This window comes from Anabrus simplex, chromosome 8, assembly GCF_040414725.1.
Source record: "Anabrus simplex isolate iqAnaSimp1 chromosome 8, ASM4041472v1, whole genome shotgun sequence".
NCBI classification, from domain to species: domain Eukaryota; kingdom Metazoa; phylum Arthropoda; class Insecta; order Orthoptera; family Tettigoniidae; genus Anabrus; species Anabrus simplex.
Genome location: NC_090272.1, coordinates 121929629 through 123083061, shown reverse-complemented (window position 1 = coordinate 123083061; position 1153433 = coordinate 121929629). Strand labels below are relative to the sequence as shown.

Sequence of the window (1153433 nt, the reverse complement as noted above, 5' to 3'; positions counted from 1 at the left end):
CTGTAGTCCCAAAGCCCAGACAACACTGGACTCGTGCACCGAATCCCGCAGTGCCAAGAAGGCTGATACCCCATAACTAGAGACGGGTATTTGCCTATTTTATTCCTGTGTTCAGAAACGTAGGCTTTTGAGATATAAATCCGTTTTAAGGTCTTTTTTTAGCTAGATTTCGTTGGTTTTATTGTGCCTATAAATGCCTATTTCAGGTGTTTGTGCCTATTGTAACGGACTCTTCACTTCACCGGCAACTACTGTTATCAACCTCGCCACGCACATAACCTTTTTCTACAATTAATATGGACTTACCTTCATCTGGATACACACCGCATTTTCTCTTCAACTGGAACTTGCATACTTAGGTGGATTTGCACACATCATACCTTGCATGAACTTTGCTCTATCCACCTTTACGACCGACGATAAACTAACCTCCTTTTCGCTGTCTGACGTCATGTGACATCGCCCGCTTTGTCACGCATGCTCCACTAACTTCTGGAATATTCCAGACATATCTCTCATTATTCCACACTATAAATTCCCGGCCTTCCTCTGAATGTGTTGAGATGGACTTTGGCCTGTGTGGAGGGAAGAACCTTTAACGTCATCTCCGTCTTTAGCGACATGTGCCCTGGACTCTCCATTTTTTGGGCAGAACTACTTGGTTCAAGATGAGGTATGACAAACTAAAAATGTCCTTATTGTAAATAATGCTGTGTTGCATTTGGAGCTATTTTCTTTGCAAATTCTAACTGGGAGCAGTGCATTTCCAGGCCGAGATTTTGCTTGGATTTTCAATTTCTATGCCTCTATTGACTATCTAGTGACTATTTGCTTTCCAAATGTGCGTGTGGTATATCCGCAACTCTGCGACTCCTATACACACTTGTGGTTAATTAGTGCTTCTCCATTTATGTTTTGGTATACTTTGAGACTGTTTCATTATAGTATACAGTGACTTACGCCAGTATGACAACGTTTGTTTGTGTCTATTCTGGTGATAATTGAAGAGGTGGCAACTTTCATATGACATTAGACTTTGCTTAGTGACTTCATGTTGGTATACTTCAATCTGGTAACTGCGAACATTCTTTTCTTATTCTCGTTGTTCAATATTTTTCTTTAAACTGTATTCATCCCTTTCTTGTCCATCCCTTTCCTCTCCTGGCCCATTCTCTTATTTGCTTTCATTTTCTTCGATATTTTACTCTTGATGTAACAATTTGTATTACTTGTGGTTGGGAAAATTCCGTATTTGTACAGACTTCTATTCTTCTAATATTGTAAGACCTTGATTAATTCTTCTAATATATGTATATTTCCAAATTTTATCTTGGTTTCTCATCTATTTTCACCCGTCATGTCCCTTATTTCTCCTGCCATTTTCTTTTAGTTTTTTTTGAATATTATCTAGCATAGTTTCCACTGCGCTATCTGTGTTTATTCTGCAATGTTTATTTGGAGAACCCTGTTTACCACGGCCTCAACTTGGCATTTTTCTCATTGCGTAACTTTATTCCCTACCGTTTGAAAGCACTCGGTGTCATCGATACTTTGGATTTCCCTTGGCTGGATTTATGAATAAACATATATATATATGCATATACCCCCATAAAGGGGTTACACATGGTAGCAGAGTACAAAGTCGCAGTTTACTACTACTCTAAATCTTCACCCTGTTACGGCCTTAGTTCTTTTGTTTCTTTCTTCTGAGGTTTAGTGTTTTTCCTCGTTAGACTCTGCTTTTCTTTTTGTCATCTCTTTCAACATGGCTTATTTTTCTGATAATTTTTCTCCTTATACTTCAGACACTTCGGACATTTCGTTTGATCCCCATTTCAATTTTTCTGATCCAAATCCTTTTACTAATATGTCTTACAATCCTTTTCTCCCTTGTAATTCTGATCTTACTTCCACGTCTAGTACTCTTACTACTACTGTTTCTTCTAGTTCATCCTCTGAACCTTTACCAACCCTGCCTCAACCTAACACTCCTCTCTATCCTGATCTTTCTCTTTTTACTGCTGAATCCAAACTTCCACTTAATCAAGCACCTCCGCCTTCTCCCAATAAAACTCAATCAGCACAGCATTACTCTTCCGATTTGCGCACTCCACCACTATCCCCTTCTCAGCAATATTTTTACGAATCTCCATATCATCACACCCCTTCTTCACATCAACCACTTAATTTCCATATTTTGACTAAATGTCTTGATCAGGTACCCCTCATTCAGTCTACTGATCCTGATACTTTGACACAGTGGCTTTTTTAATTCGCAAATTTCTACAGACAGACTTGGCTCCGTTTTCCCAATTGCTTTCGTTGCTTTATCCAAAAACCTCTGGTCATCTTAGTAATTTTTGGCTCCAGTATATGAAGTCTTCTCATGATTGGGCTCATTTTCGCTCGGTTTTACATACTTATTTTCTGCCTTATGAAATTAGACAACAGCTGAGTAACAAATATATCAGACGTCATCAACGTCCAGAGGAATCAGCTTACGATTATCTTGACTCCATTATCGGCTATTCTGATGTGTTAGCTATTGCTCAACATCCCCAGGAAATTATTTCTCTTATTCGATTTTATGCCTCTCCAGCTTTCCGCCAAATCATCAATCCCTTTACGCCACCCACTACTATTCCTCAGCTTTACCACATTGCTCAACTAGATATTCTAAATACCCGTAGTAATTTTTCCTATTATTCGTCTACCCCACCTCCCCAGTTTAACACATCAACACCTCGCATGCCCTCTACCACCCGTCCACCTTCTCAGAGTGATATTTCTCGCCTTCGCTGTTATCGGTGTCAGGCTATGGGGCACCTCGCACGAAATTGTACCAATTCTACCTTGGGAAACTTCAATTCCCGTCGTCAGTAGGCAGCTCACGACCTCTTGGGCAAAATCTGCCTTATGTTTCCTCAACTTTCTCGCCTGCTACTAAATCACAGTCGTATACTCTTGTACAGTTACATAACATTCCCTCCTTAGCCTTCTTAGACTCAGGTTCTGCAATTTCCCTCATCAGTTTCTCCTTTTTTCAGCAACTTTTACAAACGCATCCGCATCTTCAATTGCGCCCTTCTACCCTCAGATGTCTTTCCATATCTCAGCACACTCTTGAAATCATGGGTTACCTAAAACTTAATGTTAAAATTTCCCAATTTTCTTGGCCGTTTGAATTTCAAGTGATTAATAATTGTTCACTCCCTGTTATTCTGGGATATGATTTTTTTGCTCATACTGGCCTTATTTATAATACTGCTATGGCCTCTATCTCTTTCTTTTTCAATCCGCACGTTCAAATTCCTTTGGTAGACCCCCTCGATTTCCCTATGAACCATGTATTCAGTCATCAGCATATTTATGCCACTGCTCCCCAACTAGATGCAATTGAGGCCTTGAAATCTGAATTTGCCGATGTTATTACAGATACTTTAGGCTCCGTTGTTAATTATCAGGCTCACATTGATTTACTTGATGAAACACCTGTTCGTTCGTCTCCTTACCATCTTAGCCCTCCTCGGATGGCCAAAATGGATGACATTATTGACAAAATGCTTCTGGATGGTACCATTGTCCCATCTTCTTCCAATTATGCCTCTCCGGCCTTTCTTGTCGACAAGCCTGATGGTTCTTCGCGCCTGGTAGTTGATTACCGTAAATTAAACTCCAAAATCCTCTATGACTCCTATCCTATTCCTAAAATGCAAAACGCTTTCCACTTTTTTTTCTAAAGCTAATTATTTTTCTCTTTTAGATCTCAATTCTGATTACTACCAAATCCCCTTGGACTCTCGGAGCAGTCGGCTTACCGCTTTCATCACCCCAAATGGCCTTTTTCAGTTCACAAAAGTTCCTTTTGGATTGAACTTGGGGTCACAACTCATGCAGAGATTAGTGGATTCCTTATTTTCTGACTGCAAGTACAAATTTCTCTATTTTTATATTGATGACCTTTTAATTTTTAGCCCTGATTTTGAGTCCCACATGTCGCATTTACACCATGTTCTTTCTAGATTACGTTCTATTGGTCTGACAGTTAACCCTTCTAAAATTTCTCTAGCTCAAACTTCTATAAAATTCTTAGGTCATATTGTGTCATCTCAGGGAGTAGCTGTCGATCCCGAACGTACTTCGGCTATCTCTAATATTCCACCTCCCAAAAATCTCAAACAAACACGCACCTTTTTAGGCATGGTTTCTTTCTACCACCGGTTCATTCCTAACTTTTCTCACATTGCTGAGCCTCTCAATTATTTGAAACGTAAAAACGTCCCTTTCATTTGGACTCAATCTCAACAGGACGCCTTTCTTCAGCTTAAGTCTCTTTTGATGCATGCTCCCATTCTTCAATTTCCTGATTTCTCCCTACCTTTTCAAATACATACTGATGCTTCCAATCTTGCTGTTGCTGGTGTTCTAACTCAGGTTGTTAATGATGTTCCTCTACCTATCGCCTATTTCAGTCGACTTCTTTCTCCTACTGAGAGAAAATATTCTATCTTCGAGCGTGAAGCCTTGGCTTTATTAAATTCCATTGAACACTTTGCGGAGTATTTGGAACATAAAGAATTCCTTGTCAAGACTGATAATCAGGCTCTCTCATGGTTGTTACATAACGCACCTAAGATTGGTAGAACTGGCCGCTGGCTCATGCGATTGTCCAGATTCAAGTTTTCCCTTAAATTTATTTCTAGCACTGAGAATTCTGTAGCTGACGCTCTTAGTCGCTTATTTGACACTTCCACTCCCCAGTTAAGTACTACTGACGATTTACCCCCGAATCTCTCTATGATGCCTTCATCTTCCTCCATTCATGCGGTTCTTTCGTTAACAGACTTTCCTCTTTCATTTCAATCCTGTCAGTCGCATCAGCTCACCGATCAGTTCTGCATCCAACTCAAACAATCCATCTCTGATCCCTCTTATCAGGGTCCCTTTACTATTTTTAAAGATCTCTTGGTTTACAAACCCACTAAGAAAGCTTCTCCTAAAGTGGTGCTTCCACAGGCTCTTCAACCCATGATTTTACAATATTATCATTCCTCCCCTGTGGGCGGGCATCTAGGCATCACTAAAACGTACAACCGTATAGTCTCTCTTTTCTTTTGGCCTCAAATGCGCAAATCTATTCGCAATTTTGTTCAAACTTGTGAATTGTGTCAAACATCTAAACCTTTAAACATAAAGTCTGCTGGTCTTCATTCTGCCCTTCCACCCACTCATCCTGCCCAAACCTTTTTCATTGATCTAGTTGGACCCATAGTTCGTTCTTCTCGTGGCAACTTGTACATTTTTACCTTGTTGGATGCCTTCTCAAAATTTCTAGTCCTTCGACCCTTACGGAAATTTTCTACTAAGATCATCATTAATTTACTCACTGAACAAATCTTTCCTATTACCGGTTTGCCTGCTAATATCGTTTCTGATAATGCTTCTATTTTTACTTCAAGTGTTTTTTTAATATGTGCTTTCAACTGGGTATCAAACGTATCTTGACTTCTCCCTACCACCCTCAGTCCAACACCGTGGAAAGGTATCACCGTAATCTCAAAGTTGCTTTATCTATATTTCATCGTTCTTTCCAGAAAGACTGGGATTCTCATCTTTCTTCTTTGGCGTTAGCCTTTAATTCTAGTATCAATAGTTCTACTGCTCAAACTCCGGCTAAGCTCTTTCTTGGTCGTGATCTCCAAACTCCTCTTTCCCTAACCTGGGATCTGCACAACCTCCTTGAATCTTCTGATCAGCCATCCTCTTCATCACTCTGGAAAGACGCCTTTGATCAATTGTTAAAAGCTCAACAGGTCCACAAAAAAGCTTATAATGCTCGTCATAAGCCATTCACTTTTAAAATTGGTGATTTAGTCCTCGTTGCTAATCATCCACACAGCTCGCCAATTAATGCCACTTCTGCCAAACTTGCTCCTCGATGGCTTGGACCATACCGTATTTTGTCTTTCCCTACTCCTGTCACTGTATATTTGCAATCCACTACCGATTTGTTTGATACTAAAAAACTTCATCTAAATCAGCTCAAGCGCTTTCATTCTTAAAAACTTTCATATCTTGATCTTCTTTTCTTTTGCCCTGTGTTTTCCTTTTCTTGTTATTACCTCCTCTTCTTACTGATTTTTTTTCTCTCTCTTTTCTCCATCTGGTCTGGAAATGTCTATTGCTCCCAGTGTTATTTATTATTATTTTTTGGTTCCTTTCTTTTCTTTGTTTGTCTGCCTCATCCCTCCATTCTTTTTTTCCCTTTATGGAATTTCCTTTTTTTTTCTCCCTCCACACAGGTTTCTCCAGTCTCCCTCCCAGCCAATTGGCACAGGTTGTAATGGGAGTGTACATACAACTTCCCAACCATTTTATTTTTCTCTTTTGTAATTGTTCTTAAATTTTTTAAATCTTCTTGTCATTTGTGATATTTATATTTATATTTCTATGTTAATTTATCACTACCCTTTTCTCCTTACCCTTTGCTAACGCGTTAGCCCTTTTCTTGTTTCCTTTCCTCCTCTACCTTTTTGTATTTTCTATTCTCTATTTAGGCATGTTTATTGTGTTTGGACATTTTTCTGCCGCCTCTTGTTTTGTTTTGCAGTATTTTCTCTCTTTGATATACCGTGGCGGCTGCTATCGACCCCCGCTCCTGCTCATGGAAGGGCCCTCCATTGCTGTTCCTGGGGCCGCCTCGCCGTCGCCATTCAACTGTATCTTCCGCTTCTCGTCTTCCACCAGCCGTCTTCATTTAACTCCAGCTGCTTCAACAACTACAAAAAAAAAAATCCTTTTGGATTTTTTTTCTGGTGCCCGGCGGATGATGTAACGGACTCTTCACTTCACCGGCAACTACTGTTATCAACCTCGCCACGCACATAACCTTTTTCTACAATTAATATGGACTTACCTTCATCTGGATACACACCGCATTTTCTCTTCAACTGGAACTTGCATACTTAGGTGGATTTGCACACATCATACCTTGCATGAACTTTGCTCTATCCACCTTTACGACCGACGATAAACTAACCTCCTTTTCGCTGTCTGACGTCATGTGACATCGCCCGCTTTGTCACGCATGCTCCACTAACTTCTGGAATATTCCAGACATATCTCTCATTATTCCACACTATAAATTCCCGGCCTTCCTCTGAATGTGTTGAGATGGACTTTGGCCTGTGTGGAGGGAAGAACCTTTAACGTCATCTCCGTCTTTAGCGACATGTGCCCTGGACTCTCCATTTTTTGGGCAGAACTACTTGGTTCAAGATGAGGTATGACAAACTAAAAATGTCCTTATTGTAAATAATGCTGTGTTGCATTTGGAGCTATTTTCTTTGCAAATTCTAACTGGGAGCAGTGCATTTCCAGGCCGAGATTTTGCTTGGATTTTCAATTTCTATGCCTCTATTGACTATCTAGTGACTATTTGCTTTCCAAATGTGCGTGTGGTATATCCGCAACTCTGCGACTCCTATACACACTTGTGGTTAATTAGTGCTTCTCCATTTATGTTTTGGTATACTTTGAGACTGTTTCATTATAGTATACAGTGACTTACGCCAGTATGACAACGTTTGTTTGTGTCTATTCTGGTGATAATTGAAGAGGTGGCAACTTTCATATGACATTAGACTTTGCTTAGTGACTTCATGTTGGTATACTTCAATCTGGTAACTGCGAACATTCTTTTCTTATTCTCGTTGTTCAATATTTTTCTTTAAACTGTATTCATCCCTTTCTTGTCCATCCCTTTCCTCTCCTGGCCCATTCTCTTATTTGCTTTCATTTTCTTCGATATTTTACTCTTGATGTAACAATTTGTATTACTTGTGGTTGGGAAAATTCCGTATTTGTACAGACTTCTATTCTTCTAATATTGTAAGACCTTGATTAATTCTTCTAATATATGTATATTTCCAAATTTTATCTTGGTTTCTCATCTATTTTCACCCGTCATGTCCCTTATTTCTCCTGCCATTTTCTTTTAGTTTTTTTTGAATATTATCTAGCATAGTTTCCACTGCGCTATCTGTGTTTATTCTGCAATGTTTATTTGGAGAACCCTGTTTACCACGGCCTCAACTTGGCATTTTTCTCATTGCGTAACTTTATTCCCTACCGTTTGAAAGCACTCGGTGTCATCGATACTTTGGATTTCCCTTGGCTGGATTTATGAATAAACATATATATATATATATATATATATGCATATACCCCCATAAAGGGGTTACACTATTTGGAGTATAATTGCCTATTTGGTGCCTTTTGACTGTATTTTAAAGAAGCCGATTTTCTTCCAGTGCATTATATTGTAGCTGGTGTGCTCGACAGAATTATTTTCTCATTTCTCAATATCTGTTTACCCCACGAACAAAAATGGGAATTCTTGGAAGTCACCAGAAATAGTTCTTGGGAAATTTCTAACAGGAGAAACGAGGAACAATTTGACCTCGAAGCCTTCAACCCCTTCAACCTCCTAAGACATATGCGAGAAGCAATCAACGTCAAACTATGTTGTACAATCCATATTCCACATACCGGTACCTCCCTCGCGATGCGAACTGTTGTACGCGTACGCTTTATCTTCAACACGTGTTGTGATTTGTTGTGGAGAAGAAGAAAAATAAACGTGTCTCCGGCAATGCCCAAAGAAAAATCGTCGAAGGCCTACTGGCTGAAGCAGTGGATCACAGGGGATCCCAATTTCACTACGGATGGAAGTGAACTTCTTTAAGGTGGTAAGTTCGTTTGTTCCTTTTATCTTTTTGTGATTGAGAACTACGATCGCATTTCATTGTAGCATTTATAGGCCTATTAATTTATGTATTGTGGCAAGTTGTTTTGTTGCAATGCTGTATTAGTTGTGAATTGTCAATCATTTAAATTGCTAAAATATAAACAAACATTTAATTACTGAACGAGCAGTTAGAAAGCCGGTGGTCTCTATTAGCAGAGTGGATGGAAATTAAAAGTTGGTATTTTGAACTGTGACTCATTTCCTGTGAAATACAATTTTTTTAAACCGTAACTTTCACAGCGCTATGTGTAGGCTCTAGTGAACTCTATTACGCTTCCGCTAAGCCTTCGCGAAACATCGGTTGCAGATCCTATGTGGCGTGCCTAGGACGACGTCACAGAGGCTAGATATACAACATGGCACGGCTAGGACGATATCGCAGAGTGTTTTACAAGGCTGCCAAGACTGTCTTTACAAGACCAGGCCAGTGAAAAGACCGTTGGTCTGGATTGGCGAGGTCTGGTTAGTAACCGTTGTGCTGGATGCACGCAAAGAGTGTTTGGGGGCCTAAGTTCCCAGGTTAGGGCCGCGAAGCGGCCAACAAGCCTCTAGCATCCCCTCTAGAGTCTAGCTAAATTGTGACAAAAAGTAAGGTTATGGGCGCCTGCCACGACAATTTCAAATTATGCGGTTTTCTAATTTTTAACGAGGGTGGCAGCTTTGTGGGCACACATAATGCAGGATCTATTGCAAGCAATGGAAAATAGTCTTTATGAAAGCTAACCTGGCTGACCAAAGCCGATGAATAGCAACAAAATGTTCACAAATCTGAGATTTATAGTGCCTCCATTTTAATTCCTCTATATAAATAAGAATACTGCTAGGGGCAGCTTGGTGGGTCCCTGGCAAGTATAAAGGAAGAATACGGTATCTCCTCTACGCTACTCAGCTATCGTTTCAAGTCATTTTTATTATTTTTTCACCGGGTGAACTGGACACGATACTGCCAAATTATGACTGAAAAATCTTTGGGGACATTTCCATGTAAATTACGAATTCCCTTGTTCCTACTTTAAAGTTTTATATTTCTGGAAACATAATCTCTAATAGTATTTTCTTACCGGGCGAGTTGGCCGTGCGGTTGAGGGCGCACAGCTGTGAGCTTGCGTCCGGGAGATAGTGAGTTCGAACCCCACTGTCGGCAGCCCTGAAGAAGGTTTTCTGTGGTTTCCCATTTTCACACGAGGCAAATGCTGGGACTGTACCTTAATTAAGGCTACGGCCGCTTCCTTCCCATTCCTAGGCCTTTCTATCCCATCGTCGCCATAAGACCTATCTGTGTCGGTGCGACGTAGCAATTAGCAAAGAAAAGGGTCTTTTTTATGAAACAAATGCATGATATATACTCAGCATGATTGCCAATTAGCCGAACCGTAGAAATATAAGATATAGGAATATCGTAATTTAAGTACGGTAACTTTTTTTTTAGATTAAATGCGAAAATACCCATATAGATCAGCATAGAAATATTGCAATGCATCTGACGCAAGTACAGAAAGCAGCCTTTCTACCAATCCACGATGAACAGCGACCAACAACAATTTTCTTCAGACCTATGCACTGCAATGGTGGGAGCTAATATAACCCTCCATAAACTGGAGCATCTTCAAACTTCAGCAGTGGTGGTGGTGGTGGTGGTGATTATTGTTTTAAGAGGAAGTACAACTAAGCAAACATCCTCTATATAATACTACTCAGGGAGAGAAAATGGAAGGGGTCCGACACTTCCAAAAATGAAGGTATCGGCCAAAGGAAGACAAGGGCCTCGAGTGCTCTAATACCGTCCGGGTTGGAAAAGAACAAAAGTTGACCAAGGAAGGTCGGATAGGATAGATGAAAGTGAGTAGGAGACTGGCACAAGTGGAAGCAATGACAGGACTCAGTTAAGAGCCCCGTTGTCGCCAACCGACGCTCCCAAGTTGAAAGCCCCTGGGGTCCCTTTTAGTCGCCTCTTACGACAGGCAGGGGATACCGTGGGTGTTATTCTACGCCCCCTCCCCAACCCACAGGGGGAACAAACTTCAAGCTGCCGGCAGCAATCACCGAGTTGGCGAAGAGTGGCATGTCATTTAGGATTGTGGAAGAAGTCAGGGGAAGTTTAGACCGAACCTCTGGGAAGGTAGCCGCTGTCAGCAAGAAGTTCGATAGGGTCCTGCAGCGGAATCCAGGATGGAAAGTTATGGTTAAAGTAGCCAGTGTGCTATGGAGTGAGGTAGATGAAACAACTGAACTAAAACGATGAAGTGACTTCACTGAAGTTTTGTCCAATCCCTTCATGTGATGTTGAGAGATCTTTCCCTCAGTACAAAATAATTCTGCATGACAAAAGAACACGATTTTTACCGGAAAACATTGAAAAGTTGCTTGATGTAAATTCCTTTTATAGTAGTTGAGTGTGTTATTAAAGTAATTTTTCATGCCTATTTTACACGTAAGTTCCTACTTACATGCCTATTTTGGCTAATTTAAGAGCCTATATGCCTGCCTATTTCAAATGTTTTTAGTACCTATAATTCTCGTCTCTACCCATAACAAACGAACATTGCAGGAAAATGTGCATGAAACATACTCCTCTCTAATATAACCTGGAAAATTTCTGCCCACATGCTAGCATGTGCTATATACAACATGTCAGGTTTTATGTGTAGGGACCTTTCTACTTCCGCCTATGTGGTTTTGTTCTGGCCCTTATTACTTGATTACACCGCTATTGATACCCATCACCACATCCGGCCTGGTAACATGCTGAGCATGGGGACAGGCAGATACTGGGATACTCCCGCAGTATCGCACTCCCAATCCTCTCTCTCTGCTATATTTGTATTCTTAGAACTAATAGCATGCCGGAGGCGATGTAGATTAGAGTCGATCGCCACGTGGAGGGAGCGCGATTCGGAGGCCCCCGAAAAAAAACCATTTCAGGTCAGTGGATGTAGAGTGAGTTTCGACCCACAAGTCGTGGGTCCAACAGCTCTGCACTCCAACCGGCCAACCGAGCAGAGGAGGAGTGGCCACGGCTCTACGCCTCTGCATTCGGGAGACGGGACAGGGTTGGACTCACAGCTGGCCCCAAACATCGGCTGTCCTCAGAATGGCTTTCCGTGGTTTTTCGTTCTCCTGCGCTAAGACGAATGCCGGGACAGTTCCTAATACAGGCCATGCCCGCCAATACCCTCACATTCTCCGAGCATCTCCTTCACCGTAACAAATCTCTCGGCCTGAGAGGGCGGCACCGTCTACGAGGCCCGCCTCCCCCTTCATGGGACGAATGAAAATATTTTAGTAGTAGTAGCAACACCACTTCATTCTACTAAGAGCTTCGCTGCTATCGAAGAAAGTCGGAACCATTGACAATGTCGAACGCAGTTTTCGGTGAAATGTCGGGACCATCTCATGCTCTTGGACCACGGCCTACAAGCACGGAAGACGTTGATATGATTTGTAACTTCACTGTTATGGTAAACACGTGTCAGATACATTATCTTTTTTTTCTTTGCTTGTGGTTTAACGTTGTATTAACGCATTCCTCTCCATTCGGGAGACGGAGAGGGGCTGGTTTCCACCGTCGGCTGTCCTGAGAATGGTTTTCCGTGGCTTTCCATGCTCTTCCACAAAGGCGAAAAGTTCATAATATAGCCCACGGCCGCAAACACTCTCACCTTCTCCGCACATCCCCTTCACCGTAAGAAATCTCCTGGTCTGAGAGACGGCGTCACCGTCTTAGAGGCCCACCTCTCCCTTCAGGAGAAGAATGATAACATTGAGTAGTAATAGCCCAAGGTTTTCGGTGACGAAAGGATGGGAAAGAGAGCGACCGTGGCTTTTAATTAAGGAATAGGCTCTTGTGAAAATGGGAAACCATCTTCAGGGCCGCCGACGGTGGGACTCGAAGCCACCATCTCCAGAATGCAAGCTCGCAGCTACGCGACGCTACCCGCGCAGCCAACTCTCTCGCTAACAATAAAATTGCAGTTGAAACTAAAATCTATCATGTCAAGAACGATTCAGACAGAGAAAACTACGTGTATCTGCCAGTCAAGAAGCCCACCGATGAGAAATGCTGATTACGCAGAGCTCATAAGGTACCGGTACGTAAGTTAGTTCCTTATCTGTAGGACATAAATACCACTGCTGTCAGATACGGGAGAAGCTTAACAGATAGCATACAGTAATATAAGCAGCTGTTGCATTAAACATGATCAATTATGGTTGTGCTGTAGTCCAGATGGATTAGAATCTTGTTCAAATGACCATTATCTCTTATAAATTAAATGCCCTTTTTCATGTAGGGACAAGCCCATTTTTCTTGATAGTAATAATTACATATTAGATAAATGAAATATTGAATTAAGGAGAAGTCACTCGTAGGCCTATTAAACACAGGTACAAGTATCTCTCTGTGTTAAGTCGCTCAGTCTGTGATTTATTTGTTTGTTTATTATCTAAATGGAAGTGTACAATACGGGTACACAGAAGTGAAGAATTCTTGTCAGATGTCGTTCCGAAGTTAGAACAAATGTATTTCGAACATTATCTCCCATTGCTCTATGAACCGTATGCATAAGTGTCATTATCACATTTGAAAATAAGAATTTGCTTTACGTCGCACCAACACAGATAAGTCTTATGGTGAAGATGGGATATGAAAGGGCTAGGAGTGGGAAGGAAACGGTCGTGGCCTTTATTAAGGTACAGCCCCAGCGTTTGCCTGGTGTCAAAATTGGAAACCACGGAAAACTATGTTCAGGGCTGCCGACAGTGGGGTTCGAACCCACTTTCTCCCGGATGCAAGCTCAAGAACAAACAAGTTAAATGTCTAATTAAATATATAAAACAGGTACAATTTACAGGTATGTACTGAGGGCAATAATGACAACAAGATATTAAATACTTTAAGTTTTATTTACTTTTCCTTTACGTCGCACCGACACAGACACAGAAATGTCTTATGGCGGCGATGGGATAGGAAAGGGCTAGGAGCGGGAAGGAAGCGGCCGTGGCCGTAATTAAAGTACAGCCCCAACATTTGCCTGATGTGAAAATGGGAAACCACGGAAAAACATCTTCAGAACTGCCGACAGTGGGGTTCGAACCCACTATCTCCCGAATGCAAGCTCACAGCTTCGCGACTCTAACCGCACGGCCAATTCACTCGGTTCTAGTTTTATGCCACAAGTTTCAACATATGCTGCTCATTTTGTTCGACAGATTTGTAACCAAAGAACGCATGCTTTGCTTCCTTTCAGTCTCCCTGAACAGAAAAGTTCTTCTTGAGACACGTGTCTGGCATTGTCTGCTTACTAACTTACAGAGGAAAATAACGCAGTTTATATTTTGTTTATTGAGCACTTCACCGTCTGTCTGGGTACTTACATTAAAAGAAAAGCAAGAATTAGGCTAGAACGTTGATTGTTGGACTCTTCTGTTTCTAGGTTAGTTTGCGTCGACTTTACTTTTTTATACTTCGCCGAAATTGTCTCCGCTGCGACTTGTTTTATGTTACTAGTTTTGAGCATCATGTATAGAGTTGGTTTATATCCAGACTTGACATTGACAAAATATTTGCTGCGAACACAAGAACAGGGAGTAGGAGTCCATTGTTTCCCATCATCTACATTTCCTTCTTAAAGTGTCTTTGCTTTTAATTTGGAAACCTAACATCCTGGTTCCAACTGAACTGTCCTGGTACCATACGTATTATTGTACCCGACTTCAAGCACAATCGCTTCGACTCTTTGAAGGATTCTTAAGATTTGTCATACTCCAATAGAAACACTTCAGAACATCAAACTTTATCGCAGGTTATATTGTCACACCAACTGTGCTAGCGAGAACACGTACGTACTTCTCGCTCCGCTGTTCCTCTCCTCGCCAGGCGATCTGTATTAGTACTTTCGCAGTACTAGTCAGACAGCTGTACTTGTTAGTACATCTCCGAAAGAACATTGTCTACTGTGTACTTTTAAGTACGTAGTACGAGATTGTCAGGAAGCACTTCTTAGTGCTATTTCTCTTTCATGTTTTTATTTCAGAAAGCAACAGGGATGATGGAACTGCGAAACAACCTACCAGAGAACTTCAAGGAAGCAGTGGCGGACATTATTCACTGGAGCGATCACAGGACCGTCCCATTGAACATGGCCCTCCCTGCACTACTGGTGCAGTACCGACAGGGAAGCGACCCCTACAGGGACGCATACCTCATCATCGACCTCCTCACCAGGCTGAAGGGGGCTGCAGGGAAGGACCTCTCTACTAACGACATCATGAACATCCTGAACTGGGCGGTAATCATTCGCCCCATGGACCCAGGCCAGATCAGCCGCTACGAGAGGAGCTTTTCTGTTTACTTTCAGGTCACCCGATTACCAGGATTGAGAAGCAGCCCTACCGGCATCGGCAGCCAGGAGACAGCCACCCAGACGTCACATGGGACGTCTACAGCCGGGACGCAGACAGCCAGGAGGCAGAGGCACAAGGCAGGTGGGAACGGACCCACGCTTCTTGGCTCCTCTGGAGCCGAGGACCGAGGACGACGGCGGCGCTCCCGAGCGCTGCGACGGTGCGACCCAGGTTGATTTGCTGTACTTCACGAAGTACACGCAGACCACCAAGGCCGCTAACCACGAACGTCCACCATCTGCCCGGGCCACGCAGGGAAGGCCCACCACCCGGGCGCAGACCAAGGTCCCACACCGTTGGCTGCGCAGAAGCGTGTCCTGGGGAAGACATGTCCATGCGCGTACCGCCATGTTGCGGGCGCTCCTCAGTTGACGCGGAGATCGTATGGAATTCATGCTTTAACTTACATTTCGCACACATGAAAACATTCGCCTTATAAAATTAATGAAAGCCTACACCGACTGCCGTGTACACACACAATAAATATACATAATATTAAGACTGTGGAAATATTAAAATATACTTGTGTATAAAACTGAACAATCTACACAAATCCTTTGGATAGCTTATAGGTGGCGCACCTAAAAAGAGAAACCTTTATCGGACTGAATAAGAAGACTGAAAAATACACCACTACAAAAATACACTAGCGGTACCTTGAAAATGATCATGTCGCTCACTTTAATATAAGGGTCATGTTTGTAACTGATGTGTTTGAACAGTGTACGTATGGCAAAAAGGCCAGACTCAAAGGACGAGAATAACGTGGTAATCTGTCTCTTGAGAAACCTAGGATCAACAACTATTTAGCTTTATTGAAAATATGAAGAGATGTTCAAAAAGCGGTCTACAACTTAAGTATGATTACGTATCGTGAAAAAATTACCTGTCTCTCAGCTGACTGGAAAACACATAAATTAAATATTTACAAACTCCTGGACCGGTAACAATAATCTTCAATATCAACAAAAAAGGAAACCTGTGAAATAAAATTACTCTATGAAAGGTACATATGATTCTTCTCAGATAAGTCATTACAGCAAATTTTACTCAATTATCTGAACAGATTGTTTAAAAAGTACCTGACTGCAGAAATCTTTCTAAAACAATCAGATACATGTTTTATCATTTTCTGAATATGAAATGCCGGCTCTGCGGTTTAGGGGTAGCGTGTCTACTTCTTACCCGGAGGCTCCGGGTCCAATCCCTGGCCAGGTCAGAGATTTGTACCTGGATCTGAGTGCTGGTTCGAGGTCCACTCAGCATACGTGATTACAGTTGCGGAGCTATCTGACGGTGACAACGGCCGAGAGGATTCGCCGTGCTGACCACATGACACCTCGTAATCTGCAGGCATTCAAGCTGAGCAGAGGTGGCTTGGTATGCCATGATCTTTCTGGCCTGTTGTGCTATGGGGTTTGGTTTGGTTTGGATATGATATAACGTAATTGGATGAGTAGAAGTTAAATTATCATATTTGTGTGATTTGGATTTAGGTAAGTTAAATGCTGCCTGACATTCGTTACACTGGTGCTAGTCTTCTATTGTGTATTTCTTAAAATGAAATTAATATCTAGGGTTAGTTTGAGTTTCTCTGCGTGGTTTAGGCTCAAGTTTTATTTTTTAGAATTTGCTTTACGTCGCACCGGCACAGATAGGTCTTATGGCGACGATGGGATAGGAAAGGCCTAGGAATGGAAAGGAAGAGCCCGTGGCCTTAATTAAAAGTACAGCCCCAGCATTTGGCTGGTGTGAACATGGGAAACCACGGAAAACCATCTTCAGTGCTGCCGACAGTGGGGTTCGAACCCACTATATCCCGGATGCAAGCTCACAGCTGCGCGATACTAACCGCACGGACAACTCGCCCGGTTAGGCTTAAGTAAGAATGTTATCATTTAAGACGTAAACCCCTCCTCATAATACTATCTTCTTAAATATTACTCCTTTTAAAAACTAATTCTGAATTAACATTATCTGAGCACATAAAAACTGAAAGTGCGTTCTAATTCTTCTCTAATATGAGCACCATGATTTACACCAGAAAGAAAATAAAATGAAATTGAAATTAAAGCACTTGCAAACAATAAAGATTAATATCATAGTGAAAAGTTAAGTTGATTAGCGTTTTCTAATGCATACTAGGATTGACAAGATTGTAATGAGCTTTGTTTAGACTTTATATTGTCAGATTTGTCTGGAATAGCGTATTAACAAGTGTATTTTGTTATTATAAAGCAAGTGGGAAAAATACGATACTAATAAATCATTTTTCAGATAATTGATAATTTGAAGCAATACCTTGCCGTAATATTAGAAGGTTTTATCAAGTTGTATCAATCATATCTTACGGATTCTTGGCCCAGGTTTCTCAAATTTGTAATACCGCTACACAGTTTGTATGAAAAATATGTAGTCTTTTTCAGAACAGCTTTTTAGTTCTAAACAATTATCCCCCAAGAATTGGAAAAAGCCAAACAAGAAAAATAAGCCTAAATATTCTAACTTTCATGTCCATACGTTCTCTGAATCAACCACCCTATAACCTGTTTAGTTCTCGATTATGGTAAATGAAAGTTATTTTTAACAGTTCAATTTCTACTCACATGTGAAAAGAAATACCAGATACCATCTGAAAGCAATCTGTACAAATGAAGACTGCACACGAATTCACCCTCGTGAATATCTTTCTATTTACAGGTAAGGCCTAATATTGCCGTTCAATTTAACTAACGTAATGTTTCAGCTCCCACATTCCTTGAACATACTTGACAATATATTAACACTCCGTCACATACAATACCAAACCAGATCCACTAACAGGCATGATTCAGATCGAAAATATGCAAGGGTCTGTAAGCATTACCACCTGCTAGCCATGCATTCGAAGCTGAAGCGCCCGCAACATGGCGATGCGTGAAAGTGTTGAATATTCCGCTTAGCATCAGCGCGCTCTGTGAGTCTAGATAAGTAATATTAAAGTCTTTGGCGCAGACCAGGAAGGCGACCCGGGCGGCGGAATGTGGCACGGACGCGGACGCCCTCGGGCGTTCAGAGGCTGCTACCCAGGCCCGGCCTACTAGCACCTCGCTCACGATGCAGACATCCATATGCGCCCTACAGTACAGGGATGGCACAGAGATGCCAGCAACGAGCGACGCCGCCGCCAGCCAGGAGGAGGAAGAAAACGGCGACGCAGTGGGGCCACCCGCTACCCCGAGGTCACTGGGCCGGGAGGAAGGCCACCAGAAAGAGGCCTCTTCCCCTGCCGAGAAGAGACCCCCCGGGAAGGAGACGCCGCCCCAGGACCAGGAGGAAGAAGAAGAAGACGACGGTCCACCAGGAGAGGGCTCCCCAGCCGCAACCCAGGACTGCTCCCAGGGCAGCAGTCGACCGAGGAGCCAATCAGGAGAGGACCTCAGCGGGTAGCGGCAATCAGTTGAGATTGAAACGTCCCCCTCAACAGATCTTGCAATGTTTCTGCTGTCTGAGGTGAGGCCATCGGCAGGTCAGCTGTGGGCTCCAAGTGAGGTGCAACCGCTGTGGTGGTGACCATCATTACACGGCCTGCGCTACACTTATGGAGGTGCCGGTGTGCGCCATCTGTGCGGGGGGCCACCCGGCTTCCCATCGCAGTTGCCCTGTATACCGGGCCATGGCGCGGGCAGAGAGAAAGGAGGCCCGACGCCATGTTTCGCATCCATCCATCAGGTCTCCGCCTCGGCGGGCTTGGCCTCATTCTCCGGGATCGGAGACTGGGTACGAGGGAACCCAAGGATGTCGGGCGGTGCGACAGGCCCTAGTGGCTATCGCCGCATTGCTCGGTAGCCGGCAAGGCCCGCGCTAGTCACAGCAGTGCCCAGAAGGACTGATCCTCTGAATAACTGGACTGGCGTGGAATAGGCTTATGACTTGTGCATGATACCTATTCCCAACTAACGCAATTACCTGGACCTCCCCAGAACCACATCCTTGCATGTGCTATCTACAAAATATCAGGTTTTACATGTAGGCATCTTTTTATTTCTGCCTCTTTGGTTTTGTCCTGATCCTTATAACCCGATTACACCACTACTGATACCCACCACCATATCTGGCCTGGTAGCATGCTAAGCATGGGGACAGGCAGATACTCCTGTAGTATCACACTTCCACTCCTCCCTGCTATCTTTCTCTTCTTCGGACTAATAGCATGTCGGAGGCCATGTAGATTGAGTTGATGGTCACGCAGGGGGAGCGGGCTTCTCCCCCTTCCCAAAAAAATTTGTTCGTTGCCACGCTCTCTATAACCGCATCAGCGCAGCTCAACCCATCCCGCAGCAGACCTGAAAGAACCAGACTTGGGAGTTTCTTTTGAAAGCTTGTTACTCTATAATTCTCGACTCGGAGTTTCGAAGACTACCGAACTTCACGTTTTAAGGGAGCTTAAAATCCAGTAGGAGAATTTTAGGAGGGGTAAAATGGCACTCCTGTCCCCTAAGATTCTTTTTGGGGCGAGGTGTTTTCTGTCCCCTTCCCCCACAAGTCGGCGCCACTGATATCAGGTGGGTTTTAGATGAGATAGCAATAATTGCGATTCCACTGGACGACGAGGAAGAAGAAACAAGAATACATGTAAAAGAAAATTTAAGTGGACGGCGTGTTGGATACATCCGAGCTTAAGTGATACAAACTGTGAAAGGGAATTTTGTACCTTATTTCCTCATTTGATGGACGATGGCAGATTTTTTTACAATCTTTTTTGAATGGACATTGGTACCTTTGAAAATATACTGTCAAAAATGCTCCCGAACTTCAGAAAGGAAACTGAACATTTAGAGAATCCATAACTTCAAGGCAGAAACTGGCTGTGTTTGATAATATTTCACACTTCCATTAAATGAGTTATTATTTTATTTATATTGTCTATATTTAACTTTTATCTCAAACAAACTCAAAATTGCAAATCAACTGTACAGCTGTTTAATAGTGGAAAATCCTCCTGTGGGTGGGGGAGGTAGAATAACACCCATGATAGCCCCTGCCCGTCGTCAGAGGCGACTAAAAGGGCCCAGGTGCTCTGAACTTGGGAGCGTGGGTTGGAGACCAGGGTGCCCTCAGCTGAGTCGTGACATTTCTTCCACTTAGTTGTGCCAGGCTTCTCACTTTCATCTATCCTATCCGACCTCCCTTGGTCAACACTTTTTCTTTTTCATACCAACGATATTAGGTGTCGAAACCTAGGGAGTCTTTCATTTTCACGCCATTCGTTGCCCTTGTCTTCCTTTGGCTGATACCTACCCTCATTTTCGAAGTGTCGGGTCCCTTCCACTTTTTCCTCTAATTAGGTAGTGTTAATAGAGGATAGTTGCCCAGTTGGACTTCATCTCAGTAGCGGCGATTGGGAATTAGAAGTGCGGGAGGGAAAAAAAAATACAGACGACAAACAGTGCCGGGTTTGCGGGATATAGCGGACGGGGTGGTGGTTATATAATGTACATTAAAAAAACAGCTAAAAATGCTAAGTTTTTTATGCTTTCTGAGCGAATTTTGACAGAGGGGTAAAGGGTGATAGTTTACCAACTTGAGTGCTCTGTATATATATATATATATATATATATATATTGTTTTGAGATTTTGATTCAATATTACACAATACAAGTTTCATCAAAGAAACAATATTACACATTTATTACAATTAAAAAGAAGTGTGACGTGATTATACAATTAAAAACATTGAGCATTCACTACACGCTAAGAAACTAACAGACACTAAAATGAAATGTCGTATGGCTTTTAGTGCCGGGATATCCCAGGTCGGGTTCGGCTCGCCAGGTGCAGGTCTTTCTATCGTGATGAGGATGAAATGATGATGAAGACAACACATACACCCAGGCCCCGTGCCATTGGAATTAACCAATTAAGGTTAAAATCCCCGACCCGGCCGGTAATCGAACCCGGGACCCTCTGAACCGAAGGCCAGTATGCTGACCGTTCAGCCAACGAGTCGGACACACACTAAAGAGAAGTGCTAGACTGACGAATGCGCACGGCAAGCGGGTGAACCCTACCTCAGAGTCCCTGACCTTGGCAAAAAAATATATATATATATACCCCTGCTACCCTTCCTCACAGTACATGCACAGTCATTACTTGCCGTGGCGCTATACCAATCTGTTAGCCGGGACGAACGATATTTTGTGTGTAGGTATTTCCGCTAATAATGTTGTTAATGTTTGTTTGTCCAGCCCTTGTCCCGTTTCCCTACGGGGTCGGGTATGAGGTGAGATGAATTTGTCGTGGCGGTTTTTTATGACCGGATGCCCTTCCTGACGTCAACCTCATCAGAGGAGTTAATGAGAGATGAAATGAATGACGTGATATATGATAGTAGGGAGAGGGTGAAACCCGGTGCCGGCACATAGCCTACTCCTGTCGAATAGCACCAAGGGGTCTGCTCAAGGCTTAACGTCCCCATCCGACGGACGAATCACCATCAACAGCGTCATATGCCCTCACTCCATATGAGCACTGCGGAGAGGTTTGGAATTTAATCCAGGCTTTTGGCACGCAATCTAGTGATTAGAAATTGTATACCACCACCTCCCCTACCCTGCCGGCCAACATTCTGATGGTGAAAATTTTTTCGATCAACGGGACTCGAACCGGCTAACCTCGGTGTTAGACCGTTTTAGACTTCAGCGCCTTAACGATCATGGCCACCAGGCGGGCTATTTCCGCTAATAATGTTGTTAATAATTAAAGAAAATTAGGCCTAAGGAAATAATTAGCTGATAAGACAACAGGGCTTGTACAAATTTTTAAATAATTCCTTTAATTCCTACTTTCAACCGGCTAAAATGGAATAAAATGTAATATTTTCTCCACAATGTGGGGGGGGGGGGCGAATGCCCCCCTCACCACCCTAATCGCCGCTACTGCTTCATCTTAAAACAGTAATCACCATCACTACCATTGGAAAAAAGTGTCATGTTTTCACCCACAATACAAAACGAATTCAACTCTGCCAAGCGTTCTTTAAAAATCTAGAAAAGTTCTGAACTTCAAGATGATACCTCAAAGTCCACCTGTGGGTGGGGGCGGTAGAATAACACCCACGATATCCCCTCCCTGTCGTAAGAGGCGACTAAAAGGGACCCCTGGGGCTCTGAACTTTGGAGCGTGGGTTGGCGGCCACGGGGCCCTTAGGTGAGTCCTGGCATTGCTTCCACTTACTTGTGCCAGGCTCCTCACTTTCTTCTATCCTATCCGACCTCCCTTTGTCAACTCTTTTGTTTTGTTTTTTCCGACCCCGACGCTATTAGGTTTCCGAGGTCTAGGGAGTCTTTCATTTTTACGCCCTTCGTGGCCCTTGGCTTTCCTTGGCCGATACCTTCATTTTTCGAAGTGTCGGATCCCTTCCAGTTTTTCGCTCTGATTAGTGTTACATAGAGGATGGATGCCTAGTTGTACTTCCTCTTAAAACAATAATCATCACCACCAACGATACCTCACAGTCGACTGGAAGCGCGGGCACTACGCGTGCTATGATCGATGCTTGCACTCATTTACCTATTCATCAATAAGAACACTTCTGGAACATATTGTACACACAGATAAATCACTGTTCAGGCCTCGGCTAACATATAGTTGGGGCGTTGCCTACGAGATACATACCTTCATCTGCGGCATATTTCTTACCCTTTCATACATGCTGAATATTTAATCAACTATGTTGGATTAATGCAATTCAATAAACCTTGACCCGTTCCTAAGCTCGTGCTAATAATTCTGGCGTTTAAGGCAGAAAACGTAATTGCCGATAAATATGAAATTTCATATTCACTACACTGACAATAACCTCGACAAATGCACATGTCAAATAGAGAGTAGAACTGTACAACTAGCCACTGACTAACTTACAAAAAATAAACTAAAAACGAAAATAATATTCAGGAAACAAACATTTGAACTATTACATAAACCAGCAACAACTAACACAGCTAACGCAGTACTACTCCGAATAATATCACAAAAGCGACTGAGAGAAAGCCAACGTACGTGGCAATAGCTTTCTTAAATATGGCATCTCTGTTATCGTTGCCATAGCAACAGACCGTTTTCGAGCCGCCTTAGCCAACTTTTTCTCGCCTGTGGCGCTAAACGTCAGACTTCAACTCTCGTGGACCCCAAGAATACATCATGTACTGTCGTACCTGGCATACGGGGCGAGTTCAGATTAGATGATTTTAAAGCAGTCTTTCAATATGTCAATATTGTGTGAGCTGAGAAGTGGATTAAGCTTTCAAGCATCCCAAACGTCAGCGAGGAACTGCAATAATTAGTACAGCTGATGCTCTTCTCGCACCATTGTCCGTGTTTCAGAACCATGAAATGTAATCATACAGTACTATAACCAAAAACTTCATGGTATCTGCCATTTAAAAAAAAAAAGCATGCTGGATAGGATACAAATACTGTATATGATATCAAATGAATGGACAGATTTGTTGCGCATGAGGTAAGAACCGCTTTAAATAGCAAGGGAATTTTAAGGGCATTATACATGGATAGGTATGGTGAATCTGCTTCCGTTTATTCTTCATGCGGAACAACTTTCAGTGTCGGGACCGGTAGAAAAACCACTGTTGTAGAACACGCGGGAAGAGAAAAAGCACGAAAGTAGGCCTACTTTGAGTCGTGAACGTCATAATATGAAGTACCGCTATATAACACTCCCTTCTTTCTTAATCCGTTTACCCTCCAGGGTTGGTTTATCCCTCGGGCTCAGCGAGGGACCTCGCCGCTACCGTCTCAAGGGCAGTGTCCTGAATTGTGAGACTTTAGTTTGGGCATACAACTGGGAAGGACGAACAGTACCTGGCCCAGGCGGCCTCACCTGCTATGCTGAACAGGGGCCTTGTGGGTGAGGGGGGAGAAGATTGGAAGGGATAGACAAGGAAGACGGAAGGAAGCAACTGTAGCCTTAAGTTAAGTATCATCCCGGTATTTGCCTGGAGGAGAAGTGGGAAACCACGGAAAACCACTTCGAGGATGGCTGAGGAGGGAGTCGAACTCCCCTCTACTCAGTGACCTTCCGAGGCTGAGTGGACCCCGTTCCAGCCCTCGACCACCTTTCACATTTTATTGCAGAGCCGGGAATCAAACCCGGGCCGCCGGGTTTGGCAGCTAACCACACATCATTACACCACAGTGGCGGACAATAATAATTTCGTATGGCTATTTATAGCCGGGTGCAGCCTCTTGTAAGGCAGACCCTCCGGCGAGGGTGGGCGGCATCTGCCTGTATAGTAAACTGCGTGTTGTTGTAGTGCAAGGTAGTGCTGTGTGTGTGTTGCAGGGATTTTGGGGACAGCATAAACACCCAGTCCCCGAGCCAAGGGAAAGCCATTTAAAGATAACATGTCCGACCCGGCCGGGAGTCGAACCCCTCTGAACCGAAAAACACTGCACTGAGCATTCAGCCATGCAGCCGGACAGTATGTAAATAAGTACACCGAGCGGCACAAAAAAGGAAACACCCAGTAAATGACGTGTAATGATTGTGTAATTATATATTTAATCAAAGTGAAGCGCTTCAACCAATTTTTTAAGATGGGTTATATTATTCGCGTTGCCTTGCGAGCAAACAATGAGGTGTTGATTGTTATTGCACTAGCCTCAATTGTTTTTTTCCTGCACAACTTGGAAAACACAGCTAGATGCGAGCCAATAATGTTTCCCGCTTTTGTAGCGCTTATTGTTGTACCTTTAATTGTTCCCCGTTCAATCACACGTGTTTGTAGGATCTTTCTGTAACTGTGGTTGTCTTAATCAGCTTTCTGGAGTAAACACGCCGTTAAGCCCTGAACAAGCTGCGAAAGCTGTTTCTTTGGTAGAAGATGTTCGCAGCACGCATGTACGTTGCAGAAGCGTTGAGTACTACACCTTCCACGATTTCCAGAGCCGTACGAAGATACAGGAAAACTGGAGGCTTTGCAAGGAGACCAGGATCAGGCCCGAGAAGAGCAACGTGGTAGAGAGATAACCGCTTCTTACAACTTCAAGTTCTCCGCAATCGTCACACCACCACCGTTGAAGCACGGAATCGACTCCACCAAGTTCGAGGGGTCATTGTTAGTTCGAAGAAGACTGGAAGAAGCCAATCTTAAGTCCCAAAGACCTGCTACAGGTCCGGAACTCACCAGAGAGCATCTCACAGCTCGACTACGTTTCGCAAGGGAATATCTTGACTGGACAGTACAACAATGGGATCAAGTGTTGCTCACCGATGAGCCACGATTTGGCATCCCGATTACCTGACGGGTGAGATAAAGTCTGGAAAAGGCCAGGGGAAAGGTATTCCCCTTGCACATTCTCACTCAGGGCGGTTCTGTGATGGTGTGAGCAAGAATCAATACAGCTGCAAGGACGGATTTGGTCTTCGTGGAGAATGGGAGCCTTACCGCACATCGGTATGTGGAAGTAGATCCTTCTGGAGCATGTTGTGCCTTAAGCTTCTTTTATTGGTGATGACTTTACACTAATCAGTCTAGCTCGAGCAGTCGAGGAGAGAGGTTGCGTAGCGAAGTGCGTGCTGTAATCATGGTTGGCATTGAACAGTACCGGGCCGCTATTGGGAAATGGCAGGCAAGGCAGAAGAAGGAGGTCAGGAATGGATTGGTGACGGACGGATTGAAAATGAGTGAAGCGGTGCTGGTGGTGACAGTGATAGCAGTGTTACTGGTTATTGGGGGGGTGGAAGTGAACCCAGGCCCAAATACCAGTGGAAAATTTAGCGCAGAGGATTTGGCCGCACTCAGGGGGGTTGTAAGTGAAGTGATGCAGGAAAAGTGTCAATGGGATAAGGTGCAGGAAATAAAGGACATGATGGAGGAGCAGAGAAGGGAGATAGGGAACATGAAGAAATGGCTTGAAACGAAGACAGAGGAATCGAGCAGGAGAGTGGTCAATAACGAGAAAGAAATCGAGTTATTGAGAGGGGAAGTGAAGCATCTGAAAGACGAGGTGATGAAGATGAAGAAAGAAGCGGAGGGGTACAGGCAGGAGAGATTGAAAAAAGCCATATTTTTATATGGAATTGAGGAAGGGGCGAGAGAGAGCAAGATTGAGCTGATATTTAAGGTGGTGGAAGCTATACGTGATGTTATGAAGGTAAACTTTAGTGAGGTAGACATTGATGATGTAGAGAGAGTTGGTAGAATCAAAGGTCGGAGGCCAATTAGGGTTACATTGTTCTCAACCCTAATGGCAGATTCTGTGTTAAGAAACAGCAAGAATTTACAAGGGCGGAAAATAGGGGTGAAAGGAGACATGGGAAGAGAAGGAAGTGAAAACGCGAAGATCTTGAATAGGCACCTTTGGAGAGCGAGGAACCAGGGGCTAAAGGCCCGAATAAGAGGTCTGAGGTTGGAGGTGACGAACGGGCGATGGGTCAGAGTTCATTCAGTTTCTAAGCTAAAGGAAATGGACGAAAACGAGAGGGTTGAGAGTGGTGAGAGGTCAAGGCAAGATGGGAAGAAGAAAGAAGAAAAGAAGAGGAGGAGGGACGTGGCAGGAGAGCAGGGCATCTCGGAAGAGAATGGGCAGTGCAGCCGGGAGACAGAAGACCAAGATAGTGAAATGGACGGTGAGAGTGGACCGCAAGGAACTGGGAGAGGAGAGTGTAGTGGTGCAGTGAGTAAGAAAGGACAAAGGGAGATGGATTCAGAAGTCCAAAATAGTGAGGGGGAGAGTGGGGGTGAGCAGCAAGAAGAGGTGAGTGCAGGGTGCAGTGGTGTAGCGAAAAAGAAAGGTCAAGAGGAGACAGATCGACAAGAAGGTAAAAAACTTATGAGTAAAGTCAGGAGTAAGAGCTTAAAAGACATATGGGGAAAAGTACGTAAAGGGATGGAGGATACAGAGGGAGAGAGGTCGATAAATACTAGAAGTAAGAATAGAGTGGGAGACCTAGAAGGGAGGGAGGGAAAGTTATAACAATTTTGGAAGATAGGATGTGTGAATATTGAAGGAGTAAGGAGCAAATTAGGAAACAAGAAAGTTAGGGAAGTAATTGAAAGTTTCGATGTTGTGGCACTCTTAGAGACGTGGTTGGAAACAGGGAGGGAGATTACATGGAAGGGGTTTGAGATAAAATATAAATATAGAAGAAAAGAGAGGAATAAGGGACGAGCACCAGGAGGGATGATAGTTCTAATTAGGGAAGAAATTAGTGAAAGAGTAGAGGATATAGAGACCGATATGATGGAAACCATATGGCTGAGATTGAATTTGGGAGAGAGAGAGGGACGGAGGAAGAAAATAAATCTAGCTTTTGTTTACTGTCATCCTAGTAATTCAGAATATGCAAATAAATATTTTTTTGAAGAGTTATTGGTGGATATTGGTAGGATAAGGGGAATGTATCCAGGGGAGGAGGATATGTTGTTATTTGGGGATTGGAACGCGAGAATAGGAGAACAGAGCCCAATTTATAGTAGGGAGGATGGAATGTGTTTGTTAGAAAGCAGAAGGAGTGAGGACAAAATTACAAATAGTTATGGAGAGAAGCTCCTAGAGATGTGTGCTGTGGGAAACTTGTATATTCTGAATGGGTGGATAGAGGGTGACAGGACGGGGAAATTGACATATGTTACGGAGAAAGGGGGTAGTGTGATAGATATGGTTCTGAGCTCGGAAGGGATGATTGAGGAAGTTGTAAGTATGGAAATAGGAGATTGGATTGAGTCACACCATTTCCCGGTGAGGGTTATGCTGAAAAGAGAGGTAGAGAAGCGTACAATGAAGGTAAATGAGACAAAGGATAAACGAGGGAGGGGTTATAATAAGTACAAATGGACAGAGAAGGTAGGCCGGGATTGGAATAGGGTAGTAAAGGAGGAGTTACATCTTCTGAAATATGGGTGGGAAGGGGCGTTAGAAGAGAATGATACTGATAAAGCCTTGGAATTGTTGCTACATCCAATAAAGATGATAGCGCAGAAGGTGAAAGCTAGAAAAGGAAATAAGAAAGAGGGAGAAGAATGGTTTAATAGGGAGTGTGAAGGATTGCGGAGGAGGGTGATGGACGCTTTAGGAGAATATAGAAGGAAAGGTGGAAGCCAAGAAAGGGAGTTTTTCTGTAGATTGAGGAAAGAGTATAAAAAGAAAATTTCTGAGACAAAAAAGACGTGGTTAGAGGAACAAATGGAAGCCATAAATAATGACTGCAAGACTAACAATTTTGAGAGAGTCTGGGATAAGATTAATAGAATTATTAAGGGTGGAAGGAATATGGAGAGAACGAGTATTGAGGAAGTGCAATGGGTCAGGCACTTCGAGGAATTACTAGGAAAAAAGGGGGGTGATAGATGGAGAGGTTCGGGAGAAGAAGTAATTTGGAGTAATAGGGGAGTGGCAATTTATGACTTGGATAAAGAAATCACAAGAGAGGAAATCCGGGGAGTGATAAGTAGAGCCAGAGCGAAGTCGGCCGGGGGGTGTAATGGTATAAATAATAAGTTTTGGAAGGAAATTAGTAAAAATGAGATAATGATAGAGGGCATGGTGAAACTATTCAATAGGATATTCGAGGGAGGAAATTACCCTAGGGAATGGGAAACAGGAATTATATGCCCTATATACAAGGGAAAGGGTAGTAGGAACGATGTGAACAGTTATAGGGGTATATCTCTGTTGGATTCTCTGAGTAAAATATATACGGGGGTGCTAGCGAACAGAATAAGTGGGTGGGCGGAAGAAAATGGAATTTTGACAGATTACCAAGGGGGATTTAGGAAAAAGAAAAGAACAGTGGATAATATAATGATAGTAAAGACTATTTTAGAAAAGTATAAGAATATGAATAGAAGTACGGTTTATGTAGCAGCAATAGATTTTGAGAAAGCTTTTGATAAGGTAAATAGAGAGGCCCTACGAGAGAAATTAGGTAGGCTAGGGATTTCGGAGAAGATGTTGAGGGCAGTGGAAGGAATATACAGGGACGTCAGGTTTTGTGTTAAATTGGGAGAAGAGAGAATGAGTGGACCATTGGAGTCCAAGGTGGGTTTAAAACAAGGTTGCAAGTTATCGCCCATACTGTTTATTTTATTTATAAACGATATTTTAGAGGGGTTTGGGGCAGGAAATTGGGCTGTACCGGTAATTAATGGTTTGGAAGTGCCAGGACTGATATTTGCGGATGATGTGTTATTGATGACGTTAACTTCAGGGGCGATGAATAGGGCCTTAGAGTCAGTGATGCTATTTGCGAGGAAATGGGGATTGAAAATTAATGGAAATAAGTCTAAAATATTGATAGTACAGGTGAACAAAAGAAGAAAGATGGAAGGGAATTGGGTAATACAGGGAGAAAGATTGGAACAGGTAAGGAAGCTGGAATATCTAGGAGTTATTTTTAATGATAAAGGAACTTGGAGTGACCAGATCAAAAGAATGAAATATAGAGGCTTGGCAGCCTTAGCCTCAGTCAGAAATTTGCTACTCAAGTTCCCGGGGATCAGTTATAAAACACTGAGACTCGTGTTCAGGTCGGTAATAGTGGGGAGGGTATTATACGGAGCAGAAGTTTGGGGGCTGGATGAAAAAAGAGAGGAACTAAGAAAGATTGTTAGTAGTTTTGCTAAGTTAGTGATGGGCTTACCGAGGTGTACAGCAAACGTAGGGGCGGAATTAATGTGTGGGGAGGATTTGGAATCAGAGGGTGTGAAAAGAATAGTTAGATATTGGATGAATTTAAAAAGACAGGAAGGTGGGAGAGTTTTACAGGCTGCATATGTACAGCAATTTAAGAGCATGTATAAGGGTGGATGGTTAGAAGTAATAAAAGGATATTTAGAGAGGATAGGATTAGGGCACCTGTGGGGGGAGGTTTGGTCAAAGACAGAAGTGAGAGGGATGAAAATACTAGAAAGGAGAATTAGGGATATCCATAGGCAGAAATTATTGGGGGAAAGCAGACTAAGAAATTCGCTGATTGTTTTGACGAAAATAGAGGAGATAGCAGGGTTGAATATTAGATACGTTGATAGGTCAAATCGATATGGGATGATGTGGTGGCTTTTAGGTCTGCCAAGGAATAAGGGCTGGTTACAGGGCAGGGATAAGACAAGGTGTGTACTTTGTGGAGATGTGAATGATGAGTTTCACTTGCTAAGAGACTGTGAGGGAACGAGGGGGTTAAGACACAGATTATTGAGTGCCGAGAATCGGGAAGTACTGGGGAGAGGGGATGAGAACGCAATACTGAGATGGATTCTTAAACAATGGGAAAAAGGGGGTGAATTGAACAGGTATTTTTGTGCGACAAAAAAGGCCTGCGAGAGTAAAATGAAGGAGAGTGAGTTAGAGGGTGGGCAGGGGAATAGGGGGGTAGAATAGTTATCTGTATAAGGGAAGGAGATAGTAGGTTAAAATTTTAATGGTTTAGTGTATATAGGGACTGAGTATTTAGTTAGGGGAGTTGGGTAAGAGGACAGGATGGCATGGTCTGTTTGTTTTATGATATGTCAGTAATTGTTATGCATTGTAATTTTATTAGGCTAGGATGGTAACTATTTGTGAAGACTGAAATATGGTAAATAATTTGTGAAGGCTGAGACGTCGTAAGGGTGAAGTGATATATTTATTGTGATATTTGGAGTTGACGCTGATTGGTAAGTCTTACGATATGTCAGTAATTGTTATTCACTGTAAATTTATTAGGTTATGATGGTAATTATTTGTGAAGGCCGAAATGTGGCAATGGTGAAGTGGTATATTTATTGTTGATGTATATAAGAGAGAGGATAGCATGATAGTGTGGTATGAGATTGAGAGGTGGTATATGAAGCGATGTGTTGGTATTGAAGGGTAGCTGTATTAGCTTTTGGTTGGGTAGGAGGTTTATTTAATGCTAACTAAGTGAGTGTTAAGAGGGACAAGAGTTTTGGATGGTAGAGATTGGAATGTGGTGTTGGTGAAGAGATGGTATATGAGTGTTTGGTATTTTAAGGTGAAGATGGCCTGGTATCTAGATACGATTAAGGTAAGATGTGTCATATTGCTGAAATGAGGTGTTGGAGAAGTGGTGGTATAAAATGGTCGCAGTTATTGAGGGCTATGGTTGAAATATGGTGAGAAGCGGTGTTAAGCGGTGTTATTTTGTAAATATGAGATGTTGTAAATTTAGATTTAGTGGTGTATTGTGGAAGGTATATGAGGTGGATCTGGAATGGAAACTGTGGATAAGAGGTGGTATCTGAATCCGGGAGTTGGTATGTAGATGGTTTATTTATTGCGGAATTAGTTTAGATTTATCGAAAAAAAAAAAAAAATGTGGTGTGGGAGAAGTGTTGGTATAGGCGAAGATGGTTTGGTAATGAGATGGTTTAATTTATTGCTGAAACTTTTGGAGTTGGAGAGATGATTGTATTAAGTGCGGGTTGGTAAATGTAGTGTATGATGGATTGAAGGGCAATTGCGGAATGTTGGTTGTTATGGTTTGGACAGAGAGTAAGTTAGAGGACAATGAAGATGACGTATGTGCTGAATCCACAAGGACACGGAATGAGTGGTGGTTGCGATAGCAAATGTAATGCTGAGCATGGCTTGGGTTTTAAAATGAGATCAAGCATGGCTAAATAATGGTCAAGTTGCAACATGAGAGGTAGTAATGCATTGAAATAAAAGTGGTATTTAAGGTAAGTGTGGAGGGAGACCAGTGTTGAAATTTGATTGTAAGTTATTATGATTTTCTGCTGGGTTAGGATTGTGTTATTTATTGTTGTGAACGTGGAGGACTTTTGTTTGTGTTATGGCTGGTTAGAATGTAAGTGCTGACTGTCGATGTTTTGGTATTGACCGGGAGTAGGTCAGGGAAAAGGAATGTGACGAAAGTTGCTGTAGGCATAAGGACAAGTGATGAGTTTGCTGGATCCTCGAGCCGAGGACTGCTACAGAATTGTTATCATTTTTGTTATTATTTATTCCTATTATCTCTATTATCATTATTTTATTTTTATGTATTATATTATTATTATCATTATTTTATCATTATTTTTATTATTATTTTTTTTTTATTATAATTATTAATATTGTGTCTTATTGCTTTGTGAACATGTAATGGGGCGGAAAGCCTGTTTGTTCATAAATAAATACTACTACTACTACTTTACACTAATGAACGACGATGCACGCCCACATGTTGCGAGAATTGTGCAAGAGTTCATGAATTAACCAGGGATCCGTGCTATGGCTTGGCCTGCTCGAAGCCCTGATTTGAATCATATTGAGCACATTTTGGACCAGCTGGGGAAAAGAGTCCGTTAGCACTATCCAGAGATCCTACGGAACCTACGGAACGCCCTCCTGGAAGAATGGGAGATGATTCCTCAATAGGACATTATCGCATTAATCAGGAGCATGCCTGAACTAGGTCAGTCTAGAAAGGTCTGGACACGCTACCACAATCCTTTGTGGTGCCGGCCATATTGAGTTTTAAGCATCGTTATGATGAGGACGAGCCCGATGTGGTAATATGAAATATATTTGCATTTGTAAGGAAAATGGGATGCTGCGCTAGACCAAACTGTCAGAGTAAGTCAATTGTGGGATTAGAGTGTTTCGCTTTCCAGTGATAAGCAATGGTGATCTCAGTGGGTACATTACAAAAGTACAGGCGAGATAAATGGCAACCCACAAATAATTCCGTCTTTTTCGAGGTCAGTAACTCATTGCAATTATTCCTGAGGAATCATATGTTTATATTAACGATGTTTGTACTTATCGGTTCCATTATGTATTTTCTGATATCATTTTCATGAATCGCAGTTTGAACAGAAGAGGATATATGGGCAGAACCACTCGAGTGGAATTCCATCCCAAAAAATGTTCCTAATCCAAGCAAGTTTTTCGAGTGTTCTAGGAAAGCTTCTAAACAAACATTCTTTTTACAAGTTGCTCTACGTTACTCCGACACATACAGGTCTTATTGCGATGGGATAGGGAAGGGCTAGGAGTGGGTACGAATTAACCTTAACCTATTTAGGAACAGCCCTAGCATTTGCCTGCTAAAAATGGGGAAACCATGGAAAACCATCTTCTGGGCTGCCGACAGTGGGGTTCTAATTGTAATAACGCCCTAGTAATTTTAGTGTATAATGCATATATTGTTGTATATTTCAATGTGTTGCCATACGCTAAATAAATAAACAAATAAATAAATAAGACACCGTAGGTACGTAAACCAAACTGCACAGCCGCTCGTTCGGTCTTTTGCTTCTGCTGCTGCTGCCGATGATGATGATTCTGATGATGAATATTAGCTTGAATATTTTCTTGCCAAAAGCCTACTGAAGACTGTAGCCCTGCCAATAATGATCACCAATTTTCAAATGATGTTGACATAAACATAATAAAGATTTCGGTTCTGTACCATTATATGTGGGGAGCAGAATACATCCACGATATCCTCTGGCTGTCGTAAGAGGGCGACTAAAAGGGGCCCAGGGACCCTTAACTTGGAAGCGTGGGTTGGCGACCACGGGGCCCTTAGCTGGGTCCTGGCATTGCTCCCACTTACATGTGCCAGACTCCTCACATTTTCCTATCACATTCGACATCCCTTGATCAACTCTTATTATTTTCCGACCCCGACGGTATTAGAGCATTCGAAGCCTAGGGAAGGGAGTCTTCCATTTTCATTAATTTCATGGCCTTTGTCTTTATTTGGCCGATACCTTCATTTTTCGAAGGGTCCAATCCCTTCAATTTTTCCCTCTGATTAGTGTTAATAGCGGATATTTGCACTGTTTTACTTCCTCTTAAAACAATAACCACCGCCACTTTGTACTATTTAGCTCATGGATTATCCATAAATTAGTTAAGAGTAGCTAAGAACATTACTCTTGTTGTATATGTGAATATTTTTGCGTCAGGCCCCAAGGAATTTACCACATGAATGGATAACAACAGTTAGCAAACATAATTTAATGCACTCATCTGAAGAAACATTCCATGTTTGTCAACATGCTGAAGTAACCTTTTAGAAACGCAGTATCGATAACTACTTTCTTAATAAAGGAAATAATGAAGGTACCGTAATTTACTATAACTGTCTTTAGGTACTTTAAGTTTCATATTTCATGTACAGGTATTCATAATATAACAGAGGTACCGTACAGATTTCTATGTTCTTGTCAGTGAGATTACGTATTCTGACACATGATATTAATAAGAAACACAGTAAGACCAAGTTGTATAGAAATAAAAGAGTATACGTGAGCACTTCTGCTGATTCTTGTTTCTCAAAAAATGAAGTTTAGGTTCTGTTCATTACCTTCTTATTCAAATAGCTGTGAATGTATTCATGTCATTTACGAGTTATACAGTTATATATACATGAACAATAGAGGTCCAATTAGATCCTACCTGAAAAATAGTTACCGTATATGTTTGTTTTTATTTCAATGTTTGATACCTAAATCCTCTAAACTCGAATACACTTGCCTTTTGTTACGCTCACTTAAGTCTCCGAGGTCTGTGAAATGTATGACATCAAGACAGAAGTGCATTACTTGTATGAGCTTCCTCAATATTTCCTTGAAATATGCATCTCTGGCTTAATTTGTTCAATTTGTTTATAATCGTCTTTTCTGTTCATTGTTAGACACTTAGATGGGACCGTGCCGCAAAATTCTATCATAAGATAGTGGATTAGTGTCATAAGAAATTGAAGTGTTGCGTTTTTCGTGCCGCTCAGTGTAGTATGTAGGTATGTGAAATGAATCATTTTCATCTTTTCAAAAGTACATTCGAATGGCAACATAACACAGGCCTGCAGCACAGTACAGTCATTTGTATTGGTTTTTATTTACTTTGTCTGTCACCAGAAATTGTGAAATATCTGGTAACTTTATCATTTGGTATTTACACATGGCAAGGAATGACTCGAGCGAGTTGGCCGTGCGGTTAGGGGCGCGCAGCTGTAAGCATGCATTCGAGAAATAGTGGGTTCGAATTCCACCGTCGGCAACCCTAAAGATAGTTTTCGGTGGTTTCCCGCTTTCACACGAGGCAAAGGCTGCGGCTGTACCTTAATTAAAGCCATGACCGCCACCTTCCTATTCCTAGTCCTTTCCCATTCTCCTGTCATTGAAACTTTCGATGAGTTTAGTGTGACATTAAACAAGTAAAAAAAATAGTTGAAAGGAATAAATCGGCTTTTATTAGTCAGGTTTTGGGGGCGCATACACTTAAAGTGCTGGCTATTATCGTCACGTGGGCACTTTACTGCGGAAACTGTAAATCATTGACAGCAGCCGTGACCTTGCAATGACTGCTGAGCTTAATATTCCCCCACATACGTACAATAGCTACTTTTTTACAGTCCCTGATGAAACAAGTAAATTTACTTCATACTACCACCCACGTGTTGATATCACTTAGTTCGGAGGACTGCTAGCATTTTATTACGCTGTCCATCATTGGGTGGCAGGAGGGAGGGTAGAAAGCATCCTCGGCTTCTCTGCCTGTCGTAAGAGTTGAACAAAAGGGGACCTAGACTCCCTCACCTTGTGAGCATGGATTGGAGACCATGGGGCCCTAGCTTCCACTTACTAATGTCAGGCTCCTTACTTCCTTCTTTCTTATCTGACCTCTCTTGGTCAGCTCGTATTCTTTTCTTACCCCGACTGTATTAGGTTTGCGGGGCCTCGCGATAGCTGCTCCATTCGCTGACTCTACGACGGTTCTCAGTCTGACACACACACACACACACACACACACACGCACGCACACACAGAGTACTCTAAGGCAGTACGCAGTCTTCCGTTCCGTACGATAGTCTGACTGGTGGGACAATGGTGGATCAACGTGTGTTGGATCCGTCCTCATCCAACTACTCACTCGACACTCCGACGCAGGAACGTAACCAACGGGCCCGCCATTCTGCAGTGCAGTATATCTGATTACGTAATTTCGTGTGTTTGAAATGTAACCAGAGAAAATTTTCTGTGCCAAATTAAATTATGCAATGTAAAATAATTTTCTTGTGTTTTGTACTGATGTGACATCTGAACATCGCCTACTTACAGGTGTTTGGCATCTCCGCTAAACCATAAAAGTAGTTAGAGGTGGCGTAAAGCAAATATTATTATTATTATTATTATTATTATTATTATTATTATTATTATTATTATTATTATTATTATTATTATTATTATTATTATTATTAATTGAAGTTGGAATCACAAACAAAAATATCCTAAAACAGACTGAAACCACTAAAGGAAGAAAGTACGAGGTGCTAGCCAACGAACTCTCACTTATGTACAATGGGGCCAAGGTGACGATGGTCCCTGTGGTAATAACGTGGGACGGGCTAGTTACCAACTTGTTCAAGAAGCACATGGACAAATTGGAAGTGAGCAAACAGCTACAGGCCTACCTACAGACCATTGTACTAAAAAGAACATGTGAGAGTGTGCTAATCAACTTCAGACGAGGCAATTTGGATAACGAGTTGTGGACGGAGGACTTGCAAACAATGATGGACCAGATGGAGGCGGTCCTGGTACCGTAAATGGTGTGCAAGAAGTGTGTAGGCTATATAAATACGTAGAATCATTGGATGTAACATGGACTTAAAAACTAATTGAATAAATTTATTATTATTATTATTATTATTATTATTATTATTATTATTATTATTATTATTATTATTATTATTATTATTATCATCACTTGCAGACAGTGGCACCTGGTGGTGTGTGAAGTTGGGTGTTGCACCAAAGTTTTCAATGTCAAATTTTTATACGACAAGCTTACAGAAATAACAAGAAATGATACTATCATTAAGTAATTAACAACATTCCTATTAAAACTGGAAAATATCCGGCAATGAAATCACAGGAAATAAGAGGGTAATTATACAGCATAACTACAGTTATTGAAAATTTGCCCTGATTTCCATTGATGCAAAATGTTGGTAATATTGTGGGTGGACCTGTATGACGTACCCTAGTAGCGTGGAAAAGACATTACCGTTGTGAGAGGAGAGAAAGCAGGCATGAAGTTATCGCCGCAGTGGTGCAATCTAATCACGGGACCATTTGAAGCTGTTACTCGATCAGGCGTTTCCTGGTCCTGTGCAACACCCTAGGACCGATACTGGCGAGCGTGATACCTGATGCTGCGTACAGGGTTAGGCTTATCGCTTTGGAGTTGCCGTAGGAAAGCAAACCTCCTGAGATTGATTCGAAGCCGGCAGCGTCTATTGGTCCATTACGAAGCATTAATACGTCGAACAACCAAATATGGTTGATTTAAACATAGTTAGGAATATATGTTAGGTTTATTAAACTAAAAAAATAGAAGAAAGACGACGAATGAAGTGTAAAATTATTAAGAGTTGTTCAACTTTGCAACAATACCATGCACCGCCCCTGCTTACAGATGGAATTCACGTTGCACATGATATTGCAACTTTCTCTTCGAATGTTGAGCACCGTATACTGATGCGGCACAGGGTCGATGCAATTTGTTGAATCCCCGAGCTGTGTATTAAATGGCAGCTGGTCTGGGCTGGGATGGGTTATGCACGCACATGCACAAAAATATCAACACAGTGAATCTGATTGTCAGTTAGTGTTCCCAGGTCTCTCGAGGTACCCACTTTTCTGCTATCAGTGTAGATTGTAGGCTCGGATTAGGTCATCTCCCCACCTCCTGTTGAACTCGAAACTTACAATCGATCGCATTGCATCATTCAGAGAGAAATCCCCGACCCGCAATTAATCAGATCAGGATGGTAATAAAGTGTCGGTTGTGGTCAGTTCAGTTTATGACTTGGTGACGTGTGCACATGTTTATAAGTTCGTACCGGTTCATCTAAATATTTACGTAGTTTCCAAAACCGTAAGAGAGAACGTGAAACGGAAGAATCTGTTAGACGTTGTGAAAGAATGGATTGCTTCTTTAAATGGGCAGGTGGAGATTCTATGACATGTTCCAGAACCAATAGTGTTCGTGTTGTGATAAAGCCGAATCCGGCGTGTCAGTTGAAAATGTAAGTGAGAATGCACCACAAAAGTCAGAGGAAAGCAATGTTTGCGTTAGCGTCATTTCAGCACAGAAAGATTCTAAAATGTATTTTATTGACATTTCGACACAAGAGAGTGATTTTGGAACTGATAGTGTGAAAAATATAACTGAAACATCGTGTCCCGTACAGTGGTGTGTTAGATACGGTAGTTGGAAATAAAAGTTTGTGATCTGTGAACAGTAATAGTACTAGCCGAACTTCTGATGATAGAAAACTCCTAATTTCTGTACAGTGCTGCAACTTTATCTCACTTTACCGGGCATAACAGCATCCGCGGTACAACGAAGCTTTGAAAAATTGTAATGATACCAGTTCTGATAAGTTTCAGTTAAATATAAGTCTAGTATGTTTGATAAATGTAGGAAACATCATTCTGGCACTGTGTCTGTTTGATAAATGTCTAGTCATTCTGGCACTGTGTCAGAAGTTGAGGGGGGCGGAGGCGAAATAGTACTTTGCAAGGAGGGGGCACGTCCTTTCTTGTACTAAGGCCCACGAGAGTTGGAGTCTGACGTTTAGTGCCACCGGCGAGAAAAATTTGACTACCGCTGCTCGAAAATGGTCTGTTGCTATGGCACTGATAACAGTGATGCCACCCAAGGAAGCTATCACCACGTGAGTCACTGGGAGTGGTACTGTCTGTGTTAGTTGTTGCTGCTTTGTGTATTTAAGTGTTTGATTTCGTTGTTAGTTTCTTTTCCTTGTAAGTTAATCAATGGCTAGTTGTATAGTTCTATTCTGTATTTAACATGTGTATTTGTAGAGGTTATTGTCAGTTTAGTGATTATGAAAGCTCACATTTATCGGCAATGACGTGTTCTGTCTTATATGCTGAAATTTTCAAAATTTTTATGAATTGCATAAGGCCTACATGTTTTATTGAACACTGAGCCTTTTTAGAAGGGTGATATGCCGCAGATGGTGGTAACTGTGACAATGCAGCGTACTTCGTAATTATTGCTTTCGCCGCTTAAATGTCAGACTCTCGTGAGCACAGCTATAGTTACGCCACTACTCCGACGCAACAACAGCTCCTCGTTCAGACTTCGGTGGGACACTAGCGGCAGCCAGCACCGCTATCGTCCTCAGCCCAGCCACTGAATCTCCAACTCTGAGTCCAACACTGACTGTTCACGGCTAACCTCCTTTTTATAGCTCGGGTGATGTGTACCGGAATATTGAGATATGGCTAGAGACGGAACATTCTCATTGCACCTCCAGGCCGGCTGGTAGCTTCCCGGTTTTCTGACTCACTACACTAGACCTTTTCAGGAAGTACCGAAAGGGACTACCACAGGGCTGGCACGCAACAGGATTTTTTTTTTTTTTTTTTGCTATTTGCTTTACGTCGCACCGACACAGATAGGTCTTATGGCGACGATGGGACAGGAAAGGCCTAGGAATGGGAAGGAAGCGGCCGTGGCCTTAATTAAGGTACAGCCCCAGCATTTGCCTGGCGTGAAAATGGGAAACCACGGAAAACCATCTTCAGGGCTGCCGACAGTGGGGTTCGAACCCACTATCTCCCGAATACTGGATACTGGCCGCACTTAAGCGACTGCAGCTATCGAGCTCGGTACAACAGTTCGATAAACTTCCAACTTCTTTGAAATCATTTGAGAAAAGTCTAGGTAAGCAATGCAGGTCGATGATGATTTATTTATGTTTTATTTATTTATTTATTTATTTATTTATTTATTTATTTATTTATTTATTTATTTATTTATTTATTTATTTATGGAGTGTCGGCAGGATCGAGCACTCCTTTGCCAAATTCATTGCTGTTGGACATACAATACATAACAATTGTTATGAATTTTCAACTAGGCAAGATACCGGTTGGCAACTCAAAGTGAGAGTGCTGCACATGCTTCTGTTTTCGGCAGGGTTACTGGTGGTCAACTGAGCGGAATCTCCGTTCCCATACCTACCCAACGTGGTGGTGGTGGTGGTGGTGATTATTGTTTTAAGAGGAAGTACAACTAGGCAACCATCCTCTATATAACACTGATCAGAGAGAAAAATGAAAGGGATCCGACACTTCGAAAAATGAAGATATCGGCCAAAGAAAGACAAGGGCCACGAAGGGCGTGAAAATGAAAGACTCCCTAGCCCTCGCAAACCTAATAGCGTCGGGGTCGGAAAAGAACAAGAGTTGACCAAGGGAGGTCGGATAGGATAGAAGAAAGTGAGGACCCTGGCACAAGTAAGTGGAAACAATGTCAGGACTCAGCTAACAGCCCCGTGGTCGCCAACCCACGCTCCAAAGTTCAGAGCCCTTGGGGCCCCTTTTAGTCGCCTCTTACGACAGGCAGGAGAGACCGTGGGTGTTATTCTACCGCCCCCACCCACAGGGGGATACCCAACGTACCCAGCCCCCTAATTTTTTTTTTATAATCCCTTACAAGTGCTTTTAACAACTTCCCAAATTCCTTACAGGTAGTACATGCTAACGTTCAAAGTCTAATTCGTCGCAACCACGAAATCCGTAACATAATTGCTAATGTCAACCCTCACATCGTGATGAACGGAGAAACCTGGATGAAACCTTGCTTGTCAGAATCCCTCGTCCACCTCGAAAATTATACTTTGATCCGAAATGATCGCCAGATAAAGCCGGCGGCGGAGTAGCTATGTATATTAGGAACGATCTAAAATATAAAATAATCTACAAAACAATTAGTGAATACTGCGCAAGGCCAGAGTTTGTGTTCATAGAAATTGAGGCTCTAGATGAAAAGTGCTTACTGAGCGTACTGTATCGCCGACCAAAGATTGGATACATCACCGACCTTGAAGACATCATACTAGACTTGTTACCCAGGTACGAGCATGTTTTATTACTAGGTGACCTCAATACTGACATTCTTAAGGACAAAATGACTGAGTCTACGCAACTAATATATATACAGTGACTCGCATTATTTGGACAGACATGATTTATTACATTTTCCTTTGTATTAGTCATTTCAGTAATAATAAAGCACTGATATAAATTACGTACAAGTTTCTGTAAGGAATATAGAAACTAAATGTCCATCATTCTTCTAATGAGCACTTTCAATGAAAATATAATAATTAAAAAACAAAATCAAAACCAAAACAAATATTGCACACAATTATTCGGACACTTTCCTTTTCACTTATGATCCTAATGGTTCAGGGTCTGGTGGTCTTTCCTTTCATTTTAATTACTTCCCTGAGTCGGCAGGCTCTCCACTAATTTGCAGGTGTAATCGGGAGATATCTTCTGCCACTCTTCATGAAGTCGGTTCTTCGACTGTTCTCTAGATGTGATTGTTGTTTTTCTTATTTCTTTATCAAGTTTGTCCCGAAGATTCTCAATCACATTCAAGTCTGGTGATTAAGGGGGAGGATGAAGCACCTTTGGGCAGTTAAACAGTAACCACATTTACATTCCAGGCCATATGCTTTGGGTCGTTATCTTGATAAAACTAAAAATGTTTACCAACCCCCACATTTTCGGCACTCTTTTTCATATTGTCCCTCAGTATTATAAGGTATTGAAAGTAGTCCAATTTAACCCCAATAAAAACCAATTCACCAACTCCATTCGTCGACATCCACCCCCACACTATTACATGTCCACCGCCATCCTTCACAGTTGCTTTCAGATTTTTCTCTTGAAGCTCAGTATTAGGACGCCGCCATCCTGTTATCCTATCATCAGACTGAAATATGTTAAATTTACTCTCATCAGCAAATAGACCTTCATTCCACCACTCATTGTCTTCTCTAACATGCTCTTTGGCAAACAGCATTCTCTTTCTTCGATTTATATGATTTATAAAGGGCTTCCTTTTTGCAATACGGTCGTGAAGGTTACCTCTTCTGAGCACTCTCCGCATTGTTTACGGATGCACTTTCTTTTTGGTGTCTGCGGCAATATCCGTAACGAGTTTTGGAGCACTAAACTTGGGTTCCTTTTTTTTTTTTTGTTTTTCTGTTGATTTAACACTCTTCTCTCACAGAAAAAGTTCTTGGACGTCCCGTATGCGGTAGATGGTCAATCCTGTCTTCCTCCCGGAATCTTGTGAGAGTATCAGAGACTGTACTTTTCTTCATTTGTAACATTTCAGCAATTTGACGACAAGTTTTACCTTTAGCATGGTGAAAAATTACTAGCTGCCGCTGTTCGATTGTGCTCTCTCTCCTCTGCGGCTCATTTTCTCTTAAGTTGTACACAGTACTCTAACTCATTGAATGTTTACGTTCATACTATTAACGGCTCTTCTACACACGACCTCTGCATGGCAACTGACTTGTGTCCGAATAATTTTGTTGAAGCATGTTAACTGAGTTCTGAGGTTCCAGGGTCACTGGTTCTCTCCTGTTTGCTAAAAGTACACAATTCGACGCCCTGTTGAATCTGTCATACTGGGTTCTGTCAGGAACCACTTTGCGTGTGCAATATTTTCTCTGAAACACAGGGCCAGTGTGTAGCAAAGGCTATAATATTAACGTGTCCGAATTATTATGTGAGTCACTGTGTGTATATATATATATAAATCTTGTAACATGACGATTTTGCCACTTAACGCAACACTTAATTGTGTCGAATAACCCTGACAGGGTATTGACCCACGGGCAAATGTCTGCTTGCGGACTATCCAATCAGGAATTAAGCTTATTCACTTAAATGCCCAAGTACAAACCTAAATTAATTACATTCCGTGACCTAAAAAATATAAAATGACGAAGCCCTATTAGAAGGCGCTGCAAGCATACCTTGGCATAATGTCCATATTTTAGTAATATAGTTGATAAAAGTGGAGTTCTTAAACAAACGACTGCTAGCTCTTCTCAATAAACACGCGCCAAAACGCACTGTTCGCGTAACACCTCCTGCGGCTCCATGGATGGCTCAGGAAATACGAGACTTAATGACAGAGAAAGAAAGCTTTCAGAAAATCTAAAACTAGCCAAGTACCAAACGATTTTGACCTGTACGAGACCCTTCGTAACAGGACCACACGGGCCGTAAGGAATGCTAAAATAAGATATAGAACATTTTACTAACACGGAACACGACAACAATCTGGAAAACCGTTAAAAATGGGCACAGGTGGAAATAAAATGCATACTGCTGACATTAAACTACCGTACCACTGGATGGTTTAAACCATTACTTTACTACAAGACCCATTAACATTGACGAGACAACAAAAGAACAGACGATTAATTAACTAAATTCTACACAATGACGATACTAAGAATGGAGGAGACCAGTTGCATGTGTATTTTTCACTTGTAACTCCCTCGGAGGTGAGAGAAATTGCACAATCAATAAAGACAACTGCGACAGGATGTGACGAGATTGTTCCACAGTTACTGTTAAAAACTCTAGACGTAATCCTACCAACTCTAACCCACATCATTAATACCTCACTGATAACCGGCATATTCCCTTCCCTTTGGAATTCAAATGTGAAATTGTTCGCCCACTCCCAAAGACCAACAGTCCCATGGGACCCAAGACTTTCGATCCATTTGCATTTTACCATTTCTGCCCAAAATTTTGGAGAAAATAGTTCACAGACAAATAACTGCATATTTAAATAACAATATACTTCTTAACAAACACCAGTCTGGTTTTAGAAGCAAACCAGAAGCACAAGTACTGCACTACTTAAAGTTACAAACGAACGACGTAGGAGTAGCTATGGATAAGGTAAAAGTTACTGTTCTAACCTTCTAGACCTTAGTAAGACCTTCGACTGCGTTGACACGGACATACTGATGGCAAAATTACGTGCTCTTAACTTCTCACAAAGCACAATATCCTGGATGTATTCGTATCTCTCTGATCGCCCGCCGGTGAAAATTTCTCTTCATGGCGATCTATAGAGAGTGAAATACAACAGTTCTAGCGACACTCCTATTTTCGATCTTCATTTCAGGACTAACACAAGTAATTAAACATTGTCAATATCATGTGCACGCAGACGACTAATAAATTTATTATACACATGCACATCCTCGTGACATACCGACTGCAGTAAATAATATAAATGACGACCTAGAAAAAAATATGTAAGTGGACCGATGACCATGTACTAAAAATCAATGCCCAAAAATTGCAGTGTATCTTTTAGCTACCCCCCCCCCCCAAAAAAAAAACTCACGCACGCCTCACAGACGTTCATACTCACTCAGTAACATTAAGAGGCACTCAGTTACAATTCAAAGACACAGTTAAAAACTTATGGATGATAATGGAAAAAAACCCCTTAGTTGGAACGATCATCTAACAGGTATATGTCAGCGAGTGTTTTATTCCTTACATTCCCTTAAAAAACTCAGAGATTTACTCCCCCAAAATGTAAGAAAACTGCTTATCCAAAGTATGGTAATGCCAATATTCGACTACTGTGATGTAGTATACAGTAACCTGAACGCCTCAGTTTCCATCAAGCTCCAAAAGGCACATAGCGCATGTGTTCGATTTATTTCAGATATACCAAGGTTTAACCATATTTCTCCCGCATTTGATAGTCTTTCATGGCTCCGCTTACGAGAGCGACAACATTTACACACTGCTTCTCTGTTACATAGTATACTGAACTTTAACACTCGTGAATACCTTGCCACATAATTCCAGTACCTAGCATCACCTTCTAGTATTCCTACCAGATCATCATCCACCTCAGTACTAATCATTCCCATTCACCGCTCAACTGGCTACAGTAGATCATTTGTAGTCACCATCAGTCGAATTTGGAATTCCCTACCTGCTGAAATTAGGAGCGTGTCAAACCACCTCCGCTTTAAGAAACTCTGACAAACCTGGTTAATAAATAATTTTTATTCATAACATACGTAGGATTGGATCATAGCAAAGTTATTAGGTTAATTAAAATATTTAATACCGAGCTCGATAGCTGCAGTCGCTTAAGTGCGGCCAGTATCCAGTATTCGGGAGACAGTAGGTTCGAATCCCACTGTCGGCAGCCCTAAAAATGGTTTTCCGTGGTTTCCCATTTTCACACCAGGCAAATGCTGGGGCTGTACCTTAATTAAGGCCACGGCCGCTTCCTTCCCACTCCTAGCCCTTTCCTGTCCCATCGTCGCCATAAGACCTATCTGTGTTGGTGCGACGTAAAGCAACTAGCAAAAAAAAATATTTAATTGATACCTAAAGATATTAAATAGTCTGCCTCTGTGGTGTAGTGGTTAGTGTGATTAGCTGCCACCCCCGGAGGCCCGGGTTCGATTCCTGGCTCTGCCACGAAATTTGAAAAGTGGTACGAGGGCTGGAACGGGGTCCACTCAGCCCCTGGAGGTCAACTGAGTAGAGGTCGATTCGATTCCCACCTCAGCCATCCTGGAAGTGGTTATCCGTGGTTTCCCACTTCTCCTCCAGGCAAATGCCGGGATGGTACCTAACTTAATGCCACGGCCGCTTCCTTCCCTCTTCCTTGTCTATCCCTTCCAATCTTCCCACCCCCCACCAAGGCCCCTGTTCAGCATAGCAGGTGAGGCCGCCTGGGCGAGGTACTGGGTCTCCTTCCCAGTTGTATACCCGATCCAATGTCTTACGCTTTAGGACACTGCCCTTGAGGTGGTAGAGGTGGGAACCCTCGCTGAGTCCGAGGGAAAAATCAACCCTGGAGGGTAAGCCGATTAAGAAAGAAAGAAAGAAAGAAAGAAAGAAAGAAAGAAAGAAAGAAAGAATATATTAAATTGTAAATAATTTATTGAGTGTATATTTAACTCTTCATGTACGAGTATGTATGGTCGGACAGAATAGCAGGCTTCATAGCCTGAGTCCCGCCATATAAAACAAGACAGTTTTCTTGAAATTGTTTTCACCAATTGCTTTTTCTCATGTCTTAGCTCCATACCGTCACCACCGTTCGAGCTGCTTAAAGCACTGTCGTATGTTAAACCCTAAGAGTGTCACCATATACTGTATATTGTCCCCTTCAAACTTGGCCTACAATGAACATTTTACACACAATAAAATAAGAGGCTATTATTTTATTATCACGGGTGATATATTTCAAGTTCTGGCTTACGAAGATGTGTTCGCATGCACGGAACCGGTTTTTACCAGCCGGGAGCGAAGTACTGATTTTTCAATCGACCAGTCAGTTGTATCATGTGACCTAGTGGGAACTTCCAAGACCACGGCAAGGTGTATAACGCGTGTGGAATAATCTGGTAAATGTAATTTCGAGAAGTGTAGTAACCTATCAGGGGTGAGAACGACGTCCAATTACGAGACGATATTGAGACACACCCACCTGATGAGTGCTTATATACTCGTGTTTTACGAAGAAACGCTCTCTTATACTATTGAATTCTTACCCTTACGTTCTGATATTTGAGACGCAGGCACTACGTCATTCTTACTTCTACACTTGGATATTTGGACTTTGTAATACGCCGATAATTCAATTCTACAACGTTATAATTCTGATACCTTCCAACAGTATAATATTCAACGAGTCAAGCAGATTTTTGAGGGCTAAGTTATGTACTGTTCTATAAAATTCGACGTGGTTGTGTGGGGAACACATACTAAAATTTTGTGTCAGTTTCAGCCTTCACCTCACTAAAAAAGAAGAGGACCGCAACGTGTTCGCCACGATGTTTCAACTACCTGAAGAGGAAACCTACAATATTTATGGTCTGGACTTGGCTGTTATTATGGTGAACTAAGATGTAGGCATCATCTAACATGGGGAGATAACGACGGAAGCAGATGACCAGCAACATGTGATCGAGATATTCCAGAACTTCGACGGAGATCCACTTTCATCAGACATTTAAGTACAGATTTATAATACTTTTCCTGTTCATCTTTGTAGAAATAATGCTTACTTATTCATTAGTGGTAGTATTTATATTATATTTGCATAATTAGATGATATTTCCATTCTTCTTTCACATGGGTAATGGTAGACTTGTTACGTTGTGAGTGAGCGAGTTATTGGATTCTATTAGCGTAGTTAGACTGTGTGTGTCTTATATTATTAATCTAAATGTCCCAACCAATAGTTCGGTGTTATTTAAAGATCATTGTCCTCACCGATAAATGATAATTATTTTCTTGAAAGAATTTTCAAATGTGGAAGCCGTGTGGGACAGATTTACGGCAAATTTATTACGTTGGATTTCAATGTAAATTTCATCTCATTTATTTCGTTGGATTTCACGCGTGTTAGTATCATCTGGACTATTGTCGAACTCAGATTTATGTGGAGATAATATCCAGCACGACTACTACTACTACTCCTAATAATAATAATAATAATAATAATAATAATAATAATAATAGTAATAATAATAATAATAATAATAATAATAATAATAATAAAATCTAGCTCGGGTTAAACTGAAGATTAAGGTCGTGAGTTTAAATGTTACTTATCTTATTGTAAAATGTTGATATGTGCTCAATTAAATGGAACATGAGCCTGAAATACGGCGGAATCCTGATGGATCATTTACTGCATTTATTGAATTTATTGAATTCATTGAATTTATTTGGAGAGTATGTGTTGGTGAACCACAACTTCTTCAAATGTTGAAGCACATGTTAATTGATGTGTGTAGATTTAAAGTAATAATAATTTTCGTGACTCATGCACCATGAATTCGAGGTGTTAGCGTTTGACCTGTATTACGTGCGTGTTTGTAGTCGACAATTCTTCCAAATATTAAACCGCTGATATTATTCTGGCCAACGTTGTGAGAACTCCATTATTTCTGACTAAGTGATTACTCATATTTTTATCACATTTCCGTGAGGGTCGTAACTTGGTTTTTGACCGATACCGTCATCTTAATATTCCATGTGCAGATGGTAATAATCAAAATCTAATATTCAAAATCTAGAATTCCTTTGTAAATAATGTAAATAATATTCGTGTGTCTTTGTATGAATGTTGAGTGAGTGCTGTAGTGATTTTCATTGATTTGTGATATTTTTGAAATGTAGTTTTGACCTGGCCAAGTGTTCATCATGTTGTGGACCCAGGTTATCGTCATCGTTGTTTAAGATGATTTAATTTATTGAAAGTTAAACCTTTAGTGAATTTTATTTTAAATTTAAGTTGAGGCAAGATTACGGTACCCGACACCAATGAATAAGTGTGTATTGTTTCAATCGTGCAGGCACAATTTCCCGTAGTTGTAAAGTTTATAAATGTTAATTTTTAAGGCGCCAGATGCTAAGAGTTAATTTCATGTGTTTTTCAGTAAAATATTGAAGGAGTTTCATGGAAATAATTATTATGAGAGTATAATTTAATAATAATAAGTCTGAAAGAGACATGTTTAAGTAATATTTTATTACAAATAATTTTGAAGTACAGTTCAATGGACCTTAAGTTTGATAGAGGAAATAATGTGATTAAAGCTTATCAACGAGTAGGACGACTTGATTAAATATTTCTGACAAGATTTTGTAAGTTAATGACGCCGTAATTATTTAATTTACTTGGAGAATGTAAAGTTTTCTTTTGAAAGTGTAGGCGATATCACGAAAGCACATGATAATCTAGGATAGCCTAGGATGGCTTAAGATCATTTGCGAGCCATGCAGCTCAGTGACATTTAATTTTCTAGCATCCTGTAAATAATTACACCATTATTAAGAGGAGGTTCTGCCGACATAAAATTTATTTTATTTCTTCAAACCAGAAGTAGGCTAATGTCAATCTATTATATTTTCAGTTAAATTCAGCTTCGAAAGGGTTGGAGAACGATGGTGTTTTATCTCAGAAAACAGGCAGAGAAGAGTTTTGATTTAAATTTCCATCAAGATTTGATTATTATATTTTGTTAAATTTGTTATCCAGTGCTAGTTTATAAATAAATGCCAAAACCTATTGTTTTAAATGTATTTTATAATTGCCGTCAGTCCTTGTATCTTTCCTGCCTTTAAAAAGCAAGCGAAGCGAGACAGCGCACGGTCTACGCTTGGGACTCTCGCTCTCCAGCTGAGCATACCGGGAATAATGGGGGCTATATACCAGGTGGCTCACGGACGCCGTACTTTCTACTTATAAATGTCCCGCATGCACAAGTGATGTGTCTACCAACTGATTTTAACAGGGGAACTACTGCCAGCGGGCAGGTTACGTCAGATTATGAAGAGATAAGAAACAGAGTCACACTCGCAGCATGTTACTCAGCGCTGCCGGTCGAATGCACCCCTTGCATTAGTAAACATCGTTTTCGACCGCATAGTTCTAGGCTGATGTATGCTACAGCCGCACTATATTTGCTGTCTGCATATCGGCAGTAGCTAGTGTGATCAGCAGCGGTGAATACACAGACATTATTTGAATCTGGACAATCTGGTCGGAATGCAACAGAAGCTCCAAACAGACGTATGCCTTCTACATATGTACTTCACCGAACAGTATTAGTTTTTGCTTCATACATGCAACTCTTCCATCGAGTGGAATGTCTACACTTATATAAATAAATAAGTTATTAGATTTCATTTTCTACACATTTGGCGTATCTACAAACAGTAGCGGCGATTAGGGGGTGCGGCGAGGACGGACATTCGCTCCCCCCCCCCTCCACTTAGTGGAGTACACATTACATTTTCATTCCACTTTAGCCAGCTGGAACTAGGAATTATTTTAAAAAGCTGTTTGTATATACCTTGGTATCTTATCTGCAAATTTCTTCGTTTATTTTCTTTAATTATTAACATAATTATTGACGGAAATACGCACAAAATGCTGTCCGTCGCCGCTAACCAATTTGTATAGCACCACGGCAAGTAATGGAGACTTTGCCTGTGCTGTGAGGAAGGGTAGTAGGGGTATATATTGTTTGCCGAGGTCGTGACCACTGTCACCCACTTGTCGCGCGCATTCATCAGTCTGGCAGTCTCTTCAGTGTCTGTTAGTTTCTTAGCAAGTATTCAAATACTAATTTTTTTTAACTGCATAATCATGCCGTACTTCTATGTAATTATACCGGGCGAGGTGGCGGTGGGGTTACGGGCGTGCAGCTCTGAGTTTGCACTCGGGAGATAGTAGTTTCGAATCCCACTGTCAGTAGCCCTGAAGATGGTTGTCCGTGGTTTCCCATTTTCACACCAGGCAAGTGCTGGGGATGTACCTTATTTAAGGCACGGTCGCTTCCTTTCCACGCGTAGCCCTTTTCTGTCTCATCGTCGCCATAAATCCTATCTATGTCGGTGCGACGTAAAGCCAATTGTAAAAAAAAAAAAAAATATTAAGTTGTAATCGTAATTCAGCAGGAGCTAATACCAACGTTCCTAAGTTATTTATTTGTGTTATGTTATTTATGAAGTAAATGCCCCGTAGTATGTTTGTGAGACCTGGTGAAAATTTTATTATACAGCATTGAATCAAAATCTCAAACAAAAAAAAATTATTACGAATAGGCCTAATCCACGGGGCTGATTAATTACATTTACTTATAAAAAGCATAATATAAACAAAATAATTTAGTCTGGTGAATGTAAAGTTGGTATTCTCTCGCGTTAAAATTACAATTAAATATATCTGTTTTTACAATTGACTTTATGTCGCACCGACACAGATAGAACATATGGGAAGGTAGCAACCGTGGCCTTAATTAAGGTGCAGCCTCAGCGTTTGCCTGGTATGAAAATGGGATACCACGGAAAACCATCTTCAGTGGTGTCGACAATGGGATTTGAAACCACTATCTCCCGAGTGCAAGCTCACAGCTGCCCGCCCGTAACCCCACGGCCAGATCGCCCTGTACAATTACATACAGTAGATGTACGGCATGATTATGCAATTAATAATCATTTAGTATTTGAATACACACTAAGAAACTAACAGACAATAAAGAGACTGCCAGACTGACGAATGCGCGCGGCAAGCGGGTGAATTATAACTCCGTGGCCACGACCTCAGCAAAAATTTGTACCCCTGCTACCCTTCCTCACAGCACATGCAACGTCTCCACTACTTGCCGTAGCGCTATACAATTAAGGAAAGATTTAGCATATAAGACAACAAGGCTTGTACAAATACCTTTTTAAAAAATAATTCCTAGTTCCAGCTGGCTAAAATGGAATAAATGTCATATTTACTCTACAAAGTGCGGGCGGGAGCGACTGTCCCTCCTCACCCCACCCCCTAACCGCCGTTACTGTTTGTAGACACGCCAAAGATGCAGCAAATGAAATCTAATAACTTATTAATTTAGAGACGTGTAGACATTCAACTCGATAAAAGAGATGATTGCATGGAACAAAAACGAATACTGTTCGGCGAAATATGTGTGTAGAAGGCGTACGTCTGTTTGGAGCTTCTGTTGCATTCCGACCAGGTTGTCCAGATTAAAATAATGTCTATGTATTCACCGCTGCTGATCACACTAGCCATTGCAGATATGCAGACAGCAAATATAGTGCAGCTGTACCATACACCAGCCTAGAACTATGCGGTCGAAAACCATGTTTACGAATGCAAGGGATGCATTCAACCGGCAGCGCTGAGTAACATGCTGCGAGTGTGACTCTGTTTTTTATCTCTTCATATTCTGACGTAACCTGCCCGCTGGCAGTAGTTCCCCTGTTAAAATAAGTTGGTAGATACCCCACACATCACTTGTGCATGCGGGACATTTATAAGTAGAAAGTACGGCGTCCGTGAGCCACCTGGTATATATATTTACATCAATACATAATACGAAATGGAGTTCCGAATGAAATTTACCCTCCCTCTAAACATCTGACAACCTGTCGGATTTCAACCCACGATATTTTAATCAGAGGGAAAAAATGGTCTGACATTTCGGAAAATTAAGGTATTGACCAAAGAAAGACAAGGGCAGAAAGGGCGTGGAAATGAAAGACTCCCTAAGCCTTGAATGCTCTAATACCGTCGCGGTCGGAAAAGAACAAGAGTTGACAAGGGAGGTCGGATAGGATAAATGAAAGTGAGGGGTCTGGCACAAGTCAGTGGGAGCAATGCTAGGATTCAGCTAGAGCCCCATGGTCTCCAATATACGGTCCCAAAGTGAAAGAGTCGGTGAACATGGCTACCAATACGCAGAATACCTCTGCAGAAAAAATAATCGATTTCCATAAAATCGTAACCTCCAAGAATAAATCTGGGCTGAAGCAACTGACTGAAAGTTACATCATTTTGATCCTGGAAAACAAATTTAAACTTAAGTTTTCTGTGGTCTCCCATTTTCACACACGGCCACAGAGGCAGTAGTGGTGTAAATAGAGTGGACAATCAGGTAATGTGCCCTGGGCGAAACTGAAGGGGATGGGATTTGCCATTTAGCTGGCTCAAATAAATAAATAAATAAATAAATAAATAAATAAATAAATAAATAAATAAATAAATAAATAAATAGATAAATAAATAAATAAATAAATAAATAAATAAATACAAGTTGTATAGAATTTAGTTTCATTTCGTTAGTATGTATTATGTTCATGTGTACATGCAAGCACATAAATGGTGTCCCGACGTAAACAATCAACACTGCCCCACTCCAGTACTGAAAAGAAGGGGAGAGAGTGAAGGGGTAGTGTTGAAGGCCAACCCAGTACAAAACAAGGGGGAAGGGAGTGAAGCGGTAGTGTCGAAGGCACAATGACTCACCTTCTCGCTTAACGCATTGCTGCATGGACTGCATGTAGACAGCCCGCTACAAGACATCGTTGTGATCGAAATGGGCACAGTGGCGGATGTATTGAAGTACAGCATTAGGTTACCTACTCGTCCGGCCCCGCGGTGTAGGGGACAACGCGTCAGGCCGCCCCGGGTTCGATTCCCGGCTGGGTCAGGGGGTTTTAATTGTAAATGATTAATATCCCCGGCCTGGGGACTGCGTACTTGTATCGTCCTTAACGTCCCTCACATTCAACACTCAACACTTCCGCAATTCCAATTACATGCAGGTTCTTATATTGTGCAAGGAGGGGCAAAAGAACTGTATATGTCGACGCCCCGAACAAATAGCATTTTAACATACAAAATTAAAAAAGTAACCTACTCTGATAATTACAGTATTAAGAAGTAAAGGAGGTTTTTAACCGAAAAGTATTTTATACTAGTTAGGAAGATTTTGTAGCTGCGTTATATCGGGTAGTAATTTGAAAATATCTTTTATTGGTTCGTAACTTTGTTCTGGACTTTACTGAAGTTATATCATCATAATTTACCACATCGGATATAGAATTACGATAAATTCTATAAACAGAAAATTAATATGCTAAAATAAGGTATTGGTGTATAACTGTGTAAGCATTTCTTTATAAAAATAACTGAAGATACATTTTACTTCTTGAGCAATAAGAAAATACATCTGAACGGCACCCTCTAAAATGGCCACATATTCACAAGCAGTCATATGTGGAGTGATCTCTATCAACTCTCCTGGACCAGCACCCAATACGCCACATGTGATGCGACCCGACTGATTAGTTACCTGGACAAAGGGCTCTTCATAACGCTTTCCAACTGGACGCCAGCACTTCAGCTGTTTACCTTTTCATCCAACCAAATTGTAATTTCCCATTCCTGTCGTGGAGTAACACTTTCTTGTAGTGCAAAGCCTACGCGAAGTTCTCTGTGGATAGGAAGAAGTCGCTCCTTTTTCGCAGCTCGGCGATTGTAAATACCTGCCGCGTGGAGTCAGCGACTCACGGTAGTCCGGCTTACTGGCAATTCCAATGCGGCAATCGCATTATCGATAGTTGCAAACGGAGAATTGTCCATAGTTTGAATGATTCCAGCATCCTGTTCCGGAGTAGTTCTTCTAGGAGCCTTGTTATGTGTCCTATGATCTACCAATCCTTCTTCACCTCGTTCTTGCTATATTTCTATCCATCTCCAAACTGTCTTAAGACTGCATGGTATTGCTTGTGCTATTGCTTGGGGGACCATGTGAGCCTCCCACATGCCAATAATACGGCCTCGATTCACCTGTGATAGGATAGGAGACATCGTATTACAATGTTACAGTATAACGCCGGAATACACACACTGTGTATTCAGCACTACCAGTTCACTCCCTTCCCCTCCTTTTCAGTACTGGAGAGTGGCCTTCAACACTATCCCCTTACTCTCTCCCTCTTTTTCAGTACTGGAGTGGGGCAGTGTTGATTGTTTACGTCGGGACACCATTAATGTGCGTGCATGTACCTGGCGGAGTGGCTGCGGGTGTTAACGCGCTATGGCTCTGCATTCAGGAGACGCCTGGGTCTGAACCCCACCGTCGGCCCTCCTGTGAATGGCTTGACATTCTCTGGAAATTTAGGTGTTGGTAGTACGGTATTTAAGACTATTAAAACACATGACGTGCTGCATCCCGAAAAATTGAAATTCTGCTCTAAAATAAATACTATTGTATACTTTTGTTAGTATTCTTCATTGCATTCGTATTCTCAGTGTAATAAAATAGTTACATTATTATTATTATTATTATTATTATTATTATTATTATTATTATTATTATTATTATTATTATTATTATTATTATTATTATTATTATTATTATTGCATGCGGATTTTTTTTATTGAAACTAGAAATTTGTTCTGAACTTCGCGATGCAGGGTGACGACAACACGTATCTAACTGCGTCGGTATAACATGTGTTCAAAATGTGCACCTTCACGTCTCCCATATTGTTCATAACGGTCTTGTAGATTGACTATAACTTCTCTCCAAGGACGCTAGCGTTTACACTACGGAGGTTGATTCTTGAACGGTACGAAGTACATGGAATCCTCCTTCTTGCTAGCCGTTTTACCTCTCACGAACACACGAAGGTTTAGGCGTAGCTGGTTAAGGAAGGGCTAGAACCACGGAAAATCATCTCCAGGTTTGGAGGGGGTGGGTCGAACCTTACCCCTATAAAATTTTTTGGGTACATGTTTCTTGACAAATATGTCGTGTAATAGCAGCATTTCATAAAATTCAGAAACGTATAACAAGCTTAATAATGGAAACCTATAGGCCTATTGTCGATTTTTCAACCTACTTGCATTTCGATCATATTATTTTCAACATCTCGGGAAAAATGGAATGGCGTATGGCTTTTAGTGCCGGGAGTGTCCGAGGACACGCTCGAAGGTAATCAATATTAAAAACTGTAGGGATAATAGTTAAACTATAAGAATTCCATTATTCTACTGTAGTGTTTGTATTTCCTGAGTTGAGTGTACCTTTATGTGAATATATATTGCTTTAAGATAACTGCTGTTTAATTATAATGAGGTATTTTACTGACTAGTAAAACATTATTACCCAAGGAACAATTAAGGAAGAGAACGATAACAAATATACAGCCAAACAAAGAATATATGACGCACATAGAATATTAAGAATACTATCGAAATACGCAGCGGGATTGCCAGCAGATGAGTAAAGAATTTTCGACATTAACTTACAATATACTGCAATTCACAAGGAACGGGAACAACGCAGGGGATAATAATTGAAGACATTGGTTCCTGAATGCAGTGTTCGATCATTGATAACTAGGCCTACTGGTACTTTATAGAGCCAGTCATTTTAGAAAATCCTCTTACCGGAACACAGAAATCTAGAGTTCCAGAGAACTTACAAGAATATGCTCCGTTGTTTCACAAATAATAATAATAATAATAATAATAATAATAATAATAATAATAATAATAATAATAATAATAATAATAATAATAATAATAATAATAATAATAAGCATCATCATCATCATCATCATCATCATTTGGAGGATGGTCTTCCTGTTAACTATCGACATTCTGTTACGCTTGACAATGCAGTATCATGAACAGCTTCTTACAACCACTCAATACTCAAATATTTATCTCTTCTCTAAGAAAAAATGCCGCTGTGGATCTCAAAGACTTTCTTCAGGAATTTATACTGTCTTTCTCAGCAAACTATAACATTTCAAATGTACAATATATGTACTATAAAATAACATCTCTGCACAAAAATGCACTAGTGTCCAAAAGTTAAGCATAAGTTACAAGTAAGCAGGGCAACAGGAAACAGACCGCAAATCGCACGACATATGCACCTACCAACCTTACGTGTTCGCTCCGTGTAGGTAAGGAGTGTTCCCTGCTTTGACTAGCGGCGTAACCGCAAGGTAAACACAGCCAGTGCCTGCGCCCCATATTCCCTCATTCGTGTTTGCCCTGTTATAGTGTGCGGAGTCTAGCCTTCGTGGTGAACGTGACAACATAATGGCATAACGACGCCATTTGGACCCCGTTTTGCAGGGTAGAATACTCGGCCGGCCAGACCCAGACCAAAACGCCGTATCCTTGTATGTACCACAAAGTGTAATTTCCAGGCGTTGGAGACGATTTCGAGACACAGATGTTAGTCGTAGGCCAGTACCAGGTCGACCACGGGTAACCATCCCACAACAGGACCGATATCTGGTCTTAACCGCCCGACGAAGTCGGAGTGCACCTGCAAGACAATTGTCGGCGAAGCTTGCAGCCGTCTCAGGGGTTGCCGTTTCCCAGCAAACTATGTACCGGAGGCTCAGAACAGCAGGGCTGTTTGCTCGACGTCCAGCGGTGTGCGTCCCGCTTACTCCAGCACAGAGACGGGCCCGTTTACTGTGGAGCCGTCAACATCGAAACTGGATCATGAATGAATCCCGCTTCCGTTTGCAGAACGATTCCCGTCGCAAATTAATATAGAGAAAAACGGGTAGCCAATACAACCACAGGAACATCGTGGAACGGGACCAGTATGGTGGTGGTGGCGTCATGTTGTGGGGCGGTACCATGTTGAATGGCTGTACGGACCTGCACATCTTCATTGATGGTCCGAGGAACACTTTTAACACTCAGAGATACAGGGATGAAGTGCTGAGACCACATGTTCGACTCTTCAGAGGTGCGGTTGGTCCAGACTTCCTCTTAATGGACGATAATGCCCGACCGCACCGCGCTGCTCTGGTGGATGAATTTCTGACTGGAGAAGACATTCATCTCATGGACTGGCCAGCGAGGTCTGTGGATCTGAATCCTATAGAACATGCCTAGGATGCATTGGAGAGGCGAACTGCATCCCCTCAGCCTCCACCAAGGATCCTCCTTCGCATTGCTCTTTCGGAGGAATGGGATCGACTGCCACAAGAGCTCTTGGACCATCTGATAGAGAGCATGCCACGTCGCTGCGAAGCATGTGTGGCCGTTAGGGGTAACCATACACCCTATTAAAAGCATACTTTGTCGTGGAAGACATTGCCAAGTTTTGTTAGTTGTTGTCAAAGGCGTACCTTGGCTATCAGAACCTTTCTGACACTGTTTTTTGGACAAGTTGTGTCATATGGTGTGTGAGACAGCTGTAATTTGTTCAGCAATCCGTCTGACATTCCTATCAGGCGGTATGGCCTCGTTTAGTGATTATGCTTAACTATTGGACACTAGTGTAATTAAATACGAGGGCTGTAAATAAAGAAGTGGAAACGTAATCCAGACACTCGCAGGAGCTCGGGCATGCGCAAATAGGACATGGGAGCGATCGGATGGCGCTGTTGTCGATGTGCAGTGTGCATTTGACGGCCATCTATGGTTGGGCCCACGAGAGTTGAAGTCTGACGTTCAGCGCCACTGGCGAGAAAAGGTTGACTAACGCTACTCGAAAATGGTCTGTTGCTATGGCAACGATAACAGAGATGCCACATTTAAGGATGTCATCGGCAAGTGGGTTGGCTTGCTCTCAGTCGCTTTTGTGATGTCCAAGAGCCCATAAATTTCCAGAGGAAGAATAAGAAGCTTTTGCGATATTATTCGGAGTAATAGTGTATTAGCTGTGTTAGTTGTTGCTGGTGTATGTGATAATTTAAGCGTTTTTTCCTGAATATTATTTTAGCTGTTAGTTTATTTTTTGTAAGTTAATCGGTGGCAAGTTAACTCTACTCATTTTCTTGTTGCACTTACCTTAACAGGAGTCTCAACATTGGGATTTAGCTCTGTCGTCTACACTATGTTTTAAGGGTCGGAATCCATGGCTAAATGGTTAGCGTGCTGGCCTTTGGTCACAGGGGTCCTGGGTTCGATTCTCGGCAGGGTCGGGAATTTTAACTATCATTGGTTAATTTCGCTGGCACGGGGGCTGGGTGTATGTGTCGTCTTCATCATCATTTCATCCTCATCACGACGCGCAGGTTGCCTACGGGAGTCAAATCAAAAGACCTGCACCTGGTGAGCCGAACATGTCCTCGGACACTCCCGGCACTAAAAGCCATACGCCATTTCCTTTTTATGCTTTAAGGCTTTAAGTTAACTGAACTAATATCCTTTAAAGCCATACATAAGGACAGAAATTTTTAAGCCTTAGTAGTTAATATCTACTCCTTTTGAATTGCAGTCTAAGGAGGACTTTCCTATTTACGGGGTATGAACCCATTAGCTTATATTTAGCTTACCTTTTTCTGTTAAGTTATTAATATCTAGGTGTATGAAGCACGAAAGTTTAGGATACTTTAGGGAGTAGTTTAGGTCTATTAGATATAATGAAGGTAAATAATTACATGATTTACTCTATCACAGTAATCCTTTCAAACCAGGCACTTCATTACTACAAACTTTAAAGTACAAGTGATAACAGACGGTGCAGAGCAATTATCTATCTAATATGTGCATTTGTTGAGGTTATTGTCAGTTTAGTGAATATGAAATCTCATATCAGCAATGACGTATTCTGTCTCAAATGCCGGAATTATTAGTACGAGCTGAGGAACTGGTCAAAGTTTATTGAATTACATTAATCCAACATAGTTGATTAAATATTCAGCCTATATGAAAGGGTGATATGCCGCAGTTGAAAGTAACTATGACAACGCAGCGTACTTCGTAGTTACTGCTTTCGCCGCTCAAATTTCAGACTTCAACTCTCGTGGGCCCAACTATAGTTGCGAGTCTTGTTTCTGTGTGGCGTTGAAATGAAGAGTGTCGATTTCTCTGCTCTAAAGCATGCTTCCAAAAGGCGATCAGCGTTCGTGGATTAAAATCGAGGTTGCCCGTGGCAAAAAAAAAAAAAAAAAAAAAAAAAAAGCATCAGAATATTATTGAGGATTGCGTGAAGCCTGTGGCGATAATGTATTACCGTATAGGACGGTTGCACTATAGGTCAAGGCGTTTCGTGCGGGTCGGAATGAGACTGCGTATTTGCCCCACACCGCAAAGGTCGAATCCGTGATCCTCAAGAGAACACCACCACAGATCTACCGAGGAAGGTAATAAACCAGTGAACAATGCGTACGATCGCTGGTAATGCTGTAAAATTCAAAATTTTAATTTAATAATAATAATAATAATAATAATAATAATAATAATAATAATAATAATAATAATTTGTATAGCATCTGTATAGGCTTGGTGGTGACCTAATGATGATGAAATGAATAGCGAAGACGTCATAAATACCCAGTCCCCAAGCTAGGGGAATTGAGAGTATAAGAGGGTTGATTCTGAGAACTGAACCGGGGACATCAGACCAAAGGCAAGCATTCTATCCATTTAGCCACGAAGCCCGACTTGAATTTGCTCAGGACTTCTATCTCCACTGATCAGATGTTGAGTATTGGCAGTAGCAGTGGCCAGGATAGTAGCTTGTGAAATATCCGTGACAACACAGCAGGCTACTCCGTTGGCTACATTTTTTTTTTTTTTTTTGCTAGTTGTTTTACATCGCACCGACACAGATAGGTCTTATGGCGACGGTGGGACAGGGAGGGGCTAGGAGTGGGAAGGAAGCGGCCGTGGCCTTAATTAAGGTACAGCCCCAGCATTTGCCTGGTGTGAGAATGGGAAACCACGGAAAACCATTTTCGGGCTGCCGACAGTGGGGTTCGAACCTACTATCTCCCGAATACTGCATACTGGCCGCACTTAAGCGACTGCAGCTATCGAGCTCGGTAAGTCTAATTGTAGCCCACGTCTTGATCCCAGCATACGCCTCTGGTTGAGAAGATCCGTTGTGCTGCTACTCACCTCGTAATATGGAGACATTCTCTCTGAGCAGGGGTTGTTTGGATGGCCACGATTCGTCACGGCCGTAGCCCCGTGTGGCTTTTCCCTGCTTGCTTTTTGTCTTATAATATTATTTGTATTAACTTTCTGTTTCATGACACGAATAGTTTTCATTGTGCTTATACAGTATATGTACTAACAAGCAATGAGCAAAGATATTGAACAACATCACTATATACAGTAATAATGATAACAGGCAATGAGTTAAACAGAGTAATAATAATGTTATTTGCTTTACGTCCCACCAACTACTTTTACGGTTTTCGTAGACGCCGAGGTGCCGGAATTTGGTCCCGCAGGAGTTCCTTTACGTGCCAGTAAATCTACCGACACGAGGCTGACGTATTTGAACACCTTCAAATACCACCGGACTGAGCCAGGATCGAACCTGCCAAGTTGGGGTCAGAAGGCCAACGCCTCAACCGTCTGAGGCACTCAGCCCGGCTAAACAGAATAAAACGTTCAGGTTAACAAATTAACTGTCTACATAGTAAATCAAAATCGTGAGTTAAAACGTATTCGCTCTGCTATTATTGTATCAGTTGTAGAATGTTTTCAGAAATGATATAATCCTGCAGTCCGGAATGGTGCCGAAGGTCTAGAAATAAGACAATCTGTTGCACACGCCATGTTGAACTTTCCGTGTATGTAGTTCTACACTTTTATACCAGGAAAATGCCGGTACTGTTTATCATTTTTAAAAGCGCAATGCTAGCACCACATGCATATGCCTAGGTCATTAAAAGACTCTCTAAAAGTATCTTCTCAGTACAGGATACAAACGTATTTAGTTTCTCACCCAGGTAAATATATTTCGTAGTCTGTGCCAATTTTCTTATTACGGTACTGTCCTAGTGTTAATATAACAGTCTATGCAATGAATTTATCGTAACGTGACATAGTTTTGTTTTTGCCTTGGAGTGAAGAAGTATTGATCCAGAGAAACTTCTCAGCAAATCAATGGAGAATATGAAAACAGGAATATATTGCTACGAAAATAATAAAACAATGTTTGATAAGACTATTTTCCAAATTTACTCGGAGAATAGTTCAATATGACTCAATTTTGCATGAAGGCATGATTATTTAAACACTTAATGAAGAACGTTTGTTTTTTAAAACCCACAGGGGTCAAATGAGCTGTCTTCTACGTCAATTCTAAACAATAAGTGCAGAATTTGGTTCTAAATGACTGAGTTAAATATAGTTTCCCCGAGGCGTCCAAAGTACAGACATGAAATAATGCTACAAAATTATGAAAGTCATAGCGGAATATAGGATCACTTGCAGCTTCACATTTCACCAAATAGGCTACGGTTGTATTACGGTTGGCAACTGCAACCTCCCAGTTGTACAATTACCCAACCAAGGATAGGCTTGATCAACTTATTTCCTTTAATTCCAGGTGGAACATAGGGCCTCGACGAAATTTCTCCGGCTTGTTCTATCTGCCGCCAATGCTTTCACCTCACTCCATGTCTTGTTAACTCCAGCAATCTCTCTGTCTATAGTTCTCTTCCAGATAATCCTCGGTATGCCTTACCTGCGACTACCTTTTGGATTCCAGCTCAATGCCTGCCTTGTGATACTTTCTTGTGGTCTTCTCAGGGTGTGCCCAATTCATCTCCATTTTCTTCTCATTATCTGTTTCTGTATGGGACTTTGACTTGTGCCCTCCCAAAGGTTTTTGTTTGAGATGGTCTTCAACCACCATATTCTCATAATGTACCTCAAACACCGATTTATAAAAGTTTGTAAACTTGTGGTAATGTCTTTGGTCACTTTCCAGGTCTCACTTCCATACAGTAACACAGATTTAACATTCGAGTTGAAAATCCTTAGCTTCGTTTTTATACGAATGCGAGAGAAGCTCCATATTGGTCTTAACTGTGCAAAAGCTCATTTGGCTTTATATATACGAGTCACTCCACCTCTAAAATCACCTCCATCCTGGCTGCTTCCTAAGTACCAAAATTCCTCTACCCTTTCTATATCCATCCCATCTAGTCAAGCTAGAACTGTTACGATAGTTTATGCGCATTTCCTTAGTCTTTTTGTTATTAATCTTTAAACCTACTTCTTTAGCTTCTATTTTTAAGACATTCAGTTTGATTTCCATGTCCCAGAAGCATTCTGCAAGAAGACAGATCATCCACATAATCCAGTTCTTCCAATCGGTTATTTAATCCCCCACTGAATGCCACGCTTTCTATTCGTTGCCTCTCTCAGCATACAATCCATTCTCATGACAAACAAGATTGGCGACGGTAGACATCCTTGGCTTACTCCAGATTTTATAGCAGACGTTTCAGACAGCTTCTCTTTATGTTCTACTTGACAACTATATCCATTATACATTGCCTGTGTAAGACGGACTATCTTTTGTGGAATTCCGAACTTTTCCATAGCCTTCCACATTTTCCTCCGGTTGACAGAATCAAAGGCCTTTTCAAAATCAATGAAAAGTATATACAGCGATGTCTGATACTCATCAAATTGTTCAATGATTAGCCTTAGTGCGTTAATCTGATCCACAGTATACCGACCTTCTCTGAAACCTGTCTGATCTTGACATAGTCTCCTGTCAACTGCTATCCTTATTCTGTTCAGTATGACTCTGGACCTAACTTTTCCCCCGTATGAGAGCAAAGTTATTCCCTTCCAGTTATTGCAATCTGAGAGGTCACCCTTCTTTGGTATCTTTATGAGGACACCATTCTTCCATCCGCAGGAAGATTTCTTCGTTCCATATTAGTGTTAAACGTGGCTCCATGATTTTCGCTGTTAAATATGGATCTACCTTTAGGGCTTCTGGGATAATGTTATCTACATCTGGTGTTTTTCCACTCTTCATTTTTTGTTTTACTGCTTGTGCAATCTTTTGTCGTGTTGGTAGTTCTACCGAGATGTCTGGATCCTCCTAAATGGTTTCAGCTTCTTCAGTTCTTGATTCCTAAATAAGATTATTGAGTATTTCCACGAAGTGATGTCTCCATCTTTCCAATGGTTGTGTCTCAGATGTCAAGATTACTCCGTTTGCATCTCTAACTGGTTTCTCTCCTAACAAGTTCCTCCTAGAATGATTTATCGTAATGGCATATACTTCTTTGCTGTTGCCGACTCTTGCTGCTTCTTCTGCTTGTGTTGCCAGTTGGTCTGTAAACACTTGTTTATCTTTCCTCACTTTCTTCTTAACCTCCTTCTTGGCCTCCTTGTATTTTTCCATTGCCACTGTTTTCTGGTTTCTTGTTCTGCTGGAGTTGACGAGTGCCTTAAATTCTCTTCGCTTTTGGATTGATTCCCAAGTGTCATCCGATATCCATTCTTTCCTCCCTGGTTCTCTGTAGCCCACTATATCTTCATAGATGTCACGAAAGAGTTCCTTGACTGTGTTCCATTTAGTATTTATCTCTTCATCTGGTTGTTCAGCGAGGGCTTCAAACCTGTTCTTCAACTGTACCTTAAATTAATTTTTCACATCAAGTTTCCCGAATTCTCCGGAGTTGAAACGTTTAATTCGTACTGGTGCCTGTTTTACTGGTGCTGCCACCTTCAATCTAATATCAGCAATCATAAGGTGATGGTCGCTCCCCACATCTGCTCCACGTTTATTCCTCAAATCCAGAAGTGAATATCTGCATCTTTTACTTATTGTCAAGTGATCAATTTGGTTTTCTGTCCGGAGATCAGGTGACATCCACGAGGTCTTTTGGCAGTTCTTATGTGGAAAAATTGATCCACCTATAACCAATCTAAAATTACTGCATAGGTCTATGAATCTCTGGCCATTATTATTTTCAACTCCTATTCCGTGTCTACCCATGATGATCTCTCTTCCTTCATTTTCACTGCTGATTTTTGTATTTAGATCTCCCATCCATACCACAGTGTCCTTCTTCTTCATCCCTGCCAGTGTTGATGTCAGCCTGTCATGAAACTCCTCCTTCTCTTCCTCTTCTGCCACCTCTGTTGGCGTGTAGCAGTGTACTATGGTCACAGGTCTACCTTTGGTTCTTATTCGTACAGTAATTATGCTGTGTGATACAGGGGTCCATTCCATTATGATATTTTTTGCTTTCTTTGTAAGACACCCACTCCACTTGAATGCTGATCATTTTCTTCTCTTCCAGAGTAAATGAAGGCACCACTCTTCTGTCCTCACCTCTCCGTAGCCTGTCCATCTTGTTTCACTCAATCCAAGTATCCCTAGTTTAAATATTTTTCATTTCTGCCATTGCATCTCTCAGTCTCCCAGTTTCATACATAGTTTTCACATTCCAGAATCCGATTCGTGTCCTATATTTCATTACAAAAGTCGTCTCCATAAAATCCGGCCGGCATAAATGTCGCCTGGTTCGTGTAATGTGTTTAATTCAGGTGTGCGAGTTATTAGCCCACAGCACACTAAGTCCAGTGGAGGGGCTGCCTCCTGTCTGCGTTACACCGCAGGATTTTTATGTAGGGGTTAACTCCCTTAGCCTTTAAAGATCCCTCTTTACCACAAGGAAGTGTTTTTTCTTTGTTTATCCCCACGAAGAAGAGCTGCTTCTCCCGCCATCTTCACCGTACCAAAAGACTCCTCCGCCATTACTGTCGTAGAGGTTTTCACCAGAGCCCCGTTAGCCGTCAGTTTTCAGGGTTCCTGTACGTCCTTCACAGCTACCGTAGCGGTCATGGGGCACATACAGTCCCCACTGTACATCACCCCCTTCGGGAAATCCCCTACTTCATGCCGTTGCCCACCTCTCATGACGTGGACGAGGGGTTGGCCTTGTGGGAGGCATAGGCTTGATGCATATCAATATTGTAAGAATTCGGATAAGAAGCGTTGACATTTCCTTTTAACTTTCTGTTAAACTATGCTTGTAACATTGTAGAATTATTTCTGTGCCCATATAAGCATACAAAATGTTATTAGCGGAATATCATCACTACAAGGGAAACTGGAAACCTATTGTTATTTATAATAACTTTGCTACAATACTTTAGTATATTTGGTAGGTTGAGATGCTGAGCACTGTTTTATCAGAAAATACAACGCCTCAAAGTGCCGAGCCGTTGGCGATTATCCCTTTCAGTCACCTCTTACGGCAGGCAAGGGATACCGTCCGTAGCGGTCATGGGGCACATACAGTCCCCACTGTACATCACTCCCTTCAGGAAATCCCCTACTTCATGCCGTTGCCCACCTCTCATGACGTGGAGGAGGGGTTGGCCTTGTAAGAGGCATAGGCTTGATGCATGTCAATATTGTATTGTGCCATATCATATATGCCCCAAATATTAATTATATAATATGGTGTAATATTGTGCATCTAATACAAGCAGGAGTCATGATGCAACCTAGAAGTTGCGTAATGCAGTATTCCGTTATCGCGTGACATCAGTAATAACTTCTTATCTTTCATAGCAACAGCGAATATCTCGGGTACTCCGTATGATTCAATCGGGGATTTACGAGAGTATGTGAGAGCGGCCGATTATAAAAAGGACCAATCACAGCCCTGGAAGTGATATTCCGGAGTGAAGGGATCTACAGAAAAAAGGAAGTCAGTCTTACCAACTTCTAAATTTACAGTGCGGCACTATTCTAAATCTATTAGGCAATTTGTTATAAAGCCATAGTCCACGTTTTTAATATGAAATAGAAGCCAGTCAAACATTAAAAGAACTACCTGTAGACAGTTGCAATACTTAATTTGAATTAATAAAGTAATTAACATATTTCTATTGAATGAGCGCTTTTGCAGAGTAGTGGGTGAGCAATAGCGTCATCGTACCAGTGGAATCCCCTAAGATATGACTAATACCCGAGGTTTGGTGTATATAGCAGCCTCTGGAGATGGAAAGTCACTCTCTGCTTTGAAGTGTCAACGGTGCGGGTCGGCGTTTTTGATATTAAGCCAGTGGTATAGGAAAGTAACCTTTTTTAGTGACCAGTTTTGAACATATAAGTAGTCAATTTGTGAAGATGAATATTTCATTTCCGTAACCAGCGTGGTTGAAGATCCAGAACTTTCTGTCCAATTAACAAAGGCAAGGCAAGAGGTGTTCAACATTTATCCCGGAGTATTCGACGATAAACCAGGTGAAATGAAGGGATTCGAATACCACCTGAAGGTAACAGATCATTCCCCTTATAAGAAGAAACCGTGTCCTAAACCCGATAAATTTAGAGACGAGGCTAGTGTCCTTATACACCAAATGAAGGAAGATGGCATTATTTCACCTTGCGTCCCTACTTATATCAATCCATTGGCAATTGTTCGTAAACATGATAGTAACATTAGGATGTGTCTAGACGCGCGTGCACTCAATGAGAGCTTGATCCTGGAGTATGAACGTCTTCCTCTGTTGAAATATATTATCAAGTGATTTCATGGCAAAATTTTTATAGTTGTCTTGACGGTACTTCGCCATACTATCACATTCACTTTGATTCGGAAAGCAGGTTGTTTACTGGTTTTATGTTCGAAAAGGTAACGTATGTTTTTATTCGGCTCCCATTCTGAATTAAGAACTCGGGAGCTGTGTCGATCTGATACTTGGAAAAACAACTTCCGAAAGAGGTCAAAGCTATTACAACTATTTATGTCGACGACACATTGATAGCTTCTAACACTTTGGACCAACATATTAAAGACGTACACTTGGTATTACGAGAGCTTGAGGATACGAAATTAAAAATAAACGCCAAGAAGAGTCAATTGTTGCGAACTACCGTTTCATTTTTGGTTCTTGTCATTAATGGCGAAGGGGTCCAACCTAATCCTGCCAAGATAAAATCCATCGTAAATTTTCCTAGAGGATTAAACATGTGAGGCAATTCTTGGGCCTATGCCAATTCTTTTCACAACATTGTCCCAAGTAGATTGAAACAGTAGCTCCCCTTCAACAATTATTAATGAAGAATAATCGATGGAAATGGAGAGAGGAATGTGAAAGGGCGTTCACCAATACCAAGGACATGCTTAATAACTATGTTAAATTAGCATATCCTACATTTTCTGGCCATTATTTATAGAGTGTGATGCTAGTACCATTAGAATAGGTGGGGTGTTATACCAAATCAATCCTGAGGTTCCCGATAACAGATATTTATTTATGAGTGGGAAGCTACGTCGGCATGAAAGGTCTTATATCATCACAGAACTGGAAGCAATAGCCATAGTTTACTCTTTACAATATTGGAAAAAATATTTATGGCTATCCTATCACGATTTTCACAGACCATAAGGCCTTAATTTTCATTTTGTCATCTGACATGACAAATGAAAGAGTGACCAGATGGGCTCTTTTCATCCAGCAATTTGATTTAAAGGTTATACATAAATCAGGTCGTAAGAAGATACTGGCTGACGCATTTAGCCGTAATCCAATCTAACGCAGTATTAGCTCACCAAATAGAAATCATCAATGATGCTGATGAAGCATTTTTACGTATATTGCGTTGCCTACCTAAGATGAAACGTAGAAATGGAAAGAACAGGGAGCTAATCAGGTTTTTGAAGGATCAATTCCCATTAATGATGATGATTACCCACGGATTCATCACACGTCTCAAACCTATTGCTACAGGAACGGATTGCTCCTGATACATAGATATGGCTAATACCATGTGCCGCATTTATGCGACACCACAAATCAGAAACGTTATTGTTTGGCATTCTCATTCTATTTCGGGGCATGCCGATACTGATAACGTTGTTAATGCGATTAAAGAGAAATTCACTTGGGAATATTTAAGAAAAAATTTACGCCGAAGCTTACGATCGATTTATGCCAGCGCATCAAACCAAACAATTATCTGTTAAGGGAATTTCCGAGATCTCTAATTCCGAAGAAGCCCGGAGAAATAATGCCTTTAGATCTATATGGTCTTCTTCACAAGGCGACCAGGGAGCACAGGCATATTTTTGTAGTCGTTGACGTCTTCTCAAAATATACCATGTTGTTGCCTATACAGAAAGCCAACGCCGGAAACATACTAAGGAGACTGGAGAAGAATATCTTTCCTGTGATGGGGAAACCTGAGTATTTGTTGACAGACCATGGAATACAGTTCACGTCAGTAGAATTTCAACAACTCTGGATGATATGGGGATCCGCTATATCCTTAATTCAATTCGGCAACCCGAAGCTAACCCTGCTGAGCGCATAATGAGAGAACTGGCCAAGTTTTGTATAATCTACTGCAGTGACAGACATTGGTGGTGGATAGAAGTCCTTCCCGTCATGCAGCAGATTGTAAATTATACAACTCACGAATCGATAAGCGATATTCCCTTAATTTTGCATCGTGGGATTACGCCGGATAGACCATGGAACAGGGTACTCCAGATACCACCTGATATCGTCAGCCCTCAGGAAACTGAGATCACCAACGCATTGACAAGACTAAGATATGCCGCGATAATTAGAGAGCGAAGACAACATAACAGAAAATTTCGTTAAACCTTTAACTAGGGAGATTTAGTGTTGATCCGTAAACCAGTTATCTCTAACCCAGAACAACGGATATATGCTAAATTTTGTCCTTTGTTTATCGGTCCATATCGCACAGCATCAGTTCTTAGAAACGAGACATACCAAGAAGCAAAACTTGACGGTACTTTAGAAGCCGCCAACCTGAAAAATGTATCGAAAGGAAAGCATAGGATAGAAAATCCTTTAAATTTTCTTTGTTCACTAAGCGAAGACCATGTACCAGGAACCATGTATGGGCGGAACATAATTTTATTTAATGGAAGTCAGCGCAACGGGACGTCCCTAGCATGCGAAGTAGCGATACGGGACGGCTCGTGCATGCAAAACCTAAGCAAGCTAAGTCACTCAATAGGGTGATGCAACTATCACGCGAACACCACCCGATATGGTCGAACTTACTAGAAGACATTTTACTAACATTGGAATCCAATGAGATATCAATTAATGAGATACGCCATCGTATAGCCCATTATTTAAAGGCAAACATACTGCGATTTCATTAATATCGGCCTATGGACTTAAGAGTAATTTAGGTGTAAAGAAACTTGATTTTTCCATGAGGGGAGGAAGATGACCTCCACAGATTGGTAAAAGAACGGGGTTCTGCTAGGTCATGTCAGTTCAATTCTCAACTCACTGCCGGCGTGTAGTCATGCTGTCTAACGTGAACGGGTCCGCGAGGCTCGAACTCAAGACAACACATCGTACGAAAACTACGGTAAAGTTTTCGACAAGATTTATAAAACAATAACTCGTGTTGGAACTTTCTGAAATTTTCTGAAATGATGCCCAACAGGATCACGTGAAGGAATACCTGTATTTAATTTATCGTTGGTATAAGAATATCTTTGCAAGTAGGCCTACTACAAAGGTAAGAATGTGTCTCATCATTTATTTTTCCTAATTTCTGCTTCGCGGCAATGTACAGTGTATATCTTTTACTAGAATGTAACGAGTACAATTTTTTTTTCAAAAAGGAAATTACAAGTAAAAGTTACATTTTGTAAAAAATAATGATTACAATAAAAATACTAATAATGTAATCGTTACAAGTAATTCGATTACTTTTACTCAATTACTTCCCAACTCTGCTATTTAGCCCACCTGCGACTTATAAATGAAATCAAAATTCAGATAATTTAGAGTTCAGGTATGACGAGTTCGGAGTTGTTGGTCAAATAGCTCCGGTAATACCGACAACGTAGCAAGTCTGCTGGCCACGAGAAGTTGTAAGCGTCGCACGAACCAGACATGAGAGAATAAAAATATATAAATGTGAATCAATGGTCAGTATAAGGAGGAATGCAGAATCCCGCGTCTCACACTAACGCTGACAATCTAACGACCGAAGTTACACGAATCTTTTTTTAACAATCTGCTTTACGTCGCACCGACGCATATAGGCCTTATAGCGACGATGCGATAGGAAATGGCTAGGAGCGGGATGGAAGCGCCCGTGGCCTGGTGAGAAAATGGGAGACCACAGAAAATCATCCTTACGGCTGCCGGCATTGGGATTCGAACTCAGTCCCCAGAATACAAACTCACAGATACGCACTCCTAAGCGCACGGCCAACTCACTCGGTAATTGGATATGTATTACAGTAATTATACTACCGGTGGAGAATTCGTATAATAGTAAAATCTGCGTATGATGTTCCAGACCATTAAAGAATGTATTGAATCCTACCATGAAGTCAACTACATGGAATAGGAGGTAGGTTTCACGGGAGAGATGCGCAATAGCAAAGTGAAGCTGTAATCACGCGGGACCCACACGCTGAAGCAGGTAGACGTAGTTCGAATAAGAATTCCTGGGCACGCACAAGATAGGAGCTAATAATACACAATAGTCACATACCTGCGATGTAAAAGAAATCTCGTGTTTTTTTATTTTTCTATGATGCAACGTGAAAAACATCAATCGTGTACAGTTTAGTAAGCTATTGTAGACTGTACAGAGGAAAAAAACAACATATATGGTAGTTTCAAGCACTCCTTAAAGATACCGACGTAAATAAACAGTGAGTCCATGCTCGTAAAAGACGTGATTTGTTTTCAACATACAAGGTGACAAAAGTCACTGGACAGTGATTTAAACAAAACATTGAATTTATGTTTCATTACAAATACAACATGAGGATCAGCCGATTGTAGGATAGTTCGAAAACGATGTAGGGAGAATCGGCATACAGTGACATACGAACAGGCCACGAAATCGAAACATGAGCGTTTCCCTGCTTGGCTGTTGTATTTAAGCATAACTTACAAAGAAAAACTTGGACATAAATTAGTATTTATGACGGATATGCTTAAAATGAAAGGGACCTACGACAGGTTACAACATCATTCTGATCATATTTTTGAACGTATTGTATCCCCATGAGTACCAGTGTATGCCCAACCATTGCCCTGTTGCTGTACGGGGTGGGGGATGAAGTGAGATGAATCTTCGTAGCGAGTTTTACGACTGGATGCCCTTCCTGACGTCAGTCTCATCAAAGGAGATGATGAAATGAAGTGAATGACGTGATATATAGCCTATAGTAAGAGAAAGGGAGGGGTGACACCTAGTGCCTGCACATAGCCTACTTCTGTAGAATAACATCAAGGGGTTTGCTCAAGGCTTTACGTCCCCATCCGACGGACGAATTACCATCAACAACGCCATATGCCCTTACTCCATATGAGCACTGTGGAGAGGTTTAGAATTTAATTCAGGCTTTTGGCACACAATTTTGTGCTTAGAAACTGGACATCACCACCTCTACTTACCCTGCTGGCAATCATTCTGATGGTGAAAATCTTTTCGACCAAGGAGACTCGAACCGGCTAACCATAGTGTCAGACCGTATAGACTACACGCTTTAACGATCATGGCCAGTAGGTGGGCTATCCCCATGAGTACCACTGTACTCTTTTAATGTAATTGTTTATTATTATCTAGGGGACATAATTTTTTTCCCATTACTGTATCATATTGGGATTGCTAGCTGAAAGGTAACCATAAATTGCCCATTTTGAAATGTAGCCTAATTTTAAATATTAATCCGACTGACATCTCCAGTAAACTCTCTTCATACATTTCACAAACACCAGTCAACTACGGTACTGTATTTACGATGCTTGGTGTACGCTTGTTTGAAATAGACCTACATCAAACCAATTCCCAAGCACAAGACGCAGAGAGTGACATATAGTCTTTGTGATGATATAACTTCTATGGAAGTTAGTTATACGTAATGTATCTAATGAGAACTCTTTGGATGTTTAATGCTCTTTGACTTATTGTTAACCTCGTTCACGTATTACATAACATAGTCTCATACCTATATGCTGAGATTTGTTTAATAAAACCTACGCAAAGGTGAACAGTCATTCCTAATTCATTTCTTTTAACAATTTATTAAACATATCTAATGCAACACCACCTGAAACCAACTATACTCGACTTGGATCCAGATTCGTCAACAGCCACAACTCGCTGGAATCATTGGTCCCAAACATTTCAAAACTTCCTAAGAGAATTTCCGGATGCTACAGAAGAGCAAAAGCTCCGTCTGCTAATAAACTATATATCTCCTGCAGTCTACGAACACGTAAGTCGTTGTCGTTCTTATAATGATGCAATATCTATTCTTAAGAACTTATATGTCAAGCCGGTAAACGAAATATTCGCTAGACATCAACTATTTACTCGGCGGCAACAACCTAATGAATCAATCGACCGCTATCTAGAATCGCTAAGAATTCTCAGCAGAGATTGCCAGTTTAAAGCTGTGACTGCTGAAACTAATTGTGACGACTGCATACGAGATGCGTTTATCAGAGGATTAGTCAGTCCTGTTATTCGCCAACGCTTATTAGAGAACACGACTCTTACCCTTTCGGATGCTTACACTCAGGCACGGTCTTTAGAACAGGCCCAATTGCATTCTCACTTATACGACAATGCTTCACCCGCAATTAACAGTATTGGAAATACAGATGACATGTGTCGAAAGGTAAATAATCACTCTCCAGTTGAGGAAAATGACATTACTCCTGATTCCACAGCGGCAACATCGCTCCCTAAATGCAACTTTTGTGGTTTACATAGGCATCACAGGAGCAAATGCCCTGCCAAAGATTCCGTTTGCAATTCCTGTGGAAAACGTGGACACTGGGCTGCAGTTTGCAGGTCTACCTCGGTTAAAACTAGCAAATTAAAACAATCTGCCCCATTGTCAGTCATCACTTCGTGCTCCATATCTTCTCAAATATCTAAGGTTAAGACAGGCGTGATAATTAACGGACATTCTATTTCGGGCATGCTCGACTCTGGTAGCGATCTGAGCTTTATAGACAATCGCATTGCTCGAGAACTGAATTTAAAAATTCATCCTACCTCTGTAGAAGTGGGTCTTGCTTCTACCACACATAAAGCTAAAATCATTGGTCAATGTACTGTAGATATAAAAATGTGTGGACATCATTATTCAAAAATAGTATTGTCAGTCCTGCCTAACCTCTGTTGTGATCTGATAATTGGTCGTGACTTAATGAAGATGCACTCCTCTGTCCAGTTCGATTTCGGAGGTTCTAAAGCCCCTCTCCATATTTGTGGACTAGCGGCAGCCAAAGTTAAGCCTGCTGTACTATTTTCTAACTTATCGCCTGATTGTAAACCTATAGTTGTTAAATCTCGTCGCTATTCTGATAGTGATTCGCAGTTCATTGCTGCTGAAATTGAAAAACTACTGAAGGAAGGTGTAATTGAGAGTAGTATTTCTCCTTGGAGAGCTCAGGTTCATGTCGTATCGACATCTAATCACAAACGTCGCATGGTAGTCGATTATTCTCGGACTATTAATAAGTTCACCCTTTTGGATGCATACCCCCTGCCACAAATCAACGATATAATTACACAGGTGGCAAGATATGAAGTTTTCAGTACCGTTGATTTACGCAGTGCTTACCATCAGGTACCCATCCCTGAGCACGATCGCCCCTTTACCGCTTTCGAGGCTTGTGGAAAATTGTTCCAGTTTACCAGAATACCATTCGGTGTGACAAACGGAGTATCAGCATTCCAGAGAGTAATTGATGAGATCATTCAAGCTGAAGGTCTTACAGATACCTACGCTTACCTAGATGATGTCACAATATGTGGAGCAAACCAAGATGAACACGATGTGAACCTCGATAAATTCCTTAAAGCGGCCTTAAAGTATAATCTAACAATCAACTCTGAGAAAAGCTACTTCTCACAAAAATGCATCAGACTCTTGGGATATACAATCAGTAACAAGACTATTAGGCCTGATCCTGATCGATTGAAGCCGCTCAGAGATTATCCAATTCCATGTGACCACCAGTCTCTTAGGAGAGCGCTTGGCATGTTCTCACATTATTCGCCCTTCGTGTCTAATTTTTCAGCAAAAATTCAACCTCTGTGTCAAGCCTCACTACCTCTATCTGCCACTGCTGTTAAAGCTTTTGAAGATATCAAGTCTGCTATAGAAAATGCCGCTCTTGGTAGCATAGACAACAATGCCCCGTTCACAGTCGAGACTGATGCATCAGATTCTACTATTGCTGCTACCCTCTCCCAAAATAAACGCCCTGTTGCATTTTTCTCTCGAACGCTCTCAAGTTCTGAGCGCCACCATTCAGCAATCGAAAAGGAAGCCTATGCTATTGTGGAAGCCATTCGTAAATGGAGACACTTCCTCATGGGCCGTCATTTCCACCTTATCACTGACCAGCGCTCTGTAACTTTCATGTTTGATTCAAAACATCCCGGGAAAATAAAGAATGAGAAGATAATGCGCTGGCGTTTGGAACTATCCCCTTATTCGTATGACATTGTATATCGACCAGGAAACCATAACCAAGCTGCTGATGCACTCTCGAGAGTCGGTTCCATCAATCATAATACAGATTATGAAAAACTACTGTCTCTTCATCAATCTCTTTGTCACCCAGGCATCACAAGAATGGGTCATTGGATACGAATTAAAAATCTTCCCTTCTCAATAGAAGATATCCGGCGTGTCACATCTGCATGCAGGACGTGCGCGGAAGTAAAACCTCAGTTTTTCAGACATCAAGGCTCTCTTATCAAGGCTACAGCCCCTTTTGAACGTTTAAATCTGGACTTCAAAGGACCGTTGCCTACTAAGACTCGAAATCGCTACATTCTCACCGTAATTGACGAATTTTCTCGTTTCCCCTTTGCTTTCGCTTGTCGTGACACGAGTTCCTCGACAGTCATCTCCTGCCTAACTCAACTTTTCAGCATATTTGGAGCCCCATCCTACATACATACGGATCGAGGCTCATCATTTATGTCTCAGGATCTGAAGAACTTTCTCGCTTCGTTTGGAGTGGCCACCAGCCGCACTACACCCTATAATCCACAGGGTAACGGCCAGGTCGAACGATTTAATGGGACAATCTGGAGAACAATTCAACTTGCCCTTAAAGATAAAAGTTTGTCAATCACCGAGTGGGAATCCGTACTTCAAGAAGCGCTTCACGCCATTCGGTCTCTACTCTGCACAGCCACAAATGCTACTCCTCACGAGCGCATGTTTGGCCACCCACGACGCAGTAGCAATGGCTACTCCACTCCTACATGGCTACTGAAACCTGGAACTGTGCTACTCCGTCGCTTCAATCGCCAATCTAAATTTGAACCACTGGTTGAAGAAGTTACCCTCCTAAATGGTAATCATGATTATGCCCTAATCCGGTATCCTGACGGCCGAGAGTCTACAGTATCTACTAGGCACCTGGCACCGAGAGGAGAAGACACTCCCACAGCGAATGATGGACCAGCGCCACTCCCTAGTGAATCCACCGCGGGTCATGAGATTTCCAATGAAGGGAGCCCTGCAACTCAGGTCAATATCCCTGTAACTCCTGATAGTCCACTTCGAACCCCGATTCGTACTCAAGACGAAACGCCACTACGTCGCAGCAGTCGCATCCCGCATCCTCCAGCTTATCTGAAGGACTTTGTTCAATTCTGAGGAGGGGGTGAATGTGATGATATAACTTCTATGGAAGTTAGTTATACGTAATGTATCTAATGAGAACTCTTTGGATGTTTAATGCTCTTTGACTTATTGTTAACCTCGTTCACGTATTACATAACATAGTCTCATACCTATATGCTGAGATTTGTTTAATAAAACCTACGCAAAGGTGAACAGTCATTCCTAATTCATTTCTTTTAACAGTCTTCAGGATTATTATCGAGGAAAAAAAGAAAGAACCTGAATATCAGTCTTCAAACGATGCTTGGTGTACGTTTATTTGAAGTAGGCCTACATCAAACCAATGCCCAAGCACAAGACGCAGAGAGTGACACAGTCTTCAGGATCATTACCGAGGGTAAAAAGAAAGAACCTGAATATCAGACTTCAAACGATGCTTGGTGTACGTTTGTTTGAAATAGGCCTACATCAAACCAATGATTAAAACATATCACTTTGTTCCAAATAATGAGCAGTTAGTCTAGGATCCAGTGCCGTCCTTAACCTGTTTCTTTCTGTGCTACTGGTGGACCAGAATGTGAAAGCTCCATGCGAAAAGAAAGGAAGCGAACTTGCTTATATTATAAATATTATCTAGGGAAGACAAAATACATCCCATTCTGAAAATTTTCCTCAAGCTTATCTACTAGAGATTTCACTTTGTACAGTCTTCGCCATTTCTTTCTCTGTGGTATTAATCCATTTGAATAACCCACCATTTTTTGTGGACACTTTGCTAACTTTTGTGCAGCAAGTCTGTTTTGGTTGCCGTAGTCTGCATAATTTGCTGTGTTACAAACGTTATGTCAGAAGGGCTATCAAAATGTTCATCTGTAAGTCATAACAAAAATGGGTATGCAGAAGTCATGCCCGCCTACTGGACCCCACCTTGGCACATCGTCATCGACAACAATCTGACTTGGAGAGATATCACTTGGAGTTTCGTCCCTGTAAATAGCTGACCCTGTCGCTGTCTGTGTCAGGAGACGAGTCACCATCTTGGAGGCTGTACGTAGGGTCATCATCAGATATTGGAGAGAAATCACCATCGCCGTCATCACTTTGTTCCAATTAATGAACAGTTAGTCTAGGAAACAGTGCCGTCCTAAACCTGTTTCTTTCTGTGCTACTGGTGGACCAGAATGTGAAAGCTCCATGCGAAAAGAAAGGAAGCGAACTTGCTTATATTATAAATATTATCTAGGAAAGACAAAAACATAAGTACTCCAATAAATGAACAGTTATATTTGCTTACCTTAGAGAAATGTAAAATGGAATGGGTTACATAAGATATCAAAAGGGTGGCACTCTTAATGTTAAACAACAATCTGCCATCTGAAGGCAGAAACATTGTAGGCTTCATTTGCCGTACCATGCTAAGCGCGTCCCGCAAAAAAGATAGGTTGGAAAATAATCTGAACACCGGTGACCCGAAGTGATATGAATGAAAAAAAAAAAAAAAAAATCAATCCTTCGAGTCACCGGTGGAAGGATTGAAAATAGCAGCATGCCTTAATCCTTTACTTCAATATGAACACGATGTTGCCATTAATTATCAGAAATGTGTAACTAGGACGTAGTTATTTACTCAGCAATTTTGGCAAGTTCGACCAATGGATAAGAGTAATATGCTTCTGGACACATGGTGACCGCAAGAAATATGTTAACCACTTAATGGTCATTGATTTCTGGTCTATCTAGACTTGTATTCAAGACGTGTGTTTTACCTCATTATAATTTATTATAATACATATATAATGGTTGGCAGGTTTCTGATTTTTTTTAAACCCCCTTATGAAAGACGTGGCTAGTTATTTAAAAATATGTTTCATTTTCATATTTTGGCAAATTTTCCGTGTTGCAGTCTTCCCTCTCCCAGTCTGTTTCATTCACTCTGACTGCTCATTAGACTAGCCATCTATGATGCTGAACAACTCAAACAGTAAAGCAGTCACAATATTCTTGGGAGGGCAAGAAGCTAAGTCCGTTCATGGAATCTGTTAAGTATCGTCACGCAGACATCACTCCGGAGAGAGCAAAGCCTAACAGTGCACGGTCCCATTGTGCTCCCTTTACTTCCTCCCAGCTAGTGTTAGTAGTTACAATTTGCTTTACGTCGCTCTAGAACAGATGGGTCTTATGGCGACGATAGCATACGAAAGGGCTAAAGGCCGGTCTCCACTGATTAACATTTAACAACAACATGTTAAATGCTGTCCGCCTCTGTGGTGTAGTGGTTAGCGTGATTAGCTGCCACCCCCGGAGGCCCGGGTTCGATTCCCGGCTCTGCCACGAAATTTGAAAAGTGGTATGAGGGCTGGAACGGGGTCCACTCAGCCTCGGGAGGTCAACTGAGTAGAGGTGGGGTTCGATTCCCACCTCAGCCATCCTGGAAGTGGTTTTCCGTGGTTTCCCACTTCTCCTCCAGGCGAATGCCGGGATGGTACCTACCATAAGGCCACGGCCGCTTCCTTCCCTCTTCCTTGCCTATCCCTTCCCATCCCTCCACAAGGCCCCTGTTCAGCATAGCAGGTGAGGCCGCCTGGGCGAGGTACTGGTCATTCTCCCCAGTTGTATCCCTGACCAAGAGTCTGAAGCTCCAGGACACTGCCCTTGAGGCGGTAGAGGTGGGATCCCTCGCTGTGTCCGAGGGAAAAGCCGACCCTGGAGGGTAAACAGATGATGATGATGATGATGATGTTAAATGTTAAAAGTGTTAAACGTTAACTGGTAACACCATCAACATGTTAAACGTTAAATGTTGAATACGGTTTAATTTAACATTGTGTCCACACTTAATAAACATGTTAAACTTGACTTCGTTTTTCTCTTTTTTCTTTGCGTTTAGGCCATCTGTGGACCACGGTGCTTGTGTTCTAGCTGTGTTTTTGTCGTCGTCTGCCCCTTTTAGCGTACTGGATTGTGTTCTTAGTGGCCTCTTGAGCCTTCCTGTTGGCCCAGTATTCCTTCATTTTCTCGCTGAATTCTTTCCTGCGCTCCTCTGACCAATTCCCGGCTCCTTTGGGGCTAGCTGATGTAAGGGATTATATCAATTTATGGTAATACTTTTTGGTGGTGTCTAGTATTTTCAAACAAGGACAATGGACTCAGATGAAGAGGATTACCGGGCGAGTTGGCCGTGTGGTTAGGGAAGCGCGGCTGTGAGCTTGCATCTGGGAGACAGTGCGTTCGAATCCCACTGTCGGCAGCCCTGAAGAAGGTTTTCCATGGTTTCCCATTTTCACACCAGGCAAATGCTGGGGCTGTACCTTAATTAAGGCCACGGTCGCTTCCTTCCAAATCCTAGGCCTTTCCTATTCCAATCGTCGCTTAAGACCTATCTTTGTCGGTGCGACGTAAAGCCACTAGCAAAATGAAAAAAAGGTGAAGAGTATTTGGCCTTTGTTATTACCACTGTTGTTTCTTGTTATGATTTAGAAATGCAATTTTATTAGGCACATTTCCTCCCCTCATCCTGCTCATTGCTTCAAAAGCAAACCACTTTGAAGTATAAACTTCGTCCGCTGCCGCCCCCGATTTTTCTGAACTTTTTACAATTCTCGACTGTACCGTACTGGGAGCGGAGGGACGCTAGTTTTTTTTTTTTTCGATGAACTCGCGGGAACAATTTTAGATAATTTCGATTTCCTGGAAACTGTCGGCTTTCTTCGCTTTATCTCTGTATTCCTTTGATGAGACATTCCACAAATAAGGCCTTTCTATTATATCATTAATTAAGTCGAGAGTAATCTCCTTGCTCCACTCCATTTCTGACTATAAAGTTTAGTACCGGTATAGTGCGGAGAGAATGACATACTGTACGTGTGCGTACTGTATTTGTAGCTTATAACAAAGAGAATGAGTATTGCGGAGTGTTGTAACTATAATCCTACTTCACGAGAAGTACGTCGTTTGTGTCGTTTAGGCTATCTGTTGGAATGGAAGCAGCACGGAAGTTGCCAAAGCTGTGCCGACATCTCACGAACAACGAATTGACTTGACATGTTTTCCACTTGGAGCGGAAAACACGTCAACATGTTAAGTGTTAACCTCAACATTCTGAGATAACATGCAAAGTCAATTGGAAGACACAATCGCAATATACATGTCAATTGTAACATGTTAAATTTAACATGTTGGTGTAAAATGTTAATCAGTGGAGACCGGCCTCAAGAGAATGGAAAGGAAGCGGTCGTGGTCTTAATTAAGGTACAGTCCCAACATTTGCCTGGTATGAAAATGGAAAACCATCTTCAGGGTTGCCGATAGTGGGGTTCGAACCCACTATCTCCTGAATGCAAGCTTACAGCAGCGCGACCCTAACCACACGGCCAACTCAAATCGCTCGTTCTCCCAGCTAGAAGGAAGCAGTCAAATTAATATGGCTCCGAGAGCGTCTCATACTATTACATGCATAACGCAGATCTATCAAAACACTGGTGTGATGCACCTGACTTCTCCTAGCCTACCGTTATTTGAAAATGTTAGAAAGGTATATTTTCGGTATGAAACATGTTTCATTTTTACATTTTGGCAAATTGTCTGTGTTACAGTCTTTCCTCTTCCAGTCTATTCCTTTCGCTCTGACTACTCATTGGACTAGTCATCTATGATGCTGTCTGCGGAGAAGGCTTGTTTTCTCACTCCCAATTCACAGATTCCTTGATTCTTTCATTTCAGTCTGATGTACTGTTCTTTCAGTGGGACATTACTTAAAATTGAACTTAAAAAAGAGGTTGGAATCAAATGGTAAACACTTCGGTAGTTTATCTCTGTCAACCCTTCTCCTACTTCTTCTCCTACCTCCTAAGTACTTTCCAAATAAGCATGCAAGCCAGGTGCCATGAAAATGAAATGAGATGGCCTATGGCTTTCAGTGCCGGGATTGTCCGAGGACAAGTTCGGCTCACCAAATGCAGGCCTTTTGATTTGACACCCCTAGGCGACCTGCGCGTCGTGATGAGGATGGAATGATGATGAAGACGTCACATACACCCAGCCCCCGTGCCAACGAAATTGAACCAATGATGGTTAAAATTACCGACCCTGCCGGGAATCGAGCCTGGTACCCCTGCCCAAAGGCCAGCACGCTAACCATTTAGCCATGGAGCCGGACGAGGAGCACTACTATTGTAAAGCGTACGTCCCGTGATAAAAGTATGGTGCCTGTTGTTAATTGTGGTTTTTTGTTTTCTTTGCACTACTTTGTAATGTTTCGAATATACCAATGATTGTTTTCGTTTACTATCAGTTATTGACGGGGAGTTTGTCCGATGTAATGTATACGGAGTCATTTATTGTGTTGCCTTGTAATTATTTGTTGTTGTACCAGTTCATACAATAGCCATTTAAAATTTTGCGTATGTAACTGCCATTGTACCCAGAAGACTAGTGTGATACTTTTTTTTTTTTTTGCTTTATGTCGCTCCGACACAGATAGGTCTTATGGCAACGATGGGAGAGGGAAGGGCTAGGAGTGGGAAGGAAGCGGCCGTGGCCTTAATTAAGGTACAGCCCCAGCATTTGCCTGGTGTGAAAATGGGAAACCACGGAAAACCATTTTCAGGGCTGCCGACAGTGGGGTTCGAACCTACTATCTCCCGAATACCGGATACTGGCTGGTGTGATACTTTAATATCGGTACTTGTTGAATTCATATACCTTCGGCAGCTATAACGCAAAAGTACCGGTAAAGTAAGACTACAAGTCTGCCTGTGATTATTGTATATCTACTGCATATATAAATGCACATCTTTTTTATTCAAGGCTTTTCTTATTACGTCAATCCATGTCATACTCATATCAAAGTTGTCTATGCATTAAATTGATTTATATTCGACAACCATTGCTGCAATTGAAATGTGTTGTGTCTGTCACTGCAAAACATAAGTAAATCGTTCAGTACAAGCATAAATAAAAACATTCTACCTATATTCCTTATACCTGAGTACGCAATACGGAAAATACCAGTAGTTTCAAACTCAGAGTTTATAATTGTTGTTGTCGTCGTCCGCGATTTCGTTTCGTTATGACACAACTGATAGCGTACACAAAATGAGGGTGGGGGGCGGGAGGGACATAAAAAAGAAGATCTGGACCTGTATCCAGGTTTTGATGTCCGTAGTTACTGAATCACATTACATTCATTGAGATCCTCTACCCGCCTCTGTGGTGTAGTGGTTAGTGTGATTAGCTGCCACCCCCGGAGTCCCGGGTTCGATTAAAGGCTAAGCCACGAGATTTGAAAAGTGGTACGAGGACTGGAACGGGGGTCTACTCAGCCTCGGGAGGTCAACTGAGTAGAGGTGGGTTCGATTCCCACCTCAGTCATCCTGGAAGTGGTTTTCTGTGGTTTCCCACTTCTCCTCCAGGCAAATGCCGGGATGGTACCTAACTCAAGGCCACGGCCGTTTCCTTCCCTCTTCCTTGTCTATCCCTTCCAATCATCCCATCCCCCCACCAAGACCCCTGTTCAGCATAGCAGGTGAGGCCGCCTGAGCGAGGTACTTGTCATCCTCCCCAGTTGTATCCACCGACCCAGAGTCTGAAGTTCCAGGACACTGCCCTTGAGGCGGTAGAGGTGGGATCCCTCGCTCAGTCCGAGGGAAAAGCCAACCCTGGAGGGTAAGCAGATAAAGAAAGAAAGAAAGAAAGAAAGAAAGAAAGAAAGAAAGAAAGAAAGAAAAAAAGAAAGAAAGAAAGAAAAAAAGAGATCCTCTACCCGGGCACGTCATTTCTTTAAATAAAAAGATATTTAACGTTGTTTAAAGGTGGGCGATTTTAATTAATTTCATATGCATGCCCACTCTAAAGGACACCACCGACAGCTTTAAGGCGTTTTAGAAGTAAATCAAAATTTAAGTGTAGGTCGGACGCGGAATCCCATCTCACGTTTGACCACGCCCGATGGTGCTTAACTCGGGGTTGTACCCACGTATGTGACAACTCACCAGAACCAGCAGGAATGAAAATATAACATTTGAATAAAATATGGGCATATTAATTTAAGTTATTTATTATCAGTATGTGTGAAATGTAACGTTATTTAAAGGATTTCAATAATTATAGTACGAAAAGAATCAAGGTATAGCGCCGGTTCCGTTCAACAGCTAAGCAGCCGGCTAGCGCGGGGAGAAGGGAAACATGCGGCGGCGAACCAGTTGGAGGGGTGAGGGGACGAGGTGCAGAGGTGTGTCTCCAGGCAGGCAGTGTGCCGGGTTAGTATTGGCCAGCAGGTATTCCTCGCTGATCGCGCGAAACTTGAAATGTTGCAACTGTTTCTTTTTTCTAGAGGCTTTACGTCGCACCGACACAGATAGGTCTTATGGCGACGAATTGCAACTTTTAGGCCCCTTAGTTAACGCCCTAATGAATGTCGGCACCCAAAATTGATGCTGACATATTTTTTATGTGTACCTCAATGTGTTTTCCAAGTTCATCGCGATCGGCGACTTAAACAATTGCCGATGTTCCCTTGTCAGAGCAAGTAAACACACTGAACTTCAGAGTAGGCGTACTGACTACCGGTATCTGCTTATTCACAAAACCACACGAAATGAAGAAAACAGAACAACAATAACGAAAGAAAAGAAATGAACAGAACAACAACGAAGGATAAGTAAAAGGAACGATCAAAACGAAATAAAACCACCGAATAACGATAGTCACCTTACAATAATATCACTTGTTAACTCCAACAGTTACATTAGAGCGGTCTCGTTCAGCTAGTGGTAGAGCATGGAAGCGCACATGCGCGTTTCGTGTTTGGTTCATAGTACGATTCTGTCACAAGGTACAAGGTTGCACTTGATAGTTGTAAGTCATGTTGGCACCACTACAAAAATGAAATGAAGAATGCCACCCGTCAATCAGAATCACCAATCTACTACATCTTATGCCAGATAGTTTTACGCATTTTATTCATGTTAATTCGTATTTAATTCCGTATAGTGCTTATAATACTTTATTTGCTTACACAAATATGAGCATTTTAAAAATATTATAATGTTTAAGCGAGCCACAAAATAAATACGAACTATTTTCAGTTGATTGTTGTTGGCATTATGGGTAGTAAAGTGGTGTCATCTATAAGCAGCTTGACTACCGCATTGTAGTGTTGCCGTTTTGTCTGTCGCCGTTAGCACGTGGTCAGATGTAGTTCGCGCGTTTATGGAAGTTTTGTTTTGATTGTGAGATAATTGTTAAATTTTATTTTAACGAATGCAGTGCGATGTCTCAGAAATGACAACATAGTCATGAAGCGCGATCAGCGAGGAATACCTGCTGGCCAATGCTAACCCGGCACACTGCCTGCCTGGAGACACACCTCTGCACCTCCTTTGAGCCGTGGAGTGTCTCTTAAATAGTCAGGCGTTAGAATTAGTGCGGAGAACTCGTGAGTTTTACGAGAGGGAGAAGAAATTCGTACGCTTGTATAGCCGTCTCTCTGTTCGTGCAGATCATGTTGTGGAACGCATATGTCAAACATTAGGGCTTTCAAAGCGTACTGCTATTCAGACAGGTGTTCGCCTCCAATAACAGAAGGAAAAAGGGACTGGGGAACATAGCCGTAGCGGAAACGGGGCTGATAGTAGGGATTTGTTACACAGCACTCCGGGAAAGAAACGAATTAAGCTATCTCCTGTAACAAGAATTAATTCTTTCCAGGCCGATGCAGTACGAAGACACGAGTACGATTATTACAGCTCAAAGTCCCTACATTCATTGTTATGGACAATGCACCTTACCACTCCGTAATAATGGACAAGACCCCTACTTCAAGCGCCCGTAAAGAACTGTTAGTGGAATGGCTTCAGTAAAGAATCCCAGCGCATATGTGTATGACTAAATTAGTCGACAACGGGAGAGTTGGCCGTGCGCTTAGGGGCGCGCAGCTGTGAGCTCGCATCCGGGAGACAGTGGGTTCATATGCCACTGTCGGCAGTTCTGAAGATGGTTTTCCGTGGTTTCCCATTTTTACACCAGGCAAATGCGGGGGCTGTACCATAATTAAAGCCACGGCCGCTTCCTTTCCATTCCTAGGCCTTTCCTGTCCCATCGTCGCCATAAAACCAATCTGTGTCGGTGCGACGTAAAGCAAATAGCAAAAAAAAAAAAAAAAAAAAAAAAACCCAATAAAATAAAAAAAATGACGAGGTAGTGAAGGAACAAGGCTATTAAGTTGCCGCCGTACCACTGTCAGTTCAGCCTTATTTAGTTGGTAACGGTACGGTATGGGGTGAAGTAAAACATTACGTACGCACTAATAACAAGTCCTTCACAATTACTGAAGTGGAAGGACAGTTCCGGGAGAATATTGATCGAAAGATGCGGCTTTGTGGAGGAAGAGTGACTGAATGGGTTGCTGTATTTCTAGAAAATAGATCTCAGAGAATTAGAGTAGGTGAAGCTCTATCTGACCCTGTAATAATTAAGAGGGGAATTCCTCAAGGCAGTATTATCGGACCTTTATGTTTTCTTATATATATAAATGATATGAGTAAAGGAGTGGAATCGGAGGTAAGGCTTTTTGCGGATGATGTTATTCTCTATAGAGTGATAAATAAGTTACAAGATTGTGAGCAACTGCAACGTGACCTCGAAAATGTTGTGAGATGGACAGCAGGCAATGGTATGTTGATAAACGGGGTTAAAAGTCAGGTTGTGAGTTTCACAAATAGGAAAAGTCCTCTCAGTTTTAATTACTGCGTTGATGGGGTGAAAGTTCCTTTTGGGGATCATTGTAAGTATCTACGTGTTAATAAAAGGAAAGATCTTCATTGGGGTAATCACATAAATGGGATTGTAAATAAAGGGTACAGACCTCTGCACATGGTTATGAGGGTTTTTAGGGGTTGTAGTAAGGATGTTTTTTTTTTTTTTTTTTTTTTTGCTAGGGGCTTTACGTCGCACCGACACAGATAGGTCTTATGGCGACGATGGGATAGGAAAGGCCTAGGAGTTGGAAGGAAGCGGCCGTGGCCTTAATTAAGGTACAGCCCCAGCATTTGCCTGGTGTGAAGATGGGAAACCACGGAAAACCATCTTCAGGGCTGCCGATAGTGGGATTCGAACCTACTAGCTCCCGGATGCAAGCTCACAGCCGCGCGCCTCTACGCGCACGGCCAACTCGCCCGGTAGTAAGGATGTAAAGGAGAGGCCATATATAAGTCTCTGGTAAGACATCAACTAGAGTATGGTTCCAGTGTATGGGACCCTCACAGTAGTATAATTGGATGGTTCTGCGGCCTCCTCCTCCTCCGGCTCTCGGGAGAGGCCTCCTCCAGCGGGAAATTTTAATTTTGGCAGGAGATTTGAATTTTGGCGAGAGATTTGAATTTGTAAATAAAGCCACGTGCTTTTTGACAGCTGTCACCGACAACAACGCATCGCTAACCTCACTGCTGCCATCTTGACGGGCCTAAACCTCAGTGCTGCCAACTTAACCTCACTAGCGCGAGATTTGAATTGGTAAACAAAGCCACGTACTTCTTGACAGCCACGTGCTTTTTGACAGACAACAGCGCATCGCTAACCTCAGTACTGCCATCTTGACGGGCATAAACCTTAGTGGTACCAAATTAACCTAACTAGCGCGAGATTTGAATTGGTAAACAAAGCCACGTGCTTTTTGACAGACAACAACGTATCGCAAACCTCAGTGCTGCCATCTTGACGGGCCTAAAGCTAGTGCTACCAACTTAACCTTACTAGCGCGTGATTTGAATCGGTAAACAAAGCCACGTGCTTTTTTGACAGCTGCAAGTTCCGTTAGCTGTCATCAACCATCTTTAATCAAGAGAGCGCAGTGCTGAACTCTTCAGCTACTTACCTTTGAAATGTGGTGGTGGCAAATTCCACGTGCTCTTGTTTGGAAACAAACCCAAATGCTTTTTTTGACAGCTGCCATCCGCCATCTTTAATCAAGAGAGCACCGTGCTGCACTCTTCAGCTACTTACCTTTGAAATGTGGTGGCGGCAAATTCCACGTACTCTTGTTTGAAAACAAATCCACATGCTTTTTTGACAGCTGTCATCCGCCATCTTTAATCAACAGAGCACCGTACTGCCCTCTTGCGGGTAATTTCGTCAGCTGTTATCCGCCATATTTAATCAAGAGAGCACCGTGCCGCACTCTTTAGTTGAAATGTGGTGGCGGCAAATTCCACATCCGCCATCTTTAATCGAGAGAGCACCGTGCCGCACTCTTTAGTTGAAATGTGGTGGCGGCAAATTCCACATCCCCCATCTTTAATCAAGAGAGCACCGTGCCGCGCTCCTTGTGGTGACAGACAATTTAAAAGAACATTTCAAGGAATACCTTTGTTCTAACAGAAAAATAATAAGACTACAGTTCTGAACAGCTTGCGTAAGATAGCGATTGATATAACCTCCTTTTTTCCCTGCTTTGTCAAGGCATAGCTTTATCGGATAGTTGAAGATTATATTATAAAAGAAGTGATTAAGAATATAATCGAGCACTGTACTCGATACAACATATGATCAGAACATTGATTGATGTGTTTGGGGTACACCTTCGTTCTAAGAGAAAAAATAATAAGACTACAGTTCTGAACAGCTTGCGTTTGTTTTCTTAGCATAACTTGCACCTAACATGCTTTTGTAAATTAGCGAAAAAAATAAGTTGTAGTCTTGTTACATCAGAAGGGTAACTGGCTAAATCCTGGTCTTTCAGCGTCAGGAAGGGCATCTAGACGTAAGACAATAGTTCATGATGTGAAACACCAGATACTGTGATATAAAATCCTAAAAGGGTATCCGGCTGTAAAAACAGATTCTTGCGTTAGGAAGGGGGCATCCGGCTGTGAAACAGGTTCTTACAACTTAAAATCTCGTGTCAGGAAGGGCATCCGGCTGTAAAACAGGACTAGGAGTAGGAGAGCAGCAGCTAGCTGCTTCCTAGTGTTGTTCAAGCGTTATACCTTGCGAGTAGGTGTGTACTAGCGCACCGGGTTTCGAATAAGCAGCACCGGGTTTCGAATAAGCAGACTCTAGAGTACCTGAACAAGAAAAAATATCTGGGATGCGTGTTTTTAGATGAAGTTTGAAGCAAGCCTACGCACACACACACACACACGCACGCACGCACAAGCTACATCCGGCTGGCGAGCTGCCGTTGGGATGTGATACATCAGCAGAGTACGTAGTTCACCGCACACGTCTGCAAGTCCTATATCCGCTAGTAACAAGCTGCATATTTACTCGGTGCAGCCTGTGTCAAGCGCTCACAGTTATCTGTGTGCGTTTATTGTGTGCACATCCTCTACGTTCTTACTTACCGTCTAATTACTGCCTGCTGTGAATATTATTCTTCAGTTTTCAGCCTTCAACTTAAGGTAAGCCTAAACTGTTGGTTAGTGTTTGCAAAGCAACTTCTACGCTAGGTAATAAACATCTGACTTACCCCTTTCATATCCCTACACTACATTCATATATTTTGTTCTTTTTAGGTACAACAAGAATATTATAGTTCGAGTTACAGGCTTGAACGTGCACATTTTATTCATCCGAGTAACAGTTTGCAGTCTGCAGCGTGTACATTTTAAGGTATGTTTCGAATTTTTTTTATCAATCTTATATATTTACATTGTTTTAGCATTTTAGGATAGGAGAATTAGAAGGTATAGACATAGAAGAGGTTAATCATCTAATTTCTAACTCATGACAATGTCTGACCTCTTTAGGTTGAAACTTGGTTTCTTCCGAACATCACAACTCTAGGCTAGCTGACTTACCCTTTGATATCCTATCATCACAAGTGATTAAAGAAGGCTAGGCGAGCTGACTTACCCTTTTATATCTAATTATTACAAGTGCTTCTGCACTACTTTCATATATTTTTGTTCTTTTTACGTACAACAAGAATATTATCATTCGAGTTACAAGCTTGAACGTGCACATTTTATTCATCTGAGTAACAGTTTGCAGCGTGTACATCTTAAGGTATGTTTCGAACTTTGAGTTGTATGTTTGTTAAGATACCTAGGCTAGCAGACTTACCCTTTCATATCCCTACACTACATTAATATATTTTTGTTCTTTTTAGGTACAACAAGAATATTATCATTGGAGTTACAAGCTTGAACGTGCACATTTTATTCATCTGAGTAACAGTTTGCAGCGTGTACATTTTAAGGTATGTTTCGAACTTGGAGTTGTATGTTTATAAAGATAGCTAGACTAGCAGACTTACCCTTTCATATCCCTACACTACATTCATATATTTTTGTTCTTTTTAGGTACAACAAGAATATTATCGTTCGAGTTACAGGCGTGAACGTGCACATTTTATACATCTGAGTAAGAGTTTGCAGCGCTAACATTTTAAGGTATGTTTCGAAATTTTTCTATCGACCTTATATGTTTACATTGTTTTTAGCATTATAAGATAGGAGAATTAGAAAGCATAGACATAGAAGAGGTTAATCTTGTAATTCTAAACTCACAACAATGTCCGACCTCTATGGGTTAAAACTTGGTTTCTTCCGAACATTTTTAACAACAAGAGTGCTTCTACTTTGTTAGGTATAGAACATTCATCTCTCTCTGTCTGCTTTTCAAAACTCACGACAATGTCTGACCTCTATAGGTTGAACTTGGTTTCTTCCGAACATTGCAACTTTAGGCTAATCTCTATTGATAAATAGTTGTACTCTTCAATCTATCATGCTGGTTGATCGTTATTAATTGAATTTTCGTTTTTTCTTTGCGACTTGAGGGAAGGACATTGAGTTACTATAGTTTAAACAACAAGAGTGCTTCTACTTTGTTAGGTATAGAACATTCAACTCTCTCTGTCTGCTTTTCAAAACCCACGACAATGTCTGACATCAATAGGTTGAAACTTGGTCACTTCCGAACATTTCTAACAACAAGAGTGCTTCTACTTTGTTAGGTTTAGAACATTCATCTCTCTCTGTCTGCTTTTCAAAACTCACGACAATATCTGAGCTCTATAGGTTGAAACTTGGTTTCTTCCGAACAGTGCAACTTTAGGCTAATCTCCATTGATAAATAGTTGTTCTCTTCAATCCTTCATGCTGGTTGATCGTTATTAATTGAATTTTAGTTTTTTCATTGCAACTCGAGGGAAGGACATTAAGTTACTATAGTTTTAACAACAAGAGTGCTTCTACTTTGTTAGGTATAGAACATTCATCTCTCTCTGTCTGCTTTTCAAAACTCACGACAATGTCTGACCTCTATAGGTTGAAACTTGGTTTCTTCCGAACATTGCAACTTTAGGCTAATCTCTATAGATAAATAGTTGTTCTCTTCAATCCTTCATGCTAGTTGATCGTTATTCATTGAATTTCAGTTTTTCATTGGAACTCGGGAGAAGGACATTGAGTTACTATAGTTTTAACAACAACAGTGCTTCTACTTTGTTAGGTATAGAACATTCATCTCTCTCTGTCTGCTTTTCAAAACTCACGACAATGTCTGACCTCTATAGGTTGAAACTTGGTTTCTTCCGAACATTCTTAACAACAAGAGTGCTTCTACTTTGTTAGATATAGAACATTCATCTCTCTCTGTCTGCTTTTCAAAACTCTCGACAATGTCTGACCTCTATAGATTGAAACTTGGTTTCTTCCGAACATTGCAACTTTAGGCTAATCTCTATTGATAAATAGTTGTTCTCTTCAATCCATCATGCTGGTTGATGTTAATAATTGAATTTTCGTTTTTTCTTTGCGACTCGACGGAAGGATATTGAGTTACTATAATTTTAACAACAAGAGTGATTGTACTTTGTTCGGTATTGAACCCTTGAACTTACCATTCCATCGTTGGTCAGCCACGGCTGCTACAGTAGAACAATTTAGAACTCTTGAATCCTGGGTCGTTGCGGGAATAAATTCGGTCACGATCTTAACCAAACGATGGGGTTCAGAAGAGAGCCTAACTACTTGAAATGAGGAGCAAAAATGTGCTTACTAACTTTTATTAAATTGAAAGAGCACGATAACATCATTAATTTAATATGCATTCTTGCAAAATAAAAAAATATAAATTATTGATTTTTGAATGTTCCAAACACAGTCACATTACATAACGTCAATTTGTTTCTTACAATGTCGAAGAGTTGCTTCGGAGAAGCTAATATGTTAGTGGACAGCGAAACGGAAAAACTGACAAAGGGAAGACCTGAAAACCGGGCACCTATTATTCCAAACGAGAACTGAGAGTTAATCCACACGATCCGTGGACAATCTGACTTTCAACAAGTAGAACGCCTGATTTTCTCTCAATTAAGGTTATCCACCAGTCGAATACCCTTCACGGATACGGAACACCCGCCGAATGGACCCTTAATCGAACCAAACTGACTATCAGTTCCTTTGGATAGGTTGCGAAATATTATGGGAAAGCATGGTGTTCACTACAAGTTAACAACATCATTCACAATTGAAATAAAATCCCACCATGTATTTGTCATTCATGACACCCGTAAGTGATAAGGTAATCCCGATGCTAAATGTGCATCACCCCAAACAGCTGTCCGGAAGGAACCAACAACAACAGGATCCGAGAGGATCTTACGTTATGTCGTTCTAAAGGAACAAAACTGCGAAATGCAGGAAACAATTACTAATCATGCATTTAGAAGAAATGCCAAACACTGAAGATAATTAAAAAGTGGAAAGTCACTTGAAAAATATTATTATCGAACCGATTTTCAGGTTAGAAATGGGTTTGTTATGCTTAATAAAATTACCAGTCTACGCTAAAATTTACTACAACTTTAAGGAATTCTTCCCTTGAAAAACAATGCTACCAGTACAGATCTCTCTATTTACTGTCTGTCCCAACACACTACTTGTAAAGTGATTACTTACTTACTTTAACTATAAATAAGATGAAAGTACGACAAGATTGAAAATAAAATAAAATACTGGCTGACGAATCGAAACCGCATTCGCAACTCAAGTCTCACACTAATACACTGAGTGTCAATATGCACACTATCAAACGAGAACGGACGTCAAAACGAGAAAACAATAAAGTCCGTAAGAATAAATTAACATCTCGAAGTCATTAAAGCTTAACACGCACGAAGAATCACAGTAAAAATATTAAATCTCCATCAGGCCGATACCCAACACTTGGACAACCCTCACTCGTCAACAGCTGTCCCGTTATCTCAATGGAGAGCTACGCATTGACCCTCTTCATAAAATCATATCGTACTGTAGACGCTACCTTCATTCAGGCCGCTTCAACAACAACAAAAAGAACGAAACATCTAAACTGAGACTTGAGTGTGTACAGCTACCATCCCAGACCTATCGTCGGGCTCACTTGAAATCTGTACACCCTAACACTAATCATTATGTACATGATGCCTTCCAAATTCTATCGTCGGGCGTGACCTAGGACGTCTCATCATCAGTGACTCCAAGAATAACATGTGACGTCCTAAATCTATCGTCGGGCATCAAAGTGGGTCGTACTACGCCTCCCTTAACATATCAGGCGAACAGCAATTTCAAACACCTCCGACATTTAACACTAAATCTGGTCAGACAAAATACGCACGACGGAACCACGTCTCTTACTATCAAATGAATGCAAGTCGAAAAACACAGTAAGTCTCTACCATTACAATACGTGAACTCAAAAATAAATATACGTGACGAACGATTCTCCACCTCGAACACAATCTCAGCCTGTGCACTGAAGTGTTAGGGAAGCAAATGAAAATTCCCTACACACATTTACCATTTAGTAGATGCCTTCAAAATAATAATCATCACTACCACATCCGAAATTCTCAAATCGCCTATCATAAATTCCAACTATTTTATCAATGACCTCTCCCGTGAACAAATTCAATACAACACCAACCGTGTGTCCAAAGTGCTCTTTGATCCTTGAGGTCGCTCATTATCTTATTATCCATACGGGCTTTACGTAACAAAATCACTGGACGTTCACTACCAAGACTTTAACATTTTACTAGAGTCGTTTTCACTTGGGATCTTTCTATAAATTTACGATGCTTCACACCATAGTCGTCTCAAATTCGGATTGATTGCGGAAAACAATACAGCCTGCCTCAACACAGCCTGTTTCCTAAATACTTCCTCTTCAAAAATATAGCTTGTCTCAAACTCCTTCTCCTCGCTTTATTCCAGCGGTATCACTTCTCTCTCATCTCCACATACATATAAATTCGTCGCTCTCAATCCTCTTTCCTTCAAGACCCTTTTTCATACTTCGATCCCCTGGTGAAAACGACAACCATTATTAAACACATCTCTTACTTTACTATTATTACGACTTTCGAACCTCGAGAGTACAAGAGCACCCAGCGACTTTTCGTATCATTGATATACACGATGTCTCAAAATTTCCTTCCCATTAATGACTGTGACTCTAACAAATTTCACCGAAATCATCTAAATATGCCTGCGATCCTTGTAAAAATATACTGGTTAAATGCACTTTAACATAGAAAATTTTCCTTATCCCGCGGTAGACATTATTATTATTATTATTATTATTATTATTATTATTATTATTATTATTATTATTATTATTATTATTATTATTATTATTATTATTATTATTATTATTATCGACAAACATTTCTGAATTCAACTGACATCTGAGATTAAGATATTCGCCACGACTAATTTACACTTATAACGTTCGAAAAATCCACGCTTTGGATGATATCTCATCGAACATTCAACACAAAATTTTAAGCGTCGCATTTTACCGTTCTTGACATAAAAGTTACACACTGAAATTTTCACACGCTGACCAAAAATTACAACACCTTTCGCCTGATAATTACGAATCATCTTGAAAAATTTGTTGGGACAGAACAATAACTAACTAACTACAACATAATATAAAATAGACAGACCTGCACAATGGTGACATTCCCAGCATTCTGGTTACATCATCACCAGCTGACCTCGGGCTTAGCCGCTCATTTTCACAGATAACATTTTCATTTCCAAAATCTCACTCATACAAACACTACCCTTCACACACACGATATTAACATCACCACAAAAATCAGGCACTTTCTCTGTAACTTGCACCACGAACTTCCCTCGTTCTGCAGTCGACTACAACTGTCTGATGCGTTCCCAGAGTGGTTTCTCTCCGTTACTTCAATAAAAACAGGTGTTCAGCAGATAAAGGGAGCAGAACTACTCTGAATAGCTTCCCCCAAGACTCTGCTTCACTTTCAAGCGTACATGAGATGATATAAATAAAACCTGCTGTGTATATTTCAACCAGCCTACACTTTTCTAGTTCGTCGGCAAACGTTCAGAACTTTTCCAATCACTTTCTCTTCTTAACCAAGTATATGGACCTTAGCCACGGACATGTATTTAATTATTTGTCGGTCAATTGGAATAATTTCCAAAGACGACGGGCACAAGCTCCCGCGGCTTCAAGTTCCAGATCGACACTCAAAAATCTACGGTGGGGGGTTTCTTTTATAATCTCAGGAGGGACGCTATCCCCTCTATGAGGCTTGATTGTGAAATCTGCCAATTTTGCGTCTAATAGACCGATTTTGATGAGGCTTGTCCCAGAACTCCGGACAGACTTGCATTTATGTTAGATGTTAATTTTATAATTTTTCTACACTCACAACAGGGGAAATAAATTATTTCTGCTCGTGCGTTTTGCGCGTCTTCTTCCTCCCCTGACCTTGGCATGTGTAGCTGGTTCGCTGATCTCACGCTAACATGTACTTAGGCTTAACTGCATTTTAGTTTTTCCCTGGTGTCACTATCTTCACGTAGGGTGTACGAATAATTTTGCTTATTTATTTCTTTATTTACTGTATGGTCAAAATCCCTCGTTGTGCAGAATTCCATGAATTTAAAGAATTGTCGGGCACTCGAGTCCCACCGAGGTGTCCCGGCAATTCACGAGCTTGCCGTGAGTGAGAACCTTCCCACGCGACATCGGGGCTCTTAGGAGTGCAACATGGCTGCCTTCAAACATAAAAGTACTTTCTTAATACCAAATAAATATTGGAGAAAAAAATATTTTCCTCACCGTAGAATTATGGGTTCAGTATAGAACATTATCCTGTCTCTCTGTCTGCTTTTTAATACTCACGACAATGTCTGACCTGTATAGGTTGAAACTTGGTTTCATCCGAACATTTTTAACAACAAGAGTGCTTCTACATTCTTAGATATAGAACATTCATCTCTCTCTGTCTGCTTTTCAAAACTCACGACAGTGTCTGACCTCTATAGGTTGAAACTTGGTTTCTTCCGAACATTCTTAACAACAAGAGTGCTTCTACTTTGTTAGGTATAGAACATTCAACTCTCTCTGTCTGCTTTTCAAAACTCACGACAATGTCTAACCTCTATAGGTTGAAACTTGGTTTCTTCCGAACATTGCAACTTTAGGCTAATCTCTATTGATAAATAGTTGTTCTCTTCAATCCATCATGCTGGTTGATGTTAATAATTGAATTTTCGTTTTTTTCTTTGCGACTCGACGGAAGGATATTGAGTTACTATAGTTTTAACAACAAGAGTGATTGTACTTTGTTCGGTATAGAACATTATCCTCTCTCTGTGTCTGCTTTTCAATACTCACGACAATGTCTGACCTCTATAGGTTGAAACTTGGTTTCATCCGAACATTTTTAACAACAAGAGTGCTTCTACTTTGTTAGATATAGAACATTCATCTCTCTCTGTCTGCTTTTCAAAACTCACGACAATGTCTGACCTCTATAGGTTGAAACTTGGTTTCTTCCGAACATTGCAACTTTAGGCTAATCTCCATTGATAAATAGTTGTTCTCTTCAATCCTTCATGCTGGTTGATCATTATTAATTGAATTTTAGTTTTCATTGCAACTCGAGAGAAGGACATTGAGTTACTATAGTTTTAACAACAAGAGTGCTTCTACTTTGTTAGGTATAGAACATTCATCTCTCTCTCTGTCTGCTTTTCAAAACTCACGACAATGTCTGTCCTCTATAGGTTGAAACTTGGTTTCTTCCGAACATTGCAACTTTAGGCTAATCTCTATTGATAAATAGTTGTTCTCTTCAATCCTTCATGCTAGTTGATCATTATTCATTGAATTTTAGTTTTTCATTGGAACTCGGGAGAAGGACATTGAGTTACTATAGTTTTAACAACAAGAGTGCTTCTACTTTGTTAGATATAGAACATTCATCTCTCTCTGTCTGCTTTTCAAAACTCACGACAATGTCTGACCTCTATAGGTTGAAACTTGGTTTCTTCCGAACATCGCAACTTTAGGCTAATCTCTATTGATAAATGGTTGTTCTCTTTTCAGAACTTGAAGATACGATGTTTCCCTGCTCTCAGTGTGACATAACATTCGGAAGACGGGATAACCTTTTACGTCATATCAAATCTAATCATCAAAAGGTATCCGAAACGTTACACTGCGAGCAGTGTAAGGCGACGTTCAGTCGACAAGATAACCTCAAACGACATTTAAAAACAAAACACCAAAGCATAACATCTGCTTTATGTGAAGTTTGTGGGGTGTATTTCGTAATGCGGAGCAATACCAGGCTCACCAGGTACATCAGGTATCTACTTACAACTATAACCCTCAGGTAGTAGGAAAAAGCGTGTAAATACGGATGTAGCTGTAGAAAGTAGTAGTAGTAAAAAACCAAGGAAAAATCAAGAACTTCAAACTATTCACTGCGAGTACTGTAACACTGATGTACCATCTTCACATTTTCAGGGACACTTACGGAGTAATGCGCATAAAAATAATGGCTGTAGAAGTGGTAGTAATACAAACATCGAGGAAATTAATACTGCATTTAAAAGTAGGATTTCTAGTTGTAGAATTGGTGCTAGTCAGAAGTTTCAAAGTACTGAAAACTTTTAAATTGTGTTCAACCGGATGTAGAACAGCTTCTTGTTACAAATGTGACCAATCATAATTTATTTAAAGTTAATTTCGAATTTTTTGCGTTGTATATTAAGAGCACAGATGAATCCGAAATAACTGACATTAAATCATTTAATACGGAGAATTTTGTAGTAAGTGAGTCGACTAATTTTGGTGATGTACTTAGGGGTGTCTCGAACATTATTTCAACTAAGAGCGAGGAATTTCAGAAAAAGGAATGAGGGTGGGCTTTAGTTGAAATTTTGTATCTAGAAGTTAACATCAATAAGTACAATCCCATGCGAGGATCTTCGCACATCGAGCTGCCGACAAGGATTCAGCTAAGAAAAGCTGTTGTAAACATCCAAAACGATGACGAGGCATGTTTTGCATGGGCCGTGATATCGGCTTTAAATCCTGCAAAATCAGACGTAGCTAAAAGAACATCATCGTATCCACACTATTCAACGCAACTAAATTTAGATAGTATAGAATTTCCTATGCAGTTAAAGGACATTAAGCGCTTTGAAGAACTAAATAATATTAGCATTAATGTGTATGGTGTAGACAAAAAGTCTGTAGTAGGTCCTCTGTATTATACATGTCATAAGAAGAGTACTCATGTTAACTTACTCTATATCGAAAACAGTGGGTATAGCCACTTTTGTTGGATAAAAAAATTGAGTACACTTGTTGGTAGTCAGTTGTCAAACAGGTGTAACAAAAAGTGGCTATGTGATGGATGTTTGCAGTATTTTAGAACTGAAGATCAGTTAACGAAAATTCCAAGAATGACTGCAATCATGTACGTACAGAGATACCTACTACAGGCAATAATGTTTTAAAATTTACAAATTATAACAAGCAGATGTGGGTACCTTTCGTGATTTACGCAGACTTTGAAGCCATCCTCAAGCCATGCAGCACATGCTCGCCTAATCCTGGCAACTCTTTCACTAATACTACACATATGCACGTCCCCTATAGCTTCGCGTATTACATAAAGTGTAGTTATGATAGTACGCTTAACAAGTTAGAGCTGTATCGAGGGCCTGATGCTGCTAAAGTATTTTTAGAAAGACTTGAAAGTGATGCAGTACGTCTTGGTAGTATTCTAAATAGTAATGCTCCTATGAAACCGCTCACCGAAATTCAGTTGCATGAACATGAACGTGCTACAAAATGTAGTATTTGTGATGGGGGATTTTCCGAAAATGACCCTAAAGTTTTCGATCATGATCATTTAACTGACTTGTACAGATGTCCCGCTCATAATAGCTGTAATCTTAAGTACAGAGTTCCAAAATTTATCCCTGTAATTTTTCATAACTTATCTGGTTACGACTCACATTTCATCATTTCACAATTTGGAGCTTCAGATGAAAAAGTAGATATAATCCCTCAGAACAAAGAGCGGTACATTGCATTTACAAAGTGTGTAAAAGTAGATGAAGAGCATTCTATAAAACTGAGATTCCTTGACTCTTTTCGCTTTATGGCGAGTAGCCTCGATAAACGTTCTATTAATTTGCAGCCAGAACAATTTACGGAAATTCGACGTGTTTTTTCCTGAAGAAGCGCAGTTTAATTTACTTCGGCGTAAGGGTGTCTTTTGTTATGAATATCTTGACTGCTTAGAACGCCTCGAAGAACGTGATTTACCATCAAAACAATCATTTTACAGCTCGCTAAATTCAGCGGATATTAGTGATGATGACTATTTACATGCGCAACATATCTGGGAGCAGTTTCACATTCAAACGCTAGGTGAATACTCTGACTTATATTTAAAGACGGATGTACTTTTGTTAGCTGACGTTTTCGAAAATTTTCGCTGTGTTTGCAAGAAAACCTATAGCCTTGATCCATGTCAGTATTTTACAGCACCTGGGTTAAGTTGGATGCCATGTTAAAATACACGCAGGTGTATTTGGAACTGCTAACCGATATTGACATGGTGCACTTTATAAAATCGTCTATTCGAGGCGGACTAAGTGTAGTGGGCGGTATTCTAAGGCAAATAATAAGTACATGCCGAGTTTCGATTCTAGTCAGGAATCTCAGTATATTGTTTATCTCGATGCTAATAATCAGTATGGGTGGGCGATGAGTCAGCATCTACCGGTGAGTGGTTTCCGCTGGCTAACGCAGTGTGAAATTGATGATTTACTGCTGCACGCCCTAGACGATGAAGCGAATAAAGGCTATTTCCTCGAAATTGACTTACAGTATCCTAAAGAGTTACACACTTCTCATAATGGCTTACCGTTCTGCCCTGAAAATATGAAGTCCCCGTACATCACATCAACGACAAAAATGCTAATTGCTAATTTGTGTGATAAATCTAAGTATGTCATTCATTACCGAAATTTAAAACAGTGTTTGCAGCATGGTTTGAAGTTATCCAAAATTCATCGCGTACTAAAATTTAATCAGTCACCATGGCTAAAGCCATATATCGATCTCAATAATAATTTAAGAAAAAATTCAGTTAACGAGTTTGAGAAATATTTCTACAAGCTCATGAATAACAATGTGTTTGGTAAGACTATGGAAAATGTTGACAAACGCGTTGATGTAAAATTGATTACAAACTGGGAGAATATTAAGAAAAGGTATGGTGCTAACTATTTAATAAGTAAACCAAATTTCTACAGCTGTACTATCATACAGATGAATCGCGTTAAGGTTAAGTATGACAAACCTACCTACGTCGGCTTTGCAGTACTTGAATTGGCTAAAACACTCATGTATGAATTCCATTACGATTATATGATGAAGAAGTACATTCATAATGCGCAATTGCTCTGCACAGATACCGATTCGTTTATTTATCAAATCAAAACTGATGACTATTACAATGATATAAAGCCAGACTTGGGTAGGTTTGATACAAGTAACTATCCTGCAAATAATCAATATCATCTACCGCTAGTGAACAAAAAGCTTCTAGGTAAAATGAAAGATGAATATGCTGGATATGTTATCGATTCATTTGTAGGTACTAAATCCAAGTCATATTGCATAAAACTCTTAAAAGAACTACACATAAAGAGATTGAAGGGGATTAAAAAGAATGTAGTTAAGAATCAGCTAAGTTTTGAAAACTATAACAATTGTATTAAAAGTAATCCACCCATTTTACATAAGCAAATGTCTGTCATTAGAAGCAAGAAGCACCAGTTGTACACTCATTTAATTAGTAAGGTAGCCCTTAATAATGATGATTGCAAACGGTTTGTCATTCCAAATTCTACCAACACTCTAGCCTGGGGGCATAGTAGTATTGATAGGTACTACTTTACATAAGGCAGATGCATGTGTGTGTGTGTGTGTGTGTGTGTGTGTGAAGAACATTATCCTAGAGGTGTGTACTTTGTAATATATACGTTAAGCTGTCTTACATCACAAGTCACTGTACATATTGTATAAACATAGGGAGAGGTACGCTGAGAGCGAAGTACAGCAAATTATTCAAGTTTAAACTTGTACATACAAGAATTGCGTCGAGAATAGGAGAAGTATGTAAACATCACTACGGTAAAATGATTCGAGATAAAACTTGTACATACAAGATGTAAATAAATAATGTAGAATTGGCATATTCTTTTATTTTAGATTAGGTATTACCTTCCTCCCGCTCCTTATTTGCAAGATAGAGTTTTGTTCAATACTATATCACTCAAGGAAGAAGAGTAAGTATGTCAAGAAAGAAGGTGTTGAGCAGATTCGTAAGTATGTTATCGTCTAGCTCGGTAAGTATGTTGAAAAGAGAATTTTACTTTTTCTGAACAGCGTTTGATTCTAGTCTTGCAATGCAGTGTTCAACAACATCGAACTCTAGTATGTATATATGTTTTGAACGGTAGTATGTGTTCAAGGCACTGGCGGCGCGTGGATGAAACATCTGGGGGTTCACTGCTGTGGAAAATAACATGTTCAGATTTATTGTTACTTGATAGTTACGCAGATGTAAAATTGCTTGATTGGCAACGCGACTTTCCTTTGAAGGCACACGGCTTCAGCTCGAAGAAGTTATCAAACAATCAAGAATGAAAGACAGAGAATATGAGGTGCAATTACTTTAAGCTGATCCAAATTCCTCTGATTTTGAAGAATTTCTTGCGTAGGAATAACTGCTTCAAGAGTGTGTTAGGCAGACTACTGTTATTTATGTGTTGACGTACTTTGCTGTTTACCTTTCAAAAAATGCGTATTACTAATAAAAAGTTTAATGAATTATACAAACTTGGGCTACCTACGCACGCCTGTTGATGCTCTGCAAACCGTGATTACCAAAATATTCTAGCTTATTGCGGTTAATTGCCTCAGAATCGTAAAATTATTGAATTAAAATCCATTCAAAACCTACCACTTGCTGCTGCGAATTTTACTCGCGCGCTGTGACAGTGCTTCGGCTAATTTCGGAGCTGCTCGTGTTTATCGCTGGTCCACTCGCCAGCGATTCCTGGGCTATGTTTTCCTCGCTCCTCACAGCCCCTCGCCATGCGTACCCTCCTTACGTCCCACAGCCCCGCGCCGGCAGTCCTGAAATTGAACCTCTTCGCTGGTTCCGGAGAGCGACCAGTGTTGGTGTCAAAATTAGCGCTACGTGCGCGAATATAATGAGCTAATTAAAGGAATAGGCTCTTGATTAACTATTTTTCTAAAAGTTATCCACCGTATTTCTAGGCGGTTCACTGAACCACTGAACATATAGAACGCGCCGCCACTGGTTCAAGGCTAAACTTGTACACTCTTGCTTTTGCAATGCATGTTCGATAGAGATGTGCCTTGACAGAGGAAGAAGAGCAGCTTAGTAAGTATGTTGAGAAGAGAATTTTTTCTTTCTAAACAGTGCTTGATTCTAGTCATGCAATGCAGTGTTCAACAACATCGAACTATAGGTTTTGAACAGCTGTATGTGTTCAAGTCTAAACATACATCACTGCAGGTACGCGATATGTGTGCTGTCTTATGCATAAGATCGCGTTGTATGTTCGATAAAGCTATGCCTTGACAGAGCAGGGGAAAAAGGAGGTTATATCAATCGCTATCTTACGCAAGCTGTTCTGAACTGTAGTCTTATTATTATTTTCTCTTAGAACAAAGGTATTCCTTGACATGTTCCTTTAAATTGTCTGCCACCACAAAGAGTGCGGCACGGTGCTCTCTCGATTAAAGATGGCGGATGTGGAATTTGCCGCCACCACATTTCAAAGGTAAGTAGCTGAAGAGTGTAGCACGGTGCTCTCTTGATTAAAGATGGCGGATGACAGCTGTCGAAAAAAGCATGTGGGTTTGTTTCCAAACAAGAGCACGTGGAATTTGCCACCACCACATTTCAAAGGTAAGTAGCTGAAGAGTGCAGCACTGTGCTCTCTTGATTAAAGATGGTTGATGACAGCTAACGGAACTTGCAGCTGTCAAAAAAGCACGTGGCTTTGTTTACCGATTCAAATCACGCGCTAGTAAGGTTAAGTTGGCAGCACTAAGGTTTAGGCCCGTCAAGATGGCAGCACTGAGGTTTGCGATACGTTGTTATCTGTCAAAAAGCACGTGGCTTTGTTTACCAATTCAAATCTCGCGCTAGTGAGGTTAAGTTGGCAGCACTGAGGTTTAGGCCCGACAAGATGGCAGCAGTGAGGTCAGCGATGCGTTGTTGTCAATGACAGCTGTCAAAAAGCACGTGGCTTTGTTTACAAATTCAAGTCTCGCGTCAAAATTCAAATTTCCCGCAGGAGGAGGAGGCCTCTCCCGAGTGCCGGAGGAGGAGGAGGCCGCAGAACCATCCAATTATACTACTCCTCGCCAGGATTACCTGATTCAAGAACTGGAAAAAAATCCAAAGAAAAGCAGCTCGATTTGTTCTGGGTGATTTCCGACAAAAGAGTAGCGTTACAAAAATGTTGCAAAGTTTGGGTTGGGAGGAATTGAGAGAAAGAAGGACAGCTGCTCGACTAAGTGGTATGTTCCGAGGTGTTAGCGGAGAGATGGCGTGGAATGACATTAGTAGACGAATAAGTTTGAGTGGCGTTTATAAATGTAGGAATGGTCACAATATGAAGATAAAGTTGGAATTCAAGAGGACAAACTGGGGCAAATATTCATTTATAGGAAGGGGAGTTAGGGATTGAAATAACTTACCAAGGGAGACGTGCAATAAATTTCCTATTTCTTTGAAATCATTTAGGAAAAGGCTAGGAAACAACAGATAGGGAATCTGCCACCTGGGCGACTGCCCTAAATGCAGATGCGTATTGATTGATTGATTGATTGATTGATTGGAAGAAAATTTGCCATGACTCAGCAGTCACTCATCAGTGACTCTCAGGAGTTGATGATCTGCCTAAACGACGAAGACAATGACAACGAAGGCGACGATAGTGATGCCAGTGATCTGGAGGGTATCGGGCCTCTACCTTTGTGAATCAGGTATGAAAATAAGGTTTCTGAATTTTCGTAAATTTTACAGATTTTACTTGAAACCCTTTGTGTTAGCACCGGTGTATATTATTCTAACATTTATTGGTGTATTCGAAGTGAAATCCTTGTCGACCGATTTCTTCCGTATTTTCTAACATTGCGATAACAAGAACTTCGTAATATATTTATCTCGTATCATTTTGTGTGATGAATAATCGGTGAGTTGAAAGTTCGATTTTTGTCGGCCTATTCCATTTATATTGTGTATCATCGCGATGACATTAAAAACATTTCTCCCGTGTTTCTAAAAACTCGCGTGTCGTGCAATCAGCTGTTGCTACGGCGGCAAAATCGCTTCGTGCGCCATTGCAGTGTGACCAAAATTGTGCGCAGCTGTCATGTGCAACCCTACGCCGGCCCACCTTATAGGCGGCTAATCTTCCCTTCCACCGGGGATGTAGCAGTCTGATTAGTGCTGACCTCTGACGGACAAACATACACATGGCATTCAACACTTATTTTGCATTCACTGGAGAAAGACAAGACCATACATCAGGAGATTAGCAGCAAAATACAGGAAGGTTCCACATTCTATCACGCTGTATGTTAAATACTTTGGGATTAAACATTTCCGTTAGTTTTCAAGATTAGCTTGTCCAAATATATAAGTTTATATGGTACCTATATTGATATATGTTCTGGAAACATCAGCACTTACTGGATCAACAAAGAGCGATCTTCAGGCAACAGAAATGAAGTGCCTCCGTTCGTATCTACAAAACACAAAAATGGATAATATATAAGGAATGTGGATATCCAACAGCAGTTTGGATTGGAAGTGAAAAGACTGCAATGGTATGGTAACATAAAGAAGATGGATCCCCACAGGACTCCTCGAGCACACTTTGACTGCAGTGTTCCTGGGAAGTGACCAAGAGGAAGACCTCGTGATGTTTAGGAGAAGCAGATTTTCAAGGACCTTGAAATTAGAAATATAAACTACCGTCGCATATATGAAAGCATATGTGGATGGACGAGACAAATTGGAGGCTTGTACACAATGCACCCGGCTTGCTGGAGCGAAGAAGTGACAATGGAAAAAGGCTCTATTGTCGTGACGGATAATGCAAGTTATCATTCTATCCAAGCTGAGAAGCCACTGCATTCAAAATGGTGTGAAGCAGATACAGGGAGTATATTTTAATAACACATGTTATTTGCTTACGTCCCACTAAGTACTTTTACGGTTTTCGCAGACGCTGAGATGCCGGAATTTTGTCCCACAGTTCTTTTACATGCCAGTAAATCTACATTCTGACGTAATTGAACATCTTCAAATACCACCGGTCTGAGCCAGGATCGAATCTGCCAAGTTGGGGTCAGAAGGCCAGCGCCTCAACCGTCTGAACCACTCAGCCCGGCGGGAGCATATTTTAAGACTTCATCACGTAAGGCCCCATCCACAATGCAAACGTAACCGTAAACTTAATGACGTAACGTAACCGTAAAATTAACGTAAAATTTGTGGTATTCACAATGGAGGAACGTAACATTAACGTAAAGAGTACACAGCAGCCAATCAAAACACTGCAATGTTATTTAGCACGGATGTCGGGTTTTGGACTATCTCGCAGTTTTATATTTCAATACCTCGATGGAATCAAACAACATGGTAGCGGAATTCATATTACTTCAAACATCTATTGCTTTGCTCCTGGGAAAAGGCGATCTAAACAACGGTGCAGAAAATGGGTTCATCCCTTGAATCAAAGAAGGTTACCTCAGTGCGATTTCGGTAATCTAATGTAAGAAATGACCCTCATCAGTTCATTTTGGACATGTGGATGAAACTTGAACTGTTTGCCTTTCTTAGGATTTACTTTCTCTTTTCTCATAAAAAAAGAAATGTAAGGTCTCCTTTTTTTCTGCTAGTTGTTTTACGTCGCACGGACACAGATAGGTCTTACGGCGACGATGGGACAGGAAAGGGCTAGGAGTGGGAAGGAAGCGGCCGTGGCCTTAATTAAGGTACAGCCCCAGCATTTGCCTGGTGTGAAAATGGGAAAGCACGGAAAACCATTTTTAGGGCTGCCGACAGTGGGGTTCGAACCTACTATCTCCCGAATACTGGCCGCACTTAAGCGACTGCAGCTATCGAGCTCGGTAAGGTCTCCTTTACCGACATCTGTGCCCCTATCTATCACACCCCGATGAGAGGTTTGGATCTATTTGTATGGATGGTATCGTTTTCGTAAACTAGTAGTCCGTATAATGTTAAGAAATATACAGGGACACAGTTTTATTTATGACAGGGATTGTCTCTCGTCGGTTCGCCAGCGCTGTGAGCTTGTCTCCCGCCATTTACCGTCAGATTTCATTGCTACAGGATATTTATTTCCATCTATAATTTTTCGGTACAGCGTCTTTGTAATTCTTTCTCCAAAGATTGTTTTGAAAGAGAATTACAAGTGTTTCGTCGAAAGAAGTCATTATATCGTGCACAAAATACAATGTTTACCTCTGCTCTGATTGGCTGGTTTTTAAAGTTAAGGTAAAATTAACTGCAAGAGCTTGGAGTTCACAATTCCTTAATTTTACGGACTCGCAGTTAAGTTTACGTTGGCGCATTGTGAATGGTTCCATTAGATAAGATGGCCGCTTACTTCTGAGTTAACGTTAATTTTAAGTTTAAGTTACGTTTGCATTGTGAATGAGGCTTTAAGACATAGGAGCGCAAAGAAGTGGTGACAGCAGAGACAATACGCGACACTTCCGGATTTAGCCTTGTTAAAATGGAAGACAATTCGTAAGTGGCGCTCCTAGTGGCGTGACCTAAAAAATTCGCGCTAAATTCAAATATCAATAGAAATGTACATACGGAAATGGATAAATAAATTACGTCTAGAAAGAGTTGCTAAAATATTAACTTCAAAGTTGCTAAAGCAATTCTGGATACTTGAATGAAGAATTATTTAACAGGTTATTATTTAAAAACTGAAATTGGACATTTAATCAAGATGTGAAATGGACTGCTGTGAAAGGGCTTGATCTTTCATTTATGCATTACTTTTTTAGCTTTAGCATACCTGCTTGAACTTTCACGGCTAGATTTCTCTCTTTTTTTTTTCCTCATTTAAAAGCATTGTATATCACATTAAGACACTTGTCAATAAAAATATCGGCACATTCCTTACACACGATTCAATGAATTGGATCTGTACAATTTTCCTTTTAACTTGAAGCCTACTAACAGAAAGAAAATCTATAAATTTAGCCACAAAAACATTCAAAATTTCCCTATAAGCAATACTTGCCATTAGATTAGTGCAAAGCAAATTTGCATCATATTTCTTAAATCATCCATATTTTCTTCAGTGCTTGACAACACATTACGGCATTCCAAATAGGGTAACTTGGAACACAACCAGCCACACACATATGCATTTTCCTGAATGAAATCAAAACCCACAGATAAAACCTACAACAACACATCAGTATTGAAGATTAACTGCTACACGAATACAATAAAATCATCATAATTTCTTTGCTCCAGCAAGCCGGGTGCGGTTGTGTACAAGCCTCCTCCAGTTTGTTCTATCCACCCACAGATGTTGCTCATATGTGCGACACCAGTTCACATGTCTTATTTTCCCAAACATCATAAGGTCTTCCTCTTGGTCTCTTCCCAGGAACATTGTGGTCAAAGTATGTTCGATGAGTCCTGTGAGGGTTCATTATTTTCATGTGACCATACCATTGCAATCTCTTCACTTCTAGAGTCTCCAGCAAGCTTCTTTCCAATCCAAGCTGTTGTTGGGTATCCACATTCCTTATTTTATCCAATTTTGTTTTTTGTAGGCAAGAACGGAGAAACTTCCATTTCTGTTGCCTGAAGACGATTCTTTGTTGGTCCAGTAGGTGTTGCTGCTTGCAGACCATACATCAGTATAGGTACTAGATATATTTTGTACAAGCTGATCTTGGAAACTAACGGAAATGTTTCATCCCAAAGTATTTGACGTACAGCGTGATAGAATTTGGAAGCTTTCTGTATTGTTAATAATCTCTTGATGTATGGTATTGTTTGATGACAGAACACTACCTAAATACTGGAAGTTGTCTACAATAGCCATTTCCTCATCTCCAATTCTTAGATGAACAGTTGGAGAGTTTCTACTGATCACCAAGCCAACTGTCTCCGAAAGCATCATGCCAGAGATCTAGTCTAGTTTGTACTTCCGCTTCTGTCTCACCCCATACCATTACATCATCAGCAAAAACCATGGCATTAGTTGTTGGATCCTTTCTCTTAACCGCTTTTAAAACTTCATCCATGATTATGAAGAGAAGTGGTGAAAGACAACTTCTTTGCTGGAGTCCACTCTTCGTTTCAAACCAACCCGACCTTCCATCCTGGACCTGGACACAACACTTGGTTTCATCATATAATCGTTGTACTTGTGCTATGATGTCATCGAGCACTTTCTTATGTCTCAAAACATTCCCACATATGCCTGCATGGTACATGGTCATATGCTTTCTCGATGTCCAGTGTTTTATCCTTCTCCCAGTACTTCTCATAGAGCATTCTGGTGGCAAAAATGAGGTCTATAGTTGATCTATGAGGTCTAAATCCATGTTGTTCCTCCTCAAGTGTAGGTTCAACATATTTTCTAATCCTGCTCTCAAGGATGGATTAATAGATTTTGAGGCCATGTGACAGCAGAGTTATACCTCTGTAGTTGGTACATTTCTTTCTATCACCTTTTTTCAACAATGGGATGATGATTCCTTGCTTCCAGTCATTGGGTATTACATTCTCTTTCCAGATTCTATTTAGTACCCTATACAACCACTGTTGTCCTACCTTTCCTAGTGCTTTGATCATCTCAACACTTGATTCATCCGATTCAGTTGATGTGTTGTTTTTCAGCTTAGATATTGCTGTCTCTACTTTCAACCATGTCAGATTAGTGGTATTTGTGCTGCCAAAATCATAAGGTTAGTTGACTAATGGGGTGACATTTGGTGCCTTTGGAACTCCTGTAATATTTTGGTCTTATCCCTCGTCACCTCCCCGTTAGGAAGTTCTACAGACTGGATAGATTCACTCAGAGTTCTTCTATTCTTGACAATACTGTATAACAGTTTTTTTTATTTCCATCCTGCGTTATTTTGGTAGGGTTGAGCAGCGGTCACTTGGTAGGCCAAGGCCCTTCAAGGGCTGTAGTGCCATGGGGTTTGGTTTGGTTAGGTTATTTTGGTAGCCAGATCTTCCTTACATTTCTGCTTTTCAGCTACAACCAACTGTCTGACCTGTAATTTTTTCTTTCTGTAAAGTGACAGCTTCTCCTCTATTTCATGTTGATCTCCCCGCGTTCTTGCTTGATATAAGGATCTTCTTGCACAGTTTCTCTCATTGATAGCCTTTTTAATATCATCATTCCACCAGGCAGTTTCTTTAGGTTTTCTTATTTGACTCTGTCGTCCACATACTTTTTCAGCTGTACCAACCACAACCTTCTTTAGAGTATCCCATTCTTCACCTACCAATTTCAATTCTTCTCTTGACAACAACCTGTGGATAACTTCCCTGAATTCTTCCTTTACACTTGGCTCGGTTAGTCTCCAAGTTTTTATTTTTGGGACTATTTTGTTACAGACTTTGGGAGGTCTTTTCTCTGCAATAACTGTAATCAACAGTCTATGGTCTCCACTTGGAATGACCTTAACATCATTGACATTTTTCCATACATTTTGATCTATCAGAATATAATCTATTACTGTACCTATTTTATCATCCTAGCTATATCTTGTGATTTGATGGGAGTACCTTTTCTTGAACCAAGTGTTACTCACTATCAGGTTGTTTCTCATGCATAGATCTAGCATATATTCTCCCTCTTCATTTCTGTTTCCCATTCCATGAGGGCCCAGTATGGATTCATATCCTGTTCGTTGTGAGCCAACTTGTGAATTAAAATCGCCCATTACAATTAGATTGTCAGTGTGTTCTCCCAAGTTATTACGGAAGTTGGCCTTTTCCTCTTTTGAGCATCCTACCTGTGGAGCATAGACTTGGATCACATTGTACTTTTTCCCTCCTAAGTTCACAGATAACTTAATTATCCTTTCACTCACAAACTCAACTTCACTACAAGCATCAATGTCTTTATGTATTAAAAATCCTACTCCATTCTTAGACTCTACTTCATTTCCAGACCAATAGAGACTATAGTCCAATCTGATATTCATTTTCCCAGTTTTCTTCCACTTTGTTTCACTCAGGCCCATGATCAGAAGTTTCCTCCTTTCCATGAGGTCAACCAGCTCTTCAGTTTTGTTTGTCAATGTCAGGATATTTAATGTTCCCACTCTGATGCTTTGTCTTTGTTCGGTTTGGGTAGCTGGTTTATCGGGCTGTAAACCGTCATTCACACCAAACTAATGTCGTCGTCGTGAATTTCTACATCCGAGGCTTGTATTATTCTTGAAAGCAACTTCTTCAGTAATCCCTCTGTTGACCTGCTGAGCCTAACACAGACGGAGATTTTCTTTCAGGGTTTTCTCCCTTAGCCTTTGGTGTCCAGTCACCTCAACCTACAAGGCAGCAGGTTGTATTCATATTAATCCCTGAATACAGGGCTGACTCTTCTGCCATCTCCACAGTACCAAAGTCCACCTTCTCCGCTGTAAAAGTCGTTGAGGTCTTCACTCATAACCCTGAGCTGGGACCCTTACCAGATGTTACACACCAGGTCAGTGTGCTATGGGACTCACACAGGCAGGGGCGCCACTCCCTGGGTAGGACTGCCTCCGAAAAGGGTCCCTACCCGCTACCTGCCCACTCATATTGACAGGAGATATAAAGGAACGACACGCTATGTCAACTTAATGCAAACGCATAAATAACCCCAAAAACTTCACAAATACATGTGCTCTTATGACAGAATCTGTAACTCCGCTAGATAGAGCTCTAATCGCTGTCCCTCGATATCTCGCAGTGTCTCGTATTATCTCTATGGTATTTAGTGACAGCGAATGCGGTGTCCACAATGGTGAGTGGATGTAGTCGTCTCAAAGAAGCGGTATGATTACGCCTACAGAAACTAAACGGAACTGAATTCACTACTTATATATACGCTCAGAATAAATAAATAAATCAACTACAAAATGAAATTAAACTTACCAGTATTTACACAAGATGTTGAAAGTGATCTCTCTGAACTGCGATGCAAGCTTCATATCCCGTAATGAGATTTCAAAACATACTTTGCAGTTCATGGACACTGATAGAACGCAGTGTGTTCCTAATTTCGATTTTTAATTCTTCTGTAGTTCGAGGATTATTCCTATAATCTTTTTCTTTGAGATTTCCCCACTGACAAAAGTAGCAGATGCTTACATCAGGCGAACGAGGGAACTATAAGCCTTTACTGACGACATCATCATCGGAAGATTTCTGCGACCATCACACCATCCTGCTGGAAATAGTCATACCTTCTTCTTCTTCGGTTAGTTCAGCAAAAAAATGATTTGAGAATGTTGGGAATATAACGGTCGGAAGTAATTTTGTCTGTAAACATAACAGATCGATAATTCGTTGGGCACTAAAAGCGCACCACACACCCACTTTCACGTCGTGCAGACGTCTCGGCTATAAAATGTGTGTTCTTTGTATCCCTGATCCTATTATTCTATGAATTGACATATCCACTCAAATGAAACCATGCTGTCACACATAAAAAGAAAGTTTGGATCCATGATACCCTCGTGGACTATTCACTAGACAACTGCAAAATCTTACTCTTGCAATGAAATCTCTAGGCTGTATATTATGGACTGAGCGAGTTCGATAAGATCGTAAATGTAATAATTTTTTAAATATTACATGCTGATGAATGTGAAATACCTGTTTCCTGAGCTACTCTCCGAAGCAATTTCTGTCGACTGTCTTGCAGTCTTGTCTCTCTTCTAACAACTCTTGTGTGAGAGCTGTTCTCCTTGGTTGCTTTTTCTTATTAGTTGCAGAACCAACACTATGCCACTCGTGAAGGAGTTGATACATGTGAGTTTTTGGTACTGTAAAACCAGGAAACTGTTTATGAAATTTTCAAAGGCACCTTATAGCAGATTTCTTCTTCCTGTGTAAACAACACTCGATCAAAAATATTCTCAGAGTTACAGTGTACTTTACCATTGCAATAATAATCTTTCAATACATCATTAAAAGTCCAATTGTTACTAACGAACTGAGTGACAGTGCTAAACATCCTGTTGCCTCAGTTGTCTCAACACTTCTTATCACACCAGGCTTGACACAAGCCATATGGCACCCACTTGGGGATTCCTAAGGCCTGTAAACAGAAGTGGGACGTTGTAGACTATACTCCTGTACTATGGTGTATCTGCGTAAGAAAGGCATTCTATTTTCTCCAGTTGAAACTAGAGACGAGCTTCTATGTAAAGAAGAGACCTGAAGCATCTAAAACAGGCATGAATTGGATAGACTTGCAAATTAAATTGGGCATCCAATAGTGTGTCCGCCACTGTACCACTGCCAGTATGATCAGATAGAGATGATATGGGCCCCAGTTAAAAAGGAAGTTGCAAACAAGAACACCACTTTCTGTCTTGCCCATGTCAAGCAGCTTACATATGGAACTTTAGACAGGATTTCTCAGGAAGACTGGGTAAAATGTGTAAGACATCCCAAAACATTGGAAGAAAGTGATTCCGCCAAGCAGCGCAGGAGGGAGAAGACAATGGAGCCTATCGTCTTAAACTTAGGTGAGAGCAGCGACAATAAGTTTGAGTACAACAAATCTGGGGATGAATAAGGACACACACAGTGAACAAATGTAGTAGGTCCCATTTTGGTATTTTATCTCTCTGTAACAGTTGTAGTTCACGACTGCTTTATGGAATTCAGTACTTTATGGAACCTGCAGTGTATCTTATCTTTTTTGTTCTGTGTATGTTGTTCTTAAAATTTACTGTGAATTTTGTCACATTTATTTAACTGTATAGAGTAATAAAGGAAATATTCAGTGTAATGTGCTGCAAGTAGGATATTTTATGGAGTTAGAGAAAATATTTTCTCCATCAGCTGACCTGCAATGAGCGCGTGAATCATGCAGGAGAAGACTTCTGCAGTTATAACTTAAAACAAATTTGACAGGTTGCATTAATGATGCTGTTTGTGATAAAATTAATTTAATATTTTTCTCATTACATTTCTTGCTGGAAGTTTTTATGTGATCAAACAGAACGTAAGTTGCCAGCAAGGACAGTTTTCATTACATATTTGGAAAAACTGAGCATTTCTTTCAATATTTAAAAAATCTCAAATGCTTTCCTATTTTGTGGATAAAATGTCTTCTACAGGTATCTGCTAACTTTCACAAAGTTTCGAATAAGTTTCAGTTAATTTTTATCATTGCTTCCAACATTTTCTATTGGTCGAGTAACATAAAAATTCAATTTGTGAATCGCACACAGTTAAAAAAAATTATTTTTCATGGTAGCCACATGCATGTTTCAGTTTAAAGACACTTCTTCATATCTACAAGTTAGTATTTTCTAGCATATATTGCGGACTTAACATCAAACTGCGTAAGAAAGGCATTCCATTTTCTCCAGCAATGCTTTGGAGTTAGTTTGATTGGTCTAATTTAATGGTGGCTGCATTCATCCACGTAATTTCCAGCAAGATTCTGTTCCATTCATTCGAAAAACAGTTGCCTTAGTGAGAAGTCAGGAACAATGCAATCCGCATTAATACACGTAATTTCCATCAACATTCTGTTACATCCATTACAATTTCTCAGGTTGGCAAAGCAAGCAAGCATGTAGTTTCACGCAGATTAAGATCACAGTCACGGCACCTCCATTTTTACACGGAATCTGAATCTCAGGGACATGACATTTCTTTGGCTAGGATTTGAAAAATAGCTACCTTAGTGAGGAGTCAGGAACAATGATGTCTGATATGTGTTGTAAGAAAGCTGTCTTGAACAGTGAAAATGAAGAGGTTTCATAGTTGGAAAGAAGCAGATTCTGAAGGTATCAAATACATATGTAAAGGTAGTAATTTCTCAGTGAGAAATTATTTTTTTCATGCTGTCCTTATTATGATCTGTGTGTTAATATTACAGGAAGGTTCATCCCTTCGACAGCTGGGAATAATTTTTAATCTTCTTTTCATATCTTAAACAGGTCAAGAAATTATAACTCTTAAAATTATATGCTTCTTTCTATCCAAGAATGGAAATTGGTCACATTTATTCTATTTCTGTATGCAATAGATAGTATGCAACTTTGCATTTGATAGTTTCTCAGCATTTCTACAGGTTTCCATACATGTTACTACACAAGATGACAGATCGGTTGGTAATCAGATAGTATGGAAATAAGATGAGAGATTAGTATTCAGAACTGCACACATGTAACTGCAACCAACTTCACAGAATGAGGTGACACAGTTAATAATAATCTAATACACAACAGATGTTATTTATGTACTATCGGGCCATGAGACATAAGCATATCGCACATACCATTACATGGCATAATTCATCTTTACTTGGACAACTTTGGGGCAAAATCACGGAATGATCATTTAATGCTCCTTTCAGACGGTCAATATTAGAAGATAATACTTGTAAATTGGCAATTCTTGAGAATCTGATCTGATCGGAGTGATCATTTAATGCTCCTTTCAGATGGTCAGTATTAGAAGATAATACTTGTAAATTGGCAATTCTTGAGAATCTGATCTGATCGGAGTGATCATTTAATGCTCCTTTCAGATGGTCAGTATTAGAAGATAATACTTGTAAATTGGCAATTCTTGAGAATCTGATCTGATGCTCAGTGATGATCAACATTCAAGTTTAAAAATGCCAGGTTAAAAAAAAATCAAGTTCACTGTGTGCATATTTTTGTGTGTAAACGTTACAAGGTGATTCACAAGAAATTACTAAGATTATAGAGTTATTTCTGAAGATATTTTGAGGAAAAAACCCTGGTCTATTCTCAATACTTTATTAAGCTAAAAAACATCAATTTTACTGAAAAAAAAAAGTATTTAGTTTGAGGAGTAAAAGAAAAGTACAAATAAGGAATGAACATTTCAGAAATATTTTCTTTTGTCTATTATCTGAAGCAGCAGGATTGTACATTCTTCAACTGCTTTGTACAAACACTTATTTTACTCAATCTTTTATTACAAAATTACAACAATCTAAAAAACTTTACAATAATTATTACAAATTACACCAATTCTAACGACAGTAGACTTTACAGTTGAACATTGTACTGAAATGTATAGCCTTACAAGAATACAAAACCTAAAAACTATTGCCTATTTTTATATAATTTGCTCCATTTTTATGAACTGAGTGTTTGTATAAAGGGGATTTGAAATACATTTTGAGGTTTCAGAGTATTAAGTAAATGTAAATAAATAACGAAATATTAAATCTTTATTTCTTTTACACCTAAAACTGAGGTCGACTGATTATTTTTTTGTGGATATTTTTACCAAAATGTCTTCAGAAACAAGCTTAGAAACAACTTCTCATAAATAACCTTATAAGATTTAAGTTTTAAAAAGCAAGATAAAATATACCTGGCATTTTAACTGAATTAGTCAAAAAATATTTTCCTCTCTTTACGCCCAACTTGACAACATAAATGAGACTAGAGAGGGAAAGTAATGAAATCCTTTGTGTTGAAGTGAACAAGTCAGTACAGAATCTTTGAAGATATTCATGCAAACTGGACGGAAATGTGCAGCAGAACAATGGGCTCGAATGGCAAACGCAACATACACACAGAAGCCAAACAAATTTTCATTCAGGATCCTGGAAGTTGTAGACTCACTCAGAAGTGAAATTATGATCACAAACTGATGGAATAAATGGCTCCCAGCTATGGATAGATACCAGTACTGAATATTTACAAGAAACATTTAATTTTTCCTTTGTAATCTGAATATTTGTCAAGATCTACTGAATTAATGTCAGCTACTGAACATAAAAGTAAAAATGAGCTCTTCAAAAATGCAGTGACTGGACTTAAGAGGTAAAGTAAGTAACCTATCTTTGATAATATGGAATAAAAAGTAGTTTGAAGTTAGAGCAGGTTTTCTTACTCTCTAACATTTAAATTAAAGTATTTAGTATAAATTCTTTAATAAGATAAGGTATCTTTTTAACTATTTGATTCTATTTTATCTGTCATTAATACAGCACTGATAGCTTACTGTATTTTCTGTTAAATGGTCAATTTTTGTCAATGTTTATGGGTAAAAAGACTGTTAAAGAATTCAAATCAGAAATAACAGTTGTAGTGATGTCAAAGCAGCTTGCACAGCTTTCAACAGTACTATTTGAGGGCCTTGAAATAAGTACTGAAATACAAAATGTTTGTTGATTTCTACATGGAAGATCGATTGCAATAACAAATCATAAGTAATCAATATTTCTCCATATTTCTCCATTCTAAAAACACAGGGAAAAGTATGGATACTGTAGGATGAAACAGGAAACAGTGAGAATGATAGGAAATTTATCAAACCAGGAATAGTACTTTTCATTATACCATTATTTGAAACTAAAATTTTCAATACACGTCACAATAAACATACAACTAATGGATTGTTTAGATCTTGGATCTTTTGCGAGCTATAGCATCTTCTACAGCTTTCAGTTGTTTCAGTAATTCTTCCCTTCGAGAAGTGGCTGCCTTTTTAGGTGCTGGTTTGGACAATGCTGCAACCTGCAAGAAGAAGAAGAAATAAAAAATAACACTCTGACATGTACTTAGGTTACTATTATCACAGCAGATTTTAACTAGTAATACTCTTTAAACCAGGGTGCACGAATATGGTTCTGACAGCAATGTTTAAACATGCAAGGAAATCTCTACAAGTCTTTCGCATTACATCCTTAAATCCTATGTAACTGCACCAGATTTTATACCTGCAATCTTACCGAGACCCTAACTAGCTGTTCATATATAAATATATCATTTAAGACGTCAATGACTTCTCAAATTCATTCAAATGATGTTACTATAACAAACCTGAATTTGAAACATATACCATACATAAGTGAATAATTCCCAAACCCTAATTTTTTTCTTTTTTAATAATGTAAAGCTTTGTTTAACATTTGTAATTACAACTGTAAATACTGCACTACAATAAATTATAGAATTATGAAGCAATTACATGTCAAAACCTTCATTAGAAGGTTTATAATAGTTAGGGGCCTTATTTTTTGGTGAAATAAAAATCTATTTCAGTGTTAAAATTGACACTATTTCCGTGGGTATTTCATGAAATGAACTGTCATACTGATCTAATGTTTCTTGTGCATTCTTTCCAACAGTATGAGACAGACCTACCTAAAGTCATGATAAAGGGTTTTGAAGAGATTTCTCATAATGTAGCCTAGTTATTAAATCTTAGATCACCAAAAATACACAATGTTATAAAAACAACAGCTAATTAAAAAAAGATATAAATCGATTCCTCAAAATGAAGTTAGGCAACTCTGCCCTGTAATAATGAATTCATATATACTTCTTTATGATTCCAATTACTGTTGAATGTCATGAAATTTTGCACAAACATTCTCAAGACTGGTATGTCACACACCGGAGAGGCAGTCTCCTGCAAAATTGCAACAATTCGTTTGAAATGCATGGGGAGGTACAGTTTAACACGTTGAGTGCCACACCAAAATTCATGGGATTGCAGTCTGGTGCCGAGGGCTAATAACATCTAGTTACTCCATGGTGCCAAAATGTTCACAGGCTTAAGCCCTTAACAGGGTTTGACACCATTATGCGTTCTTGTATTTCTAAATGTATTCTTACGTAGGGTTAGCTGCCTATAAGCGCCTGGCTATTCTTAATCACTTCTGACATCTACTATCATAATTTAAAAAAAAATTCCATTCGTATCAGATGTGATTATTGCTGTCCTATTAATTTTTATCCAGTCTCAAGTCAGTTGGATAGTTCGCGCCAAGCGGCAGTCCGACAGCTGTCTCGTGTTGCCTCGTACGGTCCACGCCAAATTCTTAGTAAAGAATTTATGTATACGTACATTGAAATTACTAAATTTGCGAGTTGTTGTTACGATACAGTTGTTCTGCAATCTCCATTGTCCATGTTCTGATAACTTTTTGTAAATTGGTCTATATATGGTGGTAAACTGTTCCATGTGACGTGAACATGGCTTGGTTAGGAAAGACGTTGAATTATCTGAGAACCCGCCGACCGGAAGTAGGAATCGCTCAAGAAGATGTTGTGTTGTGTGCCTGTCAAACCAGAGGCGACGGTAAACTGTCTACTGCTGTAAGGAATGTGACGTGGCACTTTGTCCTTGCCCGTGCTTCCATATTCACCACACTGTGCGCAATTTCTGAATGACCTATGAACCATAAAGTATGTAGAACCTACTGATGCATATCTGAAAACTTGAAAAATATCATAATAATGAAAGGAACACTTCTTATATTCACTTTTTTTTTTTTTGCCATTTGCTTTGCGTTGCACCGACACAGATATGTCTTACGGCGACGATGGGATAGGAAAGGCCTAGGAATCGGAAGGAACCGGCCGTGGCCTTAATGAAGGTACAGCCCAGGCATTTGCCTGGTTTGAAAATGGGAAATCACGGCCATTCACTTTTGTATGAACACACTGTATATATATTTACGGGTTTACAAGAAAAGCAGTAAAAACATACTGCTATTGAATTTCTACTATATCACTAATAATTTAAATAAATCAAGTAAAATACATTTTTTTGGGTTGAGTATTTACATCTGCCGCACACTACTGTACCCATTCCTAAAGTGCACATCGCGCTGAATAATTACCTACTGGCTGGTTGACATTATGAAACTATTCCCTAGTTAAGGGGTTAACCAAGCAAGTGATCGCTGAAATGAGGATATATTTATGATATATTAAGTTAACCTACTATGTATATTAGGTCAAATATTGCGACCCCATATGGCGTCGTACTGGTCATTACGAATTGTCTACATACAGCGGCTCCATATGGAGTAGCACTTATACAGTAGTTCATGTCCCAACACTCGGCAACGGGCCATTTATATTAGTATTAATGATCATGGCCACCAGGCGGGCATAACATTTTTTTGTTATATAAAGTAGTGAAAAATCATGTGAATTTGGTAAATTAGGATGTAAGAGCATAATATTCTAAGAATAATTTGTATTTAATTATATTTGTATAACTTTTAATTTGGGTAAGAGAACCTAGCAGTGATGATTGAGCAACATGGAAAACCAGTGACTATATCGCTGAAGACGGTGGACAAGTCTGTAAAAAGTGTTGCAACAGCTGCCATGGAAACCCGGAGTACAGTGGGGAAGTGTATGCTGAAGATTGCAATTCATCAATGTGGATAGACGTGCGAGATTGCTATTTGCTCTTTACTGGGTTCAAGATCACTGTAACTATACACTTTGTTTACATCATCGTTGGATCAATGACCTTCGATGTTAGGCCCCTTTAAACAACAAGCAACAAGCGGGTACATCATCATTGTCCAACTTGTCCAATATATCGTCCAGACTATCTGCACTAAGTCTTCTACTGTTTGATTTACTCATAGTGACTTAAAGAAAAGGGAAACTCACAGCACTGCACACTTACATGAACAATCCGTGCGCGAGATAGAAAATGACATTTTCACCCTACAAAGCACTCGATGTACCCATATGAGGTCGCCCCAAAACAGGAATTGACAAATGAAAGGTGGACTATGCACGTACATAAACAGACAGCCAACAGATGGCAGGAAGATACTTTATACAGCTTCAAAACACACACTTACTGCGCACCTAAATGGGTTAGCATAGTTCTCGATTTCGAAAGAACGTACGACCCCATATGGGGACGTAAAGTTTAAAACTTGACTAGTCCCACGTACCCAAATGGGGTCCCTTGGCACTCAATATGTTAAAATGCGATTTTGCTTTTCAAGAGATAGCCTAATATAAGGGACTTGTTGCTTGAGCATGGCATTAAGTCCCAGTCCAATACCTGACTATGATTCTTGGCAACCAATCCATTTAATTTTCTTGGGATAAATATCCTGAACGAATAACTCGTTTGAATTGTCAGGTATGTCAAACAGAAGGGATTCCATTACTGTATATTCTATTTACTGCAAATTAAGTACACATAATGACACTATGAAGTAGGTTGTGTGTATGTATGTTCTTTTTGGCAGATTATCGATCGTCGCGCTAACTCAGAGAAGGGTTAGGACTGGGAAAGAAGCAGCTGTGGCGTTAATCGCAGCTTCAGTATTTGCCTTGTGTGAAAATAGGGTAACAATGGATAACCGTCTTCAGGGCTGCCGATGGAGGAGTTCAAATCCATTATCTCCATGATGCAAGCTTATGCTTTGCTTATGTTACAACAGCCAACTTGCTCAGTTACAGAATATTTTAGTTCCTTTTTTCCTTTGCTGCTGTTATTTAGACTACACTCACTGTAAGAACAGCACTGAGATTGAAGCTATACGGTACTTCCTTCTACGGTGGCGTGCCGCTTAACTCTTGATAACATTATGAGACTTCACGTTCACAGAAAGCGATGTCATCTGTGGACAAGTCATGCTCATGAATAGCTATATTGTGTAATATATAAGATAGATGACAACTGACTAACATTTGGTGATATTCACTGGTTGCAAAAGCCAAAGAGTAGCATGAAACATACATCTATTTCAGTTGTAATCATGGAAGCGAAAAGGAAGGTTGTTCAGTGAGTGAGTATTGACATGGGGGTTTCAACTGAACAGTATGGTGGTGCTGTTGGTCGTTGGAGGGGTGGAGATGAACCATGGACTTGATCCTGCTGGTACAGTTGAATGGGAAGAGATGGAGAAGATAATGGAAATTGTCAAGGGCCAAGCAGAACAAACAAGAGAGCTCCTACGAGAACAAGCCAGTGAACTGAGAGAAATAAAGGACTGTCTGAAAGAGGAGCTGATAAAGGTAACAGAACTGGTGGTCCACAGCAATAAGGAAATATCAAGCTTGAGGGATAAGGTGAAGAGAATGGAAGAAGAGGTAATTGAGGTGGCAAGAGAAAAAGTTCCAGCAGGAAACTCGTAAGAAAAATATTTCTATATACGGATTACCTGAGGACGCTAAAGAAGATCTAGTACTAAGATCTAGTGCTAGAGCTAATAAATGAGACGTTGAGATCAACTGCAGGGAAGCCGACATTGACGAGATTCAGCGAACAGGGAAAACAATAGGCAAGAGACCAGTGAAAGTGAGGTTCGTTTCAATGACTGCTGAAGAAGATTTTGGACAATACATGCCAATTGAAAGGTGAAAAGTTATGGATCAAGGAGAAGCTCGAGAAAGAAGCCTTTAGGAACCAGAAAACTCTTCAGTTCCATCTGGGAAAGGCTAGGTGTTCAGGACTAATTGCCTACATAAGGGGTAACAAATTAGTGGTGGGTGACAGGAAGTGGACTAGAGCAAGGTCGGTGGAGCATTTAAAGAGTATGTACAACACAGGGAGTACGATGGCTGACGAGAAATGTGAACGCACAAGGAAGCGTCTATGTACATCGTTACAAAACTATCCGTGTCCCTCCCTAATACTTTACTCATAGCCCTAATTTATTATTTAATTATGATTATTATAATTATGTGTTAGTGTAGTGTATGCTCCTCTTTGCAAAATGGGATGAACGCGTAGTGTGCCTGGATGTACAACCAATTACCATTCAAATAAGGAGGTGGCTGTCTCAACATTTGCATTTCCTAGCGATAAGGATAAGCGAGTTAAATGGATTCAAGCTATATACCACGCTAATTCTGAACCCAGTAAATATGCCTGTGTCTGTATTAAACATTTTTCCGAAAATCACATAATTCGAGTTGACACTGCGAAAAGACCAGATGGTTCCGTTTTAACTGTGCCTAGGGTAAAGCCAAAATTAACTACCGATGCTGTGCCAACTATACCGGGTGATCCACCAGCCCCTTGCGATCCAGTTTTATGCATCCCTTCAGATTTACTACAAATCCGAAAGACATCGGTCCCTCACCCAAAACCGAGGTAATATAACGAGATGTGTGCTTACCGGCTAGAAGACAGCAAGAATTATGAGCACCACTATTAATTAATTATGGGTACCTCGAATGAACCCGTAAAACGAATACAGATACACAGAACACGTACTTTAAAACAGGAGGGGGACGCACAGACCGGGAGCACGGTACTGTATAGGCTGGGAGGTGGGCGCTTTAGATCAAGTGTCGCAGTAGCTCACATGGCAAGCGGGCGGGCAGATATATGATAGTGGACATTGCTCGAGGTGATGAATATTTTAACAGCCAGTTGCCTGGGATGTGGTAAGGTTGAATACTTGATAGCTTCAAAGGACTGATTTGTTTATTTGACCCTGTAAAAGACTGTATGTATCGCTGCATTGGGTATGGTGCTGGATTGGATGAGGATATGGAGATGATGGTCTGTGGCCAGTATAGGCTGGGAAGTGGGTGCCATAGGTCAATTGCCGTAGTCGCTCACATGGCTAGTACCCAGTAGGATGTGTAATAGTTGAGAGTGCTAAAGGGTTAGAGGGTTGAATTCCCATGCAAGCATTTTTTTAAAAGCCAGTTACCTGGGGTGTGGCAAGGTTGTATACTTAATACCCGTATTTTCCACAGACTAATTTGTTTATATGGCCCTGAAAAGGGCCGCTGGTATGGAGCTGGGTTGATAGAGGCTAGGAAACACGTGACAGGATTCCAGTTATCCACATTGTCTAACGCAGCACCTGCTTGAACTTACGAACTCCGGGGTCGATATAGAGATGCACGTGATGTTGTAAGAACCGTCTGGCCTGTTGCATCATCTCTGGTGAAACGGATCGGCATGCCATGGTGATGAGCTGTTTAAGGTGACAAGGACTGGCCGGCTCCTGAGCGTACACCAGTTGTTTTACATGGCCCCGCAGGAAAAAATCTGGCCGGGGGGGGGGGGGGGGGGGGGGCATACGATTGGGCGGGCCAGGTCCTCAACTTCCTAGCCATTTATCAGGAAACGTTGCATGGAGATGGTTGCAGATGAGCACTGCCACATGCGGTGGATCTCCGTCATGTTGAAACCACATCCTGCAGCAGTCAAGGAGTAGCACACATTCCAAAAACGGTGGTAGTTCATCTTGGAGAAACCACAGATAGCTTTGACTGGTCAGATGACCCTCAAAGAAATGGGGACCAATGAAGTGATCACTCATGATTCCACACCATACACTGACGCCCCACTGTACTGGAAAAGCTGTCTATCGCACCCAATGGGGATTATCCAACACTCCAGTAATGCATATTATGGCGATTAACGGTTCCATTGTTGTGGAATCATGGTTCGTCTGTAAATAAGGGAGTCGCTAGAAAAGCAGGATCAGTGTCCACATGCTATAGGATCCTTTGACAGAACGCCACCGAACATCGAAATCATGACCACGGAGCTCCTGGTGTAAGTGCAGATGGTACAGGTGAAACTGGTGGGTATGCAATATCCCCACAGCTGAAGCTCGGCTGATGTTCATCTCCTATGCAATGGCCCGTGTACTACAATAAGGGTTACGCCGGATAGCGTCAAACATGACCTCTTCATTGTCAGCAGACATCATGGGATGATCTCGAATAGGCCGCCTCCTTCCCAGGGATGCAGTATCCGGCAGCCTCCTTTCCACACTCCGAAATGTTATGCCCGTCGGTTGTCGTCTATCCGGATAGCCTTCTTGGCACAGGCGTTGTGCCTGGTAAGTATTCTGTCTAGCTTCTACATATATAAGTAACATATCCACATACTCGTCGCTGGAATACATCTCGAGGCAGTGAATAAACTTTGTGTTGTGAACTGCTTCAAAGGAGGGGAGTTCGCGAAGCTACATACCTGCCATCGAATGATGTTATCGTTCCAGTGGGGCATACTCAGCCCTACCTGTGGTCTACGAAGCTTGGAACATGTACAACGTAGCTAACTGGCCACAGACTATCACCTCCTAATCCTCGTCCAACCCAGCACCATACCCAATGCAACGATACATACAGTCTTTTACAGGGTCACATAAACAAATCAGCCCTTGGAAGCTGTCAAGTATGCAATCTTCCCACATCCCAGACAACTAGCTGTTAAAAAAATTCTTACGCGGGATCTGAACCTCCTACCTCGAGCACTGTTCACTATCAATATTTCCCTGTCTGCTTGCCATAGGAGCTAATGCGACATGACCTATGGCGCCCACTTCCCAGCGTATACAATAGTGTGCTCCCGGTGTGTGCATGCACCTCCTGTTTCAAAGTACATGTTCTGTGTATCAGTACTTGTTTTACGGGTTCATTCGAGGCTCCCATAATGAATTAATAGTTGCGCTCGCGATTTCTCCTGTCTTCTAGCCCGTAAACACACATCCCGTTATATTACCCCAGTTTAGAGAGAGGGACTGATGTCATTTAGAACTGCAGTAAATGTGAAGGGATGCATAAAACTGGATCACAAGTGACAGGTGGACCACCTGGTATTTCCTGGATAGCCGTCATATATATCTCTCAACCAACACCTGCCAAACGAAAATCGCCAGAAGAAAGGAGAGAGGATATTTTGCAGAATGACTAACTAACCTTCAAGAGATGGTGTGAAGGAGACAAGATATCAAGTTATGAGGACTTGCTGGGTAAGTTAACAACAATAACTGTACTTAAATTTTCTGCCAAAATTGACGTCGACAATCTTTTGTTTTACAAGCTTCACACCATAGACATTCCGACTGTCGAGATATCTTTTACAATTTTCAAAGACTTAAGAGTGCAAGTATGCTTAAATGGTTGCAAGATACCTGCTAAAAATATAGCTGGATTTTAGGAGATGTTCATCACTTAAGTGTTTATTGAGTCATTTGACTGCTTTTAGTAACTCGTCTACATCAGTGGATACAGTTAACAAGTTAAATAATGTGTGCTTAACTCTAGAGGACTGTATTAATGAGTTATTGAATTTAGACAGTGATGACACATTGCCACTTGCTAAAAAAATCCAGTTTTTACGAGAACAAGAGCTAAAGAAAGACTTTAGAAGTGAAACCTCGCCAGTGCGTTCCTCATCAACAGGTTTTCCCGCTTAGAATGTCGTAAATTCGAATTCCTGATTCTCACCGTATTAAATCTATATAAATATCCCTCACTTATCACATCACAAATTTTCTCTATTACCGCTTAATATTACATGTTATAAACCTCATTATTGGTCCATATTGAAAATTTACAGTTCAAAAATAATAAAGGTGTTCATTAATCCACCTACACAATACTTCATTTCCACTTATAGTTGTTACATAAACACAATAATACTTATTTGGGACAGGTTTTGCCCTTAATTTAGGGCATCTTCAACCTAAAATAATTTTCAAAAGTACATATAATATTACTAATAGAAGCTAAAAGATTAGCTAGTTACTAAAATTTGGTACATATAATGTGAATATTGATACATTAATAAAAACATGTTAATGGAACACTGTCAATGATCATACTAAAACAATCTTGTCAGAGACTAAAACTTCCTCCATTAAAAATACGTAGTTCTAATTAAAATAGTTCAAATAAAACTGTTTGTGGATTCACCAATGTGATAATGCGTATATTGCCAACAAAATGAGGGCTTAAACATAAGCACAAAAACGTATGTCATGTACACAATATGTTCAAAGCCGCTGTTGAAGTCGTAAGGTATTAAAACTGAAACATCAGTTGAATTATCGTAGAAGAAGTGGCCGTTTGTATAGGTAAGAAATCTTGTCAGAGACCTTTGTCGAGAAATGCCGGTAGATTCTGGAATAATGTTCACTGTAAGAGAAGGAAAGGAAGTCTTAAAAAGGTGAACACAAGGAGAGAACTCTTTTTACGTTGCTTAGAATAGAAGGGGACTTACGTGTTTGTTATAAGTTGTTACTTGTTATCTACCGTTGTGTTAGCAACCGCCCTTCTGTTGGATCTGAGTCTCGCATTGTCACGTGATATGGTAGCCTATGTCTGGATTAGGAACATAATTGCATGAAATTGACTAACATGGTGCATATTTGCTGCAGAGGCGGTAGTGAACTCGGAGGGGAAGGAATGGGGGAGTGTGGAAGGGAGGAGAGGATAGGTGGAGTTAACTGTGACGAGGCTGACGAAGGGACGGAGTTATCAAATTTGCCGGAAGTAGGCCTATTATCCGTAGGTATGGGTGGAGTATTAAGAGTATGAAGAATTATATATATTAGGTATCCTAACTTTATTTGAACTAACCATCTTTAATAATTTAGGCGTTAATTCATGTAACATGCTTTTACTGTCCGTGATGTCATTAAGATTCTGATCTTTATTATACGTCTGGTCTAAATAGATATATAAACTTTCTAGTTCGTTCAACATTCTTTCTTTTTCTATATTTCTATATTACCGCTTAATACGATCACATTATTCCTAGCCCTGAAATGTTATTTGTCATTCCTTGTGAAAGAAACATGATTTACAACTACGGTAAGAGCCATCACCACATTTGCGTGATTGCAGAAAAAGTGAGCCTATTTGTGCTTGTATTTCACACTCCATTCAGAAGTTAGAAATGTATTTTGTGTCGAGTGGTACAGTGAAGTTTTGTCACGTGATATGGTAGCCTATATCTGAATTAGGAACATAATCACATGAAATTGACTACCATGGTGCATATTTGTCTTGAGATAGCGATTATTCCTTTTTTCTAATCATCAGGGACCTCCTTTTTATCCCAGACAATCCTGAGAACTTGATATGTCCACTGCCTTTTTATCTCCACTGAAATTTCATCTATTTCAGCAGTTTTTCCATTCTTCATCTTTCTTATTGCCATTTCAATTTCATTCATTGTCATTTCTTTATCCATTTCTTCATCAACTAATTGCCTTTCCTGGTGGTCCATTGAATGACTGTCATGATTGTCATTTCTCATGTTCAGTAAGTTCTGAAAATACTCTCTCCAACTATTTCTTATTTCTTCTGGCTTTGTTAATATTATGCCATCTTAATCCTTCACAAATATGGTGTTTACTTGATCTCTCTTTTTGTTTCTTAAGATATCATACAATAATTTCTTGCTGCCCTGCATATCATCTCTCAATTTCTGTGTGAATAAGGCCCAGCTTTTCCTCTTTCCTTCCTCCACTACTTTCTTGGCCAAATTATTTGCCTTCACATATTTTCTTCTACTTTCTTCGGTCTTAGATGTTTTCCATGTTATTTTCTTTTCCTTCACTTTACCCTTTACCATATCATTCCACCAGTGTTGTCTCTTTGTCTTTCACATTTCCTGATGTTCTACCACATACCTTTTCAGCACATCCAACCAGTGCTTTCTTAAATCTTTTCCATTCATCTTCAACATTCTCCATCCCTGTCCTGGGTACCAAGGGTATTATTTCCCTTCAAAATTCTTCTTGAATGCTTTTCTCCTTTAACTTCCATACTTTAATTCTTTTGTCTCTTCTTAATGGAGGTTTTTCAATCTTTCCCACTTTCAGTTTTAAAATTACAACTCTATGATCTCCAACAAAGTCTTCTTCAGGCATGGGGCTGTAACATCTAAATGGTTCTTCATGTGTTCTTTCTCGATGATTACATAATGAATCATGGCCTTTGTTTGTTTGTCTCCCCAACCATACCTTGTAATCTTCTGACTGTTCTTCTTCCTAAACCAGGTGCTTCCAACAATCATTTGGTTCCTGATGCAAAAATCCACCAACAACTCATTTTCTGGATTTACATTTCCATATCTAAAGGGCCCTACAACATCTTCCTTTCCCTGTCTTTCCATTCCAACTTGTGCATTTAGATCTTGCATCAATAGCACTTTCTTATCTTCTATCTGTCTCTCCATTTCCTCTAAAACATCCTCTAGATGTTCATCGATGCAACCCGTTCATGGGACATACAACTGGAATAGATCTTCCATGCCATTTCAAAATGGAGTCTCATCACCATCACCATATCGCTGGCGCATTCTGTACACTCCACATATTCTTCGATTTCTTTTCTAAGTATGATGGCCACTCTCCAAGGACATTCCAGGAATCATTAATGAACAAGGGGAGTGTGTATGTGAGGATATTCAAAAGGCAGAAGTATTTAGTCAGCAGTATGTAAAGGATAATGTCCAGATAGAGGAGGTGACTAATGCTAAGAAAGTATTAAAATTTACCTATGATAACAATGACATTTACAATACGATACAAAAGTTGAAAACTTGAAAAGCGGCTGGAATTGATAAGATTTCTGCGGATATGCTAAAAACAATGCGTTTTGTCGTTGTTCTGCAACTGCCAGATAAATGCAACTAGACCTTAGGAGGGTCACTGGAGTCACAGTGTCTAACCAGACAGTAAGGAACAAGAGAAGTGTCCTTACGACCCAGACGTCCTGTTCGAGTGCCCTGTTTAACGCAGCAACATCGCGCAGCTCGCCTTCTATTTGCCCGTACCCACGTCAGCTGGCAACTTCACCAATGGAGACCTGTGTTGTTCACAGAGGAGTCCAGATTTCCCGGCACAGCATGATGTCAATGTGTATGGAGACACCGTGGTGAGCAGTACGTGCCAAATGTTGTCCAGGAAGGTGACCGATTCGAACAAGGTTCTGTGATGTTGTGGGGTCGCATCGGTATTGATGGCCGTACGGATCTTCTCGTCGTCCGTGGTAATCTTACCACTGCGGCGTACATCGAGCAAATACTGCTACAGCATGTGTTGGCCCTGAATTCGTAATCATGCACGACAATGCCAGGGCTGTCTTGCGAGAACTGGACATTCAAGAGATGGAATGGCCAGCATTGAGTCCCAACCTTAACCCCATTGAGCATGTGTGGAATAGGCTTGACAGAAGTGTTTGTGGGCGTCCTGTTCCACCACAGACTCTTCAAGCCTCGAACAGGCTCTTATTGAAGAATGGGACCTGATACCGCAACGTGACCTCCATTGACTTATACGGAGCATACCACGTAGGTGCCAAGCTGCGATAAATGCTCGTGGAGGACATACATCATATTGAAGCTCTCCAACTGTGATAAAAGTCCACCCTGGAGGACTGTTATCACTTTGTTTTCACCCCTATTTGGACATTTCCATTTGTGTTCTGAAAATGAATGCAAATCTATCAATGTTCTTCTAGTATACTTAAACAATAAAGAATAAATGTTTAGTTGGTAATATACCTGGGTGTGAAGTATTGTTTTGTGGAACATGGCATACGTTCCCATAATTTTTTTGAACTGTGTATAAGGAAAGATCTTCATTGGGGTAATCACATAAATGGGATTGCAAATAAAGGGTACAGATCTCTGCACATGGTTATGAGGGTGTTTAGGGGTTGTAGTAAGGATATAAAGGACAGGGCATGCAAGTCTCTGGTAAGATAGCAAACAGAGTATGGTTCCAGTGTCTGGGACCCTCACCAGGATTACTTGATTCAAGAACTGGAAAAAAATCCAAAGAAAAACAGCTCAATTTGTTCTAAGTGATTTCAGACAAAAGAGTAGCATTACAAAAATGAAGTTTGGGCTGGGAAGACTTGGGAGAAAGAAGACTAACTGCTCGACTAAGTGGTACGTTACAATTTACAAACTTCATCATATAGATCCATATTGATACAATTTGAATTAAGAACTAGTGTTAGGTTTAGTGGTCTACCCAATCAATCCACTTCTCTTTACAAGTGAAAAAAATTAATATTAAAATATATTAAACGTACTTTGGAACATGTTTCGTCTTATTTTAAGACTTCTTCAGCCAAAACGTCTCGTAACAGATTACGATACTCATTGTTGCTGTCTAATAATTTTAAAAATGGAAGAACCCATGTCCTTTAAGAACTGTTTGAGAATACACTAAAGACAATAAAAAATATTTGCATAAAATTGTCCATCACTTCTTGTAAAAAATTTTCTTTATGTTAAAATTTTGAATGACATTTCTTGAAACTATGACATGAAGTGTTAGTAGCTAGTAGCTTCAGTGTACTGACTGAGGGAGATTTGAATTCTGGTCTCAGAATAGGGAAATGGGACCACATCCACATCAGAATACTTAAAAGCTTTAATTCTTATGAAAATTACTTTCAAAAAATAAGCTAATCCTGGTAGAAGGAATCTAGTGCTTCTGAGATAGCCTGTAGTATGGCAAAGATCTGTGCTGCATGACCACCATATTGATAGCTTAATTCTTATGAATATTCCTTTCAAAAAGCAAGGTCATCAATGTTGGTGAAACTCCCTCTGTCTCTGCTCATCCTAGATGAAGAAAGTAGTTGAAAAGAAAACTAGTCAATGTAGCAGGTACTCCTTGGACCTGCTTCAGACCAATGCCATTCTGTGTTCAAACATTAACTGTTTATGCGGTAGGAAAGGGAGTTGAAATTACATACAGCGTAATTATATAGAAGTGACTCATAATATAAATCGTAGTTATATCTCTGCATTTATTTTTATAATCAGCAATAATAATGGTTGAAAGAGGATGCACTGCTACAAATTCGTCCCATAGGAGTTCTTTCATGTGTCATTAAACGTACAGACATAAGGCTGACACATCTACAGTCAGAAGATAAAATTAAGATTTTCAAAGAAAGTTTTTTTTCAGCAGACCCCCAATTCCTTTATCCAGACAGTGTTTTCTTTCTACCTTTCTTGTGTCACATTATAAATTGAAATACCTTAGCAGCCAATGCTGACTCATCAACGGCAGATATCTCAGCAGGTCTCTTCTTGCCAGCCATCATAGGTACAGGTGCTCTCTCTGCAGGAAGAAAAGAAGAAAATAAACAGAGTAAAGGATATCTGACAAAGAATCTACCATAACAGAAACATAAATAAGTAACAAATGATCTGGTACAAAACTTTCACAAACATCTCGCACACTAACAAGTAAATTATTTAGAGAAGAAACAACTTCTATGATTATTACTAATGCTGTTTACAGGTAAAAATCACATCTCATGTAACTTCCTGATGACATCAACTCACACGGCTGGCTTGTATAAGAGACATGAAGATTTCTTGTTCGTATTGCTAGTTACCTTGAATGACTGCATAGCTTGAGCTCATTCTGCCAGGTACATCATGGTCTTATATAAGGTTTTCCTCCCTAGGTGAATTTTTATATGTTTGTAGAACCATTAATATTTAGAAATTTCATGATCCGTATTGAAGTGGGATTACAATATTTAAAAATTAAGAAGGTTCCTCCTATTCAAAACAAAGATATTTATTAATGTGAAAGAATCACATATCGTTCAAATGAGGTACTAGTTTCGGCACCAGATATGTGCCATCATCAGCCACAAAGTCAAATCGGGCAAACACAGTAAAACCCTAAAACAACTTTACACACACTATAACATCTGCATGGATGAATATGAAATATGACTTTAAAACAACTTTAAAAACACACTATAACATTTGCACAGATGCATATAAAATAAAATATGGTAGATGATGTTGCATTCCATTTTAAAATCCGTTAAAATGATGATTCCGTTGTTGTATACCCATGGCGGTTTGTCCAGCTTATATATAACTTTAGTTTTCTAAAACTGTTAAATTATGCTGTGAGGTTTATTGTCATATGAAGCTGACACTATGTGTGTTCTGTAGTTGGTTCCGGAAAATAAACGTAAACATGAACTTGGTAAGATCCAAAGAATTAATTCCCACTTCAATATGGGTTGAGGAACCTGGGGAAGAAATTAGAAGTCAAATTAGGCAAAAGATCGGAAGGAAAGATCAAAAAGAAAAGTCTGGAAAAACCTAGAGAATACTAGAAACGAACTCACCTTGAGCAGCCTGAGTGATCGGCGGACAGAGCTGGACTGATGGATGCAATTATAAGGTTAAGGGGCGAGGCGTAAGGGAGGAGAGGATAATTTTTAAATATTGTAGAACCATCCCGTTATCTTGTTTTCTTCACTCCTCAACTGCCAATGTTAATTATATGAATGTTTGGAAATGTGAGATGGGCTTCATTTAACTTCACGTAGTTCTTTCTGTAATTGCTAGATGGTACAAATGGTAGAATTTTTCAATAGTAGGAATCTTGAGCTTCCTAATTTTGGGCCACTTAGAAGTGTGTACAGGAAGCTCGCTTTAAAAAATAATATATATCTTTTTGGTGGGAGAAACAGCTAACATGTAGCATGACATCATCTAGCTTTACTGTTGTCTCGAAGAACAACAAATAAGTACAGTTTATGCATGGAAGGAAAATAAAGTGGCAATGTTTCTGATGCAATAAATACAACTTTCATTGTCATTTGGTGTCATAAATCTCCCAAGATAGTTAGAACCCTGCACGGATGTGAATATCTGCGAAGTTAGTGCCTTGGCGGATACAAACTGTATGCCAGTGCAGATAATTTTGCTGATAATTTCAAAGTAATGATGTTTATTGATTTTCACTCAGGTATACTCTTGCTTGTAGTTAGGCGACCCTTGATGTTGGTATGTGAGAATGGTGATATATAGAGCCCTGAGAAAATAAAGCCATAAATCTGACATAAGCCTAACTGTTTCTGCCGCATTTATTGGAAGGAAGGAACAAAGGTCAATACGTAGGTAGTTGTGGCAAGAGAAAATCCCTCATACACTTCTGACTGCAGGAGTTGTAGGGCCAGATGTCAGGCCTTGTATTAATGTTAACAGATCTACCCGTTTCAATATCTTTGGTGTAATACACTGTAGGTAAATATTTATAATATCCACAGATAATCATTTGCGGATGTGGATGAACGAAGTGCGGATGCGGATATCATTTTGTATATCCATGCAGGGCTCTAAAGATAGTGGTGATTTTTGTTTTAAGAAGAAGTACAATTAGGTAACCATCTTCTATGAACAAATTAAATGAAAACAAAAATGAAAATAAAATTCATTTATTTATTTATTTATTTATGTATTTATTCATTCTACATGGAAATTTGAAAATGAATTAAAAATAAAACAAAAATAAAGACACACTGGAGGGGGAATGGGGGTGTACTTCCCTCTTCACGTGGTAGGAGTGCGTAGATCTTCCATGACCTACCCTCAGCCTACACAAAACTATGGCCTCTCACCGTGAAGGCCAGAAAGAGGTTGCTTGTTGTTTAAAGCGGCCTAACATTGAGGTCATCGGCCCCTAATGGTACAAAATTAAATAACAAAAAATGAAAATTCGTCCACTGACTAAAATAAAATAAAAAATGTCATGAAGAATGAATGGATGGACATGAACCCTACAAAAAAACCCAAAACAAACAAACAAACAAACAAACAAAAACAGTGGATCAGACTCAAAAAGAAGGTAGTTAATTAGAGTATTACTGACCAAGGGACCATTTATAAAGCACAATGAGGCTTGAGGTCTGAAGGGGTGCTAAATTCACATCTAAGGCCCCACAGAATGGTACATGTCGTGAGTAAAGTAGAACCATGATATTTGTCATTTTGGGGTACGGATCAAAAGTAGCGAAGACTCACGGTGGTCCACACAAGATGGTACTACTCACAAGTATTGCAATTCGTACACGGAACGCAGACCTATGGTGTTTCTCACACAATGGCGCCACTCATAGCCAACGCAAACCGGTCAAGTTCCTCACCTAGGTGTACTAGTCACAGGCGCCAGTATTCCCGTGGTGTCCCTCACCTAGTGGGTACCAATCACAGGCAATGCTGACCTGCGGTGCCGCTCATAGAATATAGCGGTACAACTCACAGGCTACGCCCAGACCCGCAGTGTTGCTCACATGGGTACAACGCACAGGTACTGGAATCCACCAGGTTAGGCTTTCTACTGCAACTAATCACAAACTTATTTCGTACCAATTTAGTGATACTACTCGCAAGTAACCCATGGTGTTCCCCAAATTATGGTACGAATCAAGAGTAGTTTCATGGTTCCAATTCAATCATCCCTTGGTCGCCCCTTGTAGTCACCTCTTACGACAGGCAGGGGATACCGCGGGTGTATTCTACATGTGCGTCCCCCACCCGCAGGGGGTAGTGTGTTTGGTCCGCGAGAGGTATTTTATTTCCCCAAGTCCGCCGGCAAGCCGGTAAGGACCCCCCTATCCGCCACCTGGGACGCGCCACGTGGGAGTATCAGGCGTAGCAGGTTCGTGGCCAGAAAGAGGACCGCCACATGGCAGTTGTCTCCTTAATTGCTCTCAGCTTGTTGGGAGTTTGGATAGCAAGCCACTCTGATTCCCAGGACGACCAAATGCTTCGACGTAGCTGAGAACAACTATCCCTAGCAGGTACATCACAGATCTAGGAGGTAAGAGTACCACTTCTTTTCCAGCTTTATCAGCAAGTTCATTTCGTGCGATCCCAACATGGCTTGGGAGCCTTGTGAAAGTGATCCTGGTGCCAGCATCACATAACCTAGCTGTAAGGTCATCAATCTACTGTACCAGTGGATCTCTTTTGTCTTCCACTATAAATTGCAGAGCTTCTAAGATAGCAAAAAGCTCCTAAGTACACACACTACAGACACTAAGAAGCAAGATCTTCATGCTAACATTATCGGAGACGAAAGAGCAACCCAAGTTTTCTTTGATTTTAAAACCATCCATGAAGACATGTTGTGCAACTGGATACTGGTGAGTGAAGTCCTGGAAATACCTCTGATAGAGCGAAGTCCTGGAAATACCTCTGATAAACATCAATAAAAATAAATGATAACAATCTAGTTTAGCTTGTACTTCTGCTTCTGTCTCACTCCATAGCATAATATCATGAAAAGAAGAAGAATAGTAGTAGTAGAAGAAGAAGAAGAAGAAGAAGACTATATTCATAACTTCATATACTTAGGCAGTATTCTCTCTTCCACGATACCATAAACAACAAAACAGGCATCAAAATTCTATCATTCCATTTGTCAACTATTTTGGGATGATACATTTCACCAAGCCTCCAAGATCACACTGAACAAACAATATCTTGTAACAATTCTAACTTACAGACTGGAAGCAGCAACTATGACTGAACTTCCAAAAAATCGCTCACAGGACAATGAAATGAAGTTCCTCTACTTTCGCCTCCAAAATATGGATAAAAAAATAAGGAATAAGAATGGATAGGAGTTTGTTGGAAACCTGAGAACGAAGCAAATTATGATGTTATGGACATAAGGATGGTACCGAATAGGACCCTGAGAACATACTATGAAAGGATTGTTGATGGTAAAGAGGCTCAGAGAGAAGAGATGGTTGGGAAAAACAAATGTTCCAAATCATCATCATCATCATCATCATCATCATCATCATCATCAATGTCCCACTCCAGTTGCTCGGGTGTGGTTAACAAGCCTCCTCCACTCCCTCCTGTCCTTCCACTTTTCCCGCTCCATTTTCCAAACACCTTAAAAAAATGTGATGTAAAATGGCAGCAAAAAGAACATAAGCTGTGGATGGACAGGGCAAACTGGAGGAAGCTCGTAAACACCCACACCCATCTTGCTGAAGCAATGATGATGATGAATTAAAGGATAGTTCTTAAACACTCTACTGAACGCCATTTCTGGATTACAAAACAGAAAGCAGGTTTCAGAAGAAAAAGTTTCCTTCTTATGTCGACAACAGTGACGGAGATCCTCTGCCAGGTTGTGGATCACTGACCTCCATTTTGACCTCTCCTTGTCCTGATGCTTCATATAGGCTATTATTATGGTGGGCTCACCAAACCAAAGAGCATTTTATACTATTTTCCTTTTTTACTTACTTGACTCTTAATCATTATATTTAGATTTTTGTAATACTAAAACAGAGAATAGAATGTTTTCCAGTTTTGAGATAAAGTGTTTATGAGAATGCCAAACAATTTTCCTGTAAACTCTATTTCTAAAAAATTATAATTTAAGTTGTTCTTATTCTGGTCACACTCCATGATAGGCACCATAATTTGAACTGCCTAAAGACAGTGTTGCACATCCTTAATTTCATGACTGAAAGGAATTTAAAACCCAATAAAGCCTGTTCAGAGTAAAACGTCTTCCTAGCACCCTGGACGAAGTTAATTTCCACACTTTTTCTGATATTCATCACAGACATGAAAGAAAGTATTAGTCCAACTCGCTGGCTGTATGGTTCGCATTGAGGCCTTCGGTTCAGAGGGTCCCGGGTTCGATTCCAAGCCGTGTTGGGGATTAATTCTTCTGGCTCAAATCACCAACCCAATCAAGAAACCAGACATCAATACTGCATCCCGAACCCGAAATACAAACAGAAATATATTCTTTAACTCCCATACAGTAAATTCAATATACGACCGATACTCTAATACAGGTATTTATAGACTCAAATGCACTCAATGTGAATTTTCTTATGTTAGGCAAACTGGATGCAGCTTTCATACAAGATATTTAGAGCATTACAGTGCATCTTAGCACAACAAACACTCCGCTATGAGCATTCATATGAAAGAAACGGGGCATAACTCCACCACCATAGACCAGGACCTTCAAATCTTAAAAGATTATTAATAAAGCCAGTCTAATGACTGAATTTGAAAATACCTACATCTTTTTAGACCAGCACTTCAATAAAAATCAGAAACTAAATGACATCGTAGAAACAAAGAGCCCGGCCACGGAACAAATTCCTAACTTATTGTCATCTCGTAACATAACCAGTAATAATTTTTTAAAAATCTTCAACTATAAATCCAGCATTAATACCCATATATCACCAGCAACCATTGCCCCCTCGCCCAGTCACACCCCTTCCCCCACTCGTACCAGTAGCGATCTTAACGCCCCGCCCACCCCATTCCATCCAAAACACTCCCGGCCAACAATGACACACCCCTACAATTCGAGAAGCAGAGATAAAACGACTGTCAGACCACCTACACAAGCAACACAACTGGACTTCCTTCTTATGTCTAAAGGGTGTCAAGAATATTAAATTCATTAATAAACCACATATCATGAGGATGCAGAATTCGAGACTTCTGAAACAACTAGTACAACACAATCTCGTCTCAAAAAATACCACAACAGGATGTAAATGGATCAGAGAAGTAAGAGAGGATCTGAAGGAAATAGACCTTACAACAGAAGACACCACAAATAAGATAAAATTCAATACAAAACTCAAGAATACAAACCTCCGCTTTACCTTTACACAAAACAAACCAACAACACGCACATTTTCAACTGAGGAAAGGGCACGAAGATCGGAGCGTCTGAAGAAGTACTGGGAGGACCGCAAAGCCCGAACAATCCCTTCAAAGAGACCTGAACGACGGACTGACTAAAGTGATCCTATGTGGTCATAAAAGAAGAAGAAACCACCCTAATATACCACTCACACCCTTTTTCGTTTTATTCCACAGATTTCAACACACTCACTAGCCGCACACTTATATCCAGAATGCAGTTGAACTCCTCTTCAGGCTTATACGGAATAACTTCAAAAAGCTTCAGAACATAAACAACATACAGCATGTTTATAACGAGATGAAATAATCCGTTATTTAGTGAAACTCGATCAACTTCTCTTCCAGCATTCTTGCCATCCAACCGGCAATCCTCTTAATTTTTTTTGTTTTTTTTTTGTTTGTAAGTTGCTTTACGTTGCACCGACACAGACAGGTCTTATGGCGACGATGGGACAGGAAGCAGCTAGGAGTGGGAAGGAAGCGGCCGTGGCCTTAATTAGGTAGCCCCACCATTTGCCTGGTGTGAAAATGGGAAACCACGGAAAACCATCTTCAGGGCTGCCGACAGTGGGGTTCGAACCCGCTATCTCCCGAATACTGGATACTGGGTGCAATTAAGCGACTGCAGCTATCGAGCTTGGTCACTTTAATGGCGATTCTCATTCTTGGGCCATCCAAAAAAAAAACACCCATATAAGCTGAACGTGTTTGATCTCCTACAAACGCAAAAAGAAATGTTTAAATGTTATGATTCCAATAGACTACAATTGCTATCCCAGTATCGGCAATATGAGTGTTGATATTTTCTATTATCTCCATTCGATGTGGACATGAGTAAGACGTCCCATTATGTGAAGAATATTACAAGAATATTTAATTCAATACGTACCAAGAATCTTATGGTTATACTTTTTACATAATATTATTAGAGTCTTATTATGTACATGTTTCACACTCTTTTAGGGGCATCATCAGCCTTAACTCAATCTTCAAGTCATTGGTCTTGGACCTTAACAATCCTTGTAAGATATAAAATTTACCATATAATAACCTTTTTAACATTGTGACATCTTAAAATTAACACACGAGGAAAAAAAACTCTAAAGTATATATACAGAAGAAATGATTGTTAATGGATGAAACTAGTGATAAAATACACTTTATTATTAAAATTTAGAACATTATCAGTCCTTACTTATGTGGAGAGTAGAATGTCTGAAACCAAAATGGACAATTTACGCTATCATTGTAACATTAAAAGACGTGAGTCCAATGACGCCTTCTTCTAGGGAAACTTTTGTAGTTTTAAGCCCGAGTATAACATTAACTCATGCGTGATGTGACCTATGCAACATCAACTTTAAGACAAGAGGCATAAGCTAGACTGTGCCGTGCAATTGGATAAAAAGTATTCATTGTAACGTGGGAATAATTAACGTTGTGACAATTGTTATAGGAAAATCTTGCCTCCTGTCATGTGTGTTGACACTGAACGGTCTTTTAAGGATAATCGGCCCAGTTGTTGTGCGTATGTTCTTAGCCTTAGATGTGACAGAAAAATTATCTGTAACAAGAGGAAGTTATTGACGAATTAACTTGTGTTATAAAAAGATCCCCTTATACATGAACGCCAAGTGCATGTTACTTACTCGTTCATATCGTGCTGGACACGTCTAACTGTTCTGGTTTTGTCTGCTTGACTGACACTTCTTTATACTACTAGTGTTGTACCGGTGCGGAAGTGGCGGTGAGGAACGTGGAGGGGAAGAGAGTAGGTGGAGCTTTGATCGCAGGTGCTGTTGTCTGAGGGGAGTTACTAGGAGTGGCATGAAAGGGCCTAGTGTTTAGTGTGACGGAGGGAGCTTTTACGTATGAAGATTAAAAAAAAAAAAAAACCAGATATTAATCTGTTCCATACATCATCATCATCAATGTCAATGTCCCACTCATCATCATCATCATCATCATCATCATCATCATCATCATCAATGTCGCCTGGGTGTGGTTAACAAGCCTCCTCCACTCCTTTCCGTCCTTCCACATTTCCTGCTCCATTATTTCCGCCACATCCAATCCAGATCCATCCACCTTCTTCTCAGTCTTCCAACGGGTCTCTTTCCCTTAACTTCTCTTTCCAATTCCCTTCTTGCTACTCGTTCCTTCCCCCATTCATTTTACATGTCCGAACCATCTCAGTCTAGCTTTCTGTATGTTCTGCACTAATGGTTTTATATTTAGCTATTCCCTGATTTCAATATTTTGAATTCTATCTCTTCTTGTCTTTTTAATTGATGTTATTAAAAATTTCATTTCTACTGCTTGGAACTTACTATCTTGACTCTTATTAGTTACCAGCGTTTCTAGTCCGTATCATTCTCTTGGGTACTTTGTCATCCCATAAAAGCTCTCTGACTTGATGATAAAATGCTGTACCTTTACTTAGTCTGTTATTATTCGCACTCACAATGCGTAATAATTTAGGTGTTAATTCATATAAAGGATTTTTAACTTCAGTAATATCATTAAGATTTTGGTTTTTATTATAGGCCTGGTCTAATAAGATGTATACATTTTCTAGTTCATAAGTTTTCCTTTACCTATATCTCTAATAATAGTAAGGTCTTTCTCTATGGATGTGAAATGATGTCCTACTTTCTTCACGTGCGAGCTCACCGCTGAGTATTTATTATGCTTGTTGGCATTGTAATGTTCCATATATATCGTATAGAAGCTCTGAACTCTTTGTCCAATGTAAGAATATCCACACGGTGTACACGTTAATCTGTAAATGCCAGACCTTGAATAACGGCTGCTATTATGATGAACCTTATTATGATTAAAAAATATGCTTTGATTAGTGATCGCTGTCCTGAATGCTACATTAATGTTGTGTTTCTTTAAGGTATTTGCAATCTCATGAATAGCTGGATTATTATATGTAAATGTGGCAAACTTAGTTTTTTTAAGATTATTTGAAATGAGATTAGCGGACAATTTAAGTTTAACTTCGTTGATTAAATGACTGACCATATCAATTTTAAACCCATTAAGTTTAGCCAGATTCCTTATATATCTGAGTTCAGATTTCAGATTGCTAGCAGAAAGAGGAATTTTTAATGGTAATAGGAGAATGGGTAGGTTTTCTGCAAATTCAAAATTTGAAAGTATTATTAAGGTGTGTAACCGTTATGTCAAGAAAAACTCAAGGATTTCATGATCTCATCCTCCTTAGTGAACTTTACATTGGGATCAATTTTGTTTAAAAAATCCAGGATCTCATTACTATTAGTGACGTTTTTGTTGATAACTACAAAAGTATCGTCCACGAACCATAGCCATAAGCATATACCTTTTATTTGTGTTATAATTTTCGTTCATGTTTGTGGGTTACTGTAGTCACGTCCTAGTTCGTGAACCATGGGCAACGGCTGAGTGGCCTAGTAAGTGGTCCTGAAAGTCGGGATACCAGTTGCTATGGAATGGGAGTGGGCATCTCGGACATATTCTGAGTCATGGCCCTCTTTGTGCTCAGGCGGCTAGGACTATACAATTCACCGGTGGTCCATAACCCGTTAGAGGAGAGATCCTCACATGGACTATGTGCAAGTAGGGTAACATCCTGCTTCATGAATTTACCGAGCTCAGAACATTTTAAGCAAGCCTCGGACCTATGGGAGTAATGGAGTCCCACTCCCATTTGACAGGCGAGGGACTCCTTGGAAACAACTTGGCGAACAAAATGGAATTTGATGGGGAGCTATCAATATAAATGGGGCTTATGGAAGAAAGAAGGTAGAACTGGCTGAGTCAGCAAAGAGGATGCATCTGGATGTGCTAGGAGTAAGTGATATTCGGGTACAGGGAGATAGCGAGGAAGAGAAAGGAGATTATAAAGTGTACTTGACAGGTGTTAGAAAGGGAAGGGGTCTGGGGTAGGGCTCTTTATCAGGAATACCACTGCACGCAACATAGTTTCTGTTAGGCACGTAAATGAGCGAATGATGTGGGTAGATTTGTCAGTTGGAGGAATTAGGACAAGAATTGTGTCCGTGTATTTACCATGTGAGAGTGCAGATGAGGATGAAGTTGACAAGTTTTATGAAGCATTGAGTGACATCGTGGTCAGGGTCAACAGCAAGGATAGAATACTGCTAATGGGTGATTTCAATGCGAGAGTTGGAAATAGAACTGAAGGATACGAAAGGGTGATTGGTAAATGTGGGGAAGATACGGAAGTTAATGGGAATGGGAAGCGTTTGCTGGACTTCTGTGCTAGTATGGGTTTAGCTGTTACGAATACATTCTTCAAGCATAAGGCTATTCCCCACTACACATGGGAGGCTAGGGGTACCAGATCCATAATAGACTATATCTTAACAGACTTTGAATTCAGGAAATCTGTTAGGAATGTAAGAGTTTTTTGCAGATTTTTCGATGATACAGACAACTATCTGATCTGTAGTGAACTAAGTACCTCTAAGCCTAGGGTAGAGAAAGTGAAATCTGCCTGCAAACGAATAGGGGTAGAAAATCTCCAGGACGAGGAAATTAGACAGAAGTACATGGATATGATTAGTGAGAAGTTTCGAACAGTAGACAGTAAGCAGGTTCAGGATATAGAAAGTGAATGGGTGGCATACAGGGATGCTGTAGTAGAAACAGCAAGGGAATGCCTAGGAACAACTGTGTGTAAAGATGGGAAAAGGCGAACATCTTGGTGGAATGATGAAGTGAGAGCAGCCTGTAAACGTAAAAAGAAGGCTTATCAGAAATGGCTCCAAACAAGGGTCGAGGCAGACAGGGATTTGTACGTAGATGAAAGAAACAGAGCGAAACAAATAGTTGTTGAATCCAAAAAGAAGTCATGGGAAGATTTTTGTAATAACCTGGAAAGGCTAGGTCAAGACGCAGGGAAACCTTTCTGGACAGTAATAAAGAATCTTAGGAAGGGAGGGAAAAAGGAAATGAACAGTGTTTTGAGTAATTCAGGTGAACTCATAATACATCCCAGGGAATCACTGGAGAGGTGGAGGGAATATTTTGAACATGTTCTCAATGTAAAAGGAAATCATCATGGTGGTGTTTCAAACAGCCAAGCTCATGGGGAGGAGGAAAATGATGTGGTGAAATTATGCTTGAGGAAGTGGAAAGAATGGTAAATAAACTTCATTGTCATAAGGCAGCAGGAATAGACGAAATTAAACCTGAAATGGTGAAGTATAGTGGGGAGGCAGGGACGAAATGGCTTCATAGAGTAGTAAAATTAGCGTGGAGTGTTGGTAAGGTACCTTCAGATTGGACAAAAGCAGTAACTGCACCTATCTATAAGCAAGGGAACAGGAAGGATTGCAACAACTATCGAGGTATCTCATTGATTAGTATACCAGGCAAAGTATTCACTGGCATCTTGGAAGGGAGGGTGCGATCAGTCGTTGAGAGGAAGTTGGATGAAAACCAGTGTGGTTTCAGACCACAGAGAGGCTGTCAGGATCAGATTTTCAGTATGCGCCAGGTAATTGAAAAATGCTACGAGAGGAATAGGCAGTTGTGTTTATGTTTCGTAGATCTGGAGAAAGCATATGATAGGGTACCGAGGGAAAAGATGTTCACCATACTGGGGGACTATGGAATTAAAGGTAGATTATTAAAATCAATCAAAGGCATTTATGTTGACAATTGGGCTTCACTGAGAATTGATGGTAGAATGAGTTCTTGGTTCAGGGTACTTACAGGGGTTAGACAAGGCTGCAATCTTTCACCTTTGCTGTTTGTAGTTTACATGGATCACCTCCTGAAAGGTATAAAATGGCAGGGAGGGATTCAGTTAGGTGGAAATGTAGTAAGCAGTTTGGCCTATGCTGACGACTTGGTCTTAATGGCAGACTGTGCCGAAAGCCTACAGTCTAATATCTTGGAACTTGAAAATAGGTGCAATGAGTATGGTACGAAAATTAGCCTCTCGAAGACTAAATTGATGTCAGTAGGTAAGAAATTCAACAGAACTGAATGTCAGATTGGTGATACAAAGCTAGAACAGGTCGATAATTTCAAGTATTTAGGTTGTGTGTTCTCCCAGGATGGTAATATAGTAAGTGAGATCGAATCAAGGTGTAGTAAAGCTAATGCAGTGAGCTCGCAGTTGCGATCAGCAGTATTCTGTAAGAAGAAAGTCAGCTCCCAGACGAAACTGACCAACTTTGCTTTACGGGAGCGAAAGCTGGGTGGACTCAGGATATCTTATTCATAAGTTAGAAGTAACAGACATGAAAGTAGCAAGAATGATTGCTGGTACAAACAGGTGGGAACAATGGCAGGAGGGTACTCGGAATGAGGAGATAAAGGCTAATTTAGGGATGAACTCGATGGATGAAGCTGTACGCATAAACCGGCTTCGGTGGTAGGGTCATGTGAGGCTTATGGAGGAGGATAGCTTACCTAGGAGAATAATGGACTCTGCTATGGAGGGTAAGAGAAGTAAAGGGAGACCAAGACGACAATGGTTAGACTCGGTTTCTAACGATTTAAAGATAAGAGATATAGAACTAAATGAGGCCACAACACTAGTTGTAAATCGAGGATTGTGGTGACGTTTAGTAAATTCACAAAGGCTTCCAGACTGAAGCTGAAAGGCATAACAGTCTATAATGATAATGTATGTATGTATGTATGTATGTATGTATGTATGTATGTATGTATGTATGTATGATTTTCGTGTACTCCATTGAATCCATATAAATGTCGGCTTGGATTCCGGATAATGGATCACCCATAGTTAAGGCTATTTGCTCGTAAAACTTTCCATAAAGTGAAATAGTTGTTATTTAATACAAAATTCGGAATCTTCATAAACTCTTTAATTTCCAGCCTACTAAGGCCATTATGTTTTATGAGATTATCATAGATGATTTTGACAGTTTCTTTGGTTGGTATATTTGGATCCACGTTTACGATATCGTAGAGCACATTATATGGTTGGGTTGTAAATTAAATTTGTTTAACCTTTTCACTGCCGAGATTTGATGACCAGCCGAGCCCTGTGGGCCAGGTTATTTTTAAAGGAAGAATCACTTTGACAGATACATATTTACTGATACTATTAATGGTATGCATGTCGTCCCATTAGCCCTGCAGCCCAATACGATATCGGGGATGAAGTGAGATTATATATTTTACACCATATTTTTACGACGGTTAGTGATAGTCTTCGTTTGAATGATAATGACAACGATTCAAGACTTGATGCCCTTCCCGACGCAAACCTCAGTTGAGAATATAATGAAATGAATGATGGTGAATGACACTGGGTACAGAAAAGGAAGGAATCGACTGTGGCTTATGAATAGGAACTGTCCCATCATTTGCTTGGGAGTAGGAAAGGGAAACCACAAACAAAAGGAAATAAATTCTCAGGACAGCTGACGGTGAGATTCGAACCCACTCACATGCCAAGTAAATAGCTTGAATTAGCACCCAAGTTACATTTGATATAAATTTTCAACAAGTTACAAATTTATGTAACAAAGATGAGAGCAGTGAGTGGTTACTTTTTTCACTAGTTGTTTAACCCAATGAGCAGTACTGCCATCTATTTATGGCAGTGTTGCGCATGGCCCACGGGAGTACTGCCGTCTATTTACGTTCTCGACGTTTGCGCCTGAACAGTACTGCCGGCTATTCAAGTTTCATGTTGAATGTTTGAAATTATTTCCTGACATCGTACTGGCGGCTTTTTAGAACAAAGCTGGGGGATATTTGGCACGTTCAGAGAACTTTATTCAGTGTTTTATCACATCTCGTATGTTCTGTGATGAAGTTCTGTTGCAGCATCCGTAGTTACATAACCTGACTTCTTACACGATTGTCCTACAAATTCCAACACCAGGAACTGTTTTCTATTGTTTGTGCCTGTGAGCGCATTGCATGACTATTCCTTGACAATACACATTATTTTTCTTTTCTCTCATCTGTGGATTCTGTAGAAACAAACGCTCTCTGACAGTAAACAAGTACACGTGGTAACGGTGGGATCGAATCGAGGATGCTTGTTCCAGAAGATATAAGTAATATTTTGACTAACAAGGAGTCTGACGATGAAATTGATATTTATGATAGTAATGGTTTTGTGTCCGATGAGAGTGAAATTGGTTATTCCTCAAAAGACGACAACACGGAAATTGAGGACGAAGTGCAGTGTTCCGCTGTTGCAAAGAAGGCTAAGCTGTCAGCTGTTCAAACCGAAGGAAGAAAGAAAGTGGAGTTTTGTACGCAGGTTTCTTCCTACGCTTCCTGCTCATTTTAATCCATCAAGTTCAAGGGTTAGTGACAGTCTTCGTTTGAATGATAATGACAACGATTCTATAACCGCTACTACAGTGGTTACACAAAGCAAAGCACTAAACACAATAAGGGGGGGGGGGGGGGGGAGAGAGAGGTAAGAGCAACTACACAAAATCAGAAACCACTACACACTCAACGAAACATCAGCTGGACTACGGGGCTCTCTGCCAACAACAACATAATACGTAAATATCGGTAGGGCCAACTAGTGGACAATAAACCAGGAAGGTGGAAGGAACTACGACCTACCGAGGGCATGGACATGGCTTAGGTTGCGGTTTCCGAAAAAATTTGCCACGATTCTTAAATTTGAAAAATATTATTTACAAGTGAAATTTTACAAATACATTCTGAACAAAATCCACCAACTTGCAACTTACAAACTATATTCTCTGTGATACCATAACTTAGAGGATCTTTGATAATACCTTGGTACAAGTTCAAGATTTCAAACCAACTATACATCTAGTTACAAATCCAGTTGTACAATGCAATTTACAGTGAAGTAAACGTACTCTCCAAAACTCTAGCGTGCATCAAGAGACACTGAACTACCAGAGGCAAACTGCAAGGTAAATATATTAAACTACAATCTACATTTTTAGTGAAACAAGAAATGGGAATGCCTCGAAAACCAACAGGCAAGCCCAGCTGAAAAGCTAAGGTGTCATAAATAATTAATTTGGCGAATCTAGGTTAGGCTAGGGCAGACTCCTATACGAAATAACAACCGAACATTACGGAAATTTTAGCCGGAACGGGATTCAAGAGTGCTTACCCGAAGGTGGCCCATCCCGTTAGCGAGGCGTCGCACACGGCGTAAAACTTCAGACCAAGGCAGACTAAGGCAGACCAGGCCAAGACAAGACAAGACAGACCGAATTCTCATGAACGCTGCCTCACTCTCTATATATAGGTAAACCCTGGCCTTGGAGTATCCAATCAGAATGCATGAGTCCGCCTATCCCCACCTAGGTTCACCAATCACAATTCCTACTACAGTCACGAATTTTAACTAACAACCTCGAATACTCACGCTCGCGAACCTTCCATTTCCAGAATAGTCAGAAAATATATTCTAGAAGACATAACCAACAAAATACAACACACCCTGCTCAAAAATTCATGTAACATTTCTGGATACTTCCAGTAAGTACAGAACTGAAATCTACTATTTACACATACCATATGTTACAAATATTACACAGTACAGGTTAGGTCATTACAAATAAAACATACTACCACACTTTACAAATAAAGTCTTCAATAAACATTTTCCAACTTCCACTACATTGTTCACCTGTGACAGATTCAAGACCTGAAGTGTCGATTTTCAAAGAAGTTTTTGATCATAATATTACGAACTTGACAGTGTCAGAAATGAACAAGTACAACTTACTTGTTATAGAAAATAAAGACATAAAGGAAAAATCGAAGTTGCAAGGCATAACAGTAGAGACTCTTATCTTTTTCTGGCAACTGTTTTGTTGATGGACCATGTGAAGAAAAAAAAAAAAGAAAAACTGTTGGTCAACAAATAAGGGCCTGTATTACGACTGTCAGGTAAACAGCCAGATACGCAGGCTGCAGTTTTGCAAACTAGAAGTTAAATATTTTCTTACGTACTACCAACGAATTTTAACGACGGTATTGTAATGCGGAAGATGTAGTAACATTTTTATTGGGTTGGTAATAAGGTTACTGAAAATATAGTGAGATTTAGCAGGGTGGTATAAGTGTTCCCTGGTGTTTTTGTTTGTTTAGCTCTATTCCTTTTGAAATTGTATTACTAGAATCCAATTTCAGACTCTTATTACACTATAATGTGGAAGTTCAGGTCAAAAACAGAATTAGGACTGAAATATACACATACAAAGAAATGTTAAAATTAATTAACTGTATAACGAAACTGAAACTGTTATATATTTAAAAAAAAAACACTGAAAATGTAACCTGGACGCAAAAGTTAAGATCTTTTTGTCCAGTACTATTTACGAGGATGCGCGTTATGGCGAAAGTAAAGTTTATATTTGTGATTAATGCCACTAATTCAGCGTAGGATAATTAATTTTATTATTAATTCAATTTATTGTTTGCTCATTGATAGGTAGTTAGGTTCTTTCTTTTCAATACAATGTGAGAATAGTAACTGGCAAGCATTTATCTCACTTTAGCGTAAATACTTTGGTAGCAAGTTGTTATGAAGTAAAAGAAATATAACCTCCTTAACATCCCCATCGCCATGAACAATGTCGTATACCTTTATTCCATATGTGCGTCGCGGATAGATTTGGAATAGAACCCACGCTTTTGACATGCATTTTAATGATTAGGGAATGTGTACTATCACCTCTAGTACCCTACCGACTATCATTTAGAAGGTAAAAAAATGGTAGACTATTGGGACTCGAACCCACGAAAAACTGTATGGCAGCATGCGATACCCTAACGACCATGGCTACCCGTGAAGCTTCTTGTTGACTGCTTGTGCGCTACCCATATAGTGAGTAGCAACAACTTGCTAGCTTGGGAAATCTTTACAAATTCTGTGATAGCTGGACAGGAAGCATGACATATTTTATAAATATATGCATACATTACATTGTAACAACTTCATTTTGCACAGCATCATGCAGATGTAGATTCATCTTGATGTGTAGCCATCTTGATTCTTTACAGTAGCGTCCCTGATAGGAGCGAAGTCCCAGATAAGAGCGTTAACAGCCTCTCCAACTTCGGCATAGCTATACTCGAGAATATTTTCCCAGATTGCACATAAATGAAAGTCGTAGTACGCGTTTTCAACCAAACTTCCAGATAAATGTCCAAACTGCCAAATAAATTTATACCGCATTTTTATCTGGCTGTCGTAGTACAGGCCCTAAATCATTCAAAACTCTGATGTTCGGTAAAGTGATCTCTCTTGACAATTTCTCCCTCTTTGTAAGGTTGCTTCACTTTTCTGCCAACAATCTACAACCCCCAGATGACAGACTTCACAAAATTAGGCCTATACTAAACTATTTCAGAGAGAAATTTCAATCTGTATTCTATCCCTTCCAAAACATCTGTATTGATGAGACCCTAGTTGCTTGGAAAGGTGGCCTAAAATAGAAACAGTACATTCCATCAAAGCAACACAGGTTTGATATAAAGATGTTTATACTTTCGACTGTGAAACTGGGTTTATCCTTGATTTTATTGTTTACACTGGAAAGGCTACGGACGTTGTACACGATGAAAAACTCGAGTGTCTCGGTCAGTAACATACCCTAAAGACGTTTTGATAGGTGACACTGTTGTAAAATCAAGTCAGTGTGTTGTAAAGGTTACGAACTTGATCACATATAGACAGTAGGCCTAATCATAATTTTGTCAATTTTAGTATTCCTTTCATTATTTTGAGAAAAATATTGTCTACGCCATGGATTTCAATTAAATTGAAGGTACCCAAGTGTAAATTATGTAAATTTATTAATAGAGAAAAGTTAGAATCAAAAACCTTAAAATTAAGAATTCAAAATTTTCAAGAAAAATCTCACTCCTGTCACCAAAACTCACTGATCAAAAGGTTAATGTTTCACAAAAATTGGTGGGATTTTAGCCACACATAGATAAGACAGACATAGGCCTGGGAATCTATCGTGACCTCTCAATTTCTTGCCGGAACAGTGAGTGAGCATATCCTAGCAACGAAGAGGGCAGGGAAATGGGGTGATGGTATGCATGTGAGATGGTCTGTTTGTCATCCATTAACTAGCTTTGGCCTTGCTACAGCAGCTCTGTTAAACTGTTCTTCATTGTTCTCTATTGGGTTTATTGTGTCCTAGAGTAGAGCATACTGTGAGTTTATTGTGTCATGTGTACCATTCTAGAGTAGAGCGCATGGTTTAAACGTGGAAGGTAGAAAACATTTCATGTAAAAAAAAAAAAAAAAAGAAAAAAGAAAAAAAAACATACCATGTGAAGAAGTGAGTACGTTGCTGTTCTTCTGAGGAATCTTTTATTGTGTTATATCTAAAATAAGAGTTTTGTCTGTGCATTGCTCAGAATTTAAAAAGAATGATATTTATCGGTCATGTACACAGTAACACGGAACTGCACTCTTTACTTTTCCGTAATTTATGTCTGTCTGTATGTATGTGCGCGCATCATGAGAAAACGGCTGAAGAGAATTTAATGAAAATCTGTATGTACAGTCAGGGAATGCACCACTACAATCTAGGCTATAAATAATTTTGTTCACACTGAGTGAAATGGTAGCGTAGGTGAAGGCCAAAAATTTCATTCTCAAATATTTACATACCTGCCAACGATACAAAAGCAAAAATCAGGAGATAAAATTATTCTACATGTCTTGTGCAATATAGTACTAAGATATATTTATAACACTTGGTGTCTCAAAGCCCGACTGTTGCTATACGAGGCTACAAGGTTAAAAATTACACATCTCCATTCCCTCACAGGAAGTATGCAAATGAGATGATCGGTCTCTGATAAGCCTAATACCAATATAGTTGGTCCGTTATTGGACATTATAAATTTTCCAGCTAAGTCATTCAGTTGGTAAAAGGCACACCCACAAAGACGCATGGTTAGTGCATACCGTGGAGGCCACTGCATAGGCTATTTGGAGCCAACAGCAGTGCCAATGCACTATGAGAGACTGTCTCATTTTCAAAAATTGATGCCTGCCTGGCCATCAGGGGCCTATTCCACAAAAGTATGGTCTTGTACATTACAAGTTACTAGTGAGGGTTCTTGTAATGTATGGAGTTGTACATTTCTGTTCCACAAAAGATTGATAGTCTCTTGTATATTACCAGTGAATTGTTACAAGTTTTACAAGTGACGACATATCAATAAACATACTACGTCATAGCATGAATCAGCTGTTTATCTTCGTATTCCATTCGTTGAATTAGGTTATGCTTGCCTCATTTATCGTAATATCATATTTTACTGTAACTTTTGCAGCAAAGATTGAAGTAACTAATATTCCTGTGAATTTTTTAATGCTACGATGTTATTTTTCAGTTTATTTCTTTGATGATAGGAAATTACTCCGTTATTATCACCCATTCTGTTCTTCCGCGATCCTCGCGTATGTTCTACTAGAGTCTAACATACCTACCTTGGTCTGTCATTAGGAATCAGATGCCGCTAATAACGATATTCGGCCGCCAAACTTAATTGTTACGAAATTGCAAACTCTGCATGAATTGTTAAAATGATGTCAAGAAAAACAAAGTTATTCATTTTGAAGGAAATAGAAGGTAGGAAAGATATTCGTTTCGGTGGATTCAGCGAGAGTCTGAAAAAACAAGACAAAATAAATGGTTGGATGGAAATATTTGACTTGGGAAAAGCTCATGAAGCTTTTGAGGGGAAAAGTTGGACGTATGTAAGAGATATTCTGCTCATTAATGATTCCAGGAATGTCCTTCTTGGAATATGTTTTTTTTTCAGTATTTTCAGGCCAACAAACAATTTGAGGAAATTTTATATCATTTATTGCAGCTACCACAGACCGAAGATTTTGCCATTCCAAGCATATCTGCAGTACCATGGTACTGACCACCATTTCCTAGCCAATGTAAATAATGTTGTTAGTAAATGTTGTTTAGCAGAGAGAGATTTATTTCTGTTCGTAGGATATTTTAAGCTATGGCCAATATCTATCAAAAGTTCTTCCACTTGTATTGTGCTTAACCTAAAACGTTCATTGTATTCAAATACAGTGTTAAACTGGAAGTTTATTCTTTCCCTGTACAGACGATAGTTTTTCATTTTCATCACCATTACTATCACTACTGCTAGACCACATATTTATCAAAATGTATCCAAAATAAGCGTATTTAAATAGCACTAGTACATTTATATATTATTGTCCTTTCACTGGTAGAGAATTCTTCTCAATTCGCTAGTAAGTTACAAGTACTAGTACTTTTGTGGAACACACCTATAAAAATTCACTAGTAATTTGTAAGTATGGAGTAGTAAAGTACAACTGTAGAAAATTCTTTTGTGGAACAGAAACTCTGGTATTTGTACAAGTTACTAGAGAATTTACTTGTAATGTACAAGACCATACTTTTGTGGAACAGGCCCCAGATGATAAAGATGCTGATTCCCATTTACCAACTGATGAGCCCAACTTGGCACTCTAGGGCGAAACTCTGGCAACCAGGAATGAGTTAGCTGGAAAATTTATAAAATTTATGTCCAATAACAGACCAACTATACTGGTATTATAAGTTTACTCATTCGGAACAAATATTTCAGGTTCGTGGTGGTGGTGGTGGTGATTATGTTGTAAGAGGAAGTACAACTAGGCAACCATCCTCTATATAACACTAATCAGAGGGAAAAATGGAAGGGGTCCGACACTTCGAAAAATGAAGATATCGGCCAAAGGAAGGCAAGGGCCATGAAGGGCGTGAAAATGAAAGACTCCCTAGCCCTCGCAAACCTAATAGCGTCGGGGTCGGAAAAGAACAAGAGTTGACCAAGAGAGGTCGGATAGGATAGATGAAAGTGAGGAGCCTGACACAAGTAAGTGGAAGCAATGCCAGGACTCAGCTAAGGGCCCCGTGGTCGCCAACCCACGCTCCAAAGTTCAGAGCCCCTGGGGCCTCTTTTAGTCGCCTCTTACGACAGGCAGAGGATACCGTGGGTGTTATTCTACCGCCCCCACCCACAGGGGGATATTTCAGGTTCCCTATGGGAATCAAAATCTTTATCACCTGATGGCCGTAACAACTTACGGAGCAGAAACATGGACAATGACAAAGAAGGATGAGAGTCGAATACAGGCAGCCAAAATGAACTTCTACGAGTATGATACAGAAGAGTATAAGAGACAAAATAAGGAATGAGAAAATCCGGGAAGAAATTGGAGTGGAAAAAATGAATGATATAATAGAGAGCAGCCGTCTAAGATGGTTTGGGCACATAAAGCGAATGTGTGACGAAAGAATGCCAAAAAAAAAGGTGATGGCAATGCAAATGCAAGGAAGGAGAGGCCGTAGATGACCATGAATGAGATGGAAGGACACAATCCAACGCAGTATTATAGGAAGTAACCTGGACTGGGACACAGTGTTGGAGGAGGAGTGGTGGAAAGACCGAAGAAAGTGGAGAGGAACGATATTTGCCCTTACCTGGCTACAGCTGGATAAAGGGAAATGATGATGATGACTGTAGTTACTTATTCCCCGACTTTACATTCCGATTTTCATTAAATTCTGTTCACCCATTTTCTTGTACCTCAGCGCTGATGTCAGGACCTCGCGGTCCGATGCACGGTGAGAAGCTGTGACTGTGTCACTTCCCACATAATGCGAATCACTTTCGGTGAAAGAAGGTCATTATTATTGCCTAAATCATCTGAAAATTCAAAGATATCGGCCTCATTCTGCCTTGAATATGGCCTAGCCATTACGATAAAAAGATGACGCAAACACGTGCAACAACGGAGTTATGAAAAGGAGTAAAATTATAGTTTGCGAAGTACAGCGAACACACGATATACCAAAGAAACGAAATATACTCTAAACTAAACTCATATCAAGATCAAATTATTGTATTCATAAGCCAACCAAAACAGATCCACGTAATAACTACTTCAAATAACCACAACATAAACAATCACGGTCAACAGATTTCATTTGTCGAAAATAAAAATATTCTGTAGGGCTGGAGGTTAGATCTGTAGAGTAAAACGCAAATTCAACGCTTTAAGGTACCATCACGATCAACTGTTACGATTTAACAGCCACGCAAATGACCAAAATCCCTAAATAGGACAGAGCCGATGTATCGGCGCCGTGAGCGTTCTCGCCATAACCTCTCATCGGCGCGCTGAGTGCGAAAGGGTTAAGGCTGCCTATTACTAATTATACTACTTATGCTATTTCCTAATTAAGCTTAAGTTACACACCCATACAATATGCAGCTTATTAGCTAATAAGTTTGTTAATTCAGTCCTCTTTTCTCTCTCACATAGACACTTGCACACACACTTACAATATACACACTTATCAACTACCCTTACGTTTATATTATTTAAAATTAACAGAACCATTTTTAATTTTACAATTACCAATCACATGCACACAATAGACACTTCAATTGGTAAATCTCAACAGGAAGTCTCGGCAAGATATTTTAAATTTGGGGATAGAGTCAATGCTCCTGACACTTACTGGCAGGGAATTCCAAAGCCTGGAACTGGTTACATTAAAAGAATTATTATACACAGAAGAATGGTGAAGAGGAATAGCTAGAGTGGAGCCTGAGCGAGTGTTACGGTTGTGGAAGGAAGAGAGGAAGTGAAGTTCAGATGAAATATACTGGGGGGAGTTACTATGCAGAAGTTTGTGTATTAAGATAAGTATGGAACGAATCAACCTCTACTGTTCAAAAACAGGAAGATAAGTTTTATTTCAAGCTCTCACACAAAATTATGACTATGTATTACTCACCTCTTCGAACAAGGTTCAGTTCTGGCAATTCTGGAAGTCCAGAAACTGTTCTCTTGTTTACAGGTGGTGTAGTACCAGGAGCTTTCAAAGTAAGTTTTATTTGTTGTTTCTGGCCAGAAAGCTGCAGATATACAGTGACTATTAGTAGTATATCAATATTATGACATTAATTCAAAGATAGAGTAACTGTATTGAGAGAAGTTACAAAAATAAATAACTGTGTGTACCTGTTTCAAACATACAGATCAACAAGGAAAGATGGGTTATAATATGCTCATGAGCAACTGAATTAAGGATAGCTGCTGTAGTGGGGAAATGGCACTGTGCCCAGCCTAACGAATGTAATAGGAGGGCGTGGCATGTAATAGCATGGACATCAGACCTTGAATGGGCCATACGAGTAGCAGCTGACTACAGGGTGGGTAAGATACGAGACTGCAGCACATTTGATCGCAGCCAGATTGTCAGCTCCAGATGTTTGGGCTACTACATCTCTGAAGTTTTGCAAGCACTAGGCTTTCCAAAGGCCACTGTATCAAGAGTATATTGTGCGTACATGGATTCGGGCAAAAACTATCGCCAGGATCAAATGTACAATGCCAATATAAATGGTCCATTATTAGACACTATAAATTTTCCAGCTAACTCATTCCGGGTTACTAGCGTTTTGCCCCAGTGTGCTAAGTTGGGCTCATCAATTGGTAAATAACACACCCACCAAGGCGCATCACTAGTGCATACCGTGGAGGCCACTGTGTAGGCTAATTGAAGCAACCGGCAGTGCCAATACACTATGAGAGACTGTCTCATTACCAAAAATTGATGCCTGCCTGGCCATCAGATGATATAGATGTTAATTCCCAAATGGAACCTGAAATATTTGTCCTGAATGAATAAATTTATAATCATCATCATCATCATCATCATCATCATCATCATCATCATTTCCCTTTATCCAGCTGTAGCCGGGTAGGGGCAAATATGGTTCCTCTCCACTTTCTTCGGTCTTTCCACCACTCCTCCTCCAACACTGTGTCCCAGTCCAGGTTTCTTTCTACAATGCTGCTGCGTTGGATGGTATCCTTCCATCTCAATCGTGGTCGTCCACGGCCTCTCCTTCCTTGGATTTGCATTTCCATCACCTTTTTTGGCATTCTTTCGTCACACATTCGCTTTATGGGCCCAAACCATCTTAGTCGGCTCTTCTCTATTCTATCATTCATTTTTTCCACTCCAATTTCTTCCCGGATTTTCTCATTCCTTATTTTGTCTCTTCTACTCTTCTGTATCATACTCCTCAAGAATTTCATTTCGGCTGCCTGTATTCGACTCTCATCCTTCTTTGTCATTGTCCAAGTTTCTGCTCCGTAAGTTGTTATGGGTACGTAATACATCTTGTACATAGTATCCTTTGCTTCCATTGGCACATCTTTGTCCCATAACATATTTCTTACACTATGATAGAAACAACTTCCAGCTTGAATACTTTTACTAATCTCAGCATCCAGTCGAGCATTCTCCATTAATTCACTCCCCAGGTATTTAAACGTTTCCACTACTTCCAGGGGCTTGTCTGCAAGTCTAATCTGACCTTTCCCTTCTTTCTCCCCTCTAGTCATAACAAGAGTTTTACTCTTTTCTACACTTATTTTCAATCCACATTCTTCAATCTTCCCATTCACCACAATCAACTGTTCTTGACCCTTCCTGTCGTCTTCTCCCCAAATCACAATATCATCTGCAAATAACATCATGTTCATTTCTCTTCCTCCATATGCTGCTTTTGCCATTCTCATGATGTCATCCATTACTATTGTAAACAGGATTGGTGATAGAACACTTCCCTGTCTCAGCCCGCTAGTGATTTTGAACCAACTTGTCCTGCCAACTTGTGTTTGCACGCAACTACTACATTCCTTATACAATGCCATGATCATTTTTATTAATCCCTGTCCAATTCCTTTTTGCACCAGACTGTCCCAAACTTTCGTCCTAGGGACACTGTCATATGCCTTTTCAATATCAATGAATGTCATCACCATATCATTCCCGTACTCCCAATGCTTTTTCATTAGTTGTCTCATAATGCAAAAGGGCTGTATTGTTGACCTTCCACTTCTGAAACCAAACTGATTTTCCTGTATCTGCTTCTCAACCCTCAACCTTATTCTACTTTCCAGTATCCTTTCCATTATCTTAGCAACATGGGATATTAGAGTAATTCCCCTGTAGTTCTTCAAAACTTTCTTATCACCTTTCTTGAAAATTGGGATGATTATTCCTTTTTGCCAATCCTCAGGGACCTCCTTATTCTCCCAGACATTCCTGAGAACCCGATATGTCCACTGCAGGCCTACAGCTCCAGCTGCCTTTATCATCTCCACTGAAATTTCATCTATTCCAGCAGTTTTTCCATTCTTCATCTTTCTTACTGCCATTTCAATTTCATTCATTGTAATTTCTTTATCCATTTCTTCGTCAACTAATTGCCTTTCCTGGTCATCCATTGAATGACTGTCATCTGTTCTTATGTTCAGCAGCTTCTGAAAATATTCTCTCCATCTATTTCTTATTTCTTCTGGCTTTGTTAAAATTATGCCACCTTCATCCTTCACAAATCTGGTGTTTACTTGATCTCTCTTTTTGTTTCTTAAGATACCATACAGTAATTTCTTGCTGCCCTGCGTATCATCTCTCAATGTCTGTGTGAATAAGGCCCAGCTTTTCCTCTTTTCTTCCTCCACTACTTTCTTGGCCAAATTCTTTGCCTCCACATATTTTCTTCTACTTGCTTCAGTCTTAGATGTTTTCCATGCTTTCCATGCCATTTTCTTTTCCTTCACTTTAATCTTTACCCTATCATCCCACCAGTGTGTTTCTTTGTCTTTCACATTTCCTGATGTTCTACCACACACCTTTTCTGTACATCCAACCAGTGCTTCCTTAAATCTTTTCCATTCCTCTTCAACATTCCCCACCTCTGTCCTGGGTACCAAGGGTATTATTTCCCTTTGAAATTCTTCTTGTATGCTTTTCTCCTTCAACTTCCATACTTTAATTCTTTTCTCTCTTCTTAATTGGGGTTTTTCAATCTTTCCAACTTTCAATTTTCCTATCACAACTCTATGATCTCTACCAAAGGCTTCTTCAGGCATGGCTGTTACATCTACAAGGTTCTTCCGGTGTTCTTTCTCTATGATTATATAATCAATCATGGTCTTTGTCCGTCTGTCTCCCCAGCCATACCTTGTAATCTTCTGACTGTTCTTCTTCCTAAACCAGGTGTTTCCAACAATCATTTGATTCCTCATGCAAAAATCCACCAACAACTCGCCTTCTGGATTTACATTTCCATATCCAAAGGGCCCTACAATATCTTCCTTTCCTTGTCTTTCCATTCCAACCTGTGCATTTAGATCTCCCATCAATAGTACTTCCTTATCTTCTATCACGAAGTCAACCAGTTCTTCTGTCTTTCCCGTCAGTGTCAGTACATTAATTGTTGCAATTTTGATGTAGTTTGGTGCTGGTTGCCCATTTTTCACAGTTCCCCCAGCACCTGAAGAGCTGCGCGTCGCTTTTAGCAGGGGACGCCCTAACCTTTTCCGAGGCACCATATCTGCTTTGTCCATATAGGCTATTGTTACGATGGGCTCGCCACACCCAAAGGCATTTTATACCTACTGCCAGGTTCAAAATTAGGCCGCCCCTAACATGGAGACAGACGCCTTTCGTAGCCGCTCCTCTGGAGTACAGACGCTACGGGTTTGCCCCTTTCGCCATCTCCGCCGTACCGAAGTCCACCTTCTCCACCGTAGATGCCGTTGAGGTCTTCACTCGTAACCCTGAGCTGGGACCCATACCAGATGTTACACACCGGGTCAGTGTGCTCTGGGACTCACATAGGCAGGGGCGCCACTCCCTGGGTAGGGCTGCCTCCGAAGAGGGTCCCTACCTGCTACCAAATTTATAATATATAATTTAAATTTAAAATGATAATATAATTTACTCATTTGGGATAAATATTTCAGGTTCCCTATGGGAATCAACATCTACAGAATCAAATGTCGTGGTGAACAATGCGTAGATTACAGGAGTCGCCCACAACTAGCTCGGATAGTAAGAGCAGATGGGCAGCAGATCACTTGTCAATACACGGCTGGATGACGACGTGTGAGCAGCCATACCATCCAGAACCATCTCCTTGCCATGGGGTACAGAAGCAAGCATTCCATGATGGTACCTGTGCTCAACAGCTGTCACAAGGCACAACTAATGACACGAGTAAAATAAAACTGCCACTGAATGCTTAAAAAAAAAAAAAGTTGCCTGTACAGCTGAGTCGAGGTAACAGTTCATATACACTGATGGCTAGGTACATGTGCGTCATTAACCACATGAGGCAATGGATCCCTCTTGCCAGCAGGGTACAGTTCAGGTCGGTGGTGATGGTACTGTTATATGGGGCTGTTCAAATGGTATGAAATGGGAAGGTTTACAATGTCCCTCACTGGCTTCTGAATTGCCAGAGGAATCAGCATGTCCTGGGCCCTGCTCTGACCAACCTTGATGGTTATAGGAGGGTGTGCAGCGATCATGGATCATTACGGCTCCCGAACATTTCTGAGGTAAAGGCAAATGGGTGTGCTACATGCTATTAGCCAGCAATCCCTAATTCAATTGCCCATGAGTGTTAAGTATTTCTCCCTGGATCAAGGTTTACATCAAAACTGTTGTAAAATCGGAGGTAATGTTATATTGATGTTATTGTTTTAGATCAAATGTGAAAAAATAAATAAAATAAAATAAAAAAATTAAAAAAACTGAAAAGGACAGAATGATTGAACTCTTACCTTCAATGCATCCATAGCTTTCACCTTTAATGACTGTGCCAAAGCAAGCCTTTCTCGTTCATCTATTACAATTCGTTTTGCAGGACGAACAGCTAGAAGAAGATATATTTTTTAACCTTTTGATAAATGTTAAAATTACACACTCATCTTGAATCATATTACGATTTAAACTAAGTATTACCTAATTTTCATGTTTTGTTTGAAATAGAAATAGCAATACAGCAATTGAGGCTTTGACAGCTGGTACTGTAACCATATTTTTTGGGCTTGTAGGATGTGGTCCAGGAGCATTTTAAGGTCCCGATATCTCAATTACAACTGTGCTCGGAATTTTCAAGGTTCCGCTGCCTTTCACTGCAACAAAGCTCTAAGTGGAATAGAGTGGTGTTGGTCATTGTGGCCGTGGCAGGTCAGAAAAAGCAACTGGTGATCTGTAGCCTGCCTCGGCCAAGGCAAGTCGACTAACTTTGGGCTCCACATTGCTTCTATCATTGACCAAAGAACAGCCAATCAACGACCGCATCTCTGCCACAGCGGGCCAATAGGAGAGCAGTGCACTGAAGCCTGCACTATCATTGGCCAAGGAAGGGCCAATCAGTGACTGTCCCCTACCCCCTCACATACACAAAATGGTGGACCAATGGTGAACGGTGCACCACAGCCTGCATTATATTTCGCATGGCCAAAGAGAGTTTCGTAGAAGAACCCCTGAGAATGCCGAATGCAGTTTCTGGTGAAATATCGAGAATATCAAATGCTCCAGGAACACGGCCTACAAACCAGAAAAGAAAAATACAGACACTGGTTATAAATAATAATGTATTTAGACATAAAATTCTTCAAAAGATAATTTACCTTTGGGAGAGGGCTCTCTACTACTAGAGGATGAAGAAAAGCTTGATTCCGATGATTCACTACTTGATGCACTCGATTCAGAACCTGAGGACGATCTCGAAGATTTTGACCTAAATCAGATAATTAAAGCAACATCAAGGAATGATATTTTTACCTCAAAACATAAAGAATAAGACTTTGTTGATTAAAATTTCACTGTTGTGTTTGCATTGTGTGCTCATGTTTATAGCCTATGGACAAATTATCAGGCAAATATTATGGCCTCTCATTCTTGCTACCCGTGTGTAGGAGGTAATTTTTTTTTTTTTTCCATTTACTGTACATACTCTCTGCATGCTCCACTACATGAGTAGTACTACATGCACTTACAATACATTTCCTTACAAATGCACAAACATAAATTACATTTGAATAATTCAATTTCTAGATGACTGTTAATCTTACCAATATCAATCAATATCAGTCTTCCTTTTTCCTGAGAGCTTGAAAGTCCAGAGCATTAACAAATTTGGAAAATTCCTTGAAATACTTTTTTAATAGCACAGATTTCTGCATTGGCCAATTATCACCTCTATTAACACTATTTATCAAGAATTGCCTAATATTTTTCACTTCACTGCACTCGAAAATTATATGATCTATTGTCCGAGGGCTGCTGTTACAGGAACACTCGGAGTTACGTATAATTTTAAGTCTGCATAAGTACGAAGCAATATTTCCATGTCCAGTCAGTATTGTAGTCATATTTGGTGTTAAGTTGATTTTGGATTTTAATCTGCCTGCAACTGTTGGAAAGAATTCCTTTGTAAGTGTGCCTTTTGAAGTTTGTTCCCATTTTTGATGCCATTCATGAATTGATTCTTCTCTGAGATTTTTCTTTAATGTAGAGATGGGTATTCTATCAAAACAGATTTCACTTAATTTTGCAGCCTCCTTTGCAATTTTATCAGCCAGTTCATTGCCTTCAACTCCTATATATGCCTTAACCCATTCAAATTTTATTCTCCAATTATTTCTTTTTAGAATAGCTGTAGTCTTTCTTATATTCTCAATCAGTTGGTTATGATTTCTGAAGTCCGCAATGGAGTCAATTGCTATCTTACTATCTGTGTAAATAACTGCTTTCTTATCTTCATCATCCTCTGTCCTAGTAGTTACTAAGAATTCCAGAGATTTTAATATGGCTAATTGCTCCGCCTGATTATTCGAACAGTTGTCTTGCAATTTAAATTTCAATTGATCTATTAATTCATGAGATCTGTATATAGCTATGCCAGCTCCCACTCCTTCACTTTTGTTTCCATCTGTGTAAATTTTCCATGGGATATATTCATTTAATGCTATTCTTGGATCTTCGGTACCAGGAAACTTAGCTGGGTGGAGCCATCTCATAGGTTTTTCTGGGTGATCAATGACATAATTCATAGTTGTTTTGCCTGATTTGATATTGTATAGAGTAACAATCTCTCTAGCCTTGATATTTGAGTAATTCCTGTGATGATGCACAGTGCCTCACGAGATACAGTACGGTACGATCTTGCTATTCTCGATAGAATAAGTCTTTGCACTCTCACGTATTTAATCAGATTGCATTTCTTTTCCAGCGATTCTATCCAGATCGGTGCAGCATATATCAGCATTGGTAATATTGCTCCTTTATATATTATTTCCAAAGCCTGATGTTTTAGACCCCATCTTATTCTTGCCGATTTTGATAATGCGTTTATTAATTTAATACATTTTTCACTGACTTTATTGATATGGTCATTGAAATTGAAGCGAGAGTCTATAGTTATTCCTAGATATTCCATCTTGTCTACTTGTTCAAGACGTTTCCAATTCATAAAGATGTCAACTGTCTTCTTTGCTTTTCTTCTTCTTCTTCTTCTTGAAATTAACATAACTTTAGACTTACTTTCATTGAAACGGGTTTTGTTGTCTGCTGACCACTTAGTAACTTTCCGTAATTCCATATTCACAATATTTTCTGCTTCAATTTTAGTTTCAGCCCTGACTGCAATTATAAGGTCATCAGCAAATGCTATAGCTCTGCTGTTTTTCCCATATTCCAAACTAAGCAGTGCATTATACTGTACATTCCAGTACCCCGGTCCACAGCATGAACCTTGAGGACATCCTTTATTAACTACTGTTTTGACTTGGATATTACTGGAATTCATGAATGCTGTTCTATCCTTAAAGTAGCTCTTAGTAAGGTAGTACAAATTTCTCGGGCATTTAAAATGTTTTAGGGCCTTTAGGCCACCACGCAGAGTCAAAAGCTCCTTTTACATCAAGACTAACAATGATGGTTATTTGACCATTTTTGAACGCTTCAGTTATAAATTCCTTAAGTGCCATAGCTGCATCGGTAGTACACTTTTGAGCTGTGAAGCCATATTGATTTTCGTTCAGTAGTTTACTGGTATGAAGGTAGTGATTAATTCTATTTATTAGAAGTTTCTCTAGTACTTTTCCTGCCACATTTAGCAGGCGTATTGGTTGGAATTTGGATGTATCCTGAAGCTTCTCTTTCCATGGTTTTGTGATTGGTATGATTCTCGCATTTTTCCATCGCTTCGGGAAACAAGCATTCTTCAAGCAACCATTATATAAAGATGTCATAGTTTTAGGGATAGTTTCATACGTCCACCATAATATTTTGCTCGTGATTCCATCTTCATCGGGTGTCTTTTTAAGACCTATATCTTTGATTGCAGATTTTATTTCTTCTTCTGTAAATTCCCAGTCGTCCGGAGTGTATTGGTTTCTCTACTTCCTTCCTTATTTGCTTTTGCTGAACAGTATCTTCCATTTCGTCATCTTTCTGAATAAGATGGTTTAATATGCACTGCATCGTTTCCTTTAAATCTCTTGTGTAGCGACCTTCATTGTTCATAAGTGTCGATACAATCCGAGTGTTCTTAGTTTTACCTGACGCTGATTTATAGACTATGTTCCAGGGATTTGAAGATATATTACTACAGTATTCTTTCCCAGAGAGTATCTTTGTATTTCTGATTTTTGCTTGGTATTTAGCTTTTTCAGCAAAGTATTCAGTTTTGCGCTGATCTCGGAGGACATTGTTATTTAACGATCTCTGGAATTTTCTTCTAAATGCATTTACTTTCTTCCGCATTATCGTAAGTTCTTCATTCCACCAAGGCACTGTTCTGTGTTTTGGGCTAATAGTTTTTTCAGATGGTCTACTAACTTTGAAAGCCTGCATACAAGCTTTTATTTGGGCAGTGGTAAATTTATTTACTATGTCCTCCATATCTTCAGAATTATTTATGTGCACTGATAGTCCATTGTCAAGATCATCAGTAAGTTCTTCGTGTCTTGTTCCCCAGAACTGTCGTACTATTTCTTTCTTTAATATTTCTTGATATAATTCTCGATCCTCTTCTCTTGTTATATATTTTATACCAGTGAATGTGGTTTCTGTTGAATCATAATAGAAGTTTTGTGCTACAGAGAAATGTAAGATTCTGTGATCTGAACAGCTCTCTTCTTCGCTTATTCTCCAGTTATATATTTCCTTAAGAAGTTTATTGTCGGTGATGGTCAAGTCCACGTTACTTTTCCCCCTACTACTTTGGAAAGTGGTTAAATTACTGCTTTCGTTATGTACAAACAGCTGATTTATTTATTATTCTTCCCCCTTTCATTGGTGAGTATATCGTGCCATGTTGTAGATCTGGAATTACTGTCCATTGCAATGAGTAACCCTTGTCCACATGTATACCTCAAGATGATGTTGATTTTGTTAAGGTCCCTTTCTATTGTTACTTGACTATCAAAATACATGTTAACAGAATAAAATTTAAAACCCCTGTATGTTAATTCTACAACTACTGTGTCTTTGTCAGTCAATTCATTTATAAGTAGAGCATCTATTTGTGGGTTTGTCACTAACGTTACTGTTCGACACCGACCTTCACTTGCCGCAAACTTCCTGTATCTATTTGTGATACCAATAGGCCTATTGTTGATAATTCGTGGCTCTTGAATAAATACCAGTCTATTCCTTCATGTACTATCAGATTCATCAAGTTATCAGTTGCTGCTATCGAGTGTTGTAAATTTATCTGTAGGCAGTTGATATTATCATAATTATTTGAGTTTTTAAGACCTGTTAATTTCTTGGTGTTGGTTGCTGTATCCATATCAGTAGCTCTGTATTCCGAATTTGCTTCATAATTGCAGCTTGCAAGCTTGGGCAATTCTTGTCAAGGAACGTGTGATTTATGCACGTTGTGTGATTAGGGTTATATTTATTATAGGTTAAGCAATTGATGCATTTGTATTCTTCTTCTGAAACGTTGCATTCCTTTAAACTATGAGGGCCTGTACATATGGGGCAAGTTACTTCTCCTTTACAATCTGTATGTCTATGATTGTATTTACTACACTTAAAGCAACGATTAACTCGAAAATAATCTTCAACATTGCAAATCAACCATCCTATTTTCATCTTTATTGTCTGGATCAACCTTCAGGTTTGGGAGTTAACTTCAATCACCAGATTCCTGTTATTTTGCTTAGTGTTAAATATGAATTTTGGCGTGATCTTAACCTCTTCCGATTGTAATTCAGGGTTTTGATTTATTATTACATTATATGCGTTTTCCATTGTAATTTCTTCAGGAATATTATATATAACTAGTCGTGGCTGACGTAATTCCTGTACCTTAGCTTCCAGTTCTCTCCCACATTTTTCTTCTACAGATTTACTTATTTTCTCTATCTCTTCCTTACTACATGTTTCTATTAATATTCTTCCGTCTTTAAGAGTCTTGAATGCGCTGATGCCGACTTTCATCTCAACTGGATTAAGGTTAGTTTTCAGAATAGTCTTAATTGTTTCCGGAGAATGATTTCCTTTAGTCTTTACTGTAAGTTTAAACTTACTCTCTTTCCATTTATTGGCAACAACGTCTGCGAATGATTTCTTGTTTATGTCACCAGATGGACTCTTACTCTCCCTGCTTGCATCTGCTGTGCTGTTAAAATCCTGTTTACGACCGTGGCCTGTAGACTGCGCCACTTGTCCCGCCATGCATGTGTCTAGTCTGTCGATCTTCTCTTTGACATTAATAACCTCTTTATGCAGTTCACTATTTTCACGTGTCAAATCATCTACTCTCTTATTTAAATCAAAAAAGAGTTTTCTGATAGTTCTTACTGATTCTAATATTGACGTCTTTGACTGCTTCTTTAAATTTATATTTTCATCCATGACAACGAGGAAACTTTCGAGAGCACTATGAACATCACGACTATCCTCTTCCGCGATCTTGTTTAATTATTATAAGAGTAAAACAACCAAATTAGCTATGTCCAGAGGTGTATGGCAGTTTATTGCAATCTAGTCTACCATCTAGTCTCTGGGAAGGGAGAGATTTCCACACAATTCAGACTAAACAAATTTCAATTTTGAGCATCCCATGTAGATGTTGTAGAGGGGGCTCATTGAGCCTCCTGATAAAAAACATTTTGTGTTCTGTTTTCTGGCATTCAGTTAAACAGGGAGTTGCTGCTGCTGACTCCAGAACATGCAATGTATGAGAAGCAGCTTGATCAGAGATCAAGTCCTGTAACACCCAACATCTGCGCGGCTGGGATTAATGGTATCCTTGGGATAAGTACCGACAGTCCATTGCTACAGCCATTCAACATGTTTGTGGAGACTGCACACGAATATAATTGGTGTGCTGAAGATAATTTTGTGCATCGGAAGCCCAGGTGCTGTTAATGAGTCCAAGAATTCAGGGGAACTGTGAAGTCCGTTGTCACTGTTGATCACCTGATTCGCCACATTTTTTAATGACATAAAGACAGCCTTTTTTCTTTCCTGCTGGGCCCGCAGCATAGGTGCCCTGGGTTCAATTCCCGGCCACTTCAGGGATTTTTACCTGGATTTGAGGGCTGGTTCGAAGTCCACTCAGCCTACGTGATAACAATTGAGGAGCTATTGACGGGGGGTAGTGGCCCCGGTCTAGAAAGCCAAAAATAACGGCCGTGGGGATTCGTCGTGCTGAACATATGACACCTTGTAATCTGCAGGCTTTCGTGCTGAGCAGCGGCAGGTTGATAGGCCATGACTCTTTGGGGCTGTTGCGCTATGGTGTTGGGTTTGGTTTTGTTCCTTTCCAGCACTTATATTGACCCACTGGGTTCCTTTTCTCCTTTTGTGTCTGTCCTGTGTTCATGGTCTTTTACCACCTGTATTCATCTTTCTCTCTTCTCTTTTCCTGTATTTAGATGTCTTTCTTGTCTTGCACTTCCCACATCAACTGAAGATCTCTAAGATGAACCCTCAATGAGTGGGATACAGAAATGAGCTCATCAGTGGATAGTAAAAATGGATGTAGAAGAACAGGGATTGAGGAAGAAGAAAGCCATTGTCCTTTTGTATTTCTTTCTATTTCTCCCTCTTCCCACACTAACCTGCTGCTGTGTTAATTATATTATGTATTCCTGTTGATGTTCTTATAATTTTATGTATGACTTGATTCACTGATGTATGATGCATGAATTTATGCTTTTGTTGCCTCACAGGAGTATCCTTATAATCTGTGTATGAGAGAGAGTGATGGGAGAAAGTAGTGATATCAATGGAATGAGCTGAAAATACCCCCAGTGGCTGGATTTTCTCTCAAAAATAGCCACAGAAAAGAAGATATCAACATGTTGGAAAATTTGGATGCTAATTCTAGATGATTATCTACAGCTAGGGACCTGAAAAAATTCCATTTGTGATAAATACGAATTTTTGAATCTTGTACTGAATCCAAACCTACAGTAATTTTAATGTGGAATAAAATAATTTTTATGCATAAACAGAAGTGCGACAAAATGTGAATTGTGACCCAAAATGCGAAATTAGTATGAATATGCAATTTCGGTGTGAATTCTATGAAAATGTGCTATTTTACTGGCGAAAACAACATATTTCGGCAAAATCATCAGAAATACTCAAAATATGATGCATAAATCTTTCAACCATTCCAATCGATGAAGAAAAGTAGCCAATCAATTGTTGCTTGCTGACTTTAATCGACATTTACACTGGGAATAGCAAGGGGAATAAGATCTGTATTGATTATTATCGAAATGTAAATTGAGTGTCACGGAAATAACGAGACAGACGCAGTGTTGTTTTCCTGTTGTTTCAAAATTGAAATTGGTGAAGAGTAGAAAGTCAAGCGATCATTTAGGTTATGGGGCGTACGGCAAAAACTGTGCATGAAAGGGCTCAGCAATATGCAAAGGATGGTTTATATGCCACAGATTCAGCGACAGTGTTTTGCAACTACAGTAGAACCCTGCTTAACCGAAATGCTCTGGCAAAATTGTATTTTAATATTTTGTTTTTATTCTCTCATTCTTAGCTGTCGATATTAGTAATTGTCTTGCTATATGTGCTGAGAGCTACTAGGCGAACCCTATTTTTATATTATGACTTACACTAGAATGCGCGTGTAGCATAAAACAAAACAGTTTCTTACCCTCTAGTTCGTTCCATGATACATTTTTTCTTGAACAAGCAGCAATTATTATCATTATTATTATTATTCGTCATGAAGATTATGCAGATGACTCCGACCTTGACAATAGCAGTTTTGAGAATAGAGTTATATTAGATGATTGATTAAATTCATTGGAGGCAAGATTGATTTAGAATTTTTATTAAAGTACAGTACCGCACTCTTTAATTACAGTAGTAACAAATTACTGTATACAGTATTCAGTTCAGTAGTAACAAAAACAAAAAGTTTAATTATTTCGGATAGCTTTGCGCTTTGTTGAACAAAGTGATGAATCTACACCAGCTGATGTACTGTTGAGTAAATGGTGGCGTGCCATAGTTGCACGACAGCGCTGCACCAAGAAAATTCAGAAGAAAATCACTGATTGTATACAATGAGTAAAATTATGTAAACATGCATTTTTATTTCGACATTTAACTTCCGAAAATATTTACCATGTGTCATCCGAAAACACGCGTCAACAGAAGTGGCTCTGCCCCCTTTATTTCAGATAAACGGGGTTCTACTGTATTGTAATTGCTGAGTTGGGTGGGAAAAAAAAAAAAGAAAGATGTTAAATCTGAAAAAACACGTGGGTAAGCGACGTGATAATGAAAGTTCAACCACTGCTGCTAGTACATCTCAAAGAAAGCAATCTTCTGTGCTTACACAGTTAAGATAGTTGTAAACGACAAAAAATTTCCAGAGATAACTTCTCAAAACGCACAGCTGAAGTATTTGCCAAAGCAACGATACTTCTGGAAAAGCTGGAAAGCAAAGAACTAAGAGCCTGGATTACGGAGTTTTCAAATGAAGAGCTGCCTTGTGTGAGAACTCTACGTGAAGTATATTTACCGGGTAAGATTTGATTTCATTGATTGGGTACGGTTTAGGTATTACGACATTGAAACCACACGCAAAACTGATAGGTATTACGACATTGAAACCACACGCAAAACTGAAGGATACCAAATTTGAGTATGATTTCCTTATCGAACTATCTTACCTGTAAATAACTGATCCAGTAATTTCAAATTGTTTTGTTATAATTTGAGGTCTTTCTTCCTTTCTAGAAGTTGCATCTGACCACCAGAAAAGAACAGCAGAGGTTCTGGTGGGGAAGAACATCAACATACTCTGTGATGGAAGTACAGATAGAATGGGCTGTTGTGTTTTTATCATAATATTCCTAGTTCCAGCCGGATCGAAAAGAGAGCTGCACGTTGTTTTTGTGAACTATCTTGATGCAGGAAATGCTACAAACTGCTCTTGTGCTGTTTAGAAGCTCTACGCAGTTATAGTGTACCATATAATGCAGTTAAAGTGTTTGTTAGTGACAGTGCCCCCGTACATGACCCGGTGTTATGAAACATTAAGTGTGGTCCCAGGGGATCATTTAATGCATGTAAAATGCACATAAGATCAGCTTGGTTGGCAATAGTTGGGTCGCAGTGATGATAGATTTAAATCATGTGGTTGTGATGGTAAAGTCTGCATTTTTTAACCCACGAAAGCAAAAATATAATTATTTAAAATTCTTAACATCAAAGTTTTTTCCTGCACTTGTCATAACCCGATGAAATAGCTGGTTTCAGGCTGTCTTCTATTTGAGTGTTTACTGATGATGTTACATTTTTCAAGATGTCTGACATGAAAGACATCAACAACTGTGGTATTAAGTACCTGACTGATCTGAGTGACCGAGAAGTGAATATACTTCACTCCCACATGGTTTTTGTCACAGATCATGCAGCTGGATTGGTTGACCTCCTTACTGAACTTGAAAGGTCTCTGTATCCTACCTCTCATCTCGTTTACCCCAAACTGCATACATAACCTTGATGCTAGTTTTACCTTAATTTGTAAAGGGAATATTTCTGTGGCAACTAATGCTGTTTTGATTAAGCTTACTCTTCTACAGCAGGCTGCATGTAGAGAGACATTTGTCAAAGCTGCTCATTCTTCACAGTCAAGCTATCCACTTTGAAACTAAAGACCCCAACCATAAGTATTTTGTGTCAATTTCTCAAGCTTTGTATTAAAAAAAAAAAAAAAAAAAAAGAACAACACTCATAAATTAGGAGAAATTGTTTGGAGTAACAGATCTCTGACGAAACGATATCTGGTCTGGTTACTGTTCTCTGAAACATGCAATTCAAACTCAGATGAAAGAAAGTGAAAAAGGTGATGTCATGCTTACATTAACTACAGTTCAGAGTTCAGTATATCTGCTAAATACTATCTTGAGTTGTTGTGGACCCCAACGAACAATGTAGATATCGAGCGTGTGTTGTCCCATTACAATGCAGTGGTTACAAACAGACGGTGCAATTTGGAAAAAAGCAATGCCGAAGTACTGACAGTGCTTTCGTTTGAACAATGAATTTGTACTGTGTGTGAACCAAGGACAATAACTGCACTTCATAACCTTGGAATCGTTAAAATTAATAATACCATGCAATTATTTTAACTTTGTAAATAGATGCTAATTTTAGGAAAATCGATGCTAATTTTGGAAAGAATAGATGCTAATTTTGAAACAAACAGATGCCAATTTTTCAGGTCCCTATCTATAGCTATACAGTAGAACCTCGATAATTCGAAATCGGTTAATTCAAAATCCCACGTAATTCAAAGAAGCTCTCGTTCCCGGAAACATGAGATACAGTTTTGCATGTTATTTAAATTGTTTAATTCGAAAGACGGATAATTCGTAATTCGAAGTACATTGTCGGCCCCATTACCGAGATTCAGACTTTTAATTCGAAACTGCCTTTACATTTTAAAACAATAGTATGCTACAGATTAATTTCAACTCGAAATGTATCCGCGTCATAATAGAACGCGTGTTCCGGAACGTAGAGGGGTAGCTTTCCGCACTTACACTCACTTCGGTGGGTCTACAGTGCGCTTCATGATTGCCAAGTTGAATGAAATCGGAATTCTTTCGTATTCAACCTTTTAAGGAACGCCGTAATATCACACAACAGGCAGTGTGCGGGAAAACAGAATGCGCGAACACTGGCAATGCCGATAGTTGACGAAAAAGCGTGGCTCATATAATAAATTCGTAGGCACCGAACAATACTGTCATTGCCGATGAAACTGCATTGCTTTACTTTAATGCGAGCCCAAACGGTCTTATGGTTTTAAAGGAGAAAGTGCCAGCCGGGGAAATTGTACAAGGGTCGGGGATGGGGGGGTCACTGTAGTGCGTTGCAATTGCAATGCACATGGAAGCGAGAAACTTTATCCCTTCGTCATAGAAATGTTCGATAAGCTACAATGTTTTAAGGGCGTCGGGCACTTTCCATCCCAGTACCAAGCATCTAAAAATGCAAACAGTACAGATATCCAAAAAATAATGCATTTGCACAGGGGAACCAGCATAATTTATCCTCGTCTTTGAATTGTGCGATTGTTTTTCTTTCGTTGCGTGAGGTTATGTTCGTCAGTGATTTATCCAAGTGCATTAATTGAACATTGTAAATGCACCTTGTTGGATACATTTCGGAAATAGTTTTTCCATGGCATTGGAAAGGTTTAAACTGTGAATCGAGGTGATTGCATGTATTAATGGGTCTTAGAATACTTTGTGACGCAGCAAGTGTTTACATTTCTGAAGTATGAGAGAAGTGCCATGGCGGGAAATCGTACAAGGATAGAGTCATAGGAAAGTTTGATTTTAAGGGCATCGGGTAATTTCTGTGTAAATACAAGGCATCTAAAATGCATACAGTATAGTACTCCAATGAGTAAAGCACTTGCACATGGGAGCCAGCATAGATTTCTCCTCATCTTTGTATCGTGCTTTTTTTTCTTTCTTTCTTTCTTTCATTGCGTGAGGTTATATTTGCTAGTGAGATACGCAAGTGCATTATTTGAATACTGTAAATGCACATTTTTGGATAAATTTTGGAAATATTTCGTTTTTCATGGCATTTGAAAGGTATAAACTGTGAATCAAGGTTAACTGCATGCAGTAACGGGCCTTAGAATATTTCTTAATGCGGCAAGGGTTGGTACTTCTGAATTGCGAATTGGCGGTTAATTCGAAATCACGTAATTCGAAGTCCGATTTTTGAGTCCCAACGACTTTGAATTAACGAGGTTTTACTGTAGTCAGATATTTACACAGACTTATTACTGCCTTTTCGCCACGCCATGCCATTGTTGAGCATGGTCCAAAACGCTTCAAAATACAATCTGCTTAATATAATTACATGTTACATGAAGTATATCTGTAGTCCTCAGAAACAGAATTATTCGGATTGCTCAAAGATTTTAAGATAAAGTAGGAATTCAATAGCACAAATTGGGGCAAATAATTACGCATTAGAATAATTTACCCCGCTCCACAGCTAAAGGGTTAGCATGGTGGCCTCTGGTCCAAGGGGTCCCGGGTTCGATTCCTGATCGTTTCAGGAATTGTAACCTTAATTGATTAATTTCAATGGCTCGGGGTGTGGGTGTGTGAGACGTCTTCATAATTAGAATCCTCACAGGTCGCCCCATCCTCATAGACGTGCAAAAGATACCTACACTGCGTCAACTCTAGACCGGCACCAGGCCTCTTATTATTATCATCATCATTATAATTACTATTGTTACCACAGAAGGTCTTCGATAAATTTCCAACTTCCCTGAAATCATTTAACATATTGGAAACGCTGCCCATAGAAACTATGGGTGTGTCATTTCATTGCTGCTGACAGAGCTCGTAGAATCTGTGGGCGTATGTTTACACTGTAGCTAAAAATAGTAGCTGCCATTTCAGCGAACCGTGACTTTACCAGAATACAGCTAGATGTAGATGTGTGTATAAGCATAAAATGTATTAGTTAGGAGCATAAGTTGAGAGCTCTTGTTTCAAAGCATTGATAACACAGGCACATTTCTACATAACCTGAGACTGCATAATCGTTCACTCTCAGCTGTGAAATGAACGGGAAGTACGTGTGTGCGAACAGAAGTGTGTGTTGGAGAGGCAGTCTTGTTTGTGTCGTTCTTGTGAGTATTTAGCATGTCTAATTCAAGTGTACAAAATTTGGACAATGAATCCAGGTTCAGAAACTGAGGATGGGGATAACAAACCAAGTGAACATGAGGATTCTGACACTTCAGGAAAATAAACTTAGATAATGAGCTAATTTTGAATCACTGTGAAGACGGTTCTGTAATATAGTTGCATCAGATTTTTTTGTTCGTTTGTAGAATTTATCTTCATGAATTTAAATTTGAAATTTTTGTGTAGAGGAAAGTGTGATCTTTCTAAATATTCCAAAAGTCATTACAATCATTGCTTTAATTAGCATTGAAAAAAATGTCAAAAAGCATTAAAAGTCTTGCAATTTATGAAGGGTAACACAATCAAATATGGCCGTCTCTAATATGTTAAGAGCCAAATATTGGGAATCTGACATCTGGGCAACTACCCTAAGTGCAGATCAGTCATGAATGATGACAATGATGAAAGCAAACTGTCCAATTACTGGTAACTATATTGTAAAAGGCCATGAAGACAACAAGGAATATTAATTTTGGCACATGCTTTTGTTTACAACCAAAGTGAAAATAAGCCAAGGAGACTGTAACTGCATGACACTTGTGTCCATGTTCAGAAATGCAAAATGAGAACTAGAATGTTTGGAAATTAGAAAAGGTTCATGTGAATAATCTAAAATACTACCCTAGACTTAACTTTTCAATATTAGAGCAAACTATTTTACAGACTAGGTTATATTTATCATTTCAACTCTTGCATTAGTGGACTACATATTTGACATTAGATTACAAATTCTTAACAAGTTGACTGCCACTGGTTGAGAGGAAAACAGACACCAAGTGCCACCACATTATTTTGAGTTTTTGGACATTTTATACTGTACTTAGCCCATTTAAAAAAGCCCTCTGCACTCTTCTTGCCTCCAATTTCACCCGATGTTTACCCAACAAAATTAAAAGATTAACTAAATCTCAGCCATAATGATGATGATAATATTAGTAATTTATAAAAGTACTGCAAACTGAATTTTAATTTTAAGGATCTCATCTACAACTTACCTTGCTCTAGAAGTAGGTGGAACAGGGGCTGGTGGATTCTGGGCAGATTTTCTCATCATTCCAGGCGATGGTGGTCTCACCAGCTCTTTTTGTTTACGTGGGCTTGGTGCAGGAGGATTCATGAGTAAAGCACGCTCACTTGCAGCTTTCTTTTCAGACTGAATTAATGTCGCTGTGAGAGGCTTATCTGTGCACACAATATTTTCAGGATATTAAATCGCTAATGTAATGCAGGGCACAAGCAATAATTATACTTCAAATAGTCATTATGTTATGACATGAGATATACTAAATCCATATGAAGCATTATGCCAAAAATGAGGATTGCACCACGTGCGGATACTAATTGATTCAGGTGAGATAAATGATGGAAACTCTATAAACAAAAAAAAAGAGAGTGGGAAGGGGGGGGGGGGGTGAGGGGAAGGACACAGACCACAAAGAATCCTTTGGTAGTTAAAAGTCTGAACATGTACTGAAGTAAATGACTAGGGAATCTGAAAATACTGAGTAACAGGAACAAAAATGATTTCTAAGCAGCTATAATTTCGAGTTAACTTGGACTTCGCAGTGAATAAACAAATGATTAAGTTCCAAATTAATTTGTGCGGATGATCAAATTAAAGAATAATTCAAATATTCTGCAAGGTAGATATTTAAAAAAAATTAATTAAAACAACTGCTTAAATATTTACCCCTTCCTCTCTCACATTATTCATTTTCTTTCTATCAATGACATATCCGTAAGTAACCAGTGATCTTACTGTTGTTTAATTCAATCATTCACCTGAATTAATTAGGGACTTTTGTTATATGTTGACCGACTGAAAACAATGTGGACTAAAACACTATTAACCAAATAATGCATTCATGTCACCATGTTCGACTTTCATTGCAGAATAATCTAACAAAAAATTTTACTAGATTCCTTTCACCAGTCATCTGAAACAATAGGCTACTCATGGGAGACTATGCACTACACTCTGTCCTGAAAATATTGTTCTCCTTCAAGTTCTAAATGGAATCTATGATATGAATAGGTAAATTTAATTCGCAAGAAGTATTATGATCTGAACATTATAACTTCTAAATTCATAATTTGAAAATAGTTGTTATGGGTGGAAGGAATTCATGATGATGATGGCAGTGCTATCTTGAAACTGTTTGCAAACTCAGTTTACATTCACCATGTGGTTAAGCTCTCTTCCTGAGCATGTATGGCTTGATGAAATGTGGCTCAATACAAACTATACCCTGGGAAAACTGTTCTTTGGCAGTGCTCATTAAAAGAAGAGCCCAGAATTCTTGTGTTACAAGTTGGTACAACAAATGGATTCATACCACACTGTCTGGTGTTTAAAGGACATGAGATGAATAGAAAAACGACGGAGTTGAGAACACCATAGAAAATTTAGTCACCTCTTTAGGTGCAGATGTCAGTGAAAGGACTCGCGTAAGTTAAATATTAGCAGTCATAATGTTCTTCATAAATCAGTTACGAGTAAGGCCCGTATTTTTATATAATATCAAAGTGCGAAATATGTACATAAATATATAGCAAATATCAGAGAAATATGTAACTTAATATTAATACAATATGTAGTAGTATTAATGCATTATATTTACAAAAAATGTTTGTATAATTTTTCAGGTTTTCTAATCAGAGTTAACTTGGACTTTGCAGTGAATAAACAAATGATTAAGTTCCAAATTAATTTGTGTGGATGATCAAATTAAAGAATAATTCAAATATTCTGTAAGGTATATATATATATATATATATATATAAAAATTAAAACAATTGCTTAAATATTTACTCCTTTCTCTCTCACATTATTCATTTTCTTTCTATCAATGACTTATATCCGTAAGTAACCAGTGATCTTACTGTTGTTTAATTCAATCATTCACCTGAATTAATTAGGGACTTTTGTTATATGTTATATGTTTATCATGACTTACACTTATATGAGACAATAAAATTGTTTTAAATAACTTCATATTTTAGGATAAAGTTATCATTGTTGCTTTAGATAATTTACATAGTCTACTGTTTTCTAATTCTGACAGTAAGTATACTGTAGTTATTAATTAAATAAAAAACTTAAGGGCATAATAAAAAGAATGTTTTGCACTGTAAATTGTGGAGCGTATGTCCAACTCTTGTCCTGTTTCTCCACGAGGTCGTGTATGAAGCGAGATGAAACTTCGCAACGAAGTTTTACAATTGGATGCCCTTCCTAACTTCAACCAGTTAACGAGATGAAACGAATGGCGTGGTATCTGATATAAAAATCGGATGGGGAAAAAACCTGGTGTTGCCACATAGCCTAGTCCTTATTACATGTGATAAAATTCATTTTTGGGTCCGTATTGAAAATATTTGTATTAAATAACATTTGTATGTTTTATTATTCATCCACCTATTCAATACAATACAATTTTAAAAATTAGGACATTGTCCTTATCAAAACTGTTAACATGAAATTAATATATTAGATGGTACATGTTTTGCCTATCAATAGTAGGCATCATCAGCCATAATTTTCACCTTAGGATAGATCAGGTACCCGATTGGAAATAGTTTTTAACAGCATTCATAAATTATTACAATATAAAATTTAGTATGCTGTTACTTGACAATATTTGTGATAATATTGGAGTCTAAAAACATGATAATTATTTGAGGATTATGCCATATTATAAGATATTACAATAAAGATAAAAATCAGAGAACACTTTCCATTGAATTACAAACTCTTACCACATCAAAGAAGATGGTCTAATGACGCCTACAAAGACTTCAATATAGCCTACGGCACCAACATTTCCAACTACTATTATCACAAAAGGAACCAGGCCATAGGAAAATCCTTCAAAATTTATAAGCAAATAAATGAAAATCAATATTTATTAACTTCAAGAACCAACAATCATTACCATTGCTCAACTTTCCATAAGTTTTTAACAATACGCCATCTGACAATTAAATGGAAAGCGTTCTCTGATTTTTATCTTTATTGTAATATCTTATAATATGACATAATCCTCAAATAATTATCATGTTTTTAGACTCCAATATTATCACAAATATTGTCAAGTAACAGCATACTACATTTTATATTGTAATAGTTTTTTAACAATCTCCAATACATTTTAAACGAAATAGTTTTTAACAGCATTCATAAATTATTTCCAATCGGGTACCTGATCTATCCTAAGGTGAAAAATATGGCTGATGATGCCTACTATTGATAGGCGAAACATGTACCATCTAATATATTAATTTCATATTAACAATTTTGATAAGGAAAATGTCCTAATTTTAAAAATTGTATTTTATTACATAGGTGGATGAATAATAAAACATACAAGTGTTATTTAATAGCCTAGTCCTGACGAATAATTCCAAGGCGTCTCCTCAAGGAAGTCCCCAGCCGACGGACGAATCACTATCAACAGCGTCATATGTCCCCACTCTATATTAACACTGCAGAGAGATTTGGAATTGAATCTGGGCTTTTGGCACGCAGTCTAGCGATTAGAAATTGTATACGACCACCTCTCCTGCTGGTCATTTGGCACTTGAACTGGCTAAACACGGTGTCAGACAATACAGACTTGGTGCCGTAACGATCATGGCCACCAGGCTTGCTGCGCTGTAAATCGTGGAATATTTTACACAATTCATTGTTGTAGCTAATTTTCTGTTGTCCTTATGCCCTTAAAATGAAAGAAATAAACGTTATTAAATAATGTTAATACTGCTTATATGTATAAAAATGTTGCATTCTTCGCATATGTAAAAAATGTACTAGTTAATTTGAAGTCGTTGGGACGCAAAATTAGGATTTTGAATTACGTGATTTCGAATTAACCGCCAACACGAAATACGGAAATGCCAACACTTGCGGTGTCACAATATATTCTAAGACCCGTTACTGCGTGCGATTAACCTTGATTCACAGTTTAAACCTTTCAAAAAAAAAAAAAAAATCCAAAATGTGTGCAACAAGGTGCATTTACATTATTCAAATAATGCACTTAAATAAAACAATGGAAAACAATGCGACGAAAGGAAAAAAAACACAATTCAAAGATGAGAACAAATTAGGCGGCTCCCCTGTGCAAATGTTTTATCCCTTAAAACATCATGGCTTTTCGAAATTCCCTATGATGGGGGAAGGAAGTCTCTCGGTTCCGTGTGCACTGCATAGCAACACAGTACATTTCCCGGCTGGCAATTCTCTCCTTTAAAACCATAAGTCCGTTTGGCCTCAGCATTTTAAAAAATAAACCAAACAATGGAGTTTCATCGGCATTGACAATACTGTTTGGTAGGTACGAATTGATTATATAAGCCACACTCTTTCGCCAACTGCAGAGATGCCAATTTTCAAGAAAGGCAATTCGTAATGCAGCCGTTAGGGCGCGGAGGGGGGGGGGGGGAGGGGGCGGCACGGCGGCCGTAGAATTCCCCCCCCCCCCCAGATCTTACTAACTTACATATCCTTGTAAAATCAATGAACAACACATAATTCAACCAGATCGCATATAAAGAGTGTATGATTCTTACATGAGAAAGTAACAGGTGATCTGCAGTACATATCTGAGTGGAGGTTGAAGGATTATTTCTTTTGTTGAGTACTGTAGTTGCTCCCTTAGCAGCTTGTAATTCCTGTTTGCTAAACGTACACTAGTGACATGCTTTTTCTTTTGATATCGTGTGCGTCCTGTGCACTAATAGAGCACTTAACAGTTCTGTGTTCATATTAGCACGGAATTCAGTCTTGTCCTTCCTCATGTGCACCTGAAAAATCGCGGCTACACTCACTACAAAACACGTGTGAATGAGATTTTGAGGAACGCAGTAAACAGGGCCATTATTTCAAATATTCCTCCGTAAATTTTTGAACCATTTTTGGTTTATTACTAGCGTCACTAGTCACAGTAACATCATCACACGTATTTTCCTGCACAGGAAATCGCTTCATTATTTCAAACCTTTCTCATTTCGTAACACACGATTAGCATACATCCTAGAAGAGCAATATATGTAAATTTGGCAACCAAAATCGGAATAAATAATTCTTCAACAGTCACGCACAAAGTATTCACTATGAAACAGAGTTTGTCACCACTTCGCCGCCAAAACAAAGGCAAAAGAACTCGCATACTTACATGGAAGTCTGTTAATGTGACGAACAAAGACAACAACTGCGCAAGATATACCACTTCACAGGTGCCTATTTTACCGGTACTGGAAGCACACACTACGTTCGGCGCATGAAAACTCAAAATATTCTTACACGAGGAACAGGAAAGGGGTATAAATGATTACTGAGAAATCCGAAAATAATATTCTGAGAACACTTCATACACTTAGATTTAAAAATCAACAAAAAATCATAATTTGTGGTGTGTGATTCGTAAAGGCGTAATTATGATGCGTAATTCGTAATTATGACTGAATCGTAGTAGTTGGCATCTCTGCAACTGTCGGCATCGACAGTGTTCGCGGATTCTACCTCTCCGGACACTGCCTGCTACGCGATATTGTGGCGTTCCTTAAAATGCCAAATACAAATAAATTACAATTCCACTCGAACTTTACAGATATGAAGCACACTGTCGACACGCCGAAGTGGGTGAAAGTGTGGAAAGTTACCCCTGCACATTCCAGAAGGCGCGTTCTTTTATGACACGAAGAAATTTTGAATTTAAGTTACTCAGCTGCTTCGAATTAGGTGAGATTTTGAATTAACCAAGTTTGAATTATTGAGGTTCTACTTTAATATTAAATAAAACAAACGTTACTAAATAATGTTAATATCGCTTATATGTACAAAAATGTTGCATTCTTCGCATAATATGTAAAGTATGTAATAATACTAAGAATATGTACAAATGTGTAAAATGAAATTCAAGTATAACCATATCAGAACCACATTTTGTCGACATTTTTCACTTTCAGTTTACAAGTAAAGAAATGGAACATGTAATTACTTAAGAATCCGGGCCCTAGTTATGAGCAGCAAGTAATTAATTTCATTATTCTCTTTTATTCTCACTGCATTTGTTTACAACCATTATTTGTATTTGTATGCTTTATGGGGTATTACATTTTTATTCATTTCTATGGCATTGATGTATACCGTATTTATGCGAATAATCCCCACACCCTAACTTTAGCAAGGCTGATTTTGAAAAAAATGCCAACATTGACTCAAATAAAACCTGCACCCCAATTTCGTGCCTCAGTATTTTTTAAAAAATATGCGCGTATTATTCGCGTAAATACAGCGTATTCTCATAGTGGTAGAGAGCTGGCAGCACAAAGTTTCATGGTTTGGAAAGTGTCAATTTAGAAGCTAAGCTGTTCAGAACATAGACTTGCATACAATTACAGAACAAGCTTACAATATATAAAACAGCATAAAATACGTGAAATGAAATATTTGGTACAATATCCAGAAAGAATAATAATATTAAAAGATGCTTGCTATGAAAACTATTCAAATTATGTAATGAAGAACAATAGGTAGGTTATAGTGAAGGTGGAAAGAAAAGCAACTGCAACACTACAGTCCCATTTAGCTATTAAGCTTGTTTGATGTAAATGATCCTTTACAAGGCTGGGTCCAAACCCTGGTAGCACAGCCAAGAAATGAAACAAGAGTCACAACTAGAGAAGTCAGATGATATAATCTCTCAACTATAGAGATAAAGTCTTAAGACTACGCAACTGTAATGAAGAATTAAGTGTGAAATATAATATCTTAAGCTAAATGAAAGTTTTGATGTGGAGGATATTTGCATACAAGAGCCAAAACTTTTACCAGCACTAGTTCAAATTGAACCATAAGTTGCTACTTACTTTTTCCGAAGACTCGGGGTTCTCCAAGCTGCCTGTTGACCTTGCGTGGTGAAGCCGAGATAGGAAGGGGAGAGGAGTCAACTGCTCTTGCAGTCGGGACGAGGGGTCTGTTGGATTTCCTACGAGCACGGGAGAGGGGAGTGCGAGAGCTAGAGCGAGAACGCGAACGGGAGAGGGAGCGGGACTTTGAACGAGATCTAGAGCGGGAATCACGGCTGTAAGAACTGTAGCTTGACTGGCTCGAGCTTCGGCTGGAGCTGAAAGTGAAGTATAAAGCCAGCTGTTTGGGTATAATTCTGTTTCCCTCTCTGTCCAATTCAGTCTCGCACCCTTTGGCTCAATATAGTTTTACTTACATTGTTTATGCTCCTTCAAATTTATATTAATCAAGAAAAGCTATCAAAAGCAAAACAGAACACAGATTACTAATATTAAATGTTAAGTTAAACAGATGAATTAAAAACAAATTTAAAAAAATAAAAAATTCATTCATGAAATGTTAATGTAAACGTTCAACTTCAATTTACAATTTGGGTCTAATGAAGTGAAACAATGCGGAGCTTAAATCATGCAAGTATGAATCACAAAAGGCACAAATTTAAGGCCACAGCCACGATTAATAACATCAATACAAATATAATATCTTTAGAAATGCAAACTATGAACCTTCAGAAGCAAGTCAAGTACAAATTCTATGGATATAAAATGGACTGCTTTAATTATAAATAATCTTCCCTGGATAACTTATGGCAATTTATAAAAATAGTGACATTAACCAGCACAGTAGGAAGAAAGGAGATAAAGGATATCTGTATGAAAAGGACAGGCTATGAACTACAGTACATACTTCAATATTTTTTGGGCTTAACAATGAAATATTTACATGTGGTCAATGTACCATTGCTAGTAGTTTTCCAGGGTACTAATATGGGCGTACTTTTGTGTCTAATACATCAATTAACATGAGACCAGCTTTCAAACACCCATAAACTACCACTGAACTGATTGCAGGAGAGGAATGTCATCTTGAGGATGCCAAGTTTTTTCATTCATTCTCACAACATGCAAGAAGAGCTGAAAATTACTGTAATGCCTCAACTAGTCTGAAATGTCATTTGAAGTTAAGTCATCTGACAAATTATATGCCATTTTAAACATTTACATACACTGCAGCTAGCATCAAAACGAGAACTCTAGACTACAGTAAATCGTCTATCTAATGATCAGCACAAGCCACCATGATACTTTAACATTTTGACATATATGACATAGGAAATAGTGAATACAGTATTATCTTTCTTCAGAAATTTAAAAATTACATACATAGCAAAACCTACCACGTTAGGATTATGAAGCTGACTGGTCTACCACTGAAAATGTCATTGAAAATGTATGGTGTCTGAGGTTGCTTTTAATAACGTTGTTTTGCATCCCAAGGTTTCTGAAGACACAAAGGAGCCGGATATTTTGTGCTGCAAGAGTTCATTTATGTACATGTAAATCTATAGACATGAGCTTTGCAGATTTCGAGCTTCCCACGAGCAACACCTTTTCACGTACCATCGAAATGAAGCTGGATCAAACCCATTACTCGTTTTGAAACTTCGGGCTTGGCACAAGAACGCAAGTGTAAGCATTTCTTTCACCTTGTGGGGGTATATTTTACCAAAGCGATGACCTAGTTTTTATGGGCTTTACATTTTCTCGGAAGTCCTCTTTTTTAGCGCCCCCCACCCAAATCAAAATGGTGGACACTATGCAACAAATTTTAGTCACAAAAACTTTTTTCGAAAATGTAGGCGTTCTTAATGTATTTTGACCTCCTGAATTCGAAAATGATACTGAAAACATTGTATCACCCACAGTTTTTGCACAAAATGCATAAATGTTTAATTAATGGGAATACAATTTAATGGTATTATAATAACATTCTGATTGATATTCTGAGCTTCATACGGGGTTTTAGTGTTTATTATAATAGACATGAAAACACCATATGAAGCTCAGAAGCAGTACATCGCTTTCAACTGTTCAACACTTGCGCTCCTAGTGGTACGTAGCGAACTGTCACGTTGCTAATGACACCGTCTTTCCGGCACTCTGTTGTGTTTGTGGAAGGAAGTACGTGTTAGTCTTAGTGCAGAATGTCTACCCGAGGTTGTAATATATGTGGTGAACTTGTGGTGAAAAAGGACCGAAGAAACATTATTACTTTCGTGAAAAAAGGTCTACCATGCCTATTTCAGAGTGAAACTCGGCGACATCGATAAACCATGGTTCCACAGGTTGTGTGCATTGTATGTGTAGAAGATTTACGACGGTGGGTGGCAGGAAAGAAGAAGTCATTACGATTTAGCATCCCTAGGGTCTGGCGAGAGCAACAGGATCATACCGACGACTGTTACTGCTGCTCTAGTAAGGTAACTGGTTTCAACAAGAAAAACAAGAAGACTATTGAGTATCCGAACAACATTCGCTCAGCTATTTGTCCTATTCCACATGGCCCAGATTTACCTATACCACAGCCTCCGCAGACATCAGATACGGATGACAGTGATGACATGGGTGCCGTGCAGGAGACGGATGATACCGACTTTGAAGTAGACACAGATGAGGCCCCTCTTCTGTTCACTCAGCCACATCTAAGCTTCTTTCAGATGAATCAATGAACAGTCTCCAGTCACCGGGTGCGTACGGAATGTTGAACTGACCCATCAAACCTTCTAGATCACTGCAGTACACTAACACGTCATTTTGAGAAAAATATTGCGTGAATATCAAGTCCCTTTTTCTATAAAATGTAACGGACGTACGGGTGCTAAGAAATGTCTTGACCCTAGGAGCTCTGCTTTATCCTTTGACAGTCCGAGATCACGGACTAAATCATTTAGATCTGACATTTTTTTGTTAAATAATTCAAGAGAGTTGATGCGAGCATGACTCGAACTTGAAACCTTCATAACTGAAGCAAAGAATCTTAAACACTCAACCACTGCACCACAACCTCTCGCTTGATGGTACCTGGCATGCTAAACCCTGTGTAACTTTTTAGACATTTTCAAAATCGCTTTCTTCGAATTTTTCTTTGAGTGCACGCTACTACTTTGTCAGTGTGCTTTTGCGATGTAGTACTACCATCCTACAAAGTTTGAACAAAATCGGTGATGTGGACATCGTGACTTCCTCTTGTAAGCACAGTTGTTTATATTCCCCATTTGAGAAGTGCAGACATTCTTATAGAATTAAAATATGTATGATAATCCTGGATCACTGAAAGTGACACCAAAGAACCTGTTTTGTGAAGTGACTGATATTAAAGAATAACGCTGAAGACGAGCCCATCATGTTTGGAAAAATGAAGATTACATCCATAGCGACTATAACTCTAACGCTATTCACATTCTAAGTTGTTGTTAATCATAATAATCGTATGGCCTTGCTACTGGGTGCAGACAATTAGATATGATGCCATTTAGGCAGCCTGAGAGTCAATGTTGACATTCATTCTTTACTAGATGAAAAAAAAAAAAACGTTGATGTATGGCCGAGTTTGTAAACGTGTCACCAGAAAGCTTTAGCATGCTGATATCGTATGCCATGGAGTGACTAATGGACTTCTCTTTACTCTTCAAAAATCCAATCAAATCTGCTGGGTTCTGGAGGCCGGCACTACCATTGATCCACAGTAAGGTATAATGTCAAATTAACAAGGGAATTTATGAAGAACTGCTTCCTCTGTGAAAATTTAACAATAATGGTACTGGCTTTACGCCCCATTAACTACTATTGGGGTTTTCGGAGACGCCGAGGTGCCGGAATTTAGTCCTGCAGGAGTTCTTTTACGTGCCAGTAAATCTACAGACATGAGGCTGATGTATCTGAGCACCTTTAAATACCACCAGACTGAGCCAGGATCGAACCTGCCAAGTTGGGGTCAGAAGGCCAGAGCCACTCAGCCCAGCCCTGTGAATATTAGAAGAAAAGGCAAATCAGTTATCTGAATTATTTGTGCAAAATCTGGTCTGTGTAGAATGCACCAGAAAAATGTCTCTCAACTGCAATGAAGAAACATAAGGTGAAAGAATGTGTTGTATGATTTATTTTGTACGAATTTCAAGACATTTTAAATTATATTTCCTTAAGTCAACATGTTTATTATGCAGTTAAGTGTGTTACAGACTGAGAAAACCATGCAACTTTTGTTTTGTACCACAAAAATGGCAACCTAACAAATTATATGGTTTTTAAGGATTAATTTTTTTGCTCTGTGTGTCAGTGTCCTCTACTACATGCACTAGCCATGCATCTTTCTTTAAAAAATTCAAACATGGCTAAGTGAAAATTGTTAATGGGTGGAAACACAGTAAGTTAAAATCTTTATTGGGCTTGCAACTTATTATCCTTGTAAATGTGTATAACTTCAACATCAAATTGTACTTTACTGAATTCACATAGAGATTGATGAAAAATTAATCAAAAGGGAGAGAATGATAAAACAATGAGATTACCAGCCCGAAATAAGAGAGCCCATGTACAATGAACCACAGGACCCATGAGAAGTATATTATTTAATCTGCTCGAAATTACAGGTGACCGCAATGATCCAGAATATTATAGCAAGTGTATAAATTAATAACCTATATCTATTATGAAAGAAGGTGAAATATAAATATTGGAGAGAGATTTCCAATTTGTAGCACTAGAGTGCAACCAAAGAATGCTATTTGGAAAATTGTGTTCTGCCCCACTGTGTATTACAAACCATTCAGAAAACTGAACTCTCCTGTGGTGAAAGTCTTCTATCCATCCTTGATGCAGTTGTAGCGATAAAATTTCATTTTGAATGATTTCAAAACACAATAGGCCTATTGACCCCTTCAAATTTGGCCTACAATGAACATTATATTGTGTAGGGAAATAACAGGCTATCATTCCTTTATTATAGGTGATATATTTCAAGTTCAGTTTAACACAGTCGTGTTCGCGTGCATGGAAATGGTTTTTACCAGCCGGGGGAGAAGTATTGATTTTTCAATCGACCAGTCAGCTGTATCATGTGTCCTACTTGGAAACATTCACGGCCAAGCTATGTGCAGCGCGTGTGGATTATTCTGGAGAATGTAATTTTTAGAATTGAGGACCGTTTTTTCAAAACTTGCTCATTGCAAAAATGGGGTGAATTGAGTTATATACGGGACGTGAATGTTAGGTCACTTGGCTTTCATGTCCTTAGACTGGTTTTAGCAAAAGTTGTTTATTGTCATCACAGCAAGCCGCTAAATATGGGTCATTTTCCCAAAAGTCGCTCATTACTACGATAGGCGGTATAGCAAAACTCGCTCATTACAGCAAACGTTGCTAGACTGCTGGATATTTTGCTGACATGTAAGGACACTACGGACGCAGTTATCACATATTGAAATATAAGTGTAGGCAAAGCCACTATAGTCACAATAAGTGAACACGAGCATATTTGCCACCGGACCTTAATATCAATAAAATGTACATTCAGTTCTGCAAAGAAAGAGATTTAGAAGGGAAATCAAAATGTTCAATCTCAAAGTACAAGCAAATTTTCTATCGGAAATTCAATTTAGGTTTTGGGAATCCACACTCAGATACATGTTCGACGTGTAAAGAACTTTTATTGATAATTAAAGATACGAAAAATGACGTTGTAAGGAACAAGGCTTGAATTTATTATAAATTACACAAAGCACGAGCTAATAATTTTTTTGCCATACTTAAAGAAAAGGATGATAGTCATGTTGATATTATATTTGACATGCAACAAAATCAACCCATTCCTAAAGTATCTATAGAGGAAGCATTTTACTGAGACAAGCATGGTTATATAATCTTTGTGTCATGACAAATGGAAAACGACTGGAGAAAAGTAAAGATTTCTTTTATACGTGGTTGGAGACAAAAGGGGGTCGTGGAGCGAATGAAATAGCTTCGGGTGTAAAAGACTATCTTGAGCACTTAGAAAATAATCTTCGCAAGGAAGGGGCTAGATATAAAAAACTCAGGCTATTTTCAGACTTTTGTGTATCCCAAAATAAGAATAGTATTTTGTTAGCATCTATGGCACGTTTCCTCGAAAATTCCAAAGTTTTCAAATCAGTTGAAGATTATTTTCCCATTTGAGGTCATAGCTTTTTGCCGCCAGATCGAGTGTTCGGGAACGTAGAGAAAAAATACAGAGAGAACGAAGAGATTGTATCGCCTATGAAGTATCATAACTTACTCAGTGATCACGGACAAGTGAGAATACTGCAAAAAGATTGGAACATCTATGATCTGAAGGCAAAATCAAGAAAGATTTTCAAAGGGAAACTACCTTTCAACATCACGAAAACCCGCATCATTCAATACAGGAAACGTGACAACTTCAAGGTACAAGTCGCTGTTCGATACACATACAGTGGTGGATCAACCATTGTAGAAATACTCAATAAAGGAAAGATTTCCTTCAAAGAAATGTACTTGGCTCAAAAAATGGAAATAGTAAGTCATGTTAGTAAGGAAAAGAGCCAAGATATGGCAAAATTAATGAAATTCATACAAATACCTGGGGAAGCTAAGGAGTTCTATGAAGTGGTTCCTAAGGGAAAACATACCAAGAACAAGCTGAATGTTAGCGATATGATGGAGGATACAGAAGTTGGGGAAACTGATAGAGAAATAAAGAGGTCTAGTCTATAAAGACAGAGATTCATTAATACCCTGTTAAATTTTGAAACACTGGTACCGTATATACTATTACCACTACCATTCTTCATTTATAGTATTGTGGTAATGTCTGTGTGTAAATTCTGACATTTTATGTTTTTAAATTTGTTTTATATATGCTGTGGAGGAAATTTTTACTCAATAGGATTATGCAATGAGCGAGTTTTGAAAAAAACGAACATTTCCCCTACCTTTTTTTGTAAAAACTATTCAAATTTGTGCTTTTGGCTATACTTATATCAGATTGTAACTAACAAATAAACTGTTTAAGATCTACTTTGTCAAATTATCCTTTTTACTCTATTGTCTAACCAGTTTTTTGTCTCTCCTGAAAAATTATGATTTTGCAAGGAGCGAGTTTTGAAAAAAACAGTCCTCAATTGCAGTAAACTATCAGGTATAAGAAAGACATCCAATTACGAGACAATGTTGTGACACACCCACCTGGTGGAAGGATTAAATACTCGTGTTTTACGAACAACGCTCTCTTACACTCTAATATTTGGACACTTTGAGACGCTGATACTACGATATTCTATTTATGATACTCTCCGACATTATAGTATTTGATGAGAAAAGCAGATTTTCGAAGGCTAAGTTACGTACTGTTCTTCAATAAATTCAACGTGGTTGTGTGTGGAACACAGACTAAAATTTTGTGTTAGTTTTAGCTTTCACCTTACCAAGAGTGAACAGGACCGCAACGTGTTCGTGAACTTCGCCAGAATGTTTCAACTATCATCAGAAGGAAAAACCTACAATTCTACTGATCTAGACTTGGTTGTCATCATGATGAATTAAAATGCAGGCAACATCTAACATGGGGAGATAACGACTGGAGCAGATGACCAGTAACATGTGAACGAGCAATTCCAGAACACTGACGGAGATCCACTTCCATCAGTCATTTGAGTACCAATTTATAATGTTTTTCCTGTTCATCTTTGTAGAAATAATACTTATTCATTAGTGGTAGTATTTCTATTAGATTTGTAAATTTTGATGATATTTCCATTCTTCTTTCATATGGGTAATGGTAATGTTGTTACGTTGAGAGTTAATGAGTTATTGGATTCTATTAGAGCAGTTAGACTGTGTGTGTTTTCTAACATGACTCTAAGGCCCGGTTTCACAGTTTGAGTTTAAGCTGAAGCTTTAGTAAGCCACGCACACCGCTTAAGCAAGGCTTACTCTTTGGCTTAAACACTACGAGTTTCACAGTAGGGGGACCATGTGCAGCTTTACTAAGCTGAACATCTCCGAAGTTGGTAATGCTTGCGCATGCGCAATGATTCAATTCTCATCTTTGTTTACATCCGTAGCCTATGATTGATTGACTTGTAGGTTATACATCGTTTATCAGCCAAGATAATTTCGAAAAATGAACGGAAAATGTGATTCCAATAATAGTATCAAAAATTAAGTTTAAAAAAGGTCACTCGCCCGTCCTGCTGACACGTATTACCACTACAGTCTAAAATGGCCATAACTTCTGAACCATTCATGCAAATAATGTCCTGACAAGGTTATTGTAATCCTTATAAAATACTGGAGGAAGTCAAACAATTTATTTCGATGAGGAATTCGAGGATAATATCGAAATGGTTATTTAATGTTAAGGAGTTATATTTTTACTGCTGAGTATAGCATAAACCCGCTTCTAGAGGGCAAACGGTTGGAAACAGGTATATACCATCGCGGACTTTTTTGTAGAGGTTTCTATGCTCTGCAATTCGTACACTTACACTTGGGGTCTATCGTTAATGGTTCACGCAGCGTAAGCCAAGAAAGCAAGTGACCGACCGACATTTTTGTTTCTTTTACTGTATATCGGAACACGGAAACTGTATTATTTCACGAGCCTCGAAATATAAGTTATTTAATGTTAATGTTATTGGTTTTACGTCCCACTAACTATGAATTTGAGCACCTTCACCACAAGACTGAGACAGGATCGAACCTGCCAAGTTGGGCTATAAGAAGGCCAGCGCTCTACCATCTGAACTGAATCCTTAGCTTAAACCTCAGTTTCATACAGCTTAAGCCAGTCACAGATAAGCTCGGCTTACCACTTGCACTTCCCACTGTGAAACTCGTCCAGAGTTTAAGCTCCCGCTTAAGCCCGATCCAAGGCTTAAGCGTATACTGTGAAACCGGGCCTAAATGTCCCAACCAACAGCTTAGTGTACTATTTAAAAATCATTGTCCTCACCGATAAATGATAATTATTTTTGAGACGATTTTCAAATGTTGAACTTGTGTGGGAGAGATTTACGGCTTATTTAATATGTTGAATTTCAGTGTGAAATTCCGTCTCACCTATTTCGTTGAATGTCATGCGAGTTAGTATCATCTGATCTATTGTCGAACTCAGATTTACGTGGAAATAATATCCAGCACTACTACTCTGATAATAATAATAATAATAATAATAATAATAATAATAATAATAATAATAATAATAATAATAATAATAATAATAATAATAATAAAATTTACAGCTCAGGTTAAATTAAAGATTAAGGGTCATGAGTTTAAATATTACTTGTTCTTATTGTGAAATGTTGATATGTGCTCAATTAAGTGGAATATGAGTCTGGAATACGACAGAATCCTGAGGGATCAATTATTGAATTTATTTGGGAAGTATATGTTTGATGAACCATGACTTCTGCAAATGTTAGAGCACGTGTTAAATGATGTGTGTAAGATTTAAAGTAATAATAATTTTAATCGAGACTCATGAACCATGGATTCGAGGTGTAAATGTTTGACCTGTATTATGTGAGTGTTTGTAGTCGACAATTCTTCTCAACATTAAACCGCTGATTTTTTTGTGACCAATGTTGTGAGAGCTTTATTATCTCTGAATAAGTGATTGCCTATATTTTATCACATTTCCGTAAGGGTCGTGAGCCGATATTTGACCAATACTGTCATCTTAAGATTCCATGAGCAGATGATATAATCAAAATTTAATATTCAAATTCTAGAATCTGCTTGTAATATATGTAAATAATATTCGTGTGTCATTTGTGTGAATGTAGAGTGAGTGTTGTAGTGATTTACATTGTTCTGTGATTTATTGAAATGTGGTTCTGACCTGGCCAACGTGTTCACCATGTTAGGCCCAGGTTATTGTCAACGTTGTTTAGGATGATTTAATTTATGTGGATCTAAACCTTTAGTGAATTTTATTTTAAATTTACGTTGAGGCAACACTGAATACATCTATATATATAAAAGAGTTTTGTCTGTACATTGCTCAGAATTTGAAAAGAATGGTATTTCTGTATCGGTCATGTCCACAGTAACAAGAAAATGCATTTTTTACTTTTCCGTAATTTCTGTCTGTCTGTATGTATGTACACGCATCACGAGAAAACGGCTGAAGAGAATTTAATGAAAATCGGAATGTAAAGTCGGGTGATGAACCGCTACAATCTAGGCTATAAATTATTTTAATCATGCTGAGTGAAATGGTAGTTTAGGGGAAGGCCTGAAATTTAATTCTCAAATATTTATGTTATTAGTGGTCGTGTCTTAATAAAAATCGCTAGACAAAGATGGGAAATAATTCGCTACAATATAGGCTATCCACGCTGAGAAAAATGGTAGTTTAGGGGAAGGCCTAAAATTTAATTGTCAAATATTTATTTTATTAGTGGTCGTATCTTCACGACAATTGGTATGCAAAGTCGGGGAATAGGTCGCTATAATCTAGGCTATCAATAATGTTATTCGCACTGAGTGAAATGGTAGTTTAGGGGAAGGCCTGAAATGTAATCTATATATAAAATAAGTGTTTTGCCTGTGCATTGCTCAGAATTTGAAATGAATGATATTTCTGTATCTGTCATGTCCACAGTAACACGGAAATGTATTTGTTACTTTTCTGTAATTTCTGTCTGTCTGTCTGTCTGTCTGTCTGTCTCTCTCTCTCTCTGTCTGTCTGTATGTATGTACACGCATCAATAAAAAACGGCTGAAGAGAATTTAATGAAAATCGGTATGTAATGTCGGGTGATGAACCACTGCAATCTAGGCTACAAATTATTTTATTCACTTTGAGTGAAATGGTAGTTTAGGGGATGACCTGAAATGTAATTCTCAACTAAGTTACTTATGTTATTAGTGGTCGTATCGATAAATACTACATAACTAACATAACTTTAGTTATGTCGTAAGTTAGTAGTTGTTATGTAAGAAGTTTTTAAATTTCCAATCACTTATGTCTTATAAATTGTTACCGTATCGCATATAATCAGAGATATTCATGAATTTGGATTTTTGTTACCAAGTCCATATTAGCGCCAAGTCACGAGAAAATGGGTAAACAGAATTTACTGAAAATAGGTATGTAAAGTCTGAGAATAAGGAACTACAGTCTACGATATAAATAATTTTGTAAGACACCCTAATATCACAGAGTCGAAAGAAAACTAATGTGAAGGCCTACAATATAAAAAGCTCATAAACTTTAACAACAATAACATTACATTCTCCATTGTTTGTTGTGATGTGCTTTCTGTCTTCTGTTTACTCTCATCCCTGATAGATAGGATTACTGCAGCGTACTGAGGTTTATTTTAATTGCTTGACGTCGCACCGACACAGGTAGGTTTTAAAGCGATGATGGGATAGGAAATGAATAGTGGTGTGAAGGAAGCGGCCTTGGCTTTAAGATACAGCCTGGTGTGACTGGTGTGAAAATGGGAAACCACGGAATACCACCTTCAGGGTTGCCGGCAGTGGGGTTCGAATCCACTATCTCCCGGATGCAAGCTCACAGCTGCGCTCCCCTAACCACACGGTGAACAATCCTGGTCGTACCGACTGTAACAGCCTGCCTGTATATTGGCGGGAAGTAGCTGGGGAGTAAGATAACTTTCTTCTTTAGCATGCCATTCCTCTGGTTCATACATTTTCTGATATATCTGGTACGTAACACACTGGTTCATCATAGCATTCGAGCTATTCAATCCCTACTCTGAGGCACTGACTGGAATGAGTAGTGTACATATTTAAGAGAATAATGACGGAGGAGTGTTCACGGCAGTCTGCGACCTGGTTATTCCAGCTCTAGAACTTTGGACTCTTAGATCAGCACAGTAGTACTGTTCGTTGAAAGTGTGCGGTTTTTCATTTGATCGAGTATTTTATATGATAACATTGCTTTCAATTGCTACATTTCTACTGACGTTTTTGTAATGACCTATGTTGAATTCAGTTAGGAAAACCACCAAGTCAGTCTTTCTGATAATCCCGTGGCGAAGCACGGGTACATCAGCTAGTCTGTACTATTTTCCAAGTGAGGGCAAAGATTCCCATATTTGTAGAGATTGTAAATTTCATTTTTTTAAGGCGTCAAATGATAAGAATTAAGTAGCGTCACGTGTTATTCAGTGAATAATAATAGAGTTTGTGGAAATAATAATTGTGAGAATGTAATTTAATACTGATAAATCTGGAATAGACATGCTTTAATTAAAATTTCTATGATAAAAATGTTCGAAGCATGGTTCATTGGAACTCACCATTGATAGCGATAATAATGTAAATGAGACTTATCCATGAGGACGACGACTTTGTTATACATTTTCTGATAGATTTTGGGAAATCAATGACGCCATAATTAATTTCTTGAGAGAAAGTGAAGTTTTCTTCATGTGAGTGTAGATGTTATCACGAAATATAGGATAGCCTAGGATGGCATAGGACCATTTACGAGCCATGATAGCTCATTAATATTTAATTTTCTTATAACTTGTAAATAATTTCGCCATTAAGAGGAGATTCTCCCAATATAAATTTAATTTCTTTATTCAAGCCAGATGTAGGCTAATAACAATTTGTTATACTTTTCAGTTAAAATTCAGCTTTGAAAGGGTTGGAGAACGATGGTGTTATGTCTCAGGCAACTTGCAGAGAAGAGTTTTGAGTTAAAAATCCATCAAGATTTGATTATTAAATTTTGTTAAAAATTGTGTTTTCAGTGTTAGTGTTTAAATCAATGTCAAACCTGTTGTTTTATATGTCTTTTTGTGATTGTCGCTAGTCCTTGTATCTTTCCTGCCTTTTAAAAGCAAGCAAAGCCAGACCGTGAACCGTCCACGCCTGGGACTTTCACACTCCAGCTGAGCATACTGGGAATAAAGGGGGCAATATAAAGAGCTGAGTGGAATACCAAACTCAACAGATCTCCTATGAACAGATTTCTTGGGACTCTGAACAACCGATTCAGTAGTAGCTACAGTACAATGTTTTTATCATTTGTAGCAGTTCTGGGTCTTCCAATCCTTAACAAATAATCATACCTGCCAACTTTACAAAACCAAAAATCAGGAGATTTTGATATGAAAATCAGGAGAAATCAGGAACACAATTGGTCAAAACTGCTTATTCTACATGTCTTGCGCAATACAGTACTATGACATATTTATAACACATTGTCTCAAAGTCTGACTGCTGCTATACGAGGCTACAAGACTAAAAATGACACATCTCTATTACCTCACAGAAAGTATGTGAGTGAGATGATTGGTCTCTGATAAGCCTTCCGAAAATAGTATGAACTCTTGTTCCACACGTGTGAATCGGTCATGCACTTAGATGCCATTACTTAGCAGATGCATAGATTTTGCATCAAGTGCCTGCGTGATTTTGTGAAGCTCAATGCTATTTGTATCAAATAACTAGCTGTTGTAGACGTGCTTCGCTACAGAATTCTCAGAAAGACTGTCCTTGTAGTTTTCCCAACTAAAGTCAACATAGGTCATTACAATGACGTCAGTACGAATGTCACAATTAAAAGTAATGCTGTCATATGAAATATTCGATAAAATGGAAAACAGCACATATTTTCTCACTTTAACGAAAAGAACGACGGTGTTGATCTAACAGTTGAAGTTCCAGAGCTAGAACGATCAGGCTGCAGCCAGCCGCAAGCACTTCTGTGTCATTATTCCGTTTAAGTGTGCACACCGCTCATTCCAATCACTGCCTCAGAGAAGGGATCAAAAACCTGGAATACTATGACGACCCAGTGTGTTACGTACCAGCAGTATCAGAAAATTTATGAACCAGAGGAATAGCATGCTAAAGAAGAGAGAAATCTAACTCCCCAGCTACTTCCTGCCAATATTCAGGCAGGCTGTTTTACTAGGTACACAGAAGTATCCCATCTATCAAAGATAAGTGGAAGCAGAATACACAAAGCACATCACAACAATGGTCAATGTAATGTTATTGTTGATCAATTTTATGAGCTTTCTATATTGCAGGCCTTCACATTTAGTTTTCTTCCAACTGTGATATTAGAACATCTAATGCGAGTCCTTCTTTCTTTCATGACTCCCTCTTATTATTTAAGCGATCTTTCCTCCATGACTTTTTCCTCATTCTTAAAATCATCTTCACAATATAATCACCATCACCATCAATATTATTATAGTCGGTACGGTAAAATGGAATAAGACATAAATAACCAGACATTGTACACTCTATAACGTTTGTTATGTAGTACTTTGCGATATGGCCAATAAGATAGGTAATTAAAATTAGATTTTTGGCACCTTCCCCTAAACTACCATTTTGAACAGGGTGAACAACATGATTTATAGCGTAGACTGTAGTTCCTTACTTCCCAACTTCACATACCGATTTTCATTAAATTCTGTTCACACATTTTCTCGTACTTCGGCGCTGATATGGACTTGGCAACAAAAATCCAAATTCATGAATATGTCTCTTATCATAGCTGGTACGGTAAAAATGTATAAGACATAAATGATAGGAATTTTAATAACTTTAATTATGTTGTATTTATCGATAGGGCCAATAATAAATATTTGAGAATTAAAATTAAGGCCTTCCCCTAAACTACCATTTCACTCGGCGTGAATAAAATTATTTATGGCCTAGATTGTAGCGACTTATTCCCAGACTTTTTCTCTTTAGCCGCTTTCTCGTGATGGACGTACATACATACATTACGGAAAATTAAAACGTGCATTTCTCCTTGTTACTGTGGTCATGACCAGTGCAGAAATATTCTTTTAAAATTCTAAGCAATGTACAGACACTCTTATTTTATTTATATTGAGATAAATTAAAATTAGTCAGAAATTTCTCCAAATGGCTCCTAAAATCTCTAGAAAAGTAACTAGTCATTATCATTGAAATTTTGTAACTAAAAAGAAAAAAAATCCATATCTAGCGGTCTGGCTCCATGCCTAAATGATTAGCGCGCTGGCTTTTGGCCACAGGGGTCCGGGTTCGATTCCTGGCAGGGTTGGGAATTTTAACCATCATTGGTTAATTTCTCCGGCAAGGGGGCTGGATGTATGTGTTGTCTTCGTCATAATTTCATCCTCATCACGATGCACAGGTCGCCTACGGGAGTCAAATCGAAAGATCTGCACCTGGCGAGCCGAACATGTCTTTGGACACTCCCGGCGTTAAAAGCCATATGCCATGATTTTTCATATCCAGCGACTAGAATCTGAATCTGTAGAATCTCTAGAATCAACTAGACTGTTGTGAACGAACACGAACCTAGCTCGCGAGAACGAGAGATTGAGAATCGATATACGCGTCGCGATATACAGGTTTCAATAGTCATCACACATTCGCGCACATTTCTCGCATTAATAAATGTCGATATTTCGTTTGAGAGCGGCCAATGAGTGAAGGACTTCTAGCCACTGGCGTAAAAAAAGCTGAAATGGCGGGATTTGAAAACAAATATTTGAAGTTCACCGAAAAATAAGCTAAAATCGGGAGAAATTATAGAATAATCGGTAGGCGGGAAAAACTGTTGAAAATCGGGAGTCTCCCGCCTAAATCGGGAAACTTGGTAGGTATGCGTATGATATAAGAAGCCTGAATGGTGTTGGAGTTCGAGGAAATCTGTCAACAAACAACTGAACAACTTCATCACCATGACATGTCTTTTAACTAGTGCGTGATATACATTGCTAACTTGTATATATATATATAAATTCTAATCATGGCCCCCTGATTACAGATATGCATATTTATAAAAACATTATTTGTATTTTTCCCAAATTCGGTTTACATTTAAGTTTTTCCCTATCAATTATGCCTCATTATTTTATCATTTACAACAATTCCTTAGATTAATTTCTTATTTTTGAATTTATTTCACTTTGTTCTGCATTATAATATTATCATTTTATGCATTTATGTCAGGTAATCAATATATCTGAATACTGCTGGAGCTTTTAAGAAATGCAAACATTGAACAGTTCAGTACTCAGTTTGAAAACTGTGAAATAAAATTAATCTTCCCCAACCCTTATTCGTACTTTTAAAATCCATATCCCTACAAAGCAGCAAGATATTTATTTTGGGCCGATGACCTTCGATGTTAGGCCCCTTTAAAAACAAGCAGCATCAACATCATAATATTGATTTTAATCCGGATGGGCTTGCGATAAGAGGGAGAGGTATTATCACTGGAGTAGATACAAAATTTATATTTCACACTGTTGAAGTACTCTGGTACTCAGGTACTAACATAGCATATACGTGCTTGTGATTCAGTGATACATACATCTAAAGCTGTCCATGGAAGGAAAATAGTTTCACAATTTGGCAACAATATTTTTCCTAAAGAAAGATGGATAACCTACTGAGAAATTTGCAAAGTGAAAGGGGCAGTAAAAAAAAAAACAAAAAAAAAAAAAAAAAAACCATTCAGCAATATGTGCATCACGACAAACACCTGGTAACCAGAATATCAATGAATTGTAGGGTTGCATAATATCCTAATAATGACGACGTATAGTGCTCAGTAGGCTTACTAATTGCATTTTAATACCTGCTAATGCTACAAAACAAAAAATCAAGAGATTCTGATATGAAAATCAGGAGATACAATTGGTCAAAACTGCTTATTCTACATGTCTTGTGCAATACGGGAGTACTATGGTACATATTATCTCAAAACCTGACTGTTGCTATACGAGGCACAAGGCTAAAAATTACACATCTCTATTCCCTCACAGGAAGTATGTGAGCGAGATGATCGGTATCTGACAAGCCTTCTGAAAACGGTATGAACTTGTGCTCCATACATGTGAATCAGTCATGCACTTTGATTCCATTACTTAGCAAATGCATAGATTAATATGTTGCACCATGCAATTATGCAAAGCACAATGCCTTCTTGTTATCAAGTAATAAATTACAATTTGCCAGAATTGTCTCCAAATGGCTCCTAAAATCTTTACAAAAGTCACTAACCACAATTTTTGAAATTCTGTCATTAAATTACTAAAAAACCTCAAAATCTACTGTCTAGTCTCTAGAACTGACTAGACTGACGTGAATGAACATGAACATACCACGCAAGAATGAGAGATTGACAACCGATACACGCGTCGCAATATAAAGGTTTCAATAAACACCGCACATTTGTACGCATTTCTTGTATTAATAAATGTAAATATTTCATTTGAAAGCGGCCAAAGAGAGAAAGACTTACGGCCACTGTCGTACAAAGCTGAATTGGCGGGATTTAAAAACAAAACTTTGAAGTTAAAAAAAAAAAAAGGGAGAAATAATAGAATAATTGGGAGGCAGGAAAGCTGGCGTGCATGTATTTTAAAAACCAACTGAAACATTCTTTCGCGAGTTTTTATATTTATTTTTGCTGATGACACCACTTGGGGAGAAACTGAAATGGAAGTTCGGAGGAGTCTGGATTATTGGAATACAAAATTTAAAGAATTCAAGTTGACCGTGAGTAAGAACAAGTCAGTGGCAATATGCCTTGTACCATCATACTGGAGGAAGAGAAGGTTGAAAGTGTGGAAAGTTTCAATTATCTGGGTAGTGTCCTATCAGGTTCGTTCCAACACGAGTCCCTGACCGTTTGATGCATGGGCAGTTGAGAGAAAGCGTTCCAACACACAACAAACCAAACCCGGACTGATGCATGTACTCAAATGCAGCGTTCCAACATACAGCAGAAGTCTGATAGCCCGGCACGTTTGGGATCGGCCCGGTGCCGGATTACCGAAAATGCCGGACTATCGGGCGGTACCTCTTACTACGATATAGGTTAAGGCGTACAGCAAAAACAGCTGTAACACAGCGTTTTGCAGTAAAATGTTGATCAGCAGAATCATTATTTTAATAACACACTCCGCTTTTCAAACGTGTTGTTCCTTATTGCCATTCCATAATAATGCCGGAGTTCATCGATGTTTTTATGTGTAAGTCTTCCTTTAACATTTAGAGTCTTTCCATCTACAACATCTCGTTTCCTTCTGTCCGCTTCAATTTTTGAAGACATGTTCCCATCCGTTTTTGAACGTGGCCCATACATTCAATTTTTGATTTTTTTAAAATCATATGGTTGGCTTTCCAGTACTCAGTATAGCACACAGCCTTCTAGGCTGAATATTTCCAGAGATACTGTAGATATATTTAAGTAAGTCAATGCATAACAAATGGATTGTATCAGATACATTTGCACTATTAACTTTGAAATAATAAAAAATACACTTTGATTGGTTTCGACAAATAATCCATCAAATTGTTCACGAGAGATCATTATTAAGAGATAATAACATTTAAAAAATCCTGTAATGGTGCCGGACCATCGGGCGTTCCAGACTGTTGGATGCCGGACTAATGGAATTCTACTGTACCTCAAACTGCAGTTACTGACCGCCAGAACTCGTCCGAGGTCTGTGGCATGAACCGGTAGTACGGACATGCGCAATGGAATACATGCGCAAGAGAGGAAGCTCAATGGACAGACCACGTGCGTTTCCACTCCTGTTCTGTTCCTTGTTCTTCTCCCATGTGGTTTGTTAACATTGCCATAACCTCTACAAGAGCGGTAATAATTATTTCTAAGCCTGTTAATGAATTCTGTTAAGGTACTTGTGAATTGAAGAGTAAGAAATAATAAATTAGTAATAATTAGTAAATAACGAATTAATAAATACGCAATAAAAATGGAAAGGTATGGGGATTTCGTTGAATCTTCATCCAGTGGAGATGAGTTGGATATGCAGTTATCCGCGCCAAGGAAGCGAGAAAATTATCTGCGTAAGTTTTATTGTTGCTAGTGGAAATCTCGAGGTTTTTTCTAATCGTGTCATTCTGATTTCACTGTCCAAACTCAGTAGCGATTATTATAGTAGTTGTTTTTTCTAATGGTAGAAAATGTCAGGGTCACGGCCACATAAAAGTTCATTAGTTATTTAAAACTTGTAGGTAATCCTGGTACATCAAAATGGAAACCTGCTTATCACATGTTCCACTGCTTTCCTCTCACCCTAGTGGGGCCTGGGAGCGAACTGTGTTGTACATGTTGTGGAGGGATGTATTTGCTATTACGTGTTTCTCCATTGGTTGGTTGGTTGGTTGGTTGGCAGTAAGTTGTGTGTCTATGAAGAGCATGTATTGAGACGAACACGAACACCCAGTTACCGCATTCGTGGAATTAACTGGACCTGGCCAGGAATTGAACACGCAACTCTATGAACTGAAGGTTGTGACAATGACCTTTGAAAATAGTGAATTATGATGATAAATAATAAAGAACATGCAAGTGTATTTATTTTATACCGAGCGAGTTGGGCACGCAGCTGTGAGCTTGCATTCAGGAGATAGTGGATTCGAACCCCACTGTCGACAGCCATGAAGATGGTTTTTTGTGGTTTCCTAATTTTTACAGCAAGCAAATGCTGGGGCTGTACCTTAATTAAGGCAACGGTCACTTCCTTCCCACTCCTAGCCCTTTCCTATCCCATCGTCGCCATGACCTATCTGCATCGGTGTGATGTAAAGCAGCTTGTAAATGTATATTTACGTTTGCATTTTGAGATTTACGATGTCTAACAAAAATGTGACAATATCAGCAGTTCCCTTCCACAACATTTTCTGCCGAGTATTGGGAGCTGAAAATGTTTTTCTTCCTTACACCCTAAACCATAATCTCCTTTAATATCATTCAGTATCTTGCTATATTTCCTTAATCGCAAATATTTAGATATGTATAAACATTTATGTTTCATCCAAGTTCTTTTATCAAAGACTAACATTTCTTTGATCCAATTTAATTAAATCATAGTTCCTTAACAGTGAAATACAGGCCTAAGGCTTCGAGGCAGATATCCCTCCCTAACCAATTAAAACGAATATAAACCATGTGTGTGTATTTCATTCTTTATTAATTTTTAAAATACTTGTTGTACCGTGTTCTATACGTATACTGAATTTTATCAGTATTTCAGTAATTTACTCTTTCCTTTTTCTCACGAATCTACAAACAACTAAACGGGGCAAGGTAATACGCGCCAAACTCTTTGTTTACACGTCAGATTGCTGTCCAGGAAGTGTTCCATAATGGTATTTGCTTTACGTCCCACTAACTACTTTTTAAAGTCTTCGGAGACGCCGAGGTGCCAGAATTTAGTCTTGCAGGAGTTCTTTTACATGCCAGTAAATCTACCGACATGGGGCTGTCGTATTTGAGCACCTTCAAATACCACCGGACTGAGCCAGGATCGAACCTGCCAAGTTGGGGTTAGAAGGCCAGCACTTTAACCGTCTGAGCCACTCAGCCCGGCAGGAAGTGTTCCAACACGATCAAATTCGGGACCAGCCGCTGACCAAACCGAAACCGGCACATGCGCACAGGGCGATGCATGAACCCGCCGGTGACCATAAGAAACTCGTGTGTTGGAACGAACCTATCATGTGATGGTAGTGTCCTATCATGTGATGGAAGTGCCAAACTAGAAGTATTAAACGGAGTAGCAAAAGGATCCAGATTTTTCCACCAAGTATGAAGCCTAATTTGGGGCAAAGGAGACCCTCTAAGAGCTAAACAGACTATATCTAAAACCTATCTCCTGCCAATCATGACGTACAGTCTGGAGACCTGTCATAAATAAGAGAGAAGCGAGTCAAATGTAAGTGTGTGAAATGAAATTTTCTTACGTCAGCTCTACAAAAAACCAGGAGAGACGGGGTCAAGAATGGGTATGTAAGGTGAGACCTGCAGGTGAACTTGACCATGGAGGGAAGGATATGTGCTGCGAGACTGAAGTGGTTAGGTCATGTGAAGCAAATGCACCCAAGTCGAACTCCACGCCAGTATCTGGAGATGGAGGTGCCCAGAAGAAGACCTATTGGACAGTCTAGAAAGAGGTGGACAGACCAGGTTAATGAAGATCTCAAGAAGGGAGGAGTAACATTGGATGTAGTGGAGAGGGAAAGACTATACCAGGACAGAATTCAGTGGATGCATATCGTTCAGAAAGTCCCTAACTGCTTGCTGGAAGGAAATCCTGATGATGATGATTACTATTATTACACCAGAGGTGCCACCTTTGAAGTGGATTATAAGTAATCGCCTTCTGCCCCCGAGAAAAATTTCGAGTCAAATCTAAAGCATGCTCCTTCCTTCTCGATAATGACACCCCTTTTGCCCTTCCCTCGAACAATCTATCTGAAAGTATATCACATTACACAATAACATCTGCACGCAAAATGTTACTTCTATGATAAAATATTCCTTGTAGCTTGTTTCTCATGCAGCAGCTGCTTTTCAGTGTAGTTTTTCTTGAAGAATCCTTCCCACTGTGATGACATTTTAGTCTTCTGAACCATAAGGGATTCCAGTGCAGATGTGCTTAATATAGGCCTCACTTCTTTCTCAAACTTTGTCAACTGTCAGGTACACTTAACACAGCAAATACAACATTTCTGAAGGATTTATAGTGGAGAAGAGCAGCACCTGATCTCCTTCATTAACAATGAATTTTACAACGCTTATGGGTAGCAAAAGGAAACCACGATCGAATAAGTATCGTTGCCAACTCACAAGCAATGAAACGGGGATGATTTAGGAGAAAGGCTCGAAAGGATTGAACATTTTTCCTTTTCTTTTCTTTCATAGAAAATTATTTTTTCGTGATAATGGCAGCCTTTCCGAAATAATTTTCCGTTTTACCGTAATTCCGTAATCGTGAGGAGAAATCCGTAATAATTATGGACAATCCGTAATAGTTGGCACCTCTGTTGTGAGTAAAAAGTAACGCAGACAATAACTTACCGATAGATATCTTTTTGAGTGAATGTATATTTAAAAAAATATTTTTTGAGACCATTTCTCACTTTTTAAAGTAATTTTTTGATGATTTATAGGTGATACTACTACTAAATCATTTTCATTTCTCCCTTGATGGGGGAAGTGGGGCCTCTTAGATGGTTATGCCATTCCTCTGGCCAGGAGTTTTGTGGTGGTGATGGAAATGTGCGGAGAAGGTGAGGAGGTTGGCAGCCATGGTCTATACAAGGAACTGTCCCAGCATTCGCTACAGCATAGGAGAATGGAAAACCATGGAAAACTATTCTCACGACAGCCGGCAGTTATTTTATTTATTTATTTATTTAGCGTATGATGCTAGAGTTGACAATCGACTACGTACAAGTTCAACTAAGGTTAAGTTATAAGGAGATTCCCACCTTCCATACTTGTTAATTTCTTATAATAGTTTTATTGTTTACATGACATAATCCAGCTTAATCTCCAGGTGCATACTAAATAGGACATGTTTTGTTCCAATTATGGAACATCTTCAGCTAAAAGATTTGACAAAATGGCAAGACAATTAAAACACATGTAATGATTATAGCGATAAAATAAAATGTTCATTCATGTTGGGTTAAAATTTCCAACAAGTCAATGTACAAGTGAAGAAGTAAAATTGGCATAAGGGGTCTTCTTTATGATGAAGACGTGTATGCTTGTTGATCTTGAAGATAAAATTAGTGATAAAGAAGATTTTCTTAAAATATAGTTGTCGGGGGAACACTTGACAAATAACCGTAGTTGAAGTTAGACTGTTAAAATGAGTCTGAAACAAGAAGAAATTAAGTAAAGAGGGAGATATTTTAAAGGAGAAAACCTTGTGAGAATGTACATTAGTGAGGATAAAAGGATAATGGAATTGTTTACCTCATAGTCGATCGTGCTGTATTTAGCGTCCTCCCTTAGCCGTGTTGTCAACTGACTGAGTTCTGTGCGTATGTGTGAGGCGCTTGCGGTGGGTGAGGAGAAGCAGAAGGAGAGGTAGGGAAAGTGGGGGAAGCAGGGGAAACGGAAGGAGAAGTAGGGGGAATGTGGTGTGGGGTGGAGAGCTAATTGAGAGGAGGTGTGTTGGATGTTTTTCCGGATCCTTTTTGATGGCTTTTCTAGACGAGTCTAATTTGGTAGCCTCTTCTAACAATATATTGATATTCTCCGTTATTTCGTTAATATTCTGGCTGGGGTTTTGTTTCTGATCAATCTCAATATAGACCTTTTCAAAAATACTCATTAATTTACCTTGGTTTAACGTTTGCAGTATGGTCAAGTCCCTTTCTATTGTCGTAAAATTGTGTTTATATTCAGTCATATGAAGACTCATGGCCGAGTATTTCCTATGTTTTTCAGCATTAATATGTTCTTGGTATCTTACTAAGAAATTACGTCCTGTTTGCCCAATGTATGAATTGGCACAATTTGAACATTTAATCCTATATATCCCTGAATTTAAATATTTATTATTACTTGCAATGCTTTGGTGATTGAAAATTAAACGTTAATTATTATTATTGGTGCAAAAAGCAATTTTAAAATTAAGTTTCTTAAAAATATTAGTAATCTGGTAAATATTCCCATTATTATAAGTAAAAGTGGCAGAGTTTTTCTTTTAATGTTCTTTTATCAGCTGCATTTGAGGTTTATTCTTCATGTTATTTATTAATCTATCTATGTAGTGTTTTGTGAATCCGTCGCTTATCGCTATTTTGTAAACAAGATTAATTCCTTTTTGGAGATTGTTTTTGGACCAGGGAATGTTAAAGGCTCTATTTAACATGCTTAAAAAGGAACTCCTTTTATATGACTCAGGATGGTACGAATCTTTTCGTATGGTATTTATAGTTTGAGTCAGTTTTCTAAAGATTAAAAAGGATAAATTTTCTTCTTTTCTTTCGACTGTTAAATGAAGGAAATTTAGTTTTTTATTGTTCTCCATTTCTAATGTAAATTTTATGAAAGGGTCTAAACTGTTAATTTGGTCTATTAAATTAGCACCACTATTGATTTGTTTAACTATATTTGCAAAAATGTCATCAACGAACCTTAGCCAGATAATACCTTTTATGTCATTTAAAATTTTATGTTTTTCTAAATGATCCATGTATATTTCAGCAAGGATACCTGACGCTGGGTATCCCATTGGGAGACCACTGTTGATATACTGTGTTATTGAAGGAAAAGTAATTATTGTTAAGGGTAAATTCTAAGAGTAGCTTCAATTCTTCTATTTCATGGTTACTAAGTTTCTTATGTGCCCTTAAGCTGTTCTTAATTATATCTAGAGTTTCTTTTGTGGGGATGGTAGAATACATATTAGTAATGTTGAATGAGTTCAAGGTGAAAGATGGTTTTAATTTAGTGTTCTTAATAATTTTACAAAATTCTATTGAATTACTGATTGTGGTTCCACTTTGGAACTTTAAGCATGTTAAATCCTTTAACATTCCCTTGTCCAAAAACAATCTCCAAAAAGAAATTAATCTCATTTACAAAATAGCGATAAGCAACGGATACACAAAACACTACATTGATAGATTAATGAATAAACCGCAAATGCAGCTGATAAAAGAACATAAAAAGAAAAACTTTGCCACTTTTACTTATAATAATGGGAACATTTACCAGATTACTAATATTTTTAAGAAACTTAATTTTAAAATTGCTCTTCGCACCAATAATAATAAACGTATAATTTTCAATCACCAAAGCATTGCAAGTAATAATAAATATTTAAATTCGGGGATATATAGCCCTAAATGTCAAATTGTGCCAATTCATACATTGGGCAAACAGGACGTAATTTCTTAGTAAGATACCAAGAACATATTAATGCTGAAAAACATAGGAAGTACTCGGCCATGAGTCTTCATATGACTGAATATAAACAGAATTTTACGACAATAGAAAGGGACTTGACCATTCTGCGAACGTTACATAAAAGTAAATTAATTAATATTTTTGAAAATATCTATATTGAGATTGATCAGAAACAAAACCCCAGCCAGAATATTAACGAAATAACGGAGAATATCAATATTTTGTTAGAAGAGGCTACCAAATTAGACTCGTCTAGAGAACCCATCAAAAAGGATCTGGAAAAACATCCAACGCACCTCCTCTCAATTAGCTCTCCGCCCCACACAACGTTCCCCCTACTTCTCCTTCCGTTTCCCCTCGCTTATCACAATACCACTTCAGTTAGCTCCACCCTACGCAACATTTCCCCTTCTTCCCCCACTTCCCCTACCTCTCCTTCTGCTTCTCCTCGCCCACCGCAAGTGCCTCACACATATACACAGAACTCAGTCAGTTGACAACACGGCGTAAGGGAGGACGCTAAATACGACACGATCGACTATAAGGTAAACAATTACATTATCCTTTTATCCTCACTAACGTACATTCTCACAAGGTTTTCTCCTTTAAAATATCTCTCTCTTTAATTAATTTCTTCTTGTTTCAGACTCATTTTAACAGTCTAATTTCAACTCAACTTCAGCTACGGTTATTTCTCAAGAGTTCCCCAGACAACTATATTTTAAGAAAATCTTTTATATCACTAATTTTATCTTCAAGATCAACAAGCATACACGTCTCCAGCATAAAGAAGACCCCTTATGCCGATTTTACTTCGTCCTTGTACAATGACTTGTTGGAAATGTTAACCCATCATGAATGAACATTTTATCACCATAATCATTACATGTGTGTTAACTGTCTTGGCATTTTATCAAATAATTTAGCTGAAGATGTTCCATGATCGGAACGAAACATGTCCTATTTAGTATACACCTAGAGATTAAGCTGGATTATGTCATGTAAACAATAAAACTATTATAAGAAATCGACAAGTATTGGAAGGTGGGAATCTCCTTATAACTTAACCTTAGTTGTGTTGAGCCAATACGGGACAAAATATGAGATTTATAAGCTGTATCTACAAGTTCTTAACAGGCACAAAAAGAAGTATGTACTTTATATACATACAATATATATATGCATACACAAACTCCACATTCAAAAAGGTTAATGTGGGGGTCTTTCAGTCTCTTAGAGACAAATGTCCAGCTCTTCTAGCCAAGAGAGTGCCTCAGGGGTCACTCTGTGAATGTCCTCGACGGAACCAGCAAAAGCTCGCAGAGGGCAATCCTTCAGAATGTGCAGGATGGTTTGCACTTCAGCATCACAGTCTCATGCTGGAGAGTCTTTCCGCCCCAATGACGCAGAGCAGAAGCACTTCTTCCTACTCCGCAGCGTATCCTGTTGAGTCTGGTCCAGGTGGAGCGAGGAAGGTTGAACCCAGGCAACTTTGTAGTTGGATTCCTGATGTTGACAATGCCATGAGGGTGTGATTGAGACCATTCCCGTTTCCATATTTCATCAGGCTTGAAATGTGAATTAACTAATTTCTTTGCCATCTTCCAGGCAGGTTTCCGTGACTTGAGTCTCATTACGGCATTTTCATCTGTATCCTGATGTATTGCGAGGTAACTATTCTTCGCTATCCTGGTCCACAGTCTAACAAGGGTGCTTTGCCGTCTGATGTGAGGAGGCTGAATGTTGCTCAGTAATGGTAACCGTTGAATAGGAGTAGAGCGCAATGTACCAGATATAATTCTCATTGTGTGGTGCAGTTAGACATCAACCAGACTAATGTGGGAGCTATTGAGCCATACAGAGGAGCAATATTCAGACGGTGAACACACTATAGCTAGAGCAGTTGTTCGTAATGTGCATGCATCTGCGCCCCATGAAGTACCAGCTAGTCTACCCAGCAAATTGTTACGGCTTTTAAGCTTAGCAGCCAGTTTCTCAAGATGGCGTTGATAGGTTAAGGACCTGTCTAAAGTTACACCAAGGTATTTTGGGTTAGTATTACACTGCAGTGTGTGGTTTCTGAACCTGATCGTAGGTTGATAGTTTACCAGCTTATTATTTAGGTGGAACGCAGCTACCTGTCTTTAGTGGACTAGGTTTCAGGTGCCATTTTTTGAAATAATCACCCATCTTGTCAAGGTCTTGGGATAGAATGTGGTTTCTGGGAGATCATGGATGTATAAGTGAAGAGAATGGGAGACAAGACTGATCCCCATGGCAAGACAGATAGATTTTTCATTTTCCTCTCGAATCCTGCTTCAAGGAAGGAAGTCAAGGCGAGAACCTTATCACCGCAGTCTCGATCATGCCGGAAACCAGCTTGCTCAAGAGGAATAAGGTGTTCACTTGCAGGAGATGTTCTATTGAGGATCAGTCTTTTTAGATGCTTGTATGTAACACTTAGTAGAGATATGGGTCTATAGCTTTGAGGTGATTTGGGATCCTTGCCTGGTTTCAAGACAGCAATAATTTTAGCTGTTTTGAATAGAGCAGGCAGCCTGGATGTTTGGTAGCCGGACCACAGTTCTCTTTATAAGTTCAGGGTATATGCCATCAAGTCCTGCAGCTTTACCATTTCTGAGTGTGTCCAAACCTTTTTGCACCTGTTCTGGAGAAAATGGACTTGTATACCGGTCATTTCGCTGGGTGTCTTGTTTTCTCTGCCTTAGTTCCGATTTAACCTGCATGGTGAATTTCTTATCCCCTGAAATACGTGATGTTGAGACGAGGTGATTAGCTATGGTTTCCACATTAATTGAGGAGTGATTTCTTGATGGTGTGGAAGTTGGATAGAGCTTGCAGATGAGACCATGATTTTCTGCTGGAATGTGTGAAGAGGCTGAATGTTGCTCAGTAATGGTAACCGTTGAATAGGAGTAGAGCGCAATGTACCAGATATAATTCTCATTGTGTGGTGCAATCCTTCCGATAGCCTTGCGACAGATTTTATTAGTCCAACAAACCTACCGTAATTACCTGAAGTTGGAGCTATCCATCTAATATAAGCATGTGTGTGCAATGCATAAGCATTTCAATCAACTTTTGGGAAGTTCCAGCGAAGGTTTACGTATAGACCTAATGACAGGTATTTGCAGCCCAATTTTGTAAATTATGGGTCTATGTTGACTTAGAGGGAAATTTTTCAGTACTTGCCTGTGTACTGCGGATGTTGTCATGAGATTGGAAGAAACGGAACAGAGATCGGCTGAATAGTCTTTATTCCAACGGCCAGAGTGGAACATACCTATGTCCCTAGCATCGTAGACTAGCTTAAGGTCTCTTGTCCATCCATTCACGCAGTCTGTTACCATTCTCATCACACTCATCATATCCCCATAAACTGTGGTGACTGTTGAAGTCTCCAATGATATGTTATTTTCTGTAGGTACCAGCATGATGGGATCTGGCCAATTGACTGTAGGTGGTTTATATACATTAGTTATCACAACATTCTGCACTTGTATAGATGAGGAGAAGAAAGTTTGATTCACAGCATTTTCAAGTACATCATAGTTTACTATATCTTTCCTGACCAAAGTGGCAATGCCATATTAAGGATGATTTGCTGGTATTGGCACTGTGTGATTTACTGGTGTTGCTAATTGGTCTGGAATTTTACCCCTACAGTTCAGTTGAAGTTCATCCTCTGTATGAGTTTCCTGAAGCACAACTACATCCATGGAGTGATCCAGAAGGATTTTGGATAAGTATTAACTTTTTGCATTACTGATTTCTTCGATGTTAAGCTGACGATGGGGACCAGTCCCTCTTCGTCTCCCAAATCCAGAAGTGTAGAGCCATGGTCCAGCTGTGGCCATCTGCCCTCTGCTCGGTTGGTTGATTGGAGTGCAGAGCTGTTGGACCATGGACAAGCCATGGCCATTTATAGGCCGAAGCCTACTCTGCAACTGCCGACTTATTTTATACGTCTTTTCCGGCATTTAATAGGTCACCAAAATCTGGGCCCCGTTTGTCACTATTCTTGTTAATCATCAATCAACATTGTAAGGCAAAAGCGCATTGTTCCCTAGTAAGTTTACGATTCATGGTTATGTTCAACACAAATCAATCAACAGTGCAGGTAACAATTGTTACCAATGTATTACAATAATCAACATTACATTACACACATATATATGATATTTTATTCATTCAAGAGACTTTTACGACAATTAATACAAACTACTAGTAAGAAACATTTCTTACCTGGATGAGGTATACGATGACCCTGATGAATAAGACTGGCGGCGAGATGATCGATTCACTCCAACTTTCCGTCCTGTGGGTGATTTGGATCGCATCCATGGGTCTGCCCATTCATCACCACGACCTCTATGACTAGGCATAGATACTTCTGCATACCTATTTATACAGAGAGTGCTTTTTATGGTCTGCATGCTATAAAAGATTTATTCAAGTAGAGATGAAGACATGGATAAATTTACTAATGTCAGAAGAATTTTTATAAGCATTCAGAGCTTTGATACTGCCACATAACAGAAACAAAACCTCAAATAGTGTACAAAAACTGTATGATTATAACACTAACTGGGAGAAGAGAGTGAACTATTTTGAATAGCTGGGTGTGGGAATAATAACATGGTATCAGGGTGAGTGGGATGGCACTTTCAAAAGTAAAAAATAAGGATTTTTTTTTTTCCCGGACATATTGTGAGGTACTTTAATGCACCACTGATGATGTAACTTGTATCATTCAAGAAAACCGAACACATTATTCTACCCTATCACAAAAAAGTTTTTCCTTACTTATTAACAATACCCAAATACTGTAAATATTGAACCTTTAGAACACATGACACCTCATTGTTAAATTTGCTGAACACTATGATGGTGATCCTTGTTCAAAACCACAGCCTACTTAGCCCCCTACAAATTCGGACCTAAATTTTTGCTCAAAGCACTTGCTTTGCTGAACAAATTTTAAGGCTTAAAGATTTTCCAAAATTTTTTCTTAAAGCAATAATATGAATTGTGTTTCTTGTCTTTGTAAAGATGATAAAAATTATGTAACAATCTGCATTCCAAGATGGAATTGATAAAATAGCAAGCATTTACTTGGAGTATACATCATTAAGAACTCCATCAGCTGATTTCATCTGTCGTACCAATGTCCACATAAGATAGAGTGAATATGCCAGGAGCTTTGGCCCGACCTGGCCTATGATAAGACAGTAAAAGTTGAACAACCTTACTCTCGAAGAGAATATGATAAGGAAGGTCCTAGACTGTTAATAGGCTGTGAAGTGTTCAACAGCTGTGGAAAGTAAGTGGAATGGCGATGAGTCAAGCACGGGAGGAAATTCATGATAAAACATCAGGGAATATTCTCCGGACATCAGGTGGTGGAAAATGAGAGTGGAAAAACCAATCAAGGTGGAAAAGGGCAACGAATGCATAGGAAAAATTTTATGAGTAAGAAAGAACAAAAGGAGACACATTGCATAAGCTAGGTAAGGCATATCATAAAACATCAAAGGATTCAAGATATACAGCCAAACTTTGATATCTCGTACCTCCAATACTAAAATTTTCAGTATCTTGAAGCAACTTAAATGTCCCGGCCTTTGTCCTATTCTTAACGTGTATTTATTTCTCTACTAGCTCACGTACCTCTGCTTCGCTGCGGAATTCTACATTACATACAGAATTCTAGGTTAGGTAGTGTACACATTGTGAGTAAGATTGTATTAAATTGCATAGCTCTTAACGTTACAGGATGAAATGTCAGGTTATAAGTTTCACCAAGGGAAAAGTTTGCCGTGGCCTTAATTAAGATGTGAAAAGGGGAAACCACGGATAACCATCTTCAGGGCTGCCGATAGTGGGGTTCAAACCCACGATCTCCTGAATGTAATCTCACAGTTACGTGACCCTTACCGCACGGCCAACTCGTTCGGTAAGAGTTTTAATTAGTGTGTCAATAGGGGTGGAAGTACTCCATGGGGATCTTACTTCGAAAAAGTGTAAGTAAGATCTGCCAACAAATAACACTGAAGAGCAGTTCGGTTTTATGTCTGATAAGATAACATACATCAGCTTTGTTCTCCAGAAAATTGTGGAAAAGTAGCAGCATAAAAATATGGAACTACACTACACTTCATGGTTGTGCAATGTTAGTTTTGCTTCTCAGTAATTTACACTGTCCTAGATGTCTAAATACATGAATCATCATTGATCTGCATTTAGGACTGCTGCTTCCCCCTCCCCCCAAGGTGACAGTATTACTGTCTGTTGTTCACCTGGTCTTTTCTTAAATGAAATTTATCAAACTGCTATTTATTAATATAGAAAAGGCATACGAGAGGGTGCCCTGGCAATTAGCCTAAAGGTGTACAAGTGATAAAGCACAGAAAAAAGTCTGGTGCGCAATATATCGAATATATACAAATAAGTACAATTTACGAACTTCATTGTGTAGATCCATATTGAAACAGTTAAAAATAAGAAACTTTACAAGTGAACTATTTAATTAATTATAAACAAATTAAAAATGTAGGGACGTTTATCTCTGTTTGATACTTCATCAGCCATAATATCACATGGTGGATAACAAAACTCAAATCAGAAACTGGACAAAAAGTAAAAAAAAAATGGAACAACCCAATGTCTTTTTAAGGACTATTTGAGAAATGCAAAAGATATATACTCCACATGTCTCTCCTTCTAAATTGACGTTTTAGCAGATTTTGGCTCTGTCTGGTGGTTATGCACTGAAGCATACACATCCAACAGCTGCTATTCATATCGATTTATATCGGCAGAGCACCATCTCGAAACCTAGTTGCCAATTCTAATATTTACATTCACCACATGGTTAACCCATCTCCCTCAGCGTGTATGGTATTTGGTACGGTTTGCAATCTTTTGCATTTTCCTTCAGTAATTTGAGTGTTTTTCATATTGTTGGGGGTTCTAGTGACTCTGAGATCAGTGGAGTGTTCCCTTTGTAAGCCATAACCTCCTTCCTGTGCCAGCCATTAGTGGAGAGTGATGTGTTATTTCCTCATTCTCTTTTATTCTCAATAATATATTTTCTTATTAGTGTCAGATTTTGTTGGTAAGTGTAGTTTTTGTAAATGTTTTCAATCCATATTCATTAGTTTCTCTGAGTACAGTATTACATTTTACAACGGCTGTTTACCGCAGTCGTACTGCGTCAGCTGTTCTTGCGGGCGCAGTGCGCTGGCAATAGGGGAAAGGCAATGCTCATTTGTTTTGCAAAACTTAAATTTAGAAGTAAGGCCTGCAGAGTATAAATATATATACATCATTAACACAAATTGACCTCACTTCTTGCAAAAACCTGTCTTCAATGTTAAAAAATGAAATTAACTTGAAATTGACAAGCCTGCCATAACGTCTCGTACGGAACCAATGTCCGTTATTGTTGTTCGTTTTTGAAACGGAAGTTCCTTTTGAACTATCAAAAAAACATAGAACAAATATGCATATATTAAAAAGGTAGCTTAGCACTTCTTGCAAACAATGTTTCAGCAAAGTTAAATATGAATGACCTTACTTGAAAAACGTTGCAAGCATTGTTGGAATCTGCAAGTTTCAGTGTGTCTACTGGGGAGATCGAAATTCTGGCCTCGGAAACAGAATGGCACTAAATCCATATCAGAACAAATAAAAAGCATTAACTTGTAGAACATTCTTTCAAATTTAGCTAACTTGGTAGAAGAAATCTGAAGCCTTATGAGACCACCTGTCATATGACAAAGACCAGCGCTGCATGACCACCATATTTGTGGCTTAAATCCTAAGAATAATACTTTTTGAAAAAGGTAAGGTCTGGAAAGAAAGAGATATAAAAATTAATGGGTTAAAAACCCTCAGAAAACTAAGAAAAGAGAATCCATCACAAATGTATGACATAAAAGCTTACCGTAAATTAGACTTCCTACAGCTGGTTTAGAACGAGCCTCACTCTGACTTGCTTCTCGCCACGCTACTGTGTGTGTTGTAGTTGTGTTTTCTTTCGCCCGGCGGAACATGGCTAGTGGCGGTGGGGGAGGGGAAATAGCTCGGCCTGTAGTAGGAGCTGGGGGGCGGGAAGTTTGAATTAGAGGAAGTGACTTCCAATTATTAATTTTTCGTGAGGACAGAAGCAAATTTTTGTTCTCTCGTATGCCATTTAAATTTTTGTGTTAATACTCCGGTCCAAACTTATGTACCGTATAATTTGTAATTTTGTGAATATATTGTAGTATTGAAAAGGTGGAAACGTTTACGTTATTATTATTATTATTACTTATATATTATGTAAATATTTTCGTAATTGCTCATCAGGTTCCCTTTGCTTACTTTTTTTAAAATGGCCAATCTTTATTTACGTCAGTATATTGGTGACCAGTATCCCCCATATGAACACTCATTGCAGAATACTTCTTGTGTCTGTTAGCATTGACATGTTCGAAATATCTGGTTTGAAAACTCCTACCTTTTTGAAAAATATAAGGTCTGGAAAGAAAGAGATATTGGAGCTGTTGGTGTGGTGTCGGAGAGACCAGTGTGTGCGTGGAATCGAGACGATGGAACGGAAGACTGTACTGTGTGTTCGTGTATTTCTGCGGACTGAGGCAGAGCGAGAGAAGCCGCTATCGCGTGAGTGAAGGTAAATGGACCTGTGTTAATGTTCGCTGTTGCGAGTATCCTCCCACTGTTGAATACTAGTGAGCTGTTTAGTTGTTCACTGCACGTGACTGTGTGAATTACTGGACTGTCTGTGGAATCGAACAAATGGTCATTGTGTGTCGTGTAGCCAGTGGCACTGTGTTCAAATCCAGCAGTCTGCACACAACAGCTGTAGGAGGTGACTGGACTTGGGGAAAGTGAAAGTAGAATTATAGCCATCCCCAGGTATATAATTCCAACCGGCCAGGACTCCCTGGTGTGTGTACAGAAGAGAGATTTGTAAATAGACAGTAATTAGTGAGTGGGGCCATTCACAGCTGGTTAGAATTGTATGTGTTTATATATGTGTGTGCACATTTATTAGGTCACACTGAAATAAATTAGGGTAATGAAACAAATGGAATTTTTTTTTTTTGCTAACAATATGATTGTGTTCTTGGGACATGAACAGATGTTGCACCTTACATAACTAGTCTTGTTATAAGTACTGTTACAAAATTTTGAGCTGTTCTCTACAACCAGTTTTTATTGAGATTGTTTCCTTTCCCCACCATGAGTCACCCTTGGCATTGAGAGTCCAGACTTAGAAGTGAGAGGTTATTTTTCTGAAATGTATATGATGGAGTGGGGGGAATATGGGAACCGTGTAATTGTAATACCACTTCACAAGGTAAGGAAATCTACATCTGATGTTTTTCAAGTAATTAAAAACATTGAAAATTAGTAGAATGTTCATGTACCACACTATCAAGTGATTCCTCAAGACCAGGACTCCTGACGACCAGGCTAGACAGGAAGCACTTAAGAAAACAGCAGCGACTCATGTTCGCAGAAATGCAGTTTCGGAGACAATCAATTGTGGCTTGTGAGCTATATGTCTCAGAGCAAAAACATAAAAAAGAACACGTCCAGTGTGTTACGTAGTGAACTTGGACAGGCTCGTGAGCTAAATGTCTCTGAGCAAAAACATAAAAAAGAACACGTTCTGTGTGTTACATAGTGACCTTGGACTGAAAGCTTACTGATGAAGCACACAACACTTTATCACAGCCCAAATGAAGATGCAGAAGAAGCTAAAATCAAAATGCCTCCTACAGAAGTATGCTTGAGACGGGCAAAGGGTGATTCTTTTTACAGATGAAAAGATTTTCACTGACAAAGAATCTTTTAATGTCCAAAATGACAAGGTGTATGCCTCATGATCTCGTGAAGCCTGTGCAAGAGCTCAGAGGATCCAGTGAAGTCATCCTGCTTCAGTAATGGTTTGGTGGAGTGAGAGCCACGCTGGCACCAGTGAGCTCTATTTCTGTGAGCAAAGGGTAAAGACATCAGCGAAGATCTACTAAAAGACAAGTGTTAGAGACAGTAGTAAAGTCCTTAACACATTGTTGTCCGGGCGCGCACTACTCCATTCTTTCCTGTGGACCGGCAACAGAAGTACACCCAGCTTGAGAAGTAGGATGAAATATAAATACATGTAACTTTTAAATGACATGGAATAAATTATTGAAACCTGGTGAGAGCACTTACCAGTGATTCTAGTACTTGATTTTAATGTGGTACTGCCTGAAGCAGCTGCCCTTGTGTCCTTGCGTTTCTTGTGTGCAGCGCATACTCTGCAGGGCTTCTGAAGGTACTTTTTCCTTCCATCACATTTATATTTTTTCCACTTCTGGGATTTTGGGAAGGTTTTATACCTCCAGGAATTTTGTTCATAATAGAGATTTGATTGTTCTACAAGAAGCTGAAGCAAGTCATGGCCTAGGGAACAATCAATCTACTACCTCCGGGATACTCGCGGAATTACTGGCCGTATAAGTGAGGCCTGTAAAAAATATAAATCGTTCTAGGACTCTGTTTTCATCCTTATTTGTCCATCCATCAACCTTACTGTCACTACTATCACTGGTATCTTCACTCATATTATTGTCGCCGGTAACAGACTCGTCTGAACTGAATGTCGCACTTTCACTTCCGCGCGTATATTTTGATGTTGACGGACACACATCTTCAAAATCACTAATACTTTCACAATCACTGGGGACATCAGATAAACTATCAGCATGCAATTCTAGAAAAACACTGCCAGAACTTCCCCGACTAAGCAATGACCTCTGCTGTGGTAAGGTATGTCATCGTACACTGCATCCAGATCGTTCAAGAACCTTTGAATTGGCAATTACTGACACTATGGCAGTGGACGAAATTTATGCATGCAACCACAACTTTCATTACGTGGCTAAGGTCCATTGTTTCAGCTCAAGAGTGCCTCTTGCTGAATGAAAGAGTAAAGCTCACACTTGTTTATTTCTCACATGCGAAACGAAGACACCATACCTTTTGCAGTGCACACAGTCTGTGGCGAGAGAATGGAATTTCTCCAAAGCAAAATCAAGTTGTCTACTGACTTATAAACCGCCTCAAACATGTCCATTCCCACTGTAGTGTAATCCAGTGGTACGACATCTAGGAGCTCCTCTGCAACCTTCAATTTCAAGCTAACACTACGCACAAATATAACCAACTAATGAGTCTGGACTTTCAAGTGTAAGTGAAAATGCTACAAAACTCTGATCTTTATTTTTGAGTTGTAGTTCCAAGACACTGTCTGGAGAAAGAAACTTCTTCCAATTTTGTCAGTTCCCCTAGATAAAATATTCCACAACCACGAGCATACATGATTTTTCTAGAGGTCCTGGTGAGAATGGTTTGTCACCCATCGCAATGATCTGAACAACTTTGTAGTTTGCTTGAAGTGCAGCCTTGCTTGCATTTCCTACGACACCATTAATTTGGAACAAATATGCATACAGTTTTGCTGATGATGTGATTTATGTTTGGCAAATCTAAAATGAACTCTCTCTCAAAACAGACATCTTGCTCTACGTGTATGTCGCCCTTGAGCCTGGTAATGAGTAGTTTTTGTGCTTTGCCTTCTACAGGGTCAATACCTCGTTCAGCGGAGGCATTTATAATGATGCTGTTATAAATTCCTAGTCTAATTAAGTACCTTCTGGCATACCAGACACTAAGGCAGGTAATCTCTCTCAGTAAATAAAAACTGTACCTCCCATGTACGAGGCAGTGGGGTCACTCTACCAGTTATACTAATCGCTGTTACTTGGAAGGACACAAACCAAGGAAGGCACAAGTCATGTCTTTCAGATACCAATATAGTTGGTCCGTTAATGGACATTATAAATTTTCTGGCTAACTCATTCCTGGTTGCCAGCGTTTCACCCGTGTGCACTAAGTTTGGCTCATCAGCTGGTAAACAGCACACCTACCAATAACGGACCAACTACCGTATTTTATCGCATAAGCTCCCGCCTTGAGTATTTCTCTCCCCTAAGATTTTTCATCATTAAAAATGATTTTCTTAATATCGCGCATAATTCCCTCTCCTCGTTTGTTCTTACTGGAGTGGCCTTCAAAGGACTTGATAATGGATAACAATGAACACAGCAGTACTTGACATAAAAATGTTCCCATTGTCACAAAATACCGTAAATTTGAACAGCGAAGTTGCAGACGTGTTTCTAGGTCAGTTTGTTACAAGTCGATAATGTCTAAATATTCAAACTACCTGGCAAAATTTAAATTAAACGTGTTACCTTTCGCCAATACAAACGGAGCGAAAGCTGCAGGAAGACATTTCTCCGTTGGTGGAGACAAAAAGATAAATTCATGACTGCAAAGGCAAACTCCAAATCATTCCGTGGGCCTAAACCAGGGAAATATTCCGAAATTGATAATGGTGTAATTGCTTACGTCAATGAACTTCGGAATGATGGTTGTGCTGTCTCTTACGAAATGATTCAGAACAAAGCTTGCAAGATAGCTGCCACGCTCAACATTAACAGAAAGAATTTTAAAGCAAGCATAGGTTGGGCGATTTGTTTTATGAGACACCATAATCTCAGTTTAAGGCGGAGAACATCGTTGTGCAAGCGTTTACCTTGAGACCACACAGATAATGTAATCAAGTTCCATCGTTACCTAAGTGCGAGAGCAATATGACTATTTACTCTCTCAGATTGGTAACGCTGAGCAGACGCCATGATTTTTTATATGCTGCATAACACCACCGTTGCTCCAACTGGCTCAAAAAGTGTCCTTGTGAAGACTGGAGCGTCAAAAAACCTTTCAAAGAACATCTTTGACACCTGTATTCAGAATGGATGGCGGCGGGATCTCATCAGCTGACCCCAGGAGACAAGATAAGGAAGCCATCAATACTGACGATGTGCGAGTGGATAATCCAGGCGTGGGAGAAAATTAGTGTCGATATTGTTAAGAAGAGTTTTAAAAACTGGAACTTCTTGTGCCATTGACGGTTCCGAGGACGACATGTTGTGGAATAGTGAAAATGAAGAAGATGTGTTATCTGAGCCTGAAAATAGTGATGACAGTGACGAAAGTGAGGCGGCAGAATAGTGAGAGAAAAGAAACAATGCACTGCTGCTCTTCATTGTAGCCTAATGAAACTGTGGTATTCTTTTGTGTCAATCGAAAATAAATACCAGTAGGTACCACTTTTTTCACTTCCTGGTATTACCGTAAATATAACTTTTACCCAATACATCGTTTCCCTTCCTTTCTGAATGCCTAGAAGCACCACTCGCATAATTCCCTCCCTAGTGCTTTTAAGAAAATTTTTTGAGAAAAGAAAGGGGGAATTACACGATAAAATACGGTACATTGGTATTATAAATTTACTCCTTCAGAACAAATATTTCAGATTCCCTATGGGAATCAACATCTATCATATGTCTTTCAGAGATCGGAGATAAGGAAAACCTACCACGCGTTCCGCACTGTGCCGGTGTGTACTTGTGAGCGTACAGCTCTCTCAAGCAGCCTTGGCACAGCCTGCTCTAGGACACCTATCCCTTTAAGATTTGCCTTTTACCCTAATTTACGATTCCCTTTTTCAAAATATTACCTCCGATACCATATATATAGCTAGTCATTTCAATATAAAAGAATAAGTATTTAGTTTATAAATCACACAATTTTCTTCAAATTAATTATTCAGTAATAATTTAACAGTAAAACCTCATTCAGAATTTCCAGCAGGGAACAATGAACGTGAACCTGCTTAATAGCGATTGTACACAAAACATTACTAAAAACTAATTAAACAAGAATGCCTTATTCTAATATAATACTAATGTTAAGATATATACATATGGTACTTGTCGGAGTCCATTCAAATATCTATACTATTGCCAACATTACGTCAAACAATATACATATGGTACAATGAAGGGCTTTGGCATGCTGGAGTCCCATGAATACCACATATTCCAAAAATTGTATAGCTGAAGTTAAAAATATATGGTACAGTTCTTATAGAAGTAAGGGGTCACTGAGGTTTTGGTGTCAATTTCAAATATCTATGCAGTATGCCAGCATTATGTCCAACTGTTATATAGATACAATCAAGGTGCATTGTTGGGCCGCAATTTTGCGGGGAACGTTGCGTTCAGTAGATTGAGGTTCTGTATCTTGTTTAACAAGTACTATGTTCATTCCTAGTCTATGTTGTTGATGATACATGCTAGTTTTCAAGATCCTTGTTGAGGCATATCTTGCTCTGTATGACATATTGAAATTAAAGAAAGTAAGTTGATAGAGCTCCCCTCTTCATACTTGTATATATGCTCAGGTAAATTCAAAATGAAAAAGGAAGTAGGAATTAAAAGTGTCTCTTTTGGGTTGTGTGTGGGTTTGTGTCTGTTGATTCCTTTTAAATATGTGTCTTAGAATGGGAATGGCTCTGTTGAAAAGAATGTTTTATCTGTGATTTCATTTAAGTTGAGGTTGGGATTAGCGTATTGGTCCTAATTGATATAAAAATCTTTCATTATATTAAGCAATGGGCCTGTGGGGTTCATATTTAAAATTTCCATGTCAATCTGGATATTAGTGAACTTATGCTTGTGTTCCTCGACATGTTGCCCTATGGCTGAAAAGCTATTATATTTAGTGGTATTGATCTGTTCGCTGTAGCGAATAGAAAAACATCTGCCGGTGCACCTGATGTAGCTTGCTTCACAATCGTTGCATTTTACGCGGTATACTCCTGAGTGGCAGTATTTGTTGTTTTCATTGACTGATTTAGTGTTATGTGAAATGGAAGCATTATTAAGTGTGGTTCTGTAGTTATTCTTGATTGCGTCTTTTGAAAATATTAGTTATGAGGTAGGTGTGGGTGTTGTTAAAGGTAAAAAGTGCGTAGTCTTTCTTAGGTTTGTTGTTTCTACTTAATTTGGATTTTGATTGATGTTTTATTTTGTGAATGATATTTATCATGTGTCTATTGTATCTGTTATGCTCTGCTATTTCATGAATTAGGTTTAGTTCCTTATTTAATTCTTCCTGGGACAGGGGTACGTTGAAAGCTCTGTATATCATACTGTAGTATGCCGCCTTTTTTGTGTGCATTTAGGGTGAGTGGAATCGACTTTTATAGTATTGGAGGTTTTCTATAGATTTTGTATGTCAGGTGGTCTTCAGTTTTGGTGATGGATAAATCAAGATAATTCAGAGTGTGATCTTTCTCAGTTTCCATCATAAATTTTATATGTGAATCTATTTTGTTCAGCTGTTGAAGTATGTTTTCCGTTTGTAAACCTGCAGTCTATAACAATGAAGATATCATCTACAAATCTGCACCAGAATGATATATTGTTAATTTTGCTAATTTCTGAGTGTTCCAAGTGGTCTATGTAGATCTCGGCTAGTATTCCTGAAGCTGGTTAACCCATGGGAAGGCCTTGTCGTTTGTAGATACTGTCGTGGAATCTAAAGTCATTATTGTTGAGGGCAAATTCAAGTAAATTAATGAATTCATCCACTTCAAGGACACTTAGATTACTGTGACTTCTTCAAGTTGATTCTATTAGTCTTATTGTTTTCTGTGTGGGTATGTTAAGGCTTGGTTTCTCAGGACTGATGCATGCGAGGTGCGAGGCCGATGTTGCATTCTTTCATTATTTTTTATAAGTTTCATTTTCCGTATTGATTGGATTCAATGTATAGACAAGAAATGTGTTCCACCGATCAATACTTATTTATTGTAAATGGATTTACATTAGTACTGGTTTCAGCCTTCAATGGCCATCATCAGCTAGTACATAATTATATTACAGCCATTAGACAAAATCATAAAGATGATATGTTAGATCATCCGGATGTCTAATGGGGATGGAAATAAAATATATTGCAGTAGTGCGAGGTTAAAATATCTATGTTCAAAGGTGGTGGTGAAGGTTACAATAAACTAAAACCTATTGAGTGTACATTAGACAAGAGTACATTGAACATATTAAAATACATAGGCCACAGTACAAAACACTTCAAAAGTTGCTTGATGATGATACTTGTTTAAAGGGGCCTAACATCGAAGGTCATCGGCCCTAACTTAAAATGTTAAACACACTAAAATATAGTATATATTTATGTTAAAACGGTTATTAAAATATGAGTACGTGTTGCGTGGATTTCATTCTTCAATCTTCTTTGTGGTTCTTGTGCTTCTGTATCATGTTGATTTAGTTGTATGAGGTGATCTTCGAGATTGTTCTATGGGTGATATGTGTCATATTTGTTCCATTGCTGATATATGTCATATTGACATAAAATTCCTATATCGCAAGAAACAACACCTCAATAATGAACTTTATTCAACACATCTCAAAGCATCCCATGAACTCCCACATAGCTGTTGGAATTACTTTCAACAAATTTCTAAAGATAAAATAGAAGATTTAGCCATAAAGAAAACACACTAAACAAAAAACTAGAAACACTGAAACAACAAAGCAAACCAAAACCACTAACCATAATCCAAAACAAAGATCCTTCTCATCCTAACAAGGATTCCCAACATCAATTCCACCCACCCATAAAAAAATCTCACACTAACCGCATTTGACGATGTAGAGACAGCTATGTTGAGCAAGGGACCCAAACACAACTGGGGTAACGCATCATCCTATCAGAATATTATAACTACCATTACCGAAACAGAACTCGCTTTACAGAAAATCCCATAAGATCAGTAGAAAGATCCCGCAATACATCAATAACATTCACAATAATTACTTAAACATGAAAACCACCAATAAATCGAACCTAAACAAACTCAAAAACAAAATAAAACAGAAAAATCTACTAATAACAAAAGACGACAAAGGCAACACTACAGTCATTATGGATAAGAATGAATACATAACAGAGACTAGAGAATGTTTCCAAGACAACACTTTTTCAATTAAACGCAGAGATCCAACCAATAACATACAGAGGAATTTAAAAAATCTACTCAAGAACACACACTTTCTTTTCACCGAAACAGAATCTGCTAAACTTATAACAATGAACCCCCAATTATGATATGCAAAAGCCTACCCTATAATACACAAAGATAATGTACCTATGAGACCGATTATAAACTATAGAGCCAGTCCAACCTATAAACTACCGCAATTCATTCAAAAATTTTTGAAAAAGCATTACAGTAGAAGTCCATTATAGCGAGAATTCATAACAGCGAAAAAATCACTCGTTATAACGGATTGTCATTATATCCGATTTTTGTATAAAAGTCGGAAAACCCTTCATGCACATTAAAATCAGTATGAAACGGCAATCAGTTTGTTCAAAACTTGTGTTTCCGCAGATGATATCCACACTACGGCTTACGTGTTTGTTATTTCTCGTAATCCGATACTAGGTGAAAGTGTATGTTTAATTTATTTCTGGAAAAAAAAAAAAAAAAAAAAACCACCAACCCGTATTTCTCCGAATCCAAGATGAACCCCACTTTTCCCTTCAATAAATTTAAATCAGGCTCAAAAAGAAGTGTGTAAAACCATATGAATGCCTTGTTGTACAGTAGGCCTACGCATTTTTAGACTATTTTTAAATGTCGAACATTAACTTTCGTCACGCCGCATTTTTTTTTTTTTGCGGCTGCACAATTATTCTTTATTTCCATGGGTTTAACGACCATTAACTTAACATTGGCATCATAATACCGAAGAGAACTCGTTGAAAATTTTCCGGCAATACCTATTCCATGCGTCTCTACAATACAACGATCCATAAGGAAATTATTCTTGCTGTCTATAAAACTGTTACTTTTACGCAGCGTCAGATATGACCGGCTACCGCTACACGCATGTCTTGCTTGTCGGGTTCGGCCAAATTCAGCGGCTAGCGATGTACAGGCCTAATCGCGAACGTTTAAAGTCAACGAACGAGTTTATTGCGCCATGGTATGGCCATTCCGCCCTTGCGTTTTTCGTGCACATACCTCACAATTTCACCTTCAACTTCTTTAAGGCGTCCTTGTTGCGGACCACTGAATGCATTTTTTGTGCAGTACGCATTTTCTTTTAAGCTCTTTGTCTTCACGCTAACACCAAATATTAGCTTTAGTTAGGCCTATGCCGTATTTTCCTGCGGCTGTACAATTATTCTACATTTCCAAGTGTTTAATAAACATTAACTTAAAATTGGCACCATAATATCGACTAGAACCCGTTGAAAATTTGCCGGCAGTACCTTTTCCACGTATCTTTACAATACGACTATCCATCACGAAAATATTCCTGCTCTCTATAAACCTTCATTTTACTAAGCGTCAAGTACAATAGACGCGTTATGACTCTGCCACTGAGTAGCCATGGCTTTTCTAAGAATTCGAAGGGTCGCATGTTTTGATGCCATTCTGCAGATTTGAGAAACACACAGGCACTGCACAACTAGCGATGTGTAGTAAACAGGTGGTCGTTTATTGTCAACGCGTTCTGTGAGCGTGTGAAACGAAGCAGCGTTGTTACCACGGTAGTTGCTAGTGGTATCCAATTAACTTACTGTTAGGCCGCGAATGCAACAACCCTTGAGTTTTCGCATGAGATCCCGAGAAAAAAGTATTGGATTCGGAAAAATACGGTATCGCTCCAGAGATTTATGTGGCAAACACCTCAGCTTTCTTCTTCAAACAGCGTCACTTAACATAACCGTATACGTAGCCTATCATAAAAACATATTTGAAATGCAGGTAGAGAAATAACCTACTCGCAAAAAATTTGCATGTAAACAGCTGTAACTAGACGCGAGAAGATATGAAATATCCTCTGAAATCACTGATGTACTCTGCCATATCTTGAGGTGTATCACATTCTTACTTAATTTCCGTATATAACATTAAAATTAAGATATCGTTTATTTCAGTCTTTATTTTTAACGAGTTAATAACTGCTATCGGCCACGTTATTTACGCATTTATTACGAAAACATGTTATACTCTTTCATTTCGAGTTTTCTTTAGAGAACAGCAGTCTATGGGTATTACTAATCAACTCCAACATTGCCTTTGAATGTCAACGAGAGAGCTCACAAATACACAAAGTGAAAAAACTATACTGTACCGAAGATGATCGATCGCATTTTGTTGCAAACGTTTCAGTTTTCTTATTCAAACAGCGTCACGTATCCTAACTTAACCGTACTATACGTATGATGAAAACACACTTCAAGCGTTTCCGTAATTTAACCTTTGAAATCAATTAAGCACTCTGCCATATCGAGGTGTATCCCATTCTTACTTAATTGGAGTATTTAGCCTCAAAATTAAACGGTCGTTTAGTCAGCCTTAATTTTTAACGAGTTAACAACCGTTATCAGACATGTTATTTACGCATTTATTACAAAAATATGTTCTCTTTCATTTCAAATTTTCTTTACGGAACAGCTGTCAGCGGGTATTACTAATCGACTCCGACATCGCCTTCGAATGTCGACGAGAGAAATCGCTAGTGCTCATAGCGAGGAAACGATGCCGAACATAATCGATCGCATGCAATATCATCGCTGGAGTGCATAAATATCGGTAACGGAAAACGTGCACGCTTAATCGCTCGTAATAATGGAAGCGCCAGTGATCGGGTTCTCGCTGTAACCGAAGGACGATACACAGTTTAATATAGCAATTTTGAAGGGACAGAAAAAGTTGTCGCTATAACGGAGTTCTCGTTATATGCCGTACTCGTTATAGCGGACTTCTACTGTATTCATTTTTAGCAAACAAAACAATACGAAACTCAATAGATTTTTGCAACAGAACCAAAGAACTAAAGATCGAACAACACCATACCCTTGCTTTATTTGACATAATAAACATATACCCTAACATTCCTATTAAACAATCAAAATAATAGAATCTAATTTAAAAAACCACAGCAACTTGAGCACTTTAGAAATAGATGAATTCATGAATCTACTTGAATTTGTCATGAACAATAACTACTTCAGATTTCATGATACCATATATCAGCAACAAGGCCTACCTATGGGATCTCCTGCCTCTGGAATATTAGCAGAAATATATATAGACTACCTAGAACACACGTCAATCACTAAAATAGATGATATATATTTTTGGTGCAGATTTGTTGACAACATCTTCGTAATTATAGATAATAGATCCACTGACACAGATACTATACTAGAAAAACTTAACACTTTAGACCCACAAATTAAGTTCACTAAAGAAACCGAAAATAACTGTACCTTAAATTACTTAGACTTGACAATAACCAGACACGACAACCACTTATCTAACAAGATCTACAGGAAACCCACCCACACCTTAAATACCATAAAATATAACTCCATTCATCCTAACACACACATAAGAGCAGCCTATTATAGCATGATATATAGAGCTTTTAATATCCCCATGACAACAGATCAAAATAATGAATTAAAATTAATCCACGACATAGCCAAACGTAACTGTTATAGCAAAGAAAGGGTCAATAAAATAATTCACAAAATAAAATCCCAACCTAAAACCAAATTAACTAAAACAGTCAAACCCAAAAAAGATTTTGCCCTATTCACCTTCAACAACACCCATATATATACTATAACTAATATTTTCAAGAAGCACAACCTGAAAATAGCATTCAAAACCACACACAACAGCACCAACACTATACACAACACCAAAACAATCAACAATAACAATAAATATAACCAATCAGGTGTCTACCGTACCAAATGTAACAACTGTGACACAAGTTAAATTGGACGTACAGGCAGAAACCTCACCATCTGCTACAATGAACATATAAATGCAGTAAAACACAACCATTTCTCATCAATAGGCCAATATATAGAAGAATCTAAGCATAGTTCCACAGACATCAATAACGATTTGACGATATTAAACAAACTCTAAGGGCCCCCTGCTCAACATAACCGAAGATTTCTATATTTCTCTGGACCAATTCGCTAATCCCAATCTCAACATTAACCACATTACAGAGAAAACCAGCATCATCTTTGATAAAGCCATTCCTGCATTAAAAAATGACTATCTCAAAATAGTAAACACACGCCCTAATAAATCGACGAATCACAAGCCTAACCCCACCCCTACCTACCAAATAGCCACTCCTCCTACCCCTCCACCTACATCCCTCTCCACAGCTAACATAAGCCCCAGACGCACTAGTAGTAGAACCCAGCAAGTCTCCAAACATATCGGTACACGACCTCGACAACAACAATAGTAAGTACTCTTTTCATTTCCATACATAGACTGGGCATTCCGTCATATGCACACTAATATTAGCTTATCTTTACAGATAACAACCACAACACGAACACAGACGAGAGAGGTGTTGCCACCAACAGCTCCTAATCAAAATTTAAACTCAAGTCTTGCAGTTTATCATAAAAAAACTTACTGAAGTACATCAACAGTTTGATTACACAGTACCCAAATTTTTTTTTTTTCATGACAAGGGTTCTTACCACATATGAATATGACATATCAGCCATAGAACAATCTCGAAGATCACCTTATACAACTAAATCAACATGATACAGAAGCACAAGAACCACAAAGAAGATTGAAGAATGAAATCCACGCAACACAAACTCAAATTTTAATAAGCGTTTTAACATAAATATATATCATATTTTAGTGTGTTTAACTTTTTAAGTGTTTTATACTGTGGCCTTTGTATTTTAATATGTTTAATATACTCATGTCTAATGCACACTCAATAGGTTTTAGTTTATTGTAACCTTCACCACCACCTTTGATCATAGATATTTTAACCTCACGCTACTGCAATATATTTTATTTCCATCCCCATTAGACATCTGGATGATCTAACATATCATCTTTGTGATTGTGTCTAATGGCTGTAATATAATTATGTACTAGCTGATGATGGTCATGAAGGCCGAAACCGGTACTAATGTAAATCCATTTATAATAAATAAGTATTGATCGGAGGAACACATTTCTTGTCTATACGTTGCGTACTTTCGTTGCAATGACGCTGCGAGGCTCGTGGTTTCCCACGCTGAGAAGCAGACCAGTTGCCGAGCACACGTCTTGTTCAATGGATCTTGCAGCCTGTGCGCTACTGTTGGAAGAGGAAGCGGATAATGAGGAGGAAATTATCCTGCGTTTTTTTGGCGGAGAAGGCAGCGATGTATTTACAAATAGGAAAACCGAGGGGGCCTACAATATTCTTGTAAAACGCCATTTGATTGACAGTGAAAGTTAATTCAGAAGTTATTTTCGGGTCACAAGCGACCATTTTCAATAGATTTTAAATGTTATCAAAGAAGATATTACGAAGACACTGAGTAACAACAGGTATCAAAAGACCATCTCACCGGAAGAGAAACTGTCACACACTAATGTGGGTGTAATCATTTAGCAAATCTTAATGTAACTATTCCTAAACTAAAATTAATTTGTGGTGCTCAAAAGTACGAGCATATTTTAATAACCACGGATTTTTGATTCCAAGTATTTGTATGAACATGTTTATACAACAGCGTACAAGATTATTTCCGGAAAATGAACAATTACAGATTAATATAATTAGGGAATTTACCTTAAATTATCACAAAGCTCTTAAAGAAAGACTGATTTAGCTATTGTTTATAATATGGATTGCAGTCAGGGTAAAGTGATGTACTGGGACAGTTCAGTCAATACAATCTTGAACCGACAATTCGGTGATAACCGAGTTAGTATCCTCGAAACTATTCGGTGTTGAAAACGTTGTTGATGAAGTGGTTCGTTGCTAGTACAGGTGCCGCATCTCCATTTCTGTTACAATTTGGCAAACTTTAAACCGCGTTTTGGCTATGAGTTCTGGAGAAAAATCCATCACCGTCTTTGCCATACTTTTCAAAAAGTCTACTACAGGATGATCTTCTTTGTGTCCTTCTGATTTAATAGCTAATATTTGCTTCATAATAGCCATCCTACTTTCACGACCCTTTTTTATCTCATCAAGTGCTCGATCCTTTAAAAAGATGGCCTTTTTTTTTTTTTTTTTTTTGAGATGGATTTCCATGGCTGTCCGCTTTCCCACTACGAGTTCTTTCCTCACGAAAATTTAATTCTTCATTCCCTTCTTTATTGTCCTCAGTACCTAGTTCTTCCTTCCGCTTTTCACATTCAGCGTCGCTATTGTGGCTCTCATGCTCATTCGCAGTCTTCTTTGATAATGACGATATAGTTCTGCAACAAGAGAAGAAAATTTTACTAAATACTTGAACTGAAGAATTTCCTTTTTGAGACTGCGAAGGTTTATCCATTGAGATTTGGAGAAAATATAAGACGACGAATATACATTTAAATTATCAACATATTGTAGCATAACAGTAGATACCTACGGCATTCCCCTCCTGTTAAAATAACCACCACCACCACCACCACCACAAGACACCTACTTTCTTTCCTGAAGAACAACATTGAGGAAAGCAAATTTGACTTTGATTTCGATAGTGCTGCAGAACCAGTTTTGTATTTCCCCTTTATCTTGATTTTTCTGTAGGTATTTCGGATCGATCGCCACCTCATTTTGCACTCATTTTCTGGGGAGGAAACAAACATCAATTTAACTAAGCAACTACTACAAACAACTTTTAAGATTTACATTTGAAATATGCTGTTTTTATCTAATACTTTTGTGGGCTAAACTACTTCTACCACCAACATTCACTACCACTAAATAAACAGCTGATAGCTCTTCCTTTTTCACAGGTACCCGTCCACGGGAGAATCGTTCAGATCACTAGCCTTCCAGTTCAGAATCACACAAAGCTGGATAAGTTGCATTGTTAGGAAGACACTGAGAGCAATTTACTGCAGGCTGGAGTGAGGCCATACCTGTGCTCACTGAGGAGGTATTGAAAGTAGTTTCAAACGGGTTTTATAACAAGTGGATTTACCCAAACTGCTGTGGTGCGATCAACGGCAAACACATACGAGAAAAATGTCCCAACAAGACTGGGTCACTGTGTTCCAACTATAAAGGATACTTTTCTTAAGTCCTGCTCGCGCTGGTAGACCACAACTACAAATACTTGTTTGTTATGTTGGTTCATACGGAACAGAACGCGATGCTGGAATACTTAAAAAATCTCAGCTGTACAGAATGATAACCGAAGGAACATTGCCTTTTCCTCGACCCAGTGCATTACCTGGAACTGAGGAAAGTCTCCAACATTCCAACGTTTTGCCACATGTCATTGTTGGTGATGAGGCATTCAGTTTGACTACTAAAATGAGACCTTATCCACAAAAGCAATCGCGGCATGATGAGGAAAAGCATATATTCAACTTCAGGCACAGCCAGGCTAGGAGAACAACTGAAAACACCTTTGGGATTATATGTCAGTACTGGAGGGTTTTCTTCACCCCTATAGCTGTATCAATGGAAACTGTTGATGATCTTATGATGTCAGCCTGTATCCTTCACAACCTTCTCCAGAATGAGCAAATTCCTTGCCCAAATGAACACTTTATTGGCAATTTAGAATTACCAGAAGACAACATGATTCCTCTGGCAGCTGACAACGGAGGAAATTCTACACATGATGCTTTCATGATAAGAGACAGCTTCAAGCAATACTTTAACGGACAAACATGTGTTTGTTTACCTATAGTTTACTTTTTCTGTGACCCAAATCACATAATAATGGAATGAACATCGTTATTAAAATAAAACACCTGATTTTATGAAATGAATACTGAACTCAAATTTTGTAAAATGAAATATATTGACATATTTGATATTAAAGGAATGGATTCATTGGTTGCTATATCATTTCTAAATCTGTTAATTATTTAATCCTTTGGAACTTATGGTAATTCATTATATTTGTTATAAGTAATATCAATAATAATAATAATAATAATAATAATAATAATAATAATAATAATAATAATAATAATAATAATAATAATAGACACTCTACCACTGATCCACAGAGGCAGCTACCCCATCAATGAAAATCAAAGGATCCCAAGAACGGAGGTTCCAAATGAAAATAAATTAACATTAATCGTTTGGTACCTCCGTTTCTGGAGTTTCTTTTTTTTTTTTAATGAACTCTTTCCTTCTCACACATAATAATACATAAAACTAACAACATTTCTTACCTGTTCTATCCAACTTCAGTGATATGATTTTCCATAAGTTGTCTTTCACAACATTGTTTTTGTAGCTCTTGTGTTGTAAGTTATACAACACTGGATGCCTTCGAACTTCTTCAATCAGTTCCTCGTCCATTTTGGCCGTAAAGCTCATCGTGTTGCTTAAAACAGTGAAAATAATAACAGAAACAATATCGCCTCGCACAAATCTGGCCGAACGGATCAGGGCGTGGTGACGCTGCGAGGTCTCACTGCGAAATTCCGCAGAATGCGCACCGCGCACCTTGAGGAACCACTTGCATAAGCTCATGTAGTCTGGATTTGTGCGAGGCGGGCCTTGCATGCATCGGTTCTGAGAAACCAAGCCTTTAGGGTAAATGTCAACGATATCATATGATGTTAGTGTGTGGTGTGGCTCGATTTTCAGCTCTTTCGCGATGTTGCAGAATTCTATTGAGTTTCGTACTGATTTCTTAGCTAAGAATGTAGTGTTTTTTTGAGAAATGTTTGCATGAAGCATGATAACAGGGAACATGCATAATTTTCAAAAATACTTTTTTTGAAAAGTACACCAATGAAATAGTACGTAAACTTATTACAATGCGGTAAGTTGCCTTGTTTTCTACCATTAAAAAAATGTTCAAAAGTGCCTTTCTGCAAGGCGAGTGAAACGGCCTCTGATGTAAGCGGCACGCTGTGACGTCACGATCCAGTACCGCATGCAGTTCTACCAGCCATTGTGCATCAGCCGTTACTAAAAACCGATTGTTTATTATTCGTGATCGCGAATAACTTCAAAATGACAGCAGAAAGGTTCAAAACAGCACAGTCAGACAATCTACCATGTGTAGATGTCATCATTCTTGAAAAATAGTGACTTTTGTGGCCGCAGAAATTCGCGGATAAAAAACAAGTTTCTAAGTGGCATCTTTCATATACGTGCAATGTACTGTAACTCATAGTATTAGGATAACAACGAACCTGGATATAAATCACATCACTTTCAAGATTTCCTTCTAGACTGATTCCCATATTAAAGAATAACATTACATTTTCGGGCTTTCAGCATTAGAAAAGTAAAAAATCGGATTTCAGCACTAACATAAACACATAGGTAGCATTATAGTACTAGTCCGCCTCTGTGGTGTAGTGGTTAATGTGATTAGCTGCCACCCCCGGAGGCCCGGTTTCGATTCCCGGCTCTGCCATGAAAGTTGAAAACAAATAGCACGAGGGCCGGAACGGGGTCTACTCAGCTTCGGCATCCTCGAAGTGGTTTATCGTATTTTCCCACTTCTCCTCCAGGCAGCTAAGGCCACGGCCGTTTCCTTCCCTCTTCCCTGTCTATCCCTTCTGATTTTCCCATCCTCCAACAAAGCCCCTTTTGAGCATAGCAGGTGAGGCCGCCTGGGCGAGGTAATGGCCCTCCTCACCAGTTGTATCATCATACCCAAAGTCTGACGCTCCAGGACGCTGCCCTTAAAGCGGTAGAGGTGAAATCCCTCGCTGAGTCCGAGGGAAAAACCAACCCTGAAGAATAAACCGATTAAGAAAGAAAGAAAGAAAGAAAGAAAGAAAGAAAGAGACCATAGTACTATAGGTCTATAATCTATCATTCCCGAAAACATATATATTTATGGTGGGGGCAACTGGCCTACCCACTTCCGGGGCCCATGAAAGAGAAACATTAAATATCTTGGTGGAGGGAAAAAGTTAAACATGATAAAGATAAAGATGACTTCATCTAGTTTTCACAAGTCGGGCTGAGTGGTTCAGACGGTTGAGGTGCTGGCCTTCTGACCCCAACTTGGCAGGTTTGATCCTGGTTCAGTCCGGTGGTAGTTGAAGGTGCTCAAATACGTCAGCCTCGTGTTGGTAGATTTACTGGCACGTAAAAGAACTTCTGCAGGACTAAATTCCTGCACATCGGCGTCTCCGAAAACTGTAGAAGTAGTTAGTGGGCGTAAAGCCAATAACATTAATTACATTTGGCTTTTAACAAGCTGAGTATATCACACAAGAAAAGTGTCTTTGTGACCTTTAAATCGCTTAATACAGGAATGCCTTTGGGTACTGTGACTTTTCCTTTTTTGCTACTTGCTTTACATCACACCGCCACAGATAGGTCTTACGGCGACGATGGGACAGGAAAGGCCTAGGAATGGGAAGGAAGAGGCCGTGGCCCTAATTAAGGTACAGCCCCAGCATTTGTCTGGTGTGAAAATGGGAAACCACTGAAAACTATCTTCAGGGCTGCCGACAGTGGGGTTCGAACCCACTATCTCCCGGATGCGAGCTCACAGTTGCGTGCTCCTAACCGCACGGCCAACTCGCCCGGTATTTTTACATTTCGGTTTATTGACTTGGCTTATATAACCTAAAACTTGGGCTACGTTAGATAATATTTTAAACACCAATATCACTATTTTCACCTGTGTGCAATTATGTTATTTATTTCACTAATATTATGATAATTATTATAATTGAGCATTGTTAACTTATAAGACCCCAACAGGCAAGCATTGGTTTTGTGTAGAGATATACATTTGTTAAATTCACGTTGTTTTCTTTCGTGATGTACACGCTTATTTTTTGTTATATTATATAGAGTATTTAGCTGTAGCCTAAATTTCTTTACAAATGTAAGCTCTTCAATATAGACATAAATAACTGTTGCATGCCAGGATAAATTGGTATAATTAGAGCTGTCAATGTGGTTCATAACCCCTTCGATTTATTACCTTGACATGGGTCACCCAAAACATAGGTTAGGTTTGGAGAATACTTTAATAATCAGCATTAATTAATGCACTGTTTATTACTTTCATATTCCAATATGTAAATGAAGCATTTAATTAAAGCATCATACATTAAAATTCAAAGTGTTACCACTAGAACAGCTGACATGGAAAAGTGATTGCAAATTCAAACAAATTCAACTTACGTTAAAATGATCTTTACAAAAATAAACTGTAGACTATTCCGATATATCATCAGCATTTCTCCGGCTCGCCAAAATACATTTCTCCCTAGTTTTAACGTCTTTGGAACATTTACAAACAATTTGTTTGGGATGGTATGCGATGTGCTATTGCACATCAGAACTATACACCATTTATAAGTTTTCTGCCTCACTGTCTGCGCAGGATTCATTTTAAGTCTAAAATATACCACTCAGATTATTATCCAATGTAAAGACTTCGAATTTAACTATACCAGACACTAGCATAAAGTAGAAATACGCAAAGTGTATTCTGCTTCTCACAGCACACTGTGTGTTATTTCGTCTGCTAATTCAGTCAACCTGTACAATGACATCAGACCAATGAGATCGCGTACTTGCGTGACGTGACATTTTCGTACTTTAATTTAGATTTTTATCATGTTTGGAGTTATTATTTGTACATTCTGATCACATTTTTGAATTCTGCAAGAAATTTTGAATCAGATTAGCATATTTTTAATTAAAATCCCAGATCATGCATGTTCCCTATTTTGTACGTCGGGCTTGATCTATAATTTATGACCGGTCTCACGGGTACTTCGAACGCAACGCAACAAAAGGAAACAAACACACCTTCCACCCACCCATAAGGAATTTAACAGAGACAAACTTCGATGAAACAGAGACCAATATATTGAGCAAAGGACCTAAACACAATTGGGAAAACACATCCACCTTTCATAACCTCACAACCATCATTGCTGAAACCGAAAATGTTCTAAATAAAGTTCCCCATGATTTTCATGACGAGATCAGAATTGAGAGTAAGAAAAAATAACCGCAATACATTAACAAGATTAACAATAACAAGAACTATAGAAGCAAAACTGATAATATCCAACTCAGGAAACTCAGACAAAATAAAGCATAACAATCTATTAATAACAAAAGCAGACAAAGGTAATACCACAGTCATCATCGACAGAAACAAATACATCAATAAAACTAAACTGTGTTTCTCGGACGACATCTTTCAAATTAAACGCAAAGATCCATCTCCCAGTATCCAAAAAACTCATCAAAACATTACTGAAAAACACCCATTTTCTCCTTAACGAACAAGAAACCATGAAGCTGACTAAAAAGAATCCCAAACTGCCGTCTGCGTAAACCTACCCTAAAATCCACAGACGAAGCACCCATGAGAATGGTCATAAATTATAGATCAAGCCCGATGTACAAATTATCATGCTTCATACAAACATTTCTCAAAAAAAAAAAAAAAAAAAAAAAAAAAAAAAAAAAAAAAAAAAAAAAAAAAAAAAAAACCACTACATTCTTAGCCAAGAAATCATTATGAAACTCAATAGAATTCTGCAACATGACGAAAGAGCTGAAAATTGAGCAACACCACACGATATCATTAACACGTACCCTAACATACCCACACAGTAAACAATAAGACTAATAGAATCAAATTTAAGAAGGCACAGTAATCTAAGTGTATTTGAAATAGATGAATTCACTAATTTACTTGAATTTGCCTTCAACAATAATTACTTTAGATTCCACGACACTATCTACAAACAACAAGGACCTCCCATGTGTTCGCCAGCTTCAGGAATACTAGCCGAGTTCTACAGGATGCCCGAGAAGTACCCGTACCCCTAGTTTCATATTATTATTTTGTTATATTATGGCATGGACAATTGAGTTTGTATAACTGGGGAATTCAAGAGTTGTTTTATTGGTATTGGGATCCCTGCTGCTAGCGTTGTTGTCAATCACATTTCAGTTGTTAAGTCATGGCGGACGTGAGCGGACACAGTTACACTGTTGAGGAGCGATTAGTGGCGTGTGTGGGTGCACGAATGAGCACATACGGGGCGAACAATGACAGCGATAACGATTGCATTTAGAGATCGCTTTGGCAACCCCCCACCTCGTAAAACTACTCTGCTTGATTTGGAGAAACATGCGTTTGCTTCAGGCAGTGTCAAAGACATGCCACGTAGTGGACGTAAGAAGACGCGGGAAGAAACGTATGCTGCCGTCGCTCAATCAATTGAGCAGTCTCCATTGAAATCCATTCCCAAAAGAGCAGTTGAACATCCAGTACCACGGTCAACAATGCATGACCACATAAAAAGAGATTTGAAAATGAAAAGATTTAGGCTGACGCATGTGAATGAATTATCTGACAATGATATGGAGCTACGAGTTGCAGCCTGCCGTACTTTGTTGACACAATTTCCAACTGCCGTGTCTCGCTCAAGAGTGTTATTTTCTGATGAATGTGCGATATATCGCAGTTCACATAGGAGGAATGTGGTTTTCTGGTCTAAGGAAAATCCTCATTATGTGCAAGCGTTGGAAATGAACCCCCCTCATGTTATGGTATGGGCAAGGATATCATCAAATCACTTGTGCGGACCGTATTTTTTTTATGGGTATGTGAATGGAAAATCTTATTGCATATGTTACAATCTTGGTTAATACCTCAGCCTCAAGACAAGGGAATCATGGGTCTGTGTGGTTACAGCAGGATGGGGCTCCAGCACATTTTGCTATTCAGGTGCACGAGTTCCTTGATGAACAATTTCAAGGCTGCAGGATTTGCCGTGGCTCACCAACATCTCCAGCCCAGCTGAAATGGCCACCACGAAGCCCGGACCCTACCACGCCAGACAACTCATTATGGGGAATAATCAAGTCCCATGTGGCGTAACGTCGTACACGATGAATAAAGAATTGCGCCAAAGTGTGAAGGAAGCCTTTTGTTCCATAACTCCCGAGATGCTTCGCAAGATGTCAATGAGGACTTGGAGATGGATAGAACTCTGTGTATGGCAAGATGGTGCACATATAGATTCCCCGGATTCATAGTTTTTATATGTAAGTCTCCACTATAATATGAAACTAGGGGTACGGGAACTTCTCGAACACCCTGTACATAGACCACTTAGAACACTCAGAAATTAGTAAAATTAACCGTATATCATTCTGGTGCAGATTTGTAGATGATATCTTTGTTGTTATAGACTGCAGGTTTACAAACAAAAAAAACATACTTGAACAGCTAAACAAAATAGATTCACATATAAAATTCACTATGGAAACTGAGAAAGATCATACTCTGAATTATCTTGATTTATCTGTCACCAAAACTGAAGACCACTTGATATACAAAATCTATAGAAAACCTACACAAACCTCCAATACTATAAAAGTCGATTCCACTCACCCTAATGCACACAAAAAGGCGGCATACTACAGTATGATATACAGAGCTTTCAGCATACCCCTGTGCCAGGCAGAATTAAATAAGGAACTATAAACCTAATTCATGAAATAGCGGAGCATAACAGATACAATAGACACATGATAAACAATACCATTCACAAAATAAAACATCAATCAAAATCCAAATTAAGTAGAAACAACAAACCTAAGAAAGACTACGCACTTTTTACCTTTAACAACACCCACACCCACCTCATAACTAATATTTTCAAAAGACGCAATCAAGAATAGCTTACAGAACCACACTTAATAATGCTTCCATTTTACATAACACTAAATCAGTCAATGAAAACAACAAATACTGCCACTCAGGAGTATACCGCGTAAAATGCAACGATTGTGAAGCAAGCTACATGAGGCGCACCAGCAGATGTTTTTCTATTCGCTACAGCGAACAGATCAATGCCACTAAATATAATCGCTTTTGAGCCATAGGGCAACATGTCGAGGAACACAAGCATAAGTTCACTAATATCGAGAATGACATGGAAATTTTAAATATGAACCCCACAGGCCCATTGCTCAATATAATGAAAGATTTTTATATCAATTAGGACCAATATGCTAATCCCAACCTCAAATTAAATGAAATCACAGATAAAACATTCTTTTCAACACAGCCATTCCCATTCTAAAAGACACATATTTAAAAAGAATCAACAGACACAAACCCACACACAACCCAAAAGAGACCCCCCACTCCACACCACTCCTTCCAGAGGCTGCTTCCCCGTCCTCACCACCTATCAATCTGAACACTACAACAGCCACACAACGTACACGCAACAGTGTGCAGCACACTCCCGACTATACCTGAGGACGTATCCAACCCACACGTAAGTAACACACACTCTATAGCACACAAACCATTTAGCAGACACTGTATCAATTATTTTAATTTCTACTTCCTTTTTCATTCTTAGATTTTTGAATTTACCTGAGCATAAATACAAGTATGAAGAGGGGAGCTCTATCAACTTACTTTCTTTAATTTCAATATGTCATACAGAGCATGATATGCCTCAACAAGGATCCTGAAAACTAGCATGTATCAGCAACAACATAGACTAGGAATGAACATAGTACCTGTTAAACAAGATACAGAACCTCAATCTACTGAACGCAACGTTCCCGGCAAAATTGCGGCCCAACAATGCACCTTGATTTTATCTGGACATAATGCTGGCATACTGCATAGATATTTGAAACTGACAAAAAAACCTCAGTGACCCCTTATTTCTATAAGAACTGTACCATATATTTTTAACTTCAGCTATACAATTTTTGGAATATGGGGTATTCATGGGACGGGAGCATGCCAAAGCCCTTCATTGTACCATATGTATATATCTTAACATTAGTATTATATTAGGATAAGGCATTCTTGTTTGATTAGTTTTTAGTAATGTTTTATGTACAATCGCTATTAAGCAGGTTCACCAACAGCTGATGATGACCTATTTACAGGTCGAAACTGGTACTCTTCTAGTGTACATAACTCTAAACATTTTGTAAAATAAAGTATTGATTAGGTGGAAAATTCATCCTTCCTACTTGTGAGAACATGTTAAGCGAGAAAACAGACTACTGAATACACGAAGAAAAAAAAAACTATCCAAGTGGGAGAGAGGGGTATGGAAACATTTAACATGTTTTTCTCGATATAAGCGCATTTATTTTAACTACAATGGTTAACTATCTTAGGTCTGTAATGACTTAAAATTTATCATATATTCATTTATTTAAACACCTTGTTCCACCTTGTCAATACTATTAACAGTTAGTTGATAAAGTGACAGATTAAAATGATACTGTACACAACAAGTTTGGTCTTTCCAGCTAACAATTGATCCATTAAAAGGATAGTTGTATCTGGCTTGCGTGTTGTCTATGTCAAACCAAAGAAAGATTGAGCAGGACCATGAATTAGTAGTAGTAGCAGCAGCAGCAGCAGCAGCAGTAGTAGTAGTAGTAGTAATACTACTAATACTAATAATAATCAAGAATCCTGGATAAGGAAGTTGGAGATTACCACGGTGGGTTCCGGAAGGGTCGTTCCTGTGCTGAGCAAATCCTCAATTTGAAATCAATAATTGGCCAAAGAGTGCTGAACAGCAAAATTATAGTGATTACTTTCATCGACTTCAAAAAAAACCTTTGACTCGGTGGACAGAGAGACCCTAGATAAGATCATCAGAGAATTTGGGGTCAAAACCAAACTGGCAAACAATATTAAAGAAACCTTAACAGGCACAACTTCTAAGGTGAAATTCATGGGAGAATTGTCTCAGTCATTTGAAATTAAGACAGGTGTGTGACAGGGTGATGGATTATCACCACTACTATTCTACTGTGTCCTGGAGAAGATAATGAGAATTTGGAATTCTGAAACTGAAAATCAAGGGATAACAGCAATATGCTTACGAAGAAAATCGGGAGGAATCAAAGTCAACTGCTTGGCCTTTGGTGATTATTTTGCGATACTTTCAGAAAACTTAGAGGAAGCGGCCATACAAATCAACCCCTTAGAAAAGATCGCTAGCAAGACGAGGATCTCAAAAGAGAAGACCAAGTTCATGATGAATAACAAACGTGGACCAGAATTTCTTGAAGCACAGACTGGACAGATTCAGAGGATTAAAGAGTTCAAATACTTCAGTGAAATCATACAAGAGTACAGACTAGATAAAGCTGCTGTAGACGATTGTATCTCAAAAATGGAGAGAGCTTATCTACAACAAGAAATGCATCTCATGCCATGCCAAAATACGGCATTACAACACTGTAGTAAAAAAAAAAAAGCCTGTATGCTAGTGCCTCTCTATGAATTACAAGTTGGAGAAGCAGGAAATCCCAGAAAGATGAATAATATGGAAAATCTTGGGCCCAATCCAGACAAACTCGGTGAAAACATCAGAACAACAATGAAGCCTACAAAAATATAGAGAATATTTCACAGACCATGAAAAAGAGGAGGTTACCATTTCTTGAAGACAAAAGACCAAGAGGGCGATCAAGACTCAGGTACAAGGACATGGTGGAGATTGACATTCAACAGCGAGGACATACTTTGGAAAGCATCGAAGGTGAGAAGTTCAGAGACGGCAACTGGTGGAGAAGCCTCGTTCGCCGACCCATCGCTTAAGATGGAACGACGTGGGATATGCACGTACCATTTCTCAAACATTTGTACAGAATGGACAAAACCAGACTAACCAAAAAATATCTGACTACCTGCAGAACAAGAAGACGGCGACAGTATGGATTAAGGAAGTTTGTAAAGATCTAGAGAAGACCAACATTCAGGAAGTTCAGATGCTAGACAGGAAAGAAATGTTGGACCATGATTCAAAATTTGGAAGGGTTTCAAGTTGAAAAATCTGCGAAGACTGGAAGAGCCTGGATGGATGAACAGAAGAAACAGCATAGCATCCATATGAAGGAGTACTGGACAAAGAGGAAACTTCATACAAAGAAAAGATGAAATCATAAGGTGATCCAAAGTGCCAATTCGTAAAAAAAATGTTATTGGCTTTACATCCCGCTATCTATTTTTACGGTTTTCAGATATGCTGAGGTGACAGAATTTAGTCCAGCAGGAGTTTTTACGTGCCAGTAAACCTACAGACATGAAGCTGACATATTTGAGCACCTTCAAACAACAATGCACTGAGCCAGGATTGAACCGCCCAAGTTGGAGTCAGAAGGCCAGTGCCTCAACTATCTAAGTCACTCAGTCCGGTGACCATGAAGTAAATGAAGTGGCTGAGATGGTAAGAGCCGCTAATAATTAACAGTTTTCGAAGCATCAATCTAGAATTTTATACAGATATTCAAAATGATAATGACAAGACATTCTTAGCGAATTTTTCATTATATGCTTTGTATTAACAATAATAAAAGATTTGAACTGATGTTTTTATAGTTGCCGCCTGCATCATATCTTCGCCCTGTCCAACATCAGCTGTAGCTGCATCTCCCTCTAGCGTCACGTGATCACAGCTGATCATCATAGCGGGATCTCACTCTTCTGAAGTAGTCTCCGCATGGTCTATGGTGATGTATTCAGAGAAAGTCATACCGAGATCGGACTTCTGCCGTAACTCCTCCCAAATTTATCTTCATTGATGTCTTCTTTTTCTCCTTCTTCATTTAACGAACCAAAACCATACTTGATGAAGCAGTTCTTGGTTGTCGATGAAGGAATAGCGTCCCAGGCATCAGTCACATTCCAAATATCATCCATCATGTTCCACTTGCGTATTTCTCCTGCTGGAAAAGGTCAAGTCACTTTCTGTATGCACGTTTCACATATGAAATTATACCTTGATATAGGGGCTGCAAGTAGCTCGTGGTGTTGGCTGGCAGAAAAAGACGACGCACAGGTTTTAAAATTAAATTATGTTTGTGTGCAGCGCACTGATCGAACAACAGAAGTATTTTTCTGTCCTGGCATGCCATCTTGCGCTCAAGGTATACCAGCCACTCCTAAAAAATGTTGCTTGTCATCCAGAAATTTTTAGATGCCTTGTATTTGCATGGAAAGTGCCTGATGCCCTTAAAACATTGTGGGTTCTCAAACTTGCCTATGACGAGGGGAGGAAGTTTCTCGCTTCCGTCTGCATTGCAACACAGGACTGTGACAATATCCTTGTAAGATTTCCCACCATGGCACTTCTCCCCTTTGAAACTATAAGTCCGTTTGGGCTCGGCATTAAAAAAAAATGCAGTCTCAGCATCACTGAAGATATTGCTTGGTGCATACGAATTGATGTGTGAGCCACACTTTCTTGCCAACAGTCTGCATCGCTAGTGTTCACTGATTCTGCTTCTCTACACACTGCATGCCACGTGATATTGTGCCTTTCCTTAAAACACTGAAGCCACCCGTTTGAACACCAGTTAATTCGCCTTTCCCTTAATAATTTCACCATCAACAGGGATATTGTTCGCTCGAACATGCTGAAACCACTCGATCAATTCCACCTAAAAAATATGAGTGTTTAGCTCCTTGAATGCACTGTATTTACACCCTGTATTTCTTGAGCTTGAGACTATGGTGAAACCCATGTACCGCCAGCCTATTCAAAACACTTCTCACGTCATTATTTGAACCGGTCCAGCTGCGGTCAATCATAGCATCAGCTGAATAGAAATCCAGGCTGATTTCTGCTTGTTTTCTCTTTCTCTCTTGGAGAACTACTTCTTGTTGCGTATGCGAAAGCTGCATTCTTATTTTCAAGTCTTCCAGTAAAAAAGTTTCTTTGGATAATACAGTCGTGACGGTGACATCTTGGAGATGCCCAGTGTTCGTTTCAGAAATGTGGCCTTTACATTTTCAATAGTTCGAAGGTCGGACACCGTTAGTCTTTCCCAAATAAGTTCCATACCATATGTGAAAACTGGACGAAGCGTATGGGTTACACATAAAGAGATTGCCTTCTCGATCGCGTACGGTGCATATATGGAAAATGGCGATCATATCGTCTGAATAACGAAATAATGTAACAAGAAAAATGTTGGTCATAAAACAGGATGAATTTTGGTTTTAATTTGAGAAAATATGGTCAAACTGGTAAAGAAAAGAGTTCGATTTTAATTCGTTAAACTGAAACTACGAAATTCGTTAAAACGAAATATTTTAACATACAACAAATAGGGAAAAAGGAAGGGACCAAAAAAAAATATTCATTATTCTGAAAATTTCGTTATACTGGTGTTCGTTACAGCAGAATTCTACTGTAATGAGGAATGCACTAATGAGGTTTCACTGTATATGCCCGAGAAAACATTTTAGAGATTACCGTTTCTATTACATGAATGTGGAGAGTAGTACGAGGCATTACTGAGTAACATTAAAAGAAACATACGACAATGTTTGCTACAGTATGATGGCCTTGATATACTTGGCTTGGGCACACCAGGACCTGACTTTAATACATGTTTACTGGTTCAATGATGTTTCTTCAATCTTTCAATACTGAAAGTGAAAGGAAGACAAAATTTGACGAAATCAGTTCTAAGAAACATCAAAAAGTATTATCATTCAATCTACAGAGTATATGAGCAGAATACAGTGTAGGTAAAGAGACAGAAAGTCCCATGAATATTGCCTACCTCTCATCTCTCCAGGGCTTCTCCACCCTCTCAACAATGACTTCCCTAGAAGGATGAGATGCTTTTTGACGGCTTGATTTCTTTTCGTACTTATCATAGTAATCTGCTGGCGGAGCTCTATGCTGTTGGTGAGGCTGTGAATGGTGCTTACTGCTACCACGCTCCGAACGCCCCCCTCCTGCATATTCTGCTTCCACACGAATCGCTCTGGCATCACCCGGTTCATAATGTACACGTCGCCAATACTCTCCACCTGCTGAGCCTCTAGATTGGTGGTGATAGTAAGGAGATTCTGGCATTTCCTCGTAGTGATCAAGAGCCACACTTCCTTCTCGATATCGAGCCTCTGGATCTTTTAGTCTAGAAAAAGAAAAATTTCCTGAAAACAAAATTATAGGGGAAAGAAAACTAAATTGTAGCATTTTCCACATTACAAAGCTGAAAATCATTGCTAACCCCTGATCTTATATTATGGAAAAGAGCACAACCATAACACCAATGAGGTGAACCTCAACACAAATAAAATGTTCAGCCCAGCACATAGCTATGGATCCAAATAAAATGAAGACTGGTGAAAGGGGAATATGCTAAACATTACTATACAGTAGAAGACAGTTTAACTGTGTTCAAGTTGTGTGTGTACTGACAAAGGACAGACAATTCATCACTAAATGCAATAGAGAGCTATCAGACTTCACTACAGTGAGGACAAAGGACAAAAATTATTACTAAGTTCCTTGTGGAAATGATACAAATTTACATCCAAATATTATTTAAGACATTATCAGCAACTTTAGCCTGTATGTATGCATTAATACTTTGTGATTTCTTTCACATCACCATTGGTCAGCAAGAAAACTGTTTGTTATCAAGGGAAAAAAAAAAAAAAAACCCTCAGCAGAATGAATGCACATTTTTAACAAATCAACAAAACTACTACAGTATAACCCTGATTTTGCACAACCTTGATTTAGCGTAAACCACCATTTTAGTTCACAATGGGGCAAAACCCGCACTGAGCATTAAGGAAATGTTAAAATTCTCATTATTTCTGTATGTTTTGGTTATAGGACACTAAAAACCTATGAAAAAGACGTCATAAGCTTGCTAAGGATGATTCAAGGCAGAAGAGGAAAAGAGGAATTTAGAGCGCAGGCAATTAGGGCTAAAGTGAGATGTCGGACTCTGATACACATCAGACCGCGGCCGCTGTAGAAGCTACAGTAGAAGTCCGCTATAGCGAGTACGGCATATAACGAGAACTCAGTTATAGCGACAACTTTTTTCTGTCCCTTCAAAATTCCTATATTAAACTGTGTATCGTCCTTCGGTTACAGCGAGAACCTGATCACTGGCACATCCGTTATTACGAGCGATTAAGCACGCACGATTTTTTTCGTTACCGATATTTATTCAGTCCAGCAATGATATTGCATGCGATCGATTACCTTCGGCATCATTTCCTCGCTATGTGCACTAGCGATTTCTCTCGTCGACATTCCAAGGCGATGCGTGCACTAGCGATTTCTCTCGTCGACATTCCAAGGCGATGTCGGAGTCGATTAGTAATATCCGTCGACAGCTGTTCCGTAAAGAATATTCAAAATGAAAGAGAACATATTTTCGTAATAAATGCGTAAATAACGTGTCCGATAACGGTAGTTAACTCGTTAAAAATTAAGGCCGACTAAACGACCGTTTAATTTTGAGGCTAAATACTGCAATTAAGTAAGAATGGGATACACCTCGAGATATGGCAGAGTGCTTAATTGATTTCATAGGTTAGTTTGTATTTTGTCGCATCTGGTTAAATTACGGAAAGGCTATTATGAAAACACATAACGAGAAAGGTATAATTTCTCTACCGGCGCTTGAAGTGTGTTTTCATCATACGTATAGTACGGTAAAGTGAGGATATGTGACGCTGTTTGAATAAGAAAACTGAAATGTTTGCAACAAAATGCGATCGATCATCTTCGGTATGGTATAGTTTTCTCACTTTGAGCATTTGCGAGCTCTCTCGTTGACATTCAAAGGCGATGGAGTTGATTAGTAATACCCATCGACTGCTGTTCTCTAAAGAAAATTCGAAATGAAAGAGTATAACAAGTTTTCGTAATAAATGCGTAAATAACGTGGCTGATAGCAGTTCTTAACTCGTAACAATAAAGACTGAATAAACGATATCTTAATTTTAGTGTTATATACGGAAATTACGTGAGAATGTGATACACCTCAAGATATGGCAGAGTACATCACTGATTTCAGAGGATATTTCATATCTTCTCGCGTCTAGTTACGGCTATTTACATGTACATTTTTTGCGAGGAGGTTATTTCTCTACACGTGTTTTAAATATGTTTTCATGATAGGCTACATATACGGTTAGGTTAGGTTAGGTTAGGTGACGCTGTGTGAAGAAGAAAGCTGAGGTGTTTGCCATAGAAATCTCTGGAGTGATACCATATTTCTCCGAATCCAAGACTTTTCTTTCCTCAGAATCTCATGCGAAAACTCACTCAAGGGTTGTTGCATTCGCAGCCTAACAGTAAGTTAATGGATACCACTGGCAACTACCGCGGTAACCACGCTGCTTCTTTTCACACGCGCACAGAACTCATTGACAATAAACGACCGCCTTTTTACTACACATCGCTACCGGTTGTACAGTGTACAGTGCCTGTGCGTTTCTCAAATCTGCAGAATGGCATCAAAACATGCGACCCTTCGAATTCTTAGAAAAACCAAGTCTACTCAGTGGCAGAGTCATAACGCGTCTATTGTACTTGACGCTTAGTAAAATGAAGGTTTATAGAGAGCAGGAATATTTTCGTGATGGATAGTCGTATTGTAAAGATATGTGGAAAAGGTATTGGCAGCAAATTTTCAACGGGTTCTAGTCGATATTATGATGCCAATTTTAAGTTAATGTTTATTAAACACTCAGAAATGTAGAATAATTGTACAGCCGCAAGAAAATACGGCATAGGCCTAACTAAAGCCAATATTTGGAGTTAGCGTGAAGACAAAGAGCTAAACAAATGCATACTGTACAAAAATGCATTCAGTGGTCCGCAACAAGGACGCTTTAAAGAAGCCGATGATGAAATTGTGAGGTATGTGCACGAAAAACGCAAGGGCGGTTGACCATAACGTGGCGCAATAAACTCGTTCGTTGACTTTCAACGTTCGCGATTAGGCCTATACATCGCTAGCCGTTGAATGTGGCTGCACCCGACAAGTGAGATGTGCGTGTAGCGGTAGCCGGTTATATCTAACGCTGCGTAAAAGTAACAGTTTTACAGACAGCAAGAATAATTTCCCCATGGATCGTTGTAATGTAGAGATGCATGGAATAAGTATTTCTGGAAAATTTTCAACGAGTTCTCTTCGATATTATGATGCCAATGTTAAGTTAATGGTCCTTTAACCCGTGGAAATAAAGAATAATGGTGCAGCTGCAAAAAAAAAAAAAAAAAAAACCCCGGTGTGACGCAAGTCTATGTTCGGCGTCAAAAAATAGTCTAAAAATGCATAGGCCTGTATGATTTTACAAACTTCTTTTTGAGCCTGATTAAAATTTTTTGAAGGAAAAAGTGATCTTGGATTCGGAGAAATACGGAACTATATTTTTTTCAGAATGAAATTAAACATACACTTTCACTTAGTATAGATAAGAAAAGTGTTTTTCCACCAATCAATACACAATTTATTTTAAATAGATTAAACTAGTACCGGTTTCGGCTCTTTAACGGCCATCATCAGCTAGTACATGATTTGTTTCCAGCCATTAGACAATTCACAAGTTGTTATTGTATTAGACATCCGGATGTCTAATGGGGGATGGAAATGTATACAGTAGCATGTAATTAAAATATCAGTAGTCAAGGTAAAAAGTTACAATAAGTTAGAACATGAGTATGTAGGACATATTAAAACATATGGGTCATAATATAAAACACTTAACAAGTTTTAACACATTAAAATTTGGTAAGTATAGGTAGACACTTGTTAAAAATTTTTAGTTCATGTTACATAGGTTCCATTCTTCTATCTTCTGTGTAGTTCCTTTGCTTTTATGTTATGTTGATTTTAGCTGTGTATGGTATGATTGGGGTTAGCGTATTGGTCTAAAGAAATGTAGAAATCTTCGGTTATGTTGAGCAGTGGGCCCTTGGAGTTTATGTTTAGTATCGTCATGTCGTTATTTATGTTTGTGAAACTATGCTTGGATTCTTCTAAATGTTGGCCTATTGATGAGAAATGGAACATTATAACATAACATAACATAACATATCATATCATATCATATCATATCATATCATATCATATCATATCATATCATATCATATCATATATCATATCATATCATAACATTAATGATATTACTGAAAAAACCAGTATCATTTTTGACAAAGCCATTCCAGCATTAAAGAATGATTACCTCAAAATAGTAAACACACGCTCCAACAAACCAACGAATCACAAGCCCGACCCCGCCCCTACTTCCCCAACGGCCACTCCTTCTTCCCCTCCACCTACATACCCCTCCACAGCTAATATGAGCCCCAGACGCACTTGCAGTAGAACACAACAAGCCTTCAAACACATCGGCACAAGACTTCCACAACAACTAAAGCAAGTACCTTATTTCACGGCATAATCGTCACACTTTTTATACCAAAATTTTCGAAAAAAATTGTAGGGTGCAACCATTATACGATGAATATTTAATACCAGTATTTGTATTACTCAAAAAATGTATTTATAACTAAATTGTATTTGATACAAATTTAAGATGCACGTAATACTCGCGTTTATACATCAAAATAATTAAAATAGTCTAAAACAAAATTCATAATTTTTCGCAACAATTCGGCGAACGTTTTTCCAACCTGAAAATAAAAATGAACGTATTAAGTTAATTTGTCATTAATTTGAGTATTAAAGTTAAAATATTACACTTGCAAAAAATTATCGCTTTGTTGTGAAATGCGGACTTACCGGTACGCAATTTATTCCAAATCTTCGGTGTCGCTATCGCAGGTTTTGCTATCTGATGCGCCGTCCTCGCCTCTGTTAATACCAGTATCAGATTCTTCGTCTCCCTGCCACACTGCGTCATCTTCGGAACCGTCTAGTGCATTCGAAATCCCAGTCCTTTTGAAGCTCTTGGAGACTAGTTCAGGTGGTATAAGATCCCAACTCTTCTTCACCCACGAGCATAACAAGTCCAAGGGTGGACGCCTGATATTTCCGGCGGGCGTCAATTGCTGATCGCCGCTCATCATCCACTCGTTGTAAAATCGACGTAAGTGCTCTTTAAAGGGTTTATTAACACATACGTCTAGTGGCTGCAAAGCAGATGTTAGGCCACCAGGAATGACTATCTGTCGTGTCTTATTTGTAGTGAGAATTTGCTTCACTTCGTTCACGAGGTGACCTCGGAAACTATCTAAAACAAGCAGAGCTGGTTGTTTTAGTAGTGCACCAGGTCTTCTATTCCACACAGTTTTAACCCAGTCCAGCATGAGTTCTACGTCCATCCAACCCTTTGGTTGCACTCGTACATGAATTCCACGGGGAAACTGTATATTCTTAGGCATCGTTTTCCTCTTGAAAATGATGTAAGGCGTCAACTTTCTCCCGTCAGCTGTAATGGCTAGCATTGCCGTGCATCGCAACTTCTCACTACCGCTAGTTTTCATTAATACACTCCGTGATCCTTTTAGCGCAATAGTGCTGTTACGAGGCATATCAAAAAAGATTGGAGTCTGATCGGCATTACCGATTTGAGAAAGCAAGTACGAAGTTACGTATGACAAATCGGTGAAAATTTACAATCTTGTCCGTGTAATCAGCAGGCAACTTTTGGCTTAGTGTTGTTCTCCTTCGCACTGACAGATTGTGTAGTCGCATGAACCCCTTAATCCACCCACGAGTCGCCTTAAACTGAGTTACCGGTATGTTGTGTTTGCGCGCGACCTCCTGTCCCTTAATTTGTAACATTTCATATGATACACTGCAGCCATTGTTACGTATTTCACTGACGTACCTAAACACTTCTTCGTCAATTATAGGAAACTTCCCTGTTTTAGGACCTCTAAACGCGCGTCTAGAAGGGTTTGTGCTTTTTAGCTCGTTTTTTACTTTCTGCCAGTCACGCACCAACTTTTCACTCACAGAAAATTTTCTTTCTGCAGCTCTGTTCCCGTGCTGTTCAGTGAAGGCAATTACACTTAGCTTGAAGCCCGCAGAATAGTTTCTATATTTACCCATAATCGCTTATAAATGCTTCACACGTTAATGTTTTGCGATATAAATGACTTTCCGTAATTGTTCACTATTAAAACAAATTATTTCTGCAAACACCCAAAACACAAATTAAAAACTTAAATTCTCACGCACACATGTCTACAGTAATCACGTAAATCTGAAACAAATAAATGCATCTGTGATCTGTCCATTCCAGAGCAGCCAATACTGTTAGGCAGCAAGGAAGCAGGCAACAATTTATCAGTTTAGCTCGTTGGTTGCGACACACTACTGCGCTTGCGCAAAGCTCGCAAACCGGAACTCTAGCTAGCGCGGTGTAGATCTACTGTATAGTTGACTGTATTCCGAGACGTCAGTAACAAACATTCATTTTTTTCAATTTCTTTTAAACATACGGTAATTAGGTTAATATTTCTTCCCAGTTATTGATGATTTTACATTACATTACTGACGAGTTTATAAAATAAAACTTTAATAGCATTGGATAATAATTATCTTGACTGCTTGGATAAAAGTTTTCATCCCATGCCCGGACACTTATGACGTAGTAGTAAGATAAGAGTCTAGCGATGACAACTGAGGCATCGTAAATAATTCCGTGGAAATCTGCGTTATCGTCTTGGATTTCACTTCGTGCGCAATAACACAGGAGCCGGCCCCATAGTGTAGGGGTAGCGTGCTTGCCTCTTACACGGAGGCCTCGGGTTCAATTCGCGGCCGGGTCAGGGAATTTTACCTGTATCTGAGGGCTGGTTCGAGGTCCATTCAACCTACATAGCCGGTATTTCCTGGCGACGTTGCCGATAAGCGATAACTTACAGCCTTACGTATTTCAAATGGGAACTCATAATATGTAGGTGGTGAATAAATAGTACACTGTCTCGCGACCACGTTGTCAAACTGCCGATAGCCTACCGGTAAGCATAATATGTAGGTGGTGAATAAATAGTACACTGTCTCGCGACCACGTTGTCAAACTGCCGATAGTCTACCGGTAAGCCATGCGTCGTACATATACCGGTATTATTTATTTATACGTTGTGCAACATGTCGCAAACGTGACTGTGTTGCCAAATTGCCCATAAACCATACACGTATTTAAATTGCGCATTCATGTGCAACTTACGTTGCAGTTCCATTTACCTTTTAACCAGATTAGTGAACAAAATTTGGACGTGCGACGATTATGTAATTAAAGGTTTAAAGTCCGATTTTTGTATTGAAAATAAAGGATGCGACGATTACGCGGTGGCGACGATTATGCCGTGAAATACGGTACTCTTTCCATACACACACCAGGCATTCCTTCATACACACACCACTGGTATACTTATCTTATCTTTACAGGCTACAACCACAAACGTAGACGAGAGAGGTGTTGCCACCAACTACTTCTAATTGAAACTCAAGGCCTGCTGTTTACTATATTAAAACTTACCAGAGTACATCACAAGTTGGAATATATAACACAATATAAAAAATTTCTTCATGACAAAGGTCCATATCAATTGACGCATACCAGCTTCAGAACTTTCTCGAAGATTACCATACACAGCTAAAATCAACATAACATAAAAGCAAAGGAACTACACAGAAGATAGAAGAATGGAACCTATGTAACATGAACTAAAAATTTTTAACAAGTGTCTACCTATACTTACCAAATTTTAATGTGTTAAAACTTGTTAAGTGTTTTATATTATGACCCATATGTTTTAATATGTCCTACATACTCATGTTCTAACTTACTGTAACTTTTTACCTTGACTACTGATATTTTAATTACATGCTACTGTATACATTTCCATCCCCCATTAGACATCCGGATGTCTAATACAATAACAACTTGTGAATTGTCTAATGGCTGGAAACAAATCATGTACTAGCTGATGATGGCCGTTAAAGAGCCGAAACCGGTACTAGTTTAATCTATTTAAAATAAATTGTGTATTGATTGGTGGAAAAACACTTTTCTTATCTATACTTTGAATCTGTCAATACGGAAAATGAAATTTATAAATAATAATACTTTCACGTAGTATCGGATTACGAAAAATAACAAACAAGTAAGCCATAGTGTGGATATCATCTGCGGAAACGCAAGTTTTGAACAAACGGATTGCCGTTTCACACTGATTTTAAAGTGCATGAAGGGTTTTCCGACTTTTATACAAATATCTGATATAACGACAATCCGTTATAGCAAGTAAATATTTTGCTGTTGTGAATTCTCGCTATAACGGACTTCTACTGTATTTATTTTTTTTCCTAGTTGCTTTACGTCGCACCGACACGTATAGGTCTTATAGTAAGGATGGGACAGGAAAGGGCTAGGAGTGGGAAGCAGGCGGCCGTGGCCTTAATTAAGGTACCGCCCCAGCATTTGCCTGGTGTGAAAATGGGAAACCATGGAAAACCATCTTCAGGGCTGCCAACAGTGGGGTTCGAACCCACTATCTCCTGTATGCAAGCTCACAGCTGCGTGCTCCTGACCGCACGGCCAACTCGCCTGGTCGCTGTAGAAGAAGAGAACCTTTTAATGACAATGTTATTATAACCTTCGAAAATTTCTATATTAATCTGTGCAATATTCTTCAGTTACAATAATAATAGGAAAAGCACCCGAAAGGGCATATACAATATGATTACATCAAATTTGAAATTATTCTTTGCTAATTTGCGTGATGCTTTTGGTCCTTTTTGAACATAACACAATATGGTATTTTTCGCAGCACTTTCCACAGAGTGAACATATGCAATTCCCGTTTGGTAGGTGGAATTTCTTATTGGTACATAACTTGTGGTGGTAGCCATGAATGGTTAGTCTTGTGATTGTGTGTCTTTGTTCTTCGTTAGCGTTTGTCCATGATCTGTCTTGCATTGCATCGGTACTGTAAAATTCCAAGTCGATGTCCATTCGTTTCCTTTGTCTAGCAGCTAGAAGTGCCTGGTAAGCGTCAGTAGATGGCAGGCTTAGCTTATACCTGATATCCTCTAATTCATAGGCAAGTCTCGATGGTGCATACTTCCCTATTCGCAGGCAGTGCTTTATGAATCTTGCTTTCACCTTTTCAATTCTCTCGAGGTTCTTGTACGTTCTAGTCTAGTTCTATGCCATACGTTATTATTGGTGTTATTGTGGCATTGAAAAGTCATAGCTGTATTCAGCGATAAGCGATGAAGGTTCTTGAGTCCACATATGTATTTAATAGCCGTTGTTGTCCTTTCTTCCACATGGTAGCTGAATGATCGACCCGTTGTCTGCAGGGTGATGCCTAGGTATTTAAATTTATTAACCACTTCCATCTCTTCGTTGTTCAATAATAGCGTGTCCTTTGGTGATGCTGTTCCCCCATTCCTGAATGTCATCTGCGCTGATATGTTCATGTTTACCTCGAAACCATTCTCCAGTGCCCATTTTGCCAGGGCGTTTAATGTCGTCTGTAATTCCTCTTTGTTGGGGCCCACTATGACCATATCGTCGGCGTACATCAGGAGGGTCGTCTCCATTGTATTTCGAAGGATATTGGTGATGTTCGCAGTGGCTATGTTGAACAGTGTTTGGCTAATGGGGTCCCCTTGTAGTACACCATTTGTCTGCCTGATTTTGTTAGATGTTGTTATTCCATCATCTACTACAATGTCGTATGTCAAGATGTCTTCTATTATTTTACTATTGTAGTGTGTCTTTCCAATCATGTCTTCGATGTTTTGTAGTAGTTGTTTTCTGTCTATGAGATCGAAAGCCTTTTTATAATCAATGAAGACTGCGTAGTATTTTCCCTTGGGCATTCTTAGTGCTGATTCTATTTCGCCCAGAAGAAATTTTACAGCTTGTGTTGTGTTTCTACCCTTCCTGAACCCGAATTGACATTCTGGTATTTTTGGGTCTACCTCCTGTTCAAGTCTCCTCGCTAGTATTTTAGTCTAGATTTTGAAGGTGTTATTCTCCAGTGCTATTCCTCTGTATGAATTTGTGTCTTTTGTTTCCCCTTTACCTTTGTATAGCATTTTAATCTTCGCAGTTCTCCAGCTTTCTGGTATTGTCCCTGATTGCAGGCATTTGTTGAAGAGGTTGGTCCATAAAGGAAGTAGTGTTTCCAATGAGTCTTAAGATTTCCATGCAAATATTATCTGGCCCAGGGGCTTTCTTACTTTTCGCTTTAGTGATGATGTCTGTAATCTCTTCTGGTGTTATCGGTGGTGGGTTTTGAGTCCGTTCCTCAGTTATGCTTCTGCACACAGCTACATTAATGTTCTGTTGATTTAGTATTTTCTTGAAGTGTTCTTCCCATTCTTTCATCGGTATAACTGTGGCTTGTGTTACATTTCGTTTCCTCAGGGCAATGAATGGGTCTTTCTTTGCTGCTTCTGCGATTCTATTCGCTTCCTTTTCCATGAATGCAGTTTTCGTTTCCTTCAAAAGTTGCTTGTAATTTCTCCTCTTAGTTTTATAGGTTTTAAGATCTTCATCTCTTCCTGTCCTTTTTGGCTACGTGTAACGCTTCTAGTGTTTCTGTACGCATTTTGTAACATTTTTCATTAAACCAGGGCTGAGCTCTACGTTGTCTTGGTGGAATAAGAGCTTGTTGAAGTATGTTATTTATTAGTTCTAATGCTCCAATTGTGTTGCCCTCATCTATGAGCTGCACTGAAGTTTCTATTTGCGTCTCGTTTTGTTTGAGGATATTTATATCAATCTTTCTTGATGGTCTGTCGTTGGTGGTCTTAGTAAAGTATTTTGTCTGCATATTTTCTATTTCAAATGTAGTTTCAATGGGGATATGTTTTCTGATTGGTGCTGCAGAAGACGACCATAAACCTTCTTGGGCCAGATTTCGAACATATTTTCCTCTATAAAATACTAAATCAATTGAACTGGTGCCGTTGTGTGCGAAGTATGTTTTGAGTTCTGGGTCGTTTACGAGTTTGAAGCCTTCCTCGCCGAGTGTTTCCAGGATCAGTTCGGTCTTGTTACTGATTTTATCTATTCTGCAGTTAAGATCTCCTGCTAAAAGGACTGACTCATCATGTTTCACCCCCGTCAATGCTTTCATTAAATGTTCTATTGCATCTTCCGTTGTCCAGTGTGGGGGGCATGTACAGGCCTACTGTTGTGAGAAGTGTTGTTCTTGTAATTAACAAATTGTCTTCTTTCGTGGCGCTGGTTATGTTTCCTATTAGTCGGTTTGAAGAAGCATGAAACAGCTCCCTCCGGCCTGCGAATGAATGTGTACTGTAAAATCCTTGGATGTGTACTGGTTCTAAGAGGAAAGTCTCTGTTGCGATTATAATATCTATGTTTACAAGTGTTTCGTGGGGAATATGTATCAAGGCATTTCTCGCACCTTCCGTGTTCCATAGCAGTAGTTTTAGCTGTGTGGTTTTATTAGTGTTGGGGCAGAAATTCCCATTCATTTCTTCCTTGGCTTCGCATGAAGCGAAATCTTCGGAATACTATATCCTTTGGCCAGAAGTCTGCACTATATACAAGATCCATATATTTGTATGGTATCCCTACCTTGAAGGATTTCCTGTTGCCAACCGTTCTGAGTTCTTCACATTCTGTCTCCCCTTCTATTTTGTTTTTCACTAGATATTTCTTTGTTGATTCTGTTGAAGTTCCCTTGCTTGCTCTACCAATAAATAGCCAGACTTTTCATTCTGCAGCCCTTAGCTCGTAGCTATCATCCGGTTTAGTTCCTGTGGATTCATTTGTTTTCCGTTTCTGTCTCCTTCGCATCTCAGCCCTTTCTTCTACAGTGTCCCGGTCATTCTTCCGTTGTGTAGAAATGTCCTGTATCAGTTCACTTTGATTCATATCTTCTTTGTCTTGATCATTGGGTAATTTAACGATGTCTCTTCTCTCTTTGTCTCTGCTTTCACCATTTTGATTTTCTACATTTGGACTATGTTCGGCGTTTCTGGTCGGTTCTTCATTCTCCACCCTATTTGGTATGTTTGGTGCTTTTCGTCTTGCAGTTACAATGAGGACCCTTTTACTGATTCATCCGCTATTACAGGCAAATTCGGGCGTGTTAGTTTTTATCCATTATCAATAATAATACACTCTACTCCAGCGTTTTACCGTATTTTACCGCAAACACCCTTGCATAATTTACGCATCCCAATATTTTTAGGGTCCAAAGTGGAGAAAAAGAAATGTTCACGTATCTGACACACGCACTTCTTTGAACATCCATCACGCAGCTGCGGATGCGTATCGAAATAAAGATATGAACTACTCAAGCAGCAGCCTCTGCCCAGCTTTTTACATTGGCTTAACTAGTAACACACTAGCTAAACGTATACACAGCCACTGCAGCAACTGCAAAAACCTCAACGTAGATCTGCCTGTCCCCAGGCATACCAAGGCACCATCAAAAAACGCTATATAAAAAAGGGAGAAGTTTCATCAAAATTGGTTATGCTTTCTTATTAAAATCAAACAAGATAAGTCCCATCAGCATAACAGACAGAAATTTAGATAACATTGGTTTCAGATCTCCTAAAGCATGAAATGTAGGATAAACTCAAATTACAATACTGTATTGATGAAGTGGTCCTTATCATCCCATAAATCATCAATACCGTCCAAAATGAAATTCATTTCATATGATAAACTAAAATTAGTTGATTCCAAACCATGTACAGATAAAAGTATTATTTTATTTATATTATTACAGAGGTTTTTAGAGCATAGTTGCTGGATATTTTGGACAATTTTACTGCATACTGTACCATACCATATCTGCATGGAACTGTCATTTATTGAACACTTCATGCATATATTAAAACTAGCACAGGGATGCGAACGTAGGAAAGCGCGCCAGACCTAGGCCACCCATGACGGGGACGAGTAGACCAGTGAAGGGAGAACACTAGCAGGATTCACAGATTAATCTCCATCTCTGCTAACTGAGCCACACCTAAGTGCTAACTGCAAGTATAAAAAAAGCGGGAAGAAACTGTTGTGGAATGCTTGCAAGATTAACGAATATGAGATAGGCTGGGAATGCCAAGAGATATTGAAGCTTCATGTTCAGAAAAAGGAACGGAATATTTTGGACAACTTTACTGCATACTGTACCGTATCATATCTGCGTGGAACTGTCATTTATTGAATACTTCATGCAAATATTAAAACTAGAGCAAGGATGCGAACGTAGGAAAGTGCACCAGACCTAGGCCACCCATGACGGGGACGTGTAGACCAGCGAAGGGAGAACATGAGCAGGATTCTCTGCTAACCCAGCCACCTAAGTCCTAACTGCAAGTATTAAAAAAGCGGGAAGAAACTGTCGTGGAATACTTGCGAGATTAACGGATATGAGGGAGGCTGGGAATGCCAATAGATATTGAAGCTTCGTGTTCAGAGAAAGGAACGGAATTTGTTGAGTGCTTTAGTTTCCCCTAGAAAGGGATGGCTGCAGAGATAAGATGAAGGTCGCTGTGTGAAGTCTCACTGTGTCAGGAAAGGGAGTTGTTTCTCTTTCCATTAAAGACTAGGGTCGAACTGCACCAGTTCGATGACGACTTTGCACCTCTGTGTTCCTGCTGGAGGCCAATGATTGCATTCCAAAGGGATGGCTGAATGACGCAGATGTTACCAACTTCCTCAAAAACAGGTGCATTTTCTTGTATGTCTATTTACAGATGCAGTGTTTAACGTGTATATTTCTTTGGTGTATTTTTCGTTTTGATAATTGTTGTCTCTTACAAGGGAAATAACCCCAATATGCTTACAGAAGAGATACCAGTTTCTGAACTCATTCATTTGCATATTGGAAATCATGCCAATAGTAGAGTCTGTGAATATTTTGGGGGATAAATTTTACGGTCCTGGAAGAGTGTGTATGTACTTGTGTCCCTAATTCTAAGGGAAGTTTGTAGCACGAACCTTGATAATCTTTGTCCAAGTTTAATAAATGTTGAGGAACGATAGTTTTCAGACTAGGAAGTTCACAATACCACAAGAGACATAAGGTATTTCTCATCACCGAAAACTTGTATTTGACCATATTTTGTGTGGGGGCCAAATCCAACATTTGATGAATATTGCAGTGATCATTTTGGTATCATGTTTTACGATGCTTAAAAGGGGAGAATTTCTATGTTTTATCGTAATAAATTTGTCCAACTGTAACATGCTGATTTATTATTCACAAATTGGTATCTTAGTTAATGTCCTACTTTTATTTCATTACAATAGTTATTGAGTTTTTATTTGACAAAATGAAGAACTGAAGGCGAATTCTGCTGATGAGCAGCAGAATGAAGGAAGCAGAGGGGCAGTAAGGTACAATATAAATCCTTGATCTAATCATAAAGCAGCAGAAGTGGATGAAGTTCAGCTGGAATTAGTGACATGGAATGGCCAGGTAAAGATAAAATAATTTTATGTAGTAATGGCATTAACATGGGACTTGGGTAAGGTACCCAGGTGGACAAAAGCAGCAACTGAAAAACATTAAAACCAAGAGAACAGAAAAGATCGCAACACCTGTCAAAATATTTCTTTGAGGATGCAATGTGTGGTTGGGAATACAGGAAGAAAAGAACTGTGATGATTGTGTGCGAAACAACAGCCTATAATGAATGCGAATATCATGTCCGGGAAGCCTGCCAAAGTACTTTTGAGAGATTTAAGGGGGAAAAAACAAAACAAAACAAAAAACACTTGAACACTCACAAAGGCCACCAATTCTTGTAACACCAAAATTACCAACAAAATATCAGACAGTATTTTGGACCAAAACATGTCTCTTTAAACACTGTAGAACCATTGAATGGCATGTTAATGGGCATTTTGTTCCATGAACATGAAGCACATTCCAAGTACAATTTTATATACCATATTTACTTGTGTATTAACCCTCCCCCCTTGGCTTTTCGAGACGAAGAAAATGAAAAAATAAATCTTGCATATAAGACCCCCCAACGTAATTCGTCAGAGAAGAAAAATGATTCCGCTTCGAAGAGGGTACAAGTCTTATTGCAGCTCTGATGAAATCACACAAATTTGTGAATAGTTTCGTCCGTACGACCTACTCAATGAAAACTCATCGAATCCATGCGGTACCTACTTCTGCGTTTCGTAGTTAAGAAAGGTCCGCCTCCGTAGCATAGGTCTACTGCAGTTCTGATGACGTCGCACAAATACTGTAGGTGAATAGGCCTAGCTTCGTGTCTGACCCGTGCATTGCAAGCATGCATCAGTCATGTTATATGTCTGTGTTTTGTAGTTAATAATAATCCGCCAGCGTAATGGTTAGTACAATTAGTCTGACTTTGATTCCCGGCACCATACTGCCAGACAGTTACGAATGGCAGGAAGGTTGATATGCGGTAAAAGCGGTACATGCAACTCCCCTCCACTGGCGGTGTGTCTAAAAAGAGCTATACCACCTTGGGATGAGGAAACGAGTTTACTTTAGTTGAGAAATATTCGCGGTTGTTGCTATTTATACACCAGGCGAGACCATTAACAAAGTGGTTGTATAATATCTCGTAACTCGGGTCAATATAGGTATACCTATATTTGGAGAGAGGTACAATAAGTTTAAAATGTGATAAAAGCTATCCAATTAAAACGATAATAATAATTTTATGTCCCCAAGTAGGCCTACTTTAAATGATTTTTGGAGACGCCAAACAAAACATACTAGGGTACGGGTATACGTTAATTAAAAAAAAAAGAGAGAACAAACATAAAAATGAAACATTATGATAATAAAACGCATTACCGCCACACCTGTAGATATCCATAAATGCGGTATATTTTCCTGTTACTTAATTTTATTCTTTCCGTCGAGGAACTTTTGGCACTATCAGGGCGATAATATACCTAACCTAAACAATGTGGTCTGTCTTATCTCATGGACAGCCGTTTACGTAAATTCTGATGTGATAAATGTAGAGAACAAGCAAGAAATGTACTTAAAGGTCTGTATTTCAACAGCTGCACTTACCAAAAGAATGTTTTCAGTTACTATGTATTACATTTGGAAGTACAACTCGTAACATCAGCTGATGGTCTGGCATGCCTTCTACAGCATCGCTTTATTCAGAAGGAGTGGCTTCTGCTACATATACACCAACTGGGAATATCAGAGACCATCTTCAGAAAACATTTGGGAATAGATTCACACTGTTTAGACTCTATAGTCGGTAACGAAATTATTTTTCAAAGGTTCAAAAAGACGGGACCTCGTATGCTCTCGATTGCAGTGCACGGCTCAAAAAGAATGAAGCCTGGCTGACGCGACTGACGAGACGGCAGTGAAGATGACGTCACTTGAAATGCTGACATGCAGGTATCAGGGCAGGGAAGTTGACAGCGCAAGGCGATAATATTCAAATGAAAGCAGTGATCAGGTTTAGAGTGTGATAGCCCTACTGCTGAACTGGCAGAGACAAATGACTGGCCATTAAGTTCTTTTGTATCAATATTTATGATAACACAATACTCTTATCCCTTTTTTATACGGGGTCGAGTGTAAAGTGAAACGAATCTTTGTGGCGAGTTTTTACGGCCGTATGCCCTTCCTGACGACAGCCTCACCAGAGGAATTAATGAGATGTAACGAATGACGTGATATGAGTAACTAAAAAGGACCTTTACATGTCCCGTAGGCCTAAAAGTCGTGTTCACCCTGCCTTCTGACGAAAATAGCCAGTATAACTTAAATACAGTGGAACCTCGATTCTCCGTTTTTGGAGGGACCACGCAAAAAAAAACGTACAACACAGGAAAACGGAAAATCTGGGAACGAATGAACCATCAACAATTTGGCTAAACATCACAAAAATGAAATATGTATACTTATAATCTTACAAACGCCCTTAAACCAAGCCAAACTACAGCCTACCGAGCAACCGCCCTCGGTCCGAAGGCCTGCAAATTACGAGGTGACGCATGGTCAGTGTGACGAATCCTCTCAACCGTTATTTCTGGCTCTCTAGACCGGGGTCACCATATCACCATTAAATAGCTCCCCAATTAAAGGTAATCGTAGAATGACCGAACCTGGAACCAGCCCTCATATCCAGGTAATCGAACCTCGGCCCTCCGGGTGAGAGGCAGGGAAGTTAGACCGCGGGGCTGGCTTCAAACGTTAATTACCGGTACGCAACTTAAAAATCTCAAAACTTTACATTCAGTTTTACCGGGGAAACTTTATCAATTTCCTCTGAAAACTTCATCATATTCCTTTGAAAACTTCTTTCAGTTCAGCAACTTTGATAAGCCAAACTCTTCGAAAAATCTAATACCCGTAACGCCAAGCCAAACAACAATCGACTATAAGTAGTTTTTCATTCTATAATTTAATAAAATACAGCACATTAGATACAAAACCGTCCAACATAATGGCAAAATCCTTTTTTTTTTTTAAATCTTCCATTGTAATTTGGTCACCGGTATACTGTTCCTAGTCAGTTTATGGAAATCTTGTACCGCGCATTATAAATTAAGCCTACATCAATTTTTAAAGGTTATGTTGAACTTGAGAATGTGGTTTAGAAAGTATCAATCCTCAAGTTCTTGAATACATTATATTTAGTTCTGCCCGTCACTATTCACAATCAAATTGGAAAGAGAAAAAATATCATTAACACTTCCTAAATTACGATTATTCACGACCTTGAGCTTCGCTGGAAAGCGCATTCGCTGTACAAGTCTGTACGAGTGCGAAATGATACAAAGTTTTTAAATGTAACGTGCGCAAATAAAACGACTGAGGCTTTTATAACATTTTAACACAAAAACATGAAATTCCCAGTCTTATATTAGGACGAAAACAGTATTAGGCAATCCCAAAACCTCTCATGGCTTTATGTAGGTATGTAAGGTGCAACATCTGTTCTGGTCTCGATAACATAATCGTATACGATACCGTAATATTAAAATACTAAATTTGTGTTACTTAAGAGGGAGCAGTTTCAATTCCTGCCTGAAAGCCCAGTGACTATACAGCGGCCTGAGGGAAATGCCAAAAAACTGTTCGGCGACACACTCGAAAAAAGTAAAATAATAAACATCTAACCCTGGACATAATGTAGACGATTTGCAAGTACGAACATTTGACGAAACTCGTTCTGTCTCCTACCAATTGTCGTGAGCACTCTCTGCTTTATGATTTCCGAGGATTCTCTAAACAATATTACAAATGCGATTGCTAAGATGATCCCTTATGCAAGTTCGTCGCCAATCACTTTTCCAGTACCGACACAGTAAGTTACTTCTTCAAATTACCACAATGACGGGACGTCAACACCAAGATCTACAAGCATGCCATGGCCGTCCTTTCGTAAGATACAGTTTCTTGAAAAACAAATGATCGAGGATTTAGCGTTGATGGGACTGAAATTTCTGGACGATTGATCCGGGAAATCGTTTCTTCGAGGAATGGTTAATGCAGGATTTTTACAACGTGATTTAATTAGGATGCTCGCGGACTACGCAATTTGAACGAATAATACGGGAAAACGTAGTTTCCGGGAACGTATAATCGAGGTTCTACTGCACATTCTAAGTTTGTTAAATAATAGTATAGAATGTTTACACGTACAATTTATAGCTCTTTATAGCCTAGAAGTCATGTGTTCACTGCACAAAATTTTGAGGTTATCGCATATTGAACCCCCCTTTACTCTATTTTTGGCTTAAAAGTGGGGAAAAAGTGGTCTAATACGCAAGTAAATACGGTAATAAGGAAATACCAATCTTCAATAATTATTACAAATTTAAGTGTTTATGACAACACACTGAAACTTGGGAAAAAAGCAGTAATTCATAACAGCTTGTCAACAGGAAAGTCATCGTCTTGCAAGATTTTCCTTTTCTTAAAAACTTTCAGAAACTAATCTAAAAATCCTAACTCTCCCAAAGCCTCCTACAATAACAAGAACACCACCTTTATTCATAACAAATTGTTATAAATTATTACAAAATAATAAAACATACACGTGTGCACACCCATGAGGAGCTTACCCCCATCTTTCAGAATCGTCTTTCAATATAGGACTGGCAGGTCGAGTGTAGTAATCGTTTTCTTTGTCAAGTTCTTCTTGGCCAAGACTAAGGTTCATCTTCTTTTCTTCAAAATCCATATCAGTTTCTTTCCGTTTGGTAGATTTGCGCATCATCTATATCCAAAGAGAAGGTATAAGATAAATACAAAATAAAATAAAAATAAATAACTGATCAGACAGACACAATGCCAACATACATTCTGAAGGATTCTATCTAAAAGTTTAGTACAGTTTTAAGATCATTCAATTTTAGAACATTTTGAAACGGGTAGAATTTAATTATTCTGCCTAAAATCTATCACAAGGCAACAAAGCCTGAACAAAAAGATAACTGGATGCAGATATACCGGTAAATCAAAAGACCCAAGTGCTAGCAAACACTTGCAATTAGTGCACTATCTAGCCTGGAAAGTGTTATATGCAGCAAATTTCTCCACCAGCCATACTACAGTACTTTTCTTTTTTTGTAATATCCAAAGCCATCTTTTTTCCATTTTGACTCAGTTAACTTACAAATGTTAGGCTCTTCAGTCTGTCGGCAGACTGAAGAGTGTAATAGTTGAAAAATATTACAGTACAGCCCGACAACGAGAAAACCAACCGACATGGCTTAAAATGAAGAATCCCTTATTTGCATCAAGACCTAACAATATGATAGTTTGTTCTTTTTTTTTTTTTTTTTTTTACAACTGGCTTTACGTCGCTGACTCGGATAGGACTTATGGCAACGATAGACTAGGAGTAGGAAGGAAGCGGCCATTGCTTTAATTAAGGTACAGTCCCAGCATTCGCCTGGTGTGAAAATGGGGAAACCATGAAAAACCATCTTGAGGACAGCTGACAGTGGGGTTCAAACCCACTATCTCGAGAATGGATACCAGCCGCACTTAAGCGACTGTAGCTATTGAGCTCGGTGTATTTTGTTCCAAGGGAACACACTTGTATTGTCAGAATTACTGGAATAATCTACTGAAGAATCACTATCACTGCTGCCAACTCCCCATGAGATAACTAAATTTTCTGTGTTCTTGACTACACCATTTTTCCACACCTCACTCACCAGTCATTCAAATACTCAATGATACCTGCCTTCTCTGTTGTTAGTGATGCAGCATTGTCATGAATGACAAAACAGTATAGACATTATTATTACTATTATTCCCATTAATGACAACTGAAGCCAATTCTCAAATTTGGCACTATTTATCCTCTAGTGGTAATCCTCAGTTTTCTTGGGACCTGGACCTGTACAAGACAGTTGGACATGAATACATTTGTTATGCTTTCACGTAGTACAGTAATTCCTACACCCTATTCCAAAGAGCACTGCCATTATATGTTCTACAGAATCACCTGCCCAGCCTTATCCCACAATGTGGTTTGTGTGGAGAATATACTAAATAAGAGAAGTAGCAACCAGGTTTTGAGATTGCAGTCTGTCATCATCATTCAACTCCAGTTTCCCAGGTGTGGTATACTGGCACTTGCCTCTTCTCCTATCTTCATTCAAAGATTTTTTGTTTTATAACATCTTCCCAAATGAATCCCCCTTAATACTGAAGTCTACGCTTCTTTATAACACTGGCATTAGGAACATTGAGGCTGGCTTCCTTTCTATTCACTTAATTTCTGAACTTCTCCTCTTTTCTTCTTTCTTTTTTTTAAAAATTCTGATGAATTTCATTTCTGTTGCTTGCAAGCTGTTGGACACTGGACAATATGTAGTGTACAAAAAATTAAGTTAAATATGAAGGTTGAAACTTCATGATTATGATTTTGTCACCTCGACAGTGGACAGGAACGCAAGAATTCTAAACCGTGGGATATGAAGCTTACTCTGTACGAGATGGATGAAGGGCTGGTTCTGAATAACTGCCCACAACGGGACCTTTTAATTGACACCATACTGTCCAGAGCCAAACACTGACAGGAAAAGGGAGTATGAGCACTATTTTTAAGGATCTGTTAAATGTTAATAATATAAACAGTTAACTAACTTCTTTCGCTTGCCGAAGACCTCGCTCCCATGCTGATTCATACACAGGCACTTCCTCTTTTCTGGCAGCAGCTCCAGTGTAAGTCACTCCCATCTGCAAAAGATACATTTCTTTGGTAATTCAAACCCAACTCGACTGGGGAAACTAATTTTAAGAAAGTGATCTGAAAGAATACACATTACGAGGATATACGATGTAGCCCTTAACTGACGTCTCAATTTTAAGTTTCAAACAACTAACTGTGCACTTTTGACTGTTGAAAATCCTTCAGCCTTTGCAGATAAATGATAAGTAACACACACAGAGCTTATAACCTGTAACATTTGTAGAAGTAAGGGTTCAGTCTCTAGAGTGATGTGTGTCTTATATAAGAAACAAGATATTATTCCTGTATTCTTATAGAGCGGGGACAAACCAAGAAAAATCTCATTAAATATTCTACAAATCATTGTATATCATGATGAAATCACTAAATCTTGGTATCCCATGTCTATCAGGGTGCTATATTATGAAAGTGAGACATGTTTCATATTCTGTGATGTAATCAGGAGATTCCTAAAATTAAAAACAGAAAAATGCCAAATAGCATAACACACTTCCTTTCTTTCTTTTTTTTTTTTTTTTGCACCAGGAAAATTTTACTAAGAAGAAACACAAGAAGTTTATACTTCACTGCAAAATGGATCTACAGATGAGTCATCCACTTACAGGAATGGGCTTCTCATAAGCTCTGTAATCCATGGCTGGATATATTGGTGGTCCATTAACAGGTACAAGTGGTCGTACCATGTCAAACATTGTGTAGTTTCCCTTATCTGTTACGCCAGGATGAACAAACCTGAAAATATGAAACTGGTTATCCAATGCAACAGAAACAACATCTTAAATATAACTAATTACATCATTATCTGCAAAGAAAGTTGAGGAAAAAAAAGTCAATTTATCGTACTGAATATTTACTTATTAGATATTTTTCCAAGCAAAACTAATAATGCTGGAGAGGAAGAAGAAAAAGTTGTCTTTACCAGTTTAACCTCTTAACATGAAAGCCCGAGTATACTCGGGGTTTTATATATTTATATAAAATAAAATCCCAAGTATACTCGGGAATGTCGCTCATTGATCGGTACCTAACTTAAAAGCCCGAATATATTGGTTTCTTGTTGTTTCTAAATATTTTTGCCAGATGTTTATGAAATTATTACTTTAGAGTCCTATTTTTGCCAACAGATGTCTCTGATTGAACTGTAGTGGATGTCGGTGACTCAGGCAGTTAGTTTTCGCGGCTTTCCTGTATTTGTTGCTATCGAAGTGTACTTCGTCTGTTAGGTGAAAGTGGAGAGTGAAAAAGAGTTTGAGTTTAGTGAGTCTAATAGTTCTGAAGAAGTTTTTGAGGACAGTTCAGAAGAAGAAAGTGGTAGTTCTAGTTCATCTGATTGTGATATTGCAAGTGCCAGACAAATTGATACTTCCGGAACACTACCACCTGCCCCACCATGTTTTCCTTTCAAGGCTAATCCTGAAATACATTTCCAGCCATTTTGTGAGGATGTTAATACTATATTAGTATATATATTAATATATAGATATTTTGGTGACCGAGACTAACAGATATGCAAGACAGACTAATGCTCCGGAATGGAAGGACACAACAATTGATGAAATGTATATTTTTATCACGCTGACAATACTGCAAAGCATTGTAAAGAAACCTACATATCAAATGTATTGGTCCAAGGCACATACAGTATATTAGCTACACCCATATTTCGTCAACTTCTTCCTTTTCGAAGATTTCTTAACTTGAAGAGGTACCTACATTTTTCGGACAATAGTACATATGTTGCAGAAAATCATTCACAACCTAAACTAAACAAAATATGGCCTATCCTGAATCACATGTCTATTAAATTTGGAACAGTGTGCACTCCGGAAAGGGATGTGACGATTTGACGAAAGCTTGCTGCTGTATAAAGGACGATTGGGCTGGGTCCAATATTTGCCTCTCAAAAGAGCCAGATTTGGTATCAAAATATTCATGCTGTATGAGTCAGCTACAGGTTATGTTTGGTCCCTGATCATATACACGGGCAAGGGCTCTAAATTTGATGATGACTACAAACATCTGCCCATGTCATCACAAGTTGTTATGACACTGATGAAACCCCTGCTGAATAAGGGGTACTGTCTAACTGTGGATAACTATTACAGTTCTCCCCAACTGCCTGACATTCTGATTACCAATTGCACAGATATGTTAGGCACTGTGCACCCCAATAGAGCAGATACGCCTCCAAATTTCCGGAGCACGAAACTCAAGAAGGGCGAGATTGCAACATTCCAGCGAGGTAAACTGACTGCAATAAAATGGAAAGACATGAGAGATGTCTGCATCCTATCTACCATCCATAATGCAGAAATGGAAAGACGCAGAGGATGGAAAAAGGAAGTTGTGAAACCTAAATCTGTGTTCGCGTATAACGAAAAAAATGGGGGGTGTTGATAAAGTAGATCAACACACTGCTACTAACCCCCTGCCACGGAAGAGAGGAAAAAAGTTTTATAAGAAGATATTTTTTCACCTCTTGGAACATGCAGTATGGAACGCTTTTGTCCTCTTCAAAAAACATGGAGGGAGGACGAATGCTCTTGACTTTCGTGTGGCTGTCATTGAGAAAATGATTGCACAACATCATAGAGAGTAATTTTCTCCGAAAGCAGCAGATCGTCCTTGAACAAAAGCAACCCCAACGCGACTTATTGGCCGCCATCCGGAATCCAGGTTCATATGTAAGGAGTGCGATGTAGCACTGTGTGTTGATTCCTTGTTTTAGCGCATTTCACACAGCCACAAACATATGAACAGTATTGACTGTCATGTTGTATTACTTGCCATCTGTTTAGTGCTGTGTTATTGATTTTAGAACCCGTAAAAAATATCACGAGTATACTCGGGATTTTAAAACAGGAATTTTTCGATGGCTTATATTTCATTGTTAACTTTGAAAAATGTATTTTCATCGTTACCACTGTCATTAGTTTTCAATAAATAGGCCATTTTAACAATTAAAAAATTAGGTAAAAAAAGATCACAATTTTGTAAATAATTGGTATGTTAAGAGGTTAAATAGAATCTACAGATGAGTTACAACAGGAAGAATTTCTCACAATTTGAAATAATGGAACAAATCAGGAGAAAATTTAACGGAAGCTATATATATATAAAATTATTTTTGTTGTATATTGCTCAGATTTAAAAAAAGAATGGTATTTCTGTATTGATCGTGTCCACAGTAACAAGGAAATGGATTTTTAAATTTTCTGTCACCTCTCTCTGTCTGTAGGTATGTAAGGGCATAAAGATAAAATGGTTAAGAGAATTTAATGAAAACTGATATGTAAAGACAGGGAATAAGGCACTACAATCTATGCTATAAATAATTTTGTTCACACAGAGTGAAATGGTAGTTTAGGGGAAGGCTAAAATTCAATTCTCAAAAATCTACGTGTTTAGCGGTCTTTACATGTTTAATTCTCATATTTTGGTCCATATTGAATTGTACAAAAAGTCAAAGAAATATTAGTTTATTTATTCCACCTATTCAACACATAAAAAGTGATTTTAAAATTATAGGGACATGTTTCGCCCTTTATTTAAGGGCATCTTCAGCCTAAATCTCAATCTGAAATTCACTATTACAATCGAAAATAAATGAAATTACACACTGTACCGGTTGATACATCTCCATGCCGCACATAACAACTGTATCAATTTATAAGTTTCCTCAGAAGATGTCACTACCGGAAATTTTGTGATTACGAAGTTCTCAGTACTGTGTGGATTTCAATGTATTTTGTTTTCTATTGATCAAGAAGTGTAGACATTCTCTCATAGATGTCTCTACTGTAGAACTGGGATCATGCACCCTGGAGCGAAGTGAATGAACTTTCTTGAAGAAATTTTGTATTCAGAAGTTTTTGCCGTTACTAAATTTTGTTCTTTCATTTATGGGCTGGCAATAGTAATCTGTCTTTCCGCCAGTTTTGAACTTAGCCAATCCCAAATTTCTTTAATTATTTTTTGCCCAATCATGTCCTCCTTCTTCGATGCTGATGTATAACTCTAAGCTACCCAATAAAGTTGAGTGGTGTGTCTTAATTATTCATGAAAGGTCTCGAACTTTCCCCGAGGGTTTAAAAACTGCTGATTTTCACGGCTTGTCGCCACTTCAACAACATCTAGCTTAGTGTATGGAAGTGTAGCAGGGGGCGGGTAGAGCCTCTTCCTTCGGGCAGCAGCTCTTCAACAAGGCAATGGCCGTTTAATATCTTTATTTCTTGCTAGCTCAGCAGTTTAACCCGCGGGGCAGGTCCGAAACCTTTAATATGTAACCTATCTCTTGAAACATGTAAACCTTTTTTTCAGTCTTTGTAAAACTTCATTTATCTTCAACTGTAATTCGGGGATAGAGTGTGCTTTACCCTCTCGAGCTCCCCTTCATTTGATTGGAGTAACTACATTTTCGTAACCGATTTTCTACTCTTCCTTAATGTGTTAAAATTTTTCTTATACGAGTCACCTTCCTAGTTTGGGAATAGCCCCTGTGTCATCGGCCTAGTGCCTCTTAGGTTTTAAAATGTGTATTTGGGAGTGCTGATACACGCCTCCATTCTTTTTGCGTTTAGGGCTATTTAAGTTAACCTGTTAATTTTTCTATTAAGGCCCAGTAGGCTGGGTACTATATACCCGTTTCATTGTAAGTTGTGCCTTGATGGCAATCATGTGTAAAAGCCTGGCATTGCCTTTAATAAGCTTGGAACATTGAGAGCAGGTCAGCTCTTTCTGATGTGGTAAAGAGCCTCCAGGAGGCCAGATATGGTTTTTGGAGCTAATGCTCCTTGAATGAAGGGGTTTTCTGCCCTTTGATCGAATGTGTGATTTGGTAAAGTTGGGCTAGTTGCTCAAGGATTGTGAAATTGGGGCTCGAAGCCCAGACTTTGGAAAGACCCCTGAACTTGTGCTTTTGTTTGTAAAATTATACCTTGTACCTGATTAGTGGATAGTGGTTGAGTTGTTATCTGTTTAAATTCTATGTGAAATTTGTTAAGTTTTTCTACTTGTGAAAAATATAACCTTTTATTGAAATTTTAATTCATCTTTCGGCCTTGTAGTTAGACCCATTCCAGCCCGCACCTTCTTTCACCTCTGCCTTCCACGGGTAACTCCGTAATACACACAACGTTTTCTCTCCAACTCAACTTTACGTTAACAATTTAACATTAATAAAGAGGTAAGTGAATTTACACACATCGGTTTTTTCTTTGAACTCTCCTTTCCTCCAAAATCATTCCTTAATACGTAAATCTCCTATTGTTACAGACTTCAAACCAAATTTCTCTTTCGACTCTATACAAGAAGCTACAGTCGCTCCTTCCAGCTAATATTTAACACAGCTGCTTACCACTGAGCACTCTTCTTCACTCGTGCTTTAAGAAGACTACAGATTTATCTCTTCACACGAGATTTACAACAATCTAACCACTTCATATGTTATTATAAACCCTACTTGAAGTATCATTTCCCTCGCTCCTACAGCATAATTTGAGTGAGCTGCAGAAACATCTCATTACTAGCTTTAAAATGTATTTAAACTCCACTTGGAGTAATCAGCAACATTCATCATCATTATTCTAACGTTTGAACTGTTTAGGATCCAAACTTTTCTCTAGCGCCCTCAACCAACACAGGGCGCCGCTTTACAAGATTCAACGTAGCAATTTGTGTTCTTATAGAACTACCAATATGCAACTTGTTACCACATTTTTAGACAAGGACACTCAAGAAAGTGTATAAATTATGTCCATTTGTTTGTAAAACTTTATTAAGACTTTATTTTTAAGAATATCTTAACTATTTCCTACATCATCCTCATATTCATTTGTAATTTATTCTTTCAACCACAATTAAGAACAATCAGGATCCTGATTTTTTATCTTTCAGATTGAGATTTAGGCTGAACATGCCCTTAAATAAAAGACTGTACACATGGTCTTCAGGAAAGAAGGACGCCTATTCGCAAGGGACAAAATTTACCTCAAACATGAACCTCTACACACTATGAACAGCTTCAAATATCTGGGCGTAACGGTCCAGACAACAGCACACTCATTCAGAATTCACACAACACAACGAGCAGCTGCCGCAACCAAAGCCATCTATGAAATCATGCCATTAAGCAAACTTTCCCTGGATACAGCTTTAGCCCTCTTTGAAGCCAAAATCATTCCTATTCTAACATACGGAATAGAGATAACATGGGAAAAGTTAAACTAGAAAGACCTAATACGAATGGAAAAGTGAAAGCCAGATTCTTGAAAGCAGCCCTCGGAATTTCAAAGTACACCAAGTCAAGACTAGCGTACGAACTCGCGAGAGAAACATTTCTAATAGAGGACCTGAGATGGAAATTCAATCTGACCTGTACAAACAACTGGAAGAAACTGCGGTTAGAGAGGGAGAAGAAAAAGAAAAAGAAGGACATAAGGCCAGAGTTCCACCCTTCAGAGGCCATGATCAACAGAGCATGGACAGGCACAAACCAGGAGCTGAGACATTTTGTAAATTCCATGGAAGTCCATGGCTACCATCATATAATCTGTAGGTCGAAGACATACCACGACCCAGACTCAATGTGCATATGTGAACTCTGTGGTAAACATCGTGACCGATATCACATACTGTCGTCTAAAAATCATGTGAAATCAATCGTACATCTCTGTATTGATTAATGTATCCTGATATTGCACAACTTATGCACAATAAAGTGTATATATAATTTTAAAATCACTTTTTATGTATTGAATAGGTTGAATAAATAAACATTAATATTTCTTTGACTTTAGCGGTCTTATCAATAAATACAACATAGAGATATATATAATTCAATATACAATCATTTATGTCGTGTACATTCTTACTGTACTGGCTATAACAGGGATATTCATGGATTTCTATATCAGCACTGAGCAACGAGAAAACTGGTACACAAAATTTAATGAAAATCGGTATGTCAAGTCGGGGAATAAAGCATTAGTCTAGGCTATAAATAACTTTATTCATGCTGGATGAAATGGTAGTTTGGGGAAGGTGTCTAAAATGTAATTTTTAAATACCTTTGTAACTGGTTCTATTAAAAAGTACTATAGAGTAAAAGTTATAGAGAATACAATTCCCGATCATTTATGTCCAATACAGCTTTACCGTACCCACTATGATAACAGAATTAGTCCACATCAACGCCGAGCATTGCTAGCATGGAAATGGCAAAGGTTTTTGTCAGTGTCACTGATGAAGGGAATGGATGATTTTGATAAAATAAATAATTTTCTATCATTATAAGGTGTATTGACAAGGTGGACTCAAAATAAAACTATTTTAAATAGTTTCTTTAATAGATTAAGGTCTACAATATCGAAAGCTCATAAAATCGATCAAAAGTAACATTACATTGACCATTGTTTGTTGTGATGTGCTTTGTCTCTTCTTCTGCGTCCTGAGTTAAACAGCCTGCACGACTATTGGCGGGAAGTAGCTGGAGAGTTACATAACTTTCTTTTTCTTAGCATGCCATTCCTCTGGTTCATACATTTTCTGATAACTACAGGTACATACTAAACTGGTTCATCACAGTATTCCAACTATTCCATCCTCCTCTGAGGCGCTAATTGGAAGAAGCAGTGTGCAAACTCGAGGGAATATGGCAGAGGAGTGTTCCGGACTGTACGGCCTGCTCATTCCATAGCAAAGCACGGGCACGGCAGCTATTATAAATCAAGAACGCCGTTTATGTTGCTCTTGGCTGCAAGTACAACATAACAACTGGTATCCTAGTAAAAGACTAGTTGACACTAGCAGAAATACTGATAATGTAGGGACTATGAGGATCAACAAAAAGACACGTGATGGATTTGGTGTGTTAGAAAAAGCCTTATCATTTTTAAATAAAAAAACGAACGTTTCTCCTTTTATGTCCCCACTAACTATTTTGACCGTTTTCGGAGAAGCACCAAAATTTAGTCCAGCAGGGGTTCTTTTATGTGTCAGTAAATCTACCAACGTGAGTCTGGCGTATTTAAGTACCTTCAAATTCCACTGGACTGAGCCAGGATAGAACCTACCAAGTTGGGATCAGAAGGTCAGCGCCTCAACCGTCTCAGCCAAGCTTATTATCAGAAAAAAAAAAAAAAGAGAGGCCCTCTACTTAGATTGGACTTTTAAAATCAACAACAGCTCCTCAACGACTGGGATGCTGCTCGTCCGATTTTGTTCCAGTTAATCGAAGAAGAGACCCACTACAAGATGTGTAGTGTGTTGGAAGAATGGAAAGAGTCCATGATCTGGTCCCGTGATTGTGAGAAGGCTTTTGTACTGCACCTTGTTTGAGGCAGTTTCATACAGACAAATCACTGCAGTTCTATGGAAGTAAATTACCTTTAAGTTACTGTAAAGTGGCTCACAATGCTACTAGTGTGATAGGTAATTCAGAAATATTCATTTCTTTTATTTGTTTTAACTTAAGGCTGTAATATATGGACCAAGCATTTAATACCTAACCAGAGAAATAACTTGCACTTAATGTAAAAATGGTCAAGAATGTATCTTAAAAACAAAATTCAAAAATACTTTCTTTTACCTGTTGTATTACAGATTATTGATACAGATAACATTTGTGCCTATTCTGGCATTTAACAACAATCTGTTAAAAAAATACACAGAGCAGATTACACCCAGCACTTGAAAAATACTCCAGTAAAGAGGTTCAAGGCAATTAACAACAAAAATATCACGGATCGTGAGTGGATAGATGAAACCAAACTCAACGATGGCCACACAGCATCTAAGGGTTGGACCGATGACACTATTTAAGGTACAATGAAAAGACAGTCTAGAAGAGGGGTTGATTTATAATCCTTCACGCACGGTTATCACAGGTCTTCGTTGAAATGCGGTCTTGTTATTCAGGTCAAAAAGAACTGGTGATTACCGTAAAGACTTGGACCAAAGCCAGTTTTTAAAATGGTTCCAGGAACAACAGCTGCTCAACATCCCAGAGCACAGTGTTATTGTAACGAACGATGCTCCTTACCACCCAATACAGGTAGACAATGCATCACGAACTTCAAGTACAAAGCTGCAAATGTTGGAATGGCTCTCCCGCCATAACACCCCAGGTGACACTTGTATGATGAAGGGAATATTCCTCAACCTTAGATGGAAGCGTAATCCCAAACCCTGTACCACTAGGATGAACTGGCTACGATACCATTAGGTTCCCCCATATCACTGCCACTTCCAATAAAAATTATATGGAGTCAAGTCAAGGGTTATGCTGCAAGGCATTACAAAATTTACATTCTTAACGAGGCTGAAAACTTGACCACTGAAGCATCGGGGAAGTGACTCCAGAAAACTGGAAGTGTGATATATTGAAAGTGCAATGATAAGTGGAAGATGCAACAAGAAACAAGAATGCATACTCAATGATGGGAAGGATACGAGTTTTAATTTCCTTGGGAAAAAATTCTGGATCCGGTTCAGATATGTGACGAAAACGAGGCTATGGAAGGAATAGAGCCCATAATTGGTAGCAATGGCAATAATTAGCAATGTTTCATTTACTTTTTCATTATTTAATTTATTATTTATTTTATTACTATATCTTGGACTACACCCCAAATTAATAAACATGATAAAATTGACTCTCGCTAACACCAAATCAAAACTGAAGTGTAACCGAGCTCGATAGCTGCAGTCGATTAAGTGCGGCCAGTATCCAGTAATCGGGAGATAGTGGGTCCGAGCCCCACTGTCGGCAACCTTGAAGATGGTTTTCGGTCATTTCCCATTTTCACACCAGGCAAATAGTGGGGCTGTACCTTAATTACGGCCAAGGCCGCTTCCTTCCAATTCCTAGGCCTTTCCTATCCCATCGTCGCCATAAGACCTATCTGTGTCAGTGCGACACAAAGCAAATAGCAAAAAAGTTAAGTGTAGACACATTTGAAATTAAAACTGGACTACGGCAGGGAGATGGGCTCTCTTCACTATTATTTAATTGTGCTACAGGAATGGTAATGAGGGAATGGTTTAAGAAATGTCCCCCAAAACTAAAGATTGGCCGAAAAATCAAAACAAATTGCCTGGGTTTCGCCAACGATTTAGCATTACTAGGAGTTTACATAAAAGAAGCAAAACCCCAGATAACAGAACTTCAAACATTGCAAATAAAATTGGCCTCAAAATATCATTTGAAAAAAGAGAAATTATGCTCCAGAAACCAACACAACTAAAAGAAGTTACCATAAATGGTAATAAAATCAAAATAGTAACTCAATTTAAATATCTTGGAGAAGTAATAACACATAACCTAAATGAAAAAATCTCAATCCAAACAAGAACAAATAGATTAGTTAAAGCACAAAAATGAAAAAGGGATATCTACAAAAAGAAATGTCTATCAATAAATGCAAAAATAAAACACTACAACATAGTTATAAAACCGGAAGCTACATACGCAGCAGAAACACTTTTTCACCTGAATAAACAATCAGAAAAATGAAAGGAGGATTGGAAAAACCTGCATCAACAAAAATGCCAGAAAGATGGACAGTGGCGGATAATACCTAACAAAGTCATGTACGAAGAGCATGAGGAGACTGGGATTCTTTGGACATATCATGAGGATGCAGGAGTCAAGACTTCTGAAACAACTAGTACAACACAATCTCGTATCAAAAATACCACAACAGGATGTAAAAGGGTCAGAGAAGTAAGAGAGGATCTAAAGAAAATGGGCCTTACAACAGAAGACACCATAAATAAGATAAAATTGAATGCAAAACTCAAGAATACAAACCTCCACTTTACCCTTACATGAAAGAAACCAACAACATGCATATTTTCCACTGAGGAAAGAGCACGAAGATTGGAGCGTCTGAAAGAAGTACTGGGAGGACCGCAAAGCCCGAACAATCCCTTCAAAGAGAACTGAACGATGGACTGACTAAAGTGATCCTATGTGGTCATAAAAGAAGAAGAAAAATTATGAGGACACCCAAATACAGCTAGAAAGAGAGGTAGATGTCAAACTGAGGGTTGGAAGACCTAGAACCTGTTTAACAGACGTGATCAAGGCCGATATTGCAATTAAGGGAAGGTCTCAAGATGATGTCAAGAAGAAAAAAGACATACATGAATAGAGGAGAGTGTAATAGGCTTGTCAAAAGTACCCAAGAAACTGGAACTGTATAAACAGATGATGACTATAATTTTCTACTCTTTTTTTGTTATATCAAACAGTGTTTGTTAGATAGTATCTCTTTTATGCTAAGATTACCTGTCACAGTGGCAACAGTGTATTGTTATGTGTTAAAGTGACCGTCAGCCTTGTTGCAGTACCTTAGCTATTTCCTGGAAGGGAAGATTAAATCAGCTCGGGGGACCTCCCAGCCCACCCAAGGACATGTTGGGGCGCCTCCTCTATCATTCCCTTTGTCTAGTTTCTCCATGCGCTTTCTGGAAGGTACAATAGGAATATTCCATCTCCAGCCAAACCTTCAATATTCCAGTAACCCATCATGGAGGTATAAATATAGGGCCGCCATGAACAAGGATTGTTGTGTCGGAGTGTAAAGTGACTAGTTGGACTGAAGCAGCTTGTTGGCTGCCATCAGTGTTCCACTGGAGTCAGGGTATCTCTGCAATGTGTTGTTTGAGTCATCAGTCCATAGACTGGTTTGATGCAGCACTCCATGCCACCCTATCCTGTGCCAACCTTTTGATTTCTACGTAACTATTGCATCCTACATCTGCTCTAATCTGCTTGTCATACCCCTACCGTTCTTACCACCTACACTTCCTTCAAAAACCAACTGAACAAGTCCTGGGTGTCTTAAGAGGTGCCCTATCATTCCATCTCTTCGTCTCGTCAAATTTAGCCAAATCGATCTCCTCTCACCAATTCGATTCAGTATCTCTTCATTCGTGATTCGATCTATCAATTTCACCTTCAGCATTCTTCTGTAACACCACATTTCAAAAGCATCTATTTTCTTTCTTTCTGAGCAAGTTATCGTCCGTGTTTCACTTCCATACAATGCCACGCTCCACACGAAAGTCTTCAAAAACATCTTTCTAATTCCGATATCAATGTTTGAAGTGAGTTCTTAAGAAAGCTCTTCCTTGCTTGTGCTAGTCTGCATTTTATGTCCTCCTTACTTCTGCCATCGTTAGTTATTTTACTACCCAAGTAACAATATTCATCTACTTCCTTTAAGACTTCATTTCCTAATCTAATATTTCCTACATCACCTGCCTTCGTTCGACTGCACTCCATTACTTTTGTTTTAGACTTATTTATTTTCATCTTGTACTCCTTACCCAAGACTTAATCCATACCATTCAGCAACTTCGAGATCTTCTGCAGTCTCAGATAAAATAACAATATCATCGGCAAATCTCAAGGTTTTGATTTCCTCTCCTTGGACTGTGATTCCCTTTCCAAATTTCTCTTTGATTTCCTTTACTGCCTGTTCTATGTAAACATTGAAAAGGAGAGGGGACAAACTGCAGCCTTGCCTCACTCCTTTCTGGATTGCTGCTTCTTTTTCAAAGCCCTCGATTCTTATCACTGCAGACTGATTTTTATACAGATTGTAGATAATTCTTCGTTCTCGGTATCTGATCCCTATCATCTTCAGAATCATACATAGCTTGGTCCAATCAACATTATCGAATGTCTTTTCTAGATCTACGAATGCCATGTACGTGGGCTTGTCCTTGATTCGATCCTCTAAGATTAGACGTAAAGTCAGGATTGCTTCACGTGTTCCTACATTTCTTCTGAAGCCAAATTGATCTTCTCCCAACTCAGCTTCCACTTGTTTTTCCATTCTTCTGTAAATAATACGTGTTAAAATTTTGCAGGCATGAGATACTAAACTAATGGTGCGGTAGTTTTCACACCTGTAAGCACCGGCTTTTTTGGGAATAGGTATAACAACATTCTGCCGAAAATCGGATGGGACTTCTCCTGTCTCATACATCTTGCACACTAAATGAAGTAACCTTGCCCTGTTGGTTTCTCCTAAGGCAGTCAGTAATTCAGAGGGAATGTCATCAATTCCAGGTGCCTTTTTCCTATTTAGGTCACTCACAGCTCGGTCAAACTCTGACCTCAAAATTGGGTCTCCCATTTCATCAGCATCAACAACATCTTCATGGTCCAGAACCAAATTATCTACATCTTTACCCTGATACAACTGTTGGATATGCTCCTGCCATCTTTCTGCTTTGTCTTCTTTCCCTAGAAGTGGCGTTCCATCTGCGCTCTTAATATTCATACACCTAGATTTCCTTTCTCCAAAGGTTTCCTTGATTTTCCTGTATGCAGCATCTACCTTTCCCAGGACCATACAGCCTTCGATATCCTTGCACTTCTCCTTCAGCCATTCTTCCTTAGCTACCTTGCACTTTCTATCCACTTCATTCTTCAATCGCCTGTATTCTTTTCTGCCCTCTTCATTTCTAGCATTCTTGTATTTTCGTCGTTCATCAATCAGGTCTAGTATCTCCTGAGTTATCCACTGATTCTTAGTTGATCTTTTCTTCCTTCCTAACATTTCTTCAGCAGCCCTACTGACTTCATTCTTCATGACACTCCACTCTTCCTCTATAGTGTTTCCTTCAGCCTTTTCATTTAGTCCTTGTGCAACATGTTCCTTGAAACAATCCCTCACACTCTTTTCTTTCAACTTGTCTAGATCCCATCTTTTTGCATTCTTTCCTTTCTTCAATTTCTTCAACTTCAGATGGCATTTCATGACCAACAAGTTATGGTCAGAGTTCACGTCTGCTCCTGGGAAGGTTTTGCAATCCAACACCTGGTTTCTGAATCTCTGCCTAATCATAATGAAGTCTATTTGATACCTTCCAGTGTCTCCAGGTCTCGTCCACGTATACAGCAGTCGTTTGTGATGTTTGAACCAAGTATTGGCAAGGACTAAATTATGATCATTGCAGAATTAAACCAGCCGACTTCCTCTTTCGTTCCTCTGTCCCAATCCAAATTCTCCTACTGTACTACCTTCTCTTCCTTGGCCTACCACTGCATTCCAGTCTCCCATCACAATTAGATTCCCGTCACCTTTTACATATTGTATTAAATCTTCTATCTCCTCGTATATTCTTTCGATTTCTTCATCATCCGCTGAACTAGTAGGCATATAGACCTGCACTATTGTGGTGGGCATCGGTTTGGTGTCTATCTTGGCGACAATAATTCTTTCACTATGCTGGTCGTGGTACCTTACCCGCTGCCCTATTTTCTTATTCATAATTAAACCAACTCCTGCATTTCCCCTATTTGATTTTGTGTTGATAATTCGGTAGTTGCCTGACCAAAAATCCTGTTCTTCCTGCCAACGCACTTCACTTATACCAACTACATCTAACTTTAGCCTATCCATCTCCCTTTCCAGATTCTCTAATCTACCACAACGATTAAAACTTCTAACATTCCACGCTCCGACTCGCAGAATGTCAGTATCCATCTTCCTGATGATCGCCCCCTCTCGTGTAGTCCCCACCCGGAGATCCGAATGGTGGACTAGTTTACCTCCGGAATATTTTACCCAGGAGGAAGCCATCATCAGTACATTATTCATACAGAGAGAGCTGCATGTCCTCGGGAGGTAGTTACAGCTGTAGTTTCCCGTTGCTTTCAGCCGTGTAGCAGTATCAACACAGCTAAGCCATGTTGAGTATTATTACAAGGCCGTATCAGTCAATCATCTAGACTGCCGCCCTTGCAACTACCGAAAGGCTGCTACCCCCCTTTCGATGAACCATTCGTTAGTCTGGTCTCTCAACAGATACCCATCCGATATGTTTGCACCTGCGGCTCGGCTATCTGCATCATTGGGACACGCAAGCCTCCCCACCGCAGCAAGGTCACATGGTTCGCAGAATGGAATATGGTGTGTGCTGCCTTAGAGTAATGTGTGTGTACTTCTGAGGACTGTAATAGAAGCAGCATTTGAGCATCTATCATTAACATTGGAACATTGTTAATGGTCATTGTTGTAGGGAGTACTGTCCTGCTGTTTAACTCTGTTGAGCTGTTGCTGTTTAGTTGTTCACTATTTTGAGTGAATTACTGGACTGTCTCAGGAGCCATGTGTTATGTTGCCAGCAGCCGTGTTCAAACCTAGCAGTCTGCACGCAGCTGCTGTATGGGGGTGACTGACTTGTGAGCGCAAGTGTAGGGCCTGTCAATCAGGATTACCATCTCCCATGTAATACGAATGAGCTGGACTACCTACTGTGAGAAAAGAATGGAGACTTGTAAATAGACAGCAATTAGTGAGTGCGGTTAGTCATGGTTGAATGTGTGTATGTGTACATTTATTAGGTCACCCTGAAATAAATTAAGGTAATAAAAGAGAAGGTATTTTATTCGCAACAAAAGTTGTGTCAGAAGCTGGAATAGACCCCATGAGTGATATCATTTTAATCAGCACGAATAAGCAGACCAGATACTGCACGTTTTGACCACTGCCAGAAGCATTCTAGAACATCTGTATATAGTGAGTACTGTGCCGAACCAAGCCTGCCTTGGTGATGCACTTCCTTTATTCCTACTTGTCCTTGACTGTCGTCGTTGCCATTAGCGATAACATTACCCGAATGTGACGTGAAACTTACAGTTTCTCATTCAAGATGGCGCTCTAGCCATCTGTGTTGATACACGGTCTGTCTCTCACCCTCCGAGTGTTAAGCTAGTCTGCTCGTGATACCAACAATGGAGGGATCGAAAATGACGAACAAACTGGGATTTAAAATGTGCTTCTTGATCTACAAATTGCTATTATCATGGATTTACTTGTTTCAAGGCTCGGCTCTCTGCTGGGAGTCATCATTTTGATTGACGTAAATATTTCGAGATTCCTGATTGCTGTTCCCAGGTATTAATTCATTTTATTTCATTTTATGTGCCATAGTTACAAGAACGGTTCTATGTAATTGTATTTCGGTAGTCTTATCATCTGTCTTTGCAGGCTCTTAATTAATTTTGTGTGTGTTTTGAATTTTTCTTTGTGTGTGTGCACGCGCGAGAACGGACAGTGGTATTTACCTATCTGTTTGTTTCGGCCTGTGTGTTTGTGGGTTTTGAGACCATGCTCGTTTGGAGCACGGATGCTAACTGTTGATATGTGCGCGGTCCGCATTAGTACGACTGCATTATCCCTTTCGTGATTACATTTTCTGATTCCTTCGATAACATGTTCCACGTCACATTATTTTTCTGAAACGAGTTTCTATTTTTATGTGGTCATACGGAAGTGAATAGTGCAATTGTGTGTACTGTCGCCGTGTAACACAAAACTTACTGTGTCATTGAAGGGGATACTACTTGATGTTCTATTTTTCTGCAGTTATGTAAGTAACTTTTAAGGCAGCTTCCCATTTTTGCTTCCATTTTAATATCGTGTGTATTTGTAACAAACCCCATTTTCTTTTGATCCATTCTTTTATTCATGGGGATTACGGGTTCTTGCCTTTCCGTCCTTTCGCTCCCCTTTCGTCTACGCACGGGTCCAGCTCCGAACTGTTTTAGTTTGTTCTAGTCCAACCACGGCAATTTATGAAGAGAGGTAAGTGAGGTAAGTATCTGTGCATGTCATGTCCTGAGTTATGGTAGCAGGGTAGGGGGTGGTAGAAGTGGTAGGCAGAGCGCGGTTCGTGCCTGGGTTTCATCGAGAGGTTGAATTTCGGTGAAACAGAGCTGGATTCGTTTGTAACTCGACTCCTTTTCTTTACGATTGTACGACACTACTGTGAATGGATCTTACATTATGTTATTTTGTGACATACTTTCCCTTGTAGATTCTGTATAATTTCAGTTTTTAAGTTTACCAGTGTTGTGTGTTATCCTCCCCATTACCTATTCTGTCTGATGATATAGAGAATATAAAAGACCCTGTGTGTATAAACATAGTATTGAAAAAGGTGGACCATACGACAGGTCCATAAAAAATAAGATTACAGACAGTGAACTTCATGTTCAAGAATTAGCTGCTTTTGACGTTATCGCTTTAAGTGAAACTTGGTTGACGGATTTTATGTTAGACTCTGAAATCCCACTCTCTAAAGAGTTTTCCTTATTCAGGGCCGATCGTAGAACTGGATCCCGGGGATGGGGGTGTTTTAATCGCTATCGAATCTAAATGGCATGCGACCCTACACTCCGACCTGATGAATGACTGTGAAGCTGTTGGGGTTGAAGTTACATTTCATAACATAAAATATCTATTTGCATGTTTCTATAGACCACCTCGTTCCTATCTCAACTATTCTGAAGCTTTTCTTTCCTCTGTGCTTAAAGCCGTTCATTCCAAAGATAACATTGTCATACTAGGAGACTTTAATCTGTCTGTCTCCTGGATTTCCCCTTCATTAGGTCAGCCTTCTAATAGCCTGGACAAATGGTATATGGACCACTATATTAATGGACTCAAATTCAAACAGCATGTCTTGGAAAACACCTGCGGAAATAGTCTTCTTGACTACCTGCTTTCCTATAACAAGCCCTCATCTGTTTCTGTGGGACGAAATATTTTTAACTCCAACCACAAGTCCGTTGAAGCAACTTTCACTCTCACCCCTCCCCGTCCCTCGAGATGTCATCGACCTGTCCTTCGGAGCTCTGTGCCTGTGTGGCATAAAGTTGACTGGCAGACTGTAAATCGTACCCTGTCCCTTTTACCATGGCATTTGTTGCACGTGGGTGAAGTTCAAGATGCGGTAGACTTATTTTATGATTGGACACTTGCTGTGATCCGTGACCTCATTCCTACTCGTTCGATGTCCAGGAAATTCCCCCCATGGAAGAAGAGTGATACTAAAAGTGCTGAACTACTAAAATTGGTAGCCTGGAGACAATGGATGAATGCGCCCTCCGAGAGAAATTATAAAATATTCTCTGACCTTCGCAAACACCACAAGTATTTATTAAGGCAGGATTACTCAGAATATATTAATGGAGCCTGTCTTGAAGTAAGACACAACAGTAAAAGGTTCTGGTCACTTATAAATAACAAAAGAGACAACAAACAAATACCGGAAGTGGTAACCTGGGATCATTCTCTAGCCAGTGGAGCAGATAGACCTGAATTATTCAATTAATATTTTACCTCTAATTTTGTTAAACCTGTGCAATATGCTGAGTTTCCTAAAATCAAACCTGTTACTTCCCATAGCTTCAGTAATATTTCTACCACTGAATCTGAAGTGTTCTCCCTACTTTTGTCTTTGTCAGAAAATAAACCCACTGGTCCTGATGGTCTCAGTCCTATCTTCCTTAGGAATACAGCAGTAAGTCTTTCATACCCTATTAGTGTGATATTCAATCGGTGCTTCTCAGTCGGCTACTTTCCGAGCTCCTGGAAACTTGCTTATATCAGACTCATTCTTAAAGGTGGACAGAGGTCGGATATCGCAAATTATCGCCCGGTCTCTATATTACCTGTTTTATCAATCATTTGTGAAAGGATCATCCATCAGCATTTGCTTGCGTTTACAATTCCATATATATCCCCTCAGCAGCATGGTTTCCTTCCTGGAAGCTCCTGCGTAACTAACTTGGCTATCCTCCTCCATCATGCCACGTCTGCCATCCATGCGGGCTCTCAAATTGATGTATGCTATATCGACATCGCGAAGGCCTTCGATACCGTGGATCACACACTTCTGAACGGTTTAACGTTCATGGGCGACTCCTAGCTCTAATTAATAGCTTTCTGAGCGAAAGACTACAGCGTGTGGTCCTTGATGGATGCAGGTCTTCTCCCACCACCACCCTCTCTGGTATCCCGCAGGGTAGTGTCCTAGGTCCACTTCTTTTTGCCCTGTTTATTGATGACCTTATCGATACTGTTTCCCACCATTCATGTGAAATCCTTCTCTTTGCAGATAATTGTAAAATCTTCAAGCAGATCGATTCTCCTACAAATACAATCCAATTGCAAAATGCTCTTGATTCACTGTCAGGTTGGTGTACTACACGGCGTCTTAAACCTCATCCCTCCAAGTGTTCCACCATTTCGTTCACACTTCGTAAATCCCCTGTTCTACAAAAATATCACCTACTGAACTAACCGATTGCTCTTGTTGACAATCAAAAAGACTTAGGAGTGCATTTTGACAGTAAATTGTTGTTTGTCTCGCACATAAACAGGGTTACCTCACGTGCTATGTCACTCCTCGGTTTACTCTACAGGTTTTCTGACATCACAGATGTAAATGCCCTCCGAGCATTCTACGTTTCCTGTATCTTACCTATTGTTGAATACGCCTCTCCAGTCTGGTCCATTTCTGCTTCTTCAAACCTCTGCCACCTTGACCGTGTACAATTTTTTTTCTATGCAATCGTCAAAGCCAGGGTCCCTGCATGTCGGAACCTAAGCACTATCCAAGTGCTTGGGAAACTGAACCTCAAGATTCTTTCTGCTCGGAGGAAAGTAGCCGACCTAAAGCTGCTATACAAAGCAGCTAATGGTCTATTTAGGTCTCCAGATTTAGCTTCCTTATTCCCCCTCCACGTCCCATCCCGTAGTACCAGAATGAAGACCCTATTCCATATTCCTTACTCCCGACTTTCTCTCACCCAAAGGTCCCTTTCTATACGTATTCCAGCAATGTTTAATACATTATCTATCAACAAGAACCTAGACATCTTCATAACGTATCCTTCCTTCTGTCATGATATTTCTAATATAACTTAATTTTCCTTCTTGTTCTTTCCATTTCTGCTCCTGCATTTCCTGTAAATGTGTTTTTCTTTGTTAATATCATTGTTTATGTAAATATGTATTATATATGATTGTACAGTTTTTATTGTGTATATTTGTGTTCTTTGTAACTATCGATATATCTTTCATTTTAGATTCATATCTATTGTACATAGCTCAGATCATTGTAATTCGGCGTTATGCTGTTGCTGATCCTGAATAAATAAATAAATAAATTATTATTATTGTGATCACAATTCAATATGGATCAAAACCATGTTTATATCCTATGAGGAAGGTACCAGGAAGTACATATCTGCAGCAGTTCAAAAGTGGAATAATTCTGCCAACCACTGGAGTGAAAGGAACAAAGCTACAGCCCACGACGTGGCCCTCAATGACCGACAGTCATTACCAGAATGCGCACAGAACAACTACTAGCCCACATGGACGTCCAATACAGAGATCGCCACCTCCAACAGGCCTACCAGACAGCTTCAAACCAGATCTCAGAGGAGTACAGAGACTCTCCAAGATATCAAGACAGATGTTGCCTGTCTCGTCCATCTGGTCTACCCATCAGCACAAGCAGAGTTCCTCGAACAGCTGGGAATGCAGGCCTTCATACAATGTTAATGGTTGTTGTCATAAGGAGTACTGTCCTGCAGTTTAATAATGTTGAGCTGTTGCTGTTTAGTTATTCACTGTGTGAATTACTGGACTGTCTCTGGAGTTTAACAAAGGAACAGTCATCGTGTGTTGTGTGGCCAGCAGCCCTGTGTTCAAATCTAGTGGTCTGCACACAGCTACTGTATGGGGTGACTGACTTCTGAGCACAAGTGAAAGACCTGACAATCAGGATTAGAATCTCCCAGGTAATATGAATGAGACGGACTCCCTGCTGTGTGAACAGAATGGAGACTTGTAAATAGAGATTAATGAGTCAGTCATGGTTAAACAGAACTATATGCATATGCATTGGATGATCCTGAAATAACTTAGTAATTAAACAGCCAGTATTTTGTTCGTAACAGTATTATCATACACACTCGCTCTGATAGCTGGCACCATTCTTTTATAATACAGATTATACCAAACCTCTTAGGGTACTTTAATGGTAGGTTTTATTGGAGCACTTAATTTTACCGTGCTCCTACCCACTGACTACACTCAATGGAACAACACTTCTTAACATTATCACTAACAATATCAACAAGGATAAGAAGGTCCACCTATTCAATACTGTATATAATATGTTAATATTATTTATTACATCGGGACTATTTTCGACCCTTGCATTGGGTCATCTTCAGCCTTAAATTAGAAATGGAAAAGAACATTAAATGTAAATCACTAACATCCACAAAGTATTAAACTTGAGATAGGTGTGGCTCCTCTTATCTTCTAGTAAATACAGCACTCACAACAGGCATACGATATGAAAAATATGTTACAAGACCAATATGCAATTACAATCTTTTCCTCAACACAGGGTTAGGAAAATGCAGTCAGTCTGCCACCAGCAATATCAAATTCTATACAAAATATAATCTAGGTACAAATAAACTGCAATTTTTTTCCTATCTTCCATGCAATACCACCATAAGAAGCCTATTCATGCATTTCTTTCTCTCTAACGATCAAATTGAGTAAGTAAACAAGTAGGAAAACTAGAAATATGGACCAAATAATGATTTATGAAGAAAGTACAGAGTGGAGGCAACTCACCTGCAACTTGAACCCCACGTACACTGTCCACGATTATAAAACCGGCATATTGGGCGTGGCTCAGTCTCCTCGGGTCGATTTTCTTCCTCATCTGTTATTTCTCCCTCTTCCAAATCCTCTCCCTTTAATTCGCCTTCATCATCACTTTTCTCATCTTTTCCTTCACATTCTCCTTCCTCTTTTTCATCTTTCTCTCCTTGTTCTTCAGCTTCAAAATCTAGCTGCTCCATTTCCTCAACAGGTTCAGTTTCTTTTCGTACCACAACAGTGTCCTTTTTTTCCCTCTTTTTTCTATCATCTTCTGAGACTGCATCAAGACTATCTCGCCCATCATTACTGTCCAGATCTGACACATCTGACAGATCCTCTCCATGCCCAGTAATTTCTTCCTTCTTTGGGGTACTTTCATATTCACCATCAATTTCTGGTGGAGTTTTTGGTCTTCCCTTCACAACAACTTCTTCTGCATTTTGTGATTCATCATTATCATCAAGAGCAACACTGCTCATTGGTTTACTAAGATCTGACTTGTCAGATTTTCTGGATCTGTCCGATTTGTCTGACATTTCAGATCTCTCTGACTTTGATGATTTATCAGATTTATCTGATCGATCAGATCTATCTGATTTATCAGATTGATCAGATCTATCTGATTTATCAGACTTGTCTGACTTATTCGATTTATCTGATTTGTCTGACTTATCGGATTTGAAAGATTTCTCTGATTTGTAGGATTTATCAGACTTTTCAGATTTGGCTGATTTATCAGATTTTGTGGATTTGAATGATTTTTCAGATTTGTACGACTTTTCAGATTTTTCAGATTTGTACGACTTTTCAGATTTGTAAGACTTTTCAGATTTATCAGATTTACCTGATCGAACTGAAGAGGCAGATTTATTAGAAGAAGCTGATGATGCATTGCTTCTAGCATCATCATCATCATCACTAGAATCAGACACTTCACCATCATTTGATTTTGGGGACATTCTACCCTGCTCTGCCAAGGGTGGGGATCTAATTGGACTGGATTCTCCCCTTTCAGAGGCAGAGTCACTACTTTCATCTTCACTTTCATCTTTTGTAGGCTCAACTTCATCTGCAGTAGCCCTTCTTGAACGAACTGCAATTTCATGTTTAGTTTCAAATTCACCATCCAACGAACTATCAGAGTCCATAATAATCCTCCAACAGGTCTGAAATTACAAGGATGAAAATAAGTACAATAAACAAAGAAAATAATTTGTTTTGAAAAATATAAATACCTAGTAAAGAAACTACAGCACATTCAATGAACATGTACCACATAATTCCTTTGCCATTTATAATAAATTTACCAATAGCAGTACGTAGATATGATCAAGAAGAAAAGTACTTTACTGTAATATTATGTGGGTAATTTAGACCTTCAACATATGTATGCCCTAGTTCGCGATCAATTTGTACAGCTCTTGGCCTATTCCATTCAAACATTAAGCAAAGTGTATGATCTGTGGAAGGCATCTTCCTTATTTATATGAAAATGACATTTAATCATCCCTGTCAACTTAAAAAGACTGATTTATAATTCAAACAGTAAATTAGATCACAAATTTAAATATATGACACATTACAATAGTTGCAGAAAATCATGATCATCTGCATAAAAAATTATACAGATTAAAAAAAACTGTAGAAAAGCTCACAATTACTTTTGAAGATGTAGTTAAACCACCTTTTTAAAACAACCTTACGACTGCATTCTGAGGGGGTATGGGCGGGAAGATGAGGGGGGTGGGGGGAGGAAACAATATGAACATTATATAGTTTGTTAAAAACCTTCTGAAGCAATGGCTCAGAGAGGGAAAATGTGAGCTTTCAATGCTACAGATCCAAAATAGCCATTTGATAGTGTTCTCATAAACAACACTCCCATGGTAATGCTTAACAGCACCCAGTGTAAAAGACCTGTATATGATTCTTCTTTTTCTCCCATATAGCCACATTACGTCAGACTTAGAAAGTTCCCTTATATCCCTGTAGCTTTAGGGAGAAATGAGAATACATCTTCTTGTCCATCATAAATTAAGGAGCAAGCAGAATGAAACACGAATTAAGGTATCATCTGGGTAGCGAACCTTTAAAACTTTGTAAATCCAATCCAGTAGCCCATAATAGCAGCATGGTCATATGAAACCAATTTGAAGTGAACATAACATCCTTGAAATCCTCCCAAACACTTTCTTTACAATAATGTACCCACTGCTTTCACCAGAAATATTTTTCAGTCAACAGTAGTAGAAAAGAGGGTAGGTTATACCCTATCATGCCAGCATGTACCACAGTCACAGTAATGCAGCTGAGTGGAGAGAGGAGCCTAAATTAGAGGATTAGCAGCTACAATATGTGATTGTAGTTACTCATCAATATGAGGTAGATCATTAGATAATATTAATAACGTTATTTTTCAATTACTCATCAATATGAGGTAGATCATTAGATAATATTAATAACGTTATTTTTCAAGCCCCACTAACTACTTTTGACAGATTTTGGAGACGCCGACATGCCGGAATTTGTCCTGCAGTTCTTTATGCGCCAGTAAATCTACAGACAAGAGGCCGACATATTTGAGCACCTTCAAACAACCACCGGACTGAGCCAAGATCAAACCTGCCAAGTTGGGATCAGGAGGCCAGCACCTTAACTGTCTGAGCCACTCAGCCCTACTAGATTATTAGATTAAAGCCAGAGAGGAGTCTGGTCGAGGTGGCCAGATACTCTGACCGTCATTCCAGCATTAGTAGGTTTTGGTACAATAGCACAGCATTAAGAAGGTTTTAACTGAGAGCAACCAAGGATAACATCAATTATAAATGACAATACAAGACATCTAATATTGGTTTCACACACTGAAGACCTTGCCTTTAAGATGGCACTTTGGCAGGCAAACTGCCATACTTTAAAAGTTTTTTTTAATGTGGAAATTAGGAGGTAGGTTGAAATGCAACATGTGTACCATCAAAAAATAAAAAATCTATTTTACAAATTAAAAAACTTCATTAAGATACAGTGAATACTTTTCACTTTGGGAATTTTCTAAAACAAAAAAAACCACAACAACAAAGGTGCACCTGAATCAACTACCTTTTCTTCTGATCCAGTGATATCAAACATCTCTACAATTGCACTTTCATTCCTCATGATAGCAGGAACAAATCATTAATCACTTTGCACAATGCCAACAAAACCGTAAAAGAGTGGAATTTGTAAAGCTGGAAGCATGGAGTTTAGAAGCGAACATACAAATAAATAAGCTGCTAAGTTTGAGGAAGCAATGACAGCGGACAGAAGCGCATGGTACAGTTGTAACAAAAGACCTGCAAAGAGGTCTATCTAGTTTCCACCCAAGTTCTTTTTTTTTGCTAGTTGCTTTACGTCACACCGACACAGACAGGTCTTACGGCGACGATGGGATGGGGAAGGGCTAGGAGTGGGAGGGAAGCGGCCGTGGCCTTGATAAAGGTACAGCCCCAGCATTTGCCTGGTGTGAAAATGGGGAACCACGGAAAACCATCTTCAGGGCTGCCGAGAGTGGGGTTCGAACCTACTATCTCCCGAATACTGGATACCGGCCGCACTTAAGCGACAGCAGCTATCGAGCTCGGTCCACCCAAGTTCAATTTTGGTGATGTTGACAATGTAAATAAATACACAAGCCCAAGTCAGACTTTGGCATGGTCAGTCTACACTGTTAGTGACGGTGATTGTTTTACGAGGAAGTACAACTAGGCAACCATCCTCTATTAACATTAATCAGAGAAAAAATGGAAGGGGTCCGACACTTCAATAAAATGAAGATATCGATCAAAGGAAGACATGGGCCACAAAGGGTGTGAAAATGAAAGACTCCCTATGCATCGATTCTTAAAACGGTCAGGGTTGGAAAAGAACAAGAACTGACCAAGGGAGGTTGGATAAGATAGAGAAAAGCGAGGAGCCCGACACAAGTAAGTGGAAGCAATGTCAGGACTCAGTTAAGGATTCTGTGGTCACCAACCCATACTCCCAATTTAAGAGAATCTGGGGTCTTTTTTCTTTTTTGCTTTACATCACACTGACGCAGATAGGTCTTATGGCGACAATAGGACAGGAAAGGGCTAGGAGTCGAAAGAAAGCGGCCATGGCCTTAATTAAGGTACAGCCCCAGCATTTGCCTGGTGTGAAAATGGGAAACCATGGAAAACCATCTTCAGGGCTCGAACCCACTTTCTCCTGATTACTGGATACTGGCCGCACTTAAGCAACTGCAACTATCGAGCTCGGTAGGGGGTCCCTTTTAGTCGCCTTTTAAGGCAGATAAAGGACACCATGTGTGATATTCTACCGCCCCCCACCCACAGGGGGCTCTATGCTGTTACCCCACCCTGATAAACACTCACGCTTGATCTCCAATGTGTTAAACAAACAGGGCTGCTACAACTTCAGACCTGACTGTTAGTGCGTGACGATTAATAGATACATTAAGGCAAGCACTGGGGGGTGCTTAGTTTGTTTTGAAGGGTACATGATAGTCTGGAGACTCCTACGGACAACCTGCCATGTGGGTGACGAATGCCTGATCACCGTTCATCACAAGCACTGCAAAGGTATTCATGAAGCTGGCATATATATCTACTTTTTAAAAATGCTGTACAGTATACCTGTGGTACTGACCAATCATTCTTTATATTATATTGCCAATCCTAATATGTCTTGCCTCCTGATAGCATCCATAAAAGCACATTCGCAGGATTGTTTGGCCAGCAACAATTTTGAACATATATCCTATGACGCTCATACAGATGAATAGCCATTCACACGCATATCTTAATGTTAAGGTGCTCTTTAAAAATAAGGCTCCCTACAACCCAAAGACTGTGTTCTTGTACAAGGAATTAGTACATACTAGCTGATGTACCCAGGCTTCACAATGGAATTCTCAAAAAGGCTGCATTTGTCGTTTTCCAACTGAATTCAACATAGTTCATTACAATGGCATCAGTAGGAATGTAACGATTAAAAGCAATGTTGTCATATAAAATCCTTGATCAAATGAAAAACCGCACAATGGCGTCAGTAGGAATGTAACGATTAAAAGCAATAGTGTCATATAAAATACTTGATCAAATGAAAAACCGCACATTTTCTTACTTTTAACGAACAGTACTACGCTGCCCATCTAACAGTTGAAAGTCCCCGTACTGGAATGACCAAGCCACAGACAGCCGCGAACACTCCTCGGTGATTATTCCATTAAATATGCACACTGCTCATTCTGATCACTGCCTCAGAGTAGGGATCGAACAGCTGGAATGCTATGATGAACCAGTGTGTTACCAGTAGCATCAGAAAATTTATGAACCATAGGAAAGGATTGGCATGCTAAAGAAAAGAGAGATCTAACTCCCCAGCTACGTCCTGCCAATATTCAGGCAGGCTATTATACTTGGTACACAGCAGTAATCCCACATATCGGATATGAGTGGCAGCAGAAGACACAAAGCACATCACAACAAACAATGGTCAATGTAATGTTACTGCCGATCAATTTTATGAGCTTTCTATATTGCAGGCCTTCACATTTTGTTTTCTTCCGACTCTGTGATACTAGCACATCTTATAGAATTATTTATAGCGTAAACTGTAGTTGCTTATTCCCCAACTGCACATACCGAATTTCATTAAATCTGTTAACCCATTTTCTCCTGACTTGCCGCTGATATGGACAAAGCAACAAAAATGCAAATTCATGAATGTCTGTTATCGTCGCCGGTATGTTAAAAATGTATAAAAGAAATGATCGGAAGTTTAATACTACATAACATAGTATCTATGTTATACATAACATAGTATCTATGTTATGTAGTACTTATCGATAGAACCACTAATAACACAAATATTTCAGAATTACATTTTAAGCCTTCCCAAAAACTACCATTTCACTCAGCATGAATAAAATTATTTATGATCTAGATTGTAGCGGCTTTCCCTGACTTTTCATACTGATTTTCATTAAATTCACTTCAGCAGTTTTCTTGTGATACATGTAATTTTTGCGTACATACACAGACAGAAATTACAGAAAATTAAAAAGTGCATTTCCTTGTTACGCTGGACATGACCAATACAGGAATACAATTCTTCTTCAATTCTGAGCAATGTTCAATACAGATATAAAAATAAAAACAACCAGTCTTTTTCGAGACTCAACATAACTTCAATAAACACTAAAGGTTTATCCAGAGATAAAGCGATCTTACTCTCCGACATGTGCAAACATAAGAAGACTGACAACCTAGTGGTGCAAGAAACTCACAGAGGGGAAAACAACAACAGACCTAAAATAGAAGGGATGAGACTGATTCTTGAACACCCCCATGAACAGTATGGTAGTGCTGTATAAGTCACACCAGAGATTAGTGTTGAGTCATCTGAAATTCTTGACTGTAGAATTGGAATCATATTCTGTAACATCTATTTATAAACATACATTACATACATTATCATTATAAACTGTTATGCCTTTCAGCATTCAGCCTGTAAGCCTCTGTGAATTCACTAAGCGTCGCCACAATCCTCTATTTGCAACTAGTGCTGTGGCCTCATTTATTCCTATACCGCTTATCTTTAAATCATTAAAAGTGAGTCTAACCATTGTCGTCTTGGTCTCCCTCTACTTCTCTCACCCTCCATAACAGAGACCATTATCCTCCTCCATTTACCCCACATGACCCACCACTGAAGCTGGTTTATGCGTACGGCTTCATCCATAGAGTTCATTCCTAAATTAGCCTTTATCTCCTCATTCCGAGTACCCTCCTGCCATTGTTCCCACCTGTTTGTACCAGCAATCATTCTCGCTACTTTCATGTCTGTTACTTTTAACTTATGGATAAGATATCCTGAGTCCACCCAGCTTTTGCTTCCATAAAGCAAAGTTGGTCTGAAAACAGACAGATATAAAGATAGTTTCGTCTGGGAGCTGACATCCTTCTTACAGAATACTGTTGATCGCAACTGCGAACTCACTGCATTAGCTTTACTACACCTTGATTCAATCTCACTATATTACCATCTTGGGAGAACACGAACCTAAATACTTAAAATTATCTACCTGTTCCAGCTTTGTATTACCAATCTGACATTCAATTTTGCTGAATTACCTACTGACATCAATTTAGTCTTTGAAAGGCTAATTTTCATGCCATACTCACTGCACCTATTTTCAAGTTCCAAAATAGTGTATTAGACTGCAGGCATTCAGCACAATCTGCCATTAACACCAAGTCGTCAGCATAGGCAAGATTGCTTACTATAGTCGGCATCAACTCAAGTCCTATGCGGTTCCTTCGATGTTATACAGGTAAACAACTGAAAAACTGAGGAAAATATCCTTCCGCGTGTGAACACTTCTTCTCTTTCCCCTTCTCCATCTTTGTTCTTCTCCTGAACCTGGCGGGTAATGTAAGCGGCTTTCATATAACATGAATAACATCAAAGGGACTGTTTAGGACTTGAGTTGACTCAGGGTATACATTTCCATCTAACTGAATCCCTCCCCGCCGCTTTACACGTTTCAGCAGATGATCCATATAAACTACAAACAACAAAGGTGAAAGATTACAGCCTTGTCTAACTCCTGTAAGAACCCTGAACCAAGAACTCATTTTACCATCAATTCTCACTGCAGCACAATTGTCAACATAAATGCCTTTCATTGATTTTAATAATCTACCCTTGATCATGTAGTCCCCCAGTATGGTGAACACGTTTTCCCTTGGTACCCTGTCATATGCTTTCTATAGATCTACGAGACATAAACACAACTGCCTATTCCCCACGTAGTATTTTTCAATTACCTAGTGCATACTGAAAATCTGATACTGGCAGGCCCTCTGTGGTCTGAAACCACACTGGTTTTCATCCAACTTCATCCCAACGACTGATCGCACCCTCCCTTCCAAGATGCCAGTGAATACTTTGCCTGGTATACTAATCAATGAGATTCCTCGATAGTTGTTGCAATCCTTCCTGTTTCCTTCCTTATAACAGGTGCAATTACTGCTTTTGTCCAATCTGAAGGTACCTTACCAACACTCCATGCTAATCTTACTCTATGAAGCTATTTCATCCCTGCCTTCCCACTATACTTCAACATTTCAGGTCTAATTTCACCTATTCCTGCTGCTTTATGACAATGGAGTTTATCTACCATCCTTTCCATTTCCTCAAGCATAATTTCACCAACATCATTTTCCTCCTCCTCATTAGCTTGGCTGTTCGCAACACCACCAGGATGATTTCCTTTTATATTGAGAAGATGTTCAAAATATTCCCTCCACCTCTCCAGTGATTCCCGGGGATCTATTATGAGCTCACCTGAATTACTCAAAACAGTGTTCATTTCCTTTTTACCTCCCTCCCTAAGATTCTTTATTACAGTCCAGAAAGGTTTCCCTGCTGCTTGACCTAGCCTTTCCAGGTTGTTACCAAAATCTTCACATGACCTTCTTTTTGGATTCATCAACTATTTGTTTCGCTCTGTTTCTTTCATCTACGTACAAATCCCTGTCTGCCTCGGTCCATGTTTGGAGCCATTTCTGATAAGCCTTCTTTTTATGTTTACAAGTTGCTCTCACTTCATCATTCCACCAAGATGTTCGCCTTTTCCCATCTTTACACACAGTTGTTCCTAGGCATTCCCTTGCTGTTTCTACTACAGCATCCCTGTATGCCACCCATTCTCTTTCTATATCCTGAACCTGTCTACTGTTTGAAACTTCTCACTAATCATATCCATGAACTACTGTCTAATTTCCTCATCCTGGAGATTTTCTACCCTCATTCATTTGCAGACAGATTTCACTTTCTCTACCCTAGGCCCAGAATACTTGGTTCACTGCAGATCAGATAGGGGTCTGTATCATCGAAAAATCTCTGGAAAACTCTTACAATTCTAACCGATTTCCTGAATTCGAAGTCGGTTAAGATATAGTCTATTATGGATCTGGTACTCCTAGCCTCCTATGTGTACCAGTGAATGGCCTTATGCTTGAAGAATGTATTCGTAACTGCTAAACCCATACTAGGAGAGAAGTCTAGCCAACGCTTCCCATTTCCATTAGCTTCCATATCTTCCCCACATTTACCAATCACCCTTTCGTATCCTTCAGTTCTATTTCCAACTCTCGCATTGAAATTGCCCACTGGCACTATTCTATCCTTGCTGTTGACCCTGACCACAATGTCACTCAATGCTTCATAAAACTTGTCAACTTCATCCTCATCTGCACCCTCACATGGTGAATACACTGAGACAATTCTCGTCCTAATTCCTCCAACTGACAAATCTACCCGGATCATTCGCTCATTTACTTGCCTAACAGAAACTATGTTACGTGTAATGGTATTCCTGATAAACGGCCCTACTCTGCCCTTCCCTTTCTAACACCTGTAAAGTACACTATATAATCTTCTACCTCTTCTTCGTTATCTCCCCTTACAAGAATATCACTTACTCCTAGCACATCCAGATGCATCCTCTTTGCTGACTCAGCCAGTTCTACTTTCTTTCTTTCTTTCTTCCATAAGCCCCAATATTGATAGCTCCCTATCGAATTCCATTTCATTCGCCAAGCTGTTTCCAAGGAGTCTCTTGCCTGTCAAATGGGAGTGGGACTCCTTTACTCCCATAGGTCTTATACGCTCAGCGAGCCGGTCTATCGGCTTGAGTGGTATTGCTTAAAACACTCAGCGTACCGATCTATCGGCTGTGTATTCGGATGGCTGTATTAGTACCTTAATGGACTCCCAGATGTCAGCAAAAGACAGCAATAGTAGCTTTTGGATTTAGTTTACACATTTCTCGAGAGATACAGACACTAAGCTCATCTGTTTGGAACAAATGAAGTTATCAAACCGCGTATGTTTACCGCATGGCGAGTTGAAGTGTGCTGCTTGCGAGTATAGTCTCTTTAAGCTTCAAAATATGTGTTTTCCTTCGTTTTATTGTTTCCATTTTAATAGTAGTTTATTATATTTTGTTTATATTCAACATTTATCGGTGTTCTCAAGTGAAGTTTAGTTTAACATTTTGTTACGTGATTTTCGTGCCACGAGTAGGCCTAATTTTTTAAAATTGCTAGTCCAAGTTCTAAGCTAAATAATTCCGATGTTTTGGATTGTTTAGATGCTTTAGACGATGACAGTGACTTTATAGCTGATAGTGATTTGGATTTTAGTACGACTCATTGGCTGAATGGTCAACTTTGAGGCCTTTGGTTCAGAGGGCCTGGGTTTGATTCGTGGCCAGGTCGGGGACTTCAATAGCCTTTGATTAATTCTTCTGACTGGGGGATTGGGTGTTTGTGTTTGTCCCAACACTTTCCTCTTCATATTCAGACAACACACTACACTACAAACCACCACAGAAACACGCGATAGTGATTACATCCCCCCATACAGGGTTGGCGTCAGCAAGGGTATCCGGCCACAAAACAGAGCTAAATCTACATGTGCGACATAGTTCGCACCCGCGATCCCACAAGTGGGTGGAAAGCTGCAGATAAAGAAGAAAAAGAGTGATTCAAATTTTACAGGTAGTGATGATTGGAGAATGTTCTCCAAAACACAAATGCTGACTCCAGAAAGTACGTGTACAGTTCTTTACGTCAGGTGCTATAACTCACGACTAAACAAGAATCCAAAAAAACAAATTATATCATGTTATACAGAATTAAATGCTCTTATTTTCTAAATTTGAAATTTTTTTTGTAGTAAAATATGCCATGAATAATTTTGTGATTTTTTTCCCCTAAAACTATATTGAATAGTGTACTATTGTGATTTTTTCAATTTTGTATCTGGGGATTTCTTTACATGGCAATGTTTTTACATTTTGACATGCATAATCATGAAAAATGGTCTGAGTGTTTTGGGCATGACTGGTGAAAATAGCCTGAGACCAAAAGGGTTAAAATGTTCTGACCTTGGTAAATTCATGAAGCAGTATGCTACTCTACTTACACATAGTCCAAGTGAAGATCTCTCCTCTAACGAGTTATGGACCCCCGGTGGATTGTATAGTCCTAGTCACCTGAGCACAAGGAGGGCCATGACTCAGAATATGTCCGAGATGCCCACTCCCATTCCATGGCAACTGGTACCCCAACTCTCAGGACCACTTACTAGGCCACTGAGCCATTGCCTACGGTTCACGAACTAGGACGTGACTGCAGTAACCCACACCATGAACTACCCAGTGAAAACTTCGTCTTTGAAAAGCCAAGTATGATAAGCAGAATATCAAAATTGTCTTCGGGGATTTCAATAGTAAGAGCATCAGTTGGCGATATAATAGCACAGACAAGAATGGGGAGGAACTCGAACAATGGGCAAAAAAGGAAGGAATGAGACTGATTCACAATCCCAAACTAAGACAGTCTTTCAACAGCGGCAGATGGTGCAGAGGTTACAACCCTGACAACATATTTACATTTATCACATAAAATCAGCTTTATCGTCTGTATCGCACTTCAATAGATTCACAAGCTAGTATTTATTTATTTTCCACCTAGTTGTGAACATATTTATAAGCGAACAACTAAACATGTTACTAAAAGTTGAGGAGTGAATCCCAAGGACTCAACATAGTCCAATCACTTGTTCAGTTGTAGGAGTGGTCAGCAATGAGGAAGTTCCTTATCCTTTTCCGCCTGAGCTGCATGAGGCATTGACCAATTTACAACCAGAGCCAAGTCAATCTGAAGACTTTGTGAAACTTGTCAAGATCTCCTGTAAAAATATTCCCCGAGGTTGTCATACCCAGTTCATTGCTGGTCTCAAATGCTGATTCCAAGGATCTGTTAAAAGACTACCAGGAGAAGTATCAGAAGGATCCTTCTGCGGACAACACTATTTAGACAGGTGAAGAACTCTTGAAGATCATCGCCGATGGAAGTAAGGAAAGATAGATGAACTTACTAGCAACACCTTGACATGGCCCAGAACAGTACAAAAGCATGGAAGCTGATCAAGAACTTGAGCAACTTTCCTAAGAGTCCACCAGAGGATCTCACCAAAGTTACAACAAACCAAATAGCTCACCAGTTGCTCTGTAATGGGAAAACCACCAAGAAAACCGAGCATGTGAAAGTAAAATCTACTGCAGATGAAAATAATTTCCTCGGTCATCAATTTACATCAACAGATTTAGAACATACCACCACACATCTGAAGGTCAAAAAAGCTACAGGTCCGGATGACATCAGGACAGAGCAAATTAAGAACTTCGGTCCAGGGACAATTCAATGGCTGGTAAATATGATGAATAGATGCATCGAGAATCTCCAATTACCAAAGCTGTGGAAGAGAGCTCACATGGTCACGTTGCTAAAGCCAGGCAAAGCACCAACATATGCAAAGAATTTCCGGCCTGACTCTCTCCTGTGCCACCTATACAAGACTATTGAAAGGTTGATCCTTGAAAGATGTGCATCGTTCATAGATGACCAGCTAATTCAAGATCAAGCGGGTTTTAGACCAGGGAAATCTTGTTGCAGCCTAGTTCCAAACCTAATGCAGGACTGATACAAGAATAAATTGATCACGGGTGTTGCCCTCATAGATCCCAATTCAGCATACAATACAGTGAACCATTGGAAGCTCATTGCCAAGCTATACAACACCACCACGGATATGAAACTAACAAATGTCATACGAGTAATGCTCCAGAACAGAAGGTTCTATGTCGCACTTCAAGGAAAAAAGTCGATGAAGGAATCAGAAAAATGGGTTACCTCAAGGCAGTGGGTTATCACCATTACTACTTAACATCACATCTATACAAATGATCAACCAGAATATCGAGAGGCTGATGACACTGCTATTGCTGCACAGGGTAGGAGCTTTGAAGAGGTAGAAAGAGTACAGCCCAAAGCTCTTGAGAGATTAGATAATTATTACACACAGAATCACCTGCAACCTAATACAGGAAAGACACAAGTTTGCACATTTCATCTTCGCAACGGAGAGGCCCGACAAAAGCTGAATATTGTCTGGAAAGGAGTGACACTTGAGAATTGTGATATGCCTCAGTATTTGGGAATCAAGCTTGATCGCTCCCTGCACTTCAAGAAACATTGTAGAGAGCTGAAATGGAAGATAAACTCAAGGAATAGTACACTGTGAAAGTAAGGAATAGTATACTGTGGAAGTTGACTGGTTCAACATTGGGAGTAAACCGTTATGTTCTGTGTTCAACTGCTTTGGGACTGTGCTTTGCTACAGGAGAGTACGGCTCATCAGTGTGGGGAGTATCTGCCCACACCAAGCTAGTGGATACAGCTCTGAACGAGTCCACCCGTATTGTCACTGGGGGTTTAATACCTACTCCAGCAGATCTACCCTCTCGCTGGTATTGTGCCTCCAGTTATTTGATGTGAAGTGGCAGCTGAGAACGAGTGACACAAAATTGAGTCAGATCCCAGACATCCAATATATAACCACAAGGTGACGACATCTCGCCTAAGATCCAGGAAGAGCTTTATGAAGAGAACAGTACCCTTCTATGCTAAACCAGAAGTTCGACGTATATCACTCTGGAGACCAGTACTGCCAGAGGGGTTTACTCCTAAAGAAGAACTGAGTAGTGGAAGCCATTTGTTTTATATCACTCGATGAGAACAGGTGTGTCCAAGTGCCGTAGTAATCTAGTGAAATGGGGTTACGTGGAAGTCTGAAGATGTGACTGTGGAGATATCTAGACTCCACAACACCTACTCATATGTCAAGAGCTGAACGACTCCTGTACCCAGGAAGATCTTATGCTTACCACAGACCGAGGGATCAGAGCTGCAGAGTTCTGGACAGGAAGAATTTAATGTGTCTCCTGGACACAGAAAGTAAAGTAAGTATTTATACCGCTCTTTTGTTGGTTGTTTCTGCTATTTATATGGCACAGTTTACATTGTGGTGTTGATTGCATGCCAATGCACTTTCGATCACCATGTAGGACTACTTACCCCTAGGGGAGCGTTCAAAAGGAAGTAGAAAGCAAATTAGAGTTGTGAAAACTAAGATAACATGATCAGGAAGCTCGGTAGGTAAACACTCCTAATGTATGTTACGAATGAACATTATCAGTAACATCTAAAATGTCTGTATTTAGATGGGTTATTCGGATGGGAAAGATTGCATAAATGCTTGTTTTTATTCATTGCATAAGGCTTTTGTCCTATAGTTATTACCAGTCTTCGATGACGTGAACGATAACATGGACGTCTTTATTTTTGGTACTCGAATCGAGATCCACATTTATGTCATTTTGAGCCACCATGCAATCAAAAGGAAGGCAGATTCAAGTATGGGAGTATTCCAGTATTCTACCTGGCGAAAGCAAAAATTATAGTTTACAACGCACCGAACAATGTGGTACTGAGCCATATGATAAAAGTTACATTTCCATTGTTGTGTTGTTTTTAATGCTGCTACCAGATTTCAGGAGAAAATGCTACACTGCCATGTTATTATTAAGATGTCATTATCTGTAGTGAACACCACCAGAGTAATTTAGTAAACAGTTAATTATAATAAATATTGGGGTACTTTATCCTCAACTTCCTTCTGTTACATGGAAAAGGTATATTATTGCACAGTACAACCAAACTTATAAACAGAATAAAGCTGATGAGTTTAGCTATACAAGTAGTTTGTTACAAGTAGCGTATTTTACTATGTGTAACTAGTCTTATTGTTATTTCGTTTAGGATAGGACTTTGTACGTGTTTTTTAATGTATTCTTTCTTACATATTATGTTCATAATTTCCAACCAGACGTCTGGTTTAATTTTGAGGTGCTTTGATATGACTGATGATGCCCCACATGGAGGGTGAAACATGTCTCCATTTTAACGATGTTTAACTAAAAACGTTAACATCCTGTAATGTATTGAATAGGTTGGAGTCCAATAAATTCTGTTATATTATTATTAAGTAGTTTGTTGTTCTTTTCGAGGTGAAAACTGGCAATCGAACAAAAGTGATCTGCTCAAAATTATTTCAGAACTTTTTTGCGATAAGCCAAAATAGGATTAATAATATATACAAAGCTGTTAAGAATGGTGAAGTTGTTCGAGAAGAGAGGCGGGTACAGAAAGAGTGCTCCGTTTGCTGCAAAGAAAGAAAAGGTGACTGCGCTAATTTCTAAGTTAAGAGGAAGGGAATCACATTAAAACAGGAATAAAAGTCAGAGGCTTTATCTACCAGCAGAATTAAAAATAAATGGACTCCACAAAATGTTTAAGGTGAGCATTCCTGTGGTCTTGAAAGTGCAAAAATGGTCCCTCCAAAATATTTTCCGTACACAGTTCAACATTGGGTTTGGGACACCTTCCATGGATGCTTGTAGTTACTGAGCTAAGTTCTTTCAGATTAAATATGAAAAAGAGAGTGCAAAACAATGGTTTACTAGCTGATTTGGGAGCACATAAAATTCTCTCAAAGGCACTTCACAAACTTATGAGGAAACGCCCTGCAGACAAAATGTCCTCCTGCTTCAATTTGCAACAGGTATAACCACTGCCTAAATTACCAATTGGCAAAGTGTACTATTCGCGCCAAATATCATTTTATGCACTGCATGTTATCGATGTCAATACTGCTGATCATTGTTTTTTTTAATGGGACCTAACAGCTAGGTCATCGGCCCCTAATCGTACGAGATGCAATGAAATGAAACAATAATTAAAACTTCAAAATGTATCCACCGACTAAAATCCAAAATGAATGGTGATGAAAAAATGACCATGAATCCAAAACAATCAGTGGATCCAATTCACAATGCCTCTTATTCTGAGATGATGCTTTTTATCAAAAAGGAGTTCAAAATCTAGGTCACCGGCCCCTAATAACTGTACCGATCATTGATAAAGCAGAACCATGGTGTTCCTCCTATAGTGATACCAATCACAGGTAACGTAGACTCATGGTTTTCCTCGCATGGTGATACTAATCACAGGTAACGTAAACTAATGGTTTGTCCCACATAATGGCACCACTCACAGGTAACACAGACCCATGGTGTACCTCACGCAAGGGTACTACTACTAACAAGCAATGCACACCCATGTAGTGGAACTAATCACAGGCCACGTATACTCATGGTGTTGCTCACGTAGTGGTACAAGCGATGTAGACCCACGGTGTATCACACATTATGGTACCACCCGTAGATAACCACAGACCCATGCTGTTCCTTACATAAAGGCACTACTTACAGGCAACACAGACCCATGGTGGTCCACACATTCTGGTACTAATCACGGGCAATTCACAATCCCATGATGTCACTCACATAGTGGTACCAATAACAGGCAACGCAGACCCAAGATGCTCCTCATGTAGCAGTACTACTCAAAAGTAACACAGGCCCATTCTGAACAAAGGGGAACCAACGCAATTAAGCGTTGCAGCTCCTCCAGCACGGATGCCAGTCCATGATGCCACGTACCCGCTCCCCCTCCTCGGTGTAATGCACACGATGGCACTAATAACAGGCAATGCCCAGATCCATAGTGTTCCTCACATAATGGTACTAATCGCAAGCAACACTGACCCATGGTGATCCTCACTAAATGGAACTATCGAAGTTAAGGGTAAGGTTTTCCACCTGTTCAATACTATTAAAAAAATGTGAAATAATTAAAACTTCACATTTTTATTGTCATTTAGTACTGGTTCTGGCAATTTTATTTGCCATCATCAGCTTAGGATGAAGTAACAAGGACATTTAACTAGTTACATTAGAATATTTATAATATATGTATGTACAAACACTTCTAAAATAAGCTTGTTATTTACAATTGTGTTATATCATAAAACATTTGGATAGTTGAAAAACAAAGACTAAATATCTCCTTATAAGGTTCTAGAAAAGATATAAAATGTTCTATATACAGTTCTATACATGTGTATCTCTTCGCGTTGTTAAATGTTTGTAACTATGCATAAAATTATCTATAGCACCAAGTTTCAGATAAAATTTTCTTTGTTAATTATATCTTAATAGCTGTTATAAATATTCAACTGGCCTTGAGGCGATATATAAAAACCTTTTACACTTTCTGTAATGAGAGATCTTTGCAAGAATACACTACCAGCTAATTTTGTTCTAGAGTATGTTATACAGTGTAAATGGGTAGAAGACCATTTTGTGTAAAAAAAAAAAAAAAAACAGTTCCTCATGGATTATGATCAATGAACCATCTATATTGCTTGGATTGTTTAGTTGTTAAATTAAAAGATTTAATGGTATATATCTTGCATGGATTCACTGAAACACCTTGACTTAGTAGTGTGTCAATAGTTTTAGTCCTATACCTCGGTATTATATTCGATAATGTGAGGTAAACTTGAAGCTGCAAGTGGACAGGCAAGATTTCGTGAAAATACACTGTTTAATGGAACTAATCACAAGTAATCTAATGTTTCCAATTCCATCATCCCTTGGTTGCCCCTTTTAGTCACCTCTTACGACAGGCAGGGGATACCACAGGTGTATTCTTCGTCTGCGACCCCCAACCACAGGGGCTGACGTCAGTATTCAGAATCCAAAATTTTATGCATGGAATGTGATTTGAGGCTTGAAGAGGGGCAAATTAGGTATAATAAGGTGTTACTTGGTTTCTAGACAAGGGAACATTTCGATAATTCTATTACCTGTATCAGGCTGTTCACAGACGAATGTGGAGGCCAAAACAAAAGCACGCATGTTATCCATGCTATAGTTATTGGCCTCAAAACAAAGCACCCGCTAACATTTTCATGACTGTGTCATCTTTCTTGTGAGAAGACATTCCTTTTTACTTGCAGAGAGGGTTTTCGGTGTTGTAGAAAAGTCTCTTCATAAGAGCTCTGACAATGTTACACCCAAGGAATACCGAGGAAGAAAGATTACTTGCAAGAGTTAAATATTCATACACCATCAACAATTGTTATACTACTAAACAGTATAATACATTTGGCTCCATTTCTTTCAACCATACATTAAGTTCACAGTTGTTAATTTAAATGTGTCATATAAAAAAAATTAGAGGGACCACTTTTCCAAGGAATTATTCTGACCACTAAGCAACTTTGACTTATCAGTCTGTTGACTAAGGTACATACTATATAGCTGATGCTGATGTCGATACTGCCATACAAAGTTAGTGTTGTAACGAATTACTAAATATCAATTGCCAATGATCTGCATTTAGGGCTGTTGCCCAGGTGGCAGATTCCATATCAATTGTTTACCTAATCTTTTCTTGAACAATTTCAAAGAAGCTGGAAATGTACTGAAAATCTCCCATTGAAAATTGTTTCATTCTCCAATTTCCCTTATTATAAATGAGTCCTGCTTAATTCAAATATTAAATTCACATTATAATCTTTCCTACCTTTAAAACCACAATTCATCTATTAATGTCATTACCTTTCTAACGACATCTGGAAACAGACCGCTTAGTCAAGTAGCTTGTCTCCTTAACTCTAATATGTACTTACAGTGATCTCAATGAGATAAACTCATCAACACAGTAATTGAAACTGAGGGGACTTTTCCTCTTGGTGAATAACAACAACAACAACAACAACAGTAAATCTGCAGACACGAGACTGACGTATTTGAACACCTTCAATACCACCAGACTGAGCCAGGATTGAACCTGCCATGTTAGGGTCAGAAGGCCAGCGCCTTAACCGTCTGAGCCACTCAGCAGCCTCGCTCTTGGTGAATACTTACAACCTTGCTCCATTTACCATCATACCATTGTCTGCTGTCCATTTCACAGTACTGTCAAGGTCTTTTTGCATTCACTCACATAATCTTATAACTTATTCATTGCTCTATACAGTAGGCCAACATCTACAAAAAAAAAACCTTTATTTTAATTGCAGTTCTTTACTCACATCATTTACATATATGCCCTATAAGCAAACCAATAATACAGCCTCCCCCCCCCCCCCCGTCTTGAACACTACGGTATTAGATAATGCTTCACCTACTCTAAATTTCTAAGTTCCATTTTCTGGTAATGTAGCCACCCAATTTTATCTATTCCAATAGACCTTATAGTCTCCAATGATCTACCCTTCAAAAGCCTTGGATATGTCAATAGCAATGCAGTCCATTTGACCTCTTCAATTTAAATATCTGCTATATCTTGTTGGAATCCTGCAGGTTGAACCTCAACTGTATTTTATTATATCAAGCCAGTTAGTATTTTTGCAAATGTGTGTAATATGATCAGAGCTTACAAGCAACACGTCAAGCAGACTGACCTATAGTAATCTGCTTTCCTTTGCTTTGTACACTGGGGCTAATACAGCAACTATCGATTCATTTGGTCTGTGCATTTCACCTCAAAGACAGGCAAGTGTCAAAGAAACTGCAGGTAACCTGGGAAGGTACACAACTAGAACACTGCTTCACTCCCAAATATCTAGGAGTAACTCTTGATCAAGCAACTCACCTACAGAACACACTACTTGAACACCGAAAGGAATCAGCAAGGAATAATGTCCTTTGGAAACCATTGGGTACAACCTGGGGGATGCAGCCTCGCATGTAAGGAACTTCAGCTATAGCCCTTTGCTATTCAGCTGCAGAATACACCTATCCTGATTGATATAGATCCAGCCATGCTGATCAAGTAAATATTGCTTTAAATGAGACTTGCAAAATTCATTACAGGTCATTTGAGGTCTACAACACTTTAAAAAGTGTACTATCTAGCAGGTATCTCACCTTCCAGGTATACAGGTACATTGTGAGTCTGCAGCCAGACTAGAAAATCAAAGGCATTTAACTTGAGGACCCATACCCTATATGGATATCAACCAGCAACCCAAAGGCTCAAGTCAAGAAAAAGCTTCCTTTATTCAACAGAAAGCTTCCATGTACCACCTTTAAAATTTTGAGTAAATTCATGGTATGGCATTCCAGATACAGCTACTTCACAGAACGGATGGTACCTTCTGAAAGCCTCCCTTCAGGTCGTGAGGAAAGTTGGTCAACATCGAAGGCACTCAACAGACTGTGCACTGGAGCTGGAAAAACAAAGAACAACAGGAGAAAGTGGGGATTCACCTGCAACTTCATACTATGTGAATACGGTGAAGAACAGACCATGAACCATTTCCTTGACTGCAAGTTGTGCCCAACTAGACGTTCTCCTCAGAACCTGATTGATGCTATCAAGGAAGTATACTGGTTGCAATATGTTTAAATTTCATTTGTGTATTACTCAGTTTCTAGAAATGATATAATTATAGAAATGCGCACAAAACGTGCATATACACTATGTGATCAAAAGTATCCGGACAGTCCCAAAAACATACGTTTGTCATCTTAGGTGTATTGTGCTGCCACCTACTGCCAGGTACTCGATATCAGCGACCTCAGCAGTCATTAGACATCGTGAGAGAGCAGAATGGGACGCTCCGCAGAACTCACGGACTTAGAACGTGGTCAGGTGATTGGGTGTCACTTGTGTCAGAAGTCTGTACACAAGATTTCCACACTCCTAAACATCTCTAGGTCCACTGTTTCTGATGTGATAGTGAAGTGGAAACATGAAGGGACACATACAGCACGAAAGTGTACAGGCCGACTTCATCTGTTGACTGACAGAGACCGCCGACAGTTGAAGAGGTTCATCAAGTGTAATAGGCGGGCATCTACCCAGACCATCACACAGGAATTCCAAACTGCATCAGGATCCACTCTCAAGTACTATGACAGTTCGGCAGGAGGTGAGAATACTTGGATTTCATGGTAGAGCGACTGCCTATAAACCACACATCACGAAGGTCAATGCCAAACAATGCCTCGTTTGCTGTAAAGAGTGTGAACATTCGATGATTGAACAGTGGGAAAATGTGTGGAGTGATGAATCACGGTACACAATGTGGTGAACCAATAGCCGGGTGTGGGTATCGCGAATGCCCAGTGAACGTCATCTGCTAGCGTGTGTAGTGCCAACAGTAAAATTCGGAGGCGGTGGTGTTATGGTGTGGTCATGCTTTCCATGGAAGGGGCTTGCACCCCTTGTTGTTTTGCATGGCACTATCACAGCACAGACCTACACTGCTGTTTTAAGCACCTTCTTGCTTCTCACTGTTGAAGAGCACTTCGGGGATAGCGATTGCATCTTTCAACACGACTGAGCACCTGTTCATAACGCACGGCCTGTGTCGGAGTGGTTTAACGACAATAACATCCCTGTAATGGACTGGCCTGCACAGAGTCCCGACCTGAATCCTACAGAATACCTTTGGGATGTTTTGGAATGCCGACTTCCTGCCAGGCCTCACTGACCGACATCGCTACCTCTCCTCAGTGCATCACTCCGTGAAGAATGGGCTTATATTCCCCAAGCAACCTTCCTGCACCTGATTGAACGTATGCCTGCGAGAGTGGAAGCTGTCATCAAGGCTAAGGGTGGGCCAACACCATATTGAATTCCAGCATTACTGATGGAGGGCACCACGAACTTGTACGCCATGTTCAGCCAGGTTTCCGGATACTTTTGAATCACATAGTGTAGTACTAGAAATGATATGCTTGTAGTTTTTGGATGTATTTTATTTTACTATCCTTGATGCTATATGTTATGTTTCTGATGCAATTAAATAAATAAATTCATTTGGTATAGTTCCTTCACGCAAACAGTAATGAAATATGTAGGCCTATTTCAGAAGTGGTATGATATCCTAACCCATACCTTCAGTATAGAAATCTTAATTCCAACTGCCTTTCTAGTTCTCAACTCGTGTACAGGTAAATTTTAGTATTTCATTAGCATTAGTCACCTCCTCTACCTGGACCTTATCCTAATATATTAACATACTGCTGACTAAATTCTTCTGCCTTCAGTAAATCCTTGCAAACACACTAATGTTGGTCACATGATTCCTGGAATGTCCTTCCTGGAACCTGATTCTGTCTACTGTACTCATACATACTCTTCTACTTTTCACTAAAATTTATATCACTGCCAATAAAACTTGCCATCATGTTATTCTTAGCTGACTTTTTTTTTTTTTGCTTAATTCAATTTCCTGTTAAGTTTCTTCAATCTGTCCATACTTCCAAGAACATGCCTATTTCTTTCTAAACTGCACCTCCTATTTAAAGTCTTTACTTTTCTATTGTAATAATAGTGGATACCTTGCAAGGTACGTAGCTGTTTTCACACTCCTCAACAACTGTTTTAGCTGGGCTGAGTGGCTCAGACGGTTGAGGCGCTGGCCTTCTGACCCCAACATGGCAGGTTTGATCCTGGCTCAGTCCGGCGGTTTTTGAAGGTGCTTAAATACATCAGCCTCGTGTCGGTAGATTTACTGGCATATAAAAGAACTCCTGCGGGACTAAATTCTGGTACCTCGGCGTCTCCGAAAACCATAAAAGAGTAGTTAGTGGGACGTAAAACAAATAACATTATTATTAACAACTGTTTTACACCCATCCAACACTAACTATACTCTAAACCTTATCAGTGTCTGTCAAAACCACACTCACTGGCCAGATTTCTGGGCATATTAAACCACAAGGACCCAACATACATACACCATGACATGCCATCCTGAACCCTTATACAAAAAATTTAAACTGCATGACCTAAAATAAACTCAAAGAGAACAATAACCAGCAGTAGTTCAAAACATAAAATGAAGTAACATAAAAATTAAGGCAGGTTCGGAACAGAATTGAATTACCGGTGCCTAATTTTTCTACCAAATTTCTCTATAGCCTAGTTAAGAGGTGATAAATGTCTTATTTTGTCCATTAAAACAACAATCGATAACTGTTTAGTTACTCAGGAAACCCTAAGCAGCAGCAGGGCAAGATCCAAGCTAATTGGCTTATCATTACAATAAATGTACAGCTACTATAAAAAATAATAACTGTATGGCCTCACATCTACTATGTAGCAGATATTTTCATTGTACACAATTTAAGCCACCTGCACGTCAACTTTGACGTTCCATTTTACTCTACCTGGTCACAGAGAAACAGGAATTCTTGGGGAAAATGGGGCTGAGATTTAATTTTGTTGCATAAATTAGAGATCTTTTACAGGCCATCGTCATACAATATGGCGAGCTGAATCAACATTTTTCTGCCCATTAAAACTCCAACTAACTCTGCTGGGCTAGATCTAACGATCTTGGCATCCATAGGTCAATACATTCCCATTGATCCAGGGAGTTTGTAACAGAAAAGCCGTAATCAAAGCTGAATTACAGTGAAAATTGTTATAGAAATTCATTATGATAATGTTATTAAACACTCCTTTATTTGCTATAGATTTTAGGAGGCAATGTGATGTCAGAATTTTGTCCCACAGAAGTCAAAGACACTCAGTTGATGCATTTACAACACCCTTAAATGGCATGAATTTCAGCCAAGACTGAACCTACAGTTCTGGAAACAAAAGGACAATATTCTAACAAAGGACTAATGAACTAAAACATACATATACCATTTTGGGTGTAAATCAATCAACAGAACCCCTTGAGTTTTCTACAGGCCCAAGATTCCATTATAAACTAGCTCAACCTCAGAATCAGATTATAATCGATATGTAAACAAACAGTGTTGCAATTCTTTGGACACACTATGAAACATGGGAATGACAGCATAGAAAAACTAATAATTCTTGGATATGTTTCCACCAAGAGTTCCCACTCGATGGTCGAATATTATCAAAGAGTATAACTAGATTGAACATCTTTGGTGCAGTATGTTTGGCCGAGGACCATAAGATTTTTTAAATTAAGAATTTGCTTTATGTCGCACCGAGACAGATAGGTCTTGTGGTGATGATGGTATAGTAAAGGCCTAGGAGTTGAAAGGAAGCAACCGTGGCCTTAATTAAGGTACAGCCCCAGCTTTTGCAGGTGTGAAAATGGGAAACCATGGAAAACCATCTTCAGGGCTGCTGACAGTGAGGTTCGAACCCACTACCTCTCGAACGCAAGCTGAAAGTCACGTGACTCAAGCCACGCATTTGCATGCTCAGTAGGACCGCAACAGATGGAGACAACTGATCAACAGCCTCCTCAGAGATTACGATCCTCAGAATTGAGGGAACAATAAAGAAAGAGATATCACATTCTTGAAAAATTCCTTTATTTTTTTAAAACTGGCTTCCATAACCCAGATTTCAGTATTTTAAATTGATGGGCTTATTATCATAGTGATATTTTACACTCATTCTGTTGTTGATTTTGATCTGAACCTGGATGTATGCATTCCTTAAGCACTCTATTACCTCCTCAGAAGTCTAGTTCCATGGATGAGGGGTCAGTGTCTTGGCTCCAGTTGCCAGGTGAGGGGATTTTAAATGGTTAATTCCCATGATTCTGGGACTACTTGCTTGTGCTGTCTCCAACATTCCTGTAACTCTTACATAGGGTGACGAGACGTCCTCATTTATCTGGCTGTCCTCCTTTTCAGACCACTGTCCAGAATCTGGGTGGATTTTTAAAATAACCCAAAATGTCCCTTTTTTCTAGTGAATCTGCTTGTTTTGGGTAATATGTCTTACTTTGTTTTTACAAGTGTTCTTCACTGCACGACGGTATCATTGATATTGTATCGATATATAGAAGTGTGGTTATGGATCTACAGAATATGCTATTATTCTATGCATGACTTGTAATGTGATTATAGACACTGTTTACTATTCTATGCATTACATGTTTCTCAGCAATATCCCATCAGCTCACTGCTATGTGTGACAGCTGGCAACATGAGAAGAGATAAGTGGGATATGAAGGAAGTAGTTCGCAGGTGCAGAATGATACTTTCCTCAGTTCTTGACTTGCCTCCAACGATACATGCAATCCAGCGTTTCCCGTTATAGCTCACTGGCATTTGGGCTCCCCTCCACATGAACATGCATTGATGGCTGGATGAATTATTCATCTGTTGGTGCTATTTCAACAGTTTTTGGTAGATTTTTAACATTGTACTAACACATCGAAGGTGTTCAATGATGCAAGGATGGGAAAGCGATAAGATTAGGATGGTAGCATTTAATTAAGGTACAGCCCTGATATTTGCCTGATGTGAAAACAGGAAACCAAGAAAAACCAACTTCAGGGCTGCCGACAGTGGGATTCAAACCCACCGAATGCAAGCTCACAACTACACAACCCAAACTGTACGGCCAACTAACTCGGTGTTTCATCAGTTAATCATATAAGCTTTCTTAATTCGTTGGCAGATTTTTAAATCAGCACATAGGCATTCAGAACGACTAAATGGAATAGTACATTTACAGGTGTTCTTGCAAGTAAGTATACAGTTCCATGGACTACACAAAAATTGAATGAAGCTATTTTCTTTGATTCTGATGTTGCCAAATGGATTTCAATTGCCAAAACAAAAACCGATGTTACTGATCCTCAGGCTTTAGATATAACTGTAGAATGTTAAAAGGGGATATCTTGTTTTGAAGTTACTGCTGATGCAAGTAACCACAGATGTGTAAAACTATTTCTTATTGTTACTCATTATTTCAATTACAGATTGGGTAAAAACTGGTAGAGCTTAAATCAACCTCAAATGAAATATCGGAGATGATTGCAGGGTACATTAGGGAAACAATTTTTTTTTGTCATTTTGAATAAGTGCATAGCATTTACAGTCAATAATGAAAATATAATCTTCGGGGGTATAAATTATAGGGAAGGTAGCAGGGTATTGCAGATTAACGAAATCTTTGAATAATGAAAATTTAATTGGTATAGTCAGTAAGACCCATATATTACAAAATACAATACAGGATGCAGCTGACTTTATCTTCTTCTTTTCCTACCGCTTTTCCCCACACCTGTGGGGTCACAGGTGCGAACTGCGTCGCACATGAGATCTGGCCTTGTTTTATGGCCAATGCCCTTCCTGACGCCAACCCTATAGGGAGGGATGTAATCACTATTGCATGTTTCTGTGGTGGTTGGTAGTATGGTATGTTGTCTGAATATGAAGAGTGTGTTTGGACAGACACAAACAGCCAGTCCCCGAGCCAGAATTAATCAGAAGCGATTAAAATCCCCAACGCGGCCGGAAATCGAAGCTGGGATCCTCTGAACCAAAGGCCAGTATGTCAACCATTCGCAGCTGACAGTTTAACTGTTAATATTGAATGTTTGAAGTTGAAAATGAATAATCGTTTTTCAGTTTATACTGTGAGAACAGAAGTCTTTCTGTGAATTTCTTGATATATTTAATTACAAGCAGTTATTCTCAGTAAATCTAAATGGCGGTCTCCTTTCCCATGCATTGAAAGGGTTGGAAATGTATACTTGATTAAAGTCTTATTTCTTATCTGCACGAAAGCTATGTAAGATATTAGTTCCATAAAAATAAAAAATAAATTAGGTGAAGCCTACTTATGGCATTTACATTCATTGATGTCCATGTTTCATGCACATATCATGCAAATACAAAGGGAAGAAAATTCTATTCTGGAAACAATGGAAATCCTGGATACCATTTCAGGTCCTTCAAAACAGATTGAAAGAGAAGTTCATTTGCCTCAAAGTTAAAGAGAAGTTAGAAAATGCTAGAAAAGAAGGTTATGATCAAGAAGTTACTGTTTTCATTAAGGAAGCTATGTTGTTGTATGAATCATGCTACAAATACTTTAAATGGTCTGTTTTAAACTGATGGCGCTGAAAGGAGATAGGGATTATTATGATGCTGAAAAAGGTACTCTGTATTTGCAAGCTGTGTAAATCCTTTCAACACCACTCCCGAGAATCTGGAGCTGGTTCAAGATGATGATGATGATTAAATCCTTTCAAATTGATAATGTGAAATCTTTTGACCATTTCTGCAATTTCAAACATTTCCTGAACAGGAGTAGTAACGATCCAGTATTTAACAGGTTACCTTGTAGTCAGAAATGGGCGAAGTATTTCCGCGAATTTACGTACGAATCTAAAGTACATGTCATATAAGCCAAAACTCCAAAAGGCAAATTGGATGTCCAGAAACGTACCATCAAGTTGTGTAAATTAAGTTTCATTATCTAAAATTTGTAAGAATTTACTGTATAATATAGAAATGGACAAATTTTGTTCAACATATATGAGGAATTTAGAATATATAAGTCTAAATTTAGATTCTAATAATAATAATAATAATAATAATAATAATAATAATAATAATAATAATAATAATGTTATTTGCTTTACGTTCCACTAACTACTTTTACGGTCTTCGGAGACGCCGAGGTGCCGGAATTTAGTCCCGCAGGAGTTCTTTTACGTGCCAGTAAATCTACCGACACGAAGCTGTCGTATTTGAGCACCTTCAAATACCACCGGACTGAGCCAGGATCGAACCTGCCAAGTTGGGGTTAGAAGGCCAGCGCCTTAACCGTCTGAGCCAATCAGCCCGGCAAATTCAGATTTAACGAAGAATTTTTGTGTCCTCTTTTTCCTGGCATTGTCCTCCTTTTTAAGTAGTTTCATCCTCTTTTTAAAAAAAATATCTATATACATCTGGTCAACCTACTCTTACACCACCATCCTCCCTCACACTAACCCACAGTGCTTTGTATACATGTATTTGATTTGATGGAAGAATAATATACTATACAGTTGGGTGATTTCATCTCAAATCATATAGTGCATGTCAATTCATTATCATGAATTTCTCTTAAAAAAAATATATATATATATATATTAGGCTTCTATATCATGTGTTAAGAAATAAAATATTTTCATTTTCTCTTGATTTTTAAAACGATATGGCCTTGTGAAAAAAAAATTATATTTTGGGCAAATAACTCTTAATACAGTAAGGAACAAAAAATATAACGAACACCAAAAGCACGGGATACCTGGCAGATGTTTTGCTTTCAAGCAATAAAATATTTTCATTTTCTCTTGATTTTTAAAACGATATGGCCTTGTGAAAAAAAAATTATATTTTGGGCAAATAACTCTTAATACAGTAAGGAACAAAAAATATAACGAACACCAAAAGCACGGGATACCTGGCAGATGTTTTGCTTTCAAGCTCACTCTTAGTATGTTCAAACTTAGTTGACGCACACACTTACAAATTTACAAAGAAAATACAAAAATGTAAGATTTTAAATTTCAAGTCACAGAATGCTAACTTTCCTGTTATATTTCCACAAAGAATTAGTCTAACTATTAACAGTGTCTTCTCTGCTCCAACTATCTGTATTACTGGTACGTAAATATTTATTAAATAACCTAACCTCATGGCACTACAGCCCTGAAAGGCCTAGGCCTACGAAGCGACCGCTACTCAGCCCGAAGGCCTGCAAATTACGAGGTGTCGTGTGGTTAGCACGACGAATCCAATCATCCGTTATTCTTGGCTTTCTAGACTGGAATATTTATTAATAAACATTTAAAAACTCACATTTTTATGAATCGACTAATTATTTACTTGAAAACCTCCATCACAAAACTTATGAGAATTGCACAGTACATTATTTGGTTACTGTGTTAGTAGTGGGCAATCTTTGGGTGTGTAAAGTGTTAGAAATATTTTGACATTCTGCATATTAAGCATTTAATTTCTAGTGTAAAATAAGCAGTCTCAGTAGCCACTTATCGTGAGAAGGTACAATTACTGACACCGATACCAGACAGCTACTCCAAGCAACAGTTACAAAAATACATACCCACTTCCTCAAATTACTTAATTTAAAAAGCTGTAAAATAAAGGAAAAAATGTATTTGGGCATGCCCTGATTCCTACTGTGGACATCCATTACAGGATGATACACTTAATGTTGCTCTGGAATATTACCTAAGTGATGATAAAGATTGTAGGCAAAGTCCTAATTAGGCTGATGTTATCTGTAAGTGAAAATGGTGAAAAAAGCATAACAGCATAATAAAAAAGGAGAACCCAAAAGTAAAATCTGGTCTCATAAAATTCTACTCCTTATGACAAAAATGGGTAAAATGCCAGCCAGTGAAGGAAGTATACAAATGCATTTACTGCACTAACTTGAAACATATTTGTTTCACCATAAGCAGATGGATCTGATGCTCTTGTGTATATGTTAAGAGCTGCAAGATAAATGTTGGTTGCAGGAGTATGCAATGTGTCCTGATGCTGAAGGGATAACCATTGAAGCATTACACCTTCAGGATATCAACAATGACATGACCTCTGCATTGTGGGAGGTGGTGGTGATCACTGTTTTAAGAGGAAGTACAACTTGGCAAGAGAAGAGTTGGTGAAGAAGACAGTGGAGCCAGGGAAGTTTGTTACAGAAGTTAAGCATTGGGTCATGAAAGGAGTAGCTCACCATCATATCCACAGCATTCAGAGACAGGCAATAACAGAAGTAAAATCAGCCACATCCCAAAGGCATTCCACACATTATGGTACTATTCACAGGTAGTGTAATGTGCACATGTAACACAGACCTATGGTGTTTCGCACATTGCGGCGCTATTTACAGGCAACACAAACCTATGGGACCAGAACTATCCCGTGGTATTCCTCACATAGTGGGAGCCAAGCATAGGCAAGGCAGAACCATGGTGTCACACATCCCATGGTGTTGCTCATATAGGAGTACGGAATCACAGGTACTGTAATATCCTCATCCTGATTCACACACTGTAGCTACTAATCACAAACCTATTACGTACCTAACATAGTGGTACTACGTGCAAGTAAATGCGACCCATGGTGTTCCCTGCGTGATGGTACTAATTACAAGTAGTCTGATGGTTCTAATTTGATCATCCCTTGGTTGCCCCTTTCAGTCGCCTCTTATGACAGGCAGGGGATACTGCGGGTGTATTCTACATGTGTGTCCCCCACCCGCAGGGGGTACCACGAAACAAACTCTTGCTTCTAAATACTGTAAAAGTGGAGTAGGGGAATTCTGTTTACAAAAGGGACAAGAGTGGTCTGCTATGAAGCCAGTGGCAGGAATTCAGTCAAGTCACTGATGGGTTGCATCCCGGAGTGGCACATACATTGCAAGAACAGTTCTCCATACAACACAACCTGCTACTGAGTGTGAAATGCAGAGACCTCAGTATACCTTAAAAGACTCTGTTGTGAGCAACTTCAATTCTTGTGTGCAAGACAATCAGTGGTGTGTGGGACAAATAACTACTGTCTCATGAGCTGCAAGATGCAACAGTCTCCTTTACGAAACCTCATGGTCCAGAAAATGCTTTCAAATGGCCATCATCAGCTGATCAGTGTGCAGTTCGTTTCCCAAGTGCAGATGAAAAAAAATTAAAAAAACAAACTATTTTCAGCAGTGCAGTGTTGATTGTAACATTGTGAGCCTCTTTCAGCACACTTCTTATAAAGTGGTTGAAATATATATTCAGGGTAAAACAAATCCTGGACAATCGATTGCCTAGTACAGACTCTTTGCCTTAGATTTCAAACCCTGAACCAGTATAGGCAATTCTAATTCATGGAATGTCGTAAAGAAGTAAAATCAAGACAGAAGAGAGTAAAAATTTGTGAAAAATAACAGAAAAATGCATAAAGTTAACATGTATTCTATATATATAATTTTGTTATAAAATGCTTGAACAAAATTTTTTTTTTTGCTAGGGGCTTTACGTCGCACCGACACAGATAGGTCTTATGGCGACGATGGGATAGGAAAGGCCTAGGAGTTGGAAGGAAGCGGCCGTGGCCTTAATTAAGGTACAGCCCCAGCATTTGCCTGGTGTGAAAATGGGAAACCACGGAAAACCATCTTCAGGGCTGCCGATAGTGGGATTCGAACCTACTATCTCCCGGATGCAAGCTCACAGCCGCGCGCCTCTACGCGCACGGCCAACTCGCCCGGTCTTGAACAAAATCAAAAATTGTTTTCCCACTCACTTATAGCACTGTAAAACAGTTATTTTGACTCAGAAATACCAATTGTGCATTATATTTACTCAACATCAGCAAACATTTAAAATATTCAAAGTGTCTGGATTTTTTAAACTTGGGTGTAGATAGGCCTAACTTAAAAATTTCTCACATTTTGCACAGAAAAAAATTGCGCACTCTGACTACCTTCAATAAGTACAATAATCAAATAATATCCCATGCAATTTTTAGAATATTAAGGATGAGGTTTTAGAGAACATAATTTCTAAAGAATCAAAAAGTTTCAGATTCTCTCATTTTTATGAAAATATATTTTGATAGTTTAAGAAGTTAAGGCATTAATATAACTGCTGACAGTCGAGTTTCTATGTTATCATTCCTCAAGACAGTTAACATCCTTTGATTATTATTCATACTCTTACACGCCAGCCTCGTAGCAACCCCTTTCGGTACTTCCAGGAAGGGGCTACTAACTCACACGACCTGGGATCTCCCAGCCGGCTTGTAGGGTGGGGCCGGCCTTTCCGTGTATTGTTCTCGTCGGCCAGCTTACCTACGAGTTTCTTGGAGATTCAAAGTGAACGTTCTGCCTCTAGTGACCTCGCGAAAATTCTGGCTCAAATCACCCGAGCTATAAAAAGGGAGGCTAGCCGTGGACAGGGAGTGACAGTTGGGCTCCGGGGTGGAGCTAGTCAGTGTTAGACTCCGTATGAGACTCAGTGTGTTGGGGTTCGGTGGCTGGGCTGAGGGCAACAGAGGTTTTGGCTGTCGCTAGTGTCTCACCGAAGACTGAACCAGGAGCTGTGGTTGTGGTGTCGGAGAGACCAGAGAGTGGGTGGGCTGGAGGTGACAGAACGGAAGACTGTACTGTGTGTTCGTGTATTTCTGTGGACCGAGGCTCGGCGTGCGTCAGCGAGGGAAGCCACTATCGCAAGTGTGAAGGTAAATGGACCTGTGTTAATGTTCGCAGTTGTGAATATCGTCCTGCTGTTGAATACTGTTGAGCTGTTCACTGCATGTAACTGTGTGAATTACTAGACTGTCTGTAAAATCGAACCAACGGACAGTCATCGTGTGTCGAGTGGCCTGTAGCCCTGTGTTAAGATCTAGTTGTCTACACACAGCTGCTGTATGAGGTGACTGGACTTGGGGAAAGTGAAAGTAAGGATTAAGTGTCCGCAGGTATAGCAACGGGCTGGACTGCCCACTGGGCAGAAAAAAATGAAATGGCGTATGGCTTTTAGTGCCAGGAGTGTCCAAGGACATGTTTGGCTCGCCAGCTGCAGGTCTTTTGACTCAAAGCTCGTAGGTAACCTGCGCATCGTGAAGATGAAATGATGATGAAGACGACACATACACCCAGCCCCAGTGCCAGCAAAATTAACCAATGGTGGTTAAAATTCTTGACCCTACCGGGAATCGAACCCGGGACTCCTGTGACCAAACGCCAGCACGCTAACCATTTAGCCATGGAGCCGGAAAGGAAAAAAGGGATTTGTGAACAGACTTGTAATTAATTAGTAAGTGTGGCGTTTCATAACCGCTTAGAACTATGTGTGTGTGTGTGCGCGCGCACGCGCATGCATTTATTGGGTCATCCTGAAATAAATTAGGGTAATGAAACAGTTTTATTTGTAACAATATTTTGAAGTTTGCAAAAAGTAACAAATTTTCTTATTTTATTTCTCCAAATTAAAGATGAGAAAAAAGCTCAGAAGTTTGTGTGTTAAATCATGTCTGACAGTATTGTGAACAAGATTTTTACTAAAAATAATTTCAGATCTCTATCGCTTTCAGTTTTAATTACTGATTTTATTTTCCCTTTTGTTTAGAAATTTTTACAAATACCCTCATTTAGATGGATCTAGAATGTTTTAAGAAATCAACAGAAAAATGAATTTGTGATTTTTTGATAGACGTCATGTGGAACTTCAACATATTTTTTCCAGCAAACTTCAAAATATTGATTTGACACTTCACTCTTGATCTGTATGATTTGAGATGAAATCACCCAGTTTCTCAAACACTGCTGATGCCTTCTACTCTCGTCAGAGGGTCTGGCTTACAAGGGCTGCACCAAGCTAGCAATAGTTGCATTTTTTGTCTGAAATATGGTGTATCCTTTTTTAAATTACCTGAGTAAACTTTGTACATATTTTCAATTTGACTGTTTCATTCTCATGTTAATACAACACAGTTAACAGGAGAATTTAAGACTGTATGAACAATATGCCCCAGATAGTAAAGATGCTAGTGAGGAAAGCATTGGCAAACTACCTCACTCAGCATGTCTTTTATGCTTTATAACACCGCCATAGGTTTCTACCGTTTCCTTATAACTGTATAGCCTTCAGTGGTTCAGTCTGATGATCCAACTGGCTTCCAAGCTGAGGACTTAACAGAATTAAATTTAAACAGCCAGAAGAAGAAATATTGGAAAACATGAAGAAATAACTTGTCTGCTGAACACAAGAACTAGCAAATCACAGATTAATTCCAAAGCACTTTGGTACTTATTGAACGATGAATTCTTATCGTCGACTTAATATTTCAGAAAGGGTTTAATACCAAAGTGACTTAAATTCAAGCTTCTCACATGAATTTTAAATCAATTAAGTTGCAAAATTGATTTTTCTCTACATGACAGCATGATTGGATCGATTTAACTAGCAGCAATAATGATGTGTATATCTGAATTACTGCTCCAGCAAATTCAAGACGGTTTTCATCTAGGAGAAAAGTAAATTATGAAAAGAAAAAAAAAAAAAAGTTCTCTTCTTGGAATCTCAGACTATGTCAAACAAATGTACCATGTATCTCGTATTGTTGCTATTTACAGTAGTTCTTCCAATACTATTAGGAGTCAAAGATGGGGCATTTGGAAAGGAATACATATACTTACCTTAGGAGTACTGGTTCCATGTCATAGAAGCAAGAACTAGTTTATAGTTTAGGCAAGGTAGTATATAAATAAAAAGCTGAGGTAATGGTTTCTTGGCTTCCAACAGCATCGCCTTTATTAATTACTTAATAATTAATAATGCGTTTTCCATTTTAATTCTTTAAGGAAAATATTTTTGCCACAGACATGACTAAGAACTACTGCACACAGCATTCTTGAATTCATTTACACCCAGTCTGAAGAGTTACTTACAGTAAAATGGTTATGTCACTAACCGGACCTAACCAATCCAGACCAATAGTCTTCTCACTAGCCTGGTCTTATAAAGGAAGTGGTCTTGTCACTAGTTCCTAAGTTGGCAGCCTTGTGGAGCACGCTGTAACATCGTCTGAGCCAAGCCATGTTGTATCTCTAACCTCTTATGACATAGTCCGTTTGCATAGGTTCAAAGGAAACTTTACCAATGTTTTCCTTCAGCAAGTCATTTACTTTGAAACTAACTACACTACATGTTAAAGATAAATAGTCTAACCTATCAGGAATAGTGAAATGCAAAGTGAGATGCAACAGCATAATTAAGGGGAAAGATGGAATAAAAAATCATCTGGAGTACTGTAATTATGGACTCTACAGTTGATCAACTGATTAAATTAATGAAGATTTCTTTAATGATATCACATTTTTCCAGTTATAACTTGCTCATGAAACTGAAGTAAGAAAAAAATTAAAAAGCATGCATGTTTAGTTTTTAAACCAACCTGAACCTTTCCATTCACAAAAATGTTCACACCTCGTCTAACCACACATTTGCTTCACAAGCTATTCAATGTTTACTATAATCTCGCAAAGAGAAGGATCAGTAAATATCTGCTTCCCTGCATTAACATTATTAATCATCATCATATGCAGTTTCCAGCTGCTGGTCTGTTTTGCTTATTAATAATGAATGCAAAAATCAAAATAAAGGAAAAAAAAAGAGCTCCCACCCACACCGCTCATTCGTTACTAGGGTCATAATTCGTAAGAGCTGCTACCAACTGAGGAAATGTGTGCACAAGTTGCAAGGTGAAGATAATTTTCACCACCGATTACTTGACAACATAAGGGTTTAGACTCTATGTGTGTACAGTATGTAGAGTATATTAATTTATCACCATTGGTTTATTTTCAGCATAAGGGGCTATACTTCGTTTAGGTATGTGTATCATCACTGAATTTTTGCATAAGATGTTAGAAATCTTCCCCTTCAACCAAGACCAATAGAGCACCCGTACACAACAATGGGTGGCGTGAATAAAAACGAGCATGCACTTTTTACTCGCAAATTTAGAGGAGGCACTCGCAATGAGGTGAATAAAAACTGCCGGTCGGTAGCAGTCAGTCACAGCATTCCTGTGATCTTGAGTGCAAACTCCAGTCACTCGAGTAGCAGAGTGGGCGCTCCAGATTTCTGGTGAATAAAGATAAAGCAGGCACTCATTTCCGTTAGTGCCTGCTCATGTTTCCTTGAGCTAATTCAGTAGGAGACTCCAAATGATAGGATCAAGTTCAACAGCATGTCGGAGTTTATGGTGGTGGTTGAGTGGAAAAGAAAATTATATAATCTTCGAATGGAATCATCTCAACTTGATTATAGAGTGTTATATAGGTCTAGTAAGGAGCATGCTGAATGGTTAGCAGAGCATTTCCTTGGGCAGTCCAAAGAAACAAGAGGTGGTGCACTAACAAATGAAGAAAAAATGAGGATCTTCTTATGTTGGTGACTCTGGATTTCAGAGCAGAGTTGTTGAAGACATCTCGGAGCATTAAGTCAAAAACAATTTTGCAGGTTTTGACATGAAGAGAAATGAAGGCAGATTATTAGATAAAATGCAGATTAGATACAGGAAACACAGGCTAAGTGACAAGAACGTTTTAGCTTCCCTTATGCTGTCGGAGCTGTGGACTGTACTCTTGTACAAATTAAGAAGCCACATGTTCATGGGAATGACATTTACAGAAAAGGCGTCCCTAGCATTAATGTACAGGCCACTTGCAATTGAAAGGAAGAGTTCAACCAGCGTGGATGTATCACGGCCTCACTCTGCCCGACTCCCAAATTTGGAGGAACTAGGATGTTTGCAGAGTTATGATGCATCTGTTGGAAGTCGAAGGGATGACAACTCCTGCAGATCTGACTTATTAAAAAGTACATTCCCTTGTCAATACGGTATACTACTTTCATCATAATTCATTTTTGTTATTTACGTTATACCATTTTCCTCAATTGATTAATGTCGTAATTTTCAGGCTATGATTTCCTACCTTTCAGACGGTCAATGGTAGGGTTACTCTTCCCCTGTATCAGATTCATCAGTCGCTTCTCCCATTATTTTAACGGTATGGGTTTGTTTCCAGTACGCTTTAATTCTACTTTATATTTCAGTCTCGTTTTCATGTTTTGTAATTTTTTACCAACAAGAATATTTAAGTTAAATTTAGCAAGTAGCTCACACTTGACTGCATTTATTGCACTTGTTTTCTTGTGCTTCTTATACGGTAATTGTGACTTTGAAAAGGAATTGTATGTTCCTTTAAAATGGAAATAAAAGCGGACTGGAATTCCACACTGTCTCCTGCCATGTTGAGCACTGAACTATCCAGAAGTCATCAAAATGTTATATACATGGCACGTACACGACCTTCATCAGCGAGAATGAGCGACTGCTCCAGACACTCGAGTTTATGCTGTGCTTCCACTCTACATTTTTATTCACCGCAAATGCGGAGTGGAAGCTCATCGGCAGGGAGACATTCAGTCACTCAACAAGCACATGCTCAGTAGCTTAGAATCATTTTTATTCATACCACCCAATGTTCTCTTCTTTCTGGTCACTTACCTTACTTCCCCGCACAATTACCAATTGTTTCTTGAACATTCCGAGGTGTGTATATTAAATATTGGTCTACGCATGTTCTGGATAGTGACAAAACCCACCGGTGCAATACGTCACGGGTGCAAAGTTTCTCAAAAGCTGTGTCCCCACATATCAAACGGCTGACCTATAGCAATGGATCTACGATTGTTTGGTAGTTGGTAATGAAATTTGTGCTGAATTTTGGGGGTGACACCACATTTAATAAATTCCAGCCAATGGTAGTGGCTCTTCACTCAGGAAGAATGGAAAATAAATTAAATTGAATTTTAAAATAATAAAACAATTTACAATATTCTTTGCTTTAAAAGTCAATATAATTCTGAGAAGGTGGGCCCCTAGAATTGGCAATAAACACCTTTCTCTCTTACATATTATATGAGGTTACAATTTCTAAGATTAAAATTCCTAAAATAACTGATGGGAAATTTATGTTACCTTAACTGAAAGCTTATCACCATTGGATTATGTTCAGCATAAGGCATTAGAAACTTTATCAACATTGGATTATTTTCAGCATAAGATGTTAGACTTTGTGTAGGCGTGTATATTAATTTATCACTATTGGTTTAGGAGTATTTATTGTGCCATTATTGGTATGACATCTGTTGAATTCTGGGAACAATGCCATATACACAAATTACAGCCAATGGCAGTGACTTTTGATGCCAATGATATGGAAAACCCCGCACAATTTATATTAGGTTAAAAAAGAATAGTTTTGAGGATGGGTTAGTGGGTCCCTGACCTCGGTAATGAAAACATTCTCGTAACGCCTTATTCATCAGTGCAAGTTAATGCCATTATCCTGGTTTTTAGCTGAAAAAACCATGATAACAGTTAATGTTGCATTCACCAACAAAATTACCTCGCTTAATGGCAGTTAGAGGGCGACTGGAACGCCTAATTAAAGAAAATATCACCAAACAAAGAGATGACGATGCCATCGGCCCCTGATGACATGAAATGAAAATTAGTGAAATAAGAAGTACAGACTAACTAGAAAGAAGATGTAAGAGAATTTAAAATAATCAGGACAGATAACCCATGCCTTACTCCAGTAAAGTAAAATAAAATAGAGAGAGACCAACAGTATAGAATAAAACATCTTAAGAGTTCATTCATAAGGTATAACTTAAGTCATTTCCTGGCGCTACAGTGGTTTGAACGCAGGCACAGCCTTCAGGCCACCAATCACAGCTGCAGATCCAGCATGCCGTTCACATATGATTGGTGGCCTCAAGGCCGTGCCCTGCGTTCAAACCGGTGTAGCAGTGGAAATCACCAGAAGTTTTCTATCTCCTGAACTATAGGTGGATAAAAAGACACCTTACATACGTCAAGGACTACAATAACATTGACTATGTAATATACTTTAGGTTATTCAAAGCTTTGCCTTTGTCAACCTTATCAATGATAACAAGTAGCTTATTGTTTAAAGTTATACAATTCCTTTTAAGTTATGGCCAATCATTGTTCATTTGTGTTGTTAAACCAGTAGAAATATGGAGTCTGCCCCGCAAGGATTATAACATATGTTAGTTTCATTGCTGTTATTCTTACCTAGAAATGATTCTGGAGGAGAGATGTGTTCATTACGCCCGCCCCTAGAAGTGTATTTACTTTTATAACCTAAAGTAGTGGTCCAGGCACCATTATCCATTGCTTCTGCCAAAGATCACGGGCATTGGCCGATGTTACTAACCACTGCAATAGAAAGAGACTAAAGAGGCCCCCGAAGTTTGAAAGTGTCATGGCGTCGGACGATTACGTTACACTTTCTCAATTTCTCCTTCAATCTCCGGGCTTATGGCAAGGAAAAAACACGTAATTTATTAGCCAGGTCAATTTCTGTCATGAGAACAGTGGCACCTTTGGGGCCACACTTCCTTCAAGAGACTTTATCTATGGACGCAACACATACTATCTGCGCAGCAAGAAAAAAAGTAATTTAGTAGTTGTAACCTATCTTTGCACATCCAGGCCAATCTCTTGTCATGAGAACAGTGGCCTCTTCGAGGGTACACACCCTTCGAGAGGCTTTATCTATGGCTGCGACATATACTGTTCGCATGGCAAGAAAAAAAAAGTAATTAAGTTAACCTGTCTTTGCACATCTAGGCCAATCTTTCATGAGAACAGCGGTTCACAACTCCCTTCTAGAGACTCTTTCCTATCACCACGGCGCATACTGTCTGCAGGGCAAGAAAAACAATATAGCCATATCGCACCAACAAGCAACAGTTGGCAGCAGTGCTACTCTACTCATCTCTACTTACCTCACAGCTACTAGTGGAAACAGAAGTATTAAACAAAGGACAGTCTCTTCGCGTGCGCCACATAGTGGTGCCTCGTGTTACTAACACTGCGGGGCGGACTCTATAGTTATACCGTTAAACCATCTATTTTCTGTATTATCCAAGATATTAATGTTTTTCTGATGCTAAAGTCTGTAACAAATCCTTGTCTTAGTACATCATATTAGGACATAATTTACAATAAATTATTTTCAAACACTGAACCTGCTTAGAGACTTGATTACTTTTGTACTAGGGTCAGCACGTAGTCAATTGTTTTCAGTGGATCAGCATGAGAAAGTTAAGGTTCAAATTCAGATTGAAACAAAAACTTAGTTTTGGTAAAGTTGGATAATAAATGTTGTGGTGATACAGAAATTAATGTTATCAAAGACAATGACATCCTAGTTTTAAAAATCCAATATAACAGCAAAAGTAACATACGGCGCCTAGAAGTCATTATGTGATTTGCTGAGGTGAGTTTTGTTAAGTATAACCAAAATACATTTTGAAATAGATGTACAGCAAGTCTCAGGACCAAAACCTAATGAAATCAAGGGTTCAAATCCCATCAAGCAAAGGCATATTAAAGTTGAACATTGAACGGAGTTGCTATACCAAGTAATTCATTCCAAACAATCAAATATAAACTGATATTTTCCCTTACAGCAAAATGCAGTCATAAGGTCAATACGTATTACAAACTGAAGAATGTCTTGTGAGCTTTTCTACATTCAGTAAACACTTCAATTTACATTGACGATACTTAGATTAAGAACAAAGTATCCAAAGAAGTTGCTGTTCCACAGATTCCACACCAATTTCAAGAACTGATGATCTCATTAGCTGATTTCTGTTGAAGTCTTCTGATCAATAACCACATAAACGCGGTCTTACCTTGTTCTAGAGGCAAAATCTCCATAGTGAACTGGCACAATGCAGTTACCAGCATTCCACATTGGAAATGCAGAAACACTAGAGAGTTCCCTACACACTTCGTAGGTTAACATTTTCAGAACTTTCGACTTTCGCAACTACTACACCGTCGAACCAAGTTACGATAAAACTTTCAACACAACACAAAATTAATAAAACTGGAGTCTTCACATTTCTGAAAATAATACTAGTACAAAGACATGACCTGCTTTAACACTCGAAGGAGAAAAAGACATCCCGGCGTAAAGATGCACTCGTCTTCTATGCTCAATTTGTGAACTTTTAACTGACCTTACCTTGTCCTACTACACGAAGACACAATGAAAATCACCTTGAGCACTTGCAAACTTTCTATGTTCACTAATGTATCAAAAATCTTGATTTATTCAGCCAAAACACGCAGAAATGTGCGGACTTTGGCTTAATTCCTGGCTTCCCTTTGTTGATCAACCATTGGTCAACTCAATATTACCCATAATGCATCGCGAGTAACCAACGAAGTATATCTATTGCACTGCCTGCTCGATCTGCATCCGATGGCTGCTTATACTGCCTGCTCATTCCATATTCAAACGTGTAACACGACTTACAAAATATCTGGCGCTAGATCGCAGCACCAGACGTACCCAGTTATCGCGTGAATACAGCTAGATAAGCATACAAGTAAAATTTCAAATCTGAAAGGAACAGAAAAATTAAAGAATTGTATGCACAAAGTGGTGCTCTAGAGAGTGATAGCTTCAGGACTTTTCGAGAAAGAGATTTCGACGAATAAGAAAACCTGTAAAGTTTGTCTGTATGGTACTTCCCTACATTAATAAGTAGAGGTTTCACGAATTTCGCCACCACAGTTTCTGACACAAGTTCCTGGTGCTTATTGTTACTAACACACTTACAGTGGCACAAAGAGGGTAGAGCCGGGCTGAGTGGCTCAGACAGTTAAGGCGCTGGCCTTCTAACCCCAACTTGGCAGGTTCGATCTTGGCTCAGTCCGGTGGTATTTGAAGGTGCTCAAATACGACAGCCTCGTGTCGGTAGATTTACTGGCACGTAAAAGAACTCCTGCGGGGCTAAATTCCGGAACCTCGGCGTCTCCGAAGACCGTAAAAGTAGGTAGTGGGACGTAAAACAAATAACATTATTATTATTTAAAGAGGGTAGAACATAGTTTTTTATAGTCTGGAACAGTACGGTAGAGCTGCCTCAACAAATTTCTGTAGCCCCATAACTATGCCAATAAATCCTTGCTGGGGGTAGCGTAGGCCTCCTCTATCAGACTGTCTGATTAAGTTCATCAATGGGGATGCATTAACTGAGGTGGAAACGTTACTCAATCACGTGCTGCATTGTTTTTTCTTCGATTACATGCACTAATAACCACACACTAATGCATTGGAAGCAGTTTCCAAAGTGACATACACTGACGCAGGGGGCTCACGAACATCTTCCAGTAAATCAAGTACATACTCAGCGGGCATCACTGGTTCTGTTTCATCAAGTCCGGGAGAGGATACTGAGGCAGAAAATTTTGAATTTTGTTTGTGGACAACGTTAGCACCATCGGTGGACATTAAAATACCGGATTTCAGAATTCTCATCGTCATCATCATCATCATCATCTGTTTACCCTCCAGTTTCGGCTTTTCCCTCGGACTCAGCGAGGGATCCCACCTCTACCGCCTCAAGGGCAGTGTCCTGGATCTTCAGACTCTTGGTCGGGGGATACAACTGGGGAGTATGACCAGTACGTCGCCCAGGTGGCCTCACCTGTTATGGTGAACAGGGGCCTTGTAGGGGGATGGGAAGATTGGAAGGGATAGGCAAGGATGAGGGAAGGAAGCGGCCGTGTCCTTAAGTTAGGTACCATCCCGGCATTCGCCTGGAGGTGAAGTGGGAAACCACGGAAAACCACTTCGAGGATGGCTGAGGTGGGAATCGAACCCACCTCTACTCAGTTGACCTCCCGAGGCTGAGTGGACCCCGTTCCAGCCCCCGCACCACTTTTCAAATTTCGTGGCAGAGCCGAGAATCGAACCCGGACCTAACCACTACATTAGAGAGGCGGATTTTCAGAATTCTTTCTATGGAATTCTGAGTAGCCCGGGAGTCAGTCATGTCATTGCACCCTTCTCCCATTCTTATAGAACTAAACATGGCTTCAACTGGATCTCCTAAAAAAGCCCGTGTCATGGAATGAAATACCACGGCATTCTGGTTTCCCTTCTTTGATTTGCAGAAAGGCACGCAGCAGTACACCATTTTCACTGTAAACAAATACAGTAATACTAGTACCCTATTTCCCACTATTTCATTCCGACAGTTCAGGAGCCGGTTGGTGCTGCCATCTGCTGTGGGTATTTGTAAACGGAGTGTTTCATTTAGTGCCATGTTAAAATATGGTAATGAGCAGGCAGTATAAGCAGCCATCGGATGCGGATCGAGCAGGCAGTGATCTATTGCTTCTAGGTTGTCCGCCGAAGGAAGAAATACCAAAGAGCTTCAACGTACAATTAGACAGAATTGAGCAGTTTTAAAGCACAGTGATAAAAAATGCATTAGAGCGTTACTAACAGGCACACGAAATTAAATAATGACTGTTACTATTAAGGGACGTGATAGGATGCAAATCAGAGGAGCAATTCTTGGGGGTTGGGGGGTGGGGAGAAGACGTTTTATGCCTCTCCCAACCCAGATTCCTACCGAGGAATTGTGCTGGAGGATGTCCTTTTTAAGGTATTCACATATATCATCAACGAAAGGCTTAATATACTAACTGATCCTTATCCACCAGACTCCCAGTTTGGTTTCACAAAACAGAGGAGCACAATACAGGCCATGAAACTTCTAATGCAGGATATAGAAGAATCATTGCGACATCCCAAGGGAAAGTACTATGCAGTGTTCATAGATTACAGAAGAGCCTTTGACCTAGTGAACAGAAGAACGCTAATGGAAAAGTTGAGAGACGTTATAGGGGAGAGCCACCCACTCACCTTAATAATACAAAACATCATGAGATACCATTACATTGAAATTAGTAACAACGATATAAGATCAAGGGAAATAAGGCAAACCAACGGTATCATGCAGGGTGATCCTATCAGTCCCACTATGTTTAATGTTAAATCAATTATAAACGATAATTCGAAGACTACTTTGATCATGTATTGCCCCTGTTTTACCGGGCAGCTCAGCCAGAGAGCGAGAGTCCCAGAGGCGGAACGTTCGCTTTCAGACAACGCGAAGATTTTAAGGGCAGGGATAACCCACGGACTGACGACAAATGAAAAACACTAAAAATGGGCTTTAACATTTATTAAAAAAATATTAGCACTTTCCAAATCATCTAGTATTCTCAGAATCTTGAAATAAAAGAATTGTTTCTTCCCAGCCGGAGTTCATTGGAAATTCTTCACCAAAATTATATTCTGCAAAGATATGAAACTAAATTTTACTTAGTCGCATTAATAAATTAATCCTCTTATTATTCGAGAAAACCCTATCTTAAGTTTCCAAAATCTGAATTTTAATCAATTAATTAAGTTGACAATATTTCTGTTATTTACTCTTAATTCAATGAAATTTTCATCTCGTCACAAAAAATCAAATAACAATTTCTTTTAATTAAATGTTCTTCCAATTAATTATTTGTACTTTAAATTATTTAATTAAAATAGTTTGAATGATTTCATTTAACACATTATATTTTTAATCTTGCGTAACCTAACGCAATGTTATGCACAACTCACAATTAAATACTTCAAAATCTCGATGTGCAAGGTTACACTTTTACATTCGGTGAACTTAATCCATTGACGTGATCCTTGCTTAGATATTTCCCTCCGAAGCAATAGATCCTAATCTATCTTATTTCAACATAAAATCGCTTAGAGATTCATAATTGAGTCAAATATGATCGCCACAAAACAGCAAGAAATCGAAGAAATTTTACGCGGATAGCGTACACATTTCGTGACGAAATGTCACCATAACAAATCATATTTACAAAATATTATCCATTCATCTATCTCACATTCATGCTTAGGTCCACGGCAATATTATCAAATGATTTTAACGAAACCTAGCCCTTGATTTTTATTTTTTATAATTACTTGAAATTGGAGAAGTTTCCCCGATGACGATATCAGTTAAGGTCTACCATTGCAGTCATTTGGCATGTGATGGTATCAGGGTTATCACTTCTTAATGAAATATAATTCCCAACGATGTCCCAGGAGAATTATGCAGTAGAAACCATCACTAATAATTCCATAAAATTGCCTACAATATCGGATAAATGCACATTCGCGTAAGCGGTCTATGAGCCACGATTTCATTATTATTCTCCTATTACCTCAAAATATCCATCAATATGTGCTCCTCGTGAAGAAATTATGTTCGAAGACATACTTTCTTCCTTAACTGACTCATTTAATGGACACACAAATAAAATCCTATCATAAGATCCATTTACAAGTCTCAAATATCCAACATTTCAGTAAGTGCAAAAATGTAACATACAAGTTACGACCGTATTCCAGGCCTACACTTACTCAAATATGAGCACACATTTACCACTCACAAGCACAGAAATAATTATACTCATGAACATAACTGATTCCTTTAGACCGCAATAATTTCAAATTATTATTATTATCATTATTATTATTATTATTATGCGAGCGCGATCGCGTCATCGTAAGCTACAAATTAATGAAATCATAGACGACTCTATCTTATCTCGAATCTACGATAAACCACAAAATCATCAAGGGAAGCTCCTAAATTAATAGAACACGTCGATATTCTGTCCCACATAATTCAAAATTATTTTCAAATTATTTAATAAATTAATAATTATTATCGCATGGGTTACATAATTTTAGCACTTTCCTACGCTTATTGTGGGACAGTGAGAACATGTCACGAAGCACTCACTCAAGTATAACAAATAACAGGTCCCAAATACACTCTCACGCACATCTCAAATTCTACCAACACCAATGAAAGAAAAATGAAATTTCTAACTACAAAGACTAATAGAAATTACTGTCAATAAATAAACAAGGACTACGTCTTCAATATTATCACAAAAGATCGACAGAAAAATATAATTTAAAAATATTATCTGTAATGGACATGGTTCTGGACTTGGCAGATGATCAGTGAAATTGGATCAGACTTCCATCTAGAATTATATTCTCCCCTTGGCTGAAGGATGCCTCACATTTTAGTTACTCATAGCAGCAGCAAAGGAAGACATGGAACAATCACAGACTCCTTCATAACGTTGAGGTTCCATCCTTGGGAATATTTCAGGACTGCTTGCGATCTTCCGTCTTCTGGTAAAAAGCTGAAACTAACAAGTCGGTTTTAGTAAAAGTTCCGAACACACACTCGATGCGTTATGATGGCAAAGTTTTACGTACTTTACAGTTCCTCAATTTTGTAAAATAAATGAATTCTGAACTGTGAGGTTTCAAATATTTTTTTGCTACTTAAAATTTCCTCAGAAGCAGAAATATTGCCATATTGCAGCAGATAAATGCTTATAGTTGCCAACGTTGTGCAATCGCCTCCAAATAAGACAAGCACTTTGAGAATATGACAACGAGTACTTGAATGAAGCAAGTAGAAATGTAAAAAGAGCCAAATCTCTCCAGATACACGGGTATTTAATATCCCTAAGACGTAGGTGTGTCTGCAAGTTGTATACTATTCGTTGAAATCTTGCGATCGGGCTAATCTTCCAATTCTATTGGTGAAATATCATGACGTACAACTTCACAAAGTATTGATCGCCCTTGGCCTGGTAAATCCGTAGTCACGTGGCACACAGCAGGGTTCTAGGACACAGCACAAAAAACCCAAGGCCGATGCATGCTTGTCGGGAAAAAACCTGCTTCTGCCGCCGGCGAGCGGATATGCTACAGAGTTAAAATCTCCGTTCTGACTGATAATTTAATGCACTGTTCCACCCTGACAATAAAACATTCTTCCCAAATGAACCAATTACCAATTTTCAAGGGTACAGTATGCAGATGACATGATGATTGGATCATCAAACAAAGAAGAAGTGCAAACAGCAGTAGCTGAACTAGAGAAATGGTCTGAGGTGAATCATCTTAATATAATTAAGGAGAAAACTGTCCAAATGGTATTCAGAAACGGAGGGAAACAAGCAGCAAAAGACAATATAATGTTAGAAGGTGTACCGCTTCAAGTTGTCAAGAAATACAAGTACTTAGGAATCACCATGCAACCGACAGGAAATTCCTTCAGGATACATATTCAGGAAAAATACGCAGCAGCCATCAGAGCCACTTATAAAATAAGAAATATAACTCAGCTGTCAACTGATACGGCGATGAAACTCTTTCATAGTGCAATAGAGCCAATAGTCACCTATGGTATTGAAATTATATGGGAAAAGCTGCCATTTAGTGACTTAATGGAAACTGAGAAAGTGAAGGCGTATTTCATGGAGAGGGTTATGGGTGTGAACAAGGCATCCCCTTCTAGGCTAGCTTATGTGCTTATGAGGGAAACCTTCTTCATAGAAGACATACGATCAAAACACTCTTTGCCAGCTACTAGATCAAGCCAGAAGCTTCAACGACAGAGAGAGGCGAAGAGAGAAGAGATAGAAGAGGATTGCTACAGCACAAGCGCTATATGTGACAGAAACTGGACTAAAGAAGATCAAGAGCAAAAACATGTTGTTACCAGGCATGGCTTTCATCACTGTATTTGCAGGAATACCACCTTTCATAAACCAAACAATGAGTGCGTTTGCACCCTCTGGGTCAGAAGTGCAGTTTATATCATATAACGGAATGTCCGAAAAAGGTGAAATCAATTACCGAATATAGTAGGGAAAACAATAAAGCTCTGAACTGCGAATATATTTAAAAAATTGCTAATTTGTAAATGTTTTACTAGTTAAGTAATGCTCTTTCGAGCGTACCTTAATAAATTATTTTAAAAATTATCTTAGGGGGCAGAGTCCATTCTGCCACCCCAAAAATTCTCCTTTTAGATGTTAAGTACCCATAAAACATGGAGTTTGGTAGGCTTCGGAGGCTGCTAAGGCGATAAGTCTGAAGAAGATGGTAGATGGTTTTATATATTTTTTAATGAGATTAGAAAGCGGGCATTTCTTCAGAGAACTACACTTTTCAATGGAGAAAGTTCAGGCGGTAGTAGAGCTATTCACATTTCGTATTATGAAATACGTAATATACAGTAATAGGACATGTATTAAGAAAATGTATTTATGAAGCAAGTTCTATGTTTTCTTTACTTGTGATTATTTTTGATACCGGTAGCTTCGCACATAAAACATTCCTTCAAAAAAATTTGAATCAAGTTTTATTTTCTGTATACTTGTGAATATTTATTGAAAACTCCGTACATAAGACTCGTTCAAAAATGTACTTGAGAAGCAACCTCTATTAATGTTCTGTTTTTTCTGTTTGTTTGTGGATATTGTTATTATACAGGAATGTTTGCACTAATAGTTCTTCCTCTTTTCACATGCCTGTATTCATGCTAATCATGCCCCCCCCAATAATTGCCCGAAGTCGGCGCGCCTGGTGCAAATGGAACATTCTTCCGTGATTTGTTCAAACCTTAATTAAATTTTTATATACAAAGGTACCTGCTGATGAAGACAGGTCTAAACTGGAGTGTAGACACATTCGTGGACGAAGAATTAATTTCAGAAATACAGTTAGATAAGAAATTGTTAGAAGTACATGGCTTCCACGACAAAAACGCGTGAGACCGAAAGGTTGTGCTAGTGCTTCGAAATTTTGCCCGCATTTTAAAATTCAACCGTTATATGTTATGAAAATATTTATTTGAAAGGAAAAATATACTGATTAAAATCCATATTTTTACATAAATTGCATGAATTATATAGTTTCATTTAAATTATATTGTTACTTTCAATAATATACCAAGTTGGTAGATATTACAAATAATATTTAAAAATATAAAAGACCATCTTAAAACTTTAAATTTTTTAAAGATGTAAAAATTGGTATTTAGAATCTCCTTTAAAAATAAAGGAACACATTATTTTTTTGGTTTCTGTAAATCCCAATAGGAGGGGTTAAAAGGGTGAACAATAGGTTGAATGCCTTTAATAAGGATACATATATCTCACAAACTGAAGATATTACAGAACTCAAAATTTTTATATGGAATCTCCTTTAAAAATAAAGAAACACGTATTTTTTGTTTTTGGACAATCCAATTAATGGCGGTTAAACAGGAGTGACAAATAGGGGTGTATTTTTTGAAAGACTATATCTGCAGAATATCTGAGAAACGTAAAATGTTACAGACGTAAAAAGTAGGTATTTGGAATCTCCTGTAAATGTAAAGAAACATAGGTGATTTGTTTTTGGAAACTCCACTTAAGGGAACTAAAAAGGGGTGAAATTTTAAAATGAGAATTTCTACAGTATATCTCAAAAAACTTAACATGTTACAGAAGTGAAAAATGGTATTTTTATCTCTATTAAAAATAAAGAAACGTGTACTTTTAGTTTTCGGAAATACCACTTGGGTGGAGGGGTAGTTAAAAATGACTGAAAATGGTGTTGAATTCTTTTAACTAGGCTACTGATATCTCAAAAATGAAGATGTTACAGACGTGAAATTTGATATTTGGAATCTGCTCTAAAAGTAAAGAAACACGTATTCTCGGAAAATCCAATGAAGGGGGGGGGGGGGTTAAAGAATTGAAATATTTAATTGACTTATTTGTATGAGAATACATAAGCTAATAAAAACTAAAGTTGTTACAGACGTGAAAATTGGTATTTGGATCTCCTTTAAAAACAAAGAAAAACGCGTTTTGGGGGAAACGATCTTGGGGTGTGGGGGGGGGGTGCCTGGAGTGAAAAGGAGTTGAATTCCTTTCGTGAGGATAAACTGAAAAAGTTAGAGTCGTGATATTTGGTATTTAGAAGATCCTTTACTATTAAAGAAACAAGTATTTTTTGCTGGAAAACTCACTTGGTTGGTTGGGGAGGGGGAGGAGTGTGAAAGGAAGTGAAAAAAGTGAATTATTTTTATGGGTTTACTTATATCTCAAAACTGAAGGTAATAGACGTGACCACATTGGTGTTTGGAATCTCCTTACGCCATCTTTTCATTCCTTTTTGGGGGTAAATAGACTTAACGGCGGTGGGGTGTCAAGGAGGGGAGACCAATTGATTTTACTGTTCGCAATGTACTTACAAGGAGACTCCGTTGCTCAGGCGGCCTCTCACAGCTGGGTTGCGTGGTTCATATCCCGGTCATTCCATGTGACATTCGTGCTGGACAAAACGGAGGCGGACAGGTTTTTCTCCGGATACTCCGATTTTCCCTGTCATCATTCATTCCAGCAACACTGTCCAGTATCAATTCATTTCATTTGTCATTTAATAATCATTGCCCCAGAGAAGTGCGACAGGCTTCGGCAGCCGGAACAATTCCTATTGTCGCCGCTAGACGGGGGCTTTATTCATTCCATTCCTGACCCTGTCGAATGACTGGAAGCAGGCTGTAGATTTTCGATGTACTTATTCTGATCATAAACCGATCATTTCTAATCTTTACTGGGTTCGTTTTCAAGAACCATCTTTTCCTTCGGAGAACGTTCTTAGATTACAGTAGATTCTCCTGGCACATAAATAAAAATTTAAACACATTTGAAATAAACGATAGGAAAGAGATTGACCGTCCAATTGTTCACCTCTATAATAAGGTCAATAATGCACGGGAGTATGTCATTCGTATCGCCAGAAATCCCGCACACTTGCCTTGGATCGTCATCAAATGTGCGGATCCCGCTTGAAACGGGTCCTGGACGGGTAATGACTAAGAATGCAGTCCGGCCGCGGGATCAGTACAGCCAATTCACCCAAGAAGACACCACGCCGGATCTCCTGAAGGATTTGATCCATATTAAAAATGCTTATAGGAAAAGATGGCAAAGATTTAGGGACCCAACTGACCGGGTGGAATACCTGGACCTAGCCGGGAAGTACGAAATCGATTGCTGGCAAGAAAGATTGAAAAATGGGAGGAAACTTGCCGTAATCTATTAGACAACGAGTCAGATCGCGAATTCTGGCGGATTCTCGCAGTAAACGAGTCAGATCGCGAATTTCGGCGGATTATATATCTACAACAATAAGCATTCAATTATAAATTTCAGTATAATACCGTAGCGAAGCACGGGTATCTTGCTAGTATAATATAAAACGAACTTCTTTTTCTTTATCGAGTTTCCAGATAAACTATACTTAGTATCCTTCCATTTGGAGCTAAGATACATAGTATACTTGCATTTCCAATTTATGAACAACCCACGTACAGTTGGCGAGCCTTACAACTTGAAGGGAATGTCCTAGCGCTTTGTTGATACACATAGCGAAACTCAAAGGAACGGGGAACGGCCGACGTCTAAATGGAAATCGTATATCTTCAGGGATGATTTGAATCCGAAGAATTAATACTACTTCACACGCGACATGTCCAGGCACGATGGCTGTTTCAAAAATATTTGGAATCGTTTTCTTGACTGAGAGTCGTGTTTCATTGCAGAGGGAAGGAGGATTCATATTCCTGAGAAGGATAATCGGTGCCACAAATAATTGTCCGCTCCAGGATGTTCTAGGGTACTCCATGTGACTCCAAATTGTTAAAAAGCTTTGTCGGGTAGTTGACAACCTCATCTGTACTACATGTCGTGTCGATAAATTGTAAATTTGTTTAACACCAGGTAAATTTTGTAAAATTTGATTGTTGATGACGTTGACAGCTTTATTTCTTGGCGCAGCAATTGCTCTTCGGCACAGCCAAGTGATATCGATGAAACGCTGTGTCTACATATGTTAAAATTTTTAGATTTCTGCGTGCATTAAATTTGGCTGGACATCGCACACATGCAAGCAGCCAAACGCATCCGGATATCACGAAGTGAACGAAAATAGCTTCCTATGCCATGATTCAGTTAGTTGAAATAAAATAAGGTTAAGGTTTTATTGGTGGTATACCGAAATCCTAACATTTCCTAAATTAAATACGGTACATAGGTAAATAAAATAAATCCATAAATAAATAAATAAATAATGAATTAGATCCTTGCCCGTAAAAAGATTCATCTACGTATACGCCTAAGTTAAAAATTTCAAATATATGCGTGTCGTAGATTTGGCTGGGCATCGCACACATACACACATAGACACTTCCAAATATTACGGACTGAATGTAGTACCGTACCTCGTATTGGGGACCGAATATGGCTTCTTCCCCCATAGAACTAAAATTCTCCTTGACTTGTACCTATCTTATGTACGTTGCCTAGCTACAGTTAACCTATACATATAATCAGGTGACAACACGTTAGATTACCCAATACACGGTTTCCTCTAGTTTCTTGTTCATAATTCCACAACGAACGCGAAAATGAAACATCAGGCTTCGAAATGTATTTGGACCCCCTTCCATCCATGTATGTTTAAAAATTCAGATCTCTGCATGCCACAGATTTGTTTGGACACACACGCACACACATACATACATACATACATACATACATACATACATACATACATACATACATACATACATACATACATACATACATACATACATACATACATACATACATACATACATACACACTCCTTTTATTATAAAGAAATATAAATGTTGTCTATCATTAGTCCTGATATTCTATTTAACTTACTATTAAGTTAATTGAAGTACCGCCAATTGGTATCAACGTTATAACCATATGTGCTGTTAGGTTCACCAATTAAAAATCAGAAAACACCCCGCCGAAGTCATATATTTTTACTTTTTATTCAGAAGAAAAAACAAGCACTTCTCTATGTCAGCCATTCACACTCTCCAACCCAGATATCTCTCTCTACTGCCAACCCCATCATATTACATTTAATTTCAAATATGTTACAAACTCAACATCCTCCCACCTTGAGTTGTGGGAACAACTCAACACATCATTTATCCACATAACAATACAAAACTGAATTTACTATACACAATACAAAACAGCAAGATCACCTCTCCCCTTTTCTTGTCTCTTTTGGAACTCAAAATAAATAAAAACACTTGAGATGAATATCACATAGAATAAATGAACACTTGTGAAAAAATATCACTCAAACCTCAAATCTTTTGGGTTTAATCACCAGTCTCCCACTATTAGTTTTCAGTTTGGAGCTATCGGTCGATGATTTAATTGTCCTTCGGTCACTTTCTTTCTTTTCACACAGCTTAAATTGTCTGAAGACATGGTTTTCTGCAGATGTCACTTCGAGTGGGTATACCTTCTGCACCGGTCTCACGAGTACCCCTCTTTCAGTCTTCAGACGAACAAGTCTCACAACACCACCTTTGCCAGGGATAACTTCCATCACTCTTGCCAACGGCCAATTCAGTCTCTTGGGGTTGTCATTGTCTACTAGTACTACTTCATCCACGAAGGGTTTGTACTGACTTTTTGTATGGTGGTTCTTCTGAATTAGTTGTCCAAGATACTCATTCCTAAACCTCAATCTTAAAGTTTCTTTCATTTTCTGTCTATATCTGTATCTTTTGTCGAATCTTACATTTTCTATCATGCCGATATCGGGCATTCCAACCTCCTTGACCTCTTGCAGAAACATTGCAGGGGTTATTGCCATCAGGTCACTTCCATCATTGGACAGGTAGGTAAGCGGCCGAGAATTCATCACAGCTTCGATGTCACACAAGACTGTCATCATTTCTTGGTACGACAAGCACGAATGTCCCAGAACTTTCCTGAGCATTTGTTTGAGAACACCAATCAATCTCTCCCACCAACCTCCCCACCATGGTGCAGCGGGAGGATTAAATTTCCATTCAATTTCATTTGCAGAACTATATTCAATAATTTTATCCCACTGAATCGTCTCCAAGGCATTACAGACGCCATGAAAATTCGTCCCATTATCACTGTAGACTATCGCTGGCCTTCCACGTCTGGATACAAAGCGTCGAAAGGCTTCTAGGAATGTTGAGGTAGCCAAAGATGTCACAAGCTCCAGATGAACCGCACGAAAAACAGCACACGTGAACAAACAGACCCAGGCTTTCTCTCCTCCTCTCAAAATCAAAGGTCCTGCAAAGTCTACCCCTGATATTTCAAAAACCGAAGCCTCTCTCACTCTGTCAACGGGTAGATGAGCCTGTTCCGCTTCAAGATGTTTTCCATGGTATCTTCGGCAGACAACACATGATGCAATTGCACTCTTCACAGTTCTTCTTCCACCGAGGATCCAGTATTTCTGTCGGAGCCCGCTGAGCAGAATCTGTGTACCAGCATGACATAACTCTTTGTGTTTTTCCCTAATGAGAGCACAAACTAAAGCATGATTTGCAGGAAGGATAATAGGACAGCGGAAAGCGTAATCATCCCGACGTGCTATTATCTTTGTTTTCAGTCTCATCACTCCCTCGTCATCAGTGAAAACACAGTGTGTGCTAAATCTCTCGTCCTTTACATCTACAAAACACTCTTTTTGTATGAACTTCATCACAATTTTCTCCGCTCTGGTCGTCTCCTCAACTGATAGTTCTGCGTATATCCTAGTTAATTTTTGTTGTCGACAATTGTGCAGAAATCTCAAGATCCACCCCATCATGCGAACTGTTTTCTGAAAACTCGAGAAATAGTCGAGGTGCCACTCTTGCGTATTTGACTTATTTTCTATTGCGGTCATAGTGTTGACTTTTCTTCTTTTTTCTTCGAACACTTCTTCATCTTTTCTTGTAACTTCGGAGCAGGGCCATTGAGTAGGGGATTGTTTCAGCCATTTCGGACCCTCCCACCATCTCTGTTCCAGTAAATGCTTTGGATCACATCCTCTTGATGTCAGGTCAGCTGGATTCATGGTTCCAGGAACATGTCGCCACTGTTCAGTTCTGGATAATCTTCGGATTTCTTGAACTCTATTCCATACGAATGTTCCCCAAGGTTCGTCTAATTTTATCCAGGATAACACTGTCGATGAGTCACTCCAATAATGAACAATAATTTCCTTTGACCTTAATGATGATAACACTGATGTGGCAAGTCTAACACCTATGGTAGCTGCTAATGATTCCAGACGTGGTATGATGATCTTCTTCTTGGGTGCCACTAGTGCCTTTGCTTGTACAAGCTGTAGATCCACGTTATCAATCCTCTGTACTCGCAAGAATATAACTGCTGCATATGCGGTTTGACTAGCATCGCAGAATATATGTATAGAGATATCTTCAACCGATTGCAGCCTTCCAATCAGACATCTGTGAATCTTAATCTCAGCCAGGAGAGGTAGTTCTGCCAACCATTTCAGAAACCTTTTCTTTGTCGATTCATTTACCTCAGTGTCCCAGTCCAGCTCAGAAGCCCAAAGTTCCTGCAGAATTAATTTAGGGCAGAGAGATACAGGACATGAAAAACCAATAGGATCAAATAATCTATGAGCAGCTCTTAGTATTGTCCTCTTTGTTATTACATCAGGTATGATATCAATGACATGTGCCAGATTCAACTCCATAGTATCGTTTTCTTTATTCCAAACGAGTCCCAACACTTGTGATAGGTTTTCAGTTGTTTTGTCGTGAGAATACTCCCACCCTCGCAGGTTGAAAGATGCCTTCTCCATAATTATTTTTGCCTCTTTCATGAATGAATTGAGCTCAGCTTCATTGTTAACACTTGTAGTACAATTATCTACATAGAAACATTCTCTCAGTCTTTCTATTGTCGGAACCAAGTAGGGATTGTTATCAACTGCTTCTCTCTTCATCTCGTTCAAATGGAATTCTATTGTTGCCGACAGCAAGAAAGGAGAACATGCAAGACCGAAAACAACTCTATTATGACGAAACACTTTCATCTTTTCTGTACTTTCCTTATCCCACCAAAAAAAATCTTAGAAAGTCACGGTCTCTAGGATGGACGCTTATTTGGAGAAATGCCTTTTCTATGTCTGCGATGACTCCAATATCATTTTCTCTGAACTTGAGTAATGAACTAGGAATCAACTCTATAAGGTTAGGTCCTTTTTCAATACAATCATTTAGAGAAGGAGCGTTCCTCTGTTTCGCAGAGGCGTCAAATACAGGTCTTATCTTGGTGGTGCTGTTCTCTTTCAAGACAGGTCGATGTGGTAAATAGTGTCCGCCATTCGCCAGCTCTTCTTCGGATACCATTGCAATAATTCCTTGCCCCATCCAATCTCGTAAGACACCATCGTATCCTCCATAATGTTGCTCAGTTTGTAGTTTCATTGTGACTGTCTCCAATCTGCGCTGAGCTATTTCGCTATTGTCCGGAAGAGGTGGATGTTGCTCGCTCCAAGGTAGACACACTTCATATCTGTTGTCTTCATTCAGCCTCACAGTCTCAAGGAAATTCTTCCTAACTCGTTCATTCTTCTCGTCGGTAGATTCCTTTTCTGCAGGATCAGTAATTCCAAGAATTTCTAAGTCCCAGAGATCACAAATTTTTGTTTGTTTTGAAAACAATGATGCCACCAACAGTGACGCTGCATCCCTTCTAGGTTTATTACTTATAATTTTTCCCATTAGTGTCCACCCTAGAACAGTCTCTACTAGAACTAGACCACACTTTAGTTGATGTGTCTTTCCAGTAAGCAATTCACCTGCGACATCTGCCCCCAGTAGAATCTGTATGGGTCCTCGGTCTTGTACGTCTGTTAAACAAATCTTCAGATCCTTTATCTCATTACTCCAAGCACCATTTCTAACATATGGAACATCTTCACAAATTATTTCTTGGCTCAAAACTTGCAGTTCCTTGGAATAGTTTCCCTCTAATCTTCTTAAACTTATGTTGTAACAATCATGCTTTACCTCTTGGGAACGTACTCCCCCAAACAAAGAGTGTATTAGAGTTTCCTTTCCGACTGACTGGTACCCTATTTGTTCAGCTAAGCCACGCACAATGTAAGATTTAGTAGACCCGGTATCAATGATCGCTCGCACTGTTTTTTGTTTACTCTTACCCATAACAACAACCGCCAGAGTTTGTAAATATACCTCAGGAGAACAAGAGACGTTAGTCATAGACTTATCTACATGAGTGGCATCCTCACTAATCGACTTTCTTTCTCCCTCAAAATTATTTTTTGAAACACTTTCTTTGTCTTTGTTACCAAGTTTATAACACATTAGTACCACATGCTTCCCACCACAAACAATACATCTAATAATGGATTTACAAGCTTTACTTTGATGACCTCTCTTTAAACAATTAAAACAACAGTGCTTGTTACTCAAGATTTTCCTTCTTTCCTCCACAGTCATTTGTTGAGCTTTAATGCATTCTGAACTTGAATGAAGTTCAAGACAAAATACACACTCCTGTCTTTTAGAAATATCAGTAGATAACAAGGCAGAAGCAGTGGGGATATTTGGTTCAGCGGCTTCCCTTGGTTTTTTGCCTCCCTTAATCTTGAGCCCTTGGGATGTATTAATGTTGAACCCTTTCATTGCTAATGAAATTCTGTCCTCACTAACAACTTCACTTTGGAGAAAAGCCATGAGCTGTTTCAAACGATCTTTGGAGACAGAATCACATCTGAAAGAAGTATTCCTTTGCCAGGCCCTTAGTAAGTCTTCTGGCAAGGATGATTCAATTAAGGGGTATAGCATTGCAGTGCACTTTTCTGTAGTAACTCCTAAACTTTCCAGAGACCTGAGATGTGATTCTAATTTATCATATAAACTAGTAAGTGTTGGTTTTTCTGTAGAATTTACTGCATTGTTTAAAACTAGCTTCAGTAGTTCACGAACGTAAACTTCTACCTGTAAGTCCTCCCTACCAAATCGAGCTTGAAGACTGTCTATCGCTTTATGATAATTGTCGGCAGTCGGAGGGAAACTTGTGACTAACTCGTACACTCTAGAACCTTATATCATAGCTTGAATGAGATACTGGAATTTATCTTCCTCCCCCATGTCCTCATCTTCGTGTATTTTACGGAACTGACTCCAAAAATATAACCAGTCAATTATTTCCCCAGAAAACTTCTTCAGTTCTATTTTTTGAAGTCTGTATTTCTTTCTTTCAGCTATATTTTCATTTACTACACTTTGGGTAGAGGAAGCCGGCACAGTGGTATTCAAAAATCTTGTTGCTTTAGCCCTACAGCTCAAGAATTTACGTCTATATTCATCAGCTGATTCTTCCTCATCTGCTATTTGATCAACCTCACAATTATCATCTATCATCTGTTGAAATACCAATCCATCTAAATTAGCGATAGTATCATACCTTTCTTGAAGGATTTCTAGTTGTACCTGAATTTCTTCTGTGTCTGGTTCACCGTCTTGTAACGACGACATAACCTCGTTGTATACTCGTGTAAATAACCGCCGCTTTACGGTCCTTGCTTTCGTGAGGTTTTCCATCTTTTTTATTTTCACGGGGATCTTCCTTTATTAATGATGTCCTGTCACGGTCGCCAATAAATGTTAGGTTCACCAATTAAAAATCAGAAAACACCCCGCCGAAGTCATATATTTTTACTTTTTATTCAGAAGAAAAAACAAGCACTTCTCTATGTCAGCCATTCACACTCTCCAACCCAGACATCTCTCTCTACTGCCAACCCCATCATATTACATTTAATTTCAAATATGTTACAAACTCAACATGTGCAATATTCTTAAAACTTCATAACTTTATTAGAAGATGTCTGGAATAAAAATAGCAAAGATCTATGTATTACGATAGGTGATTTTAATATTGCTAAATTAAAGCAGGCTTCACTTTGTACAGATGGTAAATACCTCTGTGAATGCTTTCATCACATTGCTCGCAATACAACCTTACCCACTTCAATGACTGATAACAGTACAGTAGGCCCTACACCTCTCATAGGCTATGCATATATAAATAAACCTTTAAATGTATTTTATATAACATCTTCTATGATGTTTTATTCACCATAACACGTTGGTTTGTGACTTAGAGATATCACACATGGCTTCCTCTTTGTCGTATGGGCCTACCGAGGATCACGGGGCTCGTATCTTTTTCGTCACTTGTGCCTTCTGCTTTCTCTTCCTCCAGTTCTCCTTCATTTTCTGGCTGTGAGTCAGCTTTCTTTCCTCTGTCGGTAGGTGGTGAGTAGCCTATACTGTTATTTAATATGGTAAGGTCAATCAATCAATCAATCAATCAATCAATCAATCAATCAATCAATCAATCAATCAATCAATCAATCAATCAATCAATCAATCAATCAATCAATCAATCAATCAATCAATCAATCAATCAATCAATCAATCAATCAATCAATCAATCAATCAATCAATCAATCAATCAATCAATCAATCAATCAATCAATCAATCAATCAATCAATCAATCACTACCGATTTGCATTTAGAGCAGTCGCCCATGTGGCAGATTTCCTATCTGTTGTTTTCCCAGCCTTTTCTTAAATGATTGCAAAGAAATTTGAAAATTATTGGACATCTCCCTTGATAAGTTATTTCAATCCTTAACCCCTCTTCATACAAATGAATATGTACCCAATTTGAAAACCAACTTTATCTTCATATTGTGATCTTTTCCACTTTTAAAGACACCACTCAAATTTACTCGTCTACTAATGCCACTCCACGTCATCTCTCCACTGACAGCTCGGAACATTCCACTTAGTCGAGCAGCTCGTCTCCTTTCTCCCAAGTCTTCTCAGCACAAACTTTGCAACATTTTAGTAACGCTACTCTTTTGTAGGAAATCATCCAGAACAAATCGAACTGCTTTTCTTCGGATTGTTTCCTGTTCTTGAATCAAGTAATCCTGGTGAGCCCATACACTGGAACCATACTCTAGTTGCGGTATTACCAGAGACTTGTATGTTCTCTCCTTTACATTCTTACTACAACCCCTAAATAACCTCATAACTATGTGCGTGGATCTGTACCCTTTATATACAATCCCATTTATGTAATTACCCCAATGACGATTTTTCCTTATAATAACATCTAATTACAATGATCCACAAAAGGCATTTTCACCCCATCAACGCATGAATTAAATCTCTTTATTAGACGGGGAGTAAGGGATTGGAATAAATTATCAAGGGAAATGTTCGAGGAGGAGACGAGGAAGATGATAGGTGTGGAACAATTTCGGGTAGTTATCGGAAGATGGCAGGGGAGAAACAAGAAAGGAGAAGCGAAAAACGGAAGTAAAATGGAATTGGGAATGAAGGAAGAGATTATGCTGATGGCAACGGTGATTTGGAATGCTATTTATCGGTGGAGTGGAATTGAACCCCGAGCCGATCTCCAGTTAAAGTATGAGTTGTGAAGACGTGGAGGTAATTAGTAAGGTGGTAAAAGAGGTGGTAGAAGAAGTTTGCCCGTTTGAGAAAATTAGAAATATGATACAGGAGCAAACGAAGGAGTTTGATAATTCGAAGAAATGCTTCCAGGAAAAAATAAATGATAAAACAACCAAAGTGGGAAACAACGGGAAAGAAATTGTGGCACTAAGAAAATTAGAAAGTAGGAAGAGGAAGTGTCGAAGCTGAAAACAGAAGTAGAGGTCAGTAGTCAAGAGCGAAGAAATAAATGCTTATTTATATAATTATGGTATTATGGAGGAAATAATAATAATAATAATAATAATAATAATAATAATAATAATAATAATAATAATAATAATAATAATAATAATAATAATAATAATCGTATGCCCTCAGCTACCGTGTGAAGACATTTCAATTATGGAGGAGAAGAGAGAGGACAGCGTTAACACAATTTATGAATTGGTGGAGTTAATCCAGAGCAAAATGAAAATCAAATTCAGCGAAGTTGGCGTAGACGATGTGGAAAAGGAAGGTAAGGACAGGGCCACACACCTGTGAAAGTGAAGTTTTATCTACTTTGATGACTGAAATAGTGATCAGAAATGTGGGTAACATTCAGAGCGAAATAAATTTGGATTAAGAGAGACATGGCAAGAGAAGGGATTCATCATCATCATCATCATCAGTTTTCCACTCCAGTTGCCCGAGTGTGGTTTACGAGTACTCTCCACTTCTGTCTTTTCATGTACCACTCTTCTCTCAAGACGAAGTCCCAGCTGACTCCTCTTGTTCCTATGTCCTCTTTGACTTGGTCCAGCCATCTCTTCCTAGGTCTTCCTGCCGGTCGTTTTCCGGCCACGACTGTGTGTAGCCATTGTTTTGCTGTCCTTCCATCGTCCAATCGTTTGACATGCTCAAACCATTTCAAACGGATTAAGAATTTAAAATTGCTCAAGTAAAATTTAATGAGAGCCAGACACCAAGGATTAAAAGCCCACATTAGGAGTCAGCAATTAGTGGTGACTAATGGCAGGTGGATAAGAATCTGGACTATGACAAGCTTATTGAAATTAGAAGAAAGGATGGAACAGGATGAAGTTACGGGGGTGAGAGTGGAAGAAATGCAAGCAGTGGGAAACCGTGCCGGAGATGATGGACATGATGAAAGGGGAAGACCAGGAATCAGTGAGGTCATAGAAGCTGCTGTGGAGACGTCGTGGTCGGAGCGAAGTATTGGAAGCAGTGAGATGAGGGGGACTGAGGACTGTGTAAAACACATGTGGAGTGAATTCGAAGGTATAAAGGGGGAACTCAATCAAAAAGAGGTTGGGAATAAAGGGAGAAGCAAGAGTCTAAAGGATTTATGGGGGAAAAGATAAAAGCGATGAGGGTGTATTAACGAGAAGTAAAATGTTAAATAATGTTAGTAAGTAAGACAAGTGATTGCCAGAATTGTGTGGTGTCAAAGGTAGTGAGGAGTGGTTACAGTGATGCAAATAGTTGCGTGGTAGAGTGAGGAATGAATGGGGGTTAAGAGAGAGGAAATAGATGATAAGAGAGGTAGTGAAATATGAAGATAAAATGTGATGAGAATGATGGTGGCTAAGAGTGTATGTTATTGATGGATTGTTTGTGCAGTTTTGTAATTGATTATTGTAGTGGAGAAAAGAGTGATTACGTTATAGAGATGGTAGGGTAATTACTGAAGGAGAAAGGAGAGGCGGTATAATTTAATGTGGAGGATGTTTGTGATTCGGTGGTATGTATGTAGAAAATGTGATGGTTAGAAAGATGTGGAATAAGCGGTTAAGTTTATAGTATATAGTAAGTATGCAAGAATGGTAAGATGAAGGGGTAGTGGATTTAATGAGAAGTAAGTAAGGGAGTAGTGTATGAGGGCATGGTGGTAAGACAATGAAAGATGGTTCGGATGGTTAAGAATGAGGAAGTTATAGTGGATGTGTGGATTGGAAACGCAGAGTGAATTGGAATTGAAATGTGCACTGAAGTTAGTTGTTACGTGTGATTTGTTGGGAGTGATATAGTTAAGTAGATTTAAGGTATAAGCTACAAGGGTAGTGGGGTTGGTGGAGTGTTATTTGGAGTGATATTTGGAGTAACTGTAAATAAGGAAAGGCGGTTTGGCTGGTTAAGATTAAGTAGAAATTGGTAGGTGGCGGATTTTCCTTGTTAATGGGATTTGAAATGTATAGTGAACTTATTTGCTAAGTGTGATTTTGTTAGGTGGGATTACAGTTCAGTAGAAATGAACTATACGTGAAAGTAAGAGTGATTTTATTAAGATGGAAGGATAATGGAGTAGGGTTGGCAAATATATGAATGGTAAGAGGAGTTACTTGAATCGGCGGGGTGTTATATGGAATAATTTTAAATAAAGAAAGATGATTTGCTTTGTTAAGAGTGAGGAAGTTTTAGAGGCAGTGATATTAGAGTTAAGCATATTTGTGCTGTAATATGGTAAGAAGTTAGAGAATGATGCCATCGTGAGTAATGAGTGGAAGCATAAAAGCAGAACAATGGTCAACGAGGTGATATGGGTAAAATATCGGGCACAGACTCAGAAGTTGACACAATGTGATGACTGGCACAACAAGTTGTAGTAGATCTTTAATATATAGGCAGTTATGGAATGTGCAATGACTTGCTGTGTCAGTCAGGAAAGGAAATGTAGAGCATTGCCCATTAGGTGAAATGAAATGGCGTATGGCTTTAATGCCGGGAGTGTCCGAGGACATGTTCGGCTCGCCAGATGCAGGTCTTTTGATTTGACGCCCGTTGGCGACCTTCGCGTCGTGATGAGGATGAAATGATGATGAAGACGACACATACACCCACCCCCATGCCAGCGAAATTAACCAATGAAAGTTAAAATTCCCCACCTTCCCGGGAATCGAACTCGGGACCCCTGTGACCAAAGGCCAGCACGCTAACCATTTAGCCAAGGAGCCGGACTGCCCTTTAGGTGTCAGGGTGCCAGATTGCGGTTAATTTTATTTTATTTTACTTTATTTTTATGTCTTCTGTTATTTGTTTATTGCACTTTAGTGTACGTACGTCAGTTTGTTTTGTCCATCAAGTTGCCGCACCTCTAGGGCTAACGAATCTCCAGAAGGGAGTCGACCGTGGGCCATTTTACAGTGTATGTTGTGCCATATTGCCGTTAATTTTAATTTTACTTTATTTTTATCTTCTGTTATTTTGTTCATTGCACTTAAGTATAGTTTGGTATTACTGGTCGGATTTTCAGTATATTGCTGACCTATTTTGGATTTGAGCTATGTATTGGGAAGAAGCCTGTGATGTTCAATAAATCCACTACTACAGTAATGATCGGAGTCTATGTTTGCTCCTCGAAATGCCCTGACGTTATACTTTCTGCCTATAGCCACATGAACAATCTGAAATTCATCTAGCATATCGTTTGGGCCCTTCAGGTCTTGGCTTTCCTAGAGAAGTGTTTGAAGGCTGTTGATTTTAAGACCAAATTCTATAAGACGCTCTCTGTTCAAGGTTGTTCTCTTGTGCGCTGGGTAAAAGCCTGCTATCCTCCGGTATTTTCGAAACTTGCCAACTTGTGTATCTAAGTAACCCATGTTTATTGTACGCCGTATAACGATGAGATGGATTTTTGTCTAGTATTTCTTCTAGGGAGCACCAGAAACGCTCAACTAGTTCCAGTTCTTTGCGGTTGGTGTCGTTTGTGGGTGGGTGGAATGTCATTATGGTGTATGCTCCGTTACTAGATCGAAATGACAACGAGGATCTTTTCCGGTAGGTCAAGTGACATCCAAAATATGATCAACGATACTGAGATGTACTGCAAAACCTGTGCCTAGGAGTGGGACTGTACTCAGCACTCTTTCACCTAGTTTGCCCCTGTAGATCCTACAAGCTTCTGACTAAATGGCATCTTCGTCTGGAAACCGGGTTTCTTGGAGCGCTAATATCTTGATTTAATTACTTGTCTAGCACGTCAATTGTCGGTTTAAGCGTATCCACTTTAAGAAGGGAGTTGATGGTTACAGTAGCTAGGTAGTGAACAGCGGCGACTCGTGAACTAAGTAAGGGGGTAGACAAAGATTTTTTAATTTAAAATATTTTAATCATATTATATATGGAATTTTGTTTTCGACGTATACAGACCTGTATTCAATATTATATTAATGACTCTGAAACTAAGATAAACCCTATCTGCATAGTTTAAGAGGTAACTTCGGTAATTTAAAAAAGTTTAAACAGTTTTAAATAGTTTTAAAATGTGTGTGCTGATACGACTGTATATAATTAATAATAATAATAATAATAATAATAATAATAATAATAATAATAATAATAATAATAATAATAATAATAATAAAGCAACTAATATTGGCGGGAAATGCATGCACTTGAAGGGTTTTGGTGCTATCATTCATTTACTAGGAGTAAGTTTGCTATGCTTCGTATTTTAATATTATTTTATTTTAGACGTATCTTATAATAAAGTAAATTCAAACTAATTGCAATATAAGCACGTCTGAGATGGTAGCCAATAAGAGCACCTTTATAACCGAGATCCAAATACTAGCCAATGAGAGCAAGAAGAGAAGCTGGTAAGTTTGTCTACTGGGCGGAGAAATCTTGCTACAGGAAATTCATAATTCCACAGTCAGCACTTACAGATAGCGTTAGTGTTGTTCTATCTGGAAGCTTTGAAAATCAAAGGGAACATATACAGAATGGACAGCGTCTACTTTCGCCTACTTGCTTCGTGTAACTGACGCGAGTCCTAGCTTTGCCGAAATGAGGAGAAAATAAGTAAAGCGGAGGAATAAGGAAATGTCATGTATGTGTAAATAATTAATGTTCTAAAGAATAATTGAATTAACTAGACAATATTTCGTTCACAAAATGTTAAGGGTAAACGCTGTCTACCCTGTCTCCCTGGTAGTGAAGCTCGTCTTGTTCTTCATTTGTTTGTGTGAAGTTTGACATGGTCGAATTCGATGACCTGCTTGCCCCATCGTGAGTGGAGATGGATTGATTACAACCTGGGGTATTTTTCCTGATAGAAGTTGTCTCCATGCTTCTAGTTCTACGAGAATTGTAGACGGGACGTTATCTAACGATGGTTTATGTGCCCTCAGCACGGATCGGCTCACTGACTCATCTTCCCACTGGTATTGGTTACCCAACCTTCCGTTGGGTTGCTTGGCTTTACTGCGTACCACGTGTAGGTAACGTGCTGAAGTTGAAGTGAAAGAGGCTAGTTGTATTCTCTTGTTGCACCAAATATTTTAATACTGCAGTGACGCATTTCACTCCAACTTGCCAGAGTCACAGGACTTCTCCAAGGTCGATTCCTGGGAACCATCACCCAAGGCTAATATAGCTAGAAATCAGTGGCGAAGCGTGTATTTCGAGTAAGGGAAGACATTACAGATTTTCTTCCGCTACTAATACCTTTTGAAAAAACAATATAAAAATGTTAGTATTTCAGGCGTACTCGTGACATGCTCATCTCACCTAAATAGTTGTGTATAGTCCGGCTCCATGGCTAAATGGTTCTCGTGCTGGCCTTTGGTCACAGGGGCCCCGGGTTCGGGAATTTTAACCATTGTTGGTTAATTTCTCTGGCACGGAGGCTAGGTGTATGTGTCGCCTTCATCATCATGTCATCCTCATCATGACGCGTAGGTCACCTACGGAAGTCAAGTCTAAAGACCTGCACCTGGCGAGCCAAACATGTCTTCCGACACTCCCGGCACTAAAAGCCATACGCCATTTCATTTAATTTACTTGTGTATAGTTCGATACGTACATACTTCTTTTTTGCAAAACATCCGTAAAGCGCTATTCAAAGTTTAAGTAACTCGCCAACTCAGAAAGCCAACTCTTCGGACTCGATAACGAACAGTATTTCATTACTCATGGAATATCTCAGAAATGTTATTCGTTTTAAAGCGCACATGCTGCGTTCACTAGAAATAGTTGTCGGAGGGAAATTAAATTAAGATGTAGAAATTTCGTTAGCATTGTTTGATAATAGTAATGTTATTGGTTTCAACGTCCCACTAACTACTTTAACGGTTTTCGTATACGCCGAGGTGCCGGAGTATTATCCCGTGGGAGTTCTTTTACGTGGTGGTAAAGCTACCAACCGGGGCAGTTACAAATACCACCGGACTGAGCCAGGATCAAACTTGCCAACTTGGGCTCAGAAAGCCAGCGCCTTAACCGTTTGAGCCACTCCGCCAGGCAAGCCGTGTTTCAAGATCACCGAGGAAAATAAATTTCGAAATTGAATTTGGAATTAGAGTAAAGACAGTAATTAGTCCTTGCGTTAACAGCCTTTCATCAAAGAAAGGGTATATTTCCATGAACTTGATAAACTTGTTCTGACTAGAAATGGCCCTATATACTGCAAATATGTTCTTGTTTAGAAATTGATAGCGTTATTACCTGCCGCCCTCGGATGTCTGGGTTCGATTCCTGGTACTGTCAGAGATTTAAGTCTGGCTAGAGGGCTGGTTTGTGGTTGAAATAGTTCGTGCAGACTCAATTGGGGGTGTGCTTCAAAAGCGCTTGGGACGTAGCCACGGACTTATTTCTACTTAGAAGTTCAACAAAGCCAATTTCCTCGAAATCCTGGAATCTAAGTCATTAAGCGCTATAGATGAAACAAATATTTTGCCTGAGAAATTACATAATTTTCTAGTACTTTATTCATCATATGTTTTGCTGTCCTTTATTTGATGGGCTTCTGTATCCTGTATAACTTGCAACAATGATGCCTTCGTTATTACACAGCTTATGTCAGAACACCCTTTGATCTGAATAATGTTGAATATTATTATCTACGAAGCGGAATACTTCGTTAAAAAACCAAAGCAAGGAAACAAATTTGAAACTCCTAATTTGTTTGCAAGACCGTAGCAGAGCTAGTAGAAACTTGATCCCAATTGCCTCCTCCATATTCTGTGAAACAATGTACTCCTTCATTAAGTTTTTGGAAATGCATTTTTATCATTGATGCAGCTCGAGAATGATAATTCTTCCTAGTATCACTGTGATGAGAAAGTTTGAAACCTTGTTCATAGAGAAGCTCACTTCTTTTAGTAGTCCTACTAAGAAGAAACAAGTGAAACATATAAGGTTACTAATAAAAAGCTTAACTTGTTTTATTTACTTCGAACCATAAAGAGCACTAGATTCATTCCGTGAGCATAGCAGTGCTTTGGAATGATACGCTGTACGCCTTTACGGTCATCCGCTATCGTGCTCCTGGTAGACCAACTTGTTCCCTATTTTTCACGATTTTTAATATAGACTAATCTGGGATATATTTACAGCATTTCTGTATTTGCAAGCATCGAAAAACTGATAAATCTTTCTTCAATTATATCATCGATTGCATATCAAAATATGATGCTCACCTGAGCCTTGCATGAAACGTCAGTAGTGTTGTCCTCTTGAACTGAAATAAACTGAGCATTTGCACCTACTCCCTTATGATTTCCTGTAACATATGCGTCGTATACTTTTAATGGTACTAAATCTCCCTCTGAACGTTCCATTGCGTTGTAAATGTAGGCCTACTGTTGAGTTCAAGGCCTTATTGAGCGAGTAAATCCGTTAGCTCTAGCCTTATGTGTTGAATTTTCATCCACACGCTGATCACGAAGGGAAGTTCCAGTTTACCAAGTAAAGTGATATACTGGACAAGACGACCTAAAATCTTTTTGTTTTCAGCCAATTTTCATAATGATGAACAGCAACAAGGTGCAAGATTTCAGAATGTACATGGTCTATTCGACCTCGGCTTATCACAAGAAAACTTTTCCCGTTCCGTAAATGCTTTTATAATGACCGATTTTCCACAGTTTCATTTCAATGATTTCTGCAGTCACAGTACCCTCTTTGCTCCATGCAGCTTCCCCATAAAAAGAAGATAAAAGCAGTTCTGGAATTTGTTTCTTATGGTGCTTTCCGTCAACCAGTTGTTGTATTTTGAATAGCATTAAGATGTGACATTTAAGCTTATTTTACATCTTGCGGTCTTAAAATGATGTTAGCAATAGGTATCTTATTTCCCAGTCTGCATTTCTCTTCCTCTGAATTAATAAAATGTCCCTAAGATCAAGTATTTCTCAATCGCACATTTCTAAGTCTGAATACAACACCTGGAAGGAAACTTAAAATATCATAACACCATAGCACATTACTTGCAATACTAAGTAACGAAATCAAAACAGCCCATGTCGTAAGAAAAAACAGAGAGTGAGAGACGCAAAAGGCTACACAGAGCAACGAACTAGCTGGGGGTTTGACTGAGGAGCGAGAGACGCTGAAGAGTACGTGTAATGTATTGGTATTTTCCTCGAATAGCTTCTGCCGTTTCGCATGCACCCCCTACTAACTTACTGTGTGCTATTACCCTGTGGCTAAGTCGTTCCGAAATATGTCTCACCAACACTGCCCAGCACAGGGCCTTCGGCCAGGGGCTTCAAATATTTTACTGATGCTTCAATAAACCGAAGAGATGTAGAAATATATGCAAAATAATACTATGTGTTATGGAAATATTTTAAAGTGGAATTTTAAACTTGCAAAGTACGTTATTGCCCAGTTTTCTAGGATAGCCACAGTCTCAATATCTCATAGCACGCCTCGCCACTGCTAGAAACCTCATAGCATCTATGAAAACAAATATCAATAAAATGGATGAGTATATGTTCATAAATCCATTCACGATTAAAGAAGGTGATGGTTGTGGGTTGTGGTACTAGAGTTAACACATCTTTTAAGTATGTAACAAAAGCTGGTAAAGGGGTTACAAGGTAAAATAATGAGTAGAGAAACGTGAGAAGAGCAAGACCACATTGTCCATGGATAACCCCTAAACATTTAGATCTTATTCACCAGAAAAGTTTAAGTATACGGTACAATTAAGAAGCGAGAAATTAGATTAAAAACGGGATGTGGTTATGTAACACTACAGTTTTAACAAAATATTTCAAATTGGTGTGTAATAGAGTTACTAAACTTAAGAGAGTGTTAAAGAACTAAGACAATATTAATAACTTAAGAAACAAGAAATAAGCGGAAAGTGGTAAGATAGAAATGCGATTATGACAAAAATTACCAACAATAGCAAGTATATTGTAACAGGAAATGCCCGTACTTTAAGCATGAAGAGCACGAGATGGTACGCAAGGCGTGTACGGCACATTGCATTGGAGTGGTACATAGAGCGAGTGGAATTGCTTTGAATGAAGTTCTAAAAAAAATTCAAAACTGTTTGTTTTATTGTGAAAAGTCGAGTTCATATTACCTCGGTACAGCAGAAGATGAATTGGGCGTGACATTTCTCCGTCCTGTGGCTGGCGATGTCCCGCGTTGCTCTGCTACACCTCTCGTCCTCACCATGGATCAGGTCTCTGCACCATGGAACCACGTATAATCCAACGAGAGAAGCTCTAGAAGTTCTAGACGATCTGGAAATTCTGGAAGTTCTGGAAGTTCTTGAAGATCTTGAAGATCTAGGAGTTTGGTTTGCCGAGATCACTCACTCGGAAGAATAGCGTGAAAACACGTATTTAAGCCCTTGGGCATATTAGACGTAATAGTCTGAGGTGTAATTTCTGAAGTGAAGAAAATAAATGCACTGATGCCGTATGGAATGTCAATGAAATCGAAAACAAATGTTTCCTTAAGGCAAATAATATGTTCACTTGAGGAAATAGAGAAATTGACTTTCATGCGGACGAATGTCAATAGAATCGAACCCGCAAATAAAGTGGTCACTTGAGAACGTAGATCGATTAACTTTCATAAGGCCGAATGTCAACGGAATCGAACCCGCACGCTTTTAACGTACGTGCCACTTGGTGCAAATTATTAAATTGTTCACAAATGGTTCATTTAATATAGCACAATTATTTTTAGCGTTCTGCGGCTTTGCGATTGTTTTGCATGTATTTACAAAGTTGATTTTATGACAGTGTGACGCTATGAAGGGTGTAGAGGAAGTTAAATGCTTTGCCTGTGAATTTAGATCCGTTCACACGCACTGTCATGTTCACGTTCAAACGCTAATAATAATGCTGGTAAGGCTTTATAATACTTTGATAGTCAAAATTAGTTCCGTTCACTCCTAGTCCTGGGTTCATCTAAAGACACCGTGATATTATAAGTTAATTCACACGTGGAGTTTTAATGTTTTCCTAATATTCTAATTTCACCTCAAAGATGCAAGTCCTAATGCACTGTTCTAATTCTAAGTTCGCTATTTCATTCACTTTGAGGTATTTAACACTTGAGAAAATACAAGTCCTAAAGCACTGTTCCAGATTATAATTTCGCTATCTGTAGAAATATTTCAATCACTTTGAAATATTAATCACCTGAGAAAATGCAAGTCTTAATGCACTGTTCAAAATTCTAAGTTGGCAAGGCTATTGAAATGTTTCAATTACTTCTCACCGTAATTTCGTTGCCCGTAGACTTCATTTCCGTACTGTCACATCGTGGCACGAACTTATATCATCCAACCGTCCTGGTTCGACTGTGGGGCAAGACTGTGTCGTGTTGAATTTTCGCTCCTCTTTCATAGCAAAGTCGTGGAGATTGCAGCTGTTTCTTTTTTTGTTCCTTAATCCGAGGTGGATTTTAACGAATCTTTGTGGTATTGGAGATATTAAAATAGTGTATACGGTGATGTCACCAGCTGCTCTATTGGAGCGGGGCGCGTATTTTAAGTTTGAAATACTTAGACTCGTTCCTAGTACAATATGCATATGAAAATTCATGGTAAAAAGCACTAATCCAATACAAATTTCTACAATATCCAATGAATATTTCACTAGTATATGGAAAGATCTGGCCAGCAATACTAATTAAAGAACAAGACGAAATAATAATTCTCATGAAGTCCAACCAATGACAATGAATTTGATAATTTAATGTGGAAAATAAAAATAGTAGTTATGCTATGGTATTAGCAAAAATACAAATAATAAATTGTCATTTCATTTAATTCTTCATTCAACTAAATATATCAATAACTCTGTACATGAGTTAAAGTCCTTACAAGACTTAAAAATAGGAAGGGTGTTACCAATATATGAAGGAGAGGATAAAACTGTATTTAAAACTTACAAATTAAAGATTATTAAAATTTCTTGATCATAATTTTTTCCATCAATATCTATATGGAATTTCTTCAAAATTTAAGCATCTACAACGCTGTCGAAGATGAAAATGAATATCCACAGCCTGTTTCCAGTCATTCGACCGGGTCAGGAATGGAATGAATGAAGCCCCCAACTAGCGACGAGGATAGGAATTTTGCCGGCTGCCGAAGCCTGTAGCAGTCCCCTGGAGCAGTGATTAATGCTGTGGAAGATATTGTTATTGGATTTAAATCAGATAGCAACGATTATATTTATATATTATTTTTTGCTAGTAGTATTACTTCGCACCGACACAGATAGGTCTTATAGCGACGATGAGATAGGAAAGGCCTAGGAATTGGAAGGAATCGGCCATGGCCTTAATTTAGGATCAGCTCCAGCATTTGCCTGGTGTGAAAATGGGAAGCCACGGAAAACTATCTTCAGGGCTGCCCACAGTGGGATTCGAACCCACTATCTCCCGGATGCCCTTCCTGGCTAAGATTTTAAATCGCAAGAATTTGTTTTAAGACTCAAGTCTTGTTATGTTTCTTTCGTAATCTGCAAGTCTAAACAAGCATATCGCTGCACACTCTTGCCTTCGCGATGCGTGTTCGATAATTGTTTTCAACCGGCTGCCCTTCCTGACGTCAAAGAACTCGGATTAAGAATCTGTCGAGAATCGGGGGTTTTACAGCTAGATTTTAAATCGCAGTATCACTACAGCCGGATGCCCTTCCTCACTGAGATTTTAAATCGCAAGAATTTGTTGAGTTGCCCTTCCTGACGCAAAACTGGTAGTATCTAACCTCTTACATCATACACTATTGTTTTCGACCGGTTGCCCTTCCTGACGTCAAAGAACTCGGATTAAGAATCTGTCGAGAATCGGCGGTTTTACAGCTAGATTGTAAATCGCTGTATCACTACAGCCGGATGCCCTTCCTGACCAAGATTTTAAATCGCAAGAATTTGTTGAGTTGCCCTTCCTGACGCAAAACTGGCAGTATCTAGCCTCTTACATCATACACTATAGTTTTCGACCGGTTGCCCTTCCTGACGTCAAAGAACTCGGATTAAGAATCTGTTTTGTTTTAAGACTAGTTGTCCTTCCTGACACAAAACTGGTAGTATCTAACCTCTTACATCATACACTATTATTTTCGACCGGTTGCCCTTCCTGACGTCAAAGAACTGGGATTAAGAATCTGTCGAGAATCGGGGATTTACAGCTAGATGCTCGCCGGATACCCTTCCCGACGGCATAAGTTACCAGGATTTGAATCGCGGTATCCATCATTGTGTCTGACTTGCAAGCTCACGCGTATTTTTATTTTTTGCTGAGATATCATGCTACTTCCGTTCGCCAGCTAGAGCGGAAACTCGCAGTACTGCGTCTATTTCATCTTACAACTTGGAGGAGACAACATGTGTACATATAATTTATGATCTTTCACCCCCCTTAAAAAACATGTAAGTATCTCGCAACATTCTTATCCGTGTGTGTTGCAATTACTAAGCGAGTGAGCCGAGCGAGTTGGCTACGCAGTGTGCTTTCTTGATTTTCGTATGAGTGTATTCACAATTACTAAGCGTCTTAGCAGTGTGATGAACGAGTTAGCTACGCGGTATAGATTTTTTTATTTTCGTACTAAGCATATCATTTGAAGTGTTAGGTATGCGATATGTGCACAGTGTGTTTTTAGCTATGCGATATGTGCACAGTGTGTGTTAATCATTGAAGTTGTACTGAACACATCAAACAATGTTCGATTCTAGGCTTGCTATGTTTCAATCTAATTTTCTTAGAACAAAGGTATCCCCTAACATGTTGTATCGGATCACATGTAACGACATCGAGTGCAGTGTTCGATTCTAGTCTTGTTAGTTTCAATCTAAACAAAGGTATCCCCTAACATGTTGTACAGTGTTCGGTTCTTAGGATAAAGGTATCCCCTAACATGTTGTATCGGATCACATGTAACGACATCGAGTGCAGTGTTCGATTCTAGTCTTGTTAGTTTCAATCTAAACAAAGGTATCCCCTAACATGTTGTACAGTGTTCGGTTCTACTTGTTTCGTGATCTGAACACATCAATCAATGTTCTGATTACATGTTGTATCGAGTGCAGTGTTCAATTCTAGTCTTGTTATGTTTCAAGCTGATCTTCTTAGAACAAAGGTATCCCCTAACATGTTGTACAGTGTTCGGTTCTACTTGTTTAGTGATCTGAACACATCAATCAATGTTCTGATTACATGTTGTATCGAGTGCAGTGTTCAATTCTAGTCTTGTTATGTTTCAAGCTGATCTTCTTAGAACAAAGGTATCCCCTAACATGTTGTACAGTGTTCGGTTCTACTTGTTTAGTGATCTGAACACATCAATCATTGTTCTGATCGCATGTAACGACATCGAGTGCAGTGTTCAATTCTAGTCTTGTTATGTTTCAATCTGATCTTCTTAGAACAAAGGTATCCCCTAACATGTTGCACAGCGTTCGATTCTACTTATGTAGTGTTCTGAACACACCAGACAATGTTTTAATCACATGTTGAAGTTAACGACATCGAGTACAGTGTTCGATTCTACTTATTTTGTGTTCTGAACACATCAATCAATGTGCAGTGTTCAATTCTAGTCTTGTTATGTTTCAATCTGATCTTCCGACATCGAGTGCAGTGTTCAATTCTAGTCTTGTTATGTTTCAATCTAAACAAAGGTATCCCCTAACATGTTGTACAGCGTTCGATTCTACTTATGTAGTGTTCTGAACACACCAGCCAATGTTTTAATCACATATTGAAGTTAACGACATCGAGTACAGTGTTCGATTCTACTTATTTTGTGTTCTGAACACATCAATCAATGTGCAGTGTTCAATTCTAGTCTTGTTATGTTTCAATCTAAACAAAGGTACCCCCTAATACAGCGTTCGATTCTACTTATGTAGTGTTCTGAACACACCACACAATGTTTTAATCACATGTTGTATCGAGTACAGTGTTCGATTCTACTTATTTTGTGTTCTGAACACATCAATCAATGTTCTGATCACATGTTGTACTGGCTGTCTCATAAGGAGCTATGTATAGCCGCCATCTTGCATCCGCCATCTTGCGCAAGCATCCTTAGGGCGTCTCTAGTCATGGATCCTTAAGCCGCCTCATAAGAGCAACCACCATCTCGCGCAAGCATCCCTCATAAGGAGCCTTGTATAACCGCCATCTTGCGCAAGCATCCCAAGGGCGTCTATGTATAGCGATCATCTTGCATAAGCACCTTTAAGGAGTCATGTATAGCCACCATCTTGTGCAATTAACGTCGAGAGAGGACTGATGTAGAATTTTTCTTTTTAAATTATCCGCCACCATATTTCAACTAAAGAGTGTAGCACTGAGCTCTATAGATTAAAGATGGCGGATGACAGCTGACAAAAAGCACGTGAGTTTGTTTACTAAACAAGAGCACGTAGAATTTGCCGCCACCACATAGATGGCAGCACGGTGCTCTCTTGATTAAAGATGGCGGATGACAGCTAACAGAACTTTTCAAATTGCCCGCTACTACAGAGAGCAGCACGGTGCTCTGTAGATTAAAGATGGCGGATGACAGGTGATGAAATTGCCTGCATGATAGCAGCACATTGCTCTATTGATTAAAGATGGTGGATGACAGCTGTCATAAAAAGCACGTGGCTTTGTTTACTAAACAAGAGCACATAGATTTTTTCAAATTGCCGCCACCACATTTCAAAGGTATCTAGCTAAAGAGCGCAGCACTGAGGTTTGTGATGCAAGATGGCGGATGACAGCTGTCAGAAAAAAGCACGTGAGTTTGTTTCCAAACAAGAGCATGTAGAATTTTTCAAATTGCCGCTACGACATAGAGGGCAGCACGGTGCTCTCATGATTAAAGATGGCTGCTGTCACGTGGAATTGCCTGCCACCACAAAGAGGGCAGCACGGTGCTCAAAGATGGCTGCTATCAAAAAGCATTTTTCAAATTATCCGCCACCACATTTCAAAGGTAAGTAGCTAAAGAGGGCACCACTGTGCTCTATGGATTAAAGATGGTGGATGACAGCTGTCAAAAAGCACGTGGATTTGTTTATCTCGCGCTAGTAAGGTTAAGTTGGTAGCACTAAGGTTTAAGCCCGTTAAGATGGCAGCACTGCGGATGACAGTTGTGACGAATTTACATCTACTACGATAAAGAGGGCAGCACTGTGCTCTATAGATTAAAGATGGCGGATGTCAGCTGTCAAGAAAGCACATGGCTTTGTTTCCAAACAAGAGCACGTGGAATTTGTCGCCACCACATTTCAAAGGTAAGTAGCTAAAGAGGGCAGCACGGTGCTCTCTGGATTAAAGATGGCGGATGACAGCTGTCAAAAAAGCGCATGGGTTTGTTTCCAAACAAGAGAATGTAGAATTTTTCAAATTACCACCACCACATAGAGGGCAGCACGGTGCTCTCTTGATTAAAGATGGCTGCTGTCACGTGGAATTGTCTGCCACGACATTTCAAAGGTATCTAGCTAAAGAGGGCAGCACGGTGCACAAAGATGGCTGCTGTCAAAAAGCATTTTTCAAATTATCCGCCACCACATTAAAAAGGTAAGTAGCTAAAGAGGGCAGCACTGTGCTCTATAGATTAAAGATGGCGGATGACAGCTGTCAAAAAAGCACGTGAGTTTGTTTTCAAACAAGAGCACGTAGAATTTGCCGCCACCACATAGAGGGCAGCACTGTTCTCTCTGGATTAAAGATGGCTGCTTGTCGAAAAGCATTTTTCAAATTATCCGCCACCACATTTCAAAGGTAAGTAGCTAAAAAGGGCAGCACTGTGCTCTATAGATTAAAGATGGCGGATGACAGCTATCAAAAAAGCACGTGGCTGTCAAAAAGCACGTGGATTTGTTTATCTCGAGCTAGTGAGGTTAAGTTGGTAGCACTAAGGTTTAGGCCCGTCAAGATGGCAGCACTGCCGATGAAAGGTGACGAAAGAGGGCAGCACGGTGCTCTGTAGTTTAAAGATGGCGGATGACAGCTGTCAAAAAAGCACGTGGTTGTCAAAAAGCACGTGGCTTTGTTTACCTCGCGCTAGTTAGGTTAAGTTGGTACCACTAAGGTTTAGGTCCGTCAAGATGGCAGTACTGAGGTTAGCGATGCGTTGTTGTCGATGACAGCTGTCAAAAAGCAAGTGGCTTTGTTTACAAATCTGTCGAAAAGCACGTGGCTGTCAAAAAGCACGTGGCTTTGTTTACATCGCGATAGTTAGGTTAAGTTGGCACTACTGAGGTTTAGGCCCGTCAAGATGGCAGTACTGAGGTTAGCGATGCGTTGTTGTCTGTCAAAAAGCACGTGGCTTTGTTTACAAATCTGTCAAAAAGCACGTGGCTGTCAAAAAACACGTGGCTTTGTTTACTTCATGCTAGTTAGGTTAAGTTGGCACTACTGAGGTTTAGTCCCGTCAAGATGGCAGTACTGAGGTTAGCGATGCGTTGTTGTCTGTCAAAAAGCACGTGGCTGTCAAAAAACACGTGGCTTTGTTTACCTCATGCTAGTTAGGTTAAGTTGGCACTAGTGAGGTTTAGGCCCGTCAAGATGGCAGCAGTGAGGTTAGCGATGCGTTGTTGTCGATGACAGCTGTCAAAAAGCACGTGGCTTTGTTTACAAATTCAAATCTCGCGCCAAAATTCAAATTTCCCGCCAAAATTCAAATTTCCCGCGGGCGGCGGCGGCGGAGGAGGAGGAGGCGGGCGGCGGCGGAGGCGGCCGAACTGTCCCATTATACTACTCCTGTTACTCTACGGATACGAGACGGACATATTTGAGCACCTTAAAATACTACCGGATCGAGCTGGTATCAAACCCGCCAGGTTAGGATCAGAAGGCCAGAGCTTCAACCGGCTGAGCCACTCAGCCCGGCGTTACATTAAATTACTTGTGTTGATACCACTGAAAGAGCTACCTACACAGTATCTTGTTCAATCCACCAGAAATTACGGAAAGATCACGTACATATTTTGCCAACGGTGTTAATTTAACATGATCAATTTAACATCATAGGGTAAACCACTGTTGCACCTATGAAAACGCTTCGCCAACAACTACTCATCACATATCATTAAGTAGAATCACACATATTCTGTTAGAATAGATGGACACACCCACAGCATACGAGAAAAACAAGCTGATTATTTAGAAATTTCCCTTAGTCAAATAACGTTTTCTCTTAGATTTCACTTCGCTGGATAGATGAAAATAAATCATAAAACTGTTAAAATGATATTTATAACATCACTTTGAATGTTTAAAAATAATTTAAGGAGCGAAATTCCTCAGTTTCTTCACTCTCATGAGAACTATGAAACATAACGTGTTGCCTTAGTTTCGAAGTGGTGGCAAATTGTTAATGTTCAGCACTCAATGAAAGGGAAGTACACCCGAAATGATTATGCCAACCCATTGAACGGCCCTGGTGACGTTAAGCCTTCCTTACTGGAAACTTTTAAAACATATGTTGACATATAGTATAGCAGAACTTCCAACAATGGTGGTAAACTCAGTAATGAAACGTTCAGACATTAAAGATATAATGGGATTTTCCCCATTGAAGAACATGAGTATAAAAACTCTATTGACTCTAAACAATTATGTATTTAACCTACATGGACGAGCTTCAATTTGGTGTAGACTGCTTGATAGCAGATATCCACAACATTAATCTGAAGGTATTGGTAAATAAAATCCCTGCGTTTACAAACGAAGCTAATCCCTGCAAGTCACTCTTTCTTCCCTGTAACTGTACAGATTACTCAATCTGTCACACTATAAGTTTTTTTATACTCCAGGATCCAGCCAAAGGTTTCCGCAGGCAAGCACAGGTTCTTGCAAAATACAATTGCATCATAATGACGCGGCACTTTGAAGCACATAGACACTGACAGAACATCGCCGTATCAATATCCATCTACCTAAATGAATGAAAGATATAGACTGCTACCTGCCGATCATCTTTGAAACTACTTGAACTGCTGGTAGCCACGACACTTACAGGCAAAACGGACGACAGGTGTCATTGCATAGTGGCTGTACTTGTATAAACGTACAGAATAAATTCGTAATTCTTTGTGTTTCATGCAATAAAACCGGTCTTAATTATGATAAAACCTTTTTAAAATGCATATAATAAAAGTACCGTTGAAGTTGTGTGTGCTTAACCAATGTGATAAATTCGTTTGTGGTTATGTGGTAATAGACCATGTTGGTTGAAAGGTGGCTCCAGTTTCCTGTTATATAATAATATTAAATGGTCAAAGTAAGTAGGGTACCTAAATAAAAGTTAAACTAAAAGTGCATTCATATGGTGTATTGTAATGATGCAATATTAAATTCTGCTCTCTCCGTCGTAGTCCCAGGAAAGGGGAGTGGTGTTGAGTACTGTTGTAAGAGGAAGTACGACTAGGCAACCATCCTCTATATAACACTAATCAGAGAGAAAGAATGGCAGGAACCGAACACTTCGATAAATGAAGGAATCGGCCAATGATAGACAACGACAACGAAGGGCGTGAAATTGAAAGATCCCCTATACCTCGAATGCTCTAATACCATCGGGGTCGGAAAACAACAAGACTTCACCAACTGAGGTCGGATAGGATAGATGAAAGTGAGACGCCTGGTACAAGTAAGTGGAATCAATGCCAGGACTCACCTAAGGGCCCCATGGTCGCCAACCCACGCTGCCAAGTTATGAGCCCCTGGGGATCCTTTTAGTCACCTCTTACGACAGACAGGGGATACCGTGGGTGTTATTCTACCGCTGCCACCCAAAGGAGGACTAAGATAAGAGCCCCGTGGTCGCTAATCTACGCTCGTAAGTTAAGATCACTTGGGCCCCTTTTAGTAACCTCTTACTACAGACAGGGGATACCGTGTGTGTTATTCTACCACTACCACCCACAGGGGGAGTTCAAAAGAAACCTTGAAGGAAAACAATTTGACACCATTAATGTACAGGGGGTACACCCATTCCGTACGTTTAAAACTAGCGCCTTGTGTAAACGCTCTGTGAAAAATAAAGTTTGAAACAACTAGTACAAGAAATTTGAACATTTCTCAACACATGTCGCTATTTTTAACTGATGACGTGCCCTCTGGGTTGCAGATGAACTATTAAAATTCAAGAGTAATTTTGTTTGTAAAGGTTTCCTAAACTGGAATGTCTAGTGTTTGTTTTTGATGTTCAAAAGTGATCAACACTTCTCTTCTCGCCAACTTATGGCGTTGGCCAATCAAAAATTGTGTACATTTATTTATTCACCTATGGTAAAATTTTGATATTTATTTGATTATCCAATTAGAATTGGAGATAAGTCAGGGCCCCGGCCCAGAGTTTTCTGGAACCTTCCCCTCTGCTATAAACGCAGGCACATTTTCGTACCAGGTTGTCTTAATGATCGCTCCAGTCTAGAGGTTGTTCGTAACGGAGGCGGAAGCCTCATCATCTATCTTCGGGAGGTCCACCAGTTCAAGGGAATGGCAGATCAGTGATAGTCTTTCAAAGCTAGCTCGAGGGGAAGGTTTCAAATCTTTAGTAATTTTATTTTCTAAAATGTAAATTTCAAACTGTAAATGTAAATTTCTATTAATCCGAAAGAACTTAACCGAAAGCAGGGAATAGAGAGTGAGGTACCCTCTCGCATTCCCTCTCAACTTGGTTTTGAAGTGACTATGATTTTGTAACCTTTTCTATCTTTTAATTTCTGTAACTTACATATTTTTCTCCATCTAGTCACCTCCGTAGTATAGGCTTAGAGTCTGTAACGTCGGGCAATAAGTTCAAATAGGTTTTTATGCATTTAATATCAATTTTAAGGAGCGCAAGTGTTCGCCGCCTCACCATTTTGGTTTTTGGGCCAGTAAATTTAAACTTTTGTTTTTACCAAAGGCCTTGTAGAATGGGTACGGTACTTGTTACCAATGTTAAACTCTATTTCATTATTTCCATGTTGAGCAGTTAAGACAGTGTATACTGTTTGATTTTTCTCCATATAGGTTGTGCCTTTGATAGGTCTGGAAAGTGTAAATTTGTAGAGCAAAGATTCTCTTACTACTGATATAAAAGAAATTAGGAGATACGTCTCCTTGACGATTGATTGAAAGGAGCAGTAGTGCTCAGGTAAAGATTGTCATTGGGAGCTCAAGCTCGGCCTGTAAAATTGTTATCTGATTATTCTCGATCTCTCTAAAAGTGTTTTTCAAGCTTACGAGCTAAACTTCTGTAACTGATTGCTAGTTACTTGTCAAAGTATTAAGATTTGGAAAGAAAAAAAGAAAAGTTTAAGAAAGGAAATAAAACTGCCAATTTTGAAGTTTTAATTCAATCGTTCGATTTTCGTTTATCCACCCATTCATGCCCGCACCTTCTTCCACCTCCGTGATCCACAAGATCTCCGTAACAACTTGAATGACCTATGGGATATGAAATTGGGTTTAGGGCTATACTATAATAACCTGCAAATAATTATTCATACATAAGGTCTACTTGTGAAATGTAACGTTAATGCGTTTCTGATGGCGACTAGTGGAGTTAAATGCTGCGCAAGACATGGGTATCTTGAAACAGAAAGACGCATAGCCTATTATTACAAATTAATACTGTTCAACTTCTTTCCAACAAAACGGCCGCCAGGTATGCTGCGCTTATTTAATTAAAAGTCACATGATTATTAATAGAAACAGTCTTTTCAAAACGTCTGTACTTGGTACGTTTAAATAAGACTTTATTTTTGCATCAAAAATAACTATATCAATTCATGAACTGATAATAAGGCTAAAATAAAGTGACATGCAGCTAGGCCAGTATCGAAGTGTCAAGTTCTCTTGCCTGCAACTGTCATAGCGGCCGTAGTTCACTGTGCTTCAGTCAGGGGCGCTGTAACGAATATGTTTAGCACTCTATATCTTTCATGTCGTTGGTACCAACGATATGTCTTCTCACCGTCCACCACCCTCTAGGTCCCCGGTACGACCTAGGGATGATGAGGTCAATAACCTTACCCACCAGGGTGAGAGTAGAAGAGAGAGGAAAAGGACAGAGAGAGAGAGGAAGAGAGAGGGAGAGAGATAGATAGAGACCCTGGTGAGAAGGTTGCTAGCGTGTCCGCCCCAAGATGGGAGTTATAGCGAACACGAGGGAGAATGATGGGCACAAGAAAAAAAACGACAACAAAGGTTCAAGCACAATAAAAAACAAGAAACCATAGAAATAACCAAAGAATGAAGTTACCACACTTACCGGAAGCAGCGGAGGAAAGCGACTTAAGGCCGTGGAAGTTAATACACAAGAAAGTCGGTGGCAGTGCTCCACCGAATGTGGCGAATGAAAACCAGCACTTAAATGAAGTTAAAGAACTTTAATTGAAGGGCAAATTGTAGGTAACAAACCAAATCATTAAGTTGATAAAACCTATGTTTATTTTAAGAAGTAAAGCCAAAATGTAAATAAATTCAACGTAAAGTTGAAAAGTGGAAAAGTAATTAACAATAAATAAAATAAATCAGAATATACCCAGGTATGGTTCAAAAGAAAAATTAATTCATTATTAATTAACAATTAATGGTAAATAAATACTCTTTAACAGATAAAAAAATTTGAAATTTTTATGAAAACAACCAAGAAAAGAAAAGGACGACCTCCGTACCTAATAAAATGTGATCAGAAAACAACGGAAAACCAATTGACTTCCTTACGTAAATACTACCTTGAAATAAAATGTGATCGATCACGGATAGTTAATTAATTAAAAAAACTCAGTTAACAAGTTTTCAATAAAATGGATCTTCAACGCGACCGCTTCTCATAATTACCAAAATTAAACACGTTCAGTTTCCACCAAGGACAGTTTCCAAGACATATAGAATTTTACGTAAAAATACACACCACCCGGGGCAAGAAAATGGTAACACAACTTTAAAGGGTGGTCAAAATTAATAAATTAACATTTAAAACAGTAAACGATACACTCAACTCAGAAATATATAATTCAAGATCCGCACAGGCTCCATGCGCCAGACAACATTAAAACCCGACAACAATACCCACACCAGTCCGTTGCCAAGGTAACCACAAAACAAAAGCAACGCCTCCAAAAACAAGGAGGAAAACAGGCGAGAGAAAATTTTAATTCACCAAAAACCCCAGAAGGGGGAGGGGAGAAGAAAACACACCAAACGAATTGGAAAACAAAACACAGGAAAGCAAACAGAAAGCCGAAGAAAGTAAAGCCCGATACCTTGGAGACTGTACCTTGGTTCACAAGGAAGGTTACAATTTAAAGTGCCAAAAAGAACTCATTTAAATTTTAAATTAATAATCCCAATTCAGTTCACTGTGAACCTTCCACATTACTGTGATTAGTTGCCGAAACTGTTTTTCAGATTTTCACAACTGCACACGCCAAATAGGTACCAATTTAACGACGAAGTTCAAATCATCATTATTATTATTATTATTATTATTATTATTATTATTATTATTATTATTATTATTATTATTATTTTTCCTGAAATCTTTGAAAATATCAAAATCCTCTTCTGGACGACGCTTAAAATGTTTCAAACACTGGTACATACCTTTGGTGGTGAAGAAATTGTGAGAATTTCAAACCTGGCCATTGTTGACGAAGAATGCAGTCACACGACCGGCATCAGACCTTGTTAGCGAGTATCCAGACGAAATATAGATCCAAAAATATGATCAGAAGAAATGGCAGGAGGTCTCCAACTAGTTCACCCGGGGAAAATCCCCATTAATGAAGTAATTACGGAGGTTTTCTGGTAACCCACCGCTCCATGGCGCGGTACACAACCACACACGCGCTCAACATGGCTGACCCAAGCGAACTGGCTCTCGCGTCAGACGCGAGGAAGCAGCAAGTCTCTCTGGTAGTAGGCCGGCGCATGCGCAGTTATGCGCAACCAGACACAAGGCCAGACGATGCCGCGCTGTCTACAGTAACTTAAAAAAGTTATGCTGGCGAAAAGCCGATTGACACAAATACTCCAGGCCGCAAGGCCAGTCCAAAAGTTATAAGGGGGAGGCTCACACTATTTAATATTGTTTCAGCCCTCCCGCTCCGAAACGACGACAAAATCTCATGCATATGCCATCAATGATGTGGTGGTCACACATATACTAAATTTGGGCGAAGTAGTCCAACAGAAAACGACCACCAAGATTAACTAGTTTTAGTTAGGAGTTCACATGACCAGGTTAATAGTTTAAGACACAGTTCCATATAACATGGTTTGTAGAAATAATTGGCCGGGTGCGATCAACATCAGTGTCCAGAAACGTTAACCGAGCACTCGGAAGATCACCAGAGTAATGTTTTTCATCAAATAGAGGGCACAATGACCAGAGTTCACCAAATATTCAGGTTCACCCAATACACATTGTTTCAATGCATCACACAATGACATAGTTTTGACACACGACCCAGTTCACCTTTGAAGTTTGGCAACTCTCACACTAATCACAGATATACTGACAAAAATCAAACGAAAACCACATGATTATTAGTCCACGCATCCAGGTTATTTTCTCAAGCACGGTGGTAAATTAATTTTAATGCACGAATACCTTTACAAGTCTCCTTTGATATTAAGGAAATGCACGATCTCGTGTTGCAAAAGGTGACAACAGGGGAAAGAAACGAACCGGAAAACCCGAATGGGGGCAAAACCACAAGAAGAGGGAGAGAAAAAAACCAGGAAATTTTAAGTAGGTGAGTGTTCAGTTACAGGATCCATAGATCCGCCAATTAACTTTACATTAAGCTAGTTACCAACCAACTAGCTGAAGCCCAGAGCTTTCCACTTGGTCCGATATAGCACCGAAGGCAAAGAAGGGTCCATTCAACGACTATTAAGAAATCAAAGGGAAACTACATAAAATATACCATGTTACTCTGCCACGAAGGACACTTAGCCATGACACGTAGAGAAACAATTAACAAGAACACATAGAAACATAGGGTACAATCCAACACTTAATACCAACTAGGACCAAGACAGATATCCCGAATAGATCATGAACATAACGGAAGGGAAAGCAGTAATATTACTCAAGCACAAATCACCCCAAGAAAATATATAAATAAAGGTACAGGACCACTCCAAAGAATAGTCGTCCTTGGAACATATGGTTTAGAATAGCAAGGGTTAAACTAAGAGGACACATGAATGACCTATCAAATCACACTTTTAGATATTGGAATGACACACACACAACCACAGAGTGGCGAACTCGTCAATCGGTCCAAGGGTCAAGAACGAGGTGTTGAGCAAAATACAAACCACACTGGGATCGGCAACTATCCTAGTTCACCAACCAAACACAGGGAAGGACTCAAGCATTGAAAACTAATTTTTGAACAGACCAACGGAAAACCATCAGAGAGAAGGGACGCAGAAACCACTCGAGTTACAGAGAGGTAAGACAGGCAACAGAAGCATCGATGGGCAATCAGGAGACTCCTATAGGTTACCAGATGGAAAAATCGCGATCAGTCAGTCATCCATAACGGCCACATCAAGGTACAACTACAAGAAAAATGCACGGGGCAACGTGGTACAGAATAGTAACCACAGACCTAATTCTGCGTGAGGAAGAACAAGTCGAAAATCCTAGAGCCAATGGATAACTAAGAATTGCCCACCCGAAGGTGTACTTCCTCGGAGTAGTGGATACCAAACCAACAGCCAAATCTACCGTGACACAGAGGTAAATTAAAGGACAAATCACATCCCAACCAAGGTGTCTTGACAGCCAACAACGTAATCCCAAACACGATTACATAAATCATGACAAGCTAGCAACACGGGTCACTCATAGAGAGATAAAGGATAGCTATCCTCAACGCGTGCTCACAGACCACAACAAAACAGCACAATACAAAGCAGAAATTACAACAGCAAACCCGGTACAGATTAAGGACTAGGTCCATCCCACAGAAGCACAAAAGGAGAAATATCCTCAGGAAGGAAGTCCGACTGTACCACCGAAAACTCCACACGCCAACCGGTAGATAAGGAAAATTACACTACGTTACTAACAGTCCACAATTCAAAAGGATCCTAACAACTCACAACGACATTACCAAGTTACAACACAGGAGATACAACCATAATGCTGGCAGGAGTGCACCAACCGAACGCCCACAGAAAAAATCGGAGACAGATTTTCTACATAACCCCAAAACGACCCCCAAAATCAAAAGGTTAGGAAGATAAATTCAGCCCAAAAACCCATTACAGGAAAAATAATATAGAGGGTCCACGCATAGAAAACCACATTTAGAACAGCCGCGAAGAGTGCCCAAAGGAGGAGTGTCAGATCACTCAATCATGGATGAATACAAACATCAGAATCCGGAAAAGAAACACCTTTAAGACACACAGTCCATGCAGAAGGCAAGCAGGGAACTTTTCCGACACCGATAGATCGAAACACACCACAATCAGAAATCGTACAATGCTAAAATGGCACAAATAGCAACCCAGTCATGACTAAGCACCACACATCTTCAGACCCACGCACACAATGAAAGGATGACAAAATGGTAAACACTCAGGCACCAGACACACTCCCTTACATTCCATCCCAGGCACACCATAGCTCAGCAATGATTAAGTCACAAGATGATCGAAGGGTTCAGCGGAAGGAATCCGATGCGGAGCCACAGAAGAAATAAGTCATTGAAATTACATACTAAACGCCTAGAGAAAACAGAGGGAAAACAAAGCACAATTTAAGTTAGATGTCATCAGATTTCCCCAATGGAACTTCGGTAGCGCACCACATAAGCATAAGGTTTGATAACGAGTATATCTTTTCCAAGGTACTAATACCACCATCACAAAACCAATAAAGGAAAGACAATTTCTAACTACAAGGATCCACACCTAGAAACAGTAACATACAAGAAGTACTAAATTAGAGTCACCAACACGAGGCACAGAAAGGACCAGATTGACTCGCTCGCCATCCCACAGTATGTGTGCTAAATTCACTAACGATACAGGTCAGTTACCAAAGGTGCATCCATCCAGCGGAAGATGCGGTACAATTTGCCAGATCAACCGGGTTTAATTTGAGAAACATGAACGCGCCTAATTCGTTTTGCTACAGGGTCACTTACCAAAATTGAAACGGGAGACAAGAACTCCAACACCGTGCACGGGCCTTGGTACCTAGGGGCAAGTTTTGCCGAAAACTTATTCACGGCCTTACTCATTGGGTAGCACTTAACATACACGACAGTTCACCTAGAACCACCGGCGAGTGCAGACGTACGGAGTGGAGGGTCCCTGGAGTGGGAGAAGGTAGTGTAAGTGCGGAGTGTTGGAAGTCAGCGAGGTGCTTACAGGCAATGATTGGTACAGAGCAGTACAGGGCGAGCATAGGTGGTTGGGAGGGAAGGAAGAAGAAAGAAGAAGTGAAGACAAGAAGATGTAGAATAGAACTGGATAAAATAGGATACTTTATACTTTCTGCAGCGGTGATTTTGATATTGCTTTGGATCGGGGGAGTAGAACTGAACCCAGGTCCGACTTCCAGAGGAAATATGAGCTGGGAGGACATGGAAACAATCAGAAAAATCGTAAAAGATGTGGTAGCAGAGACATGTCCCTTCGAACAAATCAAGAACATGATCAAGGAACAAACGAGGGAGTTTGAAAAAATGAAGGGGTGGTTTCAGGAAAAGATAGAAGACACAGCTTCACAGGTGAGAAGAAATGGTGAAGAAGTTTCAGCATTAAGAGAGGAGATAGGGAGATTGGAAGAGGAGATATCGAAACTGAAAGCCGACGTAGTTGTTAACACCCGAAGTCGCAGAAATAAATGCTTATTTATATATGGAGTGCAAGAGGGTAAGAAGGAAGATAAGACGAGTATAATTTATAAAGTAGTGGACATAATTCAGGGTAAAATGAAAATAAATTTCAGTGAAGTGGACATTGATGATGTGACAAGAGTGGGAAGATTTAGAGGTAATAGGCCTATCAAAGTGCAATTATTTTCTACATTGATGGCTGATACAGTGGTGCGTAATGCAGGTAACGTGCAAGGAGAAAAAATATGGATAAGGAGGGACATGGGAGCTGAAGCGTGGAGGAATGAAAAAACCCTTAAAAACACATGATACGAGCTAGGCAGCAAGGGTTGAATGCAGTCATCAGAGGACAGGAATTAGTGGTGACAGGCAACAGATGGAGGAGAATATGGTCGGTGAATAGACTGATGGACCTAGAACGGAGGATGAAACAAGATGAGGAGGCTAAGAGAAGTGTAGTGAATAACGGGGATGACAAACGAGTGGAAGATAGTAGGCAAGTGAAAGATAACGAGGGTAGAAGTGTAATTATAGGAAGTAATACTGAAAAGTGTCAAGAGAGACAGAGCGAGGTGCTAAGTGGAAGTATGAACAACGGTAAGGAAAGAGCAGTGGACGGACAATGCAGGAGAGAGGCTGAAGAACAAAGGGGTGATGGGGGAAAGGAGAGTGAGCAACAAGAAGCTGAGAGAACTGAGTGTAGTGGTGTAGTTAGGCAAGATCAGGGTATAAAAGTAAGGCCAGAGTTAACCCGTGAGTATCTCGTACAGAATATGAGTAGGAGCGCAGGGAGAGATAGAAGATATACGGACATGATGAGAGCTATGAAAAGTAATGAGGGTTATGTTACAAGAAGTAAAAAACAATAATATAGCGAGTAAGTAAGTAATTAAGGGCGTCGAGGCTGAAATGTTGTGATGGAGAAGTGGTATATAAGTTATGATATGTTATAGGGTTGAAATGTGGTGTTAGAGAAGTGGTGGTATAAGATGGTGGATGGCAGTTTGTTGATATTTGGAGCTGGAGGAGTGGTGGTAAATGTGGTGTTGGATGAGTGTTATATCGTTGGAATGTGGTGTGGGAGAAGTGGTGATGGAAGTAGAGGTGGTATATAATGTGGAGTTGGTGTTGTACTGCTGAGATGTGGTGTTGGAGGTATTGAAGGCTTAGTATTTATGATTAGGTGATGTATGGTTTGGTATTATGTACGGATTGGTATTGAGATGGTTTATTTATCATTTTGTATTGTATTGGTGTCTGGTATAAATGCTGAGTGATGGCAGACGAGTGTGTGTTGTAAATTTTGGTTTGGTAGAAGATGGAGTTTTCAGTAGGTAATTATGATGGGTAATAGGGAAGATGTAGTAATGTAATTTGGCTATTTGTAAATTTTGGTTTAGTGGAAGATGGAGATTTCGGTAGGTAATTTTGATGGGTAATAGGATGAGTATGAGTGTATGGTAAATTGAGTAAATTATGATATGTTATAGGGTTGAAATGTGGTATTGGAGAAGTGGTGGTATAAGATGGTGGATGGCAGAAGGTGAGTGTATTTGTAGAAGAAGTAGAGGTGGTGGTATTGAGATGGTTTATTTACGGCTGATTTCGTGGGAGTTGGGAGGTGGTATTATTGTATTGGTGTTTGGTATGGCTATTTAATTTTTGGAGCTGGAAAGAGGTGAGTTTATTATCATTTTGTATTGTATTGGTGTCTGGTATAAATGCTGAGTGATGGCAGACGAGTGTGTGTTATGGCTGAAATGTGGTGTTGGAAGTAGAGGTGGTATATGTTGAAATGTGGTGTTGGAAAGGTATGGAGATGTAGTAATGTAACTTGGCTATTTGTAAATTTTGGTTTGGTAGAAGATGGAGTTTTCAGTAGGTAATTATGACGGGTAATAGGATGAGTATGAGTGTATGGTAAATTGAGTAAGTTATGATATGTTATAGGGTTGAAATGTGGTGTTGGAGAAGTGGTGGTATAAGATGGTGGATGGCAGAAGGTGAGTGTATTTGTGGAAGGATTAGAGCTGGTATGCTGAAGTGTGGTGTTGGAAGTATTGAAGGCTTAGTATTTATGATGGGTAATAGGATGAGTATGAGTGTATGGTAAATAGAGTAAATTATGATATGTTATAGGGTTGAAATGTGGTGTTGGAGAAGTGGTGGTATAAGATGGTGGATGGCAGAAGGTGAGTGTATTTGTAGAAGTAGAGGTGGTATATGAGGTAGGGTTGGTGTGGTATTGCTGAAATGTGGTGTTGGAGTATTGCTGGCCAAAATTTTTGGAGGCGTGATTGGTATTTGTTATTCATTGCCGAAATTTTTGGAGATGAGAGGTAATTTTATTATGGAGTGTTATGACGGAATGAAATGAAATGAAGCAATGTTAACGCGGATTGGTAAAAGTTGCGGTATGGTTGATTGGAACGCAATGACGGAATAAGATGGCCGGTTTGGTATGCAATCGTGTAATGTTGCTGTTGTAGCTTATTTTGGAGTAGGTCAGGGAACAATAAAGGTGTTGAAAATGCTGAAGCATGAAGGTTGCATGACGAGTGAGTACGTGTGAGTGATAACAAGCAGAAAGTTGCAACACCAGCAGTGGAATGTAAATATAGACCCGGCTAAGGAGGTCTGGTCTATAACTGTAGCGTTAGGTCTTATTGTTTTATTGTTCATCTGATTTTGTATATAGGGGAGAGGGGTGGCTTAGGTTGGACTACGTTTATTAATTTTATTAGTTATTGATGTTTTAAGTGTGAATTTAGAATTAGACAGGGGAGTAGCTGGACGTGGCATGAAGAGATGGAGGATGACTACCGTGGTGACCTAACTTTTGAGGTCACGCTTCCGGAGTATCTGACAGGCTTCATGGCACGGCCAAGGTGTACAGTAGCAGTATTTAGTATTTATTTATTTATTATTATTATGAACATGTACTCGGGGCTGAACGCCTGTTATGTTCATTAATAAATACACTAAATACACTTAACATACACGAGATCACCAACATTAAATTTTGACGGTTTCCTACCTTTATCGTACTGCCTTTTGACCTTTTCGTATGACACAGCTAGATTCCGTTTTGCTTCGTTCCAGATCTTTTGAACATCATTAGGCCTAGATAGGTCTGGGAGAAGATCCTCAATACATAGCAGGTTAGACATAGGGGAGTACGGAGTATAGCCAAACATTAAAGACATAGGCGTCTTACCATGGGACTCATGAGTAGCGGAATTAAAAGCATGGGCCAACCAATGCAGACAGGAGTCCCATTTGGACTGGTTGTCATGATGATATGCTATCAACGCAGACTTTAAGTTACGATTCAACCTCTCTGCATAAGAAGGATTTGGATAGTATGGAATAGTGGTGACATGTGAAATGCCCAACTCAAGCAGATACCTTTTGAAGGAGTTACTGGTGAAAGAACTAGCGTTGTCAGATACTAAGAACTTAGGTGGACCAAATGATGCGAAAATGGAATTTAGACAGGAGATAGAGGTACGTGAATTAGTGGACCTGGTGGGAAAGATCCAACAGAACCGGAGAAGGCATCTATACAGACAAAAATGTGGGTGTTTCCCAAGGAAGATAGGGGGAGGGGTCCTACGAAATCTATGAACAGTCGTTCCATGGGGCGCGAAGCTTGTGATGAAGACAATAATCCCACCCGGTTATTCAAATTAGGTTTGCTGATGGCGCAAGATTTACAAGATTTGACCATGTTCCTGATATCACTATCCATTTTTTTCCAAACAAAGAATTGCCTGATTTTCAAACGAGTTTTGAAATTTCCTAGATGACCGCCAAGGGGTGAACAGTGGTAATACTTGAAAATGACAGGTACCAGAACTTTAGGAACGACAATTTTGGAATGATGGTCCTTGCGACCCTTACAACAGAGAACACCCTTAGATAAGGAGTAAGGTTTTACTTCGATCCCGCTACTGATTGTGTCAATGATCCTTTTCAGGTCCGGATCAGTTTTTTATGATCTCCAATTTCTTGGTACAGCAATGGGGAATCGGTGAGGATGGCACTAACTCCAACCGTACTGACAGCAAGCTCATCGACACACGGGTTGGCTTCCGCACAAGGATTACCTTCAAACATCCTGCTCAAGCCATCGGCAATGACGTTCTCAGACCCACGAATGTGGCGAACATTGAAATTAAAGGATGAGATCCGTAATGCCCATCTAGTTATCCTACCGGTCCTTTTTGGTCGGTTCAACACCCAAGAAAGAGCCTGATTATCGGTCGCCAGATCAAAGTTGACGTGTTCAATGAAAGATCGAAATTTTTCCAGAGCAAACAGCACAGCTAGACACTCTAGTTCATAAATGGAGTACTTAGACTCCAGATCATTGAGGACCCTGGATACGTAGGCCACGGGCCTACGCCCATCTTCATGTTCTTGTAACAGAACGCCAGCAATAGCACGCCCGGAGGCATCAGTTTGGACAATGAAACGTTTCTCGAAATCAGGAATAGCTAACAAAGGCGCATTAATCAGTGCGACCTTCAATGAATTGAAAGCTTCCTCCTGGGCTTTACCCCAAGTAAATTTTACATTCTTTCTCCTAAGGTCGTTCAACGGGGCAGCCACTTCAGCAAAGTTAGGGATGAATTTTCTAAAGAAATTGACCATACCAATGAATCGAGGAACGCCCTTGACATCTTTGGGAGGTGGAAAATCCCTAATGGCTTGAGTTCTGGAATGATCTATGGAAACGCCTTCAGAAGAAACTACATGTCCCAAGAAAGACATGCTGGGTCTGGCGAAAGCTACCTTTGATAACTTCACTGTAAGGCCGGCTTTCCTTTACCGTAGCAATACTTCCCTAACGTGCACCATATGTTCCTCGAAGGTATTCGAATAAATTACTAAATCGTCCAGGTAATTAAAGACATAGCTGAACTTAATGTCAGAGAGAATGGAATTTAACAACCTCGACAACACGTCTGCTCCACAACTGAGCCCGAACGGAAGTCTGAGGAACTCATACAAGTTCCAGTCGGTGATGAAGGCAGTGAGGGGAATTGATCTCTTCGATAAAGGCACTTGGTAATAAGCCTGGTTCAAATCCAGGACAATGAAAAATTTCGCACCTGAGAACCATCCAAAACAAGTATGAAGGTCCGGTAGGGGAATAGATTGGAGTACAATCTTACTATTTAGGACCCTATAGTCAATCACAGCACGATAACCACCAGAAGGTTTGGGTACCAAAAATACAGGGGACGCGTACGGGGAAGTCGAAGGTCTGATCACTCCGTCTCTCTCCATTTGCTCAATGATTTTCTTTAGTTCCAACATACGGGGTGGGGAAAGGCGATAAGGAGGGGATCGAACAGGCTGCAGGTCAGACAACTCAATATCATACTCGAGTACGTCGGTCAAGCCTAACTTGCTAGTGAACACATCAGAAATTGCTTGCAAAGATCACGAACTTGCCGCGCTTCGGCATCTCCTAAATGATTCAGGTCAAGCCGATCAATGTCACTAGACTCATCTGACTCAGGGTAACCCGCACACGAAACTTTAGGCATTTTCAAGGGAACGTTAATCAATTCAAATTTCAGGTCAGGAGAAAATTTAAAAAAGAAATTTCGACAATGAGTATCCAAAACAACACCGGCCCAAGATAGAAAATTGGTAACCAGAATAATGTTACATGATAAATTGGATGTCACCAAGCACTTGATCTTCCAAGTGAAATTCCCAATCCTCAACTTGACCTTCACCGTACCCAAAATATTTAAAAACTGACAATTAGCCGAAACGCATCTTAGATTAGTGGGTTTTATTTCCGGAAGTTTACACGAGGATTTCTTTTGACAATACCAGGCATAATTCATCAAGCATACCACGCTTCCAGTATCAAGAAGGGCATCTACGGGTTCATTGTTGACCTCGACAAATGTGCACGTGCCAGAGGAGGGGGCATGAGCAGAAATACTATTGCACCTTGGGGGACACACCGGTCTTTTACGAGATTCAGGGTTTACCAACTTAGTATGGGCAGACTTTGCCCTTTCCCTTTCTAGTCATTGAGTACCATTTCTGTCTACCAAGGGGCAATTTCTTTTAACATGCTGTCTAGAGCAACAGGAATAGCAAGCGCCTGGACCACGTCTAACGTCAGGGCAGGAATTTCTTAGATGATTTCGGGACCCACATTTGTAACATTTACGGGCATTCACTACTTTAGGTGTTGACGGAAGGACGGGACAATTGGTAGTAGTAGGGGGAGGGAAATTCACAGGTCTGGAGGCATCCCCATGTTTGACATCTTCAGTAAAGGAACAGGCCTCTTCCAATTCTTGAAAGGTAATAGGGCAACGGGTTAAGGAAAGATAGGAGCGGTACGCAGGAGATATTCCTTTTAAAATTCTAGAGACCATTTCACTTTCTGGCACAGAAATTCTAAAAACCTTGCAAAAGAATCGCAGATCCAGCACATAAGTTAGCAAGTTCTCATGCAGGAACTGGGTCCGGAAACAGTGTTGGGGCACAAGACTTTGGAGAGCAAGAGAGGGAATAAATTTGGAAAGGACAAGTTCATGAAAGGTGCTAATCGATAAATTTTTAGAGAGCTTCAGAAATTTGTCTCTTTAGAATCCCTTCACAATGAGGGAAGAGGGCGCGGAAAATACCCAAATCATCGACTGAGTACACATTACCAGTCTCGGTCAACTCCACCAGAAACCGTAGGAATCGAATACACTCATCGATAGAATTTACAGAAAAGGACTTCACTCCACGAAAAACTTCCTTTAAACAGTTAGGCGATGACGCCGAATTTAGCTTAGAGACTAAGGTTTCCAGTAAAGGAGCAGTCACACAACACGGACCTTGGGCATGGGACGAGGACGTAATTTGGTGGGAAGGGACACTCTGGGTAGGTACAGTAGGGTTAAGTCCAGTAGAAATAGAACAATTCTCCATATCTCTGTTAATTAACAGCAAATCTAAATCAGAGGTGATGCCAGAAACCACCGTTAACAATCTAGCACATTCCGACACAAAAACAGAATCAGGCTTAATGGATAATATACCCTGAATTCGGCCCGAGTAGTGGTCAGCTCTGGCCCTCAGCCGGTTTACTTGGGCTTTGGACGGAGGCAATTCAATAAATTCTTCACGAATAATGTTAATTTCGTTAAGATTGTCACAGATTAGGTTAAGGTACTCACCCACTCGACTACTGTCAATAGAAAATACATTAATGGGGACCTGGGAGTTGGCTGATAGCAAGGCAGCGCACTCAGCGACAGTACGGGCAGGTTCAAGGCCACGAATGGATAACTCGTACTCCAATTCGGCACGACGCAGGAAGGAGGGGTTCGTAACGGCACGCGCCATGGTAGCAAACATGGAACAAAATAATTAAAAAATTACACAAGATCCTTGCACTCCCTTTTACAATAGTTATTGACAATAACACTTTTAGTTTCTTAGTTTTTGATTTCCATCCACCAACATTCGCCACAGCACTGCACCAAGCAAGGTTAGGAAGGGAGGAAAGGTAGGTTGCACAAGGCAGAAACAACAGAGATTAGGCAGCAGAGCAACAACAACAACAACAACAACAACAGGTCTGCTACCACACAAATCGGGTTCAGAACAACAGTGGAACGACAAAACAACCACCGCTCTGATACCACTCTCACCGTCCACCACCCTCTAGGTCCCCGGTACGACCTAGGGATGATGAGGTCAATAACCTTACCCACCAGGGTGAGAGTAGAAGAGAGAGGAAAAGGACAGAGAGAGAGATAGATAGAGACCCTGGTGAGAAGGTTGCTAGCGTGTCCGCCCCAAGATGGGAGTTATAGCGAACACGAGGGAGAATGATGGGCACAAGAAAAAAACGACAACAAAGGTTCAAGCACAATAAAAAACAAGAAACCATAGAAATAACCAAAGAATGAAGTTACCACACTTACCGGAAGCAGCGGAGGAAAGCGACTTAAGGCCGTGGAAGTTAATACACAAGAAAGTCGGTGGCAGTGCTCCACCGAATGTGGCGAATGAAAACCAGCACTTAAATGAAGTTAAAGAACTTTAATTGAAGGGCAAATTGTAGGTAACAAACCAAATCATTAAGTTGATAAAACCTATGTTTATTTTAAGAAGTAAACCAAAATGTAAATAAATTCAACGTAAAGTTGAAAAGTGGAAAAGTAATTAACAATAAATAAAATAAATCAGAATATACCCAGGTTTGGTTTAAAAGAAAAATTAATTCATTATTAATTAACAATTAATGGTAAATAAATACTCTTTAACAGATAAAAAAATTGAAATTTTTATGAAAACAACCAAGAAAAGAAAAGGATGACCTCCGTACCTAATAAAATGTGATCAGAAAACAACGGAAAACCAATTGACTTCCTTACGTAAATACTACCTTGAAATAAAATATGATCGATCACGGATAGTTAATTAATTAAAAAAAACTCAGTTAACAAGTTTTCAATAAAATGGATCTTCAACGCGGCCGCTTCTCATAATTACCAAAATTAAACACGTTCAGTTTCCACCAAGGACAGTTTCCAAGACATATAGAATTTTACGTAAAAATACACACCACCCGGGGCAAGAAAATGGTAACACAACTTTAAAGGGTGGTCAAAATTAATAAATTAACATTTAAAACAGTAAACGATACACTCAACTCAGAAATATATAATTCAAGATCCGCACAGGCTCCATGCGCCAGACAACATTAAAACCCGACAACAATACCCACACCAGTCCGTTGCCAAGGTAACCACAAAACAAAAGCAACGCCTCCAAAAACAAGGAGGAAAACAGGCGAGAGAAAATTTTAATTCACCAAAAAACCCAGAAGGGGGAGGGGAGAAGAAAACATACCAAACGAATTGGAAAACAAAACACAGGAAAGCAAACAGAAAGCCGAAGAAAGTAAAGCCCGATACCTTGGAGACTGTACCTTGGTTCACAAGGAAGGTTACAATTTAAAGTGCCAAAAAGAACTCATTTAAATTTTAAATTAATAATCCCAATTCAGTTCACTGTGAACCTTCCACATTACTGTGATTAGTTGCCGAAACTGTTTTTCAGATTTTCACAACTGCACACGCCAAATAGGTACCAATTTAACGACGAAGTTCAAATCATTATTATTATTATTATTATTATTATTATTATTATTATTATTATTATTATTATTATTATTATTATTATTATTATTATTATTATTATTATTATTTTTCCTGAAATCTTCGAAAATATCAAAATCCTCTTCTGGACGACGCTTAAAATGTTTCAAACACTGGTACATACCTTTGGTGGTGAAGAAATTGTGAGAATTTCAAACCTGGTCATTGTTGACGAAGAATGCAGTCACACGACCGGCATCAGACCTTGTTAGCGAGTATCCAGACGAAATATAGATCCAAAAATATGATCAGAAGAAATGGCAGGAGGTCTCCAACTAGTTCACCCGGGGAAAATCCCCATTAATGAAGTAATTACGGAGGTTTTCTGGTAACCCACCACTCCATGGCGCGGTACACAACCACACACGCGCTCAACATGGCTGACCCAAGCGAACTGGCTCTCGCGTCAGACGCGAGGAAGCAGCAAGTCTCTCTGGTAGTAGGCCGGCGCATGCGCAGTTATGCGCAACCAGACACAAGGCCAGACGATGCCGCGCTGTCTACAGTAACTTAAAAAAGTTATGCTGGCGAAAAGCCGATTGACACAAATACTCCAGGCCGCAAGGCCAGTCCAAAAGTTATAAGGGGGAGGCTCACACTATTTAATATTGTCTCAGTCTCAAACGTGCGCCCACGAAAGCACCCTTTTCATCCTAATCGATAGTAGCATTAATGTCTGATATATTGTAGTGATTTTTACTCTACTGGCGCTATGATCAGCAGAGAATGTTCAGTTTCCAACTACGAGTTACGTCATCTTTTTACTATATTTGAAGTACATGGTTTTCACCATAACGTTTGCCGCACTACCAAGTTTCATACACCTACCGTGAACTGTGTATGCTCTCTCTGCGATAATACTTGTGATCGTTACCATCTCGATAAGTGCCCGAAGAGGAAGTTTTTGGAAAGAATTATGCGACTACTTATTTATTGTAACATATGGCCATTGGCTGCAATAAATTCTGTTATTATATATGTAGTCGGTCTTGGTCCGCGGGTTTTACTATGCGAGATGAAAATTGTTTATTGAATTTTGCCAAATATATCATACAAAGTCGTGCAAGGAAAGGATGAAATCTGTCACCACATATACAGTGGTAAAGACATCTAGTGAACTATCATTGTAGCTCTTGCACGATCGAGTGCATTTATTCATAATGATGTTTTAATGTAGCCAATGGCCATAAGAACAAGAATACAATGACATATATACATCCACACCTGCTTAGTTCAAGCGGAGATCACTATCAGTCTTTCACAAATTCATTAATTGAGCACTTTCTATCGGAGCATTCCTGTATATGGTATCGCCCGCAGATTTGATCACAAAGCTTTCACACAGATTGATCACTTGGGTCATGGAATTTCTTCTCTGAGCACAACTTATTTATTTATTAAATAGAAAGCGAACAATGTGCATGATAAATATTAATTCAATTCTACTATCACTCACTACAACGTTGCCTTATTGAGATAGTCCTTTTATTACATACTAGAGCGTGATATCTGTCACACTGTCGCCCACACCATTTACACTTGCAATCTGAGGTTGGGCAAAGCCTACTAGATACTAGAAGGCCTGGACAGAAAGCCAGTTTCTTGCATTAAAAGCGGGGTAATAGTTTTTCTCTTTTCCACCGCTAGGTTCGCGTTTATGTTCTGTTGTTTGGCGTGAATTCTATGATTATGTGTGTTACTGCAACATGTTTTATGAGAATAAATAACATATTAAACTTCGTTTTATAAGGGAAGGCCTTGTCTAACATGAAATATGAAGAATTTCGTCGTTTTTTAATTTATTTGGTCTCACGATTTGCAATATATGGATGGTTGCCGAGATGCATTTAACATTTGTTTAGTTATGTGCTTCCACATTGCCGTCAATGTGGTGGTGGTGATTATTAATTTAACAGGAAGTACAACTAGGCAACCACCCTCTGTACAACACTAATCAGAGAGGAAAGCTGGAAGGGACCCGACACTTCGAAAAATGAAAGTATCGGTCAAAGGAAGACAAGTGCCACGAAGGGCGTGAAAATGAAAGACTCCCTAGCCCTCGGAAACCTAATAGCGTCGGGGTCGGAAAAGAACTAGAGTTGACAAAGGAAGGTCGGATAGGACAGTTGAAAATGAGGAGCCTGGCACAAGTAAGTGGAAGAAATGCCAGGACTCAATTAAGGGTCCCGTAGTCGCCAACCTACGCTTCAAATTTCAGGGTCCCTGGGGCCAATTACCTTCAAGTTTCTCGTTCCATTCTGTAAGTTAAGATGGTTTATTGTTGCGTGCCTAACTGCACATCTGACACAGCGAAAAAAGATACACAAGTATAAATTTTCATCCTTTTCCTAAAGATCCAAGTTTATGGGAGAAATGGAGGCTTGTTATTTCTCAACAGGGCAGCAGAAAAGTACGGTATCTCCTTGGGCTCCTAATGATAACTCTAGAATATGTAGCTTGCACTTTGTCGAATGTCCGGCTCCATGGCTAAATTGTTAGCGTGCTGCTTTTGGTCAAAGGGGTCCCGGGTTCGATTCCCGGCAGGGTCGGGAATGTTGACCTTAATTGGTTAATTTCGCTAGCAGAGGGGCTGGGTGTACGTGTCGTCTTCATCATCATTTCATCCTCATCACGACGCGCAGGTCGCCTACGGGAGTCAGATCAAAAGACCTGCATTTGGCGAGCCGAACTTGTCCTCGGACACTCCCGGCACTAAAAGCCATACGCCATTTCATTTTTCTTTGTCGAATCAGATTACAGTGCACATACTGTGAGATGAATTCTGCTCCCCGACAGAGTGCCGACGCAAATTCGTCTTCTTCTTAAAAATGTACTAATATTTACAACGCGGGCTTTAAGATATCTCGGAAAATGTAACCTTGTCCGAAAGCTGAAATTCCTTACCGCTCCAAATTCACCGGGCGAGTTGGCCGTGTGGTTAGAGGCGCGCGGCTGTGAGCTTGCATCCGGGAGATAGTGGGTTCGAATCCCACTGTCGGCAGCCCCGAAGATGGTTTTCCATGGTTTCCCATTTCAACACCAGCCAAATGCTGGGGCTGTACCTTAATTAAGGCCACGGCCGCTTCCTTCCAATTCCTAGACCTTTCCTATCCCATGGTCGCCATAAGACCTATCTGTGTCGGTGCGACGTAAAGCTACTAGCCGCTCCATAGTTTAAAGAGACGTTTCAGTGCCGCGACTGTGATCAAGCACACATCACATACCGTACGTTATACTTACAACACTTTTCAGGTCTGTTCTTGATAACATTGCAAAGAAAATGACTAACGACTGTGATTTATTAAACAAATTCAAGAGCAAGCCTCCGAGCAGAAAAGTGTTGAAATTATAGAAATAGGAAAAAATCGGGCGGGTACTTCTATTTAGGCCTATTTCCCTATTCTTTATTATTGTGTGATAAACAAGTTCAAAATGAAAGAAATCAATGAAGTGTAGTGTGTTCTAAGTTGTTTTATATATGTATATCTGATTCACACCGGGCATAATGATAATAAAAATGTATTATTTCGCGTTATTGTATGAATCTCAATATAAGTATATAGAGAGAACATGAGAACAACAGAACATAAACGTGATCCAAGCGCCCATTGCCTGAACTATTTCGTTCGCCCAGAAATGTGTCGGCTTGTCCAGGCCTTCTATATAGCGTAGGCAACGGGTTGGGTCATGGGATTTTATATTTGTACACACCTTGAAGTGAAAACCATGTACCGCAAAACGGGTAATCGTATGGCGGGGTGGAGTTGGAAGATTCTTTGCCGACGTTGCTACTTTCAACTATTTTATGACTGCGTTGTAAATATGCTTTCATGGAGTGCCTTACCTATTGGTATAATATTGTGTCTGTAGTGCCAGTTGTTTTACGATGACTATATAATCACGAGTGGTAGTATAAACCGATTTAATAATAGCAGGGATCAAATTCCTGGCAAGTAGAGAGGAACTCTTGCGTTTGATAAGAGTTTTTATATGATTCCCAGTTTTCTATAGCCGAAGGAATAAAATGCTGCGCCGTACTATATCGAAAAAAACGAAAGGAATTATTGACAAACATGGAATTTCAAGGAAAGTTCTAAAAGAATTGAGTGCTTGTCAGGACGAAATAGATTTTCTAAAAGATTGCGCTAATAATGATATTGTAGAAACTGAGCAAGTTTACATTAATTTAAGGAGAAAATGGTATGAAAAACGGAGTAAAGTAATTGAAGATTCGCCATTTTTCTGGACAACTGCTGTATCCTTTATTAGCAAGTATGGTACGGTAGTTTTGTTCTCATTGCACTACTCCAAGCTATTATTACCTCTTAAACTCCTTTTGAGGTGCCATATTGACTTACAGCAAGTTTTGTACTCTAACAAATATGTTCATTAATTAGTAATTTGCTGTTGTAGGCCTATATTTAAAATGGGTTATACAGCAGATGTGTACATTTGCAGCTCTGTATCGAAGATTACTCGTTTTGCTGCATAATGAAAATTGGGCCATTTTCAAGTCTAGTAAGCGTGAAATGTTACTACAAATTTCATTGCCCTAACCTCACTTTATACTGTATAGTCGAACTTCCCTGACTGATGATAATATTGTAGAGTTAATATGATGTTTCCAATAAAATCTGTGATACTACTGTGCAGTAATGTAATCATAATTTGATCTCGAAGTAAGTTACATTACATTTGCCTAAGGCTGTATATGCCATTAACTAACCTATGGCATGTGGCGGCATCTGATCATTTAACGATGAACAACTTTCTTGTAATGGTGGTATACTCCATATGGACGATACTGTATATACACAGTTGTATTCTGCACAAGTAGAATCATTTTTAGCTCATTTACAATCCCTAAAACCTTTCGGGGTTTTCTACTTCAGAGAGTGGAAGTTATTCCAGTTACTCGGGCTAGGTTCCGCACTTTACTGTCTGAATTCCCAATTTATTAGCTTTAGTTTACTTCCAACCTGAGCGGTACTAAATTTGCAGGCCAAGGAAGTCTTCGTTTTCACGCCTTCCATGTACCCTCCATTTCATTTCTAACACCTTCGTCCTTCGAAGAGCATCTCTGTTGTATAATTAGTCAATGATGCCTTCAGAGTATAGAAATCTATGGTTTGTTATGAGTGCTTCTCGAAGGTAAGACACATGCCCTAGTTTTCCTTTATCAGATACCTACGCTAGAACTTTATACTCTTATGTCTCCATGCCATAGCTACGGGCATAGCTACGCGAGGCCAGAACCCCCCATGATTCGAGAACTGGAAAGCAATCCAAAGAAAAGCAGTTCGATTTGTTCGGGGTGATTTCCGACAAAATAGTAGCGTTACGAAAATGTTGCAAACGTCGGGCTGGGAAGACTTGAGAGAAAGGAGACGAGCTACTCGACTAAATGGCATTTTTCGAGCTATCAGTGAAGATATGGCGTGGAATGACATTAATACACGAGTGGTGTTTTTAAAAGCTGGTAATCTATCACTCTGACGTTGCTTGATTTCAGTTGGAGACTTAACGAAGGAAACGTTTCGAGCTATCAGTGAAGATATGGCGTGGAATGACATTAATACACGAGTGTTGTTTTTAAAAGCTGGTAATCTATCACTCTGACGTTGCTTGATTTCAGTTGGAGACTTAACGAAGGAAACGCTGTCTCAAATTGGCGATAGGAAATGAAAACATCAAACATGAAGATGTATTTGGTGAAACTGCAAGCAGTCGTGTCTATTCGTCTGCGTATCGTTGTTGTTCTGTATCAGTATGATGATGAAGTTGGAATTCAAGAGGACAAACTGGGGCAAATATTCACATATAGGAAGGGGAGTTCAGGGATTGGAATAATTCATCAAGGGGGATATTCAATAAATTTCCTAATCCTTTGCAATTATTATTAACTTTATTGGCCACATTCAACCACTTGAGTCTTCCATGAATGCATTTTCTTTGAAGGTTGTACTGTTTGATTCTTCTTATCTGCCCGGTACTCCGTTCTGATCACAGTGTTCTTAATTCGTCTGAAATCTTTACAGGACATCTGTGCATCATTTCAATTGAACATTTGTGGTTCTTAAGAAGGGCGGTAATTTTGTTCTTGTTCTCTGCATCTGTAATTTAGAGTCCAACTGTTTTGAGATCCTCTTGAATTTCTTTGATCCAATTTCGTCCTGTCCTCTTTCCCAAATTTCTCGGCACTAATTGTCGTAAAATCCTACTTTCTGGTAATTGTAAGATTTTAAAGAAATAAGAGAAATTAAGAAAAGGCTAGATAAACAACAGATAGGGAATCTACCACCTGGGTAACTGCCCTATATGCAGATCAGTTGTGACTGATTGATACACGCCCAGACAAAGTGGGAGATAAGTTTTCGCAAAGCAGTCTGACCACTCCTTCTTGGTGTTGCATTTGCTCTGTCAGTCAGTGTATCTAGAAGTGATTCCCCGAAGCAGGTATGTGAATTTCTCCGAATACAGACTTTACTCGCACTCGTTTGATTGTGCCTTCATTCATACTTCAGTGTCCCACTAAAACACAGGTCTTTTATATCCAAAATAGATTCGTAATTATGCAAATACGTTTGTCATCTATATCTGTCTTTTTCAGTATGGTAGTCATTTTTTCCTGCCGGACTCTGTCAAATGCCTTTCCGAAGTTAACGAAGGATACGAATACCGAGCAATTAACCTCTCTGTATCTATGAATCAGGAAATGAATTTCAAACAGTGCTTCTCGAGATTCAAGACCTTTACGAAATCCGAACTGAGTATCGTCAACGCACACTTCAGTTTTTGTATTTGCGTTTGTGATTCGTACGTAGCAGCGTGGTGTTCAGTAACTGATTATGCTGTAATCTTTGCATTCTCTTGCGTTCGGCCTCTTTGCTGAGTTCACTTTGGTATGTTGACTACAGCTAGCCATCAGAGATATCCCAAGTCTCATAAATAATGTTAAACAATGTCAGCATCTGTTTCTTAATATCTCACCCTGAAGTTTAAGCAATTCTGGTTGAATTCATCTGGCTCAATAGCTTTCACATATGTGTCCCCTGTAGGACCTGTTATACTTTAGCCATTTTAATAGTCGCACCCATCGCAGGTTATCCGTGTTCTGGGGTCTTTCTGGTTGACGTTTTCATTTGGAATTATGTTGCCGTTCTTATCTGCCAGGCAAGTGAGGTGAAGTGATTATCCCGGTTACGCCCATTCACCTCATGAATTTTCTTGTGCCACCGAAACATATCATGGTGCCTTTGTAGGTCCTCAATTTCAGCGCATAGGTCTTCGAGCCATGTGGCACACAGAACTTAGATTTTTTATTAGGAATTGCTAGGCGGGCAATAATTCTATTGTGGAGATTTATCTCCCGTATGCAGTCATCAGATTTTACCTCTACTAATGGGCTTCTAATAGATTCATTTCCGTACACCCCAGCGTCAGTGTGTGGAGCTTGACCCATCCCACTCTCATGAGTCTAGTGCGAGGCCTAAGACGAAACACTGATTTATAGAGAAAACGCCTGAAAAGCCTTACAGCTTACGTTTGAAATGCTTTATTGGTAAACGTCTCTGAGTCCCCCACAGCGAAATTAGACTTTTCCTTAGGAATTGCCCTGTATCTCTTCGGCTTTTGGTTTTATATCAACGTCTCGTTTCATTGAGGTTCAAAATTGCACTCGCCATCCATGGTTTCTTTTTGAGTTAAGGTCACCAATTAGTGTGACCATGCTGTTGTTCATGGCTGACTGAATAACTTCTTCAAGGTCACTATGGTAGGACGCAGTTTGGAGAACATGTCTCCATTGTCGGGTGACCCTCTCGAGAGCACAATTGAAAAGTATTGGTGATACCTAGTCCATCTCCTTGTAGAACCCCTATTTTGATTTGTAAGGCTTCAGAAATATCAGATCCGAATTTCACTTTGGAAGATGTACCAGTGAGTGTATTTTGGATGATCTTCCGGGTCTTGTTGTCTAGGCCAAATTCTTAGGGAACTTGGAAAAGTGTTGTGCGGTCAATCGAGTCATACGCCAACTGGAAATCTATAAAAGTGATGACAAATGATTTGGCTCTGAGTTTCAGGTAGGCGATAGTCAGTTTTAGATTCTTGATCTGTTCTGCGCAGGATCCAGATATTCGGAAGTAGGCTTCTTATTAACCTAATCGTGAATCAAGTTGTTCTACGGCTCTAATGAGTAAGGCTTTGGAGAGGTTTTAACAAGCAATAGAAGAGATACCACGGTAATTATTGACATCCGATTTATCACCTTTTTATGAAGGAGATGAATAAGAGCTGTGACCCATTTGTAGGGTTTGTGAGTGGTCCTCCAAATCTGTTGGATAGTTTGGATGAGGGGTTGTATCGTATTGTCATCCACTAATTTCCAGTATTCTGCGATCACTAATTCTTCACCCGGAGCTGTATTATTTTTCAGAAAAGTGATGATCTCTCGAAGTTCATAAATATCTGCTGGGGAAGAATCAGGGTTGGTTGGAACTCGATTCAGGTTAGAGATAAAAGTCGATTAAGGTGGATCACAGTTGAGAAGGGACTCGGAGCAATTTTCTAAGATCTGTCTTTTCGTCCGTCATTATGGTCGATCTGGTTAGTGGTTGGGTCACGGAAACATAGGTTTGAGTGTTTGTATTTGGTTAGGTTCTGTTTCAATGTGTGGTAGAAGTTTATCGAATTATTCTTCTGGAAATTGTATTCATTGTTGGCCAGTTCGTTCTTGTAGAATGTTCTTTTGGTGTTCCTAATGATTCGAGTGATATTCTTGCAGGTTTCGAGGAACTTCTTATGTGTCCGCTGTGTCTTTCGAGATATTCAAAGTAGCCAGGCTTGCTGTCTGTCACTGAGGGCTACATCGCATTGCGAATTCCTCCAAGAGCGTCTGGGTTCCCTGGTTTGAGGTGCTATTTTACGAGCTGTGTTAACAAGGGAACATTTCAATTGTTCGAAGTCTGGTGGTGAAAGAGAAAAGACTTGCTCTAAGAATTGGTCAAGTTGGAATTCTCCGAATTATGGATTTGGAGAAGTCCAGGTCTTCTGCTTCCGTGGAAGATGCTTAAAAACCCGGATTTTAGTAGAAGTTTGTTTCTCCCACAGAGTTCAATTAAATGTTCTCTATTTTGATTCGTTCTCAGACGTGATAGGCTATCATCGACTCGGTCATGATACTCCGTTCTTTGCCAATTTGGGCGTTGAAATCACCCGAGAAAATTGTATTGTGGAACTTTGGAAGTTTGGAGATAACATCATCTAGTTTGTCCCAGAAAAAGTCAACAATTTCTGGATTGTACTTATTGCCAAAATTGATTGGAGCGTGAGCATTTACCAAGGTGTATGCTTTATTAGCACATTTAGCTGAAAGAGTGAAGAGATATCAGTGTAAGCTTAACTGGTCTCCAACCTTTACCTTTCACTCTTCCCACTCTCTGAACCTCATCAATATCCACCTCACTAAATTTGAACTTCATACTATTCTGTACCGCCTCCACCATCTTATAAGCTAGTGTCACCTTGTCTTCTTTCGCAGCTTCATCAACACCGTATACAAAATATTCTTCCTCCATCGTTCCTGGTTCCCATCCGCAATTTCTCTCCTGAGTTTCGCCACCTCCCTCTCCAGCATCTGAACTTGCTTTCGCACTTCCTCCATCTCCACCACATTTCTCGCCACTTTTTCCTTCACCTTATCCACCTCATTTATAACGCACTGTTTTAAGGATCTCTTATAATTTCCTTTAATTGGTCTATCTGACATGCCTCCTTCACCATTTATTTTAACGCCTCGATCTCTTCCCACCCTTGGGCACTAATTGGGCATGTCCCTGGGTTTATCTCTACCCCACCTATTGTAAGCAGTGCTACCAGCACCACCGCCACCCTATTTTCTCACCCTTGAACCTCATACTCGATTCCGATTTCTTCTGTCTCCTGCACTGAAAACGTCCATAGGGATAAAGCTGATGATTGATCCAAGGATCGTATGATTCAGGATGAAACCAGCACCAAGGTGTGGGGCTCCTTTGAAGATTTCGTTTGTGTGTTTTGATTTTTAATACTCTGAAACATTGGGTTCCAAACGGCACGTCGACCGAGTAACGTGTTTCTTGAATCGCAGCCATTGACATTCGATTTTTCGTGAGTACACTGGTTAGATGTTTGAGTTTACCTACTTTGAGGAGTGAATTGGCGTTGAAGGTTGCAAAGAAATGTCTGTGCTTAGAACTGAATTTCTGTGTGTCAAATAATTTTTCAGGTACTCCGACTAATCTTTAGAGCACGTGTGTACAGACTCTCTAGAATTCGTTGGTCTGCATGCGGCCCTCAGAGGTCCGAAAGATTAGTTACCGCCAGGGTTAGAATTTCCGTTTGAGGTGTCCATCATGCTTGAAGGTGATAAGTTGAGAAACGTGCTTACATTTTGGGGGAAAAAGCAAGTTCTTCTCGATAATAAAATTGAGTTTGTTAGTCCCAGAAAGCCTTGATAGATTTGGCTATTATTTTATGGCGGAATATTCTTCCTTATGCCAACCCCCTATTTTACGCGGGCTTGGGACCGGCAACTGTACCATTAAGTTACTCACCCACCCTCAATGGTACTACAGATGGAATTATTATTATTATTATTATTATTATTATTATTATTATTATTATTATTATTATTATTATTATTATTATTATTATTTGCGTAGCTGTTGCTTGCCTGGTGCATCCCTTGTAAGGCAGAACCTCCAACTACGGCGAACATCATCTACCGTGATTAGGAAACGGCGTGTTATTGTGGTTGTGGGAGGCGTTGTGTATGATGTATGATTTGGAGTGATGTTGGGGAAAGCACAAATAACCAGTCCCCGAGCCAAGGAAATTAATCATTTACGGTTAAAATCTCCGCCCCTACCCGGAATCGAACCCGGCGACCCTCTGGACCGAAGTCAACTACGCTGACCATTCAGACAAGGATCCGGAAATAATAATAATAATAATAATAATAATAATAATAATAATAATAATAATAATAATAATAATAATAATAATAATAATGTATGAAAATGGAATAAAGAGTTGCTATTTTTCATATTTATTTGAACAGAACTATGGCCTCTTCTTAAGAGAAAGTATTTCCCCCCTTCAGTGACAATTCTCCCTCATTTTCATCCAGCGTATCTGTACAGAACTCGGCGCGGAAGGGGAAAGAAAACGAAATTCTTTATTTAATTGCGAAAAATATCTGCACCTAACGGGGGATTTCATGAGTTTGGTTTTAATGTGGTTGAATTACTAAGAAAAATTAAGTATGATATAACAATTTATTACCAAAAAGTAATGAAATCATTTTTGAGATTGTTTATTCCACAATATAAAGCAATTCTGATTCCGTTCTTCTACCAAAATAGTGTATACGTAGTTCTGATTATAATCGAGTAGGAAAGAAGTAGTATTTTTTTGGAATCGATTTTCTCATTTCTGCCATAATTGATGCAAGATAATGTTTTTACCATCAGGAGTTTGCAGTATGTATTCTCGTCCATCCTTATATAATTATTCCAATCACTAAAGTCGAATCGCAGCTTACATACAGTAGTAGTAAGTTCACATGTGAGTGCATTCTACTCTTAAGCAATGAATCTTTTGTTCCAGTTAAGTATTCTCTTGCAACATTTCTTCGTCCAAAGAGCGACAGCAAGACCTAATTTTGAATTGTGTAATTATGAACTGAAAACAGCTGAGGGTTTAGACATCTGAGCGCGTATTCAAATACCTCTAGCGGCTTTTCGGTAAACATTTATGTTTACCTGGAGACTAGTCTGCACAGGGAAGTGTTGAGGTAATCTGTGTGTGTGAGAGTGAGTGAATGAGTGTGAGAGAGGGAGAAATAGAGAGAGAGGAGCCCTGAATAGGTTGATTAGCAGCACGACATAATCGTTAGTTTGATATAAACAAACGCAAACTCCTAAAATATTTCACGCATACGAAGATGAGATTATGTGTTAATGCGATGGAAATGCGTACGGCAATAGGCGACAATTACCTCTAATATACTGTACCGTACCCATGGGTACGAACCCTTCAGGACGATGCCTCCATTTCCTGATTTAACAACCGACTAACTCAGGTTGGGTAGAGATGTGGGTAAGTTGTCGTGGGTAAGTCTAAACGTCGAAGTTTATAACTTATCTCTAAGTATTATGACAGGAATAATGGAGGTTTATCTCGAATGAGAAACACTGATATAGGGTAAGATGAGTTCATTACATAAAGTAACCCGAATCGTATTACAACACAAATAAAAATCAAATAATAAAACGCCAATGACACTGGCATTAAAATGCAGTAGTAAATCAGCAAAGTTTGAATGTGGAAAATATACATTAATTGCGCATATCAAATAAATAATAAAGTAAAAATTCCAATTCCAATATTTAATATTGATAAATTTCGAAATGATTCCACATTATAGTCCAACGTTCCTGTTCGCATGGAGTAACACTATTATGAGAATCACAATTATTCGGATTGCTATTCAGGGTAGTTGCCGCGATAATTGCATTAAAACGTGATTTGTGATGCAGTGGAACATGACGATATGAACTACGAAAAATACTAGTGGCATTTCCCTACGCTATATTTACAATAATCAAAACAGTTAAAATAACCCAAGTATTTACATTGGACCAGTTGGGGAAAACTTACACACTACACTGACTTGACGTGAAACGCGGTTCATCAAAAGATCCAGTAAGAACTATATTAACCAGAACCATCCACTCAGCACTCGGGCTGTTCCCCATTAATCAACAAGACAATAGATCAAAATCACAATGAAATCACATAAAAATACAATCCTGTAAGAGGAAAACAAATAATAAATTTTAATAAACACATGGAAAGCAATGGGCAACCATCGCTTTCGTCTAGCTGCATTGGGGCGTCGGTTAGCGCCCCTCGTCAATCAGATATTTCCTGCTTGGCAGTGAGCTGAAACGAATGTTAAAACTCAAGACTACTCTTGGAAATTGGTCACTGTTTTGACAAGATTGTATCACGGAAATTGCTTCTCCACGACTACAGTATAACATTGGCTGATAAACTAACTTGCATAGCGAGCTCATATCTCAACAACTGCTGGGAGGTTCACTTTCAAAAGCGTACATATTGCTAGCATGCTACTATATCTCAATACAAATAATATTCACTGGCCTGACATTTACTTCACGGCAATTCTGATTCTCAACAATATTTCAGAATACAATCATAGGCCTATTCTCGCTCCATACAATTCTTATAACATTTTTAGGCATGCAGTCTGCCCGCATAATTGACATCATATCTCAGCATGCACTCAATTGTCATGTATATCCTGTAATCTCATCAGGCTTTCTCATTACAAATCACGGGTCGATTCCATCTCTAATCATTGTTCAAAACAGTTTCCAACCTACATTAAAAGAATCTATTCTAGTCACCGGTGCATATACAGCTCCATACGCCTCACAGCACCTGTAATACATGTAGCATGCGTTCTATCTGTCACTAATCTCTCTAAATAAATAAATAAATGAAATTTAGTCTCGACGCTGCGAGTGTATAACTCGGGAGATTGATGAGTTTGGCTATATAATCCTTCTATCTCTATCATACAAGAACACAGGAATAACCTTAAACTAGATAACATGCATAATTCACACAAATAAAATCAAAATATAAATCCTAACACTTCCCTATATATCCCATTTAGCTAGTTATAAAGTAAAAGAAATAAAGAGAAAACATACGATTCCAACCTTGTATTAATCGTAATTCATAAACACGCCATTTAATTATAATACATGCATCTTGTCTTGGGAACTCCCAGGACACTTGTAGCGGCTTACATCCCCGCCACTATGGGGGTCTACTCCATGTTAAGCAGGATTTCAACATATGGAACCAATCTTCTTTCTTCCACAGGCGATGCCATCTTCTTGAGGATAGTTCCTGTATAACAGCAACACACAAGATTCTGGTCAGTATTTCTTCACCGCTCTCCGTGCACGTTGCACCGATCAAACCCTTTTTCAGCCGTAATTTAATGCCAACGTGAATACAATGACACAAAACACACGTAATATACAATAAATGATAAGGGTTTAAAAACAGTCACTAGGAGCGGCTCGCGGATCGATACGAATAGTCTCTCGCGACACGCGACCGCCCCGAAAATACAATACGGATGAACGTATCTCACTCGATTACAAGTCTGCAGGTAATATTACCTCTGTTCCTTTAGTACCAAAAACTTGCAACATAGCGCACTTGGCGACTTATAACTGCACCCAGTTTACGTAGCACTGTTCATAAGAAATAAATTCACTGTCTTTGGTCAGTGCGACCTTACAACGTTATGCTTCTGCCCACGTGGCAGCATTTACGCGTTCCGCGCACACTGTAGTACGACACTGATGCTCACGCACAGATAAATGAAAAGTATGGAGCGATGTCCACTTCATGACAATACACCCAGAAAGAAGAACGGTCCGAACAGATGGGGCGCATAAGTAACATAGCCATCGCCGTTGTGGCCAGGGGATTCCCTGTATGTTCAAATATTCAACAAATCAGATTTCTTGTTACACAATGAACACACAATGACTTTATGGTTTACTAAAATTAATATCAGATGCACTCATGATAACCAAATTACGGCTCAGACAATTGTTATAATTTATTCCTTACTATTTCTCGCTCTCAGACCTGTGGAAAACACTCAAATAACAGAACTGACCTCTCTTTTTCACTGAGCACATCACACAATTATCAATGTTGGCCATCCTGGGATTTTAATTCTGCACGGTCCAGAATTCATATTAGCCACACCCTCGCTTCCTAATTGGCTGAACACTCCTCGTGGCCAAACGACATCTACACGTGCCGGGATGCGCTAACTCTTAGTAAAGCTGAACGTTTACCACGCTTGCAGGCAAGCTTCGCGAACCATACAGCGACATTACGTCTCCAGGACTTCCGGTCTCAACTGTAATCTGCTACTCTTTCAATGCCTAACTGAAGCCCACGTTTACATTACCTACTATTTAATATGCCAAATATATGACTTATTATCTCATATGGGCTGTCAGGGTGCGGCTCAATATTGAAAAAGAAGAGTAGTGTAATCATAATAATAAAATGTTCCAATTGAATTAACCGCACTACGAAAACAACGTCAATATAATAACAAAATATTCCAGTCAAAATTAAGCACATAATCGTAATTCAATAATAGTAGACTATCATTATTTAATCGTATGGTGATTATAACTACAAATTCATAAGTCCAGGTTCAAGTTTTTCCGCTCACGTTCACAGGATTTTATCTATTGATTGCCCTGCACGTGTCCCCCGGTTGTGCTAAGCGAGCAACAGCGACATAAGGTCATACAATTGAACGACATGATGTCTCAAACTTTTGGCAATAACGGTTCTTTTCAGAACTCCTCAACTATAGTAGACTATAAACGTAATATATAATAACATTAATACCCGAACTCTAGTATCACCATAATTCAAATTCAGAATAAAAATAAAACCCTGACAATAGCATTACTGTGGTAATAAAAACGTTCCTCTTACAACACAACTTCACCATGCTCATACACTGGAACAGTATTGCGGAAATGATAAAATATTGCAATAATATAAAACAATTATGCAAGGGCGCCCATGCCCGGGGGCAAGGGGGACGCGCCCCCACTACCTCTCATGGAAAGGGAAAATTCTAATGTAGTCAGGCGTTTTTCTTTCAAGGAAATGATTTAAAAGTCGGTATTACGTAGAAGTGGTAGGGGATACCGTGGGTGGTATTTTACCGTGGGATACAAGTCGCCATTCATCTTCTAAAATATTAAAATTACTACATACCCCCAGGTCTAGCCCCCCTACAAACTACCCTATGGGCGACCATACAATTATGTACTCACATTAACTAATCCAAAGGGAATACGCCAATTTATCTCAGTATTTTACTTAAACTGGTCTTTCCTCCACTGAATAAGCGAGATTCGTCCAAAGAGGAAAACAGTTTATCACGCGTGGGAAATTCCCTCCTCATGTAATACCTATAAATATGTCGCCTTTTCGCATCCTTTTGAAATGTATCTAGTAATGTCTTGGTCATCGTTTTTCAGGAGTATGCAGCATTTTAGAAGGTGGACACTTTTCTTTTGTTATTCTTTTCGCAGTCGTCCTACCTACTTTTAAATCGTCACAAACTCGATCCACCACTTTCGTAACAGGAAGAAGAGGCCTACAGTTATCACGCTCTTTCTCAAAATATTCACGTAGCCGGTAAATAAATTCACGGATTTTGGCTTTTATAACACCTGATATTTTCCCTTACGGTAGTCTTTTCCGATGATCCAATAGCAATGTTACAATAACGAAAACAAATGGCTTACACACACTGTGACCATGCACTTCATGCAGGCTAGAGAGCAACTGAGGCCACGTATTTCTCTTCAAACAAGTGGCATCATCGCACCAGCAATACACCCTTCGAGCCAGTGGCGGCGCGTGACTTTTACAGTAAGGGAAGCACATATCATAAGCTAGGAAGATGTAACTCACATTATCTTGTGCTATTTGAATGTTAATTCAATCCGCCTCTCCTTCTTGACGAATTCTTCTATGACAAGGCTGTAGAATTCTTCTTTATTCTTTGATGACTTCAATTTTAGTAACGTCTTCTCAATCGACAGTAGAGATAAGTTCGAGAGTCTCTGTTGTCCCTGTTTGTTTCTGCAGTAGGTGTGGATTCTCCCAAGTGCCGATAATGAACGTTCGGCACTAGCACTGGACACTGGGATATGCACATAACTTAAACAGTTCAGAAAAGGCAGAAGATGACAATCCACTACTTTCTAAATAAAACAAAAGTTTTGAACACCCATCGTAAGATACTCATCGGAGGAATAAGCTACGCTGAGCTCGCTTCTGAGACGGGCGAAGTCAAAATGCTGACCGTAACTTTGTTTCAAAGAACAGAATGCTGCTTCAGGAAAACTTTTCTTCGTGTTCCTTTGATCAACTAACTGTAAAAATGTTAATTTCTCGAGTGCTTGAAATCGAACTTCTAGTTGGGTATGTATATTGTCATATATCTCGCAATATATGCGACGGTAGTGTGAATTTATGTCGCAGGTTTCATTTTTACGTAGCCTCTTCTTTGGAAGCTCTCAGCTCTCTTGACATTTGTTCCATAATCTTTCAAATTCATTTCTTTTTCCCTGAATGATACTTTTTGTTTCCCCTACCGGTACTTTGGCAATACAGAAATTTCCATCCAGTACTTTCGTTTGAAGAATTTCAAAGAGAGAATCGGTTAAGCAAAATATCTCGCTGAAAACTAATAAAATGAAATTGAACTGGAATTCTGAGAGAACGCTGTTAAAACCTCGAGCTTCGTGATACGTTTGACTATCCCACTGCTCTGGATTATCAAGGATATTCTCGAACAACTGAACTAATTCTTCTTTTTGTTCACGAACTGTTTCAACAAGTCTTCCGTTGTAATTCCATCGTGTTGAACACACTTTAGGAAATCGTCTCTTGACTTCTTTATCTAATGCAGCAGTTCTCTTCGTCGAATTAGAAAAGAAAGAGGCCAAGCTACTCAGAGTCATGAAGAATATTTTACATTCCTTTATATTAGAAGTTGTCTGTGTAAGGACAAGGTTCAGTCTGTGAGCAAAACAATGTATGCATATAGCGTCGGGATATTTGTTTTTCACTCTTTTCTGTAAACCACTGAGGTCTCCTGACATCACTGCGGCTCCATCGTAACATTGAGCGAATAGTTTAGAACCACAGTTGAACTCGTCCATTATGTGGAACACGTGATCTGCAAGAGCAGGAGCACTGCGATCGGTGCTTACGTCGGTAAATCCAAGAAATCACTCCTGTACTTTTCCATCAGCAGACGTGAACCTAAGAACAGTTGAAAGTTGGGAATGGGCAGAAATATCAGCAGTTTCATCAATAATAATCGCCACGAATGGTGACTGTGATATTTCTTTCTTTATTTCGGTCAATAAGACACTGGCTACTCCGTCAATTAAATCATTTTGTATTTGATGTGAAAGACCTGTGAACACCGTTGCTTTCTGCAAATGATTTGCCAGTGTGTCGTCATACTTGTTCAGCAGCGTTATGAGTTCTATATAATTTCCACGATTTCAGGAACTTTTATCTTCTGCATGCGCTCTGGAAGGAAGTTATTGTCTTGCAAGATACATTACAACGTCAATCAGTCGTTGAATCACCTTTCTATTCTGTTTTACCAACTCGTTATGTTTTATTGTCTCCACATTACGCTGCTGATCGAGTTGCAAATCTATTCTGGTCGTTCCGAAAGTTGTTAACAGAATTTCAGCTCGGATATGTGTTTGTGATTGCTGATGACGCTGGGATGCTTTAAGCAAGTTATTCATATCATCGAAGCCTACACTGTTCCACACCCCCTTTTCATTTGAAAATAGAACGCAAGGCCAACAGTAGAGTTCTGATGTTTTTTGACAACCACATAACCAGCCTATTATTCCATACTGCTCTGTATTAAAGTGTCGAACACAACGTTTCGTTTTAGTTTTTACACCCGGTAAATCAGGCATTGACCTGCAACCGGAAATTATATTACTCTTCTCCTGAAAAGCCCTCGAACTCATGCCCTGGATTAAGAGATATTCTAATACGCATCCACATCCCCCTCCGCTCTCCTCACTCGCGTCGACAGTTGCCATGCTTCAGAGACTCAAATTGGGGAATGAACACACTCAATGCATTCCCTTCTAAGCCGGTAGAATCGCAGTAGTTCCTTTAATTTACATGTGCGCACGTAAATTTGGTGTAATTTTCACAAATAACACAAAGTAAATTAAATGGTACAACTCACAGTACGATACTTCACTTCAGTTGGAAACACAAGCACAATTAAATCTTTTTCTCACAAGTTTTATCACAATTATCACATACAAATATTCTCGAACGGAATGAGTAGTCAGATGCATTCCCTTGGCTCGCCCCACGAAGCTTGCCGAATCCAAACGAATAATTACGAAGGGACCAGAGTGAAGCGAGTCTGGCAAGCCACTTGCTGACGAGCGGCCGTGGTGTGAGTATCACGCGAGCTCATGGAGACAGACGTATGTTTGCAGCTCTCAACTGTCCATGCACACTGTCACGTTACAATAAAGTTAATTATATATTATACCAAACGACACAAAACTTAAAATAAATACTGGTTGCAATAACATGCTTAATTTTTTTCTTTGTGTAATATTTTTTAAGGGAATGACTCATTCCCTTCATTCCATTGAATAACCGCCCCTGCTTCGAGCAAATGAAGCGGTGTGGACAGGACGGCTGCGATCGACGTGACATCTTGCGGTGAACTTTTCTTGTCTTCTGCTGTGTAATGGTGGAAAGGGGCGTGTCTTTGCACGACTGTTTTCTAGCCGTGTACTTGTAAATCTCACCGTGATAAAGACGTGTAAACACATATTTCCTTAATTTATACAATAAAATGAGTCTAAATCATGTAGGGTAAGTTAATGACATTTTATTAAAATCGTGTTCGGAACACGACATTATAAAATATATTGTTTATAGGCCTATCTTCTTTTTAATTGGTGCATATATTTTGTGTGAGGAAAGGAGATTAGGTAAAAGGGATACAACTACTAATGTTATTTTCTTTGTACCAATAGAGTATTTAATAACATTAATTGGAATCGGCATACTGTACAGAAAATCGTCAGTGTATTCTATATGTATAGTAGGCCCTATTTAATAACATTTATTGAAATAAGAACAACGTAGGGCACACAGAAACACATCCATGTGAGGTAGATGTACAGTATTTAATAATGCAATTCAATGAAATAAATAAATAAATAAATAAATAAATAAATAAATAAATAAATAAATGGCGTGTGGCCTCCGGAGAGGCCTGGTGCAGGTATTTCGATTTGACGCCCGACAGACGACCCCCGCGTCTGTGAGAATGGAGACCTACCTAATGCGCAAGACGGCACAACACCCCGAACCATCGGAAGTAACCAATTAAGGTTAAATTCTCCAACCCGGCCAGGAATCGAACCCGGGACCTCTTGGACCAAAGACCAACACGCTAACCATTTAACTATGGAGCAGGAATTCACTGAAATCAGCACACTGCACAGAAACACGTCATTTTAAACTAGATGTGCAGTGTTTAATAACATTCATTGAAATAATCACACTGCAGGAAAATACCATCTGTGGGTGTGGGCGGTAGAATGAAAACGCACGGTATCTCCTGCCTGTCGTAAGAGGCCGCTAAAATGGGCGCCAGTGGTTCTTAACTTGGAAGCCTGGGTTGGCAACCACGGGTCCCTTAGCCGAATCCTGGCATTGCTTCCACTCACTTGTGATAGGCTACATTTACAAATACCTGTACAGTGTGGTGATTTCAATTAATATGTTAATTTCAATCATTGTTATTAAATACTGTACCTATAGACTACATTTACAATTTCCTGTACAGTGTGGTGATTTCTGATGATGATTATTGTACAAAGGGGCCTAACATCTAAGGCCATCGGTCCTGTGGTTATTTCAATTAATGTATTTGATTTCAATGAATGTTATGTCTGGTTCCATGGCTAAATGGTTAGCATGCTGGCCTTTCGTCACAGGGGTTCCGGGTTAGATTCCCGACAGGGTCGGGAATTTTAACCGTCATTGGTTAATTTCGCTGGCATGGAGGTTGGGTGTATGTGTTCATGTACAATGAACTTATTTCAATGAACGTTATTACATACTGTGCATATAACCTACATTGGCATTATCAGTACAATGTTCTGATTTTAGTGAATGTTATTACATACTGTACATATATTCTACATTGGCACAAACAGTACAATGTACTGATTTCAGTGAATGTTATTAAATACTGTACATATAACCTACATTGACATATTCAATATAATGTACTGATTTCAATGGATGTTATTCAATACTGTACATATAGCCTACAGTGGCATTTCTCTGCACAGGTGATGGTTGTGGTTATTGTTTTAAAAGGAGGTACAACTAGGCAACTATCCTCTATTAACACTAATCAGAGAGAAAAAATGAAAGGGATCCGACACTTCGAAAAATGAAGGTATCGGCCAAAGAAAGACACGGGTCACGAAGGGCGTGAATATGAAAGACTGCTTAGGTTTCGCGAACATAATGCAGTCCTGGTTGGAAAAGAATAAAAGTTGACACTAAGCGAGTTCAGATACGATAGAGGGTGAGCTCGGTAGCTGCAGTCACTTAAGTACGGCCAGTATCCATAATTCGGGAGATGGTGAGTTCGAAATCCGCTGTCGGCAGCCCTGAAGATGGTTTTCCGTGGTTTTCCATTTTATACCGGGCAAATGTACCTTAATTATGGCCACGGTCACTTCCTTTCCGCTCGTAGGCCTTTCCTATCCCATGGAAGCCGTACGACCTATCTGTGTCGGTGCGACGTAAAGCAACTTGCAGAAAAAATAAAACAGTACGATAGATGAAAATGAGGAGTCTGGCACAAGTGGGTGGAAGCAATGCCGGGATTCGGCTAAGATCACCGTGGTCGCCAACCCAGGCTTCCAAGTTAAGAGCCACTGTTGCCCATTTTAGCGCCCTCTTACGACAGGCAGGCGATACCGTGCATTTTCATTCTACAGCCCCCACCCAAAGGGGGTATTTTCATGCAGTGATTATTTCAATGAATGCTATTAAACACTGTACATCTAGCTTAAAATGACGTGTTTCTGTGCAGTGTGCTGATTTCAATGAATTCCGACTCCATGGTTAAATATTTAGCGTGTTGACCTTTGGTCCACGGGGTTTCGGGTTCTATTTCCAGCCGCGTTGGGGACTTTAACCGTCATTGGTTACTTCCGATGGTTCGGGGTGTGGGTGTGTGTGCCGTCTTGAGCATTAGGATTCCATTCACGCGGACGCACAGGTCGCTTATCAGGCGTCAAGTCTAAAGACCTGCTCCAGGCCTCTCCGGAGACCACACGCCATTTATTTATTTATTTATTTATTTATTTATTTATTTATTTTAGTGAATTTTATTGGAGCCTCCGTGGCTCAGACGGCAGCGCGTCGGCCTCTCACCGCTGGATACCGTGATTCAAATCTCGGTCACTCCATGTGAGATTTGTGCTGGACAAAGCGGAGGCGGGACAGGTTTTTCTCCGGGTACCCCGGTTTTCCCTGTCATCTTTCATTCCAGCAACACTCTCCATTCTCATTTCATAGCATCTATTACTCATTAATCAAATCACTTTGGAGTGGCGAACCTATCGTACTCATAGCCTATATATATGATTCATTCGTTTCATTCCTTACCGGCCAATGACTGGAAAACAGGTTGTAGGTTTTCATTGTCAATGAATTTTATTATTAAATACTGCATATGTAGCTACATGTAGTCTACGTGTTTCTGTAGGCCCTACATTGTTCTTATTTTAATAAATGTTATTAAATATTATACGTATAGCCTACAATGAACGTTTTCCTGTATACAGTATGCCGATTTCAATGAATGTTATTAAATACTCTATTGGTACAAAGAAAGTAACATTAGTTGTATTCCATTCACCTAATCTCCATATCACGCACAAATATATGCACTAATTAAAAAGGTAGACCTAAAAACAATATAATTTGTACAGTCAAGTGTTCCCAACACGATTTTAATAACATTTTATTACCGTAGCCTACATAATTTAGGCCAATTTTGTTGTATACATTAAGGAAATATGTGAGTACACGTCTTTATCGCGGTGAGTTTTACAAGTACAGGGCTAGAAAATAGTCGTTCAAAAGACACGCCCCTTTCCGCCATTACACAGCAGAAGACAAGAAAAGTTCACCGCAACATGTTGCGCCGATCGCACCCGTCCCTTCTTCGCCGCTTCGTTTCGAGCAAGACCGACTCCAGTCCTCAGACCTTAATGCTACTCTCGATCAGGGGTTTGCCACCCGCATAGATCCTACGCTTCCGAGGGCCCGGCTCAGACAGAGTACTTCAGATCTTCACTCACCGAGAGCGCTGTTGAGGACGAGCTTGTCAGTCACAGCGAGATGACGTATAGTACGCGCACTTTTTAGTGATAGATTTTTGTACTCGGTTGAGGAGTAAGAAGGGAGTACTGCCGGTTCCGGTACTACTGCCAACTGAATGGAAATTAAATCTGAATTGGATCGATAATATGATCGATCGATATGAATTTTCTAAACCTTTAAACCTTTATTATCTTACGCCAACAACTGTCACACACACGCTATATAATACTATATAACATTTCCCGATGCGAAACGTGTTCCTAGCATGAATTCTATAGTTTGCTTTGCTGTGTAAACAACAACAGTACGAGTACTTAAAGTGTACGCCAGATGTCGCACAGCGATGATAAGCGATTCTTAGTTTGTGTTTGAAAGGTTGCCAATACGAATCTCGAAGATAACCAAAGTCGACCGATTCAGCAGTAGGGTGTAAATCTATCGCTAAAAAGTGCGCAGATAATATGTGCTTCCTGCTGACTCATCTCTCCTCGCCAGGAGATCTGTACTTTCCCAGAACTAGTCAGGCAGCTGTACTTGTTGGTACACCTTCGAAAGAGCTTAGTCTGAGCTGAAGCACCTCTCAGTGCTCACCTTCCTTTTCAGGAGATTTATTTCAGGAGGACCACTGCAGACAACAGAGAAGGTAGCCGGATGGAACCGAAGACGCCCAAAGAATATGCGGCTCATGGTCCAAAAACTCTTCAGCCGAGTGCCATCAGCGCTGGAGGACAACACGGAGCCGGAGAAGCTGGCACCACAGTCAGAGCTGGAGCAGGAGGCGCCGGAGCTCGAGGAGGAGACGGAGCCATACAGGGATGGGTGTGTTCGCCTAACGACTTTTTCTTCCGTGTCGTCCCAAAACTCACGAGTTTTAAAACTCACGAGTCTCAAAACTTACGAATTCCAGGAAGAGGATTAGTGAGAACAAGTTTCTCTACCTGGGCCAGTCTCAAAACTCACGAATTCCTGGAAGAGGATTTAGAAATAGTAAGTTTCTCTACCTGCGCCAGTCTCAAAACTCACGAGCAGGGCCAGTCCTTCTTTGAATGGTTAAAAGTCCACCCTGTTAGTGATTAGTAGAGACGAGAATTATAGGCACTAAAAACAGTTAAAATAGGCAGGCATATAGGCTCTTAAATTAACCAAAATAGGCATGTAAATAGGCACTAACGTGTAAAATAGGCAACAAAATTGGCATGAAATATACTTATAATTCAATAATACTCAATTACTAGACTATAAAATGAATTTACAACAAGCAACATTTCAATGTTTTCGGGTAACAATCTTGTTCTCCTGTCGGGCAGAATGTTTTTTACTGAGAGAAATCTCTTAACATCACAGGAAGTGATTGGACAAAACAAAGTTGTTGCTGGTTCATACCTTCAGGCGTTTTGATTTTTTGAAAAATGTCCACGCCGAATGTAGTTATAAGAGCTTAAGTGAAACTCTGCATTGACTCACATTAGCGCTCGTAGTGGTGCTTAAGTGAAACATTGCATTGACTCACATTAGCGCTCGTAGTGGTAGAAAAAGGCAAACTGCTAATCTAATCGACCGGATAACGATGATTAAGAAAAGGATGTAATTTTTAGGAATAAATAAAGAATATATTATCATACTTTATTATATTTTATTTACCTAAAATTCGTAGCTCATATCCCTAGGATGTTTTCTACATTGAGTTGCTTGCCTGAAGCACCTTAAGACAATCATGGCAAATACACCACCATCGCCAGTTAACACGACTGAGCAATATTCCCATGTTAGAGATGCTCGGCGTTGACATGGAATAAACCGCAAAAGTCTAAATTATGACTATTTCTGTTACAACCAATAGGGTAAAACTCTTTAAGACATACTGATCGGAAATTGCATTCTCTACAACTTTTATTGTGTAGTATTTATCGATAGCACCACTAATAACATCAATATTTGAGAATTAAATTTTAGGCCTTTCCCTAAACTACGTTTCACCCATCGTGAAGTAAGTTTATGGGCGTGAACTCCTAGACCTTTCCTATACCATCGTCGCCATAAGATCTATCTGTGTCGGTGCGATGTAAAGCTGCTCGCAAAAAAATAAAATTCCCACCTCAGCCATTCTCGAAGTGCTTTTCTGTGGTTTCCCACTTCTCCTCAGGGAAATGCCGAGATGGTTTCTAACTTAAAGACGTGGCCACTTCCTTCCCACTTATTTGCCTGTCCCTTCCAATCTTCCCATGCCTTCACAAGGCCCCTGTTCAGCATAGAAGGTGAGGCTGTCTGGGAAAGGTACTAGTCCTCCTCCCCGGTTGTATTCCCCGACCCAAAGTCTCACGCTCCAGGACACTGCCCTTGACTCGGGAGAGGTGGGATCCTTTGCTAAGTCCGAGGAGAAAACCTACCCTGGAGGGTAAACAGATTAAGAAAGAAAGACAGACAGCAATAAAATATTTCAGTTGTAAATCTCTATTTTCGCGGGAATTGAATCAGAGTTCAAATTACCAATTTTTAATTTTCATCCACTCTGTGACAAGAGATCATCGGCGTTCTAACTCCTCGTTCAGTAATAAAATGATTATCTACATTTTAGTAATATAAATTATTGACAGTTCACGACTAATATAGCATTGCAACAAAATTAACTTTCCACAATACGTAAATTAATAGGCCTATAAATGCTACAATGAAATGCGATTGTAGTTCAGTTACAAAATAAAAAGGAACAAACGAACTTACCAAGCTTGGCAGAAGTCTACTTTTCCATCCGTAGTGAAAATGGGATCCCCTGTGATCCACCGCTTTAGCCAGTAGGACTTCCGACGATTTTTCTTTGCAATTACATTTTTTACGTCACGCCGACACAGATAGGTCTTATGGGTACGATGGGATGGGAAAGGCCTAGGAGTGGGAAGGAAGCGACCGTGGCCTTAATGAAGGTACAGCCCCAGCATTTGCCTGGTGTGCAAATGGGAAACCACAGAAAACCGTCTTCACGGCTGCCGACAGTGGGGCTCGAACCCACTATCTCCCGGATGCAAGCTCACAGCTGGGCGTCCATAAGCGCACATCCAAATCGCCCGTTGATTTTGCTTCGGGTATTGCCACAGACACCCTTCTTCTTCATAATAAATCGCAACACGTTTTGAAGATAAATCGTACGCGTACAACAGGTCACATCGAGAAGGAGGTATAATGGTTCGACGTTGATTGGTTCTCGCATATGTTTTAGAATGTTGGAGGGGTTGAAGGCTTCAAGGTCAAATTGTTCCTTGTTTCTCCTGACGGAAATTTCCCAAGAACTATTTCTGGTAACTTCTAAGAATTCCCATTTTTGTTCGTGGGGTAAATAGATCTTGAAAAATGAGAAGATAATACTGTCGAGCACATCAGTTACAATATAATGCACTGGAAGAAAACCGGCTTCTTTAAAATAGATTAAAAAGGCATCAAATAGGCATATAATAGGCAATTATACTCCAAATAGGCACAAACCCCTGATATAGGCATTTATAGGCACAATAAAACCGACTTAATCTAGCTTAAAGGAACCTGAAACGGATTTGTATCTCAAAAGCCTACGTTTCTGAGCACAGGAATAAAATAGGCAAATAGGCAAATTCCCGTCTCTAGTGATGAGTTACGAATACTTTTAATAATCAAATAACTTCCATCCGATTATTTAAATAATCGAATAAATAATGTTTCTGAACCGAGGGATTGTTTCAATGAATGTTATTAAGCACTGTGCATCTGGCTTAAATTGATGTGTTTCTGTGCAGTGTGCTGATTTCAGTGAATAATAAAATAAAATAATCGAATGAGTTTCAAATATCATTCAGTTATATCGCGCTGAATAATAGGATGTGACACGGATACTTTTTTCGGTTTAAATATGTCTGGTAGATAACCGACTGAAGTAAGCGAATAGATGAACGCTTACGAAAATTAGAAATACGGTACGCCTTTTTACAAACGAATCTCCAAATGTTAAAACTAAATGAGTGAATTAACTGGCTTGACATCTAATATCTCTAAATAAAATTCCTTATTCAAGTAAATGCCGCCATCTGGCCGCATTATGGAGCTAAGCCCCAGTACTAACAACTGACAATTTCTTTTAACTAGCAGCGGGAAATATACCTACTTTAATTTTATTCGTCCAGCTGCACATAAATAGTTAGCATGTTGGCCTTTGGTCCAAGGAGTCCCGAGTTCGGTTTCCGGTTGGGTGGGAGATTTTAACTTTCATTAGTTAATTCCTATGGCTCGGGGACTGGGTGTTCGTACCGTCTTCAGCATTAGACTTCATCTTCGGTAGGGCTTCATCCTTACAGATGTGCAGGTCACCTATACGGCGTCAACTCTAAAGACCTCCACCAGATCACCCCGGAGGCCACATGCCAGTATTATAAATGTATGTGAAAGGTAAGAAATACGTTATATTAACTTTAAGACAACAGCAAAATATTTTTAAAATAATGATAATAATACACCTCGGTCTCTTTCCTTCACTAACCATTATTTTTCCCCCGTGGGTTGGGGTGGCAGAATAACATTCACAGTATCCCCTGCCTGTCGTAAGAAGTGACTAAAAAGGTCCCCCAGGGGCTCTTAAATTGTTTAAGAAAAGACTAGATAAAATACTGATACGCAATCTGCTACCAGGATGACTGCCCTAAGTCGGTGGAAAAACATGGGTTGAAGGGAAGCATGAGTCAACGCGCACCTCATCCCTCCTGCAGTCATCGCAAGCACCTGCTGTCCGGATTCGTGAATTTTGAGACTCGTTAGAATGTTTACTTTAGCTACCAGTTTGTAGTCGTGAGTTTTGATACTATTTGTTACTAATTATAGGCCGTGAGTTTTGAGACGTAACCTTTTCTTCTCCGAGAGCTACACAGACCCGGAGTGCGAGGCGCTACTTGTCCACTACAGGCCGGGGCGCTCCGTATCTTCTGAACGGGGCCTAGTCCTGGACAGAATGCAGCGCCCTCGCCACGGAGGCAGGATCATCTCCACGACCATGTCCGTGGAGAGCTTCTTTACCAGAAGGCCTCATCATCAGGCAAAACGACCAGGAGCGGATGCGCGACGCAGAGAAGGAGCTCTCTATTCTGTTCCAGGTCATCTGTCAGCCAGGGAGGGACGACGTGCCAGGGATGAACGCCGGCGCCCTCAGGAGGAGGGCCGAGACGGAGGCCACCACCCAGACGCCGAGGAGGCTAAGGCATAGAGGGGTTAACACTGACCTAGTCCAAGCCACCCCGCCAGAGACCAACGACGCCAACGCTCAGGTGGTGCGCGCCGTCCCGCGGAGCCACGACTGTGTGACCGAGACCGAGTGGTTCGGCTCTGCCAGGTGGACGCAGACCGAGGTCCCGAGCCCGCCAGCGGTGATGTGGTCGAAGTGGACTCAGACCAAGGCCTACCAGGAAGGGGCAATCACCCGGGCGCAATCCAGGAAGGCGCTCCGGACGGCGGACGGCAGCACAGCAGTGGAGAAGAACGCCCCCTGGCGTTCGGAGGCTGCTGTCCAGTCGAGGTGCAGATATCGATGTACGCCTCTCAGGACAAGGCACGCAGTCGAGTATCGGCACATACTGACGCCACTGCCACCAGCCACGAGGAGGAAGACGCCGTCTCTACAGCGGGATCACCAGAAACCCCTGGCTCACCAGGCCGGAAGGAGGGCCACTTGGACGAGGCCTCTTTCCCTGCCGAGTAGAGACCCCCAACCCCCGGGAAGAATACGCCACCCCCGGACAAGGAGGAAGAAGACGACGCCAGCCCACCAGGAGAGGGCCGCCCAACCGCAACCCAGGACTTCTCCCAGGACAGCAGCCAACCGAGGAGCCAATCAGGAGAGGACCTCAGCGGGAAGCGGCAATCAGGTGAGACCGAAACGTCCCCCTCGACAGCTCTTGCAGTGTTTCCGCTGCCTAAGGTGGGGCCACTGGCAGGAGAGATGCGGGCTCTTAGTGAGGTGCAACTGTTATGGGGGTGATCACCACTACACGGCCTGCGCAGCACTTAAAGAGGTGCCGGTGTGCGCCAACTGCGCGGGGGGCCACCCGGCCTCCCATCGCAGTTGCCCTGTCTACCGGGCAATGGCGCGGGCAGAGAGAGGAAGGAGGCCCGGTGTCATGACCCACCCCCATCCAGGAGGCGCCCCCGCCTAGGCGGGCTTGGCCTCATTCTCCGGGATCGGAGACTGGGTACGAGGGACCCCAAGGAGGCGGTGCTGTGCGGCGGGCCCTAGTGGTACTTGACGAATGGCTCTGCAACCCGCAAGGCCCGCGCTAGTCACAGCAGTGCCCAGACGGACTGATACCCTGATTACTGGACTGGCAAGACTACGTTTCATGGCTGGTGCATGATACCTATTCTCAACTAACACAACCTCTGGACCTTTTAAGCCCACATCCTTGCATGTGCAATCAAAAGATGTCAGGTTTTACATGTAGGCTCTTTCTTTTTTCTGCCTATGTAGTTTTCCCCTGACCCTTAGTACCGCACCTTAACACCACCTTACCAACACAAACTCTGGCGGTGGTAGCGTGTTTGACATGGAAACCGGCAGATACTCCTTGTATCATTTCCCACTCTTCCCTGTTATCTCTTTCTTTTTAGAAATAATAGGATGTCGGAGGCAATGTAGATAGAGTGGATCGCCACGCGGGGGCAGCGCGCTTCGGGGGCCCCCGGAAAATAATAGTGCGCTGTTGTACATCACGTCACCTCACCTGAACCCCACATGACAAATACGGCAGCTCCTATTGGTAGAAACATCTCGCGATTGCTATTGGTCGATTTCGAGTTGAGAATTCCCAGTCGATTGGGCTGTTTATCGCTTTGATAGTTTGTATCAGCACCTCCTAGAAAACAAGAGAGAGAGAAACCGATGACGTATGTCCGCGTGGGTCCATGCCAGTAGCTGAGTTAGCTTGGTGCCGCTTGGTGTATTGGGACGCGTTTTCCTGTTTTGTGTGTTTTTCATTGATTATCTTAATCGAGTCTTGTGTGTTAACACTTACTTACTATTCCTATTAATGTAAGTTCAGTTAAAGCCGGCATGGGCGCCACATGGGGTTAGAACTGAGTTTTTTGCTAGGGGCTTTACGTCGCACCGACACAGATAGGTCTTATGGCGACGATGGGATAGGAAAGGCCTATGAGTTGGAAGGAAGCGGCCGTGGCCCTAATTAAGGTACAGCCTCAGCATTTGCCTGGTGTGAAAATGGGAAACCACGGAAAACCATCTTCAGGGCTGCCGATAGTGGGATTCGAACATACTATCTCCCGGATGCAAGCTCACAGTCGCGCGCCTCTACGCGCACGGCCAACTCGCCCGGTTGAACTGAGTTTGATTTTGATGGTGTGTTGCTGTGAATTGCGATCACTGATTTTCAAATAATGAATAGCGATGCCTCAGAAATGCAGTGTTCCAAATTGTAAGGGCAATTACCGCACTGGCCCTAAAGTGAGTGTTTTCTCGTTTCCAACTGACGACTCGGAGAGAGCTAAGTGGTTAAGAACTATACGCCGAGATGATTTCGTTCCTTCCAAAACTGCAGAGGTAAGTCATGATTTTAATCATTCAGTGACTTAGGTTGTGAAATGGTCCTTGAAATGGAGCCTTGTGTTGTAGGTGTGCGAGCTCCATTTCGAAACTCATGAGGTTGAATGGACGACCAGCATGTTTGATGAGAGAAATGGGAAGTTATTGACTGCACCTTTATCTAATCCAAGGCTTGTGAAAGGTTTGCGGATAGGTCTCTAATACCTTTGCTATTTATAAACGAAATATATTTTTTCGGGGTGATTTATATCTTATTGATTTAAACATTGTATTGAATTTACCAGTTATTACATTTAGTTTGGGATGTGCTGAGTATTCTCATTACTTTATAGGACTACTGTTGTGGGTATAGTGATAATCTGGCAAAAGTTATACATTATGAAGGCATGTAAGGTATTGGCTTTCAAGTATTCCTACTCTGCTAGACCCTCAACTGCAAGTGAGGCAGTTCTATTTATTCTATTGCATGAGAGATTATACATCTTAGTGTGGGTTAATATTTTTAGTTCAGGCTAGACAACAATGTTATTGTGTTTACTGCAATTATGTTAGTTTCTTTATAGTTATTGTAAATTACATTCACTCAATGATTTTCTCTGTCTCCTTGTGTGCTATTCATTTTATGTTAAAATCAACCAGATATATCTAAGACATATCATAGTCCTGTGAAGTAAGTGGTGCCATGAATTAATAGATGACCGAGCTCGATAGCTGCAGTCTCTTAAGTGCGGCCGGTATCCAGTATTCGGGAGATCGTGGGTTCGAACCCCACTGTCGGCAGCCCTGAAGATGGTTTTCCGTGGTTTCCCATTTTCACACCAGGCAAATGCTGGGGCCGTACCTTAATTAAAGCCACGGCCGCTTCCTTCCCACTCCCAGCCCTTTCCAGTCCCATCGTCGCCATAAGACACATCTGTGTCGGTGCGGCGTAAAGCCAATAGCAAAAAAGAAATTAATAATTGATGAGTGCAAATATATCTAGGTGAATGCATTCTAATTTGGTCTAAAGGTTTCAGGACCTGTTCCTTCTCAGTTTACAAACTGCCCAGAGTACTTGTCTGATACCACATCTGCCCACCGATAAGCTCCAAATGATAGGTGTTGTTGAGTAGACAATGAAAGTTTGGCCAAGGCTCTTGCTCAAAGTTTAGAGACCTATCGAGATCATGTCAGTACTGTTTCTTTCAACAACTCCTCTGAATTCCATTGAAAGGGAATGCGTAAACTCTGAATTCAGGGTTAATCAATGCAAGTCCCTTCAGTAGTAAACATTCTTGTTTGAGTAATTGTGAATTCAATTATGAATTTCCTCTTCCAGCATTATAACCTATTCACACTCTGGTTATAAATTATCTCTTGGGGAAAGTACCCCTTCCAGCTTTTGTTATTGCAGGTTGTGAATGTGACATGTATCTGTGAAAAATGGAGGATTCATTACTTAAGTGATCTCATGTGTGTCATATCATAAAGCATTAAATGAGTAGTTCAATGCGTGTTCTGCTACATTTTTATTAATGTAATGGCAGGGATGTAAGTTCTTAATATGGTTTCTTAGGATCTACTATTTCATTTATAAATAGCAAAGTGATTAGAGACCTATACACAAACCTTTCACAAGCCTTGGATTAGATAAAGGTGCAGTCAATAATTTCCCATTTCTCTCATCTTTGAAAAACCCGTCCCACCTCCGCTTTGTCCAGCACAAATCTCACATGGAGTAACCGGGATTTGAACCACGCAACCCAGCGGTGAGAGACCGACGCGCTGCCGTCTGAGCCGCGGAGGCTTCCTGGATACCACGTTTGAAAGCAAAACATATGAAACCGGAACAAGCTCAAGAAGACGAGGAGTGTAGCAAGGGGTATTCGAAAACAATTAGTGCTGAATCAGCAGTTTTCGACGAGGTCATTGACCATAGCAAGGTCATTGACCCCTAGTGCCACGTGTATTGTTTACAAACAAGACTACGTGCACTTGTTTACCAACATAAGCACGTGTTAGGCGCGGAATTCGAATAAGAGGACAACCCTAACCTCACAGACGTCATCTTGGAGGGACCTAACCTTACTTCACGTGTTTTTGAATACAAAACAAGACCAAATGCTCTTGTTTGACAGATGTTAGGCGCAGAATTTGAATAAGAGAGCAAGGCTAACCTCACAGATGTCATCTTGGAGGAGCTTAACCTCACTCCACGTGCTTTGGTTTGACAGGTGTCCACATGACTACGTGCTCTTGCTTGACAGGTGTGAGGCGCGGAATTTGAATAAGAGTGCAAGGCTAACGTCATAGACGATATATTGGAGGGGCCTAACTACATAGGGCCTATGATTATTGAATTTACACAATCGCATTGTAATCGAAACAGACTTTCATCCTATTAGGTCGTGTTACGTTGTGGGTTCGGATCCCAATGATGTCCAGTTGGCCATTTTTGTTCTGTACTCAACATCTCTTCAACACGTACTAAATGTACTGTACGGTGAAATGATTGTGGGGCTAGAGCATGGGAAGGATCTCAGGTAGTGTTCGGTTTATTTTGGAGCAGGTACAGAGACGGATAGTATAGCAGGGCGAATAATAGATGGTAAATCTTTTTGATATAATTTATTAACAATATTCACAGAATTATCACCCTGCAATTGGAATTGCAAACTCATATTTCTAGCTAATATTTGCCAAAAAGTGCAGAATAAAAGATCGATGTTACTATCTTCTGTGACGTATATTTGCTTGAGGATGTCCAAAATAAATATTACTCTTTCATAGATCATGTACAACCTACAGTTCATGTTATATAAATGCAAACACAAAAATATCACTTAGCACCTTGAATATTATCAAGTTCATCACTTCTGGTGCTGACCTACAGTCTTTCTAATTTTTTTTAGTATAAAAAGAACACACAGTCATGAAAACTTTGGTAGATTAAATTAAATATCTGATCACTTGCTGTATGTCTCTACAGTTCATTTGAGTTGGAAAATGAAATGAATAGAGCACTTGTAAATCCTAAAGTTCATCTAGGTAAAATTAATTCAATTAATTAATGACTTTGAAAAGAACTTTATAGTTTAAAAGCAAAATATGAACTTCACTTGAATGATGATAAATTATGAGTTGATATTCACATGAAGCACTTGCTAGAGCACTGTAATGAACTAAGTGCTTTGTAAAAGTCAGTCAGTTGGATTACTCACTCAGAATACGAGAAGATCTGCTTACAAGTGTTGGAGTTGTGCTGTACGGCGACTTGGTGTCCGGAACATTCCGCAGCGTGCGGCCAAGGCTCGAACTCAGCACCGGCGATGTTCAGTGAAGATACCACGTCAATCTCCCTCGTCGACGTCCCTCGATGGATACCATAACTGAAGAAACCACGTAAATCCCTCGTTGGAAGCGACGTTCGATGTAGCAGAATCTCGTAGCACTTTGCATGGATTCCGTTGTTTTTGGAGGTAATGTCGCAACACGGCAAGTTTAATTGGCACTATTGAGCTCACAAATATCACGGATATAATACTACACACCAACATGAGTTATAATGCACAGTTCTATTAATTTTACGGTGTTGAAATAACATTCACAGTCCATGCTACGAAAGAAACAGTTTTTATATACACAGTTCATGAAATTGAGATTTAACACAGTTCATAATTGTCAATAATTATGTCTGAGATTCGACTGTAAATTAATGAACACAGTCCATAAGCACTTGGAAAATGTTACTAATAAGATATCAGTCTCTACCACAGTCTCTGAAATAATATTATTCACAGATTAAGGCGATTGTATGGCTGGATTTACACAACACTAGTCTGTATTACTTAATGTAGTCATAAAAAGTCCTTAGTCTTCACTGGGTTTCTCACAGTGGTGATCAAAAGATCGAGAAAGTGTACAAGAAAATAGCCAATTCTAGCCCTGTTATGGGACGAATGTCGAGTGAAATAATGTCTCATACAGTTCACTGTTATACTATCGTAAGAAAAATACGTCTTAGATTGAATGAAATGGTCTTAAATTACGATTTTAGTTCACAACACGCAATGACTTAGAATATTATTACCGGGCGAGTTGGCCGTGCGCGTAGAGGCGCGCAGCTGTGAGCTTGCATCCGGGAGATAGTAGGTTCGAATCCCACTATCGGCAGCCCTGAAAATGGTTTTCCGTGGTTTCCCATTTTCACACCAGGAAAATGCTGGGGCTGTACCTTAATTAAGGCCACGGCCGCTTCCTTCCAACTCCTAGGCCTTTCCTATCCCATCGTCGCCATAAGACCTATCTGTGTCGGTGCGACGTAAAGCCCCTAGCAAAAAATAAAAAGAATATTATCATTGTTCAGAATTACGTGAAATTGGTAAAGTTCACGATGTCGTATAGTGGTCAGTAAAATATTCGACACTTCTCTCCTCCAATTATAGCTTCACTCAGTTATAAAATTACAAGTGTCATATTACGATAATTTAGTTTGAGAAACGTCTAGAATATTTCCGTCGTCGCGGCGCGGCAGAAACTTTACGTACGACGTTGTTGTACTATTTTAACAGCGTTCGAGTGTGACCACTACTGCGTCCTCGCGAATCGCGACGGAGCATACTGTCCTTACGACACACACACACACACACACACACACACACACACACACACACACACACACACTCACTCACTCACTCACTCTGTGTGTGTGTGTGTGTGTGTGTGTGTGTACTGGTTATGGCCTTGGTCCAGTGACCTATTTATACAGGCCTTGCGAGCAGCGCTCGGAATCAGGTGATGAAGGGGCGAGAATTCCTTCCAAATTTTAAATTATTATATTTCTGGAACCACTGGGCGGATTGACTTCAAATTTGCACAATTTTACTTCCAGAATATTAGCTACAATTCAGCATTGGTCTCGTGTTGATCGGTCCAGGCGTTAACAAGTTCATAAAAAAATCGAGAAAATTTCGAAGGGGAGGTAAGCTACAGGCAGCGGTGACGTCACTTGACCTTGCTCGACTTGCGTTCTCCCTTGTGCAGCACAGTGGGAACTAGAACCTTCTCTCACACAGCTGTTCATGCATCGGAACTTAATTGTATGTTCAAAAATAAAATTTATAACTCGTATGTGCCAGGGCCTATACCTTCCTGGTATAGTACGTAACACGACGTAATAGATTGCAAGTCTGTTTCGATTACACAGGGCCTAGTTTTACGGCCAGATTCCCTTCTTGACACCATCTTGCGAGATGCCCTTCCCGATGTCATCTTGGAGGGGCCTAACCTCACAGGGTAGCGTGATCCCCTTCCCCACGCTATCTTGGAGGGCCCTAACCATACAGCGCATAGTTTTACGGTGAGATGTCCTTCACAATGCCATTAAAAATGGGAAACCATAGAACACCATCTTGGGGGATGCCCTTCCCGACGAGATCTTGGAGGGGCCTAACCTTACAACGCATAGTTTTATGGCGAGATGCTCTTCCCGACGTCATCTTGGAGGAGCCTAATTACACAGGGCCCAGTTTTACGGTCATATGCCATTCTACGCCGTCTTGGAGGGGCCTAACTATATAGGGCTCAGTTTTACGGTCAGATTACCTTCCCATCGTCATTTTGAGCCTCCCACTAGAGGGGGCACATACGGTCTAACCTAGTTTTTTAGCCAGATGCTCTTCCCGACGCGGTTGCCATTTTGATCCTTCCACCAGAGGAGGAACATCTCGCCTAACCTAGTTTCTTACGGCCAGATGCCCTTTCCCAACACCATCTTGGAGGGACGCCCCTCCCGCCGCCATTTCGGAGAGGCCTAACTACACAGTCGCCATCTTGGGCCTAGTTTTACGGTCAGATTTCCCTCCCGTTGCCATTTTGGATGGGTCTAACTACACAGTCGCCATCTGTAATTTTAAAGGGGTCAGCACAAGGCTTTACGTCGCCATCCGACAAACTACTTAGTTGTGCAGTCTGCATATGGCTTTACGTCACCATCCGACAGACGCTATCTTGGAGTGCGCCTGGCCCAGTTCAAGGCTTTATGTCTCTATCCGACGGACAAATAACGTGACGTCACAGCATGACCTTGCCCTCCTCATTAACAAGTCTAAGCACGACTACAAGGCACAAGCAAACTGTGCAGGTTCTATCCTGTTACAGAGGACCGGAAATGCATTTTGGTGTGACCTCTCAAGATGGCGACATGACTGACAATTTTTTTGAATGTATACATATTTTCGTGTTTAGAACATACATGGTCTGTTTTTATCTTACCTTGTTCACATTTTTTTCTAATATACATGCATTTTGTAAGGAACAGTAAAGAGTTAGCATACAATCCCCTTGTGTTCTGAAAAGAAAACTTACCTTTATCACAAATATACGCCAGGTAAATGAAGAGGGCGCGGTACCTTGTTCAAATATATGCTAGGTGAATGAGGAGGGCGCGGTGAGGTGAGGCGGAGAAATAAACAATCGAAATTGACACGCAGGCAACCTCGAGGCAGACGATGATGATGTTCTCAAACCTAATACGAACATACAGGTGACACGCAGCCAACCTAGATTGTGTCAAGGCATCAAAATTGACATGCAGGCAACTTCGAGGCAGACGATGATGTCATTCTCGAACCGACTGTCTTCCAAATACGAAGTTACAACAGTATGTCTCACTCAGTATAAAACAGTCCGACTCGTTGGCTGAATGGTCAGCATACTGGCCTTCGGTTCAGAGGGTTCCGGGGATTTTAACCTTAATTGGTTAATTCCTATGGCTCGGGGGCTGGGTATGTGTGGCGTATTCAACATTAGAAATCATCCTAGGTAGGGCCCTCATCTTCACAGACATGCAGGTCGCCTATTAGGCCTTCTACTAGAAAAAGACCTGCACCAGGCCTCTCCGGAGGACATACGCCGTTATTAGTATAAAACAAAACAATCGAAATTAACACGCAGGCAACCTAGATTGTGTCGAGACACAATCGCAAAGTCACCGAGCGTGAATTATAAAAATCTCTATTACAGGCATGGATTCGAACCTTGAAGAGGGAAACAACGGGAAACTGCATCACTATTTCTGCGCGCTGGCTACACATGTACATATAATATCAACACTGCTCGCAAAACTGACATGCAGCCAACCTAGATTGTGTCATGGCATCGAAATTGACATGCAACCAATTTCGAGGCAGACGATGATGTCATTCTCGAATCTACTATCTTCCAAATACGAATTTACAACTGTACGTCTCACTCAGTATAAAACCAAACAATCGAAATTGACATGCAGGCAACCTAGATTGTGACGAGAGACAATCACGTTGTCATCGAGCGTGAATAAAAAAATTCTCTATCACAGGCATGGATTTGAAACCTGTATAGGAAAACAACGGGAAACTACCTCACTCCTTATTTCTGCGAGCTGGCCACACATGTACATATGTATCAACACTGCTGGCAATAAAACTTAAGGACGAGCTGACAGTCGTAGTGAAAGGACGTATGTGCCTCTCGCTGCGCTTTCTCTCTCCTTGCCAGGCGCTCTGTACTTTTCAAGTATCAGTCAGGCACTTGTACTTATTAGTACATTTTCGAAAGAGCATAGTCTGAGCTGTAGCACTTTCAGTGCTCGCTCTTTCTTCTGTTTCAGAATTTCTTACAGGAAGACCAGGATGAAGAAGCCGACCCTACCAGTGAGACTGGTCGACTACGACTATGAGGGAGCCGTCGAGAAGCTACTAGACGCGATCGACACGATGGATCCCCCCAGCTATGAACGCCCGCGACTGGTGGTGTTCAACCGGCTGGGGGAGGTCGACCACCAGGGGACGCTCCACGTATTCGACAACCTCAATGCGACTGCGGAGTACATCGGAGAGCCACTCCCGCCGATCATTGGCATTATGGTTGCTACCTGGGCGATCATCATTCGCCCTAACGACGCAGCCAGCTTCAAGGTCTACGAGGAGCGCGCGTCCCAGCAGTTCCAGGTTGCCCGGCTACCAGGACTCAGGGAGCACCTGGACATCTCGGGCTACCAGGAGGCAGCCACGCAGACGGAGCCGGGGACCGAGGACGACGGCGGCGCTCGGCGGCACGACTCCAGTTGGAAAGCTCTACTTAACGAAGTACACGCAGTCCAACAAGGCTGCCAACCAGGATCGTCGACAACCTACCAAGGCGAAGTGGTCGCAGACGCAGGTCTACCAGGAGGAGCCTGTAACCCAGGCGCAAACCAGGAGAGCGCCCGTAATGGTGGATGGCAGCACGGCAGTAGACAAGGACGCCCCTTGGCGTGCTGAGGCCGCCGTCCAGGCCCTGCCAGCCAACATGTCGTTCGAGATGCAGACCTCGATGTATGCCCCACAGGACAGGGAACGCAGTTGAGTGTTAGCACTGACCGACACCGCCGCCGCCAGCCAGGAGGAAGAAGCAGATGGCAACGCAGCGGAACCACCAGCCACCCCGGGGTCACCAGGATGGGAGGAGGGTCACCAGGACGAGGCCTCTTCCCCAGCCAAGAAGCAGGTCCAGGGAAGAAGAAGAAGAAGAAGAAGAAGAAGAAGAAGAAGAAGAAGAAGAAGAAGACACACCAGGAAGCAGAAAGCAACGCTGGCTCATCAGGAGAGGATCGCTCAGCCGCAACCTAGGAATGTCAGGTGAGACTAAAACATCCTCCTCAGCAGCTCTTGCAGTGTTTCCGCTATCTGAGGTGGGGCCACTGTCAGGTCAGCTGTGGGCTCGAGGTGAGGTGCAACCGCTGTGGTGGTGATCACCACAGCACTTAGGGAGGCGCCGGTATGCGCCAACTGCTTGGGAGGCCACCTGGCCTCCCGTCGCAGTTGCCCTGTCTACCAGGCCATGGTGCGGGCAGGGAGGAAGGAGGCCCGGCGCCATGACCCACCCCCTTCCAGGAGGCCCCCGCCTCGGCGGGCTTGGCCTCATTCTCCGGGATCGGAGACTGGGTACGAGGTACCCCAAGGAGGTGGAGCAGTGCAGCAGGCCCTAGGAGTACTCGACGCATGGCTCTGCAGCCGGCAAGGACTGCGCTAGTCACAGCAGTGCCCAGACGGACTGATCCCCAGGCGATGGAATGGCGAGGAATGGGCTTATATTTTGTGCATGTTACCTTTTCCTAACTAACACAGATTCTGGTCTTTTTCCAGCCCACACCCTTGCATGTGCTATCACAAGATGTCAGGTTTTACATGTAGGCTCTTTCTTCTTTCTGCCTATGTGGTTTTTCAATGACCCTTCAATACCATACTTCAACACCATATACCATATACAATTTCGCCTGGTAACCTGTCTGACATGGAAACAGGCAGATACTCCTTGTATCACTTCCCACTCTACCCAGCTATCGCTTTTCTTCTTAGAAATTAATAGCATGTCGGAGGCCATGTAGATTGAGTCGATGGTCACGGCAGGGGAGCGGCCTACGGGGGCCCCCCGTAAAAAAAGGCAATAAAACTTAGTTATCTGTGAGCTGGCTACATATGCACATATATATCAACACTGCTCATAGTAAGAAACGGTCTAGGAAGCCAAGAATAACGGCCGAGAGGATTCATTGTGCTGACCACACGACACCTCGTAATCTGCAGGCCTTCGGGCTGAGCAGCGGTCACTTGGTAGTCCAAGGCCCTTCAAGGGCTGTAGTGCCATGGGGTCATAGTAAGAAAACATAGTCATATTATGCACATGCATTGATATTAGCAACTTCAAGGCACAAACACAGTCACCAAGTGAGAATTTTGAAAAAACGATTTCAGGCATGGGTTCGAACCCTGAAGTGAAGAGGAAAACTACCTCACTCCTTATTTCTGCGAGCTGGCCACACATGTACTTATAAAATGCAACAGAAAACTTAGTCATAGCCTACTCACATACATGCATTGAACAATATAACACCAACTTCATGTGGCATAAACACAGACACCATGCCAGAAAAAATCCCTATCACAGACATGGATTCGAACCCTGAACTTGAAGTGAAGAGAAAAACAATGGGAAACTACCGCACTACTTATTTCTGCGAGCTGGTCCACATATGTACATATATATCATCACTGCTCATAGTAAAACAATGGAAAACTTTGTCATAGCATACACATGCATTGGACTATATATCACCAACACAAGGAGTATTTGTACACATGCCACAGGAAACCTACCAAAACGGCGGCATAACACAACTTTCCTGTTTATTACAAAAAATTATGAACGAGTAAGGTAACAACAGACCATGTATAATATCTACAAAAATCCAACGCACTACATTAGATGAGGAAAGCAACGGGAAACTACTCCACTTTCCCATTTTCTCCAGTACGCTTCTTTAGTGTTAAAATTTCATTTCACACTCTCTATCGTGATAAAAAATGGGAAGCAAATACTGGGAGCTGGCTGCATACGTACATATTTCAATGCTGCGTGCAGTAAAAAACTTAGGCTTAGCATACACAGGCATATAACACTATGAAACGGTGTATTTTCAGAAGAATTCACTACCCACTTCATTCACGTTTTAATAATTTATTTGCTTACCTCAATTTACCAATATATATATATATACTTACTTATGACAAATAAGGGGAATTAAACATTTTTAAGGTTTTATACGTGGGACTGCAGTCAGTGGAGCATAAGAAATTAATGAGACAGTGTGCATGTCTGCCTGCTGCCACAACAGGAAAAGGGATGTATCAAATTTTCTGCGTAAACAGCACGTACATGTACAGACCGCTTTGTTCACTGTGTAACAATCTCTGACATACAGTACAAGTAGAAAGAGAATTATAACATATAAAATTAAACAAATACGATTTTTTAAAAAATGTTGCACCGGCCATGTGGTGTAGAGGGTTGAGTTCTTGGCTATTATCTAGAAGCCTCGGGGGGTCGATTCCTGGCCAGGTTAGAGATTTTTTACCTGCATATAAGGGGATAGTTCGTAGCCAGGTTTCGATTCCTGGTCAGGTCAGGAATTTTTCTGAGTAGTAGGTTCAATTTACATCTCAGCTGTCTGTGAAGTGTATTCCTCGCTTCTCCTCCAGGCAAATGCTGGAATGGTACCTAACTTAAAGCGACGGCCTGTTATACCACGTAAAACTATTATCAGGACTGTTGACATAAGGTTTAAAAGGTACAGCCCCAGTATTTTTGCCTGGTAGTCTTAATTAAGGTACAGCCCCAGCATTTGCCTCATGTGAAAATGGGAAACTAAGTAAAACTAACTTTAGGGCTTCCGACATGAGGTTTAAAAGGTACAGCCTTATTTTGCCTACTAAGTCTTAATTAAGGTAGAGCCCCAGTGAAATGAAATGGCATATGACTTTAGTGCCGGGAGTGTCTGAGGACAGGTTCGGCTTGCCAGTTGCAGGTCTTTTGATTTGATGCCAGTAGGCGACCTGTGCATCGTGATGAAGATGAAATAATGATGAAGACGACACATACACCCAGCCCCCGTGCCAGCAAAATTAACCAATTAAGGTTAAAATTCCCGACCCTGCCAGAAATCGAACCCGGGACCCCTGTGACCAAAGGCCAGCACGCTAACCATTTAGCCATGGAGCCAGACAGAGCCCCAGTATTTGCCTGGTGTGAAAATGGGAAACCACATAAATCTATTATCATGGCTGACAACATAGGGGATTGAAAGGTAAAACCCCAGTATTTCGCCTGGTAGTCTTAATTCATATTATTAGAAAGAAGATCGTCCGCTATTTTGGCCTAAAGAATTTATAAATAAAGCACTTAATGTAGTTATAGTCTGTTCTTATTATGATGAATCTATAAAATAATCTCCTGTTGATATTCATTTAGAATTTGAGACATCTGAAAATATTCTGGCTAACACAACAGCCTGTTGACTTATTATTCATATGTGTGATGTTACCTAGCAACAAGTTTATACAAGATCCTTTTTATCACAATATAATAAGCCAACCCTCAAGATTTAGTAAAATTAATATGATTTCATCGCTCACAGCAGGAGTGCACAAGACCAGCGCATTGCTTACGAACTCCAAATGAAAATTCTATCTTCATGGAAGTGTTACATTTTACATGTATCCTTCAGTTCTTTTACATTAACATCATTATAAGTGATTATAACACTCACAGCAAGAGTGTACAAGACTGTTATGAACTTCAATTGAATACTTCATGAAAGTGTTACATATTTTTACATTTATCCCTTAAAGTATTATATGTGTTGATAGTTGTATACTTTTTGCCCTATTTTTTCAATCGGCTGATGATGGCACCAAACATGTGTCAAAACCGTTCCCGAATTAAAGATATTGTAACATAGTTTGTGCAACTGTATATCAGTGTATTGAATAGGTGGAACTTCTTAATAACAGTGTGATCCTCACAGAACAATTCTGAAGTTTTTAACTTTAAATGATGGCGTTTATATCAATACAACGGTTACTTCCACTCTGTCCACTTTCACCAGACCACCTTACCATGATTTAGTCTCATAAAAACAAAGGGTATATTCAAGCTATAAAAGTGCTGCAAAATAGAGTCAGTCATACTTATTCCTTATATCCACAAACACCAGCATAACTTGTGTATGAAGCAACACATATTCTGCCACTCGCAGCAAGTGCCATATCTTCTACTTATGTCTAAATATTTCGTATATTATAAAATCTGTCACACCATAAACTCAACATACCTAACTCTTCAGTCAACAATTCACCAATGCTGACTGTGATCCTGCCATAATATTAGCATATCACACTTCAATTCCAAAAATATTATGTGGCCTAACTGGAGTTGGAAGTTTCATTACAAAATCTTACAACAATGTAATGAAAGCAATAAAGAACACCCTGATTCTTTCCAAACTCTGTTCAGCATTTTTACTGGTCTGGAGCAATTAACACACAAGTAACTAAAAGTATTTATCTTGAAAACCGCAGGACTTAAGCTGCTTTTATCAAAGAGCCATTGTAGTTTGCATATGCGTGCACAGAGAGAGAGCATGCCTACTATTCACTGTTCAGTTTGACTCAGAGGTTTTATGAGATTCTTGAGATTTTGGGGAGAAGAATTCCCATCCCTATTTGAATACCCATAATAAGCTACTGTTTCTAATCTTCCTTTATCTGGATCTGCAGTTTTACGGTCAATTTATCCTAAAATATTTTTAACCAACCCTTTTTCAATAACAAGAAATATAACAGAAAATGTAAGTGAAAACTTTTCCTTGACTATGGATTAGTTTTTAAACCATCCCCTGATATCAACCTTCTTTGAAGATGATGATGATATGGACTGTTTGACTTATCTAAGAAATTTTGATATTGCAGACTTTGATGACATAACTACTGGCTACAGGTGAGTAAATAAGTTAATTGATTGTACAGTAATGAGCAACTGAATTAGAAAGCCTGGTTAATAGAGTCTAACATCCTCTTTCATCCTCATGACAATGGTGATGTGGCATGGAATGGACTCCACAAGACACCACAAGTGTTAGGGCAGCATACCAATCGTGGCTGCTGCATAAACTCCCATAATGCTTAGAGTCCAGAGTACGTACATCTCTCTTGACACCATCTCAGATCTGCTCAGTTGGTCAAGTGACCTTGGGGGCCAGACTACATCCTCATGTCCTTGGAGTGTACCTCGAATCAACTGCCCCCAATTCGGAAATGATGGACCAGTGATTTGTCTTGCTGTAGGTATAGATCTCTTGAAGGTTGCTGGAGGGTCCCATTCATCTTGAATAATTCCCATACGAGGATAGCATTACCACCAGCCTGAACTGTAGCCTGCTGGTAAGAGTGGTCCACAGGTACCTCTACTCATCCGTCCATGTGAACTTTTCCCATGCTTCCAGAATAGTCCAACTGCACTGTTCCTTAGCCCATGTCAGTCTTCGTTCCTTGTGATTTGTGGTGAGCGGTGGCACCCTAGTGGGAAGGTGGCTTCTATACTGCATTGTAGGGCGAGTCCTGGATGGTATCGCTGTTCACATTTTGTTGTTGTTGCACTGAATATGCAAGTGATCTGCTCAAATGTGGCCTATATATCCACATTTACCATCCAAACTATCCGACGACACCCAACATCAACTCGTAACACCATGGCAGTTGGCTCTGGCAGTGGTGGTTTTCAGGATGATGGTGCTCGTTATTTAAAGGGGCCTAACATCTAGGTCATCGGCCCCAGTGGTGGTTTTACCCGAATCCACATACTCACAGTACACTTTTGAACATGATGGTATAAGGAAAGCATAACTACTTCAGAGACAGAATGGCCCATATATCTGGTACCAACCATCAGATCATAATCAAATGTGTTAAGATCTTGCTCCTTTTCCATCCTGTGATTAACTGTTACTTACATGACCAGTACAAGGTCTGATGATATCGCAGTCATGCCAGGATAACCACAGCATTGTATCATCATAATGAAAGCTATCTCCAATTCAACTGCTCACCAGTGTAGATTTTATTTTATTGTTATTTACATTAGTGATATTAGTGGATTGCTTTAATACTGTTTTGTAGAAAATGAGATGGTTGAAATCTGGAAATGTATATTCTTTACCTTTACATGATATTAGAATCATTCTGTATTGATGGTTTTCACTTTATGAAGGAAATTTAATGTGTCCTCCTATTCAATACATACCCATCATCATCAGATGGAGTAATAATAGTCATACATGTTTAAACTCATTTGAGCCATCTTCAATGAAAAGAAAGGTAAAGGTTTTCATAATTGATGCTAAAAATGTGTTAAAACTAATGAAGGAAAGAATGAAAACAAATGAGACATGATGGAATTAAAACAATAAGAGTTATGGCAAGGCTGTGGATCTCTAGTCTAAAACGAGCAGTGTGTCACAATTTAAAAATGAGGATGAATTCACTGTGCTAAAATTTAAAATGACGGTCTGTCTTCATTGAGTCACCATCACAAATAGTTTAGAGGGCAGCAAAAATTTGAGAAACTATGTTTGAGAAGAAAACAAATGCCAGATAAAATGTATATGACATATAGTGGAAACTGCCAATGAAGTTCAAATTGATTAAATAGTTGTCCTCTTGAACGGCCTGACCTTCTCAAATTTAATGGTCCCATTCTTTACCTCTGATTTCTTTTGTATAAAGACATCTACTTCATAAGATGAGATTAGTCTAATATGTATAATCAACAGATTTCTCATTACTTTTATATTACCTAATGATTTGAATTATTATTATTATTATTATTATTATTATTATTATTATTATTATTATTATTATTATTATTATTATTATTATTATTATTATTATTATTATTATTATTAATGTTCCTTAAATTGTACACGTACAATTTAGGGGTGGTAGATGGAGAAAGGGCAAGCCCCACATACATGGAAGTGCCTCCATCCCCACATGTATGTGTACATAAACTCTCCTGAATATTTACATATATGTAGACAATTTTAAATTTACATATTTACACTCCAAACACTGAACTCTTAGAATAATAATTGTCTTATTACTCAGCCATTTATACTCTCACTCATACCCCTGTATACACACTCATTCATAACCACTCTCACTCCCACACGCGCACGTATACACATTCGCCCACATTCAACTGTACTTGCACCCATCTTCCTTGCAATTCTAATTTATACAAGTTATATAGCCCTACATCGCATATGGGTTTCTATTTACGTACACATTTTCTTAACTGCTTGGAGGAAGTGAGGAAGAGGAAGCAGTTTTACCACAGACGGTAGAAGATTCCAAATACGAGCAGACCTTCCGTAAAAGCCATTTAAATATGAGGTTGTTCTGGTGAGGGGAGGGACAAGAGTAACTCCTTGGCCTCTCTTAACAGAGCAATAATTAAGCTGCAGGCGGTGGAAAGGGGAGGAGTGTGTGTTGTCTGTTAGGGATTTCTTAACGAAGGCTACATGTATTTGTTTACATAACAAGTTGGTGGCAATGACCTGGCTGTGTTTGATGATGATGATGATGATGATGATGATTGTTGTTTAAAGGGGCCTAACATTTAGGTCATCAGCCCCGAATGGTATGAAATGAGATGAAATGTAATGACAATTTAAATGTCCAAAATCATCCACTGACCAGAATTCAAAACATGAGGACGAAGAATGTATTGATGGATATGAATTTAAAACAATCAGTGGATAGACTCGCAATGCCCCACATTCCCAGAAACTAGCATTAAACAATAGTATTACTGACCAAGGGACTGCTTCTAAAGCACAATACTAAATCGATGATGCTTGTAGTCTAAAGGGGTCCAAAATCCAGATTATCGGCCCCTCATAACAGTACTGATCGCTAGGAAAGTAGAACCATGGTATTTGTCTTATTGCAGTACTAATCAAAAATAGTGTAGACTCATGGTATTCCACACATTATGATACTACTCACAGGTAATGTAATTTGCACATGTAACTCAGACCTATGGTGTTTCGCACATTGCGGCGCCATTTACAGGCAACGCAAACTTATGGTGTTCCTCACATAGTGGGTACTAATCATAGGCAAGACAGAACCATGGCGTCGCTCATATAGTGGTGCTAATCACAGGTACTGTAAAATCCAGCCGAAAGTGCATTCTTTCCCTACTAATTGCAAACCTAGCGAGTACATAATATTAGTGGTACTACTCGCAAATAAAAGTGACCCAAAGTGTTCCCTGCATGATGGTACTAAATTACAAGTAGTCTCATGGTTCTAATTCGATCATCCCTTGGTCGCCCCTTTTAGTCGCCTCTTACGACAGGTAGGGATACTGTGGGTGTATTCTTCGCCTGCGTCCCCCACCCACTGGGGGTCTGGCTGTGTTTAAAGGGATGTGTTTGCTAATTCAACATTCTGCTCGTCGCTGGACATCCTCTAGTTTCCTCATATTTTTCGTTGTCGTTAGGTGTCAGGAAGGAAGACCATATAGTAGTATGGGCCGCACCAAGGAAATATAAGCCGTTCGTAGGGCTTTAGTTCTTCCTCCCGAGACACATCTGTGAACAAAACCTAGTGTTCTGTATGCCTTACAGCTCACTTCCTCTGCATGCTTATACCATTTTAGATTGTCCATGATGTGAATACCGAGTAGTTTGATGGAGTTTGAAGTCAGTAGTTGGATTCCATATAGAGTAGGCTGGTTCTGGAGTGGTTGTCTAGCTCTGCTTGGTCTTATATATTTACATTTCTTAATATTTATATACATTTTATTTACCTCGCACCACAGAGCAATACTATTCAGATTGATTGGAATTGTAAAATGTCATCATTGTTTTTCATGGCTCTGTAAATGACTGTGTCCTCAGCATACTGTGCCATGGTCGAATTTACACAATCCAGTAAGTTGAGAGCATAAATCGTGTACAGGAAGGGGCCTATCACACTGCCCTGAATTACTCCAGAAGTAATTGTGGTTTGATCTGATTTGGCTCCTCTGTACACAACCCATTGCGTTCGACCCACCAAAAATCACCTGAGCCATGCCATCAGTTTACCCTGAATGCTGTAGTTGTTAAGTTTGAACAGAAGTCTTTGATGTGACACCTCATCATAAGCTTTGCTCCAGTCTGGAGTCACACAGTCTATTTGTGAGACATCAGACTGCTCCAAAGAGAACTGCCAGTCATCAATGACTTTTGTTAAAAGTGTTGTACAGGATTTTCCTGGAGCGAAGCCATGCTGGTTTAAGTTCAACACGTTTCTCTCCTTGAGAAAATCCAACATACATTTGACAACGAGACGTTCCATATATTTACAAAACCCTGATGTTATCGAAACTGGGTGGTAATCATCTAAGTTTTCCTTACCTCCATCTTTGAAAACTGGGACTACGTTGGCCTCTTTCCACTCCTCAGGCACAGACCCGTTGTTCATGGAATAGTTGAAGAGAGCACAGAGAGTGGGTGCCAAAGCAGCTGCACAATTCTTGAGAATTCTAGCTGGCACTCGGTCCGGCCCGGTCGCGGCATGTGGTCTTGTTTCAGAAGGCTCGCCTTGACTTCACTTCTTGAGAAATACAGGTTGGTTAGAGGGAAGAGAGCGGTAGATATTGTCCTTGAATAGAGCATGTTCTCTTCCTCAGTAGGGGCAGAGAATTTATTTTTAAATTTCCTGTTGAAGGTGTCTGCAATTTCTTGTGGTGTGAGACTGCCGTACCATTATGTTTAAATATAGATGGAGTTCTGTTGCAATCTTTTTTTCTGAGAAAAGCCCACAGTTCCTTGGAGTTGGTGTCAAGACTGTGAATACAAGAATCATAGGAAACTCTAATAGATTGTTTAGCCTTGTTCCTAGCCGGCCTGTATTTCCTCCACTCACAATCGGTTGGGTTACTTTTCCATTTCTGGTACAGGCAGTCCCTTCTTCAGATCTCTCGTACTATCTCCTTGGTAATCCATGGGGATTTCCGACTGCTGGTTATATATATTATTGGCGTGGTTTCTTCTAAGCATTGGAAGAATATTTTCTTCCTGTCTTCCCATATCTTGTTTATATCTGTACTGCCAGTGAAATAGAATAGGGAGGCAGTTAGATAGTAAAGTGGGTAGTTCATTCCAGTTTGTCCAGAAAAAATTATAGGCTGATCTGGTATGGAGCTTGGGGGATGGTTTTATATGGGCCAGTGTTGTGAGAATTGCCTGATGGTCACAAAATCCCGGAATAATATTAAGGGGTTGGACGGATTGTGGTATGTTACTTAGGAAAAGATCAAGAGTTGAGCGTATTGTTTGCATAATACGTGTGGCTTTGAATATTAATTGATGAAGGAATAAATCATAGAAAGCGGAAAGGAATATATTGGTGAGGGGTTATATGGAACAGGTGCAGCATTTCTGGACCATGTAATTTCTAGGTTGAAGTCACCAACAATGTAAATGTCATCGTAATTTTGTTGTACATGTTGCACACGCTTGAGAGAGAGGATTAGTTCATCGTTCATTTCTGGGGATGACTTAGGGGCACGATAAATTGATCCAATAAGGAATTGTGTTTGTTGCATGTCACTTCCACCCACAGTGCTTTGGTTGCTGTCTCCAGGTGATGAACTTGAGTTGGATGACATTCTGACTTGGCTGCAATTAGAACTCCCCCTGCAGAGGTGTGGGATTGGTCCTTACGGAGCCTCAGCGAGTCAGGAAACACTTCTGAGTCATTCATTTTGCTGGACAACCATGTTATATTGACACATATGATAGTCGGGTCAAGGTTTTCAAGCGATTTGTGGATATTTTTTAACTACCCAGGTCGCGTAATATTGTGCACATTGAAGGCAAAAAGTGATAGATTTTTCTTTACATATGTGCATTTAGAATTATTTATTAAGTCACTGGATGTATCACTGGTAACTGTAAAGAATGAGTCTAATAATGGTGGCATTTCACACTGTCAGCATAATCATGTACTTATGGATACATCGCTATTCCAAACTGCCTTTATGCAGTGTGTATCAAAAGTGATAGTGAAAGCTGAAACAATGGAATGAACATGACAAAAGGAGCAAAATAGCTTCTATGATCATAGAGGCACAGCTGGACATTTGCAAGATAATGGCAGATGATGATGATGATGATGATGATGATGATGATGATGATGATGATGATGATGATGATGATGATGATGCACAATGCTGTCCCAGTATGACAAATGTAACATGAAAATATATAAAGTGATGGATAAGTTAAGGCAGATATGCATCTTAGCTGCCACGGTCACCTGATTTAAGCCTGTTGTATTTTTTGGGGACATCTGAAATGCATAGCAGACAAGGCACTTTTTGACACTGTTGAAGAACTAAAGCAATATGGATGCTTGCAAAAATTTTGCAACCTACCGAGTGTATTCAAATGAATTTGAACTTAATGTGGTGAAGAGTACAGTTGTGTGTCTAAATGCAACAATGACATTTTACGCACAGATCAGAGTTTAGGCCTACAGTAGGCCTGCCATACTGTATTATACTATGTAACTTTGTTCTTGAAGAAAGCTGTTGATTAGACACTGTGTTTTGAAGAATCAAACGGGGCTGTGTTAGGGTTATAGCTGCAGCTTTCGTCATAGTATGCACTGCGTGATCGCTATTGGCGAATTAAAATATGTACGGTAGTCATTATGGGTTTGAAATCTTACTGCTGACATTTTATACCTTAATGACAAATTCACACTACTTCAGGACAAAGTCTGTGTACAGAGGTCTGTGGTATGAGAAGTGACATACATTACTGAAAGAAAATTACATTGATGGAGAAAGTTAAATCTATGTTTGTACCACATAGAGTTGTGGAAGCTTCAATTGGTGCACCAGAGCCTCTTGCATCATCACCAAGGTAATCAGCATCCATCCGTATTTGTGGGTTCCAAATCACTATTCACAGCTGGAACAGATAAGATCGACTGAGGCTCCAGTAGCATGGAACTCATCTCACGATGCTCAGCAGCCTTAATTTTGAGACACTTATGATAAGCCTTTTGATGCTCAGTGTTGGTAACTTCGGAGTTTTTGGAAATAAGAATAATTCCAAAATATTTTGAACCAGGCCATACTTTTCTGGCTGCTGACTCATTCCATCATAGAATGGGTAACAAACTATGATTTTCAAGATTTTGTCACTGCTGTTAAAAATGCATTATGCCTTACAGCATTCAGTCTGCAAGCCACTGTGAATTTACTAAATGCCACAACAATTCTCTATTTGTAACTCGTTTAGTTCTATATCTCTTATTTTTAAATTGTTAGAAACCAAATTTAACCATCATTGTCTTGGTCTCGCTCTACTTCTTTTACCCTCCGATATGGTCAAGTTTGTCGACTCCATAGCAGAGTCCATTATTTTCCTAGGTAACCTATCCTCCTCCATTCGCCTGACATGACCCCACCACCGAAGCTGGTTTATGTATACACCTTCATCCATAGAGTTAATTCCTAACTTTGACTTTATCTCCTAATTCCAAGTACCTTCCTGCCACTGTTCCCACCGGTTTGTACCAGCAACCATTTTTACTACTTTCATGTCTATTACTTCTAACTTATGAATGAGATATCCTAAGTCCACCCAGCTTTCACTTCTTAAAAAGCAACATCATCATCAACAACTTCAGTGCATCTGAGTTCATTGAACTAAATTTTTAAGTATCAAACTGACCAAGAATAACATTCCACTGGACCTGAGAAGCCAAGAAAAGTGTAATGGAATTTCTGCTGAAAAAAAAGGAAGAATATTCTCAAGAACTTAGGTCACATTGAAAAGAACTCCTCTAGTGTGGTTTATATTATCAATGAATCATTTTCTTAAATTCTTCAGAAATTATGATGTACATAATTTAAGCACTTTCTTGTAGCGCAAATGCTCATATTGTTCCTCTAATTTTTGTTTTCTAATAAAATATTTAACAATGTTATTTTAACTTTTTACAAATTGAAATTTAATAATGGGTGTATGTGCCGAATTATAGAAAGTAGATCTTCAAATGTTTTATTTATGTCAATGTAAAATAAAATAACTGTCCTCTTGTAACAGTTTGTTGAGATAAGACCTTTTTACCAACTAGTGCTTAATAACTTTTCCTGGGCCAAACGGGCGTATTTCAGTTAACTATCAAATTATCAATAATTTAGTTTGAAAATCTGTTAAAATTATTAAAGAACTATTAAGAAATTAATAAAAACTTTAAAAACCATTCAATCCCCCATTACAGTAGGTGCAGAATGTACATTTACTAAAATGTTCCTAGCCAAAAAGAGTTCTCTGAGATACACCTTTTAGGCTTAAGAAGGTAGAATACCCATGGCAAGTTAGGGTAATATTGTTATTACTACTACTTGCTAGCACCATGCTTTCATACTAGGGTTTTCAAAAGTTATGATGCGCTCACTGGTATTCTGAACACAGCAGAACAGGGGGAGTTCCTGGCAAGTAATTAGTGGTCTCCTACTACACCATTGTCTGTACACATGAAGTTTGGTAGAGCTACAGCTCTGTTGTAATCCCAACTCTCTTATATGTAAATGAGACATGGACAATATATAGGCACTAAACAAAAATACCTGAAATCTTCCATCAAAGATGTCTCGGAAACATCAAGAATTTTCTGAAAGGATACACATTCAAATGTCAGTATTCTGGAAGAAGGCAGTAATATGGGCACTGAGGTAACGCTAGCCCAGTGTTAGCTCCAATGGGTTGGACATAACGGTCTGAATGTCCAATCGCCATGTTCCAAAGCAAGTACTGCACTCTACTCTGAACTAAGCAAAGGTAATTGCTGTTGGAGGTCAGAGGAAGAAATATGAGATCTCACTGAATTAGACATCTCCGAACTCCAGACTCTCCTCGTATTTTTCGATCGGCCGGGTGGCACATCAGCTTTACTACCAGCTCCCAGCCGATACAATCAAGCAAGTGGCCAACACCAGCACCTGGAAGCCAGCTTCCCCGATATACCCTTCACTCCATCATGACCACCTTTACCACCACCACTATCACCACGACCTCCACCCTCACCCGCTCCCACCATTCATTCACTACGCTCGTATACTCCCATCATTCACCACTAATGTCTTCATCCCTCCCTATGCAACCCACCTCTGAACGCCCCAGTCTCCTACATATTCCACCCTGCTACTTCAATCGCCAGCAAATCGACGACGCACCTGCTCCAACTACAGAAGCCGCTGCACCACCACCATCGTCACAACCGCCATCTTCGTCCCAACCCTCAATGTTTAGTTGTGTCATTCACAGCGTTGCCACCACCATCACTGAACGCGAAGTCCTACATGAACTTCGCTCAGAAGGCGTCCCAGCACGGCGGGCGTTCCGCATTATGAACTCTTCTGGTGCGACCTCATTAGTATGCCTCTATGTATCGACGGAAAATGCAGTACATCGCCTTATCTCCAGTGGAGCACACATCTACAGACGCCATCACAAAGTGGAACATTCTCGCTCCCCTCCTCAACCTTTCCCTAGACATCACCCCGCCGCTACACGTCGTCGCACCCAGCCAGCTCATCCTCCCTATCAACCTTGTTACCACGTTCGTCCACCCCATAACCCAATTTGTCCCTTCTTCCACACACCTCTGCATACAGATCTTTACAGACTCCTTACAACTTCACGATATCATATCGTCACCGCCCTACAACTCCTCAAACCTCAGCTTCACCCTGGCACTCTCGTCTAAACTACACACCCTCCCTCACATCATCTCCCTTAATTTATTTACTTTGTTTTTTTCTTCTCCTCCATCACACCTCACTCTTTTCTTCACCTCTCCCGGCCCGAGAGAGCGTGTTACGCTCTAGGGGGCCCGCCCCGCCCTTTGAGGGGGAATTAAAAAGAAAAGTATGAGAGTGTCTCAAAGCCACCATGAAGCAGTGATGATGATGATGATGATGATTGTTGTTTAAAGGGGCCTAACATCGAGGTCATCGGCCCCTAATGGTACAAAATGAGACGAAATGGAGTGACAAATTAAAAGTCTAAAATTCTCCACTGACCAGAATTCAAAGCGTGAGAACGAAGAATGAATGGATGGACATGAATTTAAAACAATCAGTGGATGAGACTTGCAATGCTTTACTTAAATAAATGGACGTAAAAGAAGAGGATTACTGACCAAGGGACTGCTGCTATACCATAACGCTGAAACGATGATGCTTGCAGTCTAAAAGGGGTCCAAAATCCAAGTTATCTGCCCCTCATAACGGTACTGATCGCTAGGAAAGTAGAACCATGGTATTTGTCCTGTTGCGGCACTAATCAAAAGTAGCAGAGACTTGCGGTATTCCACACATTATAGTACTACTCAGAAGTTATGAAATTCGACATATAATACAGACCTATGTTTTTCTCACTTTGCGGCGCCATTTACAGGCAACACAAACCTATGGTGTTCATCACATAAGAGTACTAACCACAGGGACCTTCCCCTATCCCGTGGTGTTCCTCTTATAGTGGGTACTAATCACAGGCAAGGCAGAACCATGGTAGCTATCATCCCATGGTCCTACTCATATGGTGGTACTAGTCACAGGTACTGCAAAAGCCGACCACTCGGTGCTCCTGTGTGCTACTAATCACAAACCTATTTGGTACCTAATATAGTGGTACTATGCCCAAGTAAAAGCGACCCATGATGTTCTCTGCGTGGTGGTACTAATCACAAGTAGTTTCATAGTTCCAAGGCAATCATCCCTTGGTTGCCCCTTTTAGTTGCCTCTTACGGCAGGCAGGGGATACTGTGGGTGTATTCTTCGTCCACGTCCCCCACCTACAGGGGGCCATGAAGCAGTGTAACATCTATATTGACAACTAGGAAATATGTGCTCTGAACCACCCAACCTGGTTAAGTAGCATCCATGAAGGAATAACACTATATGCAGAACTGAGATGTCCTATTGCAATGGAACAGCACACTACAGAAAAACCTAGGAAATCCTAGGAAGGATGGGCAGTTACCTACAAAGCCCCCAGTGTTTATCTCTCACGATTGCAGTAGAGTATGCATATTGCAATTTGGGTTGATCAGCCATTTGAGGACACATCAGTAGGAAGACAATTATACTCACAAGTGATCGCCACTGACTACGAAAGGACAATATACAAGCTAATGGTATTGAGTAGGCAGACCCTTCTCTACCTTTTGATAATGACTACTTTGTTGTTGCCGTTTTCTGACCTTCCACATTCCTACAAACTATTCTTCCTTGGAGATGTAACATTTGCTATGTGTTTTTACATCGAACTGTCACAGACAATGGGATAGAAAAGGTCTAGGATTTGGAAGAAAGCGACCATTGCCTTAATGAATTGCCTGGTGTGTAAATGAGAAACCATAGAAAACCATCTTCAGGGCTACCAGTAGTGGGGTGTGAACCCTCTTATCTCCTAACTGCAAAATGACTGCTAGGTGTAACATTTGTGCACCAGTAATGAAATCATGGATGTTAAATGTATAAGTGATCTAATTCCTTACAAAAATAATGCTTCCTTATTATAGTATTATATATTATATTATTATAGTATTATAGTATAATGCATCTATCTACTTAATGATTGTTGTAATAATTGCTGACTTTAAATGTTTGTTTCAGAATCACTTTTCAGTTTATGGAAAACCCATATTTTGAGAATGAATTACTAATGAAGGAATTTCACTGGAGTTCTGTTGGTAAGTAACACTTATATATAATCCAAATGGTTGAAAACATTCCAGTGATGTAATTGATTTACCTTTTCAAAAAAGTGATGAAGTTGATATAATTTTTTATTAAAGTTACACTAAAATATTTCAAAGAAAAAATAAAAATAAATTTAAAAAAATAAATGACTCTTTCTTCTAAAATGGCAGAAACATCAGGGTAAAAGCCATCATTTAGGATAAAGAACAGAACTACAGTATCAGTAGAATTCAACACAGATATAATGTTCAGGATATAGATAAACATATGGTGATTGTGTATTTAAGGGGCCAAGCATCTATATTAACAGCCCCAACACACTTAACCTTATGTTTACAAACTGAACCACAATGAATGATCCAAAATGCCACATTGGACAAACCATGAAATTTCAAAGCACAGTGCACAGAACACAGAAGCCAAACATAGGATCTAGAATAGCCAACCAATTACTAGACAGAGGACATATCAATAAATAAATGAGCCGATTCTGGTGAAGGAAACTTATTGCTCACATGAATGGTTTACCGATGAAAGGGGTTAAATATTAGGGATAAAATTAGTTTTTGATAATATGGAGCAGGTGGGAATTATAGGAACATATAGGCCTGGAAGAGAGGAAAGAGACATGGAAATATTTGCAAAACTATTAGATTATACTCATAAAAACAATAATGATGATATGCTAATAATTGGGGGAGATCTAAACTTGCCTGAAGTTGAATGGAATGGAGCTGCAAGTGAAGCCCATGAACAGAAACTGGCTGATAAGTTAATTTGGGAGGGTGGATTTACACAAGTGGTACAATCACCAACTCGTCTCAATAACTTACTATATGTATTCTTGGTTAAACCATGAGAAATTGTTGATAATACTGAGGTAATTGAAGGGATATGTGACCATAAGGCTGTAGTAATGGATACAGGACTGGTGCCAAAAAAGCTTAATAAGAGGGTCATGCAAGTTAAGAAATTGTACAGAAAAACTAAAGTTGAAGAATTTGGGACTTACCTTAAATCACAATTCAGTTGTTGGTTAAGTGAAGGGAGTAATGTGGATACACTTTGGGCAAACTTTAAAGGAATTATTTGGGAAGGAGAGAAGAGATTTGTATCTGTTAGGAAGGGTAAAATGACCTCAGACCCTGTTTATTATACAAAGGAAATAAGGAAATTAAAAAAAAAAAATGTACAATTGTAAACAGGAAAATCAAAGTGGGTAGGGAGAGTAGAGAAACTGGAAAACAGCTAATAAGGGAACTTAATAGAATGAAGAAGGAAGCAAAAGAGAATTACATGAATGCCATACTTCAGGAGGGTATGACCATAAAGGGAAATGGAAAAACTGTATTCGTATACAGTATTAGGAATCAAAAGGGAAAAGGAATCTAAATTCCCACAATGGTGGGAGAAGGGGGTGAGCAGTTTTTAACAGATAATGAGAAAGCAAATCTATTTAGTAGGGAATTCATAGATTCAGTAGAAGATAGTCAGAAGTTGGGAACTGAAACAGAAGATAGAGAAGGAGAGATACCGGTACATAAGGAAACAAGAAGCTTCTCTTTTACAAATGAGGATATTTTCAGAGAAATCCAATTGCTTCAGCAAGGAAAAGCAGCAGGGAGTGATCAGATTACTGGGGAGGTATTAAAGACAATGGGGTGGTTTATAGTGCCTCATTTAAAATTTCTCTTCAACTATATCATAAATAATAGTGTAATACCAAAGGAATGGAAAGAATCTATAATAATACCAATTTATAAAGAAAAGGGTGATAAAAGGAAACCTGAGAACTACAGACCAGTCAGCCTGACCAGTATAATTTGTAAAATACTGGAGAGTTTAATAGTAAAATATATTAGGGAGGGGGCAGGGGGTATGTGAAGATAAAAATTGGTTCATGAGGAGCCAGTATGGATTTTGAAAGAAATTTTTGGATTTGGGAGGCCAGTTGGATTCCAAGGCATTTGACAGAGTGGAACATGGAATATTATTAAAGAAACTGGAGAGAATAGGATTGGATATACAGGTTATATGTTGGATAAGAACATTTCTAAATTCAAGGGTTCAGAAAGTCAAAGTAGGCAATTATGTATCACAGGAAGAGAAAGTTTGGAAGGTAATTCCACAGGGTTGTAAAATCGGCCCATTACTATTCTTAATATAGGTATGCAAATGTTTTAGGGAACAATGTAACATAAAAAAATAAGATTGTATGCAGATGATATAATTGTTTACAGGAAAATAAATAACAGAGGATTATACGGAATTACAAAGGAACCCTGAGAGTATCCAACAGTGGGTTGAAGAGAATAATATGAAGATTAATAGAGGCAAATCAATTGCCACAACATTTACAAACAGGAGCTTAAAAACTGAATTTAAATACATTTTGGATGAGGTAATTGTCCCAAAAGATGGCAAGTGAAAATACTTACGTGTGAGATTTGAAAGTAATTTGCACTGGAAGGGTCATGTTGATGACATTGTTGGGAAAGAATACAGATCGTTACATGTCATAATGAGGCTACTTAAAGGATGCAACAAAGAATTAAAAGAGAAAACTTACTTAAGTATGGTTTGTCCATTATTGGAATAATGCATACAGTGTTTGGGATCCTCACCAACAATACCCAATGAAAGGAATAGATAGTGTGCAGAGGAAAGCAGCAGGATTTGTAACAGGAGATTTCAGGAGAAAAAGTAGTGGATCAGAAATGTTACAGGAACTTAGGAAAGCTTTAAGTATGAGAAAGGAGAAAACTAGATGTACAGGATTATATAGAGCCTATACAGGAGAGGAAGCATGGGGAGAAATCTGTGTGCTGGGCTGAGTGGCTCAGACGGTTAAGGCGCTGGCCTTCTGGCCCCAACTTGGCAGGTTCGATCCTGGCTCAGTCCGGTGGTATTTGAAGGTGCTCAAATACGTCAGCCTCGTGTCGGTAGATTTACTGGCACGTAAAAGAACTCCTGCGGGACTAAATTCCGGCACCTCGGTGTCTCCAAAAACCGTAAAAGAGTAGTTAGTGGGACGTAAATCAAATAACATTATTATTATTAGAAATCTGTGTGAGTCTTCAGTTGGAAAATAATTGTATTGGCAGGGCTGACCACAAGTATAAAATTAGACAGGATTTTAGCAGAAATGATTGGGGTAAATTTTCATTCATTGGGAAGGGCGTGAAGGGGTGGAACAGTTTACCTGGGGAAGTGTTTGATCCTTTTCTAAAATCTGTACAGTCAATATAACCACCATTTTAATGAACGTCAAGGTGTTTGCAAGTAAATATGCTAATATGACCACGAGGGATTTAGAGGCCTTCCTAAAACAAGCTTTGTGGCCAGATATACTGGCACATACTGAAGTTCTCCTTTTAGTCAACTCCTGAGCAACCAATAGAGATGAAAAACTCCAGTTCCTGAAGGCACTGAATTCATCAAGAAGCTAATTCAAGCAAAGTGTACAGGCACTGTACTGCCTGTAGATGTTTCTTCTTCCATCCATACAAAAGTACTGTTGTCGTGACCTACCTGTCCAGTGAGACAATCTCGTAGGTTGGTCACCAGGCCGTTGGATGTTGAAGTATTACCTGACCTGCCGAGCGGAATGTAGGGAGGTAATTTGTAGGTATGACTCGTCCCACAGCTCACGAAATAAAAGATGATGTGATTTCCCTGTCCTTTATTACTGAGGACAACTACAACTACTATGTACAGTATATTTACAAGTATGAATGTGATGATCTATAGAGAGAGCGAGCTTGTTCCACGCGCCTACTTTTCTACTACGCGTATCTCTGAATCTTGCCCTACGGCACTTGGGCTAGGCTCGAAAAGAATCTCGTTCTGACAAGTACGAACTACTGGCTGGAAGAAGGCCCCGCGCCATCTTGGCCAGGGGTTATATCTCCGCTCCTGAACTCAAACTTCTATCCCTACCTCCTACCAAGGGGTTGGGTCTTACGGGCATTACCAAACTAATCACCTTGTTGCTAGCGCCCTCAAGTGACTATTCTCAATAGTTGTCATAGTAAGTGCTGCCACCTAGGCACTACTGTCTTCTGTCTCACTTTGTACTCATCCTTCCTTGTTTTCCTAGAGTGCATCTGTACTGGCCCAGAGTGGCCTTGTACTCTGCTTTGTTCCTTTGTCGGGCACCAGGCAGGCCGCCTGGCCCGCATACTAACTTTGTTTGTTGATACATAGTAAATATCTTGTTGTGATCAACAAGTCTCCGCTCTTGGTCAACAACTTTTGTAAGCGAGCGCGTTTCGCAAACTGCTCTCCAATACTTAGCTGAAGGCTTCCTTCGGCTTTCCAATTATTAAATCTAACTATTATTATTACACTTATTATACAATTACTCAATTACTACAAGGTGTCTCCTGTCATTGATCATCATTCTAACACTAATTAATCTCCTCTGACACTTTGAGCTCGAGACTCGGCTGTGAACCCCGGCTGCCTTCCACCTGGCAGTCCGCCGGTTTGAGCCCCTGGGAGGTCGGTACACGACACTGTGAAATTTATCAGAGATACAATTATAGTATCTTCTGACAATGACATTAATACAAAGGTGGATCAAATATAAATGGGAATTTGAATGTACTGCTGCCATTAATAATAATTCTGAGGCGAGGCTTTGCCAGGATGTTGGTGGGGGTGTCTGGAGAAGGGGTTTGCATGCATGAATGGCGGTGGAGAGCTGGGCTGCAACAGTACACCATGAATGAACAAGAAGTGCACACGTCTTTTGCGCAACGAGTCATAATCAAATTTCTCACAAAAGAGGGCTCCAAACCTTCCGGAATTTTGAGACGGCTCCGCACACAGTTTGGGGAATTAACTTTGCAGACTCGAGCGTATCAGTGGACTAAAAAATTTGTGGCAGGAAGAGAAGCTGTGGAAAATTAACCCCATGAAAGGAGACTGCAGACAAGCATCACTGCAGACAACATTGTTGCCATTTGTGACATTATTGGTGAATATCGGCGAATAAAAATTTTGCAAATTGTTTAAATGTAGGAATAAGTTATGGAAGTGTTCAAACCATTATCTGAGATGAACCTCCATTTCAGAAAATTGTCTACCAGGTGGGTTCCTCATCTCCTCACCCAGGAACAAAAAACTTTACGCCAGGAAGTTTGTCAGAGACTCCTGCATTGCTACGAGGAGGAAGGAGAGGATTTCTTGTGTCGTATTGTGACTTGTGATGAAACTTAGGTGCATCATTACACTCCAGAGTGAAAGAAAGCAAGCAAGCATGGAGTGGCGGCGAAGACACAAAGCAGGTCCAGTCAAGGCCAGAATGTGCCCATCTGCTAGAAAGGTGCTTGCAACCGTTTTCTGGGACTCTGCGGGCATTTTGCTGGTGGATTTTCTTCACAAACAAAGGACAATTATTGTAGCTTATTATTGTTGCCTTTTGGATGAAGCAAAAGCTGCGTGTCGCAGCAAGCGATGCCGGCAACCGATCCGAAACGTCATTCTTCTCTATGACAATGCAAGGCCACATACTGCCTCTTTAACACGGGAAAAAATGGAGGAAATTCACTGGATACCTCTGGAACGCCCTCTGTACAGTCCATATTTATTGCCCTATGACTTCCATTTGTTTGGACTGCTCAAACAAGACCTAGGAGAACAGCGGTTCAATGGTGATGCAAGTGTAGAAGAGTTCGTGCACAACTGGCTCCACACATGTCCGTCTTCTTTTTATCAGGACGGCATAAAAAACTTACCAGTCTGATGGAGAAAATGTGTATCGAAGACAGGACACTACAGTATATATGAAAGTGATCTCTATATATGTATTCTTTTGGTTCATGCAATATTTTTTCTTTTAAATTCCAGTTTATATTTGATCTGCCATCGTATATGGCATACCTTGATTCATTTGTGCATTTCCAGTTCTTGGCAGAAAGATGCTCTAACTTAACCAGTTTGCTTTTTTATTTTCCTTATTTGTTTCCAATGTGGCTACACCAAAGACTTTCCTGACATATTTTAAAGACCCTTTGAGTAATGCTTCAAAGGAAGATTAACAGAAGAGTGTGTCTGTGAGAAATATGATCAGTCTGCTGTAAGATTCCTTTCAAAATGGGCACCTCCACCGAAAACAATCTGTCAACCAAGACTGAAAACAGTTTAGATTACAGTACAGATTTGTAGTTATTCAGTTGTCATGTCTATTCAATCTTATATTGTGCAAGATGGTGATAATTTTTTATCATGCTGAACAGAATTGAATGCTTTATCGTAACCTTTAAAACATGTAAAAATATTGATGTTTACATTGTAGCCTTAATGTACAAGTAGCTGAAAGCTGAACAATGCATTGAGAGTTCCAAGTCCATTCCTGAAACTAAACTAAAAGTGTTAGTTTGCTCACACTTCCGATACTTATATATGATTGTGTATAATCTTCAGAAAGAATAATAATAATAATAATAATAATAATAATAATAATAATAATAATAATAATAATAATAATGTTATTTGTTTTACGTCCCACTAACTACTCTTTTACGGTTTTCGGAGACGCCGAGGTGCCGGAATTTAGTCCCACATGAGTTCTTTTACGTGCCAGTAAATCTACCAACACGAGGCTGACGTATTTGAGCACCTTCAAACTGAGCCAGGATCGAACCTGCCAAGTTGGGGTCAGAAGGCTAGCGCCTTAACCGTCTGAGCCACTCAGCCTGGCTTCAGAAAGACTTGAAGGGCATGGCTCATTAAGCTGATGTCTTGTCAATGGTCTTCTAAAATATAGTTACAACGATTGACTTCAGCCAGGTCTCTTTGGGATAATGCTGCTTCTGTACATATGCCAATCCTTTGTTACCAGCAAGTCTGCTTCCAAATACTTGTGTAAGGCTGTCAAACATTCTTGACTACAGTATCACATTTTCTTTTGTTAACACTTGTTCTTTTCCTACTCCAAAGTTATGAAATTTGCAAGATGTAAAAAGTTTGTTTTCCTGTTTTTATGACTTCTCTTTACCCTGTATAGTACACTAATTCTTCAAAGCCTGAAAACCATCTTCAGTAAAGAGGCTGATCATCTTGCCTTTTAAAAACATTAAATCAATGAACTCCTCAGGCCCTTATGATAAACTATGTTATTTAGCTAATTACCTAGATATTAATATCTATGTAACTAGCATCTTTGTTACGGTACTGTTACCTACTCTAGTACTGGTAAGTCATTAACGAAGGTTTCAAGTACCTCATTATAGGTTGTTCTACCTTTTGGCTGGTCCAATCATGGCTGTGACCTCTATACATCTCTGTCCTTTGCCCTTTTCTTTACCTCTGCATACCTTTCCTTTTCTAAGGATATCTGATAACTGGTATCTCCTCCTTGCAAATGGATCAAAAGCGGCATTCTGTATAAGAAGAATGCTTCACATAGCACAACACAATGAATACATGCTGTTCTACTGTATACATCACTCGTTAAACACATAATTAGCATTCCTACAGAAACTACGCTATTTTAAAGTGAACACATTGGACATGCTACCAATACTACAGATGCTGAACTAAACTATTGCTGTGAAGCAATGGTTATCTCTAACGTATAGCATTAGATCATTTTAGCCAGTCATGAAGCAATATAACTCTCAGCAAATGAGTCACCCGGCCACGCTATCGCCTTCCGTACGTGTTCCCCCTGACACATGGAGTCAGCCAAAAAAAAAAAAAAACCCTGTATTACTTCGGGTGGAGAGCGTAGTGGAAAATATGGAGTAGAAATATTACTTACAAAGAAGATGAAGTCTTTGGGGGAAAACATTTAGCACTTTTTAAACCATTCCTGTATCTTTATTAAATCAAGACATAATATTTTGGTATTGTTCATTATTCATTTTAGATGTCCAAGTAGCGTATACCCTTCACTGTTCTCAAACAAAGTATAGCCTATTAAGATGCTGTTCCATTTACAGAAGTCAACTAACACCTGACCTCTGTTATTCTAACTCTGACCCCATATTTCCCAAATATTTCGTCATCCTGTCCTTCTCTGACAACAATGTTCTAGTTACCCATTATCACCACAGATTTATTCTTCTTTTTGCTATCATTAATCTTTTCTATTTATTCATAGCAATCTTCTATCTCCTCTTTTGAGTGTTGGCTGCTTGGCATATACTCGTGAACTACTACCAGACCTTTGTGATTACCTTTCAGTCTTAACATCATTATACTTTCATTTACATACTCAACTTGATGACTGGTTGGATTACCAACAGTTCCTCCATCAGTTGTCACAGATAGCCTAGACTTTACTGAAGAGTAAATGAGGAGTGGGGTAGTTGGCAAGTTTTTCTTCTTTAAAAGAAATGCAATTAGAACTGGGCAGATCTCAAGACTTATGCTGTTCACACATTTAAGTATATATTCCTATTTGTTCTTTGTGCTCGTTTTCAAACATGATCCTTTTTCTCACTTCACCTCTCTGAAATAAGATATTCCTTTCGGTTGGTTTACAGAAGGAGAAAGGTCAGAAGGCTCTCAGATACAGTGGAAAGAAGGATATGAACAATTAAGAAGAATAAAGAAAACTGTCAACGAGACCCTTGGAAGAGAACGTAACTCATTCCTCGACTGGTTCAATGATCATAAGGATCCTGTTAATGACAACATTGCATTGGTAAAGTGATCTACTTAAATGATTCTACTTAGGTGTGTGACTCACTGATAACGACAAGCTGAAATTGGGATTATTTTTCAGGCAGAAACAGTTATACTTCTTGATGATGATGTGGTTAAGAGAGATATATTTAGAGATATTTATTGCAATAATTAATTCCAATGAGCCAAAGGCTCATACAGAGGAATTGTACAATGAATAATATATTCAATGGCAGATTTACAAACTCTGATCATTGTAAAAATGAAATTCTCCAAATGATTAACCTCTATTTTTTAAATAATCCCTTTATCTGTATTCCACACTCATATATCCCCTAATTATGCAAACAAAAATACAAAAAAAAAACAGGAACTAACAGATGTTGAAAAGTCATTTACAGAAAGATAGGCATATGGGCAAGAACACATACTGTATTACTTGTAGGATAAACACTGTGATTAGTCAAGTACGGTGGTAGAAAGAAACAAGTACAAATTAAGTCTAACAAAAACACAGGGCATCATTTCTTGTGTGAATTCTTTCGATGTAGAGAATAAAAACAGGTTATATCAATTTGGGTCTGGAAATGCCCAATTCCCGAGTATTCTGATTTTCAAGTATGATCTTTGTGTAGGATATTGAAATATGATTATTTTCTAGAATTATGATAGAGCTTTGTTGCCATTCTTTAAATCCAATATTCAAAACACCTACCCTCTGCCTGTATAAGACAGACAAGGGCGTAGCCATGGGGTGGGAATTACTGGGGATTAGAACCCTCACCCCCATCATGGAATGTTTTTACAAAAATAAAATAAACAGAAACTGACAAACAATAAACTAAATAAACATTCAGAGACATTATTGTAAAACCAACAGATCTGTTCTATCTACTTTCTAAGAAGCCTCAGAAATTGGATGTTAGATTGTAAACTGTACATACAATCATAAGGATCTAACTAATGTCAACATTGCATTGGTAAAATGATCTACTTGAACTGTTGATGCCGATCATATTGTTCTTGTTATTTTAATGTAAGATTGTGTAGTGTACTGCAGTCTGAATATCAACATAATTCATTTGTATCAGTGTCCTTATAATGAAAGTCATGCATTCACCTTCATTTTGTAACTGAACCCCACCACCATCGACCAATCCTGACTACACTACTGCTGTATACAGACCTCGGTCTGTTACCTTATTGACTTTTGAACAAGTTCCAAGATTCTTAACATAGTTCTCATTGTCTGAAAAGCTTTACAGTTTGTAGTGTCATTCAGTTCAGCCACGATATATAGACATTATAATACATCAGTGTCTTAGATTCAGCCAATTAACATACAGCAGACACTAAGTTCATACTAGACAGACTGTTAACTCAGAAATTAAGTGTTCCTGGGACCACACAGATGTGACTTAATTTTCTTTCCTACATATTATTTTTTGTGGCTGCAAAAATTAATACGTGAAATATTTCAGCTCAGAACTTTGGCCGGTAAGGGATTGCCATCTAAGATTCAATACTGTGAGAGTAATTTCAAAGAATTCTTGCTCTTGATGATAAGTGCTGTGAGTCAGAATTTCTCCCACAACATTTATCACATAGCAGTTTATGCAGGTGTAATGACGATGTGAGGAATCTATTCCTGACACTTTGTGCAATATTTTTTTTAAACCCCGTATAGCAAGGTATGAATTGAAAGCAGCACACAATAACAAGTCAGTGTGGGAAGAGGTTTTTGTTTTTTTCTTTACGTCGCACCGACACAGATAGGTCTTATGGTGACAATGGGATAGGAAAGGCTTAGAAATGGGAAGCAAGTGGCCATGGCCTTAATTAAGGTACAGCCCCAGCATTTGCCTGGTGTGAAAATGAGAAACCATGGAAAACCATCTTCTGGGCTGTCAACTGTAGGGTTTGAACCCACTATTTCCTGGATGCAAGATCACAGCTGCGCACCCCTAACCACACGGCCAACTCGCCCAATAGTGGGAAGAGGGAGAAGTAGAAAGAGAACATAAAAATTTCAAGGACAGTCTTCACATATTCTTATTTTTCTCTGCTGGAAACCTAATTTTTGATTGCAAAAGCTTAAATAGGCATTTATAGTAAGTGAAGGTGCTTATCACCCCAAGTGCACTGCCATTGTATTGTACTTCAAAGGAGAGTTGTAGTGGTGTTCCAACAATGTACTGGCCAGCATCTTGGAAATATGTTGATAAACTTCATTATTAGGTATTTGCGTTGATGCTGCGGTATCTAATTAAAGTAGAGAGACTTTCACCTTTCAATGAATGTATTATTTGTGTTATTGAAAGAGAACACTTAATTGCAAGGACATGTTTAGTATCTCTGTTTTGAGACATTTTCAGCTTAGAAGGTAATAACATACAAAATGACAGAAGACACATTATTTAAAATGCAGATAATAGATATGTTAAAAAGTTTAAAAACAGGGAAGTTAATATGGTACTCAACATTCTTTCAGAATTTCACCAACGTTAACACACTTATTAAGTTATATTTCTTTCTTTCTTTCTAGATTCGTATAACATCTAACAACACCGAAAGATTCAAGATATTAAAATCTATATTGCACTACATTTTATAATCAAGGGGAGTTTCCCCAGCTATGATTTCACCTTTTACTATAAAATTTGCATACAGTAATGGTTCAGTGTCAAGCTTATATAATTGTTTACTAATTTAGGAACAAGAAAATCAGTGAGATAGAGTAACATTATAAAGACATAGTATTTTTCACAAAGAAAAAAGAAGATGACAACTATGGCATATAATATTTCTAAACTTTTTAAAATATCCGTTATTGGTATTTTAATTAATGTTTATCGTCATTTTGTGTGTTATTGTCTTCTAAGATGTCTCAAAACTAACAAGAGACCATCAATCAATGTTAAGAAAACTTGAAACCGATTTATACACCATACAAAAGAGCACTCTGAAATATATAAAACCCTTGAATATTATATCTTACTGTGCATGTATATACGAGTTACAGGGCAGTAAATATGTGCGGGTGGGAGTCGTCAGTGTCCAATTGGAGTGAAGTTATTTTGAACTGCTGGTGCAATGTAAAGCTATTTGCTTTACATCGCATCAACATAGATAGGTCTTATGGCGATGATGGAGAGGGCAGGGCTAGAACTCAGAAGGCAGCGGTCGTGGCCTTACTTATGGTGCATTTGCCTGGTGTGAAAATGGGAAACCATGGAAAACCATTTTCATGGCTGCCAACAGTGGGGTTTGAACCCACTCAGATGCAAGTTCACAGCTGCGCACCCCTAAGCGCACGGCCAACTTGCCCGGTCGAAATGTAAAGAGAAGCGGCCAAGAGAGAGAGGGGGGGTAGACAGCACTGTGAGTGCAATGAACCATACAAACACTGTACATCTGAAAAGTATGTATTCATTTCTTTTAAATCGTAATGCAGTAATCACAAAACTTGGAATTAATTTATGCATCTTTTAAAGACACAATTAAATACAGTACTAACCTGCAGTTGTGTTTTAATTGCATGAGGGATAAAAATATTCAAGGTCAACATTTAAACACTGTATGTATGAGTATGTATTGATTAAATAATTAGATACTCACCAATAATGTGGCAGTTGTGTTTAATCCCCTTCAAGAAATTCAATCTCCTGTGAATGATAATGGAAATTAAGGAAAAAATGTTCAAAACATAATAGCTTCTTGGACCAGCTACATTTGAGTAAAGACAGCTGATCACAATTATTATTGTCCTCCATGAGGAATTCGCAAGTAGCAGTTCCTTTTCTAATACAATAGTCTGTGTTATTTTCAAAAGTTTCTTTCGTGCTAATTAAGCCCGCTAATTTCCACCCATGTCTATGTGACAAACGGAAGTACGGTGAACTTTCTTGATTGTAGATCAATGACATGCATTTGATAATACTGTTACAAGTTCACATCAATATTATTTAACACAACTAAAGCACAGATATGTTGGTCCATTGTTTTGAACATTTGGAAAAAATTCCTTCTAACGGTTGTAATTCAGAAGTTGTTTTTGCTGGAATGATTTGTACTTTTCACTTTTCAGGTTCATAGTTATTTAATGAAAGTACTTCATGTATTAAATTAGTATCTTTGTGAGGCACCCAGGAATCCACCAGTAAACAGTTCGATGGACCAGTGTGAGGTAAAAATGTCAACTCCAGAAATATATGGAAAAGGACTTTTGTTATTTTTCCACATTTTGACCACTGCTCAATTAAATTAGGAGCTTTAAACATACCCTGCTGGAGAGCTTGACTTGTTGGTTTTGATTCCTTCAGTACGATAAACAGACAGGGAAGGAGATGTTCCATGCATGATACAATTGGCATAATTGTGAATGAATGTGTGTTTTTTAATTGCATAACACCACACACTATCTTCTTATCACGCTGATGAAGTGCTCTCCCAGAATGTGATTCTTTATTGATGCCAGACTGATCTACATTATACACATTGTCAACACCATACTGCTTTATAAGCAGGAATGCAGTATGTCGTTAGTAGTTTCATCATCATCGTCATCATCATCATCATCATCACCTTTTTGTGTGTGTGATAAACTGTAATTTTTCATCATCCTATGTGAAAATGCTGCTTGAAATTCCATACCCATGTTGCAGTTGCTGACAAAGGCAAATCAAGTGATTTGGGTTCTTCATGGGCCCATTTTTGTAAGTTCATATTGTGCACTACCAAGTTGTTTGCGCAGTCTTCCATAAATTTAGTAAACACCAACTCGTAGAACTGCTTATATTTATCCTCGACTGTTAAACTAGAAGATAGACTTGCCATTAGAATCCGCTTTTGCAATATCTTCCTTGAAACGGTACAACTGCATCTCGTGCTTCAATCGAGGATATCTGTTTTCCATAGAGTTCCATGATAAGTGAGCGAATGTTCGCTTTGGCTTCTGCTTCTTTGCACTCAACCATGTGTTTATAATCTTTCTTTTTTCTTACAATGACTGTTCTACTCTATGCTTTTCCAGGCTCTGTGGACCTTCTGATGTTGATTCCTGTTTTGATGAAGATGAAGTAGATTCTTCTGATGGAGATTTGTATTCATCGGGCACAAACATTGTTTCAGATACTGGTTCGTGTTCATTAATATCTAAAGTCTGTATTTATATTATTTCTGTATCAGACTAATATATCTACTAAATACTGAAACATTGTCTCATCTTCTTTGGTTGAAACTGAGAGCTGGAAATTATTTCCATGCGTTAAGAGGGTTAATTTTTATAGGTAGAAGCTTACTTCAGAAAGACCCGTATAATAGACTGTGCCCGTCACTGCACTGTGCTGTCTCCCTCTCTACCCCCCTCCCCCAATCTCTCTCTCTCTCTTCCCCTCTCGCCCACTTCTCCTTACATCGCGCCAGCATTTCAAAATAACTTCACTCCGATTGGACACTGAAGATCCCCACCTGCACATCTTTAACGCCCTGTAACTCATATATTCGTGCATAATAGGATATAATATTTGAAAGTTTTACATATTTCCGTGTGCTCTTTCGGATGGTGTATAAATTGGTTTCAAGTTTTCTTAACATCGATTGATGGTCCCTTGTAAGAGATAAAACATGTCCTTAAATTATTAAGTGTTCTCTTTTGATAAAAAAAATTATATATGCATTGAAAGGTGGAAGTCTTTCAATTTCAATTGGTACCGGTAAAATGGGGTAATCCAACTGATGAACCCACTGCCACAATGGGGCAAAATCCTAGATTTTTGATGATTGAGATGCCTGAATGCAATCAATTTTGATTAAGGATGGAGAGAGGCTAAGACATGAATATGAAAAATAGATTAGAGAAAAGGCAGGCTGCAATAGTTACAAAGAGCTCAAGTAGCTGATAAGTCTTCCATGGCTGATGTTCAATTCTACAAGTATGCTATAGTCCAGAAGGGATGTGGTTTCCTGATATTTCATCGAGGACTGTGTCCGGATCCATGACTAAGTGGTTAGCGTGCTGACCTTTGGTCACAGGAGTCCCAGGTTTGATTCCTGGAAGGGTCGGGAATTTTAACCATCATTGGTTAAATCCGTAGGCATGGAGGCTGGGTGTATGTGTCATCTTCATCGTCATTTCATTCTCATCATGATGCGCATGTCACCTACGGGCATCAAATCCAGAGACCTACACACCTGGTGAGCCAAACATGTCCTCGGACACTCCCGGCACTAAAAGCCATGCACCATTTCATTTCATTACTTGCGGACTATGTTCAGGATTCTCAAAGACCCTGTGCTGAACTTTGGAGAGAGCAGATCACTGAGCATAGAGAAGCATTGAAAGTTGCATCAAACTAGTAAATGGATAGATGACTTAAACCCCAACAACCGATGCACATAACAAGAGTTATGAACACAGATGTACGGTCTCTAATACCGCAGTATTTAGTATTGTTGTTGGCACAAGAAGAAACAATAGATAATACATACATTGTATGGTGTCTGTTTCAATTCCTTCATCGGATTACCGGTAATAAAAACAGGGATGTAATATATTGCAGTCTTTAAATTTTTTTTTTTTTGCTAGGGGCTTTACGTCGCACCAACACAGACAGGTCTTATGGCGACGATGGGATAGGAAAGGCCTAGGAGTTGGAAGGAATCGGTCGTGGCCTTAATTAAGGTACAGCCCCAGCATTTGCCTGGTTGAAAATGGGAAAACCATGGAAAACCATCTTCAAGTCTTTAATTTATAATATCATGAATTCCTATCCTCATGCCAACTATTACTTGTAACTGTAACACACACATACACTTACCAGTGAAATTCTATTAAGATGCAATGAACAGTGAATTAAATTAGTGGGGTCATACACATTCAGTGATGAAATTAAATAAGCACTGACTTTCTGCAAAAGTCCTGTCTAGCATACATTGTAAGAAAAAGTCAAAACAGTTGGATCAACACAGACATGTGGTCTACATGGCCACTTACTGGTACACACATTTGGAATTTCAGGGTGGTGTGAGAAAGGGTTAAACAACATTGGCTGTCAGGCCTACTGAGATTTGTTGATAGCATTAAGAAAAGTTTTCTTCACAACACCTGTCTGGTAACTTTCCTCCTTGTCTATTTCAAATGAAAAACTACTACTACTACTACTACTACTACTACTACTACTACTGTTGTAAGTTCAAGTAGATGTTGCTATTTGTGTATCCAGGGTGTTTGCATAAGAGCATGCAAAAATTTAACAGGACATAGATGATGCTTCACTGAACAATTTGAGGTAGGAAACCTGGGGTCAGAGAAGCCAGCTTAAGGAGATAATAGAAATACAGTCACATTATTGTGTACTTTTTTATTTACATTAGTTACAGCTAACTGCAAATACCATCATTGATACAATGAACGTACCATTTACACTGTATCTTACAAAATGTGCTGAAACTGATGGCCATCAACCTCAATGCAAGCATGACATTGGCGAACAAGATTCTGACGCACCTTGACAAATATCCCTGGTGTGTTTCAAATCACATCACAAGCAGCTACAATTCTGGCAAGTAATTCAATCTCTGTATCCACTGGGGTCTCATACACAAGTGACTTTAGATATCCCAATAGGAAATAATCAAGGGATTCAGGTCAGGTGACCTCACAGGCCATGGAATAGGACCCCCCTTTTCCAATCCAGCAACCAGGAAATATTGCATTGAGATCGTTGCAGACATCCACAACGAAGTGAGATGGTGCACCATCATGTTGTATCCACATCCTTGCACGAACAGGCAAGGGTACATCCTCCCAACAACTCGGGTAGAACTCTTTGCAAGAACCTCAAGTACAGGTGGCAATTCAGATGGCCAGGTAGAAGATATGGCCCAATTAGATTGTTGCCTACAATGCTGCTCCAGATATTCACAGCAAAATGTACTTGATGGTGTGACTCTACTACAGCATGAAGGTTTTTCCACAGCTCTCACATGGCTCTTCCTGCTGTTCAAAATACCATCACGATCAAATGAGGCCTCGTCAGTAAACAGAATGATTTGGGGGAAATCTGGTCGCTCAATCCACTGTTGGAGCAACCACTGACCCAATGTGACTCTTGGTGCAAAGTCAGTCACAAGCATTGGAAGGATGCGTTGTGGGGTGATATGGGTGTAATTGTTGTTAGTGGAGTACTCGCCACAATGCCCATTCCACATGCAATACAACAAGTAATTTTAGTGGGGTCCGCTGCAGCACGTTCCAGCACCTCCTCTTCAAAATCGGGTGTGCAAGTGGTCCTCATGTTGCTAGGTCCCTCATTTCTTCTTTCCAGTGAACCAGTCTCCCGCATTCATCGATCAAGTTAAATAAACACCCGTCATGACGGATGATGCTTATTAGGAAATCGTTCCCTGTACAGCCCTTCAGCAGCGAGAGCATTGCAATGTACTTCCCCATTCACAAGGTGCATCTCAGCGAGTTCTGCATAACTGTATTGGTACCGCTCCATCGTATTGTACTGTACTTCTCTGTATAGCACTGAGTAATAAATGGGTCTGCCGGTGATTCGTAGCACGTTCCATCATGGGACAATGTAAATATGATACAACAGAGCCATTTTATGGACAGGTGAAGTAAAGTAAATCTGCATCATGACTTCCCAGTAATGAGGCTCATCCTTGTTTCCTTGCAGGAAATAAAGAATGTACATGTAAATAAACAGCACAGTACATATAAATTTGTATGCATGTTAGTTGTAAATAAGCTGGAAAACAGTAATGCAAGACAAAGCAGTAGACAAATTTACTTCCATATCTCCTAAAGCTGGCTTCTCCAACCCCAGGTTCCCTAGCTCAAATTGTCCAGTGGAGCATTCTCTATGTCCTGTTAAATATTTGCACACTCTACAGAATCACCCTGTATACTTTCTGTGTAGTATTATCCATGGCATGTTGTTGTTCTCATTGTTTCTCTCTGTTATTGTAGAGGGTTCAGGTATGGATGTATGAAAACAATTCTGAAGTATAGCAGTTTGGTATTGTTATTCAATCATTAGGATGATCCCATTACCTTGTGAAGCTCTATTCAGGGCAGATCCTCAAATGCCACATCAATCAACTCGAGTGTCTCCATTTAGTTCCTCTGAGAATTTTCCACGTAGTCATTCCGAGAGATCGGACAGTTCAAATCACCCATCAGTCATATTTGATGTGCCCAGAATCCTGAGGACAGAGAGGATACCACAGGGACCAGATGAAGTACCATCCCCAATACCAGATATGCCAGCCCCAGAGGAAGATCCTCAACCAGGGCCATCATATCATTCTGAACGTAACAGATGAACTTCCATGTATCTCCAAGATTATCTGTTGTATTCATCTGTAAATAGTCTACAGTTCTGCAAAAAGAAACTCTCACAGAAAACTCAAAATTAGTATGGGAGAACTGTTGTAATTTCAAGAAGTTGTTGCTACTTGTGTTTACACCTTCTGTGTAGTATTATTCATGGCATGTTGTTATTGTTGTTCTAGTTGTTTCTCTCTGTTATGGTGGTAAGAAAATAAATGTGTTATATACTTACTTTTTAAACATTTAGCAACTACTACTGCAATTTTTGAAGCTTTCTTTTAATGTTGTGTTTTAACATTTCTTCTATTCAACAGGGTCTTAAGGAATTGTGGACATTCCCAAAATTATTCTATACATTACACAAGAAAATGCCAAAACATAGGTAAGTTTGATGCATGCACATGACAGCTTAATTAGGACATATATTAGGAAACAGAAAAGAGTAAAATCATAGTACAGTTATATAATGTCTGTGAGCCACTGAGCTGAAAGTGACCTAAAGTCAATTTTTCATTTTTAAGATTTTTATGATTTTAAAATTGACATACGATACCAATCATTTAAAAAAAAGTTCATTCTTCTAGGTGCAATACTTCCGAATTATTGACTGTTCCAAGTAAGAAAACTGTATTTTGAGAAAATGCAATTACAGCTTTCATTAATTTTCTTACCAAGTGTGCAAAGTTTTCATGACCGAGTAGTGAAGTCTCAAAATGCTGTGAAACTTAGTTTGTTAAGAAGGTAGCACAAGAAGTCAAAACACAGAAATGCAATTAACCCGTGGTTACTCGCATGGTGAGCGCGACACTAACCTGCATAGTATATTGCTTGTTGTTGGAATATTACAACACCTCTACTTTTGAAACTCCATATACCTTTCAAACAGATTGTTACGAAGGGGAGGTGTCAGTTATTTCCATTATCTTTGAAAAAGAAGACTTTCAATCCATTATCAGGCGCAACAGTGCACGTTTGGTCAGCGGTGTGCTCAATAGTGAGTAACAGTGCTACGCAATTTTGCACACTGTTATAAGTCTAGGTTTGTCTTATGCTTGTGTTTAATGCGAAACTTTTATATTGTAACTGTTGTTAGTGAATTTACACAAGTTATAATGGCATCCACTGATCAGATAATTTCGTGGTTGGGTGAAACCAATATAAATGGTCCGTTATTGGACATTATAAATTTATAAATATTCCAGCTAACTCATTCTTGGTTGCCAGCGTTTCGCCCTCGTGTGCTAGGGTGGGCTCATCAGTTGGTACCTAGCACACCTACCAATATGCTGGCTAGTGCATACCGTGGAGGCCACTGCGTAGGCTAACTGGAGCCACCGGCAGTGCCAATGCACTAAGAGACTTTGTCTCATTACCAAAAATTGATGCCTGCTTGGCCATCAGATGATATAGATGTTGATTCCCATAGGGAATCTGAAATATTTGTCCTGAATGAGTAAATTTATAATACCAATGTAAATGGTCCGTTATTGGACATTATAAATTTATAAATTTTCCAGCTAACTCATTCAATTTTTGGTAATGAGACAAAGTCTCTTAGTGCATTGGCACTGCCGGTGGCTCCAGTCGGCCTACGCAGCGGCCTCCACGGTGTGCACTAGCCAGTGTATTGGTAGGTGTGCTAGGTACCAACTGATGATTAATATCTTGATTAAAAAATTTCATGATGTTCCGTATTGATATCTATAGTATGTCATAGAAAGAAAGAGATCCACCTTATGAATACTAAATTTAATAATGTTATTTAAAACAGGACCAGTTTCGACTTATTACAAGTCATCTTCAGCTGTCATTTACATACACATTAGAATACATGTTCAAAACAGTTGTATCTTACAAATAAACATGTCGTGTTTGATAGACATTAGGTAGTATGTCTAGAAGTGAAATTCTGCTTCTTACATCTAAGTTTAAAGGACCAAGAATATTAAAAAGATATCTATCTTTAACACATTAAAAAATTACAACACATGATAAAATTTGTTGTTTACATCTGACCTTGAATATAGCATTATCGTTCAAGTTTTACTAATAATAGTTCTTTAAAAGGACTTTTATATTGCATTGTTTTTAGTCGACTAAATATGCTTAAATGTAGCCGCATGTGCTTATACAGATACTTCTTATTAGGCTTGGATTTTGTCAAAATGAGTAATGTGAATTCAAAGTTGAAATTACAATAACAAAGTGAAGTGCATTTGAATTAATAGTGATCTAGGTAATTGTAACCTCTGTTGAATAACTCCTGCAATTATATGCTATTTAAAATTCATTTCATGCAAAGAAGACATTAGCACACTTCAATATATAAAAGTTGAAAGGTATAAAACAATCATATACGTTTTGTGAAATTCATATGAAGTATTATTCTTTCCTCATGCGTATGTGTCAATTTCAAATGGGGTAGTATACTTTATATAAACTTTGTCAAATTAAGTAATGTGAATCTGAATTTTGAGATTGCGTTGAGAAATGAAATGCCAGGTAATTAAAACCTGTATTGAATGACCTCTTCAAATATATACTGTGTAAAATACATTAAATTCAACATAAAACAATGGTACATTTCAATATGTAAGTTAAAAGGTAAGAGGCAGTCCTGCAAATTTGTAAAACTTCATATGAAGTACTGTTCTTCACGTGTACATGCCAAGTTCAAATGGGGCACTATTGGCCACTATTTGCTTAAAGTCCAATCACTATAAATTTATATTGTCTTGTTGAATATACAGATTGAAGATGAATGTGCTGCTGGGGTTATGAAAGCTGTTGTTGTAGGTGGTTCTTTTTCGGTCTATGATACTTGCTAACTATCTGTAAAAAGTAGTGAAATCAGTTAGAAGCGCATTAGAATGTTAAAGTGTTAAACTTGTGTGTGTCTGTGTGTGTGTGTGTGTGTGTGTGTGTGTGTGTGTATTGTAGAGATTACTTACTGTCGTGACGTGGTTGGGAAGTGTATCGCTTGGCAGCTTGGCGTGTACTATATCGTGAACTTGTGGTATTAGTGTCTGTTGTCGTGAGGGGAATGGAGGGGTGGGGAAGGGGAGTTGCTAACTGTGTAGAGGTGGAGTTAGTTGTGTCTTTCTCCTGTGCTGTAGATTGCGCGTGGTGTTGTTTATTGACTGTTCTCAAATAATAGTTTTTTATAAAAGGGATGATTTTATTAAATAAAATATTGGTTTTTTCTGTGATTTCATTAATATTATAATTAGGGTTGGCATATTGGTCTACTGTTATATATAGTTCTTCAGTAATATTGAGTAAGGGTCCTTTGGGGTTTGTGCTTAATATTATCATATCATTATCTATATTAGTATTGACATGTTCGTTTTATCTGATAGTAAAGTTTCTGCCTGTACGTCCTATGTAGCTTGTTAGGCAGTTATTGCAGCGGATACGGTAAACTCCAGAACGAAGGTATTTGTTGTTATTGTTGATAGTTTTTGTGTTATGTATGATGATGTTGCTGTTATGTGTAGTCCTGTAGGCTATTTCAAGGTTATGTTTTTTGAAAATGTTGGTTAACGAGTATATGTGCGTGTTATTAAATGTAAAGGTTGCGTAGTTTTTCTTAGGTTTGTCTATTTTTGATAATTTAGTTTTGGGTTTTGATTTGAATTTATGAATGATTGAATTGACTGTATCTTTCTTGTATCCATTTTTTCTTGCTATTTCTTGGATTAAATGTATCTCTTCATTAAAATCTGTTTTTGAAAGCGGTATGTTAAAGGCTCTATACACCATACTGTAATATGCTGCTTTTTTATGGGAGCTAGGATGAATGGAGTCTGTTGCTATTGTGTTTATTGTATGGGTAGGCTTGCGATAAATTTTGAAAGATAAATGATTGTCTTGTCTAGTAATGGTCAAATCGAGATAGTTCAGTTTGCAGTTGTTTTCTGATTCTTTTGTAAACTGTATATGTGGGTCTATGGTGTTTAATGTGTCTAACAAAGTGTTTTCATTGGTTAGTCTATTATCGATGATAGCAAATACGTCATCAACAAAACGGCACCAAAAGAATATTCCGTTTATTGTACTGATTGAGTTGTATTCGAGGTGGTCTAAATATATTTCAGCAATTATACCGGAGGCGGGAGAACCCATTGGTAAGCCTAGTTGTTGATAAATTGTGTCATGGAACTTAAAAAAGTTGTTATTGACGGCAAATTCTAAAATTATTATGAATTCCTCGATTTCTAAATTACTTAGTTTACTGTAAGTTTTGAGGTTGGATGAAATTATATCTATAGTTTTTTTAGTGGGGATATTGGGGTACATATTGGTAATGTCATAAGACGCTAAGGAATGGTATCGTTCTAGTTGTAGCTCTTTAGTTTTGTTGCAGAAGTCTACTGAATTGTGTATAGTTTTATTGGCTTGAAATGAATAATGTTTTTTGAGGAATTTTTGGATGAATTGCGATAATTTATATGTAGGACTTGCTCTGTAATTTACTATGGGTCTCATGGGTATGTTGTCCTTATGTATTTTTGGAAGAGCTTTTGCATTCGGTAGTTGGGGGTTCATAACTATGAGATTTTGTGCTTCAGTTTCGGTAAGTAGTAGAACTATTATTAGTAAAACTTGAATGATAATGCTATATTCAAGGTCAGATGTAAACAACAAATTTTATCATGTGTTGTAATTTTTTAATGTGTTAAAGATAGATATCTTTTTAATATTCTTGGTCCTTTAAACTTAGATGTAAGAAGCAGAATTTCACTTCTAGACATACTACCTAATGTCTATCAAACACGACATGTTTATTTGTAAGATACAACTGTTTTGAACATGTATTCTAATGTGTATGTAAATGACAGCTGAAGATGACTTGTAATAAGTCGAAACCGGTCCTGTTTTAAATAACATTATTAAATTTAGTATTCATAAGGTGGATCTCTTTCTTTCTATGACATACTATAGATATCAATACGGAACATCATGAAATTTATTAATCAAGATATTAATGCCAACCAGGCAAGACGTAATGCGCATAAATACAGAAGCATTAGAATCAAATTAATGAATACCACCAAGAATATCGCCTTTCTAAAAGAATGCCTTGCCAATAACCTAACTCCTAAATTTCTTAAGAAGTATAACAATAAACACAGAGTTACCAATCAGACACGTAACACATTAAATAAAACTAACAAAATCTGGCTAAAAACGGAAATCAAGTTTTTTTTACCGTAAAAAACAATATTTGAACAATGAATTGTATCCACTACATTTGAGAGTATCCCAAGAGCTGCCATATAGTTATTGGGATCACTTTCAACGTATCACTAACGACAAAATAGAGAACTTATCCATAAAAAAAAAAAAACAACCTTAATAGAAAATTAGAGTCTTTAAAACAGACACGAAGAACGGAACCCATGATTCCTAATATAAATAAGATTACCTCATCCCAACCTAATTCTGACACTGAACATAATTTCCATCCTTCGATCAAAAATCTCACGAATACAGTATTCGATGAAACAGAAACTGAAATTTTGAGTAAAGGTCCGAAACATAATTGGGGCAATACCTCAGTTTTGCAAAATATCACAACTACCACCGCGGAAACTGAACTTGCATTACAGAAAATTCCATATGACCTACGAGATGAAGTAAAACACGACATCGCAAAAAGACTACCACAGTATATTAAGAAATTACAAGAAAATAGTTCACACAATAAAAAAATTAATGTAACACAGATAAATAGACTAAACAACAAGATAAAACAAAACAATCTGGTCGTAACTAAAGCGGATAAAGGCAACACCACAGTAGTCATTGACAAAAATGTATACATTCGAAAAACAAAAGAAGTTTTCAATAACGACACCTTTCGGATCATACGCAAGGACCCTACAAATATAATACAAAGAAATCTCAAGACTACTTAAAAACACGCACCTACTACTTACCGAAACTGAAGCACAAAATCTCATAGTTATGAACCCCCAACTACCGAATGCAAAAGCTCTTCCAAAAATACATAAGGACAACATACCCATGAGACCCATAGTAAATTACAGAGCAAGTCCTACATATAAATTATCGCAATTCATCCAAAAATTCCTCAAAAAACATTATTCATTTCAAGCCAATAAAACTATACACAATTCAGTAGACTTCTGCAACAAAACTAAAGAGCTACAACTAGAACGATACCATTCCTTAGCGTCTTATGACATTACCAATATGTACCCCAATATCCCCACTAAAAAAACTATAGATATAATTTCATCCAACCTCAAAACTTACAGTAAACTAAGTAATTTAGAAATCGAGGAATTCATAATAATTTTAGAATTTGCCGTCAATAACAACTTTTTTAAGTTCCATGACACAATTTATCAACAACTAGGCTTACCAATGGGTTCTCCCGCCTCCGGTATAATTGCTGAAATATATTTAGACCACCTCGAATACAACTCAATCAGTACAATAAACGGAATATTCTTTTGGTGCCGTTTTGTTGATGACGTATTTGCTATCATCGATAATAGACTAACCAATGAAAACACTTTGTTAGACACATTAAACACCATAGACCCACATATACAGTTTACAAAAGAATCAGAAAACAACTGCAAACTGAACTATCTCGATTTGACCATTACTAGACAAGACAATCATTTATCTTTCAAAATTTATCGCAAGCCTACCCATACAATAAACACAATAGCAACAGACTCCATTCATCCTAGCTCCCATAAAAAAGCAGCATATTACAGTATGGTGTATAGAGCCTTTAACATACCGCTTTCAAAAACAGATTTTAATGAAGAGATACATTTAATCCAAGAAATAGCAAGAAAAAATGGATACAAGAAAGATACAGTCAATTCAATCATTCATAAATTCAAATCAAAACCCAAAACTAAATTATCAAAAATAGACAAACCTAAGAAAAACTACGCAACCTTTACATTTAATAACACGCACATATACTCGTTAACCAACATTTTCAAAAAACATAACCTTGAAATAGCCTACAGGACTACACATAACAGCAACATCATCATACATAACACAAAAACTATCAACAATAACAACAAATACCTTCGTTCTGGAGTTTACCGTATCCGCTGCAATAACTGCCTAACAAGCTACATAGGACGTACAGGCAGAAACTTTACTATCAGATAAAACGAACATGTCAATACTAATATAGATAATGATATGATAATATTAAGCACAAACCCCAAAGGACCCTTACTCAATATTACTGAAGAACTATATATAACAGTAGACCAATATGCCAACCCTAATTATAATATTAATGAAATCACAGAAAAAAACAATATTTTATTTAATAAAATCATCCCTTTTATAAAAAACTATTATTTGAGAACAGTCAATAAACAACACCACACGCAATCTACAGCGCAGGAGAAAGACACAACTAACTCCACCTCTACACAGTTAGCAACTCCCCTTCCCCACCCCTCCATTCCCCTCACGACAACAGACACTAATACCACAAGTTCACGATATAGTACACGCCAAGCTGCCAAGCGATACACTTCCCAACCACGTCACGACAGTAAGTAATCTCTACAATACACACACACACACAGACACACACAAGTTTAACACTTTAACATTCTAATGCGCTTCTAACTGATTTCACTACTTTTTACAGATAGTTAGCAAGTATCATAGACCGAAAAAGAACCACCTACAACAACAGCTTTCATAACCCCAGCAGCACATTCATCTTCAATCTGTATATTCAACAAGACAATATAAATTTATAGTGATTGGACTTTAAGCAAATAGTGGCCAATAGTGCCCCATTTGAACTTGGCATGTACACGTGAAGAACAGTACTTCATATGAAGTTTTACAAATTTGCAGGACTGCCTCTTACCTTTTAACTTACATATTGAAATGTACCATTGTTTTATGTTGAATTTAATGTATTTTACACAGTATATATTTGAAGAGGTCATTCAATACAGGTTTTAATTACCTGGCATTTCATTTCTCAACGCAATCTCAAAATTCAGATTCACATTACTTAATTTGACAAAGTTTATATAAAGTATACTACCCCATTTGAAATTGACACATACGCATGAGGAAAGAATAATACTTCATATGAATTTCACAAAACGTATATGATTGTTTTATACCTTTCAACTTTTATATATTGAAGTGTGCTAATGTCTTCTTTGCATGAAATGAATTTTAAATAGCATATAATTGCAGGAGTTATTCAACAGAGGTTACAATTACCTAGATCACTATTAATTCAAACGCACTTCACTTTGTTATTGTAATTTCAACTTTGAATTCACATTACTCATTTTGACAAAATCCAAGCCTAATAAGAAGTATCTGTATAAGCACATGCGGCTACATTTAAGCATATTTAGTCGACTAAAAACAATGCAATATAAAAGTCCTTTTAAAGAACTATTATTAGTAAAACTTGAACGATAATGCTATACTCAAGGTCAGATGTAAACAACAAATTTTATCATGTGTTGTAATTTTTTAATGTGTTAAAGATAGATATCTTTTTAATATTCTTGGTCCTTTAAACTTAGATGTAAGAAGCAGAATTTCACTTCTAGACATACTACCTAATGTCTATCAAACACGACATGTTTATTTGTAAGATACAACTGTTTTGAACATGTATTCTAATGTGTATGTAAATGACAGCTGAAGATGACTTGTAATAAGTCGAAACTGGTCCTGTTTTAAATAACATTATTAAATTTAGTATTGATAAGGTGGATCTCTTTCTTTCTATGACCAACTGATGAGCCCACCCTAGCACATGAGGGCGAAACGCTGGCAACCAAGAATGAGTTAGCTGGAAAATTTATAAACTTACAATGTCCAATAATGAACCATTTATATCGGTATTATAAATGTACTCATTCAGGACAAATATTTCAGATTCCCTATGGGAATCAACATCTGTATCATCAGTTGGGTGCAACGTCGGAGAAAGTGGACTTGAACACTGTATTCCACTCGTTCTAGGAAAGGATGGAATTATCAAGTGGGGTCTCCATGCTCCTGCTACAAATGTTCGAATCCAGAGACAGTGTTCCAGGAAAGATGCTGAAAGGAGCAGAAGTGGTGACTGTGTAAAATGTTTGCTTCCTGTTATGCTGGATTACAGTATATGTTCGCATTATTCACTTCATACTGAGCATACTCCTGCTATCTCAAATTTGTTTTGTATTCATGTTCCTAAATAGTCTGTCTACACCTTAATCCTATTTCTTAATACAGGGTCGGGGATGAGGCGAGATGAATTTATATCGCATGTTTCACGGGCGGATGCCCTTCTTGTTTCCAATCTCAGTTGAGTTGAGGAGTTAATGAAGATGAAATGTATGATTGTGAATGAAATTGGGTAAGAGGTAGAAGGAATTGCATTAATGTGGATAGACTGGAAAACAAAGGTTATTTGTTATACATGGACGAGTATAGGTTACGTAGGAGAATACTGGACTCTGTTATAGAGGGTAAGAAAAGTAGAGGGAGACTAAGGCAACATAGGTTAGACTCAGTTTTTAATGATTAAAAGATAAGAATTGTGGAAATAAAAGCAAGCTAGTTACTAACAGAGGGTTGTGGAGGTGTGTAGTTCATTCACAGAGGCCCTGCAAACTGAACAATGAATGGCTTGACATTCTGTTATGGAGATTACTACTACTACTCATTACAATTCTCATAATTCAAGAGAAATTCAATGCCTTATCAAATATGCCTGAATCAAAAATAATTAAAAAATATAAATTCAATTACTCCAAACTCTTGGAAGAAATTTCTAGTCAACTTGCCTATGTGAGTTATTACCATCACACAAAGTAACTTGTGAAAGTTTATTGTAAATATGGTAACTAAACTATACATCTACTCATAGATATAGTGCTATGCAAAATTAAAATGTAATACCTGTAATATTTTTTTTGTAGGAAATATAAAGCTTCCAGATACCCACCACAATCGTTGAGACAGGATCCTAAAAACAGTCAAGACCGTGACAGAGATGGAAGCAGCACTGGAAATGATAGTATAGCTAATATTTCTGAAACAAGAAGCACTGGCAGTGAATCAGTTATTTTTGTTGAGGATGGAGATTTAACCTGATAATTGAAGAAACAATTGAAACTGGTATGGTGATACGATACTGAACTTTAAATATGTGGCAACTGAAAGTGATATGCTGTAGCTATTGAAACTGTTTAAGACATTTTCCATGTATTTTTTTACCGTATGTCTCTAATTTTTTCTAGTATCTTCAGGTTAGGGATTTTCATTTAATGTACTGCTATGAGTATTTAGTATTTCTCTTACATGTTGGAAACCAATATATACTTAAGAAACTAATTTTAAAAATTACCATATTCATCGTCATTGGCTGTTACTCATTTCTGAATATATAATTTCGTACTTCTGATGACTGAACAAGCCACAAGCCAATTCTAACATGAAGCATGCAACCATACAGACAACACACTATGATGGGGGAGTTCGAGGCTGCATCCGATTCAGCATGTGCTTCTGTTTTGTTTTTAGACTCTTTATACCTGAAACCTTCTTGCTCAAAGAGTTCAACAGTAGTAGAGGTGGTCTGCAGCCAAAGCAAGCAATCCTTGGCATCTCAGGCTTGTGGGTTGATATTATGACCTTCATATTTACTTTAAGCTAGTCTCTGAAGCACTTCAGAGGGTCTTGTGCCCGAGCAAAGCTCACCATACACAGACTGGTGAGAAAGCCTGGTTGTTGTCACTGCTATGGGAAATACGCCCAATTCACCTAAGCTGATGGTCAGTGATGGAGACTTTTACATTGTTCACGCATGGTTGCTCAAGAAACTCCAAGACTGGAGTCAAGGTCCCCCCCCCCTCTCTCTCCCCCTTGATATTCAATGTAGAACAAACTGTCTGTTAATGAAAATGCTCAAGTTCAATGATGTTATCGCAATACAGGGTCAAGATTTCACAACTATGAAGTAACATTGAGATGATGACTGCTTTATGCACTGTAAGTTTGGTATAAACTATTAGGTCTTTTCTTTATTCCCAAAGACCCATTTGAATAGTCTACCAAATGCTGACTGAGTCTGTTTTCCGCATTCTCTTTTGAAGTACATCTACATACTCATCAATTCAAAGTTAACATAGAAGCTTCAATTGGCATTAGACCAACATAATTACAAACTAAGAGTTGTAAGGCTTACCCTATTTCTCTTGACCTCCATAAATTCAGGCTATAGGAAAACTTCAGTCCAGTTATCACTGGCAGTGTTAAAAGGGATCAGCACAAATAACATGAGGATTAGAAACAATCCTCTAAGTAGTCATTTTTCATCCAGAGTGAAGACAGGAAGGAAGATAGGACTCCCTCAAACAATATACAGGTTACAGTAGGTGTACAAGAGGGAGGGGAAGGAAAGGGAGGATTTGTAGAAGACAGGTGGCCTAATGTTCTAAGGGGAAGGAGATTGCAGGCTAAGGGCTCTATTCAGGATCAGAATTCAGGACAGGTGTCTGTGCGAAATCGGTACGAGTCACTCCAGGTAGAACAACAGAGGGAAAATGAGGGACAGGGAACTGTTGCTGAGATGTGTGGAAGTAGGAGGAAGGGAAAAGGTAGGAAAGGGAAATGTAGAGTAGAGGATAGGAAAAGACAGGTGGAACAGGGTCATGGGAAGGAGAAAAGGGAGGAGGAAGTAGCTTCTGCAGCTATCAGGAAAGATAGGGCTGACCAGGAGGGGAGGGGATCAAATGAGGTGGGTAGGGTTGAGGCTCTGGTCATGGGGGATTCCATCGTTAGACACGTGGGGAAAGTGTGTGGAGGAAAGGGTACCAGGGTAGAGTGTTATCCAGGAATTAGGTTGAGGCAGATGTTGAGGAAAGTAGAAGAGAGGGAGGAGGGGAAGGAAAAGGTGGTAGTGTTTCACATTGGTACCAACAACATAAGGCAAGCTGATATAAGTACCAACATAGTTGGAGATGTGTGGGATCTGGTAAATGCAGCACGGGTGAAGTTTAAGAAAGCGGAGATTGTTATTAGTGGAATACTGTGTAGAAGGGATACTGACTGGAGGGTGATTGGGGATTTAAATGAGACTATGGAGTGGGTATGTGGGAAACTGGGAGTGAAATTTCTAGATCTTAATGGGTGGGTAGGAGATAGGGATCTGCGCTCAGATGGCCTTCATTTAAACCGCAGTGGTACGTATAAGTTAGGAAATTTGTTTGGAAGGGTAATAGGGAGGTACATTCAGGGAAACAGGATGGCCTAGGGAGCGGTGATAAGGGAACAGGGAACTGGAAATCAAGTAGGGATGACATAAAATTGTTAGTGTTGAACTGTAGAAGTATTGTAATGAAAGGAATAGAATTAAGTAATTTAATAGATATATATTTACCAGATATTGTAATAGGAGTTGAATCATGGCTGAGAAATGATATAATGGATGCAGAAATTTTCTCACGGCACTGGAGTGTGTATCGTAGAGATAGGATAGGAAGGGTGGGAGGGGGGAGTGTTCATTCTGGTGAAAGAAGAATTTGTAAGCTACGAAAAAGTTAAAGATGAGACACACAAAATTCTAGGTGTAAGGCTCATTTCTAAAGATAATAGGCAACTTGATATATTTGGAGTGTACTGATCGGGAAAGGGTAGCACTGACGCGGATTCAGAATTATTTGATAGGATAGTCAGCTATGTGGGAAATGACATGGAAAGAAATGTGATTGTAGCGGGAGATGTCAACTGCCAGATGTCAATTGGGAAGGAAATGCGAACGACAGGAAGCATGACCAACAAATGGCAAATAAGTTAATATGGGAAGGACAGCTGATTCAGAAAGTGATGGAACCAACCAGAGGGAAAAATATCCTGGATGTCGTGCTGATAAAACCAGATGAACTCTATAGGGAAACTGAAGTAATAGATGGTATTAGTGATCATGAAGCTGTTTTTGTGGTAGTTAAAAATAAATGTGATAGAAAGGAAGGTCTTAAAAGTAGAACTGTTAGGCAGTACCATATGGCTGATAAAGCAGGCATGAGGCAGTTTCTAAAAAGTAACTATGATCGGTGGAAAACGGTAAATAAAAATGTAAACAGACTCTGGGATGGGTTTAAAGAAATTGTTGAGGAATGCAAAAACAGGTTTGTACCATTAAGGGTGGTAAGGAATGGTAAAGACCCACCTTATTATAATAGAGAAATAAAGAGACTAAGAAGGAGGTGCAGACTGGAAAGAAATAGAGTTAGAAATGGCTGTGGAAGTAAGGAGAAATTGAAGGAACTTACTAGAAAATTGAATCTAGCAAAGAAGGCAGCTAAGGATAACATGATGGCAAGCATAATTGGCAGTCATACAAATTTTAGTGAAAAATGGAAGGGTATGTATAGGTATTTTAAGGCAGAAACAGGTTCCAAGAAGGACATTCCAGGAATAATTAATGAACAAGGGGAGTGTGTATGTGAGGATCTTCAAAAGGCAGAAGTATTCAGTCAGCAGTATGTAAAGATTGTTGGTTTCAAGGATAATGTCGAGATAGAGGAGGAGACTAAGACCAAAGAAGTAATAAAATTTACATATGATAACAATGACATTTACAATAAGATACAAAAGTTGAAAACTAGAAAAGCGGCTGGAATTGATCAGATTTCTGGGGATATACTAAAGACAATGGGTTGGGATATAGTACCATATCTGAAGTACTTATTTGATTATTGTTTGGTCGGAGGAGCTATACCAGATGAATGGAGAGTTGCTATAGTAGCCCCTGTGTATAAAGGAAAGGGTGATAGACATAAAGCAGAAAATTACAGGCCAGTAAGTTTGACATGCATTGTATGTAAGCTTTGGGAAAGCATTCTTTCTGATTATATTAGACATGTTTGTGAAATTAATAACTGGTTCGATAGTAGGCAATTCGGTTTCAGGAAAGGTTAATCCACTGAAGCTCAACTTATAGGATTCCAGCAAGATATAGCAGATATCTTGGATTCTGGAGGTCAAATGGACTGTATCGCAATTGACCTGTCTAAAGCATTTGATAGGGTGGATCATGGGAGACTACTGGCAAAAATGAGTGCAATTGGACTAGACAAAAGAGTGACTGAATGGGTTGCTATATTTCTAGAAAATAGATCTCAGAGAATTAGAGTAGGTGAAGCTTTATATGACCCTGTAAAAATTAAGAGGGGAATTCCTCAAGGCAGTATTATCGGACCTTTATGTTTTCTTATATATATAAATGATATGAGTAAAGGAGTGGAATCGGAGGTAAGGCTTTTTGCGGATGATGTTATTCTCTATAGAGTGATAAATAAGTTACAAGATTGTGAGCAACTGCAACGTGACCTCGAAAATGTTGTGAGATGGACAGCAGGCAATGGTATGTTGATAAATGGGTTAAAAGTCAGATTGTGAGATTCACAAATAGGAAAAGTCCTCTCAGTTTTAATTACTGCGTTGATGGGGTGAAAGTTCCTTTTGGGGATCATTGTAAGTATCTAGGTGTTAATATAAGGAAATATCTTCATTGGGGTAATCACATAAATGGGATTGTAAATAAAGGGTACAGATCTCTGCACATGGTTATGAGGGTGTTTAGGGGTTGTAGTAAGGATGTAAAGGAGAGTGCATATAAGTCTCTGGTAAGACCCCAACTAGAGTATGGTTCCAGTGTATGGGACCCTCACAAGGATTACCTGATTCAAGAACCGGAAAAAATCCAAAGAAAGGCAGCTTGATTTGTTCTGGGGGATTTCCGACAAAAGAGTAGCGTTACAAAAATGTTGCAATGTTTGGGTTGGGAAGAATTGAGTGAAAGAAGAAGAGCTGTTCGACTAAGTGGTATGTTCCGAGCTGTCAGCGGAGAAATGGCGTGGAATGACATTAGTAGACGAATAAGTTTGAATGGCGTTTATAAAAGTAGGAAAGATCACAATATGAAGATAAAGTTGGAATTCAAGAGGACAAACTGGGGCAAATATTCATTTATAGGAAGGGGAGTTAAGGGATTGGAATAACTTACCAAGGGAGATGTTCAAAAAATTTCCAATTTCTTTGGAATCATTTAGGAAAAGGCTAGGAAAGCAACAGATAGGGAATCTGCCACCTGGGCGACTGCCCTAAATGCAGATCAGTATTGATTGATTGATTGATTGATTGATTGATTGTGAACTGGGAGGAAGTAAGGTAAGTTTTGCAATTGTAACTTACCAAGAGGAAGTATCAAGTGCTTGGTCTTTTTTAGATCTTTTACTTCTGAATGACTGTGTGAGTGAAGGGAGCATGGTATTATATTTGTGCAAAAATCTGATATGTAGTTTTTGATGGATCTTGACATTTCATGACCATGTGTAAAGGACGCGAGAAGCCTGTTGCAAGCAGAAGAATACAGAAAGAGCTCATGGCACAGGCATTGCTGTATATGAAGAATGTCCATCGGTGAACATGTAGCTTGACTCTAGACAAGGACTTCACAGTTCAGAATGGCAGGAAACCATTAAATTGCAGGTTAGTGTATCTGCTGTGAGGGTTCTCTACAGGAGGAGTCAGAATTGGATTTCTTGCAGGCGCTGCAACAAGACATATGTTCTTGGCTCCTGCCAGTATGGAGATCCACTGGTTAGGCATCATTTAATTGGGAGCAAGATAGCATCAGCCCTGGCTATCAAAATCTTTGAGGGCTACAAGGAGGACCACTGCATTACAACTTGTAAAAAAAAAAGTTGCACTAACACAGATAGGCCTTATGATGACTATGGGATAGGAATAGGCTAGGAGCAGGAAGGAAGTGATCATGGCCTTAATTCTGGATGTCAGAAGTAAACTATTGTAAATATGATGATATAGAGGTTTTTATTGTATGGGACTGGTTTTGGCCATTTGCTCTTATGGGTACACTATTGCATGTGTATTTTTCTCAGGAATGAAGTTAAGCTATGTGATGCTATCATATATGGGATAAACAACGGTAAGTGATCATACAACAGTTCAACCTAATGCCGTCCACTGCACTCCTTATCATATTGGCTCTTACGATAGTTTATCATGGTCAGAACTGTTGATTTGACCTACCTTAAAGGTAGCAAAATATGCACCTCAGCAGCTTCTTTCTGCACCCCTGTAAAATTAGGGAAATGTCTCTTACAGTAGTTTACCTCTGACATCCAAAATGAAGGTGCCTGATGTGAAAATGGAGAACTACGGAAAACCCTCTGCAGGGCTGCTGACAGAGGGGTTCGAATCCACTATCTTCCAAATGCAAGTCGACAGTTACACGATACAAACCATGCAGCTACTCACTCAGTGGTTTTGAAAGTTCTTTTTTGCTAGTGGTTCAATGCTGTACAACACACTGAAGGTTTTTGGTGACAGAAGGATGGGAAAAGTACTAGGATTGGGAGGTAGCAGCTGCGACCTTAATTAATGTGCAGTCCCAGCATTTGCTTGGTGTAAAAACAGAAAACCATGGAAAATGACCTTCAGGGCTCCCGATGGTAGGATTTCAACTCACCATCTCCCAAATGAAAACTCACAGCTAGACGACCCCTAACTCCACATCCAACTCACTCAGTTGGCATCCCAGTGATTTGACAGGAAAACAGAATCAGGCTTCATCATTGATCTTAAAGTTTGATTTTAAGCTGATAGAGATCAGCAATTGCTAGTGGACCAAAGAAAAGAAAAAATGATAAGTCCACGGGCTTCTGGTGAGCTGCAAGTGAACAATCCCCAAATTTGACTTTTGTGCCCATTTTGTTATAAGGAAGCAAGTTGTTCAGGACGTAAATTTATGAGTGCTGAAGAGCTCCTGGTGATGGTGGTGGTTACTGCTGTTGTTGTTTTTGTAAGTTTCAAAACAACATGGTCATCAGCCCCTACTGATTAGGAACAAGACTATCAAAATGAGAAGCAAGTACGTGAAGGAATAATCACTTACAGGATTAGTAAAACAGGATCCAAAAGGGCAGGGATGAATAAAGACTAGGCCTTGAATGCCTTTATATATCACCTTGCCAGAAGAGGATGGCCTCAAATGTCCTAACGAGGCCTTTAAACTACTCAGCAGCAAGATGACACTGACTGACTATTGTTGTTAGTTGAAATGCATCTCTGTCTCTTGTGCCCTAACTCATCTCTGCTAAATGGCATTACTGCTGCAGTTCAAAAACTAACCCATTAACGACGGGTACACAATAGGTAGTTTAATTAATTCTGATTTTATTTTATCAAGTTAACCATGTTTTTTTTTTTGAATGATACTCTAGCATGGATGGACCTATGTAAAGTTCACAAATAATCTTGTCAATTCAGAAATTCTGATGATTATCAGCCAATTGTTAACAATATTTTATATTTAATTTAAACTTAAAATACACAGGTCTTAACAGGGTGAACAATAAAATACAATTTCAGCACAGAAGTATGGAATGTGTTGAATGAAATGGCAAGATGAGTAATAAAACAGAATACTGGATATACACCCTGCAGTTGATCACGAGGTACACAACTAGCTTCTTTCACTATGGTTGCATTGGTATTCTCTTTGTACTAATATGCTACATCCCTGCTTCAGCAGGGCACAGTTCATCTTTAGAAAGCACTTCTTAAAAACTAGCTAAAGCTGTCAGTTTAGTATTGTTTATTTGTTTGGTTCATTTCAAGGTTATCACAATCACTAGCTTTGAAGCTCACATCAAACAGTTTGGTTGATAAGATTGGTCAGCTCTTTGTAGAGGAAGCACTGCCTGAAAAACAGAAAGAAGAATTATGAAGCAACGACTTATTGAAAATAAAAAGAGTTAAAATTTGCATACTGCAGTATTATTCTACGTAGTACAGTCATTAAGTTCTGAGACTGACCGCACGATGGCGCTGTGGTGCAATTATAGTGCACCATGGTACCATGTCAGTTAGACTCTCATCCCTGCAAGAGACAGTTGAGTGAATGCACTGGAAGCAGATGTACGGTCGTTCTTGTGATGGTGATTTAAATGCGCCTCTCGGACCTTGACATGTCAGTGTTTGAACAATGGGCAAACAAAGTTCTGCCAGTTAGGCAAAACCGCTGCCGAAACGTTTGAAATGATGCAGCTGGTTTACTGTGAGGATGCATTGAGTTGCAGTGTTGTGTTTAGGTGGCACCGACGTTTTGTGCAAGGATGGGACAGTTTGGAAGATGATGTGCCTACTGGTCGGCCACAAACAGTTCGAAGGGAATGCAAGATCCAAGAAGTTGCAACGTTGGTACGTGCTAACTGCTTCCAATGGGTAGACAATCTCGCAGCAGCAATAGGGTTCAGCCATGGTACTTGCCACAAAATTCTGACGGATGACTTCAACATGTTTCGTGTTACCCAGCACAGTCTACCATGAATCCTGTCGCAAGACCAACGTGATGATCGCATGATGATTTGTGGTGACCTCATCAGTAGTGCTGACGATGATCCGACGTTTCTCAACCGGATAATAACTGGAGGCGAAACATGGTGTTTCCTTTGCGATCCAAAACTGAAACGACAATCCGCCACCTGGAAAACGCCATCATCATCACGACAGGAAAAACTATGACAAGACAGGTCGAAAGGCAAGGTGATGCTGGAACTGTTTTTTGATTCAAATGGAGTTGTTCACATGGAATTCCTCCCAGATGGTGCAACGGTAAACAAAACCCGCTACAAGGAGATCCTTGGCTGTTTACGCGATGCAATTCGCCGTAAGCGACCTGGGCTTTGGCGTACATAGAATTGGCTGTTGCTACACGACAACGCCCCTGCACATTGCTCTGTCCTTGTCCAAAAAGAACTTGCAAGGCGACAGGTAACAGTTTTGCCACACCCTCCGTACTCACCCGATCTCGCACCATGCAAATTTTTTCTCTTTCCTCGCCTGAAAGCACTCCTACGCGGGTATAGACTTCAGTCATCCGAAGAGGTCATGACGGCCACAAGAGAAGCCATACGGGATATTCCTGCAAACTGCTTTCAGCGGTGCTTCCAGCAGCTATATCAAAGTTGGCAAATGTACATAATGGCCAATGGCAACTATTTTGAGGTTGAATGTGGTTCTGTGTAGGTGTACGCTGTGTAATGCGGCATCATGTACAACATACAGAGTCGTGTGGGTGCGTATCCTCCAGGCGTCAAGCCTCAGAACTTAAAGAGTGTTCTGAATATGAAACAACTAATTTTAATATTTGCCATCGGGAAATAGTGGGTTCAAACCCCACTGTCAGCAGCCCTGAATGTGGTTTTCCATGGTTTCCCTATTTTCACACCAGGCAAATGCTGGGGCTGTATCTTAATTAAGGCCACGGCCGCTTCCTTCCCATTCTTGGACCTTTCCTGTCCCATCATCGTCATAAGACCTATCTGTGTCGGAGCGACGTAAATCAACTAGAAAACAAAGTTTCCTCCTCTTGTCTCAATGCTCTTCTTTACACCTTTCAACCATCTGTTCCTTGGTCTTCATTTAGGTCTCCTTTCCTTCAACTCCATTTCTAACAACTTTCTTGGTGTCCTCTTCTCCCATTCTCTTAACATGTCCATACCACTATAGCCTTGATTTTTCTATCTTTTTTGTAGGGGTACCTCATTTACCATTTCCCAGACTCTCCCATTTCTTACTCTGTCCATTCTTGTTGAACCTACTCGACACTTTTGAAACTTTTAATTTTCACTGCTTGTATTCTACTTTTATCTCAGCTGGGCTGAGTGCTCAGATGGTTGAGGCGCTGGCCTTTTGACCCCAACTTGGCAGATTTGATCCTGGCTCAGTCCGGTGGTATTGAAGATGTTCAAATACATCAGCCTCGCGTTGGTAGATTTACTAGTACATACAAGAACTCCTGCGGGACTAAATTCCAGCACCTTGGCATCTCCAAAAACTGTAAAAGTAGTTAGTGGGATGTAAAGCAGCAGCTACTACTACTACTACTACTACTACTACTACTACTGACTACTCGCATGCTGCTATTGAATGGCTGGTGTTGTTTAGTGCTCCGCGTATTTGCTTAATTAAGTGGTGTTTTAAAGGCTGTGTATGGTTAAAATATATTGCGATTATAAGTGGAAGTGCTGCCCTTCGGAACGCGGTATTATCTCTCTTCGATGAGCTAAAGAGGCATCCCTTTTCTGACAAGGTAAATAGGCCATTTATATTGCTTTAAATGATTTAAGGTTATTTTTTCAAAGAGAAAAGAGAGTAGAGGTACTGAGAATAGAAATGTCAAATCCAAAGAGGTTGAAATAGACGTAGAAAACCAAAGAGATACTATGTCGGACGAGGAGCTGGACGTAACCATGGAACTACAGAGTACGAAGACTATAAACCAAAGAGTAGGATTAGAAGAGATGCGACTAGAAATTGATAAGTTAGTCAAGCATAGTGAAGACTTATTAGCATTAGTTAAGATGACTCCCAATACCAAAGCGGAGATAAAGAAAGGTATTAAAGAAATGGGACAAATGGCAGAAATAATCCGTAGTCGTTCGTGGGAATGGGAACAATTTGATGTGAATGAAGATCCAAAGGCTAGGAATGATTTGGAACAGGGCACTACCTCCAGTAAGAAAATAACCCGTGATGTTGGGACACAGGCGCAATTCAGTGACAGAGTACTAGATATAGAGCAGACCCTCTTGGAAGCTATGTGCTTTGACGAGTTTGCGAAGCTATTGGATAAGGAATGGCCTGACTGTGTTTACAGTAACACGCACGTCATCTCCGGAAATATAGGGAAATTGACTGATTGGGATATATCAATGGTTGTAAATCCCAAACATCTTACAGAGGAGGATGGAATTATGAGAAGCATGAAGAATATGCATACAGAAATCTCTGACTTGCTGAACTCTAATCTGGAGGAAGGTAAGACAGAATTCCTGCGCACTGTTACGCAAACCTACACGAGTCGAGGAGGAGAGCGGGAGAAGCTGCGATATGTATATGTAATACCATATTCATTTAATCAAGATGGAGTAAATGACCTGCAGAGCCTGTATTCATGTCTCACCCACTGGAGAGAGATAATTGAGACTCATGCAAGAAAGAAGGTGCTGATAACTATCCCGGATACCCTTGATCGGAATTATATAAGGAAAATCTAGGAATGGATGTTTCGTAAGAGTGATATTGAAATAGGGTGCTTGGAATCGGGTAAAACGCAGGTAAAACAGGCTGTTTCTGTGGGATTAACATCAAAAAAGAAATCCTTAAATGACAATACTCAAGAAACAGTTACGTGCAAAGCTGCAGGAAAAATGTACGCCGAATTGCTTAAAACAGTAAAGGAAGGAGTAAACATCGAAAAAATTGGCGTTAAAATAAAACGAATAAGGAAAACAGCAAAGGATGACCTTATACTTACTGTAGAAGGCAAAGGAAAGGCTGATGTATTACAACGTGAGATAACTAAAAACGTCAAGGAAATAGAGGTTTCAACAAAAAGGAAGGAGACAACAATTCTAGTGTACGGTATGGATCCGGATTTAAATGAAAACTATCTCAGAGCAGCACTCTCCTTAGAAGCTGCTGTCGAAGAATCTCAGATCAATATTACGTCCGTAAGACCGGGGAGGTTCGGAAATATGAATGCTACCGTAATATTGCCAACGGAACCATCGAAAATACTGTTAAAGAAAAAGAAAATAAATGTGGGATGGGCAACCTGTATGTTGAAGGAAAAAGTTACAGTTGCAAGGTGTTTTAAATGTCTTGGATTTGGACATAAAGCGTCACACTGCGACGTTAAGGATGACCGGTCACGGAGCTGTCTAAATTGTGGACAAGAAGGCCATTTGGCAAAGGATTGTGGGAACATTTCGTTTTGCACCATGTGCCAAGTGGAGGGCCACCGCTCAGATCAAATGAAATGCCCTACTTACAGGAAGCTAATATTAGAGGCAAGGAAGTTGAATTTAAACGACCAATAATGGACATACTGCAGGCGAATCTCATGAGGAAATCCGACAGTCATGACATCATGTATGCGACAGCCTTGGAAAAGAAAGTAGACTTAGTGCTTGTTAGCGAGCCAAACAGAAGGCGAGTAGTCGAAGGTGGTTGGTTCACGGACAAAAGATGTGATGTAGCTGCATATTTTTTAAATGATAAGTTGGAGGTGCTAAGCATAAGGGCAGAAGAAGGATATTTGTGTATTCAACTTCAGCAATATCAGATTTATTGTTGCTATATCTCTCCTAACATCCCTTTTGATATTTTCAAAGCTGAAGTAGATGCAATAGTTCAGGACTGCATGGCGTCAGGTATTGAATCTATCATTCTCGGAGACCTAAATGTCAAGTCGCCTCTGTGGGGGGCACCAACTGCAGATCGTAGGGGAGAATATTGGGCAGAATGGATAGCGACCCTAGACTTGGTGGTTCATAACACTGGAATCATACCAACTTTTTCCAGAGGGAACTCAGAGTCTTTCATAGACGTCACCTGCTCAACGCAGGGTATAGCATCATTCATTGTTGACTGGGAAGTTATGGAAGATGAATCTCTCAGCGACCATCGTTTTATTTACTTTCAAGTTAAGGGATCGAAGAAGCTTAATGATATCACGAAAACGATGTGGAACTATAATTGGGAAACCTTTAAAATTGCAATCGAGTGGATGTCACAAACTGTAGATACAGTGCAACATACTCTAAAAGATGTAACTGCTGCTCTTAAAGATGCTTGTAGGACCAGCCGATTGAGGGGATCAACAAAATATAAAACACGAGTCCCTTACTGGTGGAACAATGAAATAGACATGCAAAGGAAAGACTGCAATTGCAAGAGACGAATTCTTACAAGATCTAGGAAAAAAAAAAATCAGCCAGGTCAACTTAATACCATTAGAAGCTGACTATAAGGCATCAAAGAGGCAACTAATGAAGCTAATAAAGGATTCTAAGAGAAATCTCTGGCAAAAGCTATGCGAAGATCTAGACAGTGATATCTGGGGAGCGGGATATAAGATAGTGACTGGTCGAATAATCAACAGGGTACCAGTTCAGCTCCCAGCTGATAGAAGGAAAGCCATAGCAATGGAGTTGTTCCCTTGTACTAATGACAGACTTGAAACGGAATCAGATTTTTGTGTTGCAGAACCGTTCACTGTGGTTGAGTTACAAGAGGTAGCACGCACTATGAAGACTGGTAAGGCACCAGGTGTAGATGGAATCCCACCAGAAGCCATCAAGTATGCAGTTGAGGTGGCACCTGGTTGGATCTTATCAGTCTTCAATGATTTATTAAAAAAGCATGAATTCCCCGATGAGTGGAAAGTAGCCAAGCTAGTGCTGTTATTGAAGGCAGGGAAACTATCATTAGATCCATCAGCATACAGGCCACTGTGCTTATTAAACACCTTGAGCAAACTTTACGAAGGATTGATTAAAACTAGACTGGAGAAAGAACTTGAACAACAGGGAGGACTTTCTTCGAACCAGTTTGGATTTAGAAAGGGTAGAACCACAACCCAAGCTATTGAGAGGGTGATTCAAATACAGGCAGAAAGCAGTGAGAAATGGGCTGCCTTGATAACGCTAGATGTCAAAAATGCTTTTAACACTGCTTCTTGGAGCATTATTTTGAGAGAACTTCGTAGGATGAACATTTCTCAGTATCTACAACAAATAATCGTTAAGTACTTCAAAGGACGAAGAATACGATTTCATGATTTAGAAGATCTTGAAATGAGTGCTGGCGTTCCACAGGGATCTGTCCTAGGACCCACCTTGTGGAACATTCTATATGATGGTGTCTTACGCCTGCAGCTGACAAAAGGGACAACATCTATTGGTTATGCAGATGACCTTGCAATAGTGGTAATAGCAGAGAATGTAGAAGAACTGACTTTCTGAGTAAATGAATCACTGAGACGAGTTAACCTTTGGATGGTAAATAATAAGTTGAGATTGGCTCCACATAAGACTGAGGCTGTAATTTTGAAAGGTTCCAGGAATTGGAAAAATGTCCGTTTCTTATTAAATGATACAGTGATTATCCCAGGAAAGTCTGTACGATACCTTGGGGTTCTTATTGACAGGAATTGCACATTTGGTGCACATGTGAAGGAAGTAACCCAAAAGGCAGAGAAGAAGGCATCGGCATTAGCCAGACTTAAGCCTAACATCGGGGGACCAAGAACAGTTAAGAGACAGATTATGTGCTCTGCAGTATATTCCATTTTACTTTATGCTGCACCTATCTGGCACAATGCACTCAGGAGGAAGATTCACCGAAGAGCTATGGAAAGAGTACAGAGGAAAATGCTGCTCAGAGTTACCTGTGCATATCGAACTGTTTCGACAGCAGCTTTACAAGTTGCAGCTGCCAGTATTCCTATTGACCTCCTCGTTGTAGAGAAAAAACTTTGACATGAAAGGGGCGCAACTATATCTGCTGAGGAAAAGAAAGCCTCGAGGAACCAACTCTTACTAGACTGGCAAGAACGATGGGATGGCACAACCGATGTTGGCCAATGGACAAAAAAGCTAATACTCAACATAGGAGACTGGCTTAAATGTAGACATCGGCAGGTAGATTACTATCTGTCGCAGATCCTGACAGGACATGGAAGATTCGGCGCATACGCCATGAAGATGGGAAAGATGCAGGGAGATGGTTGTTGGTACTGTTTTGAAAGGGATACAGTAGAACACACCTTTTTCTACTGTGTTCGATGGGAAGAAGAACGAAGGAAAGCCTGCCAACAATTTGGCCGACAACTCACGCCAGGGAATCGGGTTCAGATTATGTTAGAGAGCCCGTTTGCCTGGAACACAGTAAAGGCAATGGCGACAAGCATTATGGGGATGAAGGAGAAAGAAGAGAAAGGAAGAACTTAATAACATACATCACTCCATTCTGATGTCATGCCGACAAGCAGTTCCAGAATGGTCTGAGTGAAGAGGGCAGGGGTTTTTAGTTGGTGGAAATCCAACTCCCACACAGAGTGGTGTCTTTAAAAGATTTTCCCCTGCCATTAAAAAAAACTACTACTACTACTACTACTACTACTACTACTACTACTACTACTACTTTTATCCCTCTCCATCACCCACGTTTCAGATCCATATGTCAAAACAAGCACAAAATAAGTCTTGTAGATAATTCTTTTACATCTCTGTGGTGTATCCTCCACACTCTTAAAGAATCTATTTGCACACCTTCCTCTTTCATTTATTTCCATCCTGTTTCCTCCATTTTCTTAAATTACACTTCTCAGGTATTTCAACTCTTTTCAACTGCTATATGTGATGGCATTAAATCAAATGTTTATTCAACTGACTGGCAAGCTTTTTCACTCTAAAGTTAATGTAGACAAAAGTTCTGAACTATTTGTAAACACACATATCAGGGCTTAAAGTATATTACTCTGAAATCAAATGTTACCATTTATTTACTACAATACTTAAGTTCACTTACAAACACATCATGCTTTCTCAAGGACTAGATATATGTTGACTGATAGTACTGTATTTATCTCACCTGTTTGTTGGCTTACAAATGTTTCGGTGGTCAAGAGGGACACCATAGAACTGACCAATCCCAGCATCTAAAGAAAAAAGCATAATGAACCTATTAAAATTCACTAAAATGTTAAAATTTTTCAAGAACTTCAAAAGAGATTTATGTCAATTCTATAGAGTTTAGCTGAACTTTATTTCTTCCATTTAAATTACAGACTATGAATCTCATGTTAAGTCTGTATTGATGGTTGAACTTCTTGCAAAATTATTCAAAACTATTTTGATCATCCTAGTCAATACTATATATATTTTATGTCCAATTAAGATGAAACTTCACACATAAATAGACATGTTTTGGCCTGGCATTGAGTCATCATCAGTAAGACATGTATAATGAATTAAATGGAGAACAATAACTCTCTTAATTATTTAGATATAACACTATTATATCATAAGAATAATCAGCTGGCATTTAACATTTACCGGAAACCAACTTACACTGCTAACACCATTAAACAAAATTCAATGCATCTTGAAGCTCACAAAAAAGCTGCCTGCAATAGCATGTTAGAAAGAGCTTTAAAAATCCTGCTCTCAAAGAAAAATTTGAAAAAAAGAAGCCAGGATCATCCACGAAATAGCTTTGAACAATGTATTCAGCACAAAATTTATAAATAAGCTAATCAATAAACATACTAACAAGCCCGTAACTATTTTAACGAAAGAGTCAAAAACTAGAGAAAAATATGCCACATTCACATTTAGCAATAATATACATATAATCACCAACATCCTAAGAAAACAAAACCTAAAAATTGCTTTCAAAACCAGCAATACTAATGAAAGAATATTATTTAACTCTCACACAGTAAATACTAGCAATAAATATATAAACTGGAATGTCAAGGATGCAGGTCAAGTTACATCTGACAAACTGGTAGGAACTTCCTCATAAGATATACAGAACATTGCAATGCATTAATATATAATTGTTTCTCTGCCATGAGTAACCATCACAAAGACTATAATCACAATTATACTACAATAGATCAATATCTAAAAATTCTACAACATGAACATAAAGGTCCACTACTCAACATTATAGAGAATTTTTACATCAGTAGGATCAATTTAAGAACTCAGCCCTCAACTTAAATGAGATGAATGAAAAAAAAAAAAAAATGTAATATGGCAAACTTTTATTCCGATCATTTGTAGTAAAAAACAGGAACATAAGAACTCACAATTATTACTCTCTGTTTCAGTCACCGCACCCATTATTCCACACACTTCCATTCTCCCACAAACCCTGCCCCATTTCCCTACTCCACATTGCGGGAGCAGGTCAGTCGAGAGCTGGACTCCGCAGTCAGAGAACATGGGTGATACAAGCGAGCCACGTAATATAAGTTAATTCTCATTCTTCATAACTTAATCTAAATGTTGTTACTGTTAGTCACCATTTTTCAACCTTAATTCGATTTGTATTATCCATTTTACAGACTAAAATTCAGATGGTTCAACTTCGATAATGGAACACAACAACTAAGCCAACAGTATACAGATACCAGCTGAACCACACCAAAGGAGAAAAACACTGAAACAGAAAGACCTCCAGCTCAAGAATGTTTTAACAATCAACATTTCAACCTTAATTTGATTTGTATTATCCATTTTACAGACATATACCAGTTGAACCAAAATAGAAAGACCTCCAGCTCAAGACTGTTTTAACAATCTACATTTCACAGTTTTTTAACTTTCATTATGCTTTTTAAAAAACGTTTTAACTGACATTTCATTTGTGTGTTTCTTATGTTTTTAATTCATTATACATGTCTTACTGAGGATGACCCAACGCCGGGTCAAAACATGTCTTATTTTATATGTGAAGTTTAGTCTAATTGGACGTAAAATATATAGTATTGACTAGGAGGATTAAAATAGTTTTGTACAATTTTGTAAGAAGTTCCAATTAAAAAGGTAATAGGGAACATCATGTTGAACAAATTATCTCTGTAAGCTTGTCTATCGCTGTTGAAGAATAAATACCATTTCATTTATGCAATATTTCTGTGTAATAGATCACAAGGTAAAGGCACTGTGAAAATTGGAAGTCAGAGTCTGGAAATTGTGGACAGCTTTAAATACTAGGAAGTGAATTAATGCAAAATGCTAGGGTGGATATGGAGATTAGCAGGAGGGTACAGCAGGGCAATGCATTCTACCAAAGTGTAAAAGAACTTGTTTGGAGCAAAGAAGTACCAAGGAAAAGTAAAGAGATAATGTACAAAATTTACTATGTACCCATACTGACTTACACAGCTGAGACTTGGACTTGGACTAGCAGGCAACAGAGTAGAATTCAAGCCAGTGAGATGAAATTCCTAAGAAGTATGATAGGAAAGACAAGGAAAAACATAGCGAGAAATGAAGATGTTAGGAAGGAAGTTGGGATAGGAAAACTAAATGAGAGAATTGAAAAGAATAAACTAAGGTGGTTTTTACATGTAAAGAGGATGGAGGAGAATAGAATATGCTTAAAGTAAATACAAAATTTTAATATTCCACCTACTCAATACTAAAAAATCATGTGATGTTTTTACAAAAACATTACAATGACATTAAAAGGTACTAGTTTCGGTCCACTGTGGACCATCATCAGCCTAGCCAAATTACAACAGTAAAAGACATAGTGATAAAAATAGTATGGAGAAATGAGAGGATCTAAAAGGATGGGATGGTGGTGGAATGACAGATAAAAGTGAAAAAAACGTATTTGCGAATAATGATAAAAGTAACAGAAGTGTTCACAATGACAAGTAAAATCTTGTGAAGTCACAGTAAAAACTCTTGATGAGATAGTCAGGTTGGCAGTTGCTCCTCTGTTGCACGATTGACATATATAACTACGTATATGCTTCTAGAAAGTTGTAGATGTAAGTTCCACTTTTGCGTAGAGGGAAGAATTGTCCAATGAGACTAGCACCAGATTAAAATTGACAAAGTTGAACCTGTTCTATGGTGGAATTAAAGGCTTTCTGTGTTGAACAGAAGTCTCAGATCAATCGGGACCCCAATGAACCTGGGGAAAGAAGATAGTATTAACGCGGGTAATCGAATGGAGAACAAGCGAGGCACCGGAAAATATAAACGATGACTCACCTTGCGCTGCGTGGAACAAACTTGCTGGATTGAATGCAACTTACGGAGTGAGCATGGCGCGGAGTAGATCAGCAGGAAAGGGGGGAGGTGAATACGGAGGGGAGGAATGACGTAAGTGGTGGAGGGTGGGAGGGATGGGAAGGTTCAAGGCGGGGTGGACGGGAGAGGAAGTGAAGGTGTTTGTACTGTCGGGGGACCCTTAATGGACTTAAAGAAAGAATTTTGAACGACCGATTTGTTTGCCACCAAGCTCAGAACCAGAAATAATATCCTGCAGAAACTGTATGGCACTACGTGGGGGTCAACAGCTTCTACAATTCGGACTTCTACCCTTGGATTAGTTTATCCCATGGCTGAATATTGCGCACCAATCTGGATAAACAGTGCTCGTGTTAAGCTTGTTGATACTCAGCTTAACCAAACCGTGCATTTCACCACCCTCTATTGAATATTGTACGGAAGCTTGCTGAAAGTCGTTTCAACATGAATGACAGCTGGAAGCAATTATGGAAGACCTCTGCAACACCAGAACAGCAAACTATGCCATGCATCACATCTAAGCCACCAGGTTTTGAGCTCACCAGAAAAATTTGGTGTACTCTAAACTGAATCATAACTAATTGTGGCAGATGTGCAGACTCCCTGTATAAATGGAAGAAAATTCCATCTCCTGGATGTAGTTGTGGTGCTGAAAGACAAACTGTTCAGCATATTATCCAAGAGTACCTTCTAACAGCCTTCTGAGGAGATCCAGCTGAGTTCCTCATGGCTACTCAACATGATATTAATTATATAAGAGATACCAATCTGGCATTGTGACTTCGTGTTCAGACATGTAAACAGTTTTAAAAATACTTTTATTGTGATGTGATTGTAAACCATATGATAAATAATAATAATAATAATAATAATAATAATAATAATAATAATAATAATAATAATAATAATAATAATAATAATAATAATAATCCCTTCATCTACTATGGGTTTTAACAGTGGGTAAACCCTTGCAGTATCACATTTACTTGCCTCATAAAGAAGTACTAATCACATATCCTGTAGTTGAAGAAGCCTTTTATTTCACATGTGTTTGATGATAATGCTCTTGTACGATACTACCCTTGAACAAGCCTTGTAATCTCATCATCAGCATCATTCCCCTTATCTAGCTCCTGCCAGGTTGGGGTATTTACGGCACTATTCCATCTTCCTCTTTCCTTCCACCATTCCTCTTCCACGATCTTGTCCCAGTCTAAATTTCGTCTTCTTATGCTACTCTTCACTGATTCAATCCATCTTGTTCTAGGGCTTCCTCTTCTCTCTTGCCCTTGCACTTTGCCTCCAGCATCTGTCTTGGAATTCTACTAAAAAGATCACCACCACCACCACCACCACCACCACCACCACCACATACGGAAAGCATATAAGTATCCACAATTCATTTAAGTTTGATCACCCTTACAAAAGTGCATATGGGATTTTAGTCTTTTCTCACACTGCACAAAATGATATCCATCACATAGTTACCATACGCCGAGAATTGTGTCACAGATGCCTGGGTTCGACTGCCAGTACTGCCATAAATTTAAGAATGACAGGAGGGCTGGTATGTGGTTAAAATGTGCAGCTAAAAAGTGCCTAAAAAGAGTTGCACCACCTCGGTATGAGGGCACAAGCTTACTTTTTATTAGTTTCTCATATGCTGGCGTAAATAGATGGAGCAGCTGCAGTTTCAGTTCCTCGATAAAATGAAGCGCTTTTATTAAGGCACAGGCTAGGCCTGAAGACGTGAATTCTGACTAACAAGGAACTTCTTTTAAGAACGTCGACTTAACCTGCTCTAATTCTGAAAGAGATCTGCACTTCAGATATCTAGTTCTGAAAGAGGTCTGCACTTCAGATATGGCTGTAAGTTTTCTTTAGCCCTAATGAGGCCACTGGCACAACTTTTGGGTGAAAAAGTCTGATCACTGTCTCCAGTGAGACACTTGTAACATACCTTATATCACTTGTAATTCTTACAGCAGCATTTGCTGTCTCATGGACATGGATTAGACATTCTCTGGTGTCTAACATGACCCCTGTTTTGAGACAGACAAGAGGGGTCGGCCTTTAAAGTGAATTAATTCCACACTTGCTTCTTTTTTGAAAAGTTACCATTACTGACTTCACAACCTCATTGGTGCAATATGTTTACTTCTGTCCTTTCAGTCTCTCTGTTGAAGGCTTACTGAAGCTCTTCTTGGCTGCTGGAGACCATCACCATGTCACCCGCAATTATGTTCAGCTTTACATTTTCTGGTCTTGTTCTGACATCTGCTGTGGCCATAGTATGGTGCTCATTGGGCTCACTTGAATGATATCTACCATTTATTGTACGGGGTTAGATCTTTCAATCAATCAATACTGATCTGCATTTAGGGTAGTCGCCCAGGTGGCAGATTCCCTATCTGTCTTTTTCCTAGCCTTTTCCTAAATGATTTCAGAGAAACTGGAAATTTATTGAACGTCTCCCTTGGTAAGTTATTCCAATCCCTAACTCCCCTTCCTATAAATGAATATTTTCCCCAGTCTGTCCTCTTGAATTCCAACTTCATCTTCATATTGTGATCTTTTCTACTTTTATAAACGCCACTCAAACTTATTCGTCTACTAATGTCATTCCACGCCATCTCTCCGCCGACAGCTCGGAACATACCACTTAGTCGAGCAGCTCTTCTTCTTTCTCTCAATTCTCCCCAACCCAAACTTTGCAACATTTTTGTAACGCTACTCTTTTGTCGGAAATCACCCAGAACAAATCAAGCTGCTTTTCTTTGGATTTTTTTTCAGTTCTTGAAACAGGTAATCTTGGTGAGGGTCCCATACACTGGAACCATACTCTAGTTGGGGTCTTATCAGAGATTTATATGCCCTCTCCTTTACATCCTTACTACAACCCCTAAACACCCTCATAACCATGTGCAGAGATCTGTACCCTTTCTTTACAATCTCATTTATGTGATTACCCCAATGAAGATCTTTCCTTATATTAACACCTAGATACTTACAATGATCCCCAAAAGGAACTTTCACCCCATTAACGCAGTAATTAAAACTGAGAGGACTTTTCCTATTTGTGAATCTCACATCCTGACTTTTAACCCCGTTTATCAACATACCATTGCCTGCTGTCCATCTCACAACATTTTCGAGGTCACGTTGCAGTTGCTCACAATCTTGTAACTTATTTATCACTCTATAGAGAATAACATCATCCGCAAAAAGCCTTACCTCCGATTCCACTCCTTTACTCATATCATTTATATATATAAGAAAACATAAAGGTCCGATAATACTGCCTTGAGGAATTCCCCTCTTAATTATTACAGGGTCAGATAAAGCTTCACCTACTCTAATTCTCTGAGATCTATTTTCTAGAAATATAGCAACCCATTCAGTCACTCTTTTGTCAAGTCCAATTGCACTCATTTTTGCCAGCATGATCCACCCTATCAAATGCTTTAGACAGGTCAATCACGATACAGTCCATTTGACCTCCAGAATCCACTTGTTACACTGTCACAAATTCTCACTGGGTTCCTACTGAATAATATGAATTAAGATCAAGGAAGGAATTTTAGACATAATGCTTGAAATTTCCAAGCAAGAGTACTACTACTTTCAGGCATCTCTTTCTTATTACAATGCACATAGAATAATTTGGGAGTGTGTGTTGTAACAATACTGCATATAATGTATTCAACGTTTTACAAATGACAGATTCTTTTTCTAGGCTATAATTCTGTTAGTAGTTTTTGAGAAATAATTTTTTCAGGTGGGGTGGAATATTCAGAGCTATATGCAGTTCCCGACTGAAACAAAGTAAGAGATTCTAAAGGACATTACGAACACACCCATATATGTACTTTCTACACAGTATTATGCCTCTTATGTGACTCAGCCAGCATGTAAATACTGAGACATGGAATTTCAGGATAAATGGACTGGACAAAGTAGTCCAGTATGATGGCCACTTCAAATATTTGGTGTGGATGTGTTCAAATGCTATTGTAGGCATACATGAAGTAACTTCTGCAAAGGAATGAAATACATGATTTAAAAGACTTCTAAGAACAGGCCTTTGATGAAATAGCTATATTAAGAAACTATGCCATGATGTACAGTATGCGCAAGTAAGATTGAACATGCTTCACTGTATCAAAGTATCTGGTAATTTAACTGAACATCATTCATAAGAAAAGGGCTTGCTTTGTATATTTCAATCTATGAAAGAACTAAACTATTTTTTTTTTTTACAGTTGTCATGCCTGTATAACTACGAAATTGATTGTGTTCCTGTTTTACCTCCACACATGTTTTGTTTTGAAATGTCATAATTTCAGAGTATCCATTACTTATATGTAGAGCCTGGAAGTTAGGCAAAATGCCTTTTTTATTTGACTAGATATATTGAAGAATCAGATAGGAGATAAATATGTTTTCGTGTATTCAGGAAGTGTAGAGACAATTTTTATTTTGCCTTTTTTGCCTATTTTAAGATTTAAAGCCTTTTTTTGCCTTTTATGATCGTTATGCAATTTTTTCTGAAATTTACACATTTTAAAAAGCACATAATGAATTTCAGTACATCGAAAACTTAAAAAGGTTGCACAAATTAAATTACATATTGCTGTCACAAATATCTATTTAGAATATTGTTCCCTGTAAATCGTTTATTTGTTTTCAGGCATTCGAAAGCTTATTTTCTCAACTCATTCATTTAACCTCTGTAAATAGCAGAACCTTCATTAGTGAAAGGAATGCACAAGCATAATGAATACCAGGAAAGAAAGAGGATGAGGGAAGTATGTCTCTTCTCCTTCCACACACCCCTTTTGCTGTGACAATGCGTAATTACCTGGTATTCCCGATTTCAAAATGATAAGATAATGCAGAGGAAGGGAGGAAATCACTTCTGTCTAACAGGTCAAACATGAAAGAAGCTGTTAGTCTACTGTTGAACTTGTTAAAGGCAACTCCGGTGTTCGCGCTGACTTATTTATCACGCCAAAATTTTCATCGTTGTGTGGTAAATTACATGGCTATGTTTGCGAATTCGGTTCGGATACACTTTCTACTGATGGAGCTATACTATTTTGCAAAATCTGTGAAAAATCTATTAATCAGGGAAAAAAGTACTTTATAACTCAACATTTTGCAAAAACGAAACATAAGTCTAGGTTCAATATTGTTGGCCCTAAGATCAATTTAATATCAACAGCAGTTACAACATCCAGCAGGCAATATCAGTTTTCCCTGGATCTATGTAAAGCTTTCTTGGACTCCGGAATTCCATTCTGGAAACTGGAAAATCAATCCCTCAGGATGTTTCTGCAGAAGTACACTAAAGAAGAAGTTCCATCAGAATCCACATTAAGGAAAACGTATTTGAATATCTCCTTTGAAGAGACCCTGCATAGGATTCGAAGCAGAGTTGCAGAAAAGAAGATCTGGATCTCCATTGATGAAACTACGGATGCAATGGGACGTTACATGGACAACATCATCATTGGAACTATGGAGGCAAAGCAAACTGACCTATCATCAGTATTTCTTTTGACGACAGAAGAGATGGACAGAGCAAATGATTCCACAGTGGCACAGTTGTTCACAAATTCATTAATGTTACTCTGGCCGGATGGAATACGGCACGATGATGTCCTACTTTTTGTCACAGATGCGGCACCTTACATGAAAAAAGCAGCTACAGCCTTAAAGTTCTCTTTACTAAAATGCTCCACCTCACATGTCTAGCCCATGGACTGCACAGAATTGCTGAAGAGATAAGAAGTTTGTATCCTCACGTGGATAAGTTAGTTTCGAATACCAAGAAAATTTTCCTAAAATCACCCTCCCGAATCCAGGTTTTCAAGGACGTGGCACCAGAGCTCCCTTTTTCCTCCACAGCCAGTTCTCACGAGATGGGGAACCTGGATCTCAGCAGTCATATATTACAGCAACAATTTGGACAAGATACGCGAGGTACTTCATGTCTTATCAGTAGACGAAGTCACTTCAGTTCGCGAGGTAAAAAAGTTGTTGGACCATGAAGAGCTCAGCAATGATCTGGCATTTATAACAGCACATTATAGTGTGATACCGGAAGCAATCTTGAAGTTGGAGAAAAGAGATGATTCGCTGGTATCATCTATGGCGATCTTTGAAGATGCAGTAAATCAACTGCTGCAAGCACCAGGAGAAAACGGAAGCAGTGTTAGTGAAAAGTATAAACGTGTTCTGAGTGCTAATCTGGACGCTGAAAAAATTAAGAACATTCGTGATGTTCTGAAAGGTGAAAATTCTGTTTTAACCGGCATGTGTCCTTCCGAAACAGCTTGTTTCAAATTTGTGCGAATCACTTCAGTGGAAGTAGAATGTTCCTTTTCCATGATGAAAAACATTCTTTCTGACAATCGTCTGTCTATGACAGTTGATACTTTGAACAAGCACCTTGTTGCTTGTAACCAAGGAAAGTAAGAGTAATTATGCTAATTATGTGATAAATTGATAATAAAGAAATTAATGAGTTTTTAAAATACATATTTTCATTAATAATGAGTGAGACTCCTCTTTGCTTTCACTCCTAATGAATGCCTATTTTAATTACAGTACTGCCTATTTTCAGTATTTCAAATGCCTTTTTGTCTGCCTATTTTAACCAAAAATAAATGCCTAACTTCCGGGCTCTACCTATATGATATAAAAATTTAAAAGAAATAGTAGAGAGTTTTATTTTCACCCTTTAAGCTTGATAATGCTGTTGTTTTACCCCCTTAAAACAATTACCAATATTCTTAAGTTTGTCAATTATATCGATTTACAGTGACGAATAGCATTTACATAAAACTGAAAATCTAAAGTGATGGCTGCAGGGAGGTTATTCATAAGGATATTGTTATTACAAATAAGAATCAGAAGAGTACATTAGTCCTACCTGCTGATTCGACAGCAACAATCTGGATGTAGAGAATGCGCATGAATGTCTGCACAGTCTCTGTGAAACTAAATATTTCTGCTTGAAGTTCCTTAGATTCCACCATTGATAGGAACTTGGTGTGGAGTTCCAGAAGTCCTGGACAATCTGAAATTGTTATATTTCAATAGCTATCATACCTTTTACACTTGGTACAAAATACAATTGACTGAAATTCTGTCGAGAACAGTATAAGAAAAAGAAGACAAATAGAATACAATTACTGAAGAGGAGTGGTGGAAGGAGAACCAATGGTGGAGAAGTACCATCAACACCCCAACCTGGCAGGAGCTGAACAAGGGGAAATGAAAATGATGATGGTGACAAAATACAAACTACATTCTAGTGAATGAACCTTAATTTAAAACCTCGTTCTGCTGTATGATCCACATTTCCACTAAAGAGGAAGAGTTGTGGAATTATTGGGGAGAATCTCAACAAAACTTTCAGCTTAAATTAATAATGGTTCCAGGGCAGTATGCGTAACTGCCAGTAGCTCCTGATGCAGTGATCAGAAGCTGCTTTGGCAACCAACTATCAAACAGACTATTTACTATACTGATATACTATATGCTGGAAATTCAAAAGTAATATGTATACACAAGAAATGCATAAAATATAAGGCTATTGGTTTGAGTTCCTCTGAAATTGCTTCAATCTTATGTGGCAGGGAACACAATGTGGTAACAGATAAAGTAATATGAACTAGTTTCATGATGAGGCACAGAAAAATATCACAAGGAAGTGATACTATAAAAAGTGTAACTATAAAAACACACATGTAAACAATAATAAAATTAATTGCCAGCAATACTCTACCCCATGTGGCACACTATCTTTGTCCATATGAACATAGACTTATGCAGAGCATTTCGTTGCTCCAGATGGTAAAACACAAAATCAGGTTGACACTGCGACTGTCAAAAACTAATGTAATACGTAGTTGCTGCAGCATTCCTAGGGAATGGATCTGCTGTGAACCAAACAATTTGTAGATGCATGCTCGCCAGATGTTCATTCCCTGTTTAAGGACAGCAGGTGGTTGTGAAATGTAATATTTTGCACATGTTGCTTTGAAAATTTCACTGTTCTATGATGTGGATTCCATCGGGAGAGATTCTCACTGATAATTCAGTAACTCTCCCCCCCCCCCCTCTCTCTCTCTCTAAGAGAATAATTCTTTCTTGTGCTCCTTTAAAGCAATTAATTCACAAGAAATGCAAAAAGAAGACTTACAAGTCTCAAATAATCAAAATCACTCCTACATATGACTTACACTGTATTAATTAAACTTAGTACAGCAACTTCTAGACTGATCTTACAGCATACTAGAAGATTTTCTCACCTTTTTGCACCTCTGTGAGCTCAACAGACTGACGTAAGAGAGGCAGGTTGATGTCCGCACAAGCTGATCCAGAATGGGGCACACTGTAGAACATGATGCCCTTGGTGTTACGATATAATCCAGTCAAGGGTTCATTGTCTCTCTCAAAGGCTGCAGTAGATAAGAATAATTAGAAAGTTAAAAACATAATGTGACTAGTATGTGATGGAGAGTACCTTTTTAAAAAAGAAAATCAACTTACTATCATAATCTGCATATAATTACAAAATAAGAGTACAGATATACACAATATAAACAAACAGAAAAAATGTTCCATAATCAGACAAGTAAATCACAGGATTGGATGCATGCAATATTCATTCCATTCCTCGGTTGTTTTACCACTCTTCATTCACAACTGTGGTCCAGTCCACTTTGCACCTTCTAAGGCTGTTCTTCACTACATTCATTCATGTTGTTCATCTTCCTCAACCTTTCTTCCCCTCTAGCTGCTCTCCCAAACTCTTTTGTCATCCTTTCACTGCTCATATGTCTGGTTTTCAAAACCATCTCAACCTGTCCCTCTCTATCTGATCTTTTAACTTCTCCTCTTTAATTGCTTTCCTTAGGACCTCATTTTCAATCATAAACTGTTAAACTGTTAATTCCCTTGGCTCGGGGACTGCGTGTTTGTGCTGTCCCCAGCATTCCTGCAACTCACACACAACACTATCCTCCACCTTACAAGTAGTTTCCCATACATAACAGACGCCACTCACCGTCATCGGAAGGCCTGCTTTACAAGAGGTGCATTGGGCTGTAACAGCCACACATAATTATTATATTATGATGATGAATTTAAAAATTCATGCTCAAAGCTTATAGAATCCATGCCAAATTGTGTGATGCAACTTATAAAATGAAATGGAGGACAGATCAGCAATTAAGAAAAAATTAGAGGTATACAATACATGAATAAGTGCAAAAATAACCATAAAATATACTGTACACATTCTTGTAGTGTTTTACTTTATTTGCAAGGGACTGTACATGTCACATCCTCATGAAGGCTTTCTCAGGAAAAGAATCTTTTGAATATTATGAGTAAGCTCTCAATTAGAGTGAAACAAATAAGATAACCATTACATAATAAATTCTCACCAAAAATACTGACTGGAAGATATTTATTAACATTTTTTAATATTACTAAAGGCAGTACACTATCAAAGAGTAGAGAAGGGTCCACCTATTCAATACCATTAGCTTGTATATTGTCTTATAAAACTGGGACTAGTTTCGACCCCATATATATTGGGTCATCTTCAGCCATGCTCCAATTGGAAGACGTAAGCATACATATAACCAATAATAATTTAAACATGCTGGTATGTCACAATTTACAGTCTTAATTTAAAACATTGATGAAGTCCGAACAACATATCCAAACTTGAAACAATGATACATCAAAACTGCTGTGGTTGATGAACTAACTATTTCGTCGCTCCTACAGCAGCCAAAAATTAGGTTCTGGATAACAAATAATATGCTTTTCTCATTCAGAGATTGCCATAAGACAAAGACTACTGAACACCAAAATTTCATAATTAAAAATAAAAGGGTTTGTAAATCTTAGGCCTAAAAAGAAAAGAAGTTATAATTTAGGATCCACTGAAATGATTCCATGAGATTGCAGTCGAGCCTTTTTGAGCAGTAATTGCAATTTTTAGAAGAAAGGCATTGTACAGAAGAAAGTCCTTACGGATTTTGAGAAGAAGCCTGGGATCGTACCTCTTGCACCAATCATCAAATCGATGACCTGATTGTTGTCAAGTTGATCTTCCAGCTTCTTCTTTTACCATTCATGTGGGGTCAATGCTTCCGACAAGTCGTTTCTATTTCCCTCACTTCCAAATAGCATTTTCTGTTAACTGCTTTTCCCTGAGATCTTACCACACACAATCCATCCATATTCTTCTAGGTCTACCACTCTCCATCCTACCTTCCACCTCCAGGTCAAGCATTCTCCTTCCCACACAGTTTTCATCCCTGCACTTAATGAGGCATACCAGAGCAACAGTCTTTCTTGGACCTTTCTAGATATTTCAGTCACTTTAGCACAGCCTCATATACAGGTGTTCTTGATGTTGTCTTTCCTTGTAACCCCACACACATATATATAAGATCTTCATTTCAGATACTTCCAGCCACTTACATTGTGACTGCACTGTTGGCCAAGTTTCCGCACCATATAGCAACGCAGGTTTTATCACTTTTCCCTTGGTTCAAATATTGTCACAAAGAACACCAGGCAACCTTTTCCAGCAAGACTAGGCAACCTGAATAAGGCAGGCAATTTCTAGATCTAAGATTACCATCAGCAGACATAGTGGATCCTAAGTACATGAAACTGTTCCTTGCCTAGATCTAGTTTCCATCCATCTAAACAGTTTCATTTCCAGTTCCTCTCAGGCACATGCATTCAGTCTTATCCTGGCTGATTTTAAGACTTCTTTCCCCTAAAGCTCTCCTCCAGCATTATAGTTTATGTTCAAGCTGTTCTCTATTATTTGTGCTGCATAGTAAAATATCATCTGCAAATAGCACACACCAAGGAGCTGGATCTCTTAGATTTTCAGAGAGAACATCCATTATGAGGTCAAAATTATACAGACATCAGTGCAGATTCTTGATGAAGACCAACTTGAACTGTTATGGCTTTCATCAATCTTACACTGCTTCTAATTAAAAAAAAAAAAATGTGTCTTTGCTCCTTGGTACATGTCCTCAACAAGGTGTACATATTTTACTGGTACTCCTTTACATCTCATGCATCTCCATACTTCCTGATGGGGCTTGTTGGATTACAGATGCAGCATTTCTCGATGTGCACATCACATGGTTTTTGAGGTTTGACTGTTCTTACAGAGGGTATAGTACCTATTCTTGACTCAGGGTTGATGGCTATCTTAATTAAATTGAAAACAAGAAATAAAGTGTTTCAACCTACTCAATACAAGGAAAATAAGAAATGTAATGTTACATTCTTATTTGATTAAAAGCGGAACCGATTTCAACCACGATTCTGGGTCATCATCAGCCGATTAAATAAAAATATAAAACAATGCACAGGAAAACAACAAGTAAAGGATAAGTCTTTCACTAAAAGCAGTTCAAGAAGCACTATAACACTATAAGGATTAGCACTGCGTGATGTAAGATCCTAAAATCCAGAAGAAGTCGAAGATCTTTTTTTTTTTTTGCTAGTTGTTTTACGTCGCACCGACACAGATAGGTCTTACGGCGATGATGGTACAAGAAAGGGCTAGGAGTGGGAAGGAAGCGGCCGTGGCCTTAATTAAGGTACAGCCCCAGCATTTGCCTGGTGTGAAAATGGGAAACCACGGAAAACCATTTTCAGGGCTGCCGACAGTGGGGTTCGAACCTTACTATCTCCCGAATACTGGATACTGGCCGCACTTAAGCGACTGCAGCTATCGAGCTCGGTAAGTCGAAGATCAGTCATTTAAATGAAGTAAGGTGCAAGTTCTTGAAGAGCAGCATAACATATGTGATGTCTGGCACAGTGCTTCAAAATATTGATGAGAATTGGTGAATAGTTCACTTAACTATTACGTATGGTATGCTGCCCTTCAAGAACTTGCACCTTACTTCATTTAAATGACTGATCTTCAACTTCTTCTGGATTTTAGGATCTTACATTACGCAGTGCTAATCCCTATAGTGTTACAGTGCTTCTTGAACTGCTTTTAGTGAAAGACTTATCCTTAACTTATTGTTTTCCTCTGCATTGTTTTATATTTTTATTTAATCGGCTGATGATGACCCAGAATTGTGATTGAAACCGGTTCCACTTTTAATCAAATAAGAATATAACATTACATTTCTTATTTTCCTTGTATTGAATAGGTTGAACCACTTTATTTCTTGTTTTCAATTTAATTGTGATACAGTTCAATACGGAACATTATGAAATTTCTATCTTTAAATGATGGCTAGCTTGTCAATATATGTGCAGCATTTTTCAGAGATTCTGTGGACTGTGTCAGCAATGGGAGATCTTATACTGTTGGGGTTGGAAAAGAAAAACAACTTTACCAAAGGAGTATGGATAAGAAAGATGAAAATGAGGAGTATAACAAGTAAGTGCAAGCTATGCAAGACTCAGCTAGGGGAAGCATTGTCACCAACCCACACTCCCTAATTCAGAGCCGCTGGCCCTTCTTTTAATTACACAGTTCAAACAAATTAGGGGAACATGTTTTTGAACGTATGCCATGCTCCACAAAATAATACCTCACACCCAGCTATATTACCGACTACACCTTTATTCTTTACCGTTGAAGTATACAAAAGAACATTGATAGATTCGCGTTTATTTTCAGAACACAAATGGAAATGTCCATATAGGGGCGAAAACAAAGTGATAACAGTCCTCCAGGGTAGATTTTTATCACAGTTGGAGAGCTTCAGTATGGTGTACGTCCTCCACAAGCATTTATCACAGCTTGACACCTATGTGGCATGCTCCGTATAAGTTGACGGACGTAACGTTGCAGTATCAGGTCCCATTCTTCAATGAGAGCCTGTTCGAGGTCTTGGAGAGTCGTCCATAGTGTAACAGGACACCCACGAACAATTCTGTCAAGCCTAATCCCACACATGCTCGATGGAATTAAGGTCGGGACTCACTGCTGGCCATTCCATCTCTTGAATGTCCATTTCCCACAAGACAGCTCTGGTGATGCACGCTACATGAGCCCTGGCATTGTCGTGCACGAGTACGAATTCAGGGCCAACAGCGTATGCAGCAACCAACACATGCTGTAGCAGTATCTGCTCTATGTACCCCGTAGCGGTGAGATTACCACGGATGACGACAAGATCCGTATGGCCATCAATACTGATGCCACCCCACATCATCACAGAACCTTGTCCGAATCGGTCGCCTTCCTGGACAACATTTGGCACGTACTGTTCAGCACGGCGTCTCCGTACACGGTGACGTCCATCACGCTGTGTCAGGGGAAATCTGGACTCATCTGTGAACAACACAGGTCTCCATTGGTGAAGTTGCCAGTTAATGTGGGTACAGGCAAACAGAAGGCGAGGTGCGCGATGTTGCTGCATTAAATGGGACACTCGAACAGGATGTCTGGGTCATAAGAACACTTATCTTAACCTGTTCCTTACTGTCTGGTCAGACACCGTGACTGCAGTGACCTAATGAGGTCTTGTTTCTGTTCTCTGGCAATTGCTGAATGAAGCTGCACAGATGGTCAAATATCGGTCATCCTGTGGGGTTGTTATGCGTCCACAATCTTGTCCAACCCTCCTTGTGAAGTGGCCTGTCTCATTGTAGCGATTCTACGAGCATTGAATAACTGACGGAGAGACGGAGATCCACAGGAACACGACGAAAAGTCTATCCTTCCTGCATCAAAGTGATGGCCCTTGCGACCTGGACCTCGTTAAGATGTCTCATGTAATGTGCTGGTTTAACAAAGTGCTCAAATGACCGCAGTAGTCTGTGTACCTCACAACGACACATGGATGCACCAATATTCACTTTGTTTTGAGGGGTCACCTGACATTTTAATGCATGGCTACGCCTACAGATGGAGTATAACTTTGATTTGACATATCCTGAATAGCTAAGGTCTCAAGGTATGCTGTACAACCACTGGAACCCCATCTACCAAATTAACGTTCACATACCAGACGTTACAAAACATGTTCCCCTAATTCTTTCGAACTGTGTATTTAAGGCACTTTATTTAAGGCACATTACTCTATAGTTTTACTGAAAGTGCTTCTTACCATCCACTAGCATCTGCTTCACAAACAGGCCTCCTTTGGAATGTCCCACCCACACAATTGGATGATCACCTACACCTAATTTTTGTAGATGTTCCATCATCTCACGACTGCGCTGCAGCAAACAAGTCCTGCAAAATAAGAAAAAATATCTTTGTGTAATGATTCTGTGCTATGCTAGGCTTCTTGTTATTTCCAGATATTTGTCCAATCAGCAAACATGACATATTTCATACTTTGTGCTGAATGATTTAACTGATCCTACAGTGTGAAACTTAAGTTGGAGAAATATGGTGTAATATCAGAATTTTGACTTCTTTGTGTATGTTTTAGAACACACTAGCTATAGTACCCAGCTCTGCTTAGGTATTTTGTTTAATGTTTACTTTTTGGATTTGTATTACCTGTTTGATGTGAATTTCTGTGGTGTTCTATATTGTGACGACCAATATTTTACAACTCTTTTCTAGATTTAGAATTACTGTTATGTGTTTAATTTTAAATTTTAGTTTGAGACTATTTAGTTCCACGTTAAATTTTATTCTTGTGGCAGTCCAGATTGACTGACCGGGCGAGTTGGCCATGCGATTAGGGGTGCGCATCTGTGAGCTTGCATCCGTGAGACAGTGGGTTCGAACCCCACTGTCGGCAGCCCTGCAGATGGTTTTCCATGGTTTCCCATTTTCATACCAGGCAAATGCTGGAGCTGTACTTTAATTAAGGCCATGGCTATTTCCTTCCCACTCCTAGCCCTTTCCTATCCTATTGTCAGCATAAGACCTGTGTCGGTGCAACGAAAAATACATTAAAAAAATAATATATTCTTCCAGATTGTCTGAGAAATATTTGATCCTTTCAGATAAATAATTCTTATTATTCACAAGCCAAAAACATACAAATTTACAGTTAATGTACGAGTCAGTCTGAAGTAAATTTAAAAGACATAACATGTAAAATCTTCATACTACGCATGCCCAGTATTTTGCAATGTCCAATGCACTCGGATTGGCATATAGGATATCATCCTCTGTGCAAGATGTTGGGCACAGAGGGCACAGAAGCATGTGGCTTGTGGTTTGTTCCTGTCTGCATTCACACCTTGTATCACCTGTGCTGAACTCCCTTTTCTTCAAGTTATTCCTGCATATTCCCACTTCTGTTTGTAGCCTGTTCAGGGACTTCCACACCAGCCAACTTTCATTATGTCCAGCTGGAAAACTGCTCAGCTGCTGGCATCCATACGTGGAGGTGAGAGGGTCTTCTTCCATAGCTCCAGCCTTGCCTTTTCTGGTGAGAGGGATGTTATTAAGAAGTTCTTCCAGGACCTCAGCCTTTACTGAGGACTATGTCCATGCAGTGGGTAGGCATTCTTGGAAACTACTTCTCTATGTACACAGGATGGTGCTATTCGAGCCAGATAAAAAGCTTATCTGTTAGAATAGGCTTTAAGCAACCTGTAATCATCCTGCAGGTTTCACTGAGGACTGTATCTACCTGTCTGGCATGAGATGAACTGTACCAGACTGGGGAACCATATTTAACAGCAGAAAAAACACAGCGCCATTGCTGTTTGAGATGGTCATAAGCTGCAAAATGTGTGTAGTATCCATCGATTACGTCTACTTTTCAGACTCCTCCTTTTGATTCTGACAGTATTACATTGGGTCGCCCTAATGAGTATGTTCATTTTTCAGCCTATTATAGTCCTTCCTTTTCTTTACAAGCCTTATCAGCAATGTCTATGAGTTCTTCTTCTTCTTCTTCTTCTTCTTCTTCTGTCATCAGGCTAATGATCTCCATGGCATTCGTTCGAAATAAATAAGTCAATCTTATTTTTCTGAGCCAGTTTAAATGGCTCAGACGTTAGAAGCGCTGGTCTACCAAGTCCAAGTGGACGGATTCCATCTCAGTTCGGTCCAGAGGTATTTGAAGGCCCTCAAATACACCAGCCCCGTGTCTGTAGATTTACTGGCGTGTAAAATAATTCCTGCGGTACAAAATTTCGGGACCTTGGCGTCTCCGAAAACTGTAAAGACTATTTAGAGGGATGATGTAAAAATAAATATTATTATTTACTCTTTTTCATTTAGTTCGGGAAAACAATATTTTCGAAAACTTTAAGTAAGCTTCTACTTTTTGTGTTTTGTTTTTACAATTAGTTCTACGTCGCATCGACACAGGCAGGTCTTATGGCGACGGTGGGATAGGAAAGGCCTAGTAGTGGAAAGGGAATGGGGTTTGAATGCACTGTCTCCTGAATAAGCTTCTACTCCAGCAGATACTAACTGCAGATAAGCCAAATCCTGGAAGAGGGCCTACTGTGGCTTAACTTCGCCACTACTACAGATGAAGTAAGAAAAATATATATTTAGCATTTGTATAATTTGAATGGTTTTTTTTTTTTTTTTGCTATTGGCTTTACGTCGCACCGACACGGATATGTCTTATGGCGATGATGGGACAGGAAAGGGCTAGGACTGGGAAGTAAGCGGCCGTGGCCTTAATTAAGGTACAGCCCCAGCATTTGCCTGGTGTGAAAATGGGAAACCACGGAAAACCATCTTCAGGGCTGCCGACAGTGGTGTTCGAACCTACTATCTTCTGAATACTGGATACTGTAATTTGAAAGAGATGAACTTTCTAGTCAAATTGACTTAAGGGACATTATGTAGGTTGTTAGTTGAATCATAGTGCAATTTGTTAAGCGACTGTCAGGTGACGTAAGACTGACATTTGGGAGTGCGAAGTTCCTCGCTTCTCAGTAGAATATTGAGCAAGGCTCCGACTGAACGACGGTAATTAAGGCTATTACATAACAACACTAATGGCAGGTTTGTGCACGAAAACACAATATAACAGTGCATTTCAAAATGTGGATCATCCATCCCATCCTAATCGTTACCTGTACACACTAATAAGAAAAAAGAAACAATTGTATAGATTATCACTCTAGACCTCGGAAGTTTAGGTGCTAACATTTTTATTTTAGGTGCCTAAAATGGGTTCTCAAGTGTGGGGAAAAGGGTTCTGTAAACATTTTAGGCAGCTTCAATTTTACGTATTTAATAGCCATTTATCAATTAGAATGCCATTTTTATTTTGCTAAATTTATAATCATTCTTAATCGCTCTAGGGGGAAATATAAAACAAATATCACTAACGTCTTTCCAACAAATGTCACAGAATATAATTTTACCATCCGTTGTGAAGCAGAGAAACTCCTGTAAAATTTTAATTAAAGACGACTGGGAGGCTGACACTTCCTCTTTTCACCCGTAACACAGACTACGGGCGTGTACTACAAGAGGTTCGTAAGGAAACGACTTCCGTCCGGGGAGTGTGGTTTACAAACTCCCGATTATAAAATTTCAAGATACTGAAAACTAGTCGGCAAATATTTCAGTGTCTCGGAAAAAATTAAAAGCACTTTAATCGATTTAGTGATAAAAAAAGGAATTACAGGAATACAGGTTTTAATGTCAATTAGACATTTTTAGGCACTATAAGACCATTGTTCCTCACCTTATAGATACCAGGAAACATATAAATACAACTTCATTTTAAGTTATCTCTTCAGGAACAAAAATAGGTTTTTGCCAAAATCCGAGGTCTAATTATCACACAGACCGAACACACAATATGGGACTAAAAACGAGATAAGGCCTAAAAGACAATACGAGAGAAGGATATGAGTATTTTCCACTTCATGCCAGTGTTGTCACCTTAGGGACCTTAGATACTGCAAGTCATCACAGTTTGTCTTCTTCTTGCTTAGCGATATTAATGTATATAACAGTCAAGCAACTTAAAAATACATCTGGCAACAGCCAACACCATTTCCTCTATCCCCATGATAACTTAATAATACAGTATTTCCATGTCAGTGAAGCTCGCCGTTGACGGACTTGGCATTTATTTGAATGGGTGAACATCTCAGTCAGACTATCAGAAAAGCTGACATAAAAGGTTAAAAATCAAAACAGATTTTATCTAATACGGTATTTTTCTTGATAATGATCTAATACTGTCTTAGTTTTGGTATTTTGATACTTAAAAACATACATTAAGACTATTTCCTTGAATATTTATAACATTCTCTTTCTTCAACATGCCTTTATTATAAATAAAAATATACACACACACTGGAAAAATGTACTAAAATTTCATAGGTTAATCATTAATAATTTTATTCGTAAAATTAACACGCCCAATTAATGAAATAAACTTCCCGAAGTAGTGTAGAAAAGAATTATTTAAGAATCAGAACTACTGAAGCATTGGATTGCTCCGTGTTTTGTGTGAGACCTTTCTAAATAAAGCGGAGCACTTTTCAAAATGTCAGCACGGAACTAATTCAACCCTTCTCTTAGCCTCATCTCACTGTGGGTGGGTGCTAGCATACGAGGTACATCCACGGTATCATCTGCCCGTCGTAAAAGGCGACTTAGTGGCGCGGCGAAAGGGAGGGGGGGGGGTAGAGGGAATGGGGTGACCACGGACTCCCAGCCTGGGTGCGTGGGTTGGCAACCACGGTTCCCATAGTCCAGTCTGACATTGCTTCCGCTTACAATTTGCTTACGTCACCCGACACAGATAGGTCTTATGGCGACGGTGGGAAAGGAAAGGGGTAGGAGTGGGAAGGAAAAGACCATGGCCTTAATTAAGGTACTACCATAGAATTTGCTTGGTGTGAAAATGGGAAACCAAGGAAAACCATCTTCAGAGCTACCGACAGTGAGGTTCGAACCCAATATCTCCCGAATGCAAGCCGACAGCTACGTGACGCAAACCTCGCAGCCACTTGCTTGGTGCTTCCACTTACTTGTGCCAGTCTCTTCACTTTCATCTTGTCTGTATTACCTCCATTTGGTCAACTCTTGGTCTGCCGGGCTGAGTGACTCAAGACGGTTGAGGCGCTGGCCTTCTGATCCCAACTTGGCAGGTTCGATCCTGGCGTATTGAAGGTGCTCAAATACGTCAACCTCGTGACGGTAAAAGAACTCCAGCCGGACTAAATTCCGGCACCTCGGTGTCTCCAAAACCGTATTATTATTAACTTATTATTAACTCTTGCTCTTTTACGACCCCGACGATATTAAGTTTGCAAGGCTTTTAATTGTCACGCACATCGCGGCCCTTTCCTTTCCTTTCCTTTCCTTTCCTTTCCTTTCCTTTCCTTTCCTTTCCTTTCCTTTCCTTTCCTTTCCTTTCCTTTCCGGTAACTCCATTTTCCGAAGAGTCGGATCTCTTTCATTTTTCCTCTGGTTAGTGTTAACAGAGGATGCTTACCCAAATGTACTTCCTCTTAAAACAATAATAAGAACCACCACCATCACTCTTAGGCCCCCCTCTTCTTCGAATATAATAATGTCAATTAGCCCAGCATCTAAGGTAATACCATTGTAACAGTTAATTACAAAACAGCCACGGAAAGTGATGTTTTACTTTACGAGTGACGTTAACGTCGAAACGAGTAAGATAAACTTAACACTTTAGTGGCTGTTACGTACAATGTTTCATTCCATACTACGGCGAATTAACTGTTTTTTTTGCTAGTTGCTTTACGTCGCACCGACACAGATAACTTATTTTTAACCCACGAGTGGTCGCGCGTATAGATTTTATCTAATACGCTATTTTTCTTGATAATGATCTAATACTGTCTTAGTTTTGGTATTTCGATACTAAAAAATATACATTAAGGCTATTTCTTTAAATATTTAGAACATTCTCTTTCTTCAACATGCTTTTATTATAAATAAAAATATACACACACTGCGAAAATGTACTAAAATTTCATAGGTTAATCATTAACAATTTTATTCGTAAAATTGGCACGCCCAATTAATGAAATAAATTCCCCGAAGTAGTGTAGAAAATAATTCTTTAAGAATCCGAACTAGTGAAGCATTGGATTGCTCCGTGTCAGAAGTGTTAACGGAGCTCATAAGGTGTGATGCATCACTATCGACAAGAATAAGCCCCATCAGGAATCACACTTTTATCATTTAATTCCATCCTATTTATAATTAGATCATCTTGTGAGTTCATGGCATTAATACACATACGTCTTACACTGTAAACAGAAAAAAAAAGTTGTGACGCTGCAGGTCGAGTAGTTAGAAATAATCTAACACAGCTCTAGCATGAGCAGTCCCGCGGCTCGAAGCCAAGTAACATGTGGGTGGTGTCCAATTCATAATGTTCTAAAAACGTGCAACCCCTACACCCCTAAAAATAACGGCATGGCGTCGCCAAGGACGAGAGCAAAGCATTCCAGAGAGATCTAACCACTGATCTAGGCACAGGCAATATGGTGTCGAAAAGACTACCGATACTAGATTTTTTCCAACAGCGGGATCGAACCGGAGTTAAAACAAATATTTTAATATAAATAATGTTGACAAGTCGCCACCCAAATCATGCATGATCGAGGCAGCCGTGACCAACAAAATCGATACAACAGTACGTGATCACAATATGATAAAACATAGAGCGGTCATGAATGGAAGTTTAGAAAATCAATATTCGAGAAGAAAGTTCAACCAATCAGACAAGCTGTTGGTGAGCGAACCGGAGTTCAACAAATCAGAGACGCTCTTTAAATAGAAGCGTACGGAAAGGAACTACTGAAGCGTAGTGTAATTTTTCATTCAAAGTGTGGAATGAAATATATATCGAGTTATACAAAATTATGCCCTAGCGTATCTACGAGGTACTGAAACATACATGCATGGATACATACATACATAAATACTTACATACATTAAATACATACCGCGTATTTCAGATACATACAGCTCAATAAGTTGGACGGGTGAAGGAACTGTTCAGTCCCAACTCCTAATTGGTCGGCAGCCTTTCTGCTTTACTTGTGTAGCGGGACGGCGTTCTCTTCCTAAATGCGAATGCTGCAAATTCATGTTAGAGGCAAATGAGTCTTCCGAAGATTCATTAGATGAGAGTGAAAGCATCGTGCACGACGGAAACGGTATTTGTTGACATGACTTCGCTCACAGTGGAGCGTTAGTAAACGTTCCGGTAGTTAATGAATGGAGCAGGGGCGTTAACGAAACGATGAGCGGAGCATATGCTGTTAGTGTATGAGGTAAGGGAAGTCGAATACATGGATTTCTTTTCTGCGGGGCAACCTGATAACGGGAATTATTTAATTAATTAACTTTCATCTCTCTTGTTCGACCTCCGTTGGTCAACTATTGTTCCTTTCCGATCTCGACGGTAGACTATACGGATTACGAGACCTAGGGAGTCTTTCATTAATTAATTTGTATTTATTTAATTTATCATATGGCTTTTAGTGCCGCGAGTATCCGAGGACATGCTCGGCTCGTCTGGTGTAGATCTTTCTATTTGACTCCCTTGGGCGACCTGCTCATCTGGGTGTGAGATTATGATGTTAAAGAGGTAGGGAGATGGTAAAACCCGGTGTCGGCACATACCCTACTCCTGTCGTATGGCACCAAGGGGTCTGCTCAAGGAAACTCGAGGCTGAACTCATGTGGGTGGGAGCGGTGGAATACATCCACGGTATCCCCTGCTTGTCACAAGAGGACCCCCTATGGGTGGGGGGTAGAATAATCCCCTTTGTATCCCCTGCTTGTCGTACGAGGCGAGTAAAAGGGGCCCCAGGTGCTCCCAACTTGGGAGCGTGGATTGGCGACCATGGGGCCCTTAGCTGAGTCCTGGCATTGCTTCCACTTACTTGTGTCAGGCTCCTCACTTTCATCTATACTATCCGACCTCCCTTGCTCAACTCTTGTTCGTTTTGACCCCGACGGTATTAGGTATCGAGGCCTACGGAGTCTCATTTTCACGCCCTTCGTGGCCCTTGTCTTCCTTTGGCCGATACCTTCATTTTTCGAAGTGTCGGATCCCTTCCATTTTTCTCTCTGATTAGTGTTAATAGAAGATGGTTGCCTAGTTGTTCTTCCTCTTAAAACAATAACCACCACCACTACTGTCACAAGAGGCGACTGATACGGGGACCAAGGTCTCTCAACTTGGGAGCGTGGGTTGTCGACCACGGTTTCCCTAGGCGGGTCTGAGATTGCTTCAACTTTTTTCTGCCAAGACCCTTCACTTTCATCTTTCCTATTCGACCTCCCTTGGTCAACGCTTATTCCTTTCCGATCTCGATGGTATTACGTTTGCGGAGCCTAGGGAGTCTTTCACTTTCAAGCCCTTCGTGGTCCTTCCATTTATTTTGCCCGTACCTTGATACCTCGAAGTGTCGGACCTCTTCCTCCCCCCCCCCCTGATTAGTGTTAATAGAGGATGGTTGGCCAGTTGTACGTACTCTTAAAACAATGACCACCACCACCACTACTCGAGGCTTTGCTGAACAGATAAAACAGAGGCTGCCGACATATCGGGAGTTAGAGCTGAAAATCTACGTTTCTGAAGCACTCTTTACTTCTGGCCACCCAATTCACTGGGCTGTATGCAGAGGCCGTGCCACATAACTTTGATCTCTAAGGTAGCAAGCTAATCTTATTATTTCTGTCCTATTATTACTGAAGGTATTGATTTACTGTTATTTTCTACCTGTTGAGTTGCAATCTGCGTCGCCAACAATGCAGTGTAGGGAACCTGCTTGCCGATACGTCGTCCTGCAGTTATCTTTCATCTCGCATGTTGGCAATATGAGGTAATTTCTTTTCGTGACTCGCGAGTTTATTACGTATTACCAACAGTTATACTGCGATATTGTGGAAGTCACTACTGGTAAATCTGGGAATGGAATTAAAAATAGTTTCTTTTCTTATAGAAGTGTAAATCTATTTGGATAATACCAGTTAAATAGAACAGGAATACATTTGAATAATGTATTATATAACGTAAATGGTGTAAGATGACGAATGGAACAGTTTCATAACAAAGGTCTTATTTAATCCAATTCATATGTGGATTTTAATTACAATGTCTGCAGCCCTGAAGATGGTTTTCCGTGGTTTCACATTTTCACACCAGGCAAATGTACCTTAATTAAGGTCATGGCTGCTTCCTTCCCACTCCTAACCCTTTCCTGCCCCCATCGTTGCCATAAGACCTAGGTGTGTCGGAGCGACGTGAAGCAACTTGTAAAAAAATTGCAATGTCTAAGGAGCAAGAAAAGCCTGCAAGTACTCCGAAAAGGAAAGATAAATCATCTACTCTACAAAGCTCGAACGCTATCGTAGATATGTACGAGGAATTGGAAAAGGACAATCAGGTAGATGATGTGAACCGCAGTAATGCACCAATCAAATTACAATTTTTTAAATCTTGTTTTTTGACAGGTTTCTGATTGAATGAGAACCAGGTGATATTGAGGGAAATTTTAACGTTCATAATTAACCTAACCTAATTTAACAGTAGCAAACTGTTAATATGTGTTATTCTTTACTTTATGGAGGTACTGTTTGCAGATCTAAGACTTTCTGTGTTCTTCTTTACTGACGGCATATATGTATATAATAAATTTGCTTATGTATTTTCTTATAGCATGGATTCACAACAGTCAAGATAGAGATAATGAGTTCGAAATTCTTAATTCGTGAGTGATCTTGAAAACTGACCCCCTACCGAGCCCGATAGCTGCAGTTGCTTAAGTGCGGCTAGTATCCAGTATTCGGGAGATAGTAGGTTCGAACCCCACTGTCGGCAGCCCTGAAAAGGGTTTTCCGTGGTTTCCCATTTTCACACCAGACAAATGCTGGGGCTGTACCTTAATTAAGGCCACGGACGCTTCCTTCCCACTCCCAGCCCTTCCCTGTTCCATCCTCACCATAAGACCTACCTGTGTCGGCGCGACGAAAAAAGAAAAGAAAACTGACCCAATTTCTCTTAACGTAGTTTGACTCATTAGTGCCTCTATACGTTAGCTGGGTTTCCCCTAATGTGGTAACCTTGCAGATATAACGGCATGCAAGCTGAAAAATATGTTTTAAAATCTCCTTCCCTCCCCTCTCCCTAAATAAATAAATCAATATAAATAAATAAAAATAAATAAATAAAACCATACATAAATAAGTAAATAAATGTAGTTTATAGTATTTAATAAGTCAAATTCAAAAGATTGGGTGGTGAGTCCAAAAATATACATACTACACAACTAGAGACATCCGCAACCCATCTTCTGGATTGAACCCATATTGTATAACGTTTCTTTCAGCTCATGGCGCCATCAAATATTCAAGCAGTAAAAAAGAAGGAAGGACAGATACAAGCCAAGTTAAGTTCTCAAATTTCTGAAAATCGTAATAAATTATACAATAAAGACACGTCTACCATTTTAAGAATACATATGTTTATAGTAGGCTTAATACATAATATATCAAAATAAAGGCAGAGGATGAATAAAATTGAATTCAGTGAGGGAGCGTGCGTATTAGTTTTCTTTAATTCTTTAGAGAGCTTGGAAACTGACTTGTTTGTTGATATTGTGATTTATTTCATATGGCAGTATGGAGGACACTGCAACATCTGAAGTTTTATGAACAAAATACTCAGGTAAGGTACTCCAATATTGCAGCTTACCCTGAGGCTAGTTTGTATCAGTACTGTTCGGTGATTTTAATATGTAACTAGTCAAGTTGGCAGCCATCTTTGCTTTTCAGTGACCAACCTTATATATGATTCCAAGTATATCTGAGGCATGCTGTACAAACAAACACAGACATTGAATCGGTTGTCTCTAAGACATGAAACTGCTTCTTAGTCAAACAAAATGATCACTTTCACAATATACAGATAAAATATAAGATTTATGGAAATGAAGTTACCTGTTTCGTTTCTTCATCCACAGAGGTCGCCATAGAAAAGGATCTGTTGTATAGTTCAGAGCAATAACACGCACTCCAGGACAGTCTAGTGGGAGCCAATCACGTGGCCAGCATCGCGAGTATTCTTGCTGATCCTGGTCCTGATCCTTGTTAAGAAAATATATTTTGTAGTATTTAATAAGTCACATTCAAAAGATTGGGTGGCGAGTCCAAAAATATACATACTACACAACTAGAGATATCCGCAACCCATCTTCTGGACTGAACCCACATTGTGTAACGTTTCTTGCAGCTCAATATACTCCAACAAAGAACTGTGGAGTAAAATACATGACCAAAACAAAATTTGTTTTTAGGGCTCGGTAAACAATAGTAATTAAAAACTTGCTCTTATGGGCCTTTAATCTTATAAGCAAAGAATTAAGATTCACCAATTCCCTGAGCAGTACCGTAATTAAATGAGCCCAATTTCGGCGATCATAAAATGAACACCGAATCTAATCCAATAATAATAATAATAATAATAATAATAATAATAATAATAATAATAATAATAATAATAATAATAATAATAATAATAATAATAATAATAATAATAATGACGACTTACCATCTGGAAAAGAATAAATACTATGAGCATGAAACATCCCAATCCCCACTAGGAGTGTGGAATGGGATGGGCTGAGATGTAAAAATAATTGAAAATAATATATACTGATGTCGAATCCACTGTTTATGTGTCGCTGAGAAGAATTGTGACGTTCTTGATTCCGTTTAAGTCCACGTTCAGGCTGCATTGAGACGGGGGGCTGAGATAGGCTCAAAAGTAAATAGTCCAAATTAACCAAGAATAGGGGTTGAATCCACTACTTTTGGAGTCGCAAGGCTGATTGGTGACAGTCTCAATGACAGTTGAAATCATGTTTATCGTATCTATAGTCCGACGGGTAAATACATATAGTTATCACTTGCTGGCAGGATGTAGTGTTTACAGTGCACTGTGTCTTCTGGTATGGGCTATATCAAATGTGTTACTTTCATTGACCTCAGTCTCATCCTTGGCTTTGACAATATGAAAGTGACCGAGGTATGAGTGATGCTAGCAGTACCATTCCTTATGCAGCCAGTCCCTGCTATGAATGGTGTGAAAATGTTGCTCATAGGGTCGGTTGGTGTATGCATTTCAGTGGGCTTGGCAGACTGATATGTAATAGCAACTTCTTGCTCAGTGAGGAAAACAACGGGAAACTACCTCACTCCTCATTTCGCTAGTATGCCTCTTCAGTGACACGACAGAAGTTGGAACTGTAGAGTATCAAACCAGCCTGCGGGCTGAATACCCAACATACATACATCACTTTTTTTTTGACAGGATCAAATAGTTCCCGGTCAATTCGAGCTTCCGTAAGGGTAAAGTTTTACTCGAAAATTAAATAATCTGAAACTTGAAATCAAACACATTTAAATAATAAATAACATCTAAATAATAAATAACTCTAATCCCACTGTCAGCAGCCTTGAAGATGGTTTTCTGTGGTTTCCAATTTTCACACCAGGCAAATGCTGGAGCTGTACTTTAAGGCCATGGTCGCTTCATTATCATCCCTAGCCCCTTCCTATCTCACCGTCGCCATAAGACCTATCTGTATCGATGCGAAGTAAATATACTTGCAAAAAAACTCTAAAAATACATAATAGATCGTAAAATATCAAACAACATGCCAAAAAGGAATTATATAAAATTCACTTCACACATAACTAACTGGTAATACAAATCTCAGTAGTAAACATTAAAAAACTATTCGGGCAACACCGGGTACTACAGCTAGTATAGACATAGGCTACAGATGTACTGTACAATGATAACGCAAATGGCAGAATCCTAACTGCAAAATTCACTTGACCACTTTCGGTCGGCGGATGAAGAATGGATCTCGGTCCTCAAGTTACCATGGCTGGTCCATGGTCCAACAGCTCTGCACTCCGATCGACCAACCGAGCAGAGGAGGGGTGGCCACGACTCGACGCCTCTGTATTTGGGAGACGGAGAGGGATTGGTCCCTAACGTCAGCTATCCTGAGAATAGATTTCCGTCGTTTTCCATTCTCCTGCACTAAGGCGAATGCCGAGACAGTTCCTAAAATAAGCCACGGCCGCCAACCCTCTCATCATCTCCGCACCCCTCCTTCTCCTGGCCTGAGAGACGGCGTCACCGTGTAGAAGGCCAGCCTCCCCCTTCAGGGGAGGAATGAAAACATCTAGTAGTAGTAGTGCCATTTTCAAGAATAGCTCTTGCTTTCTGTATCTGAATTTCTGGTCACAGTCAATCAAAGCCTTACTGACCTCTTCTGCTACTCTCCAATGTATTTAACCCTGTTTTTTATCTCGTCAAATGATTTAAAAGAGGTGTTCTGTTCCGCTCATCAACATAAAGTACATTTACTGTAGTTCTACGACTTACCTGCTGATTCACATCCTCATCCTCCTGTTCCTGTTCCTCCTCCTGCACTTGCGAAGAGTAGCCGAAAAATCTGTCCAAGATAGAGTGTCGCAGGGGAACAGCTTTGACGCGCGCTTCCTTCCACTGACCTTGGCGCCACGTATTGTACAGTGAGCCGTGCAGTCCGTGGATGAAAATCACGTCGGCTCGGACGGCGCCCGTCCCTGGGTCGTGCAGAACATCGCAAGTCACACAACGCTCGGGCTCTCCACTGGAAGACTGCAACAACAGCTGCTCGGACTCTGCCTTCCCTGCTTTTCCTGCAAAATATTCGCATTACGGATGAGAGACAGTGTGAAGATCAACTGGTATTAGAAGCCTAAAACTGAACACCAGTGACCTAACTCGAAGAGACAAATCGTTTTACAGCTGAGAAAAAATATCAAAGTTCATTAAGAAGGACGAAAGTTCAATAAATTCAACTTTTTTTGCAAGTTGCTTTACGTCGCACCGACACAGATAGGTCTTATGGCGACTATGGGACAGGAAAGGGTTAGGAGTGGGAAGGAAGCGGCTGTGGCCTTAGTTAAGGTACAGCGGCAGCATTTGCCTGATGTGGAAATGGGAAACCACAGAAAACCATCTTCAGGGCTGCCGGCAGTGGGGTTCGAACCCACTATCTCACGAATGCTGAAATTCAACATTTAAGAGGGTAGGCCGCGTGGCAGTGACTATTTGTACGGCCGAGTTTGTATAACAAAGATGAAACACATTACTGTGTCCATATGATAGAAGTAAGTTATTGTTAGAGATGGTAGATTTTCGCAGTCTCAATAAATGAGGATTATGGCAAAATGCTGTAAGTGTATGGGAAATTTTTAAGGATGAATAAGTGTATCAATGCACTTTTTAAATCTGCAGTAAAAAAGCGAAACTGGGAACAAAATGCAAAATGTGTTCCTGGCAAGTTCAGCACCAAGAAGTCCCATGAATGTATCACAACTCCACGTCTCTGATGGACTTTTGTATCCATGACATTCCCTACACTCGACAATTTCTAGGAAGGAATTGCGGCTTTTCATGCCTATCATGACAACATACCCGTGTGAGTGTACTTTTTCTGCTCTCACAAATATAAACTATGTGCAGAAACAGAGCTAATGTAGAGGCCGATCTTCGGTTCGAATAACTACACTTGGTCTTTAGAAAACAGCGCCATCCGCCCCAATGATCCAACAACCGCAACACGTGAATTGTTTCAACTATATTTCCAGATCCAGACAGTTGTAATTATTAGCCAAGTATCACAGTGTTTTATAATTTCTGTACATTTATACGATATCTTTATGTAAATGAAGTTAAAATAAACTTTCAAACAAAGTAAATGAAAATGAAAACCTACAACCTATTTTCCAGTCATTGACCGGGTCAGGGATGTAATGAATGAAGCAGATATAGGCTGTTAGTACGATGGGGTCGCCACTCCCAAAGTGATTTATTAATGAATGATGGATGCAATGAAATGAGAATGGAGAGTGTTGCTGGAATGAAAGATGACAGGAAAACCCGGAGTACCCGGAGAAAAACCTGTCCCGCCTCCGCTTCAAACAAAGTAAATATTAATCCTAAATTATACGAAGAAAATCAAACATGGTACCATTATAAAATTATATATTTTTGTTTTCTGAATGCTGACATCCAGTGAATGTTCTATGGCTAAGGGGTCCTCGGACATGCATGCGATATGTTTAGGGGCCTCAGAAACAACAAGTTTGCGAAACCCTGTCGTAAAGAATGACACCCTCTCTCAAGCCAGGAGATATGTTACAGTCATTAGAGGTATGGCGAAGGGTGAGAAGGGAGCGGCCGTGGTCTATAAAAGGAATTGTGCCGGCAATTGCCTTAGTGAGGAGAATGGTAAACCACGGAAAACAATTCTCAGGTCAGGCGACAGTGGGACCAGCCTACCACCTCTCTGTTTCAACCCATAGCTTCTTTCTTTCTTTCTTTCTTTCTTTCTATCTTTTCCTTTTCAAGTTTTTACTCCGTGCCCTCCAGGGGTACGGCGGGCTTTCTGGAAGGTGACACTGTCCTTCCGGCCAGGAGATGTGTTACGCTGATTTGAGGTGTGGTGATGGCGACAGGAGCCGGCCCCGCGGTGTATGAATAGCGTGCCTGACTCTTACCCGGAGGCCCCGGATTCGATTCCCGGCCACGTCAGCGATTTTTTTACCTGTATCTGACGGCTGGTTCGAGGTTCACTCAGCCTACGGTGATTACCATTGAGGAGCTATCTGATGGTGAGATGGCGGCCCCGGTCTAGGAAGCCAAGAATAACGGCCGAGAGGATTCGTCGTGCTGACCACATGACATCTCACAATCTGCAGACCTGCGGGCTGAGCAGCGGTCGCTTGGTAGGCCATGGCCCTTCGGGGCTGTTTGGTTTGGTTTGGGAGGCGACAGGAGAGCAGCCGTGCCTTAATAAGAATGGAAGACCACGAAAACGATTTTCAGGACAGCTCACAGCCTCCCGAATTCAGAGGTCTCATTCAAGCTGTAACTGCTCGGTGAGAGATCATCTAAAAATCTCGCCAAGTTAGCAAATAAGTATTGCTAACCTCGAAAGGAGAAATTATTCTCCGTTTTCAAGAATTCGTTCTCCCCATCGAGGTACAATGCCAAGGCGTGCCAGTCCAACTGCAGAACCCCAATGGCAAAGGGGCGAAACGCTACCCACAACACACACACACAGCCTAATACCCAGTCTACTGCCGCGCAAGCCTTATTATTCTTTTTCAATTTGTTTCTGGTGCGCTATTCTTAGAGTCTTGAGATATGGATGGTGGGTTAGTTATCGGTGTACAGAGTGATCAGTAGAGTTCAGAAGTTTATGACCTAAAGAAGTACAAAATATGCCAACAGATATGTATGTCCTTAAAAACTCGGTAAATATGACATAAAAAAGCAAAATGTGACCTAAAAATGATAAAATATGACGTAAGCATTTTAGGGATAGGTAGCAAGTATTAGATTATTACTAATATTAGAAGTGATTAGTGATAATACAGCAGACACATTTAATCATGCAAACTGACAGAGCTCCAGTAGGTAAATTATTATTATTATTATTATTATTATTATTATTATTATTATTATTATTATTTGCTAGTTGCTTTACGTCGTACCGACACAGATAGGTCTTATGGCGACGATGGGACAGGAAAGGGCTACGAGTGGGAAGGAAGCAGCCGTGGCCTTAATTAAGGTACAGCCCCAGCATTTGCATGGTGTGAAAATGGGAAACCAGGGAAAACCATTTTCAGGGCTGCTGACAGTGCGATTCGAACCTACTATCTCCCGAATACTGAATACTGGCCGCACTTAAGCAACTCCAGCTATCGAGCTCGGTATAGGTAAAGTAAAACTTTATACATTCATTCAGCATTATATCTCTGAGTCGTAGTTCTCATTCTGTTTTCTTAAAAAATAACCAACAACAAGTTGCTTTACGTCCCACCGACACAGATAGGTCTTATGGTGACGATGAGATAGAAAGGGTCAGGAGTGGGAAGGAAGCGGCCGTGGCCTTGATTAAGGTACAGCCTGGTGTGAAAATGGGAAACCACGCAAAAAAATCTCCAGGGCTGCCGACAGTGGGGTTCGAACCCACTATCTACCGAATGCCAAAAATGAATTATTAGCATGCTTTTTGGTAACTGTCGGCGGACGTTCGTACAACATCTCTTTCTCGGGATCACTTCTTCTAAACCAGCTACCTGCTTTGGGTTAAGAAAGAAAAATACATCTACCACAGTATTTTGAAATCGTGTGTTTGAAAATTGATGCAGATAACACGTACCGTACCTTGTTAAAAACGAGGCCCCAAATTCAACAAAAATAACTAAATATAACTAAATATGACCTTATATCACAAAAATGAGCAAAATATAACTAAACATGACCTTATAATCACAAAAATAAGCAAAATATGATCAAAGCAATAAAAATGGCCGAAATATGCATCTATATGCAACGTAAAATTGCTTTAAGCGGGGTCAGAGACCCATCATTCATACTTATTTTTCAGATTTCGCGTAAAATGACCTCAGGAATGAAATACGAGTTTTCCTGAACATCAGAAACTTAGAGGTCAGTATTTTGTAAAATTATCGTGCGTTACAAATACCAGATGGTTCACTGAGCTGCGTTGAATCCGAGAGTAATTGGTGCACGTCAGGGCTTGAGAGTCTGGATTCAACACTGATCATTGAGTAGCGAGATTATGTTGCAATAGTCAAATAAAAGTTATTAAGTTCGGAGATCACAGTCCGGCTCCTTGGCTGAATGGACAGCGGACTGTCTTTCAGTTCAGAGGGCTCTGGGTTCGATTCCCGCCGGGCGGGGAATTTTAACTTTGTATGGCTAATTTTTCTCTGTCTCAAGAGTGGGTGTCAGTATTTGTCTCAATACAATTCTCTTCATCTACACGCAACCCATAACAATACTAACCACCACAGAAACAAGCATACGGGTGGCGTCAGGAAGGACATCCGGCCGTAAAACTGGTACAAATCCATATCTAGGGCCGACACCAATAAATAAAAGAAGAAAAAAGTAGTAGTGTTAGTACTTCGGAGATCTCTCTTAAACTACCGCGTCTTATTTTTCTTTCAATTTACAGAAACAATGGCATACAAGAACCAGAAAGAAAACATACAGATGAACTCTAGGGAAGACGATGTGAGCTGTCAGACACTTTCGGTTAGAGGGTTTACGGAATTGCAGAGAAAACTTACAGGAATTAAGAAAGGAAATCATTGCCTGTCGGTAGGAAGAAAAAGAGAGTAAGTCAAATAAGGTCCCAGACGTTAATTCTTCAAATAAGAAATGTCATTCTAAAGTGAAGTCAAAATCCAGCGAAGCAACCAAGAAAATAAAAATAGAAGTCAGAACACGCGAGGAAAGACAGAATTAAGCAGAATCAAGAATTTGATGAAGAAACAAAAAGAACAGGAAGTGTACCACTGGAGAAATGCATAGGAAAATACAAGAACTGTTTCTCATTATCAGTAGCCTGACAGGGAAAAGAGAGAATTGCAATGGAAAGAAATAATCGAAAAGGTAAATGAAATGCAGAGGAACTTCCAGCTCACATACCTGATGATACTCCGCTTCAATAGGGTCAAGAAATGCAAGAAACTGATGATGTTTAGAGCAATCTAACTGTTACTCGAAGGGCTAGAACCACTTGGAAACGCAGCGGATGGAAGCGAGTTCAGAGGAACATACAGAAGAATCAGTCCTAGAGAAGAAGTTAAAAAAATGGAAAAAATAAGTAGGTGCAAAAGAAAATGAAAAGTAGGCCTACATGAAGAGAATTTAATGTTTAAATGAAAACACAGAACATTGAGTCTGAAGCTGAGAAGCAACTTCAAAGCCCAAGAAAGGGATCACTTTATCACTTGTATTCAAGCAAGTCACCGCCATGCCACTTCAAATTTCAAAATATTAGTTTTTCAAAAACATTTTTACCCTTGAGTTCAGTTGAATTTTATTTCTCATTCTACCAACCCAAAGGAATGGACGTATAACTATTGTGCTAATATATCTGATTATTAATAAATAATGTTATTTGCTTTAAGTCCCACTAACTACTTTTATGGTTTTAGGAGACGCCGAGATGCCGGATTTTAGTCCCGCTGGAGTTCTTTTACGTGTCAGTAAATGCACCGTCATGAGGCTGACGTATTTGAGCACCTTCAAATACCACCGGACTGAGCCAGGATCGACCCTGCCAGTTATGATTATTAATTTTTGTAAATAAAATAATCAAGTTTAACATTCTATGCAATTTCAGAACCACCCACAAACCAAATGATGGTAACTTTAGACGACGCTCGATGGGAAAAGTCAGAATAGAGTAATAGTAATTACAAACCGCAGGAAGATTATGCTGTTCACTGTGTTTTGCGTTTCTTTTTTCTCGTTTACTGTTGTCGTAACAAGTTACTGCTTACTTACGAAGCCTTGATTTATTAGTGCAATTCTTGATCGTAACCTATCTTTGTTACAATTTTAAGGTCTGTACATTTATTTTTCAACGGAAGATGTCTTGATAAAGGACGAAACATGTATCGAATTTTAATGTTGTCTTAATGAAGACAGGCAATTTGTATTGTAAAGGTAGAGTGTATGATCAAGAATTGCACAAGTAGTTACAACTTTAAGGGGTTTCACGATGAAGTTTATTTTATATAAAGCCTTTATTTGTTGTCATTTGCATTCTTCAAGTTGCACACAGTTGTTAATTTCCTAATAAAGTAAACATATGACTCTCATATGTTGTATGATTAAATTATATTCCTCACGCTCTGGGCTGTTGATTTAATTAAGGGAACTCATTTTGCTCCTTTTCCCCCCGCAGTACGCCACCTGGGACACGGTAGTAAACATTCTCCTCAAAGAACGGAAGCTAAAACATTATGTGATTGCGGATGTATTCATTAAGGTTTCTTTTTATTTTTTATTTCAACAAGTGCACTAAAAAGAAAGTTGTAATCATCAGCTGCTGCTGTTATTTACAGCTTGCAGGTAACAAAGAACCACAGACACTTGCCAGCACTTGAGACAATCTACAATCATTTATCTCACTTCTCAGTACTGTCCTTATTTACAATACAGTCAGACTTCTGGCCAAATGCTAGAATAGTTGCACTGAAAAATACTGTTGTAAATAAAGTACTAAACCAAACCAAACACCATGTCGCAACAGCCCCGGAGGGCCTTGGCCTATCAAGCGACCGCTGTTCAGCACGAAGGCCTGCAGATTGTGAAGAGTCGTGTGGTCAGCACGACGAGTCCTCTCGGCCGTTATTCTTGGCTTTCTAGACCGGGGCGGCTATCTCCCCGCCAGACAGCTCCTCAATTGTAATCACGTAGGCTGAGTGGACCTCGAACCAGCCCTGACCTGGCCGGGAATCGAATCCGGGGCCTCCTGGAAAGAGGCAGGCACGCTACTCCTACACCGCGGGGCCGGCTTCTTACCATTAACACTGTTAGCAAAATTCCATGCCTTCAATAAAGGCCATTACCGGAGTGCCATTATCAACCGTTTACTGTGTCTGTAAAAATATCTTACCAGACCGACCGACTGGCTGCGTGGTGAGAGTCACCTATAGTAGACAGTGGGTTCGAACTCCACTGTCGACAGTCTGAAGATGGTTTTCTGTGGTTTCCCATTTTCACACCAAGCAAATGCTGGAGCTGTTCCTTAATTAAGGCCACGGTCGCTTCCTCCCCACTCCCAGCCCTTTCCTATACCTTCGTCACCATAAGTCTATGCAGCAGCAGCAGCAGCACTTGCTTCCTTTTAAAAGGATATATTTTTTATCCCTTACAGCCAGTACCGGTTTACAAACTTAGGTAATAGTTCATAGGTTTTTGTTATGATTTATAATGAAATTATAATGGTGAAAAGTAGTAATTATAATATTTTTATTTTTCATCGTTTTGTTAGCTTCATAAAATTATTCCTTATAGGTTCACTTTTGCTGTTAACTGTTCCATAATTGTCTTTGTAAATAGTTAACTATCTCTCAATCATTATTTTATGGAGGTTCCAAATCAATCAATCAATCAATCAATCAATCAATCAATGATCTGTATTTAGGGCTGTAACTCAGGTGGCAGATTTCCTATCCATTCTTTACCTTGCCTTTCTTTAAAATTCCACAACCTGTTTCCAGTCATTCGACCGGGTCAGGAATGGAATGAATGAAGCCCCCATCTAGCGGCGAGGATATGAATTGTGTCGGTTGCCGAAGCCTGTCGCACTCCTCTGGGGCAATGATTAATGCCTGACAGATAAAATGAATTAATATTGGACAGAGTTCGTGAAATGATAGATGATAGGGAAAGCCGGAGTACCCGGAGAAAAACCTGTCCCGCCTCAGCTTTTTCCAGCAAAATCTCACATGGAGTGACCGGGATTAGAACCACGGAACCCAGCGGTGAGAGGCCGGTGCGCTGCCCCTTGAGCCACAGAGGCTTTGTTCTAGTCTTTCCTTAAGTAGTTAAATTTACCGAACACCTCTCTTGGTAAATTATTCTAATTTCTAACTCCTCCTCCCATAAACTGTTAGGCTATTTTCTCTTGAATTTCCTATCTTCATATCACGATCTGTCCTATCCTTAAAGGCTCCACTCAAGCTAACTTGTCTTAATCTCCGAACATACTGTTTAGTCGAGCAGATCGTTTCCTTACTCCAATGTCTTCCCAGTCCAAAGTTTACAACATTTTCGGAACACAACTGGTTTTTTTTGCTAGAAGTCATCCAGAAGAAATCGTGCTGCTCTCTTTTGGCTATTTTCCACTTCTCGAATCAAGTAATCTTGGTGATAATACCACACACTGGAACCATACTCTAATTCGGGTCTTACCAGCGACTTATATGCCCTCTCCTTTACATCCCCACCACAACTCCTAATGATGATGATGATGATTAAGATTTTGTTGTTTAAAGGGGCCTAACATCTAGGTCATCGGCCCACCACAACTCCTAAGCACCTTCATAACCATATGGAGAGATCCGTAACGTTTACTTACATCCTCCTTAATTCATTCGCTCCAATGAAGATCTTTCCTTATATTAACACCTAAGTACTACAGTGATCACTACAAGGTACTTCCACTCCACCATAATAATTAAAACTGAGGACTTTTACTCTTGGTGAATCTTACAAACTGACTTTTCACCCCATTTATCATCATACCATTTTCTTTGCTGGCCATCTCACAACGTTTTCGAGGTCTTTCTGCAGTACATACCTTTTTTTCAAGCTCCTCAATAATTGTTTTAAAGCCATCCCACGGCTGTTTAAATTTTTATTTACCATTTTACACATTTCATAACACTTTTTTTGAACTCCCTCATGCCTATCTTATCAGCCATGTGGTACTAATTATGTTTCCACGTTTAGAAACTTTCTATAATATAATTTTTTAAAACTATGACTTAAATATTTTTATAAACACATATCATCTATCACTTCATTTTCTCTAGATAGCTCATCTGATTTTATCAGCACTACGTCTAGAATATTCTTCCCTTTAGTTGTTCTGTCACTTTCTGATTCGGCTGTCTTTCCCAAGGTATTTACAATTTTTTGATCATGTTTTCTGTCATTCGCAATACCTTCCGAATTGATATTCGATAAACTGAGATCACCCGCAACAATCATGTTCCTTTCTGTGTCTTTCCCCACGTAGATAATTATCTATAAAATGATTTCGCACCACTGTTCCCCCTACCGGGTCTGTGTACCCTCAAAACGTCAAGTTGACTCTTGAGCCTTACAACTAATATTTAATGTTCTCTTTCTTAGCTGATATTTCTTTCACCAGTAAGAAGACTTCCCCTCCCTTCGGTTCTATCCTTTCTCTACGATAAAAAACACCCCAGTTTCCCAACGAGGAAGGATCAATAAATAAAATATCATAAATAAAATTCTGCTCATGCACACCAGTGCAGATCTACGACACTCTCTAGAAAGTCCTGGACCATTTTGGCAAGTAAACTCCCCACAGCGGTGGCTGCCTTTTAAGGGCACAGGGTGACGTGCCCCTCCACCCCAACTATTATGTGATTGATATATATTATAAGATATGAGCCTCCTTGCTTTTGATGTAGAAATTAAAATGAGGAAATAATTGAAATTAAGGTATTTACGTATGTAAAAGTTCCGGTTTCATTTTAATGGTCGTGTGAACAGTCAATTATAAATATGAGGTAAACAACTGATAGGGAATCTGCCACCTGAGCGACCGCCCTAAGTGCAGATCATTGATGATTGAAAAAATCATAACTCTCGCTACTGGTGCGCAGAAAATTCTAATGGTGTTTATGAAGTCCCTCATTATGATAGGAAGATTGGTGCGCTGTTAGTGCAAGACGAATAATTGGGCCCCATTTTTTTTTTTCGAGAAGGCAGTAAATGCAGAGAGCTACCAAGATTACATTTTGACGCCGTTCTTACATCAGTTAACGGAAGAAGAAAAATGGCGTGGGTGGTTTCAACAAGATTCAGTTCCTGCTCATACAGCAGAAGAATCCCTTCTTACAATCTCGGAAGTGTTTCCAGACAGACTGATGAGTACTTGTCTATTTCCCCCTCGTTCTCCAGATCTAACAGTGTGTGATTTTTACTTGTTGGGTAAACTGAAGGAAAAAGTGTATCGAACAAATCCCCACATATTGAAGGAGCTGAAAGAAAACATTACGAATGCAATCAGAAACATTACAGTGACAGAACTCGCTCACGTCAGCTAGAATGTGGTTACCACATACAATGCCTGTATAACGCAGAAAGGACGACACTTTCAGCATCTTTTATAAGGTAAGATTTCATAAACGATTGTATACACGCGTAAAACAGGGCGGCCGCGCGCGACCTAAGTTCGGCTGAGGCAGCTGCCGTAGCGCAGAGTGCAAACACCGCGCGTTCGGTCTGAGTTTATATGAGAAATCCTGCAGAGTATAAGGAAATCTTTCCGCTACTTTGCCGCTGGGCATGTGGACGAGGGAGAACACTGCGAACATTACAGGAGCCTCGGTCACAAGATCGATGTGTCCGGAGCTCACTGCTGGCACTGCGGGGAACGGCGGATTGGGGTTTCTAACGGTATCATCTTTTCACCTTGGAGTACTGTTCGAAGGCTGCATACTTGCTGTTGTAGTTAGCAAGTGCAAGTGTAGTGTGTAATATTTATAAGTCTAACAATTTAGCAGTTATATTTCGTAGTTTCTTCGTTAGGATATAAACAGTCTCTTTAATTCAGTGTTCATTATTTACTATACAATATACTTAATGTATTCAGTTGACTATTTAGTATTATACACCGTACTCTATTCTGCGCACTGCAGTTCACTTTTCTGTGTATTGATAACAGTTTTGTAAAGTTGAATGGCCCAGAAGATGATAATAATAATAATAATAATAATAATAATAATAATAATAATAATAATAATAATAATAATATCAAGCTGAGTACTTCAGACGGTAGAGCGCTGGTCTTCTGAGCTCAAGCTGGCAGGTTCGAGCCCGGCTCACTCCAGTAATATTTGAAAGTGCTCAAATACTTTAGCATTGTGTCTGTAAATTTACTGGAGCGTAAAAGAACTCCTGCAGGACAAGATTCCGGCACTTTGGCGTCTCCTAAAACCGTAAATGTTCAATGGCGCCTGGTGAAGTACACATTTATTTATTTATTTATTTATTTATTTATTTATTTATTTATTATTTATTTATTTATTTATTTATTTATTTATTTATTTATTTAGTTCTGCTCTTGTCTGTGACACCCCCTCAGTTCATATCTCACGAGACGCCATCGACTCTCCACCATACACCCCGCCCCGAAAAATATCCCTGGGAACAGCCTTGGTTGAAAGCATATGAGTTACCCTGATCAGGACGAGAATTCTCACCTGATAGTGAAGACAAGGAGATACTATTGGCAATGAAGGCGAATACAGCTGCTACCAATTTGGGCTGGTTCCTCAGAACTGCTCGGTACGCGGCGATCAAGGCGGGTAGCACCAGGCGTACCAACAGGACCATGTAAGTCGCCACGAGCCGCACCTTCCTGGAAAAAAAAGGAAGATAATATCTCACTGCACTATCACATAAGTTTCATACAAAAGATATGAAAGTCGTTCATGTGGCTACAACGTAACCCTCGAATGCTCGAAGTAATACAGTATTTACTCGTGTTTATCTCCCATTTACCCCCGAATATTCGAGTTTAAAAATTGGGCTGTGAGATACATGCGGGGAACAGGAAACCGTACATGATTAAAACTAACAGACCTTCAAAAGAAAGCCTCATACTTTCACGGCTCACATCCAGTGTCATACGGTTAATGCCCCGCTTCGTCGCTATCATCCGTATTTTAAAATGTGGCGATCATCACGTAGACATTTCATACAACCTTTTCCATCCCACGCCCGATCCAACTCGGAACTCAACATATTTTCCACCGTCCCAAGCAGGTCCTAACTTTGATTTAAAATGTCACACTGTCGCTCAATCCCGAGTCTTCAATACGAGGCGGTATCATCTGGCAATGTCCTGTGAATAATAATAATAATAATAATAATAATAATAATAATAATAATAATAATAATAATAATAATAATAATAATCATGGTGTATTGTCTGGTCGACGATGCCAAAATATGCCAGAAAACTGAATGCTAATGAGGCTCATTATAGTTCAAGTTTCATTATAATACAGGTTCTCCACCAATCAGAGTTCAGATTTTCATTATGATACAACTGGTTGACCAATTAGGTAAGGATAGCAAAATCAAACATGTCGGACACACATATTAACATGAATGCACCTTCTACTTCCAATATTCCACAACCACACGGCACATTCCCGAAAATTCACTTCACCAACTGTACAATCAACAATTTGTATTTGAAATAAAGTTAGGTTATGATAACCTATCAACGCTTTGAAAACACACGGCATTGTCAAGGTCTCGGATCCACTCACGGAAAATCAATAACCCAGCGCATGCGCTCTGTTCATTAAACTCAACTGTCAAGCGACATCTCGACAGAAATTTATGAATATTTAAAAACCAGAGTTATAATTATCGACGATCATAAACAGTCGTATGTAACTCGCCTGTAATGGTAATTAAGCCACTAGTATGGAAATTATTTTGGGAAAAACACAGGAACAGACCAGTATACCACTCTTCTGACATGAAATGCTCGACATGCCCTCAGTTAGCATTGATACGCAATACTCCAAGGATACATTAGCCCATCCGAAATTCAATACGACGACGAGCTGATGCTTTATTATAAAAATTAAAGTCATTAGAGCAAATTATTGTCTGGACATGTCCGATATGATAATATGGATGAGGAGTATAGTATGCCAGTTTATTATACGTGGTTTAGAAGATGATGTAGGACAAGATAATTAATAGATCGAAGTAAGAAGAACTTGGTTCCAGAGTTAGATATATTAGTAATATACTCAACCCAATCCAACCCAACGCCATGGCACAGCAGCCCCGAAAGACCATGGCTTACCAAGCGACCGCTGCTCAGCCTGAAGGCCTGCAGATTACAAGGTGTCGTGTGGTCGGCACGACGAATCTTCTCGGCTGTTATTCTTAGTTTTCTAGACCGGGGCCGCCATCTCACCGTAAGATGGCTCCTCATTTGTAATCATGTAGGCTGAGTGGCAATATTCAGTAACAACATGTCTTTACCTTTGTCAGTCTTGATTTTAAGTTTCAAGAGCTTCGTGGACGTCGCCAGCACATTTCTAAGAGGAGGAAGATCTTTCTCTTTGAGTATAGTTCAAGTTTCTCCTTACTTGAGACGCAATCTCTCTTCTTATCAATTTTGCACGAGGATCCAGTACTGTTTCACTTGCCTTGCGTTTCACACTGTTAGAAATGTCATGTCTACTTAGGTCGGGACACTGTTCATGGTTATGCACACCAACAGTATTTAATAAAATGTCACCCGCATTATCTGTGAACAAATGCGCCGATTACCCTTTTTCTTCTAGAACATCGCCACTTTTGACCTGACTGTGTCTTGTCACCTTTTCAATATTTAAATCCCTCAAAAACGATTTACTTAAAGCTCCTCTCACTTAACATGGAAACCATTGTACACTTCTACTATAGTACTACACTGCACTGTGACTGTCAGAGAACTGACAACGAGTCTAGAGAAATGAGGCAGTTGTTGAGGGATGGGCAATTAGGTTAGTACCCATTCGGGAATTCCTGCCTCTACATGACAACTACCCGTCGGACCAGTTCAACCGTGACCTTTCGTTCTGTAATAAAAATATCTTTGGAATATTTTGACCGTCGGACCAGTTCTTTACTACTCTTGTATGGGAGCTCTTACCAAATAGGTTACAACCTTTATAACCTATTTGCTCTTACTAACGTAGTCGGAATATCTCCGCGATTATCGAAGAAAAAAATAACCAGATGAATACCTAACGGGTTCACCACTGTTCATGTCGACATGAATGACAAAACGTATCTGGGACTTCTCTCCTTCTCAGAGGTCCACCTTCCTGGACTGGGATGGAGACCTTGAAGTCAGGTTATCCATTCGACCATCGGTGTTGATGTAATAACGAAGATAATAATAATAATAATAATAATAATAATAATAATAATAATAATAATAATAATAATAATAATAATAATAATAATAATAATAATAATAGAGGTAGGCTACATAATCTCCGTCCATTTGAACGGCGCGCCTTCTAGAAGGCCATCTGTGGCGTGAATCATAAATTATGTATCTGAAGATACTTAGACCTTTTATCTTTAGATGTCTCTACTATCGACTTATGTGCCCCCTCTGGCGGCAGGACGGACAATTAAGTTTTAAAGGAAGTTTCATATTTCTATTGTGGTAAATCTTAAGTGTTTGTAATTTTTTAATGTGCTGAAGTTGTCAGCAGTACTACGGCTTCCTACTTCCGTATGTTATGGAACAATCAGAAATATTTATATAGCCTATATTTTTGAAGCCAATTAAAACTGGGGGTGTGTACAAGCATTCTGTCTAGGTCAAGAGAGTTCGGGAACCTTCCCCCTGAGTTGCTATATAAGCTGGGAGTTTTTGGGCCATTCTGTCATCTTCATCGTTCCGGTCTAAGTGTGTGTACGGCATAGTAGGCTCAGGGGCAGCCTTGCCCGTCGTCGGAAGGCCCAACAGCTCAAGGTAATGGCAGACGTCTTTATATGTGATAGCTCCATACAGTTAACTTGAAGGGAAGGTTTCAAACTTCTTTCTTAATGTAAAATTCTCAACATTGATATCACCTTTTAAACGAAAAATGTTCAGGCAAGTTTAAGGACTCTATTCAAATCCCTGCTGAGAAATATGTAGCTTAGGGGATAAAGCGTGTTCACCCTCTTAATTCCCATTCAACTTGGTATGGGGGGTGACTATGATTTTCTACGACTCTAAATTCTTCAAATCATTTCGGAACTTAATATTTCGCATCTAGTCACCCCTCTGTAGTATAGGATTAGCCTCTGTAACTTCGGACCATAATCCCATTTAGGATTTTACGTGTATTTCAAAAGGAGTGCATGTGTTTCGCCTCCTAGCATTTTGTTCATGGCCGATCTCTTAAACCTTTTCTTTTGTACACTAAGGCCATTTAGACTGGACACTTATTGCTCCTGCTTAAAGTGTCATTAGTTATTGACGAGTGTGTAACAGACTGTCGAGCAGAAATGACAATAAACACTGTTTTGAAGTCTATCTAGAGTAAAATTTGACACAAAACTTGTTCCTCTGAGAGGCTAGACTGTAGTAAAATTTTGGAAAGTGCGTGAGTGGAGAAAATGTGCTCTGTGAAATGGTTTAACTTGAGAGCTTCAAAGCTTATTCCTTGTAAATTATTGTGTCGACAATTTTCTCTATTGTACCTGATTTTTGGACTTATAGTCCACCCTTGTTATCCGAGTTGACGAGCTCTTTAACTGTTATTTGACCGAGCTCGATAGCTGCAGTCGCTTAAGTGCGGCCAGTATCCAGTAATCGGGAGATAGTGGGTTCGAGTCCCACTGCCGGCAGCCTTGAAGATGGTTTTCCGTGGTTTCCCATTTTCACACCAGGCAAATGCCGGAGCTGTACCATAATTAAGGCCACGGCCGCTTCCTTCCAACTCCTAGACCTTTCCTATCCCATCGTCGCCATAAGACCTATCTGTGTCAGTGCGACGTAAAGCAAATAGCAAAAAAGAACTGTTATTTGTTGTTGTTGATTCAGATCATCTGGCAAAGTTTAAAGTCAGATAAAGAGGAAGGAAATACAATTTCAAAATTTAGTGTTTTAAATTATGCTCTCATCTTTTTTCTGTCCACCCATTCACACCAGCACCTTCTTACATCTCTGTAAACCACGGAATTTCCATAATAATAATAATAATAATAATAATAATAATAATAATAATAATAATAATAATAATAATAATAATAATAATCACTACTTTTTCATCCCACTAAATTCTGATTCGTTTATAGTTGGCAGGATTCATGGAAGTTACACAGTGAGCAAAAAGTGTTCATCTAAGGTACCTGTATTCAGCAAGGTGGTATTCGAGCCATGAACTTTACTACTAGAGACATTCTTTCACGTTCCTAGGCATCGTTAAACCGTACGACCTTTTGCCGTTTGAAAGGAAACTGAAGTGGCGCTGATTTTTGCGGTAGAAATGTTTGCTTTGCCAGTCCATCGCTTGTTCGTTACCAGCTGAAACTAGAATGTGTGTGTTAATTCTGGCCTGAGTCAGACTGCAAGAATTCTCAAGGTTCCTTACTTCGATCTGTAGTACGTGGATCGAGCTGATATCTGCCATACACATATGAGGATGTTACGTCTTTTATAAACTAATATAACAGTATTGACTTTTACTTTTTGGCTGTAAATAACTAATCACCGCCCTCGAGAGCCATAGTCAATTAAGAATTCCTTATAATGGTATAGATCCTTCTGTGGATCAGTGGTAGAGTGTCGGCCGGCTCCGGATTCCACGATTGCGGACTCGAACCAGACATTGCAGTTGAATCTGTTTGGCCTACAGTAGAAGTAATTGGGTGTAGATTCCACCTGTCTCAGGCCTGGTGGAGGAAGATACAACAAGCTGGGTTGAGCGCTGAGTACAAAAGGTCTACATCAGACATTGGAAATTGGTTACACTGGGTTTTTGGGCTAAGTATGTTGAGAAGTAGGGGACGCAGATGTGGAAGGTCTTGAGCCAACTCAACCTTAATCTCCCAAAGTTGATAGGTTTGTCAACTGTTTAATACAAAACTACATTGACAACATTTCCACATTTGCTCCCGAGATGTGGACATCATCATCCGAGCGCAACACAAAGCCTGCGAATCCTTTCACGCAAAATTCAGAACACATTTATGCTTTCATTGAAGCCATACAGAACGTACATCCGGAGTTCAGCAAAACCTAGAACTACATACAACAGCAAGTACAAAAAAAGACTTCAGTGCTCGGAAACTTTACAGAAATACTATTATACATCAACTGGCTCAAAGGAAAAAACATCGAGGTTGCAGTATATTAAGAGGACCAGCCTCGGTACCAATTTACTACGGAAAGGAGAACGGGAAAACGAAAATGTCGCACATCAAATTAAAAAACTTGTGAAGCAGCAACCAAGCACACACGAGGAGAGTGTGTTCGAAAGATGCTATTTCCACTTCGAACAAAAATCAGTATTTCGTCCGCATATATTGCAGTAGTTGAATACTATCGAATGCCATGAGCAATCCAGGCCAGGAGAAGATGTAATTCCTTAAAAATTGTATCATTCAAAATTACGAACACGTTCCATGCGCTTTTTATTATACGTTCCCTGCATTTTCCCAGAAATTCCTTTTGGTGGAAATTGCGACTTTTACGGTTTCAGGAGGCGCCGATGAGCCGGAATTTGGTAACACAGGAGTTCTTTTATGTGTCAGTAAATATACCGACAGGAGGCTGACGTATTTGAGCACCTTCAACACCACCGGACTGAGCCAGGATCGAACCTGCTAAGCTGGGGTCAGAAAACCACCGCCTGAACCGTTTGAACCACTTAGCCCGGCGCCAGGATTCGAACCGCAGCTATGCTGAATTATTATTATTATTATTATTATTATTATTATTATTATTATTATTATTATTATTATTATTATTAGAGCCAAGAGAGTAGCGATGAGATTCGCAGTCTCAACAGATGAGAACCATAGTGATAAGGTTAAGGAAGTACAGTGTTCAAGGCGTACAGATGACTTGGACGGCTGTGAGGATGTGGCCCTACCTAGGATGAATTCTAATGATTAAGACGGCACAAACACCCCGACACGAAGCCAGAAGAATTAACTAATGGAAATAAAAATCCCCAACCCTGCCGTAAATCGAACTCGGGACTCCTTGGATCAAAGGCCAGCTAACAATCTAGCCATGAAGACGGACGGAAGAACTAGGCACGAACCATCTTGATTACAAGAATGCAGAGAGCACTTTTCTTGGACACGTGCCATACAGTCAGATTATTTTTGTTAAGACAATGCTTTTTAGTCTATGTTTGTATGATCTGCAGTTTGTATATTTAGTTACATCATATTTAAGTATTGTATGTATAATAATAATAATAATAATAATAATAATAATAATAATAATAATAATAATAATAATAATAATAATAATAATAATAATAATTTCGTGTGGCTATTGCAAGCCTCGTTTAGTCCTTGTAGCCGCATCTGCTGAATTTAGGAAACTGTGTATTAGTGTTGTGGTGTGACAGTTGCCAGAATGTTGAGTACTGAATAAAGGGATTTAACCATCTATGACTAAAATCCCACGACCTAGTCAGGGATCGAATCCAGGATCCCGAGCCACACGAAGGCAGTTGCTAAACTTTCGCCCCTGCGGTGTACCGGTAGCGTACCCGCCTGCCTGCCTCTTACCCGGAGGCCCAGGATTCGATTCCCGGCCAGGACAGGGATTTTTTACCTGGATCCGAGGGCTGGTTTGAAGTCCACTCAGCCTACGTGATTTCAACTCAGGGGCAGACTGACGGTGAGGTAGCGGCCCCGGCCCCGTGCCGACAACTCGTAATCTGCAGACCTTCGTGCTGACCAGCGGTCCCATGGTAGGCCATAGTTTTCCGGGGCTGTTGCTTGCTGGGGTTTTGTTTGTTAGACTTTTACAGGGTAATGCAATTTAGCACCTCTCTTCTTTAGGTATGAAGTGAGGGAATACTTCTGGGCAACCTTCCTCTCTCAACCCTAAAAGTGCTCAAACGTCGCACTTTGGAAGCAATCAGCTGTAACATATTTCACAGACGCATTCATATCGAGTATGAAAGTGAAGGCAAAAGTTAAAGATTTTCGTAAGGCACTCCTCACTAACCGGAAATTACTCATTCAAGCACAAGGCAGGCAGCAAGTCAGCAGTACTTCCCAACTTCCTCCTCCAGTCACAGTCGCTATGAAACATTTCAAAACCACTTAGGGATGGCCGAGTTAAAAACCGAATGTTCCTGCTGCAGCCGTTGTCTTGTTTTCGTAAGAATGACATCACAGATTTCGCAATGAATAAACTGAATATATTTTAGAACGTATCCTGTCACGTGATAAACTAATCTCTCTGTATTATCAAGCCCAGCAGGGAGAATTTCTCATTCGGACATGTCACTTTTTCAATTTTGATTTTTTAACCTTTTACAAATTAAATTGAGGCGTTTGTGTAGATCTACGAGAAAACTCTCCGACGATGACTCCGAGCAGCGCTCGGCGGCCGACGAAACTGTGTGCAGCTTGGAATTTTAAGTTCTTTGGAGCTTTTCTTCCTGAATTTACTTTGAGTGAACTATATTTTTGAAACCTAAAGGAAATTCTGCGCGTTTTGTACATACATTTTTTTAAATAGGCGTTCTTTCATTAGTGGTTAATATGAAACTCTGAATAACAAAAATATAGTTAGTTGAGTGAACTATCTAGTAAACATGTAAAATACGGTTTTCTGTACAAAATAGTGTACTGTATGTTAAACGCTTCTCTTTCTGAGAGAATCTGCGTCCAATGCCTCAGTAAATGGTCTGGCATTTAGAGGAAAACACTTGGTACTTGGAGAGTAAACGATTTCTTGGAAACAGCCATGTCTCAACGTGTAAACATAACCGGACTACTATTACGAGCGTACATTTTGCCAATGACGTTCTGACATCAGCAAGACAATGCAAGATAGCATACAATAAAGAATAGTAATGTTACTGGCTCTACGTCCCATTAACTACTTTTTAGAAGGTTTTTGGATACGCCGAGGTGCCGGAATTCAGTCCCGCAGGAGTTCTTTTACGTGCCAGTAAATCTACTGACACGATGCTGACGTATTTGTGCACCTTCAAATACCACCGGACTGAGCCAGGATCGAACCTGCCAAGTTGGGGTCAGAAGACCAGCGCCTTAACCGTCTGAGCCACTCAGCCCGTTATGCAATTACGACCACATGCTTCTCCTCCTTAAGAGATAACAACATCTATTACTGTCAAAACGTTATGACCCTATATATCGCCAGATTTATCACTGAATGAAAATGTCTGAGCCTTTACCAAGAGTAGGTATGGTGTTACAAACTTTGGCTGGCACATGTTTTGTCTCTGGATACGGGCTAACTAAATGAGATCGGTTATTTCTCAGATGACCATCAAAACACTTTTTGATTTGATGCCGACAGCAGTACGGCACGTTGTAGGCCTACAAGCCAGATGCGTTTACACTATTTATAGATTTAAAAGTATGTTATACATCTAGTACGTATGCCAGTCGGATTATTACGAGTATAAATTCTCCAGCACTTATCTGCTAAAAAACAAAGTGTTTTGATAACTATGAACACCAGTATACTTCGAAGTAGCGAATTTTGAACCAATGGGGTGAGAAAAGGGCAATGTGAAGGTTCTTAGTTAATAGTTACCTGAAGGACTGCTGAATCAGAGTCGATAGACAGATCTGTTGTCAATAAAGAAATTGTGTATATGAGATTCAAGGTGTAACGAAAAAAGTGAGCGCAACTTCAGATATAGATTCTTCATATACAGAGAAAAAATATCAGCATAGGTCTAAAAAGCTTGAAAATGGGTTTAAAAGGTTTGCAAGGAGGATCGGTGTGCACTCCATAACCTTCGGTTGCTGGAAAATAATAAGCGACATGTGTTTTTGAAATGTGCAACAGCGTGTGTAGGGTGAGTGATGTAGGTCGAATTAACGCCTGCACATGAATTTGAGTCCTGTAAACAAACATACTCGAAATCCTTAACGTGACAACCAAGCATTTTCGGAACCATGTTTAAGTAACATTTTTCCCCTTCTTTACATATGAGAAATCCGTACCTTAAATTTTGCCTACTTTCATCATTACACTCTGGATGTGTATATAGTTCAACACAGCATCTGTTGCAGAACTGCACGACCATCGAACGATCATCATTGTCTTGGAAGAGGGCTATACCACCCATACCCTCCCACACAAACACACACACTCGACAACACTTCACTAATCAATGGCTACGGAATTTATAACAGTATCTTGTCCTCACAGTGGATCTTGGGCTGGCAGTCTTTACCTGAAATAGGCGATCTTTCGTAATCTTCACCGACAGGTTTCAACTTTCACTTTCATTTCACTACGCACGCACGCATGACAGTTGCTTCACACAGCAGTTTCATGAAGGCAGGTTCGAACGCACGTGTGGTGGCTACAGCAATGCACGACGACTGTGCACTTGGCTCGACTCCAGATAAGTCCGGTAACTCCCACATCAATTCACGTGACTACTCCACACACTGAAATCTCAGCTTACGACACGTCATTGACTATTCAACAACACAACCTCTTTCCGAAGCGAGTCTGCTTTTATATCCCTGGCGATAAAGTTCTAGAATCTTCAGGTACGGCCAGAATACGAGTGTTATAATTTCGCTTTTCAGAGAATTCAAGGAGATACCAAACGAACGGGCAATCGAAGCACAGGTTGTTACGTGTTCACAGATCGGTCGGTCACAGATCGGTCGGTGGCTTCCCAGTCTGACTCACTCATCTCTTCTAGGAAATAATCGAAGGGGATTCAAAAGGGCTGACAATCTTATTACCTCATGGCAACATCGAACACCAACATCGATGGGCCGGCATGCCCAACATACGTCTTTCAAATCAAGTGATATTGAAGTATGGACAACATAATCAGAGAGGAGAGTAAAGGCGATACAAGAATGTTCTAAAGTCTGATATAAGAACGTGCCAAACTGACAACAGCAGCTGTAACTGGGAGGATGCAGCGACTGATCGGCCGATATGGCGACATATTACCCAAGAGGACCCACAATATTTTCAACAATAGCGGCAAAGGCACAAGTCTGAAAAGAACGAGAAAGTCGAGGGGAAAACAACAACAACAATAGTCTTCTCTCCTAGTCACGGATAACCACCAAGTGGGAAGAGAGTATTCGCTTATTGTAATCATAACAATTTCATGGAATTATTAAACATAATCCAACTAAGGAACATGTTACGAAGTTATTTAACTAAACTTACTAATATACAGTATTTCCCATAAATAGTACTTAGGCATATCCTTAAGTAATGATTGTATAAAGCACTAGCTGGTGTACCCGTGCTTTGCGACGGAATTCTATGTTGTATACAGAATTCTAGATGAAGTCGCGTACACGCTGTAATATAGGCATTTAAAAATTCAATTTTAGATGCCTTCCCCTAAACTACCATTTCGTCCAGCGTGAATACAATTATTTATAGCCTACACTTTATTGCTTTATTCCCTGACACTACATACCGATTTTCATTAAATTCTATCCACCCATTTTCTTGTGGCTCGCCACTGATATGGACTTAACAAAAATCTAAAATCACAAATATCTCTTATCACAGTCGGTACGGCAAAAATGTATAGGACATAAATGATCGGAAATTTAATTCTATATAACTTCAGTTATGTAGTATTTATCGACAGGACCACTAATAACACAGATATTTGAGAATTAAATTTGAGGCCTTTCCCTAAACTACCATTTCATTCAGCGTGAATAAAATTATTCATAGCCTAGATTGTAGCGCCTTATTCCCCGACTTTACATACCGATTTTCATTAAATTTTCTTCATCCATTCTTTCGTGATGCGTATACATACATACATACATACATACATACATACATACATACATACATACATACATACATACATACAGGAAGACAGAGGGGACGGAAAATTAAAAAGTGCTTTTCCTTGTTGCTGTGGATATGACCGATAGAGAAATACCATTTTTTCTTAATTCTGAACAATGTACAGATAAAACTGTTATATATGTGTATTGTATATATACACACAAAGGATACCAGGAAAGTTTTTCAATACGCAAAAACGGTTGGCTGGACACCCCTGTTATGGTGAGGGATGAAAAGAGGGGGTGAAAACCGGTCTAAAAGACAGCAAGGTGCTACCTTCACACCAGTTGTTACCAAGCAGTGGGACTGAAAGCAAGTTCAGATGTCAGTGTGGTCTAAAGGTGAATATCGCGCAATATTATCCGCTACAATTTTGCTCGTGGATTAACTGTTGAGCAGTGCCTGGAGGAAATGACCGCCGTGCTGTGGAAAGACTGTCCACATTGGACAACAGTTTTCCGCTGGTACAAAGAGTTCCAGAGGCGAAATTTTGGGGTTGAAAACGATCCTCGTTCTGGACGACCGTCTGAATCAGTGACGGAGGAAACCATTGAAGCTGTGAGGAAAATGTTGCAGCAAGAGAGGCGGTTGACATATCGTCAGGTAGAAGAGACCCTCCACATCCCTGCACCAGCTATTCATTCAATTCCACACGACTCTCTCCATGTTAGAAAGGTTTGTTCCCTTTGGGTGCTCCATTAACTTTCAGAGCAACAAAGGGCACATCGAGTGAAATGGTGCCGAAAAATGCTAAAACAGTCTGAAAATGGCACTTCGCGTAACGTTAATAGCATAGTTACAGGTGACGAAACTTGGCTTTATTATTACGATTTCTCAACAAAATCCCAGAACAAGGTGTGGCTGTTTGAAGATGAGGGTACTTCTGTGACTGTGCGAAAGTCAAGGTCGGTGAAGAAAAGGATGATTGCAGTATTCTTCACTAAACGGGGCATCCTGACTCGGATTGTGCTAAAAACACAAAGGGCAGTTACTGCGAAGTGGTACAGTGAGACTTGTCTGCCTCAGGTCATCCAGACTCTCAAGCAGCTCCAAGATCACGGCTCAACACTTGGCTCTTGCATCACGACAATGCTCCTGCACACCATGTTAATGTAACAATGGATTTTTTTTGCCAGATCAGGGTTGACTGTGCTCGATCATCCTCCATACAGTCCTGATCTTGTCCCATGTGACTTCGCACTCTTCCCAGAAGTGAAGATGAAGCTGAAAGGGCGGCGTTCTGCATCCGACGAGGAGCTTCTGGCAGCATGGGAACAAGAGTGTGAAAATGTAACCGAAGAAAAGTGGCAGAGTTGGTTCAGTGACTGGTTTCGGCGTATGGAGAAGTGTATTGAGTGTGGTGGAAATTATTTTGAAAAAGTCTAAAGCGTTCACTCACATTGCAAAACTTCCCTAGTGCTCTTTGTATATAGATTGCAGATATTTCCTAGACTTGAACTGTCATGGAATCTAGGATACCTCCACATGCATGTCCTTATTAGCTGCATGCATCTTTTCTGTTTTCATCCTCTCTTCTTATAATATTGCACAGTTTTGCTTTTCTCCATGGATGCACTCGGAATACTACACCATACTGGCGAGTGAGTTAATGCCTACGATGACGATGAGGGGGCAGTTTCCAGAACCATTATATGATTACTGTTTTATACAGGGTGAAAGGGAGTGATCATACAGGATAGCAGGGAATGATATTTCCAAGACATACGTGAAAATCATTTTTATTTTTCGGGCATACTCCATAGGTATTGTAAAAAAATCAGTACTTGTACGTAAGATAATACAATAGGTAAGAACACGCACCATAGTACAGTGGCATGCTTCTTTATGCAGTAAGTCACTCCAGTCACAAGGACAAGCTATCTGTTCGCCGGGCTGAGTGGCTCAGACGGTTGAGGCGTTGGTCTTCTGACTCCAACTTGGCAGCTTGGATCCTGGCTCAGTCCGGAGGTATCTGAAGGAGCTCAAATACGACAGCTTCGTGTCGGTAGATTTACTGGCACGTAAAAGAACTCCCGCGGGGCTAAATTACGGCACCATGGCGACTTCGAAAACCGTAACAGTAGTTAGTGGGACGTAAAACCAATAACATTATTATTAAGCTATCCGTTGTGACAAACAACATACCTGGATGAAGGGCGGAATAGTAGAATGAATAACCACAAGCACACGAACTGCTTGTGTAACTTTATGTTTACAAACACTCGCAACGCGTGCGTCAAAGCAAAACGGAAAACGTTCACTTTTGTCCTTCTAGACAATAACAGGACAGCTGTACATCATTGTAACAAATACACTTCCTATACATCCCTCACGTAGCCTATTTAACTTACAATTTGTATTACAAAAGGGCTATTTGCAAATTCTACCAAGACACAACTAAGCCAGAGCATGTAAGTTCACAAATTTCTTCTTGTTCTTCCTGGTTTTTCTAGTTACCTGAGTTCGGTATTTTGTATGGATTTAGCCTAGTTTTTTGGCTGGATGTTTCTGACGCCAATCCTATGTTCATTATTGCATGTTTCTGTGGTGGTTTATGGTGTGATGTGTTGTGTTGTAAGTAAAGAGGACGTGTATTAAGAACAACAAAAACGACCAGTCCCAAACTAGAGGAATTAAGCAGACGACGTTAAATCACAACTCCAGCGAGGAATCGAACCCCGAAGCACTCTGAATCAAAGGCCACTACGCTAACCATTCAACCTTGTTTTTTTTTTTTTACAATTTGCTTTACGTCGCACCGACACAGATAGGTCTTATGGCGACGACGGGGTAGAAAAGAGCTAGGAACGGGAAGGAAGTGGAGTGGCCTTTAACGTACAGCCCCAACATTTGCCTGGTGTGAAATGGGAAACCAGAAAAAAACATATTCAGGGCTGCCGACAGTGGGGCTCGAACCCACTATCTCCCAGATGCAAGCTCACAGCTGCGTGCCCCTATCCGCACGGTCAACTCGCCCGGTAACATTCAACCAAGGAGCCGTACAAGTTCACAAATAAATTTACTGATTTAAATCTGTTTCCGTAGGTTCACTCAATTCCGCGTTACACATCTGACAGGTGCAAAATTAAACAATGAAACAGATAACATATTCGAATGGACAAATCATCACCGACTGTAGATCTGAATCATTTCATTGTTCTTAGAACGTTACCTCAAGTAACACCAAAACTTTAGATGTCAATTGATTAAACACATTTTTCTACGAAATAATTTTCTTTCTCCCGTTCACTGTGAGGGTTGTCAGGCTCCATGGCTATATGGTTAGCGTGCTGGCCTTTGGTCACAGGGGTCCCGGGTTCAATTCCCGGCAGGGTTAATTTCACTGGCACGGTGGCTGGGTGTTTGTGTCGTCTTCATCATTTCATCCTCATCACGACGCGCGGGTCGCCTACCGGTGTCAAATCAAAAGACCTGCATATGGCGAGCCGAACTTGTCCTCGGACACTCCCGGTATTAAGAGCCATACGCTATTTCATTTCATTTATTACTCTGAGGGTTAACAAAGTAACTTCCCGCCAGGTTGGAGTGCAGACTTGGATAAGCATTTAACAGTGAAACGTGGACCTTCGACAGTAGTTCGACACTCACGATACGGCAACCGAGATGCGGTAAGCGCGAAATGGGGAAAAGAAGAAAAGTGCTGATTCACCGTGGTTTCCCCAGTTTAAATTGAGATAAAAGGAACTTCTTCCTTTTTTTTTTTTTTTTTTTTTTTTTTTTTTTTTTTTTTTTTTGCTTTAGGTCGCATCGACACATCTTATTGCGAATATGGTATGGGATAAGAAAGGGCTAGGAGTAAGAAGGAAACGGGAATGGCCTTAAGGTACATCCTTAGCATTTGCCTGGTGTGAAGATGATGATGATGATGCTTGGTGTTTAAAGGGGCCTAACATCTAGGCCATCGGCCCCTAATGGTACGAAATGAGACGAAATGTAATTAAAAATTAAAAGTCCAAAATCCTCCATTGATCAGAATTCAAAACGTGAGGATGAATGAATGAATGAATGAATGAATGAAAGTTCATTTAAAAATCAGTGGATCCGACCTGCAATGCCTCACATTTACAGAAACTGACGTAAAACAAGAGTATTACTGACCAAGGGACTGCTTCTAAAGCATATTACTGAATCGATGATGCTTGCAGTCTAAAGGGGTCGAAAATCCAAGTCATCCGCCCCTCATAATGGTACTTATCGCTAGGAAAGTAGAACCATGGTATTTGTCATGGTACTAATCAAGAGTAGCGTAGACTCGAGGTATTCCACACATTATGGTACTACTCACGGGTAATGAAATTCGCACATGTAATACAGAGCTATGGTGTTTCGCACATTGCGGCGCCATTTAGGCCTACAGGCAATGCAAACCTATGGTGCTCATCACATAAGTGTACTAACCACAGGGACTCGTACTATCCCGTGGTGTTCCTCGTAGAGTAGTTACTATTCATAGGCAAGCCAGAACCATGGTGTTGCCTACCCATGGTGTCACTCATATATTGGTACTAATCACAGGTACTGTACAAGCCGGAAGTGCACTCTGTTGCTACTAATCACAAACCTATTTTGTACCGAACATACTGGTACTTCACGCAAGTAAAAGCGACCTATGGTGTTCTCCGCGTGGTGGTACTAATTATAAGTAGTCTCATGGTTCAAATTCGATCATCCCTTACTCGCCCCTTTTAGTCGCCTCTTACGACAGACATGGGATACAGTGGGCGTATTCTTCGTCTGCATCCCCCACTCTCAGGGGGTTAGGGTGAAAATGGCAAACCACGTGAAACCATCTTCAGGGCTGTCGACAGTGGGACCGCACGGCCAACTCATTACTACTACTACTACTACTACTACTAACAAAATGTTTTCATTCCTCCCCTGAAGGGGGAGCCGGGCCTCTTAGACGGTGACGACGTCTCTCAGGCCGAGAGATTTGTTACGGTGAAGGAGATGCTCGGAGAAAATGAGGGGGTTGGCGGCAGTGGCCTATACCAGGAACTGTCCCGGCATTCGTCTTAGTGCAAGAGAACGGAAAACCACGGAAAACCATTCTCAGGACAGCCGACGGTGAGGACCAGCCGTGAGGTCCAGCCCTTTCCCGTCTCCCGAATACAGGGGTGTAGAGCCACGGTAGAGCCGTAGCCAGCCCTCCTCTGTTCGGCTGGCCGGTCAGAGTGCAGAGCTGTTGGATCATGGACCAGCCGTGGCCCCTTGTGGGCCGAGACCTACTCTGCATGTACCGACAACCGAACTCACTCGGTAGACGAATGCTATATTACTATCTAACATACAAGTCCTAGAGGTTTCTTTCCCCCGTTTCAATTCCAGACGGTGGTACAAATTCAATATCATACAAGTTTGTCATATCAGACTGGGTAAAGAGTGAAGTAGTCCAACAATGCTTTCCTTCTTTAACCAGAAGAGGTGATATTGCAGAAAATATGAGTTAATAATGATGTTCGGTTTACGTTCCATATAACTACTTTTACGGAATTTTGTTCCGCATTAGTTTATTTATCTTTCCATTAATCTACTGACACGAGGCTAGCGTACTTGGGAGTACCTTCAAATACCACTGGTTCGAATCCGTTCACTTGGGTTCAGAAGGCACCACTCTGTCTGTTTCATTCTGTCCGACTACGTGGGTATCAATTGTGGATTAACATTCCACGCCAGGTTATCCTACAAGAAGTTTTCCATGGTTTCCTAGTCTAATACCATGGGGATGTCGGAATGCTAATTAAGTGGGCCTCCACACTACTGGTAGTCCACTAAACATGTCAACAGTAAACCGCAAACACGTTGGCGAAGAGGTTGACTATTGTAAAGTCTTGTTTATCAGCCCAAAAGGTGGATGGTTGCAGTTTATTAGTCCGTGCAGTCAACGTACCAACAAAGGGCGAGTACAAATACTTTGCTATAATGAAGTACAGTATTAGGCGAGCCACCACCACCACCACCACCACCACCACCACCACCACTTGCGAGGTTGGCGCATGTGGAGTAGTGTTTGACGTCAAGCATTGTCAACAAGTGGCTCATTCCTGCTTTCAGAGTTTTCTTCTTCGTTATTGTAGTAGCTATATGCCGCAGAGTTACGATTAATCTCTGCTCTGGGATGACTGGCACACTAAAAGTTGTATTTTGCTTTCTTATGAAACTCTTCAGCATCCCCAGAAGATCGTTAGTCGTTGATTCGTTCATACCGGGGCAGTTTTTAAGATCACCGCCATTCAGCTATTTAAAGGCGACAAAGTGAGCAAACTTGTTCCTCTCTAACACCACTTCTTCGCCTCATCCATTCTCTTCTTTCTTTTCCATGTTTCATTAAGAAAACGAACGTGGAAAACACGATAATTATTTTCTTAGTCTTAGTTATAAAGGGAACCATCATTCGTTACTGATCAGTACATCAGAGGTCGCGTAGAGATGGACGTTCTAAAATATTGAAGATGTTTCCTTTTAAGGCTGACGGGTTGGAGGGTAGTTTGAAGTTTATATGCTTACTGTTTGCTGTTGTTTGATTGACTGGTATGGACGGTGGTTTGTAGTTTGTATGTTTGTTTGCGCTTTGATGTTACGTTTGGTAGTCACTGGAGGGAGCGTTTTTTTAATGTTAATTTTTACGGAAGGAACTAGGCCATCTTGATCAGAGAGATATAGAGAGAGAATTTATTGAAGATTTAGTCTGCACCGTTTTGCAGACATCCCTAACTGTGCTACACTTAAGCAGTCCTTAAAATAGTTCCACCGGGTGGAATATGCAAGAAGTTGAGAACACGCTATCTTGTGTCTCTCAATCAGCAAACCCTATATTTTTTTGGACAATTATTTTAATCATTGCTAATGTTAAATTCTTGTCGTAGGGCTGAGTGGCTCTTGGTTGAGGCGCTGGCCTCTGACCCCAACGTGGCAGGTTCGATCCTGGCTCAGTCTGGTGGTATTTGAAGGTGCTCAAATACGTCAGCCTCGTGTCGGTAGATTTACTGGCACGTAAAGGAACTCCTGCGGGATAAAATTGCGGCACATCAGCGTCTCCGAAAACTGTTAAAAGTAGTTAGTGGGAAGTAAAAATATTGTTTCTTTGTTGTTTTTTCTTGCTATTTGCTTTACGTCGCACCGACACAGATAGGTCTTATGGCGACGATGGGATGGGAAAGGCCTAGGAATGGGAAGGAAGCGGCCGTGGTCTTAATTAAGGTATAGCCCCAGCATTTGCCTGGTGTGAAAATGGGAAACCACGGAAAACCATCTTCAGGGCTGCCGACAGTGGGGTTCGAACCCACTATCTCCCGATTACTGGATACTGGCCGCACTTAAGCGACTGCAGCTAGCGAGCTCGGTCGTAAATTACGTCCATTAGAGGCCACAATAAGCAACATTTACACATTTTTAGAAGCCTTCTGTGCAGCCCGGTATCGTTCCTTTCTCTCTGTGGCAGCCTCTTCACGATTTAGTCCATTTTTTTTTCATATCATTCCTGACCTCCCTGAACCACTTATCACATGTGTTAGCTCTACTATGGAGTATGGTGAACATTTTCTTAGTCAACCTCTTGGCTTCCATTTTAAACAGGTGGCCATAGAACTTGAGTCGTCGCTTCTCGATTGGTTCCATCAGTTGTTCGGTTTTCTGATATAGCTCCTCTCGTCCTCGCAGCCTGTATTGTCCAGCCACGACATGTGGGCACATTATCTTTCGAAGGATCTTCCTCTCAAACTTGTCAGCTTCTCTCAGACGAGCCTTTCCAGTAACTCGAAGCATTCACTTCCATAGACGAATTCGGGTTTAATCACCGTGTTGTAATGTCTGAGTTTAGCTTGCATTGCAATGGCCTTTTTCTTGTACAGGTCGTGTGTTCTGCAAAACGCTGCGGCCATCCTATATCGCCAAATGTTGTTAGCTTCTCTTTCATTAAATACCATCTGTACAATCACACCGAGATATCTGAAGACTTAACTTTTTCAATCTTACCATACCTTTGTCTTTAGTTGTTCGGTGAGCTGTGGGGATATTGCTCAAGTACTTTGTTTTCTCAAAGGAGATCCTAAGTCCAGCTTTTTCAGCTTGTTGTTTCAAAAGATTTATCTGTTCAACAGCTGCATCTGTGTTTCTAGAAACGAGCACTAAATCATCAGCAAAAGCTAGACAGTTGATCTTGATACAGTTCTTTGAACCTCCAAGGTATACTTCGTTCAGTAAACCTTTCTTTTTCCCATTCACGGATAACCTTCTCCAACAAGCAATTAAAGAGAGTCGGTGATAGTCCATCGCCTTGCCTTACTCCTGTTTTAATTTCAAACTCCTTGGAAAATTTACCCATTAATTTTACTTTAGAGAGGGTTAGAGTTAAGGTCTGCTTGATCATTTCTCTCGTTTCATCATCCACTCAAAATTCACTCAAGATGTCAATTAACACTTCGCGATTGACTGAATCGTACGCTTTCTGGAAATCTACAAAGACGGCTACCAGATCTTTTGAGCTGTAATTTTCTATGACTCTTTTCAAACTCCATATCTGCTCTATTATTATTATTATTATTATTATTATTATTATTATTATTAAATTATTGAAGTCCAACGACAATTTTGATAAATATTTAATTTCAAACTAATTGTGTAATATTGCAAGTTTTCATTTAATTCGACTTAAATATATTTTAAAGTTTATTTCAGTTAATGTTATAATAACTTGGCATTTTCTTAGACTTAATTATGTATTCCGTCTTACAATTGGTTTGGTCCTACGATTAGTCTCCTTCATATTAATCTACCTTGGGCCGTTCTTTTAGCTGCTTCGTAATATATTAGTCCAGTAGACAACCCAAGAACGTTTTTATTTTTGGTATTATTTATCTCCAAAGACGGGATTTTCCAGGTATTTTGCCTTCAAGTACTTCAATGATTAAACCGACATTATTTTATGTAGACCCCACCCAAAAGAAGTTTTCAGCCTCAATGATACGTAAATCATCAATAAATTCAATTTGATTCACTTCTCTCGTCCTTTCTAAGAATATACACGAAGGAGACCATCAAGACGACAAGTCCCTTTCGTACAGAAACAAATTAAAAAGCCAAAATTGAGAAAATCGACATTGATCGCAATTTGCCAATAAAAAGGAGCACTATATGTTTTAGACCAAATTTAAATTATAATACTGCAGTCTCTACCAATTGTCCTACATGCAGATTGCAGACTCTAACATAACTACGCAAGATTATTAGCGAAATGTGTATTGGGAAAATGTGTATTAAAAGTGCAACTGCCGACAAGAAATATTTTATTGCAAAAGAACATAGCACGGGACACGTCGAACCACAAATACACATTTCGCTAATAATCTTGCGAAGTTATGTTAGGAAAGTTGCAAGTCAGCTAATACACATTTCGCTAATAATCTTGCGTAGTTATGTTAGGAAAGTTGCAAGTCAGCTTTGCTTTAGGGCCAGTTAGTCAAATATAAATTACTTCAGGGCATAATTTCCCGTCCCTTTTTTCAAGACAGTAGGCTGACAAATGAGAAATCAACTTCTCATCTGGTGCGGTTAAAAAAGTGCTCTTAATACTCATCGATATTTGATTTAAACACACTAGAAATATATTTTGAACATATTAAACATGTTTGGGAAATCTATGGACATCAAAGTTAACGAAAATTTCGTCATGCTGACTAAATGGGCAAAATAGATGAATATGATAAAAGATTCGCAATGCCTTTTCGGGTGGGAAGAGGACAAGAGTTGAGTTAGGAAGATCGGACCGGAAAGACGGAAGTGAGAGGTCACTAATACATTTTTTTTCACAAGTTGCTTTATGTTGCATCGACAAAGATAGGTCTTATGGCGACGATGGGACAGGAAAGGGCTGGAAGTGGGAAGGAAGCGGCCATGGCCTTATAATCCACACTTCACAAGCTGAGAGATCCGAGGGGTTGTATGGGCTAATGGACAACAACTATAAACATTCTCTGATGACAGATGATAGCAGGTTAACATTTTAGTAAGCTGTAAAGTATATTTCGATTGATGATAACTGCCTTGTTGTCGCTATCGGTATTGCAAACTCACTTCACTACCCCAACACAGCTGCAGTACTGACTGGTGTAGAATAAAAATAGCACAGCATTTGCGGGGCTTGTTTTAGCCGGTTTGCGGCTACGGTCTACAGCCGTACACCTGAGTGCTTCTCGTGTACATACCTTATACTTGAATGAGACTACAATAACGTTACGGCCCTGACACCCTTGCAAGTTTGTAAGTGTAATAACGAACAATAGTGACGGAATACAGATGCTTCCTTTATTCAGGAAAATGTTCAAATAACGCGTTATTTTTTCAAATGAACCGTTATGGAAATATATAGAGAAACAATGCCTTTGCTGGCAAGACCTACTGTTCACACTGTAGTATGTCTTCTGGTGTGGGCTAGAACAAATATGTTATGGTACTTTCATTGACCTGTCTCAGTCTTATCCTTGGCGTTGACAATATGAAAGTGACAGGTACGAGTGATGTTAGTAATACCATTCCTTATGCAGCCAGTCCCTGTTATGAACGGTGTGCAAATTTTGCTCATAGGGTAAATTTGGTGCGGGCATTTCAGTGGCCTTGGCAAACTGATATGTAATAGGAACTTCTGGCTCAGTGAGGAAGGCAACGGCTAACTCCACATCTTCGTAGCACGCCTCTTCAGTGAATCCCGGGACACCTAAGACGGCTGATGGCGGATCTGTTGAGATCCAAACCAGCCTCTGGGCTGAGCACTCACCATACACACACATGGAAAAACAGAAGTGCAGTCTAAATTCTCTCTTTACTTACGATACTAATAAATCAAAGTCGAAGTTTAGAGATTTGTAAAGGAAGATATGAATTGATGAGGCACGACAGAAAAATTAAAACTCGGTGCCAGACATCCTCAAATATTCACAGAAAATTCGAGAATTTCCAAATCTTCCTGAGGTGAGAGTGGGAGGTCGAAATCTAGACTCAAGTAAGTACACCAAGCATAAGCATTATTTTCACTCGATTGGAACAGTTGTTTAGGTAACAGCCACGGAAGTGATATTTTACGCTACGAGTGTTCCGTGGCTGTTGTGTACATTCTATGGCGTAATTGCTTCTCTCTTTCCGTGCTCACAAGAGTACGGAATAGATATATTTACCCGACACATAGGTCTTATGGCAACGATGGGATAGGAAATGGCCAGGAGTGGGAAGGAAGCAGTCGTGGTCCGAATTAACGTACTGGTGTGAAAATGGGAAAACACGGAAAATCATCTTCAGGGCTGCCAACAGTGGGATTCGAACCCACTATCTCCCGGATGAAAGCTCACAGCCGCGCGCCCCTAAACACTCGGCCAACTCGCCCGGTTCTTCATATTGTGATCTTTCCTACTTTTAAAGACACCAATCAAATTCGTCTACTAATGTCATTCCACGCCATCTCTCCACTAACAGCTCGGAGGACACCACTTAGTTGACCAGCTCGTCTACTTTCTCCCAAGTCTTCCCAGCCCAAACTTTGCAAAATTTTTGTAACGCTACTCTTTTGTCGGAAATCACCAAGAACTGTTTCTTCCCCTGATTGCAGCACTATGGTTCCATACCCATCTATGGAAAAAATGGTGTCTCTACATTTCCAGCTCAAGTATTTTGTGTTACCTTCATTAATTCAGGGCAGGACTAGCATGTTTACGACTATGGCAGCTCAGTGGATTGTTTACTGCTTTAAATTACATTAATTTTCCTGTTTCATTACCACGTAACTCCTCTTGTGTCATTTTTAGCAACATGCTATGAAAGATATGAGAGGTGTGTACAAGGAGTTACGCGTCGTGATGAAACTGAAGGTGGAACTGCTACATCTCATCCGAATTTTAAAAAGTGAATTAATTAGCCGATAATTCGAAATTGATAAAATGACAAATTTATACACAGGGTGGTTCGAAACATAACTGACAACGTTGTACGGGACGGCAATCTGATCATTAAAAAAAAGTTAATCCATGTCAGGAAATTCATGGTTAGGGCGGTGTGGGGCGTCGAAGTTTGGCAACACCTCCGATAGGGAGATGGATGTACAGTCGACGGGAGGGGGGGGGGTAGGGGAGAAAATGGAGCGCATACACTCGCGGGTACATTTTTTCTCAGAAAGAACTCAATCTATCAATATAATGTTTGTTATGGGTATTCAAATTTTTTTCTCCGTAGGAGTATGGTTGGGCACTATGTCCCTGTTTCGACACACTGTGCCGGTGCACACTTGTGTTCCACTGTTCTGGAACACCGAATGTCAACTGTTCCGAAACATTCTCAAGCGAGACCGAGATAGTGACTCGCTATCCCATCGGCAGCGCCACTATGCACTGCCCTTCGCCTACTGTTGATTGTCGATACCGGTTGTGTGCCGCCATATGCTGAAGTGTTCCGTGTTCCGTCTTCTGTCATAACCTCTTTTTTCTGCGAGTTCTGTTGCACTGGCAACTGGCCTTCAGTGCATGCGAATATCGTAATGTGTTCTGTTTTGTTTTCAACAGTCTTGTAAGGGTGTTTTCATTGAAGAGTACTAATATAACCGTACGAAAGACGGTAAACTTTGCATAATGTCGCACCGGAGTCCTATTTAGAACATTTTTACTAGAATAAAACCGGACAGAGTAAATGCAATTTATATTCATCTATTTTGTCTGCAAAGGGATCTCAACCGGCACAATGACAAACTTAAACATCCCACAATTTTTATTTCAGTTTTCTGTTTTTATAGTTTTATTTTTATCTCCTGTTCCTCTTGTATATAGTGTTTAATTTTCATCATCGTGTTTTGCTTGTATGGGTTAATTTTTATTTTCGTGTTCCGCTTGTATATTCTGTACGTAAGTAGAGTACTGACGAATGTTTCTTCAACTGTGCAAGTATATTTTTAATTGGTGAAAATAACATTCAGACCTCTGTAAACACATCTACTGCCAGAGTAGGTGTATATCAGAATGAATCGAAACATTCTTATCCTAAAAACAACATTTAGACACGATTTTTTGTGTGCGTATTTCAGAGTTCCGATTGCTTTTTCACGTGCCGTGATGTTTTATCCTGACCTTAATTACTCAGAATACAGGCCGATATATTGAACTGGTAAAAATATCCTTGGATTAGTTACTTTTAAACACCCATACTGCCACTGTAACCGTATTATGTGTATTTCATATTGACCGAAAAATATTAACCTAAAAGCAGCCTTTAAATGTGATTATTGGGCGCAAATTTCAGTGTTCCCACTGTTCCGTGCAGCTTTATACTGGCCGTAACTACACACAGCACGTCCGGTACAGCAGCACTTTCCCGCTGACGCGGAGCATGTCATGTTGCCTTACGAAGTTCTCTCTACTGCGCAGTTACAGTTCCGTGTGCAATGTTTCGGCACATTGTACCGAAACACTCCACCTCAAGCTTCTAATGTTCCGGAACAACTGAGTGTTCCGGTCTGTCCAACCCTACGTAGGAGTTAAATTATACGTACTTTGACAGTAATTAAAATGAAGTCTGTAAAATATTCATTGCCAAGGAACATACGGAACCATGCACCGAGCAAGTGGCTATACATTTTGGGTCACGTAGCTGTCAGCTTGCATTCGGGTTCGTGGGTTCGAATCCAACTGTCGACAGCCCTGAAGATGGTTTTCCGTGGTTTCCCATTTTCACACAAGGCAAATGCTGGGTCTGTACCTTAATTAAGGCCACGGCCGCTTGCTTCCTACTCCTAGCCCTTTCCTGTCCCATCGACGCCATAAGACCTATCTGTGTCGGTGAGACGTAAAGTAAATCGTAAAACACAAAATATAAAGCAATACCGTACAATCATTCTGTTTTTGAGCCATTATACGTTCCACTTATTGTCAACAAACCCCCACCACCCGAACAAGAACATCACATCATGCATTAAATTAGAAAAAGGAGTTCGATTTATCGACCTTTACTTGACTATAGAACCTTGTTTATTTGACAATGTGCATCAATCTCTGCAATACAGCGCCAATACAGGCTCTGTAACCGAATAAGTCGACAATTCCTACCCCTTCTGGAATTTAATGCAACATAAATGATGATGCTCTTGTTGGTTTGGTGGAGGGTTCTTCCCAAAATACGGAACGGACACTCCTTCCCAAAATGAGGTGTTGCCAGACTTTGACGCCCCACAGCACCCAAACATGCATTTCCGAACATGGGTTCGCGTTTAAAATATGATCAGTTTGCCGTCCTCCTCAACATATTGTTGCCTGCGAGCTCTCAGTATTTATAATGATGATGATGATGATGCTAGTTGTTTAAAGGGGCCTAACATCTAGGTCATCGGCCCCTAATGGTACGAAATGTAATGACAAATTAAAAGTCCCAAATCTTCCAATGACCAGAATTCAAAACGTGAGGACGAAGAATGAATGGATGGATATGAATTTAAAACAATCAGTGAATCCGACCCGCAATGCCTCACATTCACAGAAACTGACGAGAAACAGTAGTATTACTGACCAAGGTAGTGCTTCTAAAGCACAATACTGAATCGATGATGCTTGCAGTCTAAAGGAGTCCAACATCCAAGTCATCGGCCCCTCATAATGGTACTTATCGCTAGAAAAGTAGAACCATGGTATTTGTAATGTTGCGGTACTAATAAAAAGTAACGTAGACTCGCGGTATTCCACACACATTATGGTACTACTCACAGGTAATGTAGTGCGCACATGTAACACGGACCTATGGTGTTTATCACATTGCGGCGCCATTTACAGGCAACGCAAACCTATGGTGTTCATCACATAAGTGTACTAACCACAGGGACTCGTACTATCCCGTGGTGTTCCTCATATAGTGGGTACTAATCATAGGCAAGCCAGAACCATGGTGTCGCTCACCCATGGTGTCGCTCATGTAGAGGTACTAATCACAGGTACTGTAAAAGCAGACAGCACACTCTGTTGCTATTAATCACAAACCTATTGTGTACCTAACATAGTGGTACTACGCGCAAGTAAAAGCGACCCATGGTGTTCCCCGCGTGGTGGTACTAATTACAAGTAGTCTCATGGTTCTAATTCGATCATCCCTTGGTCGCCCCTTTTAGTCGCCTCTTACGACAGGCAGGGGATACCGTGGGTGTATTATTCGTCTGCGTCCCCCACCCACAGGGGGTTGTGTGTTTGGTCCGCGAGAGCTAATTTATTTCGCTGAAGTCCGCCGGCAAGCCGGTTAGGACACCCCTACCCGCCACCTGGCAAGCGCCACGTGGTAGTATCACCTCTCCCCCTGCTACGCCAGCGTAGTAAGTTCGTGGCTCAGTATTTAGCCGCATTCTGTATTTTCTGGAAGGAACCAGTGAATTAGCTGGGAACTCTCAGCCTAAGGGTATAGTGACAGTCTCTCTCCTCTATTGTTCTCTTCGTCTGGCTTTCCTATGCGCATTCTCGAAGACGTAACGAAAATATTCTTTTTCTGGCAGCACTCCCAAGATTCTAGTACTCCATCATCACGATATAAAAAGGAGGCTAGTCCCCAGTGAGTACTAGTATTGGCTGTCCTCAGTGTTGGTGTGGTGGATGTCCCACCGGAGTCAGTGTCAGAGTATCGTCGTGCTGGAGTGTTTTGGATTACCGTGTGTACCTTGGAGTACTGTATGTGTACCGACGAGGAGTCAGTGTGTGGAACAGTGTTAACGGTTGCTGTGGGGAATAGTGTAGTATTGGTTAGCACCGTTGAGCTGTTGCTGTTACGTGACAGCTGTTAAGTTGTCCGTGTAAAGCAGTTCACTGTGTGGAGCAGTAACGTTGACGGTGAGTTAACTGAATTGACTGCGTTGACTGTGTGAGTAACCGGACTTATGTTCAGTCGAGCCAAGCAACAATCGTAGTGTGCTGTGATAATCAAACCTGTCTGGATGCGACTGCTGTGCAAAGAGACTGAAATTGAGCCAAGTGAAAGTGAAAGGCGGGCTATGGATCGATATTATCGCCGTCTCAGGTAAAACCAGCGAGCCGGACTACCTGCTGAGAGGACAGAACTTTTAGTAGACAGTAATTAGTCGAGTGTGGTCATTCATGGTTGAATATATATATATATATATATATATATATATGTGTGTGTGTGTGTGTGTGTGTGTGTGTGTGTGCGTGTACTAATTGGGCCATCCGGTGTTTTATTCGTAACAATAGTAAACATTAGAGCCTCCGTGGCTCAGGTGGCAGCGCGCCGGCCTTTCACCGTTGGGTTCCGTGGTTCAAAACCCGGGCACTCCACCTGAGATTTGTGCTGGACAAAGCGGAGGCGGGACAGGTTTTTCTCCGGGTACTCCGGTTTTCCCTGTCATCTTTCATTCCAGCAACACTCTCCAATATCATATTCTTTTCTCTGTCAGTCATGAATCATTGTCCAGAGGAGTGCGACAGGCTTCGGCAGTCGGCACAATTCCTATCCTCGCCGCTAGATGGGGTCTTCATTAATTCCATTCCTGACCCGGTCAAATGACTGGAAACGGGCTGTGGATTTTCATTTCAATACTAAACATTATCTGTGTATTTTTTACTCATCTTGTATGTATACCACCGCTGCTGATTTAAAACCCCGTATCTCCAGTTATCTTAAGTTTTCAGGAAGGGCAAAAACTAAAAACTATAGGACTTAAAACAAACAAACAAACAAACAAACAAACAAACAAACAAACAAACAAACAAACAAACAAACAAACAAACAAACAAACAAATACATATCACGTTAGTGCATACAGAGAACCCTAGTGTGATGAAAATAATTAAAATTTGATAATGCTGTAACAGAAAATGGATATACGAGGTCATTCATGTCCCTAAGGCAAGGCCTTGTCTTTGCAACCGCATCTGTCTCTCCTGTGCTGAGCGTTTCAAGTCAGCGTACTTCTTGAAATTCAGTCTGCCCATTACGGAATCCAGATAGGTTACTTCTTCCTCAAACTTTCTCTTCGCTTCTTCCCTAGAACTTTTCCTTCCAACATGGTTGTGAGGAATTTGACGTAGTGCGTGGCCAAGGAATTTGGTTTTCCTTTTTTTTCCATAGTGGTGATCATCTCCCTTGTTTCATGTATTTCTTTAAGGGCCCTTTCGTTTGATTTTTTTCTCTGTTCAGCTTATTTTCAGCATCCTCCCCCATATCCAAATAACCATTACTTTCAGGCGCTTTACATCCTGATTTTCTAAGACCCATGTTTTGCAGCCATACAACGAAATACTCCAACATTTTGGCAAATTCTTTCCCAATTTTATTGTTTATGTTCTTGCTTGTCAGAAGTTGTTACTTGTTACTGAAATATTGTTTAGCTACAGATATAGGAGGTATTGGTATTAAATCATGGTAAAGTCATTTGGACAAGGTTCTGTGACTAACTTCATGACCAAGTCATAAATTTAAGAGGGTTTTTATTACCACATTAAAACATCAATGTCCAATTTACGAGGTTTTGTGTTAACGCATTAAAACATCATAACTCGTATACCCAGTTTACAAGGTTCTGTATTAACAGAAATATGAGCATTATAATATTCGTGGTTTAAACATTTTGCCATTAGAACGAAGATCGACATTTATTGCATCATGAGCCTCCATAGACGTCTGAGGATTGATATTTTATTCAGTATACTCAAGAACTCTGTTTCGATGGTCGCTGGAGTTTCAAGATTTTTAAGTAACAGCGATGGTACACAGATAAAGGCCTTGCTTGGACTTGTTACATATTTTCTTACAAATGAATCCTGTATTTTAAAAGCATACAGAGTTGTTCATTGTCTTGCCCATGCCGATGATGTAGTCCTCAATCTCAGGTACCGAGGAGGCAAATATGACTTGACACAGAACCAGCATGTCTTGATTATAAATCCAGATACACCCAAATACATGAAAGCAGTGGTGTCAACCTTTGCTAGTTGTTTTACGTCGCACCGACACAGATGGGTCTTACGGCGACGATGGGATAGGAAAGGGCTAGGAGTGGAAAGGAAGCGGCCGTGGCCTTAATTAATGTCAACCTTTGAGGTGGGTTATCGGTAACTTCCTCAGAAAATGCATGTTTCTCCCCTCTCGATAATGACACCCTGTTTGCGCTTCCTGATAGCAATCTATTTTTAAGTATATCATATTACACAATAAAATTTGAAGATTACTTGTTCGTTTTCGTGATTAAAAATCCTTTGTAGCTTGTTTCGGAACCAGCATCTGGTCTTTCAATTCATTATTATCCTCAAGACTGGTCACGCCTCCCAGCCACATATGGACATGCAGTCCATCAGAACAATTTTCGTTGTGCTCATTTTTGCTGTGCTACTGTGTAAAGGAAAAGGCTTAAATAGATTATACTGTAGGAGTGCGTAAATACGTCGTGCAAACATACATTCCTAGAGTGCGGTACGGTATCTTTGGGCTGGGAAGACTTGGGAGTAAGGACACGAGATGCTCGACTATGTGGTATGTTTCGACCTGTCAGTGGAGAGTTAGCATGGAATGACATAAGTAGAAGAATAAGCTTGATTGGAGCTTTTAAAAGTAGACAAGATCATAATATGAAGATAAAGTTGGAATTCAAGAGGACAGATTGGGACAAATATTCATTTATAGGACGAGGAGTAAGGGATTGGAATAAATTATCAAAGGAAATGTTCGATGAATTTCCAAGTTCGTTGAAAATATTGAAGAAAAAGTTAGGTGAACAATTATAAATAAATGTACATATGAGATGAACGATTGATAGGGAATCTGCCACCTGGGAGACCGCCGTAAGTGCAAATCACTGGTTGAGTTCATTTTCCTTTACACTTTTGTATAGGAAAATAAACACAACGAAAATTATTGTGATGGACTGCATATCAATATGTGGCTCGGAGGCGTGACCAGTCTTAATGGAAATAATGGATAAGAAGAGTATTGTCGGATACGCGGTACTGTTCCCAAAGCGACGAGCTGCTTTTCAGCATAGGTTTTCTTGAAGCATCCTCCCCCCTGAGATGACATTTTCCTCTTCTCAACCATACGCTATTCCAGTGTAGATGGGTTTAATGTAGGTCTGAAAAGTGTGACTTTTCCTGAAAACTGCTTCTGTGGGAGTGTTACTGTAAGGTACACTTAATACTGCAAATACAGCATTACTTAAGGTTTCAGAGTGGAGAAGAGCAGAGTAGTGCTCCTTCATTCACAATTAATTTCACAACGCTGATGGGTAGCAGAAGGAAAGCAGAGTAGTGCTCCTTCATTCACAACGCTGATGGGTAGCAGAAGGAAAGCAGAGTAGTGCTCCTTCATTCACAACGCTGATGGGTAGCAAAAGGAAAGCAGAGTAGTGCTCCTTCCTTCACAACGCTGATGGGTAGCAAAAGGAAAGCAGAGTAGTGCACCTTCCATCACAACGCTGATGGGTAGCAAAAGGAAAGCAGAGTAGTGCTCCTTTATTCACAACGCTGATGGGTAGCAAAAGGAAAGTAGAGTAGTGGTCCTTCCTTCACAACGAATTTCACAACGCTGATGGGTAGCAAAAGAAAAGCAGAGTAGTGCTCCTTCATTCATAATTAATTTCACAACGCTGGTGGGTAGCGAAAGGAAGTGACGATTGAATAACTACAGTTGGCAACTCACACAAGCGTTGAAACAAGGAGGGTTGACCAATAATGCTCTAAAGGATTAATTTTTTTTCCAAAGAAGAGTATTTTCTCGTGATAATACACTTTTCCGTAATGATTTCTACTTTGTACGCAATGCCGTAATCGTGAGGTAAAATCCGTAATAATTATGGACATTTCGTAACAGTTGGCACCTCTGTAGAAAGTTTCACGAAGTAACGACATTCTGCAAACAGTCAGGGTAAATATAAGATTCAGCAAGTAACTCAGTTTAAAAATCTTGGTTATCTAATGAACAAATAGAATCTGAGTGGTCAGGAAATAATTCACAGACTCACCAATGCCAACAAATGTTATTAAGCGTTAGCTAGGCCACATTCATCGCAGACATGAAGAAATTAAGTCTTAGTAGGAAAACCACGAGATGGTAAGAGATTAGCAACATGACCTCCAATCATATGGGTTTACATGATGATTATGATGATGATGATGATGATGATGATGATGATGATGATGGCAGAGCTTTTGGCCACTCGTCAAGAAAAGATGAGTTCTGGAGGCTAGTTAGTTATGCTCCTGTTACAAAAATATTGTCAAGTGTGTGCATAGACGTTGAAACATTACTTACCAAAGGATACATACGAAGAACATATAAAACTGTATTAAAAAACCTTTCCTCTCACGAGATTTGAAAGATACTGAAGTAGTACCACTCCACTCATCACCACCATCATTGGCAGTCCCCATACGTACACCAGACGGAAGTGTAATGGCCACTATCAACACACGACGAGTGACCATACACCCAGCTGCATTCCCAACATTTGATGACTAATTATGGCAGAATTTTTCTTCGAGTAACAGATAACCTCTACAGCTCGACTCTCAGCCATAGGCATTGTATTACACTCGCCGGAAGGTCAAATAGCAGTAGCGTCGTTACGACTTCTTCAGCTCTAAGGGTGGGGCATTTCCTTAGAAGTTAAGCAGTTGATGGATCTTTCAATAATATTGCAAACTAGCAAACATATCTAAGGGCCCAGAGCCTGTCAAACTACTGCTCAGTCAAGTGTCTACAAATACTGACATATCATATGAATCCGCGACTGCTCACATTATGAGTATTACTGAAAATTAGTTGGAGAGAAATGGTCACGACTGAAGAAGTGTTTAGAAAAGCAGGAGAGAGAAGATGTTTTACGATACAAATAAAAAGATGGAGGGATCATCTAATACGCCATATACTTAGACATGATGGGATAAAGAAAATAATAGAGGGTTTCATAGAGGGAAAACATTATAGAGGACGAGCAAGATTATAGTATATGACGCAAATATTACAACACGAAATGTGATTCCTACAACGAACTGAAAAGGAAAGCAGAGAAACGTGAAGAATGAAGAGCTGCTCTCAAACAGCCTCAAGGCTGATGATTACAGAGAGAGAGAGAGTATGACGTGGTAGACACTGATTTTGACGAGCCTAGGCAAGATTAAACTACACAGGCAATATCAATACCTATTTGTAAATTACCTCAGATGAGCGTTAATTTTTTAGATTATAGTGTTTTAGTATTCAAACATCAGTTATAAACCGTCATACAGAGTGGACAAAATATAACTGGCCCGAAAAATATTTATAAGACTGACGCGGAACTGACTCTTTTTTAATGGACAGGAGAACTGGCCTTCACAGGAAATGCTGGAAACCGTGATTTCGATGCACCAATCGGTTGCTGTCGGAACGTGCACATCTCCCGCATGCTCTATCACGAATACGTCGCTGTGTCATTACGTGTGAGTGAGTGAGTGAGAGGAGCAGACGTGTTTAGTGACCAATTGAATGCAACACAAAATGGTGCTCACGATAAAACAACGCGTGTTCATTGTCGAGTGTTAGGCGAAGCACGATTCGTGGAAAATCTGTGCGGAACTGTTTGCGCAAGAGTTTAAGACAGGAAGTGATCTGACAAAACCTCCAAGAAAATCTGCAATGCAAAACATGGTGGCAAAATGGCGTGAAATGGGCTCTGTAGCGAATAAAAACAGTAACTATCCGAAAAGATTTCGAACACAAGAAAACATTGACCGAGTGAAAGAAAGCTTGAAACGAAGTCCGACGAAATCTCAACGCATTTTATCTGTGCAAGTGGGAATTAAAGAGATCGTAGTTTCGAAACTGTCAGAAAGGATGTGCATCTGTATTCTTACAAATTTACTGTTGCGCATGCGTTAAAGCGTCCAGACGAACCTTCGCGTGTTGTGTTCTGCCGGTGGTTTTTGAGTGAAGTGGACTCAGGACCTTTAGATCCTCTGTTTTTCATTTCTTCAGATGAGGCCATTTCGAGCATCTTCTGTGATCTTCATTAACAAGGGTCAAACCAGCGTTGGTCCTGTTGTAAATATTTTCCCGGCCCGTTTGATTCTGCCCTCCCAGAATAAGCCAGCATTCACAGCAACGTTTTCATAGTACAGTATTATGGTCAAGCCAATGGCTTCAGAAAATAAGGTGCAAGAGTTCAAGTGACCCCCACAACTTCCCTTTGTTTTTTCCTTTCCTTATCTTTGCTGTATATTGTTACAATGCCTTGTTTCATTACTTGTGAACTACCTTTTATCTGTATGTTATTTCTGATACTATACACCTTGTTGTATAAGCTACTCATAGAAAGTGACGAAAATGGAAATCCACAGCCTGTTTCCAGTCATTCGACCGGGTCAGGAATGGAATGCTATTTGCTTTACGTCGCACCGACACAGATAGGTCTTATGGCAACGATGGGACAGGAAAGGCCTAGGAGTGGGAAGGAAGCGGCCGTGGCCTTAATTAAGGTACAACCCCAGCATTTTCCTGGTGTGAAAATGGGAAACCACAGAAAACCATCTTCAGGGCTACCGACATTGGGATTCGAACCCACTATCTCCCGGATGCGAGCTCACAGCTGAGCCCCCCTTATCACATGGCCAACTCGCCCGGTAGCGTCGATGAGAGGAAATGTGCCGGCTGCCGAAGCCTGTCGCACTTCTCTGGAGCAATGATAAATGACTGTCGGATGAAATGAAATGTTAATGGAGAGTGTTGTTGGAATCAAAGACGACAGGGAAAAATGGAGTACCCGGAGAAAAACCTGTCCCGCCTCTGCTTTGTCTAGCACAAATCTCAAATGGAGTGACTGGGATTTGAACCACGGTATTCAGCGGTGAGAGGCCGAAGCGCTGGCGCCTTAGCCACGGAGGCTTCATAGATAGTGATATGATTAAATATTAGAAATCACTTATCAATGACAAACGAAAAAAAAGTAACAGCAAGGAATGAATTAATTCTAACGCTTCCTCTTCTTTGGGGCATTTTCCCATTTTCTCAGGGTCAGCACTTCGGGTGTATTTGGCCCTGTTTCTACGGCTAGATACCCTTAATGACGCCAATCCTATGTGGAGGGCTGTATTCCCGATTGCATGCTTCTGTAGTGGTTTGTAGTGTCGTACGTTGTGTATACGTATACGATGAGTGTATTGCGACGAACACAAACACCAAGTCTCCGAGTCAGGGGAATTAACTCTCTCTCTTTCTTAGCATTAATCCCGACTTGCAGGGTCTGCTGCTTTGCTACATCTCCTCCATTTCTGTCTGTCGTTGACATCCTCTGGTGTTAAGCCAACACTGTGCATGTCTGCCCTGATGTTGTCAGTCCATCTCTGTCTTCCTCGTGGTCTTGTTCCCTCTGGGTTGATGCGGAGCGCTGTTTTGGCAACTGAGTCGTCCTGTTTTCTCATGACGTGGCCGTACCAGCGGAGACGGGCTTCCCTCACTTTGTCTATGATGGGCGCGACACCAAACCTTTGCCGGACGTCCGTGTTCCTTATGTGGTCACATCGGGTCAGCCCCATGGACCATCGAAGCATCTTCATCTCCATGGTTGTCAACATTTCCTCTTGTTGTTTCGTCATGGGGCGACATTCAGTCCCATAGATCGCTGCTGGCCGTACCACACTCTTATAAACTTTTGCCTTTAGATATTGAGGCATCTTTTTATCACAGAGGACTCCAGTGACCTGTCTCCACTTGAGCCAAGCTGCATTTACCCTCATCCGAGTATCAGGAGTGGTGTCACAGTTTGAGGTCCGATCCAGCCGGGAATCAAACCCGGGACCCTATGAACCGAAAGACTCAACGCTGACCATTCAGCTAAGGAGCCAGACTAAATTAATTTTAACATTAAATTAAAATTCGATATTCTGACATAACGGAACCAGCGGCTTGACCACTATGCTACGAGAATGCTAGGCATTGATTTTATACCCATGTAGACAGCCTTGACAGGCACATTGCTTGGTTTTCATGACTGTACTTGCTGCCTTTAGTATTGCACATATCCTGAGGTAATGAAAAATCCTCAAGGAAGGATTAACATCTTTGTGAATCGAATGTTTCAACGACATATTTCCATGTTTGTGTGAGGCAGGTGGAACATGCACGACGAGTTTCGGTCTTCATCAAGTGTTTGAGCTCTAATTAACTTCCTGCTGCCACGCCGTCGTCTCTCAATAATATTACTGATTTCACGTCCCGCTAACTACTTTTGACTTGGAGACTCAAGGTGCCGGAATTTAGTCCCGTAGGAGTTCTTTTACATGCCAGTAAATCTACCGATGCGAGGCTGACGTATTTGAACACCTTCAAATACCACCTGACTGAGCTAGGATCGAACCTGCCAAGTTGGGGTAGAAGGCCAGCGCGGCCGGTCTGGTCTCAGCGAACTTGTATTCGGGGTATAGTGGGTTCGAATCCCACCGTCGGCAGCCCTGAAGATGGTTTCCCATTTTCACACCAGACAAATGTATCGTAATTAAGCCCATGGCCGATACCTTCCCAATCCTAGCCCTTTTCCATTCTTCCGTCGCCGAAAACTTTCGACGTATTAGTGCGACGTTAAACATATAGCAAAAGAAAAAATGCCAGATTAATACATTCAATAGCATAATCAATATTTGTTTAAAATGTCACCACATTACAAGGGAGTGGCTGGGTATATTTATATTAATGATAAGATATCGTTTTACGTAAGTTGGATAAGTTGCAGAAATTTACACTGGAGTTAAGGTCTTGCCCAAATAGCTTTTGGAAAGTAGAAGGTAGAAGAATCTTGTTAATTGATTTTGCCAGTTTATCCTTTTTCCCTCGGACTGACGAAAATCTACAGTGTGGCGGAACAGGACCAGTGAATACAAAATCGATCAGGTGTAGATATTAGTAAATTAGACACGTGAAATATGACAAAAGTACCTACGGAGAGATATGTGAACTGCCACAAAGCTACCCTTCTGTATGTTCTGAATGGAGGGATACCCACCTGAGGTAGGGTTGTACGGCGTTCAAGGCCTCACTGTCGGCCTTGTTCTGCACTTGGTATTTACCACTATATTATTACATATTTCGGAATCGCTCCCTCTAAAGTTCTCTGGACTCCAAATCTGATTTTTTTAAAGTAGCAATCGATGTTGTATTTCTAAACAGTAAAACTGAAGGGTGAGTATCTAAATCAGGTCAAGTGTGGCCCAGAAACATACAACAACTCGCCTTTCCAAAGTTTTCGCCAGAGGTGAATATATAATTGGAAGTGATTAACTTACTTTTTAACATTTTAGGTAACATTTTTGAACACACGAACCATTTTCGCTGCGCAATCCTAAGTCTACAAAAAGTAGGAGGAAGTCCAAAGTTTTTTTTTTTTTGCTATTTGCTATTTACTTTACGTCGCACCGACACAGACAGGTCTTTTGGCGACGATAGGATGGGAAAGGCGTAGGAATGGGAAGGAAGCGGCTGTGGCCTTAATTAAGGTACAGCCCCAACATTTGCCTGGTGTGCAAATGGGAAACCACAGAAAACCATCTTCAGGGCTGCCGACAGTGGGGTTCGAACCCACTATCTCCCGATTACTGGATACTGGCCGCACTTAAGCGACTGCAGCTATCGAGCTCGGTAGTCCAAAGTTTGAAACGTTTTCGAACACTACTCTTTTGTCGAAAGAAATCGTGCTGCTTTTCTTGGGATCTTTTCCAGTTTTCGAATCAAGGAAACCCATTCTCATTGGGGTGATACACGCGACTTATACTCCCTCTACTTTAAATCCTTACTACCACCCCTAAATATCCTTCTAACCATGCGAAGTCTACGAAATTATCTCCTGTCTTGCAGATTTGAGAATATTTAGGTAATTTTGCTCGTTAAAACATGATTAGTTTAAAATCATACTGATTTTTATGCCACACTGTGTTAAACGATGTGGATTACGGATTCGTCTAATTTACCTTTCATAAAAAAACTCTCGAGATGTAAGGTCAGGTGAACTAGCTGGCTGTGAGGAAAGTTTACCTAATATTTTCATTCTAGTCTATTTAATAAGTTGTTGCAAACGGTCGAGGATTGGCGTAGAGATTCTTCTTAGAGTAAATTAAGCAATGTGCTCCACCGACCAACTTTAGACAAATGCATAACACTCGACATCACATCTTTACTCTGCTTTAGATGTTCCTCACGCTAATCCAGGGGGGGATTATCTGTTCTCCAGTAAAGCATACCGTGATATTTACTATTCGGTTGTCGTGGAATATATATTTACGATTTGCTTTACATCGCACCGACACATAGGTCTTATGGCGACGATGGGATAGGAAAGGGCTAGGAATGGGAAGGAAGCGGCCGTGGCATTATTTAAGGTACAGCCCCAGCATTCTCCTGGTGTGAAAATAGGAAACCATGGAAAACCATCTTCAGGGATGTCGAACCAAACTATCTCCCGAGTGCAGTCCGGCTCCATAGCTAAATGGTTAGCGTGCTGGCCTTTGGTACCAGGGGTCCTGGGTTCCATTCCCGGCAGGGTAGGGAATTTTAACCATAATTGGTTAATTCCGCTGACACTGGGGCTGGGTGTATGTGTCGTCTTCATCATCATTTCATCCTCATCACGACGCGCAGATCGCCTACGGGAGTCAAATAAAAAAGACCTGCATTGGCGAGCCGAACTTGTCCTCGGACACTCCCGGCACTAAAAGCCATACGCCATTTCATTTCATTTCCCGAGTGCAAGCTCACAGCTGCGCGACCCTAACCGCACAGCCAACTCCATCAATAGTGGAATATTAACTTATCAGCATATAACATGGTGTTCAATAAAATAAACTCTATTGCTTTTCATATATTATGGCCGTAGTAGTGGCCATAAAGCGCCTGGTGAGATAAGGATAGAATTCATTCCGACCCAAGACAGCTACCTAATGTTCTTATGCATATATGAGAGTCGTTCAGAATATATTTAAAAATAGCTTCTTTATTGAGACGAGATGGCGCCTTTCCGATAAACATTGCTAAGTCAAGTATCTACTGTTCAGTGGAGTATAGATATAGTCATTATTGTTATTCCAAGAAATCTCTTAATATAAACAAGTCTTTCATTGCGGTCACCCAAGCTCTTCGACAGTTAGTGACATTTACGGTACCTTCCCAGCTGAGCGCATGAAGTTCTAGGTCTTACGGCGACGATGGGATAGGAAAGGGCCAGGAGTCTCAAGGAAGCAGCCGTGGCCTTAATTAAGAACGAGGAAACCGCATTTGATTAGACAGTAGATAATTAATAGCGGACATATCGATGCGTGTCGTCTTTTTTGGTAGCGATTTTCGCGCTATTTATAGACAATTGCTGGCGTTTTACTTTACTAAGTCATGAGGCACTATCTCAAGTCTGAACACAGTTAGTTATATAAACAAACGCCGCTATGTCCCCACAATAGCGTATTCCTGATAGTACTGTAAATCAGGCCCTAACGAGTTTTTACAATTTTTACGTAGGGAAATTTCCACTTGGTTTCATCTAGCAGTAGTTTATTATACTGAGTAACACAGCACAGCTGCAATCAATCAATCAATCAATCAATCAATCAATCAATCAATCAATCAATCAATCAATCAATCAATCAATCAATCAATCCATCAATCCATCAATCCATCAATCCATCCATCAATCAATCAATCAATCTCTGCATTTAGGGCAGTCGTCCAGGTGGCAGATTCCCTATCTCTTGTTTTCCTAGCCTTTTCTTAAATGATTGCAAAGAAATTTGAAATTTATTGAACGTCTCCCTTGGTAAGTTATTCCAATCCCTAACTCTGTGACGTACCCACTCTCGCACCATGGATGTGTGACAATATGTGACGTGGCGGGTCACCCTAATTTTAATATAAATACATGCTTGCTCATATACTTCTCCATAAGCAATATCCCATGGGCGCCAGCCTTCAAACTCTTGGACTGAAGACGATAGTTGATAATAATAATAATAATAATAATAATAATAATAATAATAATAATATTAGGTAATGAGACTCTAAATACTCCCAGAGGTGGGGTGACGGGACACTAACTTGGAAATTAAAGAGCGTTAATAAGAATTTCTGCGATAATCCAATTAAGTAACTATTTATTGGGATGAAAAACGTGACGGCGTATTTACGAACTCTGACTTTACGGAAGCAAAATAAAAATTGAATGAAATAAAATTTAATAAACTGAACTGTTGCGTGGAGACCTGCAGTAATTTATGCCATTAGCTCACCATTTGTAGACACTTATTTGGACACGATCTATGCAGCAGCTGGTGTTTGATTGACCTCTAGTACTGTCGTCGTCATCTCTCGTTGTAGATACCAGTCCTATATCTGATTCGTGCATAGCTCACTAACTGAACAATGACTTTCCTGACTTCAACACTTCCTACAGTACTCCTTACATCAAGTTGTAATGAGCCCTAATTTCAATAGTAAAACCACATTGAGTTACGTTCATGGAGAGAATACACTTGTATTCTTCCGTATTACAGAAATATAGCGTAACTAAATACATGACAAAATTTCTCCTGTCCTATACCAGTCAAAACCGGTCTCTCGTTGACTAACTCTCGTCATTGAGATAATCAGGTCTCAATGAGAGTAATCTTGAGTAGGGCTCTACTCAGATGCGAAGTGAACTAAGTTAAGATCTTCGGCAGTTAAGACCTTCTCTGATGTCAAGACGTACAGCTCTCCTCCGATTTAATGATAGAATAGATTAGAATTGACCGATAGAATTGACCGACAGATCCTCTCCAGCTCTTGTCGATGTATATAGGCTCCAAAATCTCTCTCCATGTACCATATCACATGCTCCAGTAAGATCTTATGTACTATCCCTTCTCTTTATCCACCGTTGTATATCCATAATTTTGTTCCATAACGTCCATTCACATAGGTTGAACTTTCGCACGCTCTCAACGCGTCATATAGCGAACTTCGAAGAATAGGCGTTAACAAGTCTTTAACTGTCTCTTCAGAATATGGAAGGGGTAAGGACTCTTGCAAGCTTGATGACGTGTATTTCCTGGGAATGGGCTAAAATTAGCATGGTGAGTCCGGTCACCTGACCTCGGCTACTGAAAATTTATCCCAAGCTCAACGAGTGGTGATGTAATATCTTACTCAAAAAGTCGTTCGTTCAGAATACGTTATAGCCGTGATACAAAGAAACGAAATGATGATGTAAAATGGATGACTAAAAACTCTATATATAAAAAATAACCTACCACTAATTAAATGTATACATCTTTCCAATTAATTACACAGTTCGATAATTTTGTACATACTGTGATGTTCCAAACATCACAACTCCCCTATCTATAAACTAATATTTGCCCCAATTTCTCCTCTTGAATTCCAGCTTTATCTTCATAATGTGATCTTTCCTACTTTTAAAGACACCATTCAAACTTATTCGTCTATTGATGTCATTCCACACCATCTCTCTACTAACAGCTCGGAACATACCATCTAGTCAAGCAGCTCATCTCCTTTCTCCCAAGTCTTCCCAGCCCAAACTTTGCAACATTTTTGTAACGCTACTCTTTTGTCGGAAATCACCCAGAACCAAATCGAGCTGCTTTTCTTTGGAGCTCTTGCCATCTCTCGGAACACCGCGACACACTTCTTACAAAAGAAAACTAAAGCAAATTATTGAAAAATAATTACAGCAATGAAAACTGATACCAAAACATCATATTTCAGTTAGAAAAAAGATACTTTGTTGATATGTAGTGCACCTGAAATCGTACCTCGTATTATGCACAAATTTTGCTGAACATTTAACTTTTGTCACACATTTATTGGACAACGACGTATAATGCCAACAAGAAGGTGGTGTAGTAGCAAATCAACCAACTCGGTTTTGAACGAACTCTCTCTGTCTGAAGTTAATAATAAATTAGGTTTATCAGTTGCGTGGTTTGTTATTATTCAAACTTCTTCTGAACAGTTTATTTGTTTTGGTTTTTTTGTAATCGAATAAATTATTATAACCCAAACTTCGGTATCAGTTACAGAGTATAATTCTGTAGTTACTGAAAAATGAAACCAATTGAAGTTAAGTTCGAACATCTAAGTGGTTCATGGTTGCCAGTTCAGCTGCTCAGCCGTTAAACCATGGAAGCTGTCAAATAATACCTATTAAACATTTTTAATAGTCTTAAGATAACGAATAATCCCTTTGTCTATGTATAGCCTTACTTTTACCTTTTTTAAATTACATTTATATAGTTTTTTAAATTTGATTTCGTGTGGCTATATCTAGCCGGGTGCAGCCCTTGTAAGGCAGACCCTCCGATGAGGGTGGGCGGCATCTGCCATGTGTAGGGTAACTGCGTATTATTGTGGTGGAGGATAGTGTTATGTGTGGTGTTTGAGTTGCAGGGATGTTGGGAACAGCACAAACACCCAGCCCCCGGGCCATTGGAGTTAACCAATGAAGGTTAAATTCCCCGACCCGGCCGGGAATCGAACCGGGGACCCTCTGAACCGAAGGCCAGTACACTGATCATTCAGCCAACGAGTCGGACATTTATATAGTTATTCATAGGTTTTTACATTTTATTTGAGGAGGGCCAGAATCGCATTCTTACGCCCCTGGTTCTAACTAGCGCCAAGGTACGTAGGTCGAGTCGTAAGGCATGACTTTTTTTTTCTCGCGAACAGGAGACAACACGGAATATCTAAGATATGCATTTGGAAACGTACGGTATGTACTTGCGTATGATGCCACTAGATGGGGGTATGTAAACAACGGTGTGGGTCTAAGCATGCCCCCAAGTTCAGAGTGTGAGTGAGAGCGTCACAAAATGGAAGTCAACAAGCAGGAGCAACAATCTATATTAAAATAACAGTTTTTCGCGACAGAAATGCACGCCAATGCCATGCAGAGCTGCAGGAAGCATTAGGTGTGCATGCCATGCCCTACAGAACAGTGGCGAGGCGGGTGGAGACGTTCAAACGGGGTAGAGTATCAAACTGCCGATTTACCTCGCCCAGGCATAAAAGCTAATGCTTATAATTCACTCACATTTCGCACTACTGCCACTGAAGGTTTTCTAGCTGTAGTACAAATGTTTCATTTTAAATAAATTAAAAAAGAGCGAATCCGTGTACTCTAAAATCATTGCAATTTCGGACGGTGGACGGACTATACATTTTTCATATGCATTTCTGAAGCACTACTGTATTCTCGAAATGGATATATATATTGCATGAGTTTGCATTTGACATTAATTCTGATAATATTTTCCAATTTCCAATCACTGTGGTTCTTTATTTTTTTTTTGTCACCGACCGCGCGCGTTTGGAAGAACCTGGCGCGGCACTTTCACTTTCTTCAATATTCTGCTCACTTCAATAACTTTCACCGTTTCTATCACTATACTCGAACTCTGATTCATTTTCCAAAACGTCATTATTGCCATAATCGCCATCTAAAACGATGTCTACAGGCACTTTCCATCTCTCGTCGATATTACTGCGAAACCGGTTCTACTGCATAATGAATACTGAATAACGATGAAAATAAACTGCTATTCAACAATTCCAGTGTCGCACAGAAATACAGACAGCATTGTTTACCAACGGTGCATGCTGCTAGTTCTCTACAGTGTGTATTGTTAGGAATTATATTGCATAGGGAATCTAAAACCTTTCATCTTCTTTCCTCAGAGTCCACGTCTCTGCACCATAAAACACAACGCTACAGACGTAACATTTTGCAAGCTTCTTTCTAAAATCTTTATTCAACGGACAGCATAACTTAGCAATTTTATCTTCCCATTGAATCCTTACTTTACCACTGCAGTTGTTTTCTTAATTTCTACTGTACAGAGCACTCCATACTTCCCAAAATTCTTGAAATTCTCATCTTGCCCTATATTTATCCTGTCACAGTTCTAAATTTACTAGATTTTGTTCCAAGCATGATATCGCTCGTGGGCTACAACAGTGGCACAACTCAAAAAATTCGAATTTGGAGTTGTTGCACTCTCCAGCATTGCAGATTAGTCTTCCTTCCAACAGCAAAATATCTTGCAGTCCAATATTCCACCAACAAATGGCAGAAGGCCCGCTGTTGCATTCTCTGCTTAGTTGTTTACATTGACTGCAATACTGGTGCTTCTCAGTTTGCATGAGGAGCTCAGCAGTAGCGTAGAGCATTCTATTCATCAATAGTGACATGCTGTAAGTTGTGCCAGTATTGCAGAAGCATTTAATTATTGTCTGCAGTCCGTCAGAAATTTTAATCTAATTTATCGCAGAACTTGCTTTTTTCTTCTTCTTGAATTGTGCCACTATTATAATCCACCAGCGATATATTTGTCGTCTTCTGGTTAATTTTAATTTCATATTATTCTAGCTTGTTAAGCCCTTTCATCATTTTTGTCCTGCCGGACTGAGTGGCTCAGACGGTTAAAGCGCTGGCCTTCTAACCCCAACTTGGCAGGTTCGATCCTGGCTCAGTCCGGTGGTATTTGAAGGTGCTCAAATACGACAGCCTCGTGTCGGTAGACTTACTGGCACGTAAAAGAACTCCTGCGGGACTAAATTCCGAAAGTCTGCGTCTCCGAAGACCGTAAAAAGTAGTTAGTGGGACGTAAAGCAAATAACATTATTATTATTATTATTATTATTATTATTATTATAATCATTTTTGTCCACTATTGTTCACTTTTTTACTTCCAGTAAAGCCATATCATCTACAATCTCACACATTGGATTCTCCAGCCTCCCACACAAACAGCTCATCTTTCTTTAAAACTCTCATTGATGACTTCTTTCAAGTAAATGTAGAACAGAATTAGAGGCAAATGGCAATCCTGTCTGACTCCGCTTTCCAATGCAATCCCCTCATTTAACTCGCCTCTTATACTTACTTGCGTTCTCTGGTTTAAGCACACGTCCTTCACGAGCCTCCTATATTATTATTGTTATGTCCGGCTCTATGATTAAATAGTTAGCATGCTGGCTGGTCTTTGGTCCAAAGTGTACTGGGTTAAATTCCAGGTCGGTTCGAGGATTTTAATCTGTTAATTTATCTGAATCAGGGCACCGTCTTCGTCATAAGAATTCATCTTAGGTACGGCCAAATCCTCACATAAGCGCACGTCGCATATACGACGTCAACTCGAAGGACCTACACCAGTTCTCTATGGAGGTCACAGACCATTACCATTATTATTATTATTATTATTATTATTATTATTATTGGCGTCTCTCAAAAGCGTACACTTAGTTAGTGAGTCTCAAAACCAATAACTGATGTCATCTATTCCACCTGAGTCATTAAATGCCCTATTAATCTACAAGAGTACTGTATGTTTATCAGCTGTACACTTGAAGGTGACTGAATGATAAAGAGCGTGGCTTGTATTTACGGGAATGTTAGAATTGCTGATAAGACCAAGGAGTCTTATCTGACATGCCAACTATAAACTCCAGGTAAGTACCACCGGGAGCATACGTACCATGACTGTTCTGTAGTCGTTGCGTGGATGGTTTCATGGTATCCAAGTTTGTAAGAAACTTGAATTCCCTCTTTCAAGCTAATGTATTGAGTAAATTTAATGAATAATGTCTTAGAAGGCTAATGAATTACATGCCGAAGACATTTCTGTGCATTATACATGCACGCAGAAGATCAAAGTGCGAAATGGACATGGACGACAACCGAACGGGGTTCAGAAATGGCTTTGGTACCCGTGAGGCATTGCTCAGTGTCAATGTTGTTGTTAAAAGATGCCCAGAACAATGCAAAGATGTATTTGCATGTTTCTTTGACTATGAGAAGGCATTTGACAGAGTCAAACACGAAAAACTGATCGAGATTCTCCAGCAAAAGCGGTTGGATATAAACTTTATCCGCATCATACAAAATCTTCACTGAAACCAGTGAGCCACAGTCAAGATTGGAAGAAACAAAAACTTCAGAGATATTTATCAAAAGTGGAATACGCCAAGGTTGCATACTTTCGCCGCTCCTATTCAACCTCTATGCCGATCACACATTCAAAGCCACCTTTCATGATACTGAGCTAGGTATGAAAGTAAATGGAGAAGTCATAAACAATATTAGATATGCAGATGGCACCAAAAGTATGTGCGATATCATTGAGGGTCTTCAAGAGCTGCTCAATAGAATTTGTGATCTAAACATCTATACCACAAAATCCAAGTTTATGGTATTTAGCAGAAGCAAGCATGAAGGTGCCTCCATTTCATTCAATAATGAACGATTCATTCAGTTCACATACCTTGGGACTACCATACCAGATAATCTGGACTCTGAAAAGGAGATCAGACGCCGTATTGAGATTTCCAGATCATCTTTCCATACGATGAGGCCATTCTTTTGTGATGATAATCAAACTTCAAACTCAGGCAAAAGCTGTTCAAATGTTACATCCTATCGACACTGCTTTATGAAGTAGAGACCTGGACTGTCAAAGCTTCCTCCTTAAATAGATTAGCGGCCTTTGAAATGTGCTTACACAGGAGAAAGCTGAGAATAACCTGGATATAACAAATGATGAATAAGAACTAAAGCTGAAAGAGAGCTGGTAAACTTCAAGGCCAGAAAACAGCTTATTTAAGCCATGTTCTACGAGGCTTTTACACCTGATATTAGACAGTAGGCAAGGGAGGAGCTGGTAGACCACCGACGTCACGGCTCCAAAACAACTAAGACTGGACTGGCATCAACAACATCGAACTCTTCAAGTTAGGTAAAGAATGGGATTTTTTCTCCAGGGTAAATGAAATGAAATGGCGTATGGCTTTTAGTGTCGGGAGTGTCCGAGGACAAGTTCGGCTCGCCAGATGCAGGTCTTTTGATTTCACACCCGTAGGCGACCTGCGGGTCGTGATAAGGATGAAATGATGATGAAGACGACAGATACACCCAGCCCCCATGTCAGGGAAATTAACCAATTGTGGTTAAAATTCCCGACCCTGCCGGGAATCGAACCCGGGACCCCTGTGACCAAAGGCCAGCACGCTAACCATTTAGCCATGGAGCCGGAGTTCTCCAGGGTGTCTGCCAACGTCTGGGAGGACATGACATGGCACTTGAAGAAGCTAAAACTAAACCCGTGAAACATTCGATGGATTTTTTATAATGTTTACCGTTCTTTAGAGTATATTGCGTTGAGTAAAGAACATGCATATGAATCTTCAACAGCGTCAAGCGGGAACTCAACAGTGACGACTTTCGTGAAAGAATGCAAAGAAAGAAATAGCAGTCCGAGCGCTTTTTTGTTGCTATCTGCTTTACGTCGCACCGACACAGATGTGCCTTACGGCGACGATGGGATAGGAAAGGTCTAGGAATTGGAAGGAAGCGGCCGTGGCCTTAATTAAGGTACAGCCCCGGCATTTGCTTGGTGTGAAAATGGGAAACCATGGAAAACCATCTTCAGGGCTGCCGACAGTGGGGCTCGAACTCCCTATCTCCCGATTACTGGATACTGGCCGCACTTAAGGGACTGCAGCTATCGAGTTCGGTTAGAGCGCTTTATTACCTTGTGCTACAAAAACTCTTGAAGATGCAGGTACGGTAAGAAAACGATATATGGAAGAACTAGCAGTTGCACCCGTTCTTCGCACCGGAATTTGCAATGGATTACGTTTCCTTCATGAATCTATGCGAAGTTACATGCCTATATTCAAAGTTTAATACGGCATGTTAAACAGATATTTTTCTACGAAAGCACTTGGCAGTAACATGAAGTATTATAGAGATGAATAAAGTAGAGACAGAATCAGGACGATTAGAGAGTTTATTGTACGATATAGTTTCGGGTCTGAAGTGCGAAATTCTCGGTTACATATCGTTGTTTTTCTGACCACTGGGGTGGCGCTGTAGCTGAAGACTCATGACACCCATCGTTGATGATTACCTCCCTTATTATCTGTTCTATCGAAAAAGGCAAGGTGACTACTTCTCCCATTAACCTACACTGAAGTGACATGTTCCAAGTATTCCACAGGACTTGCACAAAAAATCCAATTTTTCGGAAGCATGTCCGTTATTTACAGTCGTATGAGAAATGCGTATACGACATAAATTAACGGAAATAACATGTACTGAAACGTTTGTTATATACAGTAATTTAACAAATATATATTAAGTCTGGTCATTTATATATTGTCAGAGTGTAAAATCACTATTTCGATCTTCCTACAAACCCCCACTATATGCAAGGATTTAGGAATAATTTTGGCCCTCAAACCTTTCCAGGGACAGGTAGATTCTAAATATGAAGTTTGGTAGAATTATATCCAGTAGTTTTCTACTTATAAAAATTCAGACAGACACCAAAGCCGAAAAATATGCAAATGCTCATTATTGGACCTGAAACGGATAACTGTACGAAAATTTCGCCCAAATATTCAGTGTACAGACACAAGGTCGTTACGATTTTATTTACATAGATTGTTTAGTATAAACAGTTTAAAAAAGTATTGTGCGATGTAGAGTGTTGGCCTGTAAAGAAGCAACATGTGTTTAAATTACACGATGCTGAGAAGGGCCGGTGGAGTCAGTCGACTGGACAAAGAGAGAAACGACCACGTTCGTGGGAGTTTCAAAGTCAGGTCCATTGTAGACAAACTTTCCGAGAGCAGGCTAAAGATGATGTGCCCATGTCATGAGAATCTCAGAAGACAAAATGATTCGGACAGTAAAGGAAATCAAATCCAACCAATGGGTCGCCGAGGACCTCGTCAAACTTTAGATGTCTCGATCTATCTCTCCAACGAAAATAAGACTAATGAGATGCCTTCCCAGAAATGTTGTACGGAATTCAGCCCTGGACCTTGACGCAAACATAGTCAGAATATGGAAGCATTTGACACGTGATTGTATCGTCGCATACTAAGGATTCGCTGCACAGACTACATCAGCAATGACACTGTTCTGGGAAATCAGAAATATATTTTAACAGTAAAATCTCGTAAACTTGAGTATTTGGAGTATATCACGAGGAACAGGAAAATATGCTTTACTACTACTGATTCTCCAGTGGAAGATAGAAGATAGATGGAAATAGAGGACCTGAAAGAACAATTTCTTGGCTGAAGAACTTGAGAACATGGTTCAACGATAAGTGTGTTGAGCTTCCTGTCTAATATGAGTTGTTTCTGAGCTAACTCTTCAAACATTTTACTATCGATCTCGTCAAGGAAAATGTTCCATTGAGCTTAAGAAAGGAGGCATGCTGCTTCAAGCTGTGCCGCGTATAGTTGGTTATTCAGAAAAGATTTCTTCTTATATAAGAATTTAATTTCGTTTTTAATCCATATCTTATTAAATTTATTCTGTGTACTCCTGTGTAGAGGCGAGTTTTGGTGTCTTTTGGAGTTCGCTTTGAGGAAGTTAGGAGTGAGGTTATGTTCTAAGCACTGTTTTAAGAAATGAATGTCTTTGCATATATTCGCGATTTTTATTTTAAGGTTCCTATAATGATAGGCCTTAATTTTTGCCTGGTAAGCTTCGTTATTTAAAGATATGAACTTCATTAATGTTTCCGTATTGAACTGAGATCAACGATAAGATATCTATTAGGTTCAACCTTTTCAATACTAATAAATTAGGTACGTGTTTTTGTTACAAATACCTTTTATTCAACTTGGGGACCGGTTTCGACGTATATATAATGTCATCATCAGCCATAAAATGAATCACAAATATATATAAGCAAAGACATAATCTGTAACTGACCATTCACACCATGTGTCATAACAGAAGAGTAACTGCTTAATAATTAAATCTGGCGCAGTGACTCATTGAAATAAACAAAGTCTCTCATTATTCAAAGAATAAAAGAGTTCTTCAACATGTAGTCTTTGTGCGTCCGTTCAATAGAAGGCTCCGATAGGCTTCCAAAGTAAAGAGTCATTTAAAACACTCACACGTGATATGCGTCAACCAGAGCGACGAGAACTTATTTGAGTCACTTGTAATTTATACCTGATAATTTTTGTATGAATATGAAATCAGTCAGTGGTAAAAGACGTTAGTCTTGTGAGAAGGAGATATAAAATGTGGTAGGTCTGGAGGGGAGGAAGATGGGGGGATGAAAACGATCTTGTTAGGGGATTAGTAGGTTTAAGGTAGGTCTCGTGAACAATGTGGTGGGGGTTTGTAACGTGATAGGGCACTGTGTATCGCGGTAAATATTGACCTCCTATTCAGAAGATTAAAATATTTAAATTAAAAAATCAAATAGAATGTTAGTTTTTTCTGAGATTTCGTTCAGATTCGAATTGGAGTTGAAGAACTGGTCTAAGTGAATAAAGGAATTTTCTGCGACGTCAAGAATAAGGCCTTTGTCCATATTCATGACCACCTCTATATCTTGTTGTATGTTACTGAAGCTATGCTTTGAATCTTGAATGTGCTGGCCAACTGCCGAGTATCTATTATATTTTGTAGCATTAACATGTTCCATGTATCTGATTTTGAAGTTCCTCCCTGTTTGAACAATGTACGATGATTGACAGTTTTGACATCGGAATCTGTAGACACCTGATTTTTGATAAATGTTAGTCTTGTTCATTGAGCTGGTATTATATAAGATATCCATATTTCTATTGTTAGTTCGATATGCGATTTTGGTGTTGTGTTTCTTCAGAATATTTGTAACTACGTAAATATCCTCGTTGAATGTGAAGGTTGAATAATAATCAGGTTTAATTTTCTCTCTAGTTAGAGTTGAATTTAGGCGACATTTTTCTTTGATAATGCGCTCTATAAATGCATTGTCATAACCGTTATATTTGGCTATGAAGCGGACTGTATTCAATTCTTTATTTAGATTTACTGTATTAAGTGCTATACAATGCCCTGTCTACCATACTGTTGTAGGTAGCATACTTGTGTGCTTTGGGATGAAAATAATTTTTCTTGATAGTAGTGGCAGTCTGTGTTGGTTTCTGTAAATTTCGTATTCTATTGATGAAGGAAGTCTGTTTAATGTGAGATCCAGAAAATTTATCTTTCTGTTTGCCTCAGATTCCAGAGTGAACTTTATTTGCGGATAAATATTGTTTAAATTCTAAGAGTGGTGGCTGCATCAGTAATTCCTTCGTCAAGGATAACGAGTGTATCAACAAATCTGGCCCAAAGTTTTATGTTTGCGAAGTCACTGCTGTTGTTGATTGCTGTATGCTCTAAATGGTCAATATATATCTCAGCTAAAATTCCTGAAGCCGGTGATCCCATAGCTAAGCCATCTTGTTGGTATATGCAATTATTGAAACTGAAGAAATTATTCTTAACCACTAATTTCAAGATTTCCATGACATCCTGGACCTCAAGTTTAGTGAGGCTGCTATATTTATTTAGATTGTTTTGGATTATAGGAAAGAGTTTCTTAGTATTGATGCTTGGATACATATTAGTTATGTCGCAAAAATGCATTGTGTAGAAAGGTTGCATTTCAAAGTCATCAAGTTTTTTTAACTAACTGAATGGTATTTTTCACTGGTTTATTTGATAGAAAATAATAGTTCTTTTTCAGAAATTTCTGGATGAATTGTGTTAGCTTATAAAATGGACTTGGCCTATAATTTATGATAGGGCGTATGGGGACGCCTGTTTTGTGGATTTTGGGTAAAGCTTTCGCTATTGGAGGTCCCGGGTTCATGGTTATTAGTTTCATCTTCTCCTGTGAATAAAAATGACGTATTTTTAGGGTTAATTTCAGGAGATGTTGCAATTTTTGGGTCGGATCTTTTTTATCACTGAAAAAAGAGCCATTCTCGAAAAAATTCTTCCATTTTTTTAATGTAATCAGTTTTATCCATTATTACTATCGTGTCCCATTTATCTGCTCTAGTGACAATAAGATCATCATCATCATCTGTTTACCCTCCAGGTTCGGTTTTTCCCTCGGACTTCGCGAGGGATCCCACCTCTACCGCCTCAAGGGCAGTGTCCTGGAGCTTCAGACTCTTGGTCGGGGGATACAACTGGGGAGTATGACCAGTACCTCGCCCAGGCGGCCTCACCTGCTATGCTGAACAGGCCCCTTGTGGAGGGATGGGAAGATTGGAAGGGATAGGCAAGGGAGAGGGAAGGAAGCGGCCGTGGCCTTATGTTAGGTACCATCCCGGCATTTGCCTGGAGAAGAAGTGGGAAACCACGGAAAACCACTTCCAGGATGGCTGAGGTGGTAATCGAACCCACCTCTACTCAGTTGACCTCCCGAGGCTGAGTGGACCCCCGTTCCAGCCCTCATACCACTTTTCAAATTTCGTGGCAGAGCCGGGAATCGAACCCGGGCCTCCGGGGGTGGCAGCTAATCACGCTAACCACTACACCACAGAGGCGGACGACAATAAGATTAATATTTTTAATTTTCTTTTTGAGGTTAATTATCTGCTCCCTTTCTATAGAAAAATCTTGGTATCCAATGTTAAGTGGTGGTTTCCTTTTTTGACGCATGTATTTTATTCGGTTTTCTCCTAATATCCTGATCTTATCCTGTATTTCCAGGGGCATTTTATTAACAGCTGCTTCTGATTCAATAATAAATTTGGTAGTGGCATTGATTATGTTCGTGTTCGGCCAATTATGTTTCGGACATTTTTCTAGAATCTTGTTGTCTTGTTCTGTTAGTACTGTTTTCGATAAATTTAAAACGGGAGGATGAAATTCTACAATTAAGTTGCTTAAATGGTTATGATTTTTTGTTTCTCTTTTTGTACTGCGGTTTTTCGTCGCATTGGCCTTAAGTGTGTTGAGCTTCCTGTCTAATATGAGTTGTTTCTGAGCTAACTCTTCAAACATTTTACTATCGATCTCGTCAGGGAAAATGTTCCATTGAACTTTAGAAATGAGGCATGCTGCTTCAAGGTTATTCAGAAAAGATTTCATCTTATATAAGAATTTAATTTCGTTTTAAATCCATCTCTTATTAACTTTATTCTGTGTACTCCTGTGTAGAGGCGACTTTTCGTGTCTTTTGGTGTTCGCTTTGAGGAAGTTAGGAGTCAGGTTATGTTCTAAACACTGTTTTAAGAAATGAATGTCTTTGCCTATTTTCAAGATTTTTATTTTAAGGTTCCTATAATGATAGGCCTTGAGTTTTGCCTGGTAAGCTTCGTTATTTAAAGATATGAACTTCATTAATGTTTCCGTATTGAACTGAGATCAACGATAAGATATCTATTAGGTTCAACCTTTTCAATACTAATAAATTAGGTACATGTTTTTTTTACAAATACCTTTTATTCAACTTGGGGACCGGTTTCAACATATATAATGTCATTTATAATGTTTCAATACAGTTCGGAGGGATCACTTACAGATAAACGATGTGTCACCATTCTGATCGCCAAAATACGAAAAGGACAGCGACCCTAATAATAATAATAATAATAATAATAATAATAATAATAATAATAATAATAATCCGATTAGACGAAGAATAGATTGAGAGAACATTCATTAGTACACCTGCGACTTGTTCATGGAGTTTTGGAAGAACGTGTAATTTTACAATTATAACTAGGGAAAGGATTTCTATGCATAATCGATTAGAGTCGAAGGCATCTTCTAGGCCACACGCAAGTTCAGTAGGACGAGTTGCATAAATAGTAGGGGTTTTAAAGGACGGTGTCCCTAATGTTTATGCAACTCTTTAAACAGGATCGTTGCGTGGCCTTGAATAAGCTTTCTATTAGTTGAAATCAGCTCCCTAATTATAACACATTAAGGCACATCGTCGGGTCCAACATCTTGAACTCAAAATGTATAGGATTTTTCTGTTATAGACATCAATGCATTACACGAATTGTAAGAGTCTTATTGCTAGAAAATATAACACAACTAGCAGAGTTACCTTCTAGATAACTGCAATACTAGACAAGAGGGTGTAGAGGATGAAGAGAGAGAGAGAGAGAGAGAGAGAGAGAGAGAGAGAGAGAGAGAGAGAGAGAGAGAGAGGGGTGGTGATTGTTTTAAGAGGAAGTACAACTAGACAACCATCCTCTATATAACACACCTCGAAAAATGAAGTTACCGGCCAAAGAAAGACAAGGGCCATGGAAGGCGTGGAAATGAAAGACTTCCTAGGCCTCGAGACCTAATACCGTAGGGGTCGGAAGAGAAAAAGAGTTGGCCAAGAGAGGTCGGATAGGATAGACGAAAGTGAGGAACATGGCACAAGTAAGTGGAAGCAATGCAGGATTCACCTAAGGGCCCCGCGGTCTCCAGTCCATGCTACCAAGTTAACAGCCCGTGGGCCTCTTTTAGTCGCCTCCTACGACAGGTAGGGGATACCGTGGGTCTTATTCTACCACCCCCACCCACAGAGGGTACAATTAATGAGAGAGAGACAGCGCATGTATGAAATTTTTCCTTGTAATGTTCTAGAGTGCCAAGGATTGTGTCCGTTAGGAATGTTGTAGAGAATTCGCATACTTGTATTGATGCCTGTTTATTCATGTGACCTTATGAGTCTGTCCGTGTGCTGAATGTGGTTTCTGAAATGAACTGTATTAAGGGTTCTCTTCTTTATTCTGAATGCTGTCTTGTACCCTAGTTTCCTGATTATTAAACAGGTTTTGACCACCGGGACTATGTGTTTTTGACACAAATATATCTTACGGTTGGAGGTCATCAGAAAATTTGCGTTACGAAAGTTAGCGTGACGGAAGTTAGTGTGATGGAAGTGTAGGAACCGTGCAGACTGTGATATAAGTTATGGATGGATGGCTCGTCACTGTTACATAGCAACCGTGCAGGCTATGTCTTATGGTTGGTGGTCATCTGAAATTAGCAGCGGTTGATGGATGGCTATGACCGAGAGATTTGTTTATGATAATCTGATTTCCGCAAAGAGAAAAAGGTTTGTGTGTGTGTGTGTGTGTGTGTGTGTGTGTGTGTGTGTGTGTGTGTGTGTGTCGCTTTTTGTGAAAATATGTTGGCGAGACACGTGTTCCTTTGCTGTCGGTTGTGTGCGTGTTGTGAAGGAGGGTGTATGTAACAATTAACTACTTCGAGGTGTCTTACGGTGAGATGCTGTGTGTGTATAACATGAATAGGAGTCCGGCCCCGCGGTGTAGGGGGCAAAGTGACCGCCTGCCACCCGGCGGCCCCGGGTTCGATTCCCGGCCGGGTCAGGGGTTTTTAATTGTAAATGATTAATATCCCTGGCCTGGGAACTGGGTGTTTGTGTCGTCCTTAACGTTCGTTACCTCACATTGAACACTCTACCCTTCCGCAATTACAATTACACGCAGGTTCATATCATATGGTGCAAGCAGTGGCAAAAGATCTACAGAAGTCGACGCCACGAACAAATATCATTTAAAAAAACATGAATAAGAAACTAGAATGTGCTTATGTTGCGTTGAATGATTTTAAATGTCACTGAATCAGGGTGTCAATAATGGCGAGTTTTCTGTAGATCATAAATTCAGATACCAGTGGATTTCTTCCGTGATAATGCACTCTAGAAGGCCTTGATCTATTATATTTATATTATATGCTGGGTATTGTAGAATTTTGTGCAGTCCTGTTGATTTGAGGAAGTAGTTGTGCGCAGTGTCTGTTGTATCTTCGCACAGAACAGAGGTGCTCACGTTGGGCATTCCGTCCCGCGGACGGCCGGCACTGAAACTGGGCGTACTGGCAGGCGATGAGCGCAGCGTATGCTATTCAACTACAGTGGTGTTGTGGCCACGTCACATGCCGTGAGGTTGGGCGAAGTTCTTCCAGTCACTCTCCATCACCGACGCAATACCCGAGTTCGAAATAGAGGCAGAAAATAATGAAAGAAAGAAGACAGAAATCCACGTCATTTTCAATTTACGTTATAGGAAATAAGTTATTTACATTAATTGCAGTTTAATGTATTTTGATCGGGTACAATAAAGAGTTAGGTCTACAACCTCAAATATGTTCATAATGTACGTAATGAATTACAATTTTCACTATTAAATTTTAAGAGGTGTTTTAGAAACTTTGCTAATATAATACGGAGTTAAGGTGGGTAAGCTGTGGCTTGTGGTTGTTTGGGTTTAAATTATCTCAGCAACAATCCAATCACGCTTACCGCGAATAATATCAGTCAGGTTATTTATTTGAAGGCATGCTGTATATCTATCTGGTAGATATATTTACATTGTTGTTGTACTTCAATCTTGGATAGTAGATATCTATATCCTCACTCGTGATGAAATACCTTACCGCCACTGTGATACTAGCTATTATCATCGGACACTTGTTAAATTTTAAATACTATCTTCAGAAATTCAGTGAACAGGGAAAGTCACACAATACTACAACAGTGTGCAAAATCGAGCAGTAAACTTGTTGAATTATGTAGTATATTACATTTTGCTTAACGAATAACATGAATTTTAGTTTTAAAAATGGAAATGCTGCCATGTTCATCCAAGGAATTAGAAATCGTAGCTTGTACGCTTAATAAATATAAGAAAATAAAATTGACTGTTTATGTCGAGCGCAGTATAAACCAATCCGGAATATCTTGAAAAGGACAGTCTTTTTGCGATTATAGCGCTTTGTTTTAAATACTGCACCCCAATAAGCATTTCGCTGAGTAGTGCAGGAGAGCTTCGTAATCACAACTGAACGCTAATGCTCCCTCCCTTCCCTGCAAAGTGTGTTCACTGTGACGTATGCTTGTTACGTAACAAACTGCCCACATTTATGTCACGCCTGCCCGGCCGCACTGGGCTAGCCTCAACGGGCACCCAGCTGAGTACCTTTGCCATAAAAGAACAAGACGAACATAGTAGTACCAGTATATCATCATGTGAGCATGTTTCTTTCTGCTTGCAGGATCTTTGCGAGTTAATAAAACTAGTCAGTAATTTCAAGCAATCATAGTTTAGAATGCAAACTAGTATGGGGCATTCTCTTGAGCATGCCTGAAACATGGTGGTCATAGCAACCGGCTGCTGGTGACGTACTTTGCCCTGGATCAGTGTGTTGCACACACAGACGTGTCTACGATATAAACGGAACGCTGTAACCTTGAGATACTCATAAATGGAAATTCTCACGTTCAGTTCATATTGTATGTGAAATTAAAAACAAAATATTCATCCACATTACACATATTTCACATAATAGTATTACAGAGAAACTGTTATAATAAACACCCTTTGCGCCTAGATCATTTCCTTCTAAAAATATTAATGAATACGAAAAATAGACAATTTTACCAAGCGAGTTTGTTAAGTGCTTTAGGTCACGTAATTGTTAGCTTGAATTTAGGAGATAGCGACTTCGAACCCTACTGTCGGTAGCCCTGAAGATGGTTTCCCCGAGGTTTCTTCATTTTCACCCGAGGACCTTGTAAGACCACTGGCGTCAAATCAAAAGACCTGCACCAGGCCCCTCCAGAGGCCGCACGCCATTATTATTTTATCTGTTTACCTAAGATCCCTGCACTTAAATTTCTCCTCTGTTACTGCTTTCTTAAACCCTTAACTCATATCATCACAATTTAACGAGGGACATTTCATTCTTCCAATACATCCACTTCGTATTTACAGAGTTGTAGTATCCGGCTGTCTTCGGTTATTATTCTATTTTCAATTAATGTCCACTTTCTTAACTGTGTTGTTTTCTTCCTTATTTTCTCAGTATGTATGCGAGTGCTACTCCCGAAACTTGGACGCTTTCCTTTAAGGAAACATTTCAAATGTGGAAGATTTTTGGCCCCGAAAAACAACGAAATATGCAGGCAATTTTAATGACGGTGCAGAGTTTCGTTTCGGAGGTAACTGGTGACTGAGTGGTAAGTCGTATAATAAAATAGACAACACAATCGTCGCTCAATTTGGACAGATCTACAACTTTGGTCCTATGACTTTTTGTCGTATCTCGATCCCTTATACGTTAGATAGAGCTGAGATTATAATCAAATCTCTCCAACTCGATTGTGAATGGCAGTAGGCAAGTGAGCCTGCCGTTATAGTAGAAACTCCCGAATTAGATTGGCAATAATGTCGGGCCACGTTTCCTACTGCCATTCGCAAAGTCCCCAACGGGCATCTTACATCGGACACAACGTCCAGGGTCTTCCCCGTGGTGTTTCTTGGATAGCGCTAAGAGACAAGCAATTTAATATCATCTTACTCACTGCGTGTACAGTTAGTTACGTATAAATCCGTATACAAGGTAGAATACTATAGCGAAGCACGGGTACATTTGCTAGTAACAAACAAACAAACAAACAAATAAATAAATAAATAAATAAATAAATAAATAAATAAATAAATAAATAAATAAATAAATAAATAAAATGGTTTTCAGTAAACACAAACTATATTTTATTTCATTCAGAGCCAGGCTATAGGAAACGTATCTAAATATAGTTTAAAGAATAGATTTTGCAAAAATGAATAAATAGGAATAAAACAAACACGAAACTAACTTCTTCCTCCCATGTAATGTGATTGTGCTAATATTGTCTCTATCGTTTAGACTCCATATTTCTTTGAATATGTGGTTTTATGTTGATTTAAACACAGCCATCACAACCTGTGACCACCTTGTCTCAACTTTCACTGTGCTGTGCTGTCTATCGAACCAGCCATGAAAGAACAATCTGCCAGTGCGACCTATGACTCGGTATACCATACCTGATCTTTAAGAACGAATAGTGAATAGCCACGCTATACAAACCGCATCGTTCTCTAGAAGTTCGCTTTTGATACAGTTGGCGTGAAGTTTTAAGATCACTCATTATTCAATGATCTGAAAAAAGTTGGCACTGAACTGACCATTTCGTGAACTCTCACTGTGACGACTTCGTAGAACTAATTCCTACAGATCATCATCTTAGTCAGTGACAGACGCTTTCCGCACGACCCAAAGGTAAGTTTTCATCGTTCTTTTGTGAGCAAAATTTTCCATTATTACCTAATATTGTGTATCCGATTTAGACGCTGTGTGGTGCCCCTCGAAGTGGGCGCGTTTTTTCTTACTTCAGTGAAGTCTGTAATAGTAGTGGGCTGTTATAATCAATAGGGGATCAATGTTCAAGTATAGTGGAATTCCTAACAAATTTCCAATGAAGTCGTAAGTAATAATTCATCGAATTAATCTACAGTGCTCAAAATGTTTTGTATATTCTGGTTTAGATCGCTTTTAATTTTTCTATGTGTATGCACGTACATTATCAACGGTAAATACAAAGAAAGTCCGCCTCTGTGATGTAGTGGTTAGCGTGATTAGCTGCCACCCCCGGAGGTCCGGATTCGATTCCCGGCTCTGCCACGAAATTTGAAAAGTGGTACGAGGGCTGGAACGGGGTCCACTCAGCCTCGGGAGGTCAACTGAGTAGAGGTGGGTTCGATTCCCACCTCAGCCATCCTGGAAGTGGTTTTCCGTGGTTTCCCACTTCTCCTCCAGACAAATGCCGGGATGGTACCTAACATTTTTTTGCTAGGGGCTTTACGTCGCACCGACACAGATAGGTCTTATGGCGACGATGGGATAGCAAAGGCGTAGGAGTTGGAAGGAAGCGGCCGTGGCCTTAATTAAGGTACAGCCCCAGCATTTGCCTGGTGTGAAAATTGGAAACCACGGAAAACCATCTTCAGGGCTGCCGATAGTGGGATTCGAACCTACTATCTCCTGGATGCAAGCTCACAGCCGCACGTCTCTACGCGCACGGCCAACTCGCCCGGTGGTACCTAACTTAAGGCCACGGCCGCTTCCTTCCCTATTCTTTGCCTATCCCTTCCAATCTTCCCATCCCCCTACAAGGCCCCTGTTCACCATAGCAGGTGAGGCCGCCTGGGCGAGGTACTGGTCATACTCCCCAGTTGTATCCCCCGACCAAGAGTCTGAAGCTGCAGGACACTGCCCTTGAGGCGGTAGAGGTGGGATCCCTCGCTGAGTCCGAGGGAAAAGCCGAACCTGGAGGGTAAACAGATGATGATGAAATACAAAGAAAGGTAACAAGAAACCGGCTATGCAAAGCAATAGAAAAGCATAAAAACAAAGTTAGTAGCGGTAATGTGGAATTTTAAATACAAAATTATTGTTCAGTAGCGTGTATAGCCACCTCGGACCCTGAGGCACGATTGAACACTGTGAGGCATACGCAGCACTGAAGAATTCAAATTGTTTTAGGGAAGATTATCCCACACTTGGATTGCAGCTTCAGTCAGTTGCTGTATGTTAGCAGGAGGATTAGGACGGTGGGTAATTGCTCTCCTCAGTTTACGCAAGTTCAATACAGTTCATATCTGGAGAATACGCCGGCCACACCACTCGCTGTATGTCGTGCGTCTTGGAACTGACTGACCGCTCTGGCTCGAAGGGCACGATAATGATCAATCAATCAATCAATCAATCAATCAATCAATCAATCTGACTTAGGACTGTCACCTAGGCGGCAGATTTCCTATCAGTATTGTTTACCTAGTTTTTTCTCAAAAGTTTTCAAAGAAGTTTGACATTTATCGAATATTTTCCTTGATAATTTATTCTAAATGAAAATTTTCCCCCATTTGTCCTCTTGAATTCCAGCTTCATCTTCATATTATGATCTTTCCTGCTTGTAAAAGCTCCACTCAAGCTTATTTGTTTACTGATGTCATTCCACGCCATCTCTCCAATGACAGCTCGAAACAAACCACATACCCGAGCATCTCTTCTTGTTACTCCCAAGTCGTCCGGCTCCATGGCTACATGGTTAGCCTGCTGGCCTTTGGTCACAGGGGGTGCCGGGTTCGATTCCTGGTAGGGTCGGGAATTTTAACCACCAATGGTTAATTTCTCTGGCACGGGGGCTGGGTGTGTATGTGTAGTCTTCATCATTTCATCCTCATCACGACGCGCAGGTCGCCGAACATGTCCTCGGACACTCCCAGCACTAAAAACCATACGCCATTTCCCTTTTACTCCCAAGTCTTCCCAGGGAGGAGCTCAGTGGCTTAGTTGCTGGCTTCCAACCTGGAAGGCTGAGGTTCGAATCCCGGTCGATTCTGGGTCAAGATTTTCATCTCAAGAATGACGTGACGTCAGGAACGGCATCCGGTCTTAAACCCCCGGCAAAAACCTAAATGAGCCTAGGTGGCTCCAGCGACCCCAGAAATAACTGGGATAAACTGAAGAAAGGTTTACTGTCGGAGGCAGACCTTCACATGTCCTGATGAAGGCCAATGCAATTTGGCGGAAAGCTCGGCTTTATTAAATAAAATATACATAGCGGCTTTAATCCAGGTAGCACATTCATTTCTTTATTTTAATTACTGAAATAGTTTGAGTTGTCTCTGAGATTATCCTCCATATACAATACAAACTCACAAATATTTTCCTTTTTAATGTTCTTAGTTAATCATGTTAGAGCCTTGCATTCCAAAATCCAGTTTTTTTAAAGACACAATGTAACCCTACTCACAAATCAATACAAGCTCATAGCATTCATCTACAGTTAGGACAGTTTCACCGGGCGAGCTGGCCTTGCGGTTAGGGTCGCGCAGCTGTGAGCTTGCATCCGGGAGATAGTAGGTTCGAACCCCACTGTCGGCAGCCCTAGGCCTTTCCCGTCCCATCGTCGCCATAAGACCTATCTGTGTCGGTGCGACGTAAAGCAAACAGAAAAAAAAAACCAGACAGTTTCATCACCTGAAGTGTTAAGCTTGAAGTTAAATGAAAGAATTAACGGATATTTTGGAAATTACAGTTACCACAGACCGATGAACAGCCGGTAGACTACTTAACAAGCGAGGACACACTACCCAGCCTCCTGCCAATAAAAATCGACTCTTAATTAACGCGGTCAAAAGACAAGTGAAGACCAAGCCGAGCAGCTGCGTGGCCTCGACATGGCTGATTTCCGCCAATAGAACGAGAGATACGCACAATGAATTGTTAACATGTCAGTTTATCTCATCTTTCATTCTTTTTCTTTCTTTAAAAGTAGTGCACTATTTTAAGTGTATATAACGAAGATATTCACTTTAAGAGTATTATAGGTTATAGAACACATTTGTATCGGAAAATATGATCATTTGTGTGACTCAAAGAAATGATAACACTCATTTGAAGGTAAAACAGTAAAAATAGTAAATATACATGTACAGTAGAACTCTGTTATAACAACACCCAAAGGAACCTAAATATTGTGTCATAGTAACCGAGATTCGTATAATCAGTCTAGTGAGGTGAAAAATGAAAAATACAGTAACATAAGATTAATTATGCTTTCCCACGTCGTTCCGTTCAGGTTTTCGTAGCTGCTTAATTTTTGAACCATTCTCTTCAAATGCAGCAACAATTGAAGAAGAATGGTATGTTACAAAAAGGCGAGGGAGAAAACAATACGCTGCAGTCTAACCATACCTTCACTCACCTTGGTTCTCCAAATGGAATGCTTGTCGCCGATACACCACTTCTCTTATTCGCATAAGGTTCAATCACGGCAGTTTTGCAAATCATCTCTACGAGATAGGAGTCCTAAACTCTCCTTTCTGTTTCTGTGACCGCCAAGCAATCGCTGACCTCAACCACGTCATCTTCTCGTGCATTCTTTATAATGTACAGAGGAAAAAATAATAACTTCACTTTCATTGAACTTCCAACTACAACTCATTTTATCATCCCAACAACCAGAGGTGTATAATCCAATCGCCATATTCTTAAAAGACACAGATTTAAGACTATAAAGTTTGACGTGATACAACATCGGAAAAAATAACTAAATATATTACAGTTGCAGTGTTTCAATTTCTTCTTTTTTCTCTGTGTATGTGTGTGTGAGCATTCTGTAAGGACTGAGAACGTAACCCCAGTACAATATTATGGAAGATTCATATGTGTCTATGTATTATCAGTGTACTGTATATTTACTGTATATATTTTGTAATTCTAATGTATTTCTAGCTGGCTGTTTTGTCTGGTACCTAAAGCCAATAAATAACAAAAATGCAGTAACAATCTTATCCTTGCTCTTCCAAATCGTTTGGACCGTGGGATTAACAAGGCTTAACTCACGACACACGTCAGCTTTTTAAAATTCCATTCTCAATTTGGTGAATCATTTTAACTTTTTCTTCCAACGTTAAAACTTTTCTTTTAGTAGTCATTCTGCTTTAAAATGCGTGCACTTAGAGGAAACTTCCATTCGAAACTGATCGCACGCAGGTGACGTTAATACAGCAAGAATTCGGGCGGGGTACAATGGAGTGGGGAATTTGCCTGCATTCCCGAGGTCTATGAAAAAAGGGGACCGAAAATAATTTGCCAGGTTGTCAGATTTAACAAAATATTTCTAAATATACTTTGGTTCTTAGATAATCTTATTCCAGACTGAGATAGAAAATGATGTTACATGCGAAGTAGACGCATCTACGTTTGTCGTATTAAGCAAGGCTGACAAGTACATTTCTTATGAGGAATATGTCCGTACCACAGAAAACAAGATGTTATAGATGAGTTGTCGCTGTAACCGATGTTGTTATAACAAAGTTCAGAACTAATTCGCCGCACGCGTACGACTTTCTTCACTGTTACTGCGCTATAACGCGCCGTGTTTGTTACCTGTTGTGGTCCAGGGTTGATACAAAAAACGTAGAGTAATATGAAGTCTAACGGCAGCGCGTCGGCCTCTCACCGCTGGATACCGTGGTTCAAATACCGGTCACTCCATGTGAGATTTGTGCTGGACAAAGCGGAGGCGGGACAGGTTTTGCTTCGGGTACTCCGGTTTTCCCTGTCATGTTTCATTCCAGCAACACTCTCCATTCTCATTTAATAGCATCTATCAGTCATTAATATGGATCTCTTTGGGAGTGGCGACCCCATCGTACTAAAAGCCTATATATGAATCATTCATTACATCCCTGACCCGATCAAAGACTGGAAAACACGTTGTAGGTTTTCATTCAATATGAAGTCTAAATAAAGTAGTGGTGCAGATTTCAGAGATATCGTAAGCAATACAGGTGTTTATATATCGTACGTCTCATTACATTTATTGAAAATTCCTTTTTTTTAAAAGTAAAAATGAGCTCTGGACCAGTGGCAGGAGTACAACCTAATACAAAGTTTTAGTAAGTTTTCATTTTCAGAATATCTGTCCTATTTTCATCACACATTTCTCTAACCATTTCCAAATGTCTGAAAATTTCGCAAGAATCGATCAAGAAAACTAAAGCAAAGAATTTAACAAGAACTGGATAATCTCCATGTTACGAAACATGTAAAAAAAAAAGACAAAGCGCAGTGCAACTGCTAACGGTCTCTAAAAAGTGCAAAATAGACTCATATTTTACGTTATTTCAATATTTCTCCCAAAAAACGCGAACATAATTTAATAAAATAATTCTAAAATCATTGTAAATAACCAGAATTGTGAAATTTTACAGATACTAGAGTATTCCGTGAAAATGAAAATCTAAAGCCTGTTTCCAGTTTCAACCGAGTCAGGAATGGAATGGAATGAATGATTGAATGAATGAAGCCCCAATCTTGTGGCGAGGATAGGAATTGTGCCGGCTGCCGATGCCTGTCGCACCCCTCTGGGGCAATGCTTAATGACTGACAGATGAAGTGGAAGTATATTGAAGTGTGTTACTGGAATGAAAGATGACAAGGAAAACCGGAGTACCTGGGGAAAAACCTGTCCCGCTTCAGCTTTGTCTAGCACAAATCTCACATGGAGTGCCCAGGATTTGAACCATGGAACCCAGGGGTCAGAGGCCGGCGCGCTGCCGCCTGAGCCATGGAGGCTTCAGTGTGCTCTATAATAATAATAATAATAATAATAATAATAATAATAATAATAATAATAATAATAATAATAATAATAAATTATATTATTTTGTATACATAGTGCACGGTATCTGAAACTGATAATGATAGTATTCAGTGATAATAAATGTTCGTTCCTGTAATACTGAGTGTCATTGTGTTGCTGTGGTGTTGATGATATTGTTTAAGCGGCAAAACAACGCGATTATTTGCCTATTCGCCTCTTGCGATCGAGTTCATTGCTGTTCGAACAACGTAATGATGATGTAACGCGGGGTAGTATCATACGACTCGAGGCTGATCACCGGATGCACGAACGGTAATGTTAGAGTAGCTCAGTGTCCCGGAGTATTATTTCAATCCCTCGGGAAGGTTCTGTTAAGATGAGAATGCCAATCAAAAGGTTGCAACAGATAACGACCACCGATATTGGGCCTGAATGCTAAGCAGCATTTACAGAATGTTTTCGCCGTAGACCTTTCAGAAGCCATAATACAGTTTTTTCCTAGTGGTTTAACGTCGCACCAACACATAGGTTTCCGGCGGCGCAAGGATCAGAAAGGGAAGGAAGCAGCCGTGGCCTTAATTAAGGAACAACTCCAGCATTCGACCGGTGTGAAAATGGGAAACCACAGAAAACCATCTTCAGGACTGCTGACTGTGGGATTCGAACCCGGTATCTCCTGCACGCCTGCACTTGCGGAGCGACAAGACGCACGTGTTAATTTAGTGGGTAGTAACTCGTCAAGGCAAGCATATACGTTGCAGCAGCCGACAGATAACTTTACATTAACATGATGACAAAATAAATATGCCTATAGCATATTTTCATCATATTTTACTTTATAAGCACTGTGGTATTCGCTGTGATTAGCAAACTGATTTAGATACGAAATATACAGTATTTTTAATTAAATTCAATATAGAAGTAATGTTTACATTATAAATCAACGTTATGAAAATATAAATCGTTAAATTAAGAAAATACTCTGATAAAAAAATATACCATGAAATAACATCAATGCAACAACAACAATGCAACAACAGCAACAACAAGAACAATGTTCCCCTCTCAAAAACTATTGTCTATTCAAAGTCGTAAGATTGAAAAGATAAAATAATTGATGTAACTACCTAAAATTTGTTTAACCATATTATTGGATATGTCGCAATTCCATAAAATGCCGGCTGCACTTTCTGTTCTTTGATTACCGAATGAGTGGCCGCGTGGTTTGGGGCACGTACCCACCAGGAAAATGCTGGGCCTGTACCCTAATTAAAGCCACGACCACTTCCTTCCAGCTCCTAGCCCTTTCCTATTCAATCGTCGCCATAAGACCTATCTGTGTCGGTGCGACGTAAAGCAAATTTAAAAGAAGTTCTTTGATTTTATACATCATTTCTTTCGTACTATATTCTTATTTTCCTGCCGATGTTTGCACTCCTGTTTGGTCGCGGGTATGAACTGCGTAGCACATGTGGATTTGGCCCTGTTTTACGGTCGGATGCACTTCCTGAAGCCAACCCTCTATGGAGGAATGTGATCACTATACATCGGATTTGTAGGTAGTAATACGTTAGAATGCAAAGCCATTTGGTTTGTAGGAAGTGTCATGCAACCCGTTGTACCATAATGTAGGAAGAGTAGCATAAATTTACGGAGTTCTATAGGCTGTACCCCTAATATCTATGCAAATTTCATAGCATAACAATTGTACAGTGTAGGGCAGGGCCTCTCAAACGCCCAAACTCTCACGCGTGCAGAGCGAGGTGCATAGGCTCTGTGCAGTGTGCATCGGTACGCTTCGCCTCAACTCGGCTTGACTCGGATGGTGTAGTGTGCTGAGAGCGACGAAGCGTTTGGTGGTAGACGACGTGTTTATCAGTGAAATAGATAAGCGCACGACAACAACATAATAATGGAGCAACCTGTTTCGAAGAAAGCAAAGACTTCCGAAAGTCCATTTCAATCGAACTGGGAACTTTCGTATTTTTTTTTGTTTGTCGTGACGATAAAGCCAAATGCTTAATCTGTGGGACGATAATTACGTGCGTAAGAAAATCGTCTATTGAAAGACACTACAACAGACTACATTCGGAAAATTATTGTGAAATCATAGGAGACGTCAGAGAGAAAGAATTAAGGAAGTTGAAACAGCTTGAAGAAGAGCATTCTACATCCACAAATGAGGTTTGTTCCAGTACTGTAGCATTTTCATTTTGGTTACGGGTTCTGCATTTTTTCAAAATTATGTGTACATTCCTCTCAAACATGTATGTGTATTTCTAATTCACTTTTTAAATTTTTTTAATAACACTGGTAACCTTGTCCCATACAACTGTGCGTCTCCGCTCACCACACGTAAACATTTCGCAGTGGGGGAGAAACAGCAGTGAAGGTGAGGAACGCGGAGACAGGCCGAACGGGGAGACAGGTGTAGGGAGAGAGGAGTGCACTCTGGTCAACCAAGCGAAGTCGTCTCTTGCACCGTGCACAGTGCATGCACCACGTGCATGCACCCTGAGAGGCCCTGGTGTAGGGTATACTTGTTACTGGCTAAGTTTGCATTCTAACCTATCAGCACCTAACAATCCGGACTCTAGTAATCACTATTGCGTGTTTCTCTGGTGGTTGGTAGTGTGCTATGTTGTCTGAATATGATGAGGAGAGCGTTGGGACGGACATATACACCCAGTCCCCGAGCCAGAAGCGATTAAAATCCCCGACCCGACCGGGTATCGAACCCGGGATCCTCTGAACCGAAGGCCATTACGCACATTTGTTTCGTACTATATTATCAGTATATGCGATCAGTGAATAATAATAATAATAATAATAATAATAATTGTACGGAATTTACGTGGTTTACAGAGGTGTAATGATGTGCTGGTGAGAATGGGTGGACAGAGAAAAGATGAAAGCATAATTTACAACACTGAATCTTGAAATTTTATTGCTTTCCTTTCTTCTTTCTGAGTTCAAACTTTGATAGATGATTTGAATCAGCAACAACAAATAACAGTTAAAGAGCTCGTCAGCTCAGATAACAAGAGTGGACTGTAAGTCCGAAAATCAGGTACAATGGAGAAAATTGTCCACACAATTATTTAAAAGAAATGAGCTTTGTAGCTCTGAAGTTAGACTATTTTACAGAGTACATTTGCTCTACTCACTTACATTCTAAAATTTCACTACAGTCCAGCCTCTCAGAGGCACAAGTTTTCTGCGAAATTTTACTCTAGATACACTTCAAGAAAATGTTTATTGTCATTTCTGCTCGACAGTCTATTACCCACTTGCCTATGTTTAATTGCAATTTAAAGAGGGGCAATGCGTGTCCATTCTAAATGGCCTTAATGTAGAAATGGAAGGTTTAAGAGATCGGCCATGAACAAAATGCCAGGAGGCGAAACACTTGCACTTCTTTTGAAATACACGTAAAATCCTAAATGGGATTATGGTCCGAAGTTGAAGAAGCTAATCCTATACTACAGAGGGGTGACTAGATGCGAAATATTAAGTTCCAAAATGGTTTGAAGAATTTAGAGTTTTAGAAAATCATAGTTGTTGTGTGTCCTTCGCGCTCCTAGCTCTGCGCCAGCCAGCACCGCGCACGCCGCAGCTTGGATTATGCGAGACTCTACGAGACGACTCCAGTGCGCTTGCTTATGACGTCAGTCTGCACTATAAAAGGAGCACCTGGCAGCCACTTAGTAGGACTCCCCAGTGTCCAGCACCAGATTACACTGAACGTCGAACACGGAGGTTATCCCTCTTAAACATGTGTCTCGGCCAGGTGGACTGAATTCTGGTTGTATGATGTTTCACCTCGGGCCACTGCCTCAGTTCCCGTTCCTGCAGCCCCGTCGAGCCCCGATGCCTGTATTCTACACATCCTCAGTCCTCACTCAAGCTCCGACACCTACATTAGATTATCTAATTGTGAATATTCTTGTCATTTCATGACAAGCCAATGGACATAACTGCATTATGTTAGTAGGAACTTTCATGACAAGTTACGCTTATAAAACCGATAGTTTTCGACTATCATGAACTCTACCTTTCTTACAAACTATCTCATCAAGATAGCTTCGAGTGTACATAAAGTTAATGTGTATAAAGTGTACATTTCTACAGACTCTCAGTCTACTATCAAGATTAATTACTTGCGAATTTACTCAGCTTCAAGAAAAGTTTAATTCATGTATATATTGTATAAAGTCATATTGAAGCAATAAATTTATGTTGTGTTCCAGTATATCTTATCTTGTATACAACAATAGTCACCCCCATACCAAGTTGAACGGGAATCAATAGAAGGTGAACACTCTTTATTCCTAAGTTACACATTTCCCAGCAGGGATTTGAATAGAGTCCTTAAACTTGTCGGAAAATTTACGTTTAAAAAGGGGATATTAAACTTGAGGATTTTACATTAAGAAACTTTGAAACCTTCCCTCAAGTTAACTGTCTGGAGCCGTTACATATTTAAAAAAATCTCTGCCATTACCTTGACCTGCTGGGCCTTCCGACGACGGCGAGGCTACCCTTACCCCCAACCATGCCGTACACACACTTAGACCGGAGCGATGAAGGTGACAATACGGCCCTAAAGCGCACATCTTTTATAGCAACTCAGGGGGAAGGTTCCCAAACTCTCTTGACCTAGGCAGAAAGCCTGTACACACTCCCAATTTTAATTGGCTACAAAAATATATACAAACATTTCTGATTGGTCCATAACACAAGCAAGAAGGAAGCCGCAGAAGTGCTGATAACCTCAGCCCATAAAAAATACAAACACATAAGGTTTAACACCATACAGAATAGACATTTCCCTTGAAAAATTAACAGTTCGTCCTCCCGCCAGAGGGGGCACATACGTCGATATTAGAGTCATCTAAAGGTCTAAATATCTTCATATGCTCAATTTATGATTCACACTACAAATGACTTTCTCCAACTCGTTGGCTGAATGGTCAGCGTACTTGCCTTCGGTTCAGAGGATCCCGTGTTCGATTCCCGGCCGCGTCGGGGATTGTAATCGCTTCTGATTAATTCTTCTCGCTCAGGGACTGGGTGTTTGTGTCTGTTCCAACACTCTCCTCTTCATATACAGACAACATGCCACACTACCAACCACCACTGAAACAACCAACAGTGATTACATCCCTCCATATACGGTTGGCGTCAGAAAGGGCATCCGGCCGTAAAACACAGCCAAATCCACAAGTGCGACGTAGTTCGCACCCGCGACCCCATAGATGTGGGGAAAAAGCGGTAGGAAAAGAAGAAAACTAGAGATGACCTTCTAGAAAGCACGCAGTTCAAGTGGATGGAGAAGGTGTACATACGGTACAATAATAATAATAACAATAATGTATTCTGCCCTGGGATGGATCTTAAAATCGCGGTTTCCCATTTTCACACCAGGCAAATGCTGGGGCTGTACCTTAATTAAGGCCACGGCCGCTTCCTTCCCACTCCTAGCCCTTCCTTGTCCCATCGTCGCCATAAGACCTACCTGTGTCGGTGCGGCGTAAAGCAACTAGCAAAAAAAAAAAAAAAAAGAGATCTTAAAAAGGTCACTGACAGGCTGGTATTAGTCCAAAGTGCACAACTCAAATTGTAACCTGTAAGTTTAATTCCGTAGCATGATTTAGTCTGTTTCAGCTTTGAAAGTAACTGCTTTCCGCTGCTGGCCCTTTTATTCCAATGTGCAGGACCCGTGCGCTCTTCCACACTATCAGTTTGATACGCAACGCTGGTCGACTGTATGCAAGGGAAAACCCTGAACCACTTGATAAACAACCCGCAAAGCCAGCAAACACGACGCAGTTCGGAACGTCGTAGACTTACAAACAAACAAACAAACAAACAAACAAATAAACAAACAGTCCTTGTCAACGTGTCCTCATCGATTTGATCCGTTTTCAATATACGCGCAGGCCATGGCGAGAACTTTTTTTTTTTTTGCTAGGGGCTTTACGTCGCACCGACACAGATAGGTCTTATGGCGACGATGGGATAGGAAAGGCCTAGGAGTTGGAAGGAAGCGGCCATGGCCTTAAGGTACAGTCCCAGCATTTGCCTGGTGTGAAAATGGGAAACCACGGAAAACCATCTTCATGGCTGCCGATAGTGGGATTCGAACCTACTATCTCTCGGATGCAAGCTCACAGCCGCGCGCCTCTACGCGCACGGCCAACTCGCCCGGTGCGAGAACTTTTGCCAGTTCAAATTGCAAGGCCCAACTCCCACCCAATTTTCCAATTGTGAACATAAACGCTTTTATTAGTTCTGTTATTGTTAAAACATATAACTGGTACAAAATAAACGCGAGTTTTCAATTAAACATATAAACTCATGAAGAGCACCTGAAACTTATTTCTACTACAAGGAAAATAGTTCTCTTATATCTGGACATAATTATTCGAACAGGAACATCTAGTATTTAGTTATCATCTCCTTTCTTTGTGTTCCGAGAAATCTGTGGAACAGCAGAGGTGAAAGAAGGTGCGGGCTGGAATAGGTCTCAACTACCAAATTAAAGTTAATTTAAAACTTTAACAAAGGTTATATTTTCTTTTCAAAATCAACAAATAACAACAACAGAGTAACAGGTACCAAGTAGCAGGAAAACAAGTTAAGAAATTACATTTGCTGGGGTTCAAGCCCCGGGTAAATAATTAATGAGCTCCAAGGTCCACTTTACCAATATGCAACCAGACTATCTGGGGCAAAATTCCCCTGAAATCAAGGAGCCCTTGCTCCCACCTAACACATTCCGGCCTTCAAGAGGCACTCAAAACCTAATTCGAAACGAGCGAACCGGCTCTCAGTTACTCACGCCTATTTAAGGCATCCTCGACTTTTAAAATCACTTGCCTGCAGGCACAACTTACAAATTTACACAGGGGTATCATGTACCCAGCCTACTGGGCCTACTCAGAAAAGAAACAGGTTAATTACATGGCCCAAAATACCAAATTGACTGGAGGCGTAGCTTGCACTCCTAATACACTTTTAAAACCTACTTGGCACTAGGCCGTTTACACAAGGGCTAATCCCGTACTAAGGAGGTGACTCGTATAAGAAAACTTTATTACATTGAGAAAAGAAGAAAATCGGTTATGAAAACGTAGTCACCTCAAAAAAATATGAGTGGGAGCTCGAGAGGGTTAGGCACTCTCTATCCCAATTTGTAGTTAAAGAGACGGAATTTTTACCAAATGTCTTTTACATTTTAAAGGTAGGTTACATGAGAAAAGTTTCGAACCTACCCCGTGGGTTAAGCTGCTGAGCTAGCAAGAAATAAAGTTATTAAACGGCCATTACCTTGTTGATGAACCCCCGAAGAAAGAGGCGCTTCCCGTCCCCTGCTACATATTCACACACTAAGCAAGATGTCGATGGAGTGGCGACGAGCCATGAACCTCAGCAGTTTTATACCCACAAGGAAGCTTCGAGACCTTTCATGAAATAAAAGCGCCACACCCCTTCCCTTTATTGGCTAACATCAAAAGTTACACACAACATGAACAAGAAACCTAGGATTGGAGGAAAATTTAGAAAATTCGGGATTGGCTGAATTCAAAACTGGCGGAAACAGAGATCAATATTGCCAACCCCCTAAATGAAAGAATTTTAACAAGGAACAAACTTATGGATACAAGGTTTCTTCAAAAAAGTACATTCCTTTACACCAGAGTGCGTTATCATAGTTTTTGGTAGAGACATCTATTAGAGAATGTCCCAACTTCTTGATACGGAGCAAACAAACACAAATCGAAATAGACACACTTCAGAACACTTCAAAATTACCAAATTTACAGTAGTGACATCTTCCGAGAAACCGTTGAGTTAATACAGTTTGTTAAAGTTCAGGCTTTCTCCTGTAGAGGAGTTTCAACTGGCGCCATATTTGAACTAGCGGCGTGGAGGTGTACCGCCCGGTACACTTCGAATTAATGCCGAGAGTCTTTTCGGCATTGAAAGCACATGATTTTTGGCGACTGCTGAGTCCAAATAACTTCACTCTGTTTGAATATTTCGAAAGTGTTTCATAAGATCGGCACGCGACACATTCCCACAACGCAAAGAGCAAGCCCTCCACTTCACAAGGTCGTAATTCACGGATCGAATCTCGCTTCTGTAGTGTTTTTGTTTGTTGCTGTTTTTCCATCTTTAGTAACATGCTACGATACGCATGGTTTCTGGCCGGACTTCGTGATGACAGAATCGTTCGCGAATATGAACAAAGTGTGCTTTGCGATTTGAATACTCCTTATGGATGTGAAAACGCAGCTTTTGTTCAGCCGTGTGAAATATTGCTTCTCTTTCTGTTATAATCAGTGCGACCCGGTTCATGCAGCAATCCGCAGTCGCAATACAACTCTTACAATGGTGCATACGGTATTATAAATGGCAGGCAATAAATACGAAGGTCAGTCAAATATAAACGAGATTTTTGTTCCTGAACATCAACAGTTGGTAGGACTGGCCCCGCGCTTTTGCTATGCTTAGGCGGGACCGTTAGGAGTGGGGAGAGCGTGCTGTTAGATATTTTCTGCCGTTTCGTCAGTTACGCTCACAATGTCGGTGCAACAGGTGTACCTCTCCACTGCGCAACACATAATTATAAAATTTCCTGCTCGTGAAGAAGTTACAGCCGCGGAAATTTGCCAGAGACTGACTGCACAGCCTCGGTGATCAAACATTGTTAAGGACGCGTGTGTGTAAGGAGTGGCGGAGGTAAGGGGAGGCAGCACCAGTGAAAGCAAAGACTCGACTGTCAGCTGGCAAGGTTCTTGCAACCGTTTTTTTCGATTGGCGAGGCATTTTTCTGATTGAATTTTTGCATGGGTAACGCACAATCAATACTGCTTACTACTGCGATCTACTGAACAAGGTGAGGGTTGCACATCGTCGCAAAAGACGAGACCAACCGATTCGACAATGCGCGGCTCCATACTGCAGCTCTGTCTCCAAGCTACACGAAATGCACTGGACTACACTTGATCATCCTCCTTACAGCCGGGACTTATCTCCCTGCGATTTCCATTTGTTCGGACCGCTTGAAGAAGCTCTAGGAGGGCAACGATTTGAAGATGACAGTGTGGAATACTGGCTGGTGACACGACCCTGTTCTTTTTACGATGAGGGCATCAAAAAGCTGCCCATACGCTGGGACAAATGCATTTCTAAAGCAGGAAACTATGTGGAAAAATAAATTGTAATTGCCTTGGGGTTTTCAATAAATGAATGGAACTAAAAAATAAAACCTCGTTTATATTTGATCCCCCTCGTATATCGGCGAAAACGCGTGAAACACGTTTTCAGAATGCTTTCATCACAATCCTTTACGCATACATGAAAGAAAAGCGGGTCAAATTCTGGGTATTCCATCGTGATACCGAACTCGTATTAATCAGTTAAAAATGCACCTACACAGTTTTCGAAATAATCCACGTTTAACGACAAGGTACTCATATTTTCAATAGGTAACACCCGAGCTCGCACAGAGAAGCACATGACTGTTCACACATTCGCCCTTACAACTTCTGAAAGGCTGTTACCTCAATTTCGATGAAGTATTCGTTTGTGCTATCACTCACAAAAGCCCAGGTGAGGCTGTCCACTACACGACAGAGATTTTGAATAACTTGGAGTCAACTGGAGTACCCTCGAACATATTGGAATGGGCGCTTGTGGCATCGATTATCCTTCTCAGGAATATTAATTCTCCTTCCCTCCGCAATGAACACAACTCTGAAACTGATGAATATTATTGAAGCCACCATCATGGCTGGGCATGCCGCGGGCGAAGTAGTATCCCTTGGATTGTAAGTCCATGGAGTAGGAACCCATTTTCGGTCCCCGACACGATGAGCCATCAGCCCGTAACGTTCGGAAGTGTTCGTGTGTATGTGCGCGATGCCCAGTCAACTCTACGGCACATAGAGATCTAAAATTTTTAACATAGGCTTATTAGATGAAATTTTATGCAGGTTAAGGCATGCATTCATTAATTATATTACTTTTAATCGTTTTAATTATTTATTTAGTTACTTGTTTCATATTTACCCAATATTCACCTCATTCACTTAAAATTTTAGGCTATACGATTTTGCTATACTATATCTTATTATTTCATTTAGCGGAAACAGAGTCACAAAACAGATAATAATGAAACATGCACAGATCTAAAATTTTAAACATTCGTGGCCAAAGCATTTCACCAATTACACTTGTCAAAGAGCAATTCTTGCTCGAAGAAGTGAATCTATCAGCGTCATCAACAATAAACTTTTACAAGAATTACCCGATGTTCTACAAATTTATAAGTCTATCGACACGATATGTAATACAGATGAGGTTGTCAAGTACACGACAGATCTTCTGAACAACTTGGAGCCACCTCTAGCGGTTGATTGTGGCAATGGTTATCCTTCTCAGGAATATAAATCCTGCTTTCCTCTGTAACAACACGACTCCCAATCAAGAAAGTGATACCGAGTATTATTGAAGCCACTCTCATGACTGGACATGCCGTGAGCGAAGTAATATTAATTCCTCGGATTCAAATAATTCCTCCGGATATACCGTTTCCGTTTAGATGTCTGCAGCTCCCCGTTTGTTTGAGTTTCGCTACGTGCATCAACAAGGCACAAGGACAATCGCTTAAAGTTGTAGGACTCCATCTTCGAAAACAGTACTTTTCCATCGTCAGCTGTACGTGGATTATTATTCATGAGTTCGAAATGCAAACACACTATACATCTTACCTCCAAGCGGAAAGACACTAATATAGTTTACTCGGAAGCTCTATAAGGAAACAATAGTTTTTTAATAATATAACAAGGTCTTTTACACTGTTTTTAACATTATTTGTATCAGCCATCAACCGGTATCTTGACCATTGAAAGTAACAATATTAAAAAAAATGTATTTCATGCAATTTACGTCAAAACGATGTGAGTTAATAAATGTAATGTTTTTAATTCGCTTTTAAATAAATGGTTTAGACACATCTAACGGCTGAATTAATAAACGCGGGCAAAGCCGCGGGCACATCATGCTAGTTTAAAAATATGTATATTTTACGCTGATCTCAATTCGAGCTGTTAATCCAATCTTTCCTTTGCAGGTTGGAAATGCACAAGATTTACACAAAGGTCAAAATCATTATCCATTATCTTCTTTAGGAACGGCCAACGGCCGTAGCCGTGTTGAAACACCGGATCCCGTGAGATCTCCGAAGTTAAGCAACATTGAGCGTGGTCAGGAGTTGGATGGGTTGCCACGCGCTGTTGGTGGGGGGTAAGGGAATGGAGGAGCGGAAAGGAACTGGCCACCCTGCCGCACGTAAACTCCGGCTCAGGAACACCTCTGCGGAGGTTCGGACCTGCCTTCGGGCAGAATAACCCTTACCCTTACCTCTTTAGGAACGCAAAAATACTATTTCTCATTCATCATGAGATTTGCGTTTAGGCGCTGATTTCTTTGGTTTTGAATGTGACGTGACGACTTTCCAACTGACATTGCGACACTCCTCGCCACAGTTATACAAGGTTTACGATATGAAAGAGTGACGAATGAACGAACACTAACCTCCCGCAGTGTGCCATCTCTTGTAGTTTATAGTTTACGATTTGTGGTTCGTCAACTAGTGCCCGTACGTAATCTACAATATGAATTGTGTATGCATCCATTTAAGCGCTGCGCAGAGAAGAGTGTCAGCTCCAGGACAATCTGTTTGGACCCAGGAACAAAGGACAAGATTTATCTTTTATGAGATGAGAATTTTTTTATTGACCCACGACGTATCGCCTCCTATTTTTCCGTAGCTGTACTAACGGTGTACAAAACGCTGGTGAAACAGTCTAGTCACTCAGTTTCCAATCGGACTGCCCCATGCTCGAATCCGGACAACTTAAAAGAGACTCTAACAAGGAATATGGCATGGCAGCAGGTTAAAATCACCGTGCGTGTTCGCTGTGTGAAATGAGTCACGTACCTGTCAGCTTGCATTCTGGTGACAGTGTATTCGATCCCACTGTCGGTAGCCCTGAGGATGGTTTTCCATGGTTTCTCATGTTCACACCAAGCAAATTCTCGGGCTGTACCTTAAGGCCACCGTATCTCTTCATTGCCATTTCCTATCCTGTCGTTTTCTTAAGGGCTGTCCGTGTCGGTATGACGTAAAGGAAAAGTCACAAATCAATAATAATAATTCAAAGAGTACGTTGGAACTTGTTCATTGGCTTGATGACTTTCGCCTCCTGTTCTTCCAAAATATCTTCATGAACTATGTTACCTCTTGCACTCTTCTGATCACTTTGTACCAGTCCTGTTGCTAGTTTTCACCATAAATGTGCGTTTATTTACCGAGGTCCTGAAGACTTTAGCGATTTCTCATGATGTCTTCCCCGATGTTCAATTCATTCATACCGGGCGAGTTGACCATGCGGTCGTGAGCTGGCATCCGAGAGATAGTGGGTTCGAATCCCACTGTCGGAAGCCTTGAAGATGGTTTTCCATGGTTTCCCATGTTCACACCAGGCAAATGCTGGGGCTGTACCTTAATTAAGACCACGGCCGCTTCCTTCCAACTCCTAAGCCTTTCCTATCCCATGTGCCGGTGCGACGTAAAACCACTAGCAATTCCCTCTTGTTTCCCCCAGCCAATTTGTTTTCCTGTTTTGGGAATTTATGACACTGAATAATGTTCTTGTGAGCCTATTATTATCCATCCTAAAAACGTGTCTAAAAATTTCAAAAGTCTCCGCAGAACATCAAGTGACACCTTTTTATCTTAAGTTGTAGTCGTGTGATCATCTAAAGTGATCGCTCCAACTACTTACTTTCAACTTGTGAACCTGGCATGATGGATCGTAACCGATCAAAGCAACTACCCCAGGCCCCCGGACGCACACAGTTCGGGTTCTCCCGATCATAGGATTCTGGGGGATCGGGAGCGTCGTGCTGAGAAGAGTCTGAGCTTCTCAACATTTCTTCGTTCCAAGATTCTTGATTTAGATGCGGATCCGTCATCTCCCTTCGTTTCTTGAGAGGATCTGTGAGCTCTATCCTCTTTCCTTCAACCTGACCGTTAGGGATATCATTCAAGAATCTATTCCTTCACATAACATACGGCCTTAAAACTTACTTTTAAGACACGTTGAGCCTGGTTGCTCCACCGAACCCATACGGAGACGGGCATGTGGCGTTGGAGAAAGTATACTTGCACGACTGTAGGTTGAGTCAGAGGCACTCCTGAAGCCTGTGGTAATGAGATGGGGAGGGCCCACGGAAAATAAACGGTGGTTGGTACGCGTGGATGTTGAGGGGGGTGGAAGGAGTAGTCTACCTTTGGTTATAGGGCTGTTTTGTCATCACTGGTTTGTGTGTTTGATTAGCTGTACAGTTAAAGCTGTACCGTAAAATTACAGTAACAGGTTAAAGCAGCAAGCTAGAAAATCTTACGATTCAAATATGATCACTATGCATTGCAGGGTTAACTATAGAGCGGGCTAGATGCTACTTTCTAAATAAGGTTGCATTCTAACAGGTTAGTCCTCACAAATACGGGCTCTATTTGATATATTTCACTATATTGTCAGAATTTGGTCCTCTATGATGATGATGATGATTATGATGATGTTGATGATGATGGTGATGATTGTTATTTAAAGGGGCCTAACATCGAGTTCATTGGCCCCCAATGGTACGACATGAAACGAAATGTAATTATAATTAAAATGTTAACATTTGTCCATTGATTAGAATTTTAAAAATGATATTGAAGAATGAATATGAATGTGAAATAATCAATGGATCTAATTCGTAATGCCTTATTTCGTTCTAAAATGATATAAAAAATTGAAATAGGATAAGGCATTGCCTTCGAAGTAATATCATGTATATAATTCAACTTAAAAGTAAAAAAAAAAACCACATGGAATTACACAAAGTTCAAAACAGAGTCAATAAAATAAAACATAGTTAACAACATAAAATTCAAAACGAATAGACAATACTCTTTTATACACGATAAAACAGGCCACTATCCCTCATGAAACGGATGACGAGGTATGTTGCCTGCTCGTCATCTCGTACAATAACGGAGATAGTAATCGAAGTCGTAGACCACGGCGCAGATAAGCCAGGTCCACGAACTCCGTAAGGATGCGTACCACGGTAAGATGTCCGCTGCAAGTACACGCCGAGGGAGATTTTCCCTTCAGTAAGTAGGAGTGCGCTGCTATGCCGTAACATAATACCATTGCTTCTGTCCGAGAAACACGAAGGGAAGTCTTCCATAGCTACGTAGTTTTTTTTTATCGTTCTCAGCTTATTTGGAAGAGGGGTGGCCTGCCACTCCAGCTTATGACCTTCAAAAAATAAATTTTTCAAAATAATTTTTGTTTTGTGTACCTATCCTTTAGGAACATTTTGGTGGAAAAGAGGTCATTATGCGCCATAATTCTGAGTTATGATTTAAAAGGCAAAGCCTTGCACCCAATGTTCGTCCTGACAGTGTGAAGAGCCGTTGCCACGCCCCCGCGTGCTCTTTCTATTTAATTTAATTTAATTTAATACACATAAGACTACCTTACCACCTGCAGTAATGGAGGTAATCTAGCATGTATTTAACAGGTTAGTTGCAACTGAACTGCTGTCAAGATGTGCGGGATCAAACACTCAAAATGTACACGAGTCTTTTAACTCAAGAATATGGAAAATTTGCCCTAAAACTGGCTTTTGTGGGAAGAAAATATTGAAAATTAGTACAAATGATGCAACTATCTCATTCAATGATTGCATGAATAGTAGGCTGCTTGATCTGAAAGCGTCAGGGGTAGAACATGGAACATTTTGTGAACTTGCCCTACGTGATGAAGATGAAACAAGAGTAGCGACGGCAGAGAAAAGGAAACGTCAAGCGACAGAAGAGACAAGAAAAAAAAGCAAGAAGAGGCTCAGTTTGAAAGAAACTGCACAAAAATCAGAAGTAGAAGACACAACGGCACAACTTATGCTGCAGGGGCATTTTAATTTCAGTAGCAAGGTTAATGGTATGTAAGATTTATGCACAAATGTCTGTCGCTCATTTTCTCAGAGCTGTGTTTTTTACATCCGTTTTAATGATAACTCAAAAACTAATTGACGTACACTAATAAAACTGTTTGTGTGTATTTATGCTTACTATATCAACAAAATTATATAAATTCATGCCTCTCTCTAAGATAGTTTTTTTTAAATGTAGAAAAAAAAATGTAAAATGTTGACATTTTCTTTTCAGTACGAAATTTAAAATATTATTTGTTAAGATATGTTTCTGAAAGTAATTTAATTTCTAGAGGAGAATGTTTGCAATACAATCAAATCAACAGAACCTAAAAATAGTGAAAATTACAGAAGTTATGACTAAAACGCTGCAGCCTTGTATGATGAATAACCACCGTTTTGAATTTTGAAAAAATACGAACATTATTTTTTAACATGATGGTAATGCTGTTTTTCACATGAAATAATGCCAGTGTTTCATGTGCACTAAATTTAATTGCTATAACTGTTGTGGTTTAAAAAAAACACATTGATAATTGTTAATTTTTAGCATGGTAGCCTGTACCAGACCCCTTAAGGGGATCGGTACAGTAAACAACCTTCAAAAATTTGATTTTTCAAAGTATTTTTAATGTTTAACTGCACTTCTCTAGTTCATTTTGGTGAAAGAATTATTTAAATATCTGCATTAGTTTAGGAGTTACGACTTAAAATGTTAGACATTGCATAGGCTATTTAAAGAACTGAAGGTTCTGAGATAACATAAGGCGTCCGGTACATAACATATATTGGTGATGGTGACACAAAGTCATTCACAGCTGTGCCAGGTATGCAAGCGTATGGTCCTAGTGTATCAGTCACCAAGCCTGAATGTGTTGGTCATGTTCAGAAATGTATGGGCAAACGATTGAGAAATCTTAAGAAAGAATTCCAGGGGAAAAAACATTCAGATGGCAAATTTCAGTCTGAAAAAAACACACTGACAGATTCTGCAATATATACTCTGATGACCTACTGTGGAAATGCCAGAAGAAGTAATTCAACATCAGTAAATGATATGAGAACTGCTGTCTGGACTAGTTGGTACCGTAAAACCTCATCTGATGAAAATCACTTCATTACTTCTGCCCAAGAGGAGATAATTCCTGGTGCCCGTACCAGCGAGCTGTCACTGCAGGCACAGTTCAAGAGTACAAACTCAAAAACACCTTACCTTCAGCTGTTATGGATGTGATTAAGCTTGTTTTCAAAGATTTAGTTGCTACTGAACTGTTAAAAAGGTGCTTCGGATGTTATACTCATAATGCTAATGAGTCTCTCAATGCTCGGATTTGGAAAGTGTGCCCAAAAACTGGAATCTGTGGAAATACAATTGTGCAGATTGCCACAAATGATGCAGTTATGACATTTAATGATGGAGTGAAGAGTAGGTTGGCTGTACTGCAAAAAATGGGCATGAATCTTGGTGTCTTTTGTGAACGTGTAATGCTACAAGAGGACGTGATGCGTATAAATTCTGCTGAAGAAAGGGTACAAGAACCCACAAAAGAGGTCAGAAAAAGCAGAAGAAGATTAAGACTGGAAAATGAAGCTGAGAAGTCTGGTTTAGAGGGAACATCTTATGCCCCAGGAGCATTTTAGCAGCCACTGGAAGACTGCCGTGTCTTTACAGGCGTCATATAACTTTGCAGCTCATTTTCTCAAAACTGTATTTTTCAAAACCATTTCCCTTGTTACTCCTAAATTATATGGTGTATAACAATGCCACTTTTCTCTCATGATCTTAGTGATAGTGTCTACAAAACTGACCAAATTCATGTGCCTAGGGTTGATATTTGTTTGGAAAAAATATATTTACATGCAAGAAAAATGACCAAAATATGCAATATTTAAGTAACACGAAATTAAAAATACTAATTTTGCAAATATTGTTCTGCAAGTGGTCAGTTTTGTAGCTGTAACTTCAATCAGTACATTTAAAATAGCTGAACACTTATATATTAATAAATGGCCCAGCTATGAAGGAAACGGTGAGCACAGACCCACAAAGAGCCGCCATTTTGAATAATTAATTGGCGAGTTTGATAATGCCAAAATCGATTCTTAGATATGTGTTTGCATAGTAAATATGTAGTACGTTTCATTTAGAAAGTTTCGTTATTGTACATACAGTAGAAGTTGATATAAAAATTATTTAAAATATCCAAATTTTGAAGCTTGTTTACTGTACCAATCCCCTTAAAGAAACGGTTGCGTGACGTACGACCAGAAAACGATATGAAAATAAAAACAACCAAAAGAAAATAGAAGACCTTTCTAAAAGATATAGTACATACTGTGTAGTTACAGTATATGCACTATAGAATACCGGCCTTTCTTTCTACATATGTACGGTGAGTTTACTGAGAAAATGGCGTATGGCTTTTAGTGCCGGGAGTGTCCAAGGACATATTCGGCTCGCCAGGTGCAGGTCTTTCGATTTGACGCCTTTATGCGACCTGCGGGTCATGATGAGGATGAAATGACGATGAAGATGACACATACACCCAGCCCCAGTGCCAGATAAATTAACCAATGATGGTTAAAATTTCCGATCCTACCGGGAATCGAACCCGGGACCCCTGTGACCAGAGGCCAGCACGCTAACCATTAAAACACTTTAATACTGTATATAATGCATATTATTTATCTTCATCTAAAAGGTCAACGAACGTTTCTTAACATCTAAAACATACATTTTATTTATTATTCGAATTTTTGGTTAACCGAAACTACTACCCCCACCCTTTTCTTTCGGTTAACAGAGGTACTACTGTAATCAAAATATAAACCTAGTCAACAAATTTCAACTTTTTGTCTGCCACAAGCACAAGATGTGGTCATTTCAACTTAATCGAACTGTCCGAATACGAAAATGACTTGAATCTTTGTAACACGTAACGTTTTCGTGTGACAGAGTTGAGCTGGATTCTGGCAAAAGAGACAAAATATTTCACCATGTTAGCATACAATTCTTATATTGTCATTAATATACTTCTTAAACTATTCATTCTGTTCGACTCGTTGGCTGAATGGTCAGCGTACTGGCCTTCGGTTTAGAGGATCCCGGGTTAGATTCCCGGCCGGGTCGGGGATTTTAACCTTCATTGGTTAATTCCAATGGCCCGGGGACTGAGTGTTTGTGCTGTCCCCAACACCCCTGCAACTCACACACCACACACAACACTATCCTCCACCACAATAACACGCAGTTACCTACACATGGCAGATGCCGCCCACCCTCATCGGAGGGTCTGCCTTACAAGGGCTGCACTCGGCTAGAAATAGCCACACGAAATTAAGTACTATTCATTCTGGTCATAAAACGCAAATAAATAAATAAATAAATAAATAAATAAATAAATAAATAAATAAATAAATAAATAAATAAATAAATAAATAAATAAATAAATAAATAAATAAATAATTTAAGCCATTGACTTAAAGTACACAGATAAATAAAACGTATTATAAAAATGTACATGTTAAGCGAATGACGAAGTCTACTTAATTCTCGTCATCAAGAAAGATTACAAGAAAAACCCATACCAGGTGACTGCTCAGAAAAGGGAACATCCTACCAAGTTTCGAGGTTTCTCTTTCCTAGGCAAAATGCATGCTAATGAAGAGTATGCCTAGCGCAAGTTGTGGAAGGATGTGGTAGTCTCAGCTGTCCTGGCAGTGAATCAAGAATTCTTGATAGATGCTCGTGGTTGGCTGAAGAGGCTCATCACACTAAACTAACCTAATTTTGCTGCACTCACCGTCTCGTAAAGGGAACACATGTTAAGTCACGAACAATAGATATCATAACCAACGCAATACAGAAGTTCGAAAAGGTCATGATGAGGAATTAGTCGATAACAACAATAACAACAGTAATCGCAATAGCGGTCCACAGGTTGTGGAAAAATAAACAGTAGGACCATAGGGCTGGACAAATAAATGACCACATAAAGGGAAAACACCAATTATCTACCTCACGCTTTCGTTTCTTTTTAATTTAGCAAAAGGGGATGCTGTACACAATCGAGCAATCCCATGACGTTGCGAAGGATTAAAACGTAATGGGGTATGAGGCCTAGCGAAACGCTGGATAATCCCGTACTACCTTGTAACTAGGAGGAAAGAAAATTCAGAGCCGAAAATGGAAGAAACGGTGTAATTTGCACATCGTTGTCACAAGAAAAAAAATTGAGAAAAGTTCCGAGTTCGAATCCCGGTCGGGTCGATGATTTGAATCACGTGTAATTAATTTTTCTGGTTCGGAGACTGGGTGTTCGTGTTTGTCCCAACACTCTTCTACTCATATTCAGACAACACAGCACACTATCGACCACAACAGAAACATGCAATAGTGATTACATCCTTACTTATAGCGTTGGCGACAGGAAAGGCACCCGGCGGTAAAACAAGGGCAAACCCACATGTGCAGCACAGTTCGCACCCGCGACCGGACAGGTCTGGGAAAAGCGGTAGAAGAAGACACATCGAATGTGTCACCACTTTTACATGCAAACACAGCACAACGTGGAGAACCGAATGGCTCATTTTCAACATTTAAAAATTCCCACTGCTTCTGTCTGTTTTTAACCCACGATCTTGGGATACGGAGGCCCATGTTCTAACTCCGATACGTAAAGTGAAATAACAGAACAAACTCAAAATTCGATAACACATAAGTACAAGTACTCTTTCTTCGAGTTAGGTGAAATTGTGTGTTACTGACAAGTGAGCAATAATAATTGAAGTTATTCGTAGGACTTAAATGAAAACTTTCGGATTCCTCTTCTTCCTCGTGACGTCAGGAATGTCACGCACTTTGACCGATCTTGATCGCATTGGTTATGAATGGCAAAGGTTATGCATTGTCTCTCCCTTGATAGCCAATCTAATCTTCCAGCACCGGCTAATTTGATATCCATTTAAGAAGACAAGGAGCAATTCTCTAATCGTATGACTTGCAATAGCAGATGTGGGCTTGTGAATTGCAAACTCTGGTGTCTGGTATGGCAATCACTCACAACGCATATCGGAAACTTTCACTGTCCAATACAGTACACTGACAAAGGAAGGCCAGTATTTTAACCTAACGTTCCACCCTTTCACACCAGATATTTAACAATAACAACAATAATAATAATAATAATAATAATAATAATAATAATAATAATATAATAATAATAATAATAATAATAATAATAATAATAATAATAATAATAATAATAATAATAATTATTATTATTATTATTATTATTATTATTATTTTACGTTTTATGTCCCACTATTATTTCGTTAAAAACGTTAAACAAAATTGAAAACAATAAATTTGATTCCATAGGACTATTGAATGTTATCTCCTTTCACGTTCCGCAAGTTATACTGTGTTCCTACGAGCTCTATCACGTTCAAAAATCCAGAACATCTCAGCACTTGAATTCACCATTTATTAAAATGCTACGTTTTTACAACACATTTGCTACAGGAATAGGTTTATTTTCAGAATCACACACTGCCATTAACAAACATTTAAAGGACTGTGTTTCTAATTTATAAATTCAGACGGTGTTCCTTAAGGTATTCATTATTGTAGTAACTTATTACTTTAGATGTATCTTTGCTTTAATTCCTGGATTTTCATAGTATAGAAATATCCTCGAGGTACTTTAGATGGTTATTTTCTCTGTATACGTATTTTCTTTTCATTCTCTTTCCTTGTCTTTATTCTTATTATTTTGTATTTATGTTTACTTACATATGTATTGCCGGCCTCGCGGTGTAGGGGTAGCGTGCTTGCCCCTTACCCGCAGACCCTGGATTCGGCTCCCGGCCAGGTCAGGGACAGTCACCTGGATCTGAGGGCTGGTTCGAGGTCCACTCAGCCTATGTGATTACAATTGAGGAGCTATCTGACAGTGAGATGGCGGCCCCGGTCAAGAAAGCAAAGATTAACGGCCGAGAGAATTCGTCGTGCTGACCAAACGACACCTCATAATCTGCAGGCCTTCGGGCTGAGCAGCGGTCGCTTGGTAGGTCAATGTCCTTAGGGGCTCTTGCGCCATGGAGTTTGTTTTGTTTTTTTACATATGTAAAAGTGTGTTAAGAGGGTACTGTATTGGACCTACTGCCTGTGTACTTTCATATAAATAAATAAATAAATAAATAAATAAATAAATAAATAAATAAATAAATAAATAAATAAATAAATAAATAAATAAATAAAAACTTCTTTCCACCTTCAAAAGTGACCGGAAAATGATACTTTACGCTTCAGTACCTACTTTCCGTACACTTTTATTTTAAAAAACGTCCCTTATTGGTTAAAATTTCTTCTCTAGTATTGATTTTCTGAACTTCTCGTCATGCTCATCATTTGTTCACGTATTCTTGTATCGATTGTATTGGTCAGGGCCACCTCGATCATACATGATTAGGGTGGTGACTTGTTACAATAAGATATTTAATTTTAAAATAAGATATTTAATTTTAAAATAAGTAAATTCGCCTCGGTACGGAATAAAACATTGTACGCTAACAGTCACTGAAGTGATATTCAACGGGCGAGTTGGCCGTGCGCGTGGAGGCGCGCGGCTGTGAGCTTGCATCCGGGAGATAGTGGGTTCGAATCCCACTGTCGGCAGCCCTGAAGATGGTTTTCCGTGGTTTCCCGTTTTCACACCAGGCAAATGCTGGGGCTTTATCTTAATTAAGGCCACGGCCGCTTCCTTCCAACTCCCAGGCCTTTCCTTTCCCATCGTCGCCGTAAGACCTGTCTGTGTCGGTGCGACGTAAAGCCCCTAGCAAAAAAAAAAAAAAAAAAAAAAGTGATATTCATTTCGCGGCTCGGACGTAAACATCTCAATCGTAAGGTAACACATCGCTTTCCGCGGATCTTGCGTAAATAACTGTAACGACACACAAAACAGTAAATATAAATAGTGGGAAATGAAGCCAATAACGTTATAAAGTCATTGGTGTGCACTGTGGTGTCCAACGTATTAAAACAGACCCTGTTTCTCGCAATTCCCTCAATAACTTTATATACTACCTCGGAGGCATTGCAGAGTCACGAAAACGATGTAGAAATTTGCGAATGGTTCTGTCATAGGATTTTTTAAATTTGCTTTATGTTACACCGACACAGATAGGTCTTATGGCGACGATGGGATAGGAAAGGGCTAGGAGTGGGAAGGAAGCGGCCGTACCTTAATTAAGGTACAGCCCCAGCATTTGCCTGGTATGAAAATGGTAAACCACGGAAAACCATCTTCAGTGCTGCCAACAGTGGGGTTGTCAAACGATTTCTTCTTTAGAAGACATTTCTTAACAGCAAATACTCTACAACACCATACTGATAGCTAATACTAATAACAACAAGCGTAGGAATCAACAATAACGTAAAACTACAAGTTTACTTGCTTTCATTTCTCATTCCCTATCACCAATCACCATTGATCTGCATTTACGACTGTCACTCAGGTGGCAGAATCCCTATCATTTCTTTACCGACTGTAGTGTGTTCTTAAATGAAGAAATTGGAATGTTATCAAACATCTTTCTTGATACATTATTCAAATCCTTAATTATTTTTCCTACAATCTAATAGCCTATTTGGCCAGTCCGATTCATTGGCTAAACTGTCAGCGAACTGCCCTTCGGTTCAGAGATTCCCGCGTTCGATGCCTGGCCGGGCCGGGGATTTTAATCGCTTCTGGCTCGGGGAATGGGCGTTTGTTTCTATCCTAACATTATCCCCTACATACATATTAAGACAACACACCACACTACCAACCACCACAGAAACAAGCACAAGCAGTTACATCTCTCCACATGAGATTGTCGTCAGGAAGGGCAGCCGGCCCTAAAACAGGGTCAAATCCACATGTGCGACACCACATGTGTGGGGGTAGCGGCAGAAGTAGTAGAATAAGAAGAAGAATTTAACTGTGCCCAACATGTGCAGTAATCTGTTGATACGTCCATCCAACTTCCCGCAGGCCCACAACGCGACCTCGTTCAAATGGCTGCAGTTGTTCAACAGGAGCGCGTACTCGTCGGTCGGGCATGGTTAAACCCTAGAATGAATATTGCAAACATTGTTCACCTCTAACCTCAATACAGTTACTGCCTGCAGAGTCAATAGAGAGTGCGCACGAACAGGCCTCCTGTGCGCCATCTGATCGCCGATTACCGTCACAAATGAATCACTAACACAACAAACCCTCAGTATGTACATATTATATCCTGATGCCACTGAACACAGTCCTCGAGGATGTTGGATGTTTTTTCCGGCAGTGTATTTATCCCTTAAACTTACCGCTAACCATGCTCGCACCACTGCCTGACCGCGCATTCTACCTCCCACTCCAACCCACCCAACCACTCGGGGATCCCCCAGTCCTTCTGCGCTGCAGCACCGCCTGAAGTGCCGGAAACTTTTCGCTGCCTCTCCCTTTATCTTAATATCACCCCAAGAATCTTTAAATCGTGGGCCGTACGGTCGGAGCCAGAGGAAACATGGTATCTTTCTTTTTTACTTCTGCAACAGACTCAGAATAAGCAAAGATGTCATATATGCTGCTGTCCGAACAGCACTGAAGGGACACACCAAGGTATTGGCACAGCATTTATATTCATCCCCATTTGAACGCACTCAATGCGCTGCAAATTACAATTTCTTGTGATATTTATATTTCATCTCCTTAGTTCACAACTTCCTTAGGCGATTAATTTATACATTTGCTGTGATCACTTATAATTATTTCACGCAGATTAATAATAGTTGTACCAGGGGTACACCTTCTCCGTCCTGTTAAATTGCGGGCCTTTTATAAGGCCATCTGGGTTATGGAACTTGAATCAATGCAATGCAAGATACTTTGATTTTCAACCATTAGGTATCTCTATCATCGTCCTAACTGCCCTCTCTGGCGGGATTAAGGATAATTAATTCTTAAGGGAAAGTTAATTTTTACGGGTGGCCAAACTTAAAGTTTGTGAATATTGTTTTGTTCCTGCGTCAAGGTTGTCAACACCTCTGACCTCCTCTATCTTCTGTACCTAGCAACCAATCAGAAATTTCTGTAAATTTTCTCTAGCCAATTAATATTGGGGGTGTGTACAGGCATCCAGCCTATCTGTAAAGAGTCCTGGAAACTTCCCCTCGGAAATGCTATAAAAGCTGGGCGCTTTAAGGCCGTATTGTCATCTTCATCGTTCCAGTTGATCGTGTGTGGCGTATATTAAGGAGGCAGGGGCAGTAGATCGGCGTTACGTAGGCCCAGCAAGAAAGGTAATGGCGGAATTTTCTTCATATGTGATAAAAGTAAACTCGTGTCCTCATCTCGAGGCAATTAATATTGGGGGTGTGTACAGGCATCCAGCCTATCTGTAAAGAGTCCTGGAAACTTCCCCTCGGAAATGCTATAAAAGCTGGGCGCTTTAAGGCCGTATTGTCATCTTCATCATTCCAGTTGATCGTGTGTGGCATATATTAAGGAGGCAGGGGCAGTAGATCGGCGTTACGTAGGCCCAGCAAGAAAGGTAATGGCGGAATTTTCTTAATATGTGATAAAAGTAAACTCGTGTCCTCATCCCGAGGTGGTGCAGCTCTTTTCAGGCACACTCCCAATGTAGGTGAGCTGCATGTAACATTTCAACCACATACCAGCCCTCCTGCCATACTTAAATTTCTGGCAGTACCGGGAATTGAACCCGGGCCCCCGAGGACGGCAGCTAATGACACTATCCGTTACGCTACGGAGGTAGCTTGAGGGGAAGTTCTCAAAAGTTTTTATTTTTTGTAAAGTCCTAATTTATGGTTTAAATGTAGATTTTCGGCAAGTCTGCGGACTCTGTTCTAATCCCTGCGGGGAAACATGTAAACTAAGGGAACAAAGAGTGATCATCCTCTGTGGTACGGGATGACTAAAACTTTTTAAAATTCTAAATTCTTAACACACTTTTGGGATTTAATATTTCTCGTTTAGTCGCCCCTCTGTAGAATAGGCTTAGCCTCTGCAACTTTGGGCCATAAACCCACTTGAAGTTTTAGGAGTCTTTCAAAAAGGAGAGCAAGTGTTTTTCCTCGTAGCCTTTTGTTCATGGCCATTCATATTAAACTTTTTTTTTGGTTAACATTAACCTCCTGAGGCCCAGAACGTTTCTCTTTTGGTCAAATGTCCTAAAAGTGTATACTTCTTTAACGGTGTCTTGGTTGGAGACAGTGAAGTGAGAAACATCCAACCAGCCTTCGGGCTGAGGACTAAACATACATTATTATTATTATTATTATTATTATTATTATTATTATTATTATTATTATTATTATTATTATTACGGGAATATCGTGGAACTCAGAGGGGTATAAGAAGGTACCGGGGTGAATGGGCGGACAAAAGTTTCCCCAAACAAATGGAGCACCAACAAAAGGTCAATTTTTATTTATTTTTAAAATATTTCTTTTACATTATATTCCATTTTTAAACAGTGTCCTTTTAAAAGGACGCCAGGCCTCAGGATGTTAAGGCCATTTAGAATGGGCACTCCTGTTTATTTGTAATGGTTTATAGACCAGTGTGTAAAAAACTGTTGAGCAGAAGTGACTGCAAGTACATGATTTGAAGTTTGTCAAGCATAACCTAGTAAAAAGTTTTTCTGAGAGGCTGGACTACATTAACTTTTGGAGCTCAGACTCCTAGGATGTAAATTAGTGGAGCAAACACGCTTTTATGAAAGTGTACCGGCGTAGAGATATAAAGCTCACCCCTTGTATATTATCATGTGGATCATTTCCTCTTGCTCCTGTACCTGATTTTTGGACTTAGAGTCCGCTGTTTTTATCACAGCTGACGAGCTCATTTGTTGTTGTTTATTCAGATTTTCTACCTGTCAAATTTCAAAATAAAAAGAAGAGGAATGAAAAAATTTCAAAATTTAGTGCTTTAACTTATGATCTAGTCATTTCCTTGTCCGCCCATTCACCCCGGTACCTTCTTATACCCCTCTGAGTTCCACGATATTCCCGTAATAATAGTAATAATAATAATAATAATAATAATAATAATAATAATAATAATAATAATGTATGTTTAGTCCTCAGCCCGAAGGCTGGTTGGATCCTCAACAGCTCCGCCATCAGCTGTCATAGATGGCCTAGGCATCAATGAAGAGGCGTACTAGGAAAATTAGGAGTGAGGTAGTTTCCCGTTGCTTTCCTCACCAAGCCAGAAGCTGCTATTACATATCAGTCTGCCAAGCCCACTGAAATGCATGCACCAACCGACCCTATGAGCAATATCTTCACACCATTCATAGCAGGGACTGGCTGCAGAAGGAATGGCATTACTAGCATCACTCATACCTCAGTCACTTTCATTTTGTCAAAGCCAAGGATAAAGCTGAGACAGATCAATGAAAGTAACAAAATTGCTCTAGCCCATACCAGAAGACATAGTGCACTGTAACTACTAGGTCCTGCCAGCAAAGGCATTTAATAATAATAATAATAATAATAATAATAATAATAATAATAATAATAATAATAATAATAATAATAATAATAATAATAATAAATAACGATATTCGAGTGCAGTGAATTGAAAATTGAGAGAAAAATGTTAATTAACAGTGTGAGTATGGTAGGCAACTGGCCAATGCAAAAGTCTGTCCTAATCAAAAAGTATTCAAAACCATTTGCAAAATTTGTGAACCCTAAACTTTGAAGCATTGAGAAAGAGTCAAGAACAACAGCCATCACCAAGTGTGTATGCTAAAAGGTAATCAATAATTTTCACACAAATATGTGAGATTAGTTAAGTACATGTAGTACTACGCATGTAGTGGAGCATGCAAAAGAATAATAATAATAATAATAATAATAATAATAATAATAATAATAATAATAATAATAATAATAATAATAATAATAATAATAACAGTGATACGGGTCTCTTGCTAGTTGACTTTGCAACCGTAAACATACGAAGGAAGCATCTGACTGAGTTACGCAGTAGGTTCGTCAAGTTTCGAAGTATGGCAGAGTGAAATAAGCAGGCAATCGAACAATTGGGAATTGTATGCTAAAAGCAGATATCAAGATGGCTGTTGTTCGAAGTCTACAATCATGATAACTGCTCGCAAGAAGGAGATAATGCAGCAGCCGGTTTCATCAGGATCCAATCTGTTCAAGAACAATGAAAACAATCAAACTTCACGTACAATGACCGTGACTGTCTATCACGTGTTCTTAATAATTTACTGTTAGGCTGGATGAGAAGCAGGCACTCGCAGATATTTCGGTATAGTACTGTATTACTGTAAAAATGAAATGGCGTATGGCTTTTAGTGCCGGGAGTGTCCGAGGACATGTTCGGCTCGCCAGATCCAGGTCTTTTGATTTGACGCCCGTAGGCAACCAGGGCGTCGTGATGAGGATGAAATGATGATGAAGACGACACATTCCCCACTCCCTGTGCTAGCGGAATTAACCAATTATGTTAAGATTCCCGACCCCTGTGACCAAAGGCCAGCGTGCTAACTGTATTACTGTACTGAGAAGCTACCACTCTGCAATCGTACCAGTCTTGTAAAAATGCTTCTCATATTCGTATTAGAATTTAGCCTTTTTTTTCGACGCGCAATGTATGAGCATCATGATTTTCCAGCTTCTATTTAGTTAGTAAGTTGCTATAATACTAGGTTCATAAGATGGCACATGATACTGCCGCAATCTTCTGAACAAAAAACAACAACAGAAAATCACTTTCTGTTGCTACAGTAACGGTAACGGTAACTAGATTGGCAGTGGTAAGTGACACCACATTCCACCGTTACGTGTGTATGTTGTTCCATCATGTTTTTGTATACGGTTGTATGTTGTTGTATATGGTTCCAGTGCATGGGACCCTCACCAGGATTACTTGATTCGAAAACTGGAAAAGAAATCCAAAGGAAAGTAGCTCGATTTGTTCTGGGTGATTTCGGACAAAATAGTAGCGTTAAGAAAATGTAAAGTTTGGGCTACGAAGACTTGGGAGAAAGGAGACGAGCTGCTCGACTAAGTGGTATGTTCGAGCTGTCAGCGGAGAGTTAGCGTGGAATTACATTAGTAGACGAATAAGTTTCAGTGCTGTCTTCAAATGTGGGGAAGATTACAATATGAAAATGAAGTTGGAATTTAAGAGGACAAATTGGGACAAATATTCGTTTTTAAGAAGGGAAGTTAGGGATTGGAATAATTTACGAAGGGAGACGTTCGATAAATTTCCAAATTGTTTGTTGTTTGTTTGTCCAACCCTTGTCCAGTTTCATTACGGGGTCGAGTATGAGGTGAGATGAATCTGTCTTGTCGGGTTTCTATGACCGGTTGTCCTTCCTGACGTCAACCTCATCAGACGAGTTAATGAGATGAAATGAATGACGTTATATATGATAGCAGGAAGGGAGAGGGTAAAACCCGGTGCCGGTACATAGCCTACTCCTGTCGAATAGCATCAAGGGGTCTGCTAACGTCGTAGCCTATTCACTTCAGCAGAGTGAACGGCAAAGCCGTGAGCCACACCAGAAGTACAAGCCTCGTTTCTAAATTTCTTGCTTCTTGAGGGTGTATCGAACCCACGTTGTGGGTAAACCGATTCACGACCTTAAATGCTGTCCTAAATTTGAATAAAACTGAATTAACTTCGAAAACGAGATCTATTATGCTGTATAATTTTAATCCACATTATGTTGTTAGAGAGGTCTCATCGGTAATAATTTTATTTCGATTACATAACGCCATAGAACACTCATATCTTTGACTATCGTCATTTGCCATGCTCAAAAGGATAACAGAAGGCGATGCTTTGACCGAAATCCATACTGTACTAATCTGAAATAATGTATCTGTCTGATGCTTTCACATAATTTACGGTAACATCTTAGGAAGCTCGCAGGTTGCGAGATGAGTGCGACCCTGGATCTGGATATCTGGAAGAGTATGGCACTTCAGTAAGGTTCCTCTGTGTTCTTTTTCGTGTTCTTCTCTTGATCAATTTTTGCTCTTCTTGTACCACGACATTATCAAATTTATGCAACTTAACACTAGGACTTTCGTTTTATCGCCATTCATGACCTTTCCCTTTCACGTAATCTACGATAACCTGTTAGGAAGTTCGTAGGTTGCTTGGTGTATTGAAACTGCTACTAACAGGGTAGTAGTATAAAATATACAGATTACCCAAAAGTACGTTAACATTTGACGAGGCAATACTTCACGGAATATTGGAGGTAGAGAGGTAATAACTGACACACATGATTGCATGACATGGGGTTTTATTGGCATCAAAATAACGTACACAAAATGACCAACTTAGTTGATTCAACAGAGGCTTGCAGACAGAATACTGAACAGCATAATAGTCTACAATGAAGATATCGATATCTTATTCCTATACATACAATACACGAACAGTAATTAGCATAACAATCATCCTGAACAATAAATCTGAATGTTCTTTATAACACACGCTCAACATGTCGGATGTCATTCATCCACAATACTGAACCCATAATTATACCATGAAAAATAATTCCAAATATTTATTTCAGCTACAAACAACTTTTTTGAGAGTAGCCATGTTTTTATTTCAAGAGTCTGGCTCTCTCGTGGGAACAGAGCTCTCCTGATAAGCGAGCCGCGAGCTCGTGAAATGCCGGGACACTTCGGTGGACCTCGAGTAATGAATAATCTACCAATTTCGAAAAATCCTTCATAACGAGAGACTTTGGCGACATGGTAAATCCAGGAATAAAGGATCTAAATTATTTATAAACCGTATGTGAAGATAGAATCCCCAGGGTAAATATAAATGCAGTTAAGCCTGGAGGAAAGTTTGCGTCCTGCTCGCGGATCGGCGACACGTGGCGAGGTCATTTTCATGAAGAAAAGCCGCGAAACTCCAGGGCAGAAATAATTCATTTCGCCCGTTTTAAGTAGGGGAAAAATATGAAATTAAAACCATGGTGAATTATAAGTCTGTCCGAAGTTATGGAATAAATTTCAAGAAAATTGGTCCAGTGGATGTGGAATTAGCAGATTGCATAACCGAGCCTCGTGGAGAGGGTGGCGTCCCTCCCAGAGGGTATAAACGAAACCCCCCTCCGCCTATTTTACACATTCTGTCTGTTGGTCTGAACGGTGGAACCCATTTCACTCGTCTGCAAGAAAGTGCGGCGTTTTGTTCTCAAAGTAACTTTTACATCGAAACCGACTTTCAACCTATTAGGTCGTGTTACGTACATTTAGTACGTGTTGAAGAGATGTTAAGTACAGAACAAAAATGGCCAACGAGACACCTGTGGGATCCGAACCCACAACCTCCCGATTTCGCATCGGTTGCTCTACCAATTGAGCAATGGTGGCCTAGGCCATCTTTGTTCTGTTGGAAAGGATCTGAGCTACAGGTCTGGTAATACTACCATCACACTGTAGAGTGCGTTTAAGTTGCCCGTTGAGGGCCAAGTCAATGAATATTGAATTTTCACGACCGCATTGTAATCGAAACCGACTTTCAACCTATTAGGTCGTGTTACGTACATTTAGTACGTGTTGAAGAGATGTTAAGTACAGAACAAAAATGGCCAACCAGACACCAGTGGGTTCGGATCCCACTGGTGTCTGGTTGGCCATTTTTGTTACATATTCGTGTCAATGGTTCAAGTAGAATTTTAAGTGGAAGGTGATATAAATTTTCCTGAACTGCCGCCGATGAAAGGTTTAGATATTTGGTTAAAATACGTAGCTGAGTTTCTCTCTGTATTACAATTGTGTGCGTTTGATATTTGTCAAAAGGAAGTCTGGAGGTTAGCCGTGAGGTCTGATTTTCTTATCTGTTTGAAACACCTGGCCAGCAGTAGCGTGAACGAAAGCAGAGTCCTGAGAAAATAGTAGCAGTCGCCATTTGAGAAGCGTGCTCGTCGCATGTTAAACGCGAAGAAAGTGCGGTATTTGCGGTGTTAATAGACATCTAGTGTAAAAATCTCTGTAGCTTAAGTTATATATATAAGAAGATGATGTCAAATGTAGCCACGGAAGGCTAAGCACGAGGCCAGCTGGCTAAATGTGGCCACAATCTCCAAGACGGCTATGATTACAGATCTGTGACTATATTGTTTTTATCAATGTTGTACTTAGAATTAATTTGTCCCAATAAATTTTTCAAGGCGAGTGTCGAATTAATATTTAATAATGATCAGGCGAATGTGTTACATTTCTGGTCGTCGTGTGAAACTCTTCGGGGCTGTAAAATTCATGTCGAGAAACTATAAAATGCGAAGTTTAAATAATGTGTTAATATTCTTTGAGATATTGTTCAAATTGAATAAAGTTAGGAAGGTGATAACGATCATGTAGTCGTGGTGGATGTCTTAATTTCGAATATCGTATGAGTTCATAAAATTTTGTCGGAATAATAATAATAATAATAATAATAATAATAATAATAATAATAATAATAATAATAATAATAATCATAATAATAATAATATTTACCGCGGGATAAATTTTTCTATGTTAAAAATGTATTTAACAGATATGTTCAATAAGGTTTGCGTTTGTCTCGAAATCCAGTGAAGTCTGATAAAGTCATGTTTTTATTCGTGGGAAGTTAAATTTTGTGACATCGTGTATGTCGGTGATATAGGAAATCACGGTGTGTTATTGTATTCTTGAGGTATGAAAGTTTTAGTAAAAATTAAAAAATGAATAGGATTCTTATATAAGTTGTCATGGGAGGACTGAGATGAAAAGTCTTGAAACAGGAAGAAATGGATTGTGCCGGAATGATATGTTGAAATAAGAGTTGTGTAGATGTTGTGTAATGCCGCTGTGAGAGGCGATGAAGATGAATTTTTGAGACAGGCTATATTTGTCGATGGCGAAGAATTTTTGAGATAGGCTGTATATTAAATGTGATATTTCTGAGACAGGCTGTAGTGATATTTCGCTAACAATCCGGAACAGCTGACCGGGTGAAGGTTGGTTCGAAATGAGTGCTCTCTGACGCACATTATGGTTTCAAGTTAAAAGCCTCCAGTGAAAAAAAATTCTGTAGAAGATTGTAGCTTTTGGTAGTTAAGTCCAAGTGACGATGTATGTAAAGTTAGCATAATAACAGCATTCTGAATACACGGTTGGTGTTATTTGACTGTTATAACAAATTTCCACTCAGTAAATTTCATAAATTACGAGACGATAATTTATCATTAAATCGGAAACTTTGTGGGATAAAATATTGGACGTTATTAAAGCGATAGTTTGGCTGTGTAGATTCATTGAATTTCGCTTCACAGGATATTTATGGATACGATTTGTTTGGAATAGTGAGATGGTAGGCGATTTGTGGGCCTCACCCTAGAATTATATTGTGGATGTTTTGATGGCGATGATTACTGTTTTGGCGATATTCACGTATTGTTACAAGTGCGCTAAAAGTCACTATTATTTTTCCAAACTTCATTGCGTATGTCGAGATCGTGTTTGAGTCGTGGATAGTTTGCCACGCGTTATTTATTTTCAATTTCACGTTTTATTAATAAGATAGGGACTTAGTTGCATTTCCCGACTTGCGTTCATTCAGTGGCAAGATTTGTTTCCTTGTGTGCTATAGTTCGACAAGGTTTACAGCTAAAATATCTAAGAGTATGTTTGAAGTTACGATTTCGCCTGACATTCTACAGGGAGCGTAGACAACCCAGTTTCCGCTCGATAAAAGATTTAGGACGTCACATGTTATCCTAGGAGTATACTGATGACGAGACGTCCTAGTTCACGCTCAACGATAGGTTTAGGAAGGTGTGTGCATGTACATAGAGGTTAGTGTTAGGGTGTGCAGACGTTAGGTAGGCCCGACGATAGGTTTAGGGTGTCGGCTGTATTTACTCAAGTCTTAGATTAGATGTTTTTGCGAAGTGACTCGACCGATGGTAGTGTCTGCAGTAGTGTATGCAATGCGAAGAGTGTTAGCTAAGTAATATTGAGGCCATGTTTTGGCACAGCCCTTACTAGCTGGAAGGTGTTTACCTAAGATTATGGAACCAATAGTGGCATGAACGTGAGGGTTGTCCAATATTAGGTAGAGTTAACGGTGGTTGAGTATTTATTTCAGTGTGCCACGCGTGTCTGAGTTCATTGAACTTCAGTATCTTATTTTATTTACGGACTTAATTGTTTTGTCCTTCTGACGTCCGATTGCTTTCCTAGCGCGCGTCTTGACACTTAGTTTATTTATGTGAGACTTGAGTTACGAATGTGGGTTCAATTCGTCAGCCGGGAATATATTTTATTTTTCAATTTTTGTCGTTCTTTCATTTTTATAATACGTGGTTGATTGTGGTCGATCAATAACTTTGTAGTTAGTTTATTGGACAAACAACAAGTTGATGGATCTGTAATGGTAGTCGTTGTTATAAAGGGAAAAATTCCTCGATGTTTTATTTTACCATGTGGACTTGTAATTTTATTAAACTTAACGTAACTGTCTATAATCTGAAGGTTGGTTTTGTAAGAATATTTTTCAAGTGATTTACCACTTTTTATTTAACTTCAATGTTTGGCATTTTTTCTAAATGCGTGATGAATAAGTATTTCCTGCATTTCGCTGTTTTGTTCCTTCAGAACGACGAAACGTAAGATCCTCTCGGATCGTGGTGTTGTTGGTTTCTTCTGAACAGCTGTTTGGGTGATGCACGTTTCAGCATCGGGATTATTCTATAACTTAAGGGTGTCACGAGATGACAATACATGGTGGCATGTTATTTTCAATTGTGAATGCTGCTGTTAACTTGTAGTGAACACCATGCTTTCCAGTAGTATTTCGCAACCTATCCAAAGCAACTGATAGTCAATTTGGTTCGATTAAGGGTCCATTCGGCGGGTGTTCCCATATCCGACAGGGTATCTGACTGGTGGATAACCTTAATTAAGAGTAAATTTAGAATTCTATTTGTTGAAGGTCAGATTTTCCACGGATCGTGTGGATTAATTCTCAGTTATCATTTGGATTAATAGGTGCCCGATTTTTAGGTTTTCTTTTCATTTTTCAGTTTCGCTGTCCACTAATCTGTGATATTACTACTTTTCTCCGAAGAAAATTCTTCGATACTGCAACTAACAAAACTAACGCCATGCAATGTGACTGCGTTTGAAACATTAAATAATTAATTCTTTTTCTTGATCAATGATTTTATATCAGTACATTTTTTGCAGTTAATTGATTCAATAAAAGTTAGTAGGCACATATTTGCTCCTCATTACAAGTAGTTAGGCTCTCTTGTGAACCCCATCGTTTGGTTAAGATCGTGACCAAAATATTCCCGCTACGACCCCAAGATTTAAGAGTTCGATATTGCTCTACTGCAGCAGCTGTGGCTCACCAACGATGGAATGGTAAGTTCAAGGGTTCAATACCTGTAGTCAAGGGACAAAGTTGTGAACAACACTGTACAGCACATCCGTAGGTATAGTGAGAAATTGAGAAATTGCTGTCGGATGTTGTCTTTTAGCATCCCTAATGACGTCGGACGATCGCGGTTACTTCAGGTAGCCCACAACCAATAATCACACGGATTCAGGTCGGAAGACCGGGTAGGCCAGGCATGACATGCCGAGATTTCAGATGCATCTGACTCCCTCTCTCACGGCAGCTCCTTTTATACTGTACACATATATCATGTGGCATCGCTGACGTGTTGCTATCCAGCGCCATCTGTTGGCCTGTTTGTGCACTCGTTGTTGGTGTAAACAACACTATACCATGTCAAGCACGTGTGGCCATTTGTACCTGACGTGTTGCTATCCAGCGCCATCTGTTGGTCATCTTGTGTACTTTCTTTTGGTGTCAATAAAACCCCATGTCATGCCAATCACGTGTGTCAATTATTACCTCTCTACCTTCAATATTCCGTGAAGTATTGCCTTGTCAAATGTTAACGGACTTTTGGGTCATTCTGTATATTTAAAAAAAACCCAACAAACAAACAAACAAACAAACCAAAACAAACCCTATGGTACTACAGCCCCATTGGCCCTTGGATTACCAAGCGACCGCTGCTCATCCCTGTGGCTTACATATGAGGTACCCACCGCTGTCTGTCCTAAAATAGTTTTCCGTAGTTTTCCATTCTCCTGCACTAAGGCGAATGCCGGGACAGTTCCTAGTAGAGGCCACGGCCGCCAACCCCCTCACCTTCTCCACACATCACCTTCATCGCTCCAAATCTCCCTGGCCCGAGAGAGGGAGTTACCCCTTTAACTTTTGTCGTTAGTGGTGTCGCTACCAAGACCGACTCCAATACTCAGACCGTACCTAAAAAAAATTATGGCGGCCGAAGTAGCCGGACTGCTGGAACTGACAAATACGAAACTATCACGTGTATATGTTACTAATGGAGGTAATTTAACATGATAAATGTAACATCATAAGGAAAATGTCCAACTCGTTGGCTGAACGGTCAGCGTGCTGGCCTTCGGTTCAGAGGGTGCCCGGTTCGATTCCCGGCAGGGTCGGGGATTTTACCTTAATTGGTTAATTCCAATAGCACGGGGGCTGGGTGTATGTGTTGTCTTCATCATCATTTCATCCTCATCACGACGCGGGAGTCAAATAGAAAGACCTGCACCTGGCGAGCCGAACCCGTCCTGGGATATCCCGGCACTAAAAGCCATACGACATTTCATTTTCATACGGAAAATAACTTTTTCATGCATTAAAACGCTTCACCAACAACTACCCATCATTAGGATTACATATTATGTAGGCTGATCAACAAAGACTGAGACTGATTTTTTCTTGTAGCTTCCGTGATAGTTTCCTAACTGTAACATAAGTATTTAAAAAGAGCGGGCTTTTATGCATAATGCCTGTAGGCGGCAGCACTCTCGTATCGTAGGTTGGTAGGAATGCTCTAGTGTGTGGACGCTACGTGCATTTCGCATACCAAGACAATGCAGTTCCCCTCACACTACCGTTACAGCAGCATACTGCACGTCAGTATTATCTATACTGAGGAAGCACATTGCAAAGAAACGACCAGATCTTTCTCGGACTGGATGGCGACTTCATCGTGACAATGCACGGCCTCACGTCGCAACTCAATTCATGCAGTTTCTGGCTCGATTCAACATTACCTGTGTACCGCATCCACCTTATAGCCCTGATCTTGCGCCTTGTGTTGTTTTTATTCCCATCATCTTTCATTCCAGCAACATTCTCCAATATCATTTCATTAATCATTCATTAATCACAGGGGCGGTACGTGGTATTGTTGCAGGGTTGCACAACTCCCAGGAATTTTGCACTTCATTTGTTGTCTTTTCTTCTAATGTTTTAGTTTAATAAACCTAACATGTATTCGAAAACATGTTAAAATCAACCATCTTCAGTCGTTCGCTGTACTAATGCTTCGTAACGGACCAACAAACGCTGCCGGCTTCGAATCAAACTCAGGGGGTTTGCTTTCCTACGGCAACTCTCTAGCGAACAGCGCGGCGCAATGTACCTCAGCAGGGACGAGCCTAAGCCCGCATAGCTTCAGGTAGCATGCTCGCCAGTATCGGTGTCAGGGAGTTGCACGAGACTAGCAAGTCCCCTACCGAGAAACAGTTCCAAATATCCCCGTTAGATTGCGCCACTCTGCGGAGATTACTTCATTCCTACTTTCTCTCCTCTCGCAAAAGTAATTAATTTCCATTTTGTTAAATTTACAAATTTCATTTGCGTTGCACCGATGCAGATAGGTATTAAGGTGACGATGGGATAGAAGTTTGAGGGAAGCGACCATGGCTTTGATTAAGGCACAGCCACAGCATTTGCCTGACAAGAACATGGGAAACCGCGCAAAACCATCTTAAGGGCTTCCGACAGTGGTATTCGAACCCACTATACTTCGAATGCAAGCTTACAACTACGCGACCCTAACCGCACGGCCAACTTGCTGGGTAATTTCTCTTCCACGCCATACCAGACCACCCACAATATTACCAACATCTTGCTTGAATGAAAAACAGGGCGATAAATTTTCAGTTCAAGTGAGGCAAAAGTAACTGTGCCAGGCTAAGTGGCTCCGACGCTTGAGGCGCTGGCCTTCTGACCCCTACGTGGCAGGTTCGATCCTGGCTCAATCCGGAGGTATTTGAAGGTGCTCAAATAAATCAGCCTCGTGTCAGTAGATTTACTGGCATGTAAAAGAACTCCGGCACCTCGGCGTCTCCGAAAACCGTAAAAAGTCGTTAGTGGGACGTAAAGCCAATACGTTATTATTAACAGTAACTATAGTTACATTGTATAATAAGCCTCTTATTTCCTGGGTTGTAATTGCCAAATATATTACAGTTTTATTAGGAATGTTGTTCATTACTTAACGATAAGAGTTTCTTGTTATTTCTGTAAGCTATAAAAATGTGGCACTGAAAATGTTTGTGCAACACCCAGCTTCAGATACCACCAGCCGCCACTGATTAATCATAGCCGCAGAGGAGTGCAACAGGCTTCGGCAGCCGGCACAATTCCTATCCTCATCGCTAGATGGGGTCTTCATTCATTCCATTCCTGACCCGGTCAAATGACTGGAAACAGGCTGTAGATTTTCAAGTGTCCACTGACTCATAAATAGGCCTACACTCGTACACTTACATTCTCCAAAGAAACTAAGGAAAAACTTAGCGGCATTCGATTTGAGAACACTGAAGCAGTGCTCAAGAAAAGTGACGCGATTCTCAAGGACCTGACAAAGAATGGTCTACAGCATGTGTTCAAGGACTGGCAGAGATGCTATAAAAAGTGCATTGAAGTAGGAGGGGAGTACTTTAAACAATACCATGCAAACATTTAAATGGAGTAAGAAACATCTGTGGAAAAACTCATAATCTGCTTGAATTGATGGACAGCCCCACAGTAAAAGAAAAAGCAAGCTGATAATTTTAAAGTTTCACTTATCGTTAGTGAAATAACGCATTCTCTTAGATTTCTTATCACAGGTTAGATGGAAATATATGATAAAATATGATACGACATGGAAATGATGTTGCTAACCCAATTAACGGTCGTGGCGATGCAAAGCTTTCCTTTCTGGGAAATCTTAAAACGTATGTTGACATATGGCATAGCACACTTAGTAATGAAACGTTCAGGCACTAAATATATAACAGGTCTTTACCCATTAAGGTACATGAATGCAAAAGCTTTGTCGACTCTGACCATAGGTGTCTAACCTACAAAGACGAGCTTCGATTTGCTTGATAACAGTTAACCACAACATGAATCAGAAGATCAACATGATGTATGCACTCTACTGTTTTATCGTCGACTTCAAAATAGTCACGATGTATATTCCTAATCCACTTCTCTCTTACTGTTTTATTCTTTAAAAAGCTTAAGAATAGCCGTATGAGAGCTATCGCTGTAGTTATTTAAACTCGATTCACAACACAATCTAAACAAACACATCACTGCGTATAGTTACAGGTCATAAGTGCCAGTGGAAAGCCTCCGTGGTTCAAGCGGCAGCCTCTCACCACGGGGTTCCGATGGTTCAAATCTCGGTCACTCCGTGTGAGATTTGTGCTAGACAAAGCGGTGGCGGGGCAGGTTTTTCTCCGGGTACTCCGGTTTTCCCTGTCAACTTTCATTCCAGCAACATTTTCCAATATCATTTCATTTCAATAATCATTCATTAATCAATGCCCCAGAGGAGTGCGACAGGCTTCCGCAGCCGGCACAATTCCTATCCTCGCCGCTAGATGGGGGCTTCATTCATTCCCTTCCTGACGCGGTCAAATGACTGGAAACATGTTGTGGATTTTCATTTGAAAGTGTCCACTGACTCATAAATAGGCCTACACTCGTACATTTACATTCTCCAAAGAAACTAATATTATCGTCAATTTTCATGAAATTAAACCGACTGCTTGAGAAAACAACAAAGCCGCGTTTCGAACATGCCCGGCTATTCGATTCGCCATATTGGTACGATCGAGAGTAGCATTAAGATCTGAGGATGGGAGTCGGTCTTGTCGCTATCGGCGTGCTAGGTGACCAGTGTCTTGCAAAGGCGCGGTATTCAAATGATGAGCCCACGCTGCACTGGCGCGAAACACAGGTAACTTTACGTTTGAGATTCCTGAATTTTATTTAACATTAATCTGGATTAATCTGTGATCACTGCTATCCGCATCAATAAACGTCTTAATTATTTATAATAACTTACGTAAACTTAGGGAGTAAGGCACAATGAAACCATATTCTTATGAAAGGAACTCTTGTATACTGTATTCAAACCTGTCCAACGCGGCGCCAGCGGATGCCACGGCGTCCCTGGTATACTTTTTTAGCGCCCTCCAAACTCAGATTGAATTGTACCAACATTAACCGTCATATTTTCCCCTGACATTCCCACAATTCTGAATCATCTCTTTTTACTCTTTTTATTCTTAGTTTTAACTCTAATTGTTCCATAGACCACACTCTCTGATATTTCAGTATATTCTCTATATTTTGGAGTACACCGTGTGCTGTGAAAACTCTGTACTTTATAATTCCTACTTTTTGTTGAGTGCCAGGCATTATAGAGAAAGGCTGGGGGATAAAGTGAATACGTTGACACTTGGTATTTCCCAGTTAGAACACCTTTCAGGAAAAATCGCATCGTGGATGACGATGAAAAAATGATTGTGAAACAAAAATAATCAGCGGATCCTATTCACAATGCCTTAAGTACTAGGATGATACTTATTGTACCGGTTGGTACACCTATACGCCGCACATTTGAATTTTCCGCCTTAAATTACTCCTCTACAGCTGAAACTCTGAACTTTAAAACTGAATTAATTCAACCGTTTATCTGAAGATGTCACTGTGTTAATTTCGAATTGTTTTTGTTTACTAATTATCAAGAAGTGTGGACATTCTCTCACAGATGTCTCTACCAAAAACTATGATCATGCACCCTGGTGCGAAGTGAAGGAACTTTTCTTGAAGATATTTTGTATTCATAAGTTGTTGTCTTTACTAAATTTCGTTCTTTCGTTGGTGGGTTGGCAATATTAGTCCTTTCTTTCCGCCTGTTTTGAATTTACCCAATCAGTAATTTCTATAATTAATTTCCCTCCAATCACAGGTTTCTTCTTCATTTTTGACTTGTAACTTTTAGCCGACCAATAAACGCATGTAGGTGTCTTCATTATTCATGAAAGGTCTCGAATCTTCCACGAGGGGATAAAAGCTGCTGATTTTCTGGTCTCTCGGCCACTTCAACAACATCTAGCTTAGTGTATGGAAGTATAGCAGGGGACGGGTTGCGCCTCTTCCTTCGAGCAGCAGCTCTTCAGCAAAGGTAATGGCCTTTTAACATCTTTATTTCTTTCTTGCTCAGCAGTTTAACCCCCGGGGAAGGTTCTAAACCTTTTCAAAGTATCCTGTCTGTTTAAAAATGTAACTTAGTGCCGGCTTATGTAAACATTTTCTTATTACTTTAACTGTAAATCGGGGATAGAGAGTGCTTTACCCTCTCGAGCTCTCCTTCAATTTGGATTTGAGGTGACTACGTTTTCATAACCGATTTTCTTCTCTTCATTAACCCATATATGCCCACAGGGTCGAAAACGACCCAAAATAGTCATTTGCCATCATTTATCCCCATGCATTCGTTTTCGACTTAAAATCATGATTATGTATTTGTCAGCATGTTGGCTATTATTGTGAATGTGTGATTGTTGATTTGAAGCTGTATTGTTTGCCTTGTAACTGCAAACAGATTGCTGTGTTACATCCTTCAGCATAGTATTGATGCAGTGCGGCAGAAAATGTAAGTTGACAATTTTGCTGTTTATTATTTTAGCTTGGTTCTTGTGCTGTTACTTAGAGTAAAGAATATAGTTTACGACTACATGTCACAAGTTTTTTAATTTTTCTATATGGTCATGTAATAAAACGAGATATTTGATATGGGTCGTTTTCGACCCTGTGGGCATATAAGGAACCTTTCATGCATTTCATCAAATATGATTATAATTGCATTATTGCTCAATGATAAGATATAGCTTAGTTTCTTTCCGTTATTATTGCAAGGTTTTTATATTTGGGGAGAGGGAATTATCACGGGAATCTATTACCGACTCGGTACTAAAACTTAAGAGTTCTTCTCATGTTTCCTAGTTTCCCAAACAGTCTTATAACTTTTGAGATTTTAGAAGAGCTTGAAAGGTTATCTTCCAAACAAGAGGTTTCAACTATTGATGTGGCTATACAACCTCCCGCTGATGAAGGTCATTGCTTCAGACAAAGGTGTAAAGGCAACAGGAACTGTTAGTGGCATGATAACAACGTTGTTACGCTCCTTTCAAGTGAGTACGGAGTTCATCCTATTCGACCCACGCAAAGGTACTCTTCAGCACAGAAGTATTGCCATTCCTCAGACATTCGGTTTTCATCTGTGCAATGGTTATATGCGCGGAGTGGATCAAATGGATAGCAATGTTGTTGTGTACCGGGTTGGAATTAGGGGAAAGAAATGATACACACCGATTGTATTTTGGCTGCTAGATGTTTATGTGAACAATGCCTACCTTCTAGCTCGTTCCCTTGGAAGAACCAATGATCTTCTATCATTTCGTAGGGAACTAGCTAAAACGCTTCTTACTGAAATATGGAGTTGCGCGAACACAACCCGGCCCATCTACCCGATCAAGGAATATCATGAAGAATATCCCAGAAATCGCACACAAAAGTGATGGTCATATGATTACTATGGGTCAGAAACGTAAAAGATGTGTTTCGTGCAAAAGTAAAACCACAAAAGCATGCAAGAGATGCAATGTCGCGTTGCACGATAAACGTTTCTTAAAGTTTCATGCATAGCTTTTCATGAAGACTGAGACTTCAGTGTAAGATGCACACAGTGCTTGTAACTTTCTAGTGCTGCAATATTTTTGTGAATGTGTTGTAATTCACCATTGTACTTGAACTCATAATTATCTGTGTAATAATATTTGTGTATAATTGTAATAAACAAAACAATAACATTTCACACAATAATGGTTGTCCGTATTAGTAAATAACTGTAAGATATGTTATGACAACAATTTAGGAAAAGGTAGTTTATATGCCCACAGGGTCGTTTTCGACCCATGGCCAATCAGACAGTAACGCTAATAGAAACAAAAAATCAGTGTTGCCATTAACCAAATATCACTAAAAGAAGCAACAAATGTGAAAATGAGCACTTCATTCAAAAACAAAAGTTGCGGGCATATATGGGTTAATGTGTTAAATTATTTTTCTTATACGAGTCACCTCCCTAGTGTGGGAATAGCCCCTGTGTAATCGGCCTAGTGCCCCTTAGGTTTTATCAAGTTGCATGTAGGAGTGCAAGCAACGCCTCCATTCATATTGGTATTTTGGGCCATTTCATTAACCTATTATTTCTCTTTTAAGGCCCAGTAGATTGGGTACGAGATACCCCTGTTCCGTTATATGTTGTGCCTTGATGGCAGTTAAGTGTAATAGTCTGTTATTGCCTTTAATGGGCTTGGACGAGTGAGAGCGGGTCAGCTCTTTCTGGTATTTTGAAAGGTGCCTCTAGGAGGCTTGACATTACGAGGTGGGAGCAAGTGCTCCATGTAATTAGGGGTTTTCTGCCCTTTGGTAATTTGTGGTTGTGAGCCGAGAGTTCAACGATTGTCAAATTGGGGCTCGAAGCCTAGGATTTGTAAAGACACCTTAACTTGTGTTTTCGCTTGTAAAATTATTATTGTACCTGAATATTCATTGTTATTTCACCTAGTGAAAAAATTGTTAAATCCTGTTGTCTATTGAAAATATAACCTTTATTTAAATTTTAAATTCATCTTTCGGACTTGTAGTTAGACCCATTCCAGCCCGCACCTTCTTTCACCTCTGCCGATCCACCAAAACACGGTAACACTTATCTAAAGGGGTCCAAAATCTAGATCACCGGCCCCTCATAATGGTACTAGTCACTGGTAAAGCAGAATCATGGTGTTCCTCCAATAGTGGTAATAATCACAGGTAACTCAGACTCAGGGTGTTTCTCCAATGGTCGTACTAATCGCAGGTAATGTCGACCCATGGTATGTCACACAAAATGGCACCACTCACGAGTAACACAAACCTATGGTGTTTCGTACATAAGGATACTACTCACAAGCGGCGCAGACCCATGATGTTTCTCACATAGTGCTACTAATCACGGGCGCCGATATTCCCGTGAAGTTCCTCACTTAGTGGAACTAATCACAGGCCACGTATACTCATGGTGTTATTCACATAGTGCTACTAATCATAGGCAATGTATATCACAGATTATGGAAACGCCCACAGGCAACACAAACCCATGGTGTTCCTTACATAATGGTATTACTCCCAGGCAACGCGGACCCATGGCCATCATAACAGTGGTACTTAACAATGATGAATGCTTCAAGTATTTGAGAAGTGAAATAATGCAAGATGCAAGGTTTGATAAGGGAATCAGCAGAAGGGTACAAGTGGGAAATACGTTCTATCAGAATGTAAGGAATTTGGTGTGGAACAGATAAGTTCCTATGAAATGTAAAGAGAGAATGTACAAGATGTAGGCTACTATACTATCAGATTACAAGGTTTAAATGAGATGAGATTCAGGCCAGTGATATGAAGTTCCTGGGGAGTATGGTGTGGAAGACAAGGAGAGACAGAGTAAGAAATGTTAAGGTCAGAAAAGAGATAGGGGTAGGAAAACTGAGTGATAGGATGGAGAAGAATAAATTTAGATGGTCTGGACAGGTTATGAGGATGGAAGAGGGAAGGATTCCAAAGGCTAAGATAGAGGGAAAGAGGGCAAGAGGGAGGCCCGGAGCAAGATGGATAGACTATCAAGAACAGCATAAGGAAAAGAAGACTGGACTGAAATGCAATTACTGAAGAGAAGTGGTGGAAGGAGGAGGCAATGATGGAGAAGTGCCATCAACACCCCGACCTGGCAGGAGCTGGACAAGGACGCCTTGTACACTATCCGTCTTACTAATAAGTCCTTATACAGTTGTTTAACTCTTGTTTAGTTATACAGTGAATAAACCCTGTATAAGCGTTTTACATTTTTCTTACTAATAAACGAGGTATACGCATTGTATTACTATACAGCACGTATACACTCGTTCCAAGGCGTAGGAATCTCTTCCCGCAGTTCACTGACGCATTTCGCACGTTCACCGCCTTTATGATCGCTTCTGCTGGTTATCTACGAGCAAAACTTTCCGGAAAGTCGCACAGTAACACGGCATATCGAAAAGGCAGTGGCAACACTAAGTGAGACAGCTGGAAATTGGCTTATACTGATATCAACATTTCTTCAGCTTGCTTGTGTAATGAACGCCAAAAAAGAAATGGAGAGGCTTAAGAAAAGATCAATAGCTCCTAACTGGGAGAGTACGAAAAACGTAAGCAATTGCAATTGAATCGGCGAGTTGAAAAGGATACACATTCCAAAATCCTTACTTTTCAGGAGAAAGGAAAACCTGTTTTGTAGCTAAACGAAAGGTTTGATCAAAAAAGTTTCTATTAGGCATATACATCATATTTCTGCGTATTCAACTACAAAGTATGGAAATCATATTACGTACGGTTTTCAAGTTATACCATTTTTTATGTCAAGGAATATGTCCCTTTTCATACTCAAATTTGAGAAAGATCTAAGATCTTTGTAGAGGCAGATAATGTATAATAAACTCGCAATTTCAAAAGTCTATTAAGCAGTAACACATTATTACACAAACATACGCCCAGCCATCATTTCTTTTATAGTTATTCATTGTCATTCCGTCTCTTTGAAGTGTTTTACTTTACGAAGATGTCTAGCCTCCACAACCTCTGAATGGTGTATGTCTTCTATGTTTAAAATATCGTGAAGATCATCAACGTTATCGTCCATTCTTTCAATGTGTGTTCAATGTTAAATGGATAAGTCGAATATTTCACCACGATTATATTACTGTAGACAATAAATATAAAATGGCGCCTGTAGTTGAACGTGTGTGAAAGTGCTCCGTAATTCGCCTACCGAATATCAAAATATACATACACTGACTGACAGAGCAAATGCAACACCAAGAAGGAGTGGTCAGAACTTTATGCCAATTGCAGGGTAGACTGACGTCACTGAGGTATGCTCATGATGTGAAATGCGCCGCTGTGCTGCGCACGTAGCGAACGATAAATGGGACACGGCGTTGGCGAATGGCCCACTTCGTACCGTGATTTCTCAGCTGACAGTCATTGTAGAACGTGTTGTCGTGTGCCACAGGACACGTGTATAGCTAAGAATGCCAGGCCGCCGTCAACGGAGGCATTTCCAGCAGACAGACGACTTTACGAGGGGTATGGTGATCGGGCTGAGAAGGGCAGGTTGGTCGCTTCGTCATATCGCAGCCGATACCCATAGGGATGTGTCCACGGTGCAGCGCCTGTGGCGAAGATGGTTGGCGCAGGGACATGTGGCACGTGCGAGGGGTCCAGGCGCAGCCCGAGTGACGTCAGCACGCGAGGATCGGCGCATCCGCCGCCAAGCGGTGGCAGCCCCGCATGCCACGTCAACCGCCATTCTTCAGCATGTGCAAGACACCCTGGCTGTTCCAATATCGACCAGAACAATTTCCCGTCGATTGGTTGAAGGAGGCCTGCACTCCCGGCGTCCGCTCAGAAGACTACCATTGACTCCACAGCATAGACGTGCACGCCTGGCATGGTGCCGGGCTAGAGCGACTTGGATGAGGGAATGGCGGAACGTCGTGTTCTCCGATGAGTCACGCTTCTGTTCTGTCAGTGATAGTCACCGCAGACGAGTGTGGCGTCGGCGTGGAGAAAGGTCAAATCCGGCAGTAACTGTGGAGCACCCTACCGCTAGACAACGCGGCATCATGGTTTGGGGCGCTATTGCGTATGATTCCACGTCACCTCTAGTGTGTATTCAATGCACGTTAAATGCCCACCGCTACGTGCAGCATGTGCTGCGGCCGGTGGCACTCCCGTACCTTCAGGGGCTGCCCAATGCTCTGTTTCAGCAGGATAATGCCCGCCCACACACTGCTCGCATCTCCCAACAGGCTCTACGAGGTGTACAGATGCTTCCGTGGCCAGCGTACTCTCCGGATCTCTCACCAATCGAACACGTGTGGGATCTCATTGGACGCCGTTTGCAAACTCTGCCCCAGCCTCGTACGGACGACCAACTGTGGCAAATGGTTGACAGAGAATGGAGAACCATCCCTCAGGACACCATCCGCACTCTTATTGACTCTGTACCTCGACGTGTTTCTGCGTGCATCGCCGCTCGCGGTGGTCCTACATCCTACTGAGTCGATGCCGTGCGCATTGTGTAACCTGCATATCGGTTTGAAATAAACATCAATTATTCGTCCGTGCCGTCTCTGTTTTTTCCCCAACTTTCATCCCTTTCGAACCACTCCTCCTTGGTGTTGCATTGTCACTGTCAGTCAGTGTATTTACCGTGAGTGGGATCCACTAGATTTATAAATATATATTTCATTTTTAGTGCATCAAACATGACCCTCAAAGCTGTGAATGAGAAGATTAGTGAATTTGAAAGACGTATGTCTCAATTCCAAGGGCGCCTGGAGGAAGCTCTAACTGCTGCTACTACTAACAATGCCACTAATCCCAAAGAGTTTACACACGTGATATAAAATATGATATTGAATTATTTCCATGTTCACATATGATGTCTAGTCTTTTCTTATTATGCCAATACATCAAAAGAAATTAAAAAAATATGATATTGCATATAAAATGTATACTTATAGAAATACAATACTTGAACTAAAATTCTTATTTCATAATTTCCACAGCCCTGAAATGATCAAAATATAACAACGTGATTTCATGCTCCCCCCTTGGTATAATAAACCTTCATTTTAAAAGTAATGTGGACCCACATGCACACAGATCATCACCCTCATTTGCTTATAAATAAGTCTGTCTCATTCTGTGTGCACTGGAAGATCAAAGATAACAGGTATAGTTCAGTCGGTGATCAGTTAGCTGTTGACTGCTTGCCAACGGAACTTGCTCTTCATAACCCACTGCTGTCCCAAGCTGCCATTACAAGTTCGCAGCAATGGCTGAGACTGATCGTGAATGTCTGGTTTTTGTAAACACTGGCCAGTATTTACATGTTTTATTGTGCGATCCTGTGTATTATATACCCAAGCTTGGTTGCCTCCCATTCCGTGACATCTTACAAGTTTGACAGGATCATCTGGCATCGAGGCATCAAGGCAATTGTCATCAGAAATAATCTGCTGTCGTTTTGTGTAAGAAAACACCTGGTTGCCACCAAGTCCATGGCAGTAACTCATACCAACATTTTCTCCTTCTTTTCGGCCTAGAGTATCTAAGCAATTCTGTGTTTCTGCATTCCTCACATCTCCAAGATAATAATAGTCCAATGGCATCTGAGATTCAGGATAAATATTCTCTAGATACCATCGGAAATTCTTGCATTTTAGCCTTTCTCTTAGAGCTTTTCTTTCAGATACATCGCCAAAATCAACATTTCTTGCTCCTGGATTCATTGCATAATAAAAATCTCTCCATTCATCCATCCAAACTTCTGCCACACGGGCAGCATTATGCAATATAATTTTCGACACACCGCCTGGGAATGTGTAAGGAAACTTGTCACGAAATACATGGCCAACATGGGAACAGGGAATTATTTCCAAAACACCTCCACATTGCCACACCCGAAAAGGCATCTCCAAATTGTCACCACCCCAAATATCCATTCCTTCGTCATATGCCCCAAGTTCATAGAAATAATCCCTATCGATGGAAAGCAAGCCTCCAGCCATGGTTGGGGTTCGTAAAGGTGAGGTTCGATCACCACCTCTGCGATCCATCTCTCTCTGAGGAACTCTATACCATCTGAAGTTCAGTTTCCAATTAAAACCTCCCCATGTTTGGTCAGATGGAGTGACATATTCAAACGTATCATCAGAAATGACGTCTATAACAGGACACACCACTGTTTTCCTGTCTTCAGCTATTCTAGATAGGAGCGGTTCTAACCATCCCTCTGTGCATTCACAGTGGGCATCAAGGAATGTAATCACCTGTCCTTGGACATGCTTGGCACCCAAGAGCTTTGCCCTTATAAGTCCTGAACGTTTCTCTGTTCGGAATACATGCACCGGGATTGGGAGGTTCGCCACATAATCTTCTAAACGTTTCCCCAAATAATCTCTCTCACTGGCATCGTCTACAAGAATAATCTCCTTCAATAATGGATGAGGAGATCGGTTGATAGCACTCCAGATGGTTCGCATTAATGTAGACCAGGCTTCATTATGAAAAACTATTACAATGGAGGTTGTCGGCAGTAATGCTGGATACTGCTTGCTCTTACATCCTTCCAGGCGCACATCAGCCAATGATCGGTTAAAAGAGATCATATCACTCGCTAGAAGATTGAACTGATTTAACTTGAACTTTTCCTTCATGATGGCTGTCTGATCTGCAGGTATGAGGACTGCTTTCCCTCTCTCACCAGGCTGACCATACTGTTCTGGCACTGAAGGGGCAGGACGCCAACGTCGTAGCTGTGACACAGGATACTTGCCTGACTGATGTTTATCGTTTCCATGCTCAGACAATTGCTCGTTCAGGATTCCACGCCCTCTACTGTTCCCACCCCCTGCACCATCATCGTCCACATCATTACCTTGCTCCTGATCTTGCAGTCTTTCTACATGCCGCCCTTCATTTTTGTTTACAACACCACATCCCCAACCAGATCCTCCCACACAGGCAGAGTAAAATGTTAACAAAACCACAAACACTAAAAACCACACTAAAGATGTCACAATAACTTTGCAAGTGTGTATCCGAACCTTAGTCCGAAACATGATGCAGTGCACGGTATATAGGGTACTCTTCTAAAGTCAAACTATCAGCACATTATGCTACGAACATGTGCCATAAATTGATGCATCCATTTTAAATTATATGTAGACTTCACGTTCTGCTTACAAACTTGCAGAAGATGTTCACAATCTTTAGGTAGCCATTCATCAAACCATCCAAAAAATTGAAAACTGTTTGTCACTTTTATAGGAAAGGTATGAGATCTCTTTTACACATTCCATGGCTAATGTCAATGACCAGCGTTAACAATATATTTCAAAAAAACGAAGAAAATGAACAGAACTACAACAAAACACAATGACGTGTTCCAACTCCCAAGGCAATGCTTGACATGCAGGGCCTTGGCACTTTTACAAGAAGTGTATAAAACCACATTTAACCGGCGCGCTTCAATTCCCCTAATGTCATCTAATTTGCTTTGTTTGAACGTGACTAAGTTTCATAAACAATTATTACCATTTGTCACAACATGAACCGAACACCGACACGCACTCACACCTGTTTTCATCCCGATCCAGGTCTGGTTTGCTATTCGTATGGTGAATTGAAACATTTGGATATTCTTCTTCTTCTGGAAATGTATGGACTCTGGTCGTGTCGCCCAGTCACAAACACATAATTTTTAAACAATAGGCACATTAAAAACAGTCCACTTGGTCGAAAACCATTGTAAGTGAATATCGATACTTCAGACTTTTCGGGGGCAGTAACATATCCACATCAATGAGTCAGATAACGTTATCCCATCCAAGAGATACATGTATATATACAACATACAAGTGGAATTTGTGTTGGACCCGCCATTTTAATATTTGGCCAAGAAATATTTGCCAAGGAGTAATCGTAAGATATAAAACTCCGTTGAATATCTTAGAGTTCATAATTACCCGTGACAATTAACGACATCTATCAGCCATAAAGCTTAGCGGTAAGGATACGAGATCTTTTCCAACTGAAAGTACCCGAGACCAAGGAATATCCAACTAACTGGTATATTACTTGCTCATCTATTATCTGGGGGAGTGGACATTGGATTGTGGATTGAGAGTGACATTGAACTTTTCTTTGCAGATAGTAATAAGTCGCCATTTTGACGTCTTGACAATGACAAGCAGCAAGGAGAATACAGAGTCAGGAGCGGAGCAGGTAACGACTGAGATGCAGTGTGACATCTGTAGGAAACCAGTGGGAGATGAAGACCACGCCATTGAATGTGAGAGTTGCAACAGATGGCAGCACCAGGAATGTACCGGCATGATCAGGGGTGAATATGATATGAAGAAAAGAAAGAACTTCAAGCTGACTTGGTTATGCAGTAAGTGCAAACCCCACGCGCTAAAATGGAATGACGACAGAGACCGGAAAATAAACGAAATAGATCAGAAGTTGAATTTCCTCATAAAGTATCTGACTGATCGCATCCCGATGATAATCAAGGAAACGGTGGAAGAAATAAAGAAGGAATTAGCAGATATCAGAACAACCGGACAACATACCAGAATCACCTCAGTAGGTATAGGAGACATAATAACTCCGGATACCAACAAAAGGATGATCAAGGAAACTGTGGAAGAAACAAAGAAAGAATTAGGCCTAGCAGACATTAGACCAACCGTCGCCGGACAACGTACCAGATCCCCTACAGTAGGTATAGGTGACATAACTCCGGATACCAACAAAACGAAACATAGGGGAAGAAATCCCGAACAACATAGCGAGGAACCAACAGGCCCGACCGGCCCAACCAATTCCACGAAGAGCTTCAGAGAGGTGGCTAGTCAAAAAACATCACTGGAAGGAAATCCAACCAGCACCACAACTCGAAGCAAAGGTATACCCCAATGGGGGAAAGGAATCGTCCATACGGGAGAACATACCCGATCATAGAGACAGAACAGATCCAAAACGGAAGGATCACGAAATATTACCCGATATGCATACTGTTGGACGACAAGGTACAGACAGCGATGAAGAGCACCTTCAGTGGAGAATAGTAGATAAAAAGAAATACAAGAAAAAACAATTTATCAATGGAAACAGGACACCTGAAAACAATCAACTAAGAGCAGGAGATAAATCAGCTTGGTTATATGTCGGCCGAATACACGAAACGGTCAAAGATGCAGACCTTGTAGCGCACTTAAAAGATAATGGTATTGCCGGGAGGATTGAATGTGCTCAGCTAAAAGCAGTCGGTAACAATAAGTCATTCAGAGTAGGAATACCGTTCGAACTGAGAGAGTTAGTAGATCAACCACACTTCTTTCCGAAAGGTGTCTTAGTAAGGCGATTTCTTTTTCGAGGACACCAAAGAGAAAGCATACGGCTATAGGAAAGAAACAAATAACACATTGAAAGTAATGACATGGAACGCTGAAGGTGCAGTAAATGCATTCGATAGGTTACCAAACGATGATTTAGCGGACTTTGATTTGATCATTTTAACAGAAACTTTTCTAACTAGAGAGTGGAATATTCCTACTTTTTATACGATGCATGTTTTTGCCACTCAAGGACAAACGGGTAGACCAGTGGGAGGAATCTCATGCCTTCTCAAACTCAAAATGGCCCCCTTTAAATTGCTGTACGAAGTACCGGAGATGATAATAGTAAAAACAAAACTATGCACAGTGATAGGCGTATACTTCCCACCACGATACAAGGCAGAAGACAATGTGGATTAGTGCTGGGCTTCATAGAATACAACCACATGATCTAGTAATACTCACGGGAGACCTGAATTGCAGGATAGATATTCGCAACTCTAAAACAGAGGTACTTCTGGAATACCTCAAGACAGAAGGGTTTAAGCCTTATTAACGAACCAAGTGAAAAGACATATGTGCCATAATGGAAGTAGCACAATAGATTTGTTATTTTCCAATATGAAGGACCACGAAATGATTTCCCGGACAATTCTACGCACAGCAACCAGGAAGCACTTACCAGTGGCAACAACACTGATGCTGCGAGAGAGAACCAGAGCCGTCACTAAAACTACGGAAGTATCAAGGAAAATCAACATGCGGGTAATATCAGAGTCTAATGCACTAATAGATATGGTGTCCCTACATGTCCAAGATGGTGATATTGATAGTGCAGTATCGAAATTACAAAACATTATCCTAAATTCCGCTATAAAATATAGTCAAACCGAGAAAAGAGCAAAACCATGGTTCAACGGGTCCTGTTACCAGGCTAGATATGAAAAAATTAAACTCCTCCAAACTGCTGCAGACACGCTAGAAGAAGCACTAATAATGTACGCCTGGAAAAGAAGGGAATACAAAAGAAGGGAATACAAAAAGCTAATAAGGGAAACTAAAGCGAAATACTATGAAGAGACAGCACTAAGACAGATAGAAGAGGCAGAAAACAACCCTTACATGGTTATCAAGCCGAAACGACCAACATTCCCTCGGAATATTCCCATGAGCACGTGGACGGCTCATTATACACAGGTTTTGACATTTAAGGACACGAGACCACGCATAATCAACGATAGCACCGAAATTGATGGACCAATAGATCTGTTCAGCGCACAGGAGATACAGGAGGTACTCTTAAATTTGAAAAATAACAAAGCACACGGGCCAGACATGATCTATAATGAACATTTGAAGAGTTTGGCTCCTATTCTCTTTGAACCCCTTACTAGCCTATTCAACGAATGTGTTAAACAGGGAAGAATACCAGATCTATGGCGGACTTCAACGATAAAGACCCTTTATAAAAGGAAGGGAGACTTAAGTGACCCTAATTCATATCGAGGAGTAGCACTAGAGTGCACATTACTGAAGATATTGACTAAACTGTTAACGCAAAGGCTGAATGCTTTAATAGATCAGTATCTCCCAGAAGAGCAATTTGGATTTAGGAAAAACCGGTCCACAATACAAGCTATAGAATGCCTTCAGAATGATATTCATGAAGCCTTTAGATTAAAGAAGGGAAAGCTACATGTTATATTCGTGGATTATTCGAAAGCCTTTGATACAATTAGTCGAACACAAGTCATATCAAAGATTGAGGATCTCATAGGAAAAAATAATCCATTATTGCAATTAGTAAAAAACATCCTGGCAAAGAATGAGGTGCAAATAGACGATTCGATCACAATATCCGATCCAATAGACCAGACTACAGATGTACTACAAGGTGATCCTATAAGCCCTCTCCTTTTTAACGTCGCAACACATGATGTCATTCAGGCATCGAAGACAGAAAGCACGAACATTTATATGTACGCAGATGACATGGTTTTAGTGTCCAGATCAATACCTGCTCTGCAGTTGGCATTTGATCGACTATTAGAGTGGGCTAAAACAAATGACCTTCATGTTAACAGAAGTAAAACCATGACTATGACCTTTAGGAAAGGAGGCAGAAATGCAGCAAGTGATGTGATATATTTGGATGGAGAACCATTAACCAGTGTGAATAAATTTAAATACCTCGGAATAACACTGCATATACAAGGAACCAATTTCACAGCGCATATCAAACAAAGATTAACAGCAGCAGTGGTAGCTATTAATGACATCAAATATTTGTATAAAATATCCCTTCAGACAGCGTAGAAGTTATTCAGAGTGAAAATAGCACCTGTAATAACCTACGGCATCCCCAGTATCTGGCAGTATTTGTCGGTAAGAAAAAGGATGTGGAGAAGATAAAAGCAACATTTTTAAAGAGAGCCTTATGTTTATCGAAATTCACCTCTTCGAGACTGGTGTATGAGCCAACTAGGGAAATTATGTTTTTGGAGGAAATACGGGACAAATTCTCTCTCCCATCAACTCCAGCGTACCAAAGTTTATTTCGCGAACATCAGAGAAAAAAAATCGGAAATCTGGTTGGATTTCTACAGTACGGAAGCCAACTACGAGTTACGGCATGTATCAACAAGGCTTGCTGTGCATGGTTTTCACTTCAAACTATGCTCCACGACGAAGTATCACTCGCCAAATGAGGGATGCATGTGTGCTTTGTGCGGGAAGCAGTGTGATCGCTATCACGTACTAAGGTGTGAAGGAAGGAAGATTTCTCTAATTAAGTTCTGCATTGAATGATTTTGTTTATTCTTTGTGTATGGCAATTAGCTGCAATAAATATATTATTATTAATCCCAAAGAGTTGCTACGTGTGCTTGAACGTGACTTCCGTGACTTTCGAGAATCGATTTCAGCGGAAATATCCGATTTGAAGAGAAATATAAGTAAAATTGAACAGCGTCTTGAGATACAAGAAGCATTGTCAGATGAAGCGGCCCAATACAACAGATGCAAATGTCTCCTGTTGCATGGTGTTAATAAGACTGCTGATGAAGATGTGTACAGCAAGGCCTTGGATACCATCAGATTGACCTGAATATTGAGTGCACTGATCGATGTCACAGATTAGGGCGAAAACAGAGATCGACTGCTGATGTGGTGACATCAGGAAACAGGCCAATTTTCATAAAATTTCTTAGATATCAGCAACGAGATAGAGTGTGGCGCGCTAAAAGGCACCAAAGTTCTTATTACTGAATCTCTTTTATATCAATTACTTACATACCGCACTCTTATCGTTAAAACACCACATACTCCACTTGAGGGTAGACAGACTTCGACCGGTTTACCACAGGGGGACGTTTTAAGCGGTGTTCTATTTGCTTTTTATATGCGTGAATTAGAACAGATAATTTCACCATACGCTAGAGTTTTGTCTTACGCTGATGACTTTACTATATATATCTCCCATGAGAGCATCCCTGAATGCAGGAGGATCTTAGCTAGTGTAATGCGTGACGTAATTAAGTGGTTGGATACCCATGGTCTAACTCTATCAATTCCTAAATGCACAGCAATGCTTTTTACGCACAAGAGATCGTATGACCACTCCCCCTTAATACTTGATGAATTTCTAGTTCCGTTCTCACTTCAACACACATACCTCGGTATCATAATTGATCATAAGCTCTCGTGGAAACATCATATTAACCCTATACTGCATGAATTATTTTTCGTTTTCGTTTGGTGAAGAAAATTTCAAGCTTTAATGTTCAACATACGCTCAGTGTATTACATGTGCCAGCAATTCTTAACTGGGGCTAATAGCTTAACACTCATATGTGATGTGGATTGCCATAGTTGAATATATATACGATTTTTCACGATTCACTCACACCCCCCTTTCCACTAGATCTACTCTCCATATTATTCTGACAGTTAAGCAACATTGGGAGTGGTCACCCACTGGATGGGTGACCATCATCCCCTCTCCACTTCTACCGGCCCTGTGCCACTATGAATAACTATTCACTCCCTTTTACGGGAAATTATTAATCCCCTGGACACCACATAGTGGTCCAGGACTTCTTTTTCTTCTCACCCATACGGGTGCAGGTCATATCCTGACCAGTTCAGACCTCATTCTTCAGGATACCACCATCCCCATCACAGTTCTGTACCTAACACCATATGTCGAAAGCAGCACTCAAGACCTTCGGGTCGAAGGGCTAAAATGGCACAAAGGATCCGGGCTCCGCCCGTATATCCTCTGTGACGCGTGGTCTGTCTGTCTGTACGCTAAGCTTTTAACATTCAAAGACCGAACATTACTACCTACTGGCCATGGATACGTACTGCAAGGCGCAAGTACAACTTGCAGAACCGTAGGTCGGTAATGTCTTTGAGGTTGAGCCAGAGGTACTCCTGAAGCCTGTGGTAATGTGATGGGGAGGGCCCACGTAAAATAAACGGTGGTTGGTTCGCGTGGATGTTGACGGGGTGGAAGGAGTACCTTTGGTTGCAGGGCTGTTTTGTCTTATGTTATGTAAAAAAAACAAGGCATCACTGGGATATGTGTTTAATTGATTGTACAGTTGAAGGTGTGCCGTAAAACTACCTCTGTGTACAATATTTATCCATTTATACAGGTGAAAAGTTATTTGTTGCCTAAAGGCAACAGTATGCAGTAGAGGGTTAATGCAATTCGGCAAAAAACGGACGGGTATATCCAAATCCTTAAAACAGTGACACGTAGAAGTTGGGGAGCAGATCCATTAGTAGCTTTATCGCTTTATCGTGCTAAAATTCGCTCTGTATTAGATTATTGTGCATTTTTTAAGATACGGCCGCACCTTCCATAGTTTCACATCTCAATACCATACAATACAAAGCGCTTCGAATATGTATAGGTGCATTAAAAACTACTCCTACAAATGCCTTACTTGTAGAAACAGGTGAATATCCTTTGTGGATTCGTAGAAAGTCTTTAGCAGGTAAATACCTTCTAAAGAAATTTGCTTTGGCTCGGTCACCATTAATTCCAAAATTACAGCTTCTACATGAATATTATACGAAACCTCCCCCAAGAGGAGAACGAACCCCTGCTATCTATCAGGCATACAAACTGTTGTGCACGCACAGCGATAAATTTCTACGTTTGCCAAAACTTCCTATGTATTCTATCCCTTATAATAGCCTACTTTTCCAACCTAAGATCATAATATCCTCTACAACTCACCTTTCTCCTTTAGAACACAATGTTCTTCATAGTCCTTCCGAATCCAAAAAAATTAAAATTTCCTTATCTGAGAACGAAATCAGTATATATACTGATGGTTCTAAGTCCGAATAAGGCGTAGGAGCAGCATTCTTTATTCCCAATTTCAATATAATTGAAACTTTCCATTTACCAAATAATGTTTCTATATTTTCTGCAGAGTTATTTGCAATTAGACAAGCACTTATTCACGTTCAGCAACAGCATTATAAACGAACAACTATATATACGGATGCTCAAAGTATACTTCACGCATTAACCTCTACCAAACTCTCTTATAATTGGTATTTATACAATGTGAAATATTTATTGTATCAACTCGAACAATCAGGCGTGTACATAATAGTAGTGTGGATCCCAGGGCATTCCGGTATTTTTGGAAACGAGCGAGCTGATTCTGCAGCTAAGGCAGCTAGTACTCAAAATAAAGCACCAATTCTTGTAGCCCTTCCTCCCCTTGACTTCCTTCCTGTACTTTATGATGTAGCATACAGTTCGTGGCAAGAGAATTGGCAATATTCCACTCATACAAAAGGCAATTTTTTTTATCAAATTCAGCCGCATGTTCCTCATAAACCTTGGTTTTTTTTATGGATCATACACTCGTAGGCATATCACAAATATCATACGTCTTCGTTTCAACCACGCACTTACACCACAATACAAGTACCATTTCCACCTTTCTAACCTCTCTACCTGCGTGTGTGGCCACCCACATGGTGACAGTAATCACATTTTATTTCAGTGTCCACAATTTGATTCTCCCCGTCGTCAATTTATGCAACGCCTTCTAAATTTATCCATTCCCCTTCCTACAAGTGTTTCCTGTTTATTGTCAACCCTCACTCCCACTTTAATTGATACATTAAATAAATTTATTGATGAGTCCAAATTGCATTTATAAAAGGTGAGCTATTCCCTCCTTCATATAGTAAAAATATGCTTCTTGTTTCCACTGTAAAATTTATTCCAACCTCTACAGATAAATACAAGCGAATCATAGCAAAGCGTGTGATTTTTTTTCAATAATTGGTCCCATAACATATTATCTATCTCACATTCAAAATAAAACGCATATAACAAAATTTCATATCCAAGACACTTGAGTTTATACCATAAATATAGTGACTGGACGAAATTCACAGAGTCCAACCCACACCAAGAAGAAGAAGAAGAAGAAGAAGAAGAAGAAGAATCTCTGACAGCTACAAGGAAGGAGATGTTCCGAAAGGCATGTGATATATTTGGAATGCGTAACACCTATACGCAAAATGGCACAATTATCGTCCTCACAGCCGATGGAATGAAGATGCACTTAAACACTCCTGCAGAATTAAATTCTTTGATTAGACGGTTAGGCGAAATTAGCACTAGGAAATAATTATGATTGTGTTCTTGTTATTGGTATGGTATAGTAGGCCTATTCTATGTTTTAGGTTAGTTATGGTTAGTAAGTGTGCGTGTTTGTGTGAATCAGCTGGAAGTTATATTTTATGCTATGTCGAGGTAAGCCGGTATCTGTTTATTCTCAACTTCTGCCTGAGGATTTAAGTATAACAATGTCATTCACTTCTATTGCGAGCATAGACTTGGACACAGACACCACCCCTCCTTTCTCTTTGGCACAGATTTCTAGTTTTACTCCTCTTACCTCTCTCTCTTCCCAGATTCTCTCTTCAGATCTATCTGTTTGTAGTATTTTAGAAATGGAAGTGAAAGCATTTCCACGCGCTTTGTTGTGTGCTCATGTTAACAGCCAATCTGTTGTAGCTCACCATGATGAACTGAAAGCTATATTTGAAAACAGTTTATTTCATATAATTGCTGTAAGTGAGAGTTGGCTATGTAGTTCAATTCCTTCCAGTATGGTTGAAATACAAGGGTATCGTATTCATCGATTTGATAGGATGAGCAGGCGTGGAGGTGGTGTTACATTGTTTTGTAAGCTTATAATCTCAGGAGTATAGTGGTAAAAACTACCACTACTACAAATCCCGTTTCTGAATTGATGTTTGTTGAAATTATTATAGGTACTGTTAAAGTAATCATTGGGGTTGTATATAGGCCTCCAAATGCAGAGGGCATTGGTGAGTTACAGGACGATTTAATGAGACTTTTACCATCTTATGAACACGTGATTATACTAGGCGACTTTAACACAAATTTGTTAACTCGGACTAGTGAAACAATACGTTTTCGAAATATTTTTCTCTCCTGTGACATGACAATATTGCCCTCGGAACCAACTAACCACGTTCATACTTCCACCGTCTCTTCTGATACACTAATTGATCTCATGATAACCAATAATCCACACAAGGTTCTTAAACACGGTCAGATACCCGTTCCTGAAATATCAACTCATGACCTTATATACTTAGCGTATTCGCTAAGAGTTCCTAAATATAGGTCGAAATACGTGACTTTTAGAGACTTTAAAAATATATATTTCAATCACCTAAAAGAAGATGCATGCAAATGTCCTTGGGGTGACATAATACTAATGAATGACATAGATGAAAAACTGGAAAATATTAATTCTCATATTCATGGACTTTACAATAAGCATGCTCCTAAGCGCTGTGTGAAAGTAACACGACCGCCCTTGTTCGTGGCTGACAATTGAAATTAAATATTTAATGGCTCAGCGTGATTCGTTATATAGACGTTACAAACGAAATTTATCAGCTGACACATTTGAACAATACCGTGTACTGCGAAATCGAATTAAACAAATTATCCGTAATAAGAAATTTGATTACTTCCGGCATCTATCCAATAATATAAACGCTGGTAGTACTTGGCGACAACTTCGTTCATTAGGTATTGGAAGGCCTCCTGTGAACCATACTAAACCAGAAATACCGCTTGACGAGATTAATAGACACTTTTCAACAGACGTTTTTACTCCTGAACACGATATAGTGCAGGCCACCATCAAGTCTATAATAAGACAACAATCATCTGATCGCCCATGTTTCGAATTTCGAACTATTTCAGAGTCTGAAGTGAGACGAGTACTGATTTCAATTAAATCTCATGCAACAGGGGCTGATGAAATCCCTATTTTCTTTATTATTAGCATTATGGATATAATATTGCCGGTTATTACTGACTTATTTAATGTATGCCTCTCCCGTAGTTATTTTCCGACAAAGTGGAAAGATGCACAAATTGTCCCAGTTCCAAAAAGGTCGCCAGCTAATGTAGCATCCGACTTTCGTCCTGTATGCATTCTTTCAGCACTGTCTATAGCTCTAGAAAAATTGATCTATAGCCAACTTGAACAATATCTGGAAAAATATTCTCTGCGTGACCCCTTCCAATCTGGTTTCAAGGAAGGACATAGCACAGGGACGGCACTACTAAGAATTGCAGACGACATTAGACGAGCTATAGATGAGCGGAAAGCGACTATACTTATTTTACTTGACTTCAGTAGTGCGTTTGACACAGTCAATATTGACATCATATTAGCGAAACTACAAAGATTTAATCTGAGTCCCTCTGCTATTCAGCGCTTTGCTTCGTACCTCACCAATCGGCGACAACGTGTTGTCATAAACGGCATCACCACAGACTGGAAGACGAAGCAAACAGGTGTCCCACAGGGATCCGTTCTTGGACCTCTTCTGTTTACTCTATATATCAATGATATATCTTCTCAGTTCAGTAACTGTAAGTATCATTTATATGCAGATGATCTACAAATATATTATCACTGTAAAGCTACTGATATTGAGTTTGGAATTCATCAGATGAATTCCATCGTAAATCTGATTAGCTCCTATTCTAATAAGAACTGTTTATTAATTAATCCTAAAAAGACACGAGCTATTATAATAGGGCAACAAAGGCAGTTAAATTTCATTAATAAGAAGTTATTGCCTTCACTTTTGCTTTATGGTGTAGCTATACCATGTCAGAAGTCGGTAAAAAATCTTGGAATTATCATTAGTAACACACTAGATTGGAGTGAGCACATAACAAGCATCTGTAGGAAAATTCACTTGTCATTTCACCCTCTCAAAACTCGCCAATCACTTCTTCCACTAAGCTTGAATATTAAACTTATCCAGACCCTCATATTTCCCATACTTAATTATTGTGATATTGTAATCATAGATGCCACCATGGAACAGACACTACAATTACAGAGGGCAATGAACTCATGCATTAGGTTTATATTTTTAATTAAATTTTCAACTCATATCTCCCCCAATTATGAACTTCTCTCCTGGTTAAAAATCGCTAAACTACGGCATCTTCACGTTGCTACTCTCGTATTTCGTCTGCTGAATGAATCTAAACCCCGGTATTTATCCTCAAAGTTTAATTTACTCTCCTCCTCTCATGAACACAACACACGATCGACTACTACACTCTCAATTTCTGTGCATCACTCATCTTCATTTAACCGCTCCTTTCAAGTGTCTGGTGCAAGTCTATGGCATTCCCTTCCAGTTAGTGTTAGGAATTGCACTTCCTTAGCTTCTTTCAAGCGGTCTTGCCGAGATTACCTATTAAATGTAAAACCAGCTTGTATGAATGGCAGTATGAATGGAAGAATGAATGAGGTTAGGATTTATATTTTTGTTATATTATTTCATTATTCTGTTTTATGAAGTTTATTAGATATGTGGTTAAGTGTAAGAGAGGGCCGTGGGCCTTAACTTCTCCACAAATGAAGGAAATAAATAAATAAATAAATAAATAAATAAATAAATAAATAAATAAATAAATAAATAAATAAATAAATAAATAAATAAATAAATAAATAAATAAATAAATAAATAAATAAATAAATAAATAAATAAATAAATAAATAAATAAATAAATAAATAAATAAATAAATAAATAAATACCACGAAATTAACTGCTCACTCGTTTCTTTTTCCGCTACTCACTGTTATACAACGCTTATACAAGGGTCCTGGTCTGTATAAGCAATTCAATGAATAACTATAACAGATGTATACACAGGAGGCTTATACACGGTTTATTAGTAACGAATTTCACATAAACGGTGTATAAACCTTGTATAAAAGTTATACACCGTATATTAGTAAGACGGTATAGCGATGGCCCTTGTAATGTAATTTCGTGTTGTTTACTTCCAGAGAGAATTCTGAATCTCTGTCCCTTTCTTCTACCCCCGCGCTGTCCATAAGAATGTGAAGATGCACGGTGACACACATCCTGTAGATATGTAATCACGTGCCGTTTGTTGTATCACCGTCTGGCCAGCGCACTCTCGTTATGGCAGCGCGCCAAGCCTTGCTACAGCCACACTCTAGTGCAACGCTCCACTCATGCGACGTTCGGCAGATATTCAAATCCAAGCCACTCAAAAGAAATTCAACGAACAAATGAAATATGAGCAACAGTGGAAAGTTAGTTTTTTACAAGTTGCTTTACGTCGCACCAACACATAGATCTTATGATGACGATGGGAAAGGAAGCGGCCGTGGCCTTCATGAAGGCTCAGCCCCAGCATTTGCTTGGTGTGAAAATGGGAAACTACGGAAAAACCATCTTCAGGGCTGCCGACAGTGGAGTTCGAACCCACTATCTCCTGAATGCAAGTTCACAGCTACGCGCCCCTAACCGCACGGCCAACTCGCTTGGTACAATGGAGAGAATCTGTAACGAACTAATAAGGAAATAATATACATTTAGTTCTTCTTCCGGGTTGAACCGTGTTGTTTTCTGCACATTCCGTAAAGTTTTTCGATGTTTCGAATTCATTGACTATTCTTTGTCAAGGCGACTGAAATACTCCTACTCGATCCGAGGTAATCAGCCTCCCAGGCGCTAATCGACTACGTATATATACAGCGATTCCAAATTCCTATTACACACGTTTCTGGGTTGTAGAGGGGATCTTATGCAAGTCCGAAAGTGCAATACCTCCGTGCAGAGAGGAAAACGGGATCGAATTAAGTTGTTCAATCTCCCCATTCGCCTGTGTGGGAGGTAATCCAAGTGGACAATGGGCAACCTGAGTACGTCGTCTGGCTCCTAGGATAAATGGTCAACATAGCGAACTTCGGTTCATAGAGTCCTAGATTAGAATGCCGGATGGCCCGGGAATTTTAGCCTCTATAACATAGTGTTAGGTCAAGATTAATTTTGGGCGAATTTCCCAGCGAGTACGTTATACATTACAGTATATTAAGCTATGTGTAAGGCAGTATTTTCAGAACATTTCGTGTTAATTTCTATGCTATTGCTAGTCGTATCCTATTTTGTTTTTTGTTTCGATGTACCTATACTCTGATTTAATTCAGGGTTCCCACTAGTAACCTAAATCTATTATCCCTGTATTTTCCCTGTGTTTTCCGTGGGATATTCCCGTTTTCCCTGCATTACATTTAGTGGGACATGGCACATAAGACTGACGCTTGAGCATGTTTATCATTCTCTGGAATCATCATCTTGAAACATATTTTGCACGAACACTTACAATGGTATAAATAACTTTAAATAAATGTTTTTCGTCTTTTTTTACGATTTGCTTTACATCGCACCGACACAGATAGGTCTTATGTCGACGATAGGAAAGGAAAGGGCTGGGAGTGAGAAGAAAGTGGCCATGGCCTTAATTCAGGTACAACCCCAGCCTTTGCCTGGCGTGATAATGGGAAACCTCGGAAAACCAACTTCAGGGCTGCCGATAGTGGGGTTCGAACCCACTATCTCCCGGATGCAAGCTCACAGTTGTGCACCCCTAACCGCACGGCCAACTCGCCCGGTCAAATAAATGTATCATAAGACAAACAAGCTAGAAGTTATCATAAAGTGCCAATCTGTGAAGTGGCTTATCAGTAATCCCATCACACACAGCCACCAAAAGAAACATTACAACCAACAAAAATGAATTACATTGCTCACAGCAAGCTAATCAAACACTCTTCAAACTAACACCTGTTGTTCATCCGGGACCTTATTCTTGAAATTTGCGTGAGTGAGCTTGCCAGTTTCTATAGTGTTCAGAAACTCAGGAAAATGTTCCCAGTTTCTTTAGTAAATGGAAGTGTCGTTCGAATACGTATGCTGCTCAACTAGTGTGCATAGAAACAAGCATCACTGACACATTACATTATTTGTAGAATTCTTCTCTGAGATAATTTCGCTTTTCAATAATAATAATAATAATAATAATAATAATAATAATAATAATAATAATAATAATAATAATAATAATAATAATAATAATAATAATAACTTAATACTGAGGCAAAATCCGTAGTAATTACGGGCAGTCCATAATAGCACCTCTACGTTATGTAAATTACATGGGTAGCTTCTAAAACATTGAGCTTTCTTTTTTTTTTTTTTTTTTTTTTACAAGTTGCTTTACGTGGCACCGACACAGATAGGTCTTATGGCGACAATGGGATATGAAAATGCTAGGAGTGGGAAGGAAGCGGCCGAGACCTTAATTAACTTACAGCCCCAGCAGTTGCCCGTGGTGAAAAGAGGAAACCACGGAAAATCATCTTCACGGCTGCCGACAGTGGGGTTCGAACCCCACTATCTCCCGAATGCAAGCTTACAGCTGCGCGCCCCTAAGCACACGGCCAACTCGCTCCGTTTGGGAGTTTTAAAAAGAACATTAAGAAGATAAAGTTATTGCCTTTTAAATGGATAATACACACATCAAAAAAGTTTTTGCACCACCTGTATTTTTTTTTTTTTTTTTTTCGTGTTGGATAATCGCTCTAAAAGTTGTTGCTTGACAGACAGACATCTGAACGATTTGTACCGCTACTTGTTACTAATCACACACGGTACCTGTTAGTGGACGTGGAGGTAAAAATGAAATGGCGTATGGCTTATAGCGCCGGAAATGTCCGAGGACAAGTTCGGCTCCCGAGATACAGGTCTTTTGAGTTGACTCCCGTAGGCGACCTGCGAGTCGTGATGAGGATGACATTATGATGAAGACGACACATATGTTACACCCAGCCCCCATGACAGCGACATTAATCAATTATTGCTAAAATTCACGACCCTCCCGGGAATCGAACCCGGGACCCCTGTGACCAAAGGCCAGCACGCCAACCATTTAGCCATGGTGCTGGACCACGTGGAGGTAATACACGCAGTATCAAAACAGTCCAGTAGAGTGTGCTGTTACTTACCCCCTGTGGGTGGGGCAGTAGAATAACACCCACGGTATCCTCTGCCTGTCGTAAGAGGCGACTAAAAGGTGCCCCAGGGGCTCTGAACTTTGGAGCGTGTGTTGGCGACCACGGGGTCCTCAGCTGAGTCCTGGCATTGCTTCCACTTACTTGTGCCAGGCTCCTCACTTTCACCTATCCTATCCGACCTCCCTTGGTCAACTCTTGTTGTTTTCTGACCCCGACGCTATTAGGTTTGCGAGGGCTAGGGAGTCTCATTTTCACGCCCTTCGTGGTCGTTGTCCTCCTTTGGCCGATATCTTCATTTTTCGAAGTGTCGGATCCCTTCCATTTCTTCCCTCTGATTAGTGTTATATAGAGGATGGTTGCCTAGTTGTACTTCCTCTTAAAACAATAATCACCACCACCACCACCTGTGCTGTTACTGCCACTTATAGACACAACATGACAGAGCACATTTGTGTTTTGTGCAGTATACAGACATGCCTCGACAAGTAATTACCGCTTTTGATACATGCACAGTGACATTTCATCAGCAAGGCGTGTGAGGAATTGCCAGCCTGGTTGGTGTGCACTATATCAATATTGTCAGGACATACAGCCACTATTGTGTGACATAAAATATTGAATATCATCCTAGCAGTGGTTGTGCGGGGTCAACCACAGGAACTGGCTCGCAGGAACCCGGGAGACATTGCAACAGAACTGCGTAATGCCTTACGGCAGGCAACTGGTAGGGCTGTGTCTACACAATCAGAAATAGTCTCCGTAAGGACCACCTTGGCGAGCACTTGCATATACATCTCAACACCGTGGCGCCAGGTTGCAGATGGGCAAGAGAGCACTTGGACTATGGCTGTGGGTCCTCTTCACGGATGAGTGCTAAGTATGTCTGACGCTGGATAATTGCTGGAGGAGGGTTTGGAGAAAGTGAGGTAGTGCCAGACGAGTTCTGTACGCAATCCAACATGACCATCAGGGAAGCAGATCTATCATGTTTTGGGGGGGCATTATGTATGTATCTCATATGCCATTCATCGTCGTAGATGGCAATACGACTGGTACATAATACCGAAACAGAATCCTTGGGCCCATTGCTCAACCATATTGACAACATTTTGGCAACAGATTCATTCTGCAAGACGACAACGCGCGCCCACACAACTCCAATCTTGTGAATCTCTTTCTCCGGAAGGCCCACATACATTGGCTGGACTGGCCTGTGGTGTCTCCGGACATGAATTTCACTGAACGTGCCTGAGATATGCTGAAACAGGCAGTGCGACGACGAGCGAATCCACCTCTCACCTGGCCGGAGGGCTGCTGTCAAAGAGTGGGTCAGGATCGACCAGGACAGCATGCAACGACGGGTGATGCTTCACTTCACGGGATGGGGTAACGCCATACGGAGGCAGAATCAGATTACCATGTTCGATAGGTGGATACATGTTGCCAAAGAATAGTGTGTGTTGCGCCTGTTGTTACTTTTTCCTTACACCAATCAGGTTATGCTTGACATAAAGTGTGTGTTTGTATCCCATACATTCCCTGAGGTCATCAGCAACCTAGAAACCCGGAACTCCAGGTGATGCAAAAGGTTTTCCGAGGTGTGTATTATTATAGTTTAAGTTTTGGTTTAATGAGAACAAAGCAATTACAAATTAATGGGGGGAAGTTACTGTCTACTAGCGTCTACATGTCAGCCTCGTTCGATGATTCGGTTCGGGTCCAGTCTTAGATCGACAGCTTAATTCTGATGTGACAAGTCATTTCCGTGTGTTTTCCCTCTTCTTCCAGAAAATGCGTACCCTGTTATTCTTCTTCTGTGATCATGCATTTTTTTCCTCTGATTAAACTTCTCGTTTCAATGTCACTTCTTGTAACAGTTGGTTTTCATGTAACTGCTTTTTGTATTTTTGTTGTTGTGCAATTTATATTTAAATTTTATTTAAGGAAAACACTTCTGTATGGAGGCGATACGTTTGTCATTCTGTTATTTTCCTGAAAGAAAGACTTTCTGACGAAGTCCTTCTGAATCCTTGAAATATGAAATAGCAAGGGAATGTCATGGATGCACCAACTGAAGGCAGTATAAGTTGTAAGCGGAATTTTAAAATTGAATAATAGTAATAATAATAATAATAATAATAATAATAATAATAATAATAATAATAATAATAATAATAATAATCTTCTCCTTTAGCGTTTATCCCGCCTGGTGGCAGGGTCCGCAGTGTGGATTCGTTATCTCCATTTAAATCGGTCTCAGGTCATCTATGGATGTAGTCTTACAATTTTTAGGCCTTATGCGTTGCGCATCGCTGTCTTGGTCGTCCCTTGGACCTCTTTTCAGCGACTTCCAATGTATTCGCTGACTTTGCCCATGTATTGTCTTCTGTACGCAACACATGCCCAAACCAGCGCAGACGGTTTTCCTGGATTTTCTTCTGAATCGGTGCAATGTCAAAACGTTTCCTAATATTGTCGTTTGAAATAAGATCCAGTCTAGTGATGCCAGCTGTCCACCTAAGCATCTTCGTCTCCATGACACTTAGTCGAAGTTCTACCTCCTTTGTAGCTGGCCAACACTCGGTGCCGCAGAGAGCGACAGGAAGGATAACAGTCCGGTAGATCTTAGATTTCAGATGGTCCTTCATCTGACGGTCGCAGGAGACGCCCGTTGCCATTCGTCACTTCAGCCAGCCTGCGCGTATCCTTGTGTTGACCTCGTCAGTAAATCGGCCATCGTCAGAGATTGTGGCGCCAAGATATATAAATTTCTCTACTCGTGGTAGATCTTCACCGTCAACGTGGATGGTTCCAACTTCTCGAGGATCTAATGTCATGTATTCTGTCTTCTTTTTGTTGAGGCGCAGGCCGTATTGCGCTAGTCGGTTGTTCCACTCTCCTGTTTGGCGTTGGAAATCAAGCTTCTCAACAGCCAACATGAAATCATCAGCATAGGGACGTGTCCATGGTGTTGGCTTGTGCAGGTCTGATGTAAAAGTGTTCATCACAAGAATGAACAGCTGTGGTGATAAGGCAGAGCCTTGATGGACTCCTACAGTGATGCGGAAAGCAATAATATTTGCTTTACGTCCCACTAACTACTTTTACGGTTTTTAGAGACGCCGAGGTGCAGGAATTTAGTCTTACAGGAGTTATTTTACGTGCCAATAAATCTACCGACACGAGGCTGACGTATTTGAGCACCTTCAAATACCACCGAACTTCGCCAGGATCGAACCTGCCAAGCTGGGGTCAGAAGGCCAGCGCCTCAACTGTCTGAAACAATCGGTCCGGCGGACTTCAAGTTTTATGTTTTAACCGAACCAGAGGGACGTGACTTAAAACCCCACATCCATTGGCAAGCATTCGAGCTACGGCTGTCTTGCAGAACAGTCAGTGTCATTGCCTCTCTGATATCACGCCCTTGGTGGTTAAATATATATATTTATTAATATCTTTTTTACAATTCTGCTTCACGTGGCACCGACAAAGATAGGTCTTACGGCAACGATGGGATAGAAAAGGGCTAGGAGTAAGAAGGAAGCAGGCGTGGCATTAATTAAGGTACAGCCCCAGCATTTCCATGGTGTGAAAATGGGAAACCACGGAAAACCATCTTCAGGGCTGCTGAGAGTGGGGTTCGAACCCACTGTCTCCCGGATGCAAGCTCACAGCTGCGCGCTCCTAACTTCATGGCCAACTCGCATGGTATGGTGGTTATAAAAGCAAAGTTTAGAAATAGGTAATTTTCATGTCTCTTTTCCTTGAAATTCTCTTGTATCTGGCGCCTCATATAATAATAATAATAATAATAATAATAATAATAATAATAATAATAATAATAATAATAATAATAATAATACACTCACTCGGACGTCTTCAAAGGTGAAATTCAGATCTGAGATTTCTGAAGCCTTTCAAATCCAAACAGGAGTTCAACTGTGCCCTCGAGAGGGTCATCCGGTTATGGAGACACATGTTCTCCAATCTAAAGGAATTCCTAATGGAGTTCAAACAGGACGAACTCGTAATGGTATCCATATTGATTGCCTTGCTTTTGCAGATGACCTCGTTCTCCTTACTTCGTTTCTTGAGCTAGCTACTCAACAAATCAATTACTTGCATGAATGCGTAGTTAAGATTGGCCTCAGCATCATCTACACCAAAACCCACTTCATTTCTAACATCATAAATGCTCCACATCTTCTGGCTGCCCACGGTCGAATCTTGAAAACGGAAAGATTGAAATATCTTGGTGAACGGGTTGAATCCAACAATTCTGAGAAGTTCGCCGTCTTAACACGTATCAACAAGTTTGGAACAGCCTTCAGACTCTCTGAAAACATATGTAACGTAAAGTCTCTCTCTCAAAATGCAAAAATAAGACATTATCAAACTGTAATTAGACCTGAAGCATTATATGCAGAAGAATATTTAACACTTCGAACACATAATCTGCTTAAGAAAACTGGCAATTAAGGAAAGGAGGATTATCCGAAAAATTATTGGTTCCAACCTCAAATATGGTGTTCACAGACTTCGGAGCAACTTCGAAATATAGGCCCACACCGAAAAGATATCAAATATTACCCGGAAAAGTAGGATAACTTTTTACGCTCACATCTTACAGTTTGGCAGCTGAAAGAATCTGTAAACGTTTGTTATCCTACTTCACAAGTCTCAAAACGTTTTCTCCTTGGTTGGTGGAGATCGTTAAGTATCTTTTAAAGTATGGAATCACAGAAACAGACATTCAACTCCGAGAACCACTCAAACACAAAGTTAGACAGCTTCATCAAGAATAAGTCCCAACTCGACTGAAGCATGTCCATTCTGATACATGGAAGAAAGCACACTCCGAAAAGATGAAAACCTGGTGGGCGTGCAAGAATAGATCTCGCGGTCCTTAGTGGCCCTAACGATGAATAATAATAATAATAATAATAATAATAATAATAATAATAATACTTGTACCGGGAGGTACACCTCAACTCCGCTCATTCAAAAGAAGCGCCTTAAGGAACGCCATCTCTCTAACAAAACGCGAAACAGCTGCGGCATGAAGTTGGGACATTGACCAGAAGATGTCACCAGTGAGTGAATTATTGCGAAATGTGTTATTTTTAAGTTGCCTAAACTGACTGGACTTACTTGTTTTGCTTTGGTTTTCGTCAAGAAGTACAACCTTTTCTCCATATATGTCATTACAAAAAACTGAAGTAATGCACTCTGGTGCAAGGTAAAAGAATGAATGATTTAAAGAAGTTTTGTGTTGTTATGTTTTCTCAACTAAATTAACTTTCATTTATTTTGTTATTTCAAGGTTTGCTACACTTCTGTCTCATTCCGCCAGTTTCTGAATCTGGCCAATCATTAATTTTCTGTAATTATTTTTCAGCCAATCACTGGCTTCTTGTAAGTTTTTGGTTTACCCAATGAAATTCAGAGGGTGTGTTCGGATTTAGTCCAGAACCCTCTCGAACCGTCCCGTTGTGTATATAAGCTGCGGCTTTTCAGGCTACCTTGTCTTTGGACCACCGAAATTCTGAGAGAGTGTGTTAAGACAGGAGGCGGGGTGCCTCACTCTTCGCCAGGCAGTTCATCAGCCAAGGTAATGGCCACCAGTCATATCTCCCTGTAGCTACCTCCGCAAACTTACACGAGGGGAAGGTTCGAATTTCTAACTATGTAACCTTTTTCTAAAATGTAAACTTTATTTCGCCTAATGTAAAATTTCATAAAAATCTTAAACTGTAAATCGGGGATAGAGAGTGCGTTACCCTCTCGAGTTCCTCTTCAACTTAGTTCGAGGTAACTACGATTTTGTAACTGTTTCTCTTTTGTGTAAAGCGTTTAATTAACCTTCATTCTAGTCACCTCAGTAGCTTGGGATTAGTCTCTGTTTCATCGGGCCGAGAGCCCCATTTAGAGTTTTATATTTAATTTTCTAGGAGCGCAAGTTTTTTTTTTTTGTTTTTTGCTAGGGGCTTTACGTCGCACCGACACAGATAGGTCTTATCGCGACGATAGGAGCGCAAGTGTACGCATCCATAAATTTTGTGTGCGGGCCAGTAATTTAACCTGTTTTTCTTTTTCCACGAAGGCCCAGTAGTCTGGGTACTAGTTACCCCTGTGTACAAATTGTAAAAATTGTAAGTAGGACCTAGAGAGGCCGGAAATTTGTAAGATTTTTTATGTAACGTTGCCTTGAGTAGGCTGTAAGAAATTAGGAGCGCAGTCTCCTTCGTTCAAGTTGGAGAGCATGTAAGCTCTTTTCTGATAATGCTGTAATATTGAGGGGTGCCTTTGGAAGGCCGTATTTGTAACCTTTGGAGCAAGGTGCTCTTGTTTTGGGAGATTTCTCCTTATCTATGTAAACACTAATTGGCGATATTGTAAAGTTGGAAATTAGGGGCTTGAAGCCGAAATTTGTTAAATTCTCTAATCTTGGGTTTTCCAATTCTTGTTTCAAGATTGCTATTTGTACCTGTCTCCTTGTTATTTTACTCAGTGAAAAATTTGTTAAGTGTGTGATTTAAAAGAAATATAACTTTCATTTTTAAAGTTTTAAGTTAATCTTTAATATCGTAGATAGACCCATTCCACCCAGCACCTTCTTTCACCTCTTTCTGCTCCACGGAAACTCCGGAATAATAATAATAATAATAATAATAATAATAATAATAATAATAATAATAATAATAATAATAATAATAATAATAATAATAATAATAAAATAATAATAATAATAATAATAATAATAATAATAATAATAATAATAATATCTTCCGATGGGTCGGAATTGATATTTAGATGGTCAAATTGCCGATTTTCAAAACGAAAATAGAATTTAAAATTTATGGGGTCTCCCTTGTCATCATATTCTTTTGGGATTTGGACATTTTTGTTATGCGAATGTAAGGCGTCAAATGTTCTATCTTTAGACATCTTAATCACCTTCGCATATCTTTGGTTTAATAGTTATTCATCGCACACTAAACCATGTACCTCAAAATCATCACTTTTTAAAAGCTCCCCCCACCTAAAACAAACACAATCATGAAGCAACAGCCCCGAAGGGCCATGGACTACCAAGCTGCCACTGCTCCGTCCGAAAGTCTGCAGATTACGAGGTGTCGTGTGGTCGGGACGACGAATTCTCCCGGCCGTTATTCTTAGCTTTCTAGATATCACCGCTATCTCGTCGATAAATTGTAGTGTAATCACCTAGGTCGAGTGGCCCCCCTTCTCCCCTCACCACAACCTACCAAATGTATTTAAATGAGGTTCACAAAGTGTCGTTTTCTCTCACGTCCCACACTTTCAATCAAATGGTGTATCAACTATTCAGATCGGATCTTCAGTTCCGGAGCCGTAAACCTGAACGTGAGCACAAGATTTAATTACACTAAGGTTCGAGTGCATGTAGCCTAATATTGCTGATACTGACATGTAAATAAAAATTATGGTGGTTTTCCTAGACAAAAGTGACGCCCGCCACCACTTTTCTGTACATTGGGCCTTACAGGAAATATCTGCCATCCACGAGGTAAGATAGTGTTTCTCGAACAATGACACCGAACTTACTTATCTCTGATAACAGGAAGACAGACTGACGACACATGGTGCCAGACAAAGAGCGAGCTGGTCACGTCCTATCTCCTACCATAACGATGAACGATGTGAACTCATTCACGAACTTTGAGCCCTTACTTCGCTTGTTAATGCACAAGTTTCTTCTCTGTAGTTTACCGGCATCCTTTATGATTTACACCCATCAATAAAATTACAAAAGAAGAATGTACGGACATTTTGTCTTTCAGGCGTGAGATAGTAGAATGATGTTTGATCACCCACAACTGGTTCAGATCTGCCCTTTACCCACTAAAAGGTCTAAGTTTAGGTTAACTAGACGGGAATACTGCCTAGCAAACCTGTATTGGTCATCAGATTGATCCGACCTCCCTTAGTGAACAACTCTTTTTAATGAACTTGACTACGCGAGTTCGCCGTGCGGTTAGGGGTTCAACGGCAACTTTACTTCAATGCACAGTTTTGGGACTTATGTTTTCGACTGCCGAGTACTGTGCTCCTGTTTGGCTGAATAGCCCTCACACCATCCTCATAGATACGCAGCTCAACACCACAATGCGTATCATCACCGGCACAATAAGGTATACACCCACATATTGTCCACCTATCCTCAGCCATATCTCCCCACCAGATCTTCGAAGTAAAAACACTCTCTTCATGGAGTCCAAGAAAGTAATGAATAATCCCCAATTACCAATACATGAAGACATCGCTAATGTCCATCTGAATTGTCTAAGGTCTCGAAATCCACCAATAAGAGCTGCAATAGAATTGAAGAATACAAACTTCAATATAACTAGAGAATGGTAGGGAAGACAAGATACTAGGCCTGAGTCATCTCTGCCACAAATTAGTTCGTGGTTGACAGTTGTATTTGGGCTTGCTCGTAGAACCTGGTGTAGGCCTACTGTTATGAGGATATGATCGGTCCATGGTAACTGCGCAGATTTCCACTATAAATGGAAAATAATTTCTACACCTAATTGCGATTGTGGTGCCTCTAAGTAGACCATCCAAAATACAGTATTATCACCGAGTGTCCAAAAAGAAAATACAGTGGCGACATCAGTGATATTACTCATGTGTTTCCAGAGACAGTTAGTTACATAAACAACCTGGACATAAAGTTTGTTTTCCAAAATCATGTACGTATGTATTGTATCTGTAAATCCATACGCTAAATAAAATTCGGTTCCCCATGCAAATGCTGGGGCTGTACCTTAATTAAGGTCGGTTGCTCTACCAATTGAGCTATGGTGGCCTAGGCCATCTTTGTTCAGTTGGAAAGGATCTAAGCTACAGTTCTGGCACAACTGCCATCCCACTGGTGTCCGGTTGGCCATTTTTCTTCTGTACTTAACATCTCTTCAACACGTACTAAATGTACGTAACACGACCTAATAGGTTGAAAGTCGGTTTCGATTAGAAAATCACTATTGTATGCTCTTGGCGCTGAAAACATTCTGTACAGACTTTATAAAATAAAATGTAATATAATTTTGCACAGAATTATACAGATTTCACTACTCCTTTTATTGTTAAGTAAATTACCTAATGAGACCTCGATCAACAGTGTAAGAACGGTCGTTCTCCTAATTTAAGGTTATTTGTTTCGATAGCCCTTTTTGATGATGATGATGATGATGATGATGATGATGATGCTTGTTGTTTAAAGGGACTTGACATCTAGGTCATCGTCCCCACTTTTTTTTTTTTACCACACGAGTTGCACGTGCGGGTAGGGTCACGTAGATGTGAGCTTCTATTCGAGAGATGGTGGGTTAGAATCCCACAGTCGACAGCCATGAAAATGGTTTTCCGTGATTTCCCATTTTCACAACAGGCAAATATTGGGGCTGTACTTTAACTAAGGCCACGGCCGCTACCTTCCCAATCCCAGGTCTTATGCTGACGACGGGATAGGCCTAGGAGCGGGAAGGAAGCGTCCGTGGCCTTAAGGTACATCCCCAGTATTTGCCTGGTGTGAAAATGGGAAACCACGGAAAACCATCTTCAGGGCTGCCGACGGTTGGATTAAAACCCACAATCTCCCGAATGCAAGCTCACAAATACGCGACCCTAACCGCACGGCCAACTTGCCCGGGCCTCCCAAAATAAAGCAACAAGCTCAGTTTCGCAATGAGCTTGTTCTCTGCTCCCGTCTAGTCACCACTTGCTGTACCATGGTGTGCGCCAATGCATTCTGACGAGTTATGTAACTGAGCGACCAGACATCAAGGTCACTTCTTTTGTGCTCCAGTCTTTGACTGCTTTAAGATTCTTCCAACACATCGCCCAAAATATAAGATACCAATCCCTGAGGATATGCTCTTCCTTTTTTTACAGCCGTTGTGGTGGTCTACCTTAGAGGCCAGCAAAGGAGACAAGGAAACTTACGAACACTCAAGAACATAATGACAGCTATGGACAGCACCCGTAACAGCTGACATTTCTTATTAAACATCATACCAATATCTGGCAGGTACTTCGTCAAATTTCCTTCCGAGGGTATATAACAATCAATCAGTCACTACTGATCTGCATTTAGGGCAGTCGCCCAGGTGGCAGATTCCCTATCTGTTGTTTTCCTAGCCTTTTCTTAAATTATTTCAATGCCATTGGAAATTTACTGAATATCTCACTTGGCAAGTTATTCCAATCCCTAACTCCCCTTTCTATAAATTAATATTTGCCCCAATTAGTCCTCTTGTATTCCAACTTTATCTTCATATTTTGATCTTTCCTACTTTTAAAGACGCCACTCAAACGTATTCGTCTATTAATGCCATTCCATGCCATTTCTCCGCTGACAGCTCGGAACATACCATTCGGTCGAGCAGCTCGTCTCCTTTCTCTCAGTTCCTCCCAGCCCCAACTTTGCAACATTTTTGTAACGCTACTCTTTTGTCGGAAATCACCCAGAACAAATTGAGCTGCTTTTCTTTGGATTTTTTCCAGTTCTTGAATTAAGTAATCCTGCTGAGGGTCCCATAATCTGGAACCATACTTTAGTTGGGGTCTTACCAGAGACTTATAAGCCCTCTCCTTTACACCCTTACTACAACCCCTAAACACCCTCATAACCATGTGCAGAGATCTGTATCCTATATTTACAATCCCATGTATGTGATTACCCAAATGAAGATCTTTCCTTATATTAACACCCATATACTTACAATCATCCCCAGAAGGAACTTTCACCCCATCAACGCAGTAATTAAAACTCAGAGAACTTTCCTATTTGTGAAACTCACAACCTGACTTTTAACCCCGTTTATCAACATACCATTGGCTACTGTCCATCTCACAACATTATCGAAGTCATTTTTCAGTTGCTCACAATCTTGTAACTTATTTATTACTATACTAGCTGATGTGCCCGTGCTTCGCTACGGAATTCTACATTGTATACAGAATTGTAGATTAGGTAGAGTACACGTTGTGAGCAAGACTGTATTAAATTGCACAGCTCTTAACGTTACCATGGAAACACGACGGAGAAATCACCAAACGTTTTTTCTCATATGAAGACTGCGTTAGGGAATTATCATTGTAATGGTACGAACGCTTGCCTACCATCAGTCACAATCAGGTTGGGGGATTGCAATATAATGGCAGACACTCACTCTCCACCTGCCTTTCTACATCCTCAGAAACTGTCTTAGTGGTTTTCCCAAGTGAAATGAACACAGGTCATTGCAATGACGTCAGCAGGAATGCCGCGAGTAAAAGCAATGATTTCACATGAAATACTCGATCAAATGAAAAACCACACATTTTTTCACTTTTAACGAACAGTACTACGCTGCCGATCTAAAAGTCCAAAGTTCCAGAGCTGGAATGACCAGGCCGCAGATACCCGTGATTCCCGAACACTCTGTCTTTTTCGGAGGGGGCGTGTTTCGAATAGTGGAGAGTCCCACGGCAAATACTATGCCCTTTTACTAATCTGTTTCCTAGGAGTACCCGATGAGTCGGAAAATCTCAATTTACTACACTGGCGGCGGAAAAATCTATCTGACTTGGTGGCAACTTTTTTCCGCCAAGCCAGAGGGAAACCCCCTCTTCACTGCTAATTTTGTATAAAATGAATGTAGGATTTAATAAAAGTTAAGACGAAGAAGCTCTTTTTAAGAAACGGCTCTTTTCAGGGTTCAATTTTGAGTTATTTAGTGAATTGTGGTGCTGTCATTTGGAATGTGCCTAGATTGTAATTCTAGACCAGATCATACTACTACTACTACTACTACTAGCCTACTACGTGAGGCTCTGCGTTAAGAGTGCACACTGCTCATTCAAAACAGCGCGTCAGAGTAGGGATCGAATAGCTGTAATACTAAGATGAACCTGTCAGTTACGTACCAGCAGTACGGTATCAGAAAATGTATGAACCAGAGGAATGGCATGCTAAAGAAGAAAGTTTTCTAACTCCCCAGCTATTTCCCGCCAATATTCAGTCAGGCTGTTATACTCGGTACGCAGCAGTAATCCTATCTATCGGAGAGGAGCGGCAGCATAAGAGACAAAGAACATCACCACAAACAATGGTCAATGTAATGTTATTGTTGATCAATGCTATGCGCTTTCGATATTGTAGGCCTTCACATTTAGTTTTCTTCCGACTCTGAAATGCCAGTCTTATCATAGTCGGTACGGTAAAATTGAATAAAACATAAATGGTCGGAAATTGTATTCTCTATTTGTTATGCAGTACTTTTCGATAGCACCAATAGCATAGGTATTTAAGAATTAAATTCTAGGTGCCTTCCCCTAAACTACAATTTCATACAGGGTGAATAATATTGTTTATAACTTCGACTGTAGTTTATTATTCCCCGACTCTATATACCGACTTTCATTAAATTCTGTTAACGCATTTTCTCGTGGCTCGGCGTTGATATGGACTTGGCAACAAAAATACAAATTCATGAATATCTGTGTTAACAAAGCTGGTATGGTAACAATGTATGACATAAATGATCAGAAATTTAATTCTATATAACTTTAGTTATGTAGTATTTATCGATAAGACCACTAATAATATAAATATTTGAGAATTCAATTTTAGGCCTTCCCCTAAACCACCATTTCATCAGTGTGAGTAAAACGATTTACAGTCTAGATTGTAGCGGATCATCCCCCGACTTCACATACCGATTTTCATTAAATTCTCTTCAGCCATTTTCCCGTGATGCGTGTACATACATACAGACAGACAGACAGACAGACAGACAGACAGACAGACAGACAGACAGACAGACAGACAGACAGACAGACAGACAGACAGACAGAAATTACGGAAAAGTAAAACTTGCATTTCCTTGTTACTGTGGACATGACCGATACAGAAATACCATTTTTAAATTCTGAGCAATGTACAGACAAAACTCTTATTTTATATACATAGATATAGAATAACATCATCCGCAAAAAGCCTTACCTCTGATTCCACTCCTTTACTCATATCATTTATATATATAAGAAAACAAAGGTCCAATGATACTGCCTTGAGGAATTCCCCTCTTAATTATTACAGGGTCAGATAAAGCTTCACCTACTCTAATTCTCTGAGATCTATTTTCTAGAAATATAGCAACCCATTCAGTCACTCTTTTGTCTAGTCCAGTTTCACTCATTTTTGCCAGTAGTCTCCCATGAGCCACCCTATCAAATGCTTTAGACAGGTCAATCGCGATACAGTCCTTTTGACCTCCAGAATCCAAAATATCTGCTATAACTTGCTGGAATCCTACAAGTTGAGCTTCAGTGGAATAACAAAATGAGGATATTTACCCCTGAGCGCTCATTGATGATGGCAGTCAATAACAAAGTAAATTCGTGTGCTGGTATTCACGGGGCAGTGTTTTCTAAAGTGCACATACGAAGGAGATGAATTACATGTATCCTTCTTAACACATGACAGCCCCCAACCCCGCATTCCTTCACAATGGCAAGGCAGAGAATTAACTGAAGCCAGGTATCTGAGGGTGGAAACTACTAGCTCCTAAGGATCTCCTCGTTATCCTTACTAGATGATGCACATTGGTGTTATGTCCCACTAACTACTTCCACTAATTTCGGAGACGTCGATGTGCCTGATTTTTGTCCCAGTGGAGTTCTTTTACCTACCGACACGAAGCTGGCGTATATGGGAACCTTCAAATACCACTCCTTGTGGATGGGGGCGGTAGAACACCCACGGTATCCCCTGCCTGACGTCAGAGGCGACTAAAAGGCGCCCCAATGACTTAATTTGAGAGAGTGATTTTGCGACCACGGGGTCCAGATCTGAGTCTTGGCATTGCCTCCACATGTGTCAGGCTGCTCCTTCCATCTATCCTACACGACCTCTCTTGGTCAAATCTTGTTCGTTTTCGACCCCATCGAGGCCTAGGGAGTCTCATTTTCACGCCCTTCGTGGCCCTTATCTTTCTTTGGCCAATACGTTCATTTTCACGTCCTTCATGGCCGTTATCTTTCTTTGGCCAATATCTTCATTTTTGGAAGCGCCAAACACCTTCCATTTTTCCCTCTGATTAGTGTTAATAGAGGACGGTTGTCCAGTTGTACTTCCTCTTAAAACAATCACCACCACAATTACCACCACCACCACCTAGCGTTTGCGGGGTGATGTTCTTTTTAGGTGCATATATAAGGGAGATTAGCTGCATGTATCTTTGTAATACATGTCAGCAACCCCTCCCCCTCCCCCCATTTCCGAATCTCAGTTCACTAACAAGGCCGAGAATCAGCCAGTTCTCCGAGGATGGCAACTATTAGCTCTATCCGTTACACTACGGAGGTTGAACAGTAAAGCGGTGTAGCCTAAGGATCTGATGACGAATAAAAATATTGGTTTTACGTCCCAATAATATTTCCACTGTTTTCGGAGACGCCGAAGTGCCTGAATGTTGCCGCACAGGAGTTCGTTTACCCTACAGACATGAGACTGGCGTATATGGGCACCTTCAAATACCAGCAGACTGTGCCGGGATTGAGCCTACGAACCTGGGCCCAGAAGGCCACAGCTTTTGCCGTTAGAGCCACTGATCTCTACCCGAGATAAAAGTGCTACACAGAGACGTCAGTAGAATGTTCAATATGCCAGCTAATGAATTTTAGAGATTGTATATGGTAGATGAATATTATCAAGATATATGACTACAACAGTCCATACAAGCTGAACTCTTGTTTACGTATCTGTGGAGAGCGTGGGCGGTCGAGCGTGAGTAATGTGTTATGGTTCGTTGGACATTGTCTTGCGTCATGTCCAGGTCAGCGTAGTTAGACTAAACCAACTTGACAGTGTTGTACATGCAAGCACAGAAATGGTGTCCCGACGTAAACAATCAACGCTGCCCCACTCCAGTACAGAAAAGGAGGTGAGAGAGTGAAGGGGTAGTGTCGAAGGCCACTCCAATACCGGAAAGGAGGGGAGGAAGTGAACGGGTAGTACTGAAGGCAGAGTGTGTGTATTGCTATACATCCACCACTGTGCCCCTTTCAATCACAACAGTCTTGTAGCGGACTGTCTACCTGCAGCCTCTCTTTGCCTACAGCAATGCGTTAAGCGTGGAGGTGGGGGTATACCATGTTTTGTTTATACCGGGACACCATTTCTGTGCTCGCGTGTACAACGTAGTATGTTTTATAAAATCACGTTCAGGATTCATGTCGTTTTCACCTTTTCCTCTATAGCAAGTAATGCCCACTCCCTCCATATGGGATGATGCACAGAAAATCTCTACCTTAGACTGCAATAAGCACTTTAATGGGCATTCAGTTTCCCTTGTTAATACAAAAATGGTGCATGATTAGCACAGCATCTGTCTTCTCGATCTACGGAGCCAAATAACTTAAGTTTTTTACACGGCTAAAAGAAATGATCACTTTTTATATGTTCATACTTCCACGAGGGGCTGCCTGGCCGGTGCGGTAAAGGCGTGCTCGGAAGGACGTGGGTTCGATACCCGTCAGGAAGTAGAAAATTTAAGAATCGAGATTTCCACTTCCGGGGTTTACATGGCCATGAGGCACACACACACACACACACACACACACACACACACACACACACACACACACACACACACACACACACACACACACACACACACACACACACACACACACACACACACACACACACACACACACACACACACACACACACACACACACAAATACCAGGTTACACGCTGGAGGCAAGGGCGGCCGGGCATCGAGGTAGCCCACTCGACCCCATCAAGTGCGGAGGTTACGAATTCTGGAAGCTTTTACCTTCCTCCCCTCTCAGAGCCTTCATGGCCTGTACGGAGATGACTTTGCTTTTGCATACTTCCACGATAAGTATACTAAAATAAAAACAAAACATCCAACGAAAACAAACCACCTTCTTTGCAACAATAAGAACTGAAACGAAAAACTACTATTACTACTACTAGTTATGCCTTTGCTGGCAGGACCTGGTGTTTACAGTGCACTATGTCTTCTGGTATGGGCTAGAGCAATTTTGTTACTTTCATTGATTTGTCTCTGTCTTATCCTTGGCTTTGACAATATGAAAGTGCCTGAGGTGTGAGCGATGCTAGTAATGCTATTCCTTCTGCAGCCAGTCCCTGCTATGAATGGTGTGAAAATGTTGCTCAAAGGGTCGGTTGGTGCATACATTTCAGTAGGCATGGCAGACTGATATGTAATTGCAACTTCTGGCTCAGTGAGGAAAGCAACGGGAAACTACCTCTCCTCATTTCCTTAGTACGCCTCTTCAGTAATGCCTAGGCCATCTATGACAGCTGATGGCAGAGCTGTTGAGGATCCAACCAGCCTTAGGGCTGAAGACAACATAGATATACCGGGTGGTACAGCTGCCCCTATTTTTCCCGAATATATGCAACCAGCTAGGACGTAAATGCCTCTTAGTCCCATCTTGCGCAGCACCTTACAGCAATGTTATGTGCAGTTAACCCGATGTAGACTTCTACGCACAATGGAAAAATGGTACAAGAGGCAGTAAGTGAGGTCCATCTCAAAAACACTGTACCATTTTATGTAGAGCGGTGTCCAATACTCTACTAATTTTTACGAAATGTTACTATACTGTACAAACCATAAACACGCCTATAGCTCTCGGTAGAGAATTGCGCACCTGATTGGTCCAAGAGGCCATTTTCTTTTGATAGAAAGGGCGGTCGTGGTATCCTAGAAAACGTGATAGGGTAAGACCAATTACAGACATGTCAATGCACCACCATTTTGTACAGTCTCATCACATCGAAATTGATAGAAACGTGTTTTGCACTGTAGTTTATAATCTGTGGCACGCAAATGCTGTACAGCAGATGTGATAGCTTACGCCATGTAATTACTACCGTTAGAGCGATCAAAAAAGGCATAAAACGGGACCATAAGGCTGTAACTCATCAGTAACTTGTCGAAGCGGGAACTTCCGCTCTCCTCGTGAATACAGAGTTACATGGATGGCGCTTGTACGTTGCAAATAGCTGCGCGGAATTACGTATGGAAGACGTACCTCGATAGGTTACTTGAAGCAGGAAGGGTTCCAACCATTCTTGAGTCATGCATTTTTTAATGTCATTTCGTATTCGCCTAGGCATCGTTTACGAAGACCTTTCTGAAGTCTCCGATATTCTTCTACGGAAGTTATAATAAACAGGTATCATAAATATCGCCACATACTCACCGATTGCGAATACCACCTGAAACATAACGCTGGACTCATTCAACCAAGTAACGCGTAGAAAATGGTTGCAACTATCTGGGCGTAAGAGAGACGCGATTCTTTAGTTCACTGTGCTGTTTGCACATTTGAGTTCAGAACTTTTAACATCAACGATCAGTATCGAAGCGATAGCCTAGGTAATTCCATTAGTACAGAGCTACGAGACCAATTCTTTGTCGCCTGCAGTGGCTACATGGCACCAATCGCAGCGAGCGTACGAAATGTTAGCAGGCATTTAGAGTTCGAATCTAGTTACGAGCTTTCCAATTTTATTTTTATATTATACTTGTAAGGCCATTCGTAATAAATATTTAACGTTCTTAAGTCTCAAAAGTAATTTTCCACCTTTACAAAGAAAGCATACATACGAAAGGAATAATAACATGCGACTTCCATATGGCAAACGACTACAGGGAATGAAGCGCAGTGCACGTGTTGTCAACATTCTGACCCACCCACTCAACCAAGCAACTGCGCACGTTCGACTCGAAGACCAACTAACAGCGGTCTACACTTCATACGTAGGGCACATGAAACAGCATATCGTAATCCTTGCAGCAACGTGTGAGCACGTACTGTACGGTTAGCACGAAAGCAAACATTATGTATTCACGGGATGATTATGTGAATATGGTACTACTTTATGGAGAAGCAAGGCAAAATGCACGGGAAGCCAGACGCTTGTATCAAGAACGATTTCCTGGACGAAGGCTGCCAACTGCAGATACATTTCGACGTGTTGAAAGACGGTTGCGTGCAACGGGGTCATTTCATACATTACCCCCCGTTCGGGATGCTCCAGTGACGTCTGGAAATAACGACGAAGCTGTTCAAAATGCAATTGCATACAACCCGCACACAAGCTCACGGGCCATAGGAAATGAACTGAACATCAGTCATGTATCTGTACTGCGAATATTGCACCGCCATAAATTCCACCCTTTCCATCAACAGCTGCACCAGAAACTTCACGGAGATGACTTTCCAAAACGGATAGAATTTTCGCAATGGATATTACAAAGAGTTGAAGCTGATGCGAATTTCTTAATGGACATTCTCTTTAGTGATGAATCCAGATTTCACAACAACGGAACTGTTAATCGTCACAACTTCCATTACTGGAGCGTTGTAAATCCTCACTGGATCAGGGGAGCTCGATTTCAGGTACAATGGGGCGTCAACGTGTGGTGCGGGATACTAGGTGACAAGATAATTGGACCATATTTCTTCGAAGGAAACCTCACGGGACGACGCTATCTAGAGTTTCTTCGTGAGTACCTTCCACTCTTATTGGAGGATGTGCCCCTTATGACACGGTTACGGATGTGGTTCCAGCAGGATGGAGCTCCCCCACATTGGTCGTTGGCAGTACGGAACCATTTGCATAGGACATATCCTGGACGATGGATTGGACGAGGGGGTCCGGTCACACGGCCGGCTAGATCACCTGACCTTACTCCACTCGACTTTTTCCTCTGGGGTTATTTAAAGGAAAGAGTCTATGAGCAGGAGCCTGAGAGCCCGAATCATTTACGGCGGCTCATCACGGAAGCCTGCAGGCAGATTCCACCACATATGTTGCAGCAAGCAAGAATGTCTCTCCTCCACCGTGCTCAGATGTGCATTAACGAAGCAGGTGGTCATTTTGAACATTTGCTTCATTAATCGAATGGCCATGCATAAGCCCATCGCACCGCTGTCGGTACAAGCTCACTTTATTGCAAATAGCTCTTTTAAGAGCTCCTTAAAAAACAAACATAGCTGAGTACCTGCAATATGAGAACTGATCATGATTTAGATTTGTCGTCAACAACACGACTCTCACGAACATCAACAACGCAATAAAAATATTCGTCGTACACAGGACTCAAACCGCCTACTAACGAACACCGGTACTCTCCTCTAACTTTTAGCAAGCTCGGCTATCACAGGTTGCTGTTTAGCGCTGTTGTGTTGCTGCTACTTCTAGTCATTCACCAATAATATTCTCTGTACAGGACGTTTCTGCGACACATAATTTGCACGATTCTTTACCATCAATCGGTATTTTATCATTAATGCTGATTTGTATGACAAGAATAAACGAATTATGGAAAGCGTTGTAAGAGCAGACATTGTAGTGAGTAGTCAAGGTCAATATTTTTAGGTTCGACTATAATCTGCGGGTTGCATAAAACTGCGTGAATAGGGGCAGCTGTACCACCCGGTATACTACTGGTTCCCATTCATCCCTTGAAGGGGGAGGTAGGCCTCTTAGACGGTGCAGCTGGCCTCACAGATCAGGAGATGTGTAGTGAAGGGAGACGGTTGGCGGCCGTAGTCTATAGTAGGAACTGTGCCAGCATTCGCCTTAGTGCAGCAGAATGCGAAACCACGGAAAACCATTCTCAAGACAGCCGACGGTGGAGACCGGCCCCTCTCCGTCTCCAGAATACAGAGGCATAGAACTGCGGTAGAGCCTCCTCTACTCGGTCGGTTGGCTGGCTGGCTGGTCGGAATGCAGAACTGTCCAATCACGGACCAGCCGTGGCCACTTGTAGGCCGAAATCTGCCCTGCATCCGCCAGCGAACGAAAAGCGTCATAAACGAAGTGTCATAAACAAAGTGGCCCCTGGCGATACACCAAAATGGCTACGTGGTCCTTAAGCGTCTTAACAAGGAGTATTGGCACTCCTCGCATGGATAAAAGCTTCTAAACGCCTTCTTATGCTTCTCACAAGGTGCCGTACGTTTAATTGAGCCAAAGGCTCCATACTTTTCGAAGAGTGTCTTCAAGGCCTTGTAGTGTTTGAGGTGGTGAACTTTACCCCTCACTCGGATGCGTTGCTCCAGCTGGTCCCAGGCCGATGGGATTCAAGTTGGCACTTTTGAATGACCACTCCATTCGTTGAACATGGTGCTCTGGCAGGAATCTCCGAACGATGTTCCCATCATGAACTCTTACCATTATTATGCATGAACACCGCGTTTTCTCCATGTTGCCTAGCGTGAAGAATCACATGTACCAATAATATCCCGTTAACGTACTGTCAAGCAGTCAAGGATCTACTGCGAATGATCAGGAGATCGGTCTTAGAGTCAAGACTTATGTCTGCCCACACCGTAATAGATTCACCACTATAAGGAATGGTGGTCTGTACAGCTGTCGGATGAAATCGGTCCCCACGTCTTCTCGATACTCGCAAACAATCATGCGAACGATATAACACGAAATGAGATTCATCCGAGAACAGCACAGGACGTCAGTGTCTTATCTGCCAGTGCAGATGATCATTAGCAAACCTCCAGTCTCCTGCCACGATGTCCTCCGTCCAGTGCGGGTTGTCGCGATCTTATCGATCGAAGCCTATTTCTGACTGTTTGGTCACAAACTCGTACTCCACAATCCTGCCTGAGGTCCACCTGTAGAGCTTGTGCTCTAACATAACGGGTTTAGAGAGCTTGTAGATGCATAGAACTATCCTGCCCTGGTGTTGTTTACATTGGGCAGCCCGTGTCTGGCAGCACTTCCTGTCTCCTGGAAATGTTTCGACAAGTACCAAATCGTATTCTGAGTAACCCGTAGCATTCTGGCAACGTACTTCTGAGAGTAGCCTCCTCGAAGCAGTGTAAGCACACGATTGGCTTCATTCGACAATTGATTTTCCCGTTGCCTACCTCGGTAAACAGACAAACCTTCACACACACTTTGAACTGAGACACTAGTAACTTTCAACTAACACGGCAATTTTCAAAACATCCGAATGGCAGTGGAGGCCTCGGTTACGTAAACAGGACGAAATGGGTACTGCCATCTGCTTTAGCACAAAGAAGAAAAATAACATTTTAATTTACTAAGCAACACCTGTATTACAGCCGTTATGCAAGTGTGAGTCTTCAGCCTTGCTAATGTTCATGAGAACATCTATAAAAGGCGCAATATTTTAAATAAATACGGTACTGTCATAGAAGGAACAGATACACTTTATGAATAGAACATTTAGTACTGATTCCGTAACGTTTTATTACACAAGATTATACAAGTTGTACACTTCTAACACTTACATGATGGGGTGTCTGGGTGCGGTTAGCTTGGTACACAGCTGCTCCTCGTGGCCCGCGCCGCACTGGTTGCTCGCTGCTGGCCCACTGTAACAAGGAAAATAACATTTTCTTTTACTTCTGAACGCAGGCGCCCGTAGAAAACCCATCAGCTTTCATGAATGGATTATTAGACTGAAAAAATCCACAGTTCGAGCCCTTCAGGCAAGCATCTCAATGTTGGAAACATCCTAGGGATATGAGATACGAATTTTAGGTAAATATAATAAAGCATGAGAATATATTCTTTATTTATAAAAATTACAATCTTTTTCTTAATCAACATTATCCGGTCGATTAGATCACGGCCGACTTGATGCGTCGCTCTAGAGCGAGGGATCCAGTCGGCCGTGATTAGATTAACATTTTGCCTTGTTCTACCACTACAAGCGCTAATGTGAGTCAATGCATTGTTTCACTTAAGCACTACTATGAGCGCCAATTTGAATCAATGCACAGTTTCACTTAAGCCCTTAGAACTACATTCGGTGTGCACGTTTTTCAAAAATCAAACAACGCTTGAGGGTATTGAACCAAGGAATAAATTTCAGAAAGAATTATGTAAATAAGTTAATTTGGCTATTTTGAATCAAAAAGAAAACGAGTAAAGAAACAAGCGATTTTAGGCTGCTTTACCGGAAATGCATTCAGGCCGGAAGTCATTTTCGAAATTAGTTTTCTTAGTTTGATCGAGACCGGAAATCATTTTCGAAATTTGTTTTCTTAGTTTGATAGAGCTATCTATGACTCACATTTTGAAACCTTTCCGGGCCCTTTAGTCCATCAAATTTCGGCAAAATTGAGGAAATTGTTTAATTTTACGTTTTTCATAGTATGAGGACCCCTAGTTTGTCTGCTAAGAAAGGTTTTCAAAATTAAAACAATTAAATTTACTCCATTATAGTAACTGTTGAAAATGCTCTCCCTTAGCCTGCGGACATGCGTTGTAGCGTGTGATGATATTCTCGGTTCACTTTCTGGAATTCAGGCTCATGAATATTCAAAATTTCGGTGCGAATTTCAGCGCACTACAGCACACGAAAACAGGCTGTTCAAGAACTTAATTCAGAAGCCCGCACTAAACCGATCAATTACTTCTGTATAATGAAAGCTATAATGTTGTACGCTGTACGGCTCCTTATCGCAGAGTAGCTGGAACCATGACATCACTGGGTGAGCTATACGGATCAGGCGGCTATTGCATCATTTACTCGCCCAGACACGGCACAAGGAATAACCGGCAACTCGACTGAAGCTCGCACTGCAGTATTCAGCTAATTTGATCAGGGAACGAGCCTGCTGCTAGAACAGAGATATTCATGCATGACAGCCTCGAACCAGACGCATTACTGCTCAGTCGAAGTGGGCGATATTTGAACGGTGAGCTGTGTGTACCAATCTAAACCCGAAACTCGATAACAGGCTCACTGGGTGATCAAACTACAAGTTGTTGCCTTGTTTCTGCTCCACGCGAGTGCGCTGCAGAGTTATACACAGTGATGGTGGAAAGAAGAAAGACGTGCAATCACCAATGAATGTGGCAGCAATGCACTACGGTGCGAGTCACTTCAACTTCTGAGCTGTTCAATTCTGCCCAGACTCGTTCTGCTCATTGTGATCAGACAGCGTGGGCAGTTCGATAGAATAATTTGTTCTGTGATGTTCGGCGTCTTTTCTACCTTGGTTCTTTCAAACGTTCATTGACCCCACTGATCGAAGAACAAGCTTTGAACGAGTCTAGACTTGGAAATAATGAGACACGCATCTCTTAAAAATGAGTTTGAACGAGTCTACCCCTGTTCTATACAGCTCTACCCTACACTTTCTGGTCCATTCAGTCCCACTTTTTCCGGAATTCATGACCCGTTTAGCATGATTCGTCAATTCGACTTGGAGTGAACGGGCCATTGTAGCACGATGTAACGTTAATTAACCACTAAACTTCGTTTGCACGCTCACAACAAACATCCCGAAACTACTGATTAAATATCACTGTACCGGGTGGTACACCCCCACGCCGCTAATTCAAACTTTGCGCCAGTTGAAACTCCTCTTCTGGAGGAAGTCTGAACTTAATCTACTGTGTTAATTTTCAAGTTTCTCAGAAGATGTCCCTACTTGTAAATTTTGTAGTTTCTGAACTGAGTCGTTTTCGATGTATTTTTGTTTTACCTGTAGTAAGAAGTGCGGACATTCTCTTCCAGATGGCACTACTGAAGAACTACAATTATGCACCCTAGTGCGAAGTGAAAGAACTGTGTTTTTTGGAGAAATTTTGAATTCATAAGTTTGTTCTGTGTTAAATTGCTTTCAGTCATTGTTTAAGTTGGCAATATTAACCCTTTCTTTCCGCCAGTTTTGAATTTGACCAATAAGGAATTTCTGTAATTAATTTTCCACCAATAATGTGTTTCTTCTTCATCTAGTGTAGGGGTTTTCGTTGTTAGCCAATAAAATTCTTGTGGGAGGGTGTTCTCATTCCTGAAACGCCTCGAACTTTCCACGAGGGTATATAAACTGCTGATTTTCGGGTCTCCGCGCCACTTCAGTAACATCTATCAGTGTGTAAAGTACGTAGCAGGGGGCGGGAAGCGCCTCTTTCTTCGGGCAGCAGTTCTGCCACCAGGTAATGGCCGTTTAATAACTTCTTTTCTGGCTAGCTCAGCAGTTTAACTCTCGGGGCAGGTCCGAAGCCTTTCTACCATGTAACATTTCCCCTAAAATGTAAAGACACTTGTATCAGTTCTGTCTTTTAAACTACATATTGGGATAGAGAGTGCTTAACCCTCTCGAGCTCCCACTCATATTGCTTTGAGGTGAACTTATTTTCTCAACCGCTTCTTCCTGAATGTAATGTAAAGTCTCTCTTTCTATAAGTCACCTCTCTAGTATGGGATTAGCCCTTGCATTAGCGGCCTAGTGCCAAGTAGGTTTTAGTAAAATATATTAGGAGTGCAGTTTTGCCTCCTCTCAAGTTGGTATTGTGGAGGCCAGGTAATATTTCTGTTTCTTCACTGAATAGGCCTCAGTAGGTTGGGTATTTTTACCCCTGTGTATATGTCCTTGGAGGACAACTTGAAAGTGGAGTTTGGTGTGGCCTTTGATAGGCTTAAATTTTAAGGGCGGGTCGCTCTTTCTTGAAATTTGTTTCTGCGTGCCTCAAGGAGGCTTTACTGTGTAATTGGGAGCAAGAGCTCCTGGGCATGATTGGGGTCTTCTGCCCCTTTGTTGAATCTTGTATATCGTAAAGTTGGGCTCATTGCTCAAGAATTATGTGTCTGGCTCTTGGAGCCCAAATCCTGTAACACTGTAATTGTACATTCTCGATTGGTTGCTTTGCTACTCTGTACCTGCCACTCTTGTTATTTCTTGATTTTGCAAAGAAAATATAACCTTGTTAAATTAACTTTAATTTCGTATTTTGAGACCTGTTCACCCCAGCTCCTTCTTTCACCTCTGCACATCCACAATACTCCGTAACAATCACTATTCGTGCGAGGAAAAGTAAATCATTAAACGATTAGCGTTTATTGCAGTCCGACTCTTCGGGTGAATGGTCAGCGTACTGGTCTTCGGTTCAGAAAGCATCGGGTTTGATTCCCGGCTGGGCCGTGGATTTCAACTTTGTTTAATTTATCCAGCCGGGGGCTGGGGGGGGGGGGAAGAGTGCAAGAAAAAGTAATTCCGATGAATTACAGTTACCCGAGCAATATTTTACTCGGTTACACTTACAAATTACAATTCCAACAGGTACACTGAAGCTCGTTGAAATCGGTTGGACGCAGGGTCTGGCTTCTCCTTGAGAGACTAAACACGATACCTTGGAACATTCATAATATTTTTTTTCCTCATAATTCTTATTTAAGTTCGTGACTTCCAGCATTTCAAATAATTTTCCATTTATTTTACAAAATATTTGGTTTTTAATTTGTCATCGCTAAACCGAAGTATACCTTTGCATTTGCTGTAAAGACGCTCTACAGGACACTTGAAGGAATACTTTTGTTTAATTTGAAGAACATCCGCAGCAGTGGTTGATATTGTAGGATAAGTTTAACGCCTCGTGAAGTACTGGAGATATAAGAAAGTACGCAGGCCATCAAGAAATTACGATTCCCTATTTCTTTGCTTGTAAAGTACATGTATTTAGCAAGGAAACATGAGCATGCGTGATAGATCTATGACGTAGCAATCACATACCGGCCGAACAAGTCCCGCCTAGTGTCAGTAGCGCAGCAGCAGTATCTCGTGTTCTTTCTCCTGCCGCCTGCGAGGTTCGGTTTGTGATACAGATTCTATGGAAATTGCTACAGGCCATTCAAAACAAGAGGTGTGGAATGCTAAGTGTAGGTGCTGTGCTGATCCATGGCAGTACTCGCCCGCATACGCCTCACCCACTGTTCTGCAGGAGTTCGGCTGGGAGGTGTTTGATCATCCGCCGTACAGTCCTGATCTTGTTCCCAGTGATTGCCACCTTCTCTTGCACCTCAAGAAATTCCTGTCCGCATGTAAGAATTTTCACACGGACGAAGAGATGAAGACGAATGTCACACGCTGGTCCATTCCCAGGCAGCACACTTCTACGACATCGGCATACAAATGATAACACGACATGACAAGTGTCAATTGTGGTGGTGATTATCTCGAAAAATAGCTCCAACATTGCTGTACCGGGTAACAATACAGTTTTCCATGCACTCGTACTTCATCCAGCACCGGTGAAGCTTCCGATTCTGCTGTAAAACTGAACATGATATCTTCATTATCACTTTTTCCCCTTTCTGTTCCATGCGACGTATATCGATTACTAGAATGTATATTACTAGAATGTAGTCTATCGATTACAATCAATCAATCAATCAATCAATCAATCAATCAATCAATCAATCAATCAATCAATCAATCAATCAATCAATCAATCAATCAATCAATCATACAATCAATCAATCAATCAATCAATCAATCAATCAATCCACTGCAATTAGGGCAGTCGCCCAGGTGGCATATTCACTATCTGTTGTTTTCCTAGTCTTTGTTTAAATGATTGCAAATAATATGGAAATTTATTGAACATCTCCCTTGGTAAATTATTCCAATCCCTAACTCCAATTCCTATAAACAAATATTTGCCCCAATTTGTCCTCTTGAATGCCAACTTTATCTTCACATTGTGATCTTTCCTACTTTTAAAGACACCACTCAAACTTATTCGTCTACTAATGTCATCCACGCCATCTCTCCACTGACAGCTCGGAACATACCACTTAATCAAGCAGCTCGTCTCCTTTCTCCCAATTCTTCCTAGCCGAAATCTCGCAACATTTTTGTAACGCTACTCTCTTGTCGGAAATAACCCAGAACAAATCGAGCTGTTTTTCTTTGGACTTTTTCCAGTTCTCGAATCAAGTAATCCTGGTGAAGGTCTCATACACTGGAACCATACTCTTGTTGGGGTCTTACAAGAGACATATTGCCCTCTCTTTTACATCCTTACTACAACCCCTAAATAGCCTCATAACCATGTGCACAGACCTGCACCCTTTATTTACAATCATATTTATGTGATTACCCCAATGAAGTTCTTTCCTGATATTGAGACCTAGGTACTTACAACGATCCCCAAAAGGACCTTTCACCCCATGAAAGCAGTAATTAAAACTGAGAGAACTTTACCTATTTGTGAACCTCACAACCTGACTTTTAAACCCGTTTATCATACCATTGCCTACTGTCCATCTCAAAACAATATCGAGGTCATTTTGCAGCTGCTCACAATCATTTAACTTATTTATTACTCTGTACAGAATAACATCATCTCCGAAAAGCCTTATCTCTGATTCCATTTCTTTACTCATATCATTGATATGTATATAATAAAACATAAATGTCCAATAATACTGCCTTGAGGAATTCCTCTCTTATTACAGGGCCAGATAAAGCTTCGCCTACTATAATTCTCTGAGATCTATTTTCTAGTCTAGGAGTGTAGACATCCATTCAGTCACTCCTTTGTCTAGTCCAATTGCACTCATTTTTGCAAATAGTCTCCCATGATCTACCCTATCAAATGCCTTAGATAGGTCAATCGCGATACAGTCAACTTGACCTCCTGAATTCAGGATATCTGCTATATCCTGCTGGAATTCTACAAGTTGAGCTTCAGTGGAATAACCGTTCCTATTTATTATTCCTAAACCCAAACTGCCTTCTATCAAATCAGTTATTAATTTCGCAAACATGTCTAATATAATCAGAAGAAATACTTTCCCAAAGCTTAAATGCAATGCATGTCAAACTGACTGGCCTGTAATTTTCAGCTTTATGTCTATCACCCTTTCCTTTGTACACATGGGCTACTATAGCAACTCTCCATTCAATTGGTATAGCTCCTTCATGCAAACAATGATCAAATACGTACTTCAGATTATGGTATTATATCCCAACCTATTGTATTTATTATATCTCCCGAAACCTTATCAATTCCAGCTGCTTTTCTAGTTTTCAACTTTTGTGTCTTACTGTAAATACCATTGTAAATGCCACTGTTATATTTACTGCAACCGAGAATGATGTGGTTAAGATCGGCAAGTTCCTCTTGATCCTTGTCGCACATAGGAGAATCCACCACTATTCTACGAAGATGATTTGGGTAGCAGCCATGCCCGAGACGCATGCGTATCACGGACATTAGATGGCGGCGCCTACTAAGACGTAATTTGTCAAACCAGAGTCTTGTTGGAATGTGAGGTTGGTTAGCAGCGTAGTGTCGTCGTTTAATCCCCTGCGTTATGTTCCAGTTATTCGACCAGTCATTGCGAGATTTGCTGCGAAGTAATGGCATGAAGTCCGTATATGGAATCGCCATAGCGTTATAGGTTCCATCTAAGAAGCTCTGCTTGTGAAATGAGTTCTGTTCCTAGGAGAGGACGCCGAAGGAGATGTGCTGTTTTACGAAGATGTCAGAGCTCGAACTAAGGTCGAGTTAACCATTTCCGCAATAGGGAAAGAAGTCCGTTGGCTCGGAACACTATTCACGATGGAACCTTTATTGAATTATGCAGGGAAGGGTTATTACATGAAATATGTATGCTCTGTCAAGCACGACATTTCGCTGCGGAAATGGTAAATGGACATTTTTAATTCGTGTTGCCCCAATGGTTTGGTCTGTTTTGCACAACCTCAAGTAAATAACGCTCATGATTTCCCTTGCATCGTTCTCTGCTAACCGTACCCACATTCCAGGATTAGGTCCTTACTGTTTCAAGATTCAGGGGATGATTCATAGATACATTTCAGATTTGCTGTCTACTGAAAATTGCCTAGCATCAGATTTATGTGATAGATTTAAGTCTTGCGAACAGAATTTGTTGTGAAAATTCTATAAATTCCTCTCTCTCTCCTGAGACAAGTGAAAGACTCTCCAACAGTTTGCTAATTATCACCCATACGCTACATCATATCATAATGCTGGCAAAGCAATGAGACAAGAAATAAGTTCACAGCTATTGCTGCGGCAGGCCACTAGTTATATCTTGAATTTGGACGCGGTACATGTTAGTTCAGGAGGCAAAGAAACTCATGATTGTCGGTTTGCGAATTCATTTTTTTTGTAACCCCATTTTTCTGCCTTCGATCTTCTGACTTTCCATTTCTAAACTTAGCAGAAGCTCGTTGTACGGAACCATATGCGGATATTTAAATGTTCTTCTAAAAGGAAAATATTTCAAGTGTTCCTTTTGCACCATTTCAAGTTGATACACATGCATTTTGCACCTACGGCTCCACCCCACGCTCGCGTATTCCAGTTTCGGACTGGCCAAGGTGTTGTACAACTTAATACAAGTTTGTGCGTTTTAAATGGCTTCACATTTCTTATTACAAATGCTAAAGTTCGACAGGCCTATGCTTCAGCGGAGCGAAAGTGAATTCCCCATCTAATTACAGGCAGAGATCTTTCCATTGTATTACGGTTCTCAGGTCATCGTAATCTAACTTATAAGTGAAGAGGGTGGGTGCTTTACTTCGGATGAACGAAATGGACACACATTTTGGAATGTTTAGATACAATTTATTTCCTATCGTCCAGTCCGTTATGTTATTCAGGCTTGATGGAAGACGTTCATAGTCAACAATGGTTGAAATGGCTTTGAATACTTTGAAGTCATCAGCATATAATAGTCAATCAGAATAATTCAGTCGATCGGGGAGATAACTGATAAATGCGAGAAATATCAACGGGCCCAAATTAGGCCCTTAAATTACTCCTAATTTTGATGAGTAATAGAATGAGGCAAATTCTGCTTGTCGATGAAATTGATGATAACGTTTGTTGTTTAAAGGAGCCTAACAGCTAGGTCATCGACTCCTAATGGTACGAAGTGCAACGAAATGCAAATTAAAACTTCAAAATGTATCCACTGACTAGAATCTAAAACGAATGGTGATGAAAACATAATCGTGAAACAAACACAGTAAGTGGATCCAATTCACAAGGTCTTAATTATTGGGATGATACGTATTATCAAAAGGAGTCCAAAATCCAGGTCACCGGGCCCTCATAATGGTACTAATCACTAGTAAAACAAAACCATGGTGTTTCTCCTATAGTAGTACTAATCACACGTAATGTAGACCTATAGTATGTCACACACAATGGTACCACTCACAGGTAACACAAAGCCATGGTGTTTCGCACATAAAGATACTATTCACAAGCGACGCATACCCATGGTGCTCCTCGCATAGCGAGCCTAATCACAGGCCACGTGTGGTCATGGTGTTGCTGACATAGCGGTACTAATCATAGGCAATGTAGACCCACGGTGTACCACACATTATGGTAACGCCCACAGGCAACACAAACCCTTGGTGTTCCTCACATAATGGTACTATTCTCAGGCAACGCCGACCCATGGTTTTCCTCACAAAGTGGTACTAATCATGGGCGCCAGCCAAACCCTTGGTGTTTCTCACACAGTAGTACTAATCACAGGCAAGGAAGACCCATGGTGTTTGTCGTAAAGTGGCACTACTCACAGGTAACGCAGACGCATTCTAAACACAGTGGAACCGACCGTTCGAATGCACACGATGGCACCTATCACAAGCAACGCCCAGACCCGTAGTGTTCCTCACATAATGGTACTGCTCCTATATAACGTGACCCATGGTTTTCCTCGCAAGGTGGTACTAGTCGCAAGTAACGTCGGTCCATGGTGTTCCGCACGTAATTGTACTAATCACAAGTAGTCTGATGATGCTTATTGTTTAAAGGGGCCTAACATGTAGGTCATCGGCCCCTAATGGTACGAAATGAGACGAAATGAAATAACAATTTAAAAGTCCAAAATTCATCCACTGACTAGAATTTAAAACGTGGTGATGAAGAATGAAAGGATAAATATGAATTTAAAATAATCAGCGGAGCCAAATCACAATACTGAAAGTTAAGAATAATTCCAAAATAGATCCACTGGGTAGAATTCAAAAAGATGATGATGAACAATGATAATGAACTTAAACAATCAGTGGATCCGACCCGCAATGCCTCACCTTCCCAGAAACTGTATTGAAAGACTGTGGTTCATTCCACGTTAAGAAAACAGTATTGCTCTTATGACAACAGAGTTGCCATATCGAGCGGCTCTGCGCAACACAATCACGGGGAAACGGCAGCACATAATTCTGTGAAATTCAATATTTAACTTCAAGATAACAAGCGGAATATACTAAGCTGCAAATAATTTGTATGTACTAAAGGGGACGGGGAGTTTATAGGGGCTATTTTTGGTTTGTACAGAATCAGAGGTAAACTACGGCACATAAAAAACCTCAGCACTGAAGTGTATGGTAAATCGGCGGAGAAAATAGACAAATAATATTTTTATGGGATCAAAGGGTGAAGGATGCATATAATAAATTTCCCCAGACGGGCTGAGTGGCTCAGACTGTTGAGGCGCTGGCCTTCTGATCCCAACTTGGCAGGTTCGATCCTGGCTCAGTCCGGTGCTGTATGAAGGTGCTCAAACACTTCAGCCTCGTGTCGGTTGATTTACTGACACGCAAAACCTCCTGCGGGACAAAATTCCGGCACCTCGGCGTCTCCGAAATCCGTAAAAGAAGTTAATAGGACGTAAAACTATTATTATTATTATTATTATTATTATTATTATTATTATTATTATTATTATTATTATTATCATTATTATTAAATTTCACCAGGCAACGCGGGGTACTACTGCGCTGTCGTATCGCTTAACAAAAGACAATATTAAAATTAAATGCGGTCTTAAAGAAAACAGCGGTAATTAAAATACGCTTAAGAAAGAAGAGCTAAATAACAAAACCAAGCACAAACAAAACACATGACAAATTTTTGTATCAGTACAAGTTATGCCATGACTTATCGCTACACAGCACAGCATCAAAATCTTCAGTAACAACTTCTGTAGTACGAAAATAATACAACCAACACACATACTATGTAATATACAACCAAAGTAAAATATCTGCCATTAGACAACTTTATGGTACTCACTCAACAGAAGACAAGTTCGCACTGATTTACAATCTAAAACACACATGCAATAAAGAAAAATTGTACGTGACTTCACTACAGAAGTGAGCTGCCCGTGGTTCACAGATGCTTGACCAGAGCAGCATAGAAGGCAAATGAAGCAAGGCAACGAAGCGATGGCTGTTCCCGCCATTGTACTTCGTCCCTTCGAATGTATTTATGAAAAATAAAATGTTATATAGTTATTTTAATATCTCACAGGCAAAAATGCCTCATCCTTTTCATCTATCTTTCATAATACATTATTAAATACAGTATAATATCTCTTAATCACGAGGAATCATGGGTGTCTCAGAGGGGGTGTGTTCACTCCTTGTAGGTCCATACGAACAATACTGTTTTCTTAACGTGGAATGAGTCATAGTATTACTGACCAAGAGACTGCTTACAAAGCACAATTCTGAATCGATGATACTTGTTGTCCAAAGGGGTCCAAAATCCAGGTCATTGGCCGGCCCCTCATAATGCTACTTATCGCTAGTAAAGAAGAACCATGGTATTTCTCAAGTTGCGGGACTAAGAGTAGCGTAGACTCAAGGTGTTCCAAACGTTATAGTGCCGGGAGAGTCCGAGTATTGTAGGCCGCACAGGTAACGCAGACCTATGATGTTTCTCACATAATGGCGCCACTCGTAGGCAACGCAAACCCACGGTGTTCCTCACATAGTGGGTACTAATCACATGCAACGTAAGCCCGTGGTGTTTCGCATATAGTTGTACTAATCACGGGTACTGTAAACCCACTATTGCTATTATTCACAGACCTATTGTGTACCTAAGATAGTGGTACTACTCGCACGTATAGGCGACCCATGTTTTTTCCCGCGTGATAGTACTAATAACATGTACCTAGTTCCATGGTTCTAATTCAATCATCCCTTGGTCGCCCCTTTTAGTGGCCTCTTACGACAGGCAGGGGTTACCGTGGGTGTATTCATCAGCGTCCCCCGCGCACAGGGGTTCGATCAAGTTGCTACATTGCTAAGATTTAATTAGACATAATTCGTTGTACGCAGATGTTTAACATTACTTTCACCTTTGAAGGATATAGGAAAATAAATGGAATGGCATATGGCTTTTAGATGGTGGTGATGGTGGTGATTATTGTTTTAAAAGGAAGTACAACTAGGCAACCATCCTCTATATAACACTAATCAGAGAGAAAAAATGGAAGGGGTCCGACACTTCGAAAAATGAAGGCATCGGCCTAAGAAAGGCAAGGGCCACGAAGGGCGTGAAAATGAATGACTCCCTAGCCCTCGCAAACCTAATAGCGTCGGGGTCGGAAAAGAACAAGAGTTGACCAAGGGAGGTCGGATAGGATAGATGAAAGTGAGGAGCCTGGCACAAGTAAGTGGAAGCAATGCCTTGACTCGCCTAAGGGCCCCATGGTCGCCAACCCACGCTCCGTAGTTCAGAGTCCCTGGGGCCCCCTTTAGTCGCCTCTTACGACAGGCAGGGGATACCGTGGGTGTTATTCTACCGCCCCACCAACAGGGGGGTATGGCTTTTAGAGCCGGGAGTGTCCGAGGACATGTTCGGCTCGCCAGATGCAGATCTTTTGATGCGACTCCCGTAGGCAACCTGCGCGCCGTGATGAGGATGAAATGATGATGAAGACGACATGTAAACCCAGCCCCCGTGCCAGTGAAATTAACCAATTATGGTTAAAATTCCCGACCCTGCCGGGAATCGAACCCGGGACCTCTGTGACCAAAGGCCAGCACGCTAACTATTTAACCATGGAGTCGGACTATAGGAAAATAATATGGGCTAATAAACATCAGTTCACAGAATGGTGTAATTACAATGCGATAGGCCTATTTTGAACAGGGTTGTTAAGATCTCTATTCATTTTGGACCTACTTCGGGTCGCCGGCCGGCTTTCGTTAACGGCAGGTGGGAAGAAAAAATTATCACCAACCAGTGCTGGTTGATACCTGCCATAAAGACATTCCTAACTTCAAGCGATCAAAAGTCAAGTATGATTATAACGCAGCGAAATGCTAAGAAAAAAAGATCTACTAGCCCGAATCACCAGTCTACGAAGGCCAGAGTTCATTTTAATTCCGAGAAACATTGTTGAGCAAGAGTCAAACACTTGGCAGTCTGTCACATTATTACCACATGCACTGTAATTATCTTTAATTATCGCAATGTTGCACCAAACGGTCTCAACAGACTAACTGCATGCTTCTGGTGTCTGAATTCAGAATCCAATCAATCAATCAATCAATCAATCAATCAATCAATCAATCAATCAATCAATCAATCAATCAATCAATCAATCAATCAATCAATCAATCAATCAATCAATCAATCAATCAATCAATCAATCAATCAATCAATCAATCAATCAATCAATCAATCAATCAATCAATCAATCAATCAATCAATCAATCAATCAATCAATCAATCATCACTGTTTTGCAATTTGGAAATTTTTCGAACACCTCCCTTGGTAAATTATTCCAATCCCTAGTTCCTCTTCCTGTAAACGAATATCTGCCCCAATTTGTCCTCCTGAATTCCAACTTTATTTTCGTACTGTGACCTTTCTTACTTTTAAAAACACCACTCAAATTTATTCGTTTGCTAATGTCATTCAGGTCATCTTTCCACTAACAGCTCGAAACATACCGCTTAGTCCAGCAGCTCGGCTCCTTACTCTTAACCAGGCCAAACTTCGCAACATTTTGATAACGCTCCTCTTTTGTGGGAAATCTTCCAGAACAAATCGAGCTGCCTTCCTTTGGATTTTTCCCAGTTCTAGAATCAAATAAGTCTGTGAATGTTCCATACGCTGGAACAATAACTATGGTCTAACTAGAGACTTATATGCCCTCTCCTTTATATCCTCTAAATACTCTCATAACCTAAGAAGAGATCTGTAACCTTTATTTACAATTCCGTTTATGGGAATACTCCAAATGAAGATAGTTCTTTATATTAACACCTACAGTAGGTATTTACAATGATCCCCATCGAATGAGTTGGCCATGCGATTAGGTTCATCCAGCTGTGACCTTGCATTCGGGAGATAGTGGGTTTTAATCCGCTGTCGGCAGCTCTGAAGATGGTTTTCCGTGGTTTCCAATTTTCACACCAGGCAAATGCTGGGGATGTACCTTAACTAAGGCCACGGCCGCTTCCTTTCCACGCCTATTCTAGCCCTTTCCAACCCCATTGTCGCCATAAGATCTGTCTGTGTCGGTGCGACGTAAAACAAATTGAAAAAAAAACGGAAAGCTATCATGTCAAAATGTTCAAAATTAAATTTAAAGTAAGCTTCAGTTGAAACATTTCTAAAAAAGGTGACCGTTTTAAAAATATTAGTAAGAAACCAGTACCATCTCTCTCTCTCTCTCTCTCTCTCGCTCTCTCTGCCGTACTTCTTTTGAATATCGAAATGCCAATTTTAGCACGGCATCTAAGAATAACACAACTGAGTTTCATAACAATATGTCTTTGCGACTTCCTTGTTCCAGTTTTTCTCACTCTTTCCGGAATAATCTTAACCCGTGTGTATGTATGTATGTATGTATGTATGTATGTATGTATGTATGTATGTATACACGAGGTATCAAATGTATTTCATACCAAACACCGTTCATACATTCTCATCAGTTCATGTAAAAAACACACTGTTAAAAATAAGACTTTTGGGAGGGTTACCAACGTTGCAAGTTACATTTATGGAAATTTCTCCTTAAAATAATGTTAATTATAATCTGAATTAAAACTCTTCATTAATTTATTTTTGCACACCGTAGTATAAAAGTGACAGTAATATTTTTTTTTTGCTAGGGGCTTTACGTCGCACCGACACAGATAGGTCTTATGGCGACGATGGGATAGGAAAGGACAAGGAGTTGGAAGGAAGCGGCCGTGGCCTTAATTAAGGTACAGCCCCAGCATTTGCCTGGTGTGAAAATGGGAAACCACGGAAAACCATTTTCAGGGCTGCCGATAGTGGGATTCGAACCTACTATCTCCCGGATGCAAGCTCACAGCCGCGCGCCTCTACGCGCACGGCCAACTCGCCCGGTCAGTAATAAATTAGAAGCCAGACACTAATGGCGATAGTTAATTTTTTTCTGTACATCATGACTTCCAATTCAAAACCGATTGGCGTGTCGTTAAGTGTTATGTTCTATCGGTGTCAAAAGCTGGATACTACAATGAACAGACTGTGTGGATATATCGCAGAATACTGAAGATACTGTACCTATGAATGAACGCATCACCAATGACGAGGTAGTTTGTCGTGCCAGAAAATCATGTGGAGTTCATCCTATTTCGATCACATCTTCCGAAATGACAGGTACAGCCCGATATCAGAAAACAAGACAGAAGAGAAGCGAGGACGTGGGTGGAAAAGATTATTCTGGACGTGGAATCCCCGATAGTGGTTCGTCATCCACAATACACTAACCTCGATAGACGAAGCACTAATTTCGCTCCATGATAGTCTGCAACCTTCTGTGGAGAGAAAGCATCAGAAGAAAAACTCGGCAGTGATTGATGACTACGCAATTCAAATGTGCACAGTAATAAAATTGAATTCGAATATGCGCAACTGATGTGTACTCACGGTACGCAGACTCGCGACCGTCTTAGAGAAAATCCTCTGAGGATATCATAGTGGCATCACACATACAATAGTGAGTTTGAATAATAATAATAATAATAATAATAATAATAATAATAATAATAATAATAATAATAATAATAATAATAATAATAATAATAATAACAACAACAACAACAACTGTATGGCCTCAGTAACGCACGCAGGCATTAATGCTACTTAGGCTGCCTGCTTGTCAGTTTTGACTTCTATTTTACTCTAAGAGACCTCAAAAACCCAAATTCTGCTGGGTGACCTATAGGCAAGCTTTAATTAATTTTATCAGGTAAATACAGAATGTGATATCAGAGATCTTTTACATGCCGAGATCCGACGACTTTGGCTGTCGAATGGACTTTTTTTTCACCCTTTAAAAATCCGACTACCTGTGTCGGGTTTAAGTCCGTAATCATGAGATCCGGAGGCCACACTTTACCAGTGATTTACAGGCGGTGCTAGTGCGTTTCCAGAAACCTGCGAACTGCATTGCATACTCGGCCTCAGTCTACAACGTATGACTACCCCTTAGACCCGTTTTCTGATACGGGATTGGCGATGAGTGAGTTGAAATTATATGGCATGTTTTTTTACAACCGGATGTTCTTCCTGTCGCCTACCTCACTTTAGGAGTTAATTAAGATGAAATGAATGATAGTGAATGAAATGGGGTAAGGTGGTGGTGGCGATTGTTGAAAGATAATTGGGCAACCATCCTCAATTTAAGGGAGAACCAACACCTTTCACCGACCAAAAATGCTGTTTTTCAATTTATTTTTTTCAATTTAAAACTGAACTTTTCTCTTTATAACAGTGTAAAATTTTTGTTAATATCTTGAATACTTTCGGAGCTATGACCAAAAACGTGAAGCCCTCCCACCCAAGCAAGCCCTCTATCGGTGAGTTTGTTGTTCATTTCCCGTTTCCCTGATAACTCTGGAAGTTTTTAAGATATTAATATGACATTTTTCATGCATATTCTATATATGTCACAGAGTAGAAGAAGATATGCTAGAATTATTGAGTTAGCTTCATTGGTTAAGTTTGAAAAAAAGTATTTTCGAATAAAATTTAATGAAAAAATTGACTAATTGAAAATTCATGACAAAATATATTTATACTTGGTGGAGATCACCGATTCTCCCATGTTGTAGCTATAACATTAATAATCATAATAAAAGAGAATCATTTAAAAATATTCATGTGTTTGGAAATTAACAGGGAAGCGGCCGCGATACACCGCCATTTTGAATAATTAATTACATATAATGACATAGGTTTATATGATTTCTAAATATGTAGGCATATTACTAAGGAATAATGTGTTTTTCATACTAAGATCTTTTTAGCATTAATTTCCACTGCCGCAGAAAAAAGTTTAATACATCCTATTTTTCTATGTTCAAAGGTATAAGTCCCCACTTTGGCTTTTGAAGGAATCGGCTGCAGCCTTTAAAAAAAGGAACTGTTCCACAATTTACCTGCAAGAGAAAATAGGGGTTCGAAGCCACTGTCTCCCGAGTGCAAAGCTTGGCTCCATAGCTGTAGCGCGTTAACACGCTCGGCCACTCCGCTCGGTGGACCTCAGTCTACAAAAAATAAATTTAAAATAAAGAAAACAATAACTTACGGCGATTAGATGGTAATTCTTGACGTTATAAGGCTGGTAAGAGATTTAGTACGACAGCATCTCGCAGTAACCCATCTCAGTAATCGAACGTGGTATCGAAAAGCTCGGAGTACAGTACATAATGCTCTCTTTATTTAACAGGTTGTGGAACTAGGAAAAGAGCAGTGCGAATACCAGTTGGTCTATTGTTCAGGCCTGAATGACAGTACAATGTCTACAGAGCTGATAAGGCCATTGTCCATACAGATAAAAGTTTAACCTTACGACTTTAACACATAAGACTGTGAAAAAGACCAAAATAATACGATCGGCACTTTTTTCCAACGGCAGTGACGTAAATTCACTGTAGCGGTCCAGTGTATATGCTTCCTGATCCCGAGTACCTGAGCCACCGATATGAGCCACGTAACTCGAAGGCATGATACTTTTCGGCCACCGAACCTGCATTCACTTTTGGATTTAAGCCACTTTATAACATGCAAAGAATACATTTGTGGTAACATTTTATTTTGCTACGTTGGATAGCACAACTTTCCGACTAATTCAGTCCTACGTACAATGGATACAAGATGTTAAAACTGATCCGGAAAAGGCCCAGACAGAAACATAAGAAATACTTAGTAAAGTATTGCTGTACTTACTCCAGAGATATGAAAAACTACTAGCATTTTAACATTACTGTCACATTAGCATGGATAAAACAAAGCGTTCGATTTTTGTTAGTCCCTAAAAGATCGGGGATTAAGTGGTCAGAGCAAAGAAAACAGGCACACAGTGAAAGAATGAAAGCAATATGGTCTGTTAGAAAGGCGAATCATAAATGTAATGTGTGACCCAACAGTGTCCATATGCAAATAATAATAATAATAATAATAATAATAATAATAATAATAATAATAATAATAATAATAATAATAATAATACATAATTACAATAAATATTTTTCTCTTCCTTCCACAATGTTCAGAATCTTAATGTTTTCCCGTTAACGTTATTCGCTATTGTTTTGTTTACAGCCTCTCTTTATGGGTCTAATACGCCAATCAATCAATCAATCAATCAATCAATCAATCAATCAATCAATCAATCAATCAATCAATCAATCAATCAATCAATCAATCAATCAATCAATCAATCAATCAATCAATCAATCAATCAATCAATCAATCAATCAATCAATCAATCAATCAATCAATCAATCAATCAATCAATCAATCAATCAATCAATCACCACTGCATTTAGGGCAGTCACCCAGGTGGCAGATTCCCTACCTGTTGTTTTCCTAGCCTTTTCTTAAATGATTTCAATGCCACTGGAAATATATTGAACATCTCCCTTGGTAAGTTATTTCAATCCCTAACTCACCTTCCTATAAACGAATATTTGCCCCAATTTGTCCTATTGAATTCCAACTTTACCTTCATATTGTGATCTTTCCTACTTTTAAAGACACCACCCAAACTTATTCGTCTACTGATGTCCTCCCACGCCATCTCTCCACTGACAGTTCGGAATATATCACTTAGTCGAACAGCTCGACTCCTTTCCCCCAAGTCTTCCCAGCCCAAACTTTGCAACATTTTTGTAATGCTACTCTTTTGTCGGAAATCACCCAGAACAAATCGAGCTGCTTTTCTTTGGATTTTTTCCAGTTCCTGAATCAAGTAATCCTGGTGAGGGTCCCATTCCCTGGAACCATACTCTAGTTGGGGTCTCACCAGAGACAAATATGCTCTCTCCTTTACATCCTTACTACAACCCCTAAATTCCCTCATAACCATGTGCAGAGATCTGTACCCTTTATTAACAATCATATTTATGTGACTACCCCAATGAAGATCTTTCCTTATATTAATACCTAGGTATTTACAATGATCCCCAAAGGGAACTTTCACCCCATCAACGCAGTAATTAAAACTGAGAGGCCTTTTCCTATTTGTGAAATTCACAACCTGACTCTTATCCCCGTTTATCATCATACCATTGCCTACTGTCCATCTCACAACATTATCGAGGTCATTTTGCAGTTGCTCACAATATCGTAACTTACTCTGTACAGAATAACATCATCTGCGAAAAGCCTTACCTCTGATTCCACTTCTTTACACATATCATTGATATTTATAAGAAAACATAAAGGTCAAATAATACTGCCTTGTGGAATTCCCCTCTCAATTATTACAGAGACAAATAAAGCTTCACCTACTATAATTCTCCGAGTTCTACTTTCTAGAAACAGAGCCACCCATTCAGTCACTCTTTTGTCAAGTCCAATATCATCTTCCAAAAACATGTCCACCAAAACGGTATCGCCCTCCCATCTATATGACGTACACTGGTTGCCTGGTTACGGTGCAGGTTTTTTGTCCACGCTAATTTCAGATAAACCCCCAACCCTAAAACATATGTCAAAACTGTTTTGATGGCTCCGGTAAATAGCAAAATTAACAGTCGTATCGGCATAGACATTCCCCGCATTACACATCACTTTCAAGTTATTTTCATATCCAAACACTGTCATTCTTTCATACAAATGGTTCCATCTGACCAGAAACAGGTTCGAATTCATTTACAACTTCGTGAACTTCACTTAAAATACGTACGTAAATTGGGAAGAAGCTTGCGTCGCCCTGTAAGCATAGCCTCAAGAAATGCTTTAAAAGTGTAGGGAAGATGAAGTTTACTGTCCTGCAGAGATTTTGTAATTTGCTTGGACGTTCTGTAACCTAATGAGCGGATTATAATTATCATCATCAGCATTACCGATACAGACAGGTCTTACGGCGACGATAGGATAGGAAAAGGCCGTGGCCTTAATTAAGGTACAGTCCCAGCATTTGTCTGGTGTGAAGACTGGAAACCACGGAAAACCATCTTCAGGGCTGCCGAGAGTGGGGTTCGAACCCACTATCTCCCGAATACAATATTTGTTTTAAGACGTTTTTTCACTAACGTGCGTACTGTATGATATTATTATTATTATTATGTCCGGATCCATGGCTAAATGATTGACACAGATAGGTCTTAAGGAGACGATGGGATAGGAAAAGGCTACGAGAGGGAAGGAAGCGGCCGTGACCTTAATTAATGTACAGCCCCAGTATTTGCCTGGTGTGAAAATGGGAAACCACGGAAAACCATCTTCAGGGCTGCTGACAGTGGGGTTCGAGCCCAATATATCCCGCATGCAAGTTCACAACTGCGCGACCCTAACCGCACGGCCACTTGTTCGGTTGAATGATTAGCATGCTGAACTTTGCTTCAAGGGGTCCCCGGTTCGATTCTCGGCCGGGTCGGGGATGTTATCTTTCATTAGTTAATTCTTATGGCTCTGGGGGAAGTTGTTTGAGCCGTGTTCAGCATTAGAATTCATCTTCAAAGATGCGCAGGTCTCCTGTACGGCGTCAAGTTAACGACCTGTACCAGGTCTCTCCGGAGGCTACACACCATTATTATTATTATTATTATTATTATTATTATTATTATTATTATTATTATTATTATTATTATTAATGGTTTCTTTGTGAATCAGATATAAATGAAGCATTTTATGAGTAGTTTAGAATATTATTACATTGAAATTAAAGTGACAGTGCAAAGTGTATTTTGCACAATGACGCAACAAGTGGTTTCTTTCTCACGACATCGTACATAAATTATAGCGGGAAAAAAGTCATGGCTGTACTTGTAACTCGTGAGTAGGCCGATCAAGGGTCATGAGTTCCAAATAAAGTTTATTAGACCTTTTACGATCTCCACACTTCCAGAGCATTCGTTGTGAACCATTTTGAACATCTAATCCCCCATGTATCGCGGTGCGGCGATGAGATTTATAGGAGAGGCAGGTTTGGTGCGTATACGTGCACTGCAGGAGAGCTGGCGAAAGACAGGTTTCGTGATCAAAGCATAACAAGATTGGCCTTGGCAGGCGTGCAATGCTCGTCATTAACATACGGAAGAGAGCGAAACGAACACGTGCACTGGCGACGGATGTGGACTAAGACACGAGACATCTCAGCCCCTGCCTCTTATCGGTACTAACATTATCTTTAAAAGAGAATCGAGACTTTGACCTACTGTCCTTTCCCAATTCCTCTCGTTTCTTTTGCTGTACAACTGGCGTTTCCCCAGAAAATTAATAAAAATTATCTTTGCGATCCGGTGGAGTAAAACTGAACGTCGAAGCTGACATCAGACTGCCTGGATTATGTCAAATGAATAAATACACACTGTCGCTGTGGCTACACATTATTATTATTATTATTATTATTATTATTATTATTATTATTATTATTATTATTATTATTATTATTATTATTGTAGAAGTTGAGGGATCTAAACCATGACAAGAACCATAGAACTTGGTACCAGTGATCCTGATAACACGAAGACCCCTGAAGAAAACTGAACATACCAAAAACTACCCACGGTGCCGAGTTGGGCGGGGCAGTCAATTTCGGCTCAAAAGTAAAACAGGAGAAGTACGTAAAGTAAGCATTTTTTCTTCCACCCTGTGGGAAACGTGTCTTCCAAAGCGAGGACCCATAGATTTCGCGGGCTTAAAGTTTCCTTCGTCGCCATAAGACCTATCTGTGTCGGTGCGACGTAAAACAAATACAAAAAAAGTTTCCTGAAAAAAAGAATTGTCCGCCTCTGTGGTGTGGTGGTTAGCGTGATTAGCTCCCACCCCCAGAGGTGCGGGTTCGATTCCTGGCTCTGTCACGGAATTTGAAAAGTGGTACGAGGGCTGGAACGGGCTCAACCCAGCCTCGGGAGATCAATTGAGTAGAGGTGGGTTCGATTCCCACCTCAGCCATCCTCGAAGTGGTTTTCCGTGGTTTCCCACTTCTCCTCCAGGTTTTGCCAGGATGATGCCTAACTTAAGGCCACGGCCGCTTCCTTCCGTCTTCCTTATCTATTCCTTCCAATCTTCCCATCCCTGCCACAAGACCCCTGTTCATCACAGCAGGTGAGGGCGCCTGGGCGAGGTACTGGTCCTCCTTCCCAGTTTTATCCTCCGACCCAAAGTCTCACGCTCCAGGACTCTGCCCTGAGGCGGTAGAGGTGGGATCCCTCACTGAATCCGAGGGAAAAACCAACCCTGGAGAGTAAACAGATTAAGAAAGAAAGAAAGAAAGAAAGAAAGAAAGAAAGAAAGAAAGAAAGAAAGAAAGAACAAATTAATGAACATTTAAAAGCCTGTGCTCCTTAAGGTATTTTAGATAGTTATTTTCTCTGTATATGTGTTTTTATTCTTCCGTTTCTTTCTCTTCATTATTTTTATTTTGTATTTATTTTTACTTACATATGTAGTCTATTATACGTATTGCTGTGTTAAGAAGGTACTGTATTGGGCCTACTGCCTGTGTGCTTTCAAATAAATAAATAAATAAATAAATAAATAAATAAATAAATAAATAAATAAATAAATAAATAAATAAATAATTTAGTACCAAACCCCGAGGAAGTGTGGAGGTAAATTTTCGCGACGTTAAGGAGGTAATACATACTAGTAAATGGAACTCGAAGTACAGAGAGGTATAAAGTTAGGTGTACAAATGCAAATAAACGTTACTTAATGAGGCATTTCCTGATATCCTAAGATCCTTGACAAATCGAAAATTCCCCAAACTTCGCGAGGAGATCGAGTTGGCGGTTTCGAAATTGGCGCTCAGGAGTTAAACAGCAAGTGCTGGGTACTCGTATGCTGCGCTATAAGACGTTGTTCCTAACTCTGGTGAGCTTTCTTCTTAGCCCAGTATTCCTTCATCTTTGCATTGTGGGTTGCTTTACTAGTGACCGTAGAAGACAAGCCTCCTCATTCTCATGGCTGATGTAATGCTCTCTAAATGTTGGTAAAGCTCGTTATTGTGCCTAGTTCTGTATTCACCTCTCTTCACCTTTCGGTTCCAGATTCCTGAATTGTACCTTTTTTGACAATGTTCAAGTATTCTCAGGCGTAAAGTACCGAACGTCTTACTACGGTTTCATAGTGTCGAAGTTTGAGGCGAAGGGAAAGGGATCTGGACTTGTAAAAGTCCTATCTATTTTAACGATACGGTAAATTCAGAGAGGTACCGCGGGGATATGCTCGCACCATTTTTTCAGTTATTGCCAGATAGTGAGAGAGAAAGAAGCCTCCGTGGCTCAGGCGGCAGCGTGTCAGCCTCTTACCGCTGGGTTCCGTGGTTCAAATCCCGGTCACTCCATGTGAGATTTGTGCTGGACAAAGCGGATGCGGGACAGGTTTTCCTCCGGGTTTTCCCTGTCATCTTCCATTCCAGCAACACTTTCCAATATCATTTCATTTCATCTGTCAGTCATTAATCATTGCCCCAGAGGGGTGCGACAGGCTTCGGCAGCCGGCACAATTCCTATCCTCGCCGCGAGATGGGGGCTTCATTCATTCCATCCCTGACCCGGTCACTGACTGGAAAACAGGTTGTAGGTTTTCATTTTAAATGAGAGAGAAAATGGATATTTCCAACAATATGCTGCTGATTCCATGGACGATATAACTGAGAATTTTCATGACAGAATAATTTCTAAAGAGTTGTGGCCACCCCGTTCCCTCGATCATACCGTGCGTGACTTGTTCGTGAGAAAACCTACAAATGTATTAAAGCATACAGGAACAATCCTCAAACTGTATAATAATTTCAAGAAAATATAAGAACAGAAATCAGGAGAGCAGAACTAAAGCGTGTGAATGGACATTCTATCAAAACACGCCAGGAATGTGTGAATGCAGGACGACACCACTTTGAACATCGCCAGTGACACGGTTGGTACTCATTTACAATGCACGCTATCATTACCCAAACGTAATCAATATCCCCGTGCTAGTGTAGTGTAGTGTTGTGTTTCGGTCCCGGCCCATCACATCTATATGCGATCGTCCGGCCAGGAAACAAAATGAAAGCCCTATATCTCTTCCAAAAGAATAAGGCGCGTGTGCTTCGGAAAAACATTCGTAAATTGGCACTTAAAAATATGACTAAAAATTTTAAATAAATCTACAGGGGACAACTTTTATATATCTGTTCTGCTGAATGTACAGTATTTTGCCCTTTAATTTGAATAATACGATGAACCTGATTCACCTCTTTATTAATATTATTCTAACACGATCCAATCGATTGATAAAACGCATTTAATTGCCGACGTTATTTCTTAAAATAGATTGCCATTGGTTCATATCGCGAAGCGCATGGGTACAACTAGTTTTCTTCCCCGGTCTTTTCCCAACTACCTGAGGTCGGAACTAATGATAATTAAGACAATTAAGTCCAGTTTTACAAGGGGATGCCCTTCCTGGTGCTAATCGTATGTACAGGTGTGTTGGTAGTCGAATGCGTGTAGGGACAATCACCAATACTCAGATTCTGAGAGAGAGGTATTAACCAAACTCGACTAAAATGTCCAGCCACGTCGGAACTGAAACGAAGACCACTAAGATGACCATTCAGCTAAGAAGTTGGTCAGGGGTAACACTAGTTCCACTATAATATCGTGTGGTAAAACCAATAAAAATAATTTCGTGTGGCTATCACAGCCTGGTGTAGCGCTTGTAAGGCAGATCTTGCAGGAAGGGTGAGCAGGCGTGACACAGATGCGGGCAGCTTACGTAACAAGCGTACGTCAAAGTGAAGCGAGAGAGCGGACACAATTTTTCGGGAAGCGAGGAAGCATTAATGTTCGATTGTGATTACGAAGCTCTCCACTAATCACCTAAGATGATTGGGGGACATTATTTAAAATTTAAAATAAAGCTATATAATCGCAACAAAAAACCCTAACCTTTTCAAGATATTCCTGTTTGATTTATACTGCGTTCGATATAAACAGTCTGTTTTATTTTCTTATATTTATTAATTCATTCAAAGAAAACTGACACGTTATAATGCTCGTATTAGAGTCTACAAAAGTTTTAAGCGTATAAGCTGCGATTTACAATTCCTTGCTTCGGAATGACGGTGTTTTCATTAAGAAACCCAGAAAAATTCCTGTTATTCATTAAGCAAAAATTAATATAATTAAATAATGAAACCATTATTTTGCAGTGTTGTAGTGTTGTGTGTCTTTCCCTGTTCACTGAATTTCTGAAAATCGTATTTAAAATGTAACAAGGCGTCTGGTGATAACAGCTAGCCTCTAAATGGCGAAAGGGGGTTTCATCATGAGTGAGGACATAGATATTTACTATACAAGATTAAAGTACAACAACAACAACGTAAATATATGTACCCGGTATATGTACAGTACGCCTTCAAATAAATAAACTCATTGATGTTATTCCCGGTAAGCATGATTGGACTGTTGGTGAGTTTATCAGATAATTTAAACCAAACAACCACAAGCAACAACTATTCCACGTTAACTTCGTATAATGTTAGAACTGTTTTTAAAGAACCTCTTAAAATGTAATATTGAAAACTGTAATTCATTACATACATTATTAAAATATTTGAGGTTGTAAGCCTAACTCTTTACTGTATCCGATAAATAATAATAATAATAATAATAATAATAATAATAATAATAATAATAATAATAATAATAATAATAATAATCGTATGGCCTCAGCTACCGTGTGCAGACATTTCAATTTGACGCCATCTGGCTGTCTGCTCGTCAATTTCGACGTTCCGTTTTACTCTAGGCCCACTAGATGGCAGACCGAGTAAACCGAAACTTTCTTGGGCGTCTATGACTGAGATTTAATTAATTTTGTCGGGTAAACACCAAATGTGTCACCAGAGATCTTTTACATGCCGACATCGTACGACATGGAGTGTCTAATAGACTTTTTTCCGCCCTTCAAAAATCCAACAACCTCTGCCGGGTTTGAACCCGCTATCTTGGGATCCGGAGGCCGACACTCTACCAACTGATCCACAGAGGCAGATACTGTATCCGATCAAAATATATAAACTGTAATAAACATAAATAACTTTTTTCTCGATGATGTCGAAATTTACATATTATATGCGAGAAAACTGAATCTTATTGAGGCTCATTATAGTTCAAGTTTCATTATGGTACAGGTTATCCGCCAATCAGAGTTCAGATTTTCATTAAGATACAACTTTTTGAACACTTAGGTAAGGATAGCATCGCACCTGCTCTCAACGCACTAGCTTCACACTTGTTTCCAAAATAGAAAATGTTGGACACGTATATTAACATCAATGCACCTTCTACTTCCAACATTCCACAACCATGCGGTACATTCCCGCAAATTCACTTCACCAACTGTACAATAAGCAATTTGCATTTGAAATAAAGCGAGATTATGATAACCTTCGATCAAAGCTTTGAAAACGTATGACATTGTCAAGGTCTCTGATCCACTCACGGAAAATCAATAACCCAGCGCATGCGCTCTGTTCAGTAAACTCAACTGTCCAGTGACATCGACAGAAATTTATAAATATTTAAAAAATAAATAGAGTTATAATTATCGTCGAGTATAAAGAGTCGTATGCAACTCGCCTATAATGGTAATTAAGACACTCGTGTCTTAATTGAATACCTGCCGGCAAAAAACGTTTTTAGAATGCTGGGTTTCCGTGCATAAACGATGTATGCGGTCAAAGTGAGGCATGTAGGAATTTATGTTGGCAAACATGTACGTTAAGCGCCTTTTTTCTTTTGTTTAAATTTCGCCACGGGTCGTGCGGGTGTAGAAACCAACGACATTAAAAATATAGACTGCTAATCTGATGGCCATCTTTGAATCTAATTGAACCACTAGCAGCCATGACACTTGCAGGCAAAACATATGCTTATTTCCTCTGAATCTGCCATAGAAAGGCTCTGCAGAAGTTGTTGTTTGATGGAGTACGGTCTTTGAGAAGGTGTGCAAGGTTAAAACAAACAAACAAACAAACAAACAAACAAACAAACAAACAAACAAGCAAACAAACAAACAAACAAACAAGCAAACAAACAAACAAACAAATGTAGGCTATGAATTCAGTCGAATGAAGTCACGCGAGGTATGTGCCTTCCATTTAAAGAACAGACAGGCGTCAAGGAAATTGCAGGTAGTATGGGAAGATACTCAACTAGATCACTGCCCAACACCTAAATATCTAGGTGTAACATTGGATCGTGCTCTCACCTACAAACAACACTGCATGAACATCAAGCAGAAAGTGTCGGCTAGAAACAACATCCTTCGCAAGTTGTCTGGAACCAATTGGGGTACACATCCAAAGACGTTGAGAACTACAGCCCTGGCTCTGTGTTACTCCGCTGCAGAGTACGCTTGCCCTGTTTGGTACAGATCAAGTCATGCTAAACAAGTTGACATTTCTCTAAATGAAACATGTCGACTCATTACTGGCTGCTTGAGACCAACTCCACGAGATAGAATCTACTGTTTGGCTGGAATCGCCCCACCAGATATAAGAAGAGAAGTTGCATCCATGAATGAGAGAACTAAAGCACTTGCCTCATGTGCACACCCATTAAATGGATATGAACCTGCCCACCGAAGATTGAGGTCTAGGAGGAGTTTCCTGAATACAACCGAAGATTTAAACGAATCTGCCCAATCCACACGGTTGAGATTATGGAGAACTAGAAATCCTCAACTTGCTGATTGGATGCTACCAATTGAACATCTCCCCCCAGGACACGAGGAACATTGGTCTACGTGGAAATCGCTGAACAGGCTTCGCACTGGGGTTGGTAGATCAAGAATCAATATGGTAAAGTGGGGCTTTCCTGGCACATCCAGGCAATGCGAATGTGGTGAAGACCAAACCACAGCCCATTTCATGAACTGTAGTAAGTGTCCTTTAAGTTGCACAATAGAGGACTTGATGGCTGCAACACCTAATGCCCGTGATTTGGCAAAATTTTGGGCAGACACTATTTGATATGTATGTCATTAAGTACCATTATGCAATGTAAAATGTATGCTTCTGATACGAATGAATGAATGACGCGAGGTTTGACCAAGAGAGGTCCGGTAGAAATATTAAAGTGGTAAAGCTGGTAGGATACCGTATGTGGAAGGAATGCTACACTCAACCAGGGGTCAGGTGTTCTCAACTTTAGAATCTGGGATTACCCCATTTAGTGGCCCCTTACGACAGGCAGAGGATGCCGTAGATATATTCTACACAGCAACCAACGGACGTATTTGCTGCATGTCGCACAGCAGTTCTTAGAAAGTAGCCATAAGTAGCAAAAAGCTTAAAACATAACAAACCAGACAAAGAAGCAAAATTCAAAAATTATACCAGAATGACACTGAAGGCACCGTATGTCATGAAAAGGCAGTGGTATCTTTCTCTACGCGTGTGAATTCCTCAATGAACTGCTGTACGTATAACATGTCTTTCTGTAGAGAATGACTTTATTGTTAGTGCATGACGCCGAATTATCCATTCTTCTACATACGTAATTCTCGTTTTAACCAAGCAAATGCTCACCATATTCACTGCGCTTATTTCATTATAACATCAATGCAACATTAAGCATGTTTCAAAATGTCATGTTTATTCTTAAATATATCTTTAATTTCCAATAACGTATAATCTCATCAATATTCATTGAACTGATAAGGGCTGTCAAGACCAAGAAGTGGCAGCCGCCATGACAGTTGCAGGCAAAAATTAGTTCGCTGTGCTTCAACCAGGGGCGCTGTAACGAGTATGTTTAGCAGTCTATATCTTTCATGTCGTTGGTAGAAACGTAGTATCAATGGAGGAGGAAAGTCGTGTGTCGCTAAATCCGAGTGTGTGCAACGATATAAATAGGGGACGAAAGCGCAAAATTAAATATAGTAAATGGAAGAGGAATGAAAAGAAATACATGCGGAATTCAGGGCAACCATATATGGCCCACAGTAACAAATCAGTGCCTACGAAAATCTTGCTGAACAGGCGGGTGCAAAAATGTAGTAAGACAGTTAACGTGTTTCATGGGAGATTCACATGTCTTATATTTTAATGCGTAATCAAGAGTTTTTATTCTCGACTGTTTTATATACGTATATAATGTATTATATATACTGTATATGCATATAAATATGTCTAGCTCTCTTTACAGATTGCTCACTGTATTCATTAAACGCGGTATTGCCTGTATCTGCGGAAAAGAAAGCTAATCTGCTAGACATGTATCGATACATTCGTGAAAAATATCGAGGTTTTTAAGAGAACCTAAAGACAAAGTGAAGTGACAATGTAATGTTTATTCATCATTGCAAAACATTCTCACAACAATACTGCTGGTGTTCAGTGAATTTTGTTAAACAATGGGAAGCTCTAACAATGGGTACTGCAAATAAGAAGCGTGGTTTATGTTTCATTATTTTTTATACACAATAAAAACAAAGCTATAAATATTTTCAATAGTATAAACGTTGTAACCTGCAAAAATGTGCTACTTCCGTTACAGTTAGAACCTTTTTGCACGGACATCAAACGATCATCCCTTATAACTTGATTTTAAAGTCGTACTTTGTCAAAATTATTATGCATTAATAACTAGTGAACTCATTTAAACTAATTGTCAATGGCAGAATAAGCATTCACGAACAATTCTCTTGTTTATTTGTTTTTCCTCTCCTGAAAAATTTGCATTTTGAGGGTCACAACGTTTTTGCCGGCAGGTATTAAATTACTGCCATTGCTTGTTGCACAATGTACTATTTTCTTATAACGTAAACTGAAAATTGACGTGGATTTCTGCCCGTTATTTTCTGCCTCCATTTCAAACTAAGGTATCGCCGCAGTGATCGAGAGTGACTGGGAGGAACTTTGCCCAACCTTCACGGCCTGTGACGTAGCCACAACGTCACTGTGGTGGAATAGCACATGCTTCGCTTATCGCCGAACAGCCCGCCCACTTATAGAGCTGGGCGCCCGTGGGACGGAATGCCCAGCGTGAGCACCTCTGGTTATAGGCCTTCAGTAATTTTGAGATCCTCTCCTTATTTGTTCTACGATTCCACCCTGAGGGCTGAATTACTTCTCCCGGGTACTTGAAATTATTCACTTGATTAATGTTGTCGAATTTAGTCTTTAGAGGTTTCCCATCTAGGTAACGAACAGATCCTTCCATGTACTGAGTTTTTTCATACGATACTTGGAGCCCAGTCTTAGCTGCAATTTCATGAAGTTTTTCAAGAGCCTGAACTACTTCTTGTCTGTTGATAATAATAATAATAATAATAATAATAATAATAATAATAATAATAATAATAATAATAATAATAATAATAATAATAATAATAATAATAATAATAATAATAATGTTATTTGTTTTACGTCCCACTAACTACTCTTTTACGGTTTTCGGAGACGCCGAGGTGCCGGAATTTAGTCCCGCAGTTCTTTTACGTGCCAGTAAATCTACCGACACGAGGCTGACGTATTTGAGCACCTTCAAATACCATCGGACTGAGCCAGGATCGAACCTGTCAAGTTGGGGTCAGAAGGCCAGCGCCTTAGCCGTCTGAGCCACTCAGCCCGGCTGTCTGTTGATAGAAAGAATAGCTAGATTGTCTGCGAGGACCCCAATAGTTATTCCCTTTGTGTCATTTTCCCATATCTTGATAACTTTTTCGAGCACAACATTGAAAAATAACGGAGATAAGCTATCTTCTTGTCAAAGTCCTGTGGTAATACCAAAAGGGTCAGAAAGTTCACCTTTAAATTTAACTCTTGAATTTGTGCCAGTCAGCGTCTTACGAAGTAAGTCCCTCGTTTTCTTTTCAACTTTGAATTCTTCTAGAATATGGAATATTGTGTGCCAGTCTACTGAGTCATTAGCTTTCTTCTTATTCGCGATCTTTTTTTCATTACTTGGGGGAGGCACTACTGTATATGTTGACTAAGTACACTTTCATGACGGGATGTCTTTCGTGGCTCCAATCCTATGCAAAGGGATGCATTCACTATTGCGTTTTCCTACGGTGGTTTTTAGTTTTAGTGTGGTGTAAAGGACGGACATAAGACACCTAGTTCCAGAACCAGAGGACTTAACGCTATTAAAATCCCCGAACCGGCTGGGAATCGAATCCTGGGTCTTCTGAACCGAGTTCCAGTACGTTGACCATTTCTTCAAGGAGCCGTTTATTATTATTATTATTATTATTATTATTATTATTATTATTATTATTATTATTATTATTATTCAGAAGTGGGTTGTGTGCAGCCCTAGCTCTTTCCGGAACGGCTAACGACGAAACTAAACACGGCTATTCTCTATTCATTCATAACAGGCCAATTCTCTCTTATATTTGCAAGTTTTGCCTAAAACTGCAATGGTTATTATTGTTATCTAAGATAAAATTGATCCTTTTTTCTTCTTGTAACCGAAGTTCACCTAGAAATGTTCCAGAAGAAAGTCGTTTGTATTTTTAACAAATGTTATTTTACGAAACCTTCGACTAGATGATTTGTTAGGACTAAAGACGGTCTTGTTCTATGCAACGGCTGCTGGTCCTCACGTTCTAGCTTCAGAAGCGTCTCCTTGACCCTTACGGACCTTTTCAATGAGGGTGCTCATGGCTACTTATTAATAAAGGAGCTGCGACGAACAAAGAAAAAGAACGAATCAATACGTTACGTGAAAGTGAAAACAATAGTGATACTCCTAAAACTTTGCTTAATATTTTATGAAGTAATATTCAACTACAAAAAGTATCACTGTAAGAGGATAAATCGAATAATAAGCAAGTCGACATAGTTTATATCTGAGTACGAATCTTAATCCATGAAATCTCCAGTAGCGAAGATTCAGAGCAGCCAGAGAAGGCCAAGCTTTCCAAAAAAATGTTTTGCTAAATAAAAACAAATATCTTATTTGTATTTAATATTCTAATGAAATGTATCTTCAGCGAATCGGTGTAGCGAAGACCTAACAGGCAGCAATAGTTAACTCTTTCTTCCACGTCCCGTACTTTTACTTTCTTCTACCACATTCACCTCTGATTCGTCTGATGTCCTCTCTGTTACTTTTCACGCTCACACGGTGTGATGGAACATCTTAATTGGATCACGGCCGACTGGATCTCTCGCTGCGCTCCAGCTAGAGCGACGCATCAAGTCGGCCGTGATTGGAGCTTAATGTTGTCGTCAGCTCCAGCTTGGAGCGCTGTGCCAGCATACAGCGAGCTACCAGGTGATGAATGAGCGTACTACTACAGCTCCAATGGCAAAGCATTCTTAAATTCAAATCCTCATTATTATAGAAGTCTTCTTCGAGAACAGTCGAGATTTTCTTTTGAAGACGCGGACAACGTTCTCTGCGAAATGCGAACAGTTTCACCTTGTTTTCTTGACACGACGTAAGCCCGAAGCCCATATCATGTCTACAAGCAGCAACAGTGTTCTGTTGTCGCCAAAGCGTCAGGGTAAGCGGAGAACACACTGCCTTTCCTGGTCACTCAGTTGGGGATGGTGGGTGAGCGGGCAGAGGGGCACCCATTGATTCACGCTCCGATAAATTTTCCCTGAGCGCCCAACTACAGCGTTTCTAGGCTATCTTTTCCTAGAAAGTCATTGTTCTCAAGATTGAAGAATAGTGTGGATTATGGCTATTTCATAAGGATATGTCAACTTAATGTTACGTAAAGCTATAATAATAATAATAATAATAATAATAATAATAATAATAATAATAATAATAATAATAATAATAGTTCTACGTCCTAATTACTTTTTCGGATTTCGGAGACTTCGAGGTGCCTGGATTTTGATCCGCAGGAGTTCTTCTACGTGCCAGTAAGCTTCAAATAGGCGTCTTACATTTTATATTATTACTTCTGTTGACCTAAATATGATTCTCATTGGTTTTAGTTAAACATATGCTAAACACACTAGAGAAAGTAAAAGTAAACTGAATGAAAGAGATAGGTCAGTAAAATCACTGGAAGCTAGTAGAGCCCGGATTTTTAGGTGCTGATAGGTTAGACTGCAAACTTATTTAAGCCAATAAGAAGTGTGCCCTACCGTGTACAACAGTTATGCTATGAGGTTTGCATAGACATTAGGAGTACGGCCTATAGAACTCCTAAAATGTATGTTACTCTTGCTACAGTATGGAAGAGCGGGTTGTGAGACACTTCCTATTAACCAAATCAGTTTGCATTCTAATCTATTACCACCTAAAAATCCGAAGTCTACTAATAAGATGTAGCATTAGAGATATTTCAGAGCGGAATCGGCAATTTCCGAATCTTGTATCTCCCAAACAGGGAATAGAAAACTTCAGATACATAATATTTATGACTGACCAAATAGTACATTATTCAACAAGCTTATAATTACAATTATGGGCGAGTTGTATACGACTGTTTATACTCTACAATAATTATAACTATCTTTTAAATACTCACGTTTATGTCGAGATGTCGCTTGACAGTTGAGTTTACTGAACAGAGCACAGAGCGCATGCGCTGGGTTATTGATTTTCCGTGAGTGGATCAGAGACCTTGACAATGTCATATGTTTTCAAAGCTTTGATAGAAGGTTATCATAACCTACCTTTATTTCAATTACAAATTGTTTATTGTACAGTTGGTGAAGTGAATTTGCGGGAATGTAATAATGATAATGTTATTTGTTTTACGTCCCACTAACTACTCTTTTACGGTTTTCGGAGACGCCGAGGTGCCGGAATTTAGTCCCGCAGGAGTTCTCTTACGTGCCAGTAAATTTACCGACACGAGGCTGGCGTATTTGAGCACCTTCAAATACCACCGGACTGAGCCAGGATCGAACCTGCCAAGTTGGGGCCAGAAGGCCAGCGCCTTTACCGTCTGAGCCACTCAGCCCGACTTGCGGGAATGTGCCGTGTGGTTGTGGAGTATTGGAAGTAGAAGGTGCATCGATGTTAATATGTTTGTCCGACATGTTTGATTTTGGAAACAAGTGCGAAGCTAGTGCGCTGAGCGCAGATGCGATGCTATCCTTACCTAATTGGACAAACAGTTGTATCATAATAGAAATCTGAACTCTGATTGGTGGAGAACCTGTATCATAATGAAACTTGAACTATAATGAGCCTCATTAAGATTCAGTTTTATGACATATAATATTTATATTTCGGAATCGTCGAGCATGAACTTAATTCAAAACACTTGTATACACGGTATTTCCATTATTATTATTATTACTATTATTATTATTATTATTATTATTATTATTATTATTATTATTATTATTATTATTATTATTATTATTATTATTATTCACCGCTGGATATCTTGACCAGGAGACTCGGGAGAGTGAGAATGCTATTCGGAATTTAGCTGTTTTCTTCTATCAGGAAGTATATACGCACCCTCTTTGATGGACTTCGTTGACACGTCTTAGCATAGTCAGACACTCAATTACCCTCATCTTCCGAAAGTCATTACTAGGGCCCGGATTTTTAGGTTCTTAAAAACCACGTTTTAATTTTTTAATAGCTCAAAGTATTTTTTAGTTTGTTATCCTCCTGAAATAGTTTTAATGATCATTTCAATCATTACTAAAATTATACTATTCATTCAAACTTTTTTTGCAGTCGCTTAAGTGCGGCCAGTATCCAGTAATCGGGAGATAGTGGGTTCGAACCCCATTGTCGGCAGCCCTGAAGATAGTTTTCCATGGTTCCCCATTTTCACACCAGGCAAATGCTGGGGCTGTACCTTAATTAAGGCCACGGCCGCTTCCTTCCCATTCCTAGGCCTTTCCTATCCCATCGTCGCCATAAGACATCTGCGTCGGTGCGCCGTAAAGCAAATGATGACTTGCCTTTAGGCATCGCTACTTCTGAGATGCGTAAGCTTCTTAAACTGCCTTCAATAATAACTTGATTTATAGGGAAAATTAATTTTAGTCTGTCGCATAATAGTGTGTATAGAGCTAAACAGCCGTAGCTGGGGGTAGTCGACTGTACACAATGAGAGATACACTGAAGCTGGTAAGTTAGGGGGGCTTGTTCCTGCTACATACAGGTCAATGAACGCCCGGGGGTTGTGTCTTGTTTTGTGCTGTACCCTAGTGGAATAGTATCGTATCACGTTGTTTCGCTCTCACTAGTTATACTTACAAACCACTTCCAGTTCCAAACCATGAAGTCATTTCAAAAAGTCGTGCATAATGTTTATTATTTTTTTAAATAATTCAATTTCATTAATATTTGGTACTTCTATTTCAAAATAACGTAATACTGTCTTGAATAGCCCATTTAGTTTTTTTAGGTGTTAACGTCTTATTTGGTTATTTTTAGGTTTTATAAGATTCGAGTAATTTACTCCAATGGTACTGAAATGGATAAGTAAGTTAAAAACTGCAGTTAGCTAGCAAGGAATAAAATAGTTTAAAACCTAAAAATCCGGGCCCTAGTCATTACATTTTCGCCGATGTAGGCAGCATTTTTAAAATACAGATTCATCGTTACTGGTTCTCGTGCCTTTGACTAAACTGTATTGTAAGCCGTTCACCGAAGGGTAAGAGTGCGCGAATAAGTGTGCCGGTGGTTTTTTAAATCCTGTGAGTAGCGATTACTACAGGTTGGTCCATATGATTTGTTACGCCCCTCCCCCGAAATACTATCTTGTTACCCCTAATTCAGTTTTTCTTTTGCAGAGATGGTTGACACAAGCTCTTATAGTGTGGAGGAGCGTCTTGTTGTTAGTATTTGGGCTCATGAACGTCCACATACTGGGAAGACCATAGAGGATGTGCAGCGAGATTTCACGAGACGATTCCACAAGACTGCATCTCCTAAAGTGACAATACTACGTTCGAAAAAAAACAACTGTTTTTATTGGGATGTATCAAAGAGAAACCGAGGCCTGGAACACCAATCAGACGACATACCACATGTGCAGGAGTGGAGACATCTGTGCTTCGGTCACTAAACAAGTCACTCCGCAAATGGTCTTCTGAACTTGGAATCCCGAAAACAACAATGATACGACATATAAAGAAGGATCTTGGATTGAAATTCTTTAAACCAGCAGCCATCAACGAGCTCAGTGATGATGACATGCGTAGACGACAAGCATGCGCAAAACTGTTGGAGGTATTTCCTACACTTCCACAGCAGGCTGACCTTTTCTTCTCCGATGAATGTGCAATTTATCGAAGTGCACGTGCGAGGAAAGTTTACATCTGGTCCAAAGAAAATCCTCATTATTACGAAGAGCTGGAACATCCGCCCGCTCCCCCCACGTGGGATGCTCTGGGTCGCTATGTCCGCTAAACACTTGATACGCCCCTATAGAAGGATGCTGTTAGGGCTGCCTTTGATAGAATCAACAAAGGTTTGCTTCGTAAAATATAACAGGTCACGGCGCCGCATCATTTTGTGCCACGAAAATAATGGTGGTCATACTGACCTTGTAGATGCGTAAACATTTTGTGCCACGCGAACAGACATACGCCTGGTTGACATCGAATCCATAATACCTGATATTATACTGTATTATTATAGAGTCATGTCAAGTTATGGGGGTAACAAGACATATGGAGCACCCTTTATGTTGAAGTAAATTCGTATCCTCGTCTCGAGGAGGTGAGCTGTATGTACCACTCTAACCACATACCAGCCCTCCTGTCATTCTTAAATCTCTGGCAGTACCGGGAATCGAACCCGGGTCTCCGAGGACGGCAGCTAAGAGTGCTAACCGTTTGGTGTTGAAGGCTTCTTTGTTTAGTACTGCCTTCTACCGACAGAATTTGCGTTGTCGACATCCATCTGTTATGAGAAGGGAACAGGAATCGTGATACTCCATGAACATGTTTCCCAGGTGGAAGGGTGTAGTGACAGATTTATATACAGTGAGGTTGGTCATGCTGATAAATAATTTATCACTGTATCAGCTGCTGAGGTTAGCCAATCAGATTACTTTGCGCGACTGTGTTGCTACATCTGTACGTGACTTAAGAATGGCTTGAAAGCTATGCCGATAAATCAGAATCAAAAACGAACACACCGTTGGTTTCACCCAGTGTGACCGTAGCGCGATCCTGTAATCTCAGATCTGTATTCAAACCCCTCCCTTGGCGAAGTTTGATTCTTGCACTGGTGCTCTCATGCTGGTCGTAAACCACGTACAGATTTAGCAACAGCGTCACTCAAAGCCCATTTGAATTCGCCTGCGAAGTGATCTGACTGGCTAACTTCAGCAGCTGATAAAATATCAACGGTGTGAGATATAGAATCATTTATCTCAAATTATCTATCAGCATGACCAACCCTCTAACTCTGATATAGGCCTACCCGATTCACGCTATTTTCGACCATCCTTCATATACTTTGGTCAATTACTAAGTCATGGCAACTATTTTATTTTAGACAAATGCTTTGCTGTGGCAATATACACATATGAAAACACAGAATGTACTTTACATGAGTTTTCCAGGAAGTATTGCAGACAAGGGAGAAGAGTAAAAGTAAGAAAATGTCATCGTATTACATAATGTTCAGAACAATAATTTTCACGCACATTAACACATTTTGAACACATCCTTCGAAGTAATCTCAACTGTTCGCTGCCAACGATGAGGAAGACGACCAATACGATCAGTTGCTCATTGTCCAATCCGGCAATCTCGCGTCGCACTGCGTTGACTGTCTTTTTGTGTGTGGAAGCGTCTCCCAGGCAATGGAGTTTTCAATTTCGGTATTAAAATCAAAACCGCATGGTTGACACATCGGGGTATTAGGGAGGATGCTCTAGTACTTTCTATCTCCAGCGCCGTAAGTGAATCTGAACAATGTTTGCCGTGTGGGCTGTTGCATTATCGTGAAAGATGATTGCACTGTCCAGCAACACGGGACGTTTATTTCTCATAGCGCGATGTAGGTTATTCTGCACGTAAGCGTCGTAGTAAGCTGCATTAACAGTTTGGCCATGGGGGACAAAATGACACAAAATAATTCCTCGAAAGCCATGCGCTAAAATGACCATTCACTTCATACTGGAGATGGATTTTGACGAACTTTGTGTTTTCGCGGCGATCCTGGATGATGCCATTCAGCAGACTGGCGTTTAAGCTCGGGTTCATAAGCGCTGACCCAGGTTTCGTCAATGACAATTATCCTGTTCAGCATGACGTCTCCTTCACTTTCGTATCGCTCCAGGTTCGTTTCGAAATGACCCCCCCCCCATGGCACTACAGCCCGAAGGTCTGCAGATTACGAGGTGCCGTGTGGTCAGCACGACGAATCCTGTCAGCCGTTATTCTTGGCTTTCTAGACCGGTGCCGCTATCTCACTTAAGCTGAGTGGACCTCGAACCAGCCCTCAGATCCAGGTAAAAATCCCTGACCTGGCTGGGAATCGAACCCGGGGCCTCCGGGTAAGAAGCAGGAACGCTACCCCTAGACCACGGGGCCGGCTTCAAAAAGACAACAGTTCACAAATTGTGAATGACCAAGGGGATCAGCTAAATTCTTAGAAAGGTACCGAATACTCTACAGAATAAAATGACTGACAACAATTTTGTAAACAGCACAGATCAGTACCTGCAAAATATCGTGATCTATGCGTAACAGAGATGGTGATTTAGGAAGCTAACTGAGTCTTATGATATCTAAGATAATGTTCTGTAACGTAGAGTGATGAATAGTCAACCCCTTTATGAGGCAATGTGTACTTGGTCACACTGCCTCTGCAACCGAAGGACAAGCCTGTTAAAACCATCTGTCTGAACGGATGTTGTAGTGATGGCCCTTCTCTTTATTCTGCTGATACCTCCATCCTTCGAAAGGGTGGACGTTTCCAATTTCTTCTTTGTTTTAGTGAACAAAGGATGATCATCTCAGATTTCCCCTTACCACCACCACCATCACCATCACCACCACCACCACCACCACCACCACCACCACAAGTAGCCCTGTATTTATATCGTATGAATAAAATTTGAAAATTGGCTTATAAACCAGCGGGCAAGTTTCATCTTTCATTGTATCTATTTTACTTCCTGGTTCTCTGAACAAGGAAAATAATCTTCTCTTGCAGAAGTTCTTGGTTATTAACAGACGAAACTGGACATTCCAAAGCCAATTCTGCACATGATCATCTTGAATCCATTCCTTGTCGAGAGCCCATAACTCGGTATTAATAGAGCAGTCCGTCCCCGGAGCTGTGTTGACAGCAAATTGCGAGCGTGACGTCAACTCTAATTGACCCACACAGCCCGCCTCAACGGAGGCTCCAGTAGTCGGTCTACCACTCGGCAGAGAGATAATGACAGTTACAAGCCGCTCAGTTTCTTAAGGAAATCTAGACAAAGAAATAATGCTCATCCAGCAATCGAAGAAAACGTAATTCCCCGAGAGCATTGAGTTGCTGCCCCCCCCCCCCCACTCTTGTTAGTGGTTTAACACCGTACTAACACATCGCAGGTTTTCGACGACGCAAGGATGGGAAAAGAATAGGACTGGGACGGTAACGATACAGCCCCAGCATTTGCCTGGTGTGAAAATCTTCACGGCTGCTGACGGTGGGATTCGAACCGACCACGTGACCCTAACCGCACAGCCAACTCTCTTTGTGCATAAAGTTGCGACCATGGAGATAATAGGTTGAGTCTGTCCTTGTTTGGTCAGCTCTTGTTCTCTTCCAATACTGATAGTGCATTATTAGCTCCGAGAGACCTACAGAGTCTTCCAATTTTACACCTTTCATTGGCCTAACCTTTCTTTTGCCGATAGTCTGAATGAGTGGTTCAGACGGTAGAGCGCTGACCTTCTGTCCCATCAACTACAGCAAACTCCCGATTATCCGCTTTGCGGGTTATCCGTGCATCCCCGATATTTAATTTATTTTATATTTTATTTTCTTTATTTTTGTTACGGCATTTTGAATACGTGTGAACTGAGCGCTTCAAATTCGAGCGCTCTCTCGACTCTGTGCTGATGGCATGCCTTTTTCGAGAGCTAAACTGTATAGCAGTACTTTGTTGGTGCCCCATAATAAGAGTCATGGCGACATGCTTCAGCACTGGAAAGTGTCGAAACTCTTAGACTGTGTTGAACGGGGAGATATTTATTATAGCGATGTTGTTGCGCTTCAAAACATTCGTACTTGTATACGAAAGAACGAAAGCAAAAGGACATTCCTGATTATTATTTTTTCGCCAAATGACAACAACTGACATTTTGTATATTTTTTTACCTCAAGTGTTTTACCAACAATACACGCTGTTAAGTACTTTTATATTAGTCTACTTTATTGAAAAAAAATGGTTATTGAATGTATTAATTCTTCGACATTACTGCATTTTCAAACAGTATTGTATTTTCTGTATTATTAAAAGTTTCGTTGTGCATTAAAATGCACAAAAGCTTTTTATAAAGTTGTTTCACGTCGCAATGACACAGATAGGTCTTATAGTGACGAAGGGATAGGAAGGGGCTAGGATGTGGCGGTAGTGATTGCTTTAAGAGGAAGTACAACTAGGCAACCATCCTCTATATAACACTAATCAGAAGGGGAAAAAAAAGAAGGGACACGACACTTCGAAAAATGAAGGTATATGCCAAAGAAAACCAAGGACCACGAAGGGCGTGAAAATAAAAGACTCCCTAGCCCTCGGAAACCTAATAGCGTCGGGGTCGGAAAAGAACGAGAGTAGACCAAGGAAGGTGGTATAGGATAGATGAAAGTGGGGAGCCTGGCACAAGTAAGTGGAAGCAATGCCAGGATTAAGCTAAGGGCCCCGTGGTCGCCAGCCCGTGCTCCAAAGTTCAGAGCCCCTGGGGCCCCTTTCAGTCACCTCTTACAACAGACAGGGGATGCCGTGGATGTTATTCTACCGCCCCCATCCACAGGGGGAAAGGGCTAGGAGTGGGAAGGAAGCGGCAGTGGCTTCTATTAATACAAAGTCGTATTATCCGTCGTATTCAATAATACATTGTCTAAAATCAGCCAGATCTCAATTTTTTCCTCTTTACACTATGCCTTCAATAAACCCAGAAGCTGCCTGGCTGCTCGGCTCGCCCGGAAGGACGTGGGTTCGAATCCCCGTCAGGAAGTCGTAAAATTTAAGGAATGAGATTTCCACTTCCGGAGGTGCATATGGCCCTGAGGTTCACTCAGCCTACACCAAAAATGAGTACCAGGTTAATTCCGGGGGGCAAAGGCGGCCGGGCGTAGAGCTAACCACTCTAACCCATCAAGTGCCGAGGTTACGGATAGTGCAAGCCTTTACCTTCCACCCCTCCAAGGGCCTTCATGGTCTGTACGGAGATGACTTTGCTTTTTGCTTAGCTTCAATAAACCCTCATGCAAAAAGGCATAATGAGGAACAAACCAGAAGATCGAGAGGTCGAAGCAATAGGACACATTCTATCCAACGTAAATGAAAAGCGTCGTTCAGAAATGTGATAACATCTCTGTGGAAACGCGGTGTGGCACTGACCTCCTGGAATGTGCAAAAAAAAAACGGTATTTGTAGGACGAGAAAGTTTTCTAACGTGTTGAAGTAATAGTGCTCTGTCACTGCAGACTATTTAAAAAGAAGGACCGGTCACGCCAAGTTTACGCAATTCTAACCCGACATTTAGCTTTGATGTGTTGCTTTCATACTCTGTCAGTTAGTGTGGATTCTCAATACCGGTGGTGGTGAGGGGGTGATTATTATTGTTTTAAGGGGAAGTAGGCCTAGAACTAGGCAACCATCCTCTATATAACACTAATCAGAGAGAAAAATGGAAGGGATTCGACACTTCGAAAAATGAAGGTATCGGTCAAAGTAAGACGAGGTCCACGAAGGGCGTGAAAATGAAAGACTCCCTAGACCTAAAGTGCTCTAACACCGTCGGGGTAAGAGAAGAACAACAGTTGACCATGGGAGGTCGGATTTAAATGAAAGTGAGGAGCCTGGCACAAGTAGAAGCAATGCCAGGACTCAGTTAAGGGCCCCGTGGTCGCCAACCCACTTTCCCAAGTTAAGAGCCCCTGGGACCCGTTTTAGTAGCCTCTTACGATAGGCAGGCGATACCATGGGTGTTATGTGGTACAGGTGAATGATCACAAACGTGAAAAAAATGATTCGTCACTGAATAGCACCATATTTTTGGGAGAAATATAGGCTACATTTTTAAACTCAATTTTCGTAACTTTCAGGCAATTTAAGGAAGAGTACTGTGTTTGATTGCTCTAGCTCTTATGGCTTCTGAGAGAAGTGTCACGGCAATGTGATCAAACCGCGCAGCCACTCCATCGGTCAAAGTCTAATCGGCTGCACCTTTGAGGTCTTCTCGTAAAGAAGAAAATATTGGCTATTTTAATAACGATAAAATGAAACTCGCCGAGCGAGAGAAAGGAAGCATTATGCCTTGCGAAACTCGATTGACAATACGAAAGTACTGAATCAGATCCTTACAAAACACAATGAGTTTCTGTTTTCTAATTTCAACAACACCCTTGCACTATGATTCATCTGATGCGAATGACTCCGACACACGTGTGTCCAAGTGGAGCAGATTATCCATGAAAACACCATCAATTAGAATTAGTTACAGTTGTTCCGTCGCGGATCGAACCTCGTTAGCACTAACAAAGGTAATACAGTAGTGTGGAGAATCGATGGTGTGCTAATTCAAAGACACTTGAGAGTCAAAGTCGTTACTTACACATTTAGATGAAGAGCTGGGAAACTCATTTGAAGAAAACACTAAATGCAAAGAGAACTGGTGATCCCGAAGACACACAATCAGGTAAGACAAATTTCTCAAACTGACTGAAGAGAAGTAGGATCTCAGGGATTATTAATAAATAAAGTTATTGACTTTACGTCCCACTAACTAATTTTGACGGTTTTCGGAGACAACGAGGTGCCGGAATTTGGTCCCGCAGGAGTTCTTTTACGTGCCAGTAAATTTACCGACACGATGTTGACGAGTTTGAACTCCTTCAAATACCACCGGACTGAGCCAGGATCGAATCTCCCAAGTTGGGGTCAGAAGGCCAGTGCCTCAACAGCCTGAGCCACTCAGCCCGGCTATTATTATTATTATTATTATTATTATTATTATTATTATTATTATTATATTCCTGCTCTGTTACCTGTCCGACTCACTGGCTGAATGGTCAGCGTTGAGGCCTTCGGTTCAGAGGGTCCCGGGTTCGATTCCCGGCCGGGTCGAGGATTTTAATTGCTTCTGATTACTTTTTCTGGCCGGGGGACTGGGTGTTTGTGTTTGTCCCAACACTATCCTCTTCATATTCACACAACACACTACACTACCAACCACCACAGAAACACGCAATAGTGATTACATCCCTCCATATAAGGTTGGCGTCAGGAAGAGCATCCGGCCATAAAACAGGGCAAAATACACATGTGCGACACAGTTCGCACCCGCGACTTCACAGGTGTGGGAAAAGCGGTAGAAGAAGAAGATTCCTGGCCTGTTACCAATCATGTGGGGTCGGCACTTTATATGTATGTATGTATGTATGTATGTATGTATGTATGTATGTATGTATGTATGTATGTCGTATGGCTTTTAGTGCCGGAAGTGTCGGAGAACATGTTCGGCTCGTCTTGTGAAGCTCTATATGACGCCCATATGCGAACTGCACATCTGGGTGTCGGATGATGACGATGATAATGAGGCAGGGCGACAATGAAACCCGGTGTCGGCACGTAGCCTACCTCTGTCGAATACCACCAAGGAGTCTGTTCAAAGCTTAACGTCTCAATCCAACGGACGAATCACCATCAACAGCGTCATATGCCCTCACTTCATATGAGCACTGCGGAGAGGTTTGGAATTTAATCCAGGGTTTTAGGCACGCAATCTAGTGATGAGAATTTGTATAATACCACCTCCGCTATCCTGCCGGCCAACATTTCGACCAACGGGACTCGAACCGGCTAACCACGGTGTCAGACTATATAGACTTCAAAGCCTTAACGATCATGGCCACCAGGCGGGCTTGAATGAATGAATGAATGAATGAATGAATGAATCAATCAATCAATCAATCAATCAATAGAATATACTCTTTTCTCCCAGTTACGGATGGCCACCAGCTGGGGTGAGAGTATTCATTTATTTTAATTATAATTAATACATTCAATTCTTTTTTATAATACATAACATTAAACATAATATAACTAAGAAAAATGTCAAAAAATACAACTATTTAAGTGTACTTACTAGTATAGAGTAATTCCCATAACTAGTACTTGGGCGTACTATAATTATTAAATAAAGTGAAACTTGGACGATAACTAGCATAGAAAGAGAATAGAAGCTTTTGAAATGTGGTGTTACAGAAGTGTGGTGGTGGTGATTATTATTTTAAGAGGAAGTACAACTAGGCAACCATCCTCATGCTGACGGTAAGATGGATTGATGGAATCAGGAATGAAGAGATACTGAATCGAATTGGTGAGAGGAGATCGATTTGGCTAAATTTGACGAGAAGAGATAGAATGATAGGACACATCTTAAGACACCCAAGACTTGTTCAGTTGCTTTTTGAAGGAAGTGTAGGCGGTAAGAACGGTAGGGATAGACCAAGGTATGAATATGACAAGTAGATTAGAGCAGGTGTAAGATGCAGCAGTTATATAGAAATGAGAAGGTTAGCACAGGATAGGGTGGCATGGAGAGTGGCATCAAACCAGTTTATGGACTGACGACTCAGACAACATCATAAAGTTAGCATTTGAGATACTTCTAGACATGAACTAAGTCATGTAGTCTAGGATACCTCCACATTCATATGCTTACTACTGTCTACATGCATCTTGTCCGTTTTCATGCTCGTTCAATTACTTTTCCTACATTCCTCTTAAAACATTACACAGATTTGCCGTTCCCCCTGCTGTCTTCCATTCTTAACTTAACAAGTGTGTCAAGTTCAGGCTCATTTTCAATTTTATCTGTCTCCTTCCCGTCTATAGATCTTTCTCTGATCTTTATTGTTTCCTTACACTTTTTTTAGTAGGTGTGCCACTACCAAATCCTTATTTCATAAAATTCAACAGGCACTTCGTATGGATTTACCATAATTTTATAGCCTTACCTGACGCCAACCATATGTGGAACGTACTAACTATAGCTTGGTTTTGTGGTGTGTTTGCAAATGAAGGTTTGTATGAAGACGAACGCAAACACCCATCTCCAGAGCTAGAGAAATTACCCAATCAGACGCTGTTAAAATACCCGACCCGGCCGGGATTCGAAACCAGGGCCCTCCGAACTGAAGACCACTAAGCCGACCACTCAGCCAAGGATTATTATTATTATTATTATTATTATTATTATTATTATTATTATTATTATTATTATTATTATTATTATTTTACTGATACACCTTATCTCAATTCACTCATTCCAATTTCTACATATAGAATATTTGGACTTGAAACGAGATCCAATAGCCTCAACGTTTTCTTTCCACGACTGCCAGTGACAAGGAAACCACCTAGGCACCAGTTTCCTGCCAATTTCACTGCTTACACAGATTCTTTCAGGAATATCGATTCTTACAGGAGCCTTTACCAATCTCATTCCGAGTTAATGGTTGACGTATTCGATACCAGCAATAACACAGTTTTTAACGGACAAACGTTACGGTACAATAAGCATATGGAACCGAAGACCACGACACACTTAACTGAGAAACGATTCACGTCATTTCTATTCTCCGAGAGCCAGAACTATGGAACTAAGCTCTACATTCGGGAGACGCGTTGATTCGAACCTCACCGTCGGCTGTCCTGAGAATGGGTTTCCCATTTTCACTTCCAGGCAAATGCCGGGACAGTTTCTATTCATAGACCACACCCGATTCCTTCCACCACCTTACCCAATTTCGTTCACAATAATTCATTTCATCTTCATTAGCTCCTCAACCGAGGTTGACGTCAAGAAGGGCATCCAGCCGTAAAAATTCATCTCACCTCATCCTCAACCCAGTATCAAGAAACTGGAACTAAGGGGCGCATTATTACCGTATTATTATTATTATTATTATTATTATTATTATTATTATTATTATTATTATTATTATTATTATTATTATAGTCCACTTCAGTGGCACAGTCGGCTAGTCGTCGTTCTAGGAAACGACGGAAAACTATCTTCAGGGCTGCTGACGGTGGGATTCGAAACCACTATCTCCCGAACGCAAAGCTCACATCTGTGCGACCCTAACCGAATGGCCCACTCACTCGGTACTATTGGCTTCTAATGTGTTAAAAAAGGAAACTGCTGCGGGACAAAATTCGATACCAGGACATATCTTAGAAAGTCAATGTCAATCAAAGAGTCGTTACAACAATAATTATTGAAGTTTTGACGATCGTCAAATCCCCACCCCTACCCCTGTATCATCTCCCATATAAATAAAATCGTAACGACTGTGTGTCTGTACACTGACTATTTTGGCGAAATTTCTCTAAAGTAATCCGTTTCAGGTGTAATAATGACCATCTGCATATTTGTTAGCTTTGATGTCTGTTTGTTTGTTTGTTTGTTTGTTTGTTTGTTTGTTTAAGTTCTTATAACTTGAAAACGACTGAAAATATTTCTACCAAACTTCATATTTAGAATCCACCTGTCCTTGGTTGGTTTTAGGGCCAATATTATTTCTGAATACCTCCACGAACCTGCTACGCAGGCGTAGCAGGGAGAGAGGTGATACTCCCACGTGGCGCGTCTCAGGTGGCGGATAGGGGGGTCCTAACCGGCTTGCCGGCGGACTTGAGGGAAACAAAATACCTCTCGCGGACAAAACACACACCCCCTGTGGGTGGGGGACGCTGACGAATAATACACCCACGGTATCCCCTGCCTGTCGTGAGAGGCGACTAAAAGGGGCGACCAATGGATTGAATTAGAACCATGAAACTACTTTTGATTCGTACCATCCCGCGGGGAACACCTTGGGTTGCCTGTACTTGCGAGTTGTACCACTATGTTCGGTACGAAATGGGTTTGTGTTTAGTAGTAGTCATGAGCTTGGCCTGGGGGTTTCCAGTACCCGTGCGTCGTACCCATATGAGCACCACCGCGGGTCTGGGCGTAGCCTGTGAGTTGTACCACTATATGAGCGACACCGTGGGTCTGCGTTGCCTTTGATTAGTATCCACTCTGTGAGGAACACCACGGAGCCCGTGGGACCGGCACCCGTGCCTAGTACACCTAGGTGAGGAAACTCATTGGTTTGCGTTGGTTATGAGTGGCGCCAATGTGTGAGAAACACCATAGGTCTGCGTTACCTGTACGACGTCCAATAGTTGTGAGTAGTACCATCTTGTGTGGAACACCGTGAGTTCCGCTACTTTTGATTAGTACCCCAACATGACAAATACCATGGTTCTACTTTACCCGCGACATGTACCATTCTGTGGGGCCTTAGACATGGATTTTGCACCCCTTTAGACATCAAGCATCATCGTGCTTTATGAGTGGTCCCTTGGTTAGTAATCAATTATGTCTGATCTTTGTTTGAGTCTGATCCCCTGTATTTTGGTTGTTTATTTCTTTTTTTTTTGTTTTTTGTTAGGTTCATGTCCATCCATTCATTCTTCATGACATTATTTTTTTTTTTGGTCAGTGGATGAATTTGACATCTTTGTTCTTTCATTTCGTATCATTAGGGGCCGATGACCTCGACGTTAGGCCCCTTTAAACACCAAGCATCATCATCATCATCAACACCTAAAGTTACTCGGAATTTATCCGAAACCGAAACAATGATTTTGCACTCCTGCAAAATACACTGACTGACAGAGCAAATGCAACACCAAGAAGGAGTGGTTCGAAAGGGATGAAAGTTGGGGAAAAAACAGAGACGGCACGGACGAATAATTGATGTATATTTCAAACCGATATGCAGGTTACACAATGCGCACGGCATCGACTCAGTAGGATGTAGGACCACCGCGAGCGGCGATGCACGCGGAAACACGTCGAGGTACAGAGTCAATAAGAGTGCGGATGGTGTCCTAAGGGATGGTTCTCCATTCTCTGTCAACCATTTGCCACAGTTGGTCGTCCGTACGAGGCTGGGGCAGAGTTTGCAAACGGCGTCCTATGAGATCCCACACGTGTTCGATTGGTGAGAGATCCGGAGAGTACGCTGGCCACGGAAGCATCTGTACACCTCGTAGAGCCTGTTGGGAGATGCGAGCAGTGTGTGGGTGGGCATTATCCTGCTGAAACAGAGCATTGGGCAGCCCCTGAAGGTACGGGAGTGCCACCGGCCGCAGCACATGCTGCACGTAGCGGTGGGCATTTAACGTGCCTTGAATACGCACTAGAGGTGACGTGGAATCATACGCAATAGCGCCCCAAACCATGATGCCGCGTTGTCTAGCGGTAGGGCGCTCCACAGTTACTGCCGGATTTGACCTTTCTCCACGCCGACGCCACACTCGTCTGCGGTGACTATCACTGACAGAACAGAAGCGTGACTCATCGGAGAACACGACGTTCCGCCATTCCCTCATCCAAGTCGCTCTAGCCCGGCACCATGCCAGGCGTGCACGTCTATGCTGTGGAGTCAATGGTAGTCTTCTGAGCGGACGCCGGGAGTGCAGGCCTCCTTCAACCAATCGACGGGAAATTGTTCTGGTCGATATTGGAACAGCCAGGGTGTCTTGCACGTGCTGAAGAATGGCGGTTGACGTGGCGTGCGGGGCTGCCACCGCTTGGCGGCGGATGCGCCGATCCTCGCGTACTGACGTCACTCGGGCTGCGCCTGGACCCCTCGCACGTGCCACATGCCCCTGCGCCAACCATCTTCGCCACAGGCGCTGCACCGTGGACACATCCCTATGGGTATCGGCTGTGATTTGACGAAGCGACCAACCTGCCCTTCTCAGCCCGATCACCATACCCCTCGTAAAGTCGTCTGTCTGCTGGAAATGCCTCCGTTGACGGCGGCCTGGCATTCTTAGCTATACACGTGTCCTGTGGCACACGACAACACGTTCTACAATGACTGTCGGCTGAGAAATCACGGTACGAAGTGGGCCATTCGCCAACGCCGTGTCCCATTTATCGTTCGCTACGTGCGCAGCACAGCGGCGCATTTCACATCATGAGCATTCCTCAGTGACGTCAGTCTACCCTGCAATTGGCATAAAGTTCTGACCACTCCTTCTTGGTGTTGCATTTGCTCTGTCAGTCAGTGTATGTACATCCAAAATTAATGGAAATCTACCATCCTTAATGGAATGCAATTTCAAAAACTTTTTTCTCGTGTGCATCATTTCGATAGGAGGATTAATAAGGGAGATATCATGAACGGTCGGTTTTGCAAGCCAAGTCCAGCGGAGCAGATTCCTTGTCTATCTACATAAAAATAATCGTAACGACCGTGTGTCTGTACATTGACCATTTTGGCAAAATTTTCGTAGAGCTATCCGTCTAAAGGGCAATAATGACCATCTGCATATCTTTTAGCTTCAGTTTCCTGAAAGTCCTAATTTTTACCCCCCTTCTCCCAAAATCAAGATTGCGGCACAATCTGCCAGACGAGCTACAAAATTGAAATTTGGCAAAATTATAAGTTTTAGCCTGTAGCCGCCGGAAAACTTCCAAGATCTTTAAATTTTCACCTTTTGTCCTCGAAGAATATCGAAATATCGAGGCACTTCTAATGATGGTGCAGACCTTCGTTTCGAGGTATTTCGTGGCTAAATGGTAAGTCCTATCACAAAACGGATGGCACAATCTCCGTTCAAATTGGAGTAATCTACAACTTTGGTCCTATGACTTCTTATCGTATCTCTATCACTTATATGCCAGATTTATCTCTATTTCTCAATTGTAAGTGAATTTAGCACTTTTTACACGCATAATTCATACTTTGAATCACTTATAGGAAAGACAGAATCATCAAATTCTACACGATCATTGTCCCACACAGAAGCCATATGTGAGCCTGATGCTATGTTTGTAGCCGTCACATAATTATCCGAAAAGTATTGCACTGTGAGACAATCTTACCCAAATTTCACCCTATTCAACGTTTCTAACTCAATCTGAATAAGTGCGATACGAGAAAATATCATAGGACCAGTCATTTAGACCGCTAAATACGGCGTCTGATAGTACAATCCGTTTGTCGATATGACGTACCGTTTAGTAGCAGTTAATCTGTAGATGAAGGTTTGCAATATTTTAAACATGCATATACATTTTGTATGTCGATATATATTAATGTCTATTTGTAGCGATCAAGAAAGGGTGTGTCTGCTGTTGTAATCAGTACTTCCCACATCGACTTTGGCAGTAGGCACGGAGTCCTTTTCCAACTTCTGTGTAAGTGGAATTAGTAAGGAGGGCCCACCATTGTAAAGAATAATTCCCTTCTCGATTTCACTTGCAGAAGGCAAGGGAGCATGCAAATTTGTTCAAAACTCCCCTAACCGACTGTGTTTGGCTGTGGGCAAGGGTGCTCGTCATTATGAACAAATGTACCCATCTCAGATGTGACTGGCATTAGGCATAGCGGCAAACTATTTTAATGGAAACTCACCAACTCGGTGTGACTGGCAGTAAGCTGGCTGGCATTAAAAAAGGGGCCTGTCATTATAACAACAATACAACTCAATTCTGACTGGCAGTTGGGAAGTTGCCTGCCATTATAATAAAATCTCCTCGACTGTAATGTGTCTGTAAGTAAGAAAGGGGGCCTGTAATTGTACCGAAAACTTTCCAAATCGATTGTGACCCCACATTAGGCAGTGGGGTCTGCCATTATAATGTAAACTTCCCAACTCGATTGTGAATGGCAGTAGGCAAGTAAGTCTGCCATTATCAACACAACTCCACAATTCACACTTTACATTGAAAACAATGAATGGGGATCTCCCCATGCTGTTTCTCGGATAACGCTAAGAGACATGCAGTAAAAAAAAGTCTTATTCACTGCATGTACAGTCATTTACTTCAATATCCGTATACAATGTAGGATACCGTAGCGAAGCCTAGTTCTTGAATAAAAAACAGGAAGATAAAACTGAACTTCTTAATTCATTATTATTTCACCAGAAGGGATGGCAATAGATGAAAATATTTTCCCTTCCCTCTTTCCAGAATTATCAGCTTATAGAAAATTTATACTAACGGACTGCTCCACACACAGTGACAATGTTGGCCACACGTGAGGCACCAAGGGGGAGGAATTCAATAGAAACAATTCTTACTTATTGGTTGTAAACTATGAATTTAAGAACTCCATGAACGGTTTTTTTTTCTTTTCTCTGGCTGAGGAAGTATTAGAACTTAATTCTCCTCATGCATATGCAACCAGTGTTTGATTTCACAGAGTGTACAGCGTTACGACATATTCTCAAGTAGCTGCTCGGCGATCGTTTCAACGACTCTTTGATTTAATTCTAGAGAATTGAAGCTCAGAATAGACTGCATAATTGACATCAAGGACCTCGATATGTACGATAAACTAAAGTTGGAGAGAATTCAAAGTTGAAGATGATCGAATAATATAATTGAATCACGTAATTCTATAGATTAATGTAATTTACTTTAATCGGAATAGATGACTGTTTAATTTCGAAGCCACGCAACTTACTCCTGCAATCCTGTGTACTTAGTGTGTATGAAGCCTGTTGTCTTGAGTATCTGATATGCTCCCTGTAAACTATAGAGTGGACGACGTATGTTGATAACGAGAAATATCTAAAAAATGATGTCCAGTATTTGAGAGACCTCATTTCAAGAGGAGGAAAACAAAGAGACAGACACAAATACCCACTCCCCGAGGAAGAAGAATTAATCAGAAGAAATTAAAATCCCCGGCCCGCCCGAGAATCGAACCCGGGACCCTCTGAACCAAAGGGCTGACCATTCACCCAACGAGTCCGACAATAATAATAATAATAATAATAATAATAATAATAATAATAATAATAATAATAATAATAATAATAATAACATGAACGTAGTATTCCAGATCACTAGAAATGTGTACAAGAAAGGAGGCAATATCATAGGACATCAAAATTAAACATTACAATACAGTGGTTGGAAAAACACTTTGTCTACTCCGGTCAGAATTATATATATATATATAAAATAGTATTTGTGTGTTAGCTCATTGGCTGAATGGTTTAAATTTTGAAATAATTAAGGCACGTGTTAATTTGTATATGCCGCTGTTGTAATGTTAAGCTAGTACTAAGCTCACCAGGCGAGTTGGCCGTGCGGTTAGGAGCGCACAGCTGTGAGCTTGCATCCGGGAGATAGTGGGTTCGAATCCCACTTTCGGCAGCCCTGGTTTTCCGTTGTTTCCCATTTTCACACCAGGCAAATGCTGGGGCTGTACCTTAATTAAGGCCACGGCAGCTTCTTTCCCATTCCTAGGCCTTTCCTCTCCCATCGTCGCCATAAGACCTATCTGTGTCGGTGCATAGGAATGGGAAGGAAGCGGCCATGGCCTTAAGGTACAGCCTGATATGAAAATGAGAAACCACGGAAAAAGATCTTCAGGGCTCTCCCGGATGCAAGCTCACAGCTGCATGCTCCTAACCGCACGACCAACTCGCCCGGCAATCTGTAGTGTAGAGGTAACGTATACCTGCCTCAGACGTCGCGGGTTTGATCTTTACGAATTTAAATCCTAGACCGAAGGCTGAAGCAGAGTTCACTAGGCTTCATGAGACTAGGTGTCTGATAAGAGAAGTAGTGGACCCGGAAAATGTCAACCAATACGGCTAACGACGACGTCACGCTATGTGGCACTCCAGTACCTTTAGGCTGACTGGGTAGTAGTCATCTTGGTAAGCTGCACGTGACACAGCGATTTTTATTTTTGTGACTACATTAATCTTAAAAGCCGACCACTCAAACATGACAGTCCGCTTACATGCTTTTCTACTACAGTTCACTTTCCAGTACTGCCATGAATTTGTTAGATCATAAACGAGACCAGCAATTAATAATTATTTCATACTATTATTTATTTATTTATTTATTTATTTATTTATTTATTTATTTATTTATTTATTTATTTATTTATTTATTTATTTATTTATTTATTTATTAAGTGGCGAAGTTAGGGCTCATGGCCCTCTCTTACACTTAAACACATACAATTTTTCGTAACTGTCTTCTTCCCGTACTCGAAAGAATGTGGAAAATGACACTTTATCGTACTGTAAAATTACTTTGCGCAACGCTTTATTATAAATCGTCTCTGATTGGTTGGTTGAACTCCGCTTCACAGTAACGTAAACACCGATAGTGAGACAGCTAATGAATCAAGGAACACTAAATTTAACCTTGTTGTATTGTTTTCTCCATATGATTGCAGCACCTTGGTTCGATACCTATACACATACAAAAAATAGCGTCTTTACATTCCCAGCTCAAGTACTTTGACGTGAATGTCACATGCATGCGGGGTAACGGGTGCAGAGGGTGAGCATGGTTGCTGCGCATGCGCCGATCTCAACTCTCAAGGCATGACAAGAAACATCGATTCTGTCCGCGGTAATTCTTGAAGTTTCAAACTGGTACTGCAATTGCGCTTTAGTTACACATTTACTGTAAGTACTACATAACGAACAGTTTAGTAATGAACACGCATCTGTTTCAGAGAGCTCGCACTGTTTATCACGACTAATGTTTGTGGCTTAGTAGGTATAGTATCTCTTACTCGTGCCGTGCGTACAAGCTGCCGCGACTTCTCTTGAGACGCAGATAGTAACCTGCCGCCATCACAACATACTGACTAATGTATGGGTTAATCAATTTCCAAAAGGATACATATCGCATATATCACAGTATATCCTAACTTTTGTTTTACCTTCGTTAATCCAAGAGCAGAGGATCATGTTTACGACTCTGGAAGCTTAGTGGAGTGTTCGCTGCTTCATACAGCATTAATTTTTAAGGTTTAATACAGTATAGCCCCATGTACACACCCCTTATGGGCCAGTTTCATCAACCAATGTTAAAAATCCGATAACGGAGCTTAAGTTAACACCTTGTTAAAATTTTAACGTGGCGTTATGGAAATCGCGTTTCACCGAACACTATAACAAACTCGTTAACTGACGTGGCGATAACGTTAACGATCAAGTCAGCAGTGTGTAGCATTACCATTATTTCGCTCTTCTGAACGGTGCCGATCATAATGTTATTCATTTGTCACCTTTCTCATGTACGCTTTTTGCGCGGATTAAGAGGTTCAATTTGAAAGTGAACTTACTTGGTGATAGGAAGACTACACACAGAAGAAAAGTAATCATGTTAGAAGGTGACGGGAAAAATATTCGGGGCAGTAATTTTACTTCGCTGGAGAAAAATATTGTCACATTTACTTTCAAGAATATGTGGGAGCGTTATAGACTGTAAAAGGACGGATGGTACATCCCTAAAGGGAAAAGAAACTGCGTGCTATGAGTTAGTAAATGAATACAATAATCACTTGAATGTGACCACGCGGTTAGTGAAACAAAATACATGTACGACAACCTAATAAGCGCAACAAAAAATTTAATTCGAAGGACAAGTTGACGCGGTGGTGATTTATTCCAGCATTTTAGAGATGACTAAAAATAACGTAGCAGTTACTTTGTCACAGTTACATTCTTGTCACTGTTACAATTGTAACGAGGACAAAAAATAATAGGTTAACGAGCAACGACACCAAAATAACGTACTAGCGAAAACAGTAACTGGGAAGTGGGAACTGTCACTAGTAGCAGCTTACAGACACAGAATGTGACCTTCAGAGTTCAGATAGTGCGCATGTCTTCCAAGTGAGAGCGCCTTCGTAGGAGATTGCTTTAAGTCAAGTACACTATAGTGTATAATATACTCTATAGTGTATTTGTTTATGTTGCTACTGTCATCTGGTAACTAAAGTGTAAACTTATGACATATTCAACTGCTCAAGGGTATAATCGTTGACTCGGGTATCACGCAGGGCTACCGTTTCACCCGTATAATTTTTCTTGTACCATAAATAAATCAGTATGCTAATTTTCCATATTGATGTTATAGATAACATAATATTACTTCATTTTACTTAATCGATCCTCTTGTGCCGGTTTGTGTTGAGCTTTGGAAGACATATCGTCATGTTTTATTGTCTTCAATCCTTGATCGGGGCATTGTCAAACTCATTCCTCTACATTTCAGAAAAGACAATATGATGTCTTCTCATTTCATCCGTTGTCCGCCTCTCGTTAAAGCAAAGAGGAATGCGTGTTTTGCTGCACCGACTATCAACAGTGTAGTGATGCGTGCGCGCATGTGCGAGTGAATGAATGGGACTTCGCAACACAGCTGTAAGGAGACAAGCTTGAAGCCGTGACCTGGCTGTGATCAATAAAAGGTGAGTAACGTTGGAAGTTATTTTTAACTGTTACTTTTCACAGTTAGTTTATTGTAGCAGTTACATAGTTTGTCATCCCTCTACAGCATTTAAATAGATGACTTCGAACATTTTTGCACTAATCGGCGACAAAGTTGTGCCTCCACAGAACAGAATATCACGGCAAGGCAACATTATTTCTTTTTCACGAAACATTATAAATGCTGTTGGTTTTAAGGATATTCTTGTTGTTGGGAGGGTTTTAAACTGAATGTTGTAAACTGGACAGATCATTAACTACAGTAGAACAATGAAATGAATGAAACCCCCCATCTAGCGGCAAGAATAGGAATTGTGCCGGCTGCCGAAGTCTGTCGCACTCATCTGGGGCAATGATTAATGAATGACGGATGGAATGAAATGATATTGGAGAGTGTTGCTGGAATGAAATATGACAGGGAAAACCGGAGTACCCGGAGAAAAACCTGTCCCGTCTCCGCTTTGTCCAGCACAAATCTCACATGGAGTGACCGGGATATGAACCACGGGACCCAGCGGTGAGAGGCCAACGCGCTGCCGCTTGAGCCATGGAGACTTTACAGTAGAACAATCATATTAAAAATTAGGCCTACCCGGTTATACATGGTATATGTGATAATGATCTCCCTTCTTTTCAATTTATATTTCAAGATACAAAACTGAATGTGTTACATGTTAACGGAATATCAGTCTATGCACCTATCTCTCTCCGACAATTTACAACATTGAATCTTATTTCAGATTGTAATCAAAATATGGTTAAGTGTAAGAGAGGGCCTACACCCTAACTTTGCCACTGAACAAGGCACTAATAAATAAACAGATAAAAAATATTTCCCGAAATGATCCGAATGATCCCGTTACGTAGTATCTCAGTGGAATTAGCAATTGCAGCATTAGAGATAGAGTTGAATTTCTTCCTGTAGGGTACTCTAACCTCTCTTTTATCCCTTCAAGTACTTTTCTCACGACAGACTATCACTCCGAAAACTGCTTTCCTGTAAGGTAAAGCATATCATTATTTCTACGTAAAACTTCTTGTCTCTCAGTATTGTGAAAATAGCCTAAAAACTAAAGCAACTGAGCACGAAACAAGAAATTTCTTCCAGCCATTTTTATTTTATCACGGCGTTAAGCAGCTTAACGGGACGGGAGTGCTACGTTACATTAACGGAGAGTTTAACGGCGCGTTAGCGTTGAAGAAGGTTGATGAAACAACCATTCTGTTAATCATTCCGTTAAAGCCTTAACGGAGTTTGATGAAACCGGCCCTATATCTTTCCAAGCAAGACAAGAATATCAAAACAAGAAAGTAGACACGGACGATTTGCGGCGTGACTAATCAACATTATTTATAATTAAATTAATTTAATTTAACATAAGTAAATTCACCATAGTACGAAATAAAATATTGCACGCCCCACTAAAGTTTACGTTACTCCTTTCGAAATTCCGCCCGAGCCGTAAACATCTAGGTAGTTAAGTAAAAGATCACTTTCGTGGCAGCTGCCTATATAATTATACTGGCAAATGTAACCGTGCTTCGCTACGGTATTCTACATTGTATACGGATATCGAAGTAAATTACTGTACATGAATTGAATAATATTTTTTTAAATTGCATGTATCTTGGCGTTATCCGAGAAACAGCATAGGGAGGTCCGCAGACGTTATTTCCAATGTAAAGTGCGAATTGCGGAGTTGTGATGATAACGACAGGTCCACTTGTATACTGCAATTCACTATGCGTAACGTCAGTCACATTTTGATGGATACATTTGTTTATAATCGGGGTACCCTTGCAAGGGGGCACCTTTGCCTACTGAAAAACAGAATCGGTAAAGGAGTTTTGAAAAAAAATTGCACGCTCCTTTGCCTTCTGCTAGTCAAATCGAGAAGGGAATTATTCATTACAATGGTACACAGGAGTTGGACGAGGACCCTATTCCTACTGCCAGTTAAAGTCGATGTGGGAAGTACTGATTACAATAGCTACGCCCTCCTGCTGACAGTCACTATTGATTTGTAAATTATTAATTACAATGGCAGACAAACCTCTTCTAGATCGCTACAAATCCACTTCAACGAATAAATATAGATCGACATACGGAAGTATATGAATATTCACCTTCATTTACAGAACAACTGTTGCTAATCGGTGCATCATATCGAAAAACGAATTGTACGATAAGACTCCTCTGGCCTCATTTAGCGATCTAAATGGCTGGTGCTATGATATTTCACCGAGCTCGATAGCTGCAGTCGCTTAAATGCGGACAGTATCCAGTAATCGGGAGATAGTGGGTTCGAGCCCCACTGTCGGCAGCCCTGAAGATGATTTTCCGTGGTTTCCCATTTTCACACCAGGCAAATGCCCGGGCTGTACCTTAATTAAGGCCACGGCCGCTTCCTTCCACTTCCTAAGCCTTTCCTATCCCACCGTCACCAAAGACATATCTGTGTCCGTGCGACGTAAAACAAATAGCTATGACATTTCCTCATATCTCACCTATTTAAAGGTAAGGTTGTATTTGTGTAAGGTTTTCACACATTGAATTACTCTTCAGATACTTGTGACAGTTTCAAACATAGAATTTGGCTCACATATGGATACTGGATGGGCCAATATTTGTGTAGACTTTGATGATCCTACCTTTCCTATAAGTGATTCAAACCATCAATTATACGTATACAAAGTGCAAAATTTAGTTAAATCCAAAAATAGAGCCAACTTTAACGTATAAAGGATAGAGATAAGACAAAATGTCATAGGACCAAACTTGTAGATCACTCCAAATTGAACAGACATTGTGCCATCAGCTTTGTGATACCACTTACAGTTTAGCTACCAAATACCTCAAAAGGAAGGTCTGCACCGTCATTAAAATTGCCTCCACATTTCGATATTTAGTGGGGTTAAAAAATAAAAATTATAAACATCTCCTTAATTTCCCGTTGGTTACAGGCTAAAAGGTATAATTTTGCCAAATTTCAATAATCTAGCTCATCTGGGTGATTGTGCCGTCATTTTGATATTGGGGAAGGGGTTAAAAATTAGGACTTTCAGGAGACTTTTAAGCCCATGAAACCTATAGGTTATCGTTTTGGATAAATACTGTATATCAGACTGCGTTCTTATGTAGATTTGAAACTCCCAGCGTATCCCCCTCAGAGAATGCTGAGAATTTGCGATTTTTCTAGGGATCCTGAAGTCATCATCTTGTCTGGTTCCAAGCATTAAGTTTCTATGGATTACATTTCACCCCCTTTCCTAGTGGTTCTAGGGGCGTCTTACTCCCACAGTAATTTTCCGGGTAGTAGGCTAAGTCATACTTGTATGTCATACTGGAACATAAACACGTCCATTATCTCGATCATTTTGGACAATTGATTTTTTCACCCTTTCTCAGCCCCTATGCCAAATGGGACTGAACTCGGACTTAAAAAATTCCGGAATGTTACTATTCATCTCAGTGATCCGAAAAACTATGGATTCGACACTATTTTCGATTATTTTTATATATCAAACTCCCCTCGCCCTCCACCCCAAAGGGGGATGAACGTGGACTTCAAAAAATTCCGGAGTGCCACTATTCATCTCAGCGACCCTGAAAAGTATAGATTCGACACTACTTTCGATGATTTTTATATCTCAGCCCCCTCGCCCCCTCCGAAGGGTTCCTGGGGGTATCTTACCCCCACGTGGTTTTTCTCCTGATACTAAAAATCCGGAGTGTACAATTCACCTCGGCGACCCCGAAAACTATGCATTCGACACTATTTCCGATTAATTTTATATATCGCTCCCACCTTTCCCCTCACCCGAAAGGGGGCTGAACTTGGACTTTAAAACAATCGGAGTGTTACTATTCATCTCAGCGACCCGAAAGCTATGGATTCGACACTATTTTCGATTATTTTTATATCTCACTCCCCCCTCGCCCCCACCACAAATGGGGCTGAACTAGGATTTTTCAAAATTCGAAGTGTCACTATTAACCTCAGCGACCCCGAAAACTATGGATTCGACACTAGGGGACTAGAAATGGCTTACCCCCACAGTGCTCGTCTCCAGATAGCAAATAATAAGTGTTCAAAATTTGATTGAAATTACTCCAGTGGTTTAGGAGGAGATGTGTCATTTACACACACACACACACACACACACACACACACACACACACACACACACACACACACACACACACACACACACACACACACACACACACACATATATATATATATATCCATTTTTATATATGTTAAGAAGTAAGATTACATAGTTATATGAACGATAAATTAAATAACATTTTTTATAAAATGAAGCTACAAAAATAAAGGGGGGGGGGGCGGATGAGACCAAGTGTCCTGTACCCAGAATGTCTAGCAACCTAACCTCGGGATTGGTAAACAGGCCAGAAGAGAGACATCACAGTGCCAAAGGTTACTAGGCAGACTTCAAAGATACACATTTAGTGTAACGAGGTGTTGACCGCGATATTAAGTCCTTTACATGTAAAGGAATATTCCTGTCCTCGTCCCGAGGTGGTGCAGTTCTTTACAACGGAGGCGAGCTGCATGTACTTCTTTTAAACACATACCAGTCGTCTTGCCAATCTTAAGTTTCTGGCAGTACCGGGAATCGAAACCGGACCTACCAGGATGACAGCTAATAGCGCTAACTATTATTACGCTACGGAGGTTGACAGTCCTGTACATTAAGGAATATGTATATTGCATGTTGAGTATTCAGTCCGAAGGCTGGTTTGATCCTCCACAGCTACGCCAACAGCTGTAACAGATAGCCTAGGCGTCAATGAAGAAGTATACTAGGGAAAGGAGGAGTGAGGTAGTTTCCCGTTGCTTTCCTCACTGAGCCAGAAGTTGCTATTACGTATCAGTCTGCCAATCCCACTGAAATGCATGCACCAATCGACTCTATGAGTGATATTTTCACACCATTCAAAACAGCGACTGGTTACATAAGGAATGGTATTATTAACATCGCTCATACCTCCGTCACCTTCATATTGTCAAAGCCAAGAATGAGACTGAGACCTGTCAATGAAATTAACACATTTATTCTAATCCATACCTGAAGACACAGTGCACTGTAAACACTAGGTCTCGCCAGCAAAGGCATATTAAGGAATAATAGGAGGGAATTTCATGAGTGTTCAACTATGAAGTCTCGGTGCATGGTCGACCTTGCCTGCGAAGGATTTTAGTTCCAAATAATTCGCTGAACTGCGCAGAGAAGAGCGGACAAGGGCCTCCAAGTTACGGCAGACACCTGATATTACGAATGACTCATTCATGCACGTAATTACGTTCTGGTGAAACCTTACCGCAGCGACGTTATGTAAGCAGAACGAGGACCGCGCTTGGGTAGACACGGCGCCAAGGTCGTCACTGCAGAGCAAGACAACCAGCCAAAACATGGACTGATAGCAGAGCAGATTGTTTTCCTTAACAGATGCTTTGAAAGCATGGCGAATATGCTTTTTTTTTTTTGCAAGCTGCTTTACGTCGTACCGACACAGATAGGTCTTATGACGACGATGGGACAGGAACGAGCTAGGAGTGGGGGGGAAGCGTCCGTGGCCTTAAGGTACAGCCCCAGCATTTGCCTGGTGTGAAAATGGGAAACCACGGAAAACCATCCTCAGGGCTGCCGACAGTGGAGTTCGAACCCACTATCTCCCGAATACTGGATACTGGCCCCACTTAAGCGACTGCAGCTATCGAGCTCGGTCCTTTTTAGTTCAACATATATTTTATTCTATCAGATTTAGTTTTGTTATTGTCTTTCCTCTATCCTAACTTCATTTTTAACCATCTCTTGTAACGCGGGCTTCACAGTGGACTCAATACGATCACGTTTATTGTAAATAAATAAATAAATAAATAAATAAATAAATAAATAAATAAATAAATAAATAAATAAATAAATAAATAAATAAATAAATAAAATTCTCCTACCACTTTTCCTACATCTTGTGGAGTCACGGGTGCGAACTGTGTAGCACATGTGGATTTTGTCCTGTTTTATGGCCGGATGCCCTTCCTGACGTCAACCCTACGCGGAGGGATGTAATCACTATTGCGTGTTTCTATAGCGGTTGGTAGTGTAGTGTGCTGTCTGAATATGAAGAAGAAAGCGTTGGGACAAACTCAAGTCCCCGAGCCGGAAGAACTAATCAGACGTGATTAAATTCTCCGACCCAGCCGGGAATCGAACCCGGGACCCTTTGAACAGAAGACCTCAACGCTGACCATTCAGCCAAGGAGTCGGATAAATAAATAAATAAATAAATAAATAAATAAATAAATAAATACATAAATAAATAAATAAATAATAGATTTTACACCCATTAATATGCTATAGATTTCAAGAGTTGCCGGAGTGCCGGTATCTTGCCATAAAGAAGGTTTCTGACGTGTGTGTAAATCTATCGGAACGGTCATCTCTCATTTTAGCAATCTTAAATGACAACCAACAATGGGCATAGAAGTTGACGCCTGAACTGCTGTATACTTTGCAGCCGGTCATCAGGTAAGACTTTTTCTCAGAAATACCGTCCATCCCGCTGTACAGTTGACTTAGCTGGTTCTTCAACCAATACAACATATTCCCCTTTCAGGTCAACACTTTCTCACGTAGTCCATTCTAGTTTTACCATTTTGAAGACTTCAGTCTTCACTTACAGAGCGTAACGAGTAGGTTCATTTGTTACGGAGAAAACGAACCCGATGTAACTGCAGAGATCAGTGTTATGATGTAGATTGTGGCTGCGATAAGTGTTAAAACGTTCGTAATTTTGTGAAGTCCTCAAACGAGGCCGTTATATATGTTTATAAAGTTTAAGATTTCGAGCTGACGTGATTTTATATGATTCTTATAAAACGAGGCTAAATATCAGGAAAAACCTATTGAGTACTTTATTGCAAAGTGTATTTAGTGGTGAAAAAAATCAGGTGTAGTTCACTGGAGAAGGTAGTTAAAGAAAGCAAAACCGTGGAGAAATGCTGCACATATAACGGTGAGTTTGGGTTCACTACAACACAATCACGAAAGCTAGTTATAAAGGATTTGCCAGGAGGAGTACATTTCGCACAAATGGTCAGTTGAGTTTGGTGTAACTATTATACTTATTCTTATTTGTTTAACGTCCTGTCGATTGTCCAGTTTTTTGGCTGAATGACCGGCGTCGCGGCGTTCGGTTCACAGGGTCCCGGGTTCGATTCAGGGACTTCAGCCACATCTGGCTTAATTCCTCTGATTCATCGACCAAGTGTTTGTGTTTGTTCTATTAATGTGACGCGGGCTGCACAATGGACTCTAAAGGATCACGTTTAGAAAGTATGGTAATAAGATATGTGGCAGGACACTCTTACAAGCACTACTGAACATGCCAGACAGAGTAAGGAGAATACATATCCTACTTCAATTACAATGAAACGGTTTTCTGTAATGACAAATGACGTTTTATAAAAAAGGACAATTTCATTCCAATGAAAAAAAATGAAATGGCGTATGGCTTTTAGTGCCAGGAGTGTCCGAAGTTCGGCTCGCCAGATGCAGGTCCTTCGATTTGACGCCAGTAGGCGACCTGCGCGTCGTGATGAGGATGAAATGATGATGAAGACGACACATATATCCAGCCCCCGTGTCAGCGAAATTAACCAATTATGGTTAAAATTCCCGACCCTGCCGGGAATCGAACCCGGGACCTCTGTAACCAAAGGCCAGCACGCTAACCATTTAGCCATGGAGCCTTCATTCCAATGAACGTAAGGAACGTATAATTTGTAAAATTCATGATTTCTTTTTAGTTACCAGTATTAGAAATGCGGATTTAAAATTGCAAAAGCCATGTCCACTCAGGCCCCGTGATGAAGAGGGGTGGATTTAGAGGCAGACTGACCAGATTGCAGCCTAAGAGCTCACACCACAAATAAAATAATAATAATAATAATAATAATAATAATAATAATAATAATAATAATAATAATAATAATAATAATAATAATAATAATAACATGTTAAACAAATATATAAAAATGAAAATTTTCACAAGTTAAACGTGTTCAAAGTTAACAACATTAATAACAAACCTGAATATACAAATTATTTAGATCGTGCATTTTCTGTTCTCGCCGGCCCCGTGGTGTAGGGGTAGGGTGCCTGCCTCTTACCCGGAGGCCCCAGGTTCGATTCCCGGCCAGGTCAGGGATCTTTACCTGGACCTGAGGGCTGGTTCGAGGTCCACTCAGCCTACGTGATTAGAATTGAGGAGCTATCTGACGGTGAGATGGCGGCCCCGGTCTAGAAAGCCAAGAATAACGGCCGAGAGGATTCGTCGTGCTGACCACACGACACCTCGTAATCTGCAGGCCTTCGGGCTGAGCAGCGGTCGCTTGGTAGGCCAAGGCCATTCAAGGGCTGTAGTGCCATGGGGCTTGGTTTTTATTTATTTCCTGTTCTCGCCCTAACAGAATAGAATAGAAAAAGAAATGTGGGAAAGTCTCTTTAAATTAGAATACATAAAAAGTCTCATGTCAGTGAATAATTTGTAATGTTTAATGTTTAGTATACAGCACACCGAGCGGTTAGGGGCGCGCAGCTGAATGATTGCATTCGGGAGATAGTGGGTTCGTATCTCACTGTAGGCAGCCTTGAAGATTGTTTTCTGTGGTGTCACATTTTCACATCAGGTAAATGCTAGGGCTGTACCTTAAGGCCACGACAGCATCCTTCTCATTCTTGGCCTTGCCTTATCCCATGATCCCCATAAGACCTATCTGTGTCGGTGCGACGTAAAGCAAATTGAAAAATAAAAACTTAAGTATCACGCTATGTATAGCACAAAATTTCAATGAACAGCACGTACAATATTTAGGGTGCCAGGAAAAACAAGTGTGTCAGAAAATGATTTTTACTCTTCTTCCCTAGATATATATTAACATGTTTAATTCTATTCTTACGATCAAATGAAATACCGTACATACCTGACATACTCCTTTTCCCTAGCAGCCTAGATATATATCGCCTATTCCTCATTGTACTAATAACGAATTATTACTTCTTTCGTATCATTATTGTATCCAGGCAAGTACACACACAAACCAAATACTGTATAAACCTAAACTGATAAACTTTTCACAGTTAATTAAGGGGTCATTGTAGTGAAATTTCATGAATTTCAAGAAAAATATCGCAGTTGGGTTTAGAACACACACACAAAAAAAACCCGTGATGTGTGTTCTATCAAAAACGTCTATTTTTAAGGGCGCCATTTTTGAAGTCCACAGCGCCTCCTTTAATTGTCCCATGCTCTACTGGACACGCCCCAAAAAGTAGGAAAAGGAGCTCAGGTGAAAGCAGAGAGCTGAGGAAAAAGAAGGTGACGAAAATAGCACTGGAGGAGAAAAGAAAGAAGTCTGAAGAACACACTTATTTTGCAGGACAATCCTAAAGTGAGTGTAGTTGCAGAGATTTTTATTTTGCATTTTATCGCTTAGCAAAATCTTTATATTTTGTTTTGTAACAAGCCCGTTATCACGCAATATTTTTCTGATGTAGGTGAAATTTTGCACAGCAGTAGTTAGAAAGTTGGTACATAAATGATAATGTCCATTTTATGGTGGAAGGTAATTCAAAAATATTTTTGACTTGCGAAATGTTGTGTGTACACATCACATTACAAATACTGAATTACACTTTAAAAATATACATGCCAATATATTTGTCAAACAACAAACTTTGACACTGATATTTGTTAGCGTAACTATGCAGCAGGTTTGTGCAAAATTTGGTGCCAAAAGGAAAAAAAAATGTGACTCCAGGGATTTTTAACGATGCTAATAAAATGAAAGTAAACAAATCCCACTCAAAAAGTTTTAGAAGTACAATATTGAAACTTCATAAAAAAGATGTAAAATTCCATTGAAAAATAGAGAAGTTAGAAATTTCATTGTAGTGTCCCTTTAAAATGTTCAGGAACAGTTCGAGGATTTCATGTCTCAGTTTAACACTCACATTTCAAACAAATCGCCTTTAACTTTTAGCATTAAGTTAGATTTGTTAATTAACGGGCAGTCTTCAAATCTTTTTTAATATTATAATTTTTATATGGATGCTATGTTGAGAGGAATGTAAGGTAAAGGCTTTCACTACCCGCAACCTTGGTGCTAAGTGGCATAGGACCCTTAGTTCTATTCCCAGTCCACTTTGCTTTTAGGAATTAACTTACTCATTTTTGTCGCAGGCTAAGTGAGAACCCAATGGTCATGTGCCTCTGGAAGTAGAACAAGGTAGAGTACGATGAAAATCACGTCAAACATGTATCTGTTTCTATATGAAATAGGTTATATCAACAGCATTTAACCGACTGCTAGCATCTTCCGTAAGTCCAATCAAAATTTGACTCGAGTGACATTCCCAGAATAAAGTAGCGCTTCATCTTCCACAATAAGCCTTTCTTAAACGAGACGTTATGTAAGAGAAATTATACAGTAATTGCGAACTAGCGGTCCGATAATAATGTGAGTACTGTTCAACTGCACAGTAGGAAGCGAGGAAATTACACAATCATTTCTCACAGTCAACTTTTCTACGAGAAGTCCTTGACTTCTCTACTAAGATATAACTGTAACATCCCGATCATAGGTTATGTTTGCTCGTTTCATTTCAACGGCTTGCATCTATTGAGAAATAAACAATGTCACTCACTTTATGTTCCTCCTACCACTGTTAGGGTTCCGCGTGCTGGAAATTTAGTTTCGCACGAGTTCAGGAGCTGGTAAATCCATCGACAAAAGGCTGGCGTATTTGAGATCTTCAAATACCATCGGACTGAACGAGGATCGAACCCGCCATTATGGTGAAAATGGGTAACCACGGAAATACGGAAGATGGAAAAAATTCACTTACTGCAGGGAGGCGGGAAAGTAATGTTTAACATACATGTCTTGAAACTGTATATTATTTTCCGATCTATACAGTGAAACTACGTTTCCGATTTCACGCCGATCAAGTTCCGCTAAGTACAGGTACTTTCATATTCATGTTGGCGTTAATTTTCTGGGACAGTTAAATATTAATAAAATTAATATGTATTAATAATAATAATAATAATAATAATAATAATAATAATAATAATAATAATAATAATAATCAATGCATGGCCTTCATCGGGGCGGGCTCAGTAGCTCAGACAGTACAGCATTGGTTTTCAGACTTTCTCCAAGAATTTGCCTAGAATGAAATTGGAGAAAGTACACTTAATGTACCTTATTATGACATGCTTAGTAATAATAATAATAATAATAATAATAATAATAATAATAATAATAATCAATCCAAGGCCTCAGCTTCCATGTGCAGGCATTTTAATTCGACGTCATTTAGGCTGACTGCGTGTCAGTTTCAACGTTCCGTTTAACTCTTCTAGATGGCAGAGTAAACCGGATTTCTGTTCGGCGATCTTTGGCTGATTTTTTTTTTAATTTTTTTATTTTTTTTTGCAAGTTGCTTTACGTTGCAGCGACTCAGATAGGTCTTATGGCGACGATGGGGCAGAAAAGCGCTAGGAGTGGGAAGGAAGTGGCCGTGGCCCTTAATTAAGGTACATCCCCAGCATTTGCCTGGTGTGAAAATGGGAAACCACAGAAAACCATCTTCAGGGCTGCCGACAGTGGGGTTCGAACACACTATTACCCCAATACTGGATACTGGCCACACTTAAGCGACTGCAGCTATCGAGCTCGGTGATTTTTAATTACTTTTGTTAGGTGAACTCTAAATGTGTCATGAGAGATCTTTCACATGCCGACATCGTCCGACATGGAGTGTCGAAAGGACTCCTTTTTTTTTCCACCCTTCAAAAATTCGACTCCCTCTGCCCTAATATCACAGAGTCGGAAGAAACAACAACAACAACAACAACAACTACTACTACTACTACTACTACTACTACTACTACTAGGTACTAATAATAACAACGTTATTGGCTTTACGTCCCACTAACTATTTATACTACTTATACGGTTTTCGGAGACGGCGAGGTGCCGGAATTTAGTCCCACAGGAGTTCTTTCACTTGCCAGTAAATCTACTGACACGAGGCTGACGTATTTGAGCACCTTCAAACACCACCAGACTAAGCCAGGATCGAACCTGCCAAGTGGAAGAAAACTAAACGTGAAGGCCAACAATTTCGAAAGCCCATAGAACTGATCAACAATAACATTACACTGACTATTGTTTGTTGTAATGTGCTTAGTCTTTTCTGCTGCCACTCATCTCCGGTAAATGACATTACTGCTGCGTCCCCAGTAAAACAGCGTGCCTGCATATTCGTGGAAAGTAGCTGGGGAGTTAGATAACTTTTGCACATGTTAGGCCTGTATGTTTTTGCCGTCAACGACGGGTACTGCAGCTAGTTTATGATATGGGAGGCCTATGTGCTCGGATTACCGCAGCACCATGGGGAAAGTGCAGTATGTATGTCATTGTCGAAGTGCAGCTTTGCGAACTCCGCTATAAACCTTATGACCGAAAGGTGAAATATTCCTTTGCACATGTTGCAACGTCGCACTAACTCAGATGTTTTCGGCAACGATGGGATAGGAAAGGACTGGCAGGAAGTGACCATGACCTTAATTAAAGTAGATTTATCCGGTGTGAAAAGAAGAAACCATGGAAAACCATCCTCAGGATTGTCGATAGTGGAGTTTAAACCCACTACTTCCCGAATGCAATCTAAACGCTGTGAAAATCTCTCAGGAGGGCTGAACTAGCTCTGAATCGTTCGTCGACAACGGAAATTCTTAGTTTACTTGGCAAAAAACTGAGATTTAGAAGAAATATCTTCCCAGACAGTTAGGCCTAATGACGTAGGCTACCAGAACTCGGCAGAGAAAACCCTGATCTACGGTAATCAGACAAGAAGCCCAGATGTGTTACGAGGCTTGGACGTCTCGACTAGAGGGGCTTCTTACTGGAACGTGTCACAGTAAACAAGATAACACCGGGCTGCATTTCTAACCAGCTTACACTCGGTATCTTAGATATTTAAAGAACTCTTGTAATAATAATAATAATAATAATAATAATAATAATAATAATAATAATAATAATAATAATAGTATGGCCTCAGCTACCGTGTGCAGACATTTCGATTTGACGCCATCTGGCTGTCTGCTCGTCAATTTCGACGTTCCGTTTAACTCCAGGTCCGCTAGATGGCAGAGTAAACCGGATCTCTCTCGGGCGTCTATGGCTGAGATTTAATTAATTTTGTCGGGTAAATACCAAATGTATCACCAGAGATCTTTTACATGCCGACATCGTACGACATGGAGTGTCGAATGGACTTTTTTCCGCCCTTCAAAAATCCGACTACCTCTGCCGGGGGTGGTTCAGCAGCTATACTTCTATGATACTAGCTTCTCAAGTGATTTACACGAAGGTTTAAGGTATTCTTCATGGTCACGGTTGAGAAAAGCAAATATTTCTCCAAGAGGACTAGTTCTACAAAAAGTCCACAACAGCATGTATGTCTCTTTAAAACATAGCCCATTGAAAGGGTTTTATGTTACAGTGAACAGTAGAAAACCAACGTCAAATTTAGACACAAATTTTTACATTAATCGGTTGATCCTTACTAAAATAAAATATTTACTTCAAAACGAAATCTGTTCATGGTCTGCTGGAGGATAAAGGACTAATGTTGTATACAAGTAAATCCTGTACTACTCTCGGCCATTAACATTAACTGAATTGCCACGATGTGATACAATGTTAATATTTTGCCTGTGTTCAATATGTTAGTTATTTTAAGATCTTCGCTAATTGGCTGATGATGACACTCTAAATGTGTTGAAACCGGTCCCATTAAACAGGTTGTAACTACTTTTTACTACGGAGTATTGAAAGGTGGATCCTTCCCTATAATATTGTACATCTTCTCGGCCAGATAGTCAATAATAACGCAACAAACAGAACAGCCTCAATTCTCAAAACTATAGAATGTGATAATGAACACTGTAGGTGTTGTTTTTTGAGGAGAGCGCTATCATTGGTCGGATCCTAATCCCACTAATGAGGCCAGGCTAGCTATTATTATATGCCCATATCTCACACCACCCACTATCGAGCCTCTAGTCTACTCTGCAGCAAGTGGGTCACACTCCATCCCATCTAGACACTTTTGATACATTCACAGGTTATACAATGTATGTTATAATGGGCTGTTATCCTAATAAATAACATGCCCATACGTAATACCAATACAAATGGTCCGTTATTGGACATTATAAATTTTCCAGCTAACTCATTCCTGGTTGCCAGCGTTTCGCCCCCGTGTGTTAGACAACTAGGATGAGTTAGCTGGAAAATTTATAATGTCTAATAACGGACCATCTGTATTGGTATTATAAATTTACTCATTCGGGACAAATATTTCAGATTCCCTATGGGAATCAACATCTATATCATGCCCATAGGTAATCAAACTATACTGCATCTATGTAAAGAAAGTTGTAGGGGGTCCGCTGTTCGTAATTTCGTTTGTGTGTGTGTGTGTGTGTGTGTGTGTGTGTGTGTGTGTGTGTGCCAATTTTTAAATATTTATCCGTTTTATGTCAACTCAAGACCGTATCAGTGGTTTTTAGCTTACATATCTGTCTGTCTGTCTGTCTGTTTCACCATCAGGGCAAAGCGGCTGGATAGATCTCGAATAGACTTCACATTTAGTGTATACTCATCTAGGAGCAGGTTTTGATATGCATATGATTAAAAATCACGGAACTTTCTGAGGGTTTCAGGGAGATCAAACGAGTTATTTGATATTTTCTCATTCACTTTTGATTTTCTGTAAAATATACAGTATAGACTATGTGTTATGTCTCTTCATTTTAAATATTTTTGTTATCTCCATAATTTCGCTTACTCTTAAAATGACGGAGAAAATTACTGATTTCTGCGGGTTTAATACTCTGGGTTGAGTGACAGACACACTCGCAGACCGACAAAGAAGCTACCGGTTACCATGGCAACGTCTCTGGCTGCTTGCCAGCAACGAAGTAACTTAATGCCATTAACGTCGTCATTCCTGTAAACTTGTGGTTGTTCGTTGGGTAGAAGGTGAGAGAGACGTCAAGCTGCCATTCTGCAGGATATTTGCGGAATGAAATGAAAAGTGGCGTATGGCCTTTAATGCCGGGAGTGTCCGAGGACATGTTCGGCTCGCCATGTGTAGATCTTTTGATTTGACGCCCGTAGTCCCCGTGCCAGCGAAATCAACCAATGATGGTTAAAATTACTGAACCCGCCGGGAATCGAACCCGGGACCCCTGTGACCAAAGGCCAGCACGCTAACCATTTGGCCATGGAACAGGACATTTGCGGAATACCAATGGATGTTATAATAGTCTTCGAATAGCACTAAGGGTGGCTGTTAATATTTAAACAGTTCCGCGGAGTATAGCCCATAATTTCACATCGTAAGGTGTTTTCTGGCATTTGCTATATTTTTTACTGCATTTCTCTTCTACTTCAGTTTTCTGATTTAATTTCTTGCATCTGCCTTGCCTCTTTAGGCTTAAGTAGTACACCATAAGTCATCTTCTCTGATTACCTAACAATCACTGCGCCTAAATGTTTCCTCTGTTACCGCTTTCTTAAATCCGTAACCCGTCATCACAATTTAGTGACGGACATTTCATTTTTCCAATATATCTATATGGTATTTACATATATGTCCTATCCGGGTGTCCTCAGTTATCCTACCTTCAGTTAATGTCAACTTTCTTAAATGTATTACTTTCTTCCTTAATTTCTTCGTATATAAGCGAGTGCTAAACACGAAACCAGGACTCTCTTTCCCGTCAGTGATACTATGCACAATTTCTTTCGTAATTTTTTTCCTTCGCAGTCTATGATTTCGCCGATTAAGTCGCACAACGTACCGTTAACTGGAACTTATTTAGAGTCAATATAAGTTGTGACACTTTTGAGACTCGGTGCCTCTTACTATGGCAATTGAAAACCAAGCTGGCAGAGAAAATACTCGTTCAAAGCCTAAAAGCACCAATCCACGTCTAGGGTGTCTGAGAATGCTTCTGAACGTGAGGCCGGTTTGAAAGTTCTCAGATTTAGGAAGACATTTGGGAACGATGGTGATAGCAGGCCAGGTTCAGCTCGCAGAGAGAACATCACTGAATATCTAGGGCGTCCGAGGCTGCTTTTAATAATGTTGCTTTACGTCGCAAGGTTTCCGAAGACACCGAGGGGCAGGATATTTTGTATCGCAAGAGTTAATTTATATACAGGTAGATCTGTCGACACGAACGTTGCAGATTTCCAGCTCCCCACGAGCGACACCTCTTCACACAGCATCGAACTGAGGCAGGATCAAACCCACTTCCGGTTTTGAAATTTAGTGTTCAGCATAAGAACGCAATGCAGTATATTTTTCCAAAGCTAGAAAAATGAAATTTGCCAAAATTATAACTTCTGGCCTGTAACCGATGGAAAAATTCCAAGATGTTCAAATGTGTGATTTTTTGGCCCCGAAAAATATCAAAATATAGAGGCAGTTTTAATGACGGTGCAGACCTTCGTTTTGGGGTAATTGGTGGCTAAGCGGCAAGTCGTATCCCAAAACAGCTCCAACTTTGGTCCTATAGCTTTATGTCGTATCTCGATCCTTTATACGTTAGATAGAGCTGGATTTCTCATTTGTAGGTAAAGTTTGCAATTTTTTACATGTACATTTTATAGTATACAAGGAGGCCTGCCGTTGTAATCAAAAATCCCTATCTCGGCGGTGAATGGCAGTGGGCAAGTGTGGCTGCCATTATAATTAAAACTCCCCAACTCGATTGTGAATGGCACTAGGCAAGTGAGCCTCCCTTTTTAATAGAAACTCGTGAACTTGAATGTGAATGCCAGTAGGAAACGTGGCCTGTCATAATCAAAACTCCTCTACGCGCACCTTACATAGGAAACAATGTGTGGGGACTTCCCCGTGGTGTTTCTTGCATAACGCTGAGAGACATGCAATTGAATAAAATCTTACCCACTGCGTGTACAGTAATTTACGGGGAAATCAGTATACAATGTAAAATACCGTAGCGAAATACGGGTTTATTTGCTAGTCATAACATACATTTGTAGACATGATGATAATTCTTAAATGCGCAATTTGTTATTTCTTTCAAATATTACGGTTCTTCATTCTTGAAGTAGGCCTAACCCATTATTATCAAGAAAATATTTTAAAACAATATCTGTCAATTTTTAAATTTATTTCTTTGGATCAGTCAAAATGTTAGGTGTTTTGAATGTTTCTGTATATGCAAAGCTGTACGATTAATGTAGCTACTGCCACAATTCAGTCTTAGGGATGTCCTTGCTCACGAATTCTCTGACATAAACAACATTTGAATTGTTTTACCCCAGCTGTTTAAAGTGTACACCACTCCAGCTGATTGGCAAGAAAAATAATCAAATTAAAGTTTGTTCGTATTTTTCTACACTAGCGACACCAAGCGAGTTCGTCTGCAAGGTAGAAGTATATGCACAGTTGTATATAACAAAAGAGTGGTTGAATGGGTGGCAATATTTATAGAAAATAGAACTCAAAGAATTTGAGTAGGTGAAGCGTTATCTGAATCTGTAATGATTCGGAAGGGGTCCCCCATGGCAGTATTATTGGACCTTAATGTTTTCTTATATCTATCTATCTATCTATCTATCTATCTATCTATCTATCTATATATAGGTGATATGGGTAAAGATCTGGAATCACAGATAAGGATATTTGCGGATGATGTTACACTGTATGAAGTCGTAAATGAGTTGCAGAATTGTGAGCGATTGCAGGGGGACTTAATGTAGTGAGACGGACAGCAGAAAACAGTGTGAATGTAAATGGGATGAAAAATCAAGTTGTAAGTTTTACCAAGAGGAAAAGTCCCCTCAGTTTTAAATATTGTGTTGATGGGGTGACAGTACCTCATGGGGAACAACGTAAGTACCTAGGTGTCAATATAAGGAATGACCTTCATTGGGGTAATCATATTAGCGAGGTAGTTAAGAAAGGTTACGGATCTCTTCACATGGTTATGAGAGTATTTAGGGTTATAGTAAGTATGTACAGGAGAGGGCGTATAGGTCTCTGTAAAGACCGCAGTTAAAGTATGGCTCCAGTGTATAGGACCGTCATCAGCACTACTTGATACGAGAACTGGAAAAAAATCAAAGGACAGCAGCACATTTTCGACAAAGGAGTAGTGTTATTAAAATGTTGCAAACTCTGTGCTGAGAAGACCTAGGAGTAAGGAGACGAGATGGTCAACTACACAGACGGAAAAAATCCAAATACCATGAAATAAGTAATGTAGAATATGGAAATTTTGGCAATATATTTGCCGAGGAAACATATTTAATTGAATAAAGGTAGAAGACTACAGGTTAATATCCACGCGAGAAAACCCATCGCAAATGTGCCATGCTGGTTCATAACTGGTGTAATCGCCCGACTGTTGAAAGTAGGTATGGAAACGTGCGTGCACTGTGTCGTACAGGTGCCGGATGTCAGCTTGTGGGATGGAGTTCCATGCCTGTCGCACTTGATCGGTCAATACAGCGACGGTTGTGAATGACGCCGGAGTTGTCATCCAATGATGCCCCATACATGCTCGACTGGGGACAGATCGGAAATCGAGCAGACCAAGGCAACATGTCGACACTCTGTAGAACAGCGGCATGGGGGCGTGCGTTATCTTGTTGGAAAACACCCGCGGGAATGCTGTTCATGAATTGCATCATAACAGGTCGAATCACCAGACGGACGTACACATCTGCAGTCAGGGTGCGTGGGATAACCACGAGAGTGCTCCTGCTGTCATAGGAGATTGCTCCCCAGACCAGAACTCTCGTTGTAGGTCCACTGTGTAGACGCCGCAGACAGGTGGAATGCAGGCGCTCACCTGGCCTCCTCCTAACCAACACACGGCCATCACTGGCACCAAGGCAAAACCGGCTTTCATCGGAAAACACAACGGATATCCACTCCATCCTCCAATGAGCTCTCGCTTGACACAACTGAAGTCGCAGACGGCACTGGTTTGGGGTTCGGAGCTGTCCTTCAAGTAACCGATTTCGAACAGTTCATTGCGTCACTGTGGTGCCAACTATCGCTCGAATTGCTGCTGCAGTCCGCTGCGCCACAGCCATACGCCGAATACGGCGGTCCACCCTCTCGGTGGTGCTGCGGGGACGTCCGAGCCCGGTCTTCTTGCGAGCGTACCTTCTCGTGACCACTGCTGCCAGCACGCATGCACAGTGGAGACACTCCTGCCAAATCGTTCTGCAATAGCGCGGAAGGAATATCCACCTTCACGTAGCCCTATTATACGGCCTCGTTCAACCGCTGTTGATACTGGCCTCTTCGCCGTCGTAAAGGTATTCTTAACCCACTCACAGTCACTCCGTCCAATCTCACAGTTAACCAACGCTCTCGCACAGTAGAGCCCGTATGTAAAGCAAACCTGACGTGGAACGTCATGGGGCCGCTACTAGCGCGATGTGCGGGAAATTTGAATCAACGTCATCTTTCAGATGTATAAACACGCCTAGCAACGTTCGTTAATCTAGAACAAACCCTCCTTGGTGTTCGGATATCTTTTTCCGCCAGTGTATGTGGTATGATTCCACCTGTCAGTGGTGAGTTGGCTTCGAATGACTAAGTAGAAGTATTATCTGCGCACTTTTTATCGATAGATTTGTGTATGGGTTTGAGGAGTAAGGAGGGAGCAATTCCGGTTCCAGTAGTACTGCCAACTGAATGGAAATCAAATCTGAATTGAATCGATAATATGATCGATCGATATGAATTTTGCTAAACCTTTGTTATCTTAAGCCAACAACTGTGTCACACGCGCATTATATAACATATAACATTTCTCGATGCGAATCTTATTCCTAGAGTGAATTCTATAGTTTGGCTTTGCTGTGTAAATAACAACAGTACTAGTACGTAAAGTGTACGCCAGACGTCGTACAGCGATGCATAAGCGGTTCATAGTTTGTGTTTTAAAGGTTGCCAGTACGAATCTCAAAGATTGCCGAGGTCGACCAGTTCAGCACTAGGGTGTAAATCTATCCAGAAAAGGTGCGCAGACAATATATGCTTGAGTGGAGTTTTTAAAAGTAGGAAAGATAAAACTGGAATTCAAGAGGACAGATTGGGGCAAATATTCATTTATAGGACGAGGAGCAAGGGATTGAAATAAATTATCAAGGGAAATGTTCGATACAATTCCAAGTTCGTTGAAAATATTTAAGAGAAATACATATATACATTATTATTATTATTATTATTATTATTATTATTATTATTATTTGCTAGTTGCTTTACGTCGCACCGACACAGATAGGTCTTATGGCGACGATTTGACAGGAAAGGCCTAGGAAGTGGAAGGAAGGGGCCGTGGCCTTAATTAAGGTACAGCCCCAGCATTCGCCTGGTGTGAAAATGGGAAACCACGGAAAACAATCTTCAGGACTGCCGATAGTGGGGTTCGAACCTACTATCTCCCGAATACTGGATACTGGCCGCACTTAAGCGACTGCAGCTATCGAGTTCGGTATTATTATTATTATTATTATTATTATTATTATTATTATTAGTTTTAACATCTAACTACTTCACGGTTTTCAGAGATTCCGAGGTGCTGGAAAATTTTCCCGCAGGAATTCTTTCAACAATGCCAGTAAATCTACTGACACGAGCATATGTTCACATACTACTATACTTAGTTGGGATCGATTTCACCATCCTGAGCTCAGAAAGGCAGCACTCTACCATCTCAGCCACCCAAGCCCAGTGTCAGCGGGCTATGGAATCCTCTTGGAGAATTCCTAAGAATGGCATGATGTGAAGTACTGATATTGTTACGCGCTTAACCGACTTTTTAAGAGTACTTACACCTAAAAGAACTGCATTTACCCGTACTCCTGGCAGAGCAAAGAACCCATTTTCAAAACTTAATTTTTCCTGGTGGGATGGGGGTGTTAGGGGAGTCACTGGCTTCTCACGAAGGCGGCCGTGGTTGAAATCCCGGTCAATGTATGTGAAATTTTTGAAATGAAAATTCACGTTCCATCGGTTCGGAGTCCATGTGAAACGCATGTCCCGTGGCTATGATCAGATCACATTATCAAGCGTCGGGTAAAACTACAAGCTCGCTTTAATACATTTGCTTCACTTAAAGCTGACTGTAGTTGAAGGGATGTTCAACACTTGTATTGCATATGCGTAACCGTTTTTGTTGTTTGAGCCTTCAGTCCATAGACTGGTTTGATGCAGCAGTCCATGCCACCCTATCCTGTGCTAACCTTTTCATTTCTACGTAACTACTGCATCCTACATTGGCTCTAATCTGCTTGTCATATTCATACCCTGGTCGACCCCTACCGTTCTTACGGCCTCACCACCCTCAGAAACCAACTGAACTAGTCCTGGGTGTCTTGAAATGTGTCTTATCATTCTATCTCTTCTTCGCGTCAAATGTAGCCAAATCTTCTCCTCTCATCAATTCGATTCTGTACTCATCATTCGTGATTCGATCTATTCATCTCACCTTCAGCATTCTTCTGTAACACCACATTTCAAAAGCTTCTATTCTCTTTTTTCTGAGCTGTTTATCCTCCATGTTTCACTTTCATACAATGACACGCTCCAGACAAGTCTTCAAAAAACCGAGCTCGATAGCTGCAGTCGCTTAAGTGCGGCCAGTATCCAGTATTCGGGAGATAGTAGGTTCGAACCCCACTGCCAGCAGCCCTGAAAATGGTTTTCCGTGGTTTCCCATTTTCACACCAGGCAAATGCTGGGGGGCTGTACCCTAATTAAGGCCACGGCCGCTTCCTTCCCACTAGCCCTTTCCTGTCCCATCGTTGCCATAAGAGCAATCTGTGTCGGTGCGACGTACAGCAACTAGCAAAAACAGAAAACAAAAAAAAGTCTTCAGAAACATCTTTCTCATTCCTTTATCAATGTTCAAAGTGAGAAAATTTGTTTTCATAAGAAAAGCCTTCCTTGCTTGTGCCAATCTCGATTTTATGTCCTCCTTACTTCTTCCATCGTTAGTTATTTTACCGCTCAAGTAACAATATTCATCTAATTCCTTCAAGACTTCACTTCCTAATCTAATATTCCCTGCATCACCTGAGTTCGTTCGACTGCACTCCATTACTTTTGTTTTTGACTTATTTATTTTCATCTTATACTCCTTCCCCAAGACTCTGTCCATACCATTCAGCAACATAAGTAAAGTTTCGACTCGTACCTAGTCACTTGTTAATTATTTGTGATGAGGACCGGAGAGCCTCCGTGGCTCAGACGGCAGCGCGTCGGCCTCTCAGCGCTGGATACCGTGGTTCAAATCCCGGTGACTCCATGTGAGATTTGTGCTGGACAAAGCGGAGGCGGGACAGGTTTTTCTCCGGGTACTCCGGTTTTCCCTGTCATCTTTCATTCCAGCAACACTCCCCATTATCATTTCATAGCATTTATCACTCATTAATAAATCACCTGGGAGTGGCGACCCCATTGTAATAACAGCCTATATATGTTTTATTCATTACATCCCTGACCCGGTCAATGACTGGAAAACATGTTGTAGGTTTATATTTACATTTACATGAGGACCGGAAGAGTTAGGAAGATTTTAACCTAAATCCATATTTTTGGGAATAAATATCCTTTAAATCGGAAGTTATCTCGAAATTTCGGAAGATCTGGAAACAATGATCTATAGAACCACAGCAAAAAATGAGACCGAGACATCAATGGAAAGATACGTTTTACGTGCGTTACTTCAAGATGCTGAAGTACTGTTCACATCACGAGATCGCTACAGGCATAACTGTACAACATAATTTCTTCTTCTTCTTCTTCTTCTTCTTCTTCTTCTTCTTAAGACGCCGTCTCCGAGCGGAGGTTGGCGATCGACGTAACTAGCTCTGATCTTGACAGCGCAGAATGTAATGCCATTTCTGAAGTACAACAGTGCCATCTTCGAAGGTCTTTCAGCCATGAATTTCTTCTTCTTCCAACAGATCTCTTCCCCTGTATCTTCCCTTCGATAATAAGCTGTAACCGATATCTCTCACCTCTCATGATAATTATGACCTAGATATTGCGTTTTCCTCTGTTTTATGGTGAGCAGTAGTTCTTTTTGCTTTCTCATCCGACGGAGGACCTCGGCATTTGAGATTTTCATTACCCAGGATATCCGCAAGAGACGGCGATACAGGAACATTTCGAAGGCATCAATACGTTTTTCTATGATTGGATCCAGAGTCCAGCTTTCACATCCATATAGGAGAACAGAAATTTATTAATGAATGAATATTCTCATTTCCCAATCACAGAAAACTACATACTGGGAAGAGTGTTCATTTCTTGTAACCATTAGTTTCGTATTATTAACAATTGAACGATCTTTGTAACTTACAACAGTTACAATCTTCAGTCTGCCTAAACTAATTTCGATTAATAAATCGATAAACTGATTGATAAATTAATTTTTAAAACGATTTTTAAAAGAACTAAACTTACAAAAATAAGCAAAATATGTATATTCGTACACATTCCCTAAATCCTTCCTCGTCGTATTGTTAATAATTAATTAAAAGCGTTGTGAACCGTTTCCTAAATCTTTATCTAAATCTAGAACACTTTAAAATACAGATCCTTACTAATAACTGCATGTATCTTCTCTGTTATCACCACCCTAAAATGCGTCCTTTCTTACATTATTCTTATCACTTTTCTGTTCTCCCCGGTTTCTCTCATTCTCCGTTCAGATTTTTTTTTTTTTGCTAGGGGCTTTACGTCGCACCGACACAGATAGGTCTTATGGCGACGATGGGATAGGAAAGGCCTAGGAGTTGGAAGGAAGCGGCCGTGGCCTTAATTAAGGTACAGCCCCAGCATTTGCCTGGTGTGAAAATAGGAAACCACGGAAAACCATTTTCAGGGCTGCCGATAGTGGGATTCGAACCTACTATCTCCCGGATGCAAGCTCACAGCCGCGCGCCTCTACGCGCACGGCCAACTCGCCCGGTGTTCAGAAAATTAGCAAGGGTAACATTAATTTTCAATTTGAATATGTATCTTTCTCATCCATACTTTATCCTCTTTTCCGGTTTCTTTGCAACCGTTCAGTAGGTGTGTCTCTATATCTTTGTAGCATGAAATGAATTTATTTTTATTATTTTCTTGTCTATGGCTTCAAATCATCCCATTTATTTCTCTTTTAGTTATTTCTAATTTCATTTTCATAGTTTTCAGGTGCGTTACATATTGTTGAGATCAAGTATGTCTTTGTGGAGTACTGGCGTAGTAAACAAGAATAGCATGAAACTCGTTATGCAATGTAAGCAGGAACACAGAACAGTTGCGACTTACCTCGTTATTGGTAAACTCCATAACAGAATATAATATGTACTTACCGTGCCAACTACTTTGGCAAAATGATAAGGACATCCCTTTCCTTCTTATGAATACAGTTTATATTTATATTTCTAGGCCACAGCGTCAGGCGCCTTGTGCATTTAGTATGTGTGTGTGTGTGGTTATAGGTCCGATAGGCCAATGTTAAATCAGTCTGAAGCCGCAACTCTCCTAGTTCCTACAGGGACTCATTACAGCCTGTAAAGAAGAGTGATTTTTTTGGTTTTGCTAGGGGCTTTACGTCGCACCGACACAGATAGGTCTTATGGCGACGATGGGATAGGAAAGGCCTAGGAGTTGGAAGGAAGCGGCCGTGGCCTTAATTAAGGTACAGCCCCAGCATTTGCCTGGTGTGAAAATGGGAAACCACGGAAAACCATCTTCAGGGCTGCCGATAGTGGGATTCGAACCTACTATCTCCCGGATGCAAGCTCACAGCCGCGCGCCTCTACGCGCACGGCCAACTCGCCCGGTAAGAGTTATTATTATCCCAGGAACTAGCAAGAAGAAGCGTCAGATCACCTATTGTGGTAAACAGTATTGTATGAATTTAAAGAATATTATGGGGGAAAAATAAGTCGCTTGGAAGACCACAAAAGCTGACACCTTGAGAAAAAAAAAAGTTTTGGGGAAGCTTAGTGTTGGTAGAACAACGCTGGGACAACTCTCACGAGATCCCAGTATCGGTGTCTGTAAGTCTACATTATCCAGGATATAAGTCAGAGTCAAGTTTTGAAATATAAGAAAGAAAAAAATATCCCCGTATGATGGTAACACGTAGGTACGTGGACTAGAGAATATGCAACTTTGAAGAAAAACTGGAAATACTGTATGTGATCTTTAATGACAGAAATAAATTCAATTCGGATAGTCCTGATGGTTTCATGTTACAAACAACTGATCGCATGGCCTTAGAAAAGAAGAGTAGATATTTTTCTAAGAGATAGCAAGGGAGAGAGTATGGTGGTTATGGGATGGATTCGGTTATAGAGAAAAATACATTCTTTTCCCTCAGGCCGTACGAAAGCCCCAGACTATCCAACTGCTTGAAGACATATTTTGTATGCTGCAAAGGAGATTGGTATAGAACCCTGTATTCCAACAAGACAACGAATCTATATATCGTGTCAAGTTCATCAAGAAAGGGTTTCAGCGTAAAGGTGTTAATGTAATGGAGTGACCAGCCATTTCTCCAGATCTTAACTCTATTAAAAACTTGTGGGGTATCATGTGCAGGACTGTATATGAAGGAGGGAAGCAATGTGATAGTGTCAAAGAACTGAAGACGTCTATGATTTCTGCATGGAGGAAGATTGACATTTCTGAGTTACAGCACCTTGTGGAGAGCATGACTGAACGTGTATTTCAGATAGCTGTATAAAAGAGACTCATTTATAGGGCATTAAAATGACGTGACCCAATCATTTTGTAAAAGTAGTTGGCACTCTAAAGACGTATATTCTGTTAGTGAAGTTTACCAGTAACATATAATTTGGCAATCTTACGTGTCTTTGTGTTCCTGTTGACACTGCATACTCATTTTTATGCTGGGACTGTTTACTGTATCTGTAAACCACAAACAAATAGTGGTTTTAGCACTGTGCAACAATCTTACTGTACCGAATTCTGTTAGGCTCTTTTGTATTTGTTTTACGTCGCACCGATTCAGATAGGTCTTATGGCGAGAATGGGACAGGACAGGGACTGGGAAGGAAAAGGTCTGTTGGGAACAAAGGGACCGTGGCCTTAATATTAGCAATTATGCACAACTGTTATTCTAAACAATTTTTTGATACAGCTAATACTAACGACAAATGTGACACTCCCTCTTTGACCCCATTAATACTGTCTCGAGTAAACAATGGGAACCACAGAAAACCATCCTCAGGGCTGCGGACAGTGCGGTTTGAACACACTACCTCCCGAATGCAAGCTTACAGTTACACGCCTTGAACCGCGTGGCCAATTCGCTCGATACCAGTGTTATCTTGGCAATATAAGTTTTACTACAATATATAGCGACTTCTAGCGAAACTAGTCATTGTTTCTCTTCAGAAGAATTTTCTGGAGGGGCACGATAGCCGAGTGGCATTGGGCACAGTTCGAATCCCGGCCAATGCATGTGAGACTTTTGACATCAAATGTCACGTTGCTGTGTTTCGGATTCCACGTATAGCTGGAGGTATGGTAACTTATGTTACTATATTAACAGTCCCGTAAAGTTGCAAGCTAGCTAGCTTCCTCGATTTTCTCAGTCGACCCTACTGCAATCCGTACACTCCGACCATTGATCAGGAATAATTAGAAAGAGGGGTTCAGAGTGAGAACTTCGCTTCTATCACTGGACAGAGTGCAGCAAATTATTGTAACTAGGGCAGGGTTAGTCCTTTTACAAGTGTGACTGACAGAAAGGAAGTGCTAAGTACTGCAAATGAAAGAAAATAAAAAAGTGCTTAAGCGATCAACTGCAACGCAATGTCTCTTCGTCATACATAATTCACTTTATAAGTGCAGTTAGTGATGGCTGGGTCTATGGCAAATTTCCACAACTGGAAGCTGATCTACCAGGTTCTTTATTTATCATATGTCAATCATGCAGAGAAAACAAAAAGAAACAATATGTAAATGAATTTGCCGGGCTGAATAGCTCAGGCGCTAAAAACCTCCTGGCGTATTCGATCCCGGTTCAGTCCGGGGGTATTTGAAGGTGCTCAAATACGTCAGTCTCGTGTCAGTAGATTTACTGGCACGTAAAAGAACTCCTGCGAGACAAAATTCCGGCATTTCGGCGTCTCCTAAAACAGTAAAAATAGTTAGTGGAGCGTTAAACCAATAACATTATTAGTGATTAAAATGAACTTGGATAATTACGACGAACACGAACACCCTGTCCCCGAGCCAGATAAATGTACAGAATGTGGCTAAAATCCTCTGCCCGGCCAGGAATCGAACCCGGGTCCTTTGGTCCGATGGCTGCTATGCCGACTATTCAGCCAAGGAGTCGGATACAAGAGTAGTTAGTTGGGTATTACTCCTGTTGACAAGACCGTCCTGGTCATGTGTATCTCCAGTATCATCTAGTCAATAAGGGCTTCCCCCTGTGGGTGGGGGCGGTAGAATAACGCCCACTGTATCACCTACCCGTCGTAAAAGGCGGCAAAAACGGGGCTCCAGGGGGCTCTTAATTAGGGAGCGTGGGTTGGCGACCACGGGGCCCTTAGGTGAGTCCTGGCATTGTTTCCACTTGCTTGTGCTAGGCTTTTCACTTTCATCTATTCTATCCGACCTCCCTTGGTCAACTCTTGTTCTTTTCCGACCCCGACGGTATTAGAGCATTCCAGGCCCTTGTCTTTCTTGTCCGATACCTTCATTTTTCGAAGTGTCAGATCCCTTCGATTTTCTCCCTCTGATTAGTGTTAAACGAGGGTGGTTGCCCAGTTGCACTTCCTCTTAAAACAATAATCACCACCATGTCAATAATGGTTGATGAACAAGTGGTTTTAACAATAGCATCAATTACCACCCGCATCGCCAGTTAACTCGTTACCATGACGACCGTACAACACCACTTCCACATCAGCGATGCTCGGCGTTAACAGACCATCTGTTAAATGTCAGCCCAGAGGCTGTTTGGATCCTAAAAATAGTATCACCACCACTAAAACCGATGACTGTATCATAATGAGGCATGCAAGACGTAGAGAGGAATAGTGTAGTAGCCACTAATTTCCTTACTGTGCCAGAAAGTGCTATTGCAGCACGACTGGCCGTATGATTAGCACCTTTCAGATACAGTAGTCGTGCTCCAAACGGCATTGCTCAGCACCACTCATACCTCAACTGCATTCATACTGCTATAGCCATGAGTGAGACGAACTTCAGTGGAAGCTAACTTTGTTCCTGCCTGTGTCAAAAGAAAGATGAAAAATTACTGCAACTGTCAAGAAATGACAACCGGCGGAAAAAAAAAAAGTGAATACCTCCGGTATTATAATCCGCACGGTAAAACGTTCCAGCCGGGCACAGTGGCTCAGACGGTTGAGACGCTGGCCTTCTGACCCCAACTTGGCAGGTTCCATCTTGGCTCAATCCGGTGGTATTTGAAAGTGTTCAAATACGTCGGCCTCGTGTCGGCAGATTTACTGGCACGTAAAAGACCTCCTGCGGGACTAGACTCCGGTACCTCAGCGTCTCCGAAAACCGTAGAAGTAGTTAGTGAGGCATAAAGCAAATATTATTATTATTATTATTATTATTATTATTATTATTATTATTATTATTATTATTATTAAAATGTTCGAGATATACACTGACTGACAGTGACAATGGAACACCAAGGAGGAGTGGTTCGAAAGGGATGAAAGTTGGGGAAAAAGCAGAGACGGCACGGACGAATAATTGATGTTTATTTCAAACCGATATGCAGGTTACACAATGCGCACGGCATCGACTCAGTAGGATGTAGGACCACCGCGAGCGCCGATGCACGCAGAAACACGTCGAGGTACAGAGTCAATAAGAGTGCGGATGGTGTCCTGAGGGATGGTTCTCCATTCTGTCAACCATTTGCCACAGTTGGTCGTCCGTACGAGGCTGGGGCAGAGTTTGCAAACGGCGTCCAATGAGATCCCACACGTGTTCGATTGGTGAGAGATCCGGAGAGTACGCTGGCCACGGAAGCATCTGTACACCTCGTAGAGCCTGTTGGGAGATGCGAGCAGTGTGCGGGCGGGCATTATCCTGCTGAAACAGAGCATTGGGCAGCCCCTGAAGGTACGGGAGTGCCATCGGCCGCAGCACATGCTGCACGTAGCGGTGGGCATTTAACGTGCCTTGAATACGCACTAGAGGTGGCGTGGAATCATACGCAATAGCGCCCCAAACCATGATGCCGCGTTGTCTAGCGGTAGGGCGCTCCACAGTTAGTCAGTTACTGCCGGATTTGACCTTTCTCCACGCCGACGCCACACTCGTCTGCGGTGACTATCACTGACTGAACAGAAGCGTGACTCATCGGAGAACACGACGTTCCGTCATTCCCTCATCCAAGTCGCTCTAGCCCGGCACCATGCCAGGCGTGCACGTCTATGCTGTGGAGTCAATGGTAGTCTTCTGAGCCGCCGGGAGTGCAGGCCTCCTTCAACCAATCGACGGGAAATAGTTCTGGTCGATATTGGAACAGCCAGGGTGTCTTGCACATGCTGAAGAATGGCGGTTGACGTGGCGTGCGGGGCTGCCACCGCTTGGCGGCGGATGCGCCGATCCTCGCGTGCTGACGTCACTCGGGCTGCGCCTGGACCCCTCGCACGTGCCACATGTCCCTGCGCCAACCATCTTCGCCACAGGCGCTGCACCGTGGACACATCCCTATGGGTATCGGCTGCGATTTGACGAAGCGACCAACCTGCCCTTCTCAGCCCGATCACCATACCCCTCGTAAAGTCGTTTGTCTGCTGGAAATGCCTCCGTTGACGGCGGCCTGGCATTCTTAGCTACACACGTGTCCTGTGGCACACGACAACACGTTCTACAATGACTGTCGGCTGAGAAATCACGGTACGAAGTGGGCCATTCGCCAACGCCGTGTCCCATTTATCGTTCGCTACGTGCGCAGCACAGCGGCGCATTTCACATCATGAGCATACCTCAGTGACGTCAGTCTACCCTGCAATTGGCATAAAGTTCTGACCACTCCTTCTTGGTGTTGCATTTGCTCTGTCAGTCAGTGTAAAATACCTTGCATTTTTAACAATGTTCTTCATGTACAGATTTTTGAATAGAGCTGACATTTCCGGATATATTTGGAGGTTTGTAAAAGAAATGTAACAACTGCGAATATTTCTGATTATTCCTCGAATGGAAAAGCCGCATGGAACAATCAAAATATCAGCACAACTTTCATTTTGAACAGTTTTTCCATACAGCTGATATTAACGGACAAATACATTCCATGTTTCGGCCCCTTAATGTAGCTACGCTACTGAGTACTAATGATGATGATGATGATGATGCTTGTTGTTTAAAGGGGCCGAACATCTAGGCCATGGGCCCCTAACGGTACGAGATGGAACGAAATTAAACAATAATTAAAATTACCCACTGACTATGATTTAAAAAGTGATGACAAAAATGATTAGGAATTTAAAAATTAATCTAATTCGCAGTGCCTTATTTTACTATAAAATGATTGAAAACTAGATTAAAATGTAGCAAAATTAAATAAGGCATTGCCTTTGAAGTAAAACCATATATTTCAATCAAATTAAATGTTTAAAATATATTAAAATACGCAAAGGTAGATATAAAAATAGTCAACAATTAAAAACAAATATAACTTAATTTTTAAACACGATAAAACAGGCCACTATCTCTTATGAAACGGTTCATGACGTCTAATGACTGCTCATCCTCTTCCAGAATGAGAGAGACTGTATTCAGACGTTTTGGACTACAATGCAGATCAGCCAAGTCCGCGGATTCCGTAAGGATGTATACTGTACTACGGTCAGACGAACGCTGCAAGAGTGCGTTGCTATACCATGGCCGATGCGAAGACGACACAATACGACTGCTTATCTCCGAGAAACTCGTATCCTCATGGTTCCGTTCTTAGCCTAGTTGAAAGAGTGATGGCCTGCCACTCCAACTCCCAATGGGACATCATCAAATCCACCACCCACCCTATTCTTTCGTATATTGTGGCCTGTCAACCGATACCGGTTTTGAGAGCCCTGTCTTGATATGTGAAGTCCCCTGCTTGCTTTAATTGCTTGTGGAGTATGGGTTCCTTTTTGACGTGAGGTCATGGCTGGCCAGTGTGTGACCTGGCACTATGCGCGGGTTTTAGAGCAGGATGACCTTTGGCCTCTTATGCTTGAGGCCATCGGTCTCGTAGTTACCCAGCTGGTTGATAACAGGGTTGCCTACATTGGGTAGCCGCTTGTAGAGCTTGATAGCCATGAGCCTCCGTCTTTCCCCCAGCCAGATGATTCGACATTCATCATGAATGTCGGTATTTCTTGCGTACCGATCGGCCCCCGTAATAAGGCGAAGTGCCCGGTTCTGGACGACTTGCACCTTATACAGGTTGCTATTGGCGGCAATGCCCGATATTGGACGGGCATAGGAGTAGCGGCCTAATCATAGTGACAAACAGTAGGAGCCTGTTTTCTGAAGAGAGACTATTATTAGCGTTAAGTAGAGGGAATATTGTGATACCCTTCTGTGGACGATGGCCGAAATTTGAGCTATATGCTGACGAAACGTCAGTCCTCGGTCTAGGGTTACCCCCAGGTACTTCGAGGTTGGGGGCCATCGGATAACTTCGCCGAAGAAGTCCAGACCGCCCTCAAGTCTCGAAGTTCTCTTAGTAAAGAGAGTAGCGTGACTCTTGGTGACATTGATTTTGATTCTCCACTTTTCGAACCAAGGTTCGAGAAGAGGCTTTCCTGAAGGTAGGTTTCTACTCTGGGGGCCTGCCAGGAGACCACAGAGATCGCCGTATCGTCAGCATATAGGTAGATTTTAGCCTTCGGAGGTTTAGGCATGTCGGAGATAAATAATTTGAAGAGACATGGGCTGATCACGCTGCCTTGAGGCATGCCCGCCGTGATAGTGATTTGGAATTTCCTCTCTACGAGGTAGCTCGTGATTAGAGCGGTCAAATGAGGTAGGAAGCCAAAATACTTCATTTTATAGATAAGTCCTTCATGCCAAACCTTATCGAAGGCCCTAGAAATGTCCAGAAAACAGCCTCCTGTGTATCTGTTGTCATTGAAGTTTTTGGTTGTCTTCAGTCAGTCTAAGTAGTTGGTGAGTCGCAGAGTGCTCTTTCCGGAAGCCGAACTGCTCGTTCAGTTCCAGGTTAAGATCGTCTATAGTGGATTGGAGACGGGATAGGAGGATCATTTCGAATAGTTTCGAGATGATAGATAGGAGAGAAATAGGCCTGTAGTTCTGTGGAAACGTCTCAGATGAGAACGAATATCACTGGCTGGAACCTTGTAAGGCAACGGGGCGCTCCTTGGCAGCCCTATCAGCTAACGCGTTTCCCGCTACACCCCTGTGGCTTGGGAGCCACAAAACGTAATTCTGGTGTTAATCCTCTGTAACCAGGCCAGCAGGTTCTGGATCCACAGCACCAGAGTGTAACGAGCTCAAGAAGGCAATACACAGCAAAAAGTGCAGACGTTCACCGGACAGTACATACCGTAGAGCTTCAAACATAGCATAGAGCTCTGCTGTGTACACGCTGCAGGTTTCAGCTAGAGGAAAATGAAACCCCACCGAGTACTAATCAAATAATATAGAGCCTGTTATACAATATGGCTATTCTAGAACTTAAATACATAATTAAAAAAATAGATAAATTCTGTTAAACCGTTATCCCGTGATGTAACAAACAAACAAACAAATAAATAAATAAAAAACAGACAAAAATTTATCCGAATCTGTTTTCGATCTTTGTCAATCTAATCCAAGATGGTAACGAAATATGAGGCAAAAATTTGAAGTGTGCAGACAAAATTATAATTTTATTTACCGATATATAAATACGGTATGTACAAATTCGCACGGCAAAGTAACGATGAAATGCTTTATAGTATTAGCTTCAGCGACTATCCATTGAATGGCAGACTAGGTTCCTTCAAGACAAAAAGAAACTACTATTTATACTTTGTATGTTCGAACTCCACACTCGAAGGTGATGTTTTGGTTAGACTGAAAAGGAGTACGACAGTCACACTGGAGGGAAGGAATTTTACATCACTTTCAGAGATATTCAGTTATTGAAGTGTGCGACTGACTGAATCTTGGAAGCTCCGAATCGAATCATGTAGGATTTTAAACTGAATAAATTTGACCACTTTTGTGAGAGAACTCTGATGCAGAAAAAGGAAGACACAGATGATATGTTAACATAAACCACTCCAAAACTTCTGTATGAGAGAAAAATAATGTTACGAATAAAACTCTGTTTTACTGATCTAATTTAACATAAGATTACCCAATTTGTAAAAACACACACAAAAAATTAGACTGGAAAATGAGCGACAGTTCACTAATTAGTGGCTATTTACGAAGTTTCTAGTCCTTACAGCAGGTTTCCAGCACGCTGGTATTTACCTAGAACGAGTGACCCTTCCGTAATCTTGATTGACAGGACTTTCCTTTCACTTCGCTACGCACGCATCAGTATTTTTCTCTCAGCAGTTCCCTATAGCAGAGTTCAAACACAAGTCTGTTTACTATCACAATACACGACTGCTATACACTTGGCAAGACTCCAGACAAGTCTGATAACTCATACAATCAAGTCGCGTGTCTGCTCCACACACCGAACTATTCAACACACATATCACTCGACAACAGTCCGACTCGTTGGCTGAATGGTCAGCGTACTGGCCTTCGGTTCAGAGGGTCCCGGGTTCGATTCCCGGCCGGGTCGGGGATTTTAACCTTCATTGGTTATTTCCAATGGCCCGGGGGCTGGGTGTTTGTTCTGTCCCCAACATCCCTGCACAACTCACACACCACACATAACACTATCCTCCACCACAATAACACGCAGTTACCTACACATGGCAGATGCCACCCACCCTCATCGGAGGGTCTGCCTTACAAGGGCTGCGCTCGGCTAGTAATAGCCACACGAAATTATTATTATTATTACTCGACAACAACACAGTACCAAATCAGCTACTCTCCAACAGTCTCTACCTTTAAACACTACTCTCCACCACTTCACCACGATTCCGTACGCGGCAAGCCGCTTTTTTTTTACAAACCTGGTGATTAAAGTCTGGAATCTTCGGTGTGCGTCTGGAATAAGAACATTGTAGTTTCGCTTTCCTAAATGTCCACATAGACAGCAGAAGAAAAGCACAATACATGGAGAGGTGTCATATGCTGAGGTTTCCGGCGTGACACACTCATTCCTTCCAGGAAATACCAAAGGAGTCTTCCAGAAGACTCGCAGTTATTACTTATTACAAGCAAAGGCAGAAAATAAAGGCAAATGGCTTCTTCTGTAGATCAGGGGTAGCGTATATACTTCTGGATGCAAATATACAGTAGTTCGACAATGACAGATGTAGCCGGATTTTTGAGTGGCACGAAAAACTTAAATTGGCACTCCAAGTCATACGAAGTCTGCGTGTAAACAATTTCTGGTGACACACACTGGTGTTCATCAGAAAAAATTAATTAAAAACTCGGAAAGAGTTACTCGACAGAACTCCAGCGTGCTGTCTCGTCAAGGTAATGTAGACCCTGGTATGTCACACATAACGGCACCTCTCATAGGTAACACACACCCATGGTTATCCTTACATAAGGGTACTACTCGCAAGCAACGTAGACCCATGGTGTTCCTCACATTGTGGGATGATGCTTATTATCTAACGGAGTGGAAAATCGAGGTTATCGGCCCCTCATAATTGTACTAATCACTGATGAAGCAGAACCATAGTCTTCCTCCTATAGTGGTACTAACCACAGGTAACGCAGACTCTTGGTGTTCCTTGCATGGTGGCACTAATCATAGGTAATGTAGACCCATGGTATGCCACACATAATGGCACCTCTCACAGGTAACACACACTCATGGCGTTCCTTACGTAAGGATACTACTCACAAGCAACGTAAGCCCATGATGTTCCTCACATTGTGGGACAAATCACGGGCGCCGGCTATATCCGTGGTGTTACTCACATAGTGGCACTAATCATAGGCAATGTAGAGCCACGGTGTATCGTACATTATGGTGCCACCCCTAGGCAACCCGGACCCATGGTGTCCCGCGTATAAGGGTACTACTCACAGGCACCGCAGACCCATGGTGTCCCGCACATAGTGGTACTGATCACGGACGATGCACAAACCCGTGGTGTTACTCACATAGTGGTACTAATCACAGGCAACACAGACCCATGGTGTTCCTCATATAGTGGTGCTACTCGTATGTAACGCAGACCCATTCTGAACAGAGTGGAACCAACTATTCGAGAGCAGCGATCGGGACCTACTCTCGCTAGACGCTAGTCTAAAGCAAAGGAATGCCCGCTCCCCCGCCATGGTGGTATGCACACGATGGTACTAATCACAAGAAACTCCCAGATCCGTGGTGTGCCGCACAGAATGGTACTGAGCCCCATGGTGTTCCTCACATGGTGATACTGATCGCAAGTAACATCGACCCATGGTGTTCCTCACGTAATGGTACTAATCACAAGTAGTCTCATGGTTCTAATTTCATCATCCCTTGATCACTCCTTTTAGTCGCCTCTTACGGCAGGCAGGGGATACCCTGGGTCTATTCTTCATCTGCGTCACCCACCCACAGGCAGTGCCATAGTAAATATAACCCTCCACATATGGTTGGCGTCAGGAATGGCATCTGGCCGTATAATAGAGCCAAATTCATGTGTGAGACAAATTCCGCTCCCGCGACCCCAACAAGGTTTGAGAAAAGCGACGTAATACTTCTGTAGCTTATGTACAGTACCAACACTCTTATCTGTTTACAACATATTTGTTTACATAATAAGTGACATATGAACTGTATTAGGTTATCAAACTGGACTACAATTATTCCACAGGCTGTTCAAAGTCACGAAGTATGAGTCACACACACACACACACACACACACACACACACACACACACACTTCAATAGAAGTGCACAAACAGTGCAGGGGATCCAAATAATGTGGCATTATCACGAGGGGGGGGGGGGAGGGCTTTTTCGTAATAGCGATATTAAGCGAAATGCTTATAAAGGCTTCGACTTTCATATTTTACGACTTGCAGATCACTTTCTCATCTGCTTTGAAAAGCGATTAAATGACACATTTATACTAAAATGTGATATAAATGTGAACCCAGCGATTTTGGCATAAATGTGTCGTAAGAGCTGGGGGCCATCCGAAAATTTGTGTAATGAAATAGTGTCGTGTAATAAAATGAGTGACTGAATTTCACAATTAGAAGTATAATAATAATAATAATAATAATAATAATAATAATAATAATAATAATAATAATAATAATAATAATAATAATAATAATAATAATAATAATAATGTAATGACGTGTAGCCTCTGGAGAGGCCTGGTGCAGGTCTTTCAATTTGACACCCGTAGGCGACTTGTGTGATGAGGATGAAATGATGAAGACGGCACATACACCCACTCCCCGACCGTGCCGGGAATCGACCCCGGGATCCCTGTAACCAAAGGCTAGCACGCTAACCATTTAGCCATGGAGCCGGATATAATTAAAGGGAAATAACGTAACATAATGAGAAAAGTACTAGGACAGAGAATCAAAGATGGAGTGCATTTTCCAAAATCTTCGGGGGCCCGGGTTCGATTCCCGGTCCTGCCAGAAATATAAGAATGGCAGGAGGGCTGGTATGTGCTTAAAATGGTACGTGGAGCTCACCTCCAATAGGGGCGTGAGCCTGAAAAGAGCTGCACCACCTCGGGATGAGGACACAAGTTTGCATTTTTTTTTTTTTTTTGCATTTTCCAAAACCAAATGTGGAAATATATAAAAGAATCTCGAGAATTAAAGACACAATGCGCATGCGAAGAATACGATTCATGGGGCACTTAGAAAGATGGACTCAGAGAGTCACAGAATGTACACATTCTTAAAGAATAAAACCACTGGATCAAATTGGTACAAATAGACAGAGAAAGACCTGAAGGAATTAGGATCACCATATTTACTGGACACAGATGAAATCAGGAAAAGTCACTCTCATACGGGGTTTTGAGGATGAGAGAAAGACTAACCAACATGTATGGTCACTGCAACGAAAACACGCCCATTCACTACGTGTGAAGGAATACTGGAGTAAAAAAAAAGTTGATTCCACGTGGTCCTAAGTGACCCATTAGCGAAGAAGAAGAAGAAGAAGAAGAAGAAGAAGAAGAAGAAGAAGAAGAAGAAGAAGAGTGACATGTTTCTGATCATTTAATTTTCCCATTGGGAATTATTTTTCCAATAAAAGACCATGTTTTCAATGTTATTCTGGAAACCGGGGAGTTTGTGTAACCTTTGACTGCCTGCAAGTACTGTTAAGCTCAAATCACCCAGAGTTTGCCCAGGCAGCTCAGTAAGTATTCGAGATCCTACCGAGATTGTAGATGCTGAAAAATATCTCAGTAAGTAAAATTAAGTTTTAAGTGACAGAAGAAAACGAATGACAGAAAGCGTGTTCAGGTATATTTTGTATTTTCCTTCAACAGTGTCAGTGATTAATGGACGAGACTTAAATTTATATTGGATATATTTTTATTATTCTAATGTTGCATCAACATAAATTTATTTATACGAATTTAAAATAAATGTTATATGTCATGCATTTTTATTTTACTATTACCACTACGCGCCGGCCCCGTGGTGTAGGGGTAGCGTGCCTGCCTCTTACGCGGAGGCTCCGGGTTCGATTCCCGGCCAGGTCAGGGATTTTTACCTTGACCTGAGGGCTGGTTCGAGGTCCACTCAGCCTACGTGATTAGAATTGAGGAGCTATCTGACGGTGAGATAGCGGCCCCGGTCTCGGAAGCCAAGAATAACGACCGAGAGGATTCGTCGTGCTGACCACACGACACCTCGTAATCTGCAGGCCTTCGGGCTGAGCAGCGGTCGCTTGGAAGGCCAAGGCCCTTCAAGGGCTGTCTTGCCATGGGGTTTGGTTTGGTTTTTATTACCACTACGCAAAGGCGATTTTAATATTATCAAACGACAATTTATTTATCGAAATTACCTCAAATTCTTTGTTTTCTTCAAAACACTACAAAATGCTAAATGTACACAAGAATAGGCGGCAAAGAAATATTTAATTTCATACATTCTCGAAATGGAGGATGTTCGTAAACTGTGGATATCCAGTGACCGAAGAGATGATACTTGGAATCCTACCACCTGCACAATATGTTTATCCTATTCCTCAGAATAATATTTTGAAAGAAAGTCATCTTCTGCGACGGCTATTCTTTTTGTTTTATTTGCTTTACGCCGCACCGACACAGACAGGTCTTACGGCGACGATGGGACAGGAAAGGGCTAGGAGTGGGAAGGAAGCGGCCGTGGCCTTAAGGCAGTGCCGGATTAAGGTGTTTGGGGACCCTGGGCTATTTAAAAATGTGGGGGCCCTTCTTCGTAACATCACGTAAGACTAGCATACGGAAGTCTTAATAGAACTACTTCCACTTCAATTGTTGAATAGGGAAGTGTTGAAATGGACTACAATTTTTCTTTATTTTTCATGTTAATATTTCATAATGCCAAAACATATTTTCTATTTGTCTCATCACCACTATCAAATCGACATACAAAACAGAACTTACTACGATCTCATTCCCATTATCTTATTGGCATTACATGAATTTAAAATCTAAAATTTAAATCTAAATCAACATGTGAAAAGCTAGCACAAGTGGTATTATGAGATAACGAAGGACATTGTAGTATTATGACTTGTACTACTTTTCTACAAGCCATAATACTACAATGTCCTTCGTTATATCACTGGCAAACTCACTTCTGCCTGTAGTAAAGTATCGATTATCCGAATGTCGATCAATAGAAATATTGTCTAACAGAAAGTGTCCCAGTCAGCATAGTCAAATATCTGCGTTATGTATATCCGCAAGTGCTGTGACAAAGTAACATTTTCTCCTTCCTACGTCAGCAACCTCGCATCCAAAAATACAGAAATATCGTTAATATATATTATAATTTGAATCTAGGTCCATTTCAGCCAATTGTAGCTCTCTTCATTCAAAGCTTACCTATTTTTTTTACTCCGACGTAGTTAACAATACTGCCGTTGCCGTCAGTGGCGCATGAATCTTCGCTTGTGGCAGGTATTGAAATGAAAGAATGATTATACAGTTCGCAATGACATCTAGAGAAACACAGGTCATTTTCTATTTTTCCGATAAATTTAAAATATACTAGTTAAAGATGGTGTTGGCGGATCAAGATTAGATCAAGAATTTGGAGCTGGAAAGACACGGTAATGAACATTTAAATGATGAGTGATACCTATTCGAAAACTATAAGTGCATTGACAATAAGGACGGAAGCTTGAAACAGAAAATCTTCGAAAGTGTTCAGTATCACTGCATTGCTCTTATGGCGTAGGAGCAGACTTTTTCGCAAATGATCGGCTACCCCAAAACTCACTTATCTGATCGTTCCCATTCCCGAATTATTTCGCATAATCGATGCTGTACTGAACCGACCTAATTGGTAGTTGAATAACTTTTACATTAAAAATGTCTTTTTCCTTGCATTCAGATTTGCAAATGACTGTAAAACATCATCGAATGAACTCATTTGTTATGTCATGTTCTAAAGACATGATAGTCAAACCGTCCAGTCTTGGTTGAAGAAGGATGGTTGACCGTAATTTATTTTTGATTAGTGCCAATTTAGAGAAAGAACGCTCTGCTTCGCAATTGGTTATTGGAATTACTAAATACAATTTCAATGCCACAAATACATTTGGAAATACACTAATCAAATCATTTTTATATGTATTTAGTTATCTCCTGGCAAGTAGCTACATCTACACTTTTAACGAAATCATAAAAATGTTTAATTTCTAATTTTAAAGATTCGTCAAGATCATCTCGATAAAAACGTAAACAGTTATTAAGAGAAGTTTCATCCACAGTACATGAAGCCTTACAGTCTACTAGAAACTGGAACAATGACTGAAATATTTTGTAAGTCTGAAGACACTAAGTCCACTTAATAAACTATCAATTATCACCACAAATGTTTCTACTTCAAATTATTTTCTTCCTTTCAAAATAGTTTCGTTAAGCGCATTACCATCAGCATATCTCTCCTTTGATTGTCTTTCACATGTGTGCTCAAAAACTGTGAGATATTTTTCACATAACCTTTTAGCTTCCTCTTCATATTTGTCAAAATCACCATTTCGTTGGCTGTGAATGTAACCAGAGACTCCAGAAGTTTACAACCTGTTAACAAGTCTAGTGTAGATTTCTGTAAACTCAATAACTTTATCAAATCTTTCCAAAATTTCATGCCAAAACACACACATAAAAGTCGATTCAAATTTCATGAACTTATTTTTTCAGTGATTCTGCTTCTCTCCGGGACTCATGTTTTTCTTCGGCATTCTCACATATAATATCCAATACACACAAAATATTGTACTAGATGATACGCAAGGTTTTAATGCTTCATAGTGACAACACCATCTGGTTTGACTCAAACTCTTCAGGTGAAGAAGTTTGTGATTTAAGTGCGGTTCCAAATTTCCCAACAACATAGCCCATTTACGAGGAAAGCTTGAGAAATAAACATACAGTCGTTGCAGATAGGCGAAAATCTTCAGAGCTTCACGAAAGGATTCAACAGCACTTACTGCGACTAAATTTAAAGATTTTCCTGCACAAGGCACGAACAGGGCAAATTTATTTTCTTCCTTTAATTGTGCCTGAAACCTACTGTACTGGCCAGACATATTTGCCGCATTATCACAAGAAAGTCCTCTACATTGACTCAAAGGTATGCTTTTGCTACCCAAAAATGATTTTACTTTATTAAACAATGAGTTTATTGTGTGGCTTTCTATAGCCTTAAAAAAAGGAACCTTTCTTTGTCTTCCCCAGAATGCAGATATCTACATACAATTGACGATTGGTCTACATGAGCACAATCCGGGGAAGAGTCTACTACCAGTGAATAGTAATTTGATTCTTTTATTCCAATTAGGATTGTATTTAACACCTTTTCTCCCATTAAATGAATCAGTTCTTCGGCAATTTTTTTTTATAAATACGAAGGCTTCCCCTTTCCTTCATTACAGTGTTTTGAAATGTGCTCCTTCAGAAAAGGGTCAAACTGGGAAATTAGATCATAGATTCCTAAGCAATTCCCACTATTATACACTCCATTAATCTCATTTCCTCCACGAAATGCTAGTCCTCGCACACACAAAAACTTTATGACTGCCGCAATTCGTTTCAACACCTCGCCCCAGTACTGGGACTCTAAAGTTATCTGTTTAACTAACTGACTATCAAATCGTGAGGAAATTTTCTTCCTATACAGCCAAGAATTAATTGCATTCCTATGTTCTATACTGTTTTCATGGCTGACAGCTTCGCCATCTTTTTTTCCAGTTACAAAAACCATGTGAAGAAAATGCAGAGTTCATCTTGTCATTTGAAAGTAATTTGCAATGGTAACAAAACACTTTTCCAGTAGATGGCGAATATACAAGCCAAATCCTTTCAACAAAGTCTCCATTTCTGAGTTTACGCATAAACAAACTGACAAATAACGATTTTGTGATTTTTGCACTTGTTTCGATTCAAGGTACTTCACCGTAACTGAACGGTTTTGGAAGTATCTTCTTCTTCTTTTTATTATTATTATTATTATTATTATTATTATTATTATTATTATTATTATTATTATTATTATTATTATTATTGTCCGCCTCTGTGGTGTAGTGGTTAGCGTGATTAGCTGCCACCCCCGGAGGCCCGGGTTCGATTCCCGGCTCTGCCACGAAATTTGAAAAGTGGTACGAGGGCTGGAACGGGGTCCACTCAGCCTCGGGAGGTCAACTGAGTAGAGGTGGGTTCGATTCCCACCTCAGCCATCCCGGAAGTGGTTTTCCGTGGTTTCCCACTTCTCCTCCAGGCGAATGCCGGGATGGTACCTAACTTAAGGCCACGGCCGCTTCCTTCCCTCTTCCTTGCCTATCCCTTCCAATCTTCCCATCCCTCCACAAGGCCCCTGTTCAGCATAGCAGGTGAGGCCGCCTGGGCGAGGTACTGGTCATACTCCCCAGTTGTATCCCCCGACCAAGAGTCTGAAGCTCCAGGACACTGCCCTTGAGGCGGTAGAGGTGGGATCCCTCGCTCAGTCCGAGGGAAAAAACCGAACCTGGAGGGTAAACAGATTATTATTATTATTATTATTATTATTATTATTATTATTATTATTATTATTATTATTATTATTATTATTATTATTATTTACCCTATCTCACTCAGGTTAGTTTGACATTCTGGTAAATCTCCTCCAGTAACTTCGTCCTTGTACTCTATTTTCATCAGCAGTGGTACTATTCACGTCCTTCGTGATGCAGGTTTTCCGTCTTAATTTAGGTCTGCTCAGAGATGGCTGGCCTCCTACTGTCTGCATCTCCACTCTGTGCGCCACGTGATCTTCTGGTCTTCGTTGAAGGTGACCAAACCATCTCAGTCGATTTTCTCTTAGTTGCTCAGAGATTGGTGTTACTCCCAGAGATTGGGAGAATACACATATTATGTATGGTAAACGATTGCCCTGTTCAAATCTTGTTCCCTAACTGGCATTCAGTCCGCTAGGTTTGTTCCAGGATATTTGGAGCGGTGGTTTGAGGTGCGGAGAAGGTGAGGGGTTGGCGGCCGTGGCCTATAAGGGGATCGGTCAATCATCATTGATTTAAGTTTCGAGTTGTCGTAATATTATCAAGCAATCCCTTGAAAAATGATTCCAATCCGTAATTCCTCATCGTATAAACAAGTATTTGCCCTAATTCGTCCTCTTGAATTAAATCTTTATCTTCATTTTATGATATTTCCTATTATTAAAAATTTCACTCAAGCTCATTCGTCTACTAATGTCATTCTAAAGCCATCTCTTCAGTGGCCGCTCGAAACCTTCTGCTTAGTCGAGCTGCTCGTCTCCTTAACTTCCAAGTCTTTCCAGACCAAAGTTATAATACCAATATAGTTGGTCCGTTATTGGACATGATACATTTTCCAGCTAACTCATTCCTGGTTGCCAGCGTTTCGCCCCAGTGTGCTAAATTGGGCTCATCAGTTGGTAAACAGCACACCTACCAAGACGCATGGCTAGTGCATACCGAGGAGGCCACTGCGTAGGCTACTTGGAGCCACCGGCAGCGCCAATGCACTATGAGAAAATTGTTCATTTTCAAAAATTGATGCCTGCCTGGCCATCAGATGACCATCAGACCAAAGTTAGTAACATTTTCGTAACACTACTCGTTTGTCGTAAATCACCCAGAACAAATCGTGCTGCTATGCTGTAAATCTTTTCCAGTTTTCGAACCTGGTGAGGGTCCTATACAACCCCTAAATACCCTCGTAACTAGACATCGGATCTATATGCTCTATAAATCACCAATATAAGCATGCAACTACGCTGCAAAAAGGGGGTGAAATATGCATTTATGTATACACTTATTTTCGTGCTATTAAACACTTGTATCAAATGCAAATGTAGCATTCCTTTACTAGACACAGGCGATTCATCTACACTAGTACATAAAATCATGATCATGAATAAACATGAAAAACAAAAATTCACACTACTTGCAGCTATGGCTGTTCCACTGCTACAAAAATTCTGTACACTGTTTGTGAGACGTACAGTATCGACCTATCAGTGTTCACTGTTAAAACAATATGTATACGTCTCGAAGATAAGATACAGTGTGTTAATACAGTACATATGATAAATCAATTCGTAAGGTCGTAAAAGAAAAACTAACGCGAAACAGCACACTTGACACTGCAAACCCTACTCGTGTCCATAATCTGCATTGCAGTACACTACAACAATCTTCTCCAAGTTTTCTTGTATAAATCTGTGGCGTTTGTCTGTTAAGACTGGCTTCAATGCGGAGAATGATCCCTCATTCCCTCTACATCTACGGATGTGACAGGACTGTACTTGAATTCGGGAACGAGTGTAGTTGTTAAACATTCTGATAGATCCACCAGCCAAATATTTGTTTATAACTATCATGATGTCGTAGCCCGGATTTCGGTTAAGGACATCACGATATTCTGTTTGCAGACGGCGCGGCGACGAGGTTTCCTGCGAAGCCTTCAAGTTCACGCTTCACGTTCTCCATAATGCCAAGCGAATCACCAAGACGAAACCCGTGTATTTCTAGCTTCTTTATTGATTTTGATATGATTTGGAAGTGTATCTTGATAAGTGCCAGTTCCCTTTGAACCGTTTTATTGCTGAAAGAGTTTTACGGCATTAATTAACACGTTGTTGAGACTGCTTGTAAAACACGCCAAAATATGCATAACAAAAGTCCAAAAGATGCACAATAAATCCGAAATTGGAAATGTATACACTAATCTCAAGTATGTGCAAATATGTATGCAATATGTACAGAGTTTACTAAAACAGTTTTGGAAATCCATCCATCCGTTCTACTGGACCGATATGTTTCATTTTTGTTTTATTCCCTCCGGAATTATCTGCCGGTGAATCATGAGCCATTGATAGCTCTCCAACTTTGAGTAATCATAAAATAATTAATTTATCACTCCATTAATTGCAGTCGAAGGCTTACCCTAACCCGCAATACATAATACACTTAGTAGGTTGCTAAGCGACTAAGACTTTCATTAATATTCTGATATATGTGATTTTCACCCTAAGTAATGCTCGTTGCATGCAGCGATATCTAACTACTACCTGTCAAGCCAGGGAGTATACACGCCCCCTGATCACGGAAGAATACTATTCCCTGCTAGCTACTCTGATTTTCTAACCTTTCCCAGCTTCCTAATATACGAGAGCTTTCCTAATAACTTACATGCTGCTAAGAGAAAAACATCTGCGTACAAACATACCCCATCATATTATGACATACGTCTTAGACTTTATCTGGGAACACCTATCGAAACCTAGCTACAATAGAAAGAGTGAAGGCCATGTATCTCTAAGTTCTCTTCCTGCAAAAAAAAAAAAAATAATGCTCCTTCGAGACTAACCTATGAGCTCACAAGATAACCGTTCTATACAAAAGAACTGCCATTAAAATATCATTGCCTACCACGACACAATACCAAGCTTTACATCAAGAACTGTACAGGCTTTAAAAAAAGGGAATATATGGATAGAATTTTACCACACAGACGGCATGATGACGTCAAAATGGATGAATTTTGACTACGAACTACGGCATACCATAACGCGCTTCGTATTTAATGTTCAAAACAATATGACTACAATGTACGTCAAGACATGTTTTCTGACCTGTTTATAACGAATGTTGCGGAGCAGCACGGTGCCTCTAGTTAAACTTAATAATTCGTCCAATTTCACCTTCAAACGCACTTCGTTGTCAGTTTTGAAGGTCTACATATCAGCAAACAAAATATACATTTGTATACAAATCTGTTCTTCTTCTTCTTTGCCTACCGCTTGTCGCACACCTGTTGGGTCGCGGGTGCGAACTGCGGAGCACATGTTGATTTGGCCCTGTTTTACGGCCGGATGCCCTTCCTGCCGCCAACCCTATACGGAGGGATGTAATCACTACTGCTTGTTTCTGTAGTGGTTGTGTTAATATGAATAGGAGAAAGTTGCGACGGACACGAACACCCAGTCCCCGAGCCAGAAGAATTAATCAGAAGCGATTCAAATTCCCGACCCGCCAGGAAATCGAACCCGGGACCCTCTGAACCGAGGGCCAGTACGCTGACCATGCAGCCAACGAGTCGGACGACTGTCTACTTATAATCATATGAAGAGATCTGTAACCTTTATTTACAATCCCGATAATTGATTACCCCAAAGAAGAAACCATTCTCAGGACAGCCATTGGTGGGGATAAGCCGAAACTTGCTCCATTCGATGACAGGTGGAAGAAGGCATGTGTGAGACGGAACCGGCAGGAGAACGCTCAGTAGTAGTAGTAGTTGTTGTTGCTGCTGCTGTCTCGTATTCTTTCAGTACTGTTTCGTGTTCTGGAACGTAGTATTGTGAAACTTGTGCCGTGATTTTGTAGTTTGTGCTGTGGTGACGTAGTCGAAGAAATTTGTACTGGAATGTATGGAAGAATTATTTCTTCTGTTTAGAAGGTCAAGAGCAAAGCATATGACAACCGTGAGATGAAACAAGCTTATTCAGCACTGATGGAAAAAGGTATAATAATTGATCCCGAAGCTAACGAAAAAAACTGTTGATAAAAAACCAATCTACGTAGCAGTTTCAGGAAAAAAAAACGGAAATAGCTGCATAAACAATGAGTTCACTGATAAACATTATTGCACAACATTCTTCCACATTGGCTGGAAGGTTTTAACTGTGTAGCCTGTAAGCTAATAATAATAATAATAATAATAATAATAATAATAATAATAATAATAATAATAATAATAATAATACCGTAATTGATTTTACATCGCTCCAACTATTTTTACGGGTTTCGGAGATGCCGAAAAAGCGGAATTTTGTCCTGCAGAAGTTCTTTAACGTGCCAGTAAATCTACAGACACGAGGCTGAGATATTTGAGCACCTTCAAATACATACCACCGGACTTAGCCAGGATCAAAGCCGCCAACTTGAGCTCAGAAGGCCACCGCCCTACCGCCTGAATAAGTCGGCCTGGCATGTAAGTTCATCTGCGAATGTATGAGAATGTAAAGGGAGAAGGCAAACTACAATATTTTTGCCTGTAAGGTCGATCGAGAGGTCAAACTGTAAGTACACGTGCGCCCTAACTGAGCCGTCATAGGCGCAGAGCACTGGATGTAAACAAGCAGTTGTTGGTACCATGGCCGAGAGCAATCTTATACAATACCGTATTAATCACATAATAATGTGGTGTTTTGTGTGAGCCGTATATGAAGAGATGTGGACCAACTAATATGTAAACACTCTGTCCCTAAGCCAAAGAAATTTGTTCCCTTTATCCAGAAGATGCTAGGGACGCGCAGCTGTGAGTTCGCATCCGGGAGATAGTGGGTTCGAACCCCCCTGTCGGCAGCCCTGAAAATGGTTTTCCGTGGTTTCCCATTTTAACATCAGGCAAATGCTGGGGATGTACCTTAATTAAGGCCACGGCCGCTTCCTTCCCATTCCTAGGATTTTCCTGTCCCATCGTCGCCATAACACATATCTGTGTCGGTGCAACGTACAGCAAATAGCAAAAAGAACTTTGTTCGTATCCAGTAGCGCCAACTTTGTGGGGGGGGGGGGCAACGAGTTTTCTTCTTCCCAAAAATGATCTTAGGGGTGCAGAGTGCCATTTTGCCAGCCTCCGCCCCCCCCCCCCCCACGAGGAGTTTGGTGGTCTTGGAGGCTGCTACAGTTTTAAATCTGGAGAAGATGGTAGATGGATTTATATCAAGAAATGAAGTTAGAAAGCGGACATTGCTTCAGGAAACCACATTTCCCTACGGATACTGTTCAGGCTGTACATGTGGTCGTAGAGTTTTTCACATTTCGTGTCATGAAATGCATAATACACTCTAATAGGACCTTTATTAATAAAATGTATTTATGAAGCGAGTTCTATTTTTCTATTTACTTGTGAATATTATTACTCGCGCAACTGTTAGTGATATTTGGTGTTACGGGATTGAGGAGTAATTCTCCCGGTTCCGGTAATACTGCCAACTGAATGGAAATGGAATCTGAATTGAATCGATAATATGATCGATCGATATGAACTTTCTAAACATTTATTATCTTAAGCCAACACGTGTGCCACACACACATATTATATAACATTTCTCGATACGAGAAATGTTCCTAGCATGAATTCCATAGTTTGGCTTTGCTGTGTAAACAACAACAGTACTAGTACATAAAGTGCACGCTCAGAATAAGCTGTTGCAAATTCAAAGAGGGTTTGCTCCAAGAATTTCTCGTGCATTTCGCACTTCATCTACTGATGCAACACTTGTAATTGCTGGAATAGAACCACTGTTTTTAACAGGAATTGGCAAAGCCGAGCTGTTGTTATTGAAGAAAAAGAGAGTATCACCTCTGCCAATTTTCAACATTATTTTAGAGCATAAGTGTCATTTTTTGGAATCTGCTCATCCAAGTCAATTCAAGAAACTTATGCGTAAACATTGCTATAACGCACATGACTATCATATACACTGATGGCTCCCGCATACCAAGTTCTAATGGAATTGACAGTGTTGGTTGTGCGTTTGTAGTCTATGAGAACGATGCTGAAATATTTGCAGCTCAATGTAAACATTCTCACAACTGCTCAATTTTTCAGGTAGAACTTTGGGCCTTAAAATGTGCGTTGCAATGGTGCAAAACTAACAACAAAAGAGTACGAATCTTCAGTGATTCACAAGCTGCATTGAACGAAGTAAACGATAAATATGACTTAAATCCAATACCGGTCAATGTCAGAGCAATAGCTCAGGAGTGTTCGCTCTTCTGTACATCTTGGATTAGAGGTCACACAGGGTTTACTGGTAATGAAAAAGCAGACTCATTAGCTAAATCAGCTGCTACGTCTCTTTTGGATATTGCATATCGTAAATATCCAATATGTTATGTTCAAAGACAAATCAGGCAATATATTTTACATCACTTATTTACTTTCAGTGCCAACTAAGAAAATAAAAAGCTACAACCTGTTTTCCAGTCAGTGACCGGGTCAGGGATGGATTGAATGAAGCCCCGATCTAGCGGCGAGGATAGGAATTGTGCCGGCTGCCGAAGGCTGTAGCACTCCCTCAGGGGCAATGATTAATGACTGACAGATAAAATGAAATGATATTGGAGAATGCTGCTGGAATGAAATATGACAGGGAAAACTGGAGTATCCGGAGAAAAACTTGTCCCGCCTCCGCTTTGTCCAGCACAAATCTCACATGGAGTGACCGGGATTTGAACCACGGAACCCAGCGGTGAATAGCCGACTCGCTGCCGTCTGAGTCAAAGAGGCTTAGTTTTGTGGTAAATACAATTTATACACGATATTTTAAAATATACGGGACGGTTCACGAAAAAAAAAACCGGGACAATACGCGTCCCGTATATTTTTTTGCAGGGACAACGGGACACCTTAGCGACATAAGGGACAGTCCCGTAAAATCAGAGACGTCTGGTCACCTTACTCTGAAGTCCCATTCTCATTTATGGCAGTGACGATATGGAGGCTGCTGAGGTGTGGGTGGTGCTGAGTAATGACATTTAGGATGTTACGGAAGGCATAAAGGTGCTGCAGCTGAACTACAGTCGCTCGCATAAGTAATCGTCCTACCGAGGTCGATAGCTGCAGTCGCTTAAGTACGGCCAGTATCCAGTATTCGGGAGATAGTAGGTTCGAACCCCACTGTCGGCAGCCCTAAAAATGGTTTTCCGTGGTTTCCCATTTTCACACCAGGCAAATGCTGGGGCTGTACCTTAATTAAGGCCACGACCGCTTCCTTCACACTCCTAGCCCTTTCCTCTCCCATCGTCGCTGTAAGACCTATCTGTGTCGGTGCGACGTAAAGCAACTAGCAAAAAAATTCGTCCATCTGTCCTTTTCATGTATTGAACACCAAAACTGCATTACAAGGCTTCGGGTACGTTCAGAAACAAATACGCCGTGAATATGCAATATATACGTACAACAATACCGGCAGAATATACCTCTTGCACGTCAATACTCTTTAATAATAATAATAATTTCGTGTGGCTATTACTAGCCGATTGCAGCCCTTGTAAGGCAGACCCTCCGATGAGGGTGGGCGGCATCTGCCATGTGTAGGTAACTGCGTGTTATTGTGGTGGAGGGTAGTGTTATGTGTGGTGTGAGAGTTGCAGGTATGTTGGGGACATCACAAACACCCAGCCCCCGGGCCACTGGAATCAACCAATTAAGGTTAAAATCCCCGACCCGGCCGGGAATCGAACCCGGGACCCTCTGAACCGAAGGCCAGTACGCTGACAATTCAGCCAACGAGTCGGACTACTCTTTAATAAAAGATAATGAGTATGGTTGGGCTAGGAAATGGGGGTATAGTGCGCGTTGGTATCACCTAAATATCACTATAAAATTTGTCACAAATGGAACATAATAATTACTTTTACACATATCAAGTGAAAAATCCCTGGCAAATTAAGAAATATATGTTTTTTGGAGAATATTAATACGTACTTTACTACTTTGCAAGTACATTTGCTGTTGCGCTCACAGTGACACACGTATGTCTTTTGTCTTACACTTTGAACAATTACGTGTGTGATATCTGTGTTCACTGAAGTTCTTTGCTTTCATTTCATTCTTCACTTGTCAATGACATCATTTCATGAATTGTATCGCGATAAGCAATATTTAATAGGCGACAAAATGATATGGCCAATGTACATAAGAAAAATTCAGTGGACAAGTGATTTATTGTTCCAGGGATCGAGCTACTTTCGTTCGAACAGAAATAAAAATATTTATTGGTCCAGGGATCATGCTATTTTTCTTTTGACCTCCATTTTGCTGTTTGTACTGGCCAATGATAATGAGAATCTACAGACATAGCACTCCCATTCCACGGTGCTAGCCCTGGACCTGAAGAAAGTAACAAAAGACGGCACCAGCAGCGAATGGACAAAGATAATGAGAATCCACAGACATAGCCCCTTCGAGCATACAAATAGATAGAGGGGGCGCTGCCAGCAGAACGTGGCGCCAAGATACAAATCAGCTGATGTTGGGCACGTATCGTAAATTGCGCGGGCCATCGGTGTAAGCTGGGAGATTTCAAGGATTCATTGTCGACAAACCAGACCTTTTCTATGCAATTTTGATGTGTTACAAACATAAAAAACACGTATTTTCTTTTATGTGATAAGTGAATTACACCAGTCTGAAATAATATAGCAAAAATAGTCACTTCTTGCTCTGCTTATAATTGCAGTCAGAGATTTGAAAAGGGGAGTAAGATATCTTCTCACGGGTAAAGATTAAAATCTGTAACTGAAAAGACACTGTCTTGATTTCGTACAGTATCTAGGCTGCCAGGGAAAACGAGTATAAGTCAGAAAATGACTTGTACTCTTCTCCCATACACAGATATTAACATGTTTACTTGTACCGTTGGGACCAAATGAAATATTAGGCCTTGGTACATATAGTTTAGTTATGACTTATAACTACATCGTGGACATATCTTACTTTGAACTTTTTTGACATAATCGTTTTACTTGGTAGCCTAAATTTATTTCTGGACCTCACAGCACAGTCGTAAGTCGAGCACCCTGACTACGCGGCTGAGCCGGATTTCCGGACATAGAAAGTTCTAATTCCGGTGCTGACTGGCCATCCTTAGAGTAGTGGTTTTCCAATACTCCTTCCAGGAAAATACCAGGATGGTACCTTGTTTAAACCCCCCCCCCCAACCTACCTGAATCCTAGACCTTAAAAACTAGTTACACACACTAGGTTATCAGACAAATTCAACAAACACCTGAGGATGAGGGGATGATGGCCAATATGTCCCAAGCCACTCAAATGAAGTAACATCATCATTTATTTAATGTAAGGTATAAATGTTTGGGGAGGGGGAATAACATTGGGTTATTGTGTGATACATTGCTGGATATCACCCTCTAAGCATAACTGATTATGTTATTAACTTATTTCAGTTTCCCTTCAGACCCCAAATTGCTGAAGAAATGGGTCATGAATATGAACATAGAGGGTTTTCAACCATCAAAATTTAGTAAACTTTTTTCAAAGCATTTTGAACCTAGCTGCTTCGACAAAGAGAGGTTTGGCCATCCGTTTCCTCTGAAAGGATCAGTTCCAACTGTTTTTGAATTTCCAGAACACCTGAACAAACATTCCAGGCATCATAAGCCACCTAAAAGTCGAAACACCCCTTGCACTTCATCTTCACTTCCAGTAATTGAAAGTAATGATAACTGAGCAGCATGCTCCATCCACTGAAAACATTCCCAATACTAGTTCTATCATTCCTGGCAAATCTGAAAAAAGAAAGTATTACATTGGTGATTTTAAAGAAAATGACATGAATTCCCCCAAAAAGGCAAAGAGATGTCTCTTCAATGCACACAGCACAATTTGTTCTCAAAACCTACTGAAACTAAAAACAAGAATTAAGAAAATAAATAATTATTTAAATTCATTGGTGGCTCATTTACAGAAGGAACTAATGATAAATGAAAATGCTGCAGCAATGTTAAAATTCAGTAAAACTCTTTTATATTCACTACATTTGTTTATTTTTCCAGATGTGTGCCACATGCTGAAATTGGTGAGGAATTCTTTGGCTTCTTTTGGCACAATTTTTAACAGTGAAGGTAATGCCATAAAATGGACATATGTAGAAAAACTAGTGGAAATACAACTAGAAGAGGGATTAACACTTGCTACTAAGATTCGTAAGTGCCATATTAATTGGGAATCGGAAAAGATGAAAGTCAAATTAGCAGCCCAAACTTTGAGTAACTGTGTGGTTCAGTTACTCAGGTATTTGAAAAATTCAGGGTATGATTTATTTGAAGACTGTGAAGCTACAGCTGAATTTGTAGACATTTTTAATAACATATTTGACAGTTTGAACAGCAGGAATATATTACAAAAGGGATTTAAGTGTGCATTCTCTCCCAAAACAGAGGTTTTTATAAAGGATTTCCTCAGCAAGGCAGAATCATACATCATGCAGCTATTAAAATCAAGTTCGTTAGACTCTTCTGTTCTTCACTCAAGGAAGAAGACTGGATTTCTTGGATTTTTGGTGTACATTAGAAGTTGCCTTGGCCTCTATAAGTATTTAGTCCTCAGTGAGCAGCATAAATTGAAATACCTGTTATTGTACAAATTCAGTCAGGACCACTTGGAGGTATTGTTCTCTGCCATTAAAAGGAGAGGTGGTGAAATCAATAACCCTACTGCTGTTCAGTTTAAAGCTGCATACCAAAGATTGCTGGTTCGCCAAGAGGTTAAAGGAGCAGATTCAAGCAACTGCATTGCCTTGGATCAAATTAATATATTGAGTGCATCTAGCTCCGAGCCCAGTTCAGATTTACAGTGTCATGCAATTCTCGCAGTATCACACGATAGGGTTGCAGATATCCCACTAATTCCAGGTTTTGATCATGACTACTGTACTCATCCAGCATTTGAACAGTTGTCCCCATATGTGAGTGATGTGACATACCGGTATATTGCTGGATTTGGAATGCACTATGCTTGAGTGCTCTGAGAGTGCCACAGAGAACTACACAGACTACGCTTTAATCAAGGAGAAGATGTACTCTGGAGATGAGGGATTAATCGTGCCCTCCTAAGATGTGATAGTGTTGTGTAAGGTGACTGAAAGTGCACTCAGAAATATAAATGTACTAAGGAGCAAAGAAGTTTGTTGAGGTCAGTGAATGGAACCTTCTTTTATTGTATGAAGGACCATTTACTTGAGCAAGAACTTGCACAGAGCCATGAAATTGACTTGGTTAAGTTAATTGTGAAGTGTTATGTCAATTCCAGAATGCGACATGAATGTGCTAAGGAAGAAGAGAAAAGAGACAGGAAAAAAAGTAAGAAGTGTATTGAACAAATAGATATTGTTCAATCATCAGTGATTTAGGACAGTATTGTGAAGACATGCAGTTCTGTGGTTTTCAAAACATTCCTGATCAGCAGCCTGGAGAAGAATGGTGAATAACTTACATGTAAATATATGTTTCCTGCGTTCTATCATCCATTTGGTTATTAACTGTCTGCAGCTGTTTTGGTGACTTGTAGCCTACATGACTTCCTGTCTTTCATCATATTGTACATTTTAAGGATAGTTTTGTGAATGTTACATCTAATTAGGCTTAACTAACTCAGTTACAGTTTGATATAGCCTGAGTATTTAGAACAGCTGAACAACATTTGGTGTGTGTGCTTTTTCATATCTGATAGTGGCTGATAACCTAGGTGTTAGGTTGTTCTATGTGCATTCATGCATGATAGCGGCTGATAACCTAGATGTTAGGCCCTGTAAAACAATAATTATCATCATGCCTAAATGTACATCTGCAAACTAAATGTGAAGGTCTGTGAATAAGTGTGATGATGGTGATAGCTGTTTTTTTAATAACAGAACCTTGAGGTTATCACCTGCATTATTGGTAATTTCAAACTTTCTTTGACCCTAATTATTATAGGTGCAGAGGGGACGATTGCGTTATTATCGGTCACGTTTCTTGATTTATAAGGCTTAACCAGCATTAAATCGGCCTTATTAGAAATGCAGGTTATTGGTATGTTTGTTGAGTTTATTATTTGCAGCACTGTGAAAATATTTTAAAAATAACTATTTCAGACGAATATTACGGAGAAAAATTAAACTTGTGAAATTAGGAGAACTAAAATAGGTTAACAACGTGAGACCTATTCGCGTCACCGTATCGCTTAACTGATACATAAACACATCAGAATATCACACATATAAAATGATATTTAACATTTTTCATACAAAAAAGGAATGGAAATATTCCTAGGGGATTGCATTTATCACCATCTTCAATAGTTTAAATCAATTAATCATAAGGAGCACGCTTAAATCGGGATTTAAAAACACTCCGCAATGCTCTTCTTATGGAAGACCGCCTTGTTTTGCCCTACATCAGCTGATCACTCAGAGCTTGATGTTGGTGCCACGCTTGGCCGGTAGAAACATACGGAGCGCCCTCTCTATCTATTTCTATGCTCGAAGCATAGCCCTCCCATTCCACGGTGCTAGCCCTGGACCTGAAGAAAGTAACAAAAGACGGCACCAGCAGCGAATGGACAAAGATAATGAGAATCTACAGACATAGCACTCCCATTCCACGGTGCTAGCCCTGGACCTGAATAAAGTAACAAAAGACGGCACCAGCAGCGAATGGACAAAGATAATGAGAATCCACAGACATAGCACTCCCATTCCACGGTGCTAGCCCTGGACCTGAATAAAGTAACAAAAGACGGCACCAGCAGCGAATGGACAAAGATAATGGGAATCCACAGACATAGCCCTCCCATTCCACGGTGCTAGCCCTGGACCTGAAGAAAGTAACAAAAGACGGCACCAGCAGCGTAGTACGACATAAACCAGTCCTGTCTACAAGCCTTAAGTATGTTTTCATATTTCTCAAATAACGACGGTATTTCTTAATTTGCCAGGGATTTTTCACTTGATATGTGTAAAAGCAATTATTATGTTCCATTTGTGACAAATTTTATAGTGATATTTGGGTGATACCTTTGCGCATCATACCCGGAAATGGCAACGTAAAAGTATTGGGCTATTTGGGCTATTTGCTTTACGTCGCACCGACACAGATATGTCTTATGGCGACGATAGGATGGGAAAGGACTAGGAAGAGGAAGGAAGCGGCCGTGGCCTTAATTAAGGTACAGCCCCGGCATTTGCCTGGTGTGAAAATGGGAAACCACGGAAAACCATCTTCAGGGCTGCCGACAGTGGGGCTCGAACCCACGATCTCCCGATTACTGACGTAAAAGTATTCGTCCACCTTGTGCACTGTCTTGTATAACGAATACAGCACTGAGGAAGTGAGACACATCACCAAGCTCAGTCCATCAGTGACACGGACAGTGTCGGTGAGCATGCCCCGAGTACAATGGGCAAGATAAGGGAACTAACTGTTGTTGAACGCCAACGAATTATCCAACTCCACCAACTTGGTAATATGCAACGAGTAATTGCTGAGAAAACCGAAATACCGCGAACTACAGTCGCAAGTATCATTCAGCGATATAAGACCAGTGCAACTGTACTCAACAGAGCAAGAACTGGGCAGCCAAGGAAGCTGACAGCACGCGAAGAGCGAAGCATTATACGCACCGTCCAAAAAAATCCCCATGTGTCTGGACCTGTGCTTCGAACAGAAGTAAAAACCTCCACTGGGAAGATCATCAGTACCGATACCGTATGACGTGTGTTACAAAGAGCTGGTTTGCAGGGGCGTACAAGTCGGAAGAAGCCCTGGATAAGTGAGGTGAACCGTAAGAAGAGGCTGGCGTTTGCCAAACAGTACGTTATGAAGCCACCAGCATTTTGGAAACGCGTGTTGTTTATGGACGAGAGCAAATTCTATTCATTTAATTGTTCTGGAAAGCGACGTGTATGGAGAAAGAAGAACGCCGAACTCCAAAGTCAAAATCAGCAACCAACCGTAGAATAAGGAGGAGGTTCCATAATGGTATGGGGGTGTATGTCGGCGGCTGGGGTAGCAACTGCCATATAATACCTGAACGGATGGATAAGATGGTGTATTTGAATATATTAAAGCAACACTTAACACCCAGCGTAGCAAAATTAGGTCTTGGTAGTAGGTACTTCTTCCAGCAAGATAATGACCCTAAGCACACTGCTCGGGTTGTTAGGGAATGGCTACTCTGCAATACATCTCATGTATTTATGGACGGAATTAAAGTGTCAACTGAGCAAGCAGCGTATTCCCTATAAAGAAGCTCTGAAGCAATATTTCATAGAAGAATGGCACAAAACAGGCCCGGAAGTGACAGAAAAACTGGTGATATCCATGCCGAAACGTGTTCAAGCCGTGATTGATTCCAAAGGACGTTCGACGCGCTACTGATACTTAGGAAATGACTGAACATTCCTTGAGTTCTTATTGTGGACGAATACTTTTGCAACGTGACTTTCCTGCAAGCAGTTGGAATTGTTTTTTATTTGTTCCAAATGCCAGTGCTTAGGGTGCTATAAATTATGTCCTCAGCTGTTCAGATGGCAAATAAAACATACTATTACTTGTTTACAATTAATTTCTTTATTGTATTGGTGCTGTTGGATATTGTCCTCACATGACGAGCGCGGACGAATATTTTTGCGAGCGGCTGTATGTTTGGTCCAGCAAGGAAGGAAACGGCAAACTCCCCCGCTCCTCACCATGCTTTGTGCAACTGATTACGGCACCGTCATCTGTTTTCTTTGGTCTTTTTGATCTTTCTTAATTTATAACCTTTGGGGATGCTATTTGAGGATCCAACCAGCCTCCGGGCTCAAGACTTTGCAGACAATGCCGTTTGAATATAATTCTGATAGTTTAACAAACAACTTTAGGAGCCGATGACCTAGCTATTAGGCCTCCTTAAACAACAATCATCATCTTCATCAACAACAACAAACAAGTTTAAACATTGTTTTCTCTGTTTTGTTTGTGAAATTGTACTTGACATTTTTCTGCACTTCTGTTTAAAAGAAGAGAACGTAGATTAGAGCATAAATTAGTATTTTATGGTAACAGACAGTACTATCCCCTCCTACCCCATTAGATTAGGGTCCCATAAACTACAATTTCGCTCTTTTATCGAGGAGACGTGCACATTAAATTTTTAAAACTCAATCTCGTCTTTTATTGCCGATAAAATACACAAATACTCTTATATACTGCACTTCGTCACCTTATATTTGTTATGATTCTGACGAATCAATTGTCCACCTCAACGGCCGTCATCATCGCATAGAACCATCTCGCTCACGTCCACAACCTTCATCTCATCCCTCCACACCTCGAAGTAGTCCCCGGCCGGCCCCACCCCCCCAAACCACCTCATCCATCATTTCATCCTTATCTCTTCCCGCCCCCACCTCCTTCTTTTGATATCCTTCGCCTTTTTCTAACTTCACTTGTTAGCTTCTCCTCCTTTTATAACACCCTTGCCCTTCATTTATTTCCCTCTCACCTTGTATCACCCCTTTCCTCTTTGCATCATTGTTCATAGCTCATTTTGACATAATCACAACTGTATTCTAATTCCAATAAAGAATAAATACTTAGGCATAGGCACGATTCCCCTCCCATCTCCTATATATTCACATCCTTTATCCACCTCCTTCTTCCGTCACATCTCCCCAACCTGCCCGCATCTCTTGGCCAGAGAGAGGGCGACACCCTCTAGGTGGCCCGCCCCACCCCTTCAGGGTGGGGAATGAAAGCATTTGATAGATAACATGAATTGTTAAATATTTTCCTTAAATTTCCAGTAGTAAAATTATTCCCTATTCGACCCTCAGGAAGATAAAAGTGTAGGCCTAAGCCTCAAGAGCGCCCATGCCCGGGGGGAAGCGGGGGCCGCGGCCCCCTTAGCTCTCAGGGAAAGGAAAAAAAAAATCCAATGTAGTCAGGTGTTTTTCTTTCAAGAAAATGATATATAAGTCGGTATTACGTAGAAGTGGTAGTACCGCCCCCCACCAACAGGCAGGGGATACCGTGAGTGTAATTCTACCGCCGAATACAAGTCGCCATTCATCTTCCAAAATATTAAAAATACTTCTTACCTCCAGGTCTAAATCTCCCCCTCCCCCCACTTCAAACTGTCGTATGGGCGCCCATGCTAAGCCTGATATTTCGTTCGACTCATTTCGCGTGCGGGATATGTGCGCACATCTGGTAGGTACTATCTACTTCTGAAGTAAGTTACTATCCGCCACACTAGCATGTACTGTAGTTCGTCTTGTAAAGTACGGAGTATTAGGAAAAATTAAAATTACTGGAAGTTCAAATCAAATAGCCTACAGGATTATAAACCTCTTTTCCATTTCCTATGTTTCTGTAAAGAATAGCAATAGATAACATCCAGAGTGTATTTACTTCTAACTTTTTCATGCTGCGATCTTTTTGAATTCTTAACAGAACTTACACTGTGCACAAGAATCGAAATGTGAGAATGACAGCTATAACGACGCACATCTTGCTCGGGAGGTCGGAGTATCCTCTTGATAAGCATACATGAATAACACATCAATTTCGTGTCATTGCGTAATTGTATTCCTCTGACAACAGCAGCACATTTCAGAATAGGTAATTGGTGCTGTTCGTAACGTGTCAACAATTTTAACATAATTTACGAACATTGAATCCTATTTATAATGAAAATTGTTGTTTGGGTACAACTAGACCTAGTACCGTACTAGTTCAAATAGGTCGTTACCAAGTAAGACACATTTCACATGAATTCGAGCTATTAGTGAGACAGTAACATAATGTAAACACCTAAGTAGTAACTATTACTCACTTTTCACCGTCGACTTTCGCTGTTGCCATCCTGCCTCAGGACAACAATGTCATAACACAAGCCTGGAGGTCTGTCCGACAACCAAGTTGCGCCTTTTGTCGTTAAGGCCAGCAATCGAGAGCAAGCAGGCGGGCGATGGTTGTCAATGGTCCGTCAATTGTCAAACGCCACGGTCAACGAGTTATACCCTTTTGCTCTTCTCGCACTCAACCACTGAAGCATTCATTTAACAGATCACGTGCACTTCGGACTAATAAACACTAATAGAACGCGGAGGTTCCTGTACGCGACTGCTTGAAGCCGCTCCCAGACTGCGCTGGTTATTGGCACCGCCACTGCGAGCGCTTCAGGACGAACTTATTTCTGGATGACCTTGGCTGCACAATACATAGTAGTTCATGTCTTAGTCGCATCTACAGCATAGCGCTAGCTGTAACATCCATTTACCAGCGCTCCTTTCGACTGACAGGTAACTACAAACCCCAGAGCGGCAAAGTTTGATTTATATTACTAACTGCACAGCCTTTCCAAAGGCCAGAAATCGTTAATACAGACACAGCAGATTGTTATTTCATTTAGAACATTCTCAGTGGAGGCAACTGAAGAGTGTAAATATCAAGGTATTTAAGTACCAAAATAAATTTAAAAAGCAGGAGAAGGAAAATCCGCTTTAAAATAAATTGCCGACATGTTGATATAGAATCTATTTTAAAATATAGTTGAGAGTATTATAGGCTAAAGATGAACAAGTGTCATATTATATGTTTTAAAATGTATATTTGAATATGAGTTAGTGATTTTATAAGAATCCAAGTACCGAGCAAGTTGACCGTGCGGTTAGGGGCGCGCAGCTGTGAGCTTGCATTCGGGAGATAGTAGGTTCGAACCCCACTGTCGACAGCACTGAATATGCTTTTTCGTGTTATCCCATTTCCCTACCTGGCAAATGGTAGGGCTGTACCTTAATTAAGGCCATGCCCGCTTCCTTCCCACTCCTAGCCCTTTCCTGTCCCATCGTCGCCATAAGACCTAGCTGTGTCGGTGCGTCGTAAAGACAATTTAAAAACAACGAACAAGTACAGTCAGTAAAGACTATATAAGAGATTCAAGTGGCAGAAGTCAGCTATTCTTGAACTGATGAAAAATAGAAGTCAGTCTCTTACAATTTTATTTACATTTGTAGATAACTTGGAGGTAATAATAAATAAATAATAATAATAATCGTATGGCCTCAGCTACCGTTTGCAGACATTTCGATTTGACGCCATCTGGCTGTCTGCTCGTCAATTTCGACGTTCCGGTTTACTCTGTCTGCCATCTAGCGGACCTAGAGTAAACCGGATCTCTCTTGGGCGTCTATGGCTGAGATTTAATTAATTTTGTCGGGTAAATACCAAATGTATCACCAGAGTTCTTTTACATGCCGACATCGTACGACATGGAGTGTCGAATGGACTTTTTTCCGCCCTTCAAAAATCCGACTACCTCTGCCGGGTTTGAACCCGCTATCTTGGGATCCGGAGGCCGACACTCTACCACGGATCCACAGAGGCAGCTAACTTGGAGGTAAGAATATATTACTTTTTTTTTTCAATTTGCTTTACGTTGCACCGACACAAGTAGATCTTATGGTGACGATGGGCTATGAAAGGGCTAGAAGTAGGAAGAAAGCGACCGTGGCCTTAATTAAGGTACGGACCCAGCATTTACCTGGTGCAAAAATGGAAAACCATGGAAATTCATCTTGAGGACTGCCGACGGTGGGGTTCGAACCCACCATCTCTCGAATACAAAGCGATAGCTATGTGACCCAAACCGCGCGGCCACTTGCTCGGTTATTTCATTTTAAGATATCCATGTTGATGCTGTTGTTAATTTTCGGATCATCAGTCCATAGATTGGTTTTATGCAGCTCTCCATGCTACCCTATCAAGTGTTAACCTTTTCATTTCTACATGCATTCTACATTTACTCTAATCAGTTTGTCATATTCATCCCTTAGTCCACCCGCATCGTTCTTACCTACTACACTTCCCTTAACTGAACAAACTAAACAAGACACGGGGGTTTTAAGATGTGACCTATCATTCTGTCTCTTCTTCCGTCAAATTTCATCATATTTCCCCTATCACCAATACGATTCAGTACCTCATCATTCGTGATTCGAACTACCGATGTTACCTTCAGTATTCTTCTCAAACACCACATTTCAAAGGCTTCATTTTTTCATCTGAGCTAAATATTGTGCATGTTTTTCACTTCAATATAATGCCATGCTCCATACTAATATCTTCAGAAACTTCTTTGTAATTTATTTTCTTAAGAAAGGCCTTGCCTTACTTGTGCGAGTCTGGATTTCATGTCCCCTTTACTTCAGTTACGTAACCCATATTGATTTAGTTCCTTTAAGACTTTATTTCTAATCTAATATTTCCTGCATCACCTGATTTCGTTCGACTGCACTCTATTACTTTTGTTTTAGATTCACTTATATTCCATGTACTCCTTCCCTAAAACTGTGCCCATGCCATTCAGTAGCTTCTAGAGATCTTCTGCAGACTCAGATAAAATAACAATATCATTGGAAAATTTCAGGGTTTTTGAGTTCCACTCTTTGGACTGTGATTCTTATTTTCAAATTCCTCTTTGATTTCCTTCACAGTCTCTTCTGCATAAACACTGAAAAGGAGAGGGGTAAACGTGAGCCCTATCTCACTTCTTTCTGCGTTGCTGCTTCTTTTTTCATAGCCCTCGATTCTGATCACTGCAGACTGATTTTTTGTACAGACTGTAGTTAATCCTTCTTTCTCACTATCTGATCCCGAATCCCAAATAGCTTGGTACAATCAACGTTATCGAATACCTTTTCGAGATATATGAATTCCATGTACATGGGATTGTCCTTCTTAATTCGATCCCCTAAGATCAGACGTAAAGTAAAGATTTCTATGTGTCTTCCTATCAGGGGCGGATAAGTGTCAGATAAAAAACCCGAAAAATTTAAAATATACAGAAATTAAAACGTTTAAGAGAGCACCAGTGTCGAGGTTGATCTATATATATATAACATGTTCTGACTGACTGACTGACTGACTGACTGACTGACCGACTGATTGACTGATTCATCATCGCAGAGCTAAAACTACTGGACATGAAGAAATGAAATTTTGGGGATACATTTATATTACAGCGTAGGTGCTCATTAAGATAGTATTTTCGGATATTCCTTCGCTAAGGGGGTGGAAAGGGGGGTTGAATTTTTTAAATGAGTATATCTCTAATTTAGGGACATAAACATTTGTATTTGGTATCTCCTTTAAAAATAAAGAAATACGTAATTTTTTCCGTAAAATTCCCTTAGAGGGGTGGAAAGAAGCGAAAAAGAGGTTTGATTCCTTTTATGGGGAAACTCATATCTCAAAAACTTAAGATGTTACAGACATGAACATTAGTGTTTGGGATCTCCTTTAAAATTAAAGAAACATGTATTTTTTGGAAAATTCAGTGAAAGGGGGGGTGATAGGAAGTGAAAATGGGGATGAATTTTTCAAATGAGTTTAACTCAAAAACTGAAGATGTTACAGACATGAATATTGGTATTTGGGGTCTCCCTTAAAATTAAAGTAACACGTATGTTTTTGTTTTTGGAAAATCCACTTAAGGGGGGGGGTTGAGAAATGAAAACGTGACTTTTAAAATGAGTTGAAAATTGGTATTTGGAATTTACTTTGAAAATAAAGAAAGTCGTAGTATTTTTTTCGGAAAATCCACTTAAGGAGGTGAAAAGAAGTGAAAAAGTGGTGAATTTTAAAAATGAGAATACTTATTATTCCGAGACCGCTCGCCGGAAAAAGTTCAAATTTCACTCATTTATGTACTAGATGTTGAATGGGACAAGTCTACAAAATTTTTCAGTCCTTAAGGATTAATGCCCGGTGGTGGTGGTGATTGTTGTTTTAAGAGGAAGTACAACTAGGCAACCATCGAAACAAAAGCATTAATTTCTCTGAAACCGTTTGACATATGACGTTGAAATTTCACATGATGGTTCCGCCTAAATGTCTCAGATTTTAAATGAAATTATTCTTAATATAACACAACCCTAGGGGGTTTAGACCGGGGGGGGGGGGGAGGAGGTAGGCGAGGCCTGATGAAAAACCGCTTGATACACAAGGATACAATTTCACATGATGCTTACTCCTCATTGAGATTTTAAACAAGAAGTGGCCTTAAATCAATACACCCCTAACGGTTTCAGTTGGGGGGTAATATCTGATGACAAAAATATTTATGTCTCTTAAACCGTTAGACATCCGAGGTTGAACTTCCACATCATGGTTACTCCTATACGTCTTAGATTTTAAACAAAAACTGGTCTTAAAAAAATAATACACACCTTAGTAGTTTTTACTGCGGAGTTTGAAAAAAAAACTCAGGGAGTTAAATGGGGGTTAATGTACTTGAAAAGTTATTCTAACCTCCAAACCGTTTAACGTACGAAGATAAAATGTGCAATGGCCAATTATATTTTAAATCCCCAGAATGAGACAGGAAATATTTTTAAACATTCCATCCCCAAGGGGTAAACGAAATCGCTCATTACTCCAATCGTTTGACGTACAAAGTTGTAATTTTACAAGAAGGTTGCTTTTTTATGTCCTAAGTGTCAATTATCATATATTTCAAACTGTTTCTCCCATAAGTGGTTAAGATGGGGGCGGACTCTAAAATGTCTCAATATTCATTCTTCCGAAACTGTTTCACGTTTGGACTTTAAATTTTACATGGAGGTTTGCCTTCTTTGTCCTGGATGTTATCTAAGAAATATTGTAAAACATTTTACACCTCTAATACTGTTCGACGGATAAATCGAAATTTCACAGGTTGGTCGTTTCTGCGTCCTAGATGTTCAATAACATAGGATTTTAAAACATTCCAATTCTATGGGATTAACATTAGTTTTACATCCGAAAATAAATAATCATTCCTCCAAAACCGTTTGACGTACAAACTGAGGGTGTATTTTATGGACTCTGTCGACAGTGAACTTTCCAAAATGTTAAACATTTGGCTGATTGCAGAAACGATGACTAGTTTTAAGCCTTAGACAACGTCTACCTAAACAACGTCTAAATCGAGCACGATCTTCCATTGCACAAACAATTTTCAGTCGTTGTTTAACTAGACATCGTTTAAAGTTTCAATATTGGTTTGAAAATGGAGATAGAAGTAACTTTCATGCAACTCTTTGCTTATCGCAAACAATGAAATTCGTCGGTGCGCGCGCCGAACGCCAGTCAGCTATTCGTCTTCCTATACATTACTCAAATATGGCCAAGCATGAGCATGACTTGTCCACAGATAAGAATATCGCTTTCGGTGGAAATTAAATCTCATAATATTATCGACACGAAAGCGACACGCCACCGTACGGGGAAGTGTAGCTTCGATTGTAGCGTTGTTACGGTGAGTGTTAGCTACTCGTAAATAGCTTCAATCAATCAATCAATCAATCAATCAATCAATCAATCAATCAATCAATCAATCAATCAATCAATCAATCAATCAATCAATCAATCAATCAATCAATCAATCAATCAATCAATCAATCAATCAATCAATCAATCAATCAATCAATCAATCAATCAATCAATCAATCAATCAATCAATCAATCAATCAATCAATCAATCAATCAATCAATCAATCAATCAATCAATCAATCAATCAATCAATCAATACTGATCTGCATTTAGGGCAGTCGCCCAGGTGGCAGATTCCCTATCTGTTGCTTTCCTAGCTTTTCCCTAAATGATTTCAAAGAAATTGGAAATTTATTGAACATCTCCCTTGGTAAGTTATTCCAATCCCTAACTCCCCTTCCTATAAATGAATATTTGCCCCAGTTTGTCCTCTTGAATTCCAACTTTATCCTCATATTGTGATCTTTCCTACTTTTATAAACGCCATTCAAACTTATTCGACGAAGGAAAGATGAAACAATTGTAATGTGTAACCGAATGTGTTGTACGGGCCATATGGATGTACCTTGCATTCTGGAGATCGTAGGTTTGAAACGCATCATCGGCAGCCGTGAAGATTGTTTTTCGTAGTTTCCCTATTTTCACACTAGGCAAATACTAGAGCTGTTATTATGGCCACGTCTCTTCTTCCCCAGTCTTCCTCTTAAAACTAATCACCACCATCATCACCACTTGCCTTTTCCTATCTCATAGCTGCCGAAAACTTACCTGAATTAGAGCGACGATTATATATACAAAAACTACATATAACCTACTTTTTAGTTTTCACTATTATGTGTGCTTACTTGGCAGTAAATATAAGTGATTCCCTCCCGGTTGCTGTATGTGACAGCTGACAGCCCTCTGACGATTGGGACAAGTAATTCTGACATGTATGTAGTCGAAGTGACCTATAATTCCATGGAAATTACCCCATGCATAATAAAGTATATCGGTAGCCAGGAATTGTATTCAAGATTCAGTCTCAAGAAACAAGTCTCTTGAAAAGCGAAATCTTATTTTAAGCTCTATCTCCCCGTACATGTCAAATGAATTGCTGCGATTTCGCAGCGGAAGACCCACAGAGAGGCCGTCGGACTAACCTTTCTTCCCGGAATCGTCTCAACATAATACAAATTACATGTTTCATGGTACATAACCTCTGATTGTGATTCACTTCTCTTATTTGAGGTTAAACAGTGTTCTCGGCAGTGTTTAAACGTGGCCAGTTGAACATCGGTTTTAGACGGTGTCTAAGTGATAAATAACGTTTCTGCATTGCGGCAGCCATACTTAGGCATTGTTTAACCGTAGACATCGTCTAAATACCGTTTCTGCAATCGGCCCTTAATTATTACTTTCAATATAAAACCGTAGGAAGCACGGGTATTTTGCTAGTATAATAATAAAGAAGTAATTACTGTGATTTGTAATGAAGGTATTGTTGGGAGATCGGAAGAATGCACGTGCCAGGTGAGGCACGGGTCGAAGGGGTTTTCACCAGCAATGCCAGTGACGCAGTGGTTACCATAGCAACTCCGCTACTACCCAGGCGACTTGATGTTACCTTCTACTGGAAGCTCTTTGCTCTTGTCAGTTGTAATCCAGCAAACTGCAAAGTGTGAGTCAATGTTTTCGTGTAGCAGATAAGAGCCGATCTGTATGGGCAGAACAGGAAGTTCGTGCTTGCAGGGTACATTGCTCATTCTTGCATTCTTCTCATCTCTACACAGTAACATTTACATAGCAACAGGGCACAAATTGCGGTGTTACAAAATGAAATGAGAATTGGTAGTCCTGTCGCCGGTTCAGCATAAATGACAAGAGATACCCTCTTCTATTAACAGCACCGGCAACTTGACCTCGAGGAGGAGGAGTGGGAGAAGGAGGAGAGAGAGTAAATTATCAAAGCCCCACACCCTACTGACAAAGTGCGGTGAATGACGGGAGAAATATCACCCCAGCCTAAGAAACGTAGCGAGGTAGCATCATAAATAAATAGCCGTTCATAATTCTGCATCCGGCGTTTGGAAGAAAATAAACTGAAGTGTATGTCTGTTTGGTTTTGAGTTCATGTGAAATCATTAGCCGTTATTTTATTACCATTGACACGTACCAGCTCATAAAATGGTAAGTATAAGCGAATATTGTTAAAGTGGGGAATGGTAAGTATAAAGTACAAATTACCTATATTAATACGGCAACGACATTATTTTCTAAGCCGGTAGTTAGTGGGACGTAAAACCATTATTATTATTATTATTATTATTATTATTATTATTATTATTATTATTATTATTATTAAAGTCACCGGGTGAGTTGGCCGTGTCGTTAGGAGCGCGCAGCTGTGAGCTTGCATCCGGGAGATAGTGGGTTCGAACCCCACTGTCGGCAGCCCTGAAGATGGTTCTCCGTGGTTTCCCATTTTCACACCAGGCCACGGCCTCTTCCTTCCCATTCCTAGGCCTTTCCTGTCCCATCGTCGCCATAAGACCAATCTGTGTCGGTGCGACGTAAAGCAACTAACAGACTATTCATTTCAAAGCTGTTGTTGTTTCCTGCTCTTTATTGGTATTTTTACGTTCGCCGTGGATTTTGCATAAACATAAATGAATTAAAAGTTTTCTTGAATCGTTTTTCCCTGTTACCTATCTGTTGGAGGTGGTTACAAACATATGACCGACGATAGCGTGCTACTTTTTATGTCGGGGCTGCCAAATCGGTTTGAAGCTTGACGGGGCTTCAAGCCACTACGCTAACCAATAAATCACAAGGCGGCCAATTAGTACCTAATCAGTGTCAATTTACTTTTATGGTTACGAATAGACTTTTTTTTAGACAATATCTGTTGCGAGGCCATCTTAATCTCCGAACAAATTTTCACAACGTCGCTCCTCACATAACACAATGGTCTACGTACAGGGGCCACCACGACGCCCCCTAGCTCACAGCATCTCCCTCCTCGTCCTTCCATTGCGAAAGCCCTACGGCAGGGGTGGTGAACCTATGGCACGCGGGTCACTAGATGACACGTGAACACGACTTCTATGACACGCCAGACAACATACTGACACATTTTAATGGTTTTTTTTTTTTTTTTTTTTGCTAGTTGCTTTCCGTCGCACCGACACAGATATGTCTTATGGCGACGATGAGACAGAAAGGGCTAGGAGTGGGAAAGAAGCGGCCGTGGCCTTAATTAAGGTACAGCCCCGGCATTTGCCTGGAGTGAAAATGGGAAACCACGGAAAACCATTTTCAGGGCTGCCGACAGTGGGGTTCGAACCTACTATCTCCCGAATACTGGATACTGGCCGCACTTAAGCGACTGCAGCTATCGAGCTCGGTTTTAATGTTTTTAACCCGTAATAAACAATTCGAATATCTAGAAACTAACATTACGCTTTAACAAAGAAGTATGTCTCAATTAATTCTATGGCCATATTTTTTATACAAATTTTAATAGGTTAAAGCAAATATAGTATACCTTATTCTTAAAAGTTATATTTTTAAAATGTAGTTTTCAGGAAATTTGCAAAATAAAATCATAAAACATTCAGTGGAATTGATTTATATGTAATGCAATCTACCGTAATACCTAAATGAAGTCACATGATGGATTTCATGATGATTTATAGGAAAATAACCGATGGCACGTTAGACAGTTAAAGTAATAAACAAGGCCTTAATTGACACGCTAGTTGGTAAAGATTTGCCTACTCTGCCCTACGGTATTTCCTGTTTCGAGCGAGTGATAACTTACGCCTAGTGTGCTGGGTTCTTACCAAAGTGACTACAGATCGCAATGCATGCGAGATTGTTTTTGTACTTCCTGTTAAAACAATAATCACCACCATCACCACCGCTACGTGTTTAACGTCGCACTAACAACTGCAGTTTTCATCGATGATGGGTAAGGAGAGGGCCAGTACTGGGAAGGTAGTAATCTCAATTAAGGTACATGGTATGAAAATGGAAAACCACGGAAAGTCATTTTTAGAGGTGCCGATGGTGAGGCTCAAACTCACATTTTCCCGAAAGCAAGAGTATATGCTATTTTCGAAACCAACATTCACATCTCTTTCGTTCGGGTTCCAGTAAAACTATTGGCCCCACGACCTGTGCTCACAGGATTTAGACTAGCGTAAAAGTGCAAGCTCACTTGCTTTTATTGTTTGTTTCCGTTATATAACGTCGCCTCTGTGGTGTAATGGTTAGCGTGATTAGCTGCCACCCCCGGAGGTCCGGGTTCGATTCCCGGCTCTGCCACGAAATTTGAAAAGTGGTACGAGGGCTGGAACGGGGTCCACTCAGCCTCGGAAGGTCAACTGAGTAGAGGTGGGTTCGATTCTCACCTCAGCCATCCTGGAAGTGGTTTTCCGTGGTTTCCCACTTCTGCTCCAGGCAAATGCCGGGATGGTACCTCACTTAAGGCCACGGCCGCTTCCTTCCCTCTTCCTTGCCTGTCCCATCCAATCTCCCCATCCCTCTACAAGGCCCCTGTTCAGCATAGCAGGTGAGGTCGCCTGGGCGAGGTACTGGTCATTCTCCCCAGTTGTATTCCCCGACCCAAAGTCTGAATCTCCAGGACACTGCCCTTGAGGCGGTAGAGGTGGGATCCCTCGCTGAGTCCGAGGGAAAAGCCAACCCTGGAGGGTAAACAGATTAAGATAAGAAGATAAGATACAGTATAGGCCTATAACATTTATTTCCTATTCCTGAATGCTCGAGGCACTAAATGACCCATAGAGATCAAGATTTAGTATACATTAAAATTCAAATATGATGAATGTTTTTCTGGAAAAAAATGTTTAAACACTTTGAAAGAATCCGAAACATTTTCGTAAGTTTTCATATTCAAATATTCTCATTAACCTTCGAATATGCTAATATTTTATTGTTTTACAGGTTAAAAATTTTAAGATTGATTAACAGTAGCAATTCCGCTTAGTAGTACTAAAGAAGATCAAAACTGCTCTAGTTTTTATCGCCTGTATTAATTAACTTAATTATGAGGTGTGATTTGATTTTGCAAATTTTACTACACGATGGTGTGCTCATCGTGTCTAAAACGGTTAGGTATAGGCCTTTGACGTTGGTGTTGCCTTCATACCTGATGACTGCTTGTAAAATTTGTGCTGGATAAAGCTTTCACCGGGATCTCCGGTTTTTATCCTCGTGATGCTCCATTTATTCCTTTATCATACCCTCGGAGGTGCGTAATAGGCCTCCCCAGATGGCTCGTTCCTCTTCCTTCCTCGATGTTATTTGCGACTTCGTCAACCTGACCCTGTACTTCACTAGATTAGTGGTACAATGTCTGCCACTGGATCCTAAGATCGCGGCTTCAAAACTGGCAGAGGTAGTCGATTTCTGAAGGCTACAAAAGGGAATACTCGACACTCCATGTCGCCATGTTAAAGATATCTGGAGGGATATTTGGTGTCTACCTGACAAAATTGTTTAAAAACTCAGCCATGGGCCAGAATTTCGGTTCACTGTTGCGATCTGGAAGAGTACAACAGAATGTCGACATTATTATTAAATTAAGAGGCATTCGAAAGAGCATTACGGTAAATAAAGTACACAGTACATAAAACTGAGCCATACAATGTAATTGTTCTTGCTGTTGTTGTTGGAGTCGTCAGTCCATAGACTGGTTTGATGCAACCCTCCACGCACCCTATCCTGTGCTAACCTTTTCATTTCCACGTAACTGCTGCATCCTACATCTGCTCTAATCTACTAGTACTTGTCATGTGCATACCTTGGTCTACCCCTAACGTTCTTACCGCCAACACTTCCCTCAAAAACCAACTGCACAGGTCCTGGATGTCTTAAGGTGTGTATCTCTTCTCCTGGTCAAATTTAGCCAAATCGATCTCCTCTCACCAATTCGACTCAGTATCTCTTCATTAGTGATTTGATCTCTCCATCTCACCTTCAGCATTCTTTTGTAACACCACATTTCAAAAGCTTCTTCACTCTTTCTTTCTGAGCTAGTTATCGTCCATGTTTTACTTTCATACAATGCCACGCTCCAGACGAAAGTCTTCAAAAATTTATTTCTAATTCCTGTATCAATGTTAGAAGTGAGCAAACTTCTTTTCTTAAGAAATGCTTTCTTTGCTTGTGCTAGTCTGCATTTTATGTCCTCCTTACTTCTGCCATCGTTAGTTATTTTACAACCCAAGTAACAATATTCGACTACTTCCTTTAAGACTTCATTTCCTAATCTAATATTTCCTGCATCACCTGAATTTGTTCGACTGCACTCCATTACTTTTGTTTTGTACTTATTTATTTCCTCCTTGTAATCCTTACTCAAGGCTCTGTCCATACCATTCAGCAATTTCTCCAACCTTCTGCAGTCTCAAATAAAATAACAATATCATTAGCAAATCTCAGAGTTTTGATTTTCTCTCTTTGGATAGTGATTCCCTTCCCAAATTTCTCTTTGATTTCCTTTACTGCCTGTTCTATACAAACACTGAAAGTGTTTTCTGGATTGCTGCTTCTTTTTCATGCCCTCGATACTTTTCACTGCAGACTGATTTTTATACAGATTGTAGATAATTCTTCGTTCTCGGTATCTGATCCGGATCATATTCAGAATCTCAAATAGCTTGGTCCAATCAACATTATCAAATGCCTTTTCAAGATCTTCCAGCGCCATGTATGTGGGCTTGTCCTTCTTGATTCGATCCTCTAAGATCAGGCGTAAAGTCAGGATTGCTTCACGTTCTTCTGAAGCCAAATTGATCTTCTCCCTACTCAGTTTCAACTTGTCTTTCCATTCTTCTGTAAATCATACGTGTTAACATTTTGCAGGCGTGAGACACTAAACTAACGGTGCGGTAGATTTCACACTTGTCACACTGGCTTTCTTGGGACTATACTAAACTTAACTAAAGTTGGTGTCTGACAGGTAAGGTTGGAGGGAGGAGCACTGCACGTGCCAGTTCACGATGTTGCCACATTTCAGCATTCTTTTCTACATGCTCTTACCCCTCGCGTCCGGCTCACTTGTTCCCTCCTTCATTCTGACCGCTGTGATCTGTTGTAGACTACCTGGCCAGGCGGTGTCGTCCCATTTGCGATCACTCTTATGCAAACAATCAGGTTATCAGTAACAGTGACAGGTTTGGCAACACCCAGCAAGACGAGCTGCCCTAAAGTTTTATCTCCATGGCAACCGCAGTCGCCCCACCCTCGTTTCCATGGCAACCACACAGCCACTCCCTTTATCCCGCCTCGGCAGGCAGTAAACGGACCTCCCTCTAAGAAATGTCACACGCCAACTCTTATTATTAGCAGTATAGGTATAACAACATTCTGCTAAAAATCGGATGGCACTTCTCCTGTCTCATACACAGCCGAACCTCGATATCTCGAACCTTCATTACTCGAATTTCCAGTACCTCGAAGTCTTTACATGTATTTATTTCTCTACTACTCGAAATTCGATTACACGAATTTCCCCATTTCTCGAACCAAGCGTTTCCTCCGTAGGAGTTAAACGTATTCAGTAACTCGAAGTTTGTATACAACATTAACTGTGAAATACGTCATTTAAAGTTTGTGTTTTATTATTCCTTAACGTACTACAGTACATTTTATCTGCCCAGCTGTGGTGCGTTGACCATAGGCAGTTGGAGATGTATGTACCCTCTCTTGGATCGTCACTAAACAAGGCGTTAAGTGCGTGACTAATCTTCGATCTTACCTACAGAATCAGTCGAATGTAAATGAAAATGTTTTTGCAGCAATAACTGTTGTTGAAAACTATGTGGTAGAAAGGAAGCTTCAGAGTGAAGGACATATTCCTCTATTATATGTATTCTGTCTTCAATGATTTGCTATAATAAATGTTGTAATTAAAATTACAATTTAAATAACATTTATGACAGTATCAAGTCATAGTTTCACCTGATTCGATTACACGCAATCCTCAAAGGTGAGAATTCTCTATGTATCGATATTTCGATAACTCGAAATAAAATTCAGCTCCCGAGGTGATTCAAGATATTGAGGTTCGACTGCTATTACACAATAAATGGAATAACCTCGCCACGCTGGTTTCTCGTAAGTCAGTCAGTATTTCAGAGGGAATGTCATAAATTCCAGATGCCTTGCTCCTCTCAAAGCTCTGTCAAATTCTGACCACAAAATTGGGTCTCCCATTTCATCAACATCAATAGCCTGTTCTTTCTTTTCTTTATTCTTAACATTTCTTCAGCAGAACTAGATACCTCATTCTTCACAACTGTCCATTCTTCCTCAAATATGTTTCCTTCAGCCTTTTCATTCCGTTTTTGTTCAACATGTTCCTTCAAAAACAGTCCCTCACACTATTTTCTTTCAACTTTTCTAGATCTCATCTCCTTGCATTCCTTCATTTCTTCAATGTCTTCAACTTAAGATGGCATTCCATGACCAGCAAGTTGTGGTCAGAGTCCACGTCTGCTCTTGGGAAAGTTTTGCAATCCAAAACGTGGTTTCTGAATTTCTGCCTAATTATAATGAAGTCTATTTGATTACTTCCAGTGTCTTCAGGTCTCGTTCACGTATACAGCCGTCGTTTGTGGCGTTTGAACCTGATATTAGCAAGGATTAAATTTTGATTAGCCGACTTCCTCTTTCATTCCTTTGTCCCAATCCGAATTCACCTACTGCATTGCCTTCTCTTCCTTGGCCTACCACTGGATTCCAGTCTCCGATCACAATTAGATTCTCGTCACCTTTTACATATTGTATTAAATCTTCTATCTCTTCATATATTCTTTCGATTTCTTCATCATCTGCTGAACTAATAGGCATGTAGATCTGCACTATTGTGGTGGGCATTGGTTTGGTGTCTATCTTGACAAAAATAATCCTTTCACTATGCTGGTCGTAGTAGCTTACCCGCTGCCCTATTTTATTATTCATTATTAAACAAACTCCTGCATTTCCTCAGTTTGATTTTGTGTTGATAATTCTGTAGTCACCTGATCAAAAATCCTGCTTTTCCTGCCAACGTACTTCAGTACTTCACTTATACCAACTACATCTAACTTTAGTCTATCCATCTCCCTTTTCAGATTCTCTAACCTACCACAACGATTCAAACTAAGATTCCACGCTCCGACTCGCAGAATGTCAGTATTCATCTTCCTGATGATCGCCTCCTCTCGTGTAGTCCCCACCCGGAGATCCGTATGGGGGACATTTTACCTCCGGAATATTTTACCCGGGAGGAAGCCATCATCAGTACATAATTCATACAGAGAGAGATGCTTGTCCTTGGGAGTTAGCTACGGCTGTAGTTTCCCGTTGCTTTCAGCCGTGTAGGAGTATCAACACAGGGAAGTCATGTCTCTCAACAGATACCCACCCGATATGGTTTCATCTGCGGCTCGGCTGACTGCTTCATTGGGACACGCAAGCCTCCCCATTGCGGCAAAATCACATGATTCGTAGGGGAGGACAATGTAATTAGTTCTCACTATAGTCTCCGATGGTTTTTGTACTTTTTGAACACGTTATTCAGTGATAGCGGTCACACTTCCCGTTACACAGTGAACATATACAGTGTACATTAGCTTGATGAAACCTTTGCGTTCGGCAGATTTTGTGGTGAACGCCATGAGACGCAAGTCTAATTATTACATGTCTTAGGTCCTGCCCAGTCTCTGTTCCTTGCTGATCTATCATTTCACTCGTGCCGTAGAACTCGGAGTCAATATCATTCCTCTTCCTCCGCCGTAATTCGAGATGAGCTTGGCAAGGACCGGTAGAGGGTAGCATGAATTGCAGACTCAAGTCCTCTATGAAGAAGCTTTCCCTTGCTAATTCGTATACAATCCTTGAGGGTGCATGTATCCCGGCAGGGTCGGGAATGTAACCATAAGTGGTTAATTTCGCTGGCATGGGGTCTGGGTGTATGTGTCGTCTTCATCATCATTACATCCTCATCACGATGCGCAGGTCGCCTACAGTCGTCAAATCAAAAGACCTGCATCTGGCGAGCCGAACTTGTCCTTCGGACATTCCCGGCACTAAAAGCCATACGCCATTTCATTTACTTTCTAATCGTGCAAAGTCGCTGTTCGTTAGCCGCTCCCATATTAATTTTATTCCATATGAGACAGTTGATATCATGACCGCCTTAAATATTGTCATTGCAGTAGTTAAAGGAAGTTTGGTGATACTGTATTTTTAATTTTATGTATGACTTTCGTGGCTACTGATACTATCTCTTGAATGTGTAACCTGTAGGAAGATAAGTTCCTGAATTTGTTCACGGTCGTCAGCATATTTCCTTTCAGTTTTAAGTGATCATAAAACGCTAGTTTATATCATTTTCTGAAGATTATGTGCACGGTTTTCTGTTTATTGACCTCTAAGCTGTTTTCGCCGGGCCATAATTCAAGCTTCTGAAGCTCAGTTTGCAGGTCGCCTTTGCAATGTGATAGTGATCGTAGTCTCATGTCATCTGCGTACATAATTAGTTTCACTGTGAGTAGTCTCGAACTGCGTTCATAATGTCTTAAGAGGTTAATAATAGTAGCGGACTCAAGGGGTCGCCCTGGGGTACACCATTCGTTTGTCTGACCTTCTCTGAGAGAACGTCGACATTAACACGTAGACAGCCTTGATGGTGTCACCTCAATATGCCGGCACATGGTGGCTGAAACCATGAGATTATTATTTTACTTGAAATTTATCACTAGCGCAAATTTACCAATATTTTCAACTAAAGAATATTGATTGACTAGTTAATTGAGTTACTTTCAGGTGTCTAGAAGCGCTTTTAAACAGTCACAGTGTACGGTTAACTGTGTTTTAAGATTTCTCCGAACCCACTCCTGCCAACGTTTCCCGCTAGGGCTGACGGTCTAAAGCTAACATTTTGCAAGAGTGAGATATTGAATTAATGGTGTGGTAATTTTCACATTAGTAGGCCTCATCATCATTAGCCGCTCCGCTCATTGCTGAGCATCGTGACTTCGTTAAGTGTATCATTTCTGTGTGGCAACCTTGGCGAGAGTGTCTCCATCCTAGAGCGGTCTTCAGCTTTTGTTAACTTAATCCGAAGAGGTAAGCCAGTGATCTTCTTCATCTAACCATCTGCTGTACTTGCTGTTCATCCTCGTGGCCTAGTTTCTTCAAGTTTGCTTTACAAAATGGTCTTTTACAAATTATGTGTTTCTCTTCTAAAAATGTGGCCAAGGAACTGGAGGTAACACTCACCTACACAGGAAGATAGTTCGTCTACAACGGAAGCATTTGTTCCATTTCCATCCGTGGTACTGTATATTTAGCATTCTCCGCCAACACCACATGTCAAAGGCGTTGATTCGACTTCTGTCGTTAGCTTTCACGGTCCAGGTCTTACAGCCGTACACAAAGACGGAAAATATTTTTTTCAGTTTCCCGTGTCTTTGAAAATTGAACCTATGTATACGAATTCTCTTACTATTTCCAGGTCCTTGGCATCCTGTAAGTTGGATTTGGCCTTGCCTGTCAACTACCATGAGTTTGGTATTTCTCGTGTTTATCTTTAGACCATAGTAGAGACTAATGTTCTTCAAGTCAGGAAGTTCCTCTTCATTTCCGCCGAGGAGGGAAGTGTTACCTGCAAAGCACAGGTTGCTAATTTTTCTGCCGCCAATCGAGATTCCACAAGTTCAGTATTCGAGAGCTCTCTTATTGACATACGCTGCATAGATGTTTTAGAGTTGATGATATACAACCTTGTCTTACCTCGATTTGTGACAATGAAAATGACTGAGAAATCGCCGTCCACATTTACGGTTTATTATAGAGACCTTTCAATAAAGATATTAAATGTAATGAAACACCAAATTTCTTGAGCACCTGCCGCAACTTGTCCCACAAAACACAAGCAAAGGCGATTTTATGGTCAAGGAAACAGATAAAGATAGGGACACAAAACTCGCGACATTTCTCAGTTATCTGCCCCAGGTTCAGGACTGACTGTCGCATTCGTTTACATGCGGCAAAAACCTGCTTGTTCCGCGGATAACTGAGGTTGCAGGAATAATTTTAGGGGATGAATTTATTATGTAGAGCAGGACTTTGCTAGCATGGGATATTAATGCAATACTACGATAATTGGAACAATCCCTTACGGACCCTTTTTCGTGAAAAGGGGTTAGTAGAGTACTGATTGTAAGACACGCATGCCCTCCTCTCATTTCACGTTCAGCATTTCTCATTAAATGATTGATGGCATACTTGGTATCACTGAACAAAATATCAAGTTCCCCTTCGGTTCTCACATAATTTTCCAGTTCCATGAGCTTCTTCCCTCTGCAATACAGCGTTTCGCAGTATTGTTTACACCACTCTATTGCTTTGTTCTTAACAGCAATGAGTAGGGCTCGGAAGTTGAAGATCTATAAATTACCTTAAACGGACTTGTATAAAGACGTAAGAAATCCAAAAAGCACCTAAAAAGTGGCAAAAAGGGACGTGAAATGTGATCCAAATTCATTCATAATTTTAGTTTCATTCACATTTTTGATGAAGGAATATGATGTTTTATAGTGCAAAATTCTGTTGCAAAAATATATTAGTGAAATACTTCCTTTTTCATACGTTACATATTTTTATATTAACATAATTTAAAAAATAGAATTCCGTGTTTGTTAAACAAGTATTTGTAGAATTTAGAATGAAATGTTTTTTCCACCTAGAATTAATCCAGCTAACCCGCAATGGACATCCTGGGGAATGAAATTGAAATTAGTACACCTGGAATCATATTTGGCTTAACCAGACTACGGGTACAGAAACTGGAATTCAGAAACCTTACCTTGGCTTGGCAGTATATCACAATAGTCATCTCCAGGTTATTAGCTGTAAAAGATCGTCGGTTTTCAAACAGCACGTTGCGAACCATCGAGAAACTTCTCTCCCCGCCAACGGACATTAAGGGTTCATTCTTGAAGAAAGTGAGATCTTCCTCTTCAAAAACACTCACATCAAAATTTTCTCTTTTCAATATTTCACTTATCTTGCACGTTCCCATGTTTTTTCAAGCATTAGTTTCATTTTTAATTTAATTTCCTCTCTTACTAAAAAACATATGTTTAAGAGGTGATGGATTAACTAATGATGATTCGAATTGAGAATGACCAGTGGAAATGTAGTCGAAAGAAGCTGAAGTTGCAAAGAAATGTCCTTAAGACCTAAAGAAGGCTTTGAGAATGGCCAGTGGAAATGTAGTCGAAAGAAGCTGAAGTTGCAAAGAAATGTCCTTAAGACCTAAAGAAGGCTTTGAGAATGGCCAGTGGAAATGTAGTCGAAAGAAGCTGAAGTTGCAAAGAAATGTCCTTAAGACCTAAAGAAGGCTTTGAGAATGGCCAGTGGAAATTTAGTCGAAAGAAGCTGAAGTTGCAAAGAAATGTCCTTAAGACCTAAAGAAGGCTTTGAGAATGGCCAGTGGAAATGTAGTCGAAAGAAGCTGAAGTTGCAAAGAAATGTCCTTAAGACCTAAAGAAGGCTTTGAGAATGGCCAGTGGAAATGTAGTCGAAAGAAGCTGAAGTTGCAAAAAAGTGTCGTTAAGACCTAAAGAAGACTTTAAGAATGGCCAGTGGAAATGTAGTCGAAAGAAGCTGAAGTTGCAAAGAAATGTCCTTAAGACCTAAAGAAGGCTTTGAGAATGACCAGTGGAAATGTAGTCGAAAGAAGCTGAAGTTGCAAAAAAGTGTCGTTAAGACCTAAAGAAGGCTTTGAGAATGGCCAGTGGAAATGTTGCCGAAAGAAGCTGAAGTTGCAAAGAAATGTCCTTAAGACCTAAAGAAGGCTTTGAGAATGGCCAGTGGAAATGTAGTCGAAAGAAGCTGAAGTTGCAAAGAAATGTCCTTAAGACCTAAAGAAGGCTTTGAGAATGGCCAGTGGAAATGTAGTCGAAAGAAAGTGAAATTGCAAAAAAATAAGAAAGTGAAGTTTCAAAAAAGTGTCGTTAAGACCTAAAGAAGACTTTAAGAATGGCCAGTGGAAATGTAGTCGAAAGAAAGTGAAGTTGCAAAAAAAAATTCGTTAAGACCTAAAGAAGGCTAATAAAGGACCTATAAGCCAAAATACCGTGAACGTATAAAAGGGACAAAAATACGACCATTTTCTGTCTTACAATGGTATGTTCTAGAAGTTCATAGAATTCATCGATTTATTCGTCCGATGCAACTCTAGTAGCACCATAAATCTGAATGATGTTGATCTTTCAGGGAGAAGCACTCATTTTAATGGAGATGTTTCTGTCACAGACTGGCTCATATCCCTCGCCAGCATTAGCTAGATTTTTTAGGAATCACTACGGCAACACCATCCCGATCCATATTCTCACTTCTAGAAAAATACACAGTATTCTTGGCGTGAGTGACAGAGAGACCTCAACCTTTTCAATGTGTCTGAGTCCACGTATGTCCACATTATGTAAATCCATTGCTCTTTCAACGGTAGTAAATTTTGGTATCTGTGAGATACATCGAACATTCCAGGTTGCAATCTTTCTAACTACTCGCAGGGATGGTTTGCATTGATTTGCACGTTGTTCTGAGACTCCTCTCAACCATGTCAAGCACCTCTATTCCCCCTCCTCCCTCGGAGAACTGACTGGAGAACCTACACTCGAATCGAATTTATGATTGAATAAAGCCATGATGTTTTCTTGAGAAAATTAAAGAGTGGTGGCTTCCCGCTGCCTTCCTATATAGGCCTACTTAACAGACAGACAAAGTTAGACACAGTGTTGCTTATAGGCGATTCATTATTATTTTTGGAATGCATCTAATTCAAAGTTTCTGTGGTGGTTTCGTAGCTTGAATGTGTTTTACCGTTCTTGCTTTGTAATAATCACCAAAATTCCTACTTGTTTTTTTCATTCCTCTCTCTACATTTACCCGCCTTTTGGTTGGGTTAAGGCTGTCCCATTCAAAATTACATAATTTTTCAGAAAGTGAAAGCAAAGAATATATTTCTGAACACAGTCACTGTATGCCACCAAGCTGAACCTTGCCACCAGTCTCACTGCATCACCAATGGTTCTTAGACACCTTACCAAATCAGAACTCCTGTACATGCAACGAATCCCATATGTTAAGTTAGAGCATTAAAGTACTACAACAACTTTTCATGTACTACGATCCTTTCACTGTATTGACGACGGGTCATGGAAACCATGGGAGTTCTTAGGAAATGTGAAATGTTGGTAATTAGATCCCCTGATAAACTTATACTCTTCAAATGTTCATTACACGGGAAATTTGTCCGAGTGATAACAGGTCCGGCCGACTTGTTTCATGGTGTGCCCTAACTTACCCGGTTAAGACCAGCCGCGAGCTTCTACACTTATCCCCTTCTCAATCAATCAGTCACTACTGATCTGCATTTAGAGTAGTCGCCAAGGTGGCAGATTTCCTGTCTGTTGTTTTTCTAGCCTTTTCTTAAATTATTGCAAAGAAATTGGAAATTTATTGAACCTCTCTCTTGGTAAGTTAACTCCCTTCCTATAAACGAATATTTACTCCAATTTTTCCTCTTGAATTCCAACTTTATCTTCATATTGTGATCCTTCCTACTTTTGAAGACAGCACTCAAACGTATTCGTCTACTGATGTCCTTCCACGCCATCTCTCCGCTGACAACTCGGAACATACTACTTAGTCGAGCAGCTCGTTTCCTTTCTACCAGGTCTTCCCAGCCCAAACTTCGCAACATTTTTGTAACGCTACTCTTTTGTCGGAAATCACCCAGAACAAATCGAGCTGCTTTTCTTTGGATTTTTTTTCCAGTTCTTGAATCAAGTAATCCTGGTGAGGGTCCCATACAGTGAAACCAAACTCTAGTTGGCGTCTTACCAGAGACATATGCCCTCTCCTTTAACCCCTTACTACAACCCCAAAAACCCTCTTAACCATGTGCAGAGATCTGTACCCTTTATTTACATATTTACGTGATTACCCCAATTAAGATCTTTCCTTATATTAAGACCTAGGTACTTACAATGATCCCCAAAGGGAACTTTCACCCCATCAACGCAGTAATTAAAACAGAGAACTTTTCCTATTTGTGAAACTCACAGCTTGACTTTTATCCCCATTTATCATTATACCATTGCCTATTGTCCATCTCACAACATTATCGAGGTCACGTTGCAGTTGCTCACAATCTTGTAACTTATTTATTACTCTGTACACAATAACATCATCAGAAAAAAGCGTTATCTCTGATTCCACTTCCTTACACATATCATTGATATATATAAGAAAACACAAAGGTCCAATAATACTGCCTTGAGGAATTCCCCTTTTAATTATTACAGGGTCAGATAAAGCTTCGCCTACTCTAAGTTTTATACAATAAAAAATAAAAAAATCAGCAAGGTACAGGGGAGGGACTCAACCGCTGGGCTTTCAGGATGACATTGGCCGACGATAGCCTGACTTCGAGTGAAAGGAAAACACGTTAAATAGTCAATTCATAACAATTTTATTTACGAGTCGTCGGTGATTAATTAATGTATAGCGGAAGAGGAATGGTGTCGCAGTGGTGATTGTCACGTAAATAAATAAATAAATAAATAAATAAATAAATAAATAAATAAATAAATAAATAAATAAATACATATTCTATGTATACCGCTTTTTCCACACCCTGATTGGATCGATGGTGCGAACTGTATCACGTATGTGGATTTGGCACATTTTTACGGCCACATGTCATTCCTTACGCCAGCCTTCTGAGGAGGGATGAATTCACTGTATCGTGTTTATGTGGTGGTTGGTAGCTTAATGTATTATGGACAGGAGAGTGTTGAGACAAACACGAACACCCAGCCCCCGAGCCAGAAGAATTAACCACACACGATTAACATCCCCGACCTGACCAGGAATTGAACCCGTGTCACTCTGAAACGAAGGCCTCGACTCTGACCATTCAGCCAAGGAGCCGGAAAAATAAGTAAATAAAAACGGATTAACTGATTTTATCTTTACAGCTGTTACATTTTCCCTAATTTTTTAAAGTAACTTATCAGAACCGAGGAAGTGGCTGCGCGGTCACGTAGCTATCAGTTTGCATTCGGGAGGTACTGCGTTCGAACCTCTCTCTCAGTAGTCCTGAAGATGGTTTTTGCAACCCGACAAAGATAAAAACAGGAATGATAATAAAACCCCATAAATATAACCAAATGTGCACAAGAAGCAAAATACTTACCATCGAGCAGGAGCAGTATTAACAAAACCAGCGTGGAGGGCACAGAACATAAGGGAAAGGACTGGATCGAGCTAACTACTTGAGGGGTTGCCAGGTCAATATTGCTAAATGAAAGCAAGATTAATGTTTAAATAACTTGAACTTTACTTAAAATTAGGAAAAATTTGAACAGAATTTAGGAATGAAAACTGCAGAGCAAAAAAATAAATCTGTAAATAATGTCTTTAAATTATAGATAAAAATCAATTTTTAAAGCAAAATATACTATGAGTGCGCACTCGGATAACAACGTAAAATAATTTTTATGTAGTAATAAATAAGTAAATAGAAGAAAGATAAAAACTGTAATAATTCAACTCATTAAATTAGGAGACAAATGTCTATTTTTAGGATCAATAAAATCGTGAAAACACACTCAGATTACAAGCTACAGTTTGTCTTAGAATAAATGAATGACAAATGTTAAAACGGATCCGTGCATTAAATATTAATTACATAACTGGCCAGCTTTTCTTGGTGAGTAAGTATACTACAATTAATCACAATAAACTGGAATTTGCTTCCGGGGTCAGTACACAAGGATTTCAATCACCCCGAAACACGGAAACACACACAATATATAAGGCAACGCTAGCAGACCCAAAAAAAAGGTTCCACACGTAAATAATTGAAAGGACACAAGAGAAAATCGCACGAACCCGAATAAAAATATGTCTCAAATAAACTACAAATTAGGAAGGGAAACACTTAAAATTTCACAGACAACAAAACAATGGTATACACGAAGCATACAGCTTCCCAAAAACCGAAGCCAACATCCGACAAAAGACAATAGGCAAAGCCCACACAAAATTAGCGTACCGGAGATAAGATAAAAACATGGCACGCAATAATGAAAGAAGAAGGAAAGAAAAACGGACGCGAATAATCTGAGGAGGGCAAAAGTATCATCAAGAAATAGGGAACAAATTCCAGTTTATTATAACCAGAATATTACAATAATTATGTATAGTCTTTTAAATTTAACATTTCTTCCAACCAAAATATTAATAAAGGATTTAAATGCCGGTTACACAATTTTAATTTTAGGAGGCCTTGGAAAACGGTAATGGCCGAATAAGACCGGAAATAAACCATCCCTTTAAGTAATTAAACAATGAGCCATTACGAAAACAATACTAGTACATAACGTCTTTCAAAACGTTGTCAACAGTCCATCGGATGCCACAAATATGAACCAAGAAATATAAAAAGTAATCCACCAACAAAATTAATAATAATAATAACCTTAAGAAACAGAAAAAGGCAGCACAACGATAATCTCAGTTAAATTAAAGTAATGGAATAATAGGTCTCTCACCCGCGCATATACCATGTTCCAGAATTACTTCATAAGAATAATTTGGATATAGAACATTACCAAAATCACGTTAAGTTACATTTTAATATTTAGCAGATACAATTTATATCATTAAAATGTCCGATGAAGAAGAAAGTCCAGCTTAATTTAATGCATAAACGGTGGTCACCAGGTCCATAAACTATAGGCCTAATTTCAATTACAGTAGGGGAGTAGAGACGAAGTAATATTAACAGCGTTGCCAAAACATTTCTTCTAATATAATAGTTGTCGCAGATAGCTTGATACACACGTTCTTCTCCAAATAATCCGGCAGCAGAACAGTTTCGAAACAATTAAGTAGATACTTGTACTTACATTTTTGGGTGTCCAATTTAATATACTGTAATCCAATAGCTTACATTCTAGCTCATTTTGTAATGAAGAACCCTCCTTCAGATAGTTCGGTCACACTAATTTTAAAAAAACAGTAAATATGAAACACACAACATTATTTCGCTATAATTCAGGCAATGCCTTAATTAACGAGGCTATTAGCCTGGTTTATCAAACTCCACTCCAACAACTTTCACTCGCATTTTGTACACAACTTCTCCAAACGCGTCCATCTTGGCGAGCTGCTGGTAACAGACTGGCGTGCAGGCCGGACAAGCCGCGCGTCGCTCAGTTGAAGCTCGACACTGCGCACACTCAAGTCAAAAATTTGCTTATTTAGCCAATCAGAATTTCGAAGCAACCGACGTAACAATGGTAAGAAGATACATTTTAAATCGCCACAGTTTCAGGCACATAATTTAACGGCAATGCAAACAATGGCCGAGAATTGCAGATTAAAGTCCCCACACACAAATGTATATGTCCAACAATGAGGGTATCGTAAATTATTGTCTCAGTTCTCCCCTCCGTAAGCCAAAACACGGGGAGGCGAAGTGTCAAGATGTTGGGATACAAAATTATATGATACAATTTCAATGTCCAAAATAAATCTTCACACGTTGATACAGGGATGATAGTCCAACATATTAAGTACAGTAACATGGAAAGGTCTTACTTGGTTGAGGGATAGCAGAACTTCACCAAATACCAGTAGATAAACACGTTGAGTGTGACCGAAGGAGATGCAACGTGGCCAGCGTTCCACCACACACCACACAAGTTGACACCATATACGTTGTAATTTTATCATACCAGTACAAGGCACAGTTAACAACCATAATTATCATCATACATATTCTTGCTCATCAGTAATAGTTGCATGGATGGAAAGTCGCGCGATAATGTCTGCAACAGAAATATGAGGGAGCACAGAATATTGTTCAGCAAGACCATCATAATTTAGCAGGCCGAAACACACAAACACACGCATTAATCGCGTAGGTGCAAAACACATGGCAAGTCGCTCGAACAGTGCAAACGAAACAACACCGGAAAATGTCCAATGGAGGATACAGTTGATAATTTTGATGCACAAGCTTTGACGTGGCTTGAGGTTTTCCGATATGATAATTTTTATGAGCCGACCACCGATAGTAATGAATGACAATATATCTTGTATATGGGTAAGTTACCAAATTTTGAACAGAATCAGTAAATATAAATTTAGAAGTAAATACAATTTGTATGACCAAAAATATGTTTACAAGATTTAGGTAGTTAAGTGGGTTTAACTTGACTCAAGTGTACACGTCTAATGCGCTTGACAATAGGGTCATTAACTAACAAGGATACTGGAGTTAAGAACTCTAATACCGTACAAGGACCGTGATAACGAGCTGCTAATTTAGCAGAAAATTTATTTACAGCTTTGCTACTAGGATAAGACTTGACAAAAACAGTGTCACCCACAGATAGATTGGTAGGCCTGCGTCCTTTGTCATACTTCTTTTGCACATTATCATAGGAAACAACAAGTTTAGCTCTAGCTCTGTTCCACATTTTACGAATCTCCTCCGGATCTGGATCATCAGGGAGGAGAGAATCAATGTTAAGCACATTAGAGATGGGGGAAAATGGGGTAAATCCAAGCATTAAAGACATGGGTGTTTGGCCATGAGACTCGTGAACAGATGAATTAAACGCATAAGTAAGCCAATGAATACAAGAATCCCATTTAGACTGTTGGTTATGATGGTATGCAATGAGGGCAGCACGTAAGTTGCGGTTAACTCTTTCAGCAAAACTGGGGTTGGGATAGTAAGGTGTAGTGGTGACGTGGGATATCGAGAGATCAAAACAGAACTTCCTAAACAAGTTACAGGCAAAGGATCTAGCATTGTCAGACACAATGAACTTAGGAGGACCAAATACAGAAAAGATCGAATTGAGACAAGATATAGTGGTCTGAGCATCCATCTTTCTCGTCGGGAAAATCCAAGTAAAACGGGTAAAACCGTCAACACACACTAGTGCAAATCGATTTCCTTTAGAGCTTAATGGGAACGCTCCGACATAATCAATGAACAGTCTCTCCATTGGTTTAGTAGGGTGAGATGAGGACAACAACCCAACACGGGTATTCAAACTAGGTTTACTTATACTGCACAGTCTACAAGCTTTGACCATTTCCCTAATATGAAAATCCATATTCTTCCATATGAAATGCGTTCGTATCTTTTGACGAGTTTTGAAAACACCTAAATGTCCTCCCATGGGGGAGTCATGGTAATACTTAAAGATTTCAGGGATGAGGATTTGAGGACACACAATTTTGTACTTATTGTCATGTCTGGCCTTGCAACATAGGACATTGTTAACAAGCTTATAAGGCTTAACAACGTTACCATCTTCTAGTTGTATAACAATGGAACTAATTTCAGGATCACTAGCTTGCAATTTTGACATATCGTGGAACAGCAACGGGGAGTCAGTCAAGATAGCATTAATGCAATTGGATTGGCATGCAGAATGGTTAGGAAGGGAATTGACATCCAAATCAGGAGGGTCAAGAGGCTTTTCACCAAACATCCTACTCAATCCATCAGCTACAACATTTTCAGTACCACGGATGTGGCGAACATCAAAATTAAAGGCGGAGATGCGAATTGCCCAACGGGTCAATCTACCCGTGCGCTTAGGTCTATTTAATACCCAACTAAGTGCCATGTTGTCAGTTTCAAGAAGAAATTTAGAGTGTTCTACATACATGCGGAACTTTTCAAGGGAAAAAATAACGGCCAAACATTCAAGTTCGTATATGGAATATTTCATTTCATCTGAATTCAGGGTACGCGAGGCATAAGCAATGGGTCTCCTACCTAGCTCATCTTCTTGGAGGAGGACACCAGCAACGGCAGAACCAGAAGCATCAGTTTGAATAATGAAAGGTTTTGAGAAGTTAGGAATAGCCAGGACAGGGGCGTTTGCCAGAGCAGATTTAAGTTTATCAAAAGCAATTTGTTGAGGTTCCTTCCAGACAAATTTAACATCCTTACGCCGAAGGGCATTAAGGGGAGCAGCAATTTGGGCAAAATTTGGGATAAATTTTCGGAAAAAATTGGCCATACCAACGAAGCGGGCTATTCCCTTCTGATCCTTAGGTACTGGAAAATCATAGATGGCTTGGGTTCTACTCTGGTCCACAGCTACACCATTAGGCGACACGATATGACCCAGGAAAGACATACGAGGCTGCGCAAAGGAAACTTTAGATCGCTTGACAGTGAGACCAGCTTGCTTAAAGCGACGAACCACTTCCCTGATATGAGAGAGATGTTCCTCAAAGGTTTCCGAGTACACGACGACATCGTCAAGATAATTGTACACAAACCTGAACTTAATGTCAGACAATATGGAATCTAGTAGTCTCGACAACACAGCTGCGCCCGTACTGAGGCCAAACGGGATTCGTTCGTACTCGTATAAGTTCCAGTCCGTGATAAATGCGGTTAAATGCTTACTTTCCTCGGCCAGAGGGATCTGGTGATACGCCTGATTGAGATCAAATACAGAATAAAATTTAGCACCATAGAAGAATGAAAAGCAAGTATGCAAGTCAGGTAGTGGAATTGATTGTAAGATAATCTTCTTATTGAGAGATCGGTAGTCGATCACAGGCCTGAAGCCACCTTGGGGCTTAGGGACTAGGAAAATGGGGGACGCATAAGCAGAAGTTGAAGGCCTGATAACTCCTTCCTCAAGCATCTTATCAATAATTTCTTTCAGAACCTTCATACGTGGGGGAGATAGACGATAGGGAGGAGATCGAACAGGGATGGTGTCACTCACATCAATTTTATACTCAAGCACATTAGTTACCCCTAGCTTATCCGTGAATACCTCAGGAAATTCATCACACAATTCATGTATCAGTTGAGCTTGTTCACTAGTTAAATGACTCAGGTCACATTTTTCCTCAGTAACTTGGTCGTGTGCATCAATAGAACAGAGATGTTTACCAGAACAAGGGAGATAATTGACCAATGGCAGAGCATAATCTGTACAAAACTTGAAAGACAGACAACGGTTATGGGCATCAAGAATTAATCCTACGTGAACAGCAAAGTCGTAACCAAGAATTACATCATGCGATAATCCTTCGACCACAATGAAATTAAATTTCCAGGTGAAATGATTAATACGAATTTTGACCTTTACATAACCTTTAACATTCAAGACAGAGCCGTTTGCGGCATGAAACACAGTTGAAAGGGGCTCAAGGTTCGGAAATTTACAGACAGATTGATTTTTAGAAAACCAAGACCAATTAATAGCAGAGGTAACACTGCCAGAGTCCACCAGTGCAAATGTAGGCTCATTATTGATTTCTACAGGGATAATCGGAATTTTAGAATGGACACTCCCTGAAATACTTTTACAGTCACCAGGACAAACAACATCATTATCATAGACATAAGTATTAACATGGTCATTCAAATTACTCATGGAGGGGCTTGCGTTATCAGTACTTTCACCTAGTCAGATGCGCTGATTAGTATTACTCAAGTTGAAATTAGCAGAGGGAGGTGGATAATTTGGCACCGGGTAAGCAACGCCTTGAAATTGGGGGCTAGGAAAATTATTAGTAGGCAAATTCTTCCTCTTTACCAACGGGCATTTGTTCCTCAGATGGTCTTTAGACCCGCAAGCAAAACATTTTTTTGAAACAGCACCTAAACCACTGGCGTTCAGACCAGAGGACTGCCTAGGAGAAGGACCAGTTGGAGGGGGTACATTAACAGGTCTACAACTATCACCATGTTTGGCTTCTTCAGCTTTAATACAAGCCACTTTCAGCTCACTAAAGGTTTCAGGACATTTCCTAAAGGACAGGTATGAACGGTACGCAGGGGATACACCACTCATTATACTATCTACCATATTTGCCTCATCAATAGATAGCCTGAACACATTACAATAAAACTTAAGGTCATTGACATAGTTAAACAGGCTTTCAGAATACAACTGTACCCGAAAACAATGTTTTGCAGTTAAATCTTTGAGCGCTCTGAAAGGTATAAACTTCCTTAAAATTCCATCATGAAATTGGTCCAAGGTAGTATCACCTGAACAAGCTTCTAAGATCTCAGATTTAAGGATACCAACACAATGGGAAAATAGGGTTCGGAATACACTGGAAGAGCTAAGTTTAAAACAATTTGCAGTCTCCTTAACCTCGACCAGTAATCTCAAAAAGGACACAGTTTCCTCAATTGAATCAATGGACAACTTGTTAACCCCTTTAAGCAAATCACAAACAGGGTTCACATTATCGCACCTTAGCATGCTAGGATTATCAACCAATAATACAGGTTGGCCACGAAAAGCAGCTAATGAGTGATTACCCAAAACAGAGCTAGAAATGGGTTGGTTAAAATCATGAGCAGCAGAAATATTGGGGTCATTATCTTGAGAACCAGCATTAATATTAATACTTCCCAATTTAAGAGTTTGCATGATGACGTTCAAATCAGCAGATATGTTAACAGCCCTAGTTAGCAACACAGTACATTGGTTCAGAGTGGAGCGATCCATTTTTAAGGTAAACAGATCCTGGAGGCGATTCGTGTAATGCGTTACACGAGCTATTTGTCTCTGTACCTGGTACACTGAAGGTTGAGATGTTTTAAAGGCTTCAGTTAATTCACTTATTTCATCTAAGGCATCAGTAATGAACAAAACAGACTCACCAATCTCTGCTTCTGACATGTCAGGTACAACAATGGGGAGATCAGCAATTTCTGAAATTAATTCTACGTCACCCTGGATAGTACCGGATGGCTTCCTACCACGAATCTGCACCTCATAGCTTAACTCCAGCTTCCGCAACATTCTAGGAACTGGCAAGGGGCGAGACTCCATGATTGACATGAAACAGACAACAGTTAGATTAGACTTTACACTTGGTCTTACAAATACAAGTTTAAATACCAGTTATTTTATTTTTAGCAACTAGCAATGCTGACCTGGGCAACTTATCAAGTTGTTAGAACAACAACAACAACAACAACCACAGCGAATGCTACCACAACACTCCTGCAACCCGACAAAGATAAAAACAGGAATGATAATAAAACCCCATAAATATAACCAAATGTGCACAAGAAGCAAAATACTTACCATCGAGCAGGAGCAGTATTAACAAAACCAGCGTGGAGGGCACAGAACATAAGGGAAAGGACTGGATCGAGCTAACTACTTGAGGGGTTGCCAGGTCAATATTGCTAAATGAAAGCAAGATTAATGTTTAAATAACTTGAACTTTACTTAAAATTAGGAAAAATTTGAACAGAATTTAGGAATGAAAACTGCAGAGCAAAAAAATAAATCTGTAAATAATGTCTTTAAATTATAGATAAAAATCAATTTTTAAAGCAAAATATACTATGAGTGCGCACTCGGATAACAACGTAAAATAATTTTTATGTAGTAATAAATAAGTAAATAGAAGAAAGATAAAAACTGTAATAATTCAACTCATTAAATTAGGAGACAAATGTCTATTTTTAGGATCAATAAAATCGTGAAAACACACTCAGATTACAAGCTACAGTTTGTCTTAGAATAAATGAATGACAAATGTTAAAACGGATCCGTGCATTAAATATTAATTACATAACTGGCCAGCTTTTCTTGGTGAGTAAGTATACTACAATTAATCACAATAAACTGGAATTTGCTTCCGGGGTCAGTACACAAGGATTTCAATCACCCCGAAACACGGAAACACACACAATATATAAGGCAACGCTAGCAGACCCAAAAAAAGGTTCCACACGTAAATAATTGAAAGGACACAAGAGAAAATCGCACGAACCCGAATAAAAATATGTCTCAAATAAACTACAAATTAGGAAGGGAAACACTTAAAATTTCACAGACAACAAAACAATGGTATACACGAAGCATACAGCTTCCCAAAAACCGAAGCCAACATCCGACAAAAGACAATAGGCAAAGCCCACACAAAATTAGCGTACCGGAGATAAGATAAAAACATGGCACGCAATAATGAAAGAAGAAGGAAAGAAAAACGGACGCGAATAATCTGAGGAGGGCAAAAGTATCATCAAGAAATAGGGAACAAATTCCAGTTTATTATAACCAGAATATTACAATAATTATGTATAGTCTTTTAAATTTAACATTTCTCCCAACCAAAATATTAATAAAGGATTTAAATGCCGGTTACACAATTTTAATTTTAGGAGGCCTTGGAAAACGGTAATGGCCGAATAAGACCGGAAATAAACCATCCCTTTAAGTAATTAAACAATGAGCCATTACGAAAACAATACTAGTACATAACGTCTTTCAAAACGTTGTCAACAGTCCATCGGATGCCACAAATATGAACCAAGAAATGTAAAAAGTAATCCACCAACAAAATTAATAATAATAATAACCTTAAGAAACAGAAAAAGGCAGCACAACGATAATCTCAGTTAAATTAAAGTAATGGAATAATAGGTCTCTCACCCGCGCATATACCATGTTCCAGAATTACTTCATAAGAATAATTTGGATATAGAACATTACCAAAATCACGTTAAGTTACATTTTAATATTTAGCAGATACAATTTATATCATTAAAATGTCCGATGAAGAAGAAAGTCCAGCTTAATTTAATGCATAAACGGTGGTCACCAGGTCCATAAACTATAGGCCTAATTTCAATTACAGTAGGGGAGTAGAGACGAAGTAATATTAACAGCGTTGCCAAAACATTTCTTCTAATATAATAGTTGTCGCAGATAGCTTGATACACACGTTCTTCTCCAAATAATCCGGCAGCAGAACAGTTTCGAAACAATTAAGTAGATACTTGTACTTACATTTTTGGGTGTCCAATTTAATATACTGTAATCCAATAGCTTACATTCTAGCTCATTTTGTAATGAAGAACCCTCCTTCAGATAGTTCGGTCACACTAATTTTAAAAAACAGTAAATATGAAACACACAACATTATTTCGCTATAATTCAGGCAATGCCTTAATTAACGAGGCTATTAGCCTGGTTTATCAAACTCCACTCCAACAACTTTCAATCGCATTTTGTACACAACTTCTCCAAACGCGTCCATCTTGGCGAGCTGCTGGTAACAGACTGGCGTGCAGGTCGGACAAGCCGCGCGTCGCTCAGTTGAAGCTCGACACTGCACACACTCAAGTCAAAAATTTGCTTATTGAGCCAATCAGAATTTCGAAGCAACCGACGTAACAATGGTAAGAAGATACATTTTAAATCGCCACAGTTTCAGGCACATAATTTAACGGCAATGCAAACAATGGCCGAGAATTGCAGATTAAAGTCCCCACACACAAATGTATATGTCCAACAATGAGGGTATCGTAAATTATTGTCTTAGTTTTCGTTGTTTTTCCATTTCACCCCAAGCAAATGCTGGTGCTGTACATTAACGCCACGGCCATTTCCCATCCCATCGTTATCCCCATAAGACCTATCTTGTCGGTGCGACGTAAAGCAAAAGGTACAAAAAATAGAAAATAATTTTTCAGGATGGTTGTCTAGCGACAGGGATGGCTAACACATAATAAAAATAAGAATAAGCCTAAGCCTAAGCCTAAGAATGAGAATGAGAATGAGAATAAGAATAAGAATGGGAATAAGAATGAGAATAAGAATGAATGAGAATAAGAATGAGAATGACAATGAGAATAAGAATGAAAATAAGAATAAGAATGAGAATGAGAATGAGAATGAGAATACGAATGAATGAGAATAAGAATGGGAATGAATGAGAATAAGAATGAGAATGAGAATGAAAATAAGAATGAGAATAAGAATGAGACTAAGAATGAGAATGAGATTAAGAATGAGAATAAGAATGAGAATAAGAATGAGAATGAGAATAAGAATGAGAATTACAATGTGAATGATAATGAAAATGAGAATAAGAATGAGAAAAGAATAAGAATGAGAATAAGAATGAGAATAAGAATAAGAATAAGAATGAGAATAAGAGTAAGAATGAGACTTAGAATAAGAATGAGATTAAGAATGAGAATGAGAATAAGAATAAGATTGAGGATTAGAATAAGATTGAGAATTACTATGAGGATAAGAATGAGAATGAGAATAAGAATAACATATTAAAACAGTGAACTAGTCTATTCTTCATTGAAACAATAATCATACTACTCTCCGACTATCAGCTGATTGAGCACTTGACTATAACATGGCGGTTGGATTGGACTTGGCCACGCTGTACATACAGTCACTGTAGTGCGCCGTTGATATACCACAGCAAACCTCCTATAGAGGACAATGCAATCGTTTCCTTTATCCTTCGTCGACGACGAGGACGCTATCTGTGGCTTTTCCAGGTACCGTTTATGACTACAAAGGCACCCGTCGTCACCCTAACACTGCAGTCTGACACGTCGGTTTATTGCAGCTTGAAAAATGTCATATAAGTGGACCGAGTGGTGCACAAGAAATTTCATCTCCGGAGTAATTCTTCATTTCGGGGTTACATTCCCTGTGGTTATTTTCGGCGGGTTGCCTACATGCCTCTACTTGCGGAGGTACCGTTGGGGTACTTCCTCATAGGGTCCCTATCTACTCCGCGATCAGCTCATTACGTACTACTCCCAACCCCTTTCCTCCCTTCTCTTTAGCCGTCTGAGATGGAGATTTCTCTGTGCCCAAATTCACTATCATCATGCACCCATGTTCGCCGCATGCCCCCTTCGTCGCTACTGCTGCTACCACTACTTCTCGTTGGTAGATTTACTGGCACGTAATATTCTGGCACCTCGGCGACTCCGAAAGTCGTAAAAGTAGCTAGTGGGTCGTAAACCAAATAGCATTATTATTGTTACTACCACTACTACGACCACTCTCACCACGATCACCTCCCAACTGGCTGTCAACACGGCCACAATTATTTATCATACAGCCCTGATGTCTTCACATATGGATTCAAACTACCTCCCAGTGTGTCCGGTTCCGCAGTGGGACGGAACACGGGTTCACTACAAACGCGCAGTTTCCCACTCACCGCCGGAAGAGGCTCAAGCTTCCAGGTGACTGGCGGTTGATGCACGATCCGCCCAATAGAGCGACGGAGCACAAGAAGAATAAGTATAAGAAGAACAAACGACGCACGGTCCCCCTCTCAGCACTGCCTCCGTCAACACACTCTTTTCTACTATTAAACCGGTCACCCGAATTTCTACCCCCCCCCCCCCCCACCTTACCATCTTTTCCAAATTACGAAGTCACAATCTGTGTCGTGAGGAAATCACCGATATTCGGAAAACTTCAAAAGGCATCTTCATAAAAATAATCGGAGATGTAGCAGCTCAGAAGTTTACTCATTCTATAAGTTCAGGCCTGATTGGACCTACTACGCGCCTTTCAATCATTAGCCCTATCGCAAATCAAAAACTCCCCCCTCCCCTCCCCACAACCTATTAACCTGTGTAATCAGACTGGTAGACCGCACTATTTCTGAGGCCACTGTCCTATATCCGGAAGGAGTTCCAATCCAGAAAGTCTTTCGCATAAAAAACGCAATAAGACCTACTTATATGGTTAGAATTTCACTCCACACTCCAGAGGTTGTAGATAGAGTACTGGCTAGTGGCGCGGCGATTCTCCGATATCATCATAGAAGCTCCTCCACCGCAGCCCATCTGATGTGAGTGGTGTCTCACATACAACCATCATCCGACAGTCCAGTGCAAAGCTGAAACGCCCAAATGCAGCCACTGCGCACACAATCATTCCACCTTCAAGTGTAGAAATATATCACAACCAGTTCGTTGTAATGCCTGCTGAGAGCAGCATCCCACCTATGCACGCCGCTGCAAAACACATCCCGATCCGCCATCCAACAAACCAGAAGTTGTTGCACCAGTAAGAAAAATAGTCTGGATGAAATCTATCCGGAGTTTCTGAAGGCCATAGGCCCTGGTACAAAACAATGGCTAGTCAACTTCTTCAATGAAATTCTACGAACTCGTAAATTACCTAAGTTGTTAAAACAAGCCAAAGTAATTGCAGTCTTGAAACCAGGAAAGGAAGGAACTGATGCTTCACATTATCGACCAATTTCACTCCTTAGTGTAATCTACAAGATGCTTGAAAGAATGATACTTAACCGTATCCAGGAAGCAATAGAAAGAGTCATCCCAGTTGAGCAAGGGGGTTTCAGAAAGAATCGTAGTTGTTGTGATCAGGTGTTAACACTGACAACAGAGATTGAAGCAGGATTCCAGAAAAGACTGAAGACTGCTGCAGCTTTTGTCGACCTTACATCAGCCTATGACACGGTCTGGAGAGAGGGACTGTTGCTCAAGTTTGTTCAAGTCATCCCTTGTCAGAAGCTAGCATGCTTACTAAACAACATGTTATCCAACCGTCGACTTGCTGTATTTCTGAATGGTGAAAGAAGCAGGTGGAGATCTCTAAATAATGGTTTACCCCAAGGGTCAGTTTTATCACCCATTCTATTCAATCTTTACACCCATGACCTGCCAAGAACAACTTCAAAGAAGATACAGTTTGCAGATGATCTAGCTTTAATTACTCAGAGTACGGATTTGGCACACTTACAGAGGACCTAGCTACCATGTGCGACTATTTTCACAAATGGAGACTCCAACCAAATCCTAGTAAAACGGAAGTAACAGCATTCCACTTGCATAATATGGAAGCTAATCGGAAGCTACATGTGCTTTTTAACGGAACAGAAGTCTCCCACAACTTCTTCCCAAAATATCTGGGTGTCACACTGGATCGGTCCTTGTCGTTCAAACAGCATTGCTCGAATCTGTCAAAGAAGCTGAGTACAAGAGTAAATATACTGCATAAACTAGCGGGCAGCAACTGGGGTGCAGATGCAAACACTCTTCGCACTGCTTCACTTTCTCTAGTATACTCGGCTGGTGAGTACTGCGCTCCTGCGTGGGAAAACAGCGTACATTCGAGCAAGATTGACGTACAGCTCAATGAAACCATGAGAGTTGTTACTGGTACAGTGAGGTCGACTCCTACTCAGTGGCTGCCTGTTTTAGCAAACATTGCTCCTCCAGATCTGAGGAGAAAAGCAGCAAAAGTACAGTTGCTCAAGAAGACCTTTGCACACAGGAACTCACTTTTGTTCAATGCCTTACGAGATCCACCTGTGATGAGGTTAAAATCCAGGAATCCACTCTGGACTGATCTACACTCCTATGAAAAATTCAGTGTAACAGCAGAATGGAGACAGCGATGGGAACAATGTCCACCCACTAACGCCTTTCTGATTAAAGACCCAACGAAGAAAGTGCCAGGTTTCGATCTTCCTCGACATGAGTGGTCAAAACTCAACCGTTTCAGAACAGGCTACGGCAGGTGCCGATATATGATGAAAAAGTGGGGATATTGTGAAAATGCTGCGTATGAGTGTGGCGCAGAGAAGCAGACATTGCTTCATGTTGTTGAGAGCTGTCCACTGTCAGCATTTAAGGACGGTTTACGGACTCTGCATGAATTGACACCAAGTGCAGTGGACTGGTTGTCGAAGCTGGACATTCTAGTTTAATTACCTCTATATTTTAATGTGTATGTTAATTGTATATTTTTACAGATTATGCTTGTAAATGCCATACGATAATAATAATAATAATAATAATAATAATAATAATAATAATAATAATAATAATAATAATAATAATACCCCAGCACTCCAACTCACTCACTTTTTCCACCACTATCGGTAGAAGACTGTATGCACTTCGTAACAATAGCACTATACAATATTCATCCCTATGATACAGGGTCTCTCTTATAAACCGCCGGCCTGAGTGGCTCAGACGGTTGAGGCGCTGGCTTTCTGACCCCAACTTGGCAGGTTCGATCCTGGCTCATTCCGGTGGTATTTGAAGGCGCTCACATACGTCAGCCTTGTGTCGGTAGATTTACTGGCACGTAAAAGAACTCCTGCGAAACAAAATTTCGGCACCTCAGCGTCTCCGGAAACCGTAAAAGTAGGTAGTGGGACGTAAAGTAAATAACATTATTATTATTATTATTATTATTATTATTATTATTATTATTATTATTATTATTATTATTATTATTATTATTATCTTAAAAACCCAGACCGAACGCACGGTGTTTATACTCTGCACTACAGCAGCTGGCTCAGCCCAACTTACGTTGCGCGCTGTCGCCCTGCCTTGAGCGTGTATACAGTCTTATATGAAATCTTACCTTATAAAAGATAATAAAAGTGTCATCCTCCATAATGAAATACTTCATAGCTGCCTCTGTGGAGCAGTGGTAGAGTGTCGGCCTGCAGATCCCAAGATAGCCGGGTTCAAACCCGGCAGAGGTAGTCGGATTTTCGAAGGGCAGAAAACAGTCCATTCGACACTCCATGTCGTACGATGTCAGCATGTAAAAGATCTCTGGTGATATATTTGGTGTTTACCCGACAAAATTCATTAAATCTCAGCCATAGACGCCAAAGAGAGTTTCGGTTTACTCGGTCTGCCATCTAGTGGGCCTAGAGTAAAACGGAACGTCGAAATTGACGAGCAGACAGCCAGATGGCGTCAAATTGAAATGTCTGCATACGGTAGCTGATGCCATACGATTATTATTATTATTATTATTATTATTATTATTATTATTATTATTATTATTATTAGATACTTCATAAACACCATTAGGATTTTCTGCACACCAATAGCGAGAGTTATGACCGTTCACACGACCATTGAGATTAAACCAGGTCTCATCTGAAAAGACCACAAGCTGTGGGTCGAATAAACGATCAATCAATGATGCAAGATATCACTCTTGTGGCTGGATCAGCAAGTTTTAAACAATGGGCCCATGTAAACCTGTACGGTTTGATGTGCAACAGTTGTGTAGCTCTGTGTGCAGAATAAACCGAAACCCCCTACTTGTTGTACTAATTTTGTGAGTGAGTTATTCGGTGACCGTTCGAGATTCGCACCCATGTCATTTAGCTTTCCTCTGTTAAAACTGTTCGTGTGCGCGCATATTTTTTATTGAACACTGAGCCAGTAGTTTAACATTTATTTACAATTAGGTGAATCTGTGCTCGTGAAAGGGGTACATCACCAGGAAATTTCTGAACAAATGCATCGCGCGAGCGTCGAGCTGACTCGAACTTAAAATAACTTTTTCATACAAAAATACGGTATTGCAATGATTACTGTCTCACCATGTTCACAGCTGAGATTCAGACTTGCTATTGACGCTAGGCCGAACATGTGCACGCTCCTTACAAGGTCAAGAACTATGCGGGCGCCTCCCGTACAACTGCTTAGGTCTCCGAGAGTAGAAACGTCGCTGGACGGTCTGGCTTTATAAGAGAGACCCCGCACTTTCCCATCTACAAGCAGCAGCAAAGGAAACGCTCAGCTTATATTTTCAAACATGACACTGCGGACTAAACATGCATTTCACCTTTACACCATTGAAAACGTTAGTACTAACTCCTTATAACCCCAGGGCCCCTGCCCGCTCTACATAACGTAAACCGCATATTACTCCCAGTTCCGCCCCACCAACAATATCATCATCAATGCTTTAGATCGTCCTTGCATCTAGAAAAGACGCTTTATGATAATATTTAAGCTTAGAATTCTGACCAGGAAGGTTCTGTCATCTAACGTTCAGTATTGCAGGAACAGTATCAACGAATTTTTGTCCCAAGTAGTGATGAGTAGCTCGTGGATGAGTCGTTCAAAATGAACGCTTCTCTCCTATGAAGTGTGAACTAACCACTCAATTTCAATGAACTGGTAGTTCAAACACTTCACAGTTCTCATACTTCACATCACTCACAGTTCAAAAGCTTCATATCATTCACAACTCATTCGATTTGTTTGTCGCTCGCTCCCAGTCCCATCCTACCTGTCAACGGTGTTATTACACCATTAAAGATATATAGCCTACGAAGACACTGACAATCCGACAGAGTGAGCACAGCAGACAAGCAAATAAAATGCTTGTCTTGTGAATTTGGAAGTAAAAAGTGCGCTGAATTCACAGCCGAAAGAGTATCTTCCTTGCAGGAGTGTTCATCTCATACACAACACTTAATTAATCAAACAAAACTGCACTTGGGGAATAGACTAATTAAGTAATAAATCAAAATGAACGGACTGGAATCGTCTCTCCTAGAGTGCTTTAAGTACGGCGATTTAGCTCTTCCACTAGCTTCCCAGCCATCTGTTTCACATCACCACGAATTTCAGAGTTATTGGCAAATCTGCAACACCATCTTTTCAATGACCGAATGAGGAGTATAACTTTTGACGCGACCAGTCTTTCACTGATCATTTTCTCAGTACAATCTTTGAAAACTTCAAACACTTCGCAGGCTTGTGTTATGCGTTGCAATGCAGTCTGCAGAAGCGGTTGTATTGACAATGGGTGGGTGAACTTCAATTAAAAATGAGAGCTACTTGTTAGTGACATCACATTATATAAAAGGTGGTGGTGGTGGTGGTGATTATTGTTTTAAGAGGAAGTACAACTAGGCAACCATCCTCTGTTAAAACTAATCAGAGAGAAAAAACTGAAGGGATCCGACACTTCGAAAAATGAAGGTACGGTATCGGCCAAAGGAAGACAAAGGCCACGAAGGGCGTGAAAATGAAGGACTCCCCTAGGCCTCGAGTGCTCTAATAACATCAGGGTCAGAAAAAAGCACGAGTTGACCAAGGGAGGTCGGATAGGGTGGATGAAAGTGAGGAGCCTGGCACAAGTAAGTGGAAGCAATGCCAGAACTCAGCTAAGGACCCCGTAGTTGCCAACCCACGCTACAAAGTTCAGAGCCCCTGGGGCCCCTTCTAGTCGCCTCTTACGACAGGCAGGGAGATACCGTGGGTGTTATTCTACCACCCCCTGCTCACAGGAGGATAACTATATGAAAGATTCATCAGGGTAGATAAATATATATTTATGGCAGTGGTAGTCATATTCATTCTCCGTGGCTTCCCATTTTCACACCAGGCAAATGCTGGGGCTGTACCTTAATTAAGGCCACGGCTGTTTCCTTCCCACTCCTAGCCCTTCCCTCTCCCATCGTCGTCATAAGACCTATCTGTATCGGTGCGACGTAAAGCAACTAGCATTCTATTTCGGATTGTATTTTAAGAGGAAAAAATATTATGATATGATGAAAAACATTGGTAACCCTGGTGTTTTCTGCCAGAGTACAGCTAAAACAGGTATCACGTGGCAGATAAAGACACTGTTGAGTGCATCATGCGAATAAGATGACCCTAGATTAAATGTATGTCCTTCGATATATTTTCCCTGTTCCTATCAACCATCATCTACATGCTGTAAGCAAGCAAGCAAGCTATTTGGTCCATAATTACATAGCTCTGATATTTGTTGGTAATATTATTAAGTATTATGAAGCTTTATTGAGTGAGTGAAATACTGTGAACGAAGTCGCTGCTAAACGACATACTGAGCAGCTTCATCAGGCTTGATTACTTTATGAACTACTTCATGAACGAACTACTTCATTTGAACGGTTCACAGCAAGGAGTGTGAATGAGTGAAGTAGTTCACAGGAATAAACTGGTTCGACCCATCGCTAGTCCCAAGTGATACATGTGCTCCGGGTTAGTATTCATCCCCTCAATACTGACATATCTTTCGAGGCAGAACGACGATATAGATAATTAAGTGGGTAAACTGGTTGGGCGGAGTGGCGTTACTGTTTTGTGTAGGGCTTGAGTAATCCAGCAGATCTAGAACCGGCAACTTGCATATCGCCCCATTTATTGTAAACAGCCCCTCAAGTAGGGGTTTAAGATGGGCAGAATTCATATTACGAAGAGTACAGCACAGTTAAGATGCTATGGGATGCTAGTCAAATAATTCACTGATTAAAATATAGGGAAGGTTTATTCTTTTATTTATACCGGGCGAGTTGGCCGTGCGGTTAGGGGCGCGCGGCTGTGAGCTTGCATCCGGGAGATAGTGGGTTCGAATCCCACTGTTGGCAGCCCTGAAGATGGTTTTCCGTGGTTTCCCATTTTCACACCAGGCAAATGCTGGGGCTGTACCTTAACTAAGGCCACAGCCGCTTCCTTCCAACTCCTAGGCATTTCCTACCACATCGTCGCCATAAGACCTATCTGTGTCGGAGCGACGTAAAGCCACTAGCAAAAAAAGAAGTCTTCTATAAGGAGACGATATAAGTTCAGGGCGCGGATTAGCCGGTTTGCGGATTAACCGTGCACGTTTTCGCCTTATTAAAAATACTTTAATTTAAATGGAATACACTTGAACTTGACAGTTTAATTGAGGTTGAAGAAAAATAAAGTGATGAAAGTGTTTCTCTTGTTATATGGGACAAAGGGGGTTTGAATAAGGTGACATTATTGCCGCACGCAATATACGTCTGGAGGTAAGGAAGGAGATGAACAACTCAAAGGAGAAAACCATTACAGACTTCTTCAGAGAATGGTAATGTATGTGAGTTATCTCTACAAACGTATCATAGCCTACTTTATATTGTACTGTATTTAAAAGTATTATAGATGGCATTTTTCTTGCTTTTCGATTATCCGTGTTTTCCGATTATTCGTGCCACTCACCCCGGTCATTATCCCGGATAATCGAGACTATACTGTAGCTTAATGTGCTGCATAACTTCGAGTTACAGAAAAAATATTTTACATCTGGGCTCGAAATACCCTCCGAGACATAAAAACGTAATAATAGAATTTGAGTTGTAAAAAAAATATAACACGTAAAATACAGGGTGTAACAATAAGATAAGGTCAAACTTTAAGGACACATGACTCACATGTAGAAGAAGAAAATATGTTATATCGACATGGATCCGGAAACGCTTCATTTCCGTTTTCATTTTCTACAACTCTACATAGTGCACTAATCATGGGAAGCACGCATGAACAGAACGTACCAACATACCATATTAAACTCTTTGTTCCGTGAAATGTTCCAACTGCCCTCCGCATTGATACATGCATCTACCCGCCGTCGCATTGAATCCCGGATGCGCTGATGAATTCATACTAACGGAGGGCATTGTTAAAGTAGTATGTCGGTACGCTCTGTTCCTGTGTGCTTTCCATGATTAATGTACTATGTGGTTGTAGAAAATGAGTTCTAACATAGAAGAAGTAACGTTTCCGGACCCATGTCCATATAATTTCTCCTCTACGTGCGGGGAAAGTGTCCTTGAAGTTTAGCCTACCATATTGTTTGTTATATCCTAAACATAAGATTCCGTCAGGAAACTAAAATTACTTCGAGATATTGAAAATTCGGGTTATATTCGTCCGAACTATGGAAGTCTGACTGTATTTGCCGTGCTAAAATCCAACGGCACGCAGATTTTAGCATTTTAAGCCTTTCTAATGCAAGTTAATTCGAATGATCAAAGAATACTATTTTATTCATGAACAAAAAAAAAGCAAAGTCATCTCCATATAGGCCATGAAGGCCCTTGGAGTGGTGGAGGGTAAAGACTTCCACTATTCGTAACATCGGCACTTGATGGGGTAGAGTGGTTAGCTCTGCACCCGGCCGCCTTTGCCCCCAGGAATTAACCTGGTACTCATTTTTGGTGTAGGCTGAGTGAACCTCACGGCGATGTACACCTCCGGAAGTGGACATCTCGTATCTTAAATTTTACGACTTCCTGACGGGGATTCGAACCCACGTCCTTCCAGGCGAACCGAGCCCGCCTTTACCGCCTCGGCCAGGCAGCCCCTTTTATTCACGAACATACTGAAATAATATTTTCAAATTTCCTCGCGTTTAAATATTTGTTAGCAAAAGGCAGATTCAATATTAGTCGGTATGCAAGTTCTTCAATTCTGTGACACCAGAATGAAAATGTAAACCCTTCAGTCAAAATGTGCTATTGATAGGAGTAGTTATAGAACATGTGTGGAGACAATTGTCGCATTGAAGGAAGGTAGAAGAAGATAGAAAGTAGGAAAACCCATGGGATGAATATCAGGTATAAATAAATCAGAAACACTCAAAGAGAGTGATCGGAAAGATACGAAAGCACACAGGACAAATATTAAGTCTAAGGGTTTGTTCCAACACGATACTGAGTCAATTCTCAATCGCCAGCTCATGCGCAATAGCATAGATCAGGGCCTCTGAAACGCCCAAAATCTCGCGCGTGCAGATCGAGGCGCAAGAGCTCTGTGCACTGTGCACTACTCGGCTAAGCTCGGCTCTACTCGGCTATACTCGGCTCAACTCAGCCCGAATTTGGAGCGCTACGGTGCAAGCGGGGCAGAGAGAGACAGGCGGAGCGAGCGAGACAGGCGTGAGGAAAGAAAGAGTAAGCCCTATTGCTCCAAATCGAGGAGTGGGGGGGGGGGGGTCTGCACTCTGGTCAACCAAGCCAAGTCGTCTCTTGCACCGTGCACAGTGCATGCACCACGCGCATGCACCCTGAGAGGCCCTGGCATAGATGCTAACGTTGATGCTTTCATGGCCCGTACTTAAAGACATGATAATTATAGGCTTTGGGCTTACACCTTGTCAAGAACAGAACAGAGAACTTTGGTCCGTGTCTTCAGAAGAAAATCTCGACTATTCACGATGAAGACTTCTATAATAATGAGGGTTTGAATTTAAGAATGCTTTACTGTTGGTCGCTGTAGTGGTACGCTCATTCGTCACCAGATGGCTCGCTGTATGCTGGCACAGCGCTCCAAGCGGGAGCTAACGACAACATTAAGCTCCAATTAAGATGTTCCATCGCACCGTGTATGCGTGAGAAGTAACAGAGAGGTCATAGATGCTGTTCCAATAGAAACTTAGAACTGGTTCTGAATTTACGCTTTTATAACTACATTCAGAACCAGTTCGGAACCGATTCTACCCAATCTCGGCCAAGGACTGCGAGTTCTGGACGTACACATTATATTCAACCAATGACCGGCGTGATTGCATACTTCTCATTTGAATAATTAGGTCATCGACCATCCATCGTTGTTTTCTTAACGTAGTTCGTAGATGGCGTTGATCGAGTTCAGAACAGTAATTCACGATGTGTTACAAAACGTTACCAAGAATCAGTTCTGGAATCGTTCTGAGTCACGCATGCCCATTAAGAAAATTCGGAACTAGTTCTTAACCGGTTTGGAACAGGTTAACATCTTCCAATATTGCGGTTCAACTGATTGTATCATTATACATCTGCAAGTATTTGAAGATAAAGATTATTTCTTTTATCTGAAGAAATCATCTGTCAGATTGAGCAGAGCCATCAGATAAGAAATACTTTAATAGCATACGAAGTCCAAAGAAACCTCTTATTGTTTCGTAGACAATTGAGTCTCTGGCATTGTATACTGATAAAACTCTAAAACTAATAGATAAAAAAAGATAAACATAGAGTATAGTGATTGGTGCAATCTAAGTATGAATTTAACAAGCCATACTGAGTTGAAGTATGTCATTATACTTTTTATCATCTTTGAATAAATGTCATTGGAACTAGCAGAAAGTAAACAATAACAAAAGGAGAGAGGATGAGACTCTCAGCAATGGAAGTGAGACTGAATTGTTTCAATTTATAGCGTCTTCAAGTGAATATCAGTAAATGTAAACACATTCAAATCAGAGATCAGCTAACTGCGGTAATAAAAAATTAAAATAAACACTAAGATACATCACTATGAAACGGTTCTGAAGCTATTAGGTATCCAGCCTTTCCCTAAATGCCAGTAAACGACTCCCCGAAGAACTGGAGAAAAAGTGCGTAAAATCACTAGAGGAATCATGGGATCCAATTAAAAGAATGGCATATCTACCAAGAAAGTCTATAGCAAAATAGAGAAAATTATAGACACAGTCCGGAAAAAACTGGCACGATTTTACAGTCACCTCAAACGAATGGGCGGAAACGGGTTGACAAAAAAAAAAAAAAAAAATACGATGCCTTGGTTTAGAAACACCAAAGACGACACATTCAAATGCTACAAATCAAACCCGAAGACACCTTCGAAAGAGGTCTCTTCCATAAAAAGGTAGTGACGAACGGGCTAAACAGAGACGAACAACCGAGTGCCCCCTTCGTCAGAGGAACGCAAGAATGCACACTCAGAAAGAATGAGGGAATTCTGGGCTCAAAAGAACGGAAAGTTCACTGCCAAATGTAACGAGACAATGTGGTCCACGGTGGTCACAGCAAATAATAATAATTATTATTATTATGGACATTTCGTGGAACACAGAGGTGTAAGAAGGTGCCGGGGGAATGGGTGGACAATGGAATGACCAGAGCATAAGTTGAAGCACTCAGTTTTGAAATTTCTTTTCTTTTCTTCTGTATTTTTGAGTTTAAAATCTGATAGATACAGAATTTGAATAAACAACAATATAGTAATGATCTCGTCAGATCTCACAACAACAATGACAAGGTCAAAAATCAGGTACACAATTAGAGAGAATTATCAACGTGATAATATACAAGGGGATGGGCATTGTAGCCCCGAACAGGTACACTAGTTATAAGAGCATGTTTGCTCCACTAATTTACATAACCTACCGAGCTCGATGGCTGTAGTCGCTTAAGTGCGGCCAGTATCCAGTATTCGGGAGATAGTAGGTTCGAACCTCACTGTCGGCAGTCCTGAAAATGGTTTTCCGTGGTTTCCCATTTTCACACCAGGCAAATGCTGGGGCTGTACCTTAATTAAGGCCACGGCCTCTTCCTTCCCACTCCTAGCCCCTCCTTGTCCCATCGTCGCCATAAGACCTATCTGTGTCGGTGCGACGTAAAGCAACTAGCAAAAAAAAAAAAAAAAAAAAAAATTACATAACCTAGGAGTCTGAGCTACAAAAGTTTATATACAGTAGTCCAGACTCTCAGAGGCATAAGTTTCTTACAAGGTAATGCCTGACCAACTTCACAGTCACTTCTGCTCAACAGTTCGTTACATAGGCCTACTGGTCTATAAAGAATTACAATTTAAACAGGGGCAATGAGTGCCCATTCTAAATTACCTTAATGAAAGAAAGAAAGAAAGAAAGAAAGAAAGGGTTTAACATAATCGGCCATGAACAGAAGGCTAAGAAACGAAACACTTGCACTCCTTTTAGAAAAATTCTTAAAACGCTACGTGGGCTTATGGCCCGAAGTTGCGGAGACTAACCCTATTCTACAGAGGGGTGACTGAACCAGAAATATCAAATGCCAAAATGTGTTAAGAATTTAGATGTTTTGAAAATTTTAGTCACCCCGCACTAACTTGAATGGGAATCAACAGAGGGTAATCACGTTTTGTTCTCTTAGTTTATACGTTTTCCAGCCGGGATTTGAGCAGAGTCCTCAGACTTGCCGAAAATCTATATTCAAACAATTTAATAGAAATGTTTAGATAGAATGAAAGAGGTTCGAAACCTTCCCCCGAAGCTGTCTGCCAGATCTATCACATATTAAGAAAATTCTGCCGTTAGCTTGCTTGCTGGGCCTTCTTAACGACGATCTACGGCCCATGCCTCCTTAATACACGTCGCACACGGTCAATTGAAGCGATGAAGGTGACAATACGGCCTTGAAGCGTCCAGCTTTTATAGTAATTCGAGAAGAAGGTTCCAGAATTCTTTACAGATAGGCTGGATGCCTGTGCCCGCCCCCAATTTTAATTGGCTAGAGAAATATTCCAAAATTCTTGATTGGTTAATAATTAAGGAAGAAGGAAGCAGTAGGAGTGTTGACAACTTTGATACATGAAAAAAAAAATACAAAACTTAAGGTTTCCCACCTGTCACAATAAAAATTTCTCAATAAATTAGTTAGAGTTCGACCTGCTAGTGGAAGCAACAAAACCGAAGATAGAGACATCTAGTGGTAGAAAATCCAAATATCTTATATAACAGTAGTTCAAACGCCATTAACACAGATGGCCTTATAGAAGGCGCGCAGTTTAACAGGACGGAGGTGTACCCCCCGATACAACAACAATAATAATAATAATAATAATAATAATAATAATAATAATAATAATAATAATAATAATAATAATAATAATAGTCCAGGCTCCGCTATGGAGTGTTTTATTTCACTTTTACATTTGATACTACTTTAGACGGTCTACGAGTATATGTCCACGTTTCGTTCTACACTAACAGATGGGATTATGTAGACGAAAGGTATCGACGAAATGTCACTGTAATATTTGTCCCAAATGAAATATAATAATTCATTTACTCAAATAAAGTGTAAAATCTGCGGTAAATTAAGAAATAAGACGAAATATTTTACTTGCAGGGAATAATACGGATACATACTTTACTACCTACAACTATTTTTTCTGCTACGTCGCAGCGCTTCCGTATGAGTTTTGTTTGTGTAACACTTTCGTGTTTGATGTCTTTGCTCACTGAAGTTGTTTGAATTAATCAGGTGTCGTTTTCTTCATGTTGCTTATTCGTTTTGTGCTCTAACTCATTCCTTAAAGGATATATTTTTTGGTCCAGGGATGATGCTATTTTCCTTTCAACAAACAAGTAATATATTTATTGGTCCAGGGATCATGCTATTTTCCTTTCAACAAACAAGTAATATAGTTATTGCTCCAGGGATCATGCTAGTTTCCTTTCAACAAACAAGTAATATATTTATTGGTCCAGCGATCATGCTATTTTCCTTTCAGTAAACAAGTAATATATTTATTGCTCCAGGGATCATGCTATTTTCGTTTCAAGAAACAAGTAATATATTTATTGGTCCAGGGATCATACTATTTTCCATTCAGTAAACAAGTAATATATTTATTGCTCCAGGGATCATGCTATTTTATTTCAGTATACAAATAATATATTTATTGCTCCAGGGATCATGCAATTTTCCTTTCAACAAACAAGTAATATATTTATTGGTCCAGGGATCATACTATTTTCCTTTCAGTAAAACATACATACATACATACATACATACATACATACATACATACATACATACATACATACATACATACATACATACATACATACATACATACATTATCATTATAGACTGTTATGCCTTTCAACGTTCAGTCTGCAAGCCTCTGAGAATTTACTAAACGTCGCCACAATCCTCGATTTGCAACTAGTGTTGTTGCCTCATTTAGTTCTATACCTCTTATCTTTAAATCGTTAGAAACCGAGTCTAACCATCGTATTCTTGGTCTCCCTCTACTTCTCTTACCCTACATAACAGAGTCCATTATTCTCCTAGGTAACCTATCCTCCTCCATTAGCCTCACATGACCCCACCACCGAAGCCGGTTTATGCGTACAGCTTCATCCATCGAGTTCATTCTTAAATTAGCCTTTATCTCCTCATTCCGAGTACCCTCCTGCCATTGTTCCCACCTGTTTGTACCAACAATTATTCTTGCTACTTTCATGTCTGTTACTTCTAACTTATGAATAAGATATCCTGAGTCCACCCAGCTTTCGCTCCCGTAAAGCAAAGTTGGTCTGAAAACAGACCGATGTAAAGATAGTTTCGTCTGGGAGCTGACTTCCTTCCTACAGAATACAGCTGATCTAACTGCGAGCTCACTGTATTAGCTTTACTACACCTTGATTCAATCTCACTTAGTATATTACCATCCTGGGAGAACACACAACCTAAATACTTGAAATTATCGACCTGTTATAGCTTTGTATCACCAATCTGACATTCAATTCTGTTGAATTTCTTACCTACTGACATCAATTTAGTCTTCGAGAGGCTAATTTTCATACCATACTCATTGCATCTATTTTCAAGTTCCAAGATATTATACTGCAGGCTTTCTGCACAGTCTGCCATTAAGACTAAGTCGTCAGCATAGGCCAAACTGCTTACTACATTTCCACCTAACTGAATCCCTCCCTGCCATTTTATACCTTTCAGCAGATGATCCATGTAAACTACGAACAGCAAAGGTGAAAAATTACAGCCTTGTCTAACTCCTGTAAGTACCCTGAACCAAGAACTCATTCTACCATCAATTCTCACTGAAGCCCAATTGTCAACATAATTGCCTTTGATTGATTTTAATATCTACCTTTAATTCCATAGTCCCCCAGTATGGCGAACATCTTTTCCCTCGGTACCCTGTCATATGCTTTCTCTAGATCTACGAAACATAAACACAACTGCCTATTCCTCTCGTAGCATTTTTCAATTACCTGGCGCATACTGAAAATCTGATCCTGACAGCCTCTCTGTGGTCTGAAACCACACTGGTTTACATCCAACTTCCTCTCAACGACTGTTCGCACCCTCCCTTCCAAGATGCCAGTGAATACTTTGCCTGGTATACTAATCAATGAGATACCTCGATAGTTGTTGCAATCCTTCCTGTTTCCTTGCTTATAGATAGGTGCAATTACTGCTTTTGTCCAATCTGAAGGTACCTTACCAAAACTCCACGCTAATTTTACTACTCTATGAAGCCATTTAATCCCTGCCTTCCCACTATACTTCACCATTTCAGGTCTAATTTCATCTATTCCTGCTGCCTGATGACAATGGAGTTTATTTTCTATCCTTTCCACTTCCTCAAGCATAATTTCACCAACATTTTCCTCCTCCCCATGAGCTTGGCTGTTTGCAACACCACCATGATGATTTCCTTTTACATTGAGAAGATGTTCGAAATATTCCCTCCACCTCTCCAGTGATTCCCTGGGATCTATTATGAGTTCACCTGAATTACTCAAAACACTGTTCATTTCCTTTTTCCCTCCCTTCCTAAGATTCTTTATTACTGTCCAGAAAGGTTTCCCTGCTGCTTGACCTAGCCTTTCCAGGTTATTACCAAAATCTTCCCAAGACTTCATTTTGGATTCAACAACTATTTGTTTCGCTCTGTTTCTTTCATCTACGTACCAATCCCTATCTGCCTCGTCTCTTGTTTGGAGCCATTTCTGATAAGCCTTCTTTTTACGTTTACAGGCTGCTCTCACTTCATCATTTCACCAAGATGTTCGCCTTTTCCCATCTTTACACACAGTTGTTCCTAGGCATTCCCTTGCTGCTTCTACTACAGCATCCCTGTATGCCACCCATTCACATTCTATATCCTGAACCTGCTTACTGTCTACTGTTGTAAACTTCTCACTAATCATATCCATGTACTTCTGTCTAATTTCCTCGTCCTGGAGATTTTCTACCCTTATTCGTTTGCAGACAGATTTCACTTTCTCTACCCTAGGCCTAGAGATACTTAGTTCACTACAGATCAGATAGTGGTCTGTATCATCGAAAAATCCGCGAAAAACTTGTACATTCCTAACAGATTTCCTGAATTCAAATTCTGTTAAGATATAGTCTATTATGGATCTGGTACCCCTAGCCTCCCATGTGTAGCGGTGAATACCCTTATGCTGAAGAATGTATTCGTAACAGCTAAACCCATACTAGCACAGAAGTCCAGCAAACGCTTCCCATTCCCATTAGCTTCCATATCTTCCCCACATTTACCAATCACCCTTTCGTATCCTTCAGTTCTATTCCCAACTCTCGCATTGAAATCGCCCATTAGCACTATTCTATCCTTGCTGTTGACCCTGACCACGATGTCACTCAATGCTTCATAAAACTTGTCAACTTCATCCTCATCTGCACCCTCGCATGGTGAATACACGGACACAATTCTTGTCCTAATTCCTCCCACTGACAAATCTACCCACATCATTCGCTCATTTACGTGCCTAACTGAAACTATGTTGCGTGCAATGGTATTCCTGATAAAGAGCCCTACCCCAGACTCTGCCCTTCCCTTTCTAACACCCGTCAAGTACACTTTATAATCTCCTATCTCTTCTTCATTATCTCCCCTTGCCCGAATATCACTTACTCCTAGCACATCCAGATGCATCCTCTTTGCTGACTCAGCCAGTTCTACCTTATTTCTTCCATAAGCCCCATTAATATTGATAGCTCCCCATCGAATTCAATTTCGTTCGCCAAGTTGTTTCCAAGGAGTCCCTCGCCTGTCAAATGGGAGTGGGACTCCATTACTCCCATAGGTCCGAGGCTTGCTTAAAGTGTTCTGAGCTCGGTAAATTCATGAAGCAGGATGCTGCCCTACTTGCACATAGTCCAAGTGAGAATCTCTCCTCTAACGGGTTATGGACCACCGGTGAATTGTATAGTCATAGCCGCCTGAGCACAAGGAGGGCCACGACTCAGAATATGTCCGAGATGCCCATTCCCATTCCATAGCAACTGTATCCCGACTCTCAGGACCACTTACTAGGCCACTCGGCCGTTGCCCATGGTTCACGAACTAGGACGTGACTACAGTAACCCACAAACATGAACCATTTCAGTAAACAAGTAATATATTTATTGCTCCAGGGATCATGCTATTTTCCTTTCAGTAAACAAGTAATATATTTATTGCTCCAGGGATCATGCTATTTTCCTTTCAACAAACAAGCAATATATTTATTGGTCGACGGATCATACTATTTTCCTTTCAGTAAACAAATAATATATTTATTGCTCCAGGGATCATGCTATTTTCCTTTCAGTAGTCAAGTAATATATTTATTAGTCCAGGGATCATGCTATTTCGCTGTTTGAACTGCCCGCACTAGTCATATGTACAAAGAGAATGACAATTCACAGACATAGCACTCCCATTCGTCGGGCAAGCCCTGGAACTCAAGAAAGAAACAAAAGACGGCACGAGCAGCGGGATACAACATAAAGGAGTCCTGTCGTATACATATTTCTCTAGATATTTCTCTAGTAACGACGGTATTTCTTAATTGAGCGCATATTTTTCACGTTTTTGATGTAAAAACAATTATTGTGTTCCATTTGGGTCAAATATTGCAGTGACATTTCGTCGATACCTTTGGTCTACATAACCAATAGATGGCAGAGAAAATGAAATGTTACTGGGTGATCAGTTGCAAGGTTTCGACGGATAAACGCCGTATTTGTCGCAAGAGATCTTTTTGAGGCCGACTCCGAACAACTAGGAGAGTAGAATGGACTCTATTTCACCCTTCAAAGGTTCTACTACCTCCGCCATGTTTGAACCCACGATCTTGAGAAAATAAAAATGTGTCATTACCTGGATGGTCAGTGTGGTGATCATCCTCGTTGAAGAGGTCCCGGGCTCGATTCTCGATTGGTCCGAGGTTTTATCTGCGTATGATTAATTTATTTTGCTCGGCGATGGGATGTGGTGCTCATCTTAATTCACGCAATACAACACAACATAGGGGCACTTAAGATAATTCAAGCGTGCCATCTCTCTTGCCTGATCCTCCTATGTCAACGCCTTTCCTCTTCCGATTCTCAAAGTATTAGATTTGTCAGTTGTACCATTTAGGGCTGCTTGACCGAGGTGGTAAAGGCGTTCGGTTCAGCTGGGAGGACGTAAGTTCGATTCCCCGTCAAGAAATCGAAAAATTTAGGAAACGATATTTCCACTTCTGGAGGTGTACATGGCCCTGAGGTTCACTCAGCCTACATCAAAACTGAGTACCAGATTAATTCCGAGGGGGTAAAGGTGGCCGTGCGTAGAGCTAACTGCTCTACCTCACCAAATAACGATGTTACGGATAGTGAAAGCCTTTATCTTTTATCCCTCCACAGGCCTTCTCGGCCTGAACGGAAATGACTTCATAAATACCAAATGTACTCTGACGACCTTCACTTACTAAACATTGACTTACAGTGACTGGTCTGCTGCGCGCGGCCTGAGAATGAACCCTACAAAGTCACAAATAATCCTTCTTGGCCATCAAAATCAAATGACAATTATAAGCAAACGTCCGCTGCCCAGAGTAATCCTTCAGGATGTTCCAATTCTTTTTGTATCACAAGTGAGGAATCTCGGCGGTTTCATGGACGAACGTATGACTTGGTCTGCACATGTCTTACACGTCTGCCAAAACGTTTTCTCAGCTCTACATTCCTTATATAAATATGAACATATATTTTTAATAAAACTTAAACATAAATTAATCGAAGCTATTGTAATGCCAAATTTTGACTGTTGTGATGTTGTTTTAAATGATGTGAGGCCCCTATTGTCCCTAAGGCTACAGCGCGCTAAAATGCATCTGTGAGATATATTGTGTATAGAGTGGTCAATGTCACCATGCGAAAGCGAAGGCTAAAATTCTATGGGCATCTAGAAATGAAAAATGAAATGGCGTATGGCTTTAAGCACCGGGAGTGTGCGAGGACATGTTCGGCTCGCCAGGTGCAGGTCTTTTGATTTGACATCCGTAGGCGACTTGCGCGTCGTGATGTTTTTTTTGCTAGTTGTTTTACGTCGCACCGACACAGATAGGTCTTACGGCGACGATGGGGTAGGAAAGGGCTAGGAGTGGGAAGGAAGCGACCGTGGCCTTAATTAAGGTACAGCCCCAGCATTTGCCTGGTGTGAAAATAGGAAACCACGGAAAACCATTTTCTGGGCTGCCGACAGTGGGGTTCGAACCTACTATCTCCCGAATACTGGATACTGGCCGCACTTAAGCGACTGCAGCTATCGAGCTCGGTCGCGTAGTGATGAAGATGAAATGATGAAGAAGACGACACATACACCTAGCCCCCGTGCCAGCGAAATTAACCAGTGATGGTTAACATTCCCAACCCTGCTGAGAATCAAATCCGGTGCCCCTGTGACCAAAGGCCAGCACGCTAACCATTTAGCCATGGAACCAGACTGGGCATCTAGAAAGAATGGATGGGAAACGGCTAACTAAGAAAATATTCAAGTACATAACTGGACTGAAAGCTTCGACGAAGTGGGTCTAAGAGGTAACAAGAGATGCAATAGAAAGTGGACTTACAATGGATACGATACACGACAAAAAATAATTTAGAAGCCGAGTGGACAGCATAAAAACATTCCAGGAGAAACCACCAAAATATAGATCCAAATTGGTCATGTCTGAGAAAGAAGGGAAGATTAGAAGTGAAATGCTGAAGAAGTTCTGGGAGAAGAAGAAGAAGAAGAAGAAGAAGAAGAAGAGAAAGCCTTAGGTTCAATGCTGTCCATAGGCGGTCAACTTCGGAAACAAGAAGAAGAGTGGTCGCGACTCCATGTTCGTCGTAAACATCATACTTTGTCTCTGCTCCACCGAGTTCTTACTACAACTTCCCCATCTTACCTTCTTTTGCGTTTCCATTACTTCTCAGATGTCCATAACAGAGCTGTTTACCGGATGACGTCAGAGGAATACCAACCACTGTGTTATTTAAAAGAGCCTTGAGAGGTACAGCAGTATACGAGTGAACTGTGCATTTCTGGTCATTCATTGATCGTGCTATTACATCATCATCATCATTATTATTATTATTATTATTATTATTATTATTATTATTATTATTATTATTATTATTATTATTATTATTATTATTATTATTGTTAGGTACTTGAAACGGATTCTACAAATCTCAAAATTTACAGAGAATCGAATGGCATAAATAATGGCAGACGAAAAATTCTTTCTGGAAGACATCAAACAAACATTCGGGCTACCAGACACCGCCGCATCGACTGCCGTCCTTGAAGAAAGATAGAAAGCCCAGCAGATAGCTGAAGGTTTCTACGAAACGGAAATTATGAAGAACAGAGAATGGAAGGGTCCAAACTACAAACTACGCCATGTATACACACGCTTCGGTGTCCACGAATTCCACGGGAAAATATGCCTAACCAACAGATTATTATTATTATTATTATTATTATTATTATTATTATTATTATTATTATTATTATTATTATTATTATTATTATTATAATTATTTAAGTATGTACGTCTCACTGGGATGGAATTTTATTTCAGTTATAATATATTTTGATCTTTTTATTATTTTTGTACACCCTACGACCAGCCTACCAAGAGATGCGTTATAGTGAACATCATCATCATCATCATCATCATCATCATCATCATCATCATCATCATCATCTGTTTACCCTCCAGGGTCGGCTTTTCCCTCGGACACAGCGAGGGATCCCACATCTACCGCCTCAAGGACAGTGTCCTGGAGCTTCAGACACTTGGTCGGGGATACAACTGGGGAGAATGACCAGTACCTCGCCCAGGCGGCCTCACCTGCTATGCTGAACAGGGGCCTTGTGGAGGGATGGGAAGATTGGAAGGGATAGGCAAGGAAGAGGGAAGGAAGCGGCCGTGGCTTTATGTTAGGTACCATCCCGGCATTCGCCTGGAGGAGAGGTGGGAAACCACGGAAAACCACTTCCAGGATGGCTGAGGTGGGAATCGAACCCACCTCTACTCAGTTGACCTCCCGAGGCTGAGTGGACCCCGTTCCAGCCCTCATACCAGTTTTCAAATTTCGTGGCAGAGCCGGGAATCGAACCCTGGGACATATTCGCTTGCAGTGTCAACCCCAAATAATTGAGAAATTACAAAGAATATTTTAAGAATATTAGTCTATTCGCTTAACATCTGTTCGAACTGGCAGCCGTCTCGAATGGACCCTAGGGTGTTAAAATATTGTTCAAGGGTTCTTAAACGAATCGGAAGCCGCTGACACGCAGTTGCTGCATCCAAACACGCTTAAATCCCACCGGCTTAAGAATCAAACCTCTATCTTCGCAACAGAAGGCTAGCGATTTATCGACTGCAGCAATAAAGTCAACAGTGATGGTATAATTAAAGTAAATAAACCAGGTGTATGCATAAGTATTTTTCAGTTTCACTAAGAGATGGCGCCAGCGAACAGTACGCAGCGTATGAATTTGAAACATAAGTAACGCATTGCCTTTCGTATTTAGTCAAAAGACAAAGGCTGTGGAAAGTATTCGTTTGCTGTTTCCCGAATGCAAGCTGATAGCTACGTGACCCAAACCGCGTAGCCACTTGCTCGGTGTTGGCAGGTTCGATCTTGGCTCAGTCCGGTGGTATTTGAAGGTACTCAAATACGTCAGCCTCGTGTCGGTAGATTTAATGGCACGTAAAAGAAATCATGCAGGAAAAAATTCCGGCACCTCAGCATCTCCTAAAACCGTAAAAGTAATTAGTGGGGCTTAAAAACAATAACATTATTATTACTACAAACTGTGTGAAGTAACACGTCGAGAGAGGAGGCGAGTGATTTCTGGGATAAAAGCAAGAACAAATGTCCCTATGAACACATGTTCTGGTAATGAGGCACAGGAGTTGCTCATTACCACTATCTTACTGACGTTTGTCACCCGTCGCCAGTTTTGTTTACCGACGAGGCCACATTTGGAAGATACGGCATCGTGAACTTGCCTAGCATACATACGTGGGCAGTTGAAAATCTCCATGGTTGTTGCAAATCATTAGGACTGGGATGTTCAGGAAATGCCATTTTCCCTCGTCTTCATTTTAGGGTATTTCTTGTAACTAAGCACTAATTGGACGTTCCTCAGCATATTAATACTTATTTTAGGGTATTTCTTGTAACTAAGCACTAATTGGACGTTCCTGAGCATATTAATACTTATTTTAGGGTATTTCTTGTAACTAAGCACTAATTGGACGTTCCTGAGCATATTAATACTTATTTTAGGGTATTTCTTGTAACTAAGCACTAATTGGACGTTCCTGAGCATATTAATACTTATTTTAGGGTATTTCTTGTAACTAAGCACTAATTGGACGTTCCTGAGCATATTAATACTTATTTTAGGGTATTTCTTGTAACTAAGCACTAATTGGACGTTCCTGAGCATATTAATACTTATTTTAGGGTATTTCTTGTAACTAAGCACTAATTGGACGTTCCTGAGCATATTAATACTTATTTTAGGGTATTTCTTGTAACTAAGCACTAATTGGACGTTCCTGAGCATATTAATACTTATTTTAGGGTATTTCTTGTAACTAAGCACTAATTGGACGTTCCTGAGCATATTAATACTTATTTTAGGGTATTTCTTGTAACTAAGCACTAATTGGACGTTCCTGAGCATATTAATACTTATTTTATGAGCCATATAAATGCATATCATGCGATTTTTTATTGTTTTGATCGTATTTTAAGTCTTTTGTTTGAGGTCATGTTTTGGTTATAATTTTCTCGGAAAACGTACTGTACTTTGAATGTGATGTCGGATGTTGCTTATGTAAAAGTGTTTGTGGCACTGTGACAAAACTTGAAGCTCGGCTCAGAAGGTCAGCCCGACATTATATTATTATTGTTGTTATTTTTATTGGGTTTGGCCTACCGAGCGACCACCGCACATCCCAAAGGCCTGCAGATTACGAGGTTACGCGTGGTCAGCGCGAAAAATCCTTTCGGCCGTCATTCTTGGGTTTCCAGAACGCGGCTGTAATATCACCCTGAGGTGGTGGATATGAAGGGAATACAAATCAGGGATACCACGATCTTGGAAAGAATATCCCCAATATGCCTTACGGATGGGTCAAATGGATATCAAATTAGCGAGGATACAGGACAACGATCTTTTGGTACGGTGGACATTAGAGGGTTGAACAGAAGAATGCCTGATTCCTTATGCCTAATAACAGATACTCTCGACTAGTATGGAAGGCACACTGTGATAGAAAAAGCATTCAGGGGCAAAAAGCGAACCAGATGGATGTTCAGCATCAAGGAAGAACTGTTCGCTCGAGAAACAGACTGGAAAGAAGCACGTACCTGATCACAGGACAGACAAGCAAGCAAGCAAGCAAGCAAGCTAATTTTGGTTGGAGTGATTTGGCTGTGAGGTTCAAGCCATGTAGCTGTTAGCTTGTATTAGGGAGATGGTGGTTTCAAAATCCCAATATCAGTAGCCCTAAATATTATTTTCTGTGGTTTGCCATTTGCACAGCAGTCGAATACGGTATCCCAAATGAAAGACCCGGATGCTGCCTTTCTAGTCCTAGCCATTTCCTATCCTATTGTCGTAAAAAAAGGTTGGTGTGGGGGCGGGAAGGCAGGTAGAGTCGGCATCTCAACCACTGAGATTTTGGCGGATTTTGGTGGTGTTGTTGGGGAGAGGTATCTGTTGAGTTGGTAAAAAAATGAGCGCAATGATATTGCATGTGCCGGTCTGAGTGGCTTGGACAGTTGAGGCGCTGGCCTTCTGACCCCAACTTGGCAGGTTCGATCGTGGCTCAGTCCGGTGGTATTGAAGGTGCTCAAATACGTCAGCATCGTGTCGGTAGATTTACTGGCACGTAAAAGAACTCCTTCGGGACTACATTCCGGCACCTCGGCGTCTCCGAAAACCGTCAAAAAGTAGTTAATGGTACTTAATAACAATAACATTATTATTATTATTATTATTATTATTATTATTATTATTATTATTATTATTATTATTATTATTATTATTATTATTATTATTATATTGCGAATGAGCCCATTAGGACTACGCAAAGTACTTAGAGACAGGCATTTGCCTTTCTTTGTGCCCACACTTCCTTCATTCGTTTGCTGTGTGCTTCTTTTCTCTCTTGAGACCATGTTGTTCCGGTCTTCTTCTTTGGTTTTTCCTCTTGGTCAACTTGCCACTTATGAACTTTGGTTCTGAAGATAACCCGGCTTTGGATGTCTTCAGGTGTAATTCCTGCCAGTTTGAGATCTGTTTTAATTTCGCCAATCCATTTTATTGTGTCCGTTTTAGCTTTACTTCGGTTTTCATAAAATTCAACTATTTGCTTGGTAAGTCTATCTGGGTTCATCCTTTTTATATGTCCAAAGAATCTTAATCTGCGTTTTCTGATGTCGCTGTGAATGTTAGAAAATTGTTTGATTTCCTGTCTCACAATGTTGACTAATTTGTAAAGTCTTGTTAAAGATTCTTGATGCCTAATAACAGATACTCTCGACTAGTATGGAAGGCACACTGTGATAGAAAAAGCATTCAGGGGCAAAAAGCGAACCAGATGGATGTTCAGCATCAAGGAAGAACTGTTCGCTCGAGGAACAGACTGGAAAGAAGCACGTACCTGATCACAGGACAGACAAGCAAGCAAGCAAGCAAGCTAATTTTGGTTGGAGTGATTTGGCTGTGAGGTTCGAGCCATAGTACAATAGTACAATATATAAGATTTGTGAGGTATACAACAAATTGTAACATCGACTTTCTAATAGTTTCCCCCAATATCGAATCCACGCGTTAAGATGTTTTCCGTCATAACCTGTCTGATTTGGTGCGACATTGAACAAGTAGCACAGAACATTTTTAGGATTTTTAAAGGCGGTCCTTTGAGACGAGAGAAAGTAACAGATTTTCATTAAGATTAACTCAAGACCAAGTATATATGACATTAACAAACCTCTATTCTTTATTCACTTGGCCTACAAACTCACTACATTATGGTGCATTACACTTGACTGCAGGAGATAATTAGCCCTGAAAAGTTTTTTTTTTTTACAAGTTGCTTTACGTCGCTCCGACACAGACAGGTCTTTTGACGACGATGGGACAGGAAATGTCTAGGAATGGGAAGGAATCGGCCGTGGCCTTAATTAAGGTACAGCCCCAGGATTCGCCTGGTGTGAAAATGGGAACCCACGGAAAACCACCTTCAGGGCTGCCGACAGTGGGATTCCACCCCATTATCTCCCGAATACTGGATACTGGCCGCACTTAAGCGACTGCATGAAAAGTGTTTAATGGCTCGTAAAGAATGAATCAATTACGCATACATTCGTCCTGATGCCACAGTGAAGTGTGTGTGCAGCTGCAGTGCAGTGATGTACTTACAATTTCTTCTTACACATTACACATGCACAATACTATGGTCATCTGACGAGAAGTCGTCTGGATGCGGGGTAAGGTGTGTAAGGGGTAAAAATGACTGCCGCACATGCGCCTCTCTCAAGTCTCAAGGCCTGACAATAAACATCCGTTCCGTCCGCAGTGATTCTTGAGAAATGAGGTACTGTTGTGATGCTTCAAAGTGATAGTGCAATAATTATTGCGCTTTAGTTACACATTTACTATAATCATAAGTACCGGTACTTCATATGAACGAGTTAATAGTGAACATGCATCTGTTTCAGAGAGTTCGCGCTGTCTGTCACGACGAATGTTTGTAGCTTAGAGTGTAGTGTCTGTTACTCGTGCCGGACCTACAATCCGGGAAACTTTTAGTGACACTTCGTTTTACGGGGGTGAGGGAGGTACGACGGTTCCGGTTATACTGCCAACTGAATGGAAATGAAATCTGAATTGAATCGATAGTATGATCGATCGATATGAATTTTCTAAACCGTTGTTTCCGTGTAGGAATTCTAGGTTGTTCCTGTGATGTACTTTGATTTTCCTCATTCATGTTCAAGCTTCACCTATATTTTGAGTTTGATGTATAAATAACAACAGTATTTAAAGTGTTGCAATTATAACGTCAGATGTGTCACGGCGATGCATAATCGATTCATATTTCTTTTGTGCCAGAGGTTGCCAATACGAATCTCGAAGTTAACCGAGGTCTACCGATTCAGCACTAGGGAGCCGAAGTAACACTAAAAGTTTTGCGAGTACGTCCTGAAGCCGCAATCAAGTGATGTGTACAGCTGCAGAACAGTGATGTACTTAGAATTGCATCTTGCCTATTACGCTTTGCTGGTGAGATTAGTGTACTACGTCTTCTGGTATGTACTAGAATAAATGTGTTACTTTCATTGACTTGTCTCAGTCTTATCCTTGGCTTTGACAATATGAAAGTGACCGAGGCATGAGCGATGCTAGTAATACCATTTCTTATGCAGCCAGTTTCTGTTTTGAATGTTGTGAAAATATTACTCATATAGTCGGTTGGTGCATGCATTTCAGTGGGCTTGGCAGACTGATATGTACTAGCAACTACTGGCTCGGTGAGGAAATCAACGGGAAACTACCTCACTCCTCGTTTCCCTAGTATGCCTCTTCAGTGACGCCTAGGCTATCTTGACAGCTGTTGGCGTAGCTGTGGAGGATAAAACCAGCCTTCGGGCTGAATACCCATCATACAACATACATACTGTCTAAAGCATTGTACGGCGGGTGGTATAAAACCGAGGGACAAACGAAGCTACTAGCTACGTCAAAAACATCGCACTCTATATCCAGCTCCTTCCTCTGACAAACCATTTGCTATTAATAAAAGTTATGTTAAGAATTGCGGGCATTCATCCCAACCGAACGAGTAGCTGCGGTGTTTGGGTGTCGTAGTTGTCAGCTTGCATTCAGCAATTAGTGGGTTCGAATCCCACCGTCGGCAGCCCTGAAGATGATTTCCCGTGGTTTCCCATTTTCATACCAGCAGGCTGTACCTTAATTAATGCCACAGTCTCCTCCTTCCCGCTCCTGGCCCTTTGCTATCCCATCGTCGCCATATGACCTATCTGTTTTTGTGCGACGTAAAGCAAATTGAAATAAATAAATAAATAAATAAATAAATAAATAAATAAATAAATAAATAAATAAATAAATAAATAAATAAATAAATAAATAAATAAATAAATAAATAAAAATAAATAAATAAATAAATAAATAAATAAATAAATAAATAAATAAATAAATCATACCTATCTTCCGTAAGGTTATTTTTACTTAACTTTTAAACACACTGTACCTACGTCTGAATCATGGTACGGCGGGTGGTATAAACCGAGGGGCAAACGAAGCTGCTACCTACCTCACGAACATCGCTGCTAGGTTGATTTTCATAATACCAAATTTCCGTGCATGTGGACCTGTAGAGTGGAATATTGTTACGTCAAAAATTGAGTGAGAGAAAAGTCAGAATGCTACGCGAGTGTAGGTGTGTCAGCAACGCCTTACGCCTCTGCCCATGTTTATTCCTCTTAAAAGAAAAGCTTTCGACATTTTATCAGAGGTAATGGAAGCCTTTCATGTAGTCTTACAGGGACAAGTGTTTTGCCCTCCTTAATAAGTGGTGTACAGCTACTTGGTTTTTAGGACAACGATGCTCAACCTCTGTGATGTCAGTACTACACCTGATAACAAAATATGTCACAATTTCCGCATATCCTCTAGTGTACTTAACACAGTTCTACTTCGGCAAAACAATAGTCAATTTATCGAGAACTAGTATCCATAGAGCTGGAAAATAGGTATGTTCGAGACTAACAATTGGCTATCCCAATTTTTCCTCTTGAAATGCATATTATGATCCTTCTTATTTTTAAAACCTCCATTCAAGCTTATTCGTGTATTAATGTCATTCCACGCAATCTCTCCACCAACAGCTCGAAACATACCACTTCGTCAGGCAGTTCGTCCCCTTACTCCCAAGTCTTTTCAACACAAAGTCTGCAATATTTTAGTAACTATTCGTAAAGTCATTTGAGGGTGTTCTTGTAGAACTAAACGATCGTCTTAGAAACGCCTAGTTTTGGGTCATAAAATTTCTCGTATCCCAATGTTAATTAATGGTTAAAAATCTTGTTATATCACCTATTATTATTATTATTAGGACAGGGTCGCAAATGTTCAAATCATAGCGTGCCACTAAACTTTCTGTCACCGGGCGAGTTGGCCGTGCGTGTAGAGGCGCGCGGCTGTGAGCTTGCATCCGGGAGATAGTAGGTTCGAATCCCACTATCGGCAGCCCTGAAGATGGTTTTCCGTGGTTTCCCATTTTCACACCAGGCAAATGCTGGGGCTGTACCTTAATTAAGGCCACGGCCGCTTCCTTCCAACTCCTAGGCCTTTCCTATCCCATCGTCGCCATAAGACCAATCTGTGTCGGTGCGACGTAAAGCCCGTAGCAAAAAAAAAAAACAAACTTTCTGTCAAAAATGTAACTTTCATCTATAGAAAGATCGCTAGACAGCAGAAAGGTAATGATTCAACATTTCGAGAAGGATTATTCTAAAAATAGAAATGTAATAGAATTGTTACTTCGTCCAACATACTTTATACCAGCAGATGATTCGTCGAGCTGAGAGACTCAGATGGTTACGGTGCTGACTATCTGAGCCCAAGTTGGTAGGTTCGATCTCGGCTCAGTCTGATGGTATTTGAAGGTGTTCAAATACGTCAGCCCCATGTTGGTAGGTTTACCGGTACGTGAAAGAACACCTGAGAGATACAATTTCGATACCTTGGCGTCTCCAAAATCCTTGAAATGGTATACAGGGGACGTAAAAACCAATAATGTTATTATAGATATTCTTCCTTCTCTGTTAGATCTTAAATGTTCTACTAACCCAGCGGCGCTGGGAAAGGAAGAAGCTAGGGTTGGCAAGGTAACGGGCGTGGTGTTAATTAAGGTACAGCCCCAGCATTTACCAGCTATGAAAAATGGGAATTCGTAGGAAAATAAGACTTCGGATCCACTCTTTCCCATATGGGTCATTCCACGTGAAATGTGATAGCAAGAAAAAACAGATCTTTGTAATTTTAAAGTAATATATAAAAAAGGGTTTGGAGGCAATCAATCAATCAATCAATCAATCAATCTCACCACTGCATTTAGGGCAGTTGCCCAGGTGGCAGATTCACTATCTGTTGTTCTCCTAGCCTTTGTTAAAATGATTGCAAAGAATTTGGAAATTTATTGAACATCTCCCTTGGTAAATTATTCCAATTCCTAACTCCCCTTCCTATAAACAAATATTTGCCCCAATTTGTCGTCTTGAAGGCCAACTTTATCTTTATATTGTGATCTTTCCTACTTTTAAAGACACCACTCAAACTTATTCGTCTACTAATATCATTCCACGCCATCTCTCCACTGACAGCTCGGAACATATCACTTAATCGAGCAGCTCGTCTCCTTTCTCCCACGTCTTTCATTTCTAATAATTTCTACCAAATACAAGCTTCCTCTCTTCAAGAGTCTTCATTATATTAAATATACAGGGACATTATTTTATCTATTCGGGGGATTCTCACTCGCCCGGTCGCCTGCGCTGCGAGCCTGTCTCCTGCCAAGCACTTTGCCGTGATGCGCTCCTCGGCGGCACTAGCTCCCCTCGTTTGCAGTCTGCTGAGAGCTTCATCAGCATAAGGTTCAGTTTAGTCAAGTGTTCAGGTGTTTGATGCTCAGTGTGTTGTTCTAATGCAAGTTTCATTACGTGAGCGTGTGTGTATACATAATAACTCCACAAAGTACAGGAAATCTTGTGCGAAAACACGCGCTGGTCGCATTACGGCAATGTGCTTGGCGGAAGACAGGCTCGCAACGCAGGCGACCGGGCGAGTGAAAATCCACCCAATAGATAAAATACTTAGGTAATGTCCCTGTAGTATATTTCGTGATAGTGCACTTTTTATAGATATGTTACGAACAAACTATTGAAGATAATTTTTTCTTTGCTGTTTACTTTATGTTTCACCGATACAGACATATTTATGGCAATGTTGGGATAGGAAAGGTCTAGGACTGAAAAGAAAGCAACCGTAGCCTAATTCTGAGGTATAGCCCGAGCATTTGACTGGTGTAGAGATGGGAAATCACTGAAGAACATCTTCAGGTCTGTCAATAGTGGGGTTCGAACCCACTATCTCCCGAATACAAGCTCACGGCTACGTACCCAAACCGTTTAGCCACCTCGCTCTCTTAATAATAATAATAATAATAATAATCGGATAGCCTCAGCTACCGTGTGCAGACATTTCAGTTTGATGCCATCTGGCTGTCTGCTCGTCAATTTCGACGTTCCGTTTTACTCTAGGCCCACTAGATGGCAGACCGAGTAAACCGAAACTCTCTTGGGCGTCTATGGCTGAGATTTAATGAATTTTTTCGGGTAAACACCGAATGTGTCACCAGAGATCTTTTACATGCCGACATCGTACGATATGGAGTGTCGAATGGACTTTCTTCCGCCCTTCAAAAATCCGACTACCTCTGCCGAGTTTGAACCCGCTATCTTGGGATCCGGAGGCCGACACTCTACCACTGATCCACAGAGGTAAAGATAATACCATACAGAATGAAATAACTAAATTATTAAGACTGTTATTATCTTTCAACATGTTCTGGAAATATGTTGACATAAATAGTGTCATGTAATAAAATGTGTGATGCGGTGTTACCTGGCAACAATACCTTGAGAGCTGCACAGGCCATCGATCTGTATGTCATGGCCATCCATCAGTACTTCACATCGCGTTACACATCATACTGAAATACATATTTATGCTCAATGTTGCCGAAATATAAATATTATATGTCAAAAAACTCAATCTTAATGAGGCTCATTATAGTTCAAGTGTCATTATGATACAGGTTCTCCACCAATCAGAGTTCAGGTTTTCATTATGATACAACTGTTTGACCAATTAGGTAAGATAGCATCGCACCTGCGCTCAACGCACTAGCTTCGCACTTGTTTCCAAAATCAAATATGTCGGACACACGTATTAACACCAATCCACCTTCTACTTCCAATATTACACAACCACACGGCACATTCCCGAAAATTTACTTCACCAACTGTACAATAAATCATTTGTGTTTGAAATAAAGCGACGTTATGATGACCTTCTATCAAAGCTTTGAAAACATACGACATTGTCAAGGTCTCTGATCCACTCACGGAAAATAAATAACCCAGCGCATGTGCTCTGAGCTCTGTTCAGTAAACTCAACTGTCAAGCGACATCTTGACAGAAATTTATGAATATTTAAAAATAGATTTATAATTATCGTCGAGCATAAACAGTCGTATGCAACTCGCCTATAATGGTAATTAAGACATTCGTATGGAAATTATAAAACTCGCTTCGCTCCTTTTATAAACATACTCGTGTCTTAATTAATGGCATTATAGGCTTGTTGTATAATGTACTATTATGATTATTTGATTTGATTTTTCCAAATAAAATGTAATAATCTTTATATTAAAAGTGTTTACTAAAAACAGCTTTGTCCAGTTCGTCGGACCGTTCTACTAGACCGATTTGCTTCAATCATTTTTAATTCTCTCCAGAATCGCCTGCCGGTGAATCATCAGACATTGATAGGTCTCTAAGTTCAGCCAATTTTGAGTAACCCTAAAATCAAATCACTAAATGACCACTCCAATAATTGCAGACGAAGGCCTACACTAGCCCGCAGTACATTCTGTACTTAACGAGTTGCTGATCAATTAACACTTTCATGTGCTTTTCATCCTTAGTAATGAGATTGCATGCACCCATGTTTAATGACTACATGTCAAGACAGAGAGTATACTCATCCTCTGATCTAGGAAGAATACTAATCCCTGGTAGATACTCTTATTCTCTGACCTTCTCCAGCTTGTAGAGTTTGTCCCTACGCTTTATTAATGGTCATACAGACGGGAAGTTATCAAGTCGACTAACCTTCTACCTACCTACCTACCTACGTCGACTTTTTTCTCTTAGCAGCATGTTCTTAAGAACGTTCTGCCATCTGTTGAACATATTTAGAATAATAATTTATAAGCTTCGACAGAACTGAGAGAGTTAAAATCTGAGAAGGTAAAAGCAACAAAATTACAGAGGAAAGTAAGTGAAATTGTAAAAAGATGCCAGTAATGGTGATGTAAATTAACGTTTTATTGCAGATCAGCTAGACTCGTACGGAAACAAAAACATTAAATTTTGTGAGACTACTTTGAAAATATCTGGGGTTTTTTCATAGATAAACACCTAATGATTACATTTTAGTTAGATCAATGGGATGCTTAAAACTTCCACACATGTTATATTAAAAATGGAGAGACTGAAACATCTTGAAAATGTAAACGATTCTTCAAAACGCTATAGACTGACAGGTACGGAATAAGTATTATGTGATTTAAACCGACTCATTTTTGTACATTTTTTCGGTCCTTATAGCATTTTTGAGAGTTTATCAGGTGAATATCAACATACTTGTGTTCTTTCCCATTTAAGAGCATTGTGTAGGTCAGCCCATAGAGATGTCATCTAGCGGCGTATTTTTACTCTCTCCACGACCCCATCAGTTGACCGGCGTTTTCAGGCCTTGTCTATCATGTAGGCAACGGTTCGGCTGAACCAGCTGCCGTTGCGCAGAGTACAAAAACCGTGCGTCCGGTCTGAGTTTATATGAAAGACCCTGTATTTTTCTCAATCCCAATATTTATTAATTTTTGTTAGTATATCATTCACAGCCCCATAAATTTGACAACACAAACGTACCGTATTCAGCTGCCAAAATGATCGTAAAAGCATTTATGTATTCAGTTTTCAAATTTGGAATCAAAATCAAATTTTAATTTTAATTATTTTATCTCAATCATATTGTGAATAACCCTCATGGACGATGTATCATTATGTATATGTCTATATTATATGAAAATAAACGCTCATTCAATTTTCTATTTCTAAGAATTCCTCAAATTATGACCTTGTAAGTTTCGAAAAATAATATTACGATAATTTTAACGACCTTTTCTATAAGCGCTAATGCTGTTAGGAAAATGCTTTTACAAAATATTGATTTTGATGCCTTTCTACATCTTTTTTAATATTTTCGGGAGTTTTTAAGATCCAAGTTCATTTATTGCAGTTTTTTTGTCCGACTTCACATGGTCTGTCTTCCCCCAGGTATTCAATCATACAACGCCATGTTCGGTTATAACTGGATAGTCAGAGCAATTGCTTGGAGATGAAGGAGTCCATAGTTCTGCACCAGGTTTTGATTTGTTAGTTTTAATTCAGTTCTAAACATACGAATGGTACGTACTTTATAACCGGCGACGGTAGTCTAGTGGATGGCATTTTATCTTCTTGCAACTAAGATAACGGGCTCGATCCCGGTCGAAGTCGATCGGGGTTTTGAAGATTGGAAAATCCACAGCACAGCGTGTCATTCCGGTCGGCACGCAAAATATCTCTTTGAAAACTTCAAGTGTTCACTCGGTTAAATTATCTCATTATCTAATCTGTCTTGGGAGGCTTTCAGGTTCGATGATGAGAACGCTGATAGTGGTTGATTACAGTAAATCGAGCTATTAGTGAGAACGGAATGTCGAAATAAAGGGTATTTTTGAATCGCTGGAGCCACCCTGGCTTATCTTGGAATAGAATTGAACAGATTTATTTTGTCTGGCAAGATTAATGCCATACTGCCTTTGCTGGCGAGATGTAGTGTTTACAGTGCACTGTGTCTTCTGGTATGGGCTATATCAAATTTGTTACTTTCATTGACCTGTCTCAGTCTCATCCTTGGCTTTGACAATATGAAAGTGACTGAGATATGAGTGATGCCAGTAATACCATTCCTTATGCAGCCAGTCCCTGTTATGAATCGTGTGAAAATATCGCTCATAGGGTCGCTTGGTGCATGCATTTCAGTAGGCTTGGCAGACTGATATGTTATAGCAACTGCTGGCTCAGTGAGGAAAGCAACGGGAAACTACCTCACTCCTCATTTCCCTAGTATGCCTCTTCAGTGATGCTTAGGCTATTTATGACAGCTGTTGGCAGAGCTGCAGAGGATCAAACCAGCCTTCAGGCTGAATACCAAACATACACATGCCTGTTGCTCACAGTAAAATTTTCCTTCATATTTATTGTACAATAATTTAATTTTATAACATTTCTGTTGCTCACGGTCGAATTCAAGTTTTATAAGACCTTTGATACATCTTTTCATAAAATAGGGCATGTTCTTTCCGTAAAATTAATTTTGCGAAATGAGCCAATTGGCGAAGCTGACATGACGTGCTACGACGTGAGAAGATTGTGAAACTCGTTCGTAAACATAAACAAACACCTCTACAATGGCAGGATTCGGATGGGCTAAGGAAGATGTTACGTATTGGTGCCGATAAGGATTCCGCAGACCCTGCGGGGCGTTTGGGGGGAGGGGCTGGGTTGGCATGGCTTGTAAGGGGCCTATGACTGTTTCTTAATTCAGTAGTTGAAGATTGATTTTACAAACTGTATTATTTGTATTACAGAGGGTTATTCCGAACTTAGGCCGTCGTAGGGCAGAGCTTCTTTTGTCAATAGGAGTACGGTAATTATTTCTGAAAAAATGTGGCATTTCCAACCTGTTCCAATAATAACCATCCCTTACTGCCACTAACAACAATCAACGACGCTTTTGAAGTAATTAGCCTGTTCTGAGAACCCAGTAGTCAGAGGAGATGCGATAACAAAGACATCCTCCTTAAGTAAACTCTAAATACTGAAGTTTCGAGCTTGTTTATAACTCTCGGCAGTCAGTGAAGCTAAGTAGTCCTACGATGGACGGTTGATTTGTAAATTATTTGGTCCTAGGTACGAGATTATTTCTCAATATTGTGACAGTCAGCGAGTTTTGGTTACTATAATTGGAATGTACATTTTTGTGTGTGTGTGTGTGTTTGTACCATATACGTGTATTATTTTTATTCATTTCGTATCTGAAAACAAAATTGTGTTACTTCTTCATCTTGTTATTATTATCGTAGTTGCTGTTCATTGTAATAATATACAACCGTGTACTACGAAATAAACTTGTAACTTCCTTAGAAGGAAACGAGGGGCCCATTTTCAATTATTGCGGGGTGGGGGGCTTGTTAGCGCTGCTGCTAGCTGTTAGTGTTTGTGTGAGGATAAAACGCCAATGCATCACATCAGAAATACAAGAAGGGAGGCAGAAAACTCAATCGCCGAATTTGTATCAGAAGTTCAGCAGAACACAAGCCAGGCTGATGTGAGAGCGAAGACAAACGGGCTTTGAACTCAACTCAATCCTTGGCAGCACATCACATCTTAGTTCAGAATTTAATTCATAGATGGCCATCCTGATCATTCCATGAATTTTATAAAATAATTTTACCGTGAACAACTCAACTGGTTTTCATCATATTTTTATAAAATTAATTGTACAAGACATTTTACGAAACATTTTACCGTGAGCAATAAGCATTAGGCCCTATCTTCCATTTAACCAGAAAATACATGATTTACATTACAGAATTAAAAGAAATGGACTACAAATGATACATCTCATAACAACTAAACAGTACAGTATTATGATATTAAAATGTGAATGAAAAGTAAGATATAAAAATGATGTTGATGATGATGTACACAATTATTACATGACTACATTATTCACAAAATCTTAGCTTTGGTCATTTCTATCTAAAAGAAATCCTTCACAATTACCCTTAATAATAACAGTTTGTTTATATACAGGGTAAATCTTGTATAGAGGCTAATCAACAATATCAACATAACATACGAACAACTCCATCTATTTAAGGCATGATACCCTTTCCGATGCCATGTGATATCACAAGTGAAAATTCTACCCTAAGATCTACCAGGATTCGAACGTCGGCGGAAAGCTATTGTGCTGATCACGCAACCCAATGAACAATTTGCAAAATAATTATAATTATGAACTTCATTTTGTACACAATGCATGTCTTTTATGGTGAGATAAAACTAAGGAAGTTTGAAGAGCAAGTTAAGCCTATCCCACCTGTAAAGTTCATTATTGAATTGTTTCTTAAAAAGACATTTTTTGGATGGGTACATAGTCTGGAAATAAAAATGCATCTTAGAAACGTCTTTCTGATATAGCCTACATGCTGTGGAAAGGTATCAGCACAGTGTTTAATGGGCAAATTTTCCCATTATTTGACACAAAAGGATTCTCGTAAAATAATTTAAGGTAAGAAACACCCACCTACGGTGAAAAGTCGAAATTTATATTTTATTCCGTTTTATGTAGGCCTATTTTCAGCATAAAGAAACGCTGAAAATGTCATTATTATTATTATTATTATTATTATTATTATTATTATTATTATTATTATTATTATTATGAAAAATGGTATTTGAGGTTATGTTAGTCATGAAGGTTTTTTGGAAGAACATGACCACTTTTAAAGAATTTTGCATTTGAACCTGTATTATCTAAAATATCTTCCGTACACTCAGTAAAGCGCAATCTTGCTGCTGGTAAATGTGAAAAGTTCTGAAATAGTTTGTTTGTTTTTATAAAATTTTATTGTATGTCTTAATGTTATACTTTCCTAGCATACAATGGCTCATTTGAAAGCAACTGGTAAGGGGAAGTATACGGGAAATCATTGTACTTGGGAAATTTCGCCTTTAAATGAGTTTAGTTGAAAAGACGAATGGTTCAAATGTTGTGGAGGTTAATGTTTCAACAAATACCGTTGTGTGCTCACCACATGTTGAACTTGAACCTGACACAAGTATTGTAGCTCTATCAAGTTCTTCAAAGAAAATATTTAATTCTCACCTAAGACGGAAGAGATGACAAAAAGAGCCAGAAGAAAGAATACGAATCTAAAAGTAACCAAGGAAGACAAAAATAATCCAGAATAATCCAGAGAATGTCGACTGCTCGCAAGGTAAAGATTTTACGTACTGACAAGGTATTATTGAGCTTCTCAATTGGTTAACAACTTGCACCTCGAAGGGCTAACTAGAAGCGAGATGGATGGGAAGAGGAGGAAGAGGAGTTGTCAGTTTTCTTTCTGCAGTGCAGTGTTTATTTGTTTCAAGTTTGCTGCTCACTTCATATTTGTTTTATGATTTGATCACTTGAGTTGCACGTTGTGAGTCCCTTAGTACTCAAATTACTTATATCGAACTTATGAAATATTTAATAACCATACGATAGACCCTATAACCTATAATTGGGCTACGAATAGTATCGCAAACCAGCGCATCTTTCCACGTTGTGTTGACATCCAGTATTCTCAGGTTTTTATTGGATACTGGAGGGTTCACACTAGTGCGGGTTGAGCCAAAACATATTTCCCCTTAGCTGATGTTCACGCCACTTATATACCCTACCAGGCCTGGTAACAACACTAAACACGAACAACACTAATGCACTCTGGTGGCCGTCAGAGAATCGCAATTCTAATAATTTACATACCCGCCAATCGTGTGTACGTGTACGTTGACATCCGATCATTTCTTTTTCTACTGAGTGCTTCCAGTTTTTCTTCATGCAGTCTAACTTGGTAGAAAATGGAGGACCCATTTCTTGGCCCACTATATCACCCGACCTTATGCCATTTGACTTCTTCCTGTGGAGTCACTTAAAGCAGGCACTGTATCAGGAGCCTGAACATGCTGGTCACCTTCGGCAAATGATCATGTTAAAACGAGCAAGAATGTCTTTACACGGTTGTACCGAAATCTGTATAAACCAAGATGGTCAACATTTCGATCACGTGCTGCACTGAATATGCAGGGTACCTTGCTTCCTACCTACAGACAATCACGTCGTGTTCCAACCTGGCTACGTAATTCTTGTAAATAAAAATTCAGCCTGCGTATGTTTGTGATTGCAAAACTCTAAAAGTATTCGGTCGATTGACTTTAAATCTTGACATAGCGTTGCATTCGAATACGCGAGTGTTTAGGAAGCGGTTTGAACGAAATCGGATAAGTTGTTTCTATAATGAGTAATTTTATGGAATTAATTGAATTACAAAGCCGCACCAAGATGTATTGACCTTGATGGACAGATTGTCTTTAGGCGACAACGATTTGTTCTGTTCATTATAGTCCGGTAAGAATTTCTTCATATAGGGGGACGGAAACACGCCGCCATGTTTTATGAGGTCCCTTCCTTGCGAGGAGGTTCACGACCGTGGCTGACTGTATATACGAGGATCGGAACACGCCACCATGTTTTATGAAGGACCTTTCTTTTTAGGAGGTTCATGTAATTAGACAACTAATTTCCGGTTATTTGGAAATAGGAATCCAACCTGTCGTGATCGAGATGTACTTTTATTATTAGTAGGCAACTCATTGCCTGTTATTGTAAATATGAAAAAATGTTAATAAACATTGAATAAAAGTCATAAATTAGTCGATCGTCGTCTGTGTTTTCGCCAGTCATGGTACGTTTTTTTACGAATCGAATCCAGAAGAAGAAGAACAGCACTGTCGTCTCAACAACGCCAAGAACCATTAGATCAACAGCTAAGACGCATGCAGTTGCAATATCTGAATGATCAAGCTTCATACCCTTAAGTAATAGTCATAGTACGGAAGCTTTTAGTCTTAAGTCGTAGTACCACATTCATTAATAATCAGTAATGCCTTCCCCACTTTCGAACATAGGCCGCCGTTCTCGACACGCTATCACAGAACGTCAATGGATATCAAACCGCACTGATCAAGAACATTTAGATGACATTGAACGTGTTAGTCAGGACTTCTCAAAGGCGAGCAGAAGAATTGGCAGATCAGCGGGAAGAAAGACTTAAAGTCTTACGAGTTGAATCGTGAAGAAGAAGAAGAAGAACAATAATAATAATAATAATAATAATAAGAGGAAGAAGAAGAAGAGCAGCACAATCGTCTCAACAACGCCAAGAACAATTACATCAACATCGAAGACGTATGCAGTTACAATAACTGAATGATCGAGCTTCATATCACCGAATAGCTTTTTTTATACGAACCGGATATTCAGTACAATATCTCATGTAAATTAATTCAAATCGAAAAAATGGACAAAATTTTTTCCGCACTGCACAGCAATGAAATTTAAAGGAGAAGTGCCGGGAATGTGCTGGGCGAACGGAAAAAGTGAATCTACGTGAACTTGAGCACCCAAAAGAACCACTGAAATGTTTGTTAAATGTAATTACTGCTGATTCAAAACATAAGAAATAACAGTTCCTGTTTTCAGATTGATTCATTCGGCGCTAATGTTATAGGAGAGCATTTTATGCCGACATTTAAAATTCAGCGAACCACAGAGCTCTTTGCTTCCTTTTCCCAGCAATAACCATAAAATTCTCCATGGGATATTTTCATCAAATGCTTTAGGAAGAATATACACTGTACATCCAAACAACGCTGAGTGCTCTCATTTACGGTTGCTTGTGATTACCGGTCATGGTCCAACATCATTTATATATTTACCAACAGTGGTCGGAATAGTACATAATACGTACCGACGATCATTTGGACAAGTCAACTGAGGATTCATCCGGCACTTCTAATCCATTATCCGTTTCAAATATGTGCGCTGTTCGCAATTATTTTATCTTCATGTTCCCCGTCACAACGAGTAATATTGTGAGAGAAATACGAAGACTACATGGCTGAAGATATACTGCACAGAATGCGCCAGGAAACACAAAATCATGGCTTGACTTTCATGGAAGAAAAATACAATGAAGCGCAAAATCTTCATTGAGGATCTTTGCCTTGCAATGGCGGCAAGTTGTTGGCACAATAGGGAATGACAGCACCAAATCCGTCCATCAATGCAACATTCGACAGAGAACTGTTCAAAGAGCAATCATAAAACAGAAATGAGCTGTTCGTCCATGAAAATAACCCGAAACCGCTTCCAGAACGAAAGATAGCATTGGATACCATCATACAAACTGTGGCCAAACAATCCGGTGAATTGTACATTTTAGACGCTCCAGGTGGAACGATTCTAATTTCCTTGATCTTGGCTAAAATACTTTCAAACCGCCATAATGCGTTAGCCCTTGCTTCTTCAGGCATTGCTGCCACGTTGATTGAAGGAGGGAGAACAGCGCATTCAGCTCTTAAACTGTCACTGAACATGCAATTCATAGAAAACCCAACATATAACATTTCAAAAACATAAGAAATAGGAAATGTTCTTGAGGCGTGCAAAATCATTTTATGGGAAGAGTGTACAATGGCTCACAAGAAGTCATTGGAAGCATTAGACCATACAATGAAAAACTTGCGAAATAATCAGATTCCATTTGGTGGAGCATTGGTGTTACTATCCGGTGACTTCAGGCAAACGTTTCCAGTCACACCTCGCTCGACACCAGCTGATGAATTGCATGCCCGCTTGAAATATTCAGATTTTTGGAGAACAACCAAAAAATGCAAGTAACAACATATGCGAGAGTTTAGCTTCAAACCGACCCAACAGATAACATATTTTAAAGACAATTACTCGAGGTCGGTAACGGCACTGTACCTACAAATCCTGAGACAGGAAAAAAATCACCTTCCAATCTAATTTCTGCAACATCGTGAATTCGTAAGAAGAATTAGTAGGCACGGATTTCCAAAACATCGAAATCGCGCATGGTTGAGAGTAAGAGCCATTCTAGCGGATAATAATGTCGACGTACACTATATGAACAATATAATTCTAAACAGAATCGCAGGTGAAACAGTGACATACAAATCCATTGACTCCGTGACGAACTAAAATGAAGTAGTGAATTTTCCAACAGAATTCCTTATTATCTCGATGTTCCCGGATTACCGTCACACATTCTGAATTTGAAAATTGGAATGACAGTTATATTACTCCGAAACATCAATCAGCCCAAGTTATGCAATGGCATACGATGAGTAGTTAAAAAGTTGATGAACCATCTAATTGAAACGACAATTCTGACTGAACCTCATAAAGGTGAAGACGTACTACTTCCACCGAATACCACTCATTCCGACCGACATGCCATTCAAGTTCAAACGACTTCAATTTCAAATACGCCTTGCGTTCAATATGACTATCCATAAAGCGCAAGGGTAATCTTTGCAAGTGTGCGGTTTGAATTTCGAAAGCGATTACTTCTCTCATGGGCAATTATACCTCGCATTCTCCAGAGTCGGTAAACCGTCTATCTTTATATTAATGAAAAAAACAGACAAACAAAAATGTAGCCGATCCATTAGCTTTACAATCAAAATGATTTTCCCTGAAAAACATCATTTTTCTTCCTTTCCTTTTATTCCACATCATAGCCACCAACGCAAGACAGGGTATTAAAATGAATGATGTTTTTTTCTCGGTAAATCTATGTTCGCTAGAATACTTTTATTTAATTATCTATTCATTTCATATCAGACTGAGCCACAGCGAAGCGTGGTCGGATTTAGCTAGTATCCAAAAAATAGGGTCACAAGCATTACGTGATGATAAATTCGGAAGCATAACCAGAATGCGGTACAAAAAAGAGTTGCCTATTACATCAAAGGATTTTAAAAGGGTACAATACATTTTACTCTGCTTTTAAATTCATGCACACTGGCGGAAACAAGTCCAAAAATCAAAAATGGGTTGTGCTAAATTAACGAACGTTGGTAGGCGTTTTTATACATCTGAAAGATGACGTTGATTCAAATTTTCCGCAAATCGCATTAGCATGGTGCTAGTAGCGGCCCCATGACGTTGCACATAAGGTTTGCTTTAATACGGGCTGTACTGTGCGAGAGCGTTAGTTATCAGGGAGATTGGACTGGGTGACCGTGCGTGGGTCAAGAATGTCTTTACGACGACGAAGAGGCCAGTATCATCAGTGGTTGAACGTGGCTGTATAATAGGGCTACGTGAAGGTGGATTTTCCTTCCGCGCTATCGCAGAACGACTTGGCAGGAATGCCTCGACTGTGCATGCGTGCTGAAAGCAGTGGTCACGAGAAGGTATGCTGGCAAGAAGACCGGGCTCCGGTCGTCCCAGTGGCACCACCGAGAATGAGAACCACCGTATTCGGCGTATGGCTGTGGTGCAACGGACTGCGTCTAAAGCAGCAATTCGAGCGGCAGTTGGCATTGCAGTGACGCAATGAACTGTTTGAAATCGGTTACTCGAAGGACAGCTCCGAGCCAGACGCCCTGCGGCGTGCATTCCACTTATCCCAAACCACCGCCATCTGCGACTTCAGTTGTGTCAAGCGAGAGCTCATCCTCGAGTGGAGGTCCGTTGTGTTTTCCGATGAGAGCCGGTTCTGCCTTGGTGCCAGTGATAGCCAGGTGAGCGCCTGCATTCCAGCTGTCTGCGGCGCGGCATCTACACACTGGACCTACATCGGGAGTTGTGGTCTGGGGATTTATTTCGTATTACAGTAGGAGCACTCTCGTTTTTATCTCACGCACCCCGACTGCAGATGTGTACGTCCGTCTGGTGATTCGATCTGTTGTGCTGCCATTCATGAACCGCATTCCCAGGGGGTGTTTTCCAACAGGATAATGCACTCTCACGTGTTGCTGTTGAAACCCAACGTGCTCTACAAAGTGTCGAAATGTTGCCTTGGCCTTCTCGATCCCCCGATCTGTCCCCATCCGAGCTCGTATGGGACATCATTGGACGACAACTCCAGCGTCATCCACAACAGGCATTAACCGTCCCTGTATTGACCGACCAAGTGCAACAGGCATGAATCTCCACCCCACAAGCTGACATACGGCACCTGTACGACACAATGCAAGCACGTTTGCATGCCTGCATTCAACAGTAAGACGATTACACCGGTTATTAATGGACCAGCATGGCACATGCGATTGCTTTTCTCGTGCTGATATTAATCTGTTGTTTTATACCTTAAATTAATCAAATATGTTACCTCGACAAATGTATTGCCAAAATTTCCGTATTCTACATTACTTACATCATGGTGTCCGGATATTTTTTCCAGCAGTGTTTGTAAAAATGATAGCAATTTTCAGACTTGCATTTTCTAGAAAAATTGTACAGTATTTCACATTAAACTGCTAGTGTCAATCCCACAAGCTCTGAGTACACATTTATGTACAAAACGCTACGTAGAGTAAGTGTGAAGGAGACACTGTTCCAATTTTCATTTTTAGTACATGTAACCACTTGGTGCAAATATTAAACACGTTCTTTTTTCAATTTACGTGCATCACGGATACAGATTCTGACCACAGTGTAGATCTCCGGCATCCCTGTGTCTAACAGGGCGTTTCGCAACATTACACACGTGTGTGGAATATTTTTTTAAAAAAATCCTGGAGAGGCACAAATATATACAATTTACACGGCGAGTTTTTGTTCTACTTTTGCACCGATACCTTGTCCGGCTCCATGGCTAAATGGTTAGCGTGCTGGCGTTTGGTCACAGGGGTCCCGGGTTCGATTCCCGGAAGGGTCGGGAATTTTAAACATCATTGGTTAATTTCACTGACACGGGTCTGGGTGTATGTGTCATCTTCATCATCATTTCATCCTCATCTCGACGCGCAGGTCACCTGCGGGAGTCAAATAAAGACCCGCGCCTGGCTAGCCGAACATGTCCTCGGACACTTCCGGCACTAAAAGCCATACACCATTTCATTTCATTTACCGATACCTTTTAGGCCTGGCACCTGTCGGCCAACTACAACAACATATATAATAGGAACATACTCTGCGAGACGTGCAATATCATTGCAGTCCGGGTTGACCGCAAGAGTCTCGTTAGCGCACCAGAATTTTCGAAAATAAACCTGCAGGATCGTATGGGTCAGGTGGGAAAGGGGTTACCTTCTCACATGTTATTGCTGCCTATTTAAATCCAGTTTACCGCCAATTCTGAGCTGGTACATCACCACTGGCAGCATTGGGGTTAGAACCCACCATCTCCCGAATGGAAGCTCACAGCATACAAGAGCACCTGTTTCGGAGTTGAGCATTGTCCCTGTGTCTGCTGTACGAAAGCGGATTATTTTCCACTGTGGGAAAATATAGTCTTTAGATCTAATGTCCATGGTTGTATTCTAGCAGTGGACACGATATTATCAGCAATTCTCCACAGGATGAACACCTGGCTGATTTCTCTCAGAATTCTCGATAACATCATAGCTGGTCAATTATTTCCTCATTTGTGCAGTAACATTTTGCTGGTAGGCCAGATGGCAGTGAACTAAATATGCTACGTAACCTGAAATGCACAACTAACTTGCTCACTGGAAGAGGGTGAGGAATGAAATCGGTGCAGTCCGTGGATATCCACACATACCCCTGATCTCTTTGTTGTAAAGGCACATGCCTTGGAATAGGGTTTAAACTGATGCTTTTGGCTGTTATGGGGCCTATGTGCAAAATGTACTGTATGTAAGCTATATATATATAATAAATGTGCATTTTGATGCAATGGTAGGTCTTGTTTCACCATTTATTGAAGTCTGGAGCATACCTCAAGGCTAACAGTGAGGTCCTTTACTATTATAATCTTATTCAAACTATTGACTTATAAAGTAACGTAATTCGTCGCCTTTGACGAGTTAATGACTTTTATTCTAAGACAATAATCGATCACGTGAACACGTACAGTTCATTAAGACATGCCTCTTCAAGTTTGTTATTTAGGGCGTACACTGATTACGGCCGGTGATTGAGGAACATCGTTATCTGCACAACACTCGAAGCCACGTGCCCACGGCTATACAGTATATATTGGCGCCGTACGTTCCATCATCACCACCACTACCACCACCATGGCTCCAGTGCTGTTCTTCCTGCTGGTAACAACTATCAGTTTGGCGCACGGCTTCCGTCTGCAAAGTGCTGGTAAGTGCCTCCTTTATATCAGTCTCTTTTGAATGGAAGAAATGTTGTCTACGGGATACTAATTCTATATTTTCATTAAAATAATGACCCTGGGAGTCGAATTTTAAATATCTTTGAATATAGTTTTCTTTTTTAGCAGGGGCCGATGATCTTCGATGTTAGTCCCCTTTAAACAACAAGCATCATCATCATCATCATCATCATCATCATCATCAACCATTTTTAGCAAGTGTAATGTACATTTATCAATGAAGGAATGTTTTCAGAATATGAACTAATTTTCTGAATTGTACCATTTGAAGTATGACTTATCATTTGTTACAAACAAGAGTATTTTGTTGATAAGGAGCATGCAAGTCACATGAGTAAAATTTGAAACTAAACAGTATTTCAAAGTTTGGGTTCATATTGTCGTATACAGTTACATGGCGCTCACAGGTAGCGTAAAAGTAAGGAGTAGAACATTGTAAAATATTTTCTGTAGGTATATTCCAGTCCGCCTCTCTGGTGTAGTGCTTAGTGTGATTAGCTGCCACCTTCCGAGGCCGGGGGTTTGATTCCCGGCTCTGCCACGAAATTTGAAAAGTGGTACGAGGGCTGGAACGGGGTCCATTCAGCCTTGCGAGGTCAACTGGGTAGAGGGGGCTTCGGTTCCCACCTCAGCCATCCTCCAAGTGGTTCCCCACTTCTCCTCCAGGCAAATGCTGGAATGGTACCTAACTTAAGGTCACGACCGCTTCCTTCCCTTTTCCTTGCCTACTATTTGCTTTACGTCGCACCGACACAGGTAAGTCTTATGGCGACGATGGAAGAGGAAAGGCCTAGGAATTGGAACGAAGCGGCCGTGACCTTAAATAAGGTACAGCCCCAGCATTTGCCTGGTGTGAAAATGGGAAACCACGGAAAACCATCTTCAGGGCTGCCGACAGTGGGGCTCGAACCCACTATCTCCCGATTACTGGATACTGGCCGCACTTAAGTGACTGCAGCTATCGAGCTCGGTCTTATCGTGCCTATCCCTTCGATCTTCCTATCCCCCACAAGGTCCCTTTTCAGCATTGCAGGTGAAGCCCACCTGGGCGAGGTACTGGTCCTCCACCCCGACCAAATGTCTCATGCTACAGGACACTGCCCTTGAGGTGGTGGAGCTGGGAGCCCTCGCTTTGTCCGAGGGAAAAGCCAACCCTGGAGTGTAAACGGATTAATAAATAAATAAATAAATAAATAAATAAATAAATAAATAAATAAATAAATAAATAAATAAATAAATAAATAAATAAATAAATAAATAAATAAATAAATAAATAAATAAAGTCATATTCCATTTGAAAGTAACTTTTAATTCTGACAATGATCAAAGTTCTGAAATTTAGAAAATGTTTTAATAAAATTGTACCGAGAATTAGTATTCAGCTAGATTTTGAGAGGTGATATTTAGTTCTATAAGATTTTCAGGCTTCATAATGCTGTTCCAAAAGACCAAACATCGAGGTAAGCGGCCTACTTCTATTAATACAAGTGTGGATATATTTTATGATTATTTTCTGTTTATGTGTGTGCTTTCTTTGTTGTTATTATACATAACAATATAATCCATGTAGTAAAGGCGTGGAAGTCAAAGACACGGATTTGTTGTATCTTAACACCCTCAGCTGGGATCGAAGCCCCCGTCTTGGGAACACAATGAGGATGACTAGCTGCAACATTGAAATCAAATCTTTCCGCATTACTTCCACAGCTAATCTTATCGTGATAATCATCATAATCATCATCTTCATCATCATCTTCATCATCATCATCATCATCATCACCATCATCGTATGGCTTCAGATGCCGACTTACATATCTTCTGAGGTAAATTGTTCGATAAATTAAATGTTGTTTATTAACCTTTAACTACCCCGGTCCCGTCTTTCACACCATGCGAGTTATATTTTACTCCAACCCCCACCCCCATTCGTCAGTCAATACGGGCTCGTCCGGCCATGCAATCATTCAGCGCTAGAATTGAAACAATCTACCCTTTGGAACGCAACAATCAGACATTTGGTTACGAGATACAACTTGTTGACCATCTTCATACTTCTTGACCCGTTTCTCTACGGGGTCAGGTATGAAGTGAGATGAATCTTCGTAGCGACTTTTTACGACCAGATGCCCATCCTGACGTCAACCTAATCAGAGGAGTTAATGATATGAAATGAATGACGTTATAAATGATAGGAGGGGAGAGGGTGAAACCCGGTTCCGGCACATAGCCTACTCCTGTCGAATAGCACCAAGGCTTTATGTCTCCATCCGACGGACGAATCGCCATCAACAGCGCCTCATACCCTCACTCTGTATGAACACTGTGGGGAGGTTTGGAATTGAATCCAGGCTTTTGGCACGCTATCTAGCGATTAGAAATTTTATACCACTATCCCTCCTACTCTGCCGACCGACTTTCTGATGGTGATTTCTGTCTTCGATCAACGGGACTCGAACCGGCGAACAATGGCGTCAGACCATATAGACTTGACGTGTTAACAGTCATGACCACCAGGCGGGCTGGATGGAATTAATCTGTTAATTCCAAATAATTTTCAATACCACTCTCTCCATAATTTCCAAGTCATTTATAAACTCACTTTAAGTTGGGTTTATCAGAGAACGAAAAATGTTTTATGAGTAGTAACTGCGTCGCTGACGGGGTTCAGAACAACTCACAACCATAGGTTTAGCAGTAGAGATATTGTTAACTATGTAAAAATCGCGAAAATCTCCGTTGTTTTTTCTCGTACGGTATAATTGCTTGAAACTGAAAGCTGGGAAATTATACTTTGATCAACTTATTATTCAATTTTTCGATACAGTTAATATGAACAGAGAAATTTGATATGTGTCATTTTGGCCCATTAATATTGCTAAGCTTCTATGTACTAATCAAATAATATTAATCAATACTCATTGATTCATTCATTCATTCATTCATGCTCTAAACGCTAAGCCTTGTCGCTGCAGCTTGAGCTCTATATAAGATCCGCAGATAATTCCGGTAGCCGAAAATTCGAAATAGGATTCTGTTTGTCGTCCAATTCGCCTCTTGTCAACAACTTTTCCTTCAAAAATGTTACTGAGGAAGTCATCGTGTCTAAAAATGTGACTCACGGTTATTGTATTCCTTCTTTCAATCTCTCTGTTCCGGATATTATCGGGTAGCAGGATAAAAAGGATGCGGGCCTGAGTCTGGACACAGAAAGCACAAGTATTAAAAGTTTCACCTTACATTAATTTAAGTTTTTGTTCTGTTTTCGTTTTTCAAAACACTGAGATAATAATATATAATAAAATATAATAAGATAAATAATAGCTTTGGGCTATCAGTATTCAAAACTCAGCAGGGACCAATCCCAATTAACAAGATAAAGCGTTTAGGCTTTTATTTAATATCACTTAACAGGATGAAGCATTTTAGGCTTCTACTTCATACGGGGAGACGCGTCTCTAACATTTTACTAATAAATGTAGTACCAGATAGTTATGGACAATATAAAACATGCAAATCGAACGCGAAGGCCATTGAAGTTTACATAATAGAAAAACCTTAGAAGGTACTTAAACTCACAAGGGAGGTAACTAGCAAAAAGAAAAGGAAACTACAAGAAGCACAGGGCTTCTGTTTCCGCACGGCCAAACTTCGAGAATAAGAAAAGAACCGGAAGTGTTCCAGAATGCACTGGCACTTTACAGTAAATCACACTGGTCCTTTCTAACTTTCACGGCTCACAAAATCCTTTACTACAGGGGCGCAAACCCATGCTAAACGGCGATAAGAATAGAAAATCTAAACTGGAAAGGGTTAGTTTAATAGGCAGTAAATTACAAAAGGCTAGGATACCAGTATAAGTAGGCTATCCTATTAGAAATAAGGCCGGTTAAAACCTAAGCGGCAGAACGCCTGTGAAGCAGTGGCTAATCCATACTACAGAGTGACTAGGATAATTAACTACTGAAAGGTGACAACCAATTTTGAAAACTAGTCACTGAAAACTCAAATTGCAGAAGGGGTTTCGAGGGTACACACACGCACCACCTTACATTCAATAAAATGAAGCATCGCCTATGAATTCACTCGCTAAGAACAAATTAGTTCTCCCATCATCCCCTTTTAAAACTCTCGAGTTGACTTTGGAGTCTTACCTTCATGACTCAGTGGCTCTCTATGCTAGCCTCAGGCGGGCAAGCCCGCATAACAGTCACATCAAGTCCTTCTAGCCCCTAACGACGATTCCAAGACCAAGTTCCAGGAGCAACTATCTCAGTTTACATAGACCCATAGAAGGGCTCTTATTGGTAACTAAGGAGAGGCATGGCTTGCTGCTATGAAGGGATGGAGCCAAATGATATTTACTACACGATGGCCAACCTGTGGCAAACTATTACTCAATAGAGGGAAAAATCGTCCCTTTACTCCAGAGCCATCTATGGGGAAAGGAGGAAAACAGTAGTTTATAGTTTAATGCCTAAATAGCGTAGTAGGCGAGAAATCAGTTAGCAGGTGTAATAACCACAGGTTAGCAAGTAGAGGTAGCTCGTACTGTTTACAGAAGGTGGAGCTGACCAAACAGATAAGAAAAATGAGGGGGAGATTCGAAACTCATGGCTCACTCTCAAACGAGTCTTCTTTTTTCCCCCCATCTATTTCTTGGAGAACCTGTCTGTTACTTTTCTTACGTGCCCAATTTGAACGGGTTATTCATCTCCACATCCACATCTTCGTTGCTTCCAATCTCTGTCTTTCACGTTTCCCCAGTGTCCAGACTTCACGCACATAATCGTAAGTAGCTGCCTGCTGTCATTTCTTGATGGATACAGTACTTTTGCATCCATCTCTTGGCACAGGCCAGAGTAAAGTGTAGCTTCCACCTAAGTGCCAGTCAACATCCATGGCTGTGACAATATGGAAGTTGCTGGGGTATGGGTAGTGCTGAGTAATGACGTTCAGAGCATGACTAGTGCATCTGAGTGTTATGAAAGGTGCTGCTCATAGGGTCAGTCGTGCTGCAATAGTACTTTCTGACCCAGTGAGGAAAGCAATGGCAAACTACCTCACTCCTCATCTTGCCTAGTACGCCTCATTTTGGCGCTGCCATTGGTTTTTGGGGTTTTCTTATAACCGCATAACCTTTGGTGGTGCTATTTGAGGATCCAACCAGCCTCTGGGCTGATGACCTAACAGACAATCGTAAGTACACTACAGGTTAATTTCAGCCAACAGAGAGAGCAACCTACATATGTCAAAACTCAAACACTGGGTTTCGAGAACCGTTCGAGCTGGTTGTGCGGTTAGGGGCACGCAGGTGTGAACTTGCGTCAGGGAGATAGTGGTTTTGAACCCCACTCTAGGCAGCCCTAAAGATGCTTTTCCTTGGCTTCCCATTTTCACACCAGACAAATATTAGGGATGTACCTTAATTAAGGCCACGGCTGCATCCTCCCCACTCCTAGGATATTCCTATCCCTTCATCGCCATTAGACCTCCTATCTGTATCGGTGCGACGTAAAGCAAATTGGGAAAAAAGAGGGGTTTCGGGAAATTCTATTAAGCCACTTTCCCGTGATGTAAGAAATAAACAGAAATATACAGAAAGCCAAAAATTTCAACGAAACATACTTTCGAATTTTGTGTACTCAATCCTAACAATCTTGTTTGTTCTACGCCTCACTAACTACTTTCACGGTTTTCGGAGATGCCTACATGAAAGTGAAGACGAAATTCATGCTGCATTACAATTAGTCATTGCGTACTATCAATTAACCAAAATACGGAAGCTGTTGGAAGCAGCGTTTGAATTGAGGGGAAATGACAAGATATGTGATTGTTAGTGAATGCTACGCAATAAATGGAGTGGAATGTCGAGCTGATAATGAGAAAGTATTAAGCAGAATGTTATCACATCGCCTGCATGCCCTCAATATCTCACATGTTCGTGAGTGTTCTAAAACACTAGTGCAATATGCGGGATCTGTTCACTGATAACAGGGTTCGGAGCAAACAAATGTTTTAAGTACTGTAATTTCCAAGAATAGAATTGTCAGTAATGAGAGATCAGTGGCTGGTAATAATAATAATAATAATAATAATAATAATAATAATAATAATAATAATAATAATAGCCGAGTAGAGTGGCTGAGTTTGCGGTTTCGATCCCGGATCGGTCCAGCGATATATTTGGAGGTGATAAAATACGCCACCTTCCTCTCGGTAGATTACACTGTTCTACAAAAAAGTTCTATTTCTGGAGGAAAGATGTGTGATTCTTATAGACATTTTAACGCTGAATACTAATCTGATTTTAGTTTTCATACATTAGGGATAGTTTAAGAGTAATCCGATTTTAAATTTATTTTAATATTTTCATATATTATATATATATCTTTAATTTAGGGCCATAGACATACTGACAGAGATTCAATTAAGGGGGCCTGAAAACATTAGAAAAGTAACAGACGGTGATAGATGAAGTGCTCACATAATGTTTTCCCTTTTTAACAGAATTGTTTAAAAAATTGGAAAAAGTGGACAGAGATTTGCCACCGCAAAGTTTCTTTTCTTATTTCTTCCTTTTGTATTGAACGTCCTTCTTGTCGCGAATTATACTCCAGCAATAATCGGCTAACATTGTGGGCATCCATTTTACTACATACCGTTTCTCCATTGTAGCTAGGACTTCATAAAATCTTTCTCCATGCTCATCCGATACATAACTACAACTCTCTGGAAAGAAGTCTAGATGCGAGTCCATGAAACGTACTTTCAAGGACATATTGCAACCTAAATACACTGACTGACAGAGCAAATGCAACACCAAGAAGGAGTGGTCAGAACTTTATGCCAATTGCAGGGTAGACTGACGTCACTGAGGTATGCTCATGATGTGAAATGCGCCGCTGTGCTGCGCACGTAGCGAACGATAAATGGGACACGGCGTTGGCGAATGGCCCACTTCGTACCGTGATTTCTCAGCCGACAGTCATTGTAGAACGTGTTGTCGTGTGCCACAGGACAAGTGTATAGCTAAGAATGCCAGGCCGCCGTCAACGGAGGCATTACCAGCAGACAGACGACTTTACGAGGGGTATGGTGATCGGGCTGAGAAGGGCAGGTTGGTCGCTTCGTCAAATCGCAGCCGATACCCATAGGGATGTGTCCACGGTGCAGCGCCTGTGGCGAAGATGGTTGGCGCAGGGACATGTGGCACGTGCGAGGGGTCCAGGCGCAGCCCGAGTGACGTCAGCACGCGAGGATCGGCGCATCCGCCGCCAAGCGGTGGCAGCCCCGCACGCCACGTCAACCGCCATTCTTCAGCATGTGCAAGACACCCTGGCTGTTCCAATATCGACCAGAACAATTTCCCGTCGATTGGTTGAAGGAGGCCTGCACTCCCGGCGTCCGCTCAGAAGACTACCATTGACTCCACAGCATAGACGTGCACGCCTGGCATGGTGGCGGGCTAGAGCGACTTGGATGAGGGAATGGCGGAACGTCGTGTTCTCCGATGAGTCACGCTTCTGTTCTGTCAGTGATAGTCACCGCAGACGAGTGTGGCGTCGGCGTGGAGAAAAGTCAAATCCGGCAGTAACTGTGGAGCGCCCTACCGCTAGACAACGCGGCATCATGGTTTGGGGCGCTATTGCGTATGATTCCACGTCACCTCTAGTGCGTATTCAAGGCACGTTAAATGCCCACCGCTACGTGCAGCATGTGCTGATGTGCTGCGGCCGGTGGCACTCCCGTACCTTCAGGGGCTGCCCAATGCTCTGTTTCAGCAGGATAATGCCCGCCCACACACTGCTCGCATCTCCCAACAGGCTCTACGAGGTGTACAGATGCTTCCGTGGCCAGCGTACTCTCCGGATCTCTCACCAATCGAACACGTGTGGGATCTCATTGGACGCCGTTTGCAAACTCTGCCCCAGCCTCGTACGGACGACCAACTGTGGCAAATGATTGACAGAGAATGGAGAACCATCCCTCAGGACACCATCCGCACTCTTATTGACTCTGTATCTCGACGTGTTTCTGCGTGCATCGCCGCTCGCGGTGGTCCTACATCCTACTGAGTCGATGCCGTGCGCATTGTGTAACCTGCATATCGGTTTGAAATAAACATCAATTATTCATCCGTGCCGTCTCTGTTTTTTCCCCAACTTTCATCCCTTTCGAACCACTCCTCCTTGGTGTTGCATTGTCACTGTCAGTCAGTGTATTTGTAAGCTTTGATGATTTCGTTCCAAAATTCTCTATATTTAGGGTCTCTGCTACTTCCAAGGAAGTTTAGTGTTACTTTCTTGAAACATACCCAGACTCGTTTTTCCTTGCCAGACATAAAGACATATCGAGTAGAAATACAGTGTCGGGCGGGGAGGGGTGGGGAGGGGTCCGTGGGATACATCCACATGCGGACTTGATAGCCAAAGTGCATTGTGCCTGGCGTTTCACCAATTACGAGTTTCGGTGTTGCCTTCTATCCTCATCTTACGTGTCCTGATCCTCTTTATTACGACCGGTGATTATAGAATATTTTTCCTTACATTCTTTATGTTTAGGTACCGTACAAACTTGGTCTCTTCTAACTCGCTATCTTCATAGCTCAGGAATCGCTGTCTTATGACTCAGTTGCATCACCTGACTATGCCTCACCATTTAGATCGAACTTTTGCTTGTTTGACAGATATCTGTAGAAGTATTCTGATGAATCATTTAATCTCGTTCGACCATCTATTTGCTGTTCTATCTCTGGTCCTCCTTCCATCTATCTTTCTTTGGACAACTAGTTTTTCAAAACTAGTTCCATCAACTTGTAGGATTCCGGTAATATAGCAGATATCCTAAATTCAGGAGGTCAAATGTACTTCGTCGCGATTGAAATATCCAAGGCATTTGACAGGGAAAATCATGGAAATGTAATGGTAAAAATGAGTGCAATTGGACTAGACAAAAGAGTGACTGAATGGATGGCTAGATAATAGAACTCAGAGAATTAGCGTAGATGAAGCATTACCTGATCCTGTAAGCATTAAGAGGGGAATTCCTCAAGGCAGTATTATTGGACCTTTATGTTTTCTTAAATATTTAAATGATATGAGTAATGAACAAGAATCAGAGGTAAGGCTTTTGGTGGATGACATTATACTGTATAGAGTAATAAATAAGTTACAAGATTGTGAGCAACTGCAAAAAGACCTCGACATTGTTGTGAGATGGACAGTAGGCAATGGTTAAACGTCGGATTGTGAGTTTCACAAATAGGAAAATTCCTCTCAGTTTTAAGTACTGCATTGATGGGGTGAATGTTCCTTATGAGGATCACTGTAAGTACCTAGGTGTTAGTATAAGGAAAGATCTTCATTGGGGCCATCACATACACGATACTGTAAATAAAAGTTACAGACCGAGCTCGATAGCTGCAGTCGCTTAAGTGCGGCCAGTATCCAGTAATCGGGAGATAGTGGGTTCGAGCCCCACTGTCGGCAGCCCTAAAGATGGTTTTCCATGGTTTCCCATTTTAACACCAGGCAAATGCCGGCGCTGTACCTTGATTAAGGCCACGGCCGCTTCCTTCCCATTTCTAGGCCTTTCCTATCCCATCGTCGCCATAAGACCTATCTGTGTCGGTGCGAGGTAAAGCAACTAGCAAAAAAAAAAAAAAAGTTACAGATATTCGCACATGCTTATGAGGGTATTTAGGGGTTGTAGTAAGGATGTAAAGAAGAAGGCATATACGTCTCTGGTAAGACCACAACTAGAGTATGGTTCCAGTGTACGGGACCCTCATAATGATTACTTTATTCGAGAACTGGAAAATATCCAAAGAAAAGCAGCTCGATTTGTTCTGGGTGATTACCGACAAAACAGTAACGTTACAAAAATGTTGCGAAGTTTGGGCTGGGAAGACTTGGGAGAAAGGAGGTGAGCTGCTTGGCTAAGTGGTATGTTCCGGGCTGTCATTGGAGAGATAGCGTGCAATGATATTAGTAGCCGAATAAGTTTGAGTGACGTTTTTAAAGTAGGAATGACCACGACATATATATATATAAAACAAGAGTTTTGCTCAGAATTTTAAAAAGATTGGTATTTCTGTACCGGTCGTGTCCACAGTAACAAGGAAATGCACTTTTCGATTTTCCGTAATGTCTGTCTGTCTGTCTGTCTGTCTGTCTGTCTGTCTGTCTGTCTGTCTGTCTGTCTGTCTGTCTGTCTGTCTGTCTGTCTGTCTGTCTGTCTGTCTGTCTGTCTGTCTGTCTGTCTGTATGTATGTATGTATGTATGTATGTATGTACGCGCATCACGAGAAAACGGCTGAAGAGAATTTAATGAAAACAGGTATGTAAAGTCGGGGAATAAATCACTACAAACTAGGCTACAAATAATTTTATTCACGTTGAGCGAGATGGTAGTTTAGGAGAAGGCCTAAAATTTAATTCGCCGTGCGCTTAGGAGCGCGCAGCTGTGAGTTCGCATCCAGGAGATAGTGGGTTCGAACCCTACTGTCGGCAGCCCTGAAGATGGTTGTCTGTGATTTCCCATTTTCACACCAGGCAAATATTAGGGCTGTACCTTCATTAAAGCCACGGCGGCTTCCTTCCCATTCCTAGGCCTTTCCTGTCCCATCGTCGCCATAAGACCTATCTGTATCGGTGCGATGTAAAGCAAATAGCAAAAAAAAAAAAAGAAAAAAGAAAAAAATTAATTCTCAAATATTTATGTTATTGGTGGTCCTATCGATAAATACATACTACGTAACTTAAGATATTTAGTATTAAATTTCCAATCATTTATGTCTTATATATTTTTAATGTACTGGCTATTCATGAATTATGATTTATTTTTTCTTTGCTAAGTTCACATCAACACCGAGCCACGAAAAAATGGGTAAACAGAATTTGATGAAAATCGGTATGTAAAGCCGGGGAACAATGAACTACAGTCTATGCTGTAAATAATTTTATCCGTCCTGGTTGAAATTGTAGTTTAGATGAAGACGCCTAAAATTTAATTTTTAATTACTTATGTTATTCATTCTATCGGAAAGTACTACAGCAAGTAACTTATTATTATTATTATTATTATTAGTAGTAGTAGTAGTAGTAGTAGTAGTAGTAGTAGTAGTAGTAGTAGTAGTAGTATTAGTATTATTATTAATGCCCAGCTCGATTCAGACATGCGAATACTGTACAATCGTGTGAACGTTCACTGGCGATGGACTGTGTCATGATTTTCTTAACGCGTATAAACGCGTGGTCATCGATCCATATCGACAAAGAAAATTGCGAATATGATAATAAAAATGAGAAAAATCGTAAAGGAACGATCGCTTGAAGAATAAGACAAGAAAGAGTCATGAAAGGAAGGAGAACTCACTTTACATTAGACGCCCTAATATCACAGAGCCGGAAGAAAACTAAATGTGAACGCCCACAGTACAGAAAGCTCACAAAATTGATCAGCAATAACATAACATTGACCATTGTATGTTGTGATGTTCTTTGTATCTTCTGCTGCCACTCATCTCCGATAGATGGAATTAAGCTGCTACCGGTATAACACCCTGCCTGAATTTTAGCGGGAATTTGCTGGAGAGTTAGATAAGTCTCTTCTTCAGCATGCTATTCCTGCTGTTCATAAATTTGCTGATAACTACTGGCACGTAACTTACTGGTTAATAATAGTATTCCAGCTATTCGATACCTACTCTGAGGCAATGATTTGAATAAGCAGTGTGCACACTTAACGGAATAATGGCGGAGAAGTGTTCACGGCTGTCCGCGGCCTGGTCATTCGAGCTCTGGATCTTTGTACTGATAGATCGCCAGTGTAGTACTGTTCGTTAAAAGTGAGAAAATCTGCGGTTTTCCATTTGAACGAGTATTTCATATGATAGCATTGCTTTTAATCGCGACCTTCCTACTGACGTCCTTGTTGACTTCTATTGGGCAAAACCATAAAGACAGTCTTTCTGAGGATGTAAAAAGACAGGTGGTGAATGAGTGTCTGCCATTATAATGAAAAATGCCCAACTCGATTCTCACTGGCAGTAGGCAAGTGGGCCTACCATCATAATGAAACCTCTACAACTTTATTGTTGCTGATAGTAGGCAAGAGGGCCTGCCATTACACTGAAACTTCCCTAATCCTGTCTTCACATAAGAAAAAACGTATGGTGACTCCCTGTCGCGTTTCTAGGGTAACGTTAAGGGCTATGCAATTTAATAGAATCTTACAACGTGTACACAACTTAACCTAGAGCTCTGTACAAAGTGTAGAATTCCGTAAGGAAGATCCATTTAGCCCAAATGAAGATAAAGTTGGAATTCAAGAGGACAGATTTGGGAAAATATTCGTTTATAGGAAGAGGAGTTAGGGATTGGCGTAATTTACCACGGGAAATTTTCAATAAATTTTCAAATGCTTTAAAATTATTTAAGAAAATACTAGGTTAACAACAGATCGGGAATCTGCCGCCTGGGCGACTGCCCGAAATGAAGATGAGTGGTGATTGAGGTAGAGTACGGCGAATCACATGCCCCAGGTATTGTAAAATGAGACGTAACAAATTGTTGATAGCCAGTACTGAATATCTAGTCCATTTAAGATAGAGATGTTAAACTCCTGGCTTTCCAAGTAATACGTAGAATACGCACTATTCATAAAATATTAAATATACATATTTGTTTTCATTGTAAATTTTGAAACCTAACGACCGTTCTATTGGAAATCCATTCATTACTGTCGAACTGAACCGTCTATTTGTATTTTGTTGTCAGGCTGCCAAGTGGATATCAACGAAGACCTTGCCGAGCCTCAGCCGCTTCTCATTCAGCCTGGAGGTGCTCTGGATGTGACAGGTTTCCTTCAGCCAAACGAGAAAGGCATCGTCTACCTTACAAGTGGACAGAAGGTAAAGCAGCATTAGTACTTATGTTGTAAGTAACCCGTCCTTCACACAAGTTCTACTGAATACCTCACAAGAGGAGACCACAGCTAAAGGGCCATCAATTTCGTTCAAGCTTACGTCACAGACAAAGAATTATATGTCCGAGGGTTTGTGCCCTTATTTAACGAGAAAATGGCCATTTACATTTAACAGCATACCTGATGGTAGTTCGGGTGTGAGCACCGCTGGTGTAATGGTCAGCGTTCTTAACTTCCATCATAATGAAAACTCTACAACTTTATTGTGGCTGATAGTAGGCAAGAAAGCCTGCCATTGCACTGAAACTTCCCTAATCCTGTCTTCACATAAGAATAAACATATAATGACTCCCTGTCGGATTCGAGGTGGGCTGTGACTCATTTTTGCTTTCTCTTTCCTTCCGTCTTTATCTTTTATCCTTCACCTGTTTTGTCTCTTCATGTGGACAAACGAAAACAGCGAGTTAACCCTTCTCCAATTTACCACTCATCAAAACCAAATTTGAAACACAAGCACATATTTATTAATACTATATAGCACCAAATGAAATTTGGAGTTGATTAGTTAAGTGGTTGCAAATTTTTTGAATTTTTTTTCACTTTTATACATTGCATGGAAACTGCTCCTGGCGGCAGTTTTCATATTTTATATATAATTTGGAAGACTTGGCAAAAGTACTCGTATACTTAAAATGAACACCAGGTTTTGCACTCAGGTATAAACTCTTGGAGATATATTTTTCAGTTTTTCATTCAATAGGCAAAAATCTAGTTTCGTATTATATCAGGAGTAAAAATATGAAGGTAATGTTCAATTGTTAATATAATTCAGAACTACCTTTAATTATTGTACATATTCAAACATTCTCTGAAAATGTCAGGTGAATCCGATAAGAACTCTGTCGCAAGGAGCATGTTATGCAGGGCGAGGAGGTGAAAAAGTTTTAGGTAAATAAAACAATTGAATGTTTTAAGAAATATATTTTCTTTGGAACTGCCCTGGACTGTACCAGGTATATGCATAAGTCTTTTCCGGTTTTACTAAGAGATGGCGCTATCGAATAGTACGCAGCGTATGAATTTGAAACATACGTCAATTTGTTCGTCTGACATTAACCTACCAACACACACAAGTTGAGTCCTCCAAACACTAGCGTCTGTGTTGTATCGTTCAGTAATTATGTTGACGTTTGTACCTGAAAAAGAACATTTGCTACACACATTGCTTTTCTTATTTAATCAAAAGACAAATGTTGTGGAAAGTCATCGTTTGCTGGTAGAAACATAGGCGAACACACTCCATCGATTAGAACATGACTGTGAGACATGGTCTCGACTAATTAAACGTGGTAACATGAAATGGCGTATGGCATTTAGTGCCGGGAGTGTCCGAGGACAAGTTCGGCTCGCCAGATGCAGGTCTTTTGATTTGACTCCCGTAGGCGACCTGCGCGTCATGATGAGGATGAAATGATGATGAAGATACATACACCCAGCCCCCGTGTCAGCGAAATTAACCAATTAAGGTTAAAATTCCCGACCCGGCCAGGAATCGAACCCGGGACCCTCGGAACCGAAGGCCAGTATGCTGACCGTTCAGTCAACCAGTATTAAACATGGTGATTTCAATGTGAAAGACAGCGCGCGCTTTGACAGACCACAAAGGTGCGAAGACGAGCAATTGCAGACGTTACTGGGTGATGATCCAACTCAAATTCAACAGCAATTGGCACAAGTATTAAATGTATCACAAGAGACAATCAGCAGACGTTTACGAGCAATGGGGGAAGATTAATAAACTCGGTAAATTGGTCCCACACGATTTGAATGAACGGCAAATGGAAAATCTTAAAATCACTTGTGAAATGCTGCTTCAACGCTTCGAAAGACAATCATTTCTGTACCGAATTGTGACGGGTGACAAAAAATGGATTTTTTGAAAACCCGAAGCCGAGAAAATCGTGGCTCTCACCTGGCGAAGCCGGTCCTTCAATACCTAGGCTAAATTTCTTCGGTAAGAAGACCATGCTTTGGTCTGGTGGGATCAGAGCGGTATTGTGTATTATGCACTCTTGAAGACCGGCGAAACCGTTAATGCACAACGCTATCACCAACAAATGCTTCATTTAAATCACGCATTGATCGAAAGATGACCGGAATGGGCCAGTAAACATGGCAAAGTGATTTTGTTATACTACAATACGCCGTCTCACAGAGCAAAACCAGTGAAAGAAAACTTGAAATCGCTTAGATGGGAGATCCTTCCGTACCCGCCGTACTCTCCCGATCTGGCGCCACCTGACTATCACTCTTCGCATCAATGAGGCACGTGCTCACGGAGTAGCACTTCAGCAATTTCACGGAAGTTGGAAAATGACTTGACGAATGGTTTGCCGCAAAAGACAAGCAGTTTTCCTGGCATGGTATTCATAACTTACTTAAGAGATGGGCGAAGTGTGTAGCAACCGATGGCGAATATTTTGAATATACAAAATATGAATTTCCCTCGAAATTGACTTGCTTTCTTTACCACAAATCCCGGCTAAAACGTATGCATACACCTGATAAATTACTCCCTCAGATGTCCTTCTCCTCTTTCGCACATTATAGGCCTACTACAAGATAAATACCAGCGGTATTATTGAAATGGTAGTCCGAAAGAACTTTGAAGTTAATTTTGTCTGACAACGTGAGTGAAAGGGGCGTAGGATTGCTCTATACACGCCGAACCGCTGCCCTTTAAATCCGGCTTTCAGAGCATTAAAAATTGCGTTAGGGAAAAACTGATAACGGAATTAAGGCGACACTCCGGAGATAAAAATATATTTTTACCTAATGCATGGATTTTCGCGAAACTTTGTGTAAATGTTCACCTACATAAAAGTAGAGTATCACGAACACTTCTTTCATATACAATTAATAGTTTTTCCAAAATATTTTTTTGAAATTTCTAAATGCATTTTTTTTTGTGAAATTCAATTAACATGTTAATGTAAATTCGTAAATAGATAGATAATGCTACATATCGATTTTTATGGTGCGAATTGGAAAGACAACTGAGTGGGAAAACGAAAACTAAGGCTCTTTTATTTTGTAACAGTTCCTTCAAGTCTAACAATTTTCACACCTCTGTACAAAATCTAGCATAAAATAGGACTCCAGATATAATTTGAAAAGACTGAGATAATGGTAGCAGATCCACTAGTAATAAACCACACAACAGTAAAATAACAGGAAACTGGAAACGGTGAAACAATTTAAATAACATACAACTTAGACGTCCGCCTCTGTGGTGCAGTGGTTAGCGTGATTAGCTGCCACCCCCCGGAGGTCCGGGCTCGATTCCCGGCTCTGCCACGAAAATTTGAAAAGTGGTACGAGGGCTGGAACGGGGTCCACTCAGCCTCGGGAGGTCAATTGAGTAGAGGTGGGTTCGATTCCCACCTCAGCCATCCTCGAAGTGGTTTTCCGTGGTTTCCCCACTTCTCCTCCAGGCGAATGCCGGGATGGTACCTAACTTAAGGCCACGGCCGCTTCCTTCTCTCTTCCTTGTTTATCCCTTCCAATCTTCCCATCCCTCCACAAGGCCCCTGTTCAGCATAGCAGGTGAGGCCGCCTGGGCGAGGTACTGGTCATTCTCCCCAGTTGTATCCCCCGACCAAGAGTCTGAAGCTCCAGGACACTGCCCTTGAGGCGGTAGAGGTGGGATCCATCGCTGAGTCCGAGGAAAAAGCCGAACCTGGAGGGTAAACAGATGATGATGATGATGATACAACTTAGACGAGAAACCTGCATGGAAAGAAAGCACTGATAAAATTGGCCCTTTATTACACTTAATCACATATGATTTCGGACACTTTTACTGCATTAAATGACAATATCACTGTAATTATTTACAATTGATTACACGTATAAGTTAAATATGAAGTAAACAATAATTACGACTTCAGTTAACATGAATGAAAACGAGGTGTTAAACAGGGAGTTGCCCGATATAAAAGTTCTAAATTGTTGGACTTAAACATCCGTACTACTTGAAAAAATTCTGCAATCAAATATTCCATGTCCGCCTCTGTGGTGTAGTGGTTAGTGTGATTAGCTGCCATCCCCGGAAGCTCGGGTTCAATTCCAGGCTCTGCCACGAAATTTGAAATGTGGTACGATGGCTGGAACGGGGTCCGCTCAGCCTCGGGAGGTCAACTGAGTAGAGGTGGGTTCGATTCCCAACTCAACCATCCTGGAAGTGGTTTTCCGTGGTTTCCCACTTCTCCTCCAGGAAAATGCCGGGATGGTACCTAACTTTAGGCCACGGCCGCTTCCTTCCCTCTTACGTGCCTATCCCTTCAAATTTTGTAGAAAAGCCCCTGTTCAACATAGCAGGTGAGGCCGGCTGGGCGAGGTTCTGGTCCTCCTCCACAACTGTAACACCGATCAAATCTCTCACGCTCCAGGATACCGTCCTTGAGGTGGTAGAGGTTGGATACCTCGCTAAGTCTGGAGGAAAAACCTTGACAATAAACTGACTAAATAATAATAATAATAATAATAATAATAATAATAATAATAATAATAATAATAATAATAATAAGTGAGGGCTGGAATGGTTCCAACTGAAGAATTTATTTATTTATTTATTTATTTATTACTTTTTTATTTATATATATCTTCATTAAGTGGTGATGTACGTTTTGAGCTTTTATTCAGTTACACTCAAAAGAGAAATTAAAAATGAACAAAAATGGACTTAAATATTGATGTAAGGGTCTAAATTACTGCAGTAGCATCATTGATGTATTTTGAAGAAAAATGTAACTTGTGTTCTATGATTTACTTCAAACTGACAAATGACTCGCCCAAGAGTTCGACTGCAATACAAAGAGATTTTTACGGTCATTTGTATGTGTGGGTAGTAAAAAGTAAGGTGATGAAGGAAATAATCGAAACTCGTGTTGAGTCTAATAATTTTCTCACCACTGTAGAGTTCGTATTTGATTTCTGGATTATTATTATTATTATTATTATTATTATTATTATTATTATTATTATTATTATTATTATTATTATTAATGTTGTTGTTGTTGTTGTTATCATTAGGTAATCGTGGCTTGTTCTGGGACCGACAACTACCTGTCGCCGTTCAGCGAGGAGCTCGCACAAGTTACAGCCACCTGTGTCTCGGGAACGACGTTCACCATCAACAACAAGCGGTACGAGCTCTCTGACGTAGTTTGTTCCTTCAAGCCGTCCCATAATGCCTTTGCTACAGGCAATAAGTGCTACGGGAATAACATCGAGATATACATAGGATTCAATGTGTCACGCGCTTTTTACAAGACCATCGACGTGTGTTTCGACCAGAAACTTCTGGGACCTCTCTACAGCCATACCACAGTAGTCGCAGGCATTGGCGGTTATGAAACGGGTAAGCCGAATTAATTATTAATAATTGTTCTCTCTTTTATTGCTGCATATCTTGTTGCTTTTTCTTGATGCACGTGACATTTTTACATCTGTCTCTTGGCATTAGCCAGAGTAAAATGTATCTTCTATTGCAGTCTCACAAGGAGGGGCCATACCCTGCAGCCAACCGATTTCAACGAGCTTCAATGTACGTACAGTACCTGTGGGGGGACAGTCAACAGTAACTCGTTTATAAGGGTTTAGGTCAATACGCCTTCGTTTTTGAAAAAAAAAAAATTAGGTTAAAGGTCATGGCCCAGGAACACTAAAACGCGAACAAATGTTACTTAAATATGTGAGGTCCGTAACCTAATAATTTTCGAAAAATTGATGAATCCCCGATTCCAATGCAACTCATATATATTGCTAGTTGTTTTACGTATCACCGACACAGATAGGCCTTATGGCGACGATGGGATAGGAAAGGGCAAGGAGTAGGAAGGAAGTGGCCTTGACCTTAATTAAGGTACATCCCCAGCATTTGCCTGGTGTGAAAATGGGAAACCGCGGAAAACCATCTTCAGGGCTGCCGACAGTGGGATTCGAACCCACTATCTCCCGGACGCAAGCTTACAGTTGCGCGCCCCTAACCGCACGGCCAACTCTCCCGGTCATATATACTTTGGAGAGTTACATGAAAGTAAACCGGAGTGGTGGCCTAGTGGTCACGGTACTTGTGTGCGAACATCTAAGACGAGAGCTGGATTCTCGTCGCTGCTATATTTCTTGTACAAAATAAATTAATACTGGAGGGAACGTGAAGATAAAAAAAAGGAACAAACAGATTATGCAAATTGTAGTATACTTTATTTTCAACCTGAAATTAAGATAGGCCTAACCCTTTTTACAGTTAGTGCTCTCTCTGTCTGTCTCTTTATCTCTCTCTATATACAGGATATTAATTTCTTTCTTTCTTTCTTTCTTTCTTTCTTTCTTTCTTTCTTTCTTTCTTAATCTGTTTACCGTCCAGGACTGATTTTTCCCTCGGATGCAACGAGGGATTCCACCTCTGCCGCCTAAAGGGCAGTGTCCTGGAGCGTGAGACTTTGGGTTGGGGGATACAACTGTGGAGGAGGACCAGTACACATATCAGACTGCCTCACCTGCTATACTGAACAGGGGCCTTGCGGGAGGGATGTGAAGATTGGAACGGATAGATAAGGAAAAGGGAAGGATGCGGCGGTGGCCTTAAGTTGGGTACCATCCCGGCATTTGCCTGGAGGAGAAGTGTGAAACCACTCGAAACCACTTCGAGGATGGATGAGGTAGGAGTCGAATCCCCCTCTACTCACTTGACGTCCCGAGGCTGAGTTGATCCCGTTCCAGCCCTCGTACCCATTTTCAAATTTCGTGGCAGCGTCGGGAATCGAACCAGGGCCTCCGGGGGGTGGCAGCTAATCACACTAACCACTACACCACAGAGGTGGAATTCATTAAATACTGGTAGCCATTTTCTCGTGGTTCGGCGTTGATATGGACTTATCAACAAAAATCGTAATTCACGAATATCATTGTTATCATAGCCGGTACGGTAAATATGTAAAAGACATAAATGGTTGGAGATTTAACCCTATATAACTTTAGTTGTGTAGTACTCGCATTTATCGATAGGACCACTACTAACATAGATAATTGCGAATTAAATTTTAGGCCTTCTCCTAAACTACGATTTCACTCAGCGTGAACAAAATTATTTATAACCTAGATCGTAGTACTGGTCCTCCTCTCCAGTAATATCCCTAGACCCAAAGTCGCACGCTCCAGAATACTGCCCTTGAGGCGGTAGAGGTGGGATCCCTCGGTGAATGAAATGGCGTATGGTTTTTACTGCCGAGAGTGTCCGAGGACATGTTCGGCTCGCCAGGTGCAGGTCTTTCAATTTGACTCCCGTAGGCGACCTGCGCGTCGTGATGAGAATAAAGTTGTGGCCCAGGGTACGCAAGTATTCCATTTCACAGTCTTCGTCCTTGGAGACCGTGCTTCATACTCCATTACAATAGTCCTTATCATGGCTCGCAGCGTGGTCCACTTTCCCTTAGACGAACATTTCACAGTTTTCCCTAATTGATTTTTAATAGTACTCTTATAACAAATATGTCTAGTGGCTAGGAGTGGGAAGGAAACTACCGTGACCTTAACCTGCGAGTGGTCGCGATATGAGATTTTCTCTCAAATTATTTTATATTGTGAGTTTATTTCTCAGCGATAGCTGAGTTTATAACTGTCGTGGGTAAGGCGACTCACATTTGAAGGGTAAGCATCCCCTCCCCTAGTCGGAACAAAGATTCGTACGAGTTCGTGCGTCCTGAGTGAGAGGTTCTCTTATCGCGCGACCAGTGGCGTTGGTGTTCTGTTGAAGTCGAGAGGGAAACTTTCTTCTGTTGCAGGCGTTAGTATTTTTTTTTTTTTTTTGCTAGGGGCTTTACGTCGCACCGACACAGATAGGTCTTATGGCGACGATGGGATAGGAAAGGCCTAGGAGTTGGAAGGAAGCGGCCGTGGCCTTAATTAAGGTACAGCCCCAGCATTTGCCTGGTGTGAAAATGGGAAACCACGGAAAACCATCTTCAGGGCTGCCGATAGTGGGATTCGAACCTACTATCTCCCGGATGCAAGCTCACAGCCGCGCGCCTCTATGCGCACGGCCAACTCGCCCGGTGGCGTTAGTATTTGACATAAATCGTGTGCGTAACGTTCTCCATTTGCAATTACTGATAAACGAGTCTTCAAAAATTATGAGTCGAGGAAGAATGCTGGGATATAAACGCTGTTACAGACTCCAGCTAACTCAAATATTAGAGAGAAGACCTATTGTAAATTATTCCTGCTTCTGTATCGCGACTGTCAGAAAGTTGTGTATTAATAACAATGTTATTAGTTTTACGTCCCAAAAACTCCTTTTTACGGTTTTCGCAGATGCCGAGGGACCGAAATTTTGTCCCACAAGAGTTCTTTTATATGCCAGTAAAGCTACGGCTGACGTATCTGAGCACCTTCGACTACCACCGGACTGAGCCAGGATCGAATCTGCCAACTTGGGCTCAACAAGTCAGCGACTTAACCGTCTGAGCCATTCAGCCCGGCCCTCTTGTGAATATTACGTACTTACATGTGACTGAACTAATTACTAATATCCATTAAGGGGGTAATTTGTTTCTGTAATATACGGATAATGAGCTTTAAAAAAAATCTAAACTGTATAGCACAGTTCCACTCTTACGCCCCGCAAAATTATAGAAGATATATTTATTTTAAATGAAGTTTAATGTGAGAGAAATTCTCATTTGCGACCACTCGTGTTACAATTCGGCTAACGACCACTCGGGGCTTAATTAACTAATCATGGAAAACCGCAGAAAACCATCTTCATGGCTGCCGACAGTGGGGTTCGGACTCACTATCTCCCGAATGTAAGCTGGTAGCTATGTGACCAAAAACTGCACAGCGACGTTCTCAGATTTCCCTAATTTAAATTCCCTTGCAAATGTTTCTGTATCGGTTGGTTCCCTCGGTATAATTCTAGCACAAAACAGGTTTTTCTTTACAAGTTGCTTTACATCGCACCGACACAGATAGGTCTTTCGGGGACGATGAGACAGGAAAGGGCTAGCAGTGGGAAGGAAGCGACCGTGGCCTTGATAAAAGTACAGCCCCAGCATTTTCCTGGTATGAAAATTGGAAACCACAGAAAACCATCTTCAGGGCTGCCGACAGTGGGGTTCGAACCCACTGTCTCCCGAATACCGGATACTTAAGCGACTGCAGCTATCGGGCTCGGTGCACGTAGGACGAAGCTTGCCGACGACGGTTTATACGCAATTGTGATAGCCTTCACTTATATTGTGTCGCCGGCCCCGCGGTGTAGGGATAGCGTCCGTGCCTCTTAGCCGCAGGCCCCGGGTTCGATCCCGGCCCTGTCAGGGACTTTTGCCTGGATCTGAGGGCTGGTTCGATGTCCACTCAGCCTACGTGATTTCAATTGAGGAGCTATCTGACAGTGAGATGGCAGCCTCGATCTAGAAAGCCAAGAGAGGTTTCCGAGAGGTTTCGTCGTCCTAAACACACAAGATCTCGTAATCTGCAAGCCTTCGGTCTGAGCAGCGGTCGCCTGATTAGCCAGGGCCGTTCTGAACTTTTGTGTCATGCGATTTGGTTTGATTTCACTTACATTGTTTGTGTACTGGTGATTGCATAGAGTGGCTTGGTACTGAGGTGGTATTTGGTTCCCTCCGCCTCTAAACCGGGAATGCTCTAGAACAGGGATGGTGTGTCAATTAAGGTCCTGTTTACTAAGTTTCACTCTTTAGTGTGCCACGGGTTATTTTACTTTAAAATCGTCATGAAATCCCTTCATTTGACTTCATTTAAGTATTAGATAGCATTTACATATAAATCCATGCGACTGAATGTTTAATTATATTATTTTGCAAAATCACTGAACATTACATTTCGAAAAGCAGGTAAATTTTAAGAACAAGGTATATAATTTCTTTAACCTAATAAAATTTGTAAAAAATGTGGCCGTAGAATTAATTGTGACATACTTCTTTTTTAAAGCGTAATATGCTATGTTGTAGATTTTTTACCTATTTATTACACGTTAAAAACATTAAAGTATGTTGTAGGAGCCTCCGTGGCTCAGGCGACAGCGCGCCGACCTCTCACCGCTGGGTTCCGTGGTTCAAATCCCGGTCACTGGATTTGTGCTGGACAAAGCTGAGGCGGGGTAGGTTTTTCTTCAGCTACTCCGGTTTTCCCTGTCATCATTCATTCCAGCAACACTCTCCAATGTCATTTAATTTCATCTATCAGTCATTAATCATTGCCCCAGAGGAATTCGACAGGCTTCGGCAGCCGGCACAACTCCTATCCTTCCATTCCTGACCCGGTCAAATGACTGGAAACAGGCTGTGGATTTTCTTTTTTTCAAAGTATGTTGTGCGGCGTGTCACAGAAGTCATGTTCGCGTGTCACCTAGTGGCACGCGTGTCATAGGTTCGCCATCCCTGCTCTAGACACTTCACACCGTGAAGATACTTCCGGCGGGCCATTCTCACTAATATGACTCATAACCGCAATCCGCCGGAATTGAATCTGGTCTTGCATCTCACCATCCTTCATTCAAGATGAAGTTGGGTACATTAGGCTCGAGCAGCTGCTGGATTATTTTGGATTATGAGTCCTGCTGCGGTTACATTCATTACTTTACATTTTTGGGGTAAAGCTATTTGTGATCAGCAGTTCGGAAAAATGAACATTTAACACACAATATTAGGGAATCTGCATTCGAGAAAATTATCGGGAAAGAGTTGGCTGCGCAGTATGGGCCGTATAACTGTTAGATTGCATTCAGAACATGACGAGTTCGAACCCCACCCTAGGTATCCCTGAATATTGTTTTTGATGTTTCTTATTTCCATATCGGGCAAATACCAGATTTGTATAAACATTTCACCTCATTATGATAATTATTTTGAGCCTCCGTATGAGTTCCTTCCCAAAACTTACCATCTATATTGGCTGTTCTAGTTTGAGTGAGCCGCAAGGCCATGAACCTCTCCATATGTGGAAGTCCCGTTTCTCAATTTTAGATTTCCTTATCGTGAATCGAACCCACCTCCTTCCCACAAATAATTTGAAAATATCCTGCGCGGGAATCGGCTGCGAATGTGGAGAGGGGCAATCGAGGGGGGCTGCCTCGTCTCTCACTCCTCTCGCTGCCCAGTCTTCGTCTACACATCGTGCTATGCACTGTACGCATTGACTGGATACAACGCGTCAACAAACGAGTTAAGAGCTAACGAAACGGAAAGAAAGAGCGCGCGCTAATCAGACATCCTGCGCTACTGACATCACCACGCCCAGCCGACAACTCAGACTTTTACTAAGTATTTGGACTATAGGTAATTAATTATTAACTGAAGAATTATTTCCACTTGTTTGACAGGTGTGGATCGGGCCGACTTCAAACCAGCAGGTTTTTACGGCTCTGTCTCACCGGAAAGTCAGTTCAAACGCGCGAGTGAGATTTCTACTATTGGGAAACTGCTGGGATCTGCCGATCTGGGGAAGAAGTACATTTCCAACACTAATGATTACTTCCTGGCCCGTGGACATCTTGCGGCGAAGGCTGACTTCGTGTTCGGCAATCAACATCGCGCTACCTTCTATTACGTGAACGTAGCACCTCAGTGGCAGACGTTCAACGGTGGAAACTGGGCCGTGCTAGAACAAGACGTGAGGCAGCTGGCATCAGACAGAGGAGTGGATCTGGAGGTCTACACCGGCACACATGGCATCGCAACATTGCCTGATGTGAACGGCAATGACACCCCTCTGTACCTTCATGCGGACGGGATGATGCCGATCCCACAATTCTTCTGGAAGGTAAGACAGAACAATTTAGTGACTTTAGCTCTAGAATGAATTTTTTCCTTAATTTAGTCTGATACTCGCTAGAAAGAAAAGAAAAAAATTGTGCAAAATTATAGCAGTTGAGCGGTACTGTCAAATCGAATCAGTTAATCTGAGAGTTATTATTTCTAAGTACTGATTCAGCACGAGAACATATTTTAATTCGCACGCTATTTCAGATAGGAAAGGCCAATTGATGGTAAAAAACGTAGAGGGGGATGAAGGCGAGGGTGGCAAGAGTCAGTTTCTAATGATTTAAAATGCAAGAGATATGGAACTAAACGATGCTACAGAGCTAGGCACAAGTAGAGGCTTGTGGAGGCGTTTAGTTAATTCACGGAGACTTGCAGACTGAACGCTGAAAGGCATAGCAGTATGTAATGAAGATATAATAATCACTCAAGTTATTTAAACGTACATTTAAGTAAGTAAGTAAGTAAGTAAGTAAGTAAGTAAGTAAGTAAGTAAGTAAGTAAGTAAGTAAGTAAGTAAGTAAGTAAGTAAGTAAGTAAGCAAGTAAGTAAGTAAGTAAGTAAGTAAGTATTGAACAATACAGGCATTTATCCCAGATACATGTTCACAATACCCGGTTACACGCACGAACAACTTACAACGGAAAGAAAAAGAAAAAACCACGAGACTGCTTGGCCATGCCATGAGGTCCATCAGATAGTCCGGAGACGTGACACTCCCTAGGGAGGGTCACCACACTAGTCTCCTAAGTCCCTACATGCCACGTCCATCGTCTCCACTGAACGTTAAGATAATAATAATAATAATAATAATAATAATAATAATAATAATACCAATCATACGACCTACTACTACTGTTCGGCCGTGTCATCACCCCTGGTGAGAAGAAGACCCACCCTTCCAGTGATGACATGACCGGTCCTATCCGCGGGGCCCAAAAGAAAGACACCAACATCACCTACCAGTTGACAGTGCAGATCTCCCACCATTCCATTAGCGGCCGGCCACATGAGGCGTGAACGGATCTCCTCGTGTGCCCCGCCTCTCTCCCTCCTCGCTCCACATATGTCTCTATCATTCTTTTTCAGATTCTCTGCATGTATTTGGGGTAGGCCAGTCCTACCCCGTCCTCTAACGGTTATGTCGTGCCCTCCCCCTACCCATCTCTCCTTGCCACCTCTTACTATACATAAATAGTGAGAAATGACTACATGCCAAAATAAATACAACTAGTTGCCGTAAACTACAAGGAAAGAACAAAGGCAAATGAGACGTGACCAGTCAACATGTTACGTAACAAAAATACAAAGACGAAAGATAGTAGAGAAGGAAAGATTAAGCAGCCATGTGTAGGCCTACTTCCACACTTCCTTATTACCCTGTCACCGTGTCTGATAGCACTTACCAATACACGTTACGTTATCGTAACATTTTAAATTTGCCGAGTGCCAATCAACTACTAACCTACTTATGCTGGCTACTTCACTTATTACATTCCAGGTCACCTATACGTTTGCTTAATTGCATCATACAATACCTTTCGCTTTCCTTAAACATAGTTCTTTTTACTGAACTTAAGAACTTATTGAAGTTCCTTTCACTTTTCCAATGGTTCGTTATCCGCACTAACATTTATCATTCATCATTTTGCTTGCACATTTCTTGTTGTTTCACACTTAGAAACAATGCCCTCAACTTCTCTGTCTCTGTACAAGAACATAGTAAGTGCAAATCATCAGTCTTTTCCTCACACAGGACACATTGTGAGCTCTCTTTACTCTTAATCCATCCCTTATTTCCCATCATCCCATCATCCACCATAATATCCCCCCTTTCAATCTTCCTTCCCCGAATCTTATGTTTAGCTTAGAGATTTGGAAGACCTTACAAAATAGACTGAGCGAAGGCCTTTCCCTACATTCTTCTAACCATTTTTGCATTTGTTTATCCTTAATTCTCGTTATCATGGCCCTCTGTGTTCTGCTCTCTTTTCCCTTCCATATCTCCCGCCATATATATCCCATATCCAGATTCTCAACATAGGTTTTAATTTTTGCTAGCCAACAATCATCATACATTCCTCTCAATTCTTGTTTGAATGTTTCCTGCTGCAAAATTCAGCCTTCTCCCCTTCTAAGTCTCATTAAATAATTCAATACTCGTTTAACGCAATCCATCTCTATATACTCTCCGCATATTATGAATGCCCCCACATTAGCTGTACATTGCGCTAATCTCATAACTGTCTTGATAAATTTGCGTATTATTTGGTTCAAACTAACCCCGTTCTTTTCTAGTCCCCATAATTCTACCCCATACAGAGCTCTACTTAGGATTAATGTCTTTAACACAAATTTCAGTATTTTATAACTTATCCCTGCGTATTTAGCAACTAGAATTTTTACTGCTGTGAGAGCTGAAACCCCTCCCAGTTTACTGCTCTTGATGTGATCATCCCACCCTCCTCTGCTATTTAGCAGCACTCCTAGGTATTCTAATCTCTCTACTTCCTCAATTCTTTCCCCCCGAATCATCCATTTCCTTCCTTTCTGTCCTCTTCCTCTTACTTATAATCATCACCTTCGATTTGGAAAAATTAATTTTTAACGACCACTTCTTTGCATATTCCGCTAATTTATCAATACTTCTCTGCAATCCCCCCCCCCCCCCTTGTTAGAGTCATTAACAATATATCGTCTGCGAATATCAAGCCTGGAATCTCTATATTGTTCGCTGCCGGAACAGCCCAATTTGCTCCTCCATGCCCATCCAGTATATCATTTATAAATAATAAGAATTATATATAGGCGATAATTTGCATCCTTGTTTTAGACCCAGCTTGCACTCTATCGGCTTGCTAATAAAATTATCCCTAGTTTGACGCTACTATATACGTTCTGGTACAACGCCTCAATCGCTCGGATCATCTTCCTAGAAACTCCCAACCTCCCTAATTTTTCTGTTAACGCTCTTCTACTCACAGTGTCAAAAGCTTTCTCAAAGTCGATCGCTGCAAGAAATACGCTACCTCTCTCCCGAACCATGCATTTATCTGTTATCATCTTCACAACCATGATGTTATCTATTGTTTGCCTCCCTTTCCTGAATCCTCCTTGGAACTTAGCTATTATATCATTCTCTTCAGACCAATCCCTTAATCTATTTGCCAAAACTACTGTGTGAATTTTACTCAATGAGTCTAAGAGAGTTATTCCTCGGTAGTTGTTAGGTAGGTTTTTATTCCCTTTCTTCTTATATATTGGTCAAATAATACCATATTCCCAATCTTTTGGTACCTTTCCCCCATTAAAATTCCTGTTAAATAATTTTACAATTCCCTCCTCCATCTGACTGTATTTACTTATTTCCTTCCAAAATACATTGCTGATACCATTCCTCCTCCCCCCCCCCCGCGGATCTCCTCTTAAGTTTACCTATCGCCCCCTGGACTTCTTCTAGTGTAAATTCCTTATCTAGTTCATGTATACTTACATCCATATTACTCCATATGACCTGCCTTCTTTCCATATACCACCATTTGTCTCTTCCTCCTAATAACTCGCTAAAATATGTCACCCACTGATCATAATCGATATTCATTTTTTACATCCCTTCCCTCCTCGTCCAGTTTGATTCGTCCTACATTCCCTATTTATTAGCTGTGGTTGGTCCTTCATCCACTGCTTCTTCCTCTCCGCAATTTTTTGTTTGTACTCTTTCCTCAATCTGCAAAAGACTTCTCGTTCTTTGCTCTCTCCTTTTACTCTATATTCTTTTAACGCTCTCACCACTGCCATTCTGAGAGCCTCACATTCCTTGTTAAACCACCCTTCATCTTCTATATTTTTTCTTCTACTACCTTGGACTACCCGTGCCACTCTCTTTATGGGATATTCTATTAACTCCAACGCTCTGTCTATGTTATTTTCCTCCAGAGTCCTTTCCCATCCAATTCTAATTAATTGTACTAATTATTCATAAGGGCGTCTAGTTCCCCTTTTGTGTTCTCCGTCCATATGTATTTAGTATAGCCACTACCGCTCTCTAATGACCTTTTTCTGCCTCCCTCTTTAAATTCATCCCTCCTTCTCACTAATCTAACCCATAACGGAGCGTGGTGCGATTCAATCCAATCATCCACCCCTATACTTTTGATGCTCTCTGATGATAATGCTTGTTGTTTGAAGGCGCCTAACATCGAAGGTCATCGGCCCTTGATGTTCTCTAACATGCCTTCTGAACTCATTACTATGTCAATAACCCCCCCGCCCCTGTTCCGTAATATAAGTCATTTTGCCTTCCCTGCCCCCATTCCAGTAACCGATTAAGATGAAAAAGTTCCCAACTTCACATAATTCCAGAAGTTTTCCACCGTAGCTATTAATTACCTTATCATTACTTCTTCTTCCTATCCCTATTGTCAACTCGTCTTCCTTGCTAAACCTTGGACTTCGCTCGCCTATTCTGGCATTCAAATCTCCAAGTAACTCCTTCCTCCTCATATCTCTCTCTAACAATACTGGTTTCTACTAGCAGTTCCTCAAAGAACTTATCATTTGCATATGGAGATCCTTTAGGGTGACAGTAGGCAAAAGCCAAGTAAATATGTTTTTCTCTCCCTACCTCTCTGCCCATCTTAAATCTTATCCACATAACTCCTTCAATGTCGCTATCAATATATTATATTCATTCATTAAACTCTTCTTTAACTAGCATAACTATTCCTCCGGGCGATCGGCCCTTTTTATTCAATCTTTTTCTTGACTTGTGCATTGTGCAAGTTATCTCCCTGCCTACCTCTAGCCGTTTTTCCAAGAGTGCTACTATGTCAAAACTTCCTATTAAATTTTCACTTCTATATTACCTATTTTACTCATTAAAACTTCAATATTAACAAAGCCTATCTTCCCAATCTTCCCCTCCGCAATTTTTTGTTTGTACTCTTCCCAATCGCCGTCTTTATTTTTTCCTTCTCGTCATTATCTACCTCTCTCCTTCTGTCTCCATTCCATCGCACTTTGACGTTTTATTATAATCTTTCCTTTCCTTATCATCTAAGCCTTTATTTTTCCTCCCACAGGTCCTTCAGGCTCCTGCTTCTCCCCTTCAACATAGAATTTCTCCCTTTCTTTTCGTCCCTCAGATCAACAATCCTTATATCCGTTTTTTTCTTTAAGAAAATTATCTGACAGCACTTCCTGAACCTGCGGACTTAATTTTTCACTCCCACTACACTTGACACTTCAAACAGCGTTAACACGTTTCTTCCCTCCTCTTGGGCGTTCTCCAGCCTGCCTTTTAGCCGCTTCGTTACTTCCTCTTCCTGTTTCAGCTATTCATCCATGCCTTTAAATTTTGCCACAGACCAAACTCGCCACCAGGTACCATTAGATACTACCAACCTTTGATCCTTAATAAATGCTCTAAGACCCTGGTGCCTAGCTCTACTGAGATGCTTCTTCAGGATTTTCATGTCCTCGATCCCTTCTCTTCCTAAGGCTCTCTCGACCCAGATTATTTCACCTTGCAAGTTCCTTGCGCTTTTTATCACTATATCCGCCATCGAGGTTGATATTAACTTCACTTTAATTGGTCTCTGACCTTTCACTTTACCTACTCTTTCAACATCTTCAATGTCAGCTTCACTGAAATTGATTTTCATTTTATTTTGGAGGACGTCCACCACTTTATATATAAGGTTTACATTCTTCACTCCTTTCTTCCTGCAACCCATATATATATATACATTTCTTTCTTTCTTGGTTAACGTTGTCTATCTCCTTCTTCGAAAACCACTTCCCTTTCCAGATTTTTTACCTGCTCCCTTAGCACTCCAGTTGCGATCTCATTAATTTCTGCTTTTCTTACCGTGACTCCCCATTGTTCCTTGAACCATACCTTCATATTTTCAAATCCCTTAGTTTGTTCCTTTCTCATTTCTTTTGCCAGTTCGTCTCCAGCATTTACTTTAACAGCAACCGCTATCAGCTCCTTAATCTTCTCCCAGTCCTCCCAGCTCATGTTTGGGCCCGGGTTCATCTCCATACCTTCTATAATTAGTAGCATGTTTATCACCGCCGCTACCAATAGTGCCTCGTCCATCTTCCCCTGCGCTCCCTTGTTCGCCGCACGTCCTGCCGTCTTCTTCTGCCTTCGCTGCCAGCTCCCAATCGCCGCCCGGTATTGCTCAATGCCTACCGTGTTTCTCCGCACTCACCATTCAACACGACCACTCTGGTTGCTTGCTCAAGTCGAACTGCCACGTACAGTAATACAGTGCATAATTATTAAATGTGTACATGAAATACTCCTAACGAATGCCAGAATGAGCAACCTTGAAGAACATAGAAACGAATTTCTTTTATACCTACCATTGCGAAGAGATGTTGCCGATAAAACGAGTCTACGTTTGTCCGAGAGAGCAGCTCGAAGATAGTAAAGTGTGATGTTTGTGAGGTAGGTAGTAGCTTCATTTGTCCGTCGGCTAATACGACCCACCGTACCATGCTCCAGGCAGTATGAATGCGTAGTGTGTAAGAAAAAATGCTAAGAACATCACTGCATTTCAGTCCTACACATCACTTCACGGCGGCTTCAGGAGGTATGCACTTGTAACGTGCAAGAAACAGTTGCAAGCACTTCACTGCACCACGGTTTTACACATGGTATGCATACGTACCATCCAAGATGTCAAAAAAGGCACGTGGATTTTAAATTGCCCGCCACTATGCGCCAGAAACCGACCTTCCTTCCTGAGAGCCAGACAGACAAGCAACCTTCGTTCATTTTCAAGGTAGGAAGAAATGAATTCTCTCGGCCATTATTCTTGGTTTCCTTAGCCGGGGTCGCCATATCGCCGTCAGATAACTCCTTAATTGTAATCACGTAGGCTAAGTAGACCTCAAACCGACCCTCAGGTCCAGGTAAAAAATCCCTGATCTGACCGGGAATCGAACACGGGGTTCCAGGTTAGAGGCACGCTGCCTCTAGAACGCGGAAAGTGTGGCAATACAGGATAAAAATACACGCAAACTATAAACATCAATGTCAGCATCTAAATTTGAGCCTTTGATCTCCAAATGGTGCAGTTCTGGAGTCTTGTCGTGCAGAAATACAGTACTATAGAAAGCAGGTGATTTTTAAAATATTTAAAAATTGCTAGGGATGGTATCCTCGCAATGACAAAGATAGGTTTTCTGCATCGGTGGAGTATGAAACGGAAAGGGAGGAATCGGTCATGACCTTATTGCAGTGGCAAGAAAATGAGGAACCACGGAAAAACATTTTCAAGGCTACCGACGATGAGATAACGTACCACCATCTCTGGAATGCAATTTTACAGCTATACAGCCCATACCGCGCAGTCGAGTTGTTCGGTTGAGTGGATGAGGTAAAGCGCTTATCGACTTATCGACGTTTAATTTAGCCTTACTTATCGCTTTAGATCCACGTATGATCTTTCTTTTTTTTTTTGGCTACAAAGTTGTTTAAACTGAGGGAATCTCATATAAACTCGGACCGAACGCACGGTGTTTATAATCTGGGCTACGACAGCTGCAGTATGGGAAGCGCGCACATAGTTGTTAACCTTGCAAGCAGCCTGCACGTGTTCGACCTGGCAAGCATCAGTCGCCAGTCTGAATCTCAGCTGTTAACTTGGTGAGACAGTTATCAATCATTGCAACACCGTATTTTCATATGAAAAAGTTCTGGTTCAAACTTAACGGTCATGTGAACAGTCATAACTCTCACTATTAGTGTGCGGAAAATCCCAATGGTGTTTATGAAGTCCCTCATTATGATAGGAAGATTGGTGTTTGATGTGCTGTTAGTTCAAGACGAATAATTGGACATACATTTAACGGAACAAGAAAAATCGCGTGGGTTGTTTCAACAACATTCAGTCCCTGTTCACACAGTAGAAAATTCCCTTCTTACAATCTCGGACGTGTTAGCAGACAGTGATCAGTGATGGTGTATTTTCCCCTCGTTCTCCAGATCTAACAGTGTGTGATTGATTTTTACTTGTCGGGAAATCTTAAAGGAAATGATTATCGTGCAAATCCTCACACATTGGAGGAACTAAAAGAAAATATTAGAAAATAAATCAGAAACATTACAGTGGCAGAACTCAATCGCGTCAGTCAGAATGTGGTTACCAGATAGAGTGCATGTACAACCCAGGAAGGACGACACTTCCAGCGCCTTTTATAGGGTATGATTTTTATATAGGGTTATATACACGCTTAAAGCAGGGTGGCCGCGCATGACATAAGTCCGGCTGAGGCAGCTGATGCCGTAGCGCAGAGTACAAACAGCGTTCGTTCGGTCTTAGTTTATAAGAAAGACCCAGTATTCGATCATACTTACTTCGTATTTTATTGCCATGTTGATGGTTAGGCCGGCCACCCGGTCTAGGAGTAGCGTGTCTTCCTCGTACACAGACGCCTTTTGTTCGATTCCCGGTCAGGTCAGGGATTTTTACCTGGAAATGAGAGCTGGTTCGGGGTCCACTCAGTACGTAAGAAAAATTGATGAACCTATTTGATGGTCAGTTGCAGCTTCGGGCTAGAATTTCATGAATAAAAGTGGAGAGGGTTCATCGCGCTGACCACTTGCCACTCCGTTATCTGCAGGTTTTCGAGCTGAGCAGCGGTCACTTGGTAGGCCAAGGCCCGTTAAGAATATTTTGCCATCGGATTAAATATAGAATACTGACAATTTTCCTTCACGAAATGTGGAAAAGGGGACTTTAGGGACATGAAGGAGAAGTTAACTATAAGATTGCTTGCAAGGTATACAATATTTAATATAATTATATACATTTAAATACTTCCTTTGTATTTCAGTTCCTTTCTTCTTAAACGATTTAGCTTGCTTCTCGAACTCCACTCGAACCATACGTCGATGGTTTCATCAGCTGCCGGACTCGTGACGAGGGTCGATTATCTTCATCAATTGTCTTTGAGGATCGCTCCTCTATCACGACATCTTCATCCGAACGACCACTTGGTCCTGGTTCATCACTATATTTCACCACTTTTAAGTTCTTTTCCACTTTTCTAACTCATTATTTGCAACCAAACGACGTTTACGGTGTTGGTGGCATAATGGCGCACGTCATACTCACTTGATTCATTGTTAGATAACATAACCTCAAACCGGAAACACATTGGTTGATTAACACTAGTAACTGTCACATATATACTGTCACTGTATATATATTACCTCACATCATATATATTACCCCTTCACTTCGAAGTGGAGACCTTAGTTTTGCGAAATTCAAAAATCTTGCACACGTTTAAAAAAAAATTAAGGATCAGTTTATTTATTGAAATACTTAAAATGAACATCGGTTTATAATCATGGAACAAGATCATTTTTAAAATTGCCCTTTTAGGGTTTTTTCATGAATAACATTTGGACCGGATATTATTTCCAATTTTTTTTTTTTTTCCATTTGATAGAGAGTTTTGACACCTTCGTCGTTTCTCTACCTTCAGTACTTTAGTCACAATTGAGTGAAATAGCTTAATTTTTTTTACAAAATGGGGACCTATACTGTTTGATATAAGAAATATTTTCAGTATTAAAAAAATACGCTTAGTGCATTCATGGTGGTTAAGTTCGACATCAGTCGCGTTGTCACAAGTATAACGCCGTGTTGGATTTTGTGCATACAAACCTCCCAACAGATCGATTGTGCGGGTTGCATATATGCCGATATTCCGAGCACCGAGAAAGGAAGATGAGTTCAGTAAACAACGGAGAAAATACCGAGCGAGTTAGCTTCGCGATTTAAGTAATATAGCTATGAGCTTACACTCGGGAGACAGTAGAATCGATCCCCACAGTCATCAGTCCTGAAGATGGTTTTTCAGTAGGTTTTCATCTTCGCATCCGGCTGTATGCTAATTAATTCCACACTCACTTTCTTCCCATTCTAGCCTGCCCTATCCTATAGTGACCATTGTGCTTCGTCGGTGCAACGTAAAACAGATAGAAAAGAGACAAAATTGGTATAGTCTTCATTCTTTTCTACGTGTGTCAATATTCTAATAAACCGTACCATATTATTGTGTGCGTGTTGTTAACGACATTGTTCTTTAGCATTCCTTCCTAAAAGAGATATTCTCTTCATTTCACTTCTGGGACTCATCACTTATTCCAGTGTATTCATTTGTGTTTTTATTTATTTTTTGTTTGTTTTACTTTCGATTGCCAATTATTATAATACTAATATGCATTTCGTTTTAATTTGCTTTCAATTGTTATTTTTTATTTTATTGCTATAGATCGATATTTAGTTAAGAAGGTACTTAATTGGGTGCAGAGCCTGTGTATTCGAAATAAATAAATAAATAAATAAATAAATAAATAAATAAATAAATAAATAAATAAATAAATAAATAAATAAATAAATAAATAAATAAATAAATAAATAAATAAATAAATAAATAAATAAATAAATATCGTTCAATTAGCCACAGTAAAGTTGACATTATTTTTACACTATTTCAGGTCGTGTACCTCAGCCAGTCACGTGCTGCTGTCGCCTTTGTTGGCATCAACAATCCGTATGTAAGAATCTCTCAACATCCCGAGCTGATACTGTGTCCTGATGTGAGCGACGAGATAGGCTGGGTCTCGTGGGATCCCAAAAGCGTGAAGAGAGGGGAAGGCTATATCTGCGAGGTAGCAGCACTGCGAAAGATGGTGCCCAGCATACCCAACATCTCAGTCAACAAGCTGCTAACGTGAAGTGATCTGTAGAAACAAGTTTCTCTGCCAGAAACTACTAGGTAATGTGCACAGCACAGTGGATACGTGCAAGCCAGTGTGATATTGCCCTGTCGAGTGAAGATATGAACACTTAATGACGCTGCCTTTAGTGTCTTAAGGGAAAATGAAGGCGGAATATTTTAAGAAATGCACATTTTAAAATATCTTTGTACGAAAGATCTATGCTTTGGGAACGCGTTCCCTAAGTTTCGTGTCTGAAATAATATTAGTAATGGGTTAATTATTCTAAAATTGGAGGGTTTGCAGGAGCCAAGCCCCCCGTTCTCTAAAAGGTTATTTATGTTCAGTATTCAGAAGAGTTTTGGCAGGTAATCTGAACGAATTAATAGAAAAGAATACTCTTCTCTCCTAGTCACGGTTGAGCACCGACTGGGGAAAGAGTATTCGTTCATTGTAATCATAACAATTACCTGCAGGTGATTTTGTAAATATTAGAAAATACGAAATATTTAACAATGAACAAAATGTCACAAGGTATAATAAAAATATACTTTACTAATACAGTACATATCCTGTGCAAGTTATTTGGACATATCCTTAAAAGTTAAGATATTTCCTAGACTTTAACTAACTGAATAGAAAATCTAAGTTCCCAAGGAGGATATTAGATATTTTTCACCAATAGAGCATGTAAAAAAACAGATCAGATGTAAGGCTTTTCAAGCGTTTGCTCTATTAACCAGCGTTTCGTTTGGTTAATAGAGCAAACGCCTGAAAAGCCTTACATCTGATCTGTTTTCTGACATGCTCTATTGATGAAAAACATCTAATTCCCTCCTTGGGAACTTAGAATTTCCATTCGGAATTGCTAGGCAGGCAATAATTCCATTGTGGAATTTTATCTCCCGTATGCAGTTATCAGACTGTGCCTTTTATTTAGGGCTTCTGATAAGTTCACCTGCATACACCCCAGCGTCAGTAGGTAGGGTCTGGCACATCCCACTCTGATGAGTCTAGTGTCAGACCTAAGACAAAACGCTGGTTAATAGAGATAACGCCTGAAAAGCCTTACATCTGATCTGTTTTTTAACTAACTTATACAGGATGTATCCGTGAAGATGTTACAAACTTTCATGAATGATGGAGGACGATCAGTTTGAGATAAGGAATCGTAGTCCGGAAAAAACATTCAAGACATACTGTAAGGTTTTGGTAATTAATCGTTTCGACAATTTCTTCTTCCTCCCCGCCTAAATACAGCAGCGTACACAGTGATGCTCAGGGATGTAGTACCCACGTTTCTGGAACACATCCGTCTTGCCCTTCGTCAACGGATGTGGTTCCAACATGATGGAGCCACATATCACAGAGGATTCGTGAACACCTGTATCAGACATTCTATGAAGAGTTGAAAAGTGGATAGGAAGTGGAAGTCCTGTTTCATACCTGTATTGACGCAGGGGGACGCCATTTCGAACATTTGCTGTAAATGGAGCAGCTTGTGAAACTTGTGCGGGTAAACGGACCTAAAAGATTAGAATTTTGCTAAACTTTTGACTCGATCTTTTCCGGAATATAGTTCGTTATCTCAAATCGATTCGCTTGCCGTCCTCCGCCATTTGTGAAAGTTTGTAACATCACCGATACACCATGTTTAGTCAAGAATACTTCCTCTTTAACTACATGCATTTTCTCTGTTTTAGCCTTCTTTACCGGGCGAGTTGGCCGTGCGTGTAGAGGCGCGCGGCTGTGAGCTTGCATCCGGGAGATAGTAGGTTCGAATCCCACTATCGGCAGCCCTGAAAATGGTTTTCCGTGGTTTCCCATTTTCACACCAGGCAAATGCTGGGGCTGTACCTTAATTAAGGCCACGGCCGCTTCCTTCCAACTCCTAGGCCTTTCCTATCCCATCGTCGCCATAAGACCTACCTGTGTCGGTGCGACGTAAAGCCCCTAGCAATAAATTTTAGCCTTCTTTAGATTTATTTCTCCGGTACTCCTCTGATAGTGTTATATAATATTGCGGTTCTTCCTGTTTTTTCCATTGTGTATTTAATAGCTCAGCAAGATTGTCAGGTTCCAGTTCACTTTCAAATTTTTCCTCTCTCTTCCCCATCTACATAGCTACTTCTCTCTGATATTTCTCGTTTCTTTATAGTGTTTTAACAGGCGTGCCAATCCAATATGATTGAAACGTGATCTGGTATGTAGCAGGTTCGAGATGGCCGTAATGTTTATTTATTCGATAGTCGATCTTCGATCCGTGTAATAGAGCAAGACCAACTACAAGATCTCAGACCTTAACCAACCTATCGAAACTGTCCATTAACTGCGGCCAGTATCCAGTATTCGGGAGATAGTAGGTTCGAACCCCACTGTCGGCAGCCCTGAAAATGGTTTTCCGTGGTTTCCCATTTTTACACCAGGCAAATGCTGGGGCTGTACCTTAATTAAGGCCACGGCCGCTTCCTTCCCACTCCTAGCCCTTTCCTGTTCCATCGTCGCCATAAGACATATCCGTGTCGGTGCGACGTAAAGCAACTAGCAAAAAAAAAAAAAAAAAAAAAAAGAATATTATAATAATAAACTGTCCATAATGGCGGCAGCTGGAGTGCTAGCATGCGTTTGTTTTGATTTGTGTAAGCCGTGTTCTTACCAAATATTTACGGAAATTTGAATATTATTAATCATACATTATATTTATTTATAATCTTAAGAAGGTTATAGATCCTCTTTCAGTGCCGTAAGAAGCTGTTTGTTCTAAAAGAGCTTATTTATTCCAACAATATCGGTGGTGATTAGGTTAATGTTGATTCTCGTGTTCTTCTCTGGAAGTATTTTCTTAGATTTTAGTTACCTATGCAATATGTTTATAGTTTAACATGCTGTGTGCCTGGATGTAAGTAAGAGCTTCGGTGTTCCCGTTTTCAAAAGACCTAGTATTAAGGCAAAATTGGGTTAAGAGCATTCGCAAGGAAAACTTCGAACCGAATCATAGGACTAATAACGTTGTGTGCATTAATCATTTTATCATTTTTGAAATCAAATGTATTGTTAGGAAAGACATTATATACCCATAGAAGGTGGTGATCTAATTCGAGTGCCGCGCAAACTTCCGAAGTTGAAACTAATGATGCCTATCCTAGCATTTGCCCTATCAGCCAACGTACCTTACTACAAAGAAAATTAAATCAGTCCCAGAAAGATCCGGAAAATCATGACCAAGATTTATGATTTGATTTAGAGACTAAATTAATCTTAAACGGTGGAGCAAGAATGATGTTATTAATTTTCAACGTTTTATAATGAAGATGCGTAAACTAAACCTAACCCCATCTTCCGTGAGTGAACATGAGGATTATGTTCTTTTTTATATTAAATACAATTATTCCATCAATTCTGGTGTGTTCAAAGGTGACAAGTGCTTTATATGGTCAAGTGTATCATACAAATATCGCTTTTACCTACTCAACAATACAGGTGGATTTTAGAGGGTTCAAAATTTTGTTGGAGAAATTTGTTTGCGTGTTTTACATGATGGGCTATGGTTAATGGTGGTGTTACATAGTATTTCATGTAAGGTTAATAATGTTCTTTGTTGACATCTATTTATCGTATTTGCTGACCGGAGATTCATATGTGAAATATTTGTATACCCTGTGTCTGTTTCAACCTGACGTTGATACAATAATTCTCCCTTCGTTATTTTCCCCTCTGAAATTTAATTTAGACTTACAATACGCGATAATTACTTTTGGTGTTTAATTATTCATATTTTTAGTTAGTGAGTTGCATTTAATGACGTTCGACTTGTGATATTTTCTTTAGGTGAGTCGGAATAAACATGCATAACCTTTCCCTCAACCTGTCATATCGCACACCGATGCCCGCCAAGTTTTTTCTGGATTACGGTCTGATGAAATTGTAGTTGGTCTTGAATAGAGTCAGTGATTGTTGGCATCTAATTTTCATTTTCCTTTGTGCCGATGACCTGGATTTTAGGCTCTTTTAAACAACAATAAACATCATTATTTTACTTTTGGATGTGTGGTAATAATTTCTTGTGAAAGTAGTGATATAATCTTCATTTCACTCAGGTTATATTTTAAGTTGGGTAGCTGAGGATGACAATGATTGGCAAAGTTCAGGAAAGTAAACCAAACCTACAGGTTTCAGAATAATAATAATAGATATGTCTTTGCTGACTGAAGCAATCCTGCCAACTTGCCAGTGCAAAGTTTGAGGGGAGAGAAGTTTGAATATCGCTCCACAATTGTAGTTTCCCCTTTCTTTGTGATCCTCCGTAGTTTTCTTGTTGATCCTCTTCGTCTTTCTTATTTTATAATCTTTATCATTTTTATAACATGAGTACTTTTTTCGAGAAATATTCCCAAGATTTTAATGAAACTGAGCACCCACTTTCTGCATTATGTAAAGTGAATTTCACGGAAAGCTTTCTTTGATATATTTATTATGTTCGTAACTGGAGTCTCGAGAAATTGCAGAAACTGAACATTAACTTCTTAAGATCTATTACAATAGATATAATTATTTATTTCATGAAATACTTCCTCTCATGTAGAGGCTGCCTTGCGACAAAGCATACTTTTATATTCATTTTTAGAAGATAAAAAAGAAATTTTGATGGTAACCTGATTGTAACAATGCTTTCTTAGAATTATCAACGAAACCCTTAAGGCTATGATGGCAATCTCCACTAACGTTGTAATTGGCAGAAACATCTGCTTCCAAAATTTGGCGGCAAAAACGGGAATTTTTGCCCTCGCTCCAATCATCAGACCCACTATGTCGATTTCCTCTAGCTGGTATTTCTCCCTGTAGTAAGGAATTGTTGGTATAATTGTGTAAAGAAACGTTTCCAGCTAATGAATGTTCTGATATCATGAACCATGTATACACACTTTGTAGGTGTGTGGATTTTTGAAAAAAATATTCCGAGTTGTCTATACTAATATTATAAAGAGGAAAAAATTTGTTTGTTTGTACCGGATAGACTCAAAAACTACTGAACCGATTTCAAACATTTCTTCACCTATAGAAAGCTACATTGCCAGTGAGTAACATGGGCTGCATTTTATTTTCAGAACAATTCTAAGTGGGGGTCACGGGGGGAGATATAAAAATAATAGGCAAACATAGGCAAAATATCGAATTTGTCGTATTAGGACGACACAACGCTCAATTTAATCCTCCTGAAGCAAAGAACAAAACTCGGTAAGAACTATGGGCCCGAAAACCATGTTTTAAGGCCCTAAAACCAACCGTTACGGAGATATTTGCACCACACTACCCCCTTTTCTAGGAAACGGATAAAAGAAATGAACTGCCGTAACCATGGCAACGTCAGCTCCAGGATTCTAGAGCAGCGTGATTATGCATGTACGTTTGGGCATAGCTACCAACCAAAATTGGTACACATAAGACTTACTCTCTGGAAAAGGTATACTGTTGTGTAAGGCACTCATAGGACTCCTTTGGGCGGGGATGGAAAGGGGATGACGTATAAAAATTTTACTACTGTATATATAAAAATGGATGTATGTGTGTGTGTATGTGTGTGTGTAAATGACACATCGAATTCATAGTTTTCGGGGTCGCTGAGTTGAAAAGTAATACTCCAGAGTTTTTTAAAAGTCCAAGTTCAGCCCTCTTTTACGTGGGGAGCTGGGGGGGGGGTGAGATATAGAAATAATTAAAACAGTTTCGAATCCATAGATTTCATGGTCTCTGAGATGAATAGTAATACTCTGGATTTTTTATAAGTCCAAGTGGGGGGGCGAAGGGGGTGAGATATAAAAATAATCGAAAAACTATATATAAAAATCTTATTTTCATCTTCTTACTATATATAAAATGGATGTGTGTGTGTGTATGTGTGTGTGTGTGTGTCACATCTCCTCCTAACCCACCGGAGCAATTTAACCAGACTTGGTACACTTATCAATTAGTATCAGGAGACAAACCACGTGGGGGTAAGTCATCCCTAGCACCCTTATAGGCAGGGGGCGAAAGGGGTGGGATAAAAATAATCTAGAATAGTATCGAATCCTAGTTTTCGTGGTCGCTGAAATGAATAGTGACACTCCGAATTTTTAAAGTTCATTCTCAGCCCCCTTTGGGGTGAGGGTGAGGGGGAAGTGAGATATAAAAATAATCGAAAACAGTGTCGAATCTACAATTTTCGGGGTCACTGAGATGAATGGTGACAATCCAGATTTTTTATCTCTTAGGGGTGGGGGGCGAGAGGGGGACAGTCTTATTGACAGTTGAATTTCTATACATCGTATCTATAGTGCGACGGCTAAATACATATAATTATCACTTATTAATTTTTGACAGGATCAAATACTTCCCAGTCGATTCGAGCTTCCATAAGAACGAAGATTTTACTCGAAAATTAAATAATCTAAAACTTGAAATCAAACACATCTAAATCATTCTAAAACTACATAATAGATCGTTACACATCAATCTGCAGGTCAAAAAGGAATTCTATAAAAATTCACTTCACACATAACTTACTGGTAATGCACATTTTAAAAGGTAAATATTCAGAAACTATCAGGGCAACGCCGGGTACTACAGCTAGTGTGATAAATAAAAAGAATGAAATTTGGATTGGAGGTTACAGAGTCAGTGAGAGAGGTAAAAATTTCGCATTCGTACATTTTCTCCTCTGCACGGAAAATCATACAATAATGGACGAGAGAGCGAGTACAGGTTATTTAGTTGGTTCCCCTCTTAGTAGCCTTTTACGACATGCAGGGAGTACAGATAATGCAACTTATCACTTCACCCACGTGGGATATAAATAGTTGCGATATATTGAAATAAAAGTGAGTATATCCACAAAACATTGGCAAAGCTCATGAATAGTGAAAAAATGAAAAAAAAATCTAGACCTCGTACGCTTTCATTTTCTGGCTGTGTGCCTCCTTCCTCCCATCCGTCCACTTAGGTCTCCTGGTCTCTGTACTCTTTTTGCTTGTGAGGGACAGTGGGAAGACTCCCTGTAGGATGGCCTGTCGGTACTGAGATCGGTTCTCTGTGGTCTCTAATGGGATCTGTAGTTCCTCTAGGTCTGAGTTTACTGAGGTGATCCACTTGGTCTTGGAAGCCTTTCTCCTACTTGTCACTGTGAGAATTCTGTTGGTGAGGCTGCAGTGTTTCAGGTGGATCAAGTGCCCGTAGAAAGTCAGTCGTCTTTTTCTCAAAGACGTGACTATGTCTTTATGATGTTCGTAGAGCTCGTTGATGTGTCTGATCCTGTAGGTGCCATCCTCCTCTCTCATGGGTCCTAGTATCCTGCTCAATATCTTCCTCCCTTTAAATTCTAGCTTACTGAGTGTGCCCGTTCAATGTTTTCTTATTCTTCTTCTACTTTTCTTCTTATTATTATTATTACTATTTAGGGCCAATAACTACCACGATAAATAACTGTTACACATTTTTGGAAGTGTTTTTTGCAGCAAAGAATTTCTACATTCTTTCCTTGGTAGCCCGCTATCTTTCCATCGACCAACTACTGTTATGATTTTGTTCTTCAGGGAAGCCCTTGAAGTTGTTGATTTGTGACCGGTGCTGTGCTCGATTTGAGATGTCCTGTCGCCTTAGTCCAGCCTTGTTGAAGTCTTTACTCACCTCCTAGAACCACTTGCCAAAAACTTTGAATCTACTATCAAGTATCAGCAAGATTCGTTTTGTCATTCGCTATTATTATTATTATTATTATTATTATTATTATTATTATTATTATTATTATTATTATTATTATTATTATTATTATTATTATTACGGGGATACCCGTGAAGCAGAAAGAGGTTAAAGAAGGCCCCGGAGTGAATGGGTCTCTCTACAGTATCAAGAAGTGAATTAAAATTGTAAAAGGTTATATTTTTCTTTTAAGAACTTCATACTTAACAATCTTTCACTGAGTGAACACTATAATATATCAGGTACAATGACAAACTAGAAACAAGACAAGAAAGATCCAAATTTTAGTGATTTTTACAAATTCTGGGCTTCAAGCCCCTCGCTTCACAATTTCTGAGCTCCCAGCTCAAATCTACAAAGAGCACAAATTTATCCAAGGACAGAAATCCCCTAATTTATGCACTTGCTCCCGAAATACAATTTCTAGCCTTCTAGATGCACTCTTTACAATTACAAAATTTTAAAAAGAGCTAACAGGCTCTCGACTGCCTACTCAAGGCAACATTACATTAATCTCGGGTCTCTCAAATCACCATTTACAAATGGAGCTAATTTTTACAGCGGTATTAAATACCCAACCTACTGGGCTTTTGTGGAATAAGCATAACAGGTTAAATTAATGGCCCGAACACAAAAATGAGTGGAGGCGTATACTTGCCCTCCTAGATATGAACAATAAAAAAGAACCTAAGGGGCTCTAGGCCGATGAAACAGGGGCTATTCCCAAACTACTGAGGTGATTCGTATAGCAATTACATTAACACATTACAGTAGCAAAAACAGTTAGAGAATAACGTAGTCACCCCAAACCAAGATGAAGGGGAGCTCGAGAGAGTACTTCACTCTCTATCCCCGGTTTATAGTTAAAGAATTTATGAAGGTTTTTACATTAGCCGGAAGGAAGTTACATTTTAGAAAAGCTTGTTACATAACTAAAGAGTCGGACCTTTCCCTCGGGTTAAACTGCGGAGGTAGCAAGAAAGAATAAAGTTATGTGGCCATTACCTTGCAGATGTTCCAGCTGCCGACGAAAGAGGCCGTCCACCTCCTGCTTAACACACACACTCAGATAGACGTCGATCAATTGGCCAAGAAACATGAAAAGCCGCAGTTTATAAACCCTCAGAGAAGGTTCGAGATCATTCAAGACTAAATCAGCCACACCCTCTCAATTTAATTGGTCAATTTCAAAGTCGCACTCAGAATGGAACAAGAAGCCTGTGATAGGTTGAAAATTAATTACAGAAATTTTTCATTGGCCAGATTCAAAACTGGCGGAAAGGAAAAGGAAATATTGCCAACCCAAAAATAAATGAACATCAATCAGTTAAGAAAAATCCTACAAATACAAAACTTCTTTAAATTATAAGTTCTTTCACTTTGCACCAGGGTGCATTATCATAGTTTTTTGGTAGTGTCATCTGTGGAGAAATATCCAAACTTCTTGATGTATAGCAAACAAAACTAGGAGAAATTCAGTCAGTTTAGGAAACTGCACAATAACAAAATTACGTAATATTTCGGTGGTGACATTTTCTAATTAGTGTTCTAAGTTCCTTTTGTAGAAGTTTCCACTTTTATTCGATAAAAGGGTTCATTAAGGCGCTTATTTTGAATGCGCGGCGTTGAGGTGTACCTCCTGGTACAGACCTGCCTCCCCCCAAATGTCCTTGCTTGGGGTGACATAGAAGAATTTTGAGAAAACATTTCCAATTGAAAAAATCTTTTTTTTAAGTTGATAGATAGCAACTTGTTTAACTTCAACTTTAGAGTGTCCTTGTTGTAGTAGAATGTTAAATACATGTTGATAGATTTGACGGCAAGACCTGCCGCCGCTTACCGATACCCAGTTGAGGTCGCCCGGACCCCTCAAGTACCCTCAGATACACCTCTCCCGCTAATATGAGAGGGGTAATCGTGGTGATGGTCGCCGCTTATTAGAAGTCCATGTACAGTCCCCAGATGAGTTGGCGGTAGGGTCACCGCACTTCAGCCTTTGCCGGGAGATGGACTCCAGCGCGCCGTTCACAAGGAGTCTTCACGGGAGTGGAGTGGGCCCATACCCCACTTCTGTTTTCCTCTCCAGGTGTTGCAGTACGGCGGCGAACGGCTGAGGGGGCACTGAAACAGTAAGATCTAGGCGGCAGAAAAGTGTTGTTGCTTGAGATATGATAGTACGATCTTTATTGGTGATGCAGAGGGGCGGGCGGCGTGTAAGGTCCTTGTGTGCCAAAGGTGCGGAGATGCAGGAGACGGGGGCTTGGTATTGGCCACTAAGGAATTGACAGCAGGAATGCCAGAGGGGAAGATCGTACATACAGATCATATAGCAAAGTAAAGCGAAAAGCAAAGTCATCTCCGTACAGGCCATGAAGGCCCTTGGAGTGGTGGAAGGTAAAGGCTTCCACTATTCGTAACCTCGGCACTTGATGGGGTGGAGGGGTTGCTCTACGCCCGACCACCTTTGCCCCCAGGAATTAACCTGGTACTCATTTTTGGTGTAGGCTGAGTGAACCTCAGGGCCATGTGCACCTCCGGAATTGAAAGTGTTGTTTCTTAAATTTTACGACTTCCTGACGGGGATTCGAACCCACGTCCTTCCAGGCGAACCGAGCACGCCCTTACCGCCTCGGCCAGGCAGGCCCCATACAGATCATATACCACATTTAATAACATAATCGGGGCAGAAGGCCTCGGATAATAATAAAAAATATAACCTTCGAACTCCTGCTAAATTTAGCGGCTAACGAAAATAGCAAATCAATTATACAGGTTTCACCTGAGAGAGGTGGATTCTAAAGATCCTCCCTGTAGCTGGATTGCTTACTAATAAGGTAACAGGTGTCAAAAAATCCAAAATGACACACGGCCCATGGAATCTGGGGGAAAACTTGCCCGGAGGAACGAAATTCCTAACCATGACTTGATCTCCGACTTTTAAATCCGTGGACCTCCGTCCACGATCATATCTTTCCCTAACTTTTTCATGGGACACTTTAAGATTGGCCTTAGCCTCCTTCCATAGATCCCTAATATTATCGGGATCTATTGTATCTGGTAATACATCATTAAGTGACCCAAGGTTAGAGAGCGGCGTGTTAGAACAAACTTAAACATTAGAGAAGCTGGAGTGAACTTGTGAGACTCATGAACCGCCGAATTTAAAGCAAAGGCCAACCAATGCAGGGACGTATCCCACCTGGAATGATCTTCATGATGAAACGCGATTAGAGCAGACCTAAGATTACGATTGACCCGTTCAGCCAGAGATGGTTGATGATAATACGCCGATGTAGTTACATGTGATATAGACAGATCAAAACAGAATTTTCGGAATAAGTTGGATGTGAATGCTTTAGCATTATCAGAAACTAAATATTGACAAGGACTAAAATAAGCAAATATAGTATTTAAACAAGAAATGGTGGACTGAGCGGTTGCCAGCTTAGACGAAAATAACCAGGAAAATCTACTGAAACCATCTACACGTACAAGAATGAATTTGTTGGCGTTCCCATTTGATTGGGGGAAGGATCCGACGTAGTCTATATAGAGGCGTTCCATGGGGCGCGACGCTTGATGGGAAGATACTAGACCAAACTTAGTGGACAAGGTGGGCTTACTCAGCAAGCAAGATTTACAAGCTTTTACCAATTCATGAATTTCGCCGTCCATACTTTTCCAAATAAACATCTCTCGGATCTTTTCCCGAGTTCTGAAGTTGCCTAAATGTCCCCCTAATGGGGTCTCGTGATAATACTTGAAGATCAAAGGCACAAGAACAGTTGGAACCATTACTTTCATATTTTGGTCATGCCTCGACGGGCAACACAAAACCCCGTTTCTCAATACATAAGGGACGACATGTTCCCCAGAAGAAAGGGTTTCCATAATAGGATCCAGCGCAGGATCTTCACGTTGATATTTTTTTCAATATCCTCAAACAACATGGGGGCATCAGTTAGAATGGCATTAATACTCGAAGGTATGGGTGTGGAGAGAGAAGAACTATCTTCCTGTTCGGTGGTCTCCACTTCGTTTGAAAACATGCGGCTTATTCCATCCGCAACGACATTTTCAGATCCTCTGATATGCCTTACATCAAACAGGAAGGCCGAAATCCTGATGGCCCAACGGGCTATACGACCAGTACGAACAATGGACAATGAAAACAATGAATTTCTTCTAAAAATCAGGCATAGCAAGGACAGGGGCGTTGCAAAGAGCTAATTTCAGATCTTCGAAAGCGGCTTGTTGAGACGGTCCCCACTCAAATTTGATGCCTTTCCTGTGGAGTAAGTTCAAGGGCGCCGCTCTGTTAGCGAAGTTAATAATACATTTCCTGAAGAAATTCACCATGCCGATGAACCTGGCAATACCTTTGATGTCTTTAGGAGGTTTGAAATCACGGATGGCCTGTGTTATGGAATGATCGATAGAAACACCATCGGGCGACACAATATGCCCTAGGAATGACATAGAAGGTTTAGCAAACGCTACCTTGGATAACTTAACAGTTAACCCTGCTTTACGAAGGCGATCGAGTACTTCCTTTAAATGATCAAGGAATTCTTCAAAGGTCTCAGAAAATACATCATCAAGATAGTGATACAAGTATTAAAATTTGATGTCGGAAAAGACCATATCTAGCAGTCTAGTGAGCACAGCTGCCCCCGTGGGGAGCCCGAAAAGCACGCGGTTGTACTCAAGTTCCAATCCGTGGCGAAAGCTGTTAGATGTTTCGATTCTTCAGCTAGAGGGATCTGGTTGTACGCCTGATTAAGGTCTAAGATGGTAAATAACTTGGCTTTCCGAAATCATGAAAAACAAGAATGAAGGTCGGGAAGAGGCACAGATTGTAAAACCACCTTCCGATTTAAAGCCCTATAATCAATCACAGGCCTGAAGCCGCCTTGGGGTTTCGGCACCAGAAAAATGGGCGATAAATACGCCGACTTAGAGGGTCAAATAATACCGTCCTTTAACATCTGATCGATGATCTCTTTAAGAGCCTTCATTTTAGGTGGAGACAGCCTATAAGGCGGAAACCTAACCGGAATCGAATCCGTTACCTCAATCCTGTATTCCATAAGGTCAGTAACACCAAGAGTATTCGAAAATACATCCGGAAACGACTGACACAACTTACGAATACTTTCTGCCTGCTCCTCAGGTAGATGTCTAAGGTCTAACAACATCTCATCCTGGGTAGGCGAAACAGATGAATATGATACAGAATTACATTTGAGCAAAGGAATTTTACAATTATTAGCAAATTTGTAGGTGCACGACTTGCTCTGAATGTCGAACACCAGATCAGTAGAAGACATGAAATCCGCTCCCAATATTACGGGGCAAGACAAGCGCTTAGCCACAAACAATTTTATTTTCCAGGTGAATTTAGAAATACGAATTTTGGCAAAGAGGAAACCTAAAATTTCTAATGGAGAGGGATTAGCCGAAACGCATTGGACTGAAGACGAACAATAATCAGAAAACTTACAAACAGTCTTTAATTTGGAATACCATTCAGTCGAAATTATCGAACACACGCTCCCAGAGTCTAATAGAGCCGTGACGGGTTCACAATTCAATTCAATTTTCAGAAATGGTAGTAGTGCGGGGGACTCAACCGCAATTCTGAGGCATTCTTTAGGGCATTCAAATCATGGATTAGAAGAACCTTTATCCTTACCAGAGCTTTCGCTTGGTTTAACAGGGTCTGAGCCTTCGGAAGATGGACCTACCGACTCAGCCGTTGATACTAGTCACATTATATTACTGGAGTTCGTGGAGGTTGCACCAGAAGTTGAGCAGGAGGGGCTGCTATTGGCATTAGTGCAATTCTTGGCTAGATGAGTAAAAGAGCCGCATTTGAAACATCCTTGTGATCACCCTGCTCCATTCTTTGTCCCTCTCGATTTTATCACTGGGCACTTGTCACGCAGATGTTCCGTAGACCCACAAGCGTAGCACTTACGGGTGGTGAAAGTTCGGCGAGGTGAAGGCCGAAAATTATCAGAAGAAGGAGGGGGGTTCCTTCGCAACTCTTAAGGTGTCGGCATACCACACTCCTTCGTCTGAGACAGCCATAGCCTCTAAGCCTAATTCGGCCAAAGTTTGGGGACGAGACTCAAAACATAAATAATATCTATAAGGGGGTGAGATACCTTCAACAATCGTTTGCACTATTTGGTCTTCCGAAAAATGCAGGGCGAACACTCGGGTATAAAATTTGATATCTTGGATGTAATCCGCAAGATTTCCGTCCAGACGTTGTACCCTAAAATAGAACTTCTGTATTAAAGAGGACATTGCCCTAGCCGGAATGAAATTCGCCAAAAGGTGAGCGTGGAAGTCTTCTATGGATGATCTATCAGCTATAGCCTTAAGTATCTTGTTCGATAGGACGCCTACAGAATACGGGTACATAATTTGAAGAATTTGAGAGTGAGAAAGGGAAAACACTAGAGCGTGATCTTGAAATTCCACGAGAAACCTGTGAAATAAAATAACAACATTGGTGGAGTTTACCGAAAATTTAGAAATTTCCCTAAGCAACATAGCCAGTGGATGGGGCAGACTACTAAAACAGGGTGACATAATTGGAGATGGCCTAGAGGGTTGAGAGGCTTCAGACACAGCATTGTTATAAAAGAAAGGTGGAATTTGTGTTATTTAAGGCTCTTTTATTTATATGTGCTGGTTCATTAATTCATAATATAAAGGATTCTCAAGATATTCGTTTAGCAGCAATTTTTGGAAAATTTGAGGTTGTAAAATAATTGATTGAAATAGATGTAGATCATGTAAATTAGTCTCATTTTCTAATGGGGCAGAAGTTTGTTGAGTTGCCAAAGATTTCCTACTTTCTACACCTTTGGAAGAATCCTCCTCAGCAGGCAAGTTGATTAAAGGGGCTTGATCACTTTTGGGAGCAGCTACTCCGGTCAACAATTGACTAACTATCTTTAACATATTTGATAGATGGTCATCTAAATTACTAGCCTCCTTAACATGATCTTCTTTTAATTTCAGAGACAATAGGTCCTTAACCCTATGATAAAAATGGAACAATCTCGTCTGTACTCCTTTAAGCTGATTAGGAGATGCATCGCTTACTTAAAAAACTAACTATAGACGCTAGCTCGGTGGTGTTGTCCGTGATAGTGGAAAGAGCCTCATCAATTTCCTTCTCCCCCAAAATTGGGATGCAAATTAGCAGGAATCTTTAAGTTTGGCAATATCTGCCGCAACCGTGCCTCCAGATTGAACATTTCTAATGAGTAATTCATAAATCAATTCCTCCTTGCGCAAGTACCCAATTTGGAGGACTTCACGAGGGCCAGACATGATGGAGAACTACAAATTTAGAGAAAGAAGAAAAAACTTCCAGCGACCGAGAAAAATTCTTAGAGTTCGGATCGGATCCTATGTTTAGCCGTCGAAAGAGGCTTAATTTAGACCCATTCAACCACGCTCGGCTACCACTTGTTACGGGGATACCCGTGGAGCAGAAAGAGGTTAAAGAAGGTGCTGGGGTGAATGGGTCTATGTACAATATCAAAATTTTTAAACCTGAACTGAAGGTTGTATTTCTTCAGAAAACAACAATTTAAAAAACATTCACTTAGTGAACATAACATATCAGGTACAAAAGCAATCTTGAAACAAGACTAGGAAAATCCAAGATGAGTGAACTTTACAGATTCTGAGCTTCAAGCCCGTAGTTTTACAATTCTAGAGATACCGGATCCAGTTTACAAGACTTTAATTAAAAATAAGGAACCAGTAAGTTAAGGGCAGAAATCCCCTAAATCAAGAGCACTTGCTCCCCCAATTACAATGTCACGCCTTCCAGAGGCACCATTCACAATTACAAAACTTTGAAATGAGCTAACAGGTTCTCCGTTTCTTCCAGCCTACTCGAGGCAACATCAAAAATCTTACACTCCTTGGCCTTCCAAGGCCCAACTTACAAATTGAAACAGGGGAATCTCGTACCCACCTTATAGGGCCTTTGCGGAAAAGAACAGGTTAAGTAAACGGCCCGAAACACAAACTGAATGGGGGCGTACCCTGCACTCCAGATACTGAAATATAAAATACTACAGGGCTCTTGGCCGATGAAGCTGGGGCTATTCCCACACTACTGAGGTGGTTTGAATGGAAATAACTTTAATACATTACAGAAACGAAAGGTTGCGAAAACGTAGCCACCTCAAACCCAGATAAAGGGGAGCTCGAGAGGGTAACTCACTCTCTGTCCCAGATTTACAGTTTTTACATTAGGCAAAAGAAAAGTTACATTTTAAAATAGCATTGTTACATAATTAAAGATGTCCGACTCGTTGGCTGAATGGTCAGCGTACTGGCCTTCGGTTCAGAGGGTCCCGGATTCGATTACCGGCCGGGTCGGGGATTTTAACCTTCATTGGTTAATTCCAATGGCCCGGGGACTGGGTATTTGTGCTGTCCCCAACATCCCTGCAACTCACACACCACACATAACACTATCCTCCACCACAATAACACGCAGTTACCCACACATGGCAGATGCCGCCCACCCTCATCGGAGGGTCTGCCTTACAAGGGCTGCACTCGGCTAGAAACAGCCACACGAAATTATTATTATTATTATTATTATTATTATTATTATTATTATTATTATTATTATTATTAAAGATTCCGATCTTCCCCTCGAATAAAGCTGCGGAGGTGGCAAGAAAGAATTAAGTTATGTGACCATTACCTTATAAATGTTCTGCTGGCCGAAAAAAGAGGCGCCCCGCCTCCTGTCTTAACACACACACTTATAAAGACGGTGATCAGTGACAAGGAAACATGAAAAGCCGCAGTTTATATACCCTCAGGGAAGGTTCGAGATCATTCAAGACTAATCAGGACACACCCTCTTAATTTTTATTGGCAGATTCAAAGTGAACTGGAAATGCGGGATTGGTTGAAAATTAACTACAAAAATTTGTGATTGGCTAGATTCAAAACTGGCGGAAAGAAAAGGAGGTATTGCCAACCCAAAAATAAATGAACATAGATCAATTATGGAAAAACTAGGAATATGAAACTTTTTTAAGTTATAAGTTCTTCCACCTTGAACCAGAGTGCATGATCATAGATTTTAGTAGTATCATCTGTAGAAAAATGTCCAAACTTCATGATGTATAGCAAAACAAAACAAGGAGAAATTCAGTCAGTTTAGGAAACTTCACAACAAAACAATTACTTAATATTTCAGTGGTGACATCTTCTGATTAACGTTCTAAGTTCATGTTGTATCGGTTTCCACTTTTGTTCGATAGAGGAGTTTCTTAAGGCACTGATTTTGAATGCGCAGGGTAGAGGTGTACCTCCCGGTACAATAATAATAATAGTAATAATAATAATAATAATAATAATAATAATAATAATAATAATAATAGTAATAATAATAATAATAATAATAATGATGATGATGAAAACTACGAATACAATTCCACAAAAGCCGTTCACGTAAATGTAAATTTTATAACGGAAAATTAAAGAAAATATAACTATCTCGTGAAAAATCTCGTTAGACTATCCCTAAATAGTTTTCTAAAACAATTAAAATGACGATAACAATGATAATAGTATATTAATCTAACCGAACTCAAATGTACTGTCACAAACGAGTTGAAGTAAGTAAGTGAAAATGAAATAGCGTAAATTAGCGATATTAGATGCTCATTAACAACCCTTGAATAGTTTACTAAAAATTGCAATACGGGGATAATAATAATAATGATAATAATAATAATAATAATAATAATAATAATAATAATAATAATGGCAATGCCGAGGGAAGCGCTAAAAATAAAAATAAAACACAGCGTGTTATTGTCCTAGCCAAAGGGAGGAGCGTGACGTAGGTCAACGAACTGCAACCGTTCGCAACCACACCAATGACAGAGCAACGGTTTTTCCCAAACCTCACAGTGAATGCTGGAGTAGAGACAATGCAGGACATCATTACGATAAGTTCCAGATTTCAAGTTCCTAACAATTTTAACATAAATATTAATTTCTAAATACTTGAGCGTGATTTGATAGAATCTGACGATGTTGTTTCAGGAGCGAAACATGTAATTCTACCCGATTGTTGGAATAGCTCCCTCCCACTATCAGAAGGGCTGTTGCTGCTGATGCAGAGAGGACAAAGCAGACTAATGATTCTCGCCACCCACTGCATGATCACCAGGCTGTAGTCTGTCGACTGAAGTCGAGAAAGAGCTTCATCACCAGGACTCAACCACTGGTAGGAACACCTGAGTATAACAGCATCACCAGGTGGAAGCGCATGCTGCCGCCTGATACTCCTGCAAAGGAAGAGCTAGCTCCAGGAAATGACCTGCCCTACCCTATTTGGAGATCACTTAATCGTCTTAGGGTGGGCGTACCTCTTTGCAAGACCAACATGCAAAAATGGGCCTTACTTCCAGCTGATGGAGACGCATCCTGCGAGTGTGGTGTAACACAAGATCCGAACCACCTGCTCATCTGTCCCCTACTAGAACATCCCTGTGTGACGTACCCACTTGGCCCACAGATGTATGACAAAATTATAACGTGTCGGGTCACTTTAATATTAAAATAAATAAATGATATGTCATTGTATCTCCAGAAACAGTATCCCAAGGGCGCCAGTCTTCAAGCTTATGGCTTGAAAACAAAAGTAGATAATTAATAATAATAATAATAATAATAATAATAATAATAATAATAATAATAATAATAATAATAATAATAATAATAATAATAATAATAATAATAATAATACGTAATGAGACTCAAAAACTCCCAGGGGTGAGGTGAACGGAACACAAATCATTAAGTACACTAACTTGGAATTTAAGGATCATTAATAATCATTTCATAAAATACAAATTAGAACAGCTATTTATTAGGCTGAAAAACGTGACGTAACGGCGTACTAACGAAATCTGAACTTACGGAAGCAAAAGAAAAAGTGAATGAAATTAACTCTAAGAAAATGAACTGTTGCGCGAAGACTTGCAGTAACTTGTGCCATAAGCTCACCAAATGTAGACTCTGTTGTCTTGAAGCTGAAGATGTGTGGATCTCGTACCGGCTGCCTTCTCTGTTGTTGGATTCCAGTCCTACTTCTACATTTCCTGTCCTTAACACTTCCTACTGTACTCCTTACATAAAGTCGTAATGAGTCCTAATTTTAAGTGCAAAACCACCATGGGTTATGTTCATGGAGAGAATACATTCGTATTCTTCCGTATTACGGAACAGTAGCGTAGCTAAATTCATTATAAGAGCTCTCCTGCCCTATACTAGTCAAAGCCGGTCTCCCGTTGACTACCTCTCGTCATTGAGATAACAAGTCCCAATGAGAGTAACTTTTGAGTAGAATATACTCAGATGCGAAGTGAACTAAGTTAAAATCTTCTCCGATGTGTAGACGTTGAATCGTAGTAAGAGTATGAATAAGAATATAAATGAGAAAGTCCGAATGTCCGAATCTCCTCTCCAGCCCTTGTCGGTGGTATATATTGGCTCAAAAGTCTCCTTCCATCAGCCATATCACATGGTCCAGTAAGATTCGAGGTCTCATCCCTTCTCCAATGTATTGCTGTGGATCCATCACGTTGCTTCATTACGTTCATTCACATAGGCTGAACTTTCCCGCTGAAATAAAGCGTCCCGAAGCTGAGTTTGAAAAGTGGGTGTTAATAATGTATCAACTGTCTCTTCATGCGGTGGAGAGGGTAATATCTCTCGTAACCTCCATGACGTACTTTTCCTGGAACTGGGCTGAAATTAGCCTGCTGACTCTGGTCACCTCACAACGGCTATTGGAAAATTTACTGCAAGTTATAAATATGCGTGATGTTGAAATACTTTACCCAATAATTTGTTCGTTCAGAATACGTTATAGCCGCGATACAAAGAAATGAAATGATGATTGAAATGGATGATAAAAACCCTATATATATATATATATACATATTAATTTAAAAATGACCTATCAGTGAATAAATATATACATCTTATCAATTAAGTATATAGTTCAATAATTAAAAATATACAGTGATGTCCCAAACATCACATTCGCCCCTCTGAGCCTGAAACAAGTAGTACTTCCGTTGAGGGCTCACACTTACACTTTGCCACTTGTTTTCAAAACCACTGTACATTCATTCATTACTGTATACAACATAACACTATTTTACAAAATTACAACTTGATGATTCCACCTACAACTTAATAACAAATAATATATAACACTTCAAAATTTCCATTAAAACACAATATTACAACTTAGCGAGTTTCTGATGTCTCACTTTCTCAAATGTTCGTCACCTCTTGCTGATTTTATGAATCCAGTGTATGCAACACTTGACAATTCAATTTAGATCTGTACAAAATTTACACAAACAAAATGCATCGTATTACTCTTTCAAGTGTTTATACGTTCTTGCTGTATGACTATCACTTCACACACGCTAACACATTCACGTGGTTTTAGCCTAGGGTAAAATTATTGCAAGTCTTTATGATGACTTCTTATAGTCTACGGGGAATTTACATATTTTAAACTGCAATATTAATGATCGTCGTTATATAAAATCAAATACTAGATTACCCATACATGGCGTTACGTAAAGAGAACAGACGTAATCTTGGTAATGAACTCGTGTCAATCGTATATACACACACATCGTGTAGCAAGCAAAACAAAACTTGGGAAACTCCACCTACCAGAGAGCAGTCACTCCACGCTGCGACAGGTGTATATTATATAAGAGATAAGCGTGGCCTGGCTCACTGACCTATATTCCAGCACTATGGAAAATCCACCGGACTCGTAATATATTTACGTAAACTCCGAATGTTGAATGAACCCAATAAAATGCAATCACCGTCAGATAATTTATAAGCACAAGGTCCTAGTTTCTTATGTATACGATAAGGTCCTTGATATAAAAGGAAACACATTTTTGTGACTTTATCTTCACTGTTAGATAACATGGGAACTCTCAAAAGAACAAGGTCACCTACTTCAAATTCATCCAGTACCTTCCGTTTTTGCTGCTTCTTTCGAAGGTTGCCAGCCTTTACTAGGATTTCTCTGGCCAATCTAACATAAAATTCAGCATTACGCTGCGGCACCTCAGTAATACCCAATACTCTCACCAATTCATTTTGTGGCTTAGTACCGAAATGAACTTGCAAAGGTGTCAATCTAGTGCATTCGTGCTGTACGGCATTGATCCATGTCTCAATAAGGGATAATTTCGCTACCCAAGCGGAATGCCTCTCGTGAACTAGCGACCTAAACATGCGCGCAAGTTCCTTCATCACCCGTTCACACATGTTCCCCTGAGGATTTCTGATGGATGAATGGACCTGAGTAATACCTAATTCACTAATTACGGCTTTCCACTTCTTCGATGTAAACTGTGGTCCACTGTCTGACAATATTCTCTGAGGAGTACCTAATTCAGGGACATACTTCTCTTGGATTATAAGACTACAGGATTTTCCTGTTGCTTTCCTCATGGGGTATAATCTGACCAGTTTAGAAAAAGCGTCTATCAAAACGAAAATATATTGAAAGCCGTATTGTCCTTTTACAATAGGACCGAAAAGGTCGATACACACCAAGTCAACAGATTTTTCTGCAATTACTGCCTGACGAGGTCCCTCTAAATAACGGTTCGGTATCTTACTTCTCTGACATAGATCACAAGTGGCAAGAACCTTTCTGATTTCTCTTCCCATCTTGTCCCAGATAAAATTCTGTTGGATTTCAAACAGAACCTTATTAGCACCATAATGCCCTAATTCCCTGTGGATGAACCAAATTAACTCCACACGTAGCGATTTGGGTACACATATAGCCCATTTATGTTCGCTATATTTTCTAGCTAGAAATCCGTCTAACAATTTAAAAACGTGTCTACCGCGAGTCACAGTAACCTGCTCACCTCCCTGAAGTACAGACAAAGGTTCCCTACATTCTTCGTCCACAGACTGTTCCACCAACAGGTTGCGTAATCTGTTTAGAGCAGGCTTATTGTCCTTACTAAGGCATGCACAAATTAAAATGCCTTCCTGTGTTTTCAGAAAACTTCCTTCATCACACAATTCCTGATCTCTGGACAACAGATCAGCAAGGACATTGTCTTTTCCTTTTATATGCACAACAGAAAAATCGTACTCCTGTAAGGCCAGTATCCACCTACTAACCCTATTGGATGATAGCTTACATGTAGGTATAAATGAAAGAGCATGGTGATCAGTCCTAATCTCAAATTTAATACCTAGAACATACATCCTAAATATACTTAAGGAATACACAATAGCTAAGAATTCAAGCGCCGTAATGGAATACCGTTTCTCCGGTCCACTTAAACCTCTAGACGCTAATGACACAATTCCTAAGTCTCCGTTGTCATCTTCTTGACATAATACTCCAGCCAGACCATAGTGAGATGCGTCAGTGAGTAACACATACTTCTTATTTGCCATGGGGTACTTAAGAACAACTGCTTGCCTGAAACCTTCCTTTAAATCATTAAAAGCTTTGGGGTGACCTTCTGTCCATTTCCACTTACTGCCGGCTTTTAACAAGTCTCTAAACGGCTCAAGTACGTTTGCAAATCTTAGTACAAAGCGTCTAAAGAAATTGCAAACTCCAATATACGACCTTAGTTCCTTGATATTCCTAGGTGTACTGGTATTCAATATCTTCTCAATCCTTGTACTCTCAGGCGTAACCCCTATCGCAGATACACGATGTCCCAAAAATGTAACCTCCTGTCTACCAAAAACACACTTATCTAACTTCAAAGTAAAACCAGCACGCTCTAACTTAGCAAACACCTTCTCTAAGTGACACAAGTGCTCTTCAAAGGTCCTAGACGCAATTACCAGATCATCAATATAAACCGTGGCGAAATCACCTGTATCATCACCTAATGCAATATTTAATGCTCTAATTAAGTCTGCAGAACTAGTCTTCGTCCCGTAGGGAACGCGCTGAAACTGATACAAGCTGTACTTATGACTAAATGCTGTCAGAGACCTGTCCTCCACTCTCAAAGGAATCTGCCAAAAACTACTTCTTAAATCAACAGATGAAAACCATTTTTTACCCTCAAAGCCCTGAATTAACTCTTCAATAGTCTGTGATTTTAACTGGTCAGTACAAATACGTCTATTCATATCTCTCCCATCAATGCAAAGTCTGACGCTCCCATCACTCTTAGGCACAACGATTAAAGAATTTACATACTGGCCATTAGACACTTCAATTATCCCATCAGCTAACATAGCTTGTATCTGATCGTCAACTGCCTTGGCATATTTGTGTGAGATAGCATACCGTGGCCCGCTGAAAGGACTGTCATCCAGCACTGAAAAAGAATGTTCATAAACATGTGTTTTACCGGGTTTCTTAGAAAAAATCTCAGCGTGTTCACATAACACTGCCAACAATTCGTCCTTCTGGACTTCCTCTAATTTACTGTTACTCGCAGCTTCAAATAAGGCATCCTTCTGATCCTTTTTTAACCACAACTGGCATAAATTAAACCCCTCACTGGGTTTCTCCTCATATCTAGTAACCTCAATAACACTCCACATAGCACAAACATTCGTTTTCCTCTGAATTCCATTTCTCAGTTCGAGTTTGACATACTTATTATCCCACTTCAGATTTACTGTAGCATCATCGTAATCTAACTGAGCCGATTTTAAAGTCAGCCAGTCGCATCCCAAGATGAGATCAAATACAAGGTGAGGAATAACCAAACATACCTGTAGTGAAATAAAACCCTCTATACAAATCGGCACCGCAACCTGCTTGCATATTTGTTTCGACATTTTACCAACAGCTGTAATAATGAATGTAGACTTAACAGGCATCTCTTCTATCATAATACCCTGTTTAACTAAAGAGTCATACCATTCTGAACTAATACATGATTTCTGACTTCCAGTATCAATTAATGCGTTAACATACGCCCCCATCTTCTAATTGAACCACAAGATTAATCACTTCATCACCCGAATCTAAATAATTATTATCTGGGTCACACATAAGATCTTCCTTAACATCTAGGTCATATGGCAATAGTTTCATAACACAATTCCTAACTACTTCCTGGTAAGGCTGGAATTCTGACCCATCATTACAGCCTGCATTTAGTTTAAAGGTTGCGATCGTGTACCTACACTTGGCTCGTTAGTATCTTGTCCTCTGACTTGTTGGGCATTTCCCGTTCTATTTTCAGGTGCGCCTCCCCTACCGTTATGCCTTGGCTGAAACTGATTACGATTCTCGTAGTTTGGCTGTCTCCTATTGTCCCTTGGTTCACTATGAGGAACAAAATTATGTGCGTTTCCTGTTCTATGCCCAATGTTTCCTAGCGCATCAAAACTCCCTAATAACTGCTCCATTTCCTGAATAGTTTTAATACTTTGCATACACGCTGCTTCGCGTACCCTGTCTGGAAAATGTCGTAACAGTAATCTGACTACATCTGAATCACCCGTGATTCCGTCTAAATTCTGGCAAATCATAACATGTGACAAAAAATACTCAGTCATAGAGACACATTCATTATGTTTGAATTTCCCAAATACTACCCTTTCTCTTTCACGGCTTTGAACGTTTTCTTTCCAGTATTTGTCTGTGAACTTTGTCTTAAATTCCTTCAGACTTTTCATGTTACTTTTATAGACTGAAAACCAGGAACGCGTCTCTCCCACAAAAGCATGATCAATAATGTCGATCGCCTCTTCCCAGTCCATAAACCCTTCCTCAATGCGTTTCCCAAACCGTTTTTCTACTATTTTCAGAAATTCTAGTGGGTTAGTTTGTTTCCCATTGAACTTCGGTAATTCGATTTCCTTACTGTAAATCCCTCCATGACTTTGCCTCTCAGTGTTAACTTGCCTTTCTCTTACTTCTCGTCGTATGCGTGCTTCTGCCATAGCTATGCGGTTATCTACCTCTTTATCTCTTCTTTCAATTTCATTCACTACAGTGTTCTGTTTTTCTTTCAACGTCTTAATTTCCACTGTATTGCCTTCTACCATCGCAAACTTTTCTCTTTGTTCCCTAGTGTTGTCTTTTATTATACACTTAACCGTATCGATCTTGTTTTGTACCTGATCTTTAAATTCTTTTATTTCTTCCTTTTGGATCTCAACTTTATTATTAATACTTGTCACCTGTGTCTCTAACTCCTTTCTAGTGTTGTTGCTTTCTTTTTTCCATTAATCCCAACAACTCACTCCTCTGCTCTACAAATTTCTTTTCTACCTCTTTTTTGTTTTGCTTAGTTGTCTTTTTCTGTTCCTCTATCTGCTTGTTAAATCTTTCATTTTGCTTAAATAATTCTTGTAACTGTTTGCTATGTTCGTCCATCCTTTTATTAGCTTCGACCTTGTGTTCATTCAATGCCTTACTTAATTCTCGTTTAGTTTGTTCTACTTCATTTTTAATTTCTGATTTAGTTTGTTCTACATCTGTTTTAATTTGTTCCAATTCACTTTTTATTTCAGATTTACTGTCCTCTATCTTACTCAACATTAACTGCATCATTTCAAGTAACTGAGTATTATTACTCTCAATGTTAGGACTAACCTCCGCCTCGCCCCCCATCGTACCATCGTCTGAATCTAACGTAACTTCGTCATTCCTACTCTTATTCCCTTCGCTATCTTCGCTCCTAATATCAGTTTCCTCCTCTACACATTTATCTAACTCTTCCTTAGAATTACCTAAAGTACTACCCTTCAGCACGTGTCCACTACGCAGCGTCATGTCTTTCTCCTCTTGCTCAGCCATGTTACCCCCAAAATCAAACACACAAGAAAAATATACTGTGGATACACAACACTTACCCCCAAACTACTGATTTTATCCTTCTATACCAGTACTTAATGATTTACGAGCCCCTCAGTTGTGGCGACAATATGTGACGTACCCACTTGGCCCACAGATGTATGACAAAATTATAACGTGTCGGGTCACTTTAATATTAAAATAAATAAATGATACGTCATTGTATCTCCAGAAACAGTATCCCAAGAGCGCCAATCTTCAAAGCTTATGGCTTGAAAACAAAAGTAGATAATTAATAATAATAATAATAATAATAATAATAATAATAATAATAATACGTAATGAGACTCAAAAACTCCCAGGGGTGAGGTGAACGGAACACAAATCATTAAGTACACTAACTTGGAATTTAAGGATCATTAATAATCATTTCATAAAATACAAATTAGAACAGCTATTTATTAGGCTGAAAAACGTGACGTAACGGCGTACTAACGAAATCTGAACTTACGGAAGCAAAAGAAAAAGTGAATGAAATTAACTCTAAGAAAATGAACTGTTGCGCGAAGACTTGCAGTAACTTATGCCATAAGCTCACCAAATGTAGACTCTGTTGTCTTGAAGCTGAAGATGTGTGGATCTCGTACCGGCTGCCTTCTCTGTTGTTGGATTCCAGTCCTACTTCTACATTTCCTGTCCTTAACACTTCCTACTGTACTCCTTACATAAAGTCGTAATGAGTCCTAATTTTAAGTGCAAAACCACCATGGGTTATGTTCATGGAGAGAATACATTCGTATTCTTCCGTATTACGGAACAGTAGCGTAGCTAAATTCATTATAAGAGCTCTCCTGCCCTATACTAGTCAAAGCCGGTCTCCCGTTGACTACCTCTCGTCATTGAGATAACAAGTCCCAATGAGAGTAACTTTTGAGTAGAATATACTCAGATGCGAAGTGAACTAAGTTAAAATCTTCTCCGATGTGTAGACGTTGAATCGTAGTAAGAGTATGAATAAGAATATAAATGAGAAAGTCCGAATGTCCGAATCTCCTCTCCAGCCCTTGTCGGTGGTATATATTGGCTCAAAAGTCTCCTTCCATCAGCCATATCACATGGTCCAGTAAGATTCGAGGTCTCATCCCTTCTCCAATGTATTGCTGTGGATCCATCACGTTGCTTCATTACGTTCATTCACATAGGCTGAACTTTCCCGCTGAAATAAAGCGTCCCGAAGCTGAGTTTGAAAAGTGGGTGTTAATAATGTATCAACTGTCTCTTCATGCGGTGGAGAGGGTAATATCTCTCGTAACCTCCATGACGTACTTTTCCTGGAACTGGGCTGAAATTAGCCTGCTGACTCTGGTCACCTCACAACGGCTATTGGAAAATTTACTGCAAGTTATAAATATGCGTGATGTTGAAATACTTTACCCAATAATTTGTTCGTTCAGAATACGTTATAGCCGCGATACAAAGAAATGAAATGATGATTGAAATGGATGATAAAACCCTATATATATATATATACATATTCATTTAAAAATGACCTATCAGTGAATAAATATATATATCTTATCAATTAAGTATATAGTTCAATAATTAAAAATATACAGTGATGTCCCAAACATCACACCTGCACTACACAGGACCTAATCGAGGCGAACAACAAGGCCATCGGAGTTGCTACATTTTGGAAATGCTGACCGGACACGGAATGATGATGAATTAATTGGTTTCTGTGTCAGGTGTAATACTGTTACCGTATGTTTTCTCTTTCAGGCAGTTTATAAATGCATTTGCCCAAAGTTAGTTTCGACAGAATGAAGAGCCTAAAAGTTATAAAATAACTGCGACGAAACTGAAAAGATATGCCTTCAGATAACAAGAAACCCCTCACTTCTTACCTCACTATCGCAGACGACGAGTAATAAAAAGAATAAGACTTATCGATGGGTAATCAAACAAGCTGCAATACCACAAGGTTCTTTATTTTGATCATTAATTTTATTTCTTACAGAAATGTCACACCTCAATCCAAATATTGTAATTACCATTTATGTGCAGATGAACTTCAAATATAATATAACACAAACCTGAATGGCATTTGCTTAGCAACTGGCAGAAGGAATGCTGACAAAGAAAATATATCACCATATGCTAGTGAAAACTCAATATTAATACTGTAAATCTCTCCAAGATAAAAGATAGAAAATCAAAATTATTAACGTAACAATGCCTATCACTCACTCCGTCTGGTAACAAAATTCCATATGAAACTTGCGTAAATAATGTAGGTGTTATTATAAATGAGAATGTAAATGGGAATGAACATATCATTCTTATCCGTAACAGAGTACATACCTCACTCCAATCTCTGAAATAAACCACCAAAACATATTGCTATTCAGTGACTTATTCAAGTATATGTTAAATTTTACAAGCTCTCCTCTTATGTCCTAACAATTATGGAGCTGCGGCTCGTGTGGCATTCTCATTCAGTGGTGTAGATTTAAGTTTATTATTATTATTATTATTTGCGTATGGACCCTGTTGGATCAGGCATTACATTTATGATTCGCCTTTCTAACAGACCATATTGCTTTCATTCTTTCGCTGTGTGCCTGTTTTCTTTCTTCTGACTACTTAGTCCCCGATCTTTTAGGGACTTCATTCTCTGGCTTTACTACCCATCTATGTATCTTGTGACGGTAAATGTTTCTGTCCACTATTTCTGATGGTTCTATCTGGGCCTTTTCCAGATCATTTTTGACATCTTGTATCCATGGCACGTTCTTCAGTTTTTCGGTGTATGTCAAAATCTTGTGGGTTAGCCTTGAAGACGATAGTCTGAGAACGTGTCCATAGAATTTCAGTCTTCGTTTCCTGACGTCTGCGGCAAAGTTAGACAGTCTTTCTGTAGCTTTGCGTGATTTGAGCCTATACCCTTCTTCCTTTTTATCTGGGCCCAGGATTTTCCTCAAGATCTTCCTTTCCTCCTTCAAGATGTTTTCCAGATCACCTTTATTATTAAGAACCAAGATTTCACTTGCATACAGCACTTCAGGTTTAATCACCGTATTATAATATTTGATTTTTGTATGTATGGACATGCACTTCTTGTTGTAGATGTCACGGGTTCTCCAATATGCTCTTTTGAGTTTTTGTAATCGAACTTTCTGTGCTTCCTTTTCCAACCCTGTTGGTTCTAGGATCTCACCGAGATATTTAAAGTATGGAACTCGTTTGATGTGTCCATATTTTGTTTGTTAATTCCTGAATGTCGAATTTAGTGCAAATAAACTTGGTATTCTCGAATGAGATTTTAAGTCCAGTTTTCTCAGCGCATTCCTTGAGGATTTCAATCTGTTTGATCGCTGAAATTTCACTGTCTGTTAGTATCGCTAGGTCGTCTGCGAAAGCTAAACAACTGACCGTAATGTCATCGTTCTTTCGGCCAAGTTGAATGGGTTTCCATTTAAGTTTATTATTTACTTAATAATATATATCTTAATGATTTACGAGCCCCTCAACACATCAACTTGTGGCCTATTATATGTACAGCCATAGGTCTCTTTGTAATAGCTCAAGAAGTTGTTCATTTCTAGACGTTTCGAAATGAGCATTTTGTGCATAGCCTCAACAGATAATCCAACTTCTAAATATGTTATAGTTGAACATGAATAACGAGGTATTGTTTAAGAATGATTCTATGTGATCATTTACTTCGGCCACTTTATCGTTAGAGAGTTTATTGTGACTCCCATGTTGCCCATTGTATCTGTAGAAATAACTTCTTTAGTGTACAGGTTAGACGAAAAACCAATTTGCTTGACACAGCATGTAGGCTAAGAAAAGCTTTATTTATTTATTTATTTATTTATTTATTTATTTATTTATTTATTTATTTATTTATTTATTTATTTATTTATTTATTAAGTGGCGATGTTAGGGCTCTTGGCTCTCTCTTACACTTAACCACATACAATTTTCTTTATTTTTACAGTATTAATCTAAAGTATCATTGTAATCAATTACTGTTATTGAGATATGTATGTCAGATAAGGAATTACAATAATACAATTAATTAAGGTTACTACTGATGACAAATTATAGGATAAATAGAGAGTGGATAATAACAAAAAATATATCAACTTATAACCTAAAGAATATATCTACAACTAGATTAAAGAAAAACTTATTCAAATATAAGGCTAAAATAAATTAACTAGTATGTTACGATCTGAGTGTACTAAAATCAGTGTTACTATGTAGTCTATTTCTATGAACAGTCTATAGCCTTAAATGAGAGTAGTAAGAACGTAAATGGGATAGCCTAAGAACTTAAATCAAGTACGTCATTTTTGGTTTCATTCACACGTCATTCACTCTTACATTCATTCGAGTCAACTGTATGTACTCTGGAGGAATTTACGGTAGGCTGTTTTAAATGTCCTAGACGAGCAAGACTTTTTAATATCATCCGGGATCGTATTCCAAAACCTCGTAGCGGAGACCAGAAATGAATGGCTGTAGGTATTCGTTCGATGCGGTGCTATTTCAAGTAGTGATCCGGAACGAGTGTTAATTTCGTGGTACGAAGAAAGAAGCCTAAAATTGGACGACAGGTAGGTGGGGCTGTTTGAAGAAAGCAACTGATAGACAAGGGTCATTTGGTGCATTTTTCTACGGTCATTTAAACGTAGCCATCCCAACTTTTTGTAGTATGGTGTTATATGAGCATCATGTCGGAGCTGGAAGGCATATTGAATGCAAGAGTTCTGTACACGTTGTAGCTTTGTTGCTTGTTCACAGGTTAGATCAGTCAATAAACTGTCACAGTAGTCAAAGATTAGAAATAGAAGTGTTTGTATGAGTTTTAATTTAAGGTCCAGTGGGAGAACATTTTTATGACGCTTCAAAGGATAAATAGATGCGTGTATTTTTCTGCACACATTGGTTATATGCCCATTCCAGGTCAGAGTCTCATTTAAGGTGACCCCGAGGTTTGTAACGATCTTGGAGTATGGCACTTCGGTATCATCAATGGTAATTGGAGGAGGATTGTGATTACTATTTAGAGCACATAGTAATTTTTTGTGTCCAGTTATTATGCTTTGGGTCTTTCGTGGGTTGATGAGTAAGGCGTTGTTCCTGGCATACGTTGTGAGTCGTTGTAGGTCTGTATTCATATGCTGGAAGCTTCGCATATACTATCTACACTGGTATGGTAATATACCTGTAGGTCATCAGCATACAGATGGTATTTACAGTGGACAAGTGGGGATGAAATATCATTGATATGCAGGCTGAATAATAAAGGTCCAAGCACAGATCCTTGAGGCACGCCAGATAATCTGATAGCCGATTTGGACGTAACATCGTTTACTGAGACACACTGACGACGATTTGTGAGGTAGGATATAAAGAAATTGAGCGCATTTCGGTCAACGCCAAGGAAGCGCAATTTTGAAAGGAGTAGTTGTATGTTGACTGTATCAAATGCACTGCTAAAGTCAAGGAGCGTGAGTACCGTCACCTGTCACTTATCCATAGCAAGCCTGGTATCATCTGTTACCCGAAGGAGTGCTGTCGTCGTACTGTGGCCCTTCCTGAAGCCAGATTGCAACGGGTCTAGTAGTGAATGATTTGTGAGATATTCAGTTAGTTGCTCGTGAATAAGTCGTTCAAGGGCTTTCGCAAGCGGAGGGAGAATTGATATAGGGCGGTAGTCTGATGGATAATTTGATGTGGTGTTCTTTAATACTGGAATCACTACAGCATCCTTCCAAATGTCTGGAAAAGTTCCTGAATTTATACAGTAATTGAAGATATGAGTAATGATCGGTAATACTGCGCCGATGACATTTTTTATGAAGCCTATTGGAATATGATCTGCTCCTTTCGCTTGAGATTTAATGGAATTTAAGACTCGTTTTACTTCGTTTATATTGACAGTTCGCAATGAGAATGTTGGTTCAATATTCAAGTAATTGCCATCTTCGTGTAACGGGATTCCGAATTGGAGTCGAGTTTCTTTGATTTGATTACCAGTGAAATGAGAGTTAAGTATGTCCAACAATATTGTTGGTATATGAGGTTCTTTAATTTTTCCTATTCCTATTGAACGTAACTGATTCCACGCATTAACTGTATTGAGATTTTTTGTTTGATTTCTGATATATTTAAATTTACTGTTTCTAATTAATTGTTTCGTTTTGTTTCGTAGACGACAGTATTGTTCGAAATCCGTTTGCTCTTTAGTTGCTCTGTACGACGGGCCATTGTTGCTTTTATCTCAGTGTTTAACCATGGAGCAGGAGGGCAAGTAATCCTTGCCTGCAGAACGGGAGCATGCTTGTCATAGAGTCCTAACAATAAGGAGTTAAATCGTTGTACTTTCAAATTCACGTCGTGCAATTGACGTATGTCGTCCCAAGGTAAATTATATGCGTCATATTGTAGTAGAGTTAAGTCTATATTTTTCATGTCTCTGTAGTTTACATACTTAGCTTTACACTTCGGCACCCGCAGTGAGTAGCACAGATAGATAAGATCGTGTGTAGAGATACCAGGGACAGAGATGTGTCCGTGCTTGACAGCCTTATGGGGATTATTTGTCACTAAGTAGTCAATTAGGGTGAGGGTTGAGCCGTTACGTGTATGTACGTGGTTAGTTGCGTCTAACGGTAAGATGGTCATGTCCATTGACATGAACAACCTGCGAATTCGGTCCGAGTCACTAGTCTGGGTCAGGAGATTTATGTTAAAATCACCGAGGATTATGATGTGTTCGTAGCCTGGTATAAGTTTCAGCAGATCCGCTTCAAGTGCGTCTATATTACTTACCTTGGGTGGCTTATATACTACTACTATTAACAATTTCTGGTTGTTGACAATCGCCTCAAGGAGCATATATTCAGTATGTGGAGTGACATTGGGGGAACATTTACAGATTATTTTGCTCTTAATGTCGTCTCTACAGTACACTGAAATACCACCGCCTCGTTTACCTGCGCGGTCATTCCTGAATAAAGTATACCCATCAATTTTTACAAGCGCTGAACTGATACTGTTAGTCAACCAACTTTCACTCAGGCCGATTAAATGCATATTTGTATCAGTAATTATAGAACGGACTTCGTCAAAGTGACTTAAAAGTGATAAACAGTTAATGTGGCAACATTGGAGGGTTCTAGGAATCTGCGCCAAGGCACGTTTCAATAGGATTCCTGTGGGCTCAGGTTGGGGTAGGGGAGCTACTGGTGATTGTGAAAGAGGGTTGTCATTGTCTTGGAATACGTCCGGGTCAATGGCATCATCTGCTACAAGCACAGGCTCATTAGTCTTAGCCATTTTCATGCATAACTAAAGAAACACTTACCGAGAATTTCCCAGGTACATTCGCTGACTCAATTCGCACACCCTCAGACACACACACAAATATATACACATGAAAACTACTGAACATTTTAAGACTTAAACCTTAATTCACTGTTACACCTGCTGAGTTTAGAGTTCTGTTCAAGTCACCTACAGTACTAATATATTCTTTCCTTCCATTATTTAGTAACACTAGTATGCGTCCTTCGACTGTCCATACCCGCTTATGCCCTAGGATATCCCTAGCTCTGTTTAGAATCTGTTTCCGGATACTCGTAAGCGATTCAGTTATTAGAAATTTAGATCCTTTGAGAAGTTTTTTAACTCTCCAAACCCGATTACGATCTTGAAACCTAAGCAACTTCACGAAGATCGGTCGTCTTCCCGTCACGCCTTCAGCTGTTGTATGTTTCCGCTCACCAAGCCTGTGGCAGCGGTCAATGTCTCCTAGTGAGATGTCCAGTTGTAGCTTATCCCTGATGAAGTCCGTAATTTTTTTATACACGTCTTCATCAGGTTCCTCGGCAACACCGTGCAGTAGGAGGCAGTTACGACGGCTATACTGTGTCAAATCGTCAATCATTTCTTCATGACGGGTTAGTGTCTCGTCCATCGTAGATATCTTAGTCCTTAGTTCGGCAATTTCAATGGTCACTTGGTCCTTGAAGGTTTCAAAGTCGGCAGCCAGGCTCTGTATTTCTTGCCGTGGGTTGGTAGTAGTGTCGCCAGCACCGGTGGTCGCTGCTGCTAGGCGAGCTTGGAAGTCACTCAGTTGACTTTCAAAGACAGTTATTCTTTGATTAACTTCTTTAAGTGTCATGTTTTAGTGATATATTTCCAATAGAGCACTGTACAAATGTTCTCAGTGACAGAGTTCGTACCTAGATGCGGTTGTTCTTGCTGTTTTCGCGGGATATAACAGAGAGCATTAACACTCACATTGCACCGGCCGCCATCTTAAACTGACTGGAATCATATATGGCAAAATACTTGAAATAGGATGTGAATTATTTTGATTTTCCACTTGTTGACTGATGTCTAGCAACATCTTGCCTATCAATTATGCCCATCATATACATGTGTCCTGTTCGTTTTTAAGTTTGTTATAATGATTTTATCTTTCGCATATGTTGTAAACTTTCCTGTACACATCATTTTATATTCACTTCTTGGCCCTGTTCTTTCCCTTCCACTAACCTACCTTCGGTTGTCACAAAATCTTCTCCACTCAGTCTTTTTTATGTTTCAACATATCCTCATCTTATGAACTAGAATGTCACACTCTGACGCAGACATTTTCTTACTCACCATCAACACTCTAAAATACGTTCCAGTACACAATAAATCATCAAAATAAATGAAAAACTAATCCTACAATATGAATAGACTATAATTATGGTAGTTTGACCACAATCAACAATGGCCTCTGTAGACGGAAGGTATTACTATTATATCAGTGTTTGGAAGAGATAACGGTGTGACTGAGATCTAAGAGGAAAATGTTCCTGGAATATACATTTTCTTTCTTAACCTCAATGAAATTTTATGGTAGTTACTTTCTTGTACTTACAAGAGTAGGTTTTCCTTCTTTGCACCAATGGACGAGGCTTTGTTTAAACTACAAAAGTGCTATCTCCGATTAAAATGTCCAAACTCTGGAATCTTTTACTTCTTATTCTTAGGCTTTCAGTATTGATTTCTGTGATTTGGTAATCATTGATGGAGCTAAGAAAATAAGTACGATATGTTTACAAAATTATGATATAACACAATGCAGGTGCGTGGGCGTGTGTTGTGGTCGCATGCGTGACTTGACATTATAAGGACACTGATACAAGTGACTTATGGATCTGATGCGTCTACAGTTATGTCTCTGAAGGTTGATTTAGTTTATTGTCAATTTATGTTTATCTGTGATATACAAAATACCAAGCAAAAAGTAGCACATTAATTATGAGAAACCTTACAAGAGTGTCCGTCCGACGTGGAGAAAGGAATGAAGGAAAATCCTCACCTTTCGCCAAACTTGTCTGTTTATATTGTAAGTGGTAAAAGGAAAATTCTGTAACACAGAAGTGAAAACACCTGTTCTTCCTGCTGGCAAGGGATATCAAAAATACGGACAAAACTGATTTTGATCGAGGTTATTAAATTTATCCTGCATTCGAAACTTATATATGCTGAAATGTGCTGTTATGTTTAGAATGTGCAATAACGTGAAACTTCGAAATATCAATTTGCGTTTATACTTATGCATTTACAAAAACTCTCTGCCCTAGTTATTACAACGGTGGTACAATGGGAATTCTTATTGGAAAAGTAAAAATATTCAGTACAAAAGCAAATGAAACTACACAGTAAGCCTATCGCAAGTACAATAAAAGGTAAAGCAAGATCATGTACAGAGAGGATTCGAAGCAGGACTTCAATCCTATTACCTTTATTAGCCTTATATAAGAATTTAAACATTTTCTGCCGCTCCCAATACTGGAAGAAACCAGTTTCATCAAGTTTGTAACCAATAGAGTTAACTTTTCTTTCGTAGGGTGAGTTCTTTCGAATAACGTATGATTTCAACTCAACTGTAAGGGCGGAACTTAGGACATGAATGACTTCCATTGTTCTCCGTATTTTAAAAAGTCGTTCGTCAGATTCAGTGATAGCGACAATACAACTCACATTCCTATGGATCATTAAGCCAGAAACGCATTTATCGTTACCAGTATCGGAATCATATTCAATTTTATTGACAATGTTATTAACTTCTGGCGAACTTCTTTCAATCTCAGCCGAAATAACTGGGGATATAATTTTAAGTCCTGATCGGTTTATATCTTCAAAGGTGTCAATTTGTTTCTCCCGGCCGGGTTCCACAATGAGGCCGAACATGACTCCCAAGAAGGCATTTGTAACTACTACTGTGCACGTCAACAGACATGTCGTCAAGAAAAGGCGCTGCGCATGGGAACGAGACCACTGTGGTGGTGGCAGCCCCACTCCGAGAAATACATTTGTAATTTCCCTCAAAGACCTCGTCCAGGACGGATGACGGGGGCATGAGTTGAACTTTACTAAAATGTACCAAGCACAAACAGAGGATAACAAAGAGAAAACGAGTGCTACCCAAACTGACCAACTGAAGCACCGAAAGAACACAGTCAACGGAGAATGTAGCCGCGCCTTAGGCACAAGCATAGAAAACTTACAGAATTGTATAGGAGTGATATGAGATGCAAATCTTAATCCAGTGCTTCCAAACGCTAGAGAGTTGAGCACAAGCTCCGTTCTCCTCGTCACAATGTCGTAAAATGAGCGAGCATCGGGATTATGATTCTTGATTACCGCCGGGTAGTTTGAATCCTTTCCTGGGTTAATAATGTTGAAAGTCACATTCATTTGACTGGCAATAACGCTTAAGAACTCTTCATCTATTGATTTAATAATTTGATATCTTTCATCAAACACCTTCTTTCCATTAAGTTTTAAGTGCATGTTTTCTATGATATCTACGTTGAGTACATGTGCATTCATATTGTTCAACCTGTTTTTCAGTAGACTCGGCACCAGGTAGAAATTATCGTAAGTGTGAACTTGTACATTTCCCTCAGCTTGGGATAAGAAAGGATTGAATATGACGAACTCTGTTCGTGTTCTGTCTTCAGGATAATCTCTGTCCCTTCCCATTACCACTAAATTCAGAACGTTACACTTCTTCCAAATCCGTTTCAGTAGTATCTGGTAGTCTAACGCTGAATGAAACTCAACCCCCATCCACATTATGAGAATGTTTGCTTCAGAATTGAAAGCTATTTCGTTCGTGTAGTTTGTAGTGTAGCCCTGTTCTGCAACGTCGACGTAGCGCAGTGCACTTATCAAGTCTTCTACAATCAAGAGATAAGCCTGTCCAGGTTCCGCGCGGGTACTGATCGGGCTGCTAGACACGGTGACGGGAATGTCCAGGTTTGCCAGCAGCCGAGTTAAAAAGCGGGAGGTTCTGCCACTGTAGCTGCCATATTCAGGAAGAACAACAGACAGAGAACGAGCGTCGTTGAATAACCAAGTATCCCAGGGAGCTTCGTCACGCAATGCGTTCGTAAAACATGACAAAACTGCCAATAACAGTAAACTTGCTCCGGACGCCATCTCGAGTCTCTATTGAACGGAAAACTATTAAATATTGTCTTCTTCCATTTACTGCATATCTATTACCAGTACAAAAATAAGGTAGTACTATGACTTCAGATTGAGGATGGTTACGTCTATTGTTCTAACGTACTTACGTTCCACTCGGCACGTAGCTCTGATGTACATTAGGTCAACAAGAATGGTGCTAAAATAAATCTACACCGATGGGGCCAACACAAAGTCACCTGCAGATGATTGCGTGATATCAGCGTGTCACTGAGTCAAATCAAATTCTTCGTCCTCCCTAAACTTATTTCCGTTGTTTCTCATGTATCAATACCTGACTATAATGTGCACAAAAACGAAACCACTATGTCATAGAAGTAGCTGGCAATACAACACTTGTTAAACGCACTGTACAGTACCTCAGTCTTACCTTAACTTCTCTCTTTCACTGTACACTTTATAGTGCCAACTTACACTAGAAATAATCGTTGAATGATTTGCCTTGTATTTGAAGTATGACAGAGAGATATATTCCCGGAAATGTAAGATTGTGCCGGACTCAAGAGCCAAACTTGTCTCGTCCAATTCAATAATATTCCACTGAAAATCACGAGATTTCAAATTTACCATTAAGTGTGTGTCATGATACAGGACTCAAGTAAATACAAACTCTCACTATCAAGAAGTCCGACTCTCAAATTGTAGAACTGTCGGCGGAAATCTCAATGACAGTTCTCCTCAGAATATCACTTCCGATTCTTTTTCATCTTCACTTGACGCACGTTTTGGAGTGTGAATTCCGCTGTGTGTAATCCAAACTTATATTTCTATAGAATTAATTAACTCTGTAATCCGTTAAGACATCTTTCACATTCAGTATAACATGTCACTGAATTTTATAAACCTATTTTCAATAAAATACTCAGTGTACATTGACAAAATACAGTCATCTCAAAATATGACTGGTATAATAAGAAACTTATCTGCTGTATTTATACATGTACCACCGTAAGATATGGACGTATTTAGTGATAAATATATTTTTTAAACATTTAATAAAGTATAATTTAAGTAAAGCTTTTTTTGTCGATAATCCACCTGTTTTAATAACGTCCTAGTTTTGTGGAAGAAAATCATGGTAATCCTATTTGTAAGCTAGCATTTTACACCACTTTCTCTTCGATCTGCGGGCACCGTCTCTCTCATAATTGAGTGAGTTCGATAATCCTCCCTACTTCACCAAGAAATGTAGTTTGGTCACATTTTTTACTCAACACACACAATTTAACTGTATAATTTTACCAAGTAAAGTGGCACAACTAACCATGTTTCTCAAGTTCTTACAGGAACAAATTATTCTTTGAATGTCGAGTAAGAGCGCCAGTGTACGGAAGGTAGTTATTTAAATGTTTCATGTGCTTTGCCACTTTCACTTGTGATGAAAGACTATCAATAACAGTGTCGGGTGGTGGATCTTTACGATGGGTATTGCGAATATTTCCGGAGTTGGGCGTAACACGGGTTTCCATTAGCGAGAGAGAAAATTACCTAACTGGCCTAGTTTTCCGGCTAATGGTCCAGCACAGCTCCAATTAGATGGAAAGGAAAATAAAAGGTAACTTTAATGAATTATTGTAATTGACGACCAATTATTAATTGATTTTGAGACAAATCAAGAATTCAGAGAAAAATTAATATCAATGAGCAGGCCAATAGTAGCTTTCATTCGATTTTATACTGATTACAATAGCTATTGTTCAGGACGGTTTTATTATATTTGGATAATTTACGGAAATACTTTCAAGAAATTTGAATGTATGCATACAAGCTGGAAATGTTGAAAGGTTGTTATGAAACGTCATGCGTAGTGTTCGTCCTTATAACAATGAGACCATACAATACCTTATTGTAAAAGAAACACATTATTTATAACTGGTTCGTTACACGTCCTTAGTACGGGGATGAAAACATCAACTAGCTTTACGTCGCACCGACACAGATAGGTTTTACCGGGACGATGGGATAGAAAAGGGTTAGGAGAGGAAATGATGCAGCCACGGTCTTAATTAAGGTACAGCCCCAGCATTTGTCTAGTGTGAAAATTGGAAATTACGTAAAACCATCCTCAGGGCTACCGACTGTGGGGTTCGAACCTACTATATCCCAAATGCAAGCTCACAGCTGTGCGACTCTAGACGCACGGACAGCTCGCTCGGTGGGGAAATAAACATTATGCACCACCCTTAAGGCGGCGTTACACGGAGTCGTGAACTGGGAGAGAACCCTATCCATCGGCCAGCGCGTCGTGATCACTACCTAGTGTGAGAGTATGGGCCGTAGCCGCCCTCGAAGAGGAAATTAGTAGTGAAGTTTATCGAGTTGTATCGCAAAGAAGAAAACAAGTTCCGAAGCGTACTAGAACCGAGGTGCAAGGAACGAATAATTATAAGAAAGATGCAGGGAAATGAATATCGATGGTATCGGGAATCGTGAAGTGGCGGAAGAAATTCGGGGCCTTGGCAAATGACATAGGGCCTCATTGTTTTCAAGAGTGCATTCGTTTAAAAAAAATAAAGCTGAAATTAATGAAACTGAATCAAATCGGGATACAGAAGTTCAAAGCGGCACATAAAATGGCTAGAAGAAACAAACAGTTCTCTTACTGATAACTCTACAGCAGGAAGTTGTCCGGCTCCATAGCTAAATTGTTAGTGTCCTGGCCTTTGATCATAGGGGTCTCGGGTTCGATTCCCAGCAGGGTAGGGAATTTTAACCATAATTGGTTGATTTCGCTGGCACGGGGGTTATGTGTACGTGACGTCCTCATCATCATTTCACCCTCATCACGACGCGCAGGTCGTCTACGGGAGTCAAATCAAAAGACCTGATTTTGGTAAGCCGAACTTGTCCTCGGACACTCCCGGCACTGAAAAGCCATACGCCATTTCATAGCAGGAAGCTCATCCAACGAAAAGGGAACAGCTGAAACACAAAATTTCCTTCTTCACATCGGGCCAGTTCATCAAAAATAGGTGCCTTCAAGATGGACATAATCCACCTTCGTACATTACAGAAGTTATTGAAAAGCTGGAGTCCATCCAAGCAAATTTTCAACGGAGACAGCGTTTGATATTTGGAGTAAAATTTGCCCAACCAACTCAACAATATGGAGACATTGAAATACAGACACTTGTATGAAAATTAAATTTAAAAAAATATTTGCCTACAAAAAAAAAAAAGATATTTCTCATCTGAGAACGTGGAACGGTAGTGCTCCGGCCGTCACTTGGCCATGACGTCACAGGCTCTGAGGTCACAGTGGGGGGTTGGGGACGTGGTTATGACGTCACTACGAGGGTGATTTGAAAATTAGCTACCTAACTTAACGCTACACAGGAGTGTGAGCTTAACCTCACGCTAACGTAACCGACTGACATTCTCTACTCCAGGCTGCCCTTCCTTGCAGCAGGCTTGCCTTCCTTGTGCCGGCTGCCCTTCCCATCTGCTTTGTCTCTACATGCTAGCACGAGTCTGGGTGATCCTAGATCCGATCTAGAGTGTAGGCTTAACCTCGCGCTAACATAATCAGCTGCCCTTTCGTACGATCGGCTGCCATTCCTTGCAACTGGCTGCACTTTCGGCTGATTTTTCGTACATTTTAGCACAAGTCTGAGGGTTTTAGAGATGAGCTAAAGTGTAAGCTTAACCTCACGCTTACGTAACCGGCTGCCCTTCCTTACTTGAGGTTGTTCTTCCTGGCTTGAGGAAGTCTATGGGCGACAGGCTGCCCTTTCTTTCACGAGGTTGCCCTTCACTGCACTATTTCAAGGTTTTGAGGTAAAAATGGCGTTTAGAGTAAAAAGGGCAGGGGGTGAAAACAAGCCTTAACGTAAAAATTGAATAACTCCTAAACCGATAGTCCTAGAAGATTGATTTTAGCTTAAATGTGTTAAAAATAATACTCTAACCGGTGATATCGAACAACTTTCTGTTTCTATCTAAAGTTTCAGGGTAAAAATAACTTTTGACGTTTAAAAATTGTTGGAGGATACTTTAACTGACGTTTGGAGTAAACAGTAGTTTGGGGATGAAAACAAACCTTAATTTAAAATGCTATACCTTCTCGATATAAAATTGATTTATAGCTTAAATGTAATCAAAAATTGTTCCCTAACTGGTGATATAGATCACACACTCGAGATTTTCTCTTCGAAGACTTTGGGTAATAACGTCTTTTGACGTTAAAAAGTGTCAGACATTACTAATAACGTGCGGCATCGTTCATTAACCATCGCATGTTCCTCATCTGATCCGCTGAGGATTACTTTCTTTTGGCTGACTCCTCTGAAGATGACTTGCTTTTGGCCGACTCCTCTGAGGATTACTTTCTTTTGGCTGACTCCTCTGAGGATTACTTGCTTTTGGCTGACTCCTCTGAGGATTACTTGCTACTGACCGACTCCTCTGAGGATCACATGCTCCACTGAGGATTACTTGCGTTTGGCCGACTCCTCTGAGGATTACTTGCGTTTGGCCGACTCCTCTGAGGATTACGTGCCATTGGCCGACTCCTCTGAGGATTACTTGCTTTTGGCCGACTTCTCTGAGGATATCACGTGTTCCTTTAGGGACACTTACTTTTAACGACTCTAGTGAGGATCACTTGCTCCTCACTGTATCGTATCGAGGTACCGGAATTTTGTCCCACAAGAGTTCTTTTACGTGCCAGTAAATCTACCGACACGAGGCTGACGTATTTGAGCACCTTCAAATACCACCGGACTGAGCCAGGAACCAAGCTGCCATTTTGGGGTCAGAAGGCCAGCGCCTACACCGTCTGAGCCACTCAGCCCGACTAAAATGTTTTGGAGGATACTTAAGGTGACGGTTAGTGTAAAAAAATAGGTTGGAAGAAAACAACCATTAAATTAAAAAGTCAATACCTTCTCAACCGCTAGTTGCAGAAAATTGATTTTTAGCTTAAATTTGGTCAAAAATTAACCTCTAACCGGTGATATAGATCAACTTACCCCCTGACTGTTTCTTTTCAAAGTTTTGGGGTGAAAATACTTTTTGACGTTAAAAAGTGTTGGAGGATACTTTAAATGACGCTTAAAAATAGGTTGGGGGTGAAAACAACCCTTAGCTTAAAAATTCAATATCTCCTCAGCAGGATTACTTGCTATTGGCCGACTCCTCTGAGGATCACTTGCTTTTGACCGACTTCTCTGAGGATCACGTGCTCCTCTGAGGGTCACTTGTTTTGACCGATTTCTCTGAGGATCACGTGATTCTCTGAGGATCACCTGCTTTTGACAGACTCTACTGAGTATCACGTGCTTCTCACTGTATGGTCTGAGAACAATCTGCTCTTTTGAGGATTACTTGCTTTTGATTAACTCTACTGAGGATCACCAGGTCGTCAGTGTATCGTCACCTGCTCTTGTGAGGATCACCTGCTCTTGACCCGATCTACTGAGGATCAAATGCATCTAGAAGGCTTCTCACCTGCTCCTGGCAGACTCTTCACCTGCTTTCGGCCGACTCTCATATGCTTTTGACCGAGGATCACCTACTTATGCCCGCCTTTTTCGGAGGATCAACCAGAGGTAGAGATTATACACAAAACTTTAATACAAAATGGCGGGGCAGATCAGAGATCACGTGAACATGTTCAGACTAACAGGGCTGTCTAAGAGAAGGCTTAGACTGACGCTGAGGCTGGGGAGGCGGCACCTGGCTCCTTACTGCATCGGCTGAAGATCACCTGTTCCACTGAAGATCACCTGCTTTTGACCCGATCCACTAAGGATCATTTGTCCTCACCTGCTTTTCTGAGGATCATGTGCTTCTCTGAGGATCATCTGCTTTTGATCCGATCCACCGATCAATGTGTGATCACTTGTTTCTGGCTGACTTCTCTGAGGATCACCTGCTCTTGACCGACTGTATTGAGGATCACCTTACACATAATACTTTAATCTAGAGGACAACATGGCGAGATAGATCAGACGTTCAGAAATTATGTGAACATGTGTGCTAACAGGCTCCTATTCTACGCATTCCCACGCTCTTATATTGAGTATCATACTTCATGCAAGACTACGGCAGATAATACGTGTAGATTGCGGATATGCATTCCTACATTATTGCAAATCCAGTTTCAGGCATGCAGAGATGGCGTGGACCTGTACGCTAACAGGTTCCAGCTATCGAGACTATCCTGTGCAAGGTTCGAAGTTTATGCAGCGTGCAGGATGTAACTAAACACTGCTACTTTAGCCTAGGAAGCGAGCAAGTCATAGAACTAGAAGTGTCTTAGCAATAAAACAGTAATGACTGGGAAAATAGGTGAGAAAAGGTGAAATAAGTAGGTTTTTTAAATGTAGTGGAATATTTACTTCTTGAATTATTTACAAACTTATGTAAACTCTTACTACAATCGTTGTAATGTCAAAGTGATACTAATTGATATCTTACTAGGAAGGTTTAGCATGCTCGTGAACCTACCTGAAATTTAACAAAATAATTATTAGTTTACAAAGTATGTACAAAGAAGTTATTGTTGTTCATACCTTGGTGAGATCGATGTTTTGTTTTCAGAATTATCATCGACTACAGCATATAAAGGTGCACGTTCACGCATACACTGACCTCAGTTTACAATCTTCAGATTAGTTCCACCCCAATCGAAACGATTTTCGCCTCAGTCATTGCGATGTTGACGACAACGTGTGTTAGGCTTTAACTTCGCTGTGCAATTGAGTTATGTGTAGCTTAGGTTAGATTAAGCATAAAGCGTTAGGATAAAGCAAAGTATATACCATGGAGTCAACGTCTCAAGCTTGATGCCGGATGCTGGGACCTGTTTCACAAATGTATTGTTTAATAATTTTAGAATAGCTAACCCTCCATCAAACCTGTTCGTAAAATACGTTAGTCATGTTAAAATGCTGCTTCAGGCGGATGATTAGTTAGCATGTTAAATCTCTAAGCCATCCTATGTTAGCTATTCAGTTAGTTAGCTTAGACTAAGTACGGTCGGCCTATCGCCTTCATTTTCCTAATTTCCTATACTTAGAGTTTAACTCATCTTTATAATATTTAAAGAATTATAGATAATAGGCTAACAAATGAGTAGGAAGCGATCAGTACATAAAACTCTCTTCTATAACATCTGATATGTTGTATAGCAAAGATAAAAGTGTAAAGGTCAGATAAATGTGTTAACACTTGTATTCGCTTGGCTAACAGGTGTGTTTTAACAGAGATTCACAATGCGAAAGCGACCAAGACACAAAGCTCACTTCTACAACATGTTATATCTTGCATAAGCAGATAAAAAGTGCAAAAGGATAGATAGATTTCCAGGACATGTAAATGTGTGAACGCAGAGTCATGAACTAGGCCAGAACACTGCTCATCGGCTAGCCGGACGTAATCATTACCCCGTGTGAAATGGTGGGTCGTGAAATCTTCGGCAGTTCGCAGTGAGTAGGATCGTCTCATCCGTATTCCTGCTGAAGGGCTGGAGAGCATGTCCGTGAAAGTCGTGCCCAGTTTATGAAGTTTATCGAGTTGAAACACGAAGAGGAATGTTTATCGAAAATAAGTTCCGAAGCGTACTAGAATCGAGATGCAAGGGACGAATAAAAAAATATGTAGTGAAATGAACTAGATGTTTCGGGAGTCGTGATGTGGCACAAAAAGTATATCACCCGCTTTCTTACGAAAAATTCCTTCTGAACCCGTCCGAAAACACACAATAACATCCTTCAGAAATTATGTGGGTCAAATTGTGTTGAATACTGGTCTGAATAACCCATATACACTATTACTTGATACGCAGCTAAATGAAAATATGCGTCTAATATCTGATACCACCAACCTGGAAGTCTTACGGGAAATTAATGAAGAGAGAAAATTTTTAAACGAAATGGAATACAGGAAATTAAAATTTATTGGACATGTCATCAGATACAATACTTTCGTCACTAACATACTTGAAGGGAAAGTGCTGGGAAAGAACGGGACAGGAAGATCTAGGATGAAGTATTTGGACGACATAAAGAAGAGGTTAGGTTGTGACAATTACATAGAACTGAAACGAACAACCAACGAAAGAAAAGAGTGGTTGCATCGACAAGGCATTAGCCTTTAGAATATTGATTGATTTGATCTGATATCATACAGTTCATACAACTTTATGGCTTTTAGTTCTGTCAGGCATGATTCCACGTGATTGGAGTAGAGTGAATGCCTCCATCAGAACGTACCAGCCCTCCACTGTTTGTCCTACAACACAACCCTGTTCTTAAACTGCAAAGGCTGAAGTCGCTTCCCACACTTTACGCGATGATGCCAACTTGCTCTAAAATCTTCGACCATTTGAAGGAATGGAAGGAATAGTTGGACCAGGGCGAGTAGTCGAACTGGTTGAACAAATCGCCACGGACGTTTCCATGCATACCATATTCCCCGGTAAACACCTTGCCGATTCTACATACCGCGGAAGATGTGTAACACGCTGAATAGAGCCAGGACAAACCATGGAAGATTCAAAAATTCACTTTGCATGTGGAAACAAGTTTCAACACCAACATGTGACTATGACGTCCTACAGCAGACAATTTTCCTCTTCGTGGGTTATTAGAAGTTGCGGGCCTATCCAGGCAGGTGAAGTGACTTTCTCAGAACAACAGATGAAGCAATACAGTGGCTTAAAGAACCCTACCTTCAATTGTGATGTGTTATTCACAGAGCTCCATTTTTATCTATATATATAAAATAACTTGTCCTGACTGACTGACTGACTGACTGACTGACTGATTCATCATCGCCGAGCCAAAACTACTGGACATAAAGAAATAAAATTTTGGGGATACATTCATATTAAGATGTAGGTGCTCGCTAAGACAGGATTTTTGGATATTCCATCGTTAAGGGGGTGAAAAGGGGGGGGGTGAAATTTTAAAATGAGTGTATCTATATCTATATCAGTTCATACAACTTTATGGCTTTTAGTTCTGTCAGGCATGATTCCACGTGATTGGAGTAGAGTGAATGCCTCCATCAGAACGTACCAGCCCTCCACTGTTTGTCCTACAACACAACCCTGTTCTTAAACTGCAAAGGCTGAAGTCGCTTCCCACACTTTACGCGATGCTGCCAACTTGCTCTAAAATCTTCGACCATTTGAAGGAATGGAAGGAATAGTTGGACCAGGGCGAGTAGTCGAACTGGTTGGACAAATGTACAGATGTAAAAATTGGTATTTAGAATCTTCTTAAAAAATAAGGAAACACGTATTTTTTTGTTTTCAGAAAATCCCAATAGGAGGGGTGAAAAAGGGTGAAAAAGTGGTTGAATGCCTTTAATCACGATACCGGTACTTATGTCTCAGAAACTGAAGATGTTATAGTCATAAAAATTTAAATTTGGAACCTCCTTTAAAAATAAAGAAACACATATTTTTTTTGTTTTTGGAAAATCCAAATAATGGGGGTGAAAAGGGGGGTGAATTTTTAAAATGAGTGTATCTATATCTCAAAACTGTAAAAGTTTTCCAACGTAAAAATTGGTATTTAGTATCTCCTTTCAAAATATAGAAACACGTATTTTTTTGTTTTCGGAAAATCCCAATAGGAGGGGCGAAAAAGAGTGAAGAATGGGTTGAATGCCTTTAATGAGGATACTTATATCTCAGAAACTGAAGATATTACAGACCTGAAAAAAGGTATTTGGGATCTCCTTTAAAAATAAAGAAACATGTACTTTTTGTTTTTGGAAAATCCAAATATTGGAGGGTTGAAAGGGCGGTGAATTTTTAAAATGAGTTTATCTATATCCCAAAACTTTCAAAATCTACAGATGTAAAAATTGGTACTTAGAATCTACTTTCAAAATAAAGAAACACATATTTTTTGTTTTCGGAAAATCCCAATAGGAGGGTTGAAAGGGGGTGAAAAATGGTTGAATGCCTTTAATAAGGATCCTTATATTTCAGAAACTGAAGATGTTACAGACCTGAAAATCGGTATTTGGGATCTCCTTTATAAATAAAGAAACATGTACTTTTTGTGTTTAGAAAATCCAAACAGTGGGGAGTTGAAAGGGGGGTGAATTTTTAAAATGAATGTATCTATATCTCAAAACTGTAAAAGTTTACAGATGTAAAAATTGGTATTTAGAATCTCCTTTCAAAATAAAGTAACACGTAACTTTTTTTTCGGAAAATCCCATGAATGGGGTGAAAAATGGGGGGAAATGCGTTGAACACCTTTCATGAGGAGACTTATATCTCAAAAACTGAAGTCATGAAAATTTAAATTTTTAACCTCCTTTAAAAATAAAGGAAAACGTACTTTTTTAGAAAATCCAAATAATGGGGTGGTGGGGGGTTTGAAAAGTGGGGTGAATTTTTAAAATGAGTGTATCTATATCTGGAAACTGTAAACGTTTACAGACGTAGAAATTGGTACTTAGAATCACTTTTCAAAATAAAGAAACACTTATTTTTTTGTTTTCGGAAAATCCCAATAGGAGGGGTGAAAAGGAGTGAAAAATGGGTTGAATGCCTTTAAAGAGGATACTTATATCTCAGAAACTGAAGATATTAACAGACCAGACAGTTAGTATATGGAATCTCCTTTTAAAATACAGAAACATTTACTTTTTTGTTTTTGGAAAATCTAATTAATGGGGGTTAAACAGGAATGACAAATTGGGGTGATTTTTTAGAAAGACTATATCTATAGTATATTTCAGAAACGTAAAATGTTACAGACGTAAAAACTGGTATTTAGAATCTCCTGTTGAAGTAAAGAAACGGGTATTCTCGGAAAATCCAATGAAGGGAGGGGGGTGAAAATAGAAAAATTAATTGAATTAATTATATGAGGACACTTACATCTAATAAAAACTAAAGTTGCTACAGACGTGAAAATTGGTATTTAGTATTTAGCGGAGGCGGGAAGGGTTTTTCTCCGAGTACTCCGGTTTTCCCCGTCATCATTCATTCCAACAACACTCTCCAACATCATTTCATTTCATTTGTCATTCATTAATCATTGCCCCAGAGGAGTGCGACGGGCTTCGGCAGCCGGCACAATTCCTATCCTCGCCGCTAACTGGGGGCTTATTCATTCTATTCCTGACCCGATTGAATGACTGGAAACAGGCTGTGGAGTTTCAATGTACTTATTCTGATCATAAACCGATCATTTTTAATCTTTCCTGGGTTCGTTTTCAAGAGCCATCTTTTCCTTTGGAGAACCTTCTTAGATTAAAGAAGATTCTTCTGGCATATAAATAAAAATGTAAACACATTTGAAATAAACGATAGGAATGAGATTGACCGTGCAATTGTTCACCTCTTAATAAGGTCAATAATGCACGGAAGTGTGTCATTCGTATCGCCAAAAGTCCTGCGCACTTGCCTACGGGCGACAATGGTGCTGGTCATACTGTCATCATTGACAATGGCAGCAGATGTAATTTACCGCCAAGTAGCGGTCTTGCATCTTGCTGTGGAGTCAATAATAATAATAATAATAATAATAATAATAATAATAATAATAATAATAATAATAATAATAATAATAATAATAGCAATAATAGCAATAATAATAATAATGTGCGGACCGCGCTGGAAACGGGTCCTGAACGGGTAATGACTACGATTGCAGTCCGGCCGCCGGTTCAGTACTGCCAAGGCACCCAAGACGACACCATGCCGGATCTCCTCAAGGATATGATCCAGATTAAAAAAGCTTATAGGAAAAGATGGCAAAGATTTAGGGACCCAACTGACCGGGTGGAATACCTGGACCTAGCCCGGGAAGTACGAAATCGATTGCTGGAAAGAAAGATTGAAAAATGGGAGGAAACTTGCCGTAATCTATACGAAACGAGTCAGATCGCGAATTTTGGCAGATTCTCTTAGAAAACCACTCAGATCGCGAATTTCGGCGGATTAAGTATAAAACAATAAGCATTCAATTATAAATTTCATTATAATGCCGTAGCGAAGCACGGGTATTTTGCTAGTTATTCATATATGTGGAGTGTTTCAAAATAACACGCCAAAAGTGCAGAGTTAGATTCCTTACATAAAGCGCAGACAAAAGGATGGGTCCGGAAATACGTCATTGTGTGGATATTAGATCTAGTATTTCAAACTGGCCGCCTCTGTGGTGTAGTGGTTAGCGTGATTAGCTGCCACCCCCGATGGTCCGGGTTCGATTCCCGGCTCTGCCACGAAAATTTGAAAAGTGGTACGAGGGCTGGAACGGGGTCCACTCAGCCTCGGGAGGTCAACTGATTCCCACCTCAGCCATCCTCGAAGTGGTTTTCCGTGGTTTCCCACTTCTCCTCCAGGCGAATGCCGGGATGGTACCTAACTTAAGGCCACGGCCGCTTCCTTCCCTCTTCCTTGCCTATCCCTTCCAATCTTCCCATCCCTCCACAAGGCCCCTGTTCAGTATAGCAGGTGAGGCCACCTGGGCGAGGTACTGGTCATTCTCCCCAGTTGTATCCCCGACCAAGAGTCTGAAGCTCCAGGACACTGCCCTTGAGGCGGTAGAGGTGGGATCCCTCGCTGAGTCCGAGGGAAAAGCCGAACCTGGAGGGTAAACAGATGATGATGATGATGATGATGATGATGATGATGATTTCAAACTGGAATGATATTTGCTAGAATCTACTTTGAATTTCCCGTAATGATGTACTTTGATCATTTACCTGCCAACCTTCTGCTATACTGCTGGCTTATGCTCGTCATCTTATTGCGTTACGAACACGCTCAAACATTATCTGGTGTTGTACGCATCCTTCTACAAGCCAATACAATTCTTCTAAGTAGTGTTGCCCCTTCTACGCAGCAGTCGTGTGTACAAAGAAGTTCAACGGGTTCAGGTGAGGTGAACAGGGAGGTCAACCACTCTACTGAATCTATCCAGTGATTACGATGAAGCACGTTAAGGTGCTCGCGAACACAAAGACTGCTCAGGGGCATCGCCATATATGAAGTATATCCTTTGACATAGTGCTAGCGGCAAGTATTCCAAGCGAATCTGATAAATCGGTAATTACGGATTTCCGGACCCATATATATTTGTTTAAACAATATGTGAGGCATACAACCACTCAATTTTACCTTGTACTTTTGAAACACACTGTGTATTGTAAATACGTATGTGCACTACAATTTTTATCGTGCGCTAAATACTGCTACTACTACTACCAATAATAATAATAATAATAATAATAATAATAATAATAATAATAATAATAATAATAATAATAATAATAATAATAATAATAATAATACACAAAATCTTAAAACAAGTTGAGAGTGGAATTTTCTGAGCCACTGCTCAAAAAAATTACGACAGGCATATTTCCTGAATTATTGAAATGTTATGGAACAATAACAGAAAAATTAGCTGCCTCTGTGGAACCGTGGTAGAGTGTCGGCCTGCGGATCCCAAGATAGTGGGTTCAAACCCGGCAGAGGTAGTCGGATTTTTGAAAGGCATAAAAAAGTCCATTCGACACTCCATGTCGTACGATGTTGGCATGTAAAAGTTCTCTGGTGATACATTTGGTATTTACCCGACAAAATTCGTTAAATCTCAGCCACAGTCGCCCAAGAGAGATCCGGTTTACTCTGCCTGCCATCTAGTGGGCCTTGAGTAAAACGGAACGTCGAAATTGACGAGCAGACAGCCAGGTGGCGTCAAATCGAAATGTCTGCACACGGTAGCTGAGGCCATACGATTATTATTATTATTATTATTATTATTATTATTATTATTATTATTAACAGAAAAATTGTATAGATTACAGAAACGAAGAAAAATATGAGGGTGCTGCAAATTACAATAGAATATTTGGAAAGCATACAGACAATATCAAGAAACTCACTGACAAACAAAAACCAGACCACGAACCAAGATCAACAGACGGACAACGGGATGGGTAATTTCAGACGAAGGACGAAAAATGGCCCGCTGGAGCCCTGCTGAATTTGCTCGTACAGCACGTGTCAACATTTTCCTAGTTAATTTTGGAGATATCGATCGCTTCTTTATGACAGCTCTCCAGCCAGAGAATGACAGAATGGTGCGCCCCCTTTTCTGAATCTAAATAAATATAGTTACATTACTGACTGAAGAAGATTTATAACAAACTTCTATAATGAACATATCATTCCTCCCGTAGCAATAATATATGAAAATTCTTTTCAAGGACGTGAGGCTATTCCACCATAATCAAGACCAAAATAATGCCATTATGCATCAATTTTAGTATAGTAATTTTGTTCTGTAAGAGTTTTTCCCAATATTGTACGTTGATCCCAACGTCAATTCCAAATATTTAGCATGATTTACGGAGCAGAGGATCCTATTATCTCCATCAATTCCAAATAACTTTCATCTCTCTGTCCAAACTGACCTTGAGTTAAGAAAATACACTCCTGAAAAAATGAACTCAAACATAAATAAAAATTCACCGAAGAACCATAAAAATAAAATACTAATCGTAATGTTTTGATCACCTCTTATAGGTTGGATTTCGATGACAGTTGCACGCTGACTTATTACTCCATGATTGCTTCCATCCTGTACAGGTCCTTCAAGATATTGTTCGACACCAATGCGTTGTCGTAGCATGGAAACTTTGAAAATTTTATTAACACCTTATTGAAAATCAAACAAATGACGCACGTCACACATTTTAGCTAGCGATACTTCCCTAACAAATCATACGTTGGAGTTCAATAGTTCAATTTGTATTCACTAAAATCATTTCATACTTATAAGGAAATGTTCACACTAATTCATGTTCCATGTTAACATTCAAATTCATACAATTTGTAGCTCGATGAGCATGTGGTCAGGTTTGTATGAAATGTCCGTCAGTTACAATATCGGAAAAATACATCAGACGGCGAAAGTGTAAACGAGACAAAAGACAGAGTAGACGAGAATATACAGGTAGTATTCCCGTGGATGGGCTTATATTTTGCGTCAAGTGTCCCACGATGACGTCAAAGTAGAATTCCTCCTGAAGATCTCTGCATTGTGTGTTGTAACTCTGTCGCAATTACATACAACTATTTCATATATGATGTTCGAATTTTTTTGAAGTACTCAAAATAATTTAATATTTAATATAATGTTTCATATGTTCAAACTTTAATGTTTGTAATCGTTCCACAGCTGACGTCAAATGATTATCCCATAATGCAACACTCACTCCAGTCTCCAGTGCCGTTTTCAGTCGACACCGGGATGGGTGATTTTATAATTCCCCGCTTATAATGAAGAAATATTCTTGAATTTGACAATTCATCACATAATTCACTTGCTTTCCTTGTATTTTCCTCACATTAGAATAGCATAAAAGCTTCTGAATAATCATGCATGAAGTTGCGTAGATTGTGTCGTCAAAGAATGTTATTAGAACACGAATAGAATGTTTGCTACACAAACTAATATTTTTATAACGCAACTCTCAGCAGTTAACCATATTCCTGGATCTGATCATGAAACATGAAAGAGTTCAAGATATATATTACAATTTGCTTTACGTTGCACCGACACAGAGGTCTTACGGCGATGATGGAATTGGAAAGGTCTAGGAATGGGAAGGAAGCGACCATGGGCTTAATTAAGGTCATTCCAACGTCATTCCTGTTATTGAGGAATGTATCAACAATACCGTTCTCCTTTTACAACTTGCTTTCCGTCGCACCGACACAGGTAGGTTTTATGGCGACGATTGGTCAGCAATGGACTAGAAAGGAAGTGGAGACCGTGTCCTCAATAATCATACAGCCCCAACATTTGCCTGATGTAAAAAGGGAAAACCACGGAATCCATCTTTAGAGCTGCCGACAGTGGGGTTCAAACCCACTATCTTCCGAATACTGGATACTGGCCGCACCTACGGGAATGAAGCTATCGAGCTCGGTATCAACAATACCATACATGACTCATCTGGAAACACTACAAGAGAGTACTACATCACAACTGATAGGCTGAGTGACCATGGAATGCAGTTACTGGACTTCACTTAGATGACAGACCAACTCATCAAGAAAGTATACAGCAAGCGAGAAGAATTATGAAATTACAAGCTTATCGTTGATTGAAACAGGTTGGAAGAAGAAATTTCCGCAAACCCCTCAAAGTTATTGACGATGTATTATTTAGGAAGGAGCTATGCTTGAGCCACAGAACAAATTCTACTCTAAATTTGCCCATCTGCACACAGGACCATTCAGAGTCATTGAAGTATTTGGAAATAATGCGTATAAGATTCAGGATCTGAACAAATCATATACAATGATCTACAAAGCTTCGAACCTCAGACTGTACAACACACCTGAGCACAGCATCGAATGTAATCTCATTGAATATGAACTAGGGACTGACTATGAGAAAGAAGAACTGGCTGGTAACGAAGAATGTAGCACTTGTTCGCAATATAATGAGTGATTTTGTGATGAACTAGGGACTGACTATGAGGAAGAAGAACTGGCTGGTAACGAAGAATGTAGCACTTGTTCGCAATATAATGAGTGATTTTGTGATGAACTAGGGACTGACTATGAGAAAGAAGAACTGGCTGGTAACGAAGAATGTAGCACTTGTTCGCAATATAATGAGTGATTTTGTGATGAACTAGGGACTGACTATGAGGAAGAAGAACTGGCTGGTAACGAAGAATGTAGCACTTGTTCGCAATATAATGAGTGATTTAGAGAGGAATTGTTGTCAGTGATACTTCTGCCATGTGAAGAGAACAATGCCTTACGTCAGGAACAGCAACAGCTGACCGCCGACCAAAACAGAGTGACATTGCAACGAAAGCCCACCCCTCCTGGTGACAAGTTCTTTTAAAAAATGTTCAACAACATTTTTCATTTTCACCCGAAAATCAATGTGGTCTTTAGTAAGCATAGGTCGATCTATATCATCCTCTTAGGGGTCATATATTTAGCTCTCGACGTTAAATTCGAAATCATAATTATTCTAAGTCTAGAAAAATGGATTCATCAAGCAAACGTCTGTTTTAAATTCTAATTTTACTGATCTTCAATCAACTCTTTCCTATCCAGGAGTTATTAATTCCATGCTTCATTTTGGGAATAACTGAAGTCGAATGGTCATTGCGACATGGGATATTTTTTTTATATCAGTCGTCATTTATTGATAAAAGACAAGCGTACTGGACTAGTTCTGCGTCATTTTGTGAGAGACATCGAAGACTCGACACACTCTTCTGGTGAAGTTCGTCGTGTAAGGTTCACATACCAACAGAACACGCAGTTGCAGATTGCAAATTGATGTTATGCAGACATACCGAAATCGTATACTCCAGTATGCGAGAGTATATCTTTCCGGTCAAACTGGAAAGACAAATTGCTGGATAGTTTGCACGGTCCATAGTGCTGCCCTTCTTATGGATAGGAACTATAATTTTCTTCTCCCAATCCTTTGGAATCTTCTGAATGCTCCATGCTTGTTGGCATATCCTTGTCATCAATTTCACCAAAGCCTCTCCTCCATACTTCATCAGTTCCGGTGAAATTCCATCCCTACCAGCTGCCATGCCCACCTTCATTTCAGTGATAGTCACTCTTACTTCACTCGACATAATTGTCTCCCCTTCTTCTAGTTCTTCTTCTGCTGCCTTACCGGAGTCGTCTTGTGAATTCTGGTCTACACGGAACACATCCTCATAATAAGTGCTCCATGTATCAAGAATGCCCCGTGTCCTCTTTTGGATCTTCTGGTTTCTGTTCCTGTTCCGGTCTGGGTCCGGTCAGGTCAGGAATATCTGCTACCGTATGAGACAGTAGACGGTACGGTGTCATATGAGTTGCGCCGAGTATAAGTTGCGCCGTGTTAAAATCAGTATAACTTGCGCCGTGGTCATTAATCATTCTAGGAACTAGAGGTCTTGTTTGGGAATTCCACAGGGAAGTTTAGACCAAAGGATCTTGAGAGCAACGGAGGTCTATTTGGAAAGCGGTAATGTAAAGAAATTCATCAGAAACATGTCTTATATCCTCCAACTGGATTAGACATTTAGTACTGAACCGTTCATTCAACGGTGCTTACTTTGTAAATATGCAATGTAAATATTAGGTTTAAGACACTGACAAGGCTATAGGCCTACCGAAAATTTAAATCATGTATATAGGCATTAGTTTTCATAAGGATGACAAGGCCGAATGGCCGCTTTCTGTATTGCTAGACTTAGTTTGTTAAATAATGTCGAATCATTCAAGTAATACTTAAGCGGCTGTTTTAAGTTCAACGGAGATCGTCTCAATAAGACATAATGAAACAACCCTGATAGAATGAACATTTGCGACGGAAAACTGTAAATTTCAGTTATTGTTAAGATTAAAAAAAGCTTCTTCATGACGCTGATGGAACGTAGGCTTCCCATCAAGGCTCCGGGGGTTAAATCTATGATAACTTTAGATAGCGTTTATGCTGGACAAAGCTGGCGTTCAAAATATGATTTCTGATTTCTTCATATTTATATCAGCATCACTGTTTGAAACAATTTCATTTGTCATTTATTAATCTTTCATACCCAGGGGAATGCGACAGGCCTCGCCAGGGCACACAATTTCCTTTCTTTGTTAGTAGCTATGGTTCATTCTTGAGCCCTATCACTTCATAAGGGGTGCATGTCGGGGAAACGTAGGGTGAGACAGTTCTTTCTGTTTTCACTGGTCATTCTTTAATCAACAAATTCGCTACATTCCATTTGCCATCCATTAATCTTTGTCCGCAAAAGCACGTCAGATCTCGCATTCGGCAGTATTTTCTTCCTTTAGCGGTATTTCATCCTTCATTCATTCTATTCCTGACCCTATCAGTTAGCTACAAACAGGCTGTGGATATTCTTCATAAGACTGAAAGACTGATTACATGTTTCCACACTTGGTTTGTAAATTAAGTCAAACTACGTAGTTATACACATTTCAACCACTGATATAAATACGATGCAGGTTTTCTAAATATGCAAGAAACCAACATTGATAGAATGAATACTGAGCTCGATAGCTGCAGTCGCTTACGTGCGGCCAGTATCCAGTATACGGGAGATAGTAGGTTCGAACCCCACTGTCGGCAGCCCTGAAAATGGTTTTCCGTGGTTTCCCATCTTCAGACCAGGCAAATGCTGGGGCTGTACCTTAATTAAGGACACGGCCGCTTCCTTCCCACTCCTAGCCCTTTCCTGTCCCATCGTCGCCGTAAGACCTATCTGTGTCGGTGCGACGTAAAACAACTAGCAAAAGAAAAAGATAGAGTGAATGATATTTTTTATATATTAATTTCAAAATCTCAGTACTACAGATATTCACAGACATTCATTGAACTTGGAAATAACCCCCTGCGGTGCAGCGCAGGTAGCAGATGCTTAAGACAGCTGTCAAACCACTTCTACTCCCGGCGGGGAATCTCCACGGCGCAAATTATACTCGGCGCAACTCATACAGAACCGACGGTACAACCTGCGACTGTCTGGCCGAGGGTCAGGCGGCCATTAACAAACCTGACAACCAGAAGGGGGCCCAACGGCTACGGGCGGAGGAGTTTCCCCTTTGGAGGACAGATGAAGCCTTTGTGCAGGAAATGTCACATAAATTCATCAGAAGTTGGCAATCAATGGCTATGAAGGCGGAAGAAGGAACCTTGTAAACACCTCAACGGCGGAGTTGGCAGAGGAACTACGAACCATAAACTGCTGCCTTGCAGAAAGGGAGTGGACCCCAAAGGCTAATAGAAGATACTCTGGCAGAAAACGGGCTAGTATGGCAGCTAAGATGGCAGCCCCCTCATCATGCTAGCTTCCGAAGGGCTAATAACCCACGTGGAGCGAAATTAACTATTCAGAGAAACATGAGAGTAGCCGGACGGATAACAAAGGAACAACCTAGCGCGAAAAGGTTTATGAGAATTGGTACTTGCAATGTGGCCTCGCTGTCAGGGAAGGAGGTAGAAATAGTTGAAGAAACAGAGAAGTACAAGCTTGCCATACTTGGAGTCAGTGAAACCAAGAGAAAAGGTAGTGGCCAAATGAATTTGGATAAGGGACATGTAATGAGATATTCAGGAGTCAACAGGAATGAACGGGCAAAAGAAGGAGTGGTCATCATTATGTCCGAAGCAGTGGAAAACAAAGTGACAGGATGGGAACCTATTAACTCCAGACTTATCACAGTAGATTAGGACCTAGAAGAAAGTATTACGCTAGTGCAGATCTAATATCGATTCTTGTATGGGAAATATATTGGATTTTATTGAGAATGTCATTAACTTCTAGCGAACTTCCTTCAGTCTGAATCTGAATATATTCGGGTAGAATTTTAAGTCCTGATCGGTTTATATCTTCAAAGGTGTCAATTTGTTTCTCCCGACCGGGTTCCACAATGAGGCCGAACATGACTCCCAAGAAGGCATTTGTAACTACTACTGTGCACGTCAACAGGCATGTCGTCAAGAAAAGGCGCTGCGCATGGGAACGAGACCACTGTGGTGGTGGCAGTCTCACTCCGAGATATACATTTGTAATTTCCCTCAAAGACCTCGTCCAGGACGGATGACGCGGGTATGAGTTGAACTTTACTAAAATGTACCAAGCACAAACAGAGGATAACAAAGAGAAAACGAGTGCTACCCAAACTGAACAACTGAAGCAGCGAAAGAACACAGTTAACGGAGAATGTAGCCGCGCCTTAGGCACAAGCATGGAAACCTTACAGAATTCTGTAGGAGACAAATCTTAATCCAGGGCTTCGTAACGATAGAGAGTTAAGCACAAGCTCCGTTCTCCTCGTCACAATGTCGTAAAATGAGCGAACATCGGGACTATGATTCTTGATTACCGTCGGGTAGTTTGAATCGTTTTCTGGGTTGATGATGTTGAAAGTCACATTCATTTGACTGGCAATAACGCTTAAAAACTCTTCATCTATTGCTTTTTTAATTTGATATGGTCCATCCAACTTCTTTTCCCTATTAAGTTTATAGTGCATGCTTTCTATGATATCTACGTTGAGTACATGTGCATTCATATTGTTCAACCTGTTTTTCAGTAGACTCGGCACCAGGTAGAAATTATTGTAAGTGTGAACTTGTATATTTCTCTCAGCTTGGGGTAAGAAAGGATTGAATATGACGAACTCTGTTCGTGTTCTGTCTTCAGGACAATCTCTGTCCCTTCCCATTACCACTAAATTCAGAACGTTACACTTCTTCCAAATCTGTTTTAGTAGTATCTGGTAGTCTAACGCTGAATGAAACTCAACCCCCATCCACATTATGAGAATGTTTGCTTCAGAATTGAAAGCTAGTTCGTTCGTGTAGTTTGTAGTGTAGCCCTGTTCTGCAACGTCGACGTAGCGCAGTGCACTTATCAAGTCTTCTACAATCAAGAGATAAGCCTGTCCAGGTTCCGCTCGGGTACTGATCGGGCTGCTAGACACGGTGACGGGAATGTCCAGGTTTGCCAGCAGCCTAGTTAAAAAGCGGGAGGTTCTGCCACTGTATCTGCCATATTCAGGAAGAACAACAGTCAGAGAACGAGCGTCGTGGAATAACCAAGTAGCCCAGGGAGCTTCGTCACGCAATGCGTTCGTAAAACATGACAAAACTGCCAATAACTGTACACTTGCTGCGGACGTCATCTCCAGTCTATATTGAGCGGAAAACTATTAAATATTCTCTTCTTCTGTTTACTGCATTCTATTACAAGTACTAACATATGGTTACTTTAACTTCAGATTGAGGATGGTTATGTCTATTGTTCTAACGTACTTACGTTCCACTCGGCACGTAGCACTGATGTACATCTAAATGTACATGTAAATCTACTGGGTGAGTTGGCCGTGCGGTTAGGGTCGATCAGCTGTGAGCGTGCATCCGGGATATAGTGGATTCGAACCCCCACTGTCAGCAGCCCTGAAGATGCATCTCCGTGGTTTTCCATTTTCACACCAGGCAAATGCTGGCGCAGTACCTTAATTAAGGCCACGGCCGCTTCCTTCCCACTCCTAGGCCATGAGCCTTATGTGTATCGGTGCGACGTAAAGCAAATAGCAAAAAAAAATCTACACCGATGGTGCGAACACCTGCTGATGATTTCGTGTTCAGTGTGTCACTCAGTCAAATCAAAATCTACGTCCTTCCTATATGTGTGTGTCATGATAAACTACTGAAATAAATACAAACTCTTACCATCAAGAAGTCGCTTTCCTGTCCGACTCTCAAATTGTAGAACAGTCGGCGGAAATCTCAATATCAGTTCTTCTTACGATTCTTCTTAATGTTCGCTTGATGCACATATTGGTGTGTGAATCCCGTTGTGTGCAACCCAAACTTATAGTTCTATAGAATAAATTAACTTTGTCATCCATTAAATCAATTCTCGACATCCAGTATATCATGTCACTGAATTTCATAAAATTATGTGCAATAAAGTAATCAATGTATCTTGAAAGAGTACAGTCGTCTAAGGTAATAAATAACTTACGTGCAGTAAATATATGTACCACAGGAATATATGGACGTATTTAGTGATAAAGTGCATTTTTATTACCACTAAATTATGTGCAATTTGAATGAAGCTCTTTTGTCGATAATCCACCTGTTTTTATTATTTATACTTCTGTCCTAGTTATGTGGAAGAGAATTATGGGAACCCCATTTCTAAGCACTTTACACCACTTTGTGTCCGTTCTGTGCGCTCCGTCTCTCTCATAATTGTCTTCGATAATTGTCCTACTCCACCAAGAAACGTAATTTAATATTTTTTTCTTATTCAACTTATACCTTTCAACGATATAATTTCACCGAGTGAAGTGGTGCATCTAACCAAGATTTTCATGTTCTTACAGGAACAAATTATTCATTAAAAGTTGATAAATAGGCATCAGCGCCCAAATAACAGTTTTTACGGGGGGTGGGGGGGCAGACCAGGACGACGACGGATTGACAAAGACACGTGGACGATGTTGAAGATGCAGTGCGGAAGAAGAAACAGCTGTACCATGAGTTTCTTTCAGATAAATCACCATCCGTTGGAATGCCTACAAAGAAGCTCCTAGTGAAGCGAAGAGAGTCATTGCCGTAACAAAAGCTGGATTTGTGAAAAATTGTGGCACAACAGATGCAAACCACGCTACACGGCTGTTAGTTGAGAAACACCGTGAAAAGGATAAGCCACTTCATCTCGATTTCCTGGATCTTGAGAAGGTCTTTGATCGGGTGCCACATGACCTAATCTGGTTAGCGCTACGAGAACATAGCATTCCAGAGCACCTTGTTAAGTGGGTACAGATTCTCTACATAGAACCAAAGAGTTACGTTCAAGCTGCCGCAGGAGCGTCCGATGATTGCTGCATTACTATAGGAGTCCATCAAGGCTCTGCCTTATCACCACTGCTGTTCATTCTTGTGATGGATACTGTTACATCAGACCTGCACAAGCCAATACCATGGGCACTTCCCTATGCTGATGATGTCATGTTGGCTGCTGAGAATAAGCTTGATCTCCAGCGCCAAACAGAAGAGTGGAACAACCGACTAGCGTAATACGGCCTGCGCCTCAACAAAAAGAAGACAGAATACATGACGTTAGATCCTCGAGAAGTTGTAAACATCCACGTTGACGGGTTTTCCACTGCCCTTGAATGTCTCTTGCCCGTTGTATAATCCTATAGTTCAATTGGCAGAGTCAGTGGTTCATTTCTTTCAGGAACGCAAACTAACAGTGTAACTCTAATATTATTATTCTTTATTATTATTATTCTTTATTATTATTTTTCTCTAGATCACAGTAAACAAATACCAAATTGATCCGGGGAATGAGAAAAATAACAGCGTTCAACTTTAGCCACACACACAACTTCTGCTAACTTTAAAACAAACAGACATAGTTAATATACATACAAAGAAAGAAAAGAACACCACAGATTATAGGCAAAGACAAAAAGAAAAGAACACCACATAAAAACCTACTGTCCGGCCGAGTCATCACCCCTGGTGAGAAGAAGGCCGCCCTCCCGATGATGACCCAACCGGCCCTGCCCGTGGAGACCTCCTGAAGGCCCCAAGATCTAACCAGATGACAATATTATCCCTCTCACCATTCCATTACTAAACGTACCCATTGGACATGCCATGAAGTCCGTCGGATACTCCGGATATGTGACTCCCTCTGATAGGGACACCCAGTAATCATCCTCAGTGTTTTCATGTCATGTCCCGCCTAAGTATATTTGTCTTGGGCCCTTCCCCACCCCGACTTCTTACGGGTGAGTCCTCCTCACACTTGTCCCTCTTTCCTTGCCATCTACACCATCATTTCTCTATACTTCTCCTGCACCACCTTCCAGCATAAAATTCAGCCTTAAATAATCACTTCAAAAATACCCAGCCCTTACCATTACGACCACACTTACATGTTTTCCCTCTCAACATTCCATTTCTAAACGTACCCCTTGGACATGCCATGAAGTCCTTCGGATACTCCGGATATGTGACTCCCTCTGATAGTGTCACCCAGTAGTCTTCCTCAGTGTTTTCATGTCATGTCCAGCCTAAATATATTTGTCTTGGGCCCTTCCCCACCTCAACTTCTTACGGGTGAGTCCTCCTCACCCTTGTCCCTCTTTCCTTGCACCCTTGCAGCCTTGCCCCTCTTTCCTTGCTATCTACACCATCATTTCTCTATACTTACTAAACTACATATAAACAAATAAATGGCCCACGGTCATTTCCCTCAATGAACCGTTGGCCATAGAAAGAAGAAGAAAAAAATACACAAAGAAAGGCCAGCACATACTTAAATATAAACATAGCATACCACATATGCAATCCCGGAGCAAGACTACACATTCTACCCACTGTCCTTGTCGACACGGCACATTCCATCACCGCCATTGTTCTTCTGCTTGACCTACTCCGGATTGCTGAGCCCAGACAACCTTACCTCACCAGCCGTGTCTGTGTTTACATTCTCCATCTCCTGTTGCAACTTCATCCTTGCTTAATCATGCTAGATCTAATTCAAATACCAAGCCATACTCTACATTAAATTTGCCATCTCGTCCCCAAAACCACAATTTGCCAACTCTCACAAATACATATAGACCCATATGTGCTACTTCTCTAAAATACCATATAGTTAAAAGACACACACCACACACCTCTCCATCTCCTCACTTCCGCCACAAATAGATTTACATAATACACAATACCTACACCATCACCTCACCCTACTTGTCTTGATGAAATGCGTGAATGTGGAGAGGGAGCAGAGTTATGATGGTGGAGATTGAAATGTGGTGATGGAGAAAGTATGGTAGAAGGTTGTAGTAATTGGATGTATAATGAGAAGTAACTCTAATATGACTAACAACCTCCTTTATATGTGATTCGGTCTTGTATGTTTGATAGTTAAATGCCGTGATGAATCACACTGGCGAGAAGATATTGTATCCTGTAACCCTGTGTACTTTTATACCACTGTTTTACTATATAGCCAGTCAACAAGTATCGAATTTCATAGATATGCACTTTAAATAGTATAACAAGATATTCAGTAAGACCCTTAAAATAAGAATTGTAAACATCAGAAGTTTAGTGGCTGGGCGCAGGCTACGGATATGCGGAGTCCAATAACGATCAAGAAGAAAAAGTAATTCTTCGAGGAGCAATGCCGTTAGCGGCGCGCAGCTGTGAGCTTGTATTCGGGAGTTCGAACCCCACTGTCGGCAGCCCTAAAGATGGTTTACCATGGTGTTCCAATTTCACACCAGGCAAATGCTGGGGCTGTACCTCAATTAAAGCCACGGCCGCTTCCTTCCCACTCCTAGCCCTTTCCTTTCCCATCGTCGCCATACGACCTATCTGTGTCGGTGCGACGTAAAGCCAACTGTAAATGTATATACATACTATGAAATATTTGCCGACCTCGCGGTGTAGGGTAGCGTGCCTCCCTCTTACCTGGAGGCCGCGGGTTCGATTCCCGTCCAGGTCAGGGATTTTTACCTGGATCTGACGGCTGGTTCGAGGTCCACTCGGCCTACGTGATTACAATTGAGGAGCTATCTGACAGTGAGATGGTGGCCCCGGTCTACAAAGCCAAGAATAACGGCCGAGAAGATCCGTCGTGTTGACCACACGACACCTCGCAGTCTTCAGGCCTTCGGGCTGAGCAGCGATCGCTTGGTAGGCCTTGACCCCTCGGGGCTGTTGCGCCATGGCTGGGGGGGGGGGGAGAGGGACTGTGGAATATTTTCGTTTCTACTAGGACGTGAACTTTCCAGTCGCAACGATCTGACTCGTATGAGCTCTTCATGACTTACTGTGTGATACTTTTATTCTTCTTTATTAAACGTCATACATAAGTATTACTTTTCTGCCGTTTTTTATCTTTCTAATGTGCTTTTATGGGGAGTCAGATCTTGGAGCGAATCGAAACGTTTACTCTACGGCAATGCAAGCATTCGGAGTCGCCTACATCTTCAAAGAATCCATTGAAATGGTGGTAACGATGGTAATAATATAAAGATGATTAAAAAGAGTTTGCTTTTGTGTGCAAGTTATTCTCGTAATTCCAATTGGAATCGTGCTGAGGAATGGAGGGATAGCCTGATATCTAGTGGCATTATTTGAACTTTTGCTCCTCTCTCAATTTAGTACTTGAAAAGACCGCGCATGCAGAGGCCTTTACTTTTCTCGTAGATAACGTCCCGATTCCCAACATCCACTGCACAGCGCGCTCCCGACATTATGTGCCACAGCTTGAAACCGTTGCTTACGTTATTATACAAGGCTGAGAAATGAGCAGTGAGACGTGGGGTCACTGAATTTAGTTTTCAGCTCTCCCACTATGACCGCCTTCCTAAGAAAATCTTGAAGGTCGCCCTATGTTCAGCATAGATCTTGTGACAAGTGCTTGGGAAAATTCGCTAATGTATTCCTAACTATAATACGAAGAAACCACGTGTTCTGAATGTCGCTTATGATCCATTTTTCTTGTAGTGCGAATAATCCGTCAATATGATGTTAACATGTCTTGTTGGAAACTTGTTATGCGTCTTGAGGTTATGCGTCGTCGTAGCATGGACTCACAGTCAAAACGATTTTGTACATATTTACAAAGGAGTTTTAAAGTGTTTATGTGAGTCTATAGTCAGTTCATCCACACGAACAAGCAAATACTTAAAAAGTAGTCTTTGGTCTCCAGTTCAGAGTCACCTAAATTAGCGTTAACACTTTTTTGCTCAAAGGTTTGCTCTATGTAAAATAATATGAAACAGGAATCCCGTGATGTGTGGAAAGACGTTGAGCAGAATGCAGAGCAATTTATTAGAAAGCTTGTCTTCAACACCGACAGCACCTCCCTCCACAGTACGTAAGTCATTCCAAGAAGCTTATTCAAATTCTGTCATAGACCAGCTTTGATTTCATTGCCATCTCGTCTATGATGTGAGAAGCAACCTTTTCATTATCGTGCTGTAAAGATTTCTTTTCTGCAATCAGACGAGCTCGTACCAAATAAGTAATTCCTATCTCTCCCCTGGAATGGCCAAAGTAAGTTTTTTAAGGAATTTTGTGTGATAAGTGCAAAAAATTAAGAGATCTTAGGAAACCCAAGGGCCGAACCCCACTCTGCATCTACCGACGTGACCTGCTGTTGACTCATTGGGTATCTAATGTCATATGTAATCTTCAACAGGGCAGTGGTTGTGACAAGAGTCTAGCTCATGAGGGAGCAATAGTCTCGTTATTTGCCGCATAAACGCTGTAAGAAAATAATCGGTGCAGTTCGGAAAACTACCTGTCCTGAGAGTGGTTTTCCGTGGTTTTCCATTCTCCTGCACTAAGGCGAATGCCGGGACAGTTCGTAGTATAGGCCACGGCCGTCTAACCCCCTCACCTTCTCCACACATCTCCTTCACCGTAACAAATCTCCCGGCTGAGAGACGTCGTCACCGTCTAAGAGGCCCGCCTCCCCCTTCAGGGGAGGAATGAAAACGTTCAGTAGTAGTAGTAGCAGTGGTAGTAGTAGCAGGTCACATAAATTACTCTTCTTTGACTTTAGCAGTACATTTGATGAAATGAAATGGTGTATGGCTTTTAGTGCCGGGAGTGTCCGAAGATATATTCGGCTCGCCAGGTGCAGGTCTTTCGATTCACGCCCTTAAGCGACCTGCGCGTCATGATGAGGATAAAATGATGAAGACGATACATACACCCAGCCCCCATGCCTGAGAAATTAACCAATGATGGTTAAAATTCCCGACCCTGCCGGCAATGGAACCCGGGACTCCTGTGACCAAAGGCCAGCACGCTAAGCATTTAGCCATGGAGCCGGACAGTACATTTGATAAGATAAATACGAACATATTGCTAGTCAAATTAAAATCGCCTCAAATGAATCAGACTAATTTACAACATTTACCTCTTGCCTCATACCTCACTAACCGCAGATACATGTAATAAAAAGTATAAGACCAATGAATGGGCAATAAAACAACCTGGAATATCAGAAGGCTCCGTACATGGATCATTAATTTTTATTTTGTGCATAAATGACATACATCAATCGAAATGTTGTAGTTACCATCCATATGCTGATGAACTTTAAATATAGTATCACACAAAAGAGAAAGATATTTCCTTAGCAACTGACAGAATGAATGCTGACTTAGAAAATATATCATCATATGCTTGTGAAAACTCTGTATTAATACTGTAAATATCTTCGAGACGAAAACATTAAACTAGGGAAATAGAATTTAATAAACGTGACAAAGACTTTAGATAACATACATTAACTTCATAAAGTAACAAATTTCCATATGAACGTTCGGTAAATAATGTAGGTGGCATTATAAAAGAGAATCTAAATTGTAATGAACTTATCACTCTTATATGCCTCACTTCATCTTCTGAAATAAAACCAGCACATATTGCTTAATTTAATAACTTGTTTAAGTTTCTATTAGAAGTTACAAGCTCTTCTCTTATATAGGTACAAATAATTACGCAGCTGCAGCTTGTTTGGCATTCTCACTCACTATTGAAGATTTATGTTCACTATTTACATCGTCACATTTTGAGCACTCATCAACATTTGGCCTTCCAAATCTAGACTCACGGTTCTACTTAAAATGGCTCAGGAATTTTCGTATTTCACTAAGTTGCTCAGTTCAGGATGTTTCGCAATAATCATATCTTACATTGAATAAATAATAATCCAGCTTCTAAATATGTCATAGTTGAAGATGAACAATGAGGTATATTTTAGGAATGATTCAGTGTGATCACTTACCTTGACCAGCGCTTCATTAGTGATTTTATTTTGACTCCAATGTTGCCCCCTCATATTTGTAGAAATATCTCCTTTATCTAATAGGTTCACCGGGCGAGTTGGCCGTGCGGTTAGGGGGGTGCAACTGTGAGCTCGCATCCGGGAGATAGTGGATTCGAACCCCACTATCGGCAGCCCTGAAGATGGTCTTCGGTGGTTTCCCATTTTCACGCCAGGCAAATACTGGGGCTGTACCTTAATTAAGGCCACGGCCGCTTCCTTTCCATTCCTAGGTCGTTCCTGTTCCATCGTCGCCATAAGACCTATCTGTGTCGGTGCGACGTAAAGCAAATGGCAATAATAATAATAATCATAATAATAATAATAATAATAATAATAATAATAATAATTGTTACCGCGTTTTGATGGTAGGTAGAGGTGTAAGAAGGTGCGGGCGTGAATGGGTCTCAAACTACGGAATCAAAGTTAACGTAAAATTTAACAAGGTTATATTTTCTTTTCAATATTAAGTAATAACAAAGAACAGGTACTTAGTAGCCGAAACACAATTTGAAATGTACAATTGCAGGGGTTACAGAGTTTGGGCTTCGAGCCCTGAGTTCACAATTTTTGAGCAACTAGCCCAACTTTCCGATATACAAATTTTAACAAAGGGGCAGAAGACCCCAATCAAACCCTGGAGCACTTGCTCCAAATTACACAGTAAAGCCTCCTCGAGGCACACAACACTCCGTTTCCAAAAGAGCCACTCGCTCTTTCATTTAAGCCTTTCCCAGGCCACACCAAACTCCACCTTCAAGTTGTCCGTCAACGGACATAAACACAGGGGTAAAATACCCAATCTACTGAGGTCTATTAAATGAAAAGCAGGTTAATTAAATGACCTCTAAAACAATTTGGGAGGAGGCGAGCTTGCACTCCTAATACACTTTGATTTTAAGACCTCCTTTGGCTCTTAGGCCACAGATGCAAGGGCTAATCCCATACTACAGAGGTGACTTAGAAAAGAACAATTTGTTTTACATTATCGAAGAATAGGTTGAGAAAAATAAGTTCACCTCAAAACAATATGAGTGGGAGCTCGAGAGGGTTAGCACTCTCTATCCCAGAATGTAGCTTTACAAGAGAATCGAAGAAAAGAGTAGTTACATTTTAGGAAAAGGTTACATGGTAGAACGCTTCGCACCCGCCCCGAGAGTTAAACTGCTGAGCAAGAAAAGAAAGAATTTATTAATCGGCCATTACCTTATTGTTGACCGCTGCAGAAGAAAGAGGCGCTACCTGCCTCCTGCGATGTACTTAATACACTGAAAGATGGAACAGAAGTGGCACGGAGACCCAAAAATCAGCAGTTTATAACCTCTCGTGGAAGGTTCTAGGCGTTAGGGGAATGAAAACACCCGCCCACAATTATTTTATTGGCTAGGACCCCGCAATCGATTCAAGTTGGGGGAAGATACATCTGATTGGATAGAAATTAATTTAAGAAATTCGGGATTGGCTACATGCAAAACAAGGGGAAAGAGAGGGGTATACAGCCAACTTAAACAATAACAGAAAGAAATTTAGCAAAGAACAAACATTTGAAATAAAAATTTCTTCAACAAAATAGTTCTTTGACTCCGCACTAGGTTGCACTATTGTTGATCTTCAGTAGTGTCCTCTAGAAGAGAAAGTTCACACTTCTTACTTCAAGCTAAACAAAAACACATCAAAAGTGACACAGTTCAAAAACTCAAAATTTTCCACGTGGTGACATCTTCTGAGAAAGTAGAGAATTAATAGAGTAGATAAAGTTCAACCTTCCTCCAGAAGAGGAGTTTCAACTGGCGCAACTTTTAAATAAACGGTGTAGAGGTGTACCGCCCGGTACAGACCTCCCCCCCCCAAAAGTTCCTCCAGGGGTGACGCATGAGATCAGTTTGAAACAAAGTCCAAGTAATGATGTTGATATGAAGATAGATAGCAGGAGCATTTACAAGATTTCTTAATTCAGTTTCAAAATGTTGTTGTTGCAGGTGAATGAAAGTCTTTATGTTTGTAGAATTTGAATTTCTGAAGATAAACTTTTACTACTTAAAAGTGAAGAAAATTTTGCAATGTCCACCAAATATTGTTGTTGAATTCCCAAGTGTAATTATTGCTTAAGGTGACTGTCCATGTAGTTGATGTAGATTAAGTTGGATGGCCAGACCGGCCGTTGCAGCTTGCGTCGAAAGGAGGCCGCTCGGACCCCTCAAGTACCCTGAGATACCGCTCGCCCGCACTATGAGGGGAGCAGAGGTGTTGAAATACGCCGCGCCCGCGGTGAACATATACAGGCTGCGGGCCAGTAGCAGGTCGTGCGCCGCACATCAGCCTTGGCCGGGAGGAGAGCTCCGGCTCGCCGTACACATGTCGTCCTCGCTGGAGAGGAGGGGGCCCATCCCCCTCCCCAGTTGCTGCACGGCGCTGCGCGGCTGCGGGGGCACTGAAACATAAAAGCTCGGCGGCAAAATTGTGTTGGACCATCATCTTTTTTTTTGAGGGCACAGGCATGTAGATTGAGGGGCCAGCGGCGTGGCGATGTTCATGGCATTTCATCTAAGCCAGCCACTGTATTTAGTGGAGCAGGAGACGGGAGCGTGGTAATGGCCGTGACAAGGACAGGATGGCAGTTTAACAATCGGGGGAGGTTTACAAGAAATGCTTACATATAAAATAAAATAGAAGGAGCAGAATGCCTTAAAAGTGGAACTCAAAAAAAATATAACCATCATATTCCTATCAAATTATATGAAGCAAGTTGACACAAAATTTACACCGGTTTCACCTGGGACAGGTGAACCCTAAATATCCTCTCGGTGGCTGGATTGCTTACTAACAATGTAACCGGTGTGAGAAAATCGAGAATGATGCATGGCCCATGGAATCTGGGGGCAAGCTTGCCCGCGGGAACAAAATTTTTGACCATAACCTGGTCACCTACCTTCAAAGGGGTGGATCTCCGTCCACGATCATACCTTTCCCTAACCTTTTCATGAGACACTTTAAGATTGGCTTTAGCCTTCTTCCAAAGATCTTTAATGTTATCCGGATCTATTGTCTCGGGTAGAATGTCATTCAGAGACCAGAGGTTAGAGAGCGGCGAGTTGGGAACAAACTTGAACATCAAAGAAGCTGGAGTAAACTTGTGAGATTCATGAACCGCCGAATTCAAAGCAAAAGCTATCCAATGCAGGGACGTGTCCCACCTGGAATGATCTTCATGATGATAGGCAATAAGTGCAGACCTGAGATTACGGTTAACCCGTTCAGCCAGAGATGGTTGAGGGTAATAAGCAGAAGTAGTTACATGAGAGATGGACAAGTCAAAACAGAATTTACGAAAAAGATTTGATGTGAATGCCTTAGCATTATCAGATACAATATATTGGCACGGACCAAAAGAAGCAAAAATGGAATTTAGACAGGTAATGGTGGACTGAGCGGTAGCCAGCTTAGTCGGAAATAACCAAGAAAATCTGGTAAAACCATCTACACATACAAAGATGAACTTGTTGGCATTACCCTTTGACTGGGGGAAGGGTCCTACATAATCAATATACAGGCGTTCCATGGGGCGCGACGCTTGATGCGAAGACAAAAGGCCTACCTTGGTGGACATGGTGGGTTTACTCAGCAAACATGATTTACAAGCTTTTACAAGTTCACGGATTTCACCGTCCATACCTTTCCAGATGAACATTTCACGAATCTTTTCACGGGTTTTAAAGATTCCAAGATGCCCTCCTAATGGGGTCTCATGATAATACTTGAAGATCATAGGTACCAGAACGGCTGGAACGACAACTTTCATCATCTTATCATGCCTCGATGGGCAACATAGAACACCATTCCTCAGAACATAAGGGACAACCTGTTCCCCAGAAGAAAGGGTTTCCATTATCGGAGCCAGCGTCGAATCTTCACGTTGGTATTTCTCAATATCTCTAAAAAGCATGGGAGCATCTGTTAGGATGGCATTAACCTCGGATAGTATGGACTCGGAAGGTGATGAACTGTCGACCGGTTCGTGGGTCTCGACCTCGTTTGAAAACATACGGCTGAGTCCATCAGCAACAACATTTTCAGTACCTCTGATATGCCTGACATCGAATTGGAAGGCAGAAATACGAATGGCCCAACGGGCTATACGACCCGTACGACGCGGCCTACCTAAGACCCAGCTTAAGGCTTGATTATCTGTTTCCAGGTCGAATTTGACATGTTCCAGATAGAGACGGAACTTCTCTAAGGCGAATAAGACTGCCAAACCTTCGAGCTCATAGATGGAATACTTGGCTTCTTGAGCCGACAAAGTCCTAGATGCATAGGCGATGGGTCGCCTCCCTAGTTCAGTCTCTTGAAGAAGGACTGCAGCTACAGCTGACGACGACGCGTCCGTTTGGACGATGAATTTCTTTGAGAAATCAGGCATAGCAAGGACAGGGGCATTACAGAGAGCTAATTTCAGATCTTCAAAAGCGGCTTGTTGAGAAGGTCCCCACTCGAATTTGATGCCTTTCCTACGAAGAAGGTTTAAGGGCGCCGCTCTATTAGCAAAGTTAGGAATGAACTTTCTGAAGAAATTCACCATACCAATAAACCTGGCGATGCCTTTAATGTCCTTGGGAGGTTTAAAATCACGGATGGCCTGTGTTCTAGAATGATCGACTGCTACACCATCAGGTGACACAATATGCCCTAGGAAAGACATAGAGGGCTTAGCAAAGGCAACCTTGGACAACTTAACAGTTAACCCAGCCTTACGAAGGCGATTCAGAACTTCTCGCAGATGATCTAGATGTTCTTCGAAGGTCTCCGAAAACACGACGACATCATCCAAGTAGTGATATAAGTATTCAAATTTGATGTCGGAGAAGACCCTATCTAGTAGCCTAGTGAGCACAGCTGCCCCCGTGGGGAGCCCGAAAGGCACGCGGTTGTATTCGTATAAATTCCAGTCCGTGGCAAACGCTGTAAGGTGTTTAGACTCTTCGGCAAGGGGAATTTGATTATAGGCCTGATTCAAGTCCAAGATAGTGAAGAACTTGGCCTTACGAAACCATGAAAAACAAGAATGAAGGTCAGGAAGGGGCACAGATTGCAACACCACCTTCCGATTGAGAGCCCTGTAATCAATGACAGGCCTGAAGCCTCCTTAGGGTTTCGGGACTAGAAAAATAGGCGATGAATACGCCGACTTAGAGGGCCTAATAATACCATCCTTCAACATCTGATCGATGATTTCTTTCAGAGCCTTCATTTTAGGTGGAGATAGCCTGTAAGGTGGAAAACGGACAGGAATCGAATCCGTGACCTCAATTTTGTATTCAATAAGATCAGTAACACCAAGAGTATCAGTGAATACCTCTGGAAATGACTGACATAATTTACGAATACTATTAGCCTGCTCCTCAGGTAGATGTCTAAGGTCTAACAACATCTCATCCTGGGTAGGCGAAATAGAGAAACATGACACAGAATTACACGTTAATAGTGGGATTTTACAACTAGAAGCGAATTTGAATGTGCACGACCTAGACTGGAGATCGAGCACAAGACCAGTGTGAGAAATAAAGTCCGCTCCCAGTATGATGGGGCAAGACAAGTGCTTAGCCACAAACAGTTTGATTTTCCATGTAAACTTAAAAATACGAATTTTGACCAGTAAAGAACCTAGAATTTCTAATGGAGATGTATTAGCCGAAACATATTTAACAGGAGAAGAGTCATAGACAGGTAGTTTACAAACAGATTTCAATTTGGACTACCATTCAGCCGAAATAATGGAACAAACACTGCCTGAATCTAATAGAGCTGTTATAGGTTCGTTATTTATCTCAATCTTAAGAAAAGGAACAGGTGCGGGGATATCCGCCGCAATCCTAAGACACTCTTTGGGGCATTCAAAAGATGTATTCGAAGACTTATCGTTCCCTGAATTCTCGACCTTTTTGCCAGGGGCTGAGCCTTGGGAAGATGGATTAGTTGACTCAGCCGAAGCCACTAGTCACTTTTGACTGTTGTTGGAAGTTACCCCAGAAGTTGAGCAGGAGGGGGTGCTATTCGAATTGGGACAATTCTTGGCGATATGTGAGAAAGCCCCACATTTAAAACAGCCCTGTGATGAACCAGCTCCATTATTTGCCCTACTAGACTTGATCAGAGGACACTTATTGCGCAGATGGTCAGGCGACCCGCAAGCATAACATTTACGAGGGGTGACTGATCGGCGAGGTGGAGGCCGAGTGTTACTAAAGGAAGGCGGGGGTTCTTTCGCAACACGCAAGGAATCGGCGTATCTAACTCCTTCCGCTGAGACGGCCAATGCTTCAAGTTCCGAGAAAGTTTGCGGGCATGCCGCGAAACACAAATATGACCTGTAGGGTGGGGAGATCCCTTCAACAATAGCTTGCACGATCTGATCCTCAGGGAAGTGGAGAGCAAACACCCTAGTATAAAACTTAATGTCCTGTATGAAATCAGCCAAGTTTTCATCCAAGCGCTGTACCCGATAATAGTATTTCAGAATCAGAGATGACCTCGCGCGGGCAGGAATGAAATTTGCAAGCAAGTGTGCGTGAAAATCTTCAATAGATGACTGTTCAGCAATAGCTCTTACTATTTTATCTGAGAGAACACCAATAGCATAAGGATAGATAATTTGCAAAATTTGACAAGGGGAAAGAGAAAACACAAGGGCGTGATCCTGAAATTCAACTAGAAATCTTAAAAATGAAATTACATCACTGGTGGTGTTAACAGAAAACTTAGAAATACCTCTGAGCAACATTGCCAATGGATGAGGCAAGCTGCTAAACCCGGGTGACATAGTAGGTAAAGGTTTCAATGGTAAGGAAGTTAATTCAGAACGGATGTTACTCAACGATGCACGGCGTTCAGATTCGGTGTCCAATGGGGCCGGGATAGTTTGAGCAGCAACGGTTATCCTATTGACTTCTCCCTTGGGAGGCGCTTCCTCACTACCTGCATTCACTATGGTGGGCTGATCAGATTTGGGAGGAACTTCCCCAGTTAACAATTGAGTGACTTTACTAGACAATTCAGAAATAGTTTCAAGGAGCGTATTAGCTTCCTTCCTCTGAACGTCATTCACCTTTAGAGACAACAGATCATTAACTCTATTTGAAAAGTGATATAGTCTGCCTTGCACACGCTTAATTTGATTAGGAGACGGATCATTTTCATCAAAAAAACTAACTACAGATGCTAGCCCAGAATTATTCTCGACGATCGTGGAAAGAGAGTCATCAATTTCTTTCTCTCCCAAATTGGGGATGGAAATGGGCAAATCAAGGGACTCTCTAAGTTTGTTAGTGTCGATAGCAACCGTGCCTCCAGATTGCACGTTTCTAATAGTTAATTCGTAGATCAACTCCTCTTTGCGCAAATAGTTAAGGAGGAGAACATCGCGAGGGCCGGGCATGATGACGGAAAAAATTTTGAACAACCTTCAATAAAAAATTTCCAGCAACTGAGAAAATGGTTAGAGTTCGGATCAAAACAGTGTTTAGCCGTCAAAAGGGGCTAAATTGAGACCCATTCAACCACGCTCTGCTACCACTTGTTACCGCGTTTTGATGGTAGGTAGAGGTGTAAGAAGGTGCGGGCGTGAATGGGTCTCAAACTACGGAATCAAAGTTAACGTAAAATTTAACAAGGTTATATTTTCTTTTCAATATTAAGTAATAACAAAGAACAGGTACTTAGTAGCCGAAACACAATTTGAAATGTACAATTGCAGGGGTTACAGAGTTTGGGCTTCGAGCCCTGAGTTCACAATTTTTGAGCAACTAGCCCAACTTTCCGATATACAAATTTTAACAAAGGGGCAGAAGACCCCAATCAAACCCTGGAGCACTTGCTCCAAATTACACAGTAAAGCCTCCTCGAGGCACACAACACTCCGTTTCCAAAAGAGCCACTCGCTCTTTCATTTAAGCCTTTCCCAGGCCACACCAAACTCCACCTTCAAGTTGTCCGTCAACGGACATAAACACAGGGGTAAAATACCCAATCTACTGAGGTCTATTAAATGAAAAGCAGGTTAATTAAATGACCTCTAAAACAATTTGGGAGGAGGCGAGCTTGCACTCCTAATACACTTTGATTTTAAGACCTCCTTTGGCTCTTAGGCCACAGATGCAAGGGCTAATCCCATACTACAGAGGTGACTTAGAAAAGAACAATTTGTTTTACATTATCGAAGAATAGGTTGAGAAAAATAAGTTCACCTCAAAACAATATGAGTGGGAGCTCGAGAGGGTTAGCACTCTCTATCCCAGAATGTAGCTTTACAAGAGAATCGAAGAAAAGAGTAGTTACATTTTAGGAAAAGGTTACATGGTAGAACGCTTCGCACCCGCCCCGAGAGTTAAACTGCTGAGCAAGAAAAGAAAGAATTTATTAATCGGCCATTACCTTATTGTTGACCGCTGCAGAAGAAAGAGGCGCTACCCGCCTCCTGCGATGTACTTAATACACTGAAAGATGGAACAGAAGTGGCACGGAGACCCAAAAATCAGCAGTTTATAACCTCTCGTGGAAGGTTCTAGGCGTTAGGGGAATGAAAACACCCGCCCACAATTATTTTATTGGCTAGGACCCCGCAATCGATTCAAGTTGGGGGAAGATACATCTGATTGGATAGAAATTAATTTAAGAAATTCGGGATTGGCTACATGCAAAACAAGGGGAAAGAGAGGGGTATACAGCCAACTTAAACAATAACAGAAAGAAATTTAGCAAAGAACAAACATTTGAAATAAAAATTTCTTCAACAAAATAGTTCTTTGACTCCGCACTAGGTTGCACTATTGTTGATCTTCAGTAGTGTCCTCTAGAAGAGAAAGTTCACACTTCTTACTTCAAGCTAAACAAAAACACATCAAAAGTGACACAGTTCAAAAACTCAAAATTTTCCACGTGGTGACATCTTCTGAGAAAGTAGAGAATTAATAGAGTAGATAAAGTTCAACCTTCCTCCAGAAGAGGAGTTTCAACTGGCGCAACTTTTAAATAAACGGTGTAGAGGTGTACCGCCCGGCACAATAATAATAATAATAATAATAATAATAATAATAATAATAATAATAATCTAATAGGTTAGACGAGAAACCACTTTGTTTGATACAGCATGAAGGCTAAGAAAAGGTTTACGATATTCCCCGAAGTGCGTGGAGCCAATCATGGAAAGAACACTTCAAAGACGATACAATTGCTTTGATTTTTCATTTGTTGGCTGATTTCTAGCAACATCTTGCCTTCCAATTACACCCATCAGATATATGTTTCCTGTTCGTTTTATGTCTACCAGTTTCCAAATGAATTTATACTTGGCAACTGTTGTAAAATTCTCAGTACACATCGTTTTACAGTCACATATTGGCCCCGTTTTTATATTCAATCAATCAATCAATCAATCAATCAATCAATCAATCAATCAATCAATCAATCAATCAATCAATCAATCAATCAATCAATCAATCAATCAATCAATCAATCAATCAATCAATCAATCAATCAATCAATCAATCAATCGATCAATCAATCAAACAATAAATCAATCAATACTGATCTGCATTTAGGGCAGTCGCCCAGGTGGCAGATTCTCTGTCTGTTGTTTTCCTAGCGTTTTCTTTAATGGTTGCAAAGAAATTGGAAATGTATTGAACATATATCTTGGTAAGTTATTTCAATCCCTAACTCCCCTCCGTATAAACGAATATTTGCCCCAATTTGTCCTCTTGAATTCCAACTTTATCTCCATATTGCGATCTTTCCTACTTTTAAAGACACCACTCAAACGTATCCGTCTACTGATGTCATTTGACTCCATCTCTCCACTGACAGCTCGGAACATACCACTTAGACGAGCAGCTCGTCTCCTTTCTCCCAAGTCTTCCCAGCCCAAACTTTGCAACATTTTTGTAACGCTACTCTTTTGTCGGAAATCATCCAGAACAAACGAGTTGCTTTTCTTTGGCTTTGATCCAGTTCTTGAATCAAGTAATCCTGGTGAGGCTCCCATACACTGGAACCATACTCTAGTTGGGGTCTTACCAGAGACTTATATTCCCTCTCCTTTACATCCTTACTACAACCCCTAAACACCCTCATAACCATGTGCAGAGATATGTACCCTTTATTTACAATCCCATTTATGTGATTACCCCAATGAAGGCCTTTCCTTATATTAACACCTAAGTACTTACAATGATCCCCATAAGGAACTTTCATCCCATCAACACAGTAATTAAAATTGAGAGGACTTTTCCTATTTGTGAAACTCACAACCTCACTTTTAACCCCGTTTATCAACATACCATTGCCTACTGTCCATCTCACAACATTATTGAGGTCACGTTGCAGTTGCTCACAATCATGTAACTTATTTATAACTCTATACAGAATAACATCATCCGCAAAAAGCCTTACCTATGATTTCACATGTTTACTCATATCATTTATATATATATATAAGAAAACATAATGGTCCAATAATATTGCCTTGAGGAATTCCCCTCTTAATTATTACAGGGACAGATAAAGCTTCACCTACTCTAATTCTCTGAGATATATTTTCTAGAAATATAGCAACCCATTCAGTCACTCTTTTGTCTAGTCCAATTGCACTCATTTTTGCCAGTAGTCTTCCATATCTACCCTATCAAATGCTATAGACAGGTCAATCCCGATACAGTCCATTTGACCTCCTGAATCCAAGATATCAGCTATATCTTGCTGGAATCCTACAAGTTGAGCTTCAGTAGAATAACCTTTCCTAAACTTAAACTGCCTTCTATCAACCAGTTATTAATTTTGCAAACATGTCTAATATAATCAGAAAGAGTGCTTTCGCAAAGTTTACATGCAATGCACGTCAAACTGACTGGCCTGTAATTTTCAGCTTTATGTGTATCACCCTTTCCTGTATACACCGGGGCTACTATAGCAACTCTCCATTCATTTGGTATTACTCCTTCATGCAAACAATAATTAAATAAGTACTTCAGATATGGTACTATATCCCAACCCATGGTCTTTAATATATCCCCAGAAATCTTATCAATTCCAGCCGCTTTTCTAGTTTTCAACTTTTGTGTCTTGTTGTCAATTGAATTATCATAGGTAAATTTTAATACTTCTTTAGCATTAGTCACCTCCTCTATCTGGACATTATCTTTACATACTGCTTGGGGTAGAACATTGCTCACTTCCATAGGTATAACCTTAAATTGCCCTGCACGTAACACCCGGGTGGTGTTAAAAGAACAATAGCGATCAGGCAGTCAAACTATCTTTGTGGTCTCCTGGCTATCAAACATGAAAATGGAAAAAAACGTGATGCAAAAGATTATTTTCAGAACCATCAACAAGGTAACAGAAAGTGTAAAGGACCTACACTGAGAATTTATCAACTAAATGTAGTAGGCAAAAGTAAATCCAAGTGTCAATATTTGTCAAAATTCTTATTGTGCGAAAAAAAATTGATATGGTTGTCATTCAGGAAACTCATATTGCAGATGAAGACCAACTTTAAGAGGGCGAATACCGGGACATGATATAACTGGCGCAACATACCACTATGCATATGGTGTAGCGATCTATGTGCGGAGTACAAATGATAGTGTTTCAATGTTAAACGCTAATATCGATGACAACATTCATACAGCTGTCATAAAGATCGGTGGGGTCGTCGTTACTAACGTTTATAAGCCTCCAGTCCTTACAAGGCCACCTCAAGTCCTTTAAGTTCAAGACCATCCTGCTGTCTGCAGTCATTTACAGCAGCTGCATGGAAACAGGAATATAACCCGGACCTGTTTTTTTTTTATCCAGTGACATCTATCGGCCTTTGTGTGCTACGCGGGAAGTTCTTCCAGCTTTTCCTCACAGTTAACACCGCCCAGTTTATCGTGAAGTAGAAATACAGATTCCTCTCGTGACTTCTTATCCTCGCCCACGCTCGAACTTCAAAATAGCAGACTGGAAAACTTTCTCACAAGAATTAGATAAATGTGTCCAATCGATAACCCCAACAAATGACAATTATGGGAGATTTGTAGGAACTGTAATTGCCATAGCCACAAAACACATACCAAGAAGTTTCAGGAAGGAATATGTTCCCGGATGGACTGACAAAGTAAAAATCTGTACTAAGAGTTATTGGCCAGTGGTGAACAAGAAATTGCAAAAGAATTACTTAGCAGCCTTGATAACGCTCGGAAGGAAGATTGCGTTGGAACTGTGGAATCTATTAACTTCAGTAAATCCAGCAGAAAATGTTGGTCACTCCTCAGAAAACTCGGAGGAGGTAGCCCAATCGTTCGTGGAGGTCAAACTGTCATCCACCGAGCTCGATAGCTGCAGTCGCTTAAGTGCGGCCAGTATCCAGTAATCGGGAGATTGCGGGTTCGAGCCCCACTGTCGGCAGCCCTGAAGATGGTTTTCCGTGGTTTCCCATTTTCACACTAGTCAAATGCTGGGGCTGTACATTACTTAAGGCCACGGCCGCTTCCTTCCAATTACTAGGCCTTTCCTATCCCATCGTCGCCGTAAGACATATCTGTGTCGGTGCGACGTAAAGCAAATAGCAAAAAAAAAAACCTGTCATCCAAAAATGGTTGCTACCCATACAGTTTCTATGTCTCGAACAGCTAGAGACAGAAAACACACAAGATATATATGAAGAAAGAGCGGCCAATCTAAAAGCCACAAGTAATTCTGGTTCTGAACATAGCAGACCCTTCATCACCAAGGACACTGACACAGCTCTGACAGATATCGAAAGGGCTAAGACACCAGGGTTTGACGGAATACATCACGAATTCTTGAAAAATTGTGGCAAACACGAATGATTTGGCTATCCAAACTAGCCACTAATATTATTCAGACTGGCAAGCTACCTTGTTCGTTTAATTGACGAATATCGTTACCATAATGAAGCTTGGGAATCCCAGACAGCTATCTCAGACCTATCTCACTGCTGAGTGTATGCTACAAGTTAATTGAGAGACTAATCCTGAACAGAATCGCCTCAAAAGTGCTTAAGGTAATTCCCATAGAATAAGCAGGATTCAGACCACAACGGAGTTGCACGGACCAAGTACTCTCATTAACCACTTACATTTGGGCAGGGTTCCAGAATCGCCAAAAAAACATCTGTGGCATTCATAGAACTCAAGGCAACATATGTCACTGTTTGAAGAGAGGTGTTATTTACAAACTACTTCAGGTTATCCCTTGTAAGACACTGGCTCGTCTTGTAAGCAACATGTTGAATGATAGAAATTTCCAGGTCATCATCGGCAGTGAAATTAGCAAGCCAAGTAAATTAAACAAAAGACTTCCTGAAGGATAAGTGCTTGCCCCACTCTTGTTCAGCCTGTATATTTCAGGTTTACCCTTCACAAAATCCAGGAAGTTCGGATACGCTGATGATTTGGCAGTTGCTGCTAGATATCTATGTTTTGAAAGAACATAAGAGATGCTGACAAATGATCTCTCTGTTCTGGGAGACTACTTCCGAAAATGGAGGCATCAACCAAGTACAACTAAGACCGAAGTTGCTTTTTTTCTCACCTGGCTGATAAAATGGCAACAAGGGAACTTGCAGTTTACTTTAACAGCCACAACAGACATCCCAAATAATTGGGTGTAACACTGGACAGAACACTGTCATTCAAAAAACATCTATGAACGACTGCTGCCAAAATGAATACAAGAAACAACTTCCTGCGGAAATTATGTGGTACCACTTGGTGTGCCAGTGCAAGTACTCTCCGTTGCTCAACTTAAAGTTTAGTTTATTCTATCGCTGAGTGTTATGCACCGTTGTGGATGAACAGTCCTCATGTAAGATTAATAGATGTACAGCTGAACAACACCATGAGCATGATTACAGGAACAATTAAGTCAACTCCCACAAAATGGCTCCCTATTCTCAGCCACATCCCTCCACCTCATTTGCGGCGATACAACATTCTGATAAGAAAATGTCGGAAGATCCAGACCAACAAACAACTACCTATTCATGGTGACGTTGCCGATCTACATGTGAAACTATTACGTTCGAGACATCCACATATTTGCACAGCGAAGAACATTGTAGCTAACAAATTCAATCTGGCTGAGAGATGGTCTTATGATTGGAAATTGTTTTCCACTCCAGAGGGTTTAGAAATGCCCTGTATAACTGAGAAGGTGCCAGGGTTCATTCAACCTAGGAAGATATGGTCGAAATTAAATAGAATTCCGGCCAATCACCGTGTATGTGGAGGTCTCCTGTACAAGTGGAGGAAAAGACATTCACCATGTTGCGAGTGTGGGGCCGTAAGACAGATTGTTGGGCACTTAGTTCAAAAAGATCCACAAACATCTTACAGTGGTGAATTAAGAGACTTCTTCGTAGAAACACCACACGCAGTTCAATACATTGTAATCTTGATGTAGAATTATAATTAATTTTTATGAATGCCATACGATAAATGAATGTACATACTGTTGACTGAGTACTTCTGCCTTTTGAAGATCCTCACATACCCCCACCCCCCTTGTTCATTTATGAATCCTGGGATGTCCTCCTTGGAGCCTGTTTCTGCCTTAAAGTACCCATAGAAAATCTTCCATTTTTCACTAAAATTTGTATGACTGCCAATTATGCTTGCCATCGTGTTAATTATCCTTAGCTGACTTCTTTGCTAGATTCAATTTCCTAGTAAATTCCCTCAATTTCTCCTTACTTCCACAGTCATTTCTAACTCTATTTCTTTCCAACCTGCACCTCCTTCTTAGTCTCTTTATTTCTATGTTATAATATAGTGGGTCCTTACCATTCCTTACCACCTTTAAAGGTACAAGGTCAGATTAAAATGTATTAAAACACGCCTTGAATTCGACCTAAAGGTAGTAGTAGGAGTTGTTGTTTCTTTTGTTGTTCCTGTTTTTGTTGATGTTGTATTCTGTCCCTCTTCCCCTCCCTTGCTGTAATGTATGAAGTAGTTCCTGAATGTTGTTCTAAGTGAAATGCCTTTTCATGTATCACCTGCTTTGAAAAACTTGGCAGTACATGACGAACCTGACATCAACTGATTTACAAACTATCTCCTTCCGTTCCTTTCTTTATTAATTTCCAGCAAATGATCTCTTAAAGATGATATGCCAAATCCTAAACAAACAAAAAATCATTCATTGGGAGACACTTTACAAAACTGACCATCTCATGTGGTGCAAATAATACAGGAAGGACCTACCTATTCCTTTCGTCAGTCCTATCTGTTTGTATTGTAAGTGTTAGAAGGAAAGTGCTGAAACTCAGACGTGAAAACAGCGTGTTCATCCTGCTGACAACGGATGTCTAAAATACAGATAAAACTGATTTTATTCGATGTTATTAAAATTATCTAGCATTTGAAACTGATATGCTGAAATATGCTGTTATGTTTATAAGGTGCAATAACGCCAAAACCTAGAAATATAAATTTGCGTATATATGTGTGCATTTACAAAAATATTTAGGCACTAATTATAACATCAGTGGTACAACGGGAAGCTTTATGTAAAAAATACAATGACTCAGTGCAAAAGCAAATGAAACTACACAGTAAGCCTATCGCAAGTACACTAAAAGGTAAAGCAAGATCATGTACTGAGAGGATTCGAAGCGACGCTTCAATCTTATAATCTTCCTTAATCTTATATATGAATTTAAACATTTTCTGCCGCTCCCAATACCGGAAGAAACCAGTCTCCTCGAGTTTGTAACCAATACAGTTAACCTTTCTTTCGTAGGGAGAGTTCCTTCGAATAACGTATGATTCCAAATCAATTGAAAGGATGGAACTTAAGATATGAATTACTTTCGCTGTTCTCCGTATTTTAAAAATTTGTTCGTTAAACCCATTAATCGTGACAATACAACTCACATTTCTATGGACTGTTAAACCAGAAGAGCATGTATCTGTCATCGTATCGAAAACATGGTATTCTATTTTATTGAGAATGTTGTTAACTTCTAGCGAACTTCCTTCAATCTGAATCTGAAATTGTTCGGCGGATAGAATTTTAAGTCCTGATCGGTCTAGGTCTTCAAAGGTGTCAATTTGTTTCTCCCGGCCGGGTTCCACAATGAGGCCGAACATGACTCCCAAAAAGGCATTTGTAACTACTACTGTGCACGTCAACAGGCATGTCGTCAAGAAAAGGCGCTGCGCATGGGAACGAGACCACTGTGGTGGTGGCAGTCCCACTCCGAGATATACATTTGTAATTTCCCTCAAAGACCTCGTCCAGGACGGATGACGGGGGCATGAGTTGAACTTTACTAAAATGTACCAAGCACAAACAGAGGATAACAAAGAGAAAACGAGTGCTACCCAAACTGACCAACTAAAGCACCGAAAGAACACAGTTAACGAAGAATGTATCCGCGCCTTAGGCACAAGCATGGAAATCTTACAGAATTGTGCAGGAGTGATATGAGATGCAAATCTTAATCCAGGGCTTCGTAACGATAGAGAGTTGAGCACAAGCTCCGTTCTCCTCGTCACAATGTCGTAAAATGAGCGATGTTTGGGATTATGTTTCTTGATTACCGCCGGGTAGTTTGAATCATTTTCTGGGTTGATGATGTTGAAAGTCACATTCATTTGACTGGCAATAACGCTTAAAAACTCTTCATCTATTGATTTTTTAATTTGATAATGTCCATCCAACTCCTTCTCCCCGTTACGTATATAGTGCATGCTTTCTATGATATCTACGTTGAGAACATGTGCATTCATATTGTTCAACCTGTTTTTCAGTAGACTCGGCACCAGGTAGAAATTATCGTAAGTGTGAACTTGTATATTTCCCTCACCTTGGGGTAAGAAAGGATTGAATATGACGAACTCTGTTCGTGTTCTGTCTTCAGGATAATCTCTGTCCCTTCCCATTACCACTAAATTCAGAACGTTACACTTCTTCCAAATCCGTTTCAGTAGTATCTGGTAGTCTAACGCTGAATGAAACTCAACCCTCATCCACATTATGAGAATGTTTGCTTCAGAATTGAAAGCTATTTCGTTCGTGTAGTTTGTAGTGTAGCCCTGTTCTGCATTGTCGACATAGCGCAGTGCACTTATCAAGTCTTCTACAATCAAGAGATAAGCCTGTCCAGGTTCCGCTCGGGTACTGATCGGGCTGCTAGACACAGTGACGGGAATGTCCAGGTTTGCCAGCAGCCGAGTTAACAATCGGGAGGTTCTGCCACTGTAGCTGCCATATTCAGGAAGAACAACAGTCAGAGAACGAGCGTCGTTGAATAACCAAGTAGCCCAGGGAGCTTCGTCACGCAATGCGTTCGTAAAACATGACAAAACTGCCAATAACAGTAAACTTGCTCCGGACGCCATCTCGAGTCTCTATTGAACGGAAAACAATTAAATATTGTCTTCTTCCTTTTACTGCATATTTAACTAATACAAGTACTAAAATATGGTCACTTTAACTTCAGATTGAGGATAATTACGTCTATTGTTCATACGTTCTTACGTTCCACTCGGCACGTAGCTCTGATGTACATTAGGTCAACAAGAATGGTGCTAAAATAAATCTACACCGATGGGGCCAACACAAAGTCACCTGCAGATGATTTCGTGATATCAGCGTGTCACTCAGTCAAATCAATATATACGTCCTCCCTACACGAGAACTTATTTTCCTTCTTACTTATGTATCAATGTCTAATTTTAATGTGCACGTAAAACAAAAGCGACTATGTCATTGAAGGAGCTGGGAATACAAAACTTGTTACATACACTGTACCTCAGTCTGACCTTAACTTCCCTCTGTCACTGTACACTTTATATCGTCAATTTACACTAAAAACACTCGTACGATTTGCCTTGTTTTCGGAGTATGACATAGAAATTTTCTCGGAAAACTTGGACTGTTCTGTATTTAAAGACGAAGAGAAATTTCTGGACATAAGTTATTACAATATTAATTTGAAATTCCCGAAATTTTCTTATTTATCCATTAGGTGTGTGCCGTAATACAATGCTGAAATAAATGCAGATGCGCAATAACAAATCAATGCAACCTCGACAAAGTACATCACCGGTACGATAAGAAAATTATCTGCTCTATTATATTGGCGTATTTGGTTATATTATGTGTAATTTAAACGAAGTTCTTTTGTCGGTAATCCACGTGATTTTTTCACGCATACGTCTGTCTTAGTTTTGTGGAAGGGAATCATGGGAAACCCATTTATAAATTAGTACTTTACACCACTTTGTTTTCGTCCTGCGCACTCCGTCTCTTTCATAATTGTCTTCGATAATCTGTCCTACACCACGAAACACAGTTTAGTCATTTTTTTTACTCAACTTATACATGCATAATGGTTTAATGTCACCGAGTGAAATAGTACGTCTAACCACGGTTTTCAAGTTCCTACAGGAACAAATTATGCATTAAAGGTGGATAAATAGCTCCAATGTACGGAAGGTAGTAGTTTAAATGTCTCACATGCTTATCAATATACCTTGATGACGATAGACTAACGATACGAGTGCCGGGTGGATGGATTTTACGGTGGGTATTGCGAACATTTCTGGACTTGGGCGTAGCCAGAGTTTCCATTATGGAGGGGCAAATTACATAACTGACCTAGTTTACTGGCCGATCGTCTAGCACAGCTGCAATTTGTTAGAAAGGAACGTGTAAATAAAAGTAAATGTAATTAATTCTTTTAATTAACGACAATTATTAAATGATCTTGAGACATAGGAAGAATTTAAAAATAAATTAACATCAATGAGTAGGCCAATAGAAACTTTCACTCAATATCTTTATACTGATTTCCACAGCTTTTATTCAGGACGGTTTTGTTATATCTTGCTAATATACTGAACTACTTTCAAATATTAAAAGTACATACAAGATTTTAAACAGTTTTGAACGGTGTTCATGAAAAATCATGCGAAGAATATGTCTTTATAACAATAAGACCATACAATACCGTATTTATTTATAAATAGCTGGTTACCAGTCGTTCGTATGGGGATGAAAACTTTGTACACGGTTTTAATGCGGCTTCACACGGAGTCGTGATTTGGGCGAGAACACTACCCATCGGCCAGCTAGTCTTGATCCCTGCCTCGTATGTACTAACGGTAGTGAAAGTGTGGATCGTGCCCGCCCTCGAAAGGGCAGATCCTGAAATCTCCGACTGGTAGGAGTGAGCACGTCCATTTCAGTCGTGTTAGTGCCGAAGGGGTGGACAACATGTCGGTGAATAAAATGAGTGCGCAATTAATTAAGTTTATCAAATTGTATCGCAAAGATGAATATTTATGGAAAAAAGTTCCGAAGTGCAAAGGACGAATAATTATAAGAAAAATGCTGTGAGATGAGCATTGATTGTTTCGGAATTCGCGAAGTGACACAAACAACAGATCTTCCTTTTATTAAGAAATAAAACATTGCGGACTCGAAGAAATTCAATAGTGCATTCGCTTTTAAAAAAGCAAAAATTAATGAAACTGAATCAATTCTGGATACAGAAGTTCAAAGCTACACATCAAAACGGTAAAAGGAAACAGTACTGATATTGATGATGAATCGACAGCAGGGAGCTCGTCCAATGAAAATGGGACAGATGATAATTTTGAAGTTTCTTCTTCACGTCAGGCCAATTCATCAAAAGCAGATATCTTCAAGATGGACCTAATCCGCCTTCGTACATTACAGAAACTATTGTAAAGCTAGACTCCATCCAAACAAAATTTTCAACGGAGACAGTTCCATATTGGGAGTCGAAGTTTTGGCCATGCAACTCGTCAATATGGAGACTTAGAGAGCTCTAGGCCTCAAAATTTAACTACAGACACTTGATTCCCATACGATGTTGTGTGTGTGTCCTCCGCGCTCAAGCTCCGTGCCTACAAGCTCCTCAACCCGCCACATCACCGATGTTTCCAGAGCCTACGAGAGGACTGCACTGCGCCTGGCATGCTCGTCGGTGACGTCAGCCAAGCGCTATATAAGGAGCGACATTCCTAGCCTTACCGAGGACTACCCCAGTGTCCAACAGCCAGCCCACACCACAAGTCAAACACGGAGGCATTCCTCTTAAAAACGTGTCTTGAACAGGTGGACAGAATGCTGGTTGTGAGGTCTCACCTCCGAACATTGCCTCATCTTTCCTGATTCCCGTAGCCACGTCGAGCCCCGAGTCAAGCATTCTGCTACACTCCCAAGTTCTCGTCAGTGCTCCGACAACTATCTTAGCATTCTACGAATTAAGATATTGATGCAAGTTCCTTGCAAGCCTAAGTCCAATACCAGCATTATAGTAACGCTACTCTCTCTACAAGTTACACTTGTTATCCCACAACAGATAGTTTTCGACTATCCAAGGACATTTCCGAGTGAAATAGACTATCTCCTCAAGATAGGTGTAAATGTGTATATAGGACTCTCTCTTTGTAAATATATATTTGTGCCACAGACTTTCAATCTAGCATTTAATAACAGCATTAACTGCGTGCAATCACTCAAGCTTCAAGACAAGTTTCATTTTATTTCTTGTAAAAACTGTAAAAAAACTACTGAAGAAATAAACTTTATGTTGTGTTACTGTATACCAAGTTCCTTGTATACAACATACGAAGAAACGGCATTCTTCATCTTCGTCTACCTACCAACGTCCCGATTGTCATAACAACGCAAAATGCCTCAGCCTGATAGTTACTGCACTTATTCTGCCTCAAGGGCAGTGTCCTTGATCGTGAGACTCCGGGTCGGGGGATACAACTGGGGAGGATGACCAGTATCTCGCCCAGGCGGCCTCACCCGCTATGCTGAATAGGGACCTTGTGGGGAAGGGTAAGATGGGAAGGGATAGACATGGCCTTGAGTTAGGTACTATCCGGACATTTGCCTGGAGGAGAAGTGGGAAACCACGGAAAACTACTTCGAGGGTGGTTGAGATGGGCATCGAGCCCACTTCTACTCAGTTGACCTCCCGAGGCAGAGTGTACCCCGTTCCAGCCCTCATACCAGTTTTCAAATTCCGTGTCTGTGCCGGGAATCGAACCCGGGCCTCCAGTTAATCACGTTAGCCACTACACCACAGATGCTGACATAGCTTCTGTACACCACAATTGTCTCCATTACTTTCCGATCGGGACATCTAGACAGAAATGGCTTCAATCTGATGAGCTCTCTGCTCTTTGGTTCTCCCTTCCATGGACCAGGCGTAAAAGTGCAGCTTTCTAAGTCTTCTATATCAATAATTCCATTGCAAAAAGTCTTATATGGATTGTAGCCAGTTGTGTAAAGCCCAAGATGCTTTCACTGTTCTTTTGGCAGTTATGTAGAGATGTTGCTATAGGCTTCTCAAATATTCGACCCCGGTAGGTTCTATATGACGTCTTGATCAAGCGCTGATTGGCTGTTGCCGGTCACGTGGCCCTGACGCCACAGCGCGTGAGATTTGGAAATGTGGGCGCGTGAGTTGTGCGTGACGCTAAAGGCAGGCGATTTGAAATGTGGGCGTAGGTGGCTACCGGTGCAGGCTTGTAGAGGCTCGGGTTCGAGTCCAGGCTTAACCTTAGAGTACCACCAACCTTACAGACCCAATTTCGATGCCTGAGGAGGATAATCGCATAGTGTGCAGGCTTAACCGCACGGGCTTAACCTAACTGGACAAGATAGCATCTACAGTTCTTATGTGGCATGGATTAGGGCAACTTCAGGGCCTCAGGGCTGAGCTTGTTATTCTGAACAGGATGACGAATTTACCTTTTTCTTATAGTACTGGGGAGGCGATGTAATACGTACGTATTGCTTTTATAGGACTAACTCTGGAGGGCTACCTCATTGACTCGGAGCTGAGCTTGGAATTCTGAACAAGATGGTGACTATACATTGTTCTTATAGTAGTAGGATGTTGGTGTAAGGGTTGATGCGTATACATTGCTTATAAAGGACTAACTCTGGTGTGCTACCCTAGGGACACACAACTTGTTAGTTTGACACGCCGGCTAACGTTGCAGAATCGCAGGTGCTTTAGAATCTTGTTTGGGTGCTACGGAGCTCATTTTAGACATTATAGTACTTCTTTTGGGCATTGTAGGACTTCTTTTGGGTATCATAGGACCTTCTTGGGTGCTACAAGACATAATTATTATAGGCACTACAGAGCTTGTTATGAGCTCTCTTGGGGCAGGGTGGAGGTAGGTGTTGCCGATTTTATGTTTGCTTATAAGATAATGCTGGGAGTTGTGGCGACAATAGGCTAATATGGTGCTTAGTTTCTTTTAGGTGCTATTAGGCTCTCAGAGGTGACTCTTTCGGGCTCTACGGGGCTCTTATGAGAGATATGGAGCTTCGTTTGTGTGCTTTGGATTCAATTCAAACACTTACCTTCCCGTCCCGACCGAGTATTGAACCTGGGAATAAGGGATATGGAGACGGAGATTTAGGTGCAGGTGGAGGTGGAGGCCGAAGTTGACGTGGAGATGTAGGTACAGGTGGAGGTGGGGGTGTAGGTACAGGTGGAGGTTGAGGTGGAGGAGTAGGTGCAGGTGTAGGGTGAGGTGGAGTTGGAGTTGCATGTACAGGTGTAGGTGTAGGTTGAGGTGGAGTTGGAGATGGAGGTATAGGTAGAGGTAGAGATGGAGATGGAAGTATTGAACCCATAATTCTACGGAGAGAAAAAAATAAATTTTTTTCAATATTTATTTGGTATTAACAAACTACTTTTATGTTTGAGGGCAGCCATGTTGCGCTCCTAAGAGCCCCGATGTCGCGTGGGAAGGATCTCACTCACGGCAAGCTCGTGAAATACCGGGACACCTCGGTGGAACTCGAGTGCCCGACAATTCTTTAAATTCATGGAATTCTATACAACGAGGGATTTTGGTAACACAGTAAATAAAGAAATAAATAAGTAAAATTATTCGTACACCCTACGTGAAGACAGAGCCCCCAGGGAAAAACGTAAATGCAGTTAAGCCTAAGTACATGTTAGCGTCAGATCAGCGAACCAGCTACACGTGCCAAGGTCAGTGGATGAAGAAAACGCGCGAAACGCACGGGCAGAAATAATTTATTTCCCCTGTTGTGAGTGTAGTAAAATTATAAGATTAATATCTAAAATTAGTGCAAGCCTGTACGGAGTTCTGGGACAAGTCTCATCAAAATTGGTCTATTAGACGCAAATTTGGCAGATTACACAATCAAGCCTCATAGTGGGGATAGCGTCCCTCCTGAGATTATAAAAGAAACCCCCCACCGTATATTTTTCAGTGTCGATCTGGAACTTGAAGCCGCGGGAGCTAGTGCCCGTCGTCATTGGAAATTCGCGCCAGATTGATCGACAAATAATTAAATACATGTCCGTGGCTAAGGTCCATATCCTCGGTTTAAGAAGAGAAGGTGATTTGCCGATGAACTAGGAAAGTGTAGGCGTTGGTTAAAATATACACAGCAGATTTTATCTATATCATTTCATGTATGTTTGAAAGTGAAGAAGGTTGGGGAAGCCATTCAGAGTAGTTCTGCTCCCTTTATCTGTTGAACACCTGTTCTATTGGAGTAACGGAGAGAGACAATTCTGGGAACGATCCAGACAGTCGTAGAGGACTGCAGAACGAGGGAAGTTCGTGGTGCCAATTACAGAGAAAAGTGCGCGATTTATGTGGTAATTTTAATATCGTGTGTGAGAAGGGTAGTGTTTGTAAGAGTGAGATTTTGTAAATGAAAATGTTATCTGTGAAAATGTACGGCTAAGCACGAGGTCTGCTGGTGACGATGTGACCAGAATGCTGGGAATGGTGCCATGTGCAGGTCTGTCTATATTTATATTATGCTGTAGTTAGTTGTATTGTTCTGTCCCAACAAACTTTTCCAGATGATTGTCAGGTTGATATTCGTGATTATCAGGCGAAAGGTGTTGTAATTTTTGGTCAGCGTGTGAAAATTTTCAGTGTGTAGATTTCACGTCAAGAAACGGTAAAATGCGACGTTTAAAATTGTGTGTTAATGTTCGTTGAGATATTGTCCAAAGCGTGGAATTTCGGGAAAGTTATAAGTGTAAATTAGTCGTGGCGAATATCTAAATTTCAATTATCAGTTGAAGTCGGAAATGTTTGTTAATAATAATAATAATAATAATAATAATAATAATAATAATAATAATAATAATAATAATAATAATAATAATAATAATAATAATGTCTACCGCGGGATAAAGAAATTTTTCTATGTTAAAGTGCATTTAACCAGTATATTTTACAAGGATCGCAGGCATGTTTAGATAATTTCAGTGAAATTTGATAGAGTTACATTTATTCATAGGAAGTAAAATTTCGAGACATCGTGCATATCAATGATACGAGAAATCGCTATGTGCTCTTGAATTCTCGAGGTCCGAAAGTCGTAATAATAGTAAAGTAAGAGATGTGTTTTATAGTGGTTGTTGTTTTCACCAGTGGATTGAATTATGAAAAGGGGTCTTGGTAATATAAGATAAAGGGATTGAGAGCGATGAATTTATATGTATGCGGAGATGAGAGGAGTAGGAATGTTGAAGATGAAATGAAGCCTGGAGTTTAAGTGATACCGCTGGAATAAAGCGAGGAGAATGTATTGAGACAGGCTATATTTTTGCAGAGGAAGTATTTAGGAACAGGCTGTATTGAGGCAGGCTGTATTGTTTTCCGCTACCAATCCGAAATTTGAGACGACTATTCTGTGAAGCACCGTAGATTTATAATAAGATCCCAAGTGAAAACGACTCTAGAAAAAGGTTAAAATCTTGGTAGTAAACGTCCAGTGATTTTGTTACGTAAAGCCCGTACGAATATTAAGATGATGCGACCACAAGGATAAAAGAGCACTTTGGACACGCGGTTGGTGTTGTATTGAATTTGTTCACTGGATAGGTCATTGATAAAAATAGTTGGAATTGACGATAGGCGATTTGAGAGTTTCGAATGCGGTAGTGATGATTATTATTTTGAAGGCATCCATAATGGTAGACGTGTGTTGGGAATTTTCATTTGCTTCCCTAAAACTTCAGTGCACAGGTTGAGATTGTGTTCGAGGTGGAGAATTGTTCGTCACGTATGTTTATTTCGAGTTCACGTATTGTAACGTGGTAGAGACTTACTGTAATTTTCGACTTGCATTCATTTAATGGTAAGAGACGTGGCTCCGGTGTATGTTATTAGTCAGACCAGGTTTAGTATTGAAAGTCTGAGTTTGTTTGAAATTGCTAGTTCGCCTGATATGTTAAGGGATGCGTAGTACGACCCACTTTGACGCCCGACGATAGATTTAGGACGTCACATGTTGTCCTTGGAGTTACTGATGATGAGACGTCCTAGTTCACGCCCGACGATAGAATTTGGAAGGTATCATGTACATAGAGATTAGGGTTAGGATGTACAGATTTTAAGTTAGCCCGACGATAGGTCTGGGATGTCAGCTGTACACACTCAAGTCTCAGATTAGATGTTTCTTTTGTTTTTTTGTTGAAGTGGCCTGGACGAAGGTAGCATCTACAGTAGGATATGAATTATGAAGAGGGTCTGTGCGTATCCTTGAGATAACGGGACCGCTATCAGTGAATGAGGGTTGCCCAAATGTTGGACATCGACCTGATGGAGATTTAATATTTTACTGTGATTCTCCGTGCGCGTTGAGCTGTAATGACTTCGAGATGTTAATTTATTTTTACGGACTTTATTGTTTCCTCGTTTGACGTCCGTTTCGTTTGATAGTGTGCATATTGACACTCAGCGTATTAGTGTGAGACTTGAGTTACGAATGCGGTTTCGATTCGTCAGCCAGTAACACTACTTTATTTTCAACCCTTGTTGTACTTTCATTTTATTCATAGTTAAATTTAATTAAGTAATCACTTTACAAGTAGTGTGTTGGGACAGACAATAAATAGATAGATCTGTACTGGTAGTCATTGTTTTTCAAGGGAAAGAATTCCTTAAATTTGTAATATTTTTCGATGTGGATTGGTAATTTTATTAAGCATAACAAACCATTTCTAACCTGAAAATCGGTTCAATAATAATCCTTTTCAAGTGACTTTCCACTTTTTAATTAACTTCAGTGTTTGGCATTTCTTCTAAATGCATGATGAATAAGTGTTTCCTGCATTTCGCAGTTTTGTTCCTTTAGAACGACATAACGTAAGATCCTCATGTATCATGTTGTTGTTGGTTCCTTCCGAACAGCTGTTTGGGTGATGCACATTTAGCATCGGGATTACCTTATCACTTAAGGGTGTCATGAATGACAAATACATGGTGGAATTTTATTTCAATTGTGAATGATGCTGTTAACTCGTAGTGAACACCATGCTTTCCCATAATATTTCGCAACCTATCCAAAGCAACTGATAGTCAGTTTGGTTCGATTAAGGGTCCATTCGGCGGGTGTTCCGTACCCGTAAAGGGTATTCGACTGGTGGATAACCTTAATTGAGAGAAAATCAGGCGTTCTACTTGTTGAAAGTCAGATTTTCCACGGATCGTGTGGATTAACTCTCAGTTCTCGTTTGGAATAATAGGTGCCCGGTTTTCAGGTCTTCCCTTTTTAAGTTTTTCAGTTTCGCTGTCCACTAATATACTAACTTCTCCGAAGCAACTCTTCGGTGTTGTAAGAAACAAATCAACGCTATGTAATGTGACTGTGTTTGAAACATTCAAAAATCAATAATTCATATTTTTTATTTCAAGAATGCATATTAAGTTAATAATGTTGTCGTGCTATTTCAATTTAATAAAAGTTAGTAAGCACATTTTGCTCCTCATTTCAAGTAGTTAGGCTCTCTTCTGAACCCCATCGTTTGGTTAAGATCGTGACCGAATTTATTCCCGCAACGACCCATGATTTAAGAGTTCTAGATTGTTCTACTGTAGCAGCCGTGGCCGACCAACGATGGAATGGTAAGTTCAAGGGTTCAGTATAGGTAGAGATGGAGGTGGAGGTTAAGGTGGAGTTGGAGGTGAAGACGGAGGTGGAGGTTGAGGTACAGGTAGATGTGATTGATGATGATGCTTGTTGTTTAAAGGGGCCCAACATCTAGGTCATCGACCCCTAATGGTACGAAATGAAATGACAAATTAAAAGTTCAAAATCATCCACCGACCAAAATAAAAAAAAGTTATGAAAAAGGAATAGATGGGCATGAATTTAAAACAATCAGTGGATACGACCCAAAAACTATCATAAAAGCAGTGTTACTGACCAAGGGACCACTTCCAAAACACAATCCTGAATCGAGGAAACTTGTTGTCTAAAGGGGTCCAAAATCCAGGCAACGGCCCCTCATAATGGTACTTGTCGCTAGTAAAGTAGAACCATGGTATTTGTCATGTTGGGGTACTAATCAAAAGTACCGTACACTCATGGCATTTCACACATGATGGTACAACTCACAAGTATTATACGTCGCACAGGTAACGCAGACCTATGGTGTTTCTCACATAACGGGGCCACTCATAGGCAACACAAACCGATGGTGTTCCTCACCTACGTGTATTAATCACGGACGCCGGTATTCCCGTGGTGTTCCCCATATAGTGGGTACTAATCACAGGCAACGCCAACCCACGGTGTCGCTCGTATAGTGGTACTAATCACAGGCAACGCCCAGACCCGTGGTGTTTCTCACAATAATACTAATCACGGGTACTGGAAACCCACAGTGAACCACTCTCTGCTACTACTAATCACAAACCTCTGGTGAACCTAATATAGTGGTACTACTCGCAAGTAAAGGCAACCCATGGTGTTCCCCACGGGATGGTACAAATCAAAAGTAGTTTCATGGTTGTAATGCAATCATCCCTCTCACAACAGGCAGGGGATACCGTGGGTGAAATTTTCGTTTGCATCCCCCACCCACAGGGGGTAGACAGAGAGAAAAAAGAAGAAAAGGGAAGGGATCCGTTACTTCGAAAAATGAAGTAACGGACGAAGAAAGGCAAGGGCCACGAACGGGGTGAAAATGAAAGACTCCCTGAGCCTCGAATGCTCTAACACCGTCGGGGTCGAAACAGAATACGAGTTGACCAAGGGAGGTCGGACAGGATAGACAAAAGTGAGGAGCCTGGCACAAGTAATTGGAAGCAATGCCAGGACTCAGCTAAGGGCCCCGTGGTCGCCAACCCACACTCCCCAGTTGAGAGTCCCTTGGGCCCCTTTTAGTCGCCTCTTAGGACAGGCAGGGGATACCATGGATGTATTCTTCATCTGCGTCCACCACCCACAGGGGGTCGGTAGATGTGTTGGTGGTGGTGGTAGAGGTTGAGCTGGAGGTGTAGGCACACGGGGATTTGGAGGTGTAGGTACAGATACAGGTGGAAGCTGAGGTGGAGGTGGAAGACTTGGTGGTGGCGGATGTGGAGGTGGAAGATTTGGTGGTGGCGGATGTGGAGTTGGAAGTTTTGGTGGTGGCGGATGTGGAGGTTAACTTGTCTGTGTCCGTGTTTCCTAACCCTCAGAACAAACTCTTTTGTTGATGATATGGCCGCTGCGCTCAACTCCGAGTTGACCTTTATGTGTGACCTTATGTTTTGTTTTTGCTCTCTGGAGCACTCAATTTCTTATTTTAACTTTCCGAGCTTATAAATTTAAACTCTTAAGAATTGGAGTAGTCTAAAGTAGTGTTTAGATCACCCAGGTAGTTAAATCTTGCGTTTAGAACACACTAGGAACTTAAGTCTATCCAGACAGCTAAGGAAATATAGCTCTACAGGATAGCTTTTCGGCATGTTGGAAAATCAATCGTAGCGGCAAAATTTAAAAGTATATTTTGTAAGGCAATCAGGATATTAGAAGGTAGAAATTGCCATTAACACTGATACGGAAATTCCGTGGCTTACAGAGGTGTAATAAGGTGTCGGGGCGAATGGGCAGACAAGGAAACGACCAGAGCTTAAGTTAAAGCACTAGATAGAAAATCTGAAAAACAAAAGCAATATAATAATGAGCTCTTCAGCTCCCAGAACAACAATGACTTAAAGTCCTACATCAGGTACAAAACTAGAGAGAATTATCAACATGATAATATACAAGGGGTTGAGCATTGTAGTCCCGAACAGGTACACTATTTATAAGACATATTTTTTCCACTAATTTACATAGCCTAGGAGTCTGAGCTCCAAAAGTTAATATAGTCCACCCTCTAAGGCCCGGTTTCACAGTATACGCTTAAGCCTTGGATCGGGCTTAAGCGAGAGCTTAAACTCTGGACGAGTTTCACAGTGGGGAGTGCAAGTGGTAAGCCGAGCTTATCTGTGACTGGCTTAAGCTGTATGAAACTGAGGTTTAAGCTAAGGATTCAGTTCAGATGGTAGAGCGCTGGCCTTCTTATAGCCCAATCTGGCAGGTTCAATCCTGTCTCAGTCCTGTGGTGAAGGTGCTCAAATTCATAGTTAGTGGGACGTAAAACCAATAACATTAACATTAAATAACTTATATTTCTGAATATATTTCGAGGCTCGTGAAATAACACAGTTTTCGTGTTCCGATATACAGTAAAAGAGACAAAAATGTCGGTTGGTCACTTGCTTTCTTGGCTTACGCTGCGTGAACCATCAACGATAGACCCCAATTGTAAGTGTACGAATTGTAGAGCATAGAAACCTCTACAAAAAAAGTCCGCGATGGTATATACCTATTTCCAACCGTTTGCCCTCTAGAAGCGATTCTATGCTATACTCGGCGGTAAAAAAAATATAACTCCTTAACATTAAGGAAATATTTCGATATTATCCTCGAATTCCTCATCGAAATAAATTGTTCGACCTCCTCCAGTATTTTATAAGGATTACAATAACCTTGTCAGGACATTATTTGCAGGAATGGTTCAGAAGTTATTTTAGACTGTAGTGATAATACGTGTCAGCAGGACGGGCGAGTGACCTTTTTTAAACTTTATTTTTGTTACTATGATTGGAATCACATTTTCCGTTCATTTTTCTAAATTATCTTGGCTGATAAACGATGTATAACCTACAAGTCAATCAATCATAGGCTACGGATGTAAACAAAGATGAGAATTGAATCATTGCGCATGCGCAAGCATTACCAACTTCGGAGATGTTCAGCTTAGTAAAGCTGCACATGGTCCCCCTACTGTGAAACTCGTAGTGTTTAAGCCAAAGAGAAAGCCTTGCTTAAGCGGCGTGCGTGGCTTACTAAAGCTTCGGCTTAAACTCAAACTGTGAAACCGGTCCTAAGAGGCACAAGTTTCTTACAAGGTTATGCCTGACTAACTTCAAGTAATGTATTTACAGTCACTTTTTTTCAACAGTTTTTTCACTTTCTGTTCCAGAAACATAAACAGGTCCAATAAGTACCCATCATAATGGCCATAATTTAAAAAGAAAATGGTTGATAATGACCGGCCAAAACAAAATGCAAGGAGGCGAAAAACCTACAATCCTTCTAAAAAACACTTAAAACCTTAAGTAGGCTTATGGCCCAAAGATACAGAGGCTTAGCCTATTCTACGCCGGTGTGACTAAATAAGAAACATTAAATACCAAAAGAGTGTTAAGAATTTTAGAGGATAAGAAACTTTAGTCACCCCAAACCAGGTTGAATGGGAAACAACAGAGGGAAATCACTCTTTGTTCCCTTACATTATATGTTTCCCAGCAGTGATTTGAACAGAGTCCTCATACTTGCCGAAAATCTACATTTCAACTGTGGCGGCATCAGGAAGAATGAACTCGCCCCCACATACAGAACGCACCCTTGTGCACGATGCAACATTGCATCAGGGTATAGCTTGCTAAACTAGCGTCATTCGGCTGCGTGGAGTGAGCATGAGCATCACGCCTGTTTGTGTCTTGTTGGTGTAATCAGTGTAACCTATCTCCTCACATGCAAAGGTGTACTAAAACTGTGTGTGGTGTAAATAAATCTTATTATCCATGAGGACTGGTTTATTTATGAACGATGTGGAGCTGCCTACAACCAAGACTCCATAAATGGTGACCCCGAGTATGGAGAACACGCTCATACCATAACCTATCTTGGACCACGTGCTTCACCACAGATCACGGTATGTTACCACACTTTATTTCAAAGAGGCATTAGACTGTTTACTTCATTGGAACTACCACCTCTTCCGAGTATGAAACCAATTCGACAAACGACAAAAACAGTCGCCAGAATCCTAACGGCCGTCGGTGATACGCATCGCTTCAGTCCGCACGCGGCAACTTTACGCCACTTCTCTTTGTTACGCCGCATCTGCTAATCTTCAAGAACGCAACATATCATCTAAAAAATTCGTTGTGAAGTTGTACGAACATCACAAAGAAATGTATAGGCCTACAGTGGACAGTACCTAGTTTTCTAACCATAGTTACAATCTTGGTGTTAAATTGATGTACGTAATCCAGCAATCTTCTGTGCAATTTTCTTTCTCTTTTTGATAATTAAGGCCTAAGATACAGACTAATCCACAATATAGGCCTACTTTATTTGCTGTTCAAACAAGTAAAATTACTTAAAAATAACCTACTTCTCATGCACTACAACTGCTTGAATTGTTGTACTATATATATATATAAATCGTAATAGTGCCTTTTAGTGGTTTCTAAGTTGTTACATTACAGGTATAACATACAGCTGCATTATATGGACATTCCTCAAGACTTAAAATGGACATTGGAACCCATGGTTTATGCTTAATATTTTCATACATAACCAAAATCAGTGTGTAACATCTGCAAGATTATTTTGTTAACTTATAGTTTATATGTTTGTGAATCTCTTATCATATGCTAGGCCTACCTGCATAATATTTCGTTTCCAGCTAACCTATAAGATTGTTTCAAACTATTTGTAAATTTGTGCTTGTGTTGCTCATCCTCACATCTTCATTACACTTACACAACTACACATCGTACCTCTGACTACTTCTTTGTCACCTTGTCTGGTATTTTCAGAATTCTTTTTCTCCTTGCCCCTGTGTTGTGTACCCATCTTGATTATGGCGGAGGATCGATTAAAAGCTTTAGAGGAACAAAATAACAACTTGCAGAACCAACTCCAACAACTTATTGCTTTGACGAAGCCTTTGCAAGAGCAGAACGAAGCATTACTAGCCCGGCTCCAGGAGCATGAGTCTACTGGTACCGATGCTACTACTAGCAATGTTGGCCAAGTTGCCAAAATCTCTGCAAAGCTACCACCGTTTTGGTATGACAGACCAACTGTTTGGTTCGCCCAGGTTGAGACTCAATTCAGGCTCGCAGGCATCACGGCCGACCAGACTAAATTTGATAATGTAATTTCACAGCTTGACACCAAGGTCATAGCCGAGGTAGAAGACATTGTCATTAACCCTCCTACCACAGGACGTTACGAAAAACTAAAATCTGAACTAGTCCGTCGTCTTTCCGTATCCGAAGAGCAACGAGTTCGCCAACTTCTTGGTGACGAAGAACTCGGTGATAGGAAACCATCACAATTTTTACGTCACTTAAAGTCATTAGCCGGTAGCTCACTTCATGACGAAAGTATATTAAAACAACTTTTCATGCGTCGACTACCCCAGCACTTGCAGGCTATATTAGCGGCCCAGTTAATGCCTCTAGCTGATATAGCAGAGCTTGCAGACAAGATCTTGGAACTTTCACCTACTGTCACACCACCATATAGCCACTTGGCCGTACATGCTACAGCTGCGCCGAACACTTTAGCTGCCCAGACGGAGGAATTGACACGTAAAGTCTATGCCCTGGCCCGTAACCAGCCCCGAGGCAGGAGTCACAGTAAAAGGAGATCTAAAAGCCGTGACCGTTCCCTTACTCCACAGAGCCGGCTTTGTTGGTACCACAAAAAGTTCCAAGATAAAGCTGTAAAATGTACTAGTCCCTGTTCCTGGCAGGCGGAAAACGGAACGACCAGCCAGTGAAGACGGCAACTGTCTGTTCTACATCGGGCCGCCGTCTATTTATTTTTGATCAGAATACCAAAGCAAAATTTCTGATTGACACCGGATCTGACCTTTGCTGTTTCCCGCGTAAGCTTCTGGGAAGCACTTGCAAAGCTTCTGGGTATGAGCTGAGCGCTGCAAACGGTAGTACAATCAGGACATACGGTAGCCTTTCCATGAACCTCAACCTTGGTTTACGTCGTGACTTTCGTTGGCAATTTGTCATTGCTGATGTTAGCACAGCCATCATTGGTTCTGATTTTCTGGCTTACTATAACTTACTCCCTGACTGCCGTAACAGATGCCTCCTCGACGGCACCACCGGCCTACACGTTAAGGCATCTGAAGCCTCTATCGAACAGGCCAGCGTAAAGACTGCTGCAGTATCCACCGACTCACCTTTCAGCATGTTGCTCGCTGAGTTTCAGTCCATTACTCGCCCACCTGGGATCCAACGTGATATTAAACACAATACTGTACATCACATTAGGACAACCGAAGGCCCACCAGTCTCTTGTCGACCTCGTCGTCTAGGACCCCAAAAATTGCAGATAGCGAAGAAAGAATTCGAGGACATGGTAAGGTGTGGTACAGCGAGACCTTCTAATAGTCCCTGGTCCTCACCCTTGCACCTTGCACCTAAGCGGGACAACTCATGGCGTCCATGTGGCGATTACCGGGCATTGAATGCAAGAACAATACCCGACCGCTACCCGGTACGACACATAGGAGATTTTTGCCATAACATTGCTGGGTCAACCATTTTCAGTACGTTTGACCTTATCAAGGCCTACCAACAGATTCCAATTCACCCCAGTGACATTTGCAAAACAGCCATAACAACCCCTTTTGGGCTGTTTGAATTTCCCTATATGTCGTTTGGGTTACGAAATGCTGGACAAACTTTCCAGCGTTTCATGGATGAGGTCACTAGAGATTTAAACTTCTGTTTCCCGTATATTGACGATATCCTGGTGTTCTCACGGGATGCTGAAGAGCATATGCACCATCTCCGCATACTTTTCCAGAGATTAGCTGATTACGGTGTAGTCATAAATCCATCCAAGTGCGTATTAGGTGCGAGTGAGGTAACCTTCTTGGGCTATCGGCTCTCAAAGGACGGTACAAAACCTCCACCAGAGAGAATCCAGTCTCTCTTGGAATACCCTCTACCGAAGACTGTCCAGGGCCTCCGCCGGTTCCTGGGCATGGTCAACTTCTACAGACGTTTCCTACCACATGCGGCTGAATTGCAGGCGCCGTTGGTGAACGTCCTAGCCAATTCTAAGCTTAAGGGTTCTAAACCTGTCCCCTGGACTCCAGAACTGCAACGTGCTTTCCACGAATGCAAAGAAAGCCTAGCGCAAACCACTCAACTCGCTCATCCATTGCCAGATGCGCCTCTAGGTCTCTTTACCGATGCATCAAATACTCAAGTTGGAGCGTGCTTGCAACAGAAAGTTGGACACCATTGGCAGCCCCTAGCATTTTTCAGTAAGAAGCTTTCAGCGCGTCAAACAACGTAGCCGGCCTATTACAGGGAACTGTTAGCTGTGTACGAGGCTGTCCAGCATTTCCGCTATATACTGGAAGCACAACACTGCACCATATATACGGACCACAAGCCTCTGCTTTATGCATTTTCTCAACGCAGAGAAAAATACCCCCAGCCCAACTAAATCAGCTGTCCTTCATATCCCAGTTCACAACTGATATTCAGCATATAAAGGGAGCAGATAACGTTGTCGCCGATACAATGTCTCGTGTTGAAGCCATCTCACTAGAAGATGATCCCAAGCGGACGATGACGAACTCAAAGCCTTATTGCATGGTGGTACGTCGCTGACATTAGAAAAAGTAACCCTTCCGGGCACCACGACTACCATTGTATGCGATACATCAACAGGAAAACCTCGTCCGTTCCTGACACTTCCTTTTCGACGCAAGTTCTTTGACAAGCTCCATAACTTAAGCCACCCAGGTATTCGAGCCACCTCTCGTTTAGTCTCAGATAGATTTGTTTGGCCATCTATTCAGAAAGACACTCGTGCCTGGACTCGTGCTTGTTTGTCCTGTCAACGCAATAAAGTGACGAGGCATAATATATCTCCTTTGGGGAATTTCGCAGCACCCACAGGCCGTTTCAGCCACATTCACTTGGATATTGTTGGTCCACTGCCTGTCTGCGAAGGCTATAATTATATCCTCACTGCTGTTGACAGATTTACTCGCTGGCCAGAGGCATGGCCGATGCGCAGCATCACTGCCGAAGAAACAGCCGATACGCTAATAAGTGGTTGGATCTCCCGATTTGGTCTCCCAACTCGTATAACTACTGACCAAGGAAGACAATTCGAGTCTACACTCTTTCGCAGACTTATGACACAATTTGGTACAACAAAAATCCGTACAACCAGCTACCACCCATCCGCTAACGGTATGGTGGAGCGTCTTCATAGACAGCTAAAAGCTTCTCTGATGTGTCATAGTGCGACGTGGATAAAAGCCTTACCCCTAGTGTTACTTGGCATGCGTGCGGTTCTAAAGGAAGATCTGAAAGCTTCCCCCGCCGAACTAGTTTTTGGGGAGTCTCTACGCCTCCCTGGAGAAATGGTTACTTCTTCGCCCAGTTCTCCTACTCCACTTGACCCTGCGGATTTTGTAAATCACCTAAGGAAGGTAATGGCCGAACTAAGACCTGTTCCTGCCTCCCGCCATAGTCAAGAGAAAATATTCGTCTTCAAAGACTTGGCAACTGCCTCCCATGTTTTCCTGAGAGTTGATCATGTGAAGCCTCCCTTGCAACCCCCATACTCTGGTCCTTACCCTGTAGTCAGCCATAATGAGAAGACTTTGACGCTAATGATCGGAAACAAGGAAGTAGTAGTGAGTACAGACCGTGTTAAACCTGCATACATAGAAACAAACCTTGCTGTTCCTACCCGCACCAACACACCTGACACATCTGCTACCCCCATTTCATCCAGTCAACCTAGCACTTCTTTTACACCTGACTTACCTGATGCGTCATCACCACCCAGAAAGTACACAACACGATCAGGACGCAGAGTTCGCTTTGCCCGTCCATTCGATTTGTGAACTTTCCTTCTCCGTGGGGGGGGTGATGTGGCGGCATCAGGAAGAATGAACTCGCCCCACATACAGAATGCACCCTTGTGCACGATGCAACATTGCATCAGGGTATAGCTTGCTAAATTAGCGTCATTCGGCTGCGTGGAGTGAGCATGAGCATCACGCCTGTTTGTGTCTTGTTGGTGTAATCAGTGTAACCTATCTCACATGCAAAGGTGTACTAAAACTGTGTGTGGTGTAAATAAATCTTATTATCCATGAGGACTGGTTTATTTATGAACGATGTGGAGCTGCCTACAACCAAGACTCCATAAAACCATGAAATTGGAACTTTACAAGAGTAAAGGAAGTTTGACACCTTCCCCTCAAACTACCTGCCGGAGTTAAGAAAATTCTGCCATTACCTTCAGTTGATGGGCCTTCTGAACACCGACCTGCGGCCCCTGCCTCCTTACTACACGCCGCACACAATAACTGGAGCGGTGAAGATGACGACACAGCCCTAAAGTGCCCAGCTTTTATAGCATTCAGAGGAGAAGTTTCCAGAACTTTCTACAGATAGGCTGGATGCCCTACACACCCCCAATTCGAATTGCCTAGAGAAAATATTCCCATAATTTTTGCTTGGTTGCTAGATACAGGATTTAGAGGTGGCAGAAGTGATGATAACTTTGACACAAGAACAAAACAATCTTCAAAAGCTAAGGTTATCCAACCGTAAAAAAAAATAACTTTCCCTTAAGAATTAATTGTTCTTAATCACGCCAGAAGAGGGCATTTAGGCCGATGGTGGAGACATCTAATAGTTGAAAGTTCAAGTAACTTGCATAAAATTAGTTCATGTTCAATTGCATACATGGCCTCATAGAAGGCGCGCAGTTTAACTGGACGGAGAAGGTGAACCCCCGGTACAGACCTCCACTCCCTAAGGTTTTACCCCGGTATGAACAGTTATGAAATATTGAATCTTGCAGTACGTAAATTTTGAGAAAACATATATAAAAGTTGGAGAATATCTTGATAGAGAGTCAGTTCTAGTTTGTTTTTTGAAGTAAGATAATCTTGACGATGTCTGCGAAGTAGTAGAATTCCGGGCTGTTGCGCCCAGAGTTGACGGCTAGAGCAACCGCCGCTGCCGATGTAAGGATGGGGTCGCCTGGAACCCCAAGGCACCCTGAGACATCATCCTCTCGTATATTGTGGGGAGCAGCCAAGGCGATGCTCACAAAGGACAAAGTAGCATTGTTCAGCCCAAGGATAGAGTGGGCTGACGGAGTCCATCTTCCAAGCCACTTCCAAAGATGGCAGTCCCAAATGAGGCAGTTTATACGGAGACTCGGCCAGAACGAGGCGGTCCACTTTGGAGGACGAGTGCACAGAGTTTCTGACTCAGGTTTGGAGGCAGGGGTGGTAATGGCAGAATGGTAGTGAAATTATTAAAGCAAAGGTTTTCACAAAAGGATTTAAACAAAATGTAAGTTAACTCCGGGTATAACTTAAATACCTACAGTTTATCACAACCCACAGAGGCAGAAGGCCCTTAATCTAACTTGCTTACATAAAACTGAAACGAATAAGAAGTTTAAAAAAATATATCAGCAGCGCCATCACTTGGTGGCATATAATGAAAAAGTAAAGGTCTTCACACAGGTTTTACTTGAGACAGATGGACCCTAAAATTTATTTCGGTCTCCGAATTACTTCCCAAGAGGGTGACAGGAGAAAGAAAATCGAGGATAATACAAGGTCAATGAAATCTGGGGGCAAGCTTTCCCGCAGGAACAAAATTTTTAACCATGCCTTGATCTGCAACTTTTAAATTGGTGGGTCTTTGTCGTCGGTCATATTTCATTTTTGCTCTCTGATGAGAGGCCTTAAGATTATTTCTAGATTTTCTCCATAAATCCCCGATATTTTCTGGATCTATTGTCTCTTGTAAAAGCTCATTGATCGACCACAGATTTGACAAAGGAGTATTTGCGACAAACTTTAAGAGAAATTGAAGAAAACTTGTGGGACTCATGAACGGCCAAGTTAAAGGCGAATTATAACCAGTGTATATAAGTGTCCCAACGAAAAGATCTTCGTGGTGGAAAGCAATTAGGGCAGATCGAAGATTACGATTAACCCGCTCAGCTAGAGATGGCTGTGGGTAGTACGCCGACGTTGTGACATGTGAGATAGAGAGATCGAAACAGAACTTACAACATAAATTAGAGCTGAACGTCTTAGCGTTATGAGAAACAATATATTGACAGGGTCCAAAAATGCTAAAATAGTACTGAGACAAGAAATAGTGGACTGAGCAGTGGCAAGTCTAGTCGGAAATAGCCATGAGAACCATGTGAAACCATCCACACACACAAAAATGAATTTATTCCCATTCTCTTTAGTTTGAGGGAATGGTCCGACGTAAATTACGTGCAATCGCTCCGTAGGGCGAGATGCTTGGTGTGATGACAATAGCCCTACCTTGGTAGATAATGTGGGCTTACTAATCAAACAAGAGTTACATCCCTTAACCAGTTCTCTAATCTCGCCGTCCGTACTCCTCCAGATAAACGTCTCCTCATCTTCTCTCTGGTTTAGAAGTGCCCAGATGTTCCCCTAAGGGGGTCTCATGGTAATACTTGAAAATCATAGGCACTAGAACATCTGGAACCACAAATTTCATCTCCTGATCGTGCCTCGAAAGGCATCACAGAACACTATTCCTCAAACCACAGGGGATAACCTGTTCCCCAGAAGAAAGGATTTCCATAATAGGAGCCAGCACCGGATCTTCACGTTGGTATTTCACTATATCATGAAATAACAAAGGGGCATCAGTCAAAATGGCACATGTGCTAGGAGGTGTTGAAATAAAAGGCAAAGGGCTTTCCTTCGAGTCAACAGAATAATAATCGCCAGAAAACATTCGGCTTAATCCATCGACGACTACATTCTCACATCTCCGAATGTGTCGCACATCAAACTGAAACGCTGAAATCCGAATCGCCCAACGGGCACTTTTGATCCCCTATGTGAAGTTGTGACGTCATACACATACGTACCAGGGCAATGCTAACCTTGTACGCAAATTCCGCGTTCAATGGTCTGGAACCTTCATAGCCTTACTACTCAACTAGGGGTCAATGACCTTGTGTCAAAATCGCCAGAGCTTTACTACTCAACTAAGGGTCAATGACCTCGTCGAAAAATGCTGACTCAGCACCCATTGTTTTAGAACATACATTGCCCTACTAGGTGAGGTTATGACGTCATACCGTGACGTATGAGGGCAATGCTAACCTCACGGGCGACTTTGGAGAGCCGAATCGGACGGGCCCTTTGCAGGAGCCGAATCGGAAAGTTTTTCTGCTAGATGAGGTTGTGATGTAATAACCTTACGTACGAGGGCAATGCTGACCTCACGGGCCACTTTGGAGGAGCTGAATCGGACGGGCCCCGTTGGAGGAGCCGAGTCCGAAAGGTCACGGACCCCATTGGAGGTGCCGAATCGATCGGAGGCCCATGGAGGAGCCACAAATCGGTTAGATGACCTGCAGATGAGGATAAGACGTCATTATGGCATGTTATCCTAACCTTGCCCACGAACGCTAACCTAACCTCACACACAGGCTCCCCATGGAGGAGTCCAATCGGTAGTTGAGGAAATGTTGCGTTAACCTAACCTCGATACGAGGAACGCTAAGATAACCTTAGAAGGGTTCCCCTTGGAGGAGCCGAACTAGTGAGGTGACTTGTAGGTATGGTTAACACGTGTGTTATCCTAACCTTGGCCACGAACGGTTACCTAACCTCACACATAGGCTCTTTGTCGTCTCTTTCTTGGAGTGGTGACAGAGCTGTGACGTAATAAGCGTGGGCGATTTAAAAATGCATCCTTATCTTTACCTCTACGGTGTTGGGTTTGTGGTGTGCTGAATCTCTTCAGATTCACTTTCTGACGTCAACCTCATCAGGGAATATAATAAGAAGAAATGAATGACATGATATATGGTAGTAAGAAGGGAGAGGGTAAAAAGAGGTAGTTGCACGTAGCCTTCTCCTGTCGAACAGCATCGAGAGGTCTGCTCAAGGCTTTACGCCTCCATCCGACGTACAAATAACTATCAACACTCCTCCTCCTCCTCTTACTCCTCCTAAAACGCATCTCTACTTAATTGAGCACCTGTGCCAGAGTTGACTACATTTCCGGTCTTCTACCACTTTTAAAATTTCGTTACAGAGCTGCGGATCAAACACATTGTACATACTTTATGTGCAGTTCTACAATAGCGGGACTGAGCACGTGCCATACTAAGGTCACACTGTTTTAAAATGCAGAGGTCACGTCGAAATTGTTATGCATGTTTAGACTTGTTCGTAATCAAGGTCACTCTCTAGTAAACTCAAGCCTTTATATATGCTATAAGTGAGAATATTTTCTTTAGTCAAGGTACTGTGATAAAGAGTAGAGCGCTTTATTCCATTATGACTAGAACATTAATAGTTGATGTACAGGGCTTTAAGGTGAACAGCAACAAATTTGTGTTCAAAGAGGTGGCTGTGTCGGATTGCACTGTGTTGTGGGCGCCAAACCTCGTCAGTTTAGTACACTGACTGACAGAGCAAATGCAACACCAAGAAGGAGTGGTCAGAACTTTATGCCAATTGCAGGGTAGACTGACGTCACTGAGGTATGCTCATGATGTGAAATGCGCCGCTGTGCTGCGCACGTAGCGAACGATAAATGGGACACGGTGTTGGCGAATGGCCCACTTCGTACCGTGATTTCTCAGCCGACAGTCATTGTAGAACGTGTTGTCGTGTGCCACAGGACACGTGTATAGCTAAGAATGCCAGGCCGCCGTCAACGGAGGCATTTCCAGCAGACAGACGACTTTACGAGGGGTATGGTGATCGGGCTGAGAAGGGCAGGTTGGTCGCTTCGTCAAATCGCAGCCGATACCCATAGGGATGAGTCCACGGTGCAGCGCCTGTGGCGAAGATGGTTGGCGCAGGGACATGTGGCACGTGCGAGGGGTCCAGGCGCAGCCCGAGTGACGTCAGCACGCGAGGATCGGCGCATCCGCCGCCAAGCGGTGGCAGCCCCGCACGCCACGTCAACCGTCATTCTTCAGCATGTGCAAGACACCCTGGCTGTTCCAATATCGACCAGAACAATTTCCCGTCGATTGGTTGAAGGAGGCCTGCACTCCCGGCGTCCGCTCAGAAGACTACCATTGACTCCACAGCATAGACGTGCACGCCTGGCATGGTGCCGGGCTAGAGCGACTTGGATGAGGGAATGGCGGAACGTCGTGTTCTCCGATGAGTCACGCTTCTGTTCTGTCAGTGATAGTCACCGCAGACGAGTGTGGCGTCGGCGTGGAGAAAGGTCAAATCCGGCAGTAACTGTGGAGCGCCCTACCGCTAGACAACGCGGCATCATAGTTTGGGGCGCTATTGCGTATGATTCCACGTCACCTCTAGTGCGTATTCAAGGCACGTTAAATGCCCACCGCTACGTGCAGCATGTGCTGCGGCCGGTGGCACTCCCGTACCTTCAGGGGCTGCCCAATGCTCTGTTTCAGCAGGATAATGCCCACCCACACACTGCTCGCATCTCCCAACAGGCTCTACGAGGTGTACAGATGCTTCCGTGGCCAGCGTACTCTCCGGATCTCTCACCAATCGAACACGTGTGGGATCTCATTGGACGCCGTTTGCAAACTCTGTCCCAGCCTCGTACGGACGACCAACTGTGGCAAATGGTTGACAGAGAATGGAGAACCATCCCTCAGGACACCATCCGCACTCTTATTGACTCTGTACCTCGACGTGTTTCTGCGTGCATCGCCGCTCGCGGTGGTCCTACATCCTACTGAGTCGATGCCGTGCGCATTGTGTAACCTGCATATCGGTTTGAAATAAACATCAATTATTCGTCCGTCCGTCTCTGTTTTTTCCCCAACTTTCATCCCTTTCGAACCACTCCTTCTTGGTGTTGCATTTGCTCTGTCAGTCGGTCAGTGTATTTAGCCCACCTTTCCCTTACTGTTTGCAAACAGATGAAGACAAAACGCAGACACAATGGATAGAAACAAATTTAGGTCTGCAGTGAGAAGATTGCTTTCTAGCTATGTTCGTGAACACACATTTGTCAAGAACAGATCTTGCTTTTTAAAGGGTTGTGAAAAGAAGGAATGGTTGCGTGAGTACCGACCATCAACATGTGAAAGTATCGACATGCATGCATTAGGATGTCCATCATTTAAGACTGTTCTCAAGGAGCACAATGAGAAACAATTAAAAAGTCTTCACGCCATGTGTGCATGCTCTTTGATTGGTTGTGTGGCAGTGTATGATGGGAGGTGAACAATATATGTAAATTGTAGTGTCGAAATGACGACAGTGTGAAAGAACCATTTGTAGAATAAAGACATCATGTTAATTCTATCTGATACTAAGTGTAACACAGTTGAAAAGGTAATCGTAAAGTTTTATTCTTGCAAAAAGAAACTAAACACTTTTACTGAAGACGAGTTAAATGTTACCAAAGGCATTTTGGGTCAATGTAGCAGCGAATGCTGTAAAGATCTGGGATAAGGTGCCTCGTGAGTAAACTGAAGATCCTGTTTTGTCGGAGCTTCAAACGTGTAGTTTACATCATGAACAAGTGAGTTTAGCTAGGAGATCTTCAGTGAGACAGTGCCGTACATGTCAACTCATTAAACTGTATCACGGACCTAAAACTAACGAGTTGTCTTCGCTTATAATCACTTATCATGGCTGCGAAAAGAGTAAGCAAGCTGTCGCAGAAAAAGGTGAAGAAACGTGTTGGGAGAAAGGTGAGGAGGAATGCTGGGTTTGGGCTCATCAATAAGGTGATTGATCTTCTTCCATTTGAACTTCATCTTCCTAGTTACCAGTACTGTGGACCTGCAACACGATTTGACGTCCGCTTGGCACGCGGTGATCCTGCTATTAATATGCAAAAAGCATGGCATTGCTTATCGTCAAAACATACCTGAACTAAGACGTGTAAATGATGAAAATCTCCTTCGTAAAGCTATGCAGCGTGTGACGTAACCTAATGCTACAGTTGCTTCGAAGATAGCAGCACTTGTCCTTGCCGGTGCAATGAACGGACAACTTTAACTGGTTGGTGCCATTTAACAGCGAAGACAGTATGTAAGAAAGGACAGAACAGGTTTACTTGAAGAAAGAAAAATGTATATACAGGGTAAAGCGTAATTCGCGCACTCGGGCGTCGCAGCGCGACTCTTCACATGCCAGCAATAAAAAAATGTCTCTTACAAAATTTCGTCTTGCGAGTATATCCGGTAGAAAACGGACGTTAAAGAGTAGCAATCTGGCAACACTGTAACCATATGTAGGGTAACTACCGCTGTCAGCACGTCCTCATCGTGCTGTACAGTTGGTGCAGTGGGTAGAATTTTTGGTTGGCATGCAGGAGGTCGATGGTTCGATCCTGGGTTGAGGCGCATTTTTATTTGATAATTTCCATCTGACATTACCTACTGTAATACAGTAAGACATCGTTTCTGAGGTCACATGTATCCTACATTTACAACATAATAATAATAATAATAATAATAATAATAATAATAATAATAATAATAATAATAATAATAATAATAGGCCGCCTCTGTGGTGTAGTGGTTAGCGTGATTAGCTGCCACCCCCGGAGGTCCGGGTTCGATTCCCGGCTCTGCCACGAAATTTGAAAAGTGGTACGAGGGCTGGAACGGGGTCCACTCAGCCTCGGTAGGTCAACTGAGTAGAGGCGGGTTCGATTCCCACCTCAGCCATCCTGTGTATCTTAGTAATAAGACGTGCCTTTGTGCCGATTGTGCGATGAGGTGTATCCTTGTAGGTAGACACGAGTCTAGGTAGCAGTTCAATCCAACGATAAGAGAACGATTGTTCGTCCATTTCTAGGATCGTAGTATGTAAGTGCAAATGGTTTCTAGAGGAGCCGCTGCAATCGCTGTTGACGATTAAGATGCCAGATACCATACTACATTTACGAAATAAAAAACATACGCCTCAACCCAGGATCGACCACTCGACCTTCGCATGCTAACCCAAAACTCTATCCATTGCACCAACTGTACAATACGACTAACTTCTGCTGACAGAGGTAGTTACCGTACATACGGTTACAGTGTTGCCAGATTGCTAATCTTCAACGTCGTTTTTCTGCCGGATATACTCGCAAGATGAAATTTTGTAAGAGACATTTTTTTTTATTGCTGGCATGTGAGGAGTCGCGCTGCGACGCCCGAGTGCGCGAATTACGCTTCATTCTGTATACTAAAATAAATATATGTGAAACATATTGCAGGTGCTGTTTCATTTCTTAATATTAATCCTATCTTACACCATGTCCTAAATTATTTATTTAGTAATAATGTTGACTTGCAAGTTTAAACTTGTCTTATGCAGTAGAAGAAAGGAGGGGTAGAGGTTCTAGAATTAAAAAATCAAGTTTTAAAGTACGTCCTCTTTATTAATCCATGAATTGAAGTTGTTATCACAACCAAGCCATTTGACATACAGTTCATTTCCACAACGATGAATAACACGTTCGATTAAATAGTGATCATGATATTTTGTTTTCTGCAGTTCTTCGATGTAGAATCCTCCTTCAATTGGCTGTCCTGAAAGACTGCGAAGTAAATACGTAACTGTATTAGTAAGCTTAACACTCCTGGTTTGAAAAAATTCTGTGCTCCAGTTAGATGTGTATCCTTTTGCAAAGATAGACTTGTGTTTGCTGATGCGAACGAAATCACCTTTTTCAAAGCAATGGCGGCGCGGATCAGCCGTTTTGATTACAAGAAGAATAGCATTTAAGCGTGGTGTATCTTAGTAATAAGACGTGCCTTTGTGCCGATTGTGCGATGAGGTGTATCCTTGTAGGTAGACACGAGTCTAGGTAGCAGTTCAATCCAACGATAAAGATTTTGAGCTGTAAATTCTCGCCACATCATTGTTTTGAGTGTACGATTAAAGCGTTCTACAACACTTGCCTTGAGATTGCTGTACGTAGACTAGTGATGAATGCCACGTAACTTGAGGTAAGAAGAAAAATCCTTTAACTTGATCGGCTCGAAGAAGACTTGGGCAGTGTTTTGATTGTTCAACAATATGTTTAAATGCGTCTTTCACTTGAGCTGGTGTCTTAGAAGGCACAGGTTGTGCAAAAGCAAACTTAGAGAACACATCGATGACAGTAAGTAGATCCGTATACCCCTAACCACCACACAGGCGGACAGGAGTTATTTTACCTACCAGTAAATCTACTGACATGAGGCTGACGTATTTGAGCACCTTCAAATACCACCGGACTGAGCCAGAATCGAACCTGCCAAGTTGGGGTCAGAAGGCCAGCGCCTCAACCGTCTGAGCCACTCAGCCGCGCTCAGCCATTTCCTGCTATTATTATTATTATTGTTACCGTATTTTTGCGGTAGGTAGAGGTGAAAGAAGGTGCGGGTGTGAACGGGTCTCAAACTACGAAATTAAAGTTAATGTAAAACTTAACAAGGTTATATTCTCTTTTCAAAATCAAGAAATAACAAGCATGGAAGGTACAGAGTAGCAAGGCAATAAAAGAGCAACAACAGTATTTACAGTCTTTGGGCTTCGAGCCCCGGACTCACAATTCTTGAGCTGTTAGCCCAAGCTTACATGTACATAAGGTTTCACAAAGGGGCAGAAAACCCCAATCACGCCCAGGAGCACTTGCTCCAAATTACACAATAAGACCTCCTAGAGGCAAGCAGAAACAAATTTCAAAAGAGCGATCCGCTCTCAACGCTTTAAGCCTATCAAAAGGCCACACCTAACTCGACTTTCAAGCTGTCCTCTACGGACGTAGACACAGGGGTAAAATACCCAACCTACTGAGGCCTATAAAGCGAGAAAAGGATAATTACATGGCCTCTAAAATACCAAAGTGAGAGGAGGCGAACTGCACTCCTAATACCTTTTGTTTTAAAACCTAATCTGGCTCTAGGCCACTAATGCAAGGGCTAATCCCATACTACAGAGGTGACTTTAGAAAAGAACAATTTACATTACATTAAGGAAGAATCGGTTGTGAAAAAAAAAGTTCACCTCAAAACAATATGAGTGGGAGCTCGAGAGGGTTAAGCACTCTCTATCCCAATATGTAGCTTTAAAAGAGAATAGATGTTAAGAGTAGTTACATTTAGGAAAAGGTTACATGTGGAAACGCTTCGGACCCGCCCCAAGAGTTAAACTGCTGACCTAGCAAGAAAAAAGTTATTAACTGGCCATTACCTGGTGTTGAACTGCTGCCCGAAGAAAGAGGCGCTTCCCGCCCCCTGCTATGTACTATACACACTGAAAGATGGTAGAGAAGTGGCGCCGAGACCCTAAAATCAGCAGTTTATATACTCTCGCGGAAAGTTCGAGGCGTTTCAGGAAAGAAAACACCCGCCCACAATCATTTATTGGTTAGGGTAAAGCAGCATATCCAATTTCAAGAAGAAACACCTTATTGGTCGTAAATTAATTAAAGAAATTCGGGATTGGCTAAATTCAAAACAAGGGGAAAGAAAGGGGTATACAGCCAACTTAAACAATACCAGAAAGAAATTTAACAAGAAACAAACTTTTGAAATAAAAATTTCTCCAAAAACAGTTCTTTCACCTTGCACTAGGGTGCACTATTGTAGTTCTTCAGTAGTGTCCTCTAGAAGAGAAAGTTCACACTTCTTACTACAAGCAAAACAAAAATACGTCGAAAACGATCCAGTTCAGAAACTTCAAAATTTCCAAGTGGTGACATCTTCTGAGAAACTTGAAAATTAATACATTAAATAAAGTTCAGACTTCCTCCGCCAGAGGAGTTTCAACTGGCGCAAATTTTAAATTAGCGGCGTGGAGGTGTACCGCCCGGTACAATTATTATTATTATTATTATTATTATTATTATTATTATTATTATTATTATTATTATTATTATTATTATTATTATAAGGCAAAGAACTAGATGGGCAGACTGGTTTGCAAGATGGGGAGGAAAACAATGGACAAGAACAGCAAAGATAAGGCAAGAGTGGAAAGAGCTGGGAAAAATTGTGTGCAGAGATCACTAACCTTACGGGATACACAATTTTTCCAAGCTCTGTGATAAGATAGGTTGATTAAGACACGTATAATATAAATTTTGCAACAGTGAAATATACAACAGCGCGTTTCCACAAAGAGGGAAACCTGAAAGTCACCTATCTGATCACTCCGGGATAAAACAGTAAAAGTGCCAAGAATACAACAAGAGGTTTTCATGAAGTGGTGAATATAAAATTCGTTTACGCGAATTGTTGATCTCAGAAAACACAATCGCATCCACTCGGGGGTGAGACTACACATTTGTACAATATGCAGTAATACGTTTTCATGAAACAAACTAGGAATTAAAAAATATTATAATGTTCTTCAGAACCTGCTCACCTGATGAGTTAAACTGAGCACTGTCCCTGCATTGTAGGAGGCGATAGCCCTTAAGGGATTCACGCGGCTAATTTATTTATTTATTTATTTATTTATTTATTTATTTATTTATTTATTTATTTATTTATTTATTTATTTATTTATTTATATTCGTTTACGTCCGTTAGAGACCACGTTAGGTAACAGTTACATGTTTCTGGAAGCCTTCTTCACAGTCCAAAACTTTAGCATCCTTTCTCTGGTAGCCTGTCTTCTTTCTTCCGTCCACCCACGGTTAAGTATTGGTTCGTCATGGAATCCCTGGAATTTGTCGATCACTGACCTAAACTTTGTTCGGTTTCAGATGTCTTCTGAATTTAGTCCCACCTGTTTGAGATCCTTTCTCACCTCCATGAACCATTTGTCCAACACTTTAGGTCTGCTGTCTAGTATTGTATTATTATTATTATTATTATTATTATTATTATTATTATTATTATTATTATTATTATTATTATTATTATTATTATTATTATTATCTTCATCACCTTGTCCTGTGCCATCCAGGAGCTCATGGTCAAATATCTAGCAGTAAGAATGTGAATATTACAGGAAATTACTTTCAGGAGAGGATTTTTCAGAGCCGAAGGCTGGTCGAAGTGTAATGCTCGCCATATCATTCATTTCTCTCCTCTATCAGACGTAAAGATTGCGGAAAGCTTTAATAAACAAAACTATGGTCATTAGGTTTCTTAACTTGTCTTGTATGATAACAATGGTGGGGCACCACATTCTCTGTGTGGTCCGTCGTTAGTCTTATAAGAGGGGGCAGCATTAATACCCTAATTTGAAGGGGGTATGCGAAGTAGCTTCGTAGGGAAGAGCTTTTGTACGACTGCGATCCACATGGACGTTTGCAAGACTACCTTTTACTAATCAATTTCCTCTTGATCGCTCGCCGAAACTCTTGTTCATTGGCTACCTTCTGGTGTCAATGGCTTCATTAACTTCTCCATTTTTCATCTTAAAAGCCTTGCAGGCGGCCAAACACCGGAGTTAACAATGACGCTTGAGCGGCAGTGGTCTAGCGCCGCGGATGTCCTCGTACGACCGCGACAGGGTAATCTTGCTGAAGGTGATGTATTAGAGGAAGATTTCACGTAACTTCTTTACGGAGGGGCCGGGAGTAGCTGGCAGAGGACTAGCCTTTCCATCTCAGGTTATTTCTGTACTCGTGTAAAGAGTTATGTTCCTGCGATAGTACTCACTTGTCGGTCATTCGTTAAACATTAGGTCAGAGCAGGCTGTGAGGTGGGATTAGAGCCTCACCTAGAACGAGGCAAACCTGGTGAGTTCCATTCTTCCAGCGGGGTGGTGTGGCTCAAACCGAAGAGCGCTGGCCTTCTGAACCCAAGTAGCGGATTCGATCTCGCTCAGTCCAGTGATGCTGAGGGGTTCAAATGAGCCAGTACTGGCCTTCTGTTAGAATTTAACCCTTTCGGTCACCATGTCTTCATCTGAGGACACTGAGCCACAAAGGAGGAATCTATACACAAAGTAACTTGCACCTGATGAACCAAGAGGTACCATAGTTATCATTTTATTCATGCAATATCCTACGCACTTTTCATCCCTCAATGCATATGGTATACTAAACCTGATAGAGAATGGAGCTTACCCCTTATTATAGGGGTAATGCATCTGCGTTTCACCCGGAGGCCCCTGGTCCAACTCCTGGCAACATCAGGAAATTTTACCTAGATCCACTCTGTCTACGAGAGAACAATTACGGATCTGACAGTGATATAGCAGACTCAACTTAAAAATACAGGAATAACTGCCAAAGTGCTCCGTCGCGCTGACCACGCACTCCTCAAAGCCAACAAGTGCTTCTTCATAGAACAAATCCCATCGGGGCTGTAGTAGCAGAGGGTTTCACTGCTTCCCCCGCCCCCCACCCCCACCCACTAATTTGACCATACCAAGAGAAAGAAAATATTTAGCCTACATATTCGTATCAGCATTCGCGAGTCACCCATCAAATAAGGAAACAATGCGAGAAGCGACGAAAGTGGATGTCGATCAACAAGCAGCCCTTCTTGCGACGAGCCTTCAGCTTGGCAGCGTACGGATATTGAAACTAGGCCTATACGAGGGGCCCGCTTTGATGGAATGAGCGACCTGCTCATCCACATCGAGGGAAGATATGCTGGCTTATGCAAATTTGAGATCTTCCCATGGAAATGACAATGGCGCTGTCGAAAATGAGAAGTTTTTCTTGGCCTGACCAAGGAAAGGAACTGTTTCAGAAATGGGTAGGCCACGTTTAATGAAGAGCTGAACTTTCTAATATTATGTGTACCGGGCGGTACACCTCCACACCGCTTATTTAAAATTTGCGCCAGTTGAAACTCCTCTACTGGAAGAAGTCTGAACTTTGTCTTATGTGTTAATTTTCAAGTTACCCTGAAGATGTCACTACTTGGAAATTTTGAAGTTTCTGAACTGTGTTGTTTTCGACGTATTTTGTTTTGCTTGTAGTAAGAAGTGTGAACATTCTCTCCTAGAGGACACTACTGAAGAACTACAACGGTGCACCCTAGTGCGAAGTGAAAGAACTGTTTTTCTGAAGAAAATTTAATTTCAAAAGTTTGTTCTTTGCTAAATTTCTTTCAGTCATTGTTTAAGTTGGCAATATTAACCCTTTCTTTCCCTTTGTTTTGAATTTAGCCAATCCCGAATTTCTTTAATTAATTTTCCTCCAATAATGTGTTTCTTCTTCATCTTGTGTAGGGGTTTTCCTTATCCACCAATAAAGTGATTTTGGGAGGGTGTTCTCATTCCCCTAACGCCTCGAACTTTCCGCGAGAGTATATAAACTGCTGATTTTAGGGTCTCCGGGCCACTTCTGTACCATCTTTCAGTGTGTAAAGTACGTAGCAGGGGGCGGGAAGCGCCTCTTTCTTCGGGCAGCAGCTCAATAATCAGGTAATGGCCATTTAATAACTTCTTTTCTTGCTAGCTCAGCAGTTTAACTCTCGGGGCGGGTCCGAAGCGTTTCCACCATGTAACCTTTTTCTATAATGTAACTACTCTTAGCATCTATTATCTTTTAAAGCTACATATTGGGATAGAGAGTGCTTAACCCTCTCGAGCTTCCACTCATATTGTTTTGAGGTGAACTTATTTCTCACAACCGATTCTTAGTAAATTGTTCTTTTCTAAAGTCACCTCTGTAGTATGGGATTAGCCCTTGCATTAATGGCCTAGAGCCAGATTAGGTTTTAAAACAAATGCATTAGGAGTGCAGATCGCCTCCTCTCAAATTGTTATTTTAGAGGACATGTAATTAACCTCTTTTTTCTCACTTAATAGGCCTCAGTAGGTTGGGTATGTTACCCCTGTGTCTATGTCCTTAGAGGACAACTTGAAGGTGGAGTTTGGTGTGGCCTTTGATAGGCTTAATCTTCGAGAGCAGATCGCTCTTTTGAAATTTGTTTCTGCGCGCCTCGAGGAGGCTTTATGATGTAATTGGGAGCAAGTGCTCCTGGGCATGAATGGGGTTTTCTGCCCCTCTGTTGAAAACTTGTGTTGGGGTAAAACTGGGCTAATTGCTCAAGAATTGTGAGGTTGGGACTCGCAGCCCAAATCCTGTAAATATTGTAATTGTACTTTTATTGCCTTGCTACTCTGTACCTGTCTTTCGTGTTATTTCTGAATTTTGGAAAGAGAATATAACCTTGTTAAATTTTACATTAACTTTAATTTCGTAGTTTGAGACCCGTTCACACCCGCACCTTCTTTCACCTCTACCTACCACAAAAATACGGTAACAAGTGGTAGCAGAGCGTGGTTGAATGGGTCTCAATTTAGCCCCTTTTGACGGCTAAACATTGCTTTGATCCGAACTCTAACAATTTTCTCTGTTGCTGGAATTTTTGATTTTTCCTGTTTCAAAATTGTTCTGTCATCATGCCCGGCCCTCGCGATGTTCTCCATCTTAACTATTTGCGCAAGGAGGAGTTGATCTATGAGTTAACTATCAGAAATGTGCAATCTGGAGGCACGGTTGCAGTAGACACAAACAAGCTTAGAGAGTCCCTTGATTTGCCCATTTCCATCCCCACTTTGGGAGAGAAAGAAATTGACAACTCTCTTTCCACGATCCTCGAGAATATTACTGGGCTAGCATCTGTAGTTAGTTTTTTTGACGAAAATGATCCTTCTCCTAATCAAATTAAGCGTGTGCAAGCCAGGCTATTTCATTTTTCAAATAGAGTTAACGATCTGTTGTCTCTAAAGTTGAATGACGTTCAGAGGAAGGAAGCTAGTACGGTGCTTGAAAATATTTCTGAATTATCTAATAAGGTCACTCAATTGTTAACTGGGGAAGTTCCTCCCAAAACTGATCAACCCACCACGGTGAATGTAGGTAGTGAGGAAGAGCCTCCTAAGGGAGAAGTCAATAGGAAAACCGTTGGAGCTCAAACGATCTCTGCCCCATTGGACAATGAGTCTGAACGCCGTAACTCATTGAATAATGTACGTTCTGAATTAACGTCCTTGCCACTTAAACCTTTACCGACTATGTCACCTGGGTTCAGCAGCTTGCCTCATCCATTGGCAATGTTGCTCAGAGGTATCTCGAAGTTTTCTGTTAACACTACCAGTGAAGTTATTTCTTTCTTAAGATTTTTAGTTGAATTTCCGGATCATGCCCTTGTTTTTTCACTTTCCCCATGTCAGATTTTGCAAATCATCTATCCCTATGCAATAGGTATTCTCTCAGACAAAATAGTTAGAGCCATTGCCGAGCAATCATCGATCGAAGACTTCCACGCCCACTTGCTAGCTAACTTCATCCCGGCTAGGGCAAGGTCCTCCCTTATTCAGAAGTACTATTATCGGGTACAGCGCTTGGATGAAAACTTGGCGGATTTCATCCAAGATATTAAATTCTATACTAGGGTGTTTGCTTTTCACTTCCCTGAGGATCAAATTGTACAAGTTATTGTGGAAGGCATTTCACCATCCTATAGGTCATATTTATGTTTCGCGGCGTGCCCGCAAACTTTCTCTGAACTTGAAGCATTGGCCGTCTCAGCGGAAGGAGTTAGATACGCCGATTCTTTGCGTGTCGCGAAAGAACCCCCTCCTTCGTTTAGTAATCCTCGGCCTCCACTTCGCCGACCAGTCACACCCCGTAAATGTTATGCTTGCGGGTCGCCTGACCATCTTCGCAATAAGTGTCCACTGATCAAGTCTAGTGGGACAAGGAATGGGGCTGGTTCATCACAAGGCTGTTTTAAATGTGGGGCTTTCTCACATATCGCCAAGAATTGCCCAAATTCAAATAGCACCCCCTCCTGCTCTACTTCTGGCGTAAATTCCACCAATGCCTATAATAAAAAGTGACTAGTGGCTTCGGCTGAGTCGACTAATCCATCTTTCCGAGGCTCAGCCCCTGGTAAACAGATCGAAAATTCAGGGAACGTTCAATCTGCAAATTCATCTTTTGAATGCCCTAAAGAGTGTCTTAGGATTGCGGCGGATACCCCAGCACCTGTTCCTTTTCTTAAGATTGAGTTAAATAATGAACCAATAACAGCTCTATTAGATTCAGGCAGTGTTTGTTCTATTATTTCGGCTGAATGGTATACAAAATTGAAATCTGTTTGTAAACTTCCTGACTATTGTTCCTCTTCGATCCAATATGTTTCGGCTAATTCATCTCCCTTAGAAATTCTAGGTTCCTTACAGGTCAAAATTCGTATTTTTAAATTTACATGGAAGATCAAATTGTTTGTGGCCAAGCACTTGTCTTGCCCCATTATATTGGGAGCTGACTTCATTTCTCACACTGGTCTTGTGCTCGATCTTCAGAGTAAGTCGTGCACATTCAAATTTGCTTCTAATTGTAAAATCCCCTTGTTAAAATGTAGTTCTGCATCATGTTCATCTATTTCGCCTACCCAGGATGAGATGTTGTTAGACCTTAGACATCTACCTGAGGAGCAGGCTGATAGTATTCGTAAGTTGTGTCAGTCGTTTCCAGAGGTGTTCTCTGATACTCTTGGTGTTACTGACCTTATTGAATACAAAATTGAGGTCACGGATTCGATTCCTGTCCCTTTTCCACCTTATAGGCTATCTCCACCTAAAATGAAGGCTCTGAAAGAAATCATCGATCAGATGTTGAAGGATGGTATTATTAGGCCCTCGAAGTCGGCGTATTCTTCGCCTATTTTTCTAGTCCCGAAACCCCAAGGTGGCTTCAGGCCTGTCATTGATTATAGGGCTCTCAATCGGAAGGTGGTGTTACAATCTGTGCCCTTTCCTGACCTTCATTCTTGTTTTTCATGGTTTCGTAAGGCCAAGTTCTTTACTATCTTGGACCTGAATCAGGCCTACAACCAAATTCCCCTTGCGGAAGAGTCTAAACATCTTACAGCGTTTGCCACGGACTGGAATTTATACGAGTACAACCGCGTGCCTTTCGGGCTCCCCACGGGAGCAGCTGTACTCACTAGGCTGCTAGATAGGGTCTTCTCCGACATCAAATTTGAGTACTTGTATCACTACTTGGATGATGTCGTATTTTCGGAGACCTTTGAAGAACATCTAGATCATCTGCGAGAAGTTCTCAATCGCCTTCGTAAGGCTGGGTTAACTTTCAAGTTGTCCAAGGTTGCCTTTGCTAAGCCCTCAATGTCATTCCTAGGGCATATTGTGTCACCTGATGGTGTTGCCGTCGATCATTCTAGAACACAGGCCATCCGTGATTTTAAACCTCCCAAGGACATCAAAGGTATCGCCAGGTTCATTGGTATGGTGAATTTCTTCAGGAGGTTTATTCCTAACTTTGCTAATAGAGCGGCGCCCTTGAACCTTCTTCGTAGGAAAGGCATCAAATTCGAGTGGGGACCTTCTCAACAAGCCGCTTTTGAAGATCTTAAATTAGCTCTCTGTAATGCCCCTGTCCTTGCTATGCCTGATTTCTCGAAGAAATTCATCGTCCAAACCGACGCGTCGTCGTCGGCGATAGCTGCAGTCCTTCTTCAAGAGACTGAACTAGGGAGGCGACCCATCGCCTATGCATCTAGGACTCTATCGGCTCAAGAAGCAAAGTATTCCATATATGAGCTCGAAGGTTTGGCAGTCTTATTTGCCTTAGAAAAGTTCCGTCTCTATCTGGAACATGTCAAATTCGACCTGGAGACAGATAATCAAGCCTTAAGCTGGGTCTTAGGTAGGCCGCGTCGTACTGGTCGTATAGCCCGTTGGGCCATTCGTATTTCTGCCTTCCAATTCGATGTCAGGCATATCAGAGGTACCGAAAATGTTGTTGCTGATGGACTCAGCCGTATGTTTTCCAACTAGGTCGAGATCCATGATCTGGTCGATAGTTCTTCACCTCCCGAGTCCATGCTATGTGATGTTCATGCCATCTTAACAGATGCTCCCATGCTCTTTAGGGATATCGAGAAATACCAACATGAAGATCCGACGCTGGCTCCGATAATGGAAACCCTTTCTTCTGGGGAACATGTCGTCCCTTATGTTCTGAGGAATGGTGTTTTATGTTGCCCATCGAGGCATGATAAGATGATGAAAGTGGTCGTTCCAGCTGTTCTTGTACCTATGAACTTCAAGTACTATCATGAGAACCCATTAGGGGGACATCTTGGAATCTTTAAAACGCGTGAAAAGATTCGTGAAAGGTTCATCTGGAAAGGTATGGACGGTGAAATCCGTGAACTAGTAAAGGCTTGTAAATCTTGTTTGCTTAGTAAACCCACCATGTCCACCAAGGTAGGCCTTTTGTCTTCGCATCAAGCGTCGCGCCCCATGGAACGCCTGTATATTGATTATGTAGGACCCTTCCCTCAGTCGAAGGGAAATGCCAACAAGTTCATCTTTGTATGCGTAGATGGTTTTACAAGGTTTTCCTGGTTATTTCCGACTAAGTTGGCTACCGCTCAGTCCACCATTACTTGCCTAAATTCTATTTTTGCTTCTTTTGGTCCGTGCCAATATATTGTGTCTGATAATGCTAAGGCGTTTACATCAAATCTTTTTCGTAAATTCTGTTTTGACTTGTCCATCTCTCATGTAACGACTTCTGCTTATTACCCTCAACCATCTCTGGCTGAACGGGTTAATCGTAATCTCAGGTCCGCGCTTATTGCCTATCATCATGAAGATCATTCTAGGTGGGACACGTCCCTGCATTGGTTAGCTTTTGCTTTGAATTCGGCGGTTCATGAATCACATAAATTTACTCCAGCCTCTTTGATGTTCAAGTTTGTTCCCAACACGCCGCTCTCTAACCTCTGGTCTCTGAGTGACATTCTACCCGAGACAATAGATCCGGATAATATCAAAGATATTTGGAAGAAAACTAAAGCCAATCTTAAGGTGTCTCATGAAAAGGTTAGGGAAAGATATGATCGTGGACGGAGACCCACCAATTTGAAGGTAGGCGACCAAGTGATGGTCAAGAATTTTGTTCCCGCGGGCAAGCTTGCCCCCAGATTTCATGGGCCGTGTGTCATTCTTGATTGCCTTACACCGGTTACGTTGTTATTAAGCAATCCAGCCACCGAGAGGATATTTAGGGTTCACCTGTCGCAGGTGAAACCTGTATAATTTCTGTGCTAACTTGCCTCATATAATCTTGAAAGGATTATGAAGGTTATATATTTTTTTTTTTGAGTTTTCACTTTTAAGGCATTCTACCCCTTCTATAATATTTTGTTTTATATGTAAGCATTTTTGTAAACCTCCCCCGATTAGTTAAACTGCCATTCTGTCCTTACCACGGCCATTACCACGCTCCCGTCTCCTGCTCCACTACACACAGTGGCTTATGGGAATTAAATAAATATCTCCACGCCGCTGGCCCCTCAACCTCACCACCATGAATATACCCTAAAATCATTCTGGTCCAACAGAAATTCTGCCGCCGAGCTTTATGTTTCAGTGCCCCCGCAGCCGCGCGGCGCCGTACCGCTTCTGGAATAGAGGAAGGGCCCCCTCTCCTCCAGCGAGGTCGACCAGTGTACGGCGAGCCGGAGCCCTCCTCCCGGCCTAGGCTGATATGCGGCGCACGACCTGCTACTTGCCCGCAGCCTGTATATGTTTACCGCGGGCGCGGCGTGCTTCAACACCACTACTCCTCCCATAGTGCGGGCGAGCGGTATCTCAGGGTACTTGAGGGGTCCGAGCGGCCTCCTCTGGACACAAGCTGCAGCGGCCGGTCTGGCCATCCTATTTAATCAACTACATGGACATTTACTATCAGCAATTACTACACTTGGGAATTCTACTGCAATATTTGGTGGACTTAGAAAATTTTTCTTCACTTTCAAGTATTAAAAGTTTTTCTTCTGAATTCAATTCCTACATAAAGACATTACTTCAACAGTTACTACAAGTATTTTGAAACTGGATCAAACCAAATTTAGAAAATTTTTATAAATGCTTCTGCAATTAATCTCCATATCAACATCATAACTGGGACCTCATTTTCAAACAAAAGGTTATGTTCTTCTGTGTTACCCCTTGGAGGGACTTTTGGGGGGGGGGGGGAGGTCTGTACCGGGCGGTACACCTCCACACCGCTTATTTAAAATTTGCGCCAGTTGAAACTCCTCTACTGGAAGAAGTCTGAACTTTGTCTTATGTGTTAATTTTCAAGTTACCCTGAAGATGTCACTGCTTGGAAATTTTGAAGTTTCTGAACTGTGTTGTTTTCGACGTATTTTGTTTTGCTTGTAGTAAGAAGTGTGAACATTCTCTCCTAGAGGACACTACTGAAGAACTACAACGGTGCACCCTAGTGCGAAGTGAAAGAACTGTTTTTCTGAAGAAAATTTAATTTCAAAAGTTTGTTCTTTGCTAAATTTCTTTCAGTCATTGTTTAAGTTGGCAATATTAACCCTTTCTTTCCCCTTGTTTTGAATTTAGCCAATCCCGAATTTCTTTAATTAATTTTCCTCCAATAATGTGTTTCTTCTTCATCTTGTGTAGGGGTTTTCCTTATCCACCAATAAAGTGATTTTGGGAGGGTGTTCTCATTCCCCTAACGCCTCGAACTTTCCGCGAGAGTATATAAACTGCTGATTTTAGGGTCTCCGGGCCACTTCTGTACCATCTTTCAGTGTGTAAAGTACGTAGCAGGGGGCGGGAAGCGCCTCTTTCTTCGGGCAGCAGCTCAATAATCAGGTAATGGCCATTTAATAACTTCTTTTCTTGCTAGCTCAGCAGTTTAACTCTCGGGGCGGGTCCGAAGCGTTTCCACCATGAAACCTTTTTCTATAATGTAACTACTCTTAGCATCTATTATCTTTTAAAGCTACATATTGGGATAGAGAGTGCTTAACCCTCTCGAGCTTCCACTCATATTGTTTTGAGGTGAACTTATTTCTCACAACCGATTCTTAGTAAATTGTTCTTTTCTAAAGTCACCTCTGTAGTATGGGATTAGCCCTTGCATTAATGGCCTAGAGCCAGATTAGGTTTTAAAACAAATGCATTAGGAGTGCAGATCGCCTCCTCTCAAATTGTTATTTTAGAGGTCATGTAATTAACCTTTTTTTTTTCTCACTTAATAGGCCTCAGTAGGTTGGGTATGTTACCCCTGTGTCTATGTCCTTAGAGGACAACTTGAAGGTGGAGTTTGGTGTGGCCTTTGATAGGCTTAATCTTCGAGAGCAGATCGCTCTTTTGAAATTTGTTTCTGCGCGCCTCGAGGAGGCTTTATGATGTAATTGGGAGCAAGTGCTCCTGGGCATGAATGGGGTTTTCTGCCCCTCTGTTGAAAACTTGTGTTGGGGTAAAACTGGGCTAATTGCTCAAGAATTGTGAAGTTGGGACTCGCAGCCCAAATCCTGTAAATATTGTAATTGTACTTTTATTGCCTTGCTACTCTGTACCTGTCTTTCGTGTTATTTCTGAATTTTGGAAAGAGAATATAACCTTGTTAAATTTTACATTAACTTTAATTTCGTAGTTTGAGACCCGTTCACACCCGCACCTTCTTTCACCTCTACCTACCACAAAAATACGGTAACATTATGTATTATAGTATTGATATCTGCGATCATTCATCCAGCTTCAAGGAGAAGTCTTTGTACTTTGATCCCCAAATGAGGACATCGCGTATTTACAAAACCATGTAAATAAATGTTTGCATATAGTGTTCTTTCCTATCACCAAACTGATGTGAAAAAAAACCAGATTTTTCTGATCAGTAGAAACAAATCGTGATCAATAGGGTTAATTTAAAAATCAGAATTATGAAAAATATTATGAATGTACGACAAAATTACTCAAAATATGTGTATTTACATAAAAATCCGTTCCCTGATTTTAACACAAAAATCAAGGAAGCTTGTGATTATACAACGTACAGATTCAGCGTATTTTTAAATTAGTATAACTTCTGTAACATTATTTTAGTATTTTATAATTTTTAATTAGAATTAATGTGGATGAAAGCTCGTTTGTTCAGAGAAGGAGCCTGCTGCTAGAGCACACACAGAGAGACTCGTAAATGAACGACTCTAGACACACTCGAATCAGAAAACTTGCTGCTCAGTTGAAATGGGCGATGAACAGTGAGCAATGTGAACCCCCTGTGGGTGGGGGCGGTAGAATAACACCCACGGTATTCCCTGCCTGTCGTAAGAGGCGACTAAAAGGGGCCTCAGGGGCTCTGAACTTTGGAGCGTGGGTTGGCGACCACGGGGCCCTCAGCTGAGTCCTGGCATTGCTTCCACTTACTTGTGCCAAGCTCCTCACTTTCATCTATCCTATCCGACCTCCCTTGGTCAACTCTTGTTCTTTTCGACCCCGACGGTATTACGTATGGAGGCCTAGGGAGTCTTTCATTTTCATGCCCTTCGCGGCCCTTGTCTTCCTTTGGCCGATACCTTCATTTTTCGAAGTGTTGGACCCCTTCCATTTTTTCTCTCTGATTAGTGTTATATAGAGGATGGTTGCCTAGTTGTACTTCCTCTTAAAACAATAATCACCACCACCAGTGAGCAATGTGAGGCTCGGAATAATAAACCACTAATTGTTCAATTTCTCGGTGGTGGATCAAACTGCGAATTGTTGCCATGTTTCTACCTCACACGTGTACATCGTGAGTAGGGCCAGGATTTTGATGACCTAAACATGTTTTTTTCTTTCTTTGCTAGTGGCTTTACGTCGCACCAACACAGATAGGTCTTATGGCGACGATGGGATAGGAAAGGCCTAGGAGTTGGAAGGAAGCGGCCGTGGCCTTAATTAAGGTACAGCCCCAGCATTTGCCTGGTGTGAAAATGGGAAACCATGGACAACCATCTTCAGGGCTGCCGACAGTGGGATTCGTACCCACTATCTCCCGAATGCAAGCTCACAGCCGCGCCCCTAACCACACGGCTAACTCGCCCGGTAATAAAATGTTTAAAAAGATCGAAAAATGACGGCAAAAATTCAGTAAAAATCCGAAAACTTTAAAAAATGACATACATTTTAAATTAAATTTTACAATAAATTTGCTAATCGTGTTGGTATAGCGTACGTCTCTGCGGAGTAGTGGTTAGTGTGATTAGCTGTCACCCCCGGAGGCTCGGGTTTGGTTCCCGGCTCAGCCACGAAATTTGAAAAGTGGTACGAGGGCTGGAACGGGGTTCAGTCAGCCTCGGGAGGTCAAGTGAATAGAGGGGGGAGGGGTTCGACTCCTTCCTCAGCCATCTTCGAAGTAGTTTTCCGTGGTTTCCCACTTCACCTCCAAGCAAATGCCGGTTTGGTACCTAACTTACGACCACGGCCGCTTCCTTCCCTATTCCTTATCCATCCCTTCCAATCTTTCCATCTCTCCACAACGCCCCTGTTCAGCTTAGCAGGTGAGGCCGCTTGGGCGAGGAACTGGTTCTCCTTCCCACTTATATCCCCCGGCCCAAAGTATCACGCTCTAGAACACTGCCCTTGAGGAGGTAGAGATGGGGTCCCTCGCTGAGTCCGGCACCCCGTTCCACCCCTCGTACCACTTTTCAAATTTCGTGGCAGAGCCGGGAATCGAACCCGGGTCTCCGGAGGTGGCAGCTAATCACGCTAACCACTACTCCACAGAGGAGGACGCCAAATTAACTTATTTACATAATTCTTTCCGTAATGTGTTCCTTCGTCAATACCCTCAGGCGCTTTCTGATTTTTTTGAAAAATATCGACACCGAATGTAGTTATAAGGCCTTAAGTAAAACTCTGCACTGACTCACATTAGCGCTCGCAGTTGTAGAAAAAGGTAAACTGCTAATGTAATCGACCGGATAACGATGGTTAAGAAAATAACAATGTTTTAGGAATAAATAAAGAATATATTCTCATGGTTTATTATATTTTCGTACCTAAAATTCGTAGCTCATATCCCTAGGATGTTTTCGAGATTGAGTTGCTTGCCTGAAAGGCTACAAAGGTATATTTTGTGCTAGTAAAACTTTTATCAGTGAAATCAAAAACTAACTGAACAAAAAAGGTGTCAAATTTCACTTTGAGAAAATAAAATGATCATAAATATGTCTTTCAATAACTAAAGCTCAAATTTACAATAATTTAATTATTTCCATCTACCGAAGCGTTTGCGGGAGCTGTGTGGAATTTGGAATCAGCAAATGTAGGGTTCAGTGGATCGAAAAGGGGACACTAACTCTGCGCCTATGAAACTAATCAGTTCTCCAGACTCTAGAGTATGATGAGATGAGGCCTCTTCTATATGTCTCTCAGTCATGGCCTTCCATCAATACTGCTCATCACAGCCTGCACCGTTGCTAAGTAACATCACATCACACATTTTTGTATCGCTCATCTCGTGACGCAAATATTCAAATGACTTCCAGCGATAAGACAAATTCATGTCAAAATATTCGATTTAGAAACATATACGTAGAATAGGTGCGAACTTACGGAGCACAAGCACTCTGGTTTCACCAAACAACTAGGTTATTTATTTTATTTTTGTACTAAAAGAGTACCATATTTCCTATCGAATTCGTTTTACGTCATATATTCTAAGACTTTAAACTTCTTTCTAACTGTTTATACATCCAGAAATGATTACCGTATCTACTTCTTTAAAAATACATGTTCCTTAAGTTGGGGAACGTCGGGTTAATAAAGTTCCCGTTGTACTTTTTAAAATTTAGACGAATTATTTTCACGGAATTTGACATAAATATGTCTTATTGCTAGGGGTTATCGAAAACGTGTGTAACGTGGCGTGACAAAATGTGTGACGGACGTGTAACCATAGCAACCGGGCAGTAATGTAAAGCAGTGGTATTCAAACTTTTTGGGTGGCGTACCCCCAAAATCCAAATGTTTTATTTTCGTACCCCCGAAGTACGAGTATATCGAGTATATTGCGATTGCCGGTATACAATTGATTGTTGCTTTATACCTAATAATAATAATAATAATAATAATAATAATAATAATAATAATAATAATAATAATGTTATTGGCATTACGGCCCACTAACTACTTTTGCGGTTTTCGGAGACTCTGAGGTGTCGAAATTTAGTCCCGCAAAAGTTCTTTAACGTGGCAGTAAATCTACCGACTCGAGGCTGACGAACTTGAGCACCTTCAAATACTCCCGGACTGAGCCAGGATTGCACCTGTCAATTTGGGGTCAGAAGGGCGGCGCCTCAACCGTCTGAGCCACTCAGCCCAGCACACCATCCCTTAACAATAGCCCAATTATTCGACCATTGGTGTCTTCTGTTCCCTTCTCAGGTAACACGGCAAGCCTTCAGAAGACAGATGGAGAAACGTGGTTTTCTCGTGAGTGGTTGTCATTGCCTAGCAACGATTTATGTATATACGAGTGTTATTAATGCAACAATTACTATGGCACTGTATACGGTACAATGCTACTAAAAATTGAAGGAATGAGTGAATTTCGAAAGAAAACAATGCAGCATAATCCGCCTCTGTGGTGTAGTGATTAGTGTGATTAGCTGCCACCCCCGGAGGCCCGGGTTCGATTCCCGTCTCTGCCACGAAATTTGAAAAGTGGTACGAGGGCTGGAACGGGGTCCACACAGCTTCGGGAGTTTAACTGAGTAGAGGTGGATTCGATTCCCTAACATTCAGCCATCCTGGAAGTCGTTTTCCGTGGTTTTCCACTTCTCCTCCAGGCAAATGCCGGGATGGTACCTAACTTAAGGCCACGGCCGCTTCCTTCCCTCTTCCTTGTCTATCCCTTCCAATCTTCCCATCCCCCCACACCCCTGTTCAGTATAGCAGGTGAGGCCGCCTGGGCAAGGTATTGGTCATCCTCCCCAGTTTTATCCCCAATCCAGAGTCTGAAGCTCCAGGACACTGTCCTTGAGGCAGTAGAGGTGGGATCCCTCGCTGAGTCCGAGGAAAAAACCGACCCTGGAGGGTAAACAGACGAAGAAGAAGCAGAAGAAGCAATACAGCGTAAGTAGGCTAAGCAGTTTTTACATACCAAGTCATGGGAGGTACAAACTGACACATTTTAGAATGGACAGTTCGGAAAGGGGACTCTGTATAGTGGTGGACGAAAACACTAAACCAAAAATAAAGATGTAAATGATAATGAGCAGGCTCCACTCTTTTCTGAACTATTTATTGAAAACAGTTAAAGGCTTGCATACCCGGTGAGATGACCCCGCATACCCCTAGTGGCACGCCGACCACACTTTGAATATCACTGATGGAAGGTATGGCCAGACAATGTTATCTAGCAACCGTGCAGGCTGGTTACCATCTGAAATTAGCAGCCGTTGATGGATGGTCATGACCGGGAAACATATTTATGGCCATTTGATTTATTTTTTTATTATGCTAGGGGCTTTACGTCGCACCGACACAGATAGGTCTTATGGCGACGATGGGATAGGAAAGGCTTAGGAGTTGGAAGGAAGCGGCCGTGGCCTTAATTAAGGTACAGCCCCAGCATTTGCCTGGTGTGAAAATGGGAAACCACGGAAAACCATTTTCAGGGCTGCCGATAGTGGGATGCAAGCTCACAGCCGCGCGCCTCTACGCGCACGGCCAACTCGCCCGGTGCCATTTGATTTTCGCCAAGGGAAAAGTGGTTTCGTTTTAAGATACCCATCTGCCGAAATTATGTCCCACAGAACATCTAGCGATACGAAACTGACGTATCTGGAACACCTTCAAATACCACCGGACTGAGGTAGGTTCGAACCCACCAACTTGGACTGAGAAGGCCAGCGCTTATCGTCTCAGCCTGTACACCAGGCGAACTATGGATAGCTACTTTATTTCATTATTAGGGATTAAAGCCCGCGAGGGAGCGCTTATGACTAGTTCTTTTTTGGTTGCTCGCTTTTATTCTCAATACCTCTTGAGTCCTTCCCTTTCTGTGAAAGAGGTTTGCGAGATTCAACAACCTTTGGTAGAGGAGACATCAGTATCAAAAATCCCAGCGGAAGTAAAGTTTTTCTTTTACTTTTTATATATTTTCTTAATATTCCATCTTAAGTACGATCTACTCTGCCTCTGTGGTGTAGTGGTTAGTGTGATTAGCTGCCACTCCCCGGAGGCCCGGGTTCGATTCCCGGCTCTACCACGAAATTTGAAAAGTGGTACGAGGGCTGGAACGGGGTCCACTCAGCCGCTGGAGGTAAAATGAATAGAGGTGGGTTCGATTCCCACCTCAGCCATCCTGGAAGTGGTTTTCCGTGGTTTCTCACTTCTCCTCCAGGCAAATACCGGGATGGTACATAACTTAAGGCCACGAGCGCTTCCTTCCCTCTTCCTTGTCTATCCCTTCCAATCTTCCCATCTCCCCTCAAGGCCCCTGTTCAACATAGCAGACGAGGACGCCTGGCCGAGGTACTGGTCATTCTTCCCAGTTGTATACCCGACCCAGAGTTCTGAAGCTCCAGGACACTGCCCTTGAGGCGGTAGAGGTGGGATCCCTCGCAGAGTCCGAAGGAAAAACCGACCCTGGTGGGTGAACGGGTTAAGAAGAAAAAGAAGAAGAAGAAGAAGATGTACGATCTAATTTTTATACGAGTTTCTTTTAAACATTAGAAGGAAAGACGTCTATTAAACACAATTCAAGAAAGTATTATAGCCTACATCACTACCATACGGATTTGCTGTTATAATCAGCTCAGTTTATTATGGTCTAACCAGAGATAATGATGACAAAACGTCTTCTCTAATTTGTCACATACAAATGGAGACCATAACTTACGAATTATTCTGGCGTACGCTTCTTTGACGTGAAACCTTGCGTAAGTACAATATGGAGTTTTACTGAAGCACGGTTGGCGTTAATGTATGATACATTAAAGTACTTTAATGTCTTTTTTTCTACATAACTTCGACAATATAAAATAGTTTCTCGCTACGACATACAGAAACATTTATCTGTGTAAAATTATTGTCCTTACTGATTTTTTTTTTCTAGTGGTTTAACGTCACATGAACTTATACACGTTACGGAGACGCTGGGAAAGAAACGAGCTAGGACTTGGCAGGAAACAGCTGTGTTATTAATTAAGGTACAGTCCCAACACATAGGGAGCGTACTAGGCGAGTGGCTTCTATTCAAGATAGCAATGTATGGTTCCAATCTCGCCCAATGCACGTGGGATTTTTCAAATAACGATTCATGTCCTTTCGTTTTGGATTCCATGAAAAACTAGACGTCCGTGGATATTCTCTTTATATCTTTAATCTCTTAGTTAGATTCGAACATTGATATGGGAATTATAAAGATGTTTTTGAGGACTTTCGTCTGGAGCGTGGCATTGCATCGAAGTAAAACATGGACGATAATTAGCTCAGAAAGATTATGATGATAATGCTTGTTGTTTACAGGGGCCTAACATCTAGGTCATCGGCGCGTAACCTCGGAAAGAAATACAATAGAAGCTTTCGAAATGTGGTGTTACAGAAGAATGCTGAGGGTGAGATGGATAGATCGAATCACGAATGAAGAGATACCGAATCGAATTGGTGAGAAGAGATCGATTTGGAAAAATTTGACGAGAAGAAGAGTTAGAATGATCGGACACATCTTAAGACATCCAGAATTGTTCAGTTGGTTTTTGAGGCGGTAAGAACGGTAGAGGTAGAGCAAGGTATGAATATGACAAGCAAATTAGAGCAAATGTAGGATGCAGCAGTTATACAGAAACGAAAAGGTTAGCATAGGATAGGGTGGCGTGAAGAGTTGCATCAAAACAATCTATGGACTAATGAATCAAACAACAAGAGAGGTATAACATCACAATAAAGTTTATAAAAAGCAAAGTCATCTCCATACAGGCCATCAAGGCCCTAGGAGGGATAGAAGATAAATGATTCCACTACCCGTAACCTCAGCACTTGGTGCGTAGAATGGTTAGCTCTTCGCCCGGCCGCCTTTGCCCCCAGGAATTAACCTGGTACTCATTTTTTCACAGGGATGTACTTATGTACTTATTGGCATAGTTAGGACTCGTGTTCCTTTCTTTCGCCCAACCACGTAAGAACAAGCATCACAGTAATAATATTCTTGGTATGGTCGTCAGTTACAGTGTGCTATCTGTGCAATCAACTTTCCACAAACAACAAACAAATGAGCAATTACCACTCAGGACATCTTATTCTTGTTACACATGCTCAGGTCCGTATCACATGTTCCCTTTGTCGAAATGCTTAGCTGTGAGCTTATATCAAGGAAATAGTGTGTTCGAATCCGGCTGTTGGCAGCCCTGAAGATGGTTTTCCGTGGTTTCCCATTTTCACTCCAGGCAAATGTTCTGGGGCTGTACTTTAATTGAGACCACGGCCGCTTCCTTCCCACTCGTAAGCCTTTGCTATCACATTGTCGCCGTAAAACCTATCTATGTCGGTGAGACGTACAACCAATTATTTCTTTAAAAATCGAATTTCAGGATTTGGGTTTAAATCAGCTCATATCCTACAATAAAGGTGTTTAAATTTGTCAATTTCTTGGATTTGTTGACCTTTCAATTTCAGAATAGCTTTATCTCTTCCTCGACTGAAGACCATTAGGCCTAGTTGTGGGTTTTTTTTTCTTTGTGTTGATTGATAGACTCATTTCTTCCCCAATTGTATGAAGCTTGTCTAAGTGTAGTCTTACAATACTACTGGCAAGAAGTACTGTGTCATCTCCATATCTGAGCGTACGTATTAGTTCTCCGTTGACTTTGATTCCCACTTTACCGGGCGAGTTGCCCGTGCGGTTAGGGGCGCGCAGCTGTGAGCTTGCATCCGGGAGATAGTGGGTTCGAACCCCACTGTCGGCAGCCCTGAAGATGGTTTTCCGTGGTTTCCCATTTTCACACCAGGCAAATGCTGGGGCTGTACCTTAATTAAGGCTACTGCCGCTTCTTTCCCATTCCTAGACCTTTCCTATCCCATCGTTGCCATAAGACCTATCTGTGTCGCTACGACGTAAAGCAAATCACAAAAAAATCCCACTTCTATATGTGCTACTGCCTTAAACACAGTTCCCGAGTATATGTCGAGTAATCGTCTTCTTTTTCCACCTTTTTAACCGCACTTGTGGGGTCGCGGGTGCGAACTGAGTCGCACATATGGATTTGGCCTTGTTTTACGGCCGGATGCCCTTCCTTACGCCAACCGTATTTGGAGGGATGTAATCACTATTGCGTATTTCTATGGTGGTTGGTAGTGTAATATGCTGTCTGAATTTGAAGATGAAAGTGTGGGACAAACACAAACACCCAGCCAGAATAATTAATCAGACGTGATTAAAATCCCCGACCCAGCATTCATCAAAACCCGGTACCCTCTGAACCTAAGGCTTCAACGCTGACCATTCAGCCAAAGAGTCGGATAATAGATGTCGAGTAATAATGGGGACAAAACGCAGCCTTGTCGAATCTCTCGCCTAATTTCCATTAGAGTCTGATGTAGCATCATCAATCTTCACCACAGCTTTCTAGAGGAGGTTAATATTACATTTAAAATATGTAGGACGGTTTAGTAAACGGCATTCAATGGGGTTACCAGATTAATAGAGCACAAATCATCGACTTCAGAACAGTTGCCTCCTTCTGTATCACTCTCTCCGATACACCTCCAGTTTGCCCTGAAGACGCCCGCGCTCCGTTAGTAGTACCGGAGATAATCGAAGGGACCGCAGAAATCCCTTCCGCCGATTCAACCAACCAAGAACCTTCCGTTGTTACCAGTACTATAAGGTTGCATGACTTCTGACGGATACGTAGGTCAGTCCGATCTATTAAATGACTTGAGGCAAAGCCCGTGATCCTAGACTCCACATGGTTACACATTTAGTAGGAAGGCCTACCTAGATTTTTTTTTTTCGGAGGGGGTTAGGATTTGGAGAGTATGGGGGTCCAAGAACAAAATCTATAGTAATTTTTTCTAACTTTCAAATAGATTTGACTGAAAAGTTGGAGGGTTTTTTCTCTCTTTTGCTTTACGTCGCACCGACACAGATAGCTCTTATGGCGACGATCGGACAGGAAAGGCGTAGGAATTGGAAGGAAGCGGTCGTGGCCTTACTTAAGGTACATCCCCAGCATTTGCCTGGTGTGAAAATGGGATAACTCGGAAAACCATCTTCAAGGCAGCCAACAGTGGGGTTCGAACCCACTATCTCCCAGATGCGAGCTCACAGCTGCGCGCCCCTAATCGCACTGCCAACTCGCCCGGTAGCTGAAGTTTTAGAGCAGTACCTTTTACAACTCAACTGGTGAAGTAGAAAGGTAAATATTCATGGTCTTCTGTCAGGCAGAACACGCTTTAACACGTGTGTGCGTGTGACACAAAGATGTATTTAAAAATGGAGGTCACAATATGTTTCACTGTAAGTGTTAAAAATATTTAGTGGTATAATTTTTTATTTTTAATCTTCTAGCGGTTTGATAACATGAACATATTTCTACATGTTTATTGAAATCGATTTTTATGGTGCAAAGTGTATTAAGATATTAAGAAAATATTTTTTTAAATCCGTATATCTCACCGAAATTTCCATTTCCATTTATGTTTTCAGTAAATTTGTTAACTATATTCATAGAGAAAAATTTAAAGATGCCACAGATTTGATAGTGGTTTTTTTTCAAGCTATTTGTTCGGGGCATCGACTTAGAAAGATCTTTTGCCCCTGATTTTATAGGTGAAATTAAATTATTTATTTTGCAAATGCTTATTTTTATAACATTTCTAATTTATTGTAGGCTGTTTAAATTTGTTAAGTTCATTTTTATTTCGGAGGGGTTTTGAACCCCTCTAACCTTTCCTGGGTACGGCGTTGTTTAGAAGGACAGATAACCCATCATACTTTAGAAATTATAGCAAGAATGTTATTTTTAAGAACAGAATCTGCCTATCATAGGAGGTAAAGTTGTACTCGGTTCATCCGGAAGGATGTGGATGCGATTCCCCGACATGAAGTTGGAAAATTAGAAAAAGAAATTTCCACTTCTGGGAAGACAGAACGCCCTGAGATTTATTCGGTCTAGACCGACAAAAAGAGTAACAATTCACGGAAGCATAGAGTTAACCGCTCTTCCTCTCCGCCAAGGGCCATCATACGGAGATTACATTTATGGTAAAAAGCACGAGTGTGATTTCCTCTGTACAAGGAAGAGAAGCAACAGGAAAACATATTCCGTTCATGTCATGCTGCTTGAGAAATATGATGCTATGGGTTATTGGGAAATATATTCCTTATCACTCAGGTATATCAACGAATAAGACAAAAGAAATAAAACCACGATTACTGCTATCGTCACCTTAATCTGACAGTAAAGTGTGAAGCACATCAAGGAACAGATCTCTATTGCATCTGCTTTGACACTTGTGAGTACAGTTAAGACAGCATAATGGATTTTAAAGTGCATTTTTCTTTACAATTGGCTTTACGTCGCACCGACACAGATAGGTTCTTATGGTGACGATGGGACAGAAAAGGGCTAGGAGTGGGAATGTAGCGGCCGTGGCCTAAATTAAGGTACAATCCCAGCATTTGCCTGGTGTGAAAATGGGGGCGAAACCACGGAAAACCATCATCTTCAGAGCTGCCGACAGAGGGATTCGAATCCAGTGCATTTGTATACATTTTGTTTGTACGACAGTAAAACTTTTCATTTAACGTAACATAATTCGTACTGTGCATAGCTTGCATCAGATCAGTCATCTGCCTCCATGGTTAAAGGTATATCACTTTGTAACACACGGGGCTGAAAGTGTTAATGTATTAGGAAATGAAGAGTTCATGGTCTTCAGCTGCACGTATTATTATTATTATTATTATTATTATTATTATTATTATTATTATTATTATTATTATTATTATTATTATTATCATATCAGATCAGTGAAGTTTATTTTAACACTTTCAGCCCCTTGAGCATCATAACGATACACATGTCATAGTCTTGTTCTTCAAAGCGTGAGGCTTTTATACTTTTTTAATACATCTTAGTGTCTTCTTCTTCCTGGCGCTGTGGGACCACAGGACAGTGGTGCGTCGTATTATTGGTCGAATGCCGGTAGCACCGCATAGATTTCTTGTCTGCCAGCGTTGCCTTCAAATACTATTGTTTTCTTGCGGTGCTTGTGTATTGTTCCAGAAACATTGATTCTGATGAGATAAGAGAAGAAATCGAAATGTATTCAGAACTTAGTATTTTTAGAAATATGAGCGTCTCAGAAGATCCGACAGTGTACTTGTCAGACCTTGATTGCGACAGTAGTGATAGCGACAAAACAATGTTCAAATTTGTATGGAAGGTTTAGAAATAAAAGAAACAAAAGTTGTTTAAATTTATTTTTGTTTGTATAATATATAATTTCGTGTGGCTATTTCTAGCCGAGTGCAGCCCTTGTAAGGCCCTCTGATGAGGGAGGGCGGCATCTGCCATGTGTAGGTAACTGCGTGTTATTGTGGTGGAGGATAGTGTTATGTGTAGTATGTGAGTTGCAGGGATGTTGAGGGAAGCACAAACACCCAGCCCCCGGCCACTGGAATTTACCAATAAAGGCTAAAATCCCCGACCCGGCCGGGAATCGAACCCGGGACCCTCTGAACCGAAGGCCAGTACGCTGGCCATTCAGCCAACGAGTCGCACTTCTTATGAAGTACTCTCCATATATGTTGAAGAGTTGAGGTGATAGGATACACCCTAGTATCACCTCTTGAAACTATAAAGGCTTTGGATAAATTATATCCCATTTCTGTAGCGTAACGGTTACTGTTATTAGCTGCCATCCTCGGGGGCCCGGGTTCGATCCCGGTACTGCCAGAAATTTAAAACTGGCAGGAGGGCTGGTATGTGGTTGATATGGTACATGCAGCTCACCTCCAATGGGGGTGTGCCTGAAAAGAGCTGCACCACCTCGGGATGAGGACACGAATTTTTGTTTGTGTATCAGAATGACGCAGAAGAAAGGTGCGTATCACATAGATACACATGGGCCGCTATCAAGAAAGAAACATTCATAACTTAGTCATAGCCCATTATATCTTATTGACTCACGCCTTATAAAGGAGGGTTGAAAATAGGAAAATGATTTTACTTGTTTTAAAACACCCGTAATCCATCAGAAAAATGAGTTCATGCAATAATAAGCAACAAGTTACTTTACGTCGCACCGACACACATAGGTCTTACGGTGATGATGGGACAGGAAAGGGCTAGGAGTAGAAAGAAAGCAGCCGTGGCCTTAATTATGGTACATCTCCAGCATTTGCTTCGTGTGAAAATGCGAAACCAAGGAAAACCATCTTCAGGGTTGCCGACAGTGGGGTTCGAACCCACAATCTCCCGAATACAGGATACTGGCCGCATTTAAGTGAACACAGCTATCGAGCTCGGTGCATTCTGGCTGGGGTTAACAGTGTATCAATTTGTAACACACGGGGCTGAAATCATAACTTACCATGTGTCAAATTGATACACATGGGGTTGAAAGTGTTAATATAGTAGGATATGAATAGTTCATTGTCTTCAGCTGCATGTATTTTGGGTAAATTACCAACACAAAACACAGAAAACGGAAAACTTATTCAGAATTAGGTTACTAAGTAAATTATTTTACACTCGGTTCCATGATTTATGGAGGCTATGTGTTAGCATAACAACATCCTATCCTGCTGACCATGTTCGATTCCTGAATTTGTAATGACTACTAGGGGGTCTCTAGCTGAGAGCAGCTCTGCTTCCACTTATTTACGTACGGTTTCTCAGTTTCAACTTTCCCACCTACCTTGGTCAACCTTGACAATATTCAGTTCTACGAGTCCTTCGCGTTCACGCCATTGAAGACCATTCTTTCTCTTTTACCGATATTCTCATCTTCTGAAAGGTCGTATCTCTTCCATATTTTCCTCTGATTAGTAATAATAATGTTATTGTTTCTACGTCGCACTAACTACTTTCGAGGGTTTTCGGAAACACCGAGGTGTCGGAATTTTGTCCCTAAGGAGTTATTTTACGTGACGGTAAATCTACCAACACGAGGCTGACATATTTGAGCCCCTTCAAATAGCACCAGACTGAGCCAGGGACGAACCTGTCAAGTTGGGGTCAGAAGGCCAACGCCTCAACCGTCTGAGCCACTCAGCCCGGCCTCTGATAAATATTAACAGAGGATGGTTGCCCAGTTGTCCCTCCTCTTAAAACTATAATCACCAGCAACATCTTAAGGAGTATAAGAAAAACACCTGATCTTTAAGAGGGCAAGTGCTGGCAAAAACCATAGAAGGGTTATGCTGATGGTGATTTTTTTGTTAAGAGTAGCCGAAGTTGAGCTGGGCAACCATCCTCGCTAAACTCTAACCAGAAGGGCAAAAAGGAATGGGTCTGGTTGTACCGATTTAGATGGGACATCCCGAATTTGAAGAAAAATGAATTACACCCAAGCAGGGCAACTTATATTGGGCGCGACGGCAAATTATCGCAAAGAAAAAAATTCGCAGACATTTTAGTGAGGTTTTTCTTTCCTTCTTTTTTGTGTTACCTGAAGCAATCTCTTTTCAGTTTTGACTCAGTAATTTATAACTGTTAGGTTCTTCAGTTTGCCGAAAATAATTTTGATTTTTGATTTTTTTACAAGTTGCTTTACGACACACCGACACAAATAGGTCTTATGGCGACGATGAGCCAGGAAAGGGCTAGGAGTGGGAATGAAGCGGCCATGCGTGACCTTATTTAAGGTACAGCCCCAGGATTTGCCTGATGTGAAAATGGAAAACCACGGAAAACCATCTTCAGGGCTGCTGACAGTATGTTTTGAACTCACTATCTCCCGGAAGCAAGCTCACAGCTTGTTTCTACGAATTTTCTGGGAAATCGGGTTGTTATACTTGGCGGGTTCCACTCGTAAGAGGCCCGCCGCGCCGTACCCCTTAGGAATGAAAACTTCCTTAGTAATAGTAAGGAATGTAAACCATCTATCAATAATTGCACTTCATTGCGACAGATATTAGACAGATAACGGATCTTTGTCATTTCCTAGAGTGATAACGAGCACAATAGCAAGAAGTAGATAGCCTAGTTAATGCGTCACAGGCGGTATGAATTGTCACGACCGGATCATGTCTACAGCAGAGTTTCGAATTATCCTCTTTCAGGGTCTGAGAAACATGATAAGCGATTACAGGATGTTTGCCAAAGTTCGTGACAGCGTTAACTCATTCTAATCTAACTGCGAGCATAGTCCATACAAAAATTTGACAATTCACTACAAATCGAGAACGAGCTATGCACGCTTCCTGGCAGGCACCTCACGTTTCTTCATATATTAGTTACGAAAGTATTTCAACAGATGGCCGTATTATCAGTCTAAGTCAGAGAATTTACGATGTTGTCATTCAATGTGCTCTAAAACACGGCTTCTCACGGCAAACAAGTGCTCGATGAAAGTGATATTTTCGATATTTTACGTAAACGTAATCCGTCATATCTAGGGAAAAAAACAAGAACTTTACTGATAGATAGACATTATTACGTATTCACGCAAATATGAAATGCGTGGGAACACGACGATGCTGTAAAACGAATTCCAATCATAATGAAGTGTAAGAAGTTGTTTCGAATTCATATTCAGATTTCCATAATATTTCCATTTATGCACAAAATTATAATTGCATACCTTCAATATCATCTTCACTCTGAGTATCTTTGTTAACATCTCCTTCCGAGCGACTATCGACACATAAAAATATATAAATAATAGGCCTAATAAAATTTCATAAACGCTCCCATTTTCGTTATTGTTATTACTATCATTATTGAAGAATTATTATTTTGATATCATTTTCATTATTGTTGTTTTTTAATTGCAATGCACATTTTATGTGATCAATATAGGGTAAATATAAAAGTATTTCAGGAAACTGTACTTACTTAGTATACCGTCAGATGTTTTAATTCAAAAAACATTTCATAATATATATATTAAAAGAGCACTCAGGAAGATGCTTAAACATAAGAAGTTCCAGGACAGACTACCAACAAAGAAGACTGGCGCCCTTTGGAGAAAGGAAAGGAAGGAACAACACAGCCTGAGGATGCGCAACTACTGGGCAAACATCAAAGCCCATTCCAAAATGCAATAGTTGAATGTCGTGGTCCTTAGCTGGCCTATACGAAACAAGAATAAGAAAACAGTTTAATAAAAACAGCTTTGGTAAATCCGTCCGTTTTCTACTGGACCGATTACCTGTCAGTGAATCATGAGACATTGATAGGTCTCTAAGTTCGGCCAGCTTTGAGTAATCATAAAATCAAATCATTAAATGATCACTTCAATAACTGCAGGCGAAGGCTTACCCTAACCCGCAATACATTCTGTACTTAGCAGGTTGCTAAGCGACTAACACTTTCATTAATATTTTGTACTAGCAAATGTACCCGTGCTTCGCTACGGTATTCTGCACTGTATACGAATATTGAAGTAAATACTGTACATGCAGTAAAAAAGATTGTTTTAAAATAGCATGTCTCTTAGCGTTATCCGAGAAACAGTATGGAGAGGTCCCCATACGTTGTTTCCAATGTAAAGTGCTTGTTACGGATTTGTGATGATAACGGCAGGCTCACTCGCCTACTGCCATTCACAATCGAGTTGGGAAGTTTACATTATAATTGCAGGCCCCATTGCCTACTGCGCGGTCACAATCGATTTGGGGAATTTCCGTTACAATGGCAGCCCCCCTTTCCTACTTCCAGACATATTACAAATTGAGGAGTTATTATTATAATGGCAGGAAACTTCCGTACAACCAGTCAAAATTGAGTTGTGCAGTTATCATTATAATGACAGGCCCGTTTTCCAACTGCCAGCCAGCTTACTGCCAGTCACACCAAGTTCGTGAGTTTCCATCAAAATAGCAGGCCAGTATGCCTAATGCCAGTCACATTTTAGATGGGTACATCTGTTTATAACTGCGGGAACGCTTGCCTACAGCCAAACACAATCGGGTAAGGGGAGTTTTGAACAAAACTCCATGCTCCATTGCCTTCTGCAAGTCAAATCGAGAGGTGAATTATTCATTACAATGGTAGGCCTGCCTTATTAATGCCAGTTACACAGGAATTGGAGAAGGACCCCATTCCTACCGCCAGTCAAAGTCGGTGTGGGGAGTACTGATTACAATAGCAGACACACCCTTTCTCGATCGCTACAAAATCGACATCAGTGAATATATATAGTTCGACATACGAAAGTATGTGCTTGTTTACAATATTGCAGACCTTCATTTACAGATTAACTGCTGCTAAACGGTACATCATACCGAGAAAGGATTGTACCATAAGACACCGGATTTAGCGGCCTAAATTGCTGGTCTTATGATACCTCATCTATCCATGGGTCAGATTGAGTTAGAAACGTGGAATAGGGTAAAATTTGTGTAAGATTATCTCACATTGCATTGCTTTTCGGATAATTAAGTGACAGCTACATACATAGCATTTGGCTCACATATGGCTGCTGGGTGGACAAATTTTCGTGTAGAGTTTGATGATTCTATCTTTCCTATAAGTGATGGAAGGTATGAATTATGTATGTGGAAAGTCCAAATTTACTTAACATCGAGAAATAGAGAAAAATCAAACGTAAAAGGGATAGAAATAGAACAAAAAGTCGTAAGACCAAGGTTGTAGATCACTCCAAATTGAACGGGGATTGTGCCATCCGTTATGTGATAATACTTCCAGAAGGTCTGCACCATCATTAAAATTGCCTCCATATTTCGATATTCTTCGGGATAAAAAGGGAAAAATTTAAAGATCTTGGAAGTTTTCCGTCCGTTACAGGCTAAAACGTATAATTTTGCCAAATTTCAATATCCTTCTTCGACTGGCAGATTATGCCGCAATCTGGGTTTTCGGTGAGGAGTGTAAAAATTAAGACTTTCAAGAAACTAAACCAAAAAATATGCAGATGGTCATTATTACCCCTTAAACGTGTAGCTGTATGAAAATTTCGCCAAAATAGTCAATGTACAGGCACACAGTCGTTACGATTTTATTTACATAGATAGATCAGGAACCTGCTCCACGTACACCTTTTGGGCTATATCCGCTGGACTTGACCAGAAAAACGGACCGTTTATGATATCTCCCTTATTAATCCTCCTGTCGAAAAAATTCACATAAAAAAAAATTACAAATGGATTCCCATCAAGTTTGGTCGATTACCAGTCAGGTTGGTCTTGTACTGTATATATTGTGTAAGAGTAAAATCACCATTTCGGTTCCCTATAAACCGCCAGTCCATTCCGGGAACATGAAATGTTATTAACGATTAACACCTACCGTTGGACAAGTGAATGTTAACGTAAAGTTTGACTCAAATATCATCAGTAGTTTTCAAGTTGTAAAAAATACGCTTTACACGCACCCGCTCTTGAATTAAGTCCGGTGGGACTTGTACCGGAAAACGGTCCATTAATGATATCTCCCTTATTAATCCTCGTATTGAAATGATGCACATGAGGAAAAAGGCTTAGAAATTAATTTCCATTAAGCCAGGTAAATTTACATTAAGTTTGGTTGTGTATATTTTGTGGGAATGCAAAATCACGGTTTCGATTTCGTATAATCCCCCAGTCAATTCAGGGATTTAGAAACAATATTTGCCCTAAAACCTGCCAAACGACAGGTGGATTCTAAATATCAAGTTTGGTGGAAATATATCCGGTAGTTTCCAAGTTATAGGCAAACAGACAAACAAACAAACAGACAGACACCAAAACTGAATATATGCAGATGGTCATTATTACACCTGAAACGGATAATTGTACGGAAATTTCACCAAAATTGTCAATGTACAGACACACTCTAGAAGTGCAGACCTTTATTTCGATAGTTACTGCTTTGAAAGTGTACAACGTATCTACAAACGGACTTCACCATCAGACGCCCCTTTCAGTGCTCTACATGGTTGGTCCTATGACATCTTCTCGGATCTCCTATATTTATGGGTTAGATTGAGTTAGAGTCATTGAATGGGGTGAAATTGCGTACAGTTTTCACATACTACTTTATATTTTTGATACTCATGTGACAGCTAGAATCATAAAATTTGGCTATAACATGGCCAATCGTCATGTCAATGTGCGTGCCGAATGTCATGATTCTACCTTTCCTATAAGTGTGCCAAATGATAACATATACGTGTAAAAGTACAAAATCAACTTGAAATCGAGAAATACAGCTGTATTTAACGTAGTAAGGATAGAAATACGACGAAAAGTCATAGGACAAAAGTTGTAGATCTCTCCAAAATGAAACGCCATTTGCTTTCTGACTTGTGATACGACTTACTGATTAGCCACCAATTACCCCGAAACGGAGGTCTGCACCGTCGTTAAAATTGCATCCATATTTCGGAATTTTCCTGGGCCAAAAGTTATACATTTGCATAGCTTAGAATATTTCCTCAAAGAAAAGAGTGTCCAGCATTAGGGATTGGCACTCGCATACATACGTGGTAATTAAGCAAGAAAATAATACAGTTTAGTAAGTTGAAATTAATAGAAAATGGAATATATCTGAGGACATCCGGATGACGAAAAATATGTAAATACCAAGTGAATGTATTGGAAAATCAAATGCTCCTCAATAAATTATGCCGGTGTGAGTTATGGATATAAGAAAGCGGTAATCGGAGAAAAATTTAGGCGCAGGGATTCTTAGGGAATCAGATAAGAAGATGAATATTTGTGTTATTACTTAAGCTATTCGAGGACGATTATAACCTCCAATGATATTCCGCCAATATTTCGCAGAATGGCCGATTGACGACTCTCTTGCTTTCTACCCAAGTAACAACTACGAATTTAAAGGAATGATGAGGAAAATGGCAATACGTTACTTCCCTGCTAGCAAGCAGTCAGAGACGTTGCCATGGTAACCTGTAGGTTCGTTGTCGGTCTGTCGGTCACTCAATGCAGAGCATGGTATCGACAAAAAATAGTAAATTTCTCCGTCATTTGAAGAGTAAGGTAAATTATGAACATAACAAAAGTTGTTTATAACGAAGAGACCTTTCACATACGGTCCACAGAGTTTACAGAAAATCAATAGTATAAGAGAAAATGGAGGAAAACCGTTGTGGTTTTCCTATAAAACCCCCGTCTATTCAAAAATTCTAAAATGATTTGCATATCGAAACCTTTCCCGGGATGAGTATACTCTAAATATGAAGTTTGGTTGAGATCTATCCAGCCGTTTCGACGTGATGGTGGAACAAACAAACAAACAAACAAACAAACAGACACGAAAAGTAAAAACCACCGATTCGGTCTTGAGTTGACCTAAAACGGATAGATATTTGAAAATTTGGCAAAACAAAAGGAATTACAGACAGCGGACCGCCTACAACTTTATTTATAAGACGTGTGATTTTCATACTTAGTCATGCAGCCAAGTTTGATTACTATCTGTCAAGTCCAGAGAGAATACACTTCATCTGATCATGGAAAAATTTTCTGTGCTACGCGTATATACTCTTTGATTCTCTGACACTCTCCAGCTTCTAAATATACCCAACAGATGGCAGAACGTTCCTAATAACTTACATGCTGCTAACAGAAACATCGACGTACGCAGACAGGAAGGTATCAAGTCGACTAGCCTTCTGTATGAGCATTACCAGGGACAATCTCTTGAAAAATTGGATGTCTACTTACCCGAACCAGAATTCAGCCATGCCAATTGTATGTTGCACTATCTCGGACAAGATCAGTTGAAAATTTTAAGATCCAGGTACCCCCAAGGTCGAGGAACAACGAATACTGTATGGAAAGAAGTGTTATAAACTAAATTACCGGTATTAAATGTTCATGAACTACTGGAAAGGGCAGGCAAAACAATATGACTACGACAGGCATATCATTGTAACGTTATTATTATTATTCTTATTATTATTATTATTCTTATTATTATTATTATTATTATTATTATTATTATTATTATTATTATTATTTGCAAGTTGCTTTACGTCGCACCGACACAGACAGGTCTTATGGCGACGATGGGACAGGAAAGGGCAAAGAGTGGGAAGGAAGCGGCCGTGGCCTTGTTAAGGTACAGCCCCAGCATTTGCCCGGAGTGAAAATGGGAAACCACGGAAAACCATCTTCAAGGCTGTCGACAGTGTGGTTCGAACCCACTATCTCCAGAAAACTGGATACTGGCCGCACTTTAGCGACTGCAGCTATCGAGCTCAGTTTTTTATTATTATTATTATTATTATTATTATTATTATTATTATTATTATTATTATTATTATATACGCCTCCGTAGCGTAATGGTTATCACTATTAGCTGCTGTCCTCCTGGGCCCGGGTTCGATTCCCTGTACTGCCAGAAATTTAAGAATGACGGGAGGGCTGGTATGTGTTTAAAATGGTACATGCAGTTCACCTCCATCGGGGGTGTGCCTGAAAAGAGCTGCACCACCTCGGGATGAGAACACGAGTTTACGTGTACGACTCGTTGGATGAATGGTCAGCATACTGGCCTTCGGTTCAAAGGGTCCCGGGTTCCATTCGTGGCCGGGTCAGGGATTTTAACCTTCATTGGTTAATTCCAGTAGCCCGGGGCTATACTGCTATTAATAAGAGTTGGTGTCTGACATTTCTTAGAGGGAGGTCCGTTTACTGCCTGCCGAGGCGGGATAAAGGGAGTGGCTGTGTGGTTGCCATGGAAACGAGGGTGGGCCAACTGCGGTTGCCATGGAGATAAAACTTCAGGGCAGCTCGTCTTGCTGGGAGTTGCCAAACCTCTTACTGTCACTGATAAGAACCTGATTGTATAAGAGTGATCGCAAATGGGACGACACCGCCTGGCCAGGTCGTCTACAACAGATCACAGCGGTCAGAATGAAGGAGGGAACAAGTGAGCCGGAAGCGAGGGGTAAGAGTATGTAGAAAGGAATGCTGAAACGTGGCAACATCGTGAAATGGCACGTGTAGTTCTCCTCCCTCCAACCTTACCTGTCAGACACCAACTTTAGTTAAGTCTAATATAGGTGTTTGTGCTGTCTCCAACATCCCTGCGACTCACACACCACACATAACACTATCCTCCACCACAATAACACACAGTTACCTACACATGGCAGGTGCCGCCCATCTTCATCGGAGAGTCTGCCTTACAAGGGCTTCTCTCTGCTAGAACTAGCCACACGAAATTATTTATTATTATTATTATTATTATTATTATTATTATTATTATTATTACAATGGGAGAGGGAGTTCTAAGGATTGTGTTAATTTATATTGGTTTGCGCGGAACATAAGAACGAATATAAATGTCATTTGTTCTGTTGTGGAGTTATGACAGAATAAAAACATTTGAAGTGTTCAGCAAGTTTTTTAACAGTTTTTCTTTACGTCGTGCGTCTCATGACGACGATGGCGTTGGAAAGGATTAGGAGTGGGAAGGAGGCTGTCGTGGCCTTAATTAAGGCACAGCTCCAGGATTTGCCTGGTGTGAAAATGGGAAACCACGGAAAACCATCTTTAGGCTGCCGACAGTGGGGGCCTGAACCCACACTGTCCCGATGCTCAACAAGTTTTGATGAAAAAATAAAAGAGTACCGGTATGTACACTCAACCACACAAAAAATGGCCGACAAAGAAATAATTTTAAACCTTCTGGAAACGCGAGGATCTTCGTAAACTGTGGATATCCAGTGATCGAAGAGATGATACTTGCAATCCTACCACCTGCACAATATGTTAATCCTATTTGAAACAAGAGGGTTTTGAAAGAAAGTTACCTTCTACAACGGCCATTTTTTTTTGTGATTGTGTGTACGTAGCGGGGTTGATTGGAAGAACGACGTCTAAGTAACATCCACCATACGAGCTAGGTTTGAAGGACCATAGTTTAGGATACCGATTTGCTACCAAAGAGATAGTCTTGAGTTAAAAACAAGCATACCTATTCATTTGCCTCATTTAAAAATGCTGTGCTCGCGGAGAAAGCCTGTTGGCCTATTTCCATTTTTTTTTTTAGAAGTTGATATTGATACCTCTGCTATTAATAATCTCGTACACTAATCTCAAAAGCAGTGGTGACCCAGATTCTAAAGAATAGTAATGGTACTGGAATTATCTGCAATAAGAATCTGTAGTCCTGTAGCGCCTTCATTCAGTAATGTATGAAGTAGAATCCAAACGTTCGGGGATTTAGTTCTTCTATGTCCTGGCATTTGTCCCATTTCACTTTGGATTGGATTTGACTGAACTTCCTGCAGGCCGTTATTTATAAAGGACTTCCAAGTTTGACGAGTTCTTCCTCGGACTCTCGGATGATTTCTTATCTCCATTACTGTCCAAATCATAACATGGTCTTCTGAGCCCTCCTGAAAATGGTTTTCCGTGGTTTCCCATTTTCACACCAGGCAAATGCTGGGGCTGTACCTTAATTAAGGCCACGGCCGCTTCCTTCCAACTCCTAGGCCTTTCCTATCCCATCGTCGCCATAAGACCTATCTGTGTCGGTGCGACGTAAAGCCCATAGCAAAAAAAAAAAGGTCTTCTGAGCTTCTCGTGACATGGATGTACCGTACCATCTTAGCGTGGCCTCGGAAAGTAAGTTTGTCAGCGATGGTCTTTGGAACTTTCTCGAATGTAGTCGTTTCTCACTTTGACCAATAGAGTGACTCCGCTAGTCCATCTCAGTGACGTGTACAACATTGCTGGTATTATTGCCGTTTTATAGCAAAGCAAAACAAAGTCCATGAAGGCCCTTGAAGGGTTGTAAGGTAAAGACTTCCACTATTCGTAACCTCGGCACTTGATGGGTTTAAAATATCCTCTTTCACAGTCTGACGAACATGATAACATGGTTAGCTCTACGCCCGGCCGTCTCTGTCCCCAGGAATTAACCTGGTTCTTACTTTTGGTTTAGGCTGGATGAACCTCACGGTCGGGTCATGTGCACCTCCGGGAATGGAAATCTCGTTTCTTAAATTTGTTGACTTCCTGACGGGGAAACAAACCCACGTCCTTCCGGTTGAACCGAGCACGCATTTACCGCCTCGGCCAGGTAGACTCTGCCGTGGTATATACTAGACCAGGGACGGCGAATCTGTGACACGCGAGCACAACTTCTGTAGCACGCCACATAACATACTAACATATGTGTATGTTTTCAACATGTAATAAATAGGTCGAAAATTTTGCAACATAGCATATGTTAACATTACGCTTTAATAAAGAAGTATGTCACAATTATTTCTATGGCCACATTTTTTACAAAGTTTATTAGGTTAAACCAAAAGTATATCTTATTCTTAAAATTGAGCTATTTTAAAAACGTAATTTTTAGTGATGTCCGCCTCTGTGGTGTAGTGGTTAGCGTGATTAGCTGCCACCCCTGGAGGTCCGGGTTCGATTCCCGGCTCTGCCACGAAATTTGAAAAAATGGTATGAGGGCTGGAAGGGGATCCACTCAGCCTCGGGAGGTCAACTGAGTAGAGGTGGGTTCGATTCCCACCTCAGCCATCCTGGAAGTGGTTTTGCGTGGTTTCCCACTTCCCCTCCAGGCAAATGCCGGGATGGTACCTCACTTAAGGCCACGGCCGCTTCCTTCCCTCTTCCTTGCCTATCCCATCCAATCTTCCCATCCCTCCACAAGGCTCCTGTTCAGCATAGCAGGTGAGGCCGCCTGGGCGAGGTACTGGTCACTCTCCACAGTTGTATCCCCCGACCTAAAGTCTGAAACTCCAGGACACTGCCCTTGAGGCGGTAGAGGTGGGATCCCTCGCTGAGTCCGAGGAAAAAACCGACCCTGGAGGGTACACAGATTAAGAAGAAGAATTTTCAGGGATGTTTGCAAATTAAAATCGTGAAACATTCATTCGAATGGATGTATATATTTTATGTAACATAATACCTAAATGAAGTCAAATTAGGGATTAATGATGATTTTAAAGAAAAGTAAACGATGGCACACTAGACAGTGAAATGTAATAAACAAGACTTCAGTTGACAAACTAGTTGGAAAAGGTTTGCCATCCCCGGTCTAGATCGTTTGTTCTTTATACTAAACCCATGACCTTTGTGCCCTAAGAATATTATGTATTAAATTGTCAATTGGATAAGAAGTTCGATTCTTGATAGCACGGAATTGACACGTGGCGAGGGGGTGGTTGCCTTCTGTCCCACGCTCTGGGATACGTGACGTCATTCGCACGTGTCAACGGCGGAAGAATCTTAAGTCATTTTGTGAACTATTTCAGAAGAGCGCGTGTGTATGGCGTGCCCAAGCCAAGTCGAAAAAATAGTGCCTATCAAATGAGGTCATTTATCCAGCTAATTGAACATGTATAAATTTTAAATGTCCATGAACACTACCGCCGGAAATGTAGAAAGTATGTAGTCACCTTCAGAACTCTTGTAATTACAGTTTAGTTAAGTCAGAAAAGTTACCGAAATTTTCTTGGCGGCAAGGGGAGATGCCCGGAGAGAGGGGGAAGTTTCTATAAATATGAAGGGACGCCATGACGAAGCCCCCTGCATTTTGTATCACAAGGCTGAAGACAGAGGGTTGAGCTGCTCTGTAAAAGCGAACGACAAATGTAGACTAAGTCCAACCAACAGATTTTAGCCATTGTGGCTGGAGTCTTGACTCCATGTGGAGATAGTTTTTCTTGAGTGGAAATAATTGTACCAAAAGGACGGTCAAGGGACCGAAATAATTGGTAGTAGATAAAGAAAGTAATTCGTATGCGGAAATAATTACAGTCCATCGTGTGTGCTCAACAAGAACAGGTGAAGGGCATTTTCTTTTATTTATGCTTTATTTCCAGGAAACCGGAAGAATAAAATGATCTGTACAGCCAAAAATGTAAAAATGGCTAAATAAAAATGCCAGGGTCACAGGTGAGCCCAATGATGAACGATGGCATAACTTAAGGTATGTGACTTACCATCTTACCACCTATTATATCTTGTTTCATGATGTCTAAAATATGTGTAATTGAATGGAGTATATACGACGCAATTGGTCGCCCCTATGTGGTTTTTGTAAATGTCAGAATACGACGAAAAAGGGTCATTTGTTTTATTTTCCACTTGGATAAATTTTTGAAGTCTTGCGAGTGCCGTATGATGTAAAAAGTTATTAAATAGGTTTACGAAGTGATATCATGTCCAACGTAGATTGTCATTTCCGTGTGTTTATTGCCTATATTTTGTGATGTCAAATTAAGATGGTCATTCGACATAAAATTTTTCTGTCTGAATTTTGACGTAAATAATATAAGAAATCCATAGTTACCCATTTTCAATCGAGTGGAAGCGCGCCGTCGGGTGAGAGTATAGAGTGATGAATTTGGTCACGGAGTGAAACGTTTTTCTAGGCCCATTTAAACTGTGTCTGACTGACAATAAAAAAAAAGATTTTGTAGAATTTTTCAGTCATTTCGTGAAAATCCAGTTATTGAAATACGATATCATTTTATGCGAAGTTATTCATTATTAAAGCACTGTGCATTATTAGACGTCGTGGATTCTAGTAAGGATTTTATTCCAGTTCTTTTGTCAGTGATAGTCGTGAGTTTGGATGAACAGAGGTTAGTTTTGTCGTGTGAGTCGAGATGAGATTTATGAATCAGGTTGGAGACCTGTCAATGAAGCCGGGACTTGTGGAAGCCCGAGGAAGATTTTATAATGTTGGGAATGGAAAGCAATACACAAGAATCCGCGCCGGTATTAATTTGCGACGTGTATAATTATTGTGGGCATTTTGAAGTCTAATCTATGTGCATTTTGTTGGTTAGAAATATCGTATTTGTTTAATTATGTCGGCAGAGTTTAAAGGTTGCATTCTGAGAGGCCAGTTAGGTAGAACGACCAGATGTCTCATATCACTGCCAAGCGGGCATGGGGCGAAATGCCGTCAGCTGATAGGGGTTCGCCGCTGGGATAACGGAACAGGCAGAGTGTGTTACGCATTGAACTGAGATTGCATTTCTCGGCAAGGGATAACGTTAAATGTTGGATTTAGTTGAAATTTTCATCTGGGAATAACGTGTGTGTTATTAGATACTGTAAATGTGTTTAATTGGGAACGTAATGTGCATTTGAGACCACGAACTTAGAATATAATGAACAAGATTAGCCAAATTCAGGGTTGTCCAAAATATAGAGCGATGGTAGTGTTGATTGTTTGTCTGTGAGGGGTGCGCAAACTTTATAAAATGTTATAACGAGATATGACATCGTAATTGGCTTACATTATACGGTGAATTACTTTGGTTTGTACGTAGATTATTAGGGTTATCCAAGTGTTAATAATGGCTAGGGTTAGATTAGATTTAAAGTGTGAGTTAATGAAACAAGATATAAACTGGACATGAATGATGTAATAGTTCTTTTCCAGCTATCGGAATCAACAGATAAACATTACAGGATTAAAAATTTTACGTCACAATTGCGTAGGAATTTGTGAAGAAACCGTTAGTCCGCGGAGATAGAATTTGTTGTCCTTTACGATTTCATTAAATCATTTAAATTTATTTAATTATTAAATTCAGTGAAAACCGCATTTTGAAATAACTTTAAATCAAGCGAATAACTTGGAGATGCATTCTGGAAATCTTAGTTTGTTTTCTGGGGAATGTGTAAATGTTAACATAACGATTAAGGGGACATATCAGAAGGTAATGGATTTTACAGCCACAAAGTATTGTGAGCGTTGCTATTGTTGTATTATTTAACTTTGATTGATTGAGCAGTGAATGTGCTGGGGATAGTAAAGTGGAAACTTTGGTCATCAACCGATGTAACTTAATTGTGTTTAGCCTTCAGCTTAGAAACTTGGATGGTCAGGGGTCATCAACCTCAGTGACTTAGATTAGGGTCATATGCCACTGTAGCATCATTTTCCTTGCGGTCATCATCCACAATGACTTTAAAATAACTTAGAAGTTTAGATGTCGGTCCATGACATAGTCGCAGGTCACATCGATTCAATTAAGGGTCCATGCCGTATAACCACTGTGTGGCACACACCGATTGGACTGCCTTAATTATACCCAGAGTCCAGAGTTCGTGTTACGAGGTCTGGACCATAAAGAATCACTATGATGGTACAGTACATGTAGTCTCACATGGAAGCCGAATTTAAGGATTTCCAGACTTTCCTTTCTTTAATTAATAATTGAGACAATGGTTTCTAGTAAGGATGCCCATCAGACAGTTACGTCAAAGGCTCACACCAGTGTTCTGACCCTCTATGTGAAATAATTGTGGTGTCCACTGGACACAATTGAGTTAAATGATACCGTTAATAAAGCAGGAATGCTACATGAAACACTTGAAAACATTTTTTAAACAAACCTTTCATTTGAGTAGATAGATTAGAATTACTGGACGCTACCTTTACCTCTGCAAGTGACGAAGAACCCGATACGGTCCAAGAGACAGACCTCATGAACTTTGCTGATAGGTAAGAAAGGTAGGTATCCTTCGGTATGGACCAAAAGGGTTCAATACCTAGTATAGTTCCTTACCGTCACAAAGGATCAGCTGTGTTTCTAGACTTCAACTGACACACCTGTCCCCTCCAGACTACCGCCTCGAGTATTTGTTGGATATTTCCTCATTATCGCACTGTTAGCCTGGATATCCTCTAATTAAGTATTTAAAAAATTCATTTCACACCCTGAATGGGGTACGGCGGGCCTCTTGGAGGGTAACGCCCTCTCTTAGAGATTTGGGACGATAAAGGTGATGTATGGAGAAGGTGAGGGGGTTGGCTGCCGTGGTCTGTACTAGGTACTGTCCCGATATTCATCCTAGTGCAGGAGAATGGAAAGCCACGTGAAACCATTGTCACGACACCCGACGGTAAGGACCAATCCTTTTCCGTCTCCCGAATGCAGAGATGCAAAGCCACGGTAGAACCATGGCCACCCCACCTCAGGTTGGTTGTGCAGAACTGTCCGACCACGGACCAGCTGAAGCCTACACTGCACCCACCGACGACTCTCTAAGGTAGTATGAGTAGTAGTAGTAGTAGTAGTAGTAGTAGTAGTAGTAGTAGTAGTAGTAGTAGTAGTAGTAGTAGGTACTGAGCTCGATAGCTGCGGTCGCTTAAGTCCGGCCAGTATCCAGTAATCGGGAGATAGTGTGTTGGAGCCCCACTGTCGGCAGCCCTGAAGATGGTTTTCAGTGGTTTCCCATTTTCACACCAGGCAAATGCCGGGGCTGTACCTTAATTACGGCCACGGCCGCTTCCTTCCAATTCTCAGGCCTTTTCTATCCCATCGTCGCCATAAGGCATATCTGTGTCGGTGCGACGTAAAGCAAGTAGCAAAATAGTAGTAGTAGTACAACTTACGCTTCCTTTTATACGTAGAATACCGTACTAATAAGTCTATACTTACAGACCAGAAACCTTATTGTTTTTTAATACATCACTGTAATTATGTGATTCCAGGTTGACGGAAACAATGAAGATCAGTCCTCAGCTTCTGGACATCCCTGTAGACCACATTCTGCGGATTCTCCTCGCTTTGCTGTCAGTCGTCTTCTCCTTTCTCAGTCTAGTATCTGACTTCGTCAATCTAGGACCTCTTCCAGAAGTACTAATGCTGTCCCTGACCATCACAAAGGTGGCTTTCTTTGATGCGATTAACATCATCTTAATCATTTTCCGCTTGCCCCAGAAAAAGAAGAAGAAGAAGAATGCTCCACCACAAAGTCCACCACTTTCGAAGGAGAAGCAAAAGACGCACTTCTGGCATAATCCGAAGATTCGCGAAAGCTACCTGCAGATCATGGACGATACACTTGGTGAGTACATCATCACTATTTCTTTCCACCTACGACGATTTTCATGGGTTCAAGCCCACCTGGTGGCTAGGACCGTTGAAGCGTCAAGTTTATCTGGTCTGACACTGTGGTTAGCCGGTTCGAGTCCCACTGGCGAAGAAACAAATCACTATCAGAACGTTGGTCGGCAGGTTAGGAGAACTGGTGGTATACAATTTCTAAACACCAGATTGCGTGCCAAAAGCCTGGATTCGGTTTCAAACCTCTCCCCAGTGCTCATATGGAGTGAGACCATATGAAGCTCTTGATGGTGATTCGTCCACCTGTCAGCTTGCATTCGGGAGACAGTGGGTTCGAACCCTACTGTCGGCAGCCATGAAAATTATTTTCAATAGTTTCCCATGTTCACACCAGGCAAATGCTTAAGGCCGCGGTCACTTCCTTCCCAACCCTAGACTTTCTTATCCGGTCGTCGCCATAACACCTATCTGTGTCAGTGCGACATAAAGCAAATTGTGAAATTTAAAAGATTCGACCGTCGGGCGTATAGACTTGAGTAGACTCCTAGGTGTTACTCCACACGAGTAGGCTGTGTGCCGCCACCACGTTTCACCCTCTCCCTGCCTCATTACCATCATCGTCACTCCCATCGATACTAGTATAAGTGAGCGTACACTTCGTGACGCCAACCCTATGTGAATGGATGTGTACGCTATTGCCTGTTTCAGTGGTGGTTTGCAGTGAGTTGTGTTATCTGAATATGAAGAAGAACACAAACGCGCAGACCCAGAGCCAGACGAATTAATGATAAGCAGCTAAAATTCACGGCCCGGTTGGAAATCGAACACGGGGCGTTCTGAACTGAAGGCTATTACGCTAACCATTCAGCCAAGGAGTACGGTACTAAACTTCTGCCACCATAAGAACATACAAAAACATTTCTCAACGTATGTAAAACATTTATTTAGATATTATCGGATGACTACACTGCGGCAAGTGGCAGTGTCCGTCGTCTGAAAAATTTGATATAGTGTACCTGACGTATTCTGATGACATATCAATATACCGGGCGAATTGGCCTTGCGGTTAGGGGCACGCGGCTGTGAGCTTGCATCCGAGAGATAGTGAGTTCGAATCCCACTGTCGGCAGCCCTGAAGGTGGTTTCCCGTGGTTTCTCATTTTCACACCAAGCAAATGCCGGGGCTGTACCTTAATTAAGGCCACGGCCGCTTCCTTTTAACTCCTAGGTCTTTCCTATCCCATCGTCGCCATAAGACCTGTCTGTGACGGTGCTGCGTAAAGCAACTAGCAAAAAAAAAAAAAAAAAAAAAAAAAGACATAGCAATAATAACAAAAAGTGAATATTGCCTCGAGTTAGTTATGCCGAATATGGAAGTCAAATTCTCTAGTTACTTCCTTTCCTTATCTCTTCCTTTCTTACTCAGTTTACCCTCCAGCGTTGGTTTTTCCTCGGACTCAGCGAGGGATCCCATCTCTACCGACTCTAGGGAAGTGTCCTGGAGCGTGAGACTTTGGATCGGGGATACTACTGGGGAGGAGAACCAGTACCTCGTCCATGCGGCCTCTCTTGCTATGCTGAACAGAGGCCTTACGTGGGTTGGGAAGACTGGAAGGGACAGGCAAGGAATAGGGAAGAAGTGGCCGTGGTATTAAGTTACGTACCATACCGACATTTGTTTGTCCTATTCAGCCCTACTTCATGAAAATTAATGCTGGTAAAACTTCTTTCTTTCTTTCTTTCTTTCTTTCTTTCTTTCTTTCTTTCTTTCCTAATTCGTTTACCCTCCAGGGTTGGTTATTCCCTCGGACTCGGTGAGGGAAGGAAGCGGCCTGGAGGAGAAGTGGGAAACCTCGGAAAACCACTTCGAGGATGGCTGAGATAGGAACCAAACCCCTCTCTACTGAGTTGACCTCCCGAGGCTGAGTGGACCCCGTTCCAGCCCTCGCTCCACTTTTCAAATTTCGTGGCAGGGTCGAGAATCGAACCCGAACCTCCGGGGGTGGCAACTAATCACACTAACCATTACACCACAGAGGCGGACACTGATGTATTGTATGGAACAAACTTACGCTTCCAGGTTGTAATCACAAATTACTCTATCTTCTATGGTAATGATCGAGCTGCTAGCAGTCAGGACCTGAGTAAGACTGAAAGTTGTGTGGTTACAGGATTATTGTCATCTTATGCCAGCACTACTCACCAGTTTTCTTCCGCCCGCATTGGACTTCTACATTCTACACTACTTCGCTCTGTTCGCCTGCACAACTTGCCACTACTGAATGTGGGACCTCACTGATGCCACTCTTCCTGACGTCAGACACGGTGACTCAGTGCTTTACGATCTACCATATTCTAGATCTTTCGATGCTCCTACCTACCCCTTATTTATCTTACCCCTCAAATAGGACAAGCTTGCCTCCATTCTTCAGTCCTTTGTTCAAGGAGGAAAAATGAAATGGCGTTTGGCTTTTAGTGGCGGAAGTGTCCGAGGACATATTCGGCTCGCCAGGTGCAGGTCTTCTGATGTGACACCCGTAGGCGACCTGCACGTCGTGATGGGGATGAAATGATGATGAAGACGACACATACACCCAGCCCCCGTGCCCGCGAAATAAACCAATGATGGTTAAAATTCCCGACCCTGCCGGGAATGGAACCCGGGGCCCCTGTGACCAAAGGCCAACACGCTAACCATTTAACAACGGAGCCGGATTTCGATGAGGAAGTGGAGTCAAACTAAATCTCGGAGCACCGGGCGAGTTTGCCGTGCGATTTGCGGCGCGCAGCTGTGAGCTTGCATCCGGGAGATAGTGGGTCCGAACCCCACTCTCGGCAGCCCTGAAGATGGTTTTCCGTGGTTTACCATTTTCAAACTAGGCAAATTCTGTGGTTGTACTTTAATTAAGGCAATGGTCCCTTCCTTCTCACTCCTAGCCCATTCCTATACCAGCGTCGCCGTAAGACCTATCTGTGTCGGTGCGACGTAAAGGAAATTGTAAAAAATAAAAATAACAAATTTTAAAAATCTGTAACTGGTTATGTCTGATTCAACGACTGTCTGTTAAGAGGAAAGAGAATGAGAGAAAGACTTTTAATATTCTAATAGTTCTGTGGGTTAAAATGCAAGTTTGTGTTCGGTATTCATTCATTCATTCATGGCGTGTGTTAAGAATTTTGAACTTTGTGCTAAGACATAAAGATAGCTAGCGGAATTTGGCTATGCAGCATGGTAAAGCGTACTTTTACTCATCACTCAGGTGAACTTCATTGTTTCTAGAATTTATTCTGCGAGTATTATTACTTCAATGTTTTATTTTGAACAACACCAATGTAAACATACGTTTGATTATTAGAATAATCATTTTATTGCTTTTTACGTCAACGCTAACTACTGTTACGATTTTCGGTAACACCGACGTACCGAAAATTTTCCCACAATTCTTTCACATGCCAGTGAATTTATCGACACGGGGCTGACGTATTTGGACTTCGAAGGCCAGCGCTCTACCGTGCGAGCTACTCAGCCCGACTTGGATGTAGAAGGATCACAATTGTTACAGAATCTCTCATGGTAACCTGTAGTTAACTGTATTTAATTTCTTTTCACTTCTCAGACTGTTTCAGTCTACGTTTATGCTTACGCGTGTGACATAATTTTGACGTATGACTTTTCCTTGCCCTATTCCTTGCTTAACTAAGAGTCAACTTCTTCTGTTAGCACTCTTTTTAGACTTTGCCATTAATAAATTTAGATTTAATGTATTCTTTCTGCCTGCTGTCATTTCTTGATGGATACAGTACTTTTGTATCCATCTCTTGGCACAGGCCGGAGTAAAGTGTAGCTTCCACCAAAGTCCCAGTCTCATCCATGGCTGTGACAATATGGACGTTGCTGGGGTATGGGTAGTGCTGAGTAATGACATTCAGAGCACGACTAGTGCATCTGAGTGTTATGAAAGGTGCTGCTCATAGGGTCAGTCGTGATGCAATAGTACTTTCTGACCCAGTGAGGAAAGCAATGGCAAACTACCTCACTCCTCATCTTGCCTAGTATGCCCCATTTTGGTGCTGCCATTGGTTTTTGGGGTTTCTTTATAACCGCATAACCTTTGGTGGTGCTATTTGAGGATCCAACCAGCCTCTGGGCTGATGACATAACAGACAATGTATTCTTGGACAAACTGTGTAAAGATCCCAAGCACTGGTTCCATCTACTGTATCTTACGGTTAAATCTAAAGATTTGGTAATGTGTTCGTTCTCTAAATATTAGGAAGGATTATTTTATTACTACATGTATAACATCTCTACATTGTACTTCACCAAAGAAAGCTATTGTAACTCTCAACCGTTTCCCTTACGGCAGAGTTTCTCAAACTATTATGCTATTGTGTCTTTCACTCATGGCTAAAAGTTCAATGTAGCCCTACGAAAAATCCCTAAATGATACGTTTAAAAACTATGAGTACGTGACTAATTATTAAGGCATTTCAAATGTATTATAAACCATTATTTTAAATACACATCGTAAGTAACAGAGTGTGAAATTAAATACATTTTTATTATAACCCATCACAAGAAATTGAGTAGTTTATGCCTGTATCAAGTATAATACATTGACAAAAGAGTAACACAGAATACCCTGTTTGTCTGAAAGTTTCATAAAAAGCTAGATTTTAGCCTCAATATCAAATTAATTAATAAAGATGAAAAGTTTCTGTCTTAATTCTGGAATTCAGACATTGCGAACCATCAACATTTCAATAGGATGGGTGTGTCTCCATGGCGTGGCACAGTTTTCTGATGTTACGTAGTCCAGGTGAAACTTGTAAGCGAAGCGTGGCTCCGTAAATACATAGGCCTACTTAACTGCCTTCTTATTTATTTCCATATTTCATTTTTTCTTCATTTTTCCCCTGAAGGTTGCTCGCGAACCCCACTAAAAGCCTCAGGCGTATCCCTAGCGGTACCCATACCACAGTTTGAGAACCACTACCTTATGATACTGTTTGCCCATCTTGATCTGACTAAACACAACAACCATTGTTTGCTCTCTTGTTATTGCTCCAGGACATGTCTAATCTGGCATTAAATATTAAGAAATTCCATCAGTAGCGTACACTGATCAAGGCTATCGGTGAAGCCCAAACCTCAAGTGAGAACGATGGAAATCTGAAGCACATTACAATTACAGTGTTCCATTTACAAAACTTGAAAGCAATGGGAGAAAACGTCGCACGTATTTCTGGGAGGAAGGCATCGGAGACTGATCTTGCAGCCAAGGCGCTGAGTCCCTCTCCCCTCGACTCACCTCACACGGCTTTCTGCTGAATGTCCGATAAGTGCTAGGCTTCGCCCCGTTAGATCGCCACTGCTAACGAACAACCCTGTATTCCTCATCGTATATACTTCCTGACCTCACACTTCTGACTTTTATATATAACAGACTGCTAGTATTTCACTCCCGTTTACTTCTACATCCTTGTAAGGAGACACAACAGAGCTGCTGTTGTAGGAGCAATATAGTTTTATTTTTATAAAGGTAGATCTGCTAAAATGAAATGCAATATTTCAGGTTTAGTTTTCTCTTTTGTCGGTTGGAATCGAACCCGTGATCATGGGTCGGACACCACCGATTGAACGATGGGTACGACCGCTGGTACTGGCAAAGCAGTGAAAACCACAATTTTAATTTAATAATAATAATAATAATAATAATGCATGGCATTTCTATAGGCTTGCTGGTGACCTAATGAGAGTGAAATGAATGGCGAAGACGTCATAAACATCCAGTCCCAAAGCCGGGGGAATTAAGAGTAGGAGGGAGTTAATTCTGAGAATTGAACCGGGGCCATCGGACCAAAGACAAGCATTCCATCCATTTAGTCACAAAGCCGGACTTTAATTTTTAAAACCTTAGGCTACCTTCTCCACTGATCAGGTGTTTAGTATTGACAATAGCAAGGCCAGGGTAGTAGCATGTGAAACAGGCTTGACAACAAAGCAGGCTACTCCGTTGGCTATTGGCTGCAATTCAAAACGCTTAGAGGCTTGACGTTCACTAAACCAGTTATCAAGAAGGGGTAACCTAAGTTTATTGGTAGGCCACGTCTTGATCCCAGCATACGCCACTGAATTCCAAGCATGTTTTTTTTTCTTTTTCTTTTTTTTTTGCTAGTGGCTTTACGTCGCACCGACACAGATAGGTCTTATGGCGACGATGGGACAGGAAATGCCTAGGAGTGGGAAGGAAGCGGCCGTGGCCTTAATTAAGGTACAGCCCCAGCATTTGCCTGGTGTGAAAATGGAAAACCACGGAAAACCATCTTCAGGGCTGCCGACAGTGAGATTCGAACCCACTGTCTCCCGGATGCAAGCTCACAGCCGCGCGCCCCTAACTGCACGGCCAACTCACCCGGTTCCAAGGATGTTAAGAGATTTTAATCTTGAATACATGAGTTGTTGAGCAATTCGGGATGATTGCAATCTCCTAATGATCCTCCCCATTTTCCGTTTTCACTGTGTCTTGTCAAATGTCCACGGCAATTTTTTCGGAAAACCCAGCTCAGAGCTTCATGTGTGCTGTCACTCCGTCTAGCGGGATAGTCGCTCCACTGTATTTTGTACTTCTTTTGACATGTCGTCGTTGCGCCTGCCAAAACCGCTATGTGATAATATTTTTGGAGAAATACTGACCCGCAGCACATGTTATGAAGAGAGAGAGAATCTTAACAATTGTCGTACGATAGTGAACCTTAGATGACAGAACCCTACCAGCCAAAGCTCTAAGATATAAAATATTTCACGTAGTGTTTTTTTCAGGCGCAACGACGATATGTGTTCCTTTATCTACGCTGAGCTCAGAGTCGTCACTATGCAAACTAGCGCCTCATAATCTTGTGCCTAGATATCTCTACGACATACTAGACCCGATTGATGAAAGGTGGGAGTACAATAATGCAAACAAAATGAAGAAGGCAGAAAAGAATACGGACGACTAAACAATGGTAGAAAGTGCAGGACAGATAAGGACGAATGTCCGAAAGAGAAGTGTAAAGATGTTTAAGGTTGTATGGTTATCGGAAAGGAAAATCAGGAAGTGTTTGTAGAAAGGAAAACTAGCTGTATGAATATTACGAGCTTAGATGGAAACCACTTCTAGGGAAAGAAGAGAAGGCAGAATAGTGGCAAAGACATATTAAAAAAGCAAGGGAAGGAAGTAGAAGATAAGGTTCTGAAACAAGAAGATGCTATTGATGCTGATGAAAGGGGAGACTCAATCTTGAGATTAAAATTCAAGTGAGCTTTGAGAGACCTACATAAGAATAAGGCACGTAGAATTGGCGATATATCCTCAGAATTACTGACTGCCTTAGGAGAAACCAGCATGGCGAGGTTATGCCATTTTGTGTGTGAGATATATGAATTACTGACTGCCTTAGGAGAAACCAGCATAGCGAGATTAAGCCATTTTGTGTGTGAGATATATGGTACAGCAGAAGTGCCATCCCATTTTTATCAAGAATCTTGATATACCTGTTCCCAAAATAGCAGGTGTTGACAAGAGTGAAAACTACTGCATCCTCATTTTAGTATTTCACGCTCTTAAAATGCTAACACGTATTATTTACAGAAGAATAGAAAGGCAATTTGAAGCTGAGCTGGGAGAAGATCAGTTTGGCCTCAGAAGAAGTGCAGGAACACGCGAAGCAATCCTGGATTCACGTCTGAGGGTCGAGTTAAGAAGGACAAGCCCAGTCACATAGCATTCGTAGATCTAGCAAGGTATTCGATAACGATGATTAGCCCAAACCTATTTGAGATTTCTAAAGGCGATCGCAATCAGATACCAAGAACGAATTATTATCTACAGTTTGTAAAAGAAGTCAGTCATCAGTGATAAGAATCAAGATGTACGAAAAGGAATCAGCAATCCAGAAAGAAGTGAGGCAAGGCTGCAGTTTGTTCCTTCTCCTTTTCAACGTTTACATACAACAGGTGGTAACGGAAATGAAAGAGGAATTTGGAGAAGAAAACACAAGTGAAGGAGAGGAAATCAAAATTTAAATTTGCCGATGATTTTGTTATTTTATCTGATTCTGCGGAATATCTAGAGAAATTGGTGAACGGTACGGTTAGTCTTGGAGAAGGAGCACGCCATGAAAGTAAATAAATCCATATCAGAAATAATGGAGCGCAGTCGAATGAAGGCAGGTGATGCAGGAAATATTAGATTAAGAAATGTCTACATGGAAGTCAATGAATATTGTTACTTGGGTAACAGAATAACTAACAATGGCAGAAGTAATGAGGACATAAAATGCAGACTAGCACAAGCAAGGAAGGCCTTTCTTAATAAACGAACTTTGCTCACTTCAAGCATTGATAGAGATTTTTTCTTCTTCCTTATTATTTTTTTTTTGCTTTACGTCGCACCGACACAGATAGGTCTTATGGCGACGATGGGATGGTAAAGGCCTAGGAATGGTAAGGAAGCGGCCGTGGCCTTAATTAAGGTACAATCCCAGCATTTCCTGGTGTGAAAATGGGAAACCACGGAAAACTATCTTTAGGTCTGCCGACAGTGGGGTTCGAACACACTATCTCCTGATTACTGGATACTGGTCGCACTTAAGCGACTGTAGCTATCGAGCTCGGTCATTGATATAGAAACTGGAAAGATTTTTGCATTCTTCCGCAGTGTGGCAATGCACAGAAGTGAAACAGAAAGAAGGAAAATAGAAGCTTATAAAATGTGACAATATAGAAGAATGCTAAAGGTGATAATGGGTAGATGGAATCAGGAGTAATTGATAAGACGAGAACGAAAAGCAAAGCAAAAGGAAAGCAAAGTCATCTCCGTACAGGCCATGAAGGCCCTTGGAGTGGTGGAAGGTAAAGGCTTCCACTATCCGTAACCTCGGCACTTTATGGGGAAGAGTGGTTAGCTCTACGCCCGGCCGCCTTTGCCCCCAGGAATTAACCTGGTACTCATTTTTGTGTAGGCTGAGTGAACCTCAGGGTCATATGCACCTCCGGAAGTGGAAATCTCGTTTCTTAAATTTTACGACTTCCTGGCAGGGATTCGAACCCATATCCTTCCGGATGAACTCAGCACGCCTTTACCGCCTTGGCCAGGCAGCCCCTAAGACGAGAACGATTTAGCGATGTTTGATCAGAAGAAGAGATAGAATTATAGGACAAGGAAGTGTAGGTGGTAAGAACGGTAAGGGTAGACCATGCGCGAATACGGCAAACAGATTCGAATAGATGTCGTAGGATGTAAAAGTAACTTGTATATGAAAAGTTTAGCATAGTATAGGACAGCGTGAAGAACGGCATCAAACCAGTGTAAGGGCTGATGAACAACAATATATAGGTTACACAACTTACGAGTTTTATTTGGAAGTGAGAATGGTTATTTGTTCAATATTCTAAACTACAGAATTATAGTTTGAAAACTGCTGTGTCGGTGTCTAGCTACCTAATGCTTGCACGCATATGATAGCATGCAAGGCATAGTGCCAAGGAATTTAAACCACCGGGTAGTTTACCCGGGGACGTCAGAACCGAACGCCACGAACACTGACTATTCGGCCAAGGGGCTGAACTCTTTAACCAAACAACAATAACAACAACAATAATAATAATAATAATAATAATAATAATAATAATAATAATAATAATAATAATAATAATAATAATAATAATAATATAGTATCAAACTTTGCCTGCTGCCATTTCTTGATGGATATACTGTAGTATTTTTGTATCCATCTCTTGGCACAGGCAAGAGCAAAGTGTAGCTTTCACCGAAGTCCCAATCTCATCCATGGCTGTGGCAATATGGAAGCTGCTGGGGTATGGGTGGTGCTGAGTAATGACATCAGAGCACGACTAGTGCATCTGAGTGTTATGAAAGGTGTTGCTCATAGGGTCAGTCGTGCTGCAATAGCACTGTCTGACCCAGTGAGGAAAGCAATGGCAAATTACCTCACTCCTCGTCTTGCCTAGTACGCCTCATTTTGGTGCTGCCATTGGTTCTTGTGGTTTCCTTATAACTGCATAACCTTTGGTGGTTGTATTTGAGGATCCAACCAGCCTCTGGGCTGATGACCTAACAGACAGACAGAGTATCAAGCTAGCATTTTGATTTGATGTCATTAAGGCTGCTTGCGAGTCAATTTCGACGTACCATTTTACGCTAACTAGACTGCAGAGAAACTGGACTTTCCTTGGGCCATCTATGGTTGAGATTTAATTAATATTATCGGGCAACCACAAAATGAGTCACCAGAGATCGTACGACATGGAGTATCGAATAGACTTCATTTCGCACCTCAAAAATCCGACTACATCTGCCGGGTTTGAACTCGCACAAAGGGAACTCAATAGATGATGATCATGATGATTATCATGATAATACACTGACTGACAGAGCAAATGCAACACCAAGAAGGAGTGGTCAGAACTTTATGCCAATTGCAGGCTAGACTGACGTCACTGAGGTATGCTCATGATGTGAAATGCGCCGCTGTGCTGCGCACGTAGCGAACGATAAATGGGACACGGCGTTGGCGAATGGCCCACTTCGTACCGTGATTTCTCAGCCGACAGTCATTGTAGAACGTGTTGTCGTGTGCCACAGGACACGTGTATAGCTAAGAATGCCAGGCCGCCGTCAACGGAGGCATTTCCAGCAGACAGACGACTTTACGAGGGGTATGGTGATCGGGCTGAGAAGGGCAGGTTGGTCGCTTCGTCAAATCGCAGCCGATACCCATAGGAATGTGTCCACGGTGCAGCGCCTGTGGCGAAGATGGTTGGCGCAGGGACATGTGGCACGTGCGAGGGGTCCAGGCGCAGCCCGAGTGACGTCAGCACGCGAGGATCGGCGCATCCGCCGCCAAGCGGTGGCAGCCCCGCACGCCACGTCAACCGCCATTCTTCAGCATGTGCAAGACACCCTGGCTGTTCCAATATCGACCAGAACAATTTCCCGTCGATTGGTTGAAGGAGGCCTGCACTCCCGGCGTCCGCTCAGAAGACTACCATTGACTCCACAGCATAGACGTGCACGCCTGGCATGGTGCCGGGCTAGAGCGACTTGGATGAGGGAATGGCGGAACGTCGTGTTCTCCGATGAGTCACGCTTCTGTTCTGTCGGTGATAGTCACCGCAGACGAGTGTGGCGTCGGCGTGGAGAAAGGTCAAATCCGGCAGTAACTGTGGAGCGCCCTACCGCTAGACAACGCGGCATCATGCTTTGGGGCGCTATTGCGTATGATTCCACGTCACCTCTAGTGCGTATTCAAGGCAAGTTAAATGCCCACCGCTACGTGCAGCATGTGCTGCGGCCGGTGGCACTCCCGTACCTTCAGGGGCTGCCCAATGCTCTGTTTCAGCAGGATAATGCCCGCCCACACACTGCTCGCATCTCCCAACAGGCTCTACGAGGTGTACAGATGCTTCCGTGGCCAGCGTACTCTCCGGATCTCTCACCAATCGAACACGTGTGGGATCTCATTGGACGCCGTTTGCAAACTCTGCCCCAGCCTCGTACGGACGACCAACTGTGGCAAATGGTTGACAGAGTATGGAGAACCATCCCTCAGGACACCATCCGCACTCTTATTGACTCTGTACCTCGACGTGTTTCTGCGTGCATCGCCGCTCGCGGTGGTCCTACATCCTACTGAGTCGATGCCGTGCGCATTGTGTAACTTGCATATCGGTTTGAAATAAACATCAATTATTCGTCCGTGCCGTCTCTGTTTTTTCCCTAACTTTCATCCCTTTCGAACCACTCCTTCTTGGTGTTGCATTTGCTCTGTCAGTCAGTGTAATAATAATAATAATAATAATAATAATAATAATAATAATAATAATAGTAATGTTTTTACGTCCCACTGACTACAGTTACGGTTTTCGTTACGTGTGAGGTTATTACAGACATGCAATTGGTGTATTTGAGGAGCTCAATACCACCGGACTGAGCCGGGATCGAACTCACCAACGCCTGAACTATTGAACCAAACTTCACCACTAGAAAGTGTATTTATTAAAGCTGATTGTAGGTTATATGCTATGATGCTAGCTTATCGGAATACCAAGTATTAAAAAAAAGTATTAGTGTTTACCAATATCAATGTCTCTTTATTGTCTGTGATAGTATGAAAACTGGAAACATAGGAGTGGTACCACGTAATGCCATTTGAGGCACGATCAGTGCCTGTAGATCGCGTGACAGATATTGCTGATAGTCATTGTCGAGATATTTGTAGATGTTAAAGTTGGCAATGTTTGTTCCTTTACTCTTTGGGTTTTGTGTATTCTGTGGTCGGGTGTTAACATATTTTGATTGTAAATAAAAAAGTTGTTTATGAATGTTGAAAACTGAATTATTTGTTACAAAAATAATGTGTATTTACGAATAATTCTACATATGGCGACCGTGACAGGACATAACGTAGACTTCGTTGAGTTATAATTTGATAGCGAGTATAACTGTGTCTGTATATCCAGTATACCGTATCCTGTTGTTTACATTCGTACCGGTACATCGTAATCATGACGTCTACACAAGTAACTAAGAAAAGAGCTGTTATCCGCACATTGTTCACGAAAACTTGCAATGCTATAGACGAACTAGTGACGCAGAGGGATGCAGATTTACAATTAATAAGCGCGCGTTTACTAGTGCTCGAAGAGAGAAGAAACGAGTTATCGGAACTGGACAGTCAGATTTGTGAAAACATCTGTGCTGAAACAAAGGAAGAGGAGATTGAAGAGGCGCTGATGGCAGAAATGGAGAAAGCAGAGGAGTATACCTTACGTTACCACAGCATTAAAGGTAAGGCCTCTGATTTGATCACAGTGAATAGTGCTGCCCTACTTCGTCTAGTTGTGTTGGTGATCGTTCGGGAAACGAAATATCTCTTCGTCTACCGAAATTGGAATTAAATAAGTACGACGGGGAAATAGCCGGTTGGATATCATTCTGGTCACAGTTCTCACAAATTGACGAGAGTCAGTCGTTAAGTAGGGAGGAAAAGTTTCAGTATTTGATTCAAGCTACGAAAGAAAATTCATGAGCACGCGCGGTTGTTATGAGTTTTCCTCCCTCAGGTGAAAATTACGGGAGGGCCATTCAAGCACTTAAAGACAGATTTGGGCGTAATGAACTCCTTATCGAGTATTATGTTCGGTAGCTACTAAGTTTGGTTTTGGAAAAGAAGACAGTCAAGATCAGTATTTTGTATGACAAACTAGAAACTCAGTTACGGGCACTGGAGGCACTAAATGTCTTCTCGGATAATTATGCCGCATTATTGTTTCCGCTAATAGAATCGTGTCTGCCCACAGACATATTGAAGGTGTGGCAACGTTCCAATGAACCCAATAGGACACTGCAGGAGCAAATGGATAACTTAATGTTGTTTTTGAAAAGAGAAGTAGGAGGGGAGGAGAGAGTCGCAATGGCAAATAATCAGTCTCTTTCCTATAGCCAGGCTAAGAATCTGGGGAAATCACATGATAAGGACAAGGTTAATTTTGCCTCTGCAATCGATCTTGCTACTCTCGGAATTGAATCTGACTCTCAGAAGTGTGTATTTTGTAAAGGAGTGAATCATTATTCAACAGAATGCCTCCATGCACAAAAAATGTCACTTGAAGATAGGAAAGGAGTTCTGTTTAAAGTTAAGCGTTGTTTTTCTTGTACCAAAGCAGGCCATTCTGCGCAGCAATGTCGAGCACGGTGTGTTGTTTGTCGTGGGCGGCATGTGCCATTATTATGCCCCTCTGTTGAGAAGTACCAAGTGGAAGAGAAAGAATGTATTGAGGGTAGACATCCTGAGAGCAAACGAGAAGAGGTTTCCTTGTTCAATACCTCATCTGTTGATAACAATTTGACAGTTGGCTCCCAAACGGAGGTCTATCTACAGACTCTGCTAGTTTATGTAAAGAATTGTGACAAAATCAAGAAGGCCAGGGTACTGATGAACAGTGGATCCCAGCGTTCGTACATTTCTAGTAGTTTGGCCGAAGAAATGAACTACTTTCCAATTGGGGAAGAAAACATTATACACTCTCTTTTTGGTGGTAAGCCAACAGGGGTAGTCAAGCACAGATGCTATAAAGTGCACTTACTCAGCTTATGTAATGACTTTGCATGCAACTTCATGGCGCTAGACCAGAGAACAATTACAGCTGCGGTTCCATCAGTAGAAGTCAGGGAGGAAGTGAGGGAAGAGTTGCTGAGAGAACACATTCCAATGTACAGAGATTCTAGGGCTCCGATTGATATCTTGATAGGTTCTGACATCGCGGGAAAGTTGTGGACGGGCAAAATGAAGACTCTACCTTCTGGACTGGTTGCCATTGAAACCCGTTTAGGATGGACGGTAACGGGGAAGAAGAAGGAAGTATGCACCATAGGAAAAAACGATCTAGCCCAGCATGCAAGTATTGCGAATACAGTCACTGCACTCAGTATTACTCAACTACCTGTATCTGATCTATGGAAAATGGAGACCAGTGGGTTCACCGATCCAGTAGAGAATGCAACAAAGGAGGAGAAGAGGATGTCAGCACTCAGTTTCAAAAATACGGTTAATTTTGTAGATGGCAGGTATGAGGTACATCTTCCATGGAGGAGAGATGCTCCAGACCTTCCAACCAATAGAGAGATTGCAGAAGGCAGATTAGTTCGAATGACCCAAAAATTAAAGGCAAAGCGTGGACTTTACGAAGAATATGATACCATCTTACAAGACTGGGTGAAAGAAGGCATTGTCGAAGGTGCAATGGATCTATCTACAGGACACTACCTTCCTCACCGCCCGGTATTGAAGGAAACTAGTGCAACTACGAAAGTGCGTCCCGTATTCGATGCGTCGGCGAAAGAGAGAGGTTTCCCATCACTGAACGACTGCCTTGAAGAAGGACCGAACCTCGTTGAAATCATACCAGAATTGCTCTTGAGGTTTCGACAACGGAGGATAGGTATCACAGCTGATATAAAAAAGGCATTTTTGCAGATAAGAATACACCCAGACGAGAGAGACTACTTGAAGTTCTTGTGGTATGAAGATAATGAGAAAGACCTACGAGTCCTTCGTCATGCCAGAGTGGTATTCGGTGTTACCAGTAGTCCGTTTCTTCTTGGAGCAGTTATTGGTTACCACCTAGAAAAATGTGTGGAATCAACTGATCCAAAGGAGGCAAAAATCGCGGCATCGTTGAAGAATAATTTTTATGTTGATAATCTAGTGACAAGCCTCGACCGAGCAGAAGAAATAGAGGAATTCGTTTATCCTTCGAAGACCATTATGGCGAGGGCCGGGTTCGACCTTCGAGGGTGGGAGTGGACTGGAGACAACTCTCCCCAGGAGTCTACACTGCTTAGCATTAGGTGGAATCATCGAGATGACACTTTGAAGATCAATATGGATTGGTGGGAGAAATCGTGGGAAATGGAAAATCTGACAAAAAGGACTGTTCTTTCAATAGTTCACCGCATTTTTGATCCGATTGGACTAACCGTTCCAGTAACGATAAGGTTGAAAATGTTAATTCAAGAGTTATGGACCAGAAAGTTAGGATGGGACGACCCTATTGACAAAGATACTCGACGACAAGAGAGGTGGTTGAAGGACTTGCCTCACCTAAGAGAAATCGGGATGATGCGCCACCTCGGCAGCGAGGAGGACATCTCACTGCATGTATTCTGTGATGGAAGTCAGAATGCATATGCAGCTGTTGTCTTTATCAGGAGTGGTTACCAGGGAGAGGTACACATTCGGTTAGCGGTAGCCAAAGCAAGAGTAACACCGCTTAAGCGCCTGACCATTCCTCAAGTGGAATTATTAGGAACTCTTATTGGAGCTCGTCTACTGAAATCAGTTCGAGAAAGTCTAAATTGGAAAGAAGTCCCTGTTCATTGTTGGACCGATTCAAGCACTGTGCTAGCCTGGATTCTTGGCAATGAAGACAAGACTGTGTTTGTTAGAAATCGAGTGAAGGAGATAAGGGAACTCACTGATGTACGAAGCTGGAGACACATACCAGGTGAGTTGAACCCCGCAGATCTGCCCTTAAGAGGATGTACTGTCGCGCAACTGCTCGAATCCGAATGGTGGAAAGGGCCTAAGTGGCTTGCTGAAGGAGAAGAAACCTGGCCTGAATCTCACATAAGCTATGGAGTGGCAAACGAATATAATCTTATTGCAGTCACTCACAATACTACGTGGCTGTATCACCGGTTCAGCAAATATGAAAATATTGTGCGGATGGTGGGATGGATCTTCAGATTTCTCAACAACTGTCGACGCACTGAAATTAAAAGAAGAGGTTCGTTATCGACAAGTGAGGTAGCTGCAGCTGAGGATAAACTTGTTCTGCTCATTCAGGCAGAGTCCTTCGAATTCCCAGACGATCAGAGACTTAAGAATTTCCAAGTATTCCAAGTATTCCAAGATCAAAAAGGCATAATCAGACTCCAGACACGGATAGTCGAACGTGTGGACAAGGGCCCCTTCAGACTACCGGCCTTGCTGCCTCCCGAACTTCCGGTGGTCAAAAGGTACGCGGAAGAATTGCATCGTAAAAATAATCATCCCGGTCCAGCAACTCTCCTAGGTTTGTTACGCGAGAGATTCTGGATCATTAAAGGACGCCAGTTTGCGAGAGGAATCGTCAACAAATGTGTTATTTGCCGGCGTTTTCAAGCAAAAAACTTTGACACTCAGTCCTCTCCTTTGCCTGATCTTCGAGTTAAGGATGCAGCCGTATTCGAAGTCATCGGGTTAGATTTTGCAGGACCTTTACATCTTCGTGATTCGTCAAAGACATGGATTGCCCTATTCACGTGTGCTTGCTACCGGGCTGTCCATCTGGAACTAGTTACGTCTCTGTCAACCGAGACATCCATTGTTCAGTTATCCTCAATGTTTTGATAATTTCCAATTTTGAGAAAATTGTAAATTAGGTGGGAGTATGTCGAGATATTTGTAGATGTTAAAGTTGGCAATGTTTGTTCCTTTACTCTTTGGGTTTTGTGTATTCTGTGGTCGGGTGTTAACATGTTTTGATTGTAAATAAAAAGTTGTTTATGAATGTTGAAAACTGAATTAGTTGTTACAAAAATAATGTGTATTTACGACATAATTCTACAGTCATAGGGCCAGATGTTCTCAAACAGCACTTGGTGATTCGAAGTAGAAAGCAATGGAAACCTATATAAGTCCTCACTTTGAGTACCATCTCTCATTATAGCACTATCGTGGGTTTTTGAAGTTTGTCCATAACCTTGTCCATGACCTTTGCTGATGCTTGATTAAGATTCCGATCAGCCTCAGAACTAGTGAACCAAAATTATGTAAAACACGGTACACGATTGTGGTGACAGATTCATCGATTCCGGCTTTCCAGAAGTTTTGTGCTTGACAAAATTAAAATGAGATCAATTGGCTGTAAAACTTCAATATTTATTGAGATGTTTGGAGTTGGATGCAAATTTCCTCTGTTATCGCCCAGTGAAATCCTGCTTGGTCGAATTTCTGCAAGTTAAATATTATCGGCACACTTTATCTGGATGCATTTACACCCTAGTGCTGAATCGGTCAACCTCGGCAATCTTCGAGATTCGTACTGGCAACCTTTGAAACACAAACTATGAATCGCTTAAGCATCGTTGTGGGACATCTGGCGTACATTTTACGTACTAGTACTGTTGTTGTTTACACAGCAAAGCCAAACTATAGAATTCATGCTAGGAACAAGATTCGCATCGAGAAATGTTATATAATGTGTATGTGACACAGTTGTTGGCTTATGATAATAACGGTTTAGAAACTTCATATCGATCGATCATATTCTCGATTCAATTCAGATTTCATTTTCATTCAGTTGGCAGCACTACCGGAACCGGAACAGCTACCTTCTTACTCCTCAACAAATGCATCCAGATAAAGTGTGCCGATAATACTTGCATCTATGTACAGTAGGATGAACTGCCAACAGCACAACTTATCCATGGATAAAACCGACGTAATCTGAGAAACAAAATGAATAGTTTGATTATTAACAAACTGCTAGCCATTAATATTGCAACACCAAGAAGGACACACCTGACGGATCCCCACATTGGAGACGTGCGTAGAGCAGGGTAGGACTTCGTGCTTAGTGTTTAGTCGACTAGCGCAGCACGTGCACCAATGGTCACATTGATAAATGGAGGTCGAAGAGCATTGTGTTTCCCATTGTGTTTGTGTGCCGCATCGAAGAACACGACAACAATACGATCAGGTTTCAGTATTTAACCGCGAGAGAATCGTGACCTGTTTGGATTGTGGAAGATCCTACGACAAAATTGGTTCTCACGTTGGAAGAAACGCAACCGCAATGAAGCAGATATGGGATCAATGGTTCGAGAAGGAATGAGCTGAGTGACGCGCAGGTGGCGCGCAGTAAGCTAACGCATCAAAGACAGCGAGGACACACATCTGCTGTCCATGGCAAATGCGGACCGTATGACCATAAACACAATCTTGTTCAGAGTTTCAGACATGGGCACATAAATCTTTGTCAGTATACACAAGTCGTTACCGCCTGCAGCAGCCGGGTATCTTGTGCAATGGTGCGTGGTACGTCGTGCCTGGAGGAGCAAATGGCATGCTATCCGGCTCCTGCATGCAGCACCATGATGGTCACATTCGTGTCCGGCGGAAACGAGGTGCTCGCATGGCCGGTTTCTGCAGTATGCACCGTCATATCGCATCAGACTTGGAGTTATAGTAGGGGATCCATCGTATTCCAGTCCCGCTCGCTGGTACACTGACCAGCAACTGACCAGTGGAGGTGCTGGGGCCAGTTGCTGTCCTTTAATCTCAGGGCTACACTGAGGCGCTGTACTAACAGAAAAATACGCCATCACATGTGGCACAAATTGTCCGACGGTTCCTGGATGACCACCATATCACTGGATCTCTCACCCATCGAAAAAGTGTGGTCTATTGTTGGATGTCGAATGGTTTGCCACAGGACACCCCCGGCCACAACGGATGAACTTAAGGCATGCATGAAAACAGCATGAATTGAGATACCCCAGACAGATATCCAAAATCTCTTCCTCTCAATGTCGTGTTGTGTAACAGCAATTACTTCCACCCGTGGTTTGTCCACACAGTACTGATTTCCTCACGTTTTGTACATCGTACCGAGCTACAAGAGTAACAATGTAACTTGTGCATTGTGGGTACTCTGGCCAATAAATTTGGTTGTAATAGCTGATGTCCTTCTTGGTGCTACAATGTCAAAGTCCAACAGTGTATTATTCCTGTGAATAACGTTAGCCACCTGAAATACCTTCACTAACAACCATCTTTTTCTGCATTTTTTCAGGTGCTCTGCCCGCAGTTCTGGCTGTGGGGGCGTTCAATGCACACCGAAATGGTGATTCATTCCTTTTCGAAGATACAACCACGATGCTATGTCTAGGCATACTGGCGTTCATAGTGAAGTTGCCTCGTTTAGTCCATGAACTGTCCTGCATCGTCTGTCGCAGAAGTGAACTCAGTATGCCACTAACTGCTCTACTCACCAATAGTATGGGTATACTCGCGTCGTCCTTCAGCCTCGCACATCTTCTTGTGTTCGATCTTGTGGTGGGAAATGTACTTTCTCCTAATCACTCCATCTGGTTCATACCGGTCCTGCACGTTCCTATCCTGAAGAAAGTTAAAAAATCTATTCAGAAACCTCATGTCCGAAGTTATATGTATGGAGAATGACATAAAGAGCCTTAATGACGTATAAAATCTAAATCAGTTGCGAAGCCATGTTATTCCGGGAAATCAGTTCGTTGGTTCATCATCGACCAACAATTTTAATTATGGAGCTAAATACCTTTCATGAGCTACACGGTATAATTTCAGACTATGAGGGCAAACTTCAAGTGGTGATTCCTATTAAGACAAGAGAAAAATTCTCAAAAGAGGATTTGTAGCATAGCATAACATTACAGAACCATGGAGCATACTTATGTCTGGTCACTCTCAGAAATATTCAAAGTACTCCTCTTGGATCTCACGGACCGATGCACCATTTCGGCTGTATTGACCTTCTACTTAATCATGTTTCAGGTCACCTGCATATGTTATTCTACTTCTGAGTGCACATATGTGGAACCAAATCACCATACATGACAGTTTTCACGTGTCCAACAGGTAAATATCAACGAGGTTTCAAGTCCAGTAATACAGTAGACCACGTAACAGGATACTTCAAACAAGTCACCTCTTGGAGACAATATTTTTCGTATAAACAACATAGTATCATGAAACATGGGCGTGGTGATTTTTTTACAGTCACAAATAAGCTGTGGAGTCACACCTTCACCAACACAATTGCTTATAAATAGGTATAACGTCATGAACATTGCTATCACCCACTTTGGAACCTATGCACGTATGCACTACAAGAACATCTCCCCTCACACTACACACCCCCACCCCCACTACCCTGGCATAAATTGCCGCTTGAAGTCTCTGTTCATGTTTTGGAATCACCGTGTATATAGATGTTCTACTAAGAGTACAAGAAGGCATATAAAATAGTTGTAAAACCAGCTACCAAAATCAAAAAGGAAAAGATGTCGCAATAAACTGCAGAAGTATTAGCAAGAAAAATATTACTCACAAACGTTTTAATATATAAGATAGCATGTATTATCCATTTGAATGGACAAGACGAAGCGAATAGTTAAGCGAAAAATGCAAATAGTCCGTTCCCTTTATGAAGACTGACTGTATGAAGAGTTCTGATTTTAGTCGCTGCCAGTTTATTAACAGTAATGCACGTAACTTTTAATGGGTTTTCCCTTAGCTATTTATGTCCATTCTCTGGACTTAGTTAATATATTGAACGAAATAATTGTGCAATATTGCTAAGTGAAATGTTTCAATAATAATCGTGTTCATTATTTTCCTCGTCCGTGCAAAGAATGAGTACGGTTTTTAAAAACGGCTTATACTACTCTTTTCTGATTTTTCCGCCAATGTTTTACTCACGCTCATTATTGCAATCATTTCACTTTGCAATACCTTACACGAAGTTTTCCTCGTTGTGAAGATGTTACACAGTCGAACGTAACCCTAGTCTACTATTAATTTGAAAATGTATGCGTATATTTTTAATATATGTGACTTTTACTTCCTTTTCTAACGTTTACTTTTGTTAGTCATTTATACAATGCTTTTCCTTTTATGACGGTGTATGTATAAGTATGTGCTTATTTATTTATTTATTTATTTATTTATTTATTTATTTATTTATTTATTTATTTATTTATTTATTTATTTATTTATTTATTTATTACAGATAAATGTTAGTGTCTATGTTATTACAGAGGATAATAACTGTAAATATTTACGTGGTGAAGAGTGTGTAATTTAGTAAGACGCTGTAAACAATCATTGTGCTAATGGAAGCTGTAGGAGATTTGATAAGCCCATACAAATTCGAAAAAAATATCAAATAAAAATATTTAAGATTTATGTTCATAATACCCGGGCTGAGTGGCTCAGACGGTTGAAACGCTAGCCTTCTGACCCCAACTTGGCAGGTTCGGTCCTGGCTCAGTCCGGTGGTATTTGAAGGTGCTCAAATACGTCAGCCTCGTGTCGGTAGATTTACTGGCACGTAAAATAACTCCTGTGGGACTAAATTCCGGCACCTCTGCGTCTCTAAATCGTAAAAGTAGTCAGTGGGATGTAAAGCAAAAACATTATTATATAACAAAAATTGAAGGTTCACGGAAATTTTATATTGTAGCGGGTTATCAGGATCCTTATAAGCAAAATCAGTAATCATACAGATAGCGTGTTTTCTTATCCACTAAATTTATTAAAATACTATTGACAGTTGTTTACAAGTTCACTCACGTTCGAGTTTTCCACTTGACACAGATTTTACTCGCGAACACACAGTCCTGTGGCGCGTCGAACTCTTCTTCTCCAGCGTAGTGTCGTTCCAGAACAGTTCACTTCACAACCAACAAATCTCGTTGAGCACCGCTTTGTCGTCTAACGGACTCGCTCTTCGCTGAATGGCTCGTCACGGACTTGCGACCGTCTCGTAACTGCTTGCGTTACACGCCACCGACTCAAGACTGACTGTCGTTCGCCGGCTCCGTTCTTTATACAAGCCTACACGAAATTCTCGTACTTTCCATTTCTAGATCATTCTGGGCGCATTCTTCCTTGTTAAACAGCTTTCAGCCGCTTCTAAGGAGCTTCCTTATCGCGAACCTCAACTCTTGCCGGCATTATTGTATTCCTCGTTGCTGGGCCGCACACATTACCGCCGCTGCGCCATCAACATCGCCTCTCACCGGCATTACAGTCTTCCGCCGAGACTCTGCATTCTCGGCCTCCATTGCCACAATATATATGGAGTGGTTGTAACTCGATGTAGCCTGCTTCATTTGAAGGATTTTGTCAAGCCCCACATCGATTCAACCCAACATAACTGAGTATAAATATATTTTATAATTTGTGTACTTGTTATAAAAAATATAGAAAGATAAGCCTAATGTTGGGAGCTTTAGACGACGATTTCTGTTATAGCACTGTTTGAACAGGGCAATAATAATCCCATGGTACATGATAACGGTATCCAAATCGCTGGATAGTCGTGGTGGACCTCAACGCTGGTCTCCGAGGTTTCTGCAACCCCCAGCGTTAGATTATTACTTGTGGGGTCCCATGAAAATCACGGTTTACGCGACCAACATGAAAAATGACGTGCAATTATTGGGAACAATCGCCGCTGCTGGAGAGCACGTAAGGAAATATCTCGCCACTGTTGTGGCTGTCTAACTTGCACTACTGTGAAGACCTCAGCTGTGTTACGGGAGCTCAAAGAGTTCCTTTCCAGTTAAACCTGCTCTAACCGCAGGAAGATTACACTGTTCACTGTGTTCCGTTTTGTCCTCTATCTCCTTTTCTCTTTTGTTTATTATGGTTTTAATAAATTATTATAAACTTATGAACAACTGATGTTTTGTGATCTTTTATTGTCGTTTGTATCTTTTTAAGTTGCATTTTCGCAGATCATTCTTAAATTTTTCTAATAAAGTACAGATGCTAGTAATGTATTATATTATTATTATTGTCCTATTTTAAAATTTCCTATTACACAAATTGTCATTTATAATGTTCAAATTTAGGGTTACCTATCTCCTAAACTAGTATCTATTATTATTTTGCATCCTTACTTTTTCAAGTATCTATTGTTATTTTTACTACCATTATATTTATCAATTGTCCCCATTCCCTTTGTCAATTTCAGTCTCAAACGGATCGAGTAGGTCCCACTCTTTCATCTTGTTTCTTTATATATGTGACAGACGATACCATCTAGCCTTGTTTCAGGGAATCTCTCTCCATTGAAAATGTAAATTAATATATTCACTATGCATTACTTCCTTCCAAAATTCATTCATCCCATTCCGTACTTTTCGTAATAATTTTTTTACATCACAAATAGAATGCCATAGCCTAAAATAGGTAAGGCACTCTCCACTCGTGATGGGCAATGCTCTCGATCGAGACTCTCGAGGCTGACGTCACAGATCTCGAGACTCTCGCGAGAATCTCAAGACCGATTGTCCTGTGCAGCGATCTGTACAACGTCGCAGTAACTACGAGCGTAAATTTGATACTATATCATCAGCAGTTATTGCGTGAAAGAACGTTTTCACATGGACAAGTGGGAGCCGATATTTTATCAAAGCCTGGAAAAGTACTGCATGTTTAACTATGAGTCCCTAAATACCATTGACGAAAGTGAAAACAGAATATCAGTACCTTAAACGGTCCACGAGTTACTTGAGGTGGACGCCTTATAGTTGAATAACCCTCCATAATTTGTGAATAACTGTAGATAGGCATAGGATGTACACTTACCTGGATACCTCGCAATTCTTATGATGCGGACCGAGCCGGAAGTGTTTTCTGTGACGATTCCTCTTCAGTGATATGTGTTTTTTAAGTGCCGAGTCGTCCCAGAAGTATTTCTGTTGACGTATTTTACTTCTTTTGAACAAACAATACAGCAAATATTATGCTGTCATAGGGAAACCGCAAAAACCGATGTAGCAGTTCTTCAAAATAATCCCGCGTCCACGAACGTTGCGTTTCGGACATCATCTTAAAGTTGTTGCGTACATTTAGACACAATTACACTGCTCCGTTAAATGGGACTGAATATGGGGTCTGATAAATTATGATTGATAACGATGTACACCTACAGTAGCCGCCATTTTCTGTACTTAGCCGACTCATTAGTGTACTTACCGCTGCATACAGTGCCAGCATCCGCATTTTTTATAATTATGTTATACCCGTACTGCGTCAAAATAGAACTCGATAGAAATGAAAGAAATGAACGCCCTACTCGCTTGTTGACACATATTTACCGAATGGAGAAGACCCGTAGTTGGCTATTCGCATTCTGGGCACAAACAACACACAGTTCCGCCTATCTATAGGCCTAAACACGCTCCTCGCCACATAATGCGTTGACAAAGTTCTCGAGATTTCTCGAACTTTCTTGCGAGAAACAGTGCTTGGGCTAGTCTCGAGAAATCTTGAGACCCCGTCTCAGACTGCCCATCACTACTCTCCACTCCTCTCGAAACACCAGTCCCATCTGCTATTAGGTTTCAACTTAACAGGTATAACTAAGAGCACTGTCATTTCTTGAATGCCAGTTCTGAGCGACATCGTCCCTATCTATTTTCTGAATACTGAAAGATAACTGGTAAATACTATATCCCAGTCCACAAATCCATTACTAATACCAATAACGGACTCAGCTATAGATTAATAAAGATAATGAAAAGGCTGGCAGACAGCTTCAGTCTTCATTAGGCCACGACGCAAAAACTAACAGCTCTTCACAGTAGTTTCATAGGTTTCTCCATACCAAAGACAAATCATAAGCAACCTTATAGTCGTGGCGGCTGCTCTTTAAGGACACAGGGTCACGTATGCCCCCACCCCGACCTTCTTAAGAGATATACGCCTCCTTGCTTTTCAGGTAGAAATTAAAATGAGGAAATAATCGAAATTTAGGTATTTATGTCATCATGGCATAAATACTGCTAATCACTATGTTTCTATTCTGCTAGTTCCAGTGCTACATGCACCAACCGGGCATAACTCCTCTGTGACTGAAGGAGCAATATATAAGGAAGCCTTTCCACTATTTTACCGCTGGGCATGTGAACGAGGGAGAACACTGCAAACATTACAGGAGCCTCGATCACAAACTCTATATGTCCGGAGCTCACTGTTGGCACTGTGGAGGACGGCGGGTTGGGAGTTGCCAACGGTACTATCTTTTCACGCTGGAGTGCTGTTCGAAGCAAAGAGAATATAACTTAATAGGATAGAGATCAAACTCAATAATAAATTTGGGTGCCAAGCCAGATGGCCCTTGTAGTTTCAGTCCCCAATCAGAGATAGTGCCACAATCCGCATTGTGTGCAATCCTTACCATCATTATCAACAGATAGTGCACAGTAGTACCTTCCACCGTAGTAATGCACATCCGGTTATGCTCATCACAGCTCCTCCCCCCCTCCTATCCCATCCCATCTTCCGTCCTACCCCCACCCCGTCTCCTACTATGATGATTATATGCAGTTCTATTATTTCCCAATACATTATAATTCATATGTTTTTATTTTCAAATACTTACTACGTTATAAATAATGATCTGATAACCCTAGTTCCTATGGCATACTATGTTAACCTCTCACCAGAAAGTAGATTTACCTTGAAATGAATGATTGACACATCAACACAAATCTAATATTGTGATAAATAATAATTATATCCCTTTAAAAGCAATACGCATGATATGGGTATCACATTATTATACAAGTAACACATGAAAATAAAAATAATAGAATTAATTGCACTGAGACAGGAAATGTATAGAAATACATTAATAGAACCATTCAGCTTCCAGCCCCTGAGGTGTGCTCAAACAGCAAATACAGGTTTTCAGGAGGACTGGCGAAGATATATTTCTAATAAACAAGCACAAGGAACAAAGATTCATGGCCCAGTCACATGGGCACTTGGGATTCAAACACAAATAACATCAAGGGAACTATCGCTTAAAATCGATATGAGTGAGATCGAACAAGATTAATCGATTGGGTAAAGTCGGATTCAATACAATCTAGCAATACTGTATTATCTCCACAATGCTTGGCGTTATATGGCTAATTCTTTATCAGAAGAGCCCACTGATTGAGGTTAGACGTTGAACTACCTACTTCACTTCGAGTCAAATAGCCCCTAATTATTAAAATCCCTAATTATAGTAGAATAGAATACTCCCGTCTCCCAGTTCCGGATCGTCTGAAACTGGGGAGAGAGCATTCGTTTATTGCAATTCATTAAGTTTGATACATGCCTTATATTTCCTTCTCACAGTTATTTCACTATTACTATATTAAATATAATTTATTTTGTCCTAGACGTTAACAATATTATATAGTCTAGGACAACATGTATCTTCCCCTTCCTTAGCTTATTTAATACAACAATTTCTACATTACTACATTTAATATTAATTAAACCTACTAGTGGTGCTAATCTATTTTCATCTCCTTCTGCCACATTCTACATTTAATTTGTCTTCATCACCAAAATATTTAGTTAGTATTAGTATAGTATAGTATTTATTTAAACATCCATCGTCTCCATTTAATATTAAGAAACAAAATAAATAAAAAATATAATATAATATTATTAATAATGATATAAACTAGCTACCTACTACTACTGTCCGGCCGCGCCATCACCCCTGGGGAGAAAAAGGCCACCCTCTCTGTGATGGCACGACCGGCCCTACCCTTGGGGCCCAGAAGAGAACCCCCGCTACCTCTACCAGATGACATTGCAACTTTCTCACCATTCCATTTACGGCCGGTCACTTGGGGCTGAAACCGCTCTCGTCCTGTTCCCCGCCTCCCGCACTCCTCATCCCACATAAATCTCCATCCTTCTTTGGGGTAGGCCCGTCCTACACCACACTCTTACGAGCATGCCTTCCTCTCCTTTACCCATTTACTATACAAAAATAGTGAAAAAGCAGCACATGCCCTCATATATACCACTAAGTGCCCTCAAAATATTTAGTTCTCCGTACTTCAGTTCCCCTACATACTAACAATAACAGTACTTTTAGTTATTGCTAATCTCTTTTCATATCTTTCTGCCACATGCTTCTTAAAATATAAAAAAAACTTAGCTATTCTTTATGGGGTGATCCATTCTTTATTTAACACTTTAGCTATTGTATAAAATTCCTTCTCTCTTTCTAACTTTTAATTTATACTCATCACCAAAATATTTAGTTCTCAGTGCATTTGTTCCCTTACATGTTCTCAATAAATGAGCCTCTTCTATTATTTCTCCACGGAATAAACAATGATTTACATTATGGTTCTCTCTCAGTCCCTTATTTTTATATAACCCCATTAGCCACCCCACCACACCTCTTAGTTCTCCATTTGGGATTCTTTCTTTTCTTGTTGACATATTTTAAATAATTCCACAAAATTCTGCTAGTGTTCTTTCGGTTTCACATTCTGCCCTAATCATCTGTTTCTCTATGTCCCTCACTCTAATCGTTAATTTTTTAATGAATCTCTTCTCGTTATTGTTCATCTCTTTGTCCCAGTTTTCTCCCATTCCTATTCTGTCTGGCATACTTTTCACTTTCGATACCCAATAATCATCATCTAAGTGTTTCATCTGGTGTTGGTATGCTAGGTTAAATATTTCCCTCCCCTCTCCCCTTCTTAATCTTAACCAATATTTTACTACTTTCCTGCTTATATCTGCTTGGATGCTGATATCTTCACATAGACTTCTAGCTCCACTATTTGCTGTGCATTCTGGTAGACCCATTATTATTATACAGAATTTATTACTTATTACATCTAGTTCTTTTTTGTCTACTTCAATATCCCATATTTCTGCACCATACAGTGATCTTGATACCACAAGAGCATTAAAACATTTTTGTGTCGCTTGTATTCCATATTTGGCATCTTTCTTTCTGAAGACCTTATACTTGATAGGGCGGCCAGTCCTTTCAATTTGGCACGTCTTATTTGTTCCTTCCACATCCCGTTCGATGTTATTATGATTCCTAGATATTCTAATTTATTTACAACTTTTAATTCAACACCTTCTAACCACCAGCGCCTTTCGTTTCTCTTTAGTTTTTACCTCTTTTACAAACCATTACTTTTGTGTTCTTGATATTTATTTTCAAATTCCATGTCCTGCAGTATTCAGCCGTTTTCTTAAGACTATTTTGCATACCGACTGTCGTTAGTGAGAGCAGAAGGATGTCGTCTGCGAGGACTAGGCCAGGAATTTCTTTGTTGTTTAAGCAAGGGCTTGTCCTATCCTCCTTCCCCTGACATTCCATTACATCATTAATAAAAAGCAAAAACAGATCGTTTACATCCCTGCTTAAGTCCAATATTCGAATGTATCCTGCCTACCATTAGATCTTCCTTAACTTTAATCGAGCATATCACTTCTGCGTATAATTCTTCTATGGCTTGAATCATTTTATTTGACATCTCTATTCCAGCCAGCTTCGCAACGATAGCCCGTCTGCTAACCGAATCAAAAGCTTTTTTGCAGGCCTATTGCTGCAATATATAATCTGCTTCCTTTCCTCCTTATGTATTTATCTATTATTGTTTTAATTATAAATATATTGTCTGTAGCTCGCATTCCTTTCCTGAATCCTGATTGGTACACTGAGAGTATAGAGTAATCTTCTGCCCATTTCATAATTATTTTTGCTAAAATACCGGTGTAAATCTTACTGAGTGCATCCAACAAGGTAATACCCCTATAGTTGTTTGTGTTCGATCTTTCCCCCTTTCTTTTATATATCGGGAAAATTACTCCTTCCTGCCAACATCTGGGAATTTTTCTTCCATCAAAGATTTTGTTAAATATTTTAGTTATTATTTCTAGCATCTGGTTGTTATTTCGTATCTCTTTCCAAAATTCATACGTAATTCCATTGACAGCACCTGGTTTTCCTTCCTTCCCTTTTTTCAATGTGTCTAGTATCTCCTGCGGTTATTATATCGTCTAGTACAGACAGAGTAAATTCCACATATCTCAGTATACCAGTCTCATTTTTCTTCCTTTCCCATGTGTCTTTACCCCCTAATAACCCCCTTAAAATAAGTTAACCACTCCTCATTGCATATGCTTACTTGATTACAGATTTTATAGTCGTTACATATTATGCTAATTCTTTTCCATACTTTCTTAGTTTCATTTTCTTTACAGTACTTATGTAATAATTTTGCCTCTTTGGCCTGCCAGTTCCTTTTTGTTTTCGCTCATTAAATCTTTGCAATCCTTCCCATTTTTATAAAAATCTGCTCGTAAATCCTAAGATCCCTCATTTCGGTACATTTTCAATGTTTTCATCACTTGATTTTCTTTTCTTTACACTCCTCAGTATACCATACATTTTGTTTATATTGCCTTCTCTTACTCACAACCATTTTTTTTTTTTCCAGCTCTTCTATTGATCTTTCAAGCATTCTTATTGTTTCATCTATGTTATTATCCTCTATCATATACTCAATACCTATCTTCAAAATTTTAAAAGTTTTACCCCTATAGTAGTCCCTAAATTCGTCTCTCTGTTCCGCAATCCACCTGTATCTTACTAACTTTCTCTGTTCGTAGTTGAAATATTGTTTACCTTCTTGTTTACCTTCGTATCTCAGTAATCGAACAGCAATTGGGAAATGATGAGACGCTGTCCAATTTTTTACCTGAATGTCCTTAACATAAGTTAAAGGCTCCCTAGATGCCAACACCAAGTCTATAACTCTCTCTCCTGACTCGACTACGTATGTTAAAATGCCTAATTTCATGCCTACCTGCCTACAGCTATCTTCATGTTATGAATGACCTCCAGCGCGATTTAAAAAAGTGATTGGAACTATCTGAAGCTAGCTAAAGATTGGAATCGAAAGCCCTATTAAGAGTTTCACCGGGGTGAGGTTCGAAGCCTGCAAACTTGCTGTTGTAGTCAGAGTGTTAGTAATTGGGAAAATAATTATGAAATTAATCTGAATGAAGTTCAGTGTTCATTATTTACTATACAACATACTTAGTGTATTCAGTTGACTATTTACTATACAACGTATTCTATCCTGTGCATTGCAATTCACTTTTCTGCGTATTCATAACACTGTTGTAAAGTTAAACGATCAAGAAGATGATAATAATGTCAGGCTGAGTACTTCATACGGTAGAGCGCTGGCCTTCTGAGCTCAAGTTGGCAGGTTCGAATCCGGCTCAGCACGGCCATATTTGAAGGTGTACAAATAAGTCAGCCTCGTGTCTGTAAATTTACTGGTACATAAAAGAACTCCAGTAGGACAACATTTCGGCGCTTCACCATCTCCAAAAACGGTAAATGTTCAGTGGCGCCTCGCGAGGTACGAATTTATTTATTTATTTATTTATTTATTTATTTATTTATTTATTTATTTATTTATATTCTCGTATATGTGACCCCCTCAATTCATACCTCACGAGTCGTCACTGCTTATAGTTTTACACAACTGTTGATAATGGGATCACAGCCCCGATACCTCCAGTTTTACTTGCAATCCGAACAATAAGGGCGTGACTGATCATTTCGTAAATTCCATAAGCATTGCCGAGGACAAATAATACGGTTTCCATCTGCCATACAGGATGTGTTCAATCGTTAAATGATCGGAACTAACCATAATAGGCGTGTTGACGACCTCCACAAATGCAGAAGCATTCTTTCCTCAGGATACGATTACAGCACGTCTCGCTCAAACAGATCGATAGCGGCGCTTTCGAAGTTTGTGTTAAAGAACTTTCTGTATACAAGCCTGATTCAGTCGATTCTACTGATAGCTTATCTAGTAAGTCGTAAATTATATTGCTACTTTGTTTTCTTCTCAGTTAATACTGACAGATGCAGGCCTATACAGATGCCCAACCAAATCGAGTGGCAGAGTGCTGCAAACCAAACAGAATACTACTTCCCACTTCTATGACATAGGTATCACTGTTTCTCTTACATTGTCTCTATTTAAAATATTGTACTTAAACAACGAACAAAGGAAAGCCATATGATAAAATTTCAAGTTAATAAGGCCGAAAACGATCTGAAAATGGTAGAAAAATATATTTAATAATTTGATGACGCAGCCTTAGAAAACTAATTAATAGGGTCAGCAAAAGGCTGAGGTAACCCAAATAAACATTACCGTTACTTTATTAGGCTCCTTACATCAACAAAACTAATGATCACCAAGCGATTTGTCACACAGCTGTCAGCTTTCGTTCGGGAAGTACTGGGTTCGAACCCCACTGCCGGCAGCCCTGAAGATGATTTTCCGTGGTGACCCATTTTCACAACAGACAACTGTTGGGGCTGTATCTTCATTAAGGCCACGGTCGCTACCTTATCAGTCCTAGCGCTTTCTTATACCATCTCCCTTAGCTGAGTCCTGGCATTGCTTCCACTTACTTGTACAAGGCTCTTCACTTCCATCTATCCTATCCGACTTCTCTTGATCAACTCTTCTTTGTTCTTTGTCAACCCCGATGGTATTAAGTGTCAAGGCTCAGGGAGTCTTTCATTTTCACGCCCTTCGTGGCCCGTATCTTTCTTTGGCCGATATCTTATGTTTTGAAGTGTCAAACTCTTCAATGTTTTCCCTCTGATCAGCGTTAATAGAATGTGGTTGCCCAGTTGTACTTCCTCTAAAGATATTAAATACCACCACCACCACTCTTATCCCATCGTGTCCCATAATACCTGTTCGTGTCGGTGCAACTGCTTAGTCATCGAATGCAGATCGAGCAGGCAGTGGACTAATTACAAAGTTCCATTACCCATTTAAAATGCAACTTAGAAGTAAGTTTTATTTGGCAAGATTTTTCAAATCCATTTGCAATTCCTATAGAAAATCTGCAATGTTGTACAATAATATATATCATCTCTGGATGCTATCGCCCACTATCGATTGGGTATTTATAGGTGACTAAAAGAATTTGATTGCAAAGCTAGTAGTGACCTCTACCTTGTATTTGCAACAAAATGGATGTATATACTGTACTAAAGCACGTGCGCAGTTGACAATACGACCGATGGAGAAATCGAGAGCTATGTGAATAACAAAAGTACGACTATGTGACAATGAAGCTGGGCAGTCAGAGTGCATTACGAGGATGAATGTTCTTTCTATAGTAGAATTCTTGGTCCCCCTACCTTGCAATATTAGACATTAAACAAATACAAGCAGCCAGTCTTGAGAGTGGATAGGTTTGTTTAACTATTTCGTTTTTTGTTCCAGTGAGTATGACTATCGAATCGTTCAACCTAGAAACTTGCACTTCTTGATCGCTCCACACTATTTTCACTACCTTTTTTAATAGCAAACTGTCCCACTCCTCATTAGTACATCAGTTCAGTGCCATCGGTGTTTCTATGACAACCGATATTGGAACTGTTGAAGATCCAACAAGCAATTGGGCTGACTATACTGCACATCCACTACAACATACGTACAGGGCGTAACAAAACCCCTGGACAACCTTCAACAATTAATTAATCATACTCGTATAGAGAAGTAGAACATATTATAACAACATGGGTCTGGAAATGCACAATTGTTCAATTAACTCTTTTCTATTAAAGGTAGTACAGTCCGACAAGTCTCCATTGCTAGAATTCAATCCAAGGTACTTCTTACATATGTTACATGTATAACCATGTCGCGGTTAAATTAACGTTGACCCGTATTCTTCAAAACCCACAAATGATTCCTGTAGTTCTAATCATAAGTATCCGTATCTGATAGGTCTGTTTGGGCGGATACAGAGTAGGCTTCTGATTACAAGTGGTCACGGCTGAACGGCGGCCCAACAGCTCTGCACTCCGACCGACCAACCGAGCAGAGGACTGGTGGCCATGACTTAACCGTGGCTCTACACCTCTGCATTCGGGAGACGGAGAGGCTTTGGTCCTCGCCGTCGGCTGCCCTAAGAATGGTTTTCCGTGGTTTTCCATTCTTCTGCACCAAGGCGAATGTCATAACAGTTCCTAGAATAGGCCACGAGCGCCAACCCCCTCACCTTCACTATACATCTCCTTGGCCTGACACGAGTTGTCACCTTCCCAGAGACCCACCGTACTCCTTCACGGTAATAATGGCATGTGTGGCCTCCTGAGAGGCCTGGTGAAGGTCTTTCTAGTTGACGCCGTATAGGCGAGCTGCGCTTCTATGAGGATGGGGCCCTACCTATGATGAATTCTAATGCTGAAGACGTCACACACACCCAGCCCCCGAGCCATCAGAATTAACCAATGGTTAAAATCCCCGACCCGGCCGGGAGTCGAACCAGGGACCCTCTGGACCCAGCACGCTAACCATTTAGCCACGGAGCCGTACTCCTTCAAGGTAAGAACAAAAACAGCTGTAGTAGTAGTACTAGAATTATGCGTGGTAGATGAGCTTTATATATTGAAAAGATGGTGGTTCGAAGATGAGAGTGGAAAACTAGCCTATATAGTAGGAAATTGGCGAAGTACGGTTGACCTATCAAAGTATGAAGGCTTTAACGGCCGGTGTCAATATAATAAAAATCTCCCGGTCTATTATGCCATGGTCCACTCCTCTCATTTCAAGATTTAGAAAATAGGTATTGTAAAACTGATAGAAGATAACAGAGTTGAAGAAGCCCTAACCAGGATAGAAAATTTAATAAGAATGGCAGGAAAATATATGAGGCTAAATCCAAGTAAAATGCAGACAAAATGTGGTTGGTACAATACAGAATGTGCAAAGAAAAGTCACTAGTAGTAGCAGTAATAGTAGTAGTTGCAACTACTCCCACATATTCCAGTCTTTGTGCTCAATAGGCACATTAATGCATGTTGTCATGAGAGCTGGATTGGTAGAGGTGGACCAGTTTGTTGACCGCCACGCTTTCTTGACTTAAACCCCTGTGGGAGAATTTAAACTTTTTGTTGTGTTCGACTGTTGTGGGCAACGACATTAAAGATATAGACTGCTAAACATACTCGTTACAGCGTCCCTGTCTGAAGCTCAGTGAACTACGGCCGCCATGACAGTTGTAGGCAAGAGAACTTGACACTTTGAGACTGGCCAAGCCACGTGTCACTTTAGCCTCAGTCGTATTATCAGTACATGAGTAGATGTGGTTATTTTTGTTGCAAAAATAAAGTCCTATTTAAAAATAGCGAGTCCAGACGTTTTGCAGACACTGTTGACAATAATAATTTAAAAACTTTTAATGAAATAAGCCCACAAAATCTGGCGGCCGATTGGTTGGAAGAAGATGAACAGTAGTATGTTGTAAAAATTCGAGTTTTTATTTTTCAAGATGCCCACGTCGTGCGTAGCATTTAACTTCACCAATCGCCATCAGAAAGGGATTAACGTTACATTTCACAAGTATGTATGAACAATTAGGTATTTGCGAATTATTTCAGTATAGGCCTAAACACAATTTCATATCCCATAGGCCATTCTAATCATGACACATTTTTTTCCTTCAAGGTTTCCTTTGAACAATACACCTTTGTTAAAGAAATGGTTGATTGCAGTAAGGAGAGACCATTGGGAGCCAACCAATGCAAGCAGATTATGTTCAGATCACTTTATACCTTCAGATTTCAGGTAAAAATTATTATTAGCCTACAGCAATATAAATTCTTATTAGGGGAAAGATGCTTAGCTCCTCCAATATGTGGAGCTTAACATGTAAAATAGAGAAATGAAATCTAGAAGTTAAACTCTTCATTTATGAATTAATGAATTTAACTTTATGCTCCTGTTGTCAATCAATCACTACTGATCTGCATTTAGGGCAGCCGCCCAGGTGGCAGATTCCCTATCTGTTGTTTTCCTAGCCTGTTCTTGAATGATCGCAAAGAAATTGGAAAATTATTGAACATTTCCCTTGTTAAGTTATTCCAATCCCTAACTCCCCTTCCTATAAAGAAATGTTTGCCCCAATTTGTCCTCTTGAATTCCAACTTTATCTTCATATTGTGATCTTTCCTACTTTTAAAGACAGCACTCAAACATTCGTCTACTGATTTCCTCCCACGCCATCTCTCCTCTGACAGCTCGGAACATACCATTTAATCGAGCAGCTCGTCTCCTTTCTCCCAAATCTTCCCAGCCCAAACTTTGCAACATTTTTGTAACGCTACTCTTTTGTCGGAAATCACCCAGAACAAATCGAGCTGCTTTTCTTTGGATTTTTTCCAGTTCTTGAATCAAGTAATCCTGGTGAGGGTCCCATACACTGGAACCATACTCTAGTTGGGGTCTTACCAGAGACTTATATGCCCTCTCCTTTACATCTTTACTACAACCCCTAAATACCCTCATAACCATGTGCAGAGATCTGTACCCTTTATTAACAATCATCTTTATGTGATTACCCCAATGAAGGTCTTTTCTTATATTAACACCTAGGTACTTACAATGATCCCCAAAAGGAGCTTTCACTCCCATCAACGCAGTAATTAAAACTGAGAGGACTTTTCCTATTTGTGAAACTCACTACCTGACTTTTAACCCCGTTTATCATCATACCATTGCCTACTGTCCATCTTACAACATTATCGAGGTCATTTTGCAGTTGCTCACAATCTTGTAACTTATTTATCACTCTACAGAGAATAACATCATATGTGAAAAGCCTTATCTCTGATTCCACTTCTTTACACATATCATTGATATCTATAAGAAAACATAAAGGTCCAATAATATTGCCTTGAGGAATTCCCCTCTTAATTATTACAGGGTCAGATAAAGCTTCGCCTACTCTAATTCTCTGAGTACTATTTTCTAGAAATATAGCCACCCATTTAGTCACTCTTTTTTCTAGTCCAATTGCACTCATTTTTGCCAGTAGTCTTCCATGATCCACCCTATCAAATGCCTTAGGTAGGTCAATCGCAATACAGTCCATTTGGCCTCCTGAATCCAGGATATCTGCTATATCTTGCTGAAATCCTACAAGTTGAGCTTCAGTCGAATAACCTTTCCTAAACCCAAACTGCCTTCTGTCAAACCAGTTATTAATTATGCAAACATGTCTAATATAATCAGAAACAATGCTTTCCCAAACTGCTAGGTCTTTCACAGGATTAAAGTCAGTGATAATGAGATGAATGCCTTAATGGTGAAACAGTTTACCTATTATTTACCAGACACTTATCAAAAAGGGGCAGGGGAAAATCTCTGATAAAATCCTGAACCTGGCAACTAGGTTTGACAGCAGCTTTAACCTAAGCAGGCATTTTAGCAACTGAGCCACCACAGTGGCCACTTCAGTTATGATCAGAGAAACCAGTAAACTGAGGTTCCAACTGAAGTGCCATGACATTTTTCTTTCATTACTGCTCTAACTGGCATCAAAGATTAGTAAAATACAGCATATAAACAATATTAATTCAAATCTATTTATGTTTTTCAGGTATGCTAATGACAGAAAATACCTGAAGGATAATGCTGTACCCTCAAAGTTTGATTTCCCTCCACATCTAAGGAAACTATCACCTAACACAAGGAGGTCACCAGTAAAAAGGAATCTAAATTGTAGTACTGATGATGAGTCTTCAGAGTCAGAAGAAAATAATAATCTTATACACACATTTGATTCCGTTAAAAGTGATCACAGTTACATTCTTCCCAGTCCCCGTAAGATGGCAAAAGATGTTGAACATTTGGAGTCCAAGTGTCATTTACTGCAAAGGGAACTAAAATTAGCAAAACAAAAAGTGAAACGACAGCAGTCAAAAATAATATCATATGAGCAAACTATGAGAGGGTTGTCCAAGAGGTTGTGCACTGTAGGAGAGCCCATAATTAGAGACATTTATGGGGACTTCATTGCAAATCTCTTGCAGGGAAAGAAGAAAAATTTATATGCAGATGATGTTAAGAAATTCTCTCTCACTTTACAATTTTACTCATCAAAAGCATACAATTATATTAGAAATTATATTCCTCTTCCCAACCCAAGTACCATCAGAAAATGGGCATCTAATGTAAATGGAGACCCTGGTTTTACCGAGCAAGCATTTGAAAAGATTAAAGAGAAGGCTGCTAGCAAGGATAATTTATATTTATGTCTAATGTTTGATGAAATGGCGATCAAGCAACAAATTGATTTTGATGGAACTCAAGCTGTGGGCTATTGTGATTTAGGCCATGGGTCACTTGAAGATGATGATGTCCCAATAGCAACACAAGCACTGGTTTTTATGGTCACTGCCGTCAATGATTCATGGAAGATACCAATTGGTTACTGTTTAGTTAACAGTTTAACTAGCCAGCTTAAAGTAAATTTAGTGCTACAGTATTTGAGGAAACTTCATGATACAGGTGCAAAATGTATTGGTTTAACTTGCGATGGCCTAGCCTCAAATATTAGCATGCTAAAGGAATTAGGCATAAAATTTGATGAAAACAATGCACCCATAACAAGCTTTTTCCCACACCCATGCAATTCATCTAGTGTCTACTGCTTCTTAGATGCAGCTCACATGTTGAAGTTAATTCGAAATTTACTTGCTGAAAAGAGGACCTTATTTCATAATGAGGCACTCATAGACTGGACTTACTTTGAGCAGCTCCACAAAATTCAAGATAAGGAAGGACTGCATGTTGCAAACAAAATATCAAAGCAGCACATCCAATGGGAGCAACAGAAAATGAAAGTGAAACTGGCTGCACAAACCTTGAGTCATTCAGTTGCAGATGCTTTCAGGTTTCTACGTAACTTGGGCCTCGAAGAATTTGCTGATGTAGAATCAACAGCAATATTTGTGGAAAGAATTAATGATATATTTGATGTTTTAAACTCATGTCATCCTATGGGCAAGTACAAAAAGAGCCCAGTAAGAAAACAGAATGAATTACCACTCCAGTGTTTTATAAATGATTCAATTGACTACTTGAAATCATTATATGATGTTAATAGAACACTACTTTTGAAATCTCGAAGGTATGTGGGTATTTTGGGCTTCATTTTGGATTTAATGAGCATCAGAGGTATTTCAAATGAACTTATTTGGACAGAAACCCCTAAGTTAGACTTTCTTTTAACAAGAAAGCTCAGCCAAGATAATTTAGAATTATTCTTTGCAACCATCAGGAACCGTGGAGGTAATTCTAATAATCCTACTGCTTTACAGTTCAAGTCTGCATACAGGAGATGTCTCTTAACACAAATAACACCATCTTCGTCTGGAAACTGTATCCCAGATGAGACACCTGTTTTAAATATAGCTCCAGATCATGATCCTAACAGCTTTCATGTAACTTTTGGTGCAGTTAATGACCATGCATACTGCTCTACTGCCTCTTCAGAATTGACAGAATATTCTGAAAATGTTGTGGAATATATTGCTGGTTGGACTGTAAAAAAAGCCAGTAAAACCGTCAGATGTGAAGAGTGTCTCTCCATAATAAATGGTTCTCCAGGAAGCTGTCTGATGGTGAAGGTTAAAGATAGGGGTGGTCTGCTTTGTGCTTCTGAGGAAATAGTGAAATTGTGTAAAACTGCTGAACGAGTGCTGCGATGCAATGTCAGTATGAATCTAAAACCTGAAAAGAACTTAATTTTGAAACTTCAACTACAATTTTTTTCATTACTGTCCGATACACAACATTTCAAGGCTTATGACCATTTATTTACATCTTGTGAATATGGTGAAGAATCACATTATTCCACTTTACTGAAATTACTCCTGAAGATCTATTTTGAGGCTCGCTTGCATCACATAGCAAAGAAGCAATCCTACAACTTGCATCAAAAATCTGTACGCCAGTTGTTCACAAAGCTCATCTTGTTTAAAGGACAGTAACTTTGTTCGCCAAGGTACTTGCAAATTCAGAGGATGCAGTCTACAGTATTAAACATCATTATGTAAGTGCTTATTGATAGGTTGTTTATTATATTTGAAATTGTACTACTTTTAATCTCATATTATTTAGTTTCTCACTTTCTGTATATTTTTTGTAAAAATGGAGGCCAAAATCTAAATGATGATGATGATGTTTGTTGTTTAAAGGGGCCTAACAGCTAGGTCATCAGCCCCTAATGGTATGAGGTGAATGAAATGAAACTGAAAATTTCAAAATGTATCCCCTAACTGGAGTCTAAAACGAATGATGATAATGCCTTAAGTACTAGGATGATACTTATCTAAAAGAGGTCTAAAATCCAGGTTACCGGCCACTCATAATGGTACTAATCAATGGTAAAGCAGGACTATGTTGTTCCTCCAATAGTGGTACTAATCACAGGTAACATAGGCTCATGGTACTATCATGGGCACTAAATTTCGTATTATTATATTGGTGGGTACTAATCACAAGTAATGTAGACTCATAGTATGTCACACATAATGGTTCCACTCACAGGTAACACAAACCTATGGTGTTTTGCACATAAGGGTTCTACTCACAAGCAATGCAGAACCATGGTCTTGCTCCCATAGTGCTACTAATCATAGGCAATTTAGGTCCATGGTGTATCACATTATGGTAATGCCTACAGGCAACACAAATCCATCATGTTCCTCACATAATGGAATTACTCTTGGGCAACGCAGACCCATGGTTTTCATCACAGTGGTACTTATCACTGCGCCAGTCAAACCTGTGGTTTTTCTCACAAAGTGATTCCAACCACAGGCAACGTAGACCCATGGTGTTCCTTATAACGTGGTACTACTTATAGGTAACACAGTCCCATTCTGAACACAGTGGAACCGACTGGTGGAATGCACGCAATGACACTTATCACAAACAACACCCAGACCTGTAGTGTGTCTCGGATAATGGTACTGCTTCTTTGTAACGTAGACCTGTGGTTTTCCTCGCAAGGTGGTACTAGTCGCAAGTAACGTCGCCCCATGGTGTTCTGCACATAACGGTACTAATCACAAGTAATCACATGGGTTTAATATCATCCCTTGGTCGCACCCTTTAGTGGGCTCTTATGACAGGCAGGGGATACCATGGGTGTATTCTAAATCTGCGTCCCCCAACCACAGGGGGAAATCTAAATTATGGTTCATTTGAGATATTGTATTAGTTTTAATTATCTGATTTGTACTTAACTGAACTAGCCGTTAATAATCTGATGTTAAGTTCAACCCCTTACATTTGTATAGGCCTATTTGTGTGTGTATGTAGATACCAAAGTATAAAATATGATGTATATTTGTACAATTATTTTAGTTTTAGTTTTTTTTATTATGATCAGGAACTGTCTCAACTGTACTTGGAGATTCTACAGTAGGTAGGCACTTACAAAACAGTATATCATTATGTCAGTTATAAAGTGATATTTTCAACATAAATTATGCTTATAATACTGTTTAAGATAAATTACTTTTGTATATTTGCGTTCAAAATCTACAAGAGGATTAGACATTTCATTCTACTATACTAGAAGTTGTTTGTTTATATTTTTATATAGGCTACAGCTGACATGGTGTCATAGCAAATTGTTCCTTAAGTATTATGGAGATGGCACTTATAATCTACTTTTGAATAGGACGGCTTGTGTATATATAGAGACCACAGTGTAAAATATGGTGTATATTTGTACAATTATTTTAGTTAGGTTTTTTATAACGAGCATTAACTCTTCCATCTGTACTTAGAGGTTATAGGTAGTACAATAGAGTACAAAATTGTCAATTATGAAGTGATATTTTTAATAGAAGTTGTGTTTATAATATGGTTTATGGTGTATTAATTTTGTATATTTGCGTTCAGTACCTACAAGATGATCAGATATTTCATCCTATTGTATTAGTTTGAGGTTTTGTTAGTTTACATTTTTATATGGGCTGACAGCTGACATATCCTAGCAAACTGTTCCCTAATGAACATATCTAATAGCGTTTCACGGCACTTACGAGTGAACTGGCGATGGTTGGCATGTGTACCGTAACCCCCTACTTACCTTGAGCATTCAACATTATTTCATTAAATATTGTCAATTACAGGAATCTGGAGCTACCTTAGAACCAACAATCTATTGTCACATAACCACAAATGAATTATTCACATTCGTTAAACACTGTCATCACACAACTTCTACTGTACATTTAATATATGTATTTTAAAAACATTTTTATCATAACTAAGGCCGGTTTTATTGCATGAAACACAAAGAATAACGAATTTAACGTATGCGTCTATATAAGTACCGTCACTCTGCCATGACACTTGTCGTTTGTTTTGCCTACAAGTGTCATGGCTGCCAGAAGTTCAAAGTGATTCAAAGATGGTCGGCAGATAGCAGTCTATATATCTTTAATGTCGTTGGTTGTGGGTGATACAGCAACTCTACGTGCAAGCATCGTGCCTTCCCATTAGACAATACAGACTTCACCAGCCATTTTTCAGCGTACAGTATTTGGAACTCACTGCGAAGACAGGCAGAGAGATTCCAGTGGGGTGTTAAAGATGTATTCATTGCACATGTTTACAAATGTAATTGCCAAAAAAAAAAAAAAAAAAGATATGTTGGAGTGTATTACGAATAATATCTGATAACTCAGTAATTAGGCATTTCCGGACCAATTACACAATATGTTATTTTCTTTCTACGTAGTGCTTTACAAGCAAAACATATTCATGAATATTGAATTTTCTTCTTCTTCTTCTTAATCTGTTTTCCCTCCAGGGTCGATTTTTCCCTCGGACTCAGCGAGGGTTCCCACCTCTACCGCCTCAAGGGCAGTGTCCTGGAGCTTCAGACTCTGGGTCGGGGGATACAACTGGGGAGGATGACCATTACCTCGCCCAGGCGGCCTCACCTGCTATGCTGAACAAGGGCCTTGTGGAGGTATGGGAAGATTGGATGGGACAGGCAAGGAAGAGGGAAGGAAGCGGCCGTGGCCTTAAGTTAGGTACCATCCCGGTATTTGCCTGGAGGAGAAGTGGGAAACCACGGAAAACCACTTCCAGGATGGCTGAGGTGGGAATCGAACCCACCTCTACTCAGTTTACCTCCCGAGGCTGAGTGGACCCCGTTCCAGCCCTCGTACCACTTTTCAAATTTCGTGGCAGAGCCGGGAATCGAACCCGGACCTCCGGGGGTGGCAGCTAATCACGCTAACCACTACACCACAGAGGCGGACATTGAATTTTCATGGCCGCATTGTAATCGAAATCGACTTTCAATCTATTAGGTCGCGTTACGTACTGTACATACAGTACGTGTTGAAGAGATGTTAAGTACAGAACAAAAATGGCCAAATGGACACCAGTGGGATCCGAACCCAAACCTCCCGACTTCGCGTCGGTTGCTCTACCAACTTATCTTCAACACGTACTAAATGTACGTAACACGACCTAATAGGTTGAAAGTCGATTTCGATTACAATGCGGTCGTGAAAATTCAATATTCATTGACTTGGCCCTCAACGGACGACTTGTACGCACCCTACAGTGTGATGGCAGTAGTTCCAGACCCGTAGCTTAGATCCTTCCCAACAGAACCTAGATGACCTACGCCACCATAGCTCAATTGGTAGAGCAACCGAAACGAAATCGGGAGGTTGTGGGTTCGGCTCCCTCTGGTGTCCCGTTGGCCATTTTTGTTCTGTACTTAACATTTCTTCAACATGTACTTAATGTACGTAACACGATCTAATTGGTTGAAAGTCGATTTCGAAAACATATTAAGTCAAAGATCTTAGGTTTTTTTTGTTTTGTTTTTGTTTTCCTAGTGGTTTAACGTCGCACTAGCACATCGAAGGTTTTCGGCGACACAAGAATGGGAAGAAGCTAGAATTGCAAAGGGAGCAGCTGTGGCCTTAATTAAGATATAGCCCCGTCATTTGCCTGGTGTGAAAATGGTAAACCACGAAACCGTCTTCAGTGCTGCCGATGGTGGAATTCGAATCCACCATCTCCCGAATGCAAGCTCATAGCTACGCGACCCTAACAGCACGGCCAACTCGATCTGGTTAAAATTAAGTAATGACTTTGTTGGAGCTTCTGAAATAGCGTTGTGTATCTGAAGTTAATAATAATACCCGTTGTATTGAGCGTGCCGACCTCTCACCGCTGAGTTCCTTGGTTTAAATCCCGGTCACTCCATGTGTGATTTGTGCTGGACAAAGCGGAGGCAGGACAGGTTTTTCTCCGGGTACTGCGGTTTTCCCTGTCATCTTTCATTCCAGCAACACTCTCCAATATCATTTCATTTCATCTGCCATTCATTAATCATTGCCCCAGAGGAGTGCGACAGGCTTCGGCAGCCAGCACAATTCCTATCCTCACCGCTAGATGGGGGCTTCATTCATTCTATTCCTGACCCGGTCGAATGACTGGAAACAGGCTGTGGATATTCAATACCTGTTGTATTAATGTAGTTTACCTTAATATAAATTATTCTCTTGAGATTTTGTAAGAAACAGTAAATTAGGAAGTTCAGCAATCAAAAATGACCTCGCACAAATTAATGGATACCTTCTATGAGCAGAGCGGTAAAATCACATATGGCAGTGGGAAAATGACAAACTTAAAAAAATTGACTTTTATCTTGTAAATCCACGTTATGGGAAATCCATTCCTAAAGTTTTGCCCAGGGATTTCGTTACATACAGTACATGCATATATGCATACAAACAGTGGCGATAAGGGCCCCGGAGACCCTGCGGTGCGGGGTGACCCAGAGTTTCTGGGAGCCCACTGTCATTTTGTTCCCTGTTATTCGAAATGTAGGTCACCATATCTCTATTTTCCGTCCTGCAATTAGCGCTAGTCAAAAATCAAAACATAGTGTGCAAATGGTTTATTTGTTAGTTGGAAAACTGACCGTAGATATGAAACTGAAGTACAGTACCGTCGCTGAAGAAACAATACCGCCTATGTGGCAATGCTCTTCCTATCCATTATTTTCCTTATGACTGGTCACACTCCCCAGCGATATATGGATAGGCTTATGCAGTGCAACAAAACAATTATCATTGTGTTCATTTTCTTATGACCGGGCGAGTTGGCAGTGCGGTTAGGCACGCGCAGCTGTGAGCTTGCATTCGGGAGGTAGTGGTTGGGTGCGACGTAAAGAAAAACACCTTTTCCTATGCTTAAGTGTAAAGGAAAATGAACCTTAAATGCATTGTGCCGCCTCTGTGGTGTAGTGGTTAGTGTGATTAGCTGCCACTCCCCGGTGGCCCGGGTTCGATTCATGGCTCTGCCACGAAATTTGAAAAGTGTTACGAGAGCTTGAACGGGGTCCACTCGGCCTCGGGAGGTCAACTGAGTAGAGGTGGGTTCGATTCCCACTTCAGCCATCCTCGAAGCGGTTTTCTGTGGTTTCCCATTTCTCCAGGCAAATGCCGGGATGGTACCTAACTTAAGGCCACGGCCGCTTCCATCCCTCTTCCTTGTCTATCCCTTCCAATCTTCCCATCCCCCCCCCCCACATGGCCCCTGCTCAGCATAGCAGGTAAGGCCACCTAGGAGAGGTATTGGACATCCTCCCCAGTTGTATCCCCCGACCACAGTTTTGCGCTCTAGGACACTCCCCTTGAGGCGGTAAAGGTGGGATCCCTCGCTGAGTCCGAGGGAAAAACCAACTCTGGAGTGTAAACAGATTAAGAAAGAAAGAAAGAAAGAAAGAAAGAAAGAAAGAAAGAAATGCATTGTACTGTAGAGGTGCATAAATACGTCTTGCAAACATCATTCCTACAGTACGGTACGGAAATCGTGTAATGAACACAACCTATTATGTTGAAAGTTCAATATTCATCGAATTAGCACACAATGGGCGATTTGCGCGCTTTCTACAGTAATAACGGCAGTAGTGTCGGACCTGTAGCTTAGATCCTTTCCAACAGAACGATTATGACCTAGGCCAGCATAGCTCAAGCGGTAAGAGCAGGGGCATCCAGCCTGTGCACGCTCGGCGTGCCAGCTGCGCTGCGCCGCACTCCGGCAAGTGATTTCTGCTTTTCGTGGTGGGGCTGCCTGTCCTGACTGCCAGCGCGTTGGACCGAATCAAGTTGGGATCGCCTTCGCACCAGACGTAATGTAAACAAACAACTGTTCTTCCAATGTGTTGGTTGTCCGAAACATGTACATTTTGTTCGCGTCGTTCTCCGCGTACCGGCACTTGAAGAATACGAGCTGAGAGACAGACATGTAGTGTTCCCCACGATCACTGCAAGGTCGTCTGCGCCAAAAGCACACCGGCGTGCAGCCGGAGTGCAAGCGCGCCCGGAGTGCTGTTTGGCTGCCTCTGGGTAAGAGCATCCGACGTGAAATCGGGAGGTTGTGGGTTCGAACCCCATTGTGTCTAGTTGGCCATTTTTGTTCTGTTCTTATCATCTGTTGTGTACTGTATGTCAGAGGAAGACTGTTTCAGGCGGTAAGTGACGTGACGGAATGAAGAGCAAGCCTGTCAGTTAGTATGACGTCAGGCGAGAGCTGAGTAATGTAAGTTTGCCTAGACAAACGGCGCTGTGAGTACGCTGTAGCGCTCTCGATGACAACGTACGTGCTCCTAATATGAGTTATCTGAAGAATATGTACACATCTTACAAAAAATTCATTATCAGTTTGAGTCCAGGTTACAAAATGTAGAAACATTCACACCAGGAAATGCTGGGGGGTGTACCATCAATCAATCACTACTGATCTGCATTTAGGGCAGTCGCCCATGTGGCAGATTCCCTATCTGTTGTTTTCCTAGCCTTTTCTTAAATGATTGCAAAGAAATTGGAAATTTATTGAACATCTCCCTTGGTAAGTTATTCCAATCCCTAACCCCCCTTCCTATAAACGAATATTTGCCCCAATTTGTCCTCTTGAATTCAAACTTTATCTGCATATTGTGATCTTTCCTACATTTAAAGACACCATCCAAACTTATTCGTCTACTGATGTCCTCCCACGCCATCTCTCCACTGACAGCTCGGAACATACCACTTAGTCGAGCAGCTCGTCTCCGTTCTCCCAAGTCTTCCCAGCCCAAACTTTGCAACATTTTTGTAACGCTACTCTTTTGTCGGAAATCGCCCAGAACAAATCGAGCTGCTTTTCTTTGGATTTTTTCCAGTTCCTGAATCAAGTAATCCTGGTAAGGGTCCCATACACTGGAACCATACTCAAGTTGAGGTCTCACCAGAGACAAATATGCTCTCTCCTTTACAACCTTACTACAACCCCTAAATACTCTCATAACCACGTGCAGAGATCTGTACCCTTTATTTACAATCATATTTATGTGATTACCCCAATGAAGATCTTTCCTTATATTTATACTTAGTTATTTACAATGATCCCCAAAGGGAACTTTCACCCCATCAACGCAGTAATTAAAACTGAGAGGACTTTTCCTATTTGTGAAACTCACAACCTGACTTTTATCCCTGTTTATCATCATACCATTGCCTACTGTCCATCTCACAACATTATCGAGGTCATTTTGCAGTTGCTCACAATCTTGTAACTTATTTATTACTCTGTACAGAATAACATCATCTGCGAAAAGCCTTATCTCTGATTCCACTTCTTTAAACATATCATAGATATATATAAGAAAACATAAAGGTCCAATAATACTGCCTTGAGGAATTCCCCTCTTAATTTTTACAGGGACAGATAAAGCTTCACCTACTCTAATTCTCCGAGTTCTATTTTCTAGAAACCGAGCCACCCATTCAGTCACTCTTTTGTCAAGTCCAATTGCACTCATTTTAGCCAGTAGTCTCCCATGATTTACCCTATCAAATGCCTTAGATAAGTCAATCGCAATACAGTCCAATTGACCTCCTGAATCCAGGATATCTGCTATATCTTGCTGGAACCATAATTAAGGCCACGGCCGCTACCTTCCCAATCCTAGCCCTTTTCCATCATTCCGTCACCGAAAACATTTGATGTATTAGTGCGACGTTAAATAAGTAGTTAATAATAATAATAATAATAATAATAATAATAATAATAATAATAATAATAATAATAATACCGAGCTCGATAGCTGCAGTCGCTTAAGCGCGGCCAGTATCCAGTATTCGGGAGATAGTAGGTTCGAACCCCACTGTCGGCAGCCCTGAAAACGGTTTTCCGTGGTTTCCCATTGTCACACCAGGCAAATGCTGGGGCTGTACCTTAATTAAGGCCACGGCCGTTTCCTTCCCACTCCTAGCCCTTCCCTCTCCCATCGTCGCCATAAGACCTATCTGTGTCGGTGCGACGTAAAGCAACTAGCAAAATAATAATAATAATAATAATAATAATTGTTACCGTGATTCCGAACTCACAGAGGAATAAGAAGCGCCTGGGTTGAATGGCTGGACAGGGGATCACTTAGACCAAATATTTACTTAAACAAATGTGAGAAATTTTACTTTTTTCCTTTCTTAAAATCGAGAGAGAGTAATATAATGACATAACAAGAAACAGTTGGAATATAACTTGGGGATATTTACATTAACAATGAGCTCGTCAGCTCCAACGATGCATTGGACTTAGAAGTCCTTAATCGGGTACAAAATTAATTGGGAGACCTCCCCGTCGTTAACATGTGTATGAAAGAGCATAAGTGATCCTGACAGGTACAATATTATAGGAGTCTCAGCTCCAAGATACAATCGAGGATAGCCTCAATGAGGCAAATCAGATGCTATTTACAATCTCAATTACACTCGGTAACCCCTACGGTGATTAGGGTTGGGCAGACCGGAACATTCACTAGTTCCGCAACATTAGGAACTTGAGGCGGAGTGTTTCGGTACAGAGTGCCGAGACACGGGACACAGGACACAGGACTGTAACTGCGTCCTAGAGAGAACTTCGAGAGGCAACAGGACATGCTCCGCTTCAGCGGAATGTGCCTGAACCGAACGTGCTGTGCCAAGGCCGCACTAGATAGATTAGTTGGCCTTGGCTGTGTCTGCCTGTCGATACCGGCTGTGTGCCGCCCTGTGTTGGAGTGTCAACATTTTTTCATCCAGTTATATCTTTAATTACAAAGCGATGACCCGTATTTTTCTTGGGCTTAAAAGTTTCCTTAAAGTCCAAATTAATTTTTAACGTCAATCTCCGAGAAAGTGTTGAGGGAAATTTTCGAGATATTGAAGAAAGTAAATGGAAGTTGAGAGGGAAGGAATTCGAAGTGCAGAGAGCATAACAGCACCGAAGTACATCAATGTTTTCATCCAGTTATATTTTTAATTCCAAAGCGACGACCCATATTTTTCTTGGGCTTAAACGTTTCCTTAAAGTCCAAATTAATTTTTAACGTCAATTCCCTAGAAAGTGTTGAGGGAAATTTTCGAGATATTGAAGAAAGTAAATGGAAGTTGAGAGGGAAGGAATTCGAAGTGCAGAGAGCATAAGGCGAAGCAGCTAAAGCAGTGCAGCGCAGAGCAGATTTTTGTAATCCACACAAATCATTGCACCATCGCAAGTTGACAGACAGGGCAGGACAGAGCAGAGCAGGCCGGTTCTGCACCTACTTCCGCCTACCACGAGCAGTCTTCGAAACACAGTTTCCTGCGCACGTGTCACGCAGTTAGTTAAGAAATGGAGGAGAAAATTACCACAGCCATTCAGTCTCACCATGTTTTGTAGATAATATGTGAATCATGTGGACTGCAATGCAGTATGTACGTATATATGTATGTATGTACGTATGTTCGTGAGAAAATGGCTGAACAGAATTTAATGAAAATCGGTATGTAAATTCGGGGAATAAGGCACTACAGTATAGGCTATAAATCATTTTATTCACGCTGCGTAACAAGGTAGTTTAGAGAAAGGCCTAAAATGTAATCCACCGAGCAAGTGGCCGTGCGGTTAGGGTCGCGCCTCTGTGAGCTTGCATTCGGGAGATAGTGGATTCGAACCCCACTGTCGGCAGCCCTGAAGATGGTTTTCCGTGGTTTCCTATTTTCACACTAGGCAAATGCTGGGGCTGTACCTTAATTAAGGCCACGCCCGCTGCCTTCCCAATCTTCCACCCTTCTTCCGTCGCCGAAAACCTTCGATATGTTAGTGCGACGTTAAACAAACAGCAAACAAAAGAATGTAATCCTCATATATCTATGAAACAATCCGTGACCCAAGTTCTCGCAACATATAGAATTTAAGACAAAGATCTAATGCTGATTATGGAGAGCATCATCGCCGACTCCGTCGCCGTCATCCATCATCCCATTTATGTGAAGAGATAAATACGGAAAATCATTTATCATGTCTTGTCAAATATAAATGCAAACGCGTTCACAACAGATTGTCAATGTTGATTGATTTTAGTATCTTGTGTCTTGTGACAACTAGATGAAAATCTAGCAGTACATTTGTAAATACATATTTTTTCCTCTCCCCCACTGTGATCCTATTAATGAATTTACCATGCAAGTTGATCGTGCGGTTAGGATCGCCTTGCTATGAGCTTGCATTCGGGAGATAGGGGGTTCGAACCCCACTGTCGGCAACCGTGAAGATAGTTTTCCGTGGTTTCCCATTTTCACACCAGGCTAATGCTGGGGGACTGTACCTTAATTAAGGCCTCGGTCGCTTCCTTGCCATTCCTAGCCCTTTCCTATTCCATCGTTGCCATAAGACCTATCTGTGTCGGTGCGACGTAAAAAATGTAAAAAGTAATCATGAATTAAATTCTTTGCTTAGTCCATATGAACGCCGAACATCGGTGACAGAAATATTGTTCAGTCTTGTAAACTGGCGAAGATGGTTGTTTTTATTGCGATTGTCTTAAGCTGAATAACCGCGTTGCCATCAGCACAAGGGAAATTGTGAAGATGACTAACAAAATGAGAAAAATAGCGAATGCTTGAAGAAAAAGAAAAAAAGAGCCTCTTTATACTGGATGCCCCAGTATCACAGAGTCTAAAGAAAACATGTTATTTCTGAAAACCGACGAGACCCTGCGTGGCAATGTGCGCTCACGTCCACTTCGCAATTTCGTAAGCTTCGCGCTGTTCTGCTCTGCTCTTCCCTGCTCTGCGGCCAACTGCTTCTCAATGTGCGCCCGGCCTAACAGCACGAAAGTACAACAATGTATTCATCCAGTTATATTTTTAATTCCAAAGCGACGACCCATATTTTTCTTGGGCTTAAAAGTTTCCTTAAAGTCCAAATTAATGTTTAACGTCAATCCCCGAGAAAGTGTTGAGGGAGATTTTCGAGATATTAATTACTCACTAATTACTCACAATACAGGCCAATACATTCAACTGGTGAAAATATTCTTGAATTGGTTACTTTTAAACACCTGCACTGCCATTGTAACCGTGTTATGTGTATTTTATATTGACCGGAAAAATCTTAACCTAAAAGCAGCCTTTAACGTGATTATTGGGCGCGAATTTCAGTGTTCCGACTGTTCGTTCACGTTCCCTGCAGCTTTATACTGGACCATGGCCATAACTACACACAGGCACACACCACACAGCACGTTCCGTACAGGCACACTCCCAGTTCCCACTGGCGCGGAGCATGTAATGCCTCTCGAAGTTCTCTCTACACTGCACAGTTACAGTCGCGCGTCCCGTGCGCCCGCTGCACAGTTCAGCTAGTAGGCGAAGGGCAGTGCATAATGGCGCTTCTGATGGGACAGCGAGTCAGTGTCTCCGACTCGCTTGAGAATGTTTCGGAACAATTGACACTCGGTGTTCTGGAACAGCGGAACATAACTGTCCACCGGCACCTTGTGCCGAAACAGGGACATAGTGCCCAAGCCTAACGGTGATCCCATTTCATAGTGTTTCATACATCGGTTGTCCCATGGTGGGCTTATCTAATACAAGGTTTCACAATCAGGTTAAGTACTGTTCCTTAAGGGAACCTAACCGTAGACACGATTACCCGAAGAACCATAAAGAAAATACAGGGGCATAATTACCCCTACTACAAGGCCTTAAGAATATTTTAAAAAAGTTACACAAAACAGGCCATTAACAAACGGCAAAGAGGTGAAACACTAGCACTCCTTAACGAACATTCGGGAAGAGACGAGAATCTAAGTGGGGCTTAAGGCCCACTGATGCAGAGGCTAATCCCATGTTTAAAAAGGTGACCAAAGGAGGAATTTTTTGTAAAAGCCGAGGCATTATTTTCAAAATTTAGAGGTTGAAAACTTTAGTCACCCATCTCAAAAGTTGAAGTGGGGAGATTCGAGGGTCACCACTCGTGCTCCCTTACATTAAATGTTTTCTCACTAGGGAATATAAATAGAGTCGGAAGACGGAAGTCCTATATTTCAGCCCAAAAACAAAAATTACATATTCGATATTAAGAAAACTGCTTAAAATTTCCCCCGAATACACACTGGCACAATCACATTTTTAGGTAAAATCTGCCATTACTTTTTAGCGCTGGATCTTCTTCAAGCCAGCCGTACCCTGCCTCCTGCCCTCTCTAACCTCGGTCAAGACGCATTCTCAGTAACCGGAGCAAATCAGACAAGACGGCCCTAAAGTGCTCTCCTTAAATAGCTCCGTAGGGAAAAGTTATAGATTAAATTCAAATACAAAGCACTGATAGTCTAAATTCCCAGGCATACTCGCGGATGTGATTGGCTAGAGAACTTAGTTACAGGCATATGATAGGCAGATTACATTAGAGGAGGAACCATGAAGTGTTGACAACTTCAGTACATAAAAATAACACCAGAAAAAAGTTTACCAACTACAACAACAAATAACCTCGGCAATTAATTTGTGTTTAGTCCACTAGAGGCCCCTGGCAGACCCATCTAACTACAGTGACTCTATATGTACAGTGTGGCCAAGGCCAGTCCAGCCGCCATGTTTTAGCCAAGTGCTCAATCAGCTGATAGATGGAGAGTGATATTATTAGTATCTCAATAAAGAATAGACTAGGTATGTATATAGGCCTTCAGTATTTGTTATATCCAGAGTCTGACTACCTGACGTAAGACTTCAAAATTTAGTTATACGTGGTATAGGCCTACAAGTCACTATTATTGAAGAGGTTAGAAATTCTGTGTTGGTAGCTAGGCCTATCATAACATTTATATTATAATACACTAGCTGATGTACCCGTGCTTCGCTACGGGATTCTCAGAAAGACTGACTTTGTGGTTTTCCTAACCTGAAATCAACATAGGTCATTACAAAAACGTAAGTATGAATGTAACGATTAAAAGCAATGGTATCATATAAAATACTCGATCAAATGGAAAGCCGCCCGTTCTATCACTTTTAACGAACAGTGCTGCGTTTAGATTGCGATGCCAGTCTAATAGTCCAAAGTTCCAGAGCTGGGATGACCAGGCCGCAGATTGCCATGAACACTCATCTGCCATTATTCCGCTAAATATGTTCACTGTTCATTCCAATCAGTGCCTCAGAGTAGGGATTGAATAGCTCGAATGCTATGATGATCCAGTGTGTTACGTACCAGTAGTATCAGAAAATTTATAAACCAGGGGAATGGCATGCTAAAGAAGAAAGTTATCTAACTCCCCAGCTACTTCCCATCAATATTCAGGCAGGCTGTTACACTCTGTACGACTGGGCGAGTTGACCGTGTGGTTAGCGGTGCGCAGCTGTGAGCTTGCATCCGAGATAGTGGATTCGAACCCCATTGTCGGCAGCGCTGAATATGGTATTCCGTGGTTTCCCACTTTCACACCAGTCAAATGCTGGGCCTGTACCTTAATTAAGGCCTAAGGCACTCCTAGCCCTTTCCTATCCCATCATCGCCATAAAACCTATCTATGTCGGTGCAACGTAAATCAAATAAAAAATACTCTGTACGCAGCAGTAATCCTATCTACCGGAGATGAGGGGCAACAGAAGACACAAAGCACATCACGACAAACAATGGTCAATGTAATGTTATTGTTGATCAATGTTATGAGCTTTCTATATTGTAGGCCTTCACATTTAGTTTTCTTTCGACTCTGTGATTTGTAAAATATTTTATACCATAAACTGTAGTTTCTTATTCTCCGACTTTACATACCAATTTTCATTAAATACTGTTTACCCATTTTCTCGTTACTCGGCGCTGATATGGACTTAGTAACAATCCAAATTCATGAATATCTTTGTGATCATAGCCAGTATGGTAACAATGTATAAGACATGAATAATAGGAAAGTTAATACTATATAACCTTAGTTATGTAGCATTCATCGATTACACCTCTAATAAGAAATATTTGAGAATTACATTTTAGGCCTTCCCCTAAACTACCATTTCACTCAGCGTGAATAAAATAATTTAAAGCCTAGACTATAGCGACTTATTTCCTGACTTTGCATACCGATTTTCATCAAGATAGGACTACTAATAACAATATTTGAGAATTAAATTTTAGGCCTTCCCCTAAACTACCATTTTTCTCAGCGTGAATACAATTGTTGATAGCCTAGATTGTAGCAACTTATTCCCCAACTTTGCATACCCATTTTCTTTAAAATACAACCACTAAAATAGTTGAGAATTCAATTTTAGGCCTTCCCCTAAACTACCATTTCACTCAGCGTGAGTAAAATGATTTATAGCCTAGATTGTAGAGGCTCATCCTCCGACTTCACATACCGATTTTTATTAGACCACTAATAATATAAATAGTTGAGAATTCAATTTTAGGCCTTCCCCTAAACTACCATTTCACTCAGCATGAGCAAAATGATTTATAGCCTAGATTGTAGAGGCTCATCCCCCGACTTCACATACCGATTTTCATTAAATTCTCTTCAACCGTTTTCTCGTGATGAGTGTACAGACAGATAGACAGACAGACAGACAGACAGACAGACAGACAGACAGAAATTACGGAAAAGTAAAAAATGCATTTTCTTGTTACTATAGACATGACCGATACAGAAATACCATTATTTTCAAATTCTGAGCAATGTACAGACAAAACTCTTATTTTATATATATAGAAGATAGATGTGGCATAAAATAGTGTAGTCATTGTCTTGAATAATGTACGTGATGACTAGAGCTGGGATTTTTATGTAGTATCAAGTGGCATAATATGTACGTAAATATGTAACAAAAAGCACCAAAATATGTAGCAAAATACGTAGAATGGGCAAAATATGTAATATCATATAATTAATATAAACTTACCATTTTGTCAGTCACAACACACTAAACACGCATTATATTACATTTTGCAGCACAGTGAACAATTAAGTATTTTTCAATACTCTTTGGAGTCATATTATATGAATATATCACACACATATTCAATAGAAACTTATTATTTTCAACACTCAAAGCACGTTTATTCCTTAAATTTTGTAGCACAGTGAACTATTAAGTATTTTTCGATGTTCTCTGGGGTCATGGAAAGGCGTTTGTCACTTAGGATGTTCTTATATGCAGAGAAAGACCTTTCAACATCACATGATGTAACTGGGGCAAATTTTAGGAGAGGAATTTTTGTTGGAGAAATGTCCTCGGGAGGATCAATGTCATCTCCATTTAGAATTCGGCACACACTGTGAAATGCTGAATAACCGGGATTTCTCTTCATCACTTTTTGCAATTTACTCAACACACTTGCACCAGTTTCCCCATGCACAGCACTTAGTTTTTCAAGAGCATCCTCTATGATGGCAATAGAATCTTGTAGTGGCAGTCCTGATGTTTCTAGACGTTTGATGGTTTCTGGAAGCCAGCAGAAGTTGCCCCTGATGTAGATGATTGAGGAGACCACTTTGGAGTCACTAAAGGCAGTTTGTGATTCACTAACAGATACAGCATTTTCAGGATCAAAAGAATCTACCACAGTCTTTATAGCATCTAGATGCTCACTATAGAAGTTAACTGCTTCTATCCATGTCTCCCACCTCATTAAAACGGATTCCGGCGGCAGTGGTATCTCTGGCAATTGCTGTTTGTAAGATAGCACTCGTTGTGGACCTTTTAGAAAAACTTTTTTTGTTGCTGAAATTAATCTGTTCACTTGTGGAAACTTAGCTCTAATATCTTCAGCATCACGCTGTAGTCCATGAGCTAAGCATGTAAAATGGAGCATATTGGGATAAAACACCTTCAAAGCAGTTGCAGTCTTAAGCATATATGCTGCAGCATCAGAATACATCACTAATACCTTTTCCTCTTTCATTTCAGTCAGCCACAGAGCTCTTAATCCATCATGCACAAATCTTGCAATAGTTGAGTGATTTGTATAGTCTAGCTCTTTACAGCAGATCAAACGTGGTTTGAGGCGCTGTCAGGTTGTAGCTTCCCCACCACAAGATTTGCAATAAATCTACCCTTAGCATCTGTTGTTTCATCAACAGCAACCCATATGAAAGAATTTCCTATATGCTGTCTTATGTTGTGCATTACCTCGTCGTAGCAGACTTGAAGATAATTCTTGCGTAGTGTTGATTGGTTAGGAACATGTTGCCTGCAGTATTTTTCCAGAAAAGATGTGAATTCAGTTTATACCATGGAATATTGGCTGCAACATTGCACTGCATAAGTCTTTATAAAAAGGGTTACTTGAAGGTGAAGGCTGCATTTGTGTTAAAAGGATTTGTTTCTTTTGTAGACCTAACTGTTGGTTTATTATATGCCGAGCACTTCGTGCATGTTGCTCAAGCTGGGATTTCATGGAACATGCGATATGTTTATTGCATGCTTGGCAAATCACTACTTTGCCATCGGTTGCAAAGGACTCGTCAACTGCAATCCATGATTTTAACTTTGAAGCCAGCGAGGACGCTACTGGTGCCATATTGACTCTAGAGGAAACTGATGTTCATGAACTATGTTCTTCAGCTGTTCAAAATAAACTAAAACCTAATTGAGACATTTCAAAGGAAGACAACTCTAACAACAGATTTGGAAATTCCTAAGTACACAAAAAAGAGGTCACAGAAATGCGCTTAGAAGAATATTCCTGGAAACTCCAACATGACAGTGGCTAGTTACAAAGCAATCAACTCTAAAAGGGATGAAAGATTTAAGACTGGCACATTTAAAGTAACAGTTTTCCTGCAGCTAATTGGAACCTTTAGATTAACCTATTTCGCAAGGGTCTCTACCTGCACCTATCATCCTCTCAAATACCTGTCACTCATAATTTACGTTAATCCTCCTGTTGAGAGAACAAACAACAGCCCCACATTAAGTGTGAAACTTCAATTCAGCAATTTATTATATATGAAAACAGAAATACGCTAAAATATGTAATTTTATGCAATATCACTAAGAATATGTAGAATACCCACAAAATTAAAAAAATATGTAAAATGAAATTCGGTAATAATAACCCTAATATAGTGTTTTGTAAAGATATGACTTTTCCCAGCATCTAAATAGCAAGGAACAAAATATGTTATTACATAGAAATCCCAGCTCTAGTGATGACAGTAAAGTTAGCCTACATATATTTTTTTCTATTTGCTTTACGTCGCACCGATACAGATAGGCCTTATGGCGACGATGGGACAGAAAAGGCCTAGAAATGGGAAGGAAGTGGCCGTGGCCTTAATTAAGGTACAGCCCCAGCATTTTCCTGGTGTGAAAATGGAAAACCACGGAAAACCATCTTCAGGGTTGCCGACAGTGGGGTTCGAACCCACTATCTCCCGGATGCAAGTTCACATCTGCGCCCCCCTAACCGCACGGCCAACTCGCCCGGTCATTTAAATTTTTAAAAATTATAACATTACCATATATCAGGTTACATGGTTTTACATATCAGAATATACAACGCAGTATCATAAAACTATACATAGAAATTTACTTTTTTATATATGACTTATCTGTATGTACAGTATATAATCTGAACACACGCAGAATATAGAAAATAATATTACTAGTTAACTGATGGGTAGACAAAATTGTATTACCTAGCTCCATATTTATGTCAACGTAATATAAGTTAACATAATATACTGTACCATTTTACTCGTGCTACTAGCATAAATAATAGCGAAAACCTGCTACTCTTTAGTGGTGAAAACAAGCAACTGCCATGGTCCCAGGGTTGTGTATAGTGCTCCTTTAACGATGGCTATGGTTTGATCCCCGCAAGTAGGAATTAAATATTAGTATCACTTCACAACAGGCCTATCGTTTGAGAAAATACTACTTGTTGCTCGGTGAAAACAAGCAATTTTCCTGGTCCCAGTGTACTTGTATTCGGGACTCAATTATCGACCACCCGCTGTTCGATTTCCATGATGTGCGACTAATTCTGTGCCCCGGTTCGGTTAGTACTGGTAGTAATCCGCTGTATTTTAAACATTCTATTTGCTACTATCGGTTTTGCTAATACATTGTTATAACTGTTCTCATTACCTTATTCTTTTTCTATCGCTCTTCCCAGAACTGTGGAGTAATGTGGGGAACTGCGTCATACATGTGGATTTGGTCCTGTTTAACGGCCGAATGCTATTCCTGACACAAATCCTATATGGAGGGATGTAATCACTATTGCGTGTTTCTGCGGTGATTTGTAGTGTGGTATGTTGTCTGAGTATGAAGAGGAGAGTGTTGGGACAAACGTAAACACCCAGTCCCCAAGCCCGAGCTATTAAAATACCACACCCGGCCGGGAATCGAATCCGGGACACTCTGAACCGAAGGGCAGTACGCTGACCATTCAACCACGGAGTCAGACTATTATTGTTATTATTATAATGTAAGAGAAAACTCAACTTGATGCTAGGCGGCACTTATAACCACGTTCTTTAATAGATGAATAGCCATTAAAGTTTGAATTCGAGAATATATCAATCATAATACCTCATACGGTGAAAATGAATGAGACTTACAGTGAATGATTGGGAGTGACCTTTCCTGTAAGTTTTGTTTCAGATAAAACATATTTTCAGGGATATGTTTACACGGTAAAATTGCATAAAACTTAAAATGTCGGAAATTATATTCTAAACAACTTTCCTTATGTACAGGTTTTCGATACGGCGAATATTAACGGAGAAATCTGACATTTACTGTTTTGACCTCTATAAAATTACTAACCCAGTTTGTTATTATTGTTACCATTATAATGCACGAAACAACCTTACTCGTTGTTGGGAGCGTCTTATAACGTGCTGAAAACAAGCAATTGCCTAATTTCATTTTAAAAACCTTTCCTGATTTGTTTCTGCAACCATAAGCATAACAGCCTGGCGTAATTTTCTTCAAAACTCAGACCCCAGAAATACGTAAATTCACACACATTTCTTAACTAATAATACTAAATAATCTTCCGTGTTTAATAAGAACATATTTTCGGTGTATTAAGGTTAAAACAGGTAGCCTGTACTTCGCTGAAATTGCGTAAAGAGTGATCTTACCCTGTGCTGAATACATACGTTTAAATCAACTGACGGGACATTTGGCTAAAACATGGCAGAGCCAATCAGAATGAAGCACTCGTTGGCCACACTGTACATATAGAGTCACTGTACATCTAACCATCGGAGAAGAAAGACTTTTAGGACCGGGCGAGTTGGCCGCGCGGTTAGGGGCGCGCAGCTGTGAGCTTGCATCCGGGAGGTAGTGGGTTCGAAACACACTGTCAAAGATGGATTTCCGTGGTTTCCCATTTTCACACCAGGCAAATGCTGGGGCTATAACTTAGTGAAGGCCACAGCCGTTTCCTTCCCATTCCCAGGCCTTTCCTATCCCATCGTCGCCATAAAACCTATCTGTGTCGGTGCGACGTAAAGCAAATAGCAAGAAAGATTTTTAGGAAGATTTTAAAAGTTCGTGTTCACTGACATACGATGGCTATAAAGAAGTCGCGGGGTTTAAACAGCCGGAAAAGGTGTACCCTTTGAATAATAATAATAATAATAATAATAATAATAATAATAATAATAATAATAATAATAATAATAATAATAATAATTTAGGCGTAGGGATGTGGCGACCCCATCGCCCAGTGGGTAACCACTGCAGTTAGCCACCCGAGTACTGGCGGGAAAACCATACGTATTTAAAGTAGGAGGAAATGCCTGCCTTTCGCCAGAAAACATCATGAGGCCCTCTAAGGCTAACAACCTTAGTTGTACAATGTTGGACTATGTCCAACCCCTAAAATGAACATTAATATCCTGGAACAAGCTTCTTACGAATTAAATTACCCTGAAGACAAAATCAGGCTTTCGGATTCCAGGGTGCCTGACATTTTGAAGCTCGTGAGTGAATCGGAGCACCACAAGAACATTGCTAAATTCAAGAATAAGAGAAAATACTATTTTGGAACATTCAACATCAACTCCCTTATTCAAGTTGGAAAACTGAAACAGTTAACAGCGGAGCTACATAGACTCGACATCTCGATATTGGCCCTCCAGGAAACGCGGTACATGGATGAAGAACCTTTTGAATCAGATGGGTTCAGAATCTTCAAAGGAAAGGCCGGAAGAAAGATCATGAAAAATGTCCCGCAACTGGGAACAGCCTTTGTAGTAAACAAAAAGTTTCTAAACACTATAGTCGACTTCAAGAGTGTAAACTCAAGACTATCACTCATGACGATCAAATCAGCGAATAAGAAATACACGCTGATAAATGCTCATGCACCAATAAATGAGGATAATAAAAAGAACCCCGATATGGTTGAAGAGTTTTGGGACAAACTGGGGGATGAAATACTAAAGATCCCAAAAAATAACATCAAAATTCTCCTGGGGGACTTCAATGCACAAGTGGGGCGGGAAAGGAAGTACATTGAAATAGTTGGACAATATCCGGCACACAACAGGACGAATAAAAACGGAGAAAGACTGATCAATTTATGCAATATGAACAACTTCAAACTCATGTCTACCCATTTCAAAGCACGCCCCAACAAAAAGAAAACATGGGTATCACCAAACCCCTTGCTAGGCGAATTTCAACTGGACCATGTAGCGATATCCAAGAACAATTACAAGGAAATTCATAACGTCAAAGTTAGAAAAGCGGTTAATGTAACATCAGACCATTATTTATCACAGATTAAGATGAATTTCATACCCGGACGAAAAACACATATCTGTGGCAATAGAGTGCCAAAAATTGACCGTGAATTGCTCATCCAAGAAAAGAGGGAAGAATACAGGAAAAAGCTACAGGTGCCAAAAAATTGGAATGAAGTGACAAAAAATCTGCAGGAGCCAGCAGTTGAATTAGCGTCTACGAAACGTCGAAGCAAGCATGCATGGTGGAATGCAGAATGTGAAAATGCAATCAAGGAAAGATTTGAGGCATGGAAATCATGGAATGAGAATAAGACTGTGACAAATTTGGAAAAATCACGAGAAATAAGGAAACAAACCCACCAAACACTGAGAAGAGTCAGAAGAGAACACCTTAGGGCAGAAGTCACAGAAATGGATGAAAACTTCAAGAAAAACAATACCAGATTATTCCATAGGGCCTTTAAAAATAGAATCAAAGTCTATATAGCACCGAGCCTGCATTTCAAGAAAACGGACGGAACTCTTGCCCTCAACAATAAAGATAACTGTGAGAGCCTTGCAAAGTACTTTGAAGACCTCCTTAACTGTGAATCACCACGAGAAAAATTGGAGATTGAGAAGGACACAATCCAGAACCCAGATTCTGAACCACCAGATGAGGAAGAAGTAAGGGAAGTAATAAACTCCCTAAAGAACAACAAAGCATCTGGTGAAGATGGAGTAATAGCAGAACTGTGGAAGATAGCCAATGACGCCTTTATCACTGAAGTGACAGAACTGTTCCGGAATATTTGGAGAGATGAGAAAATACCAGAAGACTGGCTAGTGGCATTAATACACCCACTACATAAAAAGGGACCGAAAAGAGACGTCAACAACTATCGAGGAATATCACTTTTATCTGTCACGTATAAGATTTTTTCTAAACTCCTATTGAACAGACTGACACCGCAAATTGACCACAAGTTGGGAGAGTATCAGGATGGCTTCAGGAGAGGGCGCTCTTGTCAGGACCATATCCTGAGTCTAAAAATGATAATCAAATATTACAATGCGCGGCCAAAGAACATCTTCATCTCTTTCGTTGATTTTCAAAAAGCATACGATTCAATAGATAGAGACACATTGATGGAAATTTTGAGAGAATATGGCATCGATCGAAAAACACTCAACTTACTTAGGTTAACACTAACAAACACTATATCCAAAGTGAAATTTCGAGGAGAGATCAGCAAACCCTTCCAGATAAAAACAGGTCTGAGACAGGGTGACAGCTTATCCCCAACACTCTTCAACGTGGTTCTAGATAAGGTCATGAAAACACTGTGGAAACATAATGACTCAGGTGCTATAATAGGTAGTAAAAATAAACATGTCAAACCCAAGTGTTTGGCCTTTGCTGATGATTTGGCACTCTTCGCTGAGACAGAACAGGAAGCAATAACACAGATAAATGAACTACAGGAGATAGCCGAGAAAACAGGTTTAAAAATCTCCTTCACGAAAACAGAGATGATGAGCACGGACAGCAATTATGTGAAGAGAACAATGAAGACGAAATATGGCGAAGTGAAGGTCACAAAGCAGTTTAAATACCTGGGAGAAATTATCAGCAGCAACGGGATGGATAAAGAGGCCATGGAAAATAGAAGACTTAAGTTGGAAAGGCTAAACATTGCCACCAAAGCCATTTACAACAAAAAGAATCTCTCCATCAATGCGAAACTAAGACATTATGATGCTGTGGTAAAACCAGTGATTCTGTATGGGGTGGAAACAGCAACACTAACGAACCTGGAAAAACTACTAAAGATTGAAAGGAGAATATTGAGGAGGATTTACGGCCCAAGGGTGGTAGAGGGAAACTACAGATTACGCTCAAATAAGGAGATATACAAAAGAACAGAAGACCTGGAAACAACAATAAGGAAAAGACGGTTGCGATTCTATGGACACATGATCAGAATGGATCCAACAAGGTTAAATAAACAAATTTTTAATAAAATATACTACTTGAAGAGCCAGGGGGGGGGGGGGGATATGCCAAGCAGATGAAGGAAGAACTCAAGAGGTTAGGAATTGCAGATGAAGAATGTCGTGATAGAGACCAATTCAGGAAAAGACTTTCCAACATAAAAGTTCTGGTTGAAGAAAAGAAAGAGCGCAGAGGGGGAAGATGGACTGAAGAGAGAAGAGCGCAACATTCTGAAAGAATGAAGGCACTGTGGAGAAAGAGGAAGGAAGAAGGAATGATTAGAAGGAAGTGAAGTGGTATTGGCGTGGTCCTAAGTTTGGCCGATTCGCAAGAAAGAAAGAAAGAATAATAATAATAATAATAATAATAATAATAATAATAATAATAATAATGTATTGGCTTACAAATCCAAACCTCGTGTCGCAACATGCACAAAGGGCTTTGGCCAACCAGACGACCGGTGCTCACACCGAAGGCATGCAGATCGTTGATTTAGAGGTATTGACAATTATTATTATTATTATTATTATTATTATTATTATTATTATTATTATTATTATTATTATTATTATTATTATTATTATTATTATTATTATTATTATATAATTCGCTGGGGCCATCAAGGACCACGTTAAGTCTTGTTGCATTTGACACTGAACTTGGCCTTCTTTAGAGCCCAAATTTCCCTCATGCTTTGTGAGTGGGCCTGCTTACGCTCCTCTGTCCAAGGGGCACCGTGTCTTCTCTTCGGTTGCTCGTCTCGGTTTAGCCCGTTCGTCAATATTTTCTTGCGGAAGAGATTTCTGTTAAGGGCGTCTTCAGATGAGATATGGAGCATTTGAAGGTCTTCTTTAGTATTTCTAAACCAGGGAATTGTGGTTTTGGGGTTTGAATCAATAAAGTGAAAGATTTCTTCAGTTAACTTTTTTCCGTCCATTCTTTTCAGATGACCGTAAAATCGTGCCCGTCTTTTTCTCATTGTGTCGGTAATTTTCTCTATTTTGCTGTAGACTTCCTTGTTGGATCTCTTTTGATGGATTCCATTTCTGTACTTTGATCCCAAGATTCCTTTCACAATTTTGCGTTCTCTTTTCTCCAGTTCTTCAAGGAGTCCTTTGTTGGCATTTAGAGACAGGGTTTCGGCTGCATATAGAACTACTGGCTTCAGAACTGTTTCATAGTGACGTATCTTGGTGTTTTGGGAAAGGCATTTTTTGTTGTAGATTGTGCGGGATGTTTGGTAGGCTATTTCCAGTTTGCGTACTCGCTCCTGAAGTGCTTCTTTGTCCAGTCCATTTTTCATTATGATCTCACCCAAGTATTTGAATTTGTCTACTCGGGTGATGTCCCCGTATTTTGTATGGAGTTTTGGTGGAGCCTCTTTGATGTTAGTCATTACTTCTGTTTTCTCAAACGATATCTGCAAACCAGTTTGTTCGGCAATTTCCTTTAAAATTTCAACTTGAACTCTAGCGGTTTCTATGTCGTTTGAGAGAACAGCAATATCATCGGAAAATGCTAAGCAGTCTGTTGCGATCCCCTTGGATTTGGTTCCTATTCTCAATGGACTGTAGTTGGTTTCCTGTAATCTCACCCGCCAGGTTCTGATGATCTTTTCAAGAACACAGTTGAAGAGTATCGGGGATAGCCCATCACCTTGTCGGACTTCTCTTTTGATGTCAAAGGAATGCGAGAGACATCCGTGGAACTTCACCTTGGATTTTGTATCGGTCAGGGTGGCTCTAATTAATGCCAGCAGTTTCAAATCAACTCCAAATTCATTTAAGATGTTTAGCAGGACTTCCCGGTCAATGGAGTCGTACGCTTTCTTAAAGTCCCACAAAGACAGACACATACTGCTTGGACCTTAGTGTACAATATCTGATGATCGTTTTGAGATTTTGGATCTGTTCAGCTGTTGAGCGACCTTTTCTGAACCCTCCTTGGTATTCACCTATTTGATGTTCGACTTGTGCTTCCAAACGCTCCAGGATGGCAAGTGATAGAATTTTGTAAGTCACGGGTAGCAAAGATATCCCTCTGTAGTTGTTGATGTTCTTCATGCTGCCTTTTTTTGTGTAATGGATGGATCAAAGCTATTTTCCAATCTTCGGGTAGGGTCTCCTTGTTCCAAATTTCTTCTATTTGCTTTTGCAAGATATCAAGTGATTCCTCTGGGGCATATTTCCATAGTTCTGCTACTACTGAGTCTTCCCCCGGCGCTTTGTTATTTTTGAGACGGGCAATGTGGCGCTTGATTTCATCTCTGTCGAGTGGTCTGGAATCTTTGTACCTGAGTAAGGGTTCCTTGGTCTCAATGGCGCTTTGCGGTTTAGAGCAATTAAGTAAATTCTTGAAGTAATCTGCCAGAATGCTGCAATTTTCTTCATTTGACGTCGCCAGTGTGCCGTCCTTTCGCTCAAAGCATAGAGATGGTGGTTTATAGCCAGCGAGTTTGCGTTTGAAGGCACTGTAGTACTCTCTGCTTTCATTCTTCCTAAAGTTTTGTTCTATCTTTTCAATGAGGGATTTTTCGTATTTACGTTTCTCAGTTCTGAACACTCTAGCTGCTTGGGCACGTTGGGTTTTGTAGGTTTCCCAATCATTTTCTGATTTCGTAGAGTAGTACTGTTTCCACGCATTGAGTCTTTCTTGGAGGACTGATTCGCAGGTACCATTCCACCAGGCATGCGTTTTGCTTCTCTTGATTTCTGCAACGTCTTTGGCGGCCTCAACAAGGAGACTCTTGGCGTTGTTAAAGTCACAGTCATTTGGTCTAGCCTTCTCCTGGAACTCCTCGACCCTTTGCCGAAGTTTATCATTGCCGAAGCATGTGATCTGTTTGGTTGTCTTCCTTGTGTTTGCGGGAATTGGTTTGAATTTGATAAGAGACATATAATGATCTGAGGCCACATTGATGCCTTTCTTTACCTTGACATTCATAATCTCAGGGCTGTTTCTCCTGGAGATCGCAACATGATCAATTTGGAACTCTCCGAGAGCTTGGACGGGAGAACGCCAAGTCATTTGCTTTCTGGGTAGATGGCGAAAGTGGGTCGACATGACCTGCAGGTTGTGATTTTCGCAAATGGACACCAGTCTTTTGCCGTTGGGATTGGTTCTTTTGTGAGCAGGGTAATTTCCTATAACTTTCTTGTACTTTTGTTCACGACCTAGTTGGGCATTGAAGTCACCCAAAAGAAGCTTGACATGGTGTTTGGGGATTTTGTTTAATTTTTCATCCAGTAGGTCCCAGAAATGATCAACTTCGTCTGGATCAGACTTGTTCTTATCGTTTGTAGGAGCATGTGCGTTAACTAGGGCGTAGGTTTTGTTCGCGCATTTAATTGTGAGTATAGACAATCTGTCATTCACAGGTTCGAAATTTGCAACCGATTTAAGGATCTTGGTTCTAACAGCAAACGCGGTTCCAAGCATCACAGCTCCAATGAGGATTCCTCTTTGCGCTTTGCTCTTGAAAAATCGGTAGCCTTCGGATTCAAAAATCTCTTCATCTGGGTACCTTGTTTCCTGTAGGGCCATTATGGATATCTGATTTTCGTGAAGAGCTTTGGTGAGGGTTTTCAGCTTGCCAGTTTGTGTAAGTGAATTTATGTTGAAAGTTGCTAGAAAGGTTTTAGATTTTGGCCTGTGTTTTTGACTCTTCGGGGTACACCGAGACGCTCCGACTCGTCTCTTGCATGATGTCGAGTCTCCCCCAGAATCCGAACGAGACTCGTGCGCCGTGGTGTTCACGACGAGGGATTTATCCGAAGATTTACCCCCTGGGGTATGTTTCTTGAAATGTTGTGCCATCATGCTTTTTGACTTGACTTTGCTTTGGACGGGTACCCATCCTTTTACAACTAGGGTTGTTAGCCCTAGAGGTTGCCTCAAGATGTTTCCTGGCTTCTGGTCATTTACCAGTCTTCGCCGTAACCCTGGCAAGGGACCAGTTTTTTTTTTCACGGTGGTATTTTATTTCCCTACTACCCTCTGACTCTGCTGGCGGCAGAGCCAGCGAGCTTCCCCAATTCCAATGGGACGCGCCCGGTGGAGGTAACCGGTAAATCCCCACACGGGTTATTATTATTATTATTATTATTATTATTATTATTATTATTATTATTATTATTATTATTATTATTATTTTCTTTCTTTCTTTCTTTCTTTCTTACTCAGTCCATTTCCTCCCCAGGATTGGTTTCTCCCTCGGACTCAAGCGAAGCACCATACCTCTACCACCGCAAGGGCAGTGTTCTGGATCGTGAGACACCTTCTATGCACAATTTTGTTTAATAGTGGCTTTACGTCGCACCGACACAGATAGGAAAGGCCTAGGAGTTGGAAGTAAGCGGCCGTGGCCTTAATTAAGGTACAGCTCCAGCATTTGCCTGGTGTGAAAATGCGAAACCACGGAAAATCATCTTCAGGGCTGTCGACAGTGGGATTCTTAATAATAATTCTTAATGTTATTTGCTTTACGTCCCACTAACTACTTTTACGGTCTTCGGAGACGCCGAGGTGCCGGAATTTAGTTCCGCAGGAGTTCTTTTACGTGCCAGTAAATCGACCGACACGAGGCTGTCGTATTTTAGCACCTTCAAATACCACTGGACTGAGCCAGGATCGAACCTGCCAAGTTGGGGTTAGAAGGCCAGCGCCTTAACCGTCTGAGCCACTCAGCCCGGCACAGTGGGATTCGAACCCACTATCTCCCGGATGCAGGCTCACAGCCGCGTGCCCCTAACCACACGGTGCTATGCTCAACAGGGGTCTCGTAGGGCGATGGGAAGATGGAAGTGATAGACAAGGACATGCAAGGTGTCCACTAAATGCTTTGGCGCTATACAAGCGGCTGTGGTCTTAAATTAGGTAGGCCCTACCATCCCGGCATTTGCCTAGATGAGAAGTGTGAAACCACGGAAAACCACTTCGAGAATGCTGAGTTGGGAATCGAATCCCCCTCTACGCAGTTGACCTCCTGATGCAGAGTGGACCCCGTTCCAGCCCTCGTGTCACTTTTCAAATTTCGTGGCAAAGCCGGAAATCGAACCCAGGCCTCCGGCGACTGGGGATCAGAAGTGAGGAGGGAGGGGCAAAATATGTACAGACAACAAAAAGTATCCGAGTTTGTGGCATATATCGGAGTAGGGGGTGGTATGTAGATCAAAACTGAAATAAAAGATACAAAATGGTAAGTTTTTTCATGCTCTCTGAGCGAATTTCGACAGAAAGGTAAAGGTTGACAGTTACCATCTTAAAAATGCGGTAACAATAACTTTTTGAGACTTTGATTCAATACTATACAATAAAACTTTCACCAAAGGAACCATATTACTCATGTATTACAATTAAATAGAAGTACGGTGTGTTTATGTAATTAAAAATCATTTAGTATTTGATTACACACAAAGAAACAGACACTAAGGAGACTGTCAAACTGACAAATGCGTGCGGCAAGCGAGTGAATCATACCTCAGTGTCCACGACCTTGGCAAAAAAAAGTATAACTTACCCCTGTACCCTTTCGCACAGGACATGCAAAGTGCCCACTAAATGCTGTAGCGCTATACAAATCCGTTAGCCGCGACGAACGATCCTGTTTGAGTATTCTTCTTCTTAATCGGTTTACCCTCCAGAGTCGGTTTTTCCCTCGGACTCAGCGTGGTATCCCACCTCTAGCGCCTCAAGGCAGTGTCCTGGAGCTTCAGACTCTGGGTCGGGGAATACAACTGGGGAAGATGACCAGTACCTCGCCCAGGCGGCCTCATCTGCTATGCTGAACAGGGTTTTTGCGAGGGGATGAGAAGATTGGAAGGGATAGACAAGGAAGAGGGAAGGAAGCGGCCGTGGCCTTAAATTAGGTACCATCCCGGCATTTGCCTGGAGAAGAGGTGGGAAACCACGGAAAACCATTTCCAGGATGGCTGAGGTGGGAATCGAACACATCTCTAGTCAGTTGACCTCCCGAGGCTGAGTGTACCCCGTTCCAGCCCTCGTACCACTTTTCAAATTTCGTGGCAGAGCCGGGAATCGAACCCGGGCCTCCGGGGGTGGCAGCTAATCACGCTAACCACTACATCACACATCACAGAGGCGGACACTGTTTGCGTATTTCCGCTAATAATTGTGTTAATAATTAAAGAAAATGAAGGAAATAATTAGCTGATTAAACAACAGGGCTTGTACAAATTGCTTGTTGTAATTATTCCTAGTTTCAGTCCGCTAAAATCTAATAAAAACGTAATATTTTCTCCACAAAGTGGGGGGCGACTGCCACCTGCCCCCCACTAATCGCCGCTACTGACCAGTACACCACAGAGGCGGACATTATTATTATTATCAAGTTTTAAATTTATATATTCTACGTCGGGGAGGGGAGGGGAGGGTTCCTCTTGGTGTAATAACTAAGTAGGCAAGAGGGACGTTACTTGGAAAGCTGCGGGAGTGTCTCCAAGTCCTTAAACTGTATGAATAGGACCTACATTATATACTTACCACAGAGGCCACTCGGCCGCATTCACCTGGGACACACGTCTACTCGACGTTCATTGTTCCAGGTAGCCTACATGTCAATCCACAAAGAAAAGTGTGATCATTCTTTAGTCACCTTATCTCTTCGCGGTGGGTGACCTTGGAGTAAAGTCGGTTAAACTTGGACATCACATCATATCTCCTAGAACAAAGAACAAGCGACAGCGGACATATTTACGTATTTAGACCATAAAGAGTGCGGAAAAAGTGCGAATGTTCGCGTGCGTTTCGTTAAGCTTTTGTTGACCTCAAGAATAAAAACATGCCTATCAGTGATGCTGCTGTCGCACTGAATTGATTGTAGCCTATATAAGATCAATGTCACCTTATCAGTTAGGATGGTGGAGATTACTGCTCCCGCAGTCGCAGACATACACCAAATAGAGACGCCTGAGTGCAGGTTGACAAACTAGGTGAGTGGAAAAGGTTTTATTTTCTTTATTCTTTCGAAACATAATAAACTGCACGTTTGTCGTGTTCAAATGTATCCTTAGACAGTTTCCTTTCTAATGAGTCATAAGTTAGCAGATAGTTCTTGTGTCTTGTGTTTTTTTGTTTTTAAGAAATCAATTTCGAAGTACTAGTATCTTGGAGTTAATAAGTTAGTTCACTATAGACCCGAGCAAGGAGGGTTGTTTGGTACGTAATTATATGTTCTACTTTTATTCGGGCATAATTCCATGACTAAAACCCTAATGTAATGTAACCATGTTTTCTGAAACTCAGTTTACAATTTGCTTTACGTCGCACCGATACAGATAGGACTTACGGCGACGGTGGGATAGGAAAGGCCTAGCTAGAAGTGGAAAGGAAGCGACCGTGGCCTTAATTAAGGTACAGCCTCAGCATTTGCCTGCGGTTAAAGTGGGACACCACGCAAAACTATCTTCAGGGCTGCCGACAGTGGGGTTCGAACCTACTACCTCCCGGATGCAAGCTCACACTTGCGCACCCCTAACCACACGACCAGTTCGCCCGGTCTTAACTTAAAACGGGACACTTACTAGTACTATGAGTTTGCAGCCCCAAACTCCTCTTAATCGTGCAATATTATGCGCATTTGTTTTTTATTTTAAAATAACGCGATTAGAAATACCACAGAGTTTGTGACGATTCGGAAGTAATTTCTGTGTTCTTATGTTCGGGTGACTTCAGCTGTTGTTCAATGTCATTCTTCCCACTAAGGGAAAGGTGCAATCAACATCAGAAACTGTCCCCATTTATGTTCATGTACTTAACGATAGAAATGAACTATTTATTGATTTATACATAATTACCAGTAGTTAAATTTTATTTTCACTCTAAATTCTACGTTCTAAGACGCCTACCTTTCTTGCAATGCAGCAGTAAACACACACTTACGTTTCGACCAATCTTCTGTCAGATAACCACTGCAACATAATAGACTCCAATTGTCGCTGCTAAGAGAATGCACTAAACTCAATGTTGCCAGCTTCAAAAGATATCAGAAGTGAAGCTGCCAGTTTCATCCTCCAAAGGGACGATGCCACTTTCTGATGCTTGTGATTTTGCGCTCGAACTGTAGAGAGAACTTTATGTGATGGTGTTTAACATTGTTGTTTAGATGGTGCAAACTTTTCGCACGTGGATCCATCATTTTGTACATACTGACTGGCTAGAGATCACACGCATTAAATTATTGTCGGCATAATTTCTTTATTTTGGTGGTTCACTTTGATTAGATTCATTTTACCGAACATACCCCCACAATTGGCACTGGAGGGGGTGAATAGAAGACAGAGAGAACAAATTGAGGGAGTTCTTTAAAGGGAATCTCGTCAGAACTGACTTTTGAACTTCGGCAAGTGGCACCAAAATTCACCTGGTTTGGTGTAGTTGCTAATTGCTGCCTCCAGATTCTTTAATGTACTTGTATATTGCCAGGGGCACCGACTCCGGGGATGTTACGGTGTGCAAACTCCCGGCAGTACTTTTGTGGGGGTGTTGAGCACCTCCACCCCACACCCCAAACAGGGAGAAGAAAGATTTTAAAAAGATAATAACAGAATGAAAAAAGAAATAAAAAGGGGAAATCTTCATTTTTCGTCGCAGTTCATAAATCTATTAATACCAACGTATTTTTGTCCCGTACTTTACCAACGGTGGGGCAGAGGAGCCCAGTAGAAAATTTTGTTTATTTTATTCTCAGTCATAAGTTATGGATATTCCACTTTATTGATTTGATCTGATTCATCCAAAAATGCATCAAGACTGATTGACCCCACCGAGGTTGTTAAATTGCTAAAGATCATTTTAACTATTCCCGATTTTATATGTATATCAGAATGGTCAATTTTTTACGTCTTGTCAGTGCCATGACGCAAGGAAAACTGAACGACGACGCAATCATTCATGTCCATAAGCGAAGAAATAAAAAAGTAAATTCAACCTCGAAACTGGCGAACATTTTTATCAATCGATCGATTGTTCATAAATTTCGTACCGTTTCTCTTTTATTATTATAATACTAACAATAAGCGCCAAATTTGAGGCAATTTTTTAAAAAAAACTGAGATTGGTATTCTGAGAGATGCTAATGTTATTATTTTTACGACCCACTAGCTACTTTCTGATGGTTTTGGGAGACGCCGAGGTGCCGTATTATGTCCCTCGTGAGTAAATCGCCAGTAAATCTACCGACACAATGCTAACGTAAAAATGAGATGGCGTACGGCTTTTAGTGCCGGGAATGCCCAAGGACTTGTTCGGCTCGCCAAGTGCAGACCTTTTGATTTGACTCCCGTAGGCGACCTTCGCGTCGTGATGAGGATGAAATGATGATGAAGACAACACATACACCCAGCCCCCTGCCAGTGAAATTAACCAATGGTGGTTAAAATTCCTGACCCTGCCGGGAATCGAACCCGGGACCCTTGTGACCGAAGCCCAGCAAGTTAGCAATTGTGCCGGACAAGGCTGACATATTTTAGCACCTTCAAATATCACCGGACTGAGCCTGGATTGAACCTACCAAGTTGGGTTAAGAAGGCCAGCGCCTCCCAGTATTCTGAGTTAAAACTAGACTATTATGTTTCTTTACTTTAAGAATGCCATGACTAAAATATTGAACTTCTTACAATTTACCACTTATCAAAACCATATTTGAAACACAAGCCCATATTATTAAGATATAGCCCCACAAAAATTTTGAGCTTTTATTTATTTATTTATTTATTTATTTATTTATTTATTTATTTATTTATTTATTTATTTATTTATTTATTATTTTGCTATTTTATTTATGTCGCACCGACACAGATAGGTCTTATGGCGACGATGGGATAGGAAAGGGCTAGGACTGGGAAGGAAACGGCCGTGTCCTTAATTAAGGTACAGCCCCAGCATTTGCCTGCTGTGAAAACGGGAAACCACGGAAAACCTTTTGAGTTCATTTGTTAATAGTTGCAAAGTTATTGACAAATCATTTTTATATTTATATGTCGAATGGAAAATGCTCCTTGCAGCACAGTTTTCAATTATTTTTTTTTTACTGTAATTTGGCAGACTTGTCAAAAACACTCCTATATTTAAAGGCTAGTACACACCAAGCGACAAAGTTGCGGAACACGTGTATCGCGACAAGTTCCAGGGATGTCCTGCGACATTTTTTCCGTGTTTGGGACTGTCGCGATACAAAAGTTGCATGTCGCAGGTATCCCATTCGAAATGGGATACATGATAAAAATGTTGCGCAACATGATGTAGTCTGGACGTGTCGCGAGACAAAGTCCCGGGACACGCCGATGCCAGTGTGCAGATAGCCGCCACGTGTTGGTGTTGCGTTTCGTGTTCTGTTGTTTTGTGATGGAAACTACTCTAAAAATCATTGAGGATTTACACACCCTCCCTTGTCGTGGGGATGTTATGTCTACCGAGTATAAAAACAGAGACAAAGGAGGGAAGCAATGGAGTCTCTGGCTAAAAAGTTCACTATGTCCATTCACGAGATGGAGGAAAAGATTCACAACATTAAAAGCACATAAAGCAATTTCTTGCGTCATTTCGTGTCAATTCCTGTGGTTCAACTGGCTCTATAGGTGTGGACGCGGGACATTGTATCGCAACAGTCTAGCGACAGTGTCTCGCTAGGTGTTTGTCGCTAGGTGTGTACTAGCCTTAAGAACATCTCCGCGATTTGCAGTCAGGTATAAGCTATTGGAATATCAATTTTTATTATTCATTCAACAGCCACAAAATTAGGTTGTTGCTATTTTAGGAGCAAAAATATGAAAGTAATATTCTACTGATGGGGCTGAGTGGCTCAAACTGGTGAGGCACTGGCCTTCTGACCCCAACTTGGTAGGTTCGGTCCTGGCTCAGTCCGGTGGTATTTGAAGGTGCTCAAATACGTCAGCATTGTGTCGGTAGATTTACTGGCACGTAAAAGAACTTCTGAGGGACACAATTCCAGCACCTCGGCGTCTCCGAAAACCGTCAAAAAATAGTTAGTGGGACGTAAAAATAATAACATTAACATCTCACAGAATGATACCAAACTCAGTTTTAAAAAATAATTCGGCCCCTGTGGTTGGTGTGATTAGCTGCCCCCCCCCCCCGAGGCCCATGTTCGATTCCAGGCTCTGCCACGAAATTTGAAAAGTGGTACGAGGGCTGGAACGTGGTCCACTCAGCCTCGGGAGGCCATCTGAGTAGATGTGGGTTCGATTCCCACTTCCACCATCCCCGAAGTGGTTTTCCGTGGTTTCCCACTTCTCCTCCAGCAAAATGCCAGGATGGTTCGCAACTAAAAGCCAAGGCCACTTACTTCCCTATTCCCTGACTATCCCTTCACATCTTCCCATCCCCCCACAAGGCCCCTGTTCAGCATAGCAGGTGAGGCCGCCTGAGCGAGGTCCTTGATCTCCTCTCCGGTTGTGTCCCCCGGCCCAAAGTCTCACCCTCCAGGACATTGCCTTTGAGGCGGTAGAGGTGGGATCAATCAATCAATCAATCAATCAATCAATCAATCAATCAATCAATCAATCAATCAATCAATCAATCAATGTCAGTACTGATCTGCATTTAGGGCAGTCGCCCAGGTGGCAGATTCCCTATCTTCAATGATTTCAAAGAAATTGAACATCTCCCTTAGTAATTTATTCCAATCCCTAACTCCTCTTCCTCTAAATCAGTTGTTCCCAACCTGGGGGCGATCGCCCCCAAGTGGGCGATTTGGGTTATCAGGGGGGCAATAAATAAGAGGGGGGGGCGATGTGGGGGCGTTGAGTATTCAAAGGGGGAAAATTAAAATAGTACTGTACAGTAGAATTTGCCGGGTGTCCGACTCGCTGGCTGAATGGTCAGCATACTGGCCTTCGGTTCAGTTATATGGACTTGGTGCAGCTTATTGCGCCTGCCATTCGACAGCGAAATACAAATATGAGGGAATGTGTGAGTTCTGAAGAAAGGTAAGAAAAGTTAGTTTGTTTTTTTTTTTTTTTTTTTTTTTTGCTATTGCTTTACGTCGCACCGACACAGATAGGTCTTATGGCGACGATGGGACAGGGAAGGGCTAGGAGTGGGAGGGAAGCGTCCATGGCCTTAATTAAGGTACAGCCCCAGCATTTGTCCGGTGTGAAAATGGGAAACCGGAAAACCATTTTCAGGGCTGCCGACAGTGGGGTTCGAACCTACTGTCTCCCGAATACTGGATTCCGGCCGCACTTAAGCGACTGCAGCTATCGAGCTCGAAAAGTGATCTTTATTTTTACAAAAAATAAAAAAGCTTAGAAAATAATTCCATTCTTTCTCCGTAATGTCCTTTCTTGCGTGATCCTTCAGCGTACAATTGTACGGGGTGTTTTTTAATTTCTCCCACTAACTTTATGTTGAAAACTAGTTCGCTCGCCATCGTAAAAAAGGCACTTGTTCACTGGGAACTGAGAAACTCAACTCGCTGGTGACTGGCTCCGCGAGACACCTGGAACTGATTACAAACTAGTTACTAACAGATTACTAACTGGTGGCGCCGTGTGTGGCTTTCCATTGAAATACACAGGAAGTGACACTCAAGTAATCGGCCGGAAACTTCAGTTACCAATCAATTACTATTGACTAGCTCTGTTTGTAGATGGCCTTACAGTACATTCGTCTTCAGTCTTAACTAGCCTTTGTGTGCTTCACCATAAGTTTTTGTGCGTGGCTTTTCTGTTTTAGTGCATTTGTTTTGAAGTGTAGAAGTTCATGCACAATGGATTCAAAGAAAAAGAAGTGTCGTCAGTACTCAGCTGAGTATTTAAAATGTGGCTTTATTGCGTCACCGCAAAATGTGCAGTTTCCACATTGTCTTTTGTGCGATAAAACATTTAATAGTAATGAAGCCATGAAGCCTTCGCGAATGAAAGATCATTTATCAAGAGTACACAGTGATAAAGTGAGTAAAGAACTTAGTTATTTTCAACACCTCAGAGCTAAAACTGACAAACGGCCTAATGTGAGTGAATTATTTTAAAAACGAGTAACCGATCTTGACAACGGTCTTCTTGCTTCTTACGAGGTGTCTTTATTGATCGCTAAATGTGGTAAAACTCACACAATTGGCGAAACTCTTGTGTTACCGGCTACCAAAAAAATTGTTGAAATCATGCTAGGCGAGGGCCCTAGTAATAAGATAAGTCAATCGGTTCCTTTGAGCAACAATACTGTTTCCAGGCGAATTGACGAAATGGCCACGGACGTTGAATCCAAACTCACCAGTTTGTTGAAAAAAAGTAAATTTGCTTTGCAGATTGATGAATCAACTGTGATTGATAACAAAGCAATTTCATTAGCTTATGTGAGGTTTATCAATGAACAAAAGGAAATTACCGAGGAAATGTTGTTTGCTAGAACTTTCATCACTGATACGAAGGGATCGTCAATTTTTAAAGTGGTGCAAGATTATTTTGAGGAAAAAGAAATTCCCCTAACAAACGTGAGGGCGTGTGCTGCTATGTCAGGTCGTCATGCTGGGTCATCAGAGGTCATCACTATTCACTGTGTCATTCATCGTCAACATTTAGCTGCGAAAAAGTTGAGTGGTGTCCTGCATGAAACCCTACAACTGGTTATTACTGGTGTCAACAAGATCAAAGCTAATTCCCTCAATGACCGTCTGTTCCGACAACTTTGCCATGAAAATGATGAGGAATTCGAACGCTTGCTTCTACATACGGCCGTGAGGTGGCTCTCCAAAGGAAACTGTTTGCGCCGTTTCTTCGAATTATTTGATACGGTTACTGAGTTTCTCGACACGTCTGATCCTGTCTTAAGTGAGAATTTGAAGCAACGCAAGTTGGAACTTGCGTACCTTACAGATATATTTGAAAAAATGAACTAAGTCAATATAAGGCTTCAAGGAAACAAGATGAACCTTATCAAGGCCAAAGGAATTTCATCATTCATCGCCAAGTTTGATATTTACAAGGTAAATATTGGCCGTAAAAAGCTTATTCAGTTTCCGACTCTTAAAAAGTGTTCATTGTCAGATAACGAGACACCTGAACTCCCAGAAGACAAAATCCTAATTTTTACTGATCACCTTGACCAGTTAAAAACTGACATGGAATCAAGATTTGAAGATTTGACCAAGTTACAAATTCCGGATTGGATTCTAGATCCATTCTCGTTTGAAGCTGTGGATAAGCTTGATAACTCTTTGCAGACGGAGTTTCTAGATCTGAAGTATGACTGTGAGGCGAAAATCATTTTCAAGCAGAAGGGTTACGAGTTAGCCTGGGTGAAGCTTATGGACACTTATCCACAACTGTGGGGAAAAACTGAACCACTTCTCATCTCGTTCCCGTCAACATATTTAGTTGGAAAAGGATTTAGTTCTGTTGTCCAGCTCCTCACCAAACAAAGAAATAAGTTGGACATTTGCCTCAAAGGAGACTTGCGCCTGAAATTGACGAACATAAAGCCGGATATTCAAGCTTTAACTGCAATCCACCAAGGACAAGGCAGCCATTGAAATGGTAAAATTAAACAATAACAAAGTTTTCAAATTTTCATTTATTTTTTCAAATTTTAACTGTCAACTTTCTCAACTTTTCCAGATTCCAATTTAAAAATGAAAACATGTACTCCTGTTTTTTTCTTAATGTTCGTCAATGATCTTAGATACCGTAATAATTATTTCACTTCTTTGTTGTTAGAAGATCTGTAACAAATGTACATTTTAATATTTTCTATTTTATTTAAGAGTGACCGGATAAAACTGCTGTGGTTGTTTTTATATACAGTAATAACATTGTTTAAAATAATAAAACTGCTTTATTATTTACACTTTAGTTCAAATTAAAATTAGACATACAATGAACATGAAAAGGGGGCGATAGGTATTAGCCAACCTCCAGAAAGGGGCGATGGGCGACAAAAGGTTGGGAACCACTGCTCTAAATGAATATTTGCCCCGATTTAACCTCTTGAATTCCAACTTTATCTTCATATTGTGATCTTTCTTACTTTTAAAGACGCCACTCAAACGTATTCGTCTACTAATGTCATTCCACGCCATCTCTCCGCTGACAGCTCGGAACATACCACTTAGTCGAGCAGCTCGTCCTCTTTCTCCCAATTCTTCTCAGCCCAAACTTTGCAACATTTTGTAACGCTACTCTTTTGTGGGAAATCACCCAGAACAAATCCAGCTGCTTTTCTTTCGATGTTTTCCAGTTCTTGAATCAAGTAATCCTGGTGAGGGTCCCATACATTGGAACCATACTCTAGTTGGCGTCTTACCAGAGACTTATATGCCCTCTCCTTTACATCCTTACTACAACCCCTAAACACCCTCATAGCCATGTGCAGAGATCTGTATCCTTTATTTCCAATCTCATTTATGTGTTTACCCCAATGAAGGTCTTTCCTTATATTAACACCTAGATACTTACAATGATCCCCAAAAGGAACTTTTACCCCATCAACGCAGTAAATAAAACTGAGAGGACTTTTCCTATTTGTGAAACTCACAACCTGACTTTTAACCCCATTTATCATACCATTGCCTGCTGTCCATCTCACATTATCGAGGTCACGTTGCAGTTGCTCACAGTCTTGTAACTTATTTATTACTCTATACAGAATAACATCATCTGCAAAAAGCCTTATCTCTGATTCCACTTCTTTACTCATATCATTTATATATATATATATATAAGGAAACATAAAGGTCCAATAATACTGCCTTGAGGAATTACCCTCTTAATTATTACAGGCTCAGTATTTTCATGAACGAGCTGAGCGTCATGGAGAAGTTTAAACCGCATGGGGGAAATGGGTTACTCAGAGCTGCCCGATCCAACCTAAGATGATAAGCCGAGAGCCCATTTGACAACAGCCGTGCCGCTGCTAATCAATCACGCTGAGTACTAGGGAAAAAGCAACCCTGGAGGGTAAACGGATTAAGAAAGAAAGAAAAAAAGAATATTCGACCGATAATAAAATACACACTACTTTTAATTCCTGTACATATTCAAACATTCTCTAAAAATTTTATTAGAATTCTGTCACAAAGAGCTGAAAAAGTTTTAAGGTAGATAAAAAAGCAATCGAAAGTTTTAAGAAACATGCTTTAAGACTGTCATGGACTGTAAATTACTCCCTCAGAAGTCTTTATCTTACGCACATCATATGCCTACTACAAGGTGTATATATTCCAACGGCATTATTGAAATGGTAGTCCGAAAGAACTTTGCAGCTCATTTTGTCTCACAGCGGAGAGAAAGGGGCGTGGGATTGCTCTATATACGCGATATCGCCACCCTTTATTTCCAGCAATAAGAGCTTTAAAGATGACGTTAGGGAAGAACTGATAACGGGATTTGAATGAGGAAGAATCGGGGATTTTTAAGGTTAAAATTGAACATTCGAGTTTTTGGACAAAAATCGCAGCATTTCAGTCAGGACTTCCGTTAAGTTTAGAGACACATTTTTATTTCTTTTGCTTCTATTCTTATTTTTAAAATGTAAAATATCTTACTTTTCATTATTAAAACGTACCTCTACCTTTTATGTTATTTTATTTGACTTTTTTTTGTTGCTAGTGGCTTTACGTCGCACCGACACAGATAGGTCTTATGGCGACGATGCGATAGGAAAGGCCTAGGAGTTGGAAGGAAACGGCAGTGGCCTTAATTAACGTACAGCCCCAGCATTTGCCTGGAGTGAAAATGGGAAACCACAGAAAACCATCTTCAGGGCTGCCGACAGAGGATGTAACGTGGGTCCACTACCTCACCCCTGAAACAAAGAGAACATGGATGGAATTGGTGCACACCACATCACCACCACGAAAGAAGGCCAAGGTCCAACCTTCAGCAGGAAAAGTAATGGCGACAGTGTTCTTTGACATGGGGGGTGTAGTGCACGTGGAATTTATGCCGAAAGGCACGACAATCAACTCGGCTTCGTATTGTCAACCGGTTCGTAAGGCAATTAAAGAAAAGTGGCGGGGAAAATTGAGCAACGGTGTGACTGCTGCAGCGATTCAAGTGGGAGGTACGGCAACATCCTCCAAACAGTCCAGACTTAGCACCATGCGATTATCATGTGTTCGGTTAGCTGAAAAAGGATCTCAGTGGACGACGATTCCGAAACGAAGAGGAAAACAGCTGTCTCCATGTGGTTCATAGCGCTGGAGGTGATTTCTACGCATCCGGAATAGAAAAGTTTGTTGACCGTTCCGAGAAATCTTTAGTCTCTTGGGGACTATGTGGAAAATTGAGCTTACATTGTATGTTGCTATAGCCGTGTTGCCTATGTATAAGTGGTTTCATAAATGGCCATAACTTGGAAGTGTAACTCACTTTTTGATTCGCCCTTGTATGTATGTATGTATGTATGCCCCTTAGTCCCGTTTCCTGGTACGGGATCGGGGATGAGGTGAGGTGAAATTATATGGCATATTTTTACTACTGATGTCCTTCCAGACGCCAATCTCATTTTAGGAGCTAATGCAGATGAAGTAAATGACGGTGAATGAAACTGGGTAAGGAGGTGGAAGGAATCGACTGTGGCCTATGAATAGAAACTCTTCCGGCATTTTCCCGGTAGTGAAAATGGGAAAAACGGAAAACCATCTTCAGGGCTGCCGACAGTGGGGTTCGAACCCACTATCTCCCGGATGCAAGCTCACAGCATTATTATTATTATTATTATTATTATTATTATTATTATTATTATTATTATTATTATTATTATTGAACTTCTTTTTGATTAGTTTTATCATCTCGTGGTCTACCGCTAGCTGTATGGGCACCGGCTTGATGTTCGTTGTGAACTATGTTTCCTCGAAGGAGATCTGGAAACCGGCCTTTGCCGCTTGTGTTTTGAGTTGGTTAATTTGCTTTGCAGCTGTGCGAGCGAAATAGGAAAAATCGCAAGGTCATCCGCAAATGCTAGACAGTCGATTGTCACGTTCTTACTCTTACAGCCCAATCTAACCATATTTTCAATACCTTCATTACTCAGTTCTTTTGCGCCACTCGTGGATAACTTTCTCAAGCCCCCAGTTAAAGAGAACCAGAGAGAGAGAGATCATCCAACTCCAGTCCTGATTCCAAATGTGTCTGAAATTTTTCTTCTAAATTTCACACTGGACGTGGTATTCGTCAGAGTCTACTGAATTATCGCTCTTGTTCCATTGTCCCATTTCAGTTCTTTCAGAATTTTGATTAAGGTGGTTCGACCTATCGAGCAAGCTGGCCGTGCGGTTAGAGTTGCATAGCTGAGAGCTTGCATTCGGGAGAGAATGGGTTCGAACCCCATTGTTGTCAGCCCTGAAGATGGTTTTCCGTGGTTTCCCATTGCCATACCAAGCAAATGCTGGTACTCTACCTTAATTAAGGCCACGGTCGCTTCATTCCCACTCTTATCCCTTTCCTATCCCATTGCCGTCGCCATGAGACATATCTGTGTCGGTGCGACGTAAAGGAAAAAAAAAAAAAGACCAGTCGAGTCGTAGGCCTTATTAAATAGATGAAGGTCAACTTGAATTTATTACGTTTCAGTTACGAAAATATGGATTTAAGGTTCATGATCTGTCAACACACGAGCGTCCTTTTCTTATTTCTCCTTGATAGCTCCCCAGTTGCAGATCCAGTTCCTTCTCTGCCTTGATATGAAGGGTTTTCTAGAGGACATCGTACGTAGTTGAGAGTACCGGTAGTGAAATGCCTCGGTAGTTATTCAAGTCTAATTTATCACCTTTAAAAAAAAAAAAAACATGAAGAAGGAGCATCAGGGCTGAAGTCCAGCAATCTGGAAAAGGTCTCTGTCCTAAATCTCGTAGATTATCTCAGTACATCGATCGCCTTGTCATCTGTATATTTTTCCAGAGTTCGGCGATTAGGGAGTCCTCGCCAGGTGCTTTGTTAATCTTGAGTAACGGGGTTATCTGTCGGATGTATTATTATTATTATTATTATTATTATTATTATTATTATTATTATTATTATTATTATTATTATTATTATTATTATTATTATTATCACTGTCCAGCCCCACGTCTGAGTGGTCAGCATCCTGAACTTCTCTCCTTGGAGCTCCGCGTTCGATTCCTGGCGGGGTCGAGGGATTTTATTCGTAAAAGTTTGGGCCGGGGACTGGGTGTTTGTGCTCTCAACAAAATTTCTGCAACTCATTCACCACATCCAACACTACCCTCATTTCATCCATTTACCACTGATCTGCATTTAGGGCTGTCGCGTAGGTAACAGATTTCCTGTAAGTTGTTAACCTAGTCTTCTCTTAAAACATTTAAAAGAAGATGGAACTTTGGTAAATTATTCCAATTCCTAATTCCTCTTCCTATAAAAATATATTTGCCCCAATTTATCCTCTACAATTCCCATTTTATCTTCATATTACAGTCTTTTCTGCTTTAAAAAAAACCATTCAAGCTTTTTCGCCTACTGTTATCATTTCACGCCATCTCTCCACCACTGTAACACGCAGTTCCCTATACACGGCATGATCCGCCCTTTTCGAAGGGTCTGCCGCATAAGGGCAGCTGCCCGGCTGCATGGCTAACTGGTTAGCTTGCTGGCATTTGGTTACAGGTTTCTCAGGTTCGATTCCCGGCAGGGTCAGGAATTTTAACAATTATTGGTTAATTCCGCTGACAGGGGGGCTGGGTATATGTGTCGTCTTCATTATCATTTCATCCTCATCACGACGCGCAAGTCTCCTAAGGGAGTCAATCGGCACTATAAGCCATACGCCACTTCATTTTTTATTATTATTATTATTATTATTATTATTATTATTATTATTATTATTATTATTATTATGTGCACTATGTCTTCTGGCGTGGGCTAGAGCAATTTTGTTACTTTCATTGACCTGTCTCAGTCTTATCCTTGGCTTTTACAACATGGAAGGGACCAAGCTTCGAGAGATGCTAGTAATGCCATTCGTTATGCAGCCAGTCCCTGTGATGAATAGTTTGAACAAGTTGCTCATAGGGTCGAATGGTGCGGGCATTTCAGTGGACTTGGCAGACTGAGATTTAATAGCATCTTCTGGTTCAGTGAGAAAAGCAACGGGAAACTTCCTCACTTCTCATTTCCCTAGTACGCCTCCTCTTTAGTGACGCCTGGGCCACCTATGACGGCTGATGGCGGAGCTATTGAGGTCCAAACCAGCCTCAGGGCTGAAAGCTCAACATTTATTATTATTATTATTATTATTATTATTATTATTATTATTATTATTATTATTATTATTATTATTTGTTTATTTGAAATACTGATTTCTTATCGTTTCAGAGATATTATCTGTAAACCATGGAAGACTGGGAGCGGCCACAGATTCAAGACTGGGCCAAGGGGGCCGAGGAAATGCAGCAACATCTATGTAGTATCTTAGGAAAGAGAACGTGGGACATCTTCCATGTATCTGAAAAAGTTTACTTACAAAATAAAGTGGGTTATGCGTTATTTGGTCCTCCGCGAAAGCTGGATGACGAAAACGTTGCCTATACGAGGAAACAATTGAAAATTGTTGGCAAAGTCTGTAGAACTATTATGAAACAGACCAAACACTACACGAACAAGGACAGAATACCTGTTGCATTTATTTTCATTGTTACCAACATATCAGACGACCTACTAGTGCCAGTAATAAGAATGCCAAAATATGACAGCAGTGACAACAATAGTTACTTGTTCATTGACTCACACTGTCGAGTTTACAAAAGTTGGTCTCACTTTTTAAAAACAAATAAACTATCCAAGTGTCTGATGGTGTGCCCTAAGGACGGTGTATACTCTGAGTTTGGAGGAAAAGTGCAGCTGGATAGAGTGAAATCTCCGGGATGGTTCACAAAGCAAACAAAGCAAGCGATGAAAACTTCGGAAACACTCATATCCATAAGCTTCGCTGGAATATGTTTAGCAGCGCTCTTCAACCCTCTCACCATTCCAACAACCCCTATTCTTGTTGGAATCATCGCTAAAAGCATCGCTACAATAGGGTACACCGTACACAAGGTAAGTGTGGTCCCGCTATCCGTTAACCGGCGTAACAATTACTGAAGCAAGAAACTTGTAATTTTACACGATTGTTGTAGATATCGTGATCATAGACCCGGGACATGCAGATTCACGTGGAATCTTAATCATACGGACGTAACATTCCATTTCGAAAATCTATGGTGGATTGGCTAGGATTTGAACTGCAGCTGCCTTGGTGAGCAGCCAGTGGTAATACCACTCAACTATCATGACCCCGTTCACCGCTATCAAACAGCGTACAGTCCAAAATATAATAACATTCTAAATAAAAAATAACCTCTACTGGCCATATTGTATTGCCAAATTAATAGATTTTATTTTGGTATAAATCAACATTATTAGTTAATAACTCGCACAATTTGAGCCTCCGTAGCTCCAGTGGCAGCGCACCGGCCTCTCACTGCTGGGTTCCATGGTTAAAATCCCGGTCACTCCATGCGAGATTTTTGCTGGACAAAGCCGAGGCGGGACAGGTTTTTCTCCGGGTGCTTCGGATTTCCCTGTCATCCTTAATTCCATAAACACTCTCCAATATAATTTCCTTTCATCTGTCAGTCATGTCCAGCTCCATGGCTAAATGGTTAGCACGCTGATCTTTGGTCCAGGGGTACCGAGCTCGATTCCCGGCCGGGTCGGGGATTTTGACCTTCAATGGTTAATTCCGACGGCTCCGGGACTGCGTGTCTGTGTGTGCTGTCTTCATCATTAGAATTCATCATAGGTGTGGCCCCATACTCACAGACGTGGAGGTCGCCTATACGGTGTCAACTCGAAAGACCTCCACCAGGCCTTTCCTATCCTCGCTGCTAGATGGGGTCTTCATTCACTCCATTCCTGACCCGATCGAATGACTGGAAACAGGCTGAGGATTTTCATCTTCATAAAAATTACATCGATATCTCTACTGACTAATTATTATTATTAATTTTTCATTTTAATGTTATTGGCTTTACATCCCCCTAACTACTTTTAAGGTTTTTGGAGACGCCGAGGTGCCGGAAATTAGTCCCGCAGGAGTTCTTTTACGTGCCAGTAAATCTACCGACTGAGCCAGGATCGAACCTGCCAAGTTGGGGTCAGAAGGCCAGCGTTTCAACCGTCTGAGCCACTCAGCCCGGGTATTATATTATGAACATAAATCTTAGTCCGCCTCGGTGGTGTAGTGGTTAGCGTGATTAGCTGCCACCCCCGGAGGTCCGGGTTCGATTCCCGGCTCTGCCACGAAAATTTGAAAAGTGGTACGAGGGCTGGAACGGGGTCCACTCAGCCTCGGGAGGTCAACTGAGTAGAGGTGGGTTCGATTCCCACCTCAGCCATCCTGGAAGTGGTTTTCCGTGGTTTCCCACTTCTCCTCCAGGCGAATGCCGGGATGGTACCTAACATAAGGCCACGGCCGCTTCCTTCCCTCTTCCTTACCTATCCCTTCCAATCTTCCCATCCCTCCACAAGGCCCCTGTTCAGCATAGCAGGTGAGGCCGCCTGGGCGAGGTACTGGTCATTCTCCCCAGTTGTATCCCCGACCAAGAGTCTGAAGCTCCAGGACACTGCCCTTGAGGCGGTAGAGGTGGGATCCCTCACTGAGTCCGAGGGAAAAGCCGACCCTGGAGGGTAAACAGATGATGATGATGATGACATAAATCTTAAATATGTTTAATTGATAGTTTTTATTGAAATTGTATGGGCTTATCATATCTACAGCTTCCATTATCACAATGATTGTTTACTGCGTCTTACTAAATTACGCACTCTTCATCAAATATTTGCAGTTATTATTCTCTGTAATAACATTGACACTTAACATTTATCTAGTCCGGCCCCGCGGTGTAGGGGGCAACGCATCTACCTATCACACGGCGACCCCGGGTTCAATTCCCGGCTGGGTCAGGGGTTTATAATTTTAATTATTAATATCCCTAGCCTGGGGACTGGGTGTTTGTGACGTCCTTAATCTTCCTTTACTCACACACAACATTCCACACTACCACCATTCCAATTACACGCAGGTAATGGTGCCAGTAGGTGCAAAAGATCCACATGGGTCGACGCCCCGAACAAATAGCATTAAAAAATGACATTTATCTGTCATAAATAAATAAATATGTAATCGTATAAGTTTTAACAAGATTTTTCTTTCTTTTAAAGTACTAAATGTAATCCAACATCGGCAAACTTCGTAACCTGTAACTGAACTTACCATCCTGTACTTTATATAATATTTCTCATTGAGTGCTCTTTCTGTATACAGCTGGTTGACCGGCGCGGTCACAAGCAGACGCTGGGACTGAACAGTCAGGAGGCTCGTGGCTGCTGGGTAGGCCTGGCCAGTGAATCTTTAAGCACCGCCTCCGGTGGAATCTCTGCTGCAGCGCTCCTCATGACCAAAACCAGTCACACGGCCTTCCTGGTCGGCAACGCGGGTCTCAGGGCTCTGCGCATCACGAAAGCCACCATAGATGCTCTGGGTGCACTCAACGACTTCACAGGGTACGCCACAAGGGTCTTTGATGACGAAGATGTAACCATTGTTGACTCCATTCAAATGGCATCCAGCATCTTATTCTTTAGTCACGCTGTCATACCTCTCCGAGTAGCTGCCGGCATTGTGAAGGCTCTCAAAGATGCTAAACTGCCGACGATTCTATGTGAAGTTCTTCAAAATACCGATCAAAAGGCGGAGGCACAAGAGGGAGAAGGAAAGACAATCACCCATATTGAGACTGCAGAGGAATTTGTACAAATAATTGCGAGTGAAACTCACACGACTCAGGTCACTGAGCCTGATAGCCCTACGGTAGAAAAGAATTTCCTTTTTACAGAAAGAAATAAGTTCATAAAGAATATCCTAATTTCTGCAAGTCGACTTGAAACGGTTTTCTAACGCTTAACACCGCAGGGTGAAAAATCAATTGAGAAACGTATGGTTCACAGCTAACCTCAGTTTATAAGTAGATTACCATTAAACGAAACTGGACATATAGTTCTCTCAATTTCCTCGTTAACGATCGGCGGCTCACACGTTAAACAGTACCACCCCACGACAGTAACCAGATTTATGACTGTCTCCAGTTGCTTCTGTTGTGACCAATAGCAGATGGCTCTTGACCAATAGCATGCTTGCTTTTTCGGTCACAGTCCACGTGGCGAACTTCAAAAGCGTGCCGGTCCTGAAACCCGCTGGCTTGTCAGGTTTCTAGTGTTGCACAGCTGCACACAGTCCTGTCCAGTCTCGCAGTTCGCTCTTAGAGGCTAAATACCTAAAACGGAATGTTTACAACGCTGTGTCTCGAGTTGGGGAAATCCCGGCCCACCGCGGACAAGGAATGTAAACCCAGCCGGCCAGCTAGGCTTCAAAAGCGTGCTGGTCGTTAACGAGGAAATTGCAAGAACTATAACTGAAATTGAGAGGACCATAGTCAAAGATGGGGTGGTAATAATCCGCTAAATTTAACTAACCAGCTTCCTATTTTGAACAGAGGACTGGCAGCATTGTTATCGCCTGTATGGGTTTAAGGATGTCCTTACAGAAAAACTTCGTCAATCAAATGCAAATGATTTGAAAAGGGAAATAAATAGTAAAAATAACATGAAATGTTCATCATTTAGTGAGATGTTTATAAATCACAGCTGTAAAAGACAATGCCTGGTTATGACATTTGACTTAGACTCCCTCACTTTATGTAAAATACATTTTGTGAGTTTTCTTCTTGTCTCTTTCTTTTGTTTCTTTTGTCCCTCAGGATTTCATTCACATGGCAGTAAATCTACCGACACGAGGCTGACGTATTTGAGCACCTTCAAATACCACCGGACTGAGCCAGGATCGAACATACCAGATTGGGCTCAGAAGGCCTGCGCTATACATCCTGTATACGGAGCTTGTTGTAAAATCGATCCATGTTACATAAGGAAAAGTCAATATAATTTTCTAGCACAGAGTCACAAAAATCCTCGGCACGCTCAATTTTTGGTATCCTTGAAAAAAAATCGTCAACAACACTGGTACCCACTCCTTATGTATTTAAGAGTGGTAATAATAATTTCAAAATTAAGCTGTCCAGGATATTGGTAGTTTCGGGATCGCTTTGACGGTAAGACTTATTTAAAACCAGCTCTTGAATTTTCTGTGCCAGATGAAAACGACGTCCCTTTATTACAGGTTTGAGCCAAATGCAGGACACGCCGACAAGAATGGCGTGTTCCTAGTCACCAAATATAGCATTTGGTGGTAATTTAAATTCATGTTTGGAACACTCGTCCTCAATATCTTAAAATGGTTTTATATATCGCTCACCTCGTTCACTAATCAGACATTTTAAAACTGGCTGTTTTGAGGTACGAACATTTAGTTCCTATGCTGTTATTCAGGCAAGTACTAAGAAAACACTAAGACATCGTTCTCGGAACGTGAATAAACTGGAATTCAAGATAGTATAGAACCTGATAGAGTAAGAATTGTGCTGCATATATGTCTTTGTTTAAATCTCAATATGTCTTTAATACGTCTTGCAAGGGACAGTTGCGGAGTTGTCAACGAGAATCTCGACGAATCCCACAACATAGAATGGTGATGGGTCCAAAGAAACCGCCAGAAGCCCTCGGACAAGGTGAAACATCTTCTGTTATTCAGGAAAGGTATTAAGAAAAACACTAAGACATCGTTCTTGGAACGTGAAGAAACTGGAATTCAAGATAGTATAGAACCAGATAGAGTAAGAAATGTGCCGCATGTATGTCCTTGATTAAATCTCAATATATCTTTGATATGTCTTGCAAGGGCCAGATGCGGAGTTGTCGTCGAGAATCTCGACGAATCCCACAAGATAGAACGGTGAGGGTTCCAAAGCAACCGCCCGAAGCCCTCGAACAAGGAGAGCGCGCACTTCATGGCAGATCCCACCCTCTAGAAATGATGTTTGTTGCTAAAAGGGGCCTAAAATCTAACGTACCTGTTATGTTAGTCACTAATAGTCACTGTTTCGACCTACATGCGTTACCGTCTGGAGCAGTGAGACATACTACATATCGTAAGTCTATGTTCATATGAACAAACATTGTATGCAACCTCGAAACTAATCAGCAAAAAAAAAAATTAACTGGTATTTTACAATCGTTGAAATTGTATAGCTTCACTCGCATACTGAATACGTGCATCAACGACAAACGAGGGGAAATATTTGTCACGACGTATAACACACGTTATATTCATGAAGAAGGCCACAGAACTCGTGAAACCTTCACCTATAATCCAAGAGAAACACTGCAAAAAGTCACTATACACCACCATCACAGACAACCATTCGCGCTTAACTCTGTGTTCATGCTGGGCAACATAAATATTTTTCTGCGGCTATCGGAACACATCTCTACACGTGCCATCAATGAATTGCTCGAAAGAACTGTATACATGCCGAAACCCAAGACTAAAATATATTCTTCTATATTACAATTGATGTCATATACTGGCACTATTTTTATTAGCAAGACGATGTGCAAGAGGCTATACTGTTAAGATGTTGTTATTTTTCTTGCAGTCTCTAGGATGTGGCGCTGAAGAATACGAGTGACAAGTATTAAAACTAACACCCCTTACCTTAGCTTGCTGGCCTGTCGCCGTAAATTGCTGTCGGGGGGAGGGGGCACAACTCCACCTCGAGGAAGCTTCAAGTCCACGCGTCACCCAAGCGTCCTTAAATTTCGCTGCGGCAGGGAAACCCAGCTCGGTGTAGAAGTTGAACTGCGGTAGTGCGAGCGAATTGTCGAGACAGCTATACTTGGCTTAGCTTAGATGTTCGCAATTTTTAAACATTATAAAAAGCGTACTGAGGAATAATTAGAAAATGTTAACACAAAGTTCTTTACCCCAGCAGAGCTGGGGTAGATGGGGTTCAGTGCACGTCACTGTGTTTGAGGGAGTATGTGTTACACAGACGTACGTCAATTGGCAAGTTTGTAAAGAAGTGATTGCTCTTTTATGTCGAAAGCTTATTGTTTTTATTTCCGTTTCATCTGTTACGTATTTGTGTTTTGTTCAAATGAACATCCATTCTGTACTGTCTTCGATTTTTATTAGTTGTATTTATACAAAAAGCAAGGGAAAATAAAGGGCGAAAAGCTCGATATTTTATAGTGGAACTGGTATGTATTATGTTATCTAACCAATAACCGTATATTGCATACGTTTCTTATGTACATATGTCACACTGAAGTTTCCAAATATATATATATATCGATATTGCACTATTTATTGGCGCCCTCCACCCCAGCTTTCGCTTGCTACATCCGGAGCTACGGACAATTGTGGAACTTAATATCTGAACCGTTCTACCCGGGAAGTATTATATTTCTAAGCTGAAAGTTTTGTCGATATTCTCGTCGACAACTCCGCAACTGTCCCTTATTTCTACTGAACTACGGCAGCGATATGTTGTATAGGATTTGTTGGGAGGAGTGAGAAATCTAATGGTGTATAATATTTCTGACTGGATTATCTATCAACTGTAAAAAAACACCTGACAAAATATTTTGGAACAACATTAAAACGTTCCGTCTCCAAATTTCACACAAACATTACAAATTACTTTTTTGCAAAGAAACCCACAATATTAACTCCCTATCATTGCAAAAGAAGTTCAACCTTATTAGTAATAGCAATTAGACAATTTACTGGATTACTGAGCTCGGATAAACTCTTGGATAAGGATAAAACTTACCTCATGCATGATGGAAGTTGTTCTTGATTAATATGACCTCGTATATGTTCTCAGCCAGCGTATGGGTAGGGGTAGCGTGCCTGCCTCTTACCCGGAGGCCCCGGGTTCGATTCCCGGCCAGGTCACGGATTTTTACCTGGACCTGAGGGCTGGTTCGAAGTCTATTCAGCCTACGTGATCAGAATTGAGGAGCTATCTGACGGTGAGATAACAGCCCCGGTCTAGAAAGCCAAGAATAACGGCCGAGAGGATTCGTCGTGCTGACCACACGATACCTCGTAATCTGCAGGCCTTCGGGCTGAGCAGCGGTCGCTTGGTAGGCCAAGGCCCTTCAAGGGCTGTAGTGCCATGGAGGGGGGGGGGTTGTATATGTTCTCAATGTAAGTACATCCGCTCTAAGAATGAGCACATGGTATTGTGTTAGTTCCTCCTCGCAGGTACACACTTCTCAGAAACTATTGAACCTATAGATATAATGTTTGCTGTTGGTATCCATAGGGTTTGTATTTACATCTGCTTTCATCAAATCCCAGTATAATATTTAAATAGGCTGCTCACATTACTAGCTTTGATTTTTTATTTTTTATTTTCGTTTTGTCTAACACGATTATTTTCTACAAAACTATCTAGCACTTCCCGTTTTTCGTTCACTTTTACGAAACACCTGCACTTGTCTCCCATTTCCCAGTTCCATCCGCAAAATGTATGAAACTGCAAACATTAAACACTTGCTGCCACGCCGGAGTTCATTATGCAGCAGTAATGAGAGCTTACTCGAGCCCTCTAAGCTCGGTTTAACTCTTCTTCCTGACCACTCCTCGCTTGGAAAATAAAACAATCATCGGCAGAGGCCGCATTTATACTACTACTAAAATAGTTTCATTCCTCCCCTGAAGCGAGAGGCGGGTCTCTTAAACGGTGACGCCGTTTCTCAGGCCGGGAGATATGTTACGGTGAAGGAGATGCTCAGAGAAGGTGACTGGGTGGGCGGCCGTGGCCTATACTAGGAACTGTCCCGGCATTCGCCTTAGTGCAGGGGAATGGAAAACTACGGACAACCATTCTCAGGACAGCCAACGGTTGGGGCCAGCGGTGAGGTCCAGCCCTGTCCCGTCTTCCGAACGCAGAAGCGTAGAGCCACAGCAGAGCCGTTGCCACCTCTCCTCTGCTCGGTTGGCCGGTCAGAGTGCAGAGCTGTTGGACTACGAACCAGCCGTGGCCACTTATTGACCGAGACCCACTCTGCTTCCACCGACGCCGAATTCATCTATCCCTTCATACTATTATTTGCCGACTAGCCTACCGTTGGTGAGTGAGTGAATGTTCTGACGTGTGTTTGCCTCTGTAGCCTGTGTAGATATGGGCGTGGCTTGCGAAGCACGGAAGCCAACATATATACTCACACTTACAGCAAGTAGGGGGATGTTTTCTTTTCTTTTCTTTCATTCCGTACCCTGACGGGGTACGGTGGGCCTCCTAGAGGGTAACGCCGTCTCTCACGCCAGGAGAGGCGTTGCGGTGATGTGATTTGCGAAGAAAGTGAGGTTAGTGCGGCCGCGTTCTATAATATGAACTGTCCCGTCATTCGGCTTAGTGTAGGATGATAGAAAACCATGGAAAACCATTCTCAGGAGAGCCGACGGTGGGGAACAGCCCCTCCGCCTCCCGAATGTAGAGCTGCAAGCCGACACAGTAATGACACACACGCGGTGATGCAAAACGTTTTTTATGGGTGTACTTATTTCGAATCCTACATCGTAGAAAAAAAAATTATACATCGGTATGATGCTTCAGTGTTTTAACGTAGGCCGGTATGTGCCACACGCAAGCAGCAAAACACCGTTATCATTGTCTGTTATGCGCTGCGCACATTCCACTGCTTTAAGATCGGAATGAAGTCTCTTCAATCATTCAGCATGAATTCCACAGACGAATACGTTGGCATGCTTCTTATCTATGGGGAAGCAGAAGAGAATTCGTTGCAGTGACTATGTGTATCAGAAAATGTATTCGGACAGGTGATATCCGACTGCAAAGACTTTCTGCGGTGCTGAACGAAGTTTACGAACAGACGAACTTCAGATCATACTACCAGTCCGAGGGAATGAGGATGCTGTTCTAGACACAGCTCGCAATAACTCACACATGAGTACACGGGCAATTTCACAACAGATGAATATCCGACAGGCTTCCGTACTATGAATACTACGTGCACATACCATGTAAATATCACCCCTATCATCTACAGCTAAACCAGGAGCTCCACGGGTAGGATTTCGAAGCTCGAATGAATTCTTGCCAGTGGCTGTAAGGAAATCTGGAAAATGATGCAGTATTCCTGTCTAAAATCCTGTTCTCGGAAGAATAATGGGACCGTCAACCGCCACAACATGCACCATTGGAGTGCTGACAATCCCTACTGGGTGCGAAAGGCAGCCTCCTATCAAGTACAATGGGACCGTATTTCTTTGAGGGCCATGTGCATATTACAGCACTTTCTACATCAAGAACTCCCACTTCTGCTGGAGGATATGTCACTTGGACAGCGTTTAACGATGTGGTTTCAGCAGATGGGGACCACAATATTGGACGTCAGCCGTCTGTAACCATCTGAAAGGAATACATCCAGGAAGTGTATGAAACATACTCTTTACACTCAGCAGCCAGAAAATCACGTGTACCTTCGACAACTCATCGCCGAAATCTGCAGATCAATAACACCGGTTATAAATAAAATAACGGTGTGTGGCCTCCGGAGAGGCCTGGTGCAGGCCTTTCGAGTCAACGCCATATTGGCGATCTACACATCTGTGAGGACGGGGCCCTACCTATGTTGAATGTTAATGCTGGAGACGGCGCACACATCCAGCTCCCAAGTCATTGGAATTAACCAGTGAAGGTTAAAATCCCCGACCTGACCAGGAATTGAACCCTGGACACTCTTGACCACAGGCCAGCACGCTGACCATTTATCCATGGAGCCGGACAACACTGACCTTGCTACAGCGCCCCTCTTAGGGCCACATACACTTTCATTCACTGAAAATGCCCATATGAGGATATTTCATGTACATTAAGAGATGATACAAACTAAATAACTCAAAAACAAAAGAATATCCCTGATTCGGAGTCGAACCGATTGTCGTTTCCCCGCCATAGGTGGGCCACCGAGCGGTGTGCGGACCCACCTGACGGCTAACTACTGTACTAAAAACGAGAGGGTTTTGTAGATGGTAATGTATTAGCGTTGGGTAAGGTGGTTGTTAAGAGTTGAAACTCATGTGATTTCCTATATTCGTGTGTATTAAACAGATGATGTACAAATAATATAAACTTAATAATGAAGTCGATAACTTACAAGGAAAACCTTCCAACTGTAAGTCTCCGATCTGATTGAGATTTGGTACTACGACTTCAGTAGGGATGTTTTATTCAACCATGAAATGAAATGGCGTATGGCTTTTAGTGCCGGGAGTGTCCGAGGACAAGTTCGGCTCGCCAGATGCAGGTCTTCCGATTTGACACCCGTAGGCGCCTTATGTCATGGTGAGGATGAAATGATGATGATGATGAAGATGACACATATACCCAGCCCCCATGCCAGCGAAATTAACCAATTATGGTTAAAATTCCCGATCCTACCGGGAATCGAACCCGAGACCCCTGTGTCCAAAGGCCAGCACGATAACCATTTAGCCATGGTGCCAGACTATTCAACCATATCAAAATTAGATGCCCAGTCGTATCTTTAGCACCTGTTTTTGGGTGTCAAAATTTGCTCATTTAGCACCGCATGGACAGAAGTGCCCACCTCTATCTTCTTCCCACCACTCACACTGTCTACGCGGTGCTTAAATGAGAAAATTTTTACACCTCAAAACAGGTGCTAAATATACGACTGGGTATCGAATTTTGATATGGCTGAATAAAACATTCCTACTGAAGTCGTTGTACCAAATCTCAATCAGATCGGAGATTGGCAGTCGGAAGGGTTTCCTTGTTAGTGTGACGTACGACAGCTAGCCTTCCTCAGAACGGCTACTCCGACAAGTGCAGAGATGACTAAGAATAGAGACCAATGACTGCTAAAGCGATGGTAAACAGAGTATCGCGGAGTCTCACAGAACTCCTCAAGCTTGAAGTTGCCAACTACGACAAGACTCAGAAGAACGAGGGCTGAAGTCGAGAGTCGAAGTATGGATGATGAATGTCGAATGCTAGCAACACTTTCCAACTCGATCTAATATGACTTACTCTTAAGTCGCGAAGCCACTTCTGGAGACCGATACGCCTCCCTGCTTAGATGAACTGAAAACAAAGACTGCTGAAGACCAAAGACGCTGTTCCCTTGTTTAACACTAGCACCTATTTAAAGGAACTAGTAATTTATATGAATAATACCCCTTTTTTGGGCATCTTGCTTGTTCTTTAAAGGGGCCTAACATTAAAGGCCATCAGCCCTCTCTCAGCATCAGGGTGTGGTTTGCTTTCTATCGGTTTTCGTTTTCCCCCTGGTGGTCACCCCCACCCATGGTAGGTTAAACTTCTCTCCTTCATAAATATGACTTCCCTTCCTCACAAATACACTTAAGAAAATGGAAATTGCAACACCATGAAGGCATTGGTCGTTTGTGTTGATTTTCAAGATGTGGAACGATGCCATGTAAGTATGTAAACGATCAAAGTTTCAGACCCATTGGATTGTTGCTACAGGTCTCCCCACGTAATTGGTCGCGGAGGAATCAACTCCAGTATACGGACTCTGGTGTAGCGTAGTTGACTTGCAGTCTGTGCAGTGAAGTGTTCCCCGTCAAACATGCCTCGACGACAGAGAAGAGCACGCTATCAACAACTGTCGCCGTTTGAGAGGGCTCGGATAATTGGGCTGTGTGTGGCTGGATTATCGCTAAGGACTGTCGCTGCACGTGTTGGCCGACAGGCATCTACAGTACAACGTGTATGGCAGCAGTGGTTAAATGAAGGTACCCACACTCGTAGACCTGGCACAGGCCCAGCGGGACAGACAACTGTGAGAGAGGATGGCCCGGATGGAACCCCATGTAACAGCAGCGCAAATTCGAGCAGCTGTGGCACCCCACGTTACACAACAAACAGTTGGTAATCGCCTGCGTGCAGCTGGCTTACGAGCCCGTGTTCCTGCAGAAGGTGTTCCATTGACCCCACAACAGCGACGTGTAAGGCTGGCCTGGTGTCGAGAAAGATCGACGTGGGTCGACGAATGGCATAGGGTCGTCTTTAGTTGATGAATCGCGTTTCTGACTTGCCCACAGTGATCGCCGGAATCGTGTGCGCCGACGTACCGGGGAGAGCGGCCGCCCAGATCTTATTGTCGAGAGGCACACAGGGCCAATACTAAGCATTATGGTCTGGGGAGCTATTGGCTTTAATGTGAAATCACAATTAGTGCTTGTTGAGGGCACTATGACTGCTCGACAGTACGTTGATAGGGTACTCAATCCAGTGGTTGTCCCTATGATGGCGAACATTGCTAATGGGATGTTTCAGAGGGACAATGCCCGGATTCAAACTGCACGCATCTCCAGAGAAGCTCTCCACGACATCACAACCTTAGAATGGCCCGCCAGATCCCCGGACCTCAGTCCTATTGAGCATGTGTGGGACAAGATCGGTCGACAACTGGCCAACCGTCCTCAGCCACTCACAACTCTGGAACAACTGATCCGTGCAGTGCAGCAAGCTTGGGCCACAATTCCTCAGGAAGCGATCCAGGGCCTTATTGACTCCATGCCTCGACGAATTTATCACTGTATTGCAGCTCGTGGTGGGCAAATTCCGTATTGATTGTTCTCCAAACTTGCGGTCAGAGGAACATGAAAGTGTAATCATCAAAGTACAACCAAACACTCGTCCTGCATGTTCAACTGCAGCAATGTAGCACCACTCCTTCTGGGTGTTGCAATTTCCATTTTCTTCAGTGTACTTTTATTGGGGTCTATCGATTGCTTCTAAGTTATGGGACTCTTTAGGCTATCCCTATACTCGTTATTTCCAAAATACTGGTATCTAAATGTGAACATTTAGACTCTTCGACCTCTAGTACAACGCAACTGCGATCCGACTTAAAAAAATGTCACATGAGCGTTCGACGGGAGTCGCTTCACTGCTGGACCTCTGTTAACTGAGCAGTTCTCGTCCACCCGCGCGACTGCAATGCATTCGTCGATCAACTCGCTAACGACCAACTCACAAACGACTGACCTTGTCAGTTGCGTGGCCCAACTCGAGTCAGACGCTCCTGCAATTTCTCATAATTCACCACTAGATAATTAAATTGTATTATGTCAGATCGTGATCAGGATTTGGGAATACAACTCGTAGAAGCAATGGAAAAGCACCCTTGTTTATTCCACTATAGTTTTCCAGAATATTCAAACAAGAACGCTCGGGAAAAGGCATGGGAAGCTGTAGCCAAAGAAGTTGATACCCGTGGTAAATAGGTCTACATTTTACATACATTAAATTGTAAGTAAAAGTGTTTAATATCCTCCTGCTATTGAGTGTTTAATCGTATAGTGTATCTATACATAAAATTTTGTCCGTGCATTGCTCAGAATTCAAAAAGATTGGTATCTGTGTATCGGTGAAATGACAGTTTAGGGGAAGGCCTAAACTTATTTCTCAAATGTCTATGTTATTTGTGTCCTATCGATAAATATAATATAACGAAATAGATAGTGCACTTTCCATCCATATTTCACTTACAAATTTAATACGATTTATCACCTCTGTATACAAAAGAAACACGCCACATTTTTTTTCAATTTACTAAAGCAGATCTATGACATAGTTCCTAGCTAATGTATTAGGTGAGCCGATTAGAGTGATGAGATGAGAGTAATAACGGCAGATCCCAACTGCCACTGAATTTGTGGATGAGATTAGGACTGTGCACGTCTATTTACCTTTCGTATGCCAAAGTATGAAGTGAATTGGGATAAGTCAAAGCTCACACATCCAACATTGAAAATTTCTCCGTAGCCGTAGCCGAGCTAACACACAAGCACAACGTGATCGGTTTTTCACGAATGAAAGGATGAACCCAAAATTCCCGCCTTATTTGAAGCCTTCTCAAGTACCAGTACGCAATGACAACATTCCGATTACGAACCGCAACAGAAGAAACAGAAGGAAAGGGATTGATGGCGAAGAATTTATATATGTTGAGATAAGAGTTGTAATTATATTGAAGGCAGAGGAAGCCTGTATTTCATGTGTAATGCCGCCGTGAGAGGGGATGAGAATGAAGTTTTGAGAAAGGCTATATTTGCTGATGGCGAAGAATTTTTGAGACAGGCTGTATATTAAATGTGATTTCTGAGGCATGCTGTAGTCTAATCCGCTTACAATCCGGGACA

The 1153433-nt window shown here is 40.4% G+C and overlaps 6 protein-coding genes across 11 annotated transcripts; 3 read left to right on the top strand and 3 right to left on the bottom strand.

Moving 5' to 3' along the window:
• Positions 1 to 114081: 114081 nt before the first annotated feature.
• On the bottom strand, positions 114082 to 325028 carry LOC136878877 (zinc finger CCCH domain-containing protein 18). Of its 2 annotated transcripts, none has more exons than XM_067152440.2 (14): positions 324533 to 325028; positions 284597 to 285792; positions 263729 to 263858; positions 263021 to 263113; positions 260983 to 261137; positions 241713 to 242072; positions 208402 to 208557; positions 179448 to 179704; positions 172571 to 172757; positions 158973 to 159082; positions 158118 to 158209; positions 153265 to 153385; positions 129958 to 130040; positions 114082 to 115932 (listed from the first exon to the last, which is right to left on the bottom strand). In XM_067152440.2, the coding sequence occupies exons 2-14, from the start codon at positions 285772 to 285774 to the stop codon at positions 115816 to 115818; spliced, it is 3039 nt and encodes a 1012-aa protein (XP_067008541.2). In that variant the 5' UTR covers positions 285775 to 285792; positions 324533 to 325028; the 3' UTR covers positions 114082 to 115815. The 2 variants fall into 2 exon arrangements, with proteins under 2 accessions (XP_067008541.2, XP_067008542.2); XM_067152441.2 differs by having other exon boundaries at positions 114083 to 115932; positions 324868 to 325028.
• A 94298-nt stretch (positions 325029 to 419326) lies between these two features.
• LOC136879188 (protein SET) lies at positions 419327 to 464571 on the top strand. The gene is made up of 5 exons (XM_068228985.1): positions 419327 to 419573; positions 436024 to 436100; positions 444606 to 444766; positions 454405 to 454472; positions 464056 to 464571. Exons 2-5 carry the CDS (start codon positions 436040 to 436042, stop codon positions 464228 to 464230), a joined length of 465 nt encoding a protein of 154 aa, XP_068085086.1. The 5' UTR covers positions 419327 to 419573; positions 436024 to 436039; the 3' UTR covers positions 464231 to 464571.
• Positions 464572 to 471456: 6885 nt separating this feature from the next.
• On the bottom strand, positions 471457 to 786821 carry LOC136878875 (protein SERAC1). 2 transcript variants are annotated; one of them, XM_067152437.2, is made up of 10 exons: positions 786519 to 786821; positions 671948 to 672031; positions 521639 to 521796; positions 510174 to 510472; positions 507713 to 507858; positions 496932 to 497059; positions 491115 to 491264; positions 489731 to 489877; positions 479609 to 479675; positions 471457 to 471867 (listed from the first exon to the last, which is right to left on the bottom strand). In XM_067152437.2, the coding sequence occupies exons 1-10, from the start codon at positions 786545 to 786547 to the stop codon at positions 471816 to 471818; spliced, it is 1260 nt and encodes a 419-aa protein (XP_067008538.2). In that variant the 5' UTR covers positions 786548 to 786821; the 3' UTR covers positions 471457 to 471815. The 2 variants fall into 2 exon arrangements, with proteins under 2 accessions (XP_067008538.2, XP_068084928.1); XM_068228827.1 differs by lacking the exon at positions 786519 to 786821 and adding an exon at positions 688817 to 688958.
• LOC136879187 (polypeptide N-acetylgalactosaminyltransferase 5-like) lies at positions 632950 to 634842 on the bottom strand. Its single transcript, XM_067152958.2, has one exon. It carries the CDS (start codon positions 634840 to 634842, stop codon positions 632974 to 632976), a length of 1869 nt encoding a protein of 622 aa, XP_067009059.2. The 3' UTR covers positions 632950 to 632973.
• Positions 714361 to 902352, top strand: LOC136878876 (uncharacterized). The gene is made up of 6 exons (XM_067152439.2): positions 714361 to 714505; positions 866021 to 866233; positions 879044 to 879177; positions 884286 to 884613; positions 890599 to 891038; positions 901563 to 902352. The coding sequence occupies exons 2-6, from the start codon at positions 866161 to 866163 to the stop codon at positions 901800 to 901802; spliced, it is 1215 nt and encodes a 404-aa protein (XP_067008540.2). The 5' UTR covers positions 714361 to 714505; positions 866021 to 866160; the 3' UTR covers positions 901803 to 902352.
• Positions 902353 to 1037661: 135309 nt separating this feature from the next.
• On the top strand, positions 1037662 to 1143203 carry LOC136878874 (uncharacterized). Of its 4 annotated transcripts, XM_067152433.2 has the most exons (5): positions 1037662 to 1037734; positions 1052213 to 1052319; positions 1056077 to 1056203; positions 1138580 to 1139302; positions 1141572 to 1143202. In XM_067152433.2, the coding sequence occupies exons 4-5, from the start codon at positions 1138598 to 1138600 to the stop codon at positions 1142202 to 1142204; spliced, it is 1338 nt and encodes a 445-aa protein (XP_067008534.2). In that variant the 5' UTR covers positions 1037662 to 1037734; positions 1052213 to 1052319; positions 1056077 to 1056203; positions 1138580 to 1138597; the 3' UTR covers positions 1142205 to 1143202. The 4 variants fall into 4 exon arrangements, with proteins under 4 accessions (XP_067008534.2, XP_067008533.2, XP_068084927.1 ...); XM_067152432.2 differs by lacking the exon at positions 1052213 to 1052319 and having other exon boundaries at positions 1055848 to 1056203; XM_068228826.1 differs by lacking the exons at positions 1052213 to 1052319; positions 1138580 to 1139302; positions 1141572 to 1143202 and adding an exon at positions 1075608 to 1079361 and having other exon boundaries at positions 1055848 to 1056203.
• Positions 1143204 to 1153433: the final 10230 nt, after the last annotated feature.

Bases quoted from the DNA above. Each gene is read 5' to 3' on its own strand.
- LOC136878877 (XM_067152440.2), bottom strand. From the start codon at position 285,774: ATGGACTCTGATAGTTCGTTGGATGGTGAATTTGAAACTAAACATGAA. The intron at 261,138-263,020 runs GTTAGTTAACTG...CTTTGGATATAG, and splicing joins GTCTTCGGCAAGCGAAAGAA to ATGATGCGCAAATCTACCAA. The intron at 208,558-241,712 runs GTAGGCAATATT...CTGTATAAATAG, and splicing joins AAGCCCTGGAGAGATGAGAG to GTATGCAGAAGTATCTATGC.
- LOC136878874 (XM_067152435.2), top strand. From the start codon at position 1,138,598: ATGGAAGACTGGGAGCGGCCACAGATTCAAGACTGGGCCAAGGGGGCC. The intron at 1,139,303-1,141,571 runs GTAAGTGTGGTC...TTCTGTATACAG, and splicing joins TAGGGTACACCGTACACAAG to CTGGTTGACCGGCGCGGTCA.
- LOC136879188 (XM_068228985.1), top strand. From the start codon at position 436,040: ATGGAAAACCCATATTTTGAGAATGAATTACTAATGAAGGAATTTCAC. The intron at 444,767-454,404 runs GTAAAGTGATCT...TCTATTCAACAG, and splicing joins TTAATGACAACATTGCATTG to GGTCTTAAGGAATTGTGGAC. The intron at 454,473-464,055 runs GTAAGTTTGATG...TTTTTTTTGTAG, and splicing joins AAGAAAATGCCAAAACATAG to GAAATATAAAGCTTCCAGAT.
- LOC136878876 (XM_067152439.2), top strand. From the start codon at position 866,161: ATGGCTCCAGTGCTGTTCTTCCTGCTGGTAACAACTATCAGTTTGGCG. The intron at 866,234-879,043 runs GTAAGTGCCTCC...TTTTGTTGTCAG, and splicing joins CTTCCGTCTGCAAAGTGCTG to GCTGCCAAGTGGATATCAAC. The intron at 879,178-884,285 runs GTAAAGCAGCAT...TGTTATCATTAG, and splicing joins ACCTTACAAGTGGACAGAAG to GTAATCGTGGCTTGTTCTGG.
- LOC136879187 (XM_067152958.2), bottom strand. From the start codon at position 634,842: ATGTTTCGGACTAAGGTTCGGATACACACTTGCAAAGTTATTGTGACA.
- LOC136878875 (XM_067152437.2), bottom strand. From the start codon at position 786,547: ATGGCAACAGCGAAAGTCGACGGTGAAAA. The intron at 672,032-786,518 runs GTGAGTAATAGT...TCCTTGTTACAG, and splicing joins GCGAAAGTCGACGGTGAAAA to TGGGCCAGCAGCGAGCAACC. The intron at 471,868-479,608 runs GTGAGATAAATA...TCTGTTTTTCAG, and splicing joins ATTTGTAAGCCAACAAACAG to GCAGTGCTTCCTCTACAAAG.